The sequence below is a fragment of the Canis aureus genome, chromosome 28 (assembly GCF_053574225.1).
Source record: "Canis aureus isolate CA01 chromosome 28, VMU_Caureus_v.1.0, whole genome shotgun sequence".
NCBI lineage: Eukaryota > Metazoa > Chordata > Mammalia > Carnivora > Canidae > Canis > Canis aureus.
In genome coordinates this window covers 11750015-12694600 of record NC_135638.1, presented here as the reverse complement: position 1 = coordinate 12694600, position 944586 = coordinate 11750015, and the positions used below count along the sequence as shown (strand labels likewise).

At 34.3% G+C, this 944586-nt stretch overlaps 1 protein-coding gene, 1 long non-coding RNA gene and 4 pseudogenes across 21 annotated transcripts; 1 reads left to right on the top strand and 5 right to left on the bottom strand.

The window, feature by feature from the left end:
- Nucleotides 1-22987: 22987 nt before the first annotated feature.
- On the bottom strand, nucleotides 22988-51040 carry LOC144300416 (uncharacterized). 2 transcript variants are annotated; one of them, XR_013367042.1, is made up of 4 exons: nucleotides 50892-51040; nucleotides 25045-25169; nucleotides 24597-24741; nucleotides 22988-23496 (listed from the first exon to the last, which is right to left on the bottom strand). It is a non-coding gene; the product is annotated as an uncharacterized LOC144300416 (long non-coding RNA). The 2 variants fall into 2 exon arrangements; XR_013367041.1 differs by having other exon boundaries at nucleotides 25045-25182; nucleotides 50892-50997.
- Nucleotides 51041-51045: 5 nt separating this feature from the next.
- Nucleotides 51046-504852, top strand: LOC144300414 (zinc finger protein 385C-like). Of its 19 annotated transcripts, none has more exons than XR_013367031.1 (10): nucleotides 51046-51275; nucleotides 52241-55876; nucleotides 127261-127310; nucleotides 139421-139481; nucleotides 139791-139878; nucleotides 226860-226914; nucleotides 274936-275009; nucleotides 414387-414455; nucleotides 503306-503416; nucleotides 504017-504852. XR_013367031.1 is itself a non-coding variant. In XM_077876423.1 (10 exons), the coding sequence occupies exons 5-10, from the start codon at nucleotides 127289-127291 to the stop codon at nucleotides 279963-279965; spliced, it is 327 nt and encodes a 108-aa protein (XP_077732549.1). In that variant the 5' UTR covers nucleotides 51046-51275; nucleotides 115794-115952; nucleotides 116467-116594; nucleotides 119396-119558; nucleotides 127261-127288; the 3' UTR covers nucleotides 279966-280124. The 19 variants fall into 19 exon arrangements, 9 of the variants coding, with proteins under 9 accessions (XP_077732549.1, XP_077732552.1, XP_077732551.1 ...); XR_013367034.1 differs by lacking the exon at nucleotides 414387-414455 and adding an exon at nucleotides 219799-219877; XM_077876423.1 differs by lacking the exons at nucleotides 52241-55876; nucleotides 414387-414455; nucleotides 503306-503416; nucleotides 504017-504852 and adding exons at nucleotides 115794-115952; nucleotides 116467-116594; nucleotides 119396-119558; nucleotides 279939-280124.
- LOC144300183 (large ribosomal subunit protein uL14 pseudogene) lies at nucleotides 84110-84530 on the bottom strand (annotated as a pseudogene).
- On the bottom strand, nucleotides 142288-142419 carry LOC144300684 (U4 spliceosomal RNA; annotated as a pseudogene).
- LOC144300687 (U4 spliceosomal RNA) lies at nucleotides 247667-247795 on the bottom strand (annotated as a pseudogene).
- Nucleotides 504853-764242: 259390 nt separating the features above from the next.
- On the bottom strand, nucleotides 764243-764882 carry LOC144300182 (glutathione S-transferase P pseudogene; annotated as a pseudogene).
- Nucleotides 764883-944586: the final 179704 nt, after the last annotated feature.

Here is a 944586-nt window from a genome sequence, read left to right as displayed (position 1 = left end):
ACTAAAGCAAAGATAGTTGACTAATAAGATCCTAGGGAGCATTTATTAAATAGCACTTGGGGTAAGAGTCATGTTTCACTGAAGTTTTTATTTCTAATTCATTGTTGTTGTTTTTGGTTTCTGATAGGTAATGCTTTTTACTTTTTAAGAGGCTAATTTGTCCTCTGAATATTTAAAAAATAATAGGATTGATTTAAAAACTACATGTTGGTTTTCTTTCTAATGGTCATTAGATCAAGGAAACTAAATAATAATTTCTGCTTGAGTCTAACCCAAGGTAGGAGAAATTGTCTTCCTTCCTATTTTCCATAATTTCTGAGTCATTATGTGCATAATCTCACAACTTGATCACATTTTGAAGAGGGGAGAAAAATATACTCCTATTTAAGGACCAGGTTGAGGGGATGATGTTTTTCTTTTGCAGGACAATCACAGGCAGTGAAATTTTCATCATGATATGAAAAAAAGTAAAATTATTTCAGAAGAAGCAAAACATGAATATATGATTTGTTTGAGAATATATGATTTCTTTGAGAAATTATAAGAAAAGTTGAATGGCTAAACAATAAAGGAGTGGGACCCTGAGGAGAAGAATTATTTGAATTGGGGTTTTAAAAATGTGATGTTGGGGCACCTGGGTGACTCAGTCAGTTAAGCATCTGCCTTTGGCTCAGGTCATGATCCTGGGATCCTAGGACTGAGTCCTGCACTGGGCTCCCTGCTCAGCTGGGAGTCTACTGCTCCCTCTCCCTCTACTCTTCTCTCCAATTGTGCTCTCTAATGCTCTCTCTCTCAAATAAATAAATAAATACATAAATACATTCTTTAAAAAATTAAAATGAAAGTGTGATGTTGACAGTGGTAAAATGATGAAGGACAGCCTACAGTAAGAAGAGACTGAAGCAGGTTGACTCCTGGTAATACTCTAACTAGGACATAATGAACATTTGAAATAAAGCTCTCATGATGAGAGACAGGAAAGGGAAATATGAGTTTGGTTTAAGAGAAAATATCCATTTCGTGTATGTGTTGAAGGTGATTGAGAATTTCAGGGAGGCTCCACCATTGTTGGCTTCTGTGTTGCTTGAGCATCATGATTTCTTTTGACCTACTGTTCACAGGTCAGTCTTTTTCTGTGTTAGCATAGTACTTTTTTCCTTAAAACATATATCTTACAGGAATATATGGTACTTTTAAAATGTTATCGAAGAATGGTCACACCTAAGGGAAGGTGTGTGAATTCTACTTGTGTTGGTAGTGATAGTGAAATATTCACCCTGATAACACAAGTTTTCCTCATGACTCTTACACATTAAGCCAATGTCACTAATAGAAGTTTTATGTCTTTGTCTTTGTCACAATAACTAGAAAACAAGTCTATATGTTTTTTTTAAAGAAACAAATATAAATTCTCTTTAAGACGCAACATAGTTCTCATTGCTATGGTGGTTTTGACTGGCAAGATAAACTTTTTTATATTTATACTTAGGCAGGTAAGTAGGTAGTTACTTAAAGCTTGTACTAGCTACCAAACAAATTAATCAGGATCTAAATTCTTGTCCTGCTTCTGCTAGAAATATTTATAAAAAACTTGGGCAATCTATGCAGTCTAAACTGTAGACAACCAAACTAAAAATATATAAGCACTCTAGGGAAGAAAGAGATGAGGATATAGGCTTAGGTTAAGTAACTAAATGAAAATTTAAATTAAAAATCTTGGGATGAAGAATCCTGGGTTTTATTTTTGGTATTCTCAATGATTTATTGCCTAGGGTACCCATTTTACCTGAACACTATGAAGAAACTGTTAAAATACATGAACTCTGAAATTATATGATTCCAGAAAATTTGATTTATTCAAATAGCTAATTATAGTCAAAATATAATGACTAATGTTTATTGAATATTTCTTATAGTTTAGGCATGGGTACACTTTTTTTTCACGTGCTCCCTGAACAATTCATGAGGAATCATGACTACTCTGTTTTAGAGAGAAGGAAATGAGTTTCAGGGAGACATGGCAGCATGTGCTGAGTCATAAATGGTGGTGATGGGGATCATATGTCTGGGATCAAATACCTACACACACACACACACACACACACCCTGAACAGTTTTGCAGAACTAAAATGAAGCAGAATATTGCAAAATTGCCTAATGATTTTTAATTGTCTTGATAATTATGTGAATAAATATTTGTTTTTGGAAGTGGTCATATTTATTGATTTTTATATCTTGAGCAACAACTAAATTGCCTGGCATATGGATGCTCAAATAATGTTATTTGAAGTGATTTAAATGATTTGAATGCTAATAAACAGACTTGTTCTTGGAATTGTTGGATATGTGCCTGGGACTCTTGATAGAGTGGGTTAGGTTATTATATGGAAAAAAACCAGCTCCTCTGGCCCAGTATGATGGTAGAGGGGACAGATCAGAATTAAAAGAAAGGAAGAAAAAAAAACCCCAACAATCTGACCACAGAACACAGCACTGAGATGTTAAAATTATTTATATAATACTGTGGACTTTTGCTATCAACTGTGTGTTGCCAGACCAAATATATTTTTATTCTGAGACTTTAAGTTTTGTTCTTTTCAAAAAACATCACTAGTCATCTTTTTTTTAGTATATTGAAATTCAAAGTTGAGAGCATAATTAGTGTCTATTTAAATAAGCAAGAGTTGAACTAAAAAAAAGCCCCAGGGGGAAAAATCATAGATTCTCAGTTATATTTTACCTCCTGAATCCCTGCTGTCACTATTGATCCAGAATTCCCCTTTTAAATGTTATACTTAAACCTGTTTTTAAAAATGTCACTGAGATATGTATCCCCAGGTAGTATAAAGAAACATGATTCCTCTTCTTCCTACTACTCATTCTGTTGGGAAAAAGAATAATTTAGGTATTTATTTTGTGATAACATCTGTCACAGCTTTCAATCTTGCTTTTTCTTACAATTCTTGTTATCCAAGGAGTTATGTAACTCTTAAATGCTCTTTTGAAGCAAAACGGAAAAGTCACATCTGTCTTTACATATTGCTTCCTACTGTGAGTGACTTTTATTTTTCAGTTTTTAAGGATTTCCCCTATTATTAAAAAGATTTTATTTTTTCATACATTTTTCAGGAAGCTGCTAGACTGTTTATCCTATTTTTACTTAATGGCTTCCTGCCGTCTGTTTTGGTACTAGAAATAGTTCCATTGGTGCTGTCATAAGTTTTTAAAAAAGTTTATTTCCATGTCATTATTGCTCAGATAATTGTAAAGCAGGAAATGTATGATTGGGGGACAGTCAGTTTTTGTTCAAGTATTTTGTCTCTGTTCTTGGTTTGTCTTAGAAACAAAAATGCACATAATAAAGTTACCATGAAAAACTGCATGTAGTTCATAATGGTTCTGAACAGGAAAACTAAAACCAGTGGGTTAATATGACATATAGAAAGAATTAAATTTATTATGGGTATTAACAGAATTTTAAATGTTAATCAATTATATATTTTGGGGAGCATTTAAGAAGAGATTTATGAGCTCTTGCCTGAGATGTGGTAGGAGTTATATACATATAAGTAAAATTGAATGAAATGATTTAGGGTGTTTTTCTTGCTTTAGACATGTAAATACACATATAGTTACATACATACTTGTATGCATACACATATTTCTCTAAATTGTGTGTGTGTGTGTGTGTGTGTGTGTCTTTAGTAGAAAGGGTTGAACATACGAGTACCTGGGTGGCTCAGTTGGTTAAGCATCTGTCTCTTGATTTCAGCTCCGGTCTCGATTTCATGGGCTTAAATATCAAATATATATATATATATATATATATATATATATATATATATATATATCAATTATATATCAAACCCTGTGTTGGGCCCTTAAAAAAAAGGGCATAAAATGTTGAGCAAAGAGAGAGACTATGGTATTCTAATTTTAAAAAGAAATCCCAGTGTTTGAGAGATTGTCAAATCCATAGATACAGATGGAAACCACCACACCACCACTGACAGATGGTTACCATTGTTGAGACAAATTGGTGACTCACATGCTAGTAAAGAGTCAGTTGGGAAAGCAACAGATTCATTGTGATATATGGAATCCTAGGATGTGGGAAGTAACGATATGACAATGTCAATACTGAGAAGGCAATGACAGAAAATACACTTGCTTTCAATTGGGACAGATCAATTGACATTTTCTGATTGTTTATAAGACTTGGTAAGTGTGAGGTTTAGATTGGGAAGAAAATCATTTAACTTAGAGAAGTTTCTTCCAGCATAATTTTGGGAAAGAATGGAAGTTAGTACATGTCCTTAGGAAACTGGGAGAGCAGACTCAAATCTCTTATGTCTGCCTTGTGGTAATACTGGAAAATGCCTGGAATGAGCTGGGTTTGTACGTCAAATCTCTTACGAGAATGTGATACTGGACTAGTGATATATAGTCCCACTTGCTCCAGAGAAGAACAGAATTTTTGGTATTTTTGTGAGTATTGTTTCTGTGTGGCTGTGGGTCAAAAGCTGAGATATTTCAACTTCAGAATATATACATTTCTTTTTCAAAAACTGTGTAAATGCTAGTACCAAAGACAGAATTCTTAAATTAGTATAGATAAAATGAGTAACACTCTCGAAGTACAGAGATGTGTCTGGTTTAACCACATAGTCTGTAAATGAGCTCAGGCTGCAAAACTGTCCACCTACAATTGTCATTTAGCATGTTGATGTTATGTACCAATTTATTTTTAAAGTATAGTCTCTAATAACAGCACATTTCCTGATCACTTTAAAGCAATAGTTACTTACCCTTTCCATTTCTACCTCTTGCATTTGATGACTAGTTGATGGGATTAATAATGTGTACTAAAGAGATGAAGATAGCTAAGTCAGGTAAATGAGGTAAAAATATCCAATTCCAACGTGAAGACTATACAGATTGAACAAGTGACAAATAACAACTTGAAAACAAACAACTGAATAGGTTAATAGTTTTGATTTAGTTGGAGCTGTACTACTGACTTCTGTGCTAGATTCACCAAGGCAAAACTAACATAGATATAGATACTCAGATTCTTCATCCTCCACTCTGAAAGGACTGGCTGGTGTGTGATCACACACATTAAAAAGTTCTAGGCTAAGAAGCACTGGTTGTAGGAAATAGTTGTTCTTATTTTATAGCAATATTGGGACAAGATTAGTTTCCCACTAAGAATAGGGGTGGTGATGAGAAGGAGTCTGTTTGGGTAGAGTAGCAATCTGGGCTGCTTTCTATTTGACACATGAGCAGAACATGTGTCAAATAATGCTGACCTGATTATCCTTTAAAAGGTTTAATCTCAGATACTCCAGTAAATCTGAAATTCTATGATGAGCCAGAGAAGGGTTTTAGTACTTACTCTATTACTTTCCTAGTCCACACTTTCATCATGATTAAGTAGCCTTGATTTAGTCAAACTCTTTTTGCCAGTATCCAAAAGAAATGTGGAGAATAAAGGTGAGCAAGAAAGGTAGAGACTTTTTTCACAATTAAACCCACTCTTTTTTTATTTAAAGAAAAAACCCATTTCAATCAAGAAGTAAAATTCTAGACCAACCAATCTAGTGGTGTTGGGAGGAAGGCATTGAGAAAAGCCATAGCAGGTGAAAGCAAGCTAAAGCACTGCATTTTCAATTCCATCCTTTATGGTGTGTGTGCGTGTATGTGTATGTGTGTGTGTGTACGTGTGCGTTCACGCGCAAGCATGTGTGGTGTGTATTACATTGCTTTTGACTCCTGTATAATTTTCTACTTTATGTATCTACTGTCTTTGACTTTTCCATTTCCCAAGTGATGTTCACTTTAGTTGCTTAAGTTCCTGTTTACCTCAAACAGTGGAAAGATGAACAGCCTCACACTTGTACCCCGTACCCTACTGGAGGTGTTTATAGTTTCTCTGACTATATGTTATTGAGTCACTGTGTACATGTCTCCATAGTCTCTCCTAAATACTGCATAATGCTCTTTAAAATGGCTTACTGGTCTGGCCTCCTCTCACTAAAGAAGAATCCTGCTTTCTCACATGTTTGATAATCCTTTGAATTACCTGAATATAAAATTTTCGCCAAACTTAAGGATGACCAGTAATGTCTCATTGTTTACATTATTTTCTGATTATCTGTTGATGCTGAATATATCTTTATGAATTTTTAAGTCATTTGGATATTCTTGTTTTGTGTGTTGGCTATTTTTAGACTTTGATATTTTTCTATTTCATTTTGTTTGTTGTCTATTATCAATAGTATCTTTTTTCTTCTGACATTAATTACTTGATGGACTGAGGCATCGAAATGCCATTTCCCATCTGGCAATGTCTGTTAATTTCATATATGGTGCTCCTTACAGAACTGAAATGTTAACTTCAATGTAGTCAAAATTTCTTTTTATTGTTTTGAGTGCTTGAAAAGAATGCATTGTGTACATTGTATACATTTTATACAGCCAACAGGCCCAGAGCTTCATTTCAAATGGGTCTTTACTCTGTAAGAAATGGAATACAAAATCTAGAACTCAAGCACAACAGTAAACCATTAGATTAGAGACATCTGCAGGAACTCAATTTAGTGATAAAACAAACCAATGTATATAAATAAACATAATTTCACCCTGTCAATGAAATACGCTGTTTATGGCCTTTGATTGTAGGTGGAGGGGAGGAATGTTTCCACCTAAACAGATATAAATGTAAACTCTCTTTAATGTGGCTAGAGGTATTTGTAAGTCTTTTAATGCTAAGAGGGGAGTACATAAATATTAATTCATTACTATTCTCTAATATGAATAAAATATTTAACAACCAGAAAAAGAAAAGCGAATGCAGTAAATCTACAAATACTGATAGAAGTTTTCAATTTCAAAAGCAAATAAATATTGGGACAGATAATTATCAGGGAATGGAAGTTAAAATCTTGTCTGGATGGAGAATCAAGAAATGTAATTTTTGTCTTTTTTGTATCTTTTTATGGCCAAGTGCATACGTTACCTATGTATTCATTTAAAATAATAATAGGGGATCCCTGGGTGGCGCAGCGGTTTAGCGCCTGCCTTTGGCCCAGGGCGCGATCCTGGAGACCCGGGATCGAGTCCCACATCAAGCTCCCTGCATGGAGCCTGCTTCTCCCTCTGCCTGTGTCTCTGCCTCTCTCTCTCTCTCTGTGTGACTATCATAAATAAATAAAAATTAAAAAAAATAAATAAATAAAATAATAATAGTAGTTACCCTGGGTTATGAAATTAGGAGCCATTTTATAGTGTCTTTAGATAGAATTGCATTTTTAAATTTTTCCCTAAATAGTTATTAAAAAATAGTTTCTTCTGGGTAGTTCAACTGGATTAAATAAAAATACTTAACTTTACATTTATATCTTTTGGGTTTTGTTTGTTTTAGCTTATTAGATTTTGCAGATATTTTTAAAAAATTGTATTTGTTTATTTAAGATAGAACGAGTGAGAGAGAGCAGGGGAAAGGGAGAAGCCAGCTTTCCACTGAGCAGGAGCCTGGCTCTCACTGAGCAGGGAGCCTGACATGGGGCTCGATCCTGGGATCCTGGGATTGTGACCTAAGCTGAAGGCAAACACTTAACTAACTGAGCTATGCAGGTGCCCCAAGACATTTCTTTTAATAGAAAACAATTAAGGACTCATACTGACCTACAAACCAAAATACAACAAATATGTACAAAAGGGTGGGTGACAGATTCCATTCCTACCAGAGGAGGCCTGAGAGATCTCAAGCTTGAAATAAGTGGGCCCAAATGTCCTAAGTGGGCAGTGGGGCAATAACCATGGAAATCAGCCATTCTCCTTCTCCAAACAAAATGTTGGCATTAGTTATGTTTCAGTAATCCTCCTATTTTATCCTTATTTTTCTGTATTGTATTGCCTATATGGGGTCACTTTCATTTCCACATAAATTTCCAAAACTATCAGTTGGGATTTTAATAGGGATGTCTTTGAATTTACAGATTAATTGGGGGAGTACTGCCATCTGAACAATAGCATGTTTTCTGTGTGTGTGTGTGTGTGTTTAAAGATTTTATTTATTTATTTATTTATGAGAGACACACACACACACACAGAGGCAGAGACATAGTCGTAGAGAGAAGCAGGCTCCATGCAGGGAGCTTGATGTGGGACTCGATCCTGGGACTCTAAGACTACACCCTGGGCCAAAGGCAGATGCTTAACCACTGAGCCATCCAGGGATCCCCAATAACAAGTTTTCTGATTGGTAAACATGGAATGTGTTTCTGTTTATTTAGGTATCCTCTTTTTCTTCAGCAGTGTTTTGCAGTTTTTATTATACAAAGTTTATACTTATTTTGTTAAATTTATATGTATTTTATTCTTTTGATGATATTTTAAACTAATTGATTACTTAATTTCACTTTAAATAGTTCTTTGAGGGCAGCTCAGTGGTTTAGCACTGCTGTCCAGCCCAGGGCCTGATCCTGGAGACCTGGGATCGAGCCCCACATCGGGCTCCCTGCATGGAGCCTGCATGCAGGGAGCCTGCTTCTTCCTCTGCCTGTGTCTCTGCCTCTCTCTCTCTCTGTGTCTCTCATGAATAAATAAATAAAATAGTTTTTAAAAATGTTATGTGCTAGTGTAGAGAAATAAAATTAAATTTTCTATATTGACCATGTATCCTGAATCTTGATGAATTTATTAGTTCTAATAGTTTTAAAAGATATTTATTTATTCATATTTATGCTTTTTACTGCAACCCTTTGATCTTCCTTCCATAATCACATTCCCTCTAATCAACCTCAACTGGGAAAGGATCTCTATTTGTAAGAACTCATGTAATTAAATTGGGCCCATTTGGTTAATCCCAGATAGTCTTCCTGTCTCAAAATCCTTCATCTTAATCACACTTGCAAAATCTTCTTTTTCATGTAAGGTAACTATTCACAGGTTCCAGGGATCATGGGATCATGATGTGGACATCTTGGGAGAGAGGGCATTATTTTGCCAACCACACTTTCCAAAGTCTATTTAATTTTACACCCATTAATTTATGCAGCTTTCTTACATTTGTCCAAAAGACTGTTTAGGTGCTTTCTGTTCTCCATTGTTTCCTTGCATATCTCCTAATATTTTGTTGAAGGCTAGATACTGTAGATAATACATTATAGCAACTGATCCCCTAGAAGTATAATTGTTTGATGTTGGTCATTTGTTTATTTACTTATTGACTTGACTTAACAAATTCTGTAAGTCTTTTCTCCCTGCCATGTGCAGCCTCTGACATCTCTGCTAAGGTAATGATGATGATTATGATGATGATTTTTTATATATATTTTATCTAAGCTGCTTAGAAGATCCTTCTGGATTGGCATAAATTTTATTGATTAGGTTGTTCTTAAGCCCCCTTAGTCAGTTATAGTTTCATCTTTTATTGTTGGTATACCTGTATGTTTAAAGGCTGCTATGTCAGTTCAGGGACTTTTTAGGCTCTTTGTCCTTTCTTTAGTCTGGGACGACTGGCTTGATGGTTTCTTTTCTGATTTCTTCTGAGAAAGCACAGCCTTGGGCATGTACACAATCTTCCCATGCTTCCAGGATGACTGTGATATTATTTTTAATTATGGCTGGGTCAGAGTAGATTATCATCATTCAGTGTTTGATGTTTAGTGAGAAACTGGATTTAAGCACTGCCAAAAAAAAAAAAATCAGACTTGGGTAAGGAGAGACTTTTTTGATGGGATTATTGCAAAGGAGAGGAAAGGGATTATTGCAGCTGGGAGAATGCACAACTACAGCAACAAGGGCTGGACAGATATAAATTTCCTTTTATAGGGAGGAAACAAGGCGAGAAAAAGTGAATGTGGATAGGTGGGATGAAAGCGTAGAGCTATAAGAAAAAAGATCAGAGAATTATCCTGATGTCAGCCTATTTTCAGGAGGGCATGCTTAAGAGACCGTGCATGCTGGCTCAGTCTGAGGGTAGGCCAAAGTTCAGGGGTAAGTAGTAAGGAGAGAAACTTAACCAAAGTTGGCTAGCAAGTTTCTTGTTCTGGATTAATCAATCAATGAGGAAAAGTAGTTCGGCAGATATTTATGAGGCACAGAATGGGAATTTAGCATCTGTGTCTGGTTTTATCATAAGTAAACGAATGTGTCATATGAGAAAGTGTGTTTCCTTGCAGTAAGCCTTTTCCAGAACTCAAAGGGTGGAATATTTCTTTAACCATGACTGTTTTCAGGATCAGAGGACTCTAGTAAAATTCAAAATTGTCAGCCCCAGTTGCCATTCTGAGTTTTGCTCTGTGTTGATGGGTCTGTGTGTCATTTGGGAAGGCTTTCAAGCTGTCCCCCCCTCCCTTCCCTATATTATGGTCTGTTTGCTCTGCATGGATGTAGCCTAGTGTATGTGCAAACCTTTCCTGTCCCCTACAGTTGACTGTGATTGTAGGAAAATTCTTCTGGGATGTCTCTTTCCTTGGTTCTTTCTTTTAAACATCTGGCCTCTCGTGATCCCTGGGTGGCGCAACAGTTTGGCACCTGCCTTTGGCCCAGGGCTCAATCCTGGAGACCCAGGATTGAATCCCACGTCGGGCTCCCGGTGCATGGAGCCTGCTTCTCCCTCTGCCTATGTCTCTGCCTCTTTCTCTCTCTCTGTGACTGTCATAAATAAATAAAAATTAAAAAAAAAAAAACATCTGGCCTCTCTGTAATTTTGCTTGTGTTAGCCTTACCAGTCTCCTTAGAATTGCTCTCCATAAAGATATACATTATTTTTTTCTTTTAAGATTTTGTTTATTTATTCATGAGAGACAGAGGGAGAGAGAGAGAGAGAGAGAGAGGCAGAGACACAGGCAGAGGGAGAAGCAGGCTCCATGCAGGGAGCCCAACGTGGGACTCGATCCTGGGTCTCCAGGATCACACCCTGGGCTGAAGGCAGCGCTAAACCGTTGAGCCACCTGGGCTGCCCTATACATTGTTTTTGACAACACTCTTAGGCATGCAGTTCTCGATTTCCTGTTACAAATGAAATCAGTTTCCATAAGCAGAGCTGAGGAGCTCTTCATCCTTTTGACCTACCTCTCCACCTGCGCAGAACTCTGTACTGCACTGGAGCTTGCAGTAGAAATCTGTTTTCCCCCAGTGACATCTGTAATTGACTAGTCAGCATTGGAGTGTGTGCATGACATGCCCTGTGTTCTTGGCTTGCCTCTGGGCTTAGAATCTTTACCCAACCAGTGGTTGGGGCAGAAGTGATAGACCCAGTAACTACCACCTCCTCCACCTGGGGCAGAGTTGAGGTGAGATGGGGAAAGAGAGACCAGGATCTTTTTTGCAACATTTGCCTGGAAAAAGCTTCTACAGGGACCAGAGGAGGGGGACAGTGGGAAGGAATGAGAAATGCCAGCACTTGACCCTCCTGGGTGATACCATATATTCTGGGAAAGAGGGAGCTCTGTCTTCTTGGTTCCCTATGGTAGAGCTTTTATAATATGGAGTAAATGTGGATAATGAAATGATGAAATCCAATTCCACAGACTCTCATTGTTCTTACCACTATTTAGTAATTTTTCTTGAATGATTTTTTATGCATTTTCCATATACCCTTATGACAATTTTCAGTGACTTTAAATGATTATTTTTATACTTTCCACTACTTGAAATGTTTTTCTGGGGAGAAGATCCACCAAGTTTTTGCTCCATTTTTTCAGAAATAGCTTACTCTTACTCTGGTTTCTTCTCTCTTTTTTTCCTTCCCTAGCCTTTCTACTGTTATTTAAGTGACCTCAAGTTTTTACAGCTATGCCAGCTTCCCTATGCCAGGTCAGAACATAGCTTTCCCACAACTTCTTTTTTATGTTGACTATTGATGGACATTCATAGAAATCAGTCTTCTAACTTCAGAACTCTACATGAAAATATTTATTTTTAGCCATAAACAGAACCACTGGGCATCCATATATCTCAGTAATTCATTGTTTTAAATATTCATTATGCCTCTATGGTTTTTTTTTTTTTTTTGCACTCATATACTTGTGTGAGTGTATTCTAGTTAGAATGTAAGTTTCTAGATTATAGAAACTAGATCTACCTCTTTTTCTTGGTGCAATGGCTCCCACAGTTTCACAAAATAAAGTCAGTGTTAAATTCCTAAATTAAATTATGATTAAGTTTAAACTAGCATGGATCATGGGATAATGGAAAGAACCTTTCACACCAAGTCAAAACAACTGGCCTCAAGAAGAAATAGGTTCAGTGCATAACAGTCAGCTTCCTCATCAAAAATGGAGTAAGGGTTCACTCATTTACTATTCATTTAATACAGATTTTGTGAATATTTATCATGGGAATAATAATTACTCTACCTTTCTCACAATATTATGGTGATTTTCCAAATGAAACAATAATGATTATGCAAGGTGTTTTTTTGTTTTTTGTTTTTTTTTTTACAACTATTAAAATGTATAGATGTAAAATTTTGACTCCAGTTACAATGTGTCCGGAGAGGTGGTTTTCACACTACCAAGTGATTCTCTGGCATTAGCTGGGTGTTCTACAATTCAGTTCAGTTCTGACACTACCAACCTGGAGATCTCACAGGTTAAGGACTCAGTTCTACAAGACTGCTCCCTCTCTTCAGATGCCAGTTGAAAGCGTAGTTTGTCACATGTACTTCTGACCAACCAGCTATAGATCAGAGGTTTGAACAACTGGTTTCTTTGGTTCAGTTAATTTGCTAGTGTTCACAGAACTCCAGAGAAACATTTTACTTATTAGACTACTGGTTTCTAGATGGAAGAGATGCATAGGGCCAGGTATAGGGAAAGGATACCAAGCTCCCTTGTTTTCTGAGAGTGTCACTCTTCCCAAATTACCATGTGTTCACCAACCAGGAAACACTTGAAATCACCTCTTGTAGGGTTTTTAAGGAAGCTTTACTACATAGGCAGGATTGGTTAAATCACTGGTGATTGGTGACTGAGCCCAGTCTCCAGTCTCTGTCTCCTCCCTGGAGGTCTGGTGGGGGTGGGGGTGCTGACGTGGCAATCAGCCCCCCTACTTATGTACTTTCCAAAAGTCACTTCATTAACATAAATTCAGTTGTAGTGGAAAGGAACTTGTGAATATGAAGACATTTTTATTGTTCTTATCATTTAGGAAATTCCAAGGATTTTAGGAACTTTGTGCCAGAAACAGGGAAAAAGGTCAACTCTAAATTTTATATTATATGTCACATATCACAAAATATAAGGTTATATGATTCATCACAATTGTTTTCAAAGATATATAGTTCTCAGGACGACAATCAAAATTAGTATTTGCTGGCTGCAATCTGTTATCTTTACATACAACTTGAGATTACAAAGAAAGTCAGATTGTTAAAAAACTGTATAAAACAAAACTTACAATATACCAGATGTTCCAGCCATGTTATGAAATATCTCTGTCCATTATTGATCACATACTATTGTATTATGAATCTTTATAGTAATATGTAAGAAAAGACACTCACCATCAGAGGAGACCCCGGTCAGACTTCAATACACTTTGTAGCCTTAGGTAAGTTATTCAAGTTTCAATCACATTCTCTTGAGGTATTATAGTACCTGTCCAGTCTAGTTTGCAGGATGGTTCTGAGAATCAAATGAAATTTGTGTGAAAAGATATTGAAAAGTCGAAAGTATTATACAAGCCATAGGTGTTAGTCACTAACAGAATATATTCAGTAGATTTATAAAATTTTCAGAGCAAAGCTGCAAACTAAATATAAACTGTATTAGAAACCCAGAAAAGTATTCCCTTGTTCCTGAATGGATAAACTCTTAGCTTCTGGGTGATAATAAATAGAGAGTAAAGCTAACATCTACTAGAGGACACCTCTAATAAAACAATTGTAGGCATGAAAAGAGGAGCCAGAGGCAAAGCACTTAGCGCCAGAGGCATTATTGTGTTGCTCTGGGGGAATGCATGCAGTTCACCGTGGAATAGGATTTTGGCAGAGGATAAGGAGATTGCTTTGTGTGAAGATTCCTGCTGGATATGTGACATTTCTGTTCATTACTCACCCACTTGGTAAGTTTGATTACTGCTGTGGCCAGTCTCTGAAAAAAAGTAAAAGAAAGAAAATAGTTGAGCCAAAGACCCTTGATATATGGAGAGTACAATAAATGACAGCAGGAAGTAAACCATTGTCTGAGGGATGTGGGCGAATAAATGGTTAGCACATGCCCTGACAAGTTCTTCCGCTGCTTGAAGAATTTCACACTGGCATTTTCAGAAAGACAGAGAGCTAATTTTTTTGGAGGAAGAAAATATTTTCACACTACTTCCCCCAAAGAACAATTAGAAAGAGTGATACAAGTCAATAATAAATAAAAAAATAATGATAATATTTTTTAATAAATAAAAAAATTCATTCCTCAACATTCACGTATATTTTCATTTATTCATTACAGTAATCCAGATAGGTATTAGAATCTCCATTTTAGAGCTGAGTGGGTTTACATGCCTAGACTACAATTGCACAGCTAATATGTGGTGGATTCAAATTTGGACCTGGATGATTCTAAATCTTGATGTCACATTCTTTGCCTCCATGCTTAATTCCCAATACCAGTGATTAAACGGTTTCCTTCATGTCAAAATTTTCACTGGTTTACTGAATGCATTTCAGCGGAATTCACGACTATGTTTGATAAGTCTTGAACAAAATTAAAAGTTGGACATTCGGCATGTTATTATATAGTAAATTTTCCGTTCATGAAATTCAGACATCTTTATGTCATACTGATGATATGAGTAAATGAATAAAAATATTAAATGCTTAAATATAAAATTGCATCTCTGAAAAATATTAGTCAAATTTAAGTGTCAAATTATTTTTTTATACCCAAATGTTTAAGTCACTTATACTCTTTTTTTTAAAAAAGGATTTTATTTATTTATTCATGAGAGACACACAGAGAGAGGCAAAAACACAGGCAGAGGGAGAGACAGGCCCCTGGCAGGGAGCCGGATGCGGGACTCAATCCCTGGACCCTGGGACCACGCCCTGAGCCAAAGGCAGATGCTCAACCACTGAGCCACCCGGGAGTCCCTCACTTATATTCTTAAATGTACTGAAACAATAAATACACCAACAGAGTATGAGGAAAGCTTATTATTAAGCTCCATTTTTAAACTGTTGACATTTAAAGCATTTGCTAATTACAGGACAACACTCATTGTGAAGACCAGACGTCCTTTGAGAGAACACACTTTCCCATCGTTTTTGTCTGAGTGCACATGGCATTTCCTAGGGTTATTTCCATGAATTTTCCTTGTGTGCTTTCACTGGGGCCTTCATCCAATTTGTGGTTGAAAATATTAAAGTGGTTGCTTAGAAACGCTGAAGTTGGAAATTTATGAGTTTTCAGAAGGTTGCATTGAAGTGTAGGGGTAGCATATGGTGATCTGACATGTTTTGTTCCCTAGCCAAGGAGAGGGGTAGGCTTCTGTGATCTCTCTAATTATTTCATGGCACTTTAAGACGCCAAGCTGAATTGAGAAAACAAGCAAGGCATCAGGGCTAAGAAAAAACAGAATGTATTCAATATTTATGACCAAATTTCTTGTTGTTCTTTTTTTTAAAAATTAATTGGAATAGTTTGGGAAATATTAGAGCAGAGGGTACATTTTAAGTAAAGGATAAAATAAAGGCTCATTACTTTGGCTGAAATATAAAGAGCATTTGTTAAAATGGAAAGTAAAAAGGCAGCAATAAAATGAAGATATTTTGTAAGGAACAGTTATGGTCCTATAAGTAAATTTTAACATATAAAAGTCATTTTAATAACTATATAATGGAAGATAATTCAATTTTTTTAACATCCTAAGAAGATTGTAGATATTAGGAAACAGAGTCAAGGAAGACAAACACAAATAAGAAATTAATAAATGATTAAGGAATTGAAGCCCTAGTAATGGATAGGTGTTAATTTGTGTTTTGAACTTGTTCTGGGGAAAATGTCACAAAAATTTGGATGAATGAACTGAATAATTCATTCATTTTTTCATTCTTAAAATGTTTGCCAAGAACCAGTTGTCTCAGGAACCATTTTAGGATCTAGGAATAAAAAAGAAGAGAAAGACATGGACTTTGCTGTCATAGGACTTAACAGTTTTTGAGAACAGGCATTTAAGCCAATATGGAACCCCATATGGAAAGTATAATGACATAAATATGTCATGAGGCTTTGTGAACTTAGAGGGACATTTAATATAGTCATGGAAAAAGAGGAAGATTTCAGTTAGGCTAATTACTGAACAGTTCCAAAATATCAGTGGCTTAATAGAGTAGGACTTTTTCTTGCTCATTCATTTCTATGTATTTGGTATATTTGGTGGGGCCCCTTTCACTTGGTGTTTCAAAGGTTTCCATCTGGGATCCCTGGGTGGCGCAGCAGTTTGGCGCCTGCCTTTGGCCCAGGGCGCGATCCTGGAGACCCAGGATCGAATCCCACGTCGGGCTCCCGGTGCATGGAGCCTGCTTCTCCCTCTGCCTGTGTCTCTGCCTCTCTCTCTCTCTCTCTCTCTCTCTCTCTGTGACGATCATAAATAAATAAAAATTAAAAATAAAAAAAAAATAAAAAAAAAGGTTTCCATCCTATGATTCTGGCATCTCCTAAGGGCTGTCTCCACTGTTGGATCCTGTGCATCAGTCAGGCAACAAGGGACAAGGAAGATGAGGTCTGTTTTTCATGGACTAGGCCAGGAAGCAGACATAGTCTATTGATCACAACTTAGTTATATGGCCACCTTTAACCTCAAGGGAAGCTGTGAACTAGGAAGAGTGAAAATAAGTTTTTTGACTGACTAGACTGCTTATGACATAGCTTGTGGAGATTTCATCTAGCTGGGCCTTAAAGATGTGAACCTAGTATCCAGGTGAAGATATGGCAAGGACATTCCAGAAAGAAGAAATATCATGATAAAAGACATAGATTTAAAAACCTTATGGGACATTTTAAAGACTAGTGTTCTTGGAGTGTACATTTCAGGTGATGATTAATAAGAGATGAAACTCCATTGCTGATGTTTTTTCCTCCATTACACTTTACTGTCTATCCATGTGCCTACTTGACATTTATCCTCTGCTTACTTAAGGACATATCAAATTCAATCTGTATAAAACCATCTCCAAGATCTTCTATTCTGCTTCCTGGCCCTTGCCCCACTTCAAACCTAGTCCTCCTTATCCTATCACACAAATTAAAAAAAAAAAAAACTGGAAATGATCCTTGACATTTCCTTTTTCTAATTCCAAAAAACTAATATATCACTAAATCTTATATATGCTAAAACCAAATTTTTCTTGAATATGTTCATTTTGTTCCATTTCATCTCTACCACTCTATTCTAGATTAACATCATCTATTATCAGATCTATCAAAATAGACACCTAACTCATCTCTCCTTTTGGCATCCATTTTTGCCTCTCTTCAGTCTGTTATATACAGTTATTCATTAGAGACCAGACCCATTACCACCATACTAGTCTGCATTTATTGGATGTTTACAATGTATGTATTATTCCACATACATTGCATCGATTGTCTGATTTAGTCTCCATATAGCCCTATACTGTAGTGCCTATTCCCATTTCATTTTATAAATAAAGAAACCAAGACTTAGAAGTTTTGGTAGCTTGCCCAATTTCACACAGCTATGAGGCAAAGTAACTTTTAAAAGTCCAGGCAGTCTGTTTCATGAGCCTTGTTCTAAATCACTATGCTATATTTTCTCTCAGCGTAGACATTTAAAACACTTATTGAATGAATGAATGAATGAATATAATGAAGAAAAAGTGGCAGATTGGCAGGTGCCACATATAATAGAAAGTCATGTTGACACATTTTATCTTGTCCATATATTGGAAAGGAAACATTGAAAAATTTTAAGAAAACAATGACAAGGGCACGTGGGTGGGTGAGTTGACTGAAATCTGACTCATGATTTTGGCTCAGGTCATATCTGAAGGTCATAAGATCAAGCCCTGTGTTGGGCTCTGCACTCAGCTAGGAAGCTGAGTGAGATTCTCTTTCCCTCTTCCTCTGTTCCTTCCCTTGCTCCTCCTCTCTCTCTCTTTCTCTATGTCTTAAATAAATAAATAAACCTAAAAAAAGGGAGAAAGCAGTGACATAGTCAGATATAGGGATCTGAAAGATGTCTTTATTATGTGCATGTAAGATGGAAAGGAAGAAGAAAAGATTCAAAGCAGGGAGTAATTTCATTAGAGTATAAAAGATATTGGCAAAGGGAATAAAGGACTACATTATATCAAAAAACTTTGAGGTTTTTTCAAACTCTTGAGCATATTCCTTCTTTGTCTCCTTTGTCGTCTCATTTCCTTCCCCAATATATCACTTAGTCTAAATGCAACATTAATTGCATTAAAAAAAAAAAAACTATTTCAGAGTCAACAGACTTTATAATGGTGAAATGAGACATTATATATAGAATGTCCAATGCAGTTCTTCAAGAAAAGGAAATTCCTTTCTTTACCCTCTTTACATTCCATCCCCAAATGACCTGGAGACAAGAGAGAAATATTACAGTCTTGAGTTTAGACGAATAAGCACAGTTACAAAAGTATTTAAAAAATAAGAATAAAGTGTTCAAGCTTGGAGAAGTTTACTTGGTGACTTTAAAAAATAGAGAAAAGTCAGCAAATGTGTTTTAATTTTGCCTAAGTTTTGCTTAGTTGCTTAGTTCTGGTCCGAGCTCATGCTTTCAAATGATCCCAAATGGACCTTAAAATTTGGATGAATATAGGGATATATGCAAGTAGGAATGGAATGGTATACAGTTTTAACTATTTGTGTAAATGCTTAAAATAAATATAGAATACAAAAATCTTTCTCTCTATGTGTGTGTGTGTGTGTATGAATAATTAAAAAAGATTTCTTAAACAGAATCTACTCTTGAGATATTTATTCTGATAAACGCAATATGACCCAATGTATCAGTTAAATAATATGTTGGACTAAATTCTTTAGTTTCTATTTTAAATGCCACAAATCTATTCACGTATATAGGGTTCAAGATAAAATAGAAGACCTATGTATAACAAGAACATTCAATGAATATATTAGAAAATGTAATCACAAAAATACTAAAGATACAGGTTCTGCAAAATGCTATGCAGTTTTGCTGAGTGTGTAGGACCTGTATTTTCTGAAAATGTAGAGTCCCTCTGTGCATTATTTAACTTTCAAAGCAATGAATTGCAAGGACTGGAGTTACAGAATGATTTCTTTATAGGAGAGAATATGGGAAGTGACACAGAAGGAGACAATGGCAAATGAGAAGGGAAATTTCTTCTCTGTTTCTCTCTCTATAAATGCATATTTCTAGTGCAGGGAGCACACTTAGCTGAATAATTGATAATTTATTAGCATAAGGTTTATCCGGAAACAAAGAAATGAAAAGACAATTTGCATGTACTGTTACAATTCTTTTTCTGTATTATATATTGATTTTTATTTATTTATTTTTCCCAACCCTAACTATATCCAGCTTTATTAAAGATACTTTTCATAAACAATCATGGTATTTCAGGCAGGACATGGGCAGACAGTAGTAACAGTATACAACAATTTTCCAACCCCCTTCTTCAAAGGACTACCAAAATTAGAAAGCCATAATAAAACCCAATGAAGTCTTCATTTGATGATGCTCTGAACAGGGAAAGTTTGGAGAGAGGGTAGACGTTTCACACTTAGCATGCCGCCTAAGTGCTTTTCAAATGAAAATGGCAGAACAATCAATCTTGAAGATTCATAAACTGAAAACAGAACTCTTTTGAGGGATGCCATCTCCATGGTGACACTAAGTCCAGATTGCATGACATGCTGGGCACCATTTTTAGAAGTGAGGTTCCAACAGGTCTCGGGGTTTTAGAGAGTCAAGTCTATGTAGAAGGCAAAGAGGGAGAAGAGGACATAGAAATGAATTTTAGTTTTTCCACACCACAAGGCGTTTGTGCCAAGGTGGCTCATGTGTGTCAACATGAAGGAATCTCTCCTTCTGGCAACCAAGAGGAAATTTCTCAAAACCAGAAGGGAGAGGTGTTTCCTCCTGTATCAGTCTAGCTTCAGAGATATTCTATTAGTGGTATGTGCCCTTACCCCTGAAAACAATGAAGTGTTCTGTGTGTTAACAACATAGCTGAAAAAAAGTAAAACAAAATCCTGCATTGTTACAAAACTTGATAAAAAATAATATTTCAAACTGTACAGTCACTAGAAGTACACTGTTATCAAAAATGCACACACTTGGCATCTTTAGCACCTTTAGCTTTATGTGGCTGGTCTGTTTTGGCCTCTCTGGTTTTTGCAGGGTTATCCTCATCCTTCCCAGCATCAGATTTCCACTTTGTCCCTTTGGGTACCTTCTCTCCCTTTTTCGGAGGAGCCTGGGCTCTGGCTTTGGAGGAACAGGTTTAATAGATAACCTTGCAGATCTTCTTTTGGCTTTATCTCGTTTCACACCTCCTTTGGCCTTTCTCTTGGACATGGTGGGGACAGCAGTGTGAGGGAGGTGCTGGATGCAGGGATACAATAGCGGGCAGGCTTTGGTTGGTCCGGGTGTCATTCTTGCCTCTTCTTCTCATTGCTTGTATTGATTTTTAATATTTGTATTTTTCTTTGTAGCCTTAGGTGATTTACTCACTATTAATAACAGATCAATAAATTCTCATAATTTAAATATTTTCATAGTGATTCTCATGTGAATATGATTATGAACAAATATAATGAGTGAATCGTAATCATTTCTTATGTTGGAAAAGTAAGGAAAGATCAATTCATGTTTGGACTTCTGTCATTGGAGAGTGGGTGAAATGAATAAACAGGCTCAAAAGGTACAAACTTCCAGTTATAAAATAAATAAGTCATGGGGATATAATGTACAACATGGTAACTATAGTTAATAGTACTGTATTGCATATCTTGAAGTTGCTAAGAGAGTAGTTTTCATCGCAAGAAAAAAAATTTTGTACTATGTATGGTAATGGATTTTAACTACAACTTATTATAGTGATCATTTTGCAATATATACAAATATTGAATGATAATTTCATATGCCTGAAACTAATATAATATTAAATGTCAATTATATCTTGATTAAAAATAATAAAATAAAGATTATAATTCATAAAAGCCAATTGGATGTGTCAAGAACTTTAAGTTATCAATAAAAGGCAACTGTGAAAAAGATTGAAGATTTTATATAGAAGAGACTCTATTGGAAAAAAATGCTTTTTTTCCCCTGAAATATACCAGTCTCATGCTATGAGAGATAGATATGGTACTAAAATTGTTTTGCTTATTTTAATTGTTAATATTCAGATAGTATATTTTTTAAAAATTGCCTTATTGTACATGGATATATACTTTTAGAGAGAATTTTAGTTTTGAAAATAGTTTTTGATTCAGGACTATTTTATAGGATATTTAATAAGTAATATTTCAAAATTATATACTTTTAATTATTTTCAAATTCTCTGTCACTTATATAATTGCATGGTTTGAACAATAAATTACATGGACACTCCTACTCTTGGACATTCATGTGAAGCTTTACAGGTTTCTACTTTCCCCAGTGCGTGCTTTATTGCCTTTTATTGCTTCCACCTGCATTGCTACCACTCCTAGTAAAGAAACAGCTCAGTGATAAAAAGGCAGAGAACTATAGCCCTCTGTCTTGAACTATGATGTCAGAATTGGGCCCTCTAAGAACTGCAGATTTTCATGACTTTAGCCACTCCCCTTCACAAAAGATCTTCCATTTTTTTCAGGAAAATATTTGGTGCCCCATGATCAGGGAATTAAAGTATGGGAACAAGACCAAATCCTGAAGGCAGAACTAGGTACTGTGACTTTGAGCTGTGACCATCAAATTATCCTTTTTTTTTTTAAGATTTTCTTTATTCATTCATAAGAGACACAGAGAGAGAGAGAGAGAGGCAGAGACACAGGCAGAGGGAGAAGCAGGCTCCATGCAGGGAGCCCGACGCGGGACTTGATCCCAGGTCTCCAGGATCAGGCCCTACGCTGAAGGTGGCGCTAAACCGCTGAGCCACCTGGGTTGCCCCAAATTATCTTTTTTGTTTAATATTTGAAAGATGACTTGAGGTATGTGGGAAAATGATGCTATTGGGGAATTTGTGAGAACACATCCACCTTTCCAACTGGCAAACATTAGAATATGTCTTCAATATGATGAAAATTTTAAAAAGGAATATATTTCTAATACCTAAAAATGGAAAACACATGGATATGTTATGCATCTTCCTTAATGAATATAAATGAGAAAATCCTAAATGATATATGAGAAAAGTAAAAATTTCCTAAAAGTAATCAGCCATCTCGACCAAGCAGAGTTTAACCCAGGAAAATTCAAATATAAATATAGTTCATTTGGCTAAAATATAATGACTATGTACGTGTACACACATATAATTATTACATTAAGAGATTTTAAACATGCATCTTGTTTCATCGTTTAAGAAGATACTCTCAATATAATATTCATTCCTGATGATTTAGAAATTGAAGACTGTTAGAAAACCAGGAATAGGATATTGAAATAATACATAATGCCTATATTTAACCAAAAATCTGTATTATACTTAACAGTGGCTCACTGGAGTCATTTGTTTTAGAGTCTGGAAACAAGCTAATTATTATTCTTTAATAATTTTTTATGAAATCTTTTAAGTAAAATAGGACATTAACTAGAAAGAGGAGATCTAGGTATTGTATAAAAGGAAATAAAATTTGCTTTGATTGCAGGTGTGAGATTATATAATAGAAAATATAAAGGAATACATTGAATAACCCCCATAATTTCTAAACAACATCTGTGAATAATACAAATAACAATCATACATGAAGAGGAAATAAAATAGGTTATACATTTGAAAATATGTCAAGCCTCATTGAAAACCACACACACAAAAAAAGAATCCATTTTTTATTTGATAGATAAGAATGGAAACTAGATATGAACTTAAAACACCCTATAGCAGTAGATATTCGATTCTATATTGGCAAAATAATATAAGGATATGTGTGATTATCTGATTTGTGTTATAGTCTTCCATATCCAATCAACTTATGCAGATAGTTTAGGCATAACTGACATTTAATTCCCTTTAAAATGATAAACAGACAACTCAACTATGTCAGATTGAAAGCTTTGTCTTAGTTGTATAGGTTGGCCTTGCACAATGACTGAACCAAATGAACAGTGGCTTGTATATTTGTCTTCAAAAGGCAAACATGGCTAATACACAATTTCATCCTTTACGGACAAGTAAGAAATCCTTCTATTTAAAAAAAAGTGTATTTATTCAACAAATATGTATGAAGTCTTTCCTCTGTGCCAAACCCTGGAGATCCATGATGAGTTAGAAACAGTCTCAGCCTCAGGGAGCACACAGTATTTCTGAAGAGAAAGAAAGCTAATAAACTTAGTAAAAAATTGAGGGCTTCAAGGTTTTCTTATGAATCTAAATAAACTCTTATTAAAGTATGGATATTATTCTTTTGGTGGGATTTTTATATAATCTATAGATGGTAAAATTGATAGAGGAATATCAATAATAGTCCTGCTCATTAAAAGATTGTACAAAGCAAAGGCTGCTGGCATATACTCTTAAAAAGAGTAATTCTTATATAAGATTGAATTAGAGAGAGACATGAATATCTTGTCATAGGTATTTAGGCTACATTTACATTCATTAATAATTATTTTGATTTGACATAAATCTGTCTTGCCTCTTTATCACTATTATGCTATGGGAGCATCGTGTGATAAAGTGACGTTTGTGTGGGGGGTGGAACACATGCCACAGCTGAGTTCTGACAAGAGATGGGAAGATTGCAAATAAAGAATAATTTTCATACAAAAGGTCACATTCTAGCGTCTTTTGTTTCTAACTTCGGAAGTTATTCTTTTTGGATATGTAGGCTTTACTTTAGACTGTTAGCTTTACAACAATATTTGCTATACAGTGATAAAAGGGAAAAAATCTATTTGTGAGTTCTATAGGCTGACATACACGATCATTCAAAAAGAATACATGTATTGTACAGCCAAATATGTAAGGCTATATACCTAGGATGCAATTCTGGAAGTGATTTTAAAAAAAGCAATTGGATTACATATTTGATTTTGTACATCTTTATGTCAAAATTTTCTTGAATTCCAAGTTAATTACTCTTTAGAATGGTTTATAGAATGTGAATGAATTCATGATAACTCATAATATTAAAAACATTTATGAGGAGATTTGGAGGGCAAGCCCTATTTCTGTCCAGCCATGAGTAGCCACAAATATGGGGTGCTGCCCATATATCTGTCTGGCCATATATTGGGGCCCCCAAACTGATGGTTGCCAAGCCAAATTATCAGGACACAAAGTGTGACAAGCAAGAAGTGTGACACTTCTCTTCAAGGGTGCTCCTAGAAGAGAAAGGATCCTTAACCAGTATTCTTTGCTGCCAGTCTGAATTTGAAAAAGAGAGGGCAATGTGAAATTTTACCTTCTTCTCTCATCTTGGTACCAAAGACAGAGATCTGGGAGAGGTGACTTTGGCAAGAATTCTTAGCCTTTGCCAGCTTCTGCCAATTTCCCAGGATTCCATCTGCAGGCTCAGGAGCCAGTTGGATGTCCCATCAGGTCTCATTCTGGTCACCAGAGATTATAGAGGAGGAAAAATAAGTTTCCCTCTGCTTTTTATAGTGAGTGCCTGGCTGAAACCCCTTTGCCTCGAGGGTACCTCATAAATGGATAAGCTTATCTAAGATGTTTAAAAGTTCTATACTATGGCCACTGCAATTCAGGATTATCTTTGGTAAGACTAACCTACTTCAGCCTCAAGATTTTATTCACCTGAGGCCTCACACTGGATGCAGAATGCTCAAATAAAGTCTAAAAGCTCATAATGCAAAAGCCATAGAGGTAGGATTCAGGATCTGAGAGGGACTTACCCATGACTTTCAGAGACAGCAAGAAAGCAGCAAGCTCAAGGAGCTCAAGAGATACCTACATATGGCTGTTCAAGCTCCTGGGGGCCATTTGGTATCTCCTTGGGTTCCTTCTTCTGACACCTGAGCTTTTAAAAGAAACTGAGGCATATCAAAAATTTTAAGAGTTCATTTGCTAAACCAAATTGGGCAGCACCAAACCGGAAGTGGTTAGGAATGCTCCCTGGGGAGACAATTCTTTGCTTTGCTATGGGCTCAAAATCTGCAATTATTAATTCATAAAATATTTGCTGAATGACAAGTGCCAGCATTAAGCCTGGGGTTGAAGATTTAAAGATGAGTAAGAAGTCTTTGCCCTTAGGTAGCTTACAGTCTAACTGATTGTAAGACTCAAAAGTGGGAGGTCACATGTGAATTAAATAAAAACCAGAGACCAGAAATCTTGCCCTGTCTCTGAGATTGTACGTGTGTGGTGCAGCTTCATGTATAAAGAGTTTTCTTTCTCTTAATACACAAATTGGTTAAGCCTTCTGCTCCTTCTGAAGGTGGAAGCAATTCTGGATTCATGCATCCAACTCCATTTCACTCTCTGCTTAAATTATTTTAGGAGGACATCTCTCACTCCTAAACTATCTTTCATTCCTACAAAAGGATGCTGATGCTGAGTAGATAGGAACTCAGAAGAAAAGTAAAATAAGGTTTCAGTTATTCAAACACTGAATGTGATGGACTGAAAAGCTGTTATGAGACTTGCATGCACCTCACAGCTAGGTCAGCAGGTCAAGTTCAGCAAGGCTGATGATGACCCATGTGCCTGACTTAGCACTAATTGGACATTTCCTCTGTGCAGGTGTCCAGAAGAATGATTGGGCTAGAACTAGGACTGATTTTTTGTGCATACTTTTCTTTTTTCTTTCTTTCTTTTTTTTTTTTTTTAAGATTTTATTTATTTGACAGGGTAAGAGAGAGAGAGAGAGCTCAGAAGCAGAGGGAGTAGCAGAAGGAGAGGGAGAAGCAGGCTCTCTGCCAAGCAGGGAGCCTGATTTTGGGCTCAGTCACAGGACCCTGGGATCATGACCTAAGCCAAAGGCAGATGCTTAACTGATTGAGCCACCCAGGCACCCCTGTGTATACTTGTCAAATTGGTATATTTACTGGTCCATAAAAGTTCAAATATAAGTACAAAACATTCTAAAGAAACTGATGTATGCAATTAGAAAATTTCTCTGTACAAATGCATATGTTAGCTCTTCTAATAATTAGCTTCAAAATAACTATATGAAAGAAAATACTTAGTAAATTATAGTAATAGCTCCTACCACCATTCACATAAAATGTTGAAATAACAAGGAAATTAAGAATTGGCCTGGATAACTGTCCTTCCTTATTCCGATCCATAAGCCAAATCAGGGGGACAAAAGGCCCTCCACTGAACACTCTCCCACTCGTGCCTCCAATAATTATACTGTATGAACATAGACCTTTTAAAGAAATGAGTGGGAAAAATCTGTCCCAATTTAGCTGAGAAACTGAATAGATGATGTTTGATTTATTTTTTCCTATTCAAAGTAAATTAGGGTTAAACTAGAATAGTCATTACCATTATATAAATTGTATCTGTAATAAAGTATCAGTTTTAGGATGGTTGGGAGGACCTTGCAGACCTGGACCACACTTTGACAAAGATTCTTATATACATTTAGGTATATATATATGAACTTAGCTGCTAGCTTCAATCTGACATTCCTATAAGACTTAGACATAAATCCCATCAACATGAACATTTAAAAAGATCAGTAGTTAATTTTCTTTAATGTGTAGCAGTGGAAATACTGCTCAAACTAAGTATCTTATACTTTATTTAATTGAACCCTTCCATTTGCAAATTATTTACCAAAAAAGTTATGTTTGAGAACATAAAAAATATTAACTGATAAAAGTATCAAACACTGCTAGCAAATCAGAAAAACTGTTGTTTCATATTATTAAACTACTAACTGACAGAACAACTAAATTATTTTTCTGACTAAATGGGTATTGAATTTTTTCTTTTTTTTAATTTAAATTCATAGCCCACATATAGTACATCATAGTTTCAGGTGTAGTTTTCAATAATTCATCAGTTGCATTTTCTATTTAATACAAAGGCAATAATGAGTTTAAGTGTGCAAATGCCTTGGAGTTCTCAGAAGAAAAGTGCAATGTAAATATAATCATGATAAGAATAATCATTAACATTTTAATATCATAAAGTGTCCTCCTGTAAGCTGATTCTTCATTATTGATTTAAGAAATGATACTCCCAGATAATTTTTTTACATCAAACATCTCGGACATAGTAATCTCTTGTAGTTCTAATTACAATGAAAGCTGGATCATAGGGATGCCTGGGTGGCTCAGTGGTTGAGCATCTGCCTTCAGCTCAGGTTGTGATCCTGGGGTCCCGGGACAGAGTCCCGCATCAGACTCCCCACAGGGAGCTTGTTTCTCCCTCTGCCTCTCTCTCTGTGTCTCTCATGAATAAATTAACAAAATGTTAAAAAAAAAAAAGCCAGGTATTTATTTTGTATTTAAGCTAATTTGGATTTTTTCATGGGAGGAAATATAAGTAAATGCCCAATGTCTTTTAACTTTTCCACTGTATGTTATAATCGGTCCCTTCATGTAGTGATCAAGCCATCTGCTTTTCTTCTCCTCCCCTCTTACAATAGCACATAGATACATAAGCCAGTGGAAGTGGCTTAAATAGCTGTGACATCAGAGGGAACTGCCAATCCTGTACCCATGTGGCATCCTTTGGTAAGTGGTCAGCTTCCTGACCAACCCATAGTATCCTGGGTTATTAGGGGCCTTTTGGAGCCAAAGTCTAAGGAGAGGAATTTAGGGACACACATATCACTCTCTTGATCTCCTCTCCCTTATTCTTTATACCAACTCTCAGTCTAGAAAAAGCAGTCTCTTCTTTCATGTCCTTTATATTGACCTCCTTCAGCTATCTAGCTGCAAGACTTCTGCCTTGCAGCTTCTAGGTGGAAGAGATAACAGCTCTTCTAAAGGAGATCCAGTAACACCAGCCAGTCTTGGGCTTTCAAATGTGAAAGAATGCAAAATGATTACCAGGATATTTGGGGGGGGGGGGAAATCTTCATACAATAGGCTAAATGTGCAAGACTATTATAGTTTATCTGAGTAACTATCTGCTTCCCAGAAATTAAAAATTAATATTCTTTCTCTTTTCATTTCTCATCCAAGAAATTGTGTTCTCCCTATAGATAGGGGATGCCTTAGGCCAACAAAGTGAAAGTAAAATATATAAAGACAGAAAGCACATTAATACTTTTCTAATTAACTTTAATATCACACAATCTTTGAGTTTTTAAAACTTGGTTTAGTTGTGAGGTATTCTATTTTGAAAATGTAAAATGCATATTTGACTCAAGATATAATGGTAAGCATTTACACAGTATTTGTGGACTCATTTCTCTGTGCAACACACATCTCTGAAAACCACATTCTTTATTGTGGAATTCAAATTAGTTGTTGTATATTCTTTTGGGGCACATTCTTCTTCCTCTCCTATCCTGGTTCTCCCCTTTTAGTTTTACCCTTTTTTTTAAAAAAAGAATTTATTTATTTATTCATGAGAGACACAGAGAGAGAGGGAGAGGCATAGGCAAAGGGAGAAACAGGCTCCCTGCAGGGAGCCTGACGTCGGACTCAATCCCAGGACCCCAGGAACACGACCTGAGCCAAAGGCAGATGCTCAATCGCTGAGCCACCCAGGTGCCCCTAGTTTTACCTTTTTGCTAGAAGTTTTTTTTTTAAGATTTCTTTTTAAAAAATTATTAGAGAGAGAGAGAGAGATGCAAAGACACAGGCAGAGGGAGGAGCAGGCTCCATGCAGGGAGCCTGATGTGGGACTCGACTCTGGGTCTCCAGGATCACGCCCCATGCCAAAGGCAGCGCTAAACCGCTGGGCCACCTGGGCTGCCCTTTGCTTGAAGTTTTAAAGTCTACATTAGTCTCTGTTTTCCATACTATTTCTCACTTAGGTTAGCATTAAAAACCCCAATAAAATTTTCTCCCCCTCTAGTTACACTCTCTTCTAGCATTTCAATTTTAATTGAATCAAGTGAATGTACTGACATTTATTACTCACAGGGTACTGCTGTCTGCACAATGTTCTAGTTCAGGATTTTGTTTTTCACATATTTGCATACTTCTCCCTCCTATCCAGCAATCCATGTAATGTAACTATACCAAATCTACTTCTAATCTCATTTTCTATGGGAAGAATCCACTGGTTAATACTAGTCCACTGAGGTCTTACTCTTACTCTATTAATCTATATCATCTATTTGATTCATTATTTATTATGGAAGACTCAATTTTAATAATTTTGGTGAATCATTTTTTAATTAGTTAAATTAAGATCTATTTCCCACAGTTTACACAGGGAAATATGACTTGTATATTGGGTGCATTCCTATTTAAAAAGTCTACTCTGTGGCTTGTTCTGGTTTGGCCTTTGTATAATTTCTTTTGCCTTTATTCTATACTCATCACTCCTCATTCCAATTCATTTGTTCCCAACAACTTTAAGAACTTTTTTTTTGTGATAGTAAAAATACTTTATAATACAAAGGATTTGATGGACTAGAAAAAATAAATCTTTCCTATTTTAATATCTCTTACATTATTCTGCCCTGCAATGCTCATTCCGTTGTGTCTCTTGTCTCAACTCCCATTATATAGCTTCTCGCTGTTTTCTCTTTTTCAATTATTTGGCCCTATTCATCTCTTGATCATAAACCTTCCTAAGGCTTCTATACTTTATTTAGTATATTATGTATCACTCAAATATATCTCTAATACTTTTATACTTTAGCATAATGGGATTCTATCTGACAAAGTTGTTGATATATAATTTGTATTCTTCATAGTTACATTTTTATCTCTGATTTGAATGAAAACTTTATGAAAGTATGGATATCACCTATTTATTTTATAAATTCATGGACATTAACAGAAATTCTCTAATCTCTTTCCACAATGCCCAGGAACATTTATTATTGTCAACAGAGTAGGCATTCTGGGAAATTAATATTCATCACTATTATCAAGAACAAAGTAAACAGTATTCCAGATTCATAGTTTCTAGTTTAAAAGAGCTCTTCATATGCTGTTGGTTCTATCTGAAGTGGCCTTTCCAGTCATGCAAATGTATGATTGTCTTTGAAGATTCAGCATAGTATCATTTCCTTTGTTAAAACCTCATGTCCACTTCCCTCCCCAAAACCAAGCTGTCTTTCATATTCCACTTTGATTAATGCCCAAAGCTTAACAAAGCTTGTCCTCCAATACTGTATGTTTTACAGTGTAATGTGTTTTTCTGGCTACGCATCGGCTCTTCTTCTGAGACTATGAACATTAAGGCTAAGCACTATGGTGTTATTCATCTTTGTATCGTCAGTGACCAGAAAAGAGTATATATTCAGTAAATATTGAATAAATCACTGGTACTCAGATGAAGCTATTTTGACAAGGTGGAATTTGGTTATAGTAAACAGTCAAAGCAAATCTTCAGAATGAAAATTATTGGAGACTTTGTTTCCTCATGAGTGCAGCTTGTTTCCTTCACCTATTCACATTTATACATATTTCACTGCATTTGTTATTTCCTACATACTTTGCCCTTGGCTATATAAATCTGTTTGGAAGTACAATGGAGTACCTTGATAATGGATAAAACAGTACTCATAACTAGACTACTTTCTTTTGGTTTGTGTTTTCTTAGTGAGAAAGTGACATGAGCTAGGGAGTTCTCTCTGGATATTTAGAATGTGTTACCTGGTCACTTTGGGATACCTGGAAAGGTACAGATCAAATCTTAAGTATAATGTAAAAACAGAGGTTCAGCCATTTTTTTTTCTTGGAACTTTAGCATGAGAATTATTCCTTAATGCTTACAACAAAGGATAAGCTATACATGTTAGCTAAAATATCTTGGTTTTGTTTAAAATGACAAAGAATTTTTTAATAAAAAGTAAATATGAAGTAATATTGATAATACATAAATTTTGGATGTGGAGGAAATTTCCACTTCCAGCAATATGGCAAACTAGACTACCTGAAAAACCTTAAGAGAAAGAAAGAATGATAGATAAAAACATATATAATACAATACATGAACATTTAAAGAAACTCATGGCTGACTTTACTAGGAAAAAAGGACAGCATTAAGGATCAAATAGAAAAAAAAAAATACCTTGAGAAGAAAAGATGTGAGCTGATGCTGAGCCTTGCCAGTGCTTGTTATCCTGAGAGTAGCCAGTATGAGTAACTAGGATATTGAGTTTTAAAACCCAAGACACAGAAAAGAGAGTTGTAACTGAGAATCAATTTAGCTAACTTACTAATGCCAGAACTCTCAACTAACTACCTGTAGAGAAGTAGTAGGCTAGGAGAAAAAAATCCACCCCCTGAAAAAAAGAGATGACTTGAAAGATTGATTGATTTATTTTTTATTTTTAGTGTCCTGTAGGTTGAATTGTTTTCCTGTTATAATTCATAAATATAGGTTTGAGATTTCAATTTACCCTACCTGTAAGATCTGGTAACATTCAGATAAGGAATTAATACAAAAGTGTTCAAGGCCCATAAAACCCCTAGAAAGACTATTAAAACAAAAAACGTACCAAAGGTCTGTTTTAACCCAAGCTATTGAAGAGTCCAAAAGGTAAAGCTCCAGTGAAGATTAGTTTAGTACAAGATTATATGAAAAAATACAAAGAAACAATACAATATAAGCAAGAGTCAGTAGGTTCATAGTAGCACTATCTTCTGATCCTGTTACCTAATAGAAATATTGGGAAAAAAACTATTAAATATTTTTAAAATGACAAAAAAATCATAGGTAAATATTTATAAAAATAGGTATTGGGCAAGATACATGACCAAAAGACCTATAGTTTTGAAAAAAGTCAAAGATTTTGAGAAATTCAAAGATACTTTCTTTAAAACTATACTGATAAGATGGTTATTTATGTTATTATATATATATATATCCAAATATATTACTCAGAAAGAGAAATATAGAGATAAAGATATAGAAAACCTAAGACATCTATTAGATTGATAAATTCAACATTCAATTTGTAGATGTTCCTTAGCTTAGCTAAAGACAGAAAGTAAAAATGCCTATGCAAAAGATAATGTCTGATAATTTTAGTATTTATGAATGACAGAAATCCTCTGATTTAGGAAACACTGGAGGCAAGAGAAGTTGAAAGAAAGAAGGAAAGAGAGAATGAAAGAAAGTGAAAGAATGAAAGAAGAAAGATCATATATAGGAATTCAAGCAAAAGAGAAACAACAGAATATTAAATAGAGAAGATCTAAAGGATGGAGAAAAATACATTGTTTATGGAAGAACAGCATTAGATTGGTAGCACTAAAAGAAGCCAGCATATAATAATAATATGTTCAGAATACTGGGAGAATTTAATTCTAAAACTAGGCAGCTAGGCTATCTGTAAGGATAAAGAAAAAAACTTTTTTGTACTATATTGCATATTTAAAAGGTGCAAAATCTTAAAAGTTCTCATCCCATGGGGAAAAAATCGGCAACAGTGTGTGGTAATGGATGTTAAAAGATTTATTGTGGTGATCACGTCACAATATTTACAAATATTGAATTGTTATGCTGCACAATTGAAACTACTATAATGTTACATGTCAATTATATCTCAAGAAAAAAATTTCAGACATGAGCAGAGTTTTCCACTAACAAAACCCGCTGAGAGGATTTTTGAAAATAATCGCTATACCCAACAAACATAGGACTCAAACTCACAACCCCAAGATCAATTGTCAAAAGCCCTACTGACTGAGTCAGCCAGGCACTGTCCCCACTGAAAGGATTTTTAAAAGGCTTTTTGAAAAGAGGTATAATGAACTCAGAAGTGAGAGGTGAGAAGCAGGATGAAATGAAAGTGTTGCCATAAAATGGACCAATGAGGCCAATAAAATAGAGAATCAAGAAAGAAATTGCACTTAGACAGTCTATTATTACACAGGTGACATTGCAGTGATATAGAGAACTGAGTCAATGGATATCCATATGGAAAAATTATATCCAGGCACCTACTTCACTCCATACACAAAATTCAATTTCGGGATTAATCTAATATGTAAAAAGTAAACCAAAAAAATAAGGTTTTTGAAAGAAGATATAGCAGAGTATCTCCATAACCTTAAGAGTTGGCCAAGATTTGGCACTATGTTAATTATACTGGAATTAAAAAAAAAAAAAGAGGCATTTGTCTACCCATTCATTCATGTACCCATTCTACAAAGATTTATTGGAGCTGCAGACAACGTACTAAGAATTTAAACCGAGTAACACAAATTTTTTATTCACGGAAGCGTTGGACCAAACAGACAAGTAGCTCAGGACTTCCAGGCCATTATGAAAGGAATGTACTATGTAATATAAGATCTTTTGGATATAGGTAGTCAAGACTACTCAGTGATTTTTCAGACCTGGGCCACAACTCGAGTGGTAAAGGAGTAGATGTTAATTAAAAGAATGTTTCCATGGTAGAAGGAATAGTGATTGTGAAGCTCCCAGACATGAGATAAAATTAATTAGCACAATAGTTTGGAAAATTGCATGCCTTCATCTACTGAATCCTTTGAGTTTATTTAAATAGATTGTAAGAATCATAAGGTATGAATTCTAAAATACTCAGAAGAAATAGGCATATTTCTTCAATTTGGTTTCTTAACCCCTCTGTGCTGCTTATGTCTCTTACCATGCCACTTTTTAACATTGACTCTGGTATTTCTACAAGCTGATTCCCTTTTCAGCTGGAATTTTATAGTATCTTAGGTAAAGTTTTATGTATGCTAAGCAATGACTGGGAATCTTTTTTGGGGGGGATATCATAAAGAAAGCTCCAGAACTTTTTTGTCCTCACACCACCTCAGTCATCGCCTGTGCAAAACAAAAATCAATTTCTATATTTTTATATAAATTTCCTCAGCTGAAAAGTTCACAAATTGAGCTAGATATTCTGTTTGTTTAGATGGTCTTGGTTGGTATGCTCTTTAGCTAACCCACCTACAAGTGGGCTGTTTCTATAATGAAATGAAAAATGAAATGACATGAATTAAAAGTGTTGTGATGTGTTCTGATATCCATTCCAGGGGCCTGTGATTCAGGTAGATATTTTTGGCAATGTTCTACAAAGTTGGAAAAACATTGCTCTGTGGGTTTCTGAAAAACATTTTAGATTTTTCTCATGTGCATCATGCTAGTAGCAACTTCTAATCAGCAGGAAACACAGGGCATGAGCAATTTATCCATTAAGTGAGTCATATAAGGCAAGTGAAAAAGAGAGACTTGCTGATGCTTAGAAGTGATATTTTTACATTTTGGTCAAAGATTATTTCTCATAAATGTTTTAACATATTCTAAGCTGGAAGTATTTTGGTTCAATTGTTAGTAAGATAACAAAATCTCAATGTTGTTAATATGAATTTTTAAAACAACTCAAAAATAGCTATGAATACTTTTCCCAAGACTACTTAAGAGTCACTTTTGAATTGAGATGTCAGAGTTTTAAAATGATTTTTGAAAAATAAGAAAAATCATTTAAGCTTAACAAATAATGTAGAAATAAAGTTTAAAAGCCAAAGAACAACAACAGAAAAAAAAAAAAGAACTCAAATGTTAGAAATCTTCTAATTTAAGGAATTTTAAAACCAAAACTTTGAGGTACAGTTATATTCATATCTCTACCTAGTTTTCTGCATTATTTTCCCAATTTTTTATTTTGAAAAACTCAAATACATGTAAGAGTTGTAAGAATACCACATTCACCAAAGGATAACAATTACATTTGCTTTATCTTCCTCAAATATTTCAGCATGTACTTTCAAAAAGTCGGGATATTCTTCTACTTTACCATACTAAAATTATTACAATCAGGAAATATAACATTGAAAAAATATAACAATTTATAGTCTGTATTCAAATTTCTCCAATTATCTGAATAAAATCATTAATAGATTTTTTGATGAAGAGTACATTAGGAATAATACATTGTATTTAGTTATTTTCTTTAGTCTGTATAAAGTAAAGCTTTGTTAACTATTAATTTATATGAAAGGTAAATTTATTACACCTAATTGAAGTAGGAGAGACAGTGTCTTTTTCTTTTTCTTAATTTTTCTTTTTTTTAATCTTTTTTCCTTTTTTTTTTTTTTTTTTTTACAAACCCTTGTGTCGAGGGCTGACTTTCAGTAGATCGCAGGGCGGGAGACACTGTCTTGACAGCATCTTAACAGTATCTCAAAACAGAGTGAAGTTCAAATGGTTCTAAATAGGAAGAATGCCCCTCAATATGGATTAGTGATATTTTTTTCTCATAATTTGATTGAAGTTAAACATGTTTTTCCAGGTATACCACAAAGGTGATTTTTTTTGTCTTCTGTACAGAATACGATGTCATTTGTTCTGTTATCGGTGACATGTAGCTTGATCATTTCTATAATGTGTTATCTCTCAGATTCATTCATTGCACAAGTTCTTTCAAGTAAATAATTTGTAGGGAGAAACTTTATGGGGATAGGACCATCATGTTCTGCATATATTACTAATATTACCAGCACTCATTATTTCTTTATTATTTTGAGAGGTGAAAAATAATACATTTTAAATTCTATAATTTTTTCAACATTTGTTAAATTGATATTTGTCTATAAGGAAGAGTTTTTCGTTTTCCTTGCTTTGTAACTGTAATTATTTAACAACAATATAGACTTTAATTCCTTTCTTATTTCAATGAATTATGTTTTTATTTATATTAATATCCGAACAGTCCTCTATTTGGCCAGCGGGAGCCTATTCAAGCTTGCTTCAGGATCTTTTTGACATGTTCCCATCATTTTTTAAAGGAATTCCTTATTTTCTGTGACAAGGAGACCTAGCCTTAATTTACATTTTCCTTGCCTTAGCCCTGGAATCAGCATTTCTCCAAGCAACCAGTGTTTTTACTCCTATCCATTTTCATGCCATTGTCACCAGCCCTGAAGGGAGTCAATTTCATTGGTTTCAGATTTTCGCTTCTTGTATTTATTTTTTCAAAATTATGGCATTACTTATTAAATATTTCTACTCATCTTTCTTATCCAAAAAAGCAGTGCATTATATAGATACTCTGTTGAACTTAATTTTTTTTTTTCCATGAAAGAGCCAGTCCTGGAAATTACAAGTGAATTCATAGAAACTTCCTTTATATTTTTGTTTAAACCTGCGTAATACTTTATTTTGTGGTGAACAGTCATTTATTCAGTCAATCTTATTTTGTGGGTTATATTTTTAAATTGTATTTTTGTAAGTGTTTCTTAAGGGTAAATTCCTAAAGTGGGATCTTTACGAGAAAGGCTAAACACGTAGGAAGTTTTGTTGGATACTGCCAGAGTTTTCCCACAGAGCTAGATCTATTTTGTATTTCATACCAGCAATACATAAAGTTGTTGTTCCCACTGCTTTCATATAGAATGTGTTTCCAAACTTTTGTTTTTTTATCTATCTGATAAATAACATATGGACTCTTAGTATAGATTAAGTAGAGATTAACACACATTTTTAAAAAATCATGAAAGATTAAATATCTTTTTGTATGTTTAAAGGTCACTTGTATGGCTCTTGTGTCTCTTTTTGTAAGCTATTATTTTGCTCTTATTTTCATTTTTTATTATTTTCCCTAGTAATTTAAAATGTTCTTTAAATATTTAAATATTTAAATCACACCTTTTAGCTGTGATAGGTGTGGCAAATATTTTTCCTTCTATGATAGATGTTTTGTTTCAATGTTTTGTTTGGGGGGCAGCCCGGGTGGCTCAGCGGTTTAGAGTCACCTTCAGCCCAGGGCCTGATCCTGGAGTCCTCGGATGGAGTCCCACGTTGGGCTCCCTGCATGGAGCCTGCTTCTCCCTCTGCCTCTGCCTATGTCTCTGCCTCTCTCTCTCAATCTCTGTGTCTCTCATGAATAAATAAATAAAACATTTTTTAAAAAAAATGTTTCTTTTGGGGAGATGGAAGGTGGAAAGGAGAGCATTCAGAATTTTTTTTTCATTTTTTTCTTTTAATGATTTTATTTATTCATAAGAGACACAGAGAGAGGGGCGGACATAGGCAAGGGAGAAGCAGGCTCCCTGCAGGGAGACTGATGTGGGACTCAATCCCAGATCATGGGATCACAACCTGAGCCAAAGGCAGACGCTCAACTGCTGAGCCACCTAGGTGTCTCCAGAATTTTTTTTCATATTTCATTTTATCGTATTGGAATTTTGAGTTATAGTTAGATTTTCCCCCCTAGCTTATAAGGAATAAGGTTATTATTTATTACTTCTTACTTACAAAAACACTTGTGTTTTTTTCTTTAGTAATTGTATGGATTTATTTTCTGTATTTAGATTATGATCTATTTGTTCATTTTTTACTCTTTTTCTTTTCTGATTCTTACAGATCTTAATTGTTTCTTCTAATCTAACTTCATGGGCAATACTTAAAATGTATTCTGAAGTAAGAGTGGGGATAAAAACTATTGTTGCCTTGTTCCTGAATTTGATGGGGATGCCTTTATTTCTTCCACGTTAAGATGCTGGCTTTAGGGCTGAATATATAGTGCTATATGTATGTGTGTATATTTCTATATTATTGAGTAAATTTTAATCAGAAATGAATGTTGAATTTTATCACATGCTTTTATCTATGGAGATATTTATATATTTTTTTCTTTTCATATCTGTCAATATAGTATCATAAATTAATTTCTATGTTTGCATTTATTAAGTTTCAATTAATCATGATATATTATTTTTTAATGTAGTAATACATTTTATTTGTCAGTATTCATTTAGGATTTTCGGATTGATATTAGTAAGTAAAATTAGTCTGTGATAATTTTTTCAGCTTAGGAATCAATATTATTTTTGTTTCCTAAAAATATTTTAAAATGTTTCTTAATTTTCTGTGCTATGTAATAATTTGTGCAGCATTATAATTATCTAGTTACTGAAGTGTTGATAGAATTTCCTTTGGAATCATTTCGACCTGGTACCTTTCTCCAGGAGTAGTACTTTAATAACTCTCACTTTTTCTGCGTCTCTGCTTCTCTCCCTCTCCTCTGTCTCCTTCTCTTTCTGTCTTTTTCTCTGTCTGATTTTATGGAAATTGTCTGTTTAAACTTTCTATTATTATCCAGTGTGATAAATTATATTTTGCTGACATGTTATCTATTACATCAAAGTTTGGGCATTTATTTGCAGAGGGTTGTGCAAAGTATTCTCATTACATTATTAAACCTTTTTGTTTCAATGGCTGTTTTGTCTTCGTTCTTACCCGTGTTCTTCAAGTATTGTTTGGATTTGTTTTAATCTTAGAGATTAAATTAGAGACAAATTAAATATATTTAGTGCTCAAAAGAGCCCTTTTGCTAAATCTTCTCCAATTATCTCTCTCTCTCTCTTTTCGCAGCAAAAGGAGTTTACTATGCTCATTGTATTATCATTATTCCATTACTATAATGGGAATTACATGTTTAAAGGAGTAAGACTACCTCATAATAATAGGTTATTTTTTCCCATTACCTTTTAAGTAGGTCTTGTTATAATTTTTTCTCACCACAGTCTCTGCCCATGACAATGAATGAGAATAACAAATGATTCACAGAATAATTATAATCAAAATTAAATATCTCTAACACATTATACATTATCTCAAAGATCTGACATTTTAATTTTTTCCTATGCAATGATTTCTTAAAATAATTCACATTTTAAAATGGTGTTTTAATTCAGCCTTTTCTTTTTTTTATCTCTAATTTATTTTTTAAAGTTTTTATTTAAATTCCAGTTAGTTAACATACAGTGTAATATTAGTTTCAGGTGTACAATATGGTGATTCAACACTTCCACACATCACCCAGTGCTCATCACAAGTGTCCTCCGTAATCCTCATTACCTATTTCACCCATCCCCCACCCACCTCACTCCCCTCTGGTAACCAGCAGTTTGTTTGTCGCTATAGCTGAGAGTCTGTTTCTCGGTTTGCCTCCCTCTCTCTTTTTATTTTTCCCCTTTGTTTATTTGTTTTGTTTCTTAAATTCCACATATGAGTGAAATCATACAGTGTTTTTCTCTGACTGACTTATTTAGCTCCAATCATCTCTTGACTGGACTGAATTGGTAAAGGATTGCATAGGAATGCTAATAGAGTATTCCTGGAGTTCTTACATGATTATACAGTTTTCTGTGAACTTGACATTTGAAAAATAATTCTGCTGGATGTAAAGTCCTTAGCTCACACTTTCTTTCCTTGAGTTATGAAACTATCCTGCCTTTGTTTTGGTTTACATGTCTTCATGTAAAATTCTCATGCCATCAGATTTTCTTTCACTGATATCAAACACTGTTTTTGCCTGAATTTTCTGAGGATAATTTCCTTTATCTTTAAAAAAAAAGATATTGGAGTTAAAGGGGATTTTTTTTTTTTTTTTTGGTATATGATGATAAATTCAATTTTTGAATTATGGCTGAAAACATTTTCAATTATTTCATTTTATTCTTTAATATCTCTGGTTATGTATATTTTTTATCTTTTTTGTCTTTCTATTAGATCAATTTCTCTCTGAACATGTTTCTTTCATTATTTTGATTTGTTTTTGGTTGTTATTATACTTTTCCTGAATGTTCCTTATTAACTTCAGAGTTTAAGGTTTCCTCTTTTATGGAGACTATACCATTTAGTTTATATTTTCTTTTTTGTTTTTTTTTTGTTTTGTTTTGTTTTAGTTTTCTTTTTTTAGTTTTTTTTTTAGTTTATATTTTCAAGATGATTTTTTTTCTTAATTTACTGCTTGAGCTTGATAAACTCTCATTTTGCTGACATGTTAATATTTCTCCTAATATTAAAAAAAGTATTTTCATAGTGAATTAACCTAAACATTCATTTGTTTTCTGAATTTTGGAATTTATAATTCAAGGGTTTTTTATGCAACTTAAGGTTGTTTAATTCACTTTGGAATATTGTGTTGAAGTTTTACTTCAATTAATTAGTCAATTAATTAAGTTGCTTATAACTCTCTTTTAGAGAGAATTTTTATCACTTGAGATGTTTTGATTCTCCTTGTTTGTTTTCTTTTTATGGAATTAAATCTACTTTTCTGATGATTCAATGCTTTAAAAAAATTACTCTGGATTGGCAATGAGACTTTGAGATAGCTAATTAGATTTCTCAGTTCAATTATTCTCTTTTCTATTAACATATTGAAGCTCAGTTTTAACAGATAGTGCTAATTTCAAGGAAAGAAGTTTTGATTTTTTTTAATAATAAATTTTTTTTATTGGTGTTCAATTAGCCAACATACAGAATAACACCCAGTGCTCATCCTGTCAAGTGCCCCCTTCAGTGCCCGTCACCCATTCACCCCCACCCCCCCGTCCTCCTCCCCTTCCACCACCCCTACTTCGTTTCCCAGAGTTAGGAGTCTTTCATGTTCTGTCTCCCTTTCTGATATTTCCCACTCATTTTTTCTCCTTTCCCCTTTATTCCCTTTCACTATTTTTCATATTCCCCAAATGAATGAGACCATATAATGCTTGTCCTTCTCCGATTGACTTATTTCCCTCAGCATAATACCCTCCAGTTCTATCCACATTGAAGCAAATGGTGGGTATTTGTCGTTTCTAATGGCTGAGTAATATTTCATTGTATACATAAACCACATCTTCTTTATCCATTCATCTTTCGATGGACACCGAGGCTCCTCCCACAGTTTGGCTATTGTGGACATTGCTGCTAGAAACATCAGGGAAAGATGCAGATGCAAAGAAGTTTTGATTTATCTTCTGATAATATCATGCCTTTTTTCTTTCTTTAAAAAAACAAATTTTCTTATTCTTATACATTTTTGCCCTTCACATGAAATCTCAATGTGTACTTCCCTTGTCCCTATTCAATCTATTCCCCTAGAAGCAGTGATATAAAATTCATGAAATAAAATAAAATATTGGACAAGAAAAGACACAAGTAAGTGAAAACTACTAAAAATACTGCTTGGATAAAATTGATAGAATGATGAGGCTTAAATAACAGATGACACAACTTACACTGGCTTAAATACAAGTTGGAATTATTGTCTCTTATTACAAAAAGTCCAAGTTGGGTTACTCCCATGACTTATTGTTCTCAAAAAGGCACATGATATTTTAAAGATTTTATTTATTTGAGAGAGAGAGAGATACAGAGAGAGCATGAGCAGGGGGGAGGGGCAGAGGGAGAGGAACAAGCAGATTCCCCACTGAGCAAGGAGCTACTTGGGGCTTCATCCTAGGATTCTGAGATCATGAACTGAGCTAAAGGCAGATGCTAACTGAGGCACCCAGGCATGCCCCTAAGACACAGGTTATATTAAACTTCAAATTCTCATACTGAATTTTGTTTTCAGATTTGCTTCTTTATAGTCTAAACACACTTGGAGAAGAGTGTTTCTATGTAAGAAATGGTCAAGGACAGAAGAATGTCCTTTTCTTGAGGTCCCTTTTTAGAATGATGTAAATTTTCTCAGAACCTTTACTTTCCGTCTCTGCTCCAAACCTACTGTTTTTTCTTCATGTCTTTGTCCAGATTTCATAAAATCATATGTAATTTTACCAAGATTTATTTTTAGATGAATTAATATTTTCTTGTCCCAAAGCATCAGGTATTTAAACTTTATTCTTTTTAAAGGGAAAAGGGTATGAGATGATTGTTGATTAAGTCACCAACTGTTTCTGACATGGCTAATAAGAACAATAAATTCTAAAAGTAAAATTAAAACAAGTGCGTTTGTAGATAAAATAATCAAAAGAACATCTAAGAATCTGAAGCATAATAACCTTAAAAATTTCTTAGAATAATATGAGAATCATAGAATTATCTTAGAATAAGTATCTGAAAGATAATATTAGAACATTCAGCAGAGTTTTTAACATTTTATTTCTGTAGATCAGAATAACTGCAGAAAGTGTTTGAGAAGAAATTCACAGTATGGAGAACTTAGTCCTTTATTTATTTCTAAAGACTCAGCTCCCCAAATTTGGAATCTTACATCTGTGGACAGCTAATATCAGTCATCTATTAATGGTGATCCTTCTGGTTCCACAAACTTAGAAAGCTTGTGTCAAATATTCCCTTTACTAAATATAGTGTCCAAGAAAATTTTAAAAATTATTTAACTGTATCATTATTTATTGGGAATCATATATGAAGAGACAAGGGAATTGAGCATTATTTTCTCCCAGCTTCTCAACCTCTTTGTGGGAGTCTGGCCATTATAAATTATGCCTCAATAGCCTTGATGATTGGGCCAGGGCTCAAGAGACCATTAATTGCATTGTAACAGTCATACAAGGCTTTCTCCTGATTTTGGGATCTGAAACCCTAGTTGGTTATTCTATCAAGGACTAATGTTAGGATAAAGTTGTGTAGAACATATTTGGGCAGGTGGATGGAAAAGAAGAGAAAGGCAGTCTGGTGAGAATAATAAAAATGAAGTAGATATGCACAGAGAAGAAAAGATGAAAATATATTGTCTAAATGGGAGAGAGAGGGTGAAAGAGAGAAAGAGAGAGCCCTGGGCTCCATCTCATGACCCTGAGATCGTGACCTGAGGCAATCAAGAGGCTGATGCTAAGCCATTCAGGTGCCCCTCTCAATTTTATTTTGGCTCAAGTTACTTTTGGCAGATTTCAGGTAATAGCAACCCAATAATCTTGACTTTAACAATATTCTCTTGCTAATGTTTCTATGATATGTATGAGAATCCATTTTAGAGTTAAAAGGATCCTTAGATATCATACTGTCATAGATTTAGGACTCTAGAGATGTTAAAATATTACACATATGGTTGAAGATCCTGACTAAGCCTCAGACTCCAGATTTCACAAATACCAGCATTTTATAGAAAATTAAAACAAATATTTGGGAATAAACAATTACTCTTTGCTTTTCTCCTAATACCAGCTCATTTTCCAATGATACTCTTCTAATGAACTATTACTTGAAATTTATAAAATTAATTTTGAAAGAAATCCAACTTAATGAAAATAGAGATTTCCATTCTCTGAAACCAGATATATCAGACATTTTGACATTTTTACTTCACATATCTTTTTTAAAGACATAAGATAATCTAAATCTAGTCAAAACTGTTTTAAAAGAGGGACACCTGGATGGCTCAGTGGTTGAGCATCTGCCTTTGGCTCAGGGCATGATCCTGGAGTCCCGAATTGAGTACCACATGGGGCTCACTGCATGGAGCCTACTTCTCCCTCTACCTATGTCTCTGCCTCTCTCTCTGTGTTTCTCATGAATAAATAAATAAAATCTTTAAATGAAAAACAGTTTTAAAAGATAATTTTAGAGCAAATAGTCTAGTATGTGTAATTTTATAAAGTACCAGCTACTAAACTCAGACCATCTTATAATATAAACTCAGATATAATTATAAAGTCTAACTGTTTTCTGAGTTCCCTAAATAGAAGTTTAAAGTACATTACCAACATGGGATTCATTTCACTTCTTTAAAATTGAAAATAATTTCATATTCATCCCAAAATTAAAGAAAATATGCTACTGAATGCACTTAGATGTACTTTACTAGCAACAGTTTGAGGTATATCTTTACATCTTTATATATTTTTTTTATAGTTTTGAAAAATAGTCTTTAGTTCTAGTTTACTTACTTTTTCTCACCTTGAGCCTTTGCTTGAAGCAAAGTATCATTCAAAACCATTAGCAATCAGTATTCTTTCCACTCTTGTTAAAACATAGCGTTGGTCTATATTACATGGGGATTAAGAATATCAAGGGAGAATATTTAAAATACAGTGGCAATGAATTTTTATAGTATTTATATGACTATCAATATTATTTCAAGGGATTTACATTGTAATTCAAGATTAGTTGAGCATAAGTTAATAAACTCTTAAAGTATTAACCAAATCTTCTTACATAAGACTCTGAGAGATTCTCTTCAATTTAAAAAAATAATAATATATGAATCAACTATGATGCCCCTGGAGATATGCTACAGGGAATCCATAGTATTTTTCCCTCAAGTAATAAAGTAGTTAAAATATTTCTGAATTTTCTTCTATATTCACCATAGAGTATATATTTGTCAGAATATAAAAATTATAAACTTTCATCTATCATTCGATTGTTTTCTTCCTATTTGCCTTATTTATTTATTTTTATTTATTAGCCAGTTTTAATTTTGGTGTAATTGGGAATAATATCAAATTTAGAGTTGCAACACTAGCATAAAAACTCCTTTTTTTGCATAAAAACTCCTATACATTACAGTACAATTATAAAAAGCAGAAATCTTAATGTTGACACAATACTACTATCTAATCCAGAGTCCAAATTTAAATTTTTCCAATGTTCTAATAATGTTCTTTTTTTAAAAAATGTTTTTAAAAGCTTTTATTTATTATTTTGAGAGAGAGTCAAAGATCCATATTTAAATTGTTCCAGTGTTCTAATAACATTCTTTTTTTAAAAAATGTTTTAAAAAGCTTTTATTTATTCATTTGAGAGACAAAGAGAGAACATGAGCAAGGGGAGGGTCAGAGGAATAGAGAGAAGCAGACTCCCCACTGAGCAGGGAACCAGATGTGGTAGGGCTCCATCCCAGGACCCTGGGATCATGACTTGAGCCGAAGGCAGACAATGTACTGAGCCACCCAGGTGCCCCTAAAAATGTTCTAATAGCTACTTTTCCTGTCCTCATCAAGAATCCACTCCAGGATAACTCCTTATATTTACTTGTCATATTTCTTTAGTTTTATTTAATGCAGACTGTTCCTCAGAATTTCTTTGTGTTTTATAACCTTGATATTTTTGAAGAAAATTGGCTACTTTCTAAAATGTTGCTCAATTTGGGTTTGTTAATGCTTTCAAATTATTAGAAATTCTTGTATTTAGTTATATTGCAATGTGCTTTGGAAACTTGGATTATTTTTTCTTAAGAGCTAAGCTGAACTAGCCTAGTCATTCATGAAGGACATTTACTGTATGGGTTAAGAATTCAGGCTTTGGAGTCAGATAGATTTAGATTTGCTTTCTACCTTTTCTGACAATTAGTTTTACTCATTCTCCAAGCTTCAATTTCCTAATCTGTAATATAGGGAAAATGATGAATTCTCAAAGGGGTTGCTGGAAGGATTAAATGAGATAACATATGCAAAGCATTTGGTAAAATGCCTGGCACATAAACAAAGCTCCATTAAGGACTGGGCACATAATTATGTTTGCCAATGGAAAGTAACATGAAAAAACTGACAAGCTAGTTTAGTGGCCTTAAATAAATGACAGCACTGATATTCAAGAGAGGAGAAAGTGAACGAAATTGTCTTTTTCATCTGAAGGCCTTTGAAGAATTTATGTTTCCAAGTTCCAGCATTAGGTCTTTTTTTAATGTCTCATTTTTCAGTGTATACAGCTTTATATTTAATTTTCTAAAAGCAAAACACTCAGTTTATGTGCTTAATATATTTCCTTTTGAAGTAAAAATCATAGCTAAGGGAATTTGTTTCTGATAGTGTAGAATTTAAAACAAAGATTTACTAGTAATTTACTCATTTGAAACTAATTCTGTATTTGCTTATACGCTATATATTACTTATATGCTTATTTCCTTACATAACAGTATTTTCTCAAGGTAGATCAAGAAAGCCCATTTAGCCATCAAGGTAGCTGAATAGACGATAAGAGTAGCAACTTCGAATTGGGCTGTGGGAATAAGGGTTTTTTCAAAGCAGGAGACAGGAGAAAGAGAAGAAAATACAGATTTTTAGCTTATTGACTGATGCAGGATTGATGTCATGAATTATCTTGACCTAAGCTGTGTCTGTATTTGGCAAGCTTCCATGAGACCTTCTGGCCATAAATTCTACTTCCTGGTGATCCTCTGTCCTGGTAGTCTTAAACTGGTAATATATAACAAATTTGTTATAGCCTTTTCTCTTTCCCTATTCACATACAACTCTCCTTTTTTCTTGAGTAAAGAATTCAGATACTTTCAGAAAATTACTACATCAGTAAGGAATTTGGGATTCTTTATATTTATTTAAATTTTCCATTTTTACATTAAAAATAATATATGTGGGATCCCTGGATGGCGCAGCGGTTTGGCGCCTGCCTTTGGCCCAGGGCGCGGTCCTGGAGACCCGGGATCGAATCCCATGTCGGGCTCCCGGTGCATGGAGCCTGCTTCTCCCTCTGCCTGTGTCTCAGCCTCTCTCTCTCTCTCACTGTGTGCCTATCATAAATAAATAAAAGTTTAAAAAAAATAAAAATAAAAATAAAAATAATATATGTGATAATGAAAATAAATACCTAATTGGCTATTTTCCAGGCTTTGTGTTTAATAGTTTTTAACAAGTTGGAGCCAACTTGTATCCTGAAGTAGTGTTCTGTGGAGCCTATAGTCTAATCTCATACTACTCTTGAAATCTTAGCTTTTTCTAGTTTTGAAGATCTAAATATTATTAGTGCATTTAGCCAAAGCACTTATGTCTAGGCCAGAGGCATGAATCAACTCATCACAGGATGGGCTGCCTGCTTGGTGAAAGTATTGAAGTGCTTTCTGGGAGTTTTAAACAAGGCAAATGGTTCTCATACTGGGATACTATCTGGCTAGAATATGCCCGTGGCAATTTTGCTCTGGGTGATTTCAACAGAACAGGATTTTCTTTCTTTTTTGTTTTTTTAAGCAAGGAGGCTCAAATGAAACATACCTAAGTTTGTTCTGACCTCTGTCAATAGGAATAAAGAAAAAATGCAAAAAACAAATAAATTAAAAGGAAAATCATTTGTGACCTCTAATAGGGTGATTTGCATGCTTTTTTTTTTTTCCTTTATAAGTTTCTGGTCATCTAATTTTTTCTTAAATCATATTCTTTTCATACAGTGTTACTCATTTCTTACAGCTATTTGCAACAGTTAGATGGTAACGTTTAGAAAACTAAATGACTTAAAATTTTGATGCCATCTCCTTCTAGAATTTACAAAGCATTTTTGTATAGAATACGATTACAACTTTCAAATACCAGTGTACATTATTTCTTACATTTGAGTAGCTGTCTTTTCTTTCAAATTGAGATTTGGCATTTAGATACATTGATATTTAAGTGGCCAGGACGTTTGAAAGAAATTGGAGGTTATCACAGAAGTGCCTTTCTGTTCGTGATGTATTCATGTATCAGAGACATTCTTTTGCATTCATTTAAAAGTTAGAAACATGGTATTGCTATTTAAATAATTTTCCCACATAATAATTCCTTAAAAAGTTGTAATTGCTTTAAGTTTTACTACTGATTGTAATCATTTGTGTGATTGTATCTGTGATTGATGCATTTTAATGTTGCAATTGTCTGGCAATTTTCTATGATTATATCCATGACTGATATTCTTTATGGTGCAATTGTGTAGTAATAGTCTGATTATATCGCTATTAAGATTTTTACATAACTTTCTCTCAGGACACATTTGAAGAATAGAGTTTTTATTTCCAAGAGTATAAGTTCTTGGTAAAGCAAATCAGTTCATTTGGCTTGGTGAATTTTCTTCATCGAGTCAACAGGCTGAACGATATTAAGAAGAAAACCACCATGTTCTCTTTTCATTATTATACTACTGAGAATGTTATTTAGAAGTTTATACTACTAAAATTTTTAACTTCTTTTTTAAAAAAGATTTATTTATTCATTTGAGAGAGAGAGAGAGAGAAAGCACAAGCAGGAGGGATAGAGGGAGAAGAGAAAATCTCACGCAGACTTGGCACTGAGTACTGATTCGGGGCTGAGTCTAATGACCCTGAGATCATGACCTGAGCTGAAACCAAGAGTCAGACATTTACCTGGCTGCCACCCAGGTGCCCCTAAAACTCTTAATTTCTTAATATGAAATAAGAGAAAGATCTAATGACAAAGACTGAAAAGAAGTGGCCAAAATATTTGGGAAAAATCTAGCAAAGAGCAGTATCAGGAAGGCCAAAGGAATAAAGAGGAGTTAATTCGGATGGCAGAGACAGGTCAGGTGAAGTAAGTACTTAAAAGTGTCAGCTGCATCTGGAATAAGGGACGATAACCTTGACCTCACTGAGAGCAGATTCAGTGGAGTTGTAGGGATATAAGCCAGGTGGAAAGGTAACTGAGAATCAGGAAGAGATCAAGAAAGTCATACAATATAGGAAGAATATTTTTTCCTGGGGAACACTTGTGAAGAAAAGTATAAAGATAGGATAATGTACATACAAAAAATTTGGGATTTGTTTGTTTTGTTTGTTTTAACACAATGGAGAGGATTTGAAGGTAAGAAAACAAAAGGATATGATACTGAAGAAAAAGGTTTCTGAAGGGGTTCAGAGTCTTTTTGAAGTTCAAAGTAAATGTTATTATTTTTTAAGATTCTATTTATTTATTCATGGGAAACACAGAGAGAGAGGCAGAGACACAGGCAGAGGGAGAAGCACGTTCTCTGTGGGAGTCCCCATGAGGGACTCGATCCCAGGACCCCAGGGTCACGACCTGAGCCAAAGGCCGACACTCAACCCCTGAGCCACCCAGGTGCCCCCAAAGTAAACTTTAAACAGATAACTTGGCACTTCTATCTGTGAGATCTAAAACAAGGAGGTAGAGAGGTATATGAAGATAAACTCATTTGTGGATAAAGGTAGGACACTGGAATTTCTCTGTTGCTTAGATTCTATATTTGCTGTGATTTACGAAGATATATTTTCTCTACTAAGGAAGGATATGGAGGTGTGCACGAGCATGGGAATGGAATGGAGAAAAAGGAAAATGTTAAAGAGTTGGAGAGCCTGTTATGTAGAAGGGCTGATAGAATTTGCAAATGAGAACTAAAAAAGGGATTGTGACTAAACACAAACAGAGGAGACTTGTTTGGGCACAGAGATACGATTTTTCCCAGCAGTGCTTAATGGTGTACATATAAAAGCAGAGAAATCAAATGCATGGAGTGAATGATTTTCTGATGGTGATATACAGATCCAGTGTAATAAAAGGCCAAGATAACAACGTGGTTGTAGGTTGTGGGTAGAGAGTACTTGAAAGTAGTAGACTACAGAGTCTGGTTCAAACAGGGATAAAAATGCAATCTCTGGGAGGCTGATGACTCAGAATAGATCAAATGGCCAACGTTCTGGGATGTTAATAAAATTTAATAATTGGTATAGTGAGCATATGAAAGTAAAAGCACATTAAGGATAAATGTTTTTAAATAAAATAGGATTTTATACTCAGAGGTTTTGAAAGTACTGTTATTTGGCAGGATGATGAGAGAATTGATTTTAAGATGAGCAGCATTACTAATACTTATTTTAATTAGCTGATTTATTGTTTTGAAAATTAATAAATGTTTCTGAAACAAAACTGATTAATCATTTTGACTAGTGGTTCTCAACTGTGTCTCTCTGTTGAAGGAGATATTTCTTTGACCCGAACATCTCCAGTAGTGACATGCTGATTCCATTGAAAATCATTAATTTCCAATCATCAAGACAGTTTAGAACTGTGCAATCCAGGACGGTTGCTCCTAACCACATGAAGCTGTTGCGTACTTAAAATGTAGGTAATGCACTGGAGGGACTGAACTTTACATTTTATTTAATTCTAACTTCAAGTGAAAAACTGAAACACACTAAAACATTCTTCCCTTGATAAATCTTTATTGCTTTAATGGGACTACATTTCGCTTTAACTATTACATCGACATTACTGTTGTGGAGAACGTGATAGACACATCGTTAATAATGCCTCATTAATAATGCTATATTGTGTAAATGTTAGTATTTTGGATGTATTAGGTTAAATAAAATATTATAATTTTTTAACGAATTTATTTATTTTGAGAGAGAGACAGTGTGTGTGTACTATCAGGGGAGAAGGGTACAAGGAGAGGGAGAAGCATGCTCCCCACTGAGCAGAGAGCCTCATAATGGGGCTCTGCCCCAGGACCCTGGGATCAGGACCTGAGCCCAAGACAGTCCCTTAACTGAATGAGCCACCCAGTCGCCCCTAAGTAAAATATATTCCTAAAACGAATTTCACTTGTTTCTTTTCTACGCTTTAAAATTTGGCTACTGAAAACTAGAAAACTAACGTGCCTTGTGCGACACTTCTATTGGATAGAGCTAGGCCAGTTTAGAGTTTCAATGACCATAGCTGACTTCTGGAATCTAAAAATACTGAATTCTTCCTTAAGATTACAAGTATAGGGGATCCCTGGGTGGCGCAGCGGTTTGGCGCCTGCCTTTGGCCCAGGGCGCGATCCTGGAGACCCGGGATCGAGTCCCACGTCGGGCTCCCGGTGCATGGAGCCTGCTTCTCCCTCTGCCTGTGTCTCTGCCTCTCTCTCTCTCTCTGTGTCTATCATAAATAGATAAATAAATCTTAAAAAAAAAAAAAAAAAAAAAAAGATTACAAGTATAGGGCAGCCCGGGTGGCTCAGCGGTTTAGCGCCGCCTTCAGCCCAGGGTGTGATCCTGAGACCCAGGATCGAGTCCCGCAAGGGGCTCCCTGCATGGAGCCTGCTTAGGTAAAATCTTAAAAAAAAAAAAAAGAAAAGAAAAGAAAAGAAAAATTCAAGTATACATAGAGAGAACACGTTCATACACTTTCCTCCTTTACCTAAAGGGAACTAACGTATTTAAAACATAAACCTGCCAAGATGGCAGAAGCGAAGCAGAAGGCCCCTGCCGCGAGCTCACCTACAGCGCGACCTCCACAGGTTGCGGGGCCGCCCGAGAGCCCGCGGCGGCTGTACTGCCCCCAGGCGGTGGCGACCCATCCACGCAGGCGGCGGCCGCGGCGGCCCCACCAGAGCGCCTGCGCAGAGCCCAGAAGGCAGTGCGAGGGGAGCGGCGCCGCGTGGCGAGGAGGCGGCGGCGAGGCGGCGGCTGAGGGACGCGGTCCTCCCGCCCCGGTCGGCGGAGAGAGAGCGCGGTGGGCCCCGCCGTGCCCGTCGGCCCCGTGGAAACCAAGCCTGACGTGAGCCGCCGCTACCTGGGTGAGGCCTCCGTCACCTCCAGATTCCTGAAGCGAGGCGCGTCTGGCCACCCCTTCCCGCGTCAGCCCCCTCAAGTAGCTGAAAGGTACAGACTTTTTATTTTTTTGTTTACATTTTCTACACATATTTTTTTTTAAAAGATTATTTATTTATTCACGAGAGACACACAGAGAGAGGCAGAGACACAGGCAGAGGGAGAAGCAGGCTCCACGCGGGGAGCCCGACGCGGGACTCGAACCCGGGTCTCCCGGATCACGCGCTGGGCCGAGGGCGGCGCTCAACCGCTGAGCCACCCGGGGATCCCCTACAAATATTCTGTATAATGAGGCTGGTACAGACAGGGCCCATTTAAAAGTCCTTCCCCACACCAAAAAAGTGAAAATTTAACACGGAAGTGCAGTGCTCTGTTGTATACACTTCTACGTGAATGACTTTATTGAACCGCTGATGAACAGGAGTTCATCTCCAGGGTCTTCTGGCGGGATTTTTCTTTGATCTTAAAATGCTTTTTCTCTTCAGTGAAGGGATTTAGGACTTAAGTCATTACCCGCCCCCCCCCCCCCCCCCCGCATGTGTTATCTCGACTCCACCTTGATATTCCTCTTCCTTTGGGCCAGACCCTAGGATTTTTTTTTTTTTTTTAAGATTTATCTATTTATTTATGACAGACAGAGAGAGAGAGAGAGAGGCAGAGACACAGGAGGAGGGAGAAGCAGGCTCCATGCCGGGAGCCCGACGTGGGACTCGATCCCGGGACTCCAGGATCGCGCCCTGGGCCAAAGGCAGGCGCTAAACCGCTGAGCCACCCAGGGATTCCCGACCCTAGGATTTTTAAGGTTTGAGAGTAATTGGCCACCTCAAAGATTTTCCTTGTCACGTGTTACTAATAATGTATTTAAGAGATGGACTTAATTGTATAAAATTACTATCTGTTAGGAGGAAAAGGCAAATTAAGGCAGTAAGGAGAGGCCGAGTTTTCGAAGAGTGGGAAAAACAGTCGAGTTGGTTTTCCTCAACATTCTGCAGCTTGCTTTCTCTTTCACCCTGTAGGCACTGGGGCACATTTCCTTGTTCTTGGTGGGCCAGGAGAGACAAGGTTGTCACAGAGAAGGCCCTAAAAGGCAAAGAATTCAGCCCAGCTTGAAATAAGTTTTCAGTTCTGGAAGAGACAAAAATTAGTTTGGTTCTGTCGCAGCACCTGGATTTGAGGAATGTGAAGATTCCAGAGAGAAGTGAATCAGATACTTCAGTTCTTCCCTCAAGACGTGAACTGTTTCTAAGCTTCTCAGGAGACTCCATCTCCCTGAACTCCTATAATGGAAGTGGGGGAACAAGAAGTGGCAGATAGATTATTTCTGCACTGAAACTCCTACCTCAGATCTCTTCCACTTGTTACCTTGTTTGCTTCGCACCAGTTCTTAGTAGAGTGAATGTTGCAGGAAGATAAATGGCTCCAGAGAGATGCTAGGGATTGTCCAAAGTTATGTCAAATACATTGTTCTGCAATTGAGCTAAAAAGTACGTCTGAGAATGACCTAGGCATCAATAAATGTTCCCTATTTATATCCATATCCAAACTATGTTTTCATCTATACTTAGAATGTAAATGGTGGGTTACATGAACCATTACACCAGTTCTTCATCCCCAGTGCCAATATTCTGTTAATTCCTGGACCTGATACATTTGATGATGGAGGTTACAACTTTGTAAGAAATGAAGAAAAATGATAACTAAATTTAAGGAGTAGTTATGATTTACTGATTACTTATTTTATTTCTTTAAAAGATTTTATTTATTCATGAGAGAGACACAGAGAGAGGCAGAGACATAGACAGAGGGAGAAGCAGGCTCCTCACAGGGAGCCAGATGCAGGAGTCAATCCCAGGACCCAGGGTCACGCCCTGAGCCGGAGGCAGATGCTCAACCACTGAGCCACGCAGGTGTCCCTGATTACTAATTTTAACTCTACTTTCCAATGAAGAAATTTTCAGAAAGCCTTATGTATATTAAAGAAGGTGATTCGTTTCTTAAAGTCTTCTTTGGAGTTAAATGGAATAAAATATTCTGAAATTTAGTAAGAATTCCATGAAAATTATTGTGAAGTCTGCTTCCATGGCATTTTACAAAGACAATAGTGTCTAATTTAGGTATCTTTGGTTTATTATAAGAATTATAAGGTAACAAAGATGCTTAAACTAACAGCTCTGCACTTTTGGTGGTTAAAACTAAAAGATGCATTAAAAATCTAACTGGCCTTCTAATTTAAGATTTATAAAAATAGCATTAGCAAAAAAGTGCAATGCATAATTATACTTTTCCCAACATGTTTACTTCTTTTTCTCATTGTCTTGCTTTTTAAAACAAATCTGGGCACCAAATATTAACGTATTCAATTGTTAATGCTAGCATTTTAAAAACATCCAACATAACAGAAATAATTGTTTTACCATCTGCTTCTTTTTTGGTGAAATCTCAAGTTTCCTAGATCATCTATAAAATATCACAGGCATGGAGGTAATTCAAATTCACTTGAATTTATGTACTCTTTTATATACCCTACTCTTTAATAACCATACTTTTAAAATCACATCTTAATTTGAATATTAGGAAGTGTTACATACTTTTCCCCTTGAAATCGTAACTGTTCATCAAGACACAGTTCAAGGAGCACCTGAGTAGCTCAGTTGGCTAAGCATTCAACTCTTGATTTTAGCTCAGGTCATGATCTCAAGGTTGTGAGATCAAATCCCAAGTCGGGCTTGCACCAGGCACGGAACTTGCTTAAGCTTCTCTCTCTGCCTTTGCCCCTCCTCACCTTCTTCCCTCTCCCTTCCTTTCTCTCCCCCCCCCCCTAAAAATAAACACATTTCAAGGCCCATTTCCTTCTTCAAGTGTTCTGTTTTTTTCAATCCTACACTAATCTGTTCTGAATTTCCATATCATGCTTCCTCTGTCCTACTTGCATAGTCTCATGTACTCCTCATGTATTCTTCACTTTTATATGGCAGGAAGCCAGCTACACTTTAAGATCCTTGAGGATTAGAACCTTACTCTTCTATGTTCCTTCAACATCCCTTCAAGTGTCAGAAACAGAGCAAATGTCCCAAAGATATTTGAGTATTTCAGCTTGCTTTGAGTAACAAAACTATCTTTTGGAATCTTAGCTATTGAACTGTGTGGTCTTCAAAGTGCATACCAGGAAATCAAGTGTAGTAATTAGAGCCAGTTAGCTATATCTCACAGTCAAACCTGTATGAACAATTTCTAAGAGTATCTATTTGTGAAAGTCATAACTTGATAAGCCCTGGGGTAGTTGGTGCTTGATGTTACCATAACTGAGGTATCATGGTTGTCTGGAGGCCCTCCTGGATTTATTTCTATTCTTGGCTGTTGACGTTGCACAAGATATGTCAAATATGTATCTCAAACTTTTAATCCGAGATCTTTCTCAGTATGAGAATGAGAGGTGATTTGAGTATAGCACCTCCTTTGTCAAAGGTGATTATAACAACCCAAAAATGTCAATGGATAAACATTTATACATAGACCAAATATGCCCGAAAGAGTCAAAAGTAAATGGAAATTTAAAGGAAAAATTCTGAGGGGAAAGAGATCTAGCATCTTTTTCCTTAGATATTTTTAAAAAGTGAATTAAAGAGAAGATCTAGATATAGAAATATATGGGATTCTACAAATTGCCAATAATATTCCTTAAAAAAAAATAACCTTTCTTAGCTTTGACTGTTATAACTCTATTAAAATCATTTAGAGGGATGCCTGGGTAGCTCAGCAGTTGAGCGTCTGCCTTCAGCTCAGGGCCTGATTCTGGAGTCCTGGGATCGAGTCCCACATTAGGTTCCCCGTGGGGAGTCTGCTTCACTCCTTCTGCATGTGTCTCGGCCTCTCTTTCTGTCTCTCATGAATCAATAAATAAAATCTTAAAAAAAAAAAAAAGACAATCATTTGGAGAAATATCTTTGCTTCACCAAATATTTTGTTTATTTAGCTGAATATATTTGTTTTAATTTTGTAGATACCGTATTGATTTATTTATACACAAAGAACAAGACAATGTTTTATTTATTTTGAAATTTCACACCCAAAATTTCCTCTATGGGTTTTGTTTAGTCACTAGTTCCTTTTGAAAAGAAGCAGTAAAATCCTATCAATGAGGCAATCTAATAATGGAGTTTAAAGTGTGCTGCATGCTAGAATGGCTGTCCTTTTCTCAGGATTATCATCTCCAGCTCTATAGCAAGTAGAGAGCCTTCTCTTTGCTCCTTGCCAAGTATTTTCAGCTAGGATAGCTTGCCCTGTTTCTCTGTTGTAAAATCTTAAAAAATGTTTGTCTTCTGGAATTCTCCCATTCTTCTTGATAGCACAGTTCCTGCGCTTGACAGATAACCTATGGACTTGATAAACATTTTGTTTTTTCAGAAAATGTAACCTCAAAACAATCAGCAAATTTCATTTAAATGAAATTCTATAGCAACTCTTCCATTCTGTGCGAACACATATGGAGTTTGGTTTCTATGGTTACTCATTGTTAGTCCTATGCTCTTTGGTTCTGTGCAGAGTTGGAGGAGAGATCAACAAGCCTAGAGTGTCATTATAACGAGGCAGAAGCTGAGATAGTTCCTTTAGTTGATGGCTGTGCAACAGTTTAGAAGACACATAGTTTTAAGGTAACAATTAGAAAAAAATACCAGAGGTCCTTATCCCCCCTTAACACTAACTGGTTGTTTGATAATGTCATAGGAACAAGAATGAGAAGAAGGACTTAAAAGTATAACTATATTGATTGTCTTTCTGTTAATCCAGGATATATGACAAAAGAATGTACTCATTGATAAAGTGTAGGTTTTCTTTTTTTTTTTTAATTTTTTTAATTTTTTATTTTATTTTATTTTATTTATGATAGTCACACACACAGAGAGAGAGAGAGAGAGGCAGAGACATAGGCAGAGGGAGAAGCAGGCTCCATGCACCGGAGCCTGACGTGGGACTTGATCCCGGGTCTCCAGGATCGTGCCCTGGGCCAAAGGCAGGCGCTAAACCGCTGCTCCATCCAGGGATCCCAAGTGGAGGTTTTCAAAAAGCATGGAATCGTTTAAGTACAATATTAGAGCTTATGTGCGTCTGTGCATGCTTGTGTGTGTATATTAAAAGATAACTCAAGTTTACAAATGTGTATTTTGACCTGAATTATTTCCAACAAATAAAAAAATTGAATCTCTTTGGAGAAAAGCCGTTCTCAAGATTCTATACTCAAGGGTACCTCTGGTTCATTTTTTTTCATGGAAATTATTTAGTTTCTCTTATGAAGCAGTAGTATAATACAGGTTTGGAATGGTGTTCCAAAAAAACCAAACTATCCCTTAAAAATTATGTTTAGTTGTATATATGCTATGTGTGTAAGATTAAAATAGTTTGATATACCTCTAGTTTACTTTGGCATCTGAATAGTAACCATGATGTAGTTGTTACCATCAAATTATCTACAAAAATGTTGAGATTGTTATAGAGAACAAAGCTTGAGGGAACTAATGATGGAAGTGTTTGTTTGATAGTGAACCATTGATGGGTAACCTATGTATCATATACTTCAAGAAATCTGGCAACAGTCCTCTTCACCTGATGGAGAATAGAAATATATTCTCTTCTTTCATATTATCTTCTAACTGTCCTGGGAGACAGGATTTGTGTGAAGCAAAACAAACAAACAAAACAAAACAAAAAAAACAAACAAAACAAAACCCTGTGTACTATCTCTCTGCTTCAAAAATGTGGTTTTTGGAAAAGGACAGAGTGCAGTCTTTTCCCTCCCACAACTTCTACGGCCCTAAATCCCCGCAAGTAAGCTATGACGGATAAGGGCAAAAGTGGAGCCCTTCACAGGTGCCCTAACATGGGGTCCATATTCAGGAGATATGTGAAATTGGATAGGAAAAAATAAATATTTATTTTCATTAATCCATAATGGAAATGGAGCATTCCTTGTAAGTTTGGGTATAGGGAGCAAACTGCAGTTACATTAGCAGGACTTGTAACTTTCTTCCTAGTAGAGGTTATTAATATGATACCATGATTCAGTGGCTTCAGGTTTCTCAAAATATATTTTATTCTTATTAATACTTTCGGTTTATGGTAGTTATGAAACCTTCCAATAGATTTGGTGTTAATGATTAGTGAAGCACAGATTTGGAGTATAATGTATATTTTATTTTTAACATAGATAGTTCTCTGTATTTCAATAGGATTTGTTTTCTCGGGAGTCTGTTTACATTTTCTAAGATTTATTAATGCTTCGAGACGCCTGGGTGGCTCAGTGGTTGAGCATCTGCCTTTGGTTCAGGGTATGATCCCGGGTCTGGGGATCAAGTCCCATATCGGGTTCCCCTTGAGAAGCCTGCTTCCCCCTCTGCCTACGTCTCTGCCTTTCTCTGTGTCTGTCATGAATAAATAAAATCTAAAAAAAAAAAAGATTTATTCATGGTTCACTGTATTGCTAAATTTTTACATGGCACGAAAAGTAAAGGTCTGTTTTATGTAGAATATTTGTTGAAAATTGGTAATAGACAGACTTCTGTATATAAATTTGCTCTTCAACCCTCAGTTGAAAATAAGTATTTAGTCAGCATGCAAGCATTACACAGTGCCAAAGCAAACCAACACCAAATCTTTTGGTAAACACCAACTCCAAGTAACTCCAATCAAGCTTAATAATGAGAAGAGTAAAAACAATGTTAGAAACAAAGGAAACAAATATCAAAATGAAGATTCAGAAAAAAGACAATTTCCCTGCAAATGAGCTGTTATTATAGATAGACACCATAGAAATTACTTTTGAAAGCTCCGTGACATCCTTGATATGGAAAATTTGAAGACTGAACAAGGTAACATAAAATGGCAGAAGATAAAGAACTAACCAAAATAACCACAATATACCCAATGTCTGAATTAACTTTTCATCTAAAAATTAGAAGAATAGGATTCCCAAAGAAGAGATGAGTTTAATCTAGAAGATAGACTGTAGATACTTTCCTACATAGCAGAGGGTAAGGAAAATAAAAAGGAATGACAGAGAATAGAATTACAGTTACTTCAGCAGTAGAAAAAAATAATAGATTAAATTATTGTTGAAGACTTTTAATTGTTGAAGTATTTATTTAGAAAAATAGTTGTGAACATACACAGAATGAAATAGCCTTCAAGAAAAACTTTACCACCATCTTCAGATAAAACTTTTTAATAAGTAACCTCTATGTCAGAAAAAAATGTTAGCTATACACATGGGGAAAAAATCTACAAGGACACAGATAAAAAAGAAGAAAAAAGAAACAGACCATCTGTAGAAGTAATCTAGTTCTCAAATTGTAACACTAACTACCAGAAGTCAGAGGAGAATGTTTATGGAGACTTGAGATAATTTTTATTCAGATGAATTTTCTTAGAAATAGGACAAGTATTCAAATATACCAGAGATTCACTTACAGGTTACTTTGAAAAGTTTTTAGAAGTTTTTGGTATGTATTTCAGTAATATTCCAACTAATTATGAGATAATTCCAAATCAAACTTCCATAATTAGAGAATTCAGGTATAGAGACGTAACAATTAGAAATTAAGTCTGTATCATTGTTCAAGAGAATATATGAGATGTAAAATTAATTGCAGTGACCTTGGTCTAAATCATATTACATAGAAAGTGTTGTAATGTAGGAATGGGCAGAGGAAAATTAGAGTGTTAAATTCCTTATCATAAAAAAAGACTTGGCACTTTATTTTGGTTCTAATAGTATTTAATGTTTCACAGTATCTCTAGATTTGTTAATAAAGTTAAATTTATTGGAACTTTCTAAAGTAAGGGATAATACTTCAAAGTCTTACTACTATTTCAAAACTGGAAATCTAAGGTGGGAGATTTATAGACTTTGAATGTAGGATCAAATGACTTAAGGGAGATCTTTGACAGTGGGGATCTGATGGAGATAGGGCTAAATTCATGATATCATAGTTTAGAAGTGGACACAACAAAGCAGGGGTCCTGACAGATAAGCAAAATGTTTGTCCAGATGATGAGATTATGTCTCTGATAAATTGATCATGGGCATCTCCTGAATGAAATAGTGAAGTTATATAGTAGTTTACAGCCTTATCTTTCATGGAGCAGTTTTTTGGAACAAATGACTAAATCATGTTGACATAGATGGTCTTCAGGCTTGTCTAAGTCATGTGGACACATATTGCTTCAGTGATGCATTAGCAACTTTAAAAAAAATAACCAGCCATAATATTAACACGGCTGTGATGTGGAATGTATAATTAAAGCAGAATACAATGTGTATATCACATATGTATTAAAGTATTAAAATTGTCTTAAAAATGTAAATGTTTAAACTATTATGTTGATAAGAATCTCTGCTTTAGTAAAGGTGATAAAATTTCAGTACGCTGTTTACAAGAAATATGCATGACAAAATAAGCAAAAAAAATAAATAAAAAATAAAATAAAATGTTGACATGGCAAATGCAAATAAAAAAATTCAATGTTCATGTAAGGCAAAATTGTCATCATATTTAAAGCCCTGGAAGGGAGAAGAAACAAACATTAAGTAGAAAAAAATATATAAGCCTTGATGATACGCTTTAATAGTAAATAGAGAAAAACAACATATACAGAAATAACTTCTAGGAATCTGAGGATAAATAATCAAGGAGACTTTAAAAAAAAAAAAGATTTTATTTATTTATTCAGAGAGAGAGAGGCAGACACAGACAGAGGGAGAAGGAGGCTCCATGCAGGAAGCCCGATGTGGGACTCAATCCGGGAACTCCAGGATCCCGCCCTGAGCCAAAGGCAGATGCTCAACCACTGAGCCACCCAGGCGTCCCAAGGAGACTTTTAATATGTTAACAATGAGAGCCGTTATAAGGATAAGCAGAAAAATTTATAAGTAGGTTTGCAGAGTTATGAATTATCTGTTAAAACTTTAATTATTGTGGAAACAAAATTGAGTATACATTTAACAAGATCTCAAGCAAATTCTATAAATATAGAAAGTCAAATTATACAGGACACATTATCTGATTTGTGTGGGATACAAGTGGAAGTTATTGTTGAGATTTAAATGTTATCAGTAACAACAGCTACGAATTACAACCATTCTTAACAGTACAAAACAATCCCAAACAATTTTGGAGTTGAAGTAGAAATTAAAACAATTTAAAAACAGATACAATGAGAACACTATTTACCAAAACTTACATGATACAGCCGAGGCTATACTTAGAAAGAAGGCAGTAACTTAGAAAGCTTTCATTCGTAAATAAGAAAGAAGGTAAAGTAGCTCAGTTCAAGGAATTAACGGACAGTAAATTAAAAAAATAAAACTAGGGAAAGATAGAGAATGATATAAAAGGAAACTATGACAACAAAATAGAGGAATAGAAAGTTAATTCTTGTAAATTTTTTTTCAAGGGGCATTATATGTTAATGTTTGCCAAGTACGTATCATGGATCATGTAAATGAATCCTCACAACTGCCCTTTGGGGCAGTTACTACACAATTTTATAGATTTTTATTATGTTATTATTGTTACATCATTTTATAGATGAGGAATCAAAGCTTTGAGATAAATTAAAATTCATTTTTTTAAATTCATTTTTTAAGAAGGTTTATTTAGTTATTCACAAGAGACACAGACAGAGAGAGAGGCAGAGATATAGGCAGAGGGAGAAGCAGGCTCCTCGCAGGGAGCCTGATGCGGAACTCGATCCCGGAACCCGGGATCACTACTTGAGCCGAAGGCAGGCGCCCAACCGCTGAGCCACCCAGGTGTTCCTAGAAATTAAATTTCTTATGTAAGAGTACATAGTTTACAGGTGGTGAGGTTGTAATTTGATAGCTGTTGTCTCTAATTCCACGAACTTGGCATTATCAACACAAATTTACAATCTTCTTGTTCAGGAGGTCAGAAATCTAAAATGGGCCCCATTGGGATAGAATCAAGATGTCAGTAAAGCTGTGTTTCTTCTGGAGCATTTTTGGTACAATGGATTTTCTTGTCTTTCCAGCTTCTAGAGGCTGCTCCGTAACACTTGGTCCCCTTTCATCTCCAGAGCCTGCAGTGGCTGGCTAAGTCTCAAATAGCATTACTCTGATACTGTTCTGTCTCTCTCACTTACAAGGACCCGTATGTATGTATGTATGTATGTATGTATGTATGTATGTATGTATGTATATATTTGTTATAAGAACCCTTCTGAATACATTTGGCCCACCCAAATAATCTATTATGATGGCCCTATTTTAAAGTCCATGAATTCTGTCTGCAACCTTAATTTCCTCTTGGTCACATTATACAATATATTCACAGGTTCTGGAGATTAGGGTGTGACATCTTTGAGAGGTCAACCATAATAAGTGTGCTTGGAATGTTGCTCTTCCAAGTACACTTGACCCTTCAGCAACGTGGGTTTGATCTGCATGGGTCCACTTACATGTTGATTTTTTATGGTACAGTATTGTAAATATATTTTCTCTTTCTTAAGATTTTCTTTATTGTGAGAATATAGTATATAATATTACATACAAAATATGTGTTTCTTAACTGTTTATGTTATTAGTAGAGCTTATGGTCAACAGTAGGCTATTAGCAGTTAAATTTGGGGGGAATCAGAAGTGATATGTGGATTTCTGACTGCACAGAGAGGTTGGTGCTTATAACCCCCGTGTTGTTCAAGGGCCAACTCTACTGCCTCTTTCAACATAAAATATGCAATTCTGATGAGAACATAGAAATTAGGAATGACAGTATCTTAATACATTAAAAATGAGTTTATATAATATAGGTAAGTTGCTCAGCAAGAGGCAGGGTAAGTTGCTCTAGCTTGGTTAAGTATAGAGGAATTTAGTAGGGGATATATCTTAGAGCCTTAAGCAGAGGCTATAGCAATACAACCAAACACAGAATGGACCCAAGGAATTGCTTTATCTCTCTCCTGTAGAAGCTGCCTGAAGCTACAGCTGGCTCCAGACCATGCTACTCTGTTTCTTTTTACTCACTAGTTAGCTTGGGCTTGTATTACATAATACCACAGACTGGGCAGATTAAATAACAAATAGATTTCTCAGTTCTGGAGGCAGGGAATTCTAAGATCTGTGTGTCAGTATGGTCATGTTCTGGTATCAGTATAGCTGAGTTTTCGTGAGGATCTCTTCCTTGCTTGCAGATAGAAACCTGCTTCTATATGTTCAGTGTGTTCCAGTGACCTCCTCTTCTTTGTGCTGGGGTGTGCATTAGCAAACTTTCTAATAAGAAATACTTTCTTATAAAACTATCAATCCTCTTAGATTAGGTCTTAAAATTATTTAAGAATTATTTCATTGGGGCCCCATCGATAAATATAGCCATCTTGAGGGGAGAGGAGTGGGTCATGACGTCAACATATGAATTTTGGGTGAAGGGGATGGAAACATTCAATCCATAACATTTAGTAAAATGGGATTTCCATGTCTAACCTAGATTATCATGCAATTAAGTTCTAAACAAAGAGTCCTATAGGAACTTTCAGTGGTAGAGCTGAAATCTAGTGTCAGCACCATACTGACACAGATAGAAAGAAATGTAGAGGTTCTGCTTATTTGTTTTTTGGGAAGTGTGATTTACTGTGAGAAACTATCAACTGTGGGAAAGATTGCACATAAAATATGCAATTTTAGGCAGTCACAGAAGATAGAAAGCCCTTAGAAGTATGTACGAAAGAACTATGAAAATAAAGGTATTCTGAAAAAAAAATATTAATTTCAGGGTTCTTTTTTGTGAAAATAGATGAATTATCAGGAGATTAACAAAGTTGACAAAGTCAATATGGAAACCTGAGAAAGCTGAGGTAAATAAGAATGTTGCTTTATCACCTAAAAGAGTGGATTCAGATTATTTTATGAGTTTCTTTTGCCAATTCCTCAAGGAACAGTTCATTTTCAGCCTATTTAGTGTTTCTGGAACATAGAGAAAGAAGAAAAGCTACCCTGTAATGTTGATAACAGAACCTAACAAAGAGAATATAGAAAGAAAATATCGATCTCAATTATGAATAAAGATGCAAAAATAGCAAGTAAATTATCAGTAAATGACATCCAGCTGTATTTAATCCATCATGACCAGTGGGGTTCATATTATGAATGCGAGTGGGGATCAATACTAGGAAATCTGTTACTCAGATTCTTCATATTAACAGATCTAAATGGAAATACATTTAACTACCCCCATGTAGAATTTGACTGAATATAATTATCGTTCCTGGCTCAAAATAAAATGCTGTAATTTTTCCTTGACTCAATAAAAGTATATACCATATATATATATATATATATCTTGGACTTAAAACCTGTTTCATGCTTCATGTATAATGTTAATCTGTTTAATTGGCTAGTTCATTTAGCACAATTTAAAAGGTATAAATGTTTGAAAACACAATCTTTTTATTACTTCCAGACCAATTATCTGTGTATTTTTGGGCAACAGAACCTGGAAAACTGAAAGAAGACGTAGTATATATACAATAATGAATATGTATTTGAGGTCTGACATGCAGCTGGGTTATTTGCCACCTTGGACAATTGTTTAACATTGTATATTAGATTGACTTCACTAAATTTCATTTTGTGTAGGTTAAAATAGACATGCCATTTGTGCCAGTTCTTTATTTTAAAAGGGTTAAATACCTCACTACACGTGAGGTTGGCACAGTGTGAATGTGGTTGCTGTTTATTGCTATTGTTGTTATTAGGATGCATAGAATAACAAATATGAAGTAGATATAATTAAAAGAATCTGTAGATTTCTTGTATGCTAGTAATATCCAGTCTGAATTACAAAAAAAAAAAAAGCAAAACAAAACAGATTTGGGACGCCTGGGTGGCTCAGTAGTTGAGCGTCTGCCTTCAGCTCGGGGCGTGACCCTAGAATACCAGGATCAAGTCCCACATAGGGCTCTCTGCATGGAGCCTGCTTCTGTTTCTGCATGTGTTTCTCATGAATAAATAAAACTCTTAAAAAAATAAAAATAAATAAAAAATGATTCAACTTCCTTTGTTTTGTTTATGAAAACAAAAATGCAGTTATCAGATCATCAGGAAAGTAATCCCATAAATCCTATACTAACACATGTAGGGAAACAAACTGGAAAAACAAAAAATAATAACAAAGAGACACCTTGAATGACTTGAAAGATTTAATTGATTAAAATGATGATTTATTTTTATTTTTTAAATTTTTTTATTTATTTATTTTTGCCCATAAGCTTTTAGTTAGGGTCTTCCAATTTTTGGAGAATTGAGGTGACTAACTGACTTTGGCTGGTTGGTGCTAAGTATGTACTGGCATCATGACTAACAGTTATTGAAAAATTAAGGAAACACAACTCTAGGACTTCCTAGCTCATTCCATTTATCCTCTGAGGCTAGGAAAATATGAATACCTCCTCAAGTACAAATCAATTTCCTGTTATGATTTAAATAAACAGTGGATAAGCATATCAGAAGGAAGTCCAATACAGATCTTCCTACCATTTATTCTGTCATTTTCCTTTAATTTTATATATGTCACTTTACAGATATGTTGTTAGTATTTGATTTTATTCATCCTGAATCAGTAGTCTAAAATGAACAAAAATGACCTTTAATTCATTCATCCATTCACTTATACAGTCCCATAACAAATACTTACTGAGTACCTATCCTGTGTCAGGTACTGTCCTACAGGTTTGGAATATATTAGTGATAAAAACTGACTTTCTGTGGTCTGTATTCTAAAGTAATTTCCTTATATTGTAGGTGTATGATTCTTGGGAATTATGTGGATTAAAAAATAAATTATGGTGTATCTGGAAATCTCTCATCAAAAGAAATATTACTTTGCAAGTAGTATTCCTCTTTGGGTATTTTAAGTGTCTTTCCTATATGTCTTATCACACAGAACTATCCCTGTGCAAAAAATAATTTAAAAACAGTGCATGACCAGTGTCAGATTCAGCTTAGCAAATTCAACCATAAGTCTGTGTCTCTAAGACCATTTTTCTTATAGTAATTATTAGATCTTATAGATTCTTTTTTATAGTATCCTTTGTGTCTTGACACGCTATAAATTTTCTCTCGTATAGCAAATTGAGTATTTAATCCAGTTAACAAATATTTATTTAGAAACATTTTTCTCAAGGGACCTTACAGTTGACTGGATGAGATTATCCAAAAATAATGAGATTTAATGTAAATGAGGGAAGAAAAAAAACACATACAGGCATCATCATTAAGCTCAGTCTTGAAAAAAGGGCAAATCTTGATAGAGTGAAGGAAGAAAGAAAAGTCCAGTGTGAAAGAAAAGGATAAAGTCTTATAGATAAAACAATAAAAATATATTTGAACTTAGAAAGATATTGAGAAGTTAAAAGTAGCTGGACAGTAGGGTACATGGAAGCAGTGGCAGAGAATGAGCCTGGAGATGTGTAATTGTAAAGAGCCTTAAACACTAGGGTGAGGAGTTTAAACTTTTCATATAAGTAGTAGAATATGGTAAACATTTTTTGAGGCTCAAGATATAACTTGTGCTTTATTTTAATAATTGTTGGTATTGTGGAGTTAATTTGGAAAAAGGAAGAGATTAAAGATCTAAAGCTCCAATTAGTAAGCTGTTACCACAGATCATTTGATAGGTGATATGGATCTGAACTAAGGTATTGAAAGGAGGAATGAAAGGAGTAGAACTTACAGATTAGATGTGAATGATAGAACTGGATAAGACTTTATTATTCAGAATGATTGGTGATGCCATTAATCAAAAACGAACACAATTTTGGGAATTTTTGATGTAAAGAAAACTTCTTGCTTTTAGCTTTGATATGTGGTTATATTTGATATGTGTTGTGGGAGAAGTTTAATGTGGAAATGCAGGCTGGCAACAGTATAGTTAAGACATTTCATATCCAAAATTTTACCTTATACACACCTTAATATTTTGAATATTGATGATACTACGTATACCTTTTAGAACGATATTTATAATTACAAAAAATTTCATACATTGATAAGGGATTTAATATATAAACACTTCCCTCATTATTGGCTAGATTTTGTTTGAGTGTTAAAACTTTGCTAATTGGGGACGCTTGGGTGGCTCAGCAGTTAAATGTCTGCATTCAGCTCAGGGCGTGATCCTGGAGTCCCAGGATCAAGTTCCATATCAGGCTCCCTGCATGGAGCCTGCTTCTCCCTCTGCCTAGGTCTGTGTCTCTCATGAATAAATAAATAGAATCTCTAAAAAAACAAACAAACAAACAAAAAAAACCAACTTTGGTAATTGTTAGAAGGTAGTTCAAGAAAGAAAAGATGGGGAAGGATGACAATTAATATTCAATACCAAAGAGAATGTTGGATTACTTTTGTTCCTTTCATTCAATTTCCAATCAATAGGCAAATTTTGAGGGATCACTAAACATGTCATTAAGATCGTGTTCAATTATGCCAGTGTACTGTGCATAAATAATCAGTGGTCTGTGTTTTCCAAGGGAAATACCCAAAGACTTATTTAACCTCTCAGAGAAGCAGATGTTATTTATTTAATGTATTTATGTATTTATTTATTAAATACATAATCCTTAAAATCTATTTTTAAGGATTTTATTTATTTATTCAAGAGAGACACAAAGAGAAAGGAGACACTCAAGAGAGACATAGGGAGAGGAAGAAGCAAGCCCCCTGTGGGGAGCTTAATGCTGGAATTGATCCCAGGACCCTGAGATCATGATCTGAGCGAAAGACAGATGCCCAACTACTGAGCCACCCAGGTGCCCCCAAGAAGCAGATTTTAAATTAATGTGTTTCCGACTTTAATTCATTCAAATCTCATGTACTTTAGTCTTAAAATGTACATTCTGATACAGTAGGTCTGGAGTGGGACTCAGTATTCTGTATTTCTAGCAAGTTCCAGGTGATAATGAAGCTGTTGATGTATGCGACATACTGAGTTAGCAAGGCTCTAGATTTACAGTGTAAACTTTGCAAAAGAAAATATGAGTTTGGTGATTTAAAATTTCCCAGTGAATATTTTAGCAATCGGTAGGAAAAAAGCTCGTGGGGCTTTTTGTATTAAATTATTGGACAATTTTCCTACCTACTTTGAGTTGATTCAGATTCTGAACACTGGCCATGTTGCTGAAAGTGGCTGATCATGTTGCAGAATGTGGAAGTCACAGGTCTTTTTCAGTCTCAGTTACCTGAAAATTGAATCTTGAGTTGTGACGAATTCTTAATCTTGGCTCAGCACAGGATGGCCTTAGGTGCCACACATCCCTGGAAGCAGTAAGTACCTCCAGTTCTAATGTTGCTGTGAGAATTTTTCAACAGCCCCTTCATTTTTTCCTTTTTGCTTTGAAGTTTCTTTGATCTCTCAGCTACCTGAAGAGAATGAGCAGACTTTCTAGCCTATTAGGAAAATATCTCTCAACCACCCCCACTACAAATAGAAACAAACAAAAAAACCCCTCAAATGCAGAATCTTTTTTTTTCCTTCTGGTTTTCTTTGTTGTCAGTTTGATAATGGGTTCAGTCACAGATTTGTTCATTAATTGGTAACTTTTAAAGTTGTTTTTAAATCTCTAAAAGTTTATTTAGGCAAAATTAAATCATTTGCACTGTAGGAACTGCCACCTAGCCCATAAATGTCCTCAGTTTGGTACTTAGCATTTGCATATCAATATGACAGTTCTCTCTTTTATTCTTACCTATACAAGAATTCTTATGAAGTTATATAGTACTGCATTGCCTAGCAATATCTTGTTATAATCTCAGAAATTATTTTCATACATATATTAAGAATCCATTGACCTTATACAGCAAGTGGGCACTTTTTTCATACTTGAGTGTTTCTATTTTAGTTTTCCACCTCTTCTAATTTTACTGTGCTTCTGAACATCGGAATACTAAATTTACTGAACCTATTAAAATTGGTCCAAGAAAATTCATATGTATAGGAAATTCCATAAGTACATCTTAGGGGAATAGAGCAGATTTTTCCAAAACATAAATTTCTTACCACAATTTTTTAGCTATTTAAAAGAAATACAGTTGTTTTAGCATCCAGTAATTTGAAGACACTGGGTATTTTTTTCCTTAACATTATGCGTATTAAAACATCCTGACTCATTATTCTGAGTATTTTATGGTTATTCTCTCTCATGTCTTTCATATTTAAATTGCACACGGTACTTGTGTTTTAGTGGAATGTTTGTGTTTTTCTTTTGTACTTCAAGGAAACAGTGATCATAACACACAAGTAGAATCTTTTTTAGATTTTTCTTTTTTTTTAAGATTTTATTTATTTTATTTTATTTTATTTATTATTTTATTTTATTTTATTTTATTTTATTTTATTTCTTTGATTTTTTTTTTATTGGTGTTCAATTTACCAACATACAGAATAACCCCCAGCGCCCATCACCCATTCACTCCCAACCCCCTGCCCTCCTCCCCTTCCACCACCCCTAGTTTGTTTCCCAGAGTTAGCAGTCTTTGCGTTCTGTCTCCCTTTCTGATATTTCCCACACATTTCTTCTCCCTTCCCTTATATTCCCTTTCACTATTATTTATATTCCCCAAATGAATGAGAACATATAATGTTTGTCCTTCTCTGACTGACTTACTTCACTCAGCATAATGAGAGACACAGAGAGAGAGAGAGGTAGAGACACAGGCAGAGGGAGGAGAAGCAGGCTCCATGCGAGGAGCCCAATGCGGGACTCAATCCCGGGACTCCAGGATCATGCCCTGAGCCAAGGACAAACGCTCAACTGCTGAGCCACCCAGGCGTCCCCTTTTAGATTTTTCTAACTTTTTATGTAATCTTTTGTGTTTTACAAACCATGAACATTTTGTTTTTTATCACTATATACTGTAAGTTTCTGGTAATTACAATATATAGTAAATATATGAAAGCAAAGAGAAGCAAATATCTGCTAGAATTTTATTACTCTAAACAAAGGGATCAAGACCATTAATTGTTCTACATTTTGTGTGCTTAATGAATCATTTGCACCATGCTTTGTCTCAAAAGGAGATACTTGGAATCTTGTGAAAAGGACAGGCCATTTTGCTACCCATGTTAAAGTTAGAATATATCTGAAATTACCCATGAAGCTCCTTTTTAAACATCTTCCAGTTTCCTATCTTGGAGTAGTTTTGATTCCACAAGTGAAGTATGTGGTCTTATGGTGGTACCGAAATAGATGAATTCTGGATGGAGATTTCCTCATCTTTTCCTACCAATCTCAATTTATAACCTCCTGTTACATCTCAGTGATTATCATTCTAGGTAGAAATCCTCAATTTTTGTTTTCTCTGTCTCCTGGTAATTCTAGTTGTTTTTTGTTAAAAAAATTCTTTTGACTAGTAGGAGAAACAATAAACAAAAATAAATACATCATTATATATAATGGTATTTGTTAAGATGTAAAAAGGAATTTTAAAAGGGAATATTTGGGGGATCTAATGTAGATAAGATGATACCACTGAGCAACTGACACTTAAGAGGTATTTTCTGAGACCAGGAAAATAGGTAGAACTTAGCTAGATTATGAGTGTTGACAAATTACCTTCTAGATAAAGGAAAGTACATGTGTAAAAAACTCAGGTCAGAATATACTTGGTGAGTTAAAAGGTTAAAAGGATGCCAGGGTTTTCGGAATATAGTGAGAAAAGTGTGAGAGGGAAATGAGATGATATTAGAACAGTAGTTACTGGAGGCTGTAACAAAGATTTGGACCTTTGAGTCTTTGGAAGTCATTGGTATAAAAAATTATATTTAATTTTTTATTTTGAGTGACCAGATTGAGCTCCTTCAGGTTCCCACATATCAATTTTTATCATAATTTTTATGTTTCATAGTAGATTTTTTAAATGATTTATTTACTAATTGTTGTGGAGGGATTGGCAGAGGAAGATGGAGTCTTAAGGCGACTCTGCATTGAGTGGAGAGCCTGCAGTGGGGCTTGAGATCACAACCTGAGCTGAAACCCAGTCCAACACTTAACTGACTATACCACCCAGGCACCCCCATAGTAGAATTTGTAAAATACCCTTCTATAAAGACTAATGAAAATCCTGTGTTCTGTATTACCATATTTATTTTCATTTGCTCTCTCTCTCTCTCTCTCTCTCTATATGTATACACACACACACACACATATATATATATTTAAAGAATGTATATGTGTAAGTGGAAATATAACTTTTTTTCCATTTTGGGTATATTTTGGCTTTATAATTTTTATAAACATTCTCTCTAACATAAAGTTATCTGGAACATATTATGACTGATTTTCTGTTGAAACCAGAAAGTCATCTTCATTTGATACATTGAGGATACTGAAAAGCTACTTCATTAGGAAGTGTATCTTCAGTAACATTTTATACTTACTCATGCTCTGATGGAATGTTTTGTTCTCTTCTTGGACTACTTAGGCATTTCATTAATGAGACAATTCACTTCTTAGAGCTTTGAGTTTAGATGTATTTTAATTATGCTTGAGTTTAGATGTATTTTAATTATTCTGTATGCTTCACTATGAATGGAGCTATTATAGATATCATTAAATTCAAACTTTTATCACAGTTGTTCCATTTGGAAGGCTTTACATGAGAAAGGGATGCAGAAAAAATATAGATACTGAGATTAAGATTATACCCATAAAATTCTTGTCTCATTAAATCTTTATAATTTTAACTGATTTAGGTATTGGGGTTCTGCCATTTTACTTGAAGTCATTGAAATCAAAATGATTCTTTATACTACCAGCAAATTTTAAAAATATGGACCATATATTTATTCAATTTCAAATGATCTTTTTAAGCCAGTCAGCTATCTTGAAGCAAACCCTCTTTTTCTTAATCCTGAACACATTCAATATGTAAGCACTTCAGGTACTTTGTCCTTCAAATTTATACCATTTTAAAATAATTGGCATACATTTAATGTACTTACTTTATTTTTATGAGTAATTTTGTTGACTTTTACCAGTTTTTCATCTCCAGATTTCTTCTAGTTAATTCATTTATTTTATGATAATGAAGGACTGATTGCTGAATTAGCTAAATTATCTAACCAGAGATAATCAGTTGATACAGGATATATAGAGGATGCAAATTAATGTCCTTTTGATAATAACTTTTTAATCTTGATATAATCAATCCTATTTACTTCTCTTTTTTCTTGTCTCAAACTCATCCTTGTTCCTTTCTGGTCTGCTAATTTATTTCATTTCCTATGATCCAGAGATTTAAAAATTGTACATAGTTTTATAAAGACTTTGTATTGTAAAGATGTCCATTATTCCCTGGTAGATCTGTAAATTCATTGCAATCTCAATACTACATCATACTTTTTTGAGTGTGAAGATTGCAAGATGATTTTTAATTTTATATGGACTAAGAATTTTTCGCACCAGCTATAACCAAGAAAATCTTGAAGGACCACAGCACAATATCCAAACATTTAGTAAAGGTATGTTAATGAGGACAGTATGGGATTGGTCCAAATACAGACTAATGGAACAAAGTTTGGAGATTGACAGAGATAAATGGCCTAGAATAAGGATAAAAAGCAGCCACAAAAACTAGAGCTCCAGGCATTTGTACAAGTTCCTTCTAGAGACCTGTTGACCTGGTTGAGCCGGAAGTGAGCAGTGGAAGTGAGCAGTGAGCCGGAAGAAGAAGGCAGTGGAAGTACTCACTGGCTAATTAGAAGCTGGATCCTTAGTTTGTGTATACAGACAGTCTGTTTCAGGGAAGATTGAGAGATGGGCATTTTTGAATACTCTCTCTGCCCTGAGCCGGGGTTGGGGGATTGGATGGGGGGGATAGTCCAACTGACTGCTTACAAGCAACCTGTAAGAACTGCGTTTTTATTTGCTACATTCTTCTGTGATTCAGGAATGCACGTTCCATTGATTTTCTTAACTGGTGATCCCAGAACCATCCCTTGGGTGACAGATGCAAAGCTGCCATCTGAATGGCAAAAATCGGGTATGCCACATAGCTTTGGCAAGAATGAAGAGCAAGTGGAAGTCAGCTTCACTACTGGCAGGACAGTAAAGTGGTATAACTCCTCTGGAAAACTGATAGTATTAACTAAAATTGAACATCAGCTTGTCTTATCCAGCAATTCTCTTGTTTGTATCTGTCCTAAGTATTCTCCAAAGAGAAGTGAATGCACCAAAATATATATATAATAATGTACATTGCAGTGTTGTTCATAATGTTTCTCAATTAGAAACTATCCAAGTATTTATCAAGAGTAGATTTTGGCAAGTATGTATCTTTGAAAAATATTGAACTATTCCCAGTAACATAAAGGAATCCCATTAATTCATTGAAAATTCATCAACAATCTTAACATATGTGATTTTAGCACTTTTTTTTGCATGTATGCATAGTATCCTGAGAAAATAATACAAGTACTATACAAACAACTTCCATTTCAAAAAGAAAAAAATACTTTTTAATTTAAAATTAGAGGTAATGATGAAAAAAAGAGGGGGAAATAGGAGTTGCAATATTTATTTCTAGTATTTTTCAGCTAATTATTATTTTCATTGTAAAGCAGTAAGTACTGTGAGTAGAAAATAAATATGATTTTGTTCCTACTAAGATAAAAATTTAGTTGATAATACTAAATAAAATGTAAATAATAGTAAATAAAAGTTTACGAATCTTGATGGATACAGAGAATGGAAGAATCTAAGTGTAGCCAAGAATGAGGAATCCTGTAGGAGATGGCATGAAGGATGGATAAGATACAGACATATAGTATTACATGGGAGGGCCCCTCAAAGGGGTTAATGTATGGAGACAGGAAAGTGTAGGGCAAATGAGAGAAACTAGCAGACCAGGATTTCTTGCTTGCATGTACTTAGAAGGAAAAAAATGTGACAGAAAATGTTGGAAGGGTAGATTGGGTTCAGATCCTGGACAGTGGGAATTCTATTCTAAGTAATCTGGACCTTTCTCTAGTGCCACTGAATTCCTATGGAAGGATTAGAATTATTTGAGTAGAAAGTTGATATTTGATCTGTTTCGAGAATGTAATTGGAGGAAACCTGAAGGGAGGATTTAACTGAGGAAAACAATATGACTTAAGGGGAATTTTGAGAATGTCCAGTCCCTTTGTATAATACATGATAACAGTTGATAGTACAGGAAATTACAGAATCTAAGTCTCTGAATTTTTAACCCAAGGAATCTTTTCTCTAAATCAGAATTAACTGGTAGCAAGCTACTGAATAGTCTAAGTGAGAAGAAATGACGGCATGAATTGGGGTAGTGGGAAAGAATATGTGATACATGATAATTACTTACCTATCATATCAGAACATATCAGGAATTATCACTCATAAAAGTATATCTGATGTTTGTTTCTTTGAACTTTATGTTGGGCTTAATCTAAGTAATCTGTGTCAGGAGGGAGACAAAGTACATTGTTCAACAGCCACAAATTTTGCCCCTAAAGCAGCCTTGAAATATACTATGAAGAATTTTCTTTTCTTTTTTTTCTTTTGGTATTTGTTTACATTTTATTTTATTTTCTTTGACATCCCCTCTTTATTTTTTATAATAAATTTATTTTTTATTGGTGTTCAATTTACCAACATACAGAATAACACCCAGTGCTCATCCCATCAAGTGCCCCCCTCAGTGCCCGTCACCCATTCACCCCCACCCCCCGCCCTCCTCCCCTTTCACCACCCCTAGTTCGTTTCCCAGAGTTAGGAGTCTTCATGTTCTGTCTCCCATTCTGATATTTCCCACACATTTCTTCTCCCTTCCCTTATATTCCCATTCACTATTATTTATATTCCCCAAATGAATGAGAACATACAATGTTTGTCCTTCTGCGATTGATTTACTTCACTCAGCATAATACCCTCCAGTTCCATCCATGTTGAAGCAAATGGTGGGTATTTGTCGTTTCTAATGGCTGAGTAAAATATTCCATTGTATAAATAAACCACATCTTTATCCATTCATCTTTCGATGGACACCGAGGCTCCTTCCACAGTTTGGCTATTGTGGACATCGCTGCTAGAAACATCGGGGTGCAGGTGTCCCGGCGTTTCATTGCATCTGTATCTTTGGGGTAAATCCCCAACAGTGCAATTGCTGGGTCGTAGGGCAGGTCTATTTTTAACTCTTTGAGGAACCTCCACACAGTTTTCCAGAGTGGCTGCACCAGTTCACATTCCCACCAACAGTGCAAGAGGGTTCCCTTTTCTCCACATCCTCTCCAACATTTGTGGTTTCCTGCCTTGTTAATCTTCCCCATTCTCACTGGTGTGAGGTGGGATCTCATTGTGGTTTTGATTTGTTATTTCCCTGATGGCAAGTGATGCAGAGCATTTTCTCATGTGCATGTTGGCCATGTCTGTGTCTTCCTCTGTGAGATTTCTCTTCATGTCTTTTGCCCATTTCATGATTGGATTGTTTGTTTCTTTGCTGTTGAGTTTAATAAGTTCTTTATAGATCTTGGAATCTAGCCCTTTATCTGATAGGTCATTTGCAAATATCTCCTCCCATTCTGTAGGTTGTCTTTTAGTTTTGTTGACTGTATCCTTTGCTGTGCAAAAGCTTCTTATCTTGATGAAGTCCCAATAGTTCATTTTTGCTTTTGTTTTTTTTGCCTTTGTGGATGTATCTTGTAAGAAGTTACTGTGGCTGAATTCAAAAAGGGTGTTGCCTGTGTTCTCCTCTAGGATTTTGATGGAATCTAGTCTCACATTTAGATCTTTCATCCATTTTGAGTTTATCTTTGTGTATGGTGAAAGAGAGGGGTCTAGTTTCATTCTTCTACATGTGGATGTCCAATTTTCCCAGCACCATTTATTGAAGAGACTGTCTTTCTAACAATGGATAGTCTTTCCTCCTTTATCGAATATTAGTTGGCCATAAAATTCAGGGTCCACTTCTGGGTTCTCTATTCTGTTCCATTGATCTATGTGTCTGTTTTTGTGCCAGTACCACACTGTCTTGATGACCACAGCTTTGTAGTACAACCTGAAATCTGGCATTGTGATGCCTACAGATACGGTTTTCTTTTTTAAAATTCCCGTGGCTATTTGGGGTCCTTTCTGATTCCACACAAATCTTAAAATAATTTGTTCTAACTCTCTGAAGAAAGTCCATGGTATTTTGATAGGGATTATATTAAACGTGTAAATTGCCCTGCGTAACATTGACATTTTCACAATATTAATTCTACCAATCCATGAGCATGGAATATTTTTCCATCTCTTTGTGTCTTCCTTAATTTCTTTCAGAAGTGTTCTATAGTTTTAGGGTATAGATCCTTTACCTCTTTGGTGAGGTTTATTCCTAGGTATCTTATGCTTTTGGGTGGAATTGTAAATGGGATTGACTCCTTAATTTCTCTTTCTTCAGTCTCATTGTTAGTGTATAGAAATGCCACTGACTTCTGGGCATTGATTTTGTATCCTGCCACGCTACCAAATTGCTGTATGAGTTCTAGCAACCTGTTCAGGTTTTCTATTTCTTCCTGTTCCAGTTTTGGTAGTTTGTGGCTTTCCAGGAATGCGTCCTTTTCTTCTAGATTGCCTAATTTATTGGTGTATAGCTGTTCATAATATGTTTTTAAAATCGTTTGTATTTCCTTGGTGTTGGTAGTGATCTCTCCTTTCTCATTCATGATTTTATTAATTTGAGTCTTCTCTCTCTTCTTTTTAATAAGGCTGGCTAATGGTTTATCTGTCTTATCAATTCTTTCAAAGAACCAACTCCTGGTTCTGTTGATCTGTTCCACAGTTCTTCTGGTCTCGCTTTCATGGAGTTCTCCTCGAATCTTTATTAACTCTCTTCTTCTGCTGGGTGTAGGATCTATTTGCTGTTTTTTCTCTAGCTCCTTTATGTGTAAGGTTAGCTTTTGTATTTGAGTTCTTTCCAGTTTTTGAATGGATGCTTGTATTGCGATGTATTTCCCCCTCAGGACTGATTTTGCTGCATCCCAAAGATTTTGAACGGTTGTATCTTCATTCTCATTAGTTTCCATGAATCTTTTAAATTCTTCCTTAATTTCCTGGTTGACCCTTTCATCGTTTAGCAGGATGGTCCTTAACCTCCACGTGTTTGAGGTCCTTCCAAACTTCTTGTTGTGATTTAGTTCTAATTTCAAGGCATTATGGTCTGAGAATATGCAGGGGACAATCCCAATCTTTTGGTATCGGTTCAGACCTGATTTGTGACCCAGTATGTGATCCATTCTGGAGAAAGTTCCATGTGCACTTGGAAGAATGTGTATTCAGTTGAGTTTGGATGTAAAGTTCTGTAGATATCTGTGAAATCCATCTGGTCCATTGTATCATTGAAAGCTCTCGTTTCTTTGGAGATGTTGTGCTTAGAAGACCTATCGAGTATAGAAAGAGCTAGATTGAAGTCACCAAGTATAAGTGTATTATTATCTAAGCATTTCTTCACTTTGGTTATTAATTGATTGATATATTTGGCAGCTGCCACATTCGGGGCATATATATTGAGGATTGTTAAGTCCTCTTGTTGGATAGATCCTTTAAGTATGAGATAGTGTCCCTCTTCATCTCTCACTACAGTCTTTGGGGTAAATTTTAGTTCATCTGATATAAGGATGGCTACCCCTGCTTTCTTTTGAGGACCATTCGAATTGTAAATGGTTCTCCAACCTTTTATTTTCAGGCTGTAGGTGTCCTTCTGTCTAAAATGAGTCTCTTGTAGACCGCAAATAGATGGGTCCTGCTTTTTTATCCAGTCTGAAACCCTGCGTCTTTTGATCGGGTCATTAAGCCTGTTCATGTTCAGAGTTACTATTGAAAGGTATGAGTTTAGTGTCATCATGATATCTATTCAGTCCTTGTTTTTGTGGATTGTTCCACTGAACTTCTTCTTAAAGGGAATTTTAAGAGTCCCCCTTAAAATTTCTTGCAGAGCTGGTTTGGAGGTCACATATTCTTTTAGTTGCTGCCTGTCTTGGAAGCTCTTTATCTCTCCTTCCATTTTGAATGAGAGCCTTGCTGGATAAAGTATTCTTGGTTGCATGTTCTTCTCATTTAGGACCCTGAATATATCCTGCCAGCCCTTTCTGGCCTGCCAGGTCTCTGTGGAGAGCTCTGCTGTTACCCTAATACTCCTCCCCATAAAAGTCAGGGATTTCTTGTCTCTTGCTGCTTTAAGGATCTTCTCTTTATCTTTGGAATTTGCAAGCTTCACTATTAGATGTCGAGGTGTTGAACAGTTTTTATTGATTTTGGGGGGGGGGATCTCTTCTATTTCCTGGATCTGAATTCCTGTTTCCCTTCCCAGATTAGGAAAGTTTTCAGTTAGGATTTGTTCAAATACATATTCTGGCCTTCTGTCCCTTTCCGCGCCCTCGGGAACCCCAATTAAAGGTAACCTTTTCTTCCTCAGGCTGTCGTTTATTTCCCTTAATCTATCTTCATGGTCTTTTAATTGTTTGTCTCTTTCTTCCTCAGTTTCCCTCTTTGCCATCAACTTGTCTTCTATGTCACTCACTCGTTCTTCTACCTCGTTAACCCTCGTCGTTAGGACTTCTAGTTTGGATTGCATCTCATTCAATTGATTTTTAATTTCTGCCTGATTAGCTCTAAATTCTGCAGTCATGAAGTCTCTTGAGTCCTTTATGCTTTTTTCTAGAGCCACCAGTAGCTGTATAATAGTGCTTCTGAATTGGCTTTCTGACATTGAATTGTAATCTAGATTTTGTAACTCTGTGGGAGAGAGGACTGTTTCTGATTCTTTCTTTCGATGTGAGGTTTTCCTTCTAGTCATTTTGCTCAGTGCAGAGTGGCCAAAAACAAGTTGTATTGGGAAAAGGAGAAAAAGAAAGAGAAAGAAAGAAAAGAGAAAAAGAAAAAAAGAAGAAAAAAAACAGAAAAAGAGAAAGAAAAAGAAAGGAAAAAAGGGTGGGGGAAGCAAACAAATCAAAAAGCACACACACACACAAAACACGGGGGAGTACCTTCTGATTCTGTATACTTTAAGTCCCTTGACTTCCCCTGCAACTTGTCCGTCTAGCTGGTCTTCTGGGGGAGGGGCCTGTTGTGCTGATTTTCAGGTGTTAGCACTTGGGGGAGCTGCTCTGCCCCCTGCCTGGTGCAGGGCTCAGTGGGGGTTGTTTACCCCGTGAGGCCCCAGGAGGAACAGCCCCAGTGGCCGCCGCCAGCTCTGGAGCCCTGGAGTCAGCCCCCGCAGTAACTCCAGAGCTCTCCGTCTGCAGGGCCTGGAGGCTCCGGGCGGGGCCGCTGATCTGCTCAGCTCGGGGCAGCAGCGTCCTTGCTGTCCTGGGCCCTCCCGGCCTCTGCCTGTTCCGGGGGAGGCCGGGTTCTGGGCTGTGCCCCGGCGGCCTGAGCTCCAGAGCCTGCGCTGTTGGATTCGCGGTCCCGGGCCCCGCACCCCCCTCCGCGGAGCCTCTTCCTCTGCCAGAGCCCCTCCTAGCTGCTCCCGCCCCGCAGCTCCCTCCGCGGACCCGCCCCCGGCCGCCCCCCCCGCCAGCTGCTCCCGCCCCGCAGCCCCCTCCGCAGAGCCTCTTCCTCTGCGGGAGCCCCTCCTGGCTGCTCCTGCCCCGCAGCCCCCTCCGCGGAGCCGCCGCCCGAGCCCCGCCGAGCTGCTCCCGCCCCGCAGCCCCCTCCGCGGAGCCGCCCCCGAGCCCCCCGAGCTGCTCCGGGTCCCGCGGTGCGCTGCAGCCCTTAGGGAGCTCGGCGCACTCTCCCGGGGCGCAGGTGTCTGTCAGTGTCCCCGGGAGCCTGAGGGCATCCCCGCCCTCCTGGGTCCTGCTCCACCTCCCTGGGAGCCCCTTTCTGCCCGGGAAGGTTGGTGCAGCTCCTGCTTCTCCGGGACGGGGCTCTCCTGTCCTGGGGACACTCGCCCCGGCCTCAGCCCGGCTCCTCGCGGGGCCCCTCCCCCTTGGAGGCCTTTTGTTTCTTTCTTTTTCCCCGTCTTCCTACCTTGATAGAAGCGCGAGCTCTTCTCACTGTAGCATTCCAGCTATTCTCTCTTTAAATGTCAGGCCGAATTCATAGATTTTCAGGATGATTTGAAGGTTATCTAGGTAATTTGGTGGGGACAGGTGACTTGGGGACCCTCCTCTTCCGCCATCTAGCCCCTCCTCCCTACTATGAAGAATTTTCTATCATGATTCATTTATTCAAAAATAGGGATTGAGTTCTTCGTGTGATGAGGCAGCATGCTGCACCTAGAGGTGGAAATATAAGTAAAAAAAAGATGCAGACCTCACGCTTGTGGAACTGACTGATTTGTGTGAAAGCCAATTATCAGTTCACAAAATATAATTTTTAATCATAAATATTGGTAAGGGATATGAAGGAAGTCTCATTGTGATATGGGAGTGTGAAGAAAGATTCGTTTTTATAATTAGTGTATAAAAAATTAACATGTATAGTGTTTGAGAAGCTAATTTAAATATGTTTCTTCGAAATAATATAAGTAGTATAACATAAGAATTTAAACTAAATGCTGATCCACATCAGTGAAGTTTGTGATTAAATCTTGTTCTAATATAATTTACTAAAATCTGAATATATGGGTCATAATTTTTCTGGTCTTTAATTCATTTGGATTTTCATGTATTCATTTGAATTTTTATGTGAAGTAAAAATTTTAGCCAATTTAATTAATTCTAAATGATACTTGAAAATACTGCTTTCTGAACTTTACTAGAATCATCTGGTCTACTTAATTGCTACTTTATTTTTGTAGAATTTTATTATCATAGAAGTTATTCCCGTTAGTCTAATAGGGAATTTAGAAAACAACATATAATTTCTTTTAACCCTGAAACAAAGTGTTTTGTGTTACATGCAGGATCCTTGGATCCTTGAAAGACACATCTCTGGGTCTCCTGTCAAATTTGATCTCCTTTGCTGGTTTCTTTTTCTCTAACTGCTACCTAAATTTATTGTTTTCCAAGTCTTCACCTCAGCTCCTTATGATGCAAATGCCTTCTGTGGACCTTGTTCATTCCTGCAGGGTAATTATCATCAGTAATACAGCTCCCGTGTCCTCATCTTTAGAACATGGTGATTTGGTGATTAGACATCTTAGCTGATTTCTCCCCAGACATACTCATGATGAAGAGTTGGGTTTGTAGATAATCTAGGTTTGAATCCTTTTTTCATAATTTACCAATTGTGTGTCTTTTCAAGATATTACTTAAAATCAACTTGTGTTTTGGTATCCTTATCTCTAAAATGGTAGAATAATAGCATATATATCATAGGGTTGTTTTGAGGCTTAAATGAGGTACTATATAAAAGTACCTGAGAAGAAATAAACAGTTCTTCAAATAAAACATAAAAATGGCCAGCAGACAGATGAAAAAATGCTTAACATCATTCATCATCAGGGAAATGCAAATCAAAACTACAATGAGATAGCACTTCCTACCTGTCAGAATAGTCAAAATCACAAAAGAAACAAGAGTTGAGAAGGATGTGGGGAAAAAGGTACCCTTTTGCACTGCTGGTGGGAATGTAGCCAGTGTGGAAAACATTTAGAGATTCTTCAAAACGTTAAAAATAGAACTACCCTATGATCCAGTAATCACACTCTTGGGTATTTACCTCCAAACTACAAAGACCACTATTTCAAAGGGATACATGCACGTCTATATTTATTGCAGCATTCTTTACAATAGCCAAATTATGGAAGCAGCCCAAGTGTCTGTTAATAGATGAATGGATGAAGATGTAGTGTGTGTGTGTGTGTGTATATATGTGTATATATATATAAAATATTTCATTGTGTGTGTATATATATATACACACACACACACACACACACACACAATGAAATATTATTCAGCCATAAAGAAGAATGAAATCTTGCCGTTTGCAATGACATTAATGGAGCTAGAGAGTATCCTGCTAAATGAAATAAGTCAGAGAAAGACAAATACCATATACTTTCACTCATGGAATTTAAGAAATAAAACAAGTGGGCAAAGAGCAAAAAAAAAAAAAAAAAAGACCAAGAAACAGACTCTTAACATAGAGAACAAACTAATGGTTACCAGAGGGGAGGTGGGTGGGGGGAATGGGTGAAATAGGGATTGAGGAAGGCACTTGTCATTATAAACATTGGGTGATATATGGAATTGTTGAATCACTATATATTTTATACCTTAAACTAATATGATACTGTATGTTAATTATGCTGGAATTAAAATGTACAAAAAATGTACCTTGTATAAAAAACAAAGCAAAACTTGAGACACTTATGTAAGTGTTCTATGTGTTTATGAGGGGACTTGCATTTCCAAATTGCAGATGGAGAAATAATTATTATATCACCTTTTTATTTGATTTATTAGATTCCTACATATTCATCCTTTATCTATGTAAGTAACTTTATGTCTGGTTATGGATGCTATTAATTGTTCCACTGAAGGTCAAGGCAGTATTACATTATTTATCATTTAATGTGCCTTTCAGATATTTTAAAACAAGATTGTAAATTTAGTACTTAAATTTAAATCTAAATGCTAATGACAGCATAATAAAAACAAATAAAGACATAGCTAGCCTCAAATATGAGACAGATCTCTTCAGAGAAGAATGTGAATAACTGTGAGCAGAGCTGATTTTGTGGGGCTGCTGCCCACTGGGTTAATAAATGAGAGGTGGAAGCCAGAAATTTAGCTTCTATCAGTAAAGCACATTAGAAGTGGTTTTCAAATACAGAGTTTTCAGATAAAGTATTTAATTGATTGCAAACAGTTTAATGTGTGGCACCCTTTTCATAAGCTATGGCTGAAAAAAAAAGGCCTCCAAATTCATCTTGGGGTTATGCTAATCTCCAGGAGCCCAAAGTATCTTGATTGGGTCTGCCATTTCCCTCAACAAAACTTGGAGTAAACCCATATTCTTTTTTTTTTTAAATTGAAGTATAATTAGCATATAATGTTATATTAGTTTCAGGTGTACAACACATTGATTTAACAATTCTGTACTCTGTGCTTACCACGATAAGTGTTGTCACCATCTAATGGGGTCAGCTACAGGCATTATTAAAAGAGCTAGAAAAAGTAAAGTCACACAGAAAGAGAGTGGGGAAAAGAAGAAAAACATATGCAGTATTAATAATATGCATATTTATAACAAATCTTCCACCTAATGTGAGCCTAGAATATAATTTTAAAGCACATTTAATAACATGTTAAATAAGACAAAAGCATTTATCCTGGATGAAAACAATTTTCTGCAATATCTGATAAAGATTTTGAAGTAAGTATGTTGTGGATATTCAACAAGTGAAATTAATACTTATCTTCTATAGAAACAGAATAAAGAATTATATTCTTGAAAGGTATATCCTAAACACCTCCAACAGTATATGCTACATAGAAAGCACTCATTAAATATTCCATGAGTAAATGAATAAAAAGTATAGAGTAGTGTCACTTACAAATATAAGTTTAAAGATAGGGAAGAAAGTATTAGCAAGTGAAACAGCAGTGTTTATAAAATAGTATGAAGTATTAGAAAACTGAATTTATCAGTATATATGTAAATATCACATTATCAAAATATGGTTTATCCCAATACTTAAGGAAGTTGAACACCACAAAATCTATTATTGCAGTTTATATTTAGTTGATACTGTGGCTGAAAAAAATAGTCCAATTAAGGACTATTGTCCTAGTGCTTGGAAATGTTGCTAATAGATAACTCTCAGCTACTGGTCAATTCAAGAAATGACTGGATGAAGAGTCAGCTTGTCCAAGTTCAAGCCCCTTTTCCTGTACAACTTGAATTCAAATAACTGGTACATCAGGAAGTTTAAGGACATGACCCTCTCCTGCCAATTTAAGAAAAGTCTGGTATACCATCCCATCTTAGCTTTGGAGCCTCTTGTGGTGTTGGATGGTGTTTCCACTGGGATTTCATTATAGTCTAATTTTTCCTTTTGCCCAGTCCTGTTTCCTTCCCTTTTCTTCCATAAATGATCCTAACACTTGATTCTCCATCACCTTTTTTTTTTTTTTTCCATCACCTTTCTACCTCATACTCTGCATCCTGGGAAATCTTGCTAGTGATGGAATAATATTAATATATTAAAGAAAGCTATACAGGGAAAACACTTGAACAATTTAAACATTTATTCAAGATACATCTCTTAGGAAACTAGAATTTGAAGGGTATATTCATGAAGTAATGACCTATATTAAAACTAGAAGCAAATTAAGAAAAAACACAGAGCATTGGAACTCATAAGAAAGTGAAGCACCTTCTGGGGTTCCTGAGTGGTGCAGTCTGTTGAGTGTCTGACTCTCGGTTTCAACTCAGGTCATGATTCCAGGCTTGTGAACTCAGGGTCATGAGCTATAGCCCCGCCAGGCTCCATGCTCAGTAGAGAGTCAGCTTGGGACTCTCTCTCTCCTTCTCCTCCTCCCTCCCATGTTTGAGCTCTTTCTCTCTCTCTCTCTCTCTCTCAAATAAATTTTTAAAAAAGGGAAGCGAGTTTTCTTATATGGAAAATCAACATGCAAAGGCTCAAAAACATTCCTACACCACACTAAAAACTAATAGATAATATACTAAAATATACATTAATGATGGCAGTTAATAGTTTGAATATTTATTGTTTGCCCAGTACTCTTTTTTTTTTTTTTTTTGTAAAAACTATACTATATTTTTAAAAAAGAGTGTAGTGGACACACAATATTGTGTTGGTTTCATATGAACAACATAATGATGCAACAACTCTATACATTATGCTGTGTTCACTACAGTGTAGCTGCCGTCTGTCCCCATACAATGCTGCTACATCACCGACTATATTCCTTTTATTTTTATGTAGTGCTGCCAGCATTAGATGCAATCCTGGGCCACAAGTCTGCACCCTCCTTTGCAGCTGGTCCTGTGATAACAAAACCTTTGATTTCACCATCATTTTTTACTATGACCTCCATGTTATCTTCAAAATTGAGAATTGTGCCATCTTTTCTCTGGCATGACTTTCGTTGTTGAATTACCACTGCTGGATGTACCTTCTTTCTGAGCTCTGGTTTGCCTTTCTTCACTGTGGCCATCACCATGTCACCCATACCTGCAGTAGGAAGTCTGTTCAGCCGTCCCTTGGTCCTCTTCATAGAAATGATATACAGATTTTTAGCTCCTGTGTTGTCAGCACAGTTGATCACGGCTCCTATGGGGAATCCGGGAAATCCAGAATTTCACCCCAGAGGACTCACCACATCATTGCTTTGACATCTTGAACACCAGAAAGGGACAGAAAGCCTGTGCCTTTTATTTTTATGACTTACTCATTTTATAACTGGAAGCCTGTATCTCTTGCTCTTCATCCATTTTGCCCCAGTCCCTACCTCTCTCTCTCCTCAAATAACCATCAGTTTTTTCTCTGTATTTACAGCCTGATTCTGCTTTTTGTTTATTCTTTTTTTTTTTTAGCTTCCTCTTATGAGTGAAATCACATGATATTTGTCTTTCTCAGTCTTATTTCACTTGTTTGCCTGGTATTTTGATAAAGGCTTTATGTATTCCCAAGTAAGATATGAATAAGTATCTAGGAATAATCTTAATAAAAGATGGTAATGTATATATGGAGGAAATTATAGAACAATGTTTTAGGGTAGAAAAGAAAATCTGAAAAATGAGGGCTGAGTCATTTAGGGATTATTAGATTAGTGAAACTTTAACAAGCTAATCTTAGTAGTTCTACATAAGATCTAAGAACCAAGAAGAGCCACAGCATTATTCAAGTTGTTAGAGAAACTTTTCTCATCATATATAAGCTCACTATAAATCTATTATAATAAAGACAGAGCAGTATTAGGATGGAGATAAATAAAAATAGGTGTAACAAAATAGATCTCAGTCTATTAATGTATGGACACCTGATATGTGACAAATAAGGCATTGCACAACAGTGAGAAAGAATACAGTAAATAGTTCTGGGATAATGACCAACCTTACAGAAAAAAATAAATTTAGGTTTTTGTGTTTTTTTTAAGATTTTATTTATTCGAAAGAGAGAGAGAGAGTGCATAAGCAGGAGAAGCAGCAGGCAGAAGGAGAGGGAGAAGCAGGCTCCCTGCTGAGCAGAGTGCCCAATGTGGGGCTCAATCCCAGACCCTTAGGATCATGACCTGAGCCGGAGACAGACGCTTATCTGACTGAGGCGCCCCTCAATTTATATTATAATTATACTATGCACAAGATCAATTCTAGCTAGGTTTAAAAAATTTTAACGGAGAAAAGCAAACTTTTAAAAACTTTTATCAGGAAATACTGATAATCATATTTATGATCTAGTGGTTGACAAGGATAATTTCGAGGAGAAAAAAGCATAATCCATAAAGGAATTGATTGATGCATTGACTTCTTTAAAATTTAAGTCTTCACAGCAAAAGATATACACAACTTCATTTTTTATTATTTCTCAACTTATTTTTAATACTTGATTATATATTTATAGATTTTCAGACATAAAGTATTTTGCAGAATTTTGAACATTTCATAAATAATGTCCTAACTTGGTTTTTCTGTTCATTAATAGTATTTTTAAAATAGTAGATATAGTCTTAGTTCATTCATTTTTAATTTTCATAACCTATTGAGTAGCAAGGATATTCTTCATATATATTGATATAAATTTATATAGCTTACAAGTTTTTCTTTTATGAACAGTGTGGCTATAAATATTGTTGTGATGGGACAGACATTGCATCCAGTTTACTTTAGAGAAAAGGTATGTAGACAGGTGAAGGAAGGAGGCAAAGGAATAGGATCAGGAGAGGACACATGGAGTTTTATACAGAACAATAGACCAAGAAAATCTGAAGCAAATATAGCATAAAGTTACATTTGTAAAGGTTGGGCAAATGGCACAAAGCTGTTTTTCATATTCCATTACATGATTGTTTCATATATAAGAAAGAGCTTCTTGTTTTCTTAATGCTTTCTGCCTTGAGTTCAACCTTAGATGGTATTGATATCGTGAACTCTTTTTGTTCCTTTCTTATGTATATTTGCATAATCTGTTCCTTGTGACATTTCTGAATCATTTTCTTTTAGATGCAGTTTTAAAAACACTGCATAAAAATGAATATTATTTCTTTTTTTTTTTTTTTTTCTAAATTTTTATTTATTTATGATAGTCACAGAGAGAGAAAGAGAGGCAGAGACACAGGCAGAGAGAAGCAGGCTCCATGCACCGGGAGCCCGACGTGGGAATCGATCCAGGGTCTCCCGGATCCGGCCCTGGGCCAAAGGCAGGCGCCAAACCGCTGCGCCACCCAGGGATCCCAAAATGAATATTATTTCTTGATTGAGTCTAACATTCCTTTTACTTTCCAATAAATAGATGGGTTAATCCTACTTATATTTTTCAACAGTGTTAGTAAGATAGAATTTATATACCAGACAATTCACCAACTTAAAGTCACTCATTTAAGGTATACAAATTCAGTGTTTTTTTCATATTCATTCATGGTATATGCAACCATCACCAGACAATCTGCATTAAAATATTTTTGCCCTCCCAAAAAGATATTCTATATCCCTTTATGGTTATCATTTTTTTTTTCCCATGAGTGCCCTTACTGCTAGGTAAACATTGCTCTAATTTCTGTCTCATTAAGAGTTTTCAATTCTGGACATTTCATATATATGGAATCTTACCATATCTGGTCTTTCTGTCTGGGTTCTTTCACTTACTATAATGTTTTTGAGGTTCATCCATATTGCACTGTATATCGTCACTTCATTCCCTTTCATTGCCAGATAATACTCCATTCAATGAACAACATATTTTAGTTATCCACTTATAATTTGATAGACATTTCTATTTCTATTGTTTTTATTTGTTTTTGTTGCTATTTTTAAAGCTGCATAGAATGTTTATGTGCAAGTTTTTGTGTGGTTGTATGTTTTCTTTTGGTTGTATACCTAGGGCTGGAATTACTGGATTATATGGTAACATTTTGTTAAACATATAACGTTCAACATTTTGAGGAACTTCCCAACTGTTTTACAAAGCAGTACTGGAAATATACTGGACCAGTATATTTCTACCAGCAATATATCAATTCCTGTTTCTCCACATTTTTGTTAATATTTGTTATCTCTAGTTCTAGGCATTAAGTAGCTGTAAAGAAGTATTTCCTTTGGGTTTGATTTGAATTTTCTAAGTGATTAATGATGTTAAACATCTTTTCATATGGTAATTACCACTTGTGTCTCTTTGGAGAATTGTTTATTTAAATCCTCTGTCCAATGAGAAAATGCTCTGCATCACTTGCCATCAGGGAAATACAAATCAAAACCACAATGAGATACCACCTCACACCAGTGAGAATGGGGAAAAGTAACAAGGCAGGAAACCACAAATGTTGGAGAGGATGCGGAGAAAAGGGAACCTTCTTATACTGTTGGTGGGAATGTGAAAAGGTGTAGCCACTCTGGAAAACTGTGTGGAGGTTCCTCAAAGAGTTAAAAATAGACCTGCCCTACGACCCAGCAATTGCACTGCCGGGGATTTACCCCAAAGATGCAGATGCAATGAAACACCGGGACACCTGCACCCCGATGTTTCTAGCAGCAATGTCCACAATAGCCAAACTGTGGAAGGAGCCTCGGTGTCCATGGAAAGATGAATGGATAAAGAAGCTGTGGTCTATGTATACAATGGAATATTCCTCAGCCTTTAGAAACGACAAATACCCACCATTTGCTTCGATGTGGATGGAACTGGAGGGTATTATGCTGAGTGAAGTAAGTCAATCGCAGAAGGACAAACATTGTATGTTCTCATTCATTTGGGGAATATAAATAATAGTGAAAGGGAATATAAGGGAAGGGAGAGGAAATGTGTGGGAAATATCAGAAAGGGAGACAGAACATGAAGACTCCTCACTCTGGGAAACGAACTAGGGGATAGTGGAAGGGGAGGAGGGCGGGGGGTGGGGGTGAATGGGTGACGGGCACTGAGGGGGGCACTTGACGGGGTGAGCACTGGGTGTTATTCTGTATGTTGGTAAATTGAACACCAATAAAAAATAAATTTATTAAAAAAAATAAATCCTCTGTCCAGGTTTGAATTGGATTTTTTTTTTATTGAGTTGTAAGCGTTCTTTATATTTTCTGGATACAAGTTCTATATCACATACATGATTTGTAAATATTTTATTTCATTCTTTGGATTGTTTTTTATGTGCTTAGTGTTTTTAAAGCATTAAAGTTTTTATTTTGATGAGGTCCAATTTATCTTTTTTTTTTTGTTGTTATCTGAGCTTTTAGTGTCACTTCTAAGAATGGTTTGGCTAATCCAAGATCACAGGGATTCAAGCCTTGTTCTTCTAAGGATATTCTAATTTTACAGTTTTTACATTATGTAAAATAAAAATTTTAGGAATTTTTATATATTGCATATATTTATAACTGTGTAGGTATAATTGAAGTTTTAATTGAAAAAAATGACTCCCATTGAATTATCTTGGCATTCTTGTTGAAAATCAGTGTCTGAATTTATTTCTGGGCTCTTATGTCTATTTCAGTGATCTAAATGTCCAGCCTTATGACTGTACTACACTGTCTTGATTACTGGAGCTTTGTAGTAAGCCTTGAAATTAGAGTTTTGAGTCCTTCAAATTTGTTCTTATCCATAATATATCTTAATATGTATAACAAATATGATACCACATATTATAATGTATTATACATTATATAATACATATTATTACTGTCACTTATTTTTAAAAAATTTTTTTAATGTATTTTTTTAAGATTTTATTTATTCCTAGAGACACAGAGAGAGAGAGAGGCAGAGACACAGACAGAGGGAGAAGCAGGCTCCATGCAGGGAGCCCGATGTGGGACTCGATCCCGGATCTCCAGGATCACACCCCGGGCTGCAGGTGGCACTAAACCGCTGAGCCACCAGGGCTGCCCTGCTATCACTTATTAAGTGTAGTCACCACTGTCACCATACAATCTTATTCCAGTATTATTGACCATATTCACTATGCCATACTTTTCATCTTTGTGAATTACTCATTTTATAACTGGAAGTTTATACCTTATCTCTTTATTTATTTCATACATCACTTCACCCACCTTTCCTCTTGCAGCCACCAATTCATATTGTGTATTTGAGTCTGTTTGTTCATTCGTTTTGTTTTAGATTCCACAAATAAGTGAAATCCTATGATACTTGTCTTTGATTTATTTCACTTAGTATGATACCCTCTAGGTCCATCCATGTTGTTGCAAACAGCAAGATTCCATATTTTTATGGCTAATATTTTATTGTGTGTATATACCACATATTTTTTACCCATTTATCTATCAGTGGACACTTAGTTTGCTTCCATATCTTGGCTATTGTAAATAAGGCTGAGGTAAACTTGGGGTGCATATATCTTTTTGAGTTAGTGTTTTCATTTTCTTTGGGTAGATAACCAATGGTGGAATTACTTGATCATGTGGTATTTCTATTTTTAATTGTTTGAGGAACCTCCTGCTGTTTTCTGTAGTGGCTGTACTGATCTATATTTCCATAAATAGTGCATGAGCGTTCCCTTTTTTCCATATTCTCGCCCATATATTTCTTGTGTTTTTGATACTAGCCATTCTGACTAGTGTGAGGTGCTGATCAGTGTTTTGATTTGCATTTCTATAATGATGAGTGATGTTAAACATCTTTTTTATGTGTCTGTTGTCCATCTGAATGTCTTCTTTGGAAAAATGTCTATTCAGGTCCTCTGTCCATTTTTAAATTGGATTGTTTGGTAGTATTATATAAGTTCCTTATATTTTGGATATTAGGTACTTATCATGTACTTAATTTGTAACTTAAAAATATCTTCTCCCATTCATTAAATTGCTTTTTTGTTTTATTGATGGTTTGCTTTGCTGTGAACATTTAAAAGTTTGAAACATTTAAAAGTTTGAAATATTTACCAAGCAATATAAAGAACAATATTACAGATACTTGTGTATTTGTACTACCAATCAGAATAAACATTTGTCAGTATTTTTTCATTTTTAGTCCCAGATTTTTGATAAGAGAAATATAACTTTGTCCCAAAATTATAGTCCTCTTTGGATCTTTCCCATAAGAAAGTAAAGAGGCAAACCATAGCCTGTGGGAACATACTGCTTTCTCTTTCTTTTTTTTTTCTTTCTGTCTTTCTGTCTCTATGTCTGTCCCTTCTCTGTCTCTCTCTACCCCCCATAATTATCTACCTACCTGTGTACCTATCTCTTTGATAGGTACTGTGGAACTGTTATTATGAATTTGATGTTTTATTTTCAAGTGCACCTTTAAAAACATTTTAATATTTGTCACCCATTCATTCACTCATTAAATATATATATTGAATGTCTAGCATACACTGGGCGTTACTCTAATTGGTAGGAAAAAAACAGTAAAAAATATAGGAGAAATTCCTTCTTCCACTCTTAAAGCTTATATTCCAGTAAATATGATTTTAGGAATAATTATTGGTATGTGAATTAAAGCAATTAAGAGAATAAAAGGTGAAGAGGTGTGTATGTGTGTTGATGAGGGTTATTTTTGATAAGTTGGTCAGGGAAGGTTATATATGAGCAGAGATTTGAATGGCATAAATAATGAAAAAAATCAAGAAAATTTAGAGGAAGAGGTCTCAAGCAGACATTTCTCTTGACTTTATAGGATAGCCAACAGTATTTTGAACTACTGATTTTATGCTTATTTCTGCTGAACTGATTTTAAGTTAATAGCTGTATGGTAATGTCCTCTCTATTTCACTCTTCAAGTTCTTGCTACTTCCCTTGGTTGCAGGGAGAGTTACAGAAAATTGAAAAGGACATGTTTGAGTTTTATCACCTTTGCTCCACTTTCCCTAAGGACCAGTGGGAATCTTCCCTGATTTTGCCTTTGACCTGTCAATGATGTTTGCACATGGCTTTAAGAAAAGGGGCAGTTCAGCTTGGGGACACCTCCACCGGGCCAGATGGTGCTCCGTGGTGCCTCCAAAGGCGAAGGGGGAGAATGCTCTTCGCAGGCCCAGCCTCCAGCGCCCCCAGGCCCCTGCTGGCTTCCCTGCCAGGCCTCTGCAGCCCCCCGCTGGACTTCAAGCACTTGCTCGCCCTCCACTCGAATGGTGCCACTGCGCTCAGTCTCACCCCCAACTTCAGCACGATGGACCCGATCCAGAAAGCTGTCATCAGCCACACGTTTGGGGTCCCTTCCCCTCTGAAGAAGAAGCTCTTCATTTCCTGTAACATCTGTCACCTGAGGTTCAACTTCGCAAACCAAGCCGAAGCACATTACAAAGGCCACAAACCCATCAGAAAACTCAAGGCTGTTGAAGCTGCCAAGAGCAAGCAGAGGCCACAAACCCTGGCCTGGGATGGGGTGCTGGTGTCCCCAACCCCGACTCCAGGCAGTGGATCCCCTGGAGAGCCACAGAGCAAAGCAGTTCCTGCAGCCCCACCTCCTGGCCCCCAACTCCAGCCACCGCTGACTCCGGACCCCACACCCAGGGAGCTGGCCCACTCAGACCTCTTGGATCCTGCCTCCTCTTCCTCTTCTTCCTCCTGCCCACCCTGTTCCCCAGAGCCTGGGAGAGAGGCACCAGGGCCTGAGCCAGCAGCAGCTGCTGTGGAAGTGGTGTGAGTGGGGAGGGCAAAGGTGAGAATCACTGAAGGTGGCAGATGGGGTCTCAAGCTAGAGAGGGTTCAAGGCTATTTGGACAAGGTTCTGGAGGCCAAGGAGGCACTCTGTAGCTCTAGATGTGGGGGGCTCCTTCTCACCCGGGGAGAGGGGCTCAGGGGCCGCTTCATACCTGCAGGGCAGAGATGGAGCCTGCCATGGCCACCTGCTCTCGCTGCCCAATACCCCTTTTGGACAAGGTGACCCAGGGAAGTAGAAGACTGTGGAGGAGAAAGGGAGCAGTGTTAAATGGGGGCAAAGCCAAGGTGGGGCTGGGACTGAAAGCTTTTGGGGTTCCTCTGCTCTGACAAGATAGGGTAGGAGAGAGGTAGGTGGGGTGATTTTTCTGGCTGAGCCCAGGTTTAACAGGGGTAATCAACCCCACATAAGCTCTCCTTTCAGCCTGTCATTGATTCCTGGTGAACCTAGGAATGGGTGGGGGGAGCACTAGGTCTCCCTCAGACTCTGGACCCAGCTAACAACAACCCCCTGCCAGGGCTCCCAAACAAAGAGCTTTCCCCTCCAGCTCCTTATCCCAAACTGGTCCCTAACACTAAATCCAGCTTTCCCTCCGCAACCAGCACCCAGCCCCCTCACTGTGAAGCTGAGTGTTGGATCCAGGCTGATATACTTTCAAGACCCATTTTCATGCTGTCAAAGTTAACGTTACAACCTCCATCCCACCCCCAGCGCTGCTCCTTCACCCCACAATATGGCACTTTGCCAGTATCCACCTGTATCATCAACTTTTTTTTTTTTTTATCTTTTCTTTTTTTAGATATTTCCAAGGGAGGACAAGAGGGGGAGGGGAGGGAAACTTTTTGATAACAGTTGTGGTTTTATTGTGTCCAATGCATCAATAAATGTATTCAAGCCCGAAAAAAGGGGTTATTGTTGGAGTTCTTACAGATTATGTAAATTATTTTTAGTTTATAATGCTTAAGAATGTTTCTTGTCAGACATTTTGGCTCTAGTATATGTGGTAATTGGTATTTTTCTTGATTTGGGCTGTATTCCATTCCATTTGTAGATAATCATACTATTTTAATTGGCAGATAGGGTCTGTTGCATAAATGAATTAAAGGTAAAGTTTTAAATTCTTTTTTAATTTTATGGATTTTTTTGAGGATACTAAGAAGGAAATGGGTGGAAAAGTTTTTTCTTTTTTTGATTCTTGTTTGATTTCTCCTTTCTTATAATTTTTTAAAATTCCAGTACACATAGAATGTTATATTAGTTTCAGGTATACAATATAGTGATCCAGCACTTCCATACATTACCTGGTGGTCATCACAAGTGCCCTCCTTAATTTCCATCACCTATTTCATCCCCACTCCTTTCATAACCATCAGTTTGTTCTCTATAGCTAAGAGTCTGTTTCTTGGTTTGTCTCTTTCTTTTTTTTTCCTTATTTTTTTTAAATTCCAAATATTAATGAAATCATATTTGTCTTTCTCTGACTTATTTCACTTAGCATTATACTCTGTAGCTTCAGCCATGTCATTACAGGGTGAAAAAGATTTTGACAGCTCTTATGGAAACTCAAACTATAATATTTTTAGACTTTCTTACATATAAATTTTACCTCAGCACTAATCTATCTTAGCATGGTTGCTGTTAAATATAACTGACACTATCACATAATTTAAGATATTAATGTGGTGAAACCATATTTTACTTTTCTGTTTTTATCCACAATATTTGTCTTATGGATTAAAATTTATATGGTTTATTTAGATTATTATTTAGGCAATATCTTTGATACCTTTAATATTAAGTCATTATCATTTATATGTTACATATGCATTATTGTATGTTAAAACTTTACACATAATTAAAATTGCTATTAATAGCTTTTTGCCTTCATTTGGGTTTTATTTTTAAAAGCCAAAGGCAGATGCTCAAACACTGAGGCACCCAGGTGTCCCCAAATCACTTGCTCTTTTAACTGCTAAGATTTTTAACATGTTTGTGGTAATCAAAATTTTATAGTGGCTCCCATGACTTTTCCCCTTTGGTGTTATTTCTATGATTATGTTACCATATATATGGCAGAAGGGAAATGCACTCTCTAAAAGCTGAGAGCCTCTCCAAGTTGACAGGCACCAAGGAAATGGGTACTCCAGTCCTGCAGCCACACATAACAAGATTCTGCCAACAACCTAAGTGAGCCTGGAAGTGGATTTTCCCCAGAGTTTCTAGATAGAGCCAGCCAGCTGGCACCTTGATTTTGGCCTCTGAGGCCTTAATTGGCCTCTGAGACCCTAAGGTCAAACTTCTGATCTTTACAACAGTGAAATAATAAATGGTTTTTAAAGTGCTATGTTTGTGGTAATTTGTTATGCAGCAATAGAAAACTAATATGATATTAAAACATTAAAAACCATAAGAATATTATTTTTAACTAATGAAAATGCTCTAAATGATTTAATGTCTTTTTAAATATCTATTTTAGTTTTACATCATAGGCAGTAAAAGTGCTTTTTTTTTTTTTTTTTAAAGACCCTCTGTAAAGGGCTTTGGATATACAAGGAGACATATGAGGCAGTTTCTGTAAACTTGAGTTCTTAAACCATATTTCTAGGCTTAGGTCCCATACAAATATATCTGATAATATAGTGAACCTTGACAATTAAGTCACTCTCTTGGAGGAAATAAATTTTTCCCACTGTGAAAAATTAAATTTTATAGAACAGCATGAACTGTTTAGTACAGTTTCCTCTCCTTTAATACATTTTTAATGTTTTGAAAGAGTTTGACTCATTATACATGTGGGATCAGTTTACCACTGGCTTAATATAAATCAGAGTTGTAAATAACTTACAGTCTTATACCTAAAGAGTTCTGAAATTCTTTATACTTTTCAACTTTCAACTTTATTTTTAAAAGTCTGAAAATGCTATTCCAATAAAACTTACTAAAATGATGTCAAGATAGATGTCTTTTCCGCATGTTAAATATATATGTGCATATATTATATGTGCATATAATCTATATATGTATCATGCATATGTGTATATAATCTGTTATAGACTTTAAAGTACGCTTGATCCTTGAACAACATGGGAGCTAGGGGTATTGATGCCCTACAGAGTTGAAATCTGCATATAACTTTTGGATCTCCCCAAACATAACTACTAATAGCCTATTGTTGACTAGAAGCCTTATTGATAACATAAACATACTATTTGTATGCTGTATGTATTATATATTATATTCTTAAACTAGAGAAAATAAAATGTTAGTATGAAAATTATAAGGGAAATAAAATCTACAGTACTGTACTGTAAAAAATCCACATACAGGTGGACTCACACAGCTCAAACCCATGTTGTTCAGGGTCAATGTAATCCCAACATCATGGGCATCTTTGGCCTTGGCTAACACTTATGACATATTAATAATTTATATTATTCATAACTTTTTCCATTGAATGTCAAGTAAGTACCATGACCTGTGCTGTGATTTTATGTGCATACTTCATGACTGTGGTCTGTACCTTACAGGAGTTACATAGAAACAGATAAGAAATATAAAATGTGATAAATTTTGTAAGAAATATGGCAGTGTTATAAAGAATGTTGATCCACTGCATTTAGGAATAAATAGTAGTAGAGGGAATACTAAAGGGATTTTATTTTTATTGTATTTGTTTAAATGCCTCAGGCATTACTTTCGTGAATTCCATCTTTATTATAAACAACAAGTTTAATTTTTAATTCTCTCCAGTAAGAACTAAAACAAGTTCATTACTCTTCATTTATCTTTCTTTGTTTTGTGATTTTTAAAATAGTGCAACTAAAAGCCCTCAATTTACAGTATTGTAGAAGTATTAAGGATTTAATTTTTCCAATATGTCAGTTATACCTTTATTATCACGAGCCAGGAAGTGTCAAGAATTTTATGTATATTTTTTTATCTCAATAGGAGATTTGTAATAACGAACTGTTTGATATGTGTTAGTGTGGTCTTTTAACCTTTGATATTTGATTACATGACTTACGCCATAAAAAATTTTATGATCACCAAAGGCTATACCAGAAGAACAAATGACATATGATTAAAGTTAAATATACAGAAAAACTTTGATATTTCAGTAAATATGGTTAATTAGAAAAGTTACTTTGTCTTAGGATAATCTCTGGGAATTAAATAATTGTGTAGAGTGAAGGACAGGGTTAGAATCAAAAGATCAAAGTGAATCCCGACTCTGACATAACCTAACTTCTTCATATTTATTTGTTTTGTTGTTGTTTTTTAAAGATTTTATTTATTCATGAGAGACACAGAGTGAGGCAGAGACATAGGCATAGGGAGAAGCAGACTCCCTGTGAGGAGCCTGATGCGGGACTTGATCCCAGGACTCTGAAATCACTCCTTGACCCAAAGGCAGACACTCAACCACTGAGCCACCCAGGTGCCCCATATTTATTTGTTTATCTATATACTTTTACCTTGGATAAGATACTTGAATTCTCTTGGAACTCTCTCTGTTCAGGTAGCAATGATGACATCCCTTTGTCAGGGCTATTAGGCGATTCATTATTAATATCATGTGGAGATTTCATTTTATGCTGTAAGATATACCAAAGTAGCAGATATAATAATATGGTTATTTATAATAATGATACCAAATAAAAATAGGTGATTGCTATGCTTAAGTGCAAAGACTCATGATGTATCTCATCTCTCCAAGAATTGTCAGTAGTCATTCTTCATACTCTTACATGGAGGCTGAGGATGATGTGAAGTCAGTATTATAAAGGACATATGCACGGCAGAGTTTGTCAGTTTGAAGATGCATAAAACAATGAAATAAGAGATAAAAAAAAGTGAAGAACAATGTGGGCAGATGGCACATAATCAAGAGTCTTATTGATGCAGCATCTCTTTCTCCAATAAAAGAAGATTCTGTAGAGAGGATTTTGTTAAACTTTTGAGTTAGACATGTTTTAAGCCTTTTTATACAATAATGTAGCAAGAACTTTTTAATATACATTCTTGATTGGTTGGTTGGTTGAATGATAATACATTCTTAGACAAAGTAATCAGATTACATTGTTAGCAGTTTTCAAGACAAGGAGGCAGGGTTGAATTCGCAAGGGCTAGCTCTGTGTAAATGGTCAATCTGTTTCCATGGTTACAGACTGGCTGAGTAAACTATAAATTTGTAGGTGTTGGTTTGTGCCCTCTTATCTTAAAGAATCTGAAGAAGATTGTTTCTATAAATATGGTTTCCATCTCTGGGCTAAATATGGGTTTGAGGATAAAATTAGGAAAGAAACAGCTTTTAAGCTATATAAATAGTTATAAAGATACCTTCCCTGCATCGTCTACTATATTTTCAATATTAAACATGACCATATTTGTAGTTTCTACTATTCTAATTATAAGGAAATACACTTTATCACATCTTTTCTGAAGGCGTCCGTTTTTATGATTTTCTTGGCCACAGGTGCTGATGTAATTCTCAGTAATGCAGAAGGCTGTCTTTTTAAATATAATTTATCACCTTCTTTTCAGGACTATTACAGCAACCAATTTTAGCAGACACAAAGAGGATTTTAAAATACGATACAGGAGAGATATTTTCAAATTAAAATAAGGTTTAGGAACTTCCAAGAAACATAAATGAACATATTTGGGTCTTATTTAAAAGAATGGGGAGTTTTCATTTCTTATTTAAGAAATTACATGACTGTTTTTTAAATTTTTATTTTATTATTTTTACACTCTTTCCTATAAAATAATATTTATAATTTTATTTCTTTTAATTAAAAATAGCAACCTTCCCTTATTTTTTCTTAATTTTGAAATCATTGAACTGTGCTTTTCTTTCTGTTTGCTTTGCTTCTATTCAGTGTTACACTGCGATTTTTCTTTCTTCCCCACCTCCCTTACCCCCCAGCTGAGTTGAATTGATTGCAGAGTTCCCATTGATTTCAAAGGGAATTCTATATACCCCCCAAAACCTCCCTGGCTGTGTGTATGTGCACATAGCCAAGTGATAAAGTGCCTCAGAATTACTTACAGCATGTGCAAGATGAAGATTAGTATAATAATTTCATCATTATCATGATTACTGCTATTTAATATTTGTATAACACCTTACTCTGAGAAGCTTGGGAAACTATGAATTTTAAATTATCCAATGAGCTCAAATCTTAACTACACCTCTATGTGCTGGGTAAGGCACAAAATTAATAATGGATTTGAGTGACATCTATTGCTAGGGAAATCTATTTCCATTGCTCTTTAGGCTCCTGTTATTGGAAAATGGCATGTATATTTGCCTAGAAAGTTGGATTGCTATCTCATTATTTTAATACTGGGGGTCCATTTGCTATTTATTTTGAAATAACTCCAAGTGACAGCTTATTCAAAAGTAAAGAAGAAATACACTGATATATATATATAATATATATGATAATATATATATATCATATATAATATATATAATGACAATTTTAGTTCATATTTAGCATTAGTCATTAACAATCTAACTTAAACTTTGATGAAAAGGAAACAATTTTTTTTTTTTTTTTTTAGGAAAAAAATTTTTATTGCTTTTTATCTTGTACAGACAATGCTAGTTTTACACTCCGTGCCTCAACTTAGATATATCTGATAAATTTTCCTAGCCCTTTAAGGTAAATAAAACTGGATTCAGTATTCTGTCTTTGGGCCTGTTTTACATATGAAAGTGAATTTCACATTATTATAATAAGTTATTTCACACTATTCTCTTAAAATTATAACAGAATGCAAACATCTTACATTTCATGAATCTAATGGAGTAATTAAAATATTAATTTTTCTCAGTAATACTTTACCAAAAAGCTTTCATTTCCTAGACTTTTGAAGTATAATTTTAGCTCTACTGGATTTAGATGCAGATTTTAGATATTTTTTTCCTTATATACTCCTTATATACTACTGAGTTTTGCTAAGACTCTTATCTTTCTATACCTCTTTTCCATTAAGTGGTAATAATCTGAGAACTTGAAAATGTTCAGAATTGGTTAATTTATATCTAGGAACATTGAAATAATATACATAAATATATTGCATAATTGTAGTATGACCAAGTTAAGAATACAATTTTGCAAGTGATTGGGGAATAGGAGGGAGAGGTGCGGATGGGGATATGTGGAGTAACATTATGAATTGCTTAGTTTAATAATCATAAAATTCTAAATGTGTGCTACTTAACTGTTTCACAAAAAAGGAAGTTGAAACTGAAGAAAGCTAAGTAATTTGAGCGAGGTCATAACAGCTGGTCTGTAGTTGACGAAGTCTGATTCAAATCCTGTGCCTCAAAACCTATGGTCTCCTTGTCAAGTAGGCCAATAACGGGATAAATTTTGACACAAAGGAACATATCTTGAGGGCTCCTCAATAACCTCAGCATGTGAACACTAAGACAATGTGTAATTTGTTCACAGGACTACTATTTTATGACTTGCAGTCACTCCTCTCTTTGGCTTATCAAATATTTCACCTCTATATCCTCTCTCATGGTGGGTTTTATTTCTAAACCATTTTATGTTTATGTAAACAAATTAGGTTTGCAGGGATTTCCATTATGAACAAATAAATACAATTCCAAAAACTCTGACTACTAATACAACCTCATTTTGTGGTAGTTTGTGGCTTATTTTACTTTCCTGTCTGCCATGCATGGTATTGGTCTTTAATAAATGCTTTGGACCTCAAACTCCATCTCATATCTGCCTCAGAAAAAACCCACCTAAGACAGCTACCTTGACATTCCCTGTTGTACTTGTTTGTTAATGGCTCATTGTGTTGGTACACTGAGCAATGTACAGTTCAGTGCAATGTGAAAGAGGAAAAAAACATAATTAGAAATTTTCTTTGGTCTTTCTTTCCATTTTGGGCTGCCATTTCCCAATAAAGGGAACATAAATAAAATTTTCTTTCTTTTTTTTATAAACAAAAATTTCTTAAAAGTTGACTGTTAGTTTCTTAGATCCAACAGTTTCCTTGTTGATTTTGTTACTTCATTAGAGTTGAGTTTAGGAGAGAGAGCCAATGATCTGCATTAATTCACCATCTTGTCCAGAAACTATTTGTGGGATATTAAAAAGTGAGTGCTACATATCTTTCAATGGTTATTAGATACCAGTAGGCCATCATATATTTTGTCCTTCGATTATAAAAATACTAAGGACTTTGTAGATCATTATATTGAAATAAATTAAAAAAATTTTTTTAGATTGTGAGATTTGAATTGAATGAAATTTCTGCACTCTTTATCCCCACCAGACCAGTAGTCTTCATGGTTATTTGTTTAAAGAAGCAGGTTTGGTAGAGAGTCTGTTTTCTAGCAGTTAAAATTTAATTTGAACCAAACTCATTTGAGGTTGACATTTTATGTTTTCTTGTCATTCTTATCAATGAAATTTTACTAGCTGACTGTGATACCAGATTCATAATAGTAAGACTGCAAAATAGATACTTCAAAATATTGAAGGTATTCTCTTTAAAAATATACTTTTTAGTAAAGCTCTAAGTGTGTCATAAACCTCAGTCTACCACTCTGGATTTTCAGTGTCAAATATGCAATAACTTGATTAAGGTCTTTGAGTAAAGTAAACCCAGATAAAACTTTGTTAGCAGTCCCTAAGGTGTAGCAGTAAGGAAACAATAAAAACCTTGTCCCATAGACATTAATGTGAGTACATATCATAGTGCCAGCTCCTGGGAACGGGGCTGAGAGATAACACCAGGTGTTCCATTTAAATGAGATGGGCCTGCCAGTTAACTATTATTAGGACTCATTCAAATGCACTGAACTAAGTCTCTGTCTTGCTGATTATTCTAATTAAGCAGGCATGCCGTTTAGTAGGGTAATGAATAAGTGGAACTCTCTTATTTGGGGCACTCAATTTCTTGGTCCATTCTGCTCAGCGAATTGTAGGGTAGGAGTTTATTTTTTCTTCCCTCACTATACCAGTTTTCCCAGTATGGATTCTTGGGTCTTAATAATTACTTAAATGAGAGTGATTTCTTTATTCTTGTGGTGCCAATTTCAGTTTGACCACCAAGGATATGTAGTTGAACAGTTCTAAACAAGGACCCATTCTTTAAAAAAAAATTTTTTTTAAAAAATTTATTCATGAGAGAGAGGCAGAGATACAGGCAAAGGGAGAAGCAGGCTCCATGCAGGGAGCCCGATGTGGGCCTTGACCCCGGGTCTCCAGTATCACACTCTGGGCTGAAGGCGGCACTAAACTGTTGAGCCACCCAGGCTGCCCCACAAGGACCCATTCTTAAAGCTTCTTGGTACCAGTTGGTAAGGCAATATCTGGGAACTTATTTCACATTTCACATTCATATTCCTCTATAGAAAATGTTAGTTATGGTTACATCTAGGTGATAGGATTATAGATCATTTTTATTTTCCTATGTGAATTTTTATATTTAAAACATTTAGCCGTTTTCTAATAAGGAAAAAATAGATACGATTTTTAAAAATTGATCCTTTTTATTTGGCACATTTAAATAAGAGCAGTGAAAATGAGTGTTTTAGAAATCAAGAACTGATAGTATAATTACTTAAAGAAATAGCACGGAATCCAAAGCAGAATAACTAGATTTCCTTCTTCCGTGAAATGTTTAGCTATCGTTAGTACTGCCTTTTTGTTTTCTTTCACATTTCTTTCAGCAGAAGTGCCTGTTATCCATCTGTTTCTCTTACAATAAACATAGATAATAGACACAGAAAAATCTCACAGTTAAAAGAAACCTTAAATTTCAGCAGTTCTCACAGCTTTATTTTACAAATGATGGTACTTGAGTTCCAAGAGTTTATGTTGAAGTGGCAGGGTTCTCTCCTGATTTGTAGGCAAGGTTGACTTGACCATAGACCGTTTTATTGCTTAATTTTTGGAAATGAGGAACTCTGGACAAAGCAGTACTATTTTTGTAATATGACATTCCTGCTTTGACAGTGTTAATGTGTGACCTCTCAATTCATTTATTGGTTAGAAAACCTTAGGTCTGTTATTACCTCTTCCAGAAGTCACAGGCTTGACCCAGGTTGAATACTTGAGAATACTTCTCTAACCAGGGCTTAAAATCAGATGACTTTTTCCCTCTCATTCATACCTATGATAAAGAGTCTGTCCCCTTTATTTTATCATCTTCAGTGAAATTATCTTTTTTTCCCCTGCCAGCCCAATAAGAAAAATAATATGACATTGAAGTATGAAATATGAGTCTGAAGATTTAGAAGTAATAGAGGAATGAGTGAGAAGAATTGCTTGTCATTTATCCTGGGTTCTGTGCAGCTGCGAAGACCCAGTCCAACAGATGCAGCTGTTTAGGCCTGCTTTGCTTTGTAATTTTTCCAGCAGCATTTCCCTTAAAAAGTGTCATCGACTATTATGATCATTTATCTTATGTAAAAATAGAGTGCTATTTAATTTGAATAAAGTTACTCTTCTTAACTGTCTTCTCACAATAGCAAAATGAAATAAAGGGAACTTTTGAGTTCTTGTAACTATAGTCTTGGCTGCAGTTCTACTAGATGCACTGTTTTCTCATGTGGTTTGACCGTCCCAGCCATTGTAGACAGATTTTACCAACCTTCATTTGTATTAATCCGTTCGAATTCACCTGGTGTGAAAAGGCAGGATAGCTCTGTGGATTTTTTGTTTGTTTTAGCTTGTTTGTTTGTTTGTCAGAAGATAAGTCCTCAGTTTATCTGTTTGAAAGGAGAAAAGGAAGTGAATCATTAACATCTCTAAGCCAGTAGCTCCCTAATTTTTTTCCTTCCCAGGCTCACTGGGAAGCAGTGCAAGGTGATGGCCAGCAACCTCTTTAATTCTTAGCCTGTAGAGATAATAGTGCTCAAAAAACTGACTTGGAAATGTGTGTTTATTTTCAGTGAGGTTGGTTTGAGCTTGGAAGTTCTTAATAATATCTTCTTTACTGAGATCTTGAGCCAGTTGAGTGATGAGATGAAAAGGTTAGTGCATGGAGGCCAGAATATTCACCTTTGTTTTTATGAAATTATGTCTTTATGAGCAATACTGAACCTGAGACGTAGCAGCCTTAGCTATTATACAACAGGGCTGGACCAGGAGGCCTCTCTCTTAGCAAGTCTGGGAGGAGTCTTCTCTAAAATCAGTGGCATGGGGGAGCAGATTGGGATATGCGTTTCCCTAAAAGCACCTCACTTTGAAGACCAGAAGCAATCTCTGTTTTCATGTGCAGTTCTCCTTCCAAACTCATAATATGGTGAAAAGTGAAAGAGGGAGTAGGGATAGGCCAGGGTGTTAGAGCTAGTGAAATTCTTCCCCATGGAGAGAAATATTAAAAATAGGGCATTTCCCACATCACCATGCATATTGTTATTTTCTCCATTAGGATATTTCATCTTAAAAGAAATACTTTATTATTTTATGTAACAATATATCATGACCTTTAATTTCAGATAATATTTATCCTCCCTTATTTATTTTATTTTATTTTATTTTCTAAAAAAAAAAGCATAATTGAAGACATATAGAGGGGATAAAAAACCTCTTCTTTCCCTTGACTGACTGCCAAGTAGAGCAGTTTGTGCCAGTTGGCAACAATATCTTACATGCCATTGTTCCATGCTATAAAGAATTAGGGGATGTTCTGATCATATCCAGAGTTGCAGCAGACGTCTGAATCTGATTTATTTATTTTCTTGGGAACTGCAGATGGTCAAGTCTCCCTTTCATTGCCTTTGGGATCAATCCATTTCCTGAGCTGATGAAACTAACTAGCTTGCTCTTCTTGGTACACCTGTCCCTGTTGCCTGAAAAGACTGCTGATTTTCCATCAACATTTGTTTTAAGGTCTTATGGCAGATGTTTGATTGAACTACCTGTCCAAGGTTAAATTCTTGGGGGGGAAGGGGGGAACCTGGACAGTAGATGTGATTATAATGGATATGCTCATATATATGACAAGGTAAACTTTTCCCATTAACTTTCCCAGATAAGCTTTTTTCTTATTGTTAAATCATAATAAATATCAATTTTTGTAGGTCATAATCCAGTATCTGCAACTTCATGTGGTTCAACCTATTATCTGAATTCATTCAAATTTCTTAATAGGCTGTCTACATGCTCTAGATAACCTTAAATGCTTGTGTGTATATACACACAATGCACATAAATTTACATGTATATGCATAACATTTAAAGTATATATATATATTATATGTTACATGTATGTGTGTATATGTAGCTGTTAAAGTTTTTATGAACATGTAGATCAGCATGTCCTGAATATGTAAAACAAGTGTGCCTTATCACATTAAAAGAAGCTTATAGGTTAAAAGTTAGCTGCAATGTGGAATCTGAAAACAAAGCATGTCCAGTCATGAGGAAGTAAGAGTTTAAAAGGCAAAATAATACCTTAATATTATCATGAAAATAGGCCTGAATTTTCAGTCCCCTTGAAAAAGTCTAGTGGTTCCCAAGTAGTCCTTGGACTATCATTTGAGAACCTTGACTTAATAAAATATGCTAATACAGTAGAGCATAATAGGTGTGTGTGTGTATGTCTGTGTGTTGGTACAGTATTCTATATAGGGTGGTACTTCTTTGAGGAAGTAGACTTTGAACCAATCGGTGGTGATAAAGAGGAACCAGCTATGTGGCCACTTTAGAGAAGAACGTGTCTTCAAAGGGAGCAGCCAAGTCAGGTGCACTGAGCAGAAAGGAGCTGAGGGGTCTTCTTTATTGGCTTATTCGGATAATTTGATAATCTCTTCATAGAAAGATAGCTTTGTCAATTTCAGTCACGTGAAATGACTTCAGTTTTTATTTAATAGAAGGTTTGACAGAACAAGGAATATGATTGTATCACACTGCTAGTTTACTAATTTCCATTCTGTTCCTGCCTGTGGAGTCTAGGGGATATGGATGGTCCCTGTTTCTTTTAATGCTAACTTTGAAGATTTAAATTGCAGGGTAGAGTCATAGCCATTTTTTTCCAACTCAATAAAATATAGTTATTAAGATGTATAGTAATTAAGCAACTAAAATATTTGCTATTTTTTTACTTGTGAACATTGGAAAGATGTAATTTGTTAGAATTAGCTGTGTGTATGTTCATGTCAGATAAATTTCTGGTACAGTTATGGTTAGTTATTTGTCTTTAAGAAATTCTCAGGTAGAACTTGAATTTGTTGTTCAAAAAAGTAGCAGAATTTGCAAGTATATTTTATTCCAGAATATGCCTGAGAAAATATTTCTGGAAGGGTAACTTATTTAATATTCATTATCTACTTAAATTTACTTGTTCAACATCTTTAGAATCCTTTTATAAGAATGTTTATTGGTTACCTTATTTTAAAAAGTCTACGAAAACCGTGTATGGAGGTATACTCTTGGTATCAGATTTGTAAAATTTTAATTAAAAAATCCTCAACCTCTTTTGTCCATCTACCTCATTATGTGGCAACCTGTCCTATTAGGGAAGGGTTCTTAGTTTTCATGTACCTTAATATTATCATTCATGGCAACCATCTTATTTAAGTGCAGCTTTCTGTCCTCACTAGCTATGAAATACAGATAGTCTACAATGCGTCTCACCAAGGGAACTTCTCAGGGAATTGTTAGATCTCAGGCTGTAAGAATTTGATTAACTACTTTCTCTGAAGTCACCAGAGTTACCTTCTCTGCCTAGCCATCTGTGAAAATTGGTAACTAGTATAGGAGAACTGGGCAGGATGTGTGAAACCTATCCAAGTGTTAAAATGCTACCTTTTATGGCATTTTGTTTCTAACATGACCCTTTCTGGTTTTGCTACTTATGATTCATTTTTTTAAAGATTTTATTTATTTGTTAGAGCTAGAAGGAGCAGGGGTAGGGGCAGAAAGAGAGGGAGAAGCAGACTCCTTGCTGCACAGGGAGCCCAGTGTCTGCCTGGATCCCAGGACCTGAGATCAGGACCAGAGCCAAGGGCAGATACCCAACTGACTGAGCCACCCAGGTGCCCTACTTACGATTTATTTCTAAGTATTTTCTGAATCATTTCAAAACCTTAGTATATGAGGTCTGACTCAAATGCCACTTTCTTCAGGGAGTCTTCCTGAATCCTCCTGTGCTTCTCTAACATTGTTTTTTAACAACCAGTTAGTTCCTCTGAAGGATACTTTTTTTTCAAAGCACTACAACAATACCTTTTATTGTCATGCCAGTCACATTGTGCTTTGTGTTAGAGTTATGTGTAGACTGTAAGCTGCTGAGCTGTGGTGCTGGGAGTAATGTAAAATGTACATGTCTTGGATTTAGACATTGCTGGATTCAAATCCATTTTGATGTTAGGAATCTTTTGTAATTTCTTTGACCTTTAGTTTCTTCACTTGTAAAATATGGTAAATATATATTTTGTTTGGTAATTACATGAGATTTTGTCTGTAAAATGTATAAAATATATTGAATGCTCTATAAATGTTTAGTTCGCTTACTTTTCCCTTGTGGCCTGGAGGTCAGGATTAAGGTTTTATTCATCATTAATCTCACAAAGTGCCATGCTTAATCTATTATTTCGGGTTTCTAGAAAAAAATGAAATTCTGCTGCCTCTTTTTAAGCATTGGGAGCATTATTTCCATTTTTATCAATGACCTAATCTGGGAATCATTTGGCTCAAACTATTACATAGTTGGCGAATGAGTAAGTTGTCTAGGGAAAGGAAAGGAGGGGGTGGGTAAGGTCTTGGAGGATAGTTCTCCAGTCCTGAGGGAAAGAAAAGTTATGTCATGTTTGAGAGACTTAGCCAAGTAGAGTTAAGTATGGCTGTAGAGTAGTTAGAGAAGGAGGAAGTAGGAAAATAGACATAACTTGAGCGTAGATGGTCTTTGTAGACATATTAAGGATGTAAGACTTTATCCTCAGAGATGTGAGAAGTACTAAAGTATTTTAAACATCAGGGTAATAATAATCAGATTTATATAATTTAATTATACATTAGTTATATAGTGGAGAAAAGGTGAGTTTGTAAGAGTGACAACATAGAGATCAAATGAAGATGCCATGATACTAGTATCGGAGATATTTTAAGTGTGTGTATGTGTGTATACACGTGCAAATATGTATGTACATAATGTATATAAATATAAGCATAAAATATCTTAACTTGAATGTCAATTTCTTTTCTTTGAGTGATGCTATAATAAGAGGTTGTTTACTTTTATTTATTTTTATATTCTGGTTTTTCCACAATAATTATTATATGTGTGAAAATGAAATATTATAACTTTTTATAATAGATTACACAGGCTTCCATTCATGGAATGAATAAGTCATGGGGATGAAGGGTATGGTCTGAAGGAGTATAGTCAGTGGTTCTATGGTGATAGAAGGTAGCTACACTTGTGGTGAGCCTCGTATAATGTACAGTTGTTGAATCACTGAAAAAAAAGGATTCTTTGTACAATGTTATTTTATATTTCCATTAATACATATACTAAGGTAGTATTGATTTTGACAATTACATAGAATCTTTTTTATTTAATTGTACAATACTTTAACCATTTCCATGTACTTTTTTTTTTGAGAATTTCTGCTCATTTCAACGATTTCCTCTCCTTTTAGTATTTTGAGTGCTCTTTATACTCTCTTGTTTTCCACGTTATTTCTTAAGCTACATTTATTTTTCCTGGCTCAATTTGAATAAAGCTACATTTGTTTATATTGTGAATTTTTATATTGGTTTGATTTTTTTTTTGATAGTGGTTTCTACTTTCTGTCCAAGGATGTAGTAGTCAAATACTCTTCTAACATGCAGTTTACTACGGTTGAATGTCTGTATACTTCCTCCATCTAATTTCAAGTAGTAAGTAAAAATCTGCAAGTACAGCAAACAGTGCTACAAGTGTTATTTCTTGCACTAAGCACCATTTTGTTTGGAGAATACATAGACAGTTCCCAAACAGGACTTGCCACTAGCACATTGGTTTTACTAATTTATATTCCTAGACCCTACCTAGGTGTTTTTAATTTAGTATCTTTGTATGGGACCTGGACATAGATATTCTTCACAACCTTTGCAGATGATACCTGTATGATCCAGTAGATTTATTTACCATGTATGGGCATTGCCCTGCACACTTTAGACACTTTAATTCATTTAATTCTCGCATTCCTACAAGTACTGCTATTACTACCGTTACTTCCTATTTTACGCGAGAACAAACTGAGATACTACTTTTCACACAGCCATAGTGGTGGAGCTTGGCTCTGCACCTGGGCAGGCTGATTCTGGAATGCAGTCTTTTAACCACTGTGAGATCAGCTCCTAGAATGTATCTGTCAAGATGTATTAGGCCACTGAGAGTTTTTTTTCTAAGACTTGGGTAGATTTGATGGTTTTACATGGAAAACATTGGTGAAAATTATTAGAACAGAAGGATAGGTTGACTTGGTGAAATAAAGATCAGAGAAATAAAGATCAGAGAAATAACCACAAACAGCTTTTCAGGGATTTAGAAAGTGAGCTGCTCTGTTTTCTTGCATGTACATACATCTTTGACTTAGGGGCTGTATGGTGAAGAATGTGCAAAGCATTTTCCTATCATTTTTAAGCAGTTTCTGTTTCACAGTGTAAAGTCTGGTGCTGTGGACTGAACTGTGTTCCTTTAGAACTTACATGTTGAAGTCCTAACCCCAGTGTGATGTGATGGTGTTTGAAGGTGAGGCCTTTGGGAGATGATTAGGTTTAGGTGAGCTCACAGGATTAGTGCTCTTTTGAGAAGACAGCAGAAAGCTTACTCTCTCTGTCTCCACCATGTGAGGAAACAGTGGCAGGATTGTCATTTATCATGATCAGGAATAGAGCCCTCATCAAATGCCTACACCTTGAACTTAATACTTGCCAGTTTCCAGAACTGTGAAAACATAAATTTCTGTTGCTTAAGTTACCCAATGCTGCTTAAAACTGTGCATATTATGGCCATTTTCTTGTGTCAGTTTTTATGGTTATTTTTCATAACAGATCAATCTAAACCTCCACTAGCATATACTCTTCACATATTTTTTCTTTTTCGGAAAAAAAGAGAATACTTTGAAATTACTGTTATTTTCCAAAGTTGACTACTTTTTCATTGTAGGCATCCATAATCATACGAAGCCAAAATTTGGGGCCTTGATTTCCATTACTTTTTTGATACATCAGTCTTACATAGCTTGGAGATTTGCTTACCGTATTTTAGATTAAAAAAAGCATATGGCTTTATTTAATGGAATAATTGAGATAAACAGTAAACATATACCTTACTCATGGAAAAAAGCGAGATGGCTGGCAGAAGATAGAATCAGGAAAAGGGTGTTCTGAGTACCTGAGAGATTTCATCTGTGGGTAGGAGTGAAAACCCTTCAGTCCTCAGCACAGTCTAAGAGCTTTTGCCTAATTCTTGGGCTTAAAACATGGGGAGATGGTAGCCTGACTGCTATAGTACAATAGTATATAGGAGACTAATAGTGTTCCCTCTGTTTTTAGAAGCATATTACTTTATAATTTATTTGACTATCTTATGGGCATAATGAACGGGTCTGTATTTCCAACGAAGCATATTAGTATGACTTTATCCCTTTTTTTATATCTGTATTTTCACACAGTTATTCATTTACATCTGTTTTCTTTCTTATTGAATATTTCTTAGAAATAACTGTAAGTTCATTTATTTCCACATCACATTGATCTATTTTAAGATGTAGTATGGAGAAAGCTCTGTAACTAAGTGGTTAAAAGTTCAGTGTCTGTAGTTAGCACAATTTGCTATATAATTTGAAGGGCCTACTAAGTGAAAATTGCTAGGCTCTTTGTTCGAAAATATTTAGGAATATAAATATTTATTTATTTATTCATGAGAGAGGCGGAGACACAGGCTGAGGGAGAAGCAGGCTCCCTGCGGGGAGCTCTAGCCGACTCCATCAGGGACCTCAGGATCATGCCTTGAGCCAAAGGCAGACACCCAACCCCTGAGCCACCCAGGTGAAAATGCTTAGGAATTTAAGGCCAGAGACAATAGAACACTTACCCAAGCATTAGCCCTTTCTGAATGTGGGGCCCTGTGCATAGGTTGCATGCCTGTGAAGCTGGCACTGATGGTTAGAGCTGGTAGATAGGAGGAAGATATTACTGCAGGTAATATGATTGCCCTTTCACAGATGAAAAGTAAGATTTTGAGAGGTTAAGTAATTAGCTAAATAGAAGTTGATTCGGATTTGAATCTAGGTAATCTGAGAACAGAGTGCTCCTAATCATGAACAATACTAAATTCTACAATACTGAATCCTAGAAAAAAATAAAACCAAAGGAGAAAGTGAACCCTAACTTTGGGAGATAAATATTTAGATGGGATTTAAATGCCTGTGAGAATTAAGCATATCAAATAAATGAATAAAACAGATTAGGGATCATTATAGCAGGATTGGTGGGAATTGTGGCAAACTGGAGCTCATTTACAACGTGCAAATCCATTTAAATCCAAAGTGCTTTATGCAAAATTGTGAGCTAAATTTAGCCATGGAGAGGAGGCAGTTCGTGATCCTAAGACCCTTGGTTTAGATACTGTGAGTAATCATATTCATTATCTTTCTTTGTTTTAATCCCACTTTTCCTAAATAACAGCCTTTGAAATGAATGTGTGTGTGTGTGTGTGTGTGTGTGTGTGTGTGTGTGAGGGTTGATTAAAGAGCCTTCTAAAGTGTAGCAATAGCAGTCATATTAAAAAAAAAAAGAAAGAAAGCTTTCCTTCTATTTGTTGAAAAGGAATTTATAGCATCTGCTCCAGTGATAGAGTAAAGCATCCTGGTTTGGTGTATACCAATTGTACAAAGAGCCTTTCTAGTTTTGATGCTTTTGGCTTTTGTCAATTGATTTTTTTAGGGTTAACTAACTAGGTGCTCAAAATTGCCACATATTTTTCTTGTACTTCAAACATATAAAACCTTTCTGGCACCCAGAGCTAGGATCTGAAAATGTTAAGCATTAAGCAAAATGGATTAGTCTTCAGAAGGGGAGCTTCAGACTGTCAGTGCCAGAGGGGTTAATGGAAAACAGTGTGTCATATTTGCCATTTCCCCTATATTATCTTGCCCAGAACACCTGCTTAATGAACTAGACATAAATTATCATACTATAAGCACATTCTTTAATAAAAAGCCTTGTGGAAGCATTCCTTCTTGTTGAAATAATAAACTCAGAAAAAATGATTTTGATGAAGTTTTCTCAGATGCTACATGCAAAAAATGTAAAAAATTGATTGATGACTGGACTGTATTTTTCCATTTTCTGGGAGTAATAAAAATCATTTTATGATTTTAAGTGGCTTATTTCAACTGGAATTTGAATTTTGCTTTGTCAGGGTTGTAGGTGCTTTTGATTAGGTAAATTCTTAAGCCCGTAAATGATCCTTTAAAGGTTTTTTCCTCTCAAATTTCTTTTACTTGTAATAATTCCTTAATTTTCCTTTCTCAGTTTTCCCTTTGATGTAGCAAGATGAGGTACATAGAGGGTAAATATTACTGTAGTTATTTATATCTCAAAGGAAGCATTCTTTAAATAATCGATATACTTAATGATGCTTATATTCATTAAGCACAAATTTTGCTAATTAGGAATATATGGATAAATATTGGTATTAAGTCCACAAGTCATGCTGAAACATGATGCTTTTTTCTTTTAAATGTTTTAATATTCTATTAGAATTTTGGAAAATAGGTAAAGCTAAATGGAATCACCAAACCAAATAGTATGTCTTTTTAAAAATGATTTGTATGTATGAGAAATGAATTGAAATCCACTACACAAATTAATATTTCCCTTCTTCAAGTCTAAAACATTTCTTTCAAAGCATTGTTTATTTTTATTTCATTCATATTGCTCTATCCCTCCTGATCCTACTGCTGCTTATACCCTCCTGTCTGTGGCTAAAAAAATTCTTCATGATTTAAGGGGCATTAAAATCAAGGGGGAAGAGATTCCCAAACACCTTATCCAAATATTTTCTTTCGCTGAGAATGTGCAGCTAATAATCTTCACATGAAATATCAAAAAGATATCAAAAATACTTTTTAAGAACCCACAAAGTGGGGCTCTGGGGTGGCTCAGTCAGTTAAATGTAGGACTCTTGATTTCTGCTCAGGTCATGATCTTGGGGTCCTGAAATACAGCCCTGTATCGTACTCCGTGCTCAGCAGGGAGTCTGCTTGAGATTCTCTCCCCCCCCCCGCCCCCTACTCTCTGTCTCTCCCTTTCTCAAATAAATAAGTCTTTAAAAAAAAAAACCCACAAAGCAATGAACAGTGATAATAGTTCTGCCCCCTTGTTTTGTATTGTATTGCTTCCGGGAATTTCCCTACATCAGAATATTGATTTTAAATGCTTCAGTGCCAGTGGTACCCAGATTTCATAGGCTGGCCTTAAAATATAGGATACTTCTTCATTGACAGTTTGTCATATAATCACCCAATTTACATTTTTAAGTAGTTGGAATTATAATTATAATGAATTAGCAACAATTTTTACTTAGACTCACTTTGTTGCCCTCTAAAATTAAAGTTTATTGGCAGAGGAGATGCTACTTGGTATTTTTAGAATCAGGATGTAAAGGTTTAAGGAAAACTGCCAGAAAATTGAGTATTACTGTTTTCAGATGCAGAGGGCCTGAGATTACATTATGTCATCAGTGTTATAGAGAGAAACACGTACAGAGCTACCCATCAATGATATTTTCAAAATGTCTGTGAGGGGCTTAGGGTCTAGACTAGAACTATTTCTTGTAACTAACTGGGAATAGAAAATACTCTTTAAATTTGATTGAATATTTTTTGAGTCTGTGATGTAAAGTGTTTTTGCATATGAATTCATTCATTTTAGTAAATAAATCATAGGTTTGCTGTGGATTGTTAGAGAGTGGTAGAGACTTGTTATGGTTTGAAAACCTTCCCCAACAGCCAGCTGTCTTGTTACTATTGATAATCAGAGAGTAGAGTTGGGTTTCTGAGTCACATCCCTCAAGCCAGGTGGTCTCCTTGTGTATCAGAGCAAATTATATTTTGTACCCAAATGTTAAACAGAGCAAATTGTGCCTATACCTTGTTTTTGTACACATTTAAAAATATTTCAAGTAGCACATATACAATCCAATTTTAATAAAGAAAAAAAGTAAAAGTGGGGACGCCTGGGTGCCTCAGTGGTGATCGTGGGTCCCAGGATCGAGTGCCGCATCGAGTTCCCAGCAAGGAGCCTGCTTCTCCCACTGCCTGTCTCTGCCTCTCTCTTTAGATCTCTCATGAATAAAGAAATAAAATCTTAAAAAAAAAGAAAAAAGTAAAAGTGGATACTAGATCATTAAAAAGGTCTATAAGGTGAACTTATTAATTGTATAATTTATTAGTTTTGGGGAAATAGGTATGAAGTTCCATAGTTTAGTTGATTATCTGTTGATTCAAAAAGCTATATTCTTACAAAGGATGTGGTTGGGAGGAAGCATGTATGAAGAGAACTCTCAATTAAGCAATTACATAAAATGGGCTTTATATTTGGTATACTGACTTATGGTGAATGTGATCTTGAGAAAATATTTCAAAAAGACAAAGATTTTCTAAGAGGCTAAAGAAAAAGATTTTAATATAAAACTTAAAGTATAGATGACTAAATAATAATTAGTGTATACTTCTATGAACCAATAAGAATTTTCAGGGGCTGGGTTGCAAATATCTCAGGACTGAACTATCAGTGAATATTTAAAATGTTGGGGAAAAATCCTTATTATTGTACTGAGCAAGGGTCATATGCTTATATTATTAAAAATAAGGTGTCATTCTATTTTGGCATTTTAAAAGACAAGCTTCTACTTTTAGTTTGATCTGCTGATCTTTATAAATATCTCTTGTACAGAGACCAGAATTTTTCACCACCAAGAGCTTTGTATCCTTCTAACCTATGTACAGAGATTTTTGGACACCTTCACATTATGGAACATATTGTATAACTTTTAATTAGAAGTTCCAGCTTACAGATTTGAAAAGATTTTACATTTTTTATATTTTTCTTGGGAATTAGTTTGTGTGTCAAGAAATGTATCCCACAGTGAGGATTATGATACATTAATTAACACTTGGTTATGATACTAGAACTTGCCAAAATATCACAGTAGGTGAGAATAAATATAACAAACACAATTCAAACCCTGTCATTTTGTGAATGAGGGGGCTTACATCATGACATGCATTGTAAAATCTAATTAAAAACAAAGATTATTATTACTATTATGATTCTTTCTCAGTCTGTTTTGTTATTCTGCGATTACATCTGTTTTAATTTTTATTTCTTTTTAGTTATGTGCTAGTCAGTGTATTTTTTGGTTATAAATTTAATTTTGTTACTTTACAGTTAATAAAATTAGTTCTTCTAGGCCCTTTAACCATGTACAAGCATTCTGTGGGAAGTCGAATTTTGATGTTAGGATTTACTCATTAGTAAATTCAATTATCTTTAAGCAACTGACTAAATATAAGTAATTTATGTTCTTATTCATCATTATATTTGTTTTGTTTAAAAATCCACGTAGTTCTTGAAACACTACACACAGGAGAGAATGCAAAGGATTCTTTTGTCAAGTCAGGTATACACAAAGCAAAGCTCTTACTCAGGATATGCTTTATTAATAATTATCCAGTAGCAAGAGACACAGGTAAAGCAAGAAGATGTCCAGATCCCCTGGTATGATTCCTCAGCCCTATGTTCTCTCACTGGAAGGCACTCTGAGTCAGATTAACAGATGAAGTATATAGGTAGTTTACTTAGGAAGGAAGAGCATTTTAAGTCAGAAAAGATTTGAATTTTATGATCTGTTGTGGACTGCCCTTTCCAAATCATATGTTGAAGCCAATCCTCAATATAGTTATTATTAGATATGCGGCTTCTAAGGAAGTAATTAAGGTTGAATGAGGTCAAAGTGGTGGGATCCTCATTGAACTGGATTAGTGTTTTTATAAGAAGAGACAATGGAGAACTCTGTTGGCATCCACACACTGAGGAAAGATCATGTGAAAATCCAGAAAGAGGGAAGCCAGGTACAGGTCAGGAAGAGACCTCTCAGCAGGAACTGAGTCTGTAGGTACCAATGATCATGGAATTCTAGCTTCCAGAACTGTGAGAAAATAAATTAATGTTGTTTAAGCCACTCAGTCTGTAGTGTTTGTTAATAGCAGTCCTAGAAGGCTAATACATGCTGATATAGTTACAATCCTTGTGGACATTTTCTAGGGAGCCAAGGCTAGTAAATTTATAGATTATAGGTTTGTTTACCATAGGTGTATTTGAAAACCAGGTACATTCTGATAAAAGCATATGGAAGAAAAGGAATCTCCTGCCAGCAAAAACCGTTTAGCATATTTACAAGGAGATTATGAGAAGGAACACATGCTTGCTTTCTTTTCTAGGAGTGTCCATAACCAAAATCCCTTCACAGATAAAGGATATAAATGAATTAAAGATCTGTTGCTTATATAATTCTTATTTCACTGTTCACATGCTTCTCTTATTCTATTTAAGGTATGTTTGTTATCAGACCTATAAAATAACACTTTTTAAAATATATAGTGTGCTTATTATATGAAAACATTCCATTTCATAAAATGTTTAACTTTGATGAACATCTCAAGTATTTAACAGAAATTGCTGTAATATATTTTATATTTGAGCTATATTTGATTAATTGTTAAAACATATTTACTCTCTTCCTCTCCTCTTCATGGGCTCAGCATATTTCCTCCTCTTTGATTTTTGGTTTAGCCCTATGACTTGCTTTAGTAATAGGATGGACAGAAGTAACAGCCAATTCTCAGCCCAGGCCCAAAGTAGCCGTCAATATTTTTGCTTGCTCTCTGGAGGTTCTCTTATCAACCTGGAAGGAATACAGCCAAACTAGCACTCTGGATTCAGGAAAGGAGGGTAAGACATGTAAAGCAGAACCAAACTTCTGTAGCTAACCAAATCCAGCCCACATCAGACAAAGAGACCCTCAGATGCATGAGTAAGCCTATTCTTAATCAGTGGAGCTACTCAGATAAACTCAACCTAGACCAGTAAATAGAAGGATGAGCATAAATTATTGTTGTTTCAAGTGACCGAATTTTAGAATGGTTTGTTATAGAGTATTTTGTAGTAGTAGGTACAACATATATGCCTATATGAGGGGTATATCTTCAGAACTAGAAATGTTCAGACAATGACTATTTTCCTCATTCAGTACATTACAGATTTCATTCTTTACTGATATTTTTGATATATATTTCATGGTAAAATATAGTGTAAGTCAGTATGTGTCTCCATTTATAATTTCTACATTTAGAAATGTATCCAAGCATGACATCTGAAAACATTAATCTTAGTAGTCTACTTTTACTTTATTTGTTAATTGCATCCATCTATATAAGCTATAGATATGAATGTCTTATTTTTACAGAGACACAAAGTTCAAGATTATGTAGTCCACTGCTTAGAATACTGAAGTCAAATACATGAGTTTTGTCTCTGCTGAACACTCTCTTTATAGAAGAATTCTAGGTGTATACCTTCCTAAAAAGATTTTGGGTATGTTCTGTGTGCTCCTTTATTGCTATATGAAGCTTCAGGATTCTCTACAGTAAGTCACAAAACTTACATTCTGCAAGTTAAAATTATTTATGATGTTTCTTGCCAGTGTTAAAGTAGGAAAAACATTTCCTGAGGGTACTTCAGAAGTAGACTACACTTGTTTTAACTTTTTACTTTACCCAAGAAAATATCTATCTTCTCAGATTGTTGATGTACATGGTAGTGTACATAATAAGAAATATAGTTGTATTTTAGATACTTACCAAAGAGTAAAATCTGGATCCTGAGAGCTGCTCAATAGCTATAAAAATCATATTGAAAACAACTTTATTTGCTTAAGCATAGCTGATCCACCTACTTCTCTAGACATTCTAAGTACATGTCAAGAGCTTCAGAGAGTTTCCTACCCAGCTCCCTGTTACTGAATTTTTTGGTGAGTTGTCATCATCTTATAGTAAGATTTTAGAAGAAACTTCTCTGTGAAGGTCATTGTACTTATTTTGAGTTGTTGATATTGTTTAGTATATAATAAAGAATTTTCTCCTTGGAATCTCATAGTACATATTTTTTTTCAATCCTACTTGTGCAACCATATTTTCTTGTCTCAAATTTTCAAATTTTAAATTCATTTGGGATTGTATGACACTTGTATTTTTGAAAGCCACTCTGAGACTTACAATTATATAGCAAAGTGTAAAATATGGATATAAATAAAAAACTGGTTGAAGTGTGACAAAGTGAGACAAACATCAGGATGTCCTTTCTATATCACATTAAATTATGAGATGGAGATGGATTCTTCCATACATATTTCATTCCTCTGCATAGCTGTTAATTTAACTACCTGCTTGTTTTGGCATTAGGTTAACAAGAACAAATGCGTAGAACTGCTCTCTGGTTTTTCTTTTCCTCTGGAATATAAAGGAGAAAGTATGGCCCAGAGAACATTTGCAGAATGATATTCATAAAATCTGTCAAGCCTCACCACTGATTCATGACATCCCGTGGCCCTTAAGACACAAAAAATTACATAATGCACCCAGATTTTTATTGGGTAGCAAAAGAGGAAACATTTTGCACAGAGCCATCACTCTTCCACAGTAATTCAAATGATTGCCTTATTTTGTTAGACTCATATCAAGAGGCCTCATGTCAGTATTTCCAAATCATGCAGATTATTAGGCACATATCCCTCATAAGCCTTAAACAGGCAGCAATTAAAAGTTTAAAAAGTAAAAAATACATAAATGTTTTTAATTATCTATAAATCTATAAATGTGAATTAATTATTTTTGGATATACTCTAAAATGTTCCATTTTTCTCTGTATAGAAATCTTTATGTAATTTGAACTATATATATTTTAAGATTTTGAGGTCATTCTTTGGCTCAAACTAACCTGCCTGAATTAGCTAAGTACATATTTTTTTTTTTAAAGAAACGAAAGAAAAAAAAATACAGTTGTTAAGGAACATTTGTTTTGGAATGCACACACATATAAGAGTTGTTTTTAAGGCATGCCTAAACATTATTCAAATTCTGTGGTATTTATATTTTTGCTTTTAGATACTGCATGGCATTTGTCTTTAGAGTGGATTTTTACTTCACTTTGCTTTTTAAACCCTAAGTAAGTTATTATATTACTAAATTAGCACAGTGCACTCTTTTTATTATGAAATTATCAAGTTAGAATAAATCAGGCAAGATTCAGCCTTGCAGAATAGGTCATAACATCAAATGTTTAGTATGGATGTCATCCCATTGGTCTGAAGAGGAAATGCTGCTCAGTGCAAGTTGATCCCACTGTGTGTTTGCAAGAGTGGTTGGGGTAGAATAATTAGAAAGATTACTGAGTGTGAAGAGCCTAGGACCAATGGTATCATGGGACAGTATTCTAAATTATCAAAATGTTGACATTCAAAAAGCAAAGATATGGAAATAGAACTGTTGTAATTTCCAGTTTGAAACTTCGATTTAACAATGTTTTAATGTTCTATATTTCCAGAAAAATAGTTGAAGAATTAAGACTATTTGTTTGCTTCTTAGCCTACAGCTTTCAATAGAAGCATTGCTTCCCCAGAGCAGTCTTCCTTGAAAACCACATCATCCTCCCAGTCTAGATCAGGTTTTGTTTTATTAATTTATTTTTAAAAGATTTTATTTATTCATTTGAGACAGAGAGATACAGAGATAGAGAAGGAGAAGAGAAAAAGAGAGCGCATGAGCAGGGCAGAGGCAGAGGGAAAGGAAGAAGCAGACTCCCTGCTAGGCACGAGGAGCTTGAGCCCAGGACCCAGTGATCATGACCTGAGCTGAAGGCAGAAGATACTTAACTGTCTGAGCCACCCCGGCTCCTCAGGTTTCATTTATTTTTTACTGTACTTTCAAAGAACCATGTTCCTTCCCCTTGTTGTAATTATATACTCATTTGTATATTTATTTGATTATTTGATTGTAAGTCCTTTTCTAAAGGTTTTATCACCAGAATCTGCAAAATGTAGGGACTGAATAAATGATATTTAACTTTATGAATGATGAAGAATGATTATTGCTGAATTCAGAGGTTAATCTTTTTTCTATCAGAACATTATTTTTTTTCTTCAGAATTCTGGGCTGATGGTAGATACACGAGTGTTTCTTATTTTAAGACACATGTTAATATGTATTTTCTTTCATAGGTATAGTATATACTACATTTTAGAAAGAAGTTTTCTATTATTAAAATGGCTGGCAAAGGTATTGGAACTTACCTTCTGTTGTGAGACAGTTCTGTTTTATCTGAATGTCTTCTGTGCTCAGGGCACTGACAAGTTTTGTCAGTTGTGTTTGAAATGCAGACAAATACATTCTTGGAATTTGAGAAAAGATACTTATCCGAACAAACAACAACCAAAAGGCAATAATGGAGAGAAGAAAGAAATAATGGAGTAGAAGAAATAAAATGGAAGTGAGAAATAACATGGTAGATACGGACCCAAATATATCTGTAATTAAATTGAATGTGAATAGAATAAATGTTCCATGTGAAAGTATAAAAATGTATACTGTATAAAGATATGAATTCCAATTAAATACTGCTTAAAAGATAATATCTAAAATAGCAGAAGTGAGAGAATTGAAAGTATAAAGGTGAAAAATAAGGGCACCTGGGTGGCTCTTGGTTAAGTATCTAATCATGGTTTCAGGCTCCTAGAATCTACCCCCACATCACGTTCCCTATCCCTCTGCGCTTCTCCACTGGGCATCCTGTCTTGCTATTTCTTTGTCGCTCAAATAAATAAATAAAATATTTAAAAAATAAGGTGAAAATAATATAGTGCAATCTGGTGTGGCTACATTAATATGACCTAAAATAGATTTAAAAGAAAAATCATTACTAGACTTAAAGAAGGTCATGTTGTGAGGAGAAAAAATTTAAATAATGAGAAGTATTTAAAATTTTTTTTTGTATTTAAAACAATTTTAACTTATGGATCTTACAACAGATTCAAAAAAATTTATTTTTAATAAATTTATTTTTTATTGGTGTTCAATTTACCAACATACAGAATAACACCCAGTGCTCATCCCATCAAGTGCCCCCCTCAGTGCCCGTCACCCATTACCCCCAGCCCCCGCCCTCCTCCCCTTTCACCACCCCTAGTTCGTTTCCCAGAGTTAGGAGACTTTATGTTCTGTCTCCCTTTCTGATATTTCCCACACATTTCTTCTCCCTTCCCTTATATTCCCTTTCACTATTATTTATATTCCCCAAATGAATGAGAACATATAAAGTTTGTCCTTCTGCGATTGACTTACTTCACTCAGCATAATACCCTCCAGTTCCATCCACGTTGAAGCAAATGGTGGGTATTTGTCATTTCTAATGGCTGAGGAATATTCCATTGTATACATAGACCACATCTTCTTTATCCATTCATCTTTCGATGGACACCGAGGCTCCTTCCACAGTTTGGCTATTGTGGACATTGCTGCTAGAAACATCGGGGTACAGGTGTCCCGGCGTTTCATTGCATCTGTATCTTTCGGGAAAATCCCCAACATTACAATTCCTGGGTCGTAGGGCAGGTCTATTTTTAACTCCTTGAGGAACCTCCACACAGTTTTCCAGAGTGGCTACACCAGTTCACATTCCCACCAACAGTGCAAGAGGGTTCCCTTTTCTCCGCATCCTCTCCAACATTTGTGGTTTCCTGCCTTGTTAATGTTCCCCATTCTCACTGGTGTGAGGTGGTATTTCATTGTGGTTTTGATTTGTATTTCCCTGATGGCAAGTGATGCAGAGCATTTTCTCATATGCATGTTGGCCATGTCTATGTCTTCCTCTGTGAGATTTCTCTTCATGTCTTTTGCCCATTTCATGATTGGATTGTTTGTTTCTTTGGTGTTGAGTTTAAGAAGTTCTTTATAGATCTTGGAAACTAGCCCTTTATCTGATAGGTCATTTGCAAATATCTTCTCCCATTCTGTAGGTTGTCTTTGAGTTTTGTTGACTGTATCCTTTGCTGTGCAAAAGCTTCTTATCTTGATGAAGTCCCAATAGTTCATTTTTGCTTTTGTTTCTTTTGCCTTCGTGGATGTATCTTGCAAGAAGTTACTGTGGCCGAGTTCAAAAAGGGTGTTGCCTGTGTTCTCCTCTAGGATTTTGATGGACTCTTGCCTCACATTTAGATCTTTCATCCATTTTGAGTTTATCTTTGTGTATGGTGAACGAGAGTGGTCTAGTTTCATTCTTCTGCATGTGGATGTCCAATTTTCCCAGCACCATTTATTGAAGAGACTGTCTTTCTTCCAATGGATAGTCTTTCCTCCTTTATCGAATATTAGTTGCCCATAAAGTTCAGGGTCCACTTCTGGATTCTCTATTCTGTTCCACTGATCTATGTGTCTGTTTTTGTGCCAGTACCACACTGTCTTGATGACCACAGCTTTGTAGTACAACCTGAAATCTGGCATTGTGATGCCCCCAGATATGGTTTTCTGTTTTAAAATTCCCCTGGCTATTCGGGGTCTTTTCTGATTCCACACAAATCTTAAAATAACTTGTTCTAACTCTCTGAAGAAAGTCCATGGTATTTTGATAGGGATTGCATTAAACGTGTGTATTGCCCTGGGTAACATTGACATTTTCACAATATTAATTCTGCCAATCCATGAGCATGGAATATTTTTCCATCTCTTTGTGTCTTCCTCAATTTCTTTCAGAAGTGTTCTATAGTTTTTAGGGTATAGATCCTTTACCTCTTTGGTGAGGTTTATTCCTAGGTATCTTATGCTTTTGGGTGCAATTGTAAATGGGATTGACTCCTTAATTTCTCTTTCTTCAGTCTCATTGCTAGTGTATAGAAATGCCACTGACTTCTGGGCATTGATTTTGTATCCTGCCACGCTACCAAATTGCTGTATGAGTTCTAGCAACCTGTTCAGGTTTTCTATTTCTTCCTGTTCCAGTTTTGGTAGTTTCTGGCTTTCCAGGAATGCGTCCATTTCTTCTAGATTGCCTAATTTATTGGCGTATAGCTGTTCATAATATGTTTTTAAAATCGTTTGTATTTCCTTGGTGTTGGTAGTGATCTCTCCTTTCTCATTCATGATTTTATTAATTTGAGTCTTCTCTCTCTTCTTTTTAATAAGGCTGGCTAATGGTTTATCTGTCTTATCAATTCTTTCAAAGAACCAACCCCTGGTTCTGTTGATCTGTTCCACAGTTCTTCTGGTCTCACTTTCGTTGAGTTCTGCTCGAATCTTTATTAACTCTCTTCTTCTGCTGGGTGTAGGATCTATTTGCTGTTTTTTCTCTAGCTCCTGTATGTGTAAGGTTAGCTTTTGTATTTGAGTTCTTTCCAGTTTTTGAATGGATGCTTGTATTGCGATGTATTTCCCCCTTAGGACTGCTTTTGCTGCATCCCAAAGATTTTGAATGATTGTATCTTCATTCTCATTAGTTTCCATGAATCTTTTAAATTCTTCCTTAATTTCCTGGTTGACCCTTTCATCGTTTAGCAGGATGGTCCTTAACCTCCACATGTTTGAGGTCCTTCCAAACTTCTTGTTGTGATTTAGTTCTAATTTCTTATGGTCTGAGAATATGCAGGGGACAATCCCAATCTTTTGGTATCGGTTCAGACCCTATTTGTGACCCAGTATGTGGTCCATTCTGGAGAAAGTTCCATGTGCACTTGAGAAGAATGTGTATTCAGTTGAGTTTGGATGTAAAGTTCTGTAGCTATCTGTGAAATCCATCTGGCCCAGTGTATCATTGAAAGCTCTCGTTTCTTTGGAGATGTTGTGCTTAGAAGACCTATCGAGTATAGAAAGAGCTAGATTGAAGTCACCAAGTATAAGTGTATTATTATCTAAGTATTTCTTCACTTTGGTTATTGATTGATTGATATATTTGGCAGCTGCCACATTCGGGGCATATATATTGAGGATTGTTAAGTCCTCTTGTTGGATAGATCCTTTAAGTATGAGATAGTGTCTCTCTTCATCTCTCACTACAGTCTTCGGGGTAAATTTTAGTTTATCTGATATAAGGATGGCTACCCCTGCTTTTGAGGACCATTTGAATGGTAAATGGTTCTCCAACCTTTTATTTTCAGGCTGTAGGTGTCCTTCTGTCTAAAATGAGTCTCTTGTAGACAGCAAATAGATGGGTCCTGCTTTTTTATCCAGTCTGAAACCCTGCGCCTTTTGATGGGGTCATTAAGCCCGTTCACGTTCAGAGTTACTATAGAAAGGTATGAGTTTAGTGTCATCATGATATCTATTCAGTCCTTGTTTTTGTGGATTGTTCCACTGAACTTCTTCTTAAAGGGAATTTTAAGAGTCCCCCTTAAAATTTCTTGCAGAGCTGGTTTGGAGGTCACATATTCTTTCAGTTCCTGCCTGTCTTGGAAGCTCTTTATCTCTCCTTCCATTTTGAATGAGAGCCTTGCTGGATAAAGTATTCTTGGTTGCATGTTCTTCTCATTTAGGACCCTGAATATATCCTGCCAGCCCTTTCTGGCCTGCCAGGTCTCTGTGGAGAGGTCTGCTGTTACCCTAATACTCCTCCCCATAAAAGTCAGGGATTTCTTGTCTCTTGCTGCTTTAAGGATCTTCTGTTTATCTTTGGAATTTGCAAGCTTAACTATTTGATGTCGAGGTGTTGAACGGTTTTTATTGATTTTTTGGGGGGGGGAGGGGAATCTCTCTATTTCCTGGATCTGAATGCCTGTTTCCCTTCCCAGATTAGGAAAGTTTTCAGTTAGGATTTGTTCAAATACATATTCTGGCCCTCTGTCCTTTTCGGCGCCCTTGGGAACCCCAATTAAACGTAGGTTTTTCTTTCTCAGGCTGTCGTTCATTTCCCTTAATCTATCTTCATGGTCTTTTGTCTCTTTCTTCTTCATTTTTCCCCTTTGCCATCAACTTGTCTTCTATGTCACTCACTCCTTCTTCTACCTCGTTAACCCTCGTCATTAGGAATTTTAGTTTGGATCGCATCTCATTCAATTGATTTTTAATTTCTGCCTGATTAGCTCTAAATTCTGCAGTCATGAAGTCTCTTGAGTCCTTTATGCTTTTTTCTAGAGCCACCAGTAGCTGTATAGTAGTGCTTCTGAATTGGCTTTCTGACATTGAATTGTACTCCAGATTTTGTAACTCTGTGGGAGAGAGGACTGTTTCTGGTTCTTTCTTTCGATGTAGGTTTTTCCTTCTAGTCATTTTGCTCAGTGCAGAGTGGCCAAAAACAAGTTGTATTGGGAAAAGGAGAAAATGAGAGAGAGAGAAGGAAAGAAAAGAGAAAAAGAAAAAAAAAAGGAAGAAAAAAAAAGAAGAAAAAGAGAAAGAAAAAGAAAGGAAAAAAGGGTGGGGGAAGCAAACAAATCAAAAAGCACACACACACACACACACACAAAACACGGGGGAGTATCTTCTGATTCTGTGTACTTTAAGTCCCTTGGCTTCCCCTGGAACTTGTCCGTCTAGCTGGTCTTTTGGGGGATGGGCCTGTTTGCTGATATTCAGGTGTTAGCACTTGGGGGAGCTGCTCTGCCCCCTCCCTGGTGCAGGGCTCAGTGGGGGTTGTTTACCCCGTGAGGCCCCTGGAGGAACAGCCCCAGTGGCCGCCGCCAGCTCTGCAGCCCTGGAATCAGCCCCCGCAGTAACTCCGGAGCTCTCCGTCTGCAGGGCCTGGAGGCTCCGGGGCGGGGCCGCTGATCTGCTCAGCTGGGGCAGGAGCGTCCTTGCTGTCCTGGGCCCTCCCGGCCTCTGCCTGTTCCAGGGGAGGCCGGGTCCTGGGCTGTGTCCCGGCGCCCTGGGCTCCCGGCCTGCGCTGTTGGATTCGCGCTCCCGCCCCGCAGCCCCCTCCGCGGAGCCGCCCCCGAGCCCCTCCGAGCTGCTCCCGCCCCGCAGCCCCCTCCACGGAGCCGCCCCCGAGCCCCTCTGAGCTGCTCCGGGTCCCGCCGTGCGCGCTGCAGCCCTTGGGGAGCTCGGCGCACTCTCCCGGGGCGCAGTTGCTCTGTTACTGTCCCGGGGAGCCCGAGGGCATCCCCGCCCTCCTGGGTCCTGCTCCACCTCCCCGCGAGCCCCTTTCCGCCCGGGAAGGTCGGTGCAGCTCCTGCGTCTCCGGGACGGGGCTCTCCTGTCCTGGGGACACCCGCCCCGCCTCAGCCCGGCTCCTCGCGGGCCCCTCCCCCTTGGAGGCCTTTTGTTTCTTTCTTTTTCCCCGTCTTCCTACCTTGATAGAAGCGCGAGCTCTTCTCACTGTAGCATTCCAGCTGGTCTCTCTTTAAATGTCAGGCCGAATTCATAGATTTTCAGGATGATTTGAAGGTTGGTTATTTAGGTAATTTGGTGGGGACAGGTGACTTGGGGACCCTCCTCTTCTGCCATCTAGCCCCTCCTCCAGCTTCAAAAAATTTGATTGAAGAAATAATATCTTGTAAAATGTGAATTGGAGTCATAGTATCTAAATGAAAATGCATTTTTCATATATAATAATTATACATTGAGACTTCCAGGTATTTTCAGAAGTTTATAATATATGTCATTAATCTTATTGGTAGAAAATATTGAAAATGCATACCTTTTTAAATGTCTATTGTTTATAGATGTCAACCACAAAATTATGTGATAAAGTTTGATTTAAATTATAAGCAAATTTGTCACACTGTTTTAGTTTGTAGTTTTCCTTTGCTATTGTTGAAATGACTGGTCATGTCTTACTGTGCTACTCTTAGGCTGAACTAATTCTTTCCATACTGAATCCGTTTTCGATTTGGTATGAATATTTTTTTTTCCCTTATTCACTGTGTGTGGTCAAATCTTAATTATTGTGTTGCATGGAAAAGCATTTGTTTATCTAATAATTGGAGTCAGTGAATTAAGTATTGTGTTAACAGATTGAAATTTAGATTTGGATATTTTAAAAAAAGTGCTTTGGTTTTGGCAATCTTTGTGATTTGAGTTGAGACCTCCCAGGACTATCGCAACTTATTCTAGAAAATGAAGGGACTAGAACAAAAGATTGCTTAAGTCAAGTCCTCGTTAAATAACCATAGTAATGATGATGCTAATGCTAACAATAATCATTATAACTACTTCTACTCTGAATTCTACATCTGTCCATTTTTTTATTTTATTTTATTTTATTTTATTTTATTTTATTTTATTTTATTTTATTTTATTTTATTTATTTTATTTATTTTATTTTAAATTCAGTTTGCCAGCACGTAGGATAAAATCCAGTTGTCATGACATCACGTGGCCTCCATAATGCCCGTCTACCCCTATTCTTAATGCTACTATACATTGTGTTCATTTATGTTTTAAAAATTATTGATTTATAAACATTTTGAACGTTTTCTATATACTATATCTTTACTAGTTACATACATTGAAAATATCTGATTCCTTTGGATAGACGGTTTCTTATGGGGAAAATTTGTTAAAAGAAACATTGATTTCAATATAATCAGTCTTATTATTATTTTATTTATTTTCTTTTAATTTTTAAGAATATTTATTTATTTATTTGAGAGAGAGTATGTGTGCTCCACTGGGAGAAGAGGTAGAGGGAGAGAATCTTCAGGTAGACTTCATACTTGAGTGAGGAGCCCAAAGCAGGGCTCTGTCTCAGGACCCATGAAATCATGACCTGAGCCAAAACGAAGAGTCAGCTGCCTAACCAACCAAGCCACCCAGGTGCCCCTATTGTTTTCTTTTAGAATTTGTGTTTTTGTGCCTTGTTAAAATAAACTATATGAGATTTCTATTTACTTATTACTTTATGAAATTTCTTTTCATTCAATATTTGTTCTTTAATGTAGTCTTATATTTTTTATAAAATATACTAGATATATTCCAGAGTTCTTGTAATTTAAGCTTCTTAGTAAATGAATCTTTTAAATTATGTGTTCTTTACTTTTTTCCCCCTTTATTGAAACTCCCATTGGTTTAGCATATTGATCTTGTTATCTGGCAATCTTGTTGAATCGTTATATTAATTCTATTGTCTGTGCATTATCATGCTTATTATATATAGAAGATAACATCATTTCTACATAATACTCTTTGTAATTGCTGTTAAATTTTTTTTTTATTACTGCATTGGATAAGACCTCATTATAGTGTTAAAAAATAGTCCCAATCAACACCTTTGTCTTTTTTTTAAATAGAAATATTTCTAACAAATCACTGTGAAGTATGAGGTTTTCTGAGGGTTTTGGTAAGTCCTAAGACCTCTTTCTACTATACCATACTGCCTTGAAAGATTATATCTTTAAATTTTTGAGAGAAGAAGGACTTAATCATTTATTGGAGAGAAGTCAGTAATGTCCTTTGGAAATATGAGGAAATATATGGATTTTCTCCATAGGAATAAAATGGACTTTTTATTTTAGAATAAAAAGAAGTACCTTGTATACAATTTTAGGGACTCATGAGTGTGTTAAATATTGACTCAAAGTTAAGATCCTCTGATCTAAAATAATTTTATTCACTAAAATACTGAAGAAACGTTTATTGACTACCCATTAAATGGCCATGACTAAAATACACTATGTGTATAGAAAAGAGCACACTGAAACCCATGTATGAAAAACTAATGCAGATGTTAAAATATAGTACATGAGACTTTTGAGGAGAATATATGAATTCTTAGTTACTTCTTTGTGTGTTTTAGTGAAAGTGCACAACCTAATTTCAAATACTATTTTGTCATAATGTAGAAGTTCTTGATATGAATGAACAGTAGGCTAGGCAGAGAATGAGTTCATGTAATAATAAATGATTATATTCTGTTTAGCCTCTTTGCTCCCATTAGTTATTTCTTTTCTAAATGGCACTATATTACATCATATTACATTGGTACATACTTAAAAGGCTTTATTTTGGTTCAGCCAACATATTGGCACTCAGCTTTTTTATTAGTAGTTTTGCAAAAATGTCTGCAGGTCATTTTGCTCAAAAGGAATAACAAATCCCTTCGGCTTTTTTGGAAGAAGCTTTGTCGGCCTTTGCCTTCTAAAACATCGTTGACAACTTGAAAATAAATAAATGGATAAAATGCTTTGGTTGAACTGATTGTAGTGATGGACAAGGTACCTTCTCAAGGGAAGTATGGCCGCAGGCCTGCTGCACTGAGCATGGGTTTAAAGTCTGGAACTTTATCTTACCTGCAGTGCTTGTTGCCTCTTGGCATGAGGAGCAGATGATTATTTTTTCTGGACCTCTCAGCTGCTTCTCAGGCCTCTTGCACATTTCACCAGTTTATATAAAGTCAGAGGAGGCATTCTGCCTGTGGCTGGATTAACCTTGCTTTTTCCTGGGTCTTTAAAAGGAAGATGTCAAATTGGTCAAAGCTTCTGTAGGTGTATTTCTATTCCATCAATCTTTGGGAATGGAATTGCTTACACCTGTCTCTAGAGAGGTTTCAGGAGAGAGTTTTCATTTCAAATGATTAATACATGTAGTGTCTTCCTCACTAACAACTAATACTAAAAATAGTACATAGAAACATCCCTTTTAACTAAGTTTACAGCAAGTTTTGAAGCAAAGCATAGTAACTAAATTTTCATATGGGTTTTTGACTGTCAGCTCATATTTAATTTTTATATGAGTAAGAAGCTAAAGGATTTGGGTAAAGAACAACTATTACTACAACATAATAAAAACGTCTGTTACTATAGAAACTTAGGGCAGCTTATCAATTGACTAATCCTCAGTATATGATCTTGGGTATATTTACATTATATATCAATCAGTTTCTTACATAGAGTTTGTAAAATTAACTGTCAGTTAATTAAATTAAAATGAAATCCATTCCATGGTGTAGTTCTGAGTTAATTCTTTGAGTTAATATTTAATATTTATATAAACTATTGGATCATTAGTTCATGCCCAGTCTTGAACTTGATCTAAGACTAAAAACCTTGATCTTTTATTTCATGAATATTTAATTGACTGAACTCTTTTCCTTTTACCTTGTGAGTGGGAGTGAAACATATTCTTTATTGCTAAAGTTATCCATGGTGCTTGGCGTCTTAATTTACTTTCTTAAAGTTTTAACCAAGGACCATTTCAAGTCCAATGAGCATACTTTATCACATTTTTTCAGATGATTACGTTTTCTCTTTGAAGTTTTTAAAATTTTTATGAAACTTGAGAATATTTCCCATCTAGTTTTAGCTTACTAAACATGACAATGAGGTCATACAGACATCATTCTTCTCAAATCATAGAAGAATGATATCTGAATGAATGTATCTTCTAAATATCAAGTAGAAATGGTCCAACATGAGTCATCTTCATTTTTCTAATTGATTAATAGTATATATGACTTATTTACAAGTAAGCATATTAGCATAAATTATATCTTGGAGGATATTTATTACAAATTACCTGTCATAACTACCCTTCTTTCCACCCCTCAAATGTCTCTTCATTAAGTGGTGAGATGGAGTGAGAAGCATCATGTTGAGTCTGATGCCTAATAGGAGAGTAAGAAGAGATGAATTTTTGCTGTATACTTCTGTATATGCTATATTTACCGTATGTAAATTGACCTGTTTTATAAAAAGTGGTATTGAAGTTATTGATTTCAAATTATCCATTATTAATACAATTTAATTATGATGCTGTGATTTTTTAGAAAGATCTTATTACTTTTCAAGCATTTTCTTTTTCTCATTTTATTCAAGTAGATGATGAGTAAATGATGTTCATATATATTTATTAACTAATATCAAGATGAAAGAATAGTTTTTCTGAAACCATCTGGCCATTTTTCAGTTACATTGCTGTTATGTATAGTTTAGTGTTTCACTGAAATTAAGTGAAATCATTGCCTGTATTTGGAACTTCATTTGTTTAAATCAGGTATTTCTTTACAATTTTTTAATCTTTTCTTTTTTTAATTTAAATTTAATTAGCCCACATATACTACATCATTAGTCTCAGATGTATTGTTCAGCAATTTATCGTTTGCATATAACACCCAATGCTCATCACATCATGTGCTCTCCTTAATGCCCATCACTCAATTACCCCATCCGCCCCACCCACCTTCCCCTTCAGTAACCCTCAGTTTGTTTCCTATAGTTAAGAGTCAGTCTCTCATGGTTTTTCTCCTTCTCTAATGACTTCCCATTCAGTTTTCCCTCCCTTCTCCTATGATCCTCTGGGCTGTTTCCTGTATTCTACATATGAGTGAAACCATATGATCATTGTCTTTATATATTGATTTACTTCACTCAGCGTAATACTTCTATCCATGTTGATGGAAATGGTAAGTATTCATCCTTTCTGATGGCAGAGTAATACTCCATTATATATGTATATGTATATACCACATCTTCTTTATCCATTCATCTATTGATGGACATCTGGGCTTTTTCCACAGTTTGGTTATTGTGGACTTTACTGTTACGAACATAGGGGTGAGGGTGCCTCTTCAGATCACTAATTTGTATCTTTGGGGTAATATGGAATAAGAAAAGATCCTGAATAGCCAGAGGAATGTTGAAAAAGAAAACCAAAACTGGTAGCATCACAATAACTGACTTCAAGCTGTATTGCACAGCTATAGTCATCAATACAGTATGGTACTAGCATAAAAAGAGACACATAGATCAATGGAACAGAATATAGAACACAGAAATGACCCTCAACTCTAGGTCAGCTAATCTTCGACAAAGCAGGAAAGAATATCCAATAGAAAAAGAATAGTCGCTTTACTAATTGGTGCTGGGAAAACTGGATTTCTTTTTTCTTTTTTAAATTTATTTATGATAATCACACAGAGAGAGAGAAGCAGAGACACAGGCAGAGGGAGAAGCAGGCTCCATGTACCGGGAGCCCGACGTGGGATTCAATCCCGGGTCTCCAGAATCACGCCCTGGGCCAAAGGCAGGCGCCAAACTGCTGCGCCACCCAGGGATCCCTGGATTTCTATATCATACTTAACATAGAGTTTATCCAGTAGTACAGAGGATCCAAAATTCTGGTCAGCAGCCTGAATCTAGCCTAGAGATGTCTTTCATTTGTCTCATGAGCTATTTAAAATTTTAAAAAGGGGAATTGGCATAAAAATATGGATTCCCAGCTTCTCTTGAAAAAGTAGGAATATTGGGTAACATTTTTTTGTCTCTTTGTGGAAATCACCAAATAGTGGTAAAGAATTGCTGCCTCCTTGATATAAGATATTGTTTTCAGTAATGCAATCCTTTTTGTGTTTCTGACACTGAGACAGTGTCAGCTGCAGAACTAAGAACAAAATATAATGACACTGTATTACCAGGATTATTACAGGAGGCTTACTTTCCTCCTTCGTGTTATAAGCTTGACTACTACAGGCAGTTGATTTGTGATACATGATTCCATCTCTTACTCCTACTTTTGGGTTGTTTATATTGAGTTCTTATTTAAACTCATCATCTATACATCTCTTAAATGATGATGTTCCTGTCTGGAAAATAGATAGGATTGCCTTGTGAACATGCTCTTCATCCTACCAAAATATTTCTAAGAGACTTCTAACCTCAACTTTACAGTAAAAAAGTCTTACATTTATATCTGTAGACCATCTTTCTCTTTATTCCTTTGGTGTTAAGTCTTCTATATCTCACTCTGTTGTGCTTCTCCATTTGGGTACAGTGTAGATAGTTCTTATTAAGCTGAATTTTTCATACAGTTACCCAGATAGGATCTTCCTTCTGTATTTCTGAACCCAAACTATAGTAACATCATATGATGGTTACTAAAAAATAGAAACACTGAATTTTTATGTCTCTTACTCTTTTTCTCAATTCCTAAGAGCTAAAAAGTAACAGCGTATGTTCATTTGATCCTTGAATTGACCATTTTGACTTAAAAGATACTTATCACCTATGTATGTAGTAGAAACGTACAATGAATACAATTAAAATAAAATTATCCTCCCTTCCAGATGTTCCTAATCAGACCTATGAATAGAAACGTGCAACCTTATTTGATAATATGAAAAATGTTAGACTTATTCAGAGGCTGTCACAGGACTCAGAAGAATGCCATTGGGACATACTGAGGGAGACTGGTATGGGAAATACTGTTGCTGGTTCAGCAGAACTAGAATTAGCTGATGATGGATTTAGACAATGGGAATTCCATGTAAAGAGGATAACCTGAAGGATAGAAGGGATAGTAGATGTAGGAAAGTTTATAAGAAGCCTGGTTTGCTTGAGTATAAAGTGTAAGGTTAGGATGTGTGGTAAATAAGTTGGAGGAACAGGTAGGGATTGCATTATGAAAGGCCTTGAATAACATGTAATGAGCTTACACTATATTCTCAGAAGATCTGAAAAAAAAATTTGGGCAAAGGTGTAATGTAGTCAGGGGTACAGTTTAGTAAAAATGTCGTTGAATGTTTTTACTTGATATGAATGCTTAAATGGAAGGAGTCCAATTAGGGAGATAAAACAATAGTCATGAAAACAAAGTTGAGATAGTGAAATAAAGTGGTTACAACAAAGACATAAAAGATTTGATCTGACGAACAATTAGAAGTAAAATATTATTATATGTACATATATATTCACTATATCTTTGAGAAGTTATGATTGATTTTTTTTAGCTTTTGACATGCAAAAATACTATAAGCATTTTCAGTGTATTTATTTATTTGTTCATAAGAGACAACAGAGAGAGAGAGAGAGAGAGAGGCAGAGACATAGGAAGTTGGAAAAGCAGGCTCCCTGCAGGGAGCCTGATGTGGGATGATCCCAGATCCTGGGATCAGGCCGTGAGCTGAAGGAAGATGCTCAACCGCTGAGCCACCTAGGCATCCCATTCTCAGTGTATTTTTCTTCACACATCTACTGTTTTTATTAATAAAGATGTGCACACGTATATAAGAGCGAATGGAAGTCAGGCATGTCAGGCATTTCACCAAGGAGCAGAATCCTGCATCTTACATTTGAGAAACATACATTTTATTATTTAGTAAGTCATAGGGAAGAATAATTTTACTCTTTCATTTTTAAAAATTTTTATTTATTTATGATAGTCACACACACACAGAGAGAGAGAGAGAGAGAGAGAGAAAGAGAGAGAGAGGCAGAGACACAAGCAGAGGGAGAAGCAGGCTCCATGCACCGGGAGCCCGACGTGGGATTCGATCCTGGGTCTCCAGGATCACGCCCTGGGCCAGAGGCAGGTGCCAAACCGCTGCGCCACCCAGGGATCCCAATTTTACTCTTTCAGTTTACAAATAGCACTTACTTGTAAGAGAGTGATTCATAAGTCAGAAACGTTCCTAGCAATGACTGTTGCAATTCTTCAGCAATCAATAGACAAGCATATAGATTTGTCAAATGGAATGCTAAAGTACAATTTTAAATTGTGAGGTAGTGTTCTTATAAAGCCAATATGATAAATGGCTTTTTTTCATGAATTTTTAGAAGTTTTATACCTTTAATTAGTTTATTTTTTTCAAAATACCTTTTATTCTTTAAAAAAAGATTTTATTTATTTTTTCATGAGAGACACAGAGAGAGAAAGAGAGAGAGAGAGAGAGAGAGAGAGAGAGAGAGAGAGAGGCAGAGACACAGGCAGAGATAGAAGCAGGCTCCACACAGGGAGCCCAATGTGGGACTCGATCCCGGGTCTCCAGGATCACACCCCAGGCTGAGGATGGTGCTAAACCGCTAAGCCACCGGGGCTACCTCCTTTAATTAGTTTAATTCTCCCTCTCTAACATATGACATCTCTCTAGATTTGCTTTTATAACTTATATTTCACATGTTATACAATAAATCCACATTTGTTGCAAAACACTTTTGAAAATATGCATAAGATGAAGGAGCGAAAGTAAAATAATCTATAACCCCATTACCCAAAACCTATCCTGTTAAAATTAGGAATATACAATGCCATTCTTTGTAGTACACATATATATGTATGTGTATATATATGGGGGTGCAAACAGAGAGATAGAAAAAGGAGAGGACACATTTATTATCTATAATTTTCTTTTTTATAACTGTACTGCTTGACTATATTATGATTTATTTATAAAACTCCACATTTTTTGTTGAATAGCTGTTTTTACTATTTTATTGTTGTCAGTAGTGCCCCAATATATAATCCTGTAGCTAATACTTTGGCTACATTTGTGATTATTTCCCTAGGATTAATTTCTAGTGTAAATTATAATCATAAGTCAAAACATCTTTTAACCTTTTTAAATATATTTTGATGTGTATTGCCAAATACATCTGTTGATGCATATTTCCAAATTGCTCTCCTGGAAAATTGTACTGTCACCAGCAGCAAACAAGACTATTGTTTTCCACAAACACTTCAAATTTTGATATTAGCATAGGAAATATTTTCAAAACATTTAAGCTAGCATTGATTTAAGTAAACAAGAAGTTAAGCATTTATGTTTATTCAGTATTTAAAATTTTCCTAATAATATCCTTATACATCTTTATACATTCATTTTTTTTTACCAGGGTTTTTGTCTGTTCTTTATAGATTTATATAAAGTCTTTAAAAAGATACTGACTTTTTATCCATTATATTTTATACAATTTTCTCTAGACAATTATTTGCCTTTCATATTATGTTAACTATTTTATGACTTAGGAAAAAATACATACATAGTCACACATAATAATAATTTCTCTTTCTATTTGTTTATTTACTTAGTGTATTTTCCCCTTGCTGAAAAGTTTTGCATCTAATTATCTTCTTTTAGATCTTTAAAAATATTTTGTTTTGCATCAACATTGTTCATTGATCTGCATTTTACTTTTGTGCTAGCATAAATTGAGGATTGAAATTAATATATTTTTTGAGTAATCTTCCCATTTTTGTAATAGGAAATGGTATATTTGTCAAAATTTCCAAGTTAAATATTCCAAGGTCTATTTTTGAGTTTTAAAATTAGCTTTATAGGTTAAAATAATAGCTTACATATTCCTTTTCATATCCTGCTCTGTGGCATTGTATTGTCTTTTATATTTAATCACTTAGGGATGCCTGGGTGGCTCAGTGAGTTAAGTGTCTGCCTTCAGCCCACATCTTGATCTCCGGGTCTTGAGATTGAGGCCCACGTTGGGTTCCCTGCTCAAAGGGTGTAGTCTGCTCCCCCCCTTCCATGTGCTCTTTTTTTCTCTCTCAAATAGATAAAATCTTAAAAAAAAAAACACTGAAATACTAATAGGAAAAATCTCAAAGAGATTATATATACTCCCATGTAATAGAAGAGTCAAAATATAGACATACCATTAATTATTCATCAGTGGGCATTAATAGATAAAGAAAATGTGGTATATAACAATGGAATATTATTCAGCCCTAAAAAAAGAAAAAAAAAAAAAGAAGGGAATCCTGTCATTGCCAGGAACATAGGTAAACCTAGAGGACATTCTACCCAGTGAAATAGACCTTTTCAGAAGGATAGATACTGCATGATACAATTTATATAAGGAATCTAAAATGGTTGAATTCAGAACCAGAGAATAGAATGGTGGTTGCCAGAGGATAGTGGGAGGAGGATACAGGAAGCTAATAGTCAAAGAGCAGCACTAAGTTTCAATTATATAAGACCTAGAGGTCTTACATAAATACAGGACTGTATTTGTAATTAATGATACTGTATTGTATGCTTAAAGTTTGCTAAGGAAATAGATCTTATATTAAGTGTTCTTATAAAAAATAAGTACAGAGAGTGGTAGGAAACTTTTGGAGGTGCTGGATATGTTTATGGCATAGATTGTGGCGATGGTTTCATGGGTATATGCTTATAATTCATCAAGTCGTATATATTAAATATGTACAGTGTTTTATATATCAGTCATACTTCAGTAAAGTGGTTGTAAAAAAAAGAAAGTCTTTCAAACTTATTATTGGATAAGGGCACAGCTGTGTTAGTAAGTGACCAAAGGAGGGCAAAGAAAATGAAATATTCAAATAATTGAGATTAATAGACAATAAGCTGGAAAAGTTAGGCTCGTTGGCCCCGTGTTTCCACTAAGCTTCATACTGCAGATTATTTACTTTAAAAAATTTCAAATCAATACTGTAATTTCTTCTACTTTGTGTGTCACTCTCCCTCTTACTCTCTCTTTCGTTGCTCTCACAAGATTTTCTCATTTGAAGGCTCCAAAGATCAGCTCTGATAAGCTATATTGCCTTGGTGTCTTTTCTTGTCACTTTTGACACTGATTGACCCTATCTAGCTCAGGGAAGTGGTAATACACTGCTTTAGTCTTACTCTTTTCATTGCTTCTTTTGTGACAAAAGAAAAGATTATGACCCTCTCGATAAAAGTTTGAACTAGTGTCTGTGTGGGCAAAATACACAAACTAGCAGAAAATGTCTTTTCACACATATTCATATTTTTCCTCTTCCTTAAGGGTCATATGATTAAATGCATGAATTTTATTCTCCCGCACAAAGCAGCATCACTGTTGTTAGTACTCATTGTGTCCTCAGAGATATTTATATATGAATTCCCAGGAAATTTCATCTGGCTCGTATGACTAAAGGAATTGATAAAAATGGGCTGTTGCTTCTTAATACTAATAACCTTAGAGTATCAGAGGAATTTAAGAACATATAAAGAATAATTCTAATAGGACACTTAATTGCCTTAGGGCATCTTGCAGTAAGCTGTTTGTTTTTGATTCACATGCCTTTAGAATTCTTTTTATTAATCAATTGCCAAAATTGAGAGAGGCATCAAAGTAAAGTAGATTTAGGGAGTCTGTTGGTTGAGGGGAGAGGCACAATAGACAACCATTATCATGGTAGTTTCAGTACTGTTTGGTTTGCCTTCCTGTCTTTTCCAGTCTTTTGTTTTCTCCTCTTTGTTGCATTAGGTCTTTGCCTTTGTGGGTGACTCACTGCTCTCCAAGACTCTAAGTCATTGGAATGGACTGTTTCTCTGAAATTCAGTTATTAGCGGGCTGCATGATTCCTGATTGACCTGCTTATTAAGAACAGTGTCATGGTTTTACATTGGGCATCCTTTCCCTCATTAACTGAGTCACTTCACTTTTACTGTGAACATGTTCCAAAAATCTTCAATTATTCTCTTCCAAGCATGCGCACACATGCATGCTCTCACACACATGCAATGACTCCTATTCAACTTAGACTTTTATTTTGTACTTTCCCTTCAGTGATATCTATGAATTTATATTTCTTTCTTTTTTGTTTTAAAAGGATAAAGCTGAACTCTCCTTTTCAGAATTATTCACTGTATGTAATTTGAATTCTTTTGATATTTTTAAATTAAATTGGTTTGAAGAGTATAAGAAGTGGAATAAATGTTAACCAGCTCCATCTGTGCATAAAGATGAATGAATATATTAAATTTTAGGAAAAAAAATTATCACTATACCTAAGACCTGAGAATAATAATCAAAAGGAGAATTATCTTTAGTTCATTTGAAAAAAAAAGAAAGAATTCACCCCAAACCTAGAGTTACTTCTGTCATTTAAGTTAAAGATTGATAAGTTTTAAAACCTGAAAATATTAATACCATTAAATTCTTTTTTTTAATATGTTATCCTTTTTTTTAAAAATATTTTATTTTTATTCATGAGAGACACAGGGAGAGAGGCTGAGACAGAGGTAGAGGGAGAAGCAGGCTTCCTGCAGGGAGCCCGATGTGGGACTTTATTCCTGAACTCTGGGATCACACCTGGAACCTCAGGCAGGTGCTCAACCACTGAGCTACCCAGACTTTCCTAATACCATTCAGTTCTTATCAAAATAAGAACATAGAACAGTTCTTCCTTTGACATTTTTTTCTGACAGAATTTGGATCTTCAAAGTTATATAGGACCCTTCCATTTGCATATTGATTTCAATTGTTTCTAAGATATCTTTGTTTTGTCAAAAGGTATATAATAATAATATTGACTTACTATCATGTCTTATTATTTATTTTAATTTTTCTCTTTTAAATACCATATCATCTTGACTAAATGTTTCATCTGTTTTGGTGTGTATAATGTAAAGGTTTTTTTTCCTAATAAATAATTAACATGGAGTTCTAGCTTACAGTAATTTTCTTCATCTGAAATGTGATGAACTGCTCTGCATTCTTCAGCTGAACACGTGAGGGCAAGGATATGTTGGTAGTTACCTCATTGTGAAAAATGTCCTTGACATAGGTGAATCAGCCTCTCTCTCTCTCTCTCTCAAAATCTCTCTCTCAAGATACCATATCTTGATTTAGTTTGTTGTTTTTTTTACATGGTACTTATAGCCTTCTCACATGGTATGTACTTTACTTATTTGCATTTATTTTTATTTCTACTTTTCCTGATATAATTTTCTGTGAGGCAAGGCACAATTAAGGAAAATGTTTAAACAATTTGTTACCTTGCAACCTAATTTATATTAATATTGTCATCAATAAAACGATAGAAATAGAAACAACTTTATAATATCAGAACAACTAAGAATGAGAGAGCAGATGGGAGAGAAAACCTTGCGTAAATTGATACAAAAGGCCACTCAAAATCAGCAAAACAAATTAGAGTAGGGAAATTACTTAGATGAATCAAGCTAGAAAAAAATTAATGGGAGGCAGAGAAACAGAAATTAGCTTGTCTTATAAAATATGTATTTAAGAAAAAAGATTATGTTGAGCATAATGTATTAGGCATATTCAACATGACTGCCTCACAATGTTCATAATTGTACTATATCCAACATTCCTAAACTAATTTGGTTAAGTAATGGAGCTCAAAGAAGTTACTTTTTCAAAAAAGTGCTCTATACAGTATCTAACTCTAGAAGAAACGATAGGAAGAGAGAAAAAGCACTTTACTGGTTGAACAATGTTTGATATATCCAAGAATAATTACACTGGACAAGTTAAAGGCAAAGAAGACTTTATTCATGAGTTTTGCAATAGCAGAGGGAGATTGAACTGAATTCTACTGAAGGAAAAAGTGGGAGAGTTTTTAAGCCTGCTTGGGTCCACTAAAAAAGTACTAACCCATGGTTGTTAGGCTCCTGCCCTCTCAGAGACTGGTTAATAGGGGCTCCATCTTCTTGAGGTTTGCATTTTTAGGGATTGGCTCCCAGGGCCTTGAGAAATATTGCTGGCTTGTAGGCAAAAGCCTAAGAAGTTTTACATCTCAAAGGAGCTGAAAAAGAATTTACAGTTTCTAAAATAAATATTCTAAGGAAAGGGAGGTCAGGGGCCTAGAGTCAGAAGGAAGCTTAGTTGAGAAGAATGATCTGGTCATCTTGGTCAGATAAAAGAAACTGCTCAGGTCTCTACAATGATCTCTCTTTCTTGCTGTTTTTTTTTTTTTTTTTTTTTCTTGTAGTAACAGTTTGCAATACAGAGCAAACCATTCTTTTGCTGTGGCTTATTAAAGAGATGAACAGGTAAGTGCCTGATTCCATTGTAAGAATTCTATTCAAGACAGTTTTACTTTTTCCTGGTATTCAGAGTTGTAAAAATGAACATGCCTGGTCTTTCTGCTCAAAACGTTAAAAATCTTGATATAATTCTGTAACGCAGTGTCTTACTAGTGTAGAAAACTACATTATTTATGGTAGAATTTTAAAATACTTACATGTATGTTATTTGTTAGATATCAACATTATGTTTGCCCTCTCTAAATAATTTGGAAATGTTAAAAATAGTCAACATAAGAACAGTATCCAAGGACTTTGTTTACCTTGTATTCACAGCTGGATATTAGGAATAACTCTGGACATACCTGTATCAAGTGAACAAAAGCAAACAAATACAGAAGTCTGTAACCCAATATATTCTCAAGTAGGTAAAATTTTCTGTTTAGCTATGTATAGATCCAGCTATTTATACAATTAGGTACTGCCTATATAAATAAGTATGCACATATAATACTCATGTAATCTATTCTGTTGTATTATTTAAGAAGGAAGAATATATTTGAATTTTTTTTGTTCTCTCCAAATAAGTTAGAAATATATTAGTATATAATTTAAAAATCAATATAGATCTCTACCATTAAAATGTTATTATGGTTACTATGTAAATTACTATTAAATTATGATTTTAATTAAGGCTATCTAATTATAATGGAAACACATAGATGCATATTATATTTCATACTTTTGCTTGTTTCTAGGAAGTTCAGAGAGTTAATGTTTAATCAGTCTTAGGGATTGATCTGTTTGCTTATTCTGTGCCATTAATTCTAAATAGCCAAGGAAAAACAAACCTCCCCCAAGAGGGTGAATTCGAATCTCTGTTCAGGAAATTTTTCTTCATATTACTGTATGAACTTAGAAAAATGTTGAGAAGACTATTTTTATTTTATTATCTGCAAGTCTAATAGTCTTATGTATATGGCTTTTATTGATTTATCTCACATTCTTTTCAGAAGAACAATTTATATTATATATGTATTCCAATAAGTATATATTTTTCCCTTGAAAAGTGCTATGTAGTTAAAAAAATAACATAATTTAAAAAAACGGGGCATGGTTATGTCCAACAAGTATATGTTGAGCACTATAACATGTAATGTGCTATTGATAGAAATATGAATGACCAGATTTTTTTTCCTCTGGTAAAACTTGGTTGGAGATGAATATTTGAAGGGATCATTTCAATACAGTGTTGTACATGAAAAATAGTATTTACAGAGATGTTAAAGCTAATGGACTTTGGAGCCAGACTAATTGAATTTGGATTCTCAGCTTTGTAACTGAGTAGCTGTGTGGTCTTCGGCAAATTAATTAACCTTTCTGTGTTTCTATTTCATTATACATAAAGGAATAATGATATTAACTACTTTATATGGTGGTTGCCTGGATTACATAATTAATGTAAATTACATGTTTAGCCTAGAGTCAGAATTATATTGTTAACCAAATATAATTTATCATTGTGATTAGTGGTGCCAGGATTAGTGAGAAAGTTTAGGGATGACTTCCTTGAAAGCTCTCTTGCAGAGATGATTCTGGCTCTTGAAGACTAAATAAAACCTCTCTAAATGAAGAAAGGGATTGTAGAAAAATCCAGGAATGGAGAGGAATGAGCAGTTGACAAGGATATGATGTTATAATCTTGAAGTATTATCAGTTTTTTTGCCATGGAATTTAAGGTATAAGGAGGAGAGTGGAATAAGGAACACTAAGGAGATAAGCAGGAACTTTATCATGAAGAGATTTGTATGTCCCTCAAAGGAGATTTGACTTTACCTTGTAAGTGATGGATATAAATTAAAAGTGTTTTTTTTAAAAAAGGGGAGTGAGGGGTGCCTGGCTGGCTCAGCTGGAAAAGCTTGTGACTCTTGATTTTGGGTTTGTGAGCTTGAGCCCCATGTTGGGTGTAGAGATTACTAAAAACCAAACAAACAAACCAAAAAATAAGAGATGCACCTCAGTCAGTTAAGCAGCTGAATCTTGATTTTGGCTCAGGTCAAGATCTCACGGTCATGAGATTGAGCCTTGCATTGCAGCAGGGTCTGTGTTGGGTGTGGAGCCTGCCTCTCTCTCCTGCCTCCCCCCTCATTCCATGCACATAGTCTCTCTCATTCTCTCTCTGAAAAAAATAAAAAATAAAATAAAACAGAGTGAACTGATTAGATTGGGTTTTGTGTAAGTCTCTCTGGGTGCAGTAGATTGAGAGAAATAAGATGGAAGGCAGAAAACAGTTTATGAGGCTATTGAAAATATCACTGGATAATATAGATTAAATTGTTTGATTGTAATAAGGATTAATTTACAGGTCTGTTTTTGAAACAATATCACTTTATGTTTTAAAATTTAAGTGAGAAGAAAAAGATACTACTACAGGTGAACCAGTTCTCATGGGAACAGTGTAAATGGAAGAAAAAGTTGACATTTTTCCTGATATTTCCCAGAAAAAAGTTGACTGCATGTATAACCATTACAATGACTTCTGTGTGTTTTTGTAAGAAGTCTGTAAATATCCTATGTGATAATTATATACATAGAGGCATATGACATCATTTCTTCCCTTTTCTACCTTGTAATAATAGGAGTAGTAACAGTGGTGGCAGCAGTAGTGTTCTTATAACTTATTTGGTAAGGAGAATTGTATTATATTTGAATTAAAATAATAGAATAAAAAAAGCGTTTAGGTTCATGTCTCTTCAAGAATTATTTTTCTACTGTTTACATTTTTATGTATTGATTAATATTAGTATAATATAATATTAGCATAATGTAATAATTACTGTTTTAATTTTAAAATATAAATGAACTGTTGTTCAATAGGAAATTTTGATGTTCTTTCTCTTTCAATTAGCAATAATCGCGCCTTGGATAAACCTCATTGGCTACGATACTGCCACTGCGCAAGGCTTGATGTTCTTTCTCTTATGTGTAATCTGTGATACTTAATAAAATCACTATGCATTTATGCATTAGGGATCTAGAATGGGATAGGTAAGAAGTCCAGGTACTTCTGTAGAGATAAGTTCACAATACTGTGCGTATGATCCACACAACATCCTGCTGGGATAGAAAGAGCAGTGCTCTCCTTTTTTAACACTTGAGGAAACAAACTCCAGCTGGTTAGATGACTTGCCCAAGGAGCAGTCCTGAAATTTATACCCAGGCTTTTAAACTTCACATCTAATGTTTATTTTCTGTTGTAGCAGATTGCTAAGAACAGTAGAAAAAACGAAAGAATGATAAAATGGTATTTTGGATATTTGAGAATTTACTTGGATCCAAGGAAATTGGTGAACGTGTCCTGACTCAGAGTGAAGCAGGCAGAAACATCTGTAAAAAAAAAAAAAAAGTAAAACCTAGGTATGATACATGCTTAATTTATTAGGCACATCATTTAATCTTCCAATTCTCCCTTCAAACAATTTATCTAGTGAGTTGTAACAATTACCTCACAAAGAAGTCAAGATAATTAAATTATAACTATGTACAAAAGGCCAGGGATAGTGCTTGGTAATATAAGTTTTCAATACATATTAGGCTTTTCTATTAATCAACTTTGTGGATCTTTTGACGGAGTTCTTGAAAGAATAGTTCCTTGAGAAATGCTTTGCTTTTGACAACTGCTTTTTTTATTTTTATTTTTTATTTTTTTATATGAAGGGCCAGTAGGGGGAAGCAGAGCACCAGTCCCAAATCCAAATTTCTGGTAGTCTCCTGGTTTTGCAGTACAGGTGAGACAAACCCTTGACTTTCCCAGAGATCTAGACTGGTTGGGAAAGGACAGGAGAGCTATATCTGTACTAAATGTGCTTACACAAACTTACAATCTAATGTATGCCAAAGCAGACGTCCAAACCAAAGACTGAAAGCCAACTCAAAAAGCAGGAATGAGATTGAAGTTGTGATCAGCTTCTCAGTTCTTGGAAAGACAATTCTTTTGGTATTGGAAAAGCTTATACCTGTTTCTAAATAGGGCTCTACTTTGTTCTATTGAGGACATGGCTATTACATTGTTCAGTATGTCAGAGTTCCTCAAACCAGTCCTACCTTGTACAGGTCTTTTGGTTTGATGTGGTCATTGCACTTAGTAAATTGTCGGTAAAACTAGGCGAGAAGTGGGGAAACCCTGAGGAGAAGTATAGACTCCCAGGTCAATTTTTTTTTAGATTTAAAAAGCACCAGATTTAATACAGACTAGATGATTAACATATGCCACTTATACACTACAAAGAGATAACTACTATAAATGTAATTACCGTCCATCAACATAAAATTGAGACCCTTCACCCATTTTACCCACACCTCAACTCTTTCCCCTCTGGTAACTACCAATTTGTTCTCTTTATGAGTTTTGTTTTGTTTAGATACCACAAATAAGTGAAATAGTGTTTGTCATTCTGTCTGACTTATTTCATACTGTAATTCCCTCAAAATCCATCTATCTTGTCACAAATTGCAAGCTCTTTCTCTTTTTTATGGTTGAGTAGTATTCCATTGTGCATTATGTGTGTGTGTGCATGTGTGCGTGTATCACGTTTCTTTATCCATTCATCCATAAGTAGACACTTCAGTTGTTTCCACATCTTGATTATTGTAAATAATGCTGCAATGTATATAGGCATGCATGTATCTCTTCAAACTACTATTTTTGTATACTTTGGATAAATAATCAGAGGTGAAATAGCTGGATCATGTGGTAGTTTTATCTTTAATTTTTTGAGGAAACTCCATATTGTTTTCCATAGTCTGCACCATTTACATTCCCACTAACATTGTATTAAGGGCTCCCTTTCCTTTCTTTACATCCTCTCCAACACTTACTGTTTCTTATTCTTTTGATATAAGCCATTCTAACAGATGTGAAGTGACATCTCATTGTGGCTTAGATTTTCATTTCCTTGATGATTAGTGATGTTGAACATCTTTTCATGTGCCTTTTGGCCATCTGTTTGTCTTCTTTGGAAAAATGTCTATTCAGATCTGCCAGTGTTTTAATTGGAATGATTTTCTTTTGACTTGTGGGAGTTTTTTATATATTTATTTGACCCCTTCTCAGATACACAGTTTGCAAATATTTTCTCCCATTTGGTAGGTTGTCTTTTCTTTTAGTTGGTTTCCTTTGCTGTGCAGATGCTTTTTACTTTTTACCCTCCCCCCCTTTTTAAATATTTGCTTTTGTTTCTCTTGCTTGGGGAGACAGATCCAAAAAACATCACTGAGACTGGAGTCAAGGAGCTTACTACCTATTCTCTTGTAGGAATTTTATGGTTTCAGGTTTTACATTCAAGTCTTTAATCCATTTTGAATTGTTTTTTTGTGTATGATAGAAGATAGTGGTCTAATTTCATTCCTTTGCATGTGATTGCCCAGTTCTCCCAGCACAATTTATTGAAGAGATTCTCTTTTTCCCATTAGCTACTGTTGCCTCATTTGTTGTAGATTAATTGACCACTTAACTATTAAGTATTTATTATTTCTGGGTTCTGTGTTCTGTTTTATTGATCTGTGTGTCTCCTTTTTGCCAATACCATAGTGTTTTGGTTGCTGTAGCTTTAGTACAGTTTATAAGTAGAGAGTGTGATACGTCCAACTTTGTTCTTTCTCAAGACTGTTTTGGCTATGCAGGTTCCTTTAGGGTTTCATACAAACAAAATCATTTGTTCTAGCTCTGTGAAAAATACCTTTGGGTTTTGATAGGGATTGCATTGAATCTGTAGATTGCTTTGGATAGTATGGACATTTTAACAACATTAATTCTTCCAGTCTATGAGTATTGAACTCTTCCTAATCCATAAGACACTAGAGATTTTACTGCTTGTACAGGAGATTCTAATGTAACAATTTTAATTTACTCTGCTTCTTCCATCAGTTTCCTTTATTGACATGATGGAGGCCTTTTTTTTTTTTTAAAAGAAATTTTATTCATATATATTAGAGACAGGGAGAGGGAACACAGGGAAGGGGAGAGGCAGAGGGAGAATTAGGCTCCCTGTTGAGCAGAGAGCCTGATGTGGGGCTCAATCCCAGGACCCTGAGATCATGAGTTGAACCAAAGGCAGATGCTTAATTGACTGAGTCACTCAGGCATCCTGATGGAGGCCTCGGTAGTAATATATGCAATGGGTCTGAGTAGAAAAGGGCTAAGATTGTCAACTTAAAATATGACAAAGAGGGGCAACCTGGGTGGCTCAGTGGTTTAGCACTGCCTCCAGCCCAGAGCCTGATCCTGGAGACCCAGGATCAAGTCCCACATTGGGCTCCCTGCATGAAGCCTGCTTCTCCCTCTGCCTGTGTCTCTGCATCTCTTTCTCTCTCTCTCTCTCTCTGTCTCTCATGAATAAATAGATAAAATCTTTAAAATATATATATATGACAAATATGTAAAAACATATTTGGGGGACAATGGGTAGAACAGGGAACTCTAGTAGTTAGGTTGAGGGTGGAATAAGATGCTCTAAAATGACAGAGTTCAGTTTTTCCCACGTCATTGTATTTACAATTTAGATATAGATCCTCTTCCAAAAATCTGAGGGATCTTAATTTATTTGGTAATCTGCTTTATTAGATCAAATGGTAGGTAATTATCATTCTTCTTAATGTGGCTACATTTACCTACTTCCAAACTACATAAGCCAAAAGGGTGGATAAATCTCTTTCTCTAAGGGTTATAAACTATGTTGAGACAGGGCTGAGAATTGGAGGTATAAGGGTATCCTCAGAAAAACTTTCTATTTCCTTAAACTTTCTATAATAAGAAAACATATTTTTCATTTATGGAAAAATATTGTGAGTTACTGCTTTCTTAAATATTCTATCACATGGAAATCAGTGACTTGTTACTCAGTAGCATCTCTAGCACCCCTGCATTTGATCTTTCACCACCAGGAAAGATGCTTAAATCTCAGGTTTTAAAACAATGCACTCCCAGAGTAATGATGACTTGGTCCTTGCTCCCTCCCATCCCATCTCAAATAGCTTTGAGATCCTTCTGCTGTTAGATTGGAATTGTGTCCCACCAAAGTTCATATATTGAAATCCTAACTCCCGGTACCTCAGAATGTGCTAAATGGGATAAAGTTATTGCAGATATAATTAGTGAAGATGAGGTCTTCAGGACATGCCCTAATCCAGTGTGATAGTGTTCTTATGAAAAGGGAAAATTTGGACACATGGAGACAAGTATGCAAGGAGAATTCCTTTGGAGTTATGTTGCCACAGCCAAGGAACTACCACAAGCTGGGACAGAGGACAGAGACCTGGAACATCGTTCTAATGCCTTCAGAGGGATCTTGATCTTGCTCACACCTTGATCTCAGACTTCTGGTCTGGTCTTCAGAACAATGAGAAGATTTCTGCTCTTTAAGTCCTTAGTTGATGGTACTCCATGATGGCAACCCTAACAAACTAATATAAGACAAAAAGTACATGGCTCTATTGAGTGTTCTGTTGGTAGTTAAAGTGTCTTATTTCTCAGGAAAACATCCTCACCAGGACTATCCTCTCAAGAAATTGTTCCTTGTCACTGAAATGGCACCAGAAATAAAACCTTTCTATTGTATATAGTTTAATTTCCATTTTTTTCTTCTGACCACTGAGACCGTATTCAACATTATTAAGATTCCTCTTAAGGTTAAATTCATAAGCTTAATAAATACCTTTGTTTAAATAATTATAAAAATGTAAATATAGAAATGTATTCTATACAGTCAAAAGGAATGATGTGAAGCATGTATGAAATAACATGTCCTCACTCTGACAGATCTAATTGTGGCAAATTGCCTTATAAGCATCCACAGGCAGCCAACTCTGCTCAACCATTCCAGAAGGTGAGGCCCAATGATAGTATGAAATCTACCAAAAATCCTACAGTTGTATAATTATTTTTTACACTCTGTATTGACTCTTTTACAAACATCTCTTCCACGTTTCATTTGATAACATTACAGTTGTATATCACCAAAGTTATGAAACAAATGGATAATACAATTGAATGTCATTAACATAACCTTAATTGTAAACATGAAAAATGAAGATAAATGAGAAAATAAGAAGCTCAGAAATTCAGTAAAGACAGTTATTTGCAATATTAACAGTGCAAAGATATTCATAACAATGGCTATGTTAGCAGTACATAGATATACATATAGTGAAATACAATATTGAGTTACAAAATTTTAACTCTTAGATCATGAAAGATAACATCCTATCTGAAAAGTATGGACTTTGAATCCTTAGCAAAGTGAATATGAAAAATGGCTCAGTGTATCTCTCTTTGGTGGAAAAAGAATCACTCTGGATGTATGTACCTCCTCCCTCCCAATATCCTACCACTTCAGTGGCTGATAAGTAACCCAGCTAATTGAGATGGCAACCAACACATCTGAGATTATCAAAATGTTTCCTAATTGGGCATCTTTTCAGTATGGAAAGGTTAGAATTGAAAATAGAATGACAAATTAAATCTAGGGTATTCACAGTTTGATGTTAGATTTAAGAGTGCATATATAACTGGCATTTTTTTTTATAATTGGCATTTTAAATATAACATTTAAGAGAATTCAATGTATTAGAGTATCTGATATTTTATTAGATTAAAATTTACAAATTAAAATGCACAATTGATTTTAGATTTGTGATTTCAGTATAAAAAATGTTAAGGAGTTTGGCCAACATCCTAAACTATATTGAGGTAATCAAAATAATTTGAGTAACTATGTAAGTTTAATTTACTAGATTTTCAAAAGTTATTTTTAAGCACCTGGAAGAATTTTGCTTGTTAAAAGTCATATATTTGAAGACTATAAAAATAAAGTAGAATTATTAAATTTTAAGTGGACTTAAATGTGAATTATAATTGGGCTGTAATTAAAACTTCTCTGAGGGAAGTTTAGTTTGTTTATTTTGAATCAGTATTTTGAGTCAGTCAAAAAGTGAAGATTATTATCTTGTTTGTTAGATTAATAAATGGAATAACACTATTTGTACATTGATATTATGAGCAAAGTAATGTTTCCATAATTTTCTATAACATTTTGAATATTAATTTTTAAACCTAAGAAACCATAAATAGTACTAAGGGTAAAACAATCATGAACATCATGAAATTCATTCTGACATTATGCTATGGCATAAAATTTTATTATGGAATGAGTGTGTGAAACCTGGCTACCCTGGACTTTGGGTTCTTACCTTCCTAGCAATATCAAATAGTAAAAGATTCTGAGAGATGCTATTGTCAGACTGTCATTTTTTTCCTGTGAAAAAGTTTTGAATATCAAAGCATATCCAGTTCCAGCACCTCATTTTTAGCAGCTTTACAGATCTTGTTTTTTTCACTCTAAACGTGGGAACAACTGCTGTTTGAAAAGTTGTACTTTAGGGCCTATTGCCCTGTGGCAAGATCTTTATTCTTTATGCTCCCTAAAGTGTAGTTTTGAAGGAATATACAGCTTTCTGAAGTGACATTGTCAAATTCACAAGATTATCTTTTTTTGTAGAGGTAAGAAACATTATTTTACTTTTTGGTATATTGTGTATGAAATAGACATTTGACACTTCTACTAAGGGAACAACAGGAAGTCTACGGCATCAACATAAATTAAAATTTACAGAGCACAGAGTTTAGTCACATTTCTGTTACTTGTGATTCTTAGCTGCCAAAGATGCCACTTACAGAGTTTGGAAAATACTCTGCATTGAAATTCTGTGTTATGGGTCTGCTTCTTGAATTAACTAAATCTGTGACTAATAGTAAGTCACTTTATCCGCATTTTTGCTATACCTGGAAAATGCACTATTTAGTGCACTATTTAGACCAACAGTCAGCTTGGTGTTTCTCTGATTAACCCTTTGTAAATCTTGAAACTCAGGTTTATGCAACTATTTTAACCTGTTATAAATGGTTTCAAAATTTAGCAAGACATATATCATTTATATAATGATAGCTTTGTTTTTTCTCTGTTTTGTTTGTTTGTTTGCATTTAGTTTTCTTAGTCCTGCTAACTAATTGTGATACTTTCTCTTGATGAAGAGGAAAGCTAAGGTAAGGAGCTTTGGTTTGGGCTATGGAATGGAAAACTCTCTGGCCAAGGATTGGACATTTGAGTCTGGTCTGTTTTTTGATCAAATTGATTAGTTATGTTGGATACATTTTGAAAGAAAATGAAAATTCTAGTAATCACGATGCATTTATACAGGTTGCTGAGAGAAATTTCTTTATTTCTACTTCGTATTTGCTTGAGGATTTTGTTAGTGCTACATAATATTAGATTACAGAATTGCAGCAATGAAGGTTTTACAAAGTCATTATAACACAATATGCCAAGAAAATCATTTTTTTTAACTTTTATTTTTACTTTTGTGTATGTGTGCGTGTCAGCGAATTGTATGCTTCTTTGTCTTTGTGTCCAATCTTCCAGTACAATACCTGGTACAAGAATATCTGTAAATTCTAAATGAACCAATGAATGGATGAACCACCACTTTCTATTTAACTGTCATTATTATGTAACAGGTTGCTCCAAAATTTATTGGCTTAAACCAACAGTGGAGATCTGTTATCTTGGACAGCGTCTGTGGGTCATCAATTTGGGATTGGTTTAGCTGGGTGATTCTAGCTCAATCACTTATGAGGTTACCGTCAAGATTTCTGGATCTCTTCTTAGGACTGCTTGTGTGTGCTCATGTCATAGAAGCTGGCTTTCTGTAGAGCAAATGATCCAAAGAGATCAAGGCAAAAGCTGTAATATATTTTATCATTTAACCTTGGAAGTCACATACCATCATTTCCATCATATCTTATGGGTTAAATAAGCCAGACCTATTTATGATGAAGGGCACCAGAAAGGGACATGAATACCAGGAGACATGGGATTATGGAGGCCATCTTGGAGGCTGGCTAATGCTATTAGAGACATTTTATATTAGATGAATGTTTCACATTTATTAAGTCATATTCTCACTAGTTAAGATTTTTCATGTTAGAATGAGTCAACAATGGTACCAGGAAAATTAGCCAATTCATTATGGTTTTTAGGGGTCATAAGTATATTCTCAACAAACTCTGGAAATATGCAGCAAGCTGAAGAATGATGTTAACAAATGTGTATTTATTTAACTTTTCCTGTTTTCTGAAACTCTTGCTATAAAGTCTTATGCACATCCTGACATAGTCATACTTATCAATCTGAGATTTGCCTAGTTAAAGCCTGAGCTTTCATCGGAGGGAAACAACCTCAGTTAACATCAGTAAATCCCTTTAGCTTTAAGTGCAAGAAGTCAATCACAGAAAAATCACAAAGCATAAAGTAACACATAAAATAACACTGCCAGTCTGATCTCTTAGGAAAAACAAGCAGTGAAAGGGAAAGATGGTTTCTGAAAGCATGCTCAACCTTTCTTGGCAAAACAAAAGCCAAAAACAAATTACAGTGTGTGTTTACGCTAGAATGACTGTTACCTTAAGAAAATTCAAAGCAATTTTCCATAAAATAGGGTCATCACATCCCAGCGTAAGAACAGTCACTAAATTGAAGCCAACCTTACTCAAAATACAGTGGAATGGGGTGTGGGGAAGACCATACTCCGAAATTTAAGAATCTTACACAATTAAAAACTACATTTTCTATGATTTTGGCTTTTGTTTCTTTTGGAATTCTTTTCCTCTGGATTTTCTCTTTGACTTTTTTTGATCTTTAATGGAAGTACATATGTCCCTTTCTGTACAGGAAGAGTTAACTAGGTGGTAATAATAACATATTTTCCATAATTTATAGTAGTAAATTATTCAAAATGGAGAAAGTTATTGTTTTCCTTGCTTAGCCAGCTCTGATTTTTGGTTAAAGAAACCTTCCATCACAAGAAGGGAGAATAAGCTTCCAGCTCTTTTTTTCCTTATATGTGCCAGGCATCATGTGAAATAGTCTACTTTTATTACTCCATTTAATCTCCAAACCAATGAAGGATAATCTGAGATGCAAAGGGGATGAAGAAGCTGAAAATTAGAGGTATTACTTACGATTAGTAGCTAAGAAGGAGCAGAGCCAGAATTTTGTCTGTCTGTGAAGCTATCTCTTCTACTCTGTGTTATCTCCTAGGGGAAATACAAGGTTCAAGAAATCTACCATTCTAACCTCAACTAACGACTAAAGTAAGGCTGTCAGGTTATTTTACCAGGAACCGTAGAACTTGCAGAGTTAGAAAACTAGAAGATGGTGACCAACTCACACCATATTAACTTTAAAAATGAACAAAATATTGGTTTCTGAATAATTTTCTGCCTCAAAAAATAATAAAAATTTACCTTAAATAAATGCAATTATATTTTCAGTGACATAAAGGTATGATGGCAGATCCTAAATTAAATTGTTTTGCTATTCACTTTCCTTTCATCACACAATTTAGTTTGGCATAATTGCATTAACACTATTTGACCAGAATTACGTTTTGGCATTGCCTTAGATTTGTGTTTAATTCTGTACCAATTTCTGTTGACCTGATGACTAGGCATTACTCCTGTCTTTCATCAGCCAACCCCTTAAATGTAACTTGAACAGTTTCTTGAGCCCTGTAGGGAATTAACTAATACCCACCATACTACTGTGTTTCAACCACTGAAATGACAGCTGTATTAATTTCTTATGAGTAATGTGCAAATGGGGGAGAACATATTTTAAAAATATTATTAAAAACACTCTAGAATTCTTCTAGTCCAGTACCCTGTTTTCATGAAATAACTGTCCATAAACACAAATACCTATTACATCTGGGCCATGTGCTGGGATTTGACAATCGTCTCTCACTTTCTTGCTCCAATATTTGATAGTCCTGTCATGAAGTTCTCTATTTAGTAGCTTTGAGTTTCAAGGTACTCAAGTCCTCCTACGCCCTTTTCAATCTTTTGTTTGCTTTCTAGTGATCAATCCACATGTATTTTATCCTTCAGTCTCAGTGATTCATTGTTCAATTAACATTTCTTGCCTTCTATAAATTATTCCTCAATTAAGTTTAGCGTAGGGTAATTGGTTTAACCTGCGGCAGCCTCCTCCCATCTGCATTACTGCAGAGACTCACTATCCTAGAAGTTCTGCTATTCTTGATACCAAAACATTTCTCATGCACTTTTTCTTCCAATGGCATGCTATTGAGGTCAGAGGAAAAGTTACATACTCATTTAAGGACAATGTAGGGCTATTAGCTCAGCATTTTCAGTTCTTCTCAAACTCATTACTGTATGAATCTTGATGAATTTATGTGACACTCTGCATACAGAATACAGCCATCTTTATTACCACCATCATCATCATTACAGATCACTGCTGTATCTGTTGATGATTCTTCTTGTGTTTGATAACTACAGAGTATCAACCTGGTTGTTTTATGAAATGGTCAATCTAAGACTGAAAGTAAGAAGCAAAACCTAGTAGAAGTCTTGATGCCTCTGCAGGATATGCCTGTATGTATGTACAAACATAACCTAGATGAGGGAATACACAAATAGGAAAACATATCTTCCTGTTATTATGAATGGGAGTTCATCTTTTAAAAAGATTTTGTTTATTCATGAGAGACACAGAGAGTCAGAGACATAGGCAGAGGGAGAAGCAGGTTCCCTGTCGGGAGCCTGATGTGGGACTCGATCCTAGGACCCCGGGACCACAACCCAAGCCAAAGGCAGACACTCAACCACTGAGGCACCCAGGCACCACTAGAAGTTCATCCTCTTGCTAGAGAGTTTGGTGTAATGAGGTGGAGGAATCAGACAAAGGTAAAGAGACCTGATATTTAGGTAAAATTTGTTACTGTTTACTTTGGTGCTTCTCAGTTTTTAAGTGCATTATAAATCACGTGGGAGTCTTGTTAAACTACATTCTCTTTCAGTAATTCTTGGGTAGGGACTAAGATTCAGAATTTCCTACATTAGGTTCTTAGGTGATGTTGATGCTGGTTTGCATTTTGTGTAATAAGAACTTGTTTAACTTTGAAGAAGTCTGTCATTTCTGAGTTTTTTTTTTTCCATTCACAAAATAAAATGATTGAACTGATGAGCATGCAAGGTGCCTTGTCAGTCTTCCAATGTTTTGAATTGCATAAGCTCTCTATATCTCTGTTAAGATATATTAACTCTATCCTTTGGTGATTTTGTCATAAATTTACTTAAGAGAATTTGTTTTCCTGCTTCTTTCCTTGTTCCAGATGGGGTTTGAATCACAGTTAAAGGAATTTGAAATTAATAAAAGCTTTTCTTTTTAAAAAAATTTAAATTCAATTACCCAACATAGGGGATCCCTGGGTGGCGCAGTGGTTTGGCGCCTGCCTTTGGCCCAGGGCGCGATCCTGGAGACCCGGGATCGAATCCCACATCGGGCTCCCGGTGCATGGAGCCTGCTTCTCCCTCTGCCTGTGTCTCTGCCTCTCTCTCTCTGTGTGACTATCATAAATAAAAAAAAAAAAAAAAAAAAAAAATTACCCAACATATAGTTCACCATTAGTTTTAGATGTAGTGTTCAATAATTTATCAGTTGTGTATAACACCCAGTGCTCATCACATCATGTGCCCTCCTTCATGCCCGTCACCCAATTACTCCATCCCCCCACCTACCTCCCCTTTAGTAACCTTGATGAAGTCCCATTAGTTCATTTTTGCTTTTGTTTAGTTTGTTTCCTAGAGTTAAGTGCCTCACCAACATTTGTTTTCTGTCTTGTTAATTTTAGCCATTCTGACTGGTGTGAGGTGGTATTTCATTATAGTTTTGATTTGTATTTCCCTAATGCAAGTGATATTGAGCATTTTTTTTCATGTGTCTATTGGTCATTTGTATGTCTTCTTTAGAGAAATGTCTGTTCATGTCTTCTGCCCATTTCTTGACTGGATTATTTGGTTTTTGGGTGTTGAGTTTGTTATTTATATATCTTGGATCCTAGACATTCATCTGTCATTTGCAAATATATTCTTCCATACTGTAGGTTGCCTTTTAATTTTACTGATCGTTTCCTTTGCTGTGCAGAAGATTTTTACCTTGATGAAGTCCCAGTAGTTCATTTTTGCTTTTGTTTCCCTTGTCTCTGGAGATGTGTCTGACAAGAAGTTGCTGCAGCCGAGGCTGAAGAGGTTGCTGCCTGTGTTCTCCTCTAGGATTTTGATAGATTCATGTCTCACATTTAGGTCTTTCATCCAGTTTGATTATATCTTTGTAGGTGTAAGTAATGGTCTAGTTTCATTCTTCTGAATGGTCTGCCCAATTTTCCCAGCATCATTTATTGAAGAGACTATCCTTTTTCCATTGGATATTCTTTCCTGCTTTGTTGAGGATTAGTTGACCATAGAGTTGAGGGCCAATCCTGGGTTTTCTATTCTATTACATTGATTTGTGTGTCTGTTTTTGTGCCAGTACCATACTGTCTTGATGATCACAACTTTGTAATATAATTTGAAGTCAGACATTGTGATGCCACTAGCTTTGGTTTTCTTTTTCAACATTCCTCTGGCTCTTCAGGGTCTTTTCTGGTTCCATACATTTTAACAATATTCTTCCAATCTATGAGAATGGAATTTTTTTTTCATTTCTTTGTGTCTTCCTCAATTTCTTTCATAAGTGTTCTGTAGTTTTTAGAGTACATATCCTTTACTTCTTTGGCTAGGTTTATTCCTAGGTATCTTATGGTTTTGCTTTTCTTTTTATAATTAAGCTGTAAACTGTAACTTCACATTATGGAGACATACTAAGAAAATAGTTGAGTATCTATACAACAAATAGTTATATGTATATATCACCTTTATTCTTGGATATAGTACTTATCTGTGAATATATATATACTTACTAAAAATGTAAGGATATATACACCTGTGCACATATAATAGTAAATAAATGAGGGGGGTAGAACAATAGCATAGGAATTCCTGAACTTATTTCCTTTCATGGTTACACCAAATTTAAAGCTACATATGAATCATTTGCCTTTGAAAAAGACCTGAGAACTAGATCAACTCTTCTCCACAACAAAGAAAAGTTAAAAGACAAAAGAAGGAAAATTAACTAAAACTGTGATAATTAGTTTGGGATATATAGAATAAAAAGATATAAAAAGTGGTAGCAAAAACAAAATGTGAAGGGGGAGTAGAAATGTAGAGTTTTTGGAATGTGTTCAAATTTAACTTGTTATCAACTTAAAATAGAGTATCATATACATAAAGGGTGATATATGTGAACTTTATGGTAACCAGAAAGCAAAACCTAAATGAGAAAAGAATATAAACATAACAGTAAAGAAAGTCATGAGGCTATAGAAAGAGAGAGAAAAGAAAGAGAGGAACAATAAAAACAACCAGAAAACAGTTTACAAAATGGCAGTAAGTACATACTTGTAAATAATTACTTTAAATGTAAATGGGCTAAATTTATAAATATATATGCATAACATAGAAGCACCAATATATATAAAGCAAGTTTAACAGGCCTAAAGGGAGAAATTAGCAGAAATGCAGTAGTAGTAGAAGATTTTAACACCCCATTTATATCAATGAATAGATCATTCAGACAGGAAATTAGTAAAGAACATTGGGCTTAAATGACACATTAGATCAGATGGGCTTAATAGATAAATACACTACATTATATCAAAAAAGCATCAGAACATATGTTCTCAAGTACATGTGGAACATTCTCCAGGATAGATCACATGTTAGGACTCAAAAAATCTCAGTGAACTCAGGAAGAATGTAAGTCATATTATGCATCTTTTCTAGCCATAATGATATAAAATCAATTATAAGAAAAAAAACGAAAAATACTACAAATACATGAGAATTAAACAACATGTTACTGAACAACTACTGGTCATAGGATAAATCAAAGGTGGAATAAAATACCTTAGGAAAAATGAAAACAGAAATATGATAAAATCTATGGGGCACAGCAAAAGTGGCTCTACGAGGGAGATTGTAACAATTCAGGCCTACCTCAAGAAACGTGAGAAATCTCAATTTAACTTTACACCTAAAGGAAGTGAAAAAAGACAAGCAAAGCCCAAAGTTCGTAGAAGGAAGGATATATTAAAGATCAGAGCAGGAATTAAATGAAAGAGACTGAAAGGACAGTATAAAAGATCAAAGAAACTAAATACTGGTTCTTTGAAAAGATAAAACTGACAAACCTTTAGCTAGACTCACCAAGAAGCGGGGGGTAGGCGGGGGGCTCAAATAAAATCAGAAATGAAAAAAGAGAAGTTGTAATTGATATGAAGAAAATACAAAGGATCATAAAAGACTACTATGAACAGATATATGCCAAGAAATTGGACAACCGGGAGAAAATGGGAAAATTTCTTAGACATTTACAATCTTTCAAGACCAAAGCATGAAATGGAAAATCTGAATAGTCTTATTAGGAGCAAGGAGATTGAATTGGTAATTAAAAACCTCTCAACAAGCAAAAATCCAGGATCACATGGCTTCATTGGTGAATCTACCAAATATTCAAAGATTTAATATTGTTCTCAAACTCTTCCAAATAATTGAAGAGGAGGAAAAGACTCCAAACTCATTTTAAAAAAATAGATTTCTATTTATTTATTTGAGAGATTCTGAATTGAACTGAAGGCATATGCTTAACCATCTGAGCCACCCAGGCACCCAGATTCCAAACTCATTTTATGAGGCCGCATTACCCTGATACCAAAACAAGAGAAGGATAATACAAGTAAAGAAAATTATAGGCCAATACCTCTGACAAACATAAACACCAAAATCCTCAACAAAATACTAGCAAACTAAATTCAACAATACATTAAAGGGATCTTGCACCATGATCCAATGGAATTCATTCCAGGGATGCAAGGACAGTTCAACACCAGCAGATCAATCAGTGTGATATACCACTTAGCAAATGAAAGATAAAAATTAGACAATCATTTCGATAGATGAAAAAAAGCATATGACAGAATTCGACAGTATGGAAATTTCTCAGAAAAGTAAAAATAGAACATCTTATTTTACCCAAAGAAAGCAAAAACACTAATTTGAAAACATGTACGCCATCCCATGTTCATTGCAACACTATTTATGATACAAGATATAGAAACAATCTAAGTGTACATTGGTGGATGAATGGATAAAAAAGATGTGGTATATATATTTAGTGGAATACTACTCAACCATAAAATCAATGACATCTTGCCATTTGTGACAACATGGATAGACCTTGAGAGTATTATGTACAGTGAGATAAGAGAGGAGGACAAGTAACAGCATGATTTTACTTACATGTAGAATCTAAAAACAAAACAAAACTAGATCAATAGACATAGGAAACAACTTGGTGGTTGCCAGAGGCGCGAGGGATGTTGGTGGGGAGATGAAATGGGTGAAGAGAATCACGATGTACAGACTTCGGGTTATGAAACAAATAAGTCTTGGGGATGTAATACAAAGCATGGGAAATATAGTCAGGAACATTGTATCAACTATCTAAGATAACAGATGGTAACTAGACTTACTGTGACCATTTCACAACGTCAAAGCACTATGTTAGACACCTGAAATTACTATAATATTGTATGTCAATTCTAGCCCAAATTTTTGAAAGAATATAAGTAAATATAAATGTGTATGAACATTTGATTTTTGATACTTTTAGCGTTTTTTAATGGAAAGCTTCACAAATGTAAAAATGCAAATGAATATACATACCAATCACCAAACTTTAAAAATAATATTTTTACCAGGTTTTTAAAAAAGATTTTATTTATTTATTCATGAGAGACACAGAGAGAGGCAGAGACATAGGCAGAGGGAGAAGCAGGCTCCCTTCGGGAAGCCTCTACCCCAGGACCCTGGGATCACAACCTGAGCCAAAGGCAGATGCTCAACCACTATCAGTAGAAAGGGCAGGTGCCCCTTTCTATCAGTTTTTAAAATCTGTACTGTATTCTCCTGCCAACTCATTTTTTAGGAGGATTTGATTATTTTAAAGTAAATGCCAAATATAATTAATGAGTGGGTTGAAATACAACATTACTTTAATACATTTACTACAACATTAAAAATTTCAAAAAGACTGTTACTCTTTCAAGATTGTACTTTGTGTGTGTGTAATTCTGTAAACAAAATTGTATAAGTCCAGTGGTGTGCTGATAGATGTTTGCCAACTGACTCTCTGAAAACAACAAAGGAGAAACCACAGACCACTGGTTTACTGCATTTACAATTTCTCTGGTGTAAATACTTCCACTATGACTAATTTGAAGGCGGTAATTTGACATTAGTAAGAACATGGATTTGAAAAGAGGTGCTTATAATAGTTCTCTTGAGCCAGAATAAACTGACTTCAGCACACTGTATAAATCTGCTTATTTAATAACATGATTTGGGCACATAAGTATATATTTCCCTCGGTAATTCAAACTAATATTTGAGTCTTGGGTCATTTTAAGTGTGGAATGAGTAACTTATTTCTGTAAATATTTTAATTTATGTCAATAAGTTATCAAAGATTTGTCAGTTGTCTGTATGAGAGGTATGGAATATGCTATGAGTAATGATTTCTTAATTTGATTTAACAATATCATACATCTGTGTCATGGCACCTTGTACCAGTGGATGTTCAAAAATTTGTTCAGTGCACAAATCAAATGTTACAATATGTAAATGAAGTTATAATTATGCAAAAATACATATTCTCTTTCACATATCATTGAGGCCAGAGAATTGGGTGTTTTATTTAAAATAATAATTTTAAGCTATATAGGTGATTTATATTCAAGATTTAAAAGGCCTCTGGCCACTCTGTTCTCAGGCATGTGAGTCATCTAAAATCAAGAGATGGAAATCTGGGGGATGCAATGTTAAATAATGTGTGAGTGATGTAATTTTATTGTGTATCTCATTAGTAAAATGCTGTAGGAGATGGTAATGTTAAAAAAATAAATCTTTCTTTTCTTAGACATCATTTTTCAGCATCATCACATTTAAAGAGTCAATTTTCAGACAACCTGATGGGAAATCATATGAAGTTATAATGCAGTACAGACAGTTGCTATTCTGTGGATCAAAAGGAAAATCATGAATCTCATTTCTAATTCAAGCTGCAGTCTCTTTCTGTCTCTTTATTTCCTCTCTTTTTAATCTTCTGCAACAAACAATTTCAAATCTCTTCCACCTAATAAAATGTAAATTACCTCTTGGGTTCACAGTTATTAGAGCAGTTTTATTAGCTCTTGCACTGTGCAGCATTCTGGTAAGGAACTGGGTTATATAAATAATCATCTTTTTCCTTATCTCCTGGCTTCCATCTATAATTGATGGTTTACATCACCTTATCATACAGACAACCATTTCTTCATAAACAAATATGTGATCTGGTGCAGATGTGCCTGAGTGTCCTAAAAAGCCAATATATCAATTTTGCTGCATTTTAAAGCCTACAATTTCATGCCTAACACTTGGCATTGTAACCATGGTATCTGTAGTTAGATGTCGGATCCAGAAACATCAAATAGAAGGATTATTTCTTGAGTCTGTTATACAGTCAGAACTGTAAAAGGGACAAATTGTGAGAGCATAGAAGAAGACTATGTGTAATATTTTTTTTGTATTTTAAAAAATACTCTCCTTAGGGAATTTGTTATTTGAAATGTTTACAAGAAAAAAGTTACAATCAAGTTAGTGTATTCTATATATGGCCCTTAGGTTTTACAGTTCCTCTTCAAATAAAAATATATTAGCTGGATTTTCCCATGTCTCTTATATTAAGAGTTAGTGTGAAGAATAACTGAGCTGTGTCTTTCCAGTTTATAAATTTTGATACACATGTAAACATATAAATCTAAAATTTTTGAAATAATATTACCTTTTTCTAGATGCTAAAGAATTTTTGAAAAACATCTAAGCATTTTGATTAGATTCTTTGGTAGACATCTGTTTTAGTTTTTTCCCGCTCAGCATATATTTTCCCTTTCTTATAACTTTCCAGCCTACCTTTAGGAATGTTTTCCACTCACTGTACAGTTTTGATGGAAAATTAATCAAGGTGCTCTGCCTATAATCAACAGAACTAGAAGAATTCTTGCATACTCCTTTAGCCAAAGATCTCATATTAGGTGTCCTACCCTCTTTCCTCACAATTAAGCTTGTGGGGTGGGCAGTACTATGTTCTAATCTTGAGCAGTAAGATTTTCTCTCTCAGGAATTATGAATATTACTTTATATAAGAGATTCAAATGAGACTGATTTGTTGTTACTGTTTATTCACTTGTTTCTTTTCCTAGGTGAGGCTTGAGTTTTAATTTTTAAAATAACCAAAAGTTCCATCAATGGATTTAACTAAACCAGATGCAGTTTACTCAAGAGGAATTTAACTACTTTTTTTTAAGTGGGAGAAGCAGCAGCCTTGTGATTTAAAATAAATCCATCAAGTTATTTTTCTCTCTATTTTATATGATGGGTGGATATTATAATAGAAATAGAAAAGATGTTATTTTTCTGTCCTGGATCACAGGTGTCTGATACTGCCATCTAGAGACAATATCTGTCTGGAGACCATTATGAAATAAGATCCAGGAGCAATTTTAGGATGCCGTGGAACTGTATGGGTCAGAGACTTGGACTGTGATAGCTGTATGGAACCAGGCTCACTGCCAATAGCTGGTTAAATGATATACTCATGGGCTTCATTCTCTGAAACCCTATATGAACCATATGATTCTGGAAAAAAAGAACACATTTTTTTAAGAGTGATCATATTATTCATTGGAGAGAAAAACCTTTTGCGTTTCTTTGGTTTGGTTTTGTGAAAAGTGGCTAAAAGTTCTGCATTCTAAACTCTTTTTCATTCAGATCAAGGACAAGAAATATTCTTGTTTCACCTTGGATAAGTCACTTAACCTGGACCTTAATTTCTTTACCTGTAATAAAATCTAGGCTCATTACCCATATAACAATGTGGTTAGTTACCCCATGAGTTAAAGCGCTTTGCATTTTCTAGTTAAAATGAAATATGTAGTATAATTAAACAATAATACAATGATGATTAATCATTTTTCACAATTTAATTATGCAATGTGTATGATTAATCATTGTAATTTAAAAGGTGTAATAAGCAAGCAGTATAATTATGTATAATGGAACATGAGGTATAGGTTAAAAGGTATATATTAAAATTACTCATAAGTATCCTGGAAAAATTATTAAATGATATCACTGAATATGTCTTTAATGTAATTAGTCTCAGGATTTTATATGTAAAAGACAGGCATTTCTTTTCCTTTGCACCAGGCAAGGAAGCTTTCCCTTGTTTTCTCTATCTTCTTTTTCCAGCTGAGTGTATATTTTTAAGTGCTCTGCATTTTTTATTCAAGTCTTCTAAAAAGGGAACAGAAAGAGATCTGAGATTTTTGGAAGGACAGACAGGGTCACCTCTCCTGGTAGAATCTTTAATGCTGGTCTTCATTTGAACGAACTATTTAAATATAGTCAGCTTCCATCATACCAACACCTCATGCTTAATTGCCTGAAGTTTGGGCGAGTTTATCCATGCAATGTCAAGAAAAGGTTAGTTTTTTTTTTTAATTTATTTCAGCAAAAGAAGATGTTCAATAAGAGGAGATAACACAAAATTCCCTGTTGTTCTTGCTGTTTGATACCAAAAAGAGGCAATTATTAACTTTTTCCTCTGTAATGGTGATATAGGAGAAAATATATCTGCTTATTAATTAATGTATTTATCCATTCAGAAAATAATATGGGTTGTCACCATGCTTCATATAAACATCTAGTGGATGTCCATATAGTTATCTAGTGCCTTCTCTAATAGGAAGAGAAGTTTCCAGTGTCACTGAGTGAAATTTGTACCAAAAATGATGGCCTCATTTTCAGTTGAGTTTACTGGACACAAAACAAAACAAAATATTGATAATATGCTGAGCCTAATTCAATAAATTAAGTCTACCTTGAGATTTTTAGCTTATTTCTGGAAATTAACATTTTTAATAACATCTTTCAATGGGAAAAGACATTCCAGGTTCTAGATAAATGACTGAGTTTAATTTTGTAATACAACTTAGTTGTAAATTAGAGCCTTGCTATTCTTAAAGATAAACCACCAGGATGATCATGTTATGGCAGGGATAACAAGAAGATGCAAATAGCATTTTTCTGCTTTAATATCCTAGAATCTATGATACATAAATTGAGAGTAGTGTTTGATTAAATCACTAAACGGACAAGGAAACATTTTGAAAAGCAAGTGTCGTTTGTTATGCCTTTAGGGAATGATTCCTCAATCCTACACTTATAAACAACTCTCAGCAACCTCAACAGGAGTTAAGCATGTCTTTGGAGAAGCATATAAGCAATCTGAGGTGACAGGACCCTAGCTGGGTCTTGCCATTATGAGTCATGCTAAAGCAAAGTGTCAGGTAGTGCAACAGAGCTAAGGATGCTGGGTAGGAAGCACAAAGTGTATCTGCTGAGAGCTGTTGATATGGCTTCTTGAAGAAGTGGTCATATGCAGTGAAAAAGGAGGAAAAGAAAAAGGAACGGAGGAAGATGATAGTAAGGCTGATGAAGCCAAAGCAGATTCCACTGTACACCAAGAGGCAGTTGGACTGGGCTACAGAGAATTTATTGATCTTTCTATCTATTTCTGCTCACTTTCCATTGGGATAGTCTTTTAATAAAAATAGAGGAGCTTCTGAAGCCATTCTCTTTGGCAGGGACTCGTGTGGTCATAATAATTTCACCTATTATGTATCTAGAGAAAACAAAATTGCAGATGGGCCCATTATTATATACTGAGGGAATACAAGGCATAGATGGGAATTGCTAAATTAGTACTGTAAACCTTACCTGCTATAGAAGTTCAGAGCAAATTGCCATCTAAGCAAGCTTTACTCGGCAAGTGATACTTAGTTTAACCTTAAAGGAAATCTGTTATGTAGAATGCAGGGTAGGAGAGCGTGCTATGGAGATGTAATATTGAGTAAAAGTCTGAAGGCGTAATTTGTAGACCAAGTCAGGGAGATGATGAGCTGATCATTTTAGCGTAGCAAAGGAATTCTTCTGGACAAGAAACTGGTATTTCTTGTGTTGGGCTAGAATTGGTTACTTTTAGCTTTTCCCAGTTCCACTGTCTTCGAGGTCTTAATGGCTTATCCTCTGCAATTATAAAGGTAGGTTAGCAAGGGTTTTCATTCATTTATTTATTCATTCATTCAGTTTGGACTATGTGGTGGTCTGTTTTATGTGTCATCTTGACTAGGCTAGAGTCCCCATTTATTCAAACACCTATCTTAGTGTTGATATGAAGGCATTTTGTAGATGTGATTAATGTTTATGAGTTAACTGTAATTAAAAAAGACTGTCTCTGATAATCTGGGAAGGCCTAATTCAATTAGTTGAAAAGCCTTAAGAGCAGGCTATGGCTTCCCAAAGGAAGAAGAAATTCTGCCTACAGATAACAGCTTTAGCTTGTGCCTGAGAATTCCAGCCTATCCTTCATAATAGCTAATTTCAGATTTCTGATTTACCCAGCCAGCTCTACAATCATGTAAGCCAATTCCTTGCAATAAATCTTTAATATATATCTCATAATGATTCTATTTCACTTTTTGGGACCCTGACAGACATAAAGTGCCATAACAAGTAGATTTGAAGGGGAAAGTGTACTGGGAAAATAATGTTATATTAGGAAGATGTTATGTGAAAAGTGGCTTATGGAAGTTATATTAGGAAGATGTTATGTGAAAAAGTGAGGCTTTAATAAATAATGACTAAATCTAGTGAGAGTGTGTGTTGGAGGTACTGACTGGACTGTTAAACTAATTCAATGAGAAGTTTGAGACTTAGTTTTATAGGACTGGACATGGAGTATGGGATTCCTGGCAAAACAAGGGACCTGAGGAATCAGAGTAACAATTGAAGTTAAAATCTATTGGAAAAGCTGATGTGGAGTACCTGGGTGGCTCAGTGATTGAGCATCTGCCTTTGGCTCAGGTTGTGAGGCAGAGACAGAGGGAGAAGCAGGCTTTCCATGGGGAGCGCAGTGTGGGACTCGATCCCAGGACCCCAGGATCACAACCTGAGCCAAAGGCAGATAGTCAATCTCTGAGCCACCCAGGCACCCCTAAATAAATAAAATCTTAAAAAAAAGAAAAAAAAATCTGATGATTGAGAATGTAACGTGGAGATTCCAAGTCCAATGCACCTTGGTTGCAGATGTTTTGAAGCCAGATGGAGATGTAATCAAGGCTAGGGCATATCAGAGGTGGAAAGAGCCACTGACAGTGGATGTTGTTCCAGGAAGATTCAGTTCGGCTTGAAGAGCTAAGGGCAGGATGAGATTCAAAGTACTAAGACAGCTTTGGATGCCACAGCTCTATGTCATAAATGAAATAACATATGACACAATTAAGGCAGTGTTGATAATAGAAAAGAACAGGATAGAGGAAGGTTATATTAAAAAAGAAAAAAAAATCATATTTGCAGAATTACAAGAATAGGAGGAAAGGGAAGCAATGTTCTCCCTGAATTACAAAGGGTTTAACATGTGAGATCAAAGTGCACAGATACACACTTCTATATGACTCTTATCAGAGCAGTGATCTGCAGTGACTCAAATATTCTAATAATTTGCCTGCAACAAACTTGCAAACATATTAAGCTATTGAGCAATGAATATAGGCTGCTTTATTTCATTTTTCTTTATTCTACTTTTCTCTTTTTGAGTTAATTTTAATACCTTCATTTTTTTTCTTTATAAGTGATCTGTTTCCCAGCTCTACACTAGGACAGTAAGTGCTTTAGTAAATGGTCCTACTTCAAGATACAGTGATCAGCTTTTATTGTAAATAAAAGTAGATCTTCCAAATGTTGAGAGTCAAGCTTTCTGTTTTTCTCAGCTTTTGACAATCTGAAGAGACAAAGCCTCTGAAGTATCATTTTCTATATGTGGCCACAAGATTTTGTCTCTGAAATTATTATGAATTTAATGAGAAAATTAGAATATCGTTATGTTATCACTGGAAAATATGTGTAGCTCTCACTTTTAAAATAGTTCTTACACAACTTTTCAAAAAGATATGTTGGAAGTAGGCAAATGATGTCCATTGTGGCAAAGATATGAGTGAATGCTGCCTTATAAATCAAGAATTCTTACAAAATTATCTTTAACCCCACTGGTCCTAGGAAGCTACCTTCCTGAGTGAATTATTGCACAGTACTCAACCAATCTATGATTTCCTGAAGCCCTCAAGCTTAGTTTAATGGTAAAAGTTTCAGGCCAGTCCAAGTGAGTAAGAGTTACATTTTAGACCATTGGCAACCCCAGGCAACTTGTTACTGAGAAGTAGCTGCCTCTAAATGAATTCACTTGTTAGGGTCTCAGAACAGCTGTCACAGAGGCCCTGCATTGAAGAGAACAAACTCTGTAGATTTAAAATAAGAATCTGATTTAGCAGGAAGGGCTGCATAAAAACTGTATCAGAAAAGAAGAAAGAAGAAAATATTTCTTGTGGCCTCCATGATTTTATATTAGTTGCAGTGCATATTAATATTAAAGATTAACATAAGCCAAAGAGAGAGAACATCAGTGAATGCTCATTAGAGAGATAAAACAGCATATCTAAAATCCTTTCTTAGGAAATCTCCTTGTTTTAATTTGATGAGCAAAAAATATAACCTTACTTGTTATCAGCATTAAGAAATCATTTGCAGTATGTCAAACCGTATAATTATGTTGACTTACAGTAATTAATAGAAAAACATCATGAAGAATTACTGATGAATACTGTATAGGAATAATGAGGAAATTGATCTATTTCTTCATTGTGGAACATAATTAAAATTTATAATTAAAAGTATTATGCTATGTACTAGGTATTTGGTAATGTTAGATTTGACATTTTAAATTAATGACTAGTATGATTATTTAATAGATGGTATTGGAAATCTAATTTTCTCAAAAGTAAATTCAGTAATTTCCTCATGATATATCAAAATAATCTCATATAAATTATAGTTTATTTCAATGGTGCCATATTATAGAAATAAATAATGTCTATTTGATTTTGGTTGTTGGGAAATCCTTTCAAAATATGTATGTTAAAAGATGTGTATGATAATGTTTTAGAATATAGTCATTTTTTTTCCCTTCCCTGAATTTCATTCTTTTCCATAGAGCATACTGAACAGGTAACTGGCTTCATATTTCATTATTTTGGTGAGGACTGTGGCACACCAAAACATAGAAATAGACAACATCTATTCTTGGATTTCTCTTTTTTCTTTCAAGGCCAAAGTTCAAGTGTGAACATGGACAGTTCATAGAGGTGGAGAAAAGAGAAGTGGGACCATCTTACCTCATTACCTGTTACCTTAGCTCTTAGCTCAAGACTATGGTAGTACTCTGGAGAGCTGGCAAAGCTCTGTGGTGGAGTAGAGTTTTCAGGAAACTAAGGCAGTAGACAAAGGCACAAAGGGAAAAGAAATGCTGTATTTCCCTGCTCAAATATAGAAAAAAAATCTTTAGGTTCTTTTTTCTTTTTTAGTGAATCCTAGTTTTTCATATTATACATTATTTATTTAATCACATACTTATTTTTGAAAATTTAGTTGGTTTCCAACTTGTATTTAATAATAGTACTTTAAAATGTGATTTATATATTTTTTATCATACCCAGCCTCAATTGTTTACTTAGAATAAATACCTCCATTTGGAAGTTTAGAGTTTATATATATATATATATATATATATATATATATATATACACACACACATATATATATGCCCCTCTCTCTCTCTCTCTCTCTCATATATATATATATATATATATATATCTCATATATATATATATATATATATATATATATATATATACATACACACACACACACATATATGGCTCTTTGTGTGTGTGTGTGTGTGTGTGTGTGTGTATGCCTCTTTATGCATATGGGCATATTTCTTTCTGGAAAAGTTTTGGTAATTTTGAATCCAACACAGAATGTGTGAAGTGGTTATGTCAATATACTTCTGCTACCATTACCTTTTTTCCTCATTTTTCTTTTTGCCAGTTTAATGGGAAAAAGCTTACATACTTATTTTAAGTTATATTTTTTACTACCAGAGAGGATGCAACTTAAATTCTTTTCAAGTTGTAATGATTTTCCTTTTAAAGGAAAATGTCTATTTTTTAAAAATGTGAAGTGTTTTTAATGCTTTGTAAAACCTTTATGTACATTAAAGATATGGTTTGTCAATGAAATATGTTGCAGAAAATGTTCTCCATTTGCCTTCTACTTTTTGGTCTTATGTGTAACTTAGTAAAGGGACATTTAGTATTAAATGTTAATGTAAACCATTATATTTTTAATTTCCTTTGTGTTTTTAAAATAATATGCCTCTTCCATTTTCATTTACAATTAAGTTGAAAAGCTGTATGTATTTTATTCTATTTCTTCCGTGTTTTCTGTTTTTACTACCAACCCTAATCATCCTGAGACTGATGTTGCCAAAGTACAGTAGAAAATAATTTTCCTCATTCATTTATTGATTATCTAGAGATTTAAGCTGATAACTGTTGTTGGCTAGTCATGTGCTGTGTTCTGAGGATAAAGGAGAGTATATAAGATATCGTCCATGCCTTTAAACATTTTATTTCTTTGAGTGTGTCACCTAAAAGCAAAGAAGGAATCTGCATAAAGTATGTGAGAGATCATTGACCATTTAGAAGGTGGAAAAAAGCCGGTGAGGCATGTGTAGAGAATATGAAAAGAATCACAGGATAAGAGTAAAAAAAGATGATCAAAAGCTAGATCACACAGAGCTTCATTAGAGACGCTAAGAGACTGATTCAACTTACTAAGGGCAAAAAGTTGTTGAAGGATGTTGTAGCAGGGATGGAGCATCATATAATTTTGCATCATCCTGAGTTTCTGAATAAATATAAATATTGCATTCCCCCCTGCAATCAGGAACACCCATATTGGATTGCTCTGTGTTGGGAGATAACACTTGTTCTGTTAAACCACTGAAGCTTGGTTATTATAGCAGCAAGCAGTTTCCTGTCCACATATAGTGAAGATAGAGGATGTCCATTGTTGTAATACTTGTCATTTATTCAGCATTGAAAATATAATGGTTGACTTCTTTTTTTTAAGATTTTAATTTATTTATTTGAGAGAGAGAGAGAACACAAGCAGACATAGAGGCAGAGGGAGAAGGAGAAGCAGACTCCCCACTGAGCAGGGAGCCCAACAAGGGGCTCAATCCCAGGATCCTGAGATCATGACACTTAACCAAAGGTAGACACTTAACCAACTGAGTTACCCAGTTGCCCCAAAATATAATGGTTGATTTCTAATTAAAAGTCAGTATGTTAAATCCTACGGTGGTTATAATAATAAGATGTTGTCTGCATTTAAAGTATATGAAGAGATTTCTGGGGAAATATTAAAAAGAGAAAGGAGGTCAAACTGTAATATACCTTAATAAAAAATTTACTAGCTGGGACATCAGCTTGGGAGTTTTCTTTCCTCTTGAGTATTCTTCCTTGTTGTTCAGCATCTAGTTTCAGTCATGAATAGGATCACTTTAAATGATTAAATGATGAAACGGGGGAAAATGAGCTTTAGAGGTTGTCTTATATATAAATGGCACATGTGTGCGTGCACACACACACACACACACACAAATTTTCCATGAAAATTTTCTTGTGAGATATGAATGTTCAGTCATACTGGTTGTACCACGTAATGTATATAATTACAAGAAGATTTAAGTGATACAAGACTAAACTCTTACCTCTTATCACAGTGCATTTAAATACATGAAATGGTAATGTTTTTCTCTCAATAGATTGCTTTATTTTTGGAAGGTGCTTATACAATAGATAGAAGTGTTGGTTGAATACAGTGTTTCTCTTTTTAGTGTCTAATGATAAGGAGTGTAAACAGAGAAGTCAATTGAGGTTCGCAGGTTGGGAGAGTAGGGTTGGAGTTTATGCTGTTATCTGCAAAAGCAAATTTTACAGGCAAAAGCAATGAGCATAGATCAATTTGGCCTGTGGAGTTGAGTTTCTGGTAAAATACTGCTCTACATTCCACCTCCATTTACACTTGCCCTACAGGTTATTATTTATTATTGAGCATTATTACAAATTCTTAAGAGAAAGTAGTATAATTCATTTGAAGTGATGCTACGCTATTGTGCATGCAGTATACTCAAGTTCTTGCAATTACTATTCTAACTTATAGGGTAATGAGCTGTTATTTAAGTTACTTCTTGTGGTTACAGCATTAACGGATTCATTTCTATTTGTTGAAGTATTATGCTTATTTATAGTCATTAGGGAAAATAGTTTTTATTTAAGTGAACTCTGAATCATTATCTCTGAATACTTTATATATCCTTTGTAAAATGAACTAAACAAAGTGGTTAGCTTGATATAATATTCTATGAACTATTTCATAAATAAAATTCTATGAACTATTTTGGGTTATTGAGGAAATTTTGAGCTATTTGAGAAAGTTTTGTTGAAGTTTTTATCAATTACATTTCAGTAGTTACAACACACTGGGAATCAACATTACATACTTATTTCTAGGTTATCTAGTTATTACAAGAGTGATGCCATGATATTTACTTTGTATTGCAAGATGAATTGTATATATACATAATACATTATTACTGTCAGCAATATATCAGGTGCTTCTGACAAAAAATTTTGTTTAAAAATTAAATAAATTATGCAGTAAATAATAACTAGGAATTTATTGACTATCGTCCTTGTGGTGTACCTTACATTAAACCAAGGACTATGTAGTATACAAGTTAGGTGCAGTGTGTAATTGTTTTCCTAATCTTATGGTTGAGAAGACAAAAGTAATGCATGAAAAGTAAATAGAGAAAGGACAACAAAGTTAATAAATCACATGGTAGCTGAATCTAGAAGTTCAGAAAAAGGTGAGTGAGTAGAGGCTTTAGCATTCAGAATATTTCCTTAAACAGTTTAAATCTGAATTGAGATGACTGAGTAAAAGTTTGGATTATTAAAGAAAATGCCTATTCAGAATTTGTAGAATATCAAGAACACATACATGTAAGTTGGATATAGTTTTGTGTGTTAAGGGAACCAAAAGGTGGAGGAAACAATGGTTTTCAGTGAGAAAACAAGTCAACTAAGTAGAGTGGGCAGGATTAGAGAAGGCTTTGAAAGCTGTGTAATAAATATATAAAAATTTCCATCATCTCTCGATCCATCATTATCACTTATTGATCTATCCCAATTCAGAAGCTCTTAGATCTCTAGATCAATAATGAAAATGCTTTTGTGAACTAAGAGTATAAGTTTTAATTTCAGTATATTTTCCCTCCAAGAACATTTCTTCTCTATTCAAAACCTGGTGTTTTTAATCATTTAAATAATTTATACAAGACGAGTGCCTGGGTAGTGTAGTTGGTTAAACGTCCGACTCTTAGTTTCAGCTCAGGTCATGATTCAGGATCATGGGATTCAGCCTTGTGTTGGGCTATGTGATCAGTGTGGAGTCTGCTTGAAATTCTCTCTCCCCCTCCCACTTGTGGTCTCTCTAAAATAAATAAATACATCTTTTAAAAATATTTATACAAGGCAGATTATCTTTTTTGGGTGTAAATTCAATGGTTGGTTGATGTATGGAAAGCAAGCTATTATTAATTAACTGTTATGTTTTAGACTTGGGGCTGGGCACATCATGTGTTTTATTATATAATGCTTCACAGCAGTGCCTGGAGTAGACGGTTTTATCATTGAACATTGATAATCAGGGACATTAGAAATATGTTTTTTTAAAAATAAGAAATATGTTGTTAAGCATCCAGATCTTTAATTCCAAAGTCTATGCTTTCTTTTATAATCAAGCTGCCTGCCACATCAACTTGTCCTTGGTTAGATCTATTAGATGTGTTCATCTTTGTTTCACTTCTTTCTAAAATAATATGCACTCTATACTCTCCTTTTTTCCCAAAGCTCAGATGGTCATGTTGATACCAGGTGCCCCTGTACCTTAGCTGACAGTTGATGGAACCAAAGACAGGCACCCGATCTAGGTTGAGTCAATCAGTTTCTCTCACTATAGAAATTTGAACTAAGATACACAGCAATAAATTGAGCAGATATTGGTAGTTAGATCTGTAAATGATGAAGTAGAGCCAGAATCATTGCTATGAAGAGTCATGGTATGTTGCATATGAAACTTTTGTGGAAGCAGAAAATAAAAGCCTTAAAGAAGAAGCAAGTCCTTAGGAGGAAAATGAAACAGATATGGATTGAGAAACAGGAATGCAGGAGTGTGTGTCTTTGTATGATTAAAAATGTCTTTATTAGATTCTTGTGATTGAATAGACATAAGATTATAGGTTCAAAATCCTGTTTCCATTGCAAGTTGTGGATTTTGTATTATTTTACAGCATCTTGTGGTACAAAAGAAAAGCTGTATCCTAGTTCATTTTTATCTCTTTTTAAGCAGTTTAGTTTTTCTTAGTGGAAAGTTGGAGGTTTTGTTGTCATTTTTATTTGTTTGTTATTGTTGAGGGCAAATATTTCAACGAGCCACTGTGATTTAGGTATACAAAAATGACACATTCAATTTTATTTAATAAGACTCTGCTGTAATTTTTCTTCTTCATGAAGGAGCACTATAGTAAAATAATTTAAACCAAAGTTTTTGCTTGCCTTATGTCACTAGGAAAGTGATTATTCCCAAAATTCCTGTAGACAACTATCATGTGTGAATGTTGTATAAGAATGTCAAGACAATTCATCACATTTATAAACAGTGAATGTAATATATATAAGTAATAATTCAACAGTAATAGTATGAAATCATTACTAGTTTGGGTGCTCTGCATGTAATAAATTATTTCTTTAGTGTTAATATGAAATTTGACAGTAATTTTTGAGAATGTCTCTATGCAATATAAGTCTAATTAGAAATAATGAACAGCGCATTTGGAAGGGGTCAATGGATTTTTCATTTCATATGGCAATATCTTGAGGCTAGAAATATTTTAGAAAATGATACAATTTATTATTCCATTCCTTTTCTTTAAAGATTTTATTTATTTATTCATGAAAGACGCAGAGAGAGGCAGAGACATAGGCAGAGGGAGAAGCAGGCTCTCTGTGGGGAGCCTGGTGTGGGACTCAATCCCAGGACCCCGGGATCATGTCCTGAGCCAAAGGCAGATGCTCAACCACTGAGCCACCCAGGTGCCCCATGTTTTTCCATTTTACTTTATATTTTATTTGAATATTAAATATAATATGTATATTATACATACCATATTACCCTTTAAAGATATTTCATGCAAAGGTAGACTAGGTATAGACAAAAATTAATGCTTAGATGATATAGGTATTATTCTATAGATGTTTGTGGATGGCTGTTTGTCCTATTTGGCCATACAGAAATGTCTTCCTTTAAGCAAAGTTAGACTATATTTTGAATGACAAAGTAACAGGTGATAAGAGCAGGGGTTGAAAAGAACAATTGCCACAGTTCTTTGAATGATTCTAGTGAGCTAAATTGTTTAAACTACTACTTGTTTATTTAACAAATATTTATTGGGTATTCCTATTGTGTTGCAGGTATTCTGCTAGGTGTTCAGAATACCCCAGTGAACCAAACAGACAAATAATCGTGCTCTTGCTGAGCTTAGGCTTTTTCACATGTCCATTTTTCTACACCTAATTAAAATGCATCATAAATGCTTGGCAGCTTTCACCAGTAATGTGCAAAATTTGATGTGTATTTATGCCTTTCCTTTGCATCTACTTACTCATTCAATTTGCTTGTTCTCTCAAACGTTGAGAGCAGAGTGCTTGTAAATCCCTACATTTTTCAGTGCAAGATCAGTTACAAAGACCCATGGCAGTGCTACTTCAGAGAACATACAAAACTGTCATAAAAGGCTGACCCCTCTAGGGTACCATTTATTTGCAAGATAAACAAGCTAGTTGTAAAACCAGGCAATTCATAGACATTAGTTTACATATCTAGTTTGGGAAACTGTGAGGAAATCACGGATGTATTTGGAATTCCATTTGTGCATAGTACTTCATCAGGAAGATGAGAAATAGTTCAGGGTAAGATAAATGTGGGGTTATTGCCAAATCCATGTAAAATCTCAATCTAGAGATCTCCACAAGATCATTGTTGGCTCTACAAAGAAAGACTTGGGAAGACATACACTTTAAGGGATAGAGAATTTCATCATGAGCTAAAATAACATCATTGAGCCAGGATTTAAATTTAAAGAAATCAAAAGAAACTGAAAAAGTAAATAAGAATATATAATTTTGTCTCATTATGCAAAAGGTTTCCTGGGGACGCTCTTAGAGGATTTGAAAGAAATGCATAGCACAGAAGCGATTGTCTTGAGTGGATGCAGCAAGTGGTGGCACTGTGAAGTCAAACCAAGGGAATTGGGTACTGTCCCGTGGCTAGAGGCACCAGAGAGAAACAAATCCCTCAAAGTTCTGTTGCTGTAATAAACAGAGTTCCAGAAAGCCATTGTTAGTTGAGAGAGAAGATCTTCTGGGTTCTACCACCAGGCAATTACATAGCCATTGCCAAAGGTCAGCTGCAAGAATCCATAGCTGTCAAGAGGCATTGCTTTTAGGAAAATTTTATGGAAGTTATAACTAATGTCCAAAAGCACTTTTAATATAATACCAAGTGAAAATGAAGGATGTAAAACTTTCTGTATAATATAATATCAAGAAATATGTATATTATATATGTCAATATATAGAAGATAAGAAAAAGAATACATATTTTCTTCAATGAATATGATTTAAATTTATAATCATGGAGAAGTGTTTTTTTGTAATTAAATCTAATTACTATCAAATATTATGTAATATACACTCTGTTTTTTTACTTAAGTCCATGTTAAGTCCCTCTGAAAGAGTTTTACAGTTTGGAGACCTTTTTTTTTTCTGTGCATCAAAGTGGATTTATTAAAATATTAATGTAGGAGTGAGTGAGGAGTAAATGATAATTTCAAAGTCCTGTATTCTTTACTTTTGTAACTGATCAAAGGGTGAAATAGGGGGAAATAAAGCATAACTACTTCAAAGATATCTTAAGAATAGCTTAAAATACTAGTTACAACCATAAGAGTTTTTATGATTTGGGTTCCATTCTCATGGAAGCCAAAAATAATTCATGCGGTTCATCCCTATATGCCTCCTTTAGATAGAGTCTGGTTACAGAGACATATACTCGAGCTGCTTAGGATTGTGTGAAATGGGAAAATACCATGAGGGAAATTAGTGATTGTACATAAGGGGTGTCCGATTGAATTTCCTTCTAAGGTTTCCTTTAGGAAGAGGAAGTAAGGGAAGACTCTGTGTAAGATCAAAGTCAAGTGATAAATAGGTGGAATGAGAGTTGCTAGAAACCTTTTCTTGAAGGCAATGAATTTGATTTCTTTTCACGTTAGTGAGTCTTTTTTTTTTTTTTTAGAAGTGTTAACCAGCCAAAATTGACTATGACTTCCCCAGTTTTTTTCTTTTCTCTGTGCAGAACTGACTTTGAGTTTCCTGCTCATATTAATACTGTTTGCTGTTTTAATAAAAAGTTCATCCCTCACAGTTTATATCTGAGATTGAGGTTGATGTGTGTATGCTGACCACCAACCAGAAGGCTTAGTCACAAATTGTGAGAGCAGTAAGGGTGATGTCTAGGTAATGTCAAGGATGGTAGCCAGGTGGAAGGGAATTTGACTGTATAATCCATCCTTTTAGAAAGCTGAAGGGCACTGGCTGTTCAGAAGTGTCAGGATAATTTTCCACAGGTATGAAATGGTGTATCTTTTCATAGATTATTAGGACAGATATGAGTGCCCACAAAAATCTGCATTAGGCAAATGATCTGTTAGTTGGTCAGTTTTAATCTAATAGTCACCATAAAGAAATACTAAATAAAATGAGAATGTAGAAAGTCAGCCATCAAAGCTAACTTCCACATTTATTAAAACTGCTTAATTCTGAGGTTGAAATAGTCAATTAACAACACATAGGTCATGAAATAAATTGAAATACTGTGGAACAGATAGTTAATGCAAATAATCTAAGATAATAAATTTATTAAAATTAACATGGCAATTGATAAGATAAAGATATTGCAATCTAGTGTATACCATATACGCTCAGTAGTTTATACATTTCAAATACATTTGCTGACCTCCTGCATGTTAGCATTTATGCAACATCTTGACCATAGGCTTTTTGCTGAAGCATTCGGCATATAATCAAGATGCCTTATTGGCCTAAATACTCATTAACAAGGCTGAGGCATTTTCCTGATTAGACAAGAAAAAGTTTATTCTGTGAATCTACCTGTGAAAAGTCTGTGCCCATTATATTTGTGTTTATGATACAGAAACACAAAAATCTGAGTGCTTTCATCAACACACTGACAAATGCTAGAGAAATGAAAACAGCAACTTTGATAGAAACAGGGAGACCACATTTTCATTATTCAAAGAGTATGCTAGTGTCGTAATTTGAGAAGTAAGGGGGGGGGTACAATCAAAGTAAAAAGCACTTAGCTGCTTTCTCATGCTTTGTCTAAGGGAATTGAGATTTTATTTTGAATTTGATTTATCTTTCAATTCAAGATAGAAACATCATTTGTCATCCTGTTAAGAGTTACTTACTACTAATTTTAACTTGTTGAATAGCTGATTTTAACTCTCTATTCTAAGATAAACCCTCTAAATTGTGTATCTAAATATTATTTCTACCATAAACGTCATTGAACATTGAAACCTTGATCCAGCTCTCTAATCACATCCAGCTCTATTCTTATGTTACTAGAGCTTTTAAAGTCTTTGCATTCATGCCATGTTTTTGACATTTATATCAGGTACAATAGATGAGCTTAAAATAAAACAAGTGATACGTACATGCAAGGTCCACAACCTCTTCCTGGCAAGGTTCTTATCTTTTCAGAAAACCACAGAATTTATTGCCTGTGTTTTTTCTTTAGGAGGAAAATTGACCTGGTTTCATACCACATATTATTGACACTTAAGCTGTCATAAACAGGTTTCTTTTCCTTTTTATAACTGCTCTCTTTTAAAAAAAATTAAGAAAGGAAACTCCTCCCTATGGGCATCTAATTCTTATCATTTTCTGCTATTTTTTGTTACTGTCAGAAAATATGTTCTCAAGGCCATCTCAAACATTGTATTCACATAGGAGTTTTACTTCATATAGCCATACTACAGTTGTGTGTTCTGTCTGTAAAATTGAAGGGAGAAATAAAATTATAGACTAACAAAGTAAAAAAAATCAAGCTTTATTTCAAGAGTAAAATCATTGACATGTTGAATTCTTACTATGGACCAAGCAGTCTTCTAAATACTCAAAATATGTCATTACTTATTGACACAAGATGAAACTGAAGGTTATAGAAACTAAGTGACTGCCCCAGGTCCTCCAAGAATTAGGTAATAGAGTTAGGAGTTGAGCATATGTATGCTTACAGACCTGACATCTTATGACTATACTTTAATATTTTCAAATGTTGCTTGTTTACTGACTTTTCTATCAATAAAAGCACAAATGCTAGATAAATGAAAGGTTCTAAAAACTGATATCATTCGTTCACAGGAATTCGGAAGAATTTTCATAGCATGTAAATAACTTCCTACCATTCAGCTTTATTCGACAGTCTTTCTTTCTTTCTTTCTTTCTTTCTTTCTTTCTTTCTTTCTTTCTTTCTTTCTTTCTTTCTTTCTCTCAACAGTTTTATTGAAGTTTTGTGCTATTATGTGTTGACTTTTTAAAAGTAAATATATGGTTGATTACTGTAGTTTTCTCGAGGAGGATGTGTGTAAAGAATAAGTTTACTGATTATATAAAAAAAAGATTTTTAGTTTGTAAATATTTCTAATGTTCCCTGAGTATCAAACCATTTATTTTTCATTATTGATTTTTTTTTTTTTTTTTTTTTTTACATTTTGAACATTGAACATTTCCTGGTGTTTGAGAGCACATGCCTGATTCTGAGGTATATTGGGGGAAAAAACTCAGTTACAAAACAGATAAAATATAAAGAATTTGTTACATAATATTCTAAATGAGATGTAAGAGAGGGGTTCTGTAGAGTAAAATAAAAGAGCATCAGTAGATCTATATAAATATTATTTAATGTTCGGTTATGTTTTTAAGCCAGGGAGTAATGTGCACATAACTAACCATCTACTTAAAGAAATCCCAGGTTTCTAGTTAAGATCTTGAAGCTGTTTATTATGGATTGAATTGTGCCCCTCCAAAATTCATATGTTTAAGTCCTAACTCTCAATACCTCAGAATGTGACCTCGTTTGGAGATAGGGTCTTTCTAGAGGTATTCAAGTTAGAGTGAGGTCATTAGGGTGGGTCTTACTCCAATATAACTAGTGTCTTTATGGAAAAGGGAAACTTGGAGACAGACACACATACACAGGGAACAGTGTGTGAACATGAAAATGACCATCTATAGGACAATGAGAAAGGCCTGAATAAAGCCCTCCCTCATGGGTCTCTGAAGGAACCAACTCCGTCAGAACTTTGATTTCAAACTTCTAACCTCCAGAACTATGAGATACTAAATTTCTGTTGTTTTAGCCATCTAATTTGTGGTACTTATGTCAGCCCAAATAATACACCCATATTATTCTTTATTGGTACAATGGCATGCCATTATTTTTGTTATAAGATAGTTACTATTTCTCCAAAGTATTTTGTGAAATGACATTGTGGTTACTGTTGTAAAATGGAAAGAAAAGACAAAGTATTTAAATCAATGAATACTGTTGAGTTCTTATGCTTACTTTTATTCTCAGTCCTCACTTCTTGTAGAATAGTAGTTGATTATATTTTTGTCACAGATTATGCCTGTTTTTTTTTTTTTTTAATTGTATTTATTTCCGAGGGAGAGAAAGAGTGCGCACAAACAGGGGAAGTGGGAGAGGGAGAAGCAGGCTCCCTGCTCAATCCCAGGATCTTGGAATCATGACCTTATAGCCAAAGGTAGATGCTTAACTGGCTGAGCCACTTAGGTGCCCCAATCATGCCTGGTTTAAAAGAAAATAATTTGGGGTGCTAGGTGGCTCAGTTGGTTAAGTGTCTGCCTTTATCTCAGGTCCTGATTTCAGGGTTATGGGATGAGCCCTGCATCTTAGCTCCCTGCTCAGCAGGGAGTCTGCTTGCCCTTTTCCCTCTCTCTCTGCCCCATCCCTCCTCTGTAGTCTCTCTTCTCAAATAAATAAATAAAATCCTAAAGAAAAAGAAAATAATTTGTTTGCATATGCATACATTTGTACAATTTCCTCTTCTTTTTACATATTAAGAATAATTCTAATACTTGGTTTGTTCCTAATATTGCTCAACTATAAAACACCAGTGATTTTTCTTTTAACCAATAATAATACTGAAGTCGATATGTTGATCATTTGAATGTTCTCTGAAATGAGTTGCTTTTACTTTCTATTTTAACTCAGTTGAATAACTGAAGTGGAATGAAGAGGATACAGATTCCATTTTAATTGTTTGCTTTTTTCCTCCACCTCTTATGATTTAAATATATTAAAATTATAGGAATAATAGGAATAGAATAACTCATCAGGGTAATGAATTTTAAAACAGTTCTTACTATCACTTAATAATTCTGAAAATATATATTATGGGGAATTACACTTTACTGCACTTTCAGACTGAAAACTAATTGTAACCACAGAGCCTTTGGTGGTTATTTAGAAATAGTCTTTTAAAAAGTACTTCCATAAATATTATAAATAGTAACTTTCTCATTGAAAAGGCCTAGAGAAAGAAGTTGTTAGATATGCATTAAAATTTCATTTTTATCAAATATTTCAGAATATATACTTCCTCTGTTAAATGCTATAAAAATATTTAGAAAATATGAACTCGAACATAAAAATGCACTTAGCTACCATCTATTTCCATCCTAGCAAAAGGCATTCAGAAAACAGCAAAAAGGCATTCAATTTTTATTAGGTAAAAACTTGCTCCACAGCATTATCTTCTGGATTTAATATCTTTTTCTGAATGATAGCCTTCCTTTGTCATCCACGTACAGAAAGCCTGTGGTAGTTGTCATGGTGTCTGATTCATTGTCCATAGTATCTTCATGTATAGTTTTAATTAAATCTGGAAAGGTTCACTTCTACAACTGCCAGTGGCTCAGCTTTTTCCGGCTGCAATCTTGGTATCCAGCCTATAATAGTGTCTCTTGCTGTGTTAAACAGCTATTCAGTATGTATAGTTGTTGGGCCTGACCTTTTCATCTTCTAGTGTTCAGATTAACAGAAGGTAGAGTGGCTGAGAGGCCTCACTGATGAAATCTATGTGCTTAATTCTTAATTCAGAATATGGTGGTAATAATAGTTCTTAACTTAAACGCAATCCATTTTAAAAGTTCTATAATTGCTAAATTATAATAATCATAATCATGTGAGATGACTGGAAGGGAAGAGAGCAGGAAATACACTTTTCTGTTTTAAAAGGATTTTTATTTCATTCACTTGAAAGCATGCCTGCTTGAAGCAATATACAGCTAGTATTTCAATTACACAACTTTTAAGACACTATCACTGCAATCACTTACTTGGAAATAATGAAGAACTTCCTATTCTATCACATCCTGCAGTATGATACTGTGTACCAATCTTTTGGATCTACTGGCAATCAGTAGCAGGATAGTAGCAAATTATTTGAAATTGGCTAGGCATTGGCTTAACAAAACAGATGGAATGACAAGGTATATTTATTTCCATTCATCAAAAATATGTATGAATAATTATATAGATTTAGTATACTATATGCTTGGTTTGGATATCATCTCCCCTTGTACAAAAATAGCACTTTCATGATTTCATCGCATTGACGAAACTTACTCGTGATCTACCTTACTAAATGTGGCTTTTAACCCTGGAGTACTTGACTTCTATTTTCTTCAGCCTCTATAGGAAGAACCAGAGTCTGAATATTTCATCGTTTTAACCCTTTATATCCCTCTGGAAAATAAACTCAGTAGTTTGGAATCATATGTTTATGTTAAAAGCTTTGAAAGGATTTTGAAAGTTAGTCTTTAAAATTTAGTGTTCAGGAAGTTATTCCTAAGTGGAAAGAGAATTTTATGATATCATAGAGCAGCAAATTTAGAGAAGATTGAAGTCTGAGTATCATAATAATGTAGTTTGAGGAAGAATGATGTCAGATACATGTTAGTTTGTTTCCCTTAATATTATGAGATGATTAAATTAGCATATGCAAATATTTTAGTAAGTATTGATAAACTGAGTATAAACTTCTGCACATTTTACAGTGGTGATACTTGCAGCAGGTCTCCCTGAAACATCATAGATTTTTGAAACTTACATAGACTTTTTGAGATTGTTTTAATCCCTGCATTTTCTAGATGATTTGACTGAAGCTCAGAGTTGTTAGAAGAATTGCCAGTGGCCACACAGGTAGTGGACAGAACCAAGAATGTCACCCATTCTGTTTCCCATGTGTTATTCGACCCAGGAAGACCTAGTTTAGAATATCATGTCTACCATCCAGTGTTTTAGAGACCTTGCCTAAACCATACAGAACAAAGGTTTCCTCATCTGTAAAGGTTGAAAAAGTATGAGAAGGGTTGATAAATGTTTTTAGGTGCATGGTTACATGGTATATATACTGAACACCAATACCTGTTATTCCTATTAAAGATTATATAACCTTGGCAAATTTTCTTATCTATATATAATTAAAGAAAAAAAGAATGAACACTGGACTCCTTGGGCTTCATCTGGATTAAGAGAATACATTTTTATATAGAGTCACTTCTGTCTGTATAGCTAGGGTTTTATGAGGCCCTCATGATTTGATCATTTAAAGAAAAAACTTTAATTCAACTTTCCTGCAGTCTTTGGTATTAGCTCAATGCAGAAAACCTGCAAAAGTGCTTATTAGAGGAGCTTTAATGAGTAGGGGGAATGCAGATTTGAGACTAGATTTAACTCTGGTAAAAAAGGTAGAAAGCAAGAGAGGACAGGGGCAGAGGACATTATCTCAGGTGAAAGAGTTTCAAGGAGAGGAAATATAACTGCCAAGAAACTTTTGATTAGAGAATGGCTCAATAGTTTTAAGGACACATCTATCTAATATTAGGTTTATTCTACTGAGAGATAGCCAATACTGCCACAGAGAGGATAATTTGAAATTGATTGATCTTTGCTTTAACCCAAAATTATTATCAAAACTTTAGCTGCACAGGGGTGCTTGGGTGGTTCAGTTGATTCAGTGTTTTCCTTTGGCTCAAGTTGTGACCCCGGAGTCCCAGGATCAAGGCCCACATGGGGCTCCCTGTTCAGTGGGGAGTCTGCTTCTCCCTCTCTCTCTGCCCCCCCCCCCCCCCGCTCCTGCTCTCTCTCTTGCTTGCTCACTCTCTGTCTCACTCAAATAAATAAATAAAATAAAATAAATAAATAAATAAATAAAGTCTTAAAACAATACAATTATAGCTGCACAGAGTTATGCTAACAAAAGTATAAGTGACCCTGTTAATGCTATTTTGATACAATTTGAACATTCTGGGGAAACTGAAAGAATGGTCCTAGAAATAGTCATTTCAAAGATTGCAGTCATTTCCCTTGCATTTTCTAAAACAATCTGAAAAGCAACAGCAGCCAATCAGGTGACTGGCAAGGGACTGGCAAAAGGATTATAGAATGCTCTCCACTGAATACCATTGTTGCTATAGTTGAACAGCTTAACTGAGAAAATGTTGCCCACAAAAGAACACTGTATCCCATATAGGATGGTCTTGCTCTATTCTGTAAGAGACTGTTTACTCCAGATCTTCTCTAAATCTGTGAGTGGGATAGTTCTACACTTAAAAAGATCACAAGCTTAGTGACTCTGACAAGAGAGTGAGACACTTACCAAAGAGTAACAGGCTCTATTTATGTTGGTTTTGTTCCAATACATTTTGTTCCATGACATTTGAAAGCATATTTACGCATGTATCTGTGCATATATTATACATATGTACAGATTATACATGTATATATATACACACATTCTTTTTATATGTGTATATATATACCCACATTCTTTCTATATGAAGATAAATATAAATGACCCTTTAAGATCCAGGCTTGAAGCACAACTCACATGTTGAACCTTCAAAGTTTCCCTAACATTTCATAGGCCATAATAATCCACATGGCCAAGTCTGATATTAATAGAGCAGAAAAATATAATTATCTTTCAGGCAAGTTGCAGTAAGTAAATAAAAAAAATCCACAGTCTATCTCAAGAATATAATTTAGCAACAGGTATACATAGTTTTCAGGTTAAAAAATATTGAATCAAGCATCTGTATCCCGATACTCTCAATGCATAAATTTGTAAATGTGATTTAATGTGGTTGAAAAACAGACCTAAAAGTATTTTTCAAAGGAAAAACATATATAATGTAAACAAATTGAAGTTATTATACTAGTTATAAAATCCCAAATTATACTACCAAATTCTAGAAATTGTAGGAAAGTTTCGGCCACTCTGAATTTCTTACTAACTGATGAGGTTTCCTGAAAGAAACTCCACATAGAATTAAATTGAAAAATTATACTTATATCAAGTATAATAAATTAGAAATGTGACAGTTATTTTCATCCAACTAAGTCCAACTAAGGTAAGAAATAACTGACATAATTAGCTTTACTGTATAAAGTAGTGATTACCTGAAAAATGGCAGGCAATGCTTTTGTACCATCCCTACCATTTCTCCATAATGAGAGGCTCACTGCCTGTGTCAATTACATGAGAGACCTGGACAGGTGATTTCTCTAAGAAGTGGCAGTGAGCAGTCGCATCTGCCCCCTAACCTTCATCTCTCCTTCACCTGCATTTTTCTTTTTCTTTTTGACTAATTTTTTTGACATTTTTTCAATATTTTATTTAAATTTAATTTGCCAACATATAGTATAACACCCAGTGCTCATCTCATCACGTGCCCTCCTTAATGCCTGTCACCCAGTCACCCCATCCCCTCACCCACACACCCTTCTGTAACCCTTCTTTGTTTCCCAGAGTTAGGAGTTTTATATGGTTTCACTCATATGTGGAATATAAGAGAGAGTGAAAAGGACCATAAAGGAAAGGAGGGAAACGGAGTGGGGAAAAATTAGGAAGACAAATCACCACCATTTTTCATGCATCAGTATAGAAACTGTATACCCTGAATATTAATGGGTTGGAAGGAGGCTTGGCCTGTTCAGACAGGATTCTGAAAAGGGTAGCTTATTCTAGGAAATATGCATCACAGTAAAGCAATATATATGAGGCTGGTATGGAACAAACTCAAGCACATCAGTTCAGCATCTTGAGAGTGTAAAGCACTGTGTTAAGACTTGAGGATAGAGTAAGAAGAAAAGCATATACAAGTTCTTCATTCTTAGATACATAGAGAATAAAAGCAGGCAATTAATATTTAGGGATAAGTGAATTTGCAGTTGGAATGGAGGAAGCTCTAGCATGACACTTTTTAAGCAAAGACATGAAAGCTGAGTGAAGGTAAGCTAAATGGCATGATGCGGGAAGAATTGTTACAGGAAAGGACCAGAAGCAGTGGCATCTGAACTACCAATGAAACAAAACTGAGGAAGATCAGCATGGTAGGTGTGGTGAGATGGAGTGAGTGAGATAGGCAGTTGGAAAGCAGAATTAAGATAATTCAATATATAGAGGAGGGGCTAGATGGCGGAAGAGTAGGGTCCCCAAATCACCTGTCCACACCAAATTACCTAGAAAACCTTCAAAGTATCCTGAAAATCTATGAATTCGGCCTGAGAATTAAAGGGAGAACACCTGGAATGCTACAGCGAGAAGAGTTCGCGCTTCCATCAAGGTAGGAAGACCGGGAAAAGAAATAAAGAAACAAAGGCCTCCAAGGGGGAGGGGCCCCGCGAGGAGCCGGGCTGAGGCCGGGGCGAGTGTCCCCAGGACAGGAGAGCCCCGTCCCGGAGGAGCAGGAGCTGCACCGTCCTTCCCGGGCGGAAAGGGGCTCGCGGGGAGGTGGAGCAGGACCCCAGGAGGGCGGGGATGCCCTCGGGCTCCCGGGGACACTAACAGACACCTGCGGCCCGGGAGAGTGCGCCGAGCTCCCTAAGGGCTGCAGCGCACGGCGGGACCCGGAGCAGCTCGGAGGGGCTCGGGGGCGGCTCCGCGGAGGGGGCTGCGGGGCGGGAGCGGCTCGGGGGGGCTCGGGGGGCTCCACGGAGGGGGCTGCGGGGCGGGAGCAGCTTGGGGGGGCTCGGGGGCGGCTCCGCGGAGGGGGCTGCGGGGCGGGAGCAGCTCGGGGGGCTCGGGCAGAGGAAGGGGCTCCGTGCGGAGGGGGCTCCGTGGTTCCAGGAGCAGCTCGGAGCGGGGGGGGGCGGCTCGGGCGGCGGCTCCGCGGAGGGGGCTGTGGGGGCGGGAGCGCGAATCCAACAGCGCAGGCCCCGGAGCACAGGGCGCCGGGACACAGCCCAGGATCCAGCCCCGCCCCGGGACAGGCAGAGGCCGGGAGGGCCCAGGACAGCAAGGACGCTCCTGCCCCAGCTGAGCAGATCAGCGGCCCCGCCCCGGAGCCTCCAGGCCCTGCAGACGGAGAGCTCCGTGGTTCCTGCCGGAGCTGACTCCAGGGCTCCAGAGCTGCCCCGCCACTGGGGCTGTTCCTCCTCCGGCCTCACGGGGTAAACAACCCCCACTGAGCCCTGCACCAGGCAGGGGCACAGCAGCTCCCCCAACTGCTAACACCTGAAAATCAGCACAACAGGCCCCTCCCCCAGAACACCAGCTAGACTGACAAGTTCCAGGGGAAGCCAAGGGACTTAAAGTATACAGAATCAGAAGATACTCCCCCGTGGTTCTTTTTGTTTGTTTTTGTTTTGTTTTGTTTTGTTTTGCTTTTTGATTTGTTTCCTTCCCCCACCCCCTTTTTTCTCCTTTCTTTTTCTTTCTCGTTTTCTTCTTTTTTTTTTTTGTTTTTTTCTTCCTTTTTTTTCTCTTTCTCTTTTCTTTCCTTCTTTCTCTCCTCTCTTTTTCTCCTTTTCCCAATACAACTTGCTTTTGACCACTCTGCACTGAGCAAAATGACTAGAAGGAAAACCTCACCTCAAAAGAAAGAATCAGAAACAGTCCTCTCTCCCACAGAGTTACAAAATCTGGATTACAATTCAATGTCAGAAAGCCAATTCAGAAGCACTATTATACAGCTACTGTTGGCTCTAGAAAAAAGCATAAAGGACTCAAGAGACTTCATGACTGCAGAATTTAGAGCTAATCAGGCAGAAATTAAAAATCAATTGAATGAGATGCAATCCAAACTAGAAGTCCTAACGACGAGGGTTAACGAGGTGGAAGAACGAGTGAGTGCCATAGAAGACAAGTTGATAGCAAAGAGGGAAACTGAGGAAAAAAGAGACAAACAATTAAAAGACCATGAAGATAGATTAAGGGAAATAAACGACAGCCTGAGGAAGAAAAGCCTACGTTCAATTGGTGTTCCCGAGGGTGCCGAAAGGGCCAGAGGGCCAGAATATGTATTTGAACAAATTCTAGCTGAAAACTTTCCTAATCTGGGAAGGGAAACAGGCATTCAGATCCAGGAAATAGAGAGATCCCCCCCCCCCCCCAAATCAATAAAAACCGTTCAACACCTCGACATTTAATAGTGAAGCTTGCAAATTACAAAGATAAAGAGAAGATCCTTAAAGCAGCAAGAGACAAGAAATCCCTGACTTTTATGGGGAGGAGTATTAGGGTAACAGCAGACCTCTCCACAGAGACCTGGCAGGCCAGAAAGGGCTGGCAGGATATATTCAGGGTCCTAAATGAGAAGAACATGCAACCAAGAATACTTTATCCAGCAAGGCTCTCATTCAAAATGGAAGGAGAGATAAAGAGCTTCCAAGACAGGCAGGAACTGAAAGAATATGTGACCTCCAAACCAGCTCTGCAAGAAATTTTAAGGGGGACTCTTAAAATTCCCCTTTAAGAAGTTGTTCAGTGGAACATTCCACAAAAACAAGGACTGAATAGATATCATGATGACACTAAACTCATATCTCTCAATAGTAACTCTGAATGTGAACGGGCTTAATGACCCCATCAAAAGGCGCAGGGTTTCAGACTGGATAAAAAAGCAGGACCCATCTATTTGCGGTCTACAAGAGACTCATTTTAGACAGAAGGACACCTACAGCCTGAAAATAAAAGGTTGGAGAACCATTTACCATTCCAATGGTCCTCAAAAGAAAGCAGGGGTAGCCATCCTTATATCAGATAAACTAAAATTTACCCCGAAGACTGTAGTGAGAGATGAAGAGGGACACTATCTCATACTTAAAGGATCTATTCAACAAGAGGACTTAACAATCCTCAATATATATGCCCCGAATGTGGGAGCTGCCAAATATATCAATCAATTAATAACCAAAGTGAAGAAATACTTAGATAATAATACACTTATACTTGGTGACTTCAATCTAGCTCTTTCTATACTCGATAGGTCTTCTAAGCACAACATCTCCAAAGAAACGAGAGCTTTAAATGATACACTGGGCCAGATGGATTTCACAGATATCTACAGAACCTTACATCCAAACTCAACTGAATACACATTCTTCTCAAGTGCACATGGAACTTTCTCCAGAATAGACCACATATTGGGTCACAAATCGGGTCTGAACCGATACCAAAAGATTGGGATCATCCCCTGCATATTCTCAAACCATAATGCCTTGAAATTAGAACTAAATCACAACAAGAAGTTTGGAAGGACCTCAAACACGTGGAGGTTAAGGACCATCGTGCTAAAAGATGAAAGGGTCAACCAGGAAATTAAGGAAGAATTAAAAAGATTCATGGAAACTAATGAGAATGAAGATACAACCGTTCAAAATCGTTGGGATGCAGCAAAAGCAGTCTTAAGGGGGAAATACATCGCAATACAAGCATCCATTCAAAAACTGGAAAGAACTCAAATACAAAAGCTAACCTTACACATAAAGGAGCTAGAGAAAAAACAGCAAATAGATCCTACACCCAAGAGAAGAAGGGAGTTAATAAAGATTCGGGCAGAACTCAACGAAATCGAGACCAGAACTGTGGAACAGATCAACAGAACCAGGAGTTGGTTCTTTGAAAGAATTAATAAGATAGATAAACCATTAGCCAGCCTTATTAAAAAGAAGAGAGAGAAGACTCATATTAATAAAATCATGAATGAGAAAGGAGAGATCACTACCAACACCAAGGAAATACAAACGATTTTAAAAACATATTATGAACAGCTATACGCCAATAAATTAGGCAATCTAGAAGAAATGGACACATTCCTGGAAAGCCACAAACTACCAAAACTGGAACAGGAAGAAATAGAAAACCTGAACAGGCCAATAACCAGGGAGGAAATTGAAGCAGTCATCAAAAACCTCCCAAGACACAAGAGTCCAGGGCCAGATGACTTCCCAGGGGAATTTTATCAAACGTTTAAAGAAGAAACCATACCTATTCTCCTAAAGCTGTTTGGAAAGATAGAAAGAGATGGAGTACTTCCAAATTCGTTGTGAGGCCAGCATCACCTTAATTCCAAAACCAGACAAAGACCCCACCAAAAAGGAGAATTACAGACCAATATCCCTGATGAACATGGATGCAAAAATTCTCAACAAGATACTGGCCAATAGGATCCAACAGTACATTAAGAAAATTATTCACCATGACCAAGTAGGATTTATCCCTGGGACACTAGGCTGGTTCAACACCTGTAAAACAATCAATGTGATTCATCATATCAGCAAGAGAAAAACCAAGAACCATATGATCCTCTCATTAGATGCAGAGAAAGCATTTGACAAAATACAGCATCCATTCCTGATCAAAACTCTTCAGAGTGTAGGGATAGAGGGAACATTCCTCGACATCTTAAAAGCCATCTATGAAAAGCCCACAGCAAATATCATTCTCAATGGGGAAGCACTGGGAGCCTTTCCCCTAAGATCAGGAACAAGACAGGGATGTCCACTCTCACCACTGCTATTCAACATAGTACTGGAAGTCCTAGCCTCAGCAATCAGACAACAAAAAGACATTAAAGGCATTCAAATTGGCAAAGAAGCTTCTTATCTTGATGAAGTCCCAATAGTTCATTTTTGCTTTTGTTTCTTTTGCCTTCGTGGATGTATCTTGCAAGAAGTTACTATGGCCGAGTTCAAAAAGGGTGTTGCCTGTGTTCTTCTCTAGGATTTTGATGGAATCTTGTCTCACATTTAGATCTTTCATCCATTTTGAGTTTATCTTTGTGTATGGTGAAAGAGAGTGGTCTAGTTTCATTCTTCTGCATGTGGATGTCCAATTTTCCCGGCACCATTTATTGAAGAGATTGTCTTTCTTCCAATGGATAGTCTTTCCTCCTTTATCGAATATTAGTTGCCCATAAAGTTCAGGGTCCACTTCTGGATTCTCTATTCTGTTCCACTGATCTATGTGTCTTTTGCACAGCAAAGGATACAGTCAACAAAACTCAAAGACAACCTACAGAATGGGAGAAGATATTTGCAAATGACATATCAGATAAAGGGCTAGTTTCCAAGATCTATAAAGAACTTCTTAAACTCAACACCAAAGAAACAAACAATCCAATCATGAAATGGGCAAAAGACATGAACAGAAATCTCACAGAGGAAGACATAGACATGGCCAATATGCACATGAGAAAATGCTCTGCATCACTTGCCATCAGGGAAATACAAATCAAAACCACAATGAGATACCACCTCACACCAGTGAGAATGGGGAAAATTAACAAGGCAGGAAACAACAAATGTTGGAGAGGATGTGGAGAAAAGGGAACCCTCATACACTGTTGGTGGGAATGTGAACTGGTGCAGCCACTCTGGAAAACTGTGTGGAGGTTCCTCAAACAGTTAAAAATATACCTGCCCTACGACCCAGCAATTGCACTGCTGGGGATTTACCCCAAAGATACAAATGCAATGAAACGCCGGGACACCTGCACCCCGATGTTTATAGCAGCAATGGCCACGATAGCCAAACTGTGGAAGGAGCCTCGGTGTCCAACGAAAGATGAATGGATAAAGAAGATGTGGTTTATGTATACAATGGAATATTACTCAGCTATTAGAAATGACAAATACCCACCACTTGCTTCAACGTGGATGGAACTGGAGGGTATTATGCTGAGTGAAGTAAGTCAGTCGGAATAGGACAAACATATGTTCTCATTCATTTGGGGAATATAAATAATAGTGAAAGGGAATATAAGGGAAGGGAGAAGAAATGTGTGGGAAATATCAGAAAGGGAGACAGAACGTAAAGACTGCTAACTCTGGGAAACGAACTAGGGGTGGTAGAAGGGGAGGAGGGCGGGGGGTGGGAGTGAATGGGTGACGGGCACTGGGGGTTATTCTGTATGTTAGTAAATTGAACACCAATAAAAAATAAATTAAAAAAAAGATAATTCAATATATGATGCCTATTATAAATAGGGAAGAGTGATAGAAAGTCAAACATATGGTAGTTTTAGCCTTATCCTAGGATTCGGGGAATGCCTCCATGGAAAAATGACACAGTGAGAAGTTAGGAAAGTAAAGTAAAATATGTTCTCAGTAGAGGTGACACCATATGTCATGGGTTTCATACCTGAGAAATGGACTCTACCTGCCGTAGGTTATTAGGAAGTGCTCCTAGCATTAATACCTGTTGAAAGGGAAGAGACAAAAACAGGAATGAGCAGAAGGAGAAGTCAGAAGAACTATGATGCAATCTCAACAAAGCCTCATTCAATCCTATTGGGGGGCTCTGAACTGTAAAGATTCTTCACAATTGTCTTGAGTTGGCCCTGGAAAGTCAAATTTTATACCTCCTTATAAGTGAGTAATTGGATATAGGCTACTCTCCCCACCCTACCCCAAAGGGGGCATGGCTTTGGGTGAGGTAGTTCTTTTCATTTGATGCAATCCCTAAAGAAGGCTGATAGTTGAGATACATCTACTGGTGGCAATCCCAGGAGCTGAGCTAATAAAACTTTTATTTCTAGAGTGAGTTCTGGGCACACCTCATGGAATCTACCACACAATATTTGAAAGCTTGGGAGTTAGTTCGGTAAACTGAAAGGAATCTAGGATGACTGCCAGGCAATGGTGGCAAAACATAAGATTGGACATAACATCAGAAGCTGGATCAAGAAGGACTTTGTAAACCTTTTTAGGACTTTGGACTTTAGACACAGAGAGAAGCCCGTGGGATTTTTAAGAGCAGGAGTGACAGATTTGGATTGGACTGTGCCTTTAGAAGCTTTGTAGAAAATACAGTGTAGAGGAAGACAGTAGCAGTTCAGAGTAACCAATATAACAAAGAGTCTGGTGAGAGACAGTGGTAGCCTGGAGGTAATATGCTAGTAGGGAAACAGCCCAGCTCCACGTATTGGTTTAGAATTTCTGAGCACTTTTATGAAGATTGAGTTCCTGTTAAAGTCTAGGAAATGAATGGGGTCATGGTGGGAATGAGTGGATGATTAGCAATGTAGATGTCCTAGGGAAGAAACCTAGAGGTATTTCAACATTCATTGGTCAATAAGAGAAAGGGGGACTGGCAAATTAGAATTTCAAGATGTTGAAGCGAGGAGAACTAAAATGGAATCTCAATGATAGCTAGAGCTTGGAGTCTTTTTCAAGAAATAAAGAAGGATCTTTGTCAAGTGCTACTGAAAGGTGAAATAAAATTAGGACTGAAAAGTATCTATTACATTGGCAACAAAGTAGGGGCTAGTATTAGGAGATAAATCTAAGAAAGGTAGCTGTCACTGTTTAGTTTTAGGAAGTTAGTATCTTTTTCCTGCTTATTTTCTGTGTGAAAATAAGTGTTAGCTAAGTCTGCTAAGAAAGTGTAGAGAGTGAGCATAATTTGAAACTGGCAGAAATTTCAAATATTATTTTTGGAAGTGGAAAGAGAAAAATTATCAAAAAAGACCAGTTATACTTGCTGGTTAGTTCTGTACTGATGTTTCTGATGATAGAATTGTAACACCATTGAGCTAGTTGTGTTATATATTCATTTGTTTGTATTACTTCTATCACTTGGACATAGGCAAAAAGAAAATATTGGCATTTAGCTGGGTAGACGCTAACAGTGAAAGAGCAAGTGAGTTTGCATTTTGAGAAGACAGTATCTGAAATGATGAATCAGATAATCAACGTTAGATAGGAAGGGAATTAAGGAAAGGATGTAATCACATTTTGTGGCAGACAGCTTCTAAGCTCCAAATACAAAATACAGACAATCTCAAAACTAATAGGAGGACTTCAATTTAAACATGGCAGACCAAATACCCCTGTTTACTTCCATTCTCCTTGAGATACCATGAAAATGACAGTAACATGAATTTTCATAAAGCCCTAAGTCTGTGAAGGCAAAGAGAACCTGAGGGAAGAGGTGAGCAACAATATTTGGAAAGCTGGAAAGTAGAAGATTGAGTGGTAACTAACTTGGCAGACCTGAGCAAATTGCAATTATGTCAGCCCCAGGGATAGCATAGAATGAGACTGATTCAGGAACTTTGGAAGGCTCAGCATTTAGATTTACAAAGTACCTCTAAGAGTGGGGCTATAAAAAGATAAAAAAAACCCACAGGAATATTGGTTAAAATATAGCTATCCATTTGTGTGACATTAACTACAGACAGTCCCACTTTCTGACATAACGTTAGCAACTCTATTCTATCTTGCACTTTTCTTCTACTTCTTCATATCTCACATTTGTACTTTTATATTGTACTTTTTTTCTTTTTTTAAAGAATAGGAACATGTTTAGATTTAATTTCTTTTCATGACATAGCTACAATTTTTTTCTTTTTGAGTATATTTGGCACACATGTTATTAATTTCAGGTGTACAATATAGTGATTTGATAAGTTTGTACATCATGCTATGTTCAGAAGTATAGCTACCATCTATCTGTCCCATTACATCGCTGTTACAGTATCATTGACTGTATTCCTTATTCTCTTCTTTTTATTCCCATAACTTACTCATTCCATACCTGGAGACCTGTATCCCCCTCACTCCTTCACCCAAATTCCCCTTCCTCATCCCTCCCTTAAACTATCAGTGTCCGTATGGTTATAGTTCTGATTCTGCTTTTTGTTTGTTTATTTGTATTTTTAGATTTCAATTCTGAGGGAAATCTTATGGTATTTTCCTTTCTCAGTCTGACTCATTTCACACAGTATAATACCCTCCAGTTCCATCCATGTTGTCTTAAATGGCACAATCTCATCTTTTTTAATAGTTGTATAATATTTGTGTTGTGTGTGTGTGTACACACATACCACATTTTCCTTATCCATTTAACTTATGGACACTTAGGTTGCTTCCAGTCTTGGCTACTGTAAATGATGCTACAGTAAACTTTTTTTTTTTTTTTAAGTAGGTTCCAGCCCCAACATGGAGACAAACTTGGAGCTTAAAATCGTGACCCTGACATCAAGACCTGAGCTGAAATCAAGAGTCAGATCCCTAACTGACTGAGCCACTGAGGCACCCCAGGGGTGCATATATCTTTTTGAGTTAGTGCTTTACCTGGGTAAATACCCAGTAGTGGAATTACTAAATCACATGGTGTTTTTATTATTAATTTTTTGAGAAAACTCTATACTGTTTTTCACAGTGGCTGTATCAGTTTACATTCCCACCAACAGTGCGTGAGGATTCCTTTTCCTTCACATCCTTGTCAACACTTGTTTCTTGTCTGCTTGATTTTAGCCATTCTAGCAGGTGTGAGGTGATATTGGGCTGTTGGCATCCATTTCCCTGATTAGTGATGTTGAGCATCTTTTCATGTGTCTATTTTTTCATGTATCTATATGTCTTCACTAGAAAAATGTCTATTCAGGTCCTCTGTCCATTTTTAAATCAGATTGTTCATACTTTTGGTGGAGTTGCATAAGTTCTTTATATATTTTGGATATTAACCCCTTGTTGGATGTATCACTTGCAAATATTTTCTTCCATTCAGTAGGTTGTACTTTTTGTTGTTGTTGTGGAAACTATTTTGATATAGTCTCAATAGTTTATTTTTGTTTTTGTTTCCCTTGCCTTAGGGGACATATCTACAAAAATGTTATTGTGGCCAGTGTCTGAGAAATTACTGACTGTGCTGTGCTCTCTTCTAGGATTTTTATGGTTTCAGGTTTTACAATTTGGTCTTTAATAGGTTTTAAGTTTATCTTCATGCAAGGTATTAGAAAGTAGCCTAGTTTCATTCTTTTACGTGTAACTGTCCAGTTTTCCCAGAACCATGTGTTGAAAAGGCCACCTTTTCTCTTTATATTCTTGCCTGCTTATAGATTAATTGACCATATAATTGTGGGTTTATTTCTCATCTCTGTTCTGTTCTATTGATCTCTGTGTCCATTTCTATGCCAGTACTATACTGTTTTTATTACTACAGCTTTATTGTATTTTTTAAAGTAGACTCCATGCCTAGCAACCCTGAGATCAAGACCTGAGCTGTTATCAAGAGTCAGATGCTTAACTGGTTGAGCCCACCCAGATATCTCCAGCTTTATAGTATATTTTGAAAAATGTAATTGTGATGACTTGAGCTTTCTTTGTTCTTTCTCAGAATTACTTTAACTATTTGGGGTATTCTGTGGTTCCATACAAATTTTAGTATTTACCTGTTCTAGTGTTGGTATTTTGATAGAGCTTGCATTGAATCTGTAGATTGTTTTGGGTAATATGGACATTTTGGCAATACTAATTTTGATCCCCGAGCATGGAATATCTCTTCATTTATGTCCATTTCAATCTCTTTCATCTTTTTTTTTTTTTTTTGTAGTCTTCAGAGTACAGGTTTTTCACCTCTTTAGTTAAGTTTATTCTTAGATATTTTATTCTTTATGGTGCAATTGTAAATGATTTTTTTTTTAAATTTCTCTTTCTGTGACTTTCTCCACAGGTATGCTACAAACTTCTGGGTGTTAACTTCATATCCTGCCACTTTACTGAATTTGTTTATTACTTCTAGTAGATTTTTTGTGAAGTCTTTAGGATTTTCTATACATAATTTCATGTCTGCAAATAGTAACAGTTTAGTTTCTTCTTTACCAATATGGATGCCTTTTGTCCCGCTGCTGTGAGTAGGACTTGTGAATAAAAGTGGTGAGAGTGGACATCCTTGTCTCATTTCTTAGTCAGCAAGGTTTCAGTATTTTGCCATTGAGGATGATGTTAGTTGTGGGGTTTTATATTTAGCCTTTATTATGTTGAGGTATGTTCCTGTTAAGCCCATTTTGTTGAGTCTTTAACATAAATGGATGTTATACTTTGCCAAATACTTTTTCAGCACCTACTGAAATGGGTATATGATTTTTATCCTTTGTTTTGTTGTTGTGGTGTATGACATTGATTTGTGAATATTGAACCATCTTTGAATCCTGGGAATGAATCCAACCTGATAGTGGTGAATGATCTTTTTAATGCATTGTTGTATGCAGTTTGCTAATATCTTGTTGAGGGTTTTTGCATCTGTGTTCATCAGGAATGTTGTCCTATAGTTTTCTTTTTTTGTGGTGTCTTTGTCTGGTTTTGGAGTCTGGTTAATGCTGGTCTCATATAATATATTTGGAAGCTTTCCTCCTTCTGTTTTTTGTTTTTGTTTTTAAGTTTGAGGAAAATAGGTTTTAGCTCTCTAAATGTCTGGTAGAACTAGTTTGTGACCATAGTGTACTTTATGTTGTGCTTTTTATATTTGAATTTCATCTTTGTACTTGTGTGTTATGACATACAATGTAGTGATTCTTGAGGTATTAAATAATCAGTAACTAGAACTCTCATATTACTCTTCTAAGTTTGGAATTAATGGAGATGGAGGGAGAGAAGGAGAGGAGGGGATGGGTAGAGGAGGAGGAGACTTAAATGTCTTCTTTGCTTTACTGCTAATAATAACCTAAAAGTAGGAGGCCAAAACTAACTCAGAACAGACTGAACAGAACAACTACAGACCTTCCCTGAAGGGACAGAGACTGCTTATATAAGCAAAACCACATGGAAGAGAGAGCCAACCAAGATGTACCTTTTCTGAAAGGAAGAGGGAGGAGGAAGGATAGAAAGAGGAAAATGCTGGGATAAACATAAGCAACTTACTCTCCCATGAACATCATTAGATAAATTACAGAATGATGAGAAAAGAAGAGAATCTTGGTGTGTTTCTCTGTTATTTTTCACACCTAAGATGTCAAATGAGAATTCCTGTTCCTTTATGGGCAACATTAGGGATGGGGATATGTCCTTCCAAGCAATTATAAAGTTAAAGGTTAATGATATTTAGAAACTATCACTATGTAAATATTGTTTGATGCAGAGTCAAGTAGCATACCTTGTTTATGCCTTTTATAATTTGTACTTATTTTGTTTTTATTTCTTCTTTTGAATTTTCCTTTGGCTTTCCTGGAGTCTGACTGCCTCAATTGAAGCCAAAGTCTACTGTATGAATTTACTTTTGTAATCTGTTAAGTAATGATATTAACATGATATCCTTTATAGAATTATTGTGATGATTTAATGGGTTAATACACATGAAATGCTAAGAACAATGCTTGATACATAGTAAACACTCAAAGTATTTTCTGTGATTCTGCCTTTATTATGATATATTCTTTCAGTTTCTCAAGTCATATAATATTATGTAAATCATGTAGATGTAGATAAAACTTCTCCTTAAAGATTTCTCCTGGTGTCTTCTGTTCTCTTGCCTAGTACTGAAAAAATTGTGATATATGCCTGCAGATGAATGGCCATCTGGAACTTTCCTTTTAGGTTTTGTACATCAGATCCTCAGTGGTCCTTTTTTTTTAATTACCCTTACTGAAGTGCATTTTTTTACTGAAGTGCATCTTTAATAATAAAAGGAGATGTGTGTATGAGGTAAATTCTTAGGGTCTTTGCAGTTTGAAAAATCTTTATTCTCTTCTCACTTTTAATTGCTAATTTGATCGCTAAAGGTTTTCTGTTACTTTTCTCTCTGGTTTTTAAGGCATTTGTTTTTTTTCTAACAGCTACCTTTGATGATGAGAGGTCTGTTTGCAGTCTTAAAAAGATTAATTTGTGAGCAAACTTTTTCTTTTTTCTTTTTTTTTTCAAACTTTTTCTTTAGAATCTTTTAGGAGTCTTCTTTTTATCATTGGTAATATGGAATTTCAGAGTGTGAGTCACTTATTTTTATTCATCCTGCTTAATAATTTATAGAATCTTTATTTTGACGATGAATGCCCCCCTTCAGCTTTCGTAAATTATCATCTATTATTCTCTCACTCTTACTTTTTTCTTGAATTCCTATTAGCCAGATAATATCTTTCAAATAAAAATAATTCCCTTGCTTGGTATATACACACACACACATACTATATATATATGTATATACGCACTATATACACTTATATATATAGTATATATATACACTTATATATGTATATACACACTATATATAAGTGTATATATTAACATATATGTATATATAGTATGTATATATACATATATGTTATATAATATGATAAATAATGTGTATATAATGTGATAAATGATATGATAAAATATATACATGCTTATATTAAGGAGATGTCTTTAGCCTTATCTTCTAACACTTATGTAATTAGCTTTTTCCATTTAGATAATTAATTTTCCTCAAAATTTTATTTATTTGTTGAAATTGTGTACCTCCTTCAATGTTTTTTTTGCTTGTTTTGATCATATTTTTGATGATGCAATCTTTCCTTAAGTATCTAGTAATTCCTACTCATGCATTCATATTTAATTTAAGGTGATATGAAGGATAATTACATTTTGTGTATTTGTAGATAGAATTTTCAACAGAATATCTCACTCTGGAACAAACATGCTATTTTAGTAAGGCTATTAAGTGTAAGAATTCAGAATAGTTTACTCTGGGGTACTAAAATTACCTTAGCTCTTTCCTTATACTTTAGAACAATTTTGTTGTTTTTTTAAGAAGATAACCATCAATTGTTTTAGCAAGGATTTAGTTGCCTTGTGACTTTCATTTTTCTCCAGAGCCTGAGAGTAGTGGGATCATTGCCTCTTTTCTGTGTAAGCCTTCAAAAATAATACACTTTTTCATTTCCATTTCTCACTCTTAACTTCTGTTAGACTTTCAGTCTTTGAATTTGTAGTTTCCTTGGGCATCTGCTAGGTGGGTTGACTGCCTACCAGAATTCTAGGTGATGTCTACTTAACTCTGCTTCACTAAAATTAGTGGAAATCCCTCCCTCGTTGATGACTTTCATTCTGTTTTCTTTGTTGTAGAGTTATATTGTTCTCTGCACATTTATTTATAATAATTTTAATTGGTGTCTCAGGAGAGTTACAGTGTATTCATACATGCTTAGTCTGTCATCTTGACCTGAACCAAAGTTCAGTTTCAAAACACTAAATGAATATGGAATGTGGACTAGGATAAAGAAGGAATAGAGAGTGAGGACTAGTTAGAAGCTTAATCCAGATAAGATGATGGTATGTTAAATTAGAGTGGCTTCCATGGAGATGAAGAAATCTGTGGATTCAACAGGTATTTTGGAAGTAAAATCAACATTACATTATTTTGTGATTTGGTAAATAAAGTCACTTTTACACAGTTCAGGTTTTTCTTCACAGTTGGTTTTTTTTTTTTTTTTTTTTGGTAGCTTTTGTTTTACAGAATGAAAAGATTCTAATCTTTTAAATTTCACTTTATAAAACAGCGATATTTCTTTTATTATTTAGTTAATCATCTATTATTCTTTTCAGACTCTGTTATATTTCTTAAGGAATGAGAGTCATAAACACATACAGTGTTCCAGGTGTTGACAGACATTATTTGAAAATTATGAGATTACCAATCCTGTTGCCCATGATACTATATAACAGGAGGCAATTTCTGAAACAGTCTTGGCCAGGTCAAGGTCATCTGAAAAGCCTAGTCTCACTGGGACTGGAATACCCTTGGTAGTTATTTCATTAGTGAGATTTAACACAGCTATGGTTCACATTCTCTAAATCCTGACCTACTAACTACCACAATTATAGATATCCCTTGAGAAAAATAAATGCTTATAAGAGAGGCCAAAAGAAGATTATAAAACTAGCTTGGATTTGGCTTTAGAGTCTTGGTTGGGCCATATTTGTCCTGGTGATCTGCAGTGTATCACATCAGAGTATACCACATCAGTTGTTAATTTTACATGTTAGTTAGGCCTATGCTAAATCAGTTCTGAAAGCCTTCTCAAGTAAAATGCTCTTCCTGAGTAGGATGCTTCCATAAACTATATTGTTACATGAGATTTACAATAATAGGGAATCAAACCAAAAAAGGATAAATTTTGAAAGATTAGACAAAAAATAGGCCTGATTATTATTATCAAAGATACATCTATCTTCCTATTACTTGGGCCCATTCAGTGTCATTGTATTTGAACTATCCATACAAAAATCACACTTTTATGAAGATGGAGCAAAAAGTAGGTTCAAGTTTCTGTTAAAGATGGATTTGACAAAAAGGAAATTGAAGCAAGAGATGCAAGAGAAGTGATTTATAAACCTAGCTGCTAATCAGACACAATTAGAGTTTTCAAATTTGGAGGTGGGTTTTGAGGTTGAATGATTCTTAAAAACTTCCAGAATGAAAGCCTATAGATGTTTTGAGGAAGGTTAAATTTCAAGTCCATGGTAAAGCACAGTTTAGGATGTTTCAGAATATGGGACTGGGATTACTTTTACTGATGGTCTTTTTTTTTTTTTTTTTGTATTTTTGAGATGTAATTAACGTATATAACTAGTTTTAGGTGCATTGACTAAAGAGACTATCTTTTCCCTATTGTATATTCTTGACTGCTTTGTTATTAATTGATAAAAATATAAATGCATGTGTTTATTTCTGGAGTCTCTATTTTGTTCCTTTTGTCTGTGTATCTGTTTTTGTGCCAGTACCATGTTTTGATTACTATAGCTTTATAATATAGTTTGAAATCGGAAAGTGTGATGCCTCCAGCTTTGTTCCTTTTTCTTAAGATTGCTTTGGCTATTCAGGGTCTTTTGTGGTTCCATACAAATATTAGGATTGTTTGTTCTATATTTGTGAAAAATGTCTTTGAGATTTTGATAGGGATTACACTGAATCTGCAGATTGCTTTAGGTAATATGGATATTTTAATAACTCAGTAACAGAAACCAAACTCAATTAAAAAATGGTCAGAGGACCTGTGTAGGCATTTTTCTAAAGAACACATACAAAAGGCCAAAAGGTACATGGAAAGGTGCTCAGTTTCGCTGGTCTCCAGGGAAATGCAAGTCGAGGCCACATACTTATTAGAATGGCTATCATCAAAGAGACAAAATACAAGTGTTGGAGAGACCCCTGGGTGGCTCAGCAGTTGAGTGTCTCTGCCTTTGGCTCAGGGCATAACCCCGGATTTCAGGGATGGAGTCCCACATCAGGCTCTCTGCATGGAGCCTGCTTCTCCTCCCTCTTCCTGTGTCTCTGCCTCTCTCTGTGTGTCTCTCATGAATAAATAAATAAAATATTTAAAAAATGTAAAACTGTTGGAGAGGATGTAGAGTAAAAACACTCTTGCACTGTTGTGAGGCATATAAATTGGTTCAGCCATTGTGGAAAACAGTATCGTAGTTCCTCAAAAACTTTAAAATAAAATTAACATTTGATCCAGCAACCACATTTCTGGATATTTTAAAAAAGAATGAAAACAGAATCTCAAAAAATATCTGCACCCCATTCTCATTATAGCATTATTTACAGTAGCCAAGATATGGAAACTATCTAAGTGTCCATCTATATAGGTGAATAGATAAAGGAGACATGGTATTTCTCTCTATATAATGAGATACTATTCAGCCATAAAAGAGAAGGACATTTTGCCATTTGTGACAGTACGGAGTACTTTGAAGACATAATATAAGTGAAATAACTAAGATGAGAAAGACAAATACTGTATGCTCTTTTCTGTGAAATCTAAAAAAATGAAACTTAGAGAAATAATGGTAAGACTGATGGTTGTGAGAGTCTGGAAGGATTGGGGAGAAGGAGAGTTGTTAGTCAAAGAGTAAAAATTTCTAGTTTTAAGGAAAATATGTTCTGGGACTTAATGTATAGCATAATAATAATAGTTAATCAAATACCTGAAAGTTGCTAAGGGGAATAGACCTTAGATGTTCTCATCACAAAAAAAGAAATGGAAATTATATGATGTGATGTTACATGATGTTAGCTAATAATATGATGGTAATCATTTTGCAATATATAAACTTATTAAGTCAATACACTCTGCATGTTAAAACTTAAATGTCAATTAGAGTTGACCCTCATAACAACATGGGTTTGAACTGCACAGGGTCACTTACACCACAGTTTGTTTTAAAAAAAATATAGTACAGTACTTTAAGTGTATTTTCTTATGATTTTCTTAACATTTTCTTTTCTTGATGTACTTTATTCTAAGAATACAGTATGTGTAATATATATAACTTACAAATATATGTTAATCAACTATTTATGCTTCTGGTCAATAGTAGGCAATTACTAAAGTTTTTGGGGAGTCAAATTTATATGTGGATTTTTGACTGCACAGAGTTGGGATTCAAGTGCCCCTACCCTCTGTGTTGTTCAGGGGCCAATTGTATATCTCAACAAGGCTGGAGAAAAAAGAAAATAGAGAATAAGCTCAAAATAGAGTTGAAATATCTATTTTAGGGATTTAGTTGAAATCTTTAGATATGGAAGCTCCATTTTTAGATTACAATCTAAATTAGGAAGTGGAATAGAGAATAAGAGTAAACCAGAAGAAAACCAGGACAGCTATGTATTTAGAAACCAAGAGAGAAGTACTTAACTAATTCTCTGAAAAGGCCAAGAAAGAGGGATTGAGGAAAAGTCATAACAAGAAGTTATTTAAAAATTACTTGTGGAAAAAAAAAAAAGAAAATCACTTATAACTTAAGGACTTTAGAGCAATTTCTTTTTTTTAACTGTGTGGTTTTAATAAAACATAATTGTAACCATATTCAACATATAATTTCAATATTGTAGAAACTTTAGAATGATACAATTAGCATTGTATACATTATTTTTGTAAATAAACATTAGATAAATATATAAAATGGTGGTATAATATTGCATTGAATGAATAAATTATAGTTGAAGATTCCCTGAAAATGGACAATTAATTTGCATCCAGTTTTGGCTGTAATTAATATTTCAAATATTGTTTGATATATGCTGGTTGTCTCTAATTATTTCAGGACTATTTCCCAAAAGAAATAATTCCATATTTAAATTTATTATAAACATTTAAGTATTTTAGAGAGACATGTTTTTTTTTTTTTTTTAAATTATTTACTTGTTTATTTGAGAGAGAGAGTAAAAGAGAGCGTAGGCAGGGGACAGGGAGGAGAAGGCTCCCTGCTGACTAGGGATTCCATTGCAGGACTCCATCCCAGAACCCTGGGTTGATGACCTGAGCTGAAGGCAGATGCTTAACTGACTAAGCCACCTAGGTGCCCCTAGAAGGTCATGATTTACATCTACTCAATTGCTTTGTATTTATAATGCCCTGAGCAGTGTACATTGGGGGATCTTTAGCAATGCTTTTATGATTTTGAGGTATTTTCAATGTTCTTAAATCTTTGCTGTTTAATGAATATCAAGTCAGAGCAGTTATGCTTAAGCCCTCCTCACAGAGACTACTGCAGAACTTTTATAGATGTTAGACTCCAGATAAAATGTGGAATATAAAAGCTTCATTTTAATATCTCATAAATTGTGTCCCTATTTTTCTGCATTCTGTTTCTATTGTGTACTTAAATCTGTATTTTCTTTTATACAGCAAGTAATTGCTGTAGGAGAATTTTCATATCTTAGGAAATTTAGTGGATAACAAACTGGCAAATTATGATGTTCTAGGAAATGGAGGTGGGAATCTTAAAGTTAATAAAGTTGCTTAGGTTACCAAGAGATTGAAATATTAACACATGGGGAAAGATTTATAAATTACCGTGCAATATGCTATAGAAAAATGGGTTGGAATACATATGCTAGCTGCTATCATGCAAACAAAAAACAACAGAACTTACACACAAGATAGAAATAAAGAAAAAAAGGAGATAGTGAAGAAAGGAAACTGATTTTTTAAATGATAGGTGTTAGCACATGAACTCTTCAGTGCTAATCTGAGATGTATATACTTGTTCCTGATCTAGACACTAGAAAACAGATTAAACATTAGTTATTGATGCTTTGCTTTTGGAACTGACTGTTGAAAGGAGATTGTTGTTTTGGGAGCAAAACAGGTCCAATAACCACCTGAAAACAATTCGGACAGTGATAAAGTATTGTCCAGCTCTGATTTTTTTCTGAAAGGTAATGATTTTTCCCATTCAAATTCCTAAAAATATGTGGAGGACTGAGCAAAGCAAATGTATTTATGGATGGTTTCTCCTAAACACCTTCTGTAGAATCTGTTGACAAGAAAAATAGCCTGGCAAAAAGAAGGAGAGGAAGGAAAAGATTGAGGGGGAAAGATACTATGAAAAGGAAATCCTAAAAGATTAATGAACTGTTGAATCCAGAGTTTTAACTGATGGATTCAGTTTTTAGATTAGACTTTTAGATTAGACTTTTTAAAAACACTGTCAAACAAAAATGACCATAGGTAACATACTGCTTTGACAATCAAATTGGCCTATTTTCATGTGGTACTTATGGTATCAGTTTTTGTTAATCATCATCTTGCATTGCCTTTGTTTTCTTAGAGTAAAAATGATTGTAAAACCCCCTGTTGATTTTTATTCTTATTCTTTTTACTCTTCTGTATTCTTTCTTAATGTCATGGAGATGATTTTTTTCTATTGTATGTCAGTGTGTGTATTTTTTGGTTAAATTTAAATTATCTTACCATCACAATATAAGAAAAAATGAAAAATAAAACACAAAGTTTTGCATGTGTGGTATTTTCCTATGCGGATAATTGGCCTTTTAAACTATTAATTTTTTATCTTAAGATACTTGAGTTATTGTGGAGAATATTTACTATAGTAGAATTGCTACATATGTCCCACACTATTTTAAATTATTATTCATTACTTTATGCGTTTATTTATTACACAAAAATATACAGAGAATGTACGACATGTGAAGAACTGACCTAGGAAATCAAAGTTAAAAAAGATACAGTTTATATTCTTAAAAAATTTAAGGAATATGTTTTTTTCAACATAGTCAAATTGTGCAAGACTCGTCTGGAGGAATATGAGATCCTGATAAGTCTAGATCAGTCAAATTGTAATGTAGACAATTTCTGATCAGTATGTCTGTTATATCACTTCTATAGGTCCCCTCTTTTCCCACTCTGTGGCACCTCTTCCTAACTATATGTCCAGTGTACCCTTCTTACTACATTGTCCCATGAAACACGTGGTTTTTCAGAAGGACTAAGATGTCATTCATAAGTTACTTAGAATGACTAATTCCAGTGTATTCTTTTTCTTTTTTAAAAATAAATTTATTTTTTATTGGTGTTCAATTTGCCAACGTGCAGAATAACACCCAGTGCTCATCCCGTCAAGTGCCCACCTCAGTGCCCGCCTCCCAGTCACCCCCACCCCCTGCCCTCCTCCCTTTCCACCACCCCTAGTTCGTTTTCCAGAGTTAGGAGTCTTTATGTTCTGTCTCCCTTTCTGATATTTCCCACTTATTTTTTCTCCTTTCCCCTTTATTCCCTTTCACTATTTTTTATATTCCCCAAATGAATGAGACCATATAATGTTTGTCCTTCTCCGATTGACTTATTTCCCTCAGCATAATACTCTCCAGTTCCATCCACGTCGAAGCAAATGGTGGCTATTTGTCGTTTCTAATGGCTGAGGAATATTCCATTGTATACATAGACCACATCTTCTTTATCCATTCATGTTTCGATGGACACCAAGGCTCCTTCCACAGTTTGGCTATTGTGGATATTGCTGCTAGAAACATCGGGGTGCAGGTGTCCCGACGTTTCATTGCATCTGTATCTTTGGGGTAAATCCCCAGCAGTGCAATTGCTAGGTCATAGGGCAGGTCTATTTTTAACTCTTTGAGGAACCTCCACACAGTTTTCCAGAGTGGCTGCACCAGTTCACATTCCCACCGACAGTGTAAGAGGGTTCCCTTTTCTCCACATCCTCTCCAACATTTGTGGTTTCCTGCCTTGTTAATTTTCCCCATTCTCACTGGTGTGAGGTGGTATCTCATTGTGGTATTTCCCTGATGGCAAGTGATGCAGAGCATTTCCTCATGTGCGTGTTGGCCATGTCTATGTCTTCCTCTGTGAGATTTCTCTTCATGTCTTTTGCCCATTTCATGATTGGATTGTTTGTTTCTTTGCTGTTGAGTTTAATAAGTTCTTTATAGATCTTGGAATCTAGCCCTTTATCTGATACATCATTTGCAAATATCTTCTCCCATTCTATAGGTTGTCTTTGAGTTTTGTTGACTGTATCCTTTGCTGTGCAAAAGCTTCTTATCTTGATGAAGTCCCAATAGTTCATTCTTGCTTTTGTTTTTTTTGCCTTCGTGGATGTATCTTGCAAGAAGTTACTGTGGCTGAATTCAAAAAGGGTGTTGCCTGTGTTCTCCTCTAGGATTTTGATGGAATCTAGTCTCACATTTAGATCTTTCATCCATTTTGAGTTTATCTTTGTGTATGGTGAAAGAGAGGGGTCTAGTTTCATTCTTCTGCATGTGGATGCCCAATTTTCCCAGCACCATTTATTGAAGAGACTGTCTTTCTTCCAGTGGATAGTCTTTCCTCCTTTGTTGAATATTAGTTGACCATAAAGTTGAGGGTCCACTTCTGGGTTCTCTATTCTGTTCCATTGATCTATGTGTCTGCTTTTGTGCCAGTACCACACTGTCTTGATGACCACAGCTTTGTAGTACAACCTGAAATCTGGCATTGTGATGCTCCCAGCTATGGTTTTCTTTTTTAAAATTCCCCTGGCTATTCGGGGTCTTTTCTGATTCCACACAAATCTTAAAATAATTTGTTCTAACTCTCTGAAGAAAGTCCATGGTATTTTGATAGGGATTGCATTAAACGTGTAAATTTCCCTGGGTAACATTGACATTTTCACAATATTAATTCTTCCAATCCATGAGCATGGAATATTTTTCCATCTCTTTGTGTCTTCCTCAATTTCTTTCAGAAGTGTTCTATAGTTTTTAGGGTATAGATCCTTTACCTCTTTGGTTAGGTTTATTCCTAGGTATCTTATGCTTTTGGGTGCAATTGTAAATGGGATTAACTCCTTAATTTCTCTTTCTTCAGTCTCATTGTTAGTGTATGGAAATGCCACTGACTTCTGGGCATTGATTTTGTATCCTGCCACAATGCCAAATTGCTTATGAGCTCTAGCAATCTTGGGGTGGAGACTTTTGGGTTTTCTATGTAGAGTATCATGTCATCGGCGAAGAGGGAGAGTTTGATTTCTTCTTTGCCAATTTGAATGCCTTTAATGTCTTTTTGTTGTCTGATTGCTGAGGCTAGGACTTCCAGTACTATGTTAAATAGCAGTGGTGAGAGTGGACATCCCTGTCTTGTTCCTGATCTTAGGGGAAAGGCTCCCAGTGCTTCCCCATTGAGAATGATATTTGCTGTGGGCTTTTCTTAGATGGCTTTTAAGATGTTGAGGAATGTTCCCTCTATCCCTACACTCTGAAGAGTTTTGATCAGGAATGGATGCTCAGTGTATTATTTTTCTAAGAATACTACTTTTCAAGCCAAATCTCAAATTACAGAAATCTAATCATTAATCACTATTGGGGAAATAATTGGTTATCCCAATCAGGTAGGGAAGCTTTAGACAGGCCTAAAATTTCACTAACTATAGCCTTTGTAAACCAAACCAGGTAGGAGCTGGCATGTGACTTATTCCCTGCCTCTTATCCATTCCTTAATCTATTTTTTCTTTTTAAAGATTTTATTTATTCACGAGCAACAGAGAGAGACAGAGACAGAGGCAGAGGCAGAGACAGAGACAGAGACACAGGCGGAGGGAGTGAAAAGCAGGCTCCACGCAGGGAGCCCGAGGTGGGACTCGACCCCGGGACTCTAGGATCACGCCCTGGGCTGAAGGCAGCGCTAAACCGCTGAGCCACCCGGGCTGCCCCGTAAACTATTTTCTGTTTTGAGTTCTGGCTTACCTCTACTTTTCCAACTGGAAAAATTATAATGGCTGTGGTGCCTGGGTGGCAGTTGGTTAACCATCCAGCTTTTGATTTTGGCTCAGGTCATGATCTCGGGTCATGAGATTGAGCCCTGTGTTGGCTCTGGCATCAGTGCAGAGGCTGCTTAGGACTCTCCCTCTCCCTCTGCCCCTCCCTTTCCATGTGTGCTCTTTCTTTCTCTCAAATAATAAATCACACACACACACACACACATATACATATATACATATATATATATATACATATATACATATATATATATATATGTATATAAAATGGCTGTCTAAATTATGTCCCTTCATGGATTTCTTCTGAACATGAGAGGTAATCTAAGATGAATTCTGTTTATATGAAATCATCAGACTTTTTATTTCATCCTGCTGCTGCTGATTGACTGCATAGGAAACTCAAATGAGGAAAATTATCAAAATTGTCAAAAGATCTAGCTGAAACAAAAGGCTTCCAGTGAACAAAGCTGAAACAATTTGATCATTTTGATAACTTTACTCTGTTGAAACCTACCAGACACTACTTTAACCAGTGGATCAAGATTAACTTCCCATCATTAGTAAGATATATGATGTTATATACACCATAATGTGATGCAAGAGAAGGATGCACAATACTTCTGTAATATTTCTGCCAAAAATTCATTACTTCATCCTAATCTCAAGAAAATATCTGACACACCAAAACTGAGGCATTTGACCAGTACTCTTCAAGGAGTCTAGTTCATGAAAGACAAGGAAAGATTGATGAACTGACACAAATAGAGGAGAGTTAGGGAGACATGAAAAGAATGCAATGTAGGGTTCCTGTTCAGAATCTGGAACAAAAAGAAATCATTAGTGGAAAAATCAGAGAAATAAAATGTGTGGCTTAGTTAATAATATTGGGCTAGTGTTACTTTTCTGATTTTGATAATTATACTGTGATTATATAAGATGATAACATTAGAGAAAAGTAGGTGAGGTTATATGGAAACTTGTCTGGACAATTTTTGCTACTTTTTTTAGGTCTAAATATTTTCTTTAAGTTAACAAAAAGCACCGGTTTAGGATTATGAATATTATAAATCATTCTTTTTTTTTAATCTGGATTTTTTGGGTCATGATTATGTATGTATTACTTTATAATTTAAATAGAAAGGTTGAAATAAAAAGAAAAAGAGGCCTGGCTCAATCATAGATGCACAATATTCTTGCCACAAAGACGTAAGTAGAAAAGAACTGTGAAGAGTTGGCTCATTAACAAACAGTTCCTGCAATGAATGTGTAGGGCTTCAGAAAAGACATTTCTATCTTTTAGTTTTAGAAGGATATTTATCCATTAGGATATTCAAGGGCATCTTTCAAATCAGTTTCATGTATTGGGAATAACATGGGTTTGGAGTCTGAAAACCACGGGTTCTCCATGGGTTTGGAGTCTGAAAAGTTAGCCACTACTTTTTGAACATTACTAGATTTTGTTCACATCAGTTAACCTCTCAGCCACTGTCTTCTCATCAGTTACAATAAAACTAATATTCTTTGATAGTATTTTTGTACGGATTAAATGACCCAAATGTGGTAATGTTCCTGATAACTGTGAAATGCTCTTCACTTATCCATTACTGTTATTGTTTAGTATGTCCCATTGACAAGTGAGCCACTGGCAACTAGAACACCTTGTGGTAACACATCTGAGAAAGTTAACTGAACTCAATGCAGAATCCTGTTTTACCCTCATGTAACTGAAGTGTGGCTGCAGGGGAAGGCTTTGGTGAAGAAGAAGATGAGTGAGCACTTTCTCTTTTGAGCCTGCACTTGAGATGAAATATGTATGGAAATTAAATCATTTTCACTTCATCTTGATTTTTGTTGCTTTCCTCATACCTTTCTGACCTTCTTTTGCCCCTGAGCTTTTTCAGTGCTGAGTGATGATCACGTAGGTAGAAATCATATGGAAAGCATATCATGCGTGCAGTATGCACAGGGATGCAAGAATTTAATTTTCTTTCAGTGCAAAGCAGTCCTGCCTGTTTAAAACTGATTTCCCTTTACAGCAAAATCTACAAAAGTGCATTGGGAGAAAAAGTTTTCCACTTTAAATAAATTCTGCTGCTTGTGCTTTACGTGAGGAGATTTATGAAGTTCATTTAAAAAATTGGCTAAGTAAAGGGAGTTTTCAATCTGAAATGAAGACAAACTAAGGGGAAAAAAACATAAAAATATATGGAGATCTGACTCATCCTAGCCCATTAGCTCAGCACTGGTGCACGCATACATAATGTTAATGCAGGAGTACAGTTTTAAAACCTGATTAGAGTGTAGACTGGGAGTTTAAAAAATAATCAAAGGAATCAGCTTTAGAGTACACATCAAAGAATACTCTTTGTGCAGATGGGAATGAAGAGAAACAGAGAAGAATATCTTGTATTTAATCCTTGATTCTCAGGGCAAGTGTTTTAAGAAAACAGATAAAAGATTAAAGCTCAACTCACATACAAAATAAGATAATTAAATAAATTTATGGCCTGAAAAAACCCAAACTCTTCATTCCTAATTATATCTAGCAATAATCTTCCAACAGCCTAGTAAAAGCATTAACAATAGAAAGTTAATATACACAGCTAATTCTTCGTTTTTAAATTCTTGTCATTTGGTTTTGAATTTGTAGTTAGAAAGCTCAAACCCAGCCTCCTTCCAGCGAAGTAAAGATAAAATGTTTTTATTAAAAAATTCTTCTTCATTTCTTTCTCTTAGTTGCACAGTAGCAATAAGAAAGCAGATTCCTAATATAGAGAAAAAGAATGATGTGCTACGAATGGATGCATCAGCCTAATATGATTAGCATATCTTTGCAGGTAAATTTTTTCCTCGTGAGAGAAAAACATTCTGTACCCTTGTCACATTCCTCAATTTATATAGAGGAAAATGAGTCATTAGGGATGGGTTATTGTCTGTGGATGAGACAGTCCACTCATCTTATAGTTGTATGCATTTTCCGTTTTAGATTCGACACATTGTTCTAAGTTACCATGCATTGCCTGAGAAATTAAATGTCTTTCTTTGCATTGAGAAACAAATGCAGAGCAGCTCATTTTCTTTTGCTGAGAGGCAGAGCTAGAGCATAGGTGTGAAAAGAATTATTCTTAATATAGATGAAAAATGTTTCCCCAAAACTATTGAAAATTCCCTTTTAGTCTAATCATAGTGCTTCCTAAAGGGAGTCCTGCACAATCATTAACACCAATTTATGTGGGAGGTAATTTGAAAAGACTTTTAGAAAGCCTGGGAAGCCAAGACTATAACACATCTGTTCATTAGCTCTCAGCCTAACTACCATGCAGTCATTCACCCTCACCTTCCTGAATCAGTGTCCTATTAAATGGAGGTGTCCTTCTGTGGGCTCTACGGAACTGAGTCTTGCCAAGACTTAGAGCGTATGTAAGGAGCCCTACTCTGGAAGTCATCTATCTGATCCATCACCCAAGAGAACCATAAGTGTAGTCAGTATTAATGACTATAAAGATCAAATCAAATAATTAAAATTGTGAGTAGGATTTGAAGTTGTAAATGTCATAAGAATAGATAATATTTAATCCATTTGTGGTATACCCTATGACCCTACTTTGGCAAAGTCATCAATAAAGCAGATCAGTTTATGGAACTTCTCTTTGGAGACTTAAGAATAATGGAGTATTATAGTTTCTAATCTAGATGCAATTTAGTGAACCAAGGGACAGAACAAATAGGCCTTTGCTATATAGCATACTAGCATTCTGCAAGCCCCGTTATCTGTTAAAAGAAAAAAAAAAGAAAAGAATGTATTGAAGTGTGTGTGTTCACTAAAGCTGAGTGTTGTTAAACCATGGAATCCCTTAAAGGCTTAATTCATATTATGCATAAATTCAGATTCTAAACTACTTGGCAGATAATAGACTGCTGGTGTGTTGTATAGGGGGACAGAGATGGATGGATATCACACCTATGCAAGAAGGCTTTGGAATTTATTAACTTGAAAGTAAAATTATTTAAATTGATTTTAAATTGACAAGGCATAAACATGAAGTCAGTAAAGATAAAGGTAAAGCAAAAGTTAAAAAGTACCTAGGCTTATCTCAATTTACCTTCAGAATAATCCTATAAAACATTTCCTAGTTTCAGAAGCTGTTTTCCCCAAATCTTATAGCAAGTAAGTGATAGAATTGATGATTATTATATTCCATATTTTTGGAAGTCACAAGGAATTTTACTGTGAATGTAGGTCCTCAAATTGCTGTGGATTCCACAGGTACAGCCTAAGGAAGACCCAAGATGTCACTGCAAGTCTGAAATCCTGTTTCCCCTTCATGGTTTGCATAATAAATATCAATAGGTGTTCTTCATGTGTAGTAGCTCCATACCAAACAGGAACTCAGTAACTCTATTTTGAATTTTTCTGAATGTGACATGAAAGGATATCAAAGAAAGAGGAAATTAGACAAAGAAATTAAAGCAATTTAGACCTTCAAATTTAATTTAGTGAAGTTTTGTAGAATAATTTTTGTGTGTGTGTGTTTTTATGTGAATACTTGAATTCATTGTTAATTAGTTGAGATGAAGAAAACAAAACCATCCCTCTCTAGGTTGTTTTCATTTTTCTTTTCTTTTCCTTCCTTTTCTTTTCTTTTCTTTTCTTTTCTTTTCTTTTCTTTTTTCTTTTCTTTTCTTTTCTTTTCTTTCTTTTCTTTTCTTTTCTTTTTTCTTTTCTTTTCTTTTCTTTTCTTTTCTTTTCTTTTCTTTTCTTTTCTTTTCTTTTCTTTTCTTTTCTTTTCTTTTTTCTTTTTCCTTTCCTTTCCTTTCCTTTCCTTTCCTTTCCTTTCCTTTCCTTTCCTTTCCTTTCCTTTCCTTTCTTTCTTTTCTTTTCTTTTTTCTTTCAGATTTCTTTACTGATTTGACAGAGATTGAGTGAGTGCACAAGCAGGCAGAGCAGGAGAGGGAGAAGCAGGCTGGCTCCTTGCTGAATGGGCAGCCTGATGTGGGGCTCCATCATGGGATCATGACCTGGGCTGAAGGCAGATGCTTAACTGACTGAGCCACCCAGGTGCCTCTAATTTTTGTAGCAAAAAGAAAAATGTAATTTGTAGCCAGACAGAATGCCAACAAACAGATATGGAGGATTATCAGATCTCCATACGCCAAATATACCTGCCACTCTCCTTATAAAGGCATTCAGTGAAATAAATAGATGAGATCCATGTCAGGTATTAAAAAATGTGGAATCCCCTCACCTGCAGTGATAATATTCCAGATTACTTAGAAAGACTCTATTGACTAAACTAGATGCAAGATCAACATTGAGGCCTCTTATACCAGAGCTGGTTTATTAATATGTATTGTAATGAGTTGGCTTATGTGATTGTAGGAGTTAACTAGGCAACTCTGAAATTTGCCAGTAGTTTGTAGTCCACAGGTGGAATTTCTTCTTCCTCAAGTAAACTTCAGTTCTGTTCTTAAAGCCTTTCAACAGATGGGATCAGACCCACCCTAATTATCCAGGCTAATCTCCTTTACTTAAAGTCAACTGATTATAGATGCTGATCACATCTACAAAATAACTTCCACAGCAACACCTACATTATTGTTTGATTAGCTTATCCAAGTTGACACATATAACACTATCACATATTTTTTATTGAATAGAGGACAAAAGTTTCATGATATTTTCAGTAGATGTCTACATATGCACACATACACCCATTCAGTTAACTTGAACTAGATGTCCTGTTCTGATAATGTGTATCTATAAGAACAAAACCTAGAGATAATGGTGAAAGACTGAAATCTTTCCCAGTAAGGTAAAGTGTAAGAAAAGGATATCTACTCTCACCACTTCAATATTTTTTAGAGGTCTTACAGAAATTGTCCACAGATTTCTAGGGCTCAGGGTGGAGTATGCAAGGAATGAGGTGTGAATTAAACTGGATGACGGTTTCTTTTGGGCTTATAAAAACGTTCTGAAGTTAGATTGTGGTGTTGGTTGCACAACTCTTTAAATATAGAATAAAGCCCTGAACTGTACACTTCAATTTTTCTTTTTTCTTTTTTTGGTTAATTAGACAACAATTTGTTCAAAATAATAGCAACAGTTTATCCAATTATATATGTTTTTATGTATACCTTAGGCTCATGTATGCTTATATGTGAGTGAAATGAAAGAGAGCAATGATCCAAGGGATAGGAGGTGGAATTTAGATTATTTTGTTATTATAAAGAATTGTGTGTTAAAAAGTTTGGACCGTCTCTTCAACAAATGGTATTGGGTATACTGGACAACAAAGAGAAAAAGAATGAAACTGGACCAAGTTCTTATACCATATGCAAAAATAAATATAAAATGGATGAAAGAACTAAATGTAAGACCAGAAATCATCAAAATCTTGCAGGAGAACCCTGGCAGTTATTTCTTTGATATCAGCCATATCAGCTTCTTACTAGATATGTCTTCCAAGGCAAGAAAAACAAAAGCAAAATTAAATTATTGGGATTTCATCAGGATAAAAAGCTTCTACATATTGAAGAAAACAATGAACAAAATTAAAAGGCAACGTTTGGAATGAGACAAAATTTTTCCAAATGACATATCCAAAATATATAAAGAACTTATTAAACTAAACACCCAAAAAACAAATAATCCAGTTAAGAAATAGGCAGAAGATATGAATAAACATTTTTATTTAAAAAAAACTTTAAAAGTATTTTTATTTTATTTATTCATGAGAGACACAGAGATACAGAGGCAGGGACATAGGCAGAGGGAGAAGCAGGCTCCCAATCGGGAGCCTGCTGTGAGACTTGATCCCAGGACCCTGGGATCATGCCCTGGGCCTAAGGTAGACACTCAACCATGGAGCCACCCAGACATCACATGAGTAGACATTTTTCCAAAAAAGACAAACAAATGGCTAATAGACACATTAAAAGATGGTCAGCATAACTCATCATCAGGGAAATACAAATTGAAATCATCATGAGATACCACATCACACCTTTCAGAATGGCTAAAATGAACAACACAAGAAACAGCAGATGTTGGAAAGGATACAGAGAAAGGAGAACCCTCTTTCACTGCTGGTGGGTATCTGAACTGGTGCAGCCAGTCTGCAAAAACAGTATAGGGGTTCCTTAAAAAGTTAAAAATAGAACTACCCTATAATCCAGGGTAGAAATACTTCTAGGTATTTACCCAAAGAATTAAAAAAAAAAAATACTAACTTAAAGGGATATACACACCCTGATATTTATAGCAGCATTATCAACAGTTACCAAATTACGGAAGGAACCCAGATATCAATCCACTGGTGAATGGATGAAGAAGAGGTCATGGGCGGCCTGGGTGGTTCAACGGTGTAGCGCTGCCTTCAACCCAGGGTGTGATCCTGGAGACCCAGGATCGAGTCCCATGTCAGGCTCCCTGCATGGAACCTGCTTCTTCCTCTGCCTGTGTCTCTGCCTATTTCTGTGTGTCTCTCATGAATAAATAAATAAAATCTTTAGGGAAAAAAAAAAGAGGTCATGTTCATATGCAATGGAATATACTCATCCATGAAAAAAGAATGGTATCTTGCCATTTGCAACATGGATGGAGCTAGAGAGTAATATGCTAAGTGAAATAAGTCCATCAGAGAGACAAATACCATATGATTTCACTCATGTGGACTCTAAGAAACAAAACAGATGAACATAGGGGGAAAATAAAAGAGTGAGGCAAACCATAAAACAGACTCTTAACTATAGAGAAAAAACTGAGGTTTGCTGGAGGGGAGGCATGTGGGGTGATGGGTTAAATGAGTGATAGGGATTAAGGGGGGCACTTTTGATGAGCACTGGGTCTTATATGTAAGCAATGAATGATTAAATACTATTCTTGAATACTACTACTACACTGTGTGTTAACTAACTGGAATTTATATAAAAATTTGGAAGAAAAAAGTTCTCAAGGTTTAGGGGTACTTGGCTGACTTGGTGGTGTTTGTGATTCTTGATCTTGGGGTAGTGAGTTGCAACCCCACATTGGGTGTTGAGATTACTTAAAAATAAAATCTTAAAAAAATTTAAAAAAAGAATCTCAGGGATTAAATGGTGCTTTAAACTATCCATTTCAATCCTTGTTCATACTTGAAGATACACTACAATGTATGTACAAGAAGTCAATTCAAATTTGTTTCAAATCTTCTAGTGTGGTAATGTAGGTTCTTCCTGAGGTTGTCCACTCTTTATGGTTTGCTGTAATACAGATCTTTCTCTTTGATTCACTTCAGTGTCTCCTAGAAACACATATATCTGAATCCTTATCAATGTGAACCTAAAAAAAAAAATCAAGTTAACATTTTCTTAAAATGTTTATGGATTATTCCAAGGCTAACCTGAAGTGTAAGATATCTAGATGAGTAAACAGGACTAACAATGACAAAAAATAAGTGAGGTAATTTTACAGACTTTGTATAAATTGTCATAACTTCAATAAATATTAGGATTAGGAGATAACCTCTCTAAGATTGGTAGAAAGTAAAAGCCAAAATGTCACATGTGTAAGTGAGATCCTACAGTATTTGTTTTATTTTGTCTTATTTCACCTACTGTGAGGCCCTCGAGGTCCATCTATATAGTCAAAAGTGGTGGGATTTCCTTCTTCTCATAAATAGTAATATATCATTATATGCGTGTGTATGCGTATATACATACATTGCCACTTTTTTCCATCCATTTAATCATAGGCAAGGTTATTAAGCAAATCTTGGGTGCTGTAAATAATGCTGCAATGAACATGGTTGTACAGATATTTTTAAAATCTTGACTTCATTTCCTTTAGATATATATCCAGAAGTAGGATTGCTGCATTATATGGTAGTCCTATTTTTTATTTTTTTGAGGAACCTTGATCCTGTTTTCCACAGTTGCTGCACCAATTTATATTCCCACCAGTGCTGCACAAGATTCCCTGGTCTTCAGATCCTTACCAACATCTCATTTCTCTCTCTGTGTGTTTTGTTTTCAGTAATAACCATTCTAACAGGTGTATGACATGATATACCATGTGGCTTTGATTTGCATTTCCCTGATGAATAGTGATATTGAGCATCTTTTCATGTATCCATCAGCCATTTATATGTCTTTGGAAAAATGTCTCTTCATGTCTTCATGTCCTCTGCCCCTGTTTTTTGCTATTGAGTTTTGTGATTTCTTTATGGACTTTAGATATTAATCCCTTTTCATATTATGTGGTTTGCAAATTTTTCTCCCACTTCATAGTCGCCTTTATATTTTGTTGATTATTTCTTTGGCTGTGCAGAATCTTTTTAGTTTCATATATAGTCTGCCTTCTATTTATAAAAGTCTACTTCAAGTTGGTAAGAACTGAAGTTTGATCTTTATTCCAAAGCTCTATACTTTTACTCTCACCACCATGTTTTGTTTTTGACATCACATTTTATATCTTTTTGTTTTTTGTATCCTTAATTATTATAGTTATTTTTACTACTTTTTTCTTTTGACCTTCATACTAGATTTGTAAGTGATTAATCTACTACCCTCAACAAATATCCATCTTTCCAGTGAGATTTATTCTTTTATATGTTTCATTGTTACTATTTAGTGTTCAAGATTTCTTTTAAGCTTAAAGATGTCCCTTTAACATTTTTTGTAAGGCAAGTTTAGTGATGATGTACTACTTTAGCTTTGGCTCATTTGAAAAACTCTATGTTTCCTTCAATTCTGAGTGATAACTTTGCCAGATAGAATATATTCTTGGTTGGGGGATTTTTTTCTTTCAGCACTTTGAATATGTTGTGCCACTCTTTTCTGGCCTATGAAATTTCTGTTGAAAAATTTGCACATGATTTTATGTGGATTCCCTTGTAAAATAAGTTGTTTTATTCTTGTTGCTTTTAGGATTCTCTCCTTGACTTTAACTTTTGACATTTTAATTACAAGAAATCTTAATATGAGATCTCTTTGGGTTCATCTTGTCTGGAATTCTCTGAGCTTCCTGGAACTGGATATTTGTTTCCTTCCCTAGGCTATGGATGTTTTCTGCTATTATTTCTTCAAATAATTTTTCTGCTCCTTTTTTGTCTCTATTCTTCTGGGACCCCTGTAATGCTAATTTTAGTCTCTTTGATGTTGTCCTATTTAGTCCATAAGCTATCTTCAGTTTCTTTTCATTCTTTTTTCATTTTGCTGCTCTGAATGAGTGAGTTCCACAGCCTTGTATTTGAATTCACTGATATTTTCTTCTGCTTCATCTAGTCTGCTGTTGAATCCATTTTGAGTATTTTTCAGTTCAGTTACTGTATTCTTCAGCTCTGTGATTTCTGTATGGTACATTTTTATATTTTCTGTCTTTTGTTGAAATTCTCACCGTGTTTGTCTTTTTTCCCAAGTTTGATAAGCATCTTTATGACCATTACTTTGTACTGTTTTTTTATTTTTTTTATATTTTTATTCATCTATTCATAGAGACACAGAGAGAGAGAGAGGCAGAGACACAGGCAGAGGGAGAAGCAGGCAGAGGGAGAAGCAGGCTCCACGCAGGGAACCCGACGTGGGACTCGATCCCAGGTCTCCAGGATCACACCCCGGGCTGCAGGCGGAGCTAAACCGCTGCGCCACCGGGGCTGCCCTGTACTGTTTATCAGATAAATTATTTATCTGTTTCATTAAGATTTTTTTTCTGGCAGTTGTATCTTGTTCTTTCATTTGGAACACATTCTTTGTTTCTTCACTTTGCTTGACTCTCTGTATTGTTTCTTGAAAGGGCGACCCTGTATAAGATGTGAACCTTGTTGTTCAGCCTTTTCCTACCTCTTGGTTGTCTCTCAAACCTAGTGCTTATCCAAGAGGCCTATTATTTTTTTAATATCTCCCAGTAGTTGAGGGTGTACTAAGATCTGTCATTGTCTCAAAAGGACAGATCTCAGTGAACACCTAAATTCATATACTGATTGAAAGCCAGACTGTCAGGCCTTAACTTTTAAATAATGCAAATATATATAGTCCTATGGGACTGCAAGCAGAAGCTCCACTGGCCACCAACCCAGGTGATCTGGAGATGTCTCTTGAGTTGCAGATATAGAAATCAGGGCTCCAGATGAGTGCATAAGCTCTTTCCTAGGAGATATTGGTGAGCTATAGTGAAGCAGAGGAAGAACAGTAGGATGGCATATATTAGCCTTGTTTCCTGATAGCAATCCCTTAGGCCCCTAAATGTACACCAAACCTGAAGTCTGTCCCTTAGGCTGAAGCTCCAGGACAAGAAAGTCGGCATCTTTCATAAATAGAATGGAATGGTGTTTCACTGCTGTCTGAGTAGTGCCCTGAGGGTAGTAGCCTGTCAAGAACTATCTGTATAATTATTGCAGTGTTATGGGACCTGGGAACACAAGACCCCCAGCCAAGAGAGCCAGGTGATTAAAGGATGTCCCCTGGGTGGCAGGCACAAAAACTGGGACACCAGATGCATGTAAGGGCTACAATTCAGGAGATAGTGACACTCTACAGTACAGCAGAGGAAGAACATGAAGATAGTGCCCACCCTCTGAAGTCTCCAAAAAGTATTACAGTCAACTCTTAGATGTCTGTTTAATTAGAATCCTGCCCTTCAGGCTGTAGTTGTGACCAGCTAATAGGCCTTCTTCAAAGAAAGACTGTAGTTCCTGGCTTTGTTGTTGCCTCTTGCTGTGCCCTATAGGTGGTAGCTTTTTGAGAGCTCTGTCTTTGGGATGCCTAGGTGGCTCAGTGGTTGAGCATCTGCCTTTGGCTCAAGGCATGATCCAGGGGTCCTGGGATCGAGTCCCACATTGAGCTCCCTATGCGGAGCCTGCTTCTCCTGCTGCCTATGTCTCTGCCTCTCTCTCTCTCTGTGTCTCTCATGAATAAATAAAATCATAAAAAAAAAAAAAAAGAAAGAAAGCTCTGCCTGTTGGACTCTTGAGTTTGTAAGCCCTGCTGGCAGCCAGAACCAGGACATGAAAGCATGTTCCCTGGTGGCAGCCATAAAAATCAGAGTGCCAGACAAGAGTATATAAGCTAATTTCTGGAATAGACTGGTGAGCTATAGTGAGGCAAAGAGAGAGCACAAAGATGGTGTTTACCAGCCTGTGTTCCCTGACAGCACTTACGTAGACCACTAGATACATATCAAATCAGAAGACTGCCCCTCAGGCCAAAGCTCCTGGACAAGCAAATAGGCCTCTTTCATAGAAAGACAGGTGATATGTTTTAGTTTGCTATCTGTGCAGCACCCTGGGGATGGTAGCCTGCCAAGAACTGACTCTTTGATTGTTATAGTCCTGTGGGACCCAGGAACACAGATTCCCCTGGTCTTCAGAGCCAAATGATCAAGGGATGCCTTTGGGCAGCAACCACAAAATCAGGGCATCAGATGCCTGTAAAAACTCCCTTTCAGGAGATCCTGGAGATTTTGAGCATGGTTAGAGGGAGAGCATGAAGATGGTCCATACTGTTTGTATCAAGACATAGTGTGAGTGAGTATAAAGATAGTACTCTCTAGAAAAAGGAAAAAAGGAAAAAAGAGAAAATGAAAAAAGAAGAAAAAATTAAAGAGATGATGTCCACTTGCTCTATAGCAAAGCAAAACAAGAGTGTGAAGATGGTGACCTTCAGTCTTCATTCTGAAGTATTCCATCATGACTGTGAGCCCCCTTGATTTTTAAAGTTAGATGTTTTGGGGCCTGATCTCTCAGATATAGGTCTTAAAAGTTGGGGTGCTTGATGGAAGGTTCAAATGCTTCATTCCTCAAAAAGACACTCCAGGTTTTTAGTTTTTTCCTGATCTGTGGATGCTGGGTGCGTGAAGGGTGGGGTTTATGGTAAGATTGTGTCCCAGACTCCTCTAACTGGTTCAGTGTGTTTTCTTCTCGTTTTTTTTTCCAGTGTATAGTTGTTGCTTGGCCACCCTTTAGGTCTTTTTGAGAGGAAGGTAGCTGTAGACTCAGTGTGTCCATGGGATGAGGTGAGTTCAGAATCTTCTTAAGAGTTAAGTGAAGGATGTTTTGTTGTCAGAATTCTTAAACCATAAGAATAGTTTAAAGGAAATTAATTGATACTATTTAGATATTAATTTAGAATTTATTCCAAGTATATTAAATTTTCATAAAGAGAAATTTGTCTGTAACATTGTTTTCCAAAATTTATGTTTCCAATAGCAATGATATTATAAAGCAACACTTTAATACAATAATAATGTTTTTAAAAATCACTATTTTAATACCATTTATAGCTTATAAGCTAGTACCACAATATAGACACTGTTTTGTATTCAGAATATAAATAATTTTCAGTTTCCCATTGCATAGAAGATAGAAATTTTCACAGAAACATGAAAAACTGGCTGAGTATTACCAGATCAAGTATTCCTTAGAAAAAGTGCTAGATATGCAAAGTGACTCAAACTTTATTTCTTATAATTGAGTGAGTTTCCTCCTAATTTGTATCTCAAAGACCATCAGGGAGAACAAACTTGCTATTTGTTATCTAAAACTTTTCTTACCGAAGTGACTTCTTTTCTATTTATAGTTCTCTAGTCTTTTCTTCTCCATTAGTTTCTCCATGCATGAGGAGTTGTAGGATTCTTGCAGCACCGTAAGAGATATCTCAGATCTGATTGAATGTCTTTGGGAATTCTTCTGGTTGTTCTGTCTGTGGCCTTTAGGGTACCAGTTTTACCTGTCAGCTTGGCCTGATTCCCACTTGCTGAAGTCTGCAAACTGTCCCTTTCTTTCTCTTGTCTCTCTTCCCAGTCAGACCTAAGTGTTGTCTCCACTGACCCAGTTTCACCACTCTTTCCCTGGTGCTGCATATTTTACCAAAATCTGGCTCTCATTAATATTTAGCTTTTGTAGTCTGCTTTCAGCCTTTGCTTCTGTGTGTTTATGTCTCTGGTATGGAAACTCTGGATAACTCAGTTGCCAACATATAGTTATCCCCTTTAGATTTTTGAGAAGTGGGCCTTCCCGTTGCAAAACTGTCTCTTCTCTGGGTCTCAAATGGGAAATGTAGCAAAACCCCTTTTGCTTTGATTTCTTCCTTCAAGCTATCCAACAAATCTCTTCCAGTAGGAATCTTGGTCTAGTCAGGGAAGTCAAGACACTTCTTTCGTCACTGTCTTCTCACAATCAAGGCTATGTTTTTCTCATGTCCTCCTACCTGGTTTCCCACTTTTCCTTGAAGTGGCATTTTACATGCCATCTTCTTAATATATACATGGAACAGAGGGAGAGAAATTGAGACTTAAGGAATAAAGTGTTACAAAGCATATTTGCTTTTTATATCAACCTGCCATAATATGAATTGATAAAGTAAGAAATAAGCCTTGCCAAACTCCTAAACATTTGTGAATATATTGCAATTTCAATAAATTTTCATCTTTTTTCTTTTCTTTTTTTTTTCTTTTTTCTTTTCTATAACAAAGCTTTTAGCTGCATAAATGGATTACAAATTTGGCATCTTCATTACAAATCTTTGAGCTTATCTTATTTGTTTATACCTTTTTACTTCTGCCTCTGGGTATAAAACACATATTCTCAAGAACAGAGATTTACAATAAATATAAGACCCTCAGCTCCTAAAACAATGTTCAGGGACTATGGATATTCAATTGTTTATGGAGCAAATGAATATTACAGAGCTAAGAATATTGTGAGAATTCTCCAACACATTAACAACTGCTTTCACGCCAAGATTTCTACAGTAAGAGAGAAAAAGAAAATGGTTAATCTGGAACTTTTTGTTCTCTTTCAAAATATTCTGAATTAATCTGTCTTAAATAACTGAGAGCATCCTGATATCATCTAGAAGCAGCTTCTTTAGATCATTCATAACTTGTGTAAATTTAACATACTAATTCTAGAATTTACATTTACATCAAGCCATCCCTTTCAAAGTGGCTATTGCTCTGAGCCCCTTTCCTCATTTACAAAATTTAGTTATTTATTCAGGTTTTAGTCCTCCATAAAGTGTTTGGTATTATAGGTAAAGTCTTATATTGCTTGGCATATAAATAAAGGCTCAAAACAAAATTAGCCTTTATTATTAAAAATGGAGAGAATTTATCTAAATATTTATTTATATTTTTATCCTAATACGGTGGCACGTTGTGGTCCTTAATAACTATAAAATATGTATTTTAGAGTTTACATAGCTTTTTACACACTGTTTCTCTTATTATTCACTATTCTTGATATTAAAACAAACTGATAGTAACTTTGCTACCACAGAATTACTTTGGTTAATTAAAAAACAGCACAGACTTTTAATGTAAGAAAAGTTGAAATGGAGAAGGGAGGAAAGCATGGCCAGGCATATGGAAGGAGAGCTGTATAGGTACAAAATGAAGATTGTTAAAAAAAGTCTTGGCCTCCTCATTCACTCAAAAGTGCAACATATTAGAAAACATTCTCAACTTTGTAGGTAGCAAATATATATAGTAATCAAGCTGAAAATTTAGTGTTCTCAGCAGATATCAATTAAAAAATGATGGTAAGTAAATATCAAGTATAAAATGAAACCCTAACAAACTCAGACTCGACTATTAGTAAAGGCTGGTAATTGATTATTCATAATTGTTGAACCATACATTTATACCCCTGGCAAATAAGTGCCATTAGCAGTTTATTTTTTATTATTTTTTATTTTTAAAAGATTTTATTTATTTATTCATGAGACAGAGAGAGAGAGAGAGAGAGAGAGAGAGAGAGAGAGGCAAAGACAGGCAGAGAGAGAAGCAGGCTCCATGCAGGGAGCCTGATGTGAGACTCGATCCTGGGACTCCAGGATTATGCCCTTGGCAGAAGGCAGGCGCTAAACCACTGAGCCACCTAGGGATCCCCTTTTTAAAATTAAAAAAAAAATTTTTATTCATGAGAGACACACAAAGAGAGAGAGGCAGAGACATAGGCAGAGGGAGAAGCAGGCTCTCCACAAGGAGCCCAATGTGGGACTCGATCCTGGACCCCAGGATCATGCCCTGAGCCAAAGACAGACGCTCAACCGCTGAGCCACCCAGGTGTCCCCCATTAGTAGTTTAATGTCCCCTAAAAAGGCAGGGTACATCCACTTGTTCACACAGTTTCAGAAATTTCAAGCATTATAAAATGTTTGAAAATTGTTTTGTAACAATTTTGTTTTGGAAATGCATTTAAAACAATTATTACTTTATGTTTTGGACACGCAAGGTACAAAGATATAGTTTTGTGACATCAATAACCAAAAGGAGTTGGGACAGTTTTAAATGATCATAGTTATGTGTGTTATGGAAGTGAAACTGATTTTAGAGTTTTGTAACTTTAGAATATTAAATGTAATCCCGATGGTAACCACAAAGAAAATAGTTATAGAACATACACAAAATGAAAAAAAAAAGAACATACACAAAATGAAATGAGAAAGGAATTAAAAATTCACTATAAAAAATCAACTACACAAAAGAGACACTAATGCAGGAAATGAGGTACAAAAAGCTATAAGACATAGAAAACAAATGGCAAATGACAGAATCAAATCCCTCCATATCAGTAATCACTTTAAATGTAAATAATTAAACTGTCTAATCAAGACAGATATTGGTATGGATAAGAAAAATGACAGACATATATGCTACCTACAAGAGACTCACTTCAGGTGCAAAAATACAAGTAGGTTGAAAGTAAAGGATGGAAAAAATATTCCAGGCAAATGGTAACCAAATGGGAGCAGGGTAGCTACCCTAACATTAGACAAAATATACTGTAAATAAGAAAAGTTCAAAGAAGTACATTATATTTTAATAAAGATTTGATACAGTAAGATGATACAATTATAAACATTTATACACCTAATAGACCATTAAAATATATAAAGCAAAAATTGAAGGATCAAAAGGAGGAGGGATAGACATTTCTATAATAATAGAGAACCCAGTATCCCATTTTTAATAATGGATAGAACCAGACATATAAATAAAGAAATAGAGGACTTGAGCAGCACAATAAACCAGCTAGAACTGACCAACAAATATAGTAAACTGAACCCAACAATAGTATGCTCTTAAGAGCATATGGGACATTCTTCAGGATAGACCATCTGTTAGGTCACAAATTAAGTCTCAGTACATGTAAAAGGATAGATATATACGAAGTTATCTTCTGTGACCACAGATAAAGTTAGAAATCAATAATAGAAGGAAAATTGTAAAATTAGTAAATTTGTGGAGATTAAAGAACACATTCTTAAGCAATCAGTGAATCAAAGAAGAATTCACAAGAGAAATTAGAAAATGCTTAGAGATGAATGAAAATGAAAGCATAACATCAAAATGTATGGGATGCAAAGAAGGCAGTGAGAAAATGGAAATTTATAGCTATAAAGCTTATGCCAAAAAAGATTTAAGAGGGACCCCTGGGTGGCTCAGTGGTTGAGCATCTGCCTTCAGCTCAGGATGTGATCCCTGGGTCCTGGATTCAAGTCCCACATTGTGCTTCCTCCATGGGGAGCCTGCTTCTCCCTCTGCCTGTGTCTCTGCCTCTTTCTGTGTGTCTCTCATGAATTAAATAAATAAAATCTTTAAAAAAAAAAAAGATGTAAGGTCTCATATAGCATATCTTAAAGAACTAAAAAAAGAACAAAATAAACCCCCAAAGCCAGCAGAAGGAAGAAAATAATAAAGATTAAAGTAGAAAGAAATGATCTAAAGAATAGAAAAATAGAGAAAATCAACAAAACCAAAAGTTGCTTCTTTGAAAAGATCAAAAAAAGTGAGAAAACTTTAATAAAATTGTCTGAGAAAAAGAAGACTCATTACTAAATCAGAAATAAAAGCAGGACATTACTACCAATTCTGTGGAAATAAAAAGGACTATAAGAGTATTTTGGACAGGGCAGCCCCAGTGGCTTAGCAATTTAGCACCTCCTTCAGCTCAGGGTGTGATCCTGGAGACCTGGGATCGAGTTCCGCGTCAGGCTCCCCACGTGGAGCCTGCTTCTCCCTCTGCCTGTGTCTCTGCCTCTCTCTCTGTTTCTCTGTGTCTCTCATAAATAAATAAATACAATCTTAAAAAAAAAAGTATTTTGGACAGTTGTATCCCAACCAATTGGATAGCCTGTAAGAAAGGGGCAAATTTCTTAGAAGCACAAATGGCCATTCCTCATAATCCTAAGAAATGATAACATATTTCTAACATAAGGTAGGGATGGAAATCGGTACATTCATTATGGAAAATGGTATGGTGGTTCCTTAAAAAATTAAATTAAATTAAATTAAAAATATAACTCCTATATGATCAAGCATTTCCATTTCTGAGTATTTATTATTGAGACTCTTTATTTGGATCCATTGTCTTCCCTCTAGGGTAAATGAATCTTTAGAGTTGCCGTATACTATGTATAACACGTGAACTTTCCATCCTGTGTTTCATTATTTTGATGGAAATACAGCTTTTTTTCCTTTCATATAAATTCCAGTTAATGCCCATTCTTTGTGAAGAAATGCTCCCTCGCCTCAAATATGCGCTGTGGAAAACTAGGATTGGTAAGAAAGGTGTGGAAAGATAAAGGTGTGGAAGTGTTTTTCAATTCTAGCGTAAAATCATTGACTAGCACTGGGCTTCTCTCGTAGACTGTAACATGCTCTGTCAGCTAAAGACTGATTTGTTGTTAAGTCAGAAATGCATGAATGAATAAGGTATGAATATAAAGATAGGATATTTTTATTATGCAAGTATGAGTGGAAACCTCTGACTGCCAGTGTCGCATTATTCTCTGAGGCCCAATAAATGTAGAGAGGTAGAAAAAAGGAAAACGGACCAGAGAGAATGATTTATGATAAAATATTAGTAAAATTATATATGGATGCTTTGGCCAAACTCGAAGTAGTGTGGGAAGTGAGTAGAAATGGATCATATATTTTATTCCACTCAATGCCAACTCAAATGTGCACACTGAAATTGCTTGGGGAAATGAAAAATTATGTGCTCCAAAGCAACAATAAGGATGATCACAGTACTGCCATATTTGAAAATGTGGTGATAAGTGACATTCTACCCCTGATTTTTACATGTGCTTGGTCTCCTTGGTTAGGTTGTAAACTGTTTTCTCTTACACATGCACATACATCCTTTTAAAGAAGGTTTAAAACTTCCTTTGATTTGGTATCTTCTTTCCTTTTGCCAATCAACATTATTTATCACTAAATTTTTTATACCTGTTTTACAAGCTCTCAGATTCTCTTGTCAGTTTCAGCTGTTATTCTCACCTTACAGAGATTATCGTTGAAAATTCTTTTTCTAATTATCTGATCTTGATTAGGGTGGAAGCTTAAAAAAAGTGCCAATTTGCGTATTGAGAATTTTCTTCTAAAGGATAATTATTTTGTGGTCCTATTTAAAAAGAACGGGAATGCATTATATATTAATTTTTTAATAGCAGGGACTGCTTCTTTTAGTCAGATGTTTCACAGGTCAGATATATTTTAATTGGCATGCCTGGTTTGGCCACACGGAAGGTTTGGCACAGTTTTGCACACAAGAGATAAAACTCTAGGAACAGAGTGCATGAGTTTCTCCAGTCACACCATTTCTTAGCTCTGTGATTTGAGGCAACTTAACTTTTAAGAGCCTCCATGTATTCATCTGTAATATAGAGATAATTCTACCTATGTATTTGTGTAATACAAGAATATCTGGCATATGGAAATAATAAAAGTTTAGCTATTATTTAATGGATTTTTGAAAATCAAATAAAGAGGTAGGAATTAATGGTAATGAGCTTTCAGTTTTTATAGTTTATCTTGAGAAGAAATAAGTCAATGACAAATCACCCAATTCTAAATAGAAGGGAACTAAAAGTGGGAGATGGGATTAAAGCAGATTGACTCTCATCCAAGGTTTGGGACTACTGTTTATTGGGTTTATTCAAATGGTTATCTGACTCCAAACTTGACACTTCTAACTTCTCTCCTATAGGCACAAACTAAGCAGTTGAATACGGGATCACTGCAGAGGCCAACCTCTGGTTCAGGTAGAATTATTAATATCCTTTCTATGAGCTACATTCATATAGAGGAAGACAATCTACAGGTTGAAAAATCTCCAGGGTCAGAGGTCTAGGGACGGATGTTGTTGGTGCCACTACTCTGTTTTGTTTTATTTATGTTATTTATAGTATTATCATTAGCTACACAAATATGCTACTTTCCCTCTATTGATGCTTTTAATTGAGCATCACATATGCTTTTATCTTTATGCATGAATGTGATAGGTGGGATTGAGATAAGCCTTCTAAAAATTCTCCAGAAAAGCCCATAAACTATTTTTAAACATGATTCATGGCTGGTTTATCACAATTGATCATAATTGATCTCCTACATTTTCTCAGTTCTCCCATATGACTCTGGCTTGATCCTGACCCATCCATTAATCTCAAGGCCAGACACTACAACTGGGCTATCACCCTATCATCTTCAGCTTTCCTTTGATAAATGTTCCTATATTCTCATAACACTTTGCCATCTCTTCTTCATCTTCGCTGTTGCAACAGACAACTAATGGTTTTCCTATCGGGAATTCTGTACTCTTTCATTGTGTTCACTGAACTCTTGTCCTAGTAGCTTGCAGATGCCTTCCTGTTCAAGTTACTGCCCTGTAAATGTTTTTATAAGGGCAGCCCAGGTGGCTCAGCAGTTTAGCGCCTGCCTTTGGCCCAGGGTGTGATCCTAGAGTCCCAGGATCGAGTCCCACATCAGGCTCCCGGGATGGAACCTGCTTCTCCCTCTGCCTGTGTCTCTGCCTCTCTCTCTCTCCCTCTCTGTGTCTCTCGTGAATAAATAAATAAAACCTAAAAAAATATTTAATAGTTCAAAAATGTATTTGATAAGGTAAAAACTCTTAGTATATCAAACTAAATGTTTATTGATTAGTTTCCATTTATCAATCTTATTCCCAAATGTGTTCTCCTTATTTGGGAGTTACATTTGGTTTCCCAAATAGAGTGTATGTATTTTAATGACTTGGATTTTGGTCTTTCTTCTCCCTGTACTTTGAATACTACCAGGACTGAGCCTGGTGGGATGTCTGCCCTGAGGTTAATGAGTGAGTGCATGATGGAGGAGTATTGTATAGGGATGTTGTGGTGCTAATGTAGTGAACCAGGTATGAAGTATTTTCCAGACTGGTTTACAAGCTGATCTGAGGAATGAATAATTAACTTTTAAGACTTCACTTAAACCCCTGATTTTTTTATTTTTTCCCCCTAATATGCTGTACTCATCCATAGATTTAGTCACTACAACCTGAGTCTCATATTTTATACACGTCTCTCAAAGCACTTTTTTTGTTCTTTTGGTTTTTCTCTTTTGATTCCTGTTGTTAATTTTATATGTCGCCTTGAATAGGATACAGTACGCAGATATTTGGTCAAATGTTATTATAGTAGTTTGTGTGTAGATTTTTTTTAGATAAGATTAATATTTAAATTAGTAGACTGAGTAAAGCAAATTATCCTGCATCATGTAGATGGGATGGACCTCAGTTAGATGAAGGCCCTAGTAGAAAACGACTAATCTCCCTGGAAGAAAGAATTTTTCTAGCCCACCACCTTTGGGCTCAAACTGCAACTCTTCCATGGATCCCCATCCTACTGGTCTATGCTTCATATTTTGTATTTGTCAAATCTCCACAGTCATATGAGCCAATTAAAAAAATCTATTATCTATCTATCTATCTATCTATCTATCTATCTATCTACCTATCATCTATCTATCTTCCTTTCTCTCTCTCCCTTTGTATATCTATCTCTCCTATATTTATCACCTTTCTATCTTACTGGCTCTCTTTCTTTGTAAACCTAATACATTCCCTAAATGCAGCTTGAGGACAGAGTTATGTCCTTTCGTCCTTCTATTGTCTAGCATTTTGCCTGGTATTCAAATTGATAAGTAATGAAACTTTTTAGTTTATAAACTATCATTCATATTAATGCCACCTTAATATTTCTAACCTGCCTTTTCCATCAGGTATCTTCAATGTTTAATTATCTGCTCAAATAACTGCTAACATATCTCCTTGGTATCCTATTTCCTCAAGATTAGATGACAAATCCTTTCTCTTATATTTTATGCTTTTTAACTAACACCTGAAACTTCTATACAGTAGCCCCCCAGTTACCTACAGGGATACACTCCAAGACCCCTGGTGAATGCCTATAAATATGTATAGTACCAAATCTGGAATATAATGTACATATGTATTATGTTTTTCTCTATACATACCTATGATGAAGTTTAATTTATAAGTCAGGCACAGTAGAAGAGAGATTAATAGCAATAATAATAAAATACAACAATTATAGCAATATACTATAATAACATTTATGTGAATAATTTTTTTTTCTTCCTTTCAGTGTTTTACACTGTACCCTTTTTCTTCTTGTAATGCTGTGAGATGGTAAAAATGCCTATGCAATGAGATGAAGTGAGAATGATGTAGGCATTGTGAGGTAATATTAAGTTACTATTGACTTTCTGATGGTATACCAGAGGAAGATCATCTGCTTCCAGTTCTCAGTTGACCATGGGTAACTGAAAACATGGAAAACAAAATCATAGATAATGGGGGAACTATTGCATAGGTAGCACCTTCTTCCCATTACATAAACACTGTGCTCTGAGCAGCTGCTTTGCTCATTGTACCCTAGCATACTTTGTACATTCTTCTCCTTTGCCTTTGCCCAGGCTGTCATCCTTGAAGGGATATCCTTCACAACATCCATCTTGGATCTCCAAGTGGAGAATCTTGCCTCCACTTAATTCCACCTTCTCTGAGACATCTTCTCTTTCAATTCAGTTCTAAAGATCTATCTTCTTGCTTTAAAAGCCTTTTTCCAAAGCCATAAATTTCACATAGCATGTAGTGCCTTGTATTGTTGGTTATTCATTTTTCTCTCTCTATGTTACTTATGTAGGTGCTAATATGCCCATTTAGGGGCAGGTAGTGAAAGTTAAAAATGTATAAGCTGAAACAAGATGAACAAAGAACAGCTTTCCAAGGAATATGGATAAATTGAAATATAGTATCATGGCAGATTATATTTTGATTTTATCATCAATATCATCTTTTTAAAAAGATTTTATTTATTTATTTGACAGAGAGAGAGAGAGAGAGAGCGAGCAAGCAGGGAGTGAGGTAGAGGGAGAGGGAGAAACAGGTGCTCCACTGAGCAGGAGGACCCTGGGTTTATTATGACCTGAGCCAGAGGCAGATGCTTAACCGACTAAACCACCCAGGTGATCTTCAATATCATCTTAAAATAAGTTTTTAATAGATGTTTATAAGAGGCTTGAATTACTATAATTTGTTTTTCAAATCCTCACTAGAGTATTATTGGAATTTTCTTTGCTCATGAAGTTTCTTCATTTTCTTAATTATTATCTGAGGTTCCAGGAGCTAAATTATTTTGTCTTTAATACTCTTAAGAAACAAATGACAAATTAAGAAGAAAAGGAGGGAGATCTATTTATTTATCTATTTATCTATTTATATCTGTCGAGACAAAGAGAATTTGGCTTTTTGGGTGTGTTGTGTTAATGGCTTAAGAGTTAATTTTTGCTCAAGATATTCCAAATTTAAACCTTGAAAACAGTAGGAGGGTCAAAATCAAAGATAGAGTAACAAAAGAAACATTTAAATATATTCACAAAATATTACTGTAAATGTCATATTTAAGACAGAAGAATAGACACTGATTTTGTGTGAAAGTATTTTTTAGATAAGATTAATATTAAATCAGTAGACTTCTGGTTCATAGGAGAAATGAGAAGAAAATGTAAGATTTCCCATATACCCCTTGTATCCACATCTGTATAGCCCCCCTTACTATTAACATCCCCTACCAGAGTGATGTATTTGTTACAATGATGAGCCTACATTGACACATCATAATTACCCAAGGTTTATAGTTTGTGTTACAGTTCATTCTTGGTATTATAGGTTCTATGAATTTGGACAAACTTAGAATGGTATGTATCTACCATTATAATACCATATGAAATATTTTTACTGCCCTGCAAATCCTTTGTGTTCCTCTCATTTCTTTTCTTCCCCAACACACAGAATCCCTGGCAATCACTAATATTTTTACGTCTCTATAGTTTTCTTTTCTAAAAGTCAAATAGTTAGATTTGTGTAGTTTGTAGCCTTTGCAGATTGACTTTTTTACTTAGTAATATTCATTTAAGTTTCTTCTATGTTTTTTTCATGGTTTGATAGCTCTTTACATTTTAACACTGAATAATATTCCATTGTCTGGATGTACCATGGTTTAATCATCCATTCCCCCACTGAAGGACATCTCAGTTGCTTCCAAATTTTGGCAATTATGAGTAAATCTGTTTATAAACATCCATGTAAAGATGTATTTGTGGAAATAACTTTTCAACACCTCTTGGTAGATACCAAGCAGCATAATTTCTGGATTGCGTAGATTGTATTTATTTTTGTAAGAAGTTACCATGTTGTCTTCCAAAATGGCTGTACTGGTTTTCATTACTACCAGCAATGAATGAGAGCACCTGTTACTCCACATTCTTGTCCACATTTGGTATTGTCAGTGTTCTGGATTTTAGCCATTCTAATAAGTGTGTAACATTACCTCATTTTTGCTTTAATTTGCATTTTCCTGATGATAAATGATGTAGAACATCTTTTCATATGCTTGTTAGCCACCTATATATCTTTTTGGTAAGGTGTTTGTTAAGGTCTTTGATCCATTCTTTGACCAGATTGCTTGTTTTATTTTTGTTGCATTTTAAGAGTTCTGTGTATTTCTTGAGTAACACTTTTTGTTATCAGGTGTGTCTTTTTTCAGATATACTTTCCCAGTCAATTTGCTTGTCTTCTCATTCTCTTGACATTGTGTTGCACAGAGCAAAAGCTTATAATTTTAATGAAGTCCAGCCCATTAGTTACTTCTTCTGTGGTTCATTGTGTGCTGTATGTGAAAAGTCATTGTCATACCCAAGGTTATCTAGGTTGTCCAGTTGTTCCAGCAACACTTGTTTTAAAGAATGTCTTTGTTCCATTGTATTGCCTTTCCTTCATCTCTCTAAGGTCAGTTGACTATATTTGTTTGGACCTGTTTTGGAGGCTGTCTGTTCTCTTTGATCCCATTGACCTTCTTGTCTATTCTTTCATCAGCAACACACAGTGTTGATTGCTGTAGCTTTATTATACTAAGTATCGAAGTAGGGTAGTGTCAGTCTTCCAACTTTGTTCTTCTCCTTCAAAATTGTGTTAGGTATTTTGGATCTTTTGTCTCTCCATATAAACCTCAGAATCACTTTGTCAATATCCACAAAATAACTTGTTGAGTTTTTTTTTTAAGATTTTTATTTATTTATTTATGAAATTGAGAGAGAGAGAGACAGCGAGCATGAGCAGTGGGAAGGGACAGAGGGAGAGGGAGAAGCAAAGCAGACTCCCCACTGATCAGGGAGCCTGACATAGGGCTCAGTGCCAGGAACCTGAGATCATGACCTGAGCCAAAGGCAGATACTTTTAACTGACTGAATCACGTAGGTGCTCCACTTGTTGAAATTTTTATTGGGATTCTGACATGTTGACAATACTGACACTTCTATCTACTTCTATCTATGAACATTTATTTTGTTCTACATTTATTTAGTTCGTTTATTTCACTCATCAGAGTTTTGTTTTATTTTATTTTTTTAAAATTTTTATTTATTTATGATAGTCACACACACACACACACAGAGAGAGAGAGAGAGAGGCAGAGACACAGGCAGAGGGAGAAGCAGGCTCCATGCATCGGGAGCCCAATGTGGGATTCGATCCCGGGTCTCCAGGATCGCGCCCTGGGCCAAAGGCAGGTGCTAAACCGCTGCGCCACCCAGGGATCCCTCATCAGCGTTTTATAATTTTCCTCATATAGATCTTATACACATTTTGTTAGATTTATACCTAAGGGTTTTATGTTTTAGAAGTGCTAATGCAAAGGGTTGTGTTTTTTTTTAAATTCCATTTGTTTATTGATAGTATATAGGAAAGTGAATGATTTTGTATATTAACTTTGTATCCTTCCAGAGACATAGGCAGAGGGAGAAGCAGGCTCCATGCAGGGAGCTTGATGTGAGACTTGATCCCAGGACTCCAGGATCACGTGCTGAGCCGAAGGCAGAAGCTTAACTGCTAAGCCACCCAGGCGTCCCTATCATCACTTATTAAGAGGTTTTTTTTGTTGATTCATTTGGCTTTTCTACATAGATAATCATGTCATCTACAAACAAAGGTTGTTTTATTTCTTTCTAAACTAATCTGTGGACCTTTTACTTTTTTGTTATGTTGCATTAGCTGAGACATCTAGAATGATTGAAATATAGTGGTGGAAGGGGCATCTTTGCCTTATTTCTGATTGGTGGGGAAACCTTCAAATTGATCTCATGACTCTGAGATCATGACCTGAGCTTAAATCAAGAGTTGGAGGCTTAAAGATCTGTGCCACCCAGATGTCCCATGGACTCACACTTACTTTTAAGTAAAGCATAAATTTTAATTGTACAGAGTAAAATTTTTAGATTTACACCTTTGAATTATGAATCTGAGAGGTTTCTCCCATCATGTCAGTCTGATATTAGGAAGCACTCAGTATTTAATAACAGAATAAATGTATAAATTGGATAAACTGAAGTTTGGGTAGGGTTAAATACACTTTACAGTCAGTGTGGGTGAATTGGAATAAACCTTTTTTTTTCTCCATAAATTTAGAATGTTAGAAAGAAAACTCAGGAGAGAATAAACGATGGAGTGATAGATCTCAATCCTGGCTGCTTGCTAGAATTAGCTAGAGAAGGCTTATATAGACTAGTACTTGGGATTAACCCATAAGGAAGCATGATCTCTGGGGTTAGGGTCCCAAATGTCATATTGTTTTAAAACTCTTTGAGTGATTTTGATATCCTGGCATTGTTAAGAACTCTTATTTCAAAGAAACAAAGCATATGATACGATATATATTAAATGGTTTGGGAAAAAATTACTCAGCAGCATCTGTTTCTTTAAAGAAATGTTTTTTTTTTCAATAAGGATGGATGTCTTAACCACTGTCTCTCAGTTATAGATGCTATCAACTGCTCTCACACAGACATAGCTGAGGAGATGAAAATGTTGCTTTCTTATCACATTTTATATATAAAAAAGTAGGATTAGACAATTATATGTTCTGGAAGACAATGTTCTAATGTCCCAAATCATTGTAGGAATATTCCCCTTTGTAGTTCTTCACTGTAGTAGCGCTCTTTTCTTTGCCCTACATTAATTCACCTTCCTAATAGATTTCGAAAGTTGTCTAAACATTTTTTCCACCTAACTTATATATTGTAAACCTATTTTTTTTCAATTTCATTAGGAAATTTATAATCTGACTCTAAATTGCTAGGGAATGTAATTTCTGTGAACCATGCCACAGAAAATAACGCAGCATCATTTAGTCTTGCCTGTGTGTTTGACTAAAAACTGTGTCTTTAAATTTTTTTAAAAGATTTATTTATTTATTCATGAGAGACATAGAGAGATAGGCAGAGACATAGGCAGAGGGAGAAGCAGGCTCCTCACAGGGAGCCCGATGCAGGACTCAGTCCCCGGACTGGGATCATGCCCTGAGCCAAAGGCAGACAATGCTCAGCCACTGAGCCACCCAGGCATCCCTGTGTCTTTAAATTTATACTCTTAAAAATGAAGTACAAAAAGATTTTGAGAGATGATAGTTGAAGAGACTTCTTATTTATGATCCTTTTAGTTTGATAATTTAGAAACGAAAACATAAGAAAATGTAATCTGGTTTTTTAAATCCTTACCTACTATTGAATCTTTTATGAGTTGATTAATGTAATAACACGTTTCTTAGTTCTATAATGCAGTAATGAAGGAGCTTGTTTTTTAGCTTTAGTATTTTCAGGAAGCTATTATTTGTGGAAGGAATGGAAAGACTGGCGAGGTGATTCTAAGCATCTAGATAATTACATTTTAGTTTTCCAAGATAAAGAGATTGGTTAGATTTTTTAAAATCTTAGGAAGACTTGGGGTGCCTGGGTGGCACAGTTAGTTAAGTGCTCAACTCTTGGTTTTGGCTCAAGTCATGATCTCAGGGTCATGATCTCAGGGTCATGAGATTAAGTCCCCTGTCCAGCCCCCTTTCGAGCTCTGTGTGGAGCCCCACCTGGGGTTCTGTGCTCAGCCAAGTCGGCTTCAGATTCTCTTCTCTCTCCCTCTGCCCCTTTCTCTCATAGTCTCTCTGTCTCTTTCAAACAAACAAACAAATCTTTAAAAAAATGAGGGTGCCTGGGTGGCTCCGGTAGTTAAGTGTCTTCCTTTGGCACAAGTCATGGTCCCCAGGTCCTGGGATCCAGCCAGGTCAAGGCTCCCTGTTCAAGGGTAGTCTGCTTCTCTCCCCTCCCTCTGCCTCTCCCTCCCTATGTACTCCTCTCTCTCTCTCTCTTAAATGAATAAAAAGTCTTTAAAAAATAAAATCTTGGAAGTATTTAATCTTAATGATAATACTAACTAAGGCCAGCAAAAGCAAGTTCCTAGAGAATTGACTTAATTACACTTTTTAAGTATGAAAATCTTCACTTCCTTCTCCTCCTCCAGCTTCTCCTCCTCATCTTCTTCCTCCTCCTCCTCCTAATCATTATCATTGTTATTTTTTTTCTTATGAGTCACTATGATTAACAAGAAACTTTAGGGACAGGGAATTTTTGTTCAACTAGATATTTTAGAAGGTGACTTCTAGGAAGGATGAAATAAGGAAACACTGTGCAAAATCTTTACAACGGTGCAGTAGTTATAGATTTCATAGGCAGAGTAATAAAAAGCACCAAACAAAAATTATAAGTTGGACTTCAGTAAAATGAAAAATATTTCTTTTTCAATAGGTATCATTAAGAACCTTACGATTCTTAAATCATTAAGAAAGTAGAAAACTAAGTCTCAGATGGTAAGAAAATATTTACATTATCTATCTCTGACCAAAATCTTCAGTCCGGAATATACGAGGACTCGAGAAGACAAAATAGATTTTAAATCAAAAACTGGTACAAGAGACAAAGAAGTACATTAAATATTAATAAAAATGTCAATACAGCAGAAATATATAATAATTATAAGCATTTAAGTATTTGGGTCTGTATGATATAGCATCTAATAACATACCATCAAAATATATGAACCCCAAGCTCATAGAGTTGAAGGGAGAAATAGGCAGTTCTACAATACTAGTTGGAGACTTTAGTACCCTAGTCTCAATAATGGATAAAGAACCACATAGAAGATAAGTAAGGAAATACAGTACTGAAACCACCTAGATATAACAGATTTATGCGCAATACTGTACCCAGCACAAAATACACTTTCTTCTGAAGTGCACATGGAACGTTTCTAGGATAGAATATATGTTAGATCATACATTAAGCCTTAACAGATTTACAAAGATAAATACCATACAAAACTCTTAAAGGGCTTTTGGATTCTCTGATTCAGAGGACAATCATTATTTAAAGGTGAGTTTTCTTCTACCACATTAAAATGTGGTACTTTCCAGAGAAAACATGTATATACAACTGTATAGCAAAATGTACTCACATTCACAAACACAAGTTATTCCTGGGGGAAAAATTGCTAGGTTAGGATTTAATTTTATCATTTTTTCTTATAAGTTCATCATGTTTGAAAGGATTAACTTCCTTTGTAAAATTTTGAAGGCAAATTTAAAACAAAAACTATAATTTGATAGTAAGGTAACATAGGTATATGATTATATAAATATAATTATTATAATGATAAAAATTGTGTTGAGAAAAGATTTACCATGTTCTGTATTCTAAGAAGTTTTATATAGTAATCCCATTCTTTTAAGAAATAGATGAAATGGATAGTATCATTATCTCCATTTATAGATGGAGAATCTGAAGCACTATTTGTTTAAAGAACTTTACTTAAGGGAATCCCTGGGTGGCGCAGCGGTTTAGCACCTGCCTTTGGCCCAGGGCGCAATCCTGGAGACCCGGGATCGAATCCCGCGTCAGGCTCCCGGTGCATGGAGCCTGCTTCTCCCTCTGCCTGTGTCTCTGCCTCTCTCTCTCTCACTCTCTCTCTCTCTCTCTCTCTCTGTGTGACTATCATAAATAAATAAAATTTTAAAAAAAAGACATAAAAAAAGAACTTTACTTAAGGTCAAATAGATAAGTGTTGGAAGGTGGAATTTGAGGTATGTGTCTTAACATTTTAAATATTAGTATTTTAATAATTATGTTCTTGCAACATTATTAATTTCTTTAACTTAAGATCAGAGTATTTAGGTCTGTTATGATACTGATTCTGTGATATTTATTGAGTCATATGAGTCATAGTCAACTATGTACTCAGTTTTTATAAATATGCTCTTAAGATATTTATTGTATCATTGTGTATTATATGATTTTAAAGCAAAATCATGTATAAATCAAAAAATTATATATTTTCTTTAGTCTGTATCCTTGCATCTTTGGTTTTTGAATGATCAAGCATTATGGAAGCTGTGGTGGTATCTTCCAGTAAGATTACAGATTTTTGGATTTCTTTTTGAATTTGTCACTTTTTTTTCTTTATATGCTTTGCTATCAGGTATGTAAAAATTAAAAAAAAATTTACAGTGAAACACATCTTTAATTATTATGTATTGACATCTTTTTTTTTTTTTAAGATTTTATCTATTTTTTCACGAGAGACACAGACTGAGAGAGAGAGACAGAGACACAGGCAGAGGGAGAAGCAGGCTCCATGCAGGGAGCCCGATGCAGGACTCGATCCTGGATCCTGGGATCACAACCTGAACCGAAGGCAGGCGCCCAACCGCTGAGCTACCCAGGCATCCCTGACCATTTTTATTTTAAAAAATATTTTTATATTTTTTCCTTACTATTGCATATTTCTTGGCTTACTGAGAGTTTAAATTTTTTTTTTCTTTTGCTGGATTAGACTTTTTTTTTTTGTTCTTTCTCTCTTTAGTCATTAATCTTAAAATGTGTGTATTTTCTATATTCCTCTCCTTGCAAAACACCACAATGTGTATTATTCACATCTATATCTGTATCTGTTTACTTCAGAGCAATACCTGATTCTCACAACTCCTTAACTTTGATTATTCTCTGCTATCTTCAGGGTATTTTAAAGATTCCTCGTTTTGTTTCTCTAAATTAGGCACCCTATTACCATTTTCTACAATCAGTGTTACTACAGTTTGTGCTCCTGTTTATAGTATTTTAGCGCTCTGCAACTTTATTTTGGAATGATTTCCTTTTTCTTAAAGCACTTTCCTTAGAAATTCCTTCTTGAGGGTTAATAGAGATAAATTCCTATCTGAAAATATTTCTTTTTAAGATCTTTTAGCTATTTTTTTGGTCTTTGCTGTTTTGAATTGCTACCTCCTGTGTGTCAGGGCTCTGTCTGTAGAAATCATGTGAAGCCTGTGTTACAGCAACGTTCTTCCAGAGGGTCTTTGCTTTTTCTTCTTCATCATGTTTCCTAGCACTAAGGATCCCTCTTATAATTCAATATTCTTGTTTTGGGCTTTGAAGATTATGCAGGTGAAGTTAAATACAAATTTAATACCCTGGGAAAATATCCTTTTTTTTTTTTTTTGGATGGTAGAAAGGAAATTCACTGAATCTGTAGAACCTTAAGGACATCAACTTCATAAGAGGGTCTGTGTAGAAACACCTACCTATCCAAGCCAACTACCCAGTGTCTCAACTCTAGCTTCTCTTTTTCTTTACTACTCTGGCTTTTGGCCGTTACAGATTTCCTTTACTTTTTACAGTCTTAGCTCTATATTTAAATATTTTATATTTTATTGAATTTTACATGGCATCTTTACTTGTTGTTGAGGTTCTGTGTTTTATCTGTTTTGCCATTTTGATTGAAATGTAACTATAAATTTATTCTTTTAGCAATAATCTGACAATATGATAGATTTGCTTATAATTACACTATAAACAGAGAACTGGACCCACATCTCCAAGGTTTAATAATTAGTATATCATGATTACATACCTGCAATTTTAGAAATCTTCCTGATTTCAAATATCTTATCTTGTGTTCATTTTACATGCCTATACCCATATTTTTTTCAGGAAGTATGGTGCCTTCACATCATATTAAACATTTTGAGGATAGTCAACTAAGAAATGTCTAATTGCTTTGCTCTTTCTTGATTCCTACTGTTCCTTCAGGAGTCAAATAGTATCACTACTTGATTCAACAAAAATTCACTGAAAACTTATTTTAGCACCAATACTAGACTCTATACATGTAAAGACTCTTTTATTCAAAGTAAATCAATATTTAGAGTAAGTAGAGAATAAAACAAAAATTTATAAAGTGCTGTGAGAATACAAAGGAGAAAGTCCTTAACTACAACTGCAAAGGCAAAAATAAAAAAATAAAAAATACCACAGAGATATCTTAGCTAAATTTTGAATAAGTTAACATGAACCCTTCATGAGATCATAAGTGGAGAGAGCTGTTAGGAGATAAAAGGGTAAGGGTGAAATCTTAGTGATTGTATGCAGTTCTAAGACACTGAGCTGTACTTCATAGGCAATTAGGAACAATTATTTGGACTCAAGCAGGGAAATGTATAATCATATTTGCATTTCAAAAAGCATATGAAAGATGGAAGAATGAAGAGATTGGTGTCAAATGGGATTTGTAATAGCTTCTGTGATACAAAGAGGGTCTGAAATTCTCCAAATTTTGAAAATGCTTGTTTTGTGAAGTTTTTGAACCTAGAACAAGAGACGAATGGGGATATTATAACAAATTTTGAGTCTTTTAATCATTGTCATTATCACTAGTATTCTTAAGAATATTAAATATAACCAATCTATGTCAATAGATTGACATCTTTTCCCTCATGAAAAGAAGCCTCCATGTTTTTAGGAAAGTATATTTCAATATTAAATAGGTTTAAATTTGTGTCTCTAAGAGTCCTTGTATCAGTAGTAGCCCTTGAAAAGCTGTATTTAAATATGTTTGTCCTTCTGAAAGATGCCTTGTAGGCATTCATGGCCAGTTCTTTGTGGAAGCTATGAACAGAGCTTGGAAGCATACAGGAGCCCTTGCACACATGCCCACAGGATCCTTAATGGGATGGAATGGATCTATAGTATGAAGAAGATGGAGGTAGTGCCTCTACCATTAGGCATGGAATTTGAACCTTGAGGTCAACTTGAAGTTATTTTAATAATATGGGAATAAAGAATATATTCAATTTAACAGTTTGATTTAAAACTTCAGAATTTAGATATATGGTACATGGGCTTTAAAAAATCTCTTTCCATGCATCCCAGAATGTTAGAGGCAGACTAATGGGGGATTATTAAGGAACGTCTTTTATTTTATAATTTGTTCATCTGTATTTTCACTGTAATCACCTCCAAGCCAGAGAGTAAAATTAGATTAACGAAATTAGGACAAACTTCTAGAATCAGAAAACTGGCACTGGAGGAGGCTTTAGATTCTTTGCCCTTAATCTTAAACATGAGGTAACTGAGATTATGAGTTTTGTTCCAGATTATCCAGAAGGGTAGGGGCAAAGCCAAAATAAAAACCTAGGTACATAGGCAGCTTTATGATTACCTTTTATCTTTTATTAATTAATGTATTAATTTTATATTTCTCTTAGCAGACTTCCTTATGCAAATAATTTCTTTTTAGGTCTTATCAAAAGTTCAGAAAATCAAAATCATGTCTGTGCATGTTGTAAGGTGAAGACTCAATGACTTTTATTGAAGTTACATGTTTTATTTTGTAAACAATATTATTTCTACTGAATCAGTGACTGGCATTTTTAAGGACTCTAAATGATATTAGCCAGATGTTCCATTAATACTTATAGAAAACATCTTATAAAATTAAAATTATGATTTTTCATTTACATGTTTACATAAATATTGGAAATTCCAAGAGAACATCTAAATGTAAACAACTAAAACTTTATATTTTATTTAGTGAATAATACACATTTTACAAACAAGAAAAACAAACATAAATCAATAAAAATTATTAAATTAATTAAATTTGTGCTAATGTGTTATACTGGTTTTAAAATTGATAAAATAATGATATTGCTCCAAAATGAATAATCTTCTTTAGGAGACATATCTTGCAATTCTAATGTCCAGATGAAATTATTACTGTGACTGTCTTAATAGTGTGTAATTCTACTTTGGATATCATATCACATATATTTGAAATTAAGGACTAAAAACTATTGCCCAGAAACTTACAGCTTATTTTCCATGCAAGTATCATCCAACTATTTAGCCATATCTGATTGCCCCATTCAATTAATTTAAACTTAATGTCCACTCACATTCGCCATTTATCAGATACTCATTTGAATTACAATGAGTAAAGGAGCATTGGCATTCATTCTGGAAAATACATCTTCTCAATGAAGGGCAGGAGGTCATGGGTGTAGAAAGGGTGCTTAAAAATGCATCATTGTAAAAATGAAGAAGAAACTATATTCAGAAATTGTCACTCACATTAAAGTATTATAGTATAATATAAAGCTTTATTATCTGGATGACCCCACCTATTTTCTTTCAGTACACATTATCCAAATGTTACAAAGGTGATCAACCTATAACTTTGATATCTTTTTATATATGATCTTCTTTAATTCTTTAAGGAAGACAAATAGGCAAGAAAAAAAATAAAATAAATGGTAAAGTAAATATCCCCAGATTCAAGGTGTTGAATATGCTATTAATAGAATGAGAATCTGTTTATATCTGTTTATTCTATTGAGGTTGTTTATCCTCCATTAATTGGCACAGATCATCAACATAACTAAAAACTGAATTAAAATTTTTTTAACAAAAGCTAAGATTTTCCTAATAATATTGGTATGTTCTTTTATTAAATACTCTGTACTTGTTTTTATTGTAGGGAGTAAGCAGCAGTTGGGCAAAATCTTTGAAAATTTGAGCAAAATTTTTGAAAAGAGTTTTGCTACCATACATTGGACAAATGATTCATGGTCGTGTAAATATAGGTAGAAAAAATAAAAGCCATTCAGTCTCTACTAATTCCAGTTGGTAGTAACTATACTAGCTTGATAAGGTTTACAGATCAAATCAATCTTAAAACTATTGGTTTGTGAGCTAAGTAGGTGAATATATAGATTTAAATAACAGGTAGAGGGACATTGTGACCCAGGTATATCCAATCATGTGAAGAGCCTGACTAATTCTAATGATTAGGCAGTAGAGATTGTGATCTTTCTTGCTGTGCTCAAAGGCAGGACAAAGACAGTCACCTTGCCAATGAACACATCAACAATGGTTCTCAGAAATCATGAAGCAGAGAATGGTTCATTGAATTTGCTTTTAGGCAAATAATTTTCTATAGGTGAAGGTAAAAGTTTATCATATTGTATGTTCTTTTTAAGTGACCCAACAGCCGTGAAATCTATCAGGAACCATTCTTGTGACTCAGATGTGCTTAGATGCACAGCCCAAAAGAAATAGAAAGTTGGAGGAAGTGTAACTCTACAGTGTAAAACGTGCAGATGTCATCAGAATATTAAAGATAGCCACAAGCTATTTGACATTTCTCCTATCTAGAGGTGGATTCTATTTGTCTTTTTTTTTTTTTTTTCTCTCTCTCTCCTTGAATGTGGGCTTCCATATGACTGCATTGAGCCATGCAGTATGGTGGAAGTGTAGCTATGAAAGGTCCAGGCCTTGCTTTTAAGAAGATTAGAAGCTCCCTTTGCTTTTTGGAGTCTTGGGCTATCATATAAGAAGTTAGACTTTCCTGTGGAGTAAACAAATGGAAAAGCCCCGAGATTTGATGGGAAGAGGGCTCCAGCCATGCCCAGGCTTGTAGCTATCCATGCCAGTGCACCAGAGATATGAATGAAACTGTCTTGGGCAATCAAGACAAGCGGAACTTCCAGTCGAATATCACTGTGTGACCAGAGTCAATACTACATGGAATAGAAGAATCACCCATAGGTCTCACTTGCTTAAGTTCTTGGCCCCCCGAATTGTGAGATATTAAAATTGTTATTTGTTGTCACTAATATTGGAGTAGTTTGTTATATAGCAGTAGATAACCAAAAGATATGTTCATTTTGAATTTGACTTTTTTTAATGTAATGAATTCTCTTTATTGGAAAGAATACATGTGTAAATTCTAAGGCTAAGTACTAAGATATGTGTGTGTGTGTGTGTGTGTGTGTGTGTATGTGTGTATTTTAATTAAAATTTGGAACAGACAAGAATGACCAGGAATACTAAGGGCAAGAACCATTTAAATGTGAAATTAGGAAAAGACCTCAGTATTAACAACAGTCTTATTGCCAGATGTATTAGTTATATTGATTGCAACTGAGTGGCTAAAGAACACTTCTCTGTGATATAATAACATTTTGTTTCTTCTAAATGATAGGTTACCTTTAATTATACAATAATTATAACTCACAATGGCATTTATTTTGTACAACTACTTGCTTTTAAGTACAGACCATGTAAGACTTTCTAAAGGTCTGTCTCAATTTGAATACTTTGTGGAAGTAAAGCATAAAACCTAAAGAACTCATGTTATATTTTACCCTAGTCTAATAGTAATTAACGAAATTAATGATTCATCCTCAGGTATCCATGATAGAAGTTACTAAAATTTCACTAAGGGAAGAAAATGATCAAAATAATTTTCATTTTCACCCCAAACACCAACTACAGTCAAGAGAGTGCTTACAGCTAAATGTGGCATGTAATTTTTAAAGTTCAGAAGTTTAAAAAGTCAGATAGCTTTCTCAGAATATATGAAGATATTAAAACTCCATTCAGAAATTGATAAAGATCAAAATACTGAATAGGCAGTGAAAGTTTTTATGTACCATCAAAAATTTTAATTGACTTGAGTCTTCATATAAGATATTCATTAGGTGACTATTTTTTATTACTTCAAGTGAACATAGTTACAATTAAACTGAGATAACCTTTCCATTTCGGGATGGCTTATCCAGACTATTTGCGATTATGACTTGAAAGGGTCACCTTTATTCATGCAGTAAATGAAAGATGCTCGTATTTTGTCCCTGCCACTATTTCATTGTTTTACCTTGGAAATTAATCACATCAAATTGACCCCTAAAGGCACACACCAATTGCAGAAAGAAAAGGAAGGTTTAATATCTCATGATATGTGTCTAGTTAGGACAAACACAGACATAAGTTGTACTTGAAGAATTCTTACGGTAAATTCATTCGAAATCTTTACTCATCAAAACCCAAGAGTTCTGGCCACAAGGTGTGCTGGTGATGGAGATGAAAATATGCTCCAGAAGGAGCAAGAAGACCGATGCTATGGCGGTGCTGGCCAAGTAGAATGATCAGCCTGGGCAGCTACCACAGTTACACACACTGTGCTCGTACACAACTGATCTGGGAATTGAAGGTGAAGGTTAAAGCCTATCTGCTCTGCTTGGCATTCTGCACACACAGGCACAGGTCTCATCAGCTCAGACAAAAAGAGATGCCCTTTTCCTTATAGGGGTTTCTCACAGTAGTTGTCTTTTTCTAACTCCTACAAAGATGACACTTTAATGGCAGTAGCCCTGGGTGTATCTTTCCCAATCATTGTGTCCAAACACACATCTGCATTTTTTTGGTTTGATCTAGATTGAAGAAGGGATGAACAGTTTGTAAGGCAGAGACACTTGAATCGGGTGAATTTAGAATTGGTTCTTGGAAGTTTTGTGTAGGTGGAAGAAAGTTATTTTAGTCAGCAGCTGGATATTTCTGGAATGAGAGGATCCAACTCTTAGTAGAAAGTGATAAACAGGATCTACTTGGAGGCTTGGCAACCAAAATTGGTAAGAGGGTTAGGGCAGTAAGGGGCACCACTCCCAGCAGGAATGATGGCAGAAGCTAACATTTCATGGTTTGATTTTTAGTTACTCAGAGACTGGGTGAGACTTGAGTGGGCACATTGCTTGTCTTAAATAAGATATTAAAAAAGTGAATATTAAAGCTAGAACAATAATTTTTGTGCCATATCCTTTAATTTGTGCTCTCACACACCTTAAGGGTATAAATTTACTCTCCTAAAATATTAGTACTACTCACAATTGATTATTAAAACATTAAAAATATTAACCAATATTGACTTATAATACTTTCCATTTCCCAAATACTGTGTTAAGTGTGTTATATTTGTAATCTCATTTAATCCTTATAATCTCTGTGAGGGGAATGACACTTTCTTATTTAGTAATTTAGGAACCTGACTGAGGTTTAGAAAGGTTAGGTCACTGCAGACACACACAGAAGTGGCAAAGGTGAGATGAACCCAAGACCAATTAAAAAAAAATACATCATCACCCTAAGCTACCTTCTATGATTAGACGTGTTGGGTGAAAACACTAAAATATACCAACCATGAGAAAGATTCTTCAGTGATTCTACACTGTATAAACTACAAATATTAGATAAGTCTTAATTTGGGTTGTCTTGGAAAGAGTCGAGGATTCAAGTTCACATGGCTTACCTGTGTGGTGATCTCAGGAAACAACAGGAGAAAGTGACACAGGAAGGGACAGAAGCCAGTGAAAGATGTACGCTATCAAGTAAGTTACAGATGTGAACTTCTGAAACTTGACCCCACTGGAGAACTTGGGGAACCATTGTAGGAAATATTACTCTATATGGGAAGGATAAAAGGTGCATTAGTTACCTGTCCGTTCTCACTCGATGCTGGTTGAAGTTATATTTCAGGGGGCATTAATTCTATAGCAGTTCTAGCCTGTCGTGTACAGAGCAGAGCTGGGCGGCCAGAGGAAGCCCTCAGTGCTGCCAGCTGAAGTTTGGGCCACTTGCACTGACGTTGTGGTAGCTCAGCTGACAAGATAACACAATAGTAGCTACTGCAATTAATAGTCATCTCTTTCTTAATTCATACCTGAGGATTTTCCTGATCAACTTCTGGCAAATTATAATCTCTAAAAGTCTGTAGCATTTTATTTTTACCATTCTCATAAAAGTTACTTGCCATCATGATTTGTTATAATTTGTTTACAAGTTTTCACTCATAAAAAAGATTGAAAGCAAGTACCAAACTAAAGACCTGCCTTTGTGTCTTCTTTTTAGGCCTTTGATATTTATAGTCCATCTTCATTTGATCCTCTTTTTCACTAATTTATTTGGAAGTGTAAGCCAAGATTCTGTTTTTGAAACCCTTCTTTTATTACACTGCATTATCATAAATCCTTACTTAGATGGCCACTAAATCGCTTCCTACTCTGACTTCAGTTCTGAGAATCAGACTTGCGTTATAGTTCAACATCTGTCCTTCAAGATTTTGAATCTTGGGGATCCTTAGGTGGCTCAGCGGTTTGGCGCCTGCCTTTGGCCCAGGGCGTGATCCTGGAGTCCCGGGATTGAGTCCCACATAGGGCTCCCTGCATGGAGCCTGCTTCTCCCTCTGCCTGTGTCTCTGCCTCTCTCTCAATCTCTGTGTGTCTCTCATGAATAAATAAATAAAATCTTAAAAAAAAAAAAAGATTTTAAATCTTACCGGGCTTTAAAATCAGTCTGTTCAAAAAAATAAAAAATAAAATAAAATCAGTCTGTTCATTTTATGTGGCCTCTTCCCGGATGTTTTACTCCACTCACCACTTTTCTCTACCTTTTCTCTTCTCTGTGCCTCATCTGGTTGAGTTCTGCCTTTGGGGAGAATTGCCAGGGATCTCATGAGAGAGAAGATAGAAGTCAGGAATTCCTTCTTACCTTCTGGGTCCCCATTGGCCAGCTGAGTCCTGCTCCCCTCCAGAGACGCAGTTCACCTGGCTCTTTCAGTCTTTTAGTTCTGAAAAGTGCCTTCTCCTTTCTTCATTTCAGGCTTTAGTCTTAGCAGAGGCCCATTGTTTCTATCCCAGATATATCAAACTCTAACTGAAGTTTTATCCACTCTTTGGTACATTTTTATGAGTGGTGGATAGTCTCAATTAAATTCTCCTCAACTTATGAAATTTGAGCATGCCATTTGTTTCTAAAGAATATGCCAGACTGATAAACCAAGTAATGAATACTTTTTTTTCCTCATAATTATGTTATTGTCTTGCCAGTTTTAAAAAAGAAAAGTCTTGAATATCTTTCTTTCTCTGTTTACTTTGGATTACCAGTCAATTGCTGAATCATACTTATTCTGAACATAAACTAACTGTTTTATCTTGTTTTTTATCCTTGTACTTTGTAATATTTAAGTCAACAAAATAAGTTCTATACTGTGTCTGCAAATTCCAGTTTCTAATCTTTCCAGTATCCTGTCTGTACTTCTGAATTATAAAGCTTGTCATATTTTCTTCAGGGTCCTTAGTAGACTTTTTAAATAAAAAATAAAATGCATTTCTAAAATAAGATGTTCCCTTTAAATATTAAAGAAATTCTCTCCTACTTAAATTATTTGTACAAAACTCAGTGCTGAAAAATCCTGAAATTCAGTATATGTCTGTTTTTTGTTTTTACTTTCCTACTCATTTAATCCTCCCCTCTTTTAGATTATGATTTCTCTTCATTCTTTGATGGTAAATTATTTTTTAATTTAAAAATATTTCCATTAGGTCAAAATAATTAAAGAGATATTTCCACCTAACATTTAAAATCTCTTATATTTTCTCATATCTAATCAGTATCTCAGAGCAGTAATTTTTTTCTTCTGACTGGATATCACAATCAAAATAGGGATATATGTTGTTTTTGTTTATAGTTTCAAATTTCTATTAGCAATAATTGCGCCTCGGATAAACCTCATTGGCTACAATACTGACACTGTGCAAAGCTATAGTTTCAAATTTCTATTTTTAAGTCCTTTTTTTTACACTTTATTTTTAAGTTCATTAATTACAGCAGAAAAAAGATACTACAAAATGATAGGAAAGATGACATACCAACAATACATAGCAATCAATTGCTAGATATATCTAGCAATATAGTTTGGGAATGTATAAAATAAAAACCGGTAGAGATATAAACAGAAAAGGACAAATCCACAACCATGTATAAAGCAAGAAGTTAAAGAATTATAAGCAAAAATTTACACACATCTATTAGAAACAGATGAGTCAAGTGTATTAATCCGTTTTTTAATTTTATTAAAAGAAGTTCTTTTACTTGAGTATGGTTGGCATACAACACTACATTAGTTTTTCTATTTATCTGGTTTTAATTGTGATTCTATTGCCAGAGATTAGGATAAAATAGATCTAACGTGGTACTTAATATCTGTAATTTCTGGGATACCTGGGTGGCTCAGCGGTTGAAGTCTGCCTTCTGCTCAGGGTGTGATCCTGGGGTCCAGAATCAAGTCCCGCATCAGGCTACTTGCTGGGAGCGTGCTTCTCCCTCTGCCTGTGTCTCTGCCTCTCTCTCTCTCTGTGTCTCTCATGAATAAATAAATAAAATATCAAAAAATATATATATGTGTAATTTCCAAAAATTCTTTAGTATATGTGTCCATCCTGGTTTGGGAATCACTGTTCTGTAATTAGACCTTAAAAGCCCATGTGCTTAAATCTGTTTATGATCTGACCAAAGAATCTCTAGAAATTTCAGTTACATAATCGCTGAAAATAATATTGAGATATTGAGAAGGTATGGAAAAGTTCCATTTATTGGCCTGTTTAAAATGTAGACATGTAAATATAAAATGAGAAAGCTTGTTTTAAGTAGACACTCCCAAATATTGCTTGCAAATTTGACATTATACCAGTTCAAGAGTTGAGTGCTTTGCTGTTGATCTTTGAATGCTGATTGTATTGAGCAATAAAGAGTAAGTATAACAAATGTACAAAATGGCAGTTTCAAGTTCTTACAATTGCTGGAATCAACACACCAGAGCCTATTGCCTGGTGTGACACTTTGCACTAGTTTTTAAAAACTTCCTTTTCTTAAAAGTGGATATTAATGTTACCTATTTGCAGGATTTGGGGGAAAATGTATGCAAATCACTGGCTCAGAGTAGACAATAAAAAATGTTATTTCTCCTGCAGAAATGTATAGTCTAATTAGAGAACCAAAGCAGAAAAACACAAAACAATTAATTATAATGCATTGTGGTCAGGGTCAGTAAAGGACTTCCCAGTGTGGGTTCAGCCAGCTTCTCCCTCCTACACTTCAGGTTTTCTCATCTGCCTAGGGAAGGTACTTAAAAAAGGTTGAGTTCAACAATAGGTTTTTCTGCTGTTCCTATGGCAACCAACTGAAAATAATCACAACACTTCACTTCAATCCTTAATGCAATTTAGTCAGCAACATTTGCTGAGCACCCACTGTGTGCAGAGAAATGTACTGGAAGATTATGGCAACAAGAAATTTTATTGTCATAAGTGGAAACTGCCAAGAAAAAATAACTTTTTTTTTACATATATATCCTCTGAAAAATAAAAGTTTTTAAAAGTCTGCCTCAGGGTACCTGGGTGGCTCTGTTAGTTAAGCATCTGCCTTTGGCTCAGGTCATGATCCTGGGTCCTGGGATGGAGCCCTGTGTGGAGCCCTCATCGGGCTCCCTCCTCAGCCGGTAGCCTACTTCTCCCTCCACCTCTGCTCCTCCACTCTGCTCACTTTCCTGCATTCTTGCTCTCTCTCAAATAAATGAAATCTTAAAAAAATAAAAATAAAAATCTGCCTCATTATTTGTACATTAGGGTTTCTAGGTTTACCTTGAGCTATGGGTGTTTCTTTGCAAACTTCTGCACAAAAAGTTAGCAAGGTAAAAGTGGAATTTGTTCTCTATACTGGAAATGATTTGAGTTAGTTGAGACAATAGTTCAATACTATTTTACCAATACTAGTGGATTTCTCTCTAGAATTTTTCCCTGGGATAATAAATAGACCTAAATACAAATATAGGAAAATGCCATTTTCCCAAAGTTATGCCTTTTGGCGGGGGGAAGATCCTAGGACAATGAAGCTAAACAGGAAGAATGCCATTAAAAGCGAATAATTAAACAGTTACAATGACCTTTTTCATAAAATCCAGCTATGTGATGACTAGCTGCAGATTGTCAGATAAAGAACCTAAACATCTTTCTTCTATCTTCACACAGCTGTGTGTGGCCAATCCACACCAGGCTAGACAAATTTCAGGTGAACAAATAATACTGACCTTCTTATCTGTTCAAAATTCTTAGTAACGTGTTGCCTTGCACTCATCTTTAATCCACCATTTTCCAGAGCAGCTTCCCACTGAGATTTATTTCATGCAAATTGATTTTACATATATAATACAATGTATGCTCTTTTATCCATTTGCATATTGCCCAACTGACCTAAACAAGGAGAAGAATTAGTGAAGTATGATGACATGGCATACTGATGCATGCTTATTTAAGCTGTGTACATTTATTTAATTCTAAATACAATTTTTTCTTACTACACAATATGCAGAAGTTCCTTATATTAAAAAATAGAAAATATTAAAAACAAAATAGGAATATTAAAATCCATAATTTAATACTCTTGGGCTTCATTATTAACATTGAGGTATATGTTTCTTGCTTTTATTGTTAAAAAATGAGATTGCACTTTTTTCATAATTTATAACCTCCCTTTATATTTACTGATATATCATTGATCATCTTTGTACATTGTTACGGACTGGATTGTGCCCTCCCCGCATTCATATTGAAGTCCCAGCCCCCAGTGTTACTATATTTGGAAATAGGGTCTCTAAAGAAGGTATTAAGGTTAAAAGAGGTCATAAGGCTGTAACTCTAATCAGATAGGTTTAGTATCCTTGTAAGAAGAGAAGTCACCAGAGTAGTCTCTCTGAGCACAGAGAAAAGTTTAGGTGAGATACAGTGAGAAGGTGCCTTCTGCCAACCTAGGAAAGAGTTCTCACCAGAAATCATCCTTTTGGCTCCTTGATCTTGGACTGGACCTCCAGCCTCCAGAACTATGAGAAAATAAATTTCTGCTGTTTAAGTTACCTAGAATGTGGTGTTTGTTACGGCAAACTGAGCAGAGTATAAATATATATTAATAAATGTGTTTCTATAACATTTTAATCATTACATCATATCTTCTGTACATCATAGTTTATTTTTACTTTCCTATTACTGGATATTTCAATTATCTAAATATATTTAAATTTTTAAAAAGATTTTATGTATTTATTCATAAGAGACACACGGAGAGAGAGGCAGAGACACAGGCAGTGTGAGAAGCAGGCTCCCATTGAGGATCCCAATGTGGGACCTGATCCCATGATCCCAGGATCACTACCTGAGCCAAAGGCAACGCTCAACCACTGAGCCACCCAGGGTGCCCCTAAATATATTTTAATCTTAATATTTATTTATTTTCATAAGAAAATTTTCCAGAAATATTTTTGAATATAAAGCAATGCACATTTCTAAATATTTTTGATCCATATTGGTAACTGTTAGTCCCATTTATGCTTCTGTGAGTTGTGAGAGTGTGACATCATCACTACTCATAAAGGAATTACCACTTTTCAAAAATCTCTGTAAATCTGGTAGTCAAAATTTACATCTGTTTTATTTTTTTACTCAATTTGAATTTTTAAGTGTAATTTGTAGTGAATAGATTATATTAGTGATTTTATTTGTAGTGATTTGATAGCAAATTTTTATTAGCCTTTCTGTAGCTTGACCTTGTGACTTGCCTATGCATATCCTTGTAGTTATTTATTTTTTTTAATTGCATGAAAAATAGGGGCACCTGGGTGGCTTGGTAGTTGAAATGTCTGCCTTCGGCTCTGGTCTTGATCCCTGGATCCTGGGATCGAGTCCCACCTCCACAGGGGACCTGCTTCTCCCCCTACCTATGTCTCTCTTTCTGCGTGTCTCTCATGAATAAATAAATAAAATCTTTTAAAAATTTTTAAAAATTACATGAAAAATATGCTGTGATTGTCTATTTTTGTATTGTGAGAAAATTATGTGCAGAGCCAAGAGATTGTAAATGATACTTACTTCAGTGACACTAGAAACACATTTATCTGTGATGATTTGGTATTTGAGTGGGAGGTGGAATTTGAGTAGGAGTTGAGCATTGAGAACATGGGAAATTTTTTATTTCCACATCACCATTTTCTTACATTTTTGATTCTAACTGCTGCTTCTTAGAAGTTTTTACTTCTGTTAATATCTTATGTGGTATTTCCCAGGGCATTTTACACACTCTGGTTATTTAGTCAATATCCCATATCCATTTGCTGATTAATATTTTAAATCTGTAACTTAAGTTCATCTGAACCCAATCTGACTCTTATGAGTTCTCTCAGTGACCTCACCATCCACTCAGATTCTTATATCAATAACATAGCTGCCCTCTTTGACTTACTTATCTTCAATTTACAATGTCTAATGAGCCAGCAGTTTGATTACTTCAACAAACATTTATTGATATGCTGACTTAATCAGATAATGTTCTAGACTTTTGGGGTACAGCCGGAAATAAACTAAGTCCTTATTTTTGCAGAGCTTATATAAATGGGTATATGTCAGGATCCAGTCAGAAAACAGAAATGAACATAGAACATTTAATTAAAAAATTATTAACTAATTATAGGCAACTATTATTAAGGGGTAAAGAGAACCCTGTAGAATACAAGAATAGTAGTTACAGAGACCAGCTACTACTTTTAGTGCTGAGAGCATGACCAAAGGAAGAAATACAGTGGGAAAAGATTTCCCACTCCAAAGACTGAGATTCTGACCTTCCTGGAAAGAATCTGGATATAGTTCTGTTGGATGGTAGAGAATTTGGCTGAGAAGCCACTGTCAGGGGCTGGCAAACAGGGAACTACCTGATGGGGAATGATGTGCTTAGAAGCCATCCATTAGGCTACCAGCGTGACATCCTGAGATGCTTTCCATTGGAGTGCCATCAACACTTGCTTGGGAAGCTTTTCACTGGGTATCTGGTAAATCTTGTTGACGAGCCACTTGCTGGGGTGCAATTGAAATTCCCTGGGAGTCCCCCCACCTTGTCCAGACTACTTATGGAACTCACTGGAGAGTGAATGCCCCTGGATGTCCTGCATCCCAATGGTGGCTGTGCACTGCCGAACAGGAACAAAAGCATACCAAGGCTAGAACCATTCCTCTTGCAGTGTTGTTGTTGTTGTTGTTCTCTTTAATAGACAGACAGAAAGAGGGAGAGGCCAAGGGAGAGAGAGAATCTTAAGCTCCATAGTGGGTGTGGAGCCCAATATGGGGCTGAGATCATGACTAAGCTGGAATCAAGAGTCCTTAACCCACTGAGCCATCCAGGTGTATCTCTTGTGCTCTTTACTTACAGTTTAACATTGTGCCAACTGGCAAAGTAGAAATGCTTGCAAGATTCAGATTCAGTATCATAAACAAGGCAAAGAAGAATTTGTAGCTGGGAGGCAAAGAGTTGTTAAGTGGCACTATCCACTTCTTCAGATATAGTAACAAAACAGCTCTTTGTTCCCATTTGATGAGGTAGAGCTACAATTAGTTTAAGCAAAGTTGTCACCTCTTATCTGAAAGGTGAAGAAACTGATTACCAAGAGCCATTGTATCCATTGCTAGCTATACTAAATTACTCCTCAAATTCTATCACAGTCCCATTGAATTTTATGTTACCTAAAATCAAAATTATAAAGTTCACCTGTGACAATTTGTATGTAAATTATTGAGTACAAGGATATAGAAGAAGAAAATAACTAGCATATATAAACATATGCATAGACAAAAAGAAAACAAACAAAGCTACTATATATTTTGATCCCATTACTGGTTACAAGTTTGTAATTGGCCTATGACTACCTTTTTCTACTACCGTTATATATTACCTTGCTCTCGACAGGAGCCTCAGTTGGTTGGGATTTTATCTGTTGAAGTTGCTCAAATACTCATTCCCATTCCCAACAGTCCTTTTTTGGCTTGCTATAGTTTTGTAAATTAAGTTTTCCTTTTAAGTACTAAAAGTCATGAGAGAATTTCCTGGATTCTAGACATAGTGCTCTTTTCCCTCAATTGTATAGCATTTACCCAATTTCTCCTTGGTAATTGGGCTGAACACTCCAGCCAGTAAGATAACTCCTTTTTTTGCCTGCTGATTTAGTGGCATCAAGAGCCCCAAATGGTCAAGTGGCAAGTACACCTTACAATTTAAGGGAACCATTGTTGTGTTTCATGGTGAAAGCATTTCTCCATTGGGGACTAAAACCTCCAAACCAGAGAGCTCAAAGTTTTCAGGAAAGACAGCAGAAGTTATGGGAGTGCCTTAGTATGTTGTAAAGGAAGAGGAACCAGTGCAGTGATTACCCTTTGATTCCAGGACCCATATATTCTGTATCTAGGGAAGACAACACCATACTATGATCTCTAGTTCAAAGGATATTCACCATCTGTAAGACAAGCCAGTTGCTTCCCAACTGGCACCAAAAATGAGTTTTTGGTAAGTCATTACACCTTCTAATTAGACCAGCTGCTTCTAGGTGATAGAGTATATGGTAAGATCAGTTATTTCCATAGCCTTGAGCCTTTACTGCATGACATTTGCTATGAAATGATTCCTTTACCAGAAATAAATGCTATGCAGAATGCCATGATGATGGATAAGGAATTCATCTATGAGTTTGTGGATATTTGTGCTGGCAGATGAATTACGGGCATGGCAAGCAATTCCGTATCCAGAGTATGTGTCTATTCCAAGTGAAATGGGCTTTTGACCCTTTTATTATGAATTAGATTCAGTGTAATCAATCTGTCACCAGGTGGCTGGCTAGTGCCTTGGGAATTGGTGCCATATCAGGGTTTAGTGTTGTTCTCTGCTTTTTGCAGATTAGGTACTCAGTAGGAGCAGTTGCCAGATTAGAGTTGCTAAGAACACATATGTCCATGATATTGAGCCCATCTGAAGTCTTCATTTATGCCTCCATGGCCACTTTTATTTGGGGCTCATTCAGAAAGTATTGGGGTTTCTGGTAAAAGAAGTTGACCAACATCCACAGAGCAATCATATTGTCTACTTGATTATCATGAGCCCCTTCAATACTGGCTGCACTTTGGGAGGCTGCTTTCATTTTGTTCTGATCACTGGTATTTCACTGATACCCTTAATGGATAATGTGCTCCTCTTGTCTTTGATGGTTAAATGTTGCCACTTGGCTTATGGTATCCAGAGTGTATAACATACATTGAAATCAGAAAGATTTTCTCAATGTTGGTATTCCAATAACTCTAAAAGGCTTATAAAAGAGATTAACTATCAAAAACAGAAATGCTCAATTCACTTATGTATTTCTCCATGCTTTGGTGAAAGGAGTATCTCCTGTGCATCTTTGGAGGATGTATTTGGGTTGAGTTTGCAGGTCACATGTGATAAATCCATGCCAACATTCCTGTGGCTTTAAGACTTTAATTCTTATAAAATTTAATTCTTATATCCATAAGACTTTTTAATTCCTTCCCCACATCATGCCTGAGAGTTGGGAATATGACCTCATCTGTGTGTAGTAGGCCACAAATGAATTCAAATTCACTCAGTCAACTGAGTAAGCTGATAGTGCCACCTCCATCTCCATGAAGTAATACCTTTAATCTGGAATCTCTACTGAGTGTACCAATATCTATGAGATACTAGTATGATATCTTTTTTTTTTTTTAATTTTTTTAATTTTTTATTTTTTTTTTATTGGTGTTCAATTTACTAACATACAGAATAACACCCAGTGCCCGTCACCCATTCACTCCCACCCCCCGCCCTCCTCCCCTTCTACCACCCCTAGTTCGTTTCCCAGAGTTAGCAGTCTTTACGTTCTGTCTCCCTTTCTGATATTTCCCACACATTTCTTCTCCCTTCCCTTATTTTCCCTTTCACTATTATTTATATTCCCCAAATGAATGAGAACATATAATGTTTGTCCTTCTCCGACTGACTTACTTCACTCAGCATAATACCCTCCAGTTCCATCCACGTTGAAGCAAATGGTGGGTACTAGTATGATATCTATCTGAGAAATCAGTGAGCTATCAGGGAAATTCCTGAGAATCAGTAAATAGAAAACCCAGCTCTTCAGTTTTCAGACTATGATTTTAGCTAAGAACTAACGGATATGAGTTTGGCATTTTCTTTCAGTAAATGCTCCGGTGAAGATGCTATATATAGTATTTGTAGTCACTACCAGTGCCATAACAATCAAGTGCAGCAGCCACTTGAGTCCCAAGACACTGGTTTTAGTTGGCACCTTATCACAATCAGTGATGGGGGCAGTTTCATTATTTTTGATTCCACTGCATGCCATGGATTACACAACTCCTATTTACTCTTGGAAAGGATCTGGGACTTGAGCTGGAAACCAAGGCTACAACCAAACCAATACTAAAGTCCCATCTTTGAGGGTCTGTCTCCTGGAAATACTCCCAGTACCAATTCTGTCTAGCCAAGAGACAGAAATTGCACTACTAAGTTGAATAGGAAAAAAAATGTAATGTGAAGGTTATGAAGAATTTAACTGCAAAAGGGGAATTACAACTAAACTGTAAATTGTATTGAGTTCTCTATTATCACTGTAACAAACTACCACAAACTTAGTGACTTAAAAAAATAAAAATTTACAACATTATATAGTTCTGTTTGTCTTAAGTCTGGCCTGTATTTTACTGATCTAAAATTAAGATGTCAGGAGGGCTGTGTTCCCTAGTGGAGAATCCATTTCCTTGCCTTCTCCAGTTTCTAAAAGCCACTTAAACTCTGCTTCATGACCCATTTCCTCATCTTCAAAGCCAGCCACGGTTAAATCCTTCCTATGTTGCATTTTTCTGATCCTTCTTCCATCATCATATCTCTCTTTGACTACAGCTGGGAAAGTTTCTTTATTTTTAAGGGCTTATGTAATTATATTTGACAGACTCAGATAATATAGGATGATCTTTCTATCTCAAAATTGATAACCTTAATTACATCTCTAAGTTTCCTTATTCCATATAAAGTAATATATCTCTGGTTCTAGGGATTAGAGTGAGGGGATATTTTTTGGGCTGCCATAGATCTCTAAAGAATCCAAGAATAACATATTGAAGGAGCAGCTGCTCCCTCTGTGGCTAAGGCAGAGTACTTAAGGAAGGAACACATTTGGAAAAAGAACATCCTCCATGATTGAGATTTAGGCCTCATTAGCAAAAGTAAAATGTGTGGATGGAAATGGGCAGAAACAGTTCCAAACTTTGATGTTTTCTCTGTCTGGTGGGCAGGATGAAAAATGAACACATAAATGAATAAATTACTTTAAATAGTATCATACATGCTGAAGAAAGTATACAAGTATGATGCGATAGAATGTTATTGGGAGAAAGTGACTAATTTAGATTTTTTGGTCAAGAAGAAATCTTTTTTAAAAAGTGACATTAGCAGATACTTCATGATGTTAAGAAGCTAGCTTCGCAAAGATCTGTAGACAGAGAAATGCAAAGCCCCCCTTTCCCCTATGTAGGAACATATATAGCAACTTTGTGGAGTTCTAAGAGGGGCTGCAGGTCTGGAACTTGGTATTGAGGGGAAGAGTGAAGGATATTATCTTAAAGAGATAAGGAGTCTGGTATACAGTGCTCTGTAAGCCAAGAGACAAGGATTAAAGTTTCAAGTTTTCATCCAAATAGGATGAAAAGCAATTAACAGCTTCTGACAATGAGTAACATGACTGGATTTATATATATGTTTTTAAAATTACTCTTGTTACTATACAGACAGTATTGTATCTTAATGATTTTTCTATCTGCTCTTTGAATGTGTCTTACTTGTGGACAAGGACTCTGCCATTATTGTCATTTTTAGAATCTGGCACATTGCTTGAAACTTGGTAGATGGTCTATAAAGTCTTTTGAATAAATAATTGAATGAGTGAAAAATAAATGAAAACTGTTTCTCAACAGAGTGGTCAAGAATGAGAGAGGAGTACCAAGTAGTCACAGAAATGTGGAGAACATTCTTCTGAATAAAATCAATTTTCCATGGTGTTGCTAAGGATAGGGAGATTAATCCTGTTAGCATTTACCTATACTCCAAATACTTGCTTGGAGTACTAAAGGAGTGAGCATCTATTTGCCTTTTGCCAATTTTGAGTTTCCTCCTAAACATTAATGCTGGTAGAGACAAGTTAAATAAAATGGTTATATCACTCCATAATAAATACTTTAATAACACTGGCTCTAAGTAAAGATAATCCAATAAGCAATTAAATAGCAGTATCAGGATATTCTTTATAGAGGACAGGTTGAAGTTAGCTCATTTATACATTAATCATATTCTTAGTCTTCATGTACCTCATTTATTTTTTGCAGCATATATTCTTCCCAAACTACTTCCCAAACTTTCTTCCCAGACTATTTAAAACAGATACAGTTCTGCACTGAGTTGTACCTAGTACTTTCTGCTGAACTTATATTTCATTGAAGCTTCAGGTAAGGATCATACAGGCCAGGAGTGGAATATGAGCAGACCACCCTTGATATAGGCCCACATATTTTATCTAGTAGTGTTAGGATCTTGGGATTTTAAATTCTGAGATTGAGAAAATAAGGTTCTGCCTGTTTTCTCTGTATCTTTGCTTGTTTGTTTTCTCTCTTTCCCTCTCTGTTCATTTCTTCTAATTGTTATATCCTGACTTAATCTATTTTGTTATTCCCAAATTAACTAATTCAACTCTTAGTTCTACCAGTTAACCTTGGGACTTGCCTCCTTCCATGAGACTGATTCTATCATCAGTGGTTGTCCTTTGAGAAAACTAATGACCATGGCCTCATACACCTTTCTCTAACATTGTTATGCACTAGAATAGAAAAGCAGAGATTGGGGCAAAATGATCAGTATAAAAATGATAGAGGGGCACGTAGATGGCTCAGTTGGTGAAGCACTGCCTTTGGCTCAGGTCATGATCCTGAAGTCCCCCAAATGGAGCCCTGCATCAGGCAACCTGCTCAGTGGGGAGTCTGCTTCTCCTTCTCCCTCTGCTCCTCCTCCTGCTCATGCTCTCTTGCTCACTCACTTTCTCAAATAATAAATAAAATCTTAAAAAAAATAAAAATGATAGGAAGGTAAGTGGTCTTACATACTAAACGTATGTTGCTAAAATGGCAGATGAACATCCAGACTGGTTAGAACTATGAGTATAGCAAGCAGAGAGATGAATGTGCAAATAAGAAAGAATGTTGACTGTGAAGGTGGATTTTAGAGAATGCTGAACTTAAAGAGAGAACACAAAAGAATAGTCAAAGAAGAGAATATTGAATTTTAGTCTTGATATGGAAATTTAGAACGATGAAGACATCTAAAGTGTGGCTATACTATTTAGTAAAGGATGCATAGTGGAAATGAAGACATGGAACAATATCATGTAGATAATTAGGGATGGGTGAGATCAGGTTTTGTTACTTCATTTTAAAATTCTTTAATGGACTTTAGAACATTTGAAGTGTAGAGTAGTCAAATGCCATTTCTATTGCCTACACAAAATATTGATTTTAATAATTTCTAACAGAATCTAGTATAGAAAATTTAAGTCTTAAAGTACTCAAAAATTACATTCTTGGGGCGCCTGGGCGGATTAGTCATTTTAGTATCCAACTCTTGATTTTGGCTCAGGTCATGATAACATGATTCCCTGGATTGAGCCCCATGTGGGACTGCACTCAGCAGGGACTTGATTTGAGATTTTTGCTCCTCCCCTCATATTCTCTGTCTCTTTCTCAAATAAATCTTTACAAAATATTTATATTCCTTCCTCCCTTTCTTTTAACTATAAAATGAAAATTTTGTCTACTAACATAGAGATTTCAGGTAATAGTGTTCCATTCCAAATCGTGAAATGTCAGTCAATTTGTTCACAATGTTTTGTATGTTTTTTATTAAAGTTAAAAGAGTTAATACATGGAGATCTTGTATATTCTTGGTTAAAGTAATTCCTAGGTTTTTTTTTTTTAATTTTTATTTATTTATGATAGTCACAGAGAGAGAGAGAGAGAGAGGCAGAGACACAGGCAGAGGGAGAAGCAGGCTCCATGCACTGGGAGCCCGACGTGGGATTCGATCCCGGGTCTCCAGGATCGCGCCCTAGGCCGAAGGCAGGCGCCAAACCGCTGCGCCACCTAGGGATCCCAATTCCTAGGTTTTTAAATAAAGTTTGTGGTTATTAAATCGAATCCCTTTGTTATTTTAACATTATTTATTATGTTTTTGTATTGCTTAATGCTGATGTAAATAAGTCTTACTGTTTTGTGAGGGTTGGTTTTTCCCCATTTCTTCAGTCTATTGTCAGTAATGCATCAGAAGAAAGAGAGACATCAGATTTAGCCATGTTACTTTATATCTCTGTGTCTTAGTTTCTGTGTCTATAAACGAAGAATATTAAGATAACATCCTTTATAAGGTAATGTGGATGTATTATTTCAAGTGCCAACCTAATCCAGAAATATGATTCTCAGTTCTACATTCATTTTTGTGATCATTCTGAGTTGTGGAAGTCAAGCAAGTTAAAATTATTTTCATCAGAAAGAATGGTTAAAGTGGATTGAGATCCTCTCATTATTGGTAAGAACAATGACTTGTAAACTGGGCACCCTTACTTTGTTTTGCAAAGGTTCACCATAAACTTAACTCTTAACTCCCTCCATTCCAACTCTCTGCTAACCTATTATGCTATTACTTTACTTGTTTTGAAATCTCATTAATGGTTTTTAAGTAAAATTAAGCTAGTATATACTACTCAGTATTTATAAGAAAAAGGTTTTCCTTCTTCAAAATCAGAATCCTTTTACAATAGTCTCCAGTGTTAGGCATCAACTTGACAATATTGAGTAACACATCATATTCTAAAATGCCTATTGAAAAGTAGATTTAACTGTGAAGGTTTCTAAAAACAACTTAGTGTATTTTTTTTCTTAACTTCATGTCAGTGACCAGCACTCAAAACCAGGGGCAAATTAAGTATGGTACAAAAGAATGTGAAACAGTTGATAGCTAAAGACTTGATTACTTATATTTTAAGAAACTGCCTTGGGCTCTAAGAATGTGAGAATGAACAAAATCAGAGGATTCTGGTAATATTTTTGAACCTGAAATACAGTACAGAACCTCTATTAAAGACTATAATAGAACATACTTTAACACCAGCATGATCATGATCATTATGCACTCTTCTGAACCTCTGTAGTTCTCAAGAGCTGTTTAGAAGTGCTGAGAATTAAAGCTGAAAAGGTGGACAGAAATGTAGGCAGTATTAATAATGGGAGTTTTTGTGTACTCACATTCACAGCATACAGTCACCCATCTTCAAACTCTTGGAACTCAAATATTTGACATGATATTTAAAATTGTTCAAATAAAATCCACACTGAAAAATTGTAATGAATCAGAAGGAATCACACTTATCAAGGACATACTATAAACTAGGGAAATGATGAGTTTTTATGACTCATGTGTTAAGTTAAATAGTATAGGTACAGTGAGGCTAACAAATATCAACCGTAAAATGTTTATGCAGTTGGTATGCCTAAAGACCGATTTATGGAGTGAATACTGTCTATTCCAGTATTAAAATTTAGAACAAGTACACTGTGTCCTCTGACAGTGTTTTCCTTTTAGCTAAGTATATGCCTGATCTTTGTCATAATCTTTATCCAAAGCTTAATGTTTTTAAAAAATTCAAGTATACAACCTATGTATTACAGAACCACCTATCAAACAGAACCTAAACACATTCTCCTTAATTTAAGTTGATTTGCATTTAATAAGTACATTTGCAAGAATAGGTTTTTTCCTATGATAATAATAAGTAAAGGAAAATACAGGTACATAATCACGCTAAAGTAATCTACCCTCAAATTCAAATAGCTATATATTTGTTACTCGAAAATGTAGCCAGTCATGTATTTCACGTAACAAATAGAGTAAATGTAATAGTGCTCTAAGAAACTACAGGCTCTCCACAACAAGGCTTTTTTTTTTGCTTTTTTTATTTTTTATTTTTTTTTTAGTTCTTTACTAAAATAGGTATTAATGGAATACAATAGTTGCTAATGGGCTATTGAACAACAGGATAGAAAGAAAGCTAGACTGGGGTGATATATGCCAATTAGCAAGTTCTTAAAGTAGTCCCAGGGTGAAGCACTGGTTGTTCCAGGCATCAATCTAAGCAGCAGTAAAAGAGGATTCAACTCTGAAATAGGCCACACCTGAATTTCTGCCTAGTTGGAGATTTCATGTTGCTTGATCAACTTATAATTAGCATAATATATGGCAGGAAACTTTTCCATTTAAAAAAAAATAAAAGAGATTTTGAACATAATTATCTTACTAGAGTTTGACTAGAATAACTAAACATATTTCCCAAGTGAAGAATTAAACATGACCCTTCAGGAGGGTGAAAGGAATTTCAGAGCATCTCAAACTCTAAATTTTATGAAGCAATAAAAATTTCTCAGAGAAGAGCCAGCTAACTTCATATTTGCATATGAACTATGACCAATGATTCACTCTGAAAACAATGTGAAGGCAAATTTACAATTTAACGCAGAGTCTGCATAGCATGGTGTAAATGAATCAAACAATATACAATAAATTTCATGGACAGTTAAGTTTTAGTTCTAGTGGTGTAAATCACAGGTGGGTTCCCATTACAGATAGATATATTGTTGAGATGATAAAAACAGTGAAGTAAAAAAAATCTTATCCTGCTTTAAGTATCTGAGCTTCAGAAGAAAACGAAACTCAGTGGGGGAGATAACGAGTGGTGATAGGAACAGAAAAGAACTAATCCCAGTGCCAAAAATAAAAGGAAGAATCAAAGCCAAGCCACCTGTGTGACCTATCTGAACAATCCTAGGGTGAAATGAATCAATCCAACTTCCAATTTGTGGCCGAGCTGTAGAAATGGACCTAGAAAAATCAAAGAGGATTGGTTGGGGGAGGGAGGAGGAGAGCCTGCTGGGTAGTTGTTTGATCAAGCTCAGCTTTGCTCCATCGAATGAGAAAATCAAACAGTTTTACTATGTGTTGGTGGAACATTTATGGATTTTAATTCTGCCGGAATGTACATGTTCATTGGTTAGGAATGGAGTCAGACAGCCTATGTCACCTAACACATTTAATCTGTATTTATCAAACATTCAACTCCATTCCTTTCAATGATCTGAAGAGCTAGAAATTCAGAACTTATAAATAAAGTTTAGCAAAAAAGGTCAAATACTTGGAATCACACATGTGCTTGGTATATTTGAAGATTCAGATGCATTTGCAAAGCCTAATTAAGCCTTCGATAAGCCATTTAATACAAAAATAGAATAAAAGTCTATTAAGTTTCATTACAACTTATAATCACTTTGTTTTCCACTCTCCTCAGGGAAAAATATTTTAGTACAGAATTTGCATGTCTGTAAGTCTTCTGAAACTAGTAAAAAATTACCTTTTAGTAAATCTACAAGTAAAAACAATGAAGCACATTTCCAAAACTGGTAAGAACTTAAATAGGCCAAGAGAGTTCCATGCATCATTCTCTATGTTATTAAAAATTTCCTTTCATTCTTTTCAGTAAGGTTTTTTTTAAAATTTTTATTTATTTATGATAGTCACACAGAGAGAGAGAGAGAGAGGCAGAGACATAGGCAGAGGGAGAAGCAGGCTCCATGCACCGGGAGCCCGACGTGGGACTCGATCCCGGGTCTCCAGGATCGCGCCCTGGGCCAAAGGCAGGCGCCAAACCGCTGCGCCACCCAGGGATCCCTTCAGTAAGGTTTTTATACAAAACTTCTCTTTCAGATTCTCCTCAAGACTGAGGGAGTGCTAAATGTATAGAGGGCATCTAAATTGGATGGCCAAAACAATTTTTTATATCAGATTTTATGGTCATTTAAAGGAGAAATGTACAAGAAAAAAAAAAAAGGAGGAAATAGAAGTTATTTTTAAACAAAGGTGTTCATCCTGGTCTTGTGTCCATAGGAGAGATTGAGGTTTCAGGCTCTGTGCAGAACAAGGACTGAACTTTATCAGGGAGTCTGTTCATATACACTTAATGTGGAAATAGCTTCTATTTCTTCAGTTACATTTAACCATTCAAGAGTGATCATTGTTTAGGAAAAGTATTAAGACAATGAAAATTTACACATATGTGTATTAAAATAGTTGCATTTTATTGTCTAGTTAATGTGGTGGGAAAAATAATCCTACTAATAGTGGTGGTATTGCCACTAGACCATGTTGTCTGTAAATGAATACAGGAATGAATGGATCTGCAGTCAGTTTCCAGTTCTGCCACTGTCTAGTTGCATAAGCTTGATAAAGCTACTACATTAGGTGGGTTTCAGTTGATTCATCTACAAAATGAAAATGTAAAATTTAGATGTAACACAAAATCAATGCCTTTGGCATCCTAAGCACCAATTAATATTTAATTCTTGTTAATAACATTTTTATGTAATCACAATAATTGATTATATATATATAAAATTGATTATATATATATATAATTAATTGAAGTGTAATGCATATTTTAGGTACCATAGCGCAGGCACACAACTTATCAACTAGTTTTGGATAAAAGATAATACTGGAGAGACAAAGTTTATTTCATTTAATTGGACTTGAATTTATCCAATTTTGTGACTAGGTAAGGCATTCAGAGTTCATATCAATCTGTGGAAAGTAGTGGTGGAGCTTTATTTAATTGATGAATGCCTTACTAATTTGACGTGCTTCATTAGAAGACTTTTGTAAATTGTTTGCAAGAACAGCAGGATTGCTCATGCATAAACTTAATGAACTAACCAATAAATAAATTGGTAAGATTATTAATGAGATGCTTATTCAGGAATTCTTTAGTGGCTTGTCTACAGGATCTTTAGAAGACTTTAGTGAGTTTTCTCAGATTTCTGTTTGTCTTGACAAAAGTGGCACATGCATGATGTAAAGAAAATTTGATTAGCATGGGTAATTTTTATATTAGTTCACATTAAAACTAAAATATTCAAAAAGTGTGATAGAAACCAGTACAGTTAGGAAGACTGTTTCTGTACTCAGACTAGAATTATGTCAACCACATTTAACTTGGCTTAACTAATGTGATTTTTTGAATTATCAGCAGATAATTTCAGAAGCACTTAGAATTTGGTAAAGAATTTTCCAAGGTAAATGTGATGACATTAAAATTTTATTCAAGAATGTATATTAAACCTAGACCTTGCCAACTCATTGTAGCGCAACAATGAGTAAGACACATTCTCTTCTTCCCCATCAAAGAGAGAAGACACACAAGGAATAAAAAATTATAACACAGGTCTTTCTGACATCCTAGAAAACAATGTGTGTATTGTCCAACAATTTGTCCATTAAAAATAATCTTCCTGTAAGGAATTAAGAAAAAAGAGCTAGTTAAAACCTGAGATACTGTTCACCACAAGCATACCAATTCTCAAATCTTCTTTGCCACTTGTAAAATGCTAAGTAATCTGGACACTCTTCTTTAAGTCTAGATTTTAACCTTAAGATTTTCTTGAACATAACAGTGCAGATGTCACAACTAATTCACTGGAATTTAAGTAACACATTAAATGGTTTTGCTATTCTAGCTGAGTTTTCATTAATAGGATAAACTCAGATGGTAGAGTTCATCTGTATTTAACTTTTACAAAATAAGCTTAATTTGAAGTATAACATATTTACAGAAGAGAGTATGACTCACAAGTGTTACTAGTATATATTGATGTTTAATACCATTTACTTGCTCTTTCTTTGTTATGTTAATTATACACAAACATACACAGTAAAATATTACTCAGCCTCAAAAAAGAGGAAAATTCTGCCATTTGTGACAACATAGATGAATCTTGAGAGCATTATGCTAAGGGTAATAATTCAGACAGAATCAATTTACTATATGATATCACTTATTTGGAGAAATAAAAAAAGAATTTGAACTGATATGCATAGAAAGTATATGGTGGTGGCCAGGGACTAAGGGATGGGAGAAATAGGGATAAGTTCATGAAAGGGTACAGACTTTTAGTTATAAGATGAATAAGATTTGAGGATCCGATGTATAAACATGGTGACTATCATTGATAATACTGTTTTTTGTAATTGAAATTTGATATTAGAATAGAACTTGTTTTCTCACCAAAAAGAAAAAAAAAAGGTAAATATATGAGGTCATGAAGGTTTTAATTAACTCAGTGGTGTGCATCCTTTCACAAAGCATACATATATTAAATCATCATGTAGTACACATTAAATATAATTTTATGTGTCAACTATACTTTATAGGAAGAAAGTGTTAAATAATAAAGAAAAATAGTTTTTCAAACATGTAAAAATCATGTACTTGCTTTCATATATGCATATAAAATACCATGCACACATATATATTTTTGTGTATATATGTACAAAAATACAATATAGATTACACTTGTATATAGCACCTATTGTATTCCAGGCAGTATTTAGTGCTATTATATTTATTTAATCCACTTAACAAACTTTAGGTGTTCTTATTAAACTCCTTTTATGCATGAGGAAACTGAGGGATAGAGTATAATTAACCTGCCAAAGATCATACAACTAGAAAGTGGTGGAGCTATGCTCTTAACCCACACAGTCTAATTCCAGTCTTGTTAGATATTATTCTAGTTCACTTGGGAGGTAGCACATAATGTCAACCTGTATGAAAACAAGTAAATGTAATAATCATAGCAAGAAATTTAGTGGGGTATTTTGGAAAAAAGAAAGTTCCTAAAATCAATAGCTCCAACATGCCAGAATATTAAAGACACAATTTAGGAACAATACACTTAATAAGACTGTACTAATTGAATTATGCACAAACATGAATGCAATCAAGTAAAGAGTCTTACTTTTAAAGCATTTTTAGAATATTGAAAAAATTCATTATTCCATAGAAACATTATCATTCAGACTCTACTTTCTGGATATGATAAAAAAAAAACATTAGAAATAAAAGAATAAATGTAGCCCGGATATTTCACAAATTTACAGATAAAATCATACTTAAAAGTATTAAATTTTTAAAATCAGTAAAATTATGAAACATTTATAATGAAAATTTAAAATATAGCATGTAAGATGCAACTAGACTGGCAATTAAATGAATATTTATATCAGAATTACATTTATTGAAATGTAAAGAAAGTTTAAAAATAAGTTAGAAAATCATTTGGCCCACTCATTTTCTTTCCTTTCTCCTTTATTCCCTTTCACTATGTTTTATATTCCCCAAGTGAATGAGACCATATAATGTTTGTCCTTCTCTGATTGACTTATTTCACTCAGCATAATACCCTCCAGTTCCATTCACGTCGAAGCAAATAGTGGGTATTTGTCGTTTCTAATGGCTCAAGAATTTTGGAAAGGAGCAAGAGAAAATGCCCAAAAAGATAGAGAAGTTTGGAAATTCAGTAAAACCAGAATTTGATAGAAAACCCAGACCAGAGAACATACACAAATAGAGATCATTTTTAAAAAATATCTATGGGGATACTAGTAAATAGACAACTTTAAGTCTCAGTGGTCAAGATGAAAAAATAAGGAGTACAAATAACAGAATTAGAAATATTTTTAAAGATTTACCTGTAGTTGAAGAGGGTTTAACTATTATAAGAAAATGTTTTGAATAATGTTCTGAATAACTAATGATAATACTTTTGAAAGCTTTAATGAAATAAGAAATATTCTAAAAAACTACTATTTGAAATTATTTAAACAGGATTAGAACTCTGAACATATCAATAGTCACTAAAATTACTGATAAAAAATCAATAAAATGTGAATAAATTAAATAGTTTAAGAAGAGAAAAAATGTTCACTTTCTAAAGCTATTTCTCACAATGGAAAAAAGAAAGTGTATGACATTTTTTAAACATCGTATAACATTAGCATTTGAATGAGGTGAAAGTGTAGGGAAAACTGCATGCTAGTCTTACTGTGAATCTAGATACAAAACTTCTAAGTAAATTATCATGAAATTGTATCTGCCAATACATTAAAAACTCAGTCTTGAAGAAGTTCATTTTATTCAGTAATTACAAGGATGATTCAATATTTGAAAATCTAATAGTGAAAAAGTCAGTAAATGGCAACATTATGACCTAAGTCTGGTTGCTAGCTTCTTCCCAAATAAATCCTGAAAAAGTTAGAAGTAAATTATGGATCTTAGAACTGTCATATCCAGTATTAGAAACCCTTAGAGGATGGGACATATGGGTGGCTCAGTGGTTGAATGTCTGCCATCAGCTCAGAACGTGATCCTGGACTCCCAGGATTGATTCCCACATCAGGCTCCTCACAGGGAGCCTGCATCTCCCTCCTCTGCCTTTCTCTCTGTGTCTTTCATGAATAAATAAAATCTTAAAAAAAAAGAAACCCTTAGAAGAATTAAGACTCTTTGACTGATTGGATGTATGTTAATAGTTTGGGGAAAAAATTTCAGTGTTGCTCTTGACACTTTCCTCGCATTTTCTTGTGTTGAGCATGCTCATTCTCAAGTTACCTAGTTGCAACAGCACAGTTAGATATAATTGAGATTAATTTAAACTTTAAATGTTGAAAACTAAAATTACACTTTTTCAAGTGTCCATAGAGACATTTATTAAAATTATTCTGAGCACCTAAGTGGCTCAGTCAATTAAATGTCTGCCTTCAGTTCAGTTCACGATCCCAGGGTCCTGGCATCCAGCCCCACATCTGGCTCCCTGCTCACTTGGGAGCCTACTTCTCCCTCTCCTCCTGCCTGTACTCTCTTTTTATCTCTGTCTCTCTCAAATAAATAAAACCTTCAAAAAATTATTGTATATTATATCCAAAGGAGCCTTATATATTTCTCATAGAAATAATGAATACCTTGAACTGTTGGATGCTAATACAGTGAAATAAGAAATTAATAATAAATATAGGAAACCAAGCACTTCAATCCAAATGAATAGTTTAAAAGTCTTAGGTAAAAAATATAAACACATACTTTCAGAATATTTAAAGCATCATAGGACAGCCCCGGGTGGTTCAGTGGTTTGGCGCCACCTTCAGCCCAGGGCCTGATCCTGGAGACCCGGGATCGAGTTCCATGTCAGTCTCCCTGCATGAAGCCTGCTTCTCCCTCTGCCTGTGTCTCTGCCTCTCTCTCTTTCTCTGTGTCTCTCATGAATGAATAAATAAAATCTTAAAAAAATAAAGCATCATAAAAATGCAAAAGTAAGGAGTCATATGGATGAGATGTGACTAAAGCAATACTCAGATTAATGATAGCTTTAATCAGTTATATTTCAGAACTAGCCAAAAGTAAAGATAAACAACTTATGCTTTCAGCTGAGTAAATGTCATTAAATATATGATAAATTTAAAATTTTAAAAATTTTCTACACATGTTCAGACATATACAAATATATATGTGTGCATATACACATAATACACACATGTATATGTGTGTGCATATATATATATATAATTACTGAAAGTAAAAATGTTGCATTGGAATGCTAATCAACAAAACTTTAGAGATTATCTCTGAAGAGTTAAAAAGGGAGATATACTAGGTGGTTAGCTGTAACAACTTTGACTCTATTGATAATATTTTATATTTTAAACTAAATGATACCTTACACAGGTGATTATATATTTTTAATATTCTAAATATATACTGATAATTTAAGATCATTAGAATAAATGTGTCATAAGAATACATTAAGTTTTGAATTAATATGGTTCATTTTCTAGAGTCAGGTTTCATGCTCTGAGATTCAAAGCATATATGGTCAATCAATCTTTTTTGGTAGCCGAGCTGATATTAAGACCCAAAACTGGGAGGGGGGGGGGTCTTACTTGACTAATTTGGGGAAATTTATGCTATCTATTTGATATAATTTATATGGTACATCATTCATAAATAAACTACCTACGGACAATTCTGAGCATTCAGTTCAGGACAGATGGCATTAGGGTCAGTAAATGTAACAGAAAGAGACTATATATATAATGTTTTGGCTCAGCAGTTCTTTTTTTTTTTTTTTTTAGCGGTTCTTAATATATTCTCATACACATTGTGAAACAACAGACAAGAGTCTCACTTCTTGCTCCTATGGATAAAGGATAATATGTGCACGCAAGAATACAAGATTATGTTTCCTTGAATGGTTGTTTGTAAACATTAATTTCCCTATCAAATTGAATTTTATAGATTTCACATTTTAATATGGAAGAAAATAAAATAAATGTTATTCAATAAGAATGTATAACATTTTATTTTACTATTACATATATGTTAAGGACTATTTATTTATTTATTTATTTATTTTTTGAGAGAGAGAAAGAGAGAGCGCAAGGATGGGGAGCATCAGGCAGAGGGAGAAGCAGGCTCTTTGCTTAGCAGGGAGCCTAAGGTGGGGATCAATATCAGGACCTTGGGATCCTGACCTGATCCAAAGGCAGGCGCTGCCTCCACTTCTTATGGTCCACCCTTATGATTTCCATTATTAGGAATTAAATTTCTGTCTATTATATGAGTACATAAATATAAATATTTTATATATAACCTTTTTCTATTTGTATAAATGGAATCATGCAATCCACATCGTATCAATTCTTTCATTCAAAAAAATGTCTGTGAGATTCATTCATGTTGTTGTATGGATCAGTAGCCTAATAATTATCTTTGCTGTATTTTACTTTATGCATAAGATAAAAAACATCAATTTTTTGTTGATGGAATTTTTATTGTGTATATTTCAGATTTTTTGAGTAATATTGTTATAAATATTATGTACATATCTAATTCACACAGAAGTATGAATTTCATATGTGTATATAACTAAGAGAGGGGATTTCTGTGTCATGGAGTATGCAATGATTATTTTAGATAAATCATGAAAAACAGTTTTCTAAAATGATTGGTTCTGTTTATTATCCCACCAACCATTATCAGCATTGCTCCAGATCCCTGTCAAAACTTAGTATTGACTAATTTTTGTTGTTGTTGTTGTTTCTGGTCCTTCTGGTGACATTTCTTTGTACTTTTAATTTTTATTGCATTTTATTGATAAATGAAGAGATTAAAATATCTTCTCCCAGGTAAATAGCTTCTCCCAGGCTGTGGCTTGCTTTTTCACTATCTTATTGTGTTCTGTGATGAATGAAAGTTTTTAATTCTAATGTCCAATTTATCAGTTACTTCTTTAATGATTAGTATAAATTATTACCTGTTCAGGAATTCTTTACTTATCCTAAGTTCCTGAAAATGTTTTTCTGCATTTTTTTTCCTGAAACTTGTTTGTTTTCTTTTTGTATGTAGTGTATTGTATCACTTAAAGTTTGCCAGAGTGTTGAATTCAGGACTGCATGGCAAGGGTACCTCTGCCAGGACAGTTTGGCTTTGCTAAAGAGAGTCCCTTCCTTTAGGAATCTAGCACCTTACAGCATGTTACCTGAGTATAAATGCAAAGAAGTATAGAAAACCAAGGGAAACTGCACAATTAGAGGATAAAGGACAAGGAAGTGGGGAGATAGCAACTGGGGCCATTAAAGCACTCAGTATACCATAGTCATTTCTTAGATCCTGAATACTCATTTTTCTCCTAACTGCAATATGAAAGAAATTAAAAATTTTACTGTCTTTTAAGGTACACAGACAAATCATCCAATTATAGTATCAAGCTTAAAGACTTGACTATCATCAAGTCCAAATGGGTTTTCTTGGAAGTTACTCTTATTGATCAGGAGACCTATAAAATTAAAAGATAAGTTATCTGCTTTCCACATAACTAATGGACAATGGTTTTATTATTTATCTTCTAGAGACGCTGCCATCTACAAAGGGAAAGAATTGGAAGTATATAGTTCTAGTCTGTAGTAGTTATAAAATCCAGCTGCATGAGGGATGCTAGGTTCTACTACACTGGAGTTGGGTTAGCTTGATCTGAGCTCCAGCACTCTTCCTAGGAGCAACTTCATAGGCCATTGTTCTCCATGATTCTTGGGTCAGACCTCTGAGAGTCATTCCTGTTCTATCACAGTGAGGTGTTAATTCCAGGGATATGTCCATATGTCAAAGCTTAGCAAATTGTAGAACTTAAATATGTCCATTGTATATCAATAAAGTCATTAAATATGGGTGAAAAAATAAGTGAACTGCCACAATATGCAGTAATATATATGAATCATGAAAACATAATGGAGTAAAGATGTAAATCTTGAAACACCACAGAATCTATGCACAATTATTATAAAGCTTAAAAACAACTAAAGCTAAGAAGCTTATTGTTTTAGATAATGGCTTTTTTTTTCATTTATCTTAAACATTTTTTGGTGTTTATTTAAATGAATATGTGAACTGCAAGTTGTAATACAATTATGTCTTAACAGATACCATTATAAAAAGACTTCATATCATCCAATCCTGTTTGACTTGTTAAATGCTTTATACTTTTGAAGGGCACAGAGTGTCATTTCCATTTTTTATTTGAATGTCTTTTTTTGTTGTTGTTCTACCTTTATTTATTTTTATATTTTTAAATTTAAATTCAGTTAATTAACATATAGTGTATTACTAGTTTCAAAGGTAGAGTTCAGTGATTCATCAGTTTTATATAATACCCATTCTCATTACATCCTGTGCCCTCCTTAATGCCCATCATCCAGTTACCCCATCCTTTTTCCCCTCAGTTTGTTTCTTATAATTAAGAGTCTCTTATGGTTTGTGTTTAAATGATGTACTCCCAAGTGTTCCTTATTTTTTTTTAGTTCAACAATTAATTACTTGTATGTTGCATATATTTTTGCATTTAGCAAATATTATTCAAAAGATAAAAGAATACAATATGTAAGTTAATCAGTAATATGGGGCAGATTGTCATAATTACTGTTGAGCAATGAGCTGCTTTTGGACTTTAGGAAAGGTAAGAGATGTGCCTCAAAACATTAATGATGATGGTGGCAGTGATATATTATTATACATAAACCACATTCGTAAGAGGTGGTATATCATTTGAGAATCATATTTGAATATATCACTCTAATACTATCTAATTGATTTGTCTGTATTAGTAGATACAGATCTTAAATATATGACATTGTAAACTCAAAGTTCTTTTTTGATTTGAAGTCAATGAATTTGCTTTCAGGCAAATCTATAGTCTACATATTTTTATTCTCAAGGCTCTTCATATTATATCATTGAAACACCTTAAATATAAGATATATTAAAGACATAATAAAAATAGATCACTAAGAATTAACTATTAATAGTCTTTTCAAAACTGAATGGTGTAAAACAGTGAATTAATCTATCCATATTAATTCAAAAATGCTACTGTTACAGGCAGGAATTTTTAAAATTTTAATTTAAAGATAGAATCACCTTGCTAAATTCTTTAATTCCATTTAAGGTATTTTAATAAAGAACATTATTTGTATGGTGTACCACAGGATAGAAGCATCTGGTGTTTATGCATTTTCTGCTAAATCACAGATGACTAATTATTTTCCATGTGTCAGGAAAAAAAAATTGATTAATCACCCATCCTTGTTAGCCTAATGTTCTGCAACTAAGATCTGTTCTTTTGAGCCTTCAACCTCTTTTGTACATTTTTGGCCTTAACTGCAAAGGTATTTATTTCCATATTTTTCAAAAATTTCTTCAAGTAGGTTTGCTTCTAGATACTTCTAGAATTTTTGTTTCGAGATGAATTTTTATAAATGTCATTGGACAGGCCCATAGAAATACTGTTATGATTGTGATTGTTTGAACATGGTTTAATTTGGAAAAATTTGATATGTATATTGCTCCATCGCTGTTTCTACATGCCAAAAATATCCTCCAACTTATTTATGGCTTTGTACGTGTTTCAGTTAGATTTTGTAGTTTTCTTTTCTTTTTTTTTTTCAAAGACTTTGTTTTTTTGTTTTTTTGTTTTTTTATTTTTTATTGGTGTTCAATTTACTAACATACAGTTTTCAAGATTTATTTATTTATTTATTTATTTGAGTGACAGTGAGAGAGAGAGAGAGCGAGAGTATGAGCAGAGGGAGGGACAGAGGAGAGAACCTCAAGAAAACTGTGCTGAGTGTGGAGTGGTTCTGGGGCTGGTCCCACAATCCCAAGATCACTTACAACCCACACTGAAACCTAGAGTTGGATGCTTAACCAACTGAGCCACACAGGCACTCCTTCATTGTGTAGTTTTTATATATTTTTGCTATTTGTATAGAATCTTTATGTAATTGTTTCTAAATTCTTTTTTCTAATATATGGAGTTTTTCTAAAGTCGTTTTTCTACTATTTTCTAATATATAATATATATGTTTTATAACATATATTTATATATAATAAGTTCTAATATATGGAAAATATATTTTTCTAATATATATAATATAATATATTGTTTCTAAATTCTTTTTTGTAATATATAGAGAAATTATTTGTTATTGTATAATCTTTAAATGATGTTGATATTGCCTGATTTGGGGCAAGAGAAAGTTTAAAAATGAAATACAGAAATAAATTTTAGATTAACTTCTTTGAAAGGAACTAGCTTTCAGAATTTTCTTTTTTTTAATTTCTACTCTGTTTTATAGTGCTTTCCAAAGGATTTGGAAGAACCAGTGTTTCCCTAATGATCCTTTTCCCCTTTCTCATTCAGAATAATTTATAACACATTCCACAATTCACTGGTACTCTTATTGGGGGATTTGTTTTCCAATCTGTTTTATAAAATTAATGTTCAGAGAGCAAAGACAAATGGTTTAGACATTACTTGCAAACAGCAGAACAAGTTTATGGAAGATATGTTCACCAAGGCACTTTCTCCATTGTCAAAGCACACAGTTTTGACTGCCAGGAAGATTTTATAACTGTTTGGGACCATTGACTGTGTGTTATTCATTACGTATAATAATCATTGGAAATAATCATTGTAGTTACCTTTTTTGTTTGTTTGTAGGTTATCAGACCACAAGAAACCACATCAAGACCAGACATAAGGACCAGAAATCCTGGATTCTGAAGTGGACACAGGTACTTGATAGGACTTAGGTTGGAATCCCTTGGGAAAATATATGTATGTGTAAGGGTTGTTGGTGGAGATTATGGTAGAGGTACTTAGTTTCTTTATAATAATTTCACTTTCTTTCACTTAATATTAAAAGAATTTATACATTTCACCTGGGCATGTCTTCTCTCAACTAAAGATTGCTTTTTTGTTGTTGTTGTATATAGGTAAGGTTTACAAATTGATGATTTGAATGATATTCATATACATTCTGAAATAATCACCACAATCAAGCTAGTTAGCAAATCTGCCACTTCACATACGTGTGTGTGTGTGTGTGTGTGTGTGTGTGTGTGTATGTGGTAAGAATACCTAGGATATACTCCCTTACCAAATTTCAAGTATAGGGTACAGTATTGTTACCTACAGTCACTATGCTATGTGCAGTAGGTCTCCAAAACTTCATCTTATATAACTGAAACTTGTATCCCTTGACCAATGCCTCTCCATTTCTCTCACTTCCCACATCCTGCTATCTACCATTATACTCTCTGCTTCTATGGTTATAACTATTTCAGATTCCATATATATCTGGGAGCATACAGTATTTATCTTTTTTTGCCTGAGTTATTTTAGTTAGAAGGATGTCCTCCAGAACCATCCATATTGTCACAAATGGCAGGATTTCCTTTTTTATTTAAGGCTGGATAATATTCCATTGTCTGTGTATATATACTTAATTTTCCTTATTGGTTTATCTGTTCATAGACGTTTAGGTTGTTTCCATGTCTTGCCTTCTTTGAATAATGCTATAATGAACAAAGGAGTACAGATATCTCTTTGAGTTGCTGGTTTTAATTCCTTTGACTAATATCCAGAAGTGGGATTGCTAGATCATATGGTAGTTCTATTTTTAATTTTTTGAAAAATTTAGCTACTGTTTTCCATAATAGTTGTGCCTATTTACATTCCCACTAACATGTACATATGTACATTATAGTATCATTGATTATATTCCTTATGCTGTACCTTTTATTTCAGTGACTTAATTCATTCTATTACTGGAAGCTTGTATCTCCTACTCCCCTATTTTGCCCACCTCTCCCCACGTCCATCCACTGACAACCATCAGTTTTTCCTCTGTATTTATGACTAATTTTGCGTTTTGTTTGTTTATTCACTTGTTTTGTCTTTTAGGTTCCACGTATGAGTGAAATCATGTGGTATTTATTTCTCTTGATTTGACTTATTTTACTTAGCATAATAATTGTAGATTCATTCATGTCATAATGACAAGATGTCATCATTTTTTTATAGCTATGTAATATTCCCCTGTGTGTGTGTGTGTGTGTATACACATCTTCCTTACCTGTTTGTCTACCAATGGACCTTTAGGCTGCTTCTATATTTTGGCTGTTGTAAATAATACTGCAATAAACATGGAGGTTCATATATCTTTTCAAACTAGTGTTTTTATTTATCCAATACTCAGTATTGGAATTATTGGATTAAATGCTATTTCTATGTTAGTTTTTTGAAGAACCTCCATACCATTTTCCACAGTGACTGTACCAGTTTACATTTACATCAGTAGTTGTGCAGAAGCTTTTTAACATGATGTAGTCCCACTTGTTTACTTTGCTTTGGTTATGGTATCATATCCAAAAATTGTGCCAAGACCAATATCAAAGAGCTTTTTCTGTATAATTTCTTCTAGGAGTCTTATAGCTTCCAATCTTACATTTAAGTCTCATCCATTTTGAGTTGATTTTTGTGTATGGTGTAAGATATTGGTTTGATTTCTTTCTTCCTTCCTTCCTTCCTTCCTTCCTTCCTTCCTTCCTTCCTTCCTTCCTCATGTGGAGATATCCAGTTTCTCCAATACCATTTATTAAAGAGGATGTCTTCCTCATTGTGTATTTTTGGTGCTTTCAAAGATTAGCTGCCAGTATATGCATCGGAAGACTGAATTTTAAAATCTCTCTTGCATCTAGATACAGCATTATGACTAAGTGTTGGTTACGGGACATGAGAGAAAGGTTTGTATACGACTTCTGATTCATGCTTATGAGAAGAGTTGTGTTGATCATTTCCTTCTCATTTCCTTCCCATTAGCTGAAATGTACAAGTCATATCATAAGCTATAATATACATATTAGGACATGATGTATTGAAACCAAACCTTGAGAATGGCTTGAGTAAAAGGACCGAAAGAGATTGGAATGTGAAATCCACATAGTATTTATGTATATTTTATACTTTTCATTGAGTGTAGTAGTATATATTATATAATCTATAAATAAATTGCAGATGTATTTAAAAAATAACTTACTGTTTGGGTGCACTTTTTAGCCCATGCCAAAACTTAGGTGCTAACACTTCAGTAGGGGGCACAATACCAGGGAAGCAGGAGAGAAGAGAACTTTAGAGTTCTAAAGGGAAGACAGGGAAGACAAAGAGCATATATTTAAGGGAGTGCATTATGGAACTGGCCACAGCTTCTGAACAGGTTAGCTAGTGGTCGATCTCACAAGAAGTCTTCACAGAAGCAAAGGAAACTACTGCATCTCTAGAAATAGGCAGAGGAGAGAATGGGAAATCATTTGTATACCAGTCTCACTCTTTTTTTTTAAAGAGTTGTTCTATGAGGCATAAGGTGCGCTCTTCTTCCAGATGATACTACCTGGCTCCTTCAAAGGAGTCTTGATCCTAGAGTGAGGCATAACCACATCCAGGGAGAGTGAAGGAGCTGGATGTCTGTGATGGGTGGGATCTTGAGCAGTCTCTGCTGAAGCTAGCACCTGAGTAACAACAGAGAAGTCATGTGCCAGAGTGAGAGGAACTGAAATGTGGGCTGAGATGCTGTCTCTTAGTGTCTGTGAATAACTTGAGGGATTCATTTAACAGATGAACAGTCCAGATGACTTACTCTCTATTATGAAACTGCCAACAAACCTCTTTGGAACCTTTCTCTAAAGATCCTTGTGGCTTATAAGAAAGCATTTAGTGCCCAACAATGTTCCTGAAGTGTCCACAGTAATTTTAAGCAGAGCATACTGGAAATAAAGGATTGAAAAATAGTCTAGAGACCAGGCCAGTAGATATGGACATTAGAAAGAGGTAAAGCCCTAATGAAAGACAAATACTAGTAGCTTCTCTTTAAGTACTCTAGATTTTTATAAGTAATCATTGAAGAGCTTTAAGGTTAAGGGCATTTTTAAGCTGAAATATTTGAGAAGAATCTGCTGCCACTAGAGAAGCCTATGGACTTTTAATGAGTGAAAGAGCCCACGAAGCCCTGAGTGTCCAGGGAAGTCCCCTTCTGACTGTGGAGTGTGTGAGAGGCTCTGGTGATGCTTATGAAGGCAGCAGGCACTTAAAAGACACATTTAGATATATAGCAAACTTAAGTAGAAGACATCTTAAAGGGTTGAATTATCTTTTTTTTTTTCCTGTGCTGTACTCCACTGTAGGTTCAAAGTTCCTCCAAACCCCTATTAGGCCTGTAACAGGGAGCAATCTTCCTACATCTCAATGAATGACATGCATTTACTTCTTTTTCCTGAAAATGTATAAATAATAGATAAATTCTTTTATAGGCTATGGTTTTGGATGAATTAAGTGGGTATTTGTTCAGTTCAACTAAAGCTACCTATCATTTTTTGGGGAAAAAATTAAGTGGATCAGTGGTTTAACTAAATTAAATTCACAACTTTTAGACATCGGAGAGAATTAAGTCTGCAACTTTTGCTATTGAAGTGAGTTTCAGGCTGTTTTAATTGTTTGGTTCTTTTACGCATAATGCTTTTAAAAATTCAAGATGCCTTCAGAACAACTACTTATAATATCTCAGAGGAATTAATGTAAATGATATGTATTAGCAGCGAAGACAAAATCCAGTATCTATTTTATGCATCTGCGCTTTTATAGAATACAGCACAGTGATTAAACAATATTACATGATCTGGTAATTTTTGTCCATATTTATAAGAAAGCTTATGGCTGTGTAAATTAGCCATGACTCTATTTTAGATATATGAGAATAAAGCATCATCTCACTAGTCCTTCATAGATATTGTATAATATAGCTATATATCTGTTGAATCACTCTGTGAATGCAGAATAATAGTCTTTGATGTTTAATACTTTTGGTTAAAATCCCATTTTTATAGTTCAAGAAATGTGTTTTGACCCATGCACTCTATGTACTGATTTATCTACTTCGCATCTAGTGAACCTAAAATAGTTTTAAAGGAGTTCTGTAGATGCCAGTGAACATCTGAAAGTATTTTATGACACCTATATTAAAAAAAGAATTCCCATTACAGGGGAGTTTAAATTGCCCAAACCATAAAAGGATTATTTTTCTAACAAGTGAACTAGTGTTCTGTTCCTTGTGTCCTTCCTGTATTCTAGGCTCTTTGGAGTAATACAGGATCAATTCTTCCAGTGCCCAGGCAATTAGCTCTTTGGCTGCAGTTCACCTGCTAGCTTGATATCCCGTCCTCTTATTAGATACTGGCACTTGAATTTCATCCAGCCTTGATAGGTCTTTGAGCTCAGTGTGGTATTTTTATATGAACTAGATTTTATCTCATTTAAAATTGCTCACTGACACACACAAATGGAGAAAGGCAAGAGGTCTTCAGCAGGAAGTCCAGTGTTCACTGTAGAGGTAAATGATCACTTTTTGAAGCCGCTCTTTGTTTTCCACAAAAATAATTTATATTACTTAAAGAGATTTTTCCTAAAAAATATGCTGTACTTTTAAAATATTGCTATAGACTGAATGCTTGTGTTCCCTCAAAATTACTATGTCAATGATAACTCCCAGTTTAATGGTATTGGAACTTTGGGAGGTGATTAGTTCATGAGGATGGAGCCTTCAGAAATGAGATTAGTGCCCTTATGAAAGAGATTTCAGAGAGCTCCCTTGCCTTTTGTGCTATGTGAAGACACAGAGAGAAGACAGCTGCCTATGAACCAGAAGTGGGCTCTCACCAGATACTGAATCTGCTGGTGCCTCGATCTTGGAATTACCAGCCTCCAGAACTGTGAGAAATTAACTTATGTTACTTATAAAGCCACTCAGACTGTGGCATTTCTGTTATAGCAGCCCAAATGGACTAAGACAAACATATTATTAGCAGGCTTAAAAATTTAAAGACTAGTTTTCTTCAAGAATATTGAGGAAATAATTTTAAAGCCTTTTCACAATATTCTGAGATCCCTCTTTTTCTAATATGAGGCAAACAGATATGGAGAGGGTAAGAACAGTATTTATTATCTATTTCATCAAACATAGAACACACTTGGTAAACAACAAATAAAAACTTAGCCTGACCATCCCCCCAAAATCATTCTGTTGTTATTTTACTCAGAGATGACAAGTCTCCTCAAACAGAGAAAATTTAACTTCTGGTAAGAACAATTGGGGTTCCAGCTGTAAATTCTGAGGTACATACATTATTGCTGTCTGTCCTAGAAGGCAGACACTAGGAGAAGAATATACTATAAATAGTATATGGAATATGTAATAGTTACTTGTATCCCCTTTTAATTTAGGATATTACTAAGTGGTTATTGAAAGCAATGTATGTTCGTGTTTGAAGAATAAAGGGAAACTAGATGTTAAATATACAAAATGTAGGTTCTTAAAAAACAAAACCTTGATTTTTAAAATTCATATTGAAAATTCAGTCTTTGTGAAGGATAGTCAAAACAGGTTTTTCAGTGTTTTTAGTACGTATAAGTTCTCTATGTACTACCCTTGATAAGAGGAATCAGTATTGGAAGTACCTCTAGATTATCTATTAAAAATGAATTCCATTAAAGCAAGTTAAAACAATTCATTTTTAATTCTGATATATATACCCAATATTTATTTCTTTTAAAGATTTTGTTTATTCATGAGAGACATGGAGAGAGAGGCAGAGACACAGGCAGAGGTAGAAGCAGGCTCCCCGTGGGGAGCCCGATTCAGGACTTGATCCCAGGACCCTGGGATCACACCCTGAACCAAAGGCAGATGCTCAACCACTGAGTTACCCAGGTCTCCCTATATACCCAACATTTAGATACACATACTGCTTTCATGCAGTTTAATCAGATTCATGTATTTGTATTTTGGTCAAGATTTTAACTTTAGCAATGTCAACAGTATCATGTAATATATGCTAAGCATGCAAATACATAGGTCATAATATTACCACAAACCTGTAAAATATGACCTCAACGTGCATGTATTTGAATTAAAATGTTATGAATTGATTCACATTCATTAATATATGTTACCTTATATATATGTTGCTCACAAAGCAAATGTCTTGCGAATATTCAGTCACATTCTAATTTTGGATTCCTTAATTTTAGAAGTAAAGGAATTTCATCTCAGCAAATCAAATACTATGATTTATCTACATTTTTTGAATGATATACTAGTCGAGGAGGAATTACCATCTGTCATTTTATTTTAAACCCACTGTTCTCTCTCATGTACCAGTAGGTCAGTTCTATTTCTGGCAAGTGATAGGGATATTAAATAAATGGTGAAATATTCCAAAAATAATAGATTTGATGTCTTTATTTTATGATTATTTTTTACTCTTTTAGCAACATGATGTTTCAATTTAACAATTTCTCAATTGCTTTCTCTGTACAAAGCATGTGTTCAGTGCTGGGCCAAGCAAAGATAATTGAGTTAGGTTCTTCCCATAAGGAAACTTCTACCTTACAGGGGAGTTACACATGCTTCTGAATAGCTGTAATTACAGGCCTACCAAAGACACTGCCAAAATGGAAGCGGGAATCCATTGTGAAGGATGCCAGAGAAAAATAATTAATGAGAACTCAGAATGTGAGTTGAAACTTTAATATTTTGTTACGTTTCAACCAGTGCCTATTTTTGTCAGTAAAATTTAAGCATATGTTACCCAGTTCAGAAATCTGTAATCTGTGAAATAAAATACAAGAAACACCCCAGAAAAATTTAGAATGATCAGTTTTCTGAACTCCACTTGGACATGTATCCTTCTCAAGTTTTATTAGCTAATTCTTCTATATGATTACGAGTCTTAATAGTTATCATTAAGCTTACAATTTATTTTCAGACACTGTTTAAACCCACATTATGTTAGTTTTTATTCCTTGGCTCATTACTTTTATTTGTCCTTATTTTATCAGTCAGCTTATCCTTATTTTATTTAATTTATTCTTTTAAAGATTTATTTCTTTATTTGAGAGAGAGAGAAAGTGCATGCATGTTTGAAGGAGGAGAGCCAGTGGGAGAGAGGGAGAGAATCTCTAGCAGACTTTTGGATGAACTGGGAGCTGGATGCAGAGCTTAATCTCATAACCCTGAGATCATGACCTGAGATGAAATCAAGAGTTAGATGTTCAACCTAGTGAGTCACCCAGGCACCCAATCCCTAGTTACTTTAAATAAAATAACATTACAATTGTCAGTTACAATCTTGTATCTTATTTTACACACTTTAAGATGATTATCTCAAGATATTTTTCAAATATTCATTTTATTTTAAGTATGATTTTAAACTTGCCAAATATACCCTGAAATTGGATCTCAAATTCTAATTAAAGTGAGATAAACTTATGTGACCTTAAAAAAACGTAGCGTAGGATGAAGTTGTTTCTTTCTTCTTATTTTAATTGAGAAGCAATATTCCACATGCCTGAATCTATATTTGTTTAATAGATTTTTATTACTGTTTAAAAGTATGATATCATTTACACAAAGTATATTCTACAGGTATTTCTATATACTATTCAACTAGGAAAATGCAATTATTTTATTAATTTGATATAATTCTTAATATGCTAGCAGTGTATAGTATATCTTGTTAAATCAGCAGATACAGCTATGGATAATATAATTACAGTGTAGCTATAAATATAAATGTTTAATTAGATGCATTTGCATTTAGGGAGATAGAGGATGTATAGTCATGGTAGTCATGGTGAGGTTTAGAATGCATTTTATCATTTTGTTACTAAACAACTTTATAAGGCTCTCCTAAAATGAAAGCTGGGTATTTATCTTTTTTGACAAAAAAGATGTTTTTATTCCTGAAGCTATCTTTATGGATAATTGAAATATTAAGTTTCAAAGACTTGTATTCAGTATGTTTATCAGTCATGGTCTCAGCTGGACAGCAAGTTAAAATTAGGATAATTGAAGGAGGGTTTAATAAAGGGACTTAATATAAAGTAGGCAAGTTATAAGAAAACTACATAAGAAAGCCAGAGCTCTCAGGCTACTAAGAGTGGTTGTTTTCCGCCCTGGCTCTTTCTGTTGAGCTTGGGAAGAGAGCATTTCTGGAACCTCAAAAGGAAGTAGAGAAGGCTAACTTGGAAACTAAAATTTCATTTGGTTGAGGGACAGAGCTAAACTGAAAGTAAAGGAGCAAGGGAATAAATTTCTACTATCTGTTCCCTTGGGTCTTCAGAAGGACTTCCCTATTGACTAAATGTAACCAGGAGCCAGAGTACCTCCTTTGATGTAGTTTATACAAGTTAATCGTCAGAGACCCAAGTGTAGGGTAAATCTGAGGGGCAAACAGAATATATCAGACTAAGTACATGCAGGAAACGAATTATTGGATTAAATAATTCACAGATAGTCTTTAGCCCATCAACATAATCAAAATAAAGTTTGTATCGCTAGGACAGAATTTATACCAGGCTAATTTACTCAGAGTAATGGACAAACAGAATCCAAAAGTAACGTTAATTTACTCTCCCCTAAAATCCATAATATTGTCTTAAAGTACAATGTACCATATTTGGTCTTAAGAACACATTTGAGCAAGTCATATGTGCTGAGCTGACTGTCACCGTGCCTTCTGGCTGGAGCTGCCTTCTAATGCTAGAGTCTCCCGTGTTTTTTTCCTGCTCAGCTTTTCTTCTTAAAAATAAAATATTGTGCCAGCCAAATGGTGGAGTAGGCAGCTCTAAGCTCTCATCTCCCTCACAGAAACATTGAAAAGTAAGCAAAAATTATTCGGGGCACCTTTGCAGAACTCTGGAAAATGGCCAAAAGTGCAGAGCAACCAACTGAATAATGAATTAAGAGAAAAAGCAACTTCAGGGTCTCAGGTCGTGATCTCGGAGTCCTGGGATCGAGTCCCGCATTGGGCTCCCTGCAGAGAGTCTGCTTCTTCCTCTGCCTATGTCTGCTTCTCTTTCTGTGTCTCTTGTGAATAAACAAATAAAATCTTATAAAGAAAAAAGAAAAAAAGCAACTTCAAAATAGCAGGAAAGCTTTGTGGTGTTTTTACTTGGCTTTGCCATGCTCCCTCCAGTCTTGAAGAAAGAAGCCTGCTTTCCCAGTGCAGAACCCTCTTCCCTGGTTCCAGAAGAAGCAGAGCACACTCTTTCCACAAATTATTGCATGTATCTCTTCTAACCTATATAGAAAACTAACACAAGGCATTTGTCTCTGTTTCATCCAACTCAGACGTTGGGCCAGAAAAATGGTGAGAATCACTTGGAAACATTGCAAATGGAATGACAACTCACAGATGCCTGGGACAAAAGGTTGTAGTATGCTTTGATTGCCTAAGGCCCAGAAGCAAAAGCTGGGAAGTATTTCTTTGAGGAATTAGAACATTCGAAGCACTGTTTTACATGGTAGAGTTTGGAAGTTCATGCGCTTGTTCATAGCAAGAGACATTCTCAAAAAGTACCTGAGAACACTAATATTTCACCTTTATCTGATTTCTAAGCTCAGTGTAAGCCTGGCTAAATGTTGAAGGAGTGTCTGGGCACTCAGCCAGTCTGCAAAAGCTGGATGAGGTGTTATTTGTTTGTTTGTTTTGTTATCTTTAGTTCCTGATGCTCAAGGAAATCTCTGGCAAAATGCTAGCTGCACAAAATCTAAGAAACAGAGATTTCATTGTCCATACATGGTAAGGAATACAGTCTTTACAAAAAATAATATTGAAAGTCCTGAAATAAATGGACTACTATTGCCTTCAATCATGAAAGCAAGAGAGAATTGACTCATCATATATAAGGGGAACCTCAGAAAGATTAACAGCTGATTTCTCATCAGAGTATGGAAGCCAGAAGATAGTGCATGACATATTGAAAGTGCTAAAAGAAGACAACGAAAAATCTGCTATCCCAGAATTCTCTAACTTATAAAACTGTCCTTCAAATTTGAGGGAGAGATTAAGATATTTTGAGATAAATAAAAGCTGAAGGAGTTAATTATCACTAGATCTGCCTTAAATAAAATGCTAAATAGAGTCCTTTTGGTTGAAATGATAGGACTCTAGACACTAGTTAGTAATTCAAGGATCTCTGATAAAGGTAAGTAATGGAAAAACATAAATACCAATATTGTATTTTTGGTTTATAACTCTACTTTTAATTTATTATAAGATTTAAAAGACAAAGGAATGAAAATAATTACTAATATGTACTATTGTCCACAAAATGTTATTCAGATAAGTTTATACAACAAAGGTATGAAGCGAGTTATGGTGGAGCTATATGGAAGTAGCATTTTTGTATGCTATTGAAGTTAAATTGGTATCAAACTGAACTAGATTGTAATGAATTTAGAATGTTAAGTACAATAAAACCACAAAATAATAGATCTTTATTTATATAGTGAGAAGTGAATTAAATTCACTACAAAAAAGGCACAAATGGCTTGAAAATGAAAGAATAGAAAAAGATATTTCATGCAAATAGTAACAAAATGAGATTTGGGATGACTGTACTGTTACAAAGACAAAAAAATAATGTTACATATAGATAAAAGGATCACTTTATCAAATAGTATACTAATTACAATATGCACAAATAACAGAATTTCAAAATACATGAAGTAAACATTTGACAGAATTAAAGGGAGAAGTAGTTCCACAATAAGTGGAACAATAAGCCACTTTCAGTAATGGAGAGAATGCATAGACAGAGGATCAGTAAAAATAGAGGACTTGAACAGCACCATAAAGCAGCTATACCTAGCAGGCATATATAGAACTCTCCACCTAAGCAGCTGAGTATACATTGTTCTCACTTGCACACAAGACATTCTCCAGAATGGATCATATATGACACAGCACAAGTCTCAATAGATTTAAAAAGGTAAACATCATTCAAAATATCTTCTCTTACCACAACAGGATAATAGAAATGAAAACGAAAGGATTACTGGAAAATTCTCAAATATGTAGAAAATAAACAGTATATTTTTACCTACCCAGTGGTGGGTCAATGAAGAAATCACAAGTAAAAATGGAAAATGAAATGAAAATGAAAGCAAATGAACACATAGCATACCAACACTTGTAGCATGGAGTACAGGTGTGTGTGTGTTCAGAGAAATTTTTCTTTTTTTCTTTTTTTTTTCTTTTTTAATTTATTATTTATGATAGTCAGAGAGAGAGAGAGAGAGAGAGGCAGAGACACAGGCAGAGGGAGAAGCAGGCTCCATGCACCGGGAGCCCGACGTAGGATTCGATCCTGGGTCGCCAGGATTGCGCCCTGGGCCAAAGGCAGGCGCCAAACCGCTGTGCCACCCAGGGATCCCTGTTCAGAGAAATTTATAACCATAAATGCCTATATTAAAAAAAAAGATCTCAAATCAGTAATCTGACTACCCCTCAAGAAACTAGAAAAAGAAAAGCAAACTAAACCCAAAGCTAGCAGAAGAAAATAAATATGAAGATAGGCAAGAATAGAACACACAAAATAAGGTAGAGAATAGAACAGGTATAAAGATAACCAGTGAAACCAAGGGTTAGTCTTATAAAGCTCATAATTTATTGCATATTTTATAATTCACTATCTTTTTAAAGATTTTATTGAATAAATAAATAAAACCTTTAAAAAAATAAAGGCAGAGACATAGGCAGAGGGAAAAGTAGGTTCCCTGCAGGGAGCCTGATGTGGGATTCGATACCAGGACCCTGGGATCACATCCCGGCTCAACCGCTGAGCCACCCAGGTGTCCCTCTAACTCACCATTTTTAATTAAATTTTGCCTGTTAGTATAGTATATGGCTTTCTTTTTCAAAGGGAAAGTAACGATGGATGCACTGAAGCACGCATCATAATAAAATTATCCTGATAAGTTGGCACCATTTTAATCTTTTAAATAATCACAATTAAATATATATTGATAAATATATCAGTTTATCTGAAAGAGGATATTTCACCTACTCAGTGTTGAATTCCAAATTGCAGACAAGACTGCTGCTCAAATATTCTATACCATCGTGAGAAGAAACACATTCTTGTTAAATTTGGTGTCTGATATAAAATACCATCTATTGACAAAATAAAGAGTGAGTCTTTAATGGTGTAGCATAAATCAGACTTTGGAATTCATCCCTTTTTGTTTTAGACTCTATCAAAAATTACACAGAGAGTATACTGGTTTGATAGGTGAATATATATCATTCTTGCATGTGTTCTTGTTTGGACAGAATCCGATTTTCAGTCTTAGAATTGAATACCTTCTCTGCATCATTCATTACTTTATTTATTCAAGTGCTGACTAAAAACGTGAGCTAGAAGACAGTTCCTTGGCTCGAGTACATAAAGAACTAAATCCAATCACAAATGTAAAAGTTTGGATGAAGAAAACTATCAGAAAACCAAGAAAGAAAAGTATTGGGGTTGGGGGCAGAGATAGATTATTCTCCATACTTATACCTTATCTGCTCTGTATTAAGTTAATATCAATTTGATATTATTATTATCCCCAATAGAATGAAAGCATCAGGTATCTTTTTTTCTGTCAAGTATCCCAGAATTCTAGAAGTGCATGGTACCTTATAACTACTCAGATATTTATAAATGAGGGAAGAAATTAATTAAAAAATGAAGAAAGACAAATGGTTGATTAAATAAATTTTTATTTAAGCTGAGGTAACTGCAGCTCAGGGAGGTGAATTGATTTGTCTGAGGTTATCATCTGAGTTTGTTCTAGATTTATGTCCTATATTAAGAAAATGTTTTTTGAACATTTTTTTGAAATTAGATATGAAAACAAGGTCAAGGTTTCTTTGAGAAGGATTAAAATAAATTAACCTAAATATTGTGTTATGATCCAACATTTTTTCCCTTTGCCATGGACAATAATCTTAAATTTAATGAAAAGGATACTGAAATACAGTCATTTCAAGGGCAGAGCCCCTTTTAAAACTACCTTTTAAATCTAGTAGCATTTAGTAACATCACTTATTCCCAGTGATCCTTCAACATAATGATGTTGATGATGAATAGCATCATTTTCTGAACAAGGCAAATTTCAAAGAACTTACAGGTCTTTGCTAAATAGCAGAATACTGAACTTCATCTAAATATAAGTATGCATCAAAGTTTGTGTGAATCATACCACTATGGACAGAATGTTCAAAGACATAAGAAACTTTTGATAAGCTGATTTCAAACCATAGCCAAACACTGTATGATGTTCAGTTAAATGTCCATGTTGCTTCTACTTTACTCCATTTAACTGAAGATATTTGGACCTAGTATTCCATATGATTCGAAATAATTGCAAGAATAAACAAATGCTTTTTTCATCAGGACATGAATATAAAGGTTACTAAATCAGATGTATAGGTTTTTTTCATTTATGAAATCAAGTGAATTTTTTTTATATCTGGATATGTTTTTTCCTTGTGTATACATATTAGTCCTTGGTTAATGGTCATTTAAAATGTGATAAGGATGTTTTATTAATGAAAATATTCAATACACAATAATTATGGCAAATAATTGCCATAAATAAATCTCTATGACCTTACTAGTTTTGCATTTACATTAGAAGGATTCAGATTAAGTAAATGGTATTGCTTTAATAGATATTCATGGATACTGCACTTATTTTAAGTGACTACAAATTCACCAAAGCTAACAATGTGGCTAATACTTCTAGGTGTTAATCATGGTTTTAAGCATTTTCCTTGTTTCATTTAATCCTAAGAACAAGCCTGTGTCATAGAGACAGTTACTACCCCCAGTGTACAGGTAAGGGAACAAAACATTAATTTCACCAATTTGCAGTGGTGGTGAATAGCAAATGCAGAGCTGAAATCCATGTAATCTGACTGACTCTAGAGCCCATCATCTATAGCATTACCTATGGATCATTTCTGTTTATACTCTTGTGTCTTAAATTAGATATCTTGTCACTGAGCTCTGAGTCTACTATGGGATGTGATAATAGGTGCATTACGGCATATTTTCTGGCTAAAATATTTTCTTTATGGAACTATTTGATAGAGGTGAATGTTGCCATTTGTTGTTAACAGATTTTGGAACTAGACTCACTTGTATTTTCTAATATTTAAGTAGTATTTTTATCATTTTCTAATATTGGAAAAAAATTGTATTTTTAGGTGAGATAGCTCTTGAAGTTACAATATTCTCTGTTCCAACTGAAGTTGGAACCTTCAGAAAATCAGTTAGCTAGTCTTTCTGACTTTTAATTTCCTTATCTGTAAACATGGAGATAATACCTATTATATTTTTTGGCTGAAAACAATAAAGAAATATAGAATTCAGTGCATCTGTCAAAAAGTTGGGACAGAGAAGATATTTGTAAAGGAAAGATAACCTTATCAATAGAATATCTATTATTTATGTTAGATTAATAATGACTCTCAAAAGCCTATATACCAGGTTAGAAAATCAGATTACTGTATTAAATAGCTTCTGAAGGTAAGTGGTGAAACCTAGCTGTTACTGATTCATATTCCACATTTTCCCTTAGAAATACTCCTGAAAATATTTCAAGTAAAGTAAATGTAGTATAATACAAGAAAATGGTGTTATTGATGAACAGCCTATCAGAACTCACAAAGAATAAAAACAAAAGGATCTCCATCAAAGTATAGAGGCAGAATGTTAGGCCACCTAGTGTGAAAAGGTTAATTCTACCCACCTCCCTGATTGAGGAGTTGCGGTTGAAGGAACCCAGTCCTGTTTCAACCCTGCCCACCTGTCTTCCATCCCCACACATTATCCTTCAGTTTTTTAAGTTCTTTAAAATTTATTACCTGGAGCACTTCTTGGAAATATTAAGATGAATGGTTGGGGAAAAAAATGACAGTGTAAACAAGGTTACACAATTCTATGTACAGGCTCAAAACACCATAACTAAAACTCTCGGGCATTGAGGTGAGTTAGTTAAAATTAAGATATTTTTCTTTGATTTTTGAAAGGGAATGCAGTTCATATACTATATATGAGACAGTTTTGTTCCTCTGTGTGTGGATATTCACACTTTATGTGAGACAAATAAAGCCTATAGATTGATTCACCTCAGTTAAGGCCAGATCTTACTATCAAGTCAGTTATGGCAAAGCAGTTTTTATTTCATTTTTGGCTTTCGGACTTGCAGTCAAAGAAATGTAGGCTTACACTATAGCCCTTTCCTTTTTTTTTTTTTTTTTTTTGTAAGATTTTACTTATTTAATCATGACAGAGAGAGAGAGAGAGAAAGGCAGAGACACAGGCAGAGGGAGAAGCAGGCTCCACGCAGGGAGCCCGATATGGGACTCGATTCCGATTCTCCAGGATCACACCCCAGGCTGAAAGCTGTGCCAAACCGCTGGGCCATCGGGGCTGCCCAAGCCCTTTCCTTTGAAAGCCAAAATGCAAGTTTGAATATTAAGTCTCTTCAACATTCCTGCAGTACACTCCTTAATCTGATTGGTCTTCCTGTTGCATAACATTGAATATCCCTTTATTTATTCCATTGAATAGTGACCATGTGCTAAATTTCATGCTAGCAGAAGAGATTCAGGAATGCACAATACAGATGATGTTCCTGCCCTTCCTTATACATATAGTATAAAAGAAACAAAATCACTAAAAGATATTGCATGAATAATTAGACAATTCCATTTGGGATGAGAGATAAAGTCTTAAGGGGGAGAGTGTTCTGAGAGAGTTGAGTGAAGTACTTGTCCAAGTTTGAGAGGGACTATAAGTTTTCTTTGAGAAAGTGGTATTTAAGTTGGAAGCCTAAGTAAGGGAGTTGGGAGAAAAGGCTCTGAGGGGAGGAGAGCAGGTGATAGACCAGAGAGTAAAGAAAAGAGTTCTGTGAGAAGCTGGAGCATTATCTGGGGAGCAGATCGAGTCAGAATTCGTGAACAGTTATGAATTTGAGCCTTCATAATAACAATGAAAAGCCATTGAAGGATTTTAAAATAGATCATCATGCTCAAACTTGCATTAAAAATATTATTATGTTTTTAGCAAAGGAAATGAGTTAATGGACTATTTTGAGAAATACTGCTTTACCAACAACTCTTTTGGGAAGCTGTTTTGGGAACTGTAATTCACAGCAAGGCAGCACAATTAGTGGTCTCTAACACTGGGCATTAACATTGGAAATGTATGAATTTTGTCTGGCAAAAGATATAAACATAGGGCACGTTAGAGATGACATTGGAAGTAATCATAAGGCAAGAGGCAAAGATAATTGTAATATATGAAGAACGTTACATGTTCATGAGAAAAAGACCATAACCCATTAAATAAATGGGCAATATAGATGGTGCTCAAATTCAGTATCAGTCAAGAAAATGCAAATTCTTGAAACTTAACTAGGTTGCTAGAGTGTTATGTTTTTATATCCATATTTATATATATATGCATATATATGTATCTATATATTATATATATTTTTAAAAAGATCATACTTATCAACTTTTACTTTCTAATGGAAATTAAATTGGTGAGAATATATATATACAATCTCGATTGCTGATACCTTATATTTGCTTTACTAAAATACTGCAGACCTGAAGTGTAAGAGAAAAGATTTTGAATTCTTTGACCCTATTCTCTGGGACAAATCTGAGAGAGACAAATAGTAATGGTGAATTTGAGAAAAAGGAAAAATACTTTCTAAAATAAGCATTCTAGAAAAGTTCTGAATGGGGGCAGTTGGGTGGCTCAGTGGTTGCGCATCTGCCTTCGGCTCGGTATGCTCCCGAGGGTTCTGGGGTGGAGTCCTGCATCAGGCTCCTTGCATGGAGCCTGCTTCTCCCTCTGCCTGTGTCTCTGCCTCTCTCTCTGTGTCTCTCATGAATAAATAAATAAAATGTTTTTTTAAAAAGTTCTGAATGTTTATTATTAGAACTTTACTAGCAAACGTATACTCTTGCTAGCAACTAGGATGTTAAACTATTAGGTGTAATTTTGATTATCAAACCAATCGGGATCCCTGGGTGGCTCAGGGGTTTAGCGCCTGCCTTCCACCCAAGGCATAGATCCTGGAGTCCTGGGATCCAGTCTCGCATCAGGTTCCCTTCATGGAGCCTACTTCTTCCTCTGCCTGTGTCTCTGCCTTTCCCTCTATTTCTGTGTCTCTCATGAATAACTAAATAAAATTGTTAAAAATCATCCAGGGACTTGCTAATGGCATTTGATAAAATAACATTAAAATCTATGTCACTGAGTACTTTGGTGGTCTCCCATTTTACTGAAATCACAGTGCAGAGAGGCAGGACCACATTAATAAACCCAATATAATAGAATTTAAGTGTTCTGAGATCACATGAAAAGCTCAGTATTAACATCAACATTTTTGATAAATTATTTAGAAAGTAAAGGTTAAAGGGTTTTTGTGTGTTTTTTTTTTTAGTTTTATATCCTAAGAGCAGCAAAGTTTGTTTTTATTCCTTAGTTCAGAAACATCAATATAAACAGCACATTAATCTGAACCTTCAGAAGCCAGATCAAGAAATATATATAAAACCTGATGAATTTTGTTTACCTGTCATATAGGTATATCTGTACAAGTTCCTTGATAGTATTTCATGTCAAGGACTTTATAGTATTGTGCAGCCTTGGACTGATAAATGACTCAAAAAGTGTACTTACACTATACTTGCCATTATTTCAATCTAAAAAATTGTGGGACTGAATGCTCTGTAAGTACCCACTACTCTTAGAAAATAGTAGTATTATTTGTACCTTTGTTTAAGCCCTTTAAAGTATGAAATATCATATAAATGTGTCCCAAGAAAGCCTGAAACCAAAGCCATTATTAACTGATTCCTTCTTTGTTTCATGTAATGTTCAAATTAAAAATCCTCCTCCCTATTCATAGCTGCTGAGTAAACTAAACAATAGTTCTCATGACCAATGCTGTAGATTACAATTACTACTTCATTGTGATGTTAGCATGGTAACTTGGAACATATTTTCTTGAAAAAAAATTAAACTACAATAAAAGTTTTGTTACGTATATAACCCATCATTTAAATCTGTATTCACAAACAGTATGAAGTTCATCCATAGTACATCAAAATAAAGGGTTTATTTTTATTTAGCTTTATTTTATTTTTTCATGATCATTTGGGGGGATAAAAATTACTAAAAACAATTATACCAGAAAATTATGGGTCAATAACCAAATTACAAGGTGTCAAGAGTTAAATGGACTGAAACAAAACAAAACAAACTGGAAGTAAATGAAGTTTATCTTAATTCTAACCCTGACCTGTAGTCTGAGAAGAATGCATCATTTAGAATCCCTTTGACTGGATTTTATTTTTTATCTTAAAAGAAATGTCATCATAATACCCATCATCTTCCACACAAGGGTAATATAATATTTAATGAGAGTACTTGTAAAGTATCTTTGGTGCTTAAAGGGAAGATATTTTATTAACTGAGAACTTTTCCTTAAGGCTTGAACATGCAAGTCATAATGTGAAAAGAATCAGTTTTGTTTTCAGATTTATTACATCTGTTTTAAAGTGCTATATTCTTAAAACACAAGAATGGAAAAAATGGTTTCTTATGAGAAATATAACAATCAACACTTCTTATAAAATCAGTTTAGAAATTCTTTTAGATAGTAATTTATGATCAGTAATAACACTTAGCATTTCCAGAGTAAACCAAAGATACAAGATTATAATAAATGTTGGTATTAAATTAACTAAATTATTTGTTAGCAGCATAATTAATGCTATACATCAATGACTTTAATTTCAGATAGTTCACTGAATATGACATTTCTTTTAGATTTGAAGACCCATAGTAAGGCGCTGATTGGTCAGTGATTACATATAACAGCTGTCTCAGAATCAAGATAAAAGAATAGCAACATGTACAGAATTATTATCTTTCTTTTATTTTTCACTTTTCCGGCTAATTCAGATAAAACTGCAAGAAAATTTAGACCTATGAAGTTTCTATAGGTGATAGAATCACCTTCTATAGGTGATATTGTTGCTGATAACAACCTATATCTTTTCTATTACTTACGAAAGGAGAATTAATATAGCACCTATACTTAAAGGTGATTGGACTCTTCTGAAGATCAATAAGGAAATTGACTTAAAAAAATGAGTAATTTCAGGGGCACTTGAATGGCTCAGTCAGATAAGAGTCCAACTCTTGATTTTAGCTCAAGTGATGATCTCAGGGTCATCAGATCAAACTCCACATCAGGCTCCAGGCTGGGAATGGAGTCTGTTTAAGATTCTCTCTCTCCTTCTGTGCCACGTTCTCTTAAAAAAATAATAATAATAAAGGAAAAATAAGAAATCAACTATTAACTATAAAGCTATAGAGAAGAAGCTAATGGTTACCAGAAAGAGGGTGGGCAGGGGAGATGGATAAAAGAGGGATTAAGGAGTGCAACTGTGATGGGTACAGAGTGTTGTATGAAAATATTGAATCACTATATTGTACCCCTGAAAGTAATATTGCACGATATGGTAACTAACTGGAATTTAAATTAAAACTTAAATAAAATAACTAAAAGAGTTCTGTTTTTTAAACATTTCTGTGTGTCAGATGAATTAATGGATTATCTTTATATTCTTGCAAAAATTCGTCCAGTATAGTGTTTAGATCTAGTTTGTAACAACTTCCCAAGCTTCCACATTCAGAGATGGAGATGCAGATTTTAAGCCCATGTCTTCCTAGGAACAATGCAAAAACTAAGCAATATTAAACACTTCCCTTTTATTGCTCCCCAGTAGCAACATTTAGGAACCTACAGAAAATGAATGCAAATAACAGCTGTGATAATATTCAGAACTCATCTTTCGCTAGCAAAATCTGCCTTTAGGCTTCAAGCCTCCAAATAATGCATCTCCCTGTATTTAGGACAAAGCAGTGTAATGAAATTGATGGTAATCATAATGACACTAATAATCACTGATGTTCAGCTGACATATTCTATAACATTACACACATATGTATACACAAACACTTTAAGACTTATATAGGGGCATCTACCTGGCTAAGTTGGTAGAGCATGGGACTCTTGATCTTGGAGTTGAGTTTAAGCCCCATGTTGGGCATAGAGATTACTTTAAAAAAATAAAAAGTGGAAAGTAAGACTTATAGAAATAAATAATATTTTTAAATATTTTAAATAAATATTCTATTTTAAATATTGTAATTAAAATCATAGAAATCAGGAGTAAATTACAGAATGTTGTTTCTGTGCAAAAAATAAGTCAAAATGATGCCTGTATATATTAATAAATAAAATAATATAAAAATTGGAAGGCGGGGCAGCCCTAGTGGCACAGCAGTTTAGCGCCACCTGCAGCCCGGGGTGTGATCCTGGAGACTCTGGATCAAGTCCCATGTCAGGCTCCCTGCATGGAGCCTGCTTCTCCGTCTGCCTCTCTCTCTCTCTGCCTCTCTCTCTCTCTCTCTCTGTCGCTCATGAATAAATAAATAAAATCTTTTTCAAAAATTGGAAGGCATGTAAAATCTATTAAAATAGTTTTACATACGATATTTTAAATTTCATATGTAACATTTATGAAAACAATATCCATTGTATTATAATCACATCTCTGGAAAAAGTTAACTATATAGAGCTTTATTTTGATATTTTTTTGTTAGATTTTGGTTTTTAAAGCTTGATCCAAATTGCTTTGTTAGTTGCTCTTGTTTTTATTGCTTTTTTTCTTGTTAAAGTGACAATTTATTCTAAATCTCCTGAGAATCTTCCAAAGAGAAGATTTTGTTTCCAGAAATATAGTTTGCCCTTTAATTCTTTGCAGTAGTTTACATATTTTTCTGATCATCATATAAAGATGATATTATGTAATTCTTTTTATTTTAAACAGGTAAACTGAGGTAGAGTGAAAAATGAATAATTAAAACTATAATTTGATCACAGAGTTACATAATTTAATTGCTAAAAGGTAACACATATAGTCTGGAAAGATAAGAGACTCATCTGCTCATGATTCTCAAAGTACATAAGTAATCACAAAATAATATCAATAGTTGAAAATTAAGTTATTCAGAAAATAGTCAATTTGGAGGAAGAAGAAAGGCTTCCATGATATGTTACACGAGAAATATACAGAATTATGTTAACAATCCTTTTTGTAAGTAGTCTAAATATAATAAATTTTACAAAATTAAAAAAAACTATATTAAAATATTGACAGCCACTGCATTAGAAATATTGACTGCCATCCATTATTAATTGGTTATCCCACTATTAGGCTTAAATTCCTTTGATGTTTAAAAAATAAAATTTATCCAGGTTAGTTAGCCAAAAGGTTTCAGCAAATGAATTGTTAAATTACTTGCACATCCTTTAAGATGCCAGTTTGTAATGCTGCTATTCAGAAACAGTCTCCTTTTAGTAAATCTATGTGCTTTCTTTTTATTTGATAAAATGACCACAAATCAATATTTGAAAGAGTATAATAAATTCAACCTCTAACAACTCCTCTCTTCTGAACTCAAAAAGAAGTTAATGGTGTTTAAAGTCATATGGTAGCTTGGATGTAAGATTTTAAGTCTTGTCACATATATGTTCTACTTTATATTACAATTCCAGCAACTCATGGTTTTATTTTCTCTACCAAGTTTAAAGTCTCTGGGCCTAGGGTCATGCCTAACTCATTTTCATAGAACCTGCCCTGCCTCCTATGGAGTTTAGCACATTATAGACACTTAGAATGCACTAATTGATTTTTGTGTTTGTGCCCTACTGAGTTCAAAATGTTCAATAAACCTGTTACCAAATTTTATTTGGAATCTGCCTAGGAAGGGAGTGATTTTTAAATTATAGTTTTAGGTAAGTAATTTTGTAGTGATATCAGGGGAGTTAAAAAAATGCTTAAATGCTATTAAGAACAGTTCAACTCTGGTAATTCACATTCCAAATTTCCAAACGCATCCCAATTATTGGCACTAAGGCATTTAATTTCCCAAGCTTGATTTCAAGGCTGAGCCATTGTTGCCTTGGCTGGTAATAAGTTAGGAGAAAAGAAAAGCCCTATTCCTTTTAGTCAGCAGGACTTTACCATGAATGGCTCACTGTGAAGTCTGCGTCCTTGTCCTTGTCCTTTATGGATGAGTTTGCAGTGACTTCCAGATATCAGGAAGTTATGAATATATATTAAAGCAATTTTCTCATAAGCGTTGTAAAAGTCAGATTTCAGCCATAGAGTTAACCTATCTTTCTCTAGTTTTAGCTGTTGCTATTTACACACACACACACACACACACACACCCCAAGGTAAGGGGCTTGTGGATGAAAATACCATAAGTTGACACTAGAAAAAACAAGATATAAATAAATTCAATCTAAAAAAAAATCTGTCTCTAGAACTCAAAAAGAAACTGATGATCTTTAATGGCATATGACACTGATATAAGATTCTAATAGCATGTGGCATATCACAATCTATTTTATTATTGTTGAAACCCAATGCCTTATTTCCTCTATTAGGATAAATTTATGAAACCCAGTGCCACATTTTTTAAGAGTCCAAATCTTTTGTTTTGTGTATAGGTTCAACCTAGATAAGTTAAACTATCCTCCAAATCTTCCTGTATGATTCCAGGTTGGATAAAGAGTTGGAAGGCAGAGGTGAGACAGCACTACTCTGCTCTGAGGGCACCAGGGGCTACTGAAATTCATTCTTTTGACTTTGATCTGCTGTCTCACTTTGGGGCACTGGGAAACAGAATTCTTCCAGATTCCACTGAATTGCCTCCTTCAACAATGTCCTGGGGCAGGTTGGCATGTAGCACTGAAGCAAAGAGGGCCTGCTCCTGCAGGCACCCTCATCATTGAGGTTGCAGGCGACTAGTTGTGAAAACGTATTAAGGAAACGTAACTCAGAACTGGAGCCGGAAAGCCATGAGGGAAGGACTCTCACATATGTCGTACACCTGGAGGCTTGCACAGTCCAGCAGGATGAAGGGAGAGTTCCTCTCCCCTGGCAACAACAAATTGTCCTTGCCAGCAGCCAATGAGAAGCTGCTACCACTTCCAACTCTCATTTTCTTACAATGAAATTTTGTTCAAAAAATCCCTGCCAACTTCCTCTCTTCTTTTATAAAAAGATACTCTCCATCTCTGTTCTCTGGACTTGTCTATAGTTTGCTTGTCCCAAATTGCAGTTCCTTTGCTATTCCTGAATAAACTCGATTTTGCTGGCGAATTGCTTAAAAGGTTGGCAAAATAAAAGACAGAGCTTCTATTTTACTTTCATTGGTCCCCTTTTATCCTCACTTTCCTCTGCCTCATTGGGGCTGTTCTTCTTGACTACCAGCCTGCTGCTCGACAGCAACTTCAGGCCCACCATCACATACAAAAGCAAAAGTTTCCTGTAGTGTTTTTTAACCAATTTTAAAATTCTGCCTCTCTAATTAATTCCATGTTCCATATCATTTATAGTGCTACTTCTCTAATCAAACCCAGATGTTTCAAGCACAAATTCTAGTACCCGAATTAGTTTTTTTAATATTGAAATATGCTTGTCTTGTGCTGATACAATCATAGCCACTTAAAGGAAATCTATGAAAAAATACTTTTTCCTAAAAAAACCCACTAATAATTAACAGATAAGTCCATACAGTAAAGGGAATTTCAGATGACATGAAAGTTTTAATTAAGAAGTTACTTAATGTGTATGTTATTCTTTATTTTCAAGCTAATTTTGCTTAGGTACATTCTTAAGCTATGTTTTCATAAATATTCTAGGGAAGTAAAGTTTCTGATACTTGCCTTAAAATATCCTTGATTTCATAATACAATAATTTAGGTGTGAATCGAGGTCTCTGTTTAAAATAATTTTAACCTCAAAATGTTAAAGAGCTTATGCAATTACCTTTTACTAAACATTCTTAATGGTAAAAATAATAGTGTGAATCTTTTTGTCACTATGTTTTCCTTATATGTTGCCCTGAGGTCACTTAGAATTAATTATCTCTCCCTTCTTGGCATCCTAAATTCTTACTATGATTTGTCAGGTGTGAGTGTCTCTATTCACTCATTTTCCTTGCCATTTGTTGGGCTCCTGCAATTAAAAATCTCCTGTCTTTAGTATGTTATTTTCTTTTACTAATTTATTTAATAATTATTTCCCTTTTTTCCCCTCTATTTCTTCTTTTGAGAATTATTAGTATTTAGATGTTTGATGCCTCAATTTAACCTTTTAAATATTTTATCTTTCCTTCCATATTTTCCGTGACTGTTGGAGCTTACTCTGCAAGATTTCCTTAGTACTTCCTCTAACTCTGTTTAGCTTCTAAAAAACCTTTTAAAATTTTCTGCCTGTTCAACCTATTGAAAAGGAAATATAGCTGCAAACGATATATCTGATAAGAGGTTAGTATCCAAAATCTATAAAGAACTTATCAAACTCAACACCCAAAAAACAAATAATCCAGTTTAAAAAATGGCCATAGAAACTGAATAGACATTTTTCCAAAGAAGCCATACAGATGGCCATTAGATACATTAAAAAAATGTTCAACATCACTGATTATCTGAGAAATGCAAATCAAAACCACAAATTCATATATTGAATTTTTAACCCCTAAGATGAAGATATTAGAAAGTGGGGTCTTCCCAGAAGATACTTAAAAAAAGTGGGGTCTTTGGAAGATAGTTAGGCCATGGGGCCTTCATGAATGGGATTAGTGTATTTATGAGAAGAGGTAATAAGGCCTGATTTCCCTTGCTGCTCAATGCCATGGAAGGATACAAGAAGGCAAAGATCTGCAAACCAAGAAGTGTGTTCTCATAGACACTGGGTCTACTAGCACTTTTATCTTAAGCTTCTCAACCTCCAGAACTGAGACATAAATATTTGTTGTTTCAGCCACCCAACCTATTATATTCTGTTATAGTAGCCCAAATTGACTAAGACACCACTTACATTTGAAAGTGAAAGAAAAGGAAATCTACCTAGATGCTATTTATATGTAAGTAAAGTTCAGTGACAGACACATTTTATTTATTTATTTATTTATTCATTTATTTATTTTTTAAAGATTTTTTAAAAATTTATTTATTCATGAGAGACAGAGAGAGAGCAAGAGGCAGAGACACAGGCAGAGGGAGAAGCAGGCTCCATCTAGGGAGCCTGATGTGGGACTCAATCCCGGGTCTCCAGGATCAGGCCCTGGGCTGAAGGCGGCGCTAAACCGCTGAGGCACCCAGGCTGCCCCAGACACATTTTAACTTAGCATGACTGAGGGCATTCAGGCCACTATTAATACATGAAGTACCCAAAATACCATTAGAAGCAGAGAAAACTTTAACCTGATATTATACCAGTGGCCCTCGTTTCCCCAGATATATTTTTTAATACTTCTTTGCAGAAAAAGCTTGCTTTAATGCTTTGTCTTCATTAAAATGTAGTTTCAACACTATGTTCCAACTTGTCTATAGCCATTCCAGCCATTACATCTGCTTTCCAACCAGGCAGAAGAAGAGAGAAGAAAGACAACTCCTCCCACTAACATATACCCCAGAAATTGTACATATCACTTTTATTTATATCACATCGATCACATGTAGTCACATGGCCATAAAAGAAGGCTATCAATTTAGTATTTATTGTAGACATATTTTTTTGTCAGCTAGATTTCAGGGATGCCATTGCTGATGAAAAAGGGAAATGGCTATTAGAAGGTCATGTCTAATTGCTGTCACGTCAGAGAACTAATGATTATGAACATCAGGAAGTGCAGAAAAAAAAAGAAATGAACATTTAAAAAATATCCAGAATAAACTGAATGCATACCTGTGGCCAATATTATCCTAGAAAATGACATAAATGGTACCTCATTTGATCTTCACAGCAACTCTGAATCAAAGATATTACCATTCAATAAATCAATAAATTCTAACCTGGATTTGAGTGTTAGGCAGTCTTATTCTTCATCTTATGTTCATTGTTATCTGATGAATTCTGGACCAGCAGTTAGACATTTTAAATATTAGGGTGAAAAAAAGTTGAAAAATATATGTTAGCTATCTCAATTGTTAGTATATTGTAGTCAACCAAATATGTACTATGATATCATGACAATACCTTAAACCGTATTTCCATCACCTAACACTCTTTTTTTTTAAAGATCTTATTTATTTATTTGACACAGAAATGGAGAGAGAAAGAGAGAGAGAGCAAGCAGGGGGAGCAGCAGAGGGAGAGGGAGAAGCAGGCTCTCTGTTGAGGACCCCGGGATCATGACCTGAGCTGAAGGCAGATGCTTAACCAGCTGAATGAAACAGGCACCCCATATGTCACCCAATACTCCTATACACATATTTGCATAGTTTGATTCATTACATATAAGGATGCAAAATAATATTAACTATATGCAGATCGCATACATATTTTATTCCAATTCTATGTGCAAGCATCAATTTGCTTAATGATAGGTTAACATATCCCTGACAAAATTTGCCATGTTAAAATTTAAATATGACTTCTTGAAAAGATGTATAAATGCAAACTTTTGCTAACTATGAAAAATGATAATTATTTTGAAATGGATACATGTATTTCAGTATCTTCATTTAATTTCCAGAGGCTTTTTAATTTTTTTCCTTTTTTTCCAATTTTTTATTTAAATTACAATTAATTAACATACAGTGTAATATTAGTCTCAGGAGTAGAATTTAGTGATTCATCATTTACAGACAATACTGAATGCTTATCACAAATGCCCCCCCCTTAATCCCTATCACCCATTTAACCCATTCTCCCACCCACCTCCCACCAGCAACCTTCCATCTGTTCTCTATAGTTCAGTCTTTTCTGATTTGCCCCTTTTTTCTTCCCCATGTTCATGTTTTGTTTCTTAAATTTTGCATGAGTGAAATCATACTGTATTTGTCTTTCTATGACCTATTTCGCTTAGCATGATAGTAAATCCATTTAGCAAGATTTTATTCTTTATTCTTTATTCTTTATTATTTTTGATGGCTCAGTAATATATGTGTGTATGTGTGTATATATATATACCACTTCTTTATCCATTCATCAGTCAGTGGACATTTGGGATCTTTCCATAATTTGGCTATTGTTGATAATGCTGCTATAAACATCGGGGTGCGTGCATCCATTTGAACCATATTTCTTAATCCTTTGGGTAGATACCTCGTAGTACAATCACTGCATCATAGGGTAGTTCTGTTTCTAACTTTGAGGCCTCCGTACTGTCTTACAGAGTGGCTGCACCAGTTTGCATACCCATCAGCTGTGTAAGAGGCTCTCCTTTTTCCCCATCCTCCTCATATCTGTGGTTTTCTGTGTTGTTAATTTTAGCCATTCAAGCAGCTGTGAGGTGGTATCTCATTATAGTTTTGATTTGCATTTCCCTGATGATAAGTGATATTGCCCATCTTTTCATGTGCCTATTAGCTATGTTATATATCTTCTTTGGAAAAAATGTTCATGTCTTATGCCCATTTTTTTAACTGGATTATTCATTTTTGGGTGTTGAGTTTGACAAATTCTTGATATATTTTGGATATTAACTGTATATCAGATGTGCCATTCACAAATATCTTATTCTCCTTGGAAGCCATCTGGCTCTGGACTTTGTTGGGATATTTTTTATTTCTGATTCAATGTCTTTGCTTGTTATCAGTCTGTTCAAGTTTTCTATTTCTTCCTTTTCAGTTTTGGTAGTTGTCTGTTTTTAGAAATTTATCCATTTCTTCCAGATTGTCAAATTTGTTGGTGTATAATTTTTCCGTAATAAATATTCTCTTATAATTGTTTTAACTTCTGTGGGGTTGGTTGTCATGTCTCCTATAAATATGATTTTATTTATTTGGTCCTTTATCTTTTCTTTTTGATAAGTTTGGCTAATGAATTATCAATTTTATTAATTCCTTCAAAGAACCAGCTACTCAGGCAGCCCAGGTGACTCAGAGGTTTAGCGCCACCTTCAGCCCGGGGCGTGATCCTAGAGACCCGGGATCGAGTCCCACATCAGGCTCCCTGCATGGAACCTGCCTCTCCCTCTGCCTGTGTCAGCCTCTCTCTCTCTGTGTGTCTCTCATGAATAAATAAATAAAATCTTAAAAAAAAAACCAGCTCCTCATTTCTTGATCTCTTCCATTGGTTGGGTTTTTGTTGTTGTTGGTTTCTATACCATTTATTTCTGCTCTAATCTTTATTATTTCCCTCCATCTGCTGGCTTTTGGCTTCATTTGTTGCTATTTTTCTAGCTTCTTTAGGTGTAATGCTGGGTTACTTATTTGAGATTTTTCTTATTTCTTGAGATATGCCTGTATAGCTACTTCACTCTTAGGAGGACCTCCTTTGCTGTATCCCATAGGTTTTAAACAATTGTGCTCTCATTTTCATTCATTTCTTTGCATTTTTTAACTTCTTCCTTGATTTCCTGTTTGACCTATTCATTGTTTAGTAGTATGTTGTTTAGCCTCCATGTATTTGTGGTCTTTCCAAATTTTTCCATGGCATTGACTTCTAGTTTCATAGCATTGTGGTTAATGATGGTACATAGTGTAATTTTAATCTCTTTGTATTTGTTGAGGCCTGATGATTTGTGACCCTAGTATGTGATCTATTCTGGAGACGTCCATGTGCATCTGAAAAGAAGGTGGATTCTGCTTCTTTAGGATGGAATGTTCTGAATATATCTATTAAGTCCATCTGGCCCAGTATGTCACTCAAAGCCATTGTTTCCTTGTTCATTTTCTATTTAGATTATCTGTCCATTGCTTTAAGTGGGGTATTAAAATCCCCTACTATTATTGTATTATTATGAATGAGTTCCTTTATGTTTGTTATTAACTGTTTTATGTATTTAGGTGCTCCTGCTTGGGTACATAAATATTTGCAATTGATAGATCTTCTTGCCAGATTGTCCCCTGAATGTATATAGTGTTCTTCTTTGTCTGTTTTTAGAGTGTTTTTCTAATTTGTCCCATATAAGTATTGCTACTGCAGCTTTCTTTTGACATTCATTTGTGTGATAAATGTTTCTGCACCTTGTCACTTTTTGGGGAATGGGTTAAATAAGCAAGGGAGATTGAGGAGGGTACTTGTGATGAGCATAGTTTTATGTAAGTGTTGAATTACTAAATTCTACACTTGAAACTAATATTACACTGTATGTTAACTAGGAATTTAAATTTTTAAAAAAAGTTTTTTCACCCCCTCACTTTCGGTCTATAGATGTCTTTAGGTCTAAAATGAGTCTCTTGTAGGCAGCATATTGATGAGTCTTGTTTTTTATCCATTTTGACATCCTAGGCCTTTTGATTGGAGCATTTAGTCCGTTTACATGCAGAGTAATTATTGATACCTATGTCTTTATTACCATTTAATTGTTTTGTCATTGTTTCTGTAGATTTTCTCTGTTCCTTTCTAGTCTTTGTTGCTTTGGTCTTTCTTTCTCACTCAGCGTTCCCTTTAATATATCTTGCAGGACTGGTTTCATGATCACAAACTACTTTACTTTTTGTTTGTCTAGGAAACTCTTTCTGTTCTTATTCTGAATGATACTGAATAGAGTATTCTTGGCTGCAGATTTTTCCCATTCAGCACTTTGAGTATATCATGCCAGTCTCTTCTGGCCTGCCAGGTTTCTGTTAAAAACTCTAAGCTTATGAGTTTCCCCTTGTATGTTAAGAACTTCTTTTGCCTTTCTGCTTTTAAGATTTTTTTTCTCTATTGCTCTGTTTTGCCGTTTAATTCTAATATGTCTTGGTGTTGCCCTACTATTGTTGATTTTGAAGGGAATTCTCTGTGTCTTTTGGATCTGGATGTCTGTTTGATTCCCCAGGTTAGAAGTTTTCTGCTATGATTTTTTGAAATAAATGTTCTGCCCTCTTTTCTTTTTTTTCTTCTGAGACTCCTATAATACGAATGTTATTATGTATGATGGAGTCACTGAGTTCGCTCAGAACTCTTTTAAATCTGTGTGCCATTTGAAGTAATGGTGTGATTACCATTTTTTCATTTACTCTTTCAACCTAAAAAAGGAATAAATGACAACATTTTATGGAAAGAATATGTGCATGTTTAAGAAATTGATATTATATTTTTACCAATAGTTCGCTCAGATGCACTGGTTATCTACAAATGTTTCTTATTAATTAATGGAAATACACAGTTTTTTTTTTTTTTTTTTTTGAAATACACAGTTTTAAGGCTGAAAAGAAATTAAGTTTTAAAGAGCTCATCATTTGGATACATTTATGTAACTAGTCAGTGGAAGAATAAAGGTGGTTTTTTTCTTTTTAATTTGAGAGAGAGAGAGAGAGTAAGAGTATAAGCAGTAGGGAGGGGCAGAGGGAGAGGCAGGCTCCCTGCTGAGCAGGGAGTCTGACACAGGGCTTAATCCCAGGACTCTGGGATCAAGACCTGAGCCAAAGGCAACCACTTAACTAGCTGAGCTACCCAGGCACTCCTAGTCAGTGGACGAATCAAGAGTTAAAATCAGGGATCCTGACACCCATATTGATAACATTCCCATTAAATCATTTTTGAAATATATTTTTAAAACTATAATTTATAATTTCATTTACATAAAATATGCAAAGTAGGTAAATCCATAACCACAGAAAGCAGAATAATGCTTGTCAGTATCTAGAATGTAAGAAGGAAATGAAAAGTGTTTGATGGGTACAGAATTTTTTGGAGGGGTGATGAAGATGTTTTGAATCTAGATAGTGCTTTTGGCTGGACATTGAATGTGCTAAATGGGAGTGTGTTGCTCACTTTAAAATGACTAACTGTATGCTATATGAAGTTCACCTCGTTTTTAAAAATCATATAAAATGACAAAACATATTTTAAGCATTTTTTTTTAATTTATTTATTCAGAGAGAGAGAGAGAGAGACAGAGAGACAGAGAGGCAGAGACACAGGCAGAGGGAGAAGCGGGCTCCATGCAGGGAGCCTGAGGCGGGACTCGATCCTGGATCTCCAGGATCAGACCCCGAGCTGCAGGCGGCGCTAAACTGCTGCACCACTGGGGGTCCCCCATATTTTGAGATAAGATTGGAATGTAAGTTGGTGCAGCCCCTATGGAAAACACTGTGGCAGTGTTCCAAAAAAATCAAAAGGTGGAGTGCCATATGTTCTAGTAATCCTACTTTTGCGTATATATCCAAAGGAAACAAAGTATCTTGAAGAGATATCTGTAGTCCCATGTTCATTACAACATTATTCACAATAGCCAAGATATGGAAACTACCTAAGTGTTCATTGACAGATGAATGGATAGAGAAAATATGGCACATATACACAATAGCATATTATTTTTATGTTTGCAGCCTTAATTAAAAAAGAAAGAAATCCTGCCATTTGTGACAGCATGGATGGATCTGGAGGGCATTATGCTAAATTAAATAAGCTAGACAGAAAAAGACAAATACTGTACTGTACCACTTATTTGTAGAACCAAAAAACAAACAGATAAAATCTTATTTCATAGAAACAGGAAATATAATGGTGGTTGCCATGGCTGGAGAAAAGGGAAAATGGAGTGATGTAAATCAAAGGATACAACTTTTCAGTTATGAAAAGAGTAAGTTCTCAGTATTTAATTATAGCATGGTGACTAAGTTAGTAATAAGATATTACATACTTGAAAGTTGCTGAGAGTAGATCTTAAGAATTCTTATCACACACACAAAGAATTAACTATGTGAAATGGTTGATTAGTTAATTATTTATCTTGGTATTCATTTCACAATGTATATATCTATATGAAATCATTATATTGTACATTTTAAATATAGACATTATATCTGTTCATTATTCTTCAATAAAGTTTTAAAGATCCTGCAAAAAAAAGAGAATAAGTGTTCAGATTTTGTAGATAAATTTTAATATCTATTTTGCCCTGTAATCTCAGTGGCAGATTCTGGAGTTTCAAAAATCTGGTAATATATCATTTTTTTGAAAGATAATGAAGTCAAATGATACCTAAAATAAGTTGTAAATTTTGACAAAATAGCGCCAACATTTGTGTCAAGAGCTGAGTCAAAGACTTCTGGTTTAATGATGGTGTGAACTTGGCATGTTTGCTTTTAGAGGAATTATTTATGAAGGAAAGAAAACGAGAAACAAAATACAATTTAGAAGACACCTAAGGTGTTAAACCATAAATTAGAAAGACTTAGCAAAAGACCATTTGCCTAGAGTTTTCTGCAGGCAGATGCCAAAAGAAGTTTCTGGAGCTTCTCATATTAGAAAATGCCAAATGATGGACGTTTCTTACAAGTGAAAAGCAGGTTGTAAACCTCTTATTTCTAGCAAAGAGAACAAAGTCTGCTGATTGATAGTAGGTACTTACTTGGAGCAGTTTTAGCTATGATGAATAGTATAGGGGTACAAACCAAGAGGTTGCACGGGGAAGATGACAAACTTCCATTGTGAACAGTGATGATCTGCCTACCTCCATTATCTAGGGAGACTAAAAACAAACCTATAGACAAAAAAGTCTTGGTTATGAAGGGACTCCTTCTTAGCTTGGAACACTGTTCTGCACATGAGCCTCTAAATCACTGGTTCTTTACCTGTGAGTAATCACAAAGAAATCAATACAAGATCTGTATAATGTTACAAAAAAGAGGAAAGTTCAAGATAAAAGGATAGTAGATGAATAATATCAAAAGGAGGGAGAAGATACAAAAAATGTACAATTGTCTTTGGTTTTGTTTTTTAATTAATTAGTCAAAGTATATTTGACATATACTTTTACATGAGTTTCAGGTCTACAATGTGGTAATTTGGCAACTCTCCACATTATGCTGTGCTCACCACAAGCGTAGCTCCCATCTGTCACCGTACAATGCTATTACAATACCACTGACTATATTCCCTATGCTGTACCTTTCATCTCTGCAATTTATTCATTCCATAACTGGAAGCCTTCCTCTCACTCCTTTACACCCATTTTGCCCATCTCCCACGTCCTTCCCCTCTGCAGTTGTTTCTGGAAAATTGCTTAAACACATTTAATGAAGCTTTTGAAGCAAGATGCAAAGCAGAATTATAAAAACTCAGGGGAGAGACAAGATGATATGAGAAAGAGTTAAAGGGTGAGCTGGAAGAGCTTAGGCAATGAGTTAAAGCCAATAGATGATCACTCCCTCTATTAGTCTTGAGATGGGGCATTCCTTTAAATGATTTGGGATGATGATATTTGGGGGATGGCAGGTGCAGAGAAGAGGATGATTATAAACCTTGCCTTTTCACTGCTTTCCTAGGGTGTTTCATGAAGGGATGGGGCATTGTCAGGTCTAAAAATTATTTCAGACATTCGCATTTTGGCCTTATTTAAATGCTTTTAGTGACCTCATCTTTATTTTAAGCATATATCAGGCATGATGAGGACTTTAATCTCTTTGACAAGTCATCATGCAGAGGGATATAAATATGTCACTGAAATTCACACAATTATAGAGGCATTATGGAGACAAAGGTATAATTTGTTGCCTAGCTTTTTGAAAAGGTCTAACTAAAATGTTTGGCTTTTAGAAGCAACCATGTGGGCACAGAACATTTTGAATGAGGTTTTGAGAGCAGTTTCAACCTGTCTATAGGGTACATAATTGAAGGATACAGGATACTCTCTGTGCTGGGTATTTGAAATACGGATGCTTGTTGTGTTTTCTATTTATCCAAATCTATGTAGCAAAGAAATGTTCCCAAGATGTTGTGAACACAGCAGCATTTCTGTGAGCATTCTAGATGCATAAGAAGTATTCTTGGGAAACTAGACTACTTTCATAAATTGGTTTTATAACAGTGAGTGAACCCAAGGATAAGCTATCCCAACAAAGGTTAATGTTTCTCTGTCTCAATGTATTTTTAATATTTACTAAAGAATAAGAGAAAATATCTTTTAACACTTATTCCATTAATATACAAGAAAGAAAAAAATCTTATCAAACAAATGATTTGAGAAAGAAGGGAACTAAGATAATATAAAAGCATTAATCAACAGAGATAAAGCATCAGAAAAATACTATTGTTCTCCTTTATTTTAGAAAAATAAAAGAATTAAAAAGGCATGTAGGCTATTAAAATCTAATCTCTCTTTTTCTCTCGTACACACTTGCTATGTTTTTCCCTGTGGAAAGACTGAAAAATAATGCAAAAGAGCAATTTGCTACGTTGAAAGAATTAAATTGATAGGTTCTCAGAACTTAAGAGACAAATCAATGCAGTGCATCATTTCAAATCCGTTGACTAATTTGTTTTGAACTCAACTCTCCTTTGTTCCTCACCACAGTTTTCTCAGCATTTTCCACTGGGAAAATGCAGTTTTATTAATAAAATTTAACTTGCATATAAACACAGAGAATGAACATAAATTCAATAATACTCCTCTACAAAGCAATAGTTGAAGACTCTTCTGGGATAGCAGCATCCTAATCAGAGAGCACAAACATACTTTCCAGCTCTGGAGTCAGCCACTGACATGTGTTAACTATTCATACCATTATGAATATAGTTTTTCTCAGTGGGTTCATTTCATTCATTTATTCATTGAACAATAAAGAACAAAAACGAATCTCATATGAAGGACAAAATTCCTGAGAGTTTATAGGACAGTGGGAAAATGATAAATTAAGTCAGATCAGAGTGTGATATAAGTTTGACTAGAGTAAGGGTCAGTAGACTATGGGCCATGAACCAAAAACATCTTCTGATTTTGTACAACCCAAAGATTAAAATAGCATTTACATTTTTTAAGTAGTTGAAAATGTTGAAAAAGTAATATACATGACACATGAAAAGTACATGAAATTCAAATTTCATTTTTTTAAATAAATTTATTTTTTATTGGTGTTCAATTTACCAACATACAGAATATTCCTAATACATTTTTGTTTACTGCACATACCCACGCTTATTTCTTTTTGTATTGTTTATGAATATTTTTGTGCTATGAGAAGCTGAGGTGAGTAGTTGCAACAGAGACCATATGGCCCGGAAAGCCTAACGTATTTACTTTGTGGCTCTTTCTAGAAAAAAGTTTGCTGTCCCCTGAACTAGAAAAACGTAAAAGATAATGGAATTAATTTAGAGCATGTCTGTTAGAGTAGTCAAACAAGCAGAGTGCACAAGGAACTCTCTAACAAAATAATCATTCACATGTTCTGTCAAGGGAAACCAGAAACATTGTGCTAGGCACTCTATATTCTGAACATAGCCCATAAGAATTTCAGATGGTTTTGCATTGATAATGATAGCTTGCAATTTTATTGCATTACACCTAGACCCAAACTCCTTAGAAACTGGTATTTCTGCCCCTAACCCAGAAGCAAAAGTATAAGCCATTAATGGGGATTGTAAAATGGAAAACTTCTGACTTTTCCAACAAAGATCATGTAATTTTGGGAGTGCAGAGTGTCCTTGCAAAGTCAGTACTTATGATTTTCTGCCCAGGATTCTTTTCTGTCATATCTCCTAAAAAACAAAAAACAAAAAACAAAACAAACAAACAAACAAAAAAACAAAATCCCTCTCTGTGCATCAGAGATAAGCAATAAAACAGGAATGTGATAAGCATACCTTCATTAATGGTTCTTTTATGGAAAGCAAAAAATAAAACTGAAACAAAACAAAAAAACCCCAAAACATTGCCTTGACCATCTTCTTCCCCCTTTTCCAACTCCTGTTTCATTACAGAATCATCCCAGTAAAATTTTTTTTTCACATTTTCTCCAGTAAACATTTATTAATTGAAGAGAAGAAGTATTTCTAGAACACTGAGACTCCGCTCAAATGCCATGTCCACTCAGAACTTCTCTAGACTTTCCAGCTCTTACTCCACCCCATAGATCTCCTCCTCAAGACTTCTGTGGGTCTCTCATAACAAGCGCTTCATGGTCTTCAACCTGCATCTATCTCCCCCACAGCTCCACAGGACCCACTGTGGAGCCCCAAGATGAAGAATCCAGTCCAGGAGGTGGGCATGCAGAACAAAAAGAGTATACTCACCTTGTTTAAAAACACTCAAGATGGGCAGCCCAGGTGACTCAGCGGTATAGCACTGCTTTCAGCCCAGGGCTTGGTCCTGGAGACCCAGGATCGAGTCCCATGTCGGGCTCGCTGCATGGAGCCTGCTTCTACCTTTGCCTCTCTTTCTCTCTCTCTCTCTCTCTGTGTGTGTGTGTGTATATGTGTGTGTGTGTGTGTCTCATGAATAAATAAATAAAATCTTTAAAAATAAAATAAGAACTTAATTAAAAAAAAAAAACACTCAAGGTGTTTTAAGCAGCACATGTGGGCCTGGTCTATTCTGGTTTCAAGTTCAAAGGCATCAGGCTGGTCCTGTGGGTTACGGAAATCATCTCAGTAAAATAAAGCAGTATTATAGAAAAAATTCAATCAGAAATATTAACCAAAAATACCTCTATATGAACACAACACCATATTGATTGTTTTATAGATCACATGAGGCATGCTCTTTTTATAAACAAAAGGCTATCTTTGATTCATTCACTATCTCTGTAGCCTGTTTTTTCTTTTCTCATTTTGAGAAATGTAAATAGAGAATTTACATTCTATGTATATGAGAGAATATATTCTTCTGGAATGTAAGATTCTAAATGTAATTATTTTACAAGTTTTAGAAAAACTCTTTCCCTTCCTTTATACTCCTATGATCTATCTAAACATGGCAGCATCAATTCATGAAAGAGTTCTCCAAGACTGGAAGAGATAAAGTTGACTCCATGTGTCTAAAATATGAACTGAGTTCAGTCAGTTTGATCATTTCAGCAAAGAAAAAAGTACAGTGCAATGTAGAGGATACCATCTGGACAAGCTAGCATCCCTGCTGTCAGTAAAGGAGTATGTAATCTAGTGAGAGGAGAGACACAAAATAAATGCAAAAAGTTTCTGGGAAACGAGTATTTCCCACATTTTTTGTGTTAGTCTTCCATTTGATAAGATAAAAACACAACTAAAGATTATATAAGTAGATTTATATTGTGTGACTAGTTGTCTTAATTATAGCATAGCCTAATAGTAATAATCACAAATTATAAAAAAAGTATAAACATAAAGATCAAAAGCCATGACTGTAAGAAAAAATTAAGTATGGTGGCTATGTATCTCATCATGACAATTAATACAGGTTGCCTTTGAGTAATAGCATAGATATCATAGATAGCATCTCTTGTACCTTTTAAAAGTATCTCTTAATTTATACATCTTGGATACTAACCCTTTTTTAAAGTTTTTATTTAAGTTCCAGTTAACATATAGTGGTAATATTAGTTTCAGGTGTACAATACAGTGATTCAGCACTTCCATATAACTCTTTATTGGATATATCACTTGCAAATATCTTCTGCCATTCTCTAGGTAGCCTTTTAATTTTGTTGATTGTTTCCTTCATTATAGAGGTTTCTATTTTGATGTAGTTTCAATCGTTTATTTTTGTTTTTGTTTCCATTGTCTCAGAAGACATATCTAGAAAGACGTTGCTATAGCTGATATCAATCAAAGAGGTTACTGCCTGTGTTCTCCTCCAGGATTCTGATGGTTTCCTGTCTACACATGTAGGTCTTTCATCCATTTTGAATTTGTTTTAGTGTGTGGTGTAAGAAAGTAGTCCAGTTTCATTATTTTGCATGTTGTCCAGTTTTCCCAACACCATTTGTTGAGGAAAATTCTCTTTTCCCCATTGAATAATTTTTTCCTGCTTTTTCAAAGATTAATTGACCATATAGTTGGAGTTTAGTTTCTGGGTTTTCTGTTCCATTGATTTTTGTGTCTATTTTTGTGCCAGTACCATGCTATTTTGATCACTACAACTTTGTAATATAAACCAAAGTCTGGAATTGTAAAACTCAACACCCAAAAAGTGAATAATCCAATTAAGCATAGGTAGAAGCATCATGATTTGACGTTTTTCCAAAGAAGAAATCCAGATGGCCAACAGACACGTGAAAAGATGCTCAACATCATTCATGATCAGGGAAATACATATCAAAACTATAATGAGATATCACTTTACACTGGTCAGAATGGCAAGTCAACAACACAAGAAATAATAAGTGTTGGCAAGAACGTGGAGAAAGGGGGAACTCTCTTGTACTTATTGTCTTGTTGGTTGGAATCCAAAGTGGTGCAGCCACTCAAAAACAGTATGGAAATTCCTGAAAAAATTGAAAATAGAATTACTCTACAATCCAGCAACTGCATTGGTTAAGTATTTACCCCAAAATATACAAAAGTAGTAATTCAAAGGGATACATGTACCTGATGTTTATTGCAACACTATCTATAAAAGCCAAATTATGGAAACAACTCGTGTCCATTGACTACTTAACGGGTAAAGAAGAGGTGAGATCTATGTATTCCAATATATATATTGCAATATTACTCAGCTATAAAAAAGAATGAAATCTTGGCATTTGCAATACATGGGTGGAGCTAGATGCTAAGTGAAATAAGCCAGTCAGAGAAACCCAAATACCATATGATTTTACTCATATGTGGAATTTAAGAAACAAAGCAAACAAAGGGGGAGAAAAGAGAGAGAGAGGGAAACCAAGAAACAGACTGTTAATTATAGAGAATAAAGTGATGGTTACCAGAAGGAAAGTGGGTAGGGGTCTGGGGTGGGGGTGGGGTGGGGAATGGCTTAAACAGGTTATGGGCATTAAGGATGATCTGATGAGCAGTAGATGTTGTATGGAAGTATTGAATGACTATGTTGTATACCTGAAACTAATATTACACTATATGTTAACTAAGAGAAATTTAAATAAAAACTCAAAATATAAATGAATAAAAAAGAAAATAGGGACTAGAATTAATAAAGATGAAAGAAGAAAATATTATCTTCTAAAACTGCAAAATAATAGAATTGATAAATAATTCCTATAGATATTTTGCTAGAAATCAAACCAATAGTAGGTAAAACTATTAGTATAATAAAATGTATAAATACACAAAATTAGAAATAAAAATGGAGAAATAATTGGAATGTAGAGCTTTTTTTAACAAAAATTAGTGAAAGGGAATAAAGGGAAAGGAGAGAAAATGAGTGAAAATATCAGTGAGGGTGACAAAACATGAGAGACCCTAACTCTGGGAAATGAACAAGGGGTAGTGAAAGGGGAAGTGGGTGGGGGGTTGGGGTGACTGGGTAATGGGCACTGAGGGGGGCACTTGGTGGGATGAGCACTGGGTGTTATGCTATATGTTGGCAAATTGAACTCCAATAAAAAATTTTAAAAAAACATACAAGAAGTATGTAGCAGAATATGTATAATGAAAAAATACATAAAAATAGTTTTCTGTTCTACTCTGAATTATCAAATTCAAAAACACAAGGGCAAAAGATCTAGTGCAACAAGAACTCTTATAAATTGCAATGAAATGTGGAAAAAGGAAAATTTCACTTTGGAAATCTGCGCTGTGTGCTAAAGCTGAACATACACATTCCCAGCATTACAGTCCTAAGTACAGAGCTAACAGAAATCTATTTACTAAAAGCATAGAAGTATGTTTATGGCAACATTGTTTGTAGTAGTTAGAAACTGAAAGCAGGGGCAGCCCTGGTGGCTCAGCGGTTTAGTGCCACCTTCAGTCCACGGCATGATCCTGGAGACTCGGGATCGAGTCCCACGTCAGGCTCCCTGCATGGGGCCTGCTTCTTCTCCCTCTGCCTATTTCTCTCTCTCTCTCTCTCTGATCCTAATAAATAAAAAATCTTAAAAAAAAAAAAAAACAATTGAAAGCAATCCAAATGCCACCTACTGTATATGTATGTAGATGGTGGTACCATCTTTATACATAAATGGAATTCCATACAAGAATTAAATGAACAAACTATGGTTAAACTCAGCAAGAAATTGCAAATCTAATGTTCAGTAAAAGAAATGAGACACAGAAGTATGCATGCTCTATGACTCTAGCTTAGAATCAATCTAGTTTATAGTGATAAAAGTTCACCGTACAGGGAGTTAATGATTGGAAGGGGGCCTGGGAGAGGCACCTGGGGGTACTGATAATGTTTTCTATCCTTATCTGGGTGGACATTACCTGAGTATGTTTAATTTGTAGAAATACAGTAAACTGTACATTTATTATTTTGCACAGTTCTCTACATATGTTAGCCTTCAATAAAAGATTATTTAAAATATATTTTAAAAATTTTAATATGCTTATTTATTTATTTTTAGTAATTTCTACACCCAGTGTAGGGTTTGAACTCATGACTACAAGGTGAAGAGTCGCATGCTCTTCGGATTGAGACAGCCAGCCCCTAAAATATTTTTTAAACAGTTTTTCTTAATTTAAAGGTTCGTCTTTCATCCTTTGAGAAAATGGAATGTAAGATATATACTCAGGCAGCAAATTATTTCATAGAATGCTCCCTTTTGTATATGTGAGAGAGATTCTTGAAGAGTTCCTCTGGAACTGTTTCTCCTCATTACCTGGCATAATGTCTGACACCTACTAGAAATTCTAATATTTGAACAACAGACAAAATATATTAAATACCACAAGAACATATATCACAGCTATCCTACAAGTAATGAAGGCACATGACAAGTGACTATATGCTAATTTAGGAAGATTTTGACAAAAAAGATAACTCTAAAATTTTATAAGAATGACACCTTAGTTCATTAAAGCTATTTGATTGCTTTCTGATTTTGCTTTTTGCTAAATTGCTTTTGCTTCCCTTTTCTTTGTTATGGGATGCTACCAGGAATGTAGCATGGAGGGATGTCATGAATTCACACAGCCCCGGTAAATCCTTTACAACAATAATTACTGCACTATATGCCAATAAGAAATCATTAAAAGTTCAGTTTTATCACTACATAAATTCTAACTAGCAAATGAGATGGACAAAGAATAGGCGCGATGAATATAGCAGTTAATAATTTACATTATTTTTAAACTAATCTTTTAGAAAAACTCTGAAGGTACAAAAATATGATTTCCAAAGGAAAACAGTTTTTCATTCTTAAAATCATATATTAAGGACAACAGCTGTAACAAATGCACCACTTGGGTGCAAGATGTAAAAGGAGGGGAGGCTGTGCTGTGCGTTTGTGGGGTTAAGGATTATATAGGAACTCTTTATACTTTTTTTTTTTTTTAAGATTCATTTATTTATTCATTCAGAGAGAGAGAAACAGGCAGAGACACAGGCAGAGGGAGAAGCGGGCCCCTTGCAGGAAGCCCGGTGCTGGACTCGATCCAGGGCCTCCACGATCACGCCCCGGGCCGCAGGCGGCGCTAAACCGCTGAGCCACCGGGCTGCCCCTCTTTATATTTTGTGCTCAGTTTTGATATGAACTTGAAACTGCTTTAAAAATTAAAATCTATTAAAAAAAAAAAACAAACAAACCCGCGTATATATAGAGCAGTGTTTTTCTATTTTTATTATATATCAGTATCCCTGGAGGGCTTGTTAAAAACACAGACTGTTGGGCTCATCCATACATTGTCTTATTTAGTAGGTTTGGATGAGGCACAGTAATTTGCATTTCTAATAGGTTCACAGGTGATGCTAATGCCCCTGGTCCTTGGACCACACTGAGATCCAGTGACATGGAGGAAACCTAGAACCTAGAACATTCACTACTTACTGGAAATGTTTCTTCTTTAACAGAAAAATAATGGGTTCAAAAGGCATTTCTGTTGGTAACTGGTTAGCTACACCTTTTTTTTTTTTTCCAGGTTGATTCATAATTGAATAAGAATTACTATGTGAGCCAGCTCAAGCTTCAGTAAATTAGTGTGCTTTTACCCCTCACATGTACAATTCAGATCCCTGGCTCAGAAACCTGAAAATGTCCTTTGAAATGTCGGTTCTGAGATCACCTCTCTCTGCCTTTCTCTGGGCTCCCAAGTCCCAAACCCAAGTCTCATGTACTCTGTAAACTTTCTTTTACCTCCCTCTCGCCAGCCCACAGAGTTGCTTTTCCTTCCTGGCTTCCCTCCTCTTTTACAGCACTTAGTATTCTAGTCACTGATCAGGCCTTGGGTAGAGATGGCTACTAGGTAGTCTTTACTCCATGGGGTAAATTTGGGTAAGTTGTTAAACTTTGAAGGCAAAGTGAGGATCTGTGCCCCTTTTTATTTTTCCTGGGCTTCTGTCGTGGACCTTTTCATACTATGTTTGTTCTATGGATCTTCTGTTAACCCTTAGGCCCAATTCCAGTGGCTTTTTTTTTTTTTTTAAGATTTTATTTATTTATTTGCAGAGGGAGGGGCAGAGGGAGAGGAAGAAGCAGACTCCCTGCTGAGTACGGAGCCTGACTCTCAGGGCTCAGTCCCAGGGATCATGACTTGAGGCACCCAGGTGGCTCTTGTTTTGTTTTGTTTTAATTGAAGTATAGTTGACACACAATATCATATTAGTTTCAGGTATACCACAAAGTGATTCCACAAATCTCTGTCATGCTATGCTGGTTAGCGTACTCTTGAAAGAGATTATAAGAATTATCAATAAGGTAGGAATCTTCCCAGGTTTTCTATTTAAAGTTATTTTCTAAATGATGATTAGCCTTATAATTTTTACTGAAATGACTGGCTCTCCATGAATATTTCCAGAAATGCAACACGGTTTTTAGAAAAAAATGTTAAGGCTATTTTTACATGAAATATGTAGCAAGAAAGAGTTGGTAAATACCTAACACAATAAATGTTTTGGTAGTTTTTCTCAACAGCACTTTACTATCTTGCTTAAATATTATAATAATCATAATTTTAGTAAAATGTGGAATTCGCAGCTTTTATCTCTATAAATTATAGCTGAAGTAATATATGTTCCAGGGTAATAGAATATGATTAAGTATTCTATCAACACCATTGAATTAAAAGGAAAAATAATTCTTTTTACTGACATTTGAAAAGGCTAAAAGTGGCAATTATATAAGCATATTGTGTTACAACAGTTATAGGATTATTAAGCAATTTTATCATGTTAATGCCACTTGGACTTGTCTTGAAAGTCCTGAGAATATAATGAGAATTTAGCCTGACATAATTATTCATTATTAGCGTTATTATTATTGTTAACTTCATTTTCCCGCATGCATTAATCATGAGTTCTAGATAAAGCTTGAACCCAAGATACTCTACTACTTACTAGGAAGACCACTTTGCAATATTTTAGGTTTTCTAACACATTGTTTCACTCATGTAATTATTTGAATCCTCAGTGTTGTATTTGATTACAGTTTCGCAAGCATCAGATGGCATTTCTCAGAGTAACTGTTACACATATTTACTGTGGGCTTTCCCTGTTGCACCTATAAATATCTTAGAAATACAGGCAGGCACTGAAACCCAGGCCTGTGGTTCACTTTTCAAAGTTATGCTATACTTGAAACATAGACTTTTAGAAGGATTAGGTACAATCTAAGAATTTAGAGGCCCAGAGAGGTCCTGTGGCTTTTCTAGCGTTACATAGAGGCAAAAACCAAGAGTAGATCTTTGACCTGAGTGTGCTGCTGAGTGCTGTGCTGTTGCCTCAGCACCTCTCTGCCTCTCTGCTTAGCAACCTGAATACCTTCTCTTTGTTACAAAGTGCAAAAACATATATGCATCATAACAGACACTGGAAAGCAAACTAATGAGAACTGGCTTGTGAATGCTTCTCTACCTGAAATTCCCCTCAGGCAGCCTAGGTTAACAAAGTGGTTTCTGCTGAGAGTAAGAGGATGGAGAATTGTTCTCTAGGCCCAGGGCAAGGTGTTTCAGGGGAAGGCCATCGATCTGGAATTTCCCACTCATTTATGAACTGATGGAGCATGATTTCATCAGTTTTCAAGATGCTGTAGACGCGTTTTACTGACATTTGTATAACTTTAGGCTTGCTGCCTATGCACAGTGTTTCAGAATTTTATTTTCATTCTCAATTGTTCTATATCTGCTATTTTCACTGATGCTTTGGATTTTATAAGATGAAAAGGCAGGTAAGAAAAGAAAAGTTGAAAGCATAGTTGGTAAAGATTTAAGTACTATTAAAGATTTGGGAAACCATGTTTTAAAATGTGATTATTCTATATGTTAGAAGAGATATCTGTTGTGCTCTTAATGTAAGTTAGACCCCCATGGTTAGGTGAGCAATACTTATTGAGTGAGAAGTTTCATTTTTGTGACCAGAAGAATAATCCGCTCAACTCCATGGTTACCATGGGGAACCAAACATTGGGAAATAGACCACAGAATCAGAAAGAACATGATTCAAATTCTAGACTTTGCATTTGATGAAACTGGGCAACAGCATAAAGCAAGGCTAGAGCAGCCCAAAAGACAAGGTGTGTCTTTGGCTATGATGTTTTACCTTTCTATGTCTGAAGTTCCTCTTCTGCGAATCATGAATAAAAATACATGGCCTAAAAATAATATGTAAAGTATTTCAAGCCCCTTAATACTTGTAATTGCTTCACAGATAAAAGAATGAGACCAGAGAATATTAAATAATAAGATTTTTGTGAACAAGAGGCAAAAATTATTACCTCACTAATAAAGATGTGAATAAATGATACTGCAAATCTCCTGTCTATAAAACTCATATGTAGATCATTCCTTTACTCTGATATGACTCTAGAAATGTTAATGAAGACAATAAGCAAACAAATAAGCATACTGGAGAGAGGCTACTCTTCTGTTTTCTAATCTAGATGAAATTTAGTGAAATGTTGATCAAACCTAGAAAACTAAACTAAGATAAGCACTCAAATTCTAAGTCTAAACGTTTGAATTTTAGTGCTGATTTGTCACCCTTTAACTCTGTGACCTTGGAAAAGTAACATGTGCCTTTGGTACCTGGTTTTTGCCATATGTTAAGTGAGAAGACTCAATAAAGTAAGTACTCTAGAAGCGTTTATTGGTTTACTGCTATCAGAAATCTACTTGTCTAATATTCTGTAATAAACTCCCAATATCTAGGAGACTAATCATTAAGGAGATGTCTCATCATGTGTTACTGCTTTATGCATCTTCTAGCTCTAAAACTCTGAAAGCATGGAGCAAAATGGAATTACAGAATTATAAAAAATCATGGGTTTGGAGGAGCCCTTGTTGAGGTAATACAGAATTCAGAGGTAAAAAGCAAAGCATATTGCATGTAGTTCAAATCAATGCCAGTTCCTTTGAAAATGAGTATCCACTCTCCCCAGACAATATAAATCAGCCCTCCCTCTGAGATCTCCTAACACTTAGTATTTTTCACCTTGTTCAGTCTCTTACATGAAAGTGTCCTGCATCAGACTGTGTACCCTCTAAATAAGGAACCATATTAGTCTATTTTGTCAACATCTGGCAAAATGACTGACACCTTGTAAGCTAGCCATAAATTTTTTAACCCCATTGAAAGCTTAAATTTAAATAAGCCTCATGCACAATTGCAAACTTTTTAAAAGAAAATCCTTCACATTACACACACACACACACACACACACACAAACTCACAAAGGCACACAAGAAAAACTGGGGAAAGTATAACACTCAGAAATTGTATAATTAATGAACCATTTGTTGAAATTCAGTGAAGTGAATATTTTATATAATTATTGTCACTATGGATATAAATACATACACGTTTATACACACACATAAAGCCTATTTTAGGTACATGTGTTTAAAATTTTCTAATACCCATAATAAATCTAGAAAAAATATAGTCTTTTTAAATATTAGGCTAATTATATTTTGTACTATAAGGCTCTAATTTGTGAAAATTACAACCCTGTAATTTCTCTAATAACCATCACATTTCATTTACTTTAGAATTTTTTTTAGTTCAGGATATATTGTAGGACAAAAAAAGGGGCTCATTTCTTGAGAATATGATTTTATAGAATTTCTATTTCCATTAAAGGTTGTACTGATACAAAGTGAAATAGATAATTAAGGTGCTTTTTAGGATAACTCTTTAAACTTTAAAAAACAACTTCATAAATTTAAATTTACATGCTCATAACATATAAAAGGCTTTACTTGTGTTAAATGTAAAATAAAAGGGTTTTTACTGATAAGGTACTACATTCTTTTATGTCAATATTTCCTACTGCATAATTATAAAAATGATAGTAATTTATCTGTAATTTTATTGTAATAGCAATAAACCAATAATTGTCAAAAATACTGGCTTCATACAGAACAAATATATAGTTAATGTATAAATATATGCATTTATGCATACAAATATACACATAAAATAATGTGAGCTTTATAAGGAAGGCATTAATTTGGGTGCCTGGGTGGCTGACTTGGTTAAATGTCTGACTCTTAGTTTAGGCTCACGTCATGATCTCAGGGTCATGGGATTCAGCCCAGTGTCAGACTCCATGCTCAGCACAGAGTCTGCTTGGAATTCTCTCTCTCTCTTTTTCTCTCTCTCCTCCCTCTGCCCTTACCCACCATAAAATAAATAAATAAATAAATAAATAAATAAATAAATCTTAAAAAAAAGACAAAGCATTACAAAGGCAGTGAAGATTTTTGTTGGTTGATTTTCTTTGTTTTTATTCTTTTAGATCAGTAGCCTTCTCGCTCTGATGGTCTAAGTATGAAATTCCAGATAGATAATTGACTCTGAAAATTCTGTTCTGCATTTCATGGCTTGTATTTCTCATTTGATAATTTTATTAATTTATAATACGTATGTGAAAGAAGTATAACTTATGTTTTGTAATCTTTTTCTAAGTACTGCTTTGCTTTATTAAGTTTGGATAAAGAGTTGAAATTTTGAAATCTTTATTGAAAATACATTACTCAATGGAAAAATATTAAATTATCAAATAATATCTATACAGGTCATTACCTGAGAAATAGGAAAGTCTACATTTTGTAAGGATTTTAAAAAGTAATTGTACAACTGATGTATTACTTCTAATTTTCTGTGAGAGCAAGCTCTGAAGCCTTGATCCAAAACAGACAAGGCCTTAATACCAAGGTATCTTTCTTTGAAGAGGGTCACCCTGAGGCCCTGACTCAATGATCTCAGAAGATGAGAGAGAATGACAAAACCAAGAAGTAAGATAGATAAGTGAGGCAAGACCAAAAAGTCATTTAAAGGTCAAACAAAGATGATGAATTCAGTTACATTATCCTTTGAAAAGTGGCTTCTGCTCATGCATAAATGCCAACCTTTGAAAATCATTATCAGGAACATTGAAGGAGAAAAGGCTCTTCTTTGGTCCTTTCCAAGTACTGAACAAGAAGTTTCTTTGGAATAGAGTGAATTCAAATGTTCAAACGAGAGCATGCAACCTGGGTATTTTTATATTCTGATGCTGTTCCTAGGTGACACTTGATAAGTTATCATATTTGTGAAAAATATATGCGTTCATTACTGGTAGCCACAGGCATATTTGCTTTGTCTTTGGATGACAAATAATACTATAAAAAACCCTCGGCGTCCGTGAGCCGTTTAGTCAGGTATTGCAGAATCAATCTCTCTCAGGTGCTGCCCCCTGAGCTTTGTGCCTTGCCTCTTAAGGGTCTTCTAGACCAAAGGTGAGACCGTGGTTGGAAAAAGGAGCTGAAAGAGCCTTTTTCATGGTCCCACAGAAGTAGCTCTAGCTCAAGAGTAGGCAGTGGTTAACCCAGAGTCCTTAACCCAGCCCATGTCCAACAGTGAGTGAAAATCATGCCAAACCGGAGTGTCAATAATCGTTACGGTATTCTTGCAGTCTTGGTGAATTCAAGAAATACTTGCCAGCCATTGGTGATGTTGGTAGTACTGGAGGACGACAGTGGATGGTTGGAGAATGTATTTCAGAAGAGAAATAGGGACCAGCTCCATAAGGCTCCTGTCAAGATTATGGGTGACCTACTTAGATATCACATTGCTGGCCCTGGCTTTTGAAAGATTAATAAAGATGGATTTATCTGTAGTTAACTAGGATATTGGATTTTGTTCCTAATCTCAAATATGGCAGACTCATAAACGAATATTTACTTGATGGGCTAATTAGCAAAGTGTCTTTTTAACACTTGAATGAATTTTAAGAATGGAATATATTTATTGAATTTTTCCCTTTGTTATAGAAATGATACCTTGCTCAGATCACTCATTTTCTCTTCATTTTTTTTTTTTTAAGATTTTATTTATTAGAGAGAGAGCATGAGCAAGGGGAGAGGCAGATGGAGAGGGAGAGACCAACTTCCCTGCTGAGCAGGGAGCCAGATGTGGGGCTTGATTCCAGGTCCCTGTGATCATAAACTGAGCCAAAGGCAGACCATTAACTGATAAAGCCCCCCAGGTGCCCCTTCTCTTCGTTCTTAAAGAGCTTTTTACCAAACTTGTGTTACTTTTTTCCATGAATTTTTTTAAATTTAAAAATTTTAATAATTTTAAACATACAAAGATTATTAATTTCAAAATGGTATCAAAATTAGGAAATTAGGGCAGCCCATGTGGCTCAGCGGTTTAGCACTGCCTTCAGCCCAAGGCGTGATCCTCGAGACCCGGGATTGAGCTCCACATCAGGCTTCCTGCATGGAGCCTGCTTCTTCCTTTGCTTGTGTCTCTGTGCCACCCCCACCCCCCCCATGTCTCTCATGAATAAATAAATAAAATCTTTAAAAAAATAGGAAATTAACATTGATGCAATGCTGTTAACTAAACTACATACTTACCCACATGTCACCAGTTTTCTACTATTGTCCTTTTTTTCTTGCAGGATCCTATTAGTCATCATATACTGCATTCTGTCTTTAAGTTCGCCTTGGTTTCCTTGTACCTATAAGAATTGTTCACTCTTACCTTGTTTTTCATGACTGGCCCTTTTAACACACTTGAGTTGAAGACTATTGATTAATTACATAGAAATGTCCTTCAGTTTGTGATTATCTAATGTTCTCTCATAATTGAAATAAAATTATGTATTATATTGTAAAAATAGCACAGAAATGATGTTATATCTTCAATGAATTATATCAAGGAGTTATATCACTATGCCTTATAATGAGGCATGTTTACCTTGATCTCTTAATTAAGGTGGTATCTGCTGGGTTTCCCCAACATAAAGTTAGTCTCTTTGACTTTGTAGTTAGTATCTATACATTAGGAAAGAAACTTTGAGGATATTCAAATTCTGATTCTCCCCAAACTTTCACCATTATTTTTAGAATCTATTTTTTGAAACGAGGTTGATCTATATCTTCATTGATGCCTTGGTGCTGTTTTCTTATTTGGCCCTTTAATATCTTTTTAATTATTCATTCATTGCCTTCATGCAATGACCTTGTTTCTGTTTTCTTCTTTTTTTTCATCCATTAGGTTAGCTGCATTATTTCTGCTTAAATAATATAACATTTATTATCCACCTTCATCCCTGTCACTTTTAAATTGTATTATGTACATTTATACATACATTATTAAATGCTCACTAGTAGTCTTTTAGCAAAACTTTTCTCCATCTTTATTTGGATGATATCAACCTCCAGTAGATTCTGTAAGAAAGACTACTAATAGGTGCAAAATTCCCAAAGCTCCAGTTTTAAAAACTCTCTGATATGCTGATTTTGAAGACTATCTTGTGTAGATATAAAGTCCTGGGTTCAAACTTTCTTTTAGAAAAAAAAAAATACTACTCCATTGGTATCTTGATTTGCATATTGACTTTGCAAAGTCTGTTCTAGTCTAATTTTTTTGCCCTTGAGAAATATTTGATCTTTTTGTCTGGGAACCTTGAGGATTTTAACATTATCTTTGAAATGTAATAGTTCTGCTGGAAAATCTTTAGACATTGATTGCTTTGGATTAATTTTTTCAAGTGTTTGGTAAGCCTTTTCAAAGTGTAGATTCACCTTTTTCCAATCTTTGAAATGTTTTCTTCCTTTATAGTTTTAAATGTATTTAATTTTTCTTTTTTTTTTTTAGGGACTCCAATTATGTGAATATTATGCTTTTTTTGACTGTCTTCCAGTTCCATTACTTTTTAATACTTTTTGCTTCATTATGTCATTTTCATTATGTGGATTGTTCTGTACTTATTTACTGTATTTTTATTGAATTTTAATTTGAATCTATTTTTTCTTGTGCATCTTAAAATTTATTTTTGTTTTGAGATCATTTGAGATTTATTATTTAAAAATTTATTTTTTATTTTTTAAATTTTATATTTATTTATTTATTTTTTATTTATTTATTTATTTATTTATTTATTTTTATTTATTTATTTATGATAGACTCAGAGAGAGAGAGAGGCAGAGATACAGGCAGAGGGAGAAGCAGGCTCCATGCAGGGAGCCCATTGTGGAACTTGATTCGGGGACCTGTGAGCCAAAGGCAGACGCTCAACTACTGAGCCACCCATGCATCCCTCTGTACTTAATTTTTAAATTTCTTATTCAGTGTAGTTTTTCATATCCTCAAATACTTGTTTGAGTATGTTTAATTCTCTGTACTGTGTAGACTCATACTTTTTTTTTCATGTACCTATGTAGTTTTCAGAATAAGTTTACTCAGTTGATTTGTGTGATTTTTTTTCCTTATTTTAAAAAATATTTTCCTCTTCACACTGCTTTTGTTTATTTAAGATATTTGGCAGTTTTACTAGATCTTCATTTTTAATGGTGTCATTTTCTACAAGACTTGGAAAAATTCGGTACATTAGCAGACTTCATTGTTTTCTTGTATTTTGCTTTGGTGGGCTGGGTGGATTGTGGGTCTTTCAATTTTCAGTGTGTGTATGGGGTTCTTTTTTTGCCCTTTCCGTACCAGTTATTAAATATCTCCCTCATTTTAGCTCCCCTCCACCACCTACCTCAGTGCTAAAGATGCATTTCTTTCATATTTACCTTTTTAATTTCATGGTAGTTATGTATTTAGAGCCCTGTCTGTATTATACCTCATCCATCCCTTTAAGCTAAACCTGCATCTTTAAATTGTATGGCTGGCCCTTGCTATGGCATCTGATATTTTTTAAATACCACTTTGAGATCTTCTTTGTAGTCTGTGCTCTGACTTTTCTGGTTACTATTTTAGTATTTAAAACTTTAGAATAGTTTGCATGTTTCTGGTGGTTGCTCCAACTCTCCCACAGGACACTTTACTAATGTCCCTTCGTCTTCCTTGTGTTTTTTGTCACTCAGCCTTTGTTTACCTCAAAGCCTATGGGGAGTGGAGGGGGAGCAGGCATTTGTGGGACCAAAATCCTGGCGGTTTTGAATTTTTCTTTTTACTAATAGTTGCTTTGCAATTTTGACACTCATCCTTAAATTCCATTAAGGGTATACTTTTGCATAGAATTTTCATGGTTTGTGATTTCATAATATTTGGGAAGGGCTTTTTGGGAGGTTGATGATTACTACATATCCACCATTATCTAGCAGTCTTTACATTCCCCTTCATTAAGGGTTTAATAAACCCTTTATATTGATCCTTACATGCTAAGCTCAGATTTTGTTGCTGGAAAGGACCTAAGATTTCATCTGGCCCCAATAACATACTTTTTATATATGATACCTAAAACTGTACAGCTGGAAGTGTTAGATAATATTAGGTTTTATTCTCCAAGGAAAATGCCCTTCCCTTTTTACCATATTATCTCACTAAACTTGTACTAAGCTCTAAGGTACTTATGGGCAGTAATATGTTATATATCGAAGTTTTATTCTCTTATATGGTATAGTACAATGCTGTCAGTAAAGAGAATAGAAATTAGGATCAACTTACCTACCTAGACAAGAAGGCAGAAGAGTGCTTCTCCTTTCATCACACTAGAGTAAGATAATTGGAATGTGAATATAAGATAAATGGGATATGAATTCATGACAAACACACTTTGTGTGGATACTTAAAAGTAAAATTTTACAAATAGCTGACCCTACATATAAGGCATACCATTTCAATGTCTATTATATTGTTTAATTGTGTTTTACACAGACATACATACACATATATATACATAAACACATATTCTATGGCTATAAAGTTTTGTCTATCAATATATTTATACACAAACACATGTACACACATAATACACATGTTTAATTCTATTTTATAAATGTTAATTTGTTTTATATTTATGGCAGTTAGCCTTATCATTTTCCAATAGGGATGAGTTTTTCAAATATAAAACTTTATAGAAGATGTGGTTTATGTATACAATGGAATATTACTCAGCTATTAGAAATGACAAATACCCACCATTTGCTTCAACGTGGATGGAACTGGAGGGTATTATGCTGAGTGAAGTAAGTCAGTCGGAGAAGGACAAACATTATATGTTCTCATTCATTTGAGGAATATAAATAATAGTGAAAGGGAATATAAGGGAAGGGAGAAGAAATGTGTGGGAAATATCAGAAAGGGAGACAGAACGTAAAGACTGCTAACTCTGGGAAACGAACTAGGGGTGGTAGAAGGCGAGGAGGGCGGGGGGTGGGAGTGAATGGGAAAAAAAAAAAAAAAAAGAAATACTGTCACCTGGCCTAGGCCCACTTCGACCAAGATTTCCAACTTGAGGGGGCACCTGACTGGCTTACTCAATAGAGCATGTGACTCTTGATCTGGGGGTTGTAAGTTCAAGCCCCATGTTGGGACTAGAGCTTACTTGAAAAAATAAAAATAGGATCATGTTTATAAATATACCTGGTGCTAAATAAAGATTTATCAAAAAACAAAACAAAAAAAAACTTTATAGAATTATGGAAATAGGCATTTTTACAATAATTATACAAACTAGAGATGATAAGGCACTTTTGCATATTAATATAGATATAACCAAAATTGTTTGTCACAAAAGTAAAATGCCTTAGTTAATCATGAGTATCACAGTCTTTTGAAAAAATAATTCATAAGACAGTAGTTTATGAGATTGATTCCTTTACAAGCATATTTTTTCTTAGTTTTTTTTCATTTGGTATTTTGTACTTTTAAATTAAATCAGTGTAGTTGTATATGTTTTCTTAAAGTAGAAAAAAATGTCATGACAAACTCATATATAAATCCATGGTTCTCTGCTTTGGATCAATATATGCCACTTTGGATCAGTATATCCCAGCTCATGTTCTACTAAATGTTCCCTGGAAATTAAGGTCAGTATTTTCATAGTTAAAGTTTTGGGGGGGGAGTTATGCTACACATAAGACAGTTACAGCTTGAGTAATAATTTGTATTCAATTTCTATGGGATATCATAATCTTTAAAATGATATTTCTGTATTTCAACATATAAATTGTGAGTAGCATGTCAATACATTTAAAAATTATTTACTAAAGTTATTCACAGTATATCTTATGAAGAATTGGTAGGAAAATTTCAATTTTTAAAATTAAAATATTCTTGAATTCGACGACGTAAGAGACCTAAATTGCCTGAAAGTGAGAAAATGAATTTTTGCCTTTATCTGACAAAAAATGAATACAGTCCTTACATATCTCAGGTGCTGAAATGGAGTATTTTTCATTCCATGGCTACTTCTTGTGAAAAGTAATTTCACAAAGTATTGTGGGATTCATTACCACAGGCAGTGTATTATTGCTTTATTGGTTTTCTTGGACAAATCTTCCATTGATAATAAGCAAAACTAGAAAAAAAAACAAGTATCTAGTTAGCATATGAAGTGTTCCTGAAATTTGCATAGAGGTTTTTTAGCATGAATGAACCATGAATTTTAGAACAATACACTAGAAGAAAAAGATATACAGAGAAGAGGATAACAAATTTATTTTAATAATTTTCAGCTAAGTGATCAATATTTCCATGAAAAAGTGTCAGTAGGCAGTTAGAAATATCAAAAATATCAAGACTGTCCATATGGACCAAAAGCACTTATATTTAGGTGGTAGAAGAAAATCTATGAAAAAGAAAAGCCCAAAACAAACTGATTAGTAAAGAAAGAAATGAACTATGCAACTCAGAATATTGAAAGGAGAGGATTCACAGAGGGAGATTGATAAATATCAGTTGGGGGACTGGTAGATAAATGAGTATAATAATCAATTCAAGAGCAGAGAGATTCAACAAAGAGAAGAGCAATAACATCGAATGCTTGGAGGTAAAATATATGAGGACAACACAACCTGGTGTATTTAATGAATGAAACTAAAATAAATTGATGAGAAAGCACAAATGTTTAAAAGCAATATATGGGCAGATTTAATATAGAATGCAAATATTTAAGAAGTGAATGAAGATGAGTTGGTGTTTGGAAATTATTTCCTTTAAAATTGCAATAGAAGAGATACAAGTTGAAAGCCTTTAAAGTTTTTGAATGTTTGGTTTTGGGAGAGTTGTTGGTTTCCTTTTCTGTTTGTTTATGTTTTTTTTTTTAAAGATTTATTTATTTATTCATTCAGAGAGAGTGAGAGAGAGGCAGAGACACAGGCAGAAGGAGAAGCAGGCTCCATGCAGGGAGCCCAATGTGGGACTCCATCCTGGGTTTCCAGGATCACTACCCGGGCTGCAGGTGGCGCTAAATCGCTGCACCGCCAGGGCTACCCTGTTTGTTTATGTTTTAACCACTAGAGGAACTTGAAAATGTTTAGGCCAAGGAAGAAAAATTCTTAGAGGAAAAAGTTGATGCCACCCTCCTTGACAATATAAACATCCAAAGAGAAAAAAAATAAGTCAAATACTAAACACAGGAAGTGACAAAGCCATATGTCAAAGTGAATGATCTTACCTCTCAGTAAAATTAAGAAGATAGAAGTAAAAAATGAGTAAACTTATTAAGAATTTAAAGGGAAGGACGTCAGATGGCTTTAATTTTCTTCCTTAAACCTGGAATGTTACAGTGTTTAGAGTTCCCCAGCAATATTAAGTGTATGAGAAAACAGAAGGTTACAATTTTCCTATTGTCATTATTTTCCTATGAATGTTATATATTATTTTAAATAATTCACTAATAAATCTAAGAAAATTACTAAATTTGGGGAGATAATTCATTAGAGTGCTAAAAAATCAAATTATCTAAAGAGATATAATAACATCTGCCCCATTATTTTCCTAAAAGTCACTTCAGTTTTTTTCAACATTTAAATATAATTTTTTTTTTTTAAATGGCATGAGGGTCAACTGACAAATTATGCGTAGTGTGTATCTGTGTAAGAGTAATCAGAGGAACCCTGCCTGACAGGTTATGAACAAGGGTAACTGTTTTTTTTTTTTTTTTTAAGATTTATTTATTTATTTATGACAGACGTAGAGAGAGAGAGAGAGAGGCAGAGACACAGGAGGATGGAGAAGCAGGCTCCATGCTGGGAGCCTGATGTAGGGACTCGATCCCGGGACTCCAGAATCGCGCCCTGGGCCAAAGGCAGGCGCTAAACCGCTGAGCCACCCAGGGATTTCATATTAGATTTTTAACAATCTATATGATAACAATCTGTATGCTTGCTAACCAGATGTTCCCAAATCTTCTACAATACTGGAAATTCTCTTTTACTTAAGCATATCAGGATGCCCTACCCCAGTTCTTAGGGAACCTACCTGCACATGTTTTCTTGTTAAATATTCATTACTTCACTCATCATCTCACCAAATACTAGAGGGAATGAACCAGTTTATAATAGAGGCCAAAGAATGACTGAAAAATGACTGCTAGGTATCATGTTCTTCTATTCTCTGGCCATTCCTTCTATCAGTGACAGTTCATCCTTTCCCCTGAGCCCCTGTCCAGGACAGCTACATATGGTTCAGCAGATTATGCTCTGCACAGGGATGCAGAGCTGAAAGGGTGACTGAAGTTGGAAATTGAGCCCAGAGCAGTGGCCCAAGGTTACTCTCATCTGATGGAAAGGCATCTTTCCTAGTTCTACAAACAAACAAACAAACAAACAAACAAGCAAACACACACCATATGGAGTAGCATCAGCCATGGCCTCTTCTGGCCTCTTCCATAGCCTTTTAAACTCCTCCTTCTGTAAAGATCTTTCTTCTTCAACTCTCCATACCTTCCTAAATCTAAACCTTCCCAACTCCTGCCACCCCATTGCATTGGATCTGAATTACAAAATATTTTGCACTGTTTTGTGGAGACATCTATCTGGGCTCTATCCAGTGGCTTCAACTTTTTATGTAAGCTCACAGTGTAGTGGTTTTCTAAAACAAGAGTCCTTTCCCCAATATGATTTCTGCTTTCCTGCAATTTTTAAATGAAATTTTTTTGGCCTTTAACTTTCTATTGTTTTGTGTCCTTCAAAATAAGAAACAATATTAATATTTATGCCTCAACTTAAAGGACCCTTTTAGAACCATGTAATAGTAGGAGTTGTGCTTTCTTAGGTATAAGAGTCAGTGCTATACAACCCCTCCTCAGTGTGCTTCTTGACACAGTCATTAACTGTTTTTGTAATAAGGAGTAGAATTAAATAGTACCAGAAAATAAGCAAGGACCAATTAACTCAAAGAAAAGAAGTGAAGATAATACAAAAACTGTATTTCATTTTCCTGAGCAATATAAGACATTTTGCCCATGAAAGAACATAAAGTGTCTTTGAAGATGACAACTAGAAAGGGACAGACTGATTCAGAGCAGCTTTGGAAGGGAGTGTGAAGATCTGAAATTCAGTCTGGCCCTGGCCCAAAGGAAACTTTTCTAACATATGTTAAAGCAATCCTAAGCAAGATACTTAATTTTTCAGAGTTGGTTGGGATCATCAGGAATAAAATAATATAAAGAACAATCCATTAGTAATTTAATGAAACAGCGTCAGGGGATTGGCTGAATATTTTTGCTTTGTTCATCTCTGTGGTAAGTAGTCATAGACTCTGTCTTCTAACCAAGGTAAATACACTGGGCTCTAACACCAGGTTACATTATAATTTGTTATAGAAGCATCCTGTAATTGAGCAGACATTACTAGATATTTTTCTTTCCCCCTGAGATAGTTAAAACACATTTCTGTGCCTAAACAGGGGCTTTGCATTTGCTTCAGGAACCATTCCCGTGTATACTTCATTGGCAAGCATCACCAACATATACATACAATGGACTTACATTAATCATTTCTATGGGGGCTGTTTTCTCCAAAGTAGTAGAATAGACTTGTATATAAGGGCATATTTGCAGTAACTATAATAAGGTAACAAGTCAAATTTGTCTTTCAATATAAAACTGCATAGATAATGATGCTGCCTAGTAATTTGATGCTGTTTTGGATGGCTGTATGCCTTTTAAATAATAAGGTAGAATGAGGTTTATATTATATAAGAAAATAGGTGTCTTTACATCAAATAAAAATAAATGGAAACTCTAATAAAATAATTATCATAATGTGGCAGGAGTCAACAAGTTGCACAGTAGTTCACCTAATACTTAGGATATTTGAGGATATAATTTTGGAGCATGCCCAAGCCCAACTACTCAATCTGTTCTGTTTTTCACTAGGCACATGTCTGGGTGAAAACCTTAAATGCTTCTGGTTGTTTCATTTTTCTTTTATACTCACAGGTTGAATAAAAGATTGAAACCTAATTGAAAACCAAATCCCGATGTCCTGAACTTGTCTTACCTGTGCCCTTAAGTTAATAATTAGAAATGGTGGAAACTTGAACCCTAGAGACTGTTCTAATACACAAATTTGCATTCCTTCCAACACCAGAAATAATACTCATACTGAGAGGCTATTAATGTTTTCCATGGAGCCTTTATACAACAGATATACAGATTTCTATAACATAAAAGGAAAACTAAAGAAAGCTTATTATAAGACAGTGCTTCAATGAATAGATGTAAAAAATTAAAACCACAGAAAGTATCTTTCTTCTGTTTGCACGATGTACATTGAGATATATCTTTTATATCCCAACAGAGGAAAATTTAAATATTAAGATAGTCATTTATATCACATAGGGGTGCGACTAAATATGCTTTAAATTTTAAGCTTCCCACAGTGTCCTGATAGAAATCCACAGCTGCTGAGGCAATAATCTATAACAATCAGCTGACCGACTGATCTTATAATGGTAAGCTATCAGAATTCAATTTGGTCATTGTAAAGCCCGTAATTTAGACAGAACACTGCTGGGATTTTCATAAATTGAAGTTACAAAGTAAGTGCCAGAAAAATCTTACTTTTATCATTTACACACCCAGTTTTGGATTATTCTAATTTCTAAAATACAGCCTTTTTATTAAAAATTTTTCTACTACCCTACAGTCAGAAATCAATTTTTAATGGAACTTGGTAAAGATATCCCTTTGTATAATAAAAAAGCCACATATAATTAAAGTTTTCTAAGATCAGAATGGATTGCTAAAGGAATTTTTGTAATTCTCTTGAAGGTGGTATTTAGACACTTTGATTTCCATTATCTGGAAAGATTTATGTGTCAAATGCTTCTTGAAATCAAAGGTTTGTAGAGGCTCTTATATGCCTTTTACATTTACATTTATTCTGCCTATGTAGAAATATATTTTATAAAAACCTAAATCTTTATAGAAAAATTATAAAGATATAGTCAGATAATGATTAGTGGAAGAAATACAAATACAAATGTCTAATAAAAATAGGAAAACAATTTATAGTACCTAGTAACATAAAAATAAATTATAATGTAATATAGTGTATTATATCTATAAACTTATCAAATATTTTAAAAGCATATTATTCAATACTAATAAAGTTTAGTGAGTATTCTCATTCATACTTAGAAACCAGTCTCTTCCAAGGACCCTGAGTTTAAATTTATTATAATTACCTTGGTTTTCCCCATTACACCTGCTTCTGATCCTAATGAAATAATATGAAATGTACATACAAATATTTGTCCAAAGTGTAATAATGACTATAATAAGTAACATTTAATGAATAATTGTTCTGTATTAAGTCTTTTTCTTAAAGGTTTTCATTATATTAACTCATTATCACAATTCTATGAAATGTGTGCTATTATTATGCCTACTTATAAGAAAACTGAGGACCAGAAGCTTTAAATAACTTGTGCAGAGTCTTACAGCTATTCAGAAGTGTATTCAGATTACATACCTCTCAGCCAGTTCTTATTCCAGAATATGTGGTATTACATCTACATTATTTTTAGAAATAGTAATAATAATAATAAATGGCCAGAATGCTTTATGAGTGAAATTCTTTGCACAAGCTAGGTTATAAAACATATGACAAGATGATACACAGAGTATTTAAAGCTTATTTTTGAAATTCTGATGATGTGGAAAAGAGCTAATATTTCATGTAATAAATAAGACTACAAACCATATAAATAAGTCTCTAATTATTTATAAACCTCTTCATATATAGTGTAGCAAGAATATTACTTTCTTTTTAGCGATTACAATTTGTATTCAAGATGGAATAGCCTTTTTTCATGGAAGTACCTTGATAATTTTGATAATTTCTCTAAATATAGATTATGAGACACTGATGTCATTAGATAGTAAGAGACCAAAAAATAGGTACATCCCTTTACAGGATATATTATATTATCTTTGCCATTAAAAAGTTAATTTACATATCTATATATTTATTCATGAAGAGGATTTTAGGGTGAGGGAAGAGTGATATCAAGGCAAGGGAATAGACAAAGAGGAAAAAGAAGTGAGATCCAGAATAAAGATGAGAATGACAGAGAAGGAAATCAAGAGGAATTAAAGACAAAGGAGAGAGGACTCATAACACTATAAGAAATTAAACCTTTCTATTAGTGAGAATTTTTAAGAAAAAATAATCTAGAATTTAAATTTTTTTTTGTTTGTGGTTGCTATAGTAAATGTCTTCTATTTCTCCTGAAACTCCAGTCAAAGCCTAAACACATTACCTCTTAGTTTTTTGCTTTTGTTTTGTTTTTTAATTTTTTTTTTAATTGGTAGGATGAGGTAGCAAAAAATCTTCAAACTTAAAAGAAACCAATTCAGGTCTTTGATCAAATGGCATTTCCTTGTAACATCTTCCCAGAGCACTTTTTTTAGAAATTGCAGCCTCCAAGTTTGCAACCCCTATCCTACTGCCCCTCTTTGTTTTTTTCTTTATAGCATTCCAAGCCATCTGACATATGAGCCATTACACTTATTTGCTCGCCTGTGTGCTCCTTATACTGTTTACCACCCTTGAAGTGTAACTCAGCACTCAGAATAGGACTCAGACTCAGAATAGGAGTCTGTTTTTCTTTCTCGCTGTTGTTTCTCCAGTGTCTTGAAAAGTGTCCAACACAGAGTTGGCATTTGCTGAATGTTTTTGAATAAATAAAAGTATCCATGTCTGTGGTAGAGTGAACATAGATAAAGTATTAATCACAAAATGCAAAACAGAGAAAAAGAATGCAGCAGAAAGCAGAAACCAAAGCCAGAAATGACTAGCCACCCCAAATATAAGTAGCCAAAAATAGATATGTAAATATAAATATATTATTTAATATGCAAATGTAACAAATCTATAACCGTAAGTGTGTATATGCGTATTGTATGCCCCCAGTGAATTCCCTAAGCTCTTAGAGGAGATACTGTATTTCTCACAGGATAGGTGAACAATATTTGACATAGTCTTATCTAAGTCTCAGGAGGAGAGGTCAACCTAACTCACGTGGGAAATGGAGATATGACTGGAGAATATGTATCAAAATATTACAAATTATTATTTCTCTGTTATGGAATGTAAACATAGTTTTATTCTTTATACCTTTATATATATCTTACCCCTTTAAAAAATACATGCTGTTTGTAATTAGAAAAATATTTAGAAAGGGGGAAATCTACGACCATCCATAAAGATGGGATAAAGATTAAAACCTCTCTCTCTACTTTCTTCATCTTCATACATTTGAAAATTGAACTTATTAAAAGAAGAATGGCAATGCTACCTGCAGTAGTGGAAGATTGGAATACACAGTTATTAAGCAGCATATTCCTTTGTAGCCTGGTGAAAGAGATCTTTTTTCAAATCTGTGTAAACTCGTAAGACAATTGGTCTGGTAAATCAAGTCTGGGGGAACTGGGCTACCTAGTCACAGAAAGTGTTTCCCTCATATATAAAGAATATCATAAATCCTTAGAGTTATAAATCCATTTTAATTTTCTTGTTTTTTCTGCTAACACTTTATGTTGATTATTTTTCTTGAAATATGATTAGTTTTTTCACAAGATTATCGAGAAATGTACAAAAGCATGCAAGCTTGATTTAATTAAATGTTGGCAATTTTAAATTTTGGAATCAACTGATTTTAAATGCTGCACAAAGAAAAGTATTTAAAAAGTATAGTAATTGGTTTTTATTTAACATCTTGGAAATTTATCTTTTTATTTGTTTTTAATTGTTGTATAATTATAAAGTTACATTAGTTTTGGGTGTTTGAAATATAGTGATTCAACAATTCTATACATTTCTCAGTGCTCATCAAGATAAGTGTGCTCATAATCCCCCTAATTCTCTCATCCCCCCACCCAACTCCTCCCTGGCAACCACATTTATTCTCTGTATTTGAGTCTGTTTTTTGGTTATTTTATTTGTTTGTTTTGTTTTCCTTAAATTCCACATATGAGTGAAATTGTATGGTATTTGTCTTTCTTTTACTATTTAATTTAGCATTATACCCTCTAGTTCATCTGTGTTTTCTCAAATAGTAAGATTTCATTTTTTATGGTTGAGTAATATTCCATCGTGTGAGTATGTGTGTGTGTGTGTATATACAGTATCCTTTTTTTTTACGTATATTTTTTACTGGAGTTCGATTTGCCAACATACAATATAACACCCAGTGCTCATCCTGTCTAGTGCCCTGCTCAGTGCCTGTCACCCAGTCACCCCATCCCCCTGTCCACCTCCCCTTCCACTACCTTTTGTTTGTTTCCCAGAGTTAGGAGTCTCTCATGTTTTGTCACCCTCTGATTTTTCCCACTCATTTCTCTCCTTTCCCCTATAATCCCTTTCACTATTTTTTATATTCAGGGAAACAAAAGCAAAAATGAACTGTTGAGACTTAATCAAGATAGAAATCTTCTGCACAGCAAAAGAAACAGTACATCACACTCTCTGTATCCATTCAGCTATCCATACTTTATCCATTCAAGTATCCATCCATGCATGGTACTTTGGTTGCTTCCATCTTTTGGCTGTTGTAAATAATGCTGCAATAAACAGAGAGATGCATATATCTTTTTGAGTTAGTGTTTTCCTTTTCTTTAGGTATAAATACCTAGTAGTAGCATTGACTGGTCACATGATAATTCTATTTTCAATTTTTCGAGGAACCTTCATACTGTTTTCCACAGTGGTTGTACCAAGTTTGCATTCCCACCTGTGGAGTTCTCACCCATTCCACATCTGTGACGATTTGTCTTTTCAATATTTGCTCTCCATTTTTAGATTATTATTTCTTTAATTTGGCTTTTTCTGCTGTGGTTGCCCATTATTCAGTAAACGAGCCAATATTTATTGAACATCTTCTCTATACAAAATGAAGTATAAGAGTTTTTTTAATACAATGATTCAAGATATTCACATGTAAAACAGTTAAGCAATATAAGTAATAGTGTATTAAGCAACTATGTAAGACTATATAAATAAGACTATCCACCTATTACTGTATCTAACAAAATGGATGGAAGTATTTAAACAGAAGTTTTGGAGGATGTACTAGTACTTGTATATTTTAAAATGTAAGCAATATGGCATAGAGGATACTCACCTTAGGGAGACTTTGGGGTACTTTGGAGTGAATTGAAGTCATACTCCTAATCACCCTAAAGTACAAGGGGAAGGTATATAATCACTAATCCAGTGATAAGTTTTAAACCACCTTGGAAGAGATAATACGGTTGTTTCAGAAATGAGCTCCAAATCAAATCACAAGAGGTTTCACTAGGAATTGCAGGTGTTGATTTGTTCCTGAGGGGCTTTTCACATGGGCTACTATATGGAAGGCTCTGCACATTGCGAAACAACAGGGGTTTCTTAGGCTATGGTTATGAGCAGGTCTGGGAAGGCAGGCAGCAGTTAATAACTTCTAGATGTCCAAGGTAGAATTAGGTTGGAGAGAGTAGAATTGCAACTACACAAAAAGAATACAAAAAGAAGCAGAAAAAAGCAGGGCCTCTGAAGGAGCTCAGATTGTGTTTGATTTTGGCTTTAGAATTTATAGCATATCTGTCCTTGGAAAACTTATTTGACCTTGATCTTTAGAGTAACTATGTGAAAAAAATAATTGTAGTTTCTCAGGGTTCTTGTTTATAAAGTGTCTACCTTGAGCACACAGTAACGATGATGTGACGATTTTACTTTTTATTTTTTTAAACATTTTATTTATTTATTCATGAGAGACACAGAGAGAGAGACAGAGACAGAGACACAGGCAGAGAAAGGAGCAGGCTACATGCAGGAAGCCTGATGGGGACTCAATCCCGGATCCCGGGATCATCCCCTGACCAGACACTCAACCACTGAGCTGCCCACGTGTCCCAATGTGGCAATTTTAAAAATGGTTTCCATATGTAGTTTTCAAAGAGGCAAATCAGAGTTTCTATTAGAGAATAAAGTAGAGATGATCTTATCTTTTTTCTTTTTTTAAGATTTTATTTATCTGTTCATGAGAGACACACAGAGAAAGAGGCAGAGACACAGGCAGAGGGAGAAGCAGGCTCCATGCAGGGACCCCGATGCGGGACTCGATGCTGGGACTCCAGGATCATGCCCTGAGCTGAAGGCAGACGCTTAACCACCAAGCCACCCAGGCTTCCCAAGGTGATCTTATCTTGTACAGAGAAACTGTCTACTCTGCTGACATTTCTATCTACTGGGTTTAGAACAGTATTTATTCCAGGAGACAAGAGTATCAGTTTTCGTTTGAGAGTCTAAATATCTTTTTTTTTTTTTGAGAGTCTAAATATCTATTATGGGATATTTTGATGATTAATTTTGATCTCCAACTCCCCAGATTGGTTCTTCATATTGGTTCTATTGATCTGAAGAATCCCGACGAATATGTAGGAAGAAAAGATAGAGGAAATGGTGGGCCCAGCATTAGAACTTAACTAGTTTTAAAAGTTAAAACTTTTTAAAAATTGAAGTGAACATTTCATATTAAGATATGTATCATAGTACACTATTCTCTCATTGTCTTTTACTAGAAATGGTGATTCAGAATGACTGTATTTTAGGTCTACCAAACACACGAAAATTATTATCAACTCATGTTTTCCTGAATGAAAAAAGTCCACTGGAGAAGATCTTACAGATCTCCAGACTATCTCCCACTGTTAGCTCCTATAGTCCCTGACATGTGAGTCCTGATGTTACTGGCAAAACTAAAACATTACCGAGGCGCCGGGGTGGCTTTGTTCAGTTCAGCGTCTGACTCTGGGTTTCGGCTTAGGTTGTGGTCTCTGGGTCATGGGATGGATCCCTGTAACAGGCTCCTTGCAGAATCTGCTTGAGATTCTCTGCTCCCCACACCCACTTGCACTCTCTCTTCTCTCTCTCTAAAAACAAACAAATAAAAACTTACAGAAAAAACAAACCCTAAAACATGGCAGAGTTTGACTTTAAGGACTTTCAAAAGTGTTTTGGGGAGTCATTGTTTATCAGCTTATTTTCTGACTTACCTTGGCTTACCTAGAAGAGCTATTTAACTACTGAAGCACATGGCTGAGACAACTAAAATTTATGATATTTTTACCGGTCACCTTTAATGTAATTAAGCTGGAGTTAATTATACATATATTTTATTCTACAGGTAATAAAGACAATTAAAGTAGATATTCTGTTCATTACACTTACATGCTATTTTTAGGTTCGAAATATAGGTACACAGCACTTAACGTTTCCACTGCATTCAGGCATAAATCAGAGAACTGTCTAAAATCTAGAATAATATGAAGGAAGACCATGAATTTCATTATTATTAGCCCCTTCACTTCTTGAATAAAACTAATCTCTCCATTTAATCTACATGCATCTTAACCTTAAGAGACAACATATTTCAGGAAGGAAAAAAATTATCACGCCTCTTCAAATAACATTAAATTATCACAACAATGACCATTCTTTGTACTTGTTTTTTTCTGAGACTAAATTAAATCCTTAGCTAAGAGTAATATTTTAGGAAACCTGTCACTTCTGGCTCTTTCCACAGATTACTAAACCTGTTATTGTTGTTGTTGTTTTCAATTTCCACTCTTTCTTGTCTTTGTTTTCTCAAGGCATGTCAAAATTCTAACTGTGGCTCCTATACAGCACCTACTTAAGAGGTTATACATAATAAAAGTTCTTTTTTCTATTTGACTCTTACTCTTGGACACTGATTCTTTAGTTACTCTTTTCACTTAATAATTCACATTATGATCCATGATTTTACTATAAAATTTAAATGTTTAAGTTGTCTGTATGTTCATTTTAGCACAGAAAAGTTTCACTTTTTATTTTGGAGTTTGGCTTCATTTTATTATCAAGTTTTAGGTTCAGAAAATCTTCCATAACATAAATTTGGTGTCTGATTAAATTGAAGAAGAAACAGGGGATTCCTGGGTGGCTCAGAGGTTTAGCCCCTGCCTTCAGCCCAGGACATGATCCTAGGGCCCCAGGATCAAGTCCCGCACTGGGCTCCCTACATGGAGCCTGTTTCTCCCTCTGCCTGCGTCTCTGCCTCTCTCTCTCTCTCTGTGTCTTTCATGAATAAATAAATAAAATCTTTAAAAATAAATAAATAAATAAACAAACAAACAAATAAATAAATAAAAGAAGAAACAGCAAGGGAAGATGTTGTGTCCAGGAGAGATTTTGGAGCCTGGCACAGAGCTTAATCTCATGACTGCAGGATCATGATCTGAGCTGAAATCAGGAGTCAGATACCAACTGAGCCACCCACGGGCCTCCAGGAGATCATGTTAGTAACAACAGAAATGTGGAGGTGGGAGGAGGATCGTTAAATTAATAGAATTCCTAGTGCTTTGAAGGCAAGTCAAATATTATTGTTTTACCTACCCCCTACCTCAGAATATCATTTTACCTCCATTTCAGTAAGTTGATAGTGCCAGGTTCACAACATGCTAATAGATTTTTAGTAAGAGGAGGTGCAAAGTTGTAATTTTCTTCTGTTTACTCAGATGACACAGTAGCATTGATGAGGAAACAATTTCAATGGGATTTTTGCATTTAAAATAGGTTGGTAATGGTATAAAGATTATCATTTGCTGCCAGGAATTCTTGAAGTAGTATTGCTCTGCTTTATAATTTGGGCATAATTATGGTATTTTTAGTAAGAAAAGTTGAACTGATTAATTATAAAATTAAAATGCTCAATTTAACACCATTGATGAATTCTTGAACTTTAAATCTATTGTTCCTAATTAAATACTTGGTATTGATTAGTAATTCTTTTCATATAATTCGAATTATATTTGCTTCAAATTAAACTGATTTTCAGTTATTATATCTTCAACATAGAAAATTGTTGTTATAAAATGGGATTCCTTTGTAAATCTGAATGCTATTATATCATGACTAAATAACCCTCACATCTTCATTCTTAAATCACCTTGAATCATTTATTGCCTGGTTTTCATTGTCTTAATTCTTTTTTTTTAAACTCCAATTGTCAGAGTCATAATTTGCATAAGAAATCATGGAATATGTACGTGATTTTTTTTTTCCTTAGTTCTTCAAAAAATCCTTGATGTTTCTGAAGAAATTTTGAAACCTTTCTCATGGTCTGCCTCTTCAGGGAACCCAAAGACCTCTCTTGTTAACCAATGAAAATATACAGAAAAAATTGCATAATTAAGTAAATAAAAACAGAAATAATCTTATGCCATGCTCAGTGCCATCTATTAAAACTGTTTAAACTTGTCAGTATCATGCCAAAAGAGTAAGAGGCCTGTACTTAGGGATCCCTGGGTGGCTCAGCGGTTTAGCACCTGCCTTTGGCCCAGGGTGTGATCCTGGAGACCCTGGGTCGAGTCCCACATCAGGCTTCCTGCATGGAGCCTGCTTCTCCCTCCTCCTGTGTCTCTGCCTCTCTCTCTATGTCTATCATAAATAAATAAATAAATCTTTTAAAAAAAAGACGCCTGTACTTAATATAAACTTGTTGTGATGTTACTTTTATCTTTCATGAAACACAGAAAGCTTTTTTTTTTTGGTAACCGAGTCATACCAGTAGCTTACATTGTATTGACAAACTCTTCACCCACCCTATACAAAATACTCTTAAAGAGTGTTCCTGGCCATGGTTCAACAGCTGGTCCTCGAAATTCAGGTTTGGAATTTACATTTCCTATTTTCACTATCTATATCTGTATCTGCATTTGTATCTTCGTCTATATCTCTCTATCTGTTTCTATGTCTGTATCTTTATCATCTATATATGCCAGCCTGTTTTTCCACTATCTTGTATTTTATTACTATTTGATGTTTTCTATTTGATATCTTAGTTTGGAGTAAGATAGTTCAGTTAGATACCTATTAGAGCCAGTTCTTTTTTGTAAAACAATTAAGGAAGAGAGAGAGAGAAGCACAAGAAAGGAAGAAGGTGGAGAGGTGAATGCGGGGAAAGAATGGGAGGATGTGGGAGGGAGGAAGAGAGGGTAGGAGAGAGGAAGAAGTGGCGGAAAATATTCTCCCTGTGATTTTTTCTAAGTTTCTGTCTAACTATCACAAGATACATTGTTAAATTTCCTGCTGAAAACTGGACAGACTTTCTGTCTGGTGTAACTATGAACAAAAAAACATATCAAAGCAAGGAAATAAATTCAGTTTCCCATAATTTGATTTCACTACATTCTGATATCCCCCAGTGATTCTACATTTCTCTTTGCATGTACACTCAAGTAACTGACAAATAAGGTCTCCAGTGATGTTGTCCTCAAGAAACTGGGGACTTTAGTTACAGTTAATATTTTAATATTTAATATTTTAAATTAAAATATTTAAATATTTTACCCTAAATATGGCTTCTTATATATATTTTAAGGAAGAAACTTTAAAAAGTGTTTTTTTACTTTTACTTTTTAATTTTACTTTTCATAGGCCCAGAGGAAATTCTATGGATAGAGAATATATAACACCTTCTACACAGGAATAATTTATAATTGTTGCAGAAATGGTTTTATTGGAAGATAAAATAGTTGAGCAAGTAAGAATATGAGCTTCAAAATCAGTCAGAACTGGATTCAAGGATCTTTTCTTGTACCATACTTACTTCATTTATAAAATTAATCATTCACTACAAATAAGAATATTATGATCATTAAATAAGATAATGCATGTAAGTGGTGTTGATTTAGAGTCAGCTATTACCAAATAAATAACGCAGTAATTATTCCTTTTTTTTTTTTTTTTTTTTTTTTAATTCACGAGACACAGAGAGGCAGAGACATAGGCAGAAGGAGAGGCAGGCTCTCTGTGGGAGCCCAATGTAGGTCTTGATCCAAGGGAGAAGCAGGCCCCATGCAGGGAGCCCGATGTGGAACTCCATCCGTGGTCTCCAGGATCACGCCCTGGGCTGAAGGCGGTGCTAAACAACTGAGCCACCGGGGCTGCCCCCTGCAGTAATTGTATTCTGATTTTTTTTTTTTTTTTTAGGGAGCAGTCAAATCTATTTCACTGAAGAACTTAAAGAATAGGAATAGACCAATTGATTTGTTCTTACATTTTAGTTTGGAGTAATGTAGTAAGTTCAGTTCCATCTCTATTTTTAAAAGCCAATTCCTCCTTGTAAGAAAAAAAAAAAAAAACATTAACTGACCATATGAAAAATAGAAAGAAATGAAGAAGGGGAAAGGAGGGAGAGCTGGAGGGAGGGAGGGAGGGAGGAAAGAAGGAAGAAGAAAGGAAAAATATATGCCTAGACATCAACTTCATTCTTTTTATATCTTCCATCTTCTGTCTCTGGCTTTTCCTTTATAGACTCAAGACTCAAATCTAATCCTTAGATTCTTCTCATTCTGTTTTCTTTCCATGTCATTGGCTTTAATTACCATCTACATGCAGATAATTCCTATACTTAGAGTTTCTGCCCAAGTATCTCCTCTGATTTTGAGGTGTTTTTATTCAGTTTTCCATTTGACAACTCCAGTGGGATGTCTCAAAAGCAAATACAGCCTGCCCAAACTACATTCATTAGTCATCCACTTCTCTTATCTTCCAAAATGGATCATTTTTCAATGTCCTATTTAAATAAATGCCAGTCCTTAGGGATCCCTGGGTGGCTCAGCGGTTTAGTGCCTGCCTTCAGCCCAGGGCGTGATCCTGGGGTCTCTGGATCAAGTCCCACATCAGGCTCCCTGTATGGAGCCTGCTTCTCCCTCTGCCTAGGTCTCTGCCTCTCTCTTTCTCTGTGTGTGTCTCTCATGAATAAATAAATAAAATCTTTAAATAAATAAATAAATAAATAAATAAATAAATAAATAAATGTCAGTTCTGTAATCAAAAAAATATAAGGTCATCAGTAACACCCATGTCTTGCCCACCAGTCCTTTTGTTATTCATTGTAAGATCTGCCATTTTTTTCCCTTAAATATAACTTTGAATGTAAGTAGTTCTTTTCAGGTCTTTCACTGTAGTTATTGACAAAGTCTCTTTGTCTCTTGCCTGAACAATTGAAACTGTCTCCCAGTTGGTCTACTTACATTATCTCTGACACTCGAACTATAGGGATACTTTAAATTCAGACATGACCATTTCATTTCTCATTGTCAATACTTTTAATGTACAGCAACAGAACCAAGTTGTTCCACCTTAAAGTGATCCACATAACCTGATGTTATCTGGCCCCTTAATTTTGAAAAACAGAAACACTAGCTCCAACCCACCCAAAAAAAGTGTTAACATATATTCAGTAGGTCACAGAATTTTCTGAAGAGGCAGAGAACCACCCAGATGTGATACAGCCAGGAACAGTGGCCAAAATCACAGCACAGAATGGATTCCACAAAGATACTTTTGCAGCTGATACTGAGCATAAAGACTTTGCTTCTACACGGGATACCATTGACGCTAATCATGGGATGCTGGTTTCAAAACTGCCCCTCAAACTAGATATAGTTGTTGCTGTTTTCATTACTTGTCCAACTGGAAAGGAGTCTGAGAGGTTACTAATTTTTTCTGGCCTTGGCTTCTGATTAAATACTAGTGATGAACACTAGTAATACTTAACCCAAAAACTTAGTACTCTAGCTTTGAGAGAATAGGGAAAGTGTATGGAATTTTGAATACTGAGAAAGTGTTCTTATTGGTTGGCAGAAAAAGACTGAAAAATGCCCAGTGAATTTATCCACTTTTTCCTTCAGTTATACAATGTTGTCTCCTCTACAGCGTCTGTTAATATCTTCTAATCCCTGTCACACTGGATGCTTCTTACCAAGAATGCTCTGGACATTTAAGTCTCCATTTTTTGAGTGCTCTACCTTCCCATTTTATACTTAGTTAGCTCAGTCTACCCTTCAGAGCCAAGTGCAACCATCTTACATCATAATGATCTCTTACCTTCAAGACCCCTCTTACACACTGTCAGAAATATAGTCTCAAAGTATTTATAATATTGCAATTTTACATTTGTTTTGTGACATTTCATTAATACACCAAACATTTCATTATATTAGGGAATATAATTTATTTTCCACAAAATTGGTTATCTTCAGAGTTAGCATGTTTTATAGCATGGAAAAGATGCTTAATAAACATTTTTGAACGAATTAATGTATAAATGAATTCCTAAAAATTAACTTATAAGTACTTCACTATAGTGTCTTCATATATATTGCTTTTCTAGAGCTGCTGTAGCAAGTCACCAAAAAGTTGATAGCTTAAAACAATAGAAATGTATTCTCTCACAATTCTGGGGGCCAGAAGTTCAAAATTAAGTGTTAGTGAGGTTGGTTCTTTGCAGAACCTTTAAGGAAAAGTTTTATTCCATGCCTCTCTCTTAGCTTCTGGTAGCTGGCAGCAATTTTTGGTGATCCCTTGCTTATGGATATTATTACTACAATATCAACTTTCATTTTCATATGATATTCTCCCCTTAATATGCTTTTGTGTCTCATGTTCCCCCTCCTTTTTCTTGTATGAACACCAGAAATTGGTTTTAGGGTGCATCTTATGTCTAAGATTATATTACCCCAACATCCTTAACTTAATTATATCTGCAGAGACCCTATCTCCAAATAAGGTCAGCATTCACAGCACCAGGAATTGGAGATATATATAAAACACTATTCCATCAACTACAATTATAGTAGTGTGTAATCATCCCATATGTAAAATAAATCCACCAAATCCAACATCCCCATAAATCTTATCACATTCCAGCATCACCCTGAAGTCTAAAATCTCATCTAAATATCATCAACTCAAAAAGTCCCAAACGCCATTATCTAAATCAGGTATTTAAGTTTCTGAGTATGATTCATCCTGGGACAAAATATCTGTCCAACTGTGGATCTGTGAATTAGAAAACAGGTTATGTGGTTCTGAAATAGAATGGTAGGTAGGCATAAGGTATATATTCTCATTCCAAAAAGGAGAAATTAGAAGGAATGAAGGAGTTCTTAGTCCTAAACAGATTTAAAACTCAGGACAAATTCCTGTAGGTTTCAGTGACTGAAAATAATCTGTGGTTGATTCTACACCTAATGGCCTGCAGGGATTACTTCGGTCTTCGTTTCAGGGCATGCCTCTGTTTCTGTGGCTTTGCCTTTTGAGTCTTTATTCCTTTTCTTGAAGGTTAGCACATGCAGATAGCCCCACCAGCCTGTCTCCTGCCCATAGAATCCCAGAAGTCTTCCTTTATTTCCTGCCATCTCTGTGTCTTTTAATCCAGCCTGTCAAGCTTTCAGCAGATACAACATTCTCAAAACTTCTTTATCTTCTGTATATATCAAGGAGATCCATACTCTTAGTCAAGAGGGTTATTCATGGATTTATCCTGGATAACTCCATCTCTCCTCCTGGTGGAGAGGGTTGACTGGATCCATGAGTCACATACCTCTTCTCTTCAGCAGAGGTTGGTCAGGCACACATTTGTCCTTCTGTCTAGAGCACACTTTCTCAGTAGTGAATTTCCTAATTGTAGAATCTTTATAGTCTAGATAGGCCAAAACTTTCCAAAGTTTTCTTCAAAGCACTGTGCTGGTGCTTTTTTGGTTCAGAGTTCCTCCCTTGGTTTATCTCTTTCTCCTCAGATTTCACCGTAAGTATCAAGAAGAAACCAGGTGGCACCTTACATACTCTGAGGAAATCTCAGCTAAATATCCAACTTTCCTTGCCTGTAAGATTTGCTTTTCATACAACTCTAGAATACAGTTCAGCCAAGTTTTCTGCAATTTCATAACAAAGAGTGCCTCCTTTTCAGTTTCCAGTAACATGTTCCTCATTTTATTCTCATACCTCATCAGAAGCCCTTTTAAAATCTCTATTTCCACCAGTAGTCCCTGGAAAGCAATCCAGGCTTTTTCTTTTATGTGCTTCAGAATTCTTCCAGCCTCTACCTATTGTCCAATTTCAAAGCCACTCCACATTTTCAGGTACTTATAGCTGCTCACTCTTCTGGGTAACAAAATCTGTGTTAGTTTCTTAGGACTGTCATAACAAATGACTACAAATTTGATAACAGAAATTATCCTCAGACATTTCTGGAGCCAAAAGTCCAAAATCAAGCTATTGGCAGTGTTGGTTCCTTTTGGAGGCTCTAAGAGAAAATCCATTCTATGCCTCTCTTATTTTTGGTTTGTTGTAGCTTATAGACACACCTCTCAAATCTCTGCTGCCATCTTCCATGTGCCTCTTTGCCTCAAATATCCTTCTCTTTTCTAAGGACACTAGTCATTGGATTTAGGGCCTGCCTTAAATCCAAGATGATTTCATCCTGAGATCCTTAACTTAATTATTATCTACAAAAATATAATTTCCAAATAAGGTCATATTCACTACATCACATCATACCTGCAAATGTATATGATTGTTTTTAAATATATTCATTTACCTATATATAAAACCATATATATGTGTATATTTTCATATTTCAACATTTCTAAATTGAAATATATCCCATGATGAATGTGCATAGTTAATTTGATTAGATTTCTTTTTTCCCCAAGTGTGTTATCAAATCATATTGATCATTTATTTGAATCAAAGAAATATAGTAATTTAAGTATTCTTGACTCATTGTTTTTGGACCAAAAATTAAAAGAGGAAAATTTCCAAAGATCAGTTGTATGTGTGTAGTGATATAGGTGTTTGGTGTTTGTATGGGTATAACTTTTAAAAACCAACTGATCATTTTTAGAGTGGATGAAAATAGTTTAGAGAAATTTATGTTAGAAATATCCAAAGATATTTGACCATAGATAGCTTTCCAACAGTATGAAGTGTTTGCCAAAAATAAAAAATAAAAAAAAAATAAAAAAAATTGTGTATTACAACTTTCCACCTTTAAGTAACAGATAATTCTGTGGTCTTTTCAGTCAGTTTACTTCTGAATCACTGTGTTTAATACAGAGCATGGTGCTTTATGATCAACACTGACAAAACAGGGCATGTGCCTTTGAGGAGGGCAAGAAGAGTTCAAAGAATTAGGGTTATAGCTTGGAGAAGAAAAGGCAAATAGAAAGACATTCAGTTAGTTTTGAAAACTTGAAATTATTCTGAGGAGTTGGGTTGAGAGTTACAGGGTTTCTATGCAGGGCCAAAGGACAGAACCAGTGAACACTGGTTTATTTTATATTACAGTCATTATTTTTACCATAAGTTTATTGTTATAAATCTATCATTGTTATGTACTTCAGAAATCAGGGTGAGCTTGGTTGTTTTCTTTGCCCTGGGTCTCCCAGGGCAGAGGTAGACTCTTACCTGGTATTTCTGAAGGAGAATCCATTTTCAGGTTCCCTCAGTTTGTTGTCAGAACTCACTTTCATGCATTTGATGGCAGAAAGCCTTGTTCCCTTACTGGTTTTCACCTGGATATTGTTCTCAGCTTCCAGAGCCCCGCTGCATACCCAGGTCGGTAGCCCCTTTATCTTCAAAGCTGGCAGTGGCAGGTTGAGTCCTTCTCCTACCTTACTTCTGCTTTATGTCTTCTTGCCTCGACTAGAGAAAATTCTCTGTTTTTAAGGCCTTCTGTTAATAGACTAGTCTCGCCTTCATAGTTTATAATAATCTACCCGTCTCAAAATCCTTAACCTTATTCACATCTGCAAAGTGCTTTTTGCCATATAACACGACATATCCACAGGTTCCAAGATCTAGAGTGTAGATATTTTTGCAAGGTCATTTTGCTGCCACAACCATAAATATGAGTTTCAGAAAAGCAGCTCTTTTGGTTCAGTATGAAGAACTTTCAGTAAAAAAAAAAAAAAAAAAATCTGTTCAACACTGGGTTTTTATCTGCCTTTGAAAAGGTCCTCTGCTTCCCAGAAATTTTCAAGAACAAGTCCATTTCTTGGGCTTTGAAGGATAAATATTCCTATATGTAGGTCCATTGCAAGGTTTTTAGTTTAATTCTCAAATATATATGATTAAGCATAATTACAAGTCCTTTAAATAATTACTACCTTCCCTTACTGTTTTAATTATTTGGAAATCTTCTCAAATTTTAAAAATAAGTATTTTCTGCAGGATCCTTTGCATTTGTTTTCCTGCCTTTTCTACACTTATTTGAGAGATAAGAAAATATTCTTACTCTTCTAATCATAGGCCTGGATTCAAAGGTGATGAGAATCCCAAAGAGTTTTCCCAAACCTGATTTACCTCTACTCTGTGATTTTAAAACTTAAATTGGCCTTTTTCAACATTAAAAGAAAAGTGAAGACTTGCAATTTTTCCCATGAATTTAACTTTTATGTCAACTTCCAGACCTTTAAACTCTATTTTTACCTAGAAAAATTGTCTAAATGATTTTAGAATAATAAGTATAGAAGAATAATTATATGTGCAAAAAAGACTAGACTCATAATTATATCACCTACTGTTTATAACATTACACATTATTTCTTAAAATGACACTGAAATAAATCTGTAGAAGATGAACTACTAACATTTTTATTGTCCATACACAGGTTTAAAAAAATTATTGACGCTGGCAATAATTATTCTGTGAAAGAAAGTGATAACCTTTAAAATGTCAAGCTGTTTAAACTTTTCAAATTTTAAAAACATAGTATTTGTGAGGTACTGTCAAGAATATTTAACTAATAAGAGCTCTACTGGAATGTGCTGACAGTAGGCTGACAACTCTAAGCCAGAGCAGGATCAAGGCAGCTTAGAACCTTGTAGCAATTATCTATGTAAGTCACATAATGGTCTTCTAAATGTCATGTTTGCAGGAAGAACGGGAAGAGATGCCTTAATGAGATACACAGTGCCTGTGTTCAAGGACTCTAAATTGTGACTGCCATTAATAAGTGGTGGCAGTTTAATAGGATATATCGCCACACCAGAATTATGAAAATTTTAGAGATTTTGCAGTGGACCTTCAAAATGCCTTTATCTTCAAATACCAAGAGTCCTTGCCTAACATGTAAATTGCTTGGTGCTGAATCATATCTAGGTATCACATTTTTTTTTCTTCATTTTGGAAAGGATTTTGATGTTGCACAAGTCAATGAACAGCTGAACTAAAATGAACACAAACTGTCACTTCAAGAATTCATCTCCATGGCAAATAATGAAGCTGGAATAAAAAAGGAAACAAAACATATTTCCTGTCAGTCAACTGTCAGGATGTTTATTTGTTTCTTTAAGGAGAGCACTCAGATAATAGCAGGGGAAACAGATTTTCATTTATAATGTTGTTTAATAAAAGATTTGAGTGAACTGAGGATATTTTCATTTCTTTCTTCGGTAATTCGAAAATAAAATTCTTCCATGATTCTAAAGAAGTTGGAAAACATTTCTTTCTAGTTGTCCTATCCATAGGAGAAAGTAGATAAGCTAAAATATATATGAAAAAAATAAAGTAAATGAAAAAATATATTTGAAAGAAATAAAAGATCCTAACTTGTACTTTTCTGCATTTGGGTTTTTAGGCCAATGATGTCTGAAGTAAATGAAAGTAAACTCATGTTGTTTGATAAAAAAAAAATCTTTTATTATTTATTTTAACTGTCCTCAAACCTGGTAATGACATGAATGAGGTGACATGATTTATGTAGCCATTCTTGTCATAATGAAGGAAAAATCACCTAGCTTTAGAGGTATTTCCACACGAAAGGCCATCAAATGGATTTCTCAAATCATCCCACTGAGCCTTCTATTCATTCATAAAATATGCTTAAAATCTGAGGTCTTAGGGCACAAATCATGGACAGAAAAACATTGAGATAACATTTTAGGTAGTAGATGTGCTTTTCTTGTAAATTATAGTCAGATTCATTGTAGCAAGTAGTCAACCCTCCTTAAGATGCACTCTTGAGAGCTAGGACCTTCATACCAGTTTTCAGATGCCTGAGTTCTGTTGCAGTTTCTCAGTCTGCAGACATTTTTGAATTGTGTGCTCAGTATTCTTTCTGCACCTCTTCAATATATGTTGTGCTCCAAAACATGTTGCTCTTAATTCCAATTCTTGTCCATACTGAGTGCAAACTTTCTTTTTAAAGTTACTCAGCTTCTTCCTCTATTCCCTAACACTATCCTGCCTTTTCTTTTCTCTTCTTTTCCATTGCTTTTCCATTGCGTTCCACTCCCTATCAAGATACTACATTTTGGGGGCACTTGAGTGGCTTAGTCAGTTTTTTTTTTTTGTCACTGTCCATTTTATTTTATTTTATTTTTATTTTTTCACTTTCCATTTTAGAAGATAATTCAACCCATATATATTGTTCCTATAATGGATACTCTGCCAGCGGGATGCACTAGGTGTGTGACCTTGGTCAAGTCTTCTACTCCCTCTCAATCTCAATTTTCTCATCTATTCAGTAGGAACCACATATTATAGGATTGCTGTGAGAACTCAAGGAAATCAAAATCTGAAAGAGCCCTGTTGGACTGCGTTGACAATTTGCTTTAGTTTTTCTAGAACCTAAAATATATTCCTTTCCAAAAGAAACCTCACTTTGGTTGGATACTTATGATAATAGCTCCAATTCACATAGATATTCTATTGTGATTTTTTTCTTCTCCAGAACATGAGGGACAAGATTTCTAGGCATCCTTTAAATATTTTACAAGATTTTATTTATATATTTGATAGAGAGAGAGTGTGCACATGTAAAAGTGGGGGGTGGGGGAGAGAGAGAATTCCCAGCAGACTTCGTGCTGAGTGCAAGCCTGACAGGGAGTCTCAGTCTCACAGTGCCAAGATCATGACCTGAGCAGTAATCAAAATTCAGACACTCAAGTCACTGAGCCACCCAGGTGCCCTTTAAATATTTTTTAAAAAAATTTTCCTTGGACAGCTCAATAATGCCCCTCATGTCAACGTGTAAATAGTTGACATTGTAGGTAGCAGGATTTGAACCAAGATTTTCTGACTCTTCAATCCAGAGCTCTTTCTTTCTTTTTTTTTTTTTAATAAATTAATTTTTTTTATTGGTGTTCAATTTACCAACATACAGAATAACACCCAGTGCTCATCCCGTCAAATGTCCCCCTCAGTGCCCGTCACCCAGTCACCCCACCCCCGCCCTCCTCCCCTTCCACCACCCCTAGTTTGCTTAGTCAGTTAAGCGTCTGCCTTCAGCTCGGGTCATGACCCTGGAGTCCTGGGATTGAACCCCTCATTGGGCTCCCTGCTCAGTGGAGACTCTCCTTTTTCTTCTGCCCCTCTCCCTCTTGTGTTCTTTCTCTTTCTCTCAAATAAATAAATAAAATCTTTAAAAAAAGATACAGCATTTCTGTCTGATTAACCTCTCCTGGTCTTTTAAATTTACCTTAATTTTAGTTTTAAATCACAAAGGAAATATAGTCCACTTCTCTGCATTAAAATGTTATATAATTCATATGCATATTAATATTTGTTGTAAACTTTTTCCTAGAGACTTTTCTTAGGTATGTCCCAGAAGAATTTTGCGATGTTGACAAGAATATCACTTGAGATTTCAGGAGACATACAATCTGTAATTTATACTTTTAGTTTTGAATTTAATTAGTATCACGTTTATATGCTGTAGGTGGTTCTCTTAAGAAGTAAGCTTTCTTGGGGCAGCCCGGATGGCTCAGTGGTTTAGCGCCACCTTCAGCCCAGGGCGTGATCCTGGATCTCCAGGATTGAGTCCCAAGTCTGGCTCCCTGCAAGGGGCCTGCTTCTCCCTCTGCCTGTGTCTCTGCCTCTCTCTCAGTGTCTCACATGAATAAATAAATAAAACCTTAAAAAAAAAAAAAGAAAAATAAGAAACAACATTGTCAACTCACATGTCTAGTATGAAAGATTTTAAGAATTAGGGATTACTCTAATTATATGTAGATAGTAAATATGTGTATAATTAAATACTCTGTGGCTGCATGTATGAAATTCCTAATGGGGAAATGCATAAACTTTCATATTGTTTTATATATTCACTTCTTGGAGGGTCAAAGTGTACACCAAGATATTAAAACTCTAAAAGCCTATATATAGTAAGAAAATCTACCCTAATCTTTCTTAAACTTATTTCACCCTGAAACTTCTCCTGTGCATTATTTTAATATCCATTATTGACATTTCACAAAACATTCATTAAATAAAAATAAATCCCAAGTCTCAGGTCAGAGCATATTGATTATTAAAAAAAAAACTATACAAAAGGTATTAGTTTAATTCTTAGCCATTAATTTTTTGTCTTTGAACTTCAGTATGTTTATCCTACAAAATGAGTATCATGCAAATGATACCATCTAACATGGTAACTGTAAAAATTAAACATGTATACAGAATTTAATTATAAACCATAACACATTAAGCAATTGGTTAAGTAGAAAAATGTGTATTTTGAAAATTTTCTTTTTGGAGTTAGACTTATCTTCAAATCCTCACTCTGCCATTTGCTACCTATGTGGCACTTTGCAACCATCTTTCTATTTGTGAATGTAAGTTTCCTCATCTGTAAACTGAGGTTAAAATACTTACCTTACATTGCAAGAATTGGAGATAAATGACTACAGATTTATAATACAGTTGTTTTCCAATAAATGATAATAATTTAATTTGGAATTTTATTTTTTAAATCTGTAATATTTGTTGTGAGTATGGTATTAGAGATGTGGAAAAGTGAGAAAATGCAGGTGTTATCAGAAAACTTGTATAAAGAAAACATTTATTTTTTCTCACAATATGAAAGAATAAATTAAATTTCTGTTAGTTTCAGTGTTTTCCAAGGAAAAGGATAGAAAAATAGTGCTAAAAAGGGCAAGCTGTTCTCTTTTTACTAGAAAATAAAAATAATTATGAAAAAATAATGCTGTTTAATAGTTTACATTGTATTTCACAGATTGTGATAAGAATTCTACATTCAATATCTAAGTAACTCTTTGAAGCAGCTCTAGGACATGGGTATTATTTTTTTTCTTTATTAGTCAATAGAACTTATCGATTTTTGCAACACTTTTCCAGCTGAACACAGGTTACAGGTTCTTACTAAATGACTAACTGGTCAGTGAGTTCTTACTAACATCAATTTAATTGCCAGTTTGAAATATTCTAAAGCTTTCTTTAGTTTCTGGTTAACTACAGAGAATATTCAATTATGGCTGCCATTCAGCTTTTTTCATGAATGACTGGAATGAACACTGTACATTTCTCTAAATAAACCTGAATGGACATGTAACATGAGAAAAAAATAAGCTCCTGTCTTAAGTCACTAAGATTAGGGGTTGTTTGCTACTTTGACATAAATTAGGCTATCCTGATGATTAATATATCAGAAATATATTCATACTAGTATAGCTATTGAATGAAAAATCCAGTATTTGAACTGTTCTCTAAAACCAGAACTTCTGCTCATATTCTTTTACCTATTGTACTTCCCCATATAAGTATAGTACCAGGTAAATCAAGAATTATGAAAGATACTGTCCAATGACACGTAGGACAAATAGCACCCATTATTATAAGGGTTACTGTCAGAGCACATATAAGCAAGCTTAATAAGTATTTTTGTGAAAATTAATGGTAAAATGATGAAAGAATGCATTAGAAACCTAAAGAAGCTCAACTGTAGGTTGAGTATGTATATCCCATTGAACTAAAAGTGATGTCTCAAAGTCTAGTTTGCTTAAAAGCCAGCTCAACTTCATCTCTGTTTCATAGAATTATACTAACTTTCATACTTCAAGTAGAGTTTTTGTATAGGACTGCCATAATGACATGTAAGGGTAGTGAAAAGCATGTATTGTAGTAGCACTCAAAACAGTACTTTTACCAAGTTTCTTCTCAGGACTTTTTTTCAAAGTTCTCAGGACTCTTTTAAGTCACAGAAATGATTTAAAAGCATATTAAAAGATGTGAAAATATGTGATCAGTTTTATAAAGGAAAATGGAAAAGTAAAACCAAGATTGGATGAGCTGGTGGTAACTTAGGCTAATAAAATTTAGAGGAAATACAACTTTGACTTTGCAAATAATAATTTTAGGGTTTAGAAGTAGAGATTTTGAAAGATTTTTGGCAAAGCCATTGCTAGCTCTCTATGCTAAAAGATTTACATTTTCAATAGTACAAATGATAGAATACAGAAAAAGTAGGATGATGTCATTTATAAGAAGAGACAGAAAGTAGGCATAGCCTGTATAGCCAGAGAAATTAGCTGGAGACATATAAACATGAAATATCTTGAAATACTCAACAAAAGCCTCAGAATTTAATGTTTTTGTATATTATTATAGCAATGCTTTTTATTTTGTGGCAATTTTGTACGTGGATTTCCAAACACTTTAGAAGCAGAAGATTATCATTTTCATTATTCTATAAATGTGAAATAGAACTACAGTTCAATTGGTAAAAGCTTTTGAAGTTAGAATGCATAAATATAAGTTGAAGTGAAACCAAAGACTGCAGATTTCAACCCGGTGGATATAAGGCAAAGATACATTAATTTTAATTCAACTCATACTTTTCTTTGATCATGATAAACAATTACACACCACAGAAAAATAACACTTCACAACTCATATTTGACAGGAGAGCCAAGAATATTCAATGAGGAAAGGATAGTCTTTTTAACAAAGGGTGTTGGGAAAACTGGGTAACAACATTTGGACCTCTACCTTATGCCACTCAAAAAATTAACTCAAAATGGATTAAAGACTTAAACATAAGTCCTGATGCCATAAAACTAGAAGGAGAGATACAGAAGAAGCTCTTTGACATTGTTCTTGGCTTTATTTTATTTTTTTGATATGACTCCAAACTACAAGCGACAAGAGCAAAAATCAAAAAGTGAGATTACATCAAATAAAAGTTTCTGTACAGCAAAAGAAACTATCGACAAAATAAAAGGCGACCAATAAATGGCGGAAATATTTGCCAACCATATATTAGATAAATGATTAATATCCAAAATATATAAAGAACTTATGCAACTTAATAATGAAACTGTAATCAAATAAAAAATGGTCAGAAGAACTAAATAGACAGTTTTTCAAAGAAGACATACACATATCCAACAGGTACGTGCAAAAATGCTCAGCATAACTAATATCAGGAAAATGAAAATCACAATGAGAAATCACCTCTCACCTGTTAGAGTGGCTATCATCAAGAAGACAAGATAAAACAAGTGTTACTGAGGATGTGAAGTAAAGGGGACCCTACGATACTTCTGGTGAAAATATAAATTGGTGCAAGTATTATGGAAAGCACTATTGCATTTCCCCCAAAAAATTAAAAATAGAATTACCATGCAATCCAGTAATTCCACTTTTGAGTATATACACAAAGCAATTGAAAACAGGATATTAAATAGATATCTACACTCCCATGTTAATTGCAGCATCATTTACAATAACCTAGAGATGGAAACAACTGGCATCTGTCAGTGAATGAATGAAGATGTGGTTTATACATACAATGGAGTCATGAGAAAGAAGCGGATCTTGCCATTTGCAACAACATGGGTGGACCTTGAGGGCATTATGCCGAGTGAGATATGTCAGACAGGGAAAGACAGATGCTAAATGATTCCACTTATAAATGGAATCTAAAAAAGCTGAACTCGTGAAAGCAGAGTAGAATGGTGATTGGAAATCTTCATTTAGACTTCTGGTGCCATCTTTCTTCTTAGTTCTTTCATCCTCTGCATCATACTTCACAAATCTGCCCCCTCATTAGTTTACTCTTCAACTGAGCAAGGCCCTGTGCATATATGCTCAGACCCCATATATCTGCACCACAGACCAGAATGTGCTTCAGGGCAGAAATTTGAGGCCAATATGACTCTTCTTTTGTGTTTCCTTCTCTCATGTATCACGGTACTGTACTACCTCTTTTCTAATACCTGAAAACAGCTGTCTTATAGATTTCTAAATACTGATTTCTTTCCTATGCTAGTAGGAAAGCAAGCCTTATCCCGGTTACTCCAGCATGGACAGAGGTTTTAAAGACTTCTGGATATTCTTAAAGGTGCCATACAAAGGGTGCATGCGAGTGTAATTTATTTAACTTTTAATATGACTAACTCCACTTAGAATTATGCATGGTGGCAGGCTCCCATAGATGTTGAGTTATTGGGATGCTATGAAAGATAATGGGGCTAATATATTTAATGGTAAAATTCATTTAGCTCTCTAAAGAAAGATATGTCGGAAGAAGAAGCAGCAGCAGTAGCCACTGCCACTGCAACTGCCACCACCACCATGCCACCCAACTCTTTAGTAAGCCAGAGAATTTTAACTGTACCCTCTGAAAGGTTTAGGAATAAAATCGGATTGAAGGAAATGTCTCCAGGTTTGATAATAACAGAGAAACCTGAAAGAATAGACATGTTTCTTAGTATTGAACAATCTTACTTATTGTATGGAAAGTAATATCGAAAACTTCCAAAGACGGGGGTGGGGGTCGCCTGGGTGGCTCAGTGGTTGAACATCTGCCCTCACCTCAAGTCGCGTTTCCAGGATTCTGAGATTGAGTCCCACATCTGGCTACTAGCGGGGAGCGGGGAGCCTGCTTCTCCCTCTGCCTATGTCTCCACCTCTCTCTCTGTGTCTCTCATGAATAAATAAAATCTAAAAAAAAAAAAAGAAAAAGAAAAAAGAAAACTTCTAAAGACAAAATTTCCTTGGAGAAGCATTTTATTAAATAGTTATTCAAGGTTTATTTCAGAATATTTTTAATATAAGCTGAACTTTTATTCCATTTGAGATCAAACTAACAAATAGTCCAACTATTCCAGTAATTAAATCTCAGCTTGTTAAATAACTTCCATTTAACAACTTTGCTGGAATACATGTATACTTTAGGTAAAGAAAAATTAAATATAGATGACTGAAGACCCTTTTATTTTATTGATATTTGTTTGCCTTTTAAACTTAATCCATCATAAATGTTCCTTTAGACTCCAAGGCTACAGACAGAAAATCAGCTAGCTGTCAAGCAGAGTGCATGTTACACTCTGCAATGTGAATTATTATTTTTTTTATGTGAGGAAAAAGTAACACAAATGGAAAACAGCTGTCAGGCATAATTCAGTTCATTATTGTTTAATGAAATAGACAGAGGTAGAATCTTATGAAATATTAATTCCACTAAAAATAGAAGCACAGTCATGGACATTTCGCTCAGTTCCTTACAGCACTAGGGAAGTCAACATAAAGCCCTGTGATCGACAAGAGATTCTGTGTCACTGGTCTTCACCTTGTCACGGAAAAGGTTTCAGAACGATCACATATTTGTGGGCAGTGGTGTCAGAAGAGTCTTCTTTTTTATTCCTACTTTTTTTTCCTGTAGCTTTCTATATTTTTTAATAATTAAAAAATAGTATTATGGCATGTAACGTAAGATCTTATGTTCTGATTCTTGTCTGTTTCTCCAGGTTTATCCAAAACAGTTCCATTCTCTAGTCTGAATTTTGTCCTTTATAATTTTCTCACATTGTGCTTTCTTGGCCTCATTAACCCTTTTTATCCCTACCCTTTCTAGTTCTAGGATTCACTCATTTTTATTCTCTAAATTTCTCAAAGTTTCATTCTTAATTTTTATTCTCTAAATTCTCTTTTCTAAATTAGCATCATTTACTTCAGGGGCATTCTCTAAACTCCTCTCTTCCGTAGAATAAATTTTTTATTATTTGTTTTCTTACCTCTTTTTATTTTTTCATAACTCTTACCATTTTAAATTAAACCTGAATCATGATTCTTTGATTAAAGTGCCTCCCTCGCATGTAATCTGAGCTCCATAAGGCCAAATACAAGATTGGTTTTGATTCCTCTCTTTATTGAATGTGTAGAACACTAGGCATTAATACTTGTGGAATAAATGAATGAAGGGTTTTATTACTCCATGAAACACAGATTAGCAGTGGTACAGAAGCAAATAGTTTTTAGGCTAGCTATATCATCAGTAGAGTTAACACAAATATTTTCATTTAACCATTAGGCAACTCTTCATATGATACATATGAAGGATAAACATATTAATTTGCAATGAATTTGGCCCTAAGTTTCATTCATTTTGTGGTTTATTTATAAAGTTATTTCTTTCTTACATACATGTAGGATTTTCTCCTCACTAAGGAGTCAGTACTTTATCTGCAATGATAGTTGCTCTGCAATATTTCTTCACATTCTTAACATATTCTACTTTTGTTTTGATTATCTTATAGACATGTAATAAATACTTGGTTTATTATATGAAACAGATTTCACATCTCTGCATTTTAATATGAAAAAAGCAGTAAATGCAGTTGAGAAAAAAACATCACAGATACACATTTGATTGTTTTCCTACAAACAGGAAAAAAATAGTTTAGTTACATTAAAATTGTACTTTAAATCAGTTGTTTCCTCACTGTGGAGACACGGACAATAAACAGTGCATTGAGTCTCCCCATTTCAAAGATCCTGAAGGTGGTGAAGGACAGAAAAAATGGGCAGGGAGCATTATTTTCAGGCTGCTACTTAATAATCTCTGATTTCTTTTGTGGTTATTTATTGGAGAGAAGTATTCATGACAATCAGCATGCAGCCTTCAAAGGAACTTAGGAGGTCTATTTTGAAGGAGTGTGTGATGAGAAAACGGTAGTCGTATAATGATAAGGGAAAAGTGATTCTCTATGCTTAAAAAAGAAATTTTAATGTGAACTATTCATTTTGTGCAGTTATAGGTAAAAGAAGCATAGAAACTAAAACTAAAATCACACTATATATAGAAAAGGAGAGTTTTAAATTAATTCAAATTAAAATCATGTTCCTTTTTTCTTTATTTTATAATCAAATCTGTTTCCACAAGAGTTTAGAAATTATAATAATTACAATACTTAAATAATCTATGTTTTACATAATAAAAACCCTGTTTAAATTTTCATAGTACTCAAAGTGGCATCTCTATCATAGTAATTTTCTTTCAAAGAGCAGAAAGATTATTGTCAGGAACATTTTATTTTGTAGAAAATGAGAAAATTAAAAGTGTAATTATCTTTTCATACTTTCAAATTAAACCACCATAGGTATAAAATTGTCAATTGGACAAATAACTATATTTTGGGAATTACATTTTAGAGCACATGAATGACTAATATACTTGAAATTATATTCAAATGGCAGCCACAAAGAAAAAAAACTGAATTTTTTTCTCTCGACGGGTAAGATTGTTTACTGAAAATCATCTAGAGCAAAACATATTTTCCACATGTCAAGGCTTATTTTTTTTTTATTGTGGTAATAGAATTAGTTTTTGACTAACATCTATGTATTAGTCAAGGGTCTCCAGAGAAACAGACCAATAAGATATATGTTTATAAATTAATAATTATAGGGATTGGCTCACAAGATTATGGAGGTTGAGAAGTCCTCATGATCTGCTTCTATAACTGGACACCCAGGAATGTTAGTAGTATAATTCAGTCTGAGTCCCAAGATCCGAGAACCAAGAGCACTGGTATCTGAGAATAGAAGAAAATGAATGTCCTAGCTTAGGCAAAGAGAGCAAATTCATATTTCCTCCAGATTTTTGTTCTATTCAGGCTCTTTTTTTTAATGACTTCTATTTTTTTTAAGATTTCATTTATTTATTTGAGAAAGAGAGAGCACAAGCCAGGGGGTAGTGGCAGAGGGAGAAGGAGAATCAGGCTCCTTGCTGAGCAGAGAGCCTGGTGCAGGACTTGATCCCAGGGCCCCAGGAGGCTCCAGGATCATGATACCTGAGCTGAAGGCAGATGTTTAACCAACTGAACCACTCAGGCACCCTATTCAGGCTCTTAACAGATTGGATGATACCCACCCACATTGGTGAGGGTGATCTTCTTTACCTGGTCTACCAATTAAAATGCTAATCTCTTCCAGAAACCTCTTCACAGGTACACCCAGAAATACTTTATCTGTTATGTAGGCATTGCTTAGAACAGTCAAATAGACAGAAAATTAACCATCACAATATAATACCAAGATAATAAAATATGTGAGGTAGGAAATATCTGTTGATATTCTTTCTAGAGTCTCCATTCTACCATTAAATTTCTTTATGAGTATCTAGGCTTGAATTTCAATTTAATTGGACTTAACTGAGAATTCATTAAATTCTTATGGGGTTTCTTCTTTTTTTCACACCAACTCTACACAAAGAATTTTCTGTCAGTAATTTATTCTTTAATATGTATTCTCTTTTTGTTCTTCCTCTTCCTTCAGTTCTAGAGGAGGATTTACATGCAATGTCCTAAAATAATTTAGTTGCTTTTCATTGGTTGAATATAAATCTGGTTGACCAATAGTTTTGCTCAAAACTTACCCACCATTTGCTTCCATGTGGATGGAACTGGAGGGTATTATGCTGAGTGAAGTAAGTCAATCCGAGAAGGACAATCATTATATGGTTTCACTCATATGGGGAATATAAAAAATAGTGAAAGGGATTATAGGGGAAAGGAGAGAAAATGAGTGGGAAAAATCAGTGAGGGTGACAAAACATGAGAGACTTCTAACTCTGGGAAATGAACAAGGGGTAGTGGAAGGGGAGGTAGATGGGGGCATGGAGTGACAGGGAGATGGGCCCTGAAGGGGGGACTTGACGGGATGATCATTGGGTGTTATACTATATGTTGGCAAATTGAACTCCATTAAAAAATATCCAAATTAAAAAAACACACAAAAAAAATCCTTAAGCTTCTAATGAGCAATTTACTATTGGATATAAATTTTAAATAATCTCTCTGGGTGTGTTGTACCTGAGATTTATGGGTTTACCCAGATGTAGAGGCATACTTTTCTGGGATCTTAGCATGAACTTACACTGTGTGATAGGTGTGCAGTCTCTATATACACCTAATATATTAGTAGTAGTGTATCCTTCATGTCACCTCCAGGCATCTTTTAGCCTATATTCACTCTCTCTTTTTGATTTTGAAGTAGACTTTATTTTTTAGAGCAGTTTTAGATTCACAGTAATTTTGAACAGGAAGTACAGAGTTCTCGAATATCCCCTGTACCCACACATGCAAGTGGCTCCTCAGTTATCAATATCACTTCCTCCTGGGTGAATGGTACATTTGTTACATTTGATGTACCTGTACTGACACATTATTATAGCCCAAGGTCCATAATTTACATTAAGGTTTACTCTTGGTGTTGTATACTCAATGAGTTTGGACAAATATGTAGTGAAATCACCATCATATTATGATACAGAGTAGTTTTACTGTCCTCAAATTCTTCTGTACTCTCCCTGTTTATCCCTCTCTCCCTCCTAACCTCTGGCAACCACTGATCTTTTTACTGTCTTCATATAGTTGCCTTTTCTAAGTGTCATATAGTTTAAATAGTATATAATGTAATCCCAGTTCTTATTTGACAAGCACAGGATCACGCATTTTCCATACATAGTGTCTCCTTAGTGTAATAAGATATATACACTAAAATCACAGTCACACAATGAGAAAATATATAATAAAATCATTTTTGTGTTTTTCTGTGTCCAGCAAGTTAATAGACTCTTCAGTATTTAGAAGAAAGAAATACCTCTTCCTGTTTTAACCTGCATAGGCATTAATTAAGCAAACTCCATCATACAAATATTTCTATTTGGACAAGAAAATTTGATTTGAGAAGAAGACATTTGGTATAAGACTATTAACATTTAGGAAATAATCCTAGAGCACATATTAAATGTGTGATTCTGTGATAGGTGGAACAATTTAGATTTTGCTTATTTTATTTTATTTTATTTTATTTATTTTATTTTGCCTTTTCATGCTTGCAGATTGTTTCATTTTTTTCTTTTAAAAAATGGGTGAAGTCGGTTAAGGGGATTAAGACAAGCAATAAGTGATATACAGAATTTTTTAATCATTATATTATACATCTGAAACTAATATAACACTATGTTAACTATACTGAAAATAAAATAAAATAAATTAACCTTGTTTTTAGCACCTCAACTGCAGAAAATAGATCTATTCTCAGAATTGTTGTTTTTAGTAGAAATAAGTGTAATTTTTTTATTAGACTGGGAAAGGTGTATGTGAGCTATGTGATAATAAAAGCTTATGAACAATTGGCTTTGAAATGTGGTTTTACTTAAATTGGGTATTAATTCAAAAGCCTTCTGGGGCTGTTGTGTGGTTAGTCAGTAGAACACGAAACTCTTGATCTTGAGGTCATTACTTTGAGCCCCACATTGGGCAAAGGAGATTACTTAAAAAAAAAAAAAAAAAAAAAAGCAAAAGCTTTCAATAAATGGCATTAAGCACCCACTATAGAATTTGCATGTAGAATTTATGCTTTTCCCTCTTAAGATAGCTTTTGCTGTATCCCAAAGTTTTTGGACAATTATGTTTTCAATTTCATTTGTTTCCATGTATTTTTTAATTTCTTTTTAAATTTCCTGGTTGCCCCATTCATTCTTTAGTAGGATTTTCTTTAACTTCCATTTATTTGTATTCTTTCCAATTTTTTTCTTGTGGTTGCCTTAAAGTTTCATAGTGTTGTAGTCGGAAATATGCATGGTATAATCTCAATCATTTTGTACTTGTGGAGGTCTGTTTGTTAACTATTCTGTGATCTAGTCTGGAGAATGATCCATGCGCACTTAAAAAGAATCTGTATTGTGCTGTTGTATAATCGGATGTTCTGAATATATCTGTTACATCCATCTGGTCCAGTGTGTCATTCAAAGCCATTGTTTGGTTGTTGATTTTCTGTTTAGATAATCTGTCCATTGATGTAAGTGGGTGTTAAAGTCCTCTACTATTATTATATGTTATCAATGAGTTCCTTTATGTTTGTTACTAATTGCTTTATATACTTGGCTGCTCCCAAGCTGGGGGTATAAATATTTATAATTGTTAGATTTTGTTGCATAGTCCCCTTTATTATAATATAGTGCCCGTTTTCATGTCTTCTTCCAGTCTTTGGTTTAAAATCTAATTTGTCTGATACAAGTACTGCTTCTCCAGTTTCTTCTGAAGACTATCCCCATTAGAAATATTTCTCTATCCCCTCACTTTCAATCTGCAGGTGTCAAAGTCTAAAATGTATCTCTTATCTTATGCTGCTACATTATAGCAGCATATAGAAGGGTCTTGATTTTTTATCCATTCTGACACCCTATATCTTTTGATTGGAGCATTTATTCTATTTACATTCAGAGTGGTTATTGATAATGTTTTCAATACATAGATAATCTATAATGATGGATAGTTTTATTTAGTGCCATTTTATTACTCGTTTTGTCATTGTTTCTGGAGTTTTTCTCTGCTCCTTTTGGTCTTGTCACTTTTGGTCTTTCTTTCCCACTCAAAGTGCTCCCTTTAATATTTCTTGCAGTACTGGTTTAGTTGTCGCAAACTCCTTTAGTTTTTTATTTGTCTGAGAAACTCCTTATCTCTTATTCTGAATGATAACCTTATTCTGAATGATAACCTGCCCAATAGAATATTCTTGGCTGCAGACTTTCCCATTCAGCATGTTGAATATATCATGCCACTTTCTTCTGGCTTGCCAAGTTTCTGTGGAGATATCAGCAGCCAGCCTTCTTGGTCTTCCCTTGTAAGTTAGACTTGTTGCTCTTAAGATTTTTTTTATCTCTATATTTTGCAAATTTAACTACAATATGTGCTGGTTTGGGCCTGTTTTTGTTGATTTTGATGCGTGTTCTCTGTGCCTCCTGGATCTGTATATTTGTTCCCTTCCTCATAAGAGTTTTCAGCTATAATTTGCTCAAATAAACCTCTGGCCCCCTTTTCTTTCTCTTTTTCTTCTGGGACTCCTATGCTATGAATGTTATTTTGTTTAATGAAGTTACTGAATTCCCTACGTCTATTTTCATAATCCAGGTTTTTTCTTTCCTTCTTTAATTCAGCTTCATTATTTTCCATAATTCTATCTTCTATATCATTTATTTGTTTCTCTACTGCTTTCATCCTTGTTATTACATACAGTTAGTTTTGATTCTTGGTTATTGCTTTTTTCATTTTGGTCTGATTGGTTTTTAGCTCTTTTATCTCTGTGGTAATTGTTTCCCTAATGTCCTCTATGCTTTTATCAAGACCATTAGTATCCTCATGATTGTTCCTTTAAATTGTGGATCAGGTATATTACTTATATCTGTTTCAATCAGATTCTTGGCCATGACTTTTTCTTTCTTTTAGGATGCATTTCTCCATCTTGGCATTTTGTCTAGGTCTTTGTGTCCTTGTGTTAGGAAAGCCTGTTATGTTTCCTGGTCTTGAGAGTAATGGTTTTATGAAGAAGAGGTCATATAATGTCCAGGGCTTGGCACTTCAGGAAGTATCTCTGGTGTGTGCTGCATGCACTCTGCTGCTACATTATGGCTGCCCGTTCTCTGCAGAATTTCTCTTTGCCTGCATGGGGAATATTTGGACTTTGGCCACAGTGTGGTGAGTGTTAAGGAGGTGTGTTTTCATCTGCTTGCTGAAAGAGACCTGATTCTGTTTCCACTAGAATTGAAACTTTGCAGAACTCTGTGGTCAGTACGTGTGATGCATGCAGGAGTTTGTGCTGGTCTTCTAGGGGAAGGGCCCAAGCACTTGAAGTTAGGCCAGCTTGCTTGACAAAAGCCATACTAGTGGAGCTCAGGGGGGTGGAGTTGGTGTAAACAGGTTAGACAGCCAGTATTGGTTCTATACTGTTTACTGAAATTGGTTTATGCTAAGGGGCAAGGGAGGGAAGTGGCACCCACTGGTTCTTTTGTCCATGAAAAGGCAATGCCACCTCTCACAGATGTGCTCCAAAAAGTATGAACTGTCTATCCCTGTGCCCCTTAGGTGATCCTCAAGTTGCTCAGTCCACCTACAGTTGTTTGCTTGCCTCTGCTCCAGGAGTAGTGCAGTGTCCTCAGGTCTCTATCACAGCCAATTCTGGGGACTTTTGAAACTAGTTTTGAGACCTGCTGGTTGCTAAAACTCATGAAATTTAGCCCCTCTCCTTTTCTGAGCCACTGGTTTTGCAGAAGTGTTCTCCTTGTGCTTATCCCTGTGCACTCCACTCACTCTCTCACTGTTCTTCTCAACCAGGGCTCACTCTTCTCCACAGCATCTGTAGTCCCTTACTCTCCCCCATACCAAGTCTCTGCACTTTCTACCTTTTTTGAAATGGCCTCTTCTCTCCCTTTCATTGTGCAGTTTGCCCTATTGGTCCTCAGGTTGATTTCTTGAGTATTTAGAATGATTTGATAGTTATCTAGCAGTGTTTGAGGGACAAGGAAAGCCTAGGGTCCTCCTCCTACACTGTCATCTTTGCCTTAGTAAGGTTTTTAAATTTTACTCACTGTTATTGTACTTTTCAACTTGAGAAATTCCATTTGAGTCTTTTTTCATAATTTCTATCTATTGTTTACATACTTTCCCTTAATTTTTTAAGTGTGCTTTCCTTTACTTCTTTGAATATAGTAGCTGTTTTGAAATGTTTGTCTGTTGTTTATTAGGCAACATTTGAGAACATTTAGAAACTGATTCTATGGACAGTTTTTCCCCTAAAATATGAATTACTTTCTCCTGTTTCTTTCAAAATTGAATATTTTAGATAGCATGTTATACCAATTATAGATTTGACTTCCCCTCTGAAATTGTTTTTTGCTGTTTTGTGTTTCTTTTCCATTTGTTTCTTTCTTTGATAACCTGTCAAACTAAATTTGTGAAATCAGTCTCATTTGCAGTAGGGTACTGCAGATGTCTCTACTTTTTAAAAAATAAATGTTTTTATTATTGACTTGATTTTATAGGTATTATTCTTATGGGTTTATAGATTGGTGGACAGGTAAATATTAGATAGAAAATTGTGATTCACTACCTCAATCTAGTAAGGCTTCTGTCTGATGGCTCTGTTTGTGCATAAGGGAACACATTGAAAGCTTAGGCCATTTTTAGGTCTTTCTTTTACTTTCATTGGACTCTTTTACTTCTGCTATTCACATACACATTTCCTCAGTATTTGCCAGGTATATGAAGCAGATTGGGGCTCTGTCCATTCTTTGTTATACATGTACACAGGCTCAGAGAGGCCAATGCTTGTTCTAATCATGCAACTTTAGGTAGTTAAAGCTGTTGGCACTCCCCGTTTTCCTGCCTCAAAGCTGTCACTTCCAACAATAATGCCACTGAGTGTGACTATTACCCAGTGCTTCAATAAGGTAGGTTCCTTTCCAAACAGCAGAAAACCTGCTATTTCTATGGCCTTTCCTGCCTCATAGAACTTCCACATCAGTGGAGCTATATGGTAGGGATGGGGAGAGATGGAAGCAACCTAAGCCAGAATGCCACAGATTCGAATGTTCTTGCCTGAAGATCAGTTTTTCAAGCATAAATAAATACTGTGAATGTTGTATACCTCTGGTAAGTTTCCAGAGAAGTGAAATTGTTGCTTTTATTTTATCTAGCTTCATATTTACTTTTTGGGGACAGGCTTTGTCAGGGTCCTCACTGGGCCATAGCCAGATGTTGCTATAGTTACTTTTTCTTGATTCTATCACAGATTTAAGATAATAAGATTGGTGTCTGAGTCTAACAAAGGGATGAGAGTAGGAGAAAATAGAAAGCACTGCAATCTAGGAGTACACTTGGGCTGTAAGAAAGATATCAAAGCATCTTCAGCTCATTTTGCAGTCATCTTAATCCGCAGTGCTACTGTACCTGGGCTACGGAGAGAAGAATACTGAATAATTTCTGGAGAAATGTAAAATCATCCTAGGCCTCCCGTTATTCCCTAAAACAATTTTTAACATATAAATGTATATTGTACCACATGTAAGAAAAAATAACTATAGCAACTATCGAGTAAAAATGGCTCCAAACTCTGCACTGAAATCCTAGGCCTTTAATGGGACAGTGGTCTCAGTTGCTTAACTTATCATTAGTAGAAATCTAACTTATTATTACCTCATCATTATTTTTTTTTAGTTTTTTTAGTTTTAGCCATCTTTATTTTAAGCAGTACATTTCTGGTTTTTATTTAAGCTTTTTTTTTATTTTTTTACACTTGCTATTAATATTGCATGTTATCTAATTTGAATGGCAGAAATCTTTTTTTCTGCAACATTCTGTTTTGCTCCATATGTTTTATTGATCTCAAGTTTCCTAGTAGTCCTTTGATATATTGACTTTCTTATTTCAAATATAAAAGCATGTGACTAAATATTATATAGCTGACCCTTGAACAGCACAGGTTTGACCAGCATGGGTCCACATGGACTTATTTTGATAAATAAAGTACAGTACCAGAAATCTATTTTCTCTTTCTTAGGATTTCTTTAATAAAGTTTTCTTTTTTCTAATTTACTTCATTAAGATTACAGTATATAATATATATAACATAAAATATGTGTTAGTCAACTGTTTAGTTATTGGTAAGGCTTCTGTCAGTAGTAGGCTTTTGGGGAGTGAAGTTATGCAGATTTGTGACTGTGTAGGGGAGTTGGCACCCCTATCAGCTCTGTTGTTCAGGGTCAATGTATATTCAACAAAGTTTCATTCATGAATGAAAACAATAGATATTCTCACATAAGATGGTGTAGAGAAGAAATCACTCACTTGCTTCCTGAGAAACAAATGTTAATTGTTAACCTACTTAGCTAAACATATAGTATGTATGTGTATCTATTCATATTGGTTTAGATTTTTTTTCCAATTTAACCATGAGTTGGAAATATTTATACATGTCATTAAATGTTTTTACAAATTATACTTTTAATGACTGTGTAGAATTAAGGTACAGAGATATATTGTCATTTATTTAACCATTAATTTATAAGTCAAGACAACAGAGTAGTTAAGAATGTTGGCTCTGGGATTTCACTGCTTGAGGTAGAATTCTAGCTCTGAAAATTAGTAACAATGTGAATTCCTAGGTAAGTAATTGAAATTATCTGTTCTTACAAGAATAACTACTTGATGGAGTTAAATAAGTTAATGCATGTAGAGCTTATAGAAGAGTGTCTGGTGCCTTACAAGTAATAATGTTAATGCCCTTCATGATTCTGTTTCTCTTTAAGCATATTGTCACCTGTAAATTATTGAATAAGACCAGATTTCTGTTAATTAATCTCATCCTTACAGTATCTAGCAGAAATTTCTTGAAGTATCTGGCATTTAAATGTCATTCTCCCTAGTTTCATTTCTTCCTTGTTTTATACATTAATTTGGCCATTACTATGAGAAACATTGAATGTGTATGCTCATGTCACCATCTCATCTGAAAGTATGCCTAGCTTGTATTTAAATACTTCAGCATTTAAAAAAGAAAAAACTTCACTCACTTTCTATAACTAGTTTTTTAACAGTCAGTGAGATTTTTAGCTTTTAAATAAGTCATCTGAGTGTCTCCTTCATTATATGTCTTATTTTGTATTGTGACACAAATTGTGACCTTCTGTGCTCATTTTCACTAAAGTTCTTTTTTTAAAAAAAGAAAAGCTTTATTCATAGGTATAATGCAGTGCATTGCACTACTGGAGTGATTAATTTAGCCAGATGCAATTTGAACTCAGTTTCAGTTGAAATATTAACTACAGAATCCTCAGTTTCTGTTAAAATTAAATTGCCTTTTTTAAAAAAGTGAAGTTCATAATAGTATACATTAATAAAATAGATAAAAACATTAACAACTAGAAATCTTAAACTTGGGATGAATTATAATCCTTGACTATTTAAATCTTTTTTTACTATAATATTATATAATTTTATTAATTCATCCTTTCAACGTTGCTAATCATTGTTTTTTGAGCATTTCTATATGCAAAACACTTTTCTATGTACTAAAGATAAAAAGTGAACAAAATAATACCGCTGGGCTTGGAAAGCTTAAATTCTAATTGTTGTCTCCTGCTTAGAGTTTTATAAAGGGGTTTTCTTTCTTCTAATTCATTCCTAGGCTATGAATCTGACTAACTGATTTTTTCTTTTTGATCTGCTAGTGTTCTTTTACAGCCATAATGTCTGTTTCCTTAGAGGCAAGTCTCTTCATGATAAGAAAAGTCACACAATTAGAGTTTGTCATTAGACTTTCTGGCCTAAAGTATCAATATATATCTCTTTGGAGGGGATTAAGCCAAAGGAGCTGTGAAATTCTTATATATGATGAAAGCTGGTTACTTACTTTTCGGTGGTATTGGATAAAACTGATCTGCAAATGTACAGTGTAAAAACTCTAGTGGTAATATTTGATAAACCCAAAGTCAGAATTTCTATAATTTTGTAGAAAGACAACATGTAATATTTTTGTTTGAATATAGATACGTGGGATTTGATGGGACATTTCATTCATTCATAACAAGAGGACAAAATATTTAACATCAAGGATTCTTTTGCAGTAGTGAATATTTTGTTAACATACCTAAAGCCCAGTAACCAGATGATTCAAGCTTAAAATGGGGTGTCAAGTTAGGGGTCAGGCTTGAACTTGGAATGTATCTATCATCTTTAATGCAATAAATAACAAAATTCAGAATTTCTTTAGAGATGAACATTTTACTCAAAAGAAATTACTAGATAATATCTATTTTTCCAGGTTTGCGAAGTAATTTTATTCAGTGTACCTGGGTGTATCTTAACTCAGAATTGTCAGAATAATTTCCTGATTGAGAGTAAAAGAATGTATCTTAAGATACAATATGTCAAACCTGAAACTTTCCAAAAGGAAGTAGAGTTTGTATTATCATAATACTTTTAGGTTATTATTATCTTGGAAAGAAGCTGAAAGAGATGGAAAATAAGGAAGGCAAGCCAAGTCCTTTTCCTTAGTCTACCAAAACTAGATGTACAATCTTGGCAAAGTCATTTAATGTCACAGGGCTGCATAGTTTACCTATTAAATGAGAATTGTGACTAGACATTCTCTATGGCCCCTCCCTCACTATAATCTAAATAGAGTTTTCACATGTTTTCTCTAGTTCTCTTTCAGCAGACACAATATGAGTATTTTTTTTTAAGATTTTATTTATTTTTTCATGAGGGAGGCAGAGACACAGGCAAAGCAAGAAGTAGGCTCCCTGTGGGGAACCTGATGCAGGACTTGATCTTGGAAACCTGGGATCACTGATGCCTTGAGCTGAAGGCAGATGCTCAGCCACTGAGCCTCCCAGGTGTCCCACAAGTATTTTAGATTGAACTTTAAAAATTATCCAAATACTAGATCCCTAATGAATGAATACATGATAGAAAATAACATTTAATAGAAAGGATTTTAATATAACAGTTGTATATGTGAATTTTAGCCATCCATAGTCTGCATTTTAAATTCTATATATCTAGGAAACTTTGTAAATTAATATGGGCAGAAGCACACAAAATAATTACATTAATTAATTGTGACTAGTTTAAGAACTACTAGTATTGTGATGACCTCAACTAATTGTGATCATTGTGATATCTTTAAAGACATACTTTTCTTTGAACATAGTCTTGTTATGCCAAATAAATTTATGTTTTAAAATACTTCATAATTCTCTAATTATCAATAGCTACTTTCTAAAAGCTGGTTAATAACATTAATATGAAATGAGTTTTCCTTATATGGTGGGCTGAAAGACACTGATATATACTCAGTGGAATAGAACTTTTAAGTCTAGTTCTACATTAAAACCCTGCCTCACCTTGGAGCAATATATATCCATCTTTCTTGAGCCTAATTTTCTATTATTATTATTATCATAATCAATGACTGATGCAGTCACTACAGCCCAAATTTAGGACTGTTTTTTGAGACTTCTTTTTCTTCACTCCTTATATTCAACACATTGATGATTTCTGTTTTTTTCTCTCTGTTACATATCTAGAATCTAAACACTTTTTAATGTCTTCAGGGTTAAAATCCAAGTCAAAGAAACCAATAGCTCTCACCGAGGCTACTACAATCTTCCTCTAACTGACTTCCCTGCTTCTCTTTTCCCACTTCATCCAAATGCCATTAATTTCAACTACTCTTTTATTATTTTATCTGTCCTTGAAATTGCCAAGCCTACTTTCATATCAGAGCTTTTCCCACTTGTTCTTACTTCTAATTGTAATATCCTTCCATTCCTCCACCACTCATAATATAGTCTCTATCACATTATTTTGATTTACTTATCAGACTCAGAAATTAACACTAAAATAGTAGGAACACTGTATTAGTGTTCTGTCTCTTTATCCTAGAATGTAAGCTCCTTACGAACCATGGAATTTGTGTTGATTAAATGCAATCTGCTTTGTTTTTCATTCTATTTTCATTGCCTAGAAAAGTGCATAATAATTTATAAGCACATAATTTATGCTCAATAAATATTTGTTATTTAGCTGCATGGCTAACTTACATGAGAGATCAGAAAACACTTCTCAGAAGTTATATTAAGTCTTTGAAAATTAGTAGGAATTACACAAAGATGAGAGTGTATCTGAAGCAGAGGGACCAGAAATTGCAAAGACATAGTAAAAAAACAGCACTATTATCACAACTGAATAAAAATATTATTTGTTTTTTTCCCAGATTACTAAATACAAGGAAAGGAAAAAGTTAAAGACTGCATTAGAGTAAACTGCTGGAATAGGCATGTAAAATGCAATTTTAGATGATCAATTCATTTGTGAAGCAGAAAAATCTGTAATTGTTATGTTTTAATAAAAAATAATTATACTATGGCTACTGTCCTTATGGTTTTAATTCAAATTTGTACATTAAGTCAACAATGTCTTTACTGTCAACTGTTACTGAATACTGTCAGTATTCATCAATTTAACCTCATTTTGATAACAAAAAATACCACCTGCTCTGCTGCCGGAAAACTGACTCAATCTCATTTATATCATGTTTTCTTTTAATTAGCCTTTTCTCTCCAGATAGATGCCTATGACTTAGGTAGGTAATTACCCTAAGCCTACTCCTATAGGCCACAACACTTTGATAACTTATTTCTTTAGCTATTGTATCCCAGTACAACAACATGTATTCTGCTTATTCATTTGTGCCTCCATGTGGAGTCAGATTTCATGACTTCTAAGCAAAACTCATCAATGACTTCCTATCATACTTAGAATAATATTTTATTCTTCCTTTGGCTCATAAAACCCAATCTGATCCATCCACTAAGTACATCTGATTTTTTTGCCAAAGTCCTTCTGGCTTTGTTTCAGTTCTTCAGATAAGTTACAGACCAGGGGCTTTTCACTTTTACTCCCTTGCCTGAATGCTGTTTTCTCAGATATTTATAGTGCTTATTCTCTCTCTTCATTCAAACCTCTACTCCACTGTTATCACTTCAGAGACATCTTCACTAATCACTCTCTCCGAAATAGATCCCCTTCCCATTCTCTTTCTAACCTTATTTACTGGTTTTCCTTTATTAATTTGTCACAGTCTGATATTATATTTGATTCTTTAATGTTTATTGCCTCTCTTCCCCATTGAAATGTAACCTCCATGAAGAGAGACATTCTGCAATATTGTAGCCCCTGTTCTTAAAATGATGACTTCCACATATTAGGAATTAAACAAATATTTGTGAGTGAATGGGTGAATTCAATGACCATTAACAGAAAATAATATTCTGAGCAAGGTAGCACAGTAATTAAGGAAGTTTTGCCAAAGAGAATTGAAGAAGGTCAGGGATGACTGAGAAAGGATATTGGTTGCTGTAATACTTGGTAACCCTTCTTTGGCCTTCATTCTTTCTGAAAACAGGAGCCCTTAAAGTTCAAGAGCATAATCAATCAAATTGACTACAAATATTTAGTTTACCATCACCTGAGGAAACTCATCTTCTTTGTTTAGTTTTTTCAGGGCAAAACAAAGAACTATATATGTATGTATATGTGTATAAATATATAGAAAGAGAATGTGTGTGTGTATATATATATACATATATATAGCATATATGTACATTTTATACTGTACATATACTTTTTAGATATTTTTAATGGCATGGTATATTATCTCTGATGATATTTCTATTATTTCAATAATCAGTATTTGTTTTTCTAAAATTAGATTATAGTGATGCTTGTGTTACTGTTTACATTTATTTAAAAATATTGAATTGTACACTTAAAAAGTGGATTTTATGGTATGTGATACCTTGATAAATCTTATTCTAAAAAATCAGTATTACAGTGCCCGGGTGGCTCAGTCAGTTAAGCATCTGCCTCTGGCTTACGTCATGATCTCAGGGTCCAGGGACTGAGCCCAGCATCAGGCTTCCTGCTCAGTAAGGAGTCTGTTTCTCCCTCTCCATTTGACCCTCCAGCTCAAGCTCTCTCTCTCACTCTCACTCTCTCTCAAATAGATAAATAAAAATCTTTTAAAAAATCAATATTTATGCTTGATATTAGATCACTCATTACATCAGAGTATCGAGGCTTTTTCCCCTGAATCTTTGCACAGTTCAATCATTTAGACACACACACACACACACACACACAACACAGAGTATATCTTTAATTTTTCAAAAAAGTGTTGGCCAAAAACATTTTTTTCACTATCCCCTAAATCATATGAAGTGTATCAGAAATTGGGAGGCTATCGTTTCAAGTTTCCATCTAAACAGCTGTAACTCTACAGTGAGTTGCGTTCGAGGTCAAGTGACCTGATTTCAAAGAAAACTAAACAAGCTCAACTAAAGCCCTGTTTCCATCTACTGATAATCTCTCCAAAGTTCCCGTCTTGTTGCACATCAGTGAACTGTGTGTCTGGACCTGGCATTTTCAGCCATCAACTAATTAGTATTTTGTCTCTGAGTTCTCTTAATATAAAGGATTTTTTTGATCACTGAGTAAAGAAGTAAGCACAACACGTGCTCCCTCCAGATTCAGTCAGTTTGTGTTTGATTTGTGGCTTCATTTTGTCACTTAAGCAACACATTCAATGAAGAAAAGTCATAAGGGTCGGGAGACATTCCTAGTGTGTCTATTCAAATATGAATAACTGTACCATTTGTTAAAAAAATCATTTTCTCCAGCATAGTGTGAGAGTTTGACCTTAATCAAAATGGACTAAGTTTATGTAGGAAGGGAGTTTTGCAAATGATCTGCTTTATTAAATCAAGAAGGAATTTGAAACCCTTCAATTGTGTTATAGATCACAAGTGATCTACATGTTACTAATGGAATTTTATCTAACATTTGTTATATTTTAATTACAATATTTATCTAATCCATCAGTATGGTTTTCCAAATCTGTTACCTGCTTTTGTGTAAGGCTGACTATATCTTAATGCCTATATTTTTTCTAGAATGATTAGTTGTAATAAATAGCTGCTAATTAATATACTCATCATGAGATGTATATGGCGACTATTCACATTTTTTCATCTGCTTTACAACTCATTCTAACCACTTCCCTTTACATTATGGTATAGTCTTTTACAGGAAACAGAGTCTCTAATTCTAAGTCGTGAATTTTCTTATGCTGATGTTTCTATGTAATTTTAATGATATTCATAAACCCAGTAGTGAGATTTATAGGATGTATCATTATCAACAATTAAGCAAAATTCAGTGTCCCCTGGCTCATTTGAGAATTATTTTTAATATATTACTATGATTACAGTTAACAGCAAAAAACACCAAGGAAAGAAATAACTACTTCAGGAAAAGAGTGCATATTTAGACAATAATCAGTATGACAAAGGTAGAAAACTCAAGAATAAAATAGTTATGTCTGAGACTTTCAAAATTCGGAAAGAAAAATGTTGGTCTTTGGGAAAATGTAGGACACTGCATAGATCATTGGATTGAAATCTGTAAGAAACGGCCTTGAGAATTCTTGTGTTTAAGACATGGATATTTTTAATGATAGCTTTAGGTTTACTTTTATGTCTAGATTTATTCCTGAGCTGTGGCACTTTCTTTTTCTTCCTCTTTGCCCTCCTCACCCCAAACATGTGTATATTTTTTGGTATACTAGTGAAAGAAGAAAACATTTGGAGTATTGAATAACCTACCTCCCTCCAAAAAAATCCAGAAAAATAATATGAAAATGGATCTATGGGAAAGACCAGAAGTATTTTCAGGTTTGCTTATTCATCATTCTTTTTGAGTAGGCACTCACAAACATAAAAAAATGTTAGATAAAATTCCATTCGTAACATGTAGACTTAATTTGGAGTACATAGAATAGTAGTTAATAATTGAATACCCTCAGTGCAGGACTATGCTATAATACTGGCTGTACTCTCCCTGGCACTGAGACTTTATGCAAGCTATTAACTTTTTCAAGCCTGTGTTTTCTCAGTTGTAAGAAGGAGATAATAACACCAACCTCAAAAATTAATTGGAGAATTAAATAAAATAATGAATGTGTGAAAGATTGATTGCAAAATGGCTATTTCATCCCTAATGGTGTGATTTTGAGACTCTTCTTATTAGATTGTGCTATTATTATTATACTTTGACTATAAGCTTATTGTGATTTTTTTGCAATAAATGATCATAGTACAAAAAGTCTTTAAAGCCAAAAATATGACACAGATAAGCTTCCAGGGGCAAAATAAAGTAGCCAGAATCAACTAACATCCTGAAGTTTCATGAATGCTGGTAGAAAAACATGAGGCTCTAGAGTCAGAGCTAAAGGATGAGTTATTACTCAGAACAATAGCCATAGCCAGAGTATCAGCTTTTTTGTTCTATTTCCCGAGGCCAAATTTCCACAGTTATGTGAAGAAAGCCCATTGATATTGCACACACAGTAGGTTGTGTTACAGGAAAGGAACTATCTCAGAGAACCCAAATCTTTTTAAACGAACAATGTATTTGCCTTTGCTTCCAAGGGATGCATTATCTGAATGATTCTGGACAGTAATACCTGCTTTTGCTCTCGAATGAAACAGTAACCACTACAAGACTGCAAAGAAATCTGTCTTTTTTGGAAGAGACACACTTTCTCTATTTCAAGCCTTCTCACTAGACAACATCTTTGGAAATACTGTAGAAAATAGAAGGGACCACATGTCTTCCTCACAACACCGGCATGGGAGGTGAGAGGGACAAAAACAGGAAGACCCATTGGCAGTTGTTTTCAACACTATTTTTAAATAACAAGAATTAAAGGAAGTTTGGCTTAACTGCTTGAGACCTTAATCAATGTTGGGTTAGGTGAAAAACTTCAGAATTTTTAATTTAGAAATTTACCATCTTTAATTTCATGTAATCTGGAATTTATATATTTTTAATTTAGCTTTTGCAGTTTATTGGAATCTGTCCTCATTTTTCATGAAAACATCTGTGGATGGACAAAACCATTTAGTGTGTTTCACAATTGGTAATGCAAATGGCCAGTCTGGATCATTCTGCATATCCACTCAACTGCACACCAATGGGTCTCTTGGATGATCTCCTTTTATCTCTACCAACTGGGTTGCCTAAGTAATTGAGATTGTAGACCTCAATTTTTATATGTGATCTGAGAATTGACAAGCTCATTTTTGTTTTCCTATTTTTCCCTTTCATTTCCTAAAAATGGAGAATTCCATAAGCAAAAAAAAAATGAATTTGATGTATTCATCAAATTAGGTCTATATTTTCATTATATTGGACCCAAAGTTCATTGACAGAACAAGTCTTCTGAGCAGTATACAATATTTTATCCCATTGAATGATGCATTTTTAATGAATTTTTAAACAAGAGTGACTTAAACTATAAATAGCAGTAGAAGCAGCAGAGGATATATTTTCATTCATTTGTACACTCCTGATGGGAAAATTTGGTTATTTAGTGTAGTATTAAAAAGCATAAAATCTATACATGGTGTGCAGACAGATTTTGGCACAGGTGAAATTCTTTTATCAATTGTGTTCTGAACAAAGAAAGTAAGAGACTTTGGGTGGGAGGAGAAAGAAAGAATTGAAAATGAATTGTATCATGTTAGCCTATAGGGTCTTTGGGGGGTTAGTGACTAATCTTTGCAGAGGTATATTTTAGTCAGCTTTCTTCTGAAGTGGAATGAAGCATTCAGCACTTCAAGGGACACAGAAGGATTAAAGAAAAGTGGAAGATGACAACTTAGAGTGAGGAGAAAAAAAATCAGTGTGTCACCTCTTTCATTATTTAACACATTTTTTGACTGTTTTAAGTCAGGAGGTCTTTTGGCTCATAATGCAAATCAGTAGCAGTGGGAGAATCTGACGTTTTAAAAAATCAAACCTTCAATTATTATTGTTTCAAGTGAGGCGATTTCCAAGAGTACAAAGAGTCATCCTAAGAATACAATATAATAACCTAGTCATTTAATTAATTATGTGTGACCCAACTGTTGATTTATGATGAGCAGGTCAGACTTAGAAGTATTATAAAATATTTAAAATGTAGAATATTAAGACTATTCACAATTAATGATGAAAATTTATGAATCTATACAGGCAAAACATTATATTTTAATACAATGGTATAGTTTAATTTTCTCAGTTAAAAGGAAATGAAGTATGAGAGCAAATAATGCATTCGTAGAAGGAAAGGTTAGGATGAGACACAGGAGCATAGTGGAATGGAGGGAAAAATAAAACAAGATGACATCAGAGTGGGAGATAAACCAAAAGAGACTCTTAACCATAGGAAATAAACTGAAGGTGGATTGGGGGGATAGAGTAACTGGGTGATGGGCATTAAGGTGGGCAGGTGGTGTAATGAGCACTGTTGGATCACTGAACTCTACCCCTTAAACTAATAATATACTATATGTTAATTGAATGTAAATTAAATTTTAAAAATCAAGATTACTTACCCAAAATGCTATTACTAATGCTCTAATTTATATAATGTGCCAGTTTCCACAGGTAAATATCCATACCATGCTAATTTCAAGCTACCAACTCAATATCATGACTGAGAGTCCATACATGGAGCTATTGGAAACAGAACACAGTATACAATGGGCCTTGAGTTGACTTTTTCCCTGAAGAGGAAAAAAGATGATTGTAATTCTAGGTGGTTCAGACCAGCTCAGTAGGAAGGTGTTTTTTTTGTAGAGAACAAAAGCTTTACCTAAATTAAACCATGCCAAAGCTGGGTTAATATGGATAATTGAGTAGATTCTTAGGTGAGAACAATGTAAAAGGTATTTTTTTTAATTACATAAATATCCGATAGGACAATGACAATTGTTTGTTGTGTAGGTCTGCTCTGTGTCATTCTTTAATGTTCACTGAGTTTTTCAAATAAAAATTAAATAAGAGAATATTATACTGGTTTTTGTTCATAACCTATAACAAGGGTTTTTAATACATAAGATAGCATCAGCAAAGGCAACACTATTCCTGGCATTTTAGTTTCCAACAAAATTATACCTTTATTAGTCATTTGTTTTGTCCTATAGGCTACTTTCTCCAATACACTGCACCAAACCCACTTCTTACTCCCAACACTACCAAGAATGTGATCTCTTTCTTATTTAATCTCCCATTCTCCATATTCCATGAGAAATGGAGAAAGCAAGGGGAAATAATCATTTTACTTACTCCATTTCCTATTTACAGACTATTACTTTTTCTTTTAAGCTTTTAAGGAAGTCTTAGGTTTACATAAAATTTTCTTATATAAAATATATCAGAGTGTATGCAAAGTTCCCATATATGCCTTCCAGCCCCACCTTCAGTTTCCTCTATCTTTAACATTTTACATCTGTGTGGTACACTTGTTGAAACTGAGGAAATAGGACCATATTATTATTATCTAAGTCCGTAGTTTACATTAGGGCTCAGTGTTTATGTGCTACAGTTCAATGAGTTTTGACAGATGCATAATGCCATTGCCCTTAAAATCCTCCATCACCTATTCATCCTTCCTACACTTCTCCAAACCCCTGGCAATCACTGATCTTTTTATTGTCTCCATAGTTTTGCCATTTCCAGAGTGTTATATAGATGAAATCATACAGTATGCAATTTTACAGACAGATTTCTGTCATTTAGACATATGCATTTTAGGTCCCTCCATGTCTTTTCATGGTTTAAAGGCTCATTTCATTTTATCACTAAATAATATTGCCTTGGATGGATGTACCACAGTTATTTATCCATTCACCTATAGAAGGACATCTTAGGTGCTTCCAATTTTCTGGCAAGCTGCGAATAAAGCAGCTGTATAAATTCATGTGCAGGCTTTTGTTTGGAAATAAGTTTTCAACTTATTTTGGAAAATACCAAAGAGTATGATTACTGGATCATATCATAAGCCTGTCTTTAACCTCTTAGGAACGGTTAAAACGGTCTTTTAAAATAACTGCACTGTTTTGAATAAGAGTTTCTGTTGTTCCACATACACAACAATATTCAGTGTCATCAGTGGTTTGGATTTTGGTCATTCTCATAGGTGTGTTTTAATTTGCAGTTCCCTACAATATATAATACCGAATATCTTTCCATATGCTTATTTGCCATATGTATATCTTTTTTGGTAAGATGTCTGTTCAGACCTTTGGCCTATTGTTTAATTGGGTTGTTTGTTTTCTTACTGTTGAGTTTTAAAAATATTGTATATTTTGAATACCAGTGCTTTATCAGGTATGTGTTTTGCAGTTATTTTCTCACATTCTGTGGCTTGTCTTTTCATTCTCTTAACACTTTTTCAGAGTAGAATTTTAGTTTCTGGGAGTTCTTTTTAAATTTTAATGAAGTCCAACTTATTTTTGTCTCTTGTGACTCATGATTGTTATATTCCTATTTAATATATACTCATTATGCTACATATAGTCCTTTTTATGTTTTTTTTTTACATTTTGAAATAATTTTAGATTTCCAGAAAGATTGAAAATATAATACAAAAGATTTTTGTATGTCTTTCACCCAGCTTCCCTTAATAACATCTTCCATAACCATGTATATTTATTGAAATCGAGAGTTAGTTAACACCAGGGGCACCTGGGTGACTCAGTTGGTTAAGTGTCTGACTTCAGGTCAGGTCATGATCTCAAGGTCGTGGGATGGAGCCCTGTGTTGGCTCCATGCTCAGAAGGGAGGCTGCTTGTCTCTTTCCTTCTGCCCTCTGTCACCGCCCCCCCCCCCACTGTACACACACACACACACACACACTCCACTCGTGCTCTCTCTCTCTCAAAAAAAAAAAAAAAAAAAGAAAAAAAGTCTAAAAGAGTTAGTTAACACCTGTATATTACTATCAGCTAACCTACAAACTTGATCCAGATTTCACCAGTTTCTCCACTAATATCCTTTTCCATTCAAGAATCCTATCCAGGATACTATTTTGCATTTAGATATCATGGCTCCTTAGTTTCCTCAGAGCTGTGACAGTTTTTTAGTCTTTCCATGTTTTTCATATGGTTGATACTTTTGAAGAAGGCTGGTCAGGAATTTTGCAGACTATCTTTTAACTTGTTTTGTCTGATGTTTTCTTAAAACTGGGATTATAAATTTAAGGAAGAATATGAGAGCTAAACTGCCCTCCTCATTATACCATGACAGGACTAAATAATATCAAATCAGTTATTATTGGTTATTTTAACTATGATCATTTGATTGTAGATGTGTCTGTCAGGTTTTTCTATTGTAAATTATTATTTTTCCTTATCATACTTTATTTGTAGAGGTAACTAATACTTATGGAGGCAACACTTAAGGGGAGAGAATTAAGCTCTACCTTCTAAAGGAAAGAGTATCAAAAAGTCTATGGACATATGTTACACCCCCACAATAAGTTATAAACAATTCAGAGAAGAGCCATGGAGACTGTGCATGTATCCGGGCTTTCTTTAAAGTTCCACCCACTAGCTTGCTTTAGCGTTCATCAGGGAACCTTGCCTGAGGCAATTTTTACTGTGGTGTTCTAAGAATAATTTTCTATTTCCCTAGTCCTTTCTATATTTATTATTTGAAAATTCTTCTGTAGGAAAGAATTCTCCCATTTATTTATTCATTTAATCATTTATTTATATCAGGGTGGAACAATGGCTATTTTATTGTTTGGGTAGTAATCCTATTGGATTTAGCTATTTGTTTTGTTGATCAAATTGCACAGTAACTTTTAATTACTAAAAATATTATACTCCTCAATATTGAATCTTCTCACACATTTTCATTCATTCTAAACACTCCTGCTTCCTATTCACTCCTCTTCTTCAAGACTCCAGTGTTGCCTTCACTGGTTATTCAATCTAAAGAATCCATTCTTGTTTAAAAGTCCCTTCTCTTGACCTTAATAGCATGTGCAGGCAGTTTTAAGTTATTGATCTATTTTTCTGTTCCTTTAGGGGAATCCGTGTCTCTTCTATGTGTGCCCTTGACATCTAGAACAGTGACAATTTGTCTTTTTTTTTTTGGAACTAATGTAATTATTGAGAGGTAGTGAAATAGAAGTAATGAATTGGGACTATTCTTTCATTAGCATAGCTGTGCAAAGCAAGAAAGAGTATATTCACAAGGGAGAGATTCAAGTTGAGAGTATAATTCAATTTTGTAAACAGAAATGAACTGAATATACATAAAGTGAAGGAAAAATCCAGGGAGAAAAGAAGTTTGGGTCCTGAAGAGCTTTTCTGTGGCCAACAAAGCAAGTCCCCAGAGGAAGTAGGGAGAGCAAGATCACAAAAAATCAAAAAGTTGAGGTAGAGATGCTAACGTTGGTAAGATGAATAGGTAAACGTGACCATAGATTTGTTTGCAAGTGGAAGATGACAGAATTGAGAAAGAGCACTGAGGTTTCTATGAAATAGAATATACTGTGAAACTATGGAAACAAGGTGAGCTTTTGTTTCTCCTAGTATAACTTAACACTTCAAGTTGCCAAAGATGGAGCAATAAAGAAGGAGAGGTACTCACCTTTGCTGAACACATTGTTTCCTAGTATGGCAAAACATACCAGGACTTCTGCTTAGAAATCTTCCTAAAAAAATTTTACCATCTCCAACTGCTTCTACCAAAATTTCCTTCACCTCAGCCACCCAATCCATTACACACACACACACACACACACACACTCACAGAGACACACACACATACACTGATCGTCTCCAAAATCCCATATTGTGTTTGGGAAACACTTCATTATAGCACGTATTATGCTGTAACATGACACCATGTACCCAAGTTATATCTAGCTTCCCAAGTAGATCTCTTAATGCTTTCCCCCTCTGGCAAAACCCATATCTTATTATATTAACAATATTAAGATGGTACCCTGAATATAGTAGATTTTAGAAATACTTTGCTGTATTAAAAAATAACATAAATAATTACAGGGCATATATACAATGCATTTGTTATATAATGATATGGGTTTTGTTGTATCCCTACTTCTTAGAACAGTACATGATAAAAAGCAGGTGCTAAATATCTGTTTCTTAAATAAATGGGAGAAAATGATCAGAATTTTATGTTGGTCTTGAATTCATTGCTCAGAGGTATAAAGAGCTATTAACTCCCCCTCCTAATGCTTAAAGCTAAACAATAAAATATTTCACTAAGGAAGAGAAAACCAATTTCATTTTAATGGGTGAGATGGAGAGACTTGGTAAATTTGAAAAACAGAATTAAATCCATTCCAAAACAATCAAGTAAGTTATTCTTAATGATTGGGAAAAGATTTACACAAAAGGAAAACCAGTCTTAAGAACTAATCAATAGCAAGTACATGAACATCAGCTAAGCAAGATAAACCACCAAGATTTTGAATGTTGGTAAAGTTATTTTCTAGTCAAGGGTGGGAAATAATGTCAATCCATGTTTTAACAGCATATCAAATTCAGAAGCAGTTTCCTTCACTGGGAGTGGGGGAAAAAAACAAAACAAAAGATCTACCATGAATTAAGCATGGTTTTATAGAAATCCTGAATAAGAAAGGGCTAAATAAAACATTAAATCTTAGAAAAAATTAAAGAAAGTGCTGCTTTTTCTTGGTATAATCAATTTTATCTTTCTAGGGAAAGGTCAAAGGATTTGAGGAGAGACAGACTATAGATTTGGTGTGTGGCCATATGGTGAAATCTCACTATTTTTAGTCAATATAATTCAGCTCTTGCACATGAGATTTTCCTATAGAAATGCTCTATTTTTCCCCAAAAGTATCTTATACAAATTTTTGAGTTCCAGCAATAATGTGAAATGTATCTCCTATTAATTCTATGTTTTCATTTATCATAATTAAGTTTTACTTTTTTATGAAGGCTGAAAAATTGTGTTTTCATTGTATTATTTTTTATTTTGTATTAGAATAATACCTTTGGTACCTGCTATTTGGTGATATCACTGAATCTCTATTTCTTATTCTAAAAATTAGAAACTGCTTTTGAAATTTGAAGCCATAGAAAGATTAAAATAATTATGTACCTTAGAGCTTTGTTCTTAGCTGGCCATCAATAAATACTAATTTTTCTTCCCTTTTTACAGAGTATCAAAATGTTAATAAAGAATAATTCTGAGCAGTGTTTTTTTTTTTTGAGTAAGAACTGATCAGACAATGGAGTTTCTTCTTTCTAGACTGCAATATAAAAAAGTCTGAAATTAAACAATTCATGATCTAATTCCTATGAATTAGCTCAAGCTTTTATTTTGAAAATAAATTTTTATTATGAAACTCTCAAATGTGTGATTCCAATATATAAAATCATATAAAGGACTTCATGTTACGATCTGTCAGTTTCAACTGTGATCAAACTACAGTGATATATTTTTCATCTATATGCGCCCATTCCCTTCATGCTCAAATTATTTTGAAACAAATTCCAAATATTATTAAATCTTACCAAGAATATTTTAGCATTTCAGGGATACTTGGGTGGCTCAGTCAGTTAAGCATCCAACTCTTGATTTCAGCTCAGGTTATGATCTCAGGGTTGTGAGATTGAGCCTTGAGTCCTGGACATGGAGCCTGCTTAGAATTCTTTCTCTCCCTCTCCCTTTGCCCCTTCCCCACCCTCACTCTCTCTCCAAAAAAATAAAGATAGCATTTCTGTATAAAAAATAGTCTATATTCAAAACATTAGCACAATTTTATCTTGTTAAAAAATAAAAATTATTCCTTAGTATCATTTAGTTTTAAATTATTTAAATCTATTTTCAGATGTTTGATGTGTTGTAAATGATATATTTCTCTTAAGTATCTTTTTCTAATTGTTAGAAAATGTTATTCAGCTCTGAATTATATGCCACAAAAGGAATCCATTTTGATTAGGGAGCTTTGCTGAATTTTGACAAATACATTCACACATGTAATCCCAGCCTAATCAACATATAGATATATTCCTCAAAATATCAGTATTTGAAAAATGTGTATAGGAACAGGTTAAATGATAACATTATTCCTCTTAATTTATCTTTACTGATTTTCTATTTATTTTTCTGTAAATTACTTGATCTATAAAATTATGATTTTCAGTAGAGTTCTTATATTTTGTTGATATGTCTTAAGTCTGTTTTATTGTAGAGATACTACTTTTTAAATATTGAAGAAATCGGATATTTTGTCCTGTAGAACTTCCTAAATTCTGAATTATTCTTAATATAATGATTTCACTCATCAGATTTTTCTATAGCTTGTATTTCCTGAAAATATCTAGATTTGGGCTCATATGAAAGAATATTAGACAGTGACCAGAAATGATATCATATAAAACATTTTAATGCAAAGAAGGAAAATATGAAAAATATTGATGAGGTTCATATATGATGACATGTGGTAATTACTTAAAAGTTGACTATGATACATTAAAGATGATAAAGCAAATCTTCAAGTGACCACTACAAATAATACACATACCTGTTAGGTGAAATTTACTTTGTGTAAGACTAATTAGTATATATGTGAAATACATTGCCAAACTGAAGTTCTCTGGTTTTTATTTGGGATATTAAGGATGGTGTTGTTTATATATCTACCATATTAATGTATTTAAATTTTTATTTGTTCTTTTTAATATTTTCCAACTTACTTTGTATTAACCAAGCATCTTTTATGGCTCCCTTTTATTTATTTGTGAGTTAGGGAGCTATATAACACGGAATCATCATTTTTATTAATCCCTGTATATACCTTACATGTTATTCAACATTGCATATAGTACATATGTTGGAATAGATCAAACAGAAGATATATAAAATTCTACCATAAAAACTCCAAACCATTATTGAGAAAAAAATTAAACAATACCAGAGTTAACTAAGATACATTATATATTAGAATGCCAGTGTTGTAAAGATGTGAATTATCATTAATATAATCTATACATTAAATCGTTTTATAATTGTCATCTTCTCTTTGACTTTTTAAAATTGAAATGTGGTGCTATTAATAATTACATTAGGATAATAGAGTAATGAGTGTCCCAGGCAACCTGGTTATGTGGTTACCCCCATCTAACTTCAGTCAATTTCCATTCAGCAACATGATGTTTTGTAGAAATTGACATAATAATACTAAAATTTCTATGGAAATCTAATAGCCAAAGTTAACCAACACAATTCTGAAGAACAAAATTAGAGGTCCTATATGGTAGATAAAGATTTATTATAAAATAACTACAGTAATTACAATAATGTAGTGTAAACAGAAATAGTAAGGAAGAGGTCAGTGGAAGAATGGAGTCCAGAAACATGATCATCTATGTATGTACAGCAGCTACATGACAAAGTTGAAGATGCAGCAATGAAGAAAATGGCACTCTTTTCAGTAAATTGTCATAGTAATAGTACATATATGTATATACATATATACATGGCTTGTAATTGATATATATACATATGGCTTGTAATTGTGACTATTTCACAACAGTTGAATTGTGAACCTAATTTTGAAAGATAAAACAATAAAAAAATATAATGAGTAAAACAGATGTTATCTTCATGACCTTGTGATAGGAAGTATTTTTTAAGTAGGAAACATAAGCACTCATTAAAAAATCTATATTACATTGAGGCTACATTAAAATAAAAGTTTGTGTTTATTGGGGCACCTGGGTGGCTCAGTTGGATAAGCATCTGCCTTCAGCTTGGGTCATGTTCCTTGTGAGGCTGGGCTCCTTGTTGGGGATGGGGGGATCCTCCCTCTTTCCCTCTGCTACTCCCCCTGCTCATGTTCTCTTTCACTATGCTCTGTCTCTCTCAAATAAATACATCTTTTTTAAAAAAAGGTTTGAGTTTATCAAAATAAAAATTTCAGCAAACAGCAAATCCAACCACAGAGCAGAAAAATATATGTGGTAAATAGAACCAGATTCAAATACAAAATAAATTCATAGAAGACATAAATAATAAATAAATAAATAAATAAATAAATAAATAAATAAGTAGTATTGACTAACAGATCAACACAAGAAAATCTGTAAGCTTCATAGTTCACAGAAGATCTCAAATGGACAATGCACACATGAAAAGATATCAACATAATGCAAATTAGAACCGTAATGAGATACCACTCCACATCCACCAGAAGATTAAAATAAAACAAAAACAAACCAACCTGAAAATAGTCAAAGAGTTTAAGGAACAGAAGGAAATAAAACTTGCTTTTTTTGCATTATAGATGGTTAAAAGCACTCAGAAAGCTGTTCTGCTTATCAACTATCCTGGACATGAATATATATATATATATATATGTGTGTGTGTGTGTGTATATGTATATATTTATATATACACATACATATATATGTGTGTGTATATATATAGATATATATAATATATATTATCATATATATACTATCAGATATATATAATATATATATAATGTTAGGCACATTGTTTTAATATCCATAAAATGAAAATAATCTAAAATTATTCAACCAAAAATGGGATAAATTATATATTCATAAAGTAGAATATTATATAGCAATATACACATAACACACTTAACACACACTTCTTTATACATAACTTGAGTAAATATAAGAAACACTTTCAAGAGAATATTGTCAGACACGAGAGACATTTACTGTATAGTTTCATTTACATAGAGTGTAAAAACAAGCTACATAACTATACAGCAATGGGAATCAGACTAATAGTTTAATTTAGGAGAGTGATGATTGGGAAGAAACCAATGGAGGCTTCAGAATGCTGTAAATATTTTATTTATATGTTTAAGAATATGGCTTTATGGGATTATTAGTGTCATGATAATTTGCTAAATATTTTTCTATATTATACTTCAGTAAAATATTTTTTATTTAAGTAAAAAGTAAATAAAACACAGTTTATACCCAAAGCAATTTATTCCCTCAAAAGGCTATGTAGAAGAAAATCATGGTAATGAACAAAGCTAATATTTAATGTTTAGTAATTTGTGGGGACTTTTTAAAATGTTTTCATTTAAATTCATTTTAATGAACATCCACTGTTATACTAGTCTCAAAGGTAGAATTTAGTGATTTATCAGTTTACAAAACCCCATACTCACTTCAATCACCCTCCTTAATGCCCATCACCCAGTTGCCATACCCTCCATTCACCTCTCCTCCAGCAACTCTCTTTCCTATAGTTAATAGTCTCTTATGGTTTGCCTCCTTCTCTGTTTTGGTCTTATTTTATTTTTCTTTCCCTTTCCCTGTGTTCATCTGTTTTGTTTCTTAAATTTCAGATAGGAGTGAAATCATATGGCTTTTGTCTTCTTCTGATTGACTTATTTTGCTTAGCATAATACCCTCTAGTTCTAGCCACATAGTTGCAAATGGCAAGATTTCATTTTTTGATGGCTGAGTAATATTTCAGTGTATATATACACCACATCTTTTTTTTTTTTAAAGATTTTATTTATTTGATAGAGCATGACTAGAGAAGAGGCAGAGGGAGGGGAAGGAGCAGACTCCCCATTGAGCAGGAAGCCCAACTGGAGCTCAATTCCAGAACCCTGGGACTACCACCTGAGCCAAAAGCAGATAATTAACCAGATGAGCCACACAGGTATCCCTGTACACATCTTATTTATCCATTCATTTGTCAATGGACATCTGGACTCTTTCCATAATTTGGCTACTATGGACATTGCTGCTATTAACATTTGGATGCATTTGCCCCTTTGGATCACTATGTTTATATCTTTGGGGTAAATATGTAGTAGTGCAGTTGCTGGCTAATAGGGCAGTTCTACTTTTAACTTTTTGAGGAACCTCCATACTGTTCTCCAGAGTGGCTGTACCAGCTTGCATTCCCACCAGCAGTGTAAGAGGGTTCCCCTTTCTTCAAATCCTCACCAACATCTGCGGTTAGTTTTAGCCATTCTTACTGTTGTGAAGTGGTATCTCATTGTGGTTTTGATCTTTATTTCCCTGATGCTGAATGATGCTGAATACTTTTTTATCTATTTATTGGTCAATAATATGTCTTCTTTGGAGAAATGACTGTTCATTTCTTCTGCCCATTTTTTGACTGGATTATTTGTTCTTTGGGTTTTGAGTTGGTAAGTTCTTTATAGATTTTGGATACTAGCCCTTTATCTGATATGTCATTTGTTGATATCTTCTCTTATTCTGTAGTTTGTCTTTTAGTTTTATCAGCTGTTTCCTTTGCTGTGCAGGAGCTTCTTATCTTGATGAAGTCCCAATAGCTCATTTTTGCTTTTGTTTCCCTTGCGTTTGGGGAAATGTCTAGACTGAGGTTACTGCAGCCTAGGTCAAAGAGGTTGCTGTCTCTGTTCTCCTCAAGGATTTTGATGGATTCCTGTCTCACATTTGGGTATTTCATTTATTTTGAGTTTATTTTTGTGTACAGTTTCACAAAGTGGTCCAGTTTCATTCTCCTGAATGTGGCTGTCCAGTTTTCCCAACACTATTTGTTGAAGTGACTGTCTTTTTTCCATTGGATACTCTTTCCCACTTTGTGGAAGATTAGTTGACCATAGAGTTGAAGGCCCATTTCTGGGTTTTCTATTCTGTTTCATTGATCTATGTGTCTGTTTTTGTGCCAGTACCACACTGTCTTTATGACTGCAGCTTTGTAATACAGCTTGAAGCCTGGAATTGTGACGTACCAACTTGTTTTGTTTTTCAACTTTCCTTTGTCTCTTTGGTTTTTTTCTGGTTTCATACAAATTTCAGGATTGTTTTTTCCAGCTCTATGAAAAATGCTGATGGTATTTTGATAGGGATTGCATTGAATGTGTAGATTCCTTTGGGTAGCATAGACATTTTAATAATATTCTTCTGATCCACGAGGATGGAATGTTTTCCCATTTCTTTGTGTCTTCCTCAATTTCTTTCATAAGTCTTCTGTAATTTTCAGAATCTTAGGGTTTTGGTGCAATTGTAAATGGCATCATTTCCTTGATTTCTCTTTCTTCTGCCTCATTGTTAGTGTATAGGAATGTAACTGACTCTTGTGCATTGATTCTATATCCAGCCACTTTGCTGATTTCCTGTATGAGTTCTAGCAATTTTGGGGGTGGAGTCTTTTGGGTTTTTCACATAGAGTATTAAGTTTGATGATTTCTTTGCCAGTTTGGATGCCTTTCATTTCTTATTGTTGTCTGATTGCTGAGGTGAGGGCCTCAAGTACTATGTTGAACAAAAGTAGTGACAGTGGACATCCCTGCTGTGTTCTTGATCTTAGGGGGAAAGCTCTCATTTTTCCCCATTGTGAATGATATTCACTGTGTGCTTTTTGTTTATGGTTTTTATGATATTGAGATATGTTATCTTTATTCCTACAGTTTCAAGAGTTTTAATCATGAAAGGATGCTGTTTAGTCAAATGCTTTTTGTGCATCTATTGAGAGGATCATATGGTTCTTGTCCTTTCTTTTATTAATGTCGTATATCATATTGATTGATTTCAGATATGAACCACCTTTCCACCCCAGGAATAAATCCCACTTGGTTGTGGTGAATAATCCTTTTAACAGACTGTTGGATCCTATTGGCTAGTGTCTTGGTGAGAATTTTTGCATCCATGTTCATCAGGGATATTGGTCTATAATTCTTTTTGGCAGGATCTTTGGTTTGGCGATCAAATCGAATAACTAATCTTTAAACATTTACTAGAATGACAATGCTTAAGGCTAACACTAAAATCCAGTTAAAAAACTCTTGGCCATTTTGTCCTAACTGCTTTTTTTTTTCCCCACTAACTCCTTTAAATACTGCAGATCTTTTAGCAAGAAAAAGTGGGCCTGTCAGCAAAGAAGTGAAAATAAAAGGTCAATAGAGAATTATTATATAACCTTCCAATAAATGATCATCCCCCTAGTAGCATGGCTGCATTACCTCCTTGGAAAATATGCATCCACACCTGCCACCTCCTTTTAATGGGTGAGGTAAGTGGGCAGGCAACCAGAGACCAATAAGCTCTAGCTAGAAGTCAAATCCATCAGTGTTTGACACGTGAGGTGACTGCCCAATGATTCATAAATATGATGTTGATGTGTTTTTTTTTTGTTCTCTTTTTTTTAAAATTTTTTATTGGTGTTCAATTTACTAACATACACAATAACCCCCAGTGCCCGTCACCCATTCACTCCACCCCCCGCCCTCCTCCCCTTCTACCACCCCTAGTTCGTTTCCCAGAGTTAGCAGTCTTTACGTTCTGTTTTAAAGAGATTTCATCTGTGTTTTACACAGATGGCTTCAAAGTTGAGACTACACAGATTAGAAAAGATACAACTATATATACATAGAAATTTCTTTGCTTGTCAACTCTACTATCATTTTTTGACTTGGAAATACCCTTAGCCCATCTGCACTTTTCCCAAAGAGCCATATATTTCCTAAAACATTAGTTTTATTTCATTGTCATAGAAATTATTTTAAGTAGTTTATTAACTTTAACAATGGCACCTTACTTTTAAAGGAACATTTCCTTTCCTTCCAACTTAGTAATATATGTATGTATTATATTATATTATATATTGTACATATATTTATATATACATCTTAAAGGTATTAAAATATTTTTAGAGAGCTTTGTTTTGAGGGAGTCTCACTCTGTATCTGGATGTGTAATTTGTGAACAGTGATTTCCTTAAGCTTCTCTACTGGCTGCATGTCTTAGAAATGCAGTGAGCTTCCTGGTAAATCAATTTGTGTTAGCTGTGCAGTACAGATTTGCAGCAGCATAATTCAGACTGACTTCTCCAAATAATACTTCTTCTGACAACACTTTTAAAGTGGCAAGATAGCTTGGAAAAGTACAGAATTGTCTAGAGATATCACATCCCCCAGCAGAATTCAAAATACTGCTGCAAAACTGGCAAAATAGAACCTAAATTGTAATGTGATATAGTAAAGCAGCTGATAGATTGCACTCTGCACCAAAAATTGCTAACTCAGTGCCCAACAGAAAATCCACAGAACTGTAGGAATTGTAAGAGAAAAGTCTTAACTGTAGAAGCCAAAAATAGCCAAATGAATATGACATAAGTATATATAGTATTTTCCAAATTGGTTAGATACCCAGTGGACCTCTTTTTAACATTACAAAGGTGGCACAGAATATTGGAAAACGTGTATGGGTTACCACTTGAATCTCTGGAAATGCTTCTTAAAATATTTGCCATTTGTTTAATATGTGGTGCAGCGCTAAGTGAAGCTTAAGGGAAAAGTGGTTTTGGTGTGTGAATATTTAAATGTTGTATTTACTGTTAGTTGAAGCCCATAGAGAATTTATACCATGATTAAAAATCTCATGCTTCATTTTATAAATAACATTTTTTTCAGTTAAAAATGCTCATGATATAAGATGTTAATGTATGAATCTTTTAAAAGACAATTTGAGGCTTTTCCCATATGTATGAATAGAGGATGATTACATTTTTGGATGATTGGGGAAATATGGTCCCATGATACGGTACATCCTAAATACATGTTTATGTCCTTCAGCTCACTTCATATTTACTGTAATATGACACTCTACATATAAAGGCTTAATTTGAATTTCATTCAATAATGCTATTTATTTAGTTATTATTGACAAATATTTTATTGCTATGCAACTGAAAATGCTTTGGTTGCTGATGTAGACATATTTTAAGATGGATGTGCCCACACTTGCTAAAAATAATGCTAGAGTCATAGTAGATTTTTAATATTGTTGATTGAGCCATTGATTGGTTTCTTAAATCAGGACATGGAAAAGAATTAAAGTGAATTGTGAATCCCCAGAGGCTTGTTTTATTTTGTAGAAGAGGCTAGTGACCTTTACAGCTTCCAGTCCCATCTGTATTTCTGGTAGTTTTTAAAGTGGATATTGACCACCACCCTTAAATTCCACCTTACATAGGGAAAATCAGAGGGATAAGAACTCTAGTTCTATAAAAGGCTATTGACAATAACTCTTCTGCTTCCATCTAAAATAAGGGCTTTATCCTACCTTCTTCTGTTGCCCTCAAACAAGAAAATATTAAAAATCTTGTTATAACTCTATAGCTCAATGATTTTTTTATATTATTATTTAAAGCACACGATCTAATACTTTGAACAATGAGTGATGACAACTCTTTATTTTTCTCTGAAGAGCATTGGAAGGATAAAACCCAACTTCAAGAAGAAATTTAAATTTTTGCTAACAAAGAATTAAGTATTCTTATTTCTGTGCCTTTAGTTTTCAGCTATTTCCATATTTTCCAGAATATACATATATTTGTCTTACATTGCAAAATTAAAAAACAAGTATAAGAGGGGCATAGTCAACAAGATAAATAAAAATTTATAGACAGCAAGGGAAACAGTCAAAGCAAGGAATACCCACATTATCAAGGTAAAATAATTCCTGAGTTGTGGTCTTTTGTTAACTAGTGATAAGGTATTTCCCCCACACACACACAACTGGAGACATAAAATGGATTAAGACTCTCAGGTGTCCACTGAACTAGATGAACAGTAGGTAAAACTAAGTTCAGTGCTGTCCTGCAAACTGTAAATTACCTTCTCATGCCTTAGATTTAAATTGGTAGTAATGATTAACAGTATAGATATGCAGTATTATCTTAATATGTTACTAATAAAAATAAAATCAGCAAATAGAAATTATGCTGAATTTAACAGTTTTACTGAGCCTCACTGAAACTCCCCATGGGCTTTTGTAAGCAAAGTTTAGCTATTTATCTGCAGGTTTACTGTTTGCCATTGAATGTTTCTTTCCTTTTTCTTTCTTCCTATTTTTGATCTTATAGTCCATTGTTCCCTCCAAAGTCTATTCATGAACATTTGCTTAAAACTGTAGGATAAACTTATGAAAGGAAAAATATTATCAAATATTTGTAAAATTATGTTTTGGTGAATTGTCCAAATACCAGTGTCTTCCTAGAGTAGTCAGATTTTCTAGATATTGTACTGAGAAATTGGAGACATAGTAGATTTGACATTTTCCCCAGATGACCACTTTATTATAAACTGTGTAAAACTTCATAGACTTACTTGCTGCATGGACAATACAAACTGAATTTTACCTGGGGTACATCAGTTTTTAAGAGATGTTGAATAGCATGGGTTAATTTCAACTTGTCTGGATTGATTGCATGCTGATCTCCAGATCTGCCTGAATGAAGCATGGTAGTGACTCTTTGCCAGGGCTATAGGATATACCAACTGGAGGTAGATGATGTCCTGTAATCATGAATCTGTGAGTTGTTTTGGAGGCAGAATGTATTCATGTGCCAACATTGTTAACAACAGACTTGGTACCTGGTTTTGGTAGAATAATTGTTAAGGCTGGTGTAATAAGGTTAACTGTGTGCCCAATTTATTATAAGAGATTTTGGGTTTGCTGATAATGGAGAGTTTTAGGACCAAGAAATAAAATATGTCCTGTGTAACCTAGTGGTGAGAGGAGAAAGAAATCCACAGTTGACATCTCTAGACCACTTTCAATGCATGTCCTTTTTTTGCTCTTGCTGATTTATTTCCTGTTCTCTAATTTAGCTCTTGTGTGAGTAAAACCTATTTGAAGCCAGTGAGTCCTTCCAGTAATCGAACACTTACGGTAATTAGTGTATAATTAATGCAGATGTAAACAAAGAAGCACAGTAAATAGCAAATACAGAAAAAGGCAGCAGAGTACCATTAAAGTGGACCAATAATATGATTAAAGAAATTTGCTACATGGATTGGTTTAGGTGCATCTAAAAGCATATGGATATTAACTGAGGTATGTAAATCAAGGAGAGGAAATTAATTAGTAAAAAGAAAAGTGATGTTATAGGAAGCATTATGTTAGAAACCTAGAAAGGAAAAACTTGGTTGGATATCTTGGCAATGTGGTATAAATGCAGTTTACTGAATAGTTTCATTTCTGGAATGAAACTAAGAGATGTTCCAGATTAACAGTAGATTTTCTAGAACAGATTAAAACAAATTTGAGTATGAATTTGTCTTATAATCCAAATTGTTGTTTTAGCCTAAAAGCAATTATATTTTATGAAATATTTATTTTAACTCTATTAAGATTACATTTTCTTTTTGATTCTAGTCATTAATAAAATTATGTTGATGCTTTCCATAATATATCTACTCTTGCATTTCTTTGTTAAATTCTTCTTGATTTTTCTGTATATAATTTTTTTTCTGTATATAATTTATAATTATATAAATTGATTATAATTATATAATGAATTGCTAGTATGACTAACATATTTTAGCTAAGTGTACACACCTTTTTACTTTATTTTCATGTATGAATTGGGCCTTTAACATATTTCATTTCATGTATTCTCAATATGTGATTTTAAAACCAAGGTTTTAGTAGGTGCTAAAAATGAAATGGAGGTACTTTCCTATTTTCCTATTTTGTTATAAAATACTTCTTATAGAGATTTCATGGGTTTTGAAATTTTGAATAGATTCGTTACTAAATCTGCTAGTGTTTTTTTTTTTTTTAAGATTTATTTATTTATTTATTTATTTGAGAGAAAGAGAAAGCACAAGCAGGAGAGGTAGAGGGAGAGGGAATGAGAATCTTAAGTCTACTCCACACTGAGCTCAGAGCCCATCTCAGGGCTTGATCTCACGACCTTGATATCATGACCCTTAGATCCTGACCTGAGCCGAAACCAAGAATCAGATGTACTTAACCAATTTTGCCACCCAGGTGCCTCTAGTGTGGTGGTTTTTAAAATAGTGCTTGCATGTTTTCAATAATTTTCCCATCCATTGGTGGCATCTAATTCCCAGCTATGAATCTGGGATATATATTTGGCTCACTTGCAACCAATAGAATGCTATATTCATGGCACTAGATGACTTTAAAAGCTCTGTGAGAGAAAACACAGGAACTTTTCGTATAGTACTCTTTAAATTCTCAGTCTAGTGAAATCCAGTCACCATACAAAAACTTCAGTGTTCTTAAAAACATTAAATTGTAGGGGCCTCCTATTGGAGTTTCATTTAATATTTCCAGTTGATTCCAGCTTTCTGGAATATTAAACATGTGCCTGATGACATCTTAAACTCTTCAGACCAACATCTGGCACCCAAGTACTAGTCAACTCTAAGAGAAAAATAAGCATTTACCTGAGCCCTGTTAATATCACTGACTCACAAAATCCATGAGTTAAAATAAAATGGTTGTTTTAAACTGCTAAGTTTGGGATAGTCTAATATGCAGCAAAAGGTATACTGAACATAATTTGTTACAAGGAGTGGGCCATTGACACAACAAAACCTGAAAATAGTTGATGCTGAATGGTCTCAGGGGAGAATTTTAGAAGAAACCTGATTGTTTTCAGGATATCTCCTGGTGAAAGATTAAAGAAAATGAAAAAAAAATCAATTAATTAGAAGTTGAAGGAAAAGAAACAGTGCTAAGTAGTAGCAGACAATTCAACATTTTCACCTGTGATAATGATTCTTGTAGACAGCACATAGTTGAGTCTTGCTTTTTCTATTTAACATCTGCCTTTTAATTGGAAGATTTGGAAAATTTACATTGCCCAATTGCAAGCTTAAAATCACATTTTTGCTAGTTGCTTTCTGTCTTATCTGTATTTGGTACTTTTCCTTCTTAAGTTTTTTTTATTTAATATTTATTTTTCTTTACACTTGGTTCATTAGTTAGACTGCTTTGTTCTGTTTTCTATTTTTGTGATTACTCTGGTTTCATATATTTGTGTATGTGTGTGTTTAACATCGCTGTTTATTTTCAAATTATATCATCTCAATTTAGAACCTTTTAAAAGTGTACTTACTTTTTTTCCACTTTTTCCCCTTCCATGATTCATGCTAATTGTTGTCATACACATTGTCATACATACTTTTAAAAATTTTGAAAGCTCCATAACACTCGATTATAATTTCTACTTTAGAGAGATTACAGGGATGTTTGGGTAGCTCAGTCAATTGAGCCACCAACCCTTGGTTTCAGATCAGATCATGAGTCATGGGATGGCCTGCATCTGGCTCCCTGCTGAGTGGGGTGTCTATTTCCCCTCTCTCTTTCCCTCTGCCCTTCCCCCCACTCATGCATACACACACTCTCTCTCAAATAAGCAAATAAATAAAGAGATTACAGATGATTTAATAGATCTTTCACATTTTCTCTTAAATTTACCATTTCCTATGCTCCTCATTCCTTTCAGTAAGTCCAAATTTTCTCTTGGTATCTAAAAGAAATTATTTAAGATCTCATAATGGAGCCTTATACATACCAGGACTTAACCTGGATAAGAGTTTACACTTTGAACTGAGGCCGTCATTAGATGAGATCTTTGAGGACCAGTGGAGGAAGTGAGTATATTTTGCATCTGGAATAAACATATATCATTGAGAGCCAGAGGTGATTTGTAGTAGGCAGGTTTTTAAAATGGCTCCCAGTGGTTTCTACCTTTTGATATTTATATCCTAATGTCATCCCCTCCCCTTGAGTATAGGCTTGACTTAGTGAATTACTTGTTTTAAATAGAATATAGTAAGTGAAATGGGATGTGACTTCTGAGATTGAGTTAACAAAAAACTGTGATCTGTCTTATTCTCTTTCTACAAAGCTCTTGTTCTGGTGGAAACAAAATGCCGTGTTGTAAGTAATTCTGGCCAACATCCAATTTAGAACTGAAGGCCTTGAGCAGTTATATGAGTGAGTTTAGAAGTGGATTTTCTGAAACCTACCAGTAGTCATGTGAGAAATCATAGAAGTGGATTTTGAAACCTTCCAACAGCCATGAACATGAGCTGTAAGTGGTTTATGCCCCACAGAACCTTGAGATAACCAGCTTCAAATGATACATTGATTACAGTCTCATGAGAGCCCCCAAGCTATGCACAGATAACTGACACACAGAATCTGTAAGGTTAAAAAACTAAATTTGTTTTCTTAAGCCACTCTGTCTGGAATAATTTGTTAAACAACAATAGTTAGCAATATACAAATTAATCTCCTTTATATTTTAACAATAGAATTTAATGAAGATGATTCAGAACTTGACTGAACAATGTAAGACCAAACACAAAAAGAATGATGTACATATTCTGTATCCTAATAGGTAAATTTGCTTATTAGAAAGATACCAATTAAAAATTTGGAAACTGTTGTTGGAGAAATAGATCATAAATAAGGAAAGCAGATCAGCTGGAATGAAACCTGAGATTTCTGTATTGGAGTCAGTGGTATCAGTATGGACTTACTGCTTTTAAATAGAAATACAGAAAAATAGAATCATAAATACATATTGATATGTGTGTGAGCATGAGGCATCGTTCATGTCCATATTCTCTAGGTGAAAGCAATGGCACCTCAATAGTGATGAGCACACTTATCGCCAAGAACATAGTTCCTAATTATGATTCCCCAGTAAAAGGAGTTGAGTTTCCCTGGAGAACTGATTGATTCTAGGGCCAGACAGGGAAAATGCAAAATGGATTCAAGCAGTTTGCAGTGCCAGAAAATAAAGATATAGGCATCTGAAAAAAATATGGACATATCAGAAATGCACTAGAGCGGACCTTAGAGTTCCCAAGGGCCAAAACTAGAATAATATAAGTTAAAAAATAAGTAGGTATAGTGTTGGATTTTAAGATGAACATCTCTGAGCCTATACTGAGATAAATAACTGAATAAAGAACTGAACAGGTAAGAAGTAATGATTCTTCCTTATGAAAAATTCCATTTAACAAATGTAGATTGAATGAGGAAAATAGAAAATCATTATTAGCATATCACAGCCAAACTGGCTACAGGCAGTCTCTTCCAACAGATACTAAAATGAGTAGGTGAATGTCTAAATTGAAAGAAAGTATTTGCATAGTCTCAAAATAATTCCTTCAAAATATGTAGTAATTCTATTTTTAGGAATAGTAAGATCAAATGGATAATTTTAGTAGCCAAATGATCAAGATTAAGATCATCAGTAACATAAATGAACATCATGCATCCTCTGATACCGTATGCTGAGCAGAGCGGATAACTGCTCTACTGTTCTTTCCAAAAAGTGCATTACTGCAATTTAATTTTGAGAAAAACATTAGAAAAACCAAAATGGAAGATAATTATAAAATATAACTGACCAGTACCATTCAAGAATGTAAAGGGCAAGAAAGACAAGGAAAGACAAAAAGTGTTGCTAAATAAAGAACACTAAGAGCATATGACAACTGACTAGTGGAATCCTGGGTGGCTCATAGAACACAAAAAATAAATACCTGAATGGGAAAAATCACTGAAATTTGATTTAGTTTTTGCTTTAGTAAATAAGCATTGTGTCAGTGTTAACTCATATTCTAGAAATATTTTACTGTTATATAAGATACTAGTCTAGGCAGAAACTGGAAAGCCTATATATACCCTCTGCACTATTTTTGCACCTTTTATATAAATTCAAATTTATCTCAAACATAAAAAGAAATAGAAATAGCTAAATTCAGCAATAACTAAGGGAAAATAATGGCTTAGAACAATAGGACTGCACTGATAATCTCTCCGTAAAAACCCTTAACAACTGCGAAACTTTTCTAAAACTGCCCTTTATTTTGCCCAAACTTTTCTAACAGAAATGGAAAGTTTTTAAAATGAAATAATCTGACTCTTTGGGGAATCTAAAATCAAGAGATTTTTAAACGTTATTTATTGATGGTTGTAACAGCCTGTTACAATACAACGAACTAGAGTATTGCACATCATTAATAAGGAAGGTGGCGAAGAGACAGGGATTCTCAGGTCTAAGTGTGATAGATATACAGAAGAATCACTGTGTCAATTGAAATTACTATAGTGTGGGTATGCAGAACAGCTTCTAGCAATTCTTTCATAAGGGTATTTGGCAGATGGACTCATAGTGCATGTGTGTTAGTGCAGGAGAGATTCTGTTAATAGACCAATAGTTCCAACAACCGACACGTTCCGGAGACATAATGGTCCATCATATCAGTGATCAGTGACCTTAAAGGCTATAAATACACTGTAACTGTCTTTTGTGTCAAGAATGTGCAAGCTAAAGGGTGCCCAAGAACCATAACATGCAATGGTACAGTCCCTAAATATGACTCTATGTGATGGACTGTGACTGCTGAGAATGAGCCGTCATCGTCTACTGGATCAGTAATCGGCATTGTTAATATTCATAGGAGTTGCACAGCAAAATCCTCCATTTATGCCAGTAAAGGAAAAATACACTCTTTGTCCTTCATTTGTTCAAGTTAATTTAAAGAAATGTCAACCACCATGTCTTGAAATACTTTTATGGGAGTTTATCAGAAATGTCTGCATTAAAGAAGAAAAAATGAATTTTAGAAACTCTTTAGTAGAATAAAAAAGGAATTTATCTGGAGGAAATAATTGCTTGCTTACTTGGATTATTCCCACAATATTTCATCATCCTAAGCTTGGCAGTTTCCAGAGTAGCTTTTTCATTTCCTGTCAAAATTATGAGCACATCATCCTTTTATTCACACACTTAGTAATAAAAATGAAAAAATTATGGTCACTTTGCTAAACAAGAGCATCAACTTTTGTCTCAATTATTTGCTTATATTTTTCTTTAATGCCTAGAAAAATCACCTTGGTCTTCTTTTTTTATTTGTATATCCAGAAATGTTTTTTTTCCATGGTACATAACATTATTTCAGAATCCCATTCCATCTTCTATATTCATTTGTTTAATCTGTCTTTGAGTTAACAGGAAAAAGCTAATAGGTTGTGAGCTTGGTGCTAAAAAGTAATTCGTTTCATTGTTCTGAATTCTTATAGACACACCTACACATGCTCATTATGTTAGTAATCGTGGGTATAAATGACTGATATTTTCAGAAACACTAAGATTAGTTATCACAGTAATCCTAAGAGTGAGATATTGCTAAGTACCTGAATCTCAACTGAATATATTTAAAAGAAATACTCTTTTTCTATTCTAGTGAGCTCTTTAACTTGAACTACCCCAAAATTACTAGAACTTGTTGATGCCATAAAAAAACATGAATTGGTAGCACTATGAAAACATGGGGAAAATAATAGATAAAATAACAGAATAGGCAACAACTTAATAATAACAAAGTATAGGACAAAACATTTAGGGTATAGGAAAATAATTACAAAGTAAAAATGAGAGAAACAATTTGTTTTTTAATGCAGTATTGCATTAAATAATTAATTTTTATGCAAGGAAAAATTGCTTTCATCAGCTTATCCTTCTAAATGATTAAATGTAACATCATGTTACAAGCATACTTTTAGTAATATGGTAAAAGCCATTCTGACCACTACACCCTGATAAATAATTTAATGATACTTACCTAAAAATATGTGTTGTGCATGCTAAATTAGATGTTAAAACTTCAAGACATTTGTGGAGTCAATAGCACACAAACTGCATCTTCTACTCTGAATAATGTGTAGGAAAACACCAAACATTTGTCAAGATGACAAATACAAATGTCCTTTAAGTCATTGGGAAGTACTAAGGAGAACTTGTAAATAAGAATAATGCTATAAAATAGATTCTTTAATGATTTGAGTTACTTAACTTGGTGTAAATAAGAGAATTCTGGATTTAGAACCGAAAGATCTGGGTTTGAATGCCAACTCTAATAATTATTAACTATATGATGTAGAGAGTATTAAATTATTCTTTTAAGATTGGTGTCCTGGGGCATCTGGGTGGCTTAGTCCATTAAGTGCCTGCCTTCGGCTCAGGTCATGATCTGTGGGTCCTGAGATCAAGCCCTGCATTGGGCTTCCTGCTCAGCAGGGAGTCTGCCTTTTTTCTCTCTCTGTCTCTGTCTCTCTCTCTCCCCCTCTCCCTCTCCCTCTGCCTCTCCCTCTACCTCTCCCACCACTCATTCTCTCTCTTTCAAATAAATAAAATCTTAAAAAAAAGAGATGTGTGTCCTTGTCTAGGGTAGAATTCAGTAGTGTTTGTGAACACATATCTGCACTAAACTATACAGGACTTAACTAGTATATAGCATTATTATTATTATTTTCATTATTATTTCAGCATTATTATTTTATTTATGTAAAGTATAATCTAGACTTTGGTGTGCATGATTCTGCTTGTTTTGGCAAATGCATATAGTCATATAGAACTACGGTCAGGATATAGAACAGTCCCATCAACTCAAATATCTCCTTGTTATGCCCCTTTGTAGTCACCCCGTGGCTCTAATTCCAGTCACTGTTAACCACTGATTTGTTTTCATTTTATTGTTTGCCTTTTCCAGATGTCATGTAAATGGAATCAAACAATATTAGTAAATTGAGTCTGTTTTTTTTCCACTTAGCAAAATGCATTTGAGATCCAGCCATGGTTTGTTGTTGTTGTTGTTGTTGTTGTTGTTATTTTCATGAATCAATAGCATATTCTTTATTCTTGCTCAGTAGTATTCCAAGTCTTCCAAAGAATGTATATACCAGTTTGTTTATCCATTCCTGGCTGAAGGGTAGCTGAGCTGTTTCAGATTTTAAGTAAAGATGCCACAAGCATTAAAATATAGGTTTTGAGTGAATGTAAGTTTTCATTTCTTTGGCCTAAATAGCTAGGAGTTGGGAGTTTTATTAAGTATGTTTGATTTAAAAGAAACTTCTAAACTTCACTTTTCTAAAATGGCTCCACCAACAGCAGTGTGTGAATGTTGCTCTGTATCCTCTTCAGCACTTAATATTGTCAGGTATTTGGAGGGAGGGGACTGACTTTGGGGGGATGCATGACATTTAATAGATGTGCATGGTATAGTATTGTGGTTTTAATTTGCATTTCCCTAGAAGTTAATGGTGCTAATTATTCTTTCATATGCTTGTTTGACATCCAGATATCTTCTTTGCTGAAGTTTCTACTTAAATCTTTTGCCAATATATTTATTGGGTTATATGTTTCATTCCTGTTGAGTTTTGAGAATTCCCATATATTCTGGATATAAGTCCCCTTTCAAGAATATGAGAGATAAATACATTCTTCCTTTCTTTTTCTTTATTTTAAGATTTTATTTAGTTATTCATGAGAGGCACAGAAAGAGGCAGAGACATAGGCAGAGGGAGAAGCAGGGTTCCCACGGGGAGCCCAATGAGGGACTTGATCCCAGGACCCCAGGATCACTATGTGAGCCAAAGGCAGATACTCAACCACTGAGCCACCCAGGTGCCCCATATTCTTCCTTTCATTTTTTTTACATTCTTCCTTTCAATGGTATTTTTGTGTGTTCTTTTTTTGTATTTAAAAAGTTATTAATTTTGAAGTTTATGTTTTCTGTCTTCTGCTTATTACTATCATCCTTTTGATTTTTTTCCATAAGTGATAGTCTGTGCCTCCCACTCTCCTTCACCCATTTTGCCCATCTCCCTGCCTCCTTCCCTTTTGGCAGCCACCAGTTTGTTCTTTGTCTTTATGGGTCTGTTTCTGCTTTTGTTTGTTTGGGATTTTTTTTTTTTTTTTAGATTTTATATGTAAGTGAAATCATATGGTATTTATCTCTCCTCATCCGACTTATTTCATGTAGCCAATAACCTCTAGGTCCATACATGCTGTTGGAAATAGTAAGACCTCATTCTTTTTTATGACTGAGTAATGTTCACACACACACACACACACACACACACACACACACCACATCTTTTTTATCTATTCATCTGTCATGGACACTTAAACGTTGCTTCCATATATCTTGGCTATTATAAACAATGTTGCAATAAACATAGGTGTGCCTATTGTTTCAAATTAATATTTGCATTTTCTTTAGGTAAATAGCAGAATTATTTGATTATATGGCTTTTATATTTTTAATTTTTGGAGGAATATCCAAATTGTTTTCCACAATGGCTCTGCCGCTTTACATTTTCACCCAGGTTGCACACGGGTTCTTTTTTCACTGCATCCTGACTATCACTTGTTATTTCTTGTCTATCTATCTATCTATCATCTATCTATCTATCATCTATCTGTCTATCATCTATCATCTATCTATCATCTATCTATTATTTATTTAAATTTTATTTATTCATGAGAGACACAGAGAGAGAAAGAGAGACAGAGACATAGGCAGAGGGAGAAGCAGGCTCCACGCAGGGAGCCTGATGTGGGACTTGATTCCAGAGCCCCAGGATCATGTCCTGAGCAAAGGCAGATGCTCAAGTGCTGAGTCTCCGCCCCCCCGCCCGCCCCCCCCATGCCGTGTCTTATCTTTTTAATAATAGCCATTCTGACTGGTGTGAGATGATATCTCATGGTTTTGATTTGCATTTTTTTTGATGATTAGTGACGTTGAGCATTTTTTCATGTGTTTGTTAGCCATCTGTGTATCTTCTTTGGAAGAATATCTATTGAAGTTTTCTGTCCATTTTTTAACTTGGATTATTTGGGTTTTTTTGGTATGGGTTGTGTGCTATATATATTTTGGTTATTATCTCCTTATTTGATAATATTATTTGCAGATATCTTTTACCACTCAGTAGGTTGCCTTTTTGTTTTGTTGGTAGTTTACTTTACTGTATAAAAGCTCTTTATTTTGGTGTTGTCCCAATAGTTTACTTTTGCTTCCTTTTCCTGAAGAGAAATACCTAGAAGACTATTGCTAAGGCCATTGTTGAAGAGATTACTACCTATGTTTTCTTCTGAGTTTTACAGTTTCAGGTGTCATATCTAGGTCTTTAATTTTCAATTAATTTTTGTACATGGTATAAAGAAGTGGTCCAATTTCATTTTTTTTAATATTTAGCTGTTCAGGTTACTCAGCACCATTTACTGTGAAAAGACTGTCTTCCTCCCTGTATGTTCTTGCCTCTTTTGTTAAAGATTAGTTGACCATATAAACATGAGTTTGTTTCTGGGCTCTCTGTTTTGTTCCATTGATCCGTGTGTCTGTTTTTGTGCCATATTCATACTGTTTTGATTACTGCAGCTTTATAGTCTATCTTGAAAGCTGAAATTGTGATACTTTTAGCTTGATCTTCTTTTCAAGATTACTTTGGCTATTCAGGGTCTTTATGGTACCATACAAATTATAGGATTATTTGTTCTAGTTTTGTGAAAAATGCTACTGGCATTTTTACAAGCATTGCATTGAATCTATAGATTGCTTTGGGTAGTATGGATATTATAATGATACTAATTCTTCCAATTCATGAGCATGATATATGTTTCCATTTGTTTGTGTGTCTTTAGTTTCTTTCATCAGTGTTTTTTGCTGTTACCATTATCACTTCCTTTGTCTTTCTTAAGTTTACTGATTTACTCTTTTCCTAGCTTTTATTTTTTAAAATTATTTTATTAATATTTTAAATACATTAACCTGTAAATAAATAATATATAAATATTCAAAAATATATAAATGAGCCCAACATGGGGTTTGAACTCACAACTCTGAGATAAAGACCTGAGCCAAGATTAAGAGTTGGATACTTGAGCAACTGAGCCACCCAGGTGCCCCTCTTATTTTTCTAGTTTTTAAAATGAAAATTTTTATTAATCTTTTGAGACTTTTCTATTTTTATAAAATTTCTATCATGCTATAAATTTCTCTCTAAACATAACTTCTGCTGTGTCTTTCATTTATATATGTATTTTGTTTTTTTTTTTTTTTTTTTTTTTTTTATTGGTGTTCAATTTACTAACATACAGAATAACACCCAGTGCCCGTCACCCATTCACTCCCACCCCCCGCCCTCCTCCCCTTCTACCACCCCTAGTTCGTTTCCCAGAGTTAGCAGTCTTTATGTTCTGTCTCCCTTTCTGATATTTCCCACACATTTCTTCTCCCTTCCCTTATTTTCCCTTTCACTATTATTTATATTCCCCAAATGAATGAGAACATATAATGTTTGTCCTTCTCCGACTGACTTACTTCACTCAGCATAATACCCTCCAGTTCCATCCACGTTGAAGCAAATGGTGGGTATTTGTCATTTCTAATAGCTGAGTAATATTCCATTGTATACATAAACCACATCTTCTTTATCCATTCATCTTTCGTTGGACACCGAGGCTCCTTCCACAGTTTGGCTATCGTGGCCATTGCTGCTAGAAACATCGGGGTGCAGGTGTCCCAGCGTTTCATTGCATTTGTATCTTTGGGGTAAATCCCCAACAGTGCAATTGCTGGGTCGTAGGGCAGGTATATTTTTAACTGTTTGAGGAACCTCCACACAGTTTTCCACAGTGGCTGCACCAGTTCACATTCCCACCAACAGTGTAAGAGGGTTCCCTTTTCTCCACATCCTCTCCAACATTTGTTGTTTCCTGCCTTGTTAATTTTTCCCATTCTCACTGGTGTGAGGTGGTATCTCATTGTGGTTTTGATTTGTATTTCCCTGATGGCAAGTGATGCAGAGCATTTTCTCATGTGCATGTTGGCCATGTCTATGTCTTCTTCTGTGAGATTTCTGTTCATGTCTTTTGCCCATTTCATGATTGGATTGTTTGTTTCTTTGGTGTTGAGTTTAATAAGTTCTTTATAGATCTTGGAAACTAGCCCTTTATCTGATATGTCATTTGCAAATATCTTCTCCCATTCTGTAGGTTGTCTTTGAGTTTTGTTGACTGTATCCTTTGCTGTGCAAAAGCTTCTTATCTTGATGAAGTCCCAATAGTTCATTTTTGCTTTTGTTTCTTTTGCCTTCGTGGATGTATCTTGCAAGAAGTTACTATGGCCGAGTTCAAAAAGGGTGTTGCCTGTGTTCTTCTCTAGGATTTTGATGGAATCTTGTCTCACATTTAGATCTTTCATCCATTTTGAGTTTATCTTTGTGTATGGTGAAAGAGAGTGGTCTAGTTTCATTCTTCTGCATGTGGATGTCCAATTTTCCCAGCACCATTTATTGAAGAGACTGTCTTTCTTCCAATGGATAGTCTTTCCTCCTTTATCGAATATTAGTTGCCCATAAAGTTCAGGGTCCACTTCTGGATTCTCTATTCTGTTCCACTGATCTATGTGTCTGTTTTTGTGCCAGTACCACACTGTCTTGATGACCACAGCTTTGTAGTACAACCTGAAATCTGGCATTGTGATGCCCCCAGATATGGTTTTCTTTTTTAAAATTCCCCTGGCTATTCGGGGTCTTTTCTGATTCCACACAAATCTTAAAATAATTTGTTCTAACTCTCTGAAGAAAGTCCATGGTATTTTGATAGGGATTGCATTAAACGTGTATATTGCCCTGGGTAACATTGACATTTTCACAATATTAATTCTGCCAATCCATGAGCATGGAATATTTTTCCATCTCTTTGTGTCTTCCTCAATTTCTTTCAGAAGTGTTCTATAGTTTTGAGGGTATAGATCCTTTACATCTTTGGTGAGGTTTATTCCTAGGTATCTTATGCTTTTGGGTGCAATTGTAAATGGGATTGACTCCTTAATTTCTCTTTCTTCAGTCTCATTGTTAGTGTATAGAAATGCCACTGACTTCTGGGCATTGATTTTGTATCCTGCCACGCTACCGAATTGCTGTATGAGTTCTAGCAATCTTGGGGTGGAGACTTTTGGGTTTTCTATGTAGAGTATCATGTCATCGGCGAAGAGGGAGAGTTTGACTTCTTCTTTGCCAATTTGAATGCCTTTAATGTCTTTTTGTTGTCTGATTGCTGAGGCTAGGACTTCCAGTACTATGTTGAATAGCAGTGGTGAGAGTGGACATCCCTGTCTTGTTCCTGATCTTAGGGGAAAGGCTCCCAGTGCTTCCCCATTGAGAATGATATTTGCTGTGGGCTTTTCATAGATGGCTTTTAAGATGTCGAGGAATGTTCCCTCTATCCCTACACTCTGAAGAGTTTTGATCAGGAATGGATGCTGTATTTTGTCAAATGCTTTCTCTGCATCCAATGAGAGGATCATATGGTTCTTGGTTTTTCTCTTGCTGATATGATGAATCACATTGATTGTTTTACGGGTGTTGAACCAGCCTTGTGTCCCAGGGATAAATCCTACTTGGTCATGGTGAATAATTTTCTTAATGTACTGTTGGATCCTATTGGCCAGTATCTTGTTGAGAATTTTTGCATCCATGTTCATCAGGGATATTGGTCTGTAATTCTCCTTTTTGGCGGGGTCTTTGTCTGGCTTTGGAATTAAGGTGATGCTGGCTTCATAGAACGAATTTGGAAGTACTCCATCTCTTTCTATCTTTCCAAACAGCTTTAGGAGAATAGGTATGATTTCTTCTTTAAACGTTTGATAAAATTCTCCTGGGAAGCCATCTGGCCCTGGACTCTTGTGTCTTGGGAGGTTTTTGATGACTGCTTCAATTTCCTCCCTGGTTATTGGCCTGTTCAGGTTTTCTATTTCTTCCTGTTCCAGTTTTGGTAGTTTGTGGGTTTCCAGGAATGCGTCCATTTCTTCTAGATTGCCTAATTTATTGGCGTATAGCTGTTCATAATATGTTTTTAAAATCGTTTGTATTTCCTTGGTGTTGGTAGTGATCTCTCCTTTCTCATTCATGATTTTATTAATTTGAGTCTTCTCTCTCTTCTTTTTAATAAGGCTGGCTAATGGTTTATCTATCTTATTAATTCTTTCAAAGAACCAACTCCTGGTTCTGTTGATCTGTTCCACAGTTCTTCTGGTCTCGATTTCGTTGAGTTCTGCTCGAATCTTTATTAGCTCCCTTCTTCTCTTGGGTGTAGGATCTATTTGCTGTTTTTTCTCTAGCTCCTTTATGTGTAAGGTTAGCTTTTGTATTTGAGTTCTTTCCAGTTTTTGAATGGATGCTTGTATTGCGATGTATTTCCCCCTTAGGACTGCTTTTGCTGCATCCCAAAGATTTTGAACGGTTGTATCTTCATTCTCATTAGTTTCCATGAATCTTTTTAATTCTTCCTTAATTTCCTGGTTGACCCTTTTATCTTTTAGCAGGATGGTCCTTAACCTCCATGTGTTTGAGGTCCTTCCAAACTTCTTGTTGTGATTTAGTTCTAATTTCAAGGCATTATGGTCCGAGAATATGCAGGGGACAATCCCAATCTTTTGGTATCGGTTCAGACCCGATTTGTGACCCAATATGTGGTCTATTCTGGAGAAAGTTCCATGTGCGCTTGAGAAGAATGTGTATTCAGTTGAGTTTGGATGTAAAGTTCTGTAGATATCTGTGAAATCCATCTGGTCCAGTGTATCATTTAAAGCTCTCGTTTCTTTGGAGATGTTTTGCTTAGAAGACCTATCGAGTATAGAAAGAGCTAGATTGAAGTCACCAAGTATAAGTGTATTATTATCTAAGTATTTCTTCACTTTGGTTAATAATTGATTTATATATTTGGCAGCTCCCACATTCGGAGCATATATATTGAGGATTGTTAAGTCCTCTTGTTGAATAGATCCTTTAAGTATGATATAGTGTCCCTCTTCATCTCTCACTACAGTCTTTGGGGTAAATTTTAGTTTATCTGATATAAGGATGGCTACCCCTGCTTTCTTTTGAGGACCATTCGAATGGTAAATGGTTCTCCAACCTTTTATTTTCAGGCTGTAGGTGTCCTTCTGTCTAAAATGAGTCTCCTGTAGACAGCAAATAGATGGATCCTGCTTTTTTATCCAGTCTGAAACCCTGCGCCTTTTGATGGGGTCATTAAGCCCGTTCACATTCAGAGTTACTATTGAGAGATATGAGTTTAGTGTCATCATGATATCTATTCAGTCTTTGTTTTTGTGGACTGTTCCACTGAACTTCTTCTTAAAGGGGAATTTTAAGAGGCCCCCTTAAAATTTCTTGCAGAGCTGGTTTGGAGGTCACATATTCTTTTAGTTGCTGCCTGTCTTGGAAGCTCTTTATCTCTCCTTCCATTTTGAATGAGAGCCTTGCTGGATAAAGTATTCTTGGTTGCATGTTCTTCTCCTTTAGGACCCTGAATATATCCTGCCAGCCCTTTCTGGCCTGCCAGGTCTCTGTGGAGAGGTCTGCTGTTACCCTAATACTCCTCCCCATAAAAGTCAGGGATTTCTTGTCTCTTGCTGCTTTAAGGATCTTCTCTTTATCTTTGGAATTTGCAAGCTTCACAATTAAATGTCGAGGTGTTGAACGGTTTTTATTGATTTTAGGGGGGGATCTCTCTATTTCCTGGATCTGAATGCCTGTTTCCCTTCCCAGATTAGGAAAGTTTTCAGCTAGAATTTGTTCAAATACATATTCTGGCCCTCTGTCCCTTTCGGCGCCCTCGGGAACCCCAATTAAACGTAGGTTTTTCTTCCTCAGGCTGTCGTTTATTTCCCTTAATCTATCTTCATGGTCTTTTAATTGTTTGTCTCTTTTTTCCTCAGTTTCCCTCTTTGCTGTCAACTTGTCTTCTAGGTCACTCACTCGTTCTTCCACCTCGTTAACCCTCGTCGTTAGGACTTCTAGTTTGGATTGCATCTCATTCAATTGGTTTTTAATTTCTGCCTGATTAGCTCTAAATTCTGCAGACATGAAGTCTCTTGAGTCCTTTATACTTTTTTCTAGAGCCACCAGTAGCTGTATAATAGTGCTTCTGAATTGGCTTTCTGACATTGAATTGTAATCCAGATTTTGTAACTCTGTGGGAGAGAGGACTGTTTCTGATTCTTTCTTTTGAGGTGAGGTTTTCCTTCTAGTCATTTTGCTCAGTGCAGAGTGGCCAAAAGCAAGTTGTATTGGGAAAAAGAGAAAAAGAGAGGAGAGAAAGAAGGAAAGAAAAGAGAAAGAGAAAAAAAAAGGGAAGAAAAAGAAAAAAAAACGAAAAAAAAAAAAAAAGAAGAAAAAGAGAAAGAAAAAGAAAGGAGAAAAAAAGGGGGTGGGGGAAGGAAACAAATCAAAAAGCAAAACAAAACAAAAACAAAAACAAAAACAAAAACAAACAAACAAAAAAAGAACCACCGGGGAGTATCTTCTGATTCTGTGTTCTTTAAGTCCCTTGGCTTCTCCTGGAAGTTGTCAGTCTAGCTGGTGTTCTGGGGGAGGGGCCTGTTGTGCTGATTTTCAGGTGTTAGCAGTTGGGGGAGCTGCTGTGCCCCTCCTGGTGCAGGGCTCAGTGGGGGTTGTTTACCCCGTGAGGCCGCAGGAGGAACAGCCCCAGTGGCGGGGCAGCTCTGGAAACCTGGATTCAGCTCCGGCAGGAACTCCGTCTGCAGGGCCTGGAGGCTCCGGGGCGGGGCTGCTGATCTGCTCAGCTGGGGCAGGAGCGTCCTTGCTGTCCTGGGCCCTCCCGGCCTCTGCCTGTCCCGGGGGAGGCGGGATCCTGGGCTGTGTCCCGGCGCCCTGTGCTCCGGAGCCTGCGCTGGTGGATTCGCGCTCCCGGGCCGCGCAACCCCCTCCGCGGAGCTGCCGCCCGAGCCCCTCCGAGCTGCTCCTGGAACCGCGCAGCCCCCTCCGCACGGAGCCTCTTCCTCCGCCCGAGCCCCTCCGAGCTGCTCCCGGGGCCGCGCAGCCCCCTCCGCGGAGCCTCCCCCGAGCCCCCCGAGCTGCTCCGGGTCCCGCCGGGTCCCGCCGCCCGCGCTGCAGCCCTTAGGGAGCTCGGCGCACTCTCCCGGGGCGCAGGTGTCTGTTAGTGTCCCCGGGAGCCTGAGGGCATCCCCGCCCTCCTGGGTCCTGCTCCAACTCCCTGGGAGCCCCTTTCCGCCCGGGAAGGTCGGTGCAGCTCCTGCTCCTCCGGGACGGGGCTCTCCTGTCCTGGGGACACTCGCCCCGGCCTCAGCCCGGCTCCTCGCGGGCCCCTCCCCCTCGGAGGCCTTTGTTCCTTTATTTCTTTTTCCCCGTCTTCCTACCTTGATAGAAGCGCGAACTCTTCTCACTGTAGCATTCCAGCTGGTCTCTCTTTAAATCTCAGGCCGAATTCATAGATTTTCAGGATAATTTGAAGGTTTTCTGGGTAGTTTGGTGGAGACAGGTGATTTGGAGACCCTACTCCTCCGCCATCTTGCTCCTCCCTGTATTTTGTTTTTATGCACTTCATATGATAACTAATCTTTTGTGAGACTTTTTGAATCATTTAAATGACGTATTTTTTTCCTAAATCATCATGATTTTCAAGATATCTTTCTGATATTGGTGTCTGTTTTCAATTCTGTAGTGGTTCATTCAAGAATACACTCTGCATGAATTCTTTTAAATTTGTTAACATGTCCTTTGTGACTCAGAATATGATATATCTTGGTGACTATATCATTTTCACTTTCGGTAAGATATGTATTTTTTTCTTCTTGGTTTCAGTGTTCTATGACATCAGTTAGGTTATAGTGTTGTTCAGATCATCTATATCCTTACTGATTTCCTGACTACTTGTTTTATTTATTATTGAGAGAAGCGTGTTGAGGATTCAAAGAATATGTGGATTGGACTAGTTATCTTTTAAGTTCTATTAATTTTTATTTCTTGTATTTTGAAGTTCTGTTTTTAGGTGCATACATTTTGAGAATCAATCTTTCTTAAGAATTAACCACTTATCATTATATATGTCTGTCTTTATTCTTGATAATACTCTTTGTGCTGAAATCTACTTTAGCTGATATATTGTAATTACTCCAGAATATTTTTATTAGTTTTTGAAATATATATGTATATATATCCTATTGTTTTACTGTTAATTTATCTGTATTCTTAACATACTCTCCCTTAATTTCTTGATAAATAAAAAAGAAAAAACCCCACCAAAATACAAAAAAAAAAGACACAGAGCTGTTGACTTTATATGATTTTTATGAAAGTCAGATAAAATAATCTATGTAGTTATTATTTTTGTGCCTGGCATAAAGATATTATTTATACAGTCTTGCTAATTTTATAATGTTATCACCCTTCAGTATTTGAAATTGTAACTCATATATCAGTTAATGTTTATTACCTTAAAATTATTTATTCTGAAGAATCCTGGAGAGATTTGATTTTTTTTTAAATTTTTATTTATTTATGATAGTCACACAGAGAGAGAGAGAGGCAGAGACATAGGCAGAGGGAGAAGCAGGCTCCATGCACCGGGAGCCTGACGTGGGATTCGATCCCGGGTCTCCAGGATCGCGCCCTGGGCCAAAGGCAGGCGCCAAACCGCTGCGCCACCCAGGGATCCCCGAGATTTGATTTTTAAAGGCATCTCTAGCTCCAATGTCTTAAAATTTCTAATTTTTCTTCTATCCTTTGTTTGTATCTAGTATTATTACAAATCTTAGACCTGGTCTCTTTTAGCTGCTATTTAATTGTCCATTTATCATGCCCTAGCCAATCCTCACAGGAAACCTAAATAGAAATGGATGGACAACATGTAGTAAATTTTACTAAATATTTGTGATCAGTGGGAGAGGAGTTTCATATCTGTGCTGCATAGCATGGCTGTAGTTGCTCATTAAATATTTGCCTTTGAAATCTCTGCGAATATCCTATCTTCAGGGATTTCTCATGAACAAAGCCAAGCTACTTCAAAGTACCATGTTCATCCTCTAATACTTTGATGTTTCTCCTCACTAATAATTATTTTTGCATTATTATAAAATAATGTATAATTATAAATTATTTTTTATTACTTTCCTTTTAGATTCCTCACGAACTCTAATTTCTCCATCTATATTGCAGTGTTAATGCTCCACCACTTACCCACAAGTCTGTATGTATAATCATTGTTGATAACACTAAGAAAAAATTTACTCTGTTATTACCACAAATTTATTTACTGTTAATAACCACATTAATTTAATAACCACATTAAGCCGTGACTTGACTATACTCTGTTTTAAATCATTTCAGTATGTTGGCTTATGACTGATAATTTTATATATCAACTTTAGAATTTGTCAAATGGAGGCAGACACCTAAGTGAAAGTTACTTTCATTTTTTATTCAGATTAAACACTTTAGATAACTCTTCACTTTGAAATTTTTTCTTCTGATTGGCTTTAAGTGAATAATGATTATTTCTTATGGAGATTGGGTGGAAAAAAGAGTTCTATTAGTTCTGTGAGTTAAATCGTAATAAGTTACTTTTAGTCTTATCCATACATTTAAAACATAATGTTTTTGAAATTTAACTACTTGTCTCTACCATACACTGTTGGTGGGTGTCTGCAAGTTGAATTCTCTCACATCCATATATATCCACAATGGACTTGACATGTTGGTTGCATTTATTTCAATTACCCATCTGTGAATTAGAAAGCTAGCAGGAGGGGATCCCTGGGTGGCTCAGGGGCAGGCGCGGTCCTGGAGTCCTGGGATCGAGTCCCGCATCGGGCTCCCTGCATGGAGCCTGCTTCTCCCTCTGCCTGTGTCTCTGCCTCTCTCTCTCTCTCGTTCTCTATGTCTATCATGAATAAATAAATAAAATCTTAAAAAAAAAAAAGAAAGTTAGCAGGAATATTAAAGAATGCCTCCCGTGGTAAAATTTGAATATATAAATGAATGTTAAATTAGATTTAATTCTAATATCATAAATGTGATTTTCCACATAGTACTTCAGTAGGGTAATAGTTGAGATGTCCATATGCTTATCATTTTATCTTTACTTTCATGTTTAATTTTCTACCTCATGTTTGTAACCATTAAAGACAAATAGGAATAAATATGCCAGCCTGTATGGTCTTGGGTTCATCAGTGTTGTGTCTCCAGTGGACTGCAGGTGTAGAAATGTATAACTGAATTTTCAGGGGAAGTATGAGGAAGGTTATGCCAAAAGATGCAATTTCCTAGTAATTGCCATGTTACTCACAGTGGGAAAACAGTTACAGCAACCATGTGTTTATTCCTTCCCAAAGTAACATTATATTCTTACTCTTATTAGTTTTTCTTATTTATTTCTCTTGAATCAAAGGGATTTCAATTGTGTTATTATGTGAATGGAACATAATGCAGTTCATTTTCATTAAACTTAACTTAGAGAATGACTTATGGAACCTAGCAACAAGGAATAAAAAAAGAATTAACCAGAAGCTTTTCTGTCACTGAATTTTGAGAGCCAAGTGTTCATCATAGTTCACTCTAGAGAAAACCAATTATATATTTCATTCCTTCCAATCAGAACCACTTGGTGCTAAAAATAAACTTGAAAGGCATGCTACAAGAAAAAGGAAAAATATCTGAGACAATATATTTTGTTGAAGTAATATTTTAAATAAATAATTCAGTGTGCAACTCTAACTCCCAAAAATGTCTAAGAAAAACATAAGCTCTTTTAAGGTACAAACAATGGATGGCTGACATTCTAGCATTGATATTGCACTCTTGATTACCATGCGGTCATTGCTTTCCCTGTAATATTCAAGAAAAAAAAATTGACAAAATTAAAGCAAATCATGATTTTGATTGTGGAACTCAAAATTTTAACTATTTTATTAATCTTCTTATTTTCTAACTGGCCTCCTGCTTCTAGTCTTGGCCTACTGTACTTTATTATCAAAACAGACTCCAGAGTGATATTTGAAAACAAAATCAGATCATGACACCTTGGCCTAAAAACACCTCAAATGCCTCTCTTCATTTGCACATTTTTGTGTTAAATTTGTTAAAATTGGTTAACTTGAAATGGCAAAACTGGAAGGAAAATACATAATGTGAATTTGTAAGGAAAAAATGATTCTACTATTAAACCTGCAATTCATTTAAAAATAAATGCTATTTATTAAAATGCTATTAAAAATAGTGCTGGGGTGCCTGTGGCTCAGTTGGTTGAGTGGCTGACTCTTGGTTTTGGCTCCAGTCATGATCTCAGGGTCCTGGGATTGAGCCCAGCATCAGGTTCCATGCTCAGCAGGAGTCTGCTTGAGATTCTCTTCCTCTCCCTTGCTCTTCACCCAGCTTTCTCTCTCTCTCTCTCTTTCTCTCTCAAATAAATAAATACATCTTTTAAAACATAGTGGTATTTTGAAGAGTGGAAAAGAAAAATATTTAAAGCCCTTAAATTACAAATAGTTTTCTTCTCTATATGAGGAATCCTGAATACACATAGAATCCCTTATATTTAAGTTTTTTAAAAATACTGAATTACTCAGAACTTTTTAAACCAAACCACAATGGTAATTTTGTCATGAAAATATTTACCTCTACTAAGCATCTGAAGTAAAATGTTACTTAAAAGTCTTTAGTTTCACTTGTCATCAGGGTAGTTTAAAAAATTGTTTTATCCAAGTTCTTTTATATTGTTTAAATAGATATATTTATATATCATTAATTATAGTATATTGCAAATCTTATGCATAAGCAGTCATTATTTGTATAAGCCAAATATAATCTAAATAACAAAGTCAGTAAATGTGCATTTTCATTGCTGGACAACCATCTGTTCCCAGAGTGCAGGCCAGTGTACTGCAGAACAGAAGTAGATGTTTGTAGCTGTGCTTTCAACTTGCCTAGAGCACTTTCCATAAATTATGTCTTCAGTTCCATTGTTTGGCTTTCTATGTACAAAATTTGCCTAAAGCAAGGGTTGAGTTTTAGAGCTGTCATTATTCCTGATTCTCTATATATTTTCCAATCACTAAGAAAAAATTATTAAATCAGTGTACAAATACTTTATCAGTTATTTTCTGGAATTATTAGAAAACGTAAAATGACAATGATATTTCAATCTTTAGTTTTTCTTTGCATTAAGAAAAATTCTTGTTCTCCAAGAAAAACTACATAACTGCATATACTGACAGAAAAAAATTGTTTATTTAGTCATTTGTCTGCACATACCTAAACCTCTGTTGAGTCATTAAGTTAGATTACGGATAGTACAAAACTTGAGTTTTAGATTTAGTTAGGGGATTGAGACATGAAGTACAGCAAAGTTTTTGCAGAGATCTGATTTTGAAATTGCAAGAACATAGGACTTTAACAAATACTAAATGAATGTATTTCTTATTGTTGTTATCCACAGAAATATCATAGTGGAGGGGAGGTGGTTTTAATGGGACAGGATTCAGCATGTGTAGATTCATAGGGCAAATACCATAAAAATACCTGGAAAAATACCATCGTTAGGACTTGGACCTATCCTTGGACCAGGCTGAAGCCTGTGGAAAAAAAAAACAAAAACAAACCTAGACTCCATCAAGTCTTTGAAAGTCTAAAACTCACAATAATTGAATAAAATCGATGCCATTTAAACCTTGAATCTTTTTACATGACCTTCTTACTGTGTATCCCTGTTTGAGGACTGGAACAGACAATATCAGTGAGTATAATTTAAAATGGAAAATGGAATCATGAATGAATCTTAGAAAACAGTGGAACTGTTCTCATGAATTTGTTTCATACAAACCAGTCTTACATACTTACCAACAAAAGTTTAGTATCTCTCAGGTGTCTACCTTAAATATTTTTTATATAAATAAATTGACCTAAAAATGACTTTCTCATATCAAACAGAAATAAATCCTACTCCAACCTGATGACTATCCATAGTCATTCTACATACAAGCCATATTCACAAAATTTAATATTAATATTTTTGATGTTTGTTTAGCTTATAACTTTATATATATACTACTCTGAAATATATATATACTATCCTGAAACCTGTTTCCTTAACATATTTGGGAAGAAGAGCTACAAATGTTTAATTTATAACCCTTTCTACTATATGCATAGAATGAATAGATTTTGTAAAATCATAGGGAAAATAGAAAAACATAATGGAAAAAATGAAAAGCCCACACAGGTTTTATAGATTCAGTTTAAATAATTATAGTTGTTTTCCCTATTTTAACAAAATTATGTTATACAATATATTCTGCACTTTTTCTTTGAATATATTAGTATCATAATTTCTTTTATTATTTGAACACATAATGTTAATAACAACATAAAGGTTTATAATGTACAATAGTGTAATTTTACCATTTCTATGATGTGAGATATTTTGTTAGTTTTCAGTTTTTTCAAATTATAAATAATATCTTAGAAAATAACCTTAGAAACCTTAGAAAATAACACAGTAATTGTGCTGTTTCTTTATTAATTTCCTTCATTTATTATTTTTTCTCTAACATATGATCTAATGCTTCTAAATTTCTAGTGTTGGTCTATATGATAACATATAGTTGAGTCTTGCTTTTTATTCAGTCAGAAAATCTTGGTTTTTAATCACAATATATTATTTATTTATATATAATATAAATAATAATATGACTGGAAGCCTGCCATCTTGGAATTTGTTTTCTTTCTATAGCATCTGTTCTTTTTAGTTGTGGCTGTTGTATTATAGTCTTCCTTTCTAACTCTTTTTGATAAATAAATTTGGTTAACATTTGACTTTAACTATTTTACTGAGATTTGAGATGTACCCCCTCTAATCATTTGAGCAGCTACTCAGGATAAAATACAAATCTTTTAACATATCATATTATACCTTGATAATACTATACTACTTTACACACACACACACACACACTAAAAACCTCATAATAGTGAAACTTTACCATCCATGTCAGCTCAAATTAGTAAATCTTCATGCCCAGCTATTAGCAACCCCACAGGACCCCTGCACTGAAGAATATATAAACTGTGTATTAATCTGAAGACTATCTGAGATGTAGTTTGCCTCCTTCTTTTCATTGTAACATATATTTAGCAACATCTAAAATGATGTCTAACTACACCTGTGCTGAAGATAGCAACAGTTGTGAATATATAGAGAGAAGAAGATTGCCAGAAAAAAATTAGACATAATTTTCCATTCATGTAATTCAGCTTGAGGTGGTTTGGTTCATCTTTTCATCTCTTAACCAAATGTCATTGTCAGAGGGATTCAGAAAAATGATTCCTAAAGCCTGTGCCATTGGCTGACCATTACTGCAGAGACAGCTACAGTTGGTCCTGCCTGAATCCTATAGAATAGATTTCCCTTAAGAGACAGAGTAGCCTTCTGTTGATGAAAGAACATGGGGAAGAGATGGACAGGTGAATTTCACAGATAAGTTTTATACTTGATAAGCATAAAATTGGCTAAGGGAGGTAATAATTTTGAGGTTATTTCTAACTTTCTAGAGGCAGAATGAGGAATTTAACCTTTTTCTTTACTTTTCTCATTCTGTTGAAGTCATTTAATTTATCTTCTTAGTTTCAAATGAACACTAATATCTTACCCGCAGTTTTGTGCTACCACCACATACCCTTTTTTTCTGGTCTCTAGGTAGATACATTGGTCTACCTAAACTTTTCATTTAAAATATTCTACAGGCATGCCAAGCCCAGAATGTTTAAAGGAAAACTTATTTCCACCCTTTACTCTGTCCTTCTATGTGCTAACGTGACCATGACATTTAGTCAGTTTCTTTTTTAAAAAAAGATTATTTATTGATTTATTCATGAGAGACAGAGAGACAGAGGCAAAGACAAGGCAGAGGGAGAAGCAGGCTCCCTGCAGGGAACCCAATGTGGGACTCGATCCCAGGACTCCAGGACCATGCCCTGGGCCAAAGGCAGGCGCTAAACCGCTGAGCCACCCAGGGATCCTGTGTATAGTCAGTTTCTACATCTGGCAGCTTCAATGCCATTATGATTATTGACACTGTCTAGTTCACATCCTACGTCTTGCATCAGTTTATACCTATATGAGGGTAATAAGCATCTAAGTCATTTCCCTCTCTCTAATATCTCACCTCTAATATGCTGCTGTTAGAATACTTTTTCTAAGACACAGATAGGATAAATTATTTCTTGATGTCTTGGAAAGTACAAAGGTGTAAGAATCTTTTAGGTTGTGATCCTTTCCTGTTCCCCTTGACTTACTTGTGTCTCTTCCCAGTCTCTTGTGTTCTTGCTACCTCCCCACATCCATCCCCATGAAGTTTCCCATCAAAACATCCCCTTACACATTTATTCTCCTCTCAAACTTGCTATTGTTTCTTTGCCTAAAAGCTCTTTCTCCAAATTTGTTGAAGATTCATCTCTATTTTCTTACTTACAATGTCAACTCTGAATATCGTTTTCACCACAATGTCTTTCTTCACCTTCAAATCTAGTGTTATCCAAAATCTGGGACATCAGATAATTATAAATGTTTCATGAATAAAACAATTAAGAGTTATATATTTATATATACTTATATTAGAAAAATATTACACATCTGATCTATTTTATGGTTATGATATATATGGGCAAGGCTTTTTAAGATTTTATTTGAAATGAAATTTTAAAAATATGTAAATAAGAGTACATAATAAAATATGGCAAAAATATGAAGAACTCATTAATGATTGATGTTCAGAATCCCCCTCTAAGTGTCATTGTATGTGATCTTCCTTTATACGCCCCAGTGACTTATTACTCTAATGTAATTATTCTCCAATGAGCTGTAGACTCCCTAATGCAGATACAATATCTTACTTGTTGTTTACACTCATAATTCCTGCTATATCAGTGTATTTCTTGAATAAATGAATGAACATATATGTGTTAATAAATCAACTCGGATCAAAAGCCTACTCAGTGCAGTTGCTGCTTTAATCTCTCTGTAGATTTTATTATTTGAGATTCTCAAATTTCGTTGTTGTTGTTGTTGTTAATCACTATAAAACTGACCATGTTTTTCAGTGCCAGAGGACTTTCAATATTGGGTAAATTACTATAAGAACTCCAACATAGATGTGTTTGAATATGAAAAAAAATAGTGTGTTTTGGATGATGAAATGATAAAAGGTTATTCAGAAGAATGTCTTAGACTAAAACTTATTCATTAGAAATTCTGGAATTATTTTTTCCACTACCCTTGTATTTGGACAAGTTTATAGTTTTGGCAATGAAGTCAGTACTTTTTTTTTTTTTTAAGTCAGTATTCTTGTTTTTAACTGAGTTAACTTCTTGAGCTGTCATTTCATATGGATTATTTTTGTTTAACTGACCCTACTGCTGTCAGATTACTTTAACACTCCAAAGCTTTTCCCTTCCTGGAATTAAGCATCTCATATAATTCTTCTCCCTATCTTGGGAAAATTGTGTTATATTTTAAGTATGAATAATAATAATATCTGACAGGTTCCCAAACTCCTGCGGGAAATCTGCCTCCATACATGTTTATTCAAAAAATATTGTCTATATCAGTATGTAGATTTGCTCCTCAACACTGTATTCATCAATATAAATAAAGTGTTTCTCTTACTAAGGTAACTATAACTCACTCCCCTCCTACTACATAATCTTTATTACTTTTTATATTATGTAATTGCAATCCTGAAGTTTGAACCAAGAAAGATATATTCAAAGTGCTATATACCCTCTCACCTTGTTACCACCTCCTCAGTGGTCTTCCTATGCTGAAGATTTTACATAAATATAAATTACAAATTTAAAACTTTTTTCTTTTTAGTTTATTTGGATCAAATGCATGCAAATCATTATCACCCCAAGTCTATTTTTTGAGGAAAAATAATGACTAAAAATTTAAGTAGTAATTATTAGATATCATATTAGAATAGAATAGAAGAAAAGTAAAGTTTGAGGAACTGCCTGATTATTCAAATAAAAAATTGTATATACTCACAACCCAAATGGGCTTATCCTTTTCACTGTTCTGGTTTTGTAGTATGTGACACCCTTCCTATAGTAAGGAATATTTCCTATAGTTTTTGCAGAGGGCAGTCCACCTGCTAAGTATAGATGATAAAATTGCCAGATCTTTACTTTCCCATCCTCTCCTGCACTTAGAGCATAGACACATAACCTGGTCTGAGTCCACAAAATATAGCCACCATATTTTTAGCTTGTGATGCTAAAAATATAGGAATAACCACTCTGAGAAAAGGTGGTAGCAGTTATACAATATGTGAATTGTAGACAACAGAAGCAGCAGAAGTGGTTTCCAGTACTCTGTGCTTGCAGTGTTGGCAGCAATAACTTGCTCAGAGCTCAGCAGAGACAGCAGCAGTGATTTCATAGATAGATTCTGGGGTGTCATCTTGACTGAGGCTTTAGCTGTCCTTCACCCAGCCTTGTTTCTTCCATTATGTCATACCTAAATTCCTTTTCCATTTCATTAGCTAGAATCCCCTTCTTTCAGTTGCAGTTAAGAACCGCAAATCTATAGTCAGCGTTACCTTAATCAGGACTGCCGTGTTTTCACTGTACCAAGTCTTTGATTTCATACTAATTGGAAACTCTACATTATTTCCCTTTGGTTTATATTTGATACAGAACCTGCTTCAAATATTTACATATGTTATTTAAGGTTTGTTGTTTTTGTTTCTCTAAAGCTATTTCTTTATGGAAAAGTCACATCAAATCCTTTCACAGTAAGAATGTACATAAAGATGTATACATATGCATTGTGTCTCTTGACTTTTTAACTATGCATAATCAAATTTTAAGCAAATAATGAACAAAAAGAAGGAAAAATCAATGACCTATTTTGGATTATAGTTTCTACTCAAAACATTTGGAACAGTTCACTTTGGAGCAATTTACATGTCTTTTTGTCTGAAGAGATAATGTTTCCTGTCATTGGTAAGTTAGAATATGAAGTGAAAATGGCAATTACCAACGCAGCTACCATTGATTCAAAGAAATAGAAAGTAGTTTTAAATGTAAGAATACTTGAAGAAATATTTCATTTTATTTATCTTATTAAATCTTTATTCTGATTTTCATTTAAAAAGTTAGTAAACTCTTAAAGACTTCATGTTAAACATTTTTATATGAAGCAGAAATATTGGTTAAATAAAAAGATTATTAAGCCAACAAAAATACTGAAAATTAGTTTAAGCAAATCAAAGTTATTTCAAGATGAAGGTTTTATTCAAGAGGAGGACAGAATGTTAGTTAACAAATCCATTTGAAATATAATATATAGTTTCTAAAATATGGGGGAGGCAGCAATTTAATGGGATTAAAGGGAAGAAATGATTCCTAGTTCAACATAAAGAATCACCTGGGAAGTATGAAACTACTTGTCAAGATTTTTTCCAGGGTGTATTTTCTATTCTCATCTTTTTTTTTTTTTCTTTTTGCATTCACTTTATGGTAAACTGCTTGTCATCAAGATTATTTTATTTTATTTTATTTTATTTTATTATTTATTCATAGAGACACACACACACACAGAGAGGCAGAGGCACAGGCAGAGGGAGTAGCAGGCTCCATGCAGGGAGCCCGACGTGGGACTCGATCCAGGGTCTCCAGGATCAAACCCCAGGCTGCAGGTGGCGCTAAACCGCTGCGCCACCACGGCTGCCCTCATCAAGATTTTATATTTTCCTTTCTAGTTACCTGCTGCCCTTCTTCATTGTTGTGGGGCTGACTTTTAAAAATTTCAGAGTTCCTTTGCCCAGTTTCTTCTGATTGGTTTCACCAATGGGAAAACACCAGCAGTGTGAGCAAGAAGAGGATGAGGTCATGGTATTTATTTCCAAATTTCCTATCAGTAGGTTCACATTGGTTGTTTGCATCCCTTACCAAAGGCTACAGCTCTTATCAGATTGGTGACTCAATATGTTAACCCTGCTGGGTTTTGGTAACTGTTCTTTCCTCTTGCTTTTTGGTATCTGGAGTGAAAACCACTTCTAGCTATTGCTAGCTCCAAGGTCCTATACTTTCATTTGTTGGTTGCCCGGAATTTTGCTTACAGCTTTGTAAATAGTCCCTGAAATTACCAATTTGAATGTGCTATATATTTTATTATCAAGATTCTGACTGATGTAAATGTTGTTGTTGCCAAGGCAAAGTATCTTATCATGTAAGTTCGTGAAGAAGAATAGCTGAGATTTCATTGCTATAAAGGCTCAGTCAATTCAATCCAACGCACTTTGTATAGCATTGTTGTTTTAGTATCATTTTACCATTATTAAGAAATTAACAAATTTTTACTTTAAATTGTAATTCTTTCATTGCAATGAGAATTGTAATACCAGAATTTATGTTCCCTGGACAGCACACACTCCCTATATAATATATATGTAGATTTACATAAGAAGTCAAAGGATCATTTTGTCAAAATAGTCAACAGGAAATAAGAAGGGAAGGCATTAGTTTCCAGTTGAATTATAACCATGCTTTAGAATTGGTAGACTCTGAGATGAATCTAAATTTATGAAAATTTCTGAATGATTAAATAAACATAATCAACTCTATAGATGATAGAATAGATGGTTTTGTGAGGAAATATGAGAAATATTTCTCTCATTTCCTAGTCCTGCTACACTTTCTTCTCTCTCTCATTCTTTCTTAATTATTGATTTATAGACTTCCTAGCTTCAGAAATAATTAAGAAGAAATAAGAAAAATAGGGCTCACTCTGATAATATGAAATTATCAGCATTATGTCCTAGTAATATAGTTTGATTTTTTGAAGCAAATGTTTTCTTTTAGGAGAGGAAAATTGTTTTAACTTACATATATTCTTATATAAATTAGATTATTATCTTAAAAATTGTTTCATTGGCCCAATTACTTTTTTATTCATCTGTAGAAATCATCATAGGTTGAGCGAAGTTTCTGCAAGTGAATCTTTTGGATATCTTTTATAACTGCTACTGATTGATGCAGGAAAACAGAATTTATGAGAATGGTCCTGGGTAGCTCACCAGTCATCATGGGACATGAAAAATAAGTCCCTCAGAAGAACAGGAACAAAGGATTCTCCAGAGATCTAAGAGGCAGTAATTTGAACACGTTTTTTCTAGGGCACTGACATTTAAAAATCCCCTGATGGAGCTGACGCAAGCTTCAATCACTTCCCATGCCAAAGTGGCTCAGCTCATGAGAACAGTTTCTGTGGAGAGTACATGCCCACCACTTTGCTTTTGGTGGAAGAAGAAGTTTATTCTTTCCAGGGGTGATAATTTCACCGTAATTATAAGGATAGGAAAGGGACAATTCTCTAAGAGAAGGGATGCTGGGAGGGTAAAAACAACAGGTGTTCACAAAAATGAATCTGTTATTTCCAGAGGAAAATGCCCTTTTTTAGGAATGATAAACATTTCACAGGAAAATCTTCACATTTTCTAATGTTTCAGTTTTCCTACACAATAACAACTGACTTATTTTTAAAAGATAATTCACATAATTAGAAAAGTCATATCTTTATTACTGTCATGTTTGATTTTTTTTATCATATTGCAGGATATGCCAATATTGGATTTTATGGTAGGTTAAAATAGATGAAACATAGATAATAGAAATATTTCTTTTTTGGTAGCTTACAAAATAATGCTTATATTGATCTTTTTATAAATTTTGGGAACTGAGGAATTTTATCAAATTTATTATAGACGTCATAAAATAGAAGATACATTAGTGGAGACCTCTTGTAAGTTTCCCAAAGATTGTCATGATAATCTGATCAATTACTTTCACTAGTCACTTTCTCAAGAACTTTACATGTAGAGAAATAAAAAAATTGTCAAATTGTCATAAGAATCTTATGAAGAAATTGCTATTATAATCTTCTTTTACATATGAGAAAGCTGACACAGAGATATAATAAATGCATTCCTCAATATCCTACAGATAATACATCAGATTCCTGAGCCTACATTCTTAGCTACCATCACCTGTATTGCCTTCCTCTTGAAAAAAAAAAGATTTCCACTATAAGTATCTATAGACTAAACATTAAAAATTTTAAGCTGAAACTTAACAAGAGAAAAATATTTATTTTAATCATATTTTAGTTATCCATATTTTATTTAATAATATTTATAATCAGTAGTAAGGATATTGATAGTACTAGTGTGGTTATAATTGCTATATTAAGACTAATTGTCTTAATTAGTCTGGGTGGCTCAGTTAGTTAAGGCACTGACTTGATTTCTGCTCAGGTCATGAACTCAGGGTCCCGAGACTGAGCCTCATGTCGGGCTGCATGCTCAGTGGAGAGTCTGCTGGAGGATTTCGTTTCTCCCTTTCCCTCTGCTCCTACCCACCCTCCCTAAAATAAATAAATATATCTTTTTAAAAAGTCTAATTGTGATAATAGTAGTGGTAGTAATAGAAATAGTGGTATTGGTGTATTAATAGTATTAGGAGTGATAATCTATGAACCGTGATCAAGCTGATATTTCGTTGAGTACTTTACATACATTAAGACGTAGGAACTCAGCCTTCTTTAATTAGCAGATGCCCATGATGATTTTGACTGGCTCTCCTGCATGCTTAGGACTGGTATACAACACATTGATTCTGGCTCAGGTTTTCTCTCATCATTGCACAAACTAGCCAGTTTTGTTTGCTTGATGGTTGGGTATATCCCACAAGAAGGAGGCCAGGTGTGGCACTGATAAGTATTTATACCACATTTGACTAAAGGATGGTCACAAATCCAGCCAAAATATAAAATGAGTGGTAATTTATTGATAGCAAGTGCTGAAAAGTCAGATTGAAAGAGCCATGGACATAGGGAAAGAAATAATTGTGATCACTTTTGCTGTCTAGCACACAATGTCTTTAATAAGGTCTGAATATGCACCGAGTCTTTAAAGTTATTTAAATTTCTTAAATATCTACTAAATTTATTAAACTCAACTTTATTAAAATTAAATCTGTTAAGATTAAATAAAATTTCAATTCTTTAGTCAAACAAGCCACATTTTCATGCTCAATAGCTACAGGCGGCTAGTGACTACTGTATTGGACAGAATGAATTATAGAGCTGTTCTATCATCTCAGGAAGTTCTATTGGAGAGTTTCAGATAACATAATCTAAGTACAAGTGATATGTAACTCATATGAGCCAAGGTTTTTCAGAAGTGGTCTGCTCCCTACATAGTCATCTGCCAATCAAAGACGCATCATAACATTAAACCGAGACCAGAATTGTCTAGCTAAGCCTAGCCCAAATGCAAACCCAAATGAACTTAGTAGGTAGTTGTTACTTTGAGCCACTGAGTTTTCAGGTTACCTGCTATGCAGCAAAAACAAACTGTTCACATACCTGAATCTAATTTCAGTAGAGATTGGGGAATGCAATCTAGTTGTGTGATCAAAGAAGGAAAAGAAATGGATTTTTGGTGCATCGTTTTTAGTCTTTTACTGTCTTATAATAGGCACTAAAGTAGTCAGTAATGTTATTCATGTAAGGCTCACAAATATGCTGTAATTTAGACATTATCATTTATATTTTATGGATGAGGAGAATGTGATACAGAAGTTGTAATTCACTGAAAAATACTAGTTTTCAAAGTTACTGAAATTTAGACCCAGCTTTAAAAGCAGACTTTAAGTGCTTCCTCTTTCCACAGCATCCTGCCTCCAACATTTATACTTCACTTATATTCTATTGTTTTGTTTCTCTATATAAAAGTACATTTTTTATAGATTTTATTTATTTGAGAGAGAGAGAGAGAGGAAGAAAGAGAGAGAGAGAGAGAGAGAGCACGAGTGGGGTGAGAGGCAGGAGGAGAAGTAGGCTCTCTGCCGAGCAGGGAGGCTGATGCCGACCTGAGGCAAAGGCAGACACTTAATGAACTGAGCCACCTAGGCACCTCTAAAAGTACATTTTGGAAAATAAAATCCCTAAAATAAACTCATATTCTTATCATGCATAGAAAATTATGGCTAATGTTTTGATATGTCCCTTATAATAATTTGTCTAGATATGTGAATTTATCTCACATAGTTTGATCATACAATAAGTAAAGTTTCATGCCCTATTGTTTTTCCAATTAAGACTAGGTAATGTTTTTATCATATTGGTGAAATATTTATTTAAAAAAGACTGTAATGGGGACGACTGGGTGGCTCGGTGGTTGAGCCTCTGCTTTCAGCTCAGGGCATGATTCCGGTCTGGGGATCGAGTCCCACATCGGGCTCCCTTCTAGGTGCTTGCTTCTCCCTCTATGTCTCTGCATCTCTATCTTTCTCATGAATATATCAAAAAGACTATAATGAATTCTTTTTTATTTTTCATTTCCTTGTTTTGTAAATATACAAAATATTTTATTATTCATATGTGCCATATACACATAGTCTGTAAGTATTCATCAGCATTTAGAATAGCTATTGACAATTCAATACTTCCTATATGACAGGTCTGTGTGATAAACATTCCCTACACATTATATCAGTTGCCCATGATAACAATCCTATGCAATATAAATTACGATTTAAAAAATTAGATTGATTTATTTATTTGAGAGAGAGAGCATGAACACAAGCAAGTGGAGGGGCAGAAGGAAAGAGAGGGAGAGAAGCAGACTCCCTGCTGAGCATGGAGCCCATGGGGGCGGGGGGAGGAGGTGGAGGGAGGGCTCGATTCCATGAGCCAAAATCAAGAGTTCGATGCTTCACCGACCGAGCCTCCCAGGTGCCCCTGGAATTATGATTCTTATTCTCGTAAAAGAGATAAAGTTTCTGAAGCTCAGAGTAAGCTTTACAATGGGTCTAAATTCACAAATACTGGTGTAGGGTTTGTGTTCAGATACATCTAAATTATTCCTGGGCTCTGCTCTCTTAAAATGCAGAGGGGCTGACTCTTGCACCTGCATCTCTCATACTCCTGGCTGCCTCCTGTCTGGCCAAGGAGAGGTACTAGTGAGACCCTCAGTGGCAGAGGAGGATGGAAGGGAATGAGTAGGCAAAAGCAGTGTTTTTCCCAGATTAGTGTTCTTCTGCCTATTACTATGCTTAGGGCACTGTGAATGTCTGTCCATCCAAACTAGCACTGGTCACAGCTTCCTGTTAATTCTCAGTTTCAACATCCTCTGCTGTACTTCTCACCTGTTCATCATCTGTATTAGCATCCAAATCCCTTTATTCTAAGACTCAAGCAATCTCTGTTTCCTGTTTGGAGCCAATGGTTCTAAATATGTTCCTTGATATTAATTCTCAAAAGTGACATTTCTAGATCAAAGTTCCTGTGAAAATTTAAACTTTGGATATATTATTTAAGCATTTCTGGGAGGAAGTTATTATGAAGTGTCTGGCTTCCTATGGTTCCAGAAAATCTACTATAAAATTTTATTGTAAATTGCTGCATCGCTGTGATCTAAGAAGCTGATAAATTATGCCTCCCAGAATGACATAGGGCTATGTGAAACTTTTAATAAATCACAAAATCTCCTGGGAATTTGCCATATATTGAAGAAATAATCAATTTACTATAGCCTCTTGGTGAACGCTATTATTTTCTTTTTCTCCGGTCTATTGTGAATTCAATATTACCGAACTCTCCTTTTAACTCTAGTTATCTAAAAAATCTCAGGATTATTTTTTAGAGTTCTTATCATTTCCAATTACTCAAAATTGATATAGTTTCATTTACCTCTGAGATGAGCAGTTTAGTAGATATAATGCTCTTGTATTTTAAGAATTCCGGAAGAACATGTATATTTGCAGTTCCTATATTTTAGTTTGTTTTAATTGGTTTTCTATTTAAGGCTTTTTATCTGTATCTGGACTGCATTATAAATGTTCTCTTTTCAGCTAGTTCATAATATTATCATACAACTATATTGCTTCTTTCCCTGTCATCTTTTTTCATGAGTACATCTCACATAGAGATCTCATTCCTAGAATAATAGAATTATTATTTATTATATTTATTGTATCTGCTCAGTGTAAATGGAAAATTCACTTTACCTAATAGAATGTTAGTGATTTTGAACAAAGTCACTTTTCCACATAAGTAACACGGGTATGAAAATGATACTGACACATTTTCAGATTCTTTTCCTGTTAAAATTTTAGGATCCTTTTTTTTTTTTTTTTCCCCATTTTTAGGTTTGGTGCTGAACCATTGAATAGCTCCTATTGTCTTTACTTTTTTGGATTAATTTAACATTTTCTTTTTAAATCTAATTTCTATAATAGAGGAAATGGTTTCCATAGTATTAACTTTTACATTTGTATTTAGATCTTTTGTTTGGAACCAATTTTATGTGGGTTTCCCCAAGTTCAAGATAGTCCTCTTTGATCAGACCAGCAAGTCTTTGATAAAAATTCCCCCTCTTCTTTGTGTGTGATGAATTCAATCCATAGCTAGCATTTGATGAATAGATATAGTATATGCTTTTGATCATATCAGTATAGTCAGCTTTATATATATGTCTATATTTTCTGAAGTCAGATCTCTCACCTAGAAAACAGAAATCAAACTCTAGTTTACCCTCAACTTCTAGGGTGATTTTAATCCAGTGAATCCTATGATCATCCATCTTTTCATTCATATGTCCATTTATTCATGCCATTTATTAATTCTTTAATGTATTAATTTAGTCAGTTTTAAAAACATGTTAAGTATCAAATTCTTGCTACGTGAAAGGCCACATAATTTGTTCTTGCTTTCTAGGGATTTTTTTCAGAAATCGTCATCCATATGTTAACAAGTTTTTAACTCCTTTGTAACTGTAATTCAAAAATTACAAATGTTTCATAACTTAAGAAAATAAAATTCGTATAGATATTTGTCTCTCCATTCATAAATGGCCAGTTATTTTTTTTTTCAATAATGTAATGTTTGGAGAACTAGTCTGTAAATAGTTTAGAATACATAATATGGAATCACGAGGTTGAATTCACTGGCTATATACAATATTCTATATACAATAGTAAAAATTTACAAGTGAAACATACTCTTTAGTATATACACACATACATCCCCCACAGACACAGTTACATAGGAATTCTTGTCAAAAAAGATAACAAAAGGGGCACCTGAGTGTCTCGGTTTTACATTTGCCTTCGGTCAGGTTGTGATCCCAGGGTCTTGAAATCGAGTCCCACATTGGATTCCCCCCAGGGAGACTGATTCTCCCTCTGCCTATGTTTCTGCCCCTCTCTCTGTGTCTCTCATGAAAAAATAAATAAAATCTTTTTTTAAAAAAGATAACAAAAGTGGTAGGTTCTTGGGGAATATGTAGTGATTAGCATTCACTAGTGTAAGCATATGAAGGATACTTAGTAGTTTATTTTTTTTTTTTAAAGATTTTTATTTATTTATTCATGATAGTCACAGAGAGAGAGAGAGAGAGGCAGAGACACAGGCAGAGGGAGAAGCAGGCTCCATGCACCGGGGGCCCGACGTGGGATTCGATCCCGGGTCTCCAGGATCGCGCCCTGGGCCAAAGGCAGGCGCCAAACCGCTGCGCCACCCAGGGATCCCCGATACTTAGTAGTTTATTAGTAGGCAGGGAGGTTCTGGGGCACCTGGGAGGCTCAATCAGTTAAGTATCTGCCTTTAGTTCAGTTCATGATCTCAGGGTCCTGGAACCAAGTCCCACATTGGGCTCCCTGCTGAGCAGGGAGTCTGCCGCTCCCTCTCCCTCTGCTCCTCCCCCCACACTTGTGCTTGCGCTCTCTCTCTCTCTCTCTCAAATAAATAAAATCTTTTTAAAAATAGAAAGGTTCTTTATGTAATATGAAGTAGTTATGGGGATATTATAAATGTATTTCTATTTTTAAAGATTTTATTTATAGTAGATATGTACGAGAAAGATAAAGAGAAAAAATTTGAAGCGACAGCGTTCTTATAAAAAAAATGTATGGGGATCCCTGGGTGGCGCAGCGGTTTAGCGCCTGCCTTTGGCCCAGGGTGTGATCCTGGAGACCCAGGATCGAGTCCCATGTTGGGCTCCCGGTGCATGGAGCCTCCTTCTTCCTCTGCCTATGTCTCAGCCTCTCTCTCTCTCTCTCTCTCTGTGACTATCATTTAAAAAAAAAAAAAAAAAAGTATGATGTGGGGATCCCTGGGTGGCGCAGCACTTTAGCGCCTGCCTTTGGCCCAGGGCGTGATCCTGGAGTCCCGGGATCGGGTCCGGCGTCGGGCTCCCGGTGCATGGAGCCTGCTTCTCTCTCCTCCTGTGTCTCTGCCTCTCTCTCTCTCTGTGTCTATCATAAATGAATAAATAAATAAATCTTTAAAAAAATGTATGATCTGTTTTTAAGCTACTAAGTCACAATAAATTTTGTTCCTTCTATGTTATTTTGTTTAACCCGATAGCATAATTGGCTTTTATGTCATTTCTTCAGTTTTATTTCTTGTAGCTATGAGTTTCAGCAGTTTTCCAATATCTTTATTGATTTTGAAGTTTTGCCAGTGCTTTTTGGCTTTTGTTATTATGCAAAGAAGTACATGTTAACCTTTCAGATTATTGATCTTTTGGAGAAAGAAAGAGAGAAGGATATTTTTATTGAGTGTTAATATAAAAATTATAACATTTTTGACATCTGCTCACATTTAAAAGATGATTTCCAAGCTTCAGACAAAATCATCAAAAATGTACACATACTAGGTTCCCATAGATATATTTTCTATATCTCAGCTACTGATGCATTTGCAAGATGTATTTATTTTTAGCAAATTCTATAGTGAATGAAGTCTCTGAGTTTTTTCCAATATTCATATTGTAAATCCCATTAAATTCAATTAAACTAAGACTTTATTGAACACAAATATATGTCAGGTATTATGCTTAGAGATTATCAGGCAATTCTACCTAAATATACATACTTCTGGTCTTCACAAGCCTTAGTAATAATCCATTATTATATGTCTGTATGTTTGTGACTTTTACTTAAAACAAAAAGAAAAATATTTTATAAAAACATTGTCTCAAGCATATAAATGCAAAATGAACTAAATAGGGTTATGATAGGAAAAAATATTAAGATCAGAAACATATTAAAATTATGTCAATAATTTGATTGTAAATAATAGAAAACTGTTGCAAAATTGCTTCCAGAAAATAGGAGACTGGGTTAACACATGGAAAACCAGAGCAGTAATATCTGATTCATGCCGGGACCATAAACTACAAAGTATAAGCCATCAACAATCATGTCAGTTATCGTTTTCATCACATGATCTCTTGTAACTACATTTTTTTTCTGCATGTCTACTTCATTTTCCTTCTCTTCAGTACGATTTTTGCCCTCCTTGTAGCTGGCTATCTCAGAGCACTAGTGTTGCAATCTACTCTCAATTCCTCTCTCTCCAACCACCCCTAAAGCTTTAGTCTTTCCTGGGGTCTGTCACCATCTGTTATGATTGTGAGTTCACAGAACTTGGAAAAAGGATATGAAATGGAGCCAAGTGGTACATGGAGGCTGACCAGTCAGCCTGCATCAGTTAGCTCCTATCTAGGGCTTCTCAACTGCCTTATATTAATCAAGAAGGTGATTGTTAGTATTATTTTCATTTACAGAATGGTAAACTAATGTTTGCATGATAGGTGATTTTCAAAACTATACCATTAGGAGGAGGCACAGCCAAATTGATCTGATACCACTATTAACCACTATGTTCTTCCAGCTTCCCAGAAATAGAGGCAAAAATACATGCTAGAGTCTTATTTTGGAGATAAAATCCTGGACAGTGAGAGTGAGAAAAAGGGAAGCAATGAGAGCTTGTGGAAAATACAAGATGCTGAGTTGAGACATTGGCCACGTCATTATAATAGAGCCACAAACAAGATTTAATGGCTCAGCAGATGCAATTTTATAAATCTCTGGGCAAATGCCATAGGTAGTCTCTGCATGGAACACTTCAAGGGAAAATTGTTCCTTATCTTCTTGAGTCTTTTTCATTTTCTGTCTCCCATTGGATAATGTTTAACTCAGAACATTTAGCAGATACTTAGGAAGGCAGATATACTGATATATGTCCCTGTAATACAGATTTTCAGTGGAATTAGGAAGTAGAGGAGAAGCAGAAATATAAGAGATGTTTTGGTGCCAACTCGAGTGGGCCTGTCCAGAGGAGGTCCACTGTAGTAGTGACTATGGTTAAGTGAGGAGCTTGGAGTTCAGGACGAGATAAAGTCAACAAAATCTGAAGAGACACTTAAGATATGCCCAATACAGCCCTCAAAAAGTATAGTGAAGAAGTATAAAAAAGGTCAATTCAGGTTTTATTTATAACAATTTCCTTGGAAAGTAACTGAAGAAAACATTTCCATCCCAATGAAGCTAACAGTTTATAAGCCATGTATAGGGAGTCAACATATCGTTGGGGGTGGTTGCACATATTTTGAATCACTTTATGGGGCTGAAATTAGGTGCAAGGATTTTTTAAATTTATGTAAATTCAATTTAATTAACATATAGTGTATTATTAGTTTCAGGGATAGAATTTAGTGATACTTCAGTTGCTTATAATACCCAGTGCTCATTACATCAAGTGCCCTCCTTAATGCCCATCACCCAATTATCCCATCCCCCACCTCTTGGTTTCCAGGTACTAGGATTATTATAATACGGTTTATGCAGTAAAAATGAACAATTAATTATATTTAATTGTAGATTTTGAAGAGAACCTAAACGTATACTGTTAAGTGAAATTCGATCACCAGAATTAGCAGAAGATTGTCAGTTCTACCTGAACAAGCCATGTAAGCCACAGAATTTTAATATTAAAAAATACATGGGCAGCCCGGGTGGCTCAGCAGTTTAGCACCGGCCTTCAGCCCAGGGCCTGATCCTGGAGACCCGGGATTGAGTCCCGCGTCGGGCTCCCTGCATGGAGCCTGCTTCTTCCTCTGCCTTTGTCTCTGTCTCTGTCTGTGTGTGTGTGTGTGTGTGTGTGTGTGTGTGTCTCATGAATAAATAAATAAAATATTAAAAAAGTACAGAGCTGGAAGCATAAAGAAAAATATAAGAACTGAATTCTGGTACTAACAAGCCATGTTTAATAGAGACTGCTTTTATCCACTGCAGTGCAGGAAAATTACAAAGATAAACCTAACATTGACAGGAAAGCAGGAGAATATTAATAGCGGTGTGTTGATCCATGTAATGGGTTGGAATCCCAAAGAGTTCAAGTGTCAGAGTCAGTCTGAAGTCACCTGTCCAATTTTTCTAACTTTCATTGCATCCCAAGGATAGTACATCTATGACTGCAGACAGAGCTTAAGACCTGAGTAAGATCTTCTTTGAAGCATTCAGGACCTCTCTACAGTGTAAGACCGTGGAGTCACCAAAGGCCAAAGATATGGAAGAAAAACTAAGATCTCCATGGCATACTGTGTCCTCATGAAATACAAAAAAGTGGATGTCAAAAACGGAAGGAAGAGTCAGAGGGCTAAGAGACTTTCTCCTCAAGGTACTCTGGGCTTTATTGAATACTGTGTAATTGTCCTGTGAAGACTGATGGCAAGGTAACAAAATGGGTATATATCACTCAAGGAGCCAAAAATTAAGGGTGGGAATGGAGAGCGAACATAGCTCCCCAGCAGTGGAAAAAGCTGGCAGATAGCATATAAAACAGAGATCTCTTAAAGTTCATGAAACTTTTACATTATTTTGGAAGCCATATAATACCATTTGAAGGTAGACTTGATTTTAAACATCATATAGTAATTTGTGGAGCAAATCTAAATAGACACAGACATAACTAAAAAGACACTTAAGTTAAAAGATTATTAAAAATAGATCACCCAAGATAAGTAAGGAAGGAAGGCATATAGGAACAAAGAAGGGATTAATTAGAAAATAAATGTAAGCAGAAAACTTACGCTCGATCATATCAACATTAAATGAAAAAAGATTAAATCTTCAATTAAAAGGGAAAGTTTGGCAGACTGGATGAAAATGAAAAAGAAGAAAAACCATATAGTTCTCTGGGGTTCATCCAAGATGGGGACCTAGGAGATTCCTGAACTCCCAGTTCAGTCTCACAGACACACTGAATGTACAACTATAAACAGCAAATTCACCCCTGAATGAAATCCAGAAACTAGCTGAGAGATTCCTACACATTAAGTGAAAGAGAAAATATCCATATGGAAACAGGTAGGACAAGCAGAGACACACTCGCCATCAATCCCACCCTTGACACAATGCCATGTGGGAGGAAACCTGAGTTTCTCCCTGAAGAATGAAAGGTTTGGATTCCAGATTTGGCACTTTGACTTTTAAGACTCCCACACCTGAGGAATAGGCCCCAAAACACCTCGCTCTGAAAGGCAATGAGGCTTGCATCCATGAGACCTACAAGACTACAGCAAACAAAGAAAGCAGTAGTTATTGGACACACAAGCACTAGTAACTTCAGTCTACCAGGGTTCAGCATAGAGGCAGGCAAAATTGCTTATTTCCCAGTCTTATCCTAAAAAAGAGTGTATTTGTGGACTTTGAATTCTATGGCCTGAGGGTCATGCTTCTAATTTAGTACACATCTAGAGGCTAGCTGTGATTCTCTTTGGGTACTGGGGAAACCAGGCAGACACCTCCTGTGTGGTCTTCATCAGGTCAACTCCATTTGGCAGTATCTCCATGGAAGGAGCACATATAAACATCTGTGCTTTGACTTTTGTGGTGCCACCTGAATGATGGGACTCCTAATCACCTGGCTGGGACAGCCAGTGTGACTTACATACACAAGTTCCCTAGAAATGTAGCAAAAAAGGAAGGAGTTCTTAACCAGCTATTACCCCAGGGCTCAGGGAGCAAGCAAAACTTACCCATTTCTCAGTCTTTCCCTGAGAGAGGTCAATCTATAAACTTTAAAAGCTTCTGCTTAAACATTAAGCTTCTAATATAACATGTGTGTAGTGGATGGTTACAGTCCTCCCCACAGAGCAAGGAAGCTGCCAGAAATAACTTCCACCTTCTCTCTCTAGCCTGTTCCAAGGCCTCAGTAATGACATGGAAGGAGAATTGTTCCTGCTGACCAAGAGATAGGCTTCAGTATTTCCTGGCCCACATAGCCAACGGGATTTACATTTATGAGTTCCACATGCCAATGGCAAACGAAGCTGTTAATGGCCACAGGAGTACCCCTTGCAGCTAGACACCCAAGCTCAGCATAGAGAAGCAAGCAAAAATACTCATGTCCCAGTTTCTCCATGGAAGAGTCTTAACTGCATACTCTTACAGCTGATGCCTGAGGGTCCTGCTTCTCCTCAGCCTTCTAGGTGCAGAATGTGACCCTTCTCTTCATGATGTTGATGAGTCTTGGCACACTGTCATCTCCTGGGTAGTTGAACAGGAAGACATTTTAGATGATCACAAAGGTCTGAGAAACAACCAGGAGATTGGACGGGGCTGATTGATGAGATTCATCTACACAAGACTACCTTGTCAATACTGGAATGTACAGAAACAAAAACAGAGTAAGGAAAAATGAAGAAATGAAGGAATGTGTTGTAATCAAAAGAACAAGATAAAATTCCAGAAACAGATATTAATGAAATGGAGATACACGATTTACCTGAAACTTTAAAATAGCAGGCATAAAGATGCTCACTTGGTTCAGGAAAGAAAGACATGAAAGTGATCACTGGATTTCAACAAAGAGGAGGAAGATATTTAAAAAGTACCAAACAGAGACCACAGAGCTGAAGAATACAAAAAATGAACCAGACAGTTTAGAGGAGGGGTTTAAGAACAGACTAGACCAAGCAGATGAAAACAGCAGTGAGTAGAAGACAGGGCAGTGGAATTTATCCAGTTAGAGGATCAAGAAGAAAGAAAGAATTAGAAAGAGTTAAGATAACTTAATACACATTGTTTAAAACTCCTCTGTTATTCTGAAACCAATTTGGAAGGTACAGCTGATAGATACAGACTTCTACAAAGGGAAAATATGCATCTGGATTTTCACATTTCTATTATAGTTGGGTATCATGTGTGATCTATGATTTGTATGAACCTGCCTTGAAAAGCCAACCCTTAGGTAAAACGTATTTAGGTCACTGGAATTTCACTGAATAGGAGGAAGAGTGATAAAGACCTGAACATATTGATGAGGTGAAGAAGACCCAAGGATGAGTGGGTCTTGGGGGAAAAAAATAAAGACTAAAATGTCGAGTGTTAAATTCTAGAGTGCTTTTGGAGAAAGAAGACAGAAAACATCATCTCTTGAGTATTCAACAAATTCCTCTGAGAAGTTCAAACTAGCTCTCAAAGATATTAAAGAAAGTATGGTTAATAAGGATACAGATTCATCCTTAAAATAATAGAACACAAAAAGGATACCATTTGCAAGCTAGTAGATTTAGTAAAGGTTATACCTGGTAAAGGTATTCTGTATACTAGATCATTTGCTAGCCAGTATACTTCACTTGGTTTATCTCATGACATTGTTTTTACCAGGCTTATATACTGTTATTAATCCATTTTCAAAGATGAAGGAATTGAATTTCAAAAACAATTTAACTGCCCAAGACCAAAAGCATAGCATATTGTAGAGCTAGACTCCAAACCCAGACATTCTGTCTACAAAGTTCTCAGTCTAAGTCCGGTTGTGGTGCAGACAGAGCATCACTGAAATTGCATTCCTGTGTTTTGGACTTAATAGAAAAGCAAATGAAATCAGAAGATAGCTTATAAACTGAGAAAAAAGGGGAAACAAAGTACAAACAGCATGTTAGATAGAAGTTAGAAGTGAGAAAAGTAAAAGTATACATGATTTTGAACAGAAAGGAAATTGGGATCCCTGGGTGGCTTGGCGGCTAAAGCATCGGCCTTCAGCTCAGGGTGTGATCCTGGAGTCCTGGAATTGGGTCCCACCTTGGGATCCCTGCATTGGGGCTGGCTTCTTCCTCTGCCTGTGTCTCTGCCTCTCTCTCTGTGTCTCTCATGAATAAATCAATAAAATCTTAAAAAAAAAAAAGAAAGGAAATTTCACAACTCAAGTCAGTTTTGAATAACGACTAGGCTTGTGTTGATTATTTTGAGTAAAGACTAGGTTGGTTTGGTTATTGATGAGGCATGAGTGAAAATTCATAAACCTTGCTTTAACTAGATCATATACTGCAGACACTTGAGAAGTGAATCGATCAAGTGAGGCTGACTATAACAACAAGAGGGCATGAAGTTTATATTCAGTTATTTTAAAAATGTTGTAAAAAGAAAAGAAAGATAATGTTAAAATGGGTTTAAGCAAGTCACTTCCTTAAAGGTTTAAGGTTTTGAAATATTCTCTGGTATAATTTAACTAAAAGTTACTACAGAAGAAAAATTGAGATGCATTAGAGGTTGTTTTAGTCTTTTGAGCTGCTAAAGCAAAATACCGCAGACTGGGTAGGGTAGCTTATAAAACAATAGAAAGTTATTTTTCACAGTTCTGGAGACTGGAATTCTAGGATTATGGTGCTAGCATAGTCAGGCGAGGGCCTTCTCCCTGACTCATTGCTGGCAACTTCTTGCTGTGTTTTCACATGGTTGGAGGGGCTACGGATCTCCCTTGTGCCTATTTTATAAGGCTCTAACGCCTTTCACAAGGATTCGACCTCATGGTTTAAGCGCTCCCAAAGGCTCTACTTCTTAATACCGTCATTCCTGGATTAGAATTTGAACATATGAATTTTGGGGGCACAAATTCAGACCACAGTTGGCTTTAAGAGTAAATCAGACAAGGTAGGATCTTTTGTTTCTGCTCTTCCTCTAACTTTGCTGTGACCTTTGTGAGGGTTCTTGACTTTTAGCAGTATTTCATTTCTGTAAGTATTAAATTGGGATAAAAATAAAACCTAACACCAAAATCATTGTGAGATTAAAAGAAAAAATTATATGCAACTTTTAAGCACATTTCCTGATATATGCTGTCTTTCATACATACTAGTATTAATAGTATTACAGATATTTTAATGAAAATTATGTTTAACTTCTGATTAACTTAATTATGTTGATGACTTCTATAAAGATTTTTATTTAAAAATATTGTATACTATCATGCCTGAATTCAAAATATCAAAAAGCATTTATTTACATTTTTACCCTGCTATGTTAGATTTTCCTGTACTATCCATCCCTTTATTTTTTACTTTTCCTAAGGAGCTATTATTACCTTATGAGGAGCTATTAAGATGTCAATATACCTGCATTAAACTTGTTTTGACTCTCAAATAAGATGAATATTAGTACTAACTGCTCAACAACTGAAATGACTTATTTTTTAATGCAGTTGTTTGTTTAAAGAATGTAAGACAAGTAAAAGGAATCAATTTGAAAAGCTGAGAGCAGAATGTTAAAATATTACTTTCACATTGAGGCAAATTTAACAAGAGAGCGCATTTATTTATTGTGCCTGGAATTCTCTGTATAATTGCATTGTATTTCCCGCCTGGTATTTGTGTATGAATAAAAGTCTCGCCCTCACTACACAGTACCTCCTCTATCCTATTAGACCTTGGGTTTGAGTTATAATGGTAGATTAAGTTTTAACTGCAAACATAAAACTGCCTCCCTATCTAAAAGTGTAGCTTTATGCACCCACAGTTTCACTTGCCGCTTTCAGTATATCCCTTTATGCTTCAATTTCCTTTTTTTCTAGAATTCTCCAGGTGCTCCAATTGTTTGTATGAGGTATATTTGGTCAGTGAGGCATGTAATGCATTTATAAATTACATAGTCAAGATTTTGCATAGAACTCTAGACTTTATTTATTGTACTTTAAAAAATCACACTGTCATAAAATAAGATCAGGATTAAACTAAAAAATAGAAGAAATAGCACTGAAACTAGTAAAAAAAAACAACCTTAGATCTTTGTACTCTGTTCTCTTTATAGTTTGTCTCTCATAATTGTAGCTAAACTTAAGCTTAATTTTCTATGTTCTTTGTGCTATTGAGAAAAACATAAAGATCACGTAAGAAATTTCCAAGGTGGGTGGGTAAAGGATATAATAATAACAAGCCCAGTTGTAAATACTTATGTTATTTCCTTTAATTCTTACAATAAGTTGATAGAATAAGTACTAGGATTATCACCCCCATTTTGTAGATAAGAAAAGTGATGTTTGACATGTTTAAAGAACTTGAGAAAAGATACTAATCTAGTAAGTGGCAATCTAGATACAAACTCAGGTAGTCAGGCTCTGGAGCTTACCTACTTACCCAGAAGGTGCTATTTTCAGTAGAAGTAGTGATAATATCTATGACATTTCAGAGCCTACTGTGTGCCAGTTATTCTTAATATATTATTTTACTTAATCTTTACAATAATCCAAGAGTAGATCTCTCATCTACAGATGAAATCCTCAGAGAGGTGAACTAGCCACATCATTACAAATCAACAGAATTCCTACTGAAGTGCCAGTCTTTTTCACTCCAAAGAGAGTAGCCTATTTATGCCTTTTGTAATGAGTGAAAAACCCTTGGATATGTATGTACTTGACTCTTTAGGGAGATCTTTTTGGGAAATGTGGTCCAAAGAAGGAGAGAAGGTGGAAATGTGGAAATCCACAGAAAGTGTTTTTAGTTATGCCTAGCTGTTCCAGGTCTGTTGATTTTTTTTTCCGAATCCAGAAATGGCTTTTTTCTCCACACATTGCACTTTAGGGTGCAGAAATACCTTTCTTTGTCTGCTAAGCATGGCTGGGTCAAGCAAAAGTTCTTGAGAATGGATTGATTTTATGTTAAGCCAGCTCAGATAAACTGACAGTGAGTTTGAGAAAGGATTTTCTTTGCTCCAGAGTTCCAGAAAGCTTGTTCTTTTATCCTGAGAGTGTATATGGTGTATCAGAGAGTGAAACTTGCAATAAGGAACAAAACTGTATTTAATATAAACAACCACAGTGTTGTGAATAGAAAGGTCTATATTACAAATCCTGCTGTATCTCTGAACAATTGTGTGAATGAAGGGAACACTTTACCTCTCAGTTCTCTCATGGATAATATGGGGTAATGAAATGTTGGTCTCTAGTCTCTAAAATTATGGAAGTAGGTGGAACAAAGCATACTATTTTTAGAAGAAAATATTGAATGTAAAATTAGAGATAAGAATCATGTTAATGGATATATTAGTTAAATCATGTCAGTAAAAGTCTTTCAATTGATTCTTAACACTTGCTGAAAACCAAAGGTGTAAAATGTTTAAGAAATACCACAAAAAGAAGGCAGAAATCCAAGTCTTTAACTTCAAGGTATATATCAGGAAAATAAATTCTCTATCATACAATCAGAAGATACGAGCATGGAAAATACCATTAAAATAAGTGTCACTGTAATATAAGATGCTACTCCATACAACTAATCCAAGCCATGCCTTCAATATTTATTCTCCAACAGGCATTGTTTCCATGATTTTATATTTTATAATCATATCCAGTCATCAGCATATATAGTCAATTCTGCTATAATGCTTGCTTTGGAAAAAATAATTCCATTCCATGCAATTGATATATTAGTGAACGATTTGAGTATAATGGAAGTTTCATGTTTGCTTATATATAATTTCATTCCTGAGAAACATGAAGTGAACACACCTAACTGTATCCAGGTAAATTGTGTTGTTTAACAATATATAAAACAACACGTGTGCACAGCCTTCAAGCAAATACCAGCTACCTTGGTCTTGATTCACTGTGTGTGTTACTCAATTAGGTTTTATTTTAATTTCCTAATATTCTCATTTATATGCTCTCATTGTACAGTATATATGTGTGTATCTTATCTATATACCTTCTCTCCTCTCTCTCTATAGATACCAATGTAGATCATCCCATTCGACATTCCAGATTTGAATTTTTCTTGTATCCAAACACCAGTAGTGAGTGAAACAGGAAATCTTTAGGTATTTAGGAGAAGCCTGAAATCATAAAGTGTTTTGGAAGAAACAATGCAACATTTGCTGTCTCTTCAGCTGTAAAGAAATGTACACAGTAGAACATCACAGTGACACAAAAATAAAAGAAAAACGTCAAGTGTATTTAAGAACATGGACTTAGGAACTAGAAAAAAATGGGAAGAATAATTGAGAATATGGATTGAAGAGCAAACTGAAAAAGAATTGGAAATGTGTTGCACAATCGTAAAGAAAGCACTATATGTGAAGACCCAAAATTGCCAAACCCTGAGGAAGGGGCTCATTTCAGTGCCTTTGTGGTTGATTTCGTGGTTTCAAACATTGCTGTAATCTCCAGAGTCTTCAGCTGTTGAGCCAAACCATTAGTGCATATGAGAAATCTGAGGGGGACGAATTTGAAGTAGAAGGTATACATTAGATCAACTTTTCAATTTTGATGATAGAGGCATCAATTCGAAATGCATCCCTCAGGGGTACCTGGGTGGCTCAGTGGTTGAGCGTTTCAAGTTGTGATCCCAGGGTCCTGGGATCGAGTCCCACATGGGGCTCCCCATAGGGAGCCTGCTTCTCCTTCTGCCTTGTCTGCCTCTGTCTCTCATGAATAAATAAAGAAATGCATCCTTCAAAACACCTATATTTCAAAGAAATAAAGAACATATTTTATTATTAAAAGTGAGATCGGTTTATAACTGTGATGTTCAGTGCCAGTATGGAGAGGAAGAAAATGAGCTACAGCCAAAGGCATTGGGTGTTACGATTTCACATGCACTTTTGTTTAATGTTCCTTCCAACCCTTTGCAAGCAGCCTGATTCTGACACTCCTTCTATAAACAAGTATCACCTCTTTTTAAAGATAGAGTGATATATTTATTACAGTATTTATGCATTTTTAACCATTTAACATGTAAAACTGTGCCACCGTTTTTGTTAGGTTTATATCTTTTTTAAAAGTTTGTCACTGAGGAAATATTTGAGTATTATTTCCCCCTATTTCCATAATCCCTCTGATTTTTATTTTCCAATTTGATATAGGGAGGCAATTTTGAAAAATGCATATATTGTGTTATAGCAGAACTGATATATATTCAATTAGAGGTAAAATGGCCTAGCTGGTCTGTTTTCTTCTTTCTACTTCTCCTCCTCCTCCTTTTTTTTCTTCCTCAATTATAAAATTAAAATGCTTATTTAAAAATCTTTTTTTAATCATAAAGAATTGTGTGAAGTTAAAGAAAGATTAAAGAAGAACACCACTACAAGTCCTCTATCCCTTAGACTTCTTGAGATCTTTGAGTTGTTTACTGCAAAGCTAGATTAAGCCATAAAAATCAAAGTGCATTAATTTTTAATCTAAGCTTAACTCCATTGTTTACATGCAAACAATATCAATTGGAGTATCATAAGTGGCTAAGGAAACAGAGTAGCATACCCATTTACTTCGTTTTGCTGGTGACCATATAAACAGTCTAGATTCATAGATAATTGATTCAGTTAATATCACATCCGGATACATTGAGGATATCTGTAGTGTTATTTTAAACCAGTGTTTCTGAAAGTGTGTTCCTGGATCAGCAATATCAACATCACCTGAGAATTTGATAGAACTGTTAATTCTCTAGCCACATCTCAATTGGCTGATTGGAAATCTCTGAGAGTGGAGCCCAGCAATCTGTGTTTTCCTACAAGCTTTCCATGTGATTCTGATGCCTGTTCATGCTCCTATCTGATAACCACTGGATTAAACTATCTCAACGTTAATTTCGGTATAGGAAGTCTGAGACCAGATTTGCAGATTCAAAATCTCCGTTCTGATACTTTCTGATAACTGTATGACCTTGTTCAAATGACCTTGAATGCCAAATTGTCCCTTTCCTTCATTGCTTGAGGATAACATAAAATAGTTGGTACCAAAAGAATACTTAGAATAAGCCTACCACATAGTAAGCACTCAGTAATTTCACATACCCTTTTATTTTCATTCTAAGCATTTCTTGTGATCACTTAATAGGCTAAATAAAAAAGAATGCTCATTTTACATGATGATTATAGTAATAATAGCATTTTAGTTATATATGATCTTAAATAATAAAATAGAATGCAAGGATTGAGAATGTGACAGGCGTGTAAAGAAACTTGCCATATGTCACAAATTGTGCTCTTTGGGAAGGAGCCTGAGATGGATTCAGATTTATCAACGCTTGTAGAAAGAAGAGGCAGGAAGCAGGGTTTGACAGTAGAAGTACTTAAGTTCTGATCCTGGTCTAAGCACATGCAGAAGCTCCAACTGAAACAACTAGGAAGAACTGTTCTTTCATTGGGCTGAAATGGTCTAGCATTTCTATGTCCTTCTCCATCAGACATTTGATGTGGGTAACCCCCTGAAGGGCACGACCTTGGGTGAGGAAGGTTTCTGACACTAAAGCCATCCCTGAAGGTGCTCCCAGCTCAGGCTTGTCTTCCAGTGGCATTACTTGCAGCTAAGATGATAAATTTCCTTAAAGGGGGATGGATTTGAGCAGCAAGTGCTTTTTTAGAAGGGGGATCTGGAGAGAGCATCACTGCACCTTCCTTTTCTTTTTATTTATTTTAAAGATTTTATTTAAAGATTTTAAAGATTTTATTTATTTATTTTTATTTATTTATTTATTAAAGATTTTAAAGATTTTAAAGATTTTAAAGATTTATTTAAAGATTTTAAAGATTTAAAGATTTATTTATTTATTCATTCATGAGAGACACAGAGAGAGAGAGAGAAGCAGAGACACAGGCAGAGGGAGAAGCAGGCCCGTTGCAGGAGCCCGATGCAGGACTTGATTCCAGATCCCGAGATCACAACCTGAGCCGAAGGCAGCTGCCCAACCACTGAGCCACCCAGGTGTCCCTGCAGCTTCCTTTTCTTATATACTAATGCCTCAACAGGCAGGAAAAGCTTGTAAATAAGGGTGGATCTCTGGTTACACATAAAAATTGGATAAAACTTGTATTTACTAAGGGGAGAGGAAAAAGGAATGTAAAGTGAAAAATAATCAGTATATATTTTTAATTAAGTCATACATGTGTCAAAACAAGCAGAATTTGCATAATATAAAGCAAAAAGGGACTATGACTATTTTTGTGAGGAGATGGGAACCTAGATTTCAAAGAATGCATGAAAATATGCTTTGTTCTACTGTACTCTGGAATAGATTTTACCTGGTGGGAGCTATCTGTATAGTGAAATGGTATTGGAGCTGTACCTCCTAATATAAGTGGAATCCCATAATAAATCAAATTAAATATCGTAGTCAAGGTTTATACTGTCTTTTTAATCTAAAGAAAATGGAGTATTTCTAGATGTGATATTTTGATTATTTTAGAGAGAGGGAAATTAATATTTAACTGCATACTAAACAGTATGAAATACAGAAAAAGATAAAATTATTCATAAAATATAGTTCTTTAACAGAAAATGTAAATGTGTATGGCTTAGTAAGTTTAGGTTTATGTCATAAAATGTGGAGTTAGGGAAAATTATTTCTGTATTCTAGATACTTAGCTGTCAACTGTCTCATAGTTTGTAGTCTTTATCAACATCTTGAACCTAATGGTCAGAGGACTACATACTACATTTCTACTCCCAATTAATTCTGAGAGAACAATTCTCTGACCATTATGATCCGACCCCAGTGGAGTCTAGACATGAATTTCTGAATAATTCCACTGTATGTTAAGCTTGGTGCTTTTGATTAGATGCTGCTGTGAAAAGGTTATCTTATCAAACTAATAAATGAACTGCTGACCAAGCTGACAGACTGTGGCTGGAAATGGCTTTTGCCCCATGGCTCAATTACAAACCAGCCAATAGGAAGGCAGAAAGGAAAGCTAAAGGTGATTAATTGATTGGAATGTCACAGTGAGCAAGTTAACTCTCACTGCCCTAAATGTAAGTTGACACTATCAATGAGAATAGGGGAGAAACAAAATAGGATGAAAGCTATCAGACTACAAGAGAGAACAATGGAGAAACAAGTAGGGGCTCAATTAAAGAGAATGAGGACAAGCTTCCAAATACATTTTCACCCTGTTTGATTTGATAACAATCTCTGCCTTGGCCTCTCCTCTCCTTGGTATTTTTGTCTTATGGAAATTCTAACATACTAAGAAATAGATTTCCCAAAGAAAAATTCTATTTCTACAATAGTTAATAATAGAAAATTATTACTTGAAAAATAAATGCAGAAAGGTTTGACTTTTCTTGATAAATTTTTGTGGGTCTTTGAAAAAAGTCCCTTGGATGAAGTAACTGTCAGGATCTGAGGAGATAGAGCACTCCTCACTACTCCAAAAAGGAAGGAGAGTCTGGAAACAGCAGTCCAGTGTTTTGTCCCACAAAGGGTGTCCTTCTTCAGACATGCCTATTTTTCTACTTAAAATGAAATCTGCTTTCCAAACAGTAGCCAGATCAATATGAACTGCCTACTGAGTAATCTGATGTCACTGTAAGGAGACATTTGGAATGAAAACCAAAAGAAAAAAAAAAGGAGGAGAAATGAGAAGAAAGGGGAAGAAAAGGGATCTCAGCAAGGTTAGAATGCTGTGAAAAGCAGAACAGAGAGGGGATGTGTTAAAAGTCGTTTATAATAGGAAGATTTTTTACAACCTGAACAGAATGGTGAGGAAGCTGCCAAAGAAACTGCAAAAGATGGTGACAATGACAAAAACGTAAAAGAGAAAGATTTAAAGCCTCTTCCAATACAAAGACAAGGAGGACAACCTGAGAACGAAAATTCAAGCTTGTGTTATATAAATTGCATGGAACTAAGGTTGCTGCATTCTTTCTTCTATCCATATATCAGTGCAAGTTTTGACAATGGGAAGCAGAACAAAAAAAGGAGAATAAACTTTCCACATTTTGATTAATAAATACAGATCTAAGTTCACCAGACCAGAAGACTTTCTGTGAACATTTATCAGGCACCAGGTTTGTTAGGAAATGAAGGGACATCAAACCACTTCTTTAATCCAGAGCCAGTGAAAAATTAGGGAGACTCCTGGAGAAGGAAGGAAAGGAAAAAAGAAACCTGGTTGGATGTCCTTTACTTCTCTTAGAAGTTCAGTGGGAAAATAAGCATGCTCATCATTAATACTGTAGTTATTTTAAGTCCTTTATGGATCCAAAGCTATCTGTTTTAAAACCAATATAATTTAAACTATATGATTTAATATTAATCTCAGCTATATAAAAAATACTGGGGAAAGATAAAATGCTGACTATAATGTGCTTTTACTTAGTGTTGTGGATTACCAGTTATTGTATGTAGTGTAACAATTAGAGCTTTTTTATCCAGTCTGTCTGACTTCCATTCAGTTAGCATAATCATGACTTTGGTCAAAAGGCATTTTCAAGCAAATATGTCATTTTATTGCAATGTGGTTATTAGTTTAGTGAGGTGTGACTTTTACAATGATACACAATGGCTAAAATCATTGTAACGATTGAAGAATAAGAGTAAATGTTTCTACCACAAGTTATTATACTAATATATTGAATACATTATAATTTGTAAATGAGTATTTTCCTATTGTTTATATGTAATCTGCCCTTAACTATTGCAGAAGTAGAAGTGTTTTCAGTTAAGAAAGTGACACTGCATTTTAATTTTATTTCAATATTAAGGATAATGGCCTCTATAGAGTTCATTTCACTATTGTCTTTTGATAGTAACCATTTTTTAAGACAAATTTTTCATTGCAAATTCAGTGTTGAGAGAAGAAACTTTACATGTAGATCATTAGTGACTTTTTTAATAGCATGATTTTTTTAACTAAAGAAAAATTAATTAAATACCATATGTACTGATACACTTACAAATGTTATGACAACAACAATACTCAGATTATTTCGCGATTACTGTTTAGGGTCAATCCATACCATAGCTTTCCATTTAAAATCTAGTGTATATAAAAGTGGAAAAGTCAAAGTATCGTATTTGCTTCTTTTCCATCTTACTAATAATTTAAGTTATCCCTGCATTGTTGCAATCAAGAAAGAGTTATAGAAGAAGCAAGAATTATCTCACAGTATGAAATTGAAAGCATTAGAACTTTATTTTTTTGCAAATGCTGTAGTCCTTATGCATGTGAAATACTACAGATCATATATCTGATAATGGGTTAATATTCAAAATATATAAAGAAATCAATTGCAAAAAAAAAAAAAAACAAGTAATCCAATTTAAAAATGAGCAAAGGATTGGAATAAACATTTTCCTGAGTAAGAAGTATAAATAGACAACAGTCACATGAAAAGGTGTTCAACATCACTAATCATTAAGGAAATGCAAATCAAAATCTTAATAAGGTGCGCCTAGGTGGCTCAGTCAGTTAAGTGTCTGACTCAGCTCAGATCATGATCTCAGGGTCATGAGATTGAGCCCCTTATTGGGCTTCATGCCTAGTGGGGAGTCTGCTTGAGATTCTTTCTCACCCTCTTCTCTGCCACCACCTCCCCTGCTCTCTCTAAAATAAATAATGTTAAAAAAATAGATACCACCTCATACCTGTTAGTATGGCTGTTATCAAAGATAGAGATGACAAGTGTTAGTATGGATGTGGAGAAAAGGGAACCCCTGTGCACTGCTGGTGGGAATATGCTTTGGTGCAGCAACTTGGAAAACAGTTATGGAGGTTCCTCAAAAATTAAAAATGGAACTGATTTATGACCCAGTAATCCCACTTCTGGGTATATATGCAAAGGAAACATAATAAGTATCTCAAAGAGATAAGTACACTCCCATGTTCATTCTAGTGTTATTTACAACAGCCAAGTTTTAGACACAACCTATATGTCTCTCAGTGGATAAAGAAAATGTGGTATGTATATATATAGTGGAAGGAAACTCTACCACTTGTGACAACATGAGTGAACCTGGAGGGCATTAAGCCAGACAGAGAAAGACAAATAGTGTCTTATCTAACTTATATGAGCAATCTAAAAAAAAAAAATTGAACTCAGATTGTAGAATGGTGGTTGCCAGGGTCTGGGAGATGGGGAAAGTAGGGAGGTGTTAGTCAAAGCATACAAATTTTCAGTTATAGATGAATAAATTCTGAGGATCTAATATATACCATAGTTAATCATACTATATTATATACTTGAAGTCCACTCAGAGAGAGTAGATCTTAAGTGTTTACCCCCCCCCCCCCGCCACACACACACAAAGTGGCAACTATGTGAAGTGATGGATATGTTAACTTGATTGGCGTAATCATTTCACAGTGTATACATATATCAAATCATCACATTGTACAACTTAAATATGTAAAATTTTATTTGTCAATTATACCTCAATTAAGTTGGACAGAATTTTAAATGGTATTTGATAGCATAATAAGAAAATTGAATTTTTAAAAAATACAGTAGAGGCTCATAGAAGTGAAGAAATTTGCCATGATCATGCAGGTACAAATTATAAAATTAAAAACGTTATCGTATTTTTATCTCCTCAGTTCATCCAGCTCCTTATTTTACTATGTGATTTTAAATGTACTTTATATGTTTAAATATTGCATTGATTTTTAAAGTGAATCTATATGTACTGTTACATGTAGCATAACAGGAACAATTTTACTAATTACATTACATAAAGAAGTGAAACATTTTTCTCAGTGTAAGTCTCCATATTTTCAGTGTTTAACAAGTCACCAAATGAATGCTAACTCATTTCACTTGTTTGATATAACCCAATAATATCAAAATAAAAACAAAAATGAAAAGAAACAGACAATTCTTTAATGTTAGAAAGAGGTTCAGTGAGATTTTTCAACTAAATAGTCTGATTGTTTTTGTCTCACTCAGAAACAGCCCTTATTCTCATTCTACTTTAGAATAAACAAGAGAGCGTATTTACCTAATAATAACACAATGCCTGTTCCACCCCACAATTAAGCAAATTTTATTCAGCAACCTTTAAGTGCCAAGTGCTTTCTAAGGGATGGGATAGACCCAACAATAATTATAAGTCTAATTAAGATAATCATTCAACTACAATAAAATGTATCAATAGTGAGACAGTAAGCATCAGATAGTCTCAGGATATATAATTGTATACATTAAACTCAGTTTTGTCCAATTAGAAAAACTTTTCCAGGAGAAATAATATTTGGGATATTGGGAAATGAATAGGAGTGGGCAAGAATAATTTCACGAAAACAGGAAAAACTGGTTCAAAAACCAGCAATATAGGAAAGTGTGATGCATTCTAGGAAATGAAAATGCTTTCCCACCAGACCCTAACTTCTCCATTAGAATATATGTTCCACAGGGAGAGATTTTTTTTTCTGTATTGCCACACGACAGGTACCTAGTTAATAGTTGATAATTTACTGAATAAAACTTGAAGTCAAATGTCACTGAAAAGCAGAAATGCTATTGAGAAATGAGAAGAAATATCTTTGTATCTAAATATCTTTGTATTTATCCGAATATGACCCCTTCCCTTTCAGTCTGTATAGAAGAGTAAATACGATACCAGAACGTTTATCCCCATTTCTCCACATACTGCTAGGTCTATAGACGATATTGACTATTTTTGCTGTTGAAAAAATTTGTTACATAAAATGAAACAAAGCTATTGAGAGAGTTTTCCTCTATTCTGTTTTATAGAGATTTATTTTTCTTCTCAGCCTAATATATTATCACTTTAAGACTGAAATGATTGTCAGCCTCTGTTAACAGTACCAGAACCAAGGTGATATCACACTGGCTGTGTATTTTCTCTTGGCACTGTCTCATGTCAGTCATTGGGCTTTCCATTTGGTCTTTGCTGTCTTTGTCTTTTGCACCTAAGATTATCCATTTCATTCCTGAATTATCGTTTGTTGCCTGAATTTCAAAATGTGGCATAGCTTTATTCCTTTTTCCTATTTCAAGTATTTAATATTATCTAGATAGCCAATTTGGGGAATGCGATTGTGAAAACTTACATACTAAACTTGTTATTTTTATATTTTAAATATGTTATATAAAACATGTTGCTTGCTACAGAGATAAAAATATTAAACAATATTGATTGGTAGTGGAGAGGCAGTTACAAAGCATTCATAGGGAACCCTAGCAGTATCATCTGTTACTATCAAAGTCACTTGGCCATCCAATAAAATGTAAACTGCTAAGGCAATTTCTATAATAAAACTCCCTCTCGAGAGCAAAGCTAAGTGCCAGTGTTTCATTTAGCTTCTTACTCCAGAGGCAGAGTGATAGGAGGCAGAGAATGTTATAGTGAGTGGATCAGTTTTCCACTGTGTCATTGCTTTGATTTGAGATCGACCAGAACATTGAGGATGATGTAGGTTGATCTCAAATTATGTTATGGCACAGGATGTAAGATTTCTTTATGGAAACTTAAATAAATCTAAATATACAAACATAAATATTTTAATATTAAATGTTTAGCATGTGAATATATAAATATATATAAAATACATATGTATATATTTTGCCTCATAAAAATGTTGATGGTTCTCACTCCTTCAATTTCCTTTTATTTCTGCCAGTATGCTGATATAAAGCCTTACTTGGAGTTAATTTCCTGCTTTCATTTACTTTCCCAAATTCTCAAGCTCTTAGGAGAACAAATCCTGTATCTGAATATGCATTACTCATTTCACAGTCTGCAGGCCATAACTGGATCAAGGCTTAGGGACATCACTAAGAGATATGATAGAAAAGTGTGACCAAAGTTTATTAGCTATAATTATGACAAATTTTACTACCTTTTTGTTGTTATTATCATGTTTGCATTAAACAAATATAGATGAATTCCTCAGAAAAAGGTATCATTATATGGCTGGACCTTCAGATTATGTCTTCTTGATCACTGAATGCCAGGGCTGTTTTTTTGAATTTTGGTCGATTGAAGCTCACAAAAACAAAGACAATACATTATGAAGTATTAATTAACAAACTTTTGAAGTCTTTATTGTATTTCAAGAAAAATTACTGAGCTTCAAGTTGACTTCTCTAGATTGAGATTATGTTGCTTGCCTCTTAATTCTGTTCACATTTGAGTCTGATATCAAATACATAGATGACAATGTTATATTCTGTGAGAAATAATATCTCTACCATAGGAACCTGGGGAAATTACACTTACAAACAACCCTTTTGTTGCTCTATTGAAATGTTCCTTAAAAGTAGCTCACTAAAATCAACAGCACAAGAAACAACAGGTGTTAGGATGTGGAGAGATAGGAACCTTATTGTATAGTTGGTGGGAACACAAACTAGTGCAGCCACTGTGGAAAATGGTATAGCAGTTCCTCAAAAAGTTAAAAACAGTTCTGTTTTTATAGATCTGCCTTTTGATCCAGCAATCTCATTACTGAGTATTTATCCAAAGAATATGAAAACACTAATTCAGCGGGATACATGCACCCTTATATTTATAGCAGCAATATTTACAATAGCCAAGATACAGAAGCAGCCCAGGTATCCATTGATTGATGAGTATATAATAAATGGAATGAAATACTATTCCAACATAAAAAAGAATGAAATCTTGCCATTTGCAATGACACGGATGGAGCTAGAGAGTATAGTGCTAAGCCAAATAAAACATGTTACTACAGAGATAAAAATATTAAACAATATTTATCGGTGGTAGAGAGGCAGTCAGAGAAGAAAAAATACCATACGATTTCACTCATATGTAGAATTTAAGAAACAGAACAAATAAACAAAGTGGAATAAAAGAGAGGAGGGGGACAAACCAAGAAACAGAGTCTTAACTATAGAGAATAAACTGATGGTTACCAGAGGGGAGATGGGTTAAATGGGGATAAAGATAAATTAAATAAATTTTAATAACGTTTAAATATTTAGATGGGGCTTAAGAGGTACATTTGTTTTAATGAGCACTAGGTGATGTCTGAAATTGTTGAATCACTGTGTTGTAGACCTGAAACTAATATTACACTGTGGTTAACTCAGGACTTAGAATAAAAACTAAAAAACAAAACCTCACTAGTCTAAGGGATTGACTTATTTGTGAAACAGGCATAAATCATATACTATCATAATGTACAAAATTAAAAATAACCAGGAAATATTTTATTACTTCTCTCAGTTATAGATTAAAATACTAAAACTAAGACATGTGACTGGCTAAGAGTAGTAGTTTTGCAGTATGTATCACTCAAAGGAAATATAGATATTGGCTTGAACAATAAGTATATTGATCAGCTCATTTAGTAAAGTATCCAGCTTAAAAATATTGAACCAGTCATTCTACAATGTTATTTATTACCCTGATTTTGTTTTTCTACCTTCATTCTGCTACATATAGTGTCAGCTTCATATTATGAACTTTCACTTAAGGAACTAATGACATATCCATCAGGTTCTTTCTCCTGCATAGGAGACTGGTAGCTTTCCAACAGCTCTTTCTTTTTTTTTTCTTTAAGATTTTATGTTTTTATTCATGAGACACACAAGAGGCAGAGGGAGAAGCAGGCTCCTCTAGGGGATCCTGATGTGGGACTCAATCCTGGGACTCCAGGATCACGCCCTGAGCTGAAGGCAGATGCTCGACCAGTGAGCCACCCGGGTGTCCCTCCAACCACTCTTTTTTAAGAAAATATGTCCAGTAGTTCCAGCAAAGATTCCCTTAGAATTAATTGGCCTTAATTGAATTACATTGCTCTTCTCTAGTTAATCACTGAATACATAGGCCACTCCTGAAATTGAGGATTGAACAACTCCCCTGAGATCTATGCATGACACCAGGAAAGAAGTTCTATTATCGAGGAGAATGAATATTGGGTAGAAAACTAGCAATGTCCACTGTTGTTTGATAGAACTCAGTATTATACATGGTGTCTTTTACTTCATCGCTGGAAGTAGTTCATCCCAGACTACTTCTGTGTTGACTACAACTATTTTAAGCAGGCGGAAAATTAAACTACCTGCTGATAGAGAAAGCTTAAATGCAAAATACCATATTTACCAATGACTGCTTGGTGAAAATTGTGAGGAAAATTGCTCAATAAATGTTCTCTTACTATTAAAATACATAAATATAAGCCATTTAATTTTAGATTTTAAATAAGTATATACATTTTTATTTAGATACAATATTATGTTTTAGAAACAAAAATATTTTCAAAAGAAAAATCTTATTTAAGAACTTTGAATGGAGACTTCTTATTTCAGCTAAATGTAGCCAAAATAATTACATTGCACATTTATGAAAAGACATGGCAAATACAGGTATAATTTACTAAAATAATAGAAATAAGCCATCATGAAGATATCACATTTTAACAATTTTGGAATGAAAACTATTATAATTTTATCAGCTTTTCCAAATAGCTAGATTTATAAAGACATTTACCCTTTGAAAACATTATGGATTCTGGAGTTGTTTAAGAAATACCAGTTGATATTCCAAAACAATGCTAAACATTATTTAGCTCTCTACAAAAAGGATACATTTAAATTGACATATAGATGATTGACACATTTAATAACTTATCCCTTCAATACAAAATGAACAATAAAAAGCACGAAGAAGCAAGTGCAGTATAAGCAGGAAATTGCTTTTAGCAATTAAAATTTAGGAAGTAATTTGTTAAAACTGGCACCTTTTTAATAAGTACAAAAATACAAAATAACTGTTTAAAAGCAGCTAGATGATATCATTTATACTTACAAATTGGAGATTATATTTTTAAAACCAGTATAGTATATATTGTTTCTGGATTACCAAGCATCTACACAGTCTTTTTTTAAAAAAGATTATGTCTATATTATTATATGAGAAGCTGAATATGACAGTTGGCATAATTGAAACATATCTATTGACATGACATTCCTGTGTACCTAGACCTAATTGCTTCCAACTGCAAGTACATGTGTCTTGGATTGAGGCCTTTTTTCTGACTGCCTGACCCCTACTCTGTCTTCCCATCAACCAAGGAGGAAGTGCTAGTGAGTTACCATTCTTTCAAAGTAGCTATAAACCAGTGATTAATAGATCTTCTCATCTACTGTCGGAGTTAAAGAGTCTTTTGGAATTTCCCAATAAGACTGAATACCAGTTGCCTACATGGAACGCTTTTTGAAGCTTCACCCTTTTAGATTCATTTCTTCATCCTTCTAGCTGAGATTAACAACCAGATACCAATTCATGTTGGCATTGTTGTCTTAAAGTCCATTTTTGGGAGAACCCAACCAAAGATATTTACTCTTATTTTTCTTTGAACAGTATATCCCTTTGCATTCTCTGTCTGTAATTTGGGTCAGAATAACTTAACTTGCAAATCCAGGAGAAGACCTTCCACTTAGGCCAGTAGGAGTAGCACATTTTCCTGTCTACAGTGAATAGTTTAGGAATGGCCAAGTAACATGATTTTGGTAATAGGAAAAAAGTGAGTGCAAGCGTTAGTATAGAAATACCATACCTGAGTCATTGCTTTCTTCTTTACTATGGTACAAAATGGAGGTGTTTGCAACCGACAAAACACTTTTATAACTACAGAGGAACAGCCGGGAGACACTGGAGAAATGTAGAGAAGCATATGTAGCATCTGATGATAAAGCTGACATAGTAACTGAGAGTGGATAGATGACATTTTGATGACATTCATCTATTGGGTCAAGCTTCTCTTGATAATTTCATCTTCTGATAATTAACAATAAGTTTTAAGTTCTTTAGCCAATAATTATTTTCTGAAATATTGATTTGGATTTTCTGTCTCTTGCAACTAGAACATTTGAGTCTGATGCAGTTGATGAGAACCCCAAAGAAAAAAACATAAATACATAGAAATACTGGGAACTATAATATTGAACCAATACATTTTTTTTTTTTTTTTGCTTTCCTTTAAGAGATAGTTTAATTTGGTGCTTAGCCCTGGACAGAAGGGCGTGTTTCAAATTACCCCCTCATGTTGTTCACAAACCATTATTCGTGTCCTTACACATGTAAGACATGATTCTACACTTAATTTAAATGAAAGAAATTTATATATTGAATAAATTATATGCCAAACATTGAAAGACACAATATTATTAATGTCCTGTGCAAACTCTGTAATGTTTTAATTTGAACATTAGCAATATATAGATGAAATGGTTCATCTATTGATGAAATTGGTTGATCAACCAATATATAGATGGTTTAGATTAAAAAATTGAAACTCAGAGAGTTTAAATATAAGTTGCTTAAGTTTTATAATTGGGAGAACCAGAATAAAGATATAGGAGTTATGATTCTGGGCTTAGAATCTTTTCTACTATATGAAATGAACTAGTTTTTTAAAAAAAATAGTTCAGTTGGTTTTTGACAGATACAGTTGACATATAACACTGTATAAATTTAAAGTATACAACATGTTGATTTGGTACATTTATATATTGCAATACAATTATTACTGTAGCCCTAGCTAGCACCTATCACATGTCACATAATTATCACTTCATTTTTGTGGTAAGAACAATTAAGATCTAGTCTCTTAGCAACTTTGAAGTTTATAACAGTATGCTATTATCACTATGCTGTGTATTAGAACTTAATTATCCTGAATTTATCTATCTCTCAGTTGCAAGTTTGTACCCTTAAACATCTCCCCACTTCCCCCACCCCTCAGATTCTGGTACCATTATTTCACTCTCTGTTTTTATGCGTTCAGCCTTTTTGGATTCCACATATAAGTGATATCATACAGTATTTATCTTTCTCTTACTTATCTCACTTAGCATAACATCCTTTAGGTCCATTCATGTTGCTGCAAATGGCAGGATTTTCTTCTTTCTTGTGGCTAAATAATATATGTCTGTGTTTGTGCACATGTGTTTATACATGCACATATATATCTCAGTTTTTCTATATTCATTCATCCATTGACAAACACTTGGGTTGTTTTCATGTGTTGACTATTGTGTATAAGGCTGTAATTAATGTGGGGCTGTGGACATCTTTTCAATATTCTGTATTCATTTCCCTTGGATATGTACTCAGCAGTGGGATTGCTGGATCATATGGTAGCTCTATTCTTAATTTCTTGAGGAATCCCATACTGTTTTCCATATGGGTGACCCAATGTACATTCCAACAAAAATGCACAAGGGTTCTCTTTTCTCCATATCCTGACCAAATCTTGCGATCTCTTATCTTCTTGATGATGGCCATTCTAACATGTATAAGGTGATATATGTCACTCTGGTCTTCATTTGCATTCTTCGATGATTAGTGATGTTGAACACCTTTTCATGTACCTGTTGTATATCCTTAGAAAAATCTCTATTCATTTCCTATGCACATTTTAATAGGATCTTTGTTTCTGAATTGAATTGTATGAATGCTTTATATATTTGTCATTGAATTATATGAATGCTTTATGTAGTTTGGATACATAATACATATTTATGGATGGTTTGCAAATCTTTTCTCCCATTCCACAGATTGCCTTTCCATTTTGATGGTTTCTTTTTCTGTGAGGGAGCTTTTTATTTTGATGCCATTCCACTTGTTGATTGTTGCTTTTTGCTTGTTGCAAAAAGTCACTGCCAAGACCAATATCATGGAGTGTCTTCCTTATCTATGTATTATTCTAGGAGCTTATGGTATCAGGTATTATATGTAAGACTTTGATTCATTCTGAGTTAATGTTTGTGAATAGGGTAATATAGGTGTCTAATTTAATTTTTCTGCAGATAGCTATCCATTTTTTTCAGCACCATTTGTTGAAAGACTATCCTCTCCCTAGTGAGTGTTCTTGGCTTCTTTGCCAACTATGAATTAATTTTAAATTCTGAGATTTATTTCTGAGCTCTCTATTTTGTTCTATTGATGTGTGTCTCTTTTTATGCTATAACCATACTGTTTTAATTACTGTATCTTCAGGAAGTGTGATGCCTCCAGTTTTATACTTCTTTCTCATGACTGTGATGGCTTTTCAGGGTCTTTTGTCGTTCCATTCAAATTTTAGTATTTCTTTCTATTTTTACAAGAAATGCCACTGGGATCTTGATATGGATTGTGTTGAATCTGTAGATAGCTTTTGAGTAGTATGGACATTTTAACAATATTAATTCTTATCTGTGAACATGGCATGTCTTTCCATTTGTGTCTTCTTCAATTTTTTAAATCAAAGTCTTGTTTTCATTGTATACTTCTTTCACTTCTTTGGTTAAATTTTATTGTTTTTGATGTTATTGTGAGTGAGATAATTTACTTTATTTCTTTCTTAGATATATGTCTATGTGTAGAAATGCAAATGAATGAATTCTGTAAGTTGATTTTATATCCTGCAACTGTACTGAATTTGTTGAGTAGTTCCAATGGATTTTTGGTTGAGTCGTTAAGGATTTTCTATATATAAATTTATATCATCTGCAAATAATGACAATTTTTACTTTACTTTGTCTGATTTGGATGCCTTTAATGTTTGGGGTTTTTTTGTTTGTTTTGTTTTGTTTTGTTTTTGTCTTGTCTAATTGCTCTGTAGCACTTCTAGTATTATGTTGAATAAGAGTGGTGAGAGTGGGGCACCTTTATCTTGTTCTTGATCTTGGAAGAAACTTTCAGTCTTTTACCATTGAGTAGAATATTGATTATGGGTTTGTCTCATATGGCCTTTATTATTTTGAGGTACATTCCTTCTATACCCAATTTGTTGAAAGTTTTTTTATCATGAAAGGATGTTGTATTTTGTAAAAAGATTTTTTCTGCATCTGTTGAGATGACCATTATGATTTTTATCTTTAATTCTATGAACATGGTCTGTCACACTTTTTGATTTGTATATGTTGAATCATCTTTGCATTCCAGGGATAAATTCAACTTGGTCATGGTGTATGATCCTATTAATGTGTTGTTGAATTCAATTTGCTAATATTTCTACATCTATATTTTTCAGGGATATTGGTGATAGTTGTTCTTTCTTATGTTGTCCCTATATGGCTTTGGTATCAGGGTAATGCTAGCCCCATAAAATGAGCTGCTTCTGATTCAGTTATCAATCCATTGCTGGAAGTGATGTATTGAAGTCCCTTACTATTACTTAATTATTGTCTATTTCTCCCTTGAGATCTCTTAGCATTTGATTAATATATTTATGTGCTCCAATGTTGGGTGTGTATAAATATGATTATCCTATATTCTTGATGAGTTGATCTCTTTACCATTGTATGATGACCTTCATTGTCTCTTGCTACCATTTTTGGCTCAAAATCTATTTTGTCACATTATATGTTCTAATGTGCAAGGGAATATAAGGGAAGGGGGAAGAAATGTGTGGGAAATATCAGAAAGGGAGACAGAACGTAAAGACTGCTAACTCTGGGAAACGAACTAGGGGTGTTGGAAGGGGAGGAGGGCGGGGGGTGGGAGTGAATGGGTGACGGGCACTGGGGGTTATTCTGTATGTTAGTAAATTGAACACCAATAAAAAAAAATCTATTTTGTCTGATATAAATATAGCTACCTCTGCTTTCTTTTGGCCTCAAATTATATGGAATATATTTTCCATCCCTTAACCCTCAAGCTTATCTTCTTTCTTCAATTTGAACCAAGTTTCAGGGGGGCTAAGATGGTGGTGGAGTAAGAGGACCCTAGGCTAATACCATCCCTTGAATACAACTAGGTAACTATGAAATCATTCTAAATACCCTGGAAGTCAACCTGAAGAGAACAAACTCCACAACTAAAGAGAGAAGAAGGCACTTGAAGAATATAGTATGTGTAGTGACTGGGTTTAGGAGAAACAGATCACGGGTGCTGTGAAGAGGGTACCTGTGGTTGCAGAGAAAGGTGAGAGAGAAAGGCACACACAGGGAAATGCATAGGACAACGTTTCTCCAAAGCCATTGGCTGGGAAAACAAGAGGAGTTAATTTTCATGAACTCTTGCAACCAGCAGGACTTAAGAACTGAGTTTTTTTGTTTTTTTTTTTGTAATTTATTTATTCATGAGAGACACAGAGAGAGGCATAGATATAAGCAGAGGGAGGAGAAGCTGGCTCCATATAGGAGCCCGATGCAGGACTCAATCCTGGAACTCTGGGATCACGTCCTGAGCCAAAGAGAGATGCCCAACCCCTGAGCCACCCAGGTGTCCGAAGAACTGGGATTTCAAAGGTCAGTGGACCTGGCTGATACTGAGGGAAGTCAAGCAAACAACCTGGGGACAGAGAATATGGAAGCAGCTATGTGTAAAACACCTGGTTCACAGAGGGAAATCATTATTCCCTTCTCTTAGAGTGCTTCTATGAGATACCTCTCCCGGTCCAAGGAGCTAGCTGACACCATTTCCCTCCCACACCCCTCAGCATAAACACAGAGCAACCTACGAAAGCAGACAGAGCTAATGCTTGCTGCCTAACCTACTCATACCAAGTGCCCCACCCCTGTGCTTCAGGGGGGCTACACTTCTTTGTCAAGCTTGCCTCAGTCCCAACATGGTGGGCCCCTTCCTCAGAAGAGCAGAAGAAACCCTGTCCACACCATGACTCCCAACCAGAGAGTTCTGTAGGGTTTCAGTTCTAGTGTATTATCAGGTCTTATTTATTAAGCAGATCACAGCACACCTAGTTAAAACCACATTCTAGGGAAAGACCAAACACTGCCCACCACAAGCAAGGAGAGCTTCTTCAGATGACTGGCCTGAATGATGGAACGGCTGGAACACTCCAGGAGAGTGCACACACCACACATCAGAGATACTGCCTGAAGTTCCAAGCCCTGGACACTATACTATCTCTTCTTCATAAAGCCATTATTCTTAGGAGTAGGAAACATAATGAGCTTTTCTTACACACAGAATGCAGAGACTTAGACAAAATGCCAAACGGAGGAATTTATCCAAATCAAAGAATAAGATGAGGTCATGGCCAGAGATCTAAGCAAAAATAGATATAAGTAACATGCCTGATGGATTTAAAGCAATGATCATAACAGTACTCACGGGGCTTGAGAAAAGAATGGAAGAATGGAAGTGTCAGGGAGACACCACAGAGATATAAGATAATAAAATGCATCAGTCAGAAATGAAAAATGCAATAACAGGATTACTGCAATGCACACAGGGATGGAAAAGCAAAGGAATGAATAAGTCATAGAAGATAGAATTATGGATAATAATCAAGATGAACAAAAGGAACAAAGAAGAACTATGAAACACAGGAGTAGACTTGGGAAACTGAATGACTCCATCAAATGTAATAACATTTGGATTACAGGAATCTTAGAAGAAGAGAAAAAAAGGGAGAAAATGTATTTAAAAAAATAATAGCAGAAAACTTGCCTTATCCGGGGAAGGAAACAGATATTCAGATTCTGGACACAGAGGACTCCCATGAGAATCAACAAAAGTGGGCCAACACCAAGACATATTATAATTAAAGTTGCAAAATGTAGTAGTAAAGAAAAATCTTAAAAGCAGCAAGACAAAAGAAGTTCTTAACTTAAGGGGAAGACCCATAAGGCTAGCTATAGATTTCTAACACAGAAACTTGACAAGCCAGAAGAAAGTGGAATGTATATTCAACACACTGAATGGGAAAAATCTGCAGCCAAGAATACTCTATCCAACAAGGCTATCATTCAGAATAGAAGAAGAGATAAAGAGTTTGCCAAACAAAAGCTAAAGGAGTTCATGATCACTAAACCAGTCTTACAAGAAGTATTTTTTAAAGATTTTATTTATTTATTCATGAGACAGAGAGAGAGAGAGAGAGAAAGAGAGAGAAAGAGAGGCAGAGACACAGGCAAAAGGAGAAGCAGGCTCTATGCGGGGAGCCTGATGCAAGACTTGATCCCAGGACCCCAAGATCACGACCTGGGTCGAAGGTAGATGCTCAAGCACTGAGCTACCCAGGCATCCCTCTTGCAAGAAATATTAAAGGGGATTCTTTGGATAGGAAGAAAGACCCAAAGCAACAAAGACTAGAAAGGAACAGAGAAAATATCCAGAAACAGTAATTAAATGGCACTAACTACATATCTATCAGTAATTACTCTGAATGTAAATGGACTAAATGCTCCCCAGTCAAAACACATTGAATGTCAGAATGGAAAAAAATGACAAAAACAAGACCCATCTATATGCTGCCTACACGAGACTCATTTTAGACCTAAAGACATCTGCAGATTGAATGTGAGGGGATACAGAACCATTTCTCATGTTAATGGATATCAAAAGAAAGTTGGAGTAAGCATACTTATATCAGATAAACTAGATTTTAAACCAAAGACTGTAACAAGATATGAAGATGTGCATTATATCATAATAAAGGGGAAAATCCAACAAGAAGATCTAACAACTGTAAATATTTATGCCTCCAACTTGGGAGCACCCAGATATATAAAACAATTAATAAGAAACATAACGAAACTCATGGGTAATAACACAACAACAGTAAGGGACTTTAACACCCCACTTACAGCAATAGATAGATAATCTAAGCAGAAAATCAACAAGGAAACAATGGCTTTGAATGACACACTCAACCAGATGGACTTAACAGATATATTCAGAACATTTCATCCTATAGCAGCAGAATACACATTCTTTTTGTATGCACATGGGACATTCTACAGAATAGATCACATACTAGGTCACAAGTCAGTCCTCAACAAGTACAAAAGATTGAGATCATAGCATGCATGTTTTCTGACCACAAGGCTACGAAACTGGAAGTCAACCATAATAACAAATTTGGAAAGACCACAAATAAATGGAGGTTAAGCAATGTGCTACCAAACAATGAATGAATCAACCAGGAAATCAAAGAAGAAATAAAGAAAAAATAGGTGGAAACACATGAAAATAAAAACACAACATGGTCCAAACCTTTGGGATGCAGCAAAAGCGGTCCTAAGAAGTAAGTATATAGCAATACAAGCTTACCTAAGAAAGCAACAAAAACCTCAAATAAACAACCTAACCTTGTGTATATAGGAGCTAGAAAAAGAATAATAAAGCCTAAAGCAAGCAGAAGGAAGAAAATAATGATTAGAGCAGAAGTAAGTGATACAGAAACTGAAACAACAACAAAACAAATTCCTGTGGAACAGAACAATAAAACCAGGAGCTGGTTTGAAAAATATTAAGAAAAGTGATAAACCTCTACCCGCTGGGGACACCTGGGAGACTCAGTGGTTGAGCACCTCCTTTGGCTCAGGGTGTGATCCCGGAGTCTCAGGATGGAGTCCCACATCAAGCTCCCCTTGAGGAATCTGTTTCTCTCTCTGCCTGTGTCTCTGCCTCTCTCTCTGTGTATCTCATGAATAAATAAATAAAATCTTAAAAAAAAAAAACCTCTACCTGCTGACTTATCAAAAAGAACAAAGAAAGGGCCCAAATAAATAAAATCACAAATGAGAGAGGAGAAATAACAATCAACACCACAGAAATACAATCATGAAAGAATAGTAGGAAAAAAAATATATGCCAACAAATTGGACAACATGTAAGAATGGATAAATTCACAGAAGCATATCAACTACCAAAACTCAAACAAAGAAATTGAAAACTTGAACAGACTGATATCCGGAAAAGAAATTGAATAAATTAAAAATCTCTCAACAAATAAAAGTCCAAGGGTGGATGGCTTCATAGGCAAATTATACTAAACTTTTAAATAAGAGTTAACATCTGACATTCACAAACTATTCCAAAAAATAGATGGTATCTCATAGTGGTTTTTATTTTTCCCTAATACTGAGGATGTTGAGCATTTTTTCATGTATCTGTTGGCCATTTGTGTATTTTCTTTGGAGAAATGTCTGTTCATGTCTTCTGCCCATTTCTTATTGGATTTTTGTTTTTGAGTTGTTGAGTTTCATAAGCTCTTTATAGATTTTGGATAATAGCCCTTTACCTGATAAGACATTTGCAAATATCTTCTTCCATTCCATAGGTTGCTTTTAGTTTTATCCACTATTTCCTTTGCTGTGCAAAAGCTTTTTATCTCAATGAAGTCCCAATAGTTCATTGTTTTGTTTCCCATGCCTTTGGAGATGTGTTTAACAAGAAGTTGCTGTGACCTAAGTCAAAGAGGTTGATGCTTGTGTTCTACTCTAGGATTTTGATGGATTTCTGTGTTACATTAAGGTCTTTCGTTTATTTTGAGTTTATTTTCATGTATGGTTTAAGAAAGTGGTCCAGTTTCATTCTTCTGTATGGAAGGGTGGTAGATGGGGCAATGGGGTAATTGGGTGATGAGCATTAAGGAGGGCACTTGATGTAATGAGCACTGGGTGTTATATGCAACTGATGAATCACTACATTCTACCCCTAAAACTATAAAACTATGTATTAAATATAATACATTATATTTAACTAAATTGAATTTAAATAATTAAAAAATAAAAGGAGGAAAACTTCCAAATTCATTCAATGAGGCCAGTATTACCCTACCAAAACAAGATAAAGACTCCACCGAAAAAAGAGCTTCAGGTCAGTATTCCTGATGAATATGGATGCAAAATTCTCAACAAAATACTAGCAAACCAGATCTAAGAGTAAATTAAATGAATCATTCACAACGATCAAGTGGGATTTGTTCCTGGGCTATGAAGGTAGTTCAGTATTTGCAAGTCAATCATCATGATATACCACATTAATAAAAGAAAGAATAAGAACCATTGACCATTTCAACAGAAGCAGAAAAGCGTTTCCCAGAGTACAACATCCATTCATGATAAAAATTGTCAACAAAGGGTTACAGAGAACATAGCTCAATATAATAAAAGCCATGTAAGAAAAATCCACTGCTAATATCATCCTCAATGAGGAAAAATTAAAAGAGCTTTTCCTCTATGGTCAGGAATAAGACAGAGATGTCCACTCTCACCACTGTTATTTAACATAGTATTGGAAGTCCTAGCCTCAACAATCAGACAACAAAAAGAAAAAAAAAGCCATTCAAATAGGCAAGGAAGAAGTCAGACTTTCACTATTTGCAGGTAATATGATATTCTATACAGAAACCCAGAAAGACCACCAAAAATTGCTAGAACTGATACATGAATTCAGTAAAATTGCAGGATGCAAAATCAATGTACAGAAATCAGTTGCATTTCTATACACCAGTAAGTACAGAAATCAGTTGCATTTCTATACACCAATAAGTACAGAAATCAGTTGCATTTCTATACACCAATAATCAAGCAGCAGAAAGAGAAATCAAGGAATTAATTCTATTTACAATTGCACCAAAAACCGTAACTAGGAATAAACCTAAATAAAGGGGTAAAAAACCTGTACTCTGAAAGAGTTTCTGATGAAAGAAATGAAAGATGACAAAGAAACAAAAACATTCCATGCTCACAGATTGGAAGAACAAATATTTTTTAAATATTTATACTACCTAAAGCAATGTATACATTAAATGCAGTAACACCTGCATTATTCACAAAGCTAGAACACATAATCCTAAAATTCGTATGGAACCATAAAAGACCCCAAAAAGCCAAACCATTCTTGAAAAAGAAGCGCAAAGCTGGAAGCAGCATCACAGTTCCAGTCCTCATGCTATATTACAAATGTGATCAAGACACATAGATCAATGAAACAGAATAGAAAGTAGAAAACTCAGAAACGAACCTACAACTATATGGTCAATTAATCTTTGGCAAAGCAAGAAAGAATAGCCAATGGGAAAAAGACCATCTCTTCAACAAATGGTGTTGGGAAACAAGACAGCAACATGCAAAAGAATGAAACTGGACCACAATCTTGCACCATACACAAAAATAAATTCAAAATGGATTAAAAACCTAAATGTGAGACAGTAAATAATCAAAATCCTAGAGGAGAACACAAGCAGTAACCTCTTTGACACCAGCTGTAGCAACTTCTTCCCAGATGTGTCTCCTGAGGGGGAGACAAAGGCAAAAATAAGCATTAGGGACTCCTTCAAAATGGAGGAACCAATCAACAAAACCAAATGGCAACCTGTGGAATGGGGGAAGATATTTGTAAATGACATATCTGATAAAAGGTTAGTATTCAAAATATATAAAGAACTTATCAAACTAAACAAATCATCCAGTTAAGAAATGGGTAGAACACATGAATGGATATTTCTCCAAAGAAGATACACAAACAGTGACATGGCCAACAGAAACATGAAAAAATTCTCAACATCACTCATCATCAGGGAAATGCAAATCAAAGCTACAGTGAGATACCATCTCATACCTGTCAGAATGTCTAAAATAAACAACACAAAGAACAACAAGTGTTGGTGAAGATGTGGAGAAAGGGGAACCTTCTCACACTGCTAGTGTGAATGCAAACTGGTACAGTGATTCTGAAAAACAATATATTTCCTCCAAAAGTTAAAAATGGATCTACTCTACAATCTAGTGATTGCACTAATAAGTATCCAAAGAATATAAAAATACTAACTCAAAGGGATATGTGCACCCAAATGTTCATAGCAGCATTATCTACAGTATCCAAATTATGGAAAGAGCCTATTAGTCCATTGAATGATGAGTGGATAAAGAAGAAGTGGAATATTATTTATATATAATGGAATATTACTCAGCCAACAAAAAGAATGAAATCTTACTATTTGCATCAACATGAATGAAGCCAGACTATATAATGCTAAAAAGAATTAAGTCAGTCAGAGAAAGACAAATATCCTATGATTTCATTCATAAGTGGAATTTAAGAAACAAAACAAATGAGCAAAGAGGAAAAAAAGGGGGAGAGAGAGAAACTAAGAAACAGACTCTTAACAATATTAGAACAAATTGATGGTTACCAGAGGAGGAGGGGAAGGGTTAATAGGTTTAAGGAGAGCACTTGTGATGATTACCAGGTGTTATATGTAAGTGATGAATCACTAAATTCTACATCTGAAACTAATATTACATAGTATGTTAACTAACTAGAATTTGAATAAAAACTTTAAAAAATGAGATGAGTCTCCTATAAGCAGCAAGCACCATATGTTTGTTTTTTTTTAATCCACCTGGCCATAATTTGCTTTTCAATTAGTGAATGCAACTCTAAATTTATATTTAGAGTAATTATTGCCATGTAAGGACTTACTAATGCCATCTTTTTAAATGCTGTGTGGCTTTTTGTAGTTCCATTTTTTCTTTTTTCTGTTTTTTCGAATCTTTGTAAAATGGTAATTTTTTGTGGTAGTTTGCTCTGATTCCCCTTTCTTTATCTTTTGTAAGTCTTTTCTAGGTTTTGGCATTGTGCTTACCACGTGGCTTAAAAAATTTTAACAAATTGAGCAGTCTATTATATATTGATACAAGTTTAAATCCCTCTAGAAAATATGACAATTATAAATATATATTCTGATCTCCAACATATATGAAGCAAACATTCATAGAATTGAAAGGAGAAATACATAGTTCTACAACAATAGTTGGAGATTTAAATACCTCACTTCTGATAATAAATGAACATATATAGAGAAGATCAAAAAAGATAAAAACATCTTGAACAGCACTGTAAATCAACTAGACCTAGCAATTATTCAGAATACCATAGCTAACAACAGCAGAATACATATTCTTCTCAAGTGAGCTGGGACAATTCTATGGGATAGAATGTAAGCTAAAACATAAATTCTCACTAAATTTTAAAAGATCAAAATCATATAAAATATCTTCTCCAAGTACAATGGAATTAACTAAAAATCAATAACAAGAAAAACTGAAAGAATTAAAGATCAGAGCAAAGTAGTCATTTTTACATGTATAAATGGATGTTTTGCTATAGAGAGTGTGGAAAAGATTAGGAAATAATTAAAGTGGGCATTTTAAGGAGAATATGGAAAAAGAAGATGCATTTGGGAGAAATATAAATAGCTAAGGAAATACAGTTTTATCTGTATAGGCAGTAAGATAGTGGGATAGGCAGTAAGAAAGTGGGATAATCAAGAGTAAAGTTCTATTTCTTACTTGCATACCTAAGTAGATGATGTCAACAACTATGGGAGTTAATACAGAAATTAGAAGCATCTTATGAAGAATTCTACAATTTTTTTTCTCTAAAAGTTGCATTTTAGATATTTGGAGAACACGTACAAAAAATATTTACATTCAATTTTGTGTATTTGAGTTAAAGTATGGCCAAGACAGGATGACAGTCGTTGTTTGGAAGGAGGAAAATCATCTATGCTGCTTCCCAGTACTAGAGCCTAGCATCCTTTTAGCCTAGTGTTAAACATCAAGTCCAAATATCACCTAAATTTAATGATGAGTTGATGTTCTTGGACATTTTTCTCAGTGGGAAATTCCTACTTCATAATCCTTCCTAGGTGAAGTTCTGGCTTGACTCAGCCTAATTATGAAGCCTTTGGAGGATAAGAAAAAAGTAGTGGAAATGAGCAAAGAATAGGAAACATGATCGTTAAGGAAGCAACATAAGTAAGCAAATTTGTTGCTAGATATTTAGAAATAATTGAGAAATCAGAGAAAACATAGGGAAGAGTGATTCAATGTCAAAAACAAAAGGTAGTTGAAATAATGATATTACTTGAAATGTATTAGCTGCAGCAATTGGTACAAGTAAATTAAAAATTGGAACATGTCCTTTGGGTGAATAACTATGAGATCATTGTTAACTTTGGAGGCAGTTAATGGTGTTAACGATACATAAAAACAAAACAGAACAGAACACCATGACAAAGCCCCAGGTTCAGTTGCAGAGGTTAGACAAGTTAAGGTGAACAATTTTCCAGACTAACTTGATGTGGAGTTTCCTGTTATCCATTCATCTGACCATAGATTAGAGCTAGTCAGAGATGTCTCGCCATATCTGGATGCTTCTCCATCAGCCAACACCTCCAAAGCCACCAAAGTAAAAGTATGTTAGTGGGTATCCTCTTTCCTCTCTTTTGCAATTTCACAGCACCTAGTTCTTATTGCCAAAACAGATTCAAGGTATAATAAATAAAAATAGTTTAGACACATCGTAGGCCTTAGATTTTACCTCATTACTAACTAGTTTTTGGGTAAAACCCTGTAAATTGGGGCAGGCTTAGGGATCCTAGTTAGGATTTCAAAATTCCAACTCAGTATGATGCCTCAGGAAAGAAACCTGGATTTTGGTAAGGGGATATGTTTTCAAGTAGTCTGGTTATTAAACAGCTACATGTAGTCCCATGAATTGGACTGATCAAAGCTGTGGAGGAAACAGGGTAGTTAGTGATGCAACACAAGAATTTACCATCTATTGAAAAGATTGGTGGTAAAGTGGACACCAGACTTATTTTATGTAGAAGCAGTTCCACCCTTTTATTTTGAGTTAATTATATAGGTGTTCTGATTATCATGTATGTAGCGTCTAGAATCTTAAAGCAAGCCCACTGTTTTCCCAGAAAATCAACTTAATTTTCTTCTCAAAATGATACTGAAAGAAATTATGTAAGCAATCAAATGCACATAAAATTACTTCCAGATTATATTGCTGATCCTTATTTTATTATTCAGGTTGTAAAATCTGGAAAGATTACCAATACCTGGACTTGTGAACAATTAGTTGGGATGTTACTTATATAAGGCTCCTTGATGTTTTGTTAAATAATGAATACCTAATAGGGAAAAGTGGGCAAAATATGGTGATAATTCAGAAAAAAATTATAAAATTTATTGTGAAATATAACCTGTCTGCAAAATTAAAAAGTAAAAATTATTTAATCTGTAAAACTAAATATATGTACATTTAAAGGGTCCTTATAGGGCAGCCCTGGAGGCTCATCGGTTTGGTGCCACCTTTGGCCCAGGGTGGAATCCTGGGGACCCAGGATCTATTCCCATGTCCGGCTCCCTGCATGGAGCCTGCTTCTCCCTCTGCTGTGTCTTTGCCTCTCTCTCTCTCTCTCTCTCCCTCTGTCTCTCTCACATACATGAATGAATAAATAAAACCTTTAAAAAAATTAAAAAAAAATAAAGGGTCCTTATAAGATACAACTCACTAGCTCTTATAATAAGGTAGCCTATTTAGACCACAGGTTAAACTTCAAAGGAAATTGGAAACACTGACCCTCTAGTACCTTAAAAATCAAAACCTCAAATTACATACTTTTTGTAGTTGAACGTGGTCTTGCTTGAAGATTCACATCCATAGATACATTATCAGCTTCACTTAGAGTCTTAAGATGCAGTTGTCAGGTTATATAATATTATAGATATTTGAAGAGGTGATGATTGATATCTGAGAAATAGATATATGGGCCTTTATGAATGAAGTTTTAGAAAAGAAAGTGGTTCTTAGAATTTGAAGAACCATTAATATACATTTCACAATTTCTCTGCCATTAAATTTGTCTAACTTAATTTTTCAAATTAATTAATTAATCATTTATTTATTTTAGAGAGAGCAAGGGGAAGGGGCAGAGGGAGAGAGAGTCCCAAGCAGAGTCCATGATGAGCACAGAACCCATTGTGGGGCTTGATCTCACTACCCTGAGATCATGACCTGACCCAAAACCAAGAGTCAAACACTCAATCTACTGTGCCACCTGAGTGTCCCACAGTTGTCTAACTTATGTAAATGTGTGCCATCAGCAGGATTCAAAATATATTGCAAAGGAAACAGAAGGAGAAACATCCTAACAAGCAAAATGATTGTTTTTGATTAATTATTGAACCAAATGGGAGTTCATTAAAAGTGTAAAGCTAAAGGGAGGAAAAAAGAAAACACACTCTGGGAAATTTTGCCTACTGATAGATTTTTTTTAAATGGATGGAGTTCATTGGAATTAATTAAACTTCTCTTCTTTTCTTTTTTTTTTAATAATATGATATGAAGCATATCCCTGGTCTCCAGTGGGGAGCTGACTAAGATTCTCTCATGTATGTTAATATGCAGAGTAAATACTCAGTTTTTAAACTTTATTCATTCTGAGAGAGAGAGAAATTGAAAGGGGTAAAACAATGGGAAGTGAGAGTAGAAAATTAGTTTTATATATATGGAGAAGTTTGATATAGATTATTAAAGATAACATATTTATGTTTGAGTTTAGAGTGAAAGAAAATTCTACCATTATCTGGTCTTCTCTTTGGAAAACTACAACTTGCACATGAGAGAAAAAATAGAGACTTTTGGATGTTTTCTTTAAAAGAAAAGAGGTTTCTGTTCTTTTCACTGTCTTAACTTTTTTACTTCTTGAATCTTGTAAATTGTGGTAAAAATTCAGAACATTATTTCAATGTATTTCATTATTTCTTTGTCTCTTGAAGGAGACAAAGTAACTAGGACCCAGCTGAGGTCACAGATCATGACCTTGAAGTCACATCAATTTGCCTAAGTGTGTGTTCTCTGTATGAGAATCAGAAAAGGCAAAATATAATGGTTGTGCATGAGTACGAGGCTGTTGCCTATATGTTACAGAAACATAGTGTATAGAAAATGCTGCAGATGTTTGGTAAAGATAGTTCATTTTGGGTTGAGCCTGGTAAGGAAAAAAAAATGGAGCCAATGAAAGGACATCATAGAGTAGCAAAATAAGAGAAAACAAAGGCCTGGGTATCTCAATTATGTTTTTGTTTGCTTGTTTATTTGTGTGTTTTTTTTGTGAGGAGGTTGGACATTTCAGTTAACAGTTTTACAGAAGCAGTTATTTCACATGATGACAAGATCCAGCATATTTTCATGGAATTAAATGTCTTGTGAGGTATTAAGATCGATAATCAAAATAGAGATGCACCTATACCTATAAAGCTATAGTGCTGGATGGATTACTGAAAGCGATGTCTGAAGTCACTCAGAATGATGGCAGATTCAAGTCTAGAACAAAGAAACAGAAGCCAATGTCTTTATGGGGTATGGGAATGAAAAACATGGCAAGAAGTTAGAGACTAGCATATTTAATGGCATTGAATCTCAAAAGGACAGTGTGTGTGTGTGTGTGTGTGTGTGTGTGTGTGTGTGTTAAAGTGGAAACAATAATCTAGAATACATAACAGAAATTGGGGTGAAGGCTGAACAACTCTCGGCCAAAAGATGCATGTGAAGTGGAAAAGTGGATAATCTCATCCAACTGCAGCAAATTCTAGAGGGGAGAGAAACCAGTCACATTTTACTTAATCCTAGGAAAGCAAAAAGAACATTATTTCAGTAAGTCAGGGGAGGAGGTAAAGGGGTTGTGGGTATCACATACCTTTGAAAATGTTTCCAGAGAACGGATGAAAAAAAAATCTGGTAAGATATAAATAGCAGTAGTGTGGGTCAGGAAAGATGATCTGACTATGTAGGTAGCACTTCATAAAAGCTTTGTTCACAAAAGTCAGTTCTGCACTTTTAACAATCATTTCCACCCCCCAAAAAAGAATAGCTATAAGAAAGTTTTAAAACTTCATAAACTTACTCATATAAATAATTTAGAAATTAGAAAAAAAATCTCTAAAAGATTAAACTGTAGTATTGTTCTGTGAGGATGTGGGATTTGCATGTATGATCTAGAACAGAAAGTTAAATCAGAAGCACTTTTGTCTAAGATTCCATTTGGATGCATGCCCATGAAATAATGTCATTCTAAGTTTCTAAATTTCAATTGCTCAAATTAATACCCAAAGGGATTGACCCAGATGGAGTCATTTTCGGTGTGAGGATAAGAATATGATGAGGAGATGTGCCACATCTTCAGAATTACACTAATTTGCTTATCTAAAATTTAAATTAAAATGACCCCACATGACAAATTATCTAAACAATATACTACTGCTGTAGATGACAAAAAATAACTACGTCTTGATTTTCGTATGCATTTAAGCAGAAAAAAAAGTCAGATTTGTGCAATTTTAGTGCAATTTTAAACATTTAGTCTTTGGAAACTATTTTCTAAGAGACATCTTTATTTTAGAATTAGAAAGCAACGAATAGAAATATGCAGTATTAACTCTGAATAAGATTCATGCAATAAAATCTCCCCATTTTCTATAACATTCAACATTTTTGTAGACAAATCTGTACATATAAAAATGAAAGTTTTAATTCCTTATCTACACAAAAGAAGCAGCTGGATTAAAAATAGAATATCAGGCAGCCCGGGTGGCTCAGCGGTTTAGTGCCTGCCTTCAGCCCAGGGCCTGATCCTGGAGACCAGGGATCTAGTCCCACGTCGGGCTCCCTGCATGGAGCCTGCTTCTTCCTCTGCCTGTGTCTCTGCCTCTCTCTCTGTCTTTCAAGAATAAATAAATAAAATCTTTTAAAAAAATAGAATATCAGTCTAAACAAGTCGTACACCACAAATACAAGGAAAGTCTTCATTCTGACATTCAAGTTTGGTATCTGAAGCTGCATAGACGTTGAATTTAATGTAATCAAATATGAAAGAGCATATTCCCCAGGCTCAGAGGTCAAGGTAGAAAGGTGCGATTTGACTTAACTTTTTGTATTTTCTCCACCAAAAACAGTAAGACTTTCTGTTTAAATGTATAATCTTTTAAAGGAAAAAGGGGATATTATTTTTATGATTAAATATCAAAATATTCATAACTTGCCAGTGCCATTCCAACTGGAAAGAAGACCCTAATAAAATTTCTACCCACTTTCATATTTCATAATTGCAGAGGCAAACAATAAGCAATGAATCTGACTAAACTCCAGCACTCCATTTAGATATACATCATGGCTGACAGTTTAAGGAAATTGATTTAAGCTTCTCACTGACTATGTGCCAAATATGTGAATACCTTGAATAATTTTATCCACTTACCATACCGTTTTTAGGCTCCCAATTATTAAAATTGCACAGATAAGAGGAAAAGTGAGAAATAATAAGACACCACACCAGCTGTGCTGAGCTATTTAGACTTACACAGCTTGAATATTAAATTATCTAGACAGTGAAACTGTAATAAACATGAAAAGTATATTCTCTCAGAGACTCAAACAGTTCTCAGAATTAATAGTGGTATTTTTGCACATTTCTGTAGTTAGAGGAGAGCTCATGTAGTAGTGTATGTAACATATACGGAGATTAATCCTTCATTGGACATACAGCAGGGAAATGCTAGCTACAGCACCAGCTATTCACAGAGCTTTATCTAGACCCTGCTGTAAATTAAGAAACTTTGGAAGTTGTTTTGAATCTTAATGATCATCAGGGCATCAGCTTATTTAATACAAGGAAGTGATAAATTGTATTATGCTCCGATTAAAGAATTGTTTTTGAAAAGAAGTGGGATGACTTTTAGTGTGCTAAAAAGGAATCTGGAGAACGGAATGAGTGAAAACGTCTTCCAAAAATGTCTAATTTACAGCAAGGGAGTAGTTTAGGCACAGAAAGGATAACTGCAATTATCAAAAAGCAGTAGTGAAACTTCATTAGGCAACTGCTTAATCGAGTGGCAGCAGTAGGATAGATAGCGCAATTAAAAATAAACTCTTTCTATAACCATGTTTGCTTGCTTTAGGAGGAGTCTTATTTTAAATGTCACTTTGCCCTTCCATTTATATTTGTTTTCTTATGGTCTGTGGTGCTTTGTATCCGGTGCTTGACTCAGCAGGACGAAACACTGAGGCTGGCTTCGTTAGTAGGAGACCTGCGGAAATCAAACTGCCTAACCCCAACCCAGTTGAAGATGTTGATTAAAATAATAAATAAATAAATAAATAAATAAATAAATAAATAAATAAATAAAAAGGCATTCTTCTGTATTTCCCTCATGTGAGTCCTAAAAGCAGAGAATATCAAGGAACAGTGGGAGGAGGAAGAGGAGAAAATGAAAAAGCAGCAGCTGAAGAGGAAGAAGAAGGAGACAAAGAGGAGAAGATGAGGAAGAAAAGGAAGATCAGAGAAGGAAAGAGAAGGGAGGGAGGAAGAGAAGATGGGGGGAGTGGGGAGGATTTCTCACCAGGACCCTGAGGAAATGCGAGCACTGTAGATCCAGCAACAGGAACCTGGGGTGAAAGGGGAGGAAGGGGTAGGTAGAGTGTAGAGAAGTGTATCCTGTCCTTAGTCTGGACCAATTTTCCCACTGCCTCCTTGCATCACAGCTATTTTACCCATTTGCCCTGTTAACTGCACAGTCTGTGAAAACCAGCAGGGACGTTTCTTCCTCTAGGAAGACTTTCTTGCCCCTCAACGATAGATGATCTTACTGTTTTTTTATGTTTTTGTGTCCCCCTTAGATTTTACTTCTCTTTGGAGATTATGGGATTGTTAATGTTACACTGTTATAACCTCAGAAATGTTGTACATTTTCGGGATGCCTGGGTGGCCCAGTGGTTGGGCCTCTGCCTTTGGCCCACATGATTCTGGAGTCCCGGGATCGAGTCCTGCATCGGGCTCCCTGCATGGAGCCTGCTTCTCCTCCCTCTGCCTGTGTCTTTGCCTCTCTCTCTGTGTCTCTCATGAATAAATAAATAAAATCTTAAGCAAAAATTTGTACATTTTCCAAGTCATATATTTATTCATAAATGCCATTAGAATAAATGATTAAATAGTCTCAGAAAATCTCAGGTATTCAAGTAGATCATTTATATTCCTATGGCTTTAGTGAAGCTTAGTGAATCCATAGTCTTCTCTAGTTTTTTTTTTTTTTCATTTCAAATTGCATAATGATTAATTTTAGAATAAGTTTTAGACTTACAGAAAAGTTGGGACGATAGTGTGAAGGGTTCCCTTATATTTTGCTCTTATTTATGCCAATTATTAGCATTTTACATTAGTATGGTGCATTTGTCACAAGAAATAAATACAGTATTGATACATTTTAAATAAATAATGACATACATTATTCAGATTCCCTTAGATTTTCCCTTAATGTCATTTGTCTATTTTAGGATTTCTTTCCAGATACCACATTACATTTAGTCACCTTGTTTTCTCAGACTCCTATAGATTGTGACAGTTTTTCAGATTTTCCTCATATTAGATAACTTTGACAGTTTTAAAGAGAACTTGGTGAGATATTTTATAGAATACGCTGGCTGGTGGTTTGTCTGATTATTTTTTCTCATAATTATAGTGAGCTTATATGTTTTTGGGAGAAAGATCATAAAGTGTCATTTTATTGCATCATATCAAGGATGCATGTTCTCAATACAACTTACCCTTGTTGTTGACCTTGATCACTTGGCTGAGGTAGGGTTGGTCATGATTCTCCACTGTAAGGTTACCCCTCCCATTTCCATACTGCACTATTTGGAAGGAATTTACTCTGCATAGCCCAAGCTTAGTTTGTTTTTGTTTTAGACTTTTTTCAGAGATTTCAATATAGATATTTGTGTTACCATGAATAAAGCCAGTTTTGTTTTTATAATTTTTGTAACTTTTATTTTTCATTTTTTTATACCAGGCAGAATTTTTAGTGTGATGTTGAGTAGGAGTGGGGAGAGAAAACATCCTTTCTCTGTCCCTTGTCTTACAGAATAGGAGTTCAGTCTTTTATTCTTCAGATATTAGGCTTAGGTTTTCTTAAATTCCCTTTGTTAGATTAAGAGAATTCTCTTCTAATTCTGAAATTTTGCAAGGTTTTGAATTTTGTCAACCACTTTTTCTATAACTATTGATATGACCACATGTTTCTTCTTATTTATTCTAAGATGATGAGATATATTGACTGATTTTTAAGTGTTAGACCAGCATTGTTTCTTAGAATTAAACCCACTTGGCTGTAATGTACTATTTGGTATGGATTTTAGTATCTAGGTTCATGGAAGATTATGGTCTGTAACTTCCTGTCTTGTAATCTTTGTCTTATTTAGGTTTTAAGGTGACACTAGCCTCATGCATTTTCACATTCCATTGTTACATGCATACACATTTAGAGTTGTTAGGTCTTCTTGAAGCGCAGTATTGTCCCTATTTATCCCTAATATTTTCCTTGTTCTAAAGTCTGCTTTTCTGAATTAATATAGCTACTCCTGTTTTCTTCTGAAAAGTATTAGCAAGTTATGTCATTTCTATCTCTTCACTTTTAATGTATGCAAACCCTTATATTTAAGGGGCTTTCCTATACACAACATAAAATCAACTCACTCTTTCTTCCTTCCTTCCTTTCTTTCTTGCTTTTTTCCTTCCTTTTTTTTTTTTTTTTTCGTTTGGTTTGGTTATCCATTCTGACAATCTCTGCTGTTATTGGTATATTTTGACCACTCTCACTTAAAGTGATAATTGTTATAGTTGGATTAATATCTGCCCTCTTGCAGCTCTCCTATATTCATTGCATTTTTAGTTTATTTTTCCCCTCTTTTATTTTTTTGGCATCTGAACTGAAAGGTTTAACTGAAAGGTTTGTTTCCATTTCAACCATCTTTTAGGTTATCATCTATAGTTTTTTAAAAAATCGTAGTTATTCTGGTGTTTAAAATACATTGGATAAATCATGTAAGTATACCTCCCAAACAATATGATATAGCTTCACATGTAGTAGGTACTTTATAACAGATATTCCAGATTCCTCTCTTTTGTGTCTTGTGACATTGCTATCATTTACTCACTTATTTTTATACTATCATTCATAAATAATCATTATTACGGATTTAAACAAATATTTATCTTGCAAATAAATTCAGAATAAGAACAATGCAATATTTCACTGTACCTTCAAGTATTCTTCTTCTAACACTGTTTATGTAGTTCCAAATATCATTGTTCTGCTTGAAGAAATTATTTTAATGTTTCTTGCAGAGCTGGTCTTAGGGAGCTAATCCCTTAGTTTTTGTCTGGGAAAGTCTTTATTACTCCTCAATTTAGGGAGTATAATTTCACAGAATTTGGAATTCTATGCTGCTGTTTTCTTTTTCTTTCTCCCCCTCCCCCACTCCTTTAATACTTTAAGGATTCACTCCATCTATTTTTCCTTGGTTATGCCCCTACCCCCACCCCCACTATTCCCTTACTTGGCCACAGCAATTCTTATACTTTCTCTGCAACTCTGACTCCATTGACTATGGTTTTAGTTTTGTGTTGTTTCATTTTTCCCCTTAGGAGGTACAAGAAGATGAGAGGGGACTGGCGTGGAAGATACTCCATTTGTCCAGTAGGGATGAGGTTTTAGAAGTGCACTCTGTCAAAGCCCTTTTCTCAGATAAAAGGCTTTTATTTCACAAAGGTTACATCCCAACTCCCCACCCTCCTCTAGAGCTATGTGGGGATCTCTCTCTGATCCCCACGGGGAGCTTGACTGGGAGTTACTGGAGGAAAAACCTATGAAAGTGAGAATACCCAGCTAAGACTGTAGTTTTAAGGAGAGTGTGTTGATCTCTTAAAACACACTCAACCTCCAACAGTTGTTCAAAAATTCCATCGAATTGTACTTACCAGTCCATGGCTCCAGCAACTACTTCTCCAGATATGCGGATCTCTGATGCTGTCTCTCTCTGGATGTTCCTGTCTCTCCAGAATTCAGGCGGCATTTGCCCTGTGAATTCTATCTTTCCATGAGCACAAGATATCACTGATTTTCAGTCTGTGCAATGTTCTCGTTTGTTTGTTTGTTTGTTTGTTTGTTTTGGTAAGGACAAGAGGAGAACTTTCCAACCCTTTACACATTGGAGCTGAAATAGGAAATATTTTACATTTATTTTTGGAGGAGAAAACTCTCACTTTTCTTCATGAATAATAGCTGGTTCATGTATGTAACTGAAAAGCAAAACCCTGTCTTGATGAGTAATGACTATCTTCAACTAACAGACACAGGGCTGCCTACAGGTGACGCCATGTTATCTCCAGACAGAGAGTAGTTGAAGATGGGGCAACAATTCAAACACCTTTTGTATTTCAAATGAAGTACTGATTTTCTTATGGAGTTCACAGGGTGAAGACATTTTCTCAGGTCCATCAAAAATTACTCCTTGATCTTTCCTTGATCTCCCTTTTGATATCAGAATGAACCATCTTGCTACTGATGAGAAGATTTTATAAGAAGGCTGAGGAATAGGAAATTAGTGGCCTTCCATGCTTTCCAGAAATGATTCTTCAATGAAAACTAATGTAAAAATAATATTTAAAAAAATTAGAATTCTCCCCTTCCCCACGTGCACCTCATCTAGGAAATATTGTTTATTTAGTTAACTTCAGTCCAAATATTATTGCCTTCAAATGCCAACACTGAGGGGCACCTGGGTGGCTCAGTGGTTGAGCATCTGTCTTCGGCTCAGAGCGTGATCCCAGGATCCTGGGATTGAGTTCTACACTGGGCTTCCTGCAGGGTGTCTGCTTCTCCCTCTGCCTATGTCTCTGCCTCTCTCTCTGTGTCTCTCATGAATAAATAAAATCTTTAAAAAAAAATGCCAACATTGAATGCACTAATATGTTTTAGTGGAAAGCAGTAACTTTCTCCTACTAAGTGGTAAAAAATATGGATAGCATATTTTATACTAATATTATAAAATAGAGAATTAAAGGAAATCAATAAAACATAACTACGTGAGAGGGTAAAGGCCAAAATATTCTATTTAAAAATGAGTCAAAATTTGGCAAATGTATACAATATGTTTTCTATATCCTGAAAACTAGAATGTTGTCAAAATATTTATCTTAGTACTAGATTATTATGCTTTTTAGGTCATAAGATGTTAGAAAGCATAGATTTTCAATTTGATTATTCTCATTTGTGTATGTCCATACCAAACTAGAACCAAATACATACACTCTTTATCAACTGTTGGGCATGTGAGGATATGGATTCTGATCATGCTTTTACAGTTTGCCACCAATTCTATTTCAAAGAATAATAGGAACAAATATAGCACACTTTTTAGTAGGTACTCTGTTAATTTTTATACATATAGTTTTATTTTTATCTCATAACAGTCCTGTGATGGAAGTAATATTATTATTATTTTTTAAAGATATTATTTATTTGTTCATGAGAGACAAAGGGGGAGAGAGAGAGAGAGAGAGAGAGTGAGAGAGGTAAGAGGCAGAGACATAGGCAGAGGGAGAAGCAGGCTCCTCCTGGGGAGCCTGATGCAGGACTCAATGCCAGGACCCTGGGATCACGACCTGACCCACAAGCAGACACTCAACCACTGAGCCACCCAGGTGCCCCTAGAAGTAATATCATTATCAATATTTTATAGATGGGAAAATTTTGAGTCTACTCATCTAATAAGTGGTACAGTATAATCATGTTTAGTAATAGGCATAATAAAAATCCATGTCTTTATCTTTCTGTCATGTCAGTAAAGTAAATGACTTTAACTCTTCCAGATAAAGAAAAATAGTGCTACATATCATAATTCATCAGGGAAATGCAAATTAAAAAATAAGATACCACTACATACCTATTAGAACAGTCAAAATCTAGAACATTGATTAATATCAAGTATTTCATGGATGTGGAGCAGCAGGAGATTTCATTAATTGGTGATGGAAATGCAAAATGGTACAGCAACTTTGGAAGACCATTTATTAGTTTCTTACAAAACTAAACATGCTCTAACAAAACTAAATATGTTCTTAACTGTATGATCCAGCAATTATACTCTTTAGTATTTAATCAAAGGAGCTGAAAATTTATGTCCACCCAAAAACCTGCACAGAAATATGTATAGCAACTGTGCTTATAATTGCCAAAACTCAAAAGTAATTATGATGTCCTACAGAAAGTGAATAGAAAAACTAATTTCAGACCATGGAATTGTGTTAAAAAGAGATGAGCTCTCAAGTTCTGAAGATATATGGAGGAAAACCTAATGGATATTGTCATTTTAAAGAAGTCAATATGAAAAGGCTACACTGTATGATTCCAGCTATATGATATTCTGGACAAGGCAGAGCTACGGAGATAGCAAAAATATCAGCAGTTGCCAGGGACCAAAGGGGTGGGGATGTTAGCCTGAGCACAGGGGATTTTTAGGGCAAGAAAAATACTCTGTATGATTCTGTATCCATATCTGTACTCTGTATCCATAATGATGGATACATGCCATTATATATTTGTTCAAACTTCTTATGGAATGTACAACACAAAGAGTTAAGAGTAATGTAAAATATGGACATTGAATGACTATCAATGGATTTTGGGTGATGTGTCAATTTAGGTTCATCATTTGTAACAACTGTACCCTCTGGTTGGAGATGTTGATAATGAGGATGGCTGTGCCTGTATAGAAGTAGAGATACATGGGAAAACTCTGTACCTTTTTGGCAATTTTGTTGTGAACCTAAAACTGCGCTCTAGAAAAGTCTTAAAGGGACGCCTGGGTGGCTCAGTGGTTGAGCATCTGCCTTCAGCTCAGGTCATGATCCCAGGGTCCTGAGATCGAGTCTCATATCAGGCTCCCTGTGGGGAGCCTGCTTCTCCCTCTGCCTATGTCTCTGCTTCTCTCTCTGTGTCTCTCATGAATAAATAAATAAAATTTGAAAAATTAAGTATAAATAAGTTAAAAAGTCAAATAATGGAAAAGAAAGATGATTCTAGGTTTTTGATCAAGTAATAATTGGTAAGTTATATCTACTATTAATCTTTTTCATTAATAAGTAAGTAAACCTATTTTCTCTTTATTTCTCTGGCTCTTATTCTTACCCTGGAACCTCTTACTTTTTCAAAGGGAAATTGAATTGCATTTCAGGTTCAATTATTTTATTTTTCATGCAGTATGTGAAAAACATTGTCGTAAATTCAGAGTCATAAATTCAGAGTAACTCTGTGGAAATAGCTAAAATTTTATATTTGGAAAACATGAAGGTCAGTTATCATTAGAAATATTGATTTTTTAAAATTTTTATACATGCAATATGGTATAAGGGTAATATAAAGATCAATGGGATCACCAGCCAGTTTAAATATATAATGTGTTATTATTTATTAGAATTCATACTAATTGAAATTTATGCACCTGACAATAATTTAAAATACACATTGATATTTAAAAACTTGTTTGATTATTTTGACTTCTGTAGCAAAGAAATGAATACAGTTTTCATTCCCATGACTTGTTTAGATTTCTTTACACAAGGGACATATTATTTTGTGTGCCAAATGTCAAATTGACTCTTCTTGTAAATTTAGGAAATTACTATTTGAAAATTTGCTGTTGACCATCTGTTTCGTTGACAGAGTGGCAGGTGTTTCTATTTTGCTTTACCAAATCTTAATAATTTATTGGATAGTTTAATGACACTCATGGTAGTATAAAGATTGTCTGTTGTATCAGCTTGCTAGTTGGAGATCATAATTGTTTTCAGAGGGAAAACCTACCTAATTTAATTCTAATACGATTATCTGTCTTCAGTTAGCTTGTCCACATGCAGAAAAGTAGAATTAATTATTTTTAAATACATGTCTAATATGTCCAGATTTTTAATTGGATACAAACTGAAGAAATAACACTTTATTTGTGAGTGAATATATCTATAACTTCTCTCTGTATCTATATTTACATCTCTTGCTATTTTAAAATTATATTCTTATTTTCTGAGACTTTCATCACAATATTTTAAGTTTTTATAAATATAAACTGTCATGTAGGCAGTTCTCTGAAGAAGGAGTTGACATACAGCAATGAGAATTTCTTTTAAGAGTACATTGAAGTTTTACTTAACCACCAATGTTATTTTCAAGCAGTTAGAATTAAAATTTGTACTATCTTTTAAAAATTCATAATTTAGTTAACCATATGCCTGGTAAAATTTGTACGTAACAGGATTTATGTCATAATTTTTATAAATCTGTGGTGACTTAATTTAGAAAGTATATAAAATCATATAGCACAAAATAAGTGTAGATCATACTAGTAATTCACTAAGATTAAAATGGGAATTACCTTAGTTTTTTAAGCAGCAGAGATATCTACTGATCTCTGCTTTAGCATTTTTTTATTGTTAAAGTTATGATTTTTATACAGCAAAGCTTTAAACCTTGATGTATTAGTCACCCTTTAATATATAATGTGTTTAAATCCAAATATCTGTTTGGTTTATTTTTGATTGGGAGATGTATTATACATTCCAAACTAGTTTTTTGCAAAAAGTCATAGCTCTGTCAAATGGTCTTTTCATGACCTTCCTCCAAATAAAAGTAGATTTGCCTCTCATTTAAACAAATACATTGTAAGACTTCCCACATGTTATATTAGATTTCAATTTAACCTTGGTTTTGCTTACTCTCCTCATCTTTAAGTGATGATAAAAATAAAACCTTATAAAGTTGTTGTAGGGATTAACATTTTTTAAAAAAATCCAAGGAACGTGTTTTTCACAGTGATTTACATGTAGAAAATGTCAATGAGTATTTTTATTTTATCATAATTATGATTTATATATAAAAATATATATGATATAAATGGCTGTGCTTCCCTGAGAACATAGAATAGTTGTATTTTTCATATTGCTTAGGGAGTACGGATCCAGATGGATTGCCACTTAAAACTTATCAGCATTCTCAGGATTTGTAGGATCAACTTAATTGCTCAGATAAGCCTTGTGACTCCTGACCACAAGATGATCCTACAAATCCTGTGAACGCCAATAGTTCCTCCTTTTTAAAAAATTTTATTTTTAGGGGTCCTGGGTGGCTCAGTTGGTTAGGCCTCTGCCTTTGGTTTGGATCATGATCTCAGGGTCCTGGAATCAGGCCTCACATCAGGATCCCTGCTCCACGGGGAGCCAGCTTCTCCCTCTCATGCTGCTTGCCACTCCCCCTGCTTATGTGCGCTCTCTCTCTCTCGCGCGCTCTCTCTCTCTCTCTGTCACATAAATAAATAAAATATTTTTAATAAGTTTTTATTATTATAAAAGTTAGAGACTTTTTGTTACAATGCTAGCAAAATGTTAGGAGCGCTTTACAAAATTATTTCTGTTACTTGATTCTTGGCTTCATTTTCTGTGTCCTATGCTTGTTTGGCTTTTGCCTTTCATTCCTCATACTTTCAGTTGTTATTTTATGTGTGTGTGTGTGTGTGTGTATAACCTTATTTTTTTCAGAAGAAGGCAGTATTTCTATAAATATATGCAAAATTAATAAATTTAAAATGCTTAGAAAATTTAGTGCAGTTATTTTTCCTATAGCATGGATTTTTACAACCAATACTGAAATTTTTGAGTACTTACCTTTCAGGCACTGTTTGAAATGCTGGGGAACTGGCGATGTGCCAGAAGAACAAAAAAATCATAATAAGACAGTAGCAAATGAGAGCTAGTACTAGAAGAAATGAAATGAACTTTGTAGGGATAATTTTGTATAAGTGACCATATTTCAGTTTGATGATGATAGGTGCCAACTTGATAAAAACAGGTATGTTTGGCTGTGTTAGTGTTTTAGTAATATAAAACACTAGAAAAGGGAAAAAAGTCCTATTTGTGCAAAAATTTACTGTTAATCAACAGAAGTTTGTTAAAAGGTATTTATTTCTGTAGATATAAAATTATGCCCATGTTAAGAAAATAACTTTGTTAGAAGAATTACTAAAACTGAAATAATTTATCATAAGTATGAAAGTCTCTACCACTTGATCTTTTCTTGGTTTTCTTAAAGAAACAGTTTTAACACATTTTTTGACACAATGCTCCTTTTAGGAATGCAAACATTATATCACATAGTGAATGAAAGATTTATTTGTATGAAATATAATTGTCACCTTGAGATAATTCTACTCAGGATAAAAATACTTATGGAGAAAGGAAAGACTTAAAATATTCAATTTCCCAATATAAGTTAATTTAATTTAAGTTTTTAAATTAAATGATTAATTACTCAAATTATCACTCAGTTGCATTAGGTGTACTTGGGTCAGGGTTTTGTTTTTGTTTTTTTGGTTAATTTTTAATAATTCTTGGAAGTTGCAAAGATAATAGAGGAAATTCTCATACGCCTTTCATTCAGTTTCCTATAACGTTAGTTAACATCTTACATAACCATAGTAAATTGTCAAAACTAAGAAATTAACATTGGTATTTTATGAACTAAACTATAGACTTTATTCAGATATCCATTAATATCCCATGTCTGCTCCAGGATCCAAGTATATTTTGAGGAAGCAGAGTGAGTATTTTTAATGAGATTCCTATCAGACAGGCTTGGAACTCAAGTTCTAGTAATAACCTGTATAATGTATACCATTGGACAAGTAAGTTTACATTGAAACTCCTTTTCTTCATTTGCAAAGCAAATTGATATAGTATGTAATAGTATCTAGTTCAGAGGGAAGCTGTAAGGATTCAATAAAATGATCAGTTAGAGGCACCTGGGTGGCTCTGTCTGTTGAGTGTCTGCCTTCGGCTCCCATCATGATCCCAGGGTCCTTGTCAGGCTTCCTGCTCAGTGGGGAACCTGCTTCTCCTTCTCCCTCTGGCCCTACCCCACTTTGTATATGCACAGGTGTGCACTCTCTATCTCTCAAATAAATAAATAAAATCTTAAAAAAAAGATCTGTGTAAGCAACATATACATTACCTAACATAATTTCTCAATAAATGTTCAATTCCTGGTGTGGTCTTAAGGTTGTTTTTGTTTTTGTTTTTCACAAACTTTTAACTATTAGCTTCTAGCTTCCTACAGAGATTCTCAGATTATACAAAAGTTTAAAAATGTGGCAGCATATGATAAGAGGCAGAACCATGCTATTAAGGTGTTGTGAGTGTGTGCAGATATTGCCCCATTGGCTTGAGAAAATATTCATAATGGTAGCAGGATAAATTGAGTTAAGCTTTTCAATTGTGCTATGGAAGTGCTGTCTATTAGGGATGGCTATTTTTATATGTAATGACAGTCAGGGAGTGTGGATGAACTGCAAGCAAAACTGGCAAAGGGAACCATCCTGTATAGTCCTATTGTAGTGTTATAAAATTGACAATGTCTGGTCCTGATGTACAACAGTGATTTTTCTTAGTGATTTGGAGCATTCTCTCTCATTGTGTATGTAGTATGCTACTCAGGTTTTTTAAGAAAGTTGATTTCAAATGCAACATAAATTAGGGTTTCTAAATTTTTTAGGTTAAAGCTTCTTAAGAAAATCTGAGACATAAAGATTTAAATTAAATGGGATTTTGATTTTTTTACTTTATTTATGTTTTCCCTCATAAAACCCAAATAAGTAAGGTTCTTAAAACTTAGTTTTCTAATGACACACTGAAATGTTACTTAAAATTCCCGAGTTTTTTTTTTTTTTTTGGTCTCACCTCAAACCCCAAATCACATAAGTTCTAATAGTCCTTGACCCCTGTTACATAAATGTCAATGTTCCTTACGTCAAAACTGAATAATCAAAACTTCATTCATACTATGTATAAATGAAGTTGATGATGACATTTATTCTTTCACACATTATAGTCTTCCTGTTGCAAATTAGAAAGAACTTATGAAGCAATCTTACCACTTAAATATGGACTGAAATTATATCATTTTATCAGAGTAAAAATAAAATAATCACATATGATGTGCAGAATCACTTGCTGATTGTAATAACTTCATGCTTACTGGGTTTGAAGATTGTTTTATGTGTCTGTTTGAAGGACAATATTGCAAACAATAGATGAAAGTTGCTACTGTAGGACTGATCTAATAATGGTGAAGTTAGAGAAAGAATTCATCATTTGATCAAAATAACTATTTCATTTATAATTCTAATATAACCACTAAATGAAAAAACAGTCCTTATTTATCTGCAATATTACTACTATGCTAGCAATTTATTCAAAAATGCAGTTACAAGTTGAATCTTGGATTTTGTACTGAAATTTGTTCTGCATAGTGAATTGTAAGATTGCTGATTTGAATAAAAATACATTTTACTTTCCATAAAACTAGTAGATTATTTCAGCATAACTACCAGTAATAAATCTAACTTCTTTTTTAACTCTTATTTTTATTTCTTTTGCTTTTTTGCTTTTTGCATTAAATACCTTTATTTCATGAATATCATCCAGATTTTAACAGATACAGGACTTCCACTAAATTCATTATGTTCATGAATGATTTTTACAATGCCCACATTTTCTAATTATTCAGAAAGGTTATTTGTCCTAACATATTTACCCAAAAAGCTGTTATTGTGATTAATCTATTATACATTGAGAATGACAATTAAGTAGTGTTTTGAAATAATGGGGAGGATAGTCAGTCATAAAAGTAATATTATGAAGAATCACTGCCTAATAAGTATCAAGACAAAGAGGGCAGGAGTTGATGAGTGAACTTTCTGGAAATACTGCTTTAGGAAGAAATGAAATATGATAGTATAAAGAAATCATAAAGAACCACCTGGCTTCCCTATATGCATTTAATTCATTCAAATATAGTTTGGATATTGGAAACTATCATCTCTAGACTAGGGAAGGTAGATTTCTCATTTATTTTTCTTATATACCTTTGTATTTTTGAACTCCTAATCAATTACTACTTTTGAAAGAAAATAATAAATTAAAACTATTTTCCTTTCAACAAACAGACATTTGTGATTATCTGTCAGACATACTTTTGGGAAGATTCTTAAAGTATAGGAAATTGTATTACTTTAAAAATGACTTTTCTAAAAGAAGATTTGAATAGTCCATTTTTCTTTTTTGAAAAGTTACAGCAACAGAAGAAACTTTTCTATAGCAATTAATGATGGAGTTGTTTATTCATTCATTACTGTATCTAGCATATTACATCATTACTCCACCAAATGCTGTGGGCATAATGGGTGAAAAGACATATCCCCTCGTCCTCAGCTTACTCACAAAATGGAAGAATAGGGTTATGTGTTTAATAATTCAAAGTATTAAAGTATATAGCCACAGTAAAATGTATCATACAAATATTCTGGTACTTTCTAGCTTGTTAATACATAGATACCAGAAATAAAGAATATGATACTCTCTTTAAGTTCATTCATACATACATTTTTACTTCAGGCAAAACTATAGAATCTGAAGTCTTTGAGTGAAACAAGATATGATTAAATATATTAAGAAATATAGATCAGATTTTTAGGAAGGAAATCAGAAAGGCAGAAGATGACTGTAGCTTATTCACTGACATATTCGGAGTACAAGAAACAAAAAAGGGAACTGCTAGCCTAGAACACAAGTTTTGGTAGAGCTTATTTAGTTTTGGAATCTCTGACCAAGTAAAATGACTCTTGTTCCATGTCACTTGTACTTCAGTGTCTTTTTCTCACACTCTGTAAATACATCATCATAGTGATGTGCTAGGATAGTGACTGTATCTCCCTGACTATTGCATGCTGCATATCTACTTCCATAGCACGGTAACTGACATAGAATAGGCACTAAGTCAATATTCACTGATTGATCAATGAAGTGTCCAGTTACGATTTGATACCATTAGTACTAAAACTTGACCAGATGCCTTCCTTTACCCTCAATCTGAGCTCACTCACACAAACGTGATTGAAGTATGTCTCCCTATTGGGATTATTCAAGGAGAAAAATATTTGAAAACCATTTAACCTGCTAGATTTTATGTTGAAAGATAGTCTATATATGAAGTACTTCTGAATTTAGTGGATATAAAGCAGATGGAAAAAACAAACAAAAATCTCTGCTTGCAAAGACTAAATCTCATTTTGAATCTGTGGAGTCAAGGACCAGTTTTGGAAATGTTCTAGCAAAAGGATAATGATTCTTGAGAGCTCTGATTCTGATACCAGCTTTATCACACTTTATACTTTTTGGGTCAATAATCTACTTTGAGAATCTAAAGAAAGCTCTGAAACTCTTGTTAGGGGAAAAAAAACATGCCTATAAATATGTATATGCATACATTTAAGTATGTGTGTGTTTGAAGGGTTTTATAAATGTTCTAATTGTAATTTACTGAACATTCTTAATGAAATATCTTAGAAAATATTATTATCAGAAATGAGGCTAATTATTTTTAAGTTGATGAATTTCCCTTCAAAAGCAGTGATGCCACAGGACTGTAAAATACAAAGTAAGTGTGGTTTGAAAGTTATCTTGCATATTGAGAAACTAAACAAGCCAATGTGAATAATCAAGAACAAACATTTTCCATTAGCAAACTCTCCTCTTGCCAACAGTCAATACCAACTTGAATGGTAATTCAGCTAGAAACAACATTTATAGGTTTTATTTATTAAAGAATACAGATTGCATAGATTAGTCTGGGAAAGAAATAATTTAAGCACAATGAATGTAAAATTTAATTTGACATAGACAGCTGTTTTGGGCTGAATTTATAAGTGTTGTCCTATTTTCCAGTACCTCAGAGTGTGACTATATTGAGAGATAAGGCTTTTAAAAGAGAAGTCAGGTAAAATGAGGTCATAGAAGTGGGCCCTAATCCAATATGACTATATAAAAGAGGAAATCGGGATACAGGCAATGGAGGAAAGGCCATTTGAAGATTCAGGGAGAAGACAGCTGTCTATAAACCAAGGAGAGGGGACTTACAAGGAAACCAAACCTATCCACATTTTGATCTGGTACTTCTAACCTCTAGAACTATGAAGAAATATCTGTTGTTTAAGCTACTCAGTCTGTGGTTCTTGTTATGGCAGCCCTAGCAAACTAAAATAATATAGCCTTTCCTTTTTCAGGTGAATAACCTATTAAAGAAATAAATCATTATGAGTATTAAAAGAGGATCATTTCATTACTGGATTTGATCTATCTCCTCAGATATTTTATCAATCAGCATAATATGTGCTTGCTTTTAATGGAATAGTTAAAAATAGTAAAAATGTTAAATTCTACTCCCCAAAGGTAGTGCTTGTGTCTATCCAACCTAAGAATCAGGAAGATGATTGATCCTTTCCTTTATTGTGATGGATTCCTTTACAATGGCAGGATTTCCCCTGGATACAATAACCAGAAACACACTGAGAAATGCAAAAAGAGGTTTATTTCTCTGACCAAGGAAATAGCTTTCTTTGTGCAAGGGAAAGGCAAAATATTACCATAGAAATTGACTAGAAAAAAATTGCTAACCTTCTTTAAAGTCTCAAAACTACTTTCTTCACTATTTTCCTGCAAATCTTTCAGACAAGGGGGAATAAGGAGGACTTTATTGGTTTGCAATTTTTCTTTAGATTTGCCACTTTGTGTTGTTTTAAGTCTGTCCTCTAACTTATTTATGAAGGTGTCTTAAATTATTTGTATCACTCCATTTGCCTACGGTCTACTCACATTATTTCAAGGTTAGTCTCTCTGAATTCATTAATGTTTGTGTTCAGAATAATCATTTTTGATTTCCCAGTTGTAGTCAGAGACTGTAGCATTTCTTAATGTCTTATCGTTTCACATTTCTCTAAGTTTTTTTTTTTTTTAAGTTGCTGCTAAAGAGATTGAAAATAGCAATGATTACAGACTTCTCTAACACTGTTTATCACTTAAAGAAACATCTTCTGCTTTCAGACATTCCAGTTACTTTATATTCCCTTCAAGGAGTATATTTCAAAGAGTACTCTATCAACTTTCCAAGTGGGTTGAAAATCTACATTTAAAGTTTAGTTCATGAATCAATTTAACAAATATTTACTGAATACCATTTTTTTTTTGCATGAGGTTCTGGGTCATCAGCTAGGAACAGAGGAAAACCATCCCAGTCTCTTCTCCCAAAGAACAAAACAACAGAAAGACAATAACAAATTGGCTGCCAGAATTTTCAAATATGGCGTAGCTCTTAAATTGTGTCACCCCCACTGAAATGTAGAAAATAACTTTTCCTCAGCAGTCTCTTTAACCTTTTGTTATTAACATTATGAACTTTCATAACATAGCCTGATTTAGCGCTATCTTGATTTTCAAAGTATTTGCAGCACAAATACTCTTAATTTCTCTATAGTTGCTAGTTATATAATCATAATAACATTTACGTTCTTTATGAAAAATGGAGACTATAATGCCTGTCTTGTGGACTTTTATTTGGGATAAATGATATTACATACACACCCACATCGTGTGTGTGTGTGTGTGTGTGTGTGTGTGTGTGTGTTCATGCACATTGTCACAGTATATAATGTTGCTTTGATAAATGTTTGGCAACCAACTTTCCAGGAAAAAAAAGCTGTGATAATGTAGTATTACTGATTTCCATGGTATAAGAACTCAACATGACTGATTTCAAGTTATCAATGTGACATATACCAACCAGCTCACAAAATCTGTGGGAATCTAACAATTTGGGGATCCAGTATAAGCCAGATCTAGCACAACACTGCCCTATGATGAAGCTACTTACCATACCATTGTGATACCCTAGATGTTTGACAAATGGTAGTTTTTAAATTCATATCCAAATTCTGTTCATATTTGGGAAATACAAATGCATTAAGTTATCTATTCTTTGTTTATGGATTATGATATGAAATAGGAGATTCTTTTCTGGCTACTCCTAACAATGTTTCCTTATAATGGAAGGGGTGGGAGTGGGGAGAGTGTTAGAAAAACATATTTTTCAATGATTAAAAATAATGTGAAAATGTTCTCAATCCTTTTTTTTAGATTTTATTTATTTATTCATGAGAGACAGAGAGAGAGAAAGAGAGAGAGAGAGGCAGGGAGACAGGCAGAGGGAGAAGCAGGCTCCCTGCGGGGAGCCCGATGTGGGACCTAATCCCGGGACTCCAGGATCATGGCCTGAGCCAAAGGGAAACACTTAACTGCTGAGCCATCCAGGCGTCCCAATGTTCTCAATCCTTGAAGAGTTCAAAGTTGATAGATAAATATTACATCATAGCCATACTTATTACTAAGTAGAATTCCCAGCCAAAAAAAAAAAAAATGTCTTAGCAGAGTTTTGTTTTTTGTTTCTTTTTGCCAAATTTTAGACTGTTCCCTTTTCTTAGTGCCATATGAAACAGGTTATGGTTTAGAACCATTTGATAACATCATCAGAGACTATTATAACATCATCAAAGATTATTGTATATGGTTATATTGCTAGAAGAAGAGTAGGCATTTGAGTTTATGTTCAAGTAGTTTATATTTGCTACAAAATATTAGTAAGAAGACTTCATGTACGAAATAGGCTAGGTTAGAGGCAGAGTTAAGAAAAACTGACCAGAAAGAGAAAAACTGTATGGGAAAAGACAACCTAATTACTTTATTGTGGGACTTTGTTTTCCTTAAAAATATGCTTGGAAGAATTTCTAAACTGAAAGAAGCCAACATGCCATCTGGAGAAAACTGTATTGTTATCGGTTCAAGATACACTTGTGTGTTTATAAATATATGGATAATAGGAATAAGGTGAAGAGGTTTCTGCCAACAGAGAGCCAGTTTGGTTTTCAAGCTATAAACTTTTTCTGGCAGATTTAATAGAAGCAGAGGTTAGCAATTTAAAGTTTTTCACTGAGTGGTAAAAATCAATCCAAAATCCTGTACTGGGTTCAGAGAGGACCATTTGAACATAGCAGGGCAGCAGGGAACAGATCACATATTGCTTAGGTTTCAGTTTATAGATTTCCTTCTCACAAAAATACTTCCTGAAATTCTCAGTCAGGTGTGCCTCATATATGGACCCATAAAATCCTCAAGTTGCACTAATTAAACTTTACTAAGATTACCTTTTAAGTAGTGTGTGTCATGTTTTGGAATGAATTCCTAGGGAGAATTCATTTCTAACCAAGAATTAAGTAGAAAGGTCAGTAGAAAATCTTAAAATTCTGCTCTCCTTTTCTCCCCACATTACCTTGTGGTGCTCTTTATCTCTCTCTTCATAAATATATGCAGCCACTAGTGCTTACGTCTGAGGGATAATAGGACAGCACAACTCTCTGTCACGGTGAGGAGTTGATGAAAAACAAACGTACTGCCCTTGAGCATTCATTTCCATATTGTATCCCCCTAAAACCCAGAGCCCGTGTTTTAAAATTTAAGTGCCCCATCTTCTCTCCTTCCTGCCTCTTCCCCAGGGTCTAAAGGCAAAACCCTATCCTAAAGTTTTGACTGGTAGAGTAATTAGCATTGGTCTTCTGATGCCAGGGACCCACTGCCTGAAAGACAATGCTTCAGCACTTCTTAACTCAATGGAAGGGTCAAAAGCTAGACTAGTGTCCCTTCTAACCCTTGCATGGCATTTAACATTTACAAAGTAAGTGATGCCCTAAGGAAATGTGAACTCACACACAAAAATCCTAGACATTTCTGGAGTGCAACCAATGTATGGAAAGACATACATGCCAATAACATATAATGATAGAATTAACTAAAGAGATAAAACAAGAATTTAAAGTAAGCATATCTGATGTATATATAAGGATATAAGGCAGGATATTAGCATGTAACAAGAACAAAACATTTTAAAGAAGAACTGGGTAGAAATGTTAGATCTGAAAAATATAACAGTTTAAAATAAAATTATTTTTAGAAACTCATAAATGGATATATGCCATAGAAGGTGAAGCTTCTCTTGGATATTCTTTTTCACCTCTTCTAGATCCACTCTCCAATTATCCACCTTGTTCTTATTCCATGAATTATATATCAAGAAAAAAGCCCTGTCCTCTTACTTTTTGTCAGAATCAGTTGCACATTAGGAGGTCAGAGAAAGAAGAGATCATTCATTTATTCCCATGGCTCATTCACTGTCTACAACGTTTTTTCAGTGGCTGCTTTTCTCTGTTGAATTAAATCTAGTACTGGTAACTACTTCCTCACCTTACTCTTCAAGTGCAGAGTGGTACAGTTGGATGTCACTACCTCTCAGCCACTTTACCATACCTTATAGGTTTCCCTTAATCCTGCTCACACCTCAGAAAATGATCTCTTCTTTAAACTCTTTCTAATCACCCTTTATGTAGGTGTACTTATTTGCTTCTTGGATTCTGATTAATATAATACTCAGTATCATCAGAAGCCCAGGAAACAGGCCTTGAAAACAGAGTTTTGAGATTGAAATTTTACATGTATGAAGAGTTGCATATATTATCTCCTTACTTGGGGCAAATAAAAAAACTATAAACCAAAAACAAAACAAAACAAAACTATAAACCATTTACATTGTGGAATGAGAAGTACACATGCAGGGCAATGTAAAGAGAGAACAGTAGTTGAGGAACTTAGGTGCTATTTTTCAAAGATTGTGGTTTGCTATTGCAACATCTGTTGGCCCTAGAAAGAGTACCGAGAGTACAAGCAAGTGAAAGTCGTGATGGCCTTATGGCTGCTTTGATAGTCTGTGGTTATCTCCTGTAGCTGTGGGATAGATCTGACTGAGGATTATTAGACTAGGATTGTTAACTAAAGCCCAAAACTCCACAGGGGCCTAAAGTCATAGAAGATAAAATATCAGGTATTCACCAGTGTTAATATGTTAATGTACATCTGAATCATTGGTGACTTTCAGTAGTCTGAATGACAAGATTCTTCCTTTTTAAGAAGATCCCAGGGATTATCAATGTTCCTGATCTACAATTACAAAACTGTAAAGGAAAGAGCCCCAAAATTCAGAAAGTAGTAATGACAAATTGGAACTACCATGTGCAATCTGCTCAACTTCTCCTTCCCTAATCATATCTTCCAGGAGGTTCTGCCATGAAGGTAGTTATTTGTGCTTCCAAATGAATGAAACAAAGATGCTACACTGAATTTGAACTCCCTAATTGCAATGAGGACACAGAAATGTTAGAGTCTTTTGACTAAATGGGGATCTATGGTGATAACTATTTAAATCATAGTCTGTAGAAGTGAACCAGGTGGGCAGTCTAGAAAGGTACCGCTGGCATGTATTAGGAACGTAAGTTATGGGGGAGAGGCAGACATCTAGCTGGAATCAGCTTCTTACTCAGTTTCCAGATATAAGTAGGACCTGAAGCCTCTTGACTAACTAGGGAGCCATGTCCCTCTGATGATACTTCTGAAACATATCTAGACATACATTATGTGAAATTATGTGAATCTTTCACCAAACATTCTCTAGAAGGACCAGTGGCTATTTACTAAAGTGACTTTTTACTAGGAGTAGGGAACCACTCAGACTTTCTGAGAGATAATAGATAATGGCTCTGGTATGGCTAGCTTCTAGAGACCTAGTGTCATCAGATTTTAGGTCTTGGAGTCTTGGCCAGCATATACCTTAGTCTATATAATAGGACAAAAAAGCATATCCCTTTATTATGTCTTCAGTTCCAGAAATTACAGATACCCCCTCCCCCCCCACACACACATATCTTTGGACTTTTTGCTCTACACTTTTGCAATCTGCAGATCAGCAACATTGATAACCCCTAGGATCTTGTTAGAAATAAAGAATCTTGATATTCAGACTATTGACAGCTACTAGTAATTCATATGCATATAAATATATGCCTAATTTCTGGAACTCGGGAAATAATAAAGGGATAGGCTTTACTTAAGATAAATATGTATTTCCCTTATATATATGATCTGAATATATTACCTGGAATGATTCCTTCATTAGTAACTTGACCCATGAAGAAAGAAGACCACTGTGGTGGGAAGAGACAATGAAAGCTCCTAGAAGAGTTATATACTCACCCACTAAGAAGATATGCATTCTCATTTAACTTGATTTTTTGTAGGTTCAAATACAAGATGAAACTTTGGAATGACTATGAATTATTGTATACCTTAATCAGGAAGTGATGCTAATATCAGTTACCAGTCCAGATTTTGTTTCCTGGAGCAAATCAATGAACCCTTCTTTGCTACTCTTGACCTAGAAATTACATGGCTTTTAATTCCTGTCAAACTAATCAGAAACAATTTGCTTATTTGTGCTGGGGATTGCAGGGCATCTTTACTATTGTATCCATCGTTTTGGTTAAGTATCCTCTCTCATATTACAGGTCAGGTGAACCTTCATCATTTAGGATCAAAAGAAAACATTGTGGTCACAGAAGTGTACATAGCAGCAATTACGTTAATGTTAATTTGTTGTCTTTCTCCCCTTGTCTCCAATCTTTCACATTTGACCCTCTAACGACAAGAGTTTGAACTATGCAGATTCAGTTGTATACGGATTTTTTTTACAGTGTAATACTGTAAATGTATTTTCTCTTATGATTTTTAATATTTTCTTTTCTCTAACTTTATAGTAAGAATGCAATATATGATACATATAATATAAAAAAATAATCAACTATTTAAGTTATTGGTAAGGCTTCTGGTCAATATTGGATAAGCTATTGGTAGTTAAGTTTTGGGGTAGTCAAAAATTAGACACAGATTTTTTACTATACCAGATCAACACCTTTAACCCCTGTGTTGTTCAAAGGTCAACTGTATATACAAGCACAGTGTTTTAGGTTTCAATTGGGAGTATAATTGAATTATTATTGCCACATGATGATGTCAGTGCTCTTAGAATCTCATGTGTTTCCTCCTTGGGAGTATACATTTTCACTAGACAAAGGACACAAAGGACAAAGGGTTGAGCCATGCTGAATAGTCTCCATTGACCATCTACATCCTTTTCTACCCTTCTCCACCCCTAAAAATGCAAACTAATGAGGTATTCAAAATTATTACACGTCTGGCCTTGGTGCATTTTGTGTTTGCTTCTTCCCAGTATGAGCCTTAAGTTCTGCTGACTTATTTGTGATTCCCTCATTTGAAGCTTTGTGAAATGAATCATGGTTTAACTACTTACCTTTTCTTCCTTCATCTTGGCAATATCTCAGATCTTCCTCCCCCCATTAATTACTTAAAAATTATCTTTGCTCATATCATAGTCTACTACATAAATGTATATGTATATATGTGTACACACAAACATATATATTTATTTTTAGACTGAAATCTAATATGAACAGGGGAAGTAGGTAATATCCATGACATCTAAGATTACATGTTCAAACATGAAGATCGTAACTAAATAAGAGAATTAAAAAAAGTAATAGTAGTAGATCTTCTGTGTTCTTCTTCAATTTCAACTTGTGTATATGGGAGGGGCAGGGTCCACACACCTCCAATAAGCAATTCTCTGGATACCGGCTGGGTTTCCCACAATTCAACTCAACTCTGACATCTGTCTACCTGGAGATATTTCAGATTCCACAGGTTAAGAGTTTGGTGCTACAAGACTGCTCTCTCCTACCCTTCCAATTAAGACAATAGTTGCAAGCCCAGGTAGTTGCTTGTGCTTCCAATCAATTAGGTATAAATCAGAGGTTCCACAAACCCCTCTTTGGATTTAATTCATTTGCTAGAACAGCTCACAGAACACTGCCCTCAGAGAAACCGTTCTATCACTAGATTACTGATTTATTAGAAAAGGCTATAACTCAGGATAGAAGAGATAGATAAGGCATTCCACAAGTCATCTCATTAACATAACAATAGACACCTTTTTATCACTCTCATCACTTAATAAATTGTTAAGGTTTTAGGAGCTCAGTGCCAGAATTGGGGACCAATATATATTTCTATTATAAATCACAATATCACAGCAGGTAAAGAAAGCATCCATATATGACATGCAGTAGAGTAGGTACAAGTAATTAGTCTTTGGCTCTTATACAATACTGAATATGTGTTTTCAAAAAACAATATACAGTAAAACTCCTAATACCTAGAAATTCCGGATTTCAGGTTCAGATAAGGGAAAACTTACATTGGTTTTGCTGAAAGGCTCATGGACATAACTTTTTAAAAAATCTGCTACAACCTCTAGATAAAAGTCTGTTTGTATTTTAGCAGTTTGGAAATAAATCAACATTTTTGTATGATTATCAGAAGTATTTTCTTAATCTCATTGGTAGTACTATATTGTGTGCAATAATTTGTTTCTTTGTTTTTGCTCCTAGTCTTCATGTTAAGTTTTTAATAGGATTTGAGCAAGACTGTACACAGTCGAGTTCTAAGATCAAAGTGCCTGGGCTCAATTCTTGCTCTGTATTACACTGTGTAACTTGAAAGAGTCATTTATGCATTTCTTTGGGCTTGAGTTTTTCTTTCTGAAAAATGGGAATAACATTGCCTAAGCATGCTTTTATAAAGAATGAATGGAAATACATGGAAATCATTTAAGATAATGTCCAGCACATAATAAACATTCCATAAATCTACAATTATTTGTGGTATCTACTATTAACACAAAGATAAAATGAAATGACTCTTACTTCACAGAAAGACAGAATTGTGGGTTCTTGGAAAGCCAGATACACTGTAAGTGTGCACCAATATACTGGATGAGGGGGGTAAAATTGGGAAAGGATCTGAGTCAATACTGAGATATTAAACATAGCTCTCTATATATCACCCTGATTGATTTGAAAATATTGAACCAGACTTGAAACACAGGAATAAATCCCACTTGATTGTGGTGAATGACTTTTATTAATATATTGTTAGATTCAGTTGGTTAGAATTTTATTGAGAATTTTTGCATCCATGTTCATCAGTGGAGTCTTTATCTGATTTTGGTATCAGAGTAGTACTGCCCTCATGATAGAAACCCTCAACAAAGTAGGTTTAGAGACAACATACCTCAGTATAATAAAGGCCATATATGAAGAACCCACAGCTAATATCTTCAATGGGGAAAAGCTGAGAGCTTTTCTTCTATGGTCAGGAACAAGACAGAAATGTCCACTCTTACCACTATTATTTAGCATAGTATGGTCCTAGCCTCAGCAATCAGACAACAAAAATAAATTAAAAGTATCTACATTGGCAGGGAAGAAATCAAATTTTCACTATTTGCAGATGACATGATACTCTATACAGAAAACCTAAAAGATTCTAGCAAACACCTGCTAGAATTGATACACAAATTCAGTAAAGTCACAGGATACAAAATCAACATACAGCAATCTGTTGCATTTCTGTACACCGAAAATGAAACAGCAGAAAGAGAACTAAAGAAAACAACACCATTTACAACTGGACCAAGAATAATAAAATGCCTAGGAATAAACCTAACCAAGGAGGTGAAGGACCTGTACTCTGAAAACTATAAAATCCTGATGAAAGAAATCAAAGATGATACAAATAAGTAGAAAGACATTCCAGGCACATGGATTAGAAGAAAAAATACTGTTAAAATGTCTATGGTACCAAAAGCAATCTACACATTTAATGTAATCCCTATCAAAATAACACCAGCATCTTTCACAGAGCCAGAACAAATAATTCTAAAATTTGCACGGAACCACAAAAAACCCTAAATAGCCAAAGCAACCTTGAAAAAGAAGAACAAAGCTGGAGGCATCACAATTCCAAACTTCAAGTTATATTATGAAGCTGTAGTCATCAAGACAATATAGTACTGGCACAAAAAAATAGACATGTAGATCAATGGAACAGAAAGGAAAACGAGAAATGAATCCACAATTATATGGCGGGTTAATCTCAACAAAGCAATGAAGAGCATCCAATGGGAAAAAGACAGTCTCTTCCAAAAATGGTGCTAGGAACACTGGACAGCAACATGCAAAAAATGAAACTGGACCACTATTTTACACCACACACAACTTCATAATGGATAAATTACCTAAATGTGAGACAGGAAATCATCAAAATCTTAGAGGAGAACGCAGGCGACGACCTCTTTGACATCAGCTGTAGCAATTTCTTCCTGGTTATGTCGCCTGAGGCAAGGGAAAGAAAGGCAAAAACAAGCATTTGGGACTTCATCAAAATAAAAAGCACCTTCATAATGAAGGAACCAATCAACAAAACTAAATGGCAACCCCTGGAATGGGAGAAGATATTTACAAATGATATAATCCGTAAGGGGTTAGTATCCAAAATCTATAAAGAACTTGCAAAACTCAACAACCAAAAAGTGAATACTCTGATTTAAAAATGAGCAGAAGACATGAATAGACATTTCTCCAAACAACACATACCAATGGCTAACAGACACATGAAAAGCTGCTCAACAAACTCATCATCAGGGAAATACAAATTAAAACTGCAAAGAGATATCACCTATACCTGTTAGAATGGCTAAAATCAACAATACAAGAAACAACAGGTGTTAGTGAAGGTGTAGAGAAAGGGGAACCCCCTACACGGTGGGAATGCAAACTGGTGCAGCCACTCTGGAAGACAGTATGGAGGTTTCTCAAGAAGTTAAAACTGGAACTGCCCTATAATCCAGTAATTGCATTAGTCGGTATTTACCCAAAGAATACAAAAAAAAACTGATTCAGAGGGATGCATGCACCCCAATGTTTATAGCAATGTTATCTACAGTAGCCAAATTATGGAAACTCCCCAAGTGTCCATCAACTGATGAATGGATAAAGATGTCATTGAGATATATATATATATATATATATATGGATTATTATATATTATGTATATATTATATATATAATATATATATTACTTGAATATATAACTGGAATATTACTTGTCCATAAAAAGAATTAAATCTTGTTATTTGCAATAGCATTAATAAAGCTAGAGAATACTATGCTAAGTGAAATAAGTCAGAGAAAGAAAAAATACCATATGATTTCATTGATGTGTGGAATTTTATAAACCAAATAAATGAGCAAAGGGAGGATAGAGAGAGAGAGGCAAACCAAGGAAAAGACTCTTAAGTATAGAGAACAAATTGATGGTCATGGGGGGGGTGGGCATTGGATTGAATAAATGATAGAGATTAAGGAGTACATTTGTGATAAGCAACAGCTATTATGTGGAAGTGCTGTATCACTATCTTGTATACCTGAATTGGGTATTATATTGTAAGTTAACTAACTGGAATTTAAATTAAAACTTAAAAAAGAATCATAGAAAGAAAGATAAAGAGGTCTGTGTTGAAAACAGATTTCTGTTTTTTGTCATTGTTTCAAATGGAGACGGGATTATGATTAATAACAAGCTTAGGGAAGTCACTTTTATTTTCAAGACAGGACACTCAATGTATTTGCTGGCTGGTCTAATTAATTTTAAAATTTTAATAGGAAGTAACTTGCTCCACAGTTCTAAAGAAGCATTATTTTATAAATTTAAATTTTGGGGGGATTCTTGAACTTAATGACTTAAATACATATGTATATAACAGTGATTGCCCAAGTTTTTTATACAGATTCCTCTTTATTAATTCTGCTACATTTTTTAAAAGTATATTTTTCTTACAAAGGTAATGCCTGCTGATTATAACAAATTAAATAGTACATTACGACATTTTTTCCATCTCCGCAATACAACTCTATTGCAATAATGGATATTAATATTAATAATATTAATTAATTAATATTATGAATTCTCAATGCTTTGTGTATGATTATGAAATCATGTGCAAACATAGATACACAGAAAATATTCATATAAATGCATACATGTTCGTAAAGTATTTGTTTTATTTTGCTTTACCTTCTTTAGTTTGTTTTACAAAATTGGGATTATTCTATACATAGCTTATTTAAACTAAATGGCATATCAAAATGGTTATCAAATTTTCTATGTCAGTGCACACTCAGGCTAGAACATGTAGGTTTTGAGTTAACCTTATTTTTCTGTTTTGTTTTGTTTTCTTTTTTTTTTTTTTTAATTTTTTTATTTATTTATGATAGTCACACACAGAGAGAGAGAGAGAGAGAGAGAGAGGCAGAGACACAGGCAGAGGGAGAAGCAGGCTCCATGCACCGGGAGCCCGACGTGGGATTCGATCCCGGGTCTCCAGGATCGCGCCCTGGGCCAAAGGCAGGCGCTAAACCGCAGCGCCACCCAGGGATCCCCTTTGTTTTGTTTTCTAATGCCAATCAGAGCTTTGGAATAGCATGAGGTAAAAATCTCACCTCATCAATTTGATATCATTCTGTCCAGGAGCAAAATTATTTGACATTTAGAATACATAGTTTCTCTAATTTTTCTAGCTTTTGGAAATTTTGAAAATAGCCTGAAGGCTGTCACAATTTTTTAAGCTCCTTGGGGGTGTAATAAATATGAAGTACTAAATTTATATTTTTTACTCCTTGAAGTATAATGAATAACAAGCACTAGAAGCAAACACCAATAACTTTCAGAATTCTGTTAAAACCCAGTTGAATAATATGAAAATGTTAAATGTAGGAGGAGTTACCTAAATGCTTTTGAATTAAGTTAATGTGGAATTCAGTATTTTTATTTGACCCGGTTTATTAAAATATAGCATAAAATTTTTGAATTACACTCAAAAATTTGAATAAAAGGTATATGCAATTTTAATACTTTAAATTATTTTAACCTTTAAAATATATTCAGTAAATAAAATTTGACTCTCCATATTTGAATGTATATAAATATTATATATATATATATAATATGGATATTAATCCAAATATCTTTTGGCTGCCTTGCTTTCAGGTCATGAATTGTTAAGAAAATATAAAGAGAAATACTGTCAAATCACATCCACATATTTGGAAGCATATCCACTATCGAAATTTAGTAGGAGCACCTGGGTGGCTCAGTTGGGTAAGCATCCAACTCTTGATTTTGACTCATGATCTCAGGGTTGTGAGATTGAGCCCCAACTCAAGCTCTGTGGAAAGTCTGCTTGAGATTCTCTTCCTCTGCCTCTGCCCCTGCTCTGACTTGTGAACGTGTGGGTGTGCGTTCTCTCTCTCTCTCCCAAATAAATAAATCCTTTAAAAATTTACTAAAAATTTCAAGGATATAGACAGGCACATGATACAGCAAACATCAAGAAGCTTTAGACTCCTGCTATGTAAAATACTTTTTTTCTTTGCCACGTTAGAATTCATTTTTGTCCTGATTAACATGAAATATTTTAAGTATGTAAGTGAGAACATCACTATACAAAAATGAACTGTAAACCATGAGGTATCTAAATTTTATGCTAGAAGAATTACATAGCATACACAGTATTTCCCAGGAAGTCTTACCTCTAAAACCATAGATTTGAGTTTAGACAATATGAGCAAAACTAAAAGGACCAGCCTCTTCCTGCTAAAAGTATTCCATAGCTAAGGACCATTGGTATGTTTGCCAAGAGGTCTATCATTAGCATGTTTATGAGAGGTTTTCACTTAATCATGCTTCTTCTTTCTCTAGGCATCCCCTATAGGACAGAAGGGATTTCAGACCAGTTATTACATCCTTTCCCTTCTGATTGTGAAGAAGAAAAACAACTTTCTCGACTATAATCATATTTTTATGTAAATAAGATTAGTAACTTGCTCAATAACACGTGATATCATCATTTAATTCAGTTTTTGAAAAACTTTTTTTTGAAGTCTATTAAAAGGGTGACCCAGATTAATATGAGTTAGCACAATGATTAATTTCTTGACTTCAGTTTCAGAAGGTTGCACTGGCTTATCTTTAAACCCAAATGATTAGGGTATGGGTCTGCACCATTGCTTCAAGCAGTCATAGGCTCTGTTTCTTCAAATAATTCTGGGAGCTACTCCAAGAGGATTATAGTGATCATGTTTTCCTAGGGGAATGATTAAGTGACAGTAAGCATATAAGGTAACAAGCCATAGCCCATTCTATTGCTGCTGGTCAAGGGCTTAATTAATATTATATCCCTTCTATACTACCCATCTAGATGCTAAGTACTTTTAACTAGCAAGCACCCCTGAACGGCTCAGTCGCTAACACATCAGGGGATCCCAAACTGTAGTCCCTGAATTTTGAGCTTCTATCCTCCATGATTTTCTAAGCTGTGGTTGCTTTTATGTATATGCCAACAAGATTGGCCTATACAGTAAATGTGACGTCAAAGTGGATCCCCGGGATGCCTGGGTGGCTCAGTGATTGAGCGTCTGCCTTTGGCTCAGGGCGTGATCCTGGAGTCCTGAATCAAGTCCCACATCGGGCTTCCTGTGTGGAGCGTGCTTCTCCCTTTGCCTATGTTTGTGTCTCTGTGTGTGTGTGTCTCTCTAATGAACAAATAAATAAAAATCTTTAAAAAAATGGATCACCAAGGTGCCAAACAAATTTTTGTCAACAACTTAGACAATTTAGATGATATGGGCAAATTCCTATGGAAAAATAAATTACCAAAGTAAATCAAGAGGAAATAGTAAATCTGGATTTATATACACAAATAAGTAGAGTTACTATTTAGAAATTCCCCTTGCCATCCAACACATATATGAAGAAGCCCAAGACCAGATGGGTTAAATGGGGAATCCTATCAAATAATTGAATAAGAAATACTATCAGTCCTTCACAAATTCTTTTACAAAATAGAAGTGAGAGCACTTCTTCTCATTCTATGAAGCCAATAATACTCTGATATTAAGGCTAGACTAAGACATTGAAAGAAAAAAATTATAATGAAAAAACCTGCATGAACAATATGAAAAAATACTTTTAAAAACTGAAAACAGATTGTACTAACATGAAAATTGTTATACAGTATAACCAAGTGGGGATTATTTAGAAATTTAACGTGAAAATTAATGTCAGCACCAAATTAATAGAATAGATGTTCCAAAACATGTTCATCTTAATAGCTAAATAAAAAGCATTTGACAAAGTCCAAACCTCTTATGATAAAATCTGTCAACATGAGTAGAAGGAAGCTTCCTCAACCTGATAAAGGCACCTACAAAAAGTCTATAGTTAACAGAATACTTAATAGTGAAAGACCAAATGGTTTCTCTGTAAGATTGGGAGGAAATGCAAGGACACTTGTTTTCATTACTTCTACTCATAACTGTACCAGGGTTTCTAGAAATAAGAAGAATCCAAATTGAAAAGGAAGGGATAAAACAGATTTTATTTGCAGATGACTTTATGTCATATGGGAAAATCCATGGAAGAAACAGACCAAGAGAGACAGTCACACACACACACACACACACACACACACACACTACTATAATAACTAATAAATGTGATTAGCCATGACATAGGATATAAGTATAAAAAAACTTATTTTTTACATAACAGAATCAAAATCACCTGGAAATGAAATTAAGAAACAGCTATGTTAATAATAGCAAGGGAAAGCAAAAAAAAAAAAAAAAAAAATACTTAAGCACAATTTTAAGACTTACAAATTGTTGCTGAGAGAAATTTAAAAGTAAATTTAGAAGCATACCATGATCTTGGATTAGAACAACTCCATATTGGGATCCCTGGGTGGCGCAGTGGTTTGGCGCCTGCCTTTGGCCCAGGACCCGATCCTGGAGACCCAGGATCGGATCCCATGTCGGGCTCCCGGTACATGGAGCCTGCTTCTCTCTCTGCCTGTGTCTCTGCCTCTCTCTCACTCTCTCTGTGTAACTATCATAAGTTAAAATAAATAAATAAAATTTAAAAAAAAAGAACAACTCCATATTATCAAGAAGATGACTGTATCCAAATTATCTATCTGTACTTTAAATCAATATAAAAGTTTCACTGGGCTTCTTTTTAATCAAAATGCAAGCTGTGATGCAAGGATTTAAAATTCCCAAACAATTTGGGAAAAAAGAACAAAATTGCATGATTTCCACACCAGGTTTTAAAATTTATTATAAAGACACTTCAAAAGCATTATGCTATATAAAAAAGTCAGATGTGAAAGTCCATTTATTTTATGATCCCATTTATATGAATTGTCTGAAAAAAGCAAGTTGATATAGTTAAAAAGTAGATCATCAGTTGTCCAAGGCTAAGAATTGTTGAAGGTATTACATGCAAAGGAGCAAGATTATGAGAGAAAGTTTTGGGATGATGAAAATATTCTGAAACAGGATTGTGGTGAAGGTTGTACAAAGAGCTATACATTTACTAAAATATATTGAACTGTACAGTTACAGTGGGTGAATTTTGTGATATATAAAATATCCTCAGCAAAAGTGTTAAGAAAAATTGGATAGATATAAACATTTAAAATCTATTTTTCCACATGTAGCAAATATGTATATATGTGTATATTTAAATTCTCTGGTAATAAAAAGTAAGACTTGTTAGAATAATAAAGATAAAGGTATTAGATATGACATTATTTGGGAAGTATGGGTTATAAGGACTATGTCACTGTACAGGTTCCTTCCTAGGACCGCACCAGGGGGCTTACAGAAAAAAAATTAACGTAAGTGCTCCAAAATCCCTGCACAAGATATGGTCAGGGGACCCGACATTTTACATAATGACCTTTAAATACAATGAGGCTGGTACAGATGTAAATAGAACCCCAAATGTGTACTATAAGAATAGAATATAAGAATGTATTTAATGACAATAACACTTAGAAATATCTATTACATTATTCAACATTCCATTCATCATTAAAAACAAAACAAATTAAAAACATTAAACAAACTACAGGGATATCCCTGGGTGGCTCAGTGGTTTAGCGCCTGCCTTTGGCCCAGGATGTGATCCTGGAGTCCGGGGACTGAGTCCCAGGTCGGGCTTCCTGCATGGAGCCTGCTTCTCCCTCTGCCTGTGTCTCTGCCTCTCTCTCTCTCTCTGTCTCTTGTCTCTGTCTCTCATGAGTAAATAAATAAAATCTTAAAAAAAACCCAAATTACATTAAAAACAAATAACCTACTACATTGGAAACTTAGTGTTAGCCCTCTTAAATACAAGCAAGCAAACAACATAACAAAATTATTCTTCTCAAGTTATTCAGTCCTGGGTGAAAACAATTATGAAAACAAAAGTTCCAATGTAAAATGTGCCAGTGGTTTTTTTAAAGTGGATTATGTTATAAGACATGAATCTTTTTTTTTAAGACATGAATCTTATCTATGATTTTATAAGGAGCATGTATAACTTTAAGGGAATCGATTTTTAAATCCTTAAGTTCCATAATACTTCATCTTTTCTGGAAGTGATCTTCCTGATAATGCACTTGAAATGAAGATGCAGAGTACAGCTTCCTGTACACTTTCCCTTTCAAAATTCCTCAAATTTTCAAAAGTAACCCCCCCTTTTTTTTCATAACAACCTGACAATAGTGCATAGTCCCAAAGCATAACAACCTCATGGGCACTATACAAAAATACAAATAAAAATATCTTCATCTAGAGAGGCAAACCATAAGAGACATTGAACTCTGGGAAACAAACTGAGGGTTACTGGAAGGGAGGTGGTTGGGGGGAAGGGGTAACTGGGTGATGAGCATTAAGGAGGGCGCTTGATGCAATGAGCACTGGGTGTTATACGCAGCTGATGAATCACTAAATTCCACCTCTGAAACTCTCTTACAGGCTACTAACTAAAAATTTCGTATTTATCCCTTTGTTGATCACAGGATAAACCACACATCATTATTCATCTCATTTACTGAAAGTATCCATATCATGCATTTATTTTAATTTTATATAGAGAAAAGTTACATAGTATTCTAAGTAAGCATCATGATGTATAGTGTCATAGCTGGAAGTGATCAATATCATTATTAGTAGCTTCATAATGAAATGATCATAAAAATAAAACTATATTAAAAAGCAACGACATGACTAGAATAATCAGTAATGTGATCTTAAATTAGTGACATGTAATGATTGAGAAAAGGGTAATGAAAACATAATTTCTTTTGCAATTTTTATATGGAATAAAAAAGATCTTGCCCAATTGGTTTGAAAGATATGCAATGTGTCCATATTCTTTCAGTTTATCAGAGAAATAATTCGCCTTCTAAATAGTTTAACATGAATTTTAGATATATCATTTTTCTAAATAGACTAATTGGACTTCTCTAATATTTGAAATGCTCACTGATGAGGAGATGTTTATTAAAAAATCCATGTGTATAGAATATGAATCAACTCTCACACAGCTTTCAGGTTTGGTTAGAAATGGGAAGATTGGCTCCATCAGGAAAGTGAGGTGCATGACATAAGTAGAAAAACAAGAGAGCAAAAAGGCAGATTGCTAAGACACTCCCAGCAAAAGCAGCAATTAGTCCAAAGATACCCAAGTTAAATATAATCAGACAAACTCAACCAAACTAAAAAGGGGCAAGATTAAGGATCACCAGCAATGGGCAACATGGGGCTTTTTTTTTTTTTTCCCATTTTTGTTTTGGTTATTTCCAACCTATTCTATTTCCTCACTGTGAGCAAATGAAATCAAGAATAAAGACATTTCCGGTTGGGTTGTTTTAGGCACATTGTCATAGTACAAGCCCTTGATCTGAGGGACAGTGAAATGAGTAGGAGGTTGAGGGGAAAGAATTAGAGGCAAAAGGATGAGAAACAGTGGAATAGGAGGGCAGCTCAAAATGTATAAATACTCAAACTAAATTCAGAGCAATGGTGCAAGCACGAGTGACTGTGTGTGCACCTGGGAATAAGATTGGTGGAGGGTAGCATAGGAATTTACATTTTAACCAACATTGTGTGGTCTCAATTCTAGGAAGACATTGCAGGTTTTTTTAAGTAGACACTTTCTAGGGCTTTATGTACTTTCATTTTTCCTGAGAATATTTCCTAATCCTCCTCATCCAAATTACTCCACATACAAAATTCTCAGTTTTGTTAAAGCATCTGACAGATGCACATCTGCTTTAGAGTTTCCCAAATATTTATTAAATATCTTTAAATTGAGTCTCACTGGGCAGCCCAGGTGGCTCAGCAGTTTAGCTTTGCCTTCAGCCCAGGACATGATCCTGGACACCCGGGGTCAAGTCCCACATCGGGTTCTCTGTATGGAGCCTGCTTCTCCCTCTGCCTGTGTCTCTGCCTCTCTCTCTTTCTCTCTCTCTCTCCCTCTGCTTGTGTCTCTGCCTCTCTCCCTCTCTCTCTCTGTCTCTCATGAATAAATAAATAAAAATATTTTTTTAAAAAATTGAGTCTCACTTTTGAAAGCTGTTTCTAGAAGTCAATAGACATGATAGAGCAATATTCAAATCTATATAGAATGACGTTTAAATTATTTTGTGGTTTTTATAGACATACTTTCCTACCATGTGCCAAAAATACAAGAAGTCAATGTCTAAGTCCACACAAATTCAGCATTTAACAAAATAACCATTATCACCAATAAAGAATACGTTACTGTATTTCATGTTTTTCTAAGAGATTTATTTATTTGAGAGAGAGAGAGAGAGAGAGTGAGCACACAGTTGGGGATGGGCAAAGGAAAAGGAAAGAGAGAATCTCAAGTAGACTCCCCACTGAGAGCAGAGCCCCATGAGGGGCTTAATCTCATGACCCTGAGATCATGAACCTGAGCCAAAGTCAAAAGTCAGATGCTCAGTTATGTCACCCAGATACCCCACATCATCTGTTTTTTGTTTCTTTTCTTTTAGTGTGGCATTTTACTTCTACAAACAACTGAACCAGGTAGCTAACATCACAAGCAAAGTAATTACTTTGCAAGTGACAAATATTTATTATCTAAAATATTGTTTTATTCAAATTGGTGACCCTGAGGTGAAAATCCTGTGTATTATATTACTAACCATAAGAGTTTTCTTGTTTTTTTTTCCCCAATCCTTATTTTTAACCAGTGCCATGAGATGGTACAAATTTATCCTAAAGCTATATAATATTATTGCTACTCCTTTTCTATGTTAATATAAATGAAACATGGCAGATGTTATGTTATTAAGGTTTATATTGCATATACTCTTTCAGTTGTCCATCTTCAAAAGGTTCACTTGGTACTCCATGAGGCAAACGATTCGGCTTGTCAGCTTACCTCACAGATCTAGGAATAATGAACACATCAGACGCTGACCTCAAGCAATATTCCTTCTGATTTGTTCCCTTTCACAACACACTTGGGTTATGCACCATTACATCCCATGCATTGTTTCATCTCAAGAGTTTCTCAGACAATGGAGAGGTGGAGGAGAGGAGGAAATAGAAAAAAAAAAAAAGAAGATGGATTTTCCAGTTATAGAAAAATTGTTTTCAGTAAGAACCAAATGAAAAGCAGAAACTGTAGCTACTCTTTGAATAATCCCATAGGTTTTGCAGATTTTTGTGATCACAGTATTCATTTACTCTGCTCCTATCTAAACTAATTCTGAAGATAACAAAAGCTGGTGGTCCAGATAATACTTTTTTTTTTCTTTAAGTATTTATATCTGTTGTTGCTTTCCCTTAGTGGGAAAGTCAGCCTTACTAAAAAAAAAATAAATTAAAAAAAAAAACTAAAAAAAAAAAACCATATAAAAATAATTTTTAGAATCATTAAATTCAGTGGCACGTTCTGTATCAGCTTTTTGAAAATGTTATTAAAGTCTTCAAGCACAAGTGTATCTTTGTCATAATATATGTGTTTACTATTTTCTTAGAAGCTAAAATATTCTGTCTTTTGCTTCTTGTTATCCTTTCTGTTTCCATTATGCATGTATTTTCTGTGCCTTTTGTTTGTTTGATTCATGTTTGCCTTCCAGGAGTAGAGTGTATTAGAGGATAAGAAAATTAGATGATCTAACTCCTAAGTAGCATAAATGAGAAAAAAAGAATATGGTGGCATCAGTGATGTTTTCTGTCTTATGACTTTTCTCTTAATTCTTCATGTAAATTCCTACCTGTCTCCACTCTTCAGCAGAAGACCCACCATACTGAATTCAGTGTTAGTCCTGGTCAGTAAGACAAACTTTAGCTCATAAAAAGTAATGTATTATTTATAAGCTCTATAACTCGCAGGCACTATTATTACCACAATGCACAACTTGGTTCTTTTAACGACCATTTGTCTTGACTTGTTAACCAGGTGTTTGAATTTTATTTAACTTTTTACCTTTGAGTATTAATTTAATGATTCTTATTTTTTTAAATTTCCTAAGTACATTATATTAAGGATACATATTATACTTATGAAACTAGGATAAATCCTCTTAACACATAATTAAAGGGATTCAAAAGTAGATCCCAACTCTGCTGTATAGAAAAGATGGATCAGAAAAGTGAAAAAGCAATCAATATGAAAGTCATTGAAAAAGAAAATAATGAAAAATAATACATTGGATAACTTCTATTAGACATAGTTATGACATTATTATTCAAGTGAGAAAATAACTTCCTTTTTCATGAAAGTCTCAAACTGAAATATAAATATAGCAATACTAATTTAACAAAGAGAGAGAGAGAATGAGAGAGAAGTAGTGAGAAGATAGGAAAATTTGATCCAAGAGCCATAGGACATGATTCAAAGTTTAACGCATGTTTGACTGGCATCCCAGGAGTGGTAAGGAGAAAGAACAGGGCCCAGAAAATTGTGAAGAGATAATAGGTAAGAATTTACTAAAACTAATGAAAGACCATGACAGATCCATGATGTATGTGGAAGCCCAAGCATAATAATTAAAAAGAAAAGCACAACTAGGCATGCAAAGAAGAAACATAAAGAAATCTTAAAGGAAGACAGAGAAAACAGGAATGTATTCATGCTCGTATTTTATAAATGGATTATGCACAGATAGTAAAATTTCCTCCATTTAAGTTCATACTAGATCTTCTTATGATTTGGTTAACATCAAGAATGTGAAAGGATACCCAACATTGTTTGCTACCAGTGATAGCAGAGAAATATGTGGAGCTATCCGAAAATGATGCTTTTAGACACAATTTCAGTGAAAGAAAAATAATCTCTCTCACCCTGGGAGAGGTGTTTCATCCCACATATCAAACATGTTATGAATATACATGGGATACAGGCATAATATCCCTCTTGTTAATCAATATTAGAAGCTGGAAATAGACTCCGCCTAAAATTCCCTGTGCAGTTCTACTCTCAATATGCCAAAGAAAATATGACAAAGAAACGAAAGTGACTCTTTGTGGCATGTGTATCCCTTGCTGGTTGTGAGCTTATGGCAGGTATTTACTTTTTCTTTGACTAAGAGCTATTGTGCCTGCCTCTGTTCATTTTTAAAATAAAGCACTGGATTTTGCCATATTTAAGCACCATATATTTAGGAAATAATTAGATAGGATGCACATCTTGCCAAGAAAAACAAAACCTTGATAAATAATTCTTCAACTATCAAATGAATAAGATTGAGTCCCTTCCCTATTATCTATACAGAAAAAAATTACAAATTGTAGGACATGATCACCGATATCAGCAAAATACTACTTCAGGTCAATTCTCTTATCATTTGACTGGGTTCTTGCAATAGTTATTTAACTATCCTCTCTGTACACATTATTGCTTCTTCTGATCTCTACTAAAAAAACTTCACAATTAATTTTGGTCTACGGCATGAAACCTTAATAGTTTTAATTTGCTATTTTAATTTAATCAGTGCCACTTGACTCATTGCATTATGGGGAGGAACTTTGGTAGTTACATGACAATGAAATCAAACACTCCATCTACTTCTGCCTGGGCCAACTGGCCATTTTTTTGTCCAAATTTGTTTTATCCATGCATTGTACCACTCACCCCATGATCCATTCAAATCCAAGTACTTCAGCCTAAATTTAAAACACCAGTTACTGAAGTCTTCACTCTTTCTTGAGGGGACACCTTGATCTCTAAATCTTTATTGCATGGTTTGGTACAGGATATTCTCTATACTAATTTGTGGTGGATATAAAACAATTACGGAAACCACTTACATTTGTATTTATTTTCTATTCTATATCTCTTTGTCCCATTTTCTCCTTAAAAAAAGCAAACTGTTGAAATGTGGAAAAATTTTTTTTTACATGTGAGCCAAGTCCTGGCAACCTTTCTACTCTTTTCTTTTCCCTTTCTGTGTTCTAATGTATTTTGACAAAGTTATGTTTACTGAACCATTGGTTTACTGGTAGAAGAAAGCTAGACTGATTAAACATCATTTGTTTGTGTTATTGTGGAAACATTTTCCTGAGGGGATGTATTAACATTGAGACTCTGGCCCTGGAGTATCTGCTGTAAAGATGGATACTGATGGATGACCATTCAAAAATGGTCTTTTCAAATGCGGATTAAGTGCAGTTGATTAGTCCCAGATTTGGGCTAGAGCAGAAAGCATAAACCAAGCTGGTTACTATTACAAATGTTACAGAATTTGATTTTCATTATTTTTTGGCAGAAAACAGAAATAAGAATCCTCCAACTTCTCCCCTCCCCTAAACTATTTCTATTTTCATGGAATATCTTTTTAAAAAATTTTATCGGCACTTTTTGTTTTGTTTTGTTTTTTTAGATTGATTGATTTAAGAGAGAAAGAGAGAGCTCACATTCCAAGCGGAGGGAGGGGCAGAAGGAGAGGAGAGAATCCCAAGCAGCTCTGGGCTGCTAAGCCCCCGGCCAAGGCTGGCTTATGAGCCACCCTGATATCATGGCCTGAGCCAGAACAAGAGTCCTCTGCTCAACCAACCAAACCACCCAGGCGCCCCTTACCAGCGCTTTATAAATTCAAGTTACTAATATGAAAGTCATGATATTTTCTTTGAAAATAATATATGAAAGTCATGATGTTTTCTTTAAAAATTAAAAAAAGGAGAGAGACACCCAAGGGCATTTGGAAAGAAAACTGTAAACCATTTCAGTGAAAATGACCAAAAATGACCAAATCTAGTATAATGCCTTTAAGTAGCCAGAGGAAAGGGAAAAAAAAAAAAAAAGTAGGTAGTTTGTCTACTAATCATGATTGTTAGACTTCCCATGGTTATAATGTCAGTATGCACATCATTTTATGAAGAATCTGTTTTTTTTTAAGATTTTATTTATTCATGAGAGAGAGAGAAGTGAGGCAGAGACATACGCAGAGGGAGAAGCAGGCTGCCCGTGGGGAGCCTGATGTGGGAATAAATCCCAGGACCCCAGGATCATGACCTGAAGGCAGAGGCTCAACCACTGAGCCACCCAGACCTCCCATATGAAGAATCTGTTAACAGCTTAGGTGAAATTATTACACTACCACAGGAGGGTTAGAAACTATCATCTCTTGACGAATTCGGAAAATAATTGCCTGACACTTCCTACCATGAAAGTAATGCTTATTGGTTTTGATAACCAGGATGCCTAGTGTTTCATGCATTTTAAACTCTTGCTAAGTGTAGTTAAATACTGTCAAAGTAGATCCACCCAAAGATTTTAACTTTTTTAATGTGGACCAACAGGGCCTAGAGAAGTCTGAAAGGCAGGGACTATAGTGGTGAGGAAGAACACTTTCAGTGTTTTATAAGGTCAACCCTGTGAGATCAGAGGGGGGCAGAGTGTCACTTGGCTCCCTTGGCAGGTGGGGACCTAGAGCAGACCTCTGGGAGGAAGGAGTTGCACGGAATTCCTAGAGCCCAGAGGAGAATTGGGGGCCCAGGGCCGCACCTGCCCCCCTCCCCGGGGAGGCTCCCACTTACCATGGCCATGCTGCTGCAGGAGAAGCTTGTCTTTTTCCAGCCATTGCCTCTCTGGCATCCAGGTTTCTCTTCCTGTTATGATTCCATGTCCTGCTGCCATGAGGCTGAGGCTCAAGTTCCTTCAGGACTCACCTGGGTGCCCATCCAGCATCTTCCCGCCAGTGCATCTGATGTTGTTTGCTTTCTTTACTTTCTTTTTTTTTGTTGTTGTTTTCTTTTCTGTTTGTTTTTTTTTTTTTTTTTTTTTTTTGGACATAAACTCTCTAACAATAGGAACTTTGTAACACTTTTGTCAGTGGGTTCTGCAGCTTTAGCATTTGTCTCATTAGCCATATCTCATATATTTGATGTTCAATATATTAATATTTTTTCAACATTTTAGATGTGATAAAGCTATCACATACATTAGGACATTTTCCTGCACGTTTTCAAAACAAAATAAAACAAAATGAGACAAAACAACTAACCAACCAAAGAAATAAAAAAGCTATTTATTGGAGGGCAGCCCGGGGGGCTCAGCGGTTTAGTGCCGCCTTCAGCCCAGGGTGTGATCCTGGAGGCCCCGGGATCGAGACCCACGTTGGGCTCCTGCTTCTCCTGCAGCATGGAGCCTGCTTCTCCCTCTGCCTGTGTCTCTGCCTCTCTCTCTCTCTCTCTTTCTGTGTGTGTCCCATGAATAAATAATTTTTTTTAAAAAAGGAAAAAAAAAGCTATTTCTTGGAGTGTTAGAGGAATCAGAAATTTGTGACTGCAAAGCTGACATTAGAAAATACAGAATGCTAAGGGATCGTGTAGCAACAGTATCTTACAAGACTTGATGTTAAACACAAGCTAAAAAATTACATATAGACAACACTTTAGCCTCATTTTTTCCTCTCTTCTCCCAAAAATGTTAATGGAACATGCTGGGAAAACTCTCCTAGACAGATCAAAGACAATATATTTTGAAGTGTGTAATTTAATAAGGCATAATTAAAAACAATAAATTTTATTGAATAAAATTTAGATTATTCAAGTTGTTTTAATATTATATAATATTATATTAGTTAATATTTATATTATATTGTATTATATTTAATTATTATATTAATTAATATTAATATTTGTTTTTTGAAATGTCATTAATATAAATTGTAGAAAAGGATAAGTTAAGGATATTAAATCCTTAGAACATACAATATAATCCAGCCTTTGAGATAATTTTCTAGTATACCACAGAGAATATGAACAAATAATTCCAGGTTAGAAAATCTCTTTCTCTGCCTAATATATATTTTTACCAACTTTATCATTCTCCTAATGTGTGTTTTTTATGGAGCTATCCTAAGTCTAGCACTGGTTACAGTGCCCATATTTAAGCACATCAGATAATTGGTCCCTCGTCATTTTTTAAATGAGGCAGTATAATATGGCACAAATCAGTGACAGGGGAGGTTTGTGAATAATACAAAGAAAAGTCTGGAAATGATATCTATTAAGGCATGTTTAATTTGGTCTGACAGTACACATAGAGAGGAAAATTGATATCTTCTAATCACTGATGTTCTGTGTGATAGAACAAGGAATAAATTGTTACATGAAGTTCAAAAATTGCAAGTCTGGGTAAGTCTCTTCTTAAAGGTAAGCATAAGGAAGAATTCTTTAATAATTGATGCTACAGATAAGCTCAGTAGCTAAAGATGTGGTCTCCGGAAATAGACCACCTGGGTTTGAATCCAAGCATGCTGCTTTATTACCTGTAGAGCAGGCAAGTTTTTTCACACTTTCCCATAAATAAATAGCAATGACGAACATAGTACCATATCAAAGAGCTGGCATTTGGACAAATTAGAATATTTATAAAACATTTACAACATTTAGAACTGTTAAATATTATTATAATTGAACTGATAACTTTATAAATTAATCAGTTCTGTGTTACTGTAAGAGGAAATATATAAATATGGTAGAGAGTAAATCACAATTATAGTTTAGAAAATTGAACTATGTGACCTCAAAATAATCACAGTTCAAAGAATCTAGTATTCTTTGGGTAAATCTTCTGCATGATAGAAGTGTCTGCTTTTGGTTTGAATAGAAAATATATATTAAAGTTGGCTAAGTAATAATTAGACATAATTTAGAAGTTTCCAGTTTAGTGTCTAGTTTAGGACAGATACTAGTGGGTTTTGCTAAATTGTCTTTAATTATACCTAAGTGGGAGGGGAAAACCCCACAATGTTCTGCCTTATAAATAGATCCTTAATAAATATTGTGGGGTTATTTAATATCATAAGATTAGCTAGAAGACTCACAGCATTGCAGTCAACTTCTCTTTTTATCTCCAGTGGTGTAATATCTGTTATTTTTCTTTTCCTCTGAATCCTGAAACAATAGGCCAATACTGCTTGCAGTTAGGCTTTAGACATTTTATACTGAAGTCAGTGTGAAGCTCAATAACCTTATTGAGAGAAAACAACCAGAAATAAATTGTTACAAAACCCATTTCCCCAAAGAAAAGCTATCAAGTTACTATGTAGCAAAGCAAACTCAAAATACCAATGCAAAGCCTTATCCTCATTGTAAGTTGTTTCCTGTTTCTGTAAGTTGTTTATCTATTCACCTTATTGAAAGCTTGAAAGCTAGTACTTGATCCCGATTCACTTTGTTTTTATCTGAGAAAATGAAATTCCACTTTATTCTTAGTTCCATTTTTAAATTCATTATACAAACATTTTTTTTTCTTTTTTTAATGGGAAGTTCTGTCCAAATGAGAGAGGGTGGGAAAGACTTTTAAAATACATACATGTGTAGCGAATGCTTTGTATAATTCTGACAATTCTGTGAGGTAAGATTTAAATGAAAACTGGAATTCTTCAGATCCTAAACATATTTACCAGGCGCTATTTTTTAGTTCAAACTGATGAAGAGTGGGGAATATTTTAGAATGGCATATATTATTAGACATTTGAATAACTAGACAAAGTGTACATGGTGATCTCTTTTTTACTTCTTAGACTCAGTGAAGTCTTGTAGAACCAATTACATTATTTGGTGCACAATCTTTGGAAGAACGCTCACACACAAACACTTGAGAAGCAACATAAAAGGTAAATTTGGTCAGGCTCTTCCTATCAGGGAAAGAATGAGCAAAATTACTGATTCACGTCCAGTGGTCTTACCTTTGCAGAGCATCAGTTGTTTCCATGCAATATTAATGTGATCTATTACAGGACTTTTATTTCCACTTTAATAAATCTTCTCAGTGGGGACATATATGTTTTAGGAGGTCAAATAATAATATTCTGCAAATGACACTGTGTAAAATATTTTCTGATGAAAAAATATTTAAATCAGAAAAGCTATAATTGTTTAGATAATCAGCTTTGACAATAAAAAAGATCAACATTAATTATGGTCTAGACTTATGTGCAATAAATGTGACATTTCCATTAATGTTAATGGGAATTTTATGTTTTAATTATCATTGCTTTGAAACGTATTCTTATATAAAGGCCATGTTTCATTTTATTATGACTACTAAGTGTTATTTTTTTGCCTTTAATATCATGAATCAATTATATTTAGGCCTTGGTAATAGAATTCAACCAAAGAAATTAAGAGACTTATTTTCTGTCATAGCATCAGAAAAGAAGAAAACACTAGCAAAATAATCTGTGATTTTACAGACTACATATGCACTTATAATTTACAGAAGGAAAATTAGCCTCAATTTTATAGCTCACATCCATAGGAAAAAGAACACAGTTCTCTAACTCATTATATGTACATTATCTCTTTATACCTTTTAAAGCAAAAAAAAAAATGTTTCTATGTATCTTTCTGTGTATAGGTATATACACACCATATATTTGGAACTCCTAATTTTACTAATTTTTCAAATTGAATAAAATAAATCATTATATTGCTTCTGTGTCATCTGCTCCAGCCTTATATTGATAATACTTCTTCTTTTGAATTTCACAGGACACTAGTATCATGGCTTTTTTTTTTTTTTTTTTTTTTTTACATGGAGTTAAAAGTCCTTACTTCAACTGCTGCTGAGATAGTTGATAGGTTTTATTTTAGAAGAAAATAATTCATCAGAAATAACATGCTGTGCTAAGGGCAGGTACATTATATTATTCCCAGTTTGTCTTTCAGATTTCTTAAATTTATTTTCTCATTTTATTAACACATTCTGAGCTATAATTTCTGTGGAACCAGAGACTGTATCTTTTTCATGCATTTTGTATCTCCACCCCGTGGGTGCCAAGCTTTTATTCATCTATCTATTCATTCACTCAGCAAATATTTGAATGTCTGTGAACATCAGGTACTTAGTTTAAAGCAATGAACAAGTTACACATGGTTTCTTCTCCCTGATATTCTAGGAGGTACAAAGTCTGTGATTTGATTTGAATGAAACAGTTTAATTTCTTTTTGTACAATGCAACAACCAGATAAGGATGATATTATAAATAAACAGGACACAGGTGAGGAAACTGAAGCAAAGACAAGTTCCAGATCTCACCCAAGGTTACAGAGTAATATGGCTGTGAACCCTTGGAGTCCAGGCATTAGAGACACTCCCTCCCCACCCCATCCAGGGCATTTTTTACAGTGAAATTGATTTTTACCCCCTTCAGTACTTTATTTGAAAGATGTTTATGAATTTAAATAGAAGGGTTTTTTTAGGTATTCATGTAAATTTATGAAGTAATAATCCTGAAAACTTCAAAAAGATGGCTGTTTTCCTAAACGGCCAAGGCCATGATAGGCAAGGGGACATCACGATATCCTCCTTTGGTTTCTGTTAATTTTACTGCCCTTATAACTTGCAGCAAAAATCCCCAAATTTTTCCTGTATTTATTACATAGGTATTGAGTTTAGAAGATTTCTAAGGTCTTTTTCAACTCTGTAGGACTATATATGAAACTGCATTAAATGGTGAAAAAATGTATTAAGTAAGAGACAATCATACTTTTAGTGGCATATGAGAATGAGGTGTTCTACATGGGAGAATTTTTGGAAAGCTCAAATTCTTCTGATCCATCATTAGTACTGTAATTTATGAAAATCTTGACTATACGTACTGGTCCTTTGCTTTTCTGTGATTCCTTGGACTCGTTATGAATATATTATTGAAAACTGTATGAAATAATCTAAATTTGCTTTTTTTTTAGTGCTTTGATTGTTTTTAAGTATTTTGTCATACTTCTCAATATTAGGCTATTGCTTTTCACAAATTCTCTAGTATTCTCTAGTAATACTTTTATCTTTATAATTTTCTCATCTTTTGATTTTGACTTAGAAGAAAGGTAACGTTTTTTGGATTGTACCTTTGCAAAAAAAAAAAAGGAAAGAAAAGGTTAGATAAAATCGTGACTTAAAAATCTATAGACCTTCTTTGTGGAAAAAATAGAAGAAAATCCATCTATATTTTTTGTACTATACAAGTTTCTTAATTCCAAGAATATTTTTCCCTATGTTGTATGCTATAATTTAGGAAATTGTGTATTTTTAACTTATTAGAATCTGTATTGGAAACTAGTTTATAATAAACATTCAACAAATGTTTGTTGACTATGAATGTATTCATGCATGCTTATATTGTAGAGCAGTGCACATAGCAATTTATTTATTTGCATCTTAAAATTTAAAAACAAAATGGAAAAAAGAAACACTTGGCAAATATAACATTGTAGACTGATGTTACTACTGAACCTCATATTTATTTATTTTGTTTCTTACACGGCTCTCATTGCCGTGAAGATATTTTACAGTTGCTTCCTTCACATTTGTTGTGTCACTGAATACAAGTGTAATTTTACATTGTGAGGCATACAATACCAATTCTCTGTTTACGTTTCATAGAGTAAACAGGGCTCATAAAATACAAATCTGAATAGAATAATTGTTTAAAACATGATGGGAATAACCTCAGCTCTAGAGCTTGTTGAAATAGCTACTTCACATACAAGTAAGACAAATATGGAAAAGATGATGTATGTATGTAGGTGTGAATGATTACAAAACACAAACACAATGGTGATTTAAATAAAGTTCAATTTTAGGTGTTTTTATCTTTGCACTAACTACTGTTCCTGTTGCTATCCATCATGTGTGTATCTTTATAAATCCTGTATTCTTCAAGTTCCATCATATCAAAATTGTTATGAAGAAAATTAAATTCATTTCTATAGGTTTGATAGAAACACTAGAGCACCATAATTTCAGAATTCATCATGCTTGTTGCTCATAAAAATAAACAGAATTTTCTGAACCTATTTGCTTCTAAAGGAGCTATTTAACTCAATATGACAATATGGGAGTGAAATAAAATTCATTCCTGACCTAACACTATTAAAATATCAAAGCATAATATTTCATAGCCTTTGCCTTTCTTACATTATATCTAACTATAGGTTTTATTAACCATAAAACTATGTAACCCTTCTTAAAAGCTAGCCATATAAACTCTTCGAATAATATCTTTGATTTTATCTTTTAAACCATTCACATTATTTTACCTCTTCTCAGAAAGATTTTTAGAATAGTGAAAGTGAAGATTATTTCCTTTTGTCATATATGTACTATATATACTAATTTATTTGTGTGCCTAAATAAAATAATTCTCATTTTTCATCTGCTGATATTTCTTATTATTATCTTATTATCACTTACTATGGGCATTGATGCCATCAATTATGCATATTTAATTTTAAAGCACACTGAAAATATTTAGTTTTTCTATAGTATAGTATATAATAATCATAATTACATTCATAAAATCATATATATGCAATTATAAAAGTTTTTATATCATAATACATTGAGAATACACTACCAGTTTGGGAAAAAAAAGTGGTACCTTGTTTATTTGGATTAAATTCATCAAAATTTCAATAAATTCCTTTATCCTGTGGATTAAAATGAGCAAATTCATTTTCATATACTTTAAAAATCTCGCCCACTTTAATTCAAATATGTGCACAGTGATTTTTAATTTAGAAATGCTCTCATATTATTTATATTTTCCTTATATTGTAAGTTTTCTTCTCTTATAACAGGTTGTGGTACCACCAGCTCTTCAAGAACAATGCATTTAAGATCAGCTCAGAATTTTAGATATACAAAAAGAGGAACTTTTTTTTGTATATTTTTTTATTGGAGTTCGATTCGCCAATATATACTATAACACCCAGTGCTCATCCCGTCAAGTGCCCCCCTTGTGCCCGTCACCCAGTCACCCCATCCCCCCTCCCACCTCCCCTTCCCCACCCCGTGTTCATTTTCCAGAATTAGGAGTCTCTCATGTTCTGTCTCCCTCACTGATATTTCCCACAAGGAGGAACATTTTAATTAAACCTTTTTTCCCTCCTCTTTCTTCAGAAACTTACACAGTGTGTTCCTCAATAGATTAGATGAGACATTGAAAATGAAATTAAAATTAGTCAATCTAAGGAATTTTTCTAGTTCTAAATAATAAGGGATTGCCTAAAGGGAAGATTGACTCCTCACTACTGTAAAATTTGAAGATTATCTATGGATATTATATAGTCAAAGCAATTCTTGAATCCTATTGGTATAGATTATTATAGTTTCAATATATATGTGAGATTTTCCACATAGTAAAATGATAGCACAGATCTCAATAAATTGGAAAGTATAATTAGCATGTCATTTTCCCCTTAAATGTCTAAATTGTCTATAGTATATATATATATATATATATATATATATAGTAAGCATATATTATTTATGCAGTCATCATTCATAATCAGTATTTAGGAAACAGAGTGTTACATATATTTAAATTGGCACAATACCTAAAACAGATTTTTCATGTAGATGATTATAAAAAAAATCTTGCAAAGTGAATAAAATGTAAACATCGAAGAAGATAATGTATTGCTTGGTACACATTTTAAAAGATCAGGTAAACAAAAATGGGAAAACAATCCACATTAATCCAATTATTTCCAGGCATTAATATGCCATCTTCCTCCTTAAAAATAAACATCAATCTTTGGGCACTTGGATGGCAGAGTAGAATAAGTGTCTGACTTTGGCTCAGGTCATGATCGCAGTGTCCTGGGATTGAGTCCCTTTTGGGGTCCTTGCTCAGCTCAGCAGGGAGACTGCTTCTCCTTCTGCCCCTCCTCCAGCTCATACTCTCTCTTTTTCTTTTTTAAAATTTTTAATCATTTTCTTTATTCATTTTAGATAGAAGGAGAGCATGAGCTTGGGGAGAAACAAAGGGAGAAGCAGACTCCCTGCTAAGCAGGGAGCCCAATGCCAGGCTCTATCCCCAAGACCAAGAGGTGCTTAACCATCTGAGCCACCCAGGCATCCCTCTCTCTCTGTCTTTCAAATAAATAATAAAATTTTTTTTTAATTTTTTTTTATTTATTTATGATAGTCACACAGAGAGAGAGAGAGAGAGAGAGAGGCAGAGACACAGGCAGAGGGAGAAACAGGCTCCATGCACCGGGAGCCCGACGCGGGATTCGATCCCGAGTCTCCAGGATCGTGCCCTGGGCCAAAGGCAGGCACTAAACCGCTGCGCCACCCAGGGATCCCAATAATAAAATCTTTAAAAATAAGAAGAACATCAGTCTTACAAGTTTATTTTTCTCAGTACGTAATTTATTTCAGAGTAATTTAGATGTCTTTAAAGTCATACTGATTTTTTTTTTCACTTCACTTTAATGTTAAGAAATTTACATTCTACATGAACTGTTGTTGGACTCAATTTGCTTTTAGGTCTCAAAGGAACATTTCCCATCAAGAACTTACTTTCCTTGATTGTATGACCTAACCAGAGAGTTTCTGCATTGGTTGCTAAGCACCGGCCTGAGACTATCTTTTAGTGATGATTGAGAGGGAAGTTTGGGATAGATGGAGGTATATCTAGTGAAAGTATCATATCCTCAACGGACACTGACAAAAGGGCAAATGTCTTCTTAATATTCCTCTTTAATTATTAACATAGTAAGTTTTCTTTGAACTGAAAAATAGTGGTAAATAATGAATGAATGACAAGGCATGTAGGGAAGCCCCTGGTTATCCTGGAATGTAGAGATTATCATCAGATCTTCCATATATTCTTTCAGGTAAATATGCAAAGGACTAGCTAGGTAGGAACATTAGAAAAATAAAGCCAAATGAGGCTGTCTCACTGTGATCATTCGGGCATATTAAAAGAACACTTTTGAACTTACAAGAAGAATTAAAGTAGAAGAGATTAATTAAAATAAGCAAATGACTCAATTACCCAAAGGGCTGGACTTAATCTCACAGAGTACATATTGCATAGGAATAAATTAATATGGTTGCATCTTTGTGTGTGATATTGTGCAAATAAACATGGTCTCTTATCTCCTGAACTTGCATGCTCATTCTCTGATGAGTCCCCACTAAATTGTGTCCCCGATAAATTCATATGTTGGAGTCCTGACCTTAGTACTTCAGAATATGTATTGGAGATAGGATCTTTAGAGACATAATTAAGGTTACGTAAGGTCATTAGGTTGAACCTTAATCCTAATGGTATTATTATAAAAAGAGGAGACTAGGACACAGACATACATAGAGGGAAGAGCATGTAACATCATCATCAAAAGGCAGTTCTCTTTAAGCCAAGGAGAAAGGCCAGGCCCTTAGCAGAAAACAGCCCTGTCAATACCTTGATCTTGACTATTAGCCTCCAGAACTGTGAGGAAATAAATTTCTGTTTAAGCTCCCCAGTCTGTGGTACTTCGTAATGGCAGCCCTAGCTGATGAATTATTTTCTTTTGGGAATATGTTTTATTATATTAATCTTAATTTCTGTCATATTCCATTATAAGCTCTTTGGGTTTGGAATCATGCCATTGATTTTTGTACACTGTCTTGTCTCTGCAAAACTGTGTGATCCTATGTAGACTCTAAATACTTTTTTAGAATTAGCGTTGATGGTTGTCAGAGTCTATTTTATTGCAGCAACCCTTGTAGAACATAGACAATATGATTTCTCCTATCATGATAATATAAAATGAAAAAAATAACATCAAACCCTTTATTCTGAAATATATACTACCTTGGTAGGTAAAAGTCAAAATACTCTAATATCCATCTCAACCTGGGTTTTCTAGTACACATTCACCTTTACACAAGACTTGTAAATCATTATCTTTCTTGTGCCCCTAACTTTGTTGCTTCTAGTCATTTTGTTTTATTTGATAATTTCTAGAAAAATCAGATGGTAATTCAACTGCCCTAATTTTATTCCTTAAGCTACAAAAATGTTAATCATATTATAATGCTTCAATTGGGTGAAAAAATAGACTTAAAGGTAAGGAAAAAATAAAATTAAAGGTAATATAAAATTACTAAGTGAACAAACAGCTCTATTCTCTAAAATGGAAATTACTTGTTTTAGAAAGATACACTTTATTTGAAGTTCCTAGAATACCTACTTAAATTATTTAAATATTCAATAATGTTAATACTTCATAAATAAGGCTGTCTATATACTAATGATTATATTAATGTAAAAGAAACTTGAAAACCACATAGGGCCACCAGAAATAACGAAATTGACAAAATACTTGGATGAGGACCATGAAGAAAATATGAACATCATGTACATATTGATTTAGGATGGCCTAAATACATAAAGGGAATTAATCAAATAAAAATAATTGTGAGAGTTTCATCTCTTAGAACTTCAAAACTGACAGAGAACTAGCTTAGATCCCTACTTCTATGATCAAAGACATCTTAATGATGAACCCTGTCTTTGGATTAGATTTTAAAGACTATAACAGACTCTATTTCCCCTCACTGTAGGAAGCAATATACATATATCCTCAGCTTTTGATCACTATATCCTCAGCTTCTTTTTTTTTTTTTTAAGATCTTACTTATTCATGAGTCACACACAGAGACAGGCAAAGGCATAGGCAGAGGGAGAAGCATTCTCCTCACAGGGAGTCCAATGTGGGACTTGATCCCAGGACCCCAGGATCACACACTAAGCCGAAGACAGAAGCTCAACCACTGAGTCACCCAGGCATCCCTATCCTCAGTTTTTGATCAGTCAGTTCCTTTGGCAAATAGTTACCAGTTGCACAAAATGAAGACTCATTTGAGAGCTGTAACAGATGAAGGATGTATCATGGTCTCTGCCCTTTAGTCTCAGAAAACCCCTTACCTATTTAACAGAGAACAAAAGGAGATGGTATGAGTAATAAATTTGCAAAGGAAACAAAGCTATTTTGAGATTTTTACATTCCTTATTCACTCAAATAACCTTTAATTTATAATGCATACATTATAAATAATTTGTACATAAGAGTATTGTGATATTTTGTGTGAATTTGGTGAGTGTTTTTTTTCTCAAAATTTAGTAATTATTCTTTGGAAAGACAGTTTTTTGGAAGTGATCTTAGGAAAAAACAACCGTATAATTTACTGCAAAAAAAAAAAAAAGTTAATCTGTTAATGTTGGCATTTAACCAAAAAATTGTATATATGTTTTTCTTACTGGAGCTTAAGTTCTTTACCTTTTTGCATAAGAGTATAGCAATAACAAGAACAATTCCAACTAAATAAGTCATTCGTATTGTTCTATTCACTACTCACACTAAAATGTTTACATATTAAAAGCTATTCATTTCAGAAATGCCGTTTAAAGTATAAACTGAGAGAGGAAAAAAGCATTAAACAGCAGTTCTTAGATTGAAATCTATGTCTCCAAATACTCAAATTGATATAACTGCATTTTCTGACACTAGGCAGCTTAGTTGAAACCTCTCTCTTTGATTGTTCCTCCCACAGCAGATACTACCCCAAAGAGCACTCTTTTCAATTGCCCTTTTTAAGTGCATCTATAAATCAACATTATGAGAAATGTCTTCAATGTATATAGAAAATCACTGTGTATGAATGGTAAATAGTGATTTGAAGCCTTTCAATTGACCTCAAACCTTTCCTATAAAGGCTGCCAAGCAAAGTAGTGTCTTCATTCAGTATCTTAAGTGCAAAATTATTGATTTACTTAGATGACTTTTTTAAAGAGCAGCAAACTCCTCAGATATGTTTTCTTTTCCTCTCTATCCTATTGGTATTTGCTGAGAGCTTAGGTTTTTATTAAAATTTAGAGCTGTCTGTCCCTTTACCTTCTCAATAATTGATTTTGGAGGTTTACTGTAAACACATTACACTAAAGTCTGGAAAGTTCTTTGTTAAAAAAAATTTTTATATTGAAATTGAGTTCTGCAAACAAAATGCAAGAGCAATTGACCAGTTTAATGGCAATGTTGGTATCTGTATTCTTTACCTCAAGATGTTCTGCTTTCTAGAGCTTCAAACTGGCTTATTAATCAAGAAAAACAGTTGAAAATTAGACTGTTATGATCTGTTATCTGCTGGTCACATCAGAATAGGAAGGTCACATTTGTCCTGTACTCACCTCTATCCAGAGTAATATTTTGGGTGTAAGTAGTAGTTAAGAAACAGAAGTAAGTATTTTACTTCTTCATGAATGGGTCCACAATGCAAAGACACAATTTTGGTAATGTCTCAGACATTTAGCCACACTAATTCAGATCATATTTTGGATATTAGGACTTAATAATTTTGATTTTTTGTCATGGATAAAAATTTTTAATGAATCTCTTGTGGTTTTATTTTGTTTAATATTCATCCAGAAATTTTAGGAATCAATTTCTCATTTCTTAGTTAAAATACTATTTACATTGTTGTTAACTTTAGAGCCAAAAGTATTGATTAGGAAGATGTCTCAAAATTAACACCCTTTTGTGACCTCAGGAGAGAGGCAAATACACCTTTAATACAGCAGTTAGACTTACAAGATCATAATTGTCATCAATATATTGGATATATTAAGTTATATATAAAAAGTAATGGATTTAGTTATATATACACATATATAAATAAATATTGTCAAATGCTTATAATTAAAATGAAGATATAGGCATAAACAGAGGATTCATTAATCCTAGTAAATAAAGCAAACTCGAAAAACTGCATTATCAGATAAGCTGCTACAGTGGTCAACTAAAGCTTAACCTTACTAGTATAGTATTTCTGGGCTACAGAATGTGCCTCAGGGGTTATCCTGCCTGAGGAGCAAAATTGCTGGAGTATTTAGCCACCAACACTATCAGACAGTGTTTGAGAATTCTTCATTGGGATGGAGGGTAGGTGTTAATTTCCAGAGATTTCTGTTCTCTGGTCTCAGGCAGAGCAATATTCTTCAGCCAGAGAAAGTTCAGGGAAACAAATGAATGTGCTGTCTATTCAACGAGACAATGCACTAAAATGATAAAGTTTAAAGGCAAGGCACTAATAGCACTTGTATGTATGTGGAAGGGGTTTGTGGACCAAGACAAGAACTGTATACCAAAAAAATCTCAGAAATAGTACCAGAAATGTTCTTTCCAAAAATCGTATTTGGAGATGCATGGGAATGCATTGCTAAGATCTGTTCCCTCAGTGGAGTTGCATCATAGACCTGGCATGTAACCAAATTTATTAAAATAATTTATTTTTGTTTTTGATCGAATTGTTAGTGGTAATAATAACATTATACTTTACATGTATAAGATTTTGCTTTTTATAGAGCCTGCTCTTATTTAAAATTGCATCTTATTTTGAAACACAGTAACACAAGAATATGACTGGATTGTTGTTCAGTAGTTATTTAGTTTATCTTTCTGTCTATAAACAAATTTATTTTAGTCACAACTTGAAGGAGAAAACATATACACACACCCAAACCTTAGGACTCATTAACTATACTTACCATTTTACCTTGGATTATTACACTAAAGCTAATTTGATGATATCAGGTTTTCTTTGGCACTTCTCTGTAGCAAGTATGTATTAAAAATGGACAGTTTTTGTTGTATAATAATTCTCAGTGATTTTGCATGGAGAATTGGGGATATTTGACTTTAATAAGTACTTTCCAGATACTATTATCATAATTTGCTGAAAGTAAGATATGCTTATACATGGAAAATTTCCTAGTGAAGTATGCCAACTAATAAGTAAGCATAGACTAGTGAGAATGTTTTTCTTTCAGTTTCTTAAAGAACTCCAAAGAAATTGGATACTGTAGTCTTCTCTGTTACCTTTGCAAGTAAGTGTTTAAAACCTCTTGTAGATATATCACATAACATAACCTATTTTTTTCTGATCTAGAATTCAAACTTGCTTCTTCATGTTCTTGAAATAAAAATTACTTAGTGATCTTCATCTAATGGAGCAGTTTATAGTTCTATTATCAAAATTTAACCAGAATTTCACTATTCTTTAAATGCTTGTTCACAGTTAAGATTTCTCCAACATTCTATTTTGTCTTTATTCTCCTGCATACACATTTATGCACTCACAACACAAGAAAAGACATGTATGCACATAAAAAATGACAGTTACTTATTTTCTACTGATCTATGATGGAAAATGATATAAAATACCCCTGTTCCCACTACTTGTTTCATAATTTACTCATCTCTACAGTCTTCATAGCTTTTCCTTTTTCTGGAAATTTCCATATCTATAAAGAATCAGCTTTGTTATGTTGGAGAATTAGTGACCTTACAATCATACTTACTGTCAACATTTGAATGTGATTATAAATGTCAATATTCTTTTCCTTTTTGTATTCTTTTTTTTTTAAGATTTTATTTATTCATGAGAGACACATAGAGAGAGGCAGAGAACAGGCAGAGGGAGAAGCAGGCTCCATGCAGGGAGCCCGACATGGGACTCGATCCCAGGTCTCCAGGAACGGGTCCTGGGCTGAAGGCAGCTCTAAACCGTTGGGCCACCCAGGGATCCCTCCTTTCCTTTTGTTAAAGTAAGCTCTGTGTCCAGTGTGGAGCCCAACACAGAGTCTGAATTCTTGACCCTGAGATCAAGACCTGAGTTGAGACCAAGAGTCAGATGCTTAACTGATGAAGGCACTATGGTGCCAAAAATGTTAATATTCTTTTTTTCATTTTTCCAAATGTCAATATTCTTAATAATAGTTGTCTCAGCAACAATTTTGCTAAAAAAATAGCTTCTATGTGATTTTTCTAAAAAGATTTTCTTTATTAATTTTGAGAGCAATGAGCAGGGGCTGGGGCACAGGAAGAGGGAGATAGAGAATCTCAACCAAACTCTGTGCTGAGCTCAGAGCCTGACTCAGAGCTCCATTTCAAGACCCTGAGCTCATGACCTAGGCCAAAATCAAGAGTAGGACGCTTAACTGACTGATTCACCCAGGCACCCCTCCATGTGATTTTTCTGATTGAGCAGAAAAAAACTTTGGTATTGTTGCTAACTAAATTTAAAAGTTGTAGTATAGGATTACTTTTTTTTAGTAAAATAATAGAATTTAAAAATGCTCACTAAGAAAGGAGCCATACCTTTTAGAGATTTTTCTGACAGAAAATTTATTCTGGGCATTCTACTTTTTTTTTTATTAAAAAGTATATGTCCAAGTTAATGTCTGCCTCTTTTTATACATATTAGAAAAATTCTCTGTTCTAGAATGCCTCATTAGAGAGTACAAATTCAGTTTTATATCTTGATTATTAAAACTTGCCATAAATTCCCTGTAAAACGGATATTGTTTCTACCCTAAACACTGACACATATCATTTTACACTGAGAGATATTTATTTCACTTTATATTGAGAGGTATCCAATACAATAATAAGCCTAAATATTTGTTTACAGGGATTTCAAGGATGATAGATTTGGTGACATTAGAAAGCTACCAAAGTCTTTTTTTTTAATATTTTATTTATTTATTCATGAGAGATACAGAAAGAGAGAGAAGCAGAGACACAGGCAGAGGGAGAAGCAGGCTCCACACAGGGAGCCCGATGTGGGACTCGATCCTGGGACTCCATGATCATGCCCTGGGCCGAAGCCAGGTGCCAAACCATTGAGCCACCCAGGGATCCCCAAGTCTTTCTTAAGTAAATTTGTGTGAGCTCAGTAAATGCTATGCAATTAATAAGATTTACTGTGACACTCCAAAACTCCTATATCTGTGCTTTTCTTCATTGTAGCACATTGTCTCTTTCTAGTTGCTTTAAGTCCATTTAATGAAAACATGAAGAAAGTGTTACTAAATTCATTCATATAGAAAAATATGCATTTAACATTTACATTATGAAATGAAACTATAGGAAACTATAAGAAACCAAAAATATTTAATTCAAAAGATAGCATACTCTTAGTACTATATATATTTTATTGTTATTCATTTGTTAAATGAGTACTGAAGATATGACATTGTTTTTAAGATAACTATATTGTTAAGAATTGCAAGGCAATGGTTAAATAGACCTTAGTGGGAAGATAGTCTAAAGTGTGAGGTCACTCATGTCAATCACTCAGAGAAGGAATGAGTTCTTAAGTCATTGAAAGTATTGACCATAGGTAGAGAGATTAGAGAGAAAGAGGAATCTGTTGCTGTCCTTTGACCTTAATTTAAAGGGTCTAGGATTTGACCTTAGAGAGAAAGAAGGCCTGAAGCCAGAAGCAAAGGAAAATACTAACATAAAACATCTATAGGCTTTGAGAAAAAAAAATATGAGCTTAATTCAGATTATCCACTTTGTTGTTCTCTGAGTTTATCCCCCTCTGTGTTTAAGCTCTCTGAATAAACTAGCATTGGCTTAGATATACAGTGACAAATAAATAATAATGTGTGTTAGATTATTGCAAAGAAAGTCATACCCTCCATCCCAAAGCCAGTATATCAATGAAAGCAATAATCAACTAGTGGATCCCAGAGGCAAGAAAATTTTAGGCACAGGACTGGGTTCTATAGCCAGCCACTGCTTCTACCCAGAATACTATTTTATTAGTGATAATCTTAAGACATGTGAATTTTATGTAAATTAATAAAATAATTTCAAATCTTATTGGTAGATATACAATAAGTGGGTTTAATTTCCTTGATGCCATTCAATCTCTAATACATAGGCTTATTTTATTATTACTATTTTTGCTACTACTATCAATATTGTCTATACCACTGTTGCTGCTGCTAAATTTACTTAACATTGTAACTCCTCTGAATGCCATGACCTTATAAATATAAAACACATCATGATTACTAAGTGCTTTCAAATGCATTGATGGCTCCATCAGCAGCAATTCTACAGAATTAGCAAAGGCGTGCCTGGAGAATCCAGCTTCCACTATTATTTATTTATTTATTTATTTATTTATTTATTTATTTATTTATTTATTTATTATTTAAAGATTTTAATCATCTACTCATGATAGAGAGACAGAGAGGCAGAGACACAGGCAGAGGGAGAAGCAGGCTCCATGCCGGGAGCCCCACTCGGGACTCGATCCCAGGACTCCAGGACCGCACCCTGGGCCAAAGGCAGGCGCTAAACCCCTGAGCCACCCAGGGATCCCCCAGCTTCCACAATTTCTAACCCTTCCAAAGTAGTCTTATCCCTAAGGTACTCACTAACTTCAGACTGGGGCAGAGTAATTGACTATTTTAGTTCAGCCAAGCTCATGATAGTTTAACTCCCTCAGGTCTGGGATTGCTGGCAACTGGAAGAATGGAGCCTCTCTTGAAAAGCTACAAAGCTGTTTAGCTACATCTTGTGTACTGGCTTCGGTTGCAGCTTGTATCTCTGATAGCCCTTGCTGAAGGCCATAGCAATTACACTGTCATTTAATATGCTGACATTTTTATATTCAGTTTTCAAAAGCCCTTGCCTTGTAAGAAATAATTTTAAGATATCTCAGATACTAATTTAAGGAACTGTTTAACTAACGTCTAACATGTTTTGCCATTTTCCTTCTTGGGATGAACAAATCCTACTTGTCTTGTAACCAAGCAAGTTTCTTAATTCCAAATCCCTATTTCTGTATTGATTAGATTTTTTTCTGTTGCATGCAACAACAATCCAGCCTCAATTAGTTTAAGTGAAAGACAGATTAGGGCTCATGAAATCAACGTTGCTGGAAGCAAATGGATCCAGGCATGTAGTATTAACAGCATGGTTTGTCTCAGATTTAAATCTTTGCTTTTTTTATCTTTTTTTTTTTTTTTTTAATCTTTTCTATAGCTGACTGATTGGCTTTGTGTACACTTTGGGGATGATGACCATCAATACCTCCTGGATTACATCTCCAATTACACCAATTGACATGAAATGGCCTCCAGCCTGATCAGATCTAGCTTGGATACACGTCTCCATAGTCTGGAATAAACCCTAAAGATATGACAATTGCTATTAAGAATAGTCCAATTTAGTCAACATTCATGGTTTTTTTTTTTTTTTTCCAAGTAGGAAAATCAATTTTGACTGGAAGCTCTCAGTAAATGTTCCATGTTTGGAAAGAGAAGAGAGTAGTTTCATATTAGGAAGGATAGTTTTTACCCGAAAGCAAAAGAAGAATGGATAAAAAAAGCAAATATATAAAGTTTTTTTTAAGTTTTTTTTTTAAATGATACAACCACATTAAAATGCAAGGCTGCCATTCAAACAGTTCATATCTGTGGGTAATTAGTAATTTCTGTATCTTCAAAGTAAAACATGTCAGGACTCAGTAAAAACAATGTTGTTTCTTAATAGGTGCTGAATTTCATGATTTAGGGTCATTTGCTTCAATTTGCACACATTACTAATGTGAACAAAACAAAATAAAATGAGATGGGATACGGATTGACTTGAGATACTTGAATAAAATGATGCATTCTTTTTTGGTTATATATCCCTTTTTGGTAAATCATAATTTGTTCTATCTTATATGTTTTCCCTTTAAAGATATGCAGTTTGAAGTTCACTTTCATTTTCAGCAACTACTAAAATGTCTCAGAGGAGGGAGGCAGAGGGGCATGTTAATAATGTAGAGAACTCATTTCTTTGTTAGAAACCATTATGATGCACTATTAAAAGGGAAAGTTGTTGGAAATTATTGAAATATATTCAATATATATTTTATTGATGTATAATAGGTAGAGAAAAGTGAATAAATAATAATTGTGCAGTTTAATTATTCACATAGTGATCACAGGCATGAAAACCCTCAGGAAACATCATTTTCTAAAGAAGAAATATTGAGATCTTTCTGCCTGAGAATAAGAATGAGAAAAGAACGTCTGGAAAATTCTTTCTAGAAGGTTTTAATTAGATATTTAATTTCCTTAATAGATTTGAACAAATCAGATGTCCTCTTTTTCCTTATTTCAGCTTTGGAAAGTTGTGCTTTCCAACAGTTGTTTGCGTTTAATCTAAATTGTTCAATTTGTTGAGATAAAATGTTCATGATTCACCTGGGATTTTTTTTTATGCCTGGTTATTTTTTATTCAATTCTAGACTTCAGTTATGAAATGCTTTAGAGGTTCTTTGAGCCCTGGTTTGAGGTTATCTTCATTAATACAGTAGTTATTCTATGCCCAGCAAACAGAATTGGACAATATAATCTCATCCAGTCAAATATTGAGTGTCATTGCTGGCTTTTAGTTTTGTAAGACCTTGCTTATTTGCTGTTCACCCTTAATTCCTGCTAGAAGAAATGATGGTCTCACAGAAGAACATGGGGTTATTACCACAGCCCTATTCATTGGTGGGACTAGCCATGTGGGACTGTCAAAAAAAATGCTGTCTTCTCAACTTCTCAGTGCCCATTAGGAAAGAGTAAATATCCCAAGTGTCTAGTACTAAGCTCACGTCATTGGACACCTCTTCTTTTTGGAAACTTGCCCCACAAGTCTTCAATGCCTTAGTTGCTTCCTGATTTATTAGAATACACCAGAATGACCTTGTCCTTGTGTTTAGCTGTTGAGAATCTGCGTAAATTAGGCTGCCCGTTGGGCTGCAGAGAAGTTAGAGGACATCACCAGTCCAGATTTTTTCTTCTTCACTATGTGCGTAGGAATGACAATTCTTCCAAGTCCAAAAGAAGAAACGGATCAATCCTAATAGACTGATTTTTATGTCTGTTATAGAGTATGAGTGCCATATGGTGCGTTCAGACAAGAGACGAAATGATTACTCAGAGTCCAGTACCTTGGAACAAAGAGAGGGCCCAAATGGGGTAGACCATCAGGCTCTGCCAAGTTCAGGTGCTGAGGTGAAACCCTGAGGCTAAGTCCGGGTTGGCTCTCACTCTTATTATTGTAGGATGTGAAGTGTATGGAAGCAAGGAAGGAAAAACAACTCAAGAAACCAGTCTCATGAGGGGCAGCAGGGAGCTGCGTATGTGACTGTCTGCACAGGTCTCAGAGATGCATTAACTAGGGGGCTGCAGGGGATAGGAGAAGTGACCTCAGCAGGCCTGGCTATTTATGCACCATCATTCCCGTTGTCAGCATGTACTGTTTTCAGTACAGACCAATGGCAGGAATAATTGGCTTTTGCCACATGCGTAAAGCTGTTGCCATTTATGCATGTCCCTGTTCTTATTGTTTCTTTTGCCTGCTGAGGTCCTGCTCTCCCACACATGGGTAATGAAATTTTACTAATTAGATATCATTTAATTTCAGAGCGTCTACATTTATATAACTACAACTCTTTAGTCATATATATTAAAGATTCCTCAGAATTAATCTGAAATAATGAAAAATTCTCAGGGCTTTAGTCGCTAGTGTAACATCAAAATCACAAAGAAGAGACCACAGGAGTTTTTTCGTTTGTATATTTATAATTCAAAATGTTGTCTATTACCTGGTGGTGAAGGTCTTTAATTAAAAGGGAGATAAAATTTCCAGTGGAAAGTCCATTGTGAATTTAGGAAAAAAAGATGTTATGATCAGCATTTTAAAATTGATGGCATTTTGGACAGCAGAAATAAGAGTAGTGCTCTTCCCAAATTAAGAAACTGTAATTTAAAAAGTTCTTAAGAATATGAAACAAGGACATTTATGGAAATAGGTAATAAATTATGACATTGTAGAAAAAAGTTCTATATTTGGCATCTCTGCTCATTTACTAGCTGTATAATGTTGGACAAGCCATTTAACCTCTTTGGATCTCAATTTACTAATCTTCAAAATAGGTCTAATAACACTGATCTCCTATAACTCTTACTAATATTAGATGTGATCAAAGGAAACTGCAGTGTGAACAGCTACTAACTCCTATTAGTTTAACAATTATTTATTGAAAAAGCATATTTAACGTGCATAATAATGCTAACCAATGCATAGGTTATTAATAATATTATTTTGTTGAAACAAAATAATAGAAATAATTTAGCCAATTGAACAGTTCCCATGGTCTGTCACTTTTATATTCAAATTCTATTCTTCCTTTCTTGTCTTCTACTCTTCACTTCTTTTTCTCTTCCTTCTCCTCCTTCTCTTCTTTGACCCTTCTATCCATTTCCTCTCCCACCACTCATTTAAAATGTACATTTTAATTTTACTTTTTCTCATGTTTTGGGAAAAGGGAATGTCAATAATTTAAAAAGATTATGTAAGAAAACATGAGTGGACTAATTTGTAATTGTTGAGGATAATATAGAAAATCATAAGCTTAATAATTGATTATTTTTATACATTTATTATGTAGCTTCATTTTCTCTTGAGTTGTTGTTACTGATTAAGTTGGTTATTTTATCTCCTTCACCAGTCTTAGGAATTGTCACATGACTTCTGATGCGAGTAGATATGATATGTTAGTAATTTTGAACCTTTTGATAAACAGATTTACGGGGGATCCCTGGGTGGCGCAGCGGTTTGGCGCCTGCCTTTGGCCCAGGGCGCGATCCTGGAGACCCGGGATCGAATCCCATATCGGGCTCCCGGTGCGTGGAGCCTGCTTCTCCCTCTGCCTGTGTCTCTGCCTCTCTCTCTCTCTGTGACTATCATAAGTAAATAAATAAAAAATAAAAATAAAAATAAAAAAAATAAACAGATTTACGAGAAAAAAAGTGGTTAAAAGTCTAACTGGCTTAATATCCAGCTCTGTAACTGTGGGTAGGTTATTTAACTTTTTAGGTTTCCTCCTCTGTGAAATGTGAGTAATAATACCACCATCTTATAGGATTGTTTGTAGGTTATATAGTCCAGTTATATATAGTACTTATTATAGCGCCTAGAGCAAAATGTGTTCTTCATCAAAATTAGATGTAGTTATTAGAATATTAAGAACATCTTCTAATAAAATTGCCATGGATATAACAGTGTCACTCTGGAAGGGATTATCACTCAGTGTCCATGAGATAAATAATTAGAATTGAACATATTTGAAAATAGAATAAGGGGTAATTATTTATCTTAGGTTGGGATTCCAGGGGGAAAACCTCTAATGTAGACGTATGCATGTGGGAAATTTTCTGGGGGGTTGCTCCTCTGAAAGACATCTATAGGGGCACATGGAAGAGGGGTGGGAAGAGAAGTGGAACTGTAAAGCAGTTGCAGCAAAGGTCCCTGCCTGTCCTACAGGGAAATCTGGAGCTGAGATTGCCCTACAGAGATGATCTTATTTGAAATAAAAAGATTGGGCCTTTGTTCCCTTGCATTGACCACTGACTTCAACTTATACCCAGGAAGAGGTCAAGGCCTAGGACAGGGCAATTCCTTTTGGTGAAAGGCAGTTGCCAGATAAAATTTACTCAGTTGAGAACCATCAACAGCCACTCCTCTCCCTGTTGTGTAAGTCAGTGCTTTAATCTGAAAGGTGACATGTGGTAGCAATCTTAAATATATGTATATGAAATATATAAATTTTACAAAGGAACATTCTAAGTAAGCTTTGTCAATATTTAATATTTGAACTAATCTATTTGTAATAATGAGCCTTTCATGTAGCATATTTTGTGTCGTGGTATCCTTTTAAAATAAGAATAAGAATGTAAATTAAACATATTTTTGTTAGGTAAGCAGATCTTGTTTTTAATACTATATGCACAAATTTGATGAGTACCTCAATTCTTGAAGACCCTAGAAAATTATCTTACTGGCAGCACTGAAAACAAGCCACTCCAAAGGCTCTGACAATCTCAGATATTCAGAAAGATTTCAACAAAGACACACACTTCTATAAGCCATATGACATATTCTTCGTGAAAGCTTTTCTTATCTATTATTTCAAAATTCACTGCTATTAAAAATATGTAGTAAGGTCATGGTAAACATTTTCTCTATAAACACAAAAAATAATAAGACAAAATTTAGTTACTAAATTCATCCTTAAACATTGAGTAAATAGACTCAGAAACAATTAAATTTTATTTTCTTCAGAAAATTATTTGGAAGGAAAAAGATAAGCCAAGTGTGCTTACTATTTTACAAAGTACACATTTTATGTATTTTGAAAATAATCTGGCTTTTTAAAATAATTTTCTGGTTTTTTCCAGAAAAATGTTCATGGAAACACAAACATTGTAAAATTTATATTCTAAGTTCACCTAATAAGATATAAAAAGCACAGAGAGTTTAGAAATTCCTTACTTCAGGGGTACCTGAGTGGCTCCAAATTTGGCCTTTGGCTCAGGTTATGATCCCAGGTATTGGGATCCAGCCTTGAGTCTGGCTTCCTGCTCAGCAGGAAGCCTGCTTCTCCCTCTCCTTTGCCCCTCTGCCTGCTAGTCCTCTCTCTTTTGCTGTCTCTCTCAAATAAATACAATCTTAAAAAATTCTTTATCTCATAGCCTCCTTTTCTAGAAACGAGAACCCTTTCTCATTTGGAACATTTCACCTGTGTTGTACCTCAAATTGTTCCCTGAAAGGATCTGAATAGTATTTCTCAGAATAACATTTCTAATTATGGATGAGATGTCAATTGAAAAGAAATGATGCGGGGGCGGGGGGGGGGGGCAAAAAACAGGAAAACACACCCTGACATGAAAATGGTGTAACTGTGGCTTGAATAAACAAATGAGGATCCTTATCATATAGCTTCAAAATAGAACATTATAAAAGAATTAATTGATATAGAGGTGGTTTTATGAATACTTTGTAATTAATTCAATCTTATTTTGAAGGTTCTGATTCTTTAATATGGATTGGCATTCTTTTCTTTCTTCATAGGAATTATGACCACAGCTAGGGAAAGAGAGGAAAGGAAAGAAAGGAGGGAGAGAGAAAAAGAGGAGAAAAGATAAAAGAACAAAGAAAGGAATGAGGAGATTAAGGAGGAAGGAAGGGAAAATGTAACCTTGGTTTTGAAGAAAGAATTGAAAGAGGGAATCTATTAGTAGATGCCAGACACTCTGTTGTCCCCTCATTCAGGATTTTCGCACTTTGTCATTAATATAAATCCAAGAAGTGTGTTTCCTTACCCCCCTGTACAAATGAGGAAACGAAGACTCATGACAGTTAAGTAAAATGCTTAATGTCAGATGCCTAAGAAGAGTTTTACCTAGGATCTATATATGGTCTGATCTGTTTGAATCATTTCGATATAAAACCCAGCTGACTTATGTGACACAATGTTGAAAATATTCTGAGTGGCTTTCAGAAAGGAAATGCTCTCTCCTACATCTAAACTATAGAACGTTGTGTCTATTTTAGATAAAAAAAAACTTTCAATTCAAAATTTGGGGATCTTGTCAACCTGGCAAAGTTGACATAAAAATAAAGTTTAAATTTTGTATGTATATTTTCGTTTAGGAAGTAATTATATATTTTTAAACTCTGTTTTCATTTTTTTGAAATGAATTACCTTTCTGTTTTGCTAGCTTTGTCTGGTTGAATATACTGTGTCTTTATTCAATTAAGATTGAGCTCATTTGAAACTGGCCCTTGGTCTTTGTGAGCATTGGTCTCCTTCTGGTTCATCTACATTTCAAGTTATCTTAGGAACGCTTAGAAATCTTGTGTATTCAACAGGGTTCCCTTTGGTGGGCACTGCGCTGGCTCTCAAAATCTGTGAGACTGAAACTAACGGGGTCTCTCAGCAGCAACTTTGTGCTAATCTCTTCTCCCTCTTGGGTGCAGTGGGGTGTAGGTAACAGGGATAAAATGTATCAGGCTTAGGTCTCCAAGCTTGCATTCTTTTCTTGATCTTGAATCTGCAAGTGCTGCCTGCCACAGTATCTTCTTTTTTTTTTTTTTTTCCACAGTATCTTTCTGATGACAAAAAACAGATTTATTTTAACCTGTTTTGTCTAATTCCCTAGACCCCAACCCAGTCCCAAAGGGAGTCAATATGCTTTGGACTAACTAGTCTGATATAACTGGAATCTGTTCTACACCAATACATGGGTATTTTAAATAAAGCTGAAATTAGAACAATAATATAGCATGAGAATATATTATTTAGAAAATAAATTAGTGCCCAAAAAGAAGAGAAAATAATTTAAGATATTAAAAATAAATGAAAAATTGTATAGCAATACAGGCTTATAACTTAACCCTTAACCTATCTTATTAATTTTAGAACTTAAAAAATTGTGTTATATTCATGTATGAAATTTTCCTATATATGAGAACTATAGCTGTCTCTTATACATTGGAATCATTATTGCACAATGATAACACTCTCTCTTTATCTGACGGAGTGGTATCCAATTGAAGAGAAGAGTTAAACTAAATACCATTTTGTCCTTAGATATATGTAGCTCTTTTAGCTACATTTCAGGAGAGAAAAATAACATTTGCAAAGAAAATTTGTAGGCAAATGTAGTCCTAGTGGAAATTGCTTTAGCCTGAAGAAATCTTACAGAATTAAAAAGATAGAAACCCTAACAATCCAAGCTTTCTTTTCAGTAGATATTTTCCACTCAAACATGCTTATGAAAAACAATCATCACAGGTTTTCACTAGGGTCAGCTGTGAGTGGAGGAGGCAGATGGGGAGAGATTAGCAAAAGCTCAGATACGTTTACTAGCTTTCTCTTCAGAAACACTTAAACTGAATTGTGCAAAAAGATTCTAAAGCAGGGAGATATTTCCTTTTGAGTACCTAAGAAGGTGATTCGACTCTGGAACTTAGGAACAGGTGTAAACTCATATATTTGAGTAATTACTCTGTGTTATCACTGTGCTTTGTACTTTAAATGTCATAACTTCATGCAGCCCACCATAAACTATTAGATATAGGTAGTATATTAACTGTGTATTACAGAACAAAAACCTGAGACTTAGAAAAGATAAGTGTCTTCTGGATTTATAGTGGTAGTCAAGTTTGGTATAAGCCAAGTTTCAGAATAAGATCTTCCAGGTTTGTAAAACCTGTGCTCTTCATACCTGTATTATTTTGCTTTTTAAATCACATTATTCCATAAAATAGCCTAAAAAATATGGAAATCAGTTCCTTATAAATTTTAAAGTCTTCTGTTACCATAAAGTACAAATGACTTTTGTTGATATAAATGAAAGAATAATTTATTGTGTGAAACCAGTTTCTTGCAATAAGAGAAGTTCACAGAGGATCATACTTCTGGGCTATTCTAGGGAGGGAGTTTGATTTATTCAAATCCTGCTATAATTGTTTAAAAAACTAAATGAAAATGGAATCATTTATTATCATATAGAAGGATTAAGCTCTAAATTGGATTTCTGACTATAAGATGAAAAAGTAAGCTAACCTCCAAAATGGCTTAAAATTGAACTTTATCTTCTGGTATGGAACAATAGCTTGAGGAGATTTAGAGGACGAATGAACCCTATAAAAGAATCTTTTAAAGGGTGTAGTAATACAAATGGCAGTTTTATACGCAAATTAGGCCAAACAGTCTATTTTGCCCTTTGACCTGATATTAATATAAACCGTGATATGTTGTATAATCTTTCAGTAGAACTCTTTTTTGCCATGTTAATTTCTTGTAGGTTAAATACAGATTTCTAGAATAAATGCTAAAATCATGCAGACATACATGCATATATACACATACACATATATCAACATAATCTGAATATCCTACTTTCCTAATTTAGAAAGATAATAAATTATTTTTTAAATATATGTATATCCAACTGATAAGGAGAACAGAAATGAAATTACTACTTTAAGGGCAATATCCTAGATAGTTCTGTTGCCTTAAGTTTAGAAGAGCCTTTGTAGAGTTTCTAGTTTTGGCAGTCATTTAACAATGCTCCTTGATAAAATTTAAAGAGATTTGGAAATATCCAAATATCCCATTCCCCTCCTCTCTCAAATAAAACAATAAATCTAAGAAAAAAAAATCATGCAGTATACTTTGGGAAAATGTAGATGTCCAAGGTGTCCAAACCCAAACCCTACACTAGAGAGTCTTTGATTGGTTAAATGTCAGGAGAGCCATGGAATCTGTATTTTATAAATACAATCTGTATTTTATAAATTTAATCTGTATTTTATAAAATTTAAAGAGATTTGGAAATATCCAAATATTCCATTCCCCTCCTCCTCTTTCAAATAAAACAATAAATCTAAGAAAAAAAATCATGTAGTATACTTCAGGAAAATGTAGATATCCAAGGTGTCCAAACCCTACACTAGAGAGTCTTTGATTTGTTAAATGGCAGGAGAGCCATGAAATCTGTATTTTAATAAGGACAGCACATTATTCTGATGTAGTTGGTTCACTTGGAGCACAATTTGAGAAAATGGAATAGAATCCCCTTGGAACCAGCATGTGTAGTTGCATATTAAGCAGCAATTTGTAAGTTTGTACCTGAGCATCTGTAATAGAAAAATTCAATGCTAAATGAATGAGTGTGATCCAGGGGCTTGAAAAGTACAAATAAAACATGTCAAGATGATACAGCTTTAGATCAGTATATATTCAAGTACTGTCACTTCAAACATTTTAAAACTCAGCTTTATGTTTCACATAAAGTACTGTCCCCAAATTATTTTTGAATGAATGAGAGAATAAATGAATGATAGATAAGCAAAATATAATATATATATTATATGTATTATTTTATAACAAAATTATTATATATAATATATACTATATATTTATAGTATATATAATATAGTATATTTATTTATATTTATACTGTATATTTATAGTATATATATAATATAGTATATATATATAGTATATATTTATAATTTATACTAATATAAATATATATATATATATATATATATTAGTTTATATTCCTTGCACTTACATGGAGTGTAATCAGTAATAAGGAGGATAGATTTCTGGCATACACATGTGATGGAACTATCCATTAGCAAGGAAATAAATGAGAAATGCAAATATACCTACTTATAAAGCCATAGGTTTAATCAATGTGTATTTTTCTAGTCAAGTTCAAATTATTTGCTAAAGCCTTGGCTTCAACTATTACAGATACTGCACTACTTACTAGCACAGTGAAAGGCCAAATTTAGCCCATCCACTAGTTGAATTCCACCAAGGGAGATGCCTGGGTGGCTCAGTGGTTGAGCATCTGCCTTTAGCCCAGGGCGTGATCCCTGGGTCCCGAGATCAAGTCCCACATCGGGCTCCCCACAGGGAACCTGCTTCTCCTCCCTCTACCTGTGTATCTGCCTCTCTCTGGGTCTCTCATGAATAAATAAATAAAACCTTAAAAAAAATACGACCAAGGAACATCACTTGACACAACATGGAGCAAAAGAATACTCCCTGCTTAAATTGCTGAGACATGAAATTATGAGATATGATACAATTTTTTAGCTTTTGTGTTTTATAATAATTTGTTTCACAGAACTAGATAACTGGAACAGAAGCATTTCTTCACTATCTTTTCCTAAATGTCAACCACCTTCCCAATTTTTCACCATATACTTCGTGTAACTAATATACATAGATAAATATGTATGCCATTTATCAATGTATACATGTACTTGTATATATACGTATAACATTTATCAATACATAGCATCATATTTGTTTTAGTTTTTTTTGAATGTTTTCTCCTACAGAATATAAAATTAATAAAAGCTGAGACTCCATATGATGTGTTTACTTGGGTATACCATCCACTAGAACAGTGTTTGGCATATAACAGGCACTTAAAATATTTATCACAATGTTGAAATGACCAAATGATATCATTTTTTAACAAACACCATCAAAGAGCATGTATTCATTTAGGTAAAAATTCTCAGAAATTAACTAATGGAGAATCTATCAAAAATATTTATAAAAACATCAACTTCAACTGAAAATGAAAATCTTGAATAGTATGTTGCACTGTTTTTAATTTCTCAAGTCCAGTTTGTAATTTAGAGAAATGGTAAGAGAGGTGGAAGGCAAAATGGTATTAAATTATATTTTTAAAAGCAGGTCTAATTATGAAAAATGTTTAAATGTTGAACCCAATGAAATGTAAGGTTTTTCTTAAGGGAAACTTCTCTATATAGCTAAAATAACATGCATTTTTATTTGTTATCTTTGTGTTTGCTCATTCAGAAAAGCAATCATATTTATTATTTTTCTAGTGAATACTTCAAAGAAATCCAAGATTTAAAGAATCACTAATATGAAAATAGGAATACAGAATATGAAATACGTTCTGTACTTCCTTTGTAATATCAGACTGAATTTCAGCACAAAAACTGCATGATTAATTACTTAAAAGCTTTAAAACTCATTCAGTAATCTTAAAGATTTGCTTTGAGTTAAGGTCTAACCTCATAAAAGCAGTTTTTCCAGTAAATTGATTCTGCACAATACATCACAAACATACTGATTTCCTCTAAAAAGTATCTGAATCCTCAATGATAATAGTGTTCAAATATTCATTTCAAGAAAATCCTTTAGAGTTAATATAGTAAAATGAAAAAAAAAACAAGATAATAAGCAGAACAACAAAAACAAAATAAAATGGCAAATCTCAGTATGTGTATTAGAATCAAATTCTACCTGAAATGAATTTTAAATCAAGTCTTTCTAACAATTATTTAATGAAGGCATAAGATTGTGATGTGTTGTGGCTCCAAAATCAGAAAGACATAATTTTAGATTCAGATTTCACTATGTTAAAACTGTGTGACCCTGACAATTGAAAATTTCTTTTTCTCCAATCTTCATTTATGAAATTTAAGTGACAGTAGTATGTACCTCATTTTTTTAATTTTTAATTTAAATTTTAATTAGGAGTAGAATTCAGTGAGTCATCACTTACATACAACACCCAGTGCTCATCACAAGTGCCCTCCTAAATGCCCATCGCTCATCTAGTCTATCCCCCACCCACCTCCCTCCATTCAACCCTCAGTTTGTTCTCTATCCTTAAGTCTCTTATGGCTTGTTTCCCTCTCCCCTTTTATTTTCTTTTCCTCCTTCCTATATGTCCATCTGTTCTCTTTCTTAAATTCCACATATGAGTGAGATTATGTGGCATTTGTCTTTCTCTGACTGACTTATTTCACCTGTACCTTGTTTTAAAGTAGTGAAAGTTGCATGAAATAATGCAGTTATTTGTGGCACATGGGATGCAATTATAAGTGTTGTGGCACATGGGATGCAATTATAAGTGTTGGTAAATATTATTATTAATGCTAAAAATAATTACCTGAAATTATTTTATATTTAGTTATCTGAAATCAAATAATTCAGAACTAGTAATGAAAAGAAGGAACAAAACAAATTTCTGAATAGTTTTCAGTTATAATATATTATAATATAATATATTATATTTCAGTTATAATATATTCATCATAGAAAAAAAATCAATTTTCAAGCTCATTTCTACCAAACTTTATTTTATTTTTTAAAGACTTGTTTATTTTTTCATCAGAGACATAGAGAGAGAGAAACAGAGACATAGGCAGAGGGAGAAGCAGGCTCCCCATAGGGAGCTCAATTCAGGACTTGATCTGGAATCCTGGGATGGCATCCTGAGCCAAAGGCAGACACTCAACTACTGAGCCACCCAGGCATCCCCATTTCCACAAAATTTTAAATTTATTATCCATAAAATAATATGCATATCTGCTTAATTTATATTAACATTTGTTTTAATATATAAACTTTTGATCTAGGAAATGACTTAAGGACTATGACATATGTACACAATTTTTTGTGTTTCTTTGAAAAAGTCCATATTTTATTCTTTTGATTGTTGAATTTTAGTGGAACATTTCGTAAAATTTTTAAAAAGAAAGAACTTAAAAAGTGCCTTTTCAAGTGCTCTTATATTTCAGCTATTTTTTTAATGAATCTTTTGTCATGTCTTTTGTCCACATGCTGTTAATCAATGATTTTATACTGGTTTTAACCAGTTGGCTTTTCATGACAAGTTTAATGATTTCTATTACTACCCTGATTTTCTGTGACATCTCACTGTGAACACCTAAATGTTCAAGGAAAACATTTGATTCATTTCTTCTGATATGCTGGTCATCCAATCTCAACAACTTGCTGCTTCGTGCAATAACAACTCCTCACTGCCTTAACCATTACTGCCCTAATCCTAGCAACTATAATATTTAGCCTAGGTTGCTATTACAACCTAAACAATCTCCTAAGTGCCCTTACTGATTTCGTTTTTATCTCTCTCCACCATCATATGTAGAATACGTTCAAGTTATTGACTGTAAGACTGCTTATAGTCTGGCATTCATCTAAGCCTTTTTATACCTCTTCTACCACATAGGTTTTCTATTTCCCATGTTTTTGGCCCTATTTACCATAACCTTTCTGCTGCTTCTTAAATACTCCCAAGAGTTTTCTAGACTCAAAGTTTGCATGTGGTATTCCCTCTACCCAGAAGTACATTGCCATGCCTCATATGACTCGGAGCTTCATATTATACATACCTCTTTTCAAAGGTTACATTCTTGAATGATTTTCTCTGACCACTCCATCACTATTCCTCCAGAATTCCTCTGTCTTGTTTTTATTTTTTCATAGCCTTATCATATACTTGCTTACTGCTATTCTGCTATGTAAAATAAGTTCAATGAAATTGGGTACTTTTTTCTGTTTTGTCCAGTATTTTATCAGCAATGGCTAGAACAGTGCACGGAACATAGTAGTGAAAATAAATAGATGGTAAAAGAATGAATAAATTTAATGATTATTTCAACATGATTGTAGCCATATTTTCACGGTGGGACGAAGCATGCAAAGCTCTGTGTCTATTAAAAAAATTCAAAAGTAAAAAAAGAATCAAAGAAATCTGATTCAGACTCATGAACAAAGTATAAGTAAACAAGAAGATGCATGCTAAAAATTATGTCTACTTAATCTTAAATAGCACCGAGGAGACATAAATTAATGAAAAAGTAAGAAGCTAGCCAAATTTTATTTATTTTTGGAAAATAAATAGATTGCACTGGATCTTTTTTCTATTTCAAGAACAGTTTAAAATGTTTAAAAGAATATAGGATGAACTCAAACCTATGTTATTTTTAATTTGTAGATATATTATTTTCAAAATGTTTTCTTCCATACTATAGATTTTCTTTTTTATGCTATTGCAAATTCTATTTTATTAACATTTAATGTTGAATAAGATGTATCTCTTCTGAGCTTACCTTACATTTTGAAATATGAGGTTTTAGACTAATAAATATGCTTTACTCTTCCAACTTAACCTGTTAGGTAATAAAGAGATGGAGGGTTGTAGTAAAAAAAACTCTTCGACTTGAACTGTATCATTTACTTTGTTTGCTGATGAGATGTGTCAACATTTACACAGTGAAGTGTGCCTAAATGTGTATTTCTATTTAAATCCAATTCATCTTCTTCAGAGTTTATGTGTGTATTCAAGGAACGAAATTGGATTCTCTTCGAGAACTAAAATCAGTTACCATTTATTTCAGGCAAAGAGGTAATCAACATGCTTGACTGGAGAAACTGTTCAAGACTTGAGATTTCCTAAACTGTTTTTGCACAAACAGTCTGAAACATAAAATATTAGGACATCTACTCAACTAATTTTGGAGGAATAGTATATTACACACAATTTATGACTGTGGTCTTACATGCCCTACATAAACCTATTTAAAAAAGGAACCCTAGAGCATCATAAAGAACGGGAAGTAGATAAAACTCAGAAAAAAAGGGAGTTTATGAACTCATAAATTTAATCTATTTAATTTTCCAACAGACTCACCTTACGAAATGGAGAAAGACTCCATTACTCTAGAGAGATGTAGTCAAAATCACATTGCTGCATGCCCTTTTAGATGGCCATCCTCTCCACAAGCAGGCATTTTTCCTGATCCACTTAGCATATATTATGTTAGTAATCACTCTAGAAGTATACTTGCAGGAAAATAAAAGTGGTACAAACAAAATTAAACTTATATTACTTTCTCTTCTAATTCCTATTAGAACGTAGTTTGGATTGATTATTTCTATTACTAGAGCATTTCTCAAAAATCCTAATGAACTTATAAACTACTATCCCACATGCCTTCAGGACCTTATAAATGAATTATTGGCTTAGTGCAAACTTATTCTAAAATGTGGTGAACATGTTTGCCAAAATTCTTGAGTCCCAGTTTAATCACCTTTTAAGGAATAGATTATATGCAAAATTAGTTTCATGATATGACTTGGAATATCTGGATAATTCTTAGGAAAGCTTTCTAAGTACCCAGAGTTTCTCTTTGTTTCTTTTCTAGTTTACAGCCACCTGTGCCATCTCAATTCCAACCCATGGCATCATCTCCCAAGTACCCAGTATCTTCTTGTCTTTCTCTGATTTTCACTGAACCCTACGCTGTAAGTCTGCCCTTCTCCTTCAGCTCTCAGGTTAACAAATGCATTTACCTACTATTTATTGAGCATCTGCTGTTTCTAGAAACTGTGCCAGACCCTTACACATACACTTAATCTTCATAACCATCATGGATATTTCATCTCCATTTGGTGGAGAAGAAGCTAAAACCCAATGAGATTGGTACCAAAAACCTAACGTTTTCTGTGTTAAAAGAGTACTTTTCTGATTATAAGTACACTATTATTTAATGCAATACATTAAGAATATTTTAAGGCATGTAGATCATAAAATGTAGATAGAAGAGATTAAAAACTATCACTAAATGATAATTACTCTAAAATTCTTAAATAGTTCAAAAAATCTTTACACATATATGCACAAAACTTGTCTTTCAACTCCAATATTGCATTTCTACTCCAAGTGATTCAGATATTATTTCTTTGTAATTTACACATCTGTTTATTTCGATAATTTTTTAAAGAATGGTACTTCAGGGCTCCTGTGTGGCTCAATCCATTAAGTGGCCTACTTTTAGTTTTGGCTCAGGCAGGTCATGATATCAGGATCTTGGAATCGAGCCTGTGTCTGGCTCCATGCCCAAAGGGTGGTCTGAGGATTCTCTCTCTCCCTCCTCTGCCCTCCCTCTGCTCACTCTCTGTCTCTCAAATAAATAAATCTTAAATAGAAAAAAAGAATTGCATTTCAACAATTTCCATCAACCTAACAAATATTTAGGATTGTCAAACCAGGACACAAATTCAGTATGTTTAAAACTGATTTCATTTTTCTCGAATTTGTTCCCTCTGCTGACTTTCTTATAGCATGCTCCCAAATATCAAGACTGAAAACTGGTGTCAACTGTTACTGTTTGGTATTCAACAGAATCTGCTTTCCATACTTTTATTGCATTTGATTTTTACATCTGTCCTATTATACAAGTGTGTCTTCTTATTTGAACATTGCAATAAATTAAAGAGGTCCCCTTGCTCTTCATTTAGCCAGAGATATCTGTAAGCATCACACACTTTTGATTAAAAGCCTTCAGTGATTTCTATAAGCATATCAAATAAACATCAAATACCTTGGCTGGAATGAATGCCTCTGAAACTTTTTTACAGTCTAAATCAAGACCCCAACAGTTAACCAGCGGAGACACCCAGGTGCCCCTCCACACACTTTTTAGAATGAATTTGTTAATTTCTACAAAAGAATGAAGACTGCCAGAATTATTATTGGATTCACTGAATTTATGGATCAGCACTGGAAGAAATGCCATTATAATAATACTGAGTATTTGAATCCATAAACATAATGTGTTTCTTTAAGTATGCTTTGATTTATTTAATCATTATTGAAAATGATAGTGGCTATAGGATGATGTGGTCCCACACTAGCACTTGGGATGAGATCGTTGGGAGTGTCTTAGAAAGGATTCATTGTCTCAGAGCCCTGGAAGTTAGCAGTTCAAGATCGAGGTGTTAACAGAACCTTGATCCCTTTGAAGGTGCTCAGGAAGATTTGGATCCAGATCTCTCTTCTAGTTTCCGGTAATTTCCTGGATTGTAGCAGTAGTATAACTCCAGTCTTCACATGGTGTTCTCCCTCTGTGCGTGTCTTTGTGTCCAAGTCTTCTCTGTCAAACTGGATTAGGATCTACTTTAATTACTTAATTTTAAATTGTTTACTTGTATAAAGACCCCCATACCTCATACTCTGAGGTATTGGGAGTTAGGACTTGAAAGTACAAATTTTGAGGAGGAAGCAGTTCAACTTATAACACACACTTAACTGTATTTTCTCTTTCCAAAGCCCTTAATTCTTCGTTTTTTTTTTTGTTGTTGTTGTTTTTTTTTGTAAAATTTAAACCCATGTTCAGATCTCTTTTCAAAACTCAATGTTACCCATACACAGATGTATTATATTTTTTCATTACAAAATTTTTAAATATTTAGACCGCATTAAAGATTAAGAAAATTACCATAACAACATACTTTTCTTTTTTGTCCTTTTGTTAATTATTTCCTAAAATCGAAGACAGTTCATGTTTCTTGCTTTTAATTTTTATATAATAAAAAAAAAGTTCTGGACACTTTGCTGCAAACATCAACTCATAAATAATAAAATGTCAGAGTGGCTCAAAGTAAAATAATTCATATTTCTTAGAACCACACAGAGAATAAGTAGTAAAACATTCTCTGTTAGGAAAAAGAAAAAATTAGAATCATGTGATACATTAATACTTTAAGCTTTGTGACATCAAAATACATCAAATACAGTGCTTATAAAGTTGCACCTAGAACCTTGGTGATTATGATCTATAAAATTAGCTTGCATTGGGACCATATAGTAGTAAGTTAATGTCCCTTCTTTGTGGTTTCTTAGAAATAGGGTGTTCTTATTAGATCTTCTATATAGATTTATCCCTCTATCTCCAACAGTGTTATTTGGGCCTCAATATTCTAAACCAATTTGATATGCTGTTTAATTTATTAAAGAGCAAATCATATCAAACATCAATAAACAAAAAGCACATAAACTACTTCTTTAGATTTGGAGGGGCATCTAAGAGACTTGTTTGAGACTATTAGCAACATAAATTATTGCCTTTAACCAATAATCAGATGCTTAGTTGTACTATATACTTCTCAACTGATAAAAGTCCAACAAAATGAACTTTGAAAATAAAAAATAAAATTACTGCTATAACTTCACAGAATCTGGAGATGGGAAAGTGAAAGGGGAAGAAGAAGTGGAAAGACAAGGCTTTTTTCTCCTTACCTCTGATACTGGTAACTCAAAAGACAGCCTTTATAGCTCACAATCAGTAGGCACACTGAAGATATTAAAAACGCATTTACCTCTGAAGAAATTTGTATACTATTAGAGAGTTATTATAGGACCAACCAAATCCTGGATGAATGTGAAGATATTGTTTGGAGATAGGTTGTTAAAAGGGACAAACGAATAAGGAATGAGGGAAAGCAAGAGGAAATTTTGTGAGAATATAGTGGAATTAGACAAATCATTGATTTGTGATTAGTGATTTCTAACATGTATGTGCATTTTCATACAAAACATTTGAATATCTGGCTTATCTGAAACAAAAATTCAAAGCAAGCAAAAAATATACATATAGAATACACACAGATGGGTGTTTATTTCAGTACTGCTTCTCACAGTGAACAAACGGAAACTGGCAATAACTTGAGTGTCCATCAGAAAGGGAATGGCTATGGTTAACTAAATTGCGGTATAGACATACAATAGATTTTGCTTATACTAAAAAAAAAAAAAAAAAAAAAAAAATATAGTAGCCACTTACCCGGAAGATGGTTCATGCCATATAAGTGAGGAAGTAAGTGCAGATTTTGAGCGCATTAATATCTTTATTACTTTTGAACGTAATTGGTTTTTAATGACAAAACCAATGAAGATAGGACGGAAAGAAAGGAAGGGAAGGAGAAAAGAAAAAAGGAAGGAATAAAAGAAAGAAGTAAGGAAGGTAGGAAAGAAGGAAGGAAAAAAAGGAAGGGAGAAAGGAAGACAGGCAGGAAAATACTCCATATTAGCCCTATAATTATTCCATATTAATCTTTGATAATCTTTGAAAACTATGAGGGGAGATGATAAGTTTATATATGCCTATAAAATGTTATATATATCTTCACATAAACACACCTATAGTCTTACATACATGTTTCTATAAGATCATCCTAGTTTTTCTATAAGGTTTTTGAAATATATTCTAAAATTTAAAGTTTAATGTAAATATATTCTATTACATACTTCAGACGAACACAAGGTAGCTTTTCACTATATCACTCTTCTAAAGCATCCTATCAAAAAAGAGTAAAGAAAGAAAAATAGAATGGAAGGACCGAAAAAAAAGAAGGTCCTTAAAAATACATGTAAGAAATTCAAGTGTGAAAACCTTAGTGAGATTAGTATTTTTGTTGAGCTAAATAATATAATATCAATATCAGCTGCATAGTTTAATTTAGATTTTAGGGCTTTGAGTTGCATTCCCTGTAACTCATTTTATTTGGTTCTCAAATTTTATCCCTAAAGAGTCTAGTTTACTATGTTGAGCTAAAAACCCTTTTAGCCTCTAAAAATATAATTTCAATGTTTGCCTCCACATTTGTATCAGTATTAAATTTGGTAAGCTCATATTCTTCATGTAATTATGAGTAAAAAGTGCATGGTCAAAATGAACTGAGTGAATTTTAAGCCCATTGATCAACAGGATTTAAAATAAATAATTAATGTAGGTAAGTGCTATTCTCAAATCAAAGTAATAGTTGAATGATTTAACTTCCTTAATAATAAAATATTACATTGCTTGAGATGCCTAGGTAGCTCAGTTGGTTAAGCTCTACCTTCAGCTAGGGTCCTGATCCCAAGGTCTTGGGATCCAACCTGGCACCTCACTGGGCTCCTCGCTCAGTCTCTCTCCCTCGAATAAATAATAAAATCTTAAAAGAAATTACATTGCTTGTTTCAATGAGGGGACCAATTGCTTCCAATTTTTTCTGAATTCTAAATGCATTGCCAAAGTTAGTTCAATTGTCCTTTGGATTTTCACAAAATTAAATTCTAATCAAGTGTGATCCTGGAGTCCTGGGATTGAGTCCCACGTTGGGCTCCCTACATGAAGCCTGCTTCTCCCTCTGCCTGTGTCTTTGCCTCTCTCTCTCTCTCTCTCTTTCTGTGTGTCTCTCATAAATAAATAAATAAAATCTTAAAAAAAAGTTTTTTTATTAAAGTTTTAATCTTCATGGGATTAGTGTTACAATTCTGGACCATTCATTAGCATTTTATCTGAGGCTCTGAAAAAAAACTCCATATGGTGTTAACAGTTTTTCTTTAGAAGTCTCTCCAAAATTTTTTCTCTTAAAAATCATTTTTGCTTTTGTTCTAAAATCCTTTTTCTGAATTGCTTTTTAACCTTTTGATTATGAGAAGAATCACTGCTTAAATAGTTTCAAGCTTATTGAGGAAAAAGTTATTACAGATAATTATATAAATAATTGATGATTTCTGTTTTGATAAATTCAATGAATGAACAATTCAGTATAATCCACACAGATTCAAGTGCCTATCCCAGTTTGGAGCCAGAGTGAAAAGTGCTGAATAAAGGGACATGTAAATGAATACTTGATATTGTAAATAGCCAGGCTGGAAGTCAGCAGGAGGAATAGTAATTCCAAGCAAAGGTAATAGTATCTTGGAAGATCTTCATGAGGGAAGGAATATAACAAACTTGAGGAGATTGAAGGAGGAAAATCTGGCAAAATAAATATAGCAAGGAGTAGAGTATACTGGTTCAAGGGTGGAAAGTAGTGACTGGTCAGATTATGCAAAATCTTGAAAGCCATATTAAATAGCTTAGACATTAGAAGGTTCTGATATATGGTAACAGACTAAGAGGGCAGGTTAATTTGCATTTTAAATTATTTTCCTGGCTACTGGAAAGAACAATGCATTGTAGAAAAGAAGAGTGGATACAGATGCAGGAGGTGAAAAGCTATTGCAATATTGTTGAAGAGGAAGAATGAAAGCTTAGAGTGGTGGCTGAAGTGAGTTGAATTTGAAAAATACGTTAGAGATTAAATTTGCTAAAACAGTGGCTAGTTTTGAGGGAGAGGAGAATGTCAAGAATAATTCTCAATCACTAGACAGATTTAAGTTGATACAATTTGAAATAGATTTTTAAAAATTTCAAATAGATAAGGAATGTCACTTTAAATCTATGAGAGTAGTGTACTTCTAATTCTCAATTATCCCAAATATGATACACAATATACTTATTTAACTAGCATTTACTAGTGTCTAAAATGAACCACTATATAAGATGTATAAGACATTTCTAGGTCAGATTATCCTAGCTTAGAGGTAAGTAAAATAAATAAACTGTAATCCTATTGCTAAATGCTTAGCCCAGATATTTTAACAGTATTCTTTCTGAAAGAATTGAGAGCAATATACATTATGGCTAGAGAGGTATTTGATTAAAGTTTAATTATATAAGGAATTAAAGATCTTGAGATCTTCTCATCAAGATTAAGTAAGGAAAAAGTCACATTTCTAGAAAGTATACTCATAATAAAACTAAAAATGTGTGTTAATAACAATTATCACCTTAGTTCTTATGATTCATCTTATGGGGAAATATTCCCTACTTAACAATTTTAAGGCAGAGAATCAACCTAGCTCTACTCAGAGCTGAATTGAGATCATGAGTATGATAAATGGTGTTAATGTTCCATAGACTGACATTGCTGTAGTTACGTCAACCTGGTTGATAATAGTCTGGTATCAAATATCATCTGATAAACTTTTGGCTTTGCTTAGAATACAGAAAACTGGAAAGAGCAGAACTCACATCCTAACAAGAAAAAAAATTATATAATTTTCTCTATACCCATAGAGAAATTTTCTCTGAACCCATTGGTAAACTGAGATATTGGAGCCAACAACTAACATGGACCCTAAGGAAAGACAGCTGTGTCCTAGGAGTGATGAGAAGTGAGTACAGACTGATAGTAGACCATGGGAAAAAATGGTTAAGAGTTTTAGCTCAAATTTTTAACAATTGCCTAAGGGCCAAGTGTGAGCTAGCATGAGAGTATAAACTCCGTGGAAACCATAGATAGGAAAGTTTACACTTATGGCATTCTCTTTTCAGAGATCTGTGTTGGGACTTTATAAGAAGGATTGGAGGCAGATAGGGGACGAGAAAGTTTTTTGTTGGCATAGAAGAGAATGAGGGTAATTGTTGCTGTTGTCATAGTGAAAGGAATATCTGCCTCAATACTGCTTGCCTACAAAAATTAGGCCTTTAACTGCTGCGAGGGTTCAGCAACACTGTTGCCCCCAAATATAGTTGAAGACTCACTATGACTGGATTTTTGTTTTGAATACAAAATAAAGAACCTTTACTTATAAAGGGCCAGGGAGGAGAACTGTTCTGAGTCCAGATTATTTAAAAGAATCTCTTAACCACTAGGGAAGGGTCAAGATTAGTGAAACAAAGTCTCAGCACTGAGATATATAGACACAGGACACACCTAAGATTGAAAATGGACCAGAATTACAGTGAATATACTCTACCCTCTATCACCAGTGTAGCAAAGTGAATTAGTTGGGGTTCTCCAGAGAAGTAAAACAAATAGGGCATTGACTGATTGATAGATAGATTGATTGATTAGAATTGGCCCACACAGTTAGGGAGGGTAAGTTCCAAGATCTGCAGATCAAATGGCCTGACAGAGTCAATGGTATAACGTCCCAGTTAGGTTCTGAAGGCAGGAAGGACACTGATGTCTTTATATAAGACCTGTAGGCAGAGAGAACAAATTGTTTCTTGTTCAGCTTTTGGTACCATTCAGGTCTTCTAAGAATTAGATGAAGCCCATTCATTAGAGAGGGTAATCTGCTTTACTTAGTCTGCTAATTCAAATGTTAATCTCTCCCAGAAACATCTTAATGGATACTCAGAATAATGTTTAACCAAATGGGCATCCTGTGACCTAGTCACATTGATGTATAAAATTAACCATCATACAAGACCTGAGTAATAACTAAGAATAGTTTATCATGAGGTAGGCAGCAAGATACGGAGAGAGACCACATGCAGAGAAAGCCTAAAGATGAGAGTAGTCAGGAACACTGAGGAATATTTATTTGATAGAGGGCCTTATCCATTGTTAATTTAAAAAGAACTCTCAAAACTCTAGCAAACAATCCTCCACATTAAATACAAGGTGAATCTAGAGGATTTTGACACTAAATATATTTTAAAAGTATAACTGACATTACAAATAACTTTATATTCATAAAAGCAATATCTTAGGGGATCCCTGGGTGGCTCAGCGGTTTAGCGCCTACCTTTGGCCTAAGGTGTGATCCTGGAGACCCGGGATCGAGTCCCACGTCAGGCTCCCTGCATGGAGTCTGCTTCTGCTTCTGCCTGTGTCTCTGCTTCTCTCTCTCTCTGTATCTCTCATGAATAAATAAATAAAATCTTCAAAAAAATATTTAAAAAAAATAAAAGCAACATCTTAGATGAAATGGGTAATTGTCTAGAAATACACTAATTTCTGAAATTTAACCAAGAGGAAATAAATAATCTGAATAGTCCTATATATAGTGAAGGATGTCTTAACTGCTATTTCTACCAAATACTTAACCGAGAAATAATACACATTTTACCAAAACTATTTCAAGATATAGAAGATGAAGGAACACATTTTTACATGTACCTTTTTCACTCTGATACTAAGTCCAGTCAAAGACATTACAAGAGGGCCATATTTATCACAGTATAGATTTGACTGATTTTATTTGCTAATATTTTGTTGAAAATGTTTGCATTATTCATGTGGACAATTTACAAAGTAATTCAGTGGATAAAGTATGGTCTTTTCTGCAAATGATGATGATATAATTCGTAATCTATATAGGTAAAAAATGAACTGTATTTCATACTTTATACCATATGCAAAAATGTATGCAATAATGACAAATTTAAATTCATATAAATTAAAATTTAATGCTTTTTTGCAAACACATACCATACATAGGAGAAATATGTGTAAAATATCTGATAGAGGAACTAATCCTTTATTAACATAAAAAAGAACTCTCAAAATTCCATAAGAAAATAAACCACATGAGAAAAAAATGGGTAAAATATTTGACCAGATACTTCACCAAAGAATGTATATGTACATTAGTGTAACAATATTGAAAATGCATCTATAAAGATAGAAAACATATCTATTGTTGGCAGGCACTAGGAATGTTGGAAGATTAGACTATTAGAGTATGTGAGGGAAATTGTGGGGGGATGGAATTATTCTATATATTAATTATGGGAATTATTCTATATATTAATTATATATTAATAATGATATTAATTATTAATTATATTATGTATGGCTACATGACTGTAAATTCTAGACCTGTGTGCTGAAATAAGTGAATTGCTTCTTTTAAATTATACCTTAAATTATACCATAAAAGAACATTTAAATGAGGAAAGAAGATACTAAAAAGATACTTCTGCAAAGAAAGAAGGTACTAAAATTGGTTTTCACTAAAAGCACAGAAGTACCATCAATGTATCGTTAGCTCCAAGTATCCTGAAATAATACTCTACTTATAAATATATAATACTATGATACTAGATGTGAGAGAATGGGGCAATAAATATTTGTTGTTACTTCTGTTATAATATCTGCATTTAATTTTTTTAAAAAAGATTTATTTATTCATGAGAGAGAGAGAGCAAGCGAGGGCAGAGGGAGAGAGAAAACCTCAAGCAAATTCTGCACTGATAGGGGGCTCAATCTCGTGAACCAGAGATCATGACCTGAGCCAAAACCAAGAGTTTATCACTGAACTCACTGAGCTACCCAGGTGCCCCGCCCCCGCATTTAATTTTTAAAGTACCTTAGATAAAGAGCATTGCACTTTGATGCATTAAAGAAAGTTGAAGGGCAGGCCTCGGGGCTTAGCGGTTTAGCCCTGCCTTCATGAAGCCCAGGGTGTGATCCTGGAGACCCAGGATTGAGTCCCACATCAGGCTCCCTGCAAGGAGCCTGCTTCTGCCTTTGCCAGTGTCTCTGCCTCTCTCTCTCTGTCTCTAATAAATAAATAAAATCTTAAAAAAAGAAAGTTGAATAAGCAAGAATAAAAGTTGTCTTTTTTATAGCGATGTATTAGATTATGTACTTAGTGTTTAAAAAATGATGGAGGCTGATTTCTTGCCCCAAGAGACCATCTCAGTCCACTGGAGTCCAGAAATGTAATTGAATAGTAACAATATTCCATATGTGCTGTAAGCCTTGTATATACAAGGAATTTGAGAATTTCTACTGACAGTGGCCTTCCCAGTAACAGGACTATATGAGAAGCAGAAGACTGTTAGAAATCCATTGCATTTCTAAAAATGAAACAATTGATGGGATCAAAGGTGGAAGGTATTAATTCCCAAGGAAAAACAAAAACATATTTCTCCCATTTGATATTCACCCTCACTCCCATACAAGCCCAGTATCTGCCATACACAACCATGCTTGCTTTCCTCTGCCTTTCTGCCTTTATTTCAGTAGTTACAGAAATATTCACACATGTTAATTATTTTTATGAGATTGAGCCATTTCTTTCTTCCAATTCTGTTCATTTATAGAAATAGATTTCTTCAATTAATATCCCCATTCAAATTTTGTTCACACCTGTTTTCATGTAATTCTGAACAGTGGAGCTAGGTATAAATACTTTTAATAAATGGGGTCCTAGGTTTCTGAAGTCTAGGAACTCTAACATAAAGCAGAATGACATAAAAGACAGAATGTCACTCTTGTCTTCATAGACGTGATTTCAAATTGACTCTGATAATTCTTAAGGTTTTCCAAACACTGAATTACATTTTTTTTGCCAATGTAGTTTCCCTGTCCTTCCACCAAGTGTTCTCAACAGATAATAATACCAGACATAAAACTGATTTTGAGGAACTCTTCACTTGCTGACAACAGTAGATAATTTTGACAGCTCTTTCTGATTTTTTTTTGTAATCGTCACTTAGGAAACCGAGTATTTTCTTTGAGTCTAACAATGTTTCATACAGGGCGGTCACAATCCTGGCTATGAAGTGCCCAATTTTTGAACAAAGGGGATAACTAACAGAAGACTTTATTTCCAACCATAGAAAACAAGTTGTTTCATACAGGAGAATATCTGCATTTTCATTCATGGTATTTTGGAACCATGTTTATGAGCAATGAATTTCACAGACCAAGGGTTGGGTGCACATCTTTATTATAATGTGCTATGGTTTTAACCTACTTTACCTGTCACCAACATAATGAAATGTGACTTTGATGAACATGCTTAACAAGAAAACAAAAATCCACTGAACAGAATCTAGCACGCAACAATACGTTTAATCCTATAGCAACACAATTTATCCACTACCTTTTTGACATTTGATTGGAGCTATTCACGGGAAGCACACTTCATTCCCTTTATCAAGACCTCCAGGTTTGGATTTATTCTCTGAGAGGATAATCCTGCTGGTATGTTCAGTAATTCTGCAGTTGAAGCATTTAGTCACTGATCTGTTGCAATAATATGATAGAAATAAAATGGGTACTCCTTGAAGGAATGGATTTTGCATCATAAATATGTAGTCATAGGACAAATACAGAAAGCAATGAATAAAAATTTCCACATCCTAGAATTACGTATGTGCTTATTTTGAAGGTTTGGAATGTATTTAACATTTCCTTTAGGCAAAATTTCTCCAGAATAGAAGGATGCCAATATAATACATATATTTGAGCAAACTCAGAAAAGAACCAAATTTAAGAATGAGAATTTAGGCAATTGGATTTCTCAAATTATGGACAAATAATTTCATAAAATTGTAAAATGCAGGTTTTCTATTTTAATATTTTGCTGCTGTCTTGTCAATTACTTCTTATTACTTCTCTGCTCACTCAATATTTTTTTTAATTACAGCAATGTTGATAGTCTATGAACAAACATGAGGACATTCTTGATAGATCTCAATAATATAATCTGCAGATGAATATAGTTTGTTTCATCCTTAATTATATTCAAATATTTGAACTAATGCAACAATTTTACTCTTCATTACCTAACATGAATATATTTACAATTGTGTTGAAATTCCTATCAGTAGTCTTTTTAATGCCTCTTAAACACATAATATTCACATATCTAAATAATTCAATTCCTTTTTGTGTTTACTTTGTCTCTTATTTGTGTATCACCAATTCTGCTAATTAAAGGAGATTCTACTACTCTTTATCGAAAGTTCCTTCCTTCTGATTCACTCTTTAAGTCATTCACAGAAGTGCTTAATTCATTTTAAGCTGCTCTAGTTGCCACATGAGCAATTTCCTTTCTTATCCTTATCTCTCTGTGACATCTGACAGTCTCCAGGACCCCTGTTTGAAACTTTTTCCTAACCCTTGACTTCTAAATTTCCATCTTTCCAGATCCCCCTTCACCTTTCTCATCTCAGACTCTTTCGTGTGTGTGTGTGTGTGTGTGTGTGTGTGTGTCTCCCAACATTTCTCCTCCCTGGTTAAAGTCTGGTATTCTCAGGATTTCACTATCTAACCTTCTCTTTTCGCTTTTCTATGTGGTCCCCCCGCCCCCGTTTGAGAGGGGATCAGTCCTCTTTTTCAACACAACCTCATATCTATGAGACTCCCTAGTACATTTTCCCCATTATCAAAATTTCCACATCCTAATCTTAATGGTGTTAAGGACTGACTTGTGTCCCCCAAAATCCATGTGTTGAATTCTTAACCCTAATGTAATTATATGTGGAGATGGAGCCTTTAAAGAAACAATTCAGGTTAAATGAGGTCATAAGGGTTGGAGTCTAATCCAATGGGTGTGGTGAACTTACAAGAAGAGGAAAAGCTACCAGGGATGTGTGCACAGAAGAAAGACCATGTGAGGATACAAGGAGAGTAGGACTATCTGGAAGCCAAGGAGAGAAGCCTCAGAGAAACCAAACCTGGACCCTCTTTCTTGGACTCCAGCCTCCAGATCTGTGAGAAAATAAACTTGTTTAAGTCACTCAGTTTTTTTTTTTTTTTTTTTTTGTGAACTCTAGCAAACTAATACAAATGACACCTATTATTTTAAGGAGTCTGAGGTATGCCATAGGGTTTACTACATTAATTCTTCAGTGACAGCTTTAATTTCTTTGAACTTCACAGAAATATTGTAAGGTCAGGCTATGGTCTGAATGTTTTTGTTCTCCCCAAATTCATATACATATAATTCTAAAACCCAAAGTGATGGATGGTTTTAGGAGGTGTAGACTTCTGGAGGTAATTAGTCACGAGGGCATAGCCCTTGAGAATTAATGGGATTTGTGACTTTATAAAAGAAAATCAGAGAGTTCCCTTACCCCTTCCACTATGTGAGTGATAGAAGAGCTTGGTTCTTGTCTCATGGAGTCAAAGAATGAATCTCACAGACAACAGAAAGTGAGCAAAGAAATAGACCTTTGTTAAGCAGAGATATAGAGGAAGCTCTCAAAAGTGAGAGGAGTCCAGCAGGCTTGCCAGTGAGGGCTTTTATAGTCTGTCTTTTATAAAAAACTGACCAGGGAACTTGGTAAACTTCTTGTCAATATCACGGTGGATTTGTAAATATCATGTCTATATTTAGAACAAACATGGTGGACTTGTAACTTTCATGAAAAACAGATGTTCTTGTAAATATCATGAGCCCAAACAAAGTGTTCCCTTCTCTCTGGTTAATACCCCCTTCATAATATTTCTCTACATCTGGGATTTCTGTGAGCCTAGTTAGGTAGCCCATGGCCTTGAATTACTTGTGCCATCCTGGTTTGAGCAGGGACTCTTGATAACCCTTAATGATATTATTTCTTGTAGTCAGGTGAGTTTCTGTGATAATTTAGTAGCCCTTACAGGAGGATATCCCAAACATTTTGGAGTTAGGGAGCCAGGTATATTTTTGTCTGTTTTTACTGTCTTATCTCTGTTTTCTTGGGATGGGTGGGAGCCTGACTCTGGCGCCTTTCCATGTCCTTGGGGTTTATGGGAGTCCACAGATTCCTGGGAGCCTGACTCTGGGCCTTTCCCTTATCCTTCCCTGCCTAGCCCCATTTACCTCTAATTCGCTCCTACATCAAGAGGATACAGCGAAAGTCTGCAACCTGGAAGAGGGCTCTCACCCCACTGTACTGGCACGCTGATCTTGGACTTCCAGCCTCCAGATCTGTGAGGAAACATTTTTCAGTCTAACATTTTGTTATAGCTCCATAACCACACTGAAATAGGGCAAGATGCATAGTACTAAAGAATACCAGATCCCTAGGAACATTGCTTAAAAGAGCTAAACTGAAGACTGAGCTGCTGATTTAATAGTAGAAGTAGTTGTTGTTGTTGCCTCTTCTCTTATTGTCAGCTGCTTTCTCACTCCCCCCATTCCCTTGACTTCTTTTGGTTTGTTTTGTGCTCTGAAATTTGGCATCTGGCTCTACCCAAGACTTTAAAATCTAGGCCTTTAGTGCTTATATGTCTTGATGAAAATTTTTTTACTATTTTTTTTACCTCACAAGATTCCATGAAATTTGTAAAATTATTCTTTTCCTTCTCTGGATCTGTGGAAATAAATTAAAAGTGAGCCATATATAATGGACAAGCATTGAGAAAAAAGAATAACTTGTACAAACACCACAAAATATTGCAACCACTTTATCTTTAAAAGTTTTCAGATATGGGAGTTTAAATTGCCCACAATTCATTTGTTGAACAAAAACTCATGCATACATAGTAGACGTTATGTGCCAGAAAGTTAGTGTGGCAGGAAATAGAGAACGTCTACTCTATACAGAACATTTACATGATGCCGGAGAATATGCTAACTACTTCGCAGACATTAATACATTTGATCTGCACTAGAACATTAAAAGATCTGCATCCTTTTTAAAGGATGAGGAAACTAGGGACATCTGGGTGGCTCAGCAGTTAAGCATCTGCCTTCAGTTCAGGACATGGTCCTGGAGTCTGGGGATCGGGTCCCATGTCAGGCTCCCTGCATGGAGCCTGCTTCTCCCTCTGCCTGTGTCTCTGCTACTCTCTGTGTCTCTCATGAATAAATAAATAAAATCTTTAAAAAAAAAAGGATGAGGAAACTGATAAATGAAAATAAACAAAAGAGAAGGAGCTGGTCTAGAGGTGAGGATGGTGTTTTCTGTTTCGAACATCCAGAACTCAGTAGCATTGCCATCATCTGATAGCAACTAGTTGTATGATGTTAGTCATGTCTCTCTCTCTTTTTTAAAAGATTTTATTTATTTATTCATGAGAGACACACACACAAAGAGAGGGACAGAGGCATAGGCAGAGGGAGAAGAAGCAGGCTCCATGCAAGGGGCCTGTTGCAGGACTCAATCCCAGGACCCCAGGATCATGCCCTGAGCCAAAGACAGATGCTCAACCACTGAGCCACCAGGCATCCCCAGGTTTCTTTAGTCTCTGAATTCATTGCCTCACTCCAAATGGGCATAATAATAGAATTGTTTCATAGGGTTATTGTTTATATGAGGCATTAAGTACAATGTCTTAAATAAGTTTCTCTGTGAACTGTCTGTAACTCCTCAAATAAAACATTTCTGTCATTGTAAATCCTCCTTCAAACATCTTACGGTTCCAATTTTTAGTCTATATGTATGTTTAAACATGTTTCTCAATTTGGATGTATCAATCTTGTTTCATTATTACATAGTAATTACATGTGGATTTTTGATGAACTAATCCACCTGATTTTCCAACTATTGTAACTCATCAGTTTTAATATTAATTTATTATGTGCCTACCTCAGTATTATTTGAAGGTAGAAAATTCTTTAAAGTATATTCTGTATTTATCCTTTTACTTTATATGATATTAAAGAACACTGCTCTATAGGCTTTATAAATGAATGAAAACATTTCTTAAAATTGTTTACTCACAAGAAGTTTTTAATTTTATTTTTACCATGTCTGTTTTACCCCAAGTTATCTTTTTTAAAATTTCTTACAAGAGATTCTGAGGCTTTCTCTTCTTCTTTGCTTGAATCTCCTTGGTACACTTAAATAATACCTACATGATTTTTAGCCACTCTATTGGAAAGTTTGCTAGATTTTATTTTTAATCTATTCAAATATTTATTAACTGATTTGTCTTATGCCCCTTTGGTCATGCAAATATACTATCGACAGTACAACCGTTTTTGCTTTCCATTTCATTTTTTTGCACTATATCCTACTTCTTTCTCAGCAAACAAGACTCTACTTTTTAAAGGCTGTTTTGGCCTCATTTCTATTTCTTTTACTTTATTCATAAAATCCACTTATAACCTCAGATTGAGGTGATTTTTATTTATTTATTTTTAAGATTTTATTTATTTATTCATGAGATACAGAGAGAGAGAGAGAGAGAGAGAGAGAGAGGCAGAGACACAGGCAGAGGGAGAAGCAGGCTCCATGCAGGGAGCCCGATGTGGGACTCACCTTGGACTCCAGGATCACCCCCTGGGAGGAAGGTGGCGCTAAACCACTGATCCACCCAGAATACCACTTGAGGTGATTTTTAAAAAATACTTGACATTCACACCATAACATATTATCTTCCATATATGTAATAATACTTGCCTACCTTTGCAGTCTAAATAAATAACAAGTTTTGACCTTCTTGACAACTTGCTTTTTACCCTAGACAGTAGATGCTTACTTAACCTCAAGATCATTTTGTTAGTCTTCTCTTTTAAAAATAGTAAGTCTGTTAAGAATTCGAAATCAAATATAAACCACTGTATTTATCTATTTAATGACATTTTCCCTGACTATAAAGGCTATGCATAATTGCAAATGCCATCTGTTATCTGTGTCAGAAATTTAGAGGTCTTTGTTTAATGTGAATCCATGCAATAAAAGAACACTTTTAAAAATGTATATGCCACAATCATCCATCTCAGTAACTATTTATTGAGTTAGTTTTCTATTAACATATATATCAATAACAGTTATTTGAGTAATGATTTTGAGGGAAATACAGCCAAAGTATCTGTTATTGAATATCTGAGCTGATTTGATTAATGTGAATTATCTTGGAAGACTTTCAATAAAAATCATTGTAGGAGTTTCATGATTTGTAAAAATGAATGAATTTTCTAGAGGCAAGATGAATATTCTCAAGATTTATGAGCCAGAGTTCTTAAAACTCCAACACAACATTATTTAGTTTCTTAATTGGTCTCCCTACTGTACAAGTAAACAGAAATTATTCTCTCAGTTAATAACTAGAAAAGAGATCTTACACCATTTCCTTGGAGATAGCACACCTGAGTCCTTAGTCTAACTTTTAGAATAAAGATAAATTATTAGTTTCACTTTCCAATTTATACAATGTAGAGATATATACATGGTCACTGGCTGCATAAACTCTAAATATGTAAAAAATTTCCCCAAAATTAGAGGAATAAATACAAATGTCTCTCAAGAGATGTCAGAAGACCATCATGAGGTATAGCCTTTTCTCTCTTGAGATAAATGATTCTTCCTTCTGCTTTGCTGTATAAAATATGTAAGATTTTGTTCTAACTTTGTAGTGACTTTGGTGTTAACTTACATTCATGAAAATCTTTTGATGCTTACTCAGTAATAAATTGTGTTCTCTGTCTATTCTGTATGCTAGAGTAAGGTCTTGTATTGACAGAGTTGGTTTGTTTCCTCACACTATCTCCCTCTGTGATATCTTGTACACTGCTATCAACTTATAATTTTTTTTTATTTTTATTTTTTTATTCATTTTTTATTGGTGTTCAATTTACTAACATACAGAATAACCCCCCGTGCCTGTCACCCATTCTCATTCATTTGGGGAATATAAATAATAGTGAAAGGGAATATAAGGGAAGGGAGAAGAAATGTGTGGGAAATATCAGAAAGGGAGACAGAACGTAAAGACTGCTAACTCAACTTATAATTTAAAATATAATCAAATTACCTTTGAGTTCATAAAATCATATTATTTGAAAACAGTGGAAAGCCATAGTGCATTTTTAATAGAATTTAACATCATAAAAGTAGACATATTCTGTATGTCTAGCATGTTTCATTATTTTGTTTTGGTTTAGTTTTTGGAATCACAGAAGTTAAATTTCATGTGGAAAAATAAACACTAGTGCAATAGAACAAAAGTAAATTATTCATTTGTTTGCACAAGTAAGTGTCATGAAGCAAAACATAAAGTTACCTACACTTTACAACTTTTACCAAGATAAATTAAATGAGAAATTTAAATAGAAATAAAATCTTATAATTAGGATACACGTACAAGAACTTCTTTAAATTTTATGAGTTGTATTTAACTGGATATTTATATTTAACTAGCTCAAAAGTCTTAAAAGAAAAAATATAAATATGATTTCACAAAAATATGAGTGGAAAAATTATCATAAGAAAATTCTAAATATACATAATATTGAAAAATTTTGTAATTCATATTTTAGACAGGTCTATTTTTTCATATAGTGAAATAAAACACTTCTAAGCATTCTTACAGTTTATCTGACAGGAATTTGAAAATAAAATTAGTATTATAATTTTTTGATCTGGTAATTTCAGTTAATGGAACTATTTACTCAGATTTGTTGATTACTAGAAGAGAATTCTATGCAGCCATTATATTTTTTTGCAGGTATGAAGAGGTTTTCTGTACTATACACACTAACATGGATGATCTCTAGGCTACAATGTATTTTTTTAAAGATTTTATTTATCTATTTATGAGAGATGTAAGAGAGAGGCAGAGACACAGGCAGAGGGAGAAGCAGGCTCCCTTCAATGAGCCTGATGCAGAACCAATCTTGGATCATGCCCTGAGCTGAAAGCAGACGCTTAACCACTGAGCCACTCAGGCATCCCAGGCTACAATATTATTGAAAAAGCAAGATGAAGAATAACAGATGGTATATTGTATAAAAAGGGAAGTGTATATATATATATGTGTGTGTATATATATATGATATAGGTATATATATCATATATATGATATAGGCATATAACATCATTCTGAAAATATAATATTTTTTGCCTTTTATGGGATAAACTGGTTTGCATAATGTCATATAATTATTTTTTGTAGCTTTAGTTATGAAATGAATGGGAATTGAAAGTGTTGGATTCAAAAGTATGAAATGTATGCAAATGAGCTGGCAAAGCAAATTTATGTTCTACTTACATGACAGATTATATTGGAAAAACTAGCCCTGTTCTTCAGGTAGACATGGTCTTCCTGAGCTTTCCTTTTTGCCTTTGTCAAATAGGTTAGATGTGTGTTTTTATACATTTTCTACAAAGTAGTTTCTTTTGCCTTACTACTGATACAACTTTTGACTTGTAACATTGCATAAGTAGGAGCTATCAGCTAGGATTCAGAAAATAACTCAGAATTAAACCCACTTCTGTAATTTATAGATATTTCAAGATGTTCCACCTTCTGGAGTCATCTGGTCCTTAAAGAAAAAGTATACACTTATTTTAGTGTACCCTGGATTTTTAGGGGAATAAAAAGAAAGAGAAAAAAAGGGATATCTAAAAGACCCTGTTGGCACAGTTACCCCTTACCAAAGCATCCTGAATTTTCTGACTTCTAAATTACTGTTTATTAGCAGTTTTTCCATAAATCCTTTTCTTATTTGTCTCTTCTTTATATTTGCTGAATTCTACCTTTTTTCTCCCCTATTAAAACACACAAACACACACACACATACATACAACTGACCCAAGGTCATTGTATATAGTGAGTCTTTGTTGAAAATTTGGGGAAAATCGAGGAAGGTTAGAACAAACCACATAAGAAGAAGATAGGGAGGACTTCACAAGTCAGTTTTAGACATTTCGAATTACTTGCTTATTCTTATCTTTAAGTAGTGAATTTATTTTTACCTGTTTTTCACCTTGGGATCCTCTCTCAGTGACTTCTTTCATTAGTCAGCATTCTTCCATAACAATATCCCTTTGCCAGTGATTCCAATTCCAAAGCTCATGGATGTCCAGAGAAATTTCAATTTAGCTATTTCTTTTGTTAACTTATCCACAAAAACATGGCTTACCTTTCTTAAACAAAATGTCATTTAACATGCTAAATAATACAACCATCTGTTTTTGAGGTAAAGCTGCCCCTTTCCATCTCCAGGATGCAATCTCAGAATTACTTTCTTTTAATGTTTTTTTTTTTTTTTTTTTTTCTCCCTGGTATACATATTGTACCTTTATGTGATTCTTAACAATATTCTTTTCACTATTTATGAAGTTAATTACCTTTAGAAATGTGCATATTTGTTATTTGTTATTAGATTTCACATTACAAAGCAAAGCAGAATATATCCTGAAGCTTAGAATAAATTTTGAATTACTTCATATTTATTACATAGGCCTAATTATAGAAAGCAACAGGACTTGATATACTGATTTAAAGTTGGAAGTGTTGTGTCTTTTCTACTAAACTGTAACAAACAAACTTTCAAAAGTGGCCCAAGAAACTCCTAAAGGGGAAAAACAGCTTGTTTAAATGAACTCTCAATTTTCTAGAAACAAATCATTGACTAGAAGAAATTGCTCAGTAATTATTACAACAACTGGAGTTAGGAAAGGAGTGATATAGTCACTTATTAAATGTAAGCAGAAATTCAATACCTGATTAAATATTTGCCAGTAATAACTATGAATAGCTAATAAACTTTAGTTCCTAGATGTTGTTTTGATTCCTTGAAAAAGTCCTTGGATAGATATCAATTAAAATGCTCACCATAAAACTAAAATGGCATATAATTTTCAATGTTACAGACTTAAACTCAATTGAAGTTTCAATGGGAAGCATGGAACATTTTTTGAGGTTTTACATCCAAATGACAACAGAGTACAAAGCTCCCTAAATCTGTGTGCCTCTGAAAATAAAATAAAACTCAACAGCATTTTACTTTGTAGAATGTTTCTGAGTTTGTTCATCGATTGGAGACTGAGATATAAAGCTATACCTGATTGAAAGCCAACCCGGCATATAAATATGAAGTAAAATATTCTTCTTCAGGGAATTTCTGCAGAAAACAGGAGAGAATTCAAGGCAGAAGATGAAGTTTATGTGAAGTGTGAAAAGTTTAGGTGAATTTTAGATGGATAAATTTAATCTCCTTTGAAGAGGATTCTTGCTAAGGTATATGATTGAGACTATGCTTGAATGAACTTTGATCAAATAGCTTGAACCCATAGTTTTTCAAGTTTGGAAACTGATAATTTAAAATTGAAACCAAACTATGGGACTTTTTATTCTGTGGCAAGTGAAAATTCGATTTCCCATTTGGATCATCCACCTACTGGGTAGTTCATGCTCTTTCTATTCATCTACTAGTTACTCATACTACCAAATTTATGTAAATTATTTTGACCATCCCAACACAGGTCTTGGAGGAAAAACTTTAAAGCTTATATAGAGAAATGTCTACTCTCCCCAAACCTCTCCATGTTTTAGATTATCTGCCTTTAAGGATAGGAAGATTTAAATTTTATTTAAGTACCAGAATACTGATGAACTCAAATTCCATACAGTATCACTGTTAAAATTTCTGCCCTGTGTGTCCTCTTTATCCCTGCTTCCTTTCATTATAGGGTGAAAGCTGCATTTGTAAAATGTACTATTGCAATTTAAGAAAAATAATTAATATTCGTATATCAGCCATTGCTCTAAACTCTTTAGGTGAACTAACCCATTTATATCTCACAATAAATTTATAATATAGCTGCTAATTTAACCCCCCAATTTGCAAGTGAAAAAAACAGGACACATAAAGTTTATATAAATATCTCAAGATCACAATGCTATCAATGGAGAGATGATAGTAAGGTGGACAGGCTAGATTGCGAGGATATGCTATTACCCAAAACACTATTTCTTTGGGATAGATAGGCTAAAGATAGACATATATGGACATAAACATATATGGTCAATTAGTATATTATATAGATGGAAATAGACGTATGATTAGACATAACTAATAGAAATAGGTACAGTGCTCTTACAAAATATTATAGCAAAAAAACAGGAGGGTACAAAGAGAAAGGAAGGGTTTTAAGGAACTATTTTCTACAATTCATATTATCAGAGTGTTACACTGAAGAATTTCACTGCACCATCTCTGGTGGCCAAATGACCTTGACAAGATTAGGTTGGCATTTCTACCTTGAAATGGGGCATTTTGATATATTGAGAAAATAAATTTTTAATTGTTTTGTTTATGATTGCTGAGTTATGAACACAAATATACTTTCTCACCACATCCCTAAATCTCACTCTTTTCTCCTTATTTTCTTATATAATAAATAATTTCTTTTCTCACCAATAGGTGAAAGCAGTAGACATCTTTGAGCCTTTGCCTTTCCCTGAACTACACACTACCTCTGACTTTTCATAGTCCCCCACCACAGCAGTCCCCAGCAATTTTATTAAACATGAACATATTTATTACTCAATCATCAGATATTGCATATGAAAGACTTAAAACATTTGAATGTTAAATAATAGTAAGAAGGGGCGCCTGGGTGGCTCAGTTGGTTAAGTGTCTGCCTTCAGCTCAGGTCGTGATCCTGGGGTCCTGACATCTGGCCACATGGGACTCCCTGCTCAAGGAGGAGTCTGCTTCTTTCTCTGCCCCTGCCCCCCCTTCTGCACATGTTCGTGTATGTGCTCTGTCTCTCTCTCTGTCTCAAATAAATAAAATCTTTAAAAAAACTGCAGGATGAGGATTATTTCTACTTTAGGTTTGATTAGTTCCTAAAAGATGTACTGATGGTAATTATGAACAGCTGTCATTAGAACTTTGGGTTGAATATCTGGTGTTTTAAAAATGTATGCTCAGAATGCACTAAGTTTGATTCAAAGACAAAAAGAGAGGAAACTCCTAAAGCCATGTGGAAGTGATTAAATTTGAAAGAACTTTGGTATATTCAAAAGAATAAAAAGTAAGCACTACCTTTTATGCCTTAAGGAAATAGCTCATCATCTTCTTATGAAATAATAAATAAATATGTATGTCATATATTTCTTGGTCAATACTCAGAATTTTCATATGAATTCTTTTGTAGAAACCCCTTTTCTTTTCTTTCTACTGTATTTATAATTGTCTTGTTGTCCTCAAAGAAACTTGGCATGAGTACCTGGAGAATCTTCTTTGCTAAGCAAATGAAAAGAGTTGAAAAGGGAAGATTCAGGGAGAAATTGAGCTTTGATTGAGTAGATTCTTTTAAGGTAAATAGGAATAAATGGTGATTTCTATTTCGAGGCTCATATGAGATAAAATTAGTGGCTGCCCCAGAGGAGAACCAACATATTTTGGGGGGTCATCTTCGAAGATTTTGAATTTGTGATAAAAGATTGCAACTGATATTGAACCATTTCATTATAAACTAACACGCCAAAAAATAAAATTTGCATGATAATCATCAAGAACTGGCACAGGAGAATAGAGGCAACATTTTGAGGGCAACATTTGTCTTTGGTCCTTAGAATTCTTCTTCAAAACAAAAATTACGCTAAAATACTATAAGTTTTAGAGGGAATACATTTCTTATTCATGACTATTTCAGAATGGAAGTTAGGCATGGTTAACATTAATTCACTTCCTGAGAAAGCAAGTTATGGGAAAACCTAGGATTAGTGTGGACATAGCTGAACTGAATAAAACTTTTACCATGTTAAATTTTCCAGCACACGTTTTTTTGAGTACACAACTGGTATTTGAGTGTGAATATTGTTCATTATTCACTATACACTAGTATTTGTGTTTAAGGCCATATGCCACAATAACTAGAGGTATTTCATATTTCAGTACCATGCTAAAGAAGAAAAGATTCTGAATTGTTAGAACACATTTACGTGATCCAGGGATGGTAAGACTCAGAGACAGAAATATGATGATAGTTAATAGAAAGCATCCTTAGATTCTTACAACATTAAACAATTTCAGAGTCATTGATGGTTGTTTTGTTTTGTTTTGCTTTTTTGCCCCAAGGCATGAAATCACCTATTCTCAAAAGAGCTTTGTTCCTTTTATGGGAGAAGAACATTGGAATCTAAAACCCTAATAGCAGGCGTACACATTGTATTTTTCTGCTTGACTACTCAACATAGCCAGGGTTGTTCAGGCTACGTAAGCTAAGAAAGCAAGAGATTCCTTTTTCTTTGCATCCAAATTAGTTGTTTATTATTTTTTCTCCATATTAATAACTACCAGTTTTTATCTTCTGCCACTAAAATTTAACATATCATGCTATAAATATTTTTTAATCTTAAATTTGTTAAAAACATTAAAAGGAGAAAACTGTGTATTAAATATGTATAGTAATGTGAAAAGATTAATACAGTTACACAAATACAAAAATCAAGCAATATCAAACAAATTTAAGATTACCAATCCAGGCATCATTAATATAAATAGAATTTTAAATTATAAATTAATATAAATGGTATAAAATGGAATTTATATTAATGAGATCTGAATTGCTAATCTCAAAGTTAATTATTAAAGGATCATAACAAGTTTCAGGAATCTTAAAAATTTATTAAAATAGTAAATTGATAAAAATAAAACCAATTCTTGGTTTAAAAACTAAAGATAGCAGTAGAAAATTTTAAAATATTCCATGAAAATTATTATTCAAGCACAATTCAATCCAGAAAACTCAGTGAACTCTCACATAATAATCATACCCATTTTTCTGGCATTTGGCTTCAGAAACTTTACTAGCAACAGCTGTGTCCCCTTCCAGTCACTTCATCTCCTAAAGAGTGACAACTCACTTGTTTTTAATAGCATAGATTAAAGTTTGCATGTTTTGTAAATTGAGTCCTAGTAGGCATATTTTTTGGTGTCTGGCTTTTATTCTGACCATTATTTTTAAGAGATCTATTGGTATTATTGCATATCATTTTACACTGTGTTTATTCTTGTTACATATAGTATTGTATGAATACACCACATTATTCTGTTTTTGTTTTGTTTTTGAAGGAGAAGGTGAAGTCTATGGCAGGTAAACATTTGGACTTTTCCAGTTTGTGGTGTAGATTGGTAGTGCTACTGTGAAAATACTTATTTATTTTGTGGGATACATACCTAGGAATGAAACTGGTAGATCCATTGTTCCATACCCCAGCCAAAACACAGTAGTGTAACTCCATTTATGCATGTTCCTTCAGATAGTTATGAAATAATACTGCTTTTTTTGGTATTAACTGACATTTTCCTTAGATCTGATGTTCATATGTCTTATGAGCTGAATTATGTCTCCCACAAATTCTTGTGTTGAAGTCCTAAACCATGATATCTCAGGAATTGACTATATTTGGAGATAGGGTCTTCAAAGAGGCAAAATGAAGTCATTAAGACGGACTCTAACTCAATATGACTGATATCCTTAGAGGAAAAAGAGATTAGGACACAAACAGAGAAGATGGCAATGAACATGGAAGTGCAGATATCTCTTCATAATCTTAATTTAATTTCTTTTGTACATACCCAGAAGTGGAATTTAGATTGCTAGAAATATGGCAGTTCTATTTTAAATTTTTTTGAGGACTCTTCATACTGTTTTCATAATGGTATACCTTTTATTGATCCACAGAACATATATTTAGTTCCTTTCTATAGGGTTAGCAAATATAATTAGACATTTTTAAATGTTATTTTTTGATTTTTCAAATCCTGGCCTTGATATAATCTACCTTTAAATAAATATCCTTTAATTTCTCCTGATAATACTTTATAATTTTCAGTATATGGCTTTTCAAAATTTTCATCTGATTTCTGGAGACCTGTAAACCCATAAATTGGGAGTTATCACACACATTATCATCATCATCATTTTGTAAAGAAAGCTGAGGCTCGGGATTTATCTGATTTATTCATGGTGTGGTGGCAAATCCTGGACTTGAAGTCTATTTCTTTGATATCCGTGTGTTGAGAGAAACAGTTAAAAGAGGGATGGAGTTCTCAGAGTGAATGTTCTTCCAGTGAAACCATGGATTTTGCTTCTATTCAGTCTCCTTATAACTTCAAAAAAGTAATTATAGAAAAGTTTTACAATTTTTTAGAACAAATTTCTACAAAAAATCAAATAAATGTATAAAATAAAACAACAGTAGAAATATTAAATAACAGCATTGAGACTACTCAGTCTTCTAAACTTATTACTTATTTAAAAGAGGGAAATACAAGCTAGAAGTTTGAGAACAGTCTGTCTTTAAATTCAGTATGTCTCAGGAAAATGTTTTTAGTACTTTGCCTCTCAGAATCAAGCATTTTCACTGTCTCTCTCTGCCTTTCCATCTTTTCTCCCTAGTAACTTCTGACTTGTCTTTAACAGTGCGTCCTGGTTTGAAAAGTAACATAATAATCTATTTTCACTATGTGTAACAAAAAAACTACAGTACTTTGTGATTTTCCAGCTAAGGAAGCAGGAATGAAAAAGAAAATCATGCTTTAAGGCATATTTTGTCAAATCTTTTGTGAAGAATTGAAGGTTTTGGATGTTAATCCGTAATGTAGATTGGCACTTTTGAGTATAGATAAACAAACCTGTAGTTTGGTCTAAAAAGAACGTATATCACTATAGCTTATGATGACTGTATTAGAGAGTGAGATAAAACAGCTTTCTGCTATTTCTTCAGTATGTCATAACTGGGTTTTTTTTTTTTTGTGGGAAGGATTGGTGCATTTCAGAGTGGATTCAAGTAATATACTTCCTCAGTCAAGTAAATGAAACACAAGTTTGAAAGGTTTTTTTTGTGTGTGTCTACACTATAAGACATCATCATACATTTCTAACAGAAGTGGAGAATAAGAAAAAATAATTCAAGAAATGTTTAATGATCACTTCCTGTGGTCCAGGTAGTATATATGATGCTGAATTAGATTCTGTTTAAGCTTTTCCAGAGGCATTAATTATGAAGGGATGAAGATGATGGTTGTTTCTCAGAGAGCTCTGAAAGCAAACAAAACTCCAAGCCTTAAAGCAACACTCATTAAAAGTTCATTATGTTACCAAACTCTAAAAAAAACACTGTTGCTCAAATAAAATTTTCTATTTTATTGTTTTTTAATATTCTAGTTATTTAAAATTGAAATATGAATAAATCTACAGAATTGGATTGATGTTAAAGTCTTGTTTGTGATAAACATATCAAATATACCATGACTGTGTAAGTTGATGACTTTCAGAAAAGTTGAGTGAAGGGTACATGAACCTACTGTATTTTCTTTGTGACACTTTTATAAATCTAAAATTACTTCAAGATAAAGAAATTTTAACAATAAAATCTTCTCACAGTGGCTTTAATATCAAAGCATTAGTGTGCAACAGTCAGGTTTACCTGGCTAAGTGTATAGCAGAGTTGCTGAAGACATCAGCTAGGAACTGGAAAGACTATAGAAATCAAATACTCTTTTTCTGGACCTATTATTCCTCCCTCATGTTTGTTCTGTTTTCAATTCTCTCTTCTCACCAGATTCATTGTCTTTGTTTCATCTGAATGGCCCAATTCTGGCTGCCCCAGGACCAAATTTATATGACCATAAAGGTCAACATGCTACCTCTCTCCAATAATTGACTTGTTTTATACGAAACTTAAGTTTCTGGATGGAATGATCTGTTGTTGTTGTTGTTGTTGTTGTTGTTGTTGTTGAGCCCATAGATTTAACTCACACTATTTATATTCATTATGCATAGTACAATTATTTATAGCCAAAGATAGGTGAGGACACAGAGTACTAACAAGGCAACAAAGGCTTACTCCTTGGTTTTCTTAGGAAGTTTCAGAGGGCAGGATCCTTTACAGGGGCCTTCTCATAATTCAGGTAAGTCATATTGGCACTTCAAAGGTGCTATACCAAAGAGAGCAAAGGATACATTAACTTAGGGTTCTCTTATGTTTCATGACAGAACTTTGACAATATAGAAGTATAGAATAATTGTTGCTTATATGTATTATCATTTTCTGGGGTATTGGACTTTACACTAGTATCATCCAAATCCTCCTTCATGAGGAAGACAGGCCAAGAAAAATTATTAGAAGAAAATGACTCTGTTGTAGTAATCATAAAATAGTCAATGAAGTTTTCTATCGGTATTAATTAACGTTCTATTTGTGGCATTTTCTTTGGGTAGAGCGTGACATGAGAGAAAGTATACCAGAGATAAAGGTAAAACAATTATAAAAAATTTATAAAAATAAAAAATAAAATCAAAATATAAAAATAATCAAAGTTTTTCTCTTCTTTGTATCATTGCCAAAAGAAATGAGTTTTATAGGTAGGTGTTAACATCTGGCAAGACTATCAGTCTTCTGAGTAATGAATACCTAATTAATATTTCATATTCTAACTTATTTATGTGTTTTGGGAAAACTAGCAATTAAGGTAAAATTTTGGTATTTTAGTCAGTTGTTTTTATGAAGTTCTGTGTTTCATTTTGTTTTGACTAGATGAAATCTACTTGTTACTTCATCTTATGTTGAATCCAGCACCCTGGACTATTGAAAATTGTTCTTTTACTCCTCATTAAAATCCTAGATCAATTAACAGAAGGCATTAACTGCCTGACAAGGGAAAATATCTTCAAAGATGATTTCCTTTGCCAATTAAATGAGTTTCAAATAATTTGTTTTCTGAAAAAAAAAAATTTCTGTGTCTTTTTTAGTTTGTTGTCAATTGTTGTTTTGCTTTTAATGTCAGATGCAGAGAGTAAGTTATTCTGTCCAGTACATGACACGCTGATATCCTCTGTTTATATGTAACATTTTTAGTATTTAATTTTTATATTAGATTTTATCCCCTTCATGACCATCTCCACACCTATTTAGCCACTGCACACTTCAAAATGCACTTTATAGTATATTTAGTATATATCCATATTATTATTGAATACTTAAAACCTAATTATCTAAGGCATCTGGGTAGCTCAGTGGTTGAGTATCTGTCTTCTGCTCGGGCCCTGATCCCGGGGTCCTGGGATTGAGTCTCCCATTGGCTTCCTGCAGGGAACCTGCTTCTCCCTCTACCTATGTCTCTGCCTCTCTCTGTCTCTTGTGAATAAATAAATAACATCCTAAAAAAAAATCTAAATCATGTTATTTTATGTATATGATTTTAAACTATATAAGATTTATCGTTCTTTACTTTTTTTCTAAATCCTGTGTTTTAAACATCTAGTCAAGATGTCATGTGCACATTTAACTTACTACTTTTTACTGCTACATAAATCCCAATATGTGTTAAGACAATATATTAAAAGAATGAAACGTTGGCCAAGTCATTATTTTAGGCTAAAGAAACCAATCCAAAAAATATTTAAACAGGGGAAAAATTATAAGCCTAATTCAGTTATTAATTTAAATGTGAAAATTTAGAGGCAGCCGGGGTGGCTCAGCGGTTTAGTGCAGCCTTCGGCCCAGGGCGTGATCCTGGAGACCCAGGATAGAGTCCCACCTCAGGCTCCCTACATGGAGCCTGCTTCTCTCTCTGCCTATGTCTTTGCCTCTCTCTCTCTCTCTCTCTCTTTCTGTGTGTGTGTGTGTGTCTCCCATGAATAAATAAGATCTTAAAAAAATAAATGTGAAAATTTAATATCATAATATTAATAATATTAAAGAGAAACATCTTTTAAACTTATGAGACAAGGAAAAAAGCATTACATAAAGTTCAGTAGTTCATTATAGCTGAAATAAAATCTGATAAACCAAGAAGTATGAAAAATTGGTAAGAATGCTCTACTGAATTAGTTTTTTGCATTTTTAACTTTATGATGAAAATACAAATTTGTTCTATATTTATATAGAATGCTCACTGTATTTCTTGGCCAGTAACAAAAATACATTTTAAAAAAGTGATATATGAGGAGGCTCTTGGGTGGCATAGTCAGTTAAGCATCCAATTCTTGATTTTGGCTCAAGTCATGATCTCAGGGTCGTGAGATGGAGCCGGTGTCAGGCTCTGCACTCAGTGGGGAGTCTGCTTGAGATTCTCTCCCTCCCCCTCACTCTCTGCCCCTGCCCCTGCCCCCTTTTGCTCTCTCTAAAATAAACAAACACATCTTTAAATAGATGACATATGAAGTGAAAAAATTTAAAGATAAAATGGCTGTATTTGCAAATAAAATAGTTCCTTAAATGGAAAATGTCTGACTTGACAGCAGACTTTGGAAAAAGTGTCAGGTATAAGATTATTTTAGAAAAATTGAATGTATTTATTTACTCTGGCATTAAACGATTAGAGAAGTTAATAGCTTCTGGGCTGGGAAACGTACTTGGAGAATCATGGCATTGAATTAGACTACTCACAATTACAGTAGAAACTATATGTATCAAAGGAATAGCCTACTAAAAATGTACAAGAAATCTATGGAGACATTATTAATGACTTTAAACATACATAAATGATGAAACATACCATTTTCATGAGTGTGACAACAGGACACTGTAAAGATGATGGCTTTATTCAAATTATTTGAAAAAATGCCATGCTATTTCCTGTGAGATTTCTCTAGAAGTTTCAAGGAAAATTAGACAATTAATTTGAAAATATATTTGAAGGAAAATGTAATGGTAGGTGATGAGACCTCAAAAAAACTAAAGAATGTAGATGGAACAAACTCCTTAATATAAGATATATAACAGGAGTCCTAGTAATAAAAAAGAGAAATTTTGGATATATGACATAGATTATATCACAAATCAATGTAAATAGCATGAATTACTTTGTAGATAGAGCTTAAAATTGAGGACTACATTGCAAATATTTCAGTTGGGACCCCTACTTTGCAACAGAAACAGAGATAAACTCCAAATGGTTTAATTGCTCAAATTAGAAAGGTAAAAACATAAAACCAATAGAACAATAACAGGAAACTATTATGAATTTGGATTATGGAACTAAAATGAGAGTCATAGAGAAAAAAAGTCATAGCAGGGTGTTTTTCCAATTCAGTAAACAAAATCCAGGAAACCTATGTTTCTGAATGAAAAACTGGGGCTACCTGAATACATGACACATGAATAAACATATCATAGAAGTATAAATTGAACAGAAAACCACACAAAGCTTTTTACAGTTTATTCTCAATTGCCATTGCTCTGGTATTTTCATTTCATGGAGGAGTTTGGATTACTCATAAGACAAACAAGCATGATTAAATTAATAATTATACGTGATTTCAAGCATCTGTACAAAAATATTAGGTGTAAATATGGTTTATAGTGAGGAGAGGGACCTAATTTAGTGCAAGACACAGAAATGGGGAAGAGATCATAAGCAATGAAATTTTGCTCAAAATATGTAAGAGTTCAGAGATGATTTTCTAGAATAAAAAGCACCTGAACTATGGCTTAAAGACAAATATGGTCTGGTAAAGTAAAGGAACAAGGGCTTTCCTGGTAGAGAAAACCACATGAGAAAGGTAAAGGATGAAACTGTGTTCTAGAGATATGGCCCTCAAATACTTGTGCTGAGATCTCTGCATTACTGTAATTCCCATCTTTCACAAGGCATGGGCCATCCACCATTTCTCTTGCTTCTGCAAACTGCTCAGGATGCTGCTAGCACATTAACTTTCTAGTTCAGGTTAGAAAGTGTAAATATCTCTTCTTACAAAACTGTAATGTAGAAATTCATACTAAAGAGTTGATTGTGAATGATTCAGTAGGAAAATAAGAACTGCTTTTAGTCTGAAATAGTTAGAAAGCAGTGAGTAGTCTATTAATATTCAGAAAAAAGGAAAGTAGAATCCTATGATAATCACTAGTGCGATAGATAATAAGGTATTGCCTACTTTCTTCTGAGATAATGTATCTCTAGAGGAAACCTCTGAAAAACTAAGTATTTGCTCCTCTGGATCAATTTGAAGGGGTGAGAGGTTTTGGGGTTTGTTTAGTTTGTTTGCTTTTAAGAAAAAAATTGAGGGACACCTGGGTGGCTCAGTGGTTGAGCCTCTTCCTTTGGCTCAGGTTGTGGTCCAGGGGTCCCGGATAAGGTCCCATACTGGGCTCCCTGCGGGGAGCCTGCTCCTCCCTCTGCCTATGACTCTGCCTCTGTGTGTTGTCTCTCACAAATAAATAAATCTTTAAAATAGAAAGAAAGAATAGGACAAGAGCCTTCCTGGCTCAGTTGGAAGAGCATGCGACGCTTGATCTCAGGGTCATGAGTTTGAGCCCCATGTTTGGTGCAGAGATTACTTTTAAAAATTTTTTTAAAATAAAAGAAATTGGAAATTAAAAAAAACTCTGAATTTTGTCTTCTAGGAATGCAATTTTGATGACTCATTTCTAACAATTTATTTAACTATCCCTTTAACTTCTTCTCTGCAATTAAAGATCCAAACATATAACCTTGAATTATTTCTCTCCACACATCTATGTTCCTTCCCACCTAATACATGCCTTTTATTATATTGGGATAAGTGAAGCCAGCCAATTTTGCAAGCTACAATTCTGAGCAAATTCTTTAACTTCTTATTCTGCTATCATCATAATTTCTAATCAATCACTGCTGAATAGGCAGCCATAAACATTTGTTCAATCTGCTTTCTTTACCCATCTTAACTACAATTTTCCAAGTTCATGCAAACATTTATAAGTTTTATTGTATTTCTTTCATGATGAAAACCTTTCAATGATTTTCCATTGTTCTCCAGATAGATTTCAAAGTCTTCATTATAGTTTACATCATCCTTCACTCATTTGTCTGTAAACAGCCGACCATACTGAAAGTTCATGGAAGAACTACTACATTTTGCTTCTGACCTTTGAATTTATATTTCTCCATCTGAAAAATGTCCCTTACCCTTTTTCTTATTCATGCTTCAAGTCTCAACTTCTAGAAGAAATAGTATAGAGTATATTGTCCAGGCTCTTGACTCTTTGGTTATAGTTACTATTTAAAACATAATATTACTGAGTCTTAGTTTTCCATCTAAAAATGGAGATGATAATTACAGCTATATCATAGGGCTATTTTGCATATCAAATTATTTAATATAGGCAAAAGATTTTGAAAAGTGAGTACTAAATAAATATTAGCTATAAAAAATATTTCCTGACTCTCAAATCCCAGTAAGATATCATTCAAAAATTTTTATACTTGCCCTATTGTGATTATAACCATATTATATCATATTAAATTGCACATTTATCAAATTTTACAAATTGGGATAGCAAAGCATATGCCACTCTTCTTCATGACTTTATAGCCAAACGCTGCTTAAATATCTTCCACATGGTAGTAGACATAAAATAAATGGCTTAGATGTATGTAGACATGTAATGTAGATGGATGGATGTGTTTAGCTTATTAAGACTTTTGTTTCTTCAGTATGGGTATATATATTATTTATTTTAAGCTCTGAATGGGATGAAATCTTGCTTATTATTTCTTTTGAAATGGTCTTCAATCACAAAATAATATGTGATGTGCCAGATACACTTGATAAATATACTACCTTCTTGGCTAATAATTCTTTGTTTCATACTTCAGAATATTATTACATTCTTCAAGGAAAATAGCCAGAGGGGGAAAAACATAAAATTAAAACCCTCAGGAATAAAAGATTATTCATATCATAGAAAAGTTTTTGCGTTATTAGTGCATATATTGAAATAAGAATACAGGAAAAAAGGACATTTTAGTTCACATAGGTTGTTTTAAGTGATTTAATTTTTTGTATTATAAAATAGTAATATTATTACAGTAATACAATAAACATAAAAATTACTAATGTACTTGTGCTTCTGAAATGATGGAGTAAATGTATAAATGTATTTTCTTTATTCCTTCCACCAAGTACAACTAAAAATCCTGGGCATTATGTATGAAACAAATGTAGTAAGACTATGTAGGGTGGAAAGAAGGAGCTACAAAGGTTAGGGATTATAGAGTTTGCAATATGACAAGGGGGTGAATTTCATGTTATTATTGACTAAAAGTTTGTCTCCCTCAAAATTCATATATTGACCCTAACACCTAATTTGATGATATTTGGAAGTAGGGCCTTTCGGAAGTAATAAGTGTTAGATGAAATCATTAAGTTCAGGCACTCATGGTAGAATTATTGCCCTTGTAAGAAGAGATACCAGAGAGCTTGCTCCTTCATGTGAGGGCACAGCAATAAAATGGCCAACTGCAAGCTAGCAAGAAAGTTTTCGTAAGAACCTGATTATGGTAACACCATGATCTCTGGGATTTTCAGTCTCCAGAACTGTGATAAAATAAATTTCTGCTGTTTAAGCTACTCCATCACTAATATTTTGTTATGGCAGCCCGAGGTAACCAACACATTTCCAATTCTACTGAAATTAAAATGTAAATTTAACGCAATTCCTATCAAAATCCGAAGGAGAATTTTGTAGCTAGAGAAACCATTGTTTAAAATTGAACTTAAAAGATAAAGGAAGTAGGGTAAGCAAAGCAATTTTAAAAAAGAAAAAGTAATTATTTCAAGAACTATTATGTAACTTTAATAATTAAGACTGTGTGGTATTGGCAAAATAATAAGACATATAAATCACTGCAATGAAATAAAGAACCCAGAAGTAATACCACACAATGTGATCAACTGACTTTTAACAAAAGCGAAAAGGCAATTCACTGGAGAGGTGGGTGTGCCTTTTCAACAAATAGTGCAATGAGTGAAAATGACAATCTTGGAAGTTCACATACTTATTGAGTCGGTTTATATAACATTCTTGAGATGACAATACTGCTTAGCTTGGGAACACAGTAGTGGTTTCAGGAGTTGTGATGGTGTTAGACAAGGGATGGATGTTATTAAAGAGGCGTAGCATGAGGGAGGTCTTTGTTCGGATGGAAGAGTCCATTATCTCAGTTTTGGTAGGGATTACAAAGCTACATGTGAGATAAATTAATATAGAACTCTATAAAGACACACAAATTAAACCAGTATCAATTTCTTTCTTAAAATTTTTTATTTGAGTATAGTTGACACCTATTTGGTATTCCTCATTGAAAATAAATAAATAAGTAACCTCAACCTATACCTCACATTGTATGCAAAAATTAACTCAAAATGTATCATAGATTTCAATTCGAGGTGTAAAAGCACAAAATTTTAGGGGAAAACCATAGGAAATCAGTTACTTGACATTCAACCTACAGTCCATAAAGAATAGGCTGATAAACTGGATTTCATCAAAATTATAAATGTGGATGCCTGGATGGCTCAGTGGTTGAGCATCTGCCTTCACCCCAGGGCATGGTCCCGGGGTCCTGGGATTGAGTCCCACATCGGGCTCCTGTGGGGAGCCTGATTCTCCCTCTGCCTATGTTTCTGCCTCTTTCTCTGTGTCTCTCATGAATAAATATATAAAAATATTTTAAAAATTACAAATGTTGCTCTACAAAAGACCCTGTTAAGATGAAAAAGCAAGATGCAGACTGAGAGAAAATATTTGAAAGCCACATATCTGAGAAACAACTTATATCCTACCTCCTACCTTACTGTATAAAGAACTACAAAATTTAACAATAAAAAATTCAATTTAAAAAATGGACAAAAGACATGAAGAGGATATACAGATGGCAAAAAAAAATGCATGAAAAGATGATAAGCAATCAGTATCCATTGGCAAAATACACATTATATCACCATGAGATATCACTATAAATCTATCAGTAAAGTATGTATTGCCAAAATAATGTATTAAAAAAATGTATTGCTGACAAAGATACAGCAAAACTGGATCTTTGGAAGACTGCTGGTAAAAACATAAAATGGTATAATCACTCTGGAAAATAGTTTGGCAGTTTCTTAAAAAAAAAAAATAAGGTGAATAAACATCACATGACCTAGCTATGACATTCCTAGGCTTTTATCTAAAAGAAATGAAAACATGTCCAGACAAAAACCTTCACATAATTGTTCATAATAGTTTTATTTGTAACAGCTGGAAATAATAAAAATGTAGTATAATGTGTAAATAGCTTAATACACTGTATGTATATACATATCATGAAATCTGCAATATTTTCAGCAAAAACAAACAAAAAAAGAACTACAACTTAGGTGGGTCTCAAAGCATGATGCTGAGTGAAAATGAGCCGGTTTATATAACATTCTTGAGATGACAAAACTGCAGAGATTGGGAACACATTAGTGCTTACAAGAGTTGTGCTGCTGTGGGACAAGGGATGGACTGAGGTGAAGCATGAGGGAGATATTTGTTGGAATGGAAGAGTCCATTATCTCCATTTTGGTAGGGATTATAAAAGCTCCACATGATATAAATTCATAAAGAACTCTATATAGAGAAAAAGGAAAAAAAAAAACTCTATATAGACACACACATTAAACCAGTATCAATTTCTTTCTTAAATTTTTTTGAGTATAGTTGACACACAATGTTACATTAGCTTCAGGGGTAAGACACAGTGATTGAACATCCCCATACGTGATACTAACTCACCACAGTATATAGCTACCCCCTACAACCGTACAACACTATTTCAATACCACTGACTATATTCTCTATGCTGTGTCTTTTATTTCTGTGACTTATTTGTTCTGTAACTTGGAAGCCTGTATCTCCCTCTCCCCTTCACTCAGGTTTCTCATCCTCTGTCCCCTCCCCTTGAGCAACCATCAGTTTGTTCTCTGTATCTGATTCGGCTTTTTTTTTTTTTTTAAGATTTTATTTATTTTTATTTTTTTAAATTTATTTATTTATGATAGTCACACACACAGACACACACACACACAGAGGCAGAGACATAGGCAGAGGGAGAAGCAGGCTCCATGCACCGGGAGCCCGATGTGGGACTCGATCCCAGGTCTCCAGGATCGCGCCCTGGGCCAAAGGCAGGCGCTAAACCTCTGCGCCACCCAGGGATCCCAGATTTTATTTATTTATTCATGAGAGACACAAAGAGAGAGAGAAGCAGAGACACAGGCAGAGTGAGAAGCAGGCTCCATGCAGAGAGCCTGACACGGGACTCAATCCTATGACTCTGGGATCACACCCTGAGCTGAAGGCAGATACTCAACCGCTGAGCCACCCAGGCATCCCATTTTGTTTGTTTATTAATTTGTTTTGTAGATGCATATGTAAATGAAATCATATGGCATTTGTCTTTCTCTGTCTGATTTATTTCACTTAGCATAATACCCTCTAATGCATCCATATTGTCACAAATAGCCAGATCTCATTCTTCTTTATGGCTGCATAATATTCCTATGTCTGTGTGTGTGCCTGTGTGTGCCACACCTTGATTACCTTAGGTTGCTTCTGTATCTTGGCTAATAATGCTGCAATAAAGTTAGAGTACAAGTATTTTTTTTCAAATTAATATCTTCATTTTTGCTTACATTTAGGTCTTTAATCCATTTTGAGCTCATATTTTTGCATCTTAGAAAGTCTTAGAAAGTGATCCAGTTTTATTCTTTGCACGTAATTGCCCAATTTTCCCAGCACCATTTATTGAATATACCTTTTTCCTCCATTGTATATTCTTGCCTTCTTTTCATAAATTAACTGACCATATAAGCATGGATTTATTTCTGGAGTCTCTATTCTGGTCCATTGATCTATATATCTACTTTGGTGCTAGTACCATACTGTTTTAATTGCTACAGCTTTATAGTATTTCTTGAAATCTGGAATTGTGAAAGCTCCAGTTTTGTTCTTTTTCCTCAAGATTGCTTTGGCTATGTCAGGTCTTTTGTGACTCCATACAAATTTTAGAGTTATCTGTTCTAGTTTTGTGAAAAATGGTATTGGTATTTTGATAGTGATTGCATTGAATCTGTAGATTGCTTTGTGTAGTATGGACATTTTAACAGTATCAATTCTTCCAATCTATGAGCATGGGATATCTTTCCATTTGTTTGCATCATTTTCAATTTCTTTTATCAATGTTTTATAGTTCTCAGAGTACTTTACAGTTCTGTAAAAAAATCCACATATAAGTGGACTTGTGCAGTTCAAAGCTGTGTTGTTCAAGGATCAACTATATATTGAAAACATGCTTCCAATTTTATATAGTGATTTACAAAGTAATAATAACTTTGAAAAATTGTAGTGTGTTTTTTGTTAACAATACTTATTAGAATTCTGTATTTTTTTGTTTTGGTATGAAAATCAAATGGATTTCTTATAATAGGCACCGTTGATTAGAATTAAAGTGCTATAGCAAGTGCAATGATTTTCAAAAGAAAGATATTTTGAAGTTCTCCCAGGAGAAAAGAAATCCTTCTAAATTTTGACTTGGATAATATTCTTTAATGGATTCTCACATAAAATTGAATATTTGGAACATTTCCAGTTATAATCTCTAATTCACTTAATGGAACATAAAATGTTTTATACTTATTTTAGAGGATTTTAGAGGTATGGTATGGACAGAGACTCCTTCCTTGTTATACATGCATCTTCTCTTTCCACGCTTACCATTTTAAAGAGATTAGACATGCACAGAAAAATAAAAAATAAATAAATAAAGGTATTAGAGACTGTTAGAACATGAGTCAGTCCGATTTGCAGAATTTTTTAAAAATCTGTTATTTTATTGCATCAATAACTTTAGGAATGATGCATATAAGGATTTTTATATGTGTCATTTATATATGAACACATGATTATGGAATATTTTTATGTAATGTACAAGAAATAATGAGAAATATGAAAAAGCTTTAGGACACTTCACTCTACATCTAATATTTATTTTTGCCTCTGAAATACATATACTTCTTGAGAGCTTTAACCTCTTGCCTCACTTACTATTTAAGAATATAATATGCATGAAATTTCATTGAAAATGTTGTGGGACTTTTCCATTCTATCAGTTTCTGCCTCAGTTACTATTAAGAGGACACTAAATTTATTCTTTAAAAAGATTATATTATCATGTATTATCATTACTGTCATCAGTGATAAAGCAAAGATAAAATCCATTTTGAAACAGAAATCTGATCATAGTACTTTCCTGGCTTAAAATATCTTATTATCTTTACCTTTCCATTATTTTACTATAAGATTCTAAATCTAGGCCTTTCATCATGTAGCTTTTACTGACCCTTGGACACAGTGAACTGCAGAAATGAAAAATTAGAAACGTCTAATTCAACCATTATCATAGAATTGTGGAGGGAGTTACAGTTGAGTATTAGAAGGCAAAACAGAAAAAGTATATCAGACAGGAGATGTAAAATATTATAAATATTTGTAAAAATTTCTGTTTCTGATTTTAGCACAAAATAAAATATATCTTTGTTTACCCAGATATCCCTAACTATAGAAATATCCTAAGGCTTTTCAGCCAACATATTTTTATCATATCCTTGGACCCAAAAAAGCTAGATGCTAACAAGGGTAGACCCTTGAAATCATACTTTTATGTATTAAAATTGAAATACTAAAATTATTTTTATGTATACTATTTTAGGGAATATTTTACAAAGCAAGATACATATAACATATGACTCACTTATATTAAAATATGCCAGAGTCTGGGGTGCGTGGGCGGCTCAGTCGGTTAAGCCTCTGCCTTTAGCTCAACTCATGATCCCAGGGTCCTGGGATGGAGCCCTGCTTAGCAGGGAGTCTGCTTTTCCCTCTACCCTTCTCTCTGCTGGTGCTCTCTCTCAAATAAATAAAATCTTTAAAAATAAAATATGCCAGAGTTCAAAGAATATTTAAAATAATAAGCTTGCTAATATAAAATGATTAAATTAGGGAGAACCTTATTAAAACTGAGTAAAATGGGGAGATGAGTGAAAAAAGCAAAAGGATGAGGAGGAAGGTGGAAGAGAGGTAAAGATACATTGATCTCCATGTAGCTACTCCATATACTTGTTATATTTTAAGTCCTGGGAAAACTTTTTATTTTTATTTTTTTATTTTTTAAGATTTTATTTATTTATTTATTTATTCATGAAAGACTGAGAGACAGAGAGAGAGAGAGTGCACGCCAGAGACAAAGGCAGAGGGAGAAGCAGGCTCCATGCACCGGGAGCCCGATATGGGATTCGATTCCGGGTCTCCAGGATCACGCCCTGGGCCAAAGGCAGGCGCTAAACCGCTGCGCCACCCAGGGTCCCTAGGAAAGCTTTTTAAAACCTATCTCTGAGCTCTCTTGTGATAGCAGTCAAATTTTTTTTCTCAAACTAGTTTTAAGTAATATTGGTGTAACCATTTTTTAACATAACAAATTGGTAAAACCAAAGGTCAACTTTGTTAAAATAATTCAAAATAATCCAATTTTTAGCATTAACCCAGGATCTCATTGTTTCAACTCCCAGAAAGTGATACTTCCCTAAATCATCTCTTTAATATGTGCTATTATGCTATTTGAACAAAACTATGGAAACAAGAAAAAGTAAGAAGTAATTATGCAATGAGGTGGACAACTTGAACACATGATTCATAAATTCAAATTCATTGCCTTAAAGTCATACCTGTGAATGTGTGTGTGTGTGTGTGTATAATTTGTGTCAACAAATAAAGCAGAAACTTACACTGACTCATAAATAGTGATAAATGTAATTGCTACTATACTGCTTGGCAATTAACTCTTAATATGTAAGCAGCTCAAGGAGATTTCAGCAATTATTACTGTCATACATTCAAACATAATTTCAATTCCTCTGGCTTTAACTTGTTAGCTCCCTGTATCTGTAATCAGCATGAATGCTAAGTTTTCTGTTAGTAAAGGAATATTCTGAGAAAAATATCAAAAGATAAATTTAGATTCCTAATAACTATGGTTACCTTGCTTTAGTTTTTCTTGCCTTATATCTTAAAGATTCTTGCAAATGTGCAAGAATAGTTCATGGCATATGTAATCCTTTTTTAAACCTAATGTTCCTGACATTCCCTCGTTCCCCATCATTTCCTGTTTGAGGATGTGTAAATATAAAAATTTTTAGACAGTTACTGTTTACTCTTCAGTTTCCCATGTTTCCATTGTGTCGTTTGAAGGAGGATAAATATTCTGGCCATAGTGTTACAGATAGTTTGCCAGTGTGTTTTGGCAATATTGAGGGTTGGAGGTGGGATGGAGACCTAGTCATTGTAGGAAGGACAGCATGTCTGCATAGTAAAAATGGATGAGAGTGATAAGACCCCAATCATTATTGGCTGATCAATTGAGGTAAAAGCAGGTGAATATATGATTCTAGTCATCACACATCTGAATTTTGGTGAAAAATAGATGGACAGGTGCACATTATAATGAAAAGTGGAGAGAGGGACGGAGTTTGGGCTTAACAAGAAAGGAAACTACAGTAAGTTTCTGTTTATGAGGGCTTCTGGGTGGCTCAGTGGTTGAGTATCCACCTTTGGCTCAAGTCGTGATCCCTGGATCCTGGGATTGAGTCCCACATCAGGCTCCCTACAGAGGGCCTGCTTCTCCCTCTGCCTATGTCTCTTCCTCTCTCCCTGGGTCTCTTGTGAATAAATAAATAAAATCTTTAAAAAAAGTTTCTATTTGTTTGAAGGTTCTGAATTTCCATCATTCTGAAATAAGATTTGCTATAGTGTAATTAGTGGCTTTAAGGGAATCAGAATCTCTCTGTTATAAGCAGAATTCACATAAATATCCATTAAAATTTAAAGTATAACAAACCATCCAAACCATGCATTTAGCTTACAGTTTGTAGACCAGTAATTTGGGGTGATATGTGCTGTTTTTCTAGCTTGGTCCAGTTGACTCATGAATCTGCAATTAATTGATGCTGGTTGATGAAGAATTTGGGCTTGGGTAGTTATGGAACAGGGCCTCTCTCCATGTTGTTCCTCATCTTCCTCTAGGAGGATAACCTAGTCATATATATATATATATATGTGTGTACACACACACACACACACACACACACACATAGTGACAACATTTCAGAAGCAGCAAGAGAAAACAAGCCTAGATATACAACCACTTTTCAAGGTTCAACTTTTGTCATGTTTGCTACTATACCATTAGTCAAAACAAAGCATGAAGCCAGCCTGGAAAAGGATGGGAAAAGGTTCTACCTTATTGATGAGGAGCAAGTCAATTGCTAGTATGAATAAATAGAGAAGGCAATTTAGTGGCCGTTTTTGCAATCTATCACAACACAATAGAGAACTCTGGTTAAACTTGGGTGAGCAATTAAATTTGACCTGTTCTCTTCCTCTACTGCTATGCATAAAACCAAAACTTATTTATCATAAGGGTAAACTTTACGTGAATATTAATTCAGGAGTACTGAGAAATCATGTTAGCCATAGAGAATTTCCTCCACTTGCTTACTTCTTTGTCAAAAGTTAAATCATTTCAACCTATAATTAGATATAATAATGAACATAAAATAAAATAGGAGTGAATGGAGGAGGGAGATTCAATATCTTTAATATATCATTCAAAATTAATTAACAGTTTTAGTGCAGTTACAAGCAAAATTGTAATAGCTTGGCAAAATCCTTAGAATCATAAGGAAAGAACTTACAAGAACATTATAGAGACAATTTCCCAGACAGATATCCCATTCAGTGGAGGGACATAAAAAGGGGGAAAATGACACCTACTTATACAAGACAAAAAAAATTCCTTTGAACTATGCACTTGTTTTATTAGAAATGTTAAACTAACTATGCGTTTGAGAAAATAAGCTGCCTGATTTCCCTCTTATACTCATGGTCCCAGGACACTGAGGCAAAGTTGTTTTGTTTTGTTGTGTTTTAAACCAAGTTCAAAATAATGTCTCTGTTCTAGTCCAGTTCTGCAAATTAAAAATCTTATATACAAAGAAGAAATAGGAGGTTCCAAAGCTGGAATATGACCAATATAAGTATGTTATATCTTTTAACTCCAAAATAACCTTCAGACTAGTGAGAGTAAAAGAAAGTGAAAATATGTAATTTGACTATTGGCAATAAATTTAAACACTTTTGTTGATTGAAAGGACTGCATTACTCATTCCAAGAAATCTTTGCTTAGTTTTTAAAAATTATGTTAACTACAGATGGCCTGTATGAACTAAACTTTGGCAAAATCAACTGAGACAGTGACTCATAAATATTCACTTCTGTGATTTTGTGTTCTCTAGATATCATCCTTTATTTCACTGGATTTTATGAAAATTTGTTAAGACATTTTTAGACAATTTTCCTTTACACAGAATTTTGGTAGAAATATCTGAGTATTTTGCTAAATTTTCTGGAAAAAAAAATTACTCTTGAAGATTAAAGACCCTAGAAATCATTTATGTTTTATTGATAGCACCTTTAAGTTGCTTTGATATACTTTTTGAGCCTAAGTCTCTGAAGGCTGGCTGGATTAAGTGCATCTCTACTCATGTGAAATAATCATATCATTAAAGTAAAATGTCCATCTAATCTCAGAACCAAATGATAAGCAAACTACACAATGTACATGGCATGGCCGACACCATTTCTGGTGCAATTGGAAATGCCAAGACCTGGGAGAATCAAAGAATCCTCAGAAATTTCCTACCAGATTGATTGATCCTGTCTGTTAACATACATAATATAGGTCTGCATGAGATACCCATCTAAGCACCAGATCTGGTACTATTGTATATTTTTATTTTTTTATTTTTATTTTTATTTTTTTTAAATTTTTTTAAATTTATTTATGATAGTCACAGAGAGAGAGAGAGGCAGAGACACAGGCAGAGGGAGAAGCAGGCTCCATGCACCGGGAGGCTGACGTGGGATTCGATCCCGGGTCTCCAGGATCGCGCCCTGGGCCAAAGGCAGGCGCCAAACCGCTGCGCCACCCAGGGATCCCTATTGTATATTTTTAAAAATCTCAAACAAGTCTTCATTGTTTTGTTAAATAAGTATTTTCCAAAGTATGAGACAATATACTGATATTATTGGACATTATATGGAAAATAAACTTACTGTTATTATATTTTGGGAGGATCACTTGTTATTGCAAAGTTTCTCATTAAATATGATATCATGTTTATGTTAAACATGATTAAACATGATATATATTTTTGAGATGGTAAAATTATAGCCCAAACTCTCAAAGCCTTTATTTAGTTTAGATCCTTTCCTCATCTTCTCAAACCATGCAGTATTTCTAAGCACAAAGAGACTGCATGGCAAAATAAAAAACCTTTGAAATTTATTATCGTTTGTAAAATCTATAGCTAACTTATAATCTGGGAAGCTGGTGTGTAAATTAGTATAACCTATTGTCAAAAATAAAAACATGATAATTAAGATTAATCAATATCAATACTGTCCAACAGAACTTTTGCCAATGATGGAAATGCCATTCACTTACGATGGTTTGATCTAGGACTTTTGGACTTTACAATGGTACAAAACCAAAATGAGCTCATTAGAAACTGTACTTCAGATTTTGAATTTTGATCTTTTCCCAGGCTAGCCATGTGCAGTAGGATTCTGGGCAATGTCAGCAAGTCAAACTTCCCAGTCAGCCACAGGACCATGAGGTTAAATAACTAATACACTTACAACCATTCTATTTTTCTGTATTCATACAACCATTCTATTTTTCACTTTCAGTACAGTATTTGATAAATTTCATGGGCTATTCAACAGTTTATTATAAAACAGGCTTTGTGTTAGATGATTTTGCCCAACTGAAGATAATGCAAGTATGTTGCATATTTCAGGTAGGCCGGCCTAAGCTTTAATGTATTAAATGCATTTTCAACTTATTATGGGTTTATTGGGATGTAATTCCAACATAAGTCAAGGAAGTTCTATATTGTGACTGAGGAACTAATTTTTAAATTGTATTATTTTAAAACAATTTAAATATAAGTAGCCACATGAGGCTAGTAGCTACTTTTGTGGCTACTTGGTCAAAATATTTTAATTTGAACAACAATTTTTACTCCATTTAAAATAGCATATAACTATGAAGGAAAACATTGTTTACAATTATACTGGCACACAAGTGTGAGGTGAGGGAAGGAAACTTCAAGCAGACTCTTGGCTGAGCACAGAGTCCAAATTGAGGATCGATCTCATGACCCATGAGATCATGCCCTGAGCCAAAATTCATTTTATGAATTCATAAAATCAACAGACTGCAAACATCAGTATGAAACCAATACTATTCAGACTCTTACTTTTATCTATTTATTTTTTTAGACTCTTACTTTTAAATATCACTGTATAATCTTATAGAAAAAATAAATGACAATAATCTTTACATTTGACTTGAAATTCCTAGTAATTACTTAAAAATCTCAAGAATCAAAAAAAAAAAAATCTCAAGAATCAACCATTTCTAGTATTTGCCCGGCATATAGTAGGCAGTTCAATCAATATACAGGTTTCCCCTGCTCTTTGAAAGTAGAGAGTTCCTATGAAAACTTTTGTAAGCCAAAATTGCAGAAAGCAAAGAAACCACCACTGTTAATGTATATAGAAAAGTTTCTGAGTACTTGATGTGCTCAGGAGCTTCTGCATGTAGTGAAGTATGACTTGTAAAACTTTGTGTAAAGAGTACAACAAAAGCTTTCAGATATCTTGGTCTTCCTGAACTCACAATCAACCTTAGACCAATTTACTTTAGTGGGGATAAACTGCTAATATTGCTCTTATTAAGCCTTAAAATATAAGCCTCCAGCTAAACCATTTTCTGGTCATTGGCAGGAAGGCCTGGGAATATTTCCGGCCTTCTGTTTCCATTGTGAGGATTCCCCCCATCTTTCTCCCCACAGGGGTCCATCTGTCTTGTTTAATAACAACAGTATTAAAGGAGGAAAGAAAACCTATTCGTAGCCAATCAAGTTCTCTTTGTGGGGTTGTGAATGACCAAGTAAACCATTTCAAAATAGATAGCTATATTAACTGGTTTTATTTACTCATCTTCCTCTTGGTCTTCAAGCCATTCTAATTACATTTTACCCTCCCGTTTCTCTACTTAATCATTTCTGATAACAAGAAGTATTTTATGAAAGCTAACTTGACAGTTTTTATTCTCCAGTTTACTTGGTCTCTGAAAACTATTTCACATGATCACTCACTTACTATGTTTACCACTCTTCTACCTCCCTGCCCATGACATGGCCCTCCTGTTTTCAGCCTAATTTTTGTTCACTCTCAATCTCCTTTCACCATCATCTTCCTTTAATTTTTGTATAAATTGTTGCCTCGGTCTTGTTTTTTCTTTTCACTCTATATTTTCTCCTTAAGTATTTTTCCGATTTCATGTGATGTCACGTATTGCCATATGAAGATAATTCTCATGTTTATATTTTCAGCTTGATTTCTTCCCTAATATACAGACATGTAAACTAGCTTCTCAGGTAGTATTTTGAATACGATGACTGACAAACACCTTGTAATCAAAAGTTCCTAGAAAAATTCATATTTCTTCCCAACCACATATTTTTACTTGTGTTTTCTTTCTTTTTTTTTCTTAACATTTTATTTATTTATTCATGAGAGACACAGAGAGAGAGATACAGAGAGAGAAGCAGGCTCCACTCAGGTAGCCCAATGTGGGACTCGATCCCAGAACTTCACACCCCTGGGCCGAAGGCAGGCACTAAACCACTGAGCCATCCAGGGATCCTCTGTGCTTTCTAATCCTGTGAATGCAACCACTGTCTGTCTATTCATTCAAGGCAAAGAGTAAAAAGTCACCCTTCATACCTTCTGTACTCACCACTCTCCATTTTCAATCTCTGACAGTTTTACCTCTATTCCATTCACTTTACATTTTCTGTGATATGACCTTATTTTAAAATTTCATCACTATTTTTCCAGATAGATCCAGTAGCCTCTTACCAACTTCCTACAGTAAGACATGCTTCCCTTCAATCTTTTTGTCATTTAATATGCAGACTAATTTTTGAAATTGCACATCTAATCATGTTACCTGTTTTAAGCATTAAGTAGTTTTCAGTAGCTATAAGGGGATCCAAATATCTATTATATGAAAGTTCTGCAGAATGTGGTCATTACATTCTTACTTAGGGTTATTTTGCATTGTTAGGCTTTTAAGCAGACCGTATAACCCATTCTGGGTCATGTTCTAGAGGAATTGTTAACACTGTATTTGTACTCCCTGGTATATTTCCTAAACAAAGAGTACATGTATTCTGAGAATATCTTGTTCAAGATTGTGGCTAGGAAATAGAGGGATAAGTCATTGAAATCACTTCCTTCTTTCTTTTATTTATTAAAGATTTTTTATTTATTTGAGAGAGAGCACACAAGTGTGAGGTGAGGGAGGGAATCTTCAAGCAGACTCTTGGCTGAGCACAGAGTCCAAATTGAGGATCGATCTCATGACCCATGAGATCATGCCCTGAGCCAAAATCAAGAGTCAGAGGCTGAACCAACTGAGTCACCCAGGTGCTCCCAAATCAGTTAGTTGGCCTTTTTTTGTTTGTTTGTTAGTTTAGGAACTCTGAAGTTGAATTCCAAGTTTGACGATCTGCCTATGTCTCTGCCTCTCTCTCTCTCTTTCTGTGTCTCTCATGAATAAATAAACATAAATAAAATATTAAAAAATAAATACATGTTTTTATATGAATATCATATATTTTGCATGTATATCATATCACTATTTTTTCTGAGAGTTAACATCATGATTCTAAATGATTTTTTAATAAATGAAATCACGACACATGGAACATTCATTTTTAAACTTCTACCTTAAGATAATATTTCCTAGTAATGTATCATATAATAAACTTACCAACTTCAGGCATTATAATACTAGAATACTGGCAGGAATTTCTAATGATATGTTTAAGAAAATTGATGCTATAAATATTATGTATTTAAACACTGAGATTATTGTTGTGTTGAGGTGAAATCATAAGCTATATGTGTATAAGAGAAATTATTGTGTTGAATGTGATATAATAAGCCCTTTTTAAAAAAGCTTAAATGTATGTCTTAAGCTATGCTGAAATCTGAGGAATGACTGGATTTTAACAGAAGGCAGGTTTTGATTTCCAAGAGCCCTTGGAAACTACACCCACCGTGATCTAGATCTGATCTGTAGGTCTATAGGCTTTGGCACTAATTTTTTGTGGGGGAGGGGGCATTAATTGTTTTGACTACAACACAACCCTGGTTAAATCCAGCTAATAAACCTATTGTGTGCTCAAAGTGCCAGCTAAATGTGACTAGAGAAGATGATTAACTCCATGATTTTTAAAATCATGCCCACTAATTTTAAATGAGAGTGAACTTCTAATGCTGCTCAGAAACCATTGAATATATATCTGATATAACCTTTCTGCCCTGTTCCCGTGTCTTCTCACCACATCTCAAGTTCCTAACACCTCCTTCCTATCTTCAGTCCTACCTCTTAACTATGTTTCCTATTTCTCTGAGAAAAGAAGCAGCAATACAAAGTGATTCCATAGGCCACCATGACCAAGTAGCGTTTGTGACAGAGATCCTCCCTCCAGTTCATTGCTATATAAATGGCTTCAGCTTTCCTCTAAAACCAAGCCTTTGTGCATTACATATGTCTACTTTTACCTACTCAAGAATGTGGCTCCAACAATTCTTCTGTTATCTCCCAGCATCCTTCTTGGTTTATTTCTTTATCTCAATAACACATTTATTTGCAAATCCTATGAAAAAAATGCATTCAAATTAATCCAGAATTCAGCCCCTGCTCACCACTACCATGGCCACCACCCTGATGTAAGCTATTGTCATCATCTTTCATCTGCATGATAAAAAGCAATCTCCTTTCTTGTATTCCTGCTTGGGCCCTCATCAATTTAATCTCAAAACAGAGCCAGATTCTTTTAAAATGTAAGTCAAATCGTGTTAAACATGTTGGCAAAATCCTCTGATGGTTTTCTAACTCACTCAAAGAATCATCACAGTGGCTGATAATGCCCAACATTGTTTCCTTGTTAACTCTCCAAATTCATATCCTGTTATCTGTATTGTCTTCATGTTTTTTTTTTTCATAATCATTAGCTTCTCTGTTGTTTCTGAAACATGCCAAGAATTCTTTCACCCCAAGGGCATTTGATTTGCTATTCTCTCTTTCTCTAAATCCCTTGACTTACTTTCTTACTTCCTTCAGGTCTTTGTATATATTTTATTATCTCAATGAGATCATTGTGCATTCCTCTTTAAAATTACAGCCTCTACTTTACTCCTTAATACTCAGTATCCCTTTACCTGCTTAATTATTCCCCTAGCAGTCATTGCCATCTACTGTAACTTGTATTTTACTTGTTTTTATATTGCCCATTTTCTTTAGAAAATAGATACAAAATTCAGCCAAGTCACTTAATCTTTAGTAGATCCCACCTTTTGCATTGTCCTGAGATGAGATAGGAACTTTTAATCTCTGCATTCGAAGTCAAATACAGCCTAAAATAAGAGCTACCCTGAGAACTAGAATTCTTGGCCATGGAAGTGATACTTGAACCTCAACCTTTCACTCTAAACTAAGTAAGAGTACCTTTCTTATGTCCTTCTCACAATAAACTTTCTTATTTGCAGTCTCAGATGACAAACTAGACATGGAAATATTATGCCTGGCTTTTGTCTCTAGGTACGCTCCTCCAGGCTAGACTAAGAAATACTGGTTGTAAAGGTAGTACTACTTTAGCTACAGTTGTATTTGTTTTAGAGATAATTAGTTTTCCATCTGGCATTTGAGAAAGTGTTACATTTGCTTTAGGGAGAAAACAAAGAAACTATCACAATTGTGTAACAAAGCAAATTCTTCCAATGTGCACAGTGTAGCAATGACATATAGCACTTACTGTATAGTGTCTTTGCAGTTAAAGTGATAAATGGGTAAACTAACTCCGTTTATATGTGCAAAGATCTGTGCAGAAAAATTTCAGTAAATAGCTATTACTGTAGTTGGCAACCTGCTTCATTGTGCATTAATTTACTATGCTTATCAATTGGGTGATCCTGAATTCAATTTGAAAACTAATTTAACATGTATGAATTTATAATGAGCAACTTAAAGTGGTAAGATGCTTACCTGTTTAGGTGGAAGTAAGAGCTCTAGGAAATTAAAGGCATAAATTCTAATCACATCTTTCAAGAATAAAATGCAGTATGGCTTGCAAAGTCATTAAGCCACACATATGCAAATGCACCAACAAATGTATGCAAGAAGGCTGTGATACTCATGGTACTCTTGTTAAAAATAAAGCTGTTAATAATTGCTTATGAAAAATGTATCTAGGATAGAATAGCAATAATGTTATCAAAGTTATTGAGAAACCCTTGTAGGAGGAAAAGGCTAGATAACAAAGACTGTCAGTGTTGGCAGATGGAACATTATTATATGCTGCAGTAGGTTTATCTTTCCTGCCTGTTTCATCATGTGGCATTTCAATAACTCACTACCAAAAGGAAGCTTTACTATGTATCTTCAGTCAGACATTCTCATAATAACTAGAGCAGTAAGTATGCACCCTAATGTTGAATCTAGCTTGTTCCAGCTGATATTTCAAAACAAGGTTCTTAGATATCCCCAAATGGAGGCAAACAAGAAAAGGTAATAAATCCATAACCATCACTTCTGTTTGAATAATCATGATACATTTTAGAGCCATTAGAAATACAGACAAGAAAGCTTTCTTTTGATGTTTCAGTTTCAGGTTTCAGAACTGCACAGCTAGTAATGCTTTGAAAGATTGTCACACAAATCCTCAGGTAATACAAAGAGTAAGCAAAGAGAAGTAGAAAAGAATGGTAAACTAACATAACAAAGAATATTGTTGTATATATTTTCCATTGCTCATTCATTTAGAGGTAATAGTTCTAGTACTCTCGACTAGGATAAATCTGAACTCTTCACCTGAAGTAAAGCACCAGGGACTTTCTCTGTTAAATTAATTTTCATTACTTATGGAGTAAAGAGAAGAGCTTTGAAACAGTTTAATAATAAAAGTTCAAATAAAAACATTATAATAAAAAATAATGTGAGATTTGGTGCTTTCGTATAAATACATTAGTACAGTGTTGCCAGAACTGCACTTAGTGCATTTCAAACAATGAATAACCAACTATGTGACTCTCAATTTAATAATTGTACTCAAAACATATGAAGGAGAGCTATGTATACTGGGATAAATCTAAGTCTTCCATTTATTTTTTAAACGCAATTTAAAAAATTAACATTCATTCCATACGTGGTTGGCAGTTTTGATGTTTGCTTTTCCAAAACTTCTGAACTTGAAAATATGGCCATGCTAAGTAAAACAATCAATAGCATATATTTCCATTTGGTTCAATTATTAAGTGCAAAATAGGGTAAGATCAGGATCCTGCATAATGTTAGATTAAATAATTAGAGAGTAAGTGGAAAATTAGACTTTAAAATTTTAATAAAAATTATCACATTGATTTTAATAATGAAGGCATTCCAAAATCTTAACAAATCTTCTTAATTATTTGACTTTTATTAAAAATTATTCTTACTCATTCAGTCACATAATTCAATTATTCCAAAATAATTTAATCTTCTTTTTTAGTGAAATGAAAATACCAGTCTGGTTTCTGAAAATCTTGCCTATTTAATTAACACTTTACTGTAGACAGACTGTTTTGTTATAGTCAGTAATAGCAAACTGTGAAGAGACATGAAGTCTGTTGCAATTTCAGAAGTCTAATCATGAATTATTGCAGGTTGCACAAAGACTAAGTCCTATAGTTGCATCATGATATTATTTCATGGGAAGAAGTGGCACTCTATGCAGCTAAGAAGTGGTCAGATTCTCCACAATTGGATAGATCTTCTTAAACTCAATATATCAAAAATTTTGTCATTAATCTTTTCCCATTGCAATTAAATATTTCTCCCCTGTCTGACTTCTTTTTGTCTCAGAAATCATTCATGTGCCTAAGTGAGAAAATCCTACTACTTCAACCTGCTATACATGGTCTTCCCATTCAAATCACCTCATTTTCCTTGTTTTTTTTTTTTTTAATATTTTCTTTATTTATTTGACAGAAAGTAAGTGAGAGAGCATAAGCAGAGGGAGTGGCAGAGGGAGAGGGAGAAGCAGATTCCCTGTTGAGTAGGAAGCCTGAAGAAGGGCTCAATCCCAGGACCCTGGGATCATGACCAAGCCAAAAGCAGACACCCAACCAACTGAGCCATCCAGGAACCCCTCATTTTCTTTCTAGTTTTTCTATTTCCCAGGTCTTTACATCCACTACATCTACTTTAGTTCAGGCCATTGACTGTCTCATCATTTCTTCTTTAGTTGCCTGTAGTGGCCACCTAAATGTTTTTATTTGCTTTTAATCTCTAACCAAAGTCAACTTTATAAAGCACAAATATGAGTGCTGCTCCTTTACTAATTAAAAATCTTTAATGGCTTTGCATTCAACATCAGGGTATAATCATAAGTCCCCAGGGTAAAACATAAGCAAATATTTACCTCATCCCTCATAGATCTCTGTTCTCATTAGTTGGCAGAATTGCTAGCCCCTAGACTTATACCTCCCAGACATGCTAAATTATTTGCAGTTGTCCAAATAACTTTCTTTATTCTGGGCCTTTATATCTGAAAGATTCTGAAAGATTTAAAATTTCATTTTATTAATATTTAATCTTTGTTTATACATCAATAGCTTTTCCAGGTAGCAGTTTTGTTGCCCCATCAAGAATGAATCAGAACCCTTTGGGAAGTTTGAATGTATGGAAATAAATAAATAAATAGTTTAAATATACCCATATATGACTTAACTTGTACTTGTGTTTTGATCCTTTTTTTTTCTTAAATTGTTTAACTCTTTAAATGAATAAATGTTGTGACTTTCCATTACCTAGCACATTACAGTTTCCTAATACCTGTTTAATGAACAACTTAGGGTAGTTTCATCCACTAATACTGGCAACCGTTTATTTATTATGCCTATTATGTATATTGCATCTAGCACTTTTAAGCCATCAGTCCATACATTAAGGTTTACATATGATTTGGCTTCATTTATCTTTTGTCAGTTACAACTCTTTGGTTTTAAAATTATTTTGCTCTTTTGATAGATGAGTAAAGGTTTAGAGAGTGTGCATAGTATACTGAAATTAGGGAGCCACTAAGTAACAAAATCAGGAGGTCCTTTAGGTTATATTATTTTAAATACTAAGTAATTTCTATTCTATCTCTAGTCCTCTTTATAGTCCCCTATTAAATTTGCAATGCAGAAGAGTTTAGCTACTTAAACAAGTTTGAATATTTTGAATTTGGGAAATATGTAGTTGGATGAATGAATGAGAAAATTCATAGCATCTAAATTAAATTCTGCTCATATATACTATTCATTATATCAGCTTTGGAGGAGATAATTCTATGGGCACCTGGCTGGCTCAGTTAGTAGAGTGTGTGACTCGATCTCAGGGTAGTGAGTTTAAGCCATGTGTTGGGTGTAGAGATTACTTAAAAAATAAAATCTTTAAAAAATAAAGAAGATAATTCTAAACAATTTCAGAATCATATATCATTATATAAAGTAGTAGCTACTGTTAGAATAAAAATTATTTCCAATGTGAGCTAGCTACTTCCATGTCAAAATTTCATAAGGTTGCAGATTTATTTTCATGGGGTAGCCAATTTATTTTGTTACAATTAATTGGGAATTACACGCAGGGATTGTTAAAAATTACAATGTCATCTTGTCAAAACAAATGAGGAAACAGATTAAACAAAAACATGTGTATTTTACTATATTTCCACTTTAATATAAAATATGCATTCAGATTTATATTTATGTGATCACATCTGCTTAAATACAGTTTGAATTTCACTTTTAATCTTTTATGTAAATGTTAATTTTAAAGTGTTTCAAGTGTGCATTTGCATAAAGTAATTAAACCTATGATAGGGAGAAAAGAAAAATAAAACAGGTTAAATAAACAGAACAGGAAATCTCTGCAGAATAGAATCACTACCTGACATTCAGAAATCATATTACAAACTAAGTTACCTGGTTAAGGCATCTGGATGATGTACTTCCTTCCAATTCTTCTATCTGCTCATAAAATTTAAGGATACTATCTAGCTGACAAAAATCACAGAGCTTAGATTTAGCTTACAAAAGCAAATGGTAATGATAAAATATAGCATGGAGATAGCGTGTTAAATAGAAACTAAATGCAAATGGAAAAACAAAACTATACCAAAGTTACAAATTTTCTCTTGATCCCCAAGAAATTATATTCCTCAATGCATACCTCTTAGAAAGCACAAATGCAAATAAGAAAATAATCTGATATTTGAATAAACACCACAAATGTAAGAGATGCTATGATATCTGAATACTTTAAGCTATTGTAGATTTGCTAATTTGTAATGCAAAGATCTCAATTAGATTTTTATACAATGAGTGTGAATTCAATAAAACCTCAAAATGTCTAGGACTGAGAAAATCTAGATAGAAGACCTCATCCTCTTCATGTACACACATACACACATACATACACACCCACACACACACACACACACACACAAACCCATCACCACAACAAAGGATACAAGGAAATTCTGGAAGCATTGGATATGTCTATTCCCTTGGTTGTGGTGTGTTCTCACAGGTGTTTGCCACATGTGCAGTTCCTTGTATACTAATTATACTTCAATAATATTACTTAATTTTAGCAGAAAAAATGAAGTCCTTTAGAGATACAGATGTTCTTATATTTGTTCAGTAAAATGTGACTATCTATTTTGGGTAAGTCACTGTGCTGATTTTTATGGGTATGTGCTACAGCTCATGGATCTGCTTTATGATTAGCATTTCAATACGTATTTTAAGTATATATTCGAATATGCACCTCACTTTTTCCTTATGTGTATTCTTTCAGAGAATTATATCATAATACTATATCAAGTGTAGCTAACAAGGACAGAGCCTACATTAAATTTAGGGCAAAATGGCTTGATGTGAATTTGAAGGGTAATGTAGACACAGTAAAATGAAGTGTCAACAAAGTCAAGAAAAGAGTGCATATAGGGTGGTTGATAGTTACAAATGCGTGCGTGGAAATGAAGCAAGAGAAGGGGAGAGAAGAGATTCCTTAGATCACATAATTATTCAGGCGCAGATAATTTTGGAGTTGATGTTTCAGTACATAGATGGAAGACAAAAGGACAGTTTATTGGCTGTAAGGAAGTAGAGTTGACAGGAAAATATTAAGCTTTCAGTTTTTTGTTGATAGGAGGACCAGTGCAAACAATAAACTGACAAAGAGTGTAAATCCCCCAGTATTCTTTGGTTCTGTCTTCAGACTGGTAGTTTGATATCACCATTGTGGGAGTATTTATATCACAGAAATTTACAGATGCTATAAATCAGAACTTTTTGTGCTTTCCCTGGAGAGGCATTATTAAATTTTACCCCCGCACTGCTGATCATTCCTTTAATGATTTCATTGCTACATATGCAGCTGTGTGCACATGTGTGCAGTGTACATGTACAATCATTTTTGCCTATTTTTTAAGATTTTATTTATTTATTCATGAGAGACACACAGAGAGAGAGGCAGAGACATAGGCAGGGGGAGAAGCAGGTTCGTCACAGGGAGCCCAATGCCGGACTCAATCCTGGACCCGGGGATCAGGACCTGAGCCGAAGGCAGACGCTCAACCACTGACCCACCCAGGTGTCCCTTCCTCTAAACTTTCTAGTTGGGTTTTTCTTTCCAGTTTATCTCTTGACTCAGGCAGAAGGTTCTGAGAGCAAAGCACCTCCTGATGGGAACCAAAACTACCCCCTCAAACAATAAGGCCCATTCTGAGCCAGCAAGACTCTGCCCACAATTGACTCCAAGAAAATGATCCGTTTAACTTTCACTGCCTACTTGCACCCACCCACCCATCTTTGCCCCACATAATCCTATTGTCAACCTGTAAGTATTTTTTGACACTTTGGAGACAGTCTTTGAGACATTAGTCTGCTGTCTTCCAGATGTTGGCCTCACTGAAATAAATTCCTTTGTTTCACCTACACTTATTTCTCTCCCGGATTTGTCACCAGCAAGTGGCCTTGCCAGGTGCTCTTGCAGCCCTGCACCATGGCTACACTAAGACTCACAATTATCTAGAAAACAAATCATAAGACCATGGGTAGCCTTAAAATGATGAATTTAGAGCAGATGGCTTGCAAGTGGTCTTGCAACAGCTGAGTTGATGGTTTTTCATCAACCCTCAAATCCATTAAAAGCATATTGAAAATAGCCTATAGGCTGCATGCAGGCTATTGCATCTTTTCCGATATAAATCACCAGATTTAAAATAATATGAAACATAAGTTTTGCCTAATTTCCCTCTTGAGATTGGAAAGTATAATTGGCCAATTTATCACAAACATCAAGAGGACTGATTGACTAAAACAGCAACAACAACAAGAAAAACCAACCCTAGATCCATATATCTTTCTAAAAGAGATGGAAAGGGCTTCATTTTTATATCATCAAAGTATGTATATGGACAGGCAGGCTATAATCGCCCTATTGCTTTATGAAACTTGTCTAATTAAATTTTAGCCCTCTCACTTGAGGATAGAAGTTAATTTTTTGTTTGCTCATTCTGCTTACATAGGTAGTAAATCGTCAAGCTAGCAGAATAACAAACCATTGGAAAATAGCTATTCTATTCTATTTACTGGATTAGAGCAAAACACTGTAAATACAATTAAATTGCTGTATATTTCAGGAGCTATTAATTATAAAGATAATAAAAATAATGCCACTCTCATGGTACTCCATGGATATGTACTGATTTATTTCTTGAGAAAACATTATGCTTTTATTGGACAAGATCACCCATGATCTTTGATTCGATAATAAGTAAGAATTGTCATCTAAATAATTTAATACACTATCTTCAAAATATATCCTACTCCTCAAGAATTCTTGCAAAAATGTACTGACACACATTTCAATTGTAAGATGCAATAGCATTTAATAAATTAATAAGTCTTAACAACAGAAACAACAAAAGTTATGTTAAGAAGACAGCAAAACTTTCTAGGAAATCTTCCTTTCCTCAATGGATGTATAATCATATTTTAAAGGAAAGAAGAAATATGTTCTCTTTTATTTCTACCTCTTGTCTTCCTTTTCCTTAAAACATGAAAATATAAGTTAGATATATCTGAACTTGACCTCACATCACATTTTGAGGAAAAGTTAAATGCTTGAAAAGAAAGATGACTTGTTGGACCTATCTGGCTTCTTTTTCCCTTTACTTTTTTTTTTTTTTTTTGAGGGTGGGGCAAACTAGGGATTTTTATAGTTGTCATGCATATTTGTTTACATTTTTACCCATCCACTACCTTTGCTAAGAACTTTCTTTTCTTCAGAGAACATTAGTTATTCTTTCCTTTTCTCATTTCATACACACCCAGAAATGTGGAATAACCGTAAAATAATAATGAATTAGAAAGCTATCATTGGCCTGCAGTCACAGATCTATCTTAAAAAGATCCATATTATCTGGTAGGCTCCAATTAGGCAAGAGATGCTAGATGTTTTCCATAGACTATGATTTATTTTTAACTTTGAGTCTTTGATCAGACTATAATTTTATCTTTGACTTTGAGTCTTTGATCTTAATATCATAAGGAAGCTGAGCACTAAAGTTTTAGGTAATATTTCATTTTCAAATGATCAATGAAATTATAAATGTAGTTTGTCTTATCAGAGGTTAAAAATCAAGGTAGTGATTTTTCATTTTGCTTACAACATATATAAAATAAAACTTTAAATTCTAACGCTCTCAGATCATTAGGTTCACATTAAATTAAATGACATGAATAACAAACAATAAGTTATTAAAAATCAACAAGTACTTGCCTATTTTTGTTTTATGCTCACATCAAAATAAAGATGATTTTTATTAAACATGTTACGATTTTATGCTCTTTAAAAAAATCAAGTGACATTTTATAATACCAGTCATATGATAATTGGTTGATATGCAACATCACTTTTTATATTTGTATTATATTTAAGTACTTTGGAGGACTGATTATTTAGATAAATAATAAGGTGAAGCTGTATTTAAAATAAGATGCTGGTCATCTTATTTTATTCAAATAATTGTTTTCAAATTTCTTTGTACTCTAAAGATAATAGTTGTTAAATATTTCGCTTTGTTTCAGAAAGTCTCAACTCTGATATGCTAAAAACTTCCTGTGAGGATTACCCCAAAAAGCTGATGTGCGGAGAAAAAAATCCTAATTCCTGTTTCCTTTTAGACAATAGCTCTGTGCCTAACTTTATGGTAACAAGAAGGTGCTGGCACCTAAAGAACTAGAACATTAGAAATCCTCAACTTAATCCTTTAAGGGATATATTCTTGTTCTAACCAGCCTATGTTAAGTAAAACTTATGGAAGAACACTATCTTCCTGAGATTCAAAGAAATTCTAAAATAGACATGTCAGCATGAATTTTTCTTTTTGCCAGAAGTACAAAGATGACAGGAGAAGCAACAACTGCCTGAGCTAATACAAAGTCTAAATTTGATAATGTCTGCATTTTTGACATCCTGGGTTACAGCCTTTTGGATGAAGGCGTGAGAGAGAGACTTTGATCACTCAGGTCTAGCAAAGAGCCATCCCCAGGATGGGCACTTCATATTGGCAGTTGTGATAAAGAAACCGAAGACCTCGATGAAGAGAGCCGACTTTTAGTTTCTACTCCTACCTTTATTTCTAGCTCTACCCTCTCACCTTTACCTATTCCTTTCAGTTATGCCCTCTTCATTTTCTTTTTCTCTTTCTTCCTCTTTTCTTCTTTTCCTCTTTTCTTTTACATGCATTCACTAACCTGTGCATTCTTTTATGCACCTGGGCTCTGTCAGAGAACAAAGCAAACAAACTGTAAATCTCTACCTTCTTGGAGCTTCTGTGACAGTGGAGGAAAATAAACAATAAAAAAATAAGTATATTATATTGTACTTTAAACATGATAAGTTTTTTTTTGTTTCAGAGGTAGAGTTTAGTGATTCATCAATTGCATACAACACCCAGTGCTCACTACATCACGTGCCCTCCTTAATGCCCATCACCCAGTTACCCCATCCCCCCACCTACCTCCTCTTCAGCAACCCTCAGTTTGTTTCCTGTAGTTAACAGTCTGTTATGGTTCCTCTCACCCTCTGATTTTGTCTTATTTTATTTTTTCCCTCCCTTCCCCTATGTACATCTGTTTTGTTTCTTAAATTCCGCATGAGTGAAGTCATATGGTAATTGTCTTTCTCTGATTGACTTATTTCACTTAGCATAATACCATCTAATTCCATCCACATCATTGCAAATGGTAAGATTTCTTTCTCTCTCTCTCTCTCTCTCTCTCTTTTTTTTTTTTGATAGCTGGGTAATAATTCCATTGTCTATATATACCACATCTCCTTTATCCATTCATCTATTGATGGACATCTCAGCTCCTTCCGTATTTTGGCTATGGTGGGCATTGCTGCTATAAACATTGGAGTGCATGTGCCCCTTCAAATCACTATTTTTGTAGATCTGTGACTTTTTTTAAAAAAGGAATAGAGTAAGAGAATCAGGTTTGCATGCAGAAATGGTTTGAAGTTTTAAAAAGAAAGAGCAAGGTTGGTATCATTTTGAAGATGACATTTGACCAGATGCAGGAAGCAGGCATGTTAATCATCTGTGTATCTGCAAAGTGGCCTCAGTAAAGAAATGGTTGTAACAAAGGTACAAATGAGAAAGACTGCCCAGAGTCTGAAGAATGGCAAATATACAAGAATACCAGAATACCAGAAAAGCTCTAGGAAGAAGAGAGGAAGAGAGAAAGTTAGTGAAGAATGAAGACAACGTTAAAAGTGAAGGAGGGGCACATTGCCTAGAAACCTACAGACCATTGTGAAAACTTCAGTTTTTACTCTTAGAGAGATCAGAGTCTCTGGATGTGTGTGTGTGTGTGTGTGTGTGTGTGTGTGTGTGTGTACTCAGTCTGTATGATAGAAAATTTGAAAGAATATCTGCTAAAGCATAACCTCATCACTTCCCTCCAAAATGTAGAGCCTAAAATACCCAACTTGCCTCCAGAGAATTACTGAGGGCTTATGAATTGAGGACTGTAAGCACCTTGGCTGTAGCTACCTGGAAATCACTAGAGTACATGCACATCTTCCCAGAAAACTTGCTTCGCTTTTGCTGCCCTGTCACCATGTAAGTTACAAGACTATTGCTAAGGCAATGAGCCTGCAAAGAGTGGAAGAAACGTGAAAGAACACAGTTTTCAGGAAACATTATGTAGATTCATTTTAAATGGGATGAAATTAGAAATCGTAAGTTGTCATTTTGTCTGATGTGGCTCCTCTATTGTATCCCCACATCTCTTTTCCGTAGAAGTACTCCTAATCTTATATAGGGAAGGTGATGCAGATAGAAAAATATAGAGGGAACCCTTAATTGCTTGTTCACTTTTAATTTACTTATGTGAGCTTTTGTAGTCTGTATTTTTTGTAGTCTTTATTTTTTGTAATCTTTATCCATAGTATACTTACAAATTGCAACTGCTAAATTAGCTTGATATAGGAAAGACAAGTGGTATCAATAAAACTCAAAAGAAACCTGTAATCATGCAGGCTAATGTGGTGAAGTCTAAATTAAGCCCTGCTCTCTCTCGCTTGAGAATAAGAGATTCATGCATTCTTTTTGGGTCTTGGGCTATAGGTTGCTGTGTGAGTGAAGGAAGTCTTGACTAGAAGGAAAAAATGACCCCTTCAGTTGGTACTTTATTTATTTATTTAAAAAGATCTCATCTCTATTTGAGTTAGAGAGAGTGTACAAGTTCATACACGTGAGCAGGGAGAGGGGCAGAGGGAGAAGGAGAGAAAGAATCTCAAGCAGACTCCACCCTGAGCGTGGAGCCCCAAGGAGACCTCGATCTCACTACTCTGAGATCATGACCTGAGTTGAAATTGAAAGCCAGTCTCTCAAGCAACTGAGCCACCCAGGCACCCCTAAATTGGTACTTTAAAAGATTTCTACCTTAATTGAAATGTCACAAATGAAAAATATATTTTTTAATGTTCTACAAATTTTTGGAGTACATTGGCTACTAGGTGATTAAATTAAAAGCTATTTCTACAAAAAGAACCATCTATAAATTAATGTAGTTCTTATCCTTGCTAAGTCTCAATATTTTCATTTGTGAATTTTAAATATAATGTGCATAGTTGAGAAATGTGATATTTTGCTTGATGAATTTAAATCACTGCCTTTTTAAATGCTATTTTCTTTCTTAAACCTACCTGGAAAGTATCTTTTTCAGAAAATAAAAGAGAATAGGAAAAAAAATCAGAACATAAGCCTTAGGAAGATAGGAAAGGATAGGAAATTATTATTATTTTTTTAATATTTTATTTATTTTATTAATGAGACACACACACACATACACACACAGAGGCAGAGGCACAGGCAGAGGGAGAAGCAAGCAGGTTCCATGCAGGGAGCCGGATGTGGGACTCAATCCCGGGACTCCAGGATCAGGCCCTGGGCTGCAGGCGGCGCTAAACCACTGAGCCACCCAGGTTGCCCAGGAAATTGTTTTAATATTCAGATGTATGCTGACCTATTTTTTTTCCCTAAAATGTTCATAAAAATTGAGGTTGCTCATGTATTTTAAATACTGTATTCCTTAATTTCACTCATTAAGTTATATTTTTGTCTATATTGCCAAGGACAGTGGATAATCCAGTAATTTTTTTGCATTTATTATCAGTTTCATTAAATGTCCAAACACAATGAGCACATTTGATGGGCCTTTGCTGTATGGAGACAACAGGATTTTCATGTTAATTCTTTTCCTTCATTTAACAAAATACTTAAAATCTTATTAAGTCATCGTTCTTATGTCTTCATGTCTTCCTAGCTTTGAAGATATTAAAAGTTCCCCTGAGAAGAATATAAAATATGAAAAGTTTATACAATCTACAAATTAAAAATATGAACTCTCCTAACAGTTTATTGATAATTTAATATAATTTAGAGGAGTGTTTATTGAACATCAAGTATTTTTGGTCCTAAATAATCTGTAACATATTAGAAAGTACTTCAACTGCCTTCACTAAAATTTCTCCAATTTAACTTCCCCTCCCTCATACAAACAATTGCCTCCATCTGTTTCCCTCTCTCTATTTGGACATTTTCTTTTAAAATGTATTAAAGGAATTTTTAAAAAATTAATCATTCAGGTCCTTAATCCTTTATGAGCTGATTTTCATTCCCTGTGCTCCATTTAATTTGCTCTTTCTAGGCTCATCAGTGCCTTGTTATTTTCAAAATCCAATAGTAATTATGCCAGTTAACATCTGTCCCTTTGAGACTGTAGATTCTTTTATTAGAAAATCTCTCCTGTTTTGTTTTCTGTGACAATATTCTTCCCATCTTATTTTATTACTAGTTCCAGTCTCTTTTGTTAGAATAACTCTATCTCTGGCATTTGTCTTCTATTTCCTTGTCTCTTTTTTACTTTATATACTTACTGGCCTCAGGTCAGATTTATGATTATAAATCTCTATTTTTACCCTTCTCTCCAAGATGTACCATTGGCATTTCAATCTTAGTATTTTCAAGATCAGAATCTGTGCCATTGAATAACTCTCTAATTCTTCCTTACTCTTTATTCTTATTTTATTACTATTTCTCTGGTATCTTGTCCATACTACTAAATTTAACTTCCACCTTGCTGAAAATGCTATGTTTCTAAAAGATAGATCAACTTTGCAAACTCTGTTTATATATATTATTTTGATGATCTTTACTACAAAATCATCCTATTCAAATAACTATGTTGTGGCAACATTATTCTAATATAACTTTCTAACTATTTCTTGCCATTTTCTAGGCAATACTCCATGTTTCTGACTTTCCCTTTGAGTACTCTTTACTTTTAGCCCTTTATTAATGATGTTTATTTTTCTGGAATGTATTTATAACTCTCTTCTGTTGGAAATTTGGAATATTGAGTTAATTAATGCTATACTTTTAGAAAAGTTCTTCCTACACAATACATGTTCATTTAAGTACCAGCAAGTAATATTGTTGTTACATATATAGTTATAGCCATGGTCATAATGATAATAACAGTTCAATGTCCATTTTTATAGTAATCACTCTTTAAAAGCCCAGCTACAACCTTTCATATCCTGTTTTCTTTCTTCTAATGATCTTTCCTTATTTTCTCTAAACAAAGCTACCTCATTATTATTTCCATCACAATTTGACTGTATTAATGTACCATTTATAAATTTCATATATAACTAAGAAATTTAATAACGATATATGTACATATATATAAGAAGAGGAAAGTACACTCTTGAGATGTGAGGGCAAGTGAGCTCCAGGAATTGCTGCACTCCTTGGGGTTTAGGTTCCTATCTTTTATTCACAGTTGTTAACAAAGGGGTGGGATATTCATTACTTGCATGGATTTCTTGGAAGCAGGGTTACAGGCATTTTCTTCCTTATTTGGTTAGGGATTTCCTGTCATGGTACCCTTTGGGAAGAGATTTTAGTATGTTAATGTGGTATAATGAAGGAATAATGTAAACTTTGGCCTACTTTGTTGGCCATCTTGGGCCTGTCTAGTTTGATTTGGTTTCTTGTGGCTTTTAGAATGCTGCCAGGACAGGCCTCTGACTTCCTCATGGTTGGCCATGACTTCCTCTTTGCTGGCCTTTAGGCATCATGTTAGAACCTAACTAACTTCCTACTCTAACAATAATAACCTAAAATAGGTACTGTTATGATGTGAGCACTGGTATCATCTACACAAATAGTTAATTTAGTAAGTTTGGATCCATATTCACATTGGGGACCCAAATCACCACTGAACACCCAGAAGAATGGAAATAGATAGAAAAGATGATGTGTGTAAGTGTTTTGCAAATAAATTTTCTCAATTACATTGATTTCCTTCTGCCCCCTGTAACATTCTGGTTCTTTTAAAAGCTTTAATTAATTTGTTATATTCATTATCCAAGAAACATTATTCTTTAAAAGGGGCACATTAGAATTTAAAAGAATTGTGAGTTGAAACATTACTGACAAAGCTAAGTTTCCCTTCATCCCTATTACCATCCTCAGTGATCTTGCCTATCATAAATAACCACCAATAAGAAGTGAGTACGTATCATTTCAAATGTCTTACTATACTTCTTATATATATATTTCTCTGCCATGTATATATATGTTTAGGTATAGGTACAAGTGTAAGTACAGATGTATATATATCCACTGTATTAGTTTTATAACACTGTTATAACAAATTATACAAATTTAGTGGTTAATCACAGCACAAATTTATTCTTATAACCTTTTAGCTTAGCTGTCTGGCACAGTCTCACTGGGCCAAAATATGTGTGTCTGCAGGTCTGCATCCCTTCATAGAGGCTCTAGGACAGAACTCATTTTCTTGCCTTCTCCAGCTTCTAGAGACTGCCCACAGTCCTTGGCCATGATTCTCTTCCTCCTTCTTTAAAACCAGCAACATTACTTTTATCTACCCATTTCACAGTAACCTCTGCCTCTAACCTCAGACTGAAAAGATTCTGATTAGATTGAGTCCACCTGGATAATCACTTCTTGAATTCTGTAACTTAATCTCACCTACAGAGTCTCTTTTGTCATGTAAGGTAACATATCCACAGCTTGTTGATGATTAGGTGGTGGGTATCTCTTAGATACCACTTTCCTGTCTACCACATGCAAACATAATATTATTTCAAATTAAGTGACAGGAAGTTTCATTGCAAGTCTCATGGCTTCTATTTTATTTTACTTCTGTACAGTAGAAACTAATACCACCTGCTCAGTATATAAGAAACTATTGGGGAAGCAGTCTTGAGGAGAATTGAATGGTTTTGTGTGTGTGTGTGTGTGTACATAGGAGATGGAGGTTATGGGGACATATATATAGGGCTCAATGAAATGGATTGATATGGGAATAAAGAATATGTTTGGAAAGACAGCTTGGCATTCTTCTGAAGAGTAAGAGGATGCGAGCCAAAAGACCTCATAGGGTTTGAAAGTGCAAGGAAATATGTATTTGGTGACTTGAGGCTGTGATTTGAATAAGCTTTGTGTTTTCGAACATACCACTTTCTTTTTAGTTTGTTTTCAAAAATCATTTCAGTCCCAGAAGTGTTTGAGAGTCAGGCATCTCGTTTGGCCCATATAAGTACTGCTGAGACATTTTATGAATGACACTGGAGCATGGATTATCTCTCCACTAAAATCACATGCCAATTATTTTTTTCCCCATAAGCTTTTTTTTTTTTTTTTTTTTTTTTGGTTTTTACTTAGATAAGATTAGTAAAATCTGTTTCCAAAAAAAAAAAAAAAAAAAGACTTTGAGATCCTACAAAACTATGTGTCCATTTTATAGCACCTAAAATGATTCTTTAGATAAAAGAAACACCATTTATTATTATTATTACTATTATTATTATTTCTAAAACCAAAGACACTTCTTGGATTTCATTCAATGGTCTGTGCTGGTTTGATAAAAGAAATAATATTAAAATACTCTGGACACTTATTGTGGCACAAATAAATGTGCCATGTCTTTTCCAATTATCTTGTTTACTGTGATACTGGCTCATTTCCATAAGTTATATCTTATACTGATGTTTTGGAGTTAATATCCCTGAAAATAATACTGATAAAACAATGTAACAAAATATCTCACTAAGAGTATAGGAATCCTCTTTCATAAATATGGATAATACTTCATTGCAAGACTAGTTTTTAAAGATTGTGAGTCCTCAAGAGACATGACAAATTTTTATGTCATTGGATTTAACCTATATGCTTAGTGTTTAATTTGATTTTATAAATAATAAGTGATGAGCTATGTTGAATACTCTACATTTTCCAATAATATCTATTGTTTAATCTTTAATATTGTTTACTTATTTGGCTATGCTTCAAGTGCTCTGTTATATTTTATAGCATCTTATTTTTGGAAATCAAACATGTGTGTCTAATCTGACAGGGCACCTTAAAATACAATGTTTAGAGCCTGATAAGTAGAACTAATTATTTCTGAGTTGGAAATCAGTCAAGTCTAAGGCCATCTTTATCAAGATACTTCAAAGGAAGCCCATAATAATGAGAGAGAATAGGCAATTATAGTACATCACGTAATATTACACCTATCACTCTTTCTGATCCAAGTAATATTTATCTACATTGGATGATTTCAGTTACATGACACAGTTGGAGCTGAATTCTTTTGCTAGTCTAACTTGGCAATGCATGTTCCAGAAAGATATATGGTGTAGTGAAAGAAGATGATTTAGTAAGACAAGACATTTTTCCTCTCTGGACTTTTTGCTACATGAAAACCTTGTCAGTTTGACATTTGCTACTTTTGCTTTATGATTTTGTTCTATTTTCTCTTCTTCCCATGCCATCTTTATCAAACTACTAAAACACGTTTTGTTAAATACTCCAGATGGGGTAATACCATACCTAGTTCCTCGATAGAAACTAGGAAAATTGACAAGCCTCTATTCTTTATATGGCCCCACATTTTGAACATTGTATAATTCTCCCTTTGCCCATAACTGTATTATTATTACTGATTATTTATGTTTTTTTCTAAACTCCCAATCCCACAATTGAGTTATATCCAATGTGTGATAGAACAGTAGATACTAAAATTATATCTGCTGAATGATGAATATTTGTTTCTAATTTCAGTGTATCAGAAGAGGATACTTTTATTTTAGCACAGAAAATATAGGTACTACATACACTGTATGTGCATGGGATGTACTTAGGGGGAGAATAAACTTAAATTAAGTCTTTTGTTTTGAGCATGCTATGAATTAATCATCCAGTGTAGATAGAATCTCAATAAATAGAGAATGAGAGAATGCACATATGTTGTTTAATAGACCTAACTTCTTGAAAGATGAAAGGGATGCTGACTATAGAGTAACTCCAACAACTCAGTTTTGATTAGTTATAAAAGTGTTAGAGACTTCAGCTTTGATTAATGGCAGTCACGATGCCTCGCAGAAATTCTCCCATTCAGAACACCTATAACACATCAAAGAAGTATCAATGTTGTAAAATATCACCCAGCTAAGGTCCAAAAAGATGGACATAAAAGGGGAGCCAAGATAGAAAGCTTAACAGACAAGAGGATGGATACTTTTGACAGCTTTGCAGGAGTAGGAATATAAAAATTAGAGTGTAGGGCTTGCGGGGGTGGGAAAGGAGATGGCTTGCCTAGTAAAGTACTCTGCGTTTTAGTTGGGACCATGAAATACTGCAACTAGAAAAAATTTAGCTGAAAGTAGGTTGTCATTTGTCTACTTAGAAGGAAAATAAATAATCAGAACAAATAATTGTTCTATAGAATCTTAGATTAGATCCTGAAACTGAAAAAATTTTTTTAAAAAATCCTGAAACTGAAAAAAGAAAGCATTAGTGGAAAAGCTGAAGAAATTAAATTAAAATCTGTAATTTAGTTAACAGTATTATAAAAAAAACCAACAGTATTATGCCAATGTTAAATTCTTAATTTTGTAATTATACCATGTTTATAAAAGATGCCACTATTTTGTTAACTTGGCTATATGGAATTCTTTGTACTAACATTGCAATCACTAAACAAAATATAGTTTGTGTAATTAGGTTAATATTAAGCATAGTAAATCTACAGCAAAAAAGAAATTCTATACAGAGGAATATTTCATAATAATAAATTATTCCATTCTCCAATATAAAGTTTCTCAATTTGAATGCACATGCTAATGTTGTCTGATAATATATGACAAAGGAAAGAGTTGGGAGATGCACAAGGTAAAGTAGAACAACAAATTATATCTGCTAAATGTAGAAAGAAAGGCATAATGACAAGAAGAATATGGAGTAGTAAAATGAAAATGTAAAACAATCATCAAACAAGTTGTTTCTGTGAAAAATATAACACAATTTATAAAAACTCAAGCAAATATAGCAATAAAACATAAGAATAAGCACAAATGACCAGTGTCAAAAATGAAACAGTGGATATAAATACAGAATCTAAAGATATTGAAAAAATAGAGGATATTACTAATATCTCCATAGTAATGTACATGACAATGTAGAGAAAATGGAAAAATCCCTAAAGATAAAAATAACTTACCAAGAACTGATACCAAATGAAATAGAAAAATTGAAGTCTCATTGTTATTAAATGAATTCAAATACATAATAGCTATCTATACTTATTAACTATCTATAATTAACATCTATCATAAACTCGATTCCAAAATATGAAAAGAACATTATAAAAAAGGGAAGTTATGGTCTCAGTGTCAGGTAAATAATCAAAGATCTAAGTAAAAGTAAAATGAATGCAGCATCTTAAAGGGATGAAACCTCCTCAATTCAGTGATAAAAATTTTAAAACAGAAAACTTAGAAAAAAATTTCTAAATCTGCTGAGTAACAACAAATATTCCTAGAGCACAATAACATTTTTAAAAGTTAATATTGCAAACTTTTCTTTTGAAATAGATAATAAGGAAAAATGTCTACTTTTAACATTTCTATTTCACACATCTTAGTCATTATAATACAAATGGGCAGATTTAATTTTTTGAAACATTTAAAATGCATTTTGGAAGCAATATCTCCCACTCCGCACAGTCTTGCAAAACCCTAAAACTCCTCAATCATTGTATGAATGCATGTTGTCCTCTCCTTTGAACTGATAGGATTTTGCAGTAACCGTAACCAATAGAATATAGTGAAAGTGATATTTTATGAATCCCAAGACTATGTCAGAAAAAAAGCCATGCACTTTTTCCTTGTTTTTTTGTTTTTTGTTTTTGTTTTTGTTTTTTTGTATGCTCACTCTTGGAACCCAGCCATGATTCTAGGACTAAGTTCAAGTAGTTCGTGGAGAACACTATGTGAGGAAAAATTGGGCTTCTAAAGCCCCCCCACCTGTTTGCAGCCAAAAACCAGCACCAAGTTGCTGGGTATGAGTGAAACACTTTGAAAGTGAATCCTTCAGTTGCCACATACTAGGAACTTCCCCAGCTTGGGATGCATTGCCAAAAGAAACACCAAAGCCCTGATAAAATTTAAGATATCTGGGCAAAAACAGTATTATTTTGATCTATTAATTTCTGTGTAGATTTTTATGCAGCAGTGAATAACTAATATCACAAAGATTAAAATTCATGAATATTGTAGACATTTTAATAACACCTATTCAAACTTTATCTGAAATAATAGTTGACTTTAACACAAATTCTATCTATGAAATACTCAAATTGTAAAATCAGGCAGTTTTAGATTACTTATAACAGTTTTTTTTCTTTGTATTTACCACATTATAGTTAAGCGTGCTTATCTATTTATTTAAAAAAATATAAGTCACAGAAGACACAGATATTCACAGCCACATTTGTGACCCTACTGAGGTCTAGATAAATTGAAGAATATAAAATAACAGTGGGAGAAATAATGATATATTGCTGACCATAAAGCCCCTAGATATGTGGAAACAGCTTTGTTACCACTAATAGCCTGGGGGAAATCAAATTGAAATCCCATAATAAATCTCTGCAAAGTATGTTTTCATTGCTAACCCTACAACCCAATAATTCCCAACATTTTGACTGTGATAGATCACTCCTATGATTGCCAACTTTGAATCTTAACCTTTAGGGGATATTAAATTACTATTCCAGTGATGTTTTGTAAAGACTTTCTCAATACAGTTATCATGATATTATTTTTGAAATATTTTTTGAATGAATTAAATGAGATTTGTATGAGGGACAATGAGGGGCAGTGAAATAAGCAATTTTGATGCCAAATAAGCCTAAATTTAAATCCCTGATTTTCAGGGCACCTGGGTGGCTCAGTTGGGTAAGCCTCTGCCTTCCGCTCAGGTCATGATCCCAGAATCAGGCTGCTTGCTCAGCAGGGGGAGGCTACTTCTCCCTCTGCCTCTGCCCCTGCTCTATTTCCCTCACTCTTTCTCAAATAAATAAAATCTTAAAAAAAACCCTGATTTTCAAGGCATGTAATATTTTAATACTATTATTATATTTGGAGCCAGGACAAAGTTTAATCATTTTTCTTACTGCATGGTGAAATATTATCTGTTTATGCCAAATCCCATTTTATTACCCTTATGACACATTTCATTTTCTTTTCTCTCTATTCACCACTCTCACCCCACCCCACTGCCCATAGGAAATAGTTCTAGGCTGCTGGATATGGACTTTTGAGCTTGTATGTAGCTTTTAAAAACATATAGTTTTAAAAATATATTTATCGTTAATTTATACAGATTTACAGAGTTGGCACTCACCTATATATTTTATTTTGTTTTGAATGTTTCCACTAATCACTATTTTTAGATCCTGTGTAGCCTAGAATGTATACCTAGTTTATTGTTTTTAACTCTTTTCCATGGTATACATCTTCCTCATATTTATCCATTTGAAATCTAGATTGTCTCTAATAATTTGCTATATTATGATTAAATTATTGATATAATGAATATCTTCACATATGTTGCATGGTCCTTAATGAGAATTCCCATATGAGGATTTCTTTGAAATATAAACTCAGGAGTTATTATTATTGGATCACCTGGTGTATACAAATTCAGTTTGATGAAATACTGTCAGACTGGCCTCAAGAGACGATTTTTTTTTTTTAAGATTTTATTTATTTATTCCAGAGAGACACAGAAAGAGAGGCAGAGACAGAGGCAGAGGGGAAGCAGGCTCCCCACAGGAAGCCCAATGTGAAATTCAATCCTAGGACCCCAGGATCACGCCCTGAGCCTAAGGCAGACACTCAACCACTGAGCCACCCAGGTGCCCCAAGAATAGATTTTTTATTTTTTATTTTTTTATTTTATTTTATTTTTTTTAAGAATGGATTTTTAAATGAACTTTCCCACTATTGTAATTAAGGAATCCTATTTCTCACATTTCTGCCAATAGTTGCCATTACATTACTGAAAGATAAAATATAATCCAAAAGCTGCATTTTACTTCTAATCTCCTAAAGTATACCCTTAAAAGGTAAATATTATGAATTGATCATTATCACAGGATATAATTTTAATATATGTTAGACGTATTTCTAACCTCCCAACGTGAAAGAATGTATCATTAGGTTACTCAAGTCCACAATTTAAGATTAATCACTTATTTTGTATTTGTTAGAAGTCTTTCATTTGCAAATATAAGAATATAAGACTTAGTAACACTAGCTTTAAGAATGTGCAAAAATTATTCCAGAGTTAGATGACACAAAAAGTTTGATCTGATGATTCATTCTTACTCATCAAAGACCTCTTTTGCTTGTGTCTTATTTGACTTTTCTTCTTATTTTTTAAAAAATTTATGAGTTTAACGTGAAATCTTAAAAAATACAAATAGAAGGAAGTCCATGTTCTTTCATATTGTACAAAAAAGTAGGAGTAGAACCAAAAGTAAATTAAACATTATCAAATTTGTTTACACCACTATCTAGTTCTACAGACTATTATTCAAATAACAGAAGAAAGTAGATAGTAATTCAGGATTGGGAAAGTGATAATAATTTCCAAAACCCTTTCCTACCATGTTTACTCTACACTCTACAGTTGTGCTCACAGAGATAACTTCTTTTGCTTCTCCACTGTGCAGGAATTCAGCTGTACATAAAGTTGAAATTATGTTTCAGTATGCCAAAATACATTTTATATATTTCATTCATTTGCTGAATTAGGCCTCTTATATCAGTCATCCTAAATTAAGCCAACTGATGTCTACCATCTACCTTTCTAAAGTATATGAGCTGTGTAAAAGTGGTAAATACAAAATGGACAATCAGAGTAAAACAACAGCAAAGAAAGGTAAGTGGATGTGGAGAACAGGAAGAGCAAACATTTTCAAAAACAAGAAAAATTATGTACTCCAGCTCACTTAAAACAGTTTAATCCCTTATAAGCAAATAACAATTTTCATAAAATGTAGACAAATCTTTAAAAAATTACTTCTGCTAATATTTTCACTACAACCATTATTTATTAAAAATAAAATGTATGCTTTATCAAATTAAATAATTTTGAGATTCATAAAGGTTATTGTTTTGCCCCCCCCTTTTTAAAGTCTTTTTTCTTTTTTTTTTAGGACTTTATTTATTCATGAGACCCAGAGAGAGAGAGAGAGAGAGAGATTGAGAGAGAGGCATAGACATACAGGGAGAAACAGGCTCCATGCAGGGAACCTGATGTGGGACTTGATCCCGGGACCCCAGGATCATGCCCTGGGCCGAAGGTAGGTGCTAAACCACTAAGCCACCCAGATGTCCCTATTTTGCCCCTTAAATGTCTTACTTCCATATCTACGCTCATGTAAACATGTTTCATAATATAAACAGATTTTGTGAGCACAGTTTGTTAAAAGTTTCATAATTTCACAAAATAAACATTTATCATTCTGTAACATTCTTTTGTTTTCATGAAATGATATTTTTTGAACCTTTCTCCATGCTAATGCATAGAGATTTAAGTCATTAATTTTAGAAGGTGTATGATTGTATTTTTGCATCAGGGGCTGGAATTATACATTTTAGCAGGAGCGTGTGCTAAAAGAAAGTAAATATTTTTTTTAAAACTTGGCAGTAGGAGAGGGGGCAAAGAAGAATGATCACCCTTTATAGCTTCCAAGAAATTAGTAAGTCCCCAAATCCCAGGAAGTGCCTATCAATTATCTCAATTGCAGATTATTAACAAAAGCTCACGTGGAACTTGCTTCATGCTTCACATCTGTTCAGTTGTTTATCTCTTCCAGCAGAGAATAATTTTTCCCTTTCTCTTTTTCTTTGAATATTACACGTGTTTTTCATTGTGGAATCTAAACGAGAACCCTGTTCACAAGGCTGTATGGGAAATACAGTCCATTCCTGGAGATATAATTAAGAGTTGACAATGTTGGAGATGAAGATGAGTATCACTAGAGAGTCAACAATGCAATATGCTCCATGTCATAGTAGCATAAATTATCCACCCCTTCCTGTACTGGTGGACATTGAGATTACCTGTTGTTTTTTTTTTAAATTAATAGTGTATTCAAAATAAGCATTAAGTTACATACCATTAATTTAATTGGGTCAAATGATATTACTTTTCTGCTCCAACATATATTTCACACAACACAGAGATTTAAAATAGGAATGTTAGGACGCCTGGGTGGCTCAATGGTTGAGCATCTACCTTCGGCTCAGGGTGTGTTCCCGGGGTCCTGGGATCGAGTCCCCCATCGGCTCCCTGCAGGGATCCTGCTTCTCCCTCTGCCTGTGTCTCTGCCTCTCTCTCTCTCTCTCTGTGTGTCTCTCATGAATAAATAAATAAAATATTTTTTAAAATAGGGATGTTATTAAGTAAACATTACTGTAGAGTATAATGAGTTACTAATTTTTGAGTCACCTTTGGGAGACTGAAATAAATTAACACATATTAAAACTATTGCACTAGAATGCCATCTTTATTTGACATGAAGTGTATTTTTTTCTAAAAGAAACATTTTAAAACTTTAAAAATATGTATAGAAATATTCAAAAGAGTGAAAATTCCCTTCTTTATTATGTAATATGGGACTAATTTAATATCCGGGTGTAATAAATTGGTCCTGACTGATCACTTTTATAGCCTTCATTTTTTGCAACAACTCAGGAATCTGTCCATTCTTCTGATCCCTGTAAATTGTCATATTTCTTATTATCACTGGGTCTACCTCTAGGACACTATCTTCTCTGCATACTCTCTTCAATTCTCCTACTTTAATTTTCCAGAAAGCCATACAAAAAAAATTTATACTATACACAGTAAATGGCATTCAGAATGCAAACAAAAAGGACTTTAATCCCAAAGTATAGAGACATTTTTTTCCCTTAGGATTCAGAGGACTGATCACCCTAGGGAGCATGCAGGTTGCTATTATTTACATAAAGGGGATTAACAGTAATATAATGCTGGTTTAGTTAAAAAAAAAAGAAACAAAGCACAAAATCTTTTTAAATAAATAAATTTGCTCTAAACTACTGGAAAGTTCCACAAATCAAATGAAAACCTGGAAGGTTGTTTTGTTTGCCATTCTGTTCTTCTTTTTAGATATGAGTGTTTTGACAGATCTCTCAAACTTTAAAATGATACCATCTAGCAAAAGAAGTGAAAGTGCATCCCCAAGGGTGTTTGCTTTTATTAAGTTAAATAATGTAAAAGTGTTCATTCTTATTTGCAAACAACAATGACAACTTTGGTAACAGGATAAAGTAGTTCTGAAAATTCTACAAATTCTTCAGTGTCCATATTTTATATTCATAGTTTATTCAGATCACCAGAGAGTAATATTCTAATATTGTATTATTGAAAGAGTGTGGTGTACAGACTCAGGAGACCTGGTTTTGCATTCTGGTTCTCCTGTTCACAAGTTATAAATTTATCCTTAAACTTTTATAATCTTTATTTTGTCTTGTCACTTCTGAAATGTGAATAATAATACCTATGCAAGTGTTGTGAAAATAAAATAAGATGTTAGTGAAAAAAATGGGTAGGAACTATAACGGACTAAGTCATTTATCATGCTCTAAATATGTTTCATAAAATCCACAATACGTTTATTGATAATATTCTAAATTAGAAACAACTTTTAGGACAAGATGCTACAAGTGATAGTTGATATTTAAAAAGATTAAAAGGTAACCTAGAAGTAACATCATGAAAAATGGCAGAGTGGGAATTTCCTAGTGTTACTTTTTTTCCACGGTAACAACTAATAAGTCAGAAAAAAAAAAAAAAAACTCTATGAGAATCAACTGTTTTGGAAATCTAGAGCCTGATCACATAGTTACAGCAACGAAGGGAAGGCCCAGTGAAGGGAGAGGCTGTTGAACTTTGGTAAGAGAGCAGTGGACATGTTTTTATCCCCCATTTCTAACTCTTGCTGTGGCTGGGGGATGAAAGCCTGAATTTCTAGAGCATCTGGTGTGATTAGGGTGGATAGTAAGGACTTTGTCCTCCAGTAATTTGGATGTGTGTGTTTTGATTGGTCTGCTGGTTCCCCAAATGATTAACACAGATGATGGTCTTTGATTCATTTCCCTAAGGATGGCTTCCCCAATGATATCTATTCCAAGTATTTTTCCTAGAATTGTTTTTTTTTTTTTTTTTAAGATTTTATTTATTTATTCATGGGAGACACACACACAGAGGCAGAGACACAGGCAGAGGGAGAAGCAGGCTCCATTCAGGGAGCCCGACGTGGGACTTGATCCCGGGTCCCCAGTTTCACGCCCTGGGCTGAAAGAGGAGCTAAACCGCTGAGCCACTCGGGCTGCCGTCTTCCTAGTTTTTGATCCAGAAATTTAAGGAAATATGTATCAGGTCACGAGCTGATCACAGAGATAATAGAAAGCAAACAGTGACCAAACAGTAAAAGGAACACAAATTTGCCAATATAGTATGGAAAAATAACTAAAAATGGTTGAATAGAGTACTCAAAAAGAGGAAGAAAAGTAATCTCTGAGGTGCGGGAGATCTGATCTTTAGTGTTGTAATATCCTACTCAAAATCTTCCATTCTCAAAAAAAAAAAAAAAAAAATCTTCCATTCTCAACAAAAAAATTTACAAAGAAATTGGAAAGTTTAGTTCATTCGCAGGAAAAAAATAATTTGAAAAACCTATCCTGAGACAGCGCAGGTTGGAATTACTAGTAAAACACATTAAATCAATTGATTTAACCAGCTAAGGAAAACCATGGACAAAGAACTAAAGGAAATCAGAAGAACAGTGTATGAGAAAATAAGCAATTTAAAATAATATAGGGGCAGTAATTATTAAAATTGTTTAAAAATTATAAAGCCAGATTGAAATTCTGAAGCCTAGATTTTTTTTTTAAAGATTTTATTTATTTATGACAAACACACAGAGAGAGACAGAGAGACAGAGAGGCAGAGACTCAGGCAGAGGGAGAAGCAGGCTCCATGCCGGGAGCCCGACGTGGGACTCCATCCCAGGACTCCAGGACCATGCCCTGGGCCGGAGGCAGGCGCCACACCGCTGAGCCATCCAGGGATCCCCCTGAAGCCCAGATTTTATAAAATACAATAGCCCAGATTAAAACAAAAATAAAAGGGTTCTACAGCAGATTTGAGTACAGAGAGGAATCAAAGAACCTGAAAAGGCAGTTAAAATTAATCAGTTTGAGGAACAAAGAAAACTAGGAAGAGCGCAAGGGACCTGTGAGACACCATCAAACACATTGATGTAGGACTATCAAGAAAAAAAGAGAGAAAAGGACACAAAAATACTTGAAGAAGTAGTGGCCCAAAACTTCCCCAAATTTGATGAAATGCAAGAGTGTTTGATGAGAAACAACGATCAATCTTATTTAGGATCCTTACATGTGACATGTGGCTTTTTCTTGTTGCTTTCAAGATTTTTGTTTTGTCTTTGTCTTTGAAATTTTCACTATTTGACTATTTTGACTATAATAGTCTTAATTTAAATCTCCATCAGTTTATCCTCCTGGAGTTTTTGAGCTACTTGGATGTGTAGACTCTTGCATTTCATCAAAGCTGAAGAAGTCTTTAATAGATCTGCCCTAAGTGAAATGCTAAGAGGAATCATTCAGACTGAGAGTGACACTACTATACAGTAAGTCAAAGCATGTGAAGAATATTATAACAATACACAGGCAGATAAAAATGCAAATATAGTTTTCATCTGTAATTCCTATTTTTATATGATTTAAAATACAGATGCATAAAACAATCCTTATATATCTGTGTTAATCAGCACAACATACAAAGATGTAATTCGTGACAAATACAAAGATAAATGGGGGAGGAGAGCTATATGAGTATTTGTATAGTATTGAACTAGTTGGAATTATACAAACTAGGTTGTTATGCATTTAAGATAATTGTAATTCCCTAGGTAATCACTAACTAAAACAAATATACAGAGAGGAAAAAAATGTAAACAACTAAAAAATATATATACAGAGAGGGAAAAAAAGTATGTTACAAAAGTAACCAACTAAATACAAAAAAAAAGAGAGTCAATAATAGAACTGAGGAATAAAAACATAAGGCACAGAAAGCAAATAACTAAAATATATGAGTATGTCCATTTTTAGTCATTACCTTAAATATAAACAGATTAACTAATTAAAAGGTAGAGATTGGCAGAATGGATTTTAAAAATTATATACTGTCTACAGAGACTTATTTTAAGGGGACACAAAAAGGTTAAAAGTAAAGGATGGAAAGAGTTATTCCATGAAAATATTATCTAAAAGACACCTATGGTGACTTTATTTTTATCAAACAAGAGAGATTTTTAAGTAAAAAAGATGTACAAGAGGCAAAGGACATTATATATTGATAAAATATTTGACCTATCAAGAAGATATAACAGTTATAAATATATAAGTTACAGTTACAAATCTAACAGCAGCCCCTCAAACTATGTGAAAGCAAACATTGACAGAATTAAATGGAGAAATAGTTCTACAATAACAGTTGGAGACATTGATGTCCCACATTCAATATAGGATAGAACAACCCAACAGAAGATTAATACAGAAATAGAGGAACTGAACAACATTACAAATCAATTAGATATAAGATGCATATATACAGAACACTCCACCGAGTAACAGCAGAATGCACATTCTTAAGTGCATATGGATGTTCTCCAGGATAGATCATATGTTATCCCACATACAAGTCTTAACACAATTACAAAGCTTGAAAGCATACAGAGTACCTTTTTGGACCTCAATGACAAGGAATCAATAATAGAAGAACATTAGAATATCCCAAAATATATGGAAATTAAGCAACACACTATTAAATAAAGGAATCATAGAGGACACTAGAAAATACCAGGAGACAAATGAAAACAAAAAGCAAACATACTAACATTGACAAGATGCAGTGGAACAGTGCTCTGAGTGAAATTTATAGCTGTAAATGACTACATTTAAAAAAAGAAAAGTTTCTCAGGTCAATAAACTAACTAAAATTTAAACACCTACAAAAAGAAGGGCAAACTATATCCAAAGGTAGCAAAGAAGGGCATTATGGTTAGACAGAAGAAACACTAAATATAGATGAGCAACAGAAAAAAATCAATGAAACCAGAAGTTGGCTTTTGGTTTTTATCCATATCGTGTGAGACATTTATATATATATTACTCAGCCACAAAAAAAAGACTGAAATCTTACCATTTGCAACAACATAGATGGATCTAGAGAGTAATGCTAAGTGAAATAAATCAGTCAGAGAAAGAAAAATACTATATGATTTTATTCATATGTAGAACTTAAGAAACAAAAAACAAAGAAAAAGAGCCCCCCCCCCCCCCCAAAAAAAGAAACAAAAAGACTCCTAAATATAGACAACAGACTGGTGGTTGCCAGAGGGGAGGCAGATGGGGGGATGGATGAAATAGGTGAAGGAGATTAAGAGTACACTTAACTGTGATGACCACTGAGTAATGTACAGAATTGTTGAATCATTGTATTAGATACTTGAAATTAATATAACACTGTATATTAACTAGACTTGAAGAAAGACACTCCTTATTCATATTGACAGGAAAAAAGGTAAAAGACTCAAAGTACTAAAATCCTAAGTGAAAGGAACATTTTACTGACATTAGAGGCATAGAAAGGATTATAGGAAAATACTGTGAGCAATGGCATGCCAACAAATTGGAGAAGCTAGATTAGATGGTTTAATTCCGATAAACACACAAACTCCAAGACTATCTCAAGAAGAAAAAGTAAATCTGAATAGACCTCTAACAAGTAAGCAGATTGAATTGGTAATTAAAAATTCAAAGAAATACTTCCCAACAAAGAAAAACATGGAGCTGCTGGTCAATTATTCACTGATAGATTTATACCAATTCTTCACAAACTCTTCTAAAAAGTAGACAGAGCAATACATCCTAACTTATTCTATGAGGTTAGTATTACCCTGAAAGCAAAACCAGGCAAAGATATTACAAGAAAACTGTACCAATATCCCTTATCAATGATATTCATACAAAAATCCCCAACAAAATGCTAGTAATATGAATTCAGCAGCATAGAAAGGGGACCATAAAGAGGACCAAGTGGGCTTTACACAAGGAATGCAAAGATGGTCCAACATACAAAAATCAGCCTATGTATTACTCCACATTAATGTTATACAGGAAAATAAGCCTGTGTGATAATCTTAAATGATGCATAAAAATATTTGCCATATTTACTGTGATAGAAACACTCAAAATACTGTGATTAGAAGGAATCATTTTCTACATGGTAAAGGTCCACAACTAACATCATAATTAATGGTGAATGACTGAAAGCTTTTCCTCTAAGATAAGAAAATAAGACTAGGATATCTGCTTTCACCACTTCTCTCTGACATAGTTATCTGATGTTCTTGACAGAGCAATTAGGCAAGAAATATAGATAAAAGACATCCAAATTGAAAGGAAGCAGAATTGCTTCTGTTCATAGATGACATGATCTTGTATGTAGAAAACTCAAAGGAATTCACAAAATACTGTTATACCTAATTTTTAAATTCAGGAAATTTGAGAGATGGAAAATCTACTTGCAAAAATCATCTATTTCTCTACTACTAGTAAAAAACAATCTGAATAGGAAATTTAAAAAACAATTTAATTTTCAATAATATCAAGAGAATAAAATACTTAGGAATAAATATAACCAATGAGGTGCAAGACTTGTACATTGAAAACTACAAAACATTGCTGAAAGAAATCAATGAAGACTTAAATAAATCGAAAGACATCTCATTCATATATACAAGACCTAATATTGCTAAGATGATGCTTTAACCTAAATACAGAATCAGTGCAATTCCTATCAAAATGTCAGTGATGTTTGGGTAAAATGGAAAAATATATCAATTTAACATAAAATTTTAAGAGACCTGGAGTCGTCAAAACAATCTTGAAAATAACAAAGTTAAGCTCGTACCTCACAATTGCAAACTTACAAACCTTTGGTAATCAAAATAATGTGATACTGACTTAAAAATATACAGATACACCACTGCAATAAAATTGACACCTCAGAAATAAACCCTTATATATATGATCAACTGACATTAGGCAAGGATGCCACAATCTTTCAGAGGGGAGAGTTTAGTTTCTTTAACAACCGGTATTGGAAAAACTGAATATGTATATGCAAATAATGAAAATAGACCCTCATCTTATACCATATATAAAAATAAACCAAAATGGATCAAAACACCTACTTTACAGCTAAAACTATAAACTCCTAGAAGAAAACATGGGGGCAAATCTTCATTACTTTGGACTTGGCGGTGGCTATTTAAATATGGACCTAAATGCACAGGCCAAGGGCACTATTAACAGAGTAAGAAGACAACCCACAGATCAAGAAAAAATAATTGCTTTATGAGATAGGAGTTTAATATTCAGAATAGTTGAAGAACTCCTACAAGTCAACAACAATAACAAAAGCAAACAACAATATTATAAAATGGGCAAAGAACCAAATAGATTTTATTCAAGGAAGATATGAAAATTCCCAATAAGCATATAAGAAGATGCTCAGCATCATCAATCATGAGGGAAATGTAAATCAAAACCACAATGAGATTTCACTTCATACCTGCTAGGATGGATAACACACACACAAAAAGTAAAATAATAAATGTCAGTGCAAATGTGAAGAAATTGAGACTTTTGTATCTCCCTGGTAGGAAAGTGAAATGGTGCCGCTACTGTGCAAAACAGTTTGAGAGTTCCCCAAAGCATTCAACATAGAATTACCAGATGACCCAATCATTTTCTTCTTAGGTATATTTCTAAAAGAATTAAAATAGGGACTCAAACTGATAACCTGTATGCAAACAACCATAGTAGAATAATTTACAATAGTCAAAAAGTGGAAACAACCCAAGTGTCTATCAACTGATGAAGAGAAAAACAAAATGTGGTATATACATTGTAGATTATTATTTAGTCATATAAATGAATTAATGATACATGGTACATGAGTGAACCTTGAAAGTATTATGCTAAATGAAATAACCCGAGCATAAAAGAACAGATATTGCATAATTTCACAAATGGGCAAACTCAAAGAAACAGAACGTACAATAGAGATTATCAGGGATGGGGTGGTGGGAAGGCGGAGTTAGTTCTTAATGTGTACAGATTTTCATTTGGGGTGATAATGAAGTTTTGGAAGTAGATAGTGGTGACGGCTGTGCAACATTATAAATGTAATTAATGCCACTATATTTTACACGAAAACTGGTTAAAATGTCAAATTTAAATGTTACGTATATTTACCACTGTATATAAATATATGATTAAGAGTTACTTTAAGTTCTAATAAATTAGTTTTCTCAAGTTGCTTAAAAATGGAAATGGTAGGGAGATTTTTTTCTTAGCATCCCAGTAGTTTCAAGATCATTATTACATTTGATAACCAGTTCATAAAACTACTTTAAAAGAGCACTATTTTTTTTCCATTATCTTCATTCCTAGGATGTCAATTCAGTTTTAATACACCAGTGTGTTGCTGAATGTGAAGGCTGTTTTAGAAATACTTTTTTAACACATAACTTTACTGCCCTTGAAATAGGAAATGTGTTGCATTGAGTTCTGTAATAACAAGGTAACTTTTCAATTTCAAAAGCCATAGTATCTCAAGGGTCATTTTCTCCATTTAGTCTCATACCATCATATTGTTGATTTGAACAGGGAATTTCCATTGATTTCAAAAGGGCCATGTACAGAGATAGACTGTAAAAGGGTCTAGAGCCCACATGGAAGTGGAATTAAGTTTTGAGATGATCTGGAATCTGCTTTTGTGGACTCACTCAATCAGAATATGGTTATAGTAATATGTAAAACAAAGTGGTTTTCCCGTATGCCAACTGTACCAGTAGTGTCCTGTAAAATAATGAAACTTTAAAAAAATGATTGGTTAAACTTAACAGTTATTAGACTATTCTGCTGTCTTCATATAAGTTTCTGGATTAAAATTAAGATCAATAAATATTCTTAATATTTACATTATGCCTTTATTTCATTCACTATACTACTTAGTGCAGTCACTGAAATGCAGAAGTAAATTATATTGACATAGATGGTATAGAATTTATGTTGAACTACTATAAAACCAGTCTATTATTGCATTAGTTTACATTACTTTTTTTTTTACCTTACATTTTTAAAGTAGTTATTATGAATTCTAGGGCATGTTTTTCTCAATATTTTTGGGGAAGTTACTTTAGGTACTAAAGGTTGACTAAATGAGTTTTGCAAGATTGCATGATTCTGGTCATGTCATCTGCAAATATAGTTTTCCTTCTCTTCTAATCCTGATGCATTTTATTTTATTTTCTCTCCCTACATGGGCTAAATTCTTCTAATACAGTATTGTAGTAGAGGTGATGAGAGGGGACATCTTTGCATTTCTTCTGATCATGGAAGGAAAGCACTCAGACTTTATCATTAAGGACGATGGTAACTGTAGGTTTTTTCACAGATGTCCTTCATCAAGATGAAGAAGTGTCCTTCTATTTCTAGTTTTCTTTTTATTTTTTTTAAGATTTTATTTATTTATTTGAGAGGGAGAGAGCAGAGAGAGAGAGAGAGAGCACAAGTAGGGTATGGGTAGAGGGAGAGGGAAAAGCGAAGCCCTGCTCAGAAAAGAGTCCAACCTGGGGCTCAACCCCAGAATCCTGAGATCATGACTTAGGCCGAAGGCAGGCATTTAACTGACTGAGCCACCCAGGGCTCCCCCTATTTCTAGTTTTCTAAAAGTTATCAAGAATGCACATTAGACTTTGCAAATGCTTTTTCTGTGTCTATTCAGATAAGCATATTGTTTTTGTTTTGTTTTGGGTTTTTCTTTGTCAATATGGTGAATTAAAATGTAAACATAATATAATGTAAACAAATAAACATATAAATGTAACATATTATGTAAATATATTATGTAAATAAACAAATGTAAACATATATAATAATATATATACATTATATTACTTCTTTAGATAAGTATAGATTAATGTCTTACTTTTTTATGCTATATGATAATCTCTGCCTTTCAATTTGAGTGTTTTTACCTCTAAATTTAATATGGTTATCAATATCCTTAGGTTTAAATATATTATGTTGCTAATCATTATCTCATGTATTCTTTCTTCCACATTTTCTTTTTTCTGTCTTCTTTTGGATTAGGTATTTATATGGTTCCATTTTATATCATTTGTTGATCTTAAAAAAATGACTTGTGGCTTTTAAAAGTTCATTTGTTGGATCTTAAACAAAAAATGACTTGTGGTTTTTAAAAGCTATGGGGAGGGGATTGATTATGGACAGCAAGAGTGGAAGAAAGGAAATCAGTTAAGTCTTATTCTGAGATGGTTTGGGTAGAGTGAGTGGTTTGCTTGTTTACTTGTTTTTTTTTAAAAATAGTGGACCGAGGAGCTCTGTTTAAGTCACATGATATCTGCAGTGATGACCAGGTAGCCAAATCAAGTAAGAAATTCTATACACAAACCTGATGGTAAAACTTAATGAAAAAGTCACTATTAGAGATGTAAAATTAATGTCAACAACATACAGAGCAATCAATTCATTTTAAATCCTTGGGACTGATTATATAATCTTGGGACAGAGTAAAGCGAAAAGGTAAAGTTTCTGACCTTCCAGGCAACTATAAAATTTATATTTCAACAGATAAGGAGATTAAGGAGGAAGAGCCAATAAGTAGAAGAAAAAACAGATGAATATGGTGTCATCAATGACAAAGAAAAGCAGCATTTTTAAAAAGAAGGAAATGTTCAATTGTGAAAAATTTTGCCTAGAGGTCAATTAAAATGAAGACAGAGAAATAGCCATGGATTACATACATGAGACCGTTGGTGACCTGATAAGATTACTATCAGTAGAGCCATTTGATAAAATCAATTTTGAGTAGGATGAGGAAATTAGGACTTAAGTGAATTTAGTGACTATAGATAACATATGAGTCTAACTAGTTTGTGAGGTTAAATGAAAAGAGTTACATAGAGGGTAAGATGTGGTGAGTGGAAGTTGTCGCCCTGCTTTGTTTAGTTTTCTTTGTCTGTAATGGGTGAACACAAGAGCATAGTTATATTCAAGAAAGAGGAATAAATTAATAATTCATAAGGAGAAGTGACTATTACAGCAGCAGCTACCTAAGAGATACAAATGGTTGGGATCCAGGGTACAAGTGGAAGAGCTAGCCTTTCATAGAAGAGGAGCTACTTTGACTGTTATAACTGGAGGAAATGCAGAAGACAGGCCCAGGTTAGATAAAAACATAAATATATTGGCAGGAAAAGAAAGGAGTTCGTGATTGATTGCTTTGATATTTATTCATGAGGAAGTTTGGGACAATGTTTTTAGCTCTTGCAGATGAGGAGTTGCAGTGAGTACAATTGGAAGTTTGAGGTGTGAGGAGAAGGTATGAAGCAGTTGCTTCAGATATGAAGAGAAAGAACGTGCGAGCAAAGTGTGGGAGAGTTTTCAGGCACTGTTGAGTGAGAAAAAGCGTCGCTATGTGATTTTTGAATGAATTGAAAGAGAGACAAAGCATTGCTATGTGATTTTTTTCTCAGACTATATTTAACATTTAACCTGGCACAGGCACCATATAGTTAACAACTTAATTAAAAATAGGTTTGAAATTTTGCTACTTTATGTACAGAGAAGGATAAGAGGGGACAAGGCTTTAAAGGAGCTTGTGATGGATTAATTATACTAATGGTAGAGTCAGTATATTCAAGGCACATAGTCATTACACCACAGGGGGCAGATATCCTCATTGAGTTATTTGATGATGGATATTTATATAGCGATGAGAGAGAACTTTTAGACATGGCTGATATTGATAATCACATCTAGTGGAAAATATATTGATAGTCGTAGTATTAGTAGAAGCAAATACAATAAAAATAATAGCTAATATGTATTTGACACTTGTGTGTAACATTTAAAGTATTACACTAAGCCCTTTACCCACTAAATTCCTAAGCTTATTTATACTGTATCATTTTCGCAAAATCTCATGATGTATTACTGCTACTCCTGTTTTGGTTGCTGTTGTTGTTTTTCTTCCTCTTTTTTTTTTTTAATAAAAAAACTAAGACTGAAAGAAATTAAATGACTTGCCGAGAGTCAAAGTCTGTAAAATACAGTTTAGGAGGATCCCTGGGTGGCTCAGTGGTAAGCGCCTGCCTTGGGTTCAGGGCGTGATCTTGGAGTCTCGGGATCGAGTCCCGCATCAAGTTCCTTGCATGGAACCTGTTTCTCCCTCTGCCTTTGTCTCTGCCTCTCTCTCTGTGTCTCTCGTGAATAAATAAATTCTTTAATAAAAAAATATGGAGTTTAAATTAGAAAAGACGTTTAATCTGGGGTCTATGGATACTTTGCTATTCTGTTGCTGGAGAGCTAAGTTACAACTATAGATCTGTGATTGCCTGGTTTTGTGACTCTGAGAAAGTCACTTTACTTTGTTTTCATTTCCTCATTTGTGTTGTAGTAATGCTAAAATATCACTCTGTCTCTAATTTGATCTTTAATTTTCTAAAAAGTTATCCTAAAGAATTTGCAACTAGGGGAAAATTGAACTCCTATTAAAAAAACATATATATATATATATAAAAGAATTTTAAAAATCCATCTAACTACTTTGGAGTATACAAGTGACACTTTAGTTAATACTTTTGTGATTATTCTTTAAAATCACTATTAGATTTCATATTTCATGTCAATTATTGATAGTACATTTCTGGTACTTGTGTAAAATCAAGATTCTTTATTATAATAAACATATTTTCCCCCATTTTTTTTTTTTTTCCCCCATTTTAATATGATACTATACTTAGTGCTCTCACACAAGAATAATTTGTATAATCATTACGAATAATGAGGATCTATTTGAGTTACAGAGGCTAAGTTTATACTCAAAATATTCAGTAATTTCAGCGTAGTTCTAAGTAATACACAATTCATATAGTATTACATCAGCATAATGTTTATATAATATGAGGCTGGTTGGTGCCAAAAGTCCTTGTGTTACATATACAGTGTGTTATATAATTTGTTGCATGACACATCAAAGCATTACATTTTGGGTCAGAAATTAATTAGAAATGTTGAACAATTATATAAGCAAGGCAGGCGGTAATTTGTTCTAGAGAAAGCATCATATATAAAACCAATCACATGCATTTCCCCCCATCTTCTCATACAACTCTAGTCCTGATTATTATATATTAAATAGTATTATATAAATTAATATACCAGTGTTTTTATATTAGCATTATATATACATTTTTCCCCCTTCTGCTTTGATCATTACTAAACATGCCAGGAACCCAGTGCAGCTCACATTACCTTTTACCTCTCCAAAGTTATAATGGAAAGTACATAAACTTAAGTTATTGTATTTATTCACGCTTTGATTCCCCAGAAATTGCCATAATATTATGTGTGAAGGAATAAATGTCTTTCCTCTCAATTGCATTGAGGTTCATGATTTGGGGTTATAACTTACTACTTTGGCGTATCTGCTAGCTTTTAAAAACGTCATGAAGACCAGATCTCTACAAATTCTGCATTGCTAATGTCCTTCAAACAATGATGTACTTGGAAGAGTAAATTATGTTTACCTTAGTTGAAAGTTTCTAATAAATGTTATTAACAGAATGTCAGGGCTAAATATTCAGGTAAAATAGTTATGTCACGTGGAATATATGTGAGTGCAATAGAACTTAGGTATGATTGAGATTCTCATTTCCTACTTATGCCTCTGAATTATGTTTTTGCCTGCAAATCATATAGAAAGTCTCCATAGCTAGCTAGCTAGGTAGATAGATAGATAATAGGTGCACATTAAACAGACTTAGAAAGGTATGATTATTCCATCTGAATTGATTTCAGTAAATCATAAAACATTAAACTTAGTACTCAACATTTTTTCTCAGAGGTGAAAGTGAGGCATATAATTTGTACCCACGTTGGCATTAAACTTCCTGAGTTGACCTAATAGGCAGAATTTGAATACAAACATATAAATTATGAATGGATAGCTTTATTGCTAAGGCATATATATAGTATTATATAAATATATGCATATATATGCATATGTATGTATACACACTTGGGTGTGATGTATCAAGTTTGTGAGTTTTCATGATCTATAGACTATAAAGTTTGCCAGATAACGTGAGTCTCATTTAATCATGTATACTAGGAAATAAATTTTTAAAAATGACTTCTTATTTTTAGATTGTTCTGGTTTAGAGAAAATTGTCTAAAATGATTTGTGAGTATGGTTATACGTAAGACAAATTGTACATATTTTACAGAGGCCTAATTCTAAAATATTAAATTCATGCCAAATAGCAAGTGAACACATGAAAAATTCTACCTGGAAAGAAAAGATCAGATAATAATATGGTCTGTGGCCAAAGGATGTTATGACTGAACTCACTTAATCAAAATCTAAGTAAAATTAGTGTTTGTAACTTGGATATATCTTACATCGGTGGTGATTTCATTAGTATAAATAGCATAACACTGGGAATTTTGAATAACCATGGAACTTAAAGAGAACCTGAGAAATTGTTCTGTTCTACCTTCCTTTATGAAATTATTTATCATTGAAGAATCTTATTTACCTTCACCTTTTCATTTAGGATTGTCCCTAAGGTCTCTTAGAATTTATCACAGAGAGACACCTGGGTGACTCAGTCAGTTAAGCATCTGCCTTTGGCTCAGGTCATGATCCTGTGCTCCAAGGATCGAGCCCTATATCCGGCCCCCTGCTCATCAGAGAGCCTGCTTCTCTCTCTCCCTCTGCTGCTCACTCTGCTTGTGCTCTCTCTCTCTGTCAAATAAATAAATACAATCTTTAAAAGATAATAAAAAATGTTTAAAAATTTTAAAAAAATGATTATGGAATGTAAAAATCCTTATTATCCATGCAACTATATTTCTTACATTTTGAATCATTTTTAGCCATACCAAGAATTTGGAAGAATCCAGTTGGAAATATGTCTAATGTATTTTACTAACAACTATGAAAATTATTTCTAGCAGTAAATACCTAGGTGAGAAAAAGTATTTATTTAGCTATCAGGTAACATTTGGGGTAAATTCTCACCAATGACATCTTATAAACCTTTGATTTTTTTGTCCCATATTCTTTCAAATGTGAAAGATAAAACAATATAAAAGCAGCATAAATGTGGTCAATTTTAATAAAGATGGTGACTAAAAAATAGATGTTTTAATTTCTGAGTGACTGTTGAGCAAATATGGATAAATTAATGCATATTTCAAACATTGCCAATTTCTGATATTCAATGGAATGAATCCAGTGAATCAAAAATATTTATTAAAACTTTAAGTTTAGGAAAGTACCAGATCTCTTACCACAACCTAGGAATTACTGACCAGATATACTACAATCTGCATAAATTCAAGACAGTATGCTCTGCTTAATGCACAGATGTCAGTCTCTGAAAAGTAGACTTGGTGAGAAATGCTGCCATGTGATCTCAGCGCAAGGAATGTCACCGAGATCTATTCAGCTATGGCAGCTGAAGTAGAGGGAACGAGCCTAACCACAAAGCGTGTTCTTTTGACTTAGTCTTGACTTCAGTGTGGCATGATATTTTAATAAACCAGATCACTACATCTATTCACCCAAGGGCAGTCTCTATTATAACAGGACAATTTTCCCACATGGTGCCTTTCAGGTTCAGGAACTGCAAGATATCTTAGAAAAGACGCTAGAAGGGTAAAGCTACTAGATAATGCTTTTGCTAATTTCCTTTCCTAGTTCTCCTAGTTCTCTTTACACCTCCTGCACACACTCTACAAATAAGTGCAAATTAAGTGCATTCCAAGGCAAACATGGAGTGTAGTGAGATTATGAAACTATCTCCACGCTATTTTTGGGACAAAGCCTCAGAAAAAGTTTCCCCTTAGGGAAACAAAAGCAGAAGAGTATTTTTGGGTACTCATTTTAATAATCTATAGTGAAAAAAATCCTTACTGTAATGGATCTGCTAAGCAGGGACTCTGCATGTGGCTATGAAGGTTTGGCACTGCACAATCGTGGGCAGTATTTATGTAGATTATAATCTGCTAGGGTATGTCAGGTGGCACCAGAAAACACTGTGATCACTACTATGTTGGGAACTCCACATCTTTTGGAGAGGAGACAGCTGCTCTCAGCAGATGTGGACTTAATGAGTGAAGCATTTTACAAATGAAGTACACCTTTATACCTTTGTCTAGTGTCTTTGAGTACAGGTTTGACAGTTTTGTTGCAGACTTCAAAACAAGTAAGAATTTGCTCTTCGAAGCAGAAAAAGTGCCTTTCTTTGGATAAAGTATAACTCTCATGCTGATTGAAGTAAAAATTAGCTCTCTCATCTCCAGAGGTTTCACATCCTTTACCTAGGAAGCTGGGAAAGTGAATATACAGTAGCTGATATAAAAGGTGAGAATAACTGGACATCAGTGAGCTTAAAGTGGGGGAGAATATTTATTTACATTTCCTATTTATTGTATTTTTTATTCAGAAATACATAATTTGTTATGTTTGACTTTGAGTAACAATAGTGGGTACGTGAAACTTCAGCAGTGGAATTGTAAAAAATAGACATTTTAGGTGGCACTAGATCCAAAATTGTAGTCTTTGATCCTTTTTTTTTTTTTAAACATGTTTGATGTAGAGCACCTTTTGGCAAGATTTGAAGTCAAATAGAGCATAGCGCATCTTTTGTTGTCACATTCTGATCACCAGTGTCATTGTGATTTCAGAAATTCAGGTAATAGATATGTGGTATATCTTATAAAGACACAAAACTGATTGGAAAAGACCTATTTTATGATGGAAAGTCATATTTTTGGACCAATTAAAATGTACCCCATTTTTAAAACCTTTAAGGTAAAGGTCTTACATTTGGTATACTCTGAAACTAGAAATTAGATATTATAAAAAAAAAATCTCCAGGGTAAACAATTATAATATCAAACATAAACAAAAAAACTCCAAAACAATGCCCATACAAATGGGTCTTAACTTCTTAACTCAGAATAGAGGCTGGAACAAGAAAGAAATAGATACAGATCTTAGTGGCCAGACTTAACAGAAAAGAAAGTAAAATTAAATAGTAGCATATCAAATATTTTAAAAGGTTAAATTAGGTAAAAGGACTTTCATCACTATTACAAAGACATGAAAGTTGAGGAGGGTCCAAATAAGCCTATAAGCAGGAAAAAAGGAATGGTCTGTGGATCTCGAAGGAACCCTGAATTCAGGAAATTATTAAGGCACCCTTATACAAGACACAGGGGAAAAATAGCCCATGATTGAGAAGATCTATACTGAGTGGTTACACAATAATTTAACAGGAGTGGGAAGAGAGTACCTGTTAGATCACATAAAATACTTTAAGTGGTATTAGATGAGTTTCAAGATGACACAATTATTGCAGGAGCAAGGAAAAAGAACATGGCATATTCCCTAAGGAAACCTGTCTAAGAAATTTATGGAGTTAGGACTCTAAGGAAAGTTATAGTTGGGAAGAGAAAAACCAAAGTGGAGACAAGCAGGACAATAATAAATATAGTTCAGGCATGTGTTTGATTTCCTCTGATGGAATAGAACCAAGTGTGTGTAATAATAAATCTACTCAGGGAGGTAAAGATGGAGAGAATCTGTTTGAATAATAGATTTTTTTTCTGACCCAGAAATTATTGACTTCTTATCTTACTTTGTGAGGAAACTTACATGAAAGAGGAATGTGTTCAGAAAGCAAAAAGTCTGAATTTGAAATAAAGTGAAAACAAATGGTAGAAATATGTAATTAAGGAAGTGAAGTTGGTTGTACAAGTATCAGAAAAATTAATGGATGCACTTAAATAGGCAGAAAATGTTAAACTCAGCAGTGTCTATTTGAAGAGAGTAGGGGAATAATGAGAGCACATGAAAGAAGTGTATTGATCTTCATTGGATCACTGGGGTTATAGAATTTGAAGAAAGCTTTTTTTAATTCCTTATTTGTATTTCACTTATTGTTGCATTTGTGAACACATTCTGAACAACAATAATTAATAATAGTTATAGCAGACCTCATTGATTTATAAAAATCTTAATATATCCCCAACTTTTCAACCTTAAACATCATTTGGCTTTTAGTATGAGATATATCTTCCTCACTTAGCTACGTAAGAATGTATATGCTTTAATTTAAAAAAAATTTTTTTTGTATATGCTTTAATTTTAAGAGAATTTATTAAGTGTGGGTAATGGATTGAATGGAAAGGGTTTTTTTTTTTTTTTAAGCATCTGTTGAAATCATAAGTTCTATTGGTATATCATGTTGATATTTAAACCAAAGTTAATCCTTAGGTATCTTTAGTTTATTGAGCTAAAGAAATAATATTTAAATATGGTAAATGCTTCTTTTAAGGCATTGTTCTATTTTACATGATAATATTTTATTTAGGAATTTAATAAGAACATTCCTATATGGGATTTTTATAGACCAGTATTTATAGAATCCAATGCCAGAGAACTGCTGTTCTCAAAAGTATTTGTCAAAAGCAAGGTCTATAGTTAAATAAATATTATAAATGCTGCCTTATAAAATCTTTTTCAGAAGATATTAATATTCACATATTAAAGCTTTTATAAAATAATTTGTTTAATCCTCCATGAAAGAATTCATTTTGTCTGTTTTCTATTTTCTTGATATTTGTCCAGCTTATTATTTGAACACCTCTCTCTCTTCTTTAAGATATATATGTGTGCTAGACAGAATTATGATCCTCATAACGTTTGACCCCTAGTGTCATAGCTTTGAGTATGTTACATTACATGGCAAAAGGGACTTTGTAGATGTAGTTAAGTTTACTAAGGAGTTAACCGTAAAATAAGGAGATTATTCCAATAGGTGAAATGTATTCACAGTAACTATTAGAAGCAAAGATTTCTCTTGGCTTTGAGGAGAGAGGATTTTAAAAAAGATATGGAAGAGCAGAAGTCAGAGAAATTAGGTATGTCCCTGCCAGTTTTGAAGATGGAAGGAGCCACAAGTCAAGGGATGTGGGAGGTCTCAAGATCAGGAAATGACCTTGGGCCACTTGTTACTTCCCTGGACAAAGGAAGGAGGCCCTTAATCCTACAACCACATGGAATTGAATTCTACTGAAAACCTGAAAAGGCCTGCATGTGGATTCTCCCCTAAAGCCTCCAGATGAGAGTCCAGGTTGGCCAACACTTTGATTCCAGTCTTGTGAGACCCTAAGCAGAGTACCCAGTTGAGCTCATCTGGACTTCCAACATAAAGCACTGTGAACTGAGAAATGGGTGTTGTTTTTAAGTTAAGTCTGTGGTAATTTTTTAGGACAATAGAAAAATAGAAAACTAGTATAGTATATAACATAGTTTCAGACATTATAAGTAATAGAAAAGGTACATTTTAAATTAAATAGGGGTAGTACAATAAACTAGAATTCATCTAGAAAATATGATTTTTCCATTTGAATTGTTCTAGATTTTACTTGAGAGATGAGGAAAAATTTGGACCTGAATTTACACATTAAATTATAAGTTTTACTTCAGTGAATTTAAGCTGTTAAATATTTAACTGTATTTCACTAATTGATATTCTCATTGTATGTGAAAAAATAAGTCAACCTCAAGGGAATCTCGTGCTTCCTATGCTACAGTGATTAATTAATATTCAATGGTGAAGGTGATACTACTCTCCAGAGGATATAAATCATGTTTGTGGCAAGTGGCTTGCAATTTTGGTATTTTTTCATACCCTGGGCATATTTTCTCCAGTGCGAACACTTCCATGAAATGTCCATTAAAGATTCCTAACATTTAAAAATTCCTTTTCTGGAATCAAATGCTCAGGTGTTGTAAAAAATGTGTATATTAAATAAAAGCCTCTGTATAATGTATTTTAAAAATGATTATATATACTAGTTTGAAGCATAAGAAATGGATTGATTTCTTTGTGTGAAAAGTGTCCGTAGTATTGCAAGTGAAAGATTTAAAAAGTATAGAATTACCCCAGAAGTCAAAGGAAGAAGTCTAGCAGCTGCCAGAGACACTGCTCAAGGTACAAAAGAAAAAGAGAGACGCACACAATTAGAGAGACTCAGAGACATAGAAAATGAGAGAGAGAGAGAGAGAGAGAGAGAGAGACTCATTTTGACCTTTCTTCTGCCCTTCTGCCCTGTAATTTGGAAGGCACTGGCTGAGTCCAGTCCCAAGGTGTTGGTGTTGGCAGGACAGCCTGGGAACTATTACCAGTACTAAACAGTCGGTTTGTGATACCAAGCAGACAAAAGCAGGAAATAAATTTAGAAGAAAACAGGCCAAACTTAGAACAAATGAAAAATCAGCTTTTGGCCGATTGCTTTTGGGAATTCAATAAACTCATGTTTAAAACAGAGTATTTCCTATAAGATCATGATACAGAGGTAGCTTTCCTGACCAATAATGTATGCACATATGATTGATACATATAGCTTTATAATTTTTGAAACTGGCTTTAGTATAATTATTTAAATCATTCAAATTAAACACTGTCATAGAACTTTAAATACATATTTTAGAGATCACTCAATTCTCCATTTAATGGATGAGAAATTTAAAACCAGAAGAATGGAAGTGGCTTATCAGGCCCTCATCTTCTTACTTTCAGCCAGGCATAGTGTCTATGGTACTATTTATTCCCTTTCAAAAGTTCTGAGAAAATATGTGCTTGCTTCATAGTAAATGATACACAACTCTTATATGGGGAACTATAACAATCTCCATACAAAATGTACATAGAATTGCAACTTAGGAGAATCATAAATATAATCTAAAATCTATATAGTTTATATATTACCTGTCAATGAAATATCTACAAAATGTTATTTCTGGGCTTTAAATTAGAGCTTGCTTTGGATGACCTTGTTAACCCACTCTCCTTACGTTAATTTGTCTGCAGTAAACTATCACTTTTTTTCCCTATTGATAATGTTTTCTGTAGCAACTGAAAAGGATAACAATCATTCAGTTTGGGTCGCTTAATTGCAAGCAATAGAAACCTCATCTGATTTAAACAGTAAAAACAATTTAATGAAGAGTACTGTGTGTAGCTTAAAGCATTTTGAGGCAACCTGCCGAACAAATTTTGGAAAGTGAGAATCTCAAAAAGGAACCAGAATCAGCCAAATTAGGCGAATAATTAGGATGTCAGAATACTGCTGACTGAAGCTGCAGCTGAGCCCTGAAAACTATAGTTTGCATTGGGACTCTTGGCTCTGCATTACCGCTTTACCAGCAGTGTTGAGCCTTAAAGAGAGAGGGGTGGGGGTAGGGGGACAAACATGCTGGTTTTGCTGCATCCAAGAAGGATTTTCTGCTAGTCCTCCTTATTTGCATCACTTGATCCTGATGCAAAGCAAACAGCTGGTGTATTTGATTGGCTAAGCCTAGTTTAACAATCCCTGGGTGTGAATTACTCCATATCATCCCCAAACTACCTTCTGGTGGGACTTTCTGGATTGACGAGACTGGAGAGGTAAAAACTATATTTAGGATATCTCCTTTGTGGAAAAGGTATTTGATATAATTCTGACAATCCACTTCTGGGAGACTTCTGCTTAGAGCGATATTACTTTCAGGTGTGAAGCATCCTCTTTGCTGGTACAGATCATGTGGTGTTGAGTAGTTCTAGAAGGCAGCAACTTTTCTCAGCAGCTTCCTGACAGTACTATAGGCAGAAGCTCTGTTCTCTATGCAACTTTTGGGCATCATCTCTAGAAGTTCAACCTGAGTCTCTTTCTTCAACCCTAATAATGCTTTGGGCCACGTATGCCTCAAAAAATTTATTCATGCTTCAAACTGCTACATATCGTTATGTTACCTATAAACCAAGAATGCTCATTATAAATAATTAGAATCTGGAAGTCATTGGTTGTGACAGACCTCAAAAAAAAATAAGAATTATAATAGGTTATTTATCCTGGTTTGTTTGAAGGTGTGAAAATCCATGAGCCCTAGAAAAAGGGAACTTGGAAGTCAAGGACACTCAGTGATCAAATAATTAATTTAGCTCCTGTAGTTTCCTGTACAAAGTATATTGAAGACGGCTTTGCTGTATCAAGTGACTGGTGCAGTCAAGCCAAGGAAACTTCTTGGAACTGTGGAGTGGGCTGCTTGCTTATAACTGTACTGGAGAATTTAGAGCAAAGATATTAGACTCAATGTGTTCATTGTCAGCTTGGTTTGGAGTCAGAAAACCAGGGACCTTGTAATGCTCTTCTAAAATATTGTTATTATTGCTGCTACAGAGTTTGTATACCGAAGTTCATGTGATACCCTGAAATAAGGTTATGTGATGGTTTAATACTATGTTAGCTTGCCTAAGATAGGATTGATATGCCCAAAAAATCCTCTTTATTGCAAACTTCTAGGTTAGTATTGACAGAAATTTTGCACAAGGTTTGGAATAGAGAAGTGAGTAACAGTAGCTATTACTCTCTGAAGGCCATCATGGATAGAGGTGATGAGAGAAAAATGTGGAGATGCTCTCAGATCCAGTTGGTCCTTGTTCTCCCCCTAGAGACTGATAGATGCAGAAATTCCAGCGGATTGCCATTTGTCATCACTCCACAATGCTCCATGTCTGATTTTCCTTCTTTACTGCTGTCCCTCCTGACCAACAGTAACTCTACCATAAGACTCAGGGCAATAGACACAAGGCACAGTCAAATCCATCAGTTCTTCTTTGAAGTTCATCTCTGACAGACCTGGCAACAGGAGGGCTGGTGAATGAGTTACCCTTCATTCTTATCTTCGCTTTTGAAACCTACCTCAGCTACTTCCACCTTAGTGCAAAGTATTGTTCCTATAAAAAATCCTTGCTCTGGGGATCCCTGGGTGGCGCAGCGGTTTGGCGCCTGCCTTTGGCCCAGGGCGCGATCCTGGAGACCCAGGATCGAATCCCACGTCGGGCTCCCGGTGCATGGAGCCTGCTTCTCCCTCTGCCTGTGTCTCTGCCTCTCTCTCTCTCTGTGACTATCATAAATATATAAAAAATTAAAAAAAAATAAATCCTTGCTCTGTAATGCTAATACTCTTTTTGCTTCCCTGACTGAACCTTCATGGACATATTTTGCAAGAGGATGTCAGCTTTTCTTAGGTCTCATTGTGATGGACTCTTGTCATTATCACCCCAGAAACCATATAACAATCAACCTCAGAGGAGATTTTTTAATATTAAAAGAATTTCAAATTTCCCAATTATGTTGGCAAAAATCTAGGAAACGTGTGTTGGAGAGTATTCTGTGGGTGCTGCACAAAACGTAGAAGAATGGAATTTAAGATTAGGTTGGATTTATCAATATGGGTGTTCTTAACAATGAATTTCAATGTATTGTGCTAGCTTGATTAATGGGGAACGGTTCAAATTGTTTGCTTGGTTGGTTAAATCATAGACTCAGTTTTGGTCTATATTGAGCTAAAGAAAAATGAAAGACAATTCATTAACCTACTATTAATCATGTCCATTACAGGGTCAAAATAATCTCCCTTAATAATGACATTGATAAATATTTTGAGTAGTGCCAATAACCTTGGAAAGTATGTTAGTAACTCTTATAGCCACAAGGAGCCTAAGGATACATGATGATAAGGTGGTATCTTTTATGGGATCCTAGAATAGAAAAAAACACATTAGGTAAAACTAAAGAAATCTGAATAAAGTATGGACCTTAGCTAATTACAATGTATCAGTATTGGTTCATTAATTGTGAAAAAAATGTATGAGGCTAACATAGGATAATAATAATGAGAGAAAGTTGGTGTGGAGTATATGAGGATCTTCTAGTATCTCTTCCTAATTTTTCTCTAAATCTGAAACCATTCAAAACGAAAAAGTTTATTTAACAAAAGAAGTACTCTACTTACTTTTCCCTGAAGTCCTGAGATAAATATGGGAGATACCCATTAAAAGGGACCTTTTGATTTTTAGTGAGAATGATGAGATCCTGGCTCACAGAGGCAAAGCTTCAGCCCCAAAGTACCAAAAGTAATGGGCACTGTCATAAACAGCAGGGATAATGCAATAATGAGAATACTTTGACAAGTGTGGTAAATTGCTCACAGTGTGCCTGATTTTGTGGGCAATCCTCAGAGGTCCATTAAACAAAAACAGTAATACAAACCAAAAGCTTTAGTTCTGATTAACAGAAAATAATCTTTAGTCAGCAGGATAGTTTAGGTGCCTTAACATTTTGATGTTGATGTACCTAGAATCAGTTAATGTATTTTGAATTCCTTGAATGAAGTTTTTTGATATTCTTGTGGAACTACCCTGAAATAAAAATGAAATAAAGACAGTGATAAAAATTTTGAGTAATGTCAACAATCTTGAAAAGTACTTTTAACTCTCTCATAGTTACTGAAATATCACTAAAATCTTCCTGCTGGCCTTACCCAAAGAGGTGCACAACTATTTACCCAAGTTTCATTCCATATTAACAAGAAATTGTCAACAAATCCAGTGATTGCTGAGCTACAGTTTTAGAAAATATTAATCCCTGGGTCACCAGACTGGGGACTTCTAGGGTTCGGGTTGTAAATGGAGTTTGGCCTGAGTCCATCCACAGTAGCTGGGTGATTCCATGAACCCATTATGTCTTTGGTAGCAGACATTTAGGAGTTGAAGTCAAACACATGGACTACCCTTGTTATAGCCAATCCCATAACCATTGCTACTGCCTGCCCATTCTGCCAACAACAGAAACCAATGTAAATACTAAAAGGACATCATAACCAGGGTGGAGGAGTCAGGTAGAGAACAGCCAGCCACTTAACTGTATTTTGATTTTATTTAATGTCTTCTATCATGGAGGAAACAGTAATTTGTTTATATTAGGATAGATACTTATTCTGGGTATGGATTTGCCTTCCCTACTTGGTATTCTTTACTTGCAGTGCTAACCAGAGAATTATTAAAAGTTCATTCCAAGATGTTTTATTTCTTATAGGATTGCTTCTGAGTAAGTAAGTCATTTTATATAAAAGATATACCCTGTCATTATAAACAGCTGATTACACAGAAAGATGTAATAACTTATTTAGGATTCAGTTATGGTACCAACTAGGAGACAAAAACTTATGAGCTTGGATTTATCTTCTATAGCTGGAGATATACATTCTGATTCAGTGTAGAGAATATGATGCTGTTTCTTTTGTAGTCAGAGGAATCAATATGTGGAAGCAGGAGATACCTCTGATCATTGTGTCTATCTATTTTTCAACTTTTTGATTCCTGTACTTGCAACAAGGAAGCATGAAAAGAGTTACATTGAACAGGGATTTGAAACTGACACTTGACAATATTGAGTCAGTTGAACCCTAGACCAATAAGACTGAAGAGTAAGATAAAGTGATGATTGGGATGATTAAAGTGGATTATCAAGATAAAATAAAGTTGCTGCTACGTGATGGGGATAGGAAAGAGATTACACGCAACCCGGAGAACTCTCTTAGAGTGTCTCCCAGTATTTCTATAGGTTTTATGGTAAACTATAATACAAAGTCTAAACAATCTAATACAGGAAGGAACAACAGGTGTGAGACACTTCAGAAAAGATTTGGATTTCCTACCAGTAGGGATGAGAGCTTCAAAAGCATTGTCAGCATGAAGAAACTTGTTGGGGTTATATCTTCATTATTTGTTGAATATTTCCCAAATATATGTGTATATGTAACTTATAAAAGTATACAATAGTAACATATACAGTTTATTATATGTTGTATATTAATAAAGGTATTTTATTTTATTTTAAAGATTTATTTATTAGAGAGAGAAAGAGGAAGCATGTAGTGAGGGGAGGGGTAAAGAGAAAGAAATTCAAGCTGGCTCCACACTGAGCACAGAGCCCAATGGGGGCTCGATCCCACAACCCTGAGATCACAACTTGAGCCAAAACCAAGAGTCAGAAGCTCAACCAACTGAGCCACTCAGGCACCCCAATAAAGCTATTGTAAAAAATATATAACTTCATAGCTCTATAGCTGTTAAGGAAATAGGGTTATTTAAATACGTTCCTACAATAAAATTCCATGTCCATATGGCTTCTCTGATAAATTCTACCAAACATTTAAAACATAATAACAGAATTCAACACAGTTTGGGGTACTGGGTGGCTCAGTTAGTTAAGCGTCTGCCTTCAGCTCAGGTCATGATCCCAGGATCTTGGGATAGAGCTGCATCAAGCTCTCTGCTCAGTGGGGAGTCTATTTCTCCCTCGCCCTTTGCACCTCCTGCCAACTGTGCTCTCTTGCTCCCTCTCAAATAAATAAATACAATCTTTTTTTAAAAAGAATTCAATACAGTTGTACCCACAATTATTCATATAATTAAAAAGGAGAAAATAATTTGCCTCTCAATAAGGTCAACACTACCCTTTTCACAAAACTAAAAAATGATGACAAAATAAACCTATATGAACATAGATGCAAAATCATTGCACTTTTAAAATATATGTAGGAATAGGTAATGGGGATTAAGGAGTATACTTGTGATGAGCACAAAACAAAACAAAACAAAAAGAAACAAACAAAATAAAATGTACATATTTATTTTAAAAAATACCATGAACAAGGAGAATTTATCCTGAGAATGCAGTTATTTTGATATTTAAAAATCAATGTAACTCATAACATAAACTAAAGAAGAAAAATAATATGATTATCTCTCTATATATATGCATAAAAGGCATTTGACAAAAACTAACATCATTTTTTTTTAAGATCTTATTTATTTATTCATGAGAAATAGAGAAAGAGGCAGATACATAGAGGGAGAAGTGGCTCCTTGCGAGAAGCCCAATAGGAGACTGGATCCCTGGACTGGACATGCCCTGAGCTGAAGGCAGATGCTCATCCACTGAGCTATCCAGGCGTCCCGTAACATTAATTCCTAATGAAAATTCCCAAAGAATATATCCTGATAAGGATAAGGAGCATTTGCCAAAATCATAGCTATTATAATACTCAATGACGATAGACTTAATACCTCTCCCTAAACTCAGGGTCAAGACAAGAATATTAGCTCTCACCACTTCTATTCAGCATTGCACTGGAATCCTAGTCAGTGCAAATAAGACAAAAGAAAAAAAATCATTCAGATTCATAAGAGATAATTAATCTCTCTTTGTTTGCACTGCTTTTGTTCTCAGATGACCTGATAGTTGAATACAATACTATGGAATTTACAAAATATCCATTTGAAATAATAAGTGAGGTTAGCTAGTTTACAGAATGTAAGACTCATACATAAAATCAACTACAAGTGCATATATATGTATATATGAATGAAATAATCTGGTATTTAAAATTTTAAAACATTCCATTTTTAAAAATATATTTTTTTCCTTGTTCTACCCCCCAGCCCTCCTATAGTAAAAAAAATAAAAAGAACAAATAAGTTAATAATTTTGTTATAACAGAAGATAGAAGATTTTATACTGTCAGAGGAAGAAATAGAAAGCAAGAAAGGGAAGATAACGTGAATGAACTCTGGTGATAGATTAGAGTTGGCCATATCTGTATAAATTCATAATATTTCAGTATGCATACTTAAGAATGGATAGAGAAATAAATACTGGGTTTTGTATATAGATGGGTTAGTAAATATACATAGATTTCCTGGGTGTATCTGCTGGGAAGGCTTAGAGACAGCAGCTTCTTAATGATAGCAAGCATGCTAGCACCTGGATCTTTGTTTCTAAATGTAATTCTCTAACAAATAGAATTGAAGACCCTTGGAGAAATGGATAGGTAAGAGCTGAGACAGAAAAAAACAAGATGAGTCTTGAACATCTTCTAAAACCAGAAAGTAAGGGAATGCAAAAAAAAAATAATTATGGCATTACTCACAAGGACACAGGAGCCAACTATATATAGTGAGCTCCCAAAGGCCAAATATGTAAAAAATAAGTGGCAATAGTATTGGGTTACAATCCAAAGAATAAAATGAGTATCTGCCAAGTCTCTGCTGATATAAATAAGTGATTAAATGATTGGATGGATGAATAAGTGGGGGAGAGGAAGCAAAGAAGAAGCAATTAGTTTGACTTACATAACATAGCAGCAAACATTTATGTAAATTAAACATATACATGCACACTACGATCATGAATTTTTATACTTGAGTGTCATGTATATGCATATCCATTATGTACATTCACACATTATACGCATTATGTCTACACAATTCAAAGGTATACATTTCTGTATTTTATTTACATATGTAACTTATACATATATAAACTCATAATAAAATGGATACTTATAGAAAGGGAGAGATTGCTATCAGGGACTAAGAAGAAAAGGGAAAAATAAAACGAGAATGCCTTTAAACACACTATGATAATGTGTCATGAACTGAGAAATACGTATCAAAAATAATGAGAAAAATAAATGGTTATAAGACTATTTTTATAGTCCCTGATCACTAAGTAATTAGCAATTTTATCAGCTGTCTTATTTGATGATTAGTATAATTTTATTCTTAATAAAAGGTAAATTATAATGGTTTTTCCAAAAGCTAAAATAATCATATATATGTTGAATTTTAAATCTAGGTAATGAAGAAGGCAGAAAAAAACAGATAGATTCATTATAGTGCCCATGCAAGATATCTGATCCATAGGTATTATCTAGTTAAATTCTCACATTACCATGGAGGTAGGTAATACACTCTTATTTTATATTAGAGGAAATGGAGGTTCAGTGAAGTTGTATAATTTGATGAAGGTCACACAATTGGTTTGTGGAAGAGTAAACACAGCATCCCAGGTGTATTAGACTTTTAAAAATCACCCTTTCCATTGCAATATTCTTACTTTATAATTGATGCCTGTGAAACCTTTATTTCCCCTTGAGCTCCAGCTGAGTTTATAAAGTATTAAAAATGCTCAAAAATAAAATTTTGACCTCTCATAGGAATAGGAGTAGCTACTTAAGTGTTTTTTTATTTTTTTTTAATTTTTATTTATTTATTTTTTTATGATAGTCACAGAGAGAGAGAGAGAGGCAGAGACACAGGCAGAGGGAGAAGCAGGCTCCATGCACCGGGAGCCTGACGTGGGATTCGATCCCGGGTCTCCAGGATCGCGCCGTGGGCCATTTGGAACTCAACAGGCGCCAAACCGATGCGCCACCCAAGGATCCCGCTACTTAAGTTTTTAAAGAGAGGGTTGGAATTTTATGTTCATGCAATCGTGAATCTTCTTTTTCCATCTTTTAAAACTGAACTACAATATCTCCAACTGCAGATACTGCTAACATTAGATGACCATGAGTACTGTATTTGCTACCTACAGGTTTTTAGATTAGAGATATTCACAATAGTGTGTCCTTAGGAGAGCATTTGTGTTACCCTTGTTTTCATATATCAGAAATAAAACACTCCTTTTTTATTGCTATCAATTTTACTGTTCATTCTATGCCGTGTTTGATTAACACTATAAATAACCGCAAGCATTTGTGAAATACTATTCTGGAAATGTTTATAACAACACTTCCATTTTTTTAATGACCTGGAAATATTTAAATTCAGACTGTAAAGAAATTTTTATTTAATATGAGATATTCACAGATATTTGTGTTTATTTTACAGAAAGAGAAGTGTGACATTCTTTTACTCATTAAAAAAGGATTTCTGCTAAATATTTGACACAAAACTATCTTTAATGAGCATCTCCTGTCTTAAAAGTCAATACAGCATGTCTTATCTAAAATCGTATCTCAAATCATTACTGAGAAGTGATCAGAAATTATAAAGATAATTAAAAATTAACAATGTGTATATGTGGTAAGTAATCAAAAGTAAATATTAATTCTCATAAAGAAAATGTAAGGATTAAGTGGATAATAAGCAAATTGGTGAAATGTGTATTGCTGGAAATAGACATGCTTTTCTGAAATGAGAAGTCTCTAAAATAACAGGATCTTTAAAAACCCAAAGAAAGACATTAGCATTAAGGAAACAAGGACTTTGTAATCTAGTATTTTTTTTAAAGAAAAACTTCTGAGATGGGTTAAATTCACATATAAAAAGCTCATAGTTAAAATTCAGTAGAGAAAAAATTAAATTCTCACACTAATTTCAGTGTTGTTTTATGACTGTTTTAAATTAGAATCTGTGTACCTGTGAACTGTTTAAAGAGACTAATTTATTTTTGTAATTTTTTAAATTTTGAAACTCATATGAAAAAATTGTTTATGTTAAAGCCTGAAGCTGCAATGGCAAACTATTCTATTTGCCTTAAAAGACATGGGATTGTCAAGGAATAATAATAACTAAAAGGGCAATTATAATGTCTCTGATAGGCAATGATATGAAATACAAATTTACATCAGAACAGGAGAGGGTCACCTAATTCAGTATTCAAATATCAAGGAATGTTTTCCGTGGGAAGAAATTGTGATCTGTAGACTGAAGGTGATGAATGAAAGTAACATAAAGGTCAAAGACAGAGGTAGGAAGTATTGAGAAGAGTGACGAGAATGGGTGCTCCATGCCAAGGAAGAAGCTTAGGCAAAGTGACAATGGGAATCATTGGAAGAACCAGAGGTAATATACCAGAACAGAAATGTCAAATGTAAGGGGTATGTGTGTGTGTGTGTGTGTGTGTGTGTGTGTGTGTGTATGCTGTATAGAGCAAGAAGTAAGAAATAAGGGGCTTATGATCATTTTAGGGAAAGAAACATTAGTAAGGAGATTGGTGATATGTTTGAGTGGTGGACTCAAGGGAGCATGGTGATGGAATAGCCTATGGAGAATGTGAGAAAAAGGATATGGAATTGGTTTGGGCAAAGAATGAGGTCATATCCTGAAAGGAGAAAAATTATTTTTGGGGTAGGAGGTGTTGATTAGTTCACTTTTTAGCACACTGGATTTGATTCATTCTGTGTACATCAAATGAAGATGTTCAGGAGGAACCTGATTTGGAACTCAACAGAGTTCTGGGAAGCAGATACCGATTTAGCACATTACAGTATATAAATAATTTATTTCAAGGCAGTAGATGATACATCTTATTGAGTATCAGAAGGAAGGAATGTCTAGATTTAAGTCCTGAAAAAATATTACATAGAGAAAGAGCAGTCAGAAAGGATTTTTTGAAGTATCAGGCAAACAAAAAATGAGGGGAATATAGTGACATGGATTCAAAGGATGAAATTTTTTTTTAAGGAGTGAGTAGTCCATAACGTCAAAGGCTACCGGGAAGTGTGCAATGGATTTAGTCATTAAATTGGTTGCTCATTAAGATGATAAATCCACTCTTTGGTAATCTGGAGGCTAGGGTAAAAAGAAAATTGTGTTACTAGCACTTTTAGTACTAACCCCAGAGTAAGTAGCTCCACAACAGCAATTACTGAATATTTGTTGAAAGAATCAGAAATATGAATTTTCTTATGAAATCTTAGAACTATGATTAAACCATCAAATACTTTTATTTTTTTTTAATTGTAGGTTACTTTTTAAATTATTTATTTATTTATTCATGAGAAACAGAGAGAGAGAGAGAGGCAGAGACATAGGCAGAGGGAGAAATAGGCTCCATGCAGGGAGCCCGATGTGGGACTTAATGCCCGGACTCCAGGATCACGTGCTGAGCCAAAGGCAGATGCTTAACTGCTGAGCCACCCAGGTGTCCCCCATCAAATACTTTAAAGAAAATATTCCTTAAAACTAATTTAAGGAAGTAGTCAAGAGGGTTATAAAGTAAATAACGAACTCATGTCCCATTTTCCAGGTAAGTTAAATAGGCTAAAGGTAGGACTGGTTTTGTAAAGTACTTAGATGTTTTTCTGAGATAGAAATAAAAACTTACACAGAGGAAGCAGAGGGACTTAGGAAACTAATTCTATGTCTCATGTTACTGAAGATAACTATCAAATATTTTATTGTAAGAAGCAGTTTTCCCCTTTGGGAGCAGTATGGAGTAACTTACATTAATTACAAAGATGAGAGCTTATCATACAGTCAGAAATCGTATAGGAAAAAAGAAATTTAATGATCTGATCAGTCTGTCAGAGTGACGTAATTGTGATTAACATAGTTTCAGACTTGGATTGTTATGTCACCAGATTTTAGTTGTAATATTCAGAAATTATTAGCTATATGATAACAATTTACTTAAAATTTCCAGGTTTTTGAATCTCAGTGTCCACATTAGTAAAAGGTAGCTAATAACGCAATCTACTGCATGGGGTTATGATGAGGATGAGAGATAATGATCTATCACCTACAAGCCAGCACCTGCCATATGCTGGATTCTTAATAAATATTTGCCCTGTTATTGTTATTATATTTATTATGAAATCACCATAAAAATCACATCAAATATTCTATCTTCAGTTCAATAGCGAAGGGATGGTATCATGCTGAGTAAACAAAATCACTTGGTTGCAGTTTATCAACATTACTATAATTTTTAAAATAAAGAAAGTTTATTATGCAGTAGAATTATTACATAGATAGCCCTTGCTGCCTTTTAGTCTCTCCAACATGAAGGAGCAAACATAAAACAAGAAGTTACCCAATTTGTCTATTGCAGCCCTTAGCTTCTGGCCAAGTATGAAAGAACCAGAGATTAAGAGTTCCATTTCTCACGGTGCATTTGCTTCAAGCAGGAAACTTTATTTTTCAGGGCTACTTCCTCGAGCATGTTTATTAGAGTAAGAGGCTTCATTTATTTCTAAGATTATTTTTACAGTCATACATACTGATTCCATTTTGCTAGCAGTATGGAACTTCCAGTACTTTGAATCCCCCAGAGATTTAAAGACTATAGGGCAGAAGATTGCCCTCAATCAATTAATCTTCTTTTCCTATTATTTGTAATATGTTTAATGAAAAACCGAATCAAATTTCAGTAATATTATATTGTAGGAAAATGTGTACTCGTGTTGTTATGATAAAGTCATATAAACAGCTTCCAGAAAAAAGTGTATATTTTTACAGTTTTACATAACTTTAAGTAGCTTACAAGTTTTCTGTTTAAATATTTTTTTGTCTTACCTTAGGCCACACAAACCCATTTTATTTTTAGTTTATGTTTTATAGCTTCGTTTTGGAAATCATTACATATAAATTATTCATAACAAATCCCTATTGCTCAGTTTTTCCATAAAGCTATCCATAAAATATTATAAATGCTATGGCTGTTCAAAAACATTTTAAGAGCTGAGATTTTACAAATACAAAGTGAGGAATGAAAGCCAGGAGATAAATTTTGAAGAAGTTAGGCAGTGGTAGCATCTAGAAAAAAATAAGCAGCAAGTATAATAATGAGATATATACATATACATTAGCTGTTTATTATTTTTCTATTATTAGGCGCTGACTATAGCAATTACATTAATAAATTACATTGATTATAGTTCTTAAAATAATTTTATGTATTTAACAAAACTTTATATAGAAGTCAGAAAGTATATTTGAACACTTTGAAGAAGGTTTGTGGTAATGTATGTCCTTTCATTTTTCTTGAGTCTGTCAAAAACAACAGAAGTTTTACTTGGCAATTAAAAAATACTCAGTTACAGAAGACCTGCATTTAATCCTAAACAGCAAAGCAGATGCTGCTTTCTGATCAGAAAATTATCTTTCATACATTTAATTTTTTTCTTCCTATTCTTCAATTCTTTTCGAGAGAATTTTGCGGTTTTTTTCTTAACTTAAAAATGTATAGTATTTATTCTTGTCTACTTTTACCTCTCATATTCTAGAGTAAAAATGTGTTTCCTCAGGGTAGTTATTGGTTAACATTTCAAGATGCCTTTAAAGTGCCCACTATTTTTATTTTTAATTTTGTTATTTTATTTATGTTCCCATTGTGTAAACCAATAGTATATTTTAGTATTTAGGGTCTGTTATAAAATAAACTCTTATAAATCTGAAGCCATTTTGTCAAGACTTTACTTCCTCATTCCAGTCATTCATAGAGCCTGATTATCTGAGCTTATTTCTTAAATATTTTTACATCCAGTTCGCTATAGATGTCTCTACTATATATATATTTTCCAATCTATATTATGTATTTCATATATGTATATTATATACTTTACATGTGTATATTATATATGTATATGATATATATTTTTCTGATAGCCTGAATTTCAAAGTCTTATATCCACATAATGTATATGTATATAAATATATGTGTATACAATATATAATATATATGTGTGTATATATATATTTTTTCAATACCCTGGACTTCAAAATCTTCTCCAAAGATCTTGTCCTATAACCTACTTTAGCCTCCCACACCAATCATTTGTCTTGTACCAATAAACTGACCCTCAAAAACTCAATTGCTACCATCCCTGATTTCTGTTGTCTTTTTACCTTCCAGGCCCCTCTGTTACCCTAACTGCTACAATTTTTCACCCCCATCTGAGCTGCTAGGAGCACCAACTGCTCATTGTTCTAACTGCTTTCTCCCCACCACATATCTTCATTTCCTACTTCATGCAGAATGTATTTCCTTGTCCATGCTTATAATCATTCCCTAGTATGCCTTATAAATCTCTTTATTTCTTATTGCCTCTGTCCTTCAAATGGCAAAAATACCAACTTCATTTAATTTAGCTCTCTGCCTAAGCTGCCCCTGCTCAACCACACTAGAAAAAGCCTTACTACTAAATGTCCTTCCCAGGAATTCTATGCAGTTCCCTATTCCATTTTCTCTCTCTCTATTCTCAGTAACTCTGTCATATTCAGTTCTTCTCATTATATAATATACTCTTGTCTCTGTTACTTTGGATGAATTCCCTTTTCTTATGTATCACCAGACTGTCATATGGTAGACTAGCTTCTACAACGTTCGTCTCCCTAAAGATATGGCTCAAACAATTGTTCCAATTAATTATCTGTTGTATCATTTTCATCAGCATAGAACATGCTATCTTATCTCTAATATAAAAAATCCCATGATTACACATTCCATCTATAACTATCTATATGTTTCTCAGGACAACTTTGCAGGAAGATTCACCAGAACAATTTCCTCCTCTGGTGATGTCCACTGAAGAAGGCTTCAGTTATTCTTGAAACCACTACACTTAGATATTCAGAAAATATGTTCTTCTTAGGGTGCCAACTGACTTCCAAGTTGTCAAATTGACTGATCATTTCTTAGTCCTCATTTGCTTGACCTATTAGAAGCATGGGACAATTGATCATGTTCTCCATTATGAAATACTTTACTTCCTTAGCTTCCAGAACACCATGTTCAATTGGTTCTGTTTTAATTCAATGGTTAGTCTATCTCAGTTTTAGTTACTGTCTCTCTGATATATTCATATTGGATTGCCACAAGACCTACTCCTGGGGTTCTCCTCATGTCCACCTATGTTATCATTCATTCTTATGGCTTAATATACTGTCAGTGTGCTAACAGCTCCCAATTATGTCTTTAACAAGACTTTTTACCCTGAAATCCAGACACATCTATACAACTCCCTAATTATCATCTCATGTATTCCAAGGGTTTAGCTTTTAAACTTAATATCTCCAGAGCCAAGTTTCTACTTCTACCAAATCCTACTCCTCTGCCTATCTCTCTAGCCTCAACGCAATCTTCTCTTTTTATGAGTCTCAAAAGTTTTAGAGTCGTTTTTAGTTTCTTTCTTGCACAGCCAGTTGAAAGAAAATTCTGCTAAATTTATGTTCAAAATTTACTGAGAATCTTACCACTTTTCATAATATATATTTCTATAATTCTATTCTGAGATTTCACCATCTAATAGAATTTTTCTAATAGTTTCATGATTGTTCTTTCTGCTTTCATCCTTATTCTTGTGCCAGTCCAGAAGATACTCTTAATATTTAATTTGATTATATAATTTATATACTCTACTTAAATGAATTTCTATATAGAGTAAAAGTCAAAATCAGTAGAAAGGATTAGATAGCCTATGGAATTTGATTTTATCCACTGCTCTGATCTCATTACGTATGAATTCATTCTGACTTTCTTTATTTTATTTTATTTTTTTTTAATTTTTATTTATTTATGATAGTCACAGAGAGAGAGAGAGAGAGAGAGAGAGGCAGAGACTCAGGCAGAGGGAGAAGCAGGCTCCATGCACCGGGAGCCCGATGTGGGATTCGATCCCCGGTCTCCAGGATCGCGCCCTGGGCCAAAGGCAGGCGCCAAACCTCTGCGCCACCCAGGGATCCCCATTCTGACTTTCTTTTCGAAATACATTTGTCTGCTTATGTTCCTTTAACATTCCAAGCATATTCTGTATCCTGGCCTTTAAACATGCTATTTTTTTTCCTCTTCCTAGTATTTGCTTCGTATGGATATGCACATCTCTTATTCTCTCAACATTTTTATTTATTTATTTTTTAAAGATTTTATATATTTATTCATTCAGAGAGAGAGAGAGAGAGAGAGGCAGAGACACAGGCAGAGGAAGAAGCAGGCTCCATACAGGGAGCCCGATGTGGTAGTCGATCCCAAGACTCCAGGGCCATGTCCTGGGCTGAGGCAGGCACCAAACTGCTGAGCCATCCAGGGATCCCCTCTCAACATTTTTAATTACCTGTATGTGTGTGTGTACACATAGTATATACATATGTTATATAATTATATATAAATATATATAGTAACTATTTTACTATCTGCATATTACTGTCATCAGAATGTAGGACAGATTTTAGTAATTCATACTGTATTATATAATTAATAAAATAAATATGTGTTGAATGAATGAATAAATAGGAGATTTAATCCTGATATTTATCCTTTGATGTTGGGTATTTCTGTTTGGTCTTCCTGATATTTTAAGTTTTTTTCTTTTTTTTAAATTTATTTATTTATTTATTCATGAGAGACACAGAGAGAGAGAGAGAGAGGCAGAGACACAGGCAGAGGGAGAAGCAGGCTCCATGCAGGGATCCCGACGTGGGACTCAATCCCAGGTCTCCAGGATCACACCCTGGGCCGAAGGTGGCACTAAACTGCTCGGCCACCCAGGAATTCCCCCCCCCTTTTTTTTTTTTCTAATGGGATCTGGGTTTGCCTTTTCTTACACAAGACCCATGTTACCTTGAGCAAAGAATTCATACTTTGGCACAATCTATGAAGAACTCTAGGCTGAATCAAATCTCATGTCCATTGATCTGAGATACAAGAATAATGTGTGGTTTCTGTACTATCTTAAAAAAAAGAACAAAGCAAAGTAATTTCATTGAAAATATAATGGTGCTGATACTTGATCAAATTACACAGGATATATATTATAGGTACCAAGATTTGAATATAGTCATAAAATGTAATAAAAGTCAAAAGATTAAAAAATTTGATCAATTATCCATATCTGCATAACAAAACAACTGAAATCAGTGCCCTCAAAAAAAATGTTTGAAAACACTTATTATGACTTCTGATTCTCTGGTTGTCTGGCAGTTCTGCTGAATGGAGTCAGGCTTAACTGACCTTGACTAGACCTGCTTATGTGCCTGTGGTAAAATAGTGGGTGGGCCAGGTGCCATCTGGTCCTGGTAGGCACCATTCATATGTTCGTAAATGTACTGTTGGCTGAAGCAACAAGGGTAACTGGACCACTTGTCTCACTTCACCCAGTAGGTCAGTTTGGGTTTGTTTACCTAGTGATTTCTAGAAGAATAAACTGTAGTGTGTGAGGCTTCTTGAAGCTTAGGTTCAAAACTGGCATTGTTTCTAATTTGCTTTATTGGCCAAAATAAGTTACAAAGTGAATCCAAATACAAAAGATGGAAAATAGACTGAATTTATTAATGGAGAAACTATTAATTAGATTGCAAGGAGTACAGATTGCAAGAGAAAGCGGTGAGGGAATGGGACCATTTTTGCAAGCAATTTACTAAAATAGTATTTGCAATTTATATACATATAAAAGCTTAATAGTCCTAATATACATGAAATCCCTGAAGTAAGAAAAATAGATTATATAATATGTTATAATGAGAAAATAGTAAATATAGTAAAAAAAAGAATACTGAATATAGGTGAATAGTAATCTGAAGGTTGTTTCAAGCTTACTAGAAGTTGTTGAAATGCAAATTGAGGAATGATATGTTTAACTTTGAAATGGGCAAAAATAGTCAAACAAAAATCCAATGAACATAAGGAAATGAAAAAAGTGAGGGCAGTATATACATTATTACTGTATAAATGGAAATATAAGTGAATAAAAATTGAAATGATTTGATACACATATTAAATTCAAGATGAGAGTATGTTTTGATCTAAGAATATACTTTATATAAATAGATTATTTGACAGATTACTATATATTTACAATTTTTTTTTATTTTTAAATTTTTTTAGAGAGGGAGGGAAGGAGGAGAAGCAGAAGAGAGAGAGAATCTTCAGCTTGGTAAGGATCCTGACACAAGGGTAGGTTCACAACCCTGAGAGCATGACCTGAGCTGAAATCAAGAGTCAGATGCTGGGCAGCTTGGGTAGCTCAGCGGTTTAGTGCCGCCTTCAGCCCAGGGCCTGGTCCTGCAGACCCACAATCGAGTCCCACGTGGGGCTCCCTGCATGGAGCCTGCTTCTCTCTCTGCCTGTGTCTCTGCCTCTCTCTCTCTCTCTCTCATTAATAAATAAGTAAATAAATAAATACATGCATAAATAAATAATCTTTAAAAAAAAGAGTCAGATGCTTAACTGGCTGAGCCACCCAGGCACCCACAATAATGTTATTTTTGATGGTGGTTACTGATCAAAATAGTTCTAAGTTAATCTAACTATCAAGATGAGAGGAATGGAATAAATATTGGTATTTCCACAAAATTTAAAAAGTAACTATTCAAAAATAATAAGGATTAGAATATATGGAGATTTGATGAGAAAAAGGTTGGATTTAAAGAATGATGGGAAAAGTCAGTGTTTTCAATAATTAACAACAAGCTCATTCACATCAGACAAGGGGAAAACCATGTCTCCTACCTTACACCACACACAGAAGTCAATCCCAAATGAATTGTAGTTCTGAAAATGAAAAAAAAAAGTAAAAGGCAATTTTAGAAATAATATGGGAAAATATCTAGGTAGGGAAAGTTTTTTTAAAGAGGTTACCAAAAAAAGTCATTTAGACAGAACAATATAACAAAATGAACATGCTAAAAAAAATTCCAGTTCATCAAATGATACTTAAATGAAAAAAGCTTGTTATGAAAATTTGAAAGTCACACAATGGGAGAATATTTGCACCAAAAGTGACAGAAAACTCCCATATCTAAAGAATATATTTGAAAAGCTCTACAAGCAGTAAGAGAAACCAAAATAGAAAAATAGTTGAAAGCCTCAGACATGTAAAAAAAGAAGGTACACAGATGTGTTAATTATCTTTATTCATTAAGAAAATGCAAATTAAAAGCCTTGATGTGATACCAATCCTTTACTACTCCTTAAAGGCCAGAAAGAAAGAAAGAAGAAAGAAAAAGAAAAGGAAGGAAGGAAGGAAGGAAGGAAGGAAGGAAGGAAGGAAGGAAGGAAAGAAGGAAGGAAAGGAAAGAGGGAAGGAAAGGAAAGAGGGAAGAAGGGGGAGGAGAGAGAGAGTACTAAGTGTTGGATAGAATGTAAAAAAGTAGTAATCCTCATATACTGCTATATGGGGTATATATTAATCACTCTGTACAATAGGAATTTTGTGTTGACCTTAGAAATACATATATCCTTATAACTCAACAATGTATCCCTACATATATACTAACATGCATACAAATGCAACTGAGAAAATATTTGAATAAGGTTCATGGAAACATTATTCTAATATGCACAAACTGGAAACAACCCAAATTTTTAAAACTAGCAAAATGTTTAAGGATTGTGTGGTGTCCTCAAATGGAATACTATCTAGAAATAAAAATAATTGGTGAGAATACAACAGCAAAAAAAGCCAGGTGAAAAACAACGCATACTATATGAATATATTTTACAAAAAATAACAAGATAAATATACTGCTTAATGATGCAAACTTACATGGATAAGTCGTGAGGAAAGAGAAAAAAAATAATTGGTATAAAAATTAAGGTAGGTAGTATTTTTGCTAGGGAGATCAGTCATTGGGAGAAAACCTGAGGGAGATATTAAGGTTGTCGGTGATGTTCTCTTGTGATGTGCTTACCCAGGTGTTTACTTTGTACTAAAACAGATCTGCTTACCTTTGTGGTCTACTCTTATGAATGTATACTATTCTTCTTAAGATTTATTTATTTATTCATGAGACACACACAGACACACACACACACAGAGGTAGAGACATAGGCAGAGGGAGAAGCAGGCTCCTCCCAGGGAACCAGATGCAGGACTCCGTCCTGGATCCTGGGATCATGCCCTGAGCCAAAGGCAGACTCCCAACCACTGAGCCACCCAGGCATCCTGAATGTATACTATTTTTATATTATAAAGATTACAAAATTTACCCTCGATTTCTTACTCTCTGAAGATTTTCTATTGAATAGTCAGATATTGATACTCTAGGCTTAAAATAAATGATGTTATATTTATTCAGTAATTTGTAAAAGCTTAGTACTTTCCACATTTAATATAACATCTTTGTTATTGTGTCCTGTGTCTACTCAAACTCTATGAAAAGGAATAAAGTCTCTTCTTGTTTTGGAGGCACACATATTGAATGCTCTTATTTCATATAAGAGGCAATTGAGTCTGAGTTCTGTTAGGTGATTTGATTCAGGATACACGGGGACTGGTCAATAGGAGCAATTTTTTTTTTTTTTTTTTTTTTTTTTTTTTTTTTTACCGAACCAAATGTCAGTTTACTTTTTTGGTACTGTTTGATTATAGTAATAAATTCTATTCATGAATATGCAGTTTCTTTCATCTTTTCCCTCCTAACAATTGTGGTGGTGTGATAACAAAATGTTCAAGCAAAACAAACAAGAAACAAGGGGTCACAAGAGGCAAGAGTGATGGTAGGGGAAGGAAAGTCGGGGCTTTGTGGACAGTGGTGTGGGGGTAGAGGTCAGCAAGTGAACCTGGCTTCAAGTCTGGGAGGTGAGTGAGGCTGGGACATGGCTGGAGGAGTCAGAATGGAGCTATATTCTGTTTTACTTCCTGCTGTGGATCAGCTGGTGTTTGACCAACTTTGACAGCTGGCGGAAAGCTTTCCCACATGCAGAGCAGTCATAGGGCTTCATGAGGGTGTGGATCCTCTGGTGCTGGATGAGGACTGAATGCTGACTGGAGGCCTTCCCGCACTCACTGCACATATATGGCCTTTCACCAGTGTGGATTATCTGATATTGAATAAGGTGTGAACTCTGGCTGAAGCCCTTACTGCATTCAGCACCCATATATGGCTTCTTTCAGTTGTGAACTTTCTGGTGAATAGGAACAAAAAAGAACAAAGTCTGTCCTCCAAAGTCAGTGCTCTTACTAATATGTAAATATATCCAAATATGTGTCATCTTCTACATGTTTACACTTTTTGATCTCTATAAGATTTTCCATTGCAGTTACCTTCTTCTTTCTTCCTAGAGATGTCAATAACTAACCATGCCGTATTGGGAAAGACAAAGGTAGACTCAGTGGTTTGAAAACATCTATAAGTGAAATCTGATGCAGTAAGAATGACTGACGAATAAGAAAAAGGAAATACTGGCTGCTCTTAGAGCCAATCTAAAAGTACATGTCTCTAGAAGGAATTATCTTGAGCAGAACACAAATTTGAATGAATATAATAGACCTCATTGGCTCAAGCATGTAAATTCTTTATGTGTGTATGTACATTTTTCCTCTCTGTAGGAAGGATATTTTGCAATTCTATTTTTTTAATTTTATTTATTTATTCATGAGAGACACACACAGAGAGAGGCAGTGACACAGACAGAGGGAGAAGCAGGCTCCATGCAGGGAGCCTGATGTGGAACTCCATCCTGGGACTCCAGGATCATGCCCTAGGCCGAAGGCAGGCACTAAACCTCTAAGCCACTGAGGCGTCCCATATTTTGCAATTCCAGAAGAAAATTTAAAACTATTATTTCAATATTAAATATACTGAGAAAACTCACCACAAATAAAAAAGATAGTATTCATGAAGATACAGCCTCCTTAAGAGTATGGTACTGACATAAAAACAGATATAGAGATCAATGAAACCAATCAGAGCCCAGAAATAAACCAAAACATATAGAGTCTATTTGTCAGTAATGGCACTAAGAATACACAATGGGGAAAGCATAGTCTCTTCAGTGATTTTATAAAAATATTTGTCCTGCTTACCTTGTTCCTATCTGTTCTTCCCCATATGCTCTTCCCTCCCTTTCTATATTTCTTTTACATTACACATAGTGTAATTTTTCTTATGGTGATAATCACCAAATCAAAGTTTTTCTGTACCTCCTTTTCATTATGCATAGTGTAATAACTTAAACTTCTTTGATTGATATGTAAGGATATTTATGGCCTGGTGTCAAAATTAGATCTTTCTTACCTCTCACAACTCCTATTTCTTAGCTTTTCAAGTATTTCAGTCGAATTAAAATATCTGAGATGCCAGAAATTTTCTGCAGTTACTTATTCCTTTGCCTGCTGAATGCACAAAATTTATTCTATCTTAAAATCACCTTTCATAATCCACCATTTTTTATCATGATGAAATCCTTCTTGCCTTTCAAGCCTTGGTCCATAAGCATTGAAATAATCCTTTTATTTTTGCTTTTGCTTTTTTGATACTTTTGCTTCTTTCTCATGCAAACTTAGGCTTCTCCTATTTTGTATCTTATATAGTATGGCTAGTGGAGCCGGTCTTTGAATTCTTAACAACCAGACAAATGATATTTTCAAGAATGTTTGTTAAATTGATGATAAAAAAACTAAAAAAGGGTTTGTTCTCATATATTTATGTCTTACCGGAATCATGTAAGTTATTTCTTTTGCAACCTCTTAAAATTAAGGCCTAAATAAAATTTGAAATGACTTTATAATATTTGATGCTGATCTATATATCACATGATGTGTCCAGTATTTGTATTTTCTAGTATCCTTTATTTACTGATTATTAAGGGAAGAAAAATAATATATTTTATTTTATTTCTAAATTTTAGAAGCAGCAAAGTAAATTCTAGTAATACTTGACATGATTCAGTGAATATGTAAATGTACAAAATACTAAGAAAAAATGTTTAATTAGGAAAATGCAATCAGTCTTCATGTACCAAAAATAATTAGCACAGCAGGCTGCTATTGAGTTGTTGATTAAAAGTATATATTAATATATTTATAATAACTATATTTGCTACTGTATTTCACTGTGCAAGGGAATCAGAGGAGATATTTTTGAGTTTTTAAAGAGTCTTTAATATGACAAAGGCTAAAACTTTGCATCAAAGTTATCTAGTTAGTGCAAATCAATGAGGCAGTAGCAAAACAGAACAAATTTATTGGTTTATTTAATTACTGTTCAGTGAAGTAAATGTCAAATATAAACATTCCTGGATAAATACGATGTCTTAACAGTAGCTGCTCTCAAAGTAATACAAAAATACTTAGAAAAAATAAAGGAGCCATAAAATTACTAAAAACTATAAAGTAATAGAGCTTCTAGAATTAAAAAGGAGATAGCTGATTTAGAAGGTCCTCAGAAGGCAAAATTAGTTGCACTGTATTAAAATGTGAAAGCACACCTAGATGTGTTTGTGAGATAAAATTTAATGAACAACAGTGGTGAAATTGTTTGTATATTATTTATTCTCTGACCTCCACGGGAACAATTATTCCTAAAAACTGAAGACATTGATACATCTTTTCCACGTGAGCCACGTTTCAGTTGTTGCAGAGTAATTTTTCTCCAATGTCTATGTCCATTCAGAAATATTGTTCAAAAGAAGACAGTAAGTTGTTACAGAGCTTTAGGGTGTCAAGGAGGGAGACTTTCCTTGGCCCTTCAGAGTCCCTCTAGCTGGACTTAAGAATCAAACTGACAAGAGATACAACAGGAGAAAACAAAACTGAAACCCATGCAGGTATGAAATTCCAAAGACAAAGAGGCAACAGGAGACTTGTATGAGCTGGGGAGAGGGGTAGGGTCGGATACAAAGGAGAGGAATACCATTAGCAAGAAGGCATTAGGGAATGTTTTGTGAAACAAAGGTTGCCCTATTATGCAGGTAAATTTCTTATAAAAGGAAGTCTTTGTTAATAGGCCTCTTCCTGTAGGCACTTGTTCTACTGTCTCCAATGTAAATTTACGCAGTTGAGGACCAGGAAGAGAGTTTTTCCTGCAACTTCTGGGTTTTAATTACTTTTAACTTGAAAATTATTCATGCCAAAATGTTCATGCCAAATTCATAGTGTTCATGCCAAAATGGCCCATCTTGCGGAACCCTGCCCGTGGCCCCTACAGTTGGAAGAAAAATGGAAATTTCCATTATGTATTGTAAAAAATATAAGAGGAATCAATAAAATTCTGGATTCAAGATTTAGAACTAGAAAAGCAAACCGCAATAACTATGTATACTGAGATCTAGAAAAAATGGGGCGGGGGGGAGAAGTAAATGAACCCAAAACTTAAAAATGAGCTGATTTCTGTTCTTAGCAACCTGAAACTATTGATTTCAGACATTATGTCACCCCTCATTCGCCCAAGCACAATGTACTCAGTTACACATATGTTTACACACACAAGTATGGCAATCAGCAAAGAAAGTGTTAAATGGAATTTGCTTTGTTGCAAGATAATTGGGAGAAAAATTATAACAAATACAACAATTTGTATTTTATGAAATACCCTGCAAGGCAACAAAAGAGGAGTAGAAACATAAAGACATAAAGAGTCTAAAAATTATATCTATACGTAAGGGTGCAAACCCAATGTTATCAACTTGCATGATATCACAGTAGGATGCAAGATTTGCTTCTTATAAAAGGGAGAAGAATGATATAAAAGAGGCAATAACTGGAATAAAAATGCCCAGAATAAGATTAGCAGGAAGGATAAAATAAATAAAATTTTCAAAGAAGACTTTGAAATAGATTAAAATGTACTGGGGGCTATAAAGATAAAAAAATCAATGCAGGATAAAAAAATGATTAAAAAATGGGTAAATATCCTAAAAGCAGTAAAAAAAGATACAGAATAAAAAGTATTGAAGAAGTTTTATCTGGAGAATGGAGAATATAAATAAATTGTAGATACTAGATTTTCCTTTAAAAATAGACTAAAGGTCACTACACTAAATAATTGTAAGAAAGATGAATAGAAGAGGAAGAGATAAGTGAGGGGGAAAACAAATCAGAAAATGAAGTTCAAGAGGAGGACAAATTCTGAGGACAAGAAAGTCTCAAATCCTCTAAAACTCTTAAACATCTGGGGTGACACTGATCTCAAAAACATTCATTTTAAAATGTCATGGATTTGAACAATTTACAAATCCCAAACATGTCAAAGATTCCATATGATACCTCATGAACAATGAACATCTCAGTGGGGGATCTGCAGGAAAGGAATGCTCTCATTTGCTTTTTTTTTTTTTTTTTTTTAAATCAAGGCTGTGTACCTTAGAGAAATAATAAAACATAAAGATCATTTTCTAAAGGACACAAAAAGAAAATACATGTAAGAAAGGGATGGAAACACTTTGTGGAAAAGATTCTGAGGGACGATTCACAGTGAGCATCAGAGATCTGGTCAGAAGAGGAGAGATAGAACCTCCAGCCTGGAGTTTCCTGTGAAGCTTTTAGCTGTCTGTAGAGCACAGTTTCCCTTAACCACAAAAGTACAGTGCTCTTGTGAAGCACATTTGCAGCAAAGAATCTTGAAGACATGGGTCCACCTGCTGAACTTTGACCCACTGACATAACTCTGTACCTGTCCAAGCCATTCATCATATAATGAAGGGACCAAATAGGGCCACACATTATCTTCCTATCCATTTAACTTTTTAAGATAGAAAATTAAAATACTGAGTTATCAGGAAAAATCACAATCACAACCAGATGTATTAATTTGCATATCATTTCAATATTAAATGCTACCTATGCCTGTGATTTTAGTAGTTTTATTTTTCTTTAGCAAGCCTCAATGCCTCAATATCCCTCACTTTTTGAAGTGAGAAGAGTTTACATTAATCATTACTTTGCGCACTTATGTGTATGTGAGGGCTAAAATAAAAATATTCAATAACTTTAATATACTTGAAATGCAAAACTTCCAAAATATTAACTGAATATACATATACCCATTTTTTGAATTACTTAATTTACTCATACAGCAAGGTGAGGTTAGCTAGCTATATGGATAGACCAGGTGCAGATATAAGATGTAACACACTAGAGCTAAAAAGATTTAAAACAATATAAAAAATATGCTCATGATCGTCAGACAGGACCACCATGACTCTGGGCAACCTCAAAGAGCAGATAAATGAAGAAGCCAGATTGTCTTGTGTGGGCAAAGGTGTGAGAAGAAATAATATAACCATATTTTCAAATATTTCCCAAGATATTTCTTATATATGAAAACCAAGGAGAATGACTTTATACTTAGCAACCAAGCAGACACTAAGTTGACCAAGTGATCAATAAAATATATCCAATAACAAGATATCAACATTGTGAACTACAAGTTTTTGATATGCTGGGGAGACAATACCATTTTTGTGCCTTAAATGCATAGAGCTTCATTCCAAACATGGGAAAATGTCAGACAAATCCAAGTTGAGGTCATTCTAAAAATAACTGGTCAGTACTCTTCCTAAATGCCAGGATCATAAAAGACAAGGAAAGGCTGGACATTTTATCTGAAACTGATAAGGAGAAATCATAATGAAATGAAATGCGAGGTCCTCAGTAGGAGAAACAGTAAAATAACAGAAAATTTTCCTGAAGCAGAAAAATAACTGTAGAAAAAATAGTGAAATTACAATGAGAGATATAGTTAAGTTATCAATATTGTACAAATGTTAATTTCTTGTTCTTGATAATTATATTTTTATCATTTAAGCTAGTAATATTAGGGGAAGAAAACGAGGAGTTATGAACAGTATATGTAAGATTTATGCAACTTTTCTTTAAGTCTTAAATTAGCTCAAAACGAAATGTTTTCAAAAAATAAGTTTTTGTTTTCATCTGCACATTAATATTACTAAATTGGTCTGTGATATCTGGGACCTATAGGATTTTGCTCTTTCCCTGTGCTTCTATTAACTTCTGCATTTAATGTTGATTATAATTCTATTCTAGTAATTTATTCACCACAATTCATTAGTTTAAACACCTCTTTTCTGCAAAGGAGAATTGTTCCATTTATAAAATAAATCATTTTAGGCTTATTTATATATATCAACATTGCACGTTAAAATGTCACTTTTTTAATGTAATAAGTTACAAAAACATCAATGATATATTAAAAAATAGACAAAGAAAAACTTCAGAAAACATTTTTGTAGAAGATTTAATTCCCAAATAACCAATTAAGTTAACAATCTCAATTGTGGCTTTATAACCTAACTTTAATTAGTTTTGACTTGGAGCTCTGGGTATTCTGGAGATCTGAGAACAACATATGAAATAATTTTACAGAAGACGTCAATGAAAATGCCTAATTAAAAAGTTTAAATTATGTTCATTTAAATTAGCTTTATTTGTCTCATTTAAAATATGATTGTTGAATGCATCTTATGAGGCTTACAAATATTTGTACCATTTTTCATATTTAAATACATTTAAGATATTAATAAATTCATGTCCTGCAAATATCTTTAAAATAAATGCCCTCTGGTATAAATACTAGATTATACTCACAAATACATGTGGTGAGGTGCTGGACAAGGACAAGCAATCATTATATTGTGTTCATGTTCAAAAAACGTATTTCATTTTTGTTCATGAAACCTTCATGTACATTATTGAATATTAATCATAAGAAAATGTCTAGAAAAGAGCCTTGTGCAAAATACAAAACTATAACACTCCTAGAAGGTACCACAGGAGAAAACCTGGATGACTTTGGGAAAGGCAAAGACTTTAGATACAGTATCAAAGGCATGAACTGTGAAAGAAAGAATGGATAAGCTGGACTTCATTAATGTTAAAAAGTTCTGCTCTGTGAAAGATGATGTCAAAAAGACCAGTCCCAGGCTAGGAGAAAATACTTGCAATAGATTATGTCTAATAAAGCACTGCTCTCCAAAATATACAAAGAACTGTTAAAACACAAGGATAAGGAAAAAAAAAACTATTTTAAAAATGGACCAAAAACCTTAACAGACACCTCACTAAAGGATATATAAAGATAGCAAATGAGCACATGCAAAGATGCTCCTTATTATCGGGGAAGTGCAAATTAAAACCACAAAATATCACTATACACCTACAAAATTGACAAAAATGCAAATTAAAACCACAAAATATCACTATACACCTACAAAATTGACAACACCAAATGCAACTCTCACTAATTGCTGGTGGGAATGCAAAATGGTACGGCCGCTTCGGAAGCCAGTTTGGTGCTTTCTTACATAATTAAATATACTCTGATCATATGATCCAGCAAACATTCTCTTCAGTATTTACCCAAAGGAGTTGAGAATTTATGTCCACCCAAGACTTGCACAAGAACATTTACAGCAGTTTTATTCATAATTGCCAAAACTTGGAAATATTCATATCGTCCTTAAATCGTGAATAGATTAATAAGCTGTGGTGCATCCAGACAATTCATCACATTATTCAGTGATGAAAAAAGATGAGCTATCAAGCTATTTAAAAAAATGCATATTACTAAGTCAAAGAAGCCCATCTGAAAAGGCTACATACAATGGGATCCCAACTCTGACATTCTGAAAAAAGAGAAATTATGAATGTAGTGCTTGCCAAGAGATAGAGTGGGGATAAAATGGTGGAGCACAGAGGATTTTTAGGGAAGTTAAAATACTCTATATGCTATTATAATGATTGACATATGTCGTACATTTTTCCAAAATCATGGATTGTACAAAACCAAGAGTAATCTGCAATGTCAACTATGGACTTTAGGTGATTAGGATGCTTTGATGTAGGTTCTTCAGTTATAACTAATATACCACTCTGATAAGGGATTTGATAATAGGAAAGGCTATGTATGTGTAGGTGCAAAGAATGTACAGGAAATCTCTACTATCTTGTCATTTTTGTTGCAAACCTAAAAAAAATCTTAAGAATTGTGAGCTTTTAATTTTACTATTTAAGTATCTTTTAAGTATACGTATAAATGACAAAGGCTTTTATAAAAGAATTTTAAAATAGCAGCATTTTTATTTATTTTGCTTGACCTCTTGGATTTGTTATAGAATTGGGATGCATGAATTTCTTTTTTTTTTAACATTTAGTCTTTTGAAACTTAATACTACAACCCATAGATGGATGTTCATCAAGAAAATAAAAAGTAGAAAATATTAAAAACCTTTTCAGAATTTCTAAAATGAGTTCATATATCATTTTGTTTAAGAAGTTTTTGAATTTCAATTTACATTAGAAATTCAAGAACTCAGTGCATTAAAGATCACTTAATGCATTTTAATCACTACAGGATTAATCAGAATCAATAGGTTAGCAGTGATTGAGGCTCACTACTTATTCCAAGATTTAAACAGTCTGGTAGCAACAGATCTTTCCCTAAAATTTTAGATAATTAATCAGATGAATCAGACACCAGCTAGGGAGAATTCTATGTTCTATAATTTTCCTTACTAAAGTGATGTCTCCAAATTTCATCTTAAATCTGTGATTTTTGCAATAAATGTTGTATGGTGGGTTTAATATCCAAATTTATATTCATTTTTAAATCGAATATGTAATGACAAGATTTGCTTTGACATTTTATATTCCCTAATAATATAAAGTTCGTTAGGTCTTAATAATTTACATGTGGCTATTTCCATATTCTACTGTGTCATGATTTCTATATTCTCTTTTTCTGCTTGTATGAAACTCAGATTTAAACAAAATGATCTCATATGCTATGTATTTGTTTTCTTTTGGTAAATTTTGGCTTTTTGTGTAATTCCTTTTAGGACAATTCCATAAATTGAATGTCTTTGCATAGAAAAGAAAATGGAAACTATGCCTTTAAGCTTAGAAACTACCACTTAAGAAGATTAAAAAGAAAATGGTTACTTCTCTCAAAATGTTTCTCTTTAAGAAAGATCCAATATAATGCTGGTTTCCCCCCATACCTGAGATGATTTTAGTCTAGGAATATCATCTCCCTATATAAAAATTGAAATCCAAACAAAAAGTTTGATTATTTCCTTCACTACTTCAATCACTGCTCAAATATCGCTAGTTCAGAGATGCCTACAATTACCCCTTTATTTTAAATTATACATCTTTCTATATTGCCAAAACTCATGTTCCAGCACTCATATTCATCGTTGGCAATGCCTTCTTTGAGTATTTGCATTAACGACAGTTTCATGTTTCAGATAAATTACTTTGTTTTACTGTTTTATAGTAGACAGACATTATGGTCACAATTTATTCTCTCCTATGTCTCTGTTCCCAGAATAAAAAGCAACCTTCCCTCAATGATCTAGAGGTCTCAGGCCATGGACTATCTGTTCTCCACCTGGAATTTCAACCCCCCATTCACTATTTTGGATTCATGTTGTATTGTCCAACTCTGGACATTGGTGGTGAGGCTCTTAATTTAATCCTGTTCATAATGCAGCCATAATATTCAAATAACTTTAAAATAATAGGAGATAAAACCACATACCAACGATTAGCATTATCACCCAATTATACATAGGGTCATAGTATTTAACGGGACTACCATCAATAGAGTATCATCACTAATGTACATGCAATGCATCTTGATAATATTTTTTTCTTCTTGTCACTTGGGTTCCTAATGTAGCACCTGTCAGTTGGTGACACTTTTTGAACTTATAGATTCTTGTTGGAATTTTAAAATAAATCAGTGTGGCTATACCACTGCCCTTTCTAACTTGGGACTAACCTCATAAATCTGTAAGAATTTAGCTTTCTAATCTATGCTATTTGTGTGTTTAGTTCCCCCCCCCCAAGGGAATATTTAAAATATTTACCTCTCATTGGTTAAATCACATCGAGTATCCAAAAGACCATATCTTATGTAGGGATGTAAAGCAGATGGGGAGAGCCTAGGTGCTCATGGATGAGATTTGACAAGAAATACTGATAAGCTATATATGAGAAGCAAAGATATTAAATCTAATCTTATATTGTATATATACAAATTGAAAGAATAGAATCCCTGTTCTGACTTGCATACCAGTAGAGATGAAAAGGAATAAAGATTCCTTCATAAAAACTGTGGGATAAATCTGTTTTGCATGAAAAAAGGTTAATAAAAATATCCTAAGATTAATTTAGAATGATTAAAAGAGAGGAATCCTAGCTTATTTTCTGAATATAGATTTAAAGTAAATGTCCTGAGATTAAGGACTTTAGAAAATGTGTCATAGCTGGCACTGATCCCTTGGCAATAACAACATAAATATAATTATGCATTGCATAGTTGGAAAAAGTATAGGCGATGAAGATCTTTCTTCATACTACTGTGTACTAGAGAATAGAAGGATGGGAATAAGCAGTAAAGAATACCAATGTGAGACCAAGGAATAGTCACACTGTCAGGAGAGCACTACTGTTTCTGTTTAACAATAAAGTATATTAAATATCTCCTGTTAAATTAATATGGCATCTCTTCATTGGATCCAGAGTGATGCACACTCATTTTATTATTTTGGGTTTATTAGTAAATCGGATTATTAAGAATTATTAAGTTATGATAAGAAACTAACTTCAAACTTTAAAAAGAACACTAAGTGTACCCTATGACTGAGGGCAAGTCCCCAAAAAAATCACATTTGGAAAGGAGGCCTGTTCCCCCAAATTGGGATTCGTACCTCATTAGAAGAGCTAAGGGTACGGCCTGCAGAAAGGTCAAGAACTTACCAAGAAAAGAGCTTTCACCACAATTGTCAGGTGGGCCCACAGAGCAAGTCAGGCCACTGATGCAAACTCCAAGTCCTGTGTGTACAACGTTCACTTTGGGAGAGTGACAAAAAACAAACATCTTGTTTCAGTGGTGCTTACTAGAGGGGGCCTGCTGTGAAGTGGGGACACTTACGTTGCCATAAGGCTTGGAACATACCATATCCAGAACAGGAGTTCTCTGGGAAGTTGATCCCCAGGGAGGGGCTAGAGCTGGAAGGCTGCTAAGAGACTGAGCACTCTGGGTCTATGGCTGGGACACAGCACCACCAGATGTTCTCACATACAAGATTAATTGACTACATATTGTGTCAGGAGCCAGAATTCATCCCATTATCAGATCAGAGTCCCTGAAATGTAAGTGGACCTGAAAAACAATTCATAATTGATAAAGTCTTCTCCTTGGCTACTAGGTTTCTATATATATCCTACACATTTGAACTCCCTTCCATAAATTAGACTCAATTATTTTATCCCACAATCAACTAGTTGCAAAGAGATCACAGGTATGGATTGTGGAAGAGAAGGCAGTGCAACCAGAATTAGTATCTAGGAGTCTTGGCTATCTGCTTATATCTTCTAGACCCACCCAAGCACAATGTCTTATATAACATTTTCATTTGATGATTGATTGGTGCTGTGCCCAGTCAACATTATGCATAGGTGGGTCTGACAACACCTACTTCATGATGGGAAGCTCAGGGCACCTGAAGTTGAATGGCTAGGCTTTTAGTATTTACCAAAGCCTAATAGTAGACAGAAGCTTTTTTTTGCAAGAGAATTGTTATGTAAGGAAGAGAACATAGATTTGCTCCAAAATCCTATTGGTCTGCACTATGATGCTCCCATTGGTGCTTGTCAGAGTCTGCATTGGACATTTTCATTTGTGACAGATCTTTTTGGTATCATTAGATCTATTGATTCTAAAGCCCAAGTGGCCATATAACTTGTACTATGGTCTGAAATCGTTGCAAAGTCTGTGTGCTGTTCTGATGCTTGCTTGAAACTGGATGAGTCGGTATATGGGTCAAAGTGGAACAGTCAAATATTGCTTATGTTGTCTCCAAAATTATAAAAGGCTATCAAATGTACGCCTTATGTTTTTCTTGATAGATGGTGCCCACTGCAGCAACTTGACTTTTACTTTGGGAAGGTGATTTCATTAATACTCCATATCATTAATCCTCCACAAACTTCCCCAACAGAGTGGGCCCTGAATTTTTCTGACTTTATCTCCCACTCTTTAGCTTTCAAATGTGTACTAAGGTACAAAAGTAACTATTATCACTCTAATCAGGATAATGTTCTCAAGATAGTGGACCGGTGTGATGTTTTGTGGAGTGCTAAAATGATTAAGATCTCCAGGGTCTATATTTTAACAGAGAGCCGGAGAATTTATGTGGTCTTGAAGCAATAATGTGAAATTATGTTGTGGCCATCAGAAATAAAAGCAAACTACGTCAAGTGATCCTTGCACATTTGTAAGGGAAAGAAAAGAAACACTAGCCAGGCAAATAGCCGGATACAAAGGACTCAGGAATATGTTGATTTTCTCCAGTAAAGATACTACATTAAGAACAGCAGGTGCAGGGCACCTCAGGGGTTCAATTGGTTGAGTGTCTGACTCTTGATTTGGCATAAGTGTTTTCTCTGGGTCATGAGATCTAGCTCTGGGCTAGACTCTGGGCTCTGGGACACTCTCTCCCTCTCCCTATTCCCCCTGTTCTCTCTCTCTCTTTCTCTCAAATAAATAAATCTTAAAAAAAAAAAAAAAAAAAGAACACAGCTGCAATAGGAGTCATCACCTGATGTTTTTGATGGCCCACACTCATTTTCCAAGATCCACCTGGCATCAGATGTCATACTGATGGGTTAAATGGAAACACTCTGTGGTTTTCTTTTTGGTTTACTTTCTTGATACAAAAAATTTTCAGGGGCTTTCACTTAGCTTAAAGAATGGCCCTCACCCCACGACTCAGGAAGTCAGTGTGCACATTCGTCTAATTTTAATTATGCCTATTCCAATTAGAGGTTCAGGAACTGGGGAAAAAACACACAATAGACTGATGGACCAACTGGACCTGTCTTGAGTCTGACTTAAGTAGCGATCTATCACCAGAGCACTGTAAATGTCCACTTTGTTAGACCACAGTGGAATTTTGGGTTCCCAAGAATTAGAGTTCATTTACAGCAAGTGTCTCAAAATCTCTAAAAGGTATGGGTATTTCATGTCCCTGTTCTGTCACTTTTGTATGTGGCTACGGCCCTTTGAAGAAAGCTCAGTGAAAGATTTATTGTGTGTGCATGTGGCAGTGGTCCATAATTGCAAAGCAGGTAGTAAAGCATGAATTTGGAGCAGAGAGGCAATAAATTGATACCTGGCACAGAGTGTGAAGAGACTATAGAGCATTTCTAAATGAAGGCTTAGACAATTATAGCAAAATGTAGAAAACTTTATATCAAAGACAATTTATTCTCTGAGGAGAATAAATGTCAAATAAGAGGAGTGTTTCTTTTAGGGAGTAGATATTTGATACCATATTATAAAATATAAGAAGAATATATTCACCTCTTCCCAACTATATTATAAAATTAACAATATCAAAGAATGTGGCCTACAAATACTATCCATTGTGCTAGGTCTGGGCACATACTTGACACACAATAAGATTCTACTGAAAGTTTTTCTCTTCCCAATGAGGTTAAAGTATATAAATATTTATCCTGACTAAACTACTTGAAAGCATCTGTTCTGGGGGTAATAAGAGTTTCGACTATGGACATATTTTATTAAAAACTGATGTTGTACTATAGGCACTTTAATCTTTCTTTATTTTCACCACTCATTTTATCATGTATGTTAATAACAGATTCCATCTATTAATTATCCCCAGAAAAAATTTAAGAAATATATTGTTGTAGTGGATACTACTACCTTGTTAATGGCAACTTAAATACTGGTGAATCTAGAGTAACTTAGAGTCTTCCTTATTGCTGGAACCTATTTGAGAATAAGAATTAAAAACGAGTAAAAAAACAGTAACTTCACAATATTTATCAATATTATATGAATGATAAAATAAATATGAAGTGAATAATAAAATGAGTAATTTTCTATCACTATCAAGTAAATCTATTGTAGATTTTTTTTGTTTCCTTACTTGATTGCAACTAGGCTATGAGGCATTATTAAAATATACAAGAATGTTTGCATTAACTGATTTTATTTGTCTTTGACTTAGAAAAAATATTTGAACAATTTTTAGTGTTTAATTCAATTATGTCAGATCTATTACATTTAGTAAGTAAAGAAAATGCCAGTGCTAGACTTTGTATTTCATCAGAGTTGTTCTATAAATTCAATATTTTATTAATAGAACACATTTGAAATTTGTTCTAGGATTCATGTAAACATATTTCCATAATAAAACATAAAAATATCAGTGAGCATTTACTTCTAACAGAGAGAAAATACAGAATTAAATGTATGTACAAAAGAATATACGTACCCTTAATAACTGATCTTGTGAGAAAAAAAAGGCTGATTTTTCTCAATGCAAGCCATTAAGTATTAAAGATTTTTTAAATTAATTGATTATAGACTCTAGATATCACAGAAAGCAATTAGAGATTTATGGTTTTATGTCCATAGTTAAATTGAGAAAGATGTAAGGAGTAGATGATTCCAATTTCCAACAGGGTTTTTGGAAGAATTAGTATTTTAAGGCCATGTTACATGGAAAGACCTTATGGGCATATCATTGCAAATTGGTTATGGTTGGATAATTTACTTCTATTTAAATTATGCACATCTACAACCTTCGTCATATAGGTAAAAGAAGCTCTGTAATCTTGGTGCAGATGGCTAACCTTTAGATAAGTCATAAAAGCCAGTGAAATAAAAGGAAGTAATGAATGAATTGTGGTATTTCTTCAAACCTGGTATCTATAATAATTGATTATATAATCTAAATAAAATAGGCTTAGAAATGGAGTCTTTGGGGAATAAACTTTTTTGTAGCTGATCTTATTTAAAATAATCTAATTGGTATGGAATTATAGGAGATTTGAAATACTCTCCCACCAAAATTTCTTGGCATTTTAAAATGTAAGTTGTCTAATGTTTACATTTCTTATTTTCTCAGTTTTCCTCCTCCTGTCACCTACTATGTAAAATGGAGATAATTTTTATATGACCCTATTAATTAACTGGGTTAGCTTCAAACTAAAATTAGAAATTATGGAATCTAGCATCTCACTACACCGAAACAATTCTTTTCTATTTATGACAAGAAATACTCTATTTCCCTGCAGTTTCATCTAGCAAAATATTTTGCTGACTAACCTTAGTTTTACCATTTAAATGAAATCACTATGAAAATATATCAGCAAGGCATTATTCAAGAAAGTTAAGGTCTTTACTGGCAATATAGTGGTATGACTAATGATGTTGGGATGTTAATTAATCTTCTTGGAAAAAATTAAATTTTGTTCCTTTTTTAAACCTAGAAAAGATTTTAAATTCCCCTAAGCATGATTGTGTCACCAAAGCTCTGAAATAAAATCAAGATAGGTAGAGATTAAAAAGTCTGGATATCTATGATGCAATAAAATATTGTGAAAAGATATTTCATGTTAATGGATTGGAATAATTAATATTGTTAAAATGTTCATACTACCTCAAAGCAATTTATAGATCCAATGAAATCTTTATCATAATTCCAGTGGAATTATTTCACAGAGGTTAAAAAAAAAAAATCTTAAAATTTGAGTAGAACCACAAAAGATCCCAAATGACCAAAAAATCTAGAGAAAGAACCAAGCTAAAATCATCACACTTCTTGATTTCAAACTGTATTTCAGAGCTATAATAAACACACAGTATATTTCAGTAAAAAGAAACACAGATCACAGATTAGAGTGTCCAGAAAATAATCAGCTTATAATTTTTAAATAAGACTAGGTGGCCAAGGGTTATCAGATATTTAAAGAAAACTTCCAAACAAAAGCCTGAGACAAATGCAAAAAAAAAAAAAAAAAAAAAATAGGGAAAGAGAGTCCAGGAGCAGCAAAATCAATGAAGTAAGAAGACAAGTTAAATAAGTTATAATTAATATTTTGGAGGAGGTGAGGTTTTGTATTTATGGTACAAATACCAAATGCCACTGAAAAAGTTACAATCAGAAATGAGAAAATACACCCAGGAAATTAAAATATGATATTTCAAGATTATAAGTCCATAGAGAGAATATAAGATGAAGTATTCTTTAAAAGATATAGAAGAAAATAAACTAAGTGGAATTCAATGAGAAGAGAAAGCTATGAAAACAAGAATATCAATTTAGATGTAAAATCCAACATAGACATTCTAGAAAGAATCCAGAAAAAAAAATCATAAAACTATCAGGAATGTTTTCTGGATCTAATCTTCATAAATCACCAGATTGAAATAAGTACTAAGTACTTTGCACAAGGAATGAAAAGTGAATGATGTCAAGGCACGTAATTTTATGATTTTAGAATATTGCAGATAAGGAGATGAGATAATCCTAACAATTTTCAGAAACAAAATCAGTTACAAGAACTGAAAACAATGATAGCAGAGGTCTCATGGTATCACTAGAATCCAAAAGACAATGGAGACATGTAATGATTTTCACACAAAGGTTATATTACTGGGAAGATTATGTGATGTGATGGTATCATAAAGCTGTTTTCATGAATACTATACTTACCTTCCATACAACTTTAGAAAATTCCTGAGAATTTGTTCTTTCAAATATGAACAGTTAGAGAGAGACAGACATTGAGAGAAAGAACGTCTAAACCCATAGAATTCACATTAAGGGATGCTGGATGGCTCAGTGGTTGAGCATCTGCCTTTGGCTCAGGGTGTGATCTTGGGGTCCAGGGTAGTGTCCTGCATCGGGCTCCCTGCAGGGAGCCTGCTTCTTCCTCTGCCTATGTCTCTGCCTCTCTCTGTATGTCTCTCATGAATAAATAAATAAAACATTTTAAAAAAAGAATTCACATCAAATGATAGAGAAAGGAAATTCTGAGAACGTTTAGAAGTCCTTGGAGGACAATTAGACGTCTTGGGAATTAAAGGTACAGCTGAGCAAATACAGTCAATGTTATTGCAATAGTGTTGCATGGTGACAGATGGGAGCACATTTGTGGTGAGCAAGGCAAAACACAGGGAGATATTGAATCACTATTTTGTACACCTGAAACTAATGTAACATCATGTATCAACTATACAAAAAAAAGTTAGTTTTAGGGGACAAAATCTGTGAAATGGAATAGGATATCAGAGGGTTCAAAAAGAAACTATAAATATAAATATCTTTTCTGCTTTAGTAGAATATCAGTTCACTAATATCTCATACAATCTGGGATGGGTTAGCAAGAGAAGCATAAAGAATAAACAGAGACAATACCACTAGCTCTGGTAAAATTAAAGTTCAAGGAGAAAAATATAATCATATAAACCTACTTGGCTTTTTGTTAAATACTATTTATTTAGTTACAGCAATCAGAATACTGTATATGAATTTAACCAGAATGGAAAACACTATTTTATGGAGAGGATGGATGAAGGAAGAGTGTGGGTTTCAAAGTTTTTCAAAGATTTTCAAAAATCTTCATCTCCCATAAGGGAAGTCACTAAAAAGTTTAAAAGCAAAGAATTAGAAGATAAAAAAATATGTTATTTCAATATGTGGCAATAAATTTCAAAATATATGCAAACATACCTAACTGTTGAGATTGGTTTCCCCTGGGAAAGGAGGTTTGAGCAAGGAATGAAAAATTTTGTTACTGTTACATTATTGTTACCATGTCAAAATGCTTTCAGCACTCTAAAACTGAATAGCTTACATGCCCTACTTTAACAAAAATAAAGAATTAACATGAATGACATTTAAAGAATGACTCCATGTTTTCAAAAAATAGTAAATGCAATAATTTAAATAAATTGAAATAACAATATATTTTTGCTGGAAATTACAGCAGTGAGTTTAACTTTTTCCATTAATGTGCAAGATACCCTCAACTTGATATTTCATTAATTATCCTCAGCAAATTATCGTCCCAGTTTGACATCCCTTAGGCACTACCCTGCTTTAAGAACTCTTCCTCCACTACTAGTTGGTAAATTCTCCTGGAATGTAAATTGATTTTAATATTAATCTTACCAAAATATAATTAGGGAGTTGACCCTGGAGCACTATCATCAACCTTTTTCATAAAAACCTATAATTTTATGGGTGTCATATACTCCATATTGAGAATTTTTAACAAGATGTATTTTTTACTTATTTCATCTCTACTGGACTTATTTTTAATGATTTATTGGATTTTTAATGATATAATTAATATTACATGATACTCATCTCTGGCAAGGCCCCAAATAATTTGTATTAAAATGCTTAAAAAATATTATAGCAGAAATAAATTTAACACAGAGAAAACATACAAGTCATAAAATATAGTTTAAAAAAGAATGAATATTTTGAACCCATCTACAAGAAAACAATATATACAGCGTCAAAAACGTTTTTAAAAAAGGCATGAAATAACTGTTCAATATGAATAATGAGAGAGGTTTATATCCTTAAATTCACAGAACACAGAAATTATTGCAGCAATGGTCCATTGGTCGTGAGCGTATCAGAAGCACTCACAACCCTTAGAAATTCTATTGTGGTCAACAAGTAAATATGCTACTAAGAAAATTACAAGATGGGTGTAAATTGCAGAATTTATATTTGAAATAATTGCTTTTTTTATATTGTCCTTCCCTTCTTCCTATTCTCTCTTCTTTCTCTTATTTTTTCCTCTTTCTTTTCTATTTATCTTTCCTTCTTCCTACTTTCTTTCTTCGAAAAGCAGAAAGACTAATATTTAGCAAGTATTAAGCTAGATGAATAAGAATATACAAGTGACTGATCATGTTTCCTGTATGCATTTAGTTACTATTTAAGTAACCATTCAAGAACATAATTGCATTTATTTTCTAAAAATTTATATATATATATATATATATATATATATATAACAAAGAGAGGACCAAAATATCTATGTGAATGGAAACTTTGTCTTATTTCCAGGTATTCTTGAGTGTCTAGAAAAAGAGTTGCAAACTTGTTCTTAAAGGATCCAGTAGTAAATAGTGTAGGCTTCACATCCTCTGGTCAATTGTGAAAGCATCCAAAGGTAAAAGCCAATTGACACATTTTGTTGTGGCCTGTAATTTGTTGACTTCTGGTCTGGAAAAATGCCTACTCAATTTAGGTGCTAAACAGATTCATATGACTGCCACATACATTGGTTCAGTAGATCATCGTAGAACTACTCTTTACTGTCTTACAGGTGTATATTTGTTTGTAACATTGAATTATATATAAAGACAGTTGCCAAATAAAGACAAATGCAGAGTTGAGTTTAAATAAATAGATTTTATTCCAAAAGAATACTGCAATGGGGAAAATGTTCTAATCCTAGAAATCTGTAAGCATTTCAAAATAAAATAGAAACAAAGTTTTTTTTTTATTTTTTATTTTATAGGACTGGATAAGTAATACTTGCAGATACTTTAAGGGAATGTTGGGTAATCCAAAGGGAGTGATTATAGATTGACAGGATATCTGTCTCCCCATGTTAGAAGATACTCAGGATAAGCTGACAAGGGGCATGTTCCCTCTTTTACTATGTGTTCAGTCTCAGAGACAAGTTCAGGGGTCTGTAGGGAGGAGAGGTGCCTGACTAATATTTGGTCAAGCAGAGCAGTGGGTAAAAATGGATGACTGTGAACATTTAGTCACAGACTATGATTGTTACTTTAACCCTTTTGGATTCTGGAATTCTATATTTAGTTGGCCTTCATCTCATTCACTGATTGATCTTCTCCACATCTCTCTCTCTCTTTCTTTCTCTCTTTCTTTCTTTCTTTCTTTCTTTCTTTCTTTCTTTCTTTCTTTCTTTCTTTCTTTCTTTCTCTCTCTCTTTCTCTCTTTCTTTCTTTCTTCTTTCTTTCTTTCTTTCTTTCTTTCTTTCTTTCTTTTCTTTCTTTTCTTTCTTTCTTTCTTCTTTCTTTTCTTTCTTTCTTTCTTTCTTTCTTTCTTTCTTTCTTTCTTTCTTTCTTTCTTCTTTCTTTCTTTCTTTCTTTCTTCTTTCTTTCTTTCTTTCTTTCTTTCTTTCTTTCTTTCTTTCTTTTCTTTCTTTCTTTCTTCTTTTTAAGATTTTATTTTTTTGGAGGGAGAGTTAGCCCAATCAGGGGTGAAGGACAGGAAAGACTGTGGGAGAAGCAGACTCCCTGATGAGCAGGGAGCCAGAAGTGCGGCTTGATCCCAAGAACCTGAAATCAGGATCTTAGCTGAAGGCAGATACTTAACTGACTGAGCCACCCAGGCGCCCCTCTCCATCTCATTCTAATTCACCTTGTCTTAGTGACTAACAATACTGATAATTTTAAAAATAAAGGAAAAATTCACAGTACCTATCACTGATTTAAAAAATTAGGCATGTGAAGTAGCAGGAAAATACAACCAATAATATGGCAAAAAAATCAGTTAATATACATAATTCCAGATTGAGATAAATAGTAGGACTAGTAGGCAAGCAAATCTATTGTAAATAAGCTTCATTTGTTCAAAAAGATAGATAAAAACATGAGTATAATAAGAAAATAAATGGATGGCATACTTATAAGACTCATATTGAATTTATAGTGATAAAAAACACTATCTGAGATGGAATATACCCATCATATTAGACCCTGTGGAATCAAAGATTAAGGAACACAAACTCTAGTAATAGAAACTATTTAAAGGGATCCCTGGGTGGCGCAGCGGTTTGGCGCCTGCCTTTGGCCCAGGGCGTGATCCTGGAGACCCGGGATCGAATCCCACATCGAGCTCCCGGTGCATGGAGCCTGCTTCTCCTTCTGCCTATGTCTCTGCCTCTCTCTCTCTCTCTCTGTGTGACTATCATAAATAAATAAAAATTAAAAAAAAAGAAACTATTTAAAGTAAAACATAGAGAAAGAAAATACCAATCAAAATAAAACAGATCATCAGTTTTTGAACAATATTAAGTGATCTAACATAAGTGTATTTAAGGTCCCAAAAGGGAAGATGACGGCTGAGAACATTTCAAAAACTTGATAAAAACTATAAACCCACAGATCTTAGAATTTCAATGGACTCTAAGCAGAAGACATTTTAGGAAGACCACATAAATGTACATCATACTACTTTGCTGAAAACCAGTTATAAAGAGAATACATTGAAAGTATTCAGAGGAAAAAGATATTTACAGTGAAACAAAATTAGAGTAATAATTGACAATTTGAGACAGAACACAATGGAAAAAAATTCCGGAAATTATATTAGAATATGAATAAAATTGACAGTAAAATTGACTTTAAAAAAATGAAATAAAAACATTTTGAGGAGTGTTTAGGTGGCTCAGTTGGTTCAGATCATGATTTTGGGGTCCTGGAATCAAGCCCTGCATCCAGCTCTCTGCTCAGTTTTCTTCTCCCTCTCCTCTGTGCTCTCTCTCTCTCTCTCAAATAAATAGATCTTTTTAAAAAAGCATTTTGAGACACATGAACATTAAAATAATGCATCAGCTGGACAATAGTGCAAGCAACAAGAAAGAAAGCTATTTAGGTGGATGAAAAAATAATGTAAACCAAATTAGGATCAGCTTAAAGAAGAAGCAATGGAAAAAAAGTAAATATTTGGGCAAAAAATTTTAAGCTTTTTTCTTATGTTTTATATATCTGTAAAAAAGTATTTAAGAGAAAGATAATAACAATGGGGTATGGAATTCATATAATAAAATAATGTGTACAGTAGCACAAAGCTGCAGAATAAACTGGAATTATAGCAAGTTACAGTTCTTATACTGTATGTGAAGTATCATACTATTGGTAGGAGGTAAACTGATATATTACAATTTTATTCTATATCCCGCACAGCAATGATTAAAAATTCTGTAAAAATGAAACAATGAAATACAGGTTAAAAGCAAGTACAACTCATAAAGATCAACCATGAAAACATATTCAACTAAACAGAAAGGAGAAATAGAGGAAGAGTTGGGGAAAAGAAGAGATGAGACAAATAGAAAGCAGAGCAAGATGATAAATTCAAAGCAAACTATAATCGATATTCACATTAAATACAAATAGTCTGAAAACACCAATTAAAAGATTGTTGAATTGAATAAAGATGAAACTTTTATTTATATGCAACCTACAGGAAACCTACTTAAATACAAAAAACCCCACAAAGAAATGAAAAGTAAAAGAATGGGAAGACATATGCCAGCTAACACCAAATCAAAACATAGTGGATTGACTGTGTATGACAAGAAACCATCTGACTACGGAAAAGAATTTGCTTAGTCATTTAAAGCTCTTTATAGGTATCTCTTCTTCTCACTGATTTTTTTTTTCAAGAGAAAACAAGTTATAAAACAAATGGGGAAACCGACAGATAGCATTTCATGTGCTGAGTAGTTATTTTCTTCCTTAAACCTATTCCTCTTTCAACAGAGTGCAAGTTGATAATTAAAGGGCTAATAACACTTCATTTGAGATGTGCAAGCCCAAGATAATGAGGCTGGTGATAAAAAAAAAAAATCAGGCAAGGCGAGATATGAAGCAGTATGATTGTATTATCATGTTGTCCTGAAGACACAGCTAGTTGCAGACAAATTTGCTGTGGAAAGGTTGAAAAGGAGACGGTACCACTGATTGTACCAGGTTAAGGAGAACGGAGGAAGCGAGAATTTCCTGGCTCTGTCTCAATCCCTTATTTCCTGTGGCTTATGGTACATCCCAGATGGGAACTGTCTTCTTTACTCTTTTTTATTCAATGCCCATGAAGTTAGATTGCCAAACCTGCATGGTGTTTATTTTATGGAAGTACAGAAGTGAGAGATAAAACCTCACATGAGTACTATCTGAGACAAGATAAAGAAGGATGTAGTTGGTGCACAAATTTTACGTGTATTTGCCAACTGTATGTTTTCCTTTCTCCCCTTACTTCCAACGTTCAGTGTCCCAGCCTATTTTGAGGAAAGGAGGTTCATTATATGCAATTAATTATACCTCAGAACCAATTAATAATATTGGCAGTTTTGTACATAAACTACTTCTACTCAAAATAGCATATTATTTAATTAGGGGAAGAGCAACAAACCAAATAAAGATTGGAGTAAGTTAAAACAATACTGTATTTAGAAATGGTAAAAAGAAAAATATTAATTACATTGTATTTCAGCCTAAGGAGCTGAGTTCTGATGATTGTTGTTTGTTCAATATAACTAAGTCATTTTTCCTGTTTATTTTCAATACTACATTTTGAATTGATTGAAAAAATTGTCACTGAAATGGATTAGTTTTCTTCTGAGCAGACCACTTAGCCAGTTAATATCCTCTTGTATTGAAAGATTTATATGACAACATATTTCTTTTTGTAAACAAGTGACTAGCATAAAAAAAAGTGGAATGCCAGTGTTAGGACATTTAATTTCTCCTCTATGTATAAAAAGCTTAGTGTTGGCTGGGTTCCTGCACAGCAAATGTGAAAAATAAAATAGTATATATTCTCCTTTTGATTTTCAACCAAAAATGTCAAAGGAATGACATTTCTCTTTTATTTATTTATATACTTGGTTATAAGGTCTAGAGTTTTAAAATGATGAGATAAAAGTGAAAAGGCAAATCAAGCACTTTATAAATTTAGAATGAACAGTAGGACAAGCACCAGTAAAGTAATACAAGAGGAGAGATTAGTATGGAATATGTTGATCATTTTTATCTGAAGAGTTTTCTAAATTTGATCTATTAAACTTTTACATGTAAAAATTGTGTTCTATATGGCAGTTAAGACTCTCATAAGAGAGGGTGATTATTTGGATTAGTAGTTGAACCAGTTTAAATTAAGCAAAATAAACTGTACAGACATCAAATAGAAAGGGCAGACATCAAATAGAAAACAATGAATAAAACTGAGTGGAGAGAAATATTCCATTCCAGAATAATAAAAATATTAATTTTAAAATTTTTCTAATGATAGAGTTAGATAACCAAGATCTAGATATTCACCAAGATATTCTTAGTGAAATTCAAATAATAATCAAATAATCAAAACCACTTAACATATAATTTGAGAGCATAGTGAAATAATTTACAAAACAGAGCAAGGAAGAAAATGACTAATCTAAGTAGTTTTAAAAATAGTATTTAGAAAGGATTTTGAGAGCTAATAAAGGATTGAAAAACTATATAGAAATACTGTAATGTGCTTATAAAATTTGTAAGAAATTCTGAAACTTCTTTTATGTTTTTTATTTATTGAATAAATAATATATTATATATAATGAATGCCAGATTTCACATGAGGAAAGATGTTACAGACAAGAAGTGGGTAAAGACAGCATGATAACTTTGGTATCAGTTTGGAATCAGAGGTATCAATATGAACTCATATTTTAAATATAGATGTGATCAATAGATGATGATAGATAAATAAAGATGAGAGATAAATAGATGATAGATAAATAGATAGATGATAGATAATCTTGTGTTGGCTAGTATACATATGTGTATCTCTTAGGGTCTATGAGCAATTACACCCTAATAGACCTGAGCACATCTAGTACCCAGATATTGATACCCAAATTCTATTCTTCAATAAAAAGGAACCAGAGATTCCTGGAAAATTGGTAGATCTTGGTGCTATGGATAGGAAAATATAAAATGAGTCTGGAGGGGATCCCTGGGTGGCGCAGTGGTTTGGCACCTGCCTTTGGCCCAGGGCACGATCCTGGAGACCCGGGATCGAATCCCACGTCGGGCTCCCGGTGCGTGGAGCCTGCTTCTCCCTCTGCCTGTGTCGTCTCTGCCTCTCTCTCTCTCTCTCTCTCTCTCTGTGTGACTATCATAAATAAATAAAGAAAAAAATACTAAAAAAAAAATAAATAAAATAAAATGAGTCTGGAGCATTTTGTAGTAGGAAGGATTCAAAAATTTGGAGAGTAAGTTGAAAGGACACAGAAGTATCAATAACGAGCTTTCAGTGGCCAAAATGAAACAATATAAGCAACAACAACAAAAAATATTGTACTGTACTATAACCCACAGTATAAGTCAGTATATCATGGGTTTATATTGATTTAAGTAATTCAATAAATGGATAAATTTGGAAGAAAGGACAGCTGAGCCTCACAGGGCATTCTAATTAGTAGAAGTATGAGAGAACTCGAGAAAATCATTAGGGCACCACAGTAATAATTGTTGCAGGCAAGATAACTCCAATGAGAGCTAAAAATATAATGCAAATATTTAGTGGGAAACAATATTTGCATAGTATCAAAGAATGTACCCTATGATGTTTGTTAATGACAAATATTAAAAGAAGAACTTCATAGTTTAGAAACCAGCAGACACCACCATAATAAAATGATCAAATTAACATCAGCTCTCCGAAGACTTAACTAGATCATATACTCCCTGATATCACATCACTTTTGTGGTACTCTAGCCCAAAGTAGAGAACCTCATTCAAATCATGGGATAGCATTAGATAGTCCTGATGAAGGGACATTCTGGAAAATAATGACTAATACTCCTTAAAAGTGTCAAATTTTTTAAAGACACAGACTGAAACTTGTCACAGAAAATATGTGACGGGGGTGGGTAACTAAATGGGATATGGGACTCTAGATAGGATCCCGGAATGGAATAAAGCAAAAACAAAAACCCTTATGAATTAAGGAACTCTATGCAATTTTAGTAGCTATTTTGTAAGTCTAAAATTATACCAAAATAAAAAATAACAATAATTCTCATTTAAATTTGTTATTAAAAAAATAAAAAAATAAATTTGTTATTGAACTCTATGAACTCTATGAACTCATTCATTGTTTTTCTGTGCTAAGAAAGAAGTATTACAAATTGTGTATCATCTGTGATGACAAATAGCTGTTAATAGTGTGTTATTTAACACTTATTTAACAGTTAACAGTTAATGTATAAGTTTTAAAAGTTAAGTGATCTTAATATAATATTGTTATTAATAAAATAACTACAGACCTCTAAGAGGATGAATTGCAAATAAAAAAGATACAGAATTAGCAATAAAAAAATGTTTAAGATCCACTGCTTTAATGGATTATAAACACCTTCAGGACAATTATCATGGCTTATTCCCTGTTAGGTTCTCCAAAGGTTAACATAATTTTTGGTACGTAGTAGGTTCAAAATAAAGAATAGGAAAGAATGACTGCCTTAAAGTTAAATGAATGGATGAATGAATGAATGAATGAATGAATCAGCCATCACATTATAGATAAGGGAAATAACCATTTTCTCAGATAAAAACTAAAATCTAGGATTTCTGAGTTGTTTCAAGAACCTACACCTCCTCAATTATTTTCTTGTCTTTTTTCTCATTGATATCAAGATAGAAAATTATGGTTGATTGAGCAGAGAAGGAAATATGAAAGAGTAAGATGATTCAAACACTCATAGGTATAAGAATTGAATTCTGCTAATTCTTCATGTGAAGTGTCTGTCAAGATGGCCAACGGACACATGAAAAATACTCAACATTATTTATCAGAAGGGAAATGCAAATCAAAACTACAATGATATATCACCTTATATCTGTCAGAATGGCTAAAGTCAAAAACACAAGAAACAACAAATGTTGGTGGGGATGTGGAGAAAAAGGAACCCTCGTTCACTATTGGTGGTAATGCAAAGTGTTGTAGCCACCGTGGAAAACAGTATGGAAAAAATTTAAAAATAGAACCACTCTAGTAATCCAATAATTGCACTACTGGGTATTTACCCAAAGAATACAAAAACACTAGTTCAAAAGGATATATGTACCCTTATGTAGCATTATTTACAATAGCCAATTTATGGAACCATTTTGTTGCAAATGGCAAGATTTCATTCTTTTTATTATTATATTATATATGTGTGTATATATATATATCATATATGTGTGTGTATATATATATATATATCATATATATACACACACACACACACCACATCTTCTTTATTCATTCATCTATTGAAAGATACTTGGGCTTTTATATGGGGAATATAAGAAATAAGACAAATGAACAAACGGAAAAGACAAACCAAAAACCAGACTCAACTATGGAGACAGCAAACTGATGGTTACCAGTTGGGAGGTGGGTGAGGGGAATACATGAGATGGGTGAGGGTATTAAGGAGAGCATTTATCTCTTTGAGCGCTGAGCAATGTATAGACTGTCGAATCACTGTATTATATATCTGAAACTAATATAATGCTGTATGTTAACTATGCTGGAGTTAAAATAAGACTTAATACAATTTAAAAAGTCTGTCAAAAATATAGTTATGACTTTACAGATGAAGGAGAGAAAAATGTACTTGTGTGCCCTCTTGATGCATAATAGATGGACTTTGAAGAAATGATCTAGATGGACCCCAGAAGGCTATAGATAAAATATCCTAAAGTTATACTGACAGTAAGAATGGGAATAATGTGCTGTTATCTGAGCTGTAGCAAAAATTCATCAACTATACTGAGAGCTTCTTATCAAGGTGGAGATAAAGTAGTAATATTTTATAGATATACATAAACACAATAAAAGAAGTCAGTCTATGCATAATTTAAATTTTGTTTTAGATCATGTTGTTTCAGAAGTCTGATTATCACATTTCTAATATTCAGTTATGTTACTTTGCATATAAATTTTTTGATGATTAAAATGTGATTGCAAAATTAATTCTTCAGTTTCTCTTAAATTGTACATTTACAGAAATCATGAAGCCTCTAAAGGTTTCCTTATTTTTGTAGGTGTATCAATCCTGTAACCTTGCAAAATGTATACCTTTTTGTGCATTTCTGATAGTATTGTCTCAAAAAATATGTAGAAAAAAGAACGAGTGTTAATACATAAATACTCAAGTATCTCAAAGTATTTCAATTAACGCAGACACTGTTTCAAAGAGCAATCTACTCTACACTTGATGTAAAAATTACCTAACATTAATACTGATTTCTAATGCAGCTGATTTCTTCTTCCTCTGTGACTGAATTCACACCTAAGTGGTAAAAGAATAATTTCTTTCCCATTTGTAAGTCTTTTAAATAGATTGAAGATATGGATGACCTTAAGCAAATATAAACTTCTGGGTCATTTTATGAGAGAAAAAAAAAGGTTATACACCGTAGATATACAAGTTTGCTTTGTTACATTAATCCTATAGGAAACAATTTGTCTGGGAACACAGAGTTCACTAGCACACAATGATTTTATTTTTCTTCAGGGGTTCCAGTCAATGCCTAAAAAAGAAGCAATTTACTAAGTTGTACCTTGGGGCATTGTAATTCACCACACATGGGTGAACAATTTGCTTTGGGAAGGTAGTTACTCATGGCAAGATCAAATCTATCCAGCTCTATTTTGCAGCGACAACAGTAACTTGTATAAGAATAGCAATGACAATGTACAATCGGCCTTTCTTTTGTAGTAGTCTTCAGCCTCTTAAAATTTTAGTCCACTTTTTAACAACTTCTTAATTGATTTTCTCTGTGTAGTAGTATAACCATAACAATGTGATATAAGTTTAAAAACATCACCAAGGCATTTTGTGTATGTGTGTGATTTTACCTCTTCGATAAAGCTTTTCTTGATTCCACAAAACTATAGGGCTCTCCATTTGTACTAAGTCAAAAGCCACCAATAGTGCCTATCATTCAAGACTCATTTAATGAAGTGCTGATTTATATTATTTTTGTTACTTGATCAGGGACGTTTGTATATGTTATTTCACTTAATCTTGTCAAGAACGTTAAAGGGTGGGTATTGGTCCCTTTCTCATACCAAGAAATTAATGTTAGTAAATATTGATATTAACAAGGTCATGTTGTTAGAAATGGCACACCCTGGGTTCAAAACTCTTCTGTCCATCTTAGATATAAATGTTTTATTTACATTTATTATGCAACTAAGTTGAAGTAATGTACTTTGATGCTCTAGATTTGACCCATACTAGGTATTCATCAGCAAGTTAATTTTAAAAGGAACTACATCTCAGTTTTCACCTTGTTTGAAGCTCTAGAGCCATTCAGATATATTGTATAAACACTGAAGGGCTTTAGAATTATTTCAAATATTTAAAATATTTTATTTGCATGTAATTGAAGATTCTTGTTTGGATGCTCTCCCGCCCCTTGACACAGGACCATTGGATACTTATATTTTAATATGCCATTGTGACTGTGAACTATCAGACTTTACTCTTTACTGTTTCATTGCTTTGAAGCCTCTTTGCTGTGGAGAAAGGGAAGACAAGTCATATTTAGTGTTACTAAACGACCTTATCTTTTTTTTTTTTTTAGTATAGTGAACACAGAACATTATATTAATTTCAGGTGTGCAACACAGTGATTCAACAACTTTATACATTATGCCTTATCTTCTGAAAACCCATTATTACATGGAGAAGATGAAGTGCACTAAGTCACCACTTTCCATTTTCCCCCCTGTTTTTAATTTCATATGATGAGTTGAGTTCTGTTTGATGAATGGCTCCCTTTACCTTCAGGACCAAATCCAAACCCCTTAGTCTGGCATATCAGACTCTTTATAATATGCCTTGTGATTAGCTCTCCAGTTTCATCATTTGGCAGTTTCCCCTTACACCTGTGCCCCAGGCACACAGAACAATTTGTTGTGCCTTGGCAATGCTGTGTTTCCTCATGCCTGGGTGCCTTTGCATGTTCTGCTTAGTGAGTGGTTCTGCTCATTTCTCTGCCTGGTTAAATCCTACTCATCTCTCAAAACTCAGTTCAAATATTGACTAGGAATATTTCCCACTTGACCCTAGCCTCTGTAAGAGAGAGATTGATAAACATAACATGCACATCCCAATTTCTTCAAGACTTTTGAAACTACTTGAAAGCCAATCTTACCTAACTTTTGTAGTCTTTATAAAAACACACACACAAAAAATAGCTTATGTTAAATTTAGTAAGGCTTACCATTAAAACTGAAAGCTGTGAACACTAAAGGCCAGTAAGAAGTTTAGAATTTTGACTCATCTTTTCATTTATCTTCTTATTTATCTGTTCTGCAGTTGGCATAAAGTGAGAAGGATCAAACATCCAGATCTGCTACCAAGATATACTTCCTATTTCTTCCTGTACTCTATCTCAAGACTTTCATGTATTTTTGCAAGTATCATAGTTTATACAAAACAATATATTAAGCATTTTGTAAATGGCTTAAGAGATTTTTTAAAAAATCTTATTTATTCATGAGAGACACATAGAGAGAGGCAGATACATAGGCAGAAGGGAGCCTGAAGCAGGACTCGATCCCAGGACCCCGGGATCATGACCTGAGCCTAAGGCAGATGCTCAACCAATGAACCACCCAGGTGCTCTGTTCAAGAGATTTTTAATGCTGTTTTTGACTTAATATTATTGGCATGTAGATATTGACTTTAGATTGTGCCCCTTAATTAAAATTAAAATGCAAGTCAATTATTGTATTTATCTGCATACTCCATTAACATCCCCTGCTTTCTAAAAGTATCTTGGAACATTTACACATTGAATTAAATAGTATATAACTTTGTTTCTAGTCAACTAAAATATTTTAAAACCAGGATATATATATATATATATATATATATATATATATATACACACACACACACACACACACACACACATATATATTTATACACACACACACATATATATTTTATTTTGCATAGTAATAACTCCATTTTGGAGACACAATAATGGAATATGTTAATGTATACATATCTTAATAGGTATATTTTTTTCAGTTCACAAGCAGACTTTATCGTGACTTTGTTAATGAAAACTAGCAGAGTTGCTTACACTCTATGATATTTTCATTGTTTCTGTCAGTGTCTGTTCTATTGCTTTAGGTTCATCAAAGCAAATATTTAATAAAGACTGTAGGAACAAAAATTCGCATAAACCTAAGACAGCGATAGTTTACTCAGGTTCAAAATATATAAATAAGCATAAATGTTGGCATTGAAAAGCAATGATCAGCCTAAGAGAGCTTTGAGAAATGCAGTAGATCCAAATAAGCTTTTAATATTCCAGTGATGAGAACTATGTGTGTGTACATTGTGTAGTGACACTATTGTTGCATGTTGTCAGGCAGGAAAAGATGCTTGAAGAAGTAAATAATTATCCATTTTGATAGAAGATATTTTCTGTTACCTTGAATCAAAGATGAATATGTAAGATATGAATTCAATTCATCTTTTCACTGGCAAGGAAAGATGCTATTTGTCTTTATCAACTGGATTAAATCTTAATATAGCCACTAGAGACCAGCCAGTTTGATATGAATCATTTTGAAGTTATAGACACTTACAAGACCTTGAAGTTATTTTGCCAAAGGACATTAGAACAGAGATTTTACTATTCTAAATAAAAAATATATTTTATGCCATTGAATTTTTAAAATTACACTGTTTATTAATTCTATGATCACAGAATTGATGTTTGTTCTATGGTTTATATAAATCTACTTTGATAGAATAAGGTCACAAAATAATACTGTTTTGGACTTTTGGGAGCAAAAGGTTTTTCATGATGATATGATGCTTGACATATAAATGTTATTGAAGAGAAAGTCCTGCAGAAGATCTCAGTCATTCCATGTGTTATATTGCTCAACAAAATTTCAGTTAACATCTTTTATGGGTTTTCACATATGACCTAAATATCAAAACGTGTTAAAAATGAAACTCAATCTTTCTTGCTAAATTTTCTGCTCTTCCTTGTTAACTTTTCAAAAACAAAATTATACCCTCTTTCTTGGGTCAGTCCCTAAATAGCAGATGTTGCTTTTTTCAAAGTATTTAGGTTATAAAATAACAATATAGAAGTGTATACTTGAAACTTTTATTTATACTAGAAATCAAAATTTAAAATATAAAATTTTTAAAAGATTTTATTTTTAAGTAATCTCTACACCCAACATGGGAATCAAATGCACAACTCTGAGATCAAGCGTTTCATGCTCTATTGACTGACCAACCAGGCACCCCTAAAATATACAGTTATAAGAAATATGTCAGTATGTGTCTGCCTCATTTATTCATATACTTAAGAGATAAGTTTCTTAGGTAGAGTTTCAAGAAATATTCTTGTGAAAAAATATATGTAAAGGATATTTTAAGATTGGGTACAATTTGCTAGCAGTCCAAACTCTACAGTGACATATGATATTTACATATACGTGATCCTCAAAAAAGAATGCCATTTCCCTACCTTCATTTTCCTCATCAAAAAATAGATGGGTTTCAATATAGGTGATACTTATTGTCTCTTTTATACTAAAATTAGATTATCCTGGGACGCCTGGGTGGCTCAGTGGTTGAGCATCTGCCTCCGGCTCAGGGCGTGATCCTGGAGACCCGGGATCGAGTCCACATCGGGCTCCCTACATGGAAGCTGCTTCTCTCTCTGCCTATGTCTCTGCCTCTCTCTCTTTGTGCCTCTCATGAATAAATAAGTAAAATATTTTTAAAAAATAAAAAATAATAATAAATTAGCAAGACCAAAGATTAACATGTGCTGGTAACACTTCTCGTCCTCATCCCTACTACACTTCTAAATCAGAAAACAATTAAATAAAATATTCCTCTTTTAGGGCTGAGTTAAAATGTACAAAGGAAATAATCTTTAAAGCTAAATATATTGACACATGTGAAAAGTATTGACTAGTCAGTAATTGGAAAATGCTTTTTATAAGTACCTATTTCACCTATATGATTCAATCAATTCATCAATTTTTTTTAGCAAATATGAACTGAATATCTCACATTTTAAGGGCCTTCTATGGGGATTTTTGCCAGAATGTATAACATTCCTGTAGCCTAAATTACAATAAACCAAGCAGAATGATATCAAAAACCAAAAAAGCTTTAATGCAACCAAAACATTTTCAGGACCTGTTTGGAGCAGTGTCGTGAGTTCAATTTTGTAGATGTTTAGATTTAGATTAAAGAATATATAGTATTATTAAAGTAGCAAGTAAAATAATAATTCAAGTAAATGATTGTGAAAGGGATAAATATATACATATTATAATAGTAGGTTGATGTTTGATGACTAACAGAATAGTTAAGTGAACAGGAGATGAGATTATTAGGGTGAGGGATACAGTAAAGCCAACACCTAGGAAGAGAAGTGGGCATGTTTTCATAAAAATAGTTTCTTGTCTTAAACTATTTGCCAACAGAAAGTGACCTTGTACTATGGTGTAGACACACTTCTTTAATTTGTTAACTTCTAAATTATATTTATCTTGGCAACAATAGAGAAAAAATTATTTGTGTGCCAAGATCAAGACTGCCTTTTTGGTTTCAGCCAAGGGTATACCTATATGTGTGTGACAACAGCTGGGTATCAATGTTGGGGAAGCACAGAGAAAAGATAAAATATTTTTAAAATTTCTCAGTATTTGAGATATCCTCTGAAAGTGTGTGTTGGAAATGGCTAAAGTCTGTTCACACATGAAACAATGTAACTAGAATAAAAAAGTTTTAATTTCCATTGTCTACAGCAATTTCCTTCATAATAATTTTATATGATCTAAGAAATCCATGGTTATATGTGATATAGCTATGTAGCATTTCTGGAAGCCATTTGATTTTATTTTAACTTATAATTAGAAAATGATTTTCTCTACGAACGTAAAGTAAAAACATTTTCTCATCAGTTCAGGGAAATTACTATGCCCTAAAAATGGTATTATTTGTTGAATAATATGCTATTTTGCTAAAATTTATATACTGATTCCAATTTATGCCTATTTTGTTCAGTCTTCTCAGTTGTTTTCAGATGATCAATCTACATTAATGGATGTTTAAAATTATTCTAAATGCTTAGTAGTAGGATGGAAAATTTGGCATCTGTATATTTTGGTCTAAAATAATGAGATGCATTTGAACTTTAAATAGATATAAAGAAAAATGGAAACTTTTTTTTTTCTACAGTACATCCTGCCCTACCTTAAAAAGAAAATGTAAAAGTAAAAACCTAAATACATTGATTTCCTATTTTCATCTAAAAACAGAAATGCCTCTCAGTTTTGAAATGAACAAAGGCTTCTCAATAAATGTAGAATATTCTTTTGTACTGCAGCTTTAGGTTTATTTTAATATTTTAAATGTGATTTGGGAGAAAATGACATTAAATTGCACAAAGGACATAGATTCAAACATATAGATTGGAGTATATTCTTTAAAATAGAACCATTACAACAAAATCATACTCTTTATCTCCAGAATTATAGCAAGGTTTCTTTGTATTTGCAGGAGGGGAGAGCAGAGGCAATAACTTGGTAAAAATAAATGGGAGAAAACTTTCTAAAATAGATGAATGTGCAGACCAACTCAAGGTCAATTGTAAGCATGATGAGAGAGATAGTTTGCCATCTTTTTTTTTTTTTTTTTTTTCACTTAAAATAGGTCTACATTTATACAGATGGCTTTTTCTTTTAGGGAGAGCTTAGTTGTCATTCACATTACATTTGATACAGTTTAGAATGAATCAAATATGATTTTCCTCCATATGTCTAGCAAATCAAGCCCATTTATAAACACTGGGCCACACCCATTTCAATCTGGTGCCACCAAGTGTAACTCCTCAGAGATAGATAAATCTTCCATAAGTGCATCAGATGACAGTAATGATATACTTTAGTTATAATTTCTCTGGAAAATAGTATGATATCCTCTGTCATGTTGGTTCTTATGAGTTAGGGGAAAATGGCCTGCAATTTGAAGTATTTTTATTTTGCTCACTGGCATTAGTTAAGATATAATGTTTCCTTTAGTTGAGCCTCACATGAATGCGGACAGATATTTGTGTTTCTTAATAGCATTTGGAAGTAAAGGAAGACAAAAAAATACAGGAGATTTTTGTTTTAGAAAATATTTGAATCTACGAATTTGAAAGACAGAGGTCATTTATTTCCAACAACGTAGCCTATTCAATTCTTTGTACCATAACTCAGGCAAGTAGTTTGAATATACTTGAACATTTATTTAAATTGAGAGGTTACCTTTATACAGAGGCATTTCTGCTGCTAAATTCCTCTTCTTAGGGTTCATTTGACCCATTGCTAACTAAAGGGTATTTTTTTTAAAGATGTTACTTATTATTCATGAGAGACACAGAGAGAGAGAGAGAAAGAGAGAGAGAGAGAGAGACACAGGCAGAGGGAGAAGCAGGCTCCATGCAGGGAGCCGGACGTGGGAGTCGATCCTGGGTCTTTAGGATCAGGTCCTGGACTGAAGGCGGCGCTAAGCCTCTGCACCACCCGGGCTGCCCATGACCTTACATTTAGAGGAAGGATAGTCCTTAGATCTGTGAGGTCATGTTTGTTCATGTACTTCTTTTAGTTCATCTTTCTATCCATGACAGCCTGTCCCTTGGGGAGAAGATTGTTATATCTAGCTTCTTAGGATATGACATTTTTCAATATTTTATAACTTTTGACTCCTATTTTCCATGTTCCTACTATTAGAACTTGATAGGTAGAGCCACTAATTTTCTTTTTTATCTTGTTGGGTGAATTTGTCTTCTCTAAAAATCCAATCTAACTTGCAGTATACTCAGAAGTCCAAACTCAGTGATAAGTCATAGAGGCCTCTTTTGGGGTCAAAGATCAATCATCTGTCTTCTATTTGGCTTTAGTAGCAAAAATTTTTTAAAAACTTTTGATTTTTCATCTTTCTAATTTCTGTATCATTTTACATTTGGTTAAAAGTAAGATGTAAAAGAGAGACATGCTTCCTGGGATTCAAAAGTATGGACTATTCATTAGAGTTCAAAAAATATAATATGCTCTAAGTGTCCAAAATATATGTCCTTATAATAGCATACAAAGATATATGATAGAAAATGAAGGATGAATGGTAAGTTATCCTCCAGACTGAAAAGATACTTGGAGACCAAAAAATGAGGCAAACCACTCCATATCGTTTATACCGTTTAATTCAGGGTAACTTACTTGCTGGGGAAACCAGGAGGATGGATGATCCAGGCACTATGCAGCTATTCCAAAAGTTCAGACCTTAATCCACAAATTTTATAGAGTAAGTGAATACGTGAGGGTCATTGTGGTGAGGTCAAAGGAATTAACATGGCTTGTAGAGCCATTTGTGCACTAGAGGAGAGGGTGGAGAAGAAACTAATATCTGTCCTAGTTATTTAAACAGCTTTAGGGAAGATCAGAATAAGCCTTTCCACATTCTGGTCAGGGCACATATTCACCTAAAGGAGCCTGGAGCTTGTAGCCCTGGGGGAGGTCATCGCTTGGAGATGAATACAGTCCAGGGCCAAAGATGAAGTCAGTCCAGTCAGCAATCCAAGAATATAGTATGGTTTTAAGTTTTTTGGATTTCTTGATTCTCTGTTTCCGGTGACAACAGGTTTCACAGTGGGCATCAGAACAAATGAGAGATTCCAAATGCCTGAAGGGATCAAGATGGAATAAGTTTAAAAGTTAAGGGTGAGGAGTCAGATTGATTCTGCTCTGGAATTATGCATAAGCACTGGTCCTATCTGAAAGGTAACATTTAAAAAATATGTATAATCTACATCATTAAAATAAATAAAATTTTAAAAGATTTTATTTTTTATTCATGAGAGACACACAGAGAGAGGCAAAGACACAGGCAGAGGGAGAAGCAGACTCCCTGCTGGGACCTTGATGCGGGACTCTATCCTAGGACCCCGGGATCACCGCCTGAGCCAAAGGCAGACACTGAACCACTGAGCCACCAGGTGTCCCTAAAATAAACTTATTTTATGTATATTATTGAATAGGACTCAGCAATGTATTCTATATAACCACCACTTTAATATTACATAGAATATTTTATTTCCCTGTACCTTTCAAGTCAATCCTTGTACCAAGGGAACCATCAATCTGCTTTCCAACACTATAAATTAGACTTGATTTTTCTAGAATTATGTAGTGATTGAATCATATTGTGTATATAATTTTGTATTTGGCTGTTGTTGTTGTTGTTGTTTTTCCTCAACACAGGGGTTTTCACACCCATCCATGTTTTTTTGCTTATATCAATAATTCATTCTTTTCTATTGCTGAGTAGTATTCTATTGTATATATGTACCACATTTATTTTATCATCATTTTCTTTTCTCTATTATAGAAATTCAATGAAATATCAGCTCCAATTAGCATAATTGGATAGAAATAATTTGTAACTCAAGAAAGTAAATAGGATATGAATCTTCTTTTGTGCTTGCTTCACAATTTGTATTATAGACCAAATTACCAAATTATAGACTCGTCATTTTCAAAGATTTCTACATGGACACAGAGTTTATTACATGCAAACCAGCATGAACAAAACGCGATCTCTTGAAATATTCCCTTCTAATATTGCCAAAAACTGTGGCTTTGAAATTGCTATGCATAAAACCATAATACTTGAATAATCGAACCCTAATGAATGTAAGTCACTATTTAAAATGGAAGCTAAATAGCTATTCAGTGGAATAGAGCAGCAAGTGTTTAAAGATGGTATTACTGCTGTGTGGTAACATCAGTCATGTTTCTAAAGCACTTTATGCATATGTTTGACTTAAACATATTTCCATCATTTAGTTCTAAGAGACATGCCATTTAGACTGCAGTAACTGAAAACAACCAATAAAATGGAGAGCAATTTAAGAAGTTTTCTAGCGTTTTTCTCTCATGCCTCTGTTTTTTGTTTTATTTTGTTTTGTTTTTTTGTTTTTTCTCTCATCTAAGTGCCATCCTTAGACTCAGGTTAGATGTTATAAAGCAAAAGGACTTGTACTTACAATCATCTTGAACTTTAAGAAGGTCAAGCCTACTGTTGACCTTCTATGGCTAGACCCCTTTCCATGGGGTCAGGAGTTACCAGGCCAAGGAGTGCCTCACATCTTAGAGCACAACCCTCTCTGTTCTAAAGCATGATCCAGATACCTGGTACTTTTTTTTAAAGGCCATGGACCTGCTTCTGGTTCCTGTACTGGCCTTTTCCCAAGTACCTTCTTTCTAAAAGAAGATCACACAGCTATTATTTGTATCTGGAGCCTTATGAGTGTCTATTTTAAAGGGGTGGGCATGGACAACAGCAGGGTCTTGTGTTGAATTATCCACATGCACCTATGAGATGGCAAAAGAAGAGTTCGAGTTCAGAGACCATAGGAGCCAGTAAGCAGTGGCCAGTTCTTCTTTGCTCCCATGTTCAGCCACAGATATATGAGGAATAGAGAATTCTAAGTTTGAACCTGGTCTTCTAGATGGTCATGAAGATGCAAAGTATGAGATATATTTTATTTAAACATTGGACAGCTTAATTTAAATTATAAGGTATATATATATATATATATATATATATATATATATATATAGTCTCCTTCACACTCCTTCAGCCAGGGGTGTGATCCTGGAGACCTGGGATCGAGTCCCACTCTCAGGCTCCCTGCATGGAGCCTGCTTCTCCCTCTGCCTGTGTCTCTATCTTGCTCTCTCTCTGTGTCTCTCATGAATAAATAAATAAAATATTGAAAAAAAAAGAATTAAGTTATGTTAAGTTTTTGTTTTCATTGAATCTTTCCAGGGATATTGAACTAGATTCATCTCTGCATTCCAAGGAAACTGATAGCAAAATGCTGTAATTCTTTCTTCCTTCTTCTGCTTCCTATCACTGAGAACTGGAGATGGTCTAGGTTGTCTCGTTGTGTTTTAATAAAGCAGACTTCTTCCTGTTTTAGTCACATAACCACTTATTCAAAATAGTGATGACTCTTTTTAATCTGTTTCAAGTAGGTATTCACACCTCTCATGTAGCTATTGTTAGGGAGTTTTTATTTGTTTTATTTATTTGAAGAAAATAACTCAAACACTAAAAAAACAAACAGAAAAAAAAACAAACAGAAAAGTTAACTTTTCCCATAAATTTAAATGTATATATCAAATGCCAAGTCCTTTAGAAAAGATGAAGGAAATAGGAAAATTTATATTTTTAAGGATTTAAAGTTTTACACAGTTTCTAAGGATATATTTATAATCTATGTAAGCACCTAACACATTAGATTTCACTATTAAATTCAAACTGTATGACAAAAATATCATAAAAACTAAAATAAAAAATTTGTAATAAATTATTTGAATTTGCCAATAAATTTTTTATAAGGCATAATTGTAAGGAAGACTAAAAAAGATAAACAGTTCCAGAGAGTAACTATTTAAAGGTGAGAACAATTAACTGAAAAAGTAATAAAATTGCTGAAAATATGTAAAATTTTATTTAATGATTACCTGCTAAGTTTTATCAAAATGATAAAATAGAATAATGATAACAGTTTTTAAGTTTATCAAGTTATATGATGCATTAAGATGAAAATAATGTTTAGTGTTGAAGTTGTGCATTTAGATTGGTATCACTATATTTTGTCATTTGGTCTGTTAATTTATCAAAATAATTTAGCAACATATATTAAGAAATGCATCTAAGACTATAACCTAAAGAAAATAATCTTGCACACAAAGATTTATGAATAATTGTTCTCATGTCAGCATTGTTAATATGAAAAAATCTATGAGGAAATCTGTGGATAAATTATGTGACAAGTACATAATAAATTATTCTGCAACTGTTAAAACAATGTGTTCAAAAGATATTGATGCTATTGAGTTATTAATTTGGACAGGTGCTGCATTAAAAATTGTACTGAGAGCGTGATTGCATTTTTCAAATATAAATCACCAAAAAATAGCGTTTATTCTCTCTGGCTGTTTAGATTATCGATTATTTTTTGTCTTCCTATGCTTCTTCATATTTTCCAATGTTACCTTTTTTTCATATATTACATTTTTAAGAAGCAAAAATATCGTATTTTGCAGGACCATGAATTGAGCTCCTCATTTTACTGAATTTGAGACACAGGTGGGACTTGTGGAGAGGAGACAGTTCTCTCAGAGAGGTAATTGATCAACTAGGTCTACAACCCAGTATTCCAAACTAGGTTTCTCTCTGGGATATTTTTTCCCTCCAAAATCTGATGTCACAAATCCTTCATATGTTAATACCGGGATTGATCTATATTTGAATGCACCAGGAGTTCTTACTCTGCACTAAATCCATAGTGATCTTACAGTGGATAGAACACTGAATTAAAAAAAAAAAAAAGGATTGAAATTCAAATATTGAAGTATTAAATAACTTCACAGTGAAACTCTTAAGTCACCCAATAAAGAGGATGGATGGAGAATAATTAATTGGTGCTAGGAGTTCAGGGCGGAGGATAGACGAGTCTCGGAAAAATGAGAATTTCCAGGTTAAGCTTTGTGTAGTATTCGGTTGAAACTAAAATAGTAAAAAAGTGAAACCCTATGCAAATAGTAAGCTTAAATAACAGAGCAAGAAAATAGAGCACATTGTATAATAAAAGTAACCATACAACATTAGTAAAAGGGAAGAAAGATACTCTTCCTTCAAGAAAAAAACTTGAATAGTCTTCCAAAAGTTTGTCTTTTCCAATTTTAGTTAGGAAAACACAGATTACTAAATAAAAGAGCGTCTATCTATCTATCTATCTATCTATCTATCTATCATCATCTATCTATCATCTATATCATCTATTTATTTGAATTTAGTTGACACACAATATTACATTAATTTCAAGTGTACGATATAGTGATTCCACAACTATATACATTTTGCTGTACTCACCGAAGGTGTAGCTCCCATCTGTCATCATGTAACACCATTACAATACCATTGACTATATTCCCTATGCTGTGCCCTTTATTCCCACGATTATTCATTCTGTAACTGAATGCCTATATCTCCCACTCACCTTTGCCCAATTTTCCCATCCTTCCACATCCTTCCCCTCTGGAAACCATCATTTTGTTCTCTGTATTTATAGGTCTGATTTTGCTTTTTGTTTTGTTTATTCATTTATTTTGTTTTTAAGATTCCACATAAGTGAAATCATATGGTATTTGTTTTTCTCTATTTCACTTAGCATAATACTCTCTAGGTCTATCTAGGTTGTCATAGATGTCAAGAGCTTATCCTTTTTATAGCTGAGGGATATTCCATGGTAGATCTATACCACATCTTCTTTATCCATTCATCTATCAATGGGTACTTGGGTTACTACTTCCACATCTTGGCTATTGTAAATGTCGCAGGAAACCATGGGTGCATGTGTCATTTTGAATTAACACTTTCATTTTCTTTGGGTAAACTTGCAGTATTAAAATTATTGGGTCATACACTATTTCTGTTTAACTTTATTTGAGGAACCACCATACTGTTTTCCATAGGGATTGCACCAATTTCTACCAACAGTGTATGAAAATTCTTTTTTATCCATATCCTTGAAAACACCTGTTATTTTTTTTATCTTTTTGATTCTGACCATTCTGACAGGTGTGAGGTGATATCTCATTGTGGTTTTGATTTTCATTTCTTTTATGATTCGTGATGTTGAACATCTTTTCATGTGTCTAGTAACCTTCTGTACATCTTCTTTGGAAAAATGTCTGTTTGGGTCCTCTGCCCAGTTTTTCAAAGGATTTTTGTTTTTTGGTGTTGTATATAGATTCTTTATATATTTGGATATTAATCTCTTCTTAGCTTTTAATTGTTTTAAGTTTGACAAGAAAATAATAAAGTTGAAGCGTATATAGTCCAGTAAGGAAAAATGCTAATTAGTTTTCACCTAATACTCCTCCTTTTCCTGTCATAAAAATGAAAATAATACTAAAACAATGAAATTAACTTGAGAGTACCTGAAAGTTAATCTGTAAATTTTTGAAAGCTGTGTAATTTGTTACCCATTTGACAGCTTCCTGACTTAGAACATTTGGCTCACTAAACCATTTAGAGATCTGGTCGTGAGTAAGAGAATAATTCTGATATTTCATGTTTCTATGAATACATAGGATCCATAGTATAAGCCTGGTCCTCTACTGATCTTCACCATAGTCAGGAAACCTTTTTGTTGAGCTTATATTTATTGTTAATTTTACTGACTACTTTTTGCATTTATTCTAATATGTTTATATTCTCTTCACAAAATATCCTATTCATAAAACTATTCAGGTATTCAGGAGAATATCTCAAAGATGCAGATTTTTTTTTTTTACCAAATAAATTTATTTTCATATAATTTTCCTTTAACAACTTCAAAATTCTTTGTTTCAGTTATTCAGAAATAAAAAGTAGTTGACTCATGACTCAGTGTTTCTTCTGCTGTTTTTCTTAGGGATAGCTGATAACTATGGGGGCCACGTAATATTCAAATAATTGGTAGTGATTTCCAGCATGAACAAACTTGAAAAGCTCTATTCCAGATGAATCTTGTTCAGCATATTTAAAATACTTTTATACTTAAGTTATACAAATATAAAATGATTCTGATATCTGTATTTGTATCATTAGATTTGTGGAAAAAACACAAATTTTAAAATAAGTTTTACAGGTTCATTCTATGATATGATAATAGATTCTATATATTTTATTATAATTCATTTTTTTGAAATTTTAAAGACCCTTATTATTACATGGGTCTTGTCCATACAATTTCAGAAAAATCTTCCTATTCTAAAGTCATCTGGCAAATGTAATTGAATTTATAACTGTAATTCCCCTTTGCTATGTAATTTAATAGGTTCACAGGTTAGAATAGGGACATTTTTGGAGGTGTCATTTTCTGTCTACCACAGCATCATTCCATTTCTTCTGACCTCCATCACTTTAAAGAAAATAAAAACAGTTTTCTTTTTTTTCTTAAGACTTTTAAGTTTTAATAAGTCCTTATCAAAAATGTGGTCTTTATTCTGAACAATTGATGTGTAGCTTCCTTTGCACTTATGAAGCTTGATGTTTGAATAATTTTTAAATCTACAGCTTGATATATTTTATCACTTATCAAAAAGTCTCAATCATTAGCTCTTTGAGTATTGTTTCTGCTTAATTTTATTTCTTGTTTTTCTGGGATTTAAATTACACATATGTTATATATCTCTTTAATACTTCACTTATTTAGCTTACTTATATATTTTTCAGCAATTCCATGCCCTTTGATACATATTTTTCAGCATTTCTCTCCTTGCTCAGTATGGATACTTGTCTCTAGTTTATATTTCCATTTACTGACCAACATTTTAGTTTCATCTAATTGCCTACTAAACCCATCCTCTGAGCTTTTATTTTTTTATTTTTATTTTTAAAAAAATATTTTATGTATTTATTCATGAGAGACAGAGAGAGAGAGACAGAGAGAGACAGAGAGAGACAGAGGGAGACGCAGGCTCCCTGCAGGGAGCCTGATGTGGGACTCCATCCCTGGACTCCAGGATCATGCCCTGGGCTGAAGACAGGCACTAAACTCCTGAGCCACCCAGGGATCCCCTCCACTGAGCTTTTAATTGCACTTACAGCGTTTTCACTTCTACAGACTACTGTTTGTACTTTTTTGTTAATTCTGTTTCTTCCTGAAGTTATCCATTTTGTTTATAATTTAAAAGATCTCTCTAAATCGAGTTGACTCTTTTAGGGCATATGTCTGAAAATGTTGTTTTACTGCATTTCTCACTAGCCTGTCTCTTTTGTCTATTGCTTCTTTTGGTTTTAGGTCTTGTCATTTCATATGCTTTGTTATTTTTTATAGAGTATGCGAGTATGCTTGGTATTGAAAACACAAATTCTAAAGACAAATTGAAGCTCTGCTTGATGTTATAATCCTCCAGAGAGTTTATAGTTGCTTCTTACAGGCAAGTAGTCTTATGTAATTGCATCCAAGTTCTCCATTATCCAATCAAGGATAAGGTGAGTCAAAGCTGAGTTTTAGTTCCGATGAATAAAATTTAGTTCTATTCTTACTTAGAGAAAGATAGGAATACACGGTTTCGATTAAATCCTGTAGTCTTTAACAATGGCCTTTTTCTATTTGGTAGGTTTGGAATTCTACTTCCCACTCTGCTCTATGAGTCAGTGGAACACTAGTTTCTCAGCATCTCAGATGTCTCTAAAGTAACCTGTAAAAGTTGTGAATACTGCTACTAATAGAAAGATAATGTAAGTCAAATTATAAATGTGAGTCATATATGTAATTTAGAATGTTCTTATAGTCACACTAAAATAATAAAAAGAACCAGGTATGAGGTGCCTGAGTGGCAGGGTTGGTTAAGCATCAGACTCTTGGTTTTGGCTCAGGTCATGATCTCAGGGTTCAGAGATCAAGCCTAGAGTAGAGCTCTGTGCTCAACGCAGAGTTTTCTTGAGATTCTCTCTCCCTCTCCCTCTGCCCCTCCCATTTGTGCTCACTCTCTCAGAAATAAATAAATACATCTTAAAATAAAATAAAATAAAATAAAATAAAATAAAATAAAATAAAATAAAATTAAAAAAAAAAAAAAAAAAAGAACCAGGTAGTGATGCCTGAGTGGCTCAGTCAGTTAAGCATCTGCCTTTGGCTTAGGTCATGATCCCAGGGTCCTGGGATTGAATCTAACACTGACTCCCTGCTCAGTGGGGAGCTTGCTTCTCTCCCTCCCCACTGACCCCCTGCTTGTACTCTTTCTCTATCTCAAATAAATAAATAAAATCATAAAAAACCAGGGAAATTAATTTTAATAATATAGTTAATTTTAAAAATAATATAGTTAATTTAACCTAATATATCAAAAACATTATTTCACCATATAACCTATACAAAAAATGTAAATGATTAATTTGCCTTCTTTTTCATTCTAAGTCTTCAAAATCTGCTGTATATTTTAAATTTATTTCATAGCTCCATATGTGTTAGCCGTATTTCAGGTGTTTGATAGCTACTTCTGGCAAGCAACTACCTTGTTAGAAAGCGCAAGGTCTGATAGAAAAATAGTTCTGGATGCTGACCTACTCTTTATAGATTCCTGGTCATTTGATTCTTCATGGACTTGTTAGCTCTACAATGCCACTTTTTATACTTTGCTTAACTTTTCCAGTTGTTCTCTTTGTAAGAGTTGGTTTTAACTTCCTTTCCCACTATTTCTAGAAGCATAACTCCTTCCCAGCTTATTCTGAATTTGTTTTCCTTAAACTCTGTCATTGTTCCTGCTGATTTTCTCATTTTTCATTGATTTTATTATTTTTTATTTTTTTACAGATCTTTACCAAATTTGAACTTATATAAGCATTTATGGTTTTTTGGCTGAGAAATGGTAACATTACATACTTAATTCAGGCAATGTAGTCAATCAATTCCTTCCTAACATATAATATTTTATGTTTAAATATCTAGAATATTTCAATGTGACAAATTTGACAATTTGACAAATCACTTATCAAATTAAATGTAAAAATTAATTATCTATCTTAATCTGTTTACTTTAAATATTGAAGTGCACAGTTTGTCAGAGCAAGCATGTAGATCATCTTTATATCTTTACAGTTTGTAGAGTGATTCCTGAATTGTGATCCCTGCAGGATACTTAGTGCAGAAAATCTCCATTTCCATGAACTGAAATTCCTATGAATAGACCTTTTTTTGAACCATTGAGTAAAAGATTCACATTGACTTTAACAATTTCAAACTTTTCATGATAAAAATTTAAGATGCAATGAGAAAAGAACAATATTAATAAACATAAAATTATAAATGTATATCAGCCTTTCTTTTTAAATAAAATATAATGCACTGCTGTTTTGTTTTAATGTCACTCAAAAACTAAATTACTATTTGTTTCCATCTTCACACTCAAATTGTCTATATAACACTCATTTAATTTTCGAGATTCACTTTAACTTCAAAGAGTTAAATGCTTGGATCTTTAAAATTTTTTTGATTTATTATATTTCTTTTTTATTCCCATATTTGTTCAAAACTGACTGTTTTATAAATCTACTGGTCTCTATATCTTCTTTGAAATCTGTATTCAATTATCAGAGTTATGCATCTATTTTTAAAAGTGAAGTATTTTGTTTAAGAATCTTTAAAATGACTAACAGATGCTCAGAGCTGTTTTTCAAAACTATAGTAAAGTTAAAGTTGTTGCCATGGAAATGATGAAAGCAGGCTGGAGTATGAGAACTCAGAAGGATGTCCTGCAGGACCAGCCAAGAAGGTCCTTGGCTTTGTGCAAGACAAAAATCAAACATGAGTCAGGAAGAAGTGTAAGCAGAGCTTATTGAATAGTATGAATGACCAGTAAGAATATAGCAGATGGAGTGTCTGGGAAACCCAGAGAGGACTGGAGAATGAGTCTCTGCATTTTTTGGGGCCAGGAGCTTATACTGGAAAGGGGTCCAGGATATATGTTCCTTCAGGAATCCAGGGTAGGATCCAATAAAAGGCAAGTGACAGGTAAATAATAGGTGTTATTTTATAAATTATTGAAGGTATAGGATGTTGATGCCAATGTCAGCTGAGGTTTATTCCAAGCTAATGTCGTGGAACATGTTTAGGATCTGGATCTCCTTAGATGTTTTTGGAGTTTTAGTCCTAGGAAGAAACCCAGAGAATGATTAACTTTCTTGTTTCCCCCTTGGAGTGGGTACATAGCTTCTTTGGCTTTTACTCAGCTGCAAAATATAGAACATGAGTAAATAGAGCCTCACAGGAAAACAGCAGAAATAGAGCCTTTCTAAAATGGGGTAACTTCAGCGTCCATATCTCAGAAGTAGATCAGATTGTGACCTGTTATATCTGATGTGACTGACTTTTTTGATTTCTTAAATAGGTAAGTGGTAAAGTAAAGGAGACTCCTTAGTAAAGGAGCCTCCTCAGTAAAGGAGCCTGAATCTTCTCTTCCACAAAGACGTAAAGATGTGTAGAAAACACTCACAAAAATAATGGTCACATTCTTCATTAAATGAAAAGTATCACTAGAGCAGTACTTTGCATATTTTTTACTGTGTAGACCTAAGTTATTTGAAAATAGCCACACTGATATTGAATTTAAACTCCAGCACTTTGAATTAATGACTGCATTTCTTTGGTATCTAAACACTGTACCTTGTGGCCTCCTTTATTCATATCCAACGTAGAATTGGAAATTAGGAATATAAGAGAGGGAAATACATACTTAACATTATATGAAATGAAATATAATATGAAAAAAATCAACCTTTTGCTTTATTTTGTATTATCTACAATAGTATCACAGCAATTTTAAGAATATGTACATTTTAATAGTTTTTATCTCTGTTTTCTTCCTTACACAACAAAATTTAAAACTGATATCAACCCACGGCCACAGGGGGGGGAAAAAGAGAAAAAGAATAAGAAATGAAGGAAGTAATAAAAGGAATGGAAAACAGCTTAATTACATAGTGCAGTATATAGAGAATTATCCTGCAACTGGTTGGCTCCTTGTGAGTTGGATTTTTGTGTTAATTAGGAGCATCTTTCATTAAGTATGTTTGTATCTTACTTAAATTCTTTCCAATTCAGCACTTACTGTTCAGAGACAAACAACAACAAAAAACAGCTCTGTCTCCCCTCAAAAAATTTCAAGATAAAGATAAAATAATATATATGTACAGAAAAATATTTGTATATACGTATGTTACTATATATACCTATACTTATGTATATATACATATATATACATACATATATATAGACTGAAAAATTTTATGAAAGTAAGACAAAATATCTTCATTTATTTGATTTGGGAATTTATTTTTTGTTGAACATTTGTTTTTCCTTGAGATCCAAGGAACTAATCAATTTTGAAAAGTTCAAAGTAATATTTTTGGAGCAAATAGTATTTCTTGTACTGTTTGGCAACAGAAAATAGTAACCTAGAAGTCTTCAAACTATCTAGAGATTAAAGAATATGTCTGACCCCCAAGTTTAAGAGCTCATATTATATGGTAATTCATTCTTAAGCAAGACTACATCTAGTATTCATAATAGAAAAACTGATACTTTTCAAATACATGTTGTTACAAACTTTCACATTTTTCTTTAAAGATCCTTAGAACACCACTTAAATTCACTTGGCAAAATACTATAGAGTTAGATTAAACTTTTTAAAATTTCAGATTGTTGTTCTAACGATTTTCTTATGAATTGTTAACAGCATCAAATCCATAAAGTGATTAAACATAGTATCATCAAAAATCTTTATTAAAGGTTTTAATGATGATATAAGATTATTTTAAATGAGCACTTTGTGCAATGATACATAGATAGAGGGGAGATAAGGAAGGAGGAATAGAGAAAACACTTTCAAGTAATCATTTTAAAGTCTGAGTGAAGTTTTTGAATGTAAAGGTCACTAAACATGTAAAAAGAAAAGAATGGGTATCTAATGAACTGAAATGAACATAAGTCTCCAGAAATATGTAACTATAGCATGTAAAATATTTGGTTTATTATCAAATACTTACATCAGAAAATACTCATCATTAAAATAATGAAATAGAAAGTGAAGACATCATAAACAGAGAACATTTTCAATGTCATAAACAAAACACGTGAACTGAATACCAGATGAATGCCAGACGTTAAGTTAATCATGTGTTTGTACCAGCAATCTAAAATGAAGTGTGAACTTGACACAGATGATGAACTACTTCAAATTAATCATTTTAGATTAGAGCCTATAACAGTAACATTATTGCTAATAACATTGTAATTTTTTGTAATTATTAGATTTTATTTATTAGAGTAGTTCTAGATTTGTAGAAGAATAGAAATGGAAGTACAGAGGATTTCCATATATTATGTGTTCCTGTTCCTACCTCCTCACTTGGTTTTCTAATTATTAAAATTTTGCATTGATATGGTACATTTGTTGTATCAAATGATAAGACTATGTTTACCTTTGTAGGAAGCTGGCAAAGTGGCTATACCATTTTGCATTCCCTTCAGCAATGGATAAGAATTTCTGTCACCAGCATTTTGTGTTGTCAGTGTTCTGTGTTTTAGGCATCCTAATAACATGTGTAGTGGTATCTTGTTGTTTTATTTGCATACGACATGTATATATGAAGCATGTCATGTGAACAAAGGTAGTTTTTAAAAATTTTTCCCAATCTGTATTTTTTGCCTCTTTGTGGTCTTATTGCATTAGCTAGGACTTCCACTGCAAAATCATGTAGGAATAGTGAGGGAATATCCTTGCTTTTCTCACCATTTAAGGGGAAAAGTATGTAGTTAAGCATGATGATTGTTGTCGATTTTCTGGCAGATGTTCTTTATTAAATTGAAGAAATCCTTTATTCCTAGTTTCTGATAGTTCCTTTTTTAAAACACAAATGAGTGTTGAATTTATCAAATAGTTTCTATGTCTGTTTATACATTCATGTAATTTTTCTCTTTCAGTTTGTTGATGTGTATGTGATATATTTAAGTCCCTCTATATACATGGCAATGATTAAAGTACAAAAAAGATAAGCAAATAAAGATGACACTGATATCTGTCCCTGATTAAGAAATTCAATCCATGAAAAGTGTATTACATGCTTGGTAGGGGTTAGGCATATACAAAGGACAAGAGCGAGTCACAGTGATTCCCTCTAGATATATGCTAAATTAACATAAAGATGGCAGGGTTAAATACACTGGTATTATAACTTTATTAATTGTATATTTCTATTTATAAAACAAATATATTTGATGCATAGATATTTCTAAATTTCTGATAAATGTCAGTTAAAATGGTTGGTCACAAAACCAAATTTTTACTCTTAGAACTAGCATTAAATAATATATTCACACAAATTTTTTTGCAAATAAATTAATTTCACAATCAAGTTAAAATAAATCAGTAAACTTATTTGAGAACAGGGCATAGGAAGTCACTATGTTAGGCAAAAGGGCAAATACGTGGAAACCTAAAATGTGACCATTACTTTTGAGAACCTTGCATTCTATTTAGGTAAACAATTGAATTACTGTTTAAATAATAAATTATTTTAAGATCACTAAAATACAAAATAGAAGAAATGAAAAGTCTCAGGGGCAAAAACTGTCAAATAAATCCTACAAGCAATAATTATTTGGGCTTTCAAGGAAAAAAAGGATCAATAGTATTGAAATACATATCACTTATACCAATTAGCTTCATAATAACAGATTTGGCTCTTTCATTCCTGGTTCCTAATATTTACTGTCAAATAAATTACATACTCTGAAACATGCGCTGAAGATTCTTCATGATGTTATTTTAAAACTACCTTTTAGGGGATCCCTGGATGGCTCAGCGGTTTAGTGCCTGCCTTGGGCCTAGGGTGTGATTCTGGAGACCCAGGATCGAGTCCCACATGGGGCTCCCTGCATGGAGCCTGCTTCTCCCTCTGCTTGTGTCTCTGCCTCTCTCTCTCTGTGTGTGTCTTTCATGAATGAATAGGTAAAATCTTAAAAAACAAAAAAAACAACAACTACCTTTTAATTATCATCTCCCAATTACATTCCATTTCCTACCTCTTCTATGGACTAGCCAAACAACTAGACTACTGATTTTTAGCTTAAAAATGTTATTTAGCTTCATATAACAGTAGCTACTGTGAACTTGACATAAACCCAAGATGCCAACAATGACTTTAAGAATTTTCCTGAGAACAAAGTTTAACTTCCACTCCTGCACACAAAAATGAAATAAAATAAATTGAAAAGTGGAGCTGAAAATGGAAGAGAAAGCTTAGGAAAACATCATTTAAGCACTCAAACTAGGCAGTGCTTAAATCTATTATTGTATCCCTTTATATTTCCAATTTTCTAGAGAAAAATTAAAAAGGGAGAGATTTTTGAAATTTAATTCATTGAATTTATCATTTGGGTCTATAGAAATCCTGATAACTCAAAATGATACATTCTACTAAGTAATACTAATCATTACTTAATACTTTTCAGTAATATATTCAATACTTGTTTCTCTAAATATCAATGGGAAATGTCAAAACATTCTACTTATAACCCCTTATGTATCATTAGGAGACAGTTGTGTTTTTGTGCAAATGATAAACCTAACTGCTTTTTAGCACCCAAAACTAAGTAAAAAAAAAAAAAAAAAGAGTTTGACTTCTTTAAAATTCTGAAGTGTCTTCTTAGAGCTACAGAATCAACAGATGTCATATAAAATGACAATTATACATATAAATGGACATTTATTGATGCCTTCTGAAATGTACAAGGCAATGTGTCTTGGGTATATCAAAATGATTTTGATATGATTTTTTCAATCATGGAATTTATGGTTTATTATGGGTTATAACATTTTCTCAAATAGGTAAAAGCACAATGTGGAATATAATTATCATCATCATCACCACAAGAAATATGATAAACCACCATCACATTTTAGAAAATAGTGAAAAAAAGAGAAAATAATGAAAAGTAACAAAAGATTTTGGACACATTTCAAAGGAGATGGTACTGATTGTATCTCCTTTTACTGCATGAGACAGTTAGATATTTTACTATATTTAAACACATTTCCTTTTTGCTACATACTTTTCATTCAATGGGCATTAGAACTTTGAAATTGAGTGCTCCACATAATTACTTTGTTGTTATTTTACTTTTTTTATGACTGGAACTACAGCATAGGCTGATGGAGACTTAAAGAAGACCGAGAAACAAAGACTCATTAAGTAAATGCTTCTCTAAGTATATATGGTTCACTAACACATCATTAGTAACATTATGTTTTTAAAATTCAGATTCCAGGGACTCCTCCTGAGTCCAATCAAATGGTGTTTGCCCTTTTCTGCTTAAATTGAGAAATTAACAAGTGAAACCAAATTGTTTTCTACTTATTCTTTTGATAATTGGAAAGAAATAATATTGCTTTAAAGAAAAGATTTTATGTATTTGAGGGAGAGTGAGTGCAGGCAAGTTGGGGAAGGGAGGGAGAGGGGCAGGAAGACTGCATGGAGCAGGGAGCCCTATGTGGGGCTCCATCCCACGACGCTGAGATCATGACCTGAGCCAAAATCAAACCTCTGACACTTGACTGAATGAGCCACCCACGCGCCCCCCTCCAGTGACGCTCTTAATTGTTACACTTTCTTCAACTAAGAGATCTCTGTGTTTTTATTTAGCGAGTAATACATAATTTGGTAAAAGTCATCAAATCTTAAACAAGGCTTTGTTTAATAGGAAAGAAAGGAAACTGCCTTCTCCCATGCCATCCCCCCAATATTCTGACACAGCTTTGAAGTGAATTTTGCAAAGAGTTGTCAGCTTGATCATTCTTGTTCTTGGCATTTTCAATTTGGATTTCCTAAATTGGAGCAATTCTGGAGTTGTCTTCAGAAGAACCAAACCTATTGTTTTGGGACAGTAGTTATACTTTTTGAATCTTATCCAATGTCTTTACTAGTTGGAAGAATTTTTCAAATGTTCTGATCCATTATATGCACCCTTTAAACTTTTCTAAATTCCTAGTGTTTATAGAATTTCAATTTTTAAAAAGAAAGAATATTTCTCCAGATGTTTTCATAATTTAGTGAACTGTGAGGAGATAAAGAAAGCAAATAAATGTTCAGTCCACCTTTTAAAATGAGAAACCTAGGGGCACCTGGGTGGCTCAGTTGATTAAGTGTCTGCCTTCAGCTCAGTCAGGATTCTAGGGTCTGGGATCCAACCAGGCACAAGGTTCCCTGCTCAGCAGGGAGTCTGCTTCTCCTTCTCCCTCTGCCCCTCCTGCCAGGTTACGCATCAGTCTCTCTCCCTCCCTCTCTCTTTCAAAAGGATAAATAAAATCTTTAATGAGAAGCCTCTTACTTTACATTTTCTTCCCACTTCCTCTGAATTACTATTGCCCAAATGTGGTTGGAGAAAGTATTCTAAACACTGGGGACAATAAAAGATATTAGAAGATTAATCTTTGTGTATTATTAGATGTCTTTATGCAATCCTAATTCAATTTTTAAGCTATTTATCTTGTACACCAGTTTTTACATCTATTTCTTTGATTTATTAGATAGAAGAGTATTTTAGGTAGCAGGCTCAAGGCGTTCATCTTCCCCAATTGATGCGGCACTTCTAGATAAGCCCTAAAAAGGGCGAAAGCAAATGTAATATTTCATGTGAGGACAAAATTAAACAATGAAACCCAAAACTTTCAGCTCTCTCACCAGTCTTTCAATCCATGGCTAAATGTAGCCCTCTAATAAAAGTGAGCACAGAAAGAGAAAGCCCTTTTTCTTCCTGCCCCTTCCTTTCTGACTTGCAACTATTACACAAGCATCTGGTGCTTGGAGCTAATGCAGCCATCTCACAACCATGAGCAGAGAAATTCTTAACACACTCAAGATGGCAGAGAGGGGACAGATGGCAAGACTTGGCCCTTACATCACCGAGCCTCTAAACCAACCCTGAAACACCTGTTGCAGACTTTTCATTTATTGGGATAATAAACCAGTGTTTGTCTCTTGCAGCCCAAACCACCTTAACTAATATAATGCCCATTACAATCTGACCCCACCGTCCTAACGTTCTAACCATGCTGTCCTTGTCACCCCAAATATCCTTTACCTTGGCAGAATTTGACTCATTTTTCAAGGCCTAGTTCTAATGTCACTTATTTTTTGAAGCCTTCCCAAATGATGGAGTTAAATAGTCTCTTCCCTGCTCTCATACATCTTTATGAACATTACAGCCCTAATTAAAATAAATTGCAAATAATGTATTATAGATTAGAAACACTATAATGGCTACATCTCTGAGTTAATTATTGTATTTTCCAGCATCAAGATCAGAGCTTAGAATATAATAAGTATTTAATAAATGCACGTTGACTAAACAAAATTTAAATAGGTAAAATTTCAATGAAAGCAATTTAAAAATTTAGGTTTCCTTGAAATTCATGCTTTAATAAAAAAATGGAAACATACCTCTCAAAATAGTCTGTTAATTGCACTTTTAACAAATCAAATTATCTGTATGAATTTGAATCCCTGACTCAAGCAATTTGCTCAGGAGAAGACTTGGATAAACAGTATAATTAGAGAGTATTTATCAAATATAGATGATCTTATCCCTACTGTGGAATTACATGGTGTTGACATTTTCTAACTAAAACTAGGCACAAATATCATAGAGTTCCACTAAGAATAATGGTGATTAGTGTTGTGTCTAATTTTTCCTTTTAGGTTAATGTTGAAAAATCTTCTAAATGCAAAAGCTTTGAGGATATATAGTAGCCAAGATAAAGTGTCTGTTAGAGAAGAGAGCATGACTTGGCACAAAAACCAGGGAGATTTGAAATTATATCCCGACTCAGAATAGCAGATGTTTTCTTCACACTGTGAGAGAAAGTATATAAGTCTTTTTAACGCTCTTAGAAACAGAGCTTGTTTTACAAATAGAAAAGGTTGTCATCTGCTACCAACATTGCAGAAGACTCATGGTAGGATGGTGGAGGCTGTTTTGTCTTAAATAAAAATTTAGCCGAGCTACATTTACATCTTTGAATTATGTTTGAATAAAGTATGTACAAAGTAGGGACACCTGGGTGGCTCAGCGGTTGAGTGTCTGCCTTTGGCTCAGGGTGTGATCTTGGGTCCCAGGATCAAGTCCCACATAGGGCTCCTTGCAAGGAGCCTGCTTCTCCCTCTGCCTGTGTCTCTGCTTCTCTCTCTCTCTGTCTCTCATAAATAAATAAAATCTTTTTTAAAAGTATGTAGAAGTAAATTAATAAAGCAAACAAAAACTAGAAGAGAGATTCTTCCACTTAGGAAAATAAAATATATTAAGGATATTTAGTAAAAGCAATTGGCTAGTTATTTATGAACTATCTATTTGTTATAGAAGACAAGTAGGGCTTCAATATATTAACAAATCATTAGCATTTAGATAAAATTATCTGCATACTATACATTTGCATATGCATGTTAGACATACAATGACTTCAAAACTTCTTTAAAATAGGCTTTTCATTAATTTATAGCAGCCTTCTCCCTAATTAATTTAAAATAATTGTGTCTTACCATGACAAGTTGCATGAAAGGTAACTGTACAGATAAGCTTATTATTCATTGTATTCTTTTAAAAGAGAAACCATGGTTGTCAATTAAGATACAAAAAAATGTAAAGAAGCTAAATATGCATATTGTACTAATGAGCACCTGGCTCATGTGGTAGTTACATTTTAATTATGGGAAGATTTTGCATTTAAAGGTAGACTACAACTATTATTCTGTTTATATTTTTGTAAAATTTTCCCATAAAAAGCTTTGCAAAAGGAAATGTGATATCAGATAGATAAAAATGATGCAAATTATGATATTTTATGACTATGATCTTTTTACAAAATGTCCACTGAGTAGGAAATTCACATTTACTTTTTATCCATTTAATATTCCCATCCAAACTTTGAGGGGAGGTATAATACAGGTAAGAATGAATTCAATGACAATTAAGGACAATTAAGAAGCTTATAAAGACAAGTTTTGAAGACTGTCAAGAATTTCTGTTAATAATGTGGAGCTATTTAAAAATAAATTAAAAAAATAATAAGGAGATTTTAAAAATATAACCTTTTTCTAAGCTGAAAATTATTTTAAAGTAACTATTAATAATATAAAAGAAAGTTTCTATTTTCTCACAAAACCCCACTGCCATTGGTTAGTTTATATAATCGCAATCATGCTAAATTAGGAATTAAATAATGTGAAATATTAAATAAGATAAAAGGTATTTGAAAGAAGCATCTGAGAACTCGTATCACTCTATGCTAATTAAGATGACTGACATGCATAACAATAAGGAAGAAATTAAGAAGCAAAAGAAAAAAAAAGAAGCAAAAGGAGATTCATTTGAAACATTTTTAAAAGTCTATAAGTTCCCTAATGCATTTAGAAGTACAGCCTGTCTTTTTAACATAAGAAAGCCTGTCGGTTGTTACAGACAATAGCAGACAAATTTTGGTGGGTTGGTGAGAAGTTGTTTTAACTAGAAGATGTAAAGAAGTGAAGAGGTTGTTCTATGAAAATCCAAATTGTAGCGTGGAAAACTTTGAATTTAGAGGCTTCCATATGAATGTGTATCGAAAATCATGCTTATGATTAGTGCTGATATACTCGAATGAGCAAATAAGGAAAGTGGCCTGAAATACAAAATAAGTAAATTAAGGGATGACATGGCAGGTCACATAGGAAGGCCTCTGACTTAGGCAAGTGTAAATACAAGAGACAGCAAATGTTGACTTTATTCCTGCCCACCTTATATTCACTAATCACAGATTTCTGTTTACCTTTTATGCAGTATTTCTCAGTTTCTTTAGATTGTATTTTCATTTCTTGCTCTGTCTTTGAGAAAACGTTCCTTTTTATCAAAACTCTAATTGTTGGTTGCTCTTAAATCTGTAGTGTATGTAATAATTTGGGAAAATAAACATAGAGGAAATATGGTTGTCTTTTGAAATGAAACTAAACCGAAGGGCAGAAGAGAAGAAGATGAGATTGAGATGAATTAAAAAATGCATTTCTCTTGTGTACTTCAGTTTGGATTAGCACAGAGAATGGTTTCTTGTTATTAATTTTCATTTACTAAAGCTAATATCCTTATAATGTCATTAAATATTTGCTTTTTCTTTTCCAGAGAAAATATAGAATGTTACAATTAGAAAAAAAATGTTAGTATCTTATAGCTCCACATGAACATTTTCTCCCATTTTAGGAAGCACCCTGATTTCTCTGGAAAGACTTCTGGTGTGAGTGCTTTTTCTTACATTTAGGCTGGCTGTGAAATTCAGAAGCTTAGTGAGGTTCCGTTTCATTCTTTCTTCAAGACTAGAAGAGACAATTTGATTCATTGTTTTAATGAGTGTGGCTTTAATTAAAGCTTAAATAACATCAGTTGCTCTAGTTTTTTCTTTTCTCTTCAGGGATTCTACTCATTTTCAAGGTTGTATATTGGGTGCTGACACAAGTGTTTGGTTAACAAGAATGATTTCATTGTGTGGAAGAGGGAATTTCAAGCATTGTTTTTGCTAATTCTTTTTTTGCTAAATTTATTGTGCTGTGTGTGTGTGTGTGTGTGTGTGTGTGTGTCTTGTATGAGAGAGAGATTTCTAATGTAGACTTATGGTACTTTTTCAGTCATTATTTTTCTTTAATTACTTTTCCTTAAAGGATGGGTTGAAGATTAATTTTTATGTTTTCCTGCCTAAAGCTAATGCTTTATCTCAAACTAATAATTCACTCTCTTACCAAGCTTGACATGACTTTGTAGATCGCATTAGCGTTTGGGACACAATTCACCTCAGCTAATAGGGGACTGAATCATACTCTAGGTACTGGAATTAGACAAGAAAATGCTCCAGAGAGTCTTTGGTTAGTTAGCTCTCCATACCTTATTTTTCTGACTTTTAAGGACATTCCATTATGAAAAATCAGTCAGTGAAAAAATCAGAGAGAAACTCACTCCTATCAGGTGTAGTATATTTAGACTTATCCTCTCCACAAACCAATAAAATTAGTTGTCTACAGAAAGTGAGATGCTTGATGTTACAGAGTTCAAGAGTTCATGTCCTTGGGCAGCCTGGATGGCTCAGCGGTTTAGCGCCGCCTTCAGCCCGGGGTGGGATCCTGGAGACTCGGGATTAAGTCCTATCAGGCTTCCTGCATGGAGCCTGCTTCTCCCTCTGCCTGTGTCTCTGCCTCTCTTTCTATGTCTCTCATGCATAAAAAATAAAATCTTAAAAAAAAAAAGAGTTCATGTCCTTAAGAACTCTATTATCAATTAGAGTAGAAAACTCATGATATAATGATAGGATATCAATAATAATACTCTCCTAAAAGATCTGCTGAACCAACCACTAACAGCTTCACAAGGATAGAAAATTGTGACTAATTGACTATGTACACTCAATATTTGTTAGGTGAAGAAAGAGAAGGAAGGAATAAATGGATGAAAGAAGAGAGAAAAAAGAAAAGAGAAACACTCCTCTTTAAAAACCTCCAAAGTGGGGGGCCTGGGTGGCTCAATGTTTAAGTGCGCGATTCTTGGTTTCAGCTCAGATCATGATCTCATGGGTAGTAAGTTTGAGTCCCGCATTGGGCCTGCCAGGGAGTCTGCCTAAAGATTCTCTCCTTCTGCTCCTCTGTGTCTCTCTCTAAAGGATTTCCCATTGCATTTAATGCGACACACTTTTCTTACCTGAGTCTTCAAGGCAATTTATAATCCAGCCTTTGCTGCCTGCCACCACCCGTTCCAACTCCTCTCTTTCTGCTCCACCACTTAGTTATAAATTATAAGACCCTATTCTCATTTCAGGCCTTCTAGGCTTCCAAGCAATGCACTACCTCCAGAAACTTCACATGATTTACCCCCTCTCCTGGATTTTCTTTCTCACACCTCTGAACCTTTCTACATATTTGTCTGCATAACTTTATTCTTAGTTCCTCAACATAAGTCATATTCTCCAATTTAAATTTAAATGGTTCCATCTCTACTCCAAAAATTTTTAGTAATATTCTTATTTCTGGTAATAACATTTATCACAGTCGAGTAGTTTGTATATTTGCTTGCTTAGAGTCTGCCTTCCTCCTTTGAATGTAAATTCCAAAGGATCAAGCCCTGTCTGTTTCATTCACCTGATAGAGAATGAACACTCTGTACTTCACATATAGCTTGAGACCTAGTAAGTATTTCAATATTTGTTGGCTGAATGTTTATTACACCTAAAACCAATAATGGAATTTGAATGAATTAACATTTTTAAACATAAGAGTAATTTATTAAGGGGTGAATATAGCAAAATCTTTGAGGTTGAATAATGAGGTAATTTCTAATAATTCTCTTATAATTGGACATGGAACAAAGGTAGACATATGTGTTCAAGTGAAGTTGAATAAAAGGTAGAGTTAAGAGGGATCAATAATTTAGGCTTAGTCTTTTTTTGCTTGTTATTTACTTATATATTTTAGAGAGAGCAGGTGGGGAAAGGGACAGGGAGAGAGGGAATCTCAAGCAGACTCCCCCTCATTGAGCTCAGAGCTCAAGGCAGATCCCGGGACCCTGAGATTGTGACCTGAGCTGAAATTGAGTCAGATGCTCAACTGACTGAACCACTCAGGTGCCTCTCCTCTTTTTTTAAAGATTTATTTATGTAGTTGAGAGAGAGGAGGAGTAGGGGGAGGGAAAAAGAGAGAGAGAGAGAGAGAGAGAGAGAGAGAGAGAGAGAATCTAGGCTCTGTCCTAAGGTTTAAATTGAGATATGGCTAAAAAGTGGTGTGAAAAATAACAACAACAACAAAACAGCCAAAATAAAGAAATGTGTTAGAAAGAAAATAAGAGATGAGCACTTGGCTCATCTCTTCTAAAGAAGTAAATTAGTCCTCTGGTCTTGAACATTAGTTGAATCATATAACTTTAGAGTTTTATTAAGAATTTACTGGAATTGTTATTTTACCCTCAAAGTTATGAAATACAAAATCATCCTAAGTAAGTTGATGAACTTATACCAAAAAAATGTAAATAGAAAATACAGTTTTAGTATGGGTGGTAAAGACCAAAGGAGAAATAGTGATAAACACAGAATAAAACCCATAGAAAGTTTCACTATAATTTATAGGCTTAAAAAAGGGATTATTCTTCTTTAAGCTTTTATTTTTAAATATTTATGGTGGTTATTATCAATTCTTTATACTTTCAAAAAAGTAATTATCAAAACTTACTGCTTGGCTTTCCTTTTTATTGTAATACATAATTTGCTAAATAATAATTAAAGCAAAATATTATTAAAATATTCAAGTAGCACAAATTCAAAGTCTCTCCCTCAACTCTATCCCTAATTCTGAATGTTTTATTATTGTTATTTGCCATTTACTTACATGTTAGAAATAGTTTAATAAATAACATTTTCTTATATATTACATTATTTATATCCTCAACTTCCTGAAGATTACAGAGCAAAGCCATTGTAAACATTCAACCTCATGAATTGTTTAAAGTATTTTGCCCATGGCAGCTCTTTTTGACCTTTTGTAGCTTTTAAAGTGTAAAAGTATCAGATATAATACTAACTCTCTTTGGTAGGTAGGTACTTTCTATAATCTTAAACACCTTAAACATGATCTTGAAATGCATTATTTTCTGAAAGGACAATAAATTAAGATAAATTTAATGACTACAGGTCTATTATTTAACATAGTAGTTGTCTAGTAAAGTATCTTGAACCTAATAGATTTTTAGTAAGTATTGATTTATAATAAATGATTAAGTATTCTCTTGGTTTCTATGACATAAGGGCTTGGCCCTCTGTGTGTTTGCTAATCCATAAATTGTGTTTCAAACTAAAGTGGGCTGATGTTAGATACGAGAGGGTAAAGAGTGGAAATGATTCTTCTTTCAATATCTGAATAAGGAAATAGATCTGAGGGGTATGAGTTGAGCTAGGATCTCCAAGGCAAAGATCAGAAGGCAGAACAGAACTCATAATGAATGAGTATGGCCCGAAATAGAACCAAGAAATAACATTGCCATTTAAGAAAAATTCAAGAATATTCTACAGTAAAAATCATTCATAATAAGTATAGAAACATGTATTAGAGATTAGGGAAGTGTTTTATAATCTGACAGATTGACAAAGACAGCGCAGTACTTAAGATTAGAGAAGACAGGGAATGGTTTGGGCAGGAGTCTAGGAGTGTCATATTTTTAAAGCAAATATATCAAGCTACAATGAATTAGAAATTTGGAGCAGCATTATAAATATGACTGTATAGAAACAAAGGCCCATAGTCAAGTTTACAAACTCAAGGCAAGAGCAACAGAGGTCTTTATGAAGAAACAACTTCTTGCCACTCCCTATATACATACATATAGGTGAAATCATACAATATTTCAATTTTTCTGTCTGACTTGTTTGTAACATAATACTCTCTAAGACCATCCATGTTGTTGCAAATGGCAAGATTTCATTCTTTTTATGGCTGAATAATATTCCATTGTGTGTCTATATATGCACATCCTTTATCCATGTATCCATTCATCCAGTCATCTTTTTAAAAAACATTTTATTAATTTGTTCATGAGAAACACAGAGAGGAAGAGGCAGGGCGCCTAATGTGGGACTGGATCCTTGGCGCCGGGATCATGCCCTGAGCTGGAGGCAGATAGATGCTCAACTGCTGAGTCACCCAGGTGTCCCCATCCAGTCATCTTTCAATGAACCCTTAGTTTGCTTCCATATCTTGGCTATTGTAAAGGATGCTGCACTGAACATATGGATGCATATACCTCATTGGTTTGGTGTTTTGTTGTTGTGCTGGATGTTTTGTTCTGTTTTGTTTTGTGTTTCATTTTTTTTTTTTTGATAAATACCAAGAAGTGGAATACCTAGGTCATATAGTAGTTCCATTTTTAATCTTTTGAGGACCCTCCCCACTGTTTTCCATAGAGGGTGCACCAATTTACATTCCTACCAGCAGAACACAGGGATTCCAATTTCTCCCTATCTTCATCAATGTTTGTTATTTTTATAGATTCTTGTATATCTCAAATGCTGTGAAAATTAGAAAGATGTTTCTTAACTAGGGATAAATAAACCATTTTTTTTCAGCATCTGTGATCTCTCATTTATGAAATATTCAAGACCAACATGTTAATGGATTAACAAGTTGACTTTCTTATAAGATTTAACTGATAAATCAGTGATTTTGAAGCAACAATCAATTAAATTCCTGGGTGATTTCCCCATAAGAAAATAAACAAACCTTGAACTATCAGAGTTTTAGTCATAATTACAAACCCCACTGCCATTGATAGCTCCTGTTTTCTTTTTCCATTTATTTATTATATATATATATATATTTTTTTTTCTCCAGAAAACCAGAGTTTTTCCAAAACATTTTTGGAACATCTGCATTCTGTTTTTGTTACTTGGTATTTATAACACGTAATTTAAGTGTTCTCATTAATGCAGCTTAACATTTGTTGTATTAACAGTTACATTTAATATATTTGACATAAAACAAAACTTAACTCCATACTTTTCATTCGACTTTTTAAGATATAGAAAAATATTTCCAAGTAGTCAAAAATTAGTTTTCTAAAAATACTTTATCATATTCTATAAAAGAGATATACTTTAATGAAAGCAAATTTTGACCTATATTTTGGCCTATACTTTGGCCAAATTATTGTTAGATCAAGTTGTTTTCACTTCTCTAGGTCTTCTTATAAATTTCTGTTTGGAATACATTGCTTTTAATGACTGTATAGCTGATTGATTTCTCAAACTTCCAGGGGCATCATAAAAGATCTGAAAGTATGCTAAACTTACCTTTGATGCCTATTCTGAAGACACTATAAAAATCTTGACATACTCTGATCACTTTGTGTACTTCTAATAGCACTGATACTCAAATGATATGCTGATTTTCAAGTCTTTCATCATTGAGTACTGTAAATTTATGTTTCTGAGCTTTATCAGTGTTCAGCACGTAGTAGGCAGGTGATGCACATTTCCTGAAATAATAAACTGAGAGATGGTCTAAGAAAGTAATAAATACAAAAAAAAAAAAAAGCATAATAGGAAAGCCAGAAGGTGATAAGATGTATACTGAATGAAAGGTCTGTATAAACAAATTTAATGCTGGAAAATTGAGTATATTCAGCTGCCCTCTTGTGAAACCAACATTTAATTAAATACAGTTGTCTCATAACATACTCAGTGGTTGAGCTTCTCACAGCTGAACTGAAATTGTTTAAATAAAATGAGACTCATTAACTTTTCTAATTGTTGTTTGCGTGAAGACTTGAACTTTGCTTTTTAAAAGAAACTGCTCCATCTGCAGCTAGTAAAAAGTATCAGCTGGCAATGTTTAACCTTCATGAATCATCCATTTATATTTCTTTCTCAAACCAGTGAGCGTTAGGGAGAGGAGATTCTATAAAAAAATTTCAAAGTATGTTTCAGGAACTTTATTTTGTGCTTGTCTTCTGAGCCTATGCATACCAAAAGGAATAGTTGCCTAGATTGTATAAAGGTAAAAGTACATGCATCATGGGAATGTAACAGCTGCACAACTTCAGTCTTTCTTAGTTGTCAATAGAGAGGAAACAGATCATCAACACTTGAATGCTTCATTTTATAATGATGCTTCATATTGTACAGCTTTAAAATGGCAAGTGTCTCTTGACAAAGAAAATGTTTCGTTGCTGCTAGCTGATAACAAACACATGTTTTCCCTTAAGAGAAGTAAAATGTGTGAAGTCTCGACTTGATTTTTAGAGTTTTAAGGTTAATGTAAACAATAATAAAAACACAGGGGAAATCTTCTTCCTAGTGGTTGAGATTCTATAGAAGACAATTCATCATGTCCCAGTCATTTTTGCATTTACTGGTACTTTTTTGAATTAAGCAAATTTCATAAATGGAGCTATTTTAGAAAACATAAGGCTGCTAATTTTTCTTATCTGAAAATGACTTTTGTAATTTAACAAATACTATATTTGTTCCATGGTTTTCTCCTGATCTTAGTCATACAGACTTTTCTTCCTAAGTGAAGATACCATTACAATTAAAACCCATTGATAAGAGTTAAGAATTTCTTTCTGGGAAAAACAGAGTTTTGACTTATTCTCACTAAAAAGAAGGTTGGAAGTAGATCTTGCAGGCAAGTATAGAAGCTCCAATATTATCAGAGGTCCATGTTCTGTCCATTTTGTTTCCTCTATCATTTTTAGTGGGAAGCTTCCAGACTGAGGTTAGTTCATGGACCAGTGGTTGCTGAAGGTCCAGTCATTGAGTTCAAAGTTCAGGACATAGGAATAAGAGAAAGTAGAAGAAGGATTAACCTCTCCATAATAAAGAGACTACTGGGAACTCTGTGCCACATTTCTGCTAACTCTTCATAACTAACTTTGGAGAAATGATACCATACCCACACCTGCATTTAGAGATGCCTCAGAAATGTAGTTTTCTATGAGGCACATAAGCTCACAGTTTTGCCAAAAATGAAGAAGTAGTGAGAAAGGGGCGCCTGGGTGGCTCAGTGGTTGAACCTTTGGCACAGGGCATGATCCTGGGGTCCTGGGATCGAGTCCTGCCTTGGGCTCCCTGCAGGGACCCTGCTTCTCCCTCTGCCTATGTCTCTGCCTCTCTCTGTGTGTCTTTCATGAGTAAATAAATAAAATCTTTTTTAAAATGCAGTGAAAAAAATTGGAGAGGCAATGAAGTCACTAGTAAATGCAAAAAAAAAAATCAGTCACAATTTTCTACAACAGCAATATTAAAAACAGTTAAAAATTTAATACAAAATTTAAAATTAAAATCCCAAAAGAAGATGAGACACAGAAATAAATCAAACTAAAAATGTGAAAAACCTTTAGTAGGAATTGATTAAGATTTATTGAAAGACTTTCACATATCAATAAATAAATGTGTAATGTTCATTAATAAGAAAATGCTATACTTAAGTAATGTCAATTCTCAGTAAATTAAATTTTAAATTAATACAATTCCAATCAGGAGCTAAACACACTTTTCTTTGGGGGTTCTGAGAATGTCACAAGTTAATTATAGAGTTTCTATGAAAATTTAAAAAGGCCAAGGAGAGATAAGACATTCTTTAGGATAATGAGCCTAACTTCATAGCTTATATTAAGAGTGATTCTTAAGTTAGAGTAACAAGGCATTGTGGTTTTGGCACAAGAAGAAACACAACTGCAAATGCAATATAATAGAAACTTCAAACACACATGCTATGTTTCTTTTTTTTTTTAAGAATTATTTATTTTATTTGAGAGAGAGAGTACCTATGTGTAGGATGGGGAGGGGCAGAGAGAGAGGGAGAGAGAATCTTAAACAGATGCCACACTGAGTGTGGAGTCCATTGTGGGGCATGACCCTGAGATAACAACATGAAGCAAAACCAAGAGCCAGATGCTTAACTGCCACCCAGGCACCTCTGATTTTTGAAAAAAGATCAGTGGGTAAAAGGACTATCCGGTATGTAATGCTGGAGAACTGTTATATCTGAATGGAAAAAAGTGAAATGAGATTTGAACACCAATACAATACATTAAATTTGTTTCTGATAGGTTATAAATATAAATGTAAAAAACCAAGGTATGAAAACTCTTAAAAACCATATAGGAGAGAGGCACCTGGGTGGCTTCGTTGGTTAGGCCTCTGACTCTTGATTACAGCCTGGGTCATGACCTTGGGATCATGGGATGGGGTCCGCATTGGGTTCCCAACTTGGTAGGGAATCTGCTTGGCATTCTCTCCTTCTGCCCCTCTGCCCCCCTACCCTTACATGTTCTCTCTTTCTCTCTCTCAAGTAAATAAATCTTAAGAAAAAAAAAAGAGATTATCCTTATGGCTTAGAGGCAGGAAAGAACTTTTTAAACGAGTCCAGAAAAATAGAACGAAAAACCAATAAGCTAAATTTAAACATATGAACTGTGTTTAGTCCAATGGTGCCTTACAGGAACTGAAAAGACAAACTACATTTCTAGAAAAGATATTTATAACACATACAGTCACAAAGTATAAGTATTTGCATTATATAAAGAACTCTTTGAAATCCGTAAGAAAAAAGACAATTTACTAGAAAGGTAGAATAAATGAATAGGCATTTTACAGAAAAGGGAAGATGAATTTTTTTCATAAATGTGAGAAAGTATGCTCAGCCCCACTCTTTTCAGAGACAATAAAATTAAGGTTACTTGAAATAATTTTCTGTTCCCACTGGCAAACATGTAAAGACAATAATGTTATGCAATAAAATGGAGCAACAGAGATTTTTATACTCTGCAAGTGGAGTATAAAGCAATTTGGTTCTGCGTGATTGCCTTGAAGATGTGCATAGTCTCTGTTCCAGCAATTCCACTCCTTGATGAACATACCCAATATACTATCATACATGTACTCAAGAAATGCATTTGAGAATATTTCATCGCAGCATCGTTTTTTTAAAGACTTTATTATTTATTTGTCAGAAAGAGAGAGCACAAGTAGGGGGAGCTGCAGGCAAGAGGGAGAGGGAGAAGCAGCCTCCTGGCTGAGCAAGGAGGCCAATGCAGGGCCCCAGTCCCAGGACCCTGACATCATGACCTGAGCCAGAGGCAGACACTTCACCAGCTGAGCCATCCAGGTGCCCCTGCAGCATTATTTTTAATATCAAGAAACTAGAATGAGTCCCAAAACATCAACAATCAAATGGGTGAATAAATAATGTATTTGGAAAGCAGGAGGCTAAGAGGCTGGTAAAATGAACTATAGTTGTAGGAAAGAATCTCAAAAACATGACATTGAATGGTTAAATTTACATGCTATGATTATATTTTTGGTGTTATTTTTTTCCACCATGTGGTATATTATATCCCTATGACTTGTTTTACAACTGAAATTTTGTATCTTTTGACTACCTTCACCCATTTCACCCAGCCCCCAATCCTCACCTCTAGCAACCACCATTTTTTTCTGTGTATCCATGAGTTTGTTTGTTTGTTTTTGGTTTGTTTTTATTTACTTTTATATTTTATTTATTTTTTCATGAGAGACAGAGAGAGAGAGAGAGAGAGAGAGAGGCAGAGACAGACAGAGGGAGAGGCAGGCTCCCTGAAGGGAACCCGATGTGGGGACTCCATCCCTGTACTCTAAGATCACACCCCTAGCCAAAGTCAAATGCTTAACCGCTGAGCTACCCAGGTGTCCCTGGTTTGTTTCTAGATTCCACATGTAAGTTAGATCATATGGTGTTTGTCCCTCTCTCTCTGACTTATTTCACTTAGCTGATGCCCTCAAAGTCCATCCATATTTTTGCAAATGGTAAGATTTCCTTTTTTTAAATGACTGAATGATTAGAAATGATTTTATAAAATCATAAGCAAGCAAAATTGATATTATATACCATTTGCCATATATACATGGTAAATTATAAGGAAAGAAAAAGAATGGTAACCAAAAAGTCACGATAGTTTTCATATTAAGGGTAGAATATAAGTTAGAAGAGATTGATTATTGAAAGGCAAGATGGAGCTTCAAAGTATTGATAAATACTATTTCTCAGGTTGTGAGATAGGTATGTGACTATTATATTTAAAAATAATTTGTTTATTTTTTTACTCTACAAATGATATATCTTATAGTAAAACTAATTTTGTTGCATGCCAAGTCTATTTGATGGTCTTTTCAGGACAGAAATATTAGAGATATAAAGAAATGTTATTTATGTAATGTATTCGTACTGAGGCCAAAATAAATACTTTATAGCACCAAGTATTAAGGAACGCTGATTTCTTTTCTGCATATTGCAAATGCAAAGTTCTGAACTACTATTGTTCTTCAGAACTCACTACTCTCTAACATATATTTTAACAATACCTGGAGGACTTCCTTCAATTGAGACATGATGTATTATTCAGGAGTCTTTCATTGCATTTGACAGCAACCCAGTTGAACTTAAGCAGAAAGGAAAATTTAGAAGCTCACAAAATTTTGCCAAAAAAGAACAGAAGTGCCAAAGACTCAAATCAAAAGAACAAAAACACAGGTATTTACAGTATTTTGTACTTCTGCATCTCTGCTGTCTTTCTTGCACACTAGCTTTTGAAATCAACACGCTGGACAATTAGTGCTGGCTACCCAGGGCTCACATTTTCTTCAGCTTTACTACAGCAATACACATTAAATCTGCATCTCTAATGGACTTCTTTCACAAACCCGTTGGCATTTCAGTTATTCAATTCCTTTGTGAAATAATTAATGCATTTTGAATGCCAAACATGTAGGAGACATGTGGAAAACAGAATGAAACTCTTTTCAGCAAGTTTATTATTAAAAGAAGACATGAAATGTGTATATATCAATAACTATCAAATAAACAAAGTGTGTATGAGGACTGTTGATATCATATAGAGCTGTAAACTATTGGGCCCCACCATGAAAATGATGAGTGTTCTACTCCCAGAAATATTTAGCTTTAACCAGTCTGGCTCAAATAGGTGAAGGTTTTTTAAAAAGAGCCTGGATAAAAAAAAGAAAAAATCCATGTATTTAATTTGGACATACTAACTATCCATGCCATATTTTAAAATAGGCATTCCAAAAAACAAAGAGCCTATTTTTTAATGGAATTATAGTTAAAATACTTAAAGTGTTAATAGCATCTAAAAACTTACATGTGTATATATTACTACATCTAATTTATGCAAAGCTCTATAAATCAGTTGTGAATAAATGACTCATGAGAGAAATAAAGTATAGTCCATTTGCTTTTGCATTTAATACTAGAGTAGTCTTTTCCAAGGTTGAAATTTTACCTTTGCTATTCATTCTATCTTATGTTGTTTTTAAAATCATCCTTTTAAAAATGTACACTTCCTCTTCCAACTGGTTATCCTAGCAGTTTTAATTTTTACCCTGACATTATTCTATACCTTTTGCTTTATATCAAGAATAAAAAAAAATCAGTAATATCTCAGTCAAGATCTGTTGTGGACCAACCAAAGCTTGCTTCCCAGAAACGACTGAAACTCACAAGTTTATCATTTTAACCACTGCCTTAATTATTAGCACCCTACCCCTATCTCTGTAACTCTTAACACTTTAATTTATAATGGGTAATAATTTTAAGTCTTCATCTCACAGACTTTCATGGAAAATATTCAAGTTTTATCCTACCCCTTTATTCTCACTTCTGAGATGACCCATTCCCCTTGCCCAAAGTTTTCAAAAATTTCTTTTATTCATTTTTTGGGCAGCCCTGGTGGCCTAGCAGTTTAGTGCCACCTTCAGCCCAGGGTGTGATTCTGGAGGCTTAGGATAGAGTCCCACATCGGGCTCCCTGAATGGAGCCTGCTTCTCCATCTGCCTGTGTCTCTGCCTCTCTCTCTCAGTGTCTCTCATGAATAAATAAATAAAATCTTAAAATATATATATATATATATATATATATATATATATATATATATTCATTTTTTCCTTCCCTTTTGTGTACTTGTTCAAGGCTATCATAGTCTCACCTATATCCATACAATCCTTATCCCTGGCTCCAATAGTTCAGCTCTTATATCCACCCTGCACATTCTATAGCTTATTTGCCTTATAGATGTTTTATTTTATTCTTTGAATGTGCCAGTCATATGTCCACAATAGTATGGCTTTATAAGATAAATAGCCTTGCTCAGAAATTGTCCAGTTTCTTAGATCAAAGATTATTTGAATAATGTTTAGTGTTTTGGAGGTTATATTCCAGCTAAAATTATATTTTCCAACCTGTGATACCAAGAAAATTCTTGATTCCAACTAGGATCAGGCCTCTATTCCTTACAGAGCATCCCATTTGAACTCTCAGGGACTAACTGACACATACCAAAAGGGTATGATAATACAGGAAATGTACTTTGTAAATATTGATGCTGCTCAATCCTCTGAGTGTCAGTGGGGTCTACATTTCATTATTTGATCAGAAATGAACTCTGGACATCCTCACCACTTTGTTATAAACATTACCTCAAGACTTCTCCAAATCATATTAGGCTTTTGCAGCCAAATTAAAAAATAAAGGGGTTTGGGTGTGGAGGAAGGAGTGGAGTTCTCCTAACATGGCTGAGTTGATTTGTTAGTTTGTGCCTTCATGGCAGAGACAAAGACATAGCTTTAAAAACCAAATTATACATTGTGTTATATTCCTTGTTAATGTTGACCTATTCCTTAGAAATTTCCAGAGTATATTCTAACTGAAATTCACTAGGTTAATTCTAGAATTGAGTAATCACATAGTAAAATCCTAATTTTTTTAAATGCTTGAGACCAATCATAATCCACATAAAATTTTGCAAATATATATTTGAATTATCTAAGTTTTACTTGTTCATTATTCATGGATGAGATGGAAGGAAAACAAGCAGTGGCCAAATGATGTCCTACTTAACAAATTATTAGGATGTTAGGATATGAAAGAGGAAGTTTATACTGAACTGTACAGAAGTTGTTTATACTAAAAGTGTTAATGCAATCAGTAAAAAGAAAAGCATTTCTAATCATGACTTCACCTTTTATAGAACTCTTAACTGAAACAATGTGAGTTTGCTCCTTGGTGAGTCACAAATACACAAGGTGGAGTATCCCACAAAGTAAACTTTATTTGCAGTAAGATCTTACTTTATTTAAAGTAAGATCACATGGAAAAGCTTCCAAAGCCATGACTCCCTGAGAGAGGGTGAATGGGTATCTTTTGTTTAAGGTTAGGATGAATATTTAGATAAGGAAGTCTTGTCATCATATGTAGAGGTGGGCTTAAGGTCACTCATGTGCCTTAAGGAAACATGCCTATACCCGCATTGTATGTTATGTAATTGAAGCTAAGGCTCCTCGAGTGGAGATTTTAGTATTATAATGAGGTTAAAGGTAGTTGCTGGTCATTCCAGGGGTCACGCCATGGTCCATCTACACAGGTGCGTGTACAGGGTTTAGCTCAAAAGGTCTGACTGATCTGGGATGGTGGGAGATCTTATCAGGCCAGTTACCATCACCTGAGTCTAGTTTTGTGTATCATTTGCTTGAGTTAAGAGGTAACCTGGAAAGAAGGCTTAAGGAAAAATGAAAGACAAAGTTTAGTGACTACAAGCAGGTGGGCAGTAAAGGGCAGGGCATGGAGTCTACCTGGTGACAGACTAGGGCACAACTTATCATGAAGGAATTCACAGAGAACTGTAAAATCGTCCTTGCAATAGAAAATAATACACTTTCCAAGTACATTAAAAATCACCAATACAGCATATCTTAAAGTGAAAATACAGTTCTGTATAATATTAGTAATTGAAGAGATAGTCATCTCTGGGCTGGGAGATATAATCAGGCATTATGTGAGAGAAAAGTATATGGGTAGAAAAATATTTTTTTAATATTAAAATTTTAAATTTTTTTAATCACTTGGCTGTTCCTTGGTATTATCACAGAAACTGTAGAAAAATACAGTATTTATTTACTACGGATAATAAAATTATATTTCCTTGATCCATTTTTTTAAATAACAATAGCAAAGGTGCATTTCCCCTTCCTATAGAAACAAAAATGACTTAATGATCTCTTTCAGAGTAAATAACACTTCCCCCCAATGCTTTATTTCTCTCTCTTCTTTACATTTTAAAATAAGTTTTTCTATACCTTTGTTGCTTTCCTTTAGTTTAGCAGGCTAAGAGTACTAAAGTAAGCAAAAATGTAGAAGAAAATGAAATGATATAGGAGACAGAATAACTAAAGGAAAAACCAGGAAAAATACAAAATGAATTATATACACTTAAGTACTTCAGAGGAAGCTGGTCACAAATTAGGTCAGATTTTTTATTTTAAAATGACTAAAATGAATCAGCAAATACTTAGTCAACTTCCAAATATAAACATTTCCTCTATCAGATAAAATTAGTCATAGTGAACTTAAGCTAAGTTCAAACTGTTAGAAAACTAATCGCTGAATTGTTACTTAACAGTTGATATCACACTTGATTTCTTACAGAGAAACACGTTTAAAAACAACAATTTTCTCTCCTAAAAAATCAAGAGTATAGGAATAGCAGTGCCTATATTTGTTAGAAGAAGAAATATCTAATGTTACAGAGATTATCAGTATAAGCCCAGAAACTTAATAAAATGAATATGTTGGGAGGAAAATGAACAGAGATGTATGTGGTTGAACTGAGTTAAATTTTCATATATCATTGCACATATTTAGTACACAATATGCAGAGCTATAATTCAAAAAATCATTATTTGAGGCATTGATATATCTGAGTTATACATTGAAGTAAAAATCAATTGTTAAAAGTGGTATGGGAAAAAAAAGTGGTATGGGGCAGAACTTGGATATAATTGGATGGTGGAACATAAAACATTGCACATTATAAATCTATTTTTTTCACCCTGTGCATGTTTTTCTAATGATAAAATTTTAAATAAGTTTAATAAGGTGACAAAATATTGACACTTGTTTTCTATAAGGCTTGTGAAATGGATTTAAAGGCAATATTTACTAGTATTCTAATAAAGCATTGATTTTTGGAAGATAAATCTTTGCAGTTCATTGTGGACACATTCAAGCTACCAAAGATTATCGGGATCTTGTCTGACCATTCTATAGCAAAGTTAAAGGATATCCACTGGCCTTTTCAACAGACAGCGTAATAATTATAAATATGTGTAAATCAGTAAATATGTAGTAGGTACTACAAGAATCCATTGGTGGAGTTTGTGTGAGGCTATTGAACCACCTCATTATTTTAAAAATTGGTACAGATGCAAAAGAAAAATTGAACGTTTATCCTATCTTTAGTGCTGTATCATAGGATAGCCCAATTGTTCATTAAGGAAAGTTCTTATTTATAGACCAATTTTAGCTAACAAATGAAGAAGCATGATAAAATTAGAATATCATAATCTTGTATTCTTTAAATGAATAATTAAATCTAAGCAATCCTCAAGCATTAGGTGAAATTCAGATGGAAATTTTGTAGAGTGGATAGGAGAGACAGCACCTGAACACATTATTTCAAATATCTAAAAAAGAAATTGCATTTCTTGATGGATGCTATAGGAATTACCAAAATCCACATATAAACTGTAAATTGTTAAAAATAAACTATTACTCATACATTCATCAAGGCTCTAAAAGTAACTATAACAGTTCTCAGAAACTACTGGAGTTAAATAGCACAACAGTTAGAATTAGCAGATTCCAGAATAGAGAAACTCTGCAGGATACTAAAGTTAGTTAAGCAAAAAATAATTTCCAAGAAAAAAATTCAAGGGAGAATGATGTATAGAATAAAAAAACCTAAAAGATATATCAATCAAATTCAATGTTAGATCATGTTTATTCCTGAATTCAACAATCTATATAAATCTATATAAAATGTTTATGCATCAAATCTAAGAAATAAAATAATTTTTGATAATATTAAGGAGTTATTAATTTTGCTATGTATACTGTCCATATACTAAATATTGCCCTATTTTTTTTTTAGAAAGAAAAACTGAAATATTTACAGAAGAGTGATGTCTGGCATTGGATCCAAAATAATCCATTGGTTCAAGTCAATTGTATGTGGTCAGCAGGGAGAAGTGTGTTGAGGTATAAAGAAGATAACCTTGGTCATGCTTTATATCGTTGCATGATAGGTACCCAAGGTTTATTTATTTTTTTATTTTTTTTTCCCAAGGTTTATTATATTTAACTTTCTGTTATTAAATATACTTGTGATTTGTCATAATAATGTTTTTTAAAAAATATATTCACCATGGAATTTAAATTACAGAGAATACAAAAAAATATTAGTAATCCCATAATTTTAAACATTAAGCTTTATTTTTTTATTTAATAGTGAAATTATAATGCTGTGATATAAATATTGTATCCTGATTTTTTATAGCATGAGCATTTTCTTCAATTATTATGGTATATCAAGTTATATGTAGTTTTTAAAAAATGAGTTCTAAAGTAAGCCTAACAGAGACATACTGGAATCATAGTACCAGAAATATAAAATAGTTCTAAATACATAAAAATAGTTTCAGTAAATATAAGTATGAAAATAAATTAGAAGTTTAGTTGTCCCAACATATCATCATCCTCTAATTTAAAGACAACATGTAAAGCAAAACAGAATTTGCAAAGGGTTTTAATTTTCCTGCATTTGGACCCTGTTGTATTTAATTTCTTTAACATCAAATAATGATGAGCAACAATAAAGTAATACCCCTTCATTTATTAAAGGATATTTTTTAAATTAAGGAATTAGGCTTTTGAGGTTTTATGAGTGATTATGACACTAAATTATATAAATTAAAAAGGAAAACAGGCTTCTAATCTTAATGTATGTTAGACACACATTATGGTTAAGAACAGATTTTCTTTAAAAAAAATCCAGAGGGCAGCCCAAGTGGCTCAGCGTTTTAGTGCCGCCTTTGGCCCAGGGTGTGATCCTAGAGACCCCGGATCGAGTCCCACGTCGGGCTCCCTGCATGGAGCCTGCTTCTCCCTCTGCCTTGTGTCTCTGCCTCTCTCTCTCTCTGTCTCTCATGAATAAATGAATAAAATCTTAAAAAAAAAAAAAAAAAAACACCAGAAAACTCAAAGTGCCACTTCTTTGAAGTGATGCTTTATTTATGAAATTTTAGTATTTTAGAGAATGTCGATTATATTTTGTAAAGGTTGCAACATATGAGCCCAGTGATACAAGCCAACACAATAGAGAAAATAAACTGTAAGACTAATTGTAGGTCAACAATAAATACATACTGCTACAGGAAATCCGTAACACTTTCTGAGCAGTGTCAAGAGGGTGCTTTTCTATTGAATTTTCTTTGAATATAGAAGTAATTTAAACCTGAATAGTCAAACCCATAGAGGTTATCTTCTTCAGGCTTCTGAACTTTCTCAGAAAAGCCATGCTTTACTCACTCTCAGGAATAACAATGCACAGTGATCAATGTCAGTTCTGTGATCTTTCCTTTCTTATTTTGGTTCTCCAAGGAGAAACTATTCTAATGAATTTAAACACCTGGGCTTTCTCCTGTGTCAGTTGTAGAGAGTTAGCTCAAGAAGAAAACTTATGATCAATTAGGAAATAATCATTTAGTCCTCAAAGAATGGTAGTACTGTAAAAATTAGCTAGCAAGAAAATTTACTGAGCTCCATAGAAATACAATTATTCCAGTAAGATTCAATTGGGTAATAAGAGTAATGAATCATTTTTATGCAATAGATACCTCTAAAAAGTGACCCTGAAAGCTTCTCTATGGATTTTAAAAAACAACTTAATTTTCACAACATGCTTCCTTTATAAAGATATAGATTTGAGAGGGTGTTTCTAATTCTCTTTGAATGAGAACAGTGGTATTCAGGGAGTGTGAGGCTTTGCAAATCAGAGAAGCTTAGATGGAAATTCTGACTTTGTCCTTCATCTTAGGCTAACCTGTTAGAACATGGGTGCCTCTCCTAACAAATGAGAGGGTTTTTTTTGTTTGTTTGTTTGTTTTGTTTTGTTTTGTTTTTGTTAGCTTGTTTTGTACTATTTCCTTTGATTCTTTTTGGTGATTCTTTCCCCCTGCATAGGCACAGCTGGTCAGTGAGTCTTTCAGGGAAACTCTCTGCTCTCTTTTGAAATATCTTTCTTTGGTGCTCTGCCCTTTGAACTGTCTTTATTTTCTATTTGATTTTTTTATCCCATTCTAACAGGTACTAGATAGTATCTCATTGTGGTTTGGACTTGTATTTCCCTAATGGTGAATGATGTTTAGTGTCTTTATGTGCTTGTTGGTCACTTGTTTATTTTCTTTGGAGAAACATCTGTTTTCTAGTGACTTGTCCTTTACCCATTTTTAGACCCAATTATTTAATTTTTCTATTGTTTAATTGTAGATGATCTTTATGTATTCTGAATAGTAGCCACATGTCAGATGCATCATTTGTATATATTGAGTGTGTTCATTTTTATTTTTGTTCATTGCCTGTATTTTGGGAGTCATATTTAAGAAGTCATTGCCAACCCGATGACAAGAAGCTTTTATCCTATGTTTTCTTCTAAAAGTTTTATGGTTTTAGGTCTTATATTTAGGTCTTTGATACATTTCTATTTTTAAAGATTTTATTTATTTATTCATGAGAGACACAGGCAGAAGGAGAAGCAGGCTCCCCACAGGGAGCCCAGTGCGGCACTTGATCCTGGGACTCCAGGATCACACCCTGAGCTGAAGGCAGATGCTCAACCGCTGAGCCACCCAGGCGTCCCAATTTCAAGTCAATTTTTTGTATATGGTGTAAGATAAAGATCTGACTTTTATTTTTTCGCATGCGGAATAGGAGTTGTTTTAAAGAGAGTATGTGGATATAAAGTACCGTCAGTATATGTCAGTTGTCAACTATCATTATTGTTTGTAGAAGGCATGTTTTCATGATTTCTTTTTAAATTTATATCCAGTACCTTTGGAACCCCCATATTTGTAGAGTTCCTAATTCAAAAGTTCTACCTCCCAACAGGGAGTCAAAATTTATTTTCCAGCCTCTCTTGAAGATATAGCGCACCAAACAGAAGAACCCATGTGACGATTTCATTTAGAAGTGAGTAAAGAAGGGAGCTCTGTATAAAACATTTTGGCATGGTGGAGAGATAGCTTGCATAAAATTGTGCCCATCGAGGGCTCCAGAAGTTCTAGTAGCAGAATCTCTTTCCCAGTCAGGAATGTGAGCATCATGTAGTCGAACATGTTTTGGCCAGGTAAGTTCTAAGCCTACCAACTACACTTTAAGATATTTTTATTTGCTCAAAATAGAGTGGTTTTCACTTTTGTTTACTAAGAATACAAACTGATTCTGGAAGAGTCACTGCTCATTGATAAAGTGAAGGAAATAAACCTTGACCTGATGGAGTTCAGAGTAACAAAATTACTAAAAGGGGTACTGTAGTATCTAATGCAAAGGATGGTAGATTTGGACTGTAAGGTTGCTGCATGCTTTCTCTTCTCACGTGTAATTCATTCTTTACATCATTGATTCTTTTTCTTTAATCAAAGGTCATCTACTTCATGAGGGAATATTACAATGGGGTTTCTTTGATTCCATACTTAAGTGTTTTCATTGTTGACATTTTTTGGACAATACTGCTGAAAACTGAGCCAATTACATGGTTTATCTACAAATATTAACTTGCAAATAAGCTTTCTACCATCACTCAGACTGAGGGGGAGGTAAGTGAAGAAAAAGTCCCCTTTAACTTGAAATTGTTGACTATTCATGAAGTAATATAGAAAAAACAGCACTTAGCTTTTTTTTTTTTAAGATTTTATTTATTTATTCATGAGAAACACAGAGAGAGAGGGAAAGACAGGCAGAGGGAGAAGCAGACTGTCTGCTGGGAGCCTGATGCGGGACTCAATCCCAGGACCCCGAGATCACCCCTGAGCCAAAGGCAGATGCTCAACTGAGTCACCTAGGTGCCCCAAGCACTTAACTTTTAAAGATACAATACTTTACCCCTCATCTGTATGCACACAAATATATAGGCACATTTTACCTGTGTGGGACTAACAGTTATGGACCACCCAAGTATAACGTGGATCCATAGACAATACTATCTGTAAAAAGACCTAAAAGTATTATTATTACATGTAAGGTATCCATTGTTTGTAGTACCATTCAAATAAAATACAGATTTACACATATGTAAACATCTAATATGCATATACATGTAAAATTGAATATAGTCAAATTTAATTTCCACAACAATTTTTTATTCCACTTTTAAGATTATTAAATTCTTTCTCAGAAAGACTTTAATACTTACATAAGAGAGAAACATTTCCAGAATGATAAAGTAAGGATCTTCAAAATCTTCTCCTCCTTTAAAGCAGAGAGAACACTGAAAAATAATTGTCAAATCAACTTCTTCAGAACTCTGGAAATTAAACAGGGACTACAAAAATTTGATGTTTCGTTTCTTTAAAAGAAAAATAACTGATTCTCAGTAAGAACAGTGAGCTTTATTGTGTTCTAACTTGTCCTCATTTCATCTCCTTCTCCCCTAATCTGTAGAAGCATTGAAAACCAATAGTCTCACAACCATGGAGGCTGGAAAAACTAGCAGTCTGGCCTGCGAAGGAGGGAGAACATAGATTTGGAGCTCGCATAAAAATCCTATCTCCCAAAAGTTCACTAGGCACAAAAGTTCACTGGTTGACCTGTTTGGCAGCTTTCTAAAAAATTCCCCTTCAGGAGGCTTGTCTTTATTTGACCTCATAGAGCTTCACTGAGAAACCTATCTCCATGACATTTGTCAAAGCAATTGGCAGCAATTGTTTATCATTGCAGCTGCTTGAGGCAGTGATGACAGTGAACCAAACAAAAGCCTGGAAAAATATCTCTTTTTTAATTTAAATTCAATTTGCCAAAGTATAGTTCATCATTAGTTTCAGATATAGTTTTCAGTAATTCAGCATTTGCATATAACACCCAGTGCTCATCACTAGTGCCCTCCTTAATGCTTATCACCCAGTTATCCCATCCCCTCACCCACCTCCCCTTCAGCAACCCTCAGTTTGTTGTTACCCAGAGTTAAGAGTCTCTTATGGTTTGTCTTCCTCTCTGATTTTTTCCCTTCCTTGCCTTATGGCCCCTTGCACTATTTCTTATATTCCACATATGAGTGAAACCATACGATAACTGTCTTTCTCTGATTGAGTTATTTCACTCAACATAATGCCCTTCAGTTCCATCAACATTGATGTAAATGGTAGATATTCATCCTTTCTGATGGCTGAGTAATATTCCATTGTCTGTATATACCACATCTTCTTTATCCATTCATCTGTTGAAGGACATGATGGCTCTTTCCACAGTTTGGCTGTTTTGGACATTGCTGCTATGAACATTAGGGTGCAGGTGCCTCTTTGTTTCACTACATCTGTGTCTTTGGGGTAAATAGTAGTGCCATTGCTGGGTTGGACAAGCATCTTAAAAGGAAATTCTGGGGAATATGATACCTACAGGGGAATTTTAAATATTCCAGCATATTCCTCTGGAGCTAGAAAGCCACATGGATGTGCAGGTCTGTGCCCATGCAAAAAAAGACTTAAGAAAGCCTTAATTTCTTATTTTTGTCTGACTGAGTTTCTGAACAATCAAGAAATGTAGGCTTAAGGCAGAGTTGTAAACTGCTTGGGTGACAAAGGTGCACCCCAACTGCTCCTTCCCACTCTCACTATCCCTAGACACAATCTTGGTAAAACAGTGAGGCTTATTGTTTAAAAATATTTAAAGATATTTGGATCCAATCATTAGTTGGTCACTAAGGTAACCAAACACAGGCCTCAGAATATACCCTCTAAAGAATTAGTCTGGGAGGGTTACCAAAGAAACAACAAAAACAGAAAAATAGCAATAATAGCAAATTCCATAGAAGATGAGTTTCTACTTTATATTGCTTAAAATTTTAGTCAGATTTTCTCAAAAAATTCAAACTATGGAAAACTAGTGTAGTATATCTTATGCTCTGGTCACGTAAACAAATGGTCAATAGAAGCTTCTCCTAAAGATGCCTAGATATCAGGTTTACTTGAGAAGGACTTTATATGAGCTATTGTAAACATATTTGTAAGACAAAGGGAAACCATGTGCAAAGTATAAAAAAAAAAAAAAAAACAAGTGGGAAAAATGCCTTACCAAAGAGAAAATTCTAATAAAAGTGATATACATCACATAAAAAAGGAACTAGAAATTATGTAGTTGAAAAATGCTACAATTGAAAAAATAAAGTTACCAGAGAGGTTAAACAGAATTGAACTTTCAAAAAAATAAAATCAGCAAACTTAAAGGTGGGCCAAATGAAGTTATTTAATCTGAAGAGAACTTGTAAAAACAACAACAGAGAATCAATGATATGTTGAATATAATTTGGCACCAACAAAACATATTTAAAATCCCAGAAGGGAAGGAAAGATATAGAGATACAAATAATATTCTAAGAAAAAAACTATCTAAAAGTTTCCCAGAGTCAAGGAAAAGTATATCATACACATCCAAGAAACTCAATGAATTTCAACTGGGATAAAATCAAAGCTCTCTACACCTAGACATAGTCAAACTATTGAAATCCAATGACAGAGAATCTAGAAAGCAGCAAGAGGAAAAGTGATTAATCACACACAGGGAATCACTTTATGCTTTGTGGAAATGTTCTGCTTATTTTCATTTCCTCAATAAGATTAATAACTAACTTCTCATTAGAAAACATAAAGGCCAAAAAATAGTGGGTTTATATATTTAAAATGGTGAAAGAAAAAGACTGTCATCAAAAACTTTATCCAGTGAAACTGTGCTCCAAAGGAAGACATTAGGACATTCCCAGAAAAACAAAAACAAATTGTATAGCTATCAGACTGGTCATACAAGAAATACTGTATGTATACAAATATTGAATCATTATGTTGTACATCTGAACTAACATATGTCAATTATCCTTTTTAAAAAGGTGGCAACAAAAACAACAAAAAAGGTGGCAACAAATATTAAAGGGAATAATGGAAGCCAAAAAACAAAGCCAATAGACATTAATTAGAATTCACACAAAGAAATAAGACTAGTGGGGCACCCAGGTGGATCAGTTGGTTAAGCATCTGCCTTCAGCTCAGGTCATGATGCTGAAGTCCTAGGATCGAACCCCATGTCAGACTTCCTGCTCAGTGTGGAGCCTGCTTCTCCCTCTCTCCCCCATGCTCATGCTCTCTCTTTCTTTCAAATAAATAAATAAAATCTTAAAGAAAAATAAGACTAGTAAATAGAGCTTTATTTTTTTTAAAGATTTTATTTATTTATTCGAGGGAGAGAGAGAGAGAGAGAAAGAGGGGAGAGAGGCGGAGACACAGGCAGAGGGAGAGCAGGCTTCATGCAAGAAGCCTGATGTGGGACTCAATTCCAGATCCCCAGGATCATAGGAATTTAGCCCAGGGCTGAAGGTGGCGCTAAACCACTGAGCCACCTGGGCTGCCTGGAAATAGAGCTTTATAAGCAGATTCAAAATCCAATAAAAATGTACATTGGTTTGTAATTCCTTCCTTTATTTATCTGATTAAAATAACAAAATAAAGTAATAATTATAAAACTAGGTTGACCCCTATGACTTACTTAATTGCACTACTAGGTATTTACCCAAAGGAAACAAAAATACAGATTTGAGGGGGCACATGCACCCTGTTTATAGCAGCATTATCAACAATAGCCAAGTTATGGAATATGCTCAAGTGTCCACTGACTGATGAATGGATAAAGAAGAGATGGTATATTTATACAATTGAATATTACTCAGCCATCAGAATGAATGAACCCTTGCCATTGCAATAATGTGGATAGAGCTAGAGTGTATTTTGGCAAGTGAAATAAGTCAGAGAAAGACAAATTATTTCACTCATATGTGGAATTTAATAAGCATAAATATGAACATAGGGAAAGTTAAAAAAAGAAAGGCAAACCATAAAACATATTCTTAACAATAGAGAAGAAACTTGAGGCTTGCTGGAGGGGAGGTAGGCAGGGTGATAGTCTAAGTGGATGGTACGTACTATAGAGGGCACTTATGATGAGCACTGAGTGTTATGTAAGTGATGATTCACTAAATTCTACTCCTGAAACTAATATTACACTCTATGTTAATTAAATAGAATTTGAATAAAAACTTGAAACAAAACAAAATTAAGATAAAATAAAACTAGGTCGATGGCCTTATAATGTATAAAGATATCATTTGAATGATAACAGTAGCACAAAGGAAGGGGAGAAGGAATGAAGCTTTATAAGAACAAAAATTTTATAATATTAAAATAAGTTGGCATAAATTTAAACTAGATTGTTTTAATTTTATGATAATTTCAATGCCCAGAGCAATGCTAAGAATACAACTCAGAAATATATTTAAGAAAAAAATATTTAAGAAAACAAAATTAGGATTAAAGTGGTACATTAGAAAATACCTATTTTCTAAAAAAACAAAAGCAGTAATGGAAGAAAAGGAGAACAAACAATTATGAGACCTAAAACTTGAAGTGAAATGGTAGATGTATTTTTTGTCTTATTAGTAATTATGGTAAATGTAAGGATTAAATATAATGACCAAAGGTGAAGAGTAGCATTAATTTAAAAAATTTTGCATTGGGACACCTGGGTGGTTCAGTGGTTGAGTGTCTGCTTTCAGCTCAGGGCGTGATCTCAGAGTTCTGAGATTGAGTCCCAGGACTGAGTCCCAGGACCAAGTCCCACATCAGTCTCCTTGCAGAGAGTCTGCTTCTCCCTCTGCCCATGTCTCTGTCTCTCTCTCTCTCTGTCTCTCATAAATAAATAAAATCTTTAAAAAATAATAAATAATAAAAAATAAAAAAATTGCATGAACTTATATGAAATTTGTATAAATAAACATATAAAAGGCAAAATCAGACCTATAAACATAGAAAACAAACTGATGGTGATAAGAGTGGAGGAGAGTAGGTGAATGGGCAAAATGGTGAAGGGAAGTGGGAGATACAGGCTTCTAGTTATGAAATGAATGATTCATGGGAATAAAAGGCACAGCATAGGGAAAATAATCAATGGTATTATAATAGCATTATATGGCAGCAGATGTTAGCTACACTTTTGGTCAACATAGCATAATATATTAACTAAAGGACATAGTCAAATCACTATGTTGTACTTTTGAAACTAACATAACTTCATGTGTCAACTATACTCAAATAGAAAAAAATAATTTAAAAATGTTTAAAATATAAACAGGTTGAAAGCTAAAGGAGACCTAGAGAGCTGGAGAGAGTATACTGCAGCAGATAAAACACACATTAATAAAAAAAATATATTAGGGTGCCTGGATGGCTCAGTCAGTTGGTGTCTGCCTTTGGCTCAGCTCATGGCCCTAGGGTACTGGGATTTCTTTTTTCTTTTTTCTTTTTTTTTTGGGGGGGGTACTGGGATTGAATCCTACATCCGGCCCCTTGCTCAGTGAGGAGTCTACTTGTCTCTCTCTCTCTCTCCCTCCCTGCTGCTCATACTTTCTTGTGCACACATGCTCTCTCTCTCAAATAAATAACCTTAAAATAAAAAATTATTAGAGGCAAAGATAGGCATTTTACAATGATTAAAATGTTAATCTATTAGAAAAACATAACAATTAGAAACACATATGCACTTAGCATAGTCCCAAAATATGTAAAGTGAAACAGACATAAAGAGAGAAATTGAAAATTAAATAATAATTGGAGATTCCAAACAACTTTCAATAATGGAAATAACAAATAACGTAAGGTCAGTAGGGAAATAGAAGACTACATACCAACTGTAGCTAGGAATTTTCTATAGGTCACTCACTTCAACAACAACAGAATGCATATTATTCTCAAGTACACATAAAACATTCTTCAGGATTTCCTATATCGTAGGCCATAAAACAAGCTTCCATAAATTTAAAAAGATGGACATCCTAAAAAAATTTCCCACCATAATGGAATTAAATCGGAAATAAATAAGGAAATTTCAGAAATTTTTAAGTATGTGAAAATGAAAATTAAACAACACACACCTAAATAACCAAAGAATCAGGAAGAAATCAGAAGGAAAATGAAAACACACTTTGAGATGAATGAAAATGGAAAACAATATACCAAAGCTTATGGAATGCAGCTAAAGCAATGCTTGGGGTGGGGGGGACTATATACTGTTAATAGCTATGAAAAAATGAAAAGAAGAAGAAAAATCTAAAAACCAAAAACTCATTTTTTCATTTTAAGGAGCTAGAAAATAACAAAACCAAGGAAACAGAAAGAAGGAATTATATAGATTAGAATGGAAACATGAAATATAAATAGGAAGGGAATAAAGAAAATTAGTTAAACTAAAAGTTAGTTCTTTAGAAAGATCAACTTAATAAGCCCAGAAAAAGTATCTATCAAAATGCAATACTCTTTCATGATAATGATGCTCAACAACTTCATAAAGGACCTCTATGATAAAGCCAGAGCTGACATCTATCTTAATGACAGAAGATTGAATCCTTTTTTCCCTAAGATCGAGAACAAGACAATGGTGTCTGCTTTTGCTAGTGTTGAACATTGTACTAGATATTCTATCCAAAGAAATTGGGCAAGAAAAAAAAAAAGATACCTAGATTATAAAAAAAGAAATAAAATAATTTCCGTTTGCAGGTGACATGATGTTTAGAAAATCCTAAGAAATTTTTAAAAGTGGACAAAATAGGCAAATTCCTAGAGAAAGGACCACATTCACAAGGAGAAGAGCTGGAAGTAGAGTTCAAAGTAAGACTTATCTGTATTCTCAAAAGCAGTCTAATTCCCTAAGTGCCTTACACAGAATGGACAGGTCAAGGGAACAGAGTCTGAATTGGTATCAGGTAATTTCATTTTACACACAGACTTCTCAGTCTCTGAATTTATTTTAACCAGCATACAGGGTAAATTTTGTTCCCAAGACTTTTAGTCATCAGTGCTTATTCTCTGACAAAATTAAATTTGATTGAGTGTCTTATTACTTTGCATTTTATAGGAATGTTTTACTTAATTTTTATTTTTTGTAATTCATCCACTCAATATTTGCATACTGAGCGCCTACTATATGCCAATAATTTTTCTTGGCATTGAGTAAAATGAAGTATTTTACTTTTATTTCCTTTTTCTCAAATGTCTTTAAAAGCTAGTTATTATTTGTGACCCCTGTAAGTTTTTCTTATAACTGATGGCAGTAGGTTGTCTTCCTATTAGAAATATTTACACATTCTCAGAGGGCTTTCTTTTGTCAATTCATTAATACATTGTGGAAAAATGCTGCAACTCAAAATATAGAACTATTTAAAGAGATATCATTGTTAATTTTGAAAATGTCTTAAGTGTATATGAGTACAATTGACATATATGTATAATTTGTGTAAATACACACATGCATAACCAACTAAAATTAATTGCAAAACATTTATTCCATCCCAGGACACCTGGGTGGCTCAGTGGTTGAGCATCTGCCTTTGGCTCAGGTCAGGATCCCCGGGTCCTAGGATCTGGTCCTGCATCAGGCTTCCTGCAGGGAGCCTGCTTCTCCCTCTGCCTATGTCTCTGCCTCTCTCTGTGTCTCTCATGATTTTTTTAAAGTCATCTTTCTAAAAACAAAAAATCAAAACCATTTATTTCATCCCTTATAATTCTCAAATCTGGAACCAGTCCTCTGTTGATTAATTATTCAGGATGGAAGCCATACTCTCCTGCTTTCTTCATTACTCAATCTTGATTCAGCTTCATTTCCTTTTAAGGTTCATTGAGATTAATGATGCACTCCATTTAGCACAACAAAAGAATTCTAATTCTCTGTAAATTTGAAGTTTGTTCTCTTGTGAATTCCACTCTTCTGGTAACTAGACAGACTTGAAATATGCTACTTTTTGTTTGATGACATAAAGGCCAAAAGGAAAGGTCACAATAGGACTACTTTTAATGAGTTATTAGATAAATACATTTTCTAGATAGTTTAATGTCATCATTAAGCTTCAAAGTAGTTTAAGAAAGTCTTTAAATATGTATGTCAGCTCTCAATTATCTATGCTAATGGAAAGGAACAGCAGTGTATATAATGCAAAATGGATGAAAATATACACATATTTGACTTAGAGGACACCTGTGTCATATGCTCAGAGAATAAATAAAATTCAAATCACTCCTTCCCAGTGAGCTGTTTTTGTCATTACATAGTCCATGGTTTTGCTAAACTTCTCCTTATATTCTCTTTTCAGTCATAATGCTGAACATCATCATCTTTCAAATTTAAATAATGGTGCTAGCACAAACAAAGAAGTACATAGCCTCCTTTGAGTTTTCTAAATGGCTTATACCTCCCTGAGTAGTTGAGAGAGATAACAATATCATATTATAAAAAGCTTCTCATCACATTTTTTGGGCAGAATGCAAGGTGTAACCCCAGAGAGTCAGGATAGATAAAGATAGAGGAATTGAATAATGTACTAAGGACCTACTAAGGGCCATGTATTAATTGGAATTACTGCTAACAATTAATTAATTCCCAAACCCTGATTCAGTGTTACCACTGTGTGCAAGATAATATACTAGGAGCTAGGAATCCTATGGTGAGCTTAATGTGTAGCCAGAAACATATCAAAAGAGTAATCTTGAGGGGTGCTTGGGTGGCTCAGTCGGTAAAGCATCTAACTCTCCACTTTGGTTCAGGTCATGATCTCAGGGTCATGAGATAGAGCCCTGGGTTTGGCTCTGTGCTCAGTGGGGAATCTTCTTCTCTCTCTCTCTTTCTCCTCCTGCCTCTCCCCACTGCTAGCATTCGCACACATGTGCACTCTCTCACTCTCTCAAATAAATAAATAAATCTTTAAAAAGGAGCAATCATGAATTACTTAATCATGAGTTTAGTCATTTATTATTCCAGAAAGCCAAGTGCTGAGAGTTAAGGAAACATAGGGAAAGAATGTTTGCCTAGTATAAATAGAAAAGAGGTAAGAAAAGACCTCTGATTAAGTGGTATTTCACTTGTGACCAAACTAACAAGTTGAAAAAAAATTTAAGATGAAGTGGGGAGGTGATACAGAAAAGCAGTATATGTGATTATCTAGAGTCAAGATTGTAAGACTTATTTGAGTAAGTCAAAGAATTAATTTTTACAGCTTTAAACAGAAGTAAATATACTGTAAAGCTGATACAGATTTTGGTTAACTGTTGCTTACTTACAAAGCTATTGTGAGAGCTGTTGCTGGGATGATATTCCTGGCTAGGAGTGGAAGCCAGATTGTACTCTAGAAACATGTCAGTACAAACCTTTTTTTTTTTTTCTAAAATGTTCTTGAGTTACGAAAGGAAAGAAATCTATATCTCTAAGACTCCTGTAATTTGACAAGATTTCTTTTCTCTTGTTAATAAGCATTTACTTGTGCATCTAACCTTGTATTTATGTCTTTTTATTTTTTTAATGAAAGCTTCTAAAATTATATAAGCTTTAGGTTCCCCAAGTCCCTATATCTGTATTAGCTTTAAGTAAGGAGGTAGCAAGTTGCACACAACATAACACAGCAATGAAGAATCAGTGTGGCCAATTTGATGTATTCCATTTGGTTTTTCCAATTTTTAAGATTGCTAGAGACCATCACATTTACCTTATTTCTATGTGTGAAATATTGCCGTCCTTCTTTATACATTTAAGATAAACAGTACCAATAAGGACCACAATTTTAAAGATAGTAGATCTCTCTATTCACTAAGATCAGGGTTTTAAAATGAATTTGTCTCTTTTGAAAGAACTTATTATACAAGGTTGGGAATACTTTCCAGAATCTTGTGGACTGTATAGTGTAAAGAGATTAATTAGAAATGATCTTTGGGCTGGGGTGCCTGGTTGGCTGAGTCTGTTAAGCATCTGACTCTTGATTTCAGCTCAGATCATGATCTCAGGGTTGTGAGATCAAGCCTGGCATCAGGCTTCCCACTGGGTGTGGAGCCTGCTTGAGATTCTCTCTCCCTCTCCTTCACCCTTCATGCTCTCTCTCTCTAAAAAAAAACAAAAACAAAAAAGCATGTTCATTGAACTCTGAAACAGTAGTGTTAAAAAAACAAGGAAAACTTTCATAAAAGAAACAGAGGAAACTTGACTCTGCTAGTTTGGAGTGTTACTTATTTGGTTCTATTAAGGGGAAAAAATCAAATATTGTGGTTATAGATACAAGATTTTTTTCTTATGTATCTCTTCAAACGTTTTTATTTTTTTAAGTCATCATTATTGTTAAATGTCAATAAGAAAAAACGTAAAGAATCAAAGAGAAAAATAGGAAATGGACCTTAAAATTGGGGAAAGGTAGTAGGACATAATGGCTAGGAGTGTGGGCTCCAGAGCTAATTGTGCTTGGGTTCAAATTTGTGGTCAATTGTGTAGCCCTGAATAATTTACTTATATTGATTTCCCGAGTAAAATTAAGTTAATAATAGCCACTATCTTATAAAGTTATTAAGAGAACTGTGATCATTTATGTAAAGAGATACTTTATGTAAAGAGATACTTTATGTAAAGAAATAATTTACAGCTCCTAACAAATAGGAAGAACCCACTGAAAAGCAAGCTGCAGCTATATTAGCAAAAATTCACAGAAAATAGAATATTAACACAAAGTTTTATTATTAGTGATGGGTGGAATGTAAGTTAAAATACTGGAAAATTGTTTATTTTTTCCTATCACATTGGCAAAAAATAATAATAGCGTCGATGGTATTGGGGTAACTTATTAATCTGCATTTTCATAGTGTCATAAATGGATGTGATATTTTAAAAGGGCAGTTTCAGAGCAACTATCAAATTTTTAAATTTAAATTAAATACAAATCCTTTCACTCTGGCAATTTTTTTAAAAAAACATAATTTAAGTGCTAAAGTAAATATACATGGGTGGATGGCTGAGTACATTTATAGCATTATTTGAAGGGGGAAAAAGGGGATAATCTAAATAGCTATCAATACAATAATCATTAAATAAGTGTGTTAAGTTCAAACTATGTCATATGTGCTTTCAAATAATTTAAGTAGGGTGCCTGGGTGGCTTAGTTGATTAAGCATCTGCCTTTGGCTCAGGTCATGAGACAAGGATTTGGCACAGTAGTTTATTTGGAAGGTTATATAAGCAAGAAGATGCCATAGAAAGTCTATGAAGTGGGAAGGGAAAAATTTAATAAAATATAGATTATTGAAGTTGATCATATAAACTAAAGAGCCTTGAGCCCACAGATACTTCCAAAAGAGGAACAGATTCCCAGAAATGTCCATCCAAGGATAGAGGTTGGAACATATTTCCATTCTCCATTGTTTGAGGAACATCCAGAAGACATATAGGTCAGGCTTCAGCTGAGAGTTTCACAGCAGACAAGCTGAGGGAATGTGCTAGCAGAGCACAAAAACGCCAGTATGTCTGGTACTCATATTCTTCCTCAGCATAGCAGGACCTAGTTTAGTAAAGAGCTGACTCAGCCTCAGTTAGCTCAGTGGAGAACAGGACAGAGGATTGCCCACTTACTTACTTGTGCTGTGGCCATTGTACTGATTAAGAGGCCGTTGAACTGATTAAGAACAAGTGGAAAGGTAGGAGTGAATCTTGACTGCAGCGGGTCCGAAGGAAATGTGAGCAAAGGGCAAAGAGATAGTTCGCATTGACAACCCTTTTACAAAGTTTTTTTATACATGGAAAAGAAAAAATGGGACCATCAAAACAGGAGATTTTATGTTATATGTGTGTGTTTAAATACCATAGCAATAAATCTTCTCTTGTATGCTGATGAGAATATCTCAGTAGAGTGGGTGAAAACTTGACAAAATAGAGACCAAAGGAGAGTTGCTGGGGTGATGTGCTGAACTATCACCTGTTACTTAAGCTGGTGGCTTATCTGTTGCTGAATGAGGATTATGGAATATTAAGATTCACCATATAGTCATTATCTTTTAGGAGGGGGAAGCTTAGAGGCTTACATTGCATTGATATAGCACACTATCATTTTTGCTTACTTTTCCATAATGTCTAATGGAAAGTATGAGCTGCAATAATTTCCCGTCGAAGAGATGCTTAGCTCTGAAGACACCTCTTTTCTCTAGATGCTACGAAGGTTAATACTCAAATTGCAGGAGTCAGTAACAACTAAGGACAAAACTAAATTGAAATACTTCTTTTCTGAAAGTACATAAACTAAAAGTTTCCTGCGTTATGATACTTTTGTGCTGTTTAATTAAATATGCACACCAAGTATTGAAAAAAGCTACTATGATAATACATCATGGATAAGGCCTGTGTGCTTTTTTAGTAGATGGGTAAGTAATACATTAAAAATAACTTGATTGTTAAATCAAATAAAAGAAAATCATCTTAGGAGAAAGATACTTTAGATGAATTCATTGTCATTTCTTCTAATTATCTTTATTTCGACTCCTCTTTTACATTGTCTATTATCATTTCTATCATCTATTATTTTGACTATTAGTCATAGTCAAATTGCAAATGTTTTTAAAGTCTCATTTATTTTAAACCTCAGCAGGGACATAGGAGTACTTAGCACTTTTGGGCTCATATTAGGTCACCATACAGTTATTGAAAACATGATTTTGTTTATTAACATCAGATAGATCCCTTCATTTATTCCGTAGGTTTATTTTTTAACAGTCATTGTGTGACAGATATTACATTTAGACTTAAAGTTCCAGGTTTCAGTCTCATTTCTTCTTTTTCTGAAAAATTTTAATTCTAGTATAGTATAGTATAGTATTTCTAGTATTTTAATTCTAGTATAGTTCATATATAGTATTTTATTAGTTTCGGGTCTACAATAGAATGATTCAACAGTTTCATATATTACTCACCAAAATAAGTGTTCCTCTTAATCTTCTTCACCTATCCACCCATTCCCTTTACCCACCTCCCCTCTGGTAACTGTCAGTCCTCCCATTCTCATTTACTAATGAGCTTAAAGTCAAATGTGTTTTGAGGAGTTGATAGGGACGAGTACAGAGAGTTAGACAAGTTAGACAAGTGGAAATGTCTAAGTTGAAGTGAAAAATTAAGAAAAAAGGCAGTAGAATGTAATTATATTCCAATAACCTCTGACCTGTTTGGTTTATTAATATTTTATATGGAGTTTTGATACTCACTTTATGTTTGCACCTGCTTCATTTATTCTGATGCAAATTATTAAGCAATGACAATAATGCAGGAAGAAAAACATAGGAATGTTTGCATAAATCAGATACTGTTGATAAATCATGTAACTTGCAGAATTAATGCAATAATGATTGTCACAGACTTCAATATTTTATTTTTCTTTAAAATAAACTCTAATTTATTACTGTGCAACTATCTAACAGTTCATTTTTTTAGGTGTCAACAGAGATGAATCTATAACTTGCACTGATAAAATGCCACAGGTAACTAGATATATTATAAGATCATATAATTTATTTCTGCTTATAAGCATCTATATGCAATAATATCAAAATTTATTTATATAAGCTCACTATAAATAATTTCTTCTATAATGTTATGTACCACTCTCTAAAATCATATAGAATACAATTTAGATCTATTCTTCATAAAGAATAAAATATTTTGGCCTTGATTTTAGTATAAAAAATTTTATCTAATTGTAGTTTCAAATAAAATTAATATGTATATTACTTTTGGTTTTATTTTAAAGCATTGTCTCAGTTGTTAACTGATCAACTTTACTTGATTTCTCCGTAATGAGTTCAAGAATAAATGTTCCTTTTTCCTCATAGAAACGGTTGGCTAAAAAACAACTAATATAGCCAGAGCTTAATAAAATAAGGGAAAAAAATTACATGACAAGACCTAAGTGAGTACATTTAGGGATATAAAATGAATACATCAGATATTTCTATATAATACATGAAAGATTGTGAAGAAAATCATTGTTTTAGGAGATATGTTAATTTAACCAAAAATACTTTAAAATTTGAGGAAATGGGAAAAAAAGCATTAAACTGGACACTATGTCTTTTCTGAGACTAGGAAACAACAGCATGACATGTGAAAAGCACAGTAACTCTGAGGGTCAAAATTAAATCATTATACTTTGAGATGTTTAGATATCTAAAATTATTATTCTTCTTTTCTTGTATTCCAGTTTTTGGCCATCAAGGAAACCCACTGATCCTAATTGATTATCTTATGTATATGATCCCTAAAATGTTCTTTGTTAGGAGAAGGTCACAGATTGTTGGTTCTTCTGACCCTGAAAAGCTGTGTATGGCGCACATATTTACAAAATTACCCAAATCTCTAAGTTGATACCTCTTAGGCAGCACAGAAAAATGGAAATTATAGCTATTTAGGGTAAAGGCTAATAGATCATGGTGCCTTAGGGGCAAGACAGAGTGTTAATCAATTAGAAAATTGCTCAATTTACATAATAATAATATAATTCATGCTGGCAAACAGAAGCTGATATTAGCTGCTGCTGGCCCTTACCCATTTTCCATATACAGGTAAGTTCAGAGACGTAGACCATATTGTTTAGAGTGTCTTTCTTTTGAGGAAAGCTCCTGTAATTCTGCTGCATGTACACGTGATAAATAATCATTTAAATTGTCCAAAAAGGAACCCCAATCACTTGCTAGAATAGATATGCACTAAGGAAGGAAGAATAGCCACATTTTTCATATCTCTTAGATAAGTTTTGAGTTGACACTAATAAAGACTCAAAGTGCCCTTATAGACTCAGACTTAAGTAGGAGTTTATTTATGTCTACTAGGTGATAAATGGAAAACTAATCCAAAGCCATTTCCCAGCTAATCCATTCTGTGAATATTTCTGTGGTTTAGAAACATAGGATATGGTTACATAAACTTAAAAGTTTGTGTAACCCTCACCTGTAGAGTGAAGAGCATTTCCCTCTTCTGGGAAATAACAGGTATTATGATAGAAGAGATGAAGTGGAAGCTTCTACAACTTCTTTCACTCGAGTCAAGATAGTAAACTACAAGAAATATATTCAGGAAAAGTTGCAGACATTGACTCCATCAACAAAAACTTAAGAATGCAATTATGGTAGAGACCATCATATCAATTTAACTCTGTGATACTGAAAAAAATCAGATGGATTATGACAGAGGACTAGAGTATTGCATGCCTAATCAGGTTATAGCTCCACCATAGCTAATGTGATCAGCTATTGCAGCAGATAAATAATGCTAAATGATAAATAAATATAAATAAATTCTGCAATTTGGTTTACAGTCTTAATTTGGCAAATATTTTTCTTGATTCCAATAAGAAGAGAGAATCAAAACCAGTTAAACTGTAATTGGAAAGCAGAGCTCCAATTTATTAGAGAATTTCAGGGCTTTGTTAACCTGCCTTTCTTTGTCAGAGTAGAGTCGTAGAGATCTTGATCATCTTAATATTCACCAGAACATCATATCAGTCCATTATATTAATGATATTAGGTAATTGAATTCCATGAGCAGAAAGTATAAAATATGCTAGATGCTCTATTAGGAAATAATTACCATCTACCATCATAATTACTATCTATGGTAGATGGTAATTGAAGATTTAAGAACCTGTTACATTGGTGAATGTTTTAGGAGTTAAGTGGCTGCAGCATGCCAGGATCTTCCTTCTGAGATAATGGACAAGTTGCTACCGTTCACATCTCCATCAACTAAGAATAATAGGGCATAATGGACTTCTTTGGAGTTTGTAAGCAGCATACCTGGAAATTCTGTTCCGACTTAAATAACAAGTGAGACTGCCTGTTCAAATGTGATGCAAGGCAAGAATGTTATACAGCAGGTCTAGTCTGAAGGTTTATCTTCGGCATAGAAAGTGTCTGGACTAGATTAAGTCCCTGGTAAACACCAATAGGTGATTTGCAACATGCACCTATAAGGTTCTGGAGGCACACTATTTTCCAGTTGTAAAAGAGCTTTTATTACCTTACATGTTTTAGGATTGGGTGGGTATAGCAAAAATCCATGGTATATTGGAAAAGGCATTTCAAGTAGACCCAGGAACCATGAATAAACATGTTGAGGGAAGAAGCATAGATTTCTATGTCACTTATTTATGTTGCACTAATAACTTTCCAGTTCTGCCTTATGATATGGTGAAGAGTTTCTTTTGAGTAAGTGATGGAGAGAGAAAGGACTCAAACCTGGTTCATGGATATTGGTGATAGCCAGAAATAATGATCTACCCCATTACATATCCTGACCTAATTCTAACTCTTTAAATACAGAATATAGATTGAAATACCCACCCCACCACCCAATACCCCAAAGATCAGTATTGAAGGAAAATCTTCCATGAGGCAGTGCTACAAGCAATAATCAAAGTCATCCAAACAATGAGGCCAAGCCTGAAATGAAAAAGTTAGCAGAATGGTGGTGTCCACTACTCCAAGAAGTCTTATATTACCTAATTTAGATGTAAAGTCAATGATGATCTATTAAGATCTCATGAGATGTAAGGCACTATAATACAAATTATTGTGATGCCTGGGTGGCTCAGTGGTTGAGCATCTGCCTTTGGCTCAGGGCGTGATCCTGGAGTCCCGGGGTCGAGTCCCACATCAGGCTTCCTGCATGGAGCCTCTTTCTCCCTCTGCCTGTGTCTCTGCCTCTCTCTCTGTGTATCTCATGAATAAATAAATAAAATCTTTTAAAAAATCAGGTTATTATGAAGAAATTTGAAATAAACTTTTATGTCTTCCATTAAAAATGATGAACCCTACTATGAGCTATTAGGTGGTAATATCTAATCATAATATCATGATTAATAAGATATTTATGTAAGTAAACAAGCAAAATATGGAGATAAACTCTACAATCTTAGTCGTATTTAAAGTCACTTACTAGTATTGTTTTATTACCTTATAAAACACCTATGAAATATTTTATGCTGTTTTTGAGTATAAGAGTTAAATATAGAGTGGAAGTTTGGAATTTTATGGAATTTGTTGATGCTTTTTCAATAACGAAATGTGTAAACTACTTTTTTCATGTCCTTCTAAAGGAAAGATACACTTGAAAAAACGTAGGTTAAATTGAAAAGCACTTTGTTGATGAAAACTGGATTTTTATGGAGAAACTAAAAAAGTGAAACCATTAATAGTATTTCTGCTTTAACTGGAATTCAGAAAAATAAAGAATATAAAATCTAACAAAGAATATGGAATTCTATCGTAAGATTTGAGCTAGAACCACCAGTTAAATGCATTTACCACATCATTATAGGGAAGCGATTGCATACTTAATGTAATTCTTGGAGGGTAAATGAGTATTATAATTTGTGAAGCTTGTCTCAATTGAATTTATCAATATTTGTTAGATACCCTTCCACTCATTATAAATATTAAAATTAAAAATTAGAATAAATTTTATGTAGATCCATATTTTTGACAATAACAAAGCTTCAATTATAATATTATCATAACTGATAGTGTTATTTTGTTGAGAAAGTATCATTAATAGAGATTGTTATAATTTGTATTTTCTCTCATACTATACCATTTCCATATCTTTTATACATATTAAGTCATTTGAATATGCCTATAACATTTATGAATAAATATATACATATATGAATATACAGAAGGAAAGTGTGATTACAGAAATTTGAAGATTCCTACTTTTTCACTGTTGGTTACCTTTGATTTACACTGCCAAATAGTGCTAAAAATAACTGCCTCTCTAATATAGGGAATCTGCACAGTGCAAAGAATTTATTTATCTATCTATCTATCTATCTATCTATTTATTTATTTACTTATTTTTTAGTGCAAAGAATTTAAAAGAGAAATATTTTTATTAGACTAATTTTACAATACATATAAAATATGCATTATAATTGTCTCACTCTCCATAATGTTTGGCAGTATGCATATTGATCTTAAGAATAATGAAGTGCAAAAGAAAGAATAATGAAGTGTATGATAAATATCATATCTGTATTTTTGTATTTAAATTTTTATTGAGGTATAATTGACATAAAATTATATCAGTTCCAGGTATGTAACATAATGATTCACTATTTGTATACATTGCAATCATCACAATAAATATAGTCACTATCCTCATACACAGTTACAAAAAAATATTTTTCTTGTGTTGAGAACTTTGAGGAATGCTCTCAGCAACTTTCATTTATGCAATATAATGTTGTTAACCATAATCATGGTTAAGCTATAGATATCTCTTTAACTGGAGTTATCTATAGCTTATTTATTTTATAACTAGAAGATTGTATTTCTAGATCTCCTCTGCCCACATCACCCACTTTAGCTTTGGGCTTATATATGGCCTTTTTTATTGTAAGGTACATTCTGTCTAAATCCAATTCGTTGGGAGTTTATCAATAAATGGATGCTGAATTTTGTCTTACTGTTTCAGCATGTACGGAAATGATCATATGATTTTTATCCTTTTGTTAAGTAGTGTATCACATTGATTGATTTGCGGTCATTGAACCACCTAAGCATCCCTGAACTGAATCCCACTTGATCATAGTGTATGATCTTTTGAATGTATTACCGGATTCGATTTGCTATTATTTTGTTGATGATTTTGTCATCCACATTCATCAGGGATATTGGCCTGTAATTTTCCTTTTTTATGGTGTCCCTGTCTAGTTTTGGTATCAAAATAATACTGGCCTGGAAAAATGAATTTGGAAAAATTCATTCTTTTTTATTGTTTTGGAGAGTTTGAGAAGAATAGCTATTAAATCTTCTTTGACTATTTGGCGGAATTCATCAGTGAAGCCGTCTGGGTCTGGACTTTTGTTTATTGGCAGGTTTCTTATTACCAATTCAATCTCCTTACAAGTAATTGGTCTATTCAGACTTTTTAGTTTTTCATTATTCAGTCTTGGAAGCTCACGTGCTTCTAGGAATGTATCCATTTCTTCTGGGTTGTCCAATAACAGTAGGATCAGAGATTTTTAAAGTATTCACAAACTCACAGTTCAGCTATATTATCAGGTCCAGGTATTTAGAGACTATTCTTATTCTTAGTTTTCTTTAGAACGGTGTCCTGGCCACTTATGAATTTCTCATGGCCCCACTTAAGAATGGGACTGTGAAGAGTAGAGGCAGGACAGAGGAAGCGTGTTATAATAGGGACAAAGATAGTCAGTGCTCTGGAAATAACCAATAACCAATAGAGAGAACATTAGCCAAGGAGGCAAAGTGAGACAAAATACCAAGTTAGCTAAGCCTATTTCTAATATCTGTTACATTTTCCTATTATGAGCTGAGTTTTCCTAAACAGACCCCAAATCTTTGGTTTTAAGTTCATTCTAGTATCTCTTAGCCATTCAGGATCCCCTCTGGTGTAGTCTGCCTATATTTTAGTCTCTACGTTGCCATCTCACAAATCGAAGTTATCTTTGCTGGACTTTGGTCTCACTCTTCAGACTTCTTGTTGGGGTAATGCTATCCCCTAGTGAGCTGAGTTTTAATTGGGTGGTGGACATGGTAGCTCTATTCTCACTCAGGCATCAATGGGACAACATCAAGACATGCAAAAATAGGGAGTCTCGAATAGTCCCCGACCCCTACTGTACGCTCTTTTCTTCAATAAAGTTCACCTTCACAGTGTTTTAAGTAAGTAGAATCCATGACTTTTTGGAGTTCATAGGTATATAGCTATGAGATGGGAACTTTGGCATAACTGTCCCGAGAGGCTTTTTAGATTTGCTCATGCTTAGAATTACAACTTTGCATGAGTGGCATAAACCTCATATGCGATGTCTGGCACATAAGTAATGCAGCATTCCCAGACCAGCTGTTTGGGAAGGGGCTTTAATTATACCTTCATTGATTTGAGATTAAATATGCTTTTCATACACTCGTTATAGATCACTACCACTTTGAAAAAAGGAAAATCCTACTGATTGTATATTAGCAAGTTTGAGCTCTTCCGAAGAAATGGTCCATATAAATTGAAGGTATTGAAGGTACATTACATGCACAATATAAATGTATAGGTTTAAGCAGTGAAACCCTGGAAAATCTCTGCATTTAGCTTAGATTGAGCAACAAATAATCAATGATTATATGCAAATGAATCTTTTATTCAATATAACCCACCTGCATACCATTTTCAGTGCGAATCAGCAAGCACTGTAGAATTAAAAACCCTTAGGGTACCCAGCAGCCAGAACACTTCTTGCATGCACGATGTCTTAAGGAAGTACATTTAGCCTGGTTATACCAGCAATTGCCATTTTGTATAAACTGCTAAAAAAAAAAAAAAAATCCATCCAATCACACTACACTTAATTTCACTTAATTTTAATCACAGTGTACTTGCATGGACAGGTTTCTTTTAAACACTGATTTATTCTCTAAATGGAGAGGCATGGTTGTTATTTAAGATCTAATGTTCCCCGCTGGTCACATTTGGGACACTTTCCAACAGCAGGGCACAATTGTTATTTAAGATATAACGTGCCTAACCAGTCCCATTTGGGAGCTGTTTCTGGCTGTACTGAGGCTCTTGCCTGCTTGGCAAATAATGAACCAGTGCCAGAAAAATTGCATAAATTCCTTAATGTCTCTGTGTACTCTTCCAGAATTAAGCTAAGCTCTTGTTTTCTTCCTATTCGAATTAAAATGCTGAATGAAAGGGGCAACGTTTTTATATATCTCTCTATATTTTTTTTTTCTTTTTGATGCTGCAAGCCTACTTTGACTATTTGTTTTGGGCATACTTGAAAAATTAATAGAATTCTGAATAGCAAAATCAAGGAAGTCATAAGGCACAGATTAACTGGGTAAAGTGGTACTTGAGCTCTAGGTTTTGCCTCATGAGTGAAAAATTGAAAAGCACAGCCTCTAGAGTAATAGTGGCAATCCTAACTCTTAAAGTGGATGATGTCCATCTGGACAAGTGCAAAGCCCAACATCTATCATTGTATTTTATCTGTTTTAATAAAGTCACTCCTTTGTAGCTAAGGATCCAGGGAAATTATTATTTTTACCTCTCCCCCTACAGTTGTTAAATCATGCTCTAGGCTCCAGTATAGCATTGAAATAAAAATATAGGAGAAGATATTTACTCTGATTTTTTAATGTGCATGATAATTTTTGTATAATGGACAGATATTAGGCTTTCAACTTGATGAGCTTTAACAATTTTATAAGTCCATGTAACTACCACTCGATACAGATAGATATATATCATTTCTATCACCCACAGATGTCCGTTGTATCCCATTCTAGTCAATCCTCACCCACCTCTAACCCTAACAGGTAATCACTTTATGATTTCTGCCACATGGATTAATTTTGTCGCTATTGTTCTTAGAATTTAAAAATGGAGTTGGGTACGATGCATTATTTTCAGTCTCATTTCTTTCATTCACTAGAATAATTTTGAGAGTAATCCATGTTGCCGCCATATATCAGTAGTTTATTCTTTTATATTATTATGTGAATATGCCAAAGCATGTATTTATCCAATATCCTGTTTATGACTTTTTTCTTTCTCATTTTGTACTATTTTTAATAAGGCTACCACAAGCATTTTTGTTGGCATTTGCTTCATTTCTTTTGGGAAAATATTTAAACTGAAATTGCTGAAACATTGGTCAGAGATATGTTTATATTTTCAAGAAATCACCAAAACTTTCTCTAAAACGGTGATGTTATTTTATGTTTCCACCAGTAATATATAAATATTCAAGTTGCTTCAAATGTTTGCTAACATTTGGTAACATCAGAATTTTTTATTTTAACCATTAGAGCTTGTAAAATGGTATCTCACTCTTGTTTTTCATTTTACTGAGGATTACTGTGATTAAACACATTTTTATGTGCTTTTTGGCCATTTCTGTATCTGTTTTCATGAATGTGTGAAGTTTTTTTTTTTTTTCCCTTTAGGAAATAAGTTTTATAGGAAAAATAATTTCAGCACAGTTTAATCAATGTGCCTGCACATATTTTAACAGAATGGACAAATTGAGAATTTAATACTATCCATTGATATTTTTAAAGTACATAGAAAAGCAACATTTGAAAAGTAGAGTTTTATAAACTATTTAGAATGCCATAGTTGAAAAACTTTGACATTTGATTTCAAAAACTAGTACTTTTGAGCCTGAAATGTTTTAGTCAATTACAACTACTTTTTGTGTATGTATTGTTGTTTTTGTTGTTATTGTTGTTTATGTGTCAGAGGTTCTATTTGAATGTTTCTAAGCTATCAGGACCTACTTTCAGGATAATTCTTGTGATCAAAATCTCTGATCTATGCTTGGAGTCAGTTTATAATTCAGAGGAAACACAATGTAACTATTTTGATAAAGATTCTCCTCCAGAATTCAAAGATATTAAACATAATTCCAAAGTGTGGTATTGTCTTCAGGAAGTTAGTTGTCAATCCATTTCAGAACCCCTAGCACCTCTTGGTCTTTAACTATCTGTGGAAGACACAGGTCGTGATCCTGATAAAGAACTCCACTCCTCTTAATGGGTATATATCTCCACCCAAGAAAGGAAGACAGGGAATCTGAGTCTGCATCTTTCTTTTCACACTGTGTCAAAGAGAAAAAAAAAGGGGGGTCTGCTACCATCTAGCAGCCAGATAGCCACTGAGAAAGTTCTGGAGATGAGAGAACTTATCTCAAGGTCCGTTCCCAATTATATTCAGGTAAACTAAAAGACACCCAGTGAAGAACGGGAGAGTATCTAAAACAAAGAGTGATGATTACTGATAAAGTTCCAGGAATCCTTCCTGTTGGTAAATAGTTCATAGTTCAGAACTACAGAAGATCTCCCTGTCAATCATTTCTGGCAGTTTCTGCACAACCAATTAGGTTTTGATCATATATGTATATTAGGTCCAGTGGTGGCTGTCATGCAGGAAAGACTAGTGAGCATAATGGAGCTTCACTTGGTCAAGTGTCCCAGGTCATCAATGCACAGCATAATAAACTTGCAAGGTTCGGAGGGAAAGTGGTGCCAGCACAGCACATCATTCTCCTTCACAAGGCTTGGAGACAATGGACAGCCACACTCAGGGCCCACTGTCCCTGCATGTTTTTAGCACAGCACTCTGACAAGTCTAGGGACACAGTGAGACTAAGACAGAAAGTCTTTGCCAGCCTAACATGGAGCGACTACTGGCTGCCAGTTGCCAAGTAGGCCTGTTACCTTGTACCATGGTCCGCTGTTGGCCACCCCTGGCCATGTTGACCTATATTCAGGAGACCCGTGACGCCAGCCTGAGCTCTCAGGCAGTGGGATAATGGGCATGTCAGGAAGAATTTGATGAAGTTATATTCCAAAGTCTTAAAATCTTTTGATTGCTAATATGAAGAAGTTCTTTATGTATTCGGGATTCGATCCTTCATCAAATATGCAAGGCAAACATTTTATCTCATTCGTCAGCCAGCCTATTCATTTGCCAAAGTGACATCAGCGGATATTTTCATTTTGATGCTTTCTAGTTTTCAGTTTTCTTCTTTAACTGTTAGTGCTTTTGTGAAGCTAAGAAATCTACCTCAAGGTCACAAACATGCTTCTCTATGTTATCTTGTAGAAACTCTATAATGTTAGCTTTATTTATGTTCATGATTCACCGTGCATTGATTTTTGCCTTTAAAGTAAGTTAGAGTGTGAGATTCTTTTTCTTTTCTATACAGATATCCAGGTGTCCCAGACCCATTTCTTGAAAAGGTGCTCCTTTTACTGTTGAGTTGCCATAGAAACTTGTATAAAAATCAGGGGCACCTGGGTGGCTCAATGGTTGAGCGTCTGCCTTCAGCTTAGGTTGGTCGTGCTCCTGGGGTCCCAGGTTCGAGTCCTGCATTGGGCTCCCCATGGGGATCCTGCTTTTCCTACAGCCTCTCTCTCTGTGTCACTCATGAATAAATGGATAAAATCTTTTAAAAAAATATTTTAAAAATCATGTATGTTTGAGTCTATTTCTGTATTCCATATTTCATTTCATTGATATGTTTTCTTTGTTTAATTTTTCTTTTTTCTTTTTTAATTTTTTTCATTGATATGTTTTCTATCCTTACCCTAATGTACAATATCTATATTCCTCTAGCTTTACTGCTTGTATTGAAATCAACTTGTTGACTCTCTCAGCTTTGCTTAGATTGAAGACTATTTTGACCATTTTAGGACATTTGCATTTTTAGATAACTCTTCAAATTAATGTCAATTTATACAAAGCAGCTTTCTGAGTTTTGAATAAGGTTGTTTTGAACCATTTTGGGAGAAAACAGACAATATTGAGTTTTCCAATCCATACTCATTGTATACCTGTCCATTTACTTAAATTCTTTCTTATTCTTTTAATTTTTTTCCTCAATGCATTTGATAATTTTGACAGTATTAGAGATTGTGGTAAGAAAAGACATAGTATTCTTATTCCATATCTTTCAAGAAGAATATTCAATATTGTATAATAAAGTATAAAATTATATTAATAAGGGCATAGAATCCATCTTCCTCCAAAAGGAGAAAGTCTAGGACAATTCAATCATTCAGAACAATTTTAGCCAGATAGTGTCTCTCTCCATGTCAAAATTTACTCAGATTTGCTTGCAGCCTATTATTTTACTTTTTTTCTCACTTGAAAATTCTTTTGGTCAGGGAGAAAGGAAGTCAGCAGCCCCCCAGCTTCCTGCCCAGGGTTCCACAAGCTCTCACTGCTTCCCGTTGCCATTGATGGGGCGGTTCATGTGCTCGGGGGACGCCAGGAACACCTTGAGCATGGGTCTGGTGCTGAGGCATGCCACATAGACTGAGAGCAGGGAAAAGGAGTCCAGGCAGCGAGTGGCCAGGACCTGTTGAATCAGCAGCAAGTCCAGCAGGTTGTAGTCTGCAAAGAAAATCTGGTTTCCCATGATGAAGGCCTGGCCCCCCTCATTCTGGGACAACAAGGTTTCAAAAGGCTTCAGGTAACCTGGTAGTGCCTTCACATACTCCTCCTTTCCTGCCTCGTAGTTAGTGTAGATGAGGAGGGCGCATTTGCCGCGGAGATCCTTCACACCATCGTTCACTACATCCAGCAAGGCCACCTCCTGGTGGTCCTTCCCATAGAGCCCAAGGGAGTGGCCCAGGTGTTGCAGGATGGCACTGGACTGGTACAGGGTGACATCTCCGTCCTGGAACTTGGGGAGCTGCCCATACAGATAGGAGGCCTTGAGTGAGCCCTTCATCCAGGTCTCCATGGTCACCACCTCCTCCTTCCAGCTCTGGTCCTGGTCAACCAGCAGCATGTGCATGGCCTTGTAGCACCCTAGAACAGGGAAGTAAATGATGGTGTAGGGTGGCATGGTTGCAGCGTGGGTGGCGGTGGTGGTGGCAGAGGCAGTGGCAGCAGAGCTCCAGCCTATTATTTTTCTTTTTTAAAAAGGAATAGGTGGCATCCTTTTTGCTAAGAGAAACTCAGAACCATTATCTAGAGTAAACTAGAACCATAACAATAGCAGCACCAGTAATAATGCCACATCTCCAATGAAGTCCTGGCTGAGCAGAGCTCTTACTAGTCAAAGAGAGGACATACTGTCGTGGTTCTCAGCACTTCTAGTTGAAGTAGTATCCATATGCAGGAATGAATTAGATACCTGAAGTGGTTCAGCAAGGAAGTTTATTCTCAACTGATTGTATCAATTTCTAGTAGTACAAAAAACAAACCCAAAAAGCACTAGTTCTTTGAAAGCCGCAAAGTTTTTATCTAGACTTTGCCCATACCTAAGGGTCTACTTTTCTGAAGGTTGCACTTACCTATCTCTTTGTTACAATCGCCACCCCCCCCCCCCGTTTTTGGTATATTGATAAAGTCAGTATATGTATTAGTTCCCCATGGCTGCAGAAACAAAGTGCCACAAATGAGCTAGCTAAAATAGCCGAAAGTTATGGTCTCACATTTTTGAAGGCTAGAAGTGCAAAATCAAGATTTCAGTAGGACCGTATGGCCTCTGAAATTTTTGGGAAGAATTCTTCCTTCTAGATTCTGGTATTTACAGGCAATCCGTATTCTTCCTTGGCTTGTAGATACGTTTCCAGTTTCTCTGTTGTCATGTGGCTGTGCTCATCCTGTGTGTTTCTGTGTCTGTCTCTCTTCCCCCCCTTATAAGACTCCCGTCATATCGGATTAGGGTTTTACCCTGCTAAAACATGGTATTAATTAATCAATGACATCTGCAACAACCTTCCTTCCAAAAAAGGTGCTATTCCAAGGTTGGGATTTCAATGTAGGTTTTAGGGAACTCAATTCAACCCATAAAAGTATCTTTCAAAAATTACTCAAAAACAAAAGAAAGCATGTCATCACAGAGAACACTGAGAATAGATGATGTAATCACATGTAGCAGGTTTTGGAACCAAATTGCCTCAGTTCACACCTTATCATTGCCACTTAACTACTGTTTTGTTACCTTGGGTAAGTCACTTAAAGGTTTTCTTTTGCCCCACTTCCTCATCAATAAAAGGGAATAGCATTACCATCTATCTTATAGGACTGTAGTGAAGAAAAAAATTACTTACTGTCTGTAAAATTGCATAGAACAGTGCCTGCCTTATAATAAATGCTGTAGTGTTGTTATCTATTCTTTCAGGGTTACATTTTAGAGAAACCATCTCTTTACCTTTGCTATCTGCCCTCCAAAAAGTTACTTTTGTTAATTTTAAAGCAATGACTGTTAAAATCATTTACACTATTTCACAAATTACTTATTAATATATTAAATTTTAAAAACAAAGACTTTCATTTGCTATCGTAAACTCTTTATTCAATAAATTAATACACTTATCACTTAGGGTTCGTATCTTAGTTAATATAGTATAAAGTGTTAAGTATTAAATGTGGATAAAATGGAAATACTTCCCTATAGCTGTGTATGTCACAGCTATTTTTTTATCCATTTTTTTATAGAGCAAAATTCACAAGTTTACATATATTCAACTAGATGTAGATTTGTTTCTAGAATGTCATGGAAATGGCAAACTATACATGTTTTCTAAGGTCAGCACATGAAATATCTGTGGAATTGTGGATTCAAAATAATACCTTCTATTTCTCATGAAGTGACAGTTTGTCATATGGTAGCACGACTGTGACTGTGCTTCTACTTCTGCCTCAAACAGTAAGTTTGCCACTGGGAATTTATAATTTGGCAACAACAGAAAATGTTGCCTAATATCTATGTTATTTTCCTTCCCACCATGAAATTTATCTTTACATGACTTTAAATAGTGATAAATATTCAGTAAATACAGAACAGGGTAATGTGGAAGGAATTGGGATAATCTATTGCTAGGCACGATGCTGTATTTTATCAGTGGTAATAGATGACCCCCAAACTTTGAAGGCCTGAAAAACGTGTGGATCTGTTTCTTTCTTCCAAACTCACACACTTTAAAATATTTAGGAAGTGCTTTTTTTTTTTTTTTTTTTTTAATTTTTTTTTTTAAATTTATTTATGATAGTCACAGAGAGAGAGAGAGAGAGAGAGAGGCAGAGACACAGGCAGAGGGAGAAGCAGGCTCCATGCACTGGGAGCCCGACGTGGGATTTGATCCCGGGTCTCCAGGATCGCGCCCTGGGCCAAAGGCAGGCGCTAAACCGCTGCGCCACCCAGGGATCCCTAGGAAGTGCTTTTGTAGATAACATAAAGAAGGCCCCTCATATGTTTCTGTTTTTTTTTTTCCCAAACTCAGTTCTGCATTTTATTAACACAGAAGTAAAAAGTGAACTTCCTCACTTACAAATTTTCAAAGTCACTTTCAACTGTTAAATCTAAAACCTCTGATCCATGTATCATACATATAAAGATATATATATATATGTCATACATATTTATAGATCATATATAAAAGTATATATTACATATGTTTAGTAAATGCACATGTTTAATATGTATTTTTAAATATAAGTATTATATAAATATGTCCTCTAATCATATGTGTTTAGTGGGGATATTTATAAGTACAATTGGGTGATATATTTAGTAGCTTTCAATGGAAAATATACTAGGATTTTAATTATATAAGAAGCAATTATACGATTATACAAGTTAGGTTCTGAAAATGCCAGTAAAAATAACATAGGATGGCTCATTTTCATATTATCTGTAAGTCTAAAGGAAAAATAAGCTTTGGGAATCTGAAGAGTTTAAGTGTCTCATGAAAACAAAACTGTAAGATGTGAATTAGTTAATGATTACAATATAGGTAAATATTAAAGAAAACCTGAAGACAAAATACAAACCAGAAGTCAAGAAATTCTGATACACCTCAAAGCATTAAGACTCATTAAACTGTCCTCAGAAGCATGACAATTCTCTGAGATGCAGTAAACTCCTACAAAATTTAGCAACATATTCATAGGAGAAGCATCCAACTAAATCAACCCTGAGAATTGGGAATATTCATTCTGCTTTGCTATTACCTGTTATGTGTTACTTGGGGTAGCCCATCTGTTTGTAACAGATGCCTAATCCCATCACAGAGAATGGCATGCTCCATAGTCATCTGCAGTGGGATCAAGGGAAAGAAACAGTGACCTGGTTCTCTAGAAGTGGATTATTGTTCCCAGTAAAGCATCAGGAGAGGGAAAGCAGCTTTGATTTGTCTTCAGCATAATATTTTGGAAGATGGCTAAGCCATTCTTTCCATTTCCCTTGGTGCTACAGGGACCCAGCCTTTTGAGTAGCATCTTTTTATATGTACCTATTATTAATCAATCTTATCCTGATTCACTAGGTGTGAGGGATAGTGAGGCTATTCTGTATGCTAGATCTGGAATTACTGGTGAAACACTCCAGCTGTGTTTGACATGAAGAATCAATATTCCACATAAGCTCATTCTGTTCGTGGCAAAAATGCTTTCATGACTCTCCTGACTGTATAAGATGCTTTTATGAAAATTACTAATATTGACTCAGTGGAAAAGGATACAAAAAGCCATTTGCTTAAGTATTTTGGCAATGTGCCCATGGAACAGTTTGAAGAATACTGTTAAATCCTTCCATTCTATGTCTTATTGCATTACAATTTGAAAATATATACATATGCTCCCTGCTGCTTTATCAAGAATATGTGTTTATAACCATTTTACAGATGGTTGTTTAAAAATATGTAGAGAACACCTAGGAAGGGATTAACTATTCAAAATATTTTTGAACTTTTCCATTAAATTGTTGTGTGATATAAAATTGTCTTCAAAAGAAGATGAATAGACCAAAGTAAATCATGGCTGGGAACATGAAGTATGGCATGTGTTTGAGTTGATTACTTAGCAGGGATCAAGAAAAGAAACATAACATGAAGAAATAACTGAAAGATCAAAAAGCCTAAGTTCAGAGATCAACATTACAAGGCATTTGTCCAACAAAAAGTTTTGTGAACTCCTACTATGTGACAATAAATAGGCTAGCAATTATTATTTTTTATTTTTTTAAAAAGATTTTATTTATTTATTCATGAGAGACATACATAGAGAGGCAGAGACATAGGCAGAAGGACAAGCAGTCCCCGATGCGAGGACTCGATCCCAGGACCCTGGGATCACACCCTGAGCCAAATGCAGATGCTCAATCACCCAGCCACCCAGGTGCCCCCCTTCCTTTTCAAAGATTTTATTTGATATCCTAGAAATTAAATATGAACTCATGAAGGCATCAGTTTCTCCTGAGCTCCTAAAGCTTGCAATCTACTTAGGAAAGTCACTGTAAACAACTAATTTAACAGAACCATGTATGAGCGAGGCTCTGAGAGTGTTTTATTATGTACTGTACCTGAGGACACACATATTACTTCTAAATTTTATAAGCTTAGAAGTTTTATTAACTGTAGAGCCATTTCTGAAAACAACTCTGATTTCATTTGACCTATTTTCTAAATACATGGGTATAATAGAAATATATTAAGACCATATACATCCAAGAGACTTCAACTATTTACCAAGGTGCATCGTTTAAAAAATAGAGTTATTTTTATTAACTCAACCAGACAAAACGTTAGCCTGACGAGTTTTTACTGTGGGGTACACTTTCTGGTCTGCAGCTGTACCTGGCTTACTATAGATACTACATGTACTACCGGCTGAATGAATTTACAATTTGCATATTCTAGGAAATGAAAACAGTGACAAAAATAAAATTATAACATGGATATGATTTGTTTTTTTTTTTATTTCAAAAATCCTCATTCAGGTTTTTGATAATTTCCTTTGTCTCGGGTCATTTTACCCTGGTATATTTGAAGACCAAATTTAAAAGGTGAAAGAATACTTTTATTTAACATTGAAGATCCTCCCTGCTTCCTGGTCAGATCTTTATTTATTCCAATACAGCACCAATCAGGGGGTAAAGGCTTACGTGGTAATTCTGTACTTCTACTTGGGAGATGAGTAAAACTCTAGAGGCATTTCCGCAAGTATGATAAGAGAGCATTCTGCAAAGCTGACTTGTTTTGTGTTTAACTTGCTTGATTTCATGGCTTGAGATGGGTATAATGTGACAAATTAAGAGGTGAGCAGGAGTTTAAATTAATAGTCCCATATATCCCTTGGTTTTAATGCCCTTAGTGATAAAATAAAATTTAGAAATGTATGCTAGTATCCTGTATTAAAAATTTTTTGAGAGTGGGCCATTACTTGCAAAATCAAGGATCGTGGATTTATAGCTGAGAAAATCCACGGAGGTTAAGTGAATTTTATGAATTCAATAGTTAATTAGTAGAAGAAATAGTGTAAGATTGAAGTGTCCTAATTTGGCCGTAGTAATCCTTGAATTATTAGATTTCAAAGCATGATCCAATGATATTAAATATGAACAAAAACCACCTCCAAGACATGCCCTTGCTTTGAATAAGCCTATAGGGAAAGCATTACTCATGAACACCCATTTGTATATCCATAAGAAGAAAAAGTTGTTTTAGGCTCCCAAGAGGAACAGTAATGGGGATATTATTGAACATTTTCTAACTCTACATGTGAATTTCTCCTTTCACTTTTTGTTCATACCTAGACTGTCATCAGTTTTGTTGTAGTATTGACACTGCAACAGCTGGACTTCTTTTGGAAGCACCTGAGCTTTCCTGTCAGACTTTGTCTTTGTAACTGCATCTGGTCATGCCTACGTGTTTAATTTAGTGTTGAGATTCTTTAGGTTGCTCTTCTAGCAAGCTGCTTTATCATTGTCCAGAGACTGAAAAACAAGATGTTTGTTCATTAGCACCAAAAAAAAATTTTTTTTTCAACTACACACAGGCAAAATGTTCTTTCATGTGTGTTAGTGCTTTAGATCAAGAACAGCACAAGGTAGACTCAAAGAAAATTTAGCTTGCTTTGAATGAAACATAGTGTTTTGGAACTGACAGAGACATCTGAAAACATTAGATGGGAAGAAGATTATCCTAAGCGAACAGTAATGCTCTAAATAAAGTATCAATTGGTTAATTCATGCAAAGATGATTGCAATTTTTAAAATTTTATTTATTTGAGAGAGAGATAGAGAATGAGTGGGGGGAAGAGGCAAAGGGAGAGGGAGAAGCAGACTCCCCGCTGAGCAGGGAGCCTGATGGCAGGCTCGATCCCAGGACCTCAGGATCATGACCTGAACCAAAGGCAGATGCTTATCTCACTGAGCCACCCAGGCATCCCAAGATAATTGCAATCTTATCAGCAAATGCGTCCTAATAGATATAATTCTAAAACTTGACAGAAAAGGTCATGTGTGCATGCACACATGCACACCCAGTAGCTTTGTCATGCTTGTCCTCCAGGTTTGGAAACCTCCTGCTGTGGCCCAGTCCTTTCCAGGGCCTGTAACAATCCTGTGTATTGTGCCCACTTCTCAGTGAATGGTATCTGAAGTTAGTCTGCCATTTTCCTGATATCCAAAAGTGTCCCAGATTTTTCATACAATACATATGTCCCTTTCGCTTTTTCTCTTCATCAACTGCTATGATTATCATCATTCCTCACTAGTTATATCTGACCCCCCTGTTTTCCAGAGTCCCATTGTGGATCGCAGGCTCCTTGGCCTGGATCCCAAACAACTAAGTGGGCTCTTGAAAGCTTCTAACTTGAAGGAATAGACCCTTCTTGTTATTCACAACCACTGACTAGAATCCACCTATGAATTATTTATGGTTAGATTGCAATATAATGCCACAAATTTATCTGATTTTCACTAATAACCAATGTAATCAGCTGTGTCCCATCCATTGTATGGAAAATTCTGTCTTAGACTTGGATTCTGATTGCAGGGGAGAGTCCCAGAACAAAAAATTTCTTCGTTTTTTTTTTTTTTCTCCATGCAAGAAGGATGCTGAAGTTACTTTATTTTACACAGTATTAGAATTAAGTGCTTGTAAAGAGATACAGTTCTTAGACCCATGTGTTTAGACAGTTAAACCTGTCGCCACTCAAAGCAGATAGTCATATATGCTGCAGATACAACTTCTCTTCTGAAGAGATTTCATGTTTTAATTTTATTTCTTAAGATTCATTTTATACTTTATATCTCTGTGAGATGTCTAAGGTTCATAAATGCTATGCTAGTGCAAACATTCAAACCATCCTCGTGCAAGGTTGCAAATATTAATGGTAAAGTGACTAAATTATTCCAACAGATATGAAGACATAAAAGCAACTACCATCAGAGGCACATGATTCCTTGACTGTGAAGTTTTTAACAGGCGCCCAGCCACGAAGGAAAGCTGCCAATCAGATTAAGGATTTTTTTCAGTTCTTTCAAGTTTTCTCCCTTTACCTTTGTCTTGGGACTTGTTCAGTGTTTCTTCTGGCTGATTTCCTGCTTTCTCTTCAGGGGCAAATACCAAGTAATAAACTTAGAACATGTTTGAGTTCTTATTATCAAATGGCAAAATTTAACCTGCCATACCATCCTCTTTGTTTGTAAGTTCAGGTTTCAGGCCTTCAGGGGTATTCTTAGACTTTGATGATAACATTTTTATTAACTTTTTATAGAAGTATAACATGCCAAGAATAAAAGTACACAGATCATAATAACTGTATAAATCAATTACAGTCTACAAAGTAACAAACCTCTAACAACTCATAAAGAAGTAGAGTGTTACCCGAACTCCACAAGAGGCTCTCTCACCACCTTTATTCTCTGCCCCCAAGTGTAAACTATCCTGAGATCCAAAACCGCAAATTATTTTGCCTGATTTTTGAATTTATATAATCAGGTATAAACCTGATTTTATTTAAATAAAATGAGCTCTTTTATAGATCTCCCTCACTTAAAAAAACAAAAACAAAAACAAAAACAAAACAAAACAAAAAAACCAACCTTATCCTGAGATTTATCCATGTATTCTTGTACAGTAGTAGCTTGTTAATCTCAATGCCCCAGTATTACGTTACAGAAAGAAACCGTATGTTATTCAACCATTCTAAAGCTGATAGACTTTGTTTCATTTCTAGTTTTTGGCTGTCAAGAAATGTTCTGAATCAAACATCGCTATGCATGTCTTACAGAGAACATGCGTAGCTATGCCTGTTGGGATATTCTTGAGTGAAAATATCAGATCCTAGAGTTAGGTTGGACTTCAAAAGGCAAAAGCCTTTGCACCAATCAATTTGCACTCTCACTTTCAGTATTTGAGAGTTCCGGATTCTTCATCTATGTTCTAAGTCTTGGTATTATCTGACCTTTCTCTAACCCTGGAATAATAGCTTAATGGGTTTAACTGATGTTTCCCTAAATAAGTCATCACTTTAAAGACCTTTTCAAGTTTTAGGTCAATTCAGAACATCTTCTATGAAGTGTCTATTACAATTTTTATTCATTGTATAATACTTTGATTTTCATTTTGTTATTAATTTGTGAATTTTATGCAAACACACACACATCCTGGAAACATTCTTTTTGTTGTTGTTGTTAGGTATATATTTTGCGAATATTTCCTTCCATTCTATGTTTGTTTTGCACTCTATTACTCTATTTTGCTTAGCAAAACCCCTTAGCATTAATGTCCAATTTATCTACGTTTTACTTCTGAATAGTGCTTTTTGTACAAGATTTCTTTGCCTATCCTGGAAAATAATGAGTGTCTATTGTTTGAAAAGTTTTATTATTTGCTGTTCACATTTAGATGTGCAATATACCAAGAATCTACTTTTATAAAGGAAATTTTTTTCTCGTAAAACTATTCAATAGATCCAGCTTATTATAATCAGTATACCATTATTTCCCTTTTGCATCACAGTGTCACTTTATTATATGTCAGGTAACCATCCATATATGACCATTCTGGACTCTCTATTTTCCAATAATCCATTTTTCCACCTTTGTAGCAATACCGTTCTGTTTTGTTTTATTTCCATATAGATTTTACTAACTCCATCTCTTACACTCTAGAGCTCATAGCTTTCATTCTTCCTCAGGGTATATTTGGACATTGTTGGCCCTTTCCCACTCTCTTTTTCTAGTCTTTTGATTTTTTAAAAATTATATATGTTTTAATATTAGAAAAATTAAATTTATTAAATCAGTAATTATAATTCTTGCTGCCCTTATATCTTAATGAATTGTATCAGTTGATCTTTTAAAAGGCTTTTTAGGAAAGCAGGAAGTCATCTTTCTGTCTAGGTGGTGAAAAGTATGTTTTCCTGGTGTATGTATTCCAGTAAAACATAATTGCTCTCCTATATAAAATTTAGACCACTGGTAGTAGTTAAAATGTACAAGAAAAAACAACTCTGTGTGTGTGTGTGTATGTGTGTGTGTGATATAGAAAGAATAAATCCTTAAATATATTTGTAAATAAATAAAAAATTAAACTATATGCCTTCCATGTTCTAAAAATCAATATATTAGAATTTTATTATCAATTACTGTCAAAGTCCACTGACTTGGTTTATTAACAGCGGTATTCTTTCAACCTTATTTGATGACTGATGAAATTACCAATCCTAAAAAACAAAGAAATAAATAAATAAGGACAAAACCTTCCATTTTTAAAAGAGTGTTTTGATTTATCATTTTCCATTTATCTAATTAAGGCAGTAACTGTTAATTGAATAAATGGCTACAAACAGCAATAATAAAATAGTACATGTCAGAGTAGCAGATAAAATGAAGTAGCTAAAGCTCAGTACCTAAGAAAACACTGCTATTAAATATTAATTCATATCCCTTTGCAAATCAGTAAGCCATTTGGTAGACAATGACGGCCTACATTAGTTCATATGTCATTATTATAGTAAAAGCATGTATACATTTTTAGGCTCTAGAGATGAAAGAGATTATTTTTCGAAAATGAAATGCAATGGTTAAGACTACTAATCCTCACAGAATAATAAAATAGTATTTAATTATTTGGTTAAGCCAAACTTTTGACTTTGGTTTTGATCAGAAAAAAATTTATTTTGTTATTTTGGGAAAGAGCAATATTAGACAAGACACAGAGTGATAAACACAAAATTAAAACAAAAAGCTTTTTCAAAAAAGACATGAATATTGTACATTATTTTTTAAAGTTCAGTCTAATGATCCATATGCCTAACCACTTAAGCATACAAATCAGAGTTTTAAATATAGAACAATTGTTAATATATATGGATTTTTATATTAATGATCCTTGGCAAGCAGTGCGTTGTCAAGGAGCCCATATAGATGAGAAAAGAACCTATAGGTTTGCTTTATACTCATATGTTAGAGCCTGAAGTTCTGTTAAGCTTTTACAGTTTTATCCACTCATAATTTCTTTCATAATGATTTTACTTAAAGGGTATAATAACTTAGGGAAAGGATTTTTTTTTTTCCATTTTCCTAGGTACTAGTAAATATGTCAAACTTTTTTTTTAAACTTTCTTTTTTTAATATTTTATTTATTTGTTCATGAGAGACACAGAGAGTGAGACAGAGACATAGGTTGAGAGAGAAGCGGGCTCCCTGTAAGGAGCCCAGTGCGGGACTTGATCCCAGGACCCCAGGATCGCAACCCAAGCCAAAGGCAGGCGCTCAACCATGAGCCACCCACATGCCTCTATGTCAAACTTTCTAATTTTTTTTTTAATTTCTACAAGTCAAGTCAAACATAATGCGCAAAGGAGAGTAATATGTTAATTCAAGTATCTGCACCAACTACAGAGAAACCCAGCTTGTAACATTTAATAATACATTTAAGTGCTTTTACATTATTTGTTATGATAGCCTCAAATCACTCTTTAAAAACAGCCAAATGATTGTCTTAAAAAAAAAAAAAAACTTGACTGTATTGTATTTGGAAGAGGAATCGCCAGAGGTTTTGAAATTTATCTTAGTTGAATGTAAATATTAACCTTGTTGCTTACTAACTGCATAATATAGGTTTATTTCCCTTCTCTGTCTCCTACTTTCTCTATGAAATAGGAATAGCGATTCTAATGATCTAGTTTAGAATGAAAGAAAATAATTAGTATACTGCATTTAGCACAGTATTTTGGCAAAGTAGGAGGTCAACAAACATTAGATCCATTACTCTTAATCATTCATTTATAGTTAAAACAAAAATTATGGTACAAACCTGATGCTCAATAACATAATGATAAACTTTAAACTTGACTTTATATGGCTATAGACAATGCCACGAATGAAATATTATTGATCATAGTGGAGAAATTGTATGTGTATACGTTTCGTACAAACTAGGTTTTAGTTTGTATGTTTGTTTTAGCATTTTGTTAGTAAGAAAATCCATTTTTTTGGATAATATATCAAGACTTATACTCATTTTAATCTACGTAACTCTTTCCCCAAGATTTGTTATTATCCCCCAAATTATTATAGAATTAGAAATTACCATTCCAATAGCCCATGGGTATACTATGAAGATTTAGTAAATATATTAACAAATTCTATTTTTTCAACCAATTTTAAGAGTTGTTTAGAAAAAAAAGGAAGCCTGAACAATTATATAGTCTACTTAAGATACTTAGATGGCAGAAAGTATTGGGCCAAATTCATTTCAAGGTAGAATTTTTCCATAGCATTATTTATTTTATGTGTCAAGCCCAAAAAACATTGAGATTCCAATGTATTTGAGTATTCTTACAGAATATCTTTACTTGACTCTTTGACTGCTTTATGAAACTATTGTTTGTGGAATGAGGTTGACATTAATGATTAAATATTTTGAAAAGGACAGAATATTGGCAAACCAGAATTATGTCCATACTGCTCAGTTTTGGGAATAATAAAGATAAGTAGAGTCACTGGCATTATTATTGAATAGGTTTCCATACATTCGTGGGAAAGAATAGAGCTCTGTTGTTGTCTCTCCTGAACAGAGTTGAACAGAAAGCATAGTGGTGACACCAACTCTCATAGCCCAGTTAAAAAACACTTTGAAAGGCTGCCTCTCTGCTCTTAGAAATATAGCAGAAACTTTCAGTTCATTACTGGTAACCTGATATTTATAAGCCTAAGTGTCATAAGTTTTAGTCTGTTCTGATTTGAATCTCATGAGCTTCACATTATGAATTTAGAGTCCTACTGTGTCCCAAAGGAAATAAAATAGTTTTAGTAAAGGAGAATGTTAAGAATGGTCAGCACAATCTAAATTTTTTTCTGAACATTATTTCACATAGAAAGATATAGCTTTGATAGGTCCTTCATATAAATTGTCAGTAATTTTGGGATTTTCAGCAATAATGTTATGAGACAACAAAAATACTTTTAGAAGCATCAAGATAAGAGTTGTTGACATTCAGTTGGATTGCCTGCTTTTCATTTATTAATTAATAGGTGTTATATGTTCTGTATGTAAGACCTTTATCACATATATTTACTCAAATACCTTCTCCAATGTTTTTGCAAACTTTTAAATCTCTTAATGGTTGGTTATGATGAACAAAAGTTTTTATTTCAATGTAGTTTAATCAAATTTTTTCTCTATGGAAAACATTTTGGTACACTGCTTAAGAAATCATTGGCTCCTGCAAAGTTTTGAATACAATTCATTAATTAGTAGAGTGAATAAAGAAAGTGTGGTTATATTCATGCAATCAAATAGTGAACACCACGGAAAATAAATGAAGTACAGTTACCTGCAACAACATGATGTTAAGTGAAAGAAGCCAGATGCCTACACTGTATGTCAATATACATGGTATTTTAAAGAATATGCAGAATTATTAATCTATGGTGATAGAAGTCAGGACAATGATTGTCCTTGGTGGAAAGGAAATACTGATAGGAGGGGGCTTAGGCATTCTGGTAATGCTTTGCTTCTTGATCTGAATGATTATTATGTTCAGTCCTTGAAAATTCCTCAAGATCTACACTTAAGATTTCTGCATCTTTTTGTATGTATATTTTATATTAAAAAATTTAAACAAGTTTAAAAAGAGAAAGACAAGGGGGCAAAAGACATTTAACACAGCAAGAACAGAAGTCTTTGGAAAGATGTGTCCTAAAAGGAATTAGAACTCATACAACACATAGATTGAACACTCCTATGTTGCATAAAATGTGTATAAAAGGAAATATACAATGATCTGTGTGCATTCTCTTGGTTTTTATGACAAATCCTCATTTATTTTATTTTATTCTTTTTTACAAATCCTCATTTAAAACAAATAAAGAAAATATCTCATGTAACTAAGATGTAGGATAAAATCAGAAATAACATATTCTTGAATATGCCAATGGAAATTTGCAATTGGAGATGGTTTCTTTACAAAAATCAAGTTAATTTTTTAAGATTATAATACTGTGTGCCAACTCATATTGATGTTTATTGATTTACATAAATCTATGTTGTAAATGTGGGTGGTAGAAAATATTTGCTTTTATGCCCTAACTATACTACTACTATTTTTTTACTAGTGCTATTTAAAATACTAAATGATAGTTTTAAACTACCAGTAGGATTAAGTTACTATTATCTAATAGCACTGAAAAAGCAGACATTGATTTAAACTAATTTTTGTTGAATTTTGAAAAAGTAAATAGTAAGATTCTCTTGTCCAAATTTTTTTCTCAAACAAAACTGAAAATCGTCCAATAACATGATAGTATAATCTCACAGTAAATATATTCTTATATTTACCAAATATTAAATACTTTGAGCTGGGAGACATCTTTTCTTGACCTTTAGGCATAGTATCAGAAAGTATTCTGTACATACAAAGGTAATTCTAGCCAATAAAACATGTCATATAGATTTTCTTATTGTTCCTATACCTGAAAAAAACATAATTCTTGGTGTCTTGTGCTTTATAGATGCTCCCATGTTTTTGATAATTTTTTTAATTTAATTTTTATTGGTGTTCAATTTGCCAACATACAGAATAACACCCAGTGCTCATCCCGTCAAGTGCCCCCCTCAGTGCCCGTCACCCAGTCACCCCCACCCCCGGCCCTCCTCCCCTTCCACCACCCCTAGTTCGTTTTCCAGAGTTAGGAGTCTCTCATGTTCTGTCTCCCTTTCTGATATTTCCCACACATTTCTTCTCCCTTCCTTTATATTCCTTTTCACTATTATTTATATTCCCCAAATGAATGAGAACATATAATGTTTGTCCTTCACCTATTGACTTACTTCACTCAGCATAATACCCTCCAGTTCCATCCACGTCGAAGCAAATGGTGGGTATTTGTCGTTTCTAATGGCTGAGGAATATTCCATTGTATACATAAACCACCTCTTCTTTATCCATTCATCTTTCGATGGACACCGAGGCTCCTTCCACAGTTTGGCTATTGTGGACATTGCTGCTAGAAACATCGGGGTGCAGGTGTCCCGGAGTTTCATTGCATCTGCATCTTTGGGGTAAATCCCCAGCAGTGCAACTGCTGGGTCGTAGGGAAGATCTATTTTTAACTCTTTGAGGAACCTCCACACAGTTTTCCAGAGTGTCTGCATCAGTTCACATTCCCACCAACAGTGGAAGAGGGTTCCCTTTTCTACGCATCCTCTCCAACATTTGCGGTTTCCTGCCTTGTTAATTTTCCCCATTCTCACTGGTGTGAGGTGGTATCTCATTGTGGTTTTGATTTGTATTTCCCTGATGGCAAGTGATGCGGAGCATTTTCTCATGTGTTTGTTGGCCATGTCTATGTCTTCCACTGTGAGATTTCTCTTCATGTTTTTTGCCCATTTCATGATTGGATTGTTTGTTTCTTTGCTGTTGAGTTTAATAAGTTCTTTATAGATCTTGGAAACTAGCCCTTTATTTGATAGGTCATTTGCAAATATCTCCTCCCATTCTGTAGGTTGTCTTTTAGTTTTGTTGACTGTATCCTTTGCTGTGCAAAAGCTTCTTGTCTTGATGAAGTCCCAATAGTTCCTTTTTGCTTTTGTTTCTTTTGCCTTCGTGGATGTATCTTGCAAGAAGTTACTGTGGCCGAGTCCAAAAAGGGTGTTGCCTGTGTTCTCCTCCAGGATTTTGATGGAATCTTGTCTCACATTTAGATCTTTCATCCATGTTGAGTTTATCTTTGTGTATGGTGCAAGAGAATGGTCTAGTTTCATTCTTCTGCATGTGGATGTCCAATTTTCCCAGCACCATTTATTGAAGAGACTGTCTTTCTTCCAATGGATAGTCTTTCCCCCTTTATCGAATATTAGTTGGCCATAAAGTTCAGGGTCCACTTCTGGGTTCTCTATTCTGTTCCATTGATCTATGTGTCTGGTTTTGTGCCAGTACCACACTGTCTTGATGACCACAGCTTTGTAGTACAACCTGAAATCTGGCATTGTGATGCCCCCAGATATGGTTTTCTTTTTTAAAATTCCCCTGGCTATTCGGGGTCTTTTCTGATTCCACACAAATCTTAAAATAATTTGTTCAAACTCTCTGAAGAAAGTCCATGGTATTTTGATAGGGATTGCATTAAATGTGTATATTGCCCTGGGTAACATTGACATTTTCACAATATTAATTCTGCCAATCCATGAGCATGGAATATTTTTCCATCTCTTTGTGTCTTCCTCAATTGCTTTCAGAAGTGTTCTATAGTTTTCAGGGTATAGATCCTTTACCTCTTTGGTGAGGTTTATTCCTAGGTATCTTATGCTTTTGGGTGCAATTGTAAATGGGATTGACTCCTTCATTTCTCTTTCTTCAGTCTCATTGTTAGTGTATAGAAATGCCACTGATTTCTGGGCATTGATTTTGTATCCTGCCACGCTACCGAATTGCTGTATGAGTTCTAGCAATCTTGGGGTGGAGGCTTGTGGGTTTTCTATGTAGAGTATCATGTCATCAGCGAAGAGGGAGAGTTTGACTTCTTCTTTGCCAATTTGAATGTCTTTAATATCTTGTCTGATTGCTGAGGCTAGGACTTCCAGTACCATTTTTGATAAATTTTTGATAATGATGACTATTTTATTCAAACTTCTTGCCTGTTCTGTATATAATAGTGTATATGTATATACCTGTATAAATTATATATAAAATATGTTAAAATAGTAAATAAGAAAAATTAAAATATAAATATGTAAACTACATTTAAATATTTAAATATTTAATATGTCAGGATTATGCCAATTTTAACATGTGATCAATTTATTTATAAATGTCATTTAGATTATGTTATTTAATATAGCGTATCTGTCTGGGCAATTCTTTAATCACCAGGAAGGTTATTCGTAAGTGATATCCAGTAACTATTTACAACACAGTAGAAATAAATTTATTATCTTAGGTTATAATGATACTAAGAAACAACAAAAAATGCTTTTTTAAGGGGAAAATATAGGAACTGATGTACTTAGTGCAACCATTTAATCAATAGGTATATATGAAGAACTTACTTTGTGCAATGCATAGATACAAGGAAATTCTAGTCTATAAGATGAAGATGAAATTAGTAGAAAAATATGTGTAAAGTAAAATGTTTATATGTGAAAGAATATTTTGTTCAATACCATTATGTAGTTCTTATTAAAATGCTGAAATACATGGTATTAACAGTGTGATGATGTTGTTCAGAATTTTAGTAAGTACCTTAAATACTTTAGTAATTATATCATACTGATAATCAACCTGATATAAAATTAAATGTTTTATTAACTATATATTAAAGATTCAAAACATATAAAAGAAAATTTTGGTTTTAGAAAAAGCATAAGTACAAATATGTATCAATACTCATATATGAATAATATGTAGATCGTATATATATGTAGATGGATATACATGTAGATAAATATAATTTAATACAGCATGTATTATATGCACTCACATGCATACATTGTTTTTTTAGTAATCAGTGTGCTTTGTAATAAAATAACATTAGTTCACTGAAGTAGGTTGGGTTATATCTAGATGTAGGCCCTGATAAAGAATTTGAGTGCAAGTGGCTTGTTTGGGCAGTGATCCCAAAAAACACTTAAGAGGAGTGAGCAAATGAGACAAGAAAAGGAAAAAAAATTACATAGAATGTATTGTTAGTAATAAAGTTATCTCCATAGACAACTGGAATTCAACACATCTAGGAACCTCTGGAAGACAGTACCCAACAATGATTAGGTATATGTGAGGGTCACAAATATGGGGGTATTTGTACTTCAACTCTCATTCATTATTCATGGAAAGTGGCAATGAAGGGTGCTAACTCCTAGGACTTCTGATATCCCCAATAAGTGAACCTAAAGATAGAGAGCCCGGGAAGAGAAGGTGTTTGCTGTAGGACACTCTGCAGGTACTAGAATAATGGTGAATATGACAGATATGGGAGGGAACTTGAAAGCATCTGCAACAAAATGCAGTCACTATGGTTGGCAGTATTCTAAAATGACCACCAAGAGTCCCATCCCTTGGGGTGGGTGCTTTGTATAATTCCCTCCTTGAATGAACTCAGAATCTGTAAATATGATGGGTCTCCCTTTATAGTTATGCTATGTTACATAGTGAAAGGATTTCACCTAAGTAATTAAGATGACAAATCAGTTGATTTGGAGTTAATCAAAAAGGACGTAATCTGACTTAATCGGGTGGGATCCCTTAAAAAGGATATCATTCAAAGAATGATTGAAGTTTTCTTCTGCTTATCTTGAAGAAGATGGAAGGTGTCATGAGTTTTATAGCTGTAAAGGACTGAATTCCACTAACTAATTGAATGAGCTTGCATTCAATTCAACTTATGAAATGAGACTGCAGACATGTCCAACACCTTAATTTAAACCTGCAAGGCCCTGAACAGAGAATCCAGTTATGTTGTGCATAGACTTCTGAACTACAGTTACTGTGAGATGATACATTTGTATTGTTGTCAGCAGCTAAGTGTTGGATCCTTTTTTTTCTGCAGCAATAGAATCATAGTACCCATAGGCATACAATGTACATACACACACATAAATACACACACACATAAATCTTACACATTTGGTTTAAAAATCTCAAGCCTTACGGTTTATTTTTTTCAGCTCAGACTGATTTAAACATTCCACTCACCAATTCTTAAAGTCCACTTCACTTGTAATGTTTCTTTTATTGAATACCTGTGCATATCCTTGCCCAACTCTGGTGGTTTCCCAAACTCAACTTCTACGTACTCAATCATTTCTCCGAGGTGAGAAGCACTGTCTCTTTGCTGTAATATAAGAGTAGTTGTTTTGCTTTGATTGCCACTGTTTTATAAACTGTTATTTACATCACCAAAATTCTAGCCACCACCCTCTCCACTGTGATATTTACCATGCTCCTTTTCTTTTTCTTTTTTCTTTCCTCTTCTTTTTCTTAATAACCACTCCCACTACTTCCTTCTTCTCTTTGTCCACATTGGCTCAATAATCATTTTGTGTATTTCTTCTCTTTACTTCAATGGCTAAGGGTTTTAGTTCCTTCTCCGTTTAGCCCATCTAAATCTCCACAAAATGCTGCATGTAACACACATACACACTCAACATCCATACTACACAGAAGACATTATCGATGAATTATATTAAGCTATCCAAATTATGTGGATTCATATATCAATGTGTAGACATATCAGGGGATGATTATATAAGGAAAAAAAACCCTATCTGAGCATCCAATTCACTTACTCTAAACATCACTCAGGAAAGGGATATCAACACTGTTTCTAAGCTCTTTGCAGAAAAACGAGGTAGAATTTTGCAGTTTGGGAAATGATAGAAGGAAGTGGTTGGAATGAGGGATCCCTATTATTTTAAGTAAGAAAAAGTAAGTATTATATTTATTTTTCATAGTTGAATAAAATTTCATATGCTTTTACAGCCATTTCTAGAAGGATTGATAGGCCAATCATTCAGCAGATATATGGATAATTGATAGATGAGTGGTTAGGTGGTCAGGGAAGTTAAATAGGTAGATGGATTGAGAATTGACAAGTAGGTAGATGGATAGAGAAATTGATGAATGATAACTGATAGAATATACAGTTAGATAATTCTCCTAATTATAGATATTTTGAAAATCCATATAGTGATTACAAGAATAAGGACATAAGCCCTTGGCATCACTTTACCCATCACTGAATAGTGGTTACTTCAAACATGCCTCTTTAAAGCTCTTTAGAGAGCCACAAAACATATTTAACCAACCAAAGCTTTAGGCTAGATGTGGGTAGGGAATTCATAATTACACAAATTAGAAAGAGGCCGAAATGATGACGTTAATGTCTTTCCCAAATGAAGAAAAAAGTTAGTGAACTACTACAAGGCTAGAAAGTAGTTAAGCTGCTAATTAACGATAGTCTTATAATGACTTTAGTGCTGAAGACTCATTTAACTCTTACTGAGTGACTCTAGCTGTATCAAGTCAGTTTTGCAGACACTTTGGAAAAAGTAAAACATTATTTCTACCCTTATCAATTGCACACTCTAAAAAAATAATGAGTACATGTGCTCGTATACTTTCACTATAACCCAGAATATAATCAAGGATTAAAATAAATACTAATTAAATTACACAGAGTGCACCAGTGTAAATATTTAATTGTGGTGGAAAAACTTTGTAGTTGATGTGGCATAATAATGTTCAGAGACCTTGATAGTTAATTTAACCTCTATGATTTTAGGCAAATTACTTATTCTTTATACGTTTTAATTTCCTCATCTTGAACATGGCTTTAGGAATATTATCTATTATGTGGGGTTTCAGGGAGGATTTAAAAAATAACCCGTGAAAAAGCATTTAAAGTTAATATTCTTAGGACTTGTATGACTATATCTTAGACCATTTTATCAAATCTGTGCAAGATATTTTGACAGAAGAAATATTTTTGTCAAGCAGTCTTGGTTGTTCAATAGGGAAAGTAAGAGGGCATAAGTATCTATTTTAATAAATTGTCACTGGAAAGAAAATTGATACAGTAAATATAACAGGCATTGCAGATTTAGAATAAAATTGTTCATTATTTTGTTAATTACTCCATGCTTCATCTGTAAAAAGTAGAACTGTAACAGTTTTTGAGTACAACAACCCCAAGGAAAGCTAATGAATAGATGGTAGAAATGGAGAAGGAAGTTTAATGTGTGAAAGGAGAGGACAGTTTGATTGATTTAGGGCAATAAAAGGATTTTGATGACAAAAATGAATGGCCTAAATTTTAATGATACCGGTGGAGGAATATGGTGAGGAGAGTAGGTACACAGAAATGAAGAGATGTAAATCATTGGAATAAAGAAAAAGCTGTGAGTAATATGCTAAAAAAAAAGATGTCAGTGAATTTTTTCTATTTAAGGCAATTTATGGGAAAGAAAAATATTGAAAAAAAGGAAAAGAAACCTCAAAGAGACCAAAAAACTCCATAAAAATGGTATAAATTCCCACTGAAGAGAAGGGTATGTAGGCCCACCAGATTTTTCTATCCACAAAATGCACCAAAATTCCTACAAGTTTTTTTTTTTTTTTTAACCAGATCACATATGTTTAAATTGAGGAAAGCTTGCTTTTTAAAAAAGAATTATATCGCATATAAGATTAAATGAAGAAAAACCGGAACTTCATGCCGGTTTTCAATCCTTACAAAGTATTGTAAGTTTATTTGTGAGATTTTTCTATCTTCTCCACAGATAGCATGTTAAAAAAATTATAAGAATAAGCAAATTCAAAGACATGTACTCTGCTGAAAGCTAGATAAATAACTCTAATGGGACAAAAGTAGAATATTACTTGAGGTTGAAGTTACATGATTGCTGGGCTCTGGGCCTAGAATCTAGCAGAGATACTTAAGCTATTTCATTCTGTTGAATAACAGGAATTAAATGTTCTGCATGAAGTATGCAAATAGAACCAGAAAAGCTTTATGAAACTTGGGGTAGAGAATGAATTTCTCACAGCTATAAAAGGGAGGATAAATAAAACACTAGTATTGACCTGTGTCTGGATGCTCTGATTTGAGAGAACTAGGGAAAGTGGACACATTCTTCTAATGAAAACTTAAGTCACATTTCCCTCTAGTATTTGGTCTGCTCTTTCTTTCTCTTTTTTTCTTTCTTTCTTTCTTTCTTTCTTTCTTTCTTTCTTTCTTTCTTTCTTCTTTCTTTCTTTCTTTCCTTTCTTCTTTCTTTCTTCTTTCTTTCTTTCTTTCTCTTTCTTTCTTTCTTTCTTTCTTTCTTTCTTTCTTTCTTTCTTTCTTCTTCTTCTTTCTTTCTTTCTTTCTTTCTTTCTTTCTTTCTTTCTTGGAGTGACTGGGGGTGAGACAGTAGGGAGGGAGGAACCTTACTGGGTCAGAACAAATATCAAACACTGACAATAGAAACCGTTCCATCAAAAGAACCACAATTTGATTGGGTTAGTTGGCAGAAAATCTATGCCCCAGGGCATTATTGAAACAACTGATCAATAGCCTGGAAATTAGTGGAGTTTAACAGATGGGTGTGGTCAGGGATACAGAGGAAGGGAGCCCCACCAAACCACTGTTAATCTTAAAGTGATTGTGAGTATACTCAAAATGATGTCCTTCTGAGGACCACATGAAGATTAACTCTGTGTGAGGGGAAATGGAGGTCACCAGAATAATTCAGTGAGTCACTATATAATAAACAAGAAAATAACAATAACAGAACTCAGAGGAATGGGGAACCAGTGCCCAGAGTTGCTAAAAGATATTATCTAAAGTGTCTAGTTTCTAACAAAAAATTATGAGACACACAAAAAAACAAGAATATGTAACCTACACACTAGGAAAAGAAAACAGGCAACAGAAATTTCTTACAAGTGACCAGGATTTACCAGATAAAAAAACTAAAAAACAAAAAATCCCCAACACTTCTAAATGGCCATTCTAAATAGGTTCATGGAATTAAAGGAAACTATGAATTAATAAATAAATGAAAGTATGATGATAGGATGATAGTGTCACATGAAATAGAAAATATCAATAAATATAAGTCATAAAAAAGAACACAGGAGAGACACCTGGCTCATTCAGTTAAGCATCTGACTCTTGATTTCAGCTCAGGTCATGATCTCAGGGTCCAGAAATGAAGGCCCCCACTGGAAGAGTCTGCTTGAGATTCTCTCTTTTACTCTCCCTTTGCTTGTTCCCCACTTCAAAAAACAAACAAACAGGAAATTCTGGAGTAGTAAAGGAAAAAAAGTGAAAAAGTACCACTTTTTCTTAAAGAGGGGGGTTCATACATAGACACAAACAGACAGAAGAAAAAAGGACTGAACTGGGAATAAATGGGTAGAAAGCATGCAAGCCAAAGAAGAGAGGGAAATCAAAATGAAGAGAATTGAGAAGAGCTTCAGGAAAATTTGGGATACTGGTTATTACATCAAAATACACGCAATGGTAGAATCAGAGAGAGAGGAGAGAAGGGAGAAGAAAAAGATATTGACCAAAATTACTGCTGAAAACTACCCAAATATATTGAAAAATAATTTACACATGCAGGAAGGTCAACACTTTCAGGGAAGGATGAGCTCAAAGCAATCCACTTAAATGAAGACAAAATAAAAACTTCCCCAGATAAACAAAAACTGAGAGAATCTGTTACTAGCAGACCTATCTTGCAAGAAATATGAAAGGAGGTTCATCAGGCTGAAAGTAATTGGCACCAGACAGTAATTCAAACACACACAGAACGAGTGCCAATAAACATAATTATGTAGATAATTACAAAAGACAGCACGATTCCCTATTTCTCCACCTTTGTTCTCTTGACTAATTTAAAAACCAATTGCATAAAGCAATCTGAATAAAATTGAATAGGTTTATAAAAGTGCAGTTGACGAATAATTGCCCCTCACCTAAGATGTCCACATTTTGATCCCTGGGACCTGTGAATCAAGTACTTCCCTCTACCTAGACAGTATGACAAAGGTGGCCTAAAGATATCACAAAGGAGTGGAAAATCATGGAATATTCTGTGGGTGACACTCAGATACTAAGCTACGCAAACACAAAATTAGATCAGATTATTACCCGATTCCATAACCAAAAACACACAGAAGTGATCACTAAAACATCTTTTGTATCTCTATCTTATAACTCCTTTCTCTACATTTCTCTCTTCTCTCAACAGGTTTCTAAAAGAGACATATCCAGAATCCTTCACAAAGACAACAAAATCTGTTATGTCTAGGGCATCTGGTGCTAACAGTAAACCAAATTTCTGAGGTTCTTGTTCAATGTCCCACTTATATTCAAGAGTAATAGGGGAAGCATGTCTAAAAGATTCTGGGGCAACACTTGACCGATGCCGTCTTTGGGAGAATTTTGTTTGTACAAGTATGACAATTTTCTATTTGTACAACATTTGTACAAGTCTTCAGTTTTGTATTCCTACCAAAGCTGGGGTTCATGGAAATGGATAGAAAGGCCATGATTCATAATTAAAGGGGATATTGTGGATGACAGAAGCACAATGCCAAAAAAAAAAAAAAATCTGAACAGTCTGGATAAATGGGTTTAATCTAACTAGGTGTAATTTAACAGGGGCAAGTCTTACATTTTGTTCTTAAGGCTTAATGATTTAAAGGCAGAAAAATCAGTCTGAGGAGAGTACAAAATATTAAGCATTTAAGTTGAACTTAGAAATATATGAGTCAGTAATATAATATGATCTTAGGTGATTAAAAAGTTAATATGATCTTGTTTCATTAAAAGACAATGTACAGTCCAGAAAGAGTGGATTTTATGACTCCTACTTTTCTCTGGCAAGGGGATTTCTAAATATAATGGTTGCAGAAATTCATTTGTTTTTAAGAGGCAGATTTTTAAAGAACAATAACACTTGAGTCAGCAGAATGTTGAGAGGTAAAAGGCTATTGACTCAAAATATTTACCACCATGTTCCAAGTACAACACTAGGCAATGTACCAACGAGGGAAACTATGAAAAGAATTAAGTGTGATATATTTTGTTATTGATACCATTTTTTTTTTTGCCTCTTCCTGTAAAATGATTATATTTCCTATTCCCTTTTCTTAGGATTGGTCATTTGGATCTGAAAGTAACTTGTGCCAATGACAAGTGCTGCCTCTTAGCAATGACTTTAAAATCCATGTGTGGTTCCTCCAATGTTTTTTTTTTTTTTTCTTTTTCTTTCAGCCATACTTTTCCTAAAATGTCTGCTCTTTCAATGAAGACCTCATGTATCAGAGTCAGTGGTACCCTGCAGACAAACTAACAGGTATCGTGTGAGAGAAATCAATCTTTGTGACTGTAAATCCTGAAATTTGACAGTTGTTTGTTCTGAAAACACAACCTAGTGAAGTTTGATATTTATTTTAAGGCTACTTAACTAGGATAAGACATTTAGGGAGATCATCGTCCCCCATTATTGGAATGGATGTCACATGAAAAAGTTATTAGACTTTATTTCTGAGGTTCCAGCAAATGCCCTAGGATTTGTAAGACACGATGGAATATGCTACATGAGCAAAAAGCCTGAAAATCTCAGTAGTTTAACCTAACCAAAAATTATTTATTGCTACTAATACTTGTCGGTGCATGTCTATGAGGGCTCTGCTCCATGAGGCCGTTCAGATACTCTTGCTGTTAGAAGTTTGTCCTATTTCATAAACCATCTAAAACATGATCTTTTGGTCACCAGAACAGAGTATAGACTGCTGGGAAGTCATGAACTGGCTCTACTATTCACTGGCCCAAAAGTGACATGCTTCTTTTCTGCCCACAGTTCATTAGTTGGAGTAGTCACTTGGCCACATCAAGCTGTAAGGGGGCGGGGAAATGCTAACCAGAGAATGCCATATTTGGTAAGCACTGTGTCTCTGTCATAAGAGTGGGTGGTATTAAAAGACATAGTTGAGCTATATATATATTAATGAACTTTATCATGATTACAGAAGACACTGAAGTAGAACAGATTGTCTTGTTGACATAAATTCCCTGAGGGAATGATCAAGAGGCTTTATGGCCATTAATAATATATGTGACAGAAGACATTTATGGGTTCAAATCTCTTTTAGTGTTTAAGCTATGAAATCCTAAATGAGAAGATTGCATAGGTTTAAATGAAATTATCACAATATAAGCATCCTAAATTAATTTTTAGTGAATATTGTAATAGGTAACTAAAAGTTTCATGGTGTACTAAATGATTATAATTACATTTTATCTAATTTTGCATAATTATTGGGAAGACTTCTCTTACTCTAAATTTTTCTTTTATTTGTAAACGATTCTAGTCTCACATCGACATGTACATTCCAGGTTATAAACAAAAGCTTCTCTTTCCTATCTTTGGAGATGATTTTGGAGCCAGCGATCTTTAAGATATTTTTGTGAGGTAAATCCTGGTTCTCTCTTTGTGTTTTAAATGCTCTTTATGGAGGAACTGATTCTATTCTATTCGACAGTTAAGATTTGCAAATTGGAGACACTGAAATAATTTACCAATCTTAACACAGGCCAATGTAGAGTTGAAGTCCTTCATCTATAGGGTGCCTGAGTGGCTCAGTGATTGAGCGTCTGCCTTTGGTTCAGGGTGTGATCCCAGGATCCTGGGATGGATCCCCACAGGGAGCCTGCTTTTCTCTCTGCCTAAATCTTTGCCTCTCTGTGTGTCTCATGAATAAATAAATAAAATCTTTAAAGAAGTCCTTTATCTAATCACTTTCTCTGGTTTCAACTAAAGACCAAATATTTTGATATTTGTTTTTTTTTTTTAATATTTATCCATTTATTTTAGAGAGAGAGAAAGAGAGAGAGCAAGCAAGGGAAGGGAAGAGGAAGAGGGAAAGGGAGAAGGAGAGACTATCAAGCAGACTCCCCGCTCTGTATGGAGTCCACCCTGGGGCCTAATCAAACGATCCTGAGATCATAACCTGAGCTGAAACCAAGTGTGGGATGCCCAACTGACTCAGCCACCCAGGAATCACAAAAGACTAAATATTTTAAAGCAGATATCTCTTCTTTATGGAGGCTAAAAGATATGAATTAAGCAAATATGTTGAAGGAAAAATTAGTGAAGTTGATACACCTCTGTCATTAAAGGAAAGATCATTCTGGACTTTATTGGACACCACAATACATCATTATACTTGGGTCAGAGTAAGATGCTATTTATCTACAAGATCAAGAGAATTTGTTTTAAAATATTTATTCTATCTTCTCAGGAAGCATGAGTATCAGTGAAATAAAGAAACTTTTACTTTTAAATCAAATGTTTTACTTATCAAATTTAATTAATCTAAGATGTTCAAAGAGAAAGGATTTATTTATTTATTTATTTATTTACTATTTATTTATTTAAAGATTTTATTTATTTATTCATGAGAGACACACAGAGAGAGAGAGACAGAGACACAGGCAGAGGGAGAAGCAGGCTCCATGCAGGGAGCCCGATATGGAACTCAGTCCCGGGACTCTGGGATTACGCCCTGAGCCAATGGCAGATGCTCAACTGCCGAGCCACCCAGGTATCCCAGAAAGGAATATATTAAAAGTATAATAAAATTAATATGATAATGTTAACTGTAAAAATTAATTTTTGGTAATTTAGGCTTACTGATACTGTTTTGCATATTATTGACTATGCCATCCTTTCTAAAATTTAAATCATTGTAAAATACTATAAGACTTCTTACTTTAATATTGGGTGATGGCTAGTTTTGTGAAGCCCTGAATAATAGTAAAGCTGAGTTTACTGAGCCAAACTGAATTGGAAGGTCAAGTCATTACATGCTAAAATTTGAATTATCTGCAATCGATTTTCAATTTTTATTTAGTGGTCCACTCACTACCCCTATTAGAGAAGATTTTAATCTTTACACTTTTAGCCATTGTGATGTGAGGAAATACCTATAAAATTAAGCTTCCTCTTCACTTCCCAAAGCTGACATATTTGCAGTAATGACATCAGTAAGAATACTTTTGCCATTATGAATCACCTGTTTTTTTAACAAAGATATAAACTGATTAGTATTGAAAGACAGAACTATATAAAGGCATACTCATGTTGTCCATATCATATTATTTGTAACATAAATCATTGCACAGTTGAGTAGTATTCTGAGAATCAGGATGTGACAGTAATTTATGAGTGTTCAGTGGACTTTCTATGGTCAATACCAAAAAAAAAAAAAAATCAGTCTTTGACTGATAGTTAACATTTATTCTTCAGAGGAGACTGAAGAGCCTTGTTTTTTAATGGCCTTTATTTCAGACATTATAACCTCTGAAAAGCCTCCACAGCCATGTGGTTACAGCACACTATGTAAGTGATTGCTGACTTATTTTTTACTTCATTTATTTATTTATTAAGGACCCAAACTGGTCTGGTCACTGTGCGAAATCTGAGAGATATAAAGGCCCAAAGAATGACTAGCAAAACCAGGTTTTATACAAAGGAAATGAATCAATTATGTTAACTCTATGACAATTACTTTTGAAGAAATAACTGTTTTTTAAACAAACTAAGAACCCAAATACCTAAACTACTTATGCTATTTAAGCTTTTGAACAATGAGAGATGGTGAAAGACATCGACTTGAGCAAATGTGAGATATTTATTTAGTTAGTTAGTTAGATATTTAAGGTAAACAGTTTCTTAATTCATTGACACATTGAGAATAATACTAGCTTATTTTTTAGCCAATACATAACAATGTATTAACGTAAACTTATGTTGATTTTAGATAATTGTTTCAAAATAAAATCTAGTGTACATCCAAGAAACAGAATTATAATTTGATTTCTTATGCTCATGGAATAAGAGCACAAAAATCCAAAACTAAACAGCAATAAAATTTTCTTTAAAAATACCCAGAACGCTACTAAGCTTTTAGCCACATACACATGTATTGTTTGCTAACATAAGTGACAAGCTTAAGAAAATAAGCTTGAAAGTGACAGTCGTGAAAGTGGATAAGTTTCACAAGGGAAGGGAAAGAAAAGAGCTGGAGAGTTAGATCACAGGTGTCAAAGCAAAAGTTACACCGGTTATTGCTAAACAAGGAAGGAAGAATTTGTTCAAGGTTATTGCAATAAGGGAGAAGGACTAGAATGAAGTCTGAATTCAACTCTGTTGAAAGGAATCTCTCAAAAAAAAAAAAAAAAAAAAGAAAGGAATCTCTTAAACCCTTGGAGAACAGTGGCCCCTCATTTCCACTAATTTGTGTCACCCAACGGAAAAGTAAATTTTCTCTTTTTTGTTATGACAAAAGGTAGTTTTACCAACTGGAGCAAGGCTATAAATGAAATTAGACTCCTATCCTCCCAAATGAGTAATAGGGAAGTAGGGAAGAAGGGAAGCTATCTTAAATGATGATTACCTTTCAAAGAATTGGCTCCCAGGTCCCTAAAAAACATTTTGAGTCATAAAACTGGCAAGAGGCTTTTCAGAAGATATTTCCAAGATGCAGAGAAATAATTCATAAGCATTAGGTAAATCTCTAAGAAAAGGAGAGTCAGTCATGTCTAGAATCAGCAAGAAGACTATTAGGTTAGTCAATCTGAGGGGAACTTTAAGGCCCTCTTGGTCACAGGGCAGATTAAAATCTGAATAATATTATTAAGTGTCTTTTAACAGTGAAATGACAATGATCATTTTGATTCCAATATTGGTTCTCTACATAATTACTTTGTATCCTATTAAGACTGCCACTCCTGGGTGCATTTTACTATCAATCTATACATCTATCTTTGAACTGCCAACAATTTAGGCATTTTGAAAAAACAGGCTTCAAATGTCAATCATTATTTTTCCGCAACCATCTTTGTGAATTTAGTCATTGTTTTAAATTATTTTCCTTGCTTATCTTCAAGCAACAACTTAAAAAGTTATCGATGTCTTAATATAAGTCACTGCATATGATATGGAATTCAGTGTACAGAAAATAAAATTTAGAGGATCCCTGGGTGACTCAGTGGTTTAGCACCACCTTCAGTTCAGGGTGTGATCCTGGAGACCCGGGATCGAGTCCCACATCAGGCTCCCTGCATGGAACCTGCTTCTCCCTCTGCCTGTGTCTCTCATGAATAAATACATAAATAAAATCTTTAAAAAATAAAATAAAATTTAGTGCCAAAAGGGAAATTGTGGGAAATTAAGTACTTACAAAAGGAAATCAAAATTTTAAATTGTTCAGTCATTCTTCCAGTTCCACTGAATCATATCACTGTAATGGAACTTAAATGCTGTCTAGTCGATTATGTATCTAATGTAGGCAAAATGTAAAGCAGTGTCTACAAAATCTCCATCCCTATAGTGCTTAAAGAAGTCACTAGTGCCACTAGCCAATCTTTCTGGATTTCTTACTTCAAGACACAGTGTAGGTTTGAATTTCTCTGAACTTTTGAGGTTAGGCATGTCCATATATCTTGCTTTAGCCAATAAAATGTGAGAAATATAAGTGGTACTTGTCACTTTTGGATGAAAGCTTGTAACTTTCTGAGAGTCAGAAATAATGTCTGTTTCTGAGAGTCACACACAATGTCTGTGTCTTGAATGGAATAATCCACCTGATATGTAAAACCAATCCTTCATAATGAGTCTAGATGCTTGGGCCTAGTCCAAGTCATTGGGTCAGAAAACATCTTTTTTCCTGATCAATCATCCTTTAGAGGTTATAATGTACATTCCTTCTAAAAGAATTTGATCATAAACATTCAGTTTTCTTATGAAACAATTCCATAATGTCAAATCCCAGAAAGCAAGGGTTATATCATCAGTCTATGCTCTCTCAGAGGTCATTGCTTTCCTTATTCAAATCATCTTTTTTTCTCTGTGTTCCAATGAATCTTGGAGAATGACAGATATGATAAAATTACAAAGGACTTAGGCATTCAAAGATGTGATATAATGGAGCATTCTTATTTCAAAGAATGAAATAAGATAATAATTTTTCAAAGCAAAATTATTTCTTAATTTGCCTAGTTAAGAGGAGCATTCACATGGGCCTTCCTTATATTAAAGAAAACCTTCCCAAAGTTGGATTTTTTTTCTCCTCTACAACAACAAAAACAACAACAAAACTCTAGTAAACAGCTGGAATATAGCACTCATCTAGCTAAAGATATTAGCAAGGGTATTTTGCATTACATCATCTGAGATTATTCCAAAAAATAATTATCTTGACATAATTATGAAGATAGAATTTTACTAAAAAATAAATTCTGTCTCCAAATTACCATATCAAGTATTCTCATGAGAAATTTCACTTCCTCATAAGGCCATTTTTAAAAATTTTTTTTAGACAATATAGATTTAATGTAAATAAACAGTAATCAATAACAATAGATAAAGAACAATAGAGGCATGAAATGTTAATATCAGGTAAATATAGGCAAAGAAAACACAAAGCAAAAGCATGAAAGAAAATAATACATAATAAGTTTTATTTTATGGTTTGAATCTAATATTAAGGTTCCAAGTACCAATTTGATTTATAATATTTGATTTTTATTTTTATTTTATTTATTTTTTTTTAATTTTTATTTATTTATGATAGTCACAGAGAGAGAGAGAGAGGCAGACACAGGCAGAGGGAGAAGCAGGCTCCATGCACTGGGAGCCCGACGTGGGATTCGATCCCGGGTCTCCAGGATCGCGCCCTGGGCCAAAGGCAGGCGCCAAACCGCTGCGCCAACCAGGGATCCCTAATATTTGATTTTTAAAAATCTATTAACCTTATTATCTGGCCATATGGATGAGAATTTATAAAACATTGAGGCACAAGGTAAGTCATGAACTTATTACTGCAAAGAAAAATGAGAAAACAAGAGTAAAAAGATAATTACACATAGAGAACAAATATATAAACATCTAACATAAGGAAAAACAGAAGATTTTTAGCCAAACACAATAGAACATTAAAATATGATCCCCTCACTGTGCAATTCCACAAAGTACTTACAAAGACTGAGAAATTTCAAGCTCTTTTGCTTTTTACAGAAATGACACAAGCAAAATAAGTGCTAGAATAAAATGTTATATGTAAATATTTTAATCAATAAATAATACATAAAGAACAATAGGAATAGGAATTCTTAATGTTAACAAACTCTGTACGACTCCCAAAATAGGAAAGACCGTAAGTGAACATTTATATGGCCTTGAAAGGCTAGCCCTGCTTGGTGAACTTAAGAAACGTTGCAGTTTATACACACAAAAAAAAATCTGAATAAAAAATTTTTTGATTAAATAAATTATACTTTTGGTTGCAGGTCATGCAATAATATATCCCAACTAGGCTGCTTAGTATGTTATGGTTCAGAGGCATTCAAATGAAAAAAAAACTGTGGAAATCATCCTCCTAAATAATCTTACACCGTTTTTCATGAGCAGATACTCAATAAACATGCAAATCCCTTAAGAAAGACAGATTTTGCAACAGACCATGGGAGAATGATATAGAACCTTTTATCAATTTCAGAGTTAAAAATAACATCATCCTGGAAATAACAGGAACACTGAGAAGAATATTTAAGATATGTAACATATAAGACAGATAAGGTAGAGCAAAAGACAACACAACTATATACTCAAGAAAATTTAAAACATGGATGAAAAAGACTATTATTATAAGATCAGGGACAGCTTAGAGACAGTTTGGAGGGGCCAAGTGTTAGCAGAAGGAAGTAAAACACAGGGGAGAAAAACATAAGAGAATGACCTATAACTCATGTTAGCAGCTGAACCGCAGATCAAACCCTTGCAATTGTGTTATAGATTATTTGGTCTGTTTTCACCAAATTTCTCCAGCAATGCTGATGAAAATTTTAAAAACACCTGAGTCAAGAGAGAAAAATATAGGAAAAGAAATGTGTAATGATTAAGGAACAGCAAATATCTCTTTTGCTTATGTTTGAGACTGGACGCTGTCAGATGTTTTAAAAAACTGAATATCTAAATTGAGAAAAACATAATGATGACAATGACTGCATAGAAGCTAAATATTCAAGGTCTAACAGGAACCACAGGAAAGAGATTTCTAAAGCAGTATTATTGAAAACTATGCTTAAAGAGTTGGAATTGATTGACTGGAAAAGGAGTATATGGAGATCATCTCCGAGTGACCAGAGGATATATAAAAACTAGAAGCAAGCTATAAAATGTTTTTATTTTTTATTTTTTTTAAATGTTTTTAAATATAAATGCAAACTCAGGTCAGAGATTCAGTGCCTGTATAAGAAATGTATATGGAGAGGAGGGAACTAAGGAAAACAGTGTCTCTGATTAGAAATATCAGAACTTTTCAGATTGATAAAAGAATTACAGGAGGGAAGATAGTAGGTGCACTACAGTTTAAAAAATAGTTTCTTACATGTAATGAAAGGAAAAGGGGAAGACGGAGCATAATGTTAAGGATAATGTTCTCCTGAGAGGGCAGAGATACTGAAGAATCTGCATGTATTTTAAAAAGTCCAGAAACTGTCCTTAGAAGAAATTACATTTTATAAAAGGGAAGAATGAAATAATTGAACTGAAAGCAATAACATTGGGGACTCTTTGTTCTGTTAAAATTATTTGTGCGTGAAGAAAAATTATAATACATAAAAATATTTCATTATAAATATGTGAGGATGAAATATTAATTTGAGATGAAAATTCTTTTAAAGTTATAAAATCCTGTCCAAATACAAGAATTTATTATTATTATTGTCACAAACGAGTTCCTTTTAAATTACAATTATAGCACTTCAGATGGCAAATATTTTGGGAAATGAAAATGAATAATAAAACCAAATGAAAAAGCCTAAGGAAAATTGTATTCCAGACAAGTTTTGCAAGATATTAGTTGGCATGTAACATGTCAGAAATAATTGAAATACTAGACTGTCCAAATGCATTGCAGAAAGAAGAAAATGGAAACCTATGTATTTATTTCTGAAAATGTTTAAATGACTTATAGTAATTTCTATATTTTTTCAAGCCCCATGAACATGAAAATGAATTGAGCTTTTCAATTTACAAACATGTTTGGTCTCTTGATTTTGTATTAATTTTGCCATTAGTTTGAAAAACTTCTTAATATTCCTCAACCCTAATATTGTTAAGGATGTGTGTGTATGTGCGATATGCATGTGTTGTCTCCTTAAATCTATATTTCATAAAAACTAACCTGCCTTAAATCATTGCAATCACATTAAAAGCAAAATTATAATGTATTGACTTCATTGAATCCAGACAATAATATTTGAATAATATTGTTTTATGCCACAATAGTCCACTTTGGCCTTCCAAATTTAGATTTATGACAAGTTATAATTATGAGTCAATCACCTAGGGTCTTGAAGCTATTTAATACAGAACAAGGACTTTACCTAAGGTTTTAGATTCCCCTTTCATTGTTTTTCCTTCAACATCAAAATGTCATTCATCTCTTGGTCAGTGATATCCAACTACAAATTTATTAACTTCTGTTAAGGTAAAATATTTGTAAATGAACTTGACATTGAGATACAGAAATCTATCAACCAGACAAAATGAGCAAACTTCTTATTAACTCTGTATAGAAAAGGAATAAAATTCAAAGGTCATCTATCTTTGATATACTTGCTGATAGATTAATTTACTTAATACTTAATGGTGCTATCATTTATTAAATGTAGACTGTATTCTCTTAGCACTATAATCGCAGACTTGGGTGAGGCAAATGATGCTGTGAACATTTTACATATACCGCATTTGATTTTGACCTTAAAATTAAGCTCAGATATAATTTTTGTCTCAATTTTATTTATTTATTTTTTAAAGATTTTTAATTTATTTACTTGAGAGAGAGAGAGAGAGAGACAGAGAGAACATGAGCAGGGAGGACGGGAAGAGGGAGAGGGAGGCTCAGACTCCACACTGAGCAGGGAATCCCCCAGTAGGGCCAACGCTTAACTGACTGAGCCACCCAAGAGCCCCTTTGTCTCAAGTTTTAAGATAAGGGAAGTGAAATTGAGTTATTTTAGTTTAGACCAGTAATCATAAATCTGGTCTTGTCTATAGTGAAATGTTGAAGATTGGTGAAGGAGAGGTAAGCAGAATGTAGAGAGATTTCCAGACACCAGTAAAGCTGCCCTTAACCTTTGAAGCAAACCCTGCAGAGCTATCTTTCCTAATAGAAGCATATTGAGATCATTAGTGCATCATAGTGAGTACTGGGTAGCTTTGTTTACCCCTCCAGATCCACTCTTCACCCTTCCCCTCCCTGCTTTGTGTCAGGAGAAGTTGATCTATCTATGGTTTACATTAGTGAACTTCTCTGCCCTCTGGGTGTTCACTGGGTTCAACAGAGAGCATTACGAGGATGAAGGAGAGTGAGTGAGGTCTGGCAATGTACTTGTCTTCTTCTGGCATGCGGGCAGGGTCACAGTTATCTGCCTGAGGCCCCTAGTGAGGGGGGAGCCTTCAGTCATGCAGTCCTCTCCACACGGCTACCCCTGATTGTGGTTCTAGTCACTGCTTTCTCTCCCGACCTTGGTGTGTCCCTGCAGCCCAGGACTCTAAGCTGAGAAAGGGGATGGTCTAGTGAGGCCGAAGAAAGGACCCGGACACAGTGATCAAGACATAGGGTTATGAGGAAACTTACAGGAAATCCAGGAAATCCAGGAACAGCCAACTGACAAAGTATCGCCTGCTGGGATCTACATGCAGGAAGCTCTTAGGTCGCAGCTTGGCCTAGCAGCTATTTGTAGCCCTTCCCCTCCTTGCCCTGCCAGCGCTCCAAGGAGACGAAGGCCTGCAGTCTGGACACTCTTCCTTACAAAGGAGATGCCCCAGGTTGGCCACACCGGGGTGGGTCCCTGACCTTGGACACTGAACAACATGTTTCTCCACATATCCTGGTTTATGGGAATATAGAGGGAGGACGGGATGTCCACATTCTCAAGATGGTGATTAACAAGGGCATTCAGGGTGTGTTTGTTCAAACCAGTTATCCATTTTTATCTACACCAGCAAGGATCCTGAGCAATATACAATAGAAGAAAGGTGAAAAAAGTGCTCTAAACTCTTCAGTAGTCTATAAGCTCCTTAAGGAATAGAAAGTATGCCTTTCATTTTTTATTTATTTATTTATTTTTGCTTTGAGGCCTAGCCTTTGTCTAGTACACGACAAGAAATCAATATATTTTCTTGCTGTTCAAAGTCACACCTCTAATTGGGTTCTGCTTTGGTTTAAGTGGGATGCTTAGAAGTTCAAAGGATAAAGAGGAAACCTGTTAAAATAAGTCCATTAAGATCATGATATATTTATAATCATTATGTAAATAATACAAAGTGGACATTTGACAAATATATATGTCAAGATTCCAAAGCGCACACTATAGCATCTTATCAACATCATCTTTGAATCACAGCATAAATATCATCTGCTTGTTAGTTAGATATATTTCAAGGTTAATATCTGTTTTTATAGAGGTATCATAACCCTTTTCAAGCAGATCCTTTGCATCTTTTAATGCCTCTACCACTTCTAGGATAAGGTCTGCCATGAAATTAGAACATTTATCCAAACGATGTTTTTCCCATTACTATTCTAGAGTGGTAATGGAAACATGTTATAATTTTCATGGGTATTTTGAAATGAAACATTACTAAAATTGGTATGTATTAGATTAGGTAAGTATAAGGTACATGCTTTCACATCGTCTATGCTATCATTATATTAATTAACATTTTTAAAAACCATATTTATTTATATTTCAGTATTCTTAAATGAAATTCAAATTTTCAATTCAGTACAAATAAAATTACTTTTTTCTTCATTTCTGTTTATTTTTCCCATTTATGTTTTTAGGAATTATTTAATTCAATTTTCCAAGATCAAGCCTCTTTTCTTTTTACAGATAAATCCTCAAAGAGAAATACTTCTTAAGGCTCGCAAATGAATATTTTAACCTTTCATAATGGGAATATTTATCATGAATCTGACATGAGTTTTTAGAAACTTTGAATGGGAAATTGAAAACCTTTTATGATCTAACCCTATCACAAATGTGTATCAATAATAAAATACCATTTCCAAGTAAAGCTGAAAAAAATGAAAAAATATAATAACTTAATTTCACTGACAAATAGTCACATCCTTGGAAGTTTATTTTCCTTTAATTTTAATTCTATAAGAAATAATTCAAGTAAAAAATGTATCCATAGTCATCCAAATCCAGAAATCTATATGCTTTTATAATGTGGAAAAAATCTCATTACAGACACCAAAAACATGCTGAATAAAATAGAACAAAAACTATTTTAAATGCATAGATGAACTTAGAAAATATGAGATAAAGCTTCATGTCTCAGAAAGAAGAAAGATCTGACTACTAGACAAGCAGGCATTTTGTTTGAACCTGTTGCTAAATTGGATAAGCATTTGGCAGGAGAGGAAATTGTTACTTACATCCATTGCACGAGGTACATATTTTCATAGTCATGCACATATAAATTTATGGTTTTTATTTTTTTTAATTTTGAGATAATTGTGAAGTCACATGCACTATATACAATGTTATAACCAGAATATTGCACTGATACAGTCAAGGCAGAGAATATCCACTACCATAAGGATCCCTCATGTTGCCCTTTGATTCATAAACCTGCCACCACCAATTCTTTAAAATGTGGTTGCCATTAAATTGTAATCCATATCCATAATTTTGTCATTTCAAGACTTTTACATATGGGATTGTACTTTTGTACTTATGTACTTACTTTTGGGATTGCCTCGTATTTTATTTTACTTAATTCTTCAGAGACTCATCCCAGTTACTGCACATATCAATAGTTTATTCATTTTTATTGTCAAATAGTATTCTATGATATAATGTGCCCATGGTATAACAGAATAATGTTAAATTATTCTATTAAATTCTATCATTGTATCAATTATATATTTATAATTATGTAATTCATTATATATAGATATATTTATAATATAATTAATATTATGTTAATGTATTATATTAAATATATTATAACAGGATAATATTAAATCATCTTATTAAAAAACAGCTGCACTGTTTCTAGTTCTTTTGTTTGTTTGCTTGTATTAAAGATTTTATTTATTCATGAGAGACACAGAGAGAAAGGCAGAGACATAGAGGGAGAAGCAGGCTCCCCATAGGGAGCCTGATGCGGGACTTGATCCCCAGACATGGATCACGCCCTGAGCTGAAGGCAGATGGTAAACAGCTGAACCCAGGTGCCCCTAGTTTTTTGTTATTATGGATAAAGTGGCTATAAACATTCATTTACAGATATTTGGGTGAGCCTAAGTCTTTAATTGTTCAGGAAAAAATGCCTAATAGTGTAACTGTTGGATTGTATAGTGGTTTTGTGTTTAGTTTCATAAGAAAGTGACTATAGTAAGCAATAAAGTACTGTGCACTTAACACTTGTTAAGAGAGTAGATCTGGGACTGTGCCATGTTCTATACACACACCAGAAACACATTAGTAATCTAGTTTCTTTGCATCTTTGACATCATTTGCTATTATCACTATTTCTTTATATTAGCCATCTTGATAGGTGTGCAGCAGTGGTTCATTGTGGGTTTAATTTACATGTTGAGCCTCTTTACATGTGCTTGAGTTTCCATCTGTATGTCTTCTTCAGTGAAATATCTTATCATGTCTTTTCTCCATTTTAAAGGATTTTTTTCCTTTTTTTTTTAAATCTTCCTTTGACTTTTTTTTTTTTTTTTTTTTTTTTGGAGTAGAGTGATACACAATGTTACATTAGTTTCAGGTGTACAATGTATGGATTTAGTTTCTCTATATGTTGTGTTATGCTCACCACAAATGTAGCTACCACTTGTTGCATTTGTAGAGTTCTTTATATGTTCTCAGTGCTAATCTGTCATTAGATATGATAGATAGATAGATGATAGATGATAGATGATATCTAAATGTCATTAGATATTTTGCAAATATCTCCTTCTGTTTAATTTGTTTTCATTCTCTTAATAGTCTTTCTCAGAGAAAACGTTTTTAATACTACGAGATTCAACTTTTCAACTTTCCTTTCTTTTATAGATCATGCTTTTGGTGTCAAATATAAGAATTCTTTATCTGGTCCTGGATTTTTTTTCTCTCTCTCTGTTTGTTTTCTAAAACACTTATAGTTTTATATTTTATATTTAAGTCCATGATCTACTTTGAGTTACAACATTTTTAGTGGTTGTTCTACGCATCTAGTACTCCAGGAGGGATGGAAGCCACCATTTCCCATTCTGTCTCTGTTCACACCTGCGGAGATGTGCTCCTTGTCACTGCTGAGTAGAAGTGAAAGTTCCAGCTTCTTTTTTTTTTTTTTTATTTATGATAGACACACAGTGAGAGAGAGAGAGAGAGAGGCAGAGACATAGGCAGAGGGAGAAGCAGGCTCCACGCACCAGGAGCCCGACATGGGATTCGATCCCGGGTCTCCAGGATCGCGCCCTGGGCCAAAGACAGGCGCTAAACCGCTGTGCCACCCAGGGATCCCAAAGTTCCAGCTTCTTGCATGTTTTCTCTTGCTTTGAGCACATACACATACAAACACTATGTGTATATATTTATAACTAAAAACATAAATAAATGAAACTCTAATAAATAATATTCGATTTAAAAATTTATATTTTTTCAAAGAGTTAAATAAATTATCTAGAAATAAAGGCCACCTCCCTGAAATTTGAAACTCCACCAAGGATGCTGTAAACTGCAATTTAGAGTAAGCTAAAGAGAGATTATATAGTTTAAATGATAAAGCTGGGGAAAATATCCAGAACTGATTATAGGAAAATAAGGAAATAACCAAAAAGAGATTAACAGATTATATAAATGAAATTTAAAGATTAATTATGAGTAATAGTATCTCTAAGGATAGACAAGAATAGAAATACTAGAATTGAGCAACATTCAAAAGACAGAACAATATACTTGGTGTTGACCAAAATCATGAATGAAATTTCTGAAGCAGAAATCTTGAGAATAAAAATAAGAAGCAATCACACTTGGAAAAAGTCCAATCAAATTGGAGAAAGTGAACCAGAAAACAGGATGAATATGTACTTGATTCAAATTTGTAGATGCTTTCGTGTATATGCACTTAAAAAATTTCCAGCTACATATGGTAAATGGAGTACATGTCCAAATACAGATTTGAAAGGGTACATGCACCCTGATGTTTATAGCAACATTATCAACAATAAGTAAACTATGGAGAGAGCCAAATGCATCAACTGATGAATGGGTAAAGAAGAGGTAGTACACACACACACACACACACACACACACACAATGGAATATTACTCGGCCATACAGAAGAATAAAATCTTACCATTTGCAATGAAGTAGATGGAGCTATTTTGCTAAGTGAAATAAGTCAATCAGAGAAAGGCAAATACCATATGATGTCATTCATATGTGGAATTTAAGAAACAAAACAGATGAATATTTAGGAATGGAGAAAAAGAGGAAAGAGAGAAACAAACCATAAAAGACTCTTAATGATAGAGAACAAACTGAGGGTTGATGGAGCGAGGTGGGTGGGGGATTGGCTAAATCAATGATGGGTATTAAAGAGGCCCTTGTGATGAGTACTAGGTATTGTATAAAGTAATGAATCACTCCAGAAGCCAGTATTGCACTGTTTAAGTAATTCTTTAAAAAAATCTGCTTAAATACATCATGATTAATTTTCCACATTTCAAATAAAGTAGAAAAGAATGCTTTCTATTTAAAAGAAGTCGGGATCCCTGGGTGGCGCAGCGGTTTGGCGCCTGCCTTTGGCCCAGGGCGCGATCCTGGAGACCCGGGATCGAATCCCACATCGGGCTCCCGGTGCATGGAACCTGCTTCTCCCTCTGCCTGTGTCTCTGCCTCTCTCTCTCTATCTGTGTGTGACTATCATAAATAAATAAAAAATAAAAGAAGTCAATCTTCATGCATACCTGGTTCTTTTTTCTTCTGTGTCTATGGAGACTGGAAATTTTCTGTTCCTCAAAATTTTGGTGAGACTGTATGTGTTTTTCAGAAAAATGAAATATAAACAGACATAGTACATCTCACTTCATAGTGTAAACATTTAATTTCCAAGGTCTCTGCTATGTATGTACTTGCTGGTTTCCTGCCCTAGTGATGGTAGAAGTACATGTTAATATGGAGGTTCCAAATGACTGAGCAGCCTAGGATGCAGAGGTAACACATGGAGAGCAACAGCTCTGGGGAATGACCCTGATGAACTGGTAGTGAGTGAGAAACGCATCACTGATTAAAAAGCCACTGTTCAATTGCCTGGTGGTAGGGAAGTTCTATTTTTGACTTTTTGAGAAACCTCCATAGTGTTTTCCAGAGTGGCTGCGCCAGTCTGCATTCTCACCAACCTCGTAAGAGGGTTCCCATTTCTCCATATCCCCACCAGCATCTGATGTTTCCTTGTGTTGTTAATTTTAGCCATTCTGACTGAGGTTAGGTGATATATCATTGTGGTTTTGATTTGCATTTCCCTGATGATGAGTGATGTTGAGCATCTATTCATGGATCTGTTAGCCATCTGTATGTCTTCTTCAGAAAAGTGTCTACTCCTGTCTTCTGCCCATTTCTTAACTGGGTTATTTTGGGGGAGATGTTGAGTCTTTTAAGTTCTTTATAGATTTTGGACACTAATCCTTTATCCGATATGTCATTTGCAAATATCTTCTCCCATTCTGTAAAGCTGCCTTTTAGTTTTGTTCATACTTCTTTGTCTGTGCGAAGCTTTTTATCTTGAAGTCCCAATAGTTCATTTTTGCTCCCCTTGTCTACAGCAATGAGCCTAGTAAGAAGTTCCTATGGCTGTGGTCAAAGAGATTGTTGCCTGTGTTCTCCTCCAGGATTTTTTTTTCCTCCAGGATTTTTATGGTTTTCTGTCTCATTTGTAGGTCTTTCATCCATTTTGAATTTAATTTTGAGTATGGTGTAAGAAAATGGTCCATTTTTTTATTCTTCTGCATGTTGCTGTCCAGTTTTCTCAACACCATTTGTTGAAGAGACTGTCTTTTTCCCATTGAATATTCTTTCCTGCTTTGTGGAAGAGTAATTGATCTTATCCTTTTAGGTCCATTTATGGGTTTTCTCTTCTCTTCTATTGATCTATGTGTCTGTTTTTGTACCAATACCATACTATCTTGATGAATAGAGCTTAGTAATATAGCTTGAAATCTGGAATCATGATGCCTGCAGTTTTGCCTTTCTTTTTCACAATTGCTTTGGCTATTCAGGGTCTTCTGTGGTTCCATACAAATTTTGGGATTGTTTGTTCTAGCTCTGTGAAAAATGATGATAATATTTTGATAAGAATTACATTAAATCTGTAGATTGTTTTGGATACTATAGAAATTTTAACTATGTTAATTTTTCCAATCCATGAGAATGGAATGTTTTCCTATATCTTTGTGTCTTCATCACCGTCTTTCATAAAAGTTCTATAACTTCAAGTGGCTTTTTTTAAACAACAATTACTCTTAGAATAGATTGACCTTTTAAATTTCATACTAATGTTTGGCTTCAGCTCACAAAAATGTTATTTAATAATTAGTTTACTCATTATTTATTTTCCATCTACCATTTTATTTTTTGAATATTATTATTTTAATATTAGGTCTGCTAGATCTGTCCTCAATACCTTCATTTTTCCCTGCATAATTCTATCTCTCAATAATTTTGCTATGTATTATATTTTTTCTATTTAATTTTTTTAGAAGATTTTATTTACTTATTTTAGAGAGAGAGAGAAAAGGCAGAGGGCACAAATAGGGGGAGGGAGAGGAACAAGCCGACTCTGTGCTGAGCATGGAGTCTGACATGAGGCTTGATCTCAGGACCCTAAGATCAGAACCTGAGCCAAAATCAAGAGTCAGATGCTTAACCAACTGACCCATCCAGGTACCACTTTATTTAATTTTCTAAAATACAGCATACAGAGGTTGAAAGAGATCACCAGCAGTATCTAGTTTGCTAAACTGAATACCTTGTTTCCTGGAACTCTACCTCTGGGAAATTTCACATGAGAGAGAAATACTTTGCTTAAATTACTCTTTTTTGGAGACTTGTGTTAAGGACAGTTGAATCAATTACAGTTTTAGCCTCCATCATTCTCTTGATAATTGCTAAATTTCACCATTTTATGTACAAATAGCCAAATGGATGATGGGGAAGAACAAGTGTGCCCCATTTTATGACCTGCCACAAAACAATCCTACTTCTGTCTCTATATCTTTGTATTCTACACCCAATACAAGGGAGTGTGGAAAATATTTTTTCTAGCCAATATAAATGTGTCCAACTACACACTGCAGTTTTTATTCTGTTAAATATCAGGAGGAAGGAGTGGATATTAGGAAAATCTAGCACATTTTCTGCCATAATGTGTTTGGAAGATTAAATCCCAAGAAAATTATCTTATTTATCCAATAGCCTATTAAATAAAATTATTTTCTAACATAAAATTTCACTACTGGTGAATCATGAAATTTAGTTTAAAAATACATGCATAAAATGTGAAAATTATTAGTAATACTCATTACAAATTATATTAATCTGTAATATGCACTGTGTTATCTGTTACCCAAAACTAAAATGGATTGAATGAGGTATCAGCAACAGTAAGTGTTATCCTTTGCAAAATATTAATAATTAATCACAGAAACTTATTTTTGGCCCTGTTGCTATTGTCCATGCAGTTGCAATTTTATCAAATTTCACCTGCCAAAAAAGTCATGCATCTAGTACAGAAGTATGTTTATTGGTTATGAGTTTTTTTCCTGTGAAAAATATTGACACTTCTGTGTGGAAGTCCTATAGTTATGTATGTTTGTGAGACAGACTACTTTATTTAAGAATGAATATGAAAATAAATGAAATTCTGTGTGCTTTATGATATATAAATAGGGAAAATCTGCTATAATTAGACGAAGAGTGGATTTTGAAATCAGCCAGACTTACATTTGAAATGAAGTTCTATATGTACTATCTGTGTCCATATGACACCCTAAGCCTTAACTTCATCTGTAAAATGGAGTTCCGGGATGCCTGGGTGGATCAGCGGTTGAGCTTCTGCCTTTGGCTCAGGATATGATCCCGGAGTCCTGGGATCAAGTCCCACATCTGGCTCTCTGCAAGGAGGAGCCTGCTTCTCCCTGTCTATGTCTCTGCCTCTCTCTCTGTGTGTCTGTCATGAATAAATAAATAAAGTCTTTAAAAAATGAAAATAAAATAAGCTCCTAGAAATTACCTCATTGAGTGTTACAATAATTAAATGACATAATTTATGTAAAACACCTAAAACAATGATTGGATGGACTGTCACTTCCTCCTAATTTTTATGGCAAAACAGATCAAAGTAAGGAATATTTACTTTGTATTCTTAGTCAAGCATCAAGCATTAGCAATATCATTATTGTGGACTTCTTTCTGAAGAAATGATTAAAAAATAAGGAACTCAACTTCAATGATAAAAAATCCATACATTCACAGGCATCTGAAAACCTATCTTGCATAAAAAACAGCACATGACTAATTTAAATATATGCATCCACATCTGATTATATATTTATATACATTAATCCAATCTAAATTAAGGACCTCCATTGATCTAATCTCCTGTAAGTTGTAAGATGAAATGTTAAAATTGCAATATTCTTATCACTGGCTTCACCTCAGAATTATCCATATCCTTAAAAAGAAATAATGGACTACTGCTTCTGAATAAGATGAATTAATAATGACTGGATATACCCTCTTGTCTGAAACACCCAAAACACAAAATATATGAAACAATGGTTTTCAAGACATTGGAATTATTAAAAATCAGTGATTACCAAAAGATAGAAAACAAATAAGATGATCACAGGACTGTTACACCTTACGCCCTTAGGGGGTTTCCATCTATGACAAGGGAAGTCAAACCAAGCAGAGCATGGTCAACTCCCAGAGTTGAGAAGACAGGGCAGAAAGTCCTAAGAGACTGAATTAGCTAGAGTTTGCAGGATATGTTATGGGTTAGGATAAAACAAGCAGAGAGAGAACTCTGAGGTCTACAAAGCTGCCATCTTCCCTCCACATCATGTGAGGAAATTACAGAACGCGGGGGAAAACATACCTGAAGGCATCCTTAGTGCTCACACTGGGTTGGGAAATTGCCTCTTCCCACCAGCCAGACTTGAAAATCTCATGTGTCAGTGGGCATTATCTGGAGCATGCAGGACGAGAATAATGAGCCCTAGGCTGATTATTGGTCTAGTTCTGCCTCTACCAACTCCACCTCTCACCCAACAAAGTTTAAAATGAAGACACAAAAAGATAAAACTTCTTCTAAGTAACTTAAAAACATTCCAGTAGAAACTCAAGACTATATAGGATTTTTTTTTAAAGATACCAAAAAGGGTAAAATTCACAAACTCTGCAAACCAATGGGAAAAAAAAATGGCTAGGCATGCAAAGATAATGGAAAATGAAATCCATAATGAGGAACAAATTTAATCAATCCAGCACCAACCCAGAATTGACACAGAATATAGACTTAACAGAAAAGAGCATTAGAGAGAGTAATTGTTATCACGGTATTCTAAATGTTCGTAAGTTTTAGTAGAAGCATGAAAAAGCAAAAAGTACAAATCATATTTACAGATAAAACCTCAATGAGTGTGATAAAGCATACATGGGTAGAATTAGCAGCAGATTAGAGGTTTTAAGGATTAATAACCTTGAACAAACTTCCAATTAATTTACAGGTCAAGAAATTAGTCAGTATTTTAAACTGAAGGAAAATGAAACATCCAAATTGATCAAATGTAAAAGAAATAGAGGAAGCCCAAAAGCTTTAAATAAATCTATTAAAAAAGAAAAAAGCCACAAATCAATAACCAAACATCCTCCTTAATAATTGTGACTAGAAAAGCAAAGTAAAACCAAGGCAAGCACATAGAAGAAAATAATGAGTTAAAAAAATATAAACCATAAAAATAATAGAGAAACAACAATGAAACTAAGCTTTTATTCTTAGAAATAATCAATAAAAATCAATAATCCTTTAGAATGATCAAGGAAAGAAAGGATGACACATATTTAAGAAAACATGGAAGAAGAGAATGTTACTAGCTAATTTATAGTAATTAAAATATTTATAAGGGAATATTATGAGCGAATTTACACCAAGTAGATGACTTAACCAAAGTAGAAAAATTCCTAGAAAGATACAAATTATTAAAACTAATTAAATATGAATTGAAAATCTTAATAGCCTTATAAAAAGTGATGGAATTGAATTAGTAATTTAAAATATTTCAACAAATAAAAACCTGAGCCCAGGTGGCTTCATTGAGAATTTAATAAGGAAATGATACAGATTATACATAAATTTATTCAGAAAATAGAGAAGTGGTAAATACTTCTTATCTGTCTTAGTTCAGGCTACCATAACAGAATACCATAGACTAGGTGGCTTAAACAACAAACCATAATATCACCACTATAATGGGGATTAGAATTTCCACATGTGACATTTGGGAGGACACAAACATTTAGTCCATAGCAACGTCCTAATCTGTGGGTTGAGTATTTACTCTGATAGCAAAACCAGAGAAACGCATCTCAAAAAAAGAAAATTACAAATGATTATCATTCTTGAATATAGATAAAGAAAATCCTTAACCAAATATTAGCACATTGAAAATAAGAATTTATAAAAACTATTATATATTTCTTATAGAAGAATATCCAATTATGTAGATATATACCCACCTCCCACCCACGAGCTGGGCTTCTCCACCTCGACTCTCCCTTGACGGTGGGCTTAACTCTGTGACACACTTTCAAAGTCGAGAGTAAGAAAAGAGAAAAAGTCACTTTGCAATGGAGAAAACTAGGAAGCTACATTAAATAAGTGATGGTGGTTGACATCATCAGTGATGTTATATATATATATATATATATATATATATATAATGTGTCCTCTGATGTGCAACAAAGACATTTGACATTCTATAAGATATCAGGTGATAATCAGCTTTTAAAGCATTTTACCTGGCTAATCACTGTGCTGTATTAGGTATTACAAGCTACTTTCTGCTACCGTAGCAACCCCAGAAATGTCAATAGGCTAACACAAAAGATATTAATTTATATTCAATAAAACTCTAGTATCATTGCAAATTTTTTTTTTCATAGCAACTCTTCTCTGTGCAAGAACTCAGGCTCCATTGATCTTGTGGTACTATCATCCATCGCGAATCTTTTCTGATTTTTGCAGAAATGAAGGGAATAATAAGCACCTTAAGACCAGCAATTACATGTTTTGTAAAAAATATCGCCTCTGCTCACAACCCATTAACCCTATACATGCAGTGGAGAGAGTAAAATTTTTCTTCCATAAAGTTTATCCTATCCATAAAGGGAGGATACCTTTATGTGGTTGAGCCCTAGAAGTATACACTAAAAATGTCCTTAAAATTCTGTAAGGATGTAAACAAACGTCCAATTAAAATGTGTTTGCTACTTGTTTGTGTCATAGAAACATTTTATGGCCAGTGTCCATTTATGGTTTCCTCTCCATACAGTTGTTTTAGCTCCATCCATAGGTTGAGTTCTAACAGCTGTCTGAGGATATTCTGGTTCTCAGGCAGAGGTATTTAGTTGTTGGGAATCCCTCTGGGATTCTATATCAAACCTATTTTGTTTAGTTCTTTACTGTTGTTTGTTTGTTACTCTGGCGCTGTCTTCACATACCTTTTTTTTTTTTTTTAGATTTGAATTTCCATCTTATTCTTACACTCATTATTAAGTTTCCATTGAAAAAATATATTATGCACACACAATAACAGTCTGGGAAACATAATGGGATAAAAATATTTAAAATAGCTTTGAAAGCATAAAGACCTAGCAATAAAATTCAATGAGAACCATGAAGCAATTTGGGGAGAGGGAAAGCTTTAAAGTTCTACTGAGAAAAATTAAATAAAACATAAGTAAATGTAAAAACATATCCACTCATTCAATATGTAGGAAAGGTATTATGAAACAGTAATTTGTCTTTATATTGATCAATATATTGAGTGAAAGACCTCTGGCTTTCCTGACCAAATACTGATTTATTGTATTTTGATGGCTGTTTTCCTAAACTCAAGTCAAGGGTAATAATGGAAACAAGAGGATGGTTGGAGCCGAGATTGATGGAGCTGAGAAACTTACTTTAAAACTGAACAATCCTGAAGAGATGGAGGCAGGTGATTCTCAGCATGGTAGAGAAAGAAATAGCAGCCCAGAGCAGAAGCAGGAAGGGCACTCAGGTAAGAAGAAACTTTGTTTTGTCTCTGGGTAAAGAAGCTGAGAAGAGTCATGACAGAAGAGGAATTGGTTTTTTTCTTCATTGAGTAAGGTTTGTTCTGTTTAGTATTATTGAAGACCACGGTGTATTATTTTTCCAACTGTACATATAATATAGGTGAAAAATTCCCAACATAGTTTTGTGACCCTTATCATTTTACATGAGTCCAGATCTTTCTTATCTTTATAGATTCACGTTACTTCTTATATTTTATTCCATTCTTTCTCCAATTTTTAAAAATTTCATTTAACATTAAGATATTTCTCAGAAAATAAAATATAATATAATATAATAAAAAGAGATTTCTCAGGATTAGTGTATTTGCTTGCTTAGGAGAGGAGGCATTTTCTTCCTCACAGGAAGTATTTGAATTTCAGGTTTTCATTTAAAATTTTCTCATCTATTTTGGACTGCATTTCCTTAACTGGTTTAAATTATTAAAGATGAAAATCAGGAGCCCTACATTATTTTTCATAATCTTAGGAGCCAGTTATATCCTTTAAACAGACTATGAATTGGACTGGAACTTTTCATAATGTCTGGAAATGGTCATAATGAAAGTAGAACACATTCTGATGTATGGCTATAATTGTAGGTATTTCCATGGAAAAGAATCTTTTTTTCTTCCACTAAGCAATATGGTATTGTCTTTATAAAAGAGCCTTAGGGACATCAATAATTAACTTGTAAGGAAAATGGCATTGTCTATGACAAGTGGATGAACAGAACAGCAAGCCACATTGTAGCATTGAGACACCACAATGTATTAGTCTGAAGCTATTTCACTTACTTTCCAAGTTTCTGCAGAGATCTGCATTATTTCAGAATTTCTGGGTATGTTATCTTTCAAGTTCTACAAAAAGTCTTTGTTAACATACTGACATAGTCCATTCTTACTGTCAGGTTTGCAGTATTAAAAATTTATAGTTAAAAAACTTAGAATTATAGCTGTCCGAAACTTTACCAATGACAGGAAAAAAGAAGATACATCCTTGTACATTACACTAGTATTATATGTAGTCAGTAAGAAATAGAGCCAAAGCCTTTTTTATAATCAGGTCTTTGGGTTCCTGTATAGTTAGCTTATAGTTAGCTCTATTCTTAATACTTCCTAATATTAAAAAATCAGAAATTAATTAGTATGCATCAACTCATTTTCCCAATAAAAATTAGCCATGCTATAGAACAGTTAAAACAATACACACTGAAGTTGAACAATTACAGGTCAAATATTCGCCACCTTATTCCAATTAAAACATATCCTGCCTTATTACTTATCATAATCACCACTGCATTCACAAATATAAGATCCTATATATATATATATATATATAATTTATATATGTTAATATATGTGCATATATTTCTAATTATTTTTATTTTAGATATTTTTAAATGTAAATTAAATTTGCCAACATATAGTATAACACCCAGTGCTCATCCCTTCCAGTGCCTTCCTTAGTGCCCATCACCCAGTCACCCCATCTCCTCACCCCCCTCCCCTTCTGCAACACTTTGTTTCCCAGAGTTAGAAGTCTCTCATGGTTTGTTTTCCTCTCTATTTTTCTCCACTCAGTTTTCCTCCTTTCCGTAATAATCCCTTTCATTATTTCTTATATTCCACACAGGAGTGTTTCTCTCTCTGATTGACTTACTTCACTCAGCATAATACCCTCCAGTTCCATCCACATCGAAGCAAATGGTGGGTATTTGTCGTTTCTAATGGCTGAGGAATATTCCTTTGTATACACAGACCACATCTTCTTTATCCACTCATCTTTCGAGGACACTGAGGCTCCTTCCACAGTTTGGCTATTGTGGCCATTGCTGCTATAAACATCGGGGTGCAGGTGTCCCTGCGTTTCATTGCATCTGTATCTTTGGGGTAAATCCCCAACAGTGCAATTGCTGGGTCGTAGGGCAGGTCTATTTTTACCTCTTTGAGGAACCTCCACACAGTTTTCCAGAGTGGCTGCACCAGTTCACATTCCCACCAACAGTGCAAGAGGGTTCCCCTTTCTCCACATCCTCTCCAACACTTGTTGTTTCCTGCCTTGTTAATTTTCCCCATTCTCACTGGTGTGAGGTGGGATCTCACTGTGGTTTTGATTTGTATTTCCCTGATGGCAAGTGATGAGGACATTTTCGCCCGTGCTTGTTGGCCATGTGTATGTCTTCTTTGGAGAAATGTCTGTTCATGTCTTCTGTCTATTTCATGATTGGATTGTTTGTTTCTTTGCTATTGAGTTGATAAGTTCTTCATAGATACTGGATACTAGCCCTTTATCTGATACGTCATTTGTGAATATCTTCTCCCATTCTGTAGGTTGTCTTTTAGTTTTGTTCATTATTTCCTTTGCTGTGCAGAAGCTTTTTATCTTGATGAAGTCCCAATAGTTCATTTTTGCTTTTGTTCTCTTGCCTTCATAGATGTATCTTGCAAAAAGTTACTGTGGCTAAGTTCAAAAAGTTGGTTGCCTGTATTCTCCTCTAGGATTTTGATGGATTCTTGTCTCATATTTAGATCTTTCAATTATTTTGAGTTTATCTTTGTATACAGTGTAGGAGAATGGTCCATTTTTATTCTTCTGCATGTTGCTGTCCAGTTTTCCCTACAATAATTATTGAAGAGATTGTCTTTTGTCCAGTGGATATTCTTTCCTGCTTTGTGGAAGATGAGTTGACCATAGAGTCAAGGGTCCATTTCTGGGTTCTCTATTCTGTTCCATTGATCTGTATGTCTGTTTTTGTGCCATTACCATACTCTCTTGATGATCACAGCTTTGTAATCGAGCTTGAAGTCAGGCATTGTGATGCCCCCCAGCTTTGGTTTTCTTTTTCAACATTCCTCTAGATATTCGGGGTCTTTTCTGGTTCCGTATGTGTAAAGTAGTTTTTTGTTATATAGTTTCTGAAGCATTTTTCCTTTACATGTATTAAGGTAAATTGTAAGTTAGAGAGCAAATTTAAAAAGAGAGCTCTATTCAGCTACTTACACACAAAATGAATTATAGAGGGAAAGAGAACTGGTTTTAGAAAGAAAGAAATAGATTCCTATTGGCTTCATAATATGCTTTATATTCTTTTTTTAAGACTTTTTTTTAACTGCAGTTTTAGGTTTACAACAAAATTCAGAGGAAGGTACAGAGATTTCCAATATACCCCCTGTTGCCAAACATGTATAAGCTCTCCATTGTCAACATTATTACCAGAATGATGCATTTTCACTTTGTATTATGGATTAAAAGCTCCTTCACATCTTTCCTGACTTGATAGTTCATTTCTTTTTCATACCAAATAATATTTCATTGTTGGTTTATGCCACCGTTTATTAAAAAAAAGATTTATTGATTTGAGAGAGAAAGAGAGAGAGAGAGAGAGAATGGGGGGTAGGGGCAGAGGGAGCAGGAGAGAGAATTTTAAGCAGGCTGCATTGAGTATGGAGCCTGATATGGGACTTGATACCACGACCTGATCAAGACCTGAGCTGAAACCAAGAGTCAGATGCTTAACTGACTGCACCACCCAGATGCCCCTGGATATGCCATAGTTTATTAACTAATTCACCTAATTAAGGACATCCTGAATGTTCCAAGTTTTGGCAATTCTGAATAAAGTTGCTATAGACATTCTTGTGCAGGTTTTCATGTGGACCTCGGTTCTCAGCTCCTTTGGGTAAATACCAAGGAGAGCAATTGTTGGATGGTATGATAAGAGTATGTAAGTTTTGTAAGAAACAACCAAACTGCCTTTCAAAGTGGCTATAGCATTTTCTATTTCTACTGGCAATTACTCCACATGCGTTGCTTCACATCCTTACCAGCATTTGGTGTTGCCAGTGTTCTAGATATTGACCATACTAATAGGTGTGTAGTAGTATCTCATTTTTTTAAAAATTTGAGTATAGTTGGCATACAATGTTACATTAGTTTCAACATAGTGATTCAGCAATTCTATATTATGCTATGCTCACCACAACTATAGCTTCCAAACGTCTTTATTGCAGTATCATTGACTATATTCCCTATGCAGTACCCTTTATTTTCATGACTTATTTATTACATAGCTAGAAGCCTGTATCTCCCATTCATCTTCACCCACTTTGCCCATCCTCCCGCACTCCTCTCCTCCTTCAACCATCAGTTTGTTCTCTGTATTTGTGGTCTGATCTTGCTTTTCATTTGTTTATTCATTTGTTTTATTTTTTAGATTCCACTATGAGTGAAATCATATGGTTATTGACTTTCTCTGTCTGACTTATTTCACTTAGCATTGTGCTCTCTAAATCTATCCGTATTGTCACAAATGATCTCACTCTTTTTTATGGCTAATAATCCGTTATATATCCATTTATCTGTCTTTATCCATTTATCTGTTAAAGGACACTTGGGCTGCTTTCATATCTGTGTATCTTCTTTGGTAAGGCAAGATATTGATTTAAATGTTGGGGTTGTGTATTAAAAATATTCTTATTTATGAAAAACTTCAACTAAATTCCATAAGTTTTTTTTTTTTAAGATTTTATTTATTTATTCATGATAGTCACAGAGAGAGAGAGAGGCAGAGACACAGGCAGAGGGAGAAGCAGGCTCCATGCAGGGAGCCCGACATGGGACTCGATCCCAGGTCTCCAGGACCATGCCCCGGGCCAAAGGCAGGCGCCAAACCGCTGCGCCACCCAGGGATCCCCAATTCCATAAGTTTTATAGAAAGTGATTAATTTCCTCATTTCCTAAACATTTAAAAAGTTTTAATGTTTTAATTTAAAACAGTTTTTACTCTTGTGATGTAAAAGTATTAGAAAATATTAACATACCAAGCATTGGGATATGGACATTACAAGTTTTGAATATTTCCATAGGACCCTAGAAGGTTTACCTCATATTTGGTAATTTTGTATTTTATTTTTATAAATTTATGCTTTTATTTGTAGATATCCTTATAATTTACAATGAACTAATTAATATCATATAAAGTTAACATTAATAGCAATATGAAATTTCATGATAATCTAGTCCAGACTCTATATAATGTTTAGTCACTTAGGTTTTATTTTTTTATTCAGAGTACTTTAAATGAAAATCAAATCAGAAATTTTAATGGGCCTTTTTCTAAGATCATATTTGTAAGTTCTTATCCCTAGTTTCCACTAAATTCCTATCATAGAAATTAGTTTTCCTCTCCCTTTATTCCCATAGAGATTTTATGAATCTTCATAAAACATCAAGGATATAATCAATTTACAGATACTAATAGACTTTAACTTAGCATATTTGTTCATTATTACAGATGGAGTAAAATGCTCTAAGAGTTAACATGCTAATACTGGTTAATTCTACAACCATTTAATAGCCTGGTATACAGGGCTAAAGATTTAGCAAGAGATAAACTACAGATTATGGAAAGTGAAACCTTCCTCACATAATAGAATGTATCTCTGAGTGCTAACATGGTCTTCAACAACTTCGTATTATGGAAGACAATGTGCCCATCATCCTTGCTTCCTCTGGCCTTGAGGCTATCTCACTCCACATTGGCTATGTTGACCCCTGACCTTTGGCTGTAGCTCATTAAGAAATACTGATAACATTGAAAGATCTCTTTCACTCACATGCATATTTGTTTGTGAATATGTCCTATGCACAGCTTGTGTTGTGACTTGGTAACAAAACAAAATAAAAAGAAGCTAAATCAATTCCAAGTTACCATTGTGGTCAACCTTCAAGTCCAGGAGCGTGAATTGGGTAGAGCCAAGCTTGGAGATTGTTTTTACTCTCTTCTTTTATATTTTCAAACTTTCCCCTATTTTGTGTTTACTTTAAAGATTACATAAAATTTATTTTAGAATATGATATTAACTGATAATTACTCCAATTTTCTAGCAACCTAAAATTTCAATGAATAAAATAGTATGTGGTTTTCTTCACTTTGATGAAATCATTACTATCAAAAATTTATATTTAAATGTTCTTAATAAACATAGTACATGCCTTAACCAAATGTACAGAGCCCCCAGGGACCACTGATAGCTAATATTCCAGAGCAATTGCGGAATTGTTCAGAAATGAAATAGTCTGTCAAGAGCAACATTCCTTTCTGTTTTACTTGTCTTTCATTTTTGAAGTCAATAATCACTTTAGTCTCTTAATCTGTTTTTGTCTTTGCTTACCTCCCTGAAACTGAGACCACACTTTTCTTTCCTGGTCCTGGATTTCTTCCTGTGGTTCCTGGTTTAAGTACTAAGATCATCTTGACTGATTTTCTGATGGTGAGGCCCTCTTCCTAGATTTCATCCCCTGAGTGGATGACTGCTTTGTGTCATGAGGCATGGTTCCTAACATCAGACACTTCTTAGAAGTGTTTTGATGGCATACACTGATTGAAATATTTGTAGCTAAGGGAATCACCATAACTAATAACTGCTCTCAAAATGGGCATTTGGGGTTTTGTAACATGGAATCCACTCCACTATCGTACTGCCCTGCCTCCATACATAGACTACATAATGCTGTATACTAATCTGCAAACAACTATATAGTCTGAATTTTGATTTAGTCATGATTTCAAATATTTTGTATGTGGTCACACCATGTATTAGTCCATTTGTTTGATCGATTTGAAAATATATTTGCAAGATATTAGTATAGTCCAATAAAGATTGGCCACCGTTAAGGAGAATTTTGCTTAGAGAATTTTGTGAAGCCTACATCCTGTCAGTCTTAGGTTATTTGCCATATGAATAATGAATTTTCATTTTTTTCCCTTCAAATAGATCTCTTTACTTATTCTTCTGTTTGAATTCTCTCTTTCTTATATAAAATGCATTGCTAAATTAAAAAATCTTGTTATTTCCACAAAATATTCTATTAATATTCACTGTAGTCATAGAGAAAGCAGTTCACACACAGTGAGATTGCTTTGTGAAGCACATCAGAATATTTTATCATAATTATATTAAGTGAAGAAAAAAGAGAATTGTGAGATTCACTTAGATTGATTTATTTTGTTTGTTGATAATAACATCAATTATCGGTTCCAGGTTGTTTTATTAGAATAAGACTTATTAGAGAGCATTGACTAACTCAGCATGTGCACTGCATGTGAAAATGAAAATGCCATTAGGAACATGTAAGAGCTTAATATTCTGCACATGCACATCAATCACTGGAAGAAGATTAGAATTCACTGTACATTCTGCAAATCTGAATCTTTAAATTGCTAATTGAACTTTAATTGGATTTCATTCTAATTTAATTGTTAACACAAATCAAAAATGTTTACTTAAATATGAGTATTTGAGAGATTTGATGGTCAAGTAATAGATTCTACTTAAGTCTATTAATTAGGCATAAGTCCCTGGTTTCTAAGGACTCAAATACTATTCAGAATACAACACCACTGAATAAATTTGGAAAATATTTTTCTGAGTCTGTAGGTGAAATCACCTTGTTCATTAAAATAGCACTGTTCGGTGAAAACCAATCACAGGGAAAGTTAAAATTACTTGTCTATTTCATATGACAATAGAAGATTTGAAAACAAAGGAAAACCAGGTTATTTAATTCTATCCCCTGTTTTGTTTCTGAAAACTTAATATTCAATTTTATTCAAATGCCAATAGGATTTTATCCAGCTCTTCTTTTTCTCTTCCTTTTTTAGCCTAAGAATTTATATTGGCAATATATTAAGAAATTCTTGGAAGGGAATAAGCAAATGTTATTAGGTATCCTGCTTAATCAAGCCAGTTTATTTAAAACAATACACTAATGTGAATTTATATATGTAGATCTAACCCCTTAAATCAACTTCCTTGTCCAGAATGTATTCAGCTGTTATTTATAATTGAGAACCTTACCTAAGACACTTACCTTCAAAGTATCAACTATTCCAGCCACAAAATTCCTCCCCTTTGAAAATGTTTTATTAAAACCTCAACAGAAATGTCGGCCCCAAAATTCATAAAAATGATGTTATAATTACAAACCAATAATTATATTATTAAGGACAATTCTGTATTCAATAACACAATTCTGAAAATAACATTTTTCCTGTTTTGTAGATGATAAAACTGAGGCTAATAATACTAAATCTGTCTAAGATTATGATGCAGATGCAGTAATTACCTCATCAGTCCCTGGGCCTGTGCTAATGATGAAGTTCATTTTATTGTGTGGGACAAATAAGCAAGAATAGCTCCTTATGAATTATGAACTATTCCACATAAGTAACAGACACTACCAATAAACTCTGTCATAAACTGCCACTCTCAGTAATGGTGGGTTAGTATTGCTGTTTCAGCAGTTTGGGATTTTTTCTTTCCTTTTAGTAACTTCCAATCTCCTGATGCATTATTCAGGTGCATACTGCTGACAGTTTTTATGATCTGTGCATTGGGGAGGAAAGTGTCTAAGCAAGGCAGAAAGGCAGTGGAAGAGTTCAAGATGAGCCTCCTATTTCACAGTTGGTTTTGTTCTGAGATCAAGGTTATCTGGGTTCTCTCCTAACCTCCAATCTACCCATCAGATGCTATCAAATCTGCATTATTCTACTGACAAGAAGGAGCCTGGATCCTTAGTCTCTTCCTGTTATCTGTTCCCTGAAAACATGATACATGAAATATTTGCCTGCCTCCTCACGGTATATTTACATCTTTCAAAATGTTTACTTAAGCAACTCTGGGTGTTCAGATTCTGCAAAAACAAAAACAGAAACAAAACCATAACAAAAAACTGTTATGTCCTGCAAAGTAGACATCTTGAAACTTTGCCTAGTCTAAGATTTATAAGCATAGTAGCAATTCATTTGCCTTGCTGTGAGAAAAAAACAAACAACCCAAAACTATTGTAAAAGTGTCCTCCACCCCAGGTAATATACAAACATGCATACCTTAATTAACTTTCGAAAAACAAATGTCAACCAGATAAAAATTCAGAGTCCAAGAAATCATGCATACAGAAAACATAACCTCTCCAATATTTTATGTCTCAATCTTATCTTGAAGTTATCATTTTGTCTAGTTGTGAATTATTCAATCTTTAAGCTATTAAAAAGAATTATGTCAGTATGTAGTAACTTTCCAATCATTTCAGTCATATGAAGATTTCTCTGCCACTGTTTATTGGGAAAGCATCTGGTCCATGGCCATCATCTGCTGACACTTGCCAAAATGTACAATCTTCTCCTCTGGCTACTTTCCATCAGCATCTGCTCATGTTGGAATTTGCAGGAGTCAGAATCTTGATATATTGTCATCTGATTAACTAGTCTTGCCTCCTGTGACACCCAGCTTCCGTGTTCCATTTGCTACTGGATCACTGTCACACCATGGAACATTTTCTCTAGCTTACTTCTTTGCTTTTATTTGGGGCTAAAAGGAAATGACTAATCAATGGCTAGGAGCATAACTTTCTGTGAGGCTGCCTCCAGCTTCTCTACATAGATAACTCATGTAAGTCATTATATTGTGTTTTCAAATGGTCGACCTATGGTTTCATCAGTGGACTTATTGTTCTCTAGATCTTCAGTTGGGAAACAGGTCCAAATCCCTCTACTTTAATGTTTTCCAAAATTTACTGAAGGTTATAAGCCTAATCCCCTCCCTAAGGACAATCAAATAGCCTCTTCTCAGGCATGAAACATGATGAGTCTTCCTAGCAATTTTTTATTGGTCTCCCTTTCTCATCCCAGGGGATCCATCTTTTTTCATAGACTACAAAATGTCAGGAACAGAGGATTTTACTTTCTTCTACTTTATTGTTTAGGCTAGGGCTTCACTCATGAATTCTCACAAAGTGCTTTCCTTTAACATATTATTATGGACTGAATTTTATTCCTTCCAAATATACATATTGAAGCCTTAACCCCCAGTACCTCCGTGTGTGATTGTTTTTGGAGATAGTGCCTTATAAAAGGTAATTGGGGTTAAATGAGATCATATGGGTAAGCCCAATCCAATCTTAATGGAGCCCTTACATGAGGAGGAGATTTTTACATAAAGAGACAGCAGGAATGGCCAATCACAGAGGAGATGCCATGTGAGGACACCGTGAGAAGGAGGCCATCTATCACCCATGGACAAAGGCCACAAAAAGAACCAAATCTTCCAGCACCTTGACCTTGCACTTTTATACTCCAGAACTGTGAGAAAATAAATTTCTGTTGTATAAACCACCCAGACTGTGATTATTTGTTATGGTCCCCCTAACAAACTCATACACTAATATTTTTTATTTTGGATTTCTTCAGTCTATTTTGAATCTGAAAAGAGCATTGAACATTTTTCTTTCTTAATCATCCACAAATCAGTGACTTCTTCTAAATAAATAGGGACAAGATCATATGCCAGGAAATAGGAAAATATTAAAAAACCCTTCATTTAACATTGTGATAATTTAACACTTCATAGGTTACGTATAATAGAGTATTTATAAGTAAAAATTTGCAGTTGAATTTTAAACTATAAACATGAAATCTAACTCTGTAACCAAAAAAAAAAAAAAAACAAAAAACAAAAAAACATGCAGCTTATAGGACTAAAGTTACAGTATTATGTCTCAGAAATTCAGCAAGGTTCAAGTTAGCAATAACAAGTTTGGGTTCTTATATAAATTTATTAACAATCTAGCCCACTACACCTCATTAAGATTATAAAACAATACACTGTTCTCATTTACCCAGGTCTATAACACCCCAACTAGCATACAAAGTGAGCAGAAGAGTGTGAGACAGCATTCAAATGTAATTCCAAAAAGGAGGATGATGCATTTGTGCAGATTAAATATTAGGAAAACAGGATGCTCAAGAGATAGAAATCCAGATTTAAGGAGGAGATTTCTTGCATGATATGTTTTCTCCAACATTGTTCAGTGATTATTTCACATAAATTCAACTCTTCTCTACTCATCCCATGAACTTCATCTCCAACAAATCATATTTGTTAACTTTAACAAACTATATCTGGGTAGCCTCTGTGAGCATGCTGATAAATATTACGTGATATTGTGCCCTGAATAATGGCTTTGACATTCATACTGGGCTTTTGATTTTCAAATTTGGAAGTATAAAATAATATACCCAGAGGAAGCAAGTTAAGTATAAAATGGCCTTGTAGCTTGACTACAAATCTCAGCCCTTACATGACAGATCTTGTTGAGACTTGGAGGATATTGAAAAGCAGCCTTTACAAATTCATATATCATTAGCATGGAGGTAATTTTCATTGGTCAAATATAAGCAGTTACAAGGAGCACTGTGCCATTAATAAATAACAAAGAAAACTATTTTAGATAAACCAACTTGATTTTTAAATGTATCCCTAACAGAAATGCTTTTCTTTCATCTTATGTTTGATTTATACTCTACAGATATGATTTTTCTCAAAATGAAACACAATATTAAATCATTTTCATTCTAAATGAATAACATTGAGTAACAAAGTGAGACAAAGGAGAGTTTACTTTTTTTTTTTTTTTCTTGGATATGGATAATTGGTGCCTGGTTTCAAATAGAGGGATAAAAGGATAATTTTTAAAGACTGAAAAAAAAAAAAAAGACTGAATGCTCCAAGAAAGTTGAATAATTTTTCTTTTGAATAAAATTTTGTTTTTACTCAAAAGTAAAAGCAACTAGAAAATAATAACCATTGGCACACTTCCAATTCTCTTTTTTCTGTACAAAGAATATTTGCTATAGAAATAATGTGATGATATTTTAGGTAAATACTTGATTTTCAACTACCACAATAGAATTATCATGAATCCAAATGACATATAATAAAATCCTGTAGTGCAGGCACTATAGGTTTATTTTAAAAGATAAAGAAGCTTGAAATAATATCCAAAGTTTCTGTTAATGCAAAATTATGGAAAATGTTAAATAGAAAATGACTGTATACTTTCAGCAAAAATAATTTGTAAAATAATTTGCAAAATTCATTGAACAGTTTGAAAGACAAAAGTAAGAATTATTTTTAGTGATATTGTGAGTATCCACTTTCAGTTTAGAGTCCCCTTAACTCTATTGTCTGATCTAGGAATTATGCTATTTCTTATAAATCCATATCCATATCCACAACTATGTTCATATATGGTCTTTGAAATTTGAGACAGGCTATGTCAAGCATGAGCAGAAGAGGACTAGAAACCCAGGCAAATCCATAAGTTTATATAAAGGTCATGAATCTAAAAATATACCATTATAATGCACTGAGATAAATATTATGCAGGACAAAAAACAGGATAACATAGAAGTCTGAGGAAGAACATCAAACCTAGACTTAAAAGAAACAAGAAAAGCTGCTTGGAAAAAGTAAGTTCTAGAGATATGTAGGACTAGCTATATGGACAGAGGAGAAGCATTCCTCTTAGAATAGCAGCACCTGGGAAAACTCAAACGTAAGGAAAGAGTAGCGTTTATAGGTAAAGGGGTCCTTGGGTTTTTTTATATTTGACACTTAAATTTGACTAGGCTGTGTTTTTTGAGCAACTCCAAACACCCGCAGATGCAAAATTCTCCTGGTAGCTAACACTATAGATTAGTTTAATTAGTTTTGTCTGTTGTTGAAATTTATATAAGTGAAACCATAAGGCATATACCCTTTTGAAACTGGACACTTTTGCTGAGTATTGTGGGTTGGGATTTATCCATGTTGTTGTGTGTAGTAGGTTGTTAATTTGCATTGCTATATAATATTCCATTGGATCAACATCCAGGTTTATTTATCCATTCTACTGTTGATGTGTAATTGGGTTATTTCCAGACTTGGGCTATTATAAATAATAATAATAATATATACATTCTTGTACATTTATAATGAGATCATGCTAGAGTACTTCTTAAAGAAAAAGTACATAAGATAAATACAGGGATTGCATCCATATAAATTAATAATAGAATTTGTAGACAGGTGGGAGAGAGGGATGTGTTGGTATGATATTTGACTTTTAGCAATGATAATTATTCACACCTCTCTTTCTCAAAACTAATAGAGAAATAAAACATAAGAATCATAAATAATATTCAAATGTCAAGTACTTGCAAATAAAGCTCTTTGGAAAATGAAGCCTGGATGAGTCCACACTTAGACTCCTTAATACTTTTCCTTCAATTAAACTTAACTGCTTGGTCACAGGAAACACACAGACTTTCTAAGCAGGGGAGGCATCAATTTACATCATTTTGTGCATAAAGAATCTGTATGTCTTACTGACAATCACCTCTGGAAGAAAGAAATTCTAGAAAGAACTCAACTGAAAAACACTTAGCTCTTCCTATTAAATTCAGAAATCAGAGATTTTCTTAGGATACGGAGAGGCTTTTATCTCTAGTAGTTAGTAATGGAGGGTACTCTTAATTTATGTGTCAGGGTAGAAAAGCTATTAGGGAAAAAAAAGATTTCTCCTATCAGAAGCCCCCATCAGTTTTCTTAAAGAGGCAACAGAAAGGGCAGTCAAGAGAAGAATCTCCTCTGGAAAGAAAATGGGGGAAAGAAATAAGTCTAATTTTATGTACCATTTTAATTAAAGTCGCTAGGATTAGCACACAAAATACATGACACTCAGTTAAAGTTAAAGTTCAAATAACAAATAAATTATTCAGTGTATATAGTATCTATCTCAGCAGTGTCAGTTTGCCACGGTCAACTGCAGTGTGGAAGCAGATGATCCTCTTTTTGACGTACTGTTAAAAAATGAACATAGACTAACAGTACATCATGATGCCTTATGCCATTTACCTCCTCCCTTTATCTCATCACGTGGGCACTTTATGGTCTCACATCGTCACAAGAAGGGTGAATACGGTACAACACAGTATTTTGTGAGGGAAACCACATTCACAAAGCTTTTATTCTGGTAGATTGTTATCATCGTTCTATTTTATTATTAGTTATTGTTGTTAATCTTTTATCTGCCTAACTTATAAATTGAACTTTATCATTGGTACATATATTTAGGAAAAAACATAGTATATAAAGGATATGGTGCTATCCATGGTTTCAGCATCCACTGGGGTTCTCAAGGATGTGGGGGGAATACTGTAATTATATCTTATGCAATATTTAGGACATACTTATTTTAAAAGCAGCTTTTTAAATGTGAAATTCCTATTTAGGGGCACCTGGCTGGCTCAGCTGGAAGAGCACGCAACTCCTGATCTGGGATTGTGAGTCCAAGTCTCATGTTAAGGGTAGAGATTCAAAAAAAAAAAAAAAAAAAAAGCAAATAAACTTAAAAAAGAAAGAAACTGATTAAAAAATAAATAAACTTCAAATGTAAATAGGTGTCCTATATTTTATCCTGCGAACCTTATTTAAGAGGTAGAGAGGTAGAGAGACGGTCCTGGGGGCTTGACAGGAAACAAATAACATAATGAGTTATTGGCATAAGGTTCAAGGCTTAATTTGATCTAAAGCTTTCTGCTGTGGATAGATTTTCTATGTTGGAATGCTTTTCAAGAAGGCAGTTGTGTTCACCAGGCCATGTCCTATCAAGAGGTTCTTTTTTGAAAAGGGAAATCTTAGCAAACTTGACCTCTAGGGAATCACCAGTGTTTAGAAAAGTAAACCTTAGAACCCCTAGGAAATATTCAAGGAGAAGCTTAATGTAGTATATTCCATAAGGTAGTTAAAAGTTTCTTTTTGGCACAAAACTAGATGCAATACCACTGAGCTATTTACTTTAAAATGGTTAATTTTATATTATGTGAATGCCACCTCAACCAATTTAAATAAAAAACACTAGAGGTATTAAAACTCTTTTGGTCCTTAGTTTGTTAATATGGATACTATCTGTGAACTTTTCCTCAAATGCTCTTTCACCTGGGCATAGCATTTGCTCTATTTTGTTTTTTAATTTTCTGATTTATAATTCAATTTTTTCATCATGTCCTGCTTCTGTGCCCTTAATATTCTTATTTGTTTTCATTTTTCAGCCTCAGAACTTTCAGTTCTCCCATTTTTATATTTTATAAATATATATATATTTGCTTTATATATATATATATATTTTGTGGTTGGATGAGTGAGTATCAAAATCCCTGTCCCTAAAAATTCTGCTCTTTAAATTGGAGATATGCATGATCTAAAGAAAATATTAATTTAACTTGGTGTAAGATTACTTATAAAAGGTATTAGATAAAATTTTCATCTTTATTAATAATTAGCTCTCTTAAGAAAAAGAGACGCAGTGTCAGCCTGCGTATAGGGCTTTGTAGAAATTTGTGTGGAAGCAGCTGAGAGTTATAATGAATATATTAATACAGAGATATTGAGTATATGTTGATTTGATTAGTCAGTGTTAACTATTTTTGGAATTTCTGAATGGCCATAAATGTTTTAAACAAAATGTTTGTATATTTTGTTTTCATGATCAAAACATAGTTTTGGTGCTAAAATACTATAGTGGAGTAGTTTGGTCCTTAAAATAAATAAACCAGTGAAAGCTATGTTTTCTGCTTCTGTCATAACAACTTGGAGGAAAATGACTAGTAGAACTGAGGCTCTGCTCTGATGAGCATGAGGGAGGGACCTTATACAACATTGCAGTAGGTGCATCACATTTATCCTATTTCACAATGCTCTGAGAAACCCAAAAGTACTTCTTGACCTCTCCCTGGTAAAGAAAGTTGATAGCATTTGTGATAATACACAGCAGTCATGAGCACCATAGGAGGCATTAGTCACAAGCATTTATATAGAAAGAACGCCCTAATCTCTATGGTTGGGGTAGGTAGTGTCACTTCCTGTTTTGTTTATAAACCTCAAATGCTGTCTTTTTTTTATACTGCCTGATAATAAATGTTTGCTTTATATATATATATATATATATATATATATATATATATATATATATATATATTTTGTGGTTGGATGAGTGAGTATCAAAATCCCTGTCCCTAAAAATTCTGCTCTTTAAATTGGTAGGCATATTTGAACAGGCTCATAGTCATTTGCTCTCAGGATTTCTCTCCAGATATATCTTCTGTTTTCATGTAAACACTGGAAGATGGCAGACCATTCTATTTCATTCCTTAGGGGGAAAAAATTCCCCCAGGCTTTGGCTGTCATCACCCCCTTCCTCTGCAGTTCCAATTTCAGCCTCTTCTTCAAGGCTCCCCAATGACACTTCTTTTTCAGGGAACCTCATTCAGAGGACCCCAGTCTGGAGTGATCTTCTATCTTTAGCAATTCTATAACAATATGGTAGATAAATTTCTGAGATACATATTCACAAACTGCAATGCAATATAGCTCTTTGGAAAATTTTCTTCAGAATAGTATGAGATTTGCCTCTGCCTTTAAAAGGGGAAAGAATAGTTTGCTGAATATAATTGTGCTGAGACTATTTTATACCAACCTTTATACAATTGATACATGTTTTAGTGGTTTTATAAATCAATTGCAAAAAAATGTTTGAATTTCTGCCTCAATCATTTTTTTGTCTCTGTCACAGATTAAAACATTTTAGTCAGTAATGAGGAAGTCTCTGCTCCCTATCTTCTTTTCCTTAAGTATTCCCATGCTCATGACACTACCATTCTCAACTTCTCTCTCAATACTGAAACACATTTCTCTCTCTGTGACTTTGCACTCAGTATCCTTTCTATTTCGAATTCTCTCCCTACGGATGTTTCCTTCTGATTATTTATGTCTTAATTGAAATATCAGCTTAGAGAAATATTCCCTGACCATTTTAAGCTAAAATAACTCGCTAATTTCTTTCATTGCCTGGTTTTATCTTCTTCTTAGACCTTATCTTTCCTTCCCTCCTTCCTTCTCTTCTACTTTTTTTTTTTTATAGCCATGGATTTGAAGCTAATTGAAAAAAAGGGAGCCCCTTCTATTCACCATTTTACTCTCAGCATCTAGAACCATGCTTAGTATATGATAAATACTTTAAAAATATTTGCCGAATAGCTGATGGACTGAATTCCTGACTCTGAATGATCCTGAGGGAGAAATAAGCCAATTATAAGCAAGATTAACTTCTGATTAAACAGCTTTGGGAAGAAAATGTTAATGAGATAGAGGCCTGTCCTTAATGGATTTGTGTTTAGTGCATAGGGTGGAGTCTGGAAGCTCTATAATAGGGCTGAGTCAAGAAGGTCAGGAGAAGAAAGAAGAAAAAAAGTTCAGGGGAGAGAAATACATCATTGAATATATTACCTGTAGAGCTAATGCTTTAAAACTTAACCCTTTGACTTCTTCTGTAGTATAACCTTTAGAGTTCCTATGAGTCATTGTCTATAGCACAAAGTAGACATTCTGTAAGTGTTTGCTGTTAGTAATATCAAAATGACTTTATGGGAAATAATGACTTTTAAATAGTGTTTCTTTGTGGATTTATGTGTGTGCATGTGTGGAGGTACGTGGGGGGCATGCTTACAATCTAAAATTGTATAAAAGTCTCTCTTAGCTTGATTACAAACAAAAAACAGGCTCCAAACTAGATTTGGCCCAAAGTCCGTATTTTGTCTACCTCCGATTGAGCTCATTTTTCAGTCCCTGAAATGAGATTACTCTCTTGGTAACTGAGTCTCACTTCTTGAATTTATTTTATTTTATTTTTATTTTAATTATTTATTTATTTATTTATTTATTTATTTATTTATTTATGATAGTCACAGAGAGAGAGAGAGAGAGAGAGGCAGAGACACAGGCAGAGGGAGAAGCAGGCTCCATGCAGGGAGCCCGATGTGGGATTCGATCCCGGGTCTCCAGGATCGCGCCCTGGGCCAAAGGCAGGCGCCAAATCGCTGCGCCACCCAGGGATCCCACTTCTTGAATTTATAACCTCTTTAGTGTACCGATACCTTTTGGATTACCTGCTGCTCCATTCTTTTTTGTTCTAGAGTTCCTGTTCAATGACCTGCTTCATTCTTTTCTCATCTTCTCATTCTTGTCCCCCAGCTAATGAATATTAAAATAGTGAACCATGTTTCTCAAAACTCAAGACTGTTGTTATTTTGCTGCCATAGTGTGGCTTCCAAGTTTGGATTCTTTCAAATACATGTAGATGAATTTGTCACTTATTGCATGCCTTCTCATTGTTAATATGTTTTTAGTTTCAGACAATTTTTCCTTTCTGATTTATGATCTTATTTTTTTTCCTCAGTGTTTTGCCGGTGTGTGCCAGGACATATGATCTTCACCTCTCCGCTATTAACATTGTTGCTATCTTGATATCATAAGGTTATTTTCCTTGGGACTATATTCCTTTTATAAACTTATTTTCTTCTATGATTGACCATTCATCTCTATTTACAAATATATTTAGATCTTGTTTATCAAAAAATTAATAAGCACAGAATATTTCTCCCATTTACAAAGCCATGCCTTAAGTTCCCAATCAGCAACTTTCAATTCCAGCCAAAGTTCTCAAAAATATTGATGAGTATTAATGAATTCAAATGGATTAATTTATTTCCATCCTTCCATTATATCCAGTGATTCACTAATTTTGTGAATATGAAAACTACATTCTCATTCTGCCCCTACCCAGCCACTCTAAGACTTTAATCATTTCTTACTCTGATTTTCCAAATCAGTGGATACTGATCAATTATTTAGATATATCCATTCATTAAAATGTTTTTAACATTTATACTAAAGATAAATTTATTAAAATAGTCAAGTAAAATAATTGCGTGTTATATTGATTTTGGCTTTGTCATTTTATCATAATGAAGGAAAAATAAGAGAAAATAATAGTATACATCTCATTATATTAGAAAAATTAAGAGTGCTGGTTAATCATCATGTGTGCCAAAAGCAATGAAATTTTATCCCAAAGCAGATAGCCTTAGCAAGATAACCTTGAGTTCTATTTTGAGGTAAAATAAAGATATTTCATATCATGTCCAAAATTTTATAAATTTTCTGTTGAATGGTAAATCTAAAAGTGAAATAAAAAGAATGCCATAAATTGTACAGTTCTGTGAATGTAAGTCTCTCTTACAATTTGTCTCATGTTATAAAAATATAAGTTTTCACATTCAATATTACAATTATAATTAGGAAGTAAGTATATATCAGATTAGGATTTCCTTGAACATAACTTTAGAATGAATTATTTTCATTCTTTTGATAATTTGGCTTCATGCAAGTGAAAATTAGAGTGTTCCAATTCATGTTATTTTATAATAATATTAGAAAGTATGTTATGTGGAAATATATCATATAATTAGCAGCATTTTGAATGTAATGATTGCTATTCAACTACCATTCTACTAATGATGAAATAGAGATTGATTTTATTTCACACCTCAGGATTTAATACAGACAGGTTATTTACACAACAATTTTGACCTCATCAGAACCTGCCTTCTTTTGATGCCTAACAGCTTCAAGATACTTCATTTTAATGCCATGGTACTAAAAACTGTGCTGTATTTTAGGAGATGTAAGAAATAATTTATTCATTCTCAATTTCTTAAGATCATATTTTGCATTACTTCTAAATGGAAGTAATTCAATCTGAAGCAAATTAGGATGTTAGGAGCTTTTTACCACTAACCTTCTAAAATGGGAAAAGAACTCTGTCAATGCAGATTTGCCATCAAACAAATTCCTTTTTGTCTGCAAAGCAATCAGTTACATAAGTAGTGATGCAACTTAAATTTTGTCGGATTATCATAGATTTTGAAGAATAACAAGAATGAAATTGTCAAGTATTAAATTTCCTTACAGATATACAGAAATCAGACTTATTCATAAATGAAACTCACACAACCAAAATTCTATTGTATATTCTCACAGGCTTTTTGAGAAGCATAAATGAAGTAATGCTTGAGAAGTTGCTTTGTAAACCATAAAACGCTGTAATAATAAAAAACATTATTAGTAATCTCTAGGAGTTAATACCTACAACTGAATTGCTAGAATGATTTTGAGTTTTTGTAAATGAAAATTGCACTAAGGACATAAACCTATTATCAATAAGGTTTTAACATCTGTTAAAATTTAAAAGCTGTAAATCTTCTAAATAATGTACTATTTTGCCTTACATTGTAGACCACTGTGTATAAATAACTATATATACACAATTCTGGAAAAGGTGAATTATGAACTTTTTTGCAGAAAATTATTTTAAAAGGGAAATAAATCCAAAATCACAATTTTTTATTTTTGGATAAATTTTATATTATGTAATAATGGCTTTTCCTTACAAATTCTACTTGCCCTCTTCAAAAATATATACAAAATATCTTTTTTCACAATTAACTGAAGCCTGGGTAAGATTGCCTTCATAATTAAAGTTAAGGACCTTATTATACTCACAAATATCTCACTATACTAGCTAAAGTAAGACATAAAACCTATAGAGTGTAATCACACTTTATGATAAAAGGCAACTACCACACTTATCAAGTAAGCAGATGATTATTAGTTGGATTTAGATTTTAATGACAATTTAATAATGCTCTAAAAAAGTATATTCACTTATTATCTGATATTTATAAAGTGCACTCTTAAAGCTTCAGGCTATTTATCATATTTATCTAATAGTCACATACTTCAAAGCTTAATTCCCAAAAGACATTATACATTAAAGCAAACAGTTATATGTCTCTTAACATCCAAATTACCTTTGAGTTCCTCAATCCCCATAATTTCTTATAAAACATTTCTATATATACAAACATACACACATGCCAGTTGGACCTTTAAAGTACAATTATTCCTTTTTTTAAAAAAATGTTATGGTAATTTATTTTCCCCACTTATTAACTATACCCAAACATCATCTAATTTCTTACATTTTGTCTGTTATAATTCACACACAATATGATACACTGATCATTAAAAGTCACTAGTTATAGAAAAAAAATTAGTAGTATCTAATCAAGCTATAGGCATTGCTATAGGCATTGACTATATGACTATATGCTATAGGCATTGACTCTTTGACCTAGTTATCCTGATTTGAGGAATTTATCCTGAAAGTACACCTTCACACATGTAAAATAGCACATACACAGGTTATTTACACAGTATTATCTGAAATCAGAATATTGAAAACCACTTAAGTGTCCATTCACAAGGCTCTGGTAAAGCAAAACAAATTGAAAAATAGAAAAATATGAATTACCTACTAAATGAAAAAAAAATTTTTTTAAAGAAGGAGAAAGAGGAGAGGCAGAGGGAGAGAGAGAATCTTGAGTGCCCAGCATGGGGCCTAATGTAGGACTTGATCTCACAACCTTGAGATTATGCTCTGAACTAAAATCAAGAGTCAGATGCTTAACTGACTGAGCCACCCAGGTGCCCCAAGTAAGTGGAATTCTATTAAGCAGTTAAAATTGCAGAAGATCTCTATCACCTGATTCCCAGAAATAAACCCACACATATATGGTTAATTTGTGACAAAGGGGTCAAGAATCCATAATAAAGTATTGTCTCTTCAATCAATTATGTTGGGAAAACTGTACAACTACATGCAAAAAACTGAAACTGGACCCCTTTCTTCCATCATACACAAAACTTAACTCAAAATGGTTTAAAGACTTGAATGTTAAGACCTGAAACCATAAAACTCTTAGAAGAAAACAGATGGTACACTCTTTGGAATAACTCTTAGAGATGCTTGGGATGCCTGGGTGGCTCAGTGGTTGAGCATCTGCCTTCGGCTCAGGGCGTGATCCCAGAGTCCCGCATTGGGCTCCTTGCATGGAGCCTGCTTCTCCTTCTGCCTATGTCTCTCTCTCTATGTCTCTTGTGAATAAAGTAATTAAATCTTTAAAATTAAAAAGATAACCTCTTAGTGATGCTTTCTTGTATCTAACACCAAAAAAGCAAAACTACTACTACTACTAATAATAATGATAATGAAAAAAATAAATCAAAAGGCTTCTGCACAGAAAAAAAAATCAACAAAATAAAAGACAACTTACCGAATAGGAGAAAATATTTGTAAATCATATATTTGATAAAGGGCTAATTTCAAAATATATAAAGAACTTATAGAATTCAGCAATAACAACAAATATACAATCCAATTAAAGAATGGGCAGAAGTTCTGAAGAGACATTTTTCCCCAAAAGACATACAGATACCAATGGGTACGTGAAAAGATTCTCTACATTACTGATCATCAGGGAAATGTGAATCAAAGCCACAATGAGATATCATCTCATGCCTGTCAGAATGGATAATATCAAAAAGATAAGAAATAATAAATGCTTGTGAGGGTGTAAAGAAAAGTGAACACTTATGCTCTGTTGGTGGGATTTTAAATTGATGTAATCACTATGGAAAACAGTATGGAGTTTCCTCAAAAAATTGAAAATAGAAATACCAGATGATTCAACAATTCCATTTCTGGGTGTTTATCTGAAAAAAAAAAAAAAAAAAAAAAAAGAACAGCTTCACTAGCTTAAAAAGCTATGTGCACTCCCCATGCTCATTGCAACATTATTTATAATATGAGGAAATGGAACCAATTTAAGTGTACACAGATGGATGAATGGATAAAGAAGACATGAGATGAATTTAAGAGGCCTTATTCAAAGGCATAAGGCCTTTGAAATAAGTCAGGTAGAGACAGACAAATAATTTATGACCTCTCTTGTATTGGAGTCTAGAAATAATAGTAATAAAAAGTTCATAGATACAGAAAACAGATTAGTGGGTGCAAGAGCAAAGTGGTGGGGTTAGGAGAAATGGGTGACTTTTTGACAGGTGGTTAAATACACTGGATAAAACTTTTAAAAACTCTAACTCACTGGGCAGAGCTGATCAAATGGTCCTAGCTAACCACAGGCCTGCAGAGCAAATTCAAAGTCTAAAAGTAACAAATATTTGATGCAAGCAGTAATGACAGCCATGCTGTCATTCTTTCTCTACCCTCTGTAAATAAATAAAAAACATTAGGAAGGACATGGATGGAGCTAGAAAGTATTATGCTAAGTGAAATAAGTCAGAGAAAGAAAAATACCATATGATTCCACTCAGGTGTGGAATTTAGGAAACAAACAAATCAGCAAAGGGAAAAGAAAAGACAGAAAGAGGCAAACTAAATAACCGACTCTTAACCATAGAGAACAAACTGATGATTACCAGAGGGGATGGGTTTAATATGTGCTGGGGGATTAAGGAGTGCACTTATTGTGATGAGCACAGGGTGTTGTATGGAAGTGGTGAATCACTATATTGTACACCTGAAACTAAATTACACTGTATGATAACTACCTGGAATTTAAATGAAGACTTTAAAACATAAAAAAGATAGGAGTGATAAAGAGATTTCTGGGATACAGAGTTAAAGAAAACCGTATTACAATATTGATATGTAGATATATGATTATTTTCCCAAAAAAATACAAAAAAGCCTAAAGCAGAAACTGAAGAAAAAATTGTTTATTTATTCTTTAAGATTTATTTATTCATTCACGAGAGACACACAGAGAGAAAGAGAAAGAGAGGCAGAGACATAGGCAGAGGGAGAAGCAGGCTCCGCAAGGGGAACCTGATGTGGAACTCCATCCCAGATCCCAGGATCACACCTGAGCCAAAGGCATATGCTTAAGCACTGAGCTACCCAGTTGTCCCCCAAAAAAATGATTTAAAGAGATTGCATTACAGTGGAGTATAAAAGTTAGGTGTTACTCTGACTTTGTCTTTATTACCTGCTGAGTGTAGCCTTTTATTAAAAAGATTTCATTTATTTATTGTAGAGAGAGAGAGAGAACATGAGCAAGGAGGGGTGAGGAAAGGGAGAGAGAATCAGAAGCTGACTCTGCACTGAGCCCTGAGGCTTTATTCCGTGACAGAAAAGATCATGACCTAAGCCAAAGCCAAGAGAAGGTTGCTGAACCAACTGTGGCCCCTAGGTGGCCTCTCCACCCCTTTTTAACAGTAAATTCTTTTCACAGGTATCTCTTCATACAATAGAAGGATATAAAGGCTGCCAGGGAACCTTGAAACATTCTTAGTAGACTTGTTTTGTTATGATATTAGGGTAGTAATTCTGAAATTTTCTATTTGTATTATAGGATAGAGCAAATGTGTTTTGGCATTATGGGAATGGGATTCTTCACTATGAGAGAAGGGATATAAAAATATGGAATCTGGGAGGTGTGAAAGGACTGTATGGTGTTGAATTTATGTGATAAGGTTCAGTCTGAGCATATGAGTTTGTCACTGAATGGTTCCAGAGACATGAGACAATCTAACATCCAGTATTTCACTTTGGAATATCATTTCTACTAAAAAGAATCAAGGCTTCTTTAAAGAAGTAGTCAACTTGAGTCTGCAGAAGGAAAAAGTATAAAGTATAATACCTTAATGTGCAAGAAAGCACAAAGGTATTAGAAAGAAAGACAGACAAAAGAGAGAGAGAAGAAAAGAGGAAGGGGGAAAGAGTAGGAGAAGGAGAGGAGGATGCGGAGGAGAGGGTGAGAGAGAAAGAAAAATTGAGATTCTGTTTTTTCCCCAGCATCTATTAAATTTTGGATTCTACACAGTTCTTAAGAGGATACCAAAGAATTTTTGAGTACCCGATGACACCCAAAAAGCAGGGAAGGGGCAATTCTTGATTTAAGGAAGTTTGCATAATGAATCTAAAAGTAATGACAAAACTAGAAAAGCAGTATTTTGCAATTGCCCAAGTAATTAGGTATTTTCAGCCAGAGTAACCAATGGATGCTAAAATCACTAAGTAAAAATTTGTTAGGAAAAAGGATATTTCCTGCTCATAAACACAAGGAGAAATCACCAGAAGATTTCTCATCTCTTAATTACAAGTAGGGGGAAAACATATTTCTAGTGGATAAATGTTGCAATGCAATCTTATCCAAATGATCAGACTTAGAATCACTAATTATTTAACAAACTAATATTACAAAACTTCCGCTGAGATGCAATAGAAAGTATACAAGTGACCTGTTATGTTACTTCGAGAAGTATTTAACTTGACTCTTAGTATGAACTAACAATCAGAAATTTGACATTGGACATTTTGACATATTGTACGGGAGACTTGATTTGGGTCTTTCAAAAATGTCAGTGTGATTATGGGGCACCTGAATGGCTCAGTTGGTTAAGCCTCTGCCTTTGGCTCAGGTCATGATCCCAGGATCCTGAGATCAAGCCCCACATTGGTGTTCCTGGCTCAATGGGGAGCCCACTTCTTCCTCTCTCTCTCTGGCCCTTCCCTACTGTCTCTCTTTCAAATAAATAAATAAATAAATAAATAAATAAATAAATAAATAAATATCTTTTAAAAAGATCTGTGTGATTTAAAAATGCTGGAGATTATTTTACAGTAAAGGAGATTAAAATAGATGCCAACCAAATGTTACTGGTGATATTTAATTGGGTCCTCAGTCAAAAATATCCTCCCCGAAAACACCTTTTGTGGTATTTGGGTAAAATCAAATTATGGATTTTAAAATAGATTATATTGTATTGTTGTCGATTATAATGTTAAATTTCTGGGTTGCAATAATATTGTGGTAAGAGTTAATGAAAATGAGACAAACTGTTAACCTTTGATGATTCAAGGTAAAGCATATATGAGTGTTCCTTGTACTACTTTTAGTGGTAAAACTTACAAAATAGAGCCTTTGGAGATTTTTTTCATAGTATTTTTATAACTTGTCAATTATTTAATTGGTTAGTTTGGCTGATCAGTTTACCTGTATATTGTAAGTAAAGTCTTACAATATATATTGTAAGTTTTACGTGTAAAAATAAAATACATATAAAAATACTTAATAAATAATAAAAGTTTATTTAAAATGTAAACTCGGGATGCTTGGGTGGCTCAGCAGTTGAGCATCTGCCTTCAGCTCAGTCCCAGGATCTGAGACTGAGTCCCACATCGGACTCCTTGCAGAGAGCCTGCTTCTCCCTCTGCTCTGCCCCTCCCTCTATCTGTGTTTCATGAATAAATAAATAAGATCTAAAGAAATTAAAAAAGTTAAAAAAATAAAATGTAAACTCAACATAAATTTTCTCTGTTGCCATGGGAACTTGCTCAGCTTAAGGGTTGGGCATCACCAGACACCAAAGTTAGAGAATAATGAATCTACCTTCTGAATCCATAAGATGAAGATGGACGTTCCACTTCACATGACCTAGCTGGATTGAGCCCCCCTTGTCTATAGGAGAACAGGGGAAACCTGTTCATCAGTGCACTCTTTGTTAAGTCTTTTTCTTCACCCTTTTTCTTTATTTCCTCACTTGTGATTCCTAGAACCAGCTCCCTGATAAATTACTGACTCCTTGCCTCAGGCTCTGCTATTATTATTATTATTATTATTATTATTATTATTATTATTATATTTTTATTTCTAATACTTTATGTTGGAAATTATACACTTATCAATACTGAAATTATGTTGTTAAAATGAGAATGCCTATATAATAAGCCTATCTCCAACCCAAGCCAAATCCCATGGAGATAGAAGTTCTTGCAGAATTCCTGAGTGTAAAATTGGAGTGCTTTTCTTCTTTTCCAGCTAGGACAATTTTGTCAAACTTGCTAATCAGAAACTCAGTGGTTATGGGCTTAGGCACATGTCAGCATGTTGGAACATTGTGATTACTATAGTAAAAAATAAAATTATTTCTGTGTAAACTTTTATTACCTTCAATAAGTTTTATTTTTTTCTATCAAATTATCCACTTCAATTCTCCACATTTTTTCCTTGAATATATTTCACATATAGATTCTACATTTTCCCTAGCACCAAGCCAGATAAAATTTTTCTAAGAAAACATTTTAGCAAAGCAGACTTCTATCACTAAAATAGAATAGCCATATTTCCAAATCAATTATTTGCCACTGTAATAGGATTCTTGCTAGGATTCTTTTTACTAATTTTTAAAAAAACTTAATGCCTTCAGATATTCACTTTCATTAGTATATATATGCAAAAGAAGTGAAAGTTTAAAACAATAAAGTGTTGGTGGGCACATTTTAATCAAAAGGACAGAAGAAAAAGTATAGCAAATATAATAAAAATAATAATTAATATGAAAAATTTGGCTCCATTTTTTAAGTCTTTTCTGTCTTTAATTATGGAAGAGAGAAAATGTTGATGCCTTGATGTAAGTCAAAGTAAAGCATTCATTGACATAAAAATATTTATTTTAAGTAAATTCAAATGTATTATAATTTTTTCCTTACCTACCCAAATTCTAGATATACAAATATTTACTTTACTTTTTTAGTCCATGACAATACATATACATCTAGAGATGGTAGATAGAAAGTTTTTCCTTTGGCAGGAACCAGCGTGTTTAAAATTGGTGAGAGCCTTCAGATTTCAAACTTCCTTCAAGAAAAAGTAGGAAAAAAAGAGAAAAACATCAAGTCAGTAATAAAGCTTTCCTCCAAACTGCATGACCATTGTGAAGAAATATCTGTGAAAAGATCTGAGATGGGCAACATAAATTGCTTCTGGCTATCAAGGGAAAAAGAAAATTTGATGGTGCTGTAATCAAAATTTCCTCTTCTCCTATGGACAAAAAATATTAGCACTCTGCCAGTTTCCTTTCTACTCTTCTTTTACACATCAAATAGGAAAAATATATCGTGAGAATATTCAAACTTTATGTTTCCTTTAATTAATACAAGTAATTTGTGCAAAATATCATAGCTTTCATTTCCATGGATCTTTCATTTTCTCTAGTAAAGTTTAAATTTTAAGGCTATGTTGTAAATTAAATTCTAATTAGTATATTTGAAATTTTAAAGTACCTCTGACAGACTACACTTACAGGGAAAACAAAAAATATGTTTGAAGAATTGCTTATTTTATAACAATTATGAATTCTTATAATATCTTTATATATCCCTCAATGAATAAGATCAAATTTCTGTAAATATTATTTAGAAAGTAATAACATCAGTGTTTTAAAAAATGATGGCAGTAGAATAGGTCAAATATTATAAGGTCTTTTTTTTTTTATCCCCAAAAGCAGTATTTCTGTACTTTGAGTAGATAATCTGCTTATATACTTTTTATCACAGTAAATTTAAAAGAAATCCAGAAAAGTACACTCCAGGAGTATAGAATAAAAAACAAGTAGACATGTATTTTTAAATACACACCTTACACCCTTACTCAGACTTTTTTGTTGTTGCTTCAAACCTCCATTCTTTAAAGAGTCAGACCATTTTTCAGTCTCTAGACTGAGAAATTGAATGAGTAGGATTTTGGAATATCACTTAAAGACATAAGACCTTTAGTAAACTAATTTGAAATTTAAAAATCCTGCCAAAATTTATATAATCACAGATTTTTTTTCTCCCCAGTATAGAAAAGGACCACCATAAATAGCTAAGCAAGAGTGACAAATACCTATTTTTAATAATGCTGCTGGAGACTGGTAGTACAAGAAAAGATTTCAGTAAACGATTTCCCTCCACACTACAGGCTGAATCCTGTCTGCTGCTCCCTCATAATATGATTCAACAGTATAGAAAGAAGAACCAGAAAATTAAGGAGGAAACCTACTGCCATTCTTCAACTCCTGACACATAGGTGGAAAGGAAAAAAAGTGGCTTCAGCCACCAGTGTGTTTGAAAAATACACTTGGCCATGACTGAGAACTTATGTTATTGTGATAAAGAGTAAATAAAGGAGAGATAAAATGGGATTTGGTAGAAAGGATACTAAAAGATACCTGGTCACTAAAGGGGAAAGTCATTTCTCAGATTCTGAAGCTACAGAAATGCTTCTGAGCCAAGCAAAATAAAAAAATACAATCTTAATTTTAATAGTATAACTTTTTAATAGTATAATTTTTCATGGGTCATGTGGAATCTGGTCCATTCATAACTTTTATTTGTAATTGTTTTTCTCAACTTTAAACATCTCAAATATATATATATATATATATATATATATATATATATATATATATATATTTACATCTCAAATATATTACTCAGAATTTTATTCACAACTTATTTGCTTTAAAACAGATGTTCTTTATACTACCTGTAAATGTTCTTATAATGACATTAAATATTTTACATGAAAAAAGCACAAAGGAAACCTTGTAAGCTGTATGAAATCTGTAACACTCAGTAGTGCAATTTTCCATTGTATTGATTTAAAACTTTACAAGGCATTTTAATAAATATTATTCCTTTATTCCTCACGAGGTTTTTAGGCCAATTACCTGCACTTGTTGTTTATTCTTTTCAATCCTGCATTTACTTTATCAAAATATCTCTAAAGAGTGGCTATTCCGTACCAGGCAGAGTGATAGGTTCTGTTGGTATAGTTTCTACCAGCAAGAAGACTTGCACTCTGTCTTGAAAAACAGACTGTTAACATGAAAAAACAATTCTAAAAGGTTCTAAAAGCCCTTTCCCATATCAATGTGGTCTCTAACAGAAAGTCATATTTATTTTCTTCACCTCCTGCCATTATCTCTCTTCCTCCTTTTCTATTTCCTCCTCCTCTGTTTCCTTCTCTCTCCTATTCCTCTGTCTGTCTTTGCCATTGAGATACAAACTCAATAAAAGCAGGGACCAAGTCTTTCTCTCTCTCTCTCTTTTTCTTTTTAAGATTTATTTATTTGAGAGAGAAAGAGCATGTGAGTCCATGAGTGGGGGGCAGGGGGGATGGACAGAGGGAGAGAATCTTCAAGGTGACACCCTGTTGACCTGCAGGTGGGGCTTGATCCCATGACCCATGAGATCATGACCTGAGCCAAAATCAAGAGTCAGACACCCAACCGACTGAGCCACCTAGATGCCCCAATTTTTCTGATCCAATTACAAGAACTTTTGAGATTGTACATAGAGCCAGCTATTGATTTTTGGTATCTAGAAACCATAGTTATTCCTGGTCATTTTAACAACTCTATGAGTTGTGTACCTATGAGGTAGTAATATAAAATGAAGGAATCAAGTCTAGATTTAGACAGAAAGACGTCTTAAGTGTAAATAAATACAAATTCAAATCATGTGATGTAGTCATCTTTATAGGGATAAAAAGAGAAGATCATTTGTTTTGAAAATTACATATATCTACATATAATTCATATATATTAATTTTAATTATATATAATATATATAAAATCAGACTGTGTGTATGTGTGTGCTTATGTGTCTGTCTGTCTTCTCCTAAGGACCTGTTTTAATGATGTATTTCCTTCACCTTGCTATCTGCTCAGAGATTCATGACATTGTAGCACCAGTTGTCCTCAGGGGAGCCTTCCCTCTCACATCCACACCACTACACATTTGAGGCATCAATTCTCTTTCTTTCTCAAGCTTGTTTTTATTCTCACTCTATTTGTTTGGTTTTATTTCATTTAATGGCTAGCTACGAATTAAATAGTATGTTTTATAGTTGGTTTATAGTAAAACAGACCTCCAGAATATTTAGTCCTTCCCCACAATAAGTTGAACTTCTAACTCCCAGGACCTGGGAATGTGACCATGTTTGGAAATAGGGTGGGATCTAATCCAGTATGACTGACACCCATATTAGAGGAAAAGAGAGACACAATGATGTAGTCACACATGCAGAATGCCAGGTGAAGTGACATGTCTACAAGCCAAGGAATGTCGATGATCGCCAGCAATGCCAGAAGCTAAGAGAAGAGCATAAAAGTTCCTCCCTTAGGGACTTGAGTGAGAGAGATCACGTCCCTGTGTTTAGACAGCCAGCCTCCATGACTGAGAGAGAATGAATTCTGTTTTTTAAAGCTACCCAATTAGTGGTACATCTGTACAGAAGCCCCAGGAAATTATGACTGCTTAGCTCTAATATATAAGTTAGTTAAAGTAGAATGAAAACATCTAAATTGGAAAACCAAGATGTTTCTGGACTCATATATTTAATCTAAAATTTGTGGGTGTGCAAAAAAAAGTGTTAGTGGACTTGAGACTCTCCATATTCCTTTGCAAAGACCTGCTTGCAAAGTTGGCCCTTGTCTGGCATTTGGGAACTGAGCTCTTGGGGTGTTCCCAGGCAACGTTTAACTGACAAAAGTGGCTCATTCTGCCTAGACAGGGTAAACAATATGGTTAATGGTGAATATAAGGTTTGTGCTGAACACCTGCTTTCCTTTAGGAATCTGGAGTTTTGGCACCTGCTAGACAGAGGATGCCTTTGTGACCAGACCCCGGCAAAAACCTTGGCAGCTGAATCTCTAGCTAATGGGCTTCCATGAGTGTAGCTATTGTACATATGTTGCTGCATTTTTGTTGCTGGAAGAAAAGTTTGCTCTTTGCAACTCGTCGTGAGACAGAGGAAACATAAGGAAGCTTAAACGTGGATTTCTCCACACCTCACCTATTGTCTTTTTCTCTTATGATTTGGATGTATATCTTTAAAATATCACTATAATAAATCCTAGCCACGCATATAGCTACATGGTGAATCCTTTGAATTTTTCTAGCAAATCTCGGAACATAGACGTAGTCCTGAGAACCCTTAGCACGAGAAGTTTTCAAATCCACCCCTCCATTTTACCTCAAGAAGAATCCATCTGATTTTCTATCACATATAAACCAAAATATACACTTATAGGGATGTAGGTTTGAATGAATATTTAGATTTTTGTTGAAATTACAAGTTGGCTTTTGTAAGTTGTCTGTGCAATATACTTTATTTTATTTTTCAATGTAACCAAAATAAAGCTGAAATAAAAGAAATATCATATTTAACATTTGCTCATAAGAACATTTAAAAAGTTCTTTAGTATATAATTAACCAGTAATGGCAAAATTAGCATATTGTACTAAATTATATTATGGAGAATAAAGTTGCATTTGAAAGAAAATCCTTTAAAACTAATATAAAAATATATTTCCTCTATAGCAATGCAAGTAAAATACAGTTAAAAACTATTGCACTGAGTACCTGTTAGATTATAAAGTCATCCATGACCCATTTAAGTCATGACCATCAGTTTTATATGTGTTGCGAGCTATGCTTCAGAAGTCTTGAGTGCTTATAGGGTGCATGAATCTCATCCTCCTACTTGCTGTGGTCAATACCCTTGTCAATTTCTTTGGCCCCTTTTCCTCTCCTGTTCCAATGCCATCTTCACTCTAAACAGACTGTGCCTACATTTTGAAAACTTTAAAAATGGGTCCATTCATCCACCGTTTACTCCTAAAATGGTGGTAATTTTATAGTTTACTCAGTTGGCACCTAATTTCAATTTTTAAGTTTATCAGATAATTTTATTAATGTAGAGGAACATTACTTTTCCCAACAGCTACTGCTGGGGATGGAAGAAAACAATTAGCTTCAAATTCTCAAGTGACTGGTGGGTATAATTAAAGTCTGAGGTGGTGATCTTCTAGGAATGGTATTGAATATACTATTTTTTAAAAAATGTATATTAGTGAGTAAAAAAGTACAAAAGAAAATCTGGGAAAGCCTCGAGTAGAGGCTACATTCACTAGTTATTTACTTTCCAAAATTTGGATCAATAAAATCAATAATGATGTTTGCTTTATTTTTGATAAAAATGGGAGCCATTATTCTGGGAGATTCTCTCAGGTAGTCATTTTAAAATAAAGCACTTGTAAAGCTCCTTAAGGACAAAAACTGTTTAGATTACCTTTATGTGGTATATATTTAAGGTGTATTGCCCCAAAAGTGCATTCTTAACCCTCATTCTTAGATACTGTTGCCAATAGGTAAACAACATAATAATTTCTATGTATAGCAAAAGTGATCTGTCAAGTACCTCAAAGGATAAATTGCAAATATCACTTCTGCAGTTTGCTATTACAAAATTATATTTAAACATGATAATGATGGGTACACAAATTTGAATTATACATTTAAGTATATATTTATTCATTATCATTAGAAACTTTTTTTATTGAGGAAAAATTCACATAACATAAACACCATTTTAAAATGAACAATTCGGTGGCATTTAGTATATTCACAATGTTGTCCAACCATCACCTCTATCTGGTTCTAAAACACTTTCATCGTTCCCAGAGGAGACCCCATACTCATTAGGTTATTCTCCATTTCTCTATCTCCACTACCTCACCCCCACCTCTGCCCCAGGAACCACTGATCTGCTCTCTATCTTTTTATATAATATAAGCATATTTGTGATATGTGAACATTTTAAACGAACATATCTATTTTATCTCCGAGTTAGATTTCACTTCAACTCTACCACCTGTCCAGGGCTATGCAATACGAATGTGTATATAAGATAGAACAATTTAGAACATTTATTACCTACATTCTATCATCACTTTGACAGGCTTGAATATGTTTTTCTAATTGTTATTAAAAATATAATATTAATAATCTGCCTGGAATCCTTGGAATGTAATTTTTTAAGGATAGTTAACTCAGAAATGGTATGTGGAACCGGTCTCTTTCCATTTGAATAATTAACTAATCAGAGCATTTAATTCCACAAATATGTGTATGTTACCTAATATTCCTATAGAGTATCACAAGATTAAGAATTTAATATATTCCCAGAAAAATCTTATAAAATATGGCCACCTGAATCTGGATGATGACAATATATTAGGTTGTTATTTATATCAAACAACATTATTTTTTGAAGTGAATCTGATGAGTGCAGTTGTGTCAGGAGCTTGCAATAGAACTTCAGAAGTAAAAAAATCCACTGAATACATTTCAGCTCGTAGATTTAATTTCCAAAGATTCATTGCTTTTTCATTAAGTTATTATATATTTGGAATATTTTTGTAAGGTCACAACTGTGAATTGTGGATTTACTTCATTGATTTATTTATTTTATGATGACATCTTGAATTTTATAAAGACCAATCAAACAGAAGTGGTTATTTGGACTCAGTAGTTTAATCAAAATTTCCAATTACCGATACATGCTATGCATTATAGAAGTGCAGCTGAGAAGTATACTTAGAAAAACACAAAAGGAGCAGGATATGAAGTGGTTAAAGAACATTTCTTTTTTTTTTTAATTTTTATTTATTTACGATAGTCACAGAGAGAGAAAGAGAGAGAGGCAGAGACATAGGCAGAGGGAGAAGCAGGCTCCATGCACCGGAAGCCCGATGTGGGATTCGATCCCGGGTCTCCAGGATCGCGCCCTGGGCCAAAGGCAGGCGCCAAACCGCTGCGCCACCCAGGGATCCCTAAAGAACATTTCTTTGTGACATAAAGAATTTCTGAGTCACTATAGTCACCCAAAGTGGCAGGTTGCCAAAGAATCTTATTTTTAAGGAAATAGAAATTACATAAAAGTACATAAGAGTAATAAATTGCCAAATTAGTAGCTAAATATGCATATTTTAAACATTCCAAATGAAATGAGTATATGTTACATTGGGCTTTTTAAACTATTCTTTGCACACATTAATTTAGAATATTATCATTTGGATATCGCATTAACAGGTAATTTCCTAAAATAGGAATGATCTCCACTTATCTTCACTGGTTCTTTAACCACAGAGAATTATTCCTTGAGACACTATAAGTACCACATCCTATATTGTAGTAATTTTAAGTTGACACTGTAGGACACCTATTGTGTAACCTGGAAAGGCTCTTTGTGCTTGTTTTAAAATCATATTTAAGTCTTAAGTTGTCACCTGTCAATGATTGACATCATAAAATTTTCTGCATTCTCTTAAGTAGTTATTATGACATAAATAATATTCATCAGATCCCCACTTAACTTGTTGTGATAATTTATTTCAAGTTTGTAAGTGTTACTGCTTTCATACAAAAATACTTTCTCCTTTTTAAAACATTATTTATTTATTTATTCATGAGAGACACAGAGTCAGAGACATAGGCAGAGGGAGAAGCAGGCTCCATGCAGGGAGCCCTATGTGGGATTCAATCCCAGGACCCCAGGATCATGACCTGAGCCAAAGGCAGATGCCCAACCACTGAGCCATCCAGATACCCTCAAAAATACTTTTTAAGTTAAAATTCACTTTGTAGTTCTGTGCTTTGAGGGAGTGAGTTTTCAGTTTTTGTTTGCTTGCTTTGTGCTATGTCACATATTTCCAAAAATAAAACTTTAGAGGAGCCTCTGGGTGGTTGAGTGTCTGCCTTTGACTTAGGTTGTGATGCCAGAGTCCTAGGATCCATTCCTGCATCAGGGTCCCTCCCTCTGCCTATGTCTCTCTCTCTGTGTCTCTTATGAACAAATAAATAAATAAATAATCATTATATATATATATATATATATATACACACACACACACATAAAGTTAACAAACAAGAATTAACAAATAGAAAAATATATGTGTGTATATATATATTTGTATATATATTTTTAAACAATATTTTCACAGACACCCATCACCATTTCATCTTGGTTAGCTCAGCCATGGCTACCATAAGTATAAATGCAAAGGTAGTAGTAAGACAGCAGCTAAAGAAGAGAGAAGATTCTGAGAAAGAGGATGGTGAACACCAAGGCATACACGAGGGAGATGTGAGTTCTTTTGAATAACTACCAGAAAAATATTAATGAAATACTTACATAAGAAGGTGCTGTGGTCAAATGAACTGCCCTATCTGAGGCAAGGTACTCTCAATTAATTATTTTAGAATAGAATGCCCCAATTATTTGGGGGGAAAGGAAAAAGATCAGATAGTTTAATATGAAAGTTCTCTGAGAAGTTGGCCTGTAATTTTAGAGAGAGCCTAGAGTAAATCCCTCCCTATTGTTTAAACCTTACATGCCAGTTCTTCCCCCAAACACTTTACTGCCCATACGATCTGGCTTTGTCCACATACTAAAATCTGAAACCTAAGTCTGTGTACAAAAATACTGAAGTATGTATTTTTTTGTGTTTGTTTTCTGTATCACTTGTATTCCAGTGAGCAGTATAAATACATAGTGGAGCAAATTTACCTGGTATAAAGGCAAAAATTGAACTTCTGTTTTTATTATTATTTATATTTAACTTTCAGTTGGAATAGAGATTGCTGTGAAGTGGTTATGGCTGATAAACTGAAATTTTACCTCAAAACTTTTTCTATTCACTTATTTTGAATTAGGTTTCATCTCTTCCCTGCCATCTGCGATGATTTCCTTGATGGAAAAGAAAGGGGAAAAGCAGACATGCTTTACTTTGGTGCATGCACTTTATCCTCGTTTGAAAATTTGTAACAAATGTCAAAATCAGGGAAGTTTGCAACACTCGAGAAGAGCATTTAAGCTTTGAGCAAGGGAGGTGGTCAGGATCAAAAGGACTAGGGTAGCTTGTGAAATAGAGTAAGAGGATGTTCAGAAATGCAGAAAGAAAATCAGGAATGACTGATGTTACAAATTCTGAAAGACTCCTCCCAGAAAGAATGAATGCTATTTCAAGATGACGTCAGAGTGGTACTAAAACAATGACCATCACTGAATTCTAAAAAAAAAAAAGAAAAAAAGAAAAAAAAAAGGATTCAAACAAAAGTTTGGCGTTAAAACCGTGTTTTCATTGGGTGAGCTACAAAAAAGAGAAATGTAGAGTGCCATCTCAAAAAACAGCTGTGATTGGAATGAGACTACTAAAACGTGGGAACAGGTTAAAGAATATTTTTCTTTTCATTGCTCTTAAATGGAAAGCCTGAAGTATGTTTACAGATAAAGGGTACATAGAAATAAGGTTTTCTGTTGTTGAAAGTGAGTGAGAAGTTGACTAACAGAGCAAGTTCTGTTGTAGATGAATGTGATAGAGTCAGAGCTTAGGTAAAAAAAAAAAAAATATATATATATATATATATTCTTGTAACCAAGGAGGAGTGATATTTATTTTCATGAAAATGCAAGAACATAATATAATTATATAAAATAGATATGTGAAGGAATTTCCAAAGAATTTTAACTCTGATCCTATGCCTCAATTTTGTTTTTCAGAAAATATAGTTGTTGTAGACACGGCTCAGTGGGGGTAAAGTCTCCCAAAAACATAATTTAAAACTTTACTACTTGAACACATTTAAAAGCTAAGTATTTAAGTCAGGTAAACCTGGATCTGAATAGTGGCTCTGGAAGCATGTGTACTTAGATATATTTTCTTTGTTTATAAAATTATGATAAAATTTGCAGTGTATACAGATGTTACAAACATTGAAAATACTCTTTGTAAGCACAGTGTTCTCCCACAGTAGCAACTAAGTACATAGCTTTTATCATGATCAATATTTAGATAAATAGAATGTGTTGATGATCATTACTGAGTCCTCTGAGTACATTAAACATGTTTCTAGTCCTTCCCCAGTTCAGTGATCTCTTGACTGTTTCTATCCACTCTCTACCTGCCTCATTTGTCTTCATTGCCCAGGTAGTAACTGAATGTTCTTTGAGACCAAAGTTGGGAGGTGGGTGAATAGGAGATGGGGGTCAAGAGGTACAAATTTCCATTCATAAAATAAGCTAGTCATGGGGACGGATAGCCTGGTAACTACAGCCAATATCGTATTGCATGTTATGTAACTTTCTATGGTGATGGGGGAAACCGGACTTATTTTAGTGATCATTTTGCATGTAAACAAATGTCAAACCATTATGTTGTATACCTGAAATTAATATACTGGTATATGCCAATTATACCTCAATAATAAAAAAGTAAACTTCTTGAAAAAAGAGTGGGAGAGAGCCAAGGACCATTCTTCGTACCCAATTTGCAATGTATTTTAAACAGTACTTTGTTTCGAATAATCAATCCTAGACTGTTCCTCTCCCCACCTATTTCTCTACTTTCTTACTTGGTTCTCCACTAGAGTTTCTTCAGGAATTCCTTGTCCCACCCAGACCACATCCTGTTCCCACTTCTGCTAATATAGATAAATTTATAAATTTATAACTAAATTAATATTAATTATATATTAATATTTTAACTTATCAAATTCTTATTTAATTAGATCATGCTTTATAAGTATTTATTTATTTATTTAAGATTTTATTTATTTATTTCAGAGACAGACAGCATGAGCTGAGTGGGGAGGGGCAGAGGAAGAAGCAGAAACTTGGCAGGGGAGCCAGATGTGAAGCTCCATCCCAGGACCCCAGGGTCATGACCTGAGCCTAAAGCAGATGTTTAACTGACTCAGCCGTCCAGGTACTCCTAACTATTTAAATATGATGCAAGCTATTTTGAAAATTATTTTTAAGATTTTATTTATTTATTCATGAGAGACACAGAGAGAGGCAGAGATATAGGCAGAGGGAGAAGCAGGCTCCATGCAGGGAACCCAATGTGGGACTCAATCCCAGAACTCTCTGATCATGCCCTGAGCCAAAGGCAGATGCTCAACCATTAAGCAATCCAGGCAGCCCTGAAAATTTTTATAAATGTTTTAATTCCCTCTCAAATCAGTTATTTCTCAAGTCAGTTTGCTGGTTTCAGTATTAAAAAAAAAAAAAGTCTGCTAAAAATGGTTGATACTCCCACATACTTATATGATTGTATTCCTTAAAAAACATTTGCTTGGGGCACCTGTGTGGCTCAGTTGGTTGGGCATCTGACTCTCGATTTCAGCTCAGGTCATGATCTCCTGGCCAGGAAATGAAGTCCCCAGATGGGCTTCCTGCTCAGTAGGGAGTGCTTCCCCTCCCCCCTTTCCTCTGCCCCTCCCCCCACTCACACACACACACACACACACACACACACTCTCTCTCTCTCTCTCTCTGGATCTCTAAAATAAATAAATGAATCTTTAAAAAATTGCTTTGTTTTAAATGTCACCCTAATAGATAGCAAGCTACTAATAGGGGCTATCTTTCCATCTCTGTTTACCCAGGTTTAGTCAAATGCCAAGCAAATAATTAGCACTTAGTTTAATTTGTTGAATGAAGTACTAGACTTACTACTTTTTTAATGCTTCAGTGGTGCTAATTTAATTATGTTTTTCCCAATGGATATTGTGTGGAGTCTTCTCTTCCTTATATTCCTTTATGTATCATCTAACATACCAAATAAATATTACTATTATTTTTTCCGTTCCTTTATATGCCATCTGATTGTTTTCTTTTTTTTAATATTTATTTATTTATTTATTTATTTATTTATTTATTTATTTATTTATGATAGTCACAGAGAAAAAGAGAGGCAGAGACACAGGCAGAGGGAGAAGCAGGCTCCATGCACCGGGAGCCCGACGTGGGATTCGATCCCGGGTCTCCAGGATCGCGCCCTGGGCCAAAGGCAGGCGCCAAACCGCTGCGCCACCCAGGGATCCCCCATCTGATTGTTTTCTTAAGTGAATCCAAAAACAGAAAAAGGGAAATATTTTGAAAATGAAAAAATATATATAAGGAAAAACATCAAGAGTAGGGAGGAAGAATAGTAAGGATGCTCTTATTTAAGAGTAATGGTTATCTAAAAGATATGTGGGTAGTTATTCAACTTGTGCATTCTAAAATTCATTGCACTTGAGATTTTGCTCATCCTAACTCATTAGAATTCATCAAAATGACAGAGGAGATATAGAAGCTTACACAGGCATCTAACTTCTAATTTTATAGAATATTTTTCTTTGGAAACCATTCTTTGGGGAATATAATAGTTATCATTAGTGAGTATGTGAGAACTGCCAAACATCCAGGGAGATGTGATGAAAAGAGCATTAAGTTTCAGATTTTGGAACACATAAATTCTATTTAAATCCCTCAGTGAACTGGAGCAAATTTAGTCTCTTTGAATCCCCTTTTCCAATCTCTAAAATCAGAAAAAAATGGAACTTGTTGTTAAGGTCAAAGGATATAATATTTGTGAAAATGCTTTGAAGAAAAACTTGTGACTATATGCCTGAATGTCTATATCTATATCTGATTTTAAGATATGATAACATTTAAACATACCTGCATCCCCATAGTTACAGCGTAGAGATAGGAATCTTTTCAGCTGTCATGATATCAGGTCAGAAGGAATAAATATGGGACTATTGTTTTCTTATTTTCTCTACTGTATAGTTCCTTTAGAGAGAGAAATGGTCCCTCTCTCATGTTATCTAGATACGTAGAGTTCACTAAGGACATCACCTCTCATATCTGGATTATAATAAACACCCATCTTGCTTAAGGACCCAGGTTTCAGTACCTTACTTTGCTTTCACTTCTCAGAGATTACTGTAATGCCACTGATGGGTACACCTGCTTCTAGAGTGATTACCAGTATCGAACTGACTGTATTGGTTGAATGTGTAGCTCTCTAGGGGCTTTTTTGGACTGTCTTCCTGAGGCAGAGACTCATTTTCTCATGGTTTTACAATCTGATACTTAAAATTCTGATAACAGAGAAAAACAAAAACAAAAACTGTTGGCAAATGAAAGGGTCCTTTGGCTTAAAACAGTAATCCAATTATTGCAATTTAGAAATGGATGGAATTGCTGTGGTTAGAAGCATTAGATTCAACTTTAGCAAAACTTTCGCTATAAACAATCAGTGAAAATTATTTGAGGGACTTGAAAGTTAACAACAAAATTCATCTTTGTAGTGAACTGGTAACTCACTTTGGAAAAATTAAGAAAGTTGATTCATGCTAAATAGCAGTCCTGTCATCTCTATGCTAGAAAACTGCTTTTGACAGCTTGAAACAACAAAATTCCCTCATCAGTACTTTTCATGTAAAATCATTTTTCAAAAAATCAATAATAATATAAAATGTACATCTCATAAATGTAAACGATATTAATAACTGTCAAATCTAAAATGGAAGAGAGATATAAGAACATGTTTGTAAATTTTCAAAAGAGAGTAGGTGTTAACAATTTTGGGACTGTCACTGGCTATCCTGGATAGCAAGACATATTTCCATATGGTTTGTACCATTTATGACACCAATAAGTCCTGGTCACACAAGGTAATCACTGGTGCAGTAGCCATAGGCATTCATAATATTGAGCAGTTTAGTTTTTATTATAGTATATGATTTAACGTTTTAAAAAGATTTTATTTATTTATTCATGAGAGACACAGAGAGAGGCAGAGACCCAGGCAGAGGGAGAAGCAGGCTCCCTTTGGGAAGCCTGGTATGGAATTCAATCCCAGGACCCTGGGATCATGACCTGAGCTGAAGGAGATGCTCAACCACTGAGCCACCCAGGTGCCCCTAATTTAACTTTAAATTACCTTCTTTATCTTTTCTACAATCAGGCTTTCTGAAAATATGGTCCATGTATTATTATGAATTGGATGATGCTGTTTGTGTTATCTTCAACTTGTATCTACTTAAACTTGCCTCTCACTGAAGTGATACTCAAAAGTCATGAGGACTTAACTTTATAATCTTTAGAACATGGTGTCAAATCTATCTTTCTAGTCCAAAAGGCCATAAGTCAGTACATTTCTTAGCTGTGGTGTTTTATTGTTGTTTAGAGTTTGACTTGTTTTGCAATATTTCAAAATATGTTTATATTCTCAGAGACTTAATCGCCTGCTACACAATCTGTACAAGTCCTTAGAGGTAATTTTTGGAAGAAAATCTTAAAAGAATTGCTGCCAGTAACAAGAAAAATTTTCCATCCAGAGAAAAACACCAAGAGTAATATATTTTCTTTACATATCCAATAACATTTTATGGGACAGCTTTGTGAAAGCAGATATTGTCTGATTTTTTTTTAACAGCCACTGGGTAGATAGAATGTCCTTACTGAAATGTAAATTTATAATTGGAATTTCATGTGCAGTGATTATATTAACTTTGTATTTAATAGTTTCTGAACAGAGAACAAATATTCATTTAGTGAATACATTTATGAAATCTTTTTCAACTCAATGTATTAGATATTTTGAAGACATTTTGTAGCTCCGCTTTTGGTTGCACAGAAGTTGTGATATCCAACTATCAATGGATCCTCTCTGGTAGTTCCACGGAGACTAAAGGCTAAGCTCATTTTACCATTTTCATAGCACGGCTGGAGGCTCTTTAGCTATAGACTAGGGAAAGGGGAAAGTGTACTGTCACACATGATAAAAATTAGGGAGGACCATACTAAATGTTACAATATTTACCTTCTGCTATTCAGAGCTTAGATCAAAGAAGAGAGGATTCTTGGAATTTTTGTCTTAAATTGTGCTAACTGGAAGAGTTTTTCCTTTTAATATTTCAGTTGTTGAAAGCTGCCTGTTTCCAGTAAGATGCTTCAATAGCAGGGACCATACCAGTTTTCCTGTTTTTATTTTTTGTATAACACACACACACACACAGACACGTACACGCACATGTACTAAACAACTTTTTATTTAGTATATGTAAATCATATACAGATATATATACACATACCATATGAGTATAGTATAAATACTATGTGATATACACACACTATATAAAAAGTATAGGCATATACTGTATATTTAAAATAAAATATTTATTTACTAAATAGAAAGATGTTTAGTACATATATATACACTAAATATAATGTGCATATATAGTATACACACTATACTTGTATATAGTAGATAAATATGCATTTGAATAATCATACCCACATCTTTTTAAATTCTGACACTTAATGTGACAATATTTAATCTCATTACATAACTGGTTTTCACTGAATAATATGTCTACCTCCCTTTGATTTTGAGAACTTAACCACGGCATTATGATAGTAACCTGCAATAAGCATTTGGTATTTAGAATGCACTATATTAAGCACTTTGCATGCAAAATTTACTGAATCCTCAAAACATAATGCAGGACACACATTATTATTATTGCAATATTTTAGGGAAAAAATCAAACTGACATTTCCAAATGTTAAAGAGATTTAGCAACTTTATTTAGCTAGGAATTGTTAGAGCCAATATTTAACCTTGGGTCTTTATGATCACAGAGAATATACTTCTTTTTATTATACCATGTTTTGATAGTAATTCTCAGTGCAAGCCAATGGAAAGTTGGGTAACACTGAAGTTTGGCTCAGTAATTCATATATTTATTGTGCAGGCACTTAATGGTGGCTTATCTTCCTACAATCTCTGCTTCTGCACATATAACACAAGTATTGTTAATTTGCTTTACATGGTGCTTGCATAATAATTATTGAAAAGTAATTGAAGGGACTTTTAATACACAGTATGAATTCTTGAGGAATATTAAGGCATTTCATATTAAGATTATGCTCATGTAAACGTTTGCTTAAATGGATTCTATGGTGACTAATTATTCATACGGTGAAAGAATAGAGAGGAAAAAAAAGACTCATTAATGAACAAGGAGAAAATCTTTCAAACTGTGCTTTTGATATAAATCACAAAGAATATTGCCAAATACCTGTATTTTCAACTTCACTGAAAATTCTGTATTGTTTTATTTATTTTGTTTTTTACTTTAGTATCATTCTTCTATAACAGGATATAAGTACATTTCAAAGGGAAAACAATTATACTAGTCCAATCTTCGGTATTTGATATAGTCTTTCAAATAAATAATGCAGTGAATCCCAAATTCCCATTTCCTTTTGCAGTAATTTCTTATTAGCCTCTTAAAATTGTTGAAGTCTTATGATTTTGAAGGCAGATATAAGAATAATACTGAAGTTATTCAATTTATATAATTCATGCCTTTCTTCCAAGTAACAAGACATGGAAGTAGGATGCTCCTTAGGACTTGTTTTTTCAGTCTGGTTTGATTACTGCACATGATAAAGAAATAGGTATCAGTGGTTCATACATATGGATATTTATTTTTATTTAACTTAACATCATGCTATTTAGCTATGCTAACTTTTTGGGTTTTGCTGTAATAAAATGTTTTTCACTTTAAATATATTCATTATTTTATGAATATATAGTTCATGATTAAATATTTATATATATTTTGCATTGATTATAAAAAGATGCACATTTCCATAGACAAAATAGAAAACTATCTAAAAATTTTCACCATTGGACAATGATATGCTTTTATTCAGTAGGAGATTAAAACTGAACATGTTTTATTTTCAATCTCAAGAGCTTTCTTATGCATGTGGCACAATGGTCAAATATGTGAAAAAATAATTTAAATAATAGATTAAGTTATTTCAATTTGTTTAATGACCTACTGTCATGATTATGTCCACAATAAATTGTAGTCTAATAAGATATCCTAGTGTGTTAAAGCAGTGTCTACATTGCTTACAGTCTAAATTGCTATAGACTATTGTAGAAGTTCTTAGGCCACTGTATCTGCTGTTCATGAAAATTTCTCCTCACAGCTCATGCCTAAATGTGACTTAAAGGAAGAGAAAAGGAGGGGCCTCTGGGTGGGTCAGTCACTTAAGCATCTTTGCTTTTGGCTCAAGTCATGATCTGAGGGTCCTGGGATTGAGTCCAGCATCCAGCTCCCTGCTCAGTGAAGAGTCTGCTTCTCTTTCTCCCTCTGCCCTTCCCATCCACTCTTGTGTGTTCTCTCTCTCACTCTATTCCAAATAAATAAATGAAATCTTAAAAAAAAAAATAAAGGAAGATAAGGGGAAACATTAGAATCCTGACTTTGGTTGCTAGAGGAAGAAGCAGAAGTTTGAGCTCATGGGCAATTTGAAGAGCAAGGAAATATTATTTGTTGTTTCTAAAATTCTATTTAGAGGTTTATCAACTTTCTTAATTTTTTTCAAAGAACCGGCTCCTGGATTAATTGATCTTTTCTATTTTTTTTTTAGTTCTTATTTATTTCTTCTCTAATCTTTACTATTTTCTTCCTTCTGCTTGCTTTAGGCTTTGTTTTGTTTTGTTTTGTTTTAATCTTTTCCTAGCTGCTTTAGGTATAACATTAGGTTGTTTATTTGAGGTTTTTCTTTATTCTTGAGATAGACCTGTATTGCTATATACTTTTCTCTTAGAAAGCTTCTGCTGTATCCTGAAGGTTTTGGACAGTTGTGTTTTCATTTTCATTTGTTTCCATATATTTTTTATTTCTTCTTTGATTTCCTGGTTGACTCATTCATTGTTTAATAGTGTGTTGTTTAACTTTCATGTATTTGTGGTCTTTCCACATTTTTTCTCGTGGTTGACTTCCAGTTTCATAGTGTTGAGGTCATAAAAGGTGCAATAAATGAATAAAATTGATAAACCAATAGCCAGATTTACAAATGGAAAGAGAAAGGACCAAAATAAATAAAATAATGAATGAAAGAAGAGCAGTAACAGTCAACACCACAAAAATTCAAGCAATTATAAGACAGTATTATGAAAAACTATATGCCAACAAATTGTACAGCCCAGAAGAAATGGACAAATTCTTAAAAACATCTAAACTACCTAAACTGAAATACGAAGAAATAGAAAACTTGAACAGACCAATAATCAGACAAGAAATTGAATCAGTAATCAAAAAAACTCCCAATGAACAAAAGTCAAGGGTCAGATGGCTTCCAGGGGATTTCTAGAAAATATTTATTTATTTATGCATTTCTTTTAAAAGAACCATTTATTTATTTATAGATCATGACCAGGGGGAGTGGCAGAGGGACAGAGAGAGTATCTCAAGCAGACCTCCTACTGAGCACATAGCCTGACACAGGGCTTGATCTCAAGATCCTGAGATTATGACCCAGGCTGAAACCAGGAGTCAGACACTCAACCAACTGAGCCAGTCAGGTGTCTCTACCAAACATTTAAAGAAAAATTAAGGGATGCCTGGGTGGCTCAGTGGTTGAGTTCTGCCTTGGCTCAGGGTACGATCCTGGGGTCCTGGGATCAAGTCCTGCATCAGGCTTCCAGTGGGGAACCCGCTTCTCCCTCTGCCTATGTCTCTGCCTCTCTGTGTCTATCATGAATAAAATCTTTAGAAAAAAATAAGATTCTTTTTTTAAAAAGAAGAATTAATACCTATTCTCAAACTATTCCAAAAAATAGCAAAGGGTGGAAAATTTCCAAATTCATTCTATGAACTCAGCATTACCCTGATACCAAAATCATATAAAGACTCCATGATAAAAAGGAACTTCAGGATAATATCCCTGATGAACATGGATGAAAAAATTTTCAGTAAAATACTAGCAAACTGAATCCTCCAATGCATTAAAAAAATCATTCATCAAGATTAAGTGAATTTTACTCCTGGGTTGCAAAAGTCATTCAATATTCACAAATCAGGCAACATAATACACAACATTAATAAAAGAAAGGATAAGAACCATATGATTATTTTAATAGATGAGGAAAAAATGACAGAGTACAATATCCATTCATGATAAAACCCTTCAACAAAGGAGGGTTATAAGGAACATATCTCAACATAATAAAGGCCATTTATAAAAAAGCCACAGTTAATATCATTCTCAATAGAGAAAAAACTGTAAGCTTTCCCTCTAAAGTCAAGAACAAGACAGGGATGTCCACTCTCACCACAGTTTTTTAACATAGTACCAGATGTCCTAGCCATAGCAATCAGACAATACAAAGAAATAAAATGCATCTCAATTGGCAAAGAAGAAGTCAAACTTTCACTATTTGCAGATGACATAATACTCTATACAAAAAACTTGAAAGACTCCACCAAAAATCTGCTAGAACTTATACTCAAGCTCACTATAGTTTCAAGATACAAAATCAACATCCAGAAATCTATTGCATTCCTATAAACCGGTAATGAAGAAGCAGAAAGAGAAATAAAGACATCAATCCCATTTATAATTGCACCAAAAACAATAAATACTTAAGAATAAATCCAACTAAAGAGGTGAGAGACCTATACTCTAAAAACTGTAAAACACTGATGAAAGAAATTAAAGGTAACACAAAGAAGTGGAAACACATTTCATGCTCATGGATTGGAAGAACAAATATTGTTAAAATATCTATTTACCCTAACCAGTCTACACATTTAATGCAATCCCCATGAAAATACCACTTTCATTTTTCACAGAGCTATAACAAACAACCCTAAAATTTGTATGGAACTATAAAAGACTAAATGGCCAAAGCAATCTTGAAAAAGAAAAACAAAGCTAGAGAATTGTAATTCTGGACTTCAAGTTATATTACCAAGGTGTAGTGATCAGAACAGTATGGTACTGGCACATGAATAGAACAGAACAGAAATAGAACAGAAAACCCAGAAATGGACCCAAATCTATATGGTCAAGTAATCTTTGACAAAGCAGGAAAGAATTCTCAATGGAAAAAAAGATGGCCTCTTCTACAAATGGTGCTGGGAAAACTGGGCAGCAACATGCAGAAAAATGAAACTGGACCAATTTCTTATGCCACACACAAGAATAAATTCAAAATGGATGAAAGACCTACATTTGAGAAAGGAAATCATCAAAATCCTACAGAACAGACAGTAACCTCTTACTAGAAGGCTCATGAGACAAAAATAAACTACCAGGACTACATCAAAATAAAAAGCTTTTGCACAGCAAAGGAAACAATCAACAAAACCAAAAGGAAACTTATGTGGAATGGGAGGAGATATTTGCAAATGACATATCTGATAAAGGCTTGGTTTCCAAAATATATAAAGAATTTACCAAACTCAACATCCAAAAACCAAATTGTCCAGTTAAAAAATGGGTGGAAGACATGAATAGATGCTTTTCCAAAGAAGATGCACAGATTCTTAACAGACACTTGAAAAGATACTCAACAAGATACAAATCAAAACTACAGTGAAGTAGACCTCACCTCACACCAGTCAAAATGGCTAAAATTAACAATCAGGAAACAACAGATGTTGGTGAGGATGTGGAGAAAGAGGAACCCTCTTACACTGTTGGTGGGAATGCAGACTGGTGCAGCCACTCTGGAAAACACTATGGAGGTTTCTCAAAAAGTTAAAAATAGAACTACCCTATAATCCAGCAATTTCACTACTAGATATTTACCTAAAGGATACAAAAATACAAATGCCAAGGGATACATACACCCTGATGTTTGTAGCAGCTTTATCTATAATAGCCAAATTATGGAAATCGCCCAAATGTCCATCAACTGATGAATGGATAAAGAAGAGATTTTATATAATGGAATATTACTTAGCCATAAAAATAATGGAAACTTGCCATTTGCAGTGACATGGATGGAGCTAGAAAGTATGCCAAGCAAAATAAGTCAGTCAGAGAAAGACAAATACCATATGATTTCATTCATATGTGGGATTTAAGAAGTAAAACAGATGAGCAAAGGAAGAAAAAGAGAAAGAGAGAGAGAAAGGCAAACTCGGAAACAGATCTTAACTATACAGAGTGAACTGATGGTTACTAGAAGGGCAGGGAGATAGATGAAACAGGGGATGGGGATTAAAAAGTGCACTGCTGTGATGAACACTGGGTGTTGTGTTGAAATGTTGAATCATTGTATTGTATACCTGAAAATAATATTATACTGTATGCAAGTTAACTAGAATTTAAATAAAAACTTAAAAAAATAAATCCATAAAATAAAATTCTATTTAGAAAAAATAAAATAACAATTCCAGAGCATTTTCTTTTGAAAATGAAGCATGTTTTTCAATTTGTAAGAATGAAAAGTTGATACTGTTTCCAGATTTCTCTCTCTCTTTCTTCTTTCTTTTTCTTTCTTTCTTTCTTTCTTTCTTTCTTTCTTTCTTTCTTTCTTTCTTTCTTTTTCTTCTTCTTTCTTTCTTTCTTTCTTTCTTTCTTTCTTTCTTTCTTTCTTTCTTTCTTTCTTTCTTTCTTTCTTTCTTTCTTTCTTCTTTCTTTCTTCTTTCTTTCTTTCTTCTTTCGTTCTTTCAGAATGTAAGTGGAGGAAGGGACAAAGAGAGAGGGAAAGAGAGAATATTCAAGCAGACTTCCCAATGAGTGTGGGGATTGACAAGGGGCTTGATCCCAGGACCCTGAGATCATGACCTTAACCAAAATCAAGAGTCAGATACTTAACCAACCAAGCCATCCAGGTACTTATATATATTTTATATATAGTTTATTTTTCCAAAGAGTTAAGTAACATTTTTTTCTTACATATCATATTTATGCACTCTAGAAATGTAGATGGTAACTTAATAACCATAAAAGAATAAACATTTGCAAAACTGTAACTAACAAGTAACTAAAACAATAGGATTCAGATTAAGGTTTAAACATAATAAATGTTTGTTCCATTTATATATTATAACGTATATCCCATTTTTATTTTTTTTTAAAGATCTATTTATTTATTCATGAGAAACACAGACTGAGAGAGAGAGGCAGAGACATAGGCAGAGGGAGAAGCAGGCTTGCTGCCAGGGATTCTGATGTGGGACTCGATCCTGGATCCCGGGATCACGACCTGAGCCAAAGGCAAGTGCCCAACTGCTGAGCCACCCGGGCATCCATATTTCCCATTTTTAAAGCAAATTTTCTCTTATATACATGTTGTGCCATTTTCCAAGATCTGAGCTATTAAGACTTAAATTTTGTTATTATTCTACTTTTTTAATTTGCATTTTCCTTTGGTGGTTACCTCTTTGTCTTGAATTACTTTTTCTATGCTTATTAAAATGACTAAATGTCCAATTTTTTTCATTACATGTTTTATCAAGTGTCTTTTGTAAGTACGCAGGGTGACTTTGTGTCAACCAGTCCTGAGAGCTTTGTTGCACTAATGCTGAGGACTGCCTATCCGCTGTTGTGTTTGAATGCCGCTGAGATGACATCTGTATATATAGATATATAGCTATATCTATCTATCTATCTATCTATCTATCTATCTATCTATCTATCTATCTAAACACAACAGGCTACAAACAAGAAGCACAGTGTCTTCCATAGGCCTTCATTACTCCTAGCTTTTCTACATCCTAAGAAAAGGGTAGTGTGAGTTAGCCTTCAATGATATTCTTCAATTAGGGTTCACTTACTGTGTTTAGGAAAACTTCTTCACATTGTTGAATGTACTTTAGTAATGATTATGGTGTTGCTATATTTTTCTTATCTTTCTTATTTTTCTTTCTTATCTTTGTTCAATTTCTGGAAAAATATTAAGAACATTATTATTATTTTTTCACTCATCTCATACCTTTTTTAAAGGATTTTATTTATTTATTCATGAAAGACAGAGACGTAGGCAGAAGGAGAAGCAGGCTCCCCACTGGGAGCCCAATGCGGGACTCAATCCCGGAACCCAGAAATCACACACCCTGAGCCAAAGACAGATGCTCAACTGCTGAGCCACCCAGGCATCCCTCATCTCGTACTTTTTAAGCTTTAAATACTTGAGAATATTCTCAATACAAAATCCCTTCCATTCTAATTTATCTATGCTTTAGAAATTACAGAATCTGCCATATATGTAATTTTATTTAAAAAACAAAATAAATATTTGAGAATGGGAAATATTAATATCAGTATGAATTAGTTTGTTATTCACTTTCTTCTGACCAGAAGGTGCCCTGATTTGGTAAATCCTTTAGTGTCTGTGAGATATCTAATGATGAAAGAGGCGAAGAACAGATTTGTCTCACTTTGACTTTTACTCAAAATAAACTTTACAAAGAGTTGCAAAACATTAGACTGTTTTTTATAACCAGTACTGAATCCTCATTTTAATTGAAAATGCAAATTTTTATTGAGATAAATGGGAACCATTACCATTGCTTAAATATTACTACTTTGTAAGAGCTATACAAAAGATATACATAGCAACCTGGAAATAAATCATCAACAAGTTTTACTTCAATTGGTTCACAATGCTGCCAACTTCATTAATTCAATAGTAATTTATATTGTGGTAATTTATAATTGTGTGTTTTTATTGAATTCATCTCTTTGATGTTATGTCATATTCCATCTTGCTAATTCAGTTCTTATGACTCAATAGGAGCTGGACTGATTTTCTCTGTGTTTTATATAAAGTGGCACTCCCCCCAGATCCCCTGTTATTGGCCAATGCATCCACCTACTAGCTGCTAGGAACATCAATTGGTGATTAGTCAAGGCTGAGCTCCTCATCAGGCAATATTCTGAATTTCAGGGAACTGTTTGAACCAAGGTTTTACTCATCTCAAAAGATGGCCTGCATCCAAAGACTGGTTAATGAGAGATAAAAACTCCCAGACTCTGTTTCAATTTTGAACAATTCTGAGGGGTCATTTGAGCTGCAGAGCCTTCAGTAGGATATACAGATGTCTAGGTCAAGCAACATTATGGGTCAGCTTTCTCCTCTGTCCAATTATATTTTCTTTACTCCTTTATGGGTGTAACTTCACAAAGAACTCCTGAATAAATCTTTTGCATTCAACCCTCTTTCTGTTAGTCAGGGAATCCAATCAGACTGCCACTATCAAAAGTGATCCTAGGAAGCAGATTAAACAATGGGATTTTACAATAGATTTCTTGATGGCTGAGAATAAGGACCCTATCATTAGTTATGGATGGACCACCTATAGTCTTTGTCAAGCTATAGCAGAGCAATTATTAAAATTTTTACTGGTGGAGGTAAAAACACTGGAGGACACAGTATCATTGACCCCTAGGAGATATAGGAAATGGTAAATCTAAAGACAACAGAACTGGGTAATTATTTCTGAGTGCCATTGATTCAATAATGAAAGATAATGACAGGCTAAGCATAAATAGTCACAAGTTCAAGGCAAAATGTCAAAGACAGAGGGTTTTCGGGATCCCTGGGTGGCGCAGCGGTTTGGCGCCTGCCTTTGGCCCAGGGCGCGATCCTGGAGACCCGGGATCGAATCCCACATCGGGCTTCCGGTGCATGGAGCCTGCTTCTCCCTCTGCCTATGTCTCTGCCTCTCTCTTTCTCTCTCTGTGACTATCATAAATAAATAAAAAAAAAAATTAAAAAAAAAAAAGACAGAGGGTTTTCTTGGCAACTATTAGAAAATTTAAGTGTCGTGCATGCAGAGGGCAGACAGAAGAAAGGTCCAGACTTGGGAAATATCAGAGAAGTAGCACTTCTCCAGAGAAGGTTTCCTTCTCATCCCCTTCATGTTTCATATGCCAAGGGAAGGGTATCTACAGGGAGGAAGAAGGATCATAAGACTTAAGTTGACAATAATCTGAGTAAATGCATTTGAGAAATTTGAACAGATTCTCCTGAATCTACTTGGTCTATAATGTAGACAACTCACCTTTTTGAAGAGAAAACACTTGGTCAAAACCAAAAGTTAAACTCTAACATATCCAGAATAAGGAGGTTCTAGACCTGCTAAGGAAGAAGAGCCAAATAAATTGTAAAATCTGACTCATAGGTACTAGAGCAGATGGAAGAATAAACGTGAGGCAGGATCTGGAGATTGAATATGAAGAGGGTAACAAATTTGGGTAAGGGATAGTCCATAGATAATAGGAATACTTTCCTGTGTTTTAGAATTTAACAGCCTAGAAAGGACCCCAGGAGACATGGCTAATATGGCTCTAAGATGGTTATTAATAAGGTCAATAACCAACATTAAGTGAACAAGCAATTCTAGAGCCATAATGGAAGACAAGAGGGCATACTACTGTAGATATACGATGTAAGATAAAAACGTGACTGTGTTCCACAGAGGCAGAGGATCCTCTATTCACTGAAGTAATTAGGAATGCATTGATTCAAAAAGGCATGAGATTCATGAAGAAATTCAGTGACAACCTTCCTTATGAGATTAGAATTTATTATATAAAAACTATAGAGATAACTATAGAGATAAAACTAAAAACTAAAAACTATAGAGATATTATATAAAAAACTATAGAGATAATGTCTTATTGACATTGATAACAATGTCAATAAGATTTCAATCAGAGACCGATGGTGTGGGAAAGACAGTAGAAAGGTGGACTCATTTACCATAAGGAGTGTTAAAAACAAGGTGATTGTCAGAAGACACCTAGTTTGCAAAGACTGATGAAGTGGCTGATAGAACATGGTATTTCTAGAAGCAAGATAGCAGTTAATCAACAATGGCATAGCTTAATTTAGACAATCAGAAGAACCCAAGGGTGAATGATCAAGGACATGAGGGCTTCATTCATATATGATAGATGACAGATATACAGAGTCAGGTATATTTTATCCTTAACCCCCCACCTCCTTTTTTTTTTTTTTTTGGAGTTGAGCCTGTTTTCAGGCTCAGGACACATTGATTAAAGGAGAGGACAGACTCCCATATGGAAATGCTCTAAAACCACCATGGCAAATGTATTCAATATTAATCACCCAGCCTTTAGCCAAACAAACTCAAGAATATTTACTTGGATTACTAGGCTCTTAGGAGACCTTACTCAGATTGATTGATATAGGATTAGGATTGACATTAAAACCTATAGGCCCAAAACACCACCAAAGTTCCCCTGTTTGACTGCAGCAAGTGGGAGTTAAGTAATAAAGTGAGTCCTGGAACCTAGATCTTGTGGTTATTTAGAGACTTGAAAGAATTAATACTTCAGGATTTGGGACAAGGCAGTCTGGATTGGATAAATAGGGATTGACTTATAGAAGTAAGCACAAATTTTGTAGATTTATCATTACATATTAATGCTGCCCCGAGAGCAAGCATCAGGGGAGATACCCTAAAAATAAATAAATAAATAAATAAATAAATAAATAAATAAATAACAACAACAACAACAACAACAACAAAAAACAATAGACTTGGTCAGGTGATGTTGGCCAGCTTCCATTATCAACAACCCTGATGTGGCATAAAGTATTATTCATGGATGTAATAGCAATACTGAAAGGAATGAAAAATGTGTGTGGAACCAATAATGTGGGCTCCACTCACAAAATCTAATCTAGCTATTTCTGCTTTTGAAAGTCCAGCCATCTAACAATAGAGACCAGTGTTCTATCAATATGGCACCCTCCCTCAAAGACATAAGCTACTTGTTGGCAGGCTGATTAGAATAGATCCCTTGTATCTTGAAGGAGACTGCAATTCTTGGCTGAAACTGACGTGTATTCCAAGTATAGGATTATCTTCCCCCTTAGAGGGCACAGTTCCAATGGAAGACCCAAGAGACTGCTGTTGAAATTCAATCTATGACTCCCATCCAGTTACTTCACATTCCTCATGCCAAGGCACACAAACAGGTAAAGGAATAACACTATACTATCTGGTTAATTAACCTATCTATCCAGAGGAGGTGGGGCTGCTATTATACATTGGAGGCAGGAAAGAGTATCTTTAGTGCTTAGTGATCTATAATGTACTTGTTCATGTCCCCATTTTAATGCTATTATGGACAAATGTAGCAGTAATGTCCTGAGAAGTGGATTGTAGCCAGAAGGTCAGAGATCAAGGTTCTAGTTTAACCTGGGCAAATCATGCAGAGCAGTGGAAAGGCTAACTATATGCAGAGATAATGATAAATACCAGTCATAGTCTTGGTATAAACTATAGCGGTAGTCTTTCTCTTTTCACAGTATCCAGGAAAAATGTCTATTCAGAATGTTGGAAAAATGAGTGTCCGTCTGGATCCTCTCTTCATGGCACCCATGCATATGCTCTGGGAATATTATATCTACTTCTCTCAGTAGGAATTGCTCAGTCATAAAGAACTGCTTCAAGAAGTCATGTCCCCTGGTAGGAAGGGCCTGTGGTATAACTGGTGCAAAAAATGCAACTGGAGACAAGTTTAAATGACCATCCAAGCTTTAGCACTCCAGAAAGGATGGGCTAAAGCTTTGGCTGCCATGCCATGGAGAGTCAGCTTCTTTCCAATCTTGCCTTTCTTACTTCCTTATGGGATTATATTTCAGGAGCACTCTTCAATAAATATTCTGTATGCAAGTGTCTCCTTAGAGTCAATTTCTAGGGAATTCATCCTAAGACAATATGCTTGAAAAATTCTGTCATATATAATTTGCCTGCTGTCATTCTTTAAAAAACAAATAAAGCACTGTTTTCTCTATCTAACTTAATATTCAAAACCAAGTGAAAATGCCCAGTCTAAAATTCATGTGCTTTTCTCATTATGCCTATATACCTCCTGGTTGCTCTTAATTTGCAATGTCCTCATTTGTATGTAAAAGTGTCTTTTTTATTGAAATTATGAGCTCTTTATTTTTTATAGAAAGAACATTTATTTAAATATAAAATATTAAGTATTCTTAATATTTAAGAAATATATATTATTTCTTTAGAGATAGAGAAAAGCACATAGGTGGGGAGGGGGAGAGGGTAAAGGAGAGAGAGAATCCTAGGGAGACTCAACTGACTGAGCCACCCAAGTACCCCTGAAATTATTCACTTTTCAAAATGTAAGATAGTTCCCTTTAGAAATTGTCTAATGCCCAGTCTAGTCCTTAGTACGTTAAGATATTTCCTAATTGAATGAAGAATTAGCTAAAATGGCTACTATTTACCAGGAGAACATCAGTAGCTTTAATGAGCTCCTTCTTAAAAGATTCAGAAGAAAAGATCATGAAAGATTTAGGACAGCTCAATTTAGCATTATTTATTATCCAGTAATATAAAAATACATCTATCTATCCTTTTGAAGTTAAGGGATAAAAAAGGAACAGATCTATATAGGTGGAGAATAAGAAAGTATGTATCTATGTATATGTGTGTATATAAGTATATATAGGTATATATATTTTTTCCAGCTTCTCTTAAGTAAGGTTGTCAAAATGTATTTTAATATTTTGATGAATTGTGAATTCCTAGCACATGGCCCTTCAATATTCTTTTGTAACTGCAAAAATGTATTTCATTGCCTCACTAATATATTATTTTAAATTATCCACAGAGTCCATTAGCATAAATAATTGAGTCTTCACTAGATGTACAACGAGAAATATGGATGGCGTGAGTCCAAAATTATACTAGAGTCAGTGTCTCTTCCCTTTATTAGTTATTAAAAAGCTCTTTCTTGGGCCATAAGTTGCTTGCCAGGTCACTTTGCCTTTTCTCAATCCACAACTTTAGAAGCCCTCACTAATCAATTTTAAGTCATTCATTCATTCATTCATTCAACATTCGTTTTCAATCACTAAGTATAATTTTAGAAATAGATATTGGGACTATAATTTTAAGAACATATAGTCTCTCAATTTTGTTGTCAAAATCAAAATTATTAGAAGTATGAGGGAAATGTGATAATAAAATAGAAACAAATATTTACAACTTTGCTATATAGCATTACTTATAGATATATTTGGCTATTGGTGTACCAAGAAGATGATCTATTATTATGAGAGGAATGATATAATTAGAACTGTGCACTTCATTTTCTTCTATGATTTTTAGACTTTTGTATTATATTTTCCCCTGTGATTTTACATACTATGATTTTATTTTTTGAGGGAAAACTATTTTTAATATGATAATAACTGAGGATTTAATATTTAAGCTTTTAATAATTGCCAAATTCATTTATGGGCAATAGAATCCTTCAGGGTTTTTACAATGGAATTTGGTAAGAATGCCATACGTTAAATGATTTTTTATTGGCTACCTTCTGATATAGACTATAAGTCGTCCTGAAATAATCGCTTAACACACAATACATTTAATTAATGAGTTAATGATAAAATGCATGTTTTGAAAGGATGAAAGCAGTGGTCCAGACAAAATGGATTTATGACTCTTCTTGATTCTCTCTTAGAGTCAATAATATTTATCTTGTACTTATTGCTTGGAATTCTAATGGAATTGAATAAACAGAATTTTCTGCGCTAATTTTCTTGAGAATTTTTCTTGAGAATAAATGGACCTTAATTGTCCATTCGTCACTAATTTACATTTTACAGATTATTAGACATTAATAAATTTATGTTAAATATTTTATATATAGAAGTATATATATAGCCATAATGAAACTTTATGCAATGAAGAATATTTTTTGTTATACAAATATATTACAGATACAAAGATTTTACAGGAACTTGACCTCATTAACTTATTTACATACTCAAATTTAATTACTTTCTTAAGAAATATTTCAACACTTAATTATACATTCAGTGTATATTCTATTATGTGCCCTCTTTCAATATTGTCTCTGCTTCTTTACAGAAATAACCTGGTTTATTTTTTTTCTGAATTTTCCTTTTTCTTTCTCAGAAATATTTCTTTAAAAAAAAAGATTTTATTTATTTATTTATTCACAAGAGACACACAGAGAGAGGCAGAGACACAGGCAGAGGGAGAAGCAGGGACAGTGCAGGGAGCCCAGTGCAGGACTCGATCCAAGGTCTCCAGGATCACGCCCCAGGCTGAAGGCAGGTGCTCATCCGCTGAGTCACCCGGGTGTCCCTCTCAGAAATATTTCCAATATTAGTTTATTATTTGTCATGGACAAGTATAGCAGACAGTGTTGGCCTAATAGCTCTTCCCCTCTTCTCTGATTTTGGAACAATAATATTTTCTAGCCTCCTCTGTAGTTAGGTAACTACAGAACAGTTCCGAAAAAAATCAGATATAAATAGCAATTGCTTAATGTGATGGTTCCCAAGAAAGCTCTTTTTTTTTTTTTTTTAAGATTTTATTTATTTATTCATGAGAGACACAGAGAGAGAGAGGCAGAGACACAGGCAGAGGGAGAAGCAGGCTCCACGCAAGGAGCCCAATGTGGGACTCGATACCGGGTCTCCAGGATCACGCCCTGAGCCAAAGGCAGATGCTCAACCACTGAGCCACCCAGGCATCCCCCAAGAAAGCTCTTGAAAAGAAGACAGAACTAAGGTTTTGTGGCATAACTAATTATTTCATTGGCTTGCAAGAACAGGTTTTGCCCATCACTTCAAAATTCCACATTTAGTGACATCATGCTGGTAGCTTGAATTTAACCATTGTGGGATTTATACTCAGAAATTAGCTAGTGCTACAAAGCCATGACTTTCCTATTCCTATTCCGATCCCACTACCTAGAAATGTCTCACTAACACACCACTGGGGCAGACTCTTACCAATTTCCTCTTCCTCTTATTCTTTCTAAAACTCAAACAATGTTGTAAGACGTAAAGTAACCACACAGGAGTATCTCATGACACAATGGAACTGCAATATTAATCTTGGGGTGCATACTTCCAAATGTTTTGCTAGGTGAGAGAATTTAAATCCCTATTTTAGATAAGCTACTGTCAATATTCATTTTGCTGCAATAGATACAGTTCTAACAAATACCATAAGGATTTTTTTTGCAGTTTATATGATGATCTGCATTTCTTATAGAATAACAAATTAATTATCATTATAGTTCTATAAAGAATTAGTATCTTACATGTAAACTAATGAGCAAAAGCCACATCAAAGGAGTATAGGTGAGTTTTGATTAGTAGAACTAACTTTGGCAACAATAAGAATGATCTGCATTTTATCTGGATTTATCATACTTATTTATAAATCTGCATTTATCTTATACTTATTTATAAAAGTACAGATTCTGCATGAGGAAAGTTTACTAAGCATTTGAGGTTGTAAGGTCACTTAAAGTACATTATGCCCAAATAATTCATACTATAAATATTGAATGAAGTTGATATTCTATCCCAGAATTCCATCTGACTCTCATTTCCTGGTACAGCCACTCCCACCTTTGCACAAAAGTTTACAAGAAACTGATCTTTGACTGACAGTCAATCCATTGCAGAAATGTGGACCTAATTTCCATTATTACAAACAACAATGGATTTGGAATGTGAAGCAATCAGTAGCCCATGCAGGGTTGGCAGCTAAAAATAGAGCAGAGTGATTCATCTAAAAGACAATATAAAGAACATTCTTCTTATATGGTTTGGAAACACAACTTTGTGCTGTCCCAAAAACTCTATAGTAAAAAATAAGATAATGAATTATAGTGTAGGGAAACAGTAGTAATTTAGTAATTTAACTAATGTAATAATATTCCAAGTTTGGATTAGGAAAACTTTATACACTAGACAAAAGCACTTTGTTATTTGATTTCTAAATACCACATTGTGTGTGTATGTGTGGATGCTTATGTGTGTGTCTCTTCACCACCTTGTCATAGTCTTTTTCTTTATATAAAATATTTAGTATTTCCTTTGTGTCTATCCTGTCTTGTTAAAAAATGCATTTCTTTTCTTTTCAAAAATTATACCAGAAGCATAAATAATAAAAGATGCTTTCAGGGTATTATATCACTAATCCCAAAAGGTTGATTCTTCTAAAACCATTTATTGTCCTTCTCAAGTAGTTCTGATTATCACCTCTGAAATAAGGAAATATTTTCTTTCAGACTATGATAAAGTAGCACCAAATATATAAGATTGGGGATATGTTTGATAGGAAAATGAACTATTAAAGGCAGAAAACAACTCAATATATGCAGATTTTATATATTTTCATTCACATATTTCCCAATAGTTTGACTACATGATAATTAAACTTCAACCAGCCTAAGATGTGTAAGAATACTTTGGAAAACTTATCATGAACATATATTCTCATCCCCTTATCAAAGCACTACTGATTCAGTTGATCTGCTGTTGGTATGGAACCAACAATGTTCAATTTTGCACAGCACCTCAGGTGTGTTTGCTACAAGTTATCCTCATCCAATGCATCTCAAAAGACTAAATTAAAGAGATAATTTACACTCTAAAATTAAGAAAGTATTGTTCAGGTAAGACTATGCTTTTTTATAGCATCAATATGTATGAGGTATAAGCAATTCCAAGATAAAAGAACCTCACTTATGTGAATCCTGAGAGAAAATAAGAAAATTTGAAAATCCTTCTCTGTAGATTTTTTTGATATGGCCCCCAAAGTGTTTAGGATTAGGATGAATTTGGATGTGGAAATATATGATTCATAACACCTGGTTAAGCAAGATATTGATATTAAAAATATACTATTATCCCACTTACTGTCATAACAAAATATCACAAAATGGGTAGCTTAAGTCACAGAAAGTTATTTCCCACAATTTGAGAGGCTGGGATGTTCAAGATCAATGTGGCAGCAAGGTAGGTTTTATGCAGAAGCCTCTTCTCTTGGCTTGTAGGCAGTTGCATTCTTGATGTAGGTGTACATAACCTCTCCTTTATGCAACAGAGCAAAAGCAAGCTCTCTGATATCTCTCTTTACAGAAAAAAAAAGATTTTAATTTTTATTTATTCATTAGAATAGCAGGGAGAGAGGCAGAGACATAGGCAGAGGGAGAAGCAGGCTCCATGCATGGAGCCTGATGCGGGATGTGATCCTGGGACTCTGGGATCATGCCCTGAGGTGAAGGCATATGCTCAACCGCTGAGCCACCCAGGCTCTTCTTATAAGCACCTTAATCTTTATCAGGATCCTACATTTATGATCTCATTTACCCTTAAGTACTCTGTTAGAGATCCCATATCCAAATACAACCAGTCTAGCTATTAAGGTTTCAGCATATGAATTTGGAAGAAACAGAAACATTCACCTCATAACAGGTATGCGTTTGTTTGATTTAATGAACATCAGTGATCAATAATTACATTATCCACATATTATGAGTTAAAAGCAAAAATCAGAAAATTCTTTCTAATCCTAAATATATTTCTAATTATTTCTAATATCACTCCAAAATAGTTAATGTCTTTTTTAAAGCCACACATAAATTAGAAAAAGACAAAAATCCAAGAGAATAAATGAGATACACTTTTACAAGAGTTAGTTTATAGTATAAAAGAGGGAAAAAATAGAAGAAAGAACTAGTTGCACAGCACAACTGTTTTTGTAAAGTAAATTACATATGCAATTACAAGTATAAGAAATCTTGTAATTTCTAAAGACGTCAACAAATAAAAAGAAATATGCCCAAGCACGATAATGTTGTTTGTGAGAAGGACTAGGAACAAGAGTAGGGAACAGAGTTAAAAAGAATGAAAATAAAAATTTAAATGATAGAGACATCAATGGACTTATAATAATAGAAAGTGCTACCATCTGAGGATATAATAATTCACTTGTATGTGAGAACAATTAAGAAAAGAAACAAAGAGAAATGCACGAAAAATAATTCACTCAAGAACACCAACTGCTAAAAAAACTTGGGGAAATGTTCTTTATTTCTTTAAAAGATGAAATTTGTTTGTCTATAGAATTGGAAAATTGAGTTAATCCTGACAAGTGTATGGTTAAATTTGCAATTACAGCAGCACTTGCATGACTCAGTTTAAGAGTCTGACTTTGGCTCAGGTCATGATCTCAGGATCCTAGGATTGACCTGGTTCTGCTCTGCATTCAGCAGAGAGTCTGCTTCTCCCTCTTCCTCTGCCCTTCCCCGATGTCATACTCTCTCACTCTCTCTCAAAAATAAGTAAATAAAATATTTTTTAAAATTTGCCTTCAAAAAAAAAAAAAGATTTTGCCTTCATATAAGGCAAAGAAAACTTAATCATTGCAGTCTTTCTAAAATTATTTTTTGCCATATGGATCAAGTCTTAATAAACTGAACTACCAATAGTTCTTATTCTAACATGACCTAAGAAAACAGAAATCTTAACAGAAATAAGTACAAGTAACTCAAAAATAAAAAATAAGAATAATGAAATCACAATAACAATATGTTTAATTATGTATGATTATATACATCTTATGTGTATATAAATGCTTATGTATGCACAAGTGAAATGAACGGCAGCCATAATATGAGGGACAAGTGGGAGGAATGAAGATTATTTTGTTTTTAGACATACTCACACTACCCATAAAGTGGTATAATGTTATTTGAAAGTGGAATTTGATTAAATGTAAATGTGTATTGCAGACTCTAAAGCAACTATAAAAAAGCTTAAAAATAAGTATAATTAATATGTTAGGAAAAGAGAGATAAATGGAGTCATAAAATGCTTAATTAAAATCACAAAGGACAGGGGCACCTGGGGGGCTCAGTGGTTGAGCGTCTGCATTTGGCTCAGGTTCTGGGATTGAGTCTGACATCGGGCTCCCTGGAGGGAGCCTGCTTCTCTCTGTGCCTATGTTTGCCTCTCTCTCTCTGTTTGTCTCATGAATAAATAGATAAAATCTTCAAAAAAAATACAATAAAATCACAAAGGACAGAAAAAGAGTGGAAGAAAAAAAATGGGAACAAAGAACAAGGGCAACAAATAGAAAACAGTAATAAATACGATGGATATTAATTCAACTCTCTCAATAATCACTTTGAACATCAATGGTCTAAATGTACCAATTAAATGACATAGATTTAGTCAGAGTGAATCGTGGACATACAGTGAATCAAAAGACAAGACCCAACTATATTGTCTGTAAGAAACCCACTATAAGTAGGAGAAATGTATAGATTAAAAGCAAATTGATAAAGAAAAACATACCATGCTAACACCAATCAAAAAAAGCAAGAGTAGTTTTATTAGTTTCAGAGAGAACAGACTTCAAAGAAAGGAAAGGTACCAGGGATAAAGAGGGGCATTACATAATGATAAAGGGGTCAATTCTCCAAGGAGATATAATATTCCTTAATGTGTATGTCCCTGACAGCGGAACTTCAAATTATGTGAGACAAAAATGGATTGAACTGCAAGAAGAACTAGATGAATGTGCTATTGTAGTCAGAGACTATAATACCCCTTTCTTAGAAAGGGATGGATCCAGTAAGGATGGAGTTGACCTCAACAGCGCCATCAGTTGACTGGCTCGAAAGTACATCTATGGACCATTTCTCTGAACATCAGAATACGCGTTCTTCTCAAGCTCACCATGAAACATTCGCCAAAGCTGACTACATTTTAAGCCACAAGACACACTTTAACAACAACAACAAAAATATATCATACAGTGACTTCTCTTAGACCACACTGGAACACTAGACTTCCATAACAGAAAGATAACTGGAAAATCACAAAATAAAAGAAACACAATCTAAATAAAATCACAAAATGTGGAGATTAAGCAGTGCACTTCTAAATAAAACATGGGTCAGAGAAGAAATCTCAAGAATAATTAACAATATTTTTAAGTATAAATGAAAACGAAAACATCGATCTTAACAAATGTATTGTTCTAGTGAGGGAGAATGTTGATAGTGGGGAGGCAATGCATGTGTGAGTGTATGGGAAATCTCTGTACTTCTCCATTTTTGCAGTGAACCTTAATTGTTCTAAAAAAATAGTCTTGGTTAAAAACAAATTACAGAATGTTCTGGGAGGACCAAAGAATCAAAATGAAGTTCTAAAAACGGAATTTGGTTCATGAAACATATTTGCTGAGAAAGAATGGTAAAGGAAAAAAGTGGCCAGGCAATATATTCGAGAAAGTTTTGGCCATGGGTTACCACAATTAAAACTTTCTTTCAGTACTAAATCAGGTTCTGCACAACGTACGTGGTATAACGGGCAGTGAAATCATACACGGTATGAGATCATCTTAAGATGTTTTATGGTTTGTGTGACCCTGAGAAGGTACTTAATAACGTAAGATCTTCTAGTTCCTTAGGTGTAAAGTTGTGGCAGAAATACTTAACCTAACATAGGTTGTGAGGCTTCAAGGAGACGACTTACGGAAACAGCACTGCGATTGCTATGGGGTAGGCTTTCAAGAAATATCACATATTTTTGTTATGCTCTCTCTCTTAATAATTTGATACAGCATATTATTAGGACTTCTTAGTGGTTGATCTTACAAATTTCTTTTGATGTTTAACAGGTAAAATCTTACTTAGCTGTCTTGTCACCTTTCATTTCACTAATTGCCAGGACGTAATCATGGGAAAAGGAATTAAAACACTCACATTCTTAACATATATTATTAAAAAGTCCTTAATAAATAACTTATTTATGGACTTGGATATAAAATATATTTCACAATACTTGGAATGCAACATTAATATTCTTGTCGCATAAGTATGCTCTATCTTGCTCTTTGCAGTTCCTTAGAAAAATCAGATAGCTAAAGCGGTAATAGGAATAGATTGCCAATACATAAAAGGTTTCTTTTCACTTTAATTGCTGCATGACATTTCGGTTTACAGGTAATATGTATCTTTAATCTGAATAGCACAGCCTTTAACTTGCTATAGTTAAATGCTCAAAAAATGAATGACCTTACATTTACCAAAATCTAGACTGGGTAGCGAAGCTCAAAGCCGAGGCATTCATCTTGATAATAGCCAAGAAGTCAATTGAATTTCTTTTGCGAAGAAGAACTGAGTCATACTGAGCTATTTTCAGTAAATTTTATGTTTGTTCACTCAAGTCAGGGGCTCAAAGAGAATTGTTTACCTATTGTAAACACTCGGCTAAAATACATTTATTTGAGAGAATATAAGAATTTCCCTGTATTTTTATGTGGTCTAATGATCTTTAAGGCCAATATTTTTTAAAGTTTTTATTCAAATTCCAGTTAGTTAACATACAGTGTAGTATTAGTTTCAGCTGTACAATACAGTGATTCAGCACTTCCATACAACCCTCAGTGCTCATCACAACAAATGCACCCCTTAATCCCCATCAAAAGGCAAATATTTTTATTCTTGAAAATGTTTCCTACATATATGACATGTCTACATATCTCACATATATGACATGTCTACCCATCTCATAATAAAAAGGTGTTTTTATTTTGTTATTTTTGCTTATGAATTTAGAACTGATGGATGTTTATAGTTTGCTAAGTTTTCTTCAGTTCTGCTTTCTATAAATTTGACAATATCTATTTTAAAATGAGTAACGTGATACTTTTATTGGATTTTATTCAGGTAAAGAGTGACTTTGAAATGAGATATAGTATCAAATGTAATGATTACAAAATGAGGCCATTAAAACTGTAATCATGAAACCGGTGTAATGGACTCTGATAAGCAGTGGTGTCCTCTCTGATTGGTTCCATTTGTAAAGTTTAAATTACTGAACAGCAGTGAATCATTCTGCTTAGTTCTCTTCAACAATGTGAAGTTAGAAAATGCTTTAGGCCAAAGTAATGAAGGGGTAGTAAGAACACACTATCAAATTGTTGGCATCCTGCATGCTGTTTAATGCAGCACACATTATTTGGCAGCCACTTCCATTTGTGACAATCTAGAACTAGGCATGTATTTGATCCTTCAGGATGTATATTCAATATCAACAGGATAAAAATATAAAACATTCACAGAACAATGAAGAATGTTAGAGAATTATAATGTTTTGAGCAACTATCATGTGATGGTCTTTTAAATCTCAAGACTAACTTTTAAATATTATACTATTACCTTGATTTTACCACTTAGGAAATATAGGCTTAGGAAGTTAAAGCAATCAAAAATCTATTTGTTTCTTGGGTTGAGATTTGAATTTACAATTTCCTAATTCCACACTAACATACCATACATAGGTTCAGTCACAGATTCAAACAGGGGAAATTTTTCTAAGTAGCTCCATTTCCCTTTACAATGTTGACCTGGAAAAGTTATTTATTTACTTATTTATTCCTTCATTTATTTGTTATTCATGTCATTCATTTCTGAAAGAGTGAGTCTTCAATAAATGCCATTTCTAAGATTCCTTCCTATTAGCAAGCAGGGTCAAGATGGAGTCAGGAAGTCTTTCCTGTTCTCTAAAGGATCCTCAGTGTAGTGATACACATTATTTCCTCTCATTTGCATTCAGGATGACATGGTCAATGGGAACTCATACTGCAATGGGATCAGGAAAAGGCAACTTCCAGCTAGGAGCTCTATTTTTCTTAAAGATTTTATTTATTTATTCATGAGAGACATACAGATAGAGAAGTAGAGACATAGGCAGAGGGAGAAACAGGCTCCCTGCAGGAAGCCGGATGTGGGACTTGATCCCGGGACTCCGGGATCACACCCTGAGCCAAAGGCAGAGGCTCAACTGCTGAGTTCCCCAGGCATCCTCACCTCGGAACTCTAAATCCCAGTTTAAATGTGTTAATATGGAAAAAGGAGAAAGTAGATCGTAGTGGGCAGCCTCTTTGTCTGCCACAACCACTCTCAGATCCACACAAACCTACCTGCTGAGGGTCCCAGAGAAGACATGACCTCTGGTTAACCCTGGAGTTAGACCTGGAGAATGGAGGTTGCTCACCACTGCTCATCCTTGAAATGGATGTTCTATCCACCAGGCCCACTGTGGGTGCTATTTTTAAGGGAACCATTTTCAAAGGCTCAGGCTTGAGAGAGCAGTGTGTTGTTGGGATTATCTGGACAGTATATATGCCCAAACCCAGTTAAGGCCTCAAGGTAAACTTTTAAGATTCTGGCAGATGGGTAGGGAGATCTACTAGTCTTGAGGCTGCCTAAAACCAGCCTGTACATAAGCTCCTTTGCTTATTAAAATTGCCACCTACACTCTGGAGTCTTTTCCTCTTTCTGCAGACTTGGCCTCTGTGTATGGAGACCAGGTTTTGAACTAATACTACCCCTTTCAAGTAAATTATCTTCAGGGTTCTTTTTTTTTAATTTTAAACTTTTTATTAATCTAGTGTATTCCCTTTTGATATGGAGCTTCTGTGGAATGACAGAGTAATAACCAGTGCCTCAACTGTGATGCCACTACATCCTTCCAGTTAGTTCAAACAGCAACACCGCATGGTGCTCCGAAATGAATGTAGTTATTAAGATGAATCAAGAACAAATTGAGTAAGAATTCTGTTTCAAAGAATTGTTGAAATAGCAGGGGGAATTTTAAAGTTTCGTAGGATGGAGAAATATTAGTTACATGCAGTTTAGAGTGGGTTTAAATGTAAGAAAGATGGCACAATGTGAGCAAAGTAAAGATCTTAAGTGTTCACTTTGATGACATCTCTATCTATCATCTATCTATCTATCATCATCATCTATCATCTTTCATCATCATCTATCTACCTACAGGGCGTGATCATTTAAAGTAATGTTTTTGAGATATATCCATGTCGTTGTGTGTATCAGTCTATTTTTTTCTTTTTATACTGTGGACTGTATCCTTATGTGAATGTGCTCTAACTTTTCTTAGGTATTCTCATATTGCTGCCTATTTGGGCTGTTTCCAGGTTGGGAATATTATGAATCAGCTCCTATGAATGTTCATGTGCAAGTTTTTTATAGACATATAGTTTCATTATGCTTAACATATTCAGATGCACAAATACTGTATCATAAGACAAGTATTTTTAGCTTTATAATAAACTGCCATAGTGAATGCATCATTTTATTATCTACTAACAAGCAATGTGTGATGGTCTAGATGCTTCAATTCTGTACCATTTTATATTGTATGTGTGCATGTGTAATCTTTGGCCATGTTAGAGGTGTTAGCATTTTGATTTTTCTTTTTAAAGATTTATTTATTTGAGAGAAAGAGAAAGAGTGTGTCTGTGTGCTAGATGGGGGAAGGGCAGAGGAAGACAGTCTTCAAGCAGACTTCTCACTGAGCATGGAGCCCAGTGACAGGCCCACCATCCATGAGATCATGACTTGAGCCGAAACCATGAAGTTGAGGCTCAACCAACTCACCCAGGTACCCTATTTTGATGTTTTAAAATGCATTTCTCTAATTGTAAATAATGTCGAGCATAGTTCGTGTACTTATTGGACATTGGTGTATTTCCTCCTTTTTTTGTTGTTTGTTTTGCACATATTTGAATAGATTTACTTTTGAAGGAATCCTTCATATATTGTGCATAGGAATATGTATTGTGCATACCTTATCAGTCTATAACTTGCCTATTCATTTTCAAAAGGTATCTTTTTAATAGAAAAAATTTTAATTGGAATTGGTTTAATTTTTTATTTTTTGTCTTTTCTGAGTCCTTTAAATGTCCTGTTTAAGAAAACTTTGCCCACCCTCAAGGTTGTGAAGTTGCTCCCTTATCTTTTCCTCTAGAAATGTGATAGTCTTGGGTTTTATGTTTAAGTCTATGGTCCTTTTATGTTTAGGTATATGGTCCATCTCAAAGGAAGATTTGTGTATGGGTGACTAGCTAGTTTAATTAGAAATTTTCCATATAGATACCCAGGGGTTTCATTGTTAAAATCTTTCTATTTTCCATTGAATTGAACTAATGCCTTGGTTGAAAAACTCTTGACTAAATACCTGTGGATCTATTTCTTGACTCTCAATGTGTTCCTTTGACTTCTGTGGTTACCCTGTACTGGTAACACACTGTCATGATAATTATAGCATTATAGCAAGCCTCAAATGGTGCATTTAAGTCTTTCAATTTTGTTTTCATTATTCAGTATTATTTTTGCAATTCTTTACACCTTCCATTTCCATGTAAATTTTAGAATTAGTTTCCATCACTTTTCTGAAATTCCTATCTGTGCCTGCATTTTGTTCTCCTTTCACCATTATCTAAAATAATTATCATTGGTTATTTTAAAATAGGTTTCTATTCCTCCACACTTTAAATTACAAAATCTCGCTAGTTTCTGTATATGTTCCTATTGACTATTTAATCTATTCCCCATATAGACATGGTCTTGCTTCTTCATTAGACATATTTTTTATTGTGTATAGGAACATTAGAGATTTAGTTAAATAATGACAAGTATTGCTTTTTGTTTATTTGGTTGGTTTTATTTTGGTCAGGTCACTGGTATTGGAAGCTGTGTTCATCTAATCTTTGGTGGAGGTGCTTCTAGGGTTTACTGACTTAGATTCATTTCACTACTGGCCTCAAATATTTAGAGAGTGGCATCAGGATTTTCTCTCCCCAAACTCCTAGGATCTAAATCCTGGAAAGTTCCTAGAAAGATTAAAAATATTATAGCTGGGTATTTTCTATTTTTGGCCAAGAAGGAGTTATGTGAATTTGATGTTATCCTATCATCTGAAGCAATCTAAAACCTAAAAAAGCAGAAAACACATTTGAAATAATACTGCCTAAACATTAGATATCAAGCAACAAAGTATAGTGATCCTTGAAAGACTAGGAACAAATCAGGTGAGCCTTATGATTGCCCAAGGTTGTTTTCTTAAGAGAGTTTCAGCCTGTGGCATAGTTGGGGGGAACCCAAGCGGATCAGACTCTCCAAGTTGAGGAGCCAGAAATGAAAATCCAAGGAGGCCAAGGTGGCTAGACTTTGCAAGTCAGAACATCAGAGAGGAGAGAACTGCATAAAGAAAGAAACTTAGAGAAGAAACTTAGAGAAGTATGGAGGGCCCCCCAACTCAAGAATTCAGGTGAGTACTAATCAGCAAATCACATGAGGAAACTTCTCAATGCTTGAGAAAGAATCATCCAAAAGGATTAGATATAGCAGTACTTGGCACTCCCAGAAGACCATAAATATCATCTGTTCCCAGCAGGAAGACTGGGAAATTTCAAAATGAGATACACAAAAGGGTCTTGCCTCAGTAATGGGGAATAATTAGCTCTAGTCTAAACATATCTTTAGTCCCATCTACTAAAGAAAGATACAAAAGGAACCAAATTTTCAAGTGTTTTAAGTGTGTTCAATAACAACAATATAAAATTTAAAATATCTGGCATCCAAAGAAACCAAGAATGTGTAGAAACAGTAACATATGATAAACATGTCTTTGGTCCCATCTACTAAAGCAAGGTACAAAAAGAACCAAATTTTCAAGTGTTTTAATTGTGTTCAATAACAACAATATAAAATTTAAAATATCTGGCATCCAAAGAAACCAAGAATGCGTAGAAACAGTAACATATGACTGTAATGAGAATAAAAATGAATAAATTGAAACTGACATTGCACTTTCTACTCTTGGCACCAACACTATATTTTAATAATTTATCCCTGTTGCTTTATCTATTCTGTTGCTTTTAACTGTTGCATAATATTCCCTAGTGCCCATCTCCCACATTATAGCTACCATGTCTTGTGGTGATAGACAAGAGCTTGCCACCAAATCACTACCATCACAATCAGTCCTGCAATTAATATCTCCTTGTTCACTTGTTCCATAATTGTTCCCTCATCCTTCACCTAGTCTCACATAGAAATCATTCTTGCCATGTATTTCTTCAATCCATTTACTTTATACCCTTTACTCTACAGTGTATGTTCACCCAGTGTCTTAAATCTCTCAGTTTATAATCAATCCCTGGAATCCAATATGGTAATATGAAACTTTGAGGATTTTCTCACTATGAAGAGATTTTGACTAACCATATGCCAAACATGATTTTCTCCAACAGTTTTATCAAAATCAAAAGAAAAATATGAGTCCGGAAGAAACACATGGTAAATAAGCTTGAAATAGGTCATTTTGAAAAATGGTAGTAAATCCAATCAAAATATTATAAGAATAATATGTAGTATCAAGTGATTAAATAATCTATGGAAGAAAGGTGATAGTAAAATTATATTTATGAAGTGTACTTTATGTCCTTGTGATCTGCAATTAAATTTACATTTGTGTTATGCTTTGTTTTTCATACCTTTCTTTATAAAATATATTAAAAAGTATTCCAATCATCAGAAAAACTATCATCTTTTCTTCATTTTGTAAATGTTTCTTGCAATTATGGAAATTGCCTTCAAAATTCATTTAATATTCATATTGGAATAAAGCATCTGTTGTGGCAGATGGGGCAAATGACATCAAGTTCAGCTGTTTAAATAACCCTTAAGGATCAATGTGTAGTTTACAAAAATAATTTGTAATTCATTTTAGATTAATTAATTTGAATTTATGGTGTTCCATAAAAGCATACTGCAGCTGCTCCCAGCACTGAATTGATTATATTCAACTGGTTACTCCTCTTAAAACATGCATTTTGACAGAGAGAAGACAATGCTCCCCATTATTCATTCTTTAGCTTTATCAGTGAACATAATCTTCAAAAAATTTAAAAAGATAGCATACCTGAATATGACAACTTATTTGCATAATTATCTAGCTATTTAAATCTCTATACTGTGAACTTTTATCAAGTATAGTATAAATAGATATACAAGTGAATTATTTGAATAATACAAGATTATTCAAATAATCTTTGAATACTTATATATTTTTTTCTCTTCCCATTGACCTCTACCCCTCTACAAGATGTGGAGAAAAATAAATGTGTATTTTGCACTTACAATAAAAAGACCTGAAGCAATTTAATTCTATTTTTTGGATGAGGTTTAAGAGAAATGATAGCTATAATTTAGCTCTAGATTTGTAAGATACAAATACAATCATATGTAAAAAAGATACATTGTTGGCTCTTGTGAGAATCTATTAACTATTAGAGCCAGTTTTCAATTTTCATTGGCAGAGGTTAAAATCTTCAGAAAATTCACTGACAAATAGTCTTATGTGGTAATTGAACCATTTTTTTAAAATAATTCTGATGCATAAAATAAATAATTTGACTTTTGATTGAATGTTTATAATAATTATTAGCTGGATTCTGCAATGAATTTTTTCACATTTTTATTACACATTTTGGAAAGCTTTTTAAAGTGCTTTATTCCCCTTCCTCCATCTTGCATATTTACCTGAAACACAGAAATACTTTAGTTAGATCAACTTCAAACTTGCAGTAAATATGGAAGTTTCAATTTCTAGCAGTACTAAAATTTGCCTTTTATGATTCTTTTGCTAGGACATACTGAGAATATTCCAAGAAGACCATAATCCTAAACTCAAGAGAGTATATCTCTTAGTTGCTTACAGACCAGCACAAAACTTACTTCAGGGTGGAAAAAGTTCACCAAACCAGTATCATTACCAGTATTTAAATAAAGTCACAGTCTTTTTACTTACAAAAGGCCACAAGGCTACTAGAAGCATGGGTGCAATTTTTATTCTTTTTTGGAGTTACGGAATTCCAATCTAATGCCTCAAGAGAGGCCCTTTCAGAGAATCTCAATCCCTTCCCCATAAAGATGCACAAGAAAACAATTCACAGCTCCCTATAGCTAAGCTTATTTAATCATGTAGACCTCATTTTCCTCACAGTTTTTTTTTCCCCCAACTGGGCTCTTTTATCTGATGATGAAAATGTATTAGGATTAATATACAAATCAGCAATAAATCACCACTTCCTTTGATTTGTCAACAAGTGTGTGAAGATTTCCTATCTCAGAACATACTATTTCACATTGAGGTGATTCTTGCTGTTGATCCAATTGTAATTACTTGGTTGCAGTTTTTCAGTGGCTGGGTCATTGCCATTAAATATGTTAATCAATTCTAATATTGCTAAGTTCTCCTGTGCCCCCACACACATTCCTCGATATGAATTCTTTGACTGGTCTTTGCTTATGGGCCTCCAACATTACACAGTTGTGAGGAGTATATTCAGCTATCAGATTCTGGCTTCAAGCCAAATCCAGTTCCTCACTTTCTTCCATTGTTTCCTACAGCAGTTTTCTAAATTTCACTACTCTCCTAGAGCTTTATCTTCAACAACTTCCTTAAAGATTACCTTTGATTTTAGTGGAAAAGTATATCTACTATGGCTGTAATCTTCACTTAATATATTTAAACAAATAGACTTATGTACCCTTAAACACTAAACAGTCTTTCAAGTATACATGAGCTACACAGAAAATACAGTCATATTTCAGATCTCAAATCTATTCAATATACATACAACATTTAGCTACAAAGATGCAGTAAAGGGACGCCTGGATGCCTCAGTGGTTAAGTGTCTGCCTTCAGCCCAGGGAGTGATCCTGGAGACCTGGAATGGAGTCCCACGTCCGGCTCCCTGCATGGAGCCTGCTTCTCCCTCTGCCTGTGTCTCTGCCTCTCTCTCTCTCTCTCTCTCTGTGTCTCTCATGAATAAATAAATAAAATATTAAAAAAAAACAAAGATGCAGTAAAATGTCCAAATTAATAAGACAAAATGGGCAAAGAGTCTGAGTAGACAATTTAAGAAGCTAGAACTAAAAAAAAAAAAAAAAAAAAAAAAAAAAAAAAAAAAAGAAGCTAGAACTACAAGTACCTAATTAAAAGATACAAATATTTCTTCCTTCTTTCTCTTTCTTTTTTTTTTAATTTTTTTTATTTATTTATGATAGTCACAGAGAGAGAGAGGCGCATAGACACAGGCAGAAGGAGAAGCAGGCTCCATGCAGGGAACCCGACGTGGGACTCGATCCCGGGTCTCCAGGATCGCGCCCTGGGCCAAAGGCAGGCGCCAAACCGCTGCGCCACCCAGGGATCCCTCTTTCTTTCTTTCTTTCTTTCTTTCTTTCTTTCTTTCTTTCTTTCTCTTTCTTTCTTTCTTTTTCTTTCTTTCTTTTTTTCTTTCTTTCTTTCTTTTCTTTCTTTTTCTCTTTCTTTCTTCTTTCTTTCTTTCTTTCTTTCTTTCTTTCTTTATTTCTTTCTTTATTCTTTCTTTCTTTCTTTTCTTTCTTTCTTTCTTTTTTTCTTTCTTTCTTCTTCCTTTTTTTCTCTCAGGCAGACTCCATCCAGAGCATGGAGCCTATATGGGACTCAATTTCATGACCCTGAGATCATGACCTGAGCCAAAGTCAATATCCGGCACTCAACCAACTGAGCCTCTCAAGCACCCTAATACAAATGTTTCTAATTCCCATAATCAGGAAAGTTAAACCAACAATGGAATATTTATCACCCCTCAAATTGGTAGAAATTTAAATTATATCTATCACATTGAAGATTGGTGAGAATGTGAAGAGATGGGTAATGCCATACAGACTAATAGAAGTAAAAATCTATAGGAACTTTAAAAAATACATTAGTATTTTTTATCTTCTATATAAATTCCTTAACTCAGCAGTTCCACTATGAATCCCCTTTCTAGAGAAATATGTGCTCAGATACACAACAACTACCTAGCAAAATGCTCATTACAGCCTAATGTATATTAATAAGTAACTAGAAATGACCTGATGATAACCAATAGAAGAATTGTTAAATGTGTTCTATCCATCTTATGGAATATTATAAAGTGATTAGAAAATACTTCATCGATTGACCTGGAATTATCCCCATGGCATATATTTTTTTTAAGATTTTATTTATTTATTTATGAGAGATGCAGAGAGAGAGAGAGAGGCAGAGAGAGAAGCAGGCTCCTTGCAGGGACCCTGATGCAGGACTTGATCCCGGGACTCCAGGACCACACCCTGGGCCAAAGGCAGGCACTAAACCGCTGAGCCATCCAGGAATTCCCCCCATGACATATTTTTACATGATAAGAAAGTTTTGGAAAGATCCATATGACTTGATCTTATTCATAGAAAATAATGCAAATATGTAATGAAAGATTATATAAACATATACAAGCAAATAGTTGGTTTAGACATATATAAGTACACATACACATACATACATACACAAATGTAGATAGATGGTATGTAAATAAACATGTTGAAAGAAAAATACCAGAAAAATACACACTAAACTGCAACCTTGGGGTTCTCAGAGTGAATTTGAAATTGGCCCATACACTGAGGTCTGGAAGAGACAGAAGAAAGAAGTGGACACTTCAGATTGATAGTAGCAGATTTGATAAAACAAGTTACTGTGCAAAGGAGGCTTGTCTTGGGTGGCCACAAGATAAATAATTCTCTACACCCACCACCAAAGTCTTAAAAGTTTATGAAGAGATTTCATTGGGGTTCAGACATGCATTTAGTACCGATGATTTCAACATCTTCCTTTCTCAATCTACATCTTTGAAACATCTACTATTACGGGAGTATTAGGATGGATGTACATTTAGAGGGCAGGGGAAGGGGCAAGGAGCTTCTGATTGCCCTGGTCCAACTCATGGTATCAACTGGTGGTCATACCTTCTTAGTGACTTCCTCCATAGGTACCTTTTCTTTTATCAATTTTACAGATGCATAAGTAATTTTAAAATAAATGATGATGGGGTAGCTTTAGAAGGTCCAAATATTTTACTTAGAAAAGAATAGGGATCTTTGGATTGCCCAGGTGATAGATATAGATATAGTTATAGATATAGATATAGATATAGTTGTATATCTCTGGTTTAAGAGATGTTTACGTTAAAAAAAAAAGATGTTTACCTTAAAAAAAAGATGTTTACCTTTAAAAATATTTATTTATTTATTTATTTATTTATTTATTTATTTATTTATTTGAGAGAGAGAGTAGAAAGTAAGGGCAGAGGGAGAGGGAGAGAGAGTCTTTTTTTTTAAGATTTTATTTATTTATTCATGAGAGACACACACACACACACAGAGTGAGAGTGAGAGAGAGAGAGAGAGAGGCAGAAACACAGGCAGAGGGAGAAGCAGGCTTCATGCAGGGAGCCTGACACGGGACTCGATTCTGGGTCTCCAGGACCATGTCCTGGACTGACGGTGGCACTAAAGCACTGGGCCACCCGGGCTGCCCAGGGAGAGAGAGTCTTAAGCAGACTCCACATTGACCATGAGACCCGACATGGTGCTCAGCGTCACCACCCTGAGATCAGGACCCTGAGATCAGAACCTAGACCAAAACCAAGGATCAGACACTTAACGGACTGCACCACCCAGGAGACCCTTATTTAAGTGCCTGCTGGTTGAGATGATTACTTTTGCTTTTGGAAAACCTGTAAACAAGAAAAAGGAGAAAGAGAAAGATCTGAAGGTCTGAAGGAGAAAGATTTGGTCAAATACTAAAACCAAATCCTGACCATTTGTGACGAGATAGGAATTACAAAGGGAGTTCTTGCTGCTGTGATTTATTTATTGGTTCCTGAAAGGATTCTGTATTTAAGTCACCCACACTTACTGACAAGGGCTTTTTCCTTTTATGCCTAAAGAAAAATCTATGAACCTTATTGTTTCAAAAGATCAGATATAACAAAGGATACAAAATCTCCAAAAGAACACTGTAAATGCTCTAAACTACATTGTACACACAACAAACATTTTTAAAGCAGCAGGATTTATGCATGTTTTACTCACTCTAAGATTTCTAACTATATCAATTGCAAAGCAGTTGTGTGTGTTTCCAGATGCATTCCTCAATGAACTCCAGTGCTACTGCAGGAAAGTGCTCTCTAGGTGAAAATTCTGGCAATCTTTAACCAGTATGTCTACTAGTATTGTAGATAGAAATATCTACAACATTATCACTTCTATGTGAGAATTTGACACAAAGATTATATTTGAGTAAATAATCATCATTTAAGTCTATTTTTGCTTTCCTGAGTTTGAATATCCAGGGACAAATCACAAAAGTCCATTCTTTAGCTTTTCCTTCAGGGAAAAAAAGTATATATTAACCATCAAGCCATTTTTGTATTTTTGGTTTTTTTTTATTTTTTTGTTTCAAATATTTATTTAAATTACAGTTACATAACAGATAATGTGATATTAATTTTAGGAGTTGAATCTAGTAATTCATCACTTACATATAACACCCAGTGCTCATCAACAGTACCCTCCTTAATATCCATCACCCATTTAATCCATTCCCCACCCGTCTCCCTCCATCAACCCTCAGTTTGTTCTGTATAGCTAAGAGTCTGTTCTGTGGTTTGCTTCTCTCTTTTTCTCCCCTATGGTCATCTGTTTCATTTCTTAAATTCCACAAAACACAGGAGACAACAGATGTTGGCAAGGCTGCAGAGAAAGGGGAACATGCTTACACTGTTGGTGAGAATGCAAACTGGTGCAGCCACTCTGAAAAACAGTATGGATTTCCTCAGAGTGTTAAAAATAGAACTACCCTGAGATCCAGCACTGCTTGGCACTTACCCAAAGGATACTGAGTCAAAGGGACATATGCACCATGATGTTGACAACAACATTATCAACAATAGCCAAATTATGAAAAGAGCCCAAATGTCCATTGACTGATGAATGGATAAAGAAAAGATAGTGTGTGTGTGTGTGTGTGTGTGTGTGTGTAAAGGAATATTACTCAGCCATAAAAATGAAATTTTGCCATTTGCAATGACATGGATGGAGCTAGAGTGTATTATACCAAGCAAAATTAGTCAGAAAATGCACATTGTTTTACATACATTTTCCACTCTAATCTTTTTCACGTACTCAAAGTTTGTCTTATTCTTTATATGCTTTTTATGTGGCTGTCTTTTATCTAGATGTTGAAGTATATTACCTAATCTCAGATACAAATTTCTCAAAGGAAAGTCATGTCTTTGGGACTATCCAGTAAGCTCTTTAGACCAAATAACTGTTACATTTCCTTTGTTCATTCCTGAACACAGTAGAACCATGTGTAATGATTTCTTTTAAAGATGCAAAGATCATGCACAAGTCATCTCTATTTAATAGTCCCTCCTACTAGCTACTTGATTCATTTTAGGATTTTAAAAATAATTCAAAGCACATTTCTTAAATTTCCAGTTTCAGAACCAGATTTTATCTTCTTTGGTGTATATATTCTTTTTATTTATTTTTTTTTCTAGACTGAGAAATTTTATTTTTAAATATGAGAATAGGTTCCATTTATATTTCTCATTGGAATGAATACATTTAATGAATTATGTTTCATCTTCTAAACTATTTTTTTATTTTGTGTATATTTTTTATTGGAGTTCATTTGCCAACATATAGTATAACACCCAGTACTCATCCCATCAAGTGCCCCCTAGATGCCTGTCACCCAGTCACCCCATCCCCTGCCCACCTCCCTCCCCTTCCACTACCCCTGTCCATTTCCCAGAGTTAGGAGTCTCTCATGTTTTGTCATCCTCTCTGATTTTTCCCACTCATTTTCTCTCCTTTCCCTTATAATCCCTTTCACTATTTATTATATTCCCCGTATAAGTGAAACCATATGATTGTCCTTCTCCAATTGACTTATTTCACTCAGCATAATACCCTCCAGTTTCACCCACATTGAAGCAAATGGTGGGTATTCGTCATTTCTAGTGGCTGAGGAATATTCCAATGTATACATAGACCACATCTTCTTTATCCATTCATCTTTCGATGGACACTGAGGCTCCTTCCACAGTTTGGCTCTTGTGGACATTGCTGCTATAAACATTGGAGTGAAGCAGCCCCGGTGGCCCAGCGGTTTAGCACCGCCTTCCACCCGGGGTGTGATCCTGGAGACCCGGGATCGAGTCCCCCGTTGGGCTCCCTGCACAGAGCCTGCTTTTCCCTCTGCCTGTGTCTCTGCCTCTGTGTGTGTGTGTGTGTGTGTGTGTGTGTGTGTGTGTGTGTGTGTCTGTCATGAATAAATAATTAAAATATTTTAAAAAATAAAAAAAGAAAATTAAAAAAAAAAAAAAAAGAAAAACATTGGGATGCAGGAGTTTCGACTTTCACTGCATCTGTACCCTTGAGGTAAATCCCCAGCAGTGCAATTGCTGGGTCGTAGGGCAGGTCTATTTTTACCTCTTTGAGGAAACTCCAGTTTTCCAGAGTGGCTGTACCAGTTCACATTCCCACCAACAGTGCAAGAGGGATGAACATAATAAATTATTCATTTATAATATATAGTCTAGGTTGAGATTTAACCAAATTTATTTTCTCTAATGATTGTGATGAAATGAATATAACGAGAAGTCATATTATTAAAATAGGATAAGAGGATGAAGTTTTAAGCATATCCATTTGTCATATTATATATTACTTCAAAAATCTTAAAATCACCACTTTGTAACTTCTTTATTACTCCATAGAAAATATTTCTCCATTCTCTCTTTCCTTTATGTATATTCTTTTTAGCACAAAACTCCAATTGCCTTTTAATACCTAATTACATATCAAACTTCTCACCCTGAATTTAATATACCAAAATTTGACTAGTATAGAAGAGCTGAATCCATCCAGCAATCTGTTGTCATATAGCTATTCATTTATTATGACGTATATGGGTATGCAAATTTGACATATATAGGTATGCAAATATTATAAACTAATAGTTATTAGTTTATAAGTACTACCTTTTTTAATTTGGGGGGAGATATTTACTTTCTGGGTATAACCTTACTTTGACATAGTGTTAGTTGCTCACCAGTTTGTGGGAAGTAAATCGGAACAGCTTTTTCATTTAAGTTGTCTCTTTTGGTTCCTTAGCTGTTCTTAAGCTTCTTTTAGATTTCTACCATCAATAATCTCTTAACATGCTGACAGAGGAAACTATCAAGAGGTATTTTTATCTATCTTTATACGATTTCATTTATTATGTGCTGTGATATAGCCACAGAATTATGCTTGTGCATCATCTCAACTTTGTACTGAATGAAAAAAAGACTCAAAACCTGCAGAAATATTTCTATATTCCATTTCATTACCTAGTGAAGATATTAAATGTAAAAGTTCTACATTGCTTAAGATATTGATGTGCCACATTACACAGATAGAGCAGAATACAATTTCACCCTAATGTGAAAAATGTGCCTTTTTCTTTCAATGCATTTAAATTATACTCTACAAACTGAATTTTAATAAATATTTAAGGAGACATGTTCGCACTCATACAAAAAGAGTTTAATGGCATTATAACTATATTTTATAATTATGAATTTTCGTCTTATAAGTCCTCATCATAATATTCTTATTAGCATATAGAAAAAGTCAGTGTCCATGATCATTAGCTTTTGGGTATTGAAAGCTGTCATTTACACATGAACTGTCCAAGTTTTCTTGATCACAGACTTATTTGTGAAACTTTTGAAAAATTTATTCCTGAGTCACTCCCAGATCGCTACTATCAAAGTCACAAAAAAGGGACCTGGGAATCTGAAATGTAAACTACCAGATTATTATTATGATCTTAATAATAAGTTTTAGCCATTAGAATGGCTAAAATTCAAAACACTGACAACACCAAATTCTGACAAGGTTGTGGATCAACAAGACCTCTTAGTCATTGCTGGCTGGCAGGAATGGAGAATGGTTTACATAAAAGAGAAAACTGGCAACTGCATGGCTATCCAGGACCTGTGCTCTCTTTGGGTGTACCCTGCACAGAATGCTCCTGCTCCAGAGCTACCAGACTCTAGGCCACAGCAGACTTTACAGAGGGCACACACATATTTTCAGAACTGTTTTTTTAACATGGACACTGGGTTCCAGAATCATATGTCTGACTTTCTTGCTATGCTGACTCTCTCTATGCCTCAGGTTTCTCCTTGGTAGTTAGAAGTGAAATAATAACTCCTACTTATCAGATTTATAGAGAACATTTAATACCATTCCCTCAAGAAATCTTAGGGCGGTGTTAAACACACTGAAATAAAAAAAAATAAATGTTAAAATAACTCTATTTTTGTTGTTAAAATAAACATGTTTTTGAAACACTTCGTGCATATTTGTAGACAGTCTCCATTATATGTAGATTTCTTTTAAGCTGCTGAGTTGCAAAAAAAGGCTTACTTCTCTGGTTGCTCTGGGTTCCCAAATACATCTACTGACACAATATCTGAACTGTCGCTAAATACATTGATGAAGATCCCCACCTCTTAGTCTGTTTAGATACAACCTCCCCATAATTTCTCTGCCCTCACTTCCTGTACACATAACATTTTTTACTTATTTTTCATGTCTTTACATTTCATTATTACTAAATTACCCATTTTGTAAAATCCACTTGTATTTTCCACATCATGATTGATCTTTATAACACTCATTGAACATTTCTCATATATTCCCTCATATTCCTAATCTAGAGTCTAATAATTTTGAAAGCAGGACTTATAGATTGTGTTAGTTCTTACACACAGCACATAGAACTGTATCAGAAACATAAGAGTTGTCCAAAAAAAGCATTTTGCATAAGAGAACGAATGAGTAACTGAAAAGAATTGATAGGAGACGTTGGTTTGAAATGACATATGACATCATAGAAGTTACTTATTTTAAAAATGATTTAAAAGCAATAATTTCTAGAAACAAGTAGACATCAGTTTTATATGGAATACAACATGAGGAATTCTATACTATCTTGAATATATTTAGAGTTAAATCAGCTCATTAATTTTATGTAATTTTTTATAATTCCTGGAAATGAACATTGTTTAAACTGAGTAAATTGTGAACATAAGGAGATTTTACAATATTACAAAATTGTGTAAGAGATTAAGCCATCTGGTGCAAAACTTTATGTTTTTGTAATATAAGTCGATGAATATCCAGGGTCAAGTATACCAGAAAAAATGTAATGATCTATTTAGGTATTATCTTATTCGAAGAAGCAGTCATGAAAGTCAGAGGTTTAAATAAACTTTTACTAGTAATAAAGATTCACTGATCAAACTGAAAATGAAATTAATGTTATAGTGATATAATAATTTAAATGAGTCTATATATACAAAAATGCTAAAATAAAACTGTGATAAATAATACTATCTTATATGTTGCCTTAATATCCTATAGATATACCTATCATCAAAATGAGTATTTGGTGTATTATTTAAATGTATATTTTCCCCAATGAACCATGTTCAAAGACATCTCTAGTATCTTTTTGTCAGAATTTAACCCACTCATTATTTTTGTTGCTGAAAAATAATTAATTAATAAGTGAATGGTTAAGTAATATATTTAAAGCAAATGCAGTAGGAATTACTGATGTTTGCCAAGATGGCATAAGCCCACTATAACCAACCTCTGCCAATAACTACTCTTAAAGATTAAGAAATTTAAAAGTCATCTATTTGAAGACTCTGAAAATAAAGCAAAGTAGATTAATGGGATATAGGAGAGAGAAACTTGAATTAAGTGACTTGTACTGGGAAGAGCTTTCTCTTTTTAAATATTTCTTTATTTTTTACTCTCTCTTCTGGTGTTGATCCCAGAGTAAACCCTTCACAAGGTGGTGGCATCCTTTAAAGGTAGCAAAAACTCTGATAGTGATCCTGGCTAGAAGACTACAAAAAATGTCCCTGTGAGCTGCAGATTGTAGAAAGAATCCTTATTACATCATCACGATCATCATCATGATCATCATTTTAGTTAACAGGCTTACTTTGTAGGGTCATTTTAAGTGTTCATAAAAATTGAGTGTAATATATACACAATTCCATTTATACTCTCTCTCACGACCTTTCTCCTTTCATGTTTTCCTCCTCTTACTTATATCTTGTGTTAGTTATAATTGATGAGTCAATATTGATATATCATTATGGAGTAAAGTCTTCAGATTACATTAGATTTCATTCACTGTGTCGTGCATTCTGTGGGTTTTGTCAAACGTATGATTGCACATATTCTCTACTATAGTATTATATAGAATGCTTTTACTGCCCTAAAAATCCTTCATGTTCTACATATTCACACTTTTTCCCTCCCCCAACCCCAATCTCTGGCAAATTCTGATTTTTTTCAGGTCTCTATATTTGTGGATGTAAGATTTTGTGGGAATGTAAGTTTTCAACTCATTTGTGTAAATACCAAGAAACATGATTGTTAGATCTTATCTTAAAAGTATAATTAGTTTTGTAAGAAACTAGCAATATGTCTTAAACTAGCAACCATTCTCCATTCCTGCCAGCCAGCAATGACTAAGAGGTCTTGTTGATCCACAACCTTGTCAGAATTTGGTGTTGTCAGTGTTTTGAATTTTAGCCATTCTAATATGATATCTCATTATTGTTTTAAATCACAACCCCCTAATAACACAAAATGTTAAGCATAATCCTACATGCTTATTTTCTATCTGTACATCTTATTTGGTGAGATGCCTGCTCAGATTTTTTGACCATTTTCAAATATTATTGTTTCTTTTTCTATTGTCCTTTACTTGTAAAACATGAACCAATATCAATATTTTTAAATAAAATTATTTTGTGTATATATCTAAAAATTCTAAGAAAGATGTAGAGAATGTTTCCTAAGTTTTGGATCCTGCTTTTGAATAGAATCTCCTAATCAAACTCATTAAATTTGGAAGTGGAATATATGGAGCAAAGATATTAGAAAAATAGGAAAATATGAGATTTTCATGGGCTTCCTTAGAAGCATGTAATGAATAGGATCAATCTATTTATCCTTCTCATTTTATGGGAGAAAATAAATGTCAACATTAATTGACTAGCTCAATATCATTTTTATTCCTCAAGATCTTATAGTGAGGATATTTCTGAAGTGTTCATTTTCTTTAAATCAAAACTTTTGTCTTTTAACCTCTCTTAGCTGTATTACTGTCATCATGGGAGCCAGAAATCAATAGGTGATATCTAATGAGAGATTATAACTTTTTGGCTTCATTATATAGATCATTAAATTGGCTAGCAAGTTTGCTTCACTTTCATAGAGGGGTCAGTTTTAAGGTTATTTGTCTTTTTTAACGTGGAGATCAAATGGAATATTCCTTTATTTAAGTGAGCGACCAGCATAGATAAGAACATTTAATTATAGATTTAATTTGTGTCTCTTTTATAGTTATACTTCCTTTTATATTTCTGCAGCTTATTTCTGTTCCCTGGAGCTTTCATTTATAAATTTCCTAGTGTAGGACATTTTGTGATATATTTTATTCTTATATTTTATATGATGCCTTCCATTCCTTTATTTATTCCTTTATTGGCCAAATCAAATTAATCTTACACTTAAGTTCTATTTCTCTGAATGTTTTGATGTTCCCAGTTCTGATTAGCTCTTTCACCTAATTTAGATACAAGCAAATAAACAAGTATAAAAGCTTTAGTATAGCTTATTTACATATCAAGCCAGGGCAGACTGACTTTGTCTATCTTATATGTACCTAATAGGGATAATTGAAGTGCTAGAAAATGATTATCAGTTTATAAACATGAACCAGTTTTAATAAATTAACCAAGAGTATAATGAAATCATAGATGTAGGATTTTTATTTTTTTTTACATTTTATTTTATTTAATTCTTCAAACATAATGAATTTTTATGTGTAATCCAGAAATGAACAAAGTAAAAATCACTGGCTGCTATTCTTATAACGTCTCATGGCTGATCAAGTGAAGAGTAATAGTGGTTTTTGGTCCAAGGATGATGATGTTTTAGTAAGTCCAGTGTGGCCCAGTCGAGCATATCTTGAAGCTTTTCTCATCAGCTGTTTAATAATATTATAATAGAAAACTTGTTTCATTTTGAGTGCTAAAACTTACTGACAGTTTGTGACTGCACAGAGTGTAGTGCTGATGAAATTTCTAGTCTTATCTAGGTTTATTGGGCCATAGATTGATTAATACTTAGAGCACATAAGAGGCAAAGGCAGTTCATGTGTCACATATTTAGTGAGCATACTCTCAGGTGAATTATACCAGATAATTACACTAGATAACAACAGCTAAATAGACAAAGAACTTAAAAAAATAGTTCACACATAAAAGCAATAATCATCTGCTTCTTATTTGATATACAGCAATTGATAGATTGGTGTGTAGACAGGCCCCATGAGATACATTTCTCTGTGCTTGAAAAGATACTAGATCACTTGACTGAAAATAAGCTTGGTATAAACTATGTTTTTTTCTTTTCCTCTGTAGAGAGCTGTGTTTAAGCTATAAACATCTAATTCATCTCCCTTTTTTATAAGAAGCAGAATACATGAAAAAATTACTTAACAACATTTGAGTTAAAAGAAGAGATGCTTTGCATACAAATGCCCTTGGTGTGGGTCTTTCAGAATGGCTTGGATAGTTCACAAAATCATATGTCACCTACCTGTGGAGAAATAAACAATTTCATATGGACACCCCAAACTTACCATTCCAAAGGAGAAGTGTCTGCTGTGGTTCATTCCAAAGTCCAGTCCATTGTACCTAGAAGTCACTCAACAAGTCTTATTGCAGCTAAAGCCTTATAGATGTCATTTTTTAGAAACAAAGTCCAGTAATAGTGCTATTCAGTTTTATTTACTTCATTCACAAAATTTCATTATTGAAGATAATATAGCCTAGAAGGAAGTATAAAAACAAATGTTGGGTCCTATTCCAAGTGTTCTACTTAGAAAATTCTAGTAATATAGTTTAATCTCACTACTGGCCTTCATTTGCCACATTCGTGATGACAAATAAAGAACAGAGGTTACAGATGAAAGATTATCTTTCTTATAAAATCTTAATTGTACTCTACTATCATATTCCCTCTCAGAAAAGTGTCTCAAAGAATACAAATAATAGGGGCACCTGGGTTGCTAAGTGGTTAAGCATCTGCCTTTGGCTCAGGTCATGATCCCGGGGTCCTGGGATCAAATCCTGCATTGGGTTCCCTTCAGGGTGCCTGCTTCTCCCTCTGCCTAGGTCTCTGCCTATCTCTGTGTGTCTCTCATGAATAAATTACAAAATCTCTAAAAAAAAAAAAGAATAAGAATAATAAAAGGATATTTATTCTTTATGAGGATTGTTATTTACCAAGCCAGTTAATATACTATTTTTCTCTGAAAATTTATGAGGATGGGCAATATGTCTATGTTTTTATTCATTCAATCTGCTTTTATCTCATTACTGCACAGGTGTTCTTTTATGTCAATCTTCCATTTATTTTATATTGTTTGCAGACTCTAGGGGAAACAAATGTCCTACCTTAGGAAGCTGATGAAAGCTAACATTATCAAGGGAATAGAGATAGATGGTGAGAGGTAGAAAGAAAAGAAAACAGTTTTCAAAGGCCAATGAATTAAGTACGTTTAGTTATAAATTACACAACAAAATTATTTTTGAGATGTTTAAAATGGAATTATGAATAGAGACTGTGCCACTAAGAAGAGAAAAATGAATTCCTAGTATAAATATATATTTCATGCTGCTCAAGAAATTTCTTATATGTATAAATGCATTTGTTTTACATGCATTTATGGTACACAGATAGTAGTGATTATCTCAATGACTTCTCTATGGCACCACTCACTGGTAGTTATTCATGAGTCATCCTTATTGTGTTACTTTTGATTTAGCTTATTATTTCATTAGCTGTAGAACAATAAAAATATGGCTATAGAAGAGTAGGTTTTATATAAGTAAGGTTTTGATTATCATAAAATTTAGTTTATGAACTATATATGATACAATTAGTATAAAATCAATGTATTGATTTTGGTTTGGGCACAGTTCTGTCTGAGCAGTATGCATCAAGGCGATCCACCATACAAATGTTTTTTTCCTACTCATACCGTCTGCTCTAAGCCATGTCTCTCACTTTTGCTAGTTACTATATTGAAAACTAAATTGAGCATGCTATTTAAAATAATACTTAAAAATTCTACAGCCTGGCTATGCAGTGCTCCTGGTTTTTCTAATACTTTTTATTCAAATATCATATACTGTTATTATCTTACATAATATATGACATTATTATTATCTGGATTATTATACAGATTTTACTTTTTGCATCCTTATCAGCATTCTCATTCATTTTATATAGTTCAGCCTAAGTGATTCTTCTCAAACATGAATATGATTAATGTTCTGTTGCTTTAAACCCTGCTTGCTTTCACGATTATAATATGGCCTATAAGCCCTATGGTATCTGTCACTTCTTTACCAGTTTTCTCACACATATTATATACAAGTTATATTTAGTATCCCTTTTCCAAGGAGGTATAATTTCTGGATTATTTTTATTCCTTTTACCAGGAATGCTATAATTCTATTCTATATAGGCTGCCTGGACAACTGTTTTCCATGGGTCAAATCCCAAATTTGATAACTCTTTTTTCGGAAGGCTAAGATATTCTTCTTAGGATCTTCTGCTATACTAATGTCATATTAGATTGTTGAATTGAAACATCCTCTTCCTTTCTATTTATTCCTTACATTGCAAATCCTCGATGTAGTGGTTATGTGGTATGTTGGTAGAAATTAAAAAGCCCAATAGTCTGATCCTATCCATGGGCCCCAGTTCACTGCAAATAAACATGAAACCTAAATAAAAATAGGTGAAAAACAAGTAAATTATGCTTCTAGACAAGAATCCTTTCTTTCCTATTCAACCACATTGTTTCTCTAAGTCTTTCTTACATTAGAGTGTTGGATTCACTCCTGCCCTAGATCCTGGGACTATAACTCACTCATTTTTATTTTCCAAATGTAGTATAGTAGATGCTGAGTTAATATTTTTTGTGAAATTATAGAGGAATTAAGAACAATAAATCTGGCTTGGGCAATTACAATGGAAATTTAATGTAATTAACAATAGCATTGCATTCTCTAACATATTTAGAGAGTGCTTTTGACAATATAACTAGTATCATGACCTATCACAATTAATATAACAGTCAATGATATTGATATATTTCATTCTACATCCTGGAAATCAGGTTCGATGTCTTTTATCAAAAGTCTCAAGGCCATAAAATAATTTTGTGAGACCTTTTGACAGCTATTGACTAAACTGAAAGTATAGGTTTAGAGACTAAAGACAAGCACCTGCTAAATAAAGCATAAACATAAATTTCCCACAAATAATATTTTCCCCTCAGAGTAAGCAAGCTTGAATGGTGATGTGAACTAGGTAGAGATAAAGATGAAAATCCTACAAGATCATTCAATTTAAAGAGTAATTGATAATGTAATGAACTATAAGACAAAACTATACAATTTTTACTTGTAGTTTTAGTTACCTTTTCTTGATTCTGGCAGGAAACTTTAAGGATAATTATTAAAAAGTGGTTGAAATGTATCAACACACTGTATTAATTTTTTATGTGTGAAATCTGGAAACCTGTCAAGATTAACTCAGACTGGAAATGTCATCTTTTTTCCCTCCAAACTAGTTACTCGAAGCCTATGTTTATTTTTTTTAAGATTTTTTTTTTATTTATTCATGAGAGACACACAGAGAAAGAGAGACAGAGACACAGGCAGAGGGAGAAGCAGGCTCCATGCAGGGAACCCGATGTGGGACTCGATCCCGGGGCTCCAGGATCATGCCCTGGGCCAAAGGCAGACACCCAACCACTGAGTCACCCAGGCATCTTGAAGCCTATGTTTAAAGCATAGTCTTTATAATCACATACTAAAACATCCAGAAGTTATCATGATTATTTTTAATATAATAGTTCTTTTATTTTTATTATATTATATATAGAATATTATATATATTACTATAATATACAAATATATTATATTTCTGTTGTTAGAGAAAAGAATGATGAGAAATCAAGAGTTCACACAGCCTCCTGAATCTGAATCTTTCCATACATTTTACTATAAAACCACATAAAACAAGAAAAACATATAGTATCACGCACACTTTAATCATAACAATAAGACAAAGAATATTACCAGTTTCAGATTACCTATGAGTAGGAAAATAAACCCAAATTTAACAGACCAGCTCTAATAACCTGAGAATGGGATGGGACTACAGCATCTCTTTAGTGAAGAGAAGGCTAAAATTCTAAAAGATAATGTTGGAAGAGTACCATTTTGGGGGAAAGTAGGCTAATTTATGAAAAGGAGATGTCCACTAGAAACTGTGTAGGCAAGAGAAAGAGGAAAGAAGAGAAGGAAATTAAAAGACCTGTAACATATCATAGCCAAACAAGAATAACATTGACTATAGCAACAAAAGAGAGAAGCTTTCAACTGAAAACTCATAGTTAAGTTACCTGAAACACTCACAGCTACCTGAATGTGACCATTTTTTTTAAGGTCCACAAAAATTTAATATTTCAAGTAAAAGAATATATTGTATATGGATAAAATTTTTAAAAAGAATATTGAAATATTTCATGTAACAAAAATCTGCCCATAACCAAACATGAAATACATATAATGACCTAATATGATTAAACATTATTAAAATAATTTAAGGATATTAAAAGAAAGTCCTCTTGAATTAGAAATACAAAAGTTAAAACAAAAATAGAGAAAATTTGGGATGTCTGGGTAGCTCATTTGGTGGAGCATCTGACTCTTGGTTTTGGCTCAGGTCATGATCTCAGGGTCCTGGAATCGAACCCCACAGCAGGCTCCACACTCAGCAGAGTCCACTTGTCCCTCCCTCTCTGCTCCTCCCCCTGTTTGCGCTCTCTCTTTCTAAAATAAATAAAAACTTTAAAAAAATAGACAAAACTTGACAAAAAATGGCAAACTCCACATTGGAGAAACTGGCAGACACTGTTTTAACTAAATTAGCAAGGGTAACATCACCAGTGGTAATTCATGTTAATATATTTTACCCCTTGATATAATGTGATGAAATATAGTATCTCTTGTATTATTCTTTTTTTTTTTCTTGTATTATTCTTAAACAAATCTGTAACACCAGCATAATAATGAAAATGTATCAGGTAAAGCCAAGTTGGAGATATTTTACAAAATATGCTTCAAAAGTGTTGAGGTTGATGGGAGTGTAATATGGTGCAGCCTCTCTGGAGAACGGTATGTGGGTTCCTCAAAAATGTAAAAATAATGCTTCCCTATGATTCAGCAATCTCATTGCTGGGTATTTATTCAAAATAATTGAAGTGAGGATTTCAAAGAGATACCTGTACTCCTATGTTCATTATAACATTGTTCAACATAGTCAAGATATGAAAACAACATAAATATCCATTGACGAGTGAATTGATAAAGAAAATGTGGCATATACACAATGAACTATTATTAAGTTTTTAAAAAGAAAGAAATCCTGCAGGGATTCCTGCGTGGCTCAGTGGCTGAGCGTCTGTCTTTGGCTCAGGTTATGTTCCAGGGTCCTGGGATCGAGTTCCACATCAGGTTCTCCATGAGGAGACTGCTTCTCCCTCTGCCATGATCTCTGCCTCTCTCTGTCTGTGTTTCTCATGAATAAATTTTTTAAAAATCTTAAAAAAAGAAAGAAAGAAATCCTGCTACTTATGACAACAGGAATGAATCTGGAGGACATTAAGATAAGCGACATGATCTAGTCAGAAAGAAAATACTGCAGGATTCCACTTATATTGAGTATCTAAAATAGTCAAACTCATAGAAACAGAAAACACAATGGTGATTGCCAGGAGCAGGAAAGAGATAGAAATTAGGAAAGAGATAGAAACTTTTACTCAATTGATACGAAGTTTCATTTTTTAAAGATGGATAACTTATAGAGATCTGCTGTACAAAAAAAAAAAAAAAAAAAAAAAGATCTGCTGTACAACATAGTGCTCATAGTTAAAAATACTGTATTATGCACTTCAAAATTTTGTTAAAAATCTAGATCTTATGTTAAACATTCTTATCATTAAAAAGTCAACAAAATTTAAAAAAAGAATAAGACACAAGAAAACTTTTGGAAATAGTGGATATGTCCTTTTCTTTAGTGGTAGTAATGGTTTCATGGGTATATGCATTATGACCAAACTCATCAATTATATATATTAAATATGTGCAGTTCTAAAATTCAATAAAGATGTCAAATATAAAAATACAGAAATGGTCACATATTAGAGAAGACTAAAGGGATATGTTGTATTGGACACCGGGACAAGAAAAAGGTAGTGGAAAAATGAGCAATTCCAATGAAGTGTGCAGTTTATCTAATTCCAATGTTAACTTCTTTGGGGGGTGGGCCGTAGAAGAAAGAGAGAGAGAATCTTAAGCAGGCTTCATGCCCAGCACAGAGCCTCATGTGAAGCTTGATCTCACAACCCTGAGATCATGATCTGAGCCAAAATGAGTTGAATGCTTAACCTTCTGTACCAACCAGGCACCTCCTAATGTTAACTTCTTAAAGTAAATTAAATGTTACCATAGTCTAGTAAAATTAGAACATTAGAAGAAGTTGAGTAAAGAGTATACCGAAACCCCTGAGTTATTTTTTGCAACTTTTCTATAAATTTAAAAGTATTTCAAAATGAAAAGTATAAAAAAAAACTTAAAATGAAAAATAATAGCTTTAGAAATAAAGATAAAATCACTAAGATGCCAAGATAAGATAGACTCAACTGAAAAAGATAATTAAAGGTATTGAAAAGGAATAAAATAGTCAAGAAAATAAAATAACATAAAGAAATATCAACAGAAAAAAAATGGATAATGTGAAAGGTGAGGAAAAGAAATTCAACACAGTAAAACTGCAGTCCCAGAAGGAAAAGAAATTCAACACAGTAAAACTGCAGTCTCAGAAGATGAATAACTGATTTTAAACTTATAATTTTAAAATGTTTCTAGAACTACTAAAGACCAAATTTACTTATTAAAAAGACTCAGATCTGAGATATATTAATAAATTGCTATCCTTAAAAGTAAAGAGGAGTACTCCACAGAGCCGTCAGCTTAGAAGACCAAATAATTTGCAGTAGAAAGAAAAATTGAGTTAGCAAGAGACTTTTCAAAAGCAACAGACAAATATAATACTAATACACTGTTTTGAAGAAACTCAAAGAAATAAAATTTGAGCCAGCGTTTTGTATCTAACTAAGCTTTTCTTCATATACATAGGTGGTGGCAAAGCATTTTAAAAAATAAATCAGATAATTTTGCATTTATCATTTTTTCTGGAAGAATCACTAGAAGATAAGCTTCATTCTTCCATGCTTGAGAAAACTTCCACAAATTGATTATAATCTTTTCATTAAAAATCAGGGGAATAAAATATTTGAGCCGATAATGAATAAAAATACACAAACTTTTATGTCCTTTCATACACTGCTAGGAGGAATGTATAAAGCACAAATACTTTGGAACACAGTTTGGCAATTTCTTTTCTTTTTTTTTCAGTTTTATTAAGGTATAATTATCAAAATTGTGAGATAAAGTGTGCAGTATGATGATTTACACAGATAGTTAAGGTCTAGAGATCTGTTATACAATCTGGGCCTATATATCTGGAGGCCTATAGTTAATGATATACTGTATTTGGTGCTTAAAAATTTACAAGAGTAGGTCTCATGTGTTCTTACTAGTAAAAAACAAAATAATAATAATAAAAAAGAGACACAAGAAAACTTGTACGTGTACATTGTGACAGTTTGTGCCCTTTTACCGACCTCTCCCTATTTGTCCCATCCCCCAGCCTTTGACAGCCGTTTTTCTCATCAAGGTTTCTATGAGCTTGTCTTTTTTATTTTTAGATTCCACATATAAGTGATAGCATTTAAACTTTTTTTTTTAAAGATTTTATTTATTAATTCATGAGAGACACACAGACAGAGAGAGAAGCATAGGGAGAAGCAGGCTCCATGCAGGGATCCTGAGGTGGGACTCGATCCAGGGTCTCCAGGATTAGGCTCTGGGCTAAAGGCGGCTCTAAACCGCGGAGCCACCCAGGCTGCCTGGCATCTAAACTTTATTTGTCTGGCTTATCTCAGTGTAATGCCCTCCAGTTACATCCAAGTTGATACAAATGACAGGGTTTCTTTCTTTCTTAAAAAGTTTACAGGAACTAGAGTATGGTTCCATTATACTTAATATAGCACATCTTTGTCCATTCATATATCAGTGAACACTTAGACTGTTTTTATTCCTTAACTATTATGAATAATGCTGCAAAGAACATAGAGGCATGAAGAACTCTTCAAAATAAAGGTTTAATGGGGCATCTGGGTGGCTCTTTAGCAGCCTGCTTCTCCCTCTGCCTGCTTCTTCCCCTGCTTGTGCTCTGTTTCTCTCTCTCTGTCTCTGTCTCTCTGTCAAATGAATAAATAAAATCTTTTTAAAAAATCAATGATTTTGTTTTCTTTGACTATATACTCAGAAGTGGGACTGCTAAATCACATGGTAATTCTATTTCTTTTTTAATTTTTAAGGAAGCTTCATACTGTTTTCCAGAGTGATTGTCCAGTTTAGATTCCCACCAATGTGATAAAAGGGTTCTCTTTTATTTAATACTTGCCGGCACTTGTTATGTCTTGCTTTTTGATAATAGTCATCTAACAGGTGTGAAGTGATACCTCAGTGTGGTGTGGATTTGCATTTCCCTGATGTTCAGTGATGGTGTGAACCTTTTCATGTGCCTGTAAACAACTTGTATGTCTTCTTCGGAAAAATTACTATTTAGGTGTCTCAACCATTTTTAAATTGGGTTGTTTTCTTGCTATTGAGTTGTAAAACTTCCTTATGTGTTTTGGGTATGAGCCCCTTACCAAATATGTGGTTTACAAACATTTTCTCCCAGTTCGTAGACTGCTTTTTCATTTTATTGATGGTTTCCTTTCTGTACAAAAGCTTTGTAGTTTGATGAAGGCCCACTGGTTTATTTTTGCTTTCGTTGCCTTTGTTTTTGAGGTCAAACCCAAAAAACCATAGCCAAGGCCAGTGTCAAGGAGGTTAGCCACTGTGTTTTCTTCTAGGAGTTTTATATTTTCAGCTCTTCTATTTAGGCTTTTAATCCACTTTGAGTTGATTTTTGTATATGGTGTAAGACAGTGGTCCAGTCTCATTCTTTTGCGTGTGGCCACCCGATTTTCCCAACATCATTTATTCAAGAGAGAATCCTTCCCCGTTGTATATTCTTAGCTCCTTTGTTAACAAATAATTGACCATATATGCATAAATTTATTTCTGGCCTCTCTATTCAGTTTGGCAGTTGCTTAAAAAGTTAAAAATATACAACTACCATATCAAACAATCACTATACTTTTACCTATTTACCCACAAGAAATGAAAACATAAGTCCATACATAAGCTGGTATATGATTGTTCTGATTAACTTGCAATAACCAGAATCTGGAAACCATCCAAATGTCCCTCAATAGACAAATGGATAAATGCTGTGATACAGCCCAAAATGGAATACCAATCAGCAGCAAAAGCGAATAAACTACAGGTACCTTCAACAATATGGCTGACAGCCAAAATAAGTCTAAGCTTAAAAATCCAGACCTAAGTAAGTGCATAGTGCATAATTCTAAATTTGTCATAATCTTAGAACGTTCAGACTAATCTCAGACAAAGCAGAATAGTGTGAGCCCAAGGATGGGGGTAGTAGTCTCTGAAAAGGGCCATGAAGAAAGAATTACAAAAGGGCACTAGGAAACTTTTGCAAGTAATAAAAGTTAATTTTTATGACTATAGTGACAGTTTTACTACACATTACAGATTTACACTTTACATGTGTGCATGTGATTGTATGTCTGGTATACCACACTACAAGTGTAGTAGGAGGTGATAGATTTCTGGAGTCAGTCAGAAAAAATATTGATTTGCCTACTTAAAAACATAAAGACACTTTGGGGAAATCATATGATTGATTCTAAGTAATTCATAAGCATAAACATGAACAAGTTTAAAATAAAATTTGTCAATCTTAAAATGTTATTGTTTACACCACATTTTGCCAATAACACTTTGTGAGAAAAATGTGACTCAGAACACCAGGGTGCTGTTTCTCACTGCCACTAACTGTTGGCAGAATCTTAAGGAGAATCTCTAAGCTATTTTACATCTGTCTTTCTACGATTACCTAATTCTAACCAACAGTGCAGAATGAAGTTATAGAGTATGAGTTTTAAATTTGAAGTAAATGCCGTATTACTATTACAACATCCAACAGACATAGAATTCATTCAGTATATATTTAATGCCTAATTAATTTTTAATTATTGGAAGAAGATGAAAGTATTAGTTTTTATTCGATATACCCACCAGATTATTGATCAAACCTGGTGGAGGTGGAGATTTAGGTTAGTAATATGAAGCCACTCAGATGCAAATGGAATTAATTTAATTTCATGTTGAAAATAACAATTATAAAATACATTATGTTATATCTAAGTAAATGACTACTGAATCATAAAATTGCTCTTTTTATTTGAAGGAATACATGCATGTTTTATTTGAAAAAAATTAGCAGGCCAATTCATATTTTGTGCAATAAAGAGAACAAACCTCTTCCCCAAACATGGTTTAACTTTAGCTGTCCTACTTTTGACTGCATTGATCATTGTTTGCAACCTTTCTGGTTGCTGTAGCAACATCCAGCAGCTGTCTCAGAACAGACTCTATCTATGTAAAGTTTCATATTTGAGAGGTAATGCTGCTGTAAATGAATCTCTGACCTTTATCACAAGCAAAACAGATTCACTGAAATCTTAACATGTTCAGTACTTAATATTCTCTTGATTAATTGAGTTGGAGGTTATTAAATTCTGGATATCCATTTGACCATATTACCTCACACAATGTACTTATATGTCCTCTTATCTGAATATATTAGAATGCTGGATTGCTTGAATCTGTAGCATTAAGTCTCAATTATTTTTTAAATGAGTTAAAAATTGGACCTAAAAAACTACCGTGACTGGTGGAAGTTTGCTTTTCTGACATCTCAGTGAATTAGTATTTGCAGTAATGTGTGTTTGTGGTGGAGTGAGCAAGTTTTGGGAATGTATGTACACAATGTAATTTAGACATTATGAAAATATATCCTACAAGATTTCTAAGGGATTGCTTTGTGATATTATTATCATTCCTTGTTATTGACTTTTTCTGATTTAAAACTTCATAAGTGACAAATGTAGATATAGACATAAATACAGGTAACCACACAGTTTTCCAGAGTGGCTGCACCAGTTCACATTCCCACCAACAGTGCAAGAGGGTTCCCCTTTCTCCGCATCCTCTCCAACATTTGTTGTTTCCTGCCTTGTTAATTTGCCCCATTCTCACTGGTGTGAGGTGGTATCTCGTTCTGGTTTTGATTTGTATTTCCCTGATGGCAAGTGATGCAGAGCATTTTCTCATGTGCATGTTGGTCATGTCTATGTCTTCCTCTGTGAGATTTCTCTTCATGTCTTTTGCCCATTTCATGATTGGATTGTTTGTTTCTTTGGTGTTGAGTTTAATAAGTTCTTTATAGATCTTGGAAACTAGCCCTTTATCTGATACGTCATTTGCAAATACCTTCTCCCATTCTGTAGGTTGTCTTTGAGTTTTGTTGACTGTATCCTTTGCTGTGCAAAAGCTTCTTATCTTGATGAAGTCCCAATAGTTCATTTTTGCTTTTGTTTCTTTTGCCTTCGTGGATGTATCTTGCAAGAAGTTACTGTGGCCGAGTTCAAAAAGGGTTCTGTGTTCTCCTCGAGGATTTTGATGGAATCTTGTCTCACATTTAGATCTTTCATCCATTTTGAGTTTATCTTTGTGTATGGTGAAAGAGAGTGGTCTAGTTTCATTCTTCTGCATGTGGATGTCCAATTTTCCCAGCACCATTTATTGAAGAGACTGTCTTTCTTCCAATGGATAGTCTTTCCTCCTTTATCGAATATTAGTTGCCCATAAAGTTCAGGGTCCACTTCTGGATTCTCTATTCTGTTCCACTGATCTATGTGTCTGTTTTTGTGCCAGTACCACACTGTCTTGATGACCACAGCTTTGTAGTACAACCTGAAATCTGGCATTGTGATGCCCCCAGATATGGTTTTCTTTTTTAAAATTCCCCTGGCTATTCGGGGTCTTTTCTGATTCCACACAAATCTTAAAATAATTTGTTCAAACTCTCTGAAGAAAGTCCATGGTGTTTTGATAGGGATTGCATTAAACGTGTATATTGCCCTGGGTAACATTGACATTTTCACAATATTAATTCTGCCAATCCATGAGCATGGAATATTTTTCCATCTCTGTGTCTTCCTCAATTTCTTTCAGAAGTGTTCTATAGTTTTGAGGGTATAGATCAGGAACAAGACAGGGATGTCCACTCTCACCACTGCTATTCAACATAGTACTGGAAGTCCTAGCCTCAGCAATCAACAAAAAGACATTAAAGGCATTCAAATTGGCAAAGAAGAAGTCAAACTCACCCTCTTCACCGATGACATGATACTCTACATAGAAAACCCCAAAGCCTCCACCCCAAGATTGCTAGAACTCACACAGCAATTCGGTAGCGTGGCAGGATACAAAATCAATGCCCAGAAGTCAGTGGCATTTCTATACACTAACAATGAGACTGAAGAAAGAGAAATTAAGGAGTCAATCCCATTTACAATTGCACCCAAAAGCATAAGATACCTAGGAATAAACCTAACCAAAGATGTAAAGGATCTATACCCACAAATATATCTTATAATAAAAAACTATTTTGTAGTATTTTGAAAGTATACCGAATTTGGTTTACTGGTGCATGTGGTATTTAATACAGCTTTCATTGTTAAATTGAAGAGAATGAACTTCAAAATCTCAAGTACTTGTATTATATTTTATAGAAACTAATCAAATCTTTCTCTTCCCTCTTTCTTAATCTTTTGAGAATCTTGGCAATTGTATCTTGTATCTTAAATCCCCTGAGCAAAAAACAGCTGAAATACTTATATTACTCAAAGTGATTGACTCCTAGCATAATCGTTTTCCAAAGTGAAGTCTGTACTTACTGAGTAGGGCATTTTTCTTCCTCATGACCATTACAACCTCAGTTTATGATACGACCAGTGAAATATCCATATTTTAGGGAACAGAACTTGTGTTTAGGGAAACTTTTGCCAATAACACCATTATTTTCTATACTTATCCTTTCCAACTGTTCCTGATGCTCCCATACAATTAGGAAAGAGTAAGTAGTGGAAAGTGATAAATTGTGCCAAGGAGAACAATTGTGAGGCATGCACGTATTAGGCACTAAAATCTTTGAAGACATAGCTATAACTACTCGGATAGGAAATCTGGTTCTTAGTAATTAAGTGATTCCTAGTCTACCCCTTATTTTCTGCATATTATGTCAGCTTAACATGACTTCTTTGTGGCTATGTGTCTTAAGAAACTACAATCAAATTAACCTGAGACAATCAGAGTTTTATATTTACAGATATAAATAAATAAAAGATGATAGATAGGTAGATGATAGATCAATCGAACAATAGGTAGATAATTACTACCAGGAACTCTTCTTAAACTAACATTATTCCAACTGGTAGTGTTAATGTAAATACTCTTATTGATGTTTATAAATTATTTATTATAACATAATTAATATAAATAATATAAATTAATTTATATTGATGCATTTATTATGATAATAATGATGAATAACAATTAAAAATCATAGAAATTATATTTAGCAAAAGAGAAGATGTAGGCTTAGATATTTACTATGTAGTATTGATCAATAAATGTAAAATTTCAAAACTTCTATTCCCCATAATCTGACGTGGGTAAATATTGACCTCATGTTTTATAGGTTGACATATAATGTGTCTGAAGCATTTAAGAATATGGGATATGGAACAATTACTACTTAGTGAGTTGTATTTTGATGGTGATGATCTTGAAAAAGAAGATGATGATTATAGGGGTTAACAGGTTATTAATTCCCAGAATTTGGATTTTATGGTGCATGGATAAAGTAAGGAGTCAACATGGGATAACTATCTTTTTTCTTTTTCTTTCTTTTTTTTCTTTTGAAAATTAACATCTGCATTAATATCTAATTTAAATTTTTTTCCATTTCACGATAAACACTAACACAATATCAGAAAATTATAAATCCCTAATTAGTATCTGTCATTGATTTATGCTTGTCTAGTACACAACAGTTGTAAATTTAAATTTGTCTCTGGGAGTGTTTGATTACTAGATATTTCTCATAGGAGTCTGTAAACGTTACATGGGTAAGGATTTTTTGTTTTTTATTTTTTTAATTTTAATTTTAATTTTTTTAAAAGATTTTACTTATTTATTCATGAGAGGCAGAAACACAGGCAGAGAGAAAAGCAGGCTCCCTGCAGGGAGCCCGATGTAGCATTCAATCCTGGGACTCCAGGATCACACTCTGGGCCAAAGGCAGGCCCCCAATTACTGAGCCATCAGGCATCCCTGTTTTTTTATTTTATTCCACATTTTATTACCAAGCCAAATAGCTTGGTATATATGAAAGAATCAATAAGTACTTGTTGATAAATAAAATGTTGATAAGAAAATGAATAATAAATAAAATAAATGATAATACAATTTAAAAATAGACTATAAAAACTTGACAATGAGGCACAATTTAAAGATTACATTTTCAAATCTCTTTGAAAAATTGAGTTTTATAGTAAATTTCTCTAATAAAAGAAGAGAAATAGATATGACATTTTGAGAATAAAAATAATTTAAAACAAACAGTATTTCTATGTTGATATTGCAACATAATCAATAATTTTACATTTTAAAATTATATTTAACAATGTACCAATTGACTAAAGTCATTTTATTTAATAAGCAAAGTTAAGCTCATTTCATTTATAAATAAAAATGAATTAAATCTCTAGCTGATTTAAATGTTTGTCAGTGTCATTATTTCCTGAAATATATTTCACTGACCCCAATGAGAATAAGTTGGATATTTTCAATGTATATTTGAGTGCTCTAATCTCCACTAAATCATTTTTCCCAGGTGTCACCCTCAAGGCAATGATTAATGACATACTAATACAACTCACTGTGGTAGCCTAAAACTAAAATGTCATTTCTATGAGTAAGAATAATTTTCTGCTAACTAGAGCTTTCTTGTCAGTAATAAGATGCTCATTGAAGTATTTTAATGTTTTAAAAGTAACCAAACCAAAAGCAAAAATAATATATTTTGGAATTGTGTAGATGATAGAGTGATTTTGTGTTGTTTTGGTTTTGGTTTTGGTTTTCTTTTGTTTTTGGCTTAAGTCTTACTTTACTTTTGGTTTAGAAGTGTCAGGGGGATAACTATGATCAATTGCCAATTATAATCAGATTTATACATTGCCACAGGGAATCCAAACAATCATAGAGTGAACATGTATACCTCTCAAGAGATTATAGGTTTCCACATAGAAAAGAAATATGTTTATTTGTCATTCAATAAGTAAATATTTGTATTCTCCTACAGGCTCAAACAAAAAAATAATTAATTCCCATTTGTAAAAGGAGAAAATTTAACTAATGGTCACAGTAAATTTTGCTAAACGACTCATAGGCTGAATACATTTTCATACCATAATTCATAGCCTACTTCTATTTAGAAATAATCCCTAAATGATTAGTTATTATATTTACCAATCTATATAGCTTAGAAGAGAGACAGTAAATGGAAAGAGGATGGTTACTAGAAGTTAAGAAGGAAGGGCTAACAAATCTGACAGCAAGGAATGACACTCAAGAACTTTGGTCGTTATTTAAATTTTAAGTTAATATATCATTAACTTGTTTAATTATTATGTGGGACAGCACCACTATCATTAATAAATATAGCCACCATACAACAAGAAATAACTGCATAGATTTGTTAAATGTAATTATTATTGGGAAGATCAAGTATAATTTAAAGAGTGCCATTTTTAGTTTTTACAATGAAACAAGAGTGTGCGTTTAAAATTATCCTCAAATTTGAGGTCCCTGGGTGGCTTACTAGGTTAGGTGTCTGATTGTTGGTTTGGCTGAGGTCATGATCTCAGGGTAGTGGGATCCAGCCCCGAGTCCAGCTCGTTCTTCAGCATGGAGTCTGCTTGAAGATTCTCTCTCTCTGCTTTTTGCCCCACCCCCACTCGAGTGTGCACATGAGTGCACGCTCTCTCAAATAATCTTTAAAGATAAATAAATAAATAAATAAATAATAAATAAATAAATAAATAAATAATAAATAAGATTGTCTTCGAGTTCAACAATGTGAAAAAAATTTCTAAAAAATCTGAATCCCTATTCTGTTGTTTCATTGAAAAATTTCATTTCAGTCACTCTTGAGATCTTCTCCCACTCCCAGGGATTGTGCTATGGTTATAGGAACTTAGATGTACCAAGATTTCATTAGGAAGGAGGGGGCTAATGAATGCTCCATAACTGATCATCAATCTACACATGAGCTTACTGAAGCTTCTATCACAAATTTTAATGTGGCCCCATCAGAAATTGCTGCTTTCTGTGATTTCTGAATTGTTTCTGGGTTGCAGGAATCTAGTAAGTCGGCCTATGGTCCTATCTCCACGTACACACTACTCATCATTTCCCTCTAATAAAAGTTTAGTCCCAAGTCTCTTTGTTCTTTCTCACTCTCTTTCAGTCACTAGCTAGTGTTTTTTTTCTAATTAGTATTGCCTGGATTCAAAGTCTATTCTTTATTGCTTCTGTCCAGTATGTTCTGCATATGCCTTTTCCCAAAATAACACAAAAGATTGTCCTTTCTCCCCTCAAATATTCTGCCTCTGAGGTAAAGTGCTTTTCTACTGAAAGAGAGGGAAGAAAAAAAGGGGAAAAACAGAAAGAAAAATAGTATTAATGTATACACATACTTATATTAAAGAAATAATCCTCTGTTATCAAGACATAGACTGACTTTCTACTGGTAGTAGTTATGACATTATATAGAGAGATGTATTTATTATTGCATTATTCTGTTATATAAACTGATATTTACATTTACATTATTCTGTTATATAAACAAATGATAAATGATTAGACCAATAGTAGACACTGATAAATATTAGATACAATATATGTTTAAAATAAATGGGTCAAATCAGGGTTCGAAATAGACCACATGCATTTATGTAGTTACAATTATATTCAATATTTGTGAATCATTTACTGTTTTATTGGTATCATCTAAAAGTTTAAAATAAAGAAAGTAATAATTTAAGAATGCTAGTGTAGTATAATTTTCTTAATAATACTAACAAAAATGTTCTGTCAAAAAAAGTCCACTGTGGCATTTTGTTTCTTAAGTGATTTTTTTAAAAAACTCAAATATAGGGATCCCTGGGTGGCGCAGCGGTTTGGCGCCTGCCTTTGGCCCAGGGCGCGATCCTGGAGACCCGGTGATCGAATCCCACGTCGGGCTCCCGGTGCATGGAGCCTGCTTCTCCCTCTGCCTGTGTCTCTGCCTCTCTCTCTCTCTCTGTGACTATCATAAATAAATAAAAATTAAAAAAAAAAACTCAAATATAGAGATCTGAATTAGGAAAACAGTTTCACCTGCATATTTTTCCTCCTTGGGGCACTTGGGTGGCTTAGTAGTTGAGCATCTGCCTTTAGCTCAGGTCATGATCCCAGAGTCCTGGGAACAAGTCCCACATCAGACTCCCTATAGGGAGCCTGCTTCTCCCTCTGCCTATGTCTCTGCCTCTCCTTCTGTGTCTCTCATGAATAAATAAATGAAATATTAAAAAAAAATATTCCTCCTCCTTCCCCATCTCTTTGGTCACCTAATTGTTCTTTTTTTAAAGATTCCTTTAAAAAAATTATTTTGGAGATAGAGAGAGTGAGTGAGTAAGGGGCAGAGGGAGACAATCTTCAAGCAGACTCCCCACTGACTGTGGAGCCCCACATAGGGCTCAATCCCACAACCCATAAAGTCATGACCTGATGTGAAACCAAGAGTCCAACACTTAACTGACTGAGCAACCCAGGTGCCACTGGTCACCTAATTTTTCAACTGTCACAACCGTGACTCCTCTCATTTCAGGAATTTAAAAAGGCTTACTCTGTAATTGTTAAGAAATATGCTATTCCATAAATAGGGCTATACTATTAATACTGGTGGTTTTATAAAAATTTTTATTTATTCATAAAAGAGAAAGCATGAGTTTAAGAGAGAGCACAAGTAGGGGAGGGACAGGGGAGAAGGAGAAGCAGGCTCCCCACAGAGCAGGGAGCCCAACTGGGGACTCGGTCTTTAGTCCATCTTTCCATCAGGGTTAGGTCTTTTGTTTGTTTGTTTTACTGTTAAGTTGAAAGGATTCTTTATATATTTTGGAGAGTAACTCCTTATTAGATATATACTTTTCAAATATTGTCTCCCATTCCAGAGGTTGTCTTAATCTAAAATATTCATGAGACATGTATGCAGGGGTTGTATGCTTCTTATCCAAATATAAATCCAATGTCCATTTATTATAAGCCAATATATAGTCTTTAAAAATCCTAAAGGAAGTTAGATATTTGAATTCATTAGCTTAGCACAACAATAAATGACTAGAAACACAGTCACTTCAGTTTCCATGACTACTTTATACTACCCCTTTAAAATGACCTCTCACAATAGTAATAGCTGATATATTTTCATTTACCAAATACCAGAAACTGTCCAAGGCATTTTGCATGTATTAACTCACAATAAACTTAAGAGATTAATACAATGACTCTCCTACTTTCTAAGGTGGAGTTAGTGGCCAAATTTCTTTGCCTGTCCTATATCCACACTGTTTGTCATGTAACTTTTCAGACCCAGCACAAAACATGGAGTATATTTCTCTGTACCTTTGCAAAACTATTGTTGTGTGAAAATACTTTCCTTGGTAAATGTTGTTCCACTCATATGGGGCCCAGAATCATCCCATTTCAAGTATAGCTAATCAGTTACTCATCTGCCCAACTCCCCAAACTGAGCTGAAGGAGATTCCCCAACAATGAGATTAATGAGCATATACATGTTTTTTGTGTGTGTGTTACACTACTGAGATTTTTGAGGTTTTAGTTTTGCAGCAGGAGCCAACAAATGCATTAATTAATACCTAGCAGTGGAGCACATCTATAGCAAAAGTCTAAAATATACAGCAATATATTTGAGGTTGGTGAGAGATGTCTGGAAAAATTGTGAGAAAGCTTATTTAGTGTTGAAACATTGATAAAACTGTCATCAGAAAGAACTTAGAATACAAAAATTGAACTTAATTAATTATGGACTTAGGCAAGATGATGTCCAGGAAGAACACTGAAAGCTTGATTTTGCTACTCTTAGGTTCTGCGTTAAATAGATAAGCTCCTTGGGCAACCCAGATGACTCAGCGGTTTAGCACCACCTTCAGCCCAGGGCCTGATCCAGGAGAACCTGGATCTAGTCCCACATTGGGCTCCCTGCATGGAGCCTGCTTCTCCCTCTGCCTGTGTCTCTGCCTCTCTCTTTCTCTCTCTGTGTCTCTCATGAATAAGTAAATAAAATCTTTTAAAAATAAAAAAAAAAATAAAAATAAATAGACAAGCTAAGGGAGGAACTTGCTAACTTTCAACTAGAATATACAAGGAATACAAAGAATGTAGAACTTGCATTTACTGGTAAAAGGTTATCACATTGAAACGTTGCCCTGAAACGATTAAATCAAAGGCCTGACCATTAAGATAGAACCAGAATATTTCCAGTTTCAGCTCTCACATATAACAGTCTTAGAAATCATTACTCCCTCCTTTAATGAAAAAAAAAATACCAAATAAACTGAAAATCAATGGTGTTTCTTGTTCAGAGAATTAAAGTCACAGGGAAAATCTCTGCTCTCAAATTTGGATGGACAGTCAAATACAAGAAGTCACAAGCCATATTAACTTACTGGAAGGAAAAAAAAAAAAAACCCACTGGAGCCATAGGCTGGTAGGAAGAATTAAATGGTAACTTGACTAGTTGCTAGAGGCTAGTCCAAAGGCTACAGTGTAGAATAGTGAAAGATAAACTACTGGGTCCTGGGGTCTTAGAGAGCCCCTATATTTTTATGGGTTTTGCCTCCAGCAACCCCTGCAGGTTCTTATGGTGAAGAGCCATGTAAATCTCTTGTGTTTCTGGCAGAAAAAAAAGGCAAAGTAATCATTTTTCAATATATCTAGTATTTATAACAAAAGCCTCCTCAGCAAGGGAAAAGTTTTACTAGAGCCTTACCATATATGGGAGAAGGGAAATACCCAACTCCAAGTACTTCTAGAATTCCTGGCTCAACAAGAGGGGGAAACAAAAGGTGGCATACAATTATGAAGGTCATAGCTGAGGGACACAGCCACTAATGACTGAGACTTAATCAGAGGATTAGAGAATACTTGCTCCCCTTCCGTACCCACACACATCACCACATCAGCAGGGCTCCCATGACCCAATACATCATGCCAGACTTGCCACAACTTTTTACATGGATTTTACATGGATCAAGTCCCATGTCAGGCTTCCCACAGGGAGCCTGCTTCTCCCTCTGTCTATGTCTCTGCCTCTCTCTGTCTCTTATGAATAAATAAATATTTAAAAATGAAAAAATAAATAAAGTCAGAGAAGATAGAAAACAAAGTAAAGTAAAATAAACAAAAGCAAGGGCAATGAATGTAGGACAAGCATGGTAAATATTAAACCTGCTATATCAATAATCACGGTAAAGATCAATGATGTGAATAAACAAATTAAAAGGCAAAAATATTTATTTACAGAAATAAATTCTGTCTTTATTTACAGAAACTGTCTTTAAATGTAAAGACATAGATAAAGATGCCATTAAAATCACATTTTAAAAAATGAATTAAAAGGAAGCTGGAGTAGTTATAGCATTTTCTGACAAAACACACTTTAGAGTAAAGAAAATCATCAGGGGCAGAGAGGAGCATTCCATAATGATAAAGCAGTAAATTCTCTAAGAAATCATAACTTTTAATGTGCAAATAACAAAAAAAAAAGGCATCAAAATGCGCCAGGTATGAACTGATAGAAATCAAATTCTGATCCTGAAGAGATCAAAGAGTAAGAGTCATTAGGTGATGACAATATGGGGCCGTTGAGATCTGGATGATGTACTCTGGCAAAGATGTTAGTTGTGACTGAAAAGGCAGACTGGTAGATTGGATTATTGGCCTCCATTGTAACTTTGCCATCCCTTCCAAAAAAAAAAAAAAAAAACAGCGTACATCCTTGCTCCTTGACCTTTGGCTTGGATTTGTGATTTCTTGCGCTAATGCAATGTGGATAAAACAGACAGAGTGCCAGGGTCAAGTCTAGGGCTTAAGGGATCTCACAGTTACCACTTGGCTTCTTGCACCTTTGCAATTACAATGAGAACTTGTGCTTGGTAGCTGCTTACCAGGATGTCACATTAAATGGAGCCACAAAAGCCCTCTGGGTCTGAAAGGAGAGGCCTGCCCTGCCCCGCAAACCCATGAGCAAAATAAATGCTGACGGTCGTAGACATGATACAGCAAAAGGAAAAATCACTTTTCCCACATAGGAAAGAATTCATTCAAATTACAATGCCCTTAAAGAGAGAAGGTAACGAAAAAACCTTTACTATGTTCCATGGATTTCCATTGATTTTCTATAGAATCATTCTATATGAAGTTTAAAAAGCCAGAAAAACTTAGAAAGCTATGGAAGATGTTTTGTTTTGCTGTAAGACTTTTTTCTTTTTTTAACAAATGAGCTTTAATTGCATTTATCTTTAATCCAGAACAATAAATTAAAATTTTGAAAGTTCTAATGTGTAGACCATAATAATGTTAGCACTCAATATTTATAATAACAGAAACAAAGTATTATTTTTGTTAACCATTTATATTCTTAACAAATTAAAGCCAAACTTAAATATTTTTGGACATTGACAGGATTTTGATGCCAATCATTTCTGTCTTTTTTTTTTTTTTAACCTTAAAGAAGACACATATTTTATCTATTACCTGAAAACTCTGGTTTTCTAACCCAATGAGTATGGATACTGAACTCCTAGTCTTATTTTTCTCAGATATCAGTTATTTTTTCATCCTGATTTCTTTACTTTTCCCTTAGTCTCACATCCTTCCTAGAAACCTAGCTAATGTTTACCTGGACACATAGAACATGAACAGACTCTCCCTCTTTCTATGTGTTTCCATCTAGCAGTTTAATGGTGCTACTTTTATGACTATCCCCACACCCCTTTCTTGCTGTTTGTTTGGTAAATGTTTACCAAATATGTTGAATTACTAAAATAATAGATAACAAGTCACTATTACATATATAATTTCATTCGCAGATTACATTAATGGTAGCAATATTTCAATATTTCACCTGCTTTCTAGAGATATTAGCACGTATCTTTGCACATCCTGTCACAAGAAGGACAGTCTGTTCACCCCCTCCAGACTTAGGGTTCTAAACACACAGATGAACAAAACCATCTGTGTATACATATATCCATAAGTCATAAATGTGGGTATCTTTTAATGTTATTTTCACTTCGTTAGGTTTTTGTTTCTTTCTTTTTTTTTTTTTTTTTTGGCTATATAGACTGTAATCTCCACTTTTCTACAATGGTTTAATGGGTTGTCACTTGTTTTTCTTTAATTTATAAGCACTTATTTAAAAATTCTCAAATTTGCTTAAACTTGTATTTATGTTATTTTCAAGGTTAAAAGTAATAACAAATCATTAAACGTGTTACCTGTAAATATTTTCTTATTGTTTTGTCTGTTAATAGTTAAAAATAATTTAAGCTACTTCAGATGCTTTGTTTTTGTGTTAAATAGAACTAATGCCATTTCTGATTACTTTATAAATATTATTAAAATGATAAAAAAGAAAACTTTATTTTTGGATATTAATTATACAGAATCTGATTAACTATAATTCTCATGATACATTTGGACCCTGTTTGTCTACTTAATTTTTTATTCACTATAACAAACTGACAGTATCTAGTTGTCATGTGTCACATTGAGAGATATATGTGCTATGCAGAAATTATTACATGCACATGTATATGTGTACCTGCAGTTAACAAAAAAATCTCAACTCTGCTTCTAACTCAACATCATCCTGAATCCTTTGATTATCATTCCCTAGATTTATGCTTTAAATAGTTCGCTCTCTTCACTATGTATTCCTAAATGTTATGACTGTGTGTTTTAGGACTTTTATTTTTTAACTTTATAAAACTGGTATTATCTTTTGGAACTTTAATTTTCACTTAAGTGTATATTGTTAGGATTCACCATTTTTTCCTCTGGGTGTGGTTCAGTCCTTCTGAGTACTGTGTGATAGATCATTCTCTGACTTTACTAATGTTTGTTTGTGCCCTGTCCTGCTAATGAACATTTAGATTGTTATCAGCCCCAATAACATCAGATAATTCATAAAAAGAACCTCCTACATTACCTTACATTGTGGAGTATGAGGAATTCTCTTGGGTATATTGGAGCAAATTGGTTGAGTCATAAGTGAGGTTTCAAGCTCACTAGAGAAGTCAAACATTTTTATTTTATTTATTTTATTTTATTTTATTTTATTATTATTTTTCTTTTAAAAATTATTTATTCATTTGAAAGAGACAGAGTGAATGAGCAAGGGCACAAGCAAGCAGAAGGGTCAGAAGAAAAGGGAGAAGCAGACTCCTCACTGAGCAGGGAGTCAGACAGAGGGCTTGATCCCAGGACCCTGGGATCCTGACCTGAGCTGAAGGCAGATGCTAATGCACTGAGCAACCCAGGTGCCCGGAGAAGTAAGTGTCAGTACCAGTTATCCTAACATTAGCAATTACAAGAGATTATATTGATGTATATTCTCTCTAATATCTGGTATTGTCAAAAAGTTATTCAATAAAATTGATTTAAAATGTATATAATTTGATTTAACTTAATTTTCTGATCATTGCTAGGTTAGTAATCTCTTATGTGCTTATTGCTCTAATGTGTTTTCTTCTCAGCAAAATGTCTGTTGAGTTCTAGTGCCTACTTCACCTCCTTACTGGATGCTTTTATATGTCTCATTTGTTGCAGAGATTTTTACTGTATGAATCACTGTAGATTTTCAGAACCTGTGGGTTTCTTATTGCTTCTGATAATGGACACTGACATCATGTACTGAGTCCTCAAGACTTGGAGAATAGCAAAGTGCTGAGTTCTGGTGGTCACATCAGAGCTCACAACTCAATTTTAGAGAAAAAGCCTACTGCAAAATCACCTCACTATAAAAGATTTTGAAATAGACATTTTGTCCTGAGGTCTTTGGAGGCTTTGAAATCCATTTGAAAAAAAATCAGTCAAATATCAAAGCAAAACCCAAAATTCATTGTATTCTTAAATTAGAGAAATTATTTTCCTTTAAAAATTTATTATCTAACATGCAAATATGTTGCCATTATTTTATTATTGAGGTAGTTAGTAATTGACATATTTTTTTTTTAGTAATTGACATATTTTGAATTTAGTTACCTCTTCTTATACTCTGACTAATTTTTATATATAAAACAACCCATACAGGAGAAACATAAAGTCATAATAAAAAAATAAATATTGGTGAGATTAAAGACAAAACAGGGACACCTGGGTGGCTCAGTGGTTGAATGCCTGCCTTTGGCTCAGGGCATAATCCTGGAGTCCTGGAATCGAGTCCCATATCAGGCTCTTCTCATGGAACCTGCTTCTCTCTCTGCCTATGTCTCTGCCTCTCTCTCTCTGTGTGTGTCTCATGAATAAATACAATCTTTAAAAAAATAAAGACAAAACAAATGATAAATTTTTAAATTACAAAAAAAAAGGGAAACTGTGAGATGAAATGATGGATGAATAAGAATTTTAAGAGGGTATAACAGCTGATTTACAGCCAGTTTCAGTTATTAGAAGTAAGAAATATACTACCACAATCTAGAAAATATGATCAACAGAAATAAGGTACTATAAAATATGAAAGTTACATATTTTACATGTAAAAAAACAAACAAAATGTGTTTAAATGTAGCTTCTCAATAGAGTCGGATAGAATTCAGCTTAAAAGGCATAACAAGGGATCCCTGGGTGGCGCAGCGGTTTGGCGCCTGCCTTTGGCCCAGGGCGCGATCCTGGAGACCTGGGATCGAATCCCACATCGGGCTCCCGGTGCATGGAGCCTGCTTCTCCCTCTGCCTGTGTCTCTGCCTCTCTCTCTCTCTCTCTCTCTATCATAAATAAATGAAAATTGAAAAAAAAAATAAAAAAAAAGGCATAACAAAATGTAAAATACTACCACTTTAGGAGACAATTTTAACATAGTATACAGAGAAAACATACACTCGTGTGTAAGCTGAATTTAAATGAAATTCTCTGAGATGAATTTTTCTTTATAACCAGTGAACTAACAGCATGTGAAGCCCTGATGTCAACACAAATCATCCTATAGCTTCATATTTATAGTACATTTGATTTGAAGTATCATTCTATGTTCCATGCCACATCTGATCTCTCTGAGGGAAACTTGCTGTAAGGCTTACATGTCTCTTGGCCCTGATTTGTTATTTTATTATAAGTTCTATTGGTGGATCATCTCACTATATGCTTGTATTTTTTTCCCCTCACTTCCTTCTCACTTTTTTGTCTTATATGTCTTATATTGGATACTGGAGTTCCTTCCTACTCTGACGGAATGGTGCCAAAGGATATTAGAAATTTACTGAAAGGTTTACACCACTGAATTGGAATGAATGAGTGATACCATTCATAAATGAATACCTAAAATAGTCCAGAGTGAATCTTGATTGACCATCTGCTACCTGCCACCAAGGATTTTTCAATAGTCTTACTCCATTTCATTCGTGTTGCAGCTTCTCAGCATGTTGGTTAGTCTATTATGTTTTTAATTTGCCATGCATAGCCTTTACTAAAGTTCTTTCCAGAGAAGATATAGATGACGATACTTTACTTTAGAGTGTACCTATAATAATATAAAAATAATACCATCAAAGTTTTCATTTACATTTATCTAATTTTCTCTTAAAACAACACCAACATTAGCAGCTTTGCAGTTCTTTTTTTTTTAATAGAGCTCTTGTATCAGTAATTAAAACAAGACTACTTTTATTTCACCCTATTACACTAGTGTTTCACCATTCACAGCATTAGTGTGGAAATAAGACATTATGATGGTACAGCAGTCAATACAAAATTAACATTTGCCCTATGTCAAGATGTAGAGTTTCTAAAATTCCAAGTCAAGTGAAATGACAGCATCATAAAAATATGACTTGAAAAGTATATACTGTATTTTATCACAAATATTTTCACAAGCACATGGAGGATTTATAACTATGAGGAATACAAAATAATATTTCAGCTAACTCTGGGAAACGAACTAGGGGTGGTAGAAGGGGAGGAGGGCGGCGGGTGGGAGTGAATGGGTGACGGGCACTGGGGGTTATTCTGTATGTTGATAAATTGAACACCAATAAAAAATAAATTAAAAAAAATATTTCAGCATGAAAAATATAATTGATTTCATAGTCTATTCAAGTTTCAGTATTAAAGTTTATAATTTTGTAGAAGGCATAGTTTTAATTCCTATATCAATATATTTCTATTTTTTAAAAAAATATTTTATTTATTTATTCATGACAGACAGAGAGAGAGAGAGAGAAAGAGAGAGAGAGAGAGAGAAAGAGGCAGAGACACAGGCAGAGGGAGAAGCAGGCTCCATGCAGGGAGCCCAACATGTGACTTGATCCCCGGTCTCCAGGATCACACCTTGGGCTGATGGTGGCGCTAAACCACTGGGCCACCAGGGCTGCCCTATTTCCATTTTTTTATATAGGATCCTATCATTCTTTTTTAAAAAGTATAAAGAAAGAGAGTAAAAATCATAATTCAACTTAATTTCATTGATGCAAAAATAAAAGGTAAAATAAGTTATAATATCCTTACAATGTTCCCTGTAGTATTCACATAAAGGTGACATAAAATGACTTAAAATAATTGAATAATAAAGGCATTACAAGAATTTGTATGGACCTTTTATTAAATTGATTCTCATTTAATTTTGTCCTGTGAAAATTAGGCACTACCTAGAATTGTGTTTCTGAGCTAAGGCTGGGCTTTCTGGACAATGATTTTAAAAGCAGATTATTTCATCAAGAAGAAAAGCTTCTGCACAACAAAGGAAACAAGCAACAAAGCTAAAAGGCAACCATGGAAAGGAGAAGATGTTTGCAAAGGACATTTCTGATAAAGGGTCAATATCCAAAATCTACAAAATTTATCAAGCTCGACACCCAAAAGACAAATAACTCAGTTAAGAAATGGGCAGAAGATATGAATAGACACTTTTCCAAAAAAGACATCCAGGTGGCTAACAGACACATGAAAAGATGCTCAACATCACTCATTATCAAGGAATAACAAATCAAAACCACAATGAAATACCAATCTCACACCTGTCAGGATGACTAAAATTAGCAACACAAGAAGCCACAAGTGTTGGTTAGGATGCAGGGAAATAGGAATCCTCTTGCACTGTTGGCAGGAATGCAAACTGGAGAACAGTATGGAGGTTCCTCAAAATGTTAAAAAGTTAATTATCCTAGTATCTAGCAAATGCACTACTAGGTATTTACCCAAAGAAAATGAAAATGTAGAATCCAGGGTTTATATGCACCCTGATGATGACAGTAGCATTATCAATAATAGCCAAACTATAGAGAGAGCCCAAATGTCCATTGACTGATAAATAGATAAAGAAGAGGTAGTATAAAATACAATGGAATATTACTTAGCCATCAAAAAGAATGGAATCTTGTTATTTGCAATGACATGGATAGAGCTAGAGTGTATTACGCTAAGTGAAATAAGTCAGTCAGAGAAAGACAAATACCGTATGATCTCCCTCATATGTGGGATTTAAGAAATAAAATAGATGAACATATGGGAAGGGGGGAAAGAAAAAAAGAAGAGAGGGAAACAGGTCAAAAGAGATTCTTTTTTCTGTTTTTTTTTTTTTAAAGATTTTATTTATTTATTAATGAGAGACACAGAGAGAGAAGCAGGCAGAGACATAGGCAGAGGGAGAAGCAGGCTCCATGCAGGGAGCTTGATATGGGACTCGATCCCTGGTCCCCATCATGCCCTGGGCCAAAGGCAGATGCTCAACTGCTGAGCCACCCAGGCGTCCCTCAAAAGAGATTCTTAACAGTAGAGAACAAACTGAGAGTTGATAGAGGAAGGTGAGTGGGGATGGGCTAGATGGGTGACTGTTGTAAGGAGGGCAGTTGTTATGATGAGCACTGTGTGTTTTATGTACATGAATAATCACCGAATTCTACTCCGGAAACCAGTATTGCCCTGCATGTTAACTACCTAAAATTTTAATTAAAAAATAAAATAAAAGCTGATTTCTGGATCTGATACCCCAAAACTTGCATCTACTGTGTCTTAGTTGTGATCTGGGTATTAGTATATCTTTACCAATACCTGTGGCTACATCTATCTATCAATGAATAGATCAATATTCCACCAAGGTGGATATTTTTTAAGCTCCCAGTGAATTATGGTTTTAATGTTGTTTTCAGTCACACATCTAACATAATTTTCTAGTTTTTTCCCTTTCTCTGGAGACAAATTACCTGCGGTTATCCAATACCAGCATCCTTGTTTATTCTAGAGCTTGGACATCGCTCCTGGATAACTCTCCGTCTCTCTAATTCTAATTCTAATCACTAAGACTATTACCACTACTATAATGGCAACAGCAGTAATAATTTCTGGCTGGTATTGTATTCAACTTCTGTAATAATTTTCTAAAACTTTAGTGTTTCAATTACTATTTTATATCTAAGAGTCTTCAATTAATACATTATTATCTCTAGACTGAAAATAAGGGTTGCAGAACTCTGTCTTCAATAATTTTTCTCAATATATCTTTTCATTCAATATATCTTTTTACTATGTTATTCTATGTTTCTGAAAAAAGATCCTCTGCTACAATCAAATACAAACAACTCTACTACATTTTATTATTCTTTCTATATTATTCTTTCTATATTGAAGATTTTGGTGATGCTGTTTAGCCCCATGTTTGCCTTCTCTTCCCCCAAATAGGCATATTTTATGAGTACATACTAGAATGGACACCAAAATCTAAAAATGTTTAAACAGCTATGACTCTGACCCATTTCCATAGAACCCAAAAATTCATAGGATTCAGCAACTGAAGAGTTAATATCCCACATTGCAGGAAACTTCAGGGACCAGATTCCACAGCCATTCTATATGCCATTCCAGCGTCTGTGATTGACTGCTTCCTCTGTGTTTTACCCTGGACGACAGGTGATATTGTTGCTAGAATCTAAAGTAGGGTGGTTTGAAGTGGATACTACTGGGGACCATTTTGGCATTTGCTAGCTATCCCCCTGCCATCAGAATGTGATGACTCTGATCATCGAATTTTCCCCAGGCAAGAGTGTGCTCTGGATAAGAAGAGGAGTTGGCACTGTTGGTGTTGGCACAGGTACTTTGAATGGTGGTGCTACCCACCTGCAGGCAACTGGCTGTGTATACAAATACCTTGTTTCATATTTTGACTATAACTTCCATCCCCTTTCCACAACTAATTCAAACCAGTGGTGATGGTCTAACAATGTTGAGACATAATTCTTGTGCTTGGGTATGTCTTGCAAACCAAAAAGTACTTACTGCCCTTTGTTCTGGATTACCTTCTGAAGGGCATTTGGTAAGAAACCTTCTTTGAATATAGAAATAGAGTCTCCTTCTGAAGCAAAGAGCAAAGTATGCTAACTGCTTTTATCAAGGATTCAACTTTCCTTATTTCTGGATTACTCCTATACACCATGAACTCTTACATGTGTAGTTGTTGTTTGGCTCTCTTTCTTTATTCTCCAAGAATTGAAGTTCAGAGGATCAGCATCAAAAATGATGATTTTTCTGTCTACTGCTATTTCTGTGAGTCAAATACTCATGTCTCTGATCCAGGAATCTCACATACTCTACTAGCATTCATGAAACTATGTTAGGTTAATATGTTAGCTTGAAAGTTGGATAAAATTTCTCTATTAGGAAGCTGACAAAATGCATCTTGATTCAGTTTCCCACTTGAAGCCCCAAATAATAGAGTTCTTGTTGGCTTACACTTCTACCATTGATACAGATTGTTGTTGTCTCTTCTTAATCCCAATACATTTACTAACGACTCATTACTGTTTCAATATATGCTTGTCTTGGCTCCCTAATGAAATTATGAACAGCTGAATGACAAGAGATTAATATTCTACTTTCTAACCCAGTTTTAAATGATACTCCATGAAAACTTGGAACAAAAATACTCATGTTTCCAAGTGATTTTCTATCTATCTCAATAATGCATACAAAATACATGCTCTAGAGTTAGCTTGAGGGCCCTTAACTAACCAACTACCTCTAACCTATAAATGAGATTGGAGAAACTATAGATTTTTAAAGTGAGAAATATGAGATGCTGTGAGTTCCTAGATCCTAAAGAGAAGGGCCATTCAGAAAACTTCACATGTGTAATTTAGAATTTGGGGAAAACATATTTCCTATCATTGAAAAACATGATGATGGGGCAGCCCGGGTGGCTTAGCGGTTTAGCGCCGCCTTTGGCCCAGGGCCTGATCCTGGAGACCCAGGATCAAGTCCCACATCAGGGTCCCTGCATGGAGCCTGCTTCTCCCTCTGCCTGTGTCTTTGCCCCCCTCTCTCTCTCTCTGTGTCTCTCATTAATAAATAAATAAAGTCTTTTAAAAAAAAAAAAGAAAGAAAAACATGATGATGGAAAGACTGTAATTTGCTTCCTAACTTCGAATAAGGAGAATTTGAGGCCTTAGTGGTGACTTTCACTAAACAATTTATCAATACAAAAGATGAAAATTTCCATGTGAAGGTAAGCAGAGTAAAACTGAGTCTGGGGGTCACTATCATAAACTGACAATTAACTCCTCCAGAGATGTTTTGCCCATGTTTTTATACACAGTGAAAATATTCTTCAGGAATAAAGGGGAAAGGAGAAAAAATGAGTGGGAAATCTCAGAAAGGGAGACAGAACATGAAAGACTCCTAACTCTGGGAAACGAACTAGGGGTGGTGGAAGGGGAGGTGGGCGGGGGTGGGGGTGACTGGGTGATGGGCACTGAGGGGGGCACTTGATGGGATGAGCACTGGGTATTATTCTATATATTGGCAAATTGAAGACCAATAAAAAATAAATATATAAAAATATTCTTCATGGGATCCCTGGGTGGCGCAGCGGTTTGGCGCCTGCCTTTGGCCCAGGGCGCGATCCTGGAGACCCGGGATCGAATCCCACATCGGGCTCCCGGTGCATGGAGCCTGCTTCTCCCTCTGCCTGTGTCTCTGCTTCTCTCTCTCTCTCTCTGTGTGACTGTCATAAATAAATAAAAAAAAATATTCTTCATATATAAGGTACTTGTTGGTTATTAAATTTAAGCTAAGAGAATTTAGTATCAGCAGAACTTCTCTATAAGAAATACTAAAGGAAGTTTTTTTAGGCTAGAGAAATTAGACCCAATGGAAACATGGATTGAAGAACAGCAGGAACCATAAATATTTAGGTAATTAGAAAGCACTAGTTTTTTACTTTTTAAAAACTTCTTAACAAACACAAAACTGTTTATAGGAAATATAATATCATTGGTGGGATTTATAACACACATAGAAGTAATATATATGACAGTAAGAGCAAATGAGACTGTATGAAGGAAATGGAATTATACTCTCAAGATTCTTAAATTGTGAAGTGTGAAGTAAAGTAAATGAAGTGGTACAATATTAATTCTAAATAGACTGTGACAAATAAGGGTATATATCATAAAGTGTAAAGCGTCAGTTAAAATAATGAAAGAGTTATAGCTAAAGAGTCAGCAAAGGAGATGAAGTACTTTACAATATTAATAAAATCAGTTTTACACATGTTATTTTTAAACTGTTTCTGATATATTTTTAAACCTATTTTAAAATTAGCAACTGAGCTTCAGGAATATTTATATGACATCCTCAGATGAGTACAGGTGATAAAATATAGAGGTTAGAGGCAGGAACCCAGACACTCTGACTCCCAATCTCATTTTCATTCAAAATCATCATACTGTTTATGAAATATCCCAATTTATGGAGGGGGGATGTGGAAGGAAAATTCAAATTTTTCATTAATGTGCTCTTTACAAATAGGTAGTGTTTAATAGCCAATTAAAAATGGCAGAAGGAAGGAGCCAATATTGATTTACATTTACTTTGTATTTACTTTGTGAGAAGTATTGTGACAATATGAATGAATTTAAATAATACACTTTCTATATTATGTCTATCCCTCAGATACTTTATGTTAAAAATATGTATGCATTTCAGAAACTAAATGAAACATTCTAAATATTCAAATTTTGCTTTTCCCATCTCTTTAAGAAAGGGAATTTTTGTTGAGTTCTATTTGCATTTTCATATCTTAAGGTACTTTTAATGGGGAATAACAGCACCTGGAGGGATCATTTTATAAACTGGTGTGTGTGTGCGTGTGTGTGTGTGTGTGTGTGTGTTTAACCAAGGGATTTTATTCATAGACATTGTTAAAATCAACTCAAATTATGATATGACTTAAAGATTTATAGAATCATGAAAAGAATTGTGCCAGTATACACCTTTTGGAGGGAAATGCTATAAAATCTTGATAGTCCATGAGCAGATATCCTCAGAAGTCTTTAGTTTAATAATTTAAACATTGCACCAAGTAATACTATTACAATAGAGAAAATAAAACAAAAATATGCTTTAGTAGTTTGTTATAGTTATTTATAAACACATGTATGAATATTTATAGATGTATGGTTGACCCTAGAACAAGAAAGATTTGAACTGTGCAGGTTCACTTATTATGGATTTAAAAAAATAAATACAATACAAAACTATAAATGCACTTTCTTTTTCTTTTCTCTTCTTCTTTTTTAAGTAGGCTCCACACTCAGCATGGATCCAGACCTTTGTGGGCCTGAACTTATGATCCTGAGATCAGGACCCCTGAGATCAAGACCTGAGCTGAGATCAAGTGTCAAACGCTCAACCAACTGAGCCATCCAGGTACCCCTCTTTCTTTTATTTCTTTTATTTCTTAATAGCATTTTCTTATTTCTAGCTTACATTGCTATGAGACTATAGTATATAATACATATAATATACAAAATATGTGTTAATTAACTATGTTATCATTAAAGCTTCTGGTCAATAGTAGGCTATTAGTAGTTAAGTTTTCAGGGATCCAAAAGTTATACACAGATTTTCAACTTCATCAGAAGCTGATGCCCCTAAACCCCACATTATTCAAGGGTCTATTGTATATGATCCAGATGGAAATGTATTTTTACTATTTAAGGGTAAACCACTTAACAATTTTATGGCCTTCTTCTGTATTTAACAGTACAATATAAATGTTTTCTTAGATGTTAAATATTTTACAACAACAAACAACAATAATAATAGCATGAATATCCTTTGTATTGAAGGGGTTCAGGAGAGGTCCCCCAGAATGTGCCACTTTGGCATGTGGATTATTTAGAGTTAAAGGCACTTGAGACCTTGTGGGCTGAAGAGAAACTTTGGTCCTCCTTTAACCATACAGAAGAATTTAAATTGGGAGTCTTTCCCAGAATAAGTATCATGAACAGAGATAAATTTTACCTGAGTGACCCATCTGTACAGAAGGGCAAACATCTAATTACCAAATATCTGCCCTTCTTATGGTCCTGTGAAATGCATTCCTTTCCTCTGTAATCCTGGACCTCTACCTAGCTTTCTTAGTTCAGAATGATACAAACACCTCATTTTGCCTATCTTTGGAATTTCCATGTCTATGTATGTGGATTCCCTGGAAATACCCCTATTAAATTTGATTTTCTTCTGTTAATCTGTTTTATGTCAATTTGATTCTTAGTCCAGCTAAAAGGACTGTTGAGGGAACAGTGATTCTTGCTCCCCAACAGTATCGATGTATTATATTTCTTTATTCTCTTTTCCTTTGATATTTAGGGTCGTATTTATATATTCTTGGAGAAAAGTCATTTCATTCTTACAGTTATTTGTATAAATTCCTGTATGTACATTAGCTAGTTCAAAATATTATTAGATAACACATCATTTAATTAAGATTTGCATGTGCTATATGCCTTTTCAATATTCTAGTGATGGTTTTTATTGTGTTTATGTCTTCATATATTATTTATTTTGGTTTTCCTTACTACATCAATATTTTTGCCTTAGGTAATATATGCACTCTTCAATATTATATTTAGTGTGTGTTTTTGCCCTAAAAAACATATGTTTTTCATGGAAGACTTGAAGAATTTCACTAATTTTTATGTTTATGTATGTCTATGAGAGAATTTAACTGAAATAGTGGATATTGATATTGGGTAAGGATATGAGGGGGTCATTTGAAGGAAGAACTGTAGCAAGTGGCATTTTAAATAATAGAAGAGCTCCATGTGGTTTGTTCAGGAACATTTTGGACTTTGTTTTAAAATATGTTATTTTTAACTTCCAGAAATTATTCTGAGAGCTTTTCCACTTGAAATAAAAACTCATGCCAGAAATGACTTAAAAATAAGAACTTATGTTTGGTCAGAAGGCAGTCTTAATTTTATTTAAGAAGAAAATATTTTGGATATGTGTATAACTATAGTCCAAAGGGGAGCAGAATTTGCTATACCAAAATATATCTCTGGCGTAAGGATTATTTTAGGCTGATTATTTTTAAGAAACAGCAGATAGGAAAAGCTCTGCAAAGTGAATAGAAGTTATCCTTTTATAAATTATATTTGCATTTTGTAAGGAAAACACCTTTGGAAAGATGTCTCCTTCACTGTGCACTTATCAATAGAGAAGGCAAGGTCGTAAATGTGCATAACAACCTTACTCTGTTTCCTGTGCTTTTCCTGATGGTGTCCCGCAGCTGGCTTCCCATCTGTAACCTCTTCTTTTGTCTTTAAGTGGAGATGGCATTTAAGGTGATGGCTTGAGCCTTTTGGGGGAGTTAGTTTTTCAGGATATCTCCCATGTATACATGTTACTAACCTTCTGTTTGCTTTTCTCCTATTAACTGCCTTTTATTTCAGGGAAGTCTCAGTTAAGAACCTAGAAAGGTAGAGAAAAAATTATTTTTCTCCCCTCTAAGTCATAGTTTTCAACTCCTCTAAAGGCCTCCTGTACATCACAGAAAATGTCAGCTGTCTGTTCCAATATATTGTGGAATGATAGTTTCAATTAAACTGAAATTTGATTGATTTACAGTTGTATAAGAAACATTGTTTTGTAACCATAAGATTTTCAAATACACAGGGATGGGAATCCATAGGGAGGAGGGGGGCAGAGGCAAAGATGGGGGGTAGCACATTGTTAAAATCATGAGTTTTCCTTCTGTTATGTGTGCAATCTTCCCTAATTGTAAGCAGATTATCTTCCAGGCAACCCTTCAAGTTTTCTCTCATTTTCAAGTTTCAAAGGGGATTGCTAAGTCTTAATTTTATAATATTTGTTAAATGAAGTTATCCATGTAAAAAACATTCTCGCCTGCTCCAGGAAACTAACAGACTTTGGAAAAATGGCTGTTCCTTTGCCCTAAAAACATTACATAGAAATTGCTTCAGAATGCACAGAGCTTTTCTGGAATCTATATGCCATGCAACTCTGGAAATATTTAATATGGAAGTACATTTAAAAGTAATTGCATATTGATTTTCATCACTACTAATTCCATTCTAGTATTTTTTCTTAGCAAACGGACAGTGAGAAAGCAGTATATGTACAAGAAGTATGCTTTCTTTAAAGATATTTTTCCCATTTATTTATTTTTGCCCATAAATACAATTGTGACAGTAAAATTACTCTCTGCTCCCTTGATTTCTTTATTTTCCTATTTTGTCAAGCGTATGTCACACATTCTTCTATTTTTAACATCTTTGTATCTAGTTTTTATGTGATTATCTTGTAAAGACTAATTAGTTGAGTTTTGTTTTTCGACTTACTGAAAATTTATTTTTATTAGCACATTATTTTACTACTCACAGTTTCTATGAATTATAATTGTTCAAATGTATGGGTAAATAACTTAAAGAAACATAATAATGGGATGCCTCGGTGGCTCAGCAGTTGAGCATATCTGCCTTTGGCTCAGGGTGTGATCAAGACCTGCAGGCTGCATGGAGCCTGCTTCTCCCTCTGCCTCTGTCTCTGTCTCTCTCTCTCTCTCTGTGTTTCTCATGAATAAATAAACAAATTCTTTAAAAAAGGACACGTAATATTTAGTACTCTATACAAAGTACTGGCTTTTTTTTAAACTAGTATATATCCCATAATCTATGGTTTCATTCCTACAGTACAGAGGCACAATTTTATAAAATCTGTATGGCTAATACCTAGAAAACTATGGTAGGCACTCAATAAACAGGTAGGCACCAACAAACCAACAGTGAATTTACTCTCTCCACCACTACCTGTTATCCTTTTCCAGTATTTCCCTCCCTGAATGCAACACAATATCAAATGCAGAAGTGGGATGGGAGCATGAACAGAGGATCCCAGAAAGGCTGACACAAGGAGCAGAGAAGGAAACTTCCAATACTGGGACATAATTCACAAATCAGGTTGTTGTTTTCCATTCCTCATTCATTGTTAAGGGGAGGCACCACCAGCAGCATTAACCTGAGCCCTCAGAAGTCCCATAGAGTTTAAATCAAAGTCCTCTAATATTTCTGAAGAGTGTATTTCCATATTACAGACCTGAAAATTAAGACTTGGTGAATTCGAGTAGACTAAAATCATAAAAGGGGCTATTGAGGGATTGGGATTTTCAATCTATTTCTTCTGTATCTCTATTTTTATCTTCTTGCTTTTTTTTTTTTTTTTTGGTGTTATTGCATGAGGCAGTTGTTTCTGTTTTTACAGTGTAACTTGAGATTCTATTGTTTTGTATTTTTTTTCCAGGGGAGAGTGATATTAATGCATCCCTCTTCTCTCTTTATTAAAAGGGAAAAATTGTTTCTCTCACAATTTTTGTGTAGGTTGTTATTTGGGGCTAAGACACAAAGGTTGAGCCTCTCTGCCAACTCCATATATGCCTTCTTTTATATTCAGTGGTAGTGACTGTCTTGTTCAAATACTAATTGGCTCCTTAAGAATCTAGGAATATTTTTGGAGTAAATGTACCTAATGGCACAGATACACCAAATCTATTTTTATGAAATATAACATTTTTATAAAAAACTATTCTAGTCATGGGTTGTTTATTTCATAAATACTGAAATAAGTAGTAGAGGTGTTTGCAAATTAAGTCATACCTGTGGAAGAATTACTTTCAACACATCATTCCTTAGTGATGCTGTTGTATTTTGAACAAATATCTCTCAAGAAATCCACTTCTGATTAATTATTGCAAGCATATGTTTGATTTTTTTAAAGCTTGTGAATAAAATTGAGACATCTACCTTCTTATCTCAAAGCCTTTATTATTGCTATTCCATAGGACTTCAACATTGCTCCGTTGCTTATATTAAAATAAAACAGATGGAGGAATTATTTCACACACTGACTTTATTAAAAGTATTATTTTGTAGATTCTTCCAATTATTCCTGCACTATCAGTAATGATACCCTCTGAATCCTGCCCAGGATCTCAATTATTAGCACCATTTGTTTTACTATCCATACTCTACACATGACTAAGAATATTCAGCATTATGGTTTCAGGTATTATTATAGAGTAATGCTCAAATTTATTATTCTATTTTCCTGATATACTCAATACAACACAGTCTAGTTGACAGAAATTACATTATTGATGCTTTGAAAAATCTGTCTCAACTCAATTCTGATAAGATTGAAAATTTATTCTTGCTCCTGAACATTAGTTTAATATACTTACCATGTCTATGATTTCTCTTAGAAGAAAATAAAATTGCTCTTTCAACTCTACTATAAAAGGTTTGAGGTCATGCTTGACTTTATTCATCCTTGGAAGAACTATAAACATTCTATATAAAATATTTATGAAGATTTTATTCAAAGCAAGCTGTGAGAAAGCTTAAGACATTTAGAAAATATCCCTCTGATAATCCACTTCTCTTTTTATTTTTAGCACTCTGATTTTGAATTGTGTACCTGCCAAATTATTGACCCCGGGATAAGATACTTAGATCTATGATTTACTACATTTATTTATAAATCACTATATTTGCTTTATCTAGTATACCCAAAATATTGTGATTTTGAATAATCAGTATATGTGTGTGAGTTATGCTCGATGGCCAATCCACCTTTTAGTTTTTCAAACTTATAATATTTCTAATCCCAGAAGATTTTAAAATATTCTATCTTTACAATTACATATCTGTGCTTCATATTATTCTTCATCTTTCTTGATTCATAAGCCAGTTGGACACAGCTAACCACTCTATTTGGTGAAATATTTTCTTTACTTGGTTCACAGAGAACTAGACTCTCCTACCCCAGGATACGTCCCTACTGGACTCCTTCCTATATCCTTCCCATCTTGCTAACTTTTAATCATTAAAATCTTCCAGGGTATTTTTGATTTTTTGTCTTTCTTTCTTTTTGCCATCTATATCCATTTCCTTGACAATCTCATCTAGTGTCACATACTTTGAATAATATATAACTATGGACAATTCCTGAATTACTGCCTCTGACCCAGACTCCACCATGAACCCTCAAAATATCTGGCATGTTCATCTTCCCATCACAGTAAAAGGCAACTCTATCCCTCCAGTCATTTAGGCCAAAAGTCTTCGAGTTATTCTTGTCTACTTTGTTTCCTTCCTACCCCTTATTTAATCTGTCAACAAGCTCAGTTGGTCTGCCTTCAGAATATATATAGAATCTAGTCCCTGCCTCCTCTCTACTGCACTGGTATAAACCACAATCTTCCCTGGGTTTACCAGGCTACAATAATCCCCTGCTTCCCTTGGCACTTCCCTAATCCCTTTCTACTCTCAATATAGCATCCATATGCTCTGGGTTTCAAGTGAAATAAACACGTAGCTCCTCTGCTCAAAGCTCTGCAAATGACTTCCCATCTCTTTTTGAGTTAAGCAAAAATTTTACAGCAGTTACCTCTGTCCTGGTCTTTCTGGTTACTCGGTTCTAGCCAAATCAGTCTTCTGATTTCTTTCTCAAACATATATGTCTAGCCACATTTCCAGTGTAAGTTTTTTACATTTTCAGTTTCTTCTTCCAGGAAGAGGAATAGTCTTTCTCCAGATCTGCATGGGAGATATTTCATCAATACCCTCAATTTCTTCAGTTCTTTATTAAAAAGTCACCTTTCTAGTGAAGCTTTTAACATTTTTCTAATGAAGCCAGTAGTTTAAATTTGCACCTCTGAAGTCCTATGTGTTGTTCTCATTATGTGTTTTGCCCATTCTCCTCAGTTGGGTGTTAAGTTCCTTTGGGACAGTGATTTCTAATTGCTTTTGTTCACTGCTGAATCCTAAGTTCCTAGAAGAGAAAATTGGCACACAGTACGCTCTCAATAAACATTTGTTGAATGAATAAATGAATTAACGCCTTTGGACATGTCCTTACACCATAGAGGAACTTCATTTTCTACTTCATTTATTTGATTTTTCTTTATGTTCCGGCTACTTCCTACAAAAAGCGTAAATTTTGTTATTTCTGTGTTGTTATGTGATTGTTTTTAAGAATTTGATTCACATTTTGTAGGTTCCTGACAACAAAGCTACACAAAGAGTGGCTTAGAAAATGGCTAAGAAAGAAATAATACTATTGTCTCTTAAATCTTAAATTTGAAGCATTTAGGCTTCAAGTGTATAACTCAAAGCCAGGGAATAACATATTGCTAGTTCTTTGAAATGACGTTCTCTAACATGATTAAAATGCCTGATACATTGTATGTATAATAAATAGTATGAAAATCACTAGCATTCTTTAAAAAAACCTATTTAAATAGCCAATATATTTCACTTATTCCTCTGGAATATGGTCTGAAGTTTCCTTGAGTAATTCAAGATAAATGGTGTCAGAGATATAATTTAGGATAAATATGCAATGTAAGCTACAGTTTAATATGAAATGCTAGATGCAGAAGTATTCATAAATATATCACATACATTTATGAAGCTCAGTTTTAGGCATTGTTCAAAATGTAAATATTAATATACATATTATAAATATAAAAATTACTGTGAGATAGTATAGAAATTAGGACTTTGCTTAATTTACTAGAACCTATAATGAATTAAATTCTAGCTTTTATTTATTTATTTATTCATGAGAGACACAGAGAGGCAGAGACATAGGCAGCAGGAGAAGCAGGCTCCCTGCAGGGAGCCCGATGTGGAACTCTCAATCCCAGGACCCCGGGATCATGCTCTGAGCCACAGGCAGACACTCACCACTGAGCCACCCAGGTGTCCCAAGTTCTAGCTTTTAGATAGGTTCTATCACCAACATCCTCCCAAATTTGTAGTGTTTTAGTGTTTTCACCCTATAAATCTCTTTTATATGATACAGCCATTTAAGTTTTATGTAGCAAAATTTGAAGCTTTTTAAAAAATATTTTGTTTAGTTGAGAAAAAGAAGGAGTGACATAGAACACAGTGCGGGGAGAGGGAGAGGGAGAAGCAGACCCCTCACTGAGGAGGGAACCCTGATGACAAGTGACTTGATTCCAAGACTCTGGGATCATGACCTGAGCTGAAGGCAGATGCATAATCAACTGAGCCATCCAGGAGCCCTAAAATTTGAAGCTTTAAGTTCAGCTTCAATTTTCCCCAAAGTATTATTATTATTTTATTCATCTAAGATAATGTAATCTAAATATATCTTTGCTATATTTATTAGTCTTTTTCATTTTTATTAAAAATCACTCCAAATGTCATGTTATAGACTTAAAAAATCAATCAAATTAAATGCACACATAGGAAAAATACAAAGCATATCCTTTGCTGGATTTGCTATATATACTAAAATATATATAGTAAAATCTGGGAGTGGGGGGAGTATGTATGTTAAATAACTGAGAAAGAACTACCTGCAGTGCAATCATTTATAAGAGTTTAAAACTAGGATATATTTAACTGCATGTGTTCTGTGATCCTATCAGCAAATATAGCATGTGAAATTTCAAAGATACAAAACTTGAATTAAATAAGATGATGCAGACCCATGTTTGTATTCAAGTTCTCATTAAAAACACTTAATGAGTCTCACCAATGTCAGTCTCTGTGATGTACTTGGGATCCCTCTTCTAGCCAACAAGTAAATAATTGTTCAACAATTTGACTTAATCATTATACAGTCTTCATCTCATCATGTTTGGATGTTATAAGACTCTCCTAACTAACATGGTGAAATTAAGATACACTATATCTCTAAAGTGTCACTAGAGAAGTTATTAAGGACAAAAGAGACTAGTTTAAGCATATACTTGGGCTTTCATATTTTACTATCTAAATATAATAGATTTACTATCTAAAACTTTGCTATAATAACTGTAAAATATTTCAGGGTATTGGAATATAGTTTTTTTCTGATCATAGAGAACACTATAAATTTAAAATAGAAATATGGAAAACAGTATGGATGTTCCTTAAAATGTTAAAAATACAACTACCCTCATATCCAGCAATTGTACTACCAGGTATTTACTGAAAAGATACAAAAATAGTAATTTGAAGGGATATATTCACCCTGATGTTTATAGCAATATTATCAACAATAGCCAAATATGAAAAGAGCCCAAATGTCCTTTGACTAATGAATGGATAATGAAGAGGTTGTATATAACGGACTATTATTCAACTGTAAAAGAGAATGAAATCTTGCCATTTGCAACAATGTGGTTGGAGCTTCAGAGTATTATGCTAAGTGAAAAAAGTCAGCTGGAGAGCAAATACCATATGATTTCACTCATATGTGGAATTTAAGAAATGTAACAGATGGACATGGCAGGGATGGGAGGGAGGGAAGGAGAGAGACAGAGACAGAGAGACAGAGAGAGAGAGAGAGGCAAACCAGTAAACAGTCTCTTAACTATAGAGAACAAACTGAGGATTACCAGAGGGGAGGTGGGTAGGGAAATGTGTTAAATAGGTAATAGGCATTAAGGAGAGCACTTGATGGGATGAGCACTGAGTGTTATATGTAAGTGATGAATCACTAAATCCTACACCTGAAACTAACATTAACACTGTATGCTAACTAACGGGAATTTAAGTAAAAACTCAGAAGGAAAAAAAGAAAAAAATGTTTGCAAAAAGCCCAATAAACTAAAATAGAAACATGTTACATTATTTCCTTTTTTAATTATTCTGTGCTTCAATTTTCATTTGATTTCCAGTATAAGCAAAGCAAACTAGGTCATTGCTCTTCTTTATCAATGTCATTCAAAATATTTCAATTTTTCCAGTCTGGGGAGGTCAGTTTTGCTTATTTTTTCACTCTTAACAAATGCTTTCTTTGTTTTACTTTTACTTACAGTTTTTAAAACCAGATGCTTCCTACTTGTTTATTTTAACGAGCCAGGCATTGCAGGATTTTGTTTAAAACGTTAATGATCTTCCCACAGCTTCCTTAAATCCTATTGCTCTGAATTGAGGTATTTTAATCTTTCATCATGTGTTCTTCCAAAATTTCTTTATGCAAATGCAACATGTGGAAAATTTATACAGATAAAGTTATTTTTCTCAAAAATAGAATCACTACCTACTCATTAGTTTGCAACTATGTATTTATACCTAATTATATATATTAGATTTCCTACAGAAAAATATATATAGATCTAGCTCATTCTATTTATAACTCCATAGAATTCCTTAGGTTGGATACATCATAAATGTTCCATCATTCATTTTTATCTGTTTCACATATAATGCTGTGATAAATAACATTGTGCATATGTCCATAACATGAATATTTTACATATATGACTATATTTCTAGAAGTGATATTGATAAGTCAGCAGATTTAAGTATTTAAATTTTTTCTAAGATATTTGTAGATTTTAATAAAAAGGCCTGAACACATTCATAGTTTCAAAGGAAATGTATGCAAGCATGTGGATCAAGCTTCATCTATCCACATTCATCTATCCAGACCTCTCAAAAACTTAGCTTTTGATTATAATTTCTTTGTTTTAATATCATATGAATTCAGCTTTAATAACAATTTCTACCTATATTTTTATTGTTCTTTTTTTGTTTCTTCTTTGATCTCAGTGATTTTTCAGTGTTTTTAAAATAGTAATAGCATTAAAAAATGAATCAATAGATTCCGAAGATAAAAGTTATAAATCATATTCTGATTATATTGTTAACTGCTACCTGCCAACTTTTTTATTAATATTATCATTAGATGCATGCATAAGAATGTTATTAATTATTATATAATTTTTATTATTTTTAGTATATAATTTTTAATTTCAGTTTCTGATTCATAGGTTACATAGAACACTATTACGTAAGTGCTAAGAAATGAGATTTTTTGGTATTTTTTTCTATTATTTTCTGTCTTTAATTATTATCAGAGAAAGTGGTGAGTGAAATGTCTAATTTATTTATAGTATATCTTACAATCATGTGTATGTATATACTGTGTACATGCAAATTTTTGTTACTGTTTCTTTGAGTACCATAAATATATATTATTATTTTTGTAGGAGATCTGGAGCAACCACAACTACTATACAATGCTGATGGGAGTGCAAAAATTCCAGTCCTTTTGGAAGTTTGGTTGTTTCTTATAAGATAAACATACATTCCAGGAGTTAGCAGTTTTATTTCTAGGTAAAAAAAGAATTGAAAAAATATGATTTGTAAAAGAATTTTCATCTTGGCTTTCTTAATCATAGCCCCAATCCAGAAACAATGTAAATATATATCCAGAGGAGAATTATGTTTGTACTACATAATATTGAAATGCTACTTAGCAATTAAAGAAAACAAACAAGTGATACATTAAAACACAGGGATGAGTCTCAAAAACATATATTGAATGAAGGGGGCCAGATAGAAGGAAGTTGCACTATGTACTATGTGATTTCATGCATGTGAAATTTTAGAGTCAGCCAATCTAATCCATGTGATAAAAGTCAAAACAATGTTTTCCTCTTGAGGGCAGGAGATTGAGCAGAATGGAATGAAGTGAAGTTTCCTATGGCTATTGAAATGTTTTATGTTTTGGTTGGAAAGAAGAGTACATGGTTTTATTCTGTTTTCAGTACTGATTAGATTATATGCTTAAATTCTGCATCCATTACAATATAACAGAGAACTAAAAAATAAACAGAGCATAATAGTAATATATCTTCTTTAAAATGTAACACATTTATTTCTAAATGAGTATTAAGAGTTTGTGGGTTTATTTTATTCCAATTATATATAAACTGTAACTCTGCTTCAGGATGGTCTGCAGACTCTGTGTAGTTATGTTGTGTTTTAATTTGTGGATGGCTTGGTTCTGAGACACTGTAGCAGTGTCAGTTTCTAGAAGTTGATTTAACCCCTAAGTTGAATGAACTGGAAATGTAAATAACCCCTCAAACCCAAAAGCTAACCACATTTATATCTGTATATATGTGTGTATGTATATATGCATGTGTACACACTTATATATAAAAATACACACCTCCCAAAGAAACCAAAATAAAAAAGATATATCATAATAGGCATTCTTGTAGATGAGGAGAAATTGAATCTATCACATACTCCTCAAGGGCAGGTAAATTGGTACAACCACTTTGGCTAACTATTTTGCATTATTTACTAAAACTGATTATATATGTATACTATTATTCAGCAATTCTACTTTTCGGAATAATCTCCAAAAATGCATACATATTGGGACCAACATACATAATGCAACATTGTTCTTAGAAGCATTTGTATTACCCAAAAATTGAAGACTACCAACATGCCCATGGCTAAATTTTGTTATATTATAGAATGAAATTTTGTACAGCAATGAGAATTAATGAACTATAAATACACATGTTAGGAACTGAAGGAGTGAAAGAAGCCAGCCACAAAATGTATGCATTGTTTGATTCAATTTATGCAAAGTTCCAAAATAAGCTAAACTAATTTGTGCCAATAAACATCAGTATTGTGCTTACTCTTGGGGGATTTTGGCTGAAATGGGAATGAGGGGAGATTCTAGGCTTCAGTTAATACTATGTTTCTTGATCATAGCTTAAATGGGTATGTTGTCTATGTGCACTTCTCTGTATGTTAATTTTCTTTAAAAACTAAGTGAATAAAAGTAAATCTAAGCTTCTGTGAGCCATACAGCAAACTTCCCAATTAGGATATTGCATATGGGCCTAGGAAAGGAAATGAATTCAGTTAAAAGAGAATAAACAATTAATGAAACCTATATACATATATTTAAAAGTCTTTAAACAGAATAATGGACTAATTGAACAATCTGCATTGAGTTAAGTAATGAGATTAACAACTCTATTCCTGAGGTTTAAAACCAACCAATCAACAAAAAACAAGAAAAACAAACACACAGAAAATCCAACAGAAAGAGAGGGACAGAGACAGAGAGAGATGAAGAGGGAAGCCAGCCATGAAGAGAGAGATAGAGAAATGACTATAAGTTCTGACTTGGCTGTGGTCATGAAAATTAAAAGGAATATATTCAAAGAAACAGAACTCTTTTTCTCTCAACTATAACAATTTGTATTCTTTAATGTATTAAATTTAAGACGTTTTAAAGATGTCTGCATTCTTCTAGGATACAATTTATGATTAGTTGAATTAAGCCTTTTTCATAACTACTCATAAAAGCTTGCTTTTCGGACTCTTCTGACCCGAGTAACCTGCTTCACATCATTCATGAATTAGGTTACATTATCTGCAGAAGATAATGAGTGGAATTTCCCAGGGAAACATCCTTAGGGAGGGTTGCTGGACATATACTTTCAAAAAAACAACAAATCTCTCACTAGTGGCAGGAAAGGGGGAGAAGAGTTAATTATCCCAACAGTAAAGCTATTTTCATATGTTCTACAATAAATATTTAGGGTACCATTAAGAAAACACTAGTTATAAATAATGTATTTCAATGGAGCATGAAAGTGATTAATAGAGAAAATCATTTATTTTAGAAATCCTAATGTACACAAACTTTCTAAACATAAAATGATAATGAAGAGCTGTGCAGTTTGATATTTCCCTCCAAGAGGTTATGCTTTTCAGCTACTTTTGGAGAACTACTTTATGAAATGGTTACCAAGTTCCTTGTTAAATACTTAGAATGCAAGTATCTCTAGAACTTTGGAGAAAGTAGCCCTTCCCACAATGAAAATATGATTGCAACAAGGAAAACCAGTTTAAAAGAATATTTGTGAAATTAAGTGACCTAATAAAAGAATCAACAAATATGATCATATTACCTAAGCTGAATTTTTATGAGGAACTTTTGGTAATATCACAGGTCCGTTAGAAACAATGACAGCAACCGGTAAACAGGATTACCCACAGAGCTGTGTATTTGCTCCTGAATAACCATAAAGAACAATCTCCAAAATCATGTTTGACATACTATATGTCTAGTTAGCATATTTCATTTATTGAGCAAAACCCAAAAATAAAGGATTCATCATATGATATTGGCAAGTTTTATTTTGGTGTTCTATTTCTTATTAGTTGATGACTAGCTTCCATTTAAACCTCATTTTTAAAGTTTAATGAGTTTGACCATTGAAAATCATATCTGATGTACATTATCACTTAAGACAGTGGCATAAAGTTTATTTATTAGCAAAGAGAAAAACAGAAAGAGTGTGGGGAAATCTGGTACAAGTGGATTTTAATCTATTTATTATGAAATATAAAAATATAATCCATCTTACAGAGCTACTATATATATGCTCTAAAACTGTACTTGGTACTCTAATTCCTAGTTAGAAGCTTGATTTAGGAATATTTTGTAAGGAACTTACAATAAAATCGTATAAGCCCAAACACACATCATCCTTGAGGTGAGTCTTTTTTAATTTGCTAAATGATATATTTTTAGATGAAAACATTAGGTGTTCAAGGTGACTGGAGAAAGGTTGTATCCAAATATGCTTGTCATTTAAGGGTGATTCAAAATTAAACATCATTTTAGTCAGTACTAAGAATATGTAGTAATGTTTTAGAACTCTTAGAATTTTAAATGCTTTGAATTTTGCATTCCCTGAACATTTTCTGGAAGGGAATTTAATTTTTAATATGGATGTGTAATAACTGAGAGAAAATCTAGAAGGCCTTTTTTGTATGCTACTGCAGCTTTCATTTAAGAGAAAAACTAGGTCTCCTTGAAAACTAGCAAATGATGGGGTGCTTTCCTATCTTCAACTGAACATTAATATGCAAAACACAAAAGGAAATGCACTTAACTTTCCTTGCGTTATCATTCAAGCTAATCGTTTCCCTCAAATTCTGGTAATCAGTGTATTAGCAACATCCTGGGCATACGATATTCAGTCAGGTTTGAACATTTCCCTACCTAGTATTCATAAAGGATCTCATGGGGGGAGGTGTCCAAATCAAGTAATTCATATGCCATCATCGCTGTCTTGCTGTGTGATATTAGAGTCTCTTTTCACTTATGTAATTGTAAAAAATCTTCTTTCTTCCTTCCCTTTGTTTTTGTTTGTTTGTTTGTTTGTTTGTTTTGCTAATTAAACTACTTGGGGGGGGGAGCTTTGGGATTTTCAAATTTTTTCCTTTAAGAAAATTCTATGTACCTAATTGAAAAATACAACTTAAAAAACTTAATTTCATTATTTCTTTCTTTCTTTTTCTTTTAGAAAGAGAGAAAAAGAGAGGGAGAGCACAGTAGGAGGGGCAGAGGGAGTGAGAGATACAAAGAATCCTAAGCAGGCTCCATGCCCAGTACAGAGCGTGACTTGGGGCTTGATCTCATGACCCCAACATCATGACCTGAGCCAAAATCAAGAATCAGATTTTTTAAAATACTTTATTTATTTATTCAAAAGAAACAGAGAAAGAAAGAGACAGAGAGAAAGAGAGAGAGGCAGAGACATAGGCAGAGGGAGAAGCAGGCTCCCTGCAAGGAGCCCAATATGAGACTTGATCTTGGGGCCCCAGGATCAGCCCTGGGCTGAGGGCAGACTCTCAACTGCTGAGCCACCCAGGCTCCCAGAGAATCAGATGTTTAACTGACTGAGCCACGCAGGCACCCCAAGTTCAGTATTGTTTTTAATGTTATTGCCCTAATATTGCTTCTTAGAGGAATATGTGCAATATTATTGTTTTAAAGAGTTGACACGGTACGTGAACTTGTCATGTTTTTGTATTCCAAAACTTCTTACTTTCTAAATTGTGCAAATAATTGGTAGATCAAAAAATGATTGGTTGATACAAATACTCAATTTATATAAATAGTTATTCAGGAGCATTTGGTGTATTGAGTCTTTAGTTGTATTCAAATATATGACCTTAGGCCAAGGATTGGATATAATAATGGAATAAAGGAAAATTTTAACTTTCAAAGACTCATAGTCTGGTGGTTAGATTAGATTAT

Bases quoted from the DNA above. Each gene is read 5' to 3' on its own strand.
- LOC144300414 (XM_077876420.1), top strand. From the start codon at position 91,225: ATGGCTTTAAGAAAAGGGGCAGTTCAGCTTGGGGACACCTCCACCGGG.